The sequence below is a fragment of the Battus philenor genome, unplaced genomic scaffold, assembly GCF_028537555.1.
Source record: "Battus philenor isolate CCGP_79_NKW_IND1 unplaced genomic scaffold, ilBatPhil1.0.hap1 SCAF_2, whole genome shotgun sequence".
NCBI classification, from domain to species: Eukaryota; Metazoa; Arthropoda; class Insecta; order Lepidoptera; family Papilionidae; genus Battus; species Battus philenor.
In genome coordinates, this window is record NW_027181682.1 from 2,448,490 (window position 1) to 3,601,922 (window position 1,153,433).

The window sequence follows — 1,153,433 nt, forward strand, 5'->3', positions numbered from 1 at the left end:
TCAGTGCTTATATTACATTATTTATAACTATAGTAAAAGCGCCTTATTCGCGCTTCCTTCATTCGCGTTTTCCCTATTCGCGGTTTAAAAAAATGTGACCCATTTCATATGTTCGCGATTAAAAATTTCTTTATTCGAGGATGTAATAATTACATACATAATAGTTAAACGATTTCAATAGTTAACCAACACAACATCCTTGTACCTTCCTTTGGACTAATAAAAAAAAATTGTGTTAAAATGTTAAATTGACAGCTTATTGAAGAAGAAGCTTTAATAAGTACTGGAAACGTTACATTTAATTTCGAAAATCTTAGTGTAGGTTTAAGAATTGCAAATGAGTTTTGCGATTCCTTTATAAACACTGCTCCGTCTATGGAACGAAGTCTTATTTTTAAGATGCAAATTGCTAATGCAACTGCATCGTGTCAGTCTGAATTGAAGAAAACTGTGAAGCAAGAGAAAATAACAAAATTGTTGAAAACATTGTTGCCTTAAGATAATTAATCAAAATGTTCAAAAACTTCAATTAAATTTATAGTTTTATATAGATTATTTTGTTTTAGATAGATTAAAGACCATGTTGAGATGATGGTGGTTGTGGCGGGTCTACAGGGGCGAGTGTGGAGGAACCTTCCGGATCAGTGATCCGGCCGTGTTTGATGATAGCCTAGGACAACGGGCCTACCTGATTTACACGGGAGCCGTGCCCGGGTTTCTGGGACTCCTGGATAGGACTGAGTGTCCTAGGTAGAGGTCGATGTGCTTGAGATAGTGGGTTCACCTTCATATTAACATGGGAGCCGTGCCTGGGTTTCTGAGACTCCTGGGTGGATCTGGGTGTTTCGCTATCGGTATTACTTTGAAGTGATGTGAATTGGCTGCATCAGTGGCTGGAGCGTAGTTGGCAGCGGGCGTGCCCGTCCTGTGGGGGCCGTGCACCGTTTGGTGACTCCCGAGTGCGTTTCGGTTACATGTGTTTACATGTGTTTAGTCTCGATTCCTTGGTATACGTCAACGTGCCTTTGTCGCCAAATTGATTTTCTATTTGAACCTAAAGTTGAAATGCGAAGCAGATTGATTGTAGATTACACTATTTATGACAGTAGTCTTAGTGTAGTATGTTATACAGTGTAATTTGTATGGCGGCGATATTCTGAGCTATTGAACCTTTTAGCCACGTCCGTTAAAAGAGGGCGTGCTCCAAGGATTACACAAATGACATTCCTCATAGCAAGGGACGACACCTTCATTTACACTTCTGTTGTCGCAAATGGTGCCATCACCAAACGCCTTCAAACTGCAGCCAATGTCTTGGGACGATGATTCCGGAAATGAAGGATTGAAATGTATCCCTCCAAAAGTGTAGCAAAAGTATATGACTATTACTAAATTCTACGCAATGTTTCGTTTATTTGTAGTCGCTGCCCAAGCGCTACTTACTGGTAAATAGCTTTAGGTTTAAAACAATATGTCGGGACAGTACATCAAAAGAATCTGCAATAGATTCTTTCTTGATGAAGCTCAGCAAGTTGACCGATGGTATATCAAATCAAATCATTTTTTTGTAAAGGGTCACTTGATTGTCGTCTGGATTTGAATAAAATTGAAAAATTGTCTGAGTAAGTGTTGAAAAGAAAAATCTGTAATGTAAATCAGTTACAATCACATGTGTATAAAAATAGATTATATTACAAATGAAGCATCTGCGATCAGAATAATTCTATAGAGATTGGATCAGTGTGGGATTGCAGTCACGTGTAGCGATCACGTTCGTCGAAATCGGGAGGACGGAGTGACATTTGCAATACGCACTCTTCGCGGCCGACGGCTAATTGGATAGAGGGTCGCGTGGCTGTGGCTTCGTGCGCACGGGACCTCCAGGATTACATGCTGCCGGGCGGTGCGAGGGATAATAATAAATGATGATTTCTACATCTATTTTCACAATTCGTACCGTTCCTATTTTTATTATGTACCTAGCAAGGCTCTCCGATATAATCCAACCATATGTGTATCTAACACGTGATGTAAAAGTAATGTCATAATATTAATGTGCCTTAACCCTTAGTAGCCTGATTTACGAAAGTGATTTTTTTTTAATATTACTGTGTTTGCTTGAGGGTCTAGATGAAGGGAATTTTGATTTTTTTTTAATTTCGTTAGAAAGAATAATATACAACAGTAAAATACGTACAGCCAACCTATAAGAAAAACTAATAGTAATGTGAACATTCGGTTTAAAAGATTGGTATCAAAATTGAAACTCTAGGCTATTAAGGGTTAATTTGTCAACAAGTAACTAATTCTCTATATATCAACGTCATAAACGTCAAACCTCTGTGACATTTCGTAAAAATTAAGGCGCGTTCACATTATAACATTACTCTGTGGTACCAGTTACATAAACTAAATATAGGCAAAATAGTTTTAAGTGTTGTGCGAGCGAACAATATCTTTAATAGTCCATTTTAGGACATCGTTCATTCAGTGAGAAGGTGTCTAATCCCGATTTTCATCGTCAGATTCTATAAATCGGCTTTATTTTCTATTTTGACCTAACACAATCGTATAAGTTAATACTTGTAATGGACTTATAATTTATCTATACTATTATTTTGTACATATATAACACGATCAACTTAGTAAGATTAGGCTTTCCATTATCTGCTACCAGAGTAGTATTTTGGGCTACTTCAATCATAGCTTGGAGGTAACCAGAGAGTTTTATAACCTGACTGTTGTTGGCTCACCAAACTAAGTGTGCGTCCACACTGAAAGCTCGGTGACTGGAGCCTAGGCGGGCGCGGCGAGCGGTGGCGTGCGGTGGCCACAGTAAAGGCGCGAGCTCTTGTAGCGGTTTGACGTACATCAGGGGTTGTAAACTATTATGGACGAGGATTTGCTATTTTTACTAGACAGTCCGATTCTGAGATGGGAGGTGTTGAACACCTGAGATGGTGTGCACGAAATAAATAAAAAAAGAGCAATAACTGGTGAATTTGTTAACTTATATAAAGAATTGAGATTATACCCTACAAAATTCTTTCAGTATACTCGAATGCCCGTGTCAACTTTTGACTACATACTAAGTAAAATATGGATGTTTGCTTTGCCAAATCGGTGGTTTAGATTGAATTGCAAATATATAAAAGATTCAGTATCTATCGCCATTTTACGACAAACTAAACAAACAGACGCGCATACGCCGAGCGACAAGACTGAACTGGTTTGTTACCCCCGCCACCCGCGCTTTGGATCGCTCGCTGACTAGGCCCGTAGTGGGGCCAAAACGCGCGGACAGAAGGGTTTGAAACTTAGGCGCGCTGTCTCGCCCAGTCCCGTCGCACTAGGCTTCCGCCTTAGTCACTACAATATGGACGCAAAGGCGCGTTTCATATGTTTGATACTTCGCGCCCGTCGTCGCAACCGCGCTAGGCTCGCACTATGGACGCACACTAATGGGTGGACTCTGTGCGGGTGGTGACGGGCCACGTATGAGGCCTGTGGAGACAACTCATTGAATCCTTGATTAGTGCATTCCAGAAAGGACGCGAATAAGCATATTTTTAAAAAAAATTTGAGCCTAATTCTACAACAATCTATTAAAAAGACTCATCCGATAATATATGATTTTAGTAACAAATTGCAGTTATTTATGTAGTTTATAAACCACTACGTTTATTTGATGAAAACTTATTTTTAATTATAGTATCTTTTTGCATTGTTAAAATGAAAAATTATAAATGTAACTTATGTGCGAATTCCACCAAAAGCAGCCATGTAGAAATAGTACATATATATGTATATATACATATTTATACATATATTTATATGTATATATATATGCATGTATATGTATATATATATATATATGTGTGTGTGTGTGTATACACTCTATTGTATACACCATAGATAATAACTAACAAAAAGTAACAATTTGACAACCTTTGAATGGAGATGAGAGAAATGAATTACAGGGCAGTTTAGTGTATACATACATACAAACACATACATTACTGTACACACACACACACATTTATATATATATATATATATATATATACATACGTGGAAAAGGTATCACAAAAACATGAATAAATATCAAATGCTACACAATATTCCATTTATAGGCCAAGGAAGTGCTCTTTTAACATTCTTCTTAAAAGCGGATAGGGATTTAGCGCATTATATTGCTTCTGGTAATTTATTATATAGCCTGAATGCGATAACAGTGAAAAATTTCTCCATAAATATAGTGGAATGAACATTTTAACATTGCAAATTTTTTCTTTACCTTTAATATATTTGGTAATAAGCGGAAGTATTTACTTCTACTTATTATTGTCGTATTGTATTCTACGATGAAAAATAGCGTAGCTTCACTAACTTTTTGATAATTGGCAGAGATTTTTAATTTAGTCTTTCTCAACGGCAACTTGTAAATTTTTTTCCCTACACAAAATTACTATTTTATTATTGATAAGACTAATCGCATTGTGTTTAAACAAAAAATTAGGGGCCAAGACAGGAATAAAGTGTTTGTTTTTTAAGGAATAAAATAGGTATATTGCTAAGATGTTTAAGAAGTTCTAAACGCCAGAGAAAAAGTTTTAGTAGTGTAATAAAAGGGAGTTATATCAACATTGCTTGAATCACTAACATTATTTAGGTGATTATTTACAAACATGGATCTTTACGAGTAGAGGTTCTCTACTCTAACAGAAATGAAAGATTATTGTGAGTAGTAGACCGTATGGGTGTTCCATACGGAACGCCATCACAGAATGCTTGTATTCAAAAAGTTAGACATTATACACTTGTCGGAAAAATATCACAAAGGGTTCCCACAATTGCGCAGCGCACGCGTGACTCCTTATGGCGACATTTGTCAACACAGTGTCCCATTGCACTTTAAGCGTTACTAGAAGTCTATCGCCATGTTATAGGACTACTCTTCTATCTTCGCTTATATTCGTCGCTTGAAGTTGCGGGATAATAATTGGAAGATAATAGGTGTGTTATCTTCCAATTGTTAGTTCAAGTGTGGCAGTTAAAATTACAACACACTTCTAAAAAAACAGTTTAGGAGAAATAGCGTAATGTTTTCAAGAATAAGTTCAGTATGAGCTACTCGTATCGCTTGTTATCCGCTTAGAAATGTTACTCAAGAGCGCGTGTTTGGACTGAACTTCGATTTCATTGCAGCCAATGTAAGGCATAGGATATCCCAGAGATATTTACGGGAGAATATACCATAATCGCATAGGAAAGCTGACAACGATAACAGTGAAAGATTACTACATAAATATAGTAAAATTAACAGGCATAGTCAATTTCATGATATGATGATATAAAAGAAATCTAGATTTAAGATTAAGATTAATAAGTGTTAAACAAAATACTATAGAGAAGGTACGAATCGGCAACCGCTTGAGTTTAGAAACTTAGAAACGAACTTAGAACTTAGAACGAACTTATGAAATTTAGAAACATGGTCATATTTGCGCTGAACAAATATGGACCTAATAACTTCCGAATTTGTTCAATAAACTGTTGACAAAATAACAAAAACACATTTTTTTATTTTATAAAAATATTTTTGGACAGAGACGGATGCATTTGCTTCTAGATGAAACATAAATATGCGGATAAATGAATGTATCATTAGTAGAAATGTGTATTAACTTGGTAAGGTGGATTCATTAAATATGAATTAATATTAAAGGTTGTAATTTCAACGTGCGTCACTATCTAACTGAATCAAATCGACGTCTACAGCTCATCACGCCCTCCGCTGGTATGCGGCGGCAAAACCGCCCTCAGTTTCGGTCTAGCTCTGCCCGGGATCGCATGTATGAAGGCATTCCGTGTATGATATTGGGGTACAAACAAACTTTATAAAGAAACCATGAATTAAAATGTTGGTGCTCTGAAATATCTGTGTTCAGATTCTCCTTTCTGAATTTTCAAATTCAATTCATCTGCATATCAAAAGAATATCAGTAACAATTGTTAAAATCAATTATAAGTGTTAAAAAACAATTGAGAACTCTATGCGTAATGTTTTGATGTAAATAATTCAGGTATTTCATTATTAGTGTGCATAAGGTGTTGATACAAGTACATTGAAGTGCAACAAGTGACAGAGGGCGAAGCACACGATATGATTCTGTACGATGTAAGTAATGTATTACGCTACAACTATTATTACCGTCTACATTTGAAATCACATTGCGTTTTTAAACGTAAAATGTAGTACAAATCCCTACTTATGTACAGGGTTTCCCATATATCAATGTCAAGCCAAAATCAGGAGATTGTTTACTAAGAAAATAGTCGAATAAAGCTGTATGTAGTAATAATTTTGAGTACATTGCTATACAAAAAGTGTGGTTTTTTCAAAATCAGGCAATAGATATATGAAAATAAGAGAAAAGTAGAGATGTCATCAACTAAATTTAATGGCATAATTAAAAAAAAAACTGCTAATATTTATCAGTTTTAAAGATTCCTAAAAATGAAAGAGTGATTTAATTTATATTTCATAAAACCATTTATAAATGAAAAAAATATAAGACACGTTTTACAAATGATTTTATTTTTACACATGTTTTATATGCTATACACAATCACAACAATCTCTCTTCTACGTAAAAAGAAGAATGCCAGAAAGTTCATCTAATTCTCTATTTGATAGAAACTAAAATAAATAGAGCTCCTCTATAGACCTCTTTCACCAGAGAATAAAGTTAACAGAGTTACTAGCGTTTCAAAAGTTTAGAAGAATCTAGAACAGAGTTCCCCAAACTTTTTTGTGTCGTAGAATTGTCATGTTTTTCCATATTGGGTAGACCCCTACTTCCTGATATTGATTCCTTGTAAATTTCTCCTTCCTGTAAGTTTTTACAAGTTAAAAATGTATTGCGGCCACAAAGCGAATACAAACATCCTACAACTTACACAAATTTATAAACATATATAATATAATAATTTTTTTACTTCATAGGTACTTTTATAAATAATGTAAATGTTTTGATATTATATGATAGAATGATGTAAGTAAATAGGTATATAGACCACTTTGGGAATCACTGATCTAGAAACTCGATTGGATCTTTTAGATTACTTTCACAACATCCTTTAGATAAAGCAATTCATTCGCGGGCTTTTATCATAAAAATATCTTTTACGCTGTAGTGTTTGTTTACTAATTTATATGTAAATTTGTTCAAGAATATTTGTCGTTGCAATAGATCATTCTGGAACATTTTGATTAGAGAATATGACCTATTCGAAATACAAACGGCTGGGTTTATGATAGTCGAACTTTTAAATTTAATGAATAATTCTGTAACTGTCGATTTAATGTGTCAAGTTGACCAGCAAGAACTTACAATTATGTATTTTAATATAGTAGTCTTAAGAAAAAACATGGTAAAAACTATTTAAGTATGAAAGATGGTAGGCTAAATAGATGGCATGACATGCCTATAATATGCAAACTTATTTAAATTATGCAATATTATATAAAAGCTACAAAATACATATGTTAAGTTGTGGTGTAGGCGTGTTTTAATAAAAATTAGTATAAATAAAAGAGTAAGTATATAAACAAAATTCCTAGACACCGTATGACGTATGTAAGTGGTGAAACGAAGGGGAAACTGTCGAAATTCACAGGAAATTTTTAAGAAAAAATTTGACGTTAGTCTGCTTTTGTACCGGATGCACTGAATAGAAACTTCGTACCGAATGTACTGAATAAAAAACAGCACAATAGTCATCTCACGTACCATCACGTTCATAACGTACAATAATAAGCATCAACTTATACGCGGGCCTTGAATAATCGTTGACCTAGTTGCAATGCGTTTGTCTAATTAGATAAACTTTTTGCTATTTTACTTAATGATTCCGGTGGATATTTGTCCCGAAAGTTTTGAATATTTTGAAAGTTTAAACACTTCGAAAAATCATTAACTCTTTATTTTCTAATATATCACTGAAAAATTGTTATAAAATCTTAATTTTAATTAAATTATTACAGATTGTTGGAGTTTTTTTTATTTATTTGGGGTGCCGTATAACATTGTTTTTATGTTTTATTCATTTGTTAACATTATAATCTAGTACAAATAAAGCAAGGACTATGTAAAATATAGAGAGGAATAATAGACGATGTATGAATGAAAATGTAAATGATGAATGAAAAGACAAAAAAAAAATAAAAATGTGTAAAAATATTAAGATCAAAAAGACCCTGTGCCTCCAAAGATAGGGGGTAAATGTCAGGTCGCAAAAATGGAAGCAAAAAAAAAACACGTTGCTACAATTACGGAAAAGACATGCAACAGGCAAATATATTTAATTTAGTACTATATTATATTAAATTTATGTCTATAATGTCTATTTAATATAAATAAATAAATGTATTGGTTCTTTCTTTGTTTCTTTACTAGTCGTCCCTCGTCCTATACGCGTGTTACACACTGCCTTATGTTGGTGTGATTTAAAAAATTTAATCTTGTTTATTTTTAAGGTGCAAACAAAATTTCCTGGTCAATTTTTATAACTATAAAACCAATGACAAGACAGAAAGACAGAGAAGTAAGACCTTTTACCGGTAGGAATTTTCTAGAATACGATCTTTCGGAAATCGGAAAGAAATTCACAGAAACACATCTTTTAATAATTTAGCTGCAAATCTTATACGAATACACTTAACCAGATTTAAACTAAGTGAAAATAAAATAATCTCGTCACATCACTGCCGAATATTCTTATCATTTAAATATTCATTTATCGAATGATAAATTCCATCAATTTACTTTTAATATGCGTTTTGAATTTTGTAAATGGTAGTTAAATAATATTTTGTGGCTTTTTATAAAAAAATCTGAATCCTTTTATTTCAAATGAGTTAGAAACTTTTTGCATTAGAAACTTTAGTACAACCAGTTTTTCACGGTGACTGGTAAAGAATGCCTAAAGGCATTTAGTTCGTCTTTACAATTACAAGAAGGGTAAATAAATAAATAAATGTTTATCTTTAACTTGCCTATAGGCAATATACGAAAGTATTCTTTAAATTCCCAACGAAGGTCAATCCATGGAGCGATCTGTACCATGACGACTCGACATTGCAGCGTAATTTGTTCTGACTTTTTTGTTTTGGATAATTAAAAGATTACTGTTACTAACCGTAATTTAAAATTGAAGTTAAAAAATTAATTTCGTCTCTCTAATAGCAAGATATTTCAATATTTCGGCAGAGATTATTCGTTCGGTCGACGCCTCAGGGAAAACGTAACAGGCAAGATCACATTATACTTATATTTTTAAATTTATACCAACGTTATAAGCTTCGATGAAACGTTTTTCTTTTCTGTTTAAATATTTCTATTATAATTTAGCCAAATTTTAAGAGAATAAAATTAATTCGGAATGTAATATAATACGTTTCTTATTAGGATTTAAACCTGTGAATGGCGAACATCAGGTAATTTCTGGAAATAGCTTTCAAAGCGGTATTGGTAGGATTATTTATAATTTGTTCAAGTTGGAGATAGATAGATGATGATAGACGCCCACTGCAAGATTCGCTTCCCCAAAGATCGCTACAATGACCAATCTTGCGCTGTACGCATCGAGCGATTTCCCGCGAACTCAACTATATCGTTGATCCGCCTATTTAGTGGCCACACTGCTTCTTTCAAACGGTCGCTATTATCATATTATAACTTACATTATAACTTATTATTTGCGGTCACACACTACAGTTGAGCTGTAGCCAGCGGTAGAATATTGAGACTTGTGATCGTGGGTCACAGGTTTGATTCTCGTAATACAGTCTTATATAATTCACAATTCGCATTATAAATGATTGCAGCTACTTTCAAGCAATTTTCTAGAGGATAAGAAGTAGAGTTCTGCGTACTGTACCACACTGTATCGCTATCACACCTGCCAAGCGTGGTAATTTCAAGTAACACAATAAAAAAATTAGAAATTAATAAAAATATAGAAAATAAGTAAATGTGATGAGTAAACCGTGATAATAATACACGGATAGAAAATTTAAAAAGTGAAATGATAAGTATGCCAAAGGAGTGGATAAGTTTATGACATAATAGAAAGAAAAAGCACGAAAGATACTGTAAAAGAAGAAGGAAAAACAACTGTAAAGAAATAAATGAAGAAATATTTATAAATATATTTCTTCTTCTTTTTCAGCCAATGGACGCTGTCTACAAAGCATAGCATTCAGCCATAGATCGTCACGAAAGCGAAGCCTTAACTTTGTCATCGGTCCACTTAGTGGAGGCTTTCCCACACCGCGTCTACCTTCTGGTGTTCGCATTCAAAAAAACCTTTCGGCCCCAACGGCAGTCGGTCACACGAGTGATGTGCACTGCACTTCAGATGAGCAATCCTTCGACTTACGTCGCTGATCTTGATCTGCAGATACTCTAATCTCCCAACATAGCTCTTTTCATTGTTTTCTGGGTAACCTTGATCGATCTTATGAGGCCCGTCGTGAGTGACCACGTCTGGGATCCGTATGTCATCACCGGCAACACACATTGATAGTTTCGCTCTCAAACATAGCGGCATTTTTCGGAATGATCTTTTTCTAGAAATTAGTCTTGCCAAGCTGGACGATTTGTCCTAGATCTTCTTGTTGTCTATTATATTATCCACTCGGTGTTTGGCACTGGTCTGTATAACATTACTCCTGAGGATGCCCCGTGGAGGGGTGAGACACGTGTTGAATGAATTAACGGTTGTAGTTGTGTTTCGCATTGTTTACCGTACGCGTATTTATCAGCGGGCTGGCGGGCGGTGCACTTCATTGCATGACTACTGCTGCATAGCGGAAGTAGCTATAAATAAGTCCCTTTCTTACTCAGGATGGACTTCCGCAAAGTAACGCCTAGGTTTATTAGATATGAGGGGTGGTCGTTAGTACGGGCCCCTCGTCCCGTAATAGATAATTCGATGTAAAGAAAAACACTTGCCGGATTGTTAAACTTATATAATATCACAGAACAAGAAATCTCAATCTGAGTTACAAGTATTTCCTTTGTTGAAAAGCGACACTTCCGCTCGGTAGCGCGGCGCGTCAGAGAGAGAGCGAGTTGTACCGAGTGTAAGAAGGGGCATGCAAAACAGGTGCGTTCACAGATAATAAATTTGGGTGCGTTCTAATGGAACGCCACAGATATAATTATAATAGTTAAAATGCTACCTTGATAGGCAGTTGAATCTATTTGCAAGACTACATGAAGCAATAGAGGTATAAAAGTAGAGACGATATTACAAACTTGGTATTATTTGTTATGTTCTCGGAGCATCGAACCTCGAGCTTTACGTAACATAAGTTCCACCTACACGTCTCCGTATGAACTGCATACCAGAAAGCCTCCTACATACGGCCGTGTATTCTAACAATTTCATTACTTATCAGGATACATGTCTCTAAGAAAAATTTTTCAATATATAACATACTTCTATATTTAAGATAAGAAACATATAATCTCGTTATTGAAGTGTATTTGTAAAAATACTATTTCATATTTATACAAGAATTTTATATCTAAAATTGAATGAATGAAAGGTACACCGTTACATATAAAAATCACTGAACTGTATAAGAAAAGTGTAATGATTGTCTATTTAAATAAATAAAAATGGATCTCCATTTTTATTACTAAGTATAAAACTCGATAATGGGTCCTTCAGTTCGGTCATTTTTTAAATTTTTGAATATGAAAGATGGAAAAATGTAAATGAAGAAAGTTTAGTTTTAATTTCAAACCAAATAAAGCCAAGTCTTTCTTTATGCTATCGGTAAGTTGAGGTAGCAGTGGCTATGTTATATAGCGCGCAGTACTATGAACTGCTGGGGTCTTAAAATGCAACTTTCACTCACATGAAAGACCTTGTCATAGGGAAACCCTTCAAGGTCGCATCATACGGGTCCTATTGTAAATCTATAAACGTGACCAATGTACAGCTGTAAACGTTGTATAGTGTAATTACATTTTAGACAGGAAGATATAAATATATCCTGTATCAAAGGAAAATTAATATACTGACCATAACAATATAATTCTTCCTCGTTTATGGCCAAATCTTTTACCACGCAGGCCGTTCGATTGTGGAATGATTTACCGCTGACAGTAAGACGTGCCAAGTCACTACCTGTTTTTAAGAAAATGGTTAAAAATTATTTACTAGATCTATGATTATTTATACCTTCCTTCATTACTTTTTCTTCCTCTGTTTCCTTATATTATACGAGGCAAATGCGATCCAAATCAGTTTGATGTTTTTATTTATTATTGTATTATATTTATAATATGTATTAAACCTTTTTTATTATAAGTATATATGTTATATACGTATGTATGTATGTTTAAGTATGTATTTCTATGTATGTTTATGTATATTTATGTTCATTTGTTTGTGAATATGTATTTTTTTGTACACGTGAACTACCCTTTATAAGTACTATTATCTTTTCCTTACTATGGTTGTCTGTAAGAGATTGCCTTGAGTGATAAGACCGCCCATTGTACTTTTCTGTATATTATTGTATCTGTATATTATGTATCTTATCGTGTACAATAAAGAATAATAAATAAAATAAAATAAATAAATATAAGTTGTAATAAGTTTTATTATACGTTTACTGTCTAACTTTTGGGTAATAGTTTATGTAAGGATGAACGTTGTAATAAGTCTGAAGATTTGATATCAAGAATAAACTTGACAATGTTTTTTTTTACGTAGATTTGGTCAAAGGCGACACGATGTAGTCAACATCTGCTAACAGATTGCGAACTTTTTATTTTTATTTTATAATTCCCTACAGCGTAATTATAAATGTAAAATGAAGGGAAAGTAATTTTAACAAAATTAACTTCATAAAAATTAATAAACCACAGCTAATTTCTTGACCGCAACGACGGCTGAATTTAATTAGCTGACGTAAGTAAATGTGCTTTCTCTTTCGCACGTTCACCTCTCTTTCTCTCCTAAGACTGCGATTAATCCTTAATACATTGGTGTAATTGTTTTTATTGCGTTACTATTTAGTTGTAATTGACGGTGATGTACATTACAGTCGTAGTATTTAATATACAGGATGTTTCATAAACAAACAAGTCGGATTTTTTTTTCTGGTCTGGGTTAACAATGTTGCCTTATCATAATTAGCTGTTAGAGACTACTGGACATAGGCCTCCCAGATATTTCTCTGAGGACCTGGAAGCGGCCTTTCGACGACCTTCGTCAAGTTCAAGTTCGTCTGGTCCACCTTGTAGTTAGTTGTCCTATGGTGGTTTTGCCGTTTTTTGTTCTTTATTCAGGAATCTTAAGTCATCAGTGGCTATTTCTGCACGCTACACGGCCTTCTCACTTGAACTTACCGATTTAAGTTATGTCAGTTATTCTTGTATCGTTTATGAATCTCTTCCCTTCTTATTCGATCTTGTAGATAAATGTCGAGATAGCGTATGGCTTGTTGAGCGTATTTGAGTTTGTCAATAGCTTAATATAGAGTAAGAGATGATGTTTCAACTCAGGCTGCGTTTGCATTCACTATTTACGAAGGCTTTAATAGACTTAAGTTACTTGATTGAAGAGGGTGATAGCTAATCCAAGAAAATTTATAAAATAATCAATGTAACGATTTTTAAATTATTGCCACTAAAAATATAGACGAATTTTGTTCATCCTATTATGTTCTTTCTATTACTTCATCGTCCCTGAGGATCGTAACTCTTTTTGGACAGTCTGTCGCGAATGTTACGCCATCTGTGCCAGTTTCTATTACTATGATTACAAATCTTTAGCGTTCTAATTTTAAATTTTTACCCTCCTTTTTTAAATTTTCTGTGGTTAAAAAAATTACAAAATTAGATTTACGTTTGACGTTGATTTGTGTTTAGTATAAAAAGAAATAGACTAATTGCGATTCTCTAACTACATTTTAATTTTTTCTTAAAATTTATTTACTGAAGTGAACATAATTATGATTACATTTTGGCATGAAAAGTTACAATGAGGTCTGCATATAGGAAAGTTATCTTGTACACTTAGTCCAGCAATATATGTTCTTGGAAAGATCCGTCAACTGACAAATGTTGAAATCACGCGTTAATTTTATTTCAGCAATTTTCATATCATTATGAAATACGCTGTTGATGTAGATACAGTTATTCTCCTCCAGAAACTTGCTATCAATCGGAATTACAAGAAGTTTTTAATTAAGCCTGTATTCTTACGATTGAGTCGCTATATCTTTAATAATGTTTTTTTTGTCCATAAATAATTCAAAATTATTTTAAAAAAGAACTTTGATATACACTGTGTTAATACAAGAATTAAAAATAAACAGTATATTCCTAGTTTTCGTTTTCAAAATTGAAATAAATTGTTTATGGCACAAGATATATGATGACATAAGATCTGTCACTGGAGAGATTTAAAACCAATATGAAAAAATGCTATTGAAAAAAGTATATTATTATATCCAAGAATACTACACTGATATTTATGCGTGGAATTAAACGTTGTCGATGCTCACTCGGGAAGCTAATTATTGTCACGCACTCTTTATAAACCTATATTTGTAAAGAGCAACTGTTGAGTTTCTCGCTGGCTCTTTGCAGAACTGTCTTTCGAGCTGGAGTTTGCTTCCTGTAGGGAAAACAATGCCAACATTTTATGCTGATTGAAGATTCAAAAGTCCATGTGATAGCTGTAATATCTCAGTTTGTAGAGAAGATAGTAAACCATTATTAATTTAAATATGTAGTACTGTGAATTATGAAACCACTTTTTACTTACTATACTATTATAAAGTTATTTATTACTTCTGAAACCACTGATTTTTGGATAGGGTCCAAAAAAAATCGAAATATCTTTATTCAAGTAGGCATTTATATATACTTTGTGTTTAGCACTAATCGGTGTAACATAACTCCTGAAGATGCCCCGTGGAGGGGTAAAACACGTGTTTAGTTATTTGACGGTGGCAGTTGTGTAATTCGCATTGTTTGCCGCATGCGCCTTTATCAGCGGGCTGGCGGGCGGTGCACTTTGTTGCACGACTACCACTGCATGTGCGGAAGTGGCTAAATTTTGGTCCTTTTCTTACTTAGGATGGACTTCCGCAAGGTAACGCTTGATTCCATTAAATATTTTAATATAATTTTAAATAGACGATTATTTAAATATTACAAGTAGTAACCAATCACCATCTCGGAATGCTAATATGCTGAGAGACGGCAAGAAACTAAACTGTTACTCTTTTTAAATGAAATTTAACAATGTTATATATATATATATATATATATATATATATATATATATATATGTATATATATATATAAATATCAATCATGCAAAGGAGTCCACATACCAAGTTATACGCATTTCCCACAACGAAAAGCCTTTGAATGCTATGATATGATTTATTGAGAAGCATACTTTTAATTTTAGATTTAAAATTAAGAAAAGAAAGGTCTAATATGTCTAGTAAACTTTTATTACATGATAATTCAAAACCGTGAAGTATTTGAAAATATTTTTTAACAGCAAAATTTCAACCTTACTGGTTTATTTTTATTTCTTGTTTAAATACACTTATACATCTATCATATTATAATACATGATAAATCACATGTCTGTTACTATTTCTTGTATAAAGTTTAAACATTTGTCGTATAAATAATATGTTATTAAATAAGTATTGATAAACATTGTACAATACGTTGGCAGTAATTGAGGTATACGTTCATCCTTTTAAAGCTTTTACACCTATGTATATCTAGTATGTTATGTAACATATATAATCCTGTATATATGTTGTATATCATGTTACAACTGTACGCATACTTATTATAATCTTATAATGTAATAGAGTTGCGAAGGTCTGTCGGTCTTCGAGACCGACGCTAATTGAAGCGATAGATTGAGAATCTAAGCGAAGGAACTTTGCAAATAAACTTTCAAAGGCTTTTAATTAACCGAGTGTGTTTGGATTAAATTATAGAGTTACTTTAAAATGATTAAATTTTTTAGTTAATTATAAAAAAATTATAAATATTAATCCTAATTATTTTGTTTTACTTATCACCACCCTGATAACTTTTCTTCTGTTAAGACCTCCTATCGACTTTCACCATCATATTTTCAGCTATTGGACTGGACGTCCATTGATGGACACAGAACTTCCCCCACAGATTTAGAAAAAGAACGATTAGAAGCGTCCTGTTTGCAGCATCTACGACCTTGAAAAAACCGTTCACCTCATGGGTGGACTGCTGCCTTCGCGTTTGCCGGTTCGTGGTCACCACTCAAAGTTTCTAGCACATTTGGGTAAATTCTAAAAAAAATATTTATATATATATATATATATATATAAATATTTTTATATATACATACATATATATATATATATATATATATATATATATATATATATATATAAATTAATAAAGTGATTCCCAAAGTGGTCTTTATCGACCCCTAGGGGTATATGACAACCTGCAAGGGGTCTACGTCATCGAAAAAAAATTTGGAGGTCCATGAAATGAATATGGGGGTCCACGATAGTGGATCTCAACACATACACTGATAGTACCTATTTACTTACATCATACTATCTTATAATATCAAAACATTTACATTATTTATAAATAATAATATAAAGAAACAGACTGGACATCATTAGCCGAGGAGATTTAAGATGAATCCTTACAAAATTGACGCCAAATGTTGATATTTATTATTAAAGCATCAGGTTCATCCTTCATTCTCACTAAAAATATTGACTTATTGCTTATGTTATTTTATTTATACTTTATTTTATGTTTATTTAATGTTACGTATATTTAACATAACAGATGTAAAATTTTATTTTGAGTAGTTTTAATTTAAATTCAATTAATAAATGTATAAATTAACATGTGTTTTTACTTAAAGTTTTTAACACTAAACTTTACTACAGTTAGAAATTTACAGGAAATCAATATCAGGTAAGTAGGGGGTCTACCCAACACGGAAAAACATGGCAAGGGGTCTACGACACAAAAAAGTTTGGGGAACTCTGACATTGTAAAAGAGAGAAGATGAAAAACATACAACACATAATAAACAATAATGGAATTATGGATACAGACTAAATGTAGAGCACAAACTTGTCGTGTAGCATTACTTAATTTTAGCGTTTTATTATAATATTTCAACCCTTACCCCTTTGGGATGTAAGACGATACAAACATTGGAACATGAATTTAATAAAGGACCGAGACGAAAATTTATAATTGAAATTCGAATTAGCGCCGTCACAAAGCTTTTGAACCCGACCGAAGCCAGGGTCCTTCTCCCGGGCAATAGATCTACACTCCTGCGGCTAACACGCGGGCATATTGTAATGACTGTTTTTTTATAATATTTTTTTTCGCCTTTACTAAACGTAAACAATTGAGAGAGGGTTGCCGCTATTTGATACGGATTTTACTTCTTCCAGGTGCGAGTCACGACAGTGTTTTATCATTATTAATTTTTTTTCTTAGGGTAAATCTAATATATAAAATTCTCGTGTCACAGTGTTCGAACTTGAACTCCTCTGAAACGGCTTGACCGATTTTTACCAAATTTTATATGCGTATTTAGTAGGTCTGAGAATCGGCTACTATCTATTTTTCATACCCCTAAGTGATTGTTCACCCTTAAATTTTTTTTTTTATTTTTTTGACGAAATTTTTTGTTTTTTTTTTTATGATACAACATACAAAAATACATACAACCCTAAATTTTCACCCCTCTACGATCAACCCTTATTTTTTAATTGAAAATTAAAAATATTTTTTTTGCAAAACAACGTTTGCGGGATCAGCTAGTAATATAATTATAATAAAAAGCTAAAATTTACATACATAAACAATACAATTTGAAAATTTTACTCAATTATACATTAATTGATACATTGTTTTATTTAAAGTCGTTGTCTAAGTGCTACATACCGTTAAATGCCTCGTATATGACAAAGTGTCGGGCTCATCAAAAGATTCTGCCTTTGATTTTATTTCGCGGAGATCCGGTAAGTTGAACGGAGTTACATTAAGGTTTTCACATAAATTCAAATGGTTACCTCGTTTGGATTCTAATCGGAAGCAGTATAACTGATGAAAAGTCTGTACTGTAAAGCGATGTGGAATGTAGTTATAAACATAGTTCCGCTGAGCCAATAGCACGCTTTCACAAACCTACGCTACTTAAAATGTATCGTGCAAGTGTTAAAATATTTTTTTTTAATTATGTAGTGTTTCTTTCAAAATCATGTATATTTTTATATTATTACTTAAAAATTCTGATTTTATCAAATTGGGTTCTTCTCTAGCTGTTCTGTTAAAGTCATCAGAACACTTTGGAGATTGCTATCAGATGATCTTATTGGAAATCTATGGGGGAAGCTACATCTATTCTTGGGCCAAAAGGACGATGATGGTGATAATGGAATCAGCTGGTATTCTAATGATGTAAACATGTGATCAATGAAAATTATTCGAAGGTTAATGGTTTAACTTCAAGACTTTTCTCCTGATATACTGATGATAGTATTCATCACATCATTCGTTAGAACTACAATATTAAGTATACTTAATAATGTTTTAAATATTGAAACAGTTGTTTTTTTAAATTTAAATATGGAATTTTTTAATGTAATTTTAGAGAAACTGTATTTAATATTCTATCAAGTTTAATATTTGCATTGCGTAGATTGATCTTCATTTAAAATTCCATAGATTGTAGTGCGTAGAAATTGTATTTATTTTTAATAAAAATTCATTGTTAAATCTTAGTTCTAACCAAAACGGTGTGAAACTGAAGCGAAACGTGATGTTCTGTAAAACATCTACGAAGACACTACGCGGTTGCTACGCCCGTAGATACGGCACGCGCTACGTATAATCATGTTAACAGAATTAACCTGTGTCAATGAATTTTTAATATTATATTTTTTAATAAATTTTTGGGTATTATTAAAATACAAGTATATTAAATTTTAACACGAAATTCAAATCTTTTTTATTATCATAGCCTTGTAGGTATCCCAGGGAACTTCGCGCCGCCTTAAAAAAATAATTTCGTTTTTAAAATTAACAATAAATTATTAAATTTCTATTTATGTAATAATTGTTAAATTATTTATTTAAAGACGTCACAGCATGGTATATACTTCATTGGGCACGTATTTTGAAATACATTTTTCTTTACGAGGTCCTATTACACTGTGAACGATTTTATATGTGATATTGAAGCGTGGGATTAAAGAAAACTACTATATTATTTTATGAGCAGATGTAGTCCAGCGGTGGATGATTAATACTAACGATCGTAGGTTGTGGGTTCGATTCAGGGAATTCAATTCTATGTAATTCATTTTGTGCATTAATTATATAGGATTTTCACTGCTCACAAACAAGTTTCTAGAGGATATGTAGCAGCATTTGTGTACCATAATACCATACAACGATCGCCAACCCTTGCCGAGTATGACGATTATGGTATATTCAACCATAGATATCTTCGGAAATTTTAAAAGTAAGCACGAAAAAAACTGTTAGAATTTGTTGTGGACTTTTCTCAGACCACGGTGCGTATGGAAACCTTGTTGCTTTACGTTAAAATATGTCATTATAAAGGTATTTAATCTGGTATTAGTGTCTATTAGATTGCGCTTCCTGATATGTTTTTTATGACGTACACAAATGGTCATTATAAATAATTCTATGTTGATAATAATTTGAATAGAAGGGAAGTGATTTTTGAAAGTCGGATCCGTGTAATTCTTGTATATAATCTACAATAAATAATAAAAAAACTATGATACTAGCCATTATACTCTTCTTATATAAAAAGAAAAAGAAAAATATATAAATCTAAATTTATATAAATATTTTAATGTTCTGTTGACGCCTTGTATTAACGTCTTCGCATGTTCGAATAATATTACTTCATTTTTAATTAGCAAGGTGATTATTAGTTCAACGTACATCTTAATAAGACAAAATAGATGATAGGATTAATTCTTATAGATTTGGGGCTCTCACCTGCGGCCTTATAAACACTGATCAGAGATCAGTATACATATTTATTTAGTTTAATTTATTTATTTAAAATACTTTTTACACATTTTATGTACAACTGTGTACTTAATACCGAAGGCATTGAAAAAATGATAAAGGTAAGTGAAACAAGTTCATAAAAAATAAAAAAGAATATCAAATGAAAACGTCTACATATAAAATATATGTTGGCAGTATTAAAATATACAGTTAAAAGTGCCTATTTACTAACGGAAAGTGTCTTTTCAATTTTGCTTCATAAAATGACAAGATATCTTGTATCTTTTGCCATCAGAAAAGTGTTTTATTAGTTTTGCTATATGAAAATATTTGCATCCTTGTAGAGAAGATGTGTCTATGTCAAAAGAAATTTAATATTTGTTTAGCTTATTGCATTACTGCAACGAATATGGGTGAAGCACCTTTCACTTCAGCTTGGTTCTTTCAAATGCAATCGCTATGAACTCACAACGCTTATGTGTGCAAGAGTATTATAGTAATGATTATTGAAATATTGCAATACGGAATATTCTGGAAAATTCTAGACTTTATTCATATAAGTGAATCGCTCGAAATATAATGCATACGAATATATTACAACAATGTGGTGAAAATAGATGTTACTAAGAGAGCAATGGATAGGACTATGCTCGAATTTAAATCAAGGTCATCGACGTAGCTCGAAAAATCACTCGTCTAAAGTGGCAGTGGGGGGGGGGGGGGAGTGGTACATCGCTTGACCGATATTCGTGGAGGTGGAATGTGAACGTGAAAACTCCGAGCCGGTTTACGGTGTGAGCAGGCTCCACAAGAGGTGAACCGAAAACGTAGGGTGTTAAACAATGTTAAATGAAATTAAAACTATAAATGTAAAAAGGAGAAAAAAGGGAAGAATGTCAGAAGAATAGAGCGAATGAGAAAGAAAGACGAAATGTAACATGAAAGATAGACAAGACTGAAAGATTATGTGAAGAACGATAGAAGAGAAAGACAATAAAAATTCTGTGAAAAAATTATATTAAAAGATTAAGTCCCTGTCCCACTCAAGATAGGGGAAATAAAAAAAAAAAAAAAAAAAAACGTAGGGTCGTCCGATCATTGTGATATTTGGGAGAGACCTGTGCTTAGCAGTAAGTGTCCATTACCTGAAAAGAAGAAAACGAAGTCACAATACTCTAAGAGTTTTTTTTTTTTCATCTAGCAGCTCTGACATGTGGCCATCAAATTGAAAAATAAATAAAATAAATTTCACTTTGATCTTTCTATTCATTGATTTAACATCTAGATTAAAACAAAAATTAATTATAGAAATCAATTTTACATATCGTACACTGGAAAACTTTAGAAATAATGTAAATAACCTAAGGTAATCATAAAAGACATTCTTTTGTTTTGATTGACGCGAAATGTTTGATAGGTGTTGATCGATTAAAAAGTTGAAAGTGTAAACATATGTATATTATTCAATATTTTGTCTGCAATTTAATTAAATAATCTTCCATTAAATAATCTTCCATGTGCCTTATAGAACGTCTGAAACGTTACTTTGCGAAAGTCCATCCTAAGTAACAAAAGGACAAATATATAGCTACTTCCGCTATGTAGCAGTAGTCGTGCAATAAAGTGCACCGCCCGCCAACCCGCTGATAAATGCATTACACCGGTTTAACATTACTTCTGAAGATACTCCGTGGGGGGTGAAATACGTATTGAGCGATTTACCGGTGGTAGTTGTGTAATTTGCATTGTTTGGCGCATGCGCATTTATCAACGAACTGGCGGGCGATGGACTTCATTGCACGACTACTGCTACATAGCGGAAGTAGCTATGTATAAGTCTTTTTCTTTCTTCCATTGGCCTTAATGAATAAATAAAAATAATAAATAGGCGAAAAAGTAAAGCCGTTCTTGAGTAATAGCTCTTAGCAACACACACGAGGAATTTTTTTTTATTTATAAATATTATCATTAATTTAAATTTATTTATATTAAAATTTAAAAAAAATCTTGTACTTATGCATGCAAAAGTATTATTTTATTAAAATTGCATATTGTAGCGACGCCCTCGAACTTTAATCTCTTCGGTATAGTGTCATTTAAATATCTATACAAATAAATAACATTGGACTGTCTGTTTGTAATATTAAAATAACAGCTTTTTACATGCATGTGGATATATGTACGGTACATCTACCAAAATTATATTTTTTAATGCCTCACTCGGCACGGAACATCGCGTCATTCACAATAGAACACTACTCACCATACCACAACACCCGTTCTTAGTGGGGCGGCTGCCGCTTCCTAACCACGAATAGCGTGGGCGAACCAAGTTTGGACCCGGATCCCTCCGTGGCTCGCCTGTGGTCCACGCTGCCGTCTCAAGCCGCATATATACAACATCAACACTACACAGCTCTACTCGGGTAGAGCGGTTTACTACGTGCAAACGTCATGATACAACTGGAACGCATCTGTCCAGTTTCTGTTCTATTTTTAAATTAACGAACTCTTCCACTCTGTGAACTCAGTTCCGGCGAGGCTATAAAAGCCCCCGGGCTATCAGCATCAAATTCAACCGAAATCAAGCAATTTTTTCAAATTTTTGTGCCTGTTCGTCAGTCAGTTTGTTCCGGCTAATCTCTGAAATGGCTCAACCGATTTCAACAGGACTTATACTGGTATATAGCTAATGTGATAGGGAGTAACTTAGGCTACTTTTATTTTAGGAAAATTCTTAATCTAATGAAAAATCTAAATAAAGTACGTTATTTTTATTATTAAAATCTCCGCGGACGAAGTCGCAGGCACAGCTAGTATAAATTAAAATTTTAATTCAGAATAACGATATCTATAATACAACAAGATTTTGACATGATTAATGTATTCCTAATATTTTATTTCGACCATCTTGAACTAACTATACCAATCACGAACTTTTATTTTTTACACAAACTAAAATTTACACTTTTTAAACCAGCTGTTAATCAAACAACCATAAAAGGAACGAACTATAATTAACAAGATCTTAAAATAGCGATTGCTTGATCTTAAATATAGACTTCACCGCATCTATATATTTATTATGCTCCCTCACATTTCTATTACAGTCCCGTGACGTCAGAACCGGCTCCGTATCGGCAATATGACACCACGAGTTATTAGATTTATTTCTACCTCCACGGAGCGCTGTCGCCCTAGTACACCCGTTATTAATGCACGATATGTGCGCCTGGTACCTGACATAAATTTGTCTTTTCACTGAAAATTTCAGAGAAGAAAAGAGAGAAAAGATCAACAATAGAAACAATGATAGTAATAATCGTTACATTTATTTCAGTCGCAGGTTGTTCAGTGCTGGATAGGTCTTCCCATTGATTTCAAATAGGACCTCGGGTTGAATAAGGCCAATGAAACCTTAAGGTTGTGGAGTGAAGACCACAAATCTACAACAATATTTAGATTGGTAAAAAAATACCTTTTCCATTTTCTGAAAAATTGATTTGATCGCGCCTGTCTATATTTACCTGTGATGCATTCCATATACGAACAGCATGTATCTAAAAATATTTAGCCATATACGAGATAGATAACAAGCTTTTGTTTAATAAGCTGACGGAATCATTACTATAATTGAATTTTTATTTTTTTATATATTTATGTAAATAGTATTTATCAATCAACATTTAAATATTCAGCCATCAGTATATTTATATGTGGTATTTTTTATCTTCCTAATTTTTTCTTTTTCTTTTTTTTTCTTTTATAATGTATGTTTATTTCTTACCTTCATTGATTTATCTCTGCACCACCCAGAAAGTCATCCGGTAGAAAATACTTTCGGCGTTAAGTTCATATATATATATATATATATATATATATATATATATATATATATATATATATAAATTGTAGTATTATTTAAATAAATAAATAAATTATGATTATCTGTCATAGAAGATGGAGAGTTAAACTCATTACACAGAAATAAGGAAAACAAACAAACAGATGCTTAGAACGCTAACAGACGCTTTAGAATATTCTCAAAAACAAAAATGGAATTGGGCGGGTCATATTGCACGCATGGAGAAGAAAAATGGACACCAAGGATAGCCACCAGGCACGGACTAACAAATAAAACATTAACAGGTAGACCAAAGGGAAAATGGATTAATGAAATACATAGAAAATCTGGCGAAAACTGGATCACCAAAACAAAAGACAGACAAATGTAGAGTAAAATGGAGGAGGCCTTTACCCGTACAGGGTCCATAATGAAATATGATTTATAAAAATGAATTTTGATTTTGATTCTATTTAATTTATTTATCATTATAAATTTAGAAAGATTTAAATTATTTATTACGATTGCAATTTAAATTTGGTGATTATTAATAGTTATATTTTATTTATTATTGCATGCACATTTGTTATAATTAATCATATGATTTACTTGTTTAATATATTATTCATAATGAAACTAAAAAGGATACAATAAATAATGATAAATCTGTGGTAGAAGTATCCTTGACTTATTTTAAGTTGAAAAGACGTATATGGTTGTTCGATTTGATTGTATTTTCAAAGTAGGCTCTTCTGATTTTCTCTTTGTTGTCATATTTTATTTCATTAAATAAACAACCTCTCAGCTGCTACATAAACTAACAAGCATTATGTTTACATATTTATATATGATATAACACGACGTCTAGAGACGTGTAGCTTTCTTCTCCTTAACCCATAAACGTGTCGTTGAAAAAAATTCACGTTGAAATTCTATGTTTCAGCCTAACTTGTAACGTACAAAGTTTTTTTAAAAATTTGACTTAATTTGATTTCCTGAAAATAATATCATTTCGTATGTTAATTTTAAGAGGATTTAGAGCATCCGGAATTTCAAAAAAAGAATTCCGGAAATTAAAAAGTATAAGTCAATCTTGGTGGCCAGTAGATGTTACTAAAGACGAAAGTTTCCTTGAGGGTTGATTATGAGACGACAGAATAGATCGTCCGGCGATATAGTCAAGGTGTAGGGTCGTCCGTTCATCGTAGCTATCTTCGGGAGATTGCTATTCCTTGCAATGGGCGTCCATCGGCTGAAAAGAAGTAGAAGAAGATGCCTTGGACTAAAGACGAGATTTCCCAAAAATACTTTGATCAAGGGATTGATTTTTCACACCCTTTACCACGCACATAGTTAAGGTAGCTGAAAGTCTCTGAATTCGGGCGGCGCAAGATTGGTCGCCGTGGCTACCTTTGGGCCTTGAGGCTTTAAGGCCTCTGCCTTGTATGAAGAATGAAGTTGAAGTTAAAAAGTGACCACTATTTTTAACCATGTAGGTTTTGGTACGCTGATAGCTAAAATTCCATAATTTTATGTACCCATATAATTTCCAAAAAAATTGTATAATTCTAATCCTTTAAAAGGAGGGGTCCTAGTTCTCGGGGTAAATCCAGTCTGGTCAAGCTGATCTAAATTGGCATCATGTTCAATACATATTTAATGGAATCAGGCGTTACCTTGCGGAAGTCCACCCTAAGTAAGAAAAGACCAATATCTAGCCACTTCCGCACATGCAGTGGTAGTCGTGCAACAAAGTGCACCGCCCGCCAGCCCGCTGACAAATGCGTATGCGGCAAACAATGCGAATCACACAACCGTCACCGCCAAATTAGACTAGACGATACGATTAGAGTAGACTCTGTTTTTGGCACTAATCGGTATAACATAACCCCTGAAGATGCCCCGTGGAGGGGTGAAACACGTGTTAAGTAATTTGACTATTTAGGTTAAAATAAAACATCCGTGTTTTGTATATTCGCATATCATTCTTCCCAATAAAATCTGTACAAATAAATAAAATTAGAGTGTCTCTTTGTAACATTTAAATAACCGCTTTTTATTACACACATATGAATACGTATACGATACATATACCAAAATGACATTTTTTTTTTAATTCGTCTCTCTTTCTGTCTTTCTGTTTGTTCCAGACAATCTCTGTAATGGCTGGACAGATTTTGACAGGGCTTATACCGACAGGTAGCTGATGTAATAAGAAGTAACCAAAACTACTTTTATTTCAGAAAAATTCTTAAACGAACAAAAAAATATTAAAAACCTTCTTTTTTTTCAAATTTCATACTGACGAAGTCGCAGGCATAGAAAATGTTATTTCAAAATCGTTGGTGTTAATTTTACATACAAAAATTGTACATGCGTAATTTTGTGCACATACAGGAAAAATCATTTTATGATGGCAAGATGTTTTATATACCAAAAAAACTCACAACCTGTTCCGTTTGTAACTTATAACGTGGGGTAGCTTTTGTAGAAAGCTCTAGCAACGCATTAGGATAAAATTTAAAACTAATTAAATTAAACGGTGAAAGTAATTTAAAAAAAAATTACACCTCAAATATGCTTTTAAGCACTTTGCAGTAAATATGAAAGTGTTCGAAATGATTAGCGATAGCTTTACTTGCCGCTTCTCGTTTGTACCACACTTGAAGTTGAAGGGCAAGTAGACGTATTGCGAAATTATACCTTGACGCATAACATGAGAGTTGAAAATGCAATGTCGTTGTCAGATGACAGTGAGAGGCTGAGCAGAGGTATACTGCGCCGGCGCTAACTGCGAGCCAGCTAAGAGCTAGTGATGTACCGTATCCATAGACATGCAAGTTATCGATAACATTAAATTAATTTTTAAAATATTTTTTAGTAATTATAATTTAATTGGTTTATTAATGAAATTTCGTTTTATATTCAGTGAGCATTATGGCTATAGTAATGGAATCAGGCGTTACCTTGCTGAAGTCCATCCTAAGTAAGAAAAGGACCAATATTAAGCCACTTCCGCACATGCAGTGGTAGTCGTGCAACAAAGTGCACCGCCCGCCAGCCCGCTGATAACTGCGTATGCGGCAAACAATGCGAATCACGCAACCGCCACCGCCAAATTACTCAACACGTGTTTCACCCCTCCACGGGGTATCTTCAAGAGTTATGTTACGCCGATTAGTGCCAAACACAGAGTCTATGCCCTTCAATCACCTCAGAGAAGAAAATTGATTAAATGCTTTGACAGGAATATATATATATATATATATATATATATATATATATATCTAATATATAAAATTCTCGTGTCACGGTGTTCGAACTTGAACTCCTCTGAAACGGCTTGACTGATTTTTACCAAATTTAATATGCGTATACAGTAGGTCTGAGAATCGGTTACTATCTATTTTCTATACCCCTAAGTGATAAAGGTTGTTCGCACTTAAATTTTTTGTTTTTATTTTTTTATGATACAGCATACAAGAATACATACAACCATAAATTTTCACCCCTCTACGATCAACCCTTATTTCTTATTTGTAAATTAAAATATCAATTTTTATTGCAAAACAACGTTTGCGGGATCAGCTAGTATATATATATATATATATATATATATATATATATATATATATATATATATATATATATATATATATATATATATATATATATATATATATATAAATATATATATTCGATAATATCGTAACATGCTGGGGTAGGTAGTGTCGCATCACTACGAGTTTTCAGCGTTCAGTAAGCTTGCTACCAAGGATGGATGTAAACGTCCGGCCGCCTCTCTGCGGCTGATTGCCAGGAAATAAATAAACCATTAATATTGGCACAGTTGTCTTTAACTATGTAATAAACAGTGTCGACGTTTACAAGATGGGAGTGGACAGTGCTCCTCCGACGAGGCCTGGCGTGAGTACCTCCAACATATATAATACTACGTACAGTGTTTACTGGCCGCATTGTGTTTTAATATGCCTTACTCCGTATAGTATATTTAAGTTACCATTTTAGTTAACTTTGCACTTTAAAAAACAATATCTTTATTTTTAATTATTGTCTATTTATGCAAAATATTTTAACTGGTATAAACCGTTGAAATGTATTTCAGCAAGTGAATTTATAAATCGTAACACTTATTACAAGGTTCTTTTCTATTATTTTTGTTTAAAATTATGTAAATAATTTTATAAAAAATAATTAGCATTAAATTTATTATTTTAATCATTTTCATAATTCAAAATGTTAACTTTGAATGATTGATTGAATGTAACTATAGTTAAAAATATATTCTTATTTAAAAAATGCACGCTATATTAAAAGCAGTGAAAATATTTCTAGAAAACTATGTCAGCAGTTTTTCACGACGTGAATATATTTATAACTTCACCTGAATCAGGTGTCTGATATATTTAAATATAGAAGTAACAACATTCCTTGAATTCACTGTGGTGATGCCAGGCTCAATATCGCCGACAAAACTTCTCTCTCCGCCTAAATTTTTTTTAAATTGTCCTAGTAATATTTCTTTGAAAAACGAACCTTCAGAAGGTTATAGAGATATCTTTCTGAGAGAACCTTCAGAAGGTTATAGAGATATCTTTCTGTTATATCTCTTACTCCTACCTCCTTCCACATGCAAATTCACTATAAAACTATGCCTAGATATTTCGAATTTCTTGTTCGTCTACGTTATTCTTTAGGTATATTTGTTTCTAAAGGTAATGAAAGTTCTATTACTGCACGATTAGATGTTCTTCAAGAAGGCCTCTCTACCATATCTATATTGTTTCTCATACTTCTCCATCATAAGAGTCCATAAAAAAATAATAAAAATTTTTACGAAGATATTCTTCTACATTTACCCCAGTGTATCCTAGCAGAAGACTTAGATTTACGATCGTAAGGTTATGGGTTCGATTCCCGGAATGCAATCTTATACCTTGCGCACGTCCATCCTAAGTAAGAAAAGGATCAATATTTAGCCACTTCCGCACATGCAGTGGTAGTCGTGCAAGAAACTGCACCGCCCGCTGATAAATGCGTATGCGGCAAACAATGCGAATTATACAACTGCCACCGTTAAATCACTCAATACGTGTTTCACCCCTCCACGGGGCATCTTCAGGAGCTGTTACACCGATTAGTGCCAAACACATTGTATATAATTCACAGTATTGCCACTGCTCATAAAGAATTTCTAGAGGATTGCCAGAAGTGTCCTCTGCGTACCATAATACTACACTGCGATCGCCAGAGCTGCCAAGCATGGCATAGCATATCTCCCATAGATACCTTTGGGTAGGCCCTGGCAGTAGGCTGAATCTACTACGACGACGACTTTATATTAACTTTTGATCGACTTTTCCTCATATTTGACAGCTAAGTTAGGTTCACTTATATCCTTATGTTGGAAAAATCTTTCTACCTCGGCCAACTACAGATGATTTGATGAAGATGTTTCTTATCTAAACTCTAGTAGTCGGCCATGGGTCGTCCTTTGCACTGAAATTCAGACATGTTTGCGTCTTACTGGTTTACTGCTGTAGTAAGCTCTGTATCAGTATCTTCTAGATATCTTCTTGATCTTCCTACAAAAAGCCATCTACCTGTATAATTACTTGCAAGATTGTTAGAATTTAATCAATAAATAGACACTTAAATAACCAGTGGTGAAAGTTAAATATCATAATTTATGTTTTATATCTAAATTAAAATAATAAATAATTATTTTATTTAGTAACTCGAGAGATTTTACATCTAAAATCTCTTTTACTGTGTTTTTGCCAGAAGGAATGAATTTAAAAGCGCGAAAGTCTCTCCATGCGTGTAAAATAAGTTTTTATCATGCCATATCTTCATTCTTTTTAATATGAAACATTTTTTAGGTCCTAAATAACGTAAATAAAGTATCTGTTCCCCTGTTGTATGTTTATTTAATGTATTTGGTGATAGAGATATTTATGGATGTATATGGATGGTTTGCTTAGATTTTACGATCGTCGATATCTCTCTATCCTAACACGAACATATGTTTGATTATTTGTTTGGACAAGCGTTTTAGCTTTGCTTATCTGTGCTAAATAGATATCTTTTATAATTACCAAAATTACTATAGCAATTTACATCATTGTTTAAACGTTGTACACTCTCGCGTTTGATATAGCGTTCGGGCATGACGGAGATTTCGAAAATCCACTTTAGTATAACATGCTTTGGAATTGGAATTGTTACGAAATTTGTTTATTTTTGGTTCAAACACTTCCGTAAAATCGCTGCTATCTAGCGGAAGTGACTTCATCATTTCCCGACCGTTCATGTTTTTTTTTTTGACTACGCTATTGGGGGCCTCTCGTACCCCTATTTATGGTGGGATAGGGACTTTATTAGCATTTAATTTATTCACTTAATTATTTTATTTTCATTCTCTTCTCTTGCATTCTTCACATAATCTTTCATTCTGTTCTTTTATACCACAATTCTGTTTTCTTTCCCTTTTGCTCTGTTTTACCCGTCCGTTCATGTTGAATATATGCTGAATGATAGAAAACATGAAGAATGAAAATTGATATAAATAGAGATATAGTGAAGGATGAAAGAGAGAGGATAAAAATGGGAAGACAAATATCTCTGTCCTGAAAAAAAGATTGGGAAAAGAGTATATATTAAAAAGAATGTTGGATAAGGTCTGCGTTGAATGTTTTTCGAGGGTCTTAAATAGGTCGTCTCTCCAACTTGTGAAAGTTCTTGGTGACCACTCTAGAAACGTAAGGTCTCAGAGATTATTTTACCCAATGCTACTTCATCTTGTCGATTCGCTGGCCTATGTCACTTATTTTCTTTTGTTTCTGAATCTGCTCCGATTCGACCTCATAAAGGAATCTGTAGCATAGCAGTCTGCACGGCTCATTGAGAGAGTAACTAATAAGGATTTTAAAAAAAATATATACTACTCGTTTATAATTTTAGATCTTCTGTACGTATATAAATAAAACAATTTTTTTAATCTAGATTTCTTGAACACTGTCATACGTAGTTGTTAGACTTCACCGGAGACAGGCCACGTTTATTAAACACCCGAGAAAAGTATGAATAAACTATTTTGCAGTTCGCAGAACGGCCTTTGTTTAAATATTACTGGTGTTATGTTTTTTTTTCTTTGCAAGAGTTCAAGTTCCCTTTGTTTCCGTCTTCTATGCTATCATAAATATCATGATGAAAAATACTCGTAGCGCATTGCTACGAGTATAACTCGTCTACGAATGTCACTGCTACGTAACTATGCGGTTGTAATATTTTTATTACATAATAAGATGTAAGATTAATGCAAACTTATACTATTTATTTTATATAAATACAGGTGATTTGTTATAGCTGTAAAAGTTTTAAAGGAGTAAATGTACAGTTTATTTGCTGCCAATTGACGTATGGCTGTAAAAGTAATAAAAAACGTAATGATATTAAAAAAAGAGTTTTTAAAATTCGAATATTGTACATATATAACGTTAATTATTATTTACTATCTATCTCTTGCAGATTTTGTACTTCCAGAAGTTATTGGTCTATCGTGTTCCAAAAGAATAATAAAAATTTATGACATATTTCAGATTGATAACTTTATTCTGATTGAAATAGATATAAAAGCTTTAAACCTTTTAATTAATAAATCAGCTACACCTACACAGTCATAGTGAAAGCTTTCAGAACTATCACCAATCACCCTGTGATTATTATTACTTCTCACATATATGTACATATATACATGTATACAAATATATGTATATATAAATAAATTTCCAAACATTGCGTTCTATAATTAGGACGTGTCACATATATATCATGATAACTATTCTATTGTATACATACAAGATGACTGGTAATTGGTTTAAAAACTTCAAATTCACCTTGTGTAGTTTATTCCTTAGAAAAATTAATTCAAATTCAAGTTAATAATTTGTACATATTCAACTAGGCATAGTGCGTGTAAATAAAAAAAAAATCATGTAAGATACTTATTTCAAATCAGCCTGTATAAAGGTTTCACACTGAGACTATCGGAATGCAATTGACCAATAACTTCTGGTTGTACAAAGTCTAAGATAGTAAAAATAAACAATTAATATTATCATTATGTACATAGATATTAAATGTTTTATTTATCGTATATTTGTATAATCGGGTTTATATTATCACTAACCGTACGTTTGTTTGTAAAAGAAGTTTAATTCGTAGTAATCTGAATTTTGAAAATGCTGTAACATTTATTGTAAACCGTACTTAACGCATCTGTTGTTATTCTTATCGTATTATTTCGTATAATAAAAACAGGTCTGTCTATAATATAAACATATTTCTAAAGCCAAATAGAAAGTTTTTACGACAAGACCCCTCCTTTTGTTTCACTCCAGTCATCTAAAAATATACTCGTAGCCCTTGCTACGGGGTCTACGCACTGTCTACGGACACTGTTCTTCAAAATTCAGGCGTCGTGTGAATGATAATTAGACATGCTTTTAAATGACATTTAAAAGTAAATTTCACTTAACAAAAAGACATTTTAAAAAGCTGTGAGAAATGCAGTTTACGGATTATATAATAATAATCATCATGATAATAATTATAATAAATATTTTATGATTTTACTACATAAAATTTGGTTATTAAAATTACATGAATAATATATAATCATACTTTAAAGGGATAAACATTATGTTTGTTTGAAACAAAAAATATTAAATTCTGTGTTAATATGTTATAAACATTTGCACAGCTTAGTTTAGAATATTTTTTACTCATTATTATAAATCATTCTCAAATATTTATTACAATTAAGCTATGCAGACAAAGTGACATATTTGAGTTTGTCAACAATTATATATATATATATATATATATATATATATATATATATATATACATATATATATACATACATATTTCAACATTTATTTATTCATTATGTACGTATATAAAAGGTGTCTAACATAGATATATAGATATCTATGTATATACGTTAGATATATAGATGTACTCCTCTGCTTGTTGACAACTAATTCTCGACTTCGTGACACAATATGACATTATTTTTGCGCCTCCTATTATAATAAAGTTCCACAAGACATACTGTTTTTTTTCAGTTTTAAATTTAAAATTATAAGTATATTATTCAATAAATACAGCATTCAAGATATTTCAGTTGATCGAAATGCGTGGAATTTTTTGAGTCATTTATATGATCGATAATATAAAGTATATATTGTAAAGTAAATTTAACAATTTCATTTAAATAGAACAACTTTTGAGTTTCTGGTCGAAACTTCTCAATAAATCAGCATCTCTGGTATCTTACTATTTATAATGTCGTAATAATCTACTTCTTCTTCTTCTTTCCCTTTTCCCTTTATTTGGGGTCGGGTCTCCTTATCAATTTGCGCCAGGCCACTCTATCCTGGGTTGTCCCTGCATCAAGTTGAAGGGTTTCCAGTTCCTTTCTGATATTAGACCACCACGTAGCTTTTGGACGCCCTCTCCCTCTTGGGAATTCTGGGAGGCTTAAGGCAGTTTTTACTACGTGGTTATCTGGTTTCCGTTGAATGTGGCCATACCATCGTAATCTTTTTTCCTGTAATTTGCTGGGGATCGGAGCTACCTTAAACGAACCTCTCATATATTCGTTCCGTATTTTGTCCATTCTAGTGACGCCACCCGACCATCTAAGCATCTTCATCTCATTGACATGAAGTGTTTGCTCGTGTCTCTGACTTACAGTCCAGCATTCCGAGCCGTAGAGCATAGCTGGTCTGACAACTGCTTTGTAGACTTTACCCTTGGTCTTAATGGGCATACGGTTATCACATAGAACGCCTGACACTTCCCTCCACTTCATCCATGCAGTTTGTACCCTGTTCTTGACATCAGCGGTTGAGTCTGCATCGATACTTAAGGTCGACCCTAGGTACCTGAACTTAGTGACGGATGGTATTGGAATGCCACTGATGTTCAGATTGCTATGGCCTTGTGTTGGTGTTGGTGCAAATGCACAGTGCATGTGTTCCGTTTTGGATCTACTTATGCGGAGGCCGTTGGATTCTAGTTCTCTAATCCATAGGTTCAGGTCTCTCTGCAAATCATCCGCTGATTTGTTTGCAAGAACAATATCATCTGCATATAGAAGGCACCATGGTAAGGCATTCTGTATATCCTTTGTGAGGTAATGCATGACGCAGTTAAATAATAATGGGCTAAGTGCGGATCCCTGATGAACGCCAACTGTTACTTCGAACGGGTCACTGAGTCCTGCCGGGCTTCTCACCTGGGTCGCGCAGTTGTAGTACATGTCTTTTACTATGGAGACATACTTTTCGGGGAGGCCTTGAGACCTGAGAGCTTGCCATACAAGTTGTCTTGGCACTCTATCGAAAGCTTTTTCCAGGTCAATGAAGACAATATGTAAATCTTCTTTATTGCATCTATGTTTCTCCATAATAATTCTCATGGCTTGAATTGCGTCCGACGTTGATTTACCAGCAGTGAAGCCGAATTGGTTTTCCGTGACCGTTGTTAGCAGCCGCAGTCTATTATTAATAATTCTTTCGAAGAGTTTAAAAGTGTGTGATGTTAATTTTATCCCCCTGTAATTTCCACAAAGTGAAACGTCTCCTTTATGCTTGTAAAATGGTATTAAGTAGCTCTTCCGCCAGGAGTCTGGCATTGTACCGGACGTGAGGACAAGATTTAGGAGTTTCGTAAGCCACCTTATAGCTACCATTCCTCCACGCTTCCATATCTCCGCAGGTATCTGATCTGGCCCTGTAGCTTTCTTGTTCTTCATCTTTAGTATCGCTACTTTAACTTCGGATTCTGTTATGGCTTCGATGGGCCCTGAGGTCACACGTATGGAGGGGAGTTTTTCGCTTGGAAATTCTTCGTTGGATAATTCGACGTAGTAATCTTTCCATCTTTTGTTGATGTCATTATTTGAGGTCAAGAGTTTACCATTAACATCTTTGATATATTTATTTATGTTCATGTCCAATGTACTGCGCTGGCGCTGCTTAGCAATTTTGTATATATCATAATCGTCTGTGTTTTCCTCTAACTGTCTATAGAAATTATCTCTAGCTTTCTGTCTTTCTTGGGCAACGATATTTTTGGTGTGGGCTTTGGTTATTTTATATGCCTTTAGGTCCTCGTCATTTTCCGAATCTTGCCAAGCCTTGAAATGCTCTTTTTTGTTCCGCACTGCTGCTTTCACGGTATCGTTCCACCAACTAGGGTCTTTATTTGGAATTATGCCTTTTGACTCTCCTAGTATAGTTTTTGCTGCCGGGACCGTTAGATCTTCGAATTTGGACCACATTTCATTTACGTTTTGGTACTTGTTGTCCAAGTCAGATTTTAAATAGTTTGTAATACATTCTAACAAGCGGTTTCCTTCTGGTCCGTTCAGTTTAGCCCATTTGATTTTTGGTGTTTTATCTTTGACATTTCTCAGTGGTTTCCGCAATTTGAACTTCGTAACAAGTATTCGATGTTGACTTGTTAATGCTTCCCCTGGGATAACCTTACAGTCCTTGAATCTAGATATTAAGCTTTTTTCTCCCAATATGTAATCAACCTGCGTCTTCTTACCTCCACTTTTGTAAGTTATAAGGTGCTCTTCCTTTTTCTCAAAGCATGTGTTAATGATCATTAAATTGTGTCTACTTGAAAAATCTAATATACTATAATGTCATAATAATCTACGATACAAAAATATTTTTAAATGCCAGAATAAAGGTATTTACATTATTTTTAATATAGTAAAAAAGAAATAAATAAGTAGATATGAAGTATAAGATATAAACCCATACTATATTTTTACTACAATATGTCAAGTATTGATATATCTTTATTACTCTTCTATTTTTAATACTGCAACGCTTTATCGTAGTAATGAACTTAAAATGGAACATCAGCGCCGGCGCCATGTTTCCGCATTCTTTATAATTAAGGTGGTTTGATGACACCATTATCTTAGCGTTATCGCGGACAGTCCCATTATTGCAGGCCATTATTTTAACCTGGCACACATGTTAGATCTCACGCGAAGTAATTATTACACTATTTGTTATTTGAAACAATGTCTTTTGTATTGACTTGTTTATTGATTATCGAAAGGTCAATATAGTGAACTTTCAAAATAAAAGATATCCATTTAATCGAAAGTAAGTTATTGGAGGGACGTCAACAACTGCTTTGACGAATTTTGTAGATCGCTGTAGTGTTTGTATCTCTCAAGACATTAATGCACTATCCTATTGAATGTAAATTTAAATTAAAAAAAAAAACAAAATAGTAATATAAATGTAGCTGGCATCATATATAGTTAAAGTAAAAATATTCTTATTATATGGGACATTATTAATAATTTAAACTTTAAAATAAATTTACATTATCGCATAAAGCGCCATCTATTGAGAACAACTAAAAATAAACTCACTCGTATTAAAATTTTTGATGGTTGTAAGATTGTTTTTCTTTAAATTTTAAAATTACAACAATTAATTTCAAAACATCTTTATCGAGTATATATTATAAAATAGCGTAAAATCTTTTTGACAGTGTAGAGCAGAGTTCCCGAAACTTTTTTGTGTCGTAGACCCCCTGCCATGTTTTTCCGTGTTGGGCAGACCCCCTACTTACCTGATATTGATTTCCTGTAAATTTCTAACTGTAGTGAAGTTTAGGGTTAAAAACTTAAAGTCAAAACACATATTAATTTATACATTTGTGTGATATACTATCTGTTTATATATTTTTTAATATTTTCTTAGCACTTTTCTTTTCAAGATTCAGGAAACGAATAAACGTATTTGTCCCACATTCGTATTTATAGTGACGAATTGAACAAGTCAGTGCAAGGTAGCGAATCTCTGAGACTGCGACTCTCAGATTTATCAGTTCAAAATTTATTGCGACCACAAAGCGAATACCAACATCCTACAACTTACACAATTTTATAAACATATATAATAATTTTTTACTTCATAGGTACTTTTATAAAAAATGTAAATGTTTTGATATTATAAGATAGTATAATGTAAGTAAATAGGTACTATCAGTATATGTATTAAGATCCACTATCGTGGACACCCATTTTCATTTCATGGACCCCCAAATTTTTTTTCGCTGACGTAGACCCCTTGAAGGTTGTCATAGACCCCTAGGGGTCGGTATAGACCATTTTGGGAATCACTGGTGTAGAGACTTCATCATTTTTTTCAATAAACAAAGTGATAAGTTTACCACCTACGAGCGGGAGAAACTTTAAATTATTTTTTAAAAACACATTTTCTTAATTTTCCTCTTTTAAAAAATCTCGTCATGTATTTAAGCCTTGTTTAAAAACATACAAAATACATTTTAAATCAACTGTCCCGGCAGACTTCATACTGTCAAAAGCTATTAACCCAACGCAGTTCAAAGTAATAAATTAATTATAAATAAGGATTACTAACAAAGCTTGAAGAATTACTTGTCTGAAGTTATGGTGGGCGGGCATATCGTTCGTGATACCTTTTCTTGGGGTCAAAAGGTTGTTGAATAGCGACCATGGGCAGGTAGACGTTGTGTGAGTATATCACCGACTAGCTGAACCGATGACATAAGTCACGTAAAGTCGCTGGTACCGGGCAGTACAAATCCGTCACTGTGGCAATCTTTGGAGAAAGTCTTTTAGTTTTGACTGGTGTAAAATATTCAACAGCTAAAGACAAATAAATTGTACCGTGGTTTGTAGCATAAAACCAGTGTTAATTTCACAATTTTGCTCCCGATTTTTACATTTTACTCGCTATATGAACAACTCGGGAAGAATAATTAAATAAGCCGTTTTCAAGTTTCGGGTTTAGTAACACATTTGGAAATTAATTTATATCTACATATACACCAATACCTCAATTTGCGTCGTGGTTACGTTCCAAAAGAAAATGACGCAAATTGAAACGCCGCAAAGTGAATTAACATTTTCTATAACAAACCATGTAAAGAACGAAGACAGGTTTCAGGGTTACGAAAGTACTACTTTTTATACTTTTTAAAAAGAAAATTGAACAAAGTAAACATTTAAAAAACAAAAATAATATAACTCTGCCAATAAATAAATTGGAATAATATTTACCTTTTTTGTAACCAGAAACAACACGCAAAAATTTATTTAAATTTATTATTTTTATTTTAAAAAAAGCACAACACACTACATTACAACACATTACGTAATTGAAACTGAACTCTTAAAATTGGTAAAACAAAAAATAAAACCGTATTCAAATTGTGTTGATTTTAAGTTAGAAAGGGAATCCCCGAGTTTTGGTGGGCGCAATTAGAAACAAGTGTTGCCATCTTTAAGAAAAAAAAAATTAAAGAATCGAACTCAAAACAACGCAACCTCAAAAATCTAACGACGCACAGACACACAAAACGCAAAACGAAACGACGCAAAGCGAGGTATTGGTGTATGTGAATTTTAAATTAAGTTTATTATTTTTATAGTTTATTATTTTATATATTTTTTTTTTATTATTTATATTTTCGGGATTAATGTTACATTGTGTCTGTATATAAATTATTTCTTTTTGTTAATTATTATCTGTGTTATTTTGATGCATTTACTTTTTTAATTAGAGTTTTGCCTACAATAAAATGTAAATAAATAAATAATCTTAAGTTAAAATACATAAACAGATAAGGCGTCCTCTAAAATATCTATGATATATCTCCCATAGTTGCCACGTTTGACAGGCGAGTTGGAAATCGCGAAAACTTGTTTGTGTGCAGTGACAATCCTATAAAATTAATGCATAAAGTGTGAATTATCTAAGATACTATCCCGGATAGCAAACCAGTGACTTACGATCGTAAGTCTCAGACAGACTATTATATATATATATATACATATATATATATATATATATATATATATATACGATTTTCTGCATGTATTTGTGTCTAAAAATGTTGAAACACGCGATGTAAAGATTATGGCGAACGAAAGACAAAAACATTTTAACTACGCGATTTTCCTAAGAATTTAAAAATCGAATATTAATGAAATGGAAAATTTTTACGTAAATATTATACGTTGTATTATAATATGAATTCTATATGTAAGATTTGTTAGTGTCATTTACAATATGAAATTAAAAATAGTAGCTTAAAGACATGTAAAACCTATAGATTAATTTATGATATTGTCATAGTAATTTCAGCTAAAGACGTTCACTCCTTGACACAGCCTTAACTCGTAGATTTTCAATATGACCGGTTGGAAGCATTCAGCGTCTTCCAATTACATTAACAAATAGTTTATCCAGAAACCTCGTGGTATCCAGAACTTAAATAAATAGATACCGCAAAGTGGCTGGAGACCTCGTGGATATTGTCCATTACTAAGTAAGAATAAGACCAATATTTAGATCCGCACATGCAGTGGTAGTCGTGCAACAAAGTGCACCGCCCGCCAGCCCGCTGACAAATACGTATGCGGCTAGCAATGTGAATTACACAACCGCCACCGTCAAATCACTCAACACGTGTTTCACCCCTCCACGGGGCATTCTCAGGAGTTATGTTACACCGATTAGTGCCAAACATAGAGTTACTCGTATAGTTGGTTGCACGAGTTGGGTTGACTCTATATATACATACATACATTTATATACATAATATATATATATATATATATATATATATATATATATATATATAATAGGCAATAGTTAGTTATTACCTATATCAATTATTAATAGAATTATAATTAAAACGATATACGTTCTAAGGGTTTCTTCTGAGAGCTAACTTCGACATATCACGCTACAGTCCAATAAACATTAAAGTGAAAGCGCCTCTGTGGTATACGGCAGGAGGCGCAATATTATATTAAATATTTATACTTATTATGGTATATTAATATATATGTAATTATAGTAAGTATTAGCCATTGGTATATTTATATAAAGAGTTTTTTATCTTTAGTGATTTATTTCCTTTTTAATTTTATATGATTTTTTAATTTTATTTTTTATCTATTATGGTACCTATTTTCTCCTACCTTTATTAATTTACCTCTGCACTGCGTAAAGATTAACAAGTAGAGAATAAATATGACACTATGTTCGTCATTATACATAAATTGTATTAGTATTTTAAATAAATAACATATATATGTTATTTGTCGTTAGTTCATTAACGAAATGAACACATATAAAGCAGGTAATAACTTGTTTTATGATGACAATTAGTTGTTTTAGATGTACATTTAGAGGTGATTATTGGAGTTTTACAGATATTTAGAACGTAATATGAAACCAAAGATCCCTGTTCTACAGTGATTTTAATTACGAAAATTTTACTGCCTTTTTAAATACTTCACCACTATCATTATTTCAGTCGTATAATTACCATCGTTGGATATAGGTCTCCTCTATTTACGTAAAGACCTATTGAAAGCCTTCATCCATATTCCGATGAACTTAACAAGGTCGTATATACCTTGTCGGTGTATAATACGGATTTATTTCATAAATGAAAATCAATGACATAAGATTAAAGATTATATTATCTGTAAATATTTATTTAAAAAAATATTGTTCATTTTGTTGCTAACTTAAAAAGATTTTTTTAAATTCCTTTCTATTAATTAATTTAATAATATTGATTGCAAACGCCAAAAAAATACAAAGAGGCATAATATAAATATGAATAGAATAAGTAAGAAACAAATATCAAATCACTCAAGGCAATTTCTTACAGACAACCGTGTTATAGAAATTGAGTTAAAAGTAGCGAGTTTTTGGCATGTACATATAAACATACACACACACACACACACACACACACACACACACACATATATATATTTATACGTACTGATTATACAAATAGTTTCGTAGTTAATTTTGCAAATTCCAACTATGAAACTTCTACACTCAACAAATATCAAAGCTCTGTTCATCTGAAAGTCACCTGTATTTAATTCACTGAGAGAATAAAACAAAGTTCAACATTAGCAAATAGTCTATTTGATAATTACAGAAAATGTAACAAAACGCGTCGGACCTTCGTTTGATCGCGCTTAATTATGACGTCATTATTTCTGTTTCCATAATTACAAGGATTGAGTCTTTGGTGACTGGGAATTAGGGAATTTGATCTTTACGTTACAGAGCCTTTGTGATTGTATCTACAGTTTAATTATGTAAAAAATCTAGACAACCTTAAAGCTTGTCTAATGGATTCACGCGTTACTTTGCGGAAGTCCATCCTAAGTAAGAAAAGGGCCAATATTTAGCCACTTCCGCTATGTAGCAGTAGCCGTGCAATGCAGTGCACCGCCCGCCAGCCCGCTGATAAATGCGCATGCGACAAACAATGCGAATTACACAACTACCACCGTTAAATCACTCAACACATGTTTCACCCCCCCACGGGGCATCCTCAGGAGTAATGTTACACCGACCAGTGCCAAACGCCGAGTGGATAGTATAATAGACAATAAGAAGGCCCAGGACAAAACGTCCAGCTTGGCAAGACCAATTTCAAGAAAAAGTTCATTCCGAAAAATGCCGCTATGTTTGACGGCGAAACTATCAATGTGTGTTGCCGGTGATGCCATACGGATCCCAGACGTGGTCACTCATGTCGGGCCTCATAAGATCGGTCAAGGTTACCCAGAAAGCAATGGAGAGAGCTACCTTTGGAGATTAGAGTAACAAATCAACAATGCGAATTACACAACTACCACCGTTAAATCACTCAACACATGTTTCACCCCCCCACGGGGCATCCTCAGGAGTAATGTTACATCGATTAGTGCCAAACACCGAGTCTATCGTATTGTTGGTTGCACGAGCGATGTGCCGCGCTCACTGCCACTAACGAGCAGTTCTTTGAGCTACGTCGGCTATGGTCACTTTTTCCTTTTTTTTTTAAAAGAATTCAAATAAGCCTACAATGTTTTTTTAATTTTGAGAATATTACTTTTCACAGTATTCAAACAGCTGCATACGAACAATATAAACAAAGGGATTTTATATAAAATCAACGTAATTTTTAACTGGATATATAAAAGAAGGTTACATTTATTTTTGTACAAAATGTTTAATTCAATTAAGTTTCTATGTCCATTTTGTGTTTGGACGTCCGAAGTTGCGGTGCCTGATCTGTGGTCTCCATTTCAGAAATTTAAAAAGGCTTTTTCAAATCTTTAAGGAAATCTATAGGAGAGGCCTATAATCAGCCTAGGATGTGTTACTACAGAAATTATGATAATAATGAAGTTTCTGTAGTTGGTACATTGACCCTCATTTTTTTTCTTTTTTATGGCACCCGTTATTGTGGACCTTATTTTTGAGATAGGGACATTTTTCTTTTAATAAGTTTTTCATGTAATACTTTTATTTCCGCGCTCTTCTATCATTCATCTTATGTTCTTTCGTAATTTTCTTTTCTTTCTACATTTCTTCTACCTTTTATTAGTTATCCCGTTCCTTAATTTTACATTTCTTTATCTTTTATTACATTTACACATTTCGTTCTATTTACATTTCTTTTATATTTTCCTTTATTTGCTATTTTATTATTTACATTTACCCTAATTAGACGTTGCAACTGAAGAGGTGTTTTATAAAAATTACTAGCTGATCCCGCAAACGTTGTTTTGCAAACAAAAACTAAAGTTTTTAATTAACACATTAAAAATAAGGGTTGGTCGTAGAGGGGTAAAAATTTAAGGTTGTGTGTATTTTTGTATGTTGTATCATAAAAAAATAAAAACAAAAAATTTGGTCTAAAAATTTGAAAAAAAAAATTACGGGTTGACCACCCTTATCACTAAGGGGTATAGAAAATAGATAGTAGCCGATTCTCAGACCTACTGCATACGCATATAAAATTTGGTAAAAGTCGGTCAAGCCGTTTCGGAGGAGTTCAAGTTCGAACACCGTGACACGAGAATTTTATATATTAGATTAACTTACAAAAATAAAACATCTATATGTATATAAATAGAGATATGTATGTAACAACATGGCGTTCAGCGATTGCACACCAAGAAGCCTTAGTAATGACGGTCCTTTCAAAAATATACCTTCAATGCGAAAATATCGTGCTCCGTCGATTTCTCAACCGAGGAAGCCCCGCAACTAGCGGCGGTTTGTAACTTCTTTAATTAAATTTCAAACTATTGATCCAACTTTATGTTTAACTAAATCAATAGACTGTTGCAAATGCTCGTTATACATGTTTCATTTATTTTGAAACTAGAAATTGAAGTTTTATATTGAAGGCCGACATATTCCAGGATTTGCAAATTGAAGCAGTCGTTTACAGGCCATATAGAGCGCAGAAATAGCTACTGGGGCCTTATGATCCTGAAGTTGAAACCACGGAGCAGCAAACACAGCGTATGATGATGATGTTGAAGATTGACTTACTTATGATACTGCATTTCCAACTGGTTTTGTCTTAGGCTACACGCTTCGTCCCCTACCTTGTTTTGCTATATAATTAGGACCCTGTGCGTGTCAATCAAAAGTTCTGAAACGAATCGGCCATATACGCGCATTTAATGCTCACAGTAAAACGAAGGAAAGTCGCTTACTTGGGACACGTTCTTCGACACCAACGATACAATCTCCTTTAACTTATCATGATGGGAAAGGTCGCTGGTAAAAGGAAGGTTGGTAGGAGAAAGAAGTCGTGGCTTCGTAACATTAGAGAGTGGACCGGAATCGCCAGCGCTACTGAGCTATTACGCAGAACTAAAAATAAGGAAGAGAGCAGGAAGCTGATAGCCAACCTCCACTAGTTGGAGAGGCACTTCAAGAAGAAGAAGCGTGTCAATCATACGTGGCCAATCCTTTTCCACTTAGAGATGAAGATAAGAATTCGAATTTTAAATTTTAATTGAGTCGCAATCGATAAGGAGATTATAATACATGACTTGGCCCATATGTAGTTAGGTGTCCCTATGTATACAGTTTTTTTTACCTTGTCTACACCTGCTGTACAAATTGCATTTGCTTTATTTCCATGGGGAGGGCGCGGAAGGAGCTTAACGTAAACCTCTTTCATAGTTATCGAAGCACGAAGGCTCCTTTGAATAGGTAGTCGGCTCGTGCCGCTACTATGTATTGTATTCCCGGATTGCTAAAAAAAATCAACTATTACATACGTATAAATAGTGCGATGTATAATACAACCAGCGCCATCTAGTACGGAATAGATAAATTTCATGTTTTGTTCAGATATCTTTACCACATTTTGGCTCTTACATCTCAGGTTTTTTCTACGCAAGCATGTAACTTAGTAGATCTCTTAACACCAGACGAGACAGATGTCAAATACTTCGCTAACAAAAGATTAAAAAAATACTGCAGTAAAATGGCAAGTCAATTTTAAAATTCGAATCTAAATCCAAACTACGCATAACCGTTATGGGACCTGGAGTAACAAGAAATTTTCCAAAGTTCAATTACTATTCGATACACGATTGGCAATATGTATTCAATGTTATTACAAAAAATAATAACGATATATTTTTTCGTACAATACGAGAAATATAATTGATAGCTTTGTTATTTTTATTTTCTTATTGACGTAGACGCAAAGAACATTCACCTTTAAATGAATCATATGTTTTGCTAGTAATAACATTAAGAAAAATATTTATTAAAATACATTCTAGCAAGAATTGGTGGGAGTCATTGTGATATAGCAATGGTGACACAGAGGTAAGGAGTTGCGATCGTGATTTGTGGATTCGAATCCCTAAATACAATCTTACATAATTCACTTAAAAAAAATAATACAAATTTTTACGAAGATATTCTTTTACATTTACCCCCAGTGTATCCTAGCAGAAGACTTATATTTACGATCGTAAGGTCAAGGTTCAATTCCTAGAATGCAATTTTATGTAATTCACATACAGTATTGCCACTGCTCAGAAACAATTTTTCAAAGGATTGCCAGAAACGTGATCTCCGTATCATAATACCACACTGCAATCTCCAACCCTTCTGCTAAGCGTGGCGATTGCATGATTTACATGCATGATATTAACATAAAAAATTTGTTATATTTCGTTTATAAGAGCAACAATGAGTTTCTAGCCAGTACTTCTTAATAAAACAGCGTGTCGAACTGTGGTAGCTTACTATTTATATTGTTAAAGTAATCGACGATTCAAAAGTCTTAGCAATGTATATTTGAATAAAGATATTTAAAATTTCTTGTCCATCTTTTCGGTTGACACTCTTCATTGTGGTTGCCGATCCGCAATCTCCACAATAGAACCTTAAAGGCTTAGTAGTCTGCCCACTGCGACTATAACTTACCCTCCGGTTATGACGATTATTTTTCTACAATTTACTTGCCGGGGATCCAGTTGTAATCTTTGATCGTAAACTAGTGTTAAACACTATGCCTAAACGTGTAAGTATAATCAATCAAGTTCTCTTTTGGAATTTAAAACGTAAAACGCTTTTCCATTTAAATCTAACATAGAATAACAAATCTTACTTTCGAACAAAAGACCACGTAACATTTTTATTCTAAGCAATACACGTAGGAGTTTCTACACGTATTTACGTGTTTGTGTCACGTAGAAAATGAAGTTTGTTAAATAAACATTCAATATATTTACATCGACGACATTTAGCTATCGAGCGGGAGGTTATATTGGCAGACCTTTTCAGCCTCCATTGTATTTGAGCGGAGGTACAAAGTTCGTTGTACGTCATCGGTGACGTCATAGGACGGGGGGAAACTGGCTGCAGACGCGCTCTTACGGGTCACGTGTAGTGAAGCTACGCGAAAAGCGACCTTATTACTAACTCAATTGGTACAATAATTATTTACCGCAGTATATATTTAATTTGTTATTATAAATAGAGGTTTTACACAATGACTTTAATAATGTGCTGTTGAGAATATTCCGTGGATATTTCACAGGTCATTATTGCAAGTTCAATAATTGATTTTAAATATTAATAACTTCGAACCTCTACAATTCTATTTTTAAATCAGTAACGACACCGTCACATTAAAGAATAATATATAATAATAAAAAATAAATAATAGGGTACGTCAAGTTTTTCATAAAAAATTGACTCACGCTATTTGTAAGGTATTTTCAAAACGATGTACAAAACAAACTTTTTCAATGCAGAGATGTCTTGAAAGTTTACCATACGAGAGTTTTAAATACCGAAAATAAATTTATTGTTCGCGTCTTCATTTGATACTGTAAGAGTTTCAACAATATATAGACACATACATACGTTCTACGAGAAATAAACAGGGTCACATATATGATTTACGTAAAACTTAAAATTGATGCTTGTGAAAGTAAATGCTTAATTTAATTAGTATTTCCTTGTTCTAAGTGTTCTTAATTTAAGTTTCACCATCGTCATCAACATTTTAGATAAGGCTTCTTCCAGAAATCTTCTACAGAACCGGTTGGATACAGCCTTCATTTGTTTACCGATAACTCTACCTAGATCATCTGTCCACTTTAAGACCCCAGCAGCCATCCTTTCTTAACGCTATATGGCTTTTGCACTTCCAATTGAACCTATCAATCTTCCAGGCCTATATCTAAGACTTTTTGTCTACGTAACTTTCGTAATCCTGATCTGAACTTGCAGAGAAACTCCGTGCACAGCCTTCTTCTTGGCTTAGCGAGTATCTGTTAGCTTATCAATGAGAACTGAATAGGTTGACACAAAACTGTGATAAATATATTATACCTATAAGAGAACTCATAAACAAAAATCTGTGATAAGCTGTAACAAAAAGACAAAACTGTAGTGAGGATGGTGGATGAATCGGATAAAATATAAGAGGAAATTAGATAGAATTGTAAAGTGAAAGAACGGAAAGATAGACAATGTGATTAAATAAGAAAAGGACCAATGTAAGAAAAGGACCAATATTTAGCCACTTCCGCACATGCACATGCATTCGCGCAACAAAGTGCACCGCCTGCTAGCCCGCTGATAAATGCGTATGCGGCAAACAATGCGTATTACACAACCGCCACCGTAAATCACTCAACACGTGTTTCACCCTCCAGGAGGCATCTTCAGGAGTTATGTTACACAACAGGAACACATATTTGAAGTCCAAGTCTTCTGTGCATATTATATTTAAATTAAAAATAATAATTATTATTATCGTGGTAAAATATGAGCGTTTTATATAGTGGTGGTAGAGTAACTCGGTCGACAAGTTCTCTAAAAATATTATGTGGTGAGGAATAACATAGTATTGGTCATTAATTAAAACCCGTAATAAAAAGATTGAGGAGAATACCATATGGGATCAATTCCATAGAGACCAGATTCAGATTGAGCTCTCCTATGCTAAGCTATGAAAGTTCCTGCGCGTCTTGATCCAAAAGTCTACTGCAAGCTTCGTTGTTTATAGATGTACGCTGACTGCAAGGTATAGGCTCCCCCAAAGATATTCAGGGGGGTGTATCATAATCGCCATGTTTGGCAGTCAGGTTGGCGATTGAAGTATGTTATTATGGATCCAGAAGACGCTACTGACTATCCTCTGGAATCTTTTTTGTGAGCAGTTGCAATCCTATATAATTAATGCACAAAGTGTGAATTATATGATATTGTATCCCAGGAATCGAACTCGCAACCAGCGATCGAAAGCCTCTAACCTTAACCGCTTATACTAGAGACTCTTTAATATAGTATTTGCTAGCAACATTCAGTTTTTATTACTTCTGTATAAGCTGAAATATAATGTAAAAAGTACATTTTCTTTATTCGCATTATTCGGACTAATTAGTACAAGAAATACAACTTTCGTTTAAAAAATATTTATATAATCTGTGGTAAACATGTTTAAAACAACATATATAGTTATGTTTAAACCATACGTGTAAATAAATTAATAAATTTATATAGCTGTTACTTGTCCGAAACGATCATTCAATTAAATTCAATTTAGATCTAATTGTAAATTAGTTCCAGTGGTTTAAGGCTATGTTAAATTGTAATTCGTATCAAGCCTTAAAATTTAAAACTCGTGATGTGATATAACGTCTGATCCGTCATTCTGACGAAATGTTGTGAAATTATTTTGATAAAACAACGGACATATGTAGCTGTAGTCGAGGTTGCTTTATATATTTACATATATATATATATATATACACACATATATATATATTTATATATATATATATTTATATGTGTATATATATATGTAATTTATTTATGTTAAATTGTCCGTCTGTATTTTTTTTATTTTTTTCTGGTTTCAAAAACAAAATTTTTGTTGCATAATAAGTTGATTTTTGATTATAACTTTGAGTAGGCATTGGTTATTTTTTTTGGATCTTGCCGAAGGGTTTCAACTTTATATGGGTCATCAATTATACAGAATGACGTGACATTTCCTCTACACAGTTCGTGACGTACTGATTTAGGCCAGTTGTTTAAGGAAGGAGAAATCGGGTCCACGCCCCACTTCGCTGCTTTTGTTTGGTACCAACTTATATAGTACGACGTAATGGGAGCTGTTAAATGATTTATTATGAGTCTTGGGGATCTCTGAAAAATAATTCATATTTCAGGAACTGCCTTTGGTTAATACCGATCTTACGCAAGATAGATCGAACTCTATTAATTAGCATGTTCTTATTTGAAACTTTTAAGACACTCTGCAAGTTGTGTTACGTATATCAAATTGTTATATGTATAATTCAACATTTAAAAACTGCGATCTTTTTAAATTATTATGTGAGATTTACTTACGTAACTAAGTAGTAAGTTGTAAATTTAATTATAGGATTTTTAAGTAATTTGGATAAAGGGCAAGAAATCAATCCCTTGTTAAAAATAGGTTTGGGAAATGTCGTCTTTATTCCCATGCATCTTCTTCTAGTGTCTTTTCTGATCTAGCAGCGTAACTTCGAGCATAGCTCTCTCCATTGCTCTCTGGGTGACTCAAGCCTTCTTATAAGACCCGTCGTAAGTGACCACATCTCGGATCCATATGTCATCACTGGCAACACACATTAGTCAAAGAGCTTCGTCTTCAAATAAAAAATACCGTTATTTTGGACCAGATGAGGTTTAAGAGCTTCCTGAACGCTGCCCATCCGACTTGGATTCGGCGAGTGGTCTCTCTCGAAGGAATTACAAATCTAGACGATTTATCCCAGGTATTGTAACGTTGCAAGTTAACGTCCCATAAATCTTAGTTAAAATTTTAACAAAAAAAATATAAACACGGGAAACATCTCATAAATCGCAATAAGGCAAAAAATTGTTCAACCCTTAGCGGGGAACGGTACATCTCAAGTGGCGTGGGGTCGTGGAAAAGTGCTATTGGTTTAGCGGATCTTTGTTTTGATAACAAATTCCAATGCGCCCGCGCATCAGCCAGAGCAGTTTACACCAGTGCTCGGCAGAAGGATCCTGGCCTCGGTCGCGTTCACTAGCTAGGTGTTGTCTCACGCACCGACGCACACTCTTTGTGTCGGTTGCGTTCACCAGCTACGTGTCGTCTCACGCGCAGAGTTCAAGCCAATAAGAATTTACGTTATAAATTCACGTCTTGGTCCTTTTCTTTCTCTGGGCATTATTTAATTCACGCTACAACCTTTACATCGCCTCGGACCCCAAAGGGGTGCGAGTTTTACGCTTAAAATTACCTACTATTTGAGGTTGAATTCATATAACCTTGCACCGGAACCGACACATCCTGTGAACTACCGGCGCTCCCTGCTATCGACTTACTGCCGCCTGACCAGTCCTGGGAGATCGTGCGGCTGGCTACCACCACCATCAGGAGAGTACCGAGCTGCGATGCAAAATTAGACCAGGCCTTCTGCCCACTACCCTTAATTAATTAAATATATATATATTTTTCTTCTTGTGCCTTTTTGTTGCCAACAACCACAACCCCTTTAATTATATGGAAATTATTTTCCCCATAACGGCACAGTATATACAGGCGTCTACAACTTCAAAAAGGCATACGTTACTGAAATTATATGCTGTATATCTACTATTTGCAATCGGATATGTTACATGTCAGGTTCAGAGAAATGTATATCTAAAATAGTTTTCAAATACACAAACGCTACCATAGACAATCGCTGCGTCATTTTCACGTTGAACCTTTCGTGACGTCGATGTAAAAACTTCGCAATCAAAAGCTCGAGTGTCGAGCAATTAATGCCCAACGCCGCCCGGGCGCGACAGACAGTTCGCGCAGTGCAGGGTGATTGGCGCATTGCTTCCTCCGTTTTAACACGTTCACTGCGGGCCCAATTTTGAAGAACTTTCAGCTGGTGCGGCTGAGGTCGAATCAGCCTCAAGCTGAACTTCCTAGTAGTGCGGTTGAGGCCTTTTCTGCCTCATGTTCATCAATATTTTTTTACAATATTGAGTCAATGCTTCGCAGACATAAAGAAAGCTATATTTGTCTTTGTCATACCTACGGTTGAGTGTAAACAGCCGCCGCACTAGAGAGAAAACACGAGTTTTACGCGCCGCACCAGTGCAAAGTCTACCATGAGGCTGAATCGACCTCAAGCCGCAGTGAACGTGTTAAAGCCTGTTACTTTCAATTCTAGTAAAAATATTTATACATACATGTAATAAAAACTTAAAGGTTTGTTTGTATATATCGATATATATATATTGTTGGCAACCGTTTTCAAAAATAAACCGAGAGTTCAATGAGAAATTTAAAATTGAAATTTAATATATAAAAATAGTTTGCGCTAAATCGCTATCAGCTTTTAAAAAGATGGTAAAAGCGCACTTTTTTGGCCTTCAAAATAGTTAGAATAGAATTTAAATATTGAAATAATTCGAAAACCAATCGGAGCCAAAAATAAACGTTCAGCTAGCCGCAGTTTCGCCACCCCTGCTATAAAAGATTTACCTTAAAAATATGATTTTAATTTTAGGTTTAAAACTAAAAAAATGAAGGTCTATGATGCCTTTCTTTTAGAACTTTATTATATATGCGTACACTCAGACCCATGAAGGATTGTACTAAATCCCTAAATTAGACCATATCTGTTAGTCTAAACCAGGGGTGTCAAACTCATGGCCCGAAATGATCTTCTTTGAGGCCTAGTCAATTTTAAAAGCAGTCTCGGCTAGTAAAATATCTTCCGAAATTGCAAAATTACTATTAAAGAAAAGAGGATATTCATCAGGACATTAAAAAATGATATAACTTTACACATGTTTACTATAATGTACTAGTAAAAATAAAAATATTTGCGTCTATGAATATTAAACTCACTAAATGTTTAGGATTGTTTATTTGGTCTAAGTTAGGTTTTGAGTTTCGTACAGTTTATTTAAAGGTTTTAATTATATGGTACCTTGGCAGTTGCAGATAGAACCGGCTGCGGGTGAGGGTCCAGGGCCTCCGAACAATAACGCGGAGGGCGCGGTAGCAAGCCCACCACGAGATGACAACCACAACGCCTCCCAGCCCACACCGCGGCTGCCTATCACACCGTCAGGTAACCTTTCCGTCAATAACACAGTAACGAACTCGAGAATTTTTATTTTTAAATAAGTGTAATGCGTAATTGTTGAATTTAAATAGCTGGCTGTTCACGGTAAAGCGAGTGACCGTCGCGGGAACATGTCTGATAATCAATGTTTCCGCCACTGGGTGATGATGCTTGTCTGGTGATTTAATCATCAACTTCCTGCTGAAATATTTAAAATAAATAAAAGCTTTTTTTCACGGTTTGTACTCGTACAAGAGTTTTTTTTAATAAATCCTTTTATATGTATTTGTAATTATGGTGAGAAATTGAGATATGTTATATCTATATTATTATATAGCCTATATCCTACATACTTACCTAGTGTCATTGACTTATTTATGAAGTGGGGTGATATTAGAAATTTCAAATTATGTATTTTATTTTTCTGATTATAAGTATTTTTTACATAATATTGTTTTCCACACAAGAATTATTTTAATAATTTGTGAAGTAAAATTAACCACAATTTTTTTTATGGTGAAATTGTAATAACGAAAATATTATAGTCTGTTACAATCAAATGAGGCATTTTAGTATTGATTTTACAAACAAGATGTTTTAAATAATTAACTAAGAAAATTAAGTTCTGAAGTAATTATACCCTTTGTACAAAATTATTTTCGTATTTATTATAGCTCTTAGCATTGAAATTAATATCTTGGTAATTAGTTTGTTAATCCGCTGAAAAACGCTTTTGAAAGATGTTAATTAAAAAAAAAAGATTCGAATTTTAAAATTTACTACTGAATGTTCGTCGATTAAATTCTTAAGAAACCTCCTGAAGACTTATTTCAAATAAATTTAATCCAAAGGCCATATTAATCTATAGGGGAAAAATAAATTACAAGTTTTTTTTTATAAAATCTTTTTCTTATAGTTGATAAAGTCGAGCACCAATAGTCCAGGATTAAGATCTACGATCATAGATCGCGAGTTGTATTCCCGAAATATAATCTTATAATTAAAATATATATATATTATTTTTTTCTATACGTGCTGGTTGGTGACAGATTCGCAATTTGAATGTCAAGTACATATTTTTTTTAAAATTAATGAGGTTTATGTCAATGATTCAACCTCCATATATTTTGGCTTTGTTTTTAAATATAATGCCAGTACTGTGGCAGATGTGTGGAGCATTTTAAATAATTGAATGTTTATTCGATGCTGTGATCTGAGTCTATCGATGCGTGACGTCACTACGCATGTTAATAATAGGTTATCTGATTCAAGTAAATCCCCGAAGGGACGTGGCACGCGCTATATTGTCTTCAAAATAATTATAACACTGGCGTGTTTATTATCTATGACGTCACAGTTACGTCAGAACAAGATCTTATAAAATGTTTTTTTTTTAACAATTGATCGATCGAGGTAGAGTTCAGTTTTCATAGGATCCATTCAGCCCGATTGCTACACGCGTCGCGAGAGTCCAAATAGAGATATCTTTTCGTATACCCATTTATTCCATGGAGTATCTTCCTAGCATACATCATTATACTTTCCGATCATCCCATAGATGTCTTATAGTACCTGTTTGAAGCGGCCTGCTTTTAGCCTCTATAGGCGATATTAATAACTTCGTCGGTCCAGCTTGTGGGGAACACTGTGCTTGCTGTCTCGTAGTCCTGATGGGGTACCCAGTGAAACAATACAAATATTTAATACCAAAATAATAAGCATGGAAAAAAGACAGGTAATATGAGAATATGCATAAAAGTGAAGTAAAATAAAAAAAAAGAATTTGAAATTTTTTAATAATATAAAAAGGAGATCCTGTCCACCCATGATGGATATGGTAGAACGAGAGACCCCAACAAAGTAGTAATAAAAAAACTGGTAGAGCTGTTCATTCACCGAATGACTAAATAGTAATGAGTTTAATTTTTTCATTTAATAAATGAACGAATTAACGAATGTGACCCATATAAAAATTTCTATAAAACGTTCAACACGAAATTGGATTAAAAACCTTAACCATCGGAAGTTTCGAACTTTACGACGGAAGCAGTTCGCTTCGGAAGCAATAAGCGAACTCGCGAGTTGCCGTTAAAGTTGCCAGTTTCATGTTTAACTAGCAAAGGAGGTTTCTGTCCTGTGTGATAAATTACTTTATAATTAAATTTATACGCATCACATATAATTAATTTAGATTTATTATAATAATATGCATTAATTTACTTACCTACATTATTTTCAAATTAAGATGAATTTACAGGGTGTTTGGTTATATATGTAATAGATTTAAAGGGGTGAATATACAGCTAATATATTGTAAAGTAATGTATGGCACACTCTATTCAAAAAAATTATCTATCAGAAATATTAAATAAGGTAATGATAATACATAAAAAGAGTTTTCAAAATTGGAATTGCTATACATATGTGCATATATGGTATTATGATACGAGTAACACGCTGCTGACCATCCCCTGGAAACTTGTTTATAAGCAATTGTTGCATAAGTAATGCATGAAGTGTGAACTATTTATAATTGCATCCTGGGAATTGAACTCGTAACTTATGGTAGCAAATCTGGGCTACCACTACTCAACATATATATATGTATATATGTATACATATATGTATATATATATGTATATATATATGTATATATATATATATATATATACTATGTCCCTGCAGACTTTGTACTGCCAGTAGTTATTGGAAACTAGCACTCCGATAATATAAATAAACTAATGTATCGTATTTCTAAATGATCACATTATACAGGTTGTTTGGTAATCGATTTATAAAGCTTTAAAGTTTTTAATGACGTACAATTATCTTTTTAAACCTTTTACTCCTCTAACCAGTTATCTTTAACCCATTTACAGTGATCACTTTTGTAAGTGATGTACGCTCTTTGGTATCTTTTCTTTTCATTTTGTAATTGTAATGGCTGTCATATTGATTATTCATTCTAATTAAAATGCTTAAAATATTAACGCGCATTTTATTTTAATAAGTAAATCACAAAACAGTAAGTTATTACAAAAATAACAGAAGATTTAATAAAAAAACTAATCCAAATGAACGCTTCCATAATTAAATCTCTTAATATAAAATAACACAATGAGAATCCTGAACGCGACCTTACTTGAAAAGACTCCTCAATGAACCCAGTCTAATCGTTTTAATCACATTCATTTTACATCCTCATGACAATAGTTCGAGAAGTTTATTACTAAACTGTTGTTTAGTCGTATCTTTTATTACTTTTTGTTTGGTGTACGTTTTAAATTTATAGTATAATTTTGCGACATTATTAGCAAGTTTATTGTATAAACATACACAGCTATAGAACCCAGCCATAAATATTGCACATCGACTTTTTAAAAGAGAGAATCGGTTAATTTCAGTCCCAAACTACCTATGTGACGTTTTGTCAGTCGTGCGACAGAGATAGCGCTCTACGAAGCCGAAATTAGCCGATTGTCTCTTTCTAAAAGTCGATGTGCAATATTTATCGCCGGGTATTGTATAATGGAGTTTTAAATTGAGCCTTGATGAAGTTATAACGAGCCTTGTCCTTGTATTTCTTTATTTACTTTATTTTTATATACATCGTAACCCTGGTTAAATTTATTTGTGTATTATTTATATCGCATATGATGTCCAAATTGACACTAAACAACAAAGCGGTTGTGAGTCGCAAATACGATGTACTCTATGGTATACCGTATTTTTTATATCGGTTGACCTTAGAGTACATTGTATTTTTGCTAAACAAAATCTACTGAACAACAGTACTGCTTTATCAGTTAACCCTTGCACCACGAAACTATTTTATACATATATGTAGCTAGATTAGCAATAGCTTGTATATATTTCTAGTCCGCATTCGAAACTGAATTTTGGTACTCGGGGTCCGCGGAAGTAATTTCAATGTTAATTTGTCCCCCTTGAGAATTATTGCTTCGCAAGTTCCAATTTCCGTAGCAAACGTATTTGATAGTTATTCGGTAAAATAGCTATTTGATTAGACCTAATCCCTTGACCCTTTGAATTCTGTTTCTATTTTTAATATGACAATTCATAAAAATTAACGAATATTCAAACAAAAAATCCATATGGAAATTGTGTACACAGTGATAAGTTATGTTATTTGTCAATGAAAAGATTAAAAGGTTTTAAACAAATTTTCCTACCATAAAATCATTAAAATATTTATTATTTACAGTTATATAAATGGTGTAATTAATAAGACTTTGTTTTATATATCACATATATTAAATATTTTTTGTTGTCCAATAAATTTTGCCTTTAAAAATCCACTGTAAGGTAGGCCCCCCGCAAATATATCTATGGCCCTCCATAGATATATTAAAGATATATCCCTATATACCTTAATCGCCTCTTTGAAACTCGTTTGTGAGCTATGGCATTCCTATATAATTAATGAACGAAATGTGAATTATATATAAGACTGTATCCCGGAAATCGAATTTGTGACCTACAATCGCAAGTTAAAAGCAAATCGAATTGTAGCATCCCTGACCCATACATGCCTTATTGTCAATAGATTCTACCAGTGCAGCTTTGAAAGCCAGTTCCAGAATTGAACTGATGTTCGCTCTTGAAAGATCTAAACTCTACAGCACATAGAGATATTATACTGTTATCTACTCGTCCATTTCTCTACTGCATACAAATTCGTATTTAAATTATATCTATTTATTTTATTCACTAGGTCAGTGATTCCCAGAGTGGTCTATATCGACCCCTAGGGGTCTATGACAACCTGCAAGGGGTCTACGTCAGCGAAAAAAAAATTGGGGGTCCATGAAATGAAAATGGGGGTCCACAATAGTGGATCTCAACACATACACTGATAGTACCTAATTACTTACATCATACTATCTTATAATATCAAAACAGATTGATTTGACACCAAATGTTGATAATTTATTATTAAAGCATCAGGTTCATCCTTCTCACTAAAAATATTGACTTATTGCTCGTGTTATTTTATTTATAGTTAATTTTATGTTTATTTAATGTTACGTATATTTTACATAACAGATACACAATTTTATTTTGAGTAGTTTTAATTTAAATTCAATGAATAAATGTATAAATTAACTGTGTAACTAATGTGTTTTTACTTTAGGTTTTTAACACTAAACTTCACTACAGTTAGAAATTTACAGGAAATCAATATCAGGTAAGTAGGAGGTCTACCCAACACGGAAAAACATGGCAAGGGGTCTACGACACAAAAAAGTTTGGGGAACTCTGCACTAGGTATACTTGACCTGCTATGCGGCCTTTAGGTATGGTGGTTTCCAAGGGGAATGTTCTATAGGATAACATAAGAAAATTCCAGTATACGTCTATGGTTTACGGTTGAAATATTTACATAAAAATTCAGCCTGGAATATTAAAAATCTAAAACTGTAATAAATCTAGTTTTATCTCGTTTCGGCGTGCACTACAGTGTGAAGGCTTCGCGGCTTGTTGGTCATGAATAAAATTACACTTCATGCACAATAGTATGACTGGTTGTTTCGTGTTTTGCATACTGGACCGTGACCCGTGTAGGCTGTTCCGTGACCCGTAAGGGCTGTGAGCTACGAACGCTACGAACGAGTCGCTACGAACCCTGGACTTTTTTGAAAACAACTTACACAGCTCGACTAATTAATCGTCAGAAGTTGCAGTGAGACGGACATTTGTACAACTGACTACCGTTAAAAATGGCCTATATTTAGCCACTTCCGCACATGCAGTAGTAAGAAATTTTGTTATTATAAAGTACAATGCTCTGTATATATTCTTGATATAAGGCCTCCTAAAGATTTTTCAAACAGATCTTTTCCATTTACATCAAGTATCTAAACTTAGTGCTTATTTATCATAAAAAGCTTCGGTATAAGTATTTAATGGAATCAGGCGTTATTTTGCGGAAGTCCATCCTAATTAAGAAAAGGACTAATATTTAGCCACTTCCGCACATGCAGTGGTAGTCGTGCAACGAAGTGCAACGCCCGCCAGCCCGCTATAAATGCGTATGCGGCAAAAAATGCGAATCACACAACTGCCACCGCCAAATCACTCAACACTTGTTTCACCCCTCCACGGGGCATCTTCAGGAGTTATGTTACACTGATTAGTGCCATCTCTGTGTTTGGCTACCGTTAGATAGGTCTCCCACTTTTTTTCCTCCCGTTTTATCAACTGTAACTTTAACTTGCTAATTTGCTTGTTTTTTTTTTATTAAGACTATTATTTCACAGACATTAGCGTCTTTGCCTTTGTTGCTATATTTACGTTAAAAAAAATTTAAATCACTTGAACCATGTACTATATCATTGGTGTCTTGTTTGTTTTTAACGATGCCCTAACAATGTCCAGTTTGTAAAATTCCGTTTCGAGCGACCACTTCCTCATTCCCAGTCCCTATTGCCTTCGTAAGGCTTATCCGCTTGGCCAAGGACACAATAATATGATATGACAATGGCTTCATTGTTTTCCATTCCACACATTTCTATTCTTGTAATCCAGTTAAAACAGGGTTTAAAATAAATCGTTATTTATTGCTTTTCCCTTGGACACGCACGGCCCGTCCTTGACCCAGAGAGTGCGTTTTGCATCGCACTGCCCTCTAAGGCTTCGACCACGCTGTTCATGAATGCTTAAAAATGTGGGATAATCCGGAACATTGTTTTATTTTTATTTATATATTAACACTTTTTTGTACACCATAGACAATAAATAGAAGGAAAAAAAGAAACAATTCATATGGTACAAGAGGCGGTCTTATCGCTCGAGGAAATCTCTACCAGACAACCTTTATATATATATATATATATATATATATATATAAATGTGTGTGTGTGTGTGTATTTATATATACATATATATTTACATGAGAAAGGTACTACATAAATACGAATAAATAAGAGATGCTATAACAATAACCTACTTTAAAGGCAAAGGAAGTGCTCTTTGACCATTTTTAATGCCCACAGTAATTTATCTAATTGGTTCACCAGAACCTAGCTTATTCCAAAACTTGACAGTCAACAGACAACGTTACAACATTAAAAAATTATCTTTAAACATAGTATAATGAGCAGGCATAGTCAATTTCAAGTTCTCCGATGATCTATGCAACTTATCATGTGAGCCACGTAAGAAAATAAATCTAGAATAAGAGTAAGAGTAAGTAAGCGGGTTAAATAAGATAAAAGAGAAGGTTAAAGGATGCGGGCAATCTGGCAAAGTCGAATCGACAACCATTTGAGCTTATTATGAAATTCAGGAAAATAGTCATATTCGCACAGACCAAATATGAACTTAATACAACAATTCTGGAGGCTATAAAGCTTGTTGAGTTGTTCTTCAGTAATATTATAGCTAGCATTAGCGTAATCACTATTATCAAGTACATACAGTACATCTCTAGTACATTGTAATTTTATTTCTCGAGTCAATATTTGTCAAATCATACCATAGCGTGTCATAATTATCTGAACTTACGCATAAATGTGTACAAAATGACTAGTTATAGGTGCAAAAGCTTTAAATAAATAACTTATTTGTTGTAAACTCTAAAGCTATTTCCAATCAACCTGTATAAAGTGATCACTAAGAATTATGTAAAAATTTTTTTCTATAATTTTTTTATCATTTTTATTTACCCTTATAAAACTTAAACTAACTATTTTCAATCACTCTGTAACGTATGTAACATTATATAACATTTATTACAAAATAATAAAGTGAAATTCAAAGAAAATGTTTATGAAACCTATTCTCATGAGAACATCGAGGGATTATCAATTCGTTCGGTTATTCCCCGAGATGCGAGTAACATTTCGTCGAATTTACGCGCGAACGCTTCAGCTGTTTCGCAATGTTCGTCGTACCCGCCGTCGGAAATGAATTTTCATTAGCGCGCCCAGTGACACTTTCGCTCCAATATCGATAATTCATTACCGAGCTTCTTACTTAAAATCGATTACTTCACAGATTATATTTTAATCGATTTGTTGTATATAGTATGACATGTTATAGGTGTAGTTTTAAACGGGTAATGCATAGCTCATTTAGACAGAAAGATCATTTTGAAGCTTTTACATCTATTTCCAATAAAACTGTATAAAGTGGCTGGCGGGCGGTGCACTTTGTTGCACGACTACCGCTGCATGTGCGGAAATGGCTAAATATTGGTCATGTAATGTAATGTCATTTGTTCATTCAACTATTATTCTTCACAAATCTTTAATTTTTCTTAATCATTTCATTCATCACCTCACTTTCTTCAATAATACAGGTTTAAATTTTTTTCTGTTTTGTTTTGTTTTAATTTTTTGGTGCCTCTTTCTTACATTTACATTCATTTAAAATTTAATTTTTATTTTCACATTTTCACACTACATTTATCACAGATTAAAGTATTTATTTTGACTTGTCTTATGTCAATTCCGGTTGAATATAAGTGAATTATGAATGGACTCGTAACAGATAATGAGTTTAAATAAATACATTTAAAAAACTTTTAAGTTAAACGGTTTTTTGATACCCATATTATGGTGGTTGTGGAAAAATATGTACCTAGTCCGCCATATTAGAACGGCGTCCATCTTGAATTTTAATTTTTGACATAATCATCATGTTTTACTAGTGTAGCCCTTTCATTTGATACCTATATTGAGGAGGTTAAGGAAAAATATGTAATCCGTCATTTTGTATCGGCGGCCATCTTGGATTTATAATGTTATTGATTTTATTATATTGTATTGTCATCTAAATTAAATGCGTGTACCAAATTTCAGATCAATTTGACAACGAGAAAGTGCTTAAATTTCAATTTCTAATTTTGACCCAAATTAATAAACAAATAAATTCCGTACGGGTCGAACTAAATAAAACCGTTTAAAAATGTGTTAAAATGAGGTACGTTTACGAAGCGTTCAATTTACGGGACGCGCGTAGCGGAGAGTAAGGACTCAACGGAGGTGGACCGCGGGTCGAGGGCAGGTCACGAGGGTACGCGGGGAAGTACCACGCCGTCCGAGCCTTTGCAGAGCAAACAGACGTTTATTTACTTTCTTTCAATTCAATTTTTATTTCCGATTTATAACATGATTGATTTGAAATCAGAATTCAATAAGGACTCTTGTTATGTATATTGTTTTATCGCGGTAAAAGCACAAACATTTAATGGAATCAGGCGTTACCTTGCGGAAGTCTATCCTAAGTAAGAAAAGGGCCAATATTTAGCCACTTCCGAGTCATTCTGTGTTTGGCACTAATCGGTGTAACATAACTCCTGAAGATGCCCCGTGGAGGGTTGAAACACATGTTGAGTGATTTGACGGTGGCAGTTGTGTAGTTCGCATTGTTACCCGCATGCGCATTTGTCAGCGGGCTGGCGGGCGGCGCATTTTGTTGCACGACTACCACTACATGTGCGGAAGTGGCTAAATATTGGTTCTTTTCTTACTTAAAAGCACAAACGTATACGGTGTAAGATAGATCAAAAAAGCGCTTTGATGGCCTTCTAATCAACGTTTTTATTTCTCTTAATATGCATAACCTCAAATTTTTTTAATTTAAACTTTATTTTTGTTTATTTTGGATTTGACGTGGCGTTCTTTGTCTGCCACTAGGAAGGCGACGGTTTCAGTTTTCATCCGTTGCTTCAACTCCACCTCGCACTCATATTTTTCTTTTGTGAATACGGTACAGCTCATTATTGCGTGCACCAAGGTTTAGTCCACCGCTGGGGTATAGTTGCATATGCGTAGGTACTCGACGAATCTGTCCCGTTGTCGTTTACTTTCGAATTAGCTATCTGTTCATTCCTAATTCTATTTCTTAGAAGAATCTCGAGTAAAGGATGTATGGTTCCTTAAGCTGCTTTAGCTTGGCAAATGACAATAAAAATGGACGATAAAACTCTCCACAGATAATAATAATAATAATTACATATATTCGTTTTAGATATTATCGATGACAGTTGAAATGTGGATCGAAATTTTTTTTATAAGTTGACGTAGATTACGATAAAACTTCGGACTTTTTGCGAGGAGCAACGTTTTTCCTGATTGCTTCGAACGATAAAAAACTTGAATTTAGTTCTTTGTCCAAGATGGAACGAGATAGCGTACGCGTTATAAATTTCCCTCGATCTTTTCCTCTTAAATTGAAAGATGTATTATATAAGTAGGAAAATGTTTTACTTCGAAAATATTATTTGACGTTGTAAGTAATTTTATATATCTCCGTGAAAGAATCCAAAGCCTTTGTTAAGGTTAGGTTAATAAGAGCTGCATTATATAGGAGATAAAAATGCTTTATGTTAGTAATATGATATGATATATGATAAAATTGATGATTTACTATAGGAAAAAAATGTAAAATTCGTTTTAAAATAGTTACTTGCCATTTCTCAATATAATAAACATTTCGAACCTGACAGTAGTCTATTACAAAGATTGAATATATGTTTTATTGTATCATAAATTATTATGTTTCAAATAATTATAGACAGAACTACCAACTTTGACAAAAAAATTATCTGCTTTACCGGGAGTTTTAGTGACAAATTCACATTACTTTTTGATCAGAGAATTATATATATATTTTTAACTTGAACTTTACGTCCAGTGGTGAAAATTTCAAATTTTCATTTATATTATATATAGATATATATACACACATAATATCTTGTTTATTATATAATGTGTTCTATGATAGATAATTTACTTGTAAAAATTGTAACAATAAATCATCTTTTCTTTCTCCTTTCTCTCTCAGTTTATTTACTCGTATTATTCAATTTCTATAATAATGATTTATTTGTCGGCTTAAAGTCCATTTAAAATTTATTAAAAAAACAGACTTAAATGTTGTCTATGCTTACTCGGAAAGCTAATTATTGTCGCGCAGTCTTTATTAAACTATATTTGTAAAGAGCAACTGTTGAGTGCCTTCCGAGCCGGTGGTAGCTTCCTGTAGGGTCAACAATACTGACATTTTATGTTGATTGATGATTCGAAAGTGTTTGTAACAGCCTGTTCAAATAAAGAACATTTTGATTTTGATTTTATTAGTTATTGCTTTCAAAAGATAGACATCACTTTGAAATACGTTTTATTTTTTTATTGCGCTACGACTGGCCAATGATTGGACAATATAAAGTTTCTCATGACATCTTAATAATATTTGCAAATCAAAAGAAATGTTTACCTTAAAATCGAATGCCGTTATTATGATGTCAATTATTTGATACGTAATATGCGAATTCTAAATTTAAACATAGATTTGTAAATATGTCAGAATGGACTCAATCAATAATACAGTCGTTGTCATTGTGTTTATGTTAAAGAAGGATTAAATACGTGTACATATTTTTTTTTACTACCATCCTGCTAACTAGGAGAGCAAAAAACTTATTAATAGTTTATATACAGCAGACTAAATAGTACAGAGTCAAAATGGAATAATCAAAATATTCGAAAAAAAATTATAATTTACTATGATAGGTAGTCGGAAAATTATAATTATTATGTTTTATCAATTCATTTCAATTACCTATTAAACCTTTTGCAAATGACGCCTTTTTCTGTCTGTACTTATATGTGCACAGATAATAAATATATATTATTTAATATTCATAAGTCCGCTCTTCCCGAATTTTAACAGTTCAAAAGCAATGAGTACGTTTTGCGGCTTGCCTATGGTCAAAGGTTATGTATTGAGTCCATTAAATACTTTAAATAAATAAAAAAATTCGATCGCTGTCAAATGATATCTTTTAGTATATGTTTTCAATGTTTTAAAAGACAAAACAAATAAGACACATCTTTTATACATTGTTATTAGAATAAAATACTAATAAGTATTTAATCATCTATTTAAGCACTTTATTTGTATTCTTAGCCCCGAGAAATGATAAAAAATTTTAAAAGAACGTAACAAAATTCGTTATTTTTCGAGTACTTGAACATAAATAAAGAAAAGTATTTTTAAAGGTATTATTGGGTCCTTAAATATACTTTTGTACTTTCACATCGCCTGTCCGTTTATATTAACAATACACAATAATAAATAATTGCTATATATTTATAGCAGACACGAATGTTTTTTTTAAATCTATTATTGTACATATTGATTTATTGTTGCTTATTATTAATATAAATATATTGTAAAGATTGCAATGTTATTAAATTAAAAAGTTTTGTTAAAGTTACGGTTATTTACGGTGTTTTGCTTAAAAGTGAAATAAATTCCGACTCCATGATTTATTATAATCTAAAATAGATAGTTTTTACAGTTAGTTTTTACAGCAAACAGAACCATATACACATTAAAACTTAGTAGTTACTTTATATTCTTTTTTTTTTGTATTGTTTGCATTTTGTTTTTACTCATTTCTGGTTTTGCATAAATGTAACAGATTAGTTTGCAGAGATAAATGCGTAGACTAAACATAAGATAACGCGCAATTTGAATATAGTAAATTTCAAAAAAAAATCAATACACATTAATTGTATCAAGATGCGTCTTTCTGGGAGCCTATTTACGAGAATAACTTCAAATGAAGATTACTTTGGCTCAAATATAGATTCATGAGAAATAGCTCTACAAACAAGAGCCGCTTCAAAGTTATTTTTAAAAATAGAATCACCCAAATTCGAAATTTGATTTACCTGAAACGCACACATCGCTATTGCTGGCCAGTACGGCTGCAATACTTTTTTGTTAAATCATTTTAGAGCGTTCGAATTCGAAAGCCATCAGTGATATGGTTACTATTGTTGTGTTAGGATCTGTAAAATATAGCATCTCAAACAATCTTGGCTACCATTGTCCTATCCCTGATGCTCCGGAGGTACGGTGCACTTTATTGCACGACTACTGCTACATAGCGAAAGTAGCTATATATTAGTCCTTTTCTTACTTAGGATGGACTTTCACAAAGTAACGCCTGAATCTATTAGAAAATTAAACGTATTTGACAATATTAGTTTGAATAGCCCTGACCATAATTATACTAGGTTATATCTTATCGAATTTACAGATGTTTATTTTATATATAATAAAAGCATGTATTACGGGTTCAGTACGCGACTCGCGTTACGCGCGGAACTCTATTTTCTGCTGCACTAAGATACCGCATAGTGGCACTGAAGGCCGTTCGCGGAGTGCGGTAAAACTAATTGGCCCCGACTTCAATGAGCTTCGCTTTTCACGTCAATACCTTTGTACAGTGTTAATGAAATCATATTAAATATTTTAATATATCTGACTCTCTAGTCAGTATATCCATCGTGTTATTACTGAGGACCTATTTTTTTAAATACATGTCTTCAGAGGCTACTTATACGTATATATATGGTTGGTTATATTTATAAGAGCTATACAGGAGTGAATGTATATATATATTAGCTGTCAATAAATGTATTATTATACCCTAACCAAAAACCAATTGTTTTCAAAATTAGAATAACTGAATATTATAATTAATTATTGTTCCTGCAGATTTCGTACTACTAGAAAGAAATTAGAAATTAGCCTTTCGCATTGGTATAGAGAAATGATTTAATGTAACATATTTCAGTACGATTATTTTGTACATACTGAATGAAATTTACGTATATGTGACCTATATACATATATTTAAATATATATGTATATGTATATATATATATATATATGTATATATATATATACATATTACAGAAAAACCGATTGATTTTTATCTCTCCGATATTCTAAATTTGTATACAAGATGGCGAAAGATTGTTGATAACGAAGGTGAATATATTGTTGATTGGAAATAAAAACTTGTTAAAAATGTAGTCGTGTGAATTTTAATTATAAAAGCGACATTACTTTCCGATCCCCGAAATGATAAGAATCGATTAGTTTTATGTATAATATCTATAGAAACGAAATTCCTTTGCGGTCCTTCTAATATTTTCCAGCGTATACAATTCTTCTTCTCATTTGTGAAATCTTGTTGGAGTAGTCGTAGTCATGCTCTGGTCGGTTTTGGTGCACTTGCTGCTTCCGCTATGCGTCGCCATTAGCTCTGTGTTTGGCGGAGTGAAAACATTCATTTACGGAATTACTAGTGATAATTTCCTGACGTTTGTCCATGTGTGTACAACAGAGAGTGTTAAATCTAGTTAATTTATGGTCTTACGAAAAAACGGAGCTATTCTCAAAGAGTAATAAGAACACTAGCAGAGAACTAGACTAGACTAGAACACTACATTGAACTGTGAAAATTTTGTATATTAAAACTGTACCTCTACTGGTTCGTCTTGTTTAAATTGGCTTGAAATCACTTCCAATTTGTGAAATGGAAGCATTATCAATTCACGAACCAACGAGTCTCACCTTTTCATAAACTTGACCTTATCATACAGACAAATCGGTAGCAATTTAAGCCCCACTTACTCTAGTACATACGTTGTGTATTCAGTATATTGTTGTGTATTACTTTCAGTCGATAGACTCCCACTGCAAGGTATACTTCTTCCCCAAGATTAGCCGCGACTTGTCCTGCGCTGACGGTATTCAGCGACTTCCTTAACTAAGTCGTCGGTCCGCCAAGTGGCAGCTTACCCACGCCGCGTCAACCGGCCCCATCGGCCGCCACTTAAGACGATCAATTCTTTGAGCTACGTCGATGATCTTTTTTCTTTTGCGGATCTTTCTGATTCGATCTCGCTTCGTAACTCCAATGCTCTCCGGGTAACCTTGAACCTTCTTTATTATGTTATGTATTTAAATAATTGATATTAAATGTGAGATAGATATATAATGTTAATGCAAAACTATGTAAAACAATGTTCGATTAATAAAAACAATCAGCCAAGCCAGTCACAAGTCAAGAAGTGTTGTAGAGCGCCATCTTTCGCCCGATGTGTATAAACATTTATATTTCTGTGGAATTCCCCTTTTCGATGCGCCTCTGACGATGACGTAACGTGGAAGTGAATTACTCTAACTACCGTCATAAACATTATCGTAAAAGTCACCATAACAAAAAACTTTTAATGGAATCAGGCGTTACCTCGCGGAAGTCCATCCTAAGTAAGAAAAGGACAGAGGACTCTGTGTTTGGCACTAATCGGTGTAACATAACTCCTGAAGATGCCCCGTGGAGGGGTGAAACACGTGTTGAGTAATCTGGCGGTGGCAGTTGTGTGATTCGCATTGTTTTCCGCATACGCATTTATCAGCGGGCTGGCGGGCGGTGCACTTTATTGCATGACTACCACTGCAAGTGCGGAAGTGGCTAAATATTGGTCCTTTTCTTACATAACAAAAAACATCTGATTTTGCTGTGGGTTTTACTTAGATCAGTGTGCGTTTGGAATCCTAGTATCTTTAATTTGATGGATTCCTTATGGGGTAGTTGTATTTGATTCTAGATTCTATTTCTATGTTGTATTCTTTTATTTGATCAAATGAATAGTTTTTTTTAAGTACAGTTATGCGCTACTAATGGACGGAGATGAGTTATCACCGGAGCGCGTATCTGATCTTCTTTCGATGAAGTTTAGGGGGTGGATGTCGTCAACCACCCGGGCACGTTGGGAGGGAAAACGATAGTCTAGATGCTATATACACATATGTACAAAGAGTATTTACAATTAAAACGACTCTAATACAACAGCAGCGAACACATTACTTGGCCTCCGAATTCAAATAGGCGTTCAAATTTGAATTCGAAAGTTCTAGAATGATTTTACATAGAAGTGTTGTGGCCATAGTGGCCAGCAATATGGAGTAACTCTAAGGTTCTGTTTATATATTATACCACTAGACAGACTCGATATTATAAGCTAATACAAAATTTGATACAATTCTGTATTTTTTTGTATCAAATTGATAATATGAATATATTAAACGGGAATATACAATACGTGATATACTAAAGCAAACGAGTAAATGAATGAGGTGATGAACTGTGATGATATAAGACACAGGTCTCCCCTAAAGATTTTCAAATAGACCGATTGAAAGCGGTCTGAATTTTACAACTATATTTCTCTTTTACAGAAGTACTAAAAGCGTATAGCGAGAGATTGACAGAGTGGGAGAGGAACGAGGTGAGGAAGTATCCGGAGATCTGGTTCGTCGGCTTAGAGGCCAATAAGGTTCAAGCGCGATCAAACCTTCCGAACAATTGCGGCTTCGATGACGAAAATGGCAGTTACAATAAGGTAAGCATAATGCTACCGAAACCGATATACCGCACCTTAGGTATGCGCGCGGTGAGACGGAGGGGAGTATCGGACGCTATGTTCTATCAATCCGCCGTCAACACTCGTAGTGGCGGCGCTTTTGTTCTGTTTTCTTTGGCTACAACCTTAACACTATATCTTGCAGCACGGTACTGCGGTTTTGGTAGCATTATAGTCAATCATATTTGGCAAACTCTAAAAAAAACAAATGGTACTGCAAAAAATTATATAGATACATGAAAATCTACCTTATTATTTGCGGTTCAAGTATCAAATTTGAAAACCCAACTTGACAGATTATGAAAGTTAATAATATCCAATATCAAAAAATTTAACCATAAAACCGTATTTCTATGAATTCTTCTTTCTAACCTATGAAATCACAATTGTTTTTTGTCTTTCGCAGCAAATCCATGATCACATAGCCTATCGGTACGAAATTCTCGAAGTGATCGGCAAAGGCTCCTTTGGTCAGGTGATCAGAGCGCTCGATCACCGCACCGGCGAACAGGTCGCTATCAAGATCATCAGGAACAAGAAACGCTTCCACCATCAGGCTCTCGTCGAGGTCCGAGTGCTGGATCACCTGCGGCTGAAGGACAAGGACCAATCGCACAACGTCATACATATGCTAGACTACTTCTACTTTAGGAATCATCTCTGCATCAGCTTCGAGCTTATGAGGTAAGGAATTTCATCTAAGCGATCGTATAGTTTAATTAAAAGTCTAAGTTTAACATTATAAAGAACCATTACGCATTTTAAAAAAAGGGTTAGAAAGCTGTTGTTTAAAAAGCTGACTGTATCATCACGATAATTGGATTTTATTATTTATTATATTTATATAAATAGTTTATGTTTTTGTATATAATTACACTATGTAGTTCCCATTAGTATCGATTCGATTTCACTATTTTATTTGTTTTATGATATTAACTTATTCCACCTACCTTTATTAAGTTATTTCTGAATCGCCTAGCGGTTAACTGGTAGGAATGCCTACGGCGTTAAGTTTGCCGTTATGCATAAAATGTGTAAAAAGTAATTTAAATTAATAAATAAGTAAATAAAGTTTACATTATTTATTAAAAAATCTAAATAGCCAAAAATGTATACCCACAATTTTGACAAATGATCTCAATAAGGTCACCAGATCATTATCTAGATCTAGATGCGAGCAACCGGTCTTGTTAGAAATCTATGGGAGCATCATGTCCAGCGCTGGACTTCGTAGTGCTGAAATGATGATGGTGAATATCTTTGCATGCCACTTGTAACTTATTTCAATAGTATAAAATCAACTTGGATTGATAGGCATTCTCTAGTAATCAACCCAAGATTTTCAATTTTCCTATTACAACTATGACCGAATTTTTACAAAATATTCTTAGTATTAAGATTTATTTTCCTGGATTTTGTACATAAAGGCAACAGGAAGTCACAAATATCTTTTTGCGTTCAGAAATTCTATTGATAATCAACATTTCAAATTAAGAATGCATCAGGATTTGAGATTCGATGCTTAGTGCAGGTTATTCTGAAATCTCTATTATTATTAGACTCTCCTGGACATGATCCAGGATCAATATCTTCAACCCTATAAACTCCATATTCATCTAGTAATTTCATGGAATTCATTTCAGCATCAACTTGTACGAGCTCATCAAAAAGAACAACTACCAGGGCTTCAGCCTGAGCCTCATCAGGAGATTTGCCAGCTCACTCTTGCGGTGCCTGCGACTTCTGGAAGCCGAAAATATCATTCACTGTGACCTAAAGCCGGTACTTGTCATCATATAAACATATTTTCTCTTCTATTTCATTGTGGATCATAACCATCAAATCAAACATTCCGGCTTTTCTTTTGTAGTCTTCTACTTCTACTTCTGTGATGGTTTAGCAAAAAAACTTTGTCTGGAGAATCAAAGAAAAGCTGAATGCATGCTTCCTGCTCCTTCAAAATGCGTCTCATTTATTGAGAAGCTGTGTTAAATAACCTAACAAAAAGGTAGTGCAGATGACTTTTCGTCTTTTCTTTTTGGATAATTCTAGAATTTGAGATAGTATTACCTTTTTTTATATTCTTTGATCACACAGTTTAGTATTCCATTACAATGTATATTTTCGTGTTTTTAAATGAACTGAGTTATGCATAGAGTATCACTCTATGTATTTTATATTTATTTCTTCTTCTTTTCTGCTGATGGTCACCTATTGCAGGGCATAGGTGAAGGCCTGTGCCCAGCAGTGGGCGGTGCCACGGTGATCGGGACTGCGCTGCCCATCACCATGTCTGTTCATTACCATGATGTCTTTAACTATGTCGTCAATCCCACTACTGGGGAGCCTATCTACTCCCATATTTGTTTATTTGCAATGAATTTATTTAATTCGCTCAAGATCCTCTTTTGGCTCACATCATGTATGTAATTAAATCTTTGCGACGTTAGAACTCATATATATCTCTATCTTTCTGAAAGCCTCTAGGGAATGTTTGCGCTTATTCACTGCTAAGTCTAGAATAAGAGTACTTACAGGGTTTTATTACAATATAAATTTTAAATTATTTTACTTATATAAAAGTGTGTGTTTCAGGAAAATATACTGCTGAAGGCGCGAGGCAGTTCCTCCATTAAAGTGATCGACTTTGGCAGCTCATGTTACACTCACGCACGGGTGTACACCTACATCCAGTCACGCTTCTACCGAAGCCCTGAGGTCATCCTTGGCTTACAGTATGGGACCCCAATCGACATGTGGAGTATGGGTAAGACTTTATGCCCAACATTTCTAGGTTTATGCTTCTTGGTTATCGTCATAATTTCAGCTTTACGGTGACCACTGCTGATGATCAGCCTCTCCCATAAATTTTCAATACGATCAATTGGAAACGGTGTTAAGGCTTTAAAAGAATCAATGTATAGCTTATTTGATTTCAATTAATGCTGGTATTCCCTTCCTAAATCAATGGTTTAAGATATAAAAAGTAGCTTAATGATAATAAAGTAAGAAAAAGCGTTTTTTTTAAATTAAAATTACTGCATATTAAAGTTAATTATTATTTACTATTTGTACGTATAAACTTTGTACTACCATAAGTTACTTGATTAGCGCATTCAATAGAAAAGAATAAATTCTGTAAAATATTTTTAAGTGATCATATTATACAGGTAGATCCGAAGTTCATGTAAAAGTGTTTAAGTTTTTTGCAGACAATTTAACTTTACCAAACAACCTGTATAAGAAAAAAATAATTAAAAAATATCACCAGTGATTATAGTGAAATCTAAACATATCAAACATACAGCATAGATCAAAACCAGTTTGACGTTTTAATCAATTGATCATACAGCTATCACTGACACAAAACCACCTAAGATCGTTTATAGAAAGTTGAGAGAAAGGCGGAGGGTCGCGTTCTTATATAACAAAGAATATTAAACTTCACTCGAATTTAAGTGAAGACTTGAAGTCTAGATATTTACAGCTAAGGTACCTTTTATGCCTTTTCTACAATAAACATCAGTTTCTTTCTGTACAAAGAAGATTACTTGAGATTGACAACTTTAACAATCAAAAAGTTATCTCTTTATTAAAATTAAAATCCGTCATGTGAAGTAAATAAGTTAATTGTTCCATACGGAATACTCTTATGGACTGTTACGTGGTTATTAATATACCTGTGGGAATAAAATCATAAAAGGTTCCTACAGTCATAGTGTCTTGTTGTATTTTAGGCCTCTAAAAGCCCATCGCCTGTAAAGAAGATATTGCAAAGAAGGGTTGGCAAATGGGCGATGCAAATAAACATATAGCATATATTAAAAGTTATAATAACATGGATACTAAGAGTATAATAAAGAATAAGGGACTTATGTAAGAAATAGATACAAAATCTCAGATAGATACAAAATACAAAAGAATCATAGAATTTGTGACGGATGAAAGAAGATAGAATAAAACATCAATAAAGTATGAAAGAAGAAATAAATGTACATAGACGAATACTTATTTACCCGATATTTGTAATGCCTCGCCTTTAAACATGGTAAAGTAACGTTAGGCCTCCAAAACCGGTGGTTAAAAAAATTAGATACATATATAGATATTATTACAGAACTATGTTAAATCAAAAAGCCATCACCATCAAAAAAACTTTTTGGACCTCTAGTGTTCCCCTGCCACGTGTAAGCAGGGATAATATTCACGATAAGTTGTTCACTAATTTTTTTGTTATTTTTACACTCCTCCTTTGTCCTTCTCTTTCCCTTCCACTCCTCTCTAGAACTTGTTACCTCTATCTCACACATAGCATCTTTTTTTTTTCCTACCCTCCAGAAAACTATAACATTTCTAAATCTCTCTATTTGGCCTTTATTTTACAATTTTATATTTTTTTAAGTTTAATTTTGTATCGATTATTTTACGTCATTTAGATTTCTAGAATCACCAATTTTATCACATCTGTATTACACAGGCACTGTCAACGTGTTTTTAGAAACAAGTTTAATAGAACAATGAAATTGTAAGTGAACAATACGCATTCTACCTATTATAATACATATATATATATATATATATATATATATATATATATATATATATATATATAATGTTTTCACACTCGTTTAATACTTATACAGGATGATTGGTAGGTGTTTAATCTTAAAGGGGTAAATATATAGCTTGTTCGACAGAAACATTTAAAGCTTTTACACATATAATAAATCATCCTGTATAATCCTTTTTATATATAACCTAAGTTCATATATACCTAGGGTGTAAACTGACTTCCTGTTGATCAGGTTGTATCCTGGCTGAGCTACACACGGGATACCCGCTGTTCCCTGGAGAGAATGAAGCGGAGCAGCTGGCCTGCATCATGGAGGTCTTGGGTCCGCCGCCTCCAGACCTCCTTCTCCACGCCACCAGGAAGAGGTTATTCTTCGGTACGAGTACATGGTTTTTTTAATCATTTTAGATTTACCGTCATAATCATTATTTTAGCCACAGTGCCTCCAATACTAGATACAACCGTAGGCCTGGCACTTGGCACACAGAACAGACGTCCGTTAGGGACTTGGGGTGGAAACCACGGAACGGAACGCACAGTACAAGAGATCCAACTACAACGTCGTCTGTTCTAACGTTGGCTTCTTACCAGTTGTATTGGAAATCTATGGGAGATGCCTATGTCTAGCTTTGAACTTTCTACAATTGTATTACTAATAATTATTCGGTTTAGTTTTAAAGATATATGTATTAGTAGCTTATATGCAACAACAATATAATGTAGATTTTTACATGATATACACTTGAAAGTTCTGGTTCCAAAGAAATCATGAATAGTATTAAAAAATATTAGTTACATCGGTCTTTGAGATACAATTACTGCCATAATAATAGCCGTTAAAAATAATATCACGTAAGTTAATACAACAGGGCTTGTTAACCTGTGGCTCGCGGGCCATATACGGCTATTTGAAAGATTATTTGTTGCGATAAATGCATCAGAGCTCCCTTTGATTTTTATGTCATTATCTTTTTAAAAAAACGACGGGAAGTCACTCCACTAACATATCCTTAAAGTCAAGATCTAAGAGAAGCACACGACCAGGTGTCCCATGGAGAACAGCGGGGGCCTCAAAACAGACTGGAGCATAACCACGACCAACTCAAACAACAGTGCACAACTAAGAAGATATTTAAAAACATATATTGTAGTGTAAAGCACTGGCCAGTTAACTAAACACCTTCTGAAAGAAGTACAAAAAAGTGTTGTCATCAAAAATAGATTAGTGATGACGGTCAATATAAAATCTCGCACGAATGACATTTTAGAGGACATTACTTTCAAAAATATTTAAATTTATTTCCAATAAACTCTATTTTCAAAAAAAATATATTGAATACGTGGATACACTTAAATAGCATTGATTTGGTATATAAATAACCCTTGTTGATTGAATACAATGAAAGTTATTAAAGAACTTCGGTTTTTTGTTTCTCATATATAATTAGATTTTTGCGATTATGGGCTCATTCGAAGACGACGAATAATTACCTAAATTTTAAAGAGTTATCATGAAAACTAAATAGCCATACTTTACGTATTTAATTGCCTCACGCGAAAATTTGAAAAATTAACCCTTCTGACTAAGATCGCCACCCTATAATATAGTTTTTTATGGTTTAAATTTTGTTACTGAAAAACAAAAAAAAAAAATTATATATTCAGTTTTGTAAGCTAGTACTCAATCGTCGCAGTGCTATATGTGTTTAATGCAAATGGAATGAGGTTGTACCCCATAAGGCTTCTAATCCGCATTATTCCGCAATAGCGCAAAGCGTGCAACGATGCAGCTTTTGCTGCTCAAATGTAGTAGTTTAGTAGAAATCTATTCAACATGTTATGTTAAATACATTATACTTGATAGGAAATGTTGTAAACCATAGGGGCAGAACTTAAACCTGCTATTATACATACAATCGCCCAATTGTTAATACGCAAAGTTCAAGAAATAGATCCGTTAACGAACGAAAGTGTTCAATATGGCGTGCACATAGCTGTTGGAACCTTAAAGTTCTGGAGTAATGACCATAAACCGCCTAACTTAGCGTTGGACGTTCACCCATAACTTTTTTTTGGGATCTGTCGTTCCCTTTGCAATGTTTAGGGCTTTGACCTTATAGATACAGTTAAATAAGTGTTTTATATATATTATTTTATCTCCTCCTCCTTCCTTCTTTTACATTTTCTTTTGTACCATCCTTTTATACTTCACAAAGTCTACGCTGCCTTACTTATATATCTTCTTCCATGCTTCGCTTTTCTTTCCTCACCTACATTCCCAACCACCCATAACTTGGATGACACTGAAGTTCGTAGACGTAAGACGATGGACGCAGGTTGCCTTCAACCAGTCCCATTATAAATCTAAGGATGAGGCCTATGTCCAGTAGTTGATGACTTTCCGCTTAAAAAGGTGATGGTCATAAATTTAAGTAATGTTCAACAGGTTTAAAAGCATACGCCGTACAAAACTTTAACTTAGCGCATCTAAACCAAAAGGTATTATTAATTACTAAGAAGGGGACTAATATATAGCTACTTCCGCTATGCAGCAGCAGTAGCATTAGATAAATGCGCGTGTAAACAATGCGAAACACAACTACCGCCGTTAATCTACTCTAAACGTGTTTCAAACGTTCACGAGCATCCTCAGGAGATGTTAGCTAACATTTATTAATATGTATTATACCTTATTTGCAATAGGTATGTACACATATATTTGTATGTTATGTACACGTCAACTGCCCATTATTCATACTCCTACTGTTTCCATGCTGTGATTGTCTGTAAGAGATTGTCGTAATAAAACCGCCCATTTTTATTTATTATTATGATGCTATTTATATGTATTCTTAGCATGTACAATGAAGAATATTAAATTTTAAAAATCAAACAAAAAAGGTTTTTTCTTATAACATATTATGAAGTAAGAAAAGGATCAATATTAGTGCCAAACACAGAGTCAAAGTTGTATCTGTGTTGGCATTAATCGGTGTAATATAACTCACGAAGATGCCCTTTGGAGGGGTGAAACATGTGTTGAGTGATTTAACGGTGGCAGTTGTGTAATTCGCATTGTTTGCCGCATGCGTATTTATCAGCGGGCTGGCGGGTGGTGCACTTTGTTGCACGACTACTACTGCATGTGCGGAAGTGGCTAAATATTAGTCCTTTTCTTACTTAGGATGGACTTCCGCAAAATAACGCCTGATTCCATTAAATACTTATATCAAAGCTCTTTATGATAAATAAGCACTAAGTTTAGATACTTGATGCGAATGGAAAAGGTCTCTAGGAGGCCTTATATCAAGAATATATATAGAAGATTATATTGTTTAATGTCAGAATTTTTTTAATTGATAGATTCGAAAGGCTCCCCGCGGACTGTGACCAACTCGAAAGGTCGCAAACGCAGGCCGGGCTCGCGGGCGCTCTCCGCCGCCGTCCGTACAGACGATCCAGCTTTTCTGCATTTCATCCATCGGTGCCTCGAGTAAGTATATATAGTAATTTTATTAATTGCTGTACATTTACTTCTATAAATAACTAAAGATTTATATAAATACATCAAAAACACTAAAGTATCTCGATATAAATACGTAACAGTCGCGTTGATGAAATTGTATTAAGAACAAAACAGATAAGTGTATTAAAATTCGCACAACAGAACCCACAGATAAGATATAATTAATTCTATACCATCATTCTATAAATCACGTAATTATTAAGGAAAAAAAAATTGTAAGTTTTTAAGATTGTTGTCTCGTTTGGGTGGAATAATGGTTTTATGATCATATTATTGTTTTCTTTGATAAAACATATAAAAAAGAAAATAATATTATAAAAATTTAATTTATCACTGTGGTCAGATAAACGCAGTTTTCAGTATTAATAACACAATTTGATTACAGCGTCACCTATCGATAAACAAAAACAACTTAGTTCTAACATACGTTCATAGATGTCGCTAAACTCGCTACAGATCATACATCTTATTAAATTTGAGAATTTAAATTATGAAATTCTATCATATTTATATAACCAGCATTAATCTTTACGTATCAAAGAATACTTTCGAAAAAAAAAGTATTACCTACTTATCGCCATACTTAACCATAAAGTCCATTAGAATTATATAAGAAAGTATATTGTTAAAAATCACATTCGTTATCTAATGTGTATATGTTTTTGTGGTTTCCATATCTGTTACATAGCTGTCAATTTTAAATTCAACTTGAAAAACATCGGAATGCTAGGACTTGAAGTTGTATTATAGTAAATATTATTATAACTGAGTAGGATACTATTTCAAATTGCATATCTTGAGATCAATAACATGACGTAAATTTAAACATAAATCGACGAAAGATAATTTAATATTATAGCCAAAAGAATTATTAATGACTTTCACTCGTAAATTAGACCTCGTGTGCTTTTCAATATTAAATTCGATTAATTTAGCTTTCTTATCGTTGAGTTACATAAACGAATGAATTATTAGTTATCGCTTAATATCGTTTTTATAATTATTAATTATTAACCCTTCATAATAATTTTCGCGTAGGCTTATAAATAGTCATGTAATTTTATTAATACGAGCATTCCGTATGGAACATCAATTTACTTCACTCAATAATGTTTCGTTTAATTTAGAATAGAGATAACTCATGAATATCAGTGGTAGGTACTAGCTTCTTTTTTTCATTCCTTCACTCTTGACATAGTGACCACGACGGTCAAGCTCTGGTCGGTTCTGGTGACCACTGCTGTTCTTGCTAAGCGTTGCCATGTAGCTCTGTGTTTGGCAGTGTGATCGCATTCGTTTCCTGAATTTTACCTTCCACATTATCTGGCACCACCAAACTTTTCATAGAGTTCTCATTACGGGTTAATGTTTAAAGAAATTAAGGTTCCGTGTTTGCACAATCTACAATAACCTTTCTTTCATGTTGATTTATTTGAGGATCGAAACAGTGATTCGGTGCGCCGTCACCGGGATTCTAAACATCCGTCATCAGCACCACATCTTTAGGTCGTAAATGGGTACTAAAAACAAAGGGTTAGCCATAAGAAAATAAATTAAAATTTGCACGTACTTTTTTAACTATTTTCCTTAAATAAAAAGTTAATAGATTTTATGTATTTTGAGATGTTTTTTCTATAACTATGACTATACATATCGTTAGTTTTATTTTTTTAATTCTATACTACGGTGAGTAACCCTTCTATAAGAATCTATCACCTCCATAATGAACAGTCAAGATAGTCATTGGACCTTCCTAGATTATTGCAGGAAGTTTATTGGAGTGTATAAAGTGAAAAATATAGGCAAAATAAAATTTAAAAATAAATTTGTATAGAACTGTGATACAGTTCTAAGAATATTAATGATATAAGTGAAATTTAAAATAAAAGCTTAATGTATAAGGAAGTAAAATGACAAAAATAAAGTAATGCAGAAAATGTAATAGCTGTAAAATTCGGTGAGCGAAGGCGACGAAACGTGAAGCGAGGTGTGAATTGACTAAAGAATAAAAAGGAGTGAAAGAGTATGCGAGGAATAATTGAAGAACGAACAGTTGATATTAAGATTGAAGAAATATAAATGACGTGCGAAAATGCGCTCTGCGATCATTTTAGATTTGGACAGAAAATATTTTTTGTCATATTATTTATTCGAAATTATTGGTACAGTCAACTTTATCCGATCGTATTGTAAAAATGTACTACGCAATTTACAGTTCACAAGTGATAAAAAATAGTGCATTATATCTTTTTAACATCTATGAGAATAGTTATTACCTACTTTATCAATCGATTTCGTATTGACGTTAATTTATGGGACATATATTTATGTTACAATCACTCTGTGTAAATTGATCACACTTAAATATGCTATATTAATGATACTTTTCTATTGGAATGCAACAGGCCAATAACTTCTCGTAGTACAGAATAATACGTAATAATGTGAATTATTGAAACAAACGCTACCTTAATTATTATTTCTGAAAGCATTCATTCTTAGGTATTTTATGTATGTTATGTACTTTAAATTAATTGAGAGAAAATGAACTATATATTCAACCTTTTAAACCTTTTACATCTATTTATAATAATAATAAAATAATAATAATAAAGCTATATTTCATTCCATATAAATTACTTAAAAATAATAATTTTAAATAGTAGTTTGATGATTTCTTATTAAATTTATATGGACCCTTTAGGGTAAAAGCCTTCTCCAAAGCCTTCCATTTAACTCTATCCTTGACAAATTGGAACCACCCGTGATCAGCCGTAGCCACGATCTCGTCAGCTCTTCTGGCATTAAGGTCTGCCTCTTGCTCTGGTACCTTGTGGTCCCGTCAATTATAAAACCCTTTGTCCACCTGTTATTAGCGAACGTCGCCACGTGACCTGCCCAGCTCCGCTTTCTTTCTTTATTTATAATTACTCTATATCACTTTGTAATATGTTATATTTTGATTTTTCTATTGGAATGCGACATACTAATAACTTCTAGCAGTACAAAGTTTGCAGGGATAGATAAACGATAATTCGATGTTTATGTTATTAATTATTTCTCAAAGAATTGATTTTTATTTGGGTGTACCATACATTAATACACAGCATATGAGCTATACATTCACTCCTTTAAAGCTTTCACGTCTATAACTAATCATCCTGTATAACAATTGACATTTATACGTAGAGAAAGTGTAAAATTATAGAAAACTTTATTTTGTTACAATCGCTAATAACAGATAAATGTAGATTTAATAGGCGCGCCGTTTATACGTGTTCGGCGGCTGACCTTTAAGATAGGGTGAAATCTATGTAACGTTCCCTAGAGTTGAATGGAGAAATCGATAGGTTGAAACTTATTACCATAGTTCAAACATAAAGTAGAAATCAATCTTTTTAGTAACAAAACAGCCTTATGGTTAAAGGTTGTATATAAGTAAGTCATCATTACTATTCATCGTTGTTGTTTAAACATATAGACGCCTGCTGCAAGACATAGGTCTTACCCATAGATATACCATTATCATCACGACTGGCAAGCAGGTTAGCAATGGGTTAGGTTAGGTTAGGTTAGGAATGAAAAAAAATTGGAAATGTGATAATTTTTTTAACTTCAATATGCGAAGCATTTGACTTCTATCTCGCCTGATCTTTAGCAATAACGAGGCTTAAGATGGTACATGCTTGCCCAGAATAAACCTATTCACTCTTGTCTTGAAAACTCCAAGTTTTTTTTATGGCCCCCGCTATTGGAGGCCTCTCGTACCCCTAATTTGTTGGGATCAGGGTCTTTGTTTACAAATAAGTAGTAAATTTTTATCTTTATTCTTCACACACTTTCATTCTTCACAATTTCTTTTGTTCTTACCTTTTTTCCTTCACAATATCTTTCATTTTGTTCTTTCATTCATTCTTGCTTTCAACGTCTTCCTTCCATCATTTTATTACTCTTAGGTGGCTAGGTACATTTCTTTTATTCTTTATTTTATTACTTATCCTATTTTTATATCAAACTCCTAAGTTATAATTGTCTAGAAAAAAATTCGCCGGAAAATTGTTCCTTGGCTGTTCGTGCTATAAAAATATTATTTGCTGTACGGATGTCGCATGTGCGTCTTAGTGTCTGATCACACATCACACTCTCCAAAATGCTGATGCTCCAGGTTTTGAAGTTAAGTGTTCACGGAAGCATGGTTACCAATCATCCTCTTAGCTCATCTCTGTATAGAGTCCAAAATTTCGAGCTGATACTTCGCAGACGACCCCACAGATGGTTACAGTATTTTATACATGACTGTACTACTACGGTATGCTTAGAAGCTGCCACTCGTCGTCTGGAAACTACGATTTTGATTTCCCTTTACATTATTTTTTTATCAGAAATTATTAGATATATGAACAATGAATACAGCTTTTTTAACAATTCAAAAAAACATAGTTTGTATGCGATAAAAGTGAGTGCAGGAGATATAACAATGAAATCTCACTTTAATCTGCTGAAGGATTTAGATCTGACATGTCAAACATTAATTACTTTCTAGAATGATCTTCAAAAGCAGCATTGGTAGAATAATTAAAAAAATGATTAGGTAGGGTGAAGAATCTAGTCGATGAAGGTGAACACGTATACATCGCAAGAATGCATCCCTAAGCTAGCTATGTCACTCTCCCTAGAACCTATTAAGTTGGGTCTATGTTTATATGTACAATAAACCAGACAATACAAAAAAAACTCATATGATTTCATCAAGAAATTAAAACACGGTTACAATAAAATTTAATTAACTTACTAACACTTATATAAAAACCACTTTTTTTAAATAAAAATTAGTTATTAAAAATATATATATTAATAAAATTTTAAGATACTTTGCGACCCTCTAGTTAAGAAGCACTGCTTTAAGATATTTTATCAAGTACCTTATCAAAGTTAAATCTTTGACTGAAACAACCGAAACTCTCACATTAGGGCTCCGTGTTATGGAGCCGCTATTTGCTTTTTGACACGTTTTTTCCCACAAAACGCGCGGTAGGCGGCGGCGGTGAAAGGTTAGTCGGGTGATGCAAGCCTCTCAGCTGTCGAACAAAGAATAAGTACCGCATGTAAAAATACAGATAGCTAACTCAGTATATATTTAACATTATTTAAACACTCATTTGCTATGAACTCCGAGAGGCAGATTGTTTTTATATATTTCCAAATTTCATTTTAGACTCTGTAAAACATAAGGTCTTTGTAAAATATACAGACGTTCAATAAATTAAGTAATTTAAGTAAATATTGTCTATTATACTTCATCTTATTTTCTTTCCTAATACATAACTATCGACTTAGAGATGGAATCTGCCTCACACGAACAACGCAACAAACAAAATGTTTAGTATTATCATTTGAGTAGAGATGTGAGAATATAAACATAATCCTTTTAAAACTATACAGCCTTGGTTATATACATTAAAGAAGTATATAGTGTTATAATATATGTATATATATACACACACACGCACATATATATATATATATATATATATATATATATATATATATATATATATATATATATATATATACTACACTACAACTATATATATAATATGTATAGTCGTTCAACTACCTACTGTATATAAATTAATAAATAAATTTTAATTTTCAAATAAACAAAAATGCAGTCTCAAATATTTATTTAATAAAAACTTTATTAATCTTACATTACGTGTTGGCTTTTTCAAATTAAATCGATCAAATAGATTTTATGTAATGATTTTATTTAAATTTTTTCAAATTCTCGTTAATATTTTTGTATTTATAACAACATATAAGGTGTGTTACATATTTTTAACATTACAGTATCTCAAAAACCGAGTCCAGGATTTTACCAAAACTGAAACCGCTTGCAAAGTCATAACGAAATAAAATAATACGTAATTTGCATTTGTTTAACCATATTTTACTTCTTAGTTCTTTCCTCATGACTGTGAGTCGTGACTACATGTCACGTCAGTTTCCGCTTCCGTTTTTCTTTAGGCTTTTATGTTTTCTGAAAGTTTCATGGAACCGTGCACCGTGGTGATGTAGGCTTTTGTAACTGTGTTAGTCCAGCAAACAGGTGATCGTCATCTAGACCGTCATCTACCTTTTAGACGACTAAAAACCTTTGTTGCGAGATTCTTAACACTCAGCGCCGACATCACATGCCGAATACGTCTATTTTTTACTTTAAATATGTAGAATCGTACTAATAATGTTTTTGGAATACAAAACACAAGTATAGAAATGCAATATGTGTTATATATCGAGACATTAAGTTATAGTAACTTTTTGAAACAAAAGACCCTTCTTTTGCTCTTGTTTAGTCTTTGATGGGTTTACATAATTACCGGGGAGAGTGCGTGCCTCACCCGCCGAGAGGATTTGCTTACGGATTAGGTAATTCATTACGGAGATGCGTGAACGCGTGACGTCACGGATACGCAGACTTCGAGAAATTTTTGTTTAACCTTTAACAATCGTCGATGTCTCAGCTGGCCAGCATTCGGGAAACTATAAAACCTGTTTCCGTCCAATATACCAGTGCTTACGTTAAATTTACAATCCTTTACATTCGGCTTTAAAACGTGATATCTCACTTCGGGCCTGAGAGACAAGCTCACAGCCGTTCAACAAGCTATGGAGGCATTTATATACAAGAAGTTTCTAGACGGAATCGGTAATGTGGATATTCGTAGACAAAAGAAAGTAACCTACTCAGCTTATAATTAGAATTAAGCGAAGCTGAAGTGGACAGATCATATGGCACGCAGAATAGATACCGGTAGAGCCTTAAGGTTTTGAAGTGATTACGAACTGTTCACAAGGTGGACAAATTACGTTGTTAAGGTCGACAGAAGACACTAGATTTCTGCCTAATCAACCTTATTTTAAATTAATAGGCGAGGGTTATATCGGGGCACCGGACATTTGACTGCTAAAATGATGATGAAGATGATAAGTCCTTAATCTATACAGTATTCATCATAAATATTAAAAGTTGTAATATTTTTTTTTTAATTTTAAGACTGATGTCTGAACTAAATTTGACCTTTATCTTTTTTTTTAAAAAAAGAACACTGCGCTAGCTTATTCAACTTATATGTTGCCCAAAGACAGTAATAATATTTGTAGATAATTAATATTTTTTATTTGTTAATAAGGTTATATTTATTACTGGCTTTACCCGCGATTTCGTTCACGTGGAATTTAACCAAAAAATATATATTATATATTTTTTTTACGTTTAAGATTTTTTTCTATAATAAAAGTAACCCAAGTAACTGCTTATTTTACCCGCTAACTTCCAGTATGTCTCGAAATAATCGGTTAGCTATTTCAGAAATTAGCCGGAAAAAACACACAGACAAAACTAAAAAATGTCATTCAGGTATATGTACCGTATATAAATATTCATGTGAATGTGGTAAAAAGCGACTATTTTAATATAACAAACAGACACATCAATTATATTTATTTGTATAGATTCAAAAAAATTAGGAATATATCTTAAATAAATTAATACATTAAAATTTAATTGTTATTATAAGATATAATTTTAGATCCTAATTTATTTAATATAATTTAATCATTAAAACTGGTTTTAATTAAAAAATTAATGAATTCTGTATGACACTACGTTTCTTTTATAAGTCCGTTATATAGGGCCTCTTTTACTTCCCTATAGGAAACAAGGACATTTTTAATCATTTTCTCTCTCTTCTCTTGTCCATCTTAACGGTTTCCATTTATTCATCTATAATTCGTCACAATTTCTTGCATACCTTTCCAACCTCATTTACCTTTCATGCATCGCCTCTCTCTCTCATCGCTTTTTCTCCATAATGCATTTTACAATTTATGTCTATTTTGTTTGTATGTACTTATATTTCATTTCAACTTCCTTAACTTTAAATTTCCGATTACTACACAAAATTAGCCATATGGCATTGCTTTTTCTTTTTATTCTAACAAAACATGAATACATAATTGTAACATGACAGAAATCGACGCCCACTGCAACTGGTAATTTGATATATATATATACATATATATATATATATAAAGATATATATATGTATATATATATATATCTCAAATATATATATGCAAAGATACATAGAAGAATACATAAAAATTGCCAATAGCTCATAGTACAATTGGCATTTTTTTTGGGTCGAAATAAAGAAAATCCAGCCATTTTGCTTTACTTACAATAACCTAACTAAATGTAAATCGAAGAGAATGTTGTTTCGGACAATTCCAGGGAGGACACCGTGGGAAGGCTTCACTCTCGACGATCTTTCGAAACGCAACACACAGCTGCTGCATTTCGGTGCTTATATTATACTTAATGCATTTACCTGCATCGCTTGATGTAACTCCTCGAGTTAGTAATTGACTTATTTAAAATAATTATTTGAACAATTTCGTTGAACGTGCAGCGATTTAAAGTTATCCATGTAATTTGAAATATTCGGCGCAGAATCTGATATATTTTACTTAACTGACACAACCAGACGCATTCTACTAAAACCGGTTCAATTTGTGCTTCTATTGATTGACTCACTTATGCTTTTTTAGGTTTTTTTTTTCGTGGGGAAAATCCTGCGTGGGATACCCTTCTACTACGGAAGCAACGAAAGAGTTATACATTACATACTTTTACATTTACATGATAAACTCCACGGTATTCTTGAACGCCTTTTGTTAAAATTACGGGAACACTTTTGCATACTACCGTCCTAGTGCCTCAGCTGCTTATACTAGAGATGGAGTCTCTTATTCGTCATGAAAACACGAGATTTAAATCGCGTGCCACCCGCAGGACTCACTTATCTTAACTTAACACTCAACATAATTATGATTTAAGTAATGATGATGTTACATATGATTAATATCTCTGAATGTTTTCTCCGATTGGGTAAGATTGATTTGTCTTGAAACATTAGGGCAGAGGTAACCAAACTTTTTTATTCCCCTGAACTTCCTGCAGCATAAGTTCTACCATATCCCCAAAATTCGGCAATAAAAGTAAAGATTAAAAATAACTATGGATATTTGGATTGCGGTAGAATTCGAAAACCGAATCAATCTAATATATAAAATTCTCGTGTCACGGTGTTCGAACTTGAACTCCTCTGAAACGGCTTGACCGATTTTTACCAAATTTTATATGCGTATTTAGTAGGTCTGAGAATCGGCTACTATCTATTTTTCATACCCCTAAGTGATAAGGGTTGTTCACCCTTAAAATTTTTTTTTTACTTTTTTGACGAAATTTTTTGTTTTTATTTTTTTATGATACAACATACAAAAATACATACAACCCTAAATTTTCACCCTTCTACGATCAACCCTTATTTTTAAATTGAAAATTAAAAATATTTTTTTTGCAAAACAACGTTTGCGGGATCAGCTAGTAATTAATAAAAAAATTATTGATTGATTACGAGCACACAAATCACAAGTCCTATATCGTCCCTTTGCACGTCTGAATAAATGTATCACAAGGCAGTATGGTCGTACGTATGGTATGTGATTTTTTTGCAATAAACTGTCGCAAATCTTTCTAAAATATTATCTATCTACATCAATAAGTGAAATAACAACATTTTAGTTTTTCACTATCGAAAGCACATACGTTTTTGTGGATCCTCGATGACAAATTATCAATTCTTCTTATGCCACGTTACACCGTAAACCCATGTGAAGTTCTATGTATACCATGGAAGGTCCACTTGAGCCACTTTAGGAAATATTGTACTAGGCCATCATAAAATTGAATAGACATAATCATCGTGTTTTACTAGTGTAGCCCTTTCATTTGATACCCATATTGAGGGGGTTAAGGAAAAATACGTAATCCGCCATTTTGCATCAGCGGCCATCTTTGATTTATAATGTTATTGATTTTATTATATTGTATTGTCATCTAAATTAAATGTGTGTACCAAATTTAAGATCAATCTGATAACGGGAAGGTGGTTAAATTTCAATTTCTAATTTTGATCCAAATCAATTCCGTACGGGTCGAAGTTAATAAAAATCCGTTTAATAAAACCGTTTAATTAAATACAATACTTAACGCGTTTCCAGCGGCACTGATTTTATTATATTTTTCGTTAACTGCAGTACGGGGCGTTTTGAACTTAAACTAGCGTGACGTTACGAGGTCTAATAAACCCCATCGCCTTACTAGACTTAAATCAATTTGTTAGGACGAAGTAAAAAAAAATCAAGGACTTTCGTCTGGATTATTATTAACAATGAATTGATGCACCTAAATATACCGCCGCCGGTGGTTTGGTAACTTAGTTTAAAATCTGTGGTTAAAATGAAGTACAGGATCAGGTACTTCATTTTACCACAGACACCCCGTACACTACCGAAAAGGGGCACAAGGGCTTCCAAAAAAAAAATAGTGACGGAAAATTAATTCAACGATAAATTTCATTTTAATTTATTTAAATTCTATTATAACACTGGCCGGTTGAAGCTAGCGCAGGGTGCGGTATAAGGTATGCGGGAGTACGAGGTGCTTTCAACCTCGTTCCGCAATGCATCAACATTTTGTTTAATTAATTCGGCACAAGGTTTAAAAACCTCGTATTTAGGTAGGTATACTACAGAACCCAGTAAATAGCACATTTCGTATGTACATTTATCCCTTTCCTATTCTGATTTAAACAGGAGTTACGTCTTTCGCACGACAGAGGAGTCATTGTTTTCTCTCCTCACCACAAGCGGGACACATACGAAGTGTTAGAGACACCATTGCGCACTCAACGTGTTGAGTACTACGAAAGCCACGACATTTTGTCAAGACCATTACGTACGTTAACTGTCAGATATATATTGATTAAAAATAGTACATACTCCTGTTCTGAATAATATATATTATATAAAACAATCTACACTATACGGGATACAGTAATCAGTTGAAAAGTATACACCTCAAACGTTTCCTACATAAAAACAACTGTCTGTTTTTATTGCGGTTTAAAATTAAGCTTTAGCGATTAAAATTTAAGTGCACTTTTCCCTTGCATGAGGAAGTAGTCCTTCCCACCTAGTTACGTACTAGACCGCACTGTAACGGTATACCATGAAGTGATCAAAGGAACAAGGAAGAACGTTCGAAAGTTGTTGCTCGATGGAATGCCGGCGTGAGGTAACCATTGCTCTAAGTTGTTAGTATTTAATTAGACGTAAATAAATTTGTATGCGGCAGGGGCGATGTACGGTAAATGAGAGAGATTGGAAATGCTACGAGGAATAGAAAAAAGGGATTACGTATCAATAGTACCCTTTCGTGTTTTTTTTAATGTTGGCGGGAACATAAACATTTTATTTTGTTTCTATAGAAGTACTCTAGACAGGTGTATTAAATCGTGACAATACTGGGCAATGAATTAAATACACAAATAAGAATAGGAAAACCTATAGGATGATTGAATATGGTTGTAAAGCTCATTTGCCAACAAAAACTTGTAAAAATTTATACCTATTCTCATTAACTAAGTTTGTAATAATTCGTGTACATTTTGCTATTAATGTCATTAATAGCAAAATGTACACGAATTATTACAAACTACAAAACTATTTGTATAATAAACCTAAACAGCTCTGCAACTTTATTACGTATATATCGAAGCTTAAAGCCTTTGGAAGCACGAGTTTAGATTGGACTGAAACCTAAAGTGATAGTGTCGCCTTGATCTACATTTAGGTGTCCAGCGGTCAGCGGCCGAAGTGACTGCAGTGCATTTGAAAGTGTTTTAGAACTGCCTGCGAATGCATTTATTACACAACAGACAGACTGCTTTTTGCTATCGCCTGTGATATTCCATCTTTATATCACTTATACTTCACTGACGTAATTAAAAATTTATTTATTTCTCTAACATATTGTTATTAATAATAATTTATTATATTATTGGCAACAAAAGACGGATAGATATATAGATTTTAGCAACTAATTTGTAAATTTTAATATGAATAATTTTAATACAATGAAGAAGTATGGCTAGTACCAGGGGCTTTAAATCTGTTTCATTTGCCGCCATTTTTACCTCTTAAATTATTTTTACCGTCGACGGGTTAACAGAATAAATGTTGCCAGTATCGTAACATATATTCAATACATAGTTTTAAGAATGAACAAACAATTACGATATGTATCATTGATATATATTTTTATTACTTCTGGTAAATAATTGTATTTAAAACTAAAATATAAAATGCATACCCGCGAAGTTTATTTCCTCTATATATAATTTGCCGCTATTTTTGGCGGCCCTTATATGTTTTGTTGACTGAAAGCATAAAAATTACCATTACCTTATAATTAAGATAAACGCAATTTTTTATCCAATTTAATACGCAAATCGTTTACCAAAAAAACGGACTTATGCGTTATTGTGTTATGTATCTATATATATATATATATATATATATATATATATATATATATACTGATATACAGATATACAGACTGATTGGTTATTTAATTTTTTTAATTGTATAAGGTCATTTTCTTGTATGGTGCACTCAAAAATCAGTGATTTTAGAATTAATGAATAGCGTGAACATAAAATATATTTATAAATATATTTTTATAATTTTAATTTATACATAATAAAGTTAGCTATTGTTTACTACCTCCTACCAAGTTAATATAAAAATATATGTTATATTCTATTGTTTAACTTATCTAAGAGTCGAATTGGTCACTCCATGAGCCTGAGCTGGTGCTCTGGTGAGCAGCGATTCCCCCGGAGCCCTCTTTCCAGGACTGACGCTAAAACTATCCGATGTCCCTCACGTATTTGAGATGAGAAGGATGTTTATGGATTGTTTTGCAGACAGCTTATTTCGCAAAGTAAATTGAATTCTTGCCTAGTTTGCACATTATTGTGTGATGAGCCGTCTGCTGTTTTTATTTCTATCTGTCACTGAAGAATTTCTGATGCCACTAGCATTCCAACACCAAACAATTGTGGTATATTTCAGAGTGATAATTTTATACAGGTGATTTAAAATATGCTATACATTCACCACTTTAAAGCTTTTACAACTATATTCAATCACCATGTATATTTAATAATAGATTTTGAATTAATATATTTCGTATTCGGTAATATAAAAATAATGGAACAATATATCAATTTATATTAACTTTTCATGTAAAGAAAAATAACGTACAGAAACACGATGTCGACATACGCACTGATGTGTGTAGTAAAAATTAGTATTTCGATTACCCAGATAAAATAATTTGCATACAATCTTGTTGCAACGTATTGTTCGCGGGCTACATGAAGGAGATGCAAATAAATAATAACTTTGCAACACCGACTAACCGAATGGATTATATAACACGGAATGTAATCCGATTCTTACGTACAGAACAAATTATCTGATGAAATTCGTGCCTAGTGAACGGTGATAGACACCCGTTGTTGTAGACGCCGTGAATTACCTTTTACACTGCAATGGATTCTAATAACTACACGATACAATAACTACACTATATATGTGGGGATGTATCAGTGAAAAAATTTGATTTAAACCAAGAACTTTCACATCGTACATCGCAAATCTGAGTCTACATGACATCCCCTGTCAAAGTCATTCTTTACATCCTTCTATTCTTATTATATATATACTAGCTGATCCCGCAAACGTTGTTTTGCAAAAAAAAATTAAAGTTTTTAATTAACAAATGTAAGATAAGGGTTGATCGTAGAGGGGTGAAAATTTAGGTTTGTATGTATTTTTGTATGCTGTATCATAATAAAATAAAAACCAAAAAAATTGTCTAAAAAATTAAAAATAAAATTTAGGGGTGGACCACCCTTATCACTTAGGGGTATGGAAAATAGAAAGTAGCCGATTCTTAGACATACTGAATACGCATGTAAAATTTGGTAAAAATCGGTCAAGCCGTTTCGGAGGAGTTCAAGTTCGAACACCGTGACACGAGAATTTTATATATATATATATATATATATATATATATATATATTCATATGCACATATATACACTTTTAAATGTAAACCACATTATTAATAGAGTTTTGTAAAGATATATGGCTAAGTATGACACTGCCAACTCGAAGAATTGCACATCTGAAGGTGCAGTGAGGTGCATACATCGCTCTTGCAGCCGAAGGCAGTTGTAGCCGAAAAGTTCTCACCTAGGCAGGCCCACCACAAGCTGGACTGACCAAGTGCAAGACCGGTCACAATGACTATCTTTTGGTGGAGGGCCGTGCCTTATAGATGGCGTCAATTGACTAAAAATATGAAGAAACGAAAGAATATAAAAGGATAGTGCTATGCAATATTAGCCAACTAAATTAGATTAGAAAATTCTATTCAAATCAAGTGACATTTTGCATCTTTCGTAATAGTTGAACCGCACGATATAACTCCACATCACGACTGGTTATAATTTCCATTTGAACTGAAGCCGCACCAGTAACGTCAACGGAATCCAAGCTCTATAAACATCTTGTTCGACGGTTTATCTATTTAAGGCGACACGTGAGACTTTGCGATTAACGGTAAAAAATAATTGGGTTAAAGCAATAATATACGTTGGTGGTTTTAAACTGTTTATATTTTTCTTAACGGTAAACATTGTGAAATTAGTAAAATTATAACGAAGTATTTAAAATTGGAAAATGATTTATAAATATGTAGCTGGCTGTTTTGACAGACTCCATGCTGTCAAAAGCCATTAGCCTATTGTTGATGAATGTAAAAATTAACCTTTTTTCAAAGATCATTTCATTTTTTTATATTATTCTAATAAAAACTAATGACTGCTTACAAAAATAAGATTTCTATTTCGTACACTGCAATATTTATTAACAGGCTGTTGGAATTTCACCAAAAAAATTTTTTTTTTTTTAATTTTTTCTGAAATAAAAGTAGCGTAAATTACTCCTTATTAAAACAGCTATTTGCCAGTATTACCAATAAAATCGGTCCAGCCATTTAAAAGATTATCCGGAACAAATAGACAGACAAAAAATTAAAAAACATTAGTATATGTACCGTATATATATATACATATGTATGTAGTAAAAAGCGGTCATTTTAATATTACAAACAGATACTAATTTTATTTATTTGTAAAGATTAATCTTGTTATATTTCCTAGTCAAGACTGTATATTGTAGCGGTTTTTGTGAATGTGCATCTTCCGACTGACTTGATATTCATAATCATTTTTAAATAATTTTTAATATATTTTTTAAATTTCATTACAGCTTAACACGCCTATGCTATTTTGATTATCAAAAAAATTCTTGATAGCAATGTGTCTTTGATTTTTATGGGAAAACAATGGTACCATTTTTAAATTATATAAAGATTTTTTCCTTATAAGAACCTTTTTCGAGCTGGCTCCTGTAAATGAATTTCAGCACATACACATTGTAGCACATTGGACTTATTCAAAGCGCAATCAAACGTTACATCATCTATATTGTTATGAAATCCATTGTTAATAGCACTCAATTTTATTAGTAATATATTCAGTTTCAGTGAAATTACATTTGTGTTGCAAGAGAGCGCTGTTAGGATATAAAATACGCCCGTATGTTCTGTACTATACAAGAGTAAAACCTCTTTAACAAAAGAAATTCAAGCCATTTTTTTAAATAAAGCGAATTTCATTGGAATGTTAGTTAGAGTAGTTTAAAAAATTTATTAAATGTGTATAATTAAAAAATTCAACTGGATGTTTTAATGTGCATATTCATAATAATAAAAATCATTTAAATTGTTGATTATTTTACGTTATAAAAATATGTATCATATATTATTTATAATGTAGTTATTACTACCGAAATATACTAGTGATTTTTAGATATATATGACATGACACATAATGGTGATAAATTTATTCAATACTAAAGATAATTTAAATCATATTTATAAGTTTTATTTTCATTTGAAAAAGAATTTTCCCTTTGGATATCTTCATAGAATTAATGATTTTTGATTTTGGCAGATGGGATCCGAAACGCCGCATCACACCAACAGAGGCGACGCGACACGAGTTCGTAACCGGCTGCGCTCTGGGCAGCACAACTGCCGGAGTTCTGGCCCTCCCTCGACTGGCACCTCCGAGGCCGGCCCGCTCAGCCCTCCTGCACTCCCAGTCAGCTGGAGACGTGGCGGCCATGTTGGGCAGGGCGTGACCTAGACACAGCTGAACTCGCACCCACTCCGGTGGAGTACCCTGACACAAATCCAATTAAACATTGGCCCTTTCTGTTTCTGACTTAAAATCGTCAATATATCTTCGACATTTCATTCGTGTTACAGTGTCTTAATGTACTTGATAATAATTATAGAAATATAGAAATCAAATCGATGTAAACGCTTATATATTTATTATTCTTTATTTTGCAAAAAAACATTTGCAAACTATTCATAATTTTATGTAAATATAATAAAATTTTGAAACAAAACTTAATAAATCGAGAGAGAAATTTTAAAAACGATAATTAATAATGTTTAATCGATTTAGATCGTAAACTGTAATTGAAAACGATTTTAAAAAGAATCCGTTAATAATTCGACAATTCTAAATGACGACATTGATATAAAAATTTATTTATGTCGTGGAATATTTAGGCTTGTGTATTACAATTGTCCCAGTGACATTTGTGAAGCGATTTCAAATACACAATCGTAAAAATGACGCTTCGATTTTTTTGGAAATGTCTCTCGCAACTATTGCCAAAGCCAATCGTTTTATAAGCCGCCTTTTGAAATTTCCAATCTTCAAAAGCCAATTCCGACATCAAGTTTTATTCAGGCGGTCAGATACACCTGATAATGTCGTACTAAAAATAATAAAATGTTCAATTTGATCTATAATTGTTTCCTATCGTCAGTATTCTGATATGCGTGTGCCAAAGCGAGACTGAGTTTGAATTATCGTTGGAAAAAATTAGTTGGTTAATATATAACTGTTTAACTATAATTACCTGTGTAACTTTAACTTAATTAACATTCAAACTATTAGAAGTGTTATACTTGAATAAGGTTACGTATTTGATTGACAAAAGAGAGTACTAACTGTTTTTCGTGAATCAGACTTTGTACTTGTAGAAATTGTTGAATAAATTTATGTAACTTATTTCAAATATGAAATTAAAAAATATGTAGAAGTCTCCAACGAGTGAACAATTAAACGCGCGTAGCTCAATGACAACTGTCAAACGCGCGAAGTTCAAAGCGAAATGACAACTGTCAAACGCGCGAACTTCACAGTGAACTGTCAAATGCACAGTTATAACAGTCATTATATTTCCTGACAGTTTCTGGGCGATTTTTAATTTTTTTTATTCCATTTTTTTATTTCATTTATTCCACATGTACGTCTTACAAAATCTCAGGAAACTTAAAAAATAAGATAAATTAATGGTTTCCTCAAAACATGGCATGGCTAACAGAAATAGGAATAGTTTAAAACAACATGAATAAATATTTGCAATAATTTCCTTAATGACCAAGGAGATTTTACTGAGATACTTCGATAAATACTAGAAATTAAAAAAAATAACAGATTTCTTAACTTACATGACTGATTCATAGTACAAGATGGTATACGTATATGAATTTTCATATCATATATGTTACGGACCTACGTTAGAAAAGTATGATATTAGATAATGTAGAAACTTTCTACGATAAGATTTTCGAATAACTTTGAAATCTTGCGTTTAGTGACATAAAAACTTTTTGAATCGGACCTCTATCTTGTATGAATTTACAAAGTAAGATGAATATAGCGAGTAAAGATAACTAAAGGGACTTGGAAATATATCAATGTGTTTATTCACGAGAAAGATATTGTATCTCGTCCGGACATATAACGATGGACCACTTTATTGAAACACTTCCGAAATGTTTTTGAAATTATAGCTATCATATGAATAGTTGAAATACCTATTCTTTCGCGATAGATTGCTTCGATTTCAATATGTCTTTTAGTGTAGATCAATTTGTTTCTCTAGTTCAATATAATTAACATATACCAAAATGAATTATAGATAATTTAGATTTGTAAACAATAGTGATAAATGTTTAGAAATGTGATTGTTTAGGTTTTATAAATGGATCGTAATAGATAGGTTAATAAAAAAAAATCGCTCATTTTTGGGTCACATCAATAAGCTGTTACTGGAAACTCAAAAATGAATGTGTAAAATATTTCTAATAATATGTTCCATCAGCGAAACCTTAGTCATCAATTGTATCACAAATTATCAAGTATAATTGGTGATGTATTTCGCATTATGAATGTGGTAGAAGTAGGATTACATTGATTTCATCATCAACTCACAATAATATAATACAATACAACTCACAAAAATACAATTGTAACACAAGTCTTTTATGTTCAGATATAATATCTTTGCAAAATATTTTAAAAAGATCTGCACTGTATCTTATCTGGTCTTCTTATTCTTACATTTCTTCTGAAATATTTTCAGCGATAATAGCAACTTTTTGTAGTAAATAGAAATTTTTTTCTGTAATGGTTCAATTAAGAAAGATTTTTAAAGCAAGACATAATCTAAATAGTTCTCTTCTTCGATTTTATTTTCATTGATAGTTCCAACATTTATAATGATGAGTTCGACAAAGTATTCAGATTTCGTTTCTAAACCCAGTTTATGATTTTCAAACATTTCATCAAAATTTCCTAAATAGCCGTAACGCTGCAAGGCATAAACCTATATAGACACAAAGAGTATCATACATTAAAAGAAAACTGGAGTTGAAGATAAAAACAATTTGAATAAAAGTAAATTATCTCAGTTATCAATAATTTAGCCATAGGACGTTCATTGCTGAAAGGCCTATTCCTATAGATATCCGATAGGACCGTATCAAAGCGGCCTGTACACTTTAGTGAGATTTTTTGTACCCTTTGTCCAATGCCTCTTTTGATAGTCTTTGCGCTGGTCTACAGAATCATCAAGCCATCGTCATATTATACAGGGTGTTTCAACTTGTTAATCCAACTATATCAGTTAGTTTCATTCATAAATCATTAAAATACTTTCGTTGTAATATTTTACGTATTCAACAGTTTGCTTTATAGCATCAACAGATTCAATAGGCTTGAACTGGTAATGCATTGAAAGCGCCTAGCCTAGACCTCTTTCGACTGGACTATACTACATTGATACTTATAACCATGTATGGCGTTGCAACTATCTAATACATGTAAATATATGATATTAACTCAGCTCGTGTAGTTCAATATATTAAAGTAAAATATGTTGTAATTGTAGATTGTTGTCAAACACTTTTTTATATAATTATCAGGTTATAAATAATGCATTGTTAAAGAAATATATCCTATCATTTATCCATGTTTTTGTAATTTAGCTTCCTTAATTTCAATATTGGATCTTCTATTCTAATTTTCATTTTTGCACTTTTGTCAAAATGCTCCAGCTATGCGTCGCTCGATGTTTTGCGTAGTGAGATCATTCATTTACTGACTTATTAGTGACAGTTTTGATGATGTCTGTACATATCATTGGAGAACATGCACGAGATCGTTCTCCTTCTACATTTACTTCTACCACATGTCCAAAGAACTTGGGGAACGTATTTACACAGTCGACGATGACCTTTCTTTTATGTTGAGCTCTTTTAGAATCTAAACGTTGATTCGGTGCGCCTTCCACTGGATTCTGAGCATCCGTCTCCAGCACCAGATCTCCGTGAAGTCAATTTTCTGAAGAATATTAAATTGTGCAGATCTTTTTGAAATATGTTACAATGTTTATTTGATATTTACTTTTACAAAAATATGTTGTGTCAGATGGAAGTCATTGAAAGAATAATTATGTAGTTATTATCATTGTATTAAGCGTCTTCAATAAATATTAATGAGAATGGTCTAATCTGTATATATGTATTCGTGAAGTAGTTGAAATTTATAAGTAGGCCAAGCCATATTCAAATAAATTTAAGAAAAAAAATGTAACTTTAGATAGGAATGTAGATACGGTGGGAGATGCGAAATTTTCGAGATAGTCAACAATAATTCACATTCATTAAAAAAAAAAATTATTTATTTATATATTTTTTAGATTTTTATTTCTCGTAAATAGATGTATATGTACTTATGTTTTTCATCAATGAAACTAAATAGCTTTAATATAGCATTACCATTAAAATATAGCTTTAATCTGCTATATTTATAAATGGCAGAAGATATTTCTTCACCATCACCGATCGAAATTGATGGAGACTTTCAGTACTTTCACAGTAAAGTCACGACGTCGATATTTGCTTTATGAATTATTTAAATGTATTAAAAACTGCCTTATATATATTCAAAGTAAGGTTTATTATTGAGGAATAAGACTTTTTTTCCTATTCTCTGTTCACAACAAAAATATAAATATTTATAACTTATTACCATCCTCAGTAAGAAAAGGACTAATATATAGCTACTCTCGATATGTAGCAGTAGTCGTGCAATAATTTTTTATAATTATTGTATGTATGTATATATATATGTATATATATATATATATATATATATATATATATATATATATATATGTACATATATATTTAAGTATAAATATTATATTTATATATAATTATTACATTTTATTTTAACTTTAATTATTTTACAGAAAGATTACAGACTAATAACAAATTTTTAAAAATACGACAATTGCTTTTGACAATCGTTAATTATAAGCTTCCACTTATATGGCGTTATGTATTATAACGTTTATATTGATTGATGTTAAACATACAGAAATATAGAGAAAAAAAACAACAAAACAAATGATTTTCCCACCTATTTCTTATCACCTATGATTACCAAAATATTCCTTATTTAGGATATTTCAAATTTTACATGCGCTAGTGTTAAATAGATCAATATCATAGTGTAATGGTAAATCGTTATAAGCTTTTACTAAATATATTATGAACAATATATAACTAATTTGAAAGAAACTTGAATCAAATTGAGCTTTCTTAAAATATTAGATGTAATCAGGCGTTACTTTGCGAAAGTCCATCCTAAGTAAGAAAAGGACCAATATTTAGCAGCCAGCAGGCTGACGGGCGATGCACTTTGTTGCACGACTACCTCTGCATGTGCGGAAGTGGCTAAATATAATATAATATAATAATTTTCTTACTTTCTTAAAATGACATTCTACAAGATAAATTACATGGCTATGACCGCTCTAAACGCTCCCTCATATTAGAACTACCCACATCAAACTGAAGGTTTTTTGTGGTCACATTTTCAATACATCGGAATTAGTTCACAAGTGATATATATATATATATATAAAATTATATATATATATAATTATATATATATATAATTATATATATATATATAATTATATATATATATATATATATAGTATAAAATGATTTTTTAAAGTTTTATTTGGTGGCGGTATGACAGGCTTATGGAATTCTATATTCAAATCTTGTATCATTGACATCTACTAACTCCATCTATTTCGATCGTTATTTATCATACGTAGCGCATGATTTTTTTTTATCCACCGTATCGGGAACAATTAAAATCGATAATATTCAGTTCTGTTCGTTTTAAGTTACTAAATAGAAGTTAAGCACAAGTCCATTTAAGTTATCTTTTAGTATCACGTATAGTTGTAAAAAGGAACGTATATATATTCGCATTTCCTTCCGTTTAGTTAAATTATTCCGGTGGTTAGGTGATGTTCGGTATTTGTGACTTCCCATTAATAACAATTGTCGAAAGTATATGTATATGTCTAATTAAAGTGTTTGTTTCGATGGAATCATAACGAATATTAAAGTTCTTCCAAATTTATTTATTCTTTTTATTGTGACTCTTATTCCTTTTAGTAAACGGTTTTATTTAGTTCGACCCGTACGGAATTTATTTGTTTATTTATTTGGGTCAAAATTAGAAGTTGAAATTTAAGCACCTTCCCGTTGTCAGATTGATCTGAAATTTGGTACACAAATTTAATTTAGATGACAATACAATATCATAAAATCAATAACATTATCAATCTAAGGTGGCCGCCGATACAAAATGGCGGATTATATATTTTTCCTTAACCCCCTCAATGTGAGTATCAAATGAAAGGGCTACACTAGTAAAACATGATGATTATGTCAAAATTTAAAATGCAAGATGGACGCCGTTCCAATATGGCGGACTAGGTACATATTTTTCCACAACCACCACAATATGGGTATCAAAAAACCGTTTAACTTAAAAGTTTTTTAAATGTATTTATAATATGTTATTCTTTTCTATCTTTTTCTGTTTCATCTCTTCGCATCGATGTTCTCGTTGTCAACGGTCGTAATGCTTATAGACAGGGAATTATCTTCATCTTCACTATGCTTTTTTACCTATCTTTAGTGAAGAATCATTGTGAAGTACAGAATGACGATTAGTGTGTTGGTGTCAATACACCAATCATTTTTTTTTAATTTGTACTTGCTTGCATCCTAGATGGGTCAAGATTAATTATAAGCATTAATTGTAATGAGAGATAATTCTGATGCAGGCAGGTTCAAATCGATCCTTTTCGAAATCTATCTGGGAGACAAATAGCAGTGGACATCCTGTAGCTGAAATGATGGTAAACAATGATGATTTAAATTAAAGCTTAAATCTGAATGCTATCTTATCTGACAAACTATTTTTGGTTTTCTTCAGATAATTTTATATCTTTTCAGAATTGCTAATAACATTATTTACCTATCGATGTCTACCTCCGATGAAGGTTAAGATTTTATAATAGAGACAAAAGAACGGCAAGCGCGGTGTAGGAGATCCATTCGAAAGGTGGTCAGATAACTTTGTAAAGTTATGAGTGGGATTATGGATACTTAAAGCTTCGAATCGGTCATAATCGAAATCTATCTGGGAGACCAATGACCAGCAGTGAACGTTTTTCAGATGAAATGATTAAAAATAATGATGTATATAAATAAATTGAGCTCCCTCGCTCATATATGAATTTTAAGCGACTTAGGATCCGAAGGCGCCTTACTTAGACAAGACTTTATCCTGTATTTAGAGGATTCCGCCTTTATCTGCAGGTGGAAATAGGTAGAAAAATAAAAGAAAGTATCACCTCCCTCATGAGGGATCCCTCACCCATGGGTGACGACACATTTTGACCTCATTCCTAAAGTTCTGCAAAGAAGTGCTGCAGTAAACCATCAGTAGAAACAAAAGTTAGGACCAAAATAAAGAGTCAAATGAAACAAGGCCACAACAACACAAAACGTTATAAAATATCAAGTCAATAATCGAGGTGATTTAATAAATAAATAAAATGTCAAACTAAACATTTGTAAATTAAAAATTGTAAATAAAAAAAACAGAATAAAAAAGAATAACAAAGGACCAATATCTAGCCACCTCCGCACATGCAGTGGTTGTCGTGCATGAAAGTGCACCGCCCGCCAGCCCGCTCGTAAATGCGCATGCGACAGACAATGCCAACTACACAACCGCCACCGTAAATTCACTCAACACGTGTTTCACCCCTCCACGGGGCATCTTCAGGAGTTGTTACACAGATTAGTGCTAAACACCGAGTGAGCTCAGTCCGCTGTCGCTTTGTTATTTATATGTCACCTCCTCCCCACCACAACTTAATGTCACGTGATCGACCACGTGGGTATTTTTATTTTACCCTCTCTTACGCATTTGTTATATTTGAGGTTTTACGTAACAGACGAGTGCCCCGACCGATTCCCCAGACAAACCTGCAACAATGGAGAGGAGGAGACATTGACCTGCTCATTAAATACAGGTCCACTACCCGCGTGTCTTATTATTTCTAGCCGTTCCAACACGTCCATACGTAATCCTTTGCTACAGGTGTGCAGCACGTCATAGGAATGACCATGGGGCAAACTATGTCCAGTCTCTAATAAATGTTTAGAAAAATGAGATCTTTCAGGGCGATCATTTCTATATGCGGAAATATGCTCCTTATAACGAATGTTGAAACTTCGACCAGTTTGCCCCACGTACACCCCTTCACACCCACCACACTTCAACCTATAAATACTCGACTTTTTGTCAACCTCTGTTTTTTCCTTGCCGTTGCAAATCGCACGCCGAATAGTGTTGTTGGTTCTGAATGAAACAGAAACGCCGTTTTTTTCTTAATATTTTAGATAATTTTTCGGATATTGGTCCCAAATACACTAAACTAGACCTACAGTTTTGGACACCGCGCTCAGGTGTCACTGAGTATAAAAGGCCCCTCACTCGCTGGTTCATCTTCTTCCTAATTAAACCATCCACCATTCTCCGCTCGTAGCCATTTGCAACAGCTATTGCATAAATAGTATTAAGTTCTTTATTATATGCTGCTACATTTAACGGGTATGTCATCAATCTATTTATATATGAATTGAAGGCCGCAAGCTTATGTTGCCAAGGATGACAAGAAGAGGAAGGAATTACCAAATCCGTATCAGTTGGCTTTCTATATATTTCAAAAACGTGCTGACAATGTTCCTTTTTGATCGTGATATCAAGAAAGTTAATTGAATTGTTAATTTCAACTTCTAATTTAAACTTAATTTTTGGATGAAATTTATTTAAATTACTTACAAAATTGTCCAAGTCTTGCCTTGTACCTGTCCAGCATATAAGAATATCATCCACATACCTATAATAGTAAAGGATGTTACTATTACCCACAATATATTTATTCTCATAGTTGTCCATGAATATCTCCGCCATCAAAGGGGATAACGGAGATCCCATAGCCAATCCTTCACTCTGTCTATAATAACTACCGTTAAACCTAAAATAATTTTGTCGCATGCAAATTTTTGTTAACGTTGCTATTTCGTTCAGCTCCTCCGGATGCAGTGCCCTTCTCTCCAATAGATCTGATAATAATGATAAGCTCTCTTGGTAAGGGACATTGGTAAAAAGATTATCTACATCCAGAGATAAGAACAACGAGTTTTCTGGTAAGGTAACATCCTTCACTTTATTTATCAAATCGAGAGTATTTTGTAAACTATATTTTGGAGAAAATGCCGATTTTGATTTTATTATACTTTTTAACTTTTTAGCTAACTGATATGCTGGACAGCCAATGCATGAAACTATCGGACGTACCGGAACATTGTCCTTATGTATTTTAGGTAACCCGTACAACACAGGTGGCTGCGGATTCATCGGAACAATATGTTTTGATGAATTTTCGTGACTAAAAACGAACTTGGAACTATCTATAGCTTTTTTGATTTCTGTGTTGTAGCGGGTTGTTGGGTCCGAGCGCAGAGCAACAAAATCACCACTGTGAATTATATTATTGACTTTTCCAATGTAATCATTGTGATCTAAAATAACTATACTATTACCCTTATCAGCTTTCGTAACTATTAAATTATTGTCTCTAATTTTACGTTTTAATGATTTCGCCACTCTGATTTCGTCCACAGACGTGTTACTAGGTGAATCGTGCTTTTTTAATTCCTCAGCCACCACCGCCCTGACCGTATTACCTTTACCATTCATCACGCATGCTATCTCCGAATCTATTGCTAGTTCCTCCCTTTCTTTTTGTGTTAGTATTGGTGTTATGTTATATTTGCTACCCTTCTCCAGAAATGTTAACTCTTTGTTGGTTAATTGTATGGTAGTCATGTTTTTTACCCGTGGGTAGAAAACATGATCAGACTGCCCGTCACCATTACCGGCGCTGCCACCGTTATTACATTGCCCTACTTCTCTATGTACACCACCATTTCTGCCACCGGTTCCACCACCATGTTGAGCTGATGTTAACCTACGTAACTTATGTGACTGAATTATGTATTTATCATGCGCTGCCTGTGAAGCGAAATCTCTTGCCTTTTGGTCTAAAAGGTCAAATTCCACATTATGTAAATTGTAAACTAACTCGGTATGTAATACCTTCAAATGTAATTTCAGATTATCTCTAATCTTAAACCACCGGCGAGATTCCGCTTCTAACCAGACCTTCTGAGCCTTACGTATAGCCATATCAGCCGCATGGCTGACCGTGTTGGAACGGATATTAATATAACCCGGAATTACATTTAACCGCTTACACTGTTGGATAAACCAAACGTTTTGAGCTGCCACCCGATGTAACTTAGTTAGCCATGCGGCTGATATGGCTATACGTAAGGCTCAGAAGGTCTGGTTAGAAGCGGAATCTCGCCGGTGGTTTAAGATTAGAGATAATCTGAAATTACATTTGAAGGTATTACATACCGAGTTAGTTTACAATTTACATAATGTGGAATTTGACCTTTTAGACCAAAAGGCAAGAGATTTCGCTTCACAGGCAGCGCATGATAAATACATAATTCAGTCACATAAGTTACGTAGGTTAACATCAGCTCAACATGGTGGTGGAACCGGTGGCAGAAATGGTGGTGTACATAGAGAAGTAGGGCAATGTAATAACGGTGGCAGCGCCGGTAATGGTGACGGGCAGTCTGATCATGTTTTCTACCCACGGGTAAAAAACATGACTACCATACAATTAACCAACAAAGAGTTAACATTTCTGGAGAAGGGTAGCAAATATAACATAACACCAATACTAACACAAAAAGAAAGGGAGGAACTAGCAATAGATTCGGAGATAGCATGCGTGATGAATGGTAAAGGTAATACGGTCAGGGCGGTGGTGGCTGAGGAATTAAAAAAGCACGATTCACCTAGTAACACGTCTGTGGACGAAATCAGAGTGGCGAAATCATTAAAACGTAAAATTAGAGACAATAATTTAATAGTTACGAAAGCTGATAAGGGTAATAGTATAGTTATTTTAGATCACAATGATTACATTGGAAAAGTCAATAATATAATTCACAGTGGTGATTTTGTTGCTCTGCGCTCGGACCCAACAACCCGCTACAACACAGAAATCAAAAAAGCTATAGATAGTTCCAAGTTCGTTTTTAGTCACGAAAATTCATCAAAACATATTGTTCCGATGAATCCGCAGCCACCTGTGTTGTACGGGTTACCTAAAATACATAAGGACAATGTTCCGGTACGTCCGATAGTTTCATGCATTGGCTGTCCAGCATATCAGTTAGCTAAAAAGTTAAAAAGTATAATAAAATCAAAATCGGCATTTTCTCCAAAATATAGTTTACAAAATACTCTCGATTTGATAAATAAAGTGAAGGATGTTACCTTACCAGAAAACTCGTTGTTCTTATCTCTGGATGTAGATAATCTTTTTACCAATGTCCCTTACCAAGAGAGCTTATCATTATTATCAGATCTATTGGAGAGAAGGGCACTGCATCCGGAGGAGCTGAACGAAATAGCAACGTTAACAAAAATTTGCATGCGACAAAATTATTTTAGGTTTAACGGTAGTTATTATAGACAGAGTGAAGGATTGGCTATGGGATCTCCGTTATCCCCTTTGATGGCGGAGATATTCATGGACAACTATGAGAATAAATATATTGTGGGTAATAGTAACATCCTTTACTATTATAGGTATGTGGATGATATTCTTATATGCTGGACAGGTACAAGGCAAGACTTGGACAATTTTGTAAGTAATTTAAATAAATTTCATCCAAAAATTAAGTTTAAATTAGAAGTTGAAATTAACAATTCAATTAACTTTCTTGATATCACGATCAAAAAGGAACATTGTCAGCACGTTTTTGAAATATATAGAAAGCCAACTGATACGGATTTGGTAATTCCTTCCTCTTCTTGTCATCCTTGGCAACATAAGCTTGCGGCCTTCAATTCATATATAAATAGATTGATGACATACCCGTTAAATGTAGCAGCATATAATAAAGAACTTAATACTATTTATGCAATAGCTGTTGCAAATGGCTACGAGCGGAGAATGGTGGATGGTTTAATTAGGAAGAAGATGAACCAGCGAGTGAGGGGCCTTTTATACTCAGTGACACCTGAGCGCGGTGTCCAAAACTGTAGGTCTAGTTTAGTGTATTTGGGACCAATATCCGAAAAATTATCTAAAATATTAAGAAAAAAACGGCGTTTCTGTTTCATTCAGAACCAACAACACTATTCGGCGTGCGATTTGCAACGGCAAGGAAAAAACAGAGGTTGACAAAAAGTCGGGTATTTATAGGTTGAAGTGTGGTGGGTGTGAAGGGGTGTACGTGGGGCAAACTGTTCGAAGTTTCAACATTCGTTATAAGGAGCATATTTCCGCATATAGAAATGATCGCCCTGAAAGATCTCATTTTTCTAAACATTTATTAGAGACTGGACATAGTTTGCCCCATGGTCATTCCTATGACGTGCTGCACACCTGTAGCAAAGGATTACGTATGGACGTGTTGGAACGGCTAGAAATAATAAGACACGCGGGTAGTGGACCTGTATTTAATGAGCAGGTCAATGTCTCCTCCTCTCCATTGTTGCAGGTTTGTCTGGGGAATCGGTCGGGGCACTCGTCTGTTACGTAAAACCTCAAATATAACAAATGCGTAAGAGAGGGTAAAATAAAAATACCCACGTGGTCGATCACGTGACATTAAGTTGTGGTGGGGAGGAGGTGACATATAAATAACAAAGCGACAGCGGACTGAGCTCACTCGGTGTTTAGCACTAATCTGTGTAACAACTCCTGAAGATGCCCCGTGGAGGGGTGAAACACGTGTTGAGTGAATTTACGGTGGCGGTTGTGTAGTTGGCATTGTCTGTCGCATGCGCATTTACGAGCGGGCTGGCGGGCGGTGCACTTTCATGCACGACAACCACTGCATGTGCGGAGGTGGCTAGATATTGGTCCTTTGTTATTCAGGATGGACTTCCGCAATGTAACGCCTGAATCCATTAAATATTTAGAATTAAAAAGATTTATTTACTTTCTTGGAGATAAACAATAACAATAGGCAGTAAGAAAGTACAAACTTAGAATCTAGGAAATATAAAATTAGTTACAATTGTTACCTTATAATTATCTCACTAAGAACATTTAATGATTTAAAGTCAAACAATACCAAAAAAAAAAAAAACTAAACAGGAATCAAAGATCCAGCGCGTTCTGCAGATCACACCGCAATAATTACGAGTCACAGCAAGCCGTCACGTTCCAATGGGGTCTAAATTGTATTGTGTGTATTCAATAATTTCAAACGAAATTGTCTTTCAAAAGATACGAGAGAGCATGAGAATATATCAATATCACTAAATGCCGTAATAAGATGCAAATTTAACCATAATTGTATGAGTAAAAAAGGTGACGTGATAAAGAAAATGTGAAGGATGTAAGGAAAGTGAAAAATAAATTGTAAAAAATGATATTAAGAAAAAAATACTGAAAAATTTTTTTAACCTGATTTTGTAACGTCTCTGCCCCACACAAAGTAACGAGGCCTTTTCAGGTCCCCGAAAACGAGAGCTGAAGAAAAACCTGCCAAGATCCAACAAACTCAGACCAGTTTTTTTTCTTTTCTTCACATAATTTTACGTCTGTATAGATGCGATAAGAACATTGTTCTCCCATCGATATCAACCTTCGATAAAGCCTGTATGCATTCTCGCTTTTAATGTTATCAAAATAACATCTACCCATTTCTATTGCGAAATGTACACAAAAAGACAGTTTATTAAGGTAATGTGACTTTTTTAAAAGAAATAAGGCCATGCATGCTGGCGGCCAACAATGGAGCGATGCTATCTAAACGATATAACATAACCCGCCGTGGATTCTTTCACACGAACGCGTAGCGCTAAAATATTGCAACATTTCGTCATGTAAAAATATATTAAAGGCCCACTGGGTTATTTACTACTTTTTTCTTCCGAAAGTATACGTTATTATGCTAGTAGTGGGCGACTTTCAGGCATCTATTACTATTAAATATATTCACTGCTGAAATAGTCATACCAGGTTTACAATAGGAAAGTATGGACAAAACTGGAGAGTGTTTATACATTTGGGAGGTTCTAATGGCAGAGTAACATATGATGTTAAATTTAAACAAAAATGTTTCTTTTGCTGTTGTAAATAAAGGCTTATGTTTCGTAACATCTCACGAAGTTTTTCAATCTGAGCCTCATTTGAAAACTCATAATTGATCAACGAGCCATGAATAAAGCTATGCTTGGAATTTCATTACGAGATAGAACTTTAAATAAGGCAATCTGTAGACGAATCAAAACATCCGATATTGGTCAGCGGATTAGAAAATTGTGGTAGTAGACAGGCCTATATAGCGAGCAGAATAGTTTAGATCATGGAACGGTAAGTGTAGTGCAGGAGGTCCATCTACAGGGTGTCTTACAACCTTTTTAATGTTGCTGTATGCTGAATTTATGCCGAATGATAGAAGATATGAAGGATGAAAGAGGGAATAAAATGATAAATTGTGAAGGATAAAAGAAAGAGGGTGAAAATACGAAGGTATACATATATAACCCTGTCCCAAAAACAAGATGGAGGAAAGAGTATTTTTTTTTAAATCTTATTAATACGTGAAGTAGAGCTGAAGGAACGGGAGGAAAGTGGCACCATCGCTTCTTTAATGGCAGACAAAGAACGACGTCGCTAATTCCTAGATTACTACCGAAAAGTTGTCAAGGAGGTTATTAACTAAAAATTAAAAGTTAATTATTTTACAAAATAAGCAATTTGAAATTTGAAAAGAGGCGACGCGTGATTGTGAATGAAAGGAAGAGAAAAAAAGAAAGTATGATATATGAAAAAGGATGTAGTAATAAGAGAGTAACAATGAAAACAAAACGCCAAATAAAGTCCTCGTCCCAAACACGATAGGGGGAATGAGAGGCACCAATAACGGGTGCCTTAAAAAAACTTTTTAATGCCGTCGGAGGACGTTGGATGCAGACCATTTCTACCAGTGGATGTCCACTACAAATTATAGGACTCTCACAAAAAGATCTCCACGATGTTCGGTACTGCCCTGCCCGCATCTAACAACTTCCCACGACCTTTACTATATAGTCGAATTATCTAGCAAATTATGGTAATTTAAACGATAAAAAACATGGGATACGCGACGCACTACCAGACCAAGACTAAGCACCTGAAAGGAATCAAAGGATGTCTTCCAACCAGGGAGGCCATCCAAACTAGTCGCCAATAAATTCACTTGATAAGCTTAAGCAAGAGGGCCAACTGAATGAAGATACTAAGAAGACTTCCAGAAGAACAAACAGCAAGCGACGGCGGGAAAGAATGACATGAAACACACCGACTCGCCAGGTGTCGCTTTCAGTTTTATGTAGTTTTATTGAATATGGAATAAAAACTTGCAGATCACGAGGCAGATGAAACTATAATAGCCTTGCACAGATACCAGTAATTGCAAGGTTCTATATAGAAATAGATGCTGATAAATAATACTGAATTGTTCCAACATTACTTGTGATCATTAATAAATACGGTTACATAAATTTCCTATAACCGCTTCACCTATTTCGATCACCGATCATGACGTCTGTATATCTTACAATCGCAAACAGCGTAACAAGAGAATGGTATTTCGAAATATAAATCTGAGCACAACGATGCGTTGGCCAACTGCATCGATATTTGTTACATCGACTGCAAGATAATAGCGCCTTCCTTATTGCACGTATTAAGATATTGTATGAAATATTCAATATGCGCTAACATATTACGATCGTCTATTAACCTCTTTACTACAAAATTATTAAAACTTTCAGTCACGACGAAGTCTGTTTTATATCGTCATTTCAGACATAGAACGTCTACAGCTGGAAATAGATTTTCCAATGCTTTAAATAGGACTCCGTGGTCGTGGTTTCTGTCCATAGAAGTTTACTTTTGTTGGTCTTTTTCGTGGGTTCATATAAGTCTATGTACCTATAAAGTGCTCCTACCGGCTCCCATAGAAATGCTTAAATACTCTTTTTGTTCATAGACACTGTTCTAATAAAGATACTTTTTTACTGTTCTTCGTTCCCAGGGAGAAAGCTTGGTTATTGGAAGATTATTTACTTTACGTCATCGTCGTTGCCTCCTCCAAAGACATTTATGGGGGAATATACCATAATCGCCACACTTGGCAGTCTAACTATCGATTTCAGTGTAGTATCATGGTACATAGGACGTTGCTGTCCATACTTTGGAAATTTGTTTAGTGAGCAGTAGCAAAATGTATAATTAATACATAAAGTGTGAATTACATAACTCTGTTTTCAGGAAATCGAACACGCGACCTTCGATCACGAGTCTCACCACTCACCTGTCGGTAACTTTCTTTAACCTACGGTTTACATTAGGATTAGGTCTCACAGAAAATTTCCAAGCATATAGCCTTTTGCGAAGTCTATTCATATAATGAGCAGATCAAAATAAAACTTAGGTTAGTTTTTAAAATAACTTTTAAAGCTTTAATAGGTCAATAAATACAACTATATGACATGGTTTCAGCAAGACGAAGTTATTTTGTAAAAATATAATGCCAGCGTGAAGGTTGTAAGTTATATTTAAGAATGGTGAACGTCACCGGGAAGTCCAGATTTGTCACCTTGTAATTTTTTTTAAAAGGAATATAACAAAACTTGAGTCTTCTACAAATTCCATAAAACACTTGCTATATTTAAGTAAAATATACAAGAAGAATTTGTAGCTGTTCCTTCAGCATATCCGAGCGTAGTTTTTAAAACTGTCAGTGTCATTTAGAAGTGTTTCCGAAGTGGACATCTTGACGATATAATTTTCAAAATATAAATTAAATTAGTTTTCATTATTTTCAAAGATATACCATTTGTATGCAATAATGTCGTAACAATAAAACATGGGCACCATGAATATTAGCGTGGGTGATGTAAAATTTTTCGCAATCTTCGCTAAATAACTGTGGAAGCTACTAGCTACTATTCTATACGTTTCAGAGGTTGCATCGTTGAATACCGTTGTCACGGGACCATGTTAATTGAAAATAGATTACGCTATATACAGGATGTTCAAAATGTATTAATCTTAAAAATCGATTATTTTTTTAAATCTGATATTAAAATTGTGAAAACGTGCAGCATAAAATGATCATATACATTTTTGAAATTCATTTCACAGTACATAAACAATTTCATAAGGACTTAATTTCACGAAAATTTTTATAGTAAAATAATTCTTTATTAATTTAATGAATAAAGATATTATTTATAATCCATGGTAGTGGGGTAGAGAGTGTTCAAAGTGTATTTCCATTTGTATATCTCCAGGACTTCTCGCTTGTCTCGAAGTCGAGTTTCACTTCGGCCAGATTGTGTGGTGCCCCAAGTTTGCTCCGGTTGGTCACGTTAACTTTTGCCTAGAGCAGTGTCATCCAACGTGGAACCCACGCCCCACAGGGTAGCAATTTGATAATTAAGGAGGGCAATTCCAAAGTGGACTCGACACGAGTTTAACCCTTTCGTTTTTATATAAAAATGCATATGTTACATAGAGAGACTAAAGGAGGTATTTAATGGAATCAGGCGTTACCTTGGCGAAGTCCATCCTAAGTAAGAAACACATGCAGTGGTAGTCGTGCAACAAAGTGCACCGCCCGCCAGCCCGCTGATAAATGCGTATGCGGCAAACAATGCGAATTACACAACTGCCTCCGTCAAATCACTCAACACGTATTTCACCCCTCCACGGGGCATCTTCAGGAGTTATGTTACACCGATTAGTGCCAAACACAGAGTGAAAGGAGATAGTCGCTGGATAGCGCAATACCGGTCATCGTGACGATCTTTGTGGGAGACCTATGCCTTGCAGAGGGCGTCCATCATCTCAAAAATAAGAAGAAGAAGAAAGGGAGCGTAATATTTTCAGTAAGGCTTAGGTGGAGCAAGGCTCATAAAAGACTGAAAGATACTGACATAGAGAGTTCTAATCTATTTCTTGTTTCAATCGAATTACACAAGCGGTTCAAGTGGCACTACTGGTATTAAGATAATATTTAAAATTACAGAATGATTGGTTCTGTAACCATACTTAAAAATATTAACACTTTTAAACACTACATCTTTATCAAAAAGCTTCAAAGGTATATTGAATAACCCATAAGCAAAAAGAATTAAAGATTTTATGTCTACGTCCAACCGCTTTACACAAAGCGATCACTTTAAAATATCTAACTTTGACTATTTTTTTCTATTTCAATGGTCCAATGATGGTCCAATAACTTCAAGTACAAAGTATTCAGAAGCAGATGATTAATAATAATTAATTTTTATATATGATAATCTTAAAGTATTGTTTTTAATGTAGAGTGTACCATAAATTAATTGAATGCAAACGAGTTATATATTCACCCCTAAAAAGTTTTTCCATATTGAATAAATTGTAAACAAAAAAAAACATCCTGTACGCATAATGACGTATTTGACCTTGATTGCAAAATATTTAACGGACGTTTGAGATATTACCAAAGTCGACAATGCGTTTAGAAACGCCGTGAATGGATCGCGTAATTTAATTTGAACGTGGTCAAATATCCCAGTTTGTGGGCGGTCACTTAATGTTTAATTTAAAACGCCCACGTTGTATTCTGTAAATGTGATATAGGAAAAGACGGATAGCTTAAATTTCTAAGGAGACAAAATTATTTCTTGAAGGTTTTAAATATTTAAAAAAAATCGTAGTTTGCTTGATGTACTGGATATCCTTTATTTGACACACCTAGTATTTCAATAATGGAATCATTACAAGGACTATGTAAGTAATATATTAATTAACACTTTTTTGTACACCATAGACAATAATTAGAGGAAAAACAAACAATTCCTATCGTACAAGATGCGGTCTTATCGCTCGAGGCGATCTCTACTAGACGAACTTTAGATGGAGATGAGAGACATAAAGGAGAGGAAGGAGGGGTTTAAGTTGTACGTACATACAGATAAATACATATATACAAACATACCTATACAAATATACATACATATAAACATACATGTATGTTATATGGTGTACCTTGATATATTATATATTATTGTAAACTATTTATATAGGAGATTTGGTTTACAATCTTAAAGTAAATGTAGATTTTTCTATTAATTAATTATATATTTAATAATGCCATCATTATCATCGTTACTTTTATCATAAGACGTCCACTGCTGTATATATTTTTCCTCCATATATATCCTATAAGACCGGTGGGAAACGGCCTCATTTCAGTCTATAGCCCACCGCAAGACATAGGCCTTTGCCAAAGATAACTGGGGGGTGGGGGGGATATACCATAATCCCCACGCTTGGTTGGCAATAGCAGCGTTGTATATTGTACGTAGAAGACGATATTGCCAATCCTCTGCACATTTTAGTGCAGTGGCAATCCTTTATAATTAATACACATAATTTGAATTATATAAGATTATGTTCCGGCAATCGAACCCGCGACCTACGGTCATAAATCTCAGTCCTGTACCGCTACAAAGCAGCCTATATATATCGTTTTCTGACGACCTTAGAAAAGACATCTGTATACGGTATAGGACGAAACATATATAGAATAAAATATTTTTTAAGGAAGTAAAGAAAGTAGTAAAGATTCGTGAAAAAATCAAAGCTAAATACATTCTACGTATATATATTTTATTATTACATCAATATTGAAAAAAAAAATTAATAAATACAATGCAATCACAAGCTCGGTGAGTTTTTTCGTGCGTCATAGTGTTGTCGTAAAACGCAAGAGTTGTTGAAAATGTTATATATTGACCATCTGTCGCTGCAGACTTTGTATTGCCTGCCGCATTTCAATAAAAAAAATGCCATTGATTTTTAAACAGAGTGTACCATACATTCATTGACAGCAATTGAACTATACATTCACACACATAAACCATCCTGTATATTATACAGGATGATATATATTATATCTTTAGCAGGCGTAAAATTGAAAATTACACAGTCCGACATCGATGCGAATGTAGGCCAATGAACAGCTTCCAATCTGCTACGAGTGAACCGTGCTCGACTAAATGTCAATAATCTAGCCCATTACGCCGGAGTCGCTCGTGTGTGCATGAAAAACAGTTACCACGGACATGTCCTATTTGTAAATGACAGAAAAAATACTACACAGTGATTTATTTATTTAAACAGTATCATTATTATTTAATATTATTTTTATTTTTGTCTTTTGTCTGTCAGTCAATCATCAATCTATCCAAATCAATGGTTTCAGAAATAATAAATAATGTTAGTAAGAAAAAGCATTTTCTAAATTAGAATTACTAGTGATTTCATTGTCAGAAGTCCTGTAGCATTCGAATAAAAAACTGTAACATATTTACATTTTGGATGATTGTAAAAAGGTGCAAATGCAACTTTATCACTACTTTATAACTTTTACGCAAAAAACAATCACCCTGTATATTTATTACTCTTCCCTTCATACTAACACGTCACAAAATCATTGGAGCCAGGCTAAACTACTTTCAATTGTTAGTATTATTCAATTTAAAGTTTGAATATATGTCAATAGAGAACGGATTTCACGAACTTCCATCGGCAAAAGGCTACCCCCATATGTAGTAAATAACTTAAACTTAAATTAAATATACATAAATATTTAATTTAAGTTTCAGTTATTTATTAATATCTTATAAAAATCAAGGTAATTGTAAAATTAAAACCAATGACAACTTTACGTATCCTTTGACCTTTGTAAATGAAATGTATACAAAATCATTAACGTATATAACGATCAAGATATCTAATAAACTTGTCAAAGATAATAGATATGGTCGTAGATGCGGTCAGCGCAGAACTGGTCATGGGCTTTGAGGGAGAACTATGCCTTGCAGTGGGCGTCTGTCGGTTCAAAAAGAAAAAAAAAACATATAATGCCAGTTACTACCCAACATGAATATTATAAAGCCTATTTTAGTCGTTTGCATCAGGAGCTATTTCAATAGAGGAGCTTATGCCTTGACTTGGATTGTTAATTCCGAGCCGAGGTTCCTGAGAGAACTTATACTTACAGCTAAAAGTTTCAGGCTAAAAGACATTTTCGCTATAATACCTTAAATATGATATTATAAAAGCTAGGATATTTAACTGAAGTAACATGTCCATAATAAAAACGTAAAAAAAATTTTAAAAAACAAATCCGATGATGTACAAAATAATGGTCACCGTACAAACTGAAGCATTGCATTCAATTAATCGTTTACATGCATCGAAGATTGCATTTGACAGATGAACTATCTAGCGGAAATGTGTTGCAATTTTATTGCGATCTTATTGCACTCATTTATCGAGCTTATAGTGCCTCTAAAAGCTTTAGAGACGCGCGCGGCGACATAGAAGTATCGGGCGCTTCGTTTCGTTATGCTGCTTTAAACGCTTTCCTTGGAACCCCCTCCTCCCCTCGCTTCCCTAAGGCGCGGTGCTGTGGCTTCGGTATCATTATAACAACATATTTAAGAAAGGCATTTTTTGTATTTTACTTGCTATGTTATGACCCTTGCATTAGCATCGTGAAGTTTTACATAGATCTCCTCTCCGAGAAAGAGTGAGATGGTAGAGGTTGAAATTTATAACCTGTCAAACCTACACGTCTTAACACCTGCTATTTTATTTCTATAAGAAATCAACAGCGTTAACATTTGACACTTTATTCTATGAATACATAAGCACAGTGTATAAAAACTAATAATTGACATGAAGGAAAACTAAAAAAAAAATAATTTTGAAAAACAATCTTGCAGTTGTAAGCGTAAAAAATATTTTAGAGAGAAAGTTATAAAAGCAAACGCTGTAAAGAAATTAATTCAAAACGTAATTAACTATTTTATGTTACATGTATTATATGTTTAATGGTACAGTCCAGAGATATGACACTGACTTATCGTGAATAAATTTGATAAGATGGTTCTTAAGAGAAGATTTAGAATTAAAAATAAATATCTTAGCAAATTCTGAATTATATATTTGTGGCCTTACCGAAATTTTCTTTTCGATGTTTTCAATCAACGTTCAGGGATAGGGTACGCCTATAACATTGTGGTATTACTCGAAATTTGTCACATAAATTCCTGTGCAGCACCTATTAATTCAATATATCAAGCAGGGGTGACCAAGCTTCGGCTCACTAGCTACATGCGGCTCTTTTGAAAGACTATTTGAGGCTCGCTATAAATATAGGAATTTGTTTCGTTTTTGTCAATGTATTTAAATAAGAATATTGTAGAGAAAATCAAGCACTGGCCAGTATTAACTAACTAGCGTTTAAAAAAATATTAAAAAGTGTAGTCACCAATTATTCCTCAATTTTAAAGTATTATCATGAAAATTAAATAAATGTGTTTAATATTTAAATTCAGAACATTGATTTTTGTAGCACTTGTTGTATATGTATTCAATAAATATATTTTCCGTATTTTTTTGATTTTTTTATAACTTTGACACAGCGCGAGTAGTGCTCTTCCTAGTTAGACTGACGACTTGGGAACAGCACAGGATCAATCCTCGTGGCAATTTTTAAGGGAGACCTATGCCATGCAGTAGGCGTCTATCGACTAAAAAAACAGGAAGAAGAAGTTTGTTTATTATCAATCTGTATTTTTTAAACCTTTCCAAAAATAGTAAACTAAAATTAGTCATATTACAAAATTATGACTATGAAATTGAACAAATGCTTGACGTAATTGTATGTGGGACGCGCGGTAGCCATTTTCGTATATGTTCCTATCATTAATTTCCACTTAAGTCGCCACTTGCTTTATACGCGCGCGTTGAACTCTTTTATACCGTTACGTTAACAAAACTTTAGATAAAAAAGGCATCTCTAAGTGAGGCATAAAGCAAATTATCTCACATTAGGTCACTCGGTCTATAATCAAGTCTCGCTTCTTTCCTCCATTTAACCGACGGAGCGTTGAAATAACTTTCCTTTCCCTCATTGCTAGGCAATTAACTGGCAAGATCAAATCGGATTTTTTTCCTTTAAAATTCAATTATTTAAACTGTAATTGGAACATTAAATAACAATTTAATTTGATATATAATCAGGTTAAACTAACATTCAAAATAATACCTACGTTAAATAATGTTAACTGTAACGTATTTGAAATCATTTAAGCGTAAATGACAAGTTTTGTCATCTTATCAACAAATATTCTTGTTGCAATGATGTTATTTATTTAATATTTTTTTTAGCAATCAGGATGAAGCTCGGTAATCTCTGGTATCATTAGATCAGAAGACAAATGGATAAGATTTCAAGTGATAACCAAAACTGAGGTCCGTTCCCAAGAAACCTTACACCATGTTTCCCAATAAAGGGGATACGAGAAGTACCCAAATAGGCACCATTAAATAAGAAGGTTGAAGGCAAATGTTATCAAAGAATGTTGTCTATATAATCAATGTATACAGGTTGATCAGAAATTGGTGTAAAATCTCTACAGGGGTGAATACATTTGTCAGCAAAAAACTTTGAATTTTAACACTTATTTCCAATCATCTTTATAAAATGATCACTCTGAAATATGTTACATTATTTTTTTTCTATCGGTTTGCGATAGAGCAATAAATCTTACCAGTACAAAGTCTGCAGAGACAGCTAGTAAATGAATAAATATTTTAATTTGTAGTGATCTTTCAATGTTGTCGCTTTTATATTGTGGAATGAATTACTAGAATTTATAAACTGCATAAGATCGATGTGAGATTTTAAATGGATTGTAAAAGAGCCCTTCCTTGGCCTCTAAAATAAGATATTGTGTAGCATTTGTTATTTATTCGTATTTAGTCTTTTCAGTGTAAAATATATGTGTGTATGTATATATATATTTATAAAAGATTGTTTGTACATGTGTGTACAGTAATATACATAATTGTATGTATGTTTATATGTATATATGTGTATGTGCAAGTGTATTATACTCTCAAATGTGTTGTTATTGCATTGTTTTTATTTTTCTCGTCTCTCATCTCCATTCAAAGTTTGTCTGGTAGAGATCGCCTCGGGCGATTAGGCTGCCTCTTGTACCTGAACATTGTTTCTTTTTTAGTTCTTATCTATTTTATTTTTTTACATTTTCGTTTTCATGTATTTTAATAGTTTTAGTGTACAACTAACAAAAAAAAATAACCTGAATTTTGAAAACGATTTGTCTACCTATGTTATCATTACGTTTTTTGTTATTTCAAAACCCATTGATTTAAATAAGATATACCATATATTAAATGAACTATATATTTACCCCTTTAAAGCCTCCACACCTATAACCAAGCAACCTTTATACATATATAAGAAAATATTTATATTTATATATGCACCGGCGTAATTTTTTCTTAAACGTAGAAAGCAATATCTTTAGATAAGCAGAGATATCTGTAGGGCTGTCGGCAGCTTCTTTGTACCGTGTGTCGTCAGATATCACCAATTATCTCAACTTTCCACGCCGACCCTGAGCCGAAGTGAAAGTAAACCCGTCTCTTGTTAACATGGTGTTGCAAACGGTATATATGCATGAAATCATCTAAACACTTGCGGATGCTGAGACTTGATGAGATAATTTTCCAATTTGAGGAAATAACAGTTGATAAATATTTATTCACTTTATTCAATTGTAGCACGATTGGATAGGAACTTAGACTACTAATTATACTACTACTGAAAATATTACTGTCCTTAAGAGAGCAAGGGTTAAGATAGTATAACATTTCAAGACGGATATGATTTTATAAAAAACGGTAGAGACAACAGATAATGTTTTTTCTCATCTTATAATAAAGGTAACAAACTCAGTCTAGATATTTTTATGGTTACTAATATATTTCATTCCTTCATACAGTAATTATAGTAATTCATTCCTAAAAATATAAAGGAGAAGGATAAAATAGAATTAACATATAGAAATTATCATATACGAATTGCAAGCATGGAATAATTTCAATTGTCATACCACAATAAGAATTTTAATATATATATATATATATATATATATATATATAAAATAAGAAATACTACGCTAACTTTGAAGAGATATTCGTTGTCCACAATAAAACGCCAAGCCGTCTTTGAAAAGATATCTGTGTCAACATTTTTATTTTATTGAGAAAATGTTACATTTTACGCAATTAATTCTATTGTACACATTATTTCAAAATCGAAAATACAATAGTTATTTTTTAAGTTTGTTAACATTAAGTGACTGCCTTAGACGTATTGTTATTAAAAAAAAAACATCTGTCAAATTTAAGTCATGGCTGTCGATAATGACGCAGTAAACAGGCAAGCGCGGACGGCACTAGGCTGTCAGTTAATAATTACATATTAAAATAATGACGCATTCATTACGGTGGCGTTACGTAGGTAGACATTTTGTTTGCGTCACATTTTAAGCTGTTAAGTTTAAAATTATTTTACAATAAATATGGAACCTAATTGTCAGCTAATTATCTTCTAACTCTTAACACACTTTTAAGATAATTCAAATAATTTAGTTAACATGTTCTTACGTACTTTGGTTAATTATCTAATGGACTTAAAAGTTTATCTTCTGCTGAAAATTTAACGAAAAAAATCAATCTTGGTAGAACAATGAATTTTATAAGTATCAAAAATATATTGACTTGCTATTTCGTATTACGTATTAACAATAAATGTTATCTCTATGTGTATACTGCAATCTGTTCTATGTTTTTAAGGGACGAACTTCGACTATCTCTTGGCTAAATCGGTTAATATTATCAGAGCTTTTAAAATGTATCTGTATTATATCGGAGACAAAAAAAAATTGAAATGAAAATTAAACATAGCAAAATAGTTTAAATTTAAATTGATGAAAAACAATGTGTTCTACTAGGGTTTTTTTAGAAATAAATAAGCGAGCGTTTTTTTACTTTCAGGCAGGTCTATTATTTTGGATTAAAAAACATATCTGTACATCTACATTTGCCTAGGGTAAAAGCTTACACAGCCGAAATCCGTGCTGCAAAATCATGAAAGAAAATTATACCTATGTACTACAATCTTACCATGAAAGAAGAAACCTAAGACAGAAGAAAACTTCAACACCGAGATCTACGAAAGCAGCCAAAGCTACGGAACGAGGACTGCTCCGCCAACATCTGCTGGAGGAACCAAGAAACAGTATACCCGAGACACGAGTCGCACTATAACAGGCAGAAGTAATAGTGGGGTAAATTTAAATTCCAGGACACGAAACCCCAATGCAAGCCTCGACTGACGAAGCGGTGACAGCCCCATAAGGCTAACTGCGTCTACATGTAGCAGAAACTAGAGAGGCTGAACAGGAACTAGAGATAGAGAAAGAGTTCTATTTTTTTTTCAGTTATATACGTTTAGCTAACATAATTCTGGTCAGAACAGTTTTACGCATGCAGTTTAATTTTGTACTCTGTTATATAAAACTAATGTATATGTGTAGCTGCCGATGTCACTTTTTAAAAAATACATAAATAAAAAGAAGAAAAATGAAATAAAACAAAAACCACCCATCTTTCGCAATTAATAATTTTGTATTCATTGACAAACAAAAATTGCAAACGTAATAGTATAATAATGACTGTTGAAAATGACGAACAATAAGCTTTTTCACAATAATTTAGACACGGAGCGAAACAGATCGAACCTTGAAGAATTGACCCTTGACATAAAATGGCGGAACAATTCAAAATGGCGGCGCGACAATAAATTGCGAAGACTGCTTGACACTGATTTACGTCATATTAAAATTAATATTTCATTATATTATTTTTACGCTCCAATCTGTTAATTATTAATAAACTGAACTTAATTGACTACCATTTTCTAATCTAGTATTATTTTATTATAATTTATTTATTCGTATGCTATTCATTTTTTTTATGATATCAAAGAAGTTCAACTTCTGGCGCTCGTACATATATACAGGCAGCCATTTTTTATTGTATAGCGTACTTGCTATTTTTATTTCACAAAAACATTATTTTTGAATGTAAACAACAAAATAAACCAGAGTAGAAAGGACATTTTTTTTGACGTAAGCATGCAATGGCGAAATAACGCGGGAAAAACAAACCCTTTACAGAAGTGATGCAAGATGATGTAACATGTTTACTTGGTTGTACAAAATGATTGGTTAAGTGAAGAAGTTTTAAAATGATTATTTGCTATCTATTTATATGATATCAATAGTTTCGGAGATAATAAATACTGTAATTATATAGCAAAAAAAGCATTTTCAACGATAGAATTACTACACATTAAAAGAAATAAATGTTTGTCTGTATAAGCAGATTAAATAAATTCAAATAATTCGGGTAATTTAAATGTAATTTCACAAAACTAGGTAAGAGTACATTGACGCATAACAATAGACTGTGCGAAACAAAAGCATGTAGACACAAACTGTCAAATATATATATATATATATATATAAATATATAAAGTATAAAAAAAAACAAACAAATATATAAAAAGGTTTTAAGCGGCTCAATCAGTCGCTAACCTTTGTTCTTGCAGACTTTGTACAGCCAGAAGTTATTATACCTGTCGCATTCCGATATAAAAAATAAATTATTGTAACATACTTCATAATAATAATTTTATACATAGTGATTGAAAATAGTTGTTAAAGATTTTACATCTATAACGAATATATACACGATTATTATATGAATTGTTTTTTCAGAGATCGTAACTTTTAATCAAAAGTCATGTTAAAATAGAAACAGGATTGAAAAGGCCAGATGATTGACTTTCGATAAATGTCTATTTTCTAGAATTACTATATAAATACATCTCTCTGAAATCGTAACTAGGGAAACAATAATTCTGGAAGGGACAAAGTAATATCGACATTACTTTCTTGGATCCCGGGTACAAAAATTCAAATAATGGGTACATTCACCTTATTAAAGCCTTTACACATATATACAAATATCCTGTATGTAATACATTCCTTTAATACATATAAATATTTATTTAAGTAACCAAGGGAAGTACTATTTTAAATATATTGATAAATTGAAATAAGGTTATTATCACAAACAAAGATTACAGTCACATTTATTGAAATTACTTAAACAGAAGTACAAAATATGTGTATTGAAGTTAGATATAATGGCACACGTATATGACAGCACTCCTGATAATACTTAAGACGCCGGATTGTTAATTATGATCGGTGTTAGTATTTCGCTAATTCTATGGTAGAATAAAAATAATTATTATTCACACCAATAATCAATCGTAATCAAAAGTAATTGTTCAAAGAGCCGCATGTAGCTCGCGAGCTACAGTTTTGCCACTCCTTATATAATAACTAGATGAGGATCTTGGTTATAATTTAATTATATTATCCTAGCATTGCCCTGCGACCTTGTGGAATTTAAACAAAAAAATAGTTTATTTACTTTTAATTTTAATCAGAATAAACTGTCACAGGAAGATACGAAATTCATTGTAATGACAATGACGCCATCTGTCAGAAAATTGGTCATACCAACTTAGAAACTTTTTTGTGCACAAAGATCATAATATAATCAAATGCATAGTTTACGGTTTTGTAATAGACATACAGACAAAGATTTATTTATATATACACCATAATCGTATCACCCTGCAGATGCCCACTGCAAGGCCTTTGAATAAATAATTCTTAAAATTTATTCATGTTCAATTTTGTTACAATGATTATTGTATTTCTAATTAAATTAAAAAAAGACGATCATTCAAAATGGCGCCGGCCGCCCACGTGTAACGATGAATGTACGCGAAATCAAATGTCATTTCCTTATTTATTCTACAGATTATTACACAACACCGGACATTAATCTCTTTAACTGAATCACTATTAAACCCGTAACACATATTTCAGTAACCTATTAACTCTTACAAAACTAACCGTAACAAAACAGTTTTGTAAGAGGTAAATTAAATTGCTCATAATTTGCGGTCACTTCGGCTACGGAGTGCGGAAGGTAAACACGTCAAAGTAGTTCAAGTGTGATGGCACCTTAAATTAAGGGTGATGGCACATTACATTTATCGTTTAATCTATATATTATAGCACACTTTAGGCAATTAATACTAATTTTATCTTTTTAAAACCATTAAAGCCTTGGTTAGTTGAATATACATATATAGTTTTAAAAGGTTGCAGTCAATTCAAAAATCAATGCCTTCAAAAATAATAAATAACGCGATGATAATATAATAAGAAAAATTAATTATTGTTCACTACCTTTCCTAAAGGCTTTGTATTGGCAGAAGTTATTGGCTTATAGCATTCAAATATAAAAAAAATCAGAGTAATCTCTTTGCAGAGGGTAATTGAAAATAAGTATAATGGTTTTTAAGGTTTCTGCGAGATATTATTCATTTAAAGCTTTTATACTAATAATCAATCACTCTCTAGATCATGTCCGAATGTGATGATCACAGCTGGTGTGGTGATAAAACGGTTGGTTAAAAGTAATCATAATAGTGTATACATCTATCTTTTAAATACCACATTTTATATGGCTACTTATGGTCCCCTTTACACCAATAATCAATCACTCTCTAGATCATCTCCGAATGCGATGATCACAGCTGGTGTGATGATAAAATGATTGGTTAAAAGTAACCATAATAGTGTATACATCTATGTTTTAAATACCACATTTTTTATGGCTACCAATGGTCCCCTTTACACCAATAATCAATCACTCTCTAGATCATCTCCGAATGCGATGATCACAGCTGGTGTGATGATAAAATGATTGGTTAAAAGTAACCATAATAGTGTATACATCTATGTTTTAAATACCACATTTTATATGGCTACTTATGGTCCCTTTTACACCAATAATCAATCACTCTCTAGATCATCTCTGAATGCGATGATCACAGCTGGTGTGATGATAAAATGATTGGTTAAAAGTAACCATAATAGAGTATAGATCTATCTCTTAAATACCACATTTTATATGGCTACCTATGGTCCCTTGAGTATCCACCCTGGATTGAAAAACTACTACTTGGCACTAATCATCACCATAATTTCAGCTGTATGTCCACGGCTGGACATATGCCAGAGATATCCAATCGGACAGCTTGGAAACAGCCTGCATCCAGCTTCTTACCACGATCCTAACAAGGTCTTCTTTTTACCTAGTGGACTGACATCGTATCCTATTCCTACAAGTAATTGATCTCCATTCCAGAACCTCAATACCCCACTGGTCATCTATTCTACGTTCTATATAGGTTGCCCACTGCCAATTCTAAATGATAATTCGATAGCCACAAATAGGCACTGATGACAATAGTAATGAATATATTTATCAATCTAATCAAATATAACTACCTCCAGTAAACTATATATTTATAATTAAGGGAAATATTCACGTCTTTATATATGATATTGCCTTTTTTTAAATAATATGTTAAGTAAATTATAATTTAATGAAAATATTAAGCTGTGACCATCAGAAGACGTTATATCCAGGTGTGGATATCCTACGGCTGGCTGGCCATTTGATTTGGCATTTATTAAACAAAAGCGAGATATACGGCTAGGTTTGTTTTGTCAACCGTTACCTTTAAACATAGCCTTCATAAAGCTTACTGTGCAATAAAGACAACACTCTACAAAAACAACACACAACATTATCACTATACAGCTCCACTCGGTTTGAGCGATTTACTACGTGCGTACGTCATCGTACAACTGAAATGAAATCCAGCTTCTGTTTTATTTCTAAGTTTACGGACCCTTCCGCTGCATGAACTCGGTTCCGATGAAGCTGTAAAAGCCACCACGCTAACAGCATCAACATCAAACAAAACCAAGTAAGCACAAAGCCAAATCAAACCGATTTTAGCTAATCTTACCCTTTTAACTACCTACTTCTATCGACGTGCTAGATCAAATTCCTGGTACTATAAGTACGAAATCCTGCTATTTTACGAGAAATTTATCGATTCCTTTATATTAAAAGAAAGGAAAGTATTTTATATTGATTCATAGTAATAAGTAAATAAAAATTTAAATTAAATGTGATGCTAAATGTGTAATTAATATACTTTTATATAATCGCACTGCATCAGTGTGTCACTGGCCTTATAAATCCTTTCCTTTAATCGATTAACGAATCTAGTACAAGTTAAAAAATATAAAAAACATGTAACAGAAGGTTTCCGCAATTACAATCTCATTCGAAATTAACTTTTTCGGCGACTTTTTTTCCATTGAAATATTTATTTTGAATAACAACCACTTAGCTTTTAATTTTAGCCAAAAGCAATAACGTTAGCAAATTTTAAACCTCATAAGGCTAAAAAACACTAATATTATATGTCTATATAAAATAACTTTTTAGTCAAATATTGTGTAATATAAAATTGGTTAAAAAAAAAGAAGGTTATATACGAGTCAAATAGACTGTGATCTAGGAATGATAACGAGGGAAAGAATATATGAAAGAGATGACAAAAAATAGTTTTTTAAGAACAGAAGGAAAGTATATATACTTTATAAATAAGAAGGATGAATAAAATTAAAATATTAAAAAATATATTTACCCGATAATGTAAAGTTCCAAACATGAAAGGAACAAATTAAAAAAAAACGATACGTCAAAACAATTCAGAAATGTTACATAGGTCTTTTCCATAGATTTATAATATGACCGGTTAAAAAAGGTTATATGTATAAGTTATAACATTATTTAACACGTTCACTGCGGGCCCAATTTTGAAGAACTTTCAGCTGGTGCGGCTGAGGTCGAATCAGCCTCAAGCTGAACTTCCTAGTAGTGCGGTTGAGGCCTTTTCATGTTCATCAATATTTTTTTACAATATTGAGTCAATGCTTCGCAGACATAAAGAAATCTATATTTGTCTTTGTCATACCTCATACGGTTGAGTGTAAACAGCCGCCGCACTAGAGAGAAAACACGAGTTTTACGCGCCGCACCAGTGTAAAGTTTACCATGAGGCTGAATCGACCTCAAGCCGCAGTGAACGTGTTAAGTTTACATTGCAATATAGTTAAAAGTCCGCATGTATGTTCCAGCCTAATTGGTAGCACAGAGAATTATAGCACTATTCTCTCCGCCATGGCCGAGCTGTCATGTTCCCCGCCTATTGTATTCACGCCGCGTTACGTTTCAAAACGAAGATATCGCGCTTGATTAATGATTTTACCATAAGATTTCAGACGGGGCACGGTGTTGCTTGCAAAAGGGAGCGTTGCGATATTTATATTGCAACACTGTTAGCACTTTGATGGGCTCGTGCCCGGGAAATGCTTTTATGAAGTAACGGTAACAAATAGATTTTATATAATTTGATCACGGATTGTCCGTGCAGTGTTATTCATATTACAACATGGAAAAATTTACCTCTTAATCATACCATAACGGGTCAAATGACCCATTTTGAACTTTTGCATTGATAATGCACGTATTATCATATTACTTCTCCAAATTTAACTCACTGACTTTTTCTGACTAATTAAGTCTACTGTTCTTATACTATTTTTATAATTTTTTGTTTTGTTTATTTTGAGTAATAACTGTCGTATACCGTTGTCCACCCCATCGGGTCATTTGACCAGGAGAACATTTTTTTTTGTTTTATAAGCTTATCAATACATATTGCTTATCTTATTGTATTCAGTAAACTGCAAATGAATGCAAAAACTGTTACGTAAAGTAGTTCAATCAAAATAGCTGAGAATAATTCAAGAAAATATAAAAATTTTAGATTGAGTCTAGATTTTTGTGTAAAAAAGGTAGCAAAAAAAGAAAAGTTTAGTACATAGTTTTTATTTTATTTTGATAGCTTTATTAGTGATACAGGTAACTATTTACCCATAAAATGTCGAAACGAATGAGACAGTCCAAATTCTTAAAAGATATAAATGATATTGGAGAAGAGTTTTTGGAAATCGGTGAAGATGAATTTTCTGAAAACGAAGATATATTGGTTACAAACGAAAATGAGTCTGAATCTACAGATACTGACAATGAAGAGGAAAATATTGTGAATATCGGTTGTGGATGAAAAAGAAGAAGATTACTCTCAAGTTCCGAAGAAAGTGAAGCAGAAATAAATGAACAACATGTTGCTATTGATGGATCTGTTTGGGAAGATATACAAATAGGTGGCACACCTGGAAGACCACCACTTCATAACATTTTCAGGAAAGAAGTAGGCCCAACAAGATATGCTAAACGTCATATAATAAAAGGTAAAGTTAGTACTGCATTTTCAATGATAATTGACCACCGTATTATAAACCATATAAGAACATGCACAATAGAAGAAGCAAACAGAGTGTTAGGATCCGATTAGAGTTTATCTCAAGAAAAACTTGCTGCATTTATTGCAATTTTATATGAGAGATACATTTTAAATATACATACGCTATGATCAAACTACGGCTTTACTGCTACGTAAGAAACATGAAAAAAAATTGACATACACGTCATATTTTTCCTAATTCATATAAAAAATATATTACGGAGTCTACAGTTTGAGTTACAAAACATCATTGAAAAATTCTTTAAATTTTAATAAGCATAAGGTCTTAAAAATGTAATTGTCAAGTATTTACAATTAAAAAAAATATTACGCAGTATGTCAAAACTGTTAAGAATTGGTAAACGGCTTGTGGCTGACTTCTTAACCTATGGAGAATATGTCACAAGACGCATTTAATACCTAATAAAAATTTATCCGCTACAATAACCCGTTAAAAATTACACAAATATTCTTTAAACTTAAATTAGCAATACTTTGAACGCATTTATGCAACATTCAATTAACATCACACAATTTTATATTTTAAAACTGACACCGGTTTATTGGAATCCTTTCGAAACTTCGAGTAGGGGCGAACGGAGTAGGGGTGGTAAAACGAAGCGACGTTCACTAAACGTTCTACAAGCGTAGAGACTGTCGTCGTGTGAGGCCACTGCCCCTAAAAAACACAACTGTCATTTTTTCCCGCTCAAAATATATCTGCGGTTTTGACAGATGCTAGTTGGCCATTTTACTGCGTAATTTTTTTAATTCATTTTAAGACTTAAGTGTGGTGCTGGTGAAATATTTGGGGGACAGTGGGCGACGGACTATAGTGTGGACGGTGTGTTGTGTGTGATGGTACTCTGTCGCTCTATTTCCGAGAGTGAAGCATGAGGCGCGGAATTTTATATTTCTTGCTTTTGGCGCGTGTCGCCTACGCCATAACAGGACCGAGGGTAAGCAGTCATATAAAATATATTAATAATTTATTTTATGCAAAATGCGTTTGATTATTTTTAAGCGTCCATCTATAAAGATAAATACTGGATGATCTATATTCCCGTTAAAATTTTTTTATACATGAGTAAAACCGTTATTAACAACCTTTAAAAATATATAAACAGGAAATTTAATTTTCATGTCTTAAATTATAGTATAAAAACAGTGAACCCGTTACATTAAAATATCAAAAGCAAAAAAAGCAGAAAATAAATATATTACGTTGTTATATTCTTTCGCAAATAAAATAAGATTGTGTTAATAGATAGAAAGCAAATACTGGCCATTAAGTCATGCAAGATATCGCTCGACGCTATTTTACGCGGGAAACCATCCGTTGCGCGCGCATCTCTTCTGTCGCCGGAGAAATGAACAAGATGGTCGCTCTTATTATAACACCCGATGTAATTTAGCTTTACTTAATTACATCGTTCTATTTCCTAGAAAAATATTAACGCGGGAACAATGAAATATTTACAAGTATAAGTAATGGTTTTATTTGTACCTCGAATATCTGCCATTCTTTAAAATTCTCATTCGATTTATGTTAAGAATTCTTCATTTTATCATCATTCTTCATCAGTTTATTTTCATTGTTATTGTATATTTTTAATTTTAGTAAATCAGAGTTTCCCGAACCGTTTTTTTGAAATTTGGAGACATTGGAACAAGTGAGAAGTTCCGAAAAGTTATTTTCTTTTACTAATCACGCAAATCTTGTTGTTTTATTTATATACGTATTATATATAACTATATTGGCGATGCGATCAAGGCAATTATATTTACAATTTCATATATGAAATTCAAATTTCATAAAATCATGTTTTTTTATAGTTGAATTTTTGTGGAATATTGCGGATTTATTATGGATCATCATAAATTCCGGCAATGTACCATTACAAATATCAATATTCCGTCCAACTTTACTAATTGTCTAGTCGTTCTTCTCCTCAAGTTAACAGTAACTATGACGCAAAAAACGAATTTAATTTATTGGGTAATATTGCATAGCATTTGTTTAGTTAATTGATGTTTTACCTATTTATTGTCATTTTTACTCTGTATTGTTTCACAAGACATATAAGAAAACTAGCTGATCTCGCAAACGTTGCTTTGCAAAAAAATTAAAGTTTTTAATTAACAAATGTAAGATAAGGGTTAATCGTAGAGGGCTGAAAATTTAGGTTTGTATGTATTTTTGTATGCTGTATCATAATAAAATAAAAACCAAAAAAATTGTCTAAAAAATTAAAAATAAAATTTAGGGGTGGACCACCCTTATCACTTAGGGGTATGGAAAATAGATAGTAGACGATTCTCAGACATACTGAATACGCATGTAAAATTTGGTAAAAATCGGTCAAGCCGTTTCGGAGGAGTTCAAGTGACACGAGAATTTTATATATTAGATGATGTGTAATAAAAAAAGACGCTAATAGGTTAACTTTCAAATCAAACTGTCAAATCTCTAATTAATAACCTAATTATGATATCTTTAAGCTGAAGTCTTTTACCGAATGACTTAATAATCCTGACAATTTTCCTCTTGGAAAAAACACCATGGCTTATAAAGTTACTGTAACTTTAATTATCAACGGCTATGACAAATATCGGTAAACGTGCACCCTTATACAGGATGTGTGACTTCCACAATTCATATATATTAGTGATATTGATATTTTGTCGTGCTCTCTAGTATCTTTTAAAAGACACAATACAATTTAAACCTCATTGGAACGGGACGGCTTGCTGTGACTCGTAATTATTGCGGTGTGATATGCAGAATACGCTGGATCTTTGATCCCTGTTTAGTAATGTTTAAATTTATTTTGTCATTGTTTGACTATAAATCATTAAATGTTCTTAGTGAGATTATTATAAGGTAACAATTGTAACTAAATTTATAGTTCTAAGTTTCTAAGTTTGTACTTTCTTATTGCCTTTTGTAACTGTTTATCTCCAATAAAGTAAATAAATAAAAATAAGATGCATCTCATGTCTTAAGTTGAGGAGAAGCAGCCTGTATCACTTGCCACCAGATTAACACTGATCATATTATGACGAAATTTTTTACTACAAACAACTTACCTAACTATATTTTAGTGGAGGTTAACAGGTTAGGTAGGCAATGTTAGAGACAACACCAAGCGGGCTGAAGCACAAAAATTAAAACGCTTGGATGAAAGATAGACACAGTTTATTTAAAGGTTATATAAATTATTTGTGATGCGAATGAAATAATTTTTACATAAAACTTTCACCACTCATTTGTCAGATTAAACAGTGATTCAAAGGTGATATAAGATAAGCTTTAATTCCATATTCCATCACAGCACTAAATATTTTATACAAATTCACAAACAACAACACATATGTCACTTGAAACCGTTCGCCATTCTTATATTTGATAATATTTTTCGGCGCGAGACGCAGTTTTGACAACCGTCTATAAATCATACTCCGCGCTTCCTTAGATTTCGCGCATGCGTAGACCGATGGATTGACAGATAAGCGAAAGCATTTTGACAATTGAAATTATTTCGCTACAAAATAAACTTACAAAAGGAATGTCAGACGGAATGATTTATCTATCGCCACTATCACGTAAGAATGAAACATAAAAATATTAAAAACGTGAAAATGGGATATATATATATATATATATATATATATTGTCAAGTTACAACTTTAAATCTGTATTAAAATATCTTCAGGGACGGATACTAATTATTTCAATATATTGTTATCAAAATTTTAAAAACACTTTTCTACTATGTTATCATTACATTGATTATTATTTCTTAAACTATTGATACTTGGTTTTGATCTACCATACATTAATTGACAACGAATGAGCTACACTGTTTTAATTTTTTTTACTATCATAGCCAAACACTCTGTATAACGTCTTTCGAGTTTTAAAAGACATAAAGCTGCTTTATTTGTTACTGTCATTGCCTTTTACTTATTCCTCGTCTATAATACTTTTGACTTCTCTCTTTTTTTCTATATTTTTATTTATTGTAGTATTTAGTATATGTACGTATATATTAGTACTTTGTAATTGACTGACACTTATTTTTATAATGGTAACTAGATATTTATTGTTTATATAGCTTATACAAATTTTATTTCTATAGTATCTCTTTATTCAATTACAAATATAATTCCGATCCATCTAAAGGTAAGAAATCACATAATGAAATATGATCGCCAATTGTACACTTAATATTTATAAGATATAAAATATTTTATAATAATTGTCATTGTTGATATCAGAGTACTCTTCCGTGTGATATATTAAGTAACATTAATTAATAGTAAAATAAAATAACCGAGTATAGCTTTTTGTGGAAAAAAAACTAAAACCAAATTCGACGCAAAACCTTGTGTGAATTGTGTTAGATAACATCAACGTATTCATTATCATCGGAAAGAAATCGATTGCGTCAGAGTGACATCTCTAGAGAAAGTAAAAATTGTCGAGAAGTCATGGGAATATAGCCAATGAAACGTGTCTTCACGGATACTATTAATTTCGACATAGGCTGTACCACGTGACATGTTGTCAGCCATATTGTTATATAGTCATATTATAAATCATTAATATAGTCAATGAATACTGAACACAATTTAAAAAATCTTAAAATTGTTTATTAATTTAAAAGTAAATCGATGTTTCTAAAAGCAACGACATTAATAAATACATTCCCAGTATGATTTTAAATTTCAAAATATTATCCATTTTTTTAGTTTCAATGCAGGCCTAAAATAGTAAAACGTGGTACTAAAAAAGATTAAAATATATGACAGCACAAAACGGGAACATGAACATAGGAACCAAGATGGTGACGTGACACGGTTACGATGAAAGTGAAAATTGCTAAAAATAGTTCGAATTGAAAGACAAGTTTGTTATATTAAGTATTTTATATTTAAGATATATTGTAATCTGAACTAAAATTATATTTATATAGGTATTTATGCTTAAAATTATTGTCATTTTAATTAAATAATTTTTATTAGTAAAAAATTATCAACTTTATAACGATTCATTAATTTAATCCATTTTACGTTATTTTATTTATAGTTTCTGCAGAAGTTTTATAGCGTGTCTCTAAAAGACGCTTTTAATACTCCATAGCATAATTTATGGAGATAAAAATTTATGTATTTATGAAGTCAATTCATGATATAAAATATATATCTCGATGTATAGATGTCACATCACTACAGAGACAACATGGCGCGTTGAAAGTGAAATCATTTCGCGGGTTCACAGACGAAAGTGTAAAATTTATAAACCATCCTCTACAGTCATGCAATGTTTTTGTCTACAATGATAGTTAAGTACCGAACGCATTCTACAAGTGCGTGAGAAATATTTCGTAAAGCTTAAACTCTCACTATTTAAATTAAAATAATTATATTAACTTATGTTTTCTCACGATCATAAATTTTCTTTTTTAGGTACGATTGTCATTTTTCTTTTTTATAAATTTATTCTATTAATTGAATTAAAAGCTTTTGAATAGCTTCGAAACTATGTCACCCTTTTTTATCTGTGCAAATTCTTGTGTTTCCTAAGAAGCCAATCTATTATTAATGTACAGCTTATAACATAATGCTATAAATATAATGCCAAGTGCTATAATTAACACGTTGTCATATAAGAACTCGAGTAGCAAAAATGCATTGCAAAATTTTTTATCTTCACTAAAGATAAATAGGTTACAATACGTGTCTAGTTATTTTTTATAGCAGTAACTATATTATTTGTGTCTGAAAGTTTTATGTTGGTCGTTAGATAAATCAAAAACGTTGATATCGAAAGACACCATTAAAGATTAAAAAATATATATTTGACATTTCACTTTTTAATTCAAGATTATTAATCCGTCGGGTGAATGACCCACTCGCTTCATCATTTATTAAGAAAAATGTAAATGATTAAGAAAGCTCGCGCTTTAAACAGGTGTCCATAAATTTAAATATAAGATTTATTGAAGCAATCTTCGTCAATTACCAATTTAGCGTGCGATTTTTTTTACACTTATATAACTTGACGGCCGCGTAACTTATATTTACTTAAATCATATAACTGATGCGAGCTGAAAGAAAGTCTCCGATGTTATGCAACGCAAATATTTAAGAATGTGCTCCGTTGAGATTTGAACATTTCGTTTCATCTTAATTTCTTTCGACGAGCGTCGGTTATCGTTTTATTATTCTCAACTATAAAAATTATATAACACGACCGCATTATTACATGATAGTTACTTAGTAATAAAACACGCCTTACACCTGGCAATACTTTTGTATTTTTCAGTTTTGACAGATGTCATAAAATTCGATGAATATAAATGGCCGACTATAATTAATTAGAAAACAAGAAAGGGCTTTTCTTTGTAATTTTCTAATAACATTTAAAGTTAAATAATGCTTAACTAATATATATTATTAGACGTTTCTTTAATTAGAGATATTGTAAATTAGTAATTGATTTTGAAAAGTTTTAATTTTTTATTAGATGAAATCATCATTTTTATTGTATTATTACTTTCGAAATAAGGTCTTAAAAGAAAAAAAATAATTGGTTTTTATGAATTACAATTTATCGCATTTTTAAATTCTTTATTAAATATACTTACAGGCTAATAACACGAGATTTAGCTAGTTAGGTTATAAAAGTTTTTTTTTAATTCTCTATAAACAACAAATTCGATGCTGTCAAAAAAGTTTTTCTGGCGTTTAATTCGGAAACATTGACACTTCCGGTTTCGAAATTTAAAATAACTGTCGAAATGATTGACTGCATTTATGTTCACCTATGTTCTGATTCATCACGATATCTCTAGAAACCTACATAAATTTCATATATAGTTATCGTTTTTGTAGAGTTTTGCAGAGAGACTCAGCGTTCATGAAATTAGCAGAGAGGGCATGGAGGACCTAGCTCAATAATGTATACTCGTGGTCTAGAAATTTTGCCTAGAGCTCATGTATCGGTTTAACATATTTATAGCTTAGTTATGCAAATAGTTACGTGTAGCTAACGACGGACTTTCTTCCTAGTCTTGCGCATACGATCCGACCCTTTTGTTCTATTGCACAAAGGAATTATATGACTAACAACGTAATAATACTTTAAAAGATTACTAAACGTGATTATATAACTTATAATAACAGTTATAAGTTTATATCAATATATTTTTAGGAATAGAAAATTATTATTTATTTTTACAATACGAATTGCTAAAATTATTTTTCTCTTGTACATCGCAAGTACACTCTACGTTATCCATTACCTGTTCGAATGATAAATGCCTCAGATATGATAAGAACAGGCAAAAGAAACTAGATATTTTTTAAATAATGTACACATATATAACAAACATTGATATAGTAAAAAAGGTGTGATATCTGCAATGAAATCGTTTAGAATGTACCAATAGGACACAAATCTTCTTTGATTACTTTTTTTTTAACATCATTTGGGATCAGGGGCGGCTTAACCTATAGTGGAGGGTGTGCAATGCACTCGGGCGCCACCGACTCAGGAGGCGCCGCGGCGCTCCCAACAATGAGTGTTATTCTGCCGTCATAAGAAGAAAGGCCGTAACTAATATCATACTGTAAGCTATACTTACTTATAAAATAGCTTGTTGAAATATGAAAAGACTTTCTTGTTACGACAGCAAAGTTAATAGTTAGACAAGTGCAGAGGGGGGGGGGGGATTTGGGCAGGTTTCATTGCACACCGGAGCTACACGAGCCAGAGCCGCCCCTTTTTGAGATCTAAATGTAAAAGAGTTTACAATGCACATAGAAACATTTACTAACTCTATGAAATCGTTCCTCTTGTGGGGTCGTTTGAGCAATGTTACTCTACACTAGTATGTGACCCGAACCGAGGAAGCAATGAAAATCGCCGAGGTTTGGTACTTAATAAGAGGTCTAAGGTCAAGCTGCAAATGCCATTCGAGCGGGAATAAAAGTGTGAATCAGAAAGATTTATGAAGTCGATTGTTGGCTATATGTTGTGTATGTCATTCTATATATGTATACTGTCGTCGCAATAGGGTTTCAATATCTCCAAGAGACACTTTAAATGAATAAAATAGGCATCATATTACCTTGTTATATCGGAACAGTGACAGAGAAAATTTGGTAGATATAGATATTTAATGTAAATAATTCTTATTATAAAAATGAAAATCACAAATTATTAGAACATATGTTTATAAAATATTTATATTTTCTTTTCAATACATATATGGCAACACTGTTACATATTTAAGAAAAACTTCTCGTGGGCGTTCCATCTATAAGATGCAAAGATTACCTGATGATGGTCGCCAGAAGACGTTGAATGCTGGCAGTTTCGAAATAGTCTTTTTGGAAATTTATGGGGGAGACATATGTTCAACTGTGAGCATGATACTGAAGTAGTTGAAAGACGCTTAATGCAGGCTGCTCATTTCCTGTGGATGTGCTAAAGCTGAAATTATGATGGTACACCAATACCCCACTTTGCGTCGTGGTTACGTTCCAAAAAAACACGACGCAAATTGAAACGCTGCAAAGTGAAAGATTTTCTATAGCAAACCATGTAAAGATCGAAAATAGGTTCCAGGGTCACGAAAGTACTACATTTTTGAAAAGAAAATTGAACAAACCAAACATTTAAAAAACAAAAATAGTATAACTCTGCCTATAAATAAATTGGAATAATATTACCATATAACACGTAAAAAATTGTATAAATTTATTATTCTCTTTTAAAAAAGCACAACACACTACGTAATTGAAACTGAATTCTAAAACTAGTAAAACAAAGTGAAAATAAAACTATCTATCCCCGAGTTTTGATGGCATGGCGCAATTAGAAACAAAAGTGTTGCCATCTTTTAGAAAAAAATTAAAAATTGCATGCAAATTAAAGACTCGAACCTAAAACAACGCAATCTCGAAAATCTAACGACGCACAGTAAAAATTAATACTTATTAAGCAGCGACGCAACTTCGAATAAAACGCAAAACGAAACGACGCAAAGCAAATTGGTGTACTGACAAAAATCGACGACATCGACTCTATGGATTTTGTAAATGTCATATACCATTATGGATTAGTAGTAATTTTTTTAGGGCGCCCCTTTTTGAATGCCTATCGTTCCTCTTATCATTTTTTAGGATACGTACTTAAATTTATAATTATATTTATTAGTCATCTTGATGAATCAGTTTCAAACGAGTCAGTTTTGGTTTCGTTTTGCAATAAAATAAAAATAAAATGGTAGCTGACACATCGACTTGCGGCAGGCTACCAGATGCAGGATGTGGTCGAAGTATGTCAGGCGAGTCGTGATCACTTTCACGGATGAGGAAGAAGTGAGACGGCGGGGACGAACCGGTTCAGACCACTTTCGGTTTCGTCCGAGTTTATTTCTTTTTCCTCGTCAAAGGTCAAGAAGCGTTAAACCGTGAAATAATGGATAATTTTTTAATTTATTCATTGTATATGTTCCTATTAATTTAAATATCCTAGTAATAATTTTAAATATTTTATTTTTTTTATATAATAAATAAAACTATACGATAATAACAGAAAAACAGAAGAAACAAATAAGTACGTTTGGCATCCTTATCGTATTCTGCAATTTATTATAAATCAATTGGATGGATAATAAACAATTTGGGTTTTAGAGGACGTATATTATTAGATATAGAAAAAGAAGAATTAATATGTAATATATTGATTATTACAACAACTTTATACAGGATGATTGGACATAATGTGAAAACTTAAAACATATTTATTATCGTCGATCTATACAATCGCCTCTTCAAATTTCCCACTTAATACCAATACATATATATACAAAATAATATATAGTGAAAATAATAATATATCATAAAATTTTCTGAAAATTTTACTTCATTTTTTAAATTCTTTCCTTCACTGCTTTGATCGCCTTTCGTACGAACACCACGTGGACGATAGATATTTTCCTGACACAAACATAGCAGGTTTTATTGTAGCTATCAATAGTCCTGTATACAAACATTCGACTAATTCACCATATCTACTTTATGCCATACAATTACAGTGATTATTTATATTGGCGGGAAAATAAAAACAAAACTCAATGAACAGTCATATAAAAATGACAGATTCCAAATTCAAAAATGTTCTTTTTTTCATTCTAATTATAGCTGTGTTTATGGACAGAGTAAGTATTAGGGGGACCGGAAAGTAATGTCGTTTCAATTGACATATTTTACAGAAAAACCGATTGATTTTTATCGCTTTGGTATAGAAAATTTTTAACGAAAAAGGTTGTTGATAACGAAGGTGAGTATATTGTTGATTAGAAATAAAAACTTTTTAAAATGTAGTTGGGTGAATTTAAATTTAGAAGGCGTCGTTACTTTTCGGTTCCCTTAATATATATATGACAATGACATAGGTAATTTTAATTATATCATATATAGTGGTTTGTAAATGTTTCGTATAATAAAACAGCGTAACATGAAATTGCATTCCGGTCTCGTGTACGTGTGCGGCCATGTTGAATGTAGATGAAGCAGTCGTTTCCACAATACGATGAAAGTCCGCCTTTCCTTTTCGCTCGCTCATCTGCGCGCATTTGTATTTGTGAGGCGAATGACTGTTTGCTAATGCCGACACGGTATTGTCTCCCATCGGATGTGTATTCATTTTACAACATTTCTCGCTGTTTTCCCTTCAACTATTCGACTCCGTGTGCGTCATCAGATGGTTCACTTCCACGGCATGTGCATGTATATGCATTGTATGTATATAATATTATAGCTTTATTTTTAATAAGCAGTGAAACAATATGATGTTTTATCATGGACAGCGATTATTTCTAGAAAATAAATAATTTGAAAAGAGAATTTTTATAATTGAGTAATAAGTTTGTTCCACAAACCATTCATCTTCATTACTAGGTCTATCCACAAAATATTACAGCAGACAAATTTACGATTTTTCTTTATCGTTTATAGGCGAAGCATTTGACATCGGTCTAGCCTAATATTAAACGATGAGTCTGTTATGTTACATGCCTGTCTAGAAGAAACCTATTCACTGTTGAAGACTCCTAAGTTATAATTGTCTGGAAACAATCCGGTAGGTTGTTCCACTCCTTGGCTGTTCGTACTATAAAATTATTAGCAAAACGCTTAGTGCGGGTAGAAGGAATTTCAACCATGTACGGATATCGAGAATCTGTGCGTCTTTTTAATTCAATTAATATTTTAGTTTTTTATTTATAAATATATATATATATATATATATATATATATATATATATATATATATATATATATATATATATATATATTTTATAAATATATATATATATATATATATACCAAAATTCAGCGGTAAGGGATGTGGAGGAGTACAAAATATTAGGAACAAACTACTTTTGTGAATTATCGTGACCCCAAAAAAGAGCCTTTATATATGCATGTTAAATGCATATAGAAAGGCCTTTTAAGGGAAATTTAATGGCCTGTTATGTGTCTACCTATCACTAGATGACTGCCATGATCTACACATTTATACAAATAAAGTATACGATGTTCTTTGTTCAAACTGTTTTGATTTTCCACAACTATCAGAGGGCTTTTTAAATAATATTATAAAATACAATTATTTATTCAAATGTACGGTGAAATTGGAAAATACGGGTAAATTGCAAATGTAAATTCTTTACTTATTTTTCTAGATCAATTTCATCTCATTCAAAGGGATCTCATTGTTATAAAACGCACTTTTACGAATGCATTTTTAGTCTCGAAACAGTCGGAATAATCTTTTACCGGTATACCCTTCAAGACCTTCTTCGATTTTGTTTTTATCTCCTCAGTCGTGTCAAAACGGCGTCCTCACATTGGTATTTTGAGTTTGCTGAATAACCAGAAGCCGCACGGAAATCAGGCGAACACGATGGTTATGAGTCGAGTTTTTGACAAAAAAATCGCGAAGAACCAATGCAGTATGACATCTAGACTTCACGCGTTTGAGACATCAAATCATATTCCATCTTTTGACAAACAGACGCTTGTCAAATGTTAATGACAGTTCTACCAACTTATGAAAAAAAATTGCCTGCCTTACTAATGCCCGTGAGTTTTAAATGACAAATTCACATTACTTTTTGATCACAGTATATAATTGTGTATATCACGCAACTATCAGTGTTGTAATACATGATACTTAAATGGCATAGTGTCCATTGTCTTTCAGTAATTCGTTAATCCCACATTACCTCAAGGTTTTGTACATTCAAGGTTGGTAAGCAGTTAACAAAGAGTTATGATCGACTAATTAAATATTTTTCGAGTAAGTTACGAGAAACGAGTGAGTTACATTAGTTGTGGTCGTTAATTTTACTTCTTGCGATGTTACACTGTTTACTAAAGATCGTCACCCTTTTTGTAAAGCTTGTCGCACACTATGTTACACCATCGATATCAGTCTTCGACATCTAACTTGATAGAACCAGCATATGAATCTGCGGTCTTTTAGCTGTCAACTATCAGGAATAAAAGTTGTTCCAAGTTATCACCGTTTCCTGGCTATGTGACTGGAAAACTGAAAAATCTGCTAGGGTATATTGTGGAAAGGCGAGTGAACACATGGACACATATCCGCTCAAATATACCTTGAAGGCATATCTTACTAATTCCAATTTATTGTTTTCTAAGTAAAGCTTTAATAGTCGTCGTCGTTTCAACTATAGGCCCCCACTGACAAGCATAATACTCTCCCAAAGATATCTAGAGGGAGATATAGCATAATCGCAATGTTTAGTAGACTGGTACCTTATCGCAGTGTGGTATTATGGTACTCAGAGAACGCTGCTGTCCATTCTCTGGAAACTTCTTTGTGGACACTGGTAATCCTATATAATTAATGCACAAATTGTGAAATCCGACCTATGATTGCAAATTTTCGTCTTTACTGCTACCTCCACTTGTGATTTTTATAGTGTATGGTTATTTATTTTTATTTTTATCGACTTATGTTATTCAATTTAAAATAAAAAAAAGTTTAGATAAGTTATTATCACATAAGTAAGATGGCGTGTAAAATCTAATTTGATTTTTTTGACTTATTAAAGACATATAGTCATTTGTTACACGAGTTTTATTTATTGAATAAATTAATATATTTATGCATTATATATATCACGATATGTTTTTCAATTGGTAGTATTGCGGTTTTAATATTAAACCACATCCATATTTATTTATCAATGTACATGACGCAATTAACAGAGAGGATAAGGCGATAGTATTTTTTTAGCTATTATCAACATTTACAATAAGGTGATGACATACGGATCCAAGAGGTGGTCACTTACGATGGCCCTGATAAAAAGGCTGTGCTCGAAGTTTAGTTGCGAGATGGGATCAGAAATTATTAGATCTGCAGAAGAACTAAGAACTCTGACGTAGCTCGAAGAATTGCTCGTCTGAAATGGCAAAGAGCAGGTCAAATCGTGTCACCGATGGCCGTTCAGACCGAAAGGTTCCACGAGGTCCACGCCTCACTAGCTGGACCGACGACATAATTAAGGTCGCAGGAAGTTGCTAGATGCTGCTGACAAAGGACTAGTCAACGTGACGATCTTTAGAGGAACACCATGCCCAGCAGTGGGCGTCACTGGCTGGAAAGAAAAAAAGATTTAGCAATACAGGATATTCCAACAACATTACGAGATTAGTTCATATACCAGATACTTCACGGGTTTTAAGTAACGACCTAGAATGTGTTTGTTCTGGATTTTTTTTTTTCGTTTATAAGATATATTATAAGTCTTTATGGAGGCAATATTATATTACATATTTTTCTTCATTTACTATTAGTGTATATAAACTAACAACGTATAGATTTAATTTATTTTATTTTTATTATTATCTACTTTATTAGGATTATTTGCAGCGAGTTACAAATTAACCTTCTCTATAGTTTCTGTGACTTTTGATTGCTCATTGTGAATTATTTGCACAGGTCACTCGTGCGCATCTAATTTGAATGGAACTAGAATAATTTTAGCTATCATTTGATGACATACTTCAACATATAATATGTGTTTACGAAGTATCCGAACTCGTCCTGATTCGGGAACAGTCCGAAACAAACTCGAGAGGGTAATCTTCAGTAAATTTCGGGATAAGGGCAGAGACATGCGACCATTGGCCGCGGGTTCGATTCTAGAGATACAATGTTATATTATTCACACTTTGTGCATTTCTTGAAGATAGGTAGCAACGTCCTTTGCATACGCCGCCTTCTAAGCGAGGCTATTATGGTATATCCCCGCCAAAGATATCATTGGGGGAGGGTTGCCTTGCAGTGGGCGTCTAAAAGCTGATTTCACGATTCAATTCCAAGCACCATCACTTAAAGCTGTTTATTCTATAATATGATTATACACATTAACATTATCAAATCCATTAGATACATGACAATATTCTTTTTTCAAAATTAACCTATTTAAAGAGTCATACACGATAAAATTCTAACATTTATTTTTTTTGAGTCCACAATGCGCACGCGCTTCAAGAATGCGCTTTCATACTACTGATGCGTCTCTGTAACATATTCGTGTATTGCATATGTTCTTTAAAAATGCATACCGGATAAGAATAACATGGAGTCATAAAAGATAAAGTAACTTGCATCCAGTGGAGTATTAAAATAAATTTAATCGGTTTAATTAGTTTATGTGTAAATGGGCATAAGAACTTGTTGATGTCGTTAAAAGACATCGGTCTTATTAGAAATCTGTACAGGAGTCCTATGTCCAGCTGTGAACGTTTTACGGCTGAAATGATGATCATATGTAAATGTCAACAATATTCAATTTAAGATACATCTCTGGTTAAACTTTATAATTTTTTTTTTATTTTTTTTTAAAGATCTAATGAAATACTGCCACATGTTGTTTTCTATCTCAACACCGAATATTTTCAGCTCCAAAAGTTCCTTAAAATTATGAAACGAATTAAAATCTTAAGGTTATGTAAATACCATATGCGGGATTTTGTTTTGAAAAGCAAAGAAAGCAAAATATTAATACTACGTAAACATTTCTAGTTACAAAAATCAAAATAAAGGAACCATAAAGCATAATTTTACGAATTTGTAAACAAGTGATTGTAAATAAAATATATATTTTCCTTTTCAGATAGAAAATGAATTCGAAAGAAACAGGCAGCCGCAATCGGATCATACGGGATTCAACGAACATCAAAATAGATTCGGAATAAGTTCACCGTTACAGAATTACCAACAGCAATCATCTTTGCTCACTACTTCGCCCCCCACCGTCCAATTCCAACAATCCGTTTTTCAACAACCACAACAACAAGCACCACCAAATCAACAGTACGTTTCGCAATTCAGGAATATTGTACCTGCTTCAGGAATTCCAAGTAATCTACCAATCCAAAACATACCAGGAAATTTACCCATCGGTAATAACCATGGATTCCAATTTGGACAAACAGCTAATATCAATACCAATGTTAACAATTTCTCACAGCAAAACATAAGGTCGCAACAAAATCAGAACATTCTGCCGCAACCCGTACCCACTCTAGCTAGTTTTCAAAACGTACTACCAATAGCTCAAAATCCTCCCGTTTTTAATCCGAGTCAAAATATCCAAGGTCCATCCAATCTTAATATCGCTTCACAAAGACCGACGCTAGCCGCTTTCCTACCAACCACTTCGTCTTCTCAAAACCAACCAATTTTCGGTCAGCCTAGTCCGATCACGATCCATCCTGCACCTAATCTATCTCCACAGAACTTTAACTTCGAAAATGGACAGTTACCGTTCCAACAACAATTGAATCAAGCATCACTATTCCCCAACGGTCAGACGGCTCAAAATTATTATGAGCAGCAGTCAAAAGAAAATTTGGAGAAACTCAAGGAACTACAAGAGCGGCAAAGAATCATTCAAAAACACCAGGAGTTTGTTGAGAAACAGCAGCAAAAAGAGCAGCAGAAAGTTGAGAAGCTACACGAGGAGTTTCTTACGAAACAAGCCACAAAGACTGTACCCACACTGGCAACGACAGAAAGCTATGACAACTTCTATAATCAAAACCAAGATAGACACCGACCTCTTCTGCCGCACGAAACTGATCTATTTAGAAAAGCTCTTGAACTGTATGAAAAGGAGCATCCCACTACCACCACTTCGACCACAACTACAACAACCACGACAACAACAACCCGCCCACCAGCACACAGATACAGAACCCGACCTCCTGCAAGATCTAGAAGCCCGCCCCAGGACAGAAATAAGCAGAAGCTGTACAATGAAATAAAGAACCTACTAGAAGAAAGTGAAACAAAAGGTTTCGATGATAATCTACGAGCAAAAAGCGTAGAACTACTACAGAAACCGGACATTTTAAAACAGTTGAAAGTAGCATTAGCAGAAAACCCAGAAGATTTCAACGAGAAAAACTTCACTTCGCGTGAAATATCGCTTAACGGACAAAAATACGAGGTTATAAGAACTAGTAACCCTAACTTAATTCCAAAGGGTGCGATAACGGCCGATGGTTCGAATTTGGCTAAAATTGTAACCGCCGCACAAGAAACTACTCCACAAAAGCCAATATCATTTGATGATTTAACTAAAGGCGTATTACCACCTGGAGCAAACTATGAACTTATAAAGCAATCTGATAACGGCAAACTCGAAGATGTTACAAACATACAGAATTCTATTCAAGGTAAAAAGAAGGTTACATTTGTATTCCTCGAAGAACAAGACGATGGCTCGTTTAAAGTTAAAGGTGTTAAAGCAAATGGACAACAAACTGAAGAAGGTCCGGAAGTAGAGAGCATTATTAACAAAATTAAGAACGGAGAAATACAGTTACCAGGACCCACCAAGATTTCTAACGCGGCGTTTACTTCGACAACCGCTGCACCAATCATTTCCACTACTGATTATACACCTGAGCCAACTCAAACTCCTCAAAGCTACAGCAGCTTCGTAACAACATCGGAATACGGCAGTTCAGGTCATACAAATCCAGTTATACACACCACTCAGGAACCTATCACATACCGAAATACAGAACAACCAATAAGAACTACCTATCGTCAAACACAAACGTACACTTCTCAACCACCACGAACGACTACAGAAAGATATACAATTAAATCATCTACCCCTCGGTATATAATAAATCGAAATCACCAGGATCTATCACCAAGAGCATCGTACCCTAGCACCACAATCGTCAACACCACACCATCTTATCGAACAACGACTGACTCCTTAGTAGTAATAGGAAGCAGCTCTGCTCCTTCAACCATCGAAGAACCGAAATCATTCCCAACGTTCGCTACTAACATCAGCCCAGGACTCGTTGATATATTAAAAGAAAATGGACTTTTCGCAACAGCGAAATACTTACGGCAGTCTGGCTTGGATACGATTTTAAATGAAACCGGACCATATACTATCTTCGCGCCTACAGATAAAGCGTTCAGGACACTGTTGGTGCAGCTTGGCGGCCCTGATAGAGCTGAAGAGAAGTTTAGGGATAACCCTAGATTGCTGAGTGGGGTGAGTAATATCTTAGTATTTTTGTAACCATCCAATCTTAGTGGAAAGTCGCTGGGGCCTAAAGGTTCTAGCATGTAGACCATGGACCTTGTAAAGGTCGTTGGATGTCAAATGTGGGCCTCTTTCAATAGGTCCTTTGGACATTTATATGGGAGGCCTATGTCCAGAGCAATGAACATCCTGTGCTGAATTGATGATGATAAAGTTTAGTGACATAAACTTTAATGAACATGGCTTCTTCGATTCTTATCAAAAGTCCATGTTGTTTTGTCCACAAACCATAATTATACATAAGTAAGCACCTTAACCGCGTAATAGATATTTAATAGATGTCTTTCTTTATAAGATTTTATTATTTATTGCCTGTGTGTTATATGCCCGGGATGGCCAAACTGCAGCTCGCGAGCCACAAGCGGATTTTTGGCTCCGATTGTTTGTCGAATTATTTCAATATTTAAATTTATATTACCTATGTCAACTGCTGCAAAATTGAAACAAATTACTGGTGTGAATAAATATTTTTATTATTTCTCCATGAATTTAGCGAAATCCAAACGCCGATCATAATTAACTAACCGGCATCTTAAGTATTATTAGGAGTGTTGTCATATACGTGTGCCATTATATCTAACTCCAATGCACATATTTTGTACGTTTGTTTCAATAATTTCAATAAATATGATTTATGTAAAAAACATTCCTTTGCATGTTTTAAATGCGTATTCAATCGCGGCTCGCAAAAAATTGAAAAATGACTAGCAATGTCAAAGAACCTCTTTCATATGCATTTCCTTTTGTTGATTTTATTTTAATTTTAATTATAATAAATCTAATTTAATAATAATAATTTTCTTTTACTAAAATCATTATATCAAAACAACAACAACCAGTCACAAAACTATGATCAGATGTGTTATGTGGATTTAGATTTTAATAGGTCTGGAGAAAAAAGTCACACTGTTAGAAACAAGTTTCCAGAAGAAGGACAGCAGAGTCCTCTGTGTACCATAATACCACACTGCGATCGCCAACACGCCTGCCTAGCGTGGCGATTATTGTAAATCGCCATGAATATCTTTGAGCGAAACCTATGCCTTGCAATGGGCGTCTATGGGTTGAAACGTCGATATTGAGTAGAAAAAACCAAGTATCAAAATGAAGAAACTCCAATTTGACTATAAAGTTGTTTTCTCGGTAAATAAACGATTCAATAACATTTCTAAATATTATAAATTCATAATTTTACTCCCTCTATAGCTTCTTCTTCACCACGTCATCCCCGGTGCGTTTGATATCGCATCACTACAAGACGAGATGACAGGTGTCTCCCTCGCCGGCACTCAGCTGAGGGTCAACCAATACGACATGCACGACGTCGAGTGGAACGAAGTCCGCGTCACCACCATCAATGGGGCCAGGGTGCTGGAGGATAAAAAGGACATCCACATACCACAGGTAATCTAACAGCTTCCAAGAGTTTGATATGGTAAAGTAAGATCAGTATAATAACAAACCCTAGGAGGCAACCACGTGAAGTGGTTTCGTGTTGCTGTTGTACAGCAAGAACTTCGGGTACTTCGGGGAGCAGGGCATCTTGTGTCTACTCCCCCCCCCCCCCTCAAAACTCAAAAAAGCCATTATATTTTATGCGTTACATTTTCCAAGAGAGTAAGTAAGTAGATTTAAATAGAAAACAAGTTAATTTGGAATTATCTCAAATTAAAAGTCCTTGGTTTTTGCCTCTGGTTTTGGAAAAACCAAAAAACTAGCAAAACAAATTTGCTCTGTATATAAGTTGATCAGTGATTGAAGTACAAGCTTTAAAGGAGTGAAAGTATAGCTCATTTGCTGTCCATTAATTTATTGTAAAACCTATCCAAAAATCAATGTTTTCATAAATAATAAATATAGACATGATAATTTAAAAAAAAACCGTTTTAAAAATTCGCATTTTTGCAAAAGCTTTTTACTGGTAAATGAGTCAGTGTAACTACAGTGACTTAAATTATGAATGACTAAAAACGATGTTTGCTAATTCACAGGGAATAGCCCACGCGGTGGACAGGGTGATGTTCCCACTACCAGTGGGCGACTTAGTCCAAACTCTGCAAGCGGACCGGGACCGAAGATTCACAACCTTCCTGAAGGCGGTGCAAGTCAGCGGCTTCATGGATACTCTATCAGGTAATTACGTTACGAAAGCCTTCGTGTTCTATTATAAAGTACTGGCTGTCGTATGTATAGATAGAAAAATATGTTAAATATTTTAGAGTCATTACCTTAATTGTTTATTAAATGTATTGTAAATTAGTTTATTTTGTGATATAACTGACATCATAAATTTGCAGGGTATGAACTATTACTATCTCGAAGTTCAAAACGTACAATGAAACCCAAAAAATTTCAAGTCACTATATTTTTGTATTAAATGTTTTTATTATTTACACGCAGTTTTAAATTGTTGATTAAAAATAGATTTTATTTTAATATGAGTATGAAATGTACATGAGCAGTTAAACATTAAAAACAAATGACACACAGAAAGCAAAACGTACACCGTGTTCGCGCCAACGGACACCGCGTTCTCGCATCTCTCGCCAACCGAACTGTCACGCTACTCTGAAAAGTCGGCCGCTCGGGCACTGGTCGCACGGCACGTTCTGCCAGGCACGCTCTACAGCGCAGGCATGCGATACTACCAGCTACGAAACTCCATGGAGGACGCAAAACCTCTGACGCTTCAGAAGAATTCCGGTGAGATTAATACTATTTTACTGTAACCTAAAGATTTAAAACAATTATTTAACAATACTTATATTTTACTAAAATCACTACATGACTTATGAATAACAAAACTGACTTTAATTCATAACATATTACTAAAACCAGTTTTCTTACGACACGTTACTAAAGAAATATTTTTACTTGAATAAAAAACCCTATCATATATACAAGATTAATATTAAACTAACTAAAAAAAAATTAAACACCTATTCATAATTGGTCAGCAAATGTCACTACACAGAATATCTTATCTTTATAAATAAAATATTTAAATAGATTAATAATATAACACAATAATTTACAGGACGTATAAAAGTGAACAACGCTCAAGTCATTACCCACAACATCCCAGCGACCAACGGTGTCATCCACGCTATAGACAACATATTGTAAGCGGAGCGCGCTTGTCACAATTTCCCGCCAAATTAGCTTCAGTGAAGCTTGGACTCCGACACCTTGGAATTAATATTTTATTCTTGCGATATTGCAAGCTGCCGGTACAGGCTCTTCGGATTTTTCTACGAAAATTATTTTAAGGCTGTAAATATAAAATTAGACTAAGAAAATAATTTATACTACGTTTCTATTTGTAAATAAAATTATTGACATACTAAGTGTTGTTTACTTATTTAATATTCTTTATTATACACGTTAGGATACATTTAAATAGATTCACTATAATAAAAAAAGCACAAAGGGCGGCCTTATTATACAAGGCAATCTCTTACAGACAACCATGGTATGGAAAAGGTAGAAGTACTAATAATTGGTAGTTGACGTGTACAAAACATACGTATTTACAAACTTACATAAACATACATACATACATATGAATATGACATATATGTTTACAATAAATATATTTTACTATAGCTTATTATAATACGTATTGTAAATATAATACAATGACAAATAAAAATATCAAACTGATTTCGATCGTACTTGCCACAGATAAAATAAAGAAAAAGAAATTAATTAACAGATAGGTAATCATAGGTCTAGATAAATAGTTCTTAACCATTTTCATGAAAATAATAAGTTAGCATATCTTATATTTAGCGGTAAATCATTCCGCGATCGAACGGCATGGACATAAACCACGGTGAAGGATTTGGCCATGAACGAGGAAGAATGCGTCGGCATTTTTAATTCCAGATTCTCTGATGATCTCAAAGACCTCCCATGTATATTCTAAAGAAATTTGAACCTTGATTTGAGATAAGATACTTTTTTTGTACATCAATAACTGTGTTCGATAATAATTGTAATTAGTTTTGAAATGCCTAATTATGTATAACAATGAACTAGTGTTCAAATTGAAATCATTATTAAATGTTGCTTTGCACTACTTCGGGAATTGCTGTCCACTCCTTACTGGTCTTCATGAACAGTCTATAGAATTTTCAAGAAAAAAACAGTACTACACTGAGAACCTCCGTTTCGCCATATTGCGTAAAAATGACATACATTTTTTATATTTCTCTTTTATATTAATTTATTATAATATTTAATGGAATCAGGCGTTACCTCGCGGAAGTCCATCCTAAGTAAGAAAAGGACCAATATTTAGCCACTTAGCCAACTAAGCCTTAGCCACTTGTTTGTCACTAATCAGTGTAACATAACTCCTGAAAATGCCCCGTGGAGTGGTGAAACACGTGTTGAGTAATTTGGCGGTGGAGGTTGTGTGATTCGCATTGTTTGCCCCATACGCATATCAGTGAGCTGGCGGGCGGTGCATTTCATTGCACGACTACCACTGCATGTGCGGAAGTGGCTAAATATTGGTCCTTTTCTTACTTAATATATTATAACGAAATGTTTATGCATAAATGTAAATAAAAATAAAACAACTAAACAATTTACAATTTATTTGCATTAATAACACACCACTCACACACTAAGTACTTATTGAATTGTGACAAAAATGTTCATATCACACATTGACCAATTTAAATAAAATGCAATAATATTAACAGTTCGCATTGGCAATTCTAGATTAACTAAACTCAATTACTACTAACAAAAGACTTGCTCATTTGTTGTTAATCTCTCTGCAAGCGAGAAAAAAACGAAATTTTTATTTTTGTGATAATGAGTATTAATAATAGTTATAAATAATAAAATTTTAATTGATTTGCAATCTAATAGTTGAAGTAATACATTATTTATTAGAGAATACAGACAAAAAGAGAGAAGATGCATATAGATAGTATCAGATATGTATGTTTGTTAACACCTCTGAAAGATTTAGCAATGTAATAGATTAAGGAGTAATATTATTATATAATATTCAATATTCTATATACAAATAATATTCATTTCATATTGCCGATTTACGGTTGACACAATACCAAATATACCAAGGTGATATTAGGAGGCAATATATAAATATTTTTTTATAACAATTAACTTTTGTTTAACTGTGTGTCCAAAATTGATAACATAGTGGTCGCGGGAAATTACAAGATATGAGCAGTGCAGTACCAGTGTCATTTATCGGCTGAACTTATTCCTCAACCCATTATATTGTTAAACAGATTAAGACTATATTATTTATTATGACATAATTGAAAAATTAAGGATGAAACTTAGCTAACATCATTTTTAATTTGGCAATCTCATCATCTTTTGCAGCTAATTCTTCCTTCAGAGACCTGATGGTTTCGTCTTTGTCCTCTGAAAGATATTTCAATTCATCCAACAACTGTTTTGTGTCAAGTCTTTTTGTTGGCCTCCTTTGTACTAATTTTCCGATAATGTGAGCAATCTTAGGGTAGTTAGCAGTCAAACGGGCAGGGATCTGACCTTTCCGTAGGTCTGTTATTGTTTTAACTCGTTCCATTTCCGTGCTAAAGTGCTCCACCATCTCCAAGAGTATTATCCCGAGGCTGAACATGTCACTCTGAAAATGATTACATATCTTTAAATTTTATGCTTCTTCAATAAGAGATATAAAGTTTCTTAGACTTATTATATTTATAATACAAAATAAATTGTACTTGCCACAATGTTATGTTAAAATACCAAACACAAACTAAAGGCCTTGAGATCAAAAGGTTTTCAAACTTAAATTCCTACAGCAATATTTTTAATATAAAAAGGCATAACATGTAATAGTTTAACTAAAGAAGATTGATATGACCACAGAGTAGAAAATATTTATTCATTTAACTAATAGATGCCGATTGCAAGGCTGGCTTCCTCAAAGATCACAACAATGACTACATCTGATTTTAGTAGATAGTATAATTACTACAAATTGCATATGTGTAATTTACCAACTAATATAACAAATATATATTTAATTAATAGCACAGAATATGACATACCTTAGGGTTACATTGACCATCTAGCTGTTCCGGTGCAGCATACAGGTGTGTGCCAAGAGCAAAACCATTGTGAGATTGCTGAAGGGGACATGCAAGTCCAAAATCTCCTAACTGAACAAGCAATCCTGTCTCGTTTTGTCCAACAAACACATTACTAGGCTTTATATCATGATGTATGATCCCTTTTGAATGAATATAATGCAATCCACGGACAAGTTGAGTGAACATATCTATGACAATATCAGTATAGCTCCAAGTTGCTGGATAATTGTAATCCAAGACAAATGAAGTGTCGAAATTTGATGAATCACTAGAATCGCTATGCCGAAGGGTTAGATCATCTGAATTTTTCCTTGATAATGGCATGTACCTACTCCGATTATCCAACCACTGTTTTAATGTTTGCTGGCAGTATGTCATTTGAATGTATAGAGTCGCCCACTTTAAATTAACTCTGGAACAATTTTCATATTCTTTACTATTAAGGATGTTACATAGGGCATTTTGATCATCAGGAAATGGAGAATCTTCATCACTTTCACTATCAAAGTCATCATTTGAGCTTTCAGCGCATTCAAAACTACTTGAATTCTTGAAAGATATATCAAAGTCCGACTGGCTGTTGTGTCTGTTAAGTTCTTTTGAATCATGCGTTTTGAATGATTTCACAATATTTGGGTGAACTGATGACATTAGATCAGAGTTTATAGATGAAAAGTCTTCACCTTCATCCATATGTAGTTTACGTTTCTTCTCCATCTTTGATTCAATCATAGGCTCCAACCATGCAGCTTTATAATTTACTATATTGGGATGATTGAGATTTGCAATGGTTTTTACTTCGGCTAAATGTGTCATAATAGAGTTCACATTGGAAGATTTGATGTAGACTTTTTTCACTGCATATTCAACACCATCTAATCTATGCAGGGCTTTAAAAACGCTACCAAAACCACCCCCAGCGATGAAGCATATCTCTTCAAATTCTTTATGATATCTAGACCATTCTAGACCAGATGGTTGTACGATTGGCCATGCAATTGGTAAATTTATTGGTATTTCGGATCCACTTGCTACTGTTACTAATTGGTAAAGTGCTCTTTGGTACTGACTTCTCATCACCTCAAATTCACCCATAGCATATGAGTCATCGATCAGGTTCATGCTGTGTAGTTTTTCACATATTGTTTTGTATAGTTGGTTCGCTCTGTTGAAATCCTTCTCAAGTAGTGAACATAGTTGTTTGACTAGGGACTGGACCAAGAGACTGATGGGTGTGGTGGCTGTTGTGTTCACAATATCAACTTGCTGCATGCTTTGACTGAATATTGATTCACTATTACTATTTTGTGTTAAGCCTGAAACATGATAACAGAAACCATTAAAAATCAAAATGAATTTATATTTTCTATTACAATTTTATGTTGATACTTATAAAAATAATGTATTTAGGCAATTTATTTTTGCTTGTTGACCTACATTTAAGAACAAACTTTATTTAATATTCATGATATCTATTAATATTTTTCTTTTATTAGTTCCATAAAAAAGGTATAGCCAAAAAATAAGTAGAAAAACATCAGTTGGGTAAAAAATGTTCTAAAGTTATGCTTGCAAAGTATTTGAAAATAATGTAAGCAAACAATTACAGATGTTGTTTTCATTTGTTAGATTTTCTTTATGAGGTGTGATTGTTTACTTAAGCACTGTAGCTTGATCAAGTTAACACAAGAATTTACAATTGTCTTCCAAAAATCGAGCAATGAATTCTTTTACATATATTGCGTAATGAAGTGACAGGGTTGGTTCAGTCTTTAAATGTACACGTGTTCATACCTAAATCAAAAGATTTGACCGTCGCTAAACTTTCCCACTTGTCTTGTGTATGGGTTTCCATCACTGAATCTTTAGCTTCGACAGTTAGTGGCTAAGATGTTGAATCCACGATTTTAATTCAGTAAAGTCTCTATTTATCATGATCACGCGAAAACCAAAAGGGTTTCGGTATGTCTTCGGGAGAAATGCATTTTAAGTACACAAAGGATAACGGGAAATATAAAAACAATGTAAATAAACAATTCCACACACTCTTTTTCACGCAAATATTACACAAAATGACGTATGATGGCACTTATAGCATAACTGTGCTGCCAGTCTTAAAATAACTATTTTTCGTGGTAACAACGTCAATCATGCATTCGATTATTTCACTAAGAAAATTAATTGCAAATTGTTATTTTTTAGATATCATTTGAAATTCACAAAATTTTCTTAAATTCAAAAGGTATTACTTTCACAAATAGGTAGATTATTCTTAATAGAGAATTGCACGTTGGAAGTGACATTGACAAATGCGCCTACTTCAAAACCATGTGTTTGTAAATACCATAATAAAATATTGAATGGAAATTTATCTAACATGAATCTTCTCCCAAAAACTCATAAGGAGTTTAGTGAAAAGGATTATTGGAACAGATTTTTTAAAAAACGTGGCAACAAAGCGTTTGAATGGTAGGAAATCTAAAAATTAAAGCTATATTTTATTTTACCGTGTTCGTCTGTATTTTATAAATTATAATTTTCTCCATAGGTATGGTGAATATCTAGAACTCTGCGGACATTTGCATAAGTACTTAAAACAGAAAGATGCAATTCTCATCACAGGTTGCGGTAATTCAAGTCTCAGTGCTGATCTTTATGATGTCGGATTTACCAATATTACCAACATAGATGTATCTGAAGTTGTTATTAAACAAATGAAGGCGGCCAATGCGTCGCGTAACAACATGAAGTTTTTACACATGGATGCATTGAATATGAAGTTCTCCAATGAAGATTTTAATGTGGTACTTGATAAAGGCACATTAGATGCCTTAATGCCTGATGATACAGAGGAAACGAATGAGAGGATAAACAAATATTTTGCTGAAATAAAGAGAGTGTTAAAACTTGGTGGTAGATTTTTATGTATTTCATTACTACAGAAGCATATTTTAAATAAATTAGTTAATGAATTCTGTGATAAATCATGGATGTTACGAGTCGTGAGATGTCATGAAGCGGAATCAAAGAACAGTGAGGATGGTGATGGTAACACATTGCCTGTATTTGTTGTTGTTGCCACCAAATTTAAAGAGATGCCTAAATTGGTGAGATTTTTTTTTATTTCAATTAAAATTCAAAACTTTGTGTGATTTATAACTTTACAAGTGTTTAATGATAGTAATATGATTTATTTTAAAGACAGTGTGTATGTATGTATGAAAGAAGTGTGAGATCTAAGACTTATAGATATAGTAAGTTACTTATTGGCATTCTATTTATTATATCTGGTTTAGTTTTCAGGTCACATCCCTAATATCTCACAAAGTATTTCTTAGTTGACCTTACAATGCATTGGAGTTCACCTTCATTGACCAGATTTCTTTCCCTTAACTAACCAAGTTATATATAAGGTCTGCTAATGCTTTGGAATACTGTTCAGAATTGAGAAGATCTCCACTCTTGGCAGGCCTTAATTTTTCAACATATTATAGAGATATTTCACTGTTTTATCTCTCAGTCCTACCTCTACCGCATACAAATTCACTATGAATTTCATTTCTTGTTATAAAATAAAAATTACAAATCTAAATAAAACAATTCCTAGAGTTGTTTTTTTTATTAAATCTTAAGTATAATATTGTATTTTTTACAATTTTAATATGTTACTAATGTTTCTAAAAATTAACACTTTTAGAGTTTCTCCAAATATATTGTTTATGGTTTCATTCATAAAGCAAATTTTAGAGCAGTGCAAGATTATTTATAAATTATAAATGGTTTTAGAAATAATAAATATGTAAAAAGTATTTTCAAAGTTTAGATACAAGTACAAAAATTGTCACTATTTGTCGCTGCACAATGTACTGTTAGAAATTATGTCCTGTCAGATTGTAATAAAAAAATTAATTAATGTGACATTTCAGAGTGACCAAAGCTTTGAAACTTTTTGCTGACAATTGAGCTAGATCCTTACGCCTTTATAGCTTTTACACCTATTAATAGTCACTATATGTTTATAGCTAATGAATAGAAAGACATTTGTTTTTCATAACATTAATACATTTAAATTATTTGAGATTATAAAATAGCTGCCATTAATTTTGCTGATAAAAATTTTCTAATATAATGTGTTAATTTCAGATTTTAGAAGTCTGCATGGCGGGAGATAAAATGATAAGGCTTGATAATCCTCGGGAATTACTGGACTGTGTGAAATCAATTCAAGACACTGCTTTCGTTACGAACGGACTGGCCAGGACTAATTTGGATGAAAATGATGAGGTAGTTCAACCGTTTTAGATTTATTTCTTATTGTGTTTGATTTATTTTGGAGCCCTAATAACAGTTGCAATGTTAACAATGACAATAATATAGTGAAAGTAAAAATAAACACTATATTAATTTCAATTTGGATAACAGACAACCAATACATGGCCAAGTAAGGGAATCTTAATGGAAACAAATTATAAAATAACAAAAACCATCTGTGTGTCATTACCAATTATTATGATGATTGGTCATTATGGAGGAAAAAAAAATAGAAATAAAAAATTTCTTATACTCTTCTCATCAACATTAAACTATTAAATTTTGAAAACCATAGAAATGTTTGTATATTGTTTTTGAACTGAAAAAATTTCAATTAATTGTTGTTTATTATCTGTCCCTGCAGACTGTGCTGCCATAAGTTATTGGCCTGTTGCATTACATTACAAAAAAATTGTACATGACAACTTTATAGGGAGTGATTGGAAATAGGTCCTTAACATATATTTTTTTTATGCCTTGTTATTGGGAGCCTCTCGTACCCCCTATCTGGTGTGGGACAGGGACTTTTTATTTACATTTATTTAATTTTTTCACATACATTTCTTTTATTTTCTTTCTTTTCTTTCATACTTCATATTATCTTTCGTTCATTTCTTTCTTTCCACAATTCCACTGTCTTTCCCTTTCGCTCTGTATCGCCTTTCATTCGTTCCTCATTACTTTTACATTTTCTTATATCCTATATCACATTTTTACTTATGTTCTATTATTATTCTATATCACTTTATTACTTTTCTTTGTCAGTCTTATTTGTTGGCAATTTTAGATTTTTGTTTTTTACATTTTTATTAGCTTTTATTTTTCTCTATAACATTTCTTATTATTTTTTTACAAAGTATGAGGAACTGTTCTTTGCATTTTTCGTCGCATCCTTAACATATTTAAAGTTTCTCGGACGCCGTGACGGCCTCTCGCGCTCCGCAAAGTGGAGCTGGACACATCTTGTCCAGTCGCATTCTTAAAGAAAAAAAAATGTTTAAGAGTGATCACTTTGTTTAAGATGATTTGTATAAGCTTTTTGCAAATTAGCTATATATTCATGCCTTCAAAGATTTTACAGCTGTCACCGCATTGTACTTGCAAAATTATGAACATAATTTTTTTTTCTTTCATATTTTCATGACATCACCAGGTGTCTTTGGATCTGATGCAACCAGGCGAAGACACACCGCGTTACACCCTCTATGTCGTGGATCAGAAAAAAACTCAGTCCATCAACAAGTATGCTGTGTTCATTGTACCACAGGGCAGGTAAATATACTTTTTTGCAGTAGAAATGTTTACACATAGCGAAAAAAGCATAGGTTTTTTTTGTTATATTTTGTGTAGAACTACCTTTTCCTTCGTTGTTTCATTAGCTCAGGATTATATTACCAGCTGTGGACCTGTACTGGAACCTAGTAGCCTTGGAAACTTAATGGTGTAATATTTGAAACATCAATATACCGATGATCTCGGCTCGTGTTAAATTTAAAATATCTATGGGCAATCGTAAAGGGGTATGTGCCGATCCTCACCACGCTTGCAATGTGGTTTTGGTGAACGTAGTTTTCTTATTTAAGATGTGTCCGAGGATGCTGCTGCCCATAGTTCGTCAATATCTTCCCCTTAGCCGACTTTTGGGGAGGCGAGGGTGGGGACTATTTTATTCGTCGGTAACATGCGACAAAAAGTTCAACCGCACAGTAGACAGACAACCATGTTAAGGTTCTCTGAAAGCAGGCCGGTTCCAACCGGTACTATTAGGAATTCCTCTCGGAGGCCTTTGTCTATAGAAGTGGACATCCTGTAGCTGAAATGATGATCATGATTCGTGGGGAGACCACATAGCGTAGAACGATGACCTCTGGAGCTTTGAGGTTCTAGAGTAGAGATCACAGACAGGCAAGCGCAACAAGACGTTCACCCCAGGTGGATATACCACTGTAGGAGCAACATTACTTCATCGCCAGTGGAGCATCGAAAACGGGAATTCCACAGAAATAAAATTGTTCATTTACAACAAGACCTACCAGCCCTAGCGTGGGTTTCTTTCTAGGGCCGGTAGATCTTGAAGGTAATAACATCACGAAGTCTGAAGTAGAAGTGCGTACATATTCATACGAGCTTTTATGTCTATGTAAATGAACAATTATATTTCCGTGGCATTCCCCTTTTCGATGCGCTGTTTACGATAACGTAATGTTGGTTCTGCAACACCTTGTTAAGAGCATCAGAAGACGCTGGATTCGCAGCGCTTCCAACCGATCTTCTTGAAAATCTAGGGGGGGAGGCCTTTTATAAAAAGGTAAACGTCTTACCGTTGATATGTAGTGATATTAACAAGTGATACCTATTTAGTTATACAATCATTATAAGCGGAGTGTTCTAGGTTTTAAATGAGATATTGTGGCGTGTGAGAAAGTGAAGCAAAATAAACCAAAAAGAAAATACATGTTTTTAATTTTAACAATGTTTTTTTCAAATAAAGTCTTGAAATAACACTTTATACGCGATCTATTTACATCGCCGCATCCAGAAGGATCGGCATAATATTTACAACGTTTTGAATGGAGGCGTCTGGCAAAATGCCCGTATCTTGAAGCAACGAAAAAATATGCATTGCATTCATTAATATCGATGAACCTAGCAAACAGTTGTTTTTGGCTTTAATGAGTCCACTGTTGGGATACAAACCTCATAGAAGTCTCTACGCACCATAATCGAAGATGGCATTAGTTGAAGATACCTTTCGAATTTATCTCTATTTATTAATTTAATCATATTATTTAATATAGAATAATTTACAGCAGGGGTAAATAACCTTTTTAATACGGTACGATTTAAATTTTAAAATTATTTCGCGCCTGCACGTAATGAAATAATTATTATATAATTTATTTACTAAAACACTTATTTTCAATTAAAATTAGAATAAAAGAATATACATTTTTAATGCTAAATAAAAAAATAAAGGAAAATGGAACAAACTAGAAAGTTTTAACGACAAATTTGGAATGTTTTTTCAATACAAGCTTTCATACAGTTTTGATATGTGGTGTTATTATTAATTAATTGTTTAGATTTAGCATGTACCGCCATTGTATTATAATAATTTTATAACAGAATATTGAAGAAAGAAAGTCGATAAAATAAATTCAATTTCGGAAATGCTTGGCAGGCAACGAAACATAATTAACGGGCCAAGTGTTGGTCATCTCTGATTTACAGCGATCGCTTGTTTACATCATAAGAAATAATACCTGAGTTCAATTTGATATAAAATATAATCAGATTGAACTAACCTAAAATAGCATCCTTCAATTGAAAGATATGATAGTTTCAAAGGCCCTTTTCTAAGAAGAGTCCACAATAAAATCAGACAGTTTTTTTATAGGACACTTACAATATCTTTCACAAAAGATAAACAGACTCCACCTAGTGATCTCACTCTTAACCAATAGGACTACAGTGTACCAGCGATTTGCACGTTTTGATGATATCCCACTTGTGGGATTAACTCACTGTGCTTCATAGGATTAGGTCTTAACATAATGTAAAAAAATTCAAAAGTACTTCATTTATTAAGATGTCGTGGCTTCAGGCAGAGGAAGCTGCTACTCATCCTCTGGAAACTTCTTCCAATGTAAATCTTATATAATTAATGCACAAAGTTTGAATTATATCAGATTGTATCCCGGGAATCGAACCCGTGGATAATATCGCAAATATAATTTATCTGCCGCTTGGTAACCCCTGTTTAGCATTAAGCTATCAGGGGTTCTAAACATTTTATTTTGTGATCAAATTATAGTATATAACATCTATATCTACATTTTTCGTAACATCGATAAGTTCAAATTTAGGTAAAATTTCTATATCCATTCAAAGATTATCTTATATTCCTAAGTGTTTTTTAAGAAATATAAATTTGAGAGATTATTCTATTAACTTTTTATTATATCTTTCTAGTCGTTTATCTTTATTGCTGAAGGTTGCGCCTTTCCTGGAAAGCCTTGGTTGAGGATTCTAGGCGTTGCCTCTACTAGCCTCTATTACTTGCTTTTCTGAGGGGTTCCGTTATTCCGAGGCTCGTCATCACCGCTACAGAGTCCGCTTATCGAGTTGGTGATCGTCCTCTCGCTGTCTTTCTCTCTTTTCCCACATAATCAGCGTTTCTAGTCTCTGGTTCTTCCGAGCCATGTTGCCAAAGTAGAATCCGCTTGCAGATAGAGAAGATTCCTGTCTTACAATTTAGTTAATCGTGAATAGATTTATTGTATTAAGTATAGTAAAAGAAAAGAAATATTAGTGTACGGTACATATTAAAAGTTAATTGGTTTTATTATCGATTTATTTTAATTGAAACTATATCTAAATAAGTATATTATCTTTTTTGTGAATAACAAAATAGTAAACCGTATTGCGTATCCAACATTCGCACATCCGAACTCTTCGCGGGCATCCATCCGGGGCCCGCCCACAAAGTTCAACAACTAAAATGGCCGCCATCGTTTTCGCGCCTAAACTCGTACAGTTGACATTTGTCATTCGAGACGGACGTTTCTAAAAGGCCACCTATATTTTGGACCTCTTTAAATCTAAATTATTTTATTTATCAAAATAATTATTAAATAATAATAATTAAGTTTTATTGTTCTCGTCAAGTTTAAGTAATATACATGTAAGTAATTTATATTTTTATGCTATTTTTATTTAAAACGCCAATTTTTACTTACTTAACAGAAGCTAACTGGGTTTTTGGCTATAGATGTAAAAGCTTCATAGGAAAAAAAAGGTGAATAGTTTTAGAAATAATAAATAATATAATGGTAGTAAGAAAAAGTATCACCAAATATTAATTATTGTTTATAATCTGTCCCCGTAGACTGTACTGCCAGTTGCCTGTCGCATATCAAAAGAAAAAAATAATTAATCTATTTCAGTGATCACTTTAATCATGATGATGATTGGAAATAGGTGTAAAAGCTTAAAAGTTTTTCGTTGCTAAAGGAACACCTGTATATTTTAATATCATTAGTATTCTCTAAGGCACGCCGTACTTAAGATAAGGAAATTTTGTGTTAAAATTTATTATTAGTATTATTATTTGCGTTAATTTTATTTAACAAAAATAAAATATTAAAACGCGAAGAACTTTTTCTTTTGCATTATTTTGAATATTGAGATAGATCTAATATATAAAGTTCTCGTGTCACGGTGTGCGTGATTAAACTCCTCCGAAACGGCTGGACCGAATTTCGTTAATCTTAGCGCGCATATCGGCCAGGGTGGAGAATCGAACATCTATTTTTCAACCCCCTAAATGTTAAGGGTGGTCCACCTCTAATTTTTTTAGACAATTTTTTTTAGTTTTTTATGATACAGCATACAAAAATACATACAACCCTAAATTTTCTTGCCTCTACGATCAACCTTTATTTTTTATTTGTTTTTTAATGTTTCCTAGAAATAGCATACATGGCAAAACAACGTTTGCGGGATCAGCTAGTTTTTTTTATAAAATAAAATAATTTATTTATCCATCAAAATGTCAACATCATTTCAGCCATAGGAAGTAGACTGGTGTGCATAGGCTTCTCCTGTAGGTTTCTAAAAGGACCTGTTGGACGCGGTCTTTATCCGGATCAGACGACTTTAATAAGATCATTAGGCCACTTTTTGGGTCGACTTCAAAATCATAGGGCACATGTAGACATGTGTTTTGCATTCTATATAGCCTGCCCACTGCTCTAGACTATGCTCTGGAGAAATCCCAAGCATGGTCTTCCGTGGCTCCTTGAGCGACTGGTGAACTTGGTACAAAGAAAATGTAAGCGTGGTTGTTTTTTTTTTATTTTGTTTGGCAAACCAACAAATATACATACAGGTTAGAAATAAAACCATTTTAGGATTTTATTATGGCCTTGTTTTTAGGGCCTTTCGTTAATCTTGGATGAACAAACTTTTTTTACAAAGTATTTTTTAACTTCCATAGTCTTCTTTCGTTCTCCATTTCTTTCATTTTTCACTTTAACTTACTTCACATTATCTCTAAAGTTTCATCTTAGAATTAAGCATTGTACGTACCACATTTGTATTGTAGTATTTAACAATACACGTTTGGGGCGTCCTTAAAATAAGTAAATAATTTGTCGAATTGCGCAAATATAGTATTATCGTTTGACTATAATGGATTGTGCTTTACTCGACCACTGGTCTACCTTATCGAGAATTGTCTTCGATGCGATGTTATTCCGACAGTGTTCTATTTTTGTTCTCTGTATATATATTACTCGATGTCGAACACACCCAAACACCCACGTTAGGTAAACACTTGTAAAAACATGCATCGTGTTTGTAAACAGGCGTCGTTTTATATTTATCGTAAATTCTATATATAGATTTTTTAAGTCAAAACATCATCGATAACGCATATTAAACTGTTGAAAAATTTTTAAATTATAAAATATTATTTTTAATCGTGTATTGTGTACTATTATAATAATATATTTAATTAACCCTTTCGTAGCCAGGGCCGCAGTTAGACTGCATCCACTGGACATGCCGCGTGTACCAGTGCCGCATCTAGATGGCATTCATTTGCCGTTCCTTATATTGCATTGTTGTTGAATCGATTCCTCTAAGGGTATGATCATGTTATTGAACTAAGGTTGACCGAAAGACAATTTACTTTCAATTTATAAATCAGTAGGAATAAATCGAAGTAGAAGGTGCGTTGTTTGCAGTGCAAATAGCAAAAGACGGGAATCTAAACATGAACGTAAAAATTATAATGTGGGCTTATGTCTAGATCCATGTTTTAAGATTTATCACAGCCAAATAAATTACTAATAATTATCGTAACTTACATTTTTAATTGATATACCGGTAAAATATTTAAATATGTAACACAAATGAGAAAATTCAAACATCAGCCTACCGCCATGCGATGTGCACACTTCGCGGCATTGCCGGGTTCCGAAGCGTCACGGCGGAAAGTATTGCAGTAAGGAAAGGGTTAACTCAATTTTGAAATTTTAAATTTTATGGCAATGACTATCGTGTATGTAAATTTTACATTTTTTGTACACACCTAGATAATATTTTTACGGCACTAGGCAGAACACATTTTAGACTATTTATTCTCTTTTATTGTAACCTTATTTGATATTTTTTTCACGAAATAAATGATTTTATTTTATAATTAAGATAAGAATCAATCGCTTGTATATAACTACATTATACATCCTATGAGTTTCAAGTGGCGTCATTTAGACCATGGTTAACTGAACCCTCGACGTAGAACTACAAAACACGTTTTATTCCGTTTTATATAAAACGCGTTATACCCTTTTATGACCTCATATAACGCGTTATGTACGAAAGGTACACTTCTAACTTTTCATATTAAAGGTGGCATAATTCTAATAATAATGAAAAAATATGTTATGCACCAAATGTGAGCGTTTTAATAAAAACAAATTATTTTAATTAAAAAAAAAAACTTATATATACATAGATAAACAGTAAATTTGTAATGAACCAAATGTACCAATAGCCAGAAATGATTAGTGGCAAATTTATGCGTTATAGAGGGAAACACTTGTTATACGAGAGGCATGTAATTGCGTAATATAAAAGCAAGTAATAACACCCTAACCTTGTTCCTTAACCAAAAGTTTCACAAGTATTAAGTTTTTTAAACACCAAACGTCTTAAAAAAGATTTTAAAAAGTACCGTGTTATAAGAGAAAAATGATTAAATAGTTCAATTTCACAGTGACTACAACCACGTCGAGCTACCTTACAATCATATCCTTTAAATCAACATATAACATAGCTACGGAAGTTCCTATTACTAAGATAGTTGGTTAATAACTAAAAAGAGATTTTTATGGGCTGATCAGTAAGTTCACTCTTTCTAGGTCGGACAGGATTTAGGGCCCTCGTAGCGATGGATTATAACTTCAATATTTAGTCTTCTAAATTGCGTTTGGAGAAACATATACATTTGTTCGTCTGTATGTCCGTTATAGAATTGTAAATAATGCGTATGATCATGTGATAATCTTTAGTTTAGTGCATGAGCTCGCGAAGGTTTCTAAGTTGGTATGACCAATTTTTAGATAGATGGCGCCCACTGTCATTCCAATGAATTCAAAGTTTCGAATTGTGCGTGATATAACAATTTATGTGAATTGTGATATTCATGTCCGGCTCACATAGTTGAAATAAATACGAAAAAAAATTTTAAATTTTTTTTTTTGTTAAATTATACGCAGACGTAGTCGTGGGGCACAGCGAGTATACACACACACACACATATATATAAATATGTATAAATGAGATTTCCTCCTATGCACTGACCTCTTAGAGACTTGACATTAGGTAGGAATATTCCTATCGCCGAGTAGTGATTAGATAAGAATTTTAGGGGGGACAGCTTTTTCTTTTCAGCCAATGGACGCCCACTGCAAGGCATGGCCTCCCTCAAAATCGCCACGTTGACCGCTCTTGCGCTGCCTTCAATCAGTGATTTCTTGCGGGCCTATTCACGTCACGGGGTCAGCTGGTATACTAAGAATATAAGAATAAAGTTTAGAAATTAAAACTTTATTAAGAAAAAAAAATATTTATATATATAATACATTTGTGAAAATTATAACAAAATAAAATACCATCCGAGTTTATTATCTGTTTGGAACAGGGTGCGGTAAGCTTATGTTTGTTCATGTAGATTGTGTTGAAAGACACCATTACAGTAGAGCTCAAATTGATTCTAATTTTTATAAAAAATAAATTAATAAACTACACTTTAGAAAAGAAGGTATAGTATCCATCATCATGATTTGAATAGGTGTAGCTGTATACGTAATACAATATCAAATATTTGTGTTACCTCCGAATATGAGTAATTTTAAATTTCGAAATCACTGTTTTCGAATAGTGAAGAGTTCTATCATATTCATTGTTGTCATCATCATTTCAGCTGCAGGACGTTCACTGCTGAATAAATACCTCCCCCATAAACCTTAGAAAGAATCTGCTGGAAGCGACCTGGAACCAGCATTATCCGACTACCCTAACAGTGTCGTCTGTCAACATTATGGAAGTCTTATACTGCGTTTGAGGGTCTGTTGTCTCTCCTCCAGACCCTTAAGATTTCAGCAACAATTTGTTCTGAGCTCTATGTTTGCTGCCAACTGCCACTTTAATCATATTCACTAAAATAAATTAATATTAAGATACTAAAAACGAAATAGCATAGACCAGCGGTAATAACTAAGAATTTTGATCGTTGGTCATGGGTTCGATTTCCGAGATATGTCACACTTAGTGCCAGTGCTCACATACAATATTATAGAGGATGGGCAGCAGCAACCTTTGCGTATTAACATCACAATGCGATTAAAAACACTCCTGCCAAACGAGGCAATTAGGATATATATCCTCAGATATCTTTGGGTGAAGCTTACTCTGCCAAAACTACTTAAATACGCCAGATATAAGAAAGTTAATTAGGTTTTAATATACCGGTGGCATCTTTTGAATTTCGAATGTATATTTATAACCGCGATAAATATAACATAATGACTTTAAGTATGTTTATTGCCGGCTTGTTTTAATTATTGCAATAGTTGGCCGGCGATCCGCTCTGTAATTTCGCGTGACATACATCATACAGTCGCTTGACATTTAGCTGCGAATGTTGACGGAAGATATCACCACGCATTTATTATTATATATATTTATTGTGTAAGTTATTTATTCGGGAGAAAAGGAAAGAAACATTTAAGACGGATTTCAAAACATTTCACCATTTTGTCAGTCGAAAGACGTTCACTGCTGATCTATCAAACATAGATCAAGACGAATTAATTTAAATTAAAAAATACGTATTAATATTAATTTTAGGTTAAATTGTCTATAGTGTTTAACAAAGGAAAGCAGTATTACCATTATCATAAGTAAAGGGATAAAGATAGTTATTGAAAATTAGTTTAAATATATATGTCGACCTGACTATGTATGTGGCTGTTATGTAGCATCGATAAAATTTAATTGAATTATATTATCTTGCTATTCTAGAATATGTTTCATTCATTCGTGAATCAAACATTTTAGTAACAAAACTCTTTCCTGTTTTAAAATTTTCCGCAAAAAGAAGTATTACATCATGTCGAGTATCACTCGACAGTGGAGCTTGTGGAACAAAATCAGTGACGAGTTACACTCGACATTGGAGTGGAAAGGGTTAAACGGTAAAAAACGTTAATTGTTGAGGGTAGACGAATATTTGGAGGTTTTGTTGGTGGATTTTCAACGTATAGGCTGAATAAATTCCTCATCACCACAGACACCGAAGGCACTAGACGCGTACACTGCTCCATCGCAGTGACTCCAGCTGTATCACATCACGAGTTTGCTGCACTAACACTATCACACTTTTAACAAGTCGTTTCGTGCAAGGAGACAGCCGATGTCGCCTGCCACTTCTCTACTTAGAGGGGGGGGGGGGGGTAAAAGCTATAGCCTCCTCTGACCGTCGAATAGATTTCGCCATATACATATTAACCTTCTAACTGCCAAGCTGTTTTGGTCATGACTTCCCCAGGTGCCAAATGGAAATATCAAGTGTAGGCTTTTTAGGTAGGTTTGGTGAAAATTTGGGATCTTTACATTCTATGAATGAATATAACACATTATGTATATCATTATGTACTGAGACCGCCGGCGGCCTAATGAAGCTAATAATTACCGGAGGGTCGGAAAAAAATAATATTCCTTAGATGGTACAGATGAAAAATTGTGAGGTTGCCGGCGGCCCTCACGGCACCTATTGTTGGGTATCGTGAGGTAGCCGGCGGTCCTCATGGCACTTAAAAGGTTAACATCTCTAACTGTACACTCACAGTAAATAGTCACACTAGTAACTACTTAAGGAATATATATCCGCTTATTTTTGCGGAAGTAGTTCTGGCCAATACTGTCACAATAACTTTTTATTTCAAAATATTCTCACGAATTTAAATTTGAACGAAGATTTGAAATCGAATGCCAGCTGCGATTAGTTCGCTACGGTTAGTTTAACACGTTGAACGCCATGTGTCCGACAGCACACTGTCCCCTGGGGCCACACCATAAAATCGAAAATCGTCAAAATATCGCCAAGGTGTTTTTTTGCAAATATTGTCAGTAAAACCCTTAAAAATAATGGGCGACTTACGGAAACAGCGATTTACCCATTATTTTTCTGCGGGGCCGCGCGGGTCACATACCTTGGTGAAAACAGTCGAAACACTGTCCGTTGGCTTCCTAAAGGCTTCTGAAGTGATCGAGGGCATGCGGACACATGGTGTCCGACGCGGCCTCTTGGACCGAACATGATGGCAGTCACATGGTGTCCGTCGCGGACCACTGAACTAAACATGGTTTTTAGTCTGGCGTTCAACGTGTTAAGTTGTAATTGTAAATAGTCTCATATAAATCACTGAAGTAGTTCGAAGAACTTGTCGTCTGAAGTGGCAGTGGGCGGGGCAATTCGCACGTGGAATAATGGCCGTTGGGGCTGAAAGGTCGCAATCGCTAGCTGGTAGACGCGGGGTGGATTGACCCCCCATCTTGTTATCGCTGGATACAGGCAGCACAGGACCAGTCGTCGTGGTGATCTTTGACGTCCACCGGCTGAAAAAAGAACAGAAGAGAAATATGTAGAATACGTCTCCATAAAACCTTGGCTTAAATTTCCTCCCCATCAAGAAGATACGGTTATGTATTCTGGTGGTAACACATCTTCACCCACTAGTCGCGTATATTGGTAACCTGGTCATGGAAGGATGAACAGATACGTGGTGGGGATGGTAATTCACCTCCGCTCGCAGCGTCTAATATAGCTTGCGGATCCATGTTCAGCAAGCCCACGTTTGATGTAACTTGCATAAACCTCTGAGCTGGTAGCAAAGATAGATATTCATGTCCGGCTCACATAATTAAAATAGAAACGCAAAAAAAAAAACTGTATGAACAATTTTTTTGTTAAATTCTTGCTAGCATACATATATGTAAATGTAAATGAGTTTTCTACTTATGCGTCATATCTCTCTAAGATTTAAAATTGGATTGAAACAGAAACTATTGTACTGAGATAATTTTCACTCGGATCCTGGAAGCGTTATAAAAATAAGTAGTAATGTCGGCAACGCTGATACATATATATCGATATATGTTAGAAAAAATAAACTCGTACATTTTTATGATGGTCAATTGACTATCAGTATCCTTCGCTGCATTGAGAGTCAATTGATATTGAAATATTTGTCTTCTGTTTTGCAATAAAACTAGGATAGTAAATTTTGACTTGTATCATATCATGTTACATATATCTGCAATAAAATCGAACCGCTCGATATATCCAATACGGGTGTTTAGAAGTGCGCTTGGAATGACGTCAAGAAAGTTTAATTTCAAGTTTGAAACGTCGAATGTTAAGTGAACAAGAGATGTTCACAGACTCCTTTGCCCCAGACATTTAAAGGTAGTTTTAATATGTATAAAAATTCTAGAATGTCGTGTTGTTGTTTAAGAGAGTCGGAGTGGTTGTTCGGCACGGCGGCAGGTCGTCGGCAGCTGCAGGGTTCCGCCCGCTTTGGTCGCCTGGTGGTCGCCGTGCTGAGGAGAGGCCACCTGTACCAGAGCCTCGACGCCGTGAAGGAGGAATTGGCGCACTCCGCAAAAATGCTCGCGCCAAACGGATTCTCTGGTCAGGTGAGATCGTCTGTAATTATAGTAACATTTTTTTTTACATAAATTTATACAGGATGATTGAAAATAGGTGTAAAGGCTTTAAATAGGTTAATGTATACATTATTTATTGTCAATTATTGTACGGGAAAACCTTTTCTATCAAATATTTATCAAATGATACACGTAACGTAATTTAGTAAGAAAAAAGGTTTTTTTTTTTAATTTTGGATTACTACATATTACCATTAATTGTTGTTTATTATCTGTCCCTGCAGAGTTTGTACTGCCAGAAGTTATTGGCCAGTCGTATTTAAATACAAAAATAAATTAATGTAAGTTCAGATATTACGAGTTCGAAACTTCACAAATGTAGATAAAATCCATATATACATTGTTTACTTCAGTTTGTATATGTGACTGATATGTGTTCAGGCTCTCCTTGATAAAAAGGTTGAGCACAACTGTTTTTACTTACTTACTTACTCCGCTGGCTCAGTGACCCAAAGTGGGTCTTGTCCTCCGAAGCGAGAGACTTCCACTTTCCTCTATCTTGCGCCATCGTCTGCCATTGGTTGACATTCAATTCGCGCAAGTCTGCCTCAACGCCTGAATTGTTTTTGGTCAATAAAATTTTTGTTTTCACTTGTTGTATTTCTTCTCATCAGATCCCGTTCCTCTCGCTTGGCAGCGACGTGGGGCGGCGAGTGAAAGTTTACGAGGGCTCATCCAAGGTTTCCGGGGACTTCGTGGTGGAAGACGTGGACGTTGAGGGTGCCACGCACCGCCGGCTTGTTTTCCTTGACAATCAGTTCCTCGTGCAGTCGGAAGCCAAGCTGAAGACTGGTGAGTGAGATAGTCCTATGACTGAATGAGGAGTGTAACAACTTGGTTACCTAACTTCTTAGCACTGCGTAAATATGACGACAGCTTTTATAAAATTAGTAACGCTTGTGGGTAAATGCGTACCGTATTAAATACACTCGTATGTTGTCTCTGAATATTCATGTAAAAAATGTAAATTAAAGTAATTAACGTAATAATTATTTAGAAGTAAAAAAGCTTATTTTTACTAATACGTATAATAATAACAATTTTTTTTGCTCACTTTTTTGCATGTCCTTTGTTGTGTCGTTTGCAGAGCTTCTATTACGTTTAATAATAACAATTTTTTTGCTCACTTTTTTGCATGTCGTTTGTAGAGCATTAAAAAACAAACAAGTCGTCAATAATTACAAAAATAATTAGTTGACTTCAACTTAGTTTTAAATAGTTACAGATTTAAGTTAGGAAATAGTTTAAAAGACTTAGTAAACACTGTAACATGCAAAAGGGTGAACCGAAACAAATGGAAATATTACAAGTAAACGTAAAAACAAAGTCACATGCGCTAATGTCTGTTGAATATAGATAAATAACATAATAACAATAAAAATAAATTTCTGATATATAAAACTTATAAGTGCAAGCTTTATGGGACAATTAAGTTATTAATCGCTCAGCAAACATTTCTCTCAGCTTAAAGTCTAAAAAAATATTGCAGTGAAAAAGAAGAACAACACGAGGACAACGATCGATTTTGGGCACATCTCCCAGTACCACACGTTCATGTGCGTGGGCGCACAGCTGGGCGCAGCTATTGGCGGCACCGTGGCCGTGCTGGGCCTTGGCGGCGGCAGCCTCTGCATGTTCCTCAAGAAATGCTTCGACAGCCTCAATGTCACGGCGGTGGACCTGGACCCCGCCATGCTGGACGTGGCAACGAAACACTTCGACCTGGAGGTAGATGACCGGCTCCAAGTCCAGATTAAAGACGGTCTGGACTTCCTTAAAGACGAGGCTAAGTCAGGTAAGTTAAACATATAGTTGGTTACATAAATCGTTTATTTGTATTTATACAGGTGATTGGAAATATGTGTATATGCTTCAAATGGGTGAATGTATGTCTGCCCGTTTGCTATTAATTTATGTTTGGTACACCATATCCAGAAATTAACGATTTCAGTGATTTTAAATAATTAGTTAATTTTTATGAAAAACCCTGGTAAAGAATATTCATTTATGCATTTTTTGGCTTTTTCTAGAAAGTTGAAACATTTATGTTTAAACAAATTGAAATTAAATAAAAGGATGTTACGTGATTTAAAACGCATGGAATACCAAATAAAAAAAAACAAATAGTGTATAAATCACATTTATTTTTATTGTTTCTGAAGATGTTTTGCTGCTTTTACAGCTTCATCAGTACTGAGTTCACGGAGCGGAAGCGTCCGTCAACTAGATATAAATCACATAAAAAAGATTCCTCATTTTAATAGCTTTCGACAGAGACCTCAAAACTTAATATTACATGGTTTAAAAAAATATTTGTTTTATGGTATCTGTATTAAAATTGTTATATAAAAACTTCTGGCATTTTTTTTATTGTACATAAGAAAGTCGAATGAAATAAAAATAAAACAAACCTTTAGTGAAATAAAAATTAATTTGACTCTTGCTCAAATTGATTATGGTATTCCCCATTTATATTTTGTTGCTGTATAGATAAGTTTCTAAAAGCATTATCAGATAATTTGTTATTCGTATTAGAACAAAAAGAATGTGTTAAAAATTTATTTTATTCTGTTGAGTAAACTGTGTTATTTCAAAATTGTGTAAAAAAAAAGTTATGTGTATGTCTAAGTCTACAAACAAGATCCAAGAAGTGGTTCATTCCATCAGGGCACCAGTACCAGGCGGTGATGTTCGACATGGACAGCAAGGATCGCACGCTGGGCCTGTCGTGTCCGCCGCGCCAGTTCCTGGACGAGGAGGTCTTAGCAGACGTCAGCGCGATTCTGGCCAACGACGGTAAACATTTATTTTATATTTTTACACAAGTATATCTTAGATTATAGCCTTCGTAGTATTTTTAATGACTTTCCGCATCCTTGGCTACGTCGCTGGTCCGCTTTATTACCTTACCTTGGCTTACCTCACGCCTCTTGTGCGCCCCTCGAGAATTTTTGGGCCGACCAACTGCCATTTCAGACGATTTAAATTCTAAACCTACGGCCATATCAGGCCACTGTCAATTGTGTGTGTATCTATTACCGAATGTCTATTTATCCAGGTCACTTCATTCTTAACCTGGTATGCAGAGATGCGAAGCTCCAGGAGTCGATACTAGACACCTTGAAGCGACACTTTAAACATCTGGCGACCGTGAAACTATACGAGGAGGTGAATGAAATAGTGTTCGCGACGAACAGCAACAAGCAGTACACGATGGAAGACCTGGAGGCGGCGGCCAAGGGACTCAACACCACCGCCCGGCACAAGAACCTCGTGAACATCAAGTGCGTTGACTTGAAGGACTTCCTGCAGTCGGTGACCATTCTTTCATAGCAGTGTTTATGTATGTACCAGATATAATTTGTTTCACTGTAAGTAACAGTTGGCATTACAGCCAGTATACCATTATCATTTGCCGATGTAATAACATCAATATGCCTTAAAATGCGTAATATGGTTTGATTGATCTAATGTCATATTTGCTTCACTGATGGCAAAAGTTGCCATATAAAAATGCATTTTAAAATATAGGAACTATGTTAAGTTAGAAACTGTTTAAAATTTTAGAATGAATTATTTTTATAATTTGAGTAATTTTATATTAATATGCTGTAACCAATTTTCAAGACGATGAATTTAATTGAAAATTATATTTCAGATTCTTGTGTAGTAATCACAAAGGCTAGATGAGTTTCATCACCACATTCCATCTTCTTTGCTAGACTTTGTGATGGTCAAAGTTACGAGACTCGCAACTGTCCAATATATAATAATAAATAAAACTTATTTCAGATTAATCACTTTATTAGAATAAATGTTTTAAAAACTGTTATATAGGTAAAGAAATATTATTTCCATTTTCTTAAATATTTTCATTATATTTTTTTGAAGGTTGCATCTTTTTTGTTTTTAATGGAAGTAAAACATTTGACATTAAACAACAGGTATTTTAATTAACTATATATTTTGTAAGAGAAAAGGAAGTAAAGGGTTAGACAGTTTTGTTGGTAAATTTCTATTTTTTTTCTCTTCATTTTCAAAGTTTAACAAAAAATACAGACGAATTGTATAACTTCGATAGGCCATCTGAAAATAATATGAATTTATAGAAAATTATGTCAAATAGGGTGCAAAAGAGGCGGCTGGTGCCTTAAAATTCTAGAGTAGAGACCTCGAAGACGAAGAAGACGACGGATGTAAGTCGCTTCCAACCAGTCCTATTGAAAATGTATGGGGGAGGCCTATGTTTAGCAGTAGACGACTTGTAGTTGAAATGTTGATGATGAAGATATGAAATATGTTGTCTATTTTGTTAAAGAAATAACCGATTTAAAACATTAATACAATTATCCATTAATATACAAGTTTGAGAGGAAGTGTATTTCTAAAAACTGTATTAGTTTTGTCGTTAGTCAAAAGATGGCGCTAATATCAAATTATATGGAAGAAAAATACGTGCATGAATAAATACTCTGTTGCTATATTAATATGTGTTATTATAGAACTGTAATAATACGACTGTGAAATATAATTTGTTTAAAATTATTTTGTTTTATTTTCCCATCATTTATATTATTTGAGAATAATTTTATTAATTCTTAAAAAAATCATGTGTAATTTATGCTAGTTTCAAATTGCGTGAATAAATAGATGTTCTCTGTTATCGTAAGCTTAAAAGGACTTCGACCTGCCGTGATTCGTAGGTCGATGCCCTCCCGCCGAATCTAAACTGGGTTTTTACTCCGTGTGTATTATGGTAATAAAATGTTTACAAATGTTATTAATACGAAGCCGATTATTTTGTAACGAAATTAATGAAAGAAATCTTAAGAAGTATTTTAGGATACAGGATCGATGGTAGCTTCCTTTAATGAATTTGAAGATGCCTTGGTTACAACTGTGTCTATAGGACATAACAATTTATATTAAAAGAAACTTCTCCGTGCCATTTGTGCCCTATACTATCTGATGTAATCTAAAAAAGGACAAATAAAACTACAAGAAGTATATATTACGCATTTAATGCCACCCTGCACCACTCTCTCTGGACGCGCGGTCGTGAGGAGGGCGCAGAACAGTCATGTACCGCACGGTAACCGCACAAACAAACCGATCACATAAAACATATCGCAAAACGCTAACAATTAGGCTCCCTAATTATCACAATTGGCACCTAATAATGTCTAACAAAAAAGAGATATTTCATACAATAATTTAATATCATCAATAGATACGAGCAAAGAAATAATTTACAACAGCCGGGCGCTGCGACAGCGCCCAAGGGAATTACAAAAATATAGTCCTCAAAACACTTTCTTCAATATATTCTTCAGGCTTTTCTTCTTTTTGCCGCCGGTCTCGTTCTCCGGCTGCCCGTTCTGAGAGAGCTCGGTCGACTCCGACCACAGGCTGCCGGTGGGGGATACCGAGGCGGCCTTCTTGCCCACTTTCCCGTTGAACATCGGCTCCAAAGTCCTCAGAACAGGACTTGGGGTGCTCCGCGCGCTCTGTCTGCTCAGAGTCCTCAAGAACGCGGGCGAAGACAGACGTCTCGTCTTCATTGTCTTCGACTTCAAATTATTAAAGAACGACCCGTTTGTCTTCGGCGACTCCTTCTTAGCTGGAACTTCGTCGGGGAACTCTCTCGGTTCGGGGACCGGCGCGAAGTATTCGCCCTCGTCCAACGGTATCGGGTTCTCTTGGAGCTTTCTGATGCTGTCTTGTCGGACGCAGTTCACACTGGCGTCGTACTCGAGGCTTCGATGTATCACCGAAGTCTTTCTCCTTCTGTTCTTTCTCGCCACTTGCCACTCACCGGTATCCAGTTCCCTCTCCATTTCCTCGGTCGATTGCCTCTCTATTTGGAATGCTTCTTCGCTCGGTCTGCGCTTCTTAGCGGAAGGTGTTGCGTGACCACTGACACCTTCTACCGATTTCCTTCTGAACCTGTCCTGCTTCTTCTTAACCTTCTTCGTTACAGGAACCATAACGATTTGCTCGGTCTTTCTTCTTTTTGATACATAATAGAACGCTACTGTAAGTATTATGCTCTGGAAGAGTATGAATTTTAAGACTGTCATATTGCCAAACCAGCTGTTCCTCTCCTGCATTAAGATATTCAAGGCGGATGCCATCTGAGTGAGTTGCTCTTGAAGATTCGTCAGCTGCTCCAGGTACTTTTGTTCTCTTTCGTTGCTCTTCCGTCGCTCCTCGGACAGCTGGACCATCGTCTTCTCGAATGATTTCTGCATTTCCTCAACTTGCTTCTTGTACCTCCTGCTTAATTCTTCTAGATATTGACCAGACAAGGACATGTTTCGTTCTAAAGTCTGAAAAGGAGAAAAGATCTATTTTTAAAACAAAGCAAAGTATTACAAAAAGGCTTTTTATCGAGTTAGTTTTATAATATTAGTTGTTTTTTTTTTAATTTTTTTAATTACAATTTGGAAATTCCTTCGTGACACATTAACTTTAAAGCTTCAGTTCTTGAACAGAATCTAACATATTCAATTCAAAAATGTTATTAATACCATTGCATTTGAATATTGCTGTGTAGTAACACAGCAATATTCAAATTACAATCGAAGTGTAACATCGGAAAATAATTTTAGAAATCTTATATAGATAAATATTCATACAAACCTTTACTCTGTTAGACAGTCTCAGGAAAACAGACTCCTTCTGTAATGTTGCTTGCGCCTGATTTTGATTGTGAGAAGGTTGCGATCCTGGCGGCGCCGGATCCACGGCCATCTGATCCAGGTCCGAAATAAAGCTGTCACTCTCTATCATTATAATTTGATCGTTCATGTCATCAGTTAGCATACCTTCCTTTGGTTTATCGTTTAAAATTTCTGACTTCCCATTCTTGGCATCCGTCTTCACTTCTTTGACCTCGTTTTCGAGTTCTGAATCCACAATTTTATCAGTTTCCGGTGTTGGCTCCTCTTGCGGCTCTGGTATAGTTATTTCTTCCACCACCGACTGCTGCTCGTCTTTTTTTACATCGACTTCCTCCTTATCGTCTTTCAGTAATTCTATGGTAACACTGTTTTCATTTATTTGTTCTGTAGGTGCTGGTGGCTCTTTTAACTCTGTTTCATTTATCTTTTCGTCAACGCTGTCACCGTTTTTCATTGGAATCAGTTTAACGTCGAGGTCCGAATTGTTTTCGGTGTTTAGTTTTTGGGACGACTCGTCTAATGTAATGTTTTTGGTGACGTTTTGTTCCGCCTCGAAGCTCGTGTTGAGTACGACCTTCTTCTCCTTTATCGCGAGCATATTGCACAACGCGGCCAAGTATTTCTGTGGAAACAGAGCGTTCATGTAGGCGACGCGCTCGTCGCTAAATTCGATTGTCTTTGTACTTTTAAAATCTAAACCGAAAGGCTGGCATATTCCCGTGCACTTCAACGTTTCGCGTAGAAACACTTGACGCACTAAGTTTGTTAGTTTGTCGGAGCTACAGCTGAGCAGCTCGTACACTTCGCTATAAAGCGATTCACTACAATTATCACATACAATAATATGGCTGGGCGAGCAACACTTTTTGAACGTTTCGTCCACTGACGTGTCGTTGCTCTCGTTAGATATATTTTTAGGAACTTCTGTCTTCACTAACGCCTGAGCTGCTTTCTTCATAATAGACATGACTGCGTCTCTCGCAGATCCGAAAAGGTTTTTCGACGGCTCCGTTTCTGCCGCCGGTATGTCAGGAACATCGATGATCTCGTCATCTTCGTCTTCATCAATGTGAGCGGTGTGCTGGGAGCTCTCCTTCTCCAACACCTCGAATTCTGACGTCCCATATACTTTGAATAGCGAGATAGGACAGTAATGTTCAGAGCCGTGATGAGACAGCATCTCGACTTTGATAAATTTCCCAAACAAATGTGGATAGAGATCGAAGCTTTGTACGTCCCTCATGTCCTGGGCGGTGAACTGGCCGACGCTGGCCCACTCCCGGGTCGGGAAGCGGTCGCTAAAGTACACGGCGATGTCTTTGGGTGTGGAGGAGAACAGTTCGAAGTTGGCGATCTCTATTTTCTGCGCTTGGACCGCTTCGCACAGCTCCACCACGAACCAGATGCGACTGTTGCATCTGTTGAGCATATATTCATCCCTGTTCGGAGATAGTATGGAGCTGGCTGAGCCTGCCTCGGGGTTCACGGCCACCACCTTGGCCCCGCAAGCGAGCGAAGCGTAATTTTTTGAGCGAAGCTTTGTGCTTTTATTACTAAAATTTGTATTGCTATGACTAGGTTGACTCGAGTGGTTAAGAACGGTGTCTTTTTTTTCAGCTTCTGCCAATTGCTTTTGTGCCCACTCTGAGAACGAAGGGATGTCTTCCTGCGGCGTTTCCGGTTTCACTGGAATGTTATCTTCTCTTCTGTCCTCCGGTTGAGATTCTTTTTCGATTTCTGGTAAAGGTGTAGTGGTCCGGAACGCTTCTTCTGTTTGTCTCGTTTCGTGCATTGGTTTTGCTTTTACAATGAGTAGTGGTTCGGTTGACTCCTTGTCCGCAGCTGACTCATCTGATTTTTGTTTTTCTGCCTCTGCATTGTCGGCATCTCCAATGATGAACCTTTTCGTATCGTTATGTTCTTCGGAGTCATTGACAAACAATAGCTCGTCTGCGGTCTTTAAATCCAATTTTGCGTTATCCCCTAAAGAGATGAGTATTGGAGGCTGGCCCGTGTCAGGTAACCTGAAACAAGAAAGACAGTAATCGGTTATCTTTACTTAAAATCCTTTCAGTTCTTTTAAACTTTGTTACTGAAGGTTGGCTGGTAGTCCCGATTATAATTTTTTCTTTGACTAAGGCCAGTCCGACTAGTTGTTAATCAGACTTTCCGACCTCCACTGAATATTTTTGGATTCTATTTCACTTTTCCGGAAGAACTAAATTATCTTTTTGATTGATAGAAATGTATATAGCATGTTCCAGCGAATATGACCGAGAATTCTCAACAGTAGGAACACGTTCAATCTAAACAATGAGAACATTTTCATGAAATTCTGCTTGCACAATTGAAATGGACTTAATGCGTATGTATTAAATATTAAATTGCACGAAGCATTCAGTCGACGTGTTAGAGACACGTGACTATTACGTTTCACGACGTCAATAACATTTTATACGTACGAGTAATAATCGATCTTGATTATATTGCTTACTATAATTTTTGCAGTCTTTCTAGTAAGACGTACTTCGTCCTTTTTCAAATATTTGTAATTTTTTTTATTACTAGAAACCGAATCGAGATGACTAAAACAATGGTATTGGATGTCGTTTTGTAATATAAATTTGCCAAATACGAGGAGTTACGTTGCATTAGATTCCAAGTTTCACTTGCCTAATAATTTTGTTGTTTGTGGCGTCCTCAAACTTATATCTCATAATATCAAATATAATACCTCAAAATAATAAAAGTGTGATGGACACTTATTATAAATACGTTAAAAAAATTCCCTTTCTAAGTAGTTACACTTTCATGGAACACCTCTATACTATAAAATGGCGCAATTTAGTGTACTGTCCTATATAGAGAATTAGTTGTCACAGAGTCATTACTTTTGCACCACCTGTTATGACATCTTACTTTCATCATCAATTTAGCCACAGTCCACTGTTAGACCTAAACCTCTTTTATATACGTACAATAGGACTTTCAACGACCTTAATCAGGTCGTCTGACCACCTTATAGATAAACGTCTTACGCTTCGCTTGCGTGTCTGAATTTTCCAATACAGGTCCTTAAGGCCTAATGGCCATCCTTTCTGCGCGCTATTCGGCCTAGCTATTGCCACTGGAACTTGCAAATCCGGTAGGCGATATCAGTTGCTTTCGTTCTTCTATAGATCATCATTTCTAATTCGTCCTCTTAGACACTTAATTTTAATTCTTTATTTGATTCAAAGAAACACAAATCTGTATATTTCAATGTTTACGACGATGTGAGTAAGCGAACATCACAAACATTATAGTTAGATATACATTGACAATTGTTAAGGAACACAACGTGATTTCGACGTACATTACTGTACAATATATTTCAATGTAAAGCAGTCGTTGGCAATTGAGACAATGAGTGCGGAATTGCTGTAGTACTCGGGAAGATATGCATCGTCATTACATCGTGGGTACGTAATATGTTCAACAACTTTCTCATCGGCCCACCACCCTTTATGGGATGCCTTTCAACAACTGCTTGTAACTAATATAACATGTTTAAAATTGCAATAAATTATATAATCACTAAAATATACAGCAATAACTATAAAAAAGATTACATTTTTTTCAAGCTTTCTGTGAAAAGATTTACTAATGCTTTATATAGTGTCTTGGAAGAATATGTTGCCAATGCTACCATAAAATCAAACAAATCAAGTAACATAATTAAAGAAAAATAATTAATATCATTCAAGTGAGGTCATTTATAGAAAACAATTTTATCATGTATGTTTCTAGCATAGGTATTCTATGCTAGAAACTTAGCCTATTGGCATTTACAACTTCACCGTGTTTGACCTGTTTATAGCACAGGAGTCGCCTTGAGAAAGTTTTCACAAGCCATACACCTATACGCATTTAAAACGTCTGTAAAAAGGTATTACTTTATATTTTTTAACCTTTAACTTGGCAGATTTTTTTAAATATTGCATTAATATTTTTACCACTTGAGTTTTAAGACACAAGGATGCCAGCAGAAAAAACTGAACAAGCGTTCGAAAATTAAAAAATTACCTAAACATTCACATACAAATGATTACTTTGCGTTCAAAATTGATGCCACTATTTTTTTTAATTCTGACGTATTTCTACAGATACATTATCAAGAAAAGGGTTAAAAATAATTCCTGTCAGTTATTTCGATTAAATTTTGAAACACATACGAAATGATATTATTTTTTTAAAATAAAGAGACCCAAATAATTCATCAATAAGCATCTGGTAGTTCCTCCTTCCCCTTGTTAAAGTAGCAAGATCTGTGAGCTCCCTCGGGTGCTTCAGAATTGAAAACCGTATGTTTATTGACATTGATTACGGAATTCAAGAATTTCAAAACACAAAATAACATTTTTTTTATTTCGACCACCAGTTTTGTTCATGTTTAGTTAAAAAGACAACACACACACACATATATATATATATATATATAACAAATAAATCATTTAATATTTATTTAAAGCGGTTGTGACCGTCGATGTACACACACACAGAAAGATTATTAACATAAAAACATACCCAAATATAACTTTTCTTTACATTAAGATATACAGATAAACAAGTGGGTATATTGACTTTGTGCCGTTTTAAAAATACCCGCATCAATTAGCTTGCGACACGATCTTTACATATTTCTTCTTTTTTATTTGAATAAGTTTAAAAATAATCAGAGAATGGTATATAACTTTTACGTTATCAAAAAATCTAAATAAAATTGTACTTTTAGTACTCTATTATTAACCCTTAATAGCCTGATTTACGAAAGTGATTTTTTTTTATATTACTGTGTTTGCTTGGGGGTCTAAATGAAGGGAAAAATAGATTTTTTTTTTAATTTCGTTGGAAAGAATATTATACAACAGTAAAATTCGTACAGCCAACCCGTAAAAAAAAATAATAGTAATGTGAACATTCGGTTTAAAAGATTGGTATCAAAATTGAAACTCTGGGCTATTAAGGGTTAAGAAATTATTTTTGTTTACTATTAACGATACGTTATAATATATTCAAAATATATACTATTTTTCACTTTAAATCATTTACAGTACAATTTGATACAAACTAGAATCAGATTGAACTCCACTACAGTGGCAACTTTCAACACGAAGCTGCGAGAGATCCAAACGGATCTTGTTGTGAGATCAATCCAAAAGATACTTAGTTTTATTTTTTGCTTTTACAAATTACCTTATAGCACAGTTCCCGAGCTAAATTACCAATTTTACACCCTAACACGGTTTTTCGGTTTGATTGTACTTAAATGTTTGATAACTAGCGATGAGAGCCGAAGTGATAGGTAATGTTTTAATTGACTACGTTGTTTGTTTGTATAGGCAAAAAAACTAGGTTCAGGTTACAGGGGTAAAAGTTTTAAAGGAGTCAATGTATAGCACATTCGTCAGCAAAAAGTTTTAAAACTTCACACCTATTTTCAAGCGCATAAAAAGCAGTGTTTCCTAATATTAAACAAATTATCCGTATGTGGTACCCACGCTTCACAGGCGGGTAATTCAGAAATGAACACAATTATAATCCTTTCACTACGGAACCATTTAATTGCAATGCAAATTTCGGTGCTTGAATAAAAAAACAAAAACAGAATTCTTATTTACTGTATGTTTGGTTGGTGTTGTATGTTTGGTCTGTCGTTAACAGTTCTGATTTCTTCCTAAAACCTATCATTAGAGTTTCTGTAAACAGGTCTTTATTAACATTGAAAATTATGAATGTTATAAAAAAGGACAGTATGTATTCTATGGTGGGGCATGGCAAAAAAAAGGTTGGGAAACACTAATATAAAATGATTACTCTGAAATATGTTACATTAATTTATTTTTTCAATTGGGATGCGACTGTCCAATAAGTTCCACAGTACCAAGTTTACAGGGATAGATAGTAAAAAAATATTCGAATTTAGAAAACGCTTTATGTATATATTATCTTTACTTTACTTGGTTAAGGTGTAATTGACAGCAGATGAACTATACATTCGCCCCTTTATCACATTCCACGCCATGCGGGGCGTATACGACCCCCGCTGCACTTTCAGTTCAGGCCATTTGCAGTTCTCATTGAAAAACAAATGATTCTTAAACAAATGAATTGTAGTCTCGAATATAGATAACTTCACATCGCGTACGTGCATACGGGATACATATTAAACTTTATAATTTTTCCCCCTAATTATAGCATTACAGTATTGAACAAGTGTAAAGCATACGTCTTGAACGACTTTTTTTAATTTTTAAAGTGTGGGTCGTATACGCCCCACGCGGCCTGAATGGGAAACCTTCAAAAATTGCCGCGGCACGGAACGCTTTAAAGGTTTTACACTTATAACAAATCACCCTGTACAAAGATTAGTCTAGTAACAAAATCAACGAGTTGTAACAGCAGATCTTTTAAAATTCCCTATTCGTATGAAAACTCTTACAAAGGTATTAGATATCAGGGCGTGGCGGTATTTCTGGTACGCGGGTCTACATCGTAATGGTACGCGACGTTGTTGTTCGGAAACCGTACCGCATTCCGGACCTCCCAGAGTACTATTAGATACCAAAAGTAATAAAACATTATTAACGCGGTGAAGCCAGTCCTGCGTGTATCGGGCTGGCGCTACCACGACAGTTTCACAACTTAACAGCTCGTTAAGGACCGAGCGGTTGTTGTTCCGACAACAATAATCTCCGGTTTCAACACCGGAGCACAGGGAATGTAATACGAAACTTATTAAGCGATAAAATTATATCAAGTCTTATTGTTAATAGGAATTCGCCGCGCTCACCCACTGTGAGCATTAGTTGGTGCAGTGATTAAATATTATGGTTTATAGTCGAAGGTTTCAGCTTCGATTACAGACAGGACGTAGAATAAGTTTATTATAACCGTTGCTTTCAAAACGGGGTGGAGAAAGAAATATTGATTTAATTATCCAAACATATAACTTCGGAAATAAAACCCTATTCAAAATTTGTCCACCTTTTATCAATAGAATAAGTTTTAATCATTAAATTAAATTTACAGATTAATTTCATGTAATCATGTAGCCCAGCGATAGACTGAGTCTTGGGATAGTAGGTCGCAGGTTTGTTTCCTAGGATGTAAACTTGTATATTACACACTTTATACGTTATATATATATATATATATAGGGTTGCCACCGTTTAAAAGTTTCCAGATGATGGGCAGCAGTGTCTTCTGAATACCATAATACCACATAGATATTTTTGGGGGAAGCCTATATCTTGCAGTAAGCGTCTTTCAACTGAATAGAGAATCACGTTAAGAAAATAACAAATTTCAGGTTGTTTGGTAATACAAATAAAATCTTTAAAAGCAGTTAATGTATAGCTGCACTTGTCAGCAAAAATCTTTAAAGATTTTACACCTATTTCCAACCACTCTAAATATATAATATAGTGATCACTCTAAATAATATGTTGCATTAATTTGCTTTTTGTAATGGAATGCGGCTTATTAACAAGTCAGTACAAAGTAGTAGTACAGATAGTAAACAACAATTAAAGAAAATATATTGTAATTTATTTATTTATAATGCAATTATGTATTTATAATGTAATTATTTATTATATCTGTAATTATTAATATTTGGATAGGGTGTACTAATAAATTAACAATAAATGATTTATAAGTAAGAAAAGGACCAATATTTAACCACTTCCGCACATGCAGTGGTAGTCGTGCAACAAAGTGCACCGCCCGCCATCCCGCTGACAAATGCGCATGCGGCAAACAATGCGAATCACACAACCGCCACCGCCAAATCACTCAACACGTGTTTCACCCCTCCACGGGGCATCTTCAGGAGTTATGTTACACCGATTAGTGCCAAACACAGAGTGCTCTGTGCGGAAGTGGCTAAATATTGGTCGCTTTCTTACTTAAAATGGACTTCTGCAAGGTAACGCCTGATTGCGTTAAATAAATGATTTATAAATTCACCTCTTCAACGCTTTTACGTGTATAACCAATAAAAGTCTAAATTTAATAAAAATCAGCTTTTAACTGCTATTTGAGCGATTTCGTATTAGATTTATTGCCATAAAAAATCCACGATGGGCAACATTGGTCGACCAATTGGTATACGGAGCGAGATTACTAAAGGTTTGCGATAACTATTCCGCGAGTGGGCGGCTTGATTGCAGGCAATTGGTACGGGACATACACACTGGTACACGGGAGCAAATATTCACAAATCACCTGCCCACGGATCCACGTGGCAACTCGTACGTTTACTTATATTGCTATTTATTTATTTTTATTTTATTTAACAGTTTATTGTACACAATAAAAACACTAAAGTAACAATACAAATATAACTGACACAACAGGCACTACTTATTTCTAACCAGAAATTTCTTCCAGTAGGCCTACGGAAGGAGATTCATAAAAAGTAAGGCAGACACGTGCACAATAATTAAATTGAAATATTTACAATAGATACGACTTTTGACCATAATTACATACTTAACATGAACATAAATGTATACTTACATATTATATACTTACATAAATAAGCATAATAAATAATATATATACATAATATAAGCATAAATACATATATAACATATATAACTAAAAATATTATATTTACTAGACAACTATTGTTTAGAGTTCCACACACGGAAATGCCTTCTAGCTTTACTTGTCTACTTATCTCTGTAAGAGTTATGTGCATTCTTTGATTTGAGATACGGGTATCATAGCATATATAAAGAACATCAGAGCACCTCATTTGTAACGTCTTCTACGTCACAGGAATTAGACCACGCCCTGCTCTTACCACCATAAGGCAATGGAGGATTCAGGTTGATTCACTCCTCTTCTGACAGATAGACATAGATAAGATAATTCTGGTAATTCTCCTCGAGTTTTTTTTTTTTTGGTAACGAATAAGGAGCTCCAACTCTACAAAGTACGATAGTATATGAAGCCGTTTCCGTAGATTTGACAAAAGGCATTAAAAAGATAGTAAAGGTTTTAGCTGTCCGGCATAACCTTTTGATTATTCTCACAACAGGAGTTTGTCCTGTGCTGGATTTCCCTATCCCTGTGACTCGAAAAAAATCTAAGCGTGTTATTTTTTTAAGATTATCGATTTCAGTTTCCACAAACATTTGAAAACGTTACATTAGAGTTTAAGAATATTTTTTTTTCCATAATTAATTCAGTGATTCATAAACCTTTTTTCCTTTCCTACTTCTTCCTTCCTTATTATAGAAATATATCTATTTATAAATACACAGATATTTTTCTATTAAATCATGACAGGGGCGTAGCAATTACGTAGTCGTTACGTACAATCTACGTCGTCGCTTATCTGAACTATATAAAAATACATTATGACATTGGATCACGTTATTTCAATACAAACAGATTACTATGTTTATAATAATTTAGATAGCAGAGCGATAAGCCGTGGTACTGTTCACATCTATTGTTGGTGATTTACATAAAATATTGTTATTCCAACTCTCTAACTGTTCGCCTATAACGGTAATCGATTTTACGATCACATGCCTCACGAGCGACATTTATGTTTTCCGATCCTTTGGGCTTCACCATTAGGCATCGTAAACCGGCTTTAATGTTGGACTAATCACGGATGGACGCAAACATAACTGAGCAGAAATGGTCACAGGCATCCGCTCGAGGACGACATCTAAGTAAGACAGTAATCTTAAGGATTAAAGATGAACGGTGATTGCTGGAGTACGTCATCAGTAAGAAAAGGACCAATATTTAGCCACTTCCGCACATGCAGTGGTAGTCGTGCAATAAAGTACACCGCCCGCCAGCTCGCTGATAAATGCGTATGCGGCAAACAATGCGAATCACACAACCGCCACCGCTAAATTACTTAACACGTGTTTCACCCCTCCACGGGGCATCTTCAGGAGTTATGTTACATCGATTAGTGCCAAACACAGAGTACGTCATCATCATCAAGTCTGCTGATTGACGTCTACCGCATGACTATGTCATCCGTCCACCTTGTGGCCCGAACAGTCGTCATTGCACGAGTAATATGCCACGCCCACTGCCATTTAAAACGAACAATTCGTCGAGGTATGTCGGTGACCTTGAGTATGTAATTCTATATAATGCTTACATGTAGAATATCTTGGTGAGTCCTTGGTGGCCACCGTAGGAGAGCAGTTGGCACACCAGCAGAGCCGCCAGCAGCGCCCGCGGCGGCGACATCGTCACCACGCCGCCGCCGCATTGGCCACGTCCCAGAGCACCTATCACGACAACACCGCCAGTACCCGCTCAGTACACGTGCATTTGACACTATCCGAACGCGCGCCAAATTTCCGCTTGATATTTCAAACACTGCGAGTATCCGAACGGAAATGTCAAAGAGCGGGAAAATCACTGACAGTTCTAAACGCGCAAAATGATTGTTCTTTCTTAAAGTTGTTCTGTTGAATTACATTAAAAAATTTTAGTACCAGTTGCGAACTTTTTTCCTTGTTTGTTATTCGAATATCTAAACGATGAAATAAATTACAATAGTTATTTTTTAATAGCAAGTATATAATGATCAATGAGAAATATATCATAATCACAAGGGCGGGACCATTGAAAAAAACAACTGCGACTTACAATCGTAGGTCAACATTATATAAGTAAATCTTTGCGCTATATATTAATTTTGAAATTGAAATTTGGCGTGGGACCACATCGGTTTACAAATATCGTTACTAGGTCCTCTTTAAGCGTCGTCCCCATCATAGGAAACAAACAAAATATTCTAATTCAGCGCCAAAATACCAAAAAATATTTAAAAATTGAACGTATAAAAAGAAATTCCAATCCATTTTCAATTTATATTTTTTTTTGTGCCAGTGATTATATTTAAAGACTTCTGTGTGGTATGGTGTTTTATTTTCTATTTATTATTGGATAATGTGTTTTATAACGTCAAAGTTAAAAGAATAAATTAATAAAAAAGATAACATTCATTTATTCAAAATTAGAACTTTTTACAGAACTCTTATTGATTGTTATCTTATTTTTTTAATACATTTTATTTTTGACTACTAAACTACTAGTAAAGCTGTATATGTAACCAATGCCCTTGTATATAATCTGTATTATTTAATAGTGGGTGCAAACAATAGTACGACGGATGTTAATGGAGACGTCATTGCGCAGCATAGATTCCATTTATCAATTGCTGGACGCGTTTCGGTACGCGCAATTTGTCATTGTCGCACCAATTACAGTTCGTGACAACACGGACCCGCGGATCGGTACGACACGATGTCGCCGCGTACCTAGCTTGTTACCACTACAGCACTGGCTAATTAGTGTTGCCATCTACAACAGTTAAACAACACCCGCTGATATATTAAACTTGAAAACTGTATGTAAACCAGTTTTTATAACAACACTGACACCTCACATTTTATTTCCTTGTGTAGCTGTGCCCACGACTCCTTCCAAATGTAACTTAATAAAAAAATTGTTTATACAGTTTTTTTTTCTACAAGAATTTTTATAAAATAAAAGGCAAAGTAGCTTTTATTACAACAGCTTCATACCTATGTAACTCGTCAAAATATGTCCAGATATTTAAAAAAAGCCGGAACAAATAGACAAAAATTTAAAGATGTAATTTCGGTATATGTGTTCTATACTATATATAGTCATATGCATGTGACTGATGAAACAGAGTGACTGTTTTTATTTAATTTTATTTATTTGTGTAGATAATATATACATATATATATATATATATATATATATATATAGATGTAAGTAATGTGTGTACTTGTATGTACATACACCCTAAACTGCCCTCTCCTTATTGGTCCTCCTCTCCTATATAAAGGTTGTCTAGGAGAAATCTTCTCGAGCTATCAGAATGCTCTTATAAAAATTGTTTCTCTTTTTTTAGTTATTATCTATAGCGTACAAAATGTGTAAATAAATAAATAATTTATATATTATTTTTCCACTCCGTAGCCAAAATGTAATTTTGGTTATCTTGTCTATCTATGTAATTCATAATATAAAATTGTGTTTGTAAAATCTTGAACATATTAAGACACTACATTTATATACTGATTGAAACCGCAATACCACACATTGGGAAAGAACTTTAAGTGCACGGTACAGCGGTTTCGGTCGAACTATAATTCTGATGACGGGGTAAGGTATAAAACTGATACAAATATATATATATATATAAAAACTAATGCTATAGTAACATCTCGTAATCATTTTTTCTATCTTAATTTTTAGAAGCAAAAATAAACCTCCTAACGCTATACGTACAAAATCAATTCAATTGGTGAAAAATTATTATTTTAATTGAATAATAAACCGCATCAAATATAACATTAACGTAACGGGAAATTTCAAAAAAGGAAATAAATGTAAACAGATACACAAATTGCAAGTTTTACATAAATTTCCGGTTTGGCTACATTTTTTCGCGACCTCGCAACAATCGGTTACAAATAACGTTACCTAATTACGGATAAATGCTTAGTGACGCTGTAAAAAACAATTAATCGAGTTATTTTTAACGATTTACTGCTATTCGGGGCTGCGTGCAGCTATTGAGGCGTGAGTCGGAGGCTCGGAGTCGATCCGACATAGCGATCTTATTGCATAGCTGGAACAATTAGTGATGTAACCGTTTAAAACGGCATTCACGCGTCGAAATAATCGTTAATTATGTAACGAGAATTTTAAAAATTAGTACGCTCAAAACGCGGGAATTTATCTATAAATAGACGCGTATTTTATTGAATTTAATATATATATTTTTTAATAGGCCTCCGCTATTGAGACCTCTCCTTCCACCCCTATTTTGTTGGGAAGAGGGTTTTTATTTCGTCTCGTCTTCCATAGTTCACAATATCTTTTTTTTCTTCCTTCTATCATTCCATAATTCTATCTTCCTTTCTCAATCATTCCATTCCTTTCATCCATCCTCAAACACTTCAGTTGTATTTTCTGTTGCAGTATCACTTAATATAATATTACATTAATCTAATTAAGACAATTTTATTTATTTTTACGTAACATATACAGGGTGTATGTGTGTCAAACAGCGGCAGTCAGGCCATAGAGGAATAAAAAGATCGTAGGTCGTAAATTCGTTTTCCAGGTTCCAGTCTTATACAAGTTTCTAGAGGATGAGCAGCATCGTCTTCTATCTCGTCCACTAGAGTGGCTATTACGGTATATCATCCCATGGATATGTTGGAGGGCTATGCCCAGCGGTGGGCGTATATGTGCTAAAACGACGACACACAGGATGATTGGTTACAGATCAAAGAGAAAGTTTTCGCCCCTTTTAACCTTGTACAATCTGTAACAAAACACCCTGTACAATTAAAATGAATCGACTTTCGTATCGCAAAGCACAAAATTCGAAAAAAGCTCAAATTTTCGTTGCAGCATGAAGGTAGGTTATAAAAAAAAAATCTATAAATTGCAAGCAAATAGTACGAACAATATTTTACTTTTCCTATACAAACAACAAGATACAATTGAAGCTCTCCCTGAACCAAAAACAACAAGGAAAGCTATGTATTACTATCCACATCCTTAAAACAAGTATGAACACTACGGACGGTACGTACAAACTAAATACATATGAAGGAGATATATACAAAGTATCCGCTTAAGGTCGACGTGTGGTTAAACAGATATCATCAAAAGGTCATAATATCGTAGAAATCAGAATTAAATACGCATACATGATGATTGAATATAGATGTAGATCCTTTAAAACAGTGATTCCTAAAGTGGTTTATATCGACCCCTAGGGGTCTATGACAACCTGCAAGGGGTCTACGTCAGCAAAAAAAAATTTGGGGGTCCACGATAGTGAATCTCAACACATACACTGATAGTACCTATTTGCTTACATCATACTATCTTATAATATCAAAACATTTACATTATTTATAAAAGCACCCATAAAGTAAAAAAATATTAATATGTTACGTATATTTTACATAACAGATACAAAATTTTATTTTGAGTAGTTTTAATTTAAATTCAATTAATAAATGTATAAATTAACATGTGTTTTTACTTTAAGTTTTTAACACTAAACTTCACTACAGTTAGAAATTTACAGGAAATCAATATCATGTAAATAGGGGGTCTATCCAACACGGAAAAACATGGCAAGGGGTCTACGACATAAAAAAGTTTGGAGAACTCTGCTTTAAAAGGTTTAATAGAAGACTGGGGCTTGTGGTCATAAGTCATGAGTTCGGATACAACCTTATATAATTCTCACTATGTACAAACATAATATAGGATTACCACTGCTCACATACAAGTTCAGAGAATGGACAGTAGCGTCCTCTGTACCATAACACCACACTGGGATCACGAACCTGCTTGACAAGCGTGGTGTTTTTGGTACATCCCCCTCATAAATATCTTTGAGAGAGTCCAGGTGAGGTAATCATATTAAGATAATAATAAATATCAGGGTGTTATTTTATAGGTACAAAAGATTTAAAGGCACGAATGTAATTGCACATTAGTAAGTAAAAAGCTTTACACCTATTTACAATCAACCTGTATACACTGGGTTGGGTTGACTGGTAAACAATGCCTATAAGGCTTTAAGTGCGCCATTAAACAAATTGTAAAAATTATTAATAAATAAATAAATGTTGACCATGAAATATGTAAGATTAACTTATTTTTTTTTTTCAAATGGAATGCGATAAACCAATAACTTCTGGCAGTAAAAAGTCTGCAGAGCTAGATTGTAAACAATAATTAATTTTAATATATAGTTATGCTAATTTTAAAAATATTTTTTCTTACTACATTATCATTACGTCATCAATTATTTCCGAAACCATTGATTTTTGTACAGGGCGTACCATACATTAATTGATAGAGTATGAGCTATACGGTCACCATTTAAAGCATGGTTGCACAGACTTATTAAAACTAGGGGCCACTCAGGCAAATCATGTACAGATGGCGGGCCGGACGCCAGAAGTATAGGTAATTAAATTTTTTTGGTTTTATTCTGGAATAGAATTCAATATTTTTCTAATGTACGGGAGGATTATTTTTGCTGTCGGCGGGCCACCAGTATTCGACCGGCAGGCCCCGGTCTGTGCATCCATGATTTAAAGCTATTATACACATAATCTTCCACCCTGTATATATATATATAATAATGGTTAACGATAATAATAACATTGTCCGCAAAAACGGTATATTTATAAATAGTTTACGGTTTTCCTCTTGATGGTCATTGTTAATCAGAAACAAGCGAGGAATGCGACGTTAGCCGGCAAAAGAATCAAACATAACACGGCAGCGAAACATACACGCGAATCGATTATCTTCCATTTCCATCGTTGTAACAATTTAAAGTTTTGTTTTTCTATTTGTATCAAAAGGAGATATTTTTAGAAAGCCTTTCAAATCTAATAACGGTTTAAGAAATTTACAACCTGTATTATACGAAGCATTATTAAAATTAGGCTGATTTTATATATTCGATCAAAAATCAAATAATTTTTGCAATTCATGGCAAAAGTCTGACCCATAATTGTTATAAGATAAAATATACATTTATTTAGTAAGAAAAGGTCCAATATTTAGCCACTTTCGCACATGCAGTGGTAGTCGTGCAATAAAGTGCACCGCCCGCCAGGCCCCTGATAATTGCGCATGCGGCAAACAATGCGAATTACACAACTGCCACCGTCAAATCACTCAACACGTGTTTCACCCCTACACGGGGCATCTTCAGGAGTTATGTTACACCGATTAGTGCCAAACACAGAGTATAGGTGCACTTTGTGCTACTTTGCATTTATCAGCGGGCTGGCGGACGGTGCACTTTGTTGCACGACTACCACTGTATGTGCGGAAGTGGCTAAATATTGGTCCTTTTCTTACTTAGGATGAACTTCCGCAAGGTAACGCCTGATTCCATTAAATACATTTATTTAGTTAAAAAAACAAAAAAAAAATAATGGAATGTAAATATAATAAAAATAATACAGTTAAAAAGTCTGATGCACCTGCTCCATGAAGATGTGAACAATGTTCACAATACTATTTATTTACTTTATTGGAGATAGAAAGTAACAAAAGGCAGTAAGAAAGTACAAACTTGGAAGCTTAGAAATATAAAATTAGTTACAGTTGTTACCTTGTAACTATCTCACTGAGAACAAAAACATTATAAGTAGAGAATGAAGAATGACATATATTTGTGAGCAATGAAGAGAGCCATGTACGAAGCTTCGCTGCGACATCGATTCAAAAATGAAATCAGCAGAAAACAAAGATCACCTAGTTTTAAGAATTGCTCGTCTGAAATCGCAATTGGCAGGGGATATTGCAACCAATGACCGTTGGGGTAGAAAGGTTTTCAAGTGGCGTATATAAGCTGGTAGACCACAGGTGGATGGATGATATAAAGGTCGCGAGATGATGAATGCGGACAGCGTAATAACACCATCGCGTCGATCCTCGTGGAAGATCTATGCTTTGGAGTACGCGTCTGTCGGTTAATGAAAAATATTGTTTTATTTAATAAAAAAAAAATAATGATTATTTATGAAGTTCCCTCGTGTGTGAGTAGACATAAGAGAAAACTATATGGTTTATTAGAACGAAAGAAAAAAAAAAACCAATACTGATCGAAGTCAGATGTTTTTATTTATTATTGAATTATATTTATAATATGTATTAAACCATATTTATTATAAGTATATATGTTATATACGTATGTATGTATGTCTATCTATTTTTTGTACACGTAAACGACCCTTTATTAGTACTTTTACCTTTTCCATACTATGGTTGTCTGTAAGTATGTATGTATGTATGTTGCCTTGTGTGATAAGACAGCTTATTGTACTTTTGTGTATATTATTGTAAAACTTATTAAATGTATTTTAACGTGTACAATAGAGAATACTAAATAAATAAATAAAAAAAGGTTGAGAAGCGCTGTTCTAGAGACTCGTATTATAAACTTAGTCACATTATTAGAAGGTAAGCATCTGTGTACATGTTATACCGGTGAAGTGGGATCACATCTTTTAGGTTTCTAGTTCAAATTTCCTATTACATTTATTATTAATTATTAGAATATTTGATATAGCCGCCTTACCGTTCATCGCTTAAGACAATATGGCGCATGTCATTAATTCTCTCATAAGATATAACTAGTCCAATAATGTTTTCTCGTAACTATCTGGCTCAAACATAAACATTGGCACCAGACTGCCTTGCATAGACACACTAGTATGTAACAAAATTACATATTAAATAATAATACTGTGATCAAAAAGTAAACTCAATTTGTTTCACCAGCTAAGTAACTGTAAAGAAGTCTAGACTAAACGACTTAATATAGGAAATAGAATTTATTGCGATATATATATGTTCGTTATTGATGCCCATGTATCTCGAGGTAAGTTAGACCGGCAATTTACATTAGCATGTACTTTAAGTTATTACTCCAACCATCTAATTGTCGGATAAGATTAGGTGAAAATTCTATATTTAACTTTTTCATAACATTGAAAACAAGACAATAAGAGTAATAACAGAAGAATGTTTTTAAACGGTTTTATTTAGTTCGACCCGTACGGAATTTATTTGGATCAAAATTAGAAATTGAAATTTAAGCACCTTCCCGTTGTCAAATTAATATAAAATTTGGTACACACATTTAATTTAGATGACAATACAATATAATAAAATCAATCTAATATATAAAATTCTTGTGTCACGGTGTTCGAAATTGAACTCCTCCGAAACGGCTTGACCGATTTTTACCTAATTTTACATGCGTATTCAGTATGTCTGAGAATTGGTACTATCTATTTTCCATACCCCTAAGTGATAAGGGTGGTCCACCCCTAAATTTTATTTTTAATTTTTTAGACAATTTTTTTGGTTTTTATTTTATTATGATACAGCATATAAAAATACATACAAACCTAAATTTTCACCCCTCTACGATCAACCCTTATCTTACATTTGTTAATTAAAAACTTTATTTTTTTTTGCAAAACAACGTTTGCGGGATCAGCTAGTAACATTATAAATCTAAGATGGCCGCCGATACAAAATGGCGGATGACATATTTTTCTTTAACCCCCTCAATATGGGTATCAAATGAAAGGGCTACACTAGTAAAACACGATGATTATGTCAAAATTTAAATTCAAGATAGACGCCGTTCCAATATGGCGGACTAGGTACATATTTTTCCCCAAACCACCACAATATGGGCATCAAAAAACCGTTTAACTTAAAAGTTTTTTAAATGTATTTATTAATACTATACTGTAATCAAAATTTAAGATGAATTTGTTTCAAAATAGTACATTCTTTATTTATTCTTTCAAATCTAATTCATCCCGTTCAAAATAATCTCCGTCTGATAAAACGTACTTTTTCAAACGCTTTTTCTAGCCCTTGAAACAATCTGAATAGTCTTCAAGGCTTTTTCCGATTATTACACAAAGTGATCCCGTACTATAAAAGTCTTTAATTATACAATACGTTGAAAATTCTTGACGTATCTTTAACAAGGTTGTTTCACTAATTAAATTTAAATGATAAGCCTTGTTCAAATATTTGTTACGTGATAAGTCGTACAATTAGATAATTGAAACGTGTAATGTTTTCAACTTCACGTATTTGCTTTTAAAAAAAGTTATATATTTTGTGATTTCGGAACAGTATTTAAATTTCTCAACACTAAAACAAATTATATATTATAATAAATAATCACTTATTTAAAAACGATACGCGTAAATATAGAGAGTTATAACATATTTTTTTATTAATACACAATACATTTTATAATACATTGTGTATAATATATTTATAACATACTGTACATTATATACAGTATGTTTGGTCATAAGTATTACACTATACACGCTTTAGAGGGTGTATGTATACCATATTTGTTGATATATATGGTACAATGTATGCAAAAAATGAATTGTTTCGGAAATAATAAATTACGTAACGATAAGATGGTGAGAAAAAGATTTTTAAAATCACATTACTACATATTAAAGTGGGACCTTCCGAGAGAGGATGGACACAAGATATCCTGCCCTCTGGTGAAAGGACATCCTTGTATGGGATTCCTATCCACTAAAACCATTCAGATATTTTACAGAACTCGCAGCTGCTCCTCAGTACTGTACCAAGACACATACCGGGAGGAAGCTGTACCTCCAGAATCCTCGCTGTATCGCAGCAACACGAGACCACTTAGCGTTGCGTCCCTTCTTGAGGTCGCATTGAATGGACGATAAATGTCCAACTCTCAACGCCCGCGAACTCGATGCCATTTACGCCACGTCTACCTACCATCTCGTAGATTACACACACGTATCAATTACAGAAATTATACAGCTAGAAGTAATTGCCCTGTCGTTTCGAAATATAAAAACTTATGTGATTTATGAGGGGAGTAGCAGTGAAAATATTTGATTTAAACCAGTGATTCCCAAAGTGGTCTATATCGACCCCTAGGAGTCTATGACAACCTGCAAGGGGTCTACGTCAGCGAAAAAAAATTTGGGGGTCCATGTAATGAAAATGGGGGTCCACAGACTGGACATCATTAGCCGATTAACTCTTACAAAATTGACGCCAAATGTTGATAATTTATTATTAAAGCATGAGGTTCATCCTTCTCACTAAAGTTATTGACTTTGTTATTATATTTATAGTTTATTTAATGATACGTATATTTTACATAACAGATACAAAATTTTATTTTGAGTAGCTTTAATTTAAATTCAATTAATGAATGTATAAAAAAACATGTGTTTTTACTTTAAGTTTTTAACACAAAACTTCACTACAGTTAAAAATTTACAGGAAATCAATATCAAGTAAGTAGGTGGTCTATTCAACACGGAAAAACATGGCAAGGGGTCTACGACACAAAAAAATTTAGGGGAACTCTGATTTAAACCAAGAACTTTAATTAAACAGAAACACTCGTACATTCGTCGTACATCGCAAATCTTTCAGTCCACATGACATCTCCTGTCAGTGTCAACCATTACATCTTTCTATCCTAATGTTGCCTGATAACCATTTTTCTCCAATATTTATTTCAAAGTTTTTTTTTTACTTTATACACCTAAATGAGCTATACTTTAACCTTTTTAAGGCTTTTAAGGACACTTATAACCTATAAATTTATATATGATCAATAAAACAATGTGACTTATGATTTTTCCATAGATTACGGTCGTATTAATGTATAACAATAATATTTTAATGGCCGGTAAAAAGCAAATACGCTCAAAACTTTCACCGGACTAGAATTTCTAGTAACTAAAGTTAAGTACTGAAGGAGTACATCAGTCTAAAGATTTACAACGCCGCCCATACAACGGGGACCTTAATTGGCTTCGTGTGATTTAAATGCGCACCAAAATGGACAACTGCGGCGACCGGTAAACAGATAATGAACGTTAAAATGAAGAGATAGATCTTAATTTCATAGAGAGAGCAGATCGGAGATAGTCCGCTATGGCGGACCACGGGATGTTATTGTTTGTGATCCATTGTAATACCTTATACGTATCCGCAGATCGTGGTAGACGATTAAAATTAATTATATGTACTCTAGTGGCGCGTTTCTTGTTATTAATCTTGTAATTTTACAACTGTGAACGCTGGAGTACACTTGTGTATTAATTTGTTAATGTCACTTTCCCATGTGGTACACTATGACCACTAGTGTATATTTATACAATTTTAGACCACTATTTGGTGGGAAATCGGAATCTACCCATTGCAAATTCCACCGGGGTTCTTTAAAATCAATTTTATAAAATTTCTAGTTTAGGGCGTAGAGTGCACAAGGAACTTAGTCTTAAACTACAGTATTACCCCGCTTTACGCGAGGGATACGTTCCAAAAAAAATCGCGTTATCTGAAATTCGCGTATAACGAGGTTTATGATTTAACATAGTCAAAAATTATTACGAAAAAATACAAATCATTTTAATCAATCACTTTAATTCTAGGAACATTTTATGCAATACATACTCCTATTTTTTACGGAAAAATACATCTATTGTCTTTTGGGTAACGTTTTGTTTACGTTCTTGTAAAATACGTTCATAACACCCAACACTGTTTTTAATTGTTTGACAGATGGTCAAGACACCATAGAGAAGTTGATGACTACATTATATTTATACGCACTCTTTCGCGTAATTCGAGGCATTCGAGCGCGAAATTTGCAATTCGCGTTATAGTGAAACCGCGTATAACGGGGTCGCGTAAAGCGGGGTATTACTGTATTTTAGAATTTTTAAGCTTTATACTCGAGGGCTTACCTCGGGTAATTGATAAAAGGTGTGAAAGCTTTTTGCCGCCAAATGTGCCACACATTCACTCCTTTTAAGTTTTTATTTAAAACACACATTATTTATAGATAAATATTCATCATATTGTTAATTTAATTATTAACTATTTTTTAAATACTATAGTTGTAAATATAACTAACACGGATATGGCGTAACTGAGCGTATAATTAACCTGTCAGCTGGAGGGATTTGGTATGCAGGCAACACCCGTCAACGACGCCGAGTGATAGGTTAACACTGACACCATAAACCGGGAACTCTACAAGCTTCCTCTAAAAATAATTACAGATACCGTTATTTTAACATCACAATGAATATTAATGAGTTATAATAAAAATATTTGAACATCGTACTACGAAATTTTTGAAGTATATTACGACGGGAAGACTTATTGTCCGAGATACACGTCGTAGTACCCCAATTACTATCGAACGATTAACCCTTTCATTACCAGCGCCGAAGTTAGACGGCATCCACTGGACATGCGAGTGCCAGTGCCGCATCTAGGAGGCATCCATTTGCTGTTCCTAGTTCTTTTAAATGCAATTATTCAGAAGTATAGTATGTATGTAAACTGAAATTTAAAATATAATATAGTATCTCCGCAATAATGATTTACTAAGGTTGACCCTAACACATTTTACTTTCAATTTATAAATCAGTAGGAAAAATCTAAGTAGAAGGTGAGATGTTTGCAGTGCAAATACTAAAAGATGGGAATCTAAATATGAACGTAAAAATTGTAATGTAGACTTATGTGTAGATCCCTGTTTTAAGATTTATCACAGCCAAATAAATTACTTAGAATTATCCTAACTTACATTTTTAATTAATTTACCAGTTAAATATTTAAACATGTTACACTTAAATGAGAAAATTAGAACATCAGCCTACAGCCATGCGATGTGAAAACTTCGCGCGCTGTCCGGTTCTTTAACGTCACGGCGAAACGTACTGCGGCAAGGAAAGGGTTAACGATATGATTTCAAAGTCGTAAAAACGATAGATATGAGAATATCATTTTACTACCGATATAAACGCACAGCATTACAAACATGCTATAACGTATTGCTTTTATTGAATGAAAACGTAATTCAACAATGTTTATTAGTTAATTACGTTGTACTTGTATGAATCATAAATTGGTAGTCGGTGATTAAATCTCAGAGTATAAATGTAGAGTCGCAGCGATATCGTTAAGTTTATTGCACGCGCTTTGATTAATCAGCAGTTCCGATAGTAAAATATCAAAAAATGACTTAATTCCCCGCATGTAAAGACGAACATTGCCGTAATGGTATTTTTTTTTCTTTTTTGTGACCCCCGCTATTGGGGGCCTCTCGTACCCCTATTTATGGTGGGATAGGGACTTTATTAGCATTTAATTTATTCACTTAATTATTTTATTTTCATTCTCTTCTCTTTCATTCTTCACATAATCTTTCATTCTGTTGTTTTATACCACAATTCTGCTTTCTTTCCCTTTTGCTCTGTTTTACCATTCTTTCATCCTCTTTTCATTTTACATGCCGTAATGGTATTTGACAAAATTCAAGTAAGTATACCTACATAATTAGCACGCATTTTAACAAAAAAAAAAATAGGATTTTTCAATCTCAATTTTTTCCCTTTATTTTCTGTAAGAACCTTGAGGTTACCTATTATATATCATTATTGTCAAATTATAAACTATGCCTGTAAAAATTAAGGATTAACACGTCAACGAACAATTTCATTGCACTGTCTGGTTATTAAATATATCTTCATATTTATCGGCATAGGCATAGGATATATATCAGGGAGATATATACGATAATCGCTAAGCTTGGCAGGCGGGTTGGCGATCGCAGTGTGGTATTTGCGTAGAGAACGCTGCTGCCCATTCTCTAGAAACTTGTTTGTGAGCAATGACAATCCTTTTTAAGGTTAAGCACAAAATATGACTTATATAAGATTGTATTCCTAGAATCGAATCCGCGACCTATCACAAGTCTCTGTTCTCTACCACTGAGGTACATATAAGTACACACACACACACGCACGCACACGCACGCACGCACGCACACACACACACACACACGTGTGCGTATACGTATATATATCATGTTAGCCTAATATAAGACCCTAGAGCAGCGCTTCACAACCTTTTTTTATATTTGTAACCCTTCGCATTTAAAAAAAATCGCTTCTCCTAAACTATATCTATTGTCAACAACTTTCAGAATAAAGCTATAGTTTTCATCAATATATTATCATGCGATAGACGCCTACTGGATAGCATAGGTCTCCTCCTAAGATATATATAGCGGGATATAACATAATCGCCGCAATCTTTACGTAAGTAAAATATATAAAAATGCAATACTTTACTTATTATATTATTATTACGAAATATTGAAACACAAACCTTTTAGAAAGTTGATAGGATCACCCATGTCTAGTACAGGGGTGACCAAACTGCGGCTCGCAAGTCACATGCGGCTATTTGAACGATTATTTTTCGCTCCGATTGTTTGTCGAATTATTTCAATATTTAAATTTATATAACCTATGTCAGCTCCTGGGAAATCTAAACAAATTACTGGTTTGTATAATTATTATTATTATTCCACCATAAAAATAGCGAAATACAAACACCGATCATAATTAATTAACCGGCATCTTGAGTATTATTAGGAGTGCTGTCATATACGTGTGTATTATATCTAGCTTCAATTGTTTTGAACTTTTGTTGAAATAATTTAAAAAAAATATGATTTCGAAAAATGGCCCGTACTATCAAAGAGCTTGGCCACCCCTGGTCCAGCAGTTAAGGTTTGCTTTATTGGTCACGGTTTCGGTTCCCGCGTGGTGTACATTGTGCAAATTATATTACTAATGCGTTTAAAAACCGGTTCCACGCACACCCGTTACAAATGACAAGAGATCAAAATGTGAAATGTATTAAGTATTGCACATTAGAAGCTGGACTTGCTTTCTCAAGATCAAACTTGGCTGCGACCCACTGGAAACTTACTGTATGCAGATCGCGCTCCATTTCTTACGTCTCATTATATTCTACACCATGCTGTGTTTTGATAAAGATGAAATTTATATCTAGGGAAATAAATAACCTAGACATTAGATTCCACGGCGAAGTGAAATATTTCGTTTCATTACATGTAACAGTACGGTACGGTTATTTATTAATCTGGTATGTGGATTATCAAAACCTAAATATGGTATAAGACCCAATTCTCGACAGGTTTATGTTCCTGCGCTATTGACAATTGGTATTCGTGTCATTATAGTTGGGAGTGGAGAACCATATCTTGTAAATAATTGTTCATTATCATTTCTACTGCAAATAACCTGTTGTGGTATGTGGGTTGGCGATGGCACTGTGGTATTATGGTACGCAGAGGACGATGCTTCTCATCCTCTGGAAACTTTTTTGTAAGCATTCGCTATCGCAATCCTATATAACACTAATACTATACTAATAATTAATGTACGAAGTGTGAATTATGTAAGAATTCCCGGGAATGGAACCTGGAGATCGTAAATCGCAATCCTGAATCTACCATTGCTCTAAAAAAATCTATAGTTTAAAAAAAATAGTATCCAAATGTGTTACTAATCGCAAATCTCAAAAATGGATATACAAAATATTTTTTATATTTTCGCTAAATTACGAAACGCATTCTCATGGAAAAAAAAATATGCGATAAAAATACTCTTCACTACTTTTTAGGTTATAAACCATAGGTACTATTAAAACACTTAGATAGCTGTCAAAAACGTTTCAACTTAAAAGTAACTACACCAAACACGCCCTGAACTGATAACTCGGTCGAGTTTTATGTGATAATTATTACAATATCCTTAATATAATTAGCAATTACTTTCAAAGCTCTTCTATCACTAAAAACATGCTTCAAATTATAAAAAGGTTTTTACATGTTTTTGTTTCCATAAAAGTATACCTCCCAAAAAGTTTATTTTTGTATGAGATCGTTTTCATTATAAATAAAGTAAAACTTCCTTATACGTTTTATTCGCTTTGTCTATTCGATTGCGAGAGAGAAGTCATTACCTAGGATAGTAAGTGTAGCTGATTTACAAATAAATAAAAAAGCGTGTACAAATTAAAATATATTATTTTTATGAGCAGTACACATCAGAGCTAAAGTATTAAAAAAAAACTATGTTAATCACCAGTATAAATATTGATTGATGAACAGCGAAAGTGATTTAGTACTTGTTTTTTTTACTGTACGCCATAATTTCTTTTCAATTACCCGCGCACACGACGGACGCCAGTAAAAGTGGGAAAGCAAACGCACCAGAGTTCTACAGACGAGAAATAAAAATATTAAAACTCAAATTAATAGGTCCACTAAACTTTGTTTTGAGAAACATCAATTTTAAAGCATATTACTTGTTACATCATATTTATTACCGTAGATACAGGTTGGTCATAATTGTAAAATTATTAAATAGATGAATAAATAGCTCATCTAGTATCGACTAATGTATATGGTTTATTTATTAGTTCTAATTATTATCGCTAGTGTTTTTATTCATAATTTTTTTCCTTTTTACTAAGCGCGGACAGTTGGGAGAGGGTTGCCGCTATTTGATACGGATCTTTCTTCTCCCAGCTGCGAGGCACGACCACATTTTATCATTATTTCAAATTTTTACATATAAACAATACAATTTAGAAGTTTTACATACATTAGTTGGTACATTATTTTATTTCAAGTCGCTGCCCAAGCGCTACAGACCGTTAAATGCCTTGAGGTTTAGGACAATGTGCCGGGCCAACTCATCAAAAGATTCTGCTGTAGATTTTTGCTTGAGAAGGTCCGGTCAGCTGAACGGAGATATATTAAGGTTTTCATATAAGGTCACGTGGTTACGTCTTTTGGATGCGAATCGGGAGCAGTGTCTGAGTAAGTAATCAAAAGTCTATACTGTGGAGTCGTCACATGGGCAAGTCTCATTATCGATTATTTTAAAACAGTGCAGGTACTGCTTGCAGTACCCGTGCCCGCTTAGTAGTTGTGTGAGATGGAAAGATGTCTTGGTGAGTTTTCGCAGTTTGTTTATGTCGGTGAGTTTCGAAAGGAGTCCTATGGTGTGTCGACCCTCAGCCGAGCTCTCGCATCTAGCCTGCCATAATATATAGGGTACCCTATCTAAGAAATAAAATTTCGATTACTACATATTAAAATAAATTATTATTTACTATGCGTCCCTGTAGACTTTATACAGCCAGAAGTGATCACTCTTTTTTTTAAATTACCATGTACATAATATATATTAAAGTAGTATATATAATTACAAACGGACATACATTAAGAATCTTATATATATATATATATATATATAAACCGATGTAGAGTAGACGAGTTACATTTAATATCGGACATTTGTCACAACGATATCGGGTTCGTATCCGATTTAGTATTACCGATCGAGCTATTCTAGAAATATGCCTCACCGCAAAACCGATAGCTCCGGTATCAATTTAACTGTCAAGTTAACAATCTATAGTTATCGCGTTATCTTATTAAAATATCTAGCCGTGTTTTGAATTGTTAGAATTTAACCAAAGCCGGGCAGGTCGCGGGCATTCCAAACTTCTGTTGCGACAGCTATAGCCAATTATATTAATAGCACTATAGTGAATATTAAATGAAAACGAACAGGTATTACTTTATGATCTTATAAAAAATATACACCTAGAAAATCATAGGAAAGAATGGCGACAGAAGACCCGACAAAATATGAAATATTGTTTCAGATAGTTCTCTCCCTTTTCTTTCTAATGCTTTACGAAGTAACAATATTAGTCAAGCAAAAGCTGCCGACTAAGACACGCTTCCGCTCTCCTGGATCCTTCAGTAGGAATATTAACACATTCCATGCCATGTGGGGCGTATACGACCCTGCAGAAATTTCCGTTCAGGCCATTTGCAGTTTTCATTGAAAAAAAAAGGATTCTTAAACAAATGAATTGTAGGCTCGGATATAGATAACTTCACATCACGTATTCGCGTACGTAATGCATATTAAAATTAATAACATTTCCCCGCTAATTTAGCTTTGTAGTGTTGAAAAAGTGTAAAGCATACGTATATATACTTTTGTTTAATTTTTAGAGTGTGGGTCGTATACGCCACACGCGGCCTGAATGGAAAATCTACAAAAATTGTCGTAGCAACGTGTTAAATGCGTATGGAGTGACAATTCAAACCAGGGTCCTTTGTCGCAGACCCTAGCGTCAGGTGAGCGACCGCTGACGGTCTAAGAGAACGGCTGCCTGTCATTCTGATAATGATAACAGAATGTATGGACTTGAATCGAGGCTCCCCTGGAGCCAAAACCGAAGCTCCCGTGGAGCCAATGTCAGTGTACTCACGTCTGCGGAATTTGCAAATGCCAGTAAGTAAACAGTGTTACAACAGGGTCACGCGAAGAGGGGGTGGGGAGATAGCTATATATATATGAAGATGCCAAAAATACTCGTAACTCACTTGGGTTTCAAAATATTGAAATATAAATCATCATATAGATAAAACAATTATCAAGTATAATAATTATGTCTAGGGTTTGAAACTGTTGAATTTGTACGAAGATGTAAAAGGTAACAAGCAACGTTCGTAGGGCCTGGTAAACGGTCGGGGGGAAGTCAGCGCAACAGAAATTAGAAACGCACTCGCCGCCCACCGTTCTTGCCGCGACGCCGTGGGCGAAATTTAATGAACCCACAGCCGTAGCCGCGGACCGCAATAACCAGCTATTTACTGTCCATTGTCTGGGCTTAATCTACGTCGCAACGGTGCCCGCTGAGGTGCTCAGCGCGGTCGCTTTGATACCGAATTCAGCTAATTAATCTTGGCTTTCCACCGATTACGTATTTGCACCAGTGGTACTCAACCTTTTCATCACAGTATCACGCGTGAAACATGTAATAAAGGTTTCGCGATCACAGAATCAAATTAAACAACTATGAAGAATCCAAACGGACGTTTTTAGTGTCGTTGGAAGATGCTAGATGCAGCCTTATAAACCATTCTACTGGAATTAATGAGGGAGGCTTTCGTCCAGCTGTGAAAGCAGTTAGAAAAATCATGACTTATTACAATTTTAATGAAAAGCAAACAAAACATAACAATAAAAGAAATTAATATATCCAGTATGACTTAGTAAAGACATTGCGACAAATACATATAAACTGTACAATTACGGTGTTGTTACAGATTTACTCAGTTTACACTGATTTTTACTAGTTGTCGCGAAATTCAATATGATTATACAAAACATAGTACCACTTGATATATCAATCAAGAGTTAAATAAAGTAGTATCAAAAATAGTGTAATAAACAGTGTATTATAATATGATAATTATAAAGAAAATATGTGTTAAATGTTTGAACAATAAATGTAATGTTGCAAAATAAAATTGTAAGAAAACCTAGAATGTAGTGATTGAGGATGGATGTATGGCTAATGGAATGAAAGAGAAAGAATGGGAAAATTGTAGAACGAAAGAAACAGTACGACAGATAATATGATACATGAAAGAGACGAATGATAATAATAAAAAATATGAATAAATAAATATTAGAAATAAAATGTCCCTAGAAAGATAGGGGAACGAGAGGTCCCCAATAGCGGGGACGATAAAAAAAGAAGATATATCAATGACAAAATCCCGTCCGCACAGGTTGAGTACAACTGCCTTAAACTCAATCGAAACCTTCTTTCACATGAGTTATATCATCCGGTTGTAATTCGCTTACTTGCTTTCAAACTTTGCATATTTAGAACGAGTTCTCATCATTTTATTATGATTTCTCTATTTAAATGCTAACGATATTTAATAAAATGTGACATTCGCCACAATATACAGATACACAGATTACTCTTATCGTCATTTCAGCCGTAGGTAGCCCAATGCTGGGCATAGGCCTCGCCAATACATTTCCAACAGGACTGGTTGAAAGCGGTCTGCATTCAGCGTCTCACTTCGTGGTCTCTACTCCAGAATCTTAAGATATCAGAGACCATCATCACCTACACTTATCTTGTCAATCCTTGAACGATGGCAGTTATTTTCTTTTATTTAGAATCTTGTATATATATATATATATATATATATATATATATATATACACTAAAACAAAATAGTGTCTATGTAACAATGAGGGTCCAGCTTCAATCAACTTTGATCTGCGTAATTAGGCTAGAATTAAAAAAGAGGTCAATTTGATTCAAGTTTTTTTTTCCAAAATGGATTCTTATGGCATTTTTTTTCTTCACGATAACATATGTAATCACTATATATGATCCAACTGAAGAGTAATAGGAATGGATATATAGATATATGTTAACGACGTGACTGTTTTATCGGATTGGGATGCCGCCGAGTTCTTAAATCGCTTCGGTGAACGCTCCATGGAGTGACTTAAGCCGAGGGCCCCCAAAAGAAAACCTCTGTTTGGGTTGTCACTTGATAATAGATAGGAACCAAGCAAGGTCTACGTTACTTCAGGGTTTTCAGAAAATTTAGTTTCATCTCTATATCAGGACGCACATCGTTTAATTTTGGTTCCACTTTTAAATAGGTTAATAACTAACCCAAATCTTTTATGACCAAACGCCTACCTGATGCCGTAATGAAAATAGTATAAAATCACATATGTAATGAACGGTAAGATTAGGTTCTAAATATGAATTATTAATTTTATTTATTTTCTTTTTCATACCGGCCAGTTCTTAAAACGTGCGTAGCTATATATGAATAAAATCGATTAAGCAAGAGCAGTTAGAAGTTTAAAAATAAAACGGAACATCAAGTCCCCACCAAATATGCACAAGCCGCAGCGACCTGTTCGTCGTACATTCAACCTGATATAAATAAACTAGATACCGAAGCGAGACACGAAGCCGACTCACCGAGGCCATCGGGGTTCTAGTGTGACCTAAATAATGGTCAAAGATAATCTAGCGGACCTAATGGTCTAGAATCTTAAGCTGCTAAATAATTGTCAGCTGTTTCACGACGGGCTGCCGAGCAGTGTCTTGCACAAGCATAACCAAGTCAAACGGACAAAGTGGACAGCTTATTTTGATATATTACAGCGTTACGGAAGTTGTTCTTTCACGGGGAATGAATTATGAGAGACATATTTACATAATCCTTTGACTGCTGAAATAACTTATCATTATTTATGTTTTCGGACCTGGGAATTACAATGGTGACGTAATTTTTTTTGAAGGAACACTTACCTTTTTTCTGACATTCTGATCGCTGGTGTAAATATAGTGCAGGGAACTCTTTTTTACAACCTCATTTAAGGTAACAAGACATGGTAGCTCCCTCTTTTTCGGGAGGTACAATAGTTATTTGCGTACGTGTAGTCCAGCGGTAGAATGAGCGGGTTCTATTCCCGCGATACAATATTATTCAAACTTTGTTCATTAATTATATAGGATTTTTTGTGTACACGTGTTTCTAAAGGACGGGCAGCGTCCACTATGTACCATAATACCACACTGCGATCGCCAAGACGCCTGTAAAGTGTGGCGATTATGGTATTTCCCCCCCCCCCCCCATAGATACCTTTGGGGGAGGCCTAGGCCTAGCAGTGGGCACCTATGGGCAGAAACGACGACAATAACCTATATGTTGCACAAATAAGTAATAATGAATTAAAGTTTTTGTAATGTTAGCATTATAATTATAGTCCAGCTAGCTTATCTCGCAAACTTTGTTTTGTCATGTATGTTATTTCTAGGAAACATTAAAAAACAAATAATAAATAAGGGTAGATCGTAGAGGGATGAAAATTTAGGGTTGTATGTATTTTTGTATGCTGTATCATTAAAAACTAAAAACAAAAAAAAGTTTAAAAAAAGAATTTAGGGGTGGACCCACACTTAACATTAAGAGGGATGAAAAATAGATGTTGTGGGATTCTCCGCCCTAGCCGATATGCGCGCTAAGATTCACGAAAATCGGTCAAGCCGTTTCGGAGTTCAATCACGCACACCGTGACACGAGAATTTTATATATTAGATTTATATTATATATAGTTAGTAATGCAACATCTTATCATAAAAATTAATCACTTTTTCCACTTCTCAACACTTTTTGATCACTCAATAACATGTGAACGACTGCACCGGTTTCCTTATACTTTATAGACAGTTATTATTAAAAAAAATATTTTGTATTAAAATTGGACATATGATAGTCGACTTTGAGCTTCGCCCGTTTGGCAATTGAAGCGCTTTTAATTTATATTTTCGTTTATAAATTTACTACACAACTTGATTTCATTGTAACCATACAAGCCTATAATTGCCAGTATGAACTATTTAGAGGATTAGCTATGTATAAAAAAATCTTGACATAAATATGTCCCATACTAACTCACAGAGCGTTATTCTATCAGTCAACCTTGGATATATATATATATAAATATATATATATAAATATATATATATATAAATATATATATATATATAAATATATATATATATATATATATATATTTAAAGTTATATATGTCGTGTCGTTGTCGAGTCTTATTTATTAATGTAGATTCTACCACGGTGGTGTCCCTTTTATACGTTTACGCGAATCCAGCGCCATCTGTCGAAACTACAGAGTTCCGACATATATTACATAAATAATTTTCATAATTATTTATTGGCAGACAATCAGCTATGCCAGACTGTTTGCCAAAAAAACTATCTTTGTAAAAAAAAAAACTTGCTCGGGCTTTCTTGACGTCAAAGGGAAATGAGTTACATATATTACTCGGACTCCGATCGACACTCCAAGTTATTCAATAACCAAATAAAACATCTATAAATATAACAGAGAAAGAATTAAAAACGTTAAACTAAAAGAAACACATCCATTGAAGTGAAATCATTACATTAGCAAAAAGACATTGAGCCTTTCACGTTTCAATTCGCACGCCTAATGGACTGTCTGTGTTAACCCCAACAAGGTGGGTCAATTCGTGATTCGATATAAAACTGCATTATATAGTAGATTCTAAAAAAATAACATCGAAAAGTGAATGTCAGCGCGTATGTATATTTGGTACTGCGCCAGTGACATACACAAGTACATGTATATACACATACGCAAGCAACATAAGTTGTGCATTAATTAACATGATTGTGCAGCAAAGGTTTGCAATGCAATTTAATTAAATAAATTAAGGTCTATTACCAATTATACTTGACCCTTAAATGCAGGTTTTACTCAAGTACCAACATTCAGTGCCATTCAATTTTATTTCAAAACTTGAGTGTGTTTATTCTCCAACTGACAGATCTATTTCGTAAAGGGATGGATGGGAGGTTCCCTAGAAGAAGGAATCATCCAAAAAAAAAATACACTGGAATATGAATACTTTTATTCCTCTTAAAAAGAAGTTCGACTACGGGCTTGCGAAAGTAGCCATGAGTGACTACGTTTCGGTGATATTTATTATCTATCGTTGGTATCGGTACCTTGGTCATAGATCACCAACATTTTTATTTTTATGTTAATAATTTTTATCATAAATTTGAAGGAAAGAAATTACACATATATTCAATTGATTTTGAGTCATTCTATTGATTTTGTTCATTTCGAAAACATTTTGATATTGCAGCGTTTTTTTAAATCGATATTTATTGAAGTGTTGTGTAATAAAATATTTATTATTTTTCCATCTGGTGCGCAAGCGAATGAATCAGGATGTTTTGCGTCGCGTGAGCACCTATATGAGAGGCATGGATTCTCTAAATTTGATCCACACATTTTTAAAGGCAGTTTATTTTAATCTTTTGATTACTGTAATAATAAAATTAAAACATAATCGTAAAATGTTTAGAGTAAGAGAAAATACGTCTTGACGAAATGGCTGAACGAGACGAAAGGTCGGAAGCGTTTATAATCGCTCATAAAAACCCACGCAGTCATTTACAATTATAACTCTACTGTAAACGGCTGCAATGTGAAAGGTTCGTTCAAAACGGAATATTGACGAACGTTTTGTTACGCATTTTACGATTGCTTTGACTGAAACGTAAAGTTATCTTGAATTTACACTAATTTTAATCCAAGGCATAATTTATTGATAGAAAACTTGACCCAAGCACCCTAAAATCATAGAAGACTTGCGTCGCAGTTCAATTGGGACTTGTACCGAATGAAACTAATTTCACACTTATACTATGATATTCATATAGCCCCGGAGTCTGCAAATGTCATTTGGGCAGCAGTCAGAGACCATTCGAAAGAGAGAAAAGACGATATATATATTCAGGGGGGAACAAACAAATATATCGTCTTTTCTCTTAGAAAAATTATTTGTGGCTATCTTTAAGTTTCTTTTCTGTGTTATTATATTAGAGGTACCGGAAAGCAGTGTCGTTTCTGTCGAAATATTTTACAGAAAAACCGATTAATTTCTACCGCTCACGCATTGAAAATTTGTATACTAGATGGCAAAAGGTTGTCGATAACAAAGTTGAATATATTGTTGATTAGAAATAAAAACTTGTTAAAAATGTAGTCGTGTGAATTTAATATAAGAAAGCGATATTACTTTCCGGTTCTCCTAATGTTTAAAAAAAATGAAATTTACATACAAATCGGTATTATCTAAACAGCGTCTTATTGAATTACTGCCATCAATTTACCATATTTTTAAGAATTGTTAAAAGAGATTAATATTTAAAATATTAATTAATATTTTCAATAGATATAATTTATGTCATAAAATTAATATAAAATTAATTTATTTGGGGTTCAAATTTACTACTTTTAAAATGGCTCGGAATATATAAAAGATTGGTCACCCTGTATTAATAATTTCATTTATTTTTCCTATTAAATCGCTATTTTTTGTAATGTACTTTTGTGTTAACGTACGTTTTTTGTCTCTACCATGTTTATAATTTATTGACTCATTGTAATTCGCTAATAAACTTTATTTTATGGAATTAAAAATATTATATTTTTATTTTTATAAAACAATAATACATATACATTCCGGTCTTTATGGATGAAAATAAATTTCACTATGTAATCCGGAATCTTAAACGGTAGAGTATCTTGAATATCTAGAACATTTATTTTCGTAACTAAAAAATCACCACTCTAGAAAATATAAGCTAGCAATATTGATTGTTCTTTAGTGGCGACCTGGAGCTGGTAGATGCGGCGTGGGCAACCACCCCACTGGTGGACCAAGTCGCTGGAGGCGAGCAGCATGACCGCTTATAGTAGTGATCTTTGAGGAAAGCCTATGTCTATTGGCTTACGTGGTGATGATATTTACATTAAACAAGATGATTAACTTAGGAGAGTAATTACGTAAGATATTACATGTATTTATAAGCCGGTCTATGGCCTTTCATTCTTAAATTCTGTTTAAATTTTTATTTCAATTTTATTTATATATTACAAAACAACACACAATTACAAAAATACACAATATCCTACTATTTTTGCAACAATATATATAAAATCGCACAGCATTTAGAGCAGTGATTCCCAAAATGGTCTATATCGACCCCTAGGGGTCTATGACAACCTGCAAGGGGTCTACGACAGCGAAAAAAATTTAGGGGTCCATGAAATGAAAATGGGGGTCCACGATAGTGGATCTCAACACATACACTGATAGTACCTATTTACTTACATCATACTATCTTATAATATCAAAACGTTTACATTATTTATAAAAGTACCTATTAAGTAAAAAATTTATTATATATGTTTATAAAATTGTATAAGTTGTAGGATGTTGGTATTCGCTTTGTGGTCGCAATACATGTTTATTTAATGTTACGTATATTTTACATAACAGATACAAAATTTTATTTTGAGTAGATTTAAATTAATTCAATTAATAAATGTATAAATTAACATGTGTTTTACTTTAAGTTTTTAACACTAAGCTTCACTACAGTTAGAAATTTACAGGAAATTAATATCAGGTAAGTAGGGGGTCTACCCAACACGGAAAAAAAGGCAAGGGGTCTACGACACAAAAAAGTTTGGGGAACTCTGATTTAGAGCATAAAAATGGACATAAGTTGCAACAAGGCGAAACGTAAGAGATATATTTAAAACTAAAATTCTTTAGACTGATTAAAAAGATTTTTTGGCACTGTGTAGATATACATGATGATTGTTTATGTGAACAATTCTCCAAACTCATAAAACTTTGGGTAATTGTCTACATCTTGATGCGAATTGAGTCAAGGTTTTATTTTCAGAATGTGTACAGAGTGATTCCTTATAGATAAAAAAACTTTAAAGGCTTATATATCTCATTTGCTTCAATTAATGTATGGTACACCCTGTGAAAAAATTAACGGTTTACGGAAATAATAAACAACGTAACGATAATATAGTAACAAAAGTGGTTTTCAAAGTTCAGATTACAACATAATAATATTAATTATTGTTTACAATCTGTCCTTGTATGGTTGGCCCACTAGGTGGCCACACGACGACAGTGTTGTAGTGATCTTTGTGAGAATCCTATAGTCTGATATCACCCAGTCTCTGCCGACTTTGTACTATAAATTATTGGCCTATCGCATTCCTATAGAAAAAAAAACAAATTAACGTAACATATTTCAGAATGAACACTTTATAGGATGATTAAAAATAGGTGTAAAAAGTTTTTAATTGTTTACACCAATACCTCGCTTTGCGTCGTTTCGTTTTGCGTTTTTTTCGAAGTTGCGTCGCCGCTTAATCAGTACTAATTTTCACTGTGCGTCGTTAGATTTTCGAGGTTGCGTTGTTTTGAGTTCGAGTCTTTAATTTTTTTTTGAAATTTTCTTATTTCCAAAAGATGGCAACACTTTTATTTCTAATTGCGCCATGCCATCAAAACTCGGGGATTCCCTTTGTAACTAAAAATCAAAGTAATTTTAATACAGTTTTATTTTCACTTAGTTTTGGAATTCAGTTTCAATTACGTAGTGTGTTGTAATGTAGTGTGTTGTGCTTTTTTTTAAAAGAAAATAATAAATTTATATCACTTTTAACGTGTTGTTTCTGGTTACAAAAAAGGCATATATATTTTTACAATTTATTTATTGGTAGAGTTATAATATTTTTGTTTTTTTAATGGTTACTTTGTTCAATTTTCTTTTTAAAAAGTTGTATTTTCGTAACCCTGGAACCTATTTTCGATCTTTACATGGTTTGCTCTAGAAAATCTTAATTCACTTTGCGGCGTTTCAATTTGCGTCGTGTTTTTTTTGGCACATAACCACGACGCAAAGTGAGGTATTGGTGTATACCTATCAACCTTCTATCATCCGTTTGTGAGCTTCAAACCTTTATTTTATTAAAACTGAAAGTGAACACATACTCCGAACAGTTAGAAGTAATGGACGACTTTTAAGTTCAACTTATGACAGTTTTAGCAAATAACGCAAATTGGAAAGAGATATGAGGTAGCACCCCCTCCTAGACGTGACTCATTTACACAGACATAACAACGCATTGTTATTAGTGGGGCGTGTACCTTCAGGAAAGTCTTGTGTCGTAAATTTATGGTATAAAAAAAACTTCACACTACAGTTTATTGGTGGGTTTTCACGTCGCAACATTAAAAACAATGTAATCCTCAAACATTGTCTGTCTCTTTTATGTTTATTATTATTCATACAAATAGTCGGCCATCTTTTAAATGACCGTTTCCGAGCGTCCAGTTTCCGTTTCTACAAGCACACATGGAGTTTTAGAATTTATTATTTCTGACATTGTATCGAAATTTGGATGGAGTGAATATTAATGATTTTGAAGTAAAATGAACTGATAACGATGGGTAAGATTTAACAAAAACATATCAGAGGTAATTAATAATTAAAATTGGTTGAAGTAGCAGTTAATAGGCCAGGTGCGAAAAGCAGATAACCGCTGCTGCCTTGACGTTCTATCGCAGGACGTACACACTCAAGAGAGAGATAGACGATATTAAAGTCCTTGGAAGACGCAAATCTAATGGGAAGGCCTGTAAACAGCAGCGGTCACCCTAAAGATAAAATATCTAGAAATCTTGTATAAAATATATTTACTAAAAAATTCGAAATTGAACGATATTTCAACAACGTTTTTATAGGTTTTGTAAAAAGTATAGATTGAGTATTTTTGTGTTATAATTTAGACAGTGTAAGTGTGAAGTGTAAAAGTGAAGGTAAGGTAAAAAGGTTGAGTACCTCTGCTCTAAAACAGTAGTACTCAACTTTTTTTCGTATAGTCTAGAAACACGAAAATAATCGGGCAAAGTTACATATATTTCCTTACAAACATATTCATTGCGTATATTTTATATCATGATTTTTTAAATACGTTGCATGACTATAGGTATTTCTTTACCCGAAGCCGTTAATGTGTTCCTATAATAAAAAAGTTTGACGAGTGTGTTTATTGACCTGGTTTTTTAAAATGAGTGAGAGATATTTTTTTTAAATAAGGCAACATTACATAGATCAACACAAACGCACGAAGGTCGACAGATTGAGTACAGCTGTTCTAGAGCATTAGTTTCCAACGAGGCAATATCGCTCGTTACGCCCCCCTGGGGCCACTAGAGCTTTTATTCCCTCCAATAAAATCTACTATCGAACCTGAAGGCAAAATAGGGGGCGATATAAAAAAAATCATTTCATGTAGCAGTAAAAGCCAAGGTAAAAGAGCTGGATTTTTTTTAATAGTCCAAATAATGGGATGCTAGGAGTGATGACAGTATATCCTACAGAACACGTCACTTCATATAGCCATTTACAGTCATGTTTTTTTAATGGCTCCGGTATTGGAAGTCTTCTCGTACTCCCATCTTATTTTTGGGATAGGGACTTTTATTTTCTTTTATTAAGTATGTCATGTACTACTATTATTTCCGCACTCTTCTTTCATTTATCTTATACTCTTTTGTACTCTTTCTTTCTTTCTACATTTCTTCTACCGTTACCTTTTATTCGATCCTTTCATTCCACACCTCGTCTCTCAATTTTACGTTTCATCTTTTATCATTTTTTTTACACATTTTGTTCTATTTGCATTTATTTTTATTTGACCTTATTTGCTATTTTACTATTTACATTAATTTTTACACTTCAATTTTTGTTACTATTTATTACTTTTGCCGCGATTTCCCTGAAAAAATTGAAGGAATGTTGGTCTGTACACTCATGTTAAGGTTACGTTTAATTATTTTCGATCACGTGTAACAACGAAAACCATTAGTCACGGCCGCTTCGTACGTTTATAGAAACACCGGGCGTGTTTATAAAACATCGCTACACCATCCCGGCCGATAAGGACAGCTGATAAGGGGACGGGTTCACTGTAAGTTTTTCGTAATAATTATACAACGGTTTATGATACCACCAAGTTATTTCTTTCCATTGTTGGGACATCAGAGGTAGTACAGACATACACTTGGATCAGTGCTAATTGGTTAACTATTACATCAATGTGCCACCCTACCGCTAGTGATAAGCGGCGATGTATTATTAGAAAACTAAAATTAAATTTGCGTTCAAAAATTGCAAACTATGACCTTAAACCAAGGGTTACAGATAACCACGAACTTGCAAGCGCTGAAGCTTTTCATACAGACGGTAGCGGTTCTAAAGACAAATAGGCGCGTTATGAAAAAAAAATTGAGTTTAATATCTGTTATATATAGTATTTTTGATTTATTAATTAATCACCCCAACCAACCAATAACCGGAAGCATGATTCAACATCTTCACCATTTCAGCTGTAGAATATCTACTACTCTACATAGACCTCATCTATAGATTTACAATAAGATCTGTCAGATGCGACCTTCATCCAACGTTTTCCACTTAGTATCTTCTATAAGGAGCTGTGGAATTTTTCTACCTTTTTTAAATTAAAAGCCGTAGCGCATATAAATTTGGCCACTAGTATCCTAAACTAACAATACCTGATACCCATTAAAATAGCTTTTACTCCTTATATCTCTATTAGTTTCATGCAGTCAAGTATTAAAAATAACATATGTTAATAATTAACTATATTAACAACGGTTTTTTTTGCACCTTTTTATTTAAATAAAATGTCATTCCTCGACGAGTTATATTCGTTCGCAGCTATGTTCATATATCAGCGTTGCAATAATAATAAAGACTACGAAGACTCGTTCGAGAGGTTTCGGCTAGTTTTAAATGTCGAATGCTCCAGACGGTTGGTAAGTAAACAGATGTGGGCACAATTAAATGTCAAAAATACAGAATCAATATATATATACATACATATACATATATATATACATATATATATATATATATATACCAGCTGATCCCGCAAACGTTGTTTTGCAAAAAAAATAGGGTTTTAATTAACAAAAAAAATTAGGGTTGATCGTAGAGGGGTGAAAATTTAAGGTTGTATGTATTTTTGTATGCTGTATCATAAAAAAATAAAAACAAAAAGTTTTGTCAAAAAATTAAAAAAATATATTTAAGGGTGGACCTCCCTTATCACTTAGAGGTATGAAAAATAGATAGTAGCCGATTCTCAGACCTACTGAATACGCATATAAAATTTGGTTAAAATCGGTCGAGCCGTTTCAGAGGAGTTCAAGTTCGAACACCGTGACACGAGAATTTTATATATTAGATATATAAAGACAACTGTTTTGTAAATAAATTATCATAGTTAATCGTAATAAGGTTAAAGTATCCCGTGCCCATGGCAGAAAAACTTGTCATATGTACAAAAAGTCACTTTATGTATTGCGCAATAAGTATCATTTCACCATAATCAGTCATTTCAGCCGTAGAACGTTTACTGCCTTGTCAAAGTCCCCCATAGATCTATAGGATCCGTTGTCTAATACGACTTTTTCAGAGAAGCGTAGAACGTACCTACACTGCTTTTGCCTGTCTGTCGTCTCCTCCCTAAAATCAAAACATTCTCTATTCGAATAAGCAATTACAACCACTTTTGGACCTTCAATGAATATAAAATGTCGACAGTGTTGTCTCTACAGAAAGCTACTATCAGCTCGGAAGGCAGTTCCCCTAAGAGTCGGCAAGTCACTCAACAGTTGCTTTTTACAAATATAGTTTTATAAAGAGTCCGCGACAGTAATCAGCTTCCCGAGTGAGCATCGACAACATTCAATTCCACGCATTAACATCAGTATAGTATTCTTGGATTGAATAATAAACTTTTTCCAATAATATTTTTTAAATGTCTCCAGTGGCAGATCTAAAATAAATTCTAGAACTTTATTGTACATGCGTATACCGCTTATTTTTATTCATTGTATTAAAAGTCTCCAAAGCCACTACAGCTCAAAAGCCTTAAGGAAGTAGTTTGGCGCGGTACGTGGCCTGGCCACAACGATCTCAACTTGTCAATCAGCTGAAATATGTCGTTAAGTTTAGTTTGTCTCCCGAATCTTTATTTAATCTAAATAAGATATCTCGTATAAATAAAAATAAATAAAATGTACCTAGCCATCTTAGAGTAAGAAGATGATGGAAGAAAGGCGTGGAAAGAAAGAAGGTATATAAGAGCAAAACGAAAGATATTGTGAAGGACAAAAGTAAAGAATGAAAGATATTGTGACGCGTGAAAGAGAGTGGTAAATAAAGAAAAGACTGAAAGAAAATTATTGAACAATAAAGTCCCTAATCCCAAAAAGTTAGGGGTACGTGAGGGCCCCAATAGCGGGGGCCATTAAAAAAAAAAATATCTCTAACATATCCCTCTTCATAGCTAATTCAGCAACATCGAGCTTTCCAATGAGGCCCGAAGTAAACGTGGTAGTATATTTCGTAGTCCGATATCGTTTTACATGTTCATATAACTAGATTTTTGTATAAAAAAAATAACTCTGCCGAATTATATCATTCAGGCTTTTTTATAGGATTTTTATACTTTTTAGAAAAGAGGTCCCATGGAATAAAAAATTGAGCTGAAACTCGACCTTTTTAAACTGTTTTATTTAGTTCGCCCCGTACGGAATTTGTTTTGGAAATTGAAATTTAAGCACCTTCCCGTTGTCAGATTGATCTGAAATTTGGTACACATATTTAATTTAGGTGACAATACATCATAATAAAATCAATAACATTATAAATCTAAGATGGCCGCCAATTAAAAAGGCGGATTACATATTTTTCCTTAACCCCCTCAATATGGGTATCAAATGAAAGGGCTACACTAGTAAAACACGATGATTATGTCAAAATTTAAAATGGACTAATGAATGAAATTGAAAATGGATAATTTCAAGATGGACGCCGTTCCAATATGGCGGACTAGGTACATATTTTTCCACAACCACCACAATATGGGTATCAAAAAAAACCGTTTAACTTAAAAGTTTTTTAAATGTATTTATTTTGCAAATACAAAGCTGCATCGGCGAGTATCAATCTATCACAAAATAATTTTTTTTATTTCACATTTAATAAACAAATAAAATTATCAATCTGAAATATGTGACATTGATTTTTTTTTCTTGGAAAGCAACAGGTTTGTAACTTCTGACAGAACAAAGTCTGTCTGGACAGCTAGTAATGTATAGATTAAAATTAGAAACAGGCAACATAAGATTAGAAACATTGAGATTTGTAGCAAGCTGCAGTAACAGCGGACAACTGTAGCAAATGGTTTTCTCGTGTCTGCGCTGCGAGCGCGCCGTTAACTGGAACATGACGCGTCTTTAGTTAAAAGTCATGTTATATGACTATCTGCTATTTTTGACCTTGCCGTCTGAATTTTGATATCTTTAATATATATGTGACAAAAGTAAAAATATCGTGTATAACTGTGTAATTAGATATTTTTGCGGAAGATTTTTCAAGGTGGGATATTTTTTGTGTTATTATCGTAACGATTTTTTATAGGTCTCATAATTTAAAATTAGAATAACGACATTATGAATTACATGAACCGCTCTTAGAACTAACGCATTGATACTAACGGACCTTTTTTATGAGGCCTCCACTATTGGGACCTCTCCTTCCACTCCTATTTTGTTGGTAACAAGGTTTTTTATTTCTTAACAATTTTTCACATGATTTTTTATTTTCGTCCTCGTCTTCCATAGTTCACAATATCTTTTTCTTCCTTCTATCATTCTATAATTCCATCTTGCTTTCTTAATCATTCCATTCCTTTCATCCATCCTCAAACACTTCAGTTGTATTTTCTATTGCAGTATCACAGCTTTATTTAGTTTATTTATTTTTCTCATGTTCATCAATTTTACATTTTTTATTTTAATTTCAATAAATCTTAATAATCTTAATAAGATTAAATATATAATAAGACTTCCAATATTTTATATTTAACTATGTTTTATTCCTATTAATTACATATTGTGCAACTTTCCTGAAGAATTTGAGGACGGACTCTGTGTACAGTCGAATTTCCACATAAGCACAACGCGGATTTTATTACTATTTCAGTAACTTAGCCAAGAAAAACAGTAAGGCCTTAAGCAAAAACTTTTAATCACCGGAAAAGTGTATGTACAGTGACCACTAGGCTGTAGTTCCACGCACTGACCCGATCAGATCCAAGCCGTTCGTCGAAGACCGTAACAGACGACATATTGCATGACCAACTTTTCAAAATGGGTCACGGTACTCAGTCACAGAAGAATAATGCGAAGGAGAAGATTAAATAAAATTTCTTTTTTGGATCTAAAAATATATATATATATATATATATATATATATATACAATGTCCCGTCGCTTTATTTTTCCATTATACACATTTTTTGCGAGTAATAACATTGCGTTATTTTTAAAAGCAGACTGGAAATGTTTACCGACGTATGATTTTGGTTCAAAACAGGTGATTTAAGATAAGATATAGATTACACTGGCCGCTTCGTCATATAACATAAGGTATATAATTCGAGAGCATTTTGAAACTAACAATAAGAACGTCTGTAGACACTTTCGTATAATATTACGCACGAAAGGTTAAAATTCATCCGGCAGTTAGCTGTATCGGATGTTGCAAACGGCTGATGATATCACCAAACGGGACCACTGAGATGATATATACATTAGTACCTTCATTTGAAGATTTTCAATTATAATTAATGCAATACTTAGTATACATATATAGCATTATTTTACTCCCATTTGGGGTAGATCTGAAAACAGGTCTAGCTTTTTCTATCCCTCGAACTAAATCCCATATTTTGGTAGCCTTGGTCTAATCACCCACGGTGAAGCTAAGAGGAACTATATGACCAGGAGAAGAAAGATCCGTATCAAATAGCAATCCCTCTCCCAAATGTCTGCGCTTAATAAATGGTAAAAAAAAATTGTAAACAAAAACACCCTAGCTATAAAAATTAGAAATAATAAAAACAAATCTTGACAAATACAATTGGCAGCTCTGCTAAAGATATATTTCTTCCAAATTTTGAAGTCTAGCCTTATGGTTCCAGAGATATCGTGATGATTCAGCACATAGTTGGAAATCTCTTTCGCATATATATATATTTACATATATAGACTGACATAAATGACGAGCGAACAACTATGACAAAGTCATAATAACTATAGTTGTGATGTATATATACGTATAATTTCACGTGTAGAACCAGGAGATATCTCTCGCTGTGGCTGTATGGCTAGAAAGTTTATTGCAAATTGAAACCATGTTCGGAATACCGTCACATAGCTGAATTGAATAGCGCGAGCTTGTTCGCCGGCTCGCTTTTAATAATGCGACATAACCGCACCTCCGCGAAATGCGGTCTTACCCTTGGACATTATTTACGAAAAAAAATATTCTAGAATAAACCCGAAATTAAAATTTCAACGCAATAAATATAAACCTTATTTATTATAAGTATATATGTTATATACGTATGTATGTATGTTTAAGTATGTATGTCTACGTTCGTTCGTTTGTAAATATGTATTTTTTGTACATGTAAACTACTCATTATTAGTACTTTTACTATTTCCATACTATGGTTGTCTGTAAGAGATTGCCTCGTGTAATAAGACCGCTCATTGTACTTTTGCGTATATTATTGTAAAACTTATTAAATGTATTTTAACGTGAACAATAAAGAATATTAAATAAATAAATAAATATTACGTCTCGATATATATTACATTGAATAAAAACATTACCCAAGCAGATCGTATTCCGGTAACATTGAAGACGCATGCACTAAAATGGACTATACACTTGTATCTGTATAGTGTTATTATGGAAGTGTACATACTCATTTAGAAAATAAATTATGAGGTAAAAATCAGGACTAGCCATAATCAACATACACATAAAACCTTGTCTATGTGCATAGAAAATTAGCGATGCATACAAAGCTAATATAGGAAGCTCTTGCAAAAGAGGCATCCTAGCAATTTACTTCTTAGGCTCGCGAATCTAAAAAACGGTTCAAAGAAATCATAATTCTTACTGTAACCTCACAATATATTATGATAATTATAATGAATTATAAAAAATAAGGGATAGCCATATTTTATTTACAAGATATGAAAATCCGGCTCTACCAAAATTTCGACTACAAAAAGACTAATTTATCTGAAATAAACGAAATCAGATTTTTTAATAAAACACCGCAAAACATTATTGGACTACCATTTGCAAAATTCAAAACGCATATTAAAGGTCAATTGACGGAAAAAGCTTATTATTCAATAAACTAATATTAAAATGACAAGAATCCTTGTCAGTGATGTAACTTGATTATTTTGGTTCATTTAGGCTATATCTGCTATAAGTGTACATTTATCTGTATTGTTAAACTATTAAAGGATGTGTTGTTGTGGAGTTTCTTCCTGCTTCTTCTCCACAACTATAACACCTTGCGAAGCAGAGTAAAGTCAAAAACAAAGTAGATTTAAACAAGTTGACGATCAATAGAGTTTTGATAAAAGATCCAATGTTTAACAAATTAATTTTATCTTCATCCTACCTTACTGTATTAAGGATATTTGTGAAACAGATTACAAAAAAACACCACTGAGTAAATTTGGTACTTTCAAAACTCAAAGTCTTCTGGCAATCTTTACATGACTTACACAAGCGATCTCTATTTATAATATTTATGATATTTATGTCGCATCTGCCGTAAATTGTCACGTTTTCGTGGTTTAACTGATCTAGCAGTTAATACATAATACTGCACCATGATTTTAACACAACACCCACTACTGGACATAGACCTCCTCCCATCAATTCATTTAAAAGCAGCCTGCATCGAAAAGCCTTCTTTAATTTTTGACAATATTCCTTCATATTAAAATTTGTAATAAAATTCATTAAATAAATAAACTTTTGCATCGTTACATTTATTTTCATCGTGTTTACACATATATCTCACTAAAATATATATATTGGCGAATACCGTAGCGATAAAAAGTTATGTTTATATCTCACAGCCAACTTTAGTTTTGAACCGTTAACAATTAGATTCGCGAACGCAATTGATAAAGGCCCAAGTACATTGTGACATGACCTTGAATAGATTGCATTAGAAGACGTATTGCGATTATACAAAGTGTTACGAAAGGTGAATCTACTAGAAATATAACACAAATCGGTTCAGCCCTCTACTCAAAAAATACTTCTACCAAATTTCAAGTTTCCTAACCTAATGGTTCCAGATATATGTAGACGAATTTTGATTCGGTAGAACGTGTTGCCGTTGGACTTATAAGTATTATTGAATTAGTTTGTCTCATTGAGAGTCTCATTTTTTTACGGAATTGGGGAATGCTCTGAAGAACTTCACAACCTTATCCCACAATCCCCGTTTCTTTATAAGTCGAGTAGGAAGTCAGCCCACTACAACCTTTTTACACTGTGTCTCTTTGTATCAAGCGTTTCGACTAAACATTTCTGTTTCACACAGCCCGAGTATGGAACGATCTGCCTGCTTACTTATATCCCGAGAATTATAACACAGGTATCTTCAGGGTCAGAGTCAATAGGTACCTACTGAGTCTGCGTACTTCATCCTCACATCTTCGGATTCCATCAGGTGAGTTTGTGGTCAAATGCGAACATGAAAGCGTTAAAAAACTATAGATTTTCAAAAATGGCGCACTATACATATATACATATACTAGCTGATCCCGCAAACGTTTTGCAAAAAAAAAAATATTTTTTTATAGACAAATAAAAATTAAGGGTTGATCGTAGAGGGGTGAAAATTTAGGGTTGTATGTATTTTTGTATGCTGTATCATAATAAAATAATAAACAAAAAATTTGTCTGAAAAATAAAAATAAAAATTAGGGGTGGACCACCCTTATCACTTAGGGGTATGGAAAATAGATAGTAGCCGATTCTCAGACCTACTGAATACTTATATAAAATTTGGTAAAAATCGGTCAAGCCGTTTCGGAGGAGTACGGTAACTAACATTGTGACATGGAAATTTTATATATTAGATATTCACCGCTTTGAATTTTTACACCTATTCCCAATCATCCTCTATATTGCTGGCTGTTCTTCGGACTTAATAAAAGCCTCTTTAATCCCTTCCGGGTGGACTTTCATAATATCATCTAACTACTAAAAATGAGACATAATTTTTTGTGACCCCTGTAAATTTTTTAGAGACCTCTTGTCCACTTCTACCGTGGCAGCAACAGGGTATTTTTTTTTTCTTTAATAATTTTTTCACTTTTTTATATTTACATTCTCTCCTTTTTATCACCATTTCAATACAATCAGTTCAGCTAACAATAAGTTAAAAGTTGAAGATTAATTTAAAAAAATTTAAAACCTCGTAATACTTGGTTTACATTGATCATCGAATAGATACAAATAATCCGACATTCCTTTAACATTATCATATTATACTAATCGCTAATAATTCGCTTCATTATCAAGGCATTCACACAGTGTTTAGATAATACGATGAAAATTATTAATTACTGACTTTCCCGACACACTGTATAGCAACAAATTATTAATATTGAAGTGACCATTCAAATGTTTCGATAGAAAAAATAAACTAATGTAATATATTTTCGATCGCTTCATTTACTAATTAAATGAAAAAGCTTTGATCGTTAAATACTGTAAATTACAATGTAAATATACAACTCGAACTATGTCAAACGCGAGAAGTTAAAAGCGAAAGGTTTCATTAGTTCTTACACGTATATGATATACGTCAAATTTCTTTGTATTTATTTCCACAAGAACCTTCTACAAAGCAACTGAAAACAATCGATCTGAAGTTATGACTTCACTAAAGGAAATAAAGATTTAATTTTTGTATATATATACTTCATTTATACATTTCTCAATACTAATATTACATTTGGGCGTAGGAATTATACCTATTCTTATATTTAATAATTACGTACATCGTGACATTTGAAATTAGAACAAATTAGACTAGGAGAAAACAACCTCTTATAGACACATGATAGTTGTGAAAAATATATCACCGATATTCACAAGGCGATAAAATACCTGTATGATCAGATCAGCATATATACAGGATGATAGGTTAAAAGCTCTAATGAGGTGAACATATAACTCATTTGTTAGCTTTTGAATCTATTACCAATCAACCAGTAAAAGTGATCACTCTGAAATGTTACATTTATTTATTTTTTTATTACAATAGGTCAATAAATTCTGGCATATAAAGTCTAGAGAGATAGACAGTAAACCGAATTTTTAAAAAGGTTATTTACTATACTACTACTCCGCTAGCTCAGTGACCCAAAGTGGGTCTTGGCCTCCGAAGCGAAAGACTTCCACTTTCCTCTATCTTGCGCTATCGTCTGCCATTGGCTGAAATTCAATTCGCGCAAGTCTGCCTCAACGCGATCGATCCAGCGATACCTGGGTCTACCCACTGGTCTTCGACCCCTTGGTTTTTCCAGGTACGCTACCTTCACGCTCCGATCCGATCCCATTCGCTCCAAGTGACCAAGCCAGCGGATTCGTTGAGCTTTATATTCGCCAATGATATTTGGCTGTGCTACTACAGTCTCAATTTCGTTATTCTTTCGGAGCCTCCAAGATCCGTCTTGATTTCTAGCTGGTCCCAAGATCTTCTGCGGGATTTTGCGTTCCGTCACACACTATATTATCTAATAATTTCAGAAACTCAATTTTAATGTACCATACATTAATTGACAAATGTGTTACATATTTACCCCCTTTAAAACTTTTACAACTAAACTAAACACCTTGTGTAGGCTTTCTCTGAAACATTGTTTGTGGTTCAACAGTAGGAAAATCCCGTCCAATAAAAACATTTACCTAGCTAATATTCTTTTATAATGAAGTCAGTCTTTGAATATTTATACGGTCAATGACATAAGATTAACAAAAGATTATAAATTTTAAGTCCATTATAACTCACGAATGTTCCAACATCTCTCTCTTAATACATAACTATAAACAAAAAACCCTTCATTTACAATTTCTGCAGGTTCTAGGTTAAGGTAGTGAAACTCAAGAGTTCCCAGTGAAGCCTCTTTTATTTCACGTAATGAGTAGGCTTCGGTGGACGCTGCATGAAACTAGGCTTAAAAGCCCCTACAAAGGGACCTCGGCATGAGTTGTCACTATATATGGCATTCTATACATGTGTAAAAATATTAAGTACATCTGTACTTAACATTGTATGAATGTGATTCGTTTAAATGGTATCGAACATGCGATTATATGAAAGTAATTAATAATATAGTGATGACGTCATAAAAATTATAATTCGACTTCAACAATGCTCTTAATTCAAATTAATGTAAATGACAAATTTGTTAATGTTAAACATGAATTTTCAATTTTGAACTTAATGTAATATCGCTTTAATTATCTGACAGCTAAGGTATAATTTAGATTGCAATGTTACCGAGGAGCATATATAATCCGCAACGTAACTCAAGACGTTAGGTTATGTACTGAAAACCACATTCCATAGTGCCGGGTGTAATGTTCTATTAATTGTACTAGCAACAAACGAGGGTGTCCACTTTGATTCAAATTTGGAGCTTTATTATTTTTTAATTGGTTCAATTACGCACAAAAAAGTCTTTAATGTTTATCACGTTTGTAAATAAAACAATTGTTACAATCTTAGATAAATAATGAAAACCATGATAAATTTTTTCATTAGACATAAGTGTTATTACGTTCAATGAGATATAATGAAACAATGATCATAGGCATGTATTTTATAATTACTTTACCGCAGGATAACAATGAAAGAAGTTCGCAAAACCAGATACAACGGGATTCTCGCACTAAAACGCAATATCACGTTTCTAAACAATAACTAAACACAATTCAACCAAATAATAATTCCATTAAAACACTTTTTAATTTATATTTAGTAAACGATAAATATTTTTGCGCGGTATATCAATCGACGTAAAATTCGCGAATGTCGAGATGAAATAGCGTTATACACGCAACACACGTCCGTCCGGTGCGCGGTCACGCGCCATACTGAATTATTACTGAAGCAAGCAAAGAGCTGGCCGCTGAGAGCGAAATTGGTTTTCGAACGTCATCTCGGTTATTTCAAACTGGACTTTCTAACGTTGACGAATACAGTTGAAACTGATACGGCAAGGTCACGTGCGTTTTTTTTTTTAATATATCATGCGAACAGGTTGTATGCGAGAAATCCGAAGACTGGCGGGAAGTCGATAAGAAGTTAGATAGATATTGTGTTGAATTTCTATAACATTGGGTCGTCAACCTGCAACCGTATGACAACAATAATCTGTTAGACCTTAAATGGAGTGAAAATTTAGAAAAAAAATCATATCGGAGGCTGCTAAGGCTTTAGGGTACAGTGTACGGAGCTAAATCGGGCGTCTGATCAATGTATAGAGAATAAATTGCATTGACACACGTTCTTTACGGAAGTGATAAGTGTTTTTTTTACTTTCGTGTCCAATAGTTTACGTCCTGTGGCTTTCAGCCATGATGATCTTTATGTCATTGATACCTCCATTTACAAAATTTTTTATTGACCTCTGTTATAGGAGACCCTCTTGCACATCCCTGTCTTGTTTACACGGGGAGATTATTTTTCTTAATAACTTTTTCACTTAATAATTTTATTTTCATTCTCATACTTCGTCTTTCACAATATCTTCCAAACATGTTTCTTTTATTAGTAACTTAATACATAATTCCTTTCCATACTTCATTTTCCTTTCTTCGGCTTCACATCCAGAATACTACTTTCGATATTTACTTTTATTTGTTTCATTCTAGTTATTACTATAATTTATTCTTACTTTATTTTGTGTATATCTATATTCCATAGCCTACCAATTTGTACCTCATTCTATCCTTTCCCGTCTAGAGCCTATTTATTTAAATTACGTCACTTATAACCTTTTTGCAGCATTCTAAGATGTAGCGTATTTCTTCTTCTATCAGCATTGTAATGTTGCTTTCTTCTGCCGTATAACATTATCAACTACTAGGCGAATATCTGCGATCTGGAATGCACTGACCAGTCGGGTCACTTTACCCTAGGTTCAGTTTACAGTTGCGCGAATATATTTTATTTATATCCGTACAAATAGGTGTTATCTATTACAAATAGTCTTTATCTAAAATCACTGAGATATTTAGTTTAATTTATCTTGACGCAGTATCAAAGTTTCTTCTAGAATCAAGATATTTGAACAGTTGTGAGCTCTTTAATGTCATGACCGACGCGAATGGTAAGCTTAATGAGCCCATTGTTGCTGGATAGTATTTCAAACAAACATTTGTCGTAATGGCTGGTGGAGTATTGCCAACTTAGGAAATAGGTGCGATTTTACGTACAGTGTACATGACATATGAAGAAATTGTTAAGTCTATTGGTATAACATAGCAGTAAGATTCGCAAAACGCGTGGAAAGAGTCTTGTGCGAATATTTTGTTTACGTGATATGTTTAACGCAATCTAGACAAGACATAAATTTCAAATATATCTATATACCTATGTATTACTCTAACAGTTGTAACGAAAAAGATTTGGTGAATCAGAGTTGAAGGACTGTGGTCATAAAAAAAGTTTTAATTAAGTTACAGGAATCCCTCTCGATGAAGACGACCAAGAGGGTGTTAGTAGATAGATCCCACTTGATCCTATGCAACCTCCTGATGCAGAATATCTTAAACGACTAGATTTCCACCCCAAAACCAATAAAAATATCTGACTTACAACCGCAGGACACGGGCTCGATAATCAATAGTCGAATATATGAATTACTTAATATTCACTTATATTTTATTCATTTGTACATTGCAATTATATACGGTTTCCTTTAAAATCTACGTTTTTGGAGACCTCTTGTTCGCACCTACATGTGGAATAGGAACTTGGTTTTTAATGAGATGTAATAATTAAAATATAAAATATTAATTTTATTTTCTCCTACCATTCATACTCTTTCTACTTCTATTCTTTATCTTTCTTGCTTGACAAATTCTTATATTATTTACATTTCTTTCAGACATCTCACAACTTTTAATTTTTGAAAATCATAATATATTTTGATTTAGAGATGAGATATCAAAGCCTCAGTTACTAGTAGGGTAGGTACTATTATACTAGTTTATTTTCTTTTACTTCTTATTTGTAAACAACTTTTTCTATTTATTTATTTATTTTAACTTGTAATTTTACACAATATTAACACAGTAAGTTCCTCTTTGATTGTGGGGTCTTACTCGACCCTGAATTTTTTATTTAAATTATGTATGTTGGGGTCTTCGCCAAAGAGTTTGAAAAGAACTCATATTGATTGAAACTAGTATAAAATTAGCTTTCCCAGTAACAACATTCTTCAACGCGTCCTTATATGAAAGGAGTGTATAGCAAACTCAGATGGGTTATAGAGATCATTTCAACACCACTGTATAGTACGACCAACTGCGCCTATCATTCTTAAGTTTTAGCAGAAAGGTAGTGCAGAATGCAATAAATAAAAACAAAACTCATGAGTAGTACAGGAGTCGAGCAAGGCCTTAAGGCAGGTGAATTAAATAAAGATGGAAAGATAGATATTGTGAAGGACGAAATAATAGAAAGAAAATGAGAAACTAAAATTTTAACTAAAAATGATTTACCCGAATATGTAAAGTCAGGACATTACATAAGGCAGAGAGGAACAGATGTCCCTAAATACGGTTGCCAAATAAAATAACCACTTTATAGTTACAGCAATTAATTCCAAAGCTCTGTTATTACGTAGATATGAACCTTTTAAACAGCTTTTTCGATGAATTAGTTCAACATCTGTCGTGTCTAGACACGTCTGAACGCTCCAGCTCTTCTGAACCCGCAATATCTAAATCAATAATTAGCAATTGAAAAACTTGTCTCTATTTGTAACGAGTAACTAGTCTACCAATCGCCAATGATCTTTAAAGAATTCCGATTCTATTCTTACTAATAAAAGAACGAAACGCATTTAATTGTTCCGGGTTCGTACAACCAAATTAGATTAAGCCGTAGTTATAAATACACAATTGGAAATAGCATTTGACGAGTGTCGCGCATCCGGTATACCGCGTGTTATCCCTTTGAAAGTTTTGTTAAATATACAACCACAAGTGGTAGATATGTAATACAGGTGTTGGCAACCTTTTCTCACAGAAATTAAATTCAAAATAAATTGAAACCTATATTAATACCACGAATTTACAATAAAATACAAGGTTTTTGTATCCTAATTGTGGGCAATGGCTTATCTCTGTTATTTCCACTATTATAAACCTTTTAAGTTAAACAAACATCATCATAATCATATTTGCCAAAAGATGCCCACTTCAAGGCATAGTCCTTCCTCAAAGATAGCTACGTTGACGGACCTTGCGCTTCTCGCATTTATTGACCTCCTGTGACCTTAACTATGCAATCGGTTAACCTAATAGGAGGTCTACGCAGTATCAACTAGTTAGAATATTTCAAAAAATTCATCTTAGTGCGTATAATAAAATGTTTAATTCAAAAAAGTACCGAAGATTGGTGACCTCTGGAAACAATTAACGTCAGTGTAAAAGAGCTCGGAGTCGGTTATTAATTGACACATCCTGGCGCGTTAACCCCGGCACGTGATCAGTATAAATAAAAGTGCACTTTATTGAATGTCAATGCATATTTATTGTCGTACTGTCTTTGTAGGTTATAGTGCAGTTTAAAGTTCATGAAAAAACGCATTTTTTTTTTTTTTTTATATTAGTCATCGTTAGTAGATTTGTGTGCCGTGGAGGCAGAATCGAAAGGTATAGCAACGATATTCTTTACAGCCTGCTGTTACAACAGCTTATTTCTGGAACGCGCGTTCAAACCAGCATTGGTAGGATAATTTAAGATTTAGCTAGGTAAGGAGAGGTGTCTTGTCAGTGAAGGTGTAAGCCAATGCGCGCAGACGCGTCGTTGGAGCGATCCTGCCCGTCTTCGAGACCTGGATGCTGCGACGAGACGGAAGGCTCACCTACAGGCTTACGCAGATGATCACCGGGCACGGTTGCTTTGGTGATTACCTGTATAGGATTGGTCGCGAAGCGACGGCGAACTGCTTCCACTGCGGAGGAGCCGCCCAGGATTCCGCCTCGCACACGTTTGCGGTCTGTCCGGCGTGGCAGTCGGAGCGGCGGATTCTGGCGGACGAGATCGGACAGGACCTTTCCTTGCCAGCAATCGTGTCGGCGATGCTGAATGGGTCATCGGCGTGGAGGGCCGTGGCCTCTTTTTGTGAGACCGTCATGGTCCAGAAGGAGGCAGCCGAACGGGATCGGCAGAGGACAGATCCCGCTCGGAGACGACGCCGTCAGCGCAGAGACGTGCCTCGCGACGGCCCTCCGAGGAATGGTGCTCCCCTACCATGAACGGGGCCTTCGGAGTCGCGGAAGTTTAGGGTGGGGGCCCTAAACTCCCATTAGCTTCGGCGACTCTGAGGCGGAGGATGGTTCGACGTGGTCCCGAACCATCGTGATAGTACCACGAGGGTTTCGGGGGTAGCGTATCCACGCATACCCCGGGACGGGCTATCGAAAAATAGTAAGGCGCAAGGGAAGACCGCGTGGCGATCCCTGATCGGGAGATACCGCGGTCCCCCGTTTAGCGCAGAGGGCGACCACCGGGGGGGGTTTTAGTGGGTAGGAATCCCACATACCCCTGTCCTCCCCCCAGAGGCAGGGCATCTTGAATACCAGAAGATTTCCCCAACCGAAAAAAAAAAAAAAAAGGTGTAAGCCAATGCATTACAAAGAAGCATCCATAAACATGCTGCACGGACCGTCAGCCCCGAGAACCGTAATCGACCTCTACTTATAAGGCGATACGTGCGCAATAAATCCATGAAACGCCGAAGTATAAGGTATGATAGGTTACCGCTTCTCTTGTTTTTATATAAATAAGTATACCGAAGAGAGTTTTACCAAAAATTTCTTTTGCACTCTGTGTTTGGCACTAATCGGTGTAACATAACTCCCGAAGATGCCCCGTGGAGGGGTGAAAGACTTGTTGAGTGGTATAACGGTGGCAGTTGTGTAATTCGCATCGTTTGCCGCATACGCATTTATCAGCGGGCTGGCGGGCGGACCACTTTGTTGCACGACTACCACTGCATGTGCGGAAGTGGCTAAATATTGGTCCTTTTCTTACATAAAAAATTCTTGTTAAAGTCTAAATAAATTCCGCCTTTTGTACTTGATCGATAAAGGTATATTCGTGTTTTGACTCTAAGTTAGGTCTCACTTCTCCCATTTCTTCTTCCCATTTTTAAGATATTGATAAAACAGGATATAACATAGGATAACCACACGGAGCATAGGCCTCCACTTAGATTTCCTATAGTACCAGTAAGAAGCGAACTGCAAACAGCGTGCTCCTACTTCCTTATCACTGCTGTCTGTTCAACTTGAGAGCGGGAGTTCCAGGCTGCAAGTCCATGGTATCCATGAACATTAAGGTCTTAGCGACTTCAATACTGCGCTATTTGCACTTTTCAACTTGCCAATCCACTGGACTACGTCGACTATCATTCGTCTACAATTCTCCCCATTTCTGATAAAATATATCCTCCTTTCTTATTTAAGTTTTTTTTATCAGTAATAAAATTCGTATTGTTTTTCTAACACATTTATGCCTGCTAACGTGTTATTTCAGCACCAATCGCTGTTGACTATAAGATGTTAATCCTATGGAGTACCCATAGGACAAAATATGAACACAGTAAAAAAAGATATGACTTGTAACTTTAAATTTAAAGATTTTTCTATAATTTTATCTTTAATAATACTTCCTAAACAAGTTGGCAATAGAACTACGAGAAGTAATAAGACATACAATGTAGTGTTTAAGAGAAATCTTTGCCGTAACCCCTACACGTTGTATTGCATAGTGCTCAAACGTACTGGTTTGACTTACTGCATGTAATGATAGTTAAATACTTTGAACCGGCATCCCCGTATTATGCGATGCAGTTGTTAGCCGTCGTGATGCTTCGTGTAAGCGTTTCCAAACAATAACACTTGCTGTTGAAAACGATAATTATTGGCTTCATTATACATACGGATCGCTTGGTACCTGATTGTTGTTATGTCGAAAACGTTCTTTTCCTTCTTAGTAATGTTTAATTAAATAGTGAATTGTGATTTTAAATTTAAAAATATTTATTTCGATATCACTAAAATGCGTCATTACGTTTTCGTTTCGAAAAATATTTGTTATTGTAGAATAAATTATTCAAATTATAAGGAATATAGTTACAACAGAGCTATTCCCATACAAAGTGTAGTAAATTAAAATATCTTTTATTAGCTGTCAAATATTTGACATATTAGTGTTATGTATGCTTTTTAATCGGATTATTACTACATACTAACTTTTTATTGAAGAGTGTGGAGTTACATGAATTTATTCCCCCATATCTTTTCTTCCATTGTACAACTAACTCACGGATTCAGAACATCGATAGACGGTTGAAAAACCCTTCTAACAGTACTAAGCGATTTGCTACCACTTTAATATTGCGAACAGTTCAATAAATCGAACAACTTACCGGCGTAATTTTTTCCAGAAAATTATAACTTAAGAGGTTCTTAAGAGGTTTCTTTTAACCATCGTAGACCTCGTCATTGCTTAACATCAGGCGATACAATCAAACATATTCTATAACTATAAAAAATATATATTAGGACGTTAATTAAATAGAGTGGCCTCACAATCAATTGAAATGTTAAATATTACCACCCAAACCTAAACAAGGTTGATCAAAACCTTAAAGGCTCTCAAAGGTGCATTAAAAATTTAGGTCAAGCCATCGGCCCTCTGCTGCCTCAAACTCCGTATTTTACACTCCAAAATTGTTTGAAGATATCGTAAACTAACGTTTTTGAGAACATTTATATCAATTTTCATCTTTTTTAACAAGTTTCTTAACGCAGAATATCCTTGCATTTTTTTTTTAGAATATTATACAAAAACTTATGAAGAAATATATGTTTGTATATACACTTCAACTACCCACTATTTATCCTTATTCTATTTCTATACTTTGATTGTCTGTAAGAAATTGCTATGTGGGACAAGACCACCCATTGTACTTTTTCTTCACTATTATAATAGGTATAACAGAAGATATAATAATTATTCAAACTAGGCATTTGACAGTTCGAATTGAGCTTCATATTAATTGTTCTTATCTAAGACATCAAAACGTCTGTCAAGTTTTGGCATAAAAAGGTAAACAATCTTATTTGATAATAATCTAAGACAATGGCCGTAGAAATGTGGTCAAGTTGATTAAAAAAATATATTCTTTTCAAGTTTATGTTCCAAAGAGGCATCACATATGTCGTGGTACTACACGGTAATCATGTGTGTAAGGCTTAGTCAATACGAAATTATCAATTACCTCGAGTAGCAGCGACGAATGTTGCAACTCGAGTGCAATGGAAAAATATTACACGTACATACATAAGTACATTTGCCAACTTCGATTTACAAATGTCATCGAATCGACACGGAGTTTGGAAACGTAAAGCTAATTGACATCAAGTTTATTCCTCTTTAAGCACTCAAAACTTATTTTTTTAAAGTCACAATTACGAAACTTTCGATAGGAACAGCGTAAAATACTTGAGTTTACTTAGGTCATCGGTCATTTTAACTTAAACAAATTTGTTTATGTTCTGTGTTGGATTTTGGTAAATAGACACCGGTGTCGCTGTGGTAACATCGAGACGTCACGTTTCGTTGGCTATCGATTCAATAGTTATCAAAGGAATACATACTTTATTTCCTGTTAATAAAGTTTAAATTAGATATAACATATCAGTGTAGTTTAATTTGATACGCGTCCTGTAACATTCTAGAACAATAGTTTGCGTAAGGGGCCAGTGTATGCGGTTTGACCCTTTCAGTGGCTCAACATGTTAATTTAGAGATACGACGCGATGTTTTAGAGTTAATAGAATACGCAAATTAACTGGGCATTCACTTTACAATACACCTAACTTACCTTAACAACAGTAAGAACTAGAGTTTTAAGTTCATTTAAAATTTTATAAGCACTGTGCTTGTGTAAATATGTTATAACAACCTTTCTAATAACTCTTAGAACAAGATATTCAGCAGATGCGATGTATTGCAATTTTTAATTTTTGTACTTGTAGGAGAGGGGTCGTTGAGTAAAAGTTCGAGAAACACTGCATTCAATATTGCTTGTCGATTGTTGCTAATCGATTTTGGTCTTGATTCTCTTCTGGCTTGTTCCCACGTTTCTTGGTTCTCTGCTTCTCTTACTTTATTCGGCGTCTATTGTATTGTATCGATGAAGTTAGCTTTTACAGCTTCGTCGGATAAGAGTTCACGGAGCGGAAGGGTCCGTCAACTCTACAAGCTAGCATTGGTTTTTCAGAACTATTTCATTCAGAACATTTGACAATCTGATGGTGGTCGAGACAGCTAAGACGAGGCTCACCTGGTCGTATCAGTGTTGATGTTAGTGTAGTGTGTGGAGTGAGGATCTAAGGAATAATACTGATCCTACGTTGGATCTCCCACGCCGTTCGCGTTGTAAGACGGTGGAACAATCGGCTTCTTTATTTTGCCGCTATATCTAAACGTATTGCGTAGTACAACTAGTGGGTGAGTGAACACGCACAGGTCTGTGTGTGGTAGGTACTGTGCGAGCGAGACAGCACTAGGGAATAATGTTTGACGTACTATTCGTTGATTGGGCGATCTCTATATACTAACATACCGTTGCTTTAGGTTATTTTCCTCTAGACTTAAACTGCACCCCAATCGAGAATTGAATTCGCAGTTGTAACCAGTTTTATATAGATATATATGACGAGCGTGATAGACAAGACTATGATTAAAAATAGCCTATATAGGAAGGGGAAGTGAGTAAAAAATAAACGCCTCCGTATAGAACGCAGAGTATTCGGATACTACTGTAGGATAATTGACCAGAAGTAATTCCATGTACGGTGATACAAGCAAGTTAGACGCTTTAAGGTGAAAGCACTTAATTCCGATGTATCAAATCAGAGTTAATTACCGATGTATCAGATGTTTTCGTGTTCAAATTTACTTACACTACAGTAATATATACTTTCGTTTCAGTTTATTCTGCGGGTATCGGTGAAAAATATTCATTTCAAAACCAGTACATAATTCAATAACGTATAAAATTTTCTCTAAGAAATACCGCGCAAATGTAACTGAAAAGAAACAAATTTGACTATCTACATATCTATCGATACATATCTAGATCTAGTAAACTATAAGTTTCGTGTATTTTGATAATCCATTAATAATATAAAAGATGATTGGAGATACTTATGTTTTTTTTCTATTTATTTCTAATCAACGTGTATTTTAAAAAAGAAATATTACATTCATTTACTTTTTCTGTAGGAATGAGACAGGTAATTGCCAGTACAAAGGCCGATTTTAAAAATGCTTTTTGAATTTTGCATAGGACGAACTGTATATTATTTGTCAGCAAATGTGCTACATTTACTACTTTAATAATCTTTTACACCTATTTTCAATCACCCTGTGTGTATCATACTTTTATAACAGATACATTATGCACCAATCGAAAGAAATAAAAAAAAACAAACATGAACTATGTACGACATACCAGATGAGTGACTAACGAAAATACACTACCCGTTACACGCGCCAAATACTAAAGATCTCATCTCCGGTACTCGGCCCGCGATGAAATGTCAAAGCGATGAACGTAACACCCGGGAGGACGTTGGCTCCGCATCATGAACTAACTGGGTCGAGCCACTGACGGAGCAAGTTGAAGTAACATCCCGTGAAATGCACTTCCTTTGACAATGTAGAAAAACATTATATATTTATTTATATTATTATCAATGAAGACTCTCAAGTCACACCGAGTCAAGTAATGAAACAACCTACTGGCCTCATTGTTACCAACCAATTGTAACTTTTTTATTCTCTTTCTCCTTATCCTATGTTTTTTTTTAATCTTTTACTGTCCGCTTTGAACCACCAACTCGCCTGATGGAAAGCGACGATGTAGTCAAAGAGGTATCTATCTTTTATTTCTTCTTTTTTTATAATTTATTTTTTTTTATACTCTTTACCCTATCTTATTTTTTAGAACAGAGATATAAACATTCCTATTTTCTCATCCTTCACAATTTCTCTCTTTCTTCCATCTTTCATTCTTCATATTTTCGATAATTCTCACAGCATTCATTTACATTACATTTACGCATCACCTCTCATTCCTCGCCACATTTCATGTTACACGGTTTCGTTACGCTTAATTACATCACCCATCACACTGTTATAAAACAGCAGGAGCGTGTGGCTGTTCTCCTCCTCCTTCAAAAGGGAAGTGATGCTGCCGAAAGCAAATGCTCTTACCCATTTCCTTTTCACAAGCCACTCTAAAGCCTTCATACACGGGACAGCAAGAAATTACGTGCACAATAATCTGGTCAGCCGCAACTATAAACTAAGTAGTCTCCAAGACAAGAGTGTATAGGTTTCTTCTAAGCAAACATTTACCAGCGTAAATCTAGTTATTTCCTAACAAAAGACGAGGAAGAGGTCAAATGGTTCGCCTATATAAGATGAACAAGCCATTAGACGTGGTGTAGTTTTACTTACAATCGCAGGTCGCGGATTCGATTGTCACAGCTCATAAACAAGTTTCCAAAGGATAGGCAGCGACGTCCTCTGTATAACATAATACCAAACATTTAATGAAATCAGACGTTACCTTGCGGAAGTCAATCCTAAGTAAGAAAAGGACCAATATTTAGTCACTTAAAAGCGTATACGGCAAACAATGCGAATTACACAACTGCCACCGTCAAATCACTCAACACGTGTTTCACCCCTCCGCGGGGCATCTTCAGGAGTTATGTTACACCGATTAGTGCACTATCACCCAGTGTTTGGCACGCATTTATCAGCGGGCTGGCGGGCGGTGCACTTTGTTGCACGACTACCACTGCAAGTGCGGAAGTGGCTAAATATTGGTAACTTTTATTACATAATACCAAACTGCAATCGCCAACCCGTCTGCAAAGCGTGGCGATTACGGTATACCCCTATCTTTGGGGTCGACCTATGCCCTACAGTGGGCGTCTACGGGATGAAACGAGGAATAGGATTTTTTACAACTTCCGTTCAATAAAACATTTAAATTTATTGCATGATAATTTAGAGGTATTACATGCAAGTTTATTACACACTTGCCTACAAGAGTAACTAATTTTATGGTACCTAGAGAAAGGTATAATAAACTTGTCTGTATTTCTAGCGCTGACCTTATGTACTTCGCTATTTATTTATTTATATTTTCCTTACATGATGATCAGTGTTAACACAACGGTAAGGACTGTGATTTACAATCGTAGGTCGGGGATTCGATTCCCGGGTCATAGTTTTATGTATTATTCACACTGTGCATTAATTATGTAGCATTGCCACTGCTCACAATTAAGTTTTCAGAGGATTGGCAGCAGCATCCTCTGTGTACTACACGATTGGCGAGTGGCAATTATGGTATATCTCCCCATAGCGTCTCTTTGGGGGAAGCATATGCCTAGTATTGGATGTCTAAGGGCTGAAACAACAATATTTTTTTCAGAAATTATCGGAGTAAACGGAACTTAAAGCAATTTACGCTTTTCCGATAGTCGTTTGATTTTAAAAATGGAACATTCTAGAATCCTTTGAGAATAAGTAGTCTTAAAATCTATTAAAAAAAAGAGTTCAAAAAAGAGACGTACTATATATAACTCGTATTGTTTTAGGACAATCTTTGGAGCTTTTTCTCAACTGAATCGCTTTAGGGTAATAACTAAAATAAAAGATAAATTGGTAAAAGTTGAAATAAATGCATTACTTATTAAATTTATCTTAACGTATACAATAAAGAATATTAAATAAATAAATAAAAGCATTTTTTGAAGACTTGAAGAAATGTCTAACTGTGCAATAGTGCAAATATAACCTAAAGTAAGATTTATGTCTACTATTATGCCTAGATAAGTAGAAGTAGTCTAGGTAGATGTCTAGGATGAAGGAGCAACATTACTTCCACGCCAGCGGCACAACGAATACACGCAATACACACAGCCGATGAACAACAAATATAGCGTAACATAGTATGCGACAAATTTTCCAAAAAATATCTCGATCCACGGAATAATTGAACGCACCCTTGAGTAATGATCTTGGCTTGGTAGGTCACGTTTAGGAATCCAATTCAAGTGTCCCAGAGAGGATCTAAAGGTTGCTATACATCATCGTTATAATATCCGCCGATGGACGCCCACTGACAGGTATAGACCTGCTCTGAAGGTGGCTACGATGATTGATCTTGCGCTTTCCATATCCAGCGACTCCCCTCGGCTTTATCCTTCATCAATTGGCTCGTGAGCAATATGTTGTGGTGTGCATATCGCGCGCCACTAAAAATTAGTCGACTTGGGGATTAGAAGGATGACCTGATTAGGGACTTGAACTTCCCTAGTCAGATAGGCAGGTTTCAGTCTGTCGACTGAGACAGTAGAGGGCTTGCCCCGTAATTCTATTGTGAAGAATTTTGGGTGCCTATCTAAGACCTTGAAATGACCTAATCAGGTCATCCCTCTAATCCCCAAGTCGACTAATTTAACCAATACTTCAACTGCTACTACCTCAGATGGAGACAAGAGGACCCGGAGCGGCAGAAAGGTAAGGTCCAAAATGTCCTGCCCAATGGCACTCACACGAGCAATTCTAGTGGTTGCTATAACTTGAATATAATTTTAAAGTTTTGCTCCAAGTTTTAAAGATATACAGTTAGGCAATGTCAGCGCAGGCAGATCTAATTGGCGTTGACATGAACGCTCACCCCGCGCCTTCTTCAGTAATGTCAAAAGCGTTCGGCACGACCGCACGATACCGATCTAGAAACTTTTCGACGCAGAAAAGAATCGCTGAAGTAGGGAAAGTTTGTGAAAGTCCCGCATTGTTTTTAAAATAATTAAACTCGCTACAAGTACTGTAAGTCTAGTGGTTAAGGGCGGTGACTTACAATCACAGCTTACAGAATCTGTTCCGACCAACGCAAATACTATATGCAATTTTTTTTTAGTTTCGTAAGTGGTTCGGAAGCCCCGCCCCAGTTACCGAAGACGACCACCGAAAGAGTCATAGAGTAGGATTCCCACATAATCCTGTCCATCCTCCAGAGGGTAGGGTACCTTGAGTCTAATAGATTCAAGGTACCCCCTACCCTCTGGATAGATCTAGAAGAATCTAGATAGATTTCCCACTCGATACCAAAAAAAAGGTCCAGTAGTGAACGTCTCACGGCTGGAATGATATCAGCAATACTTTCGTAAGAAAGGAAAAACATCCAGAAGAGTTCAATTTGATAGAGACTACAATAAAAAAGACTACCATATGAGAAGCTTTTATCTCAAAAGTAGAGATATTATCGATTTAAGAAGCAATCATTTAAAACAGTAGAGTAGCGGTAGAGCACTGAAACTTGCATTCGTAAGTTGCGTGTTCGATTCCCGAGACAGTGTTATATAATTCACACTTTTTGCATCATTATATAGGATTGGCCCTGCTCGATAATAAGTTTCCAGGGGATGAGCAGCAGCGTCATCTGGGCTACCATAATACCACAACGCGATCGCCAACATATAACGAGGCGACTAAGGTATATTCCACCACAGACATCTTTGCGGGAGGCATATGCCTTGAAATGTTCGTCTATGGGCACAAACGACGATAGTCATATTTTATAAATATACAATACACACATTTATAAAACCCTTTTCCCATCGTCATCGCACTAACTCGAGGACATAACAACTTTACCTATTTCATTCATCTTTTTTATTACTTTTATACAAAGATATTTTTGCAATAGGCATATATGACCTGAAACGACTCATCATAGAGTAGTTTTAGTTCTATCTAGATTTTATTGTTACTAATTTTTACCATCAAATAATATTGTTTCAATACGTAACATCACATCTAATGTTCATATATTACAACAGAGTTGCGCAACACTGTCACGGACGCGTCGTATCGCCGTATATATATCATTAGAACAAAACATAGATGCGCGCGCGCAATAATAACTTCACGTATAAACATTCCATTCTACTTTCCTCCCGTAAACATTGTACCGTGGTGTATAAATATCATAAAACACTAGAGCGATTACGCAAATAAATTGACGCAGGAAGAGATAATATAGAGAGAGCACATTTCGCGCCAACACCGCACATCGAAAACAATGTCATTATTTGCAACAAAAAAAAAACAGCGAACACTTTCAACTGAAATAAAAAGAGCAATGAAGACACGAACAATTGCTCGTCTGAAATGGACAGGTACATCGCTCGTGCAAACAAAAGGTTCTCAAGTGGCGACCACGAGCTGGTACTCTGTGGACTGACGACATAGTCAAGGTTGCGGAAAGTCGATGAATGCGGGCAGTGCAAGACAGGTTTTAGTAGCGATCTTTGTAGCAGGCGAGAAAGAGAAGGAAAGCGAGAGAGAGAGAGAGAGAGAAAGGAGCGAGAGAGAGAGAAAGTTGCGAGAGAGAGAGAAAGGAGCGAGAGAGAGAAAGGAGCGAGAGAGAGAAAGGAGCGAGAGAGAGAGAAAGGAGCGAGAGAGCAAGAGAGAAAGGAGCGAGAGAGAGAGAAAGGAGCGAGAGAGCAAGAGAGAAAGGAGCGAGAGAGAGAGAGAGAAATGCAATCGCGGATATTTTGGTTCTAAAGAACGACTTTCTCAACTACGAAAAATTAAATTTTACATTTAGTGCATTATTTTGCCTTCAATAAATGTATTATTCTTACATGCATTGTAAATCCCTGTAACTTGTTCATATTTATTAAATTAATACGTGTATAGTACTATAAACACCGCCTAGTTAAATTTGCAAATAAATTGAATGCTTTTTGCTTTTCTCAAATGTAATAGCCGTTTTTAAGCTTGCTCTGAGCTTCCACGCCAAACGTAATAACATTTAAACATGCAGTAAGAAGCCCCGAATAATATTTTAATTTTAAACAGATTACACAGATTTATAATACAGATAATATATTATCGATCTTTGGGATGTCTATACCATGCAGTGAGCGTCTTTTGACTATTATTATTTAATATATAAACAAGGACAATATTAAAATACAAATTGCCTAAACAAATTTTCTTCCATCAAAAGCTATTATCTGGTCGCAGTCTCAAACAAAAAATAAAAAAGGTGTACATCTAATATCATTTTTTATTGATTTAATATATTAATGATATACAACTGTTACTGACAAAAATAAGTCTTCTATTTTTTTCGTATATAGCTTTACATATTTTTTCATTTTAATAATAAAGATAAAATTCATTTATTCAACATTGGAACTTTTAAGAGAATGCTTGTTGATCGACAACTTTTTTTAATCTATTTTATTTTTGACTCTACTGTGCTTTACAAGTTTACAGTTGTGGAGAAGAAGCAGGAAGAAACTCTACAACTACACATGTTTTAAAATGGATTTCTACATATAAATTGTATCAGGTATAGCCTAAATGAAATAAAAATAATCAAGCTGCATCACTACCAAGGATTCTTATCATTTAAATATTCGTTTATTGAAAAATAAGGTTTTAAATTATGTTTTTGTATCGCTTGATGGTACTCGAAATTTTTATTTGATTACATTGGATGACGTCAAAACGCTGAACAGGCAAACATAGTTGATTTATTTATTCAATGCTTTATATGAAAGAGGTATTGCTTTTATGCTCGTATCTCAACGAAAATATTAAGAAACTACTATATAGTATAGTCGGAATTAATCTCTACGATTAAATATTATTATTATGTACTTCTACACAATAGATCATTAATTATTATTCAGGCCACGTAACCAAAGAGAAAACTAGTGATTATTATAAAATTAATTAAATGAAAAATAATTTTAAAAAATACCCACGGAGACATTTCTACAGATGCATAACGGAGTCGAGCGTGAGAAATTATCTCAGTATTCAAGCGCGCAGTCTCAGTGCCATTTATTTACTAACCCTGCCTACCTTTTATAGGAATACGAGTATAATTATATGGACAGATAAGCGAGGTTGGGCGATCACAGCTGTCTCGTGTCAAGTGACCGATGGAATTCTGACTGCTAATGTCGGTAAAATCGTTCATCTGGTGGCCTGATTATTATTTAATAACTGATCTTTTTTTGGTCACCGTTTGGGAGGGGGGGGGGGTCTCTTACTTCCCCTATCTTGGGTAAACTGTAACATATTTTAATAAAACATTTTTTTCTACATTACACCGATTAGTGCCAAACATAGAGCACTAATCGGTGTAACATAACTCCTGAAGATGCCCCGTGGGGGGGTGAATCACGTGTTGAGTAATTTGGCGATGGCGGTTGTGTGATTCGCATTTTTTGCCGCATACGCATTTATCAGCGGGCTGGCGGGCGGTGCACTTTATTGCACGACTACCACTGCATGTGCGGAAGTGTCTAAATATTGGTCCCTTTCTTACTTAGGATGGACTTCCGCGAGGTAACGCCTGATTCCAATAATTTTCTACATACAATTTGCTTTTTCATCTTTTATTACAAAAAGAAATTCAAATTCAAACACATTCTTTACTAATCCTTTTATTAATCACCTCACTTTCGTCGACTTTCTACCGTATACTATAGATTTACATTTTGCTTGCTTTATTATTATATTTACATTTCTTACAATTTAACTATTATTTTCTTATTTTCACACTACACTTATTATATATTTATGTATTTATTTTGTTTAGTCTTATAAACAATTATTATTTTTGCCAACTTGTTCCTTTTAAAGGTCTCTCCCATTGGTAGACTTCGTGTTCATGCTATAACAGGTTTGAGACAACTAATTAGTGTACCGAATAGTGCTCGGTGCATTTTTTTGATAAAGTGATATCATCATTACAGCTGTAGGATATCAATTGCTGTATTTACGCCTAGTCCGCAATTTCCTTTGCGACCGGTCGAAAGCGGCTTATATCTAGTTCATTTTCTCAATTATTTATTGGAAAAACAACACGTAACGTTGATCTTAATAACTAGGGAAACAGATATAAGTGTTATTTGTTAAGTTTTAACATTTATGTCATATTAATAAGAAAATAATAATTTAGTATATAAGTCGTATTGACATTTCAACAGTTTGCTTTTTTACGTCTAGTTTTGAGTGTTTTCTACGAATCCAGTCCTCCATAAATTTTTCAATCCCTTCACATATAATGTGTTTAATTAAAATGCTATTTTGATTATAATTTGTATGAAAATTTCAAAATGCGGCCGTCATGCTTGTTTTTAAAATATCATTGAATATTGAAGACACTATTGAACTATCTTTTGTGTTTTCCAACCTTTTTTGTGCCACGCCTCACCTCTAAGCCTTTCTAAAATCCTTACGCCCCCTATGTAACATATATGTTATTTATATTAAAACTAAAGCGTGAAACTCGTGTTTTATTTGTTAGTTTTATCTGTTAATGAAAAAAACATACTAAGTGCACAACTAAAGTGATAAATTATTGAGGATATATATAATAATCATGCTATAATTCATTTCTTACATTCAAATATAAAGTTACTTCTAAAATATTCTTTATCTACAATATATGTATATTTCAAATTTAGAATATGTACGAAAATTAACGTTGACTTCGAGTCATCTAAAACGCTGTCAAAGAAGGTCGCATATGAAAAATATATATATATTGATCTAACAAATGTCCGTTTTTATTTCCGCTTTTATGTAACCTATTTAAAACTTTTGAATATAACGCAAAAAACGACTATGAACCTTTTAAAATCAATAAACTTTTGTAAACACAAAAAAAACTTATTTCACACTTTATCATGAAGAACTTAGTCATGAAGGTATTCTCTACCAGAATACGTATATAAAAATGTTTTGTTGTTTTAGTACATAAACACCAAGTGCAAGGTGTAGTGCACCTCCTTGAATATTTACGGGGGGATATATCATAATCGCCTCGCATGGTAGACGTATCACCGATCGCAGTGTGGTATTTTCGAATTGCCCCTTTAACAATCAAATTTCACCCTATTGGGCGTGGGCCCGACATTGGGCAACACTGATCTTTTATACAATGCTCCATTTTATCAACTGTCTTATATTTTTTGAGTGACCTACACTTTAGAACACAAATCGCAACAAATTCATATTTTGCGTTTACACTTTTATAACGCCGTCTTAATATGTCCTATCCCCCATATAAATCTGTTTTTGCGGCAGATTTATTAGAGATCACCCAGATTTAGTAAAGACAAAACGAAAGATTCAACTTCTATGTCTTCAAGGTAAAAGGTCAGCCCGTTGAAACACACTAGTTTGTAACAATGTTCCTGTAATTTCAATACTAGAAGTCTATGATGGTGATGCTTTAGTCGGCAGTGCAGTGCTCAGGAAATGGCAGGTAACCTGATAACGTTGTCAAGATTATGGGAAGTAGGTGGCCTTTGTGATAGGCCCACGTCTTGCATTGGACGACTATCGGCTGTCATGAGGAACCTAGTATCACCAAGGCTATTATAATTCACTACACTAATGAACAATGCACTCGATACATACATATACACAATGTAATACAACAAGCACGTGTCGATGCGCCTTGACAAGTCATCCGGCGCGACGTGCCTCCGATCTACGGTCACGCTTCGTTGATGCTGCGCGTGCGTCGATTTGAATTAGGGTTGTACAAATTATAAAACAAAACCCAAAAAATAAACGTGAATTATTTCTACATATCGTTATGTGAGAATAGATGTAATACTTATACTAATTTATCGTGTTATGGAGGGATAACTATATAAACAGAGTAAAATATATCAAAGATATTTTGGTTTAAAACTCCAAGACCACACAAGACACGACCCTTTGTTTACCACCAGTCTCCTACAGATGGGATCTCCAAACAAAATAATTCATGCATCGTTTACATTTCACTCTGACTTATATCTTCGTTATGAAAATAATTTTTGTTCGAATGTTATTTCGTACAACGACCAGTATTACGGGTTGCACTCTAACATGTTTTTATGTACATACTAGCTGATCCCGCAAACGTTGTTTTGCAAAAAAAATCAAGTTTTTAATTAACAAATGTAAGATAAGGGTTGACCGTAGAGGGGTGAAAATTTAGGTTTGTATGTATTTTTGTATGCTGTATCATAATAAAATAAAAACCAAAAAAATTGTCTAAAGAATTAAAAATAAAATTTAGGGGTGGACCACCCTTATCACTTAGGGGTAAAGAAAATAGGTAGTGGCCGATTCTCAGACGTACTGAATACGCATGTAAAATTTGGTAAAAATCGGTCAAGCCGTTTCGGAGGAGTTCAAGTTCGAACACTGTGACACGAGAATTTTATATATTAGATTAAAAAGCGATGGCCCAGCGGTAAAGATTGAGGCTTGCGATCATAGATCGCGTCTTCGACTCCCGCGATTTAGTCTAATATAATCCACAATGTGCATTAATTATATAGGATCGCTAATGCTAACGATACCAGAGGATGTGCAACAGTGTCTTCTGCATAACATAATACACCAATACCTCGCTTAACGTCGTTTCGTTTTGCGTTTTATTTCGAGGATGCGCCACTGCTTAATTAGTACTAATTTTCACTGTGCGTCGTTAGATTTTCGAGGTTGCGTTGTTTTCGCTGTTGGTTCGAGTCTAATTTTTTTTAAATTTTAATTTTCTAAAAGATGGCAACACTTTTATTTCTAATTGCGCCATGCCATCAAAACTCGGGGATTCCCTTTCTTACTAAAAACAACGCAATTTGAATACAGTTTTATTTTCACTGTGTTTTGCTAATTTTAGAGTTCAGTTTCAATTACGTAGTGTGTTGTAATGTAGTGTGTTGTGCTTTTTTTAAAAGATTATAATAAATTTATATAAATTTTTACGCGTTGTTTCTGGTTACAAAAAAGGTAAATATTTTTCCAATTTATTTATAGGCAGAGTTATATTATTTTTGGTTTTTAAATGTTTACTATGTTCAATTTCTTTTTAAAAAGTAGTATTTTCGTAACCCTGAAACCTATCTTCGATCTTTACATTGTTTGCTATAGAAAATCTTAATTCACTTTGTGTCGTTTCAATTTGCGTCGTGTTTTTGTGGAACGTAACTACGACGCAAAGTGAGGTATTGGTGTACCACACTGCGATCGCCAACCCTCTTGCTAAAGTGGCTATTATGGTTCATCCTCCCATAGATATCTTTGCGGGAGGACCATATCTTACTGTGAGTTGAAACGACACCACGAAAGAGTGATGTAAAAGGTGTCATTCAAACAAATACTTTAGCTAAAAGATTTTTAAATAATTCACGTCAATTCATATAACGATATATAAAAGCACATTTCAAACACGATTTACATTGAAAATGTGTTGCTATTGCGTTCGCTTCAACTAAACTGTGTAAACAGACGATTGAAAACTGCATAGTCATGTTTTAAACATTTCAATAACCATTCTATACACAGTATTGCTTCCGATGTCTTTACGACCTATAGCGGATTCGAAACTACGACATTATGTTCCGCGTAATGTAAGCTATTGGTGTATTATCGATTTAGATATCTTTAACGGGCCCGCGACCACAGCATTGGATCTCATAAACCAGTCTGCGCTAGTCAACACGGGGTGACAGTTTCAGAGTTGGATTTACCGTGCTCTCGATACTTTCAAAGGTATAAATGACTTTGTAAAGAGATCTACAGTAGAGAAGTACTGTATGTACACACTACAGTACATATATATAGACAGGCAACCATCGCACATATATTACTGGCTGCTACTTGCTCAGAAAAAATTCTTATAGATTCTAAATTAAAATAAGTTAATTATTATTTTTAACAACACTATTCCGCGTGTTTGTAACCTCGGATACCTTATATTACAAGACTAATAATACGTAGATTATAAATATTTAGAAATTTGTATGATCTAGCGTGGGCGATAGTTGTTGGTAATTTGGCGGCCAAAAGTTCATTACTCCACTGCCTTATCGCTTTGTACATGAGGCAAGTTATTTAGGCGCATAGTTCGTTGGCATTTAAAAAAAAACATTATCGAGTTAGTTACAGGCGTTTTAATTCTCTGCGAATTCGTAGTTAAATACAATCCATTTACCGATGCCAAATCAAAATTTCCATGAAAAATTAAAATCTAGTTAATCAAACAATAATACACCAATACCTCGCTTTGAGCCGTTTCGTTTTGCGTTTTTTTTCGATGTTACGTCGCTGCTTAATTAGTACTAATTTTCACTGTGCGTCGTTAGATTTTCGCGGTTGCGTTGTTTTGGGTTCGAATCTAATTTTTTATTATCTTTTTTTTCTCAAAGATGGCAACACTTTTGTTTCTAATTGCGCCATGCCATCAACACTCGGGGATTCGCTTTCTAACTAAAAACAACGCAATTTGAATACAGTTTTATTTTAACTTTGTTTTGCTAATTTTAGAGTTCAATTTCAATTATGTAGTGTGTTGTGCTTTTTTTAAAAGATAATAATAAATTTACCTTAATTTTTACGTGTTTTTCTGGTTACAAAAAAGGTAAATATTTTTCCAATTTATTAATTGGCGGAGTTATATTATTTTTGTATTTTAAATGTTTACATTGTTCAGTTTTCTTTTAAAAAACTAGTATTTTCGTAACCCTGGAACTTATTTTCGATCTTTGCGTCGTTTCAATTTGCGTCGTGTTTTTTTTTGGAACGTAACTACGACGCAAAGTAGACGCGATGTGAAGTATTGGTGTAAAGGCCTTTATTGCTTTACTGAATTATGGACATTTGAAAAAGTTATAAATAAAAAACCGACTAAGTTTTTGTAGGATCTTCTAGGATCAATATATAAATATAGTCAGGTTCTACTTCTTTTTTTACTTTTGCTGTTCATGTGGAATTAGGTTTGAGATGGAAGGAGGCAAAGGACGTCTTACGTCTAGACAGAGGAATGTCGACTTGTTCCACTACATGCTACTATTTCATCGGATTGTGAGACCGATGTGTTTCTAGATCGTTTCGATGGACGCTCCGTGGAATTACTAGACTCAATAGGGACAAAGGGACCTAGGCATGGGTTGTGACTCGTATACCCCTTTATCGTTCCGACATAAAAGCACCCGAAAACACTGATGTTAGCTGTTAAATGCTGCACTTCAGAAAGCATTGCCGCTGGGAAAAGAAGCGGCTTAATAAACTCCAACAATGTTTTTATTTAGTATGACCTAGGGTCTGGAGGAGAAAAGCGGGAGACTGGCGTTTGTCGAATGGCAACGATGACGGTGTGCAGTGTACGTGGCATGTCTTATTGTCATCTCGCTCTTACTCCCATCTCACTGTCATCACAAAAAATTTCATTTACATCAAGTTTTTTTTTAATATTTGCAATCTATGAGTTCCAATATACCTTGACGATTTGTTCCATATTTTTCTATCTAAAAATGGCGGAGATAGGCAAAGTGATCTCTTTTTTCCTCTAAATAAAAATGTGAAGTACAAACTTGAGTAAAAATATTATATGATATAATTAAAAACTATTCCAATTCGGCATGATAAGAATGGATACAATTATGTTCTTATAAATATTTTAACTGCTTTATGTATCTAATTATTTGAGATATAACCAATATTTAATTTATCGTCTTCCTATAGGGGGCGGCGATTTGATTATTGACAAACACAAAAAATCAGTAAAAAGACACTCATAACGTGTTTTTATAATGACGCAACGAAATTCTACATTTGAACAAGTCTCATGCGACTAGATGTCCGTTGTAACATTGTACACATTTCGCGGCAGGTGTGAGTGGCGCCAATATTTAGGTACGGTGCTAAATATAGACTAAACGAATACTACTCATTTTATTTCATATAGATTATACACAACATAAAAATAACCTTCACCAGATAGATACGACACACACAGGCTTTTTATATCCAAATGTCCTCGTTTTGTTTAATAACAATTTTTTTTCTTAACATTGATTCTGTTGTGCGATTTATGTGCACTATATATTGGTTATAGGAGTAAAAGCTTCAAAGGGGTAAATATATAGCTCATTTGTCAGCTGAACACATTTTTAATCACTCTGTATAAAATGATCACTCTGAAATATATTACATTAATTTATTTTATCTGTAGCAGATAGGTCGTCAAGTAAAAGTTCGTCGAATGTATATGAAACACTGCATTCAATATTGCTAATCGATTTGCGTCTTGATTTTCTTCTGGCTTGTTCCCACCCTTCTTCGTTCTTTGCTTCTTTTGCTTCTTTCGGCTTTATGAACGCCCACTGCAAGGCATAGGTCTCCCCTAAAGATCGACACTAAATATATATGTAAATACAGGGTATTTAGTTATCATTTATATCAAGCTAAGTAAAAGCAGTCAAACCAGATACCTTTCTGGGTAAACTCGATCAGAAGGGTCAATACGTTAGTCTGTCTATATAAATGCACAAAAAATGTATTCCATTATTCACGTCCAGTAAAACTATTAATTACAACTTGTAAATCGAAGCCGGAACCTTTTATTAACGAAACAGATTCCAATGAGTTACATTGAAAGTACAGTCGTGTACAACTTCGATAACTAAATTACTTAAATAATATTTATTCGGGAATCGAAACAAAAAAAATTTGGATACCAGAATTAAACACAATTTACTTTCAATTAAATGTTTTTTACCAGACCTTTTGACAATGCACCCGTCGTTTCATCAGGTAAGACCACTTTGAGAAGCAATGAGTCTACTTCATTCTCTTCGACATCTTGAAATCGTACTCCACACTCCATCTTTTTTTAATTAATAAATTAAAGTCGTGCAATGCAAGGTGAAGGCTGTAAGGAAGATGGTCCAATAGTTTCACACCTACCATCATCAAATAGTCGATTGTTCGTTTCACAGACAGCGGTCCTTACTTGAACGATGACTCTACCTGAACATTGTTCTCGAACTTTATTCGAAGTACCAATTACGATCGTAAATAACCATATAATCAAAAATATTTCACATGTGTTTCACGATGACGTTGAAACGTAATTTAAAAGTTTAATTTTAATTCTCATCTATTGAAGTTTTTGCTGCAAGTCTTTTGGTTTTGTGCAGATACATCGGTATTGAGCCTGCAGAAAAAGGAGGTCCGCTGGCTAAAATATTTATTCTGAGTGATCGTATTCCAGCAACATAGAATACTTACGCACGAAGAGGAACTATATCTGTGCAGGTGTATAGTGTAGTCTAAGTGTTGCGAAGCGAGGACTACTCTGCGTTTAGGACGCGAGCCGACCCTGATCGCCCTAAATTAACGCTGGTGAGCGCACGCAGGCGCTGGTGATGTGAGTATTTGTGCGAGGTGTGTCGTGAAATTGAATGACAGAACGATGAAGTACATAACAAAAATAGTTAAGTTTTCTATTGACTAATTCTAAGATTTTTTAAATTTTTAATCATAGTCGTTGGCTGGCTTTTCATTTTGTTAATGACTAATAACGAATCCGATTAGCTCAGGTTTATTTGCAGTATCTAGATCTATAGAGACCCAATTGGGACTGTTAATCATTTGCTAGCCAAACTCTCGCTCGCTTAGAAGGACGCTCCGTTGATTATCTGGGTGCAAAAGCAATGAAAGGACCACAGATTGAATTTTAACTTCACTCGTTTAGAATTTTGTTCAACGGTGCTCAGAAACGTGGTTTCGGGTTAATCGATTGCTATAATCAGTAAGGTTAGAATTAAAAAAGGTAATAAATTTTGGTCGCTGTAACGTCCGAACTCTGTCGGCGACTGTACACCGCCGGCGAGCGATGCGAAGTGTAAACAAGTTGTCGTGCGTTATTAATTCCTACATTACTACGTGCGCTTTCGTTTGCGGCAAATATCCACTACCTGGCGCGCCCGCCGCCTGCACTGCTATATCAAAGCCCGCGTGCCCCGGCATTTGGTCCAATGATTACAAATTTGTATTTCAATTTGACACAATTGTACACTTCCTGGATTTATATAACGTCTGTTCTACCACAACTGAATTTATTTGTACAGACCTGTGATGCAAATGATTTGTTTTGAAGATTTGTTACAAAGGTTTCATCATGTCAGCCGAAGTACGCCCACGTCTGGACGAAAGTATATCCCAATCTCTTTTAAGTAAGATCAGTGATCCACTTTGTGGACCGTCTGTTCTGCAAGCTTGCCCACTGGAACTGCAACTTGGTAATCCGCTGGCTTATGTCAGTTACTTTTATCTAAGGATTTTTCATTCCTGATTCGATCTCGTAGAAATCCCTTGCATAATCCTCTCCAAAGTTTATGTTCCGAAGTAATCACTAGTTTCACAAATTGGATGTAGACCTTCGTCAAACACTGAGGGTCATCTAACGTTTAGAGTGATGTAAATAGCATCACACCTGTAACAGCTAGATAATCAGTTCAAACTTCAAAACAAACAACGTCATGTGTTTTTGGCAATGCGCTGCGATCTCGTGCGCCTTGTGCCGTTCCTTAACTTCTATATATATATGAAGACCTTTGTCATAATTTATTATAAATTATTAATTTATCAAACGTATACACGATTTTGGCAATGGTAGCTTCATGCGGTTTGAAATGGCAAAGAGCTGAAGACTTACCAGTTTCACTGCCAATGACTTATGGGAGTCATACAGAAGCCTCTTTTTGTTGTTTATTTGGAGTTTAATAATTAAATACCATTTGCATATACAACGTAATTTAAATAAAAACATCGGAAATCAAAAATAAAACGCACCGGCGCGAGAGCGGCACTGCGAGAGGAATTCTCTCTATAATTGACGGGTCTCGTGTCTTTTGACACGTGGCAGAAAAGAAAAAAAAAAGATAACTAAAAATCAATGGTTCGTCAACGAAGTTTGGACGTTTAAGCGCAATATAGACACTGTATATTATGCCACTGACAATATATAAAAACCTGTCATTTAACAAATGTTCTAGAACACATAATTCATCATTGTTCACAATGATAAAATACTTTTGATATCGCATTCCGTAAACAGCATTAAATATAATCAAACACGCGAAAAAATATTTTAATTTATCAACATTTTCATATCAAATTAATAAGATTATTGAAATCTGTTCAATTAGTAACAACAACATATGTTTCTTTGATATACAGGATGGTTCACAGTTGAGCTACATTCAATAATAAACGAGATGAGTAGAGATCTTACTATCTCTCGCAACGAATGGCAGCCTTAAAGGAAGTACCTTATATATTGTATATAATACTTTTGTCTCGTCTCAATGTTGTTTTAAACTTATGTACAATGTTCATCGCTTAGTGGCCTTTTGTATTCCAATGCAAAAAAAAAATGTAACATATTTCACAATGATTATTTTACACAGTATAATTAAAAATAGGTAAACTTTTTATATGTTATCGTGGTGTCTCCTGTAATCCGGCTGCTAGGAGGTCTGGTTTGAAAGATGGTTAAAAGTCGAGAGTCCTGATGCTGTGTGAACTATGTTAACCAGACTTCCACACTAAGCTTAATATTTATATAAAACTCCCGGAGGAGTCTGTTAGCGGGCTGGCGGGCGGTGCACTTTGTTGCACGACTACGACTGCACGTGCGAAAGTGGCTAAATATTGGTCCTTTTCTTACTTAGGATGGACTTCCGCAAAATAACGCCTGATTCCATTAAATATTGTCCATGTCTATTTATCATAATTTGATATATCATTTCAGTACTAATAGGTGTCAAAATGACTAAATTTATTGAAAAAAAAAAGCATCAAAACTCAACTGATATCGTTCCGCAACCTCCGTATTTGACTTATTTGGCTTATTTGGCTCCACACAACTTCTGTCTATTCCGAAAACTCAAAAGGCTAATGCAGAAACGCCGTTTTGACACCATCTACGAGATAAAAACCGAATATAAAAAAGTATTGGAGGCTACACCGTAAAAAGACTGTTCCGACTTTTTCGAAGTCTGGAAAAATCGTTGGCAAAAGTGCGTTTTAGGATTACCTAGAAGGAGATGAAATTTGTTTGCAAGAATAAATAAACAATTTACATTTTATGAACATATTCACTATACTCTTTGATCACTACATACAGTATAATGATTTTACATTTTTTATTATTTTCATTATAGATAGTTTTTATGCCGATATCTATAACGAATTGCGCAAAGAAACGTGGTAATCCGTCGCTATCTCATCTAGATAAACGCATCGCAAAGGCGCACGTGATTTATTTACGTTACGCTGATAGTGATCGGATTTAAAGGCGCCTTTTTGTGATGCTAACCTTAGAAATAATAACATGGATATGCTTTTTACATTTTTTCTAAACTATTACTACAGAATTAGCTCTTTATAAAATTTGAGTTTCAGCAATCTTATTTTGAAATTCGTAAGGCTTATCCCTATTTACATGTACCTTTTCGTAAATCGCTCTTACTGCTTCTTCTTCTACGCTGTTATTGAGGTCTCTCCCCAATCTTATTTCTGGGACATTTATCAACATTTCAATCTGTTCAATTAGTAACAACAACATATGTTTCTTTGATATACAGGATGGTTCACAGTTGAGCTACATTCAATAATAAACGAGATGAATAGAGATTTTACTATCTCTCGCAACGAATGGCAGCTTTAAAGTTAGTACCTTATATATTGTATATAATATTTTTGTCCGAATGTTGTTTTAAACCATGGATGCACAGACCGCGTACTCTCTTACATTCGAAAAATATTGAATTCTATTCCAGAATAAAACCAAAAAAAATTAATTACCTATACTTCTGTCGGCCGGCCCGCCATTAGTTCATGATTTGCCCAAGTGGCCCCTAGTCTCAATAAGTCTTGACCTTTCTTTTTTCACCGCCTCTCTCTCATCCCTCACAAATTCTCTCTTTCATCCTTTATAATTCCTATCATTCATTTACATTACTTTTACGCATTGCCTTCCATCCCTGGCCACCATCATCCACCACTCTGCAATAAAACCGCGAGGAAGTTTGGCGGCTCTCCTACTCCTGCAAAAAGATGCTGCTGCAAGTACTCCTAACCGTTTACCACCACGGTCTGGTCTACCGCAGGGTTACAGATGCACCAGGGACTACCTTTGAGCTTAAACCTATACAAGTACTCTGAGAATCCCCCGTGTCTTGTGAATATTTGGGCCAGGCATGTGTCCAGTTCCACTGTGCACATTACAAGGTAGACAGTTTTTGCGTCCAGAAAGTGGTAATGTTCTGTTTAGTAAAAATGTTTCTAGATTATTCTAGTATTTAACTCTTGGCATCATAGGCAAGATCACAGACAATCAATAAGCCAAGGGCTATACTCGGGATTACTCTAGGAGTTCGAATTAGGAATCCGGGCATTCGTAGATGAACTAAATTAACTGACATAGTCCAGTGATTTGGCAAATTGAAGTGAAAGTATGCAGACCACCAGGCGCGCATAATTTTAAAGGCTAAGTCTATAAGGTGGTTCTGGAGTGGAGACCGCTGACCAGCAAGACCAACATACGGCGCTGGATACAGGCCGCTTCCTACCGGTCTTAATAAAGCCTTTGGGGAAGGTCTATATCTGGCAGTGAACGTCTTACAGTTGAAATGATGGTGAATTGCTTCCTAAGTTGACGTGAGTACAAGGTCCCTTGGCGGGAGAATGGATGCAGTAATTTTTTTAGCATTCTGTTTTAATTATAAAACAATTATACAATATTTCTTCTTCTTTTCAGCTGATAGGTTCTAGCTGATAGCATAGGCTTCACCCAGAGTTCAACACGATGTCCCACACCACCGGTCTTACGCATCCAGAGACTGCGAAATATTTAACTAATAATAAAGTATGGTAATTTTATAATGTCCCTAATTTTCCTTTATCGTGGTTACTCTAACGGTATTCGCGTGGCAATCGAAGTGATTATTAAAAATGGGTCCATCGCGTGTTTGATTAACATAAACATTATGAATAAATTTAATAAAGTTAAATTTTTATTTGCGTATTATAATTAGGTATTTTAGAGTTAATTACGTCAATTAAATTTATTATTATTATTAACCGAGATTTTTAACGTTCATATTTATTTCATGCATCACTGCCGTCACGATATTTTAAAGCATAACTAAAATATAAAAAATGTGAAGTATAATATATAATTTTGTGTTTTTTTGATAAACTGACGGAATCCTCATAGCAACTGGATTATATTACGTATTAAATATATATAAATTGTTGATATATATAATAAATTAATATTGGAGAAAAAAATCCTTCGTATATATGAAAATCGAGATATATTTTACACAACTATACGTTCCATTGAGTCCTCACTACGAATGTCATGTCCAAACATCTTAAGGACTCGCATTTGCACAGTCGACGGAAGACTTTCTTTTATATTGAGTTCTTTGATGATCCATTAGTTCCAAGCGCTGTTCACGGGATTCCAGCACCACATGTCCAGGATATCAATTTTCTGACGACCCAGAATCTCTAGCGTCCAGGACTAAGTTCCGTACATGAGGTTTCTCATGAGTCGAACCTTTATGTTCCCGGTTATTTTCTCATATAACATAAAGTGTAATAATTTGTACGTAATGCAGTTTAATGACAGTGACTGAATACTATTTTACCAGCGCTCTTTACTTTTCCCCCCTGATGTGGGTATACAAAGACTTTTTTGTATACAAAAACTAAGATGTAACACACATACAGGAAGATGATTAGAAAAAGGTGTGATCACTAACACATCATCTGATGATCACAAACATTTCCATGTGATCACTCTGAAATAAAATAAATACGAATAGTAACATACATTTTTTTTCTATTGGAATGCAGCAGGCAAATAATTTCTATAAGTAGTAGACTAGATATTCCACAGAGTTAGGTAGTAAACAATAATTTAGTGTGTAATAATTAGAATTTTTACAACGCCTTCACCATATTATCACGTCTTCATTGCTTATAAAACCATTGATTTATGGATAGGATATACCATACATGTACACCCGTTTAAAGATATTACACCTATAACGAATTACCAATTCTAACAAACATTAAATTACTTATCTGTTTAACTTAATTACTTATTTACTACGTACATGACGAAGCAACTGATGTTAAACATATAGAGCATTAGAATATATACAACATATACAGTATGTTAATGACAGAGAAAGCGAACGCATCTATGATCTGTTTTATAAATGAAATAACTTAATAATAGGTCAAAGCAGTTAATCTACTCCATTAAACTTATTACCATGGGAAAAGAAGACGACAGCGACCAGTCCCGCGTAACATTAGGGTCTATTCACAACCTAACGCCTGCACAGACCAAAGAGGTTGTATATGTTGATAATTAAATTTAAATTTCGAACTCGTATATGCCAGGTGTTTGTTATAAAAATATTTCTTTATTATTAATTATTTTTATAACACATCGAAAACGTAAAATAAAAGGTTGTTACATTTTTCGACATTGATAAGTAAAATAACTTTCGCTAACATAGCGAATAGCGTAAAATAACTAATTTCATACAGAATTATAAAGTAATCGATTATAATATTCGTTTAGAGTTTATTGAAAATGTTTCTTTGGTTTTTCATAAATAAACAAATAACTTAAAACACAGTAATTTTAAATAAACTTACATTTTAGAAAATTCTAATTTAACACAATTTTGAATTATAGCTATCCAAAGTGTTATTTGTTACTGTATTGTAAATTATAATTACATAACGATAATCCTATATGTTGGAAACATTTGATGGGAGTCTTAAGTTATTTTAAACTGCTGTAAACAGCCTGTCGACGACAGTGTTCACTAGTAGTTCAATTTCACACTTTTTGTCACTTATTTTTTGAAGGCATGCTAATTTTCGAAAGTTGTGAGTTCATATTTTTATATCACCTCGCTACCCTTTCACGCTACCCATTGTATTTTGATGGAAAAATCGAATTATTTTATCTTGGAAACGTGATTAAATTTGTTAATTTTAATCTATTACAATAATGCAATAATTTTTGTAGAGAGCAAAATTGATATTTTTTAATTATATTTTTCTTTTTGAGTTTTTAGGTCAATTTTGAAGTTTTCCAAAATTTACTCAGAAGGCGGTGATCACGTGCCTTCACAAAAAAGACCAGTATATATTTATACTGGTCGTTCGAAAGGTCCTCCTCGAAATCTCCTTTTCCATGGACTAGAAAGTGAGTGAGAGAATCCTCTGAAAAGAACGACCCAAAGAGAAAAGATACATTACACCCTGAGATGTAAATCGAAACATTAGACGCATTACTGTTGCGAATCGGAATTCTTCTTCTGTATCTTTTTAAATAAGCCTACAGTTGATGTGATTTCTTATTGCAATTCCATCGGCAGGTGTAGGTGCAGTGTGCAGTAGCCCTAAGCCTTCAGTCATCGCTTCCCAATAATCAATCTCAGTCGCTGGCAGCGGCCGAGGATCGAGTTCAGACTTTCACTTTCCTCCACCGCTAGATTGATGTGCTACCATCTATTAGGATTACATCACCGTCTGTAATTCGGCAGGGCTGCTACCCACACCTATCGTAATCACCTAATTTAAACGCGATATATTCTTATTAAAAGGTTGTCAAATATCTCCCTTCCGCCTTTTTGTCTTTTGAATTTCGCGGCTATGTACAAAGCGCTACAGAGCTCGTATCTTGCAATAATATACATAATTTGAAAGGTCTTGACATAACCTACAAAACGACGCTATGCATGATTAGTTTGGATATTGCGTTCAACAGTTATAGACTTATAAACATGGAGTTCGCTAACGCCAAAATTCGCGCTATTTTAAAGTTTTCCTTCGTTAAAGGCAAATCCGCTAGAGAAACGTTCCGTGAGATTAATGGTGTTTTGGGGGATGGTACTCTATCACTTCGAACCGCGGAGGAATGGTTTCGACGATTCAGAGCCGGCGAAAACGACACCATGGATAAGCCAGCCGGCGGAAGACCTGTGACGACAAATACCGATCAAATCATGGACTACATCGAGTTAGACCGGCATGTGGCATCTCGTGACATCGCCCAGGAGATGGGAGTTAGTCACCAAACCATTTTAAACCATCTGCAGAAGGCTGGATACAAAAAAAAGCTTGATGTTTGGGGATGTTTATAAAGCATTGAATAAAGAGCAAAAAAGCGGAAGGGAGATATTTGACAACCTGTTATTACAAAATTTAAGCTAGATAGTAGTACCCTATGTAGACATGTAATAAATATAAGATCCAGTCGAAGTACCTTCGTAGAGACCCTATTTTAATTTTATTTTATTGGAGCTAAACAAAAACAAAAGGCTGTAAGAAATTACAAACATAGAAATATAAAATTAATTACAATTGTTACCTTAAAACTATCATACTAAGAACATTTGATGAACAAAGTCAAACAAAAACATTATACTAAACATGGATCAATAATCCGGCGCATTCTGCAGAACAGACGGTAATAATTACGAGTCACAGCAAGCCGTCACATTGCCACAGGTTAAAATTATATTGTGTATATCCAATAATTTCGAATAAAATTATCTTTTTAAAAATACAAGAGAGCACGAGAATGTCAATATCAGTAATATATGAATTATAGAAATCACACATAAGGGTGCACGTTGACCGATATTTGTCATGGCATTTGGTAAAAAGAAGAGAACTCAAAGATTTAGAACTCATTCTAGCTGAAGGAGTTCGAAAATTTACCGGACAACAGTTCATATATTTTTTAGTGTGGTGGCGTTCATATCTAATGAATGATATGTCTTTCATTCATATACGTATACTGTATAAATTGTGTAGATATTTAAATATATATATACATATATATATATATACATACATATATATATATATATATATATATATTTATACATGTATATATGCATCATGAATTTTGCAAAGGTAGTCCAATGATGTTTTTCCAAATTGAATAAAAAAAATCTGCATTCGTTAATTACAAATGAAATCGACTCTTTGCAATCGAAACTTTAGTACAGCGAGTAACCTCAGTACCTTGTAAATACACTATGGACGTTGCCAATATTTTTTTAATTTAATCAATTATAAGTTTAGTTACCTAATCTACATATGATTTGTTTGTATTTTATAACTACAGAATATATCAAATTATAACCTCTTTCTTTTACATTTATGCAGTCATATATCAGCCAAATAGATACCCACATAGGCCTGACCCAAAGATCACCACGATCACCGGCCTTTCGCTGTCTGCATCAAGCGACTACCCCCGACTTTAACTAAGTAGTCAGTCCACCCAGTGGGGGGCGTACCGAAGTCTCTATTAGTTGTACTATAGCCTTTTATATGTTACATTTATATCAACATTTAATATTTCCGATATTTTATTCCAGACATGTCCATGTTAATGCTTACGTTTGACACGATCCCGAATAATCACTTCACCTGTTTTAAATAACCGGTCACGCAGTTACCTTGACCACAATATACGTTCAATGATCCTGAACTTGAGATGTTCGATACGCTGGCAGATGCCAACCCAATCCGTTGCCAAAGTACGGACCTATGACAAGGTTGAGACCTTGTAATACATAGAGTTATCTATTGATTTTACTGAAGAATTAGATAAGGTAATTCTTAAATTTGACCTTTATCGAAAAATACTTTCGAATGTATTATTGTACCCGGCATATGATTTGGCACATATGTAACATGTTTATTATAAAAAAAAAAAACATAAATAACATTCGATAACTATAAATCTTTTATAAACACAATCAAATGTACGTTATATTAATTAAAAGCTCTAAATCAATTATTTGCAAAACAATTAACGCCATAATAACATATTAAACAGTTTTGAGTATCATCATAAAAAATCAAAAGATTCAAATTACATGAGATTATATATTTTCAATGTTTTGTGCGGACTTTTTATGTCAATTATTATTTATGCAATTACTTTTGTACTCGTGCTAAAAAAAGGTTTCATTGTTCACTTAAACAGATAAATAAAAAATAAAAAATAAGTTAAATAAAAATTAGTCCATCCAACGCGTCGGACTCCAGAGCTCTTTACTTTCTAGCAAGGTACCGCCAACATGTAGGGCGGTGGACCAGATCGCAACACAGGGCGTGCCTCGGGCGAATACCGCGCCAGTTTGACATTTCCCACATTATAACACGAATATATCTTCAATGGGAGGGACCTCTTGAACCGTTATCGTATTATATTCCCTTAATAAGGGCGCCCCGGACCTCCGACAGTTATCTACTGCACTGAGAATTTCGATACTCAAACGTTCTCAAGATTTCTCGGAGGCTGTATGTTTTGGACCTTACAGATTTAAACAACGAAGTAATAAATGAAAACCAAATATAATATTTATAATAAAATACAACATTTATCGTGGTAGTACATAGAGATATACCTCTAATACACAAATAAAATTCTACACAGGGTAATAAAATCTTTAAAGGGTTTCTATATGTGTAGTTCATTTGTCAACAAAAATCTTATAAGCTTATACACCTATTTTTAATCACATCGTATAAAATTAACACTATAAAATATCTTACATTAACACTTTCCGTTCTCGGCAATTTTTGAAGATTCACATTCAGGCCTCGTGGGGCGTATGCGACCCACACTATAAAAATTAAAAAAGTCGCTTAAGACATGCTTTACACTTGTTCAATACTGCGAAGATATAATTAGCGGGAAAATGTTATAAATTTTAATATGTATTACGTACGCGCATACGTGATGTGAAGTTATCTATATTCGAACCTACAATTCATTTGTTTAATAATCCTTTGTTTTTCAACGAGAACTGTAAATGGCCTGAACGGAAAGTGCAGCGGGGGTCGTATACGCCCCACATGGCATTTGAATGTGTTAATTTATTATTTATATTGAAATGTAACTGTCAAATTATTTTTTAAAGTAAGTCTTCTACACGAATAGATAGCAAACAATCATTAATTTTAATATGTAGAATTATCTGAAATTTCATAACGATTTCTCTAATAATAATATTATTACTTTATTTAAAATTTCTAAAATCTTTGACTTTTTAATAGGATGTACCATATATTAGTTAACTGTAAATGGGATAAACATTCACTTTTAAACTTATCAATCACCTTGTATCTTTTAAATTAAGATTGAACTTGCAGAACTGTGAGATATAAAAAATAAAGCAATATATTGTTTGATTAACATAGTTTATGTAGATTATAAATCGTTACATGAATTAATATCGAAATCACGTATCCATTACGCATTGTAAGCATTCAGGCGTGTTCGTTTAACAAAGCTAGGCGGCGACGGAAGGCAACATGGCGGGCCGCTCGAACACGACAGCTGGAACTAATTCAGTGTGGAACCGAGCCGCCGGGTGCCGCAATCGCGCCGAGGGACAGTTAATAGCCGAGGGAATAAGCATAAACACGAATGGAAACGCACAAACACTTTCCAATACCAATAATGAACTGGGCTGAGGACTAGGTCGTAGTGCGACAACGCCGACACTAGATTAAATCGGGATTTTTGTTTTATTATACATTTTACACTATAAATGACAAAACAATATTATATATTTTTTTATTATACTTAGAACTAAACGTTAAAGGCCATCTCTTAATAATCTGTGGGATTCTTCATAGGGCCTTGAGGTAATAACAACATGAAGTCTGAAATAAAAGTGTGTATATTCCATTTTAGCCCATATTTATACCGATATAAAACTATAAAAACAATGTTCAACCAATAAAAATCGTCAGCGAATCACAAGTCGAGAAGTATCGCAGACGATGCATTGCAGGATGATGAATTACGGAAGATTATAAGAATGCAAGAAGAGCGCGTAAATAAAAGTAATGTGAACAAAACTTACTGAATGAAATAAAACGACACTCTTCTTTCCAAAGATCCCCAATAGCAGGAGCCATAAAAAAAAAGTTTTGCAGAGCGCTCTCTTTCGCCAGATGTATATAATATATTAAAATAAAATAAAATAATACAATTACATATCTGTGGCATTCCCCTGTTCGATGCGCCGCTGACGATGCCGTAATGTAGCTCCTACAAGGCCAATAACTTTCAGCGCCTTCAGAATCGGAATAAAATTACTTTTACTTTGTTTAATATTAGACAACATTAAATAAATATTTTTGTAATAATAACTAGAAATAATGTTTTATAGTATAGCTACGAACAGAATCGATTAAACCGAAAAGTTTGGTCTTACCACACGACTCCTAATCATTATAATTAAAAAAGGACTGATTATGATCCTCTTCTAGTTAGTTTAAGTAGACCACCCTTGAAAGATGTGCAACGAAATGGCAACAGTCATTCTGATCATTAAATACATACTCAAAATGTCTCAATTATGAATCTATTGTGTATCACACCTTTTCGCAAGTGTATATTTTTTTTATTATTTATAAAGGAATGACGGTAATTAATTTAACATGTGCTAGCTATAAATACCGAAAAAAAAAAACTATCCGAAGTTATTACAAAACCATGGTTAACCTATCGGCACCTCTCCAGTCCGCGCAAAATGCTCCGAAAGCTTCCCGTGAAAGTTCCAGCGCTCTCTTAAATCAGCTCAGACATCTACACATAAAATGTGCGTCCGATCTGTAAGTTACGGGCCTATTATTGAAATAGTTATCTTTATCAACAATTGCAATGGCAGCGGTGGGCCATCGCGTGGGCGCGGACGTATTATCCTATCGGCGCACACGCCAGCTCGCGCCGTCGTCCGAGCCGCCTTCATATCGCAAATTCATACTTCAATACTGCGCAAACGATATTATAATTGTTAAACGTGCAATGCTTTTACTGATTTTACGTTAAAACATAATCCTATTACATATCGATTATAATTCGTATAAATATTGTGAAATTTTAAAACTTAAAATGAATATAAGTATCTTACTAACATATCTGTATACGAATTTAAATTACTTACTAATTTATTTAGTGATGGCTCTGCAATTAGCTCCAGTGTGAGGACAAGCGTAGAATATATATAAGGTACTAAATCTTTTATACAGACAGTAGTTACATTATTTAATTACGTATAAATAAATTTTCGGCGCGGGTAGGTCCCCCTTTAGGTAGACCGACGAAATAGTTAAGATCGGGGAAGTCGCTTGATGCGGACAGCTTAAGACATATCTGGCGACCGGAAAGAAGAATTTACATCACCGAAAAAAAACTTTCTAACTTCACCAAGAGACTTTACTTTTAAAAGTAACAGGTAAAACAAAATAACAGGATTAATATAAACGTATATAGTAGTATGGACATAATTTTGAAATTAAATCTATAAAGCATATCCATATTACCTACAAATTTCCCCGGATATTCCGCTATTACGCAGTAAGAAATATCGAAGTGCATATTCGGCATAACTATTTTTAAGCTGTTTTATTATTATTGCGACTTATTCTGCGGACAAAATTGTAATTTTGTGTTAAGCATTTGCACGTATTTTAATGCGTTTAATCATATATATATATATATATATATATATATATATATATATATATGTGTGTGTGTATATATATATATATAAATGTATTTACACACACACACACACATATATATATAACGGAAAACTGTTTGTTTGTTCCTCAAATAATTAATAAAAAAGCTTTAACCGTTTCGACTGATACGCGGCGCAAAAGCTCTGTTTTATTTTGTCTCAAAAACCGCGACGCAGTTTGAGTGTGCGTTTGTTGCTCCTAAATGTGCGCCGTATTTTTTACTACATCAATAATTTAAACTATTGTCATTATTAAAATTGGTTGACATTTGTCTAAATGAGTATTTTATTTGATAACATCAAGTCAAAATATGTCTCGCAGTTTTCGTCTTGCAAGAATTGCTTGGTCAAACGATTACATACCTTTACTTATGCCTAAAATTATAACAGTTTTATAAATTATGACACACTAAATCTGTTCAATTAATCAACAAGGCCACAATCATGGCTGGAGGCGTTGGTCGTCGATATTCATCCTGAATTGATAACGTCTTATCTATTACGTTAACATATATACGTAACCGTTTTAAAAATAATTTTAAACTAGATTTACGAAATAAAGATACAGAGATTGCTCTTCGATGTACGGACTTAAAAAAAACCACACGATGTCGCTGCTTAAGTCAATACGTGTGAAACGCCTTTATGATAGAAAATGCGGACAACTTTAAAGGTAGCAATACATCTCCCAAAACAATAACCGCTCTACTAAAACTACTTAAAAGAAGAAAGTAGGTATTTAAAAAAAAATAACAAGATTCTAGACTAGATTCGAGTTTTATATAGCTGTAATAAGAACTGTACAGATGCTCTAATTTTTTAATCGTGTAAACAAAGGCATGCTATGTCATATTTATGGCACAATGTATACGTTTGTACAATATAATTCCAAAATCAATTTTAAATCTGCCACTGGAGAGATTAAAAACCAATATTTAAAAAAAATGAAAAAGTATATTATTCTATCCAAGAATACTACACTGATGTTAATGCGTGGAATTAAATGTTGTCAATGCTCACCCAGGAAGCTAATTATTGTCGCATACTCTTTATAAAACTATATTTGTAAATAGCAACTGTTGAGTTTCTCGCCGGCTCTTAGCAGAACTGCCTTCCGAGCTTGCGGTAGCTTCCTATAGGTATAACAATGCCGACACTTATGTTGATAGACGATACGAAAGTGCTCGTAAGGGCCTATAAAGAATATTTTGATAATAATACAAAAAACTCATAAAAATGAATGTGTATGTAACTAAAATCTTGCGATTGCGATATCACTTGCGGTCAAGTTATAACACATTCATACTAACTTATTTAATGTTATGTACACTTATTTAATTTTATGTATATACTAACTTATATAATGTTGTTTATGCTAACCTAACCTTTTTTTTTTCGGTTGGGGAAATCTTCTGGTACTCAAGATGCCCTGCCTCTGGGGGGAGGACAGGGGTATGTGGGATTCCTACCCACTAAAACCCCCCCCGGTGGTCGCCCTCTGCGCTAAACGGGGGACCGCGGTATCTCCCGGTCAGGGATCGCCACGCGGTCTTCCCTCGCGCCTTGCTATTTTTGATAGCCCGTCCCGGGGTATGCGTGGATACGCTACCCCCGAAACCCTCGTGGTACTATCACGATGGTTCGGGACCACGTCGAACCATCGTCCGCCTCAGAGTCGCCGAAGCTAATGGGAGTTTAGGGCCCCCTCCCTAAACTCCCGCGACTCCGAAGGCCCCGTTTATAGTAGGGGAGCACCATTCATCGGAGGGCCGTCGCGAGGCACGTCTCTGCGCTGACGGCGTCGTCTCCGAGCAGGATCTGTCCTCTGCCGATCCCGTTCGGCTGCCTCCTTCTGGACCATGACGGTCTCACAAAAAGAGGCCACGGCCCTCCACGCCGATGACCCACTCAGCATCGCCGACACGATTGCTGGCAAGGAAAGGTCCTGTCCGATCTCGTCCGCCAGAATCCGCCGCTCCGACTGCCACGCCGGACAGACCGCAAACGTGTGCGAGGCGAATCCTGGGCGGCTCCTCCGCAGTGGAAGCAGTTCGCCGTCGCTTCGGGACCAATCCTACACAGGTAATCACCAAAGCAACCGTGCCCGGTGATCATCTGCGTAAGCCTGTAGGTGAGCCTTCCGTCTCGTCGCTGCATCCAGGCCTCGAAGACGGGCAGGATCGCTCGAACGACGCGTCTGCGCGCATAGCGCTCTTCCGAGAGCTTAGCGCGCCACGTCGCAAGCGCCCTGCGCCGTTCCTGCCGTCTGACCGCCTCGAGCACACGGTTCGGCTCGCCACCGCCGTCTCGGCGGAGGGTGCGGACTTGGTCGTAGACCCTCGCATCCGACTCCGCTAGAATGTCCAGGGGCGGAAAGCGCGCCAGGACTGTCGCCGCCTCGAACGATATCGTGCGATATCCGCGTACGATCCGTATGGCCATCCTCCGCTGGACGCTGTAGATCTTAGTTCTACAGCGTCGAATCGCCAGCCTTTTTGCCCACACGGGCATGCTAACCTAACCTAACCTAACGATGCTTTCACTAATGAAGTTCTAGCTAATAATTAGATTCTCACATTATTATTTGTAAAAAAGTTATATTAATAATATCACATATACCTTCCCTATACTATATGTATGCTCTGTATAAAAAAACGAGAGGATCTTTTTTCTCTGCACTGCGTTGACCGCATCATAGTTTATGTTAAAATAAATAGTTATTCAAAGTGTCGACTATTATTACAAAATATAGTTTTACATCACATCATTTGCGTTGTCTTGCTTTTTCCCTCTCAATGTATTTTTTCATGATCCTCTCATTCATCACCTCACTTTAGTCACCTTCACACCAGAATACTACAGTTTTACATTTTTTTCTGTTTTACTTCATTTTTATTTCCATGTTTGATTTATTCTTACATTTACATTCCTTCATACCTCGGGACATTAGGAACCTCTAACTAGATCCAGAATCGAATAATTTCAATAAAATGAAAAATTCAGAAAATGTCGCCAACTGACAACAAACCTAATCTTAAAATTATACAAATCTTAAAACAACTTCTCTTCTATTTCGTAGAAAGCTCTTATGAAAAAAAAACAGCAAATTGAGTAGTAGCATTAGGAGATTCAGTAAATAATAAACAATATATATTTGCTCTATTGACAGATCAAGTGTTGGAAATTTATAATTTAATTTTACAGTTTCACAGTTAATAAATAACGTGACGACTACGGAATATATTACATTCTTTTTTTTAAATGCGACGGTATTAGTCGGTTGCATTCCAATATACTTCTACAGACGTAATTAGGCGTGTAACATGAAGTGATGTGAGGTGTGGATACATAAGAAACTTATTATGATAATAATTAGTAATAAGGCACGGGCGAGATGTGGAGGAATGCATAAATGTAACGTGGGTAAATGCTGTATGTTAAATGATGGAAAATGTGAAGGATGAAAGAGGGAATAAAGAGAGAAATTGAAAAGTATGATAAGAGGGAAGGTGACATAAGGGTGTATATCCCTGTCCCGAAAATACGATGGAGATAGTGCGTGTTGTGTGTACATTTTTATATGTATATATATATATATATATATATATATATATATATATATATATATATATATATATGTATATATATATATATAAAGAGGAAGAGAGAGAGAGATAGAAAGAGAGTTTTCGCCATTTTGCTTATTAATTTGATTAAATTGTAATATGTGTGTGTGTGTGTGTGTGCGTGCGTGCGTGCGTGCGTGCGTGTGAGTGCGTGCGTGTGGGCGTGCGTGTGAGTGCGTGCGTGTGTGTGCGTATGCGTGTGCGTGGGCATGTGCGTGTGCGTGTGCACTTCTACAGTACTTAGTCTATTGTGACTAATGTAATGACTTGATTACCGCTAACTGTCATTACTCCATCTTAATCATTGATATGATTAAAATAATTAATAGTGCAGTCAATTGGTGGGTCGAAGTGGCAGTGGGCAAGTTACATTGCGGGTCAAAGCAGATGGCCAGAGTGGCTTTATGGTACTAGAATGGAGACCACAGACCAGCAATCGCAGTATGTCCATCTGCAAGGTAGACAAACGCTCTTGTGGAGATTGTGGGAAGTTGTATGAAGGGGACTTATCACCAGCAGTGGACAGTTTGCAGTTTTACTGCACTATACAGAAGTGTGTTCGCTTACATTCATCCTTTCCTCAATTAAAAATAATACGTTACTTGAATTTAAACTATAAATAACAATCAAACGCTCTACTGAGATATAGATAAACCAAATATGGTTATGAATAAAGAATTTAATTGCGCACAACACGACGACCGCCGTGGGCGGAGGCTAGTGCACCGTTAAAGAAAGCTACCATTAACTTATACATTAAAGTACTCGTTACGCGAGGAATTAAATGAAAGTGCTGTTGGATAGAAAATAAGAATTACGTGCGGCAGATAAGATTCGTTATCTAATAATGCAGAGATACGGACAGTTAATATCGATCAAAGCTATCGTATACGACATTCCGGAATGTTAATTTATGTGAGTAGTTATGTGTTTATTTTATTTACCTTTATTGCAACGCGTATTATAATACTGTGATCAAAAAATCAGATGAATTTATTCAGAAGATTTAAATTCTTTATTTGTCGTTCCAAATCAATTTCATTTCCTTCAAAGTAACACTTTTTTCAGTCCTCGAAACAATCGTTTTTGTCTTTTTTCGGTAAAGCCTTCAAAATCTTCTTTGGTTTACTTTTTAATTTCCTCAATAGTGTCAAAACAGCGCACCCGTATTGGCCATTTAAGTTTGCCGAACAGCTAGAAGTCATACGGAGTCAGACCAGGTGAATACAGTGGTTCCGAAATGATATGAATCGAGTTTTGACGCTTTTTTTTTTTCAAAAATTGAGCCACTTTGACCGCAATCGAGACTTGACGACTTGACAAAAACACGTGTATCTCAAACGCATTTAAACCTTTTGACAAATAGACACTTACCAAATGGTGTAGACAGCCCTAACGATTTAGAAAAACATACTTGCTTTTCCAATGCCCGGGAGTATTAAAAGACAATTTCACCTGATTTTTTGATAACAGTAGTGTACGCTCGGAGATTCGCTGCGAGATCGAATTAGAAATAATGACAGCCACAGAAGAACCAAGGTCACCGACGTAATTCGGAAGAATTGGTCGTCTTCAAATGGCAATAGGCGGGGCCAATTCCTCGTGTAATCGATGGGCATTCCCACCAAAAGATTCTCAATTTGCGACCATGAGTCGGTAGACGCGACATGAGCAGGATCTCTACCAGGTAGACCGACGACATAAAGCCGCTGGATGCTGGCAGTGCAAGACCATTCATCGTGGAGAACTTTGGAGAAAGCCTACGTCTTGCAGCAGAAGTCTACCGGCTGGTATGACATTGAAACAGTTAATGACGGTACACAGAAATTCCACAAACAATGATAATACGTCAGTGCTATCCAATCTATCGAGGAAGGCAGACGTGTAACTCCTAGTTAAGCAGAGGTGCAAGCAGAATATTTTAAAACGTAACAGGATTTCAATCCTGAAACTACCAACTGTAACACTGTATCTCTTTCAAAAGGTTTCACGTATGTACTATAGATATAGTGTTTGTCTCCCAAAAAACAATGCTACCATCACATATGCTTCTAGATGTTTCGAGGGTCCCGTACGCAACTTTGTGAGGAAATTATTGAATCATCTGAAACTGACGTGCCTGTAATTTCAATAAGCTATAACAGTCATTGATACAAAATTAATCATTAAGACTTTCTTGAAAATAATAGAAACCTTTACATAATTATATAGCGTATGTATATATGTATAGCGTATACATATTTAATATAGCGCTATTATGCTATTTACACATGTATATATATATGTATGTTATATCTATATGTATATGTTAACTACCCGTTATTTATACTTCTACAGTTTCCATAATATACTTGTCTGGAAGAAAAGGCAACGTGTGATAAGACCGCCCATTGTACTTTTTTCTTTACTATTATGCAACTATGTATATATTTTCAAGCGTGTATAATGAACAACACATTAACATAGTGCTACCAAAACAGCTGTACCGCGTCATAGGCATGAACGCGGCGTGACGGGGGTGTATCGGTCGCTCCGTTCCAACAGTAGGCTGGTAACGCTCGCGACGGCAGCGCTTAAGCGCATTTTTCCGCGGCTCTCACCTCACCGCACATTACTAAGGCGCGGTACAGCGGTTTCGGTAACACCATAATGTAACAAAGTTATCGTTTTCATGGGTTTACATTATCTGTCATCTACACGGTGCTAACGCGTTCTCCTGGTCTTGTGTTGACTGTTTCTATTTCCAATAAAACTGCCTATTTTGCACTTCTACACTTCTGTTTATCTGTGACTTCGCATATTTTCGTATCACATTACGTTACATTGTGACCTGTTGTGTTTCTAGGACAACAATGTCAAGTTCATTAGGGTGACATTTCACTACAACAGAGAAGAGAACGATGCAAATAAATAATGTACAAAAATTAATACTTACACAACTTTTAAAAAAATCACTGCGTGTAGATCCGTCTTTATATTCCTTAACATTGTTCAACTCTGTCTACAATCATCATATCACTTTTTAAGTGTGGTTGAAGAGCACTATATTGACATTGTCTAGCAAATGTAGTTAAGACAATACTGCGACACTTACAAACAAGCAATGGAATGTGTACATTGGTAAAACTTCTAGGAAAATTCAATGTACAGTTAGCGGCTGACTATCATAACTCGAGATCAGTTAATGCTTTATGCGTTCGACTGTACAGACGCGATCGCAGCACGAGCGGCGATAAAACGATCAACAAATATAACGGCCGCGAATAACGATCGATGACAAATCGCCCGAAGTGTTATTTTAATGCAAACAATCAGTTTAAACGGGTGAAAGTACGGAACGGGACAAGTGCCGTGTCCGAAGCGCTAAATATTAATAAAAGCTTATAGCGTCGTTAATAAAAACTCGTCACAGCCGCCGTCGCTAACGTAACGCAGACGCTTATGTGATCGATTGTACAAACTGTACAGGTGCGAACATAACGTATTACGTGCGACTATAATGCGAAAGAATTATTATATTATACTGGATAAATAAATTAAATTTTATTTTGTTAATTTTATATGAACAATAAATTTCAATATTTTAAGTATATTTTTAATACCAAATTGTACCGAATTTTTGTGATGATATATGATTGACACGATCTATGATTAATACACATAATTAAGGCAAAAAATAAAAATGAACTAACGCCTTCATCAAACATTGCAAATTTTAATTTAAAAAGAGAATTTGATTGTTTAGCCGACTCATCTCAGCGGATCAGTTCCGAGTCGGTGGTAGCTTACCGATTATGATGTTAAAGTAAATTTTGATTCAAAAATGCATATAAATAAAGCATAATTAAATTGAGACATTTAAATTGTGACATGTTATGGACCACTAAATTTTAACCTCTGTTAGGGCTCATATACACTAAACGTTAAACCACGTCCTACATGCATGCGGGGACTCCCCGATTTACAGACCAACATAAACGAGCCTTGCTTTAGAAGCGTCCGCTTTTTTTTATAGCCCCCGCTATTGGGGGCCTCTCGTACCCCTATCTTAGGTGGGACAGGGTCTTTATTGGCAATTTAAATTTTTTTTTCACATAATTTTTTATTTTTAATCTCTACTTTCATTCTTCACATAATCTTTCATTCTATTCTTTTATGCCACAATTCTGCTTTCTTTTACTTTTGTTCTGTGTCCTTTCATTCCTCCCTCATTACTTGTTACATTTTATATTTTTTCTTTCATTTACATTTTTATCACATTTTATATCACATTTGCGTTACATTATATCACCTTTTTTCTTATTGTCTATTAAAATTATTATTTTTTTGTATAACTTTTTTAATTATTTTCTTGCAGCATGAGAGGGATTCTTCCCTAGTTTCCTTTCCGCCTATCAGGGAGGCTATTGTCTCCTCCCTGATTTTAACGCCAGACCGGCACTCGAATTCGAAGAAGCGTCCGCTACCTTCATGCACGCATTACAGACGTCTTCAACATCTGAATTATAAAGTAGGTCGATACAGTAATAAAAGCGAACGGCCTCGTAGGAAACATCGCATGCTGTAATGTATTCAGCTCCACTCCACCGTAACTCCTGATATGGCGGCCAGATAAAACACAACTCTGACCTGTTGTGTTAGATAATCTTATCATTGTACAACGGTACAGACCCAATAGATAATATTGAAATGGAGATACAATATACTATCGCAGTAAACTAAAACATTTTGACGATTTACAATCGCATCACTAAGATATTTAAGTGGACGACAAGACGCAACGGAGATGTTTAAGAACAGATGGCCTGACGTTCATAGATCATGGTTACTAATGGTATTCTTTCTAATGAAGTTGACGCTCTTAGCTCACGAAACTAAAGGGTCCGTGGAGTTATTAAGCAAATATATACCTGAGCAGTCGTTCTCCAGATGCAAGGTGACATTCGCACGTAGAAGACTGCTCTACCGGAGTAGAGGTGAGTAGTGTCATTGTGTTTGCGGCTTGGGCTCGGCAAACCAAGGAGGGATCCTGATCCTCCCCCGTTCACCCACGCTGTTCGTGGCTACCAGTATTTGCGCGCAAAATATATAAACGTAGTGTGAAACTTGAAAATTTTATTAAATATCTTCATAGTTTATATATTACAGATATATAAATTAAAGTTAGAAAACTGAGAAAGAAACTTAGAAACACGTCATCCAAAACCTGAGACGTTTGAGGTCACATCGTGTCCTCGATTAGTCTAGCTTTGGCGGCTTATTCAAGCTACCTCTTAAAGAAAGGATATACAGGTTGGGCCAAAAATTTTTGCAAATAGCATGTGTCAACGAGTTTTCCAAAGTTTACGTAGTCGATCACAGGAGTGCCAACGGCGAGACGGAGCACATCTCGACGATGTAATTTTTAAAAAATAAATTTTAATAAATGATAATTACGGTAAATAAATCATAAACAAAATAGCATTTGTACTTTTATTTCTACACATGTTTCAAAAGTGAAAAAATTTATAGCCCACCCTGTAGTTAGTAATTGCGAGGTTTCCTAACCTATTTTGATCCTGTACCTTCCATAAACAATGGTGACATTATATAATAAGCTTCTAATTAACTACCTGTGCCCCGTGACTTCGTACGCGTGGAATTTCACAAAAAAATTGTTTATCTAGTTATTTTTTTATTTTAATTATGTGAGCCGGACATGAATTTCACAATTTACATAAATTCTCATATCACCCACAACTCGAAATGTCATCATTCATTCACCGTCTTCGTTTCAATTTAAATCAGCATGAACTGTCGCGGTAATATATAAAATTCATTGGAATGAAAGTGGCGCCATCTGTCGAATATTAGTTATAATAACTTAGAAACGTGGGCTTGTGCACAACAACGCTTAAGTAAAACAAACGCACATTTTAACCAACTGCTGTTTATTATTTAAATTTGTCCAAAATTACAGCGTCTGATGTGCATAGGCACAATGACAGGTGAAGACGAAAATTGCCAGAATAATAACATTGACTAAAACGTTAACTAAAAATAACGTTGCCACTACTAAATCTAAAATAGCAAAATTTATGTGAAATAATAATTGAACAACAACTTTGCGAAAACCATCACATGAACAAATGCACAGTTTGCGATTCTAAAAAAGACATACGGACAAACATTCTTTTTTATATATAGATATAAAAATCATTTCTTTTTTACCGCTACGCCATCACTTGCGCTTTCATTATATATTCGAGTCGTCAACAACACATTGATTTGTCGAGTGGATAAAGCACATGCGAGATGCATAATATCCCTTAATCATGTGTGTGCGTATGAACAATTTTACACACACTAACCAGATCCGTGTAAACAGGTCCGGTTTTAACTACGTTTCACTGTCCAGTTAAGGCTCAATCAGTAACAAAACGGTTAGCTTCGCTAACGATCGTCCGTCATAAATTAAACGAGGTAAGATCGAAGCCGACTTCTGCCATCTGAACTTGAAACCATCATTCATTGGTCTATAAATCTAAAGCACCATTCTGAGCACAGGGTGTAGCAACTTTGGCCATGTTATGCAAAAAAAAACTGTTTTTTGGAGACTTGTTATATAAAAAAGTAGGCTTTACCACAGGTCCCTTGGCTCAAGCCAAAGTATTTACCGCATTAATCTTAACGTTGTCCGTTGCTGCCTTAAAGACAGAACAAAAGAGAACGTGAAAATTGAAGTAACAAAAATCGATGAAAAAATCAAGTCCCTGTCTATCTGATAGGGGTAACGACAGGCCTCCAAAACTGGAGCCATTAAAATAATTAAAATACAAGGACGAACTATACATGCTATAGACAGCAGTAGTAACCATAGTTCAGTGATTCCCAAAGTTGTCTATATCGACCCCCAGGGGTCTGTGATAACTTACAAGGGGTCTACGTCAGCGAAAAAAAATTTGGGGGTCCATGAAATGAAAATGGGGGTCCACGATAGTGGATCTCAACACATACACCGATAGTACCTATTTACTTACATCATACTATCTTAAAATATCAAAACATTTACATTATTTATAAAGTACCTATGAAGTAAAAAATTTATTATATATGTTTATAAAATTGTGTAAGTTGTAGGATGTTGGTATTTGCTTTGTAGTGGCCATACATTTTGAACTTGTAAAAACCTGAGCGTCGCAGTCTCAGAGCTTCGCTACCTTGCACTGACTTGTTCAATTCGTCACTCTATTAATACAGTTAGAAATTTACAGGAAATCAATATCAGGTAAGTAGGGAGTCTACCCAACACGGAAAAACATGGCAAGGGGTCTGCGATACAAAAAAGTTTGTGGATCTCTGCCATAGTTCATGCTCTCGCATAAGACTAAGAAGGCGATGTTCTGGTAAAGTTACAACAGTTCCCTACTACGAAACATTACCAGAAGCCGTAGCTAGTGATATTATTAAAAAAGAATACGCTCCGTAATCATGTAGTTACGGATTAAAAAAATTAGTACATCAAAAACTGATAATGGCAGTAGTATGTATTTTTCGTCCTATTTTAAAGTATCCCTTAAAATAACGTATACGATATTATTAACAATTTTTGTACACCATAGACAATAAATAGAAGGAGAAAAAGAAACAATTCATGTTATAAGAGGCGTTTTATCGTTCGAGGCGATCTCTACAAGACAACCTTTGGATGGAGATGAGTGACATGAAGAACTGTAATGATAATACATTTAATGAATAAATAATACAGGCATTGCTAAACCCACATACCCATATAAATACAATAATAATTATACATACATATACACACGCTTATACCTTTACATTTATGTATTTTACATGGCAAAGGTACCTTAAAATACGAATAATGAAGATATTTGTTTTTTTAATATATACATTTAATATTAAACAAAATATATACACTAATCTTGTAAAATGTTCCAGAGTTAAATGTCAATGTACAAGACCACAGCAAAAGGGAAGTGACAAGAGACATTGTTTAGAAACTAAGTGATATATAGTGTTGATCGACATTAAAAAAATTTAATTTAATTTCTGGTATGGGTTATATAATCGTTTTAGGTTTTTTAACACGCTCGCTGCAAAACCAGGTCTTTTTGACCAGGTTGGCAACTCTCCCTCAGTGCGGGAACTGTACCTTCTGTTGTTCTTGAAGTATAATAGATAGTAGTATACATAAACTTAATGACTATTTGTATATTTATTAGGAAAACAGCATCAGGTCATAACTGCCTGGTTCGCACTAGTGAAGTTTCTCTACCAGGTCGAGCCGACCTGGCTTAGCACAGTATGAAAGTGCGTAAAAGTCAGTCTAGCAGCGACCGTGTTAACATTTGGTTTCGTCTTGCAAAAATGCAAGAATAAATTGTGATAAAAACGTGAATTAATTTTAGCTCACGTGTAATCGCATCTTTACACTTAAATTACACGGCTTCGAGAGCTTACAACAAACTGGGTCCCAAAATAAAAATAACATGTTCAGTATGATATTGTATGTGGGCGCTGCCAAATTGCTAAATTCAGAGTCTAGTGAATAGTGAATGAATGGAAGGCGTGAATAATTATTAATTTAAATATAAAACATGTAACATCGACACCGTGTCATTGTTTCAAATCAAGTTATAAACCGGTTGACGGAATTTTGATAACATACGCTGATGTTGTGGAATGCCTAATGAATGCTTGCATATTTTCAGCTTTGTATATCCAAAACTTTGAAATAATATTGTATAAACATGTGAATATATATTTACGTGAATTAATATATGTAAACGTAGACATGATCGCATCATATTAACCCTTTGGTTACCAGAGCCGGAGTCAGCCGGCTTCCACTGGACGCCCCGTATATACCAGCACCGGAGTTAAACTGCATCCACTGGACACGCCGTGTGTACTAGTGTCGCATCTAGTTGGCATTCATTTGCCGTTCCTGATATTGCACTGTTATTGAATTGATTACTCTAAGGGTACAATCATGCTACTAATGCGCCTTTACTCAAAAACAATTCTTTGAAAGTATGTAAACTATCTAAACTAAAATTTAAAATATAAAAGTGTATCACCGCAATAATAATCTACTAAGGTTGATCGAAAGACAATTTACTTTAAATTTATAAATCAGTAGGAATAAATAGAAGTAGAAGGTGCGTTGTTTGCAGTGCAAAAAGCAAAAGACGGGAATCTAAATATGAACGTATAAATTGTAATGTGGACTTATGTGTAGATCCCTGTTTGAAGATTCATCACAGCCAAATAAATTGCTAAGAATTATTCTCTCATTTTTAATTAATATTCCAGTAAAATCTTTAAACGTGTAACACTTAAATGAGAAAATCCGAACATCAGCCTGTTCAGTAGCGTCACTTTGGCGGAAGGTACTACGGTAAGAAAAGGGTTAAATAGACGCCCATTTCGAGGCATAAACTTTCCTAAAAGATTAGCATCCAGCCACTTCCACGCCTCTCCACCTAGCGGGGACCCCACCCATGCCGCGTTCACCTCCGTCGGATGGATTTACAACCTACTTGAAGTTAAATATAGAAGTCTACTAACGCTTCTACCAGAAGATATCACCGCCCGCCAGCCCGCTGATAAATGCGCATGCGGCAAACAATGCGAATCACACAACCGCCACCACCAAATTACTCAACACATGTTTCACCCCTCCACGGGGCATCTTCAGGAGTTATGTTACACCGATTAGTGCCAAACACAGAGTCTCTCTCTGAGTATGGGGTGAAACACGTGTTGAGTAATTTGGTGGTGGCGGTTGTGTGATTCGCATTGTTTGCCGCATGCGCATTTATCAGTGGGCTGGCGGGCGGTGCATTTCATTGCACGACTACCACTGCATGTGCGGAAGTGGCTAAATATTGGTCCTTTTCTTACTTAGGATGAACTTCCGCGAGGTAACGCCTGATTCCATTAAATATAGAAGATATCACTTATCGTTTGAACATCTTTAAATCCTACGAAGACGTGAGTGTTTATGTACGTGTGTACATTTGCGTGTTTGTGTGACATTAATAAAACTATAGTAACGTGTTACGATCGAGTGAGACGCGATTGTGAATAACGACTGAACGCGAAACAAATGACTTTAGATAAATTGCAGCAACACATCGGTTGTGGCGGCCGAGAGGAAAATCTGATTGATTTAATTAATGAAGCCATGCTTCGGCGGACTGACCGGACTTTCATCTCCCGGCTTATGATCCATCGCACCTGGTCTATTTAATATTATTTACATCAATTTAAAAAGTTGTTATTTAAAACATCAATACCGACATTTACAACTCTAAGAAAGAGGGGTTTATTTTAACTGAATGTAGAGAAACTATAAAACATTGTCGCGCTAAATATCTATCAACTGTCAATCGACAATATACTCATATCAAAACAATCCTATAACCAATTTTGATGTATGGCGCATAACTGTGGGAAAGAAAGGGAAACTCATGTAAACATTTCAGCCTTGATTGGCAGTCTTAAAGTGCCTTGAAAGAGGAGATTCATAGACGAACAAAAGTTACACTACTGTGGAACAGATGGCCACTGGGACTTCAAGGTTCTGGAGTAAAAACTATGATGACCACCTTCAAGTTGGAGAGACGACATTGCATCCAAGGTTCTCTAGTGACTTTACACTAGAGAACCTTGGATGTAAACTGCTTCCTATTGGTAATCTACTGGGAAGGCTTTAATTCAGCAATAAACGTGATGATCATAAAACATTTTGCCTAAATCTATGATAAAAACATTTGGTAATATTTAAACACAATCTGGATCTTTCAGTCGAAATGCTTCATCTACTTCTTTTTTTCCACTGATGGACGCCCACTGCAAGGTAAAGGCTTCCCCGGTTTCCCCACACGATGACCGGTCACCGACATCAGCCGACCGACTATGTCATCGATCCAACCAGTGAGGGTCCTTCCCGTGCCGCGTCTATCGGCTTGTGGTCATCTCACTGCCACTTCACACGAGCAATTCTTCGAGCTACGTCGGTGATTTTGATTCTACTGTGGATCTCATCATTACTGATTCGATCTCGCAGCGAAACTTCGAGCAAACGCTTTTTTTGTTTTTGTAATTATACTGGCCACTACGGTCATAAATACTTATTAGAGTTAATTTATAATTCGAATACAATTTCGAACGCTGATTTGAATTCGGACACTGACAGTCACTGCCATTGTTGTCGGGTCAATTGCTGTAAATAGTCGTACTTAATATATATCAAATCGATCACAACTGGCCTCGTTTAGTAGAACCCTCGCCAAGCAAAAAACACGTGCAAGGATTCTCCATCTACCCGCAAAACGCGTACCATATTTAATTATTTAATGGAATCAGGCGTTACCTCGCGGAAGTCCATCCTAAGTAAGAAAAGGACCAATATTTAGCCACTTCCGCACATGCAGTGGTAATCGTGCAATAGGAGCGCAAGGAGTTATGTAAACACAGAGTCTCTCTTTGTTTGGCACTAATCGGTGTAACATAACTCCTGAAGATGCCCCGTGGAGGGGTGAAACACGTGTTGAGTAATTTGGTGGTGGCGGTTGTGTGATTCGCATTGTTTGCCGCATACGCATTTATCAGCGGGCTGGCAGACGGTGCACTTTATTGCACGACTACCACTGCATGTGCGGAAGTGGCTAAATATTGGTCCTTTTCTTACTTACCATATTTAACTCTTAATATGCGCTATTTTAACATTCATAAAATGTTAATGACATAGTTCACTATAGCATCAACTACAGTTAAGTCATACAATTTTTGTAGTTAAAATTGTCGGATATCGCTGGATGGCAGTTTTAATCGGTCCTAATGAAAATCCATGGGAAAGTCTTATGTCCAGTGGAAGTCTTTTATCTGTAACTATGATGATGCAATTAGCAACTATTGACCTATTTGCGTGTGAATATTATTATAACTAAAAAAGAAAAAAGTATATACATGGTGTTTAATAAAAAGCGTAACAAAAAAAAACTTTAAAATTGTGTCTTTTTCCAATCAACCTGTATAACGTGAACACTCTGAAATATGTCGTAAATATATCTATTGACATACGAAAGGAAAATAACATCTGGCAGTACAAAATCTGCACAGACTGATAGTAAATAATTAATGTTAATATGTAGTAATCTGAATTTTAAAAACGATTTTTCTTACTGTCTTATCATTAAGATATTTATTATTTCTGTAACAATTGGTTTTATGAAAGGGTGTAACTTATATTAAATAAAAACTCATATAGATTATAAGAAATCACTTATAACTAAGATTTAGGAGTTTATAACAAACGCACGAAGCTTTGATGTCAGTTAGTACACTATACGATAATTCATTAAATTCCACAAATCGAGTCGTTATAATAAATCCTCGGCAATCCGTTGCATCGGCTATAATAAATAGCATGCATGCGAATATCGCCGCTGCTACCAAGGTTTTTCGAACAGAAGTCGCGTGTGTTGCAATACGAGGCATGCGAGTGCGTGCGCTACTACGGAGATTTATTAACTCCTTATACCATTTCACTTTCCGGATCGTGTTCGATGCGAGAAACGTGTGGGAGACGGCGGTAGGGTCTCCGAGCAGATTAGCGGCCGCTTTCCCCGGTACAATCGTAAATAACGCATTCATTCCGAATAACATAACCGCGCGGATTGTTTATGGAAACTGTCCGTTTGGACTTAAGTGCCCTCGGACGGTGACGGCCGGGAGAGAGGCGAGCGCCGGCGGGCTGTCTCCCGCATTCGGATCGAGGTGAGTGCGAGGTGCGATCTAGTTTAAGTGGTACGGCCTACTTGTGGCTTACAAACAGGCCCTTTTAATTTGTAAATGGGAACAAATTCAAGTGTTACATCAAACATTTATAGAACTACAATGATACATCGAAAATTTTCGAGTACCATGAAGTATAAGCAAGTCTTCGAACAAACTTGCACAAACACTAAGCTTTTGCTTATGTGAATAGCGTTATCATTTCAAGTATCACTTAAACTTAATTGACAATGACATTTTACTCTCGCTGTTAAGTCTAGTGGTGGTGACCACGCAAAGGTAGCGAATGACATCCACCTGTAATATGAACAGAAGACATTATTAAGATCATCGGCACACACCAGATTCAGGTCGCATCTAAACAGTTCCAAAACCTAAGACAGTCCTACATCCATCAGTGTACGACCTGCATCTTATTCTGAAATTAAAATATTCAATAAATTACATAAACAGTACGTTTATCGAGAATAGCAACTGACACAAATGATATGTACATTAATTTTGACGGAGCAATTGGTACATACATTTCACAAATGGGAAACTCGATGTATGGGAAAACGGAGCACACAGAAACGATTACCATTCGATTTGTGTTATTCAAATTACAGTAAAACCTCCTTATTCGTGCTTCCTTCATTCACGTTTTCAATATTGGCTGATCTATTAAGTACATACATAAAAAGATTCCAATAGATATCCAACCCAATATCCTTTGTAAATGCCTTCAAATTTACCCATTGAAGAAGAGGCTTCAATAGACACTGAAAATTGCATTTAATTTAAAAAATCTTTGTAAATATTTAATAATGTCAAATGAGCTTTGAGATTTCTTTATGAACATCGATCGTCCATGGAACGAAGTCTTATTTTTAAGAGGCAGTAGCTTTTATAAACTGCCAAGCAAGAGAAAGTTAATACATCTTTCAAACCATTGTTTAAGCCTAGGATAACTGACCAAAATGTTCAAAAACTCCAATTAAATTAATTTTTATGTATTAGTGTTTTTCATTCAGTCATCTAGGAACGTAACCGCTATAATCCCATATAAATAACCATTCCGTATTCACAGATTCTGTACTCGCGGCATATTTAACGAATAAAGAGCTTTTACTGGACCGCGATCAAATTTAAAATGCTTTTATTGCAATAGACCTTTACGTGGATCTTTGAATTATTTTTTAACAATATAAAAAGGAGGGTGTAGTTCTGTATTTTTCAATTTTTATGTGCCATATCTTAGCTTTTCTAAAATTCTTACGCACCCCTGTGATAAATACATATACGTACCTACGCACACACACACAGGCACACACAAACACACACACGCACACACACGCGCGCACACGCACACATGTGTGTGTGTGTATATATATATATATATATATATATATATATATATATAAATATATAAATATATATATTAAAGCGAAGGGGTTGACTCAAAAGGAGGATCGAATCGCTCCCCTGTGGGAACTTGTCTGTCCTTGAGTAAGCTACCACCGGCTTAGAACGCTCGATCTGTTTAAAAATACCGGCCAGAAACTCAACAATCATTTTTTTTTAATTTAACAATATCTGATGTATACATTATAATATCAACCATGTAAATGATCGACTGACAGAATTCCACAAATTTGAGTCAAATGAAATCGAAAGGAAATTAGCATTTATACAACAAAAAAAATTAAAACGTGCAGTCTTATCAAGCGAGGAAATTTACAGACAGCCTTTGTATGGAAACAGAAAGAAATAGCTGGTATCCGAATCTGATAAATAAATAATATTGTTATAAATAAATACATACAAACATTTACATATATACACACATTCATATAATTTTCTTCCTCGACAATGTAAACAATATAGGTCAAGGCAGTCACGAATTCGAATCACGATAAATAATATTTTAAATTACGTGACTGTAATAATTATTGATTACACTAAACATTTTTCGAATTTTATGTGTATTTTGTTAAAATTTTACGAGAAAATTATATCAAGTTTACTTCTTCGGATTCCAACCTCTCCGAACATACTGTATATTCAACGCGATAGGTCAATACTTCTGGCAGTACAATGTCTGCAGAGACTGACAATGAACAATATTCAATTATAATACAATTTTTTGTGATACCATTGATTTTCATAGGATATATACTACTATACATTAATTTACAGCAAATATAATACATTCACCCGATTAAGGCTTTTATACCTCTAACCAATTGCCCGATATAATTTCTTAATTTGAGTGTCTGTTTGTAATAATAAAATTATCGCTTTTTACCACATATATAATATTTATATATATATAACAAAATTATTATTTTTTTATTCTCTCATCTCTCTCATCATCATTCACTCTGTGTGTACACTACACTCTAAATTCTTAAAGGGCTGGACCTATTCTGAAGGAACTTATACCGAAAGGTAGCTGATGTAATAAGGAGTAACTCAGGCTACTTTTAAGAATAAGCTAAATATTATTTTTGTTAAATTCCACGGATAAAGTCACGGGTAGAACTATTATAAAATAATCAAAGCAGAAAGACAAGGGTATGTCACAATCGTACGTGGCATAGAGCGCTGTACAGGAAACAGTTTACGAAATTGACAAGTGGATAGACTCGGTGGAAGGAAAAACCACTTTCACTGATAAATAACGGAGCCGGCCCCGTCGGGGAGTGCCGTCCAGTATGTTATTGGGTACCGCTGCACCGGCCGGGAGCCGGCGCGACATATGGCCGCCGCATTCAATTCTAAATCAATCAATACGCACCGACCCGATGCCGTAAACTGTTAGATCATTCGATACGGATTACTTTATGGCAACTATCAATTCCGAGAGAAACTTACTTCTGTACAACGTATAATAAATTTACGTATTGCAGGACCCGATAATATTCTTTTATGATGGAAAGTGACCGCACGAGAATTGCGCACTAATGTGTACATAGTAATACAGAAACACAGTATTTTATTTTTATTTAGTGGATCTAAATCTAGATTTTCAAGATCACCTAGGCCTCTAAAACTCCCCCGGGGAGTATATTACAAACCTTTTTGTTATTCATGCTACACCTGGTACCTTCATTATGCTACCACGTCGATCATTCGTTGCTGTATCTAATTGGACCAAAGAGCTTCCATCCTAAGCACCAGCGAGTCCTAGTTCCATGTTTCTAGTAGATGAACAACACTTTACGGAAGTCCATTACGAGACGCATTTAGGCTGACAGTGTCGTCTCTGATTATTCCAACCTATATGTACCTCAAACCGTTGTGTTCTTCTAACTTCTTTCGCCACTTCTAACACTGACGCATTTTGAAGTAGCAGGTAGCCCGATAAATGCAAGTCAAATCAAGATACGACCACAACAACATACAGGAATTAGTTCGAGAATTGAATCGGAATGCTTAAAGCGTAGAATGAAACCTCATACATAGGTTTCCTTTAATGTCACCACCTAACGTATGAATACGAGGAATAATAATAGACGAGGGAGGGTTCTTTCCTCTTTCTACTGCAAATATACCTTACAAATGATTAGCACTTACGCGCATACAATAATCACCACCTGATTTACGATAGCGACAACACGGGTAGCACGTCACAAGACGCACATGAGATATTTCGTAACAGACGGCTTTTCGTCTGTCTCCCTCTTACTGCTGCTGATATGCCTTTAAGGTGATTACCATTTGTGCGCATGCTATAATCACCACCTGAGGTATGAAAGCGGTCGGACGGGGATCACGTCACAAGACGCACACGAGATACATAAGAACGGACGGATTAACGTCTGTCTGCTTCTTCTTGCTTCGGATATACCTTATAGGTAACTAAGACTTGCGTGCATACTATAATCACCACCTAAAGTATGAGACGGTAGACGGGGATCACGTGACAAGACGCACACGAGATATATGAGAACGGACGGCTTGACGTCTGTCTGCTTCTTCTTGCTTCGGATATACCTTATAGGTAATTAACACTTGCGTGCATACTATAATCACCACCTAAAGTATGAGACGGTAGACGGGGATCACGTGACAAGACGCACACGAGATATATGAGAACGGACGGCTTGACGTCTGTCTGCTTCTTCTTGCTTCGGATATACCTTATAGGTAACTAACACTTGCGTGCATACTATAATCACCACCTAAAGTATGAGACGGTAGACGGGGATCACGTGACAAGACGCACACGAGATATATGAGAACGGACGGCTTGACGTCTGTCTGCGTCTTCTTGCTTCGGATATACCTTATAGGTAACTAACACTTGCGTGCATACTATAATCACCACCTAAAGTATGAGACGGTAGACGGGGATCACGTGACAAGACGCACACGAGATATATGAGAACGGACGGCTTGACGTCTGTCTGCGTCTTCTTGCTTCGGATATACCTTATAGGTAACTAACACTTGCGTGCATACTATAATCACCACCTAAAGTATGAGACGGTAGACGGGGATCACGTGACAAGACGCACACGAGATATATGAGAACGGACGGCTTGACGTCTGTCTGCGTCTTCTTGCTTCGGATATACCTTATAGGTAACTAACACTTGCGTGCATACTATAATCACCACCTAAAGTATGAGACGGTAGACGGGGATCACGTGACAAGACGCACACGAGATATATGAGAACGGACGGCTTGACGTCTGTCTGCTTCTTCTTGCTTCGGATATACCTTATAGGTAACTAACACTTGCGTGCATACTATAATCACCACCTAAAGTATGAGACGGTAGACGGGGATCACGTGACAAGACGCACACGAGATATATGAGAACGGACGGCTTGACGTCTGTCTGCTTCTTCTTGCTTCGGATATACCTTATAGGTAACTAACACTTGCGTGCATACTATAATCACCACCTAAAGTATGAGACGGTGAGACGGGGATCACGTGACAAGACGCACACGAGATATTTGAGAAAAGACGGCTTAATGTTTGTCTACCTTCCCCGTTTTGCCGCTCACATACCAAATAACTGACTACCACTTAAAGTTTTGAAACACAGAATACCGTGCAAGTCAGCGCTTCGATGCGTTTTTAGGTTATATAAATAAATTCTTCAAATGAAATCTTCAATGGTTACTTCACAGTCGAAATTTCTCAAGAATAATGCGAGTAATAAAATCTATGGATCAATAAATAAACCTAACGGCGACTAAAATTTCGAATGCAAGTAAATATGAAATTAAACGCGGAATATGGACGGCGAGGCGTAATCTCGGATAGATGCAGAACAGTTAAGTAAATCCTGAAGGCGACACTAATGCCAAAGTGGACTTTAAATGTTTATGTTAGAAGAGCTATTGTTTATTGCCGATCAAAATAACGACTAAATCCGAGGCCAACGCTTGTATTCGTATCGGGGCTCAATTCTCACTTTCCCTGTATCAGACGGCTCGGCGGACAATGTTGTTAATTATTCGATCGATGCGGCGTTACCTTGGGTTCTCGAAGCGAATTCACTCAACAGTATAGTTAAGCAGAGCGTGGCTTTAATCGCTCGGGTGTGACGGTTGAGCTACCAAAAGAACATAACATCCAACCATCACACATACAATAATAATCCTTATACACAAAAGGCGTATGCGCTAAATTTGGAAAGCAATAAAACGAGATGATTTTTAACTAGATATAATTACAATTGCAGACTATCGGCGACCTTGGTACATGTGCCTTTTACGAAAGTGCATTAACACGTGAAGGTCACATCACTAGTTCAACATGTGCGCTTGCGCTTGCGCTTGCGTTCACTTGAATTTAAAAAAAATAACAATTGATTACTTCTACTCGATTATTCGGTTTAGGTTATAAAAGTAATTAGAAACGATACATTTGGTATGGATATCATCAAAATAATTCCAATTATATTTTGATGACCATCAAAATAAAAATATTTTTGATTGTCATCAAAACAGTAACTGTAGTAATTGACGTGAAACTAAAATTATATATAAACAACTAAATTTCGAATATAATGATTTTGATAATAGACAAATTGATTAAATTTAGTTTGCACCTAATAAGCGCCTTAACAATTGTCTTGTATATATGATAACATATAGCCGCATCATCATCACTATGTCATCCGAGAGACCTGCTGCATGGCATAGGCTTCACCCAAAGATCATCAGTGACCTGTCTTGAGGAGCAGGCACCACAGGTGTCGCGACTTCCAGCCACTGAGACTGTCATTCGTCCACAGAGCAGGAGTCTTTCCCCATTCTAAAAAAAATTTAAAGGGAGAAAGAACAAAGGAAAAAAAAATCTTATGTCGCAACAAAAACCTTACAAGTTATATGAAGTGACAAAAAAAACTTTGTCACTCCATACAATTATAAAAACAACTTTGATATTACGAAACTAAGTACTTTACAATAGCAATATAAATTATGATAATCACAGAAAAATCTATGAACATAATATAATTACATAATTGTGACAAAAAAAATCTGATTATTCGATGAGAAAGACACGCAATCCATGCGAATGGAGCAAGACATATCTACTATAAAAATATCTTATATATAATAAAAATCGTAATTAGAAGGAATTAATAAAAACATGTATGACCAGTGGTAACCTATCGGTATCAGAAAGAGACTTACGATCGCTGGTCACGGATTCAATTCCCGACACAATCTTATATAATTACCACTATGCATAAAGATTGCCATTGCTCACAAAAAATATCGCTAACGCGCTTGCCAAGCGTGGCGATTATTATATATCCCTTATAGATATCTTTAAGGGGGGCTATATCTTGCAATGGGCGTCTACGGGTTGAAACGACAACGAAGATTAAAAATCGTCATTCACATAAAGTCAATATAGGTAAAATTTTAAAACCAATTAATGTTGCATATATGTGGGAGAAAAATGATTATCTGGCAACATTACGATAGAAGGATGTAAGGTTTGACGTTGACAGATGTCACGGGAACTGTCAGATTTGCGATATACGATATTCGTATGATTGTTCTTTTTTTTTTGTTCAAATCAAATGTTTTCACTGCTACATCCCCACATATATAAATAAAATTAACATATTATTAATTATAAACAATTGAATTATTATTTTAATCATTATAAGCATGCATGTCAGAAAAATTTGTGTACATAATTTTACAATGTTACAGAAAATAACTGTCAATATTTATTTCGGAGCGATTTTGTACTAGAGTAGCAACATTTTGACTGTGATTGATTTTATACAATTTTTTTTTTTCTAATTAAAAGGTATGTCAGTAAATCTAGTTTACAAATACAATTACGTTACTCGAACAAAACTCGAAAGTTGCGAATCAAATTCGTCAGTGACCAAAGGTAAGGGCATCTAGTCGACACCTAGGCTCGTGCAGACAGTGAATGACCTATTGCAACAGCCTCCGAGCGATACCGACAAACGGAGAGCGACAACAACGGAACCGAGGCCCGCAAACTTTCATAACTACCGCTCTAAACGCTACGCCGACACTACGGAGAAGGCACCGCCTGATATTTCACGATAATAAGGTCCGTTATTTAACGTACTAACTTTAATTAGTTGGAATAATTTATATGTCCCCCAAAGCGATCCATCACATGGACCTCTGCTCTCCCCATGCACCCACTTTCGGGCCACCTATTTTATGCTTTCCGCTGTTGGGGACTTCTCGTACTCCTATCTTGATTGGAACATTCCTCTTGTATTAATTTTTTTCACAACCTTTTTTATTTTTATGCTCTTCTGTCATTCGTCTTATGATCTGTCTTTCCTCTTCTTTCTTTCCTTCATTCGTCGCCTCGTTTCCTTCGCCTCGTTCCTCAAATATCACAGAATTATAACACTTGTATATTCGTTTATACTGTTTTACATTTTTATCCTATTTATCCAATTTCAAGGTGATGCGTCCAATGTTCCAATGGCATCGAACATCTATATATCTCATACATCACCAACATTTCAGCCGTGGGACATCCACTGCTGGATAAAGATCTTTTCCAAAGATTTCCAATAGACCAAACTCCTCATCCCCTTCCTTCCTCACCAGATACATGTGGCCTATGTATCTATTGCCATTTTTACTTTCATTATATATATATATATATATATATATATATATATATATATATATATATATATATATACTACTCTTCTTCTACTACTACTACTACTACTACTACCACTACCACCACCACCACCACTACTACTACTCCTACTACTACTACTACTACTACTACTGGACCCGTCAGATGTCCTATCTTAAACATTACTAATCAATTCAAACCTTATTAAATTAAAAATGTTATTTTTACAATCTTTTATTCATGTTTAGTTTTAATACACAATATTTGATTCTATTTTTAACGTGTAAATAAATAATATAGATACTTTACCAACACAGGAACAGGTGACATACTTTACAAAATTAAAAATAAAGCTTTCGATTTTTTTTTCAATAAGTTGGAACTTCCCATCTATAAACGAAGAATTGCATAGACATCTTATTGTTAAAGCGAATTAAAAAAAAAACTATTGAGGCACCGTTACAAAAATACTAATTGGGTTCTAAATTTGAAAGCCCGTACAAAAAAAATATTTCAAATTCTTCACAAGATTCACGGCTTTTAGCCACCTTATACGTCCGGTATTGAAATATCTAGTCGGGAAGTCAACGTTATATGATGTAATTATATCGCCGTTCAATCAAACCGTCATACGTAACAGTTCAATGACTCTCGTTACAAATTTTTTTTTTATAGATTTAGAAACGTTTTAGACTGAGAATTATTTCTTTTACGAATTGCATGAGATGGTAACACTATAGTTTGTCTATTGTAACCGATATAGCCCAGCGGATTGGCGAGTTGAAGTGAGAGGGGGCAGGCTACAGGTGCTCCTGAGGTTTTTGGTTCGGGAGTGAAGTCCTTGGACCAACAAAAGACTATATTAAGGTCTTTGAAAGAACGCTTGATACAGACCCATTCTAACCCATGCTATTAGAAATCTAAGTCAAACAGTGGATGATATACAACTAAATTGATTATCTTATCACCCAGCAATGGAGTTACGAAGTAAGATCCCTCGTGTTTCTGTGAACCGGGCGTGGTACATCTGGTACCTGGACTGTCCCGCATACGGTGGACTCCATGTCGACGCCGAATGCCGGTTAAGCACAAAGTTGAGGAGTCAATGGCCTCGCTAATAAATGACGATGGAAAGAGATCAAAATTCCTTTAATTTGGCATAAAAATCGCGGCAAAAACAATCAATAGAAACAAAAGTTAAAATGTAAGAATAAGTGTAAATATTAAAATAACAAATAAGGTAATATAAAAATGAAAATTATTTAGAAAAAAATGTGTAAACGTAATAAAAATCAAGAAATTTAAATTTGAGGAACGTGGTGAGGAATGAAAGGAATCTAATTAAAGGGAAAGGTAGAAGAAATGTAGAAAGTAAAGGAAAATACAGAAGAACATAAGATGAATGAAAGAAGAGAAAAAATATTAACCCTTTTCTTGATAATGTATCTGTAGAGATACATCAGAATTAAAAAAAAAACAGTGGCATCAATTTTGAACACAAAGTAATCATTTGTATGTGAATGTTTAGGTAATTTCTTAATTTTCGAACGCTTGTTCAGTTTCTTCTGTTGGCATCCTTGGGTCTTAAAAGTCAAATGGTATGAATACTAATGTGATATTAAAAAAAAATCTGCCAAGTTAAAAGAAAATAAAAGCCTCTGTACCACCAACAGATAGATACGTTTAAAAAAATTTGGGATTCGAAAGCCAATCTATTTATTGGTTAATTTCCCCGCGCATTTGTATCTTAATGATTTTAATGTACGCGATACGAACACTGTCACAGATAAATGAAAAACTGTTAGTGTATCGAGTTGATTAATTCCAACAAGTGCAGGTACGTGATAGCTTGCATTAGATAATGAATCTATTTAATTAGCGATCATATAATGGGCACACAGTTTACTTCAGGATATATAATATATGTTTACATGGATATTTATTTTATGTGTAAAAGTTTCATAGGGATGAAATAGCTCATTAGTCAGCAAAAAGCTTTTTGAAGGTTTTTTAATTTCACTCTATCTATTGTAGTACGTCAGGGTAATAAACTTTTGACAGCACATTTCACAGGGGTACATAGTAAAACAATGATTAATTTTAATACGTAGTAAATCGAATTTTTAAAACGATTTTGCTTCCTATATTACAATACCCGGCGATAAATATTGCACATCGGAAATTGCACAATATTGTACCTTTGGAAAGAGACAACAAGACAGTGTGTATGTGCCTTGTAATAAATTTCGTCGTCGTTTCAGGCCATAGACGTTCACTGCAAGGCATAGGTCTTCCCAAAGATATGTATGAGGGGATACATACGCCACGATTAGCAGTCGGGTTGGCGACGAAATATGTTATAATAGGCATAGGACACTGGTAATCCTATATACAGTAATCCTATATACATCGACCTTCGCATGACTGACAAAACGTCACATATGTAGTGAGAGACAAAGATAGTGCTCTACAAAGCCGAAATTAGCCGATTGTCTCTTTCCAAAGGTCGATATGCAAAATTTATCGTCGGGTACTATGCTATACATTAATGATTGCAAATTATCTATACTTTCACCCTTTTAGTGCTTTTTGCATCCATAACCAATCACCCTGTATATATCCTAGTAATTTCCATACAGTCACCTATAAATATTCGCATAGATAGTGGATTGAAGTAGTGTTATGGTACAAATGAACGCGTTCTCCGCAAATTATTAGTTTCATAAACTGGTTACAGTTATAAATGTGCCCATTGAGGGGTTTATTTAAACTTAACAGTTGATGGCTTAACTGGCGTAGTTAAATTCTATGCTTTCACTTTTAGCCGTAAACATATTGTAAACATTTCATACGTGTTTACATGGCAGTTAACACTTTTCTTTTATGATGGGGTAATGCTACATAATATCTTTGTCTGGAAGAGAAATTTAAAAATTTTGCTGAACTAACTATACGGTTATTTTAAAGTCTTTAGTAAAAGATATGGGAACGTTCAAATTTTAACTGCGCTGACATAGTGCTTAGACAATGTGAGATAGCGACTAACAAAAACATGTAATAGGTATGCAACACAAAAAAATGTAAAATAAAAAAAAGTTTAAACAATTTTTTATGATTCTCGTTTGTGTGAGCCACACTTACTTCCTTACCCCTGTCTTGGGGTTTACTTTTACAAAATATTTTTTTTTCGACATTTTTGCGTTCTCATATTTTTTTTGTCAATGTCATTTTTATTTTTTTATTCTCCACAAATTATATCATTCGTTTAATTTTTTTCCTAATCCTTTCATTCATCACCTCGCTCTCCATCCAAACAGAATACTACAGGTTTACATTTGTTCCGTTTTGCTATATGTTTTGAAGTTAAACAAACTTTAATTTAACTAACCTTAAGATAGAGATGGAAGACTTGAATGAAAGGTTGGATTAGGGCTTGCATTGTAATAACAAAAAGGTATCTATACACAAACCAAGCCGTCAAAGCATTGTGTGGTAAAGACAATTCTATAAAAACCGAACTCATCTGAACTTATCCGAAGTTACTCATCTGCCTGATATACCGAATCAAGTGTCGAGTTTTATAACAGGTGGCGCAAAAGTAATGTCATAATGAGAACGCGCCTAAATTTTTACAAAAATGGCGCTAAATGTCACTGCACTGACATTTATGATGTGGATATATACCAATACCACGCTTTCCATTTTTTACGAAGTTGCGTCGCTACTTAATTGGTACTAATTTTCACTGTGCGTCGCTAGATTTTCGAGGTTGCGTTGTTTTGGGTTCGAATCCTTAATTTTTTCTAAATTTTCCTTTTTTTCCAAAAGATGGCAACACTTGTTTCTAATTGCGCCATGCCATCAAAACTCGGGAATTCCCTTTCTAACTAAAAATCAACGCAATTTTAATAGTTTTATTTTCACTTTGTTTTGCTAATTTAGGAGTTCAGTTTCAATTACGTAGTGTGTTGTGCTTTTTTTTTAAAAGAGAATCATTAATTTATTAAAATTTTAACGTGTTGTTTCTGGTTACAAAAAAGGTATATATTTTTCCAATGTATTTATTGACAGAGTTATATTATTTTTGTATTTTAAATGTATTTTCGTAACTCTGAAACCTATCTTCGATCTTTACTTGGTTTGCTATAGAAAATCTTAATTCACTTTGCGGCGTTTCAATTTGCGCCGTGTTTTTTATTGCAATGTAACCACGACGCAAAGTGAGGTATTGGTGTATAGAGAATAAGTTGTCAACTAAGTATGGAGTAATAGTAATAGATATCTATATATAATAATAGTAATAGATATCTATTAATAACAGGTTGTCAAATATCTCCCTTCCGCTTTTTTGCTCTTTATTCAATGCTTTATAAAAAGTGTTACAGTGATCGGATTTAGTTCAAATATGCGGCGTTTTGTTCGATAATCTGTTTCCATCTAGACGGCAACTTCATAATACCTCCCTCGTAGAAGCCCCCCTCCTTATTTGCGAAGAACTCGAACAGCCACTTTTCACAAACCTCTTTTGAGTTCAACTTTACACCACCAAGGGCGTTCGCCATGGACAGGAACAGGTGGTAATCACTTGGCGCTATGTCCGGGCTATATGGTGGATGTGATAAAACCTCCCATCCGAGCTCCCGTAGCTTCTGACGAGTCATCAACGAAGTGTGTGGTCTGGCGTTGTCCTGGTGGAACACTACACCCTTCCTGTTGGCCAATTCTGGACGCTTCTGGTCGATCGCCTGCTTCAAGCGGTCCAGTTGTTCGCAGTAGATGGTAGAATTAAGCGTCTGGCCATATGGGAGCAGCTCATAGTGGATGATTCCCTTCCAATCCCACCAAACACACAGCAAAACCTTCCTGGCCGTCAATCCCGGCTTGGCCACTGTTTGGGACGATTCACCGGCCTTCGACCACGACCGTTTTCGCTTGATATTGTCGTATGTGATCCATTTTTCGTCGCCAGTCACCATATGCTTCAAGAATGGGTCGAGTTCGTTCCGTTTCAGCAGCATATCGCAGGCGTTGATTCGGTCCAGAAGGTTTTTTTGCGTCAAATCATGCGGCACCCAAACATCAAGCTTTTTTTTGTATCCAGCCTTCTGCAGATGGTTTAAAATGGTTTGGTGACTAACTCCCATCTCCTGGGCGATGTCACGAGATGCCACATGCTGGTCTAACTCGATGTAGTCCATGATTTGATCGGTATTTGTCGTCACAGGTCTTCCACCGGCTGGCTTATCCATGGTGTCGTTTTCGCCGGCTCTGAATCGTCGAAACCATTCCTCCGCGGTTCGAAGTGATAGAGTACCATCCCCCAAAACACCATTAATCTCACGGAACGTTTCTCTAGCGGATTTGCCTTTAACGAAGGAAAACTTTAAAATAGCGCGAATTTCGGCGTTAGTGAACTCCATGTTTACACGTCTATAACTATTGAACGCAATATCCAAACTAATCATGCATAGCGTCGTTTTGTAGGTTATGTCAAGACCTTTCAAATTATGTATAGTATTGCCAGATACGAGCTCTGTAGCGCTTTGTACATAGCCGCGAAATTCAAAAGACAAAAAGGCGGAAGGGAGATATTTGACAACCTATTATTACTTTTGTACCACCTGTTATAATATATATTTTTTGAATATAAGTCAAGGTTGAATTATTGGATTAATGCGTGTTATTAAATATTGTCGATGTTCACTCAGGAAGTTAATTATTATCATGCACTCTGTAAAGAGGAACTGTTGTGTTATTCGTCGGTTCTTCTCAGCAGAACTGCCTTCTGAGCCGATAGTACCTTCTTGTAGAGACAACAATACCGACATTTTATATTTATTGACGTTTCGAAAGTGCTTTTAACAGCCTATTCGAATAAAGAATATTTTGATTTGATTTTGACGACATACACCTGAAATAAAGATATATTACGTGCACTATGTAAAAGGTTCTATGACTATCATACCTACACAGCCATTTTGAAAAATACCGGTACTAATTTTACGTTGCAAGGCAGTTATTATTAGCACTTCATATATAGCATATGAAGTGCTAATAATAACTTCATTTAAATCAATCTAATGTCTTACGTTGTTTTGATATGTTTTCGCGATTAGATACGGTGCTTTAGCTATTGTCAAAATCATTTGCTAATCGAATAACTCAATTATCTGTATAATATAAAATTTCACACCTAATAAATCTGATATATATTATTTTTATAACCTTTCAATGTTCTTACTATAGGAATATATGTCAACACTTAAATAGGTACTTATCGAAATACACTCGTTTACCCAGTGACTTTTGGTCTTTGGATATAACGGTTTTTTCACAATATTTTTTACATGACCATTTTTAAGGCTTTTATTTTCGGGGACCTCTTTCCCCCTTACATGTGGTATATATACTTAATTTACAAAGTTAAATTATATTCTCAGTTTTGATTTTTTTTTATTCCCTTCTTTCGCACTTCATGTTTTCTTTTGTTCTTGCGCTATATTTTTTGCATTTCAGACTTACTCTTACATCCCTCTCCTGCTTTACCAAGATATCACAGATTTGTTTCAACTATCACATAACTATCACAGGCTTATCTTATTATCATACTTTGTTTTTATTTTTTGACATTTAGTGAACACTCTTCATTACCGTTTAGGAGCAAAGGTGATGTAATCATCATCATGATATCAACCGACAGACGACCATTGCATGGTGTGGGCTTACCCCAATGTACGCCACGATCCACACAAAATGGAGTTTGCGAAACGGAAGGGTCCGTGAACTTAGCAAAAAAATATTACTGGAAACTCGTACTCTAGTAGCATGATGATGTTCATACGCAGGTATCAACTCTACCCATGTAGAGATGTGTAGTGAAGTCTTGTGTATGTGGCTTGGGACGACATTGTCGACCATTCGGTAATCTGAGGTAGGATCTGGATCCTGCCTCGGATCGCTCACGTTGTTAGCGATTCGGGGGGGCGGGAGAAACCCCCCCCCCCTGAAAACAGCTCGCGCAAAGACGTCACAACTATGTTACAATCTTGCGCTTCGTTATAAAATAATGTATTGTCAGCGTTATCACTCACTATCAAGGTCACAAATGTTTACTCCATATATGCAAGCTTGTTATTTACACGGTGTCAGCAGCACGTGCAAATATTCTACGTCTGATATAACAAATAATGTATCCGTAAGCGAATTTAACAATTTCGCACCTTTATAAACGCCAGTGTAAATTAGTTTCGAAATATTTCGTGTTAAAAAATCATCTAATGCCATTTCAATCGTAGAGCGTACGCAGCTGGGCGCGTGTTCTTCTCTATCTACCACACATTTTACTTTTTTAAAAATAATAACTACTAATTTTCCGGGGACGTGTGAGAAATTTTTTATTACATACATACATACGTACGTCTCAACTACCTATATACATATACCTACATACGAACCGTTTACTTTGATCACGTAATTCATGTTTGATTTTTTTTAGGTATGCTGATCAGTGTTCAATTTCTCAAAAAAAAAATCCTAATTTAATTGACCTTAACTTTGTCGATGGTCCCCCTAGTGGGGGTCCTGCCCACGCCCCGTATACTCACTCGTGGACGCCACTCGACAACCTTTTAGGCTTTAACGGCCATCAGTTGCACTATACTACGCGTTGTCATTGTTTATATCTCTTTAAACAAATCCATATAATCTAATTAAACTAGACTAACTAACTATTGATGAAACTAGAGAAACAAAATCGGATGTCATAAAATGTAACTATATTTTTAAATCAATAGATGGTAACTTTGATTTTTCTCGAAACAAAAGTCTGCATGTATTTGTGTTACATATATATGTAATTTTCCCCTTTTCTCTGTTGTCATTTTTATTGTCTTTCATCATAATTCAATACGTACACTCCTGTATTTAGACCTCCTTTATACATTTCTCATCTAGCGTTTTTCGACGACCATAAAATCGCGTGTTTATTTTATAGGTAGGTCTTAAGTTGCGCTTGTCGATCTGTGGTCTTTATGCCAGGATCTTACAACACCAGCGGCCGGAAAGTGTTGAAATTTGATTAAAAAAATTATATATGTACGTACTAGACTTTTGTAAGAGGTTGTATTTACGGCCAAATACATTACAGAAGTAATAACAACGGTTTGTACTGCAGACACGGCTTACGTAGATTCTGAGTTGCGGTGACAAGATTAAAGACTTGCGGCGCTCAGTATTATGAATCACAAAGCCTTCGTAAGTTCATGTACAGAGTTACATATAAGCCGCGCTTAATGAGCGCTAATATGCCGCTTTCCCCGACTAATACATCCAGTATTCGGCTTAAGGCGCGATCACACTAGCGCTCGAAAGCGAAAACACACAAAACGCTGCAGGAAGATCGGCAGATTACCGTCCCGGGGTCGGCGGGGTCGTTTCGAATCGTGATCGCACACGTATTGTCTTTAAATGGTCTAATAAGGTATACCGGGGTATATCTGTAATGGAGCAACGGCGTACGCCTAGATAACGGCCACGTCCGCCAGAACGTTACGTGTCGTGTTACGTAAACGTAGACACGTGTAGACTGTACCTTGCAGCCCCGGCAATAGGGCGCGGTACACGTGTTGCACTGACTGTACTCGGCTTCGCACGATTCCGCGGTTCACGGAGCCGCCGTCGACCTGTGCACTTTGCATTTGTCTTTCCTATAAACGTTTGGGAGCTCTTGTTCTTTGTGTTTTGGTTTAATTTCACTTCTATAGACGGCATAGAGATGTTTTAATCAGGATATATGTTTATAGTATAACAGGGCGATTAGTTATATGTGTAAAATCTATAAAGGAATGTATATATAGCTCGTTACAGCTCACAGACGCCCACTGCAAGGCATAAGCCGCCTCCAAATTTATCTATAGGGTGATATAGCATAATCGCCACGCTTGGTAGGCAGGTCAGCGATCGTTATGTGGTATTATGGTACGCAGACGACACTGCTTCCTATCCTCTGCAACCTTATTCGTGAGCAGTGGCAATCCTATATAATTAATGCATAGTTACATCAGATTGTATCAGTAATCGAACCCGCGACCTACGATCGTAAATCTCAGTTTTCTACCACTAGGCTACACCTGTTCAAGTACTTCTCTACCTAAACGAAATAACAAACTATTGTATGAAATAAGTCAGATTATTTGCGATCACAGTATTTGGTATTATGGTACGCAGGGGACGCTGCTGTCTATCCTCTGGAAACTTGTTTGTGAGCAGTAACAATCTGATATAATTAATGAACAATTGTCAATTATATAAGATTGTATCCCGGGAATATAACCCGTAATCTACGCTACCCCACTACTCATATAACTTAATGATAATATAGTAATAAAATACATTTTCGTATTGCTATATAAATGTCCCAACGAACTTTACATGAAGTTATTGACCAACAAAAAACATTAACATATTTCAGAGTGATCGTGTATACAGGTTGATTGAATATAGATATAAAAGCTTTTATACCTATAATCAACCTGTGTATATGGTTACAACGAATATATATCACCAATGTTATAACTTATTGTTGGAGACAAAATTGAAATGAAATCGATAACGACCTTGAAGTCATAGCGTAAATACGACGATTTTTTTCCTGTTTACTTTATTGTTTAGCAAATTTTGACACGTTCCTGCCAGTTTCAGAATTAAAAAAAAAAAACATTTTACAAACCATTTTTGACACAAGTTTGCGTACTATTGTTAAACGTACTTTAAAAAGGAATTATATAGATGACATACAGCATTGAAACGTGGTCTCTCATTCTGTGACAACTGCTCGAGTTATAGAGAGAACTTTGCTCGGGATATCTTTACAAAATCGATTCAGGAATGAGGAGATCCGTAAACGAAAATAACCATCATAGCCCAGAGGGTCAGCAAGTGGAAGTATTAGTGGGCATACCACGTAACACGAAGAACTGATGCAGCAGTCTTTGAGGTTCTAAAGTGTGAGACTACAGACTAAAGCGCAGCGTATGACAGCAATGGATCTCCCGCGATGATGACGATTATTTTTGATGATTATTGGGATCTAGTCAGTGTTTACTAAGTCTCTTGATCTGTTTTAACGACGCCATAAAAATGTCCTGTATTTTAATGTATAAAATTACATTTCATGCGACCACTTCCTCATCCCTACTCCATAATGCCATCCTCAGGTTTTACGCCAGTATCTGTCTGATGAATCTTGCGATCTCATTTTGTCTTGTCCGTGTAATACACGCTTCTAATTTTATTAAAGTACATGACAACATGACTATTTTTTTCCCAAAATATAACAGTTTATTTATCGATGGTAACATTACTATAGACATAGAGAGATCGTTTGAAACAAATATACTACTAAAGTTATTATAACCCGACTGAAATAAGCTATCGTATCTAGGCTGTAATTCCGATTCAGCCTACGTACAATTTCTCATTACAAGCCGACGGCATTCGTCTCCGTGGGCGGCAGGCTCCATTCATTCCGCCAGCACGAGGCCCCGGCAGATTTATGACATCAAGAATACAACAACGGCTTTGTCGTGGACCAGGCTCGTTAGGCGTGGGCTGGGCGAGCTCTGGCCTCGTTGGTTCGATATCACTGACTAATTTTGAAATGTAAGCCATTTCCAATTGGCAACATTTCTCATACGCACGTACAATTGGAGAAATCTAGCGCTGTTAGGAATTGAAAATCAAATATAACTCTATAAAAATAGTAACGAAATCGTGGCAGCCCAACGGTAGAGATACTTGCAATCTTAGTTCGCGGGTTCGATTCTTCGATTACAATCTTAATAATATAACATAATAACTCTCCAGGAATGTAAGCCATTTCCAACTGGCAACATTTCTCATATGCACGTTCAATTGGAGAAATCTAGCGCTGTTAGGAATTGAAAATCAAATATATGTCAAATATAAAAATGCTTACGAAATCGTGGCAGCCCTACAGTAGAGATACTTGCAATCTTAGTTCGCGGGTTCGATTCTTCGATTACAATCTTAATAATATAACATAATAACTCTTCAGGAATGTAAGCCATTTCCAATTGCCAACATTTCTTATACGCACGTACAATTGGAGAAATCTAGCGCTGTTAGGAATTTAAAATCAAATATATGTCAAATATACCTCTATATAAAAATGCTTACGAGATCGTGGCAGCCCAACGGTAGAGATACTTGCAATCTTAGTTCGTGGGTTCGATTCTTCGATTACAATCTTATATATTATTCACAATTTGTGGATTATTATATAGGATTGCCACTGCTCAGAAAAAGTTTCCGCCCTCCGCGTACCATAATACAACACTGCTATCGCCAATAAGTCTACCTAGCGTGGTCATTAAAGTATATCCCAACATAGTAGCTAAAGCAATTGCTATCGTATATATCGTGTAACTCTCAAATTTAAAACTACTTTCGTTCAAATCGAATCCCCCTAGCACCCTTCGTATAAAGCCTTCTGAATGAGTCTTTATCTGAAAAGAGTTCACAACAGTTCCTCTTCTCTCTCTTTAGGTAGACTTTTTATAGATCATCTCCAAAAATGTGCCTCATCAAGCTGATGAACACGAAGAAGTTTCTGGACATGATTTTGTTCTAGAAAACACGATGTTTTTTCGACATAACAAGTTCTCTTTTAGGTGGCGATTTCAGTGTTCCTGCGAGTGCTAGTCAACTCTCCAGGAATATAAAGGGACTAAGGAAGGGTAAATACCACACAGTCACCCTTAACACTAATCATACCAACGCTTGCTAGTTACCTATTGTAGAAATAGGGTCAAATGACCCGACCATTTGACTTGTTTACTGCTTTAATGTATAAAATTTGGTTGGTTACGAAAGAAATAAAAATAAATTTATAATGATTAAACAAAATAGTACATTAACCATTTGTATTACAAACATAAAATAGGAATTTTCGATCCATTGTTCAAAAGTTCAATATTGGTTATTTGACCCCTTCTAAACACACCATGTGTTTAGTGTTAAAAATCACATATATTCTAGCGTCAGGTCTGTGATATTCACACTCTAATTTTCATATTTGACTCAAAAATATTTGAATTACGAATAACTTTTTTTTAATTAATCTAAGGAATTGTAACATTGACCGCTATCTGTTCTCAAATCTCGTGTGCGTCTACCCAAACGCATCCTTTGCCGTCTCAAAGCGTACATACATTCAGAAAATACTTCTGCGCGGACAATTATTCTCGTTACAGATACAAAAAAATAAACAAAAACAGCCGATACACTCTCAACTGGAACGGTAAGTAATAATTCCGTCTATATTTAGCTTCACTCTCGATTTCAATCCGAAACGTTAGCAGTTAAACGCGTTTTTGTTGAATCATCTGATTGTTGGGAGGTGAAGATATTTATTCTACGCGGGGCTTTTTTTTAATTAATTCTAATTTGTATCGCTAGTGTTTTTTTTACAATATTTTTTTTCGCTTTTACTAAACGCAGACAGTTGGGAGAGGGTTGCCGATATTTGATACGGATCTTTCTTCTCCCAGCTGCGAGGCACGACAGCGTTTTATAAATTTTTACAATTTTTCTTACACAATTTTCTCTTATGGGTAAATACAGCTAAAATTTATACATATTAACAATACAATTTGGAAGTTTTACTCGATTATATATTAGTTGGTACATTATTTTATTTCAAGTCGCTGCCCAAGCGCTACAGACCGTTAAATGCCTTGAGATTTAGAACAATGTGCCGGGACAACTAATCAAAAGAATCTGCCGTAGATTTTTTCCTGAGGAGTTCCGGTAAGTTGAACGGAGGTACATTAAGGTTTACACATAAGGTCACGTGGTTACGTCTTTTGGATTCGAATCGGGAGCAGTGTCTAAGTGATGAAAAGTCTGTACTATGGAGTCGTCACATGGGCAAGTCTCATTATCGATTATTTTAAACATTTAAACATTAAAAATGTTTTTGTACGCTGGGCTACAACTTGTTAATACTCGTATACAGTTCGGATAAATTTTCAAACGACTCTTCACAGAGAAAAGGTTCAGACGATTATCCACACATGTGTTCGGAATATACTTTGGACATTTACGTAATTTACAGTTTGTATTTTTTTATCCTTTATTAGCAAAGTATTTGACCTATGTCTTGTTTGATCTTAAGCGATAAGTCTACGATGGTACATGCTTGCATGCAACCATTTCACTCTAGTCTTAAAGACTATCTTATAATACCTTTGTCCACCATATCACTGTGAAACTACAATATTCAAGATCACGGAGACGTCGACAGTAAACATTTTAATCGAAACATAAAATTGTTTTTCAAACAAAATATGATCCGCATTTATTTAAACTACACCGATTAAGAAGAAAAGCTACATCGCGGTATTTAAAAATCTTAGATTTAAATGTGTGTAGAATTAAATTGAAATTAAATTTAATAATTTAAATAGACCTATATCATTCAAAAATAAATATATACTTACAAAATAAAATTTATGTAGTTTCAAAGAGAAATATTTTTAATAAGTTTACATTAAGGAATCAGTACAAGTAAAACAGAATGTATTTCATTATTATATCCTTTACAAGAGAAGTATTTGACCTCTGTCTCGCCTGATCTTAAGCGATGACGAGGTCTGCTATGTTAAATGCTTGTCTAGAAGAAACCTATCCACTCTTATCTTGAAGACTCCTAAGTTATAATTGTTTGGACAGAATGACGCCGGCAAGTTGTTCCACTCCTTAGCTGCTCGTACTATAAAAGTACAGTAATACCCCGCTTTACGCGACCCCGTTATACGCGGTTTCACTATAACGCGAATTGCAAATTTCGCGCTCAAATGCCTCGAATTACGCGAAAGAGTGCATATAAATATAATGTAGTCATCAACTTCTCTATGGTGACTTGACCATCTGTCAAACAATTAAAAACAGTGTTGGGTGTTGTGAACGTATTTTACAAGAACGTAAACAAAACGTTACCCAAAAGACAATAAATGTATTTTTCCGTAAAAAAATAAGAGTATGTGTTGCATAAAGTTTTCCTAGAATTAAAGTGATTGATTAAAATGATTTGAATTTTTTTGTAATAATTTTTGACTATGTTTAATCATAAACCTCGTTATACGCGAATTTCAGTTAACGCAATTTTTTTTGGAACGTATCCCTCGCGTAAAGCGGGGTATTACTGTATTAGCAAAACGCTTAGTGCGGGTAGAAGGAATTTTAACCGTGTACGGATGTCGTGAATTCTTACGTCTTATTCTCTAGAAGAGAGAAGATTAAATTGCAAATATACTATGAAATTATAAAGTATAAAATAATCATAATAAAAGTTTTGTTAAAAAAAGATATCATCACTGGCTATCCTTATATATAACTGACCACGTGCTGGGAGTATCATCTTTCTTCACTTTAGTATCACGCGTGGGAACAGATACATAACACAGTTTTTTCAGAATCATTCGCTTGCCAAAATATGACAGCTACGCACCGTGCGTGAATGAATATAAATAGACGTAATGGGTTACGTAAACTACGCCCAGTTTACGTTTATACGTCGCAACTTTATTAACTTCTATACTTAACAAAATTAAAATTAAATTTAACTAATAATTTTTTATTTATCTTTTTTTCATTTTATTTTCGCTTTGGATGTTATATATAACCTTTTTTCCAGAATTAATTAATATCTCTAGCTCTTATAGTCAAATAACAATACTTATATAAATATATTTAAGTATTGTTATTGATAAATTATTACTGTATTTAAACAAATTCTAAATTCATTATGAATAATTAACAATAAATCATACTTTTGAGAAATTTAAATATCTCAAAATAGTTAAAAAATTTAAATACAATACAAAAAAAAACATTATAATCTTTACACGACCTTGTTTAACTAACTTCTTGAATATAACTTCAAGCAACGATTAAGTTGTACACGCTTATTGACTTGAGTTAGAGCTATTCAAAATAGTTGGTACATGTAAAGCGACTTATACAATATATTCAAAGTTTCAAACAAGAATTTTTTTGATCCTTTTTTTAAGTAACAGAGGTCAATATTTAGACCTTACAGATCCCCAAGACATATAGGCTATCTTTAGATTTTAGTAATTCCTTATAAACGTCGTACGTAGAAGAAACTAAAATTATATACATTTTTTTATTATTATTAGGATCTTTTTTCCACATACCTTAGCGTCCGTGCCTTTATTTTTATTTTACATTTACACTAAATATTTTTTTTTTCGCTCACGTTTTTGCATGTTACAATGTTTACTAAGTCTTAATCTATATTATCGACGCCCTGACAATGTCCAGTTTTTAAAATTACGTTTCGTGCGACCACTTCCTCATCACTACTCCACATTGCCATCCTCAGGTTGTGCGCCAGTATCTGTGCGGCGGTTGCCGTATTCGCCACATCGATGAAACTTATCGCATCTTGAGTCTCGTCTGTGCAATACACACACGAGTTCGCGTGACGTGATATCGCTTCCACCGCATTATGGACACATACAACCCGAGGGTGTTTGTTATTCAACGGACAATGATGACCACCACGCTCTTTAGCCCCTGAGCCTCGTTGATGAAGAGCGTCTTTGAACCTGTCTCTGTACCGTAGCCTTGGTGTTTTAGTTGAGTATAGGGTGTTTATCTGTTTCGGGATATTCCCCCTAAAGCAAGGCCTACTCAGGGAGAGCACCACCTTCTTAGATGAATATATGCACTCTACTAGGATAGTATAGAATTTCCCTACAATGGCATCGGTATTCCGAATGCATCCTTATCTGAACAGCCTATATTTAACTCGAGCGGTTTTTTTGTTGGCACTTTATATATTAATATACTTAATACAGTACAAAAGCAAGTTATTCCGAAGCTTTATCATTTAAAAATACTTCACACTACAATAGAGATTTTTATAAACATTTCTTAAATTTATTACAAAATAAACTCAAAGGGAATTAAAGTTGTTTGAATAAGGTCGCGATCCGTGTGTGTGTATGACCAACCACGCCCCCAAAACACGTCCGTGACGTCACGACGGCGCCATTGACAACGGGACTTCTGTCACGCTTCCAACTATAGCGGGAAATGACTGGCGCCATTTTTAAATGTCATAACCTATATCTATTACAGGACAACAAACTTTAATGACTAATTAACGTATCGATGTTAAACTATATGTTAACACGTTCCGTGCCGCGGCAATTATTGAAGATACGACTCACACTTTAAAAAATATACAGTCATTGAAGACATATGCTTTACATTTCTTCATTCCTGCATAGCTACAATAAGCGGGAAAAGGTTATAAATTCTAATATACATTACGTACGCGCGTACGTAATGTGAAGTTATCTGTATTCGAGCCTACAATTCATTTGTTTAATAATCCTTTGTTTCTTAACGAGAACTGAAAACGGCCTGAACGGAAAGTGCAGCGGGGGTAGTATACGCCCCACATGGCATAAAATGTGTTAATGAAGTTAAATTGGAATGTCTGTTTATAATATTTAAAAAAAAACAATAAATACAGTATATATAACATAATAACATTATACAAACTAACAAAATTGCATCTCGGAAAGAGCTGGATCAATTTTGACGTCACTTATACTGACAGGTAACTGACGTGACAAGCGGTAACTAAAGTTACTTTTATCTTAGAAAAATAATTGAATGAAAAAAAAACTACGCAGACAAGGTCGCGGACACAACAAGTAAATAACATAAATGAAAATAAATTCACAAATAAGCTAAAACTCGAGAACGGCTCCAATTGGGGATATCATCTTCATCTTTGAACACATCGTCACTTTCCAATGTGCCAGTCGGTGATCAAAAGCAGACTAGTAAGCAATAAAAGAAAATATGATCCTGGTGCATTTAAAATTCTAAATTTTATAGCTAATGGTTATATCCTATTTTGTTTACATTCACTATCATCTCAGCCAATGGACGAGTTTTCTAATGGACCCTATATATAAAATAAATAGAAACTTGCCATCATCACCACCAATAAGTGATCACTGTTTACATACTACATTTCATCAGGTGAATGTCACACTAATACTAAGATCATAAGAAAATAAACAATACTCTTTTAAGAATTGATCCTCAATAAGAATGCATGGATGTGGTAATCTATATGTATTTAAACCAATTGTATAGAGAGTTCTTCTGAAATAGTTTTCACAAGTATTTAAATTCCATCTCTATCCAACAAGAAATGCACTGTACTATGCGACTTGTCAAAATAGGGTCATAATGATAAAATAGCTCCTGGCAATAAATGATTTTAAATATTTAATAGATTATTTCATATTGCAATCTAAAAGCACATAAGATACACAGAGAAATCAGTATTAAAATTTATTTTAAACTTTTTTCGTTAATTTCCAATAGGACCTGTTAGAATTTAATCAAATAAGGAAAATGGAGAAATCTACACAATATATATCAGAGGGACTAGAAACTAATGTTGCTTTCTTAAGTTAAATTAACATGACTACATGTTTAACAAGTTTTTATATCTAATCAACTATATATTCACCTTCATTATCAACAACCTTTTGCCATCTAGTATACAAATATTCAATGCCAAAGCGGTAAAAATCAATAAGTTCTTTTGTAAAATATATAGATAGAAATGATATTATTTTCTGGTCCCCCTAATACTTCATTGTATTTATGTTAATACAAAACAATAAGAAGTTGTATGAAAGACATTTATGTTAAGAGTAATAAATAGCTGTCTTTGGTAACAATAGAAATTTTTTATACTAAAATTGTTTATGTAATATCATTATAGAATTTTATTTCTTTTAATAAGATGGTAGATAGCAGCACATAATTGTTTTTTAAGATAGACAGAGCAATTATACAGAGTGATTGATTATAGATCAAGATAGAAAAGTTTTAATGTGGTGCATGTATAGCTCCTTTGCTGTCAATAAATATATACACCCTATTTAAAAATGGTTTCAGAAATAACAATTATTGCAAAATTAATATTAGAAGATAAAGTGTCTTCTAAAATCAGATTATTGTGCATTCAAATATTAATTATTGTATAATATTTGACACTGCAGACTTAGTTCTTTCAGAAGTTATTGGCCTGTTGCATTCCAATACAAAAAAAAACACTTTTTAAATCATTTAGCTAACAAATGAGCTAGATATTTATCATCATAATAGCTTAAATCATTTAGCTAACAAATGAGCTAGATATTTATCACCATAATAGCTATATAAGCTTTTACATCTATAACCAAACCATCCTGTATAAAGCAAATTTCATAATCAACATACATGACAGAAGTAAAATCCATTACATTTGCCCTTGCCATATATATTTTTTAACATAATAAGACATTCCTTCTTCAACTAGGTAAATAGGTATCTAAGTAACCATACTTTGGTCATAAATAAAGTCTTATCAGTTAACTATTGTTAGTTATTCTATAATTCATAATGTAATAACCATTAATATTCAGAAAATTGAAGATAATTACTGTAATCAATTGACATTGTATTTGTTTTTATCCTCTCCAGCAACTCAAGGCCACAAGGAAAGTTTTAGATGTATCAATTATATCTCAGAAAATTAATTTTAATTTTACTGAGTTAAACTGGCTAAGTAAAAACTAAGAATAATACCAGAAAATTAATAGGAAAACTGTATGTAAGCCAAAGCTGACATGGTTTTTGTTTATGATAATTATCATATTTTATTTATTTGATTTTATAATAAATTATCAAAGGTATGTAGCAACATTGTTATTATTATTTACTTAAACTCACAATATTTTAAGTGTTTAAATTTTTGTGGAGCCAATATAATAATTGTGTAAGAAAACATAATTATTATATGAGATACATAAAGTATATACCTATAGAACATGATGATGTTATGAAACAATTTAAACTCGTTTCTTGACTATTAATCAGATAAGAGGAGAAATTTAAAAGTGAAATTATAACTGTATACATACAGACCTTATTATAATGTAATCAAATATCAAAAAAAAGTTAGGTGCCTAAGAATTAAAAGTTAATTATAACACAGGTGAGTAACAAATAAATAAAGAGTAATGTAATTTGAGGGGCACACACCTCTCACTTTCACTATAATAACAGTGTTAAATTATCACTCACCCATCAGTTGTAACAGAATTTACTGAGAGTGTTTCAGCAAACATCATCTCTCGGTCCTCCACCTTCTTTTCTGCATTGACATTCGGTTCATATTCCTTATCACTAGGAGAATCTCCTAGTTGTTCATCTTTATCAATAGCAGACACCTTTTGACTGACGTTACTAAGGCCAGAGAGGTCGATCTTATCACCTTCGGCTTGCAGAGCTTCCGACACCACAAGAATAAAGAGGGCACAGCTGAAGAAAAAAAAAACATTTCTCGTAAATTCGTGTAAATATTGTGTAAACATAATAAGTTATTTGAATGCGTAAAATCGTTACCTAGAGAGAACCGAAATGGTCAGTAACGACGTGTAAATAACACACAGACCACCCTTCATCGTAAAATTAGTGAAAAATCCACAGTCCAGTTCATTTTGTGCGCAAATTTAACACATTTTAACATAGATCTACGAAATAAATTTAACACATCAATTCAAAACACTGGCATCACAAACACACGAAAATTATTGTCCTTCTAACAAACAGTTATCGTAAAAAAATTCACCATTTAAATGAATTAACTATAATAAGACGAACGCGGACTACATACGATTTCATTGAAAAGTATAAATTTGACAGTTGCCAAATTCTTGGGATTTTTTAGACGTTTATAAATTTGAGTATCGAGTTACAACGCTATTGGTGAATATTAACAAAAATAATTGATTAGGGAATCTCATCCAATAGCAACAAAACATTTAACATACATAACCTATCTTGATTGGTTATTTTCTGATAAATTTGTAAGTGTTCCATTCTACGCAGTTTTTGCTGTCTGTGTGTTTATTATTATTTTTCTTTTCACGAAATAATTAACAACATATTAATGTAACTGTTATTTTAAACATGTCTTATTAAACTGTTTATAGAAAAACATCTAAGTAATGAATTTTATGTAAAATGACAATTTTAGAATTATAATAATGAATTATAGAAAGTGTTCAGATGTCGCTTTACTGCATCCGTATCATACGTCACCACTCGACTGTCAACAGAGGCGTTTTCAGTTAGAAACTTATTCTGCCGATCGTAAATATATCAAAATGGAATCCTTCTTCGCGTTACCTTTTACAGTGCTTGAAATACCTAACATAAAAATTAAAAAGCCGTCATGGTTGCAGCCACCTTCTGCAATGACAACGTTCTCTTTTGTGCTGTTATCATACTTCTTGGTGACCGGAGGTTAAGTATCATGTTTTCTTATTTCATTCCTATTAGAATCCATAATGTTAGAATTTAACAATGTGTATTTTTTTTCTGTTGTAGGTATAATTTATGACGTGATAGTAGAACCACCTAGCGTTGGTTCTACAACAGATGAACACGGTCATAGCCGGCCTGTCGCATTCATGCCAAATCGAGTTAACGGCCAGTATATAATGGAAGGATTGGCGTCTAGCTTTCTTTTCTCACTTGGAGGTCTCGGTTTTATCATATTGGATAGAACCCACAATCCATCCACACCAAAATTAAATAGGATTCTGCTCATATCTGTGGCTTTCCTCTGTATCTTGGTCTCGTTTTTCACTACCTGGATATTCATGAGGATGAAACTGCCCGGATATTTACAGAACTAAAAAGGCTAATTTATAAGTGTATATACAATTTAAGCACGCAAGGATGTCCTTTTTTTATTAAGTTGAATAAATATTTTTATACCTTACCTGTTTTCATTTTTTATCCTTTTTTTTATAATGAACAGCGTTACTATAAATTTATAATTTGAAATGTGAAATTAAGTCAAGCTCTGACCAATGCATACCTTTATTTCAGGAATCAGCTTAAAAATTATAGATAAAAGCCTCTTTCTAAACTAGACATTTATTATAAAAACATACAGTTTCACTTTGGTATTTAAACAACATATAGATTAATTATGCTTTGAGATTTATATAAAAAAATACAACAGATAAGAAAATTCAACTATCACAAAGAGATTCACTAAATTATTAAAATGGTTTGCATATATTTCCAAATTTATATAACATAAAAATAATGTAGAAAATTTTGTAACATATTTGAGTCAATCATAAGTATGAATGAATGAATGAGTCAATGTATTTCATTCAACATATATGATACTTTAAAACAATCACAAACATATATATGATTAGATTATTTACTTTAATAGATTTTTATAACTACAATATTTGATTTATATATAAGAAACATCAAAGTAAACTTAAACCTTATTAAAGTATTACACAATCACATAGTAACACAAAATATCAAAGAGATATAAACACCCACTGCAACATACAGGTTTATATATTTCACAATATGTAATAAGTTTGACACATTTCTCAAAACAAAGCAACATTCCATCTAGATACTTGTTAATAGAACAGTTAATCTATTATTATGAATTTTAGCATTATTATATTCATGTATATTGTCATATCTTAGCAATGTCTCACAGCATGCATAGTTGTTATTACATCTATTGGATTTTCATCATCATAAGATATATTGGCTTCCTTGCTATGTTGTCCTTGACTGAATGTGAACAGTGGCAAACTTACATAATTCCTATAGCTTGCTCATTACATTGCTTTTAAAATACAAACATTAGGTTAAATTATTTATGTCGATTAAAATTTTACTATTATAGAAAACTTAAACTATATTTGTTTTCATATAAGAATGAGTATTCTTCCATTTACAGCCTTATGCGGAATGAGCTGGAAAACAACAAAATACAATTAAAATTAAAACTTTAAAGGATTTATTGTACCAGTCAATGACTATATATCTAAAGCTTAAACCTTTTTTGATTGTAGAAAATACCTAAGGTCTCACCATTAAAAAAAATAGATTTTCTAATGTAATTTAGTTCACAACAACAATATTTATTATAAGCAATATCTATATATATATTTTATAGATAAGCCTTGAGGCATAGTGTAAAAAGAGTGAATAAAATATAAATTAAAAAAGGCCCACAACAACATAACCCAGATTTTTAGAGGGAAAATTTGTATTAAAGTAAAAAAATCACATTTCATTAATATTGTAGTCTGGTAACATTTGATAAGAGAATACAAGATATGTTTCGCTGGATTACAAAGTTCATCCTGATAAATAGTCTTACTGATAGATTTGATGATGAAATAGTTTCACTCCTTTAAGGTTAGGCATAAATTTAGTTATTAACAAATCATCATTGCATCCAAGCGATGTAACAGCTTAGAAACAATTTCTCATCCAAAATACCGTAATGTATCAAGACAAAATAATAATATATGGATCCGAGAAGTGGTCGTCAACAATGGGCCTCATTAGAAGTCTCCAAGGTCAGCCAGAGTGCAATAGAGAGAGCTATGCTTGAAGTAGTGAGATCGAATCAGAAAAGAGGATATCCACAAAAAATGAAGGTCACCGATGTAGCTCAAAATTGCTTGTCTAAAGTGCCAGTGGTATGTATGTGTGTATGATAAAAATGGGTTAATGTTAAAATACTTGTTTAAATACACAGATAAGTAATACTTACTGACAAAAGTCTGAGCTCTTGTCTATAATATGCTCAAACTCTGCAAAAGATAGAGCCCCATCGTCATCAAGATCTGCTTCTTCCAGAACATTCTGTACCAGTTGTTGGATTTCGGAGTCACTTAATTTATGCTCAGGTCCACAAAGCCTTTTAATTACTTCCCGTAAATCTGACACGCCAATCATATCATCCCCATCAAAGTCTGCAATTTAAAAATATTACAAGATTATTTGAGAATTGTATTAATTTTTAAAGCCTTGGTTGAACATGTTTACACTTAAATTTACTATGGAAAAAAATTGAGAAATAAGCTACCTCATTTCTAATACAAATTTACCACATAATATATACTACAGCCTGTTGTTCAAGAAATTCGAAATAGAATTCTGAAATTATTAAGATAAGATGTGACTGCCATCTAGGTAAATGAACCACTTAGATTGAAAATTTACATGAAGAGATAACAGTGAGGAAATGATATTACACACTGTCCATTAAAATTAGACAAATTGCAATAATTTGTAGTGTTATTTCTATTAAACACTCCTATTAAATCTGTAGAAAAAAATAAAATTTTAATATCTATTTTTATTATTGAAACAATTGTGTTTTATTATATATGAATATATATATACTACAAGTATTTGAATATATATACATATATAAATGGTATTTATACCAAAATTACACTTTGTTTTAATTTTTGTCTAGGTGTCTGTTTTATTATGGCTAATCTCTGAAATGGCTGTGCCAAATTTTATGGGACTTATACAGGCGGGGAGCTGAAGTAATAAGGAATAACTCGGGCCACTTTTATTTAAGAGTAATCACTAGCACAGCTAGTGTTAAATAAGATCATTTACTTACAAATTTCTGCCCCATCTTTTAGAATGTATACAGATAAGCAAATACTTTATCAAATTTTCAGTATAAACTATCATAAAAAAGATTGTATTTGAGTATTGACTTCTAGCACTATGAAGTCTTAACAAATACTGGAAATTGCCTATTTCAATCACTGATTATTACTTGCCTATTAGAATTATAACATGGCTGTTTAAAGAAAAAAAATGTTGAGTGTCTAGTTCAGAAAATTTGTAAGTGTTTGTGATTAAATATTTAATGATATAAGAATAATCTGGACTTTTCTTTAACTTACCAAATATTCTAAAGGCATGCTCTGCTTTCACTGGCTTAGGAGCTGTCTCACTGAACACTGACATCATGTCTAAAAAATCTTCAAAAGTACAGTCGCCATCATTACTTGAGCTGAATACTTTGCATATGCGGTCCCTGAATGGGTTCACTCTTAATTCAGGGTATTGTAAAATTTTAGCCATTGGCAGTTTGGCATTTTTGTTGTGCCCAACCTTCTCTGGTGCCAAAGCTTTAAATTTCTGATGAGCGCTGAATAGAAAAGGTAAAGAATTATTAAAGTTTGCATGAAATTTTGTAAGTCAAATACAATATTTCAGGTAATAGATGCCACGATAACTGGTCTTGTCTTGTCTGGCCAAATGTCTTTACTTCGGAAATCATAGTTTGAAACAAGATTCAGATCTGAAGTAAATTAAGCACTGTTGAAATCATTAAATGAAGTACCAAAGTTAACTAATTGCTTGTGACCTTAATTTCAAACAGTTCTAATTTTTTAACAGCAAGTTAAATGAAACAGATATGTACTTACTATAAAACTTCCTTCTTTGTAAAATACGTCAGGTCCTAAAACAATAATCATATGAATTAGACACATGGAACCTATGTTAATTAATAAATATATATATATTTGCTTATTGAGCATACTTCGTAATCTTGTAGTTCTTCTTCCGAAAACTGGCTTTTTCCTTGTCCCATGTTTAATTTTTAATATTAAACTTAATGTACTTAATTTAATATATTATGCAAATTTCTCTACCAAAAATAAATAAACAACTACTTGAAGATATAATGATTGACAGTATTAAATGAGTGTTACCATATATTGAGCTGATGAACCTTGGATGAATAATAAACATTATCGTTCATGTCATGAACATTAAGATCATCTTATTTATAATTGGTAATGATATGGATATAAAATAATTAATTCAATCTTTTAAAATTGGTATAATACTTATTTTACTACAAAATTTTTGTATAAATATAATTAGTTTTACTTTTAGTTAATCTTTTAACTTTTATCTTATGCTGCGTTGAAGTTATTTTGTGTTCTTTTTCCATTGGCAGCTTATTTTTGCCCTATTAGGACTACTTTATTTTAAGCTTGTGGCGGGAACTTGAGAAATCTTTATGACATTTGTAATGTACCAATATTATTTTAAAATTAATGTAAAGAAAGTAATACAATGTTTTATTTAAATTAGAATTAAAATCTTAACAAAAGATTCACTGAAGTAAGTAGTAGTATAAATATCGAAAAATTTGGTTGGTAATTAAAGTTGAATTGATAGGTTTAAATTAAAATTAAAAATGTGGCATCAATTTATTTGTGAAATATCGTTTCGTATAAGGTTTTCCCGGAATGAGTTCGCATATGACAGCCTGTTTTTTCCCACACGGCACTGACTGCCACGTCTGATGTCTGGTGAGCACAACGCAATCCCCTTTATCACCTTTCTTTGGGTGACCAGGAGCCCAGGCACGATAGGACATGCATTCTAAGGCATCACCTTTAACAAAACCAAAAAAAATATTTTGTAGATAATAATGGTACTTGAGACAAATAAATATAGTTAAGAATTAGAGAATTTTAGGATTCTAGAGGTTCTCTATCCTAACTGAAATGAAACACCGTTATGTAAACCAGACGTTTGATACAGAATGCTTGTGCTGCCATGATTTCTGAGGATGTTAACGCTTATACTAAGACAAGTATATCTGCTTAATGTGATGGCAGTATACAGTTAAGGTTGTTTGCATTAATGACAAGATCTACTCGGCGAATGAAGAGGAAGATACAGAATTTGTACTTGTACGTAAAAAAACTTGTGAAAGGATGGTGCTTGGCATCATACTCCTGGCAAATTGCGACGTAATGTAGCTGGAGTAGACAAATTTACATGACAAGTCCACCTGCGGTAAAAATATAGAGTCCAGAGTCTATCAAATTCCACGCAGTTTGATGTGACGACGTTTGCTAAAGCGCGGTGTTCATTGCAGCGTTTGTCGAAGCACATTGTCCTATGACGGTTGTTCAAAGGTAGTCGATTTAGCACAAAGCGTACTGTCGGTCTGAGTCCGTGGGGTAATAGTTTGTGCGATAGGAGAATAGCCTCTTATGAGGTGGTTACACTTCCATTTATCTTTTTCTGTTATTGATAACTTTTAATTTAACATTTTGCAAATGAGTATTTTAATAACAACAACATAATTTTAAATAATAGAATACTAGTTAAGACTTGTAATAATAGTAGTTTGTTCTAAAAATATAATGTTAATTTTGTATAAATCTTTTTCATGATGAAATTCAGTTGAATATTATATTTAAAATTCAGAGTATTATTATATGTTAAGATCATAATCGTAGTTACGTCGAGTAAACACAGCGCCACCTATGGAAGTTGCTTTGAAATATTATGATAGTTTGAAGAAAAATGTTGATTATGGCGCCAAAGGTATGGCGCAAAAAAATTATTATTGAGGAATGAATTGTTATTGTTATCTTACATGTTTCCATACTATGGTCGTCTGGAAGAATTTGCTTCGTGTGATAAGATCGCACATTGTACTTTTTTACTATTATGCAACTGTGTATACATTTTAATTTTTTTAATTTAACATAGCTTATTCTACGCAGTCGTTTCTAGTCAAATATGTGTTACATTTTTAACTATCTATAAAAAGTGTTGCCACAACAAAAGTTAAAATAAAATCTACTATTTAAAACGGTATACATAGGATGCTGAAAATTACCATTAGTGACAGCAAAATGGCCGCCATTATTACGTTTAAGACTGACGTAAGCGCACTCTGTATCCGCTTCCGACAGCAATTGAGCCAGCGCTTCCGTTCTCTTTTCGGAAATGACGTCAGCCAATACACTGCTCTTGTTGTCACACTCCCGGACGGCGTCCGTGTAATTCATTGTCCGATTTAATAAATAAAACACGCCTGCGGTTGGTACACAGCTCCAATTTACAGCGGCTACAACAAACAATAATATTATAATAATACATAGGATGTTTTAGCCTTAAAAAGTTTCTCCTACTTACTTACTCGACGATGACCATTTAGCCCACCGACGCCCACTGACAAGGACAGGCCTCCCGCAAAGATATCTATGTATACCGTTATCATCACGCTTGGCAAGCGGGTTGGCGATCGCGGTTTGGTATACTGGTACACAGGAAAGGGTTTTGTTTATCCTCTGCAAACTTCGTTAATCAAACTTACTATCAAACGTGGCGATTATAGTATACTTTCCCATAGACATTTTAGGGGGACTTGCAGTGGACGTCTAAGGTCTAAAAGGACGAAAGCCTGTAGAATAAATGATTACGTATCAACATAAATATCAGAGGAGAAGAACTATATTGGTTTTTAAAAAAGTGATGGTATATGCATATTAAGAGCAGTACGAAGTGGGTGTCTATCCGCTTACATGAATATGATAAACATAGGTCATGGTGATTATTCTCAAATTGCAATAGCAGTATTACATAGTCTAACTTCAATCAAAGGGGGAATCCCCCTTTATCGTGTAAGTAAGAAAACATCTGAAGTACGACAAAAGAGAACGTACTCACCCAAAGTGTTGCCGAATATGCTGTAATAATCGTATCTTGTATCATTTGTTAAAGACAATCCACCTATATCTGTACAATGTAACACTTCGCATGTATATTCTGTGGTTGGTTTCAAATTTAACACTCTAGGATTGAAGTTGAAAGACATTGCTCTCTTTTCACTAGCGAACCTCTTACAACTGGCCAGTACAGAGAAATTAGCTTTTGCCGAAATTTTCAATTTAGATCGGGCGCATTTCTTAATGAGATGATATTCCGGATATCGTGGCTGTTCGTCGTTAGAACATATTTTAATAGCATCCACATATGTTAGAGTTATTAAAATAATTAATAGAAACATTATTTAATTAACTTAGTTACCAAAGTTATCTGGGTGAACGTTGGTGTGACAAAAAATGAAGCTTCACAATACGTAGAGTAGTAATAGTTGAGACTTGACTTTACCTATAGGTTCTGTTACTTGTAAAAACCTTACTCTTTGACGTACACTCACAGCATCACACTTTTAATTCGTTATTAGCTTCACACTTTATGTCGAGTATTAGAAATATTGTAAAAATGTTGCAGACAGTCATCTGGAACAGCGAAAGTAATGGAACCTCTTATTTATAATAAAAATCTATCTGTAATTTATTACAATTAAAAACTTAAATGTTCGTCTATTCGTACCAACATTCGTAACGTGTTTTATCTAACCGAGCATTCCAAATGAATGCCACTGACAACGGAAACACATTTGACGTCGTAATTCAATTTCCGTAGAAACGTTTTCATTATTCTGTTGTAATTTTATCCAGAAATTAATACATAGTAACTTTTGCCGGAGGTATTGACGGTGATATTAATCTGGATAAGCTTTAGAAATCATCATCATTTCAAACGTCCACAGCTGGGCTGGTTGGAAGCGGTGTGCCCATCTCGCGTCTTCCGATGACCTTAAGATTTGTCCACCTTGTGGGTTGACATCTTATGCTGCGCTTGCTAGTCCATTGTCTCTACTACCTTTAGCTCCACTGCTACTTCATCTTGCCAATTCGCCGGGCAATGTCAATTACATTCGTATATCCTCACGTCTCAAAAATCTCAAAGAATCCCAGGGATACTAATAGCAATTTAATATAGTATTATTTAATACATACTACAAAATATGTTCTGAATAAACTGTTAAATTTAGTGGTTTGATTACAAAAAAAAAATTAGAATTAAGAAAAGGACTAATATATAGCTACTTCCGCTTTGTAGCAGTAGTCGTGCAATAAAGTGCAAAAACCGAGTTGGCACTAATCGGTGTAACATTACTCCTGAGGATGCCCGTTGAGGGGTGAAACACGTGTTGAGTGATTTAACGGTGGTAGTTGTGTAATTAGCATTGCCAGGGGGCTGGCGTGCGGTGCACTTTACTACATGACTACTGCTGCATAGCGGAAGTAGCAATATATTAGTCCTTTTCTTACTTAGGACGGACTTCCGCAAAGTAATGCAAAAATCCATTAGAAATTTTAGAATTATTTTCATTAATGTATAACATCGTTTCATGCGTTTTTGTTTAGTTTTATTTCTCTGCATTCGCCTTTTTGTTTGTGCCGCTCTTTTAAACATACAGTAAAAGATTATTTTTTCTTAAATAACCAAAACGTTGGTTTATTAGCTTAAATCTCAACATCTTAAAAGCTTGAATAAATTGTCGTAAAATAAAAGGAAAGAGTGATAAAGGGTTTAATCAAGATCTTATAAAGCCTAATTTATGGACCACCGGGTTATCAATATGCCATACAAATCGAAGGAATATAAAAACGGCGATGTATTTTAGCCCGGATAGGTTTTTTTTTCTTTCTATAAAAGCAATAAGTCAAGTCGCATTCATTTGAACAAATATATTTTTTGCGCATATCAAACCTCTTTTGAGATATAAAAACTTTTATGTTTTACACCTCTGTTGAAAACTGGCCGCATGGGCGCCGTTTGCGCGCGCGTCAACATTTCAATGTCATTAATCTAGACGTGCTTATTTCAAACAAGTTTCGAGTATTTAGAGATGTCATTTTAATTGCAAAAAGTTAATTGTTATAAATATTTACAAATCGTCGCAAGTCAGTGGCAAACTTTTCGACATGGGCTGTTTTTATTCGAGGAAAATGCTCGAGGTGGGTGACGGACGAATCCGGTAACTTTTTTTTGACTGAATCCTTGTTATCTTGCAGTATTCCCACTGTTGGGATCAACACCTTCTCTTAAAAGGAAGGTACAGAGCGGAATCCAAACTTCTAGTGCGGCTTAGTGGATTTAACAAACCTTTCAAAATTTTTGATACTAGATGTCTTGGTTTTTACACATTAGTAGTGGTGTAAGGAACCAAAACCTCATCTTGGAATTATTAACCTCGACCGCTAATCACTAGGCAACCGCTGCACAGTTCTATAAATTTTTTGCATCAAATAAGTAGAAATAGTAATGATTAAAATTGTTTCCGAAAACATTGTGAATTATTTATTTTGATAAGAGTTTATAAATAGTGCAGTAATATATTGCAGTCGCAAAATTTAAAATTAAACTCTTCATATGAGAAATGATAAAAGGTTAACATATCTGTAGGAGGATTCCGCTTACGATATGACACCAATCCGGCATCTGCCGGTGATATTCGTGAATGGCGTCCCGGGTGCCGGGAATCAGACGGTGGCCCAGACCATCTCTAGCATCACGGGCTACGTGATGATTAGGCCTGGCGAGCTGGTCCGGACGGAGGCCGACATGGACACGGCCAGGGGACGCCTCATCGCGGACAAGCTGCAGGCTCAGGAAGATATTCCAGAAGTATGTTTATTATTATATTTTCTGCCGTAAAACTTCCACAGCTGGACATATGTCTCCCTATAAATTTCCAATAATATCGATCGGAAGCGGCTTGCATCCCTTTTCCGAAGGCCATTACGTTTCCTGGTCCGGTTTCCTTACTTAAACTTTAAAGCTCTAGCTGCCATCTGTTCTGCTTGTACAGAAAATATTAAACCTGGCATGTTTGACCCGATATTTTTATTTTAATAATGTTACCGCTGTGACAAGCTTTCTCTCTAGGAGGACAGAGGCTTAAAAGTCATGTTTTTTTGTAAGATGTAACTATTATACCACAAACCGGGTTTTCGAAATAGATCTAGATTACATAACTTACCTGCCAAAATAAGTCATGTCGACATCGGTGAATGCATTACAGAGATTAGACGGGACGAACAAACAGATTGACGGACAGCCAGACAACAGAAATTAAAAATTGAAATGGTTATTTTAATATTACAAACAGATACTCCAATTTTATTTATTTAATTGTATAGATAATCAATAAATATTTTATCGTATGTATGCAGCAATTAATAGTGGATCTCATAAAAGAAGCGATGCTGTCACAACAGGACGCCAAAGGCTATATCCTGGTGGGATTCCCCAAGAACCCGAGGATGTCCAACATCTTCAACAGCCAAGTGAAGTGGCCGGAGAAGATCGTGGCGCTGGAGGTTGATAATGAGGTCAATTCAACAGATTATATATTTATTATTGTTTGGTAGTTACATAGCTCTTATCTCAGACCTTCGTTATTTTAAAAAAGTTTAAAGTATCTCTTGTTTTCAACATAAGCAAAAGCGATAACCGGCCGTGAAATTTGCCTCAAGTGGATATTCATTCTTCTGTATATATATATTATAAAATGTATGTACGGTGTATATATATCTTAATATGATCCCACTGTGATCTAGGATTGTAGATTAGAGAAGGAATGCGAAGCACGGAAGATATGTGAGGTCAAATAGATTTTATGAAGTATGAGAGGATGGTACAAAAGAAAATGTAAAGGAAGGAAGGATAATAAGTAATTAAAAAAACAAATGAGGAAAACTTAATTAACGTTCCTGCCCCGAACATCTCGCAGGGGAACGAGGGGTCCCCAAAAAGGAGCGGGAGGAGGGGCACAAAAAGATACCACTGCATTAATACGTACCCCAGAGAGGAAGTTATACTTAATTCATGCCACGGACCCATTGCGGTATTATAAATGAGACATATCGTACATATACGCCTATCCCCCGATTTACACGGTACTTGTTTTACACGGTTTTCCAAATAAGTTTTTTTTTTGTTTTTATCGCACTCTACTAAATGCTACTGTGATTGAACACGTGTGCTGTGTACACATTTCACGGGGAATCCTGAGCTTATTTGCTGACTTGCTGCACACGCACGCTGTGTCTGTATTTCTTTGCATAAAATTCTACGGAAAATAGTATTTGAGTGAAAGTTTCACAGTTTCAGAAAGATTTTCCATATTCGTAAATTACAAGTGAGTGCATAATTTAGATTATTATAAATTAAAGGCTGTGATTAAAGTAAAATTCAGAGGAAATTAAGGAGGGAAATAATGGCTGGGAAATGATGATATTTTAACTTGACAATGCATTTTATTTTTATTTCCGTGTACACCTAAAAATATTGGAAAAATTACAACTGTTTAATAGCAAAATTATACATTATCTGCAAGCTTTTCGATTTACACGGTTTTGACTAGAAAATTTTTAATTTTCGATTTACACGTTTTTCTCAAGAACTTATCTACCGTGTAAATCGGGGGATAAGTGTATTTGATCCCAGAATATTTCAGTTTCTTTCTAATGTTTTTCTTCTATGTTTGCGCACACAGCATAAGCTAGCGATCGAACCGTTTCATTCGCCCTTATTTAATCTTTAACACCTAAAGACACTGCAAAGGAAGTTAGAATTGATGTAAGTGGACCGTATCATATATTTGCGATGGACAAATCAATTGAAGGTCATTATGAAATTGATCATGTATATACGGAAATTGCATTACGAGTGTGAAGGGACTATGGAATAATACCACTGATCAGTGAGGCTGAAAGCATACAAATAGAAAGATAAAAGATAACGAAGCTATAGATAGATTTGTTTCTCAAGATAGATTTAATGGCCCAAGAGGTCGTCCAGCTTTATCATAGATGAATCTAAGTGTTACACACCTTAATTCAAAAGGTGCATCAAAATTTTAATTTCTGGTATTGCTTGATTGTACCATTTTAATGTCTGTTTGTATGTATGTATGTAGTATGTCTATCTAAATTAATAAGTTTACATGGATTTGCCCCTGAATCTAAAATTGCATAGCACCTCGCTGTGTCGGTAAAGGAGGGATGAAGGAATTTTGGCGAAGGATCATCGATCCTCCTAAACGTAGCTGTTTTTCCAGGAGCAATTAACTAAGAAGAAGATAAGTTAGCAACAAGTGAATGTTGTGTAATTCCCGTGAGTGCAGGTGGCGGCGACGCGGCTGCAAAACAAGCTGTCGGAGCTCGGCCGGCCCGAATCTGAGATCAACGCGGCAAGAGAGATCGTGAGGGACGCCGCGCACAAGGTCAAGAATGTACACAAGCGTTTCGGGGGACACGTGATTACGGTTAGTGATGTTTCAAAAATGATGTATCCATTCGATAGTGAAAGAAATTTCCACCATCAGCATGAAGTGGAATGAAACTGAGGTTCCCTTGAGGAGGTTCTATTCCATGGAGTGTCGTACTTTGTGCCGGCTCAGAAAAGTCTACATTAAAGTAACAGCATTTTTGTAATCACTGTGTATCTGTTATTTTAATATCGTTGATTTTCGATTCAACCAAGCGTTTGTCTTACTTTGTGCTTCACGCAAATGTACGAGTATATGTATAGCACAAAGAGTTTTTCGGACTTTGTGTAGCTTCACAGTTTTGCTTTTGGTTTGATCGCTCAGTCTACAGTAACATGGTTTTGTAAAATTATGATTAAATTACCACCATCATTTTCATTTATTTTGTCTATTTATACAGTCCATATGCTTACCAACTTTATTATATAATACTATTGACTTACATACATGTATATACACAGTATCATTACTGATAACTGAAACTGAACTGAAAGAGAAATTGGTCACCCCTACAATGGCATCCTTCAACCTATGTTAGCTACGAGCGTTCCAAGCGAGGCGTAATACATATCGTATTACTAGTTTATAATTTGACCTGTCTATAACGTATTTATTGTGACATTGCACATTTATCATTATCATGTTAGCTGATAGACATCAATTGCAAGGCATACGCATCCCTTCTCTTTTACTTCTCGCGATCTTGACTTATGTTATCAGTCAACTAACTTACCCACGCAGCGTCCAACTCGTGGTCTTCAAAAACTTTTCAGTGTCGGCCCAAACGGACGGTTCTATGATCGATGTATCCGCCAGCTGCTACTTTAGATAATTTGACAATATAACGATTTGAGGTATTTCGGTGACTTTGGTTCATCAGATGACCTCTTTATATCTAAAACTCATAGGACTCGCTATTGTTTGCTATCTCTTGGAGACATTTAGTCTCATAACGATCACATCGTAGATCAATAATCATCACCACGGCAATATTTGTAAAAAGTGTAAATAAATAAGGCAGGACATTTTTTCTAGTTGGACAGTAGCGGTAATCCAAAGGCACTAGCCTCCACCCTCAAGGAGATCCTGTCAGACACGATTGAGCAGAGCTACAACAGGCCGGAGGTGGAGAGCGGGCCACCAGCGGCGCTGTCGGCGCCCGTCATGCACCTGGCGAGTCCGCAGCTGACCGACGACGACCCCGCGGAAGTGCAATGAAGCTTAGACTAACTTTCTAGAATGTTCGAGATTTTGAATGTTGTTGTATATTATACGTTTGTTATGCGTTGCTTGTTTTATTGTCTCTAATGTCTGAATTTTTCTAAACGTAATCTTAGATTTTGCTAAGCGTTATTACAAGGTATATGCGATTGTATGGCAGTAAAAATAGATGCCACAGCTAACTATACAACCTTTTGCAAAATTTTAGAATTCTAACATGGGCTCATAACACTCACTTTTAAAAAGGATTTCTGTCTAAAATAATAGGACGGAGAAAGTGGCAAAACAAAATTGCTTTTATATTTAACACTGATTATGTAGACATATATATATGATGATTGGTTATAAAAATAAAAAGCATACAGGGATGAATGTATAGCTCATCTGTTGACAATATGTAGTACACCTTACCCGAAAATCTATGGTTACAGAAATAATAAATAATGGTAATAGTAATCTATCTGTCGCATTTTAATAGCATAAATTAATGAAACATTTGAGTGTTCAATTTATACTAGATTTAAAATGAATTGAAAATTAGTGTAAAAGCTGACAAATTAGCTATACATTCATGTTTAGTTTTTACACCTATATCCAATCGTAATGTATTATGCAGGCGAATAAATAAGCGATGTAAAGAAAAATTTTCAGATTGTGATAAAAAACAACTGTCAAATTCATATTAAAATATTTTGATTTTTGTTTATAATTTTTACATTGCCCGGATAAGAGAAAGCACGTTTGAAGCCCTTGTATTTGATGAATGCTTTTATAGGAGAGATTAATCAGTGTTTAGTTTGAATCAAATTAGGTCTTTCTGGTATTCTTATAATGTACAAAGGCGGTCACTGTAAATGATCTTAGCTAGGCAATAAAACAAATAAATATTAGTTATTCTCGTGATGTACACGAGGAATCATTATAAGAGATCCAAAGTGGAATATATAACAATTTTTGTTACACGAATATGTCGTTATTTTCACATTTTTCCTTTTTACACGAACAAATCGCAATTTTTACACAAATTTTCAATTTCTAACCTAAAAATCAGCTCGTGTTGAAACATATGAGTATTGAAACCTCTGTGGTGTTTAACCTTTTTACATTAGGTGGGTTGGGCGAAAAGAGTTTATTTTTTTTTCGAAATTTCAAAAAGCGGCTTCACCGTGACAAATGACAGTGCACGTCGCTGTCATATTTCCAAAAGCGAATCGTTTTAATGAAACAAAAGCGTCCGACCATTGTCGCCTGGACGCCGAAGCACCCGCATCGGAACTCCGTAGACACTGATTGACGCCTTCAGACATTTCTTCGTCGGTCACACACCGCTATGACAATATTGTTGACTTAATTCCTCCTGTCTACGAACGCCTTGTGTCAAGACTGCGCGGGAATCCGTTATCGGCAAGACTGGACAACACCACGCTGCGCAAGTCTGTGATAAAAGTGATGAAGATCAAATTGCGTTAGTAGCACCCATTGCTTTGTTTTATAATAGTGCTATTGAACATATGATGAAACAATAAAACAAATAATTATTGTTTCTAACAGGCTTTACTAAGCGCCTTCTAAAACTCAAGTCATTCATATAATGTACATTTAAATATGTTTTTATACGTAGTATTAATACCAATGTTCTCCATCTTTTAAAAATAATATCACAATACATAGTACGCTTTATTACAAAAACTACGTTTTTTTATTCAGATTTTCATAGTATTGCCTTTTTCACATAAAACACATATTTACATATTTACACAAATATGATCAAAATTATTTTTTGTTGATATTGAAATATAATTACCTTATATAGACATTTTTTCACATCTATTTTTAAAGATGAAATTAGTTTAATTACATTTTGTATTTTAAATTCAAATTAAATAAGACCATAATGAGTTTCGAGTATGTGTATGTTTATGAACTCTTTTTGCAATTTGTGTAATGGCGGATTTAATGTCTTGTGTATTCTATATCAGAGAACTTAAACTGGTGCAGATAAATAATACGCACATTTGTAAATATTATAGAAAAGACTAATTGTATAATACTATATGTTATACATATATACATATATATTATTTAATTACTAATAAAACATAAATAGAAGGTTATAATATACATATCGGTGTCGATCAGTAAAGCCTATATAATTTACACTTTGTGTGTTCTTCCTCTTCTCCTTTTCAGCCGATGGACGCCCACTGCAAGGCATAGGCCTTTCCCAAAGTTCGCCACGTGCACTGCCCGTATCCTGCGATTACCTGCAACCTTATCTATGTCTCTTACCTTTGTATGAATTTACTACTTTGTTCCAGCGCGCGATCGCTTCCCGTCGACATCATCAACGGACGAGAACGAGAGCGGCACGGATTGGGACGCGGAAGGGGGGCTACGCCCCCCGATGCTGCCGGCGCGGCTGCCGCCTCCGCAGGGCGTGGTGGTTGGCTCCGTGCGTAAGCGGCGCGGCAACCTGCCGAAGCACTCCGTCAAGATCCTCAAACGTTGGCTGTACGACCACCGCTACAATGCTTATCCCAGCGACGCTGAAAAGTTGGCCCTCAGCCAGGAGGCCAACCTCACAGTGTTGCAAGTTAGTTCACTTTGTCCAAATTTCTCTTAAGTTGTATGATTCTAGAAGAAGAGTCCTGATGGTTGAGAGTTGTACGATCCTTCTAACATATCCCATCATCTCTTCTCCAAGGCATTTCACAGGAATCAATTGTGGTGCGTTTTCATAAGGTCTTGAATCATCCATAGCGAATCTGAGCCAGCTTAATTTTTTATTCTACTCTCGACAACCAGTCTGAAGAAAAAGTAAATCTTTCTTCGACGGTCTTTATTTTAATTATTAAGTATAAGTACGTTATGCGATTTTCTGCAGTTCGCGTTAATCAAAATTTAAAAAGGAATTGCAAAATAAATAAATGCAATTTGGCAAAAAGCAAAATAATTATAAAATAAAAGTCAAAAATGGAAATAAATATGATTATGAATCGATTATTTAAATAATTGATTTAATGTATGAATTATTGGGAGTAAGTACTATAAAGATAAAACAATTATGGCCAGGTTTGTGTTCGACTATGGGCAAAAGTATGTTACGTTACAAGGAATAACATTTATTAGGTATATATACATATATATACACATGGTAGTCCGCGGACCTTAGTTTCCACGGGCTCAATCTTGATGAAGCTGCACAAAGCTTAGATCGGCTAGCAGCATCGGATCGGCTAACTTGAAATACATCATAAGCAAAGGTAATAGTTGTTACGTATTTGGTAATATATACATATACATACATACACATATATATATATATATATATATATATATATATATATATATATATATATATATATATATATATTGAAATCTGTAAGGTGTGCAACTGGTTCATAAACGCGCGTCGCCGCATCCTCCCGGAGATGATCCGTCGCGAGGGTCACGACCCCATGCACTACACGATCTCGCGCCGCGGCCGGAAGCAGCCCGCGGCGCTCGGCATCATGGGGCTGGCTGCAGCCTCCGGCTCGGGGCTCGGCCTGGCCCCCGGCAACGTCACGGTCGCTGCTTGGGGGGGAGTTGAGGTCGAGGTGAGTCCAAAAATAACATTACACAAAACACTATCAGTCTTGCGTCTGATTACAACACAATATTACTTAGTCTTCGGTGGTGTAAATTTCTGGATTCAATTTCATATTTCGTTTGGCAATGAGTGGGGATTCCCCGTAACAGCTAATGTCCAATAAAAAACCTTTAACACTAAACATACCACAACGGGTCAAATGACCCATCTTGAACTTTTGTATTATAGAAATGGTCGAAATATTATTTAATAAACATTAATAATAAAAATAAATTTAATTTTTATTTCCGTTAATACAACTATATTTTATACATTCAACCAGGAAACAAAGTCGGGTCATTTGATTCGCTATGGTAGAAATAAGTGCTTAGTAAGTGTTGGTATGATTAGTGTTAATATAAACCTAACATAGAATCCTGTTGCCTCTTACGAACTGTATGCCTATTGTATGTATATAATTTAGATGATTAGTTAGGTTTTAAATATTAGATTGATAAATGAAATTGTATATTATTGTAAAACTTATTAAATGTATCTTATCGTGTACAATAAAGATTATTAAATAAATAAATAAATAAAAAATTACTGATTACAATGTAATAAATACAGCTTTTGAATACATAGTAACTATGATAAGAGATTTTGAAAAGCGGAGTCAAAATAAAAGAAATTAAACGGACTAGCTCTGTTGGCTTAATTGGACTTGACTTGACTTAAGGATAGGATGTTAGATTAGAAAAGCTTAATTTGATAATAGATTTTGTCAAAAAAGGCTTTTCCAGCACGTTTACAAATAATCACTTAAAATAATATTCATGTCCGTTCTTACATGTTGCAATTGTATACTAGCTTCGCTTATAAATTTCTTTCTTAAAAACTTACTGGTCCAACGCCGTTAATTTTTTTTAATAAAAATAAAGTATTTCAGAGTAATCACTTTATTCATTATTTAATCTTAATAATAAGCAACCATTATTTACAAAACTATCGTAAACTGCAGCCTTAATTCTTACGCGTTTAACGTTCCTTTATAATTTTGATAACTAGGGTACAGATGTTTTTATTAACATGATGGTTTGTATGAGAAACGGAGAGTATTTACTTTTATTATTTTATTTTATATTACCCATTTTTCTCTCCCTAAAAACCTTCGTCTGCACATAAAACAAATTGCAAAAAAAGAATAAAATAGACGAATTGGTGGAGCCGTTCTTGAGTTTTGTGTTTAGCAATATCTAAGGCGATCTATTTTTTTGTGTTTTAGAACGTAGTAGACAACAGTCGCGGCCACGACTACGGAGACGGTCTCCTGGTGTACCGGAACGACGAGCTGGGTGACGCCGAGGAGGGATACTCCAGCGCCATCAGCGAGGAGGAAGTTAAATACGACCCGTCTGTGTGGCAGTCCGTCATACGCTACGGACCTGAGGATCGGGAACTTCATCCGGCTACTCGAGGGTATGCGAATTCATGTGTTTTACACGAAAATCTTTAGGCTGAAATCATGAGCAGCGTCTACAGCGTGGATGGGCCTTCCACTAGGTTGACTGACAACATAGTCAAGGTCGCTGTAAGGTAGCGCAAAAGCGTTCATCAAGATGATCTTTAAGGGAAGAAGGGGGCCCCCGGAAGTGGGGATCTATCTGCCGACATATCAAATTGCTGTAACTGCATGATAGAAAACATTGTTTTCAACCGGAAAATCCTTGAAATAAATATCATTCAAGAGTTTGCGCCGTGTCTCTTAAAGCCCATACTTTGTCACTTGTATCCCAGCTATGGGAAGTTACTAAAGTTGTGCTCAGGAGCGGCGGGGTGATGACGGTGAGCTCGTCGCAGCTGGGCGACGGTGACGGCTGGCCACCGCAACTGCCGCGCCTCCACCAGCCGCTTCACACGCAGGTGAGGGTTTATACCACACTACAATATACATGGTGATTGGTTAAAAGATTAAACTTTTAGCTTCAAAGCTTATTAGCTTTAAAGGGCACATTTGTTGAATTAGTGCATAGTACATCCTATCCAAAAACCAATGGTTTCAGAAATAATAAACGTAGTAATGCGTAAAGTGTTTTGAAAATTTGTATTACTATAAAAGCTTTGAAGGGGGTGAGTGCATATCAGTTCATGTCAGAAAGCTTGTAACACTTGTTCAAGTCACTCTTTATAAAATGATCACTCTGAAAAAAATTTATTTTAATTATTTTTTCTATTGCAATGCGATACCCCAACAACTTCTATTAACACATAGTCATGTATGTCACGGATTGATAGTAAATAAATAATTAATTTTAACATATATAATTCCGAATTTTGAAAACTACTTTTCTTACTACATTTTCATTATGTTATTCATACAACACCCACCTCTCTGAAACTTTTGCACCAATAACCAATCACCATGTATATTTTTTAGTTTTAAATATTGAACGATGGCTTTGAAAATCTAGCTTTCACTTTGAAATTTCAAAATCAAGCAGGTGAGTCCGCCACCACCACCGGTGGGCATGGAGCTGGAGGTCGCCACCACGGACATGTGGTGCCACAACCGGAGCGACACATGAACCACCAAATCTCATTAATATACTTCATTGACACTTTGTGCGCGTAATATACGTCTTAAATTTACTGTGAGAAACCAAATGTTTAGGTATTTCATGTTTTATTCGCTTGGTATGTTTTTTTTAAGAGTATAAGCCTTTTATTCTAGGATTAAAAATGTCATAATAACATTAAGACTTGATATAGGTTGTCAGCGATGTGAATCTGTAGGCGAAGTCGGTGTTAAAACCTAACTTTGTAAAGAAAGATACGTTATAAAAATAGCTTCATTTAAGAGAATTAGTGTTGTTTTTGGTTTATAATTCAGTTTCTCAATAAATGTTTGATTAATTTCTTCGTTTTCTTTTGGTTTAATGCCGGCATCATCTGCAGATTGGTTCCGCTATCCGCCATCTCGATTAGATTTAAATATACTTTGTGTTTTAAACGTAATTAGATTTTAATTATTAAACGCGATGAATTAAAGTGGAACCATTTCTGCAGGTGTTACGTCGGAACGCAGAGCTTGAGAGGGACAAGTTTAAATGTCTGTATCTCTTAGTGGAGACGGCCGTCGCAGTGCGGCAGAGGGAGAAGGAACAGGAGGAGGTCCAGTAACGGACGTTGTCTGATTACCACTAGTATCCATAAATATAAGAAGAAATGTTACTTTGAATGTTGCCTATATAGTACTGCACTAGTATTTAAGAGGATTTTAGGTAAATTGTATGGCCTTAAGATTAAATAAATGAAGTTTAAGCTAATTTATTGCGCAAATGTTAAATTATATTTGGACGAACATATTGACAAACAAATCATATCACTGCCTTTCCTTCTATACTTATTAACAACATTGACATACTGGGACTTCGCATGAATATCCACTATAAAGTGATCTATCGTGAATTTCAAAATAAGTAATAAAAAGTTATTGAAAATTTGTTTAAAAGTATTTTAACAAAAAGATATATGCAAGTCTGCTATTGTATTAACGAATATTTTGAAACTGTGTTTAGTGGGGGCTCTTCTTAGATCAAGGTACGTTTGAAACCCTCCTAGCTTTAAGGATGCCGTTATAGGATACTTTAATTATATTATAACAAGTAATCCCTATAGGTCATAATTTTATCCATAATAATACAAATGAATAAAACCCCAAGTCTTTGAATATTATTAAATGCCACCTAACCAGCTTTTTATATCGACCATTTATTTATCTAAAAATGCTTGTATATAAATTCAATGACAATATTAAGACATCGCGTGCAGAACAGATGGCTGCTGTTGTAGCCTTGGATTTCTGGAGTATCACGAAGAGGAAGTGCATCCTACGACGTCCTTCCTCAAATTGGACAGAAAAAGGCTTCTAAATGATCCTTTTAGGAATATATGATGAAGGTTTGTCTAGTAGTGAATGTTTAACAACTGAAGTGATGATTCATTATTGTTGTTAGTCTGATGTTCCTCTGGAACGCAAGACTCGTCTTCCTTATAGACTTGTCACTTGAAACAGATCATGGAGGAAAAGGATAATAGTGAATGGTAGAAGTCGGAATTGTTGCTAGAGGAATTACGTCTACGCCTTTTAGACACAGAGAAAAAACATGCAAGCTTATACAAGGGACTGCAAAGTTACCTTTCGAAATAGCTGTCAAGTGCTGCTCTGTAGGGATCTTTCTTAATCCTGCTATGTATCTAAAGAAATTGGTTTCTTTAATAATTCCATTTGGTATTGCGCCGCCCTTATGTAATGTCGGTAAAGCAGTGGCTGTTTAACCTTGACATTTCATAGATGGCGCTGTTAATAACGGTGTTATGATGGAGTCCATTTTGGTCGCGGGTCGGTAAAGCAGTTTGTATTTTAGATGTTAGATGGCAAAAGGTTGTTGATAACGAAGGTGAATATATCGTTGATTAGAAATAAAAACTTGTTAAAAACGTAGTTTTGTGAACTTAAAGCGACATTACTTTCTGGTCCCCTGGTAGAAATATCAAAAAAGAATAGAAAAGCTCTAAGGTGAATTAAATATCGATTTTCAAAAAATGTTTTTGTACAACACGCCTTATTAATAAAAGACAACAGAGTAAAGAAATAATTTAATCAACAGTCATTAAAGTTATATGTACAAGTGATGTGTGTCTATGTGTATATGTGTGTCGATGGTCAGTTGGCGGCCGCGGCCTGCACCACGGGGTCTAGAATCTTCTGCACCTCCCCGAAGATCTCATCTACCGTCGCCTCTGCGTTTATCTGTAAACGTTGATTTATTATTATTAATCTTTTTAATTTAACTACACTTGGTGATGAAATTAATCATATCATTGTCATCGTTTCAGCTATAGGATGTCCACTGGTGGACTTGGGCCATTCTCTTCGAATTTTGACAGGACAGGTTGCTGGCCTGCGTCCTCGGACTCCTTCGTAAAGCTTTCTTGTTCTAACCCATTATAGTTATATCTACCAATGTTCCACGGGAGAGCAACAATAAAAACCAAACACGACGATCATTCTTATGTCATTTACGTATTTACAATCACTATTTCAGCTAAAGGATGTCCAGTGTTGGGCATTGGCCTTTATAGATTTTCAATAATAGCGATTTTATAATTTTTTTTAATGGCCCTCGCTATTGGAGACCTCTCGTACCCCTAATTAGTTGGGATCAGGGTCTTTGTTTACAAATAAGGTTTTCAGATTTTTCATCTTTATTCTTCACTCACTGTCATACTTCTCAATTTCTTTTATTCTTACCTTATTTCCATCACTATATCTTTCATTCCTTCTTGCTTTCATCGCCTTCCTTCCATCACCTTATTACTCTTAGGTGGCTAGGTACATTTTTTTTATTCTTTATTTTATTATTTACATATTCTATTTTTTTATCACAGTTTAATTTGGGTTGTGCTTTCTTTATACATTACTACACTTTTCTTATTCTTTTTTTCCTATTATTAATTGACTAGTTATTTTATGTGCAGTTTATTAGGTACCTACTTATCTATACTGTTTTGTTTCTATTAACAGTGTCACTCACCACCCTACGATAGGAATGATGGGCGAAGGTTGTCGTCGCCCATCATTACGGCGCTGCTCTCTAAATCTATCTTTAACTTGCGATTTTATTATTATTAATATATAACTAAATGAACTACACCTCACCTCAGCTCTATCTTTGTTATCAGCTCATAGAGTTATTGGAAATAGATATAAAAGCATTAAGTTTTGTGCTGACAAATGAACTTTACATTCAATCCTTTTAAAGTTGTTATACTAATTACCTTGTGTGCATAAATTATTATTATTAATTCCTATATCCATAATGCAACAATTTTCAGTGCGGTTTCACTTGCTATTTCGATAACTAAATTGAAAAGGTAATCGTTGAGTGTTTGCGGTATTTTTTTAATTCATTTTTGTGTCTTGATAAATTGAAAAGCGCCTCTTATCGAGTTAGAAAAGCAGTGTTATTTATTTTATACCAGGAAGCAGAATTAACTTTGAATAAACAAGTGTTTTTGAAGTAAGTTTTTATTTTTTAAAGTTCCAATTGGTTAAGTATAGCAGCATAACTAGACCGCCCACTGCCCGGAACCTCGCCGGATGAAGGCAACACAAGATTAGACAATCTGACGATCTTTGAGGCAGGTTGCCTTGCAGTGGGTTTCTATCCGCTTATATAAATCAATGAACTCATTGATAAGGACAATGTCTATCGGGTCAAATACTCTATAACAGAAACTAATGATCAAATAATAAATGAAAATGTATTTCGAATATCGACAAGTTCTTCAAGTATAGGGTGGTCTAAAAATTATTGCAAATAGCAACACGACACACAAACAATAGTCGATTACAGGAGTGCCAACGGCGAGACGGAGCACATCTCGACGATGTAATTTTTAAAAAATAAATTTTAATAAATGATAATTACGGTAAATGAATCATAAACAAAATAGCATTTGTACTTTTATTTCTACACATGTTTCAAAGGTGAAAAAATTTATGGCCCACCCTATAGTTCTATAAAAACGCAAGCAAAGAACACGGTGGTACAAGGAACCATTGCAGCGCAATGCAGTTCCAGTACACTGCAGGCATGGCGTTGATTGAAATAATCGATATTTTTGCATTTTGCATATAAATTACTTCACTACCTTGGCCTTTCATACGGCTAGCATGAATCATTTTTTTACCCTTGGCACCCACGCTGAAATACTCCTAAAGATAATGGAAATATTTTTCGCTACAAAATATGACATTTGTATTAAAAATATACATAAATTCTGTGCAATGAACTGAACCATTTCTAACTGTGTAACAATTCATGAAAGCAAACTAATATGCAACTGGTAAAGTAAATTTTATATTATAAATATCATGTCTTTATCTTATTTATCTGCACAAATAAATTAAATGGATGTGTCTGTTTGTAATAATAAAATGATCGCTTCATACTTCATCCACATATATATATGCTAAAGACAACATAATTACATTTTTGTTTCATTTTTGTCTGTCTCTTTGTTCCGGCTAATCTCTGAAACGGGTATATCGATTTTGATGGGACTTATATTGGCAGGTAGCTGATTGACTTTTATTTCACAAAAATTCTTACAAAAAATAACTAGTTTAACTAAATATATTTGTTTTAAATTCCACGTGAACGAAATCACGAGCACAGCTAGTAATATATATATATATATATATATATATATATATATATATATATATATATATATATATATATATATATATATTAATGTTTAGTTTTATAAATAAATGGTAGCCAGACTTTTTATGTTTCTTAAATATTCAAGCAGACATCCCGAACGGAAAAAAAATGTCGCAAGAAAATCATGCAGGCATTTTATCCTAACACCAAAAAAAAATCGCTATTTAATATGTATTATATGTAAAGGTTGAAGTTAACAGTGTAATGGATTATTTTAACTAAAAAAAACTTTGGAATTAATTACTCTATTGTTCAATTAATATAATAACAAATTGAAAATTTACTATATACATTATCGTATATATGGTAATAAATACGACATATACATTGTATTAAAGTTAATTAAAACCAAAACTTTTAAGTAATGGTATTATAGTGTAAAAGATTTATAAATGATATAGCTTTAAAATTTATTATTCCACATTCACTGTATTAAAAATATTGTAAAAGTGATTACAAAAAAAAATTCAAGTTTGTAGTGCGCTCTTCCCAGGCTTTTAATCGAAGATGCTATTACCTTAGATCCTATGAGTTAATCCTTAATAGCCTAGAGTTTCAATTTTGATTTTGAGTTTTTTTTATAGGTTGGCTGTACGTATTTTGCTGTTGTATAATATTCTTTCCAACGAAATTAAGAAAAAATCTATTTTTCCCTTCATCTAGACCCTCAAGCAAACACAGTAATATTAAAAAAAATCACTGTCGTAAATGAGGCTATAAAGGGTTAAACATCTTTCCAGATCGTATAACAAAGAGCTCTTCTATTTTTGTATGTGACGTTCTTAACATGTTCACTGCGGGCCCAATTTTGAAGAACTTTCAGCTGGTGCGGCTGAGGTCGAATCAGCCTCAAGCTGAACTTCCTAGTAGTGCGGTAGAGGCCTTTTCTGCCTCATGTTTCGGTTGAGTGTAAACAGCCGCCGCACTAGAGAGAAAACACCAGTTTTACGCGCCGCACCAGTGCAAAGTCTAGCATGAGGCTGAATCGGCCTCAAGCCGCAGTGAACGTATTAAGTGGTTACTGTAATATGAACTTACCCTCTTAAGTTTGTCGGGGTACTGGGCGAGCACCTGATCGTTGTTGTCGAGGAAGGTCTTGAGTCGAAGTTTGATTGTCTCCTCGTTGTCGTCGGCGCGACCCGAGCTCGCCGCGCGGCCCAGCAGACGCTTCGTCAGCGTCTCGCACGACGCCTCGAAGTACAGGATCACCTGCCGAACCAGCTCACCAAATAATTTCACAACCTTTGTGGACCATCTACAGTAGTGTTTCCCAACGTGGAACCCACGCCCCATAGATCGGAAACAGACTCTACAAGAGCTTAACCATTTCGCTTTAACATAACATTTATACACACATATTTATATATATATATATATATATATATATATATATATTTATTGGGATATGGTAGCTTGGAAAACACTGATCTACAAGGTGGGCCATTAAGTTCTGCTCGACTTTAAGAAGAAACTATAATGCTTAGAAAATAAAGTTTATATTGGTAATATAGTCAATATATTGGCAGTATAGTACATTGTTTACTCAACCTTCGGCCACTGGGCGAAAAGGTTCTTGAGCGGCGACCACGTGCCAGTAGACGCGGCGTAGATAGGCGGGCGGCCTATCTACGCCGCCGTTCATCAGTTAATATGTTGACGATATAATACTTCGCAATGCGAATTTCAATTCGCAAGCTCTTGAATTAATTCTGTACAAGTCTTCAGTATACTTTTACTAGAATAAACAGTATTTAATATCATTAAAGAAATAAATTTCGGATGTCCTTACGTTTACGGGTGCAATGGTGTTTTCGAAGGCGACGCCCTGGGACTTCTCCCGAGGGTACCCGTCGATCAGGAAGCCCTTGGAGTCGGCAGCTCGGGCCATGATCGCCTCCTTCAGCAGCTCCAACACCGTCTCGTTGGGCACTAGCTCACCTGAAATTAAATAAAATATAATATTATATTATACTAGTTGATCCCGCAAACGTTGTTTTGCAAAAAAAAAATAGTTTTTAATTAACAAATGTAAGATAAGGGTTGATCGTAGAGGGGTGAAAATTTAGGTTTGTATGTATTTTTGTATGCTGTATCATAATAAAATAAAAACCAAAAAAATTGTCTAAAAAATTTAAAATAAAATTTAGGGGTGGACCACCCTTATCACTTAGGGGTATGGAAAATAGATAGTAGCCGATTCTCAGACATACTGAATACGCATGTAAAATTTGGTAAAAATCGGTCAAGCCGTTTTAGAGGAGTTCAAGTTCGAACACCGTGACACGAGAATTTTATATATTAGATTTAGCTAAATGGAACTAACTTATTTCATATTTTATTTATTATTTAAAATACTGTGAAGGTGAGGAAAAACAATAAAAAAGGCGAGGCAAATTTAAAAACAATTCCAAAATTTATCTTTCCAAACCACAGAGTAACATAAAAAAATGAACATAAACTTCCGTCACTTCGAGTATCATAAAGAAATGTGATAAAAACAATTATATTATTAGAGACTTATAATCATTATTTCAGCAATATGCTGGACCTATGTTTCCCATGCTGGTCCTATTGGAAATCTATGGAAAGGCCTAGGCCTTCCGCCCGGATGTCAGTGGCCGGCATTGTCTTCCAACAAGCTTAAAAAGGTCATCTTTCCACCTTCTATGTAGATATCCTGCTGTCAGGCTTTCTGGTCTATGATCTGGTCTAGCTATGTGGTCGATCCTACCTCTTTCCATGATGGAGGTGAGGCATTTCGCGCGGTCGGAACCGCTCTTGACTTCCGCTCGGAGCAGGTCTCCCGTGGAGAGGTGGGTGAAGCCGTACTTGGCTATGATCTTCTCGCATTGTGTCCCCTTGCCCGAACCTGGACCTCCCAGCACCCACACGATGGGCTTCTTGCTCGTGTCGATCGGGGCCTGTGATAAAAAATATCCATTAAAGATGCGACAATAATTCAGTTCCACATTTAATCTCTTAGGTTTGTTGTCGTTTCAGCCCATATACGCCCATTGCTACGCTTCACTCAAAGATATTTATGGTGGAGATACCATAATCGCCAGGCAGGCGAATTGGCGATCGAAGTGTTGTATTATGGTAGAAGAAACTGGAGTATGAACAGTAGAAATTCTATATAATTAATGCACAAAATGTGAATCATATATAAGACTGTGTCTTGGGAATTGAACCCGCGACCTAGAATCGCAAATCGCAATTCGCAATCGCAGTCCTAACCACTGGGTTACCACTGCTCCAAATTCTATAGCACCTTCATTATATCGACAGAATTATTAAAACGACGATTATAAATATATCAAGATTGGATCAATTATTTCATCTCTGTACTGTTACTTTATAAATATAAAAGTATCTAATACCGATGCACTGGCAATAATTACCGATATACCATGTTATCTGATAGTTAAATTCACAAACAATCATGACCACTGGCGTATGTTGGTACAATACGATATATTTCAATTCAAAATTTATCCGAAACAATTGCACTAAATTTTTGTGAGCCGTTTTAAAAACTGCTTTTACGCTATATATTTCTCCATATCTGCATTTTTACGAGATTTCCTCGTATATACTGACATGACATGATAAAGGACAGGAACCGTAAGGGAATTTGGTAGGAATTTCTACACGCAATATTCTTTTAAATTAGACCACAAATGCGCTGCTCGGTTTCGGTTGAAGTTGATGCTGTTAGACCAGGAGCTTTTACAGCTTTACCGGAACTGAGGTCACCGAGCGGAAGGGTCAGTGAACTTAAAGAAATGCTCCAGTATTATATGTCTATGTAGGTATAAAACTAGATGCTACCTAACAAGGATCTATGAGAAATAATAAGCCCAAACTTGTTTCTGTGTGATAGATAAACACTCTTGAAGTTATTAATAAAACAAATGGTAGGTTTTATCGGCAACTTAGTCCTAAAGGCTCCAGCAATGGACGTCATACGGCTGAAACGTTGAAGATGATGAAGATGATGAAGATGATATTATCACCTTTCCTCGGTAAGATGGACACTTGGGTGACATACACTGAAGCGGGCAGGGTGGTTTTCTCTCCACTATCGGTTCATTGCAAGGGAAACATGTATTATCCGGTTCCATTTATGTTTTTGTAAAAGGGTTTGATTTTGTATAAAATATTAAACGTCAATTTTGATGTATCATGGCGGCGGTGACAACAATGAGTGACATTAGACTGCATTCACAATACGTAGAGTCTTTAATAGTTTTAATTTTTACGTACTGTCAAAATGGCCTGTCATCATAGTGTAATGGAAAAAATATGTATAAATAAAACTAATCGCACGCACGCTTCATGTGTAAATTTTCTGTTTCGTAGCCTAAACAAAAGTATGAATTAAAAAATGGTCGAATTTATCTGAGTTTTTAGATAAGCCACTAATATTTTGTACGTTTACAATATTTATAATAAATTAATAAAAAAACGCCCAAAGTGTATTTACAAGTAACCGTGAAAAAAAGCTGTTCCAAATTTCGACTGCAAAAAATAATTTTTAATAAAGGAAGTCAGTTTTTCAAATAAAATTCCGCAAAATATTGTTAGACTTTCATTTGAAAAAAACACATTAAAAATAAATTGAGGGAAAAGGCTTATTATTCAATAAGCGAACATTTAAATCACAGGACTCCTTGGCAATGATGTCAATTGATTATTTTTATTTCATTTAGGCTTTATCTGTTAATATTTAAAGCATATATATAAATCCGTATTGTTAAACTTTTATAAGACATGTTGTTGTGAAGTTTCTTCCTGTTTCTTCTCTACAACTATAACACCTTGCGAAGCAGAGTAGAATCAAAAATAAAATGTAAAATAAGTTGACGATCAATAAGTGTTCTCTTAAATGTTCCAATGTTGAATAAATTAATTTTATCTTTATCATGCACATGTAAAACCGCGCGCTAACATATATGCCATCTTCATCATTGGATACGTAAGAAGTGATTTTCACATAAAGCTTTTAATGAGAATATTAAGATCCCCGGAGCCAATTGTTCAGCGTGCTATATTGCTTGCCTCCAGCCACCTCAACTCAACTTTTCGATCCGCTGGACTACGTCTATTTTTTTTAGGTCTTTCGAAGTCCACACTCCGGATTCAATATCTTTCTATACCGCATAACATATATTTAAATGATTTTATATTTAAACATTTTATTAGAGAGGGTAGTCCTTAATTTTCGCAAAAACTTTAAAGTAAGAAAAAGACCAATATTTAGCCACTTCCGCACATGCAATGGTAGTCGTGCAACAAAGTGCACCGCCCGTCAGCCCGCTGATAAATGCGCGTGCGACAACAATACGAATTACACAACTACCACCGTTAAATCACTCTCAAATATTTGTAATGCACGACTGATTGCACGACTACCACTGCATGTGTGGAAGTGGCTAAATATTGGTCCTTTTCTTACTTAGGATGGACTTCCACAAAATAAAGCCTGATTCCATTAAATAAAACTAAAGAACGGCCAGAAGACTCAATCATTTATTACGCTATATCCTACGCTAGCCAAAAGCGGTGATAGTTCGACGTTTCATTGCCAAGTGCCAGTGTGAGGTCGCGCTTCTTGATAATTAAAGCCAAAGTGGTGCCAACCTTTCGTCGTACGTTCTTTCCATATTATGATCAGTAGTCAAAATATGTGGAATTATTTTCGACATTAATAATTAAGTTTGTAATATACTGGGGAACCGGAAAGTAATGTCGCTTTCTTAAGTTAAACTCACACGACTACATTTATTATATTCACCTTCGTTATCAACAACATTTTGCCATCTAGTACACAAATTTATAACAAATCAATCAGTTTTTCTGTAAAATATGTCTACATAAACGACATTACTTTGCGGTCCACCTAATATATAGGTTGATAAGTTAAAGGTTGAGAAATAAAAAATAGCGAAATGATAATATAGTAGAAAAGGCGGTTTATAAATTCTAATTATAAAATAATAAAATTAATTATTATTTACTATATGTCCCTAAAGACTGTACTGCCAAATGTTAATGACCTGAGACATTCCAATAGAAAAAAACAAATTTATGTTATTACAAAGTGATCTCTTTATACAGCGGATTGCAACTCGTAGAAACTTTAAAGCTGTTTGCTTTCTTAATTTTGTAAAAATGTTACTGTCTTTATCGGTGTTACTAGACGTAACGGTTTAATCAATTCTTATTCTATTTTTAAATTCGTTAATGCGAAAGACCTATTCTTATAAAGATAACAGAAAAATTTAAAAAAATGCAATTGGAATAACATAGAATAGCGCTTTTCTTTTCACATACAATCTAAAGAGTAAATTAAAATACAAAATACATTTGATGTAAATAAAAACCAGACTCTGTTTGGCACTAATCGGTGTAACATAACTCCTGAAGATGCCCCGTGGAGGGGTGAAACACGTGATGGGTGGTTTGACGGTGGCAGTTGTGTAATTCTCATTGTTTGCTGCATATGCATTTATCAGCGGGCTAGCGGGTGTTGCACTTTGTTGCACGACTACCACTGCATGTGCGGAAGTGGCTAAATATTGGTCCTTTTCTTACTTAGGATTGACTTCCGCAGGGTAACGCCTGATTTCATTAAATAAATAAAAACCAAAAACGTTGTTAGGATTAAAAGAAAAATAAAATCACTGTTAGATTTAAACGCATGTCATGTCATGACAGATGTTGCCAGTTCACAGCCATTACAGTTTGAATATTTTAATAGCAATGTTGGCCAATATAATAACAAAAATCGTTAAATTAAAAATATAATATGAAATAAAAACAGTATATTCAAGAAATCACTTTGTGTGTAGCATCACTGTTGTTGAGTCCGCGCCAAGACTAGACAACGTTGCCAACTCTCGTCGAGATTTGCTTTTTGTTATAAACATATCTGAATTATTTGTACAGGGTGTTTTGAATTGTGAAATATTTCTATTACGAGTTCCAGGAGAATCGATCTTTTGTAGGCAAAATTGGCACACTTTTTGAATTAAACCATCTTCAATATTTTCAAATCGTGAAGTAAAACATCTCAAATCACCGGTATTTGGTAGAACCAATATATCATAAGATACTTCTACAGTCCTGCGTGGATTACGACCCGACTTTCTATCTTTAGACTTGTGACCCAGCAGTGGGATAATTTTAATCCTAATTTAGTTATTATTTAATTATTTATTATTCTAACGACTAGTCAACAGCTAAGTAAGAAAAGAACTAATATACAGCTATTTCCAGGAGTAATGTTACATATACATACTGAGGATGCCCCGTTGAGGGGTGAAACACATGTTGAGTGATTTAACGGTGGTAGTTGTGTAATTCGCATTGTTTGCCGCATGCGCATTTATCAGCGGGCTGGGGGATGGTGCACTTTATTGCACGACTACTGCTGCATGGCGGAAGTAGCTATATATTAGTCCTTTCCTTACTTAGGATGGACTTCCGCAAAGTAACCCCTGAATCAATTAGATAGTCAACAGCTATTTACAACTATTATATAAGATAAAAGATAAAATGAATTTGTTCAACATTGAAACTTTTAACAGAACTCTTATTGATTGTCAACTTATTTATTTATTGTTTTGTCTCTACTCTGCTTTGCAAGATGTTATATTTGTGGGGAAGAAGCGGAAAGAAACTCCATAACAACACATGTTTTATTAAAAAGATCATCAATACAGATTTATATATATATATATACACTTTGACAGATATAGAATAAATGAAATCAAAATAATCAGGCGCAATCACTGCCAAGGATTCTTGTCATGTATATGAATAGCGTAATTAGCAGTTATACATTTTCATAAGCGCCATAATATATTACAGACTAGTGTTAATAGAATTAAAAATTATTAATAGAATACAATATTCATAGCATAGGAGTTTAGTAAAAATAAACCAGAAGCAATATAATTATAAATCAAAAGTTTTTCAAAAAGTCTCACTTATTCTCCTGAAAATTGCTTCAAAACAATATTTAATTATTATTAGAATCATACTACGTTAATATATAGAAACCAGATTAAAGCCGTTACAAGGAAACATATGAGTATCATCTAAGTAGTTGATATAATGTTGAGGCAGATGTATGTGATGAAATTCGACAAGGTCCGCTACGAATTGTCAGAGACAACCCACGCGTACGATGTATCCAACAAGTGCGGGAATCCTGAGGCTTTTATGTTCTCAGTGAGATAGTTATAAGGTAACAACTTTAACTAATTTTATATTTCTAAGCTTCTAAGTTTGTACTTTCTTACTGCCTTTTGTTATTGTCTATCTCCAATAAAGTCGATAAATGAAGTTGTTTGGACACAGCAGCAAATAGGGACCACCCAAGCAATACAGTTAACCTTGACATTCCCGGTAAATAGCAAAATAAAAAACGACCAAAGAAAATTTAATTATGTCTAAATTTTAATAGACATAAAGGTCAAATTCAAGGTGGCTTAAAACCAAGTAGAAGACGAACATTATGTCTAAAATACCTCAAGACGTGGTTAAAGTTAAAACAAGGGAGTTAAGTATTATAGGCGTGGAGGACCATGGAAACCGTCAAGGTCTAGGAGGAGGCGGCTGGACAGGATCGACAGAGGATAGATTCCGCTTGTAGTGAAGCCATCAACGCACCTCTTGACGGCCATTCGGAGATTGTGATAGGTCCGTTTATGGTGTTCCCATATCATAAACAGGGCCTTTATAGTTTCGACTGTTTGATGTTGGAGTTCTAAACTCCCACGACGATAGTACAACGTGGTCTCTAACTATCTTGGTAGCAGTATGAAAGTTTCTGGATAGCGTGAACAATGCATAACATGAGATGGGCTATTCAGAATAATATAATAATACAACGTGACTGGGAGTGATCCTAAACCAGCAGATACCGATGTCCCTTACAAAGCGCAGAGGGCGAAAAACGAGAGGGTTTTGGTGGGTAGATATCCCATATATGTGTAAAGGTAGGATATCTTGAAAATCCAGAAGATTTACCCCCTTCCCTCTCCCCCTCCCAGAAACCAAAGAAAAAAGAAGTTAAGGTAATAATAGCAAACCTCCTTCAAGAGGCAAGATTAAAAGTATAAATTCAATTGAATTATAAGCTGAAGAAATTTAAAAATGAAGATAAAATGAGATATTGTAATTGGTCGTAGCAAGAGTAGGTTGGAAAATTTATAATCCGGAAAAACCCTGAACGAAGGTATACTAAAGACATCGACCGGTGTACATGCCAACAAGGACGCTACAGTCGTTTCCAAAGACATCTTTTTTAAATTTACAACCAACTGATGTTATACTGTTTTTAACGCGGATAAGTTTATTTTTAGATTTAAAGCATTTCATTTTGCTGGTGCTTCGTAAGGTTTATCGCTTTTTACTCTTGAATTGAAACGAGTTTTAGATACAGATGGTATCATAAATCGTATTTTTATAATTCATACATTATTTTTATCTATGGTTACATTTTAGAAAGACTAAGTTTCCGATGCGAAAACGCCGTAATTCAATCCCAGAGTAAGTGTTCAGATATCTCAAATGGTTTTGCAATAGTATTGTCAAAAACTGTTTACCACAGATGATAGTATCGAAACCGACATAACACAGCGGATTGGCAGGTTCAAGTGGCAGGAAGAAGGTTATATATCACACAGAGTTGTTAGTCTACGGGGCGTTAAGGAGTATATCTTGAACCGGAAAGCGCAGAATATGACCTGATGTCTACCTACTAGCATTACGCGATTTATCGGCTAACATAAATATATATAAGAAATTTTAAAAAAGTACTCTATCTTGCGTTAGAAACAAGTTTTAAAAAAATAAATGAAGAAGTAAAAAGTTTTTATAGTTCAATAAGCGCCAAGGCAACTACAACAATTTTTTTATTAATAACTTACTACGTAAATAAAAAAAAATGTATTCGCATTAATTGTTCGTCTTTCACATTTAAGTCAATTTCTTAAATATTGGAAGGTATTCAAAAATCCGAAATACGCATATTATTTCAAATTGTAACAATGTAAAATGTAAAAACATTTTAAGCGTCGATATGAGACTTTTGCGTGTAGATATTGTGGTAGCATTACCTTGGATTCCGGTTGTCGGAAGTTTTTAAATTCGAACACAGCTAACACAATCACAGTAATGTAAAACAATTTATTAATCAAACTTTCCTCGGATACGCACTTTTTCATTTAAACAAGTTATTCTTAGAGTTCGTCTCGTATTTGAAAGACGAATGATAACGGTAGAGATGCTACAGACACATTGATTTGGGAATGACTGGAGCGATTTGGGAAACAACCATGTTTATATACTGGTACGGAGCGCGCCAAAACTTTGCATGCATTCGTGTATTCTTTTTTTAAACTTTATAAACTTCTATAAACGTATTTTAAGATTCACTAATGCAAAGGTTGTTTGAACGATCGTAAATTTTTTTATTGTTTCGATTTGTAAAAGATACGTCTCTTTTAATAAAGATTTTTTATTTATTTCAGTTATAGATTGTGCACAGCTGGACAGGCCTTCCACGATAACCTATAGGACTAATTGGAAGCGGCCTGTATCCAGAGTTCCACAATAACCTTAAAAAGGTGTCCTGTCCAATATATGCAGCGTCCTTCGCGGCGCTCGCCGGTCCGTGGCATCCTTCGAGGACCTAAAGGCTTCAATGGCCATCTGCACTCCGCGCTATGTAGCCTGCCCACTGGCATTTCTACTTTCCAATCTGCTGGACTATGTAGGGTTACCTTATTTCTGATACGATCTAGAAGAGAAATTCAATGCATGTCCCTCTCCATGGCCCGTTTCGTCAGTCCATAGACGCTCATTGCAAGGCTTTTGCCCCCCCCCCCCCCCCCAAAGATATTAATGGGAGAAGTACAATACTACTACTACTACAATACTACTACTAATCACAATGCTTCGCAAAAAATTGGCGATCGAAGTATGTCGTATTATGGTGCGCAGAGAACCATGTTACCCATAGTCTGAAAACTTGATTCTTGGCAATTCTATATAATTAATGCAAGAAATGCGAATTTTATATAGTTTTGTCTAACAGATGTTCATTACGCTCATTCTTTAGCGGTAAAGGATGTATGGCATTAATCTAGAAGTTTCGAAAACAAGTATAAATAAATTACTAGAAGATGAAGAAATTTCGCAAACACAAGTTGTAGCAATATGCCTAGCAGTAAACACTCGCAAATGTTACATGAAATGTTATAACAAATTATGTAAGGAAAAGGGTTGATAAAATAACTTTCGAAAGGGCTGCAAAAATAACTAAAAGAGTGACATCATTTTGTGTTCCTTGTGATGATCACTTTTGTGCTAACCTTGTTTCAATAATTGTTGTTGTAAATGTTTATTTTTAAGCCGTTTAAATAGTTTTAATTAAGTTAACTTCCTAATTTTTTTATCAGTAAAAAATAGACAAAAAATTTCTTTCATTGTACAACAAATGGTACATGCCGCCCGATGGGACAATTCTATATGTACCATAAATGGTACGTGTCATCGTATAGGACAGTTGCGTATGTACCATAAATGATACATGCCGCCAGATGAGACAATTGCGTAAGTATCATAAATGGTACATCCTGCCAGATGAGATAATTGCGTATGTACCATAAATGGTACATGCCGTTAGTTGGGACTTTTGCGTATGTACCAAAAATGGTCCATGCCGCCAGTTGGGACTTTTGCGTATGTACAATAAACGGTACCTGCTGGCCGATGGGACAATTGTATATGTACCGTAAATGTTAAAAGCCGATCTATGGTACCACCTTCAATGGATCATAAATGGTACATGCCGGCGGGAATGTGTTAAACTGTAATCAATTAAACAAACTATCCGGTTACCGAGAATACAGAACAATTAAAAAAGCATATTTGTATTGAAAATATTGCTGATAAATGTCTGCAGTGCGGAGTTGTGTGGAGTTCGCTTATTCGCTCTGGGCGCGTCGTGATGGCTCACGGACCACACATCTACGGGCAGGTTGCCAACCCCTGCTGTAGTGTATTTTTTACTATTGGATCTTTTTGCTGAGCCATGCAAATATAGAAGCTATAGTTTAATTATTTATCGATGTAAAGCATGGTTGCATTGACTTATTAAGACTAGGGGCCACTCGGGCAAATCATGAACTGATGGCGGGCCGGCCGTCAGAAGTATAGGTAATTAATTGTTTTGGTTTTATTCTAGAATAGAATTCAATATTTTTCGAATGTACGAGGGTATTATTTTTGCTGTCGGCGGGCCACCAGTATTAGACCGGCGGGCCGCGGTCTGTGCATCCATTGTGTTAAGGCTTTGAATGAGTAAATATATAGTTCATTTGTCAGCAAAGTTTTATATCTTTCACACTCATTTCCAATCAAACTGTATAAAGTGATCACTTTAAAATATGTTGCATTAATTAAAATTCTATTGGAATGCTACTAACCTAACTTCTATAATTAATTTTAAATATAAACCGAATTTGGATAACGCTTTTTCGCACTATATTATAATTAGACTAGCTGATCCCACAAACGATGTTTTGCAAAAAAAATTAAAGTTTTTAATTAACAAATGTAAGATAAGGGTTGATCGTGGAGGGGTGAAAATTTAGGTTTGTATGTATTTTTGTATGTCGTATCATAATAAAATAAAAACCAAAAAAATTGTCTAAAAAATTAAAAACAAAATTTAGGGGCGGACCACCCTTATCACTTAGGGGTATGGAAAATAGATAGTAGCCGATTCTCAGACATACTGAATACGCATGTAAAATTTGGTAAAAATCGGTCAAGCCGTTTCGGAGGAGTTCAAGTTCGAACACCATGACACGAGAATTTTATAAATTAGATTATTTTTCTGAAATTATTGATATTTGAACAGGGTGTGTTATATAATAATTGACAGCAAAGGAGTAATACTTTCATCTCTAAAGTAGTGATGGTTGATTGAAAAAACCTTTAAGCAGCCTTAAATTTAAAATTCGAAGGAGATCGTTGGTGAAAGTGGATAAAAAATAATAAAGGGATAGACATCTGTATGCATAGTCGTAGTGAAGATATGGTATTTTTCGTAATTGCAAAACTCTATTCTTGTCTTTACAATAAAAAAATTTAAACGATTTTGAAATAAATTCGATATTTAAATTTAATTTTAAAAACGAGGTTGTAGTTGAAATAAGTTTTTTTTAGAATAAAAAACAAACGAGAAAATTTCCGAATCAAGAAATAGTTTAATATTGTTACATACTGTGGGTTCTGGCTCGCCACGAAACACCACTGGTTCACAAGGAGTCCTTTGTTCCCAAATCAAATAGTCTATATAATAATAAACGAAAAAAGTATACTTTCGCTTAGTCCAAACTTCGCTTCCAAATCGCTCAAGAAATCACTGTCAAAATAACTTACCAAATAGTCACTTTGTATCACTGATCGTAGATCTTAATCTTATAACTCGAAAAACAACACTGAAATGTCGTCATGGGGAGTACACCTATTTATATTTCGGATAAGGTTCTAGTAAGTTCGAGATAGTACTCGGTTAACATTTCCGAGAACCGTACACAAAAATTTATAATTAACTTCAAGGTCTCGCATGTTCACATTACTTCTTGATCCTAGAATTCCGTGTTTATTGTTTAGAGGGTTCTGTAATTCGTGCTTTGTAACAATAAGTTCAACACAATTAGCTATTATAAAGTTTTATCACCTCTCAGCAACGCTAGTGACGTGTTATCGTTTCAAGCAGCGTGCAATTTTATCGATAACACCTGGAGGTCGATTAACTTGACACATACGATGAAATAATCGTAAAAATCAGATAAAATTGTTATAACACCACTAATCTGAGTTTGTTGTGGTTTCTTCTCAGGATAGGATGCGTTTGGAACTCTCTAGAGCTCGACTTGACGTAGAGTCAGAAGATAAAACATTTATATAGTTTTAAAACTAATTAATATAAACTTTCAGTTTTGAAAAATTGTATCGTAAATATATACAATTAATATCTCTACTACACTTAATAATTTAAATAATTTCGTTCGAAATTATTGAGTACATACAATGCAATTTAAACCATAATATAAATATACAAACAAACATAATATAAATATATAAACCTTTGATCCCTGTTTAGTAATGTTTTATTCTTATTTGTTTTATCATTGTTTGACTATAAATCATTATATTTTCTCAGTGAGATAGTTATAAGGTAACAACTGTAACTAATTTTATATTTCTAAGCTTCTAAGTTTGTACTTTCTTACTACCTTTTGTTACTGTCTATCTCTAATAAAGTAAATAAGTAATAAGTAATACTACACAGGGTGATTTTTAAAGTGTTAAATGTATAATTTATATGCTGACAAATAATGTTTGATATCTTTCCAAAATTAAATAGTTTAATAAATAATAAATAACGTCAACAAAGGCAGTAAGAGAGGACATGGCGCAGTAGATGAAGAAGGTTCTTGATTCTGTCCTGCTAGGGGGAGCAGAACCTCTTTTAATTCAACGCTGGGAAAAACGCTAGCCAATGTTCTCTCTAACAAAAGTATCTGTTAGCACTATCTCTACTATTTCGAAGTGCTCCTGTACATTTGGCAGACCACCCTGAGCTCCTATGGTTGACTATAATCTCTACGCTCAATAACGGAAACTACCTAAATCTAAGACAAAATAAGCTGGTAAAAAGCTGGGACTCTTGAATAAAGTCAGGCTATATTTCACACTGGGACAGTTGCTTATGCTATATCAAGCACAGGTTCGAACATGTATGGAATACTGCCTTTGAAGAGCTTCGAGCTAAACACCAGCTCGAAGCTCTTGACTCGGAACGGCGTGTAGTTATACTAATAAGTGGCAATGAGTTGATTTCCAACAAACTTTTCAGCCGTGAACACCTTCAGCGAGTAGCGAATCTGGAAATTTTTACAGTATTCATATTGGGGAATGCGTTGCGGAAGTTAATGATGGTATTTACACCACTACTATGTGAAAAAAAATATTTAACAAAAAGAAATGACCCTGTCCTTCTACAAGATAGGGGATTGAGAGGTCCTTAATTGCGGAGGCCATTAAAAAAAGGTATCTACAGAGTCTGCGTGATTTATCATCGATCACATCGTCCAGTCAAGTTGGTGGTGAAACGCGAACAAGAAAGCGTTAAAAGAACCTAATGCTTAAAAGCCGTTTTTAAAATTGGAATTAATTGTTTACTATCTGTCTCTTCTTTTGTACTACCAGAAATGATTGGCCTATTGTTCTCAAATTTTTTTTAAATTAATATAACATAATGTGATTATTTTATACACGTTGATTAAAAATAGTTGTAAAAAGTTTTAAAGCTTTTGCTGACAAATAAGCTATACATTTAAACCTTTAAAACTTTTACCGCAATAAGAAATGAACTTGTATATAGATTATTGTTTCTGATTCAAAGCGAAATATAAGAAATAATTGTAAACGAATTAATATTTTTTTTAATGGTTACACTCTTAGTGTACTCTGAAAAAAAGAGTTATGGTATAATTGTTATATATCGTTTTAGCCTATAGATGATCACTGCAAGCCATTGGACTCTCCCATAGAAATATGCCCTACTCTTGGCAGAGGGTTTTGCGATCGCAATCCTGCTACCGCTCCTCTGGGAACTTGTTTGTTATTAGTAGCAAGCTTATATAATTAGTACGCAAAGTGTGGATTATATAATATTTTTTCCCGGGAATCGAACTCGTTACGATCGAAAGTTTCAATCCTCTATCATTGGGTTACCACTGCTCACAAAATTTGGCACACGTAATATAAAAAGCATGTTCATAGTTTTATATAACAACTTGTGTAAGGAGAAATCCATTTTTATACCATGTAAATCCAAAACTATTTTACCGTTACACAGAGAAAGAAAGGCTAAAATAAATAAAAAGGATAAAACATTTTGACAGTCACAGAAATCAAATCCGGTTCCCAATTCGACCTCTTTCGAAACAATGATATATGATATTTAAAAAAGTATTATATGTCAAACTCAAGCGGTAGTCGTCGGTTTTTTTTTTGTAAACTTTCAAACTACCAGCATTATAAATAATGGCAAATAATATGCTAACGCCTAAACATCCAACATTCCCTAAGTTTTTTTAGCAGATTTAAAAAAAGAACTCGTGTATTATAAAATAGTAGAATGCAAATTAAAAAAAAAAGAAATGCACTATACATATATACGTGAATATGCTCAACCTTATCAGTTCAAGATAAAATATAAACGATTAGCGGGTATCTATTAAAAAATTGTCTTTGCAAGAGGAATGATATCGAAACTTATATTTGAAAACAATATTTAATAGCAGCATTCGATTATAAAATAAATAATTTTTAATTAGAATATACACGGCTCGTTGTATGAACTGTACGAAATTCCAAATCTATTATTATAGAATGACGTAACGAATCTGAAACTGAAAGATTTGAGCATGAAAACGTCTAACAGCGATCGAGATTCCTAACACGTCGGTTATAAATGAAAAAACATCGGAAAATGTTCCTAAATAAATAATAATAAATAAACAGAGACAAAATTGTCAACTCACCATTTTATTTCGATTTTATTAGTAACGACGGATATGACGCGGGTTCCGGCGACAAACACTCGACTCGGGTTCTGGGGAGCGACTGCGGTTTGGATCTGATAGTCGCTCGGTCAAGGCCGCGGAAATTGTGCCAGCCGTGACGCGGCGACCTCTGACAGCGCGGGAAAGTCACGGGTTTTAGGCGGGAAAATTGACAGGTGTTGACATTTATTGATTTGGAACAGATTATGTAATAAATTGCACATTTATGCTAGACTTAAAATATATATTTACTTTACTCCTGTTGACTTTATGTATACATTAGGCTTGTTTTAAATTCGTTTCTGTTATTTGGGAACGGTTTGGAATGTTATAGAGATATTTTGACGCAGATTGATCAATGCCACATTTTTTTTTTAATTTTTATCTCCAGATATAGTTCTTGTTAATCCAAAATATTGTTTGTATACTATTTAGAGATTTAATTGTCAACATGATAGTATATTTCTAATTTTTTTTCATAAAAACATTTTATTATCTCTTAATACATTTACTGTTTTTCATCATCATAGGTTTTAATTACTGTTTTTTACATATAGTTCGCAACTTGAAATATATTTAATTTTATTATTAAATTTTGTATATTTAATTTATATATTTATTTATATATTTATTTTATATATTTAATTTAATTTTATTTTGATTTTACAACTAAATTTATAAAAATTAAATAATACAAAGACATTGTTATTCCTAAATTATATTCAATACTAAATGAATTGCAAAGTTTGAACGTCTCATTTAAAACTCAAGACATTACTACTTAAACTATGAATCATTTAGAAATTTTGAATTCATTAATTTTAGGAGAGACCAAGAAACCGGAGAACATATTACATCAAATTTAGGTTTTAGCACTAAGTTTGTACTGGGAGCAGCCTGTATTGCAAAGATCAGAATTGTTACAATTGACCAAATTCAATTTGAAAAAACATATTCTAAGGATATCAATGTCTGAAGACGAAGGTCATTGATAAATGTGTGCTGATAGTGTTGACATACAGATCCGAGACGTGATCGCATACGAAGGTCCTCATAAAAAGTCTCAAAGTCACCCATAAAGCAACGGAGAGGGCTAGCATATGCGCAGAATACCCAAAATCACTGACGTAACTCGAAGAATCGCTCGTTCAATCAACGGCCGATGGGACCGGAAGGTTCTTTAGTGGCGACGATGAGCCGACGACAAAGTTAAGATTGTAATAAGTCGCTGAATGCGGGCAGCGCTAGACCTAGATCCTAGAACCTAGATCTAGGCGGTCTTATGGACGAGGCCTATACCTTACAGTGAGCGTCTATCGGCCGATAAGAAGTTTTTATTCATATTTAGATACACAGTTATTTTGTTATGTTGTCATATTAATAAAAAATCATTAGAACAAAAACTAACCAGAATAAAAACTGTTATCATTTGCCAAAATAAATGCAGTATTTTAGGGTCTATGTGCGTGAGAGAGCCTGTTCTGAAAATAGTGTGTTACTCTGTTATTTTCAAGAAAATTGTTAAGAACTATTTACTAGACCTATGATTATCCATCTGTTAATTCATTTCGTTTTCTTCCTCTGTTTATTTATTTCTTCTGAGGCAAGTGCGATCGAAATCTGTTTGATGTTTTTATTTATTATTGTATTATAGTTATAATATGTATTATTTATAATATTATAAACATACATGTTATATATACATACATATGTTTTGTACGTGTCAATTAACTCATTATTAGTAATTCTATCTTTTCCATACTATGGTTTTCTGAAAGAGATTGCCTTGTGTGCTATGACCGCCCTTTGTACTTTTTCCGTGTACAATGAAGAATAAACAAAAAATAAGCCAGTGAGCAACAATCCTATGACCTTAATAGCCAATAGACCGCCACTGTTTCGTATATTCTTAAATTATTTCATGAGTTCGACAACCCGTACAACACTCACTCGTGTCGAATGTTCTCGAAGCTTGAGTTCAACAAACACTGATGTCGAATGTTCCCAAAAGTTATGATCAAGTACAATGTTGATCGAAATTACATTTTACTTTCACACGCATTTTAAACCGACTGACAAACTTTACGATATACTTATTCTATATAAAATGTTTTTGAAATTAGATTTGAGTATAAAAATTGTTTTATGATACATGATGATTAATTGTCGTAAAAGCTTTCAAAAGGTGAATGTATAGAACCGAAAAGCTATAAAGCTTTCACGTCTATTTCAAATTGTCTTGTATAAAATGACAATTCTGAAGTAATTTAGAATATTTTTATTTTATAATATTTTATGATCACGGCAGGCTAATAAATTCTAGCAGTAATGTCTGTATGGACAGATAGTAAATAATAATTAATTTAATATGTAGTAATCCAAATTTTGAAAATACTTTTCCTTATTATATTATCGTTGCTATAGTAGATAGTTTATTGTAGTTGAAACTACAGTATTGTGTCCTATGGATTAAAGCTTTGAAGTAAAAGCCAAAGGAGTCATCCGAGTACACAGTAAAAATGAAGGACTTCCACCAAAATATCCACTGCAAAATTTTTAATAATTAGATTTTCGAATGAAATATCGTAAAATATCACTAAATTACAAATTAATATTTAAATGACAGAAATCCTTGGCAAGGACGTCGCATAATTATTTTGTTTTCATTTAAGCTATATCTTCATAAATCAATATTGTTAAACTTTTTTTTTGTTTCTGTGTAGTTTATTTTTGCTTCTTCATAATTGTAACACCCAGCGAAGTAGAGTCATAAAAGAACTGAAGATGGAAAAGTCTACGCTATGCTTGCCGTTCTGTGGTCTCCACCATAGAACTAGACCCAACGGTCATCTGTTCTGCGTGACATATTACCTGCCCACTATCACCCAAAATCTTAAAATTATCAAAATTAAGATAAAAAATCGAAATTTATCTTTTCATATTTGTTTAAACATAAGGGATTATATATTGAATAAGGAATCACGGGAAATATATAAATAAAATTAGTCTATAAAAAGTGCATTTATTTTTTAAATTATAAACTTATTCTACGTATAGGTGTTTATTTTTTTACGTTTAATACTATACTAATATCCTGCAGTATCGATAAGTTTTAAAAAAAGAAATGACTTACTTTTTTAAAAAGTACAAATAAATATTACCTTACACAACTTTACGTCTAACACATAAGCAACATAAAACAAGAGTACAGTTCTTTTACGTAAATAATCTAGTGAACTATCTACTTGTAAATTGTAATTATCTTTAAGAAAAAAAAAATTATAAAATCAAAGTGTTGTATGTCTGCAAAAACAATGTAAACTCCAGAAGCAAAAACAAATTTTGTTTACCTAAGTCAGAAGAAAAGTAATAAATCCTTATATGGTCAATATAATAGCTTTTACAATAGAACAGATAATGATCAATCAAACAGCTTTCGTTGTTAGATTTAGAAAAAAATATCTAAATATCGTTATAACACATTTTAGGAATATGTTACCCTTCCGGCTATTTCAATATTTATAGTCCTGTTGAATTTTTTTTGCCAGGTGTTCTCAGTTCTATTACAGGTGATATTGAATTATGATGACGTTGAATAAAGAATTTTTTAACAAATGTATATTTTGAAATATATATATATATATATATATATATATATATATATATATATAAATAAATATATATACATAAATATATATATTTATATTACTATTGCCCTTCCTAACCTCGCATCGTAATCAATAAATTATTTAAAATTAGCCGTTACGTTCAGTGGTATAAGTTGAATTGGTCACTGTGAACTTGACTTTCCAATTACGTATTTGCTATTTCAGTGGACTATGATAATTCAATGCATTCTTTATGTCAACGAACTATTTATATAATTTTAATTCGTTTCTAAAATCACTTGATAATATACTATAAATATATAGAAAAAAAATACACAATTTAAATAAAAAAACACACATTAGAATCCTGAATCTGAAATCGAATGAATTTAATTTCAATATCAAATAATAAATCTGACATATAAAGATAAACCTTCACGACTATTTCTTGTCTATATACCATTTAAATTCAATTCTATCTTTTAAAATTTTAAATATATTTAATAGAATAATAATTTAAAAAATGAATTAAAAATACTATGACTAAATTCTATTTTTTTTTAATTTCTAATCCGACTACTTTGTCACAGCTTATGCCAGAGCATCTCTTACGTCAAATACATTACAATAAAATACAGATTACAATACCCGGCAATAAATATTGCACTGTGACGTTTTGTCAGTCGTGCGACAGAGATAACACTCTACGAAACCGAAATTAGCCGATTGTCTCTTTCCAAAGGCCGATGTGCAATATTTACCGCCGGTTACTATAAATATAGTTAATATGTATGTGAATGTTGTATTTTTATTGACTATTCTAACACTAAATTGGCCCCGCATTAGTGATATATTTAAGTGATCATTTTGTCGTGTCATAATTTTTCACATTGAATTATTAATAAGATATTGTAAATAGGAAATAGTTAATATGATAATTTTATATCGTTTTACGAGAACTATACTTCGCTAGTTATTTTTAGTATAAATATTACGTATTAATTCAATAATTACTTATTAAAATCTATCGTATAAGAAAATACTTTTTGTGCTAAGGCACTTTTGATTCGTGTATGTGCGTTTATATTGTAATTACAACTCTAAGCTAAATAATACATATATAATTCTATTTTAAGCGTAACATTAAATTATATTTGACAAGTTACAAAAATTTAATACCCCCTATATAAACTTTACGTAATATTCTATTATAATATCAACGCATTCATCTTAAAGTTAGATAAATAACAAATGAAAATTAATTTTCTGGTAATCCTAATTATTATTAAGCTAAAAATTTTAATAACAATAAATGAATGCATTATACAGTATGTTTGTTATCTTTAATTTAACATAAGATTGGTTTATACGGACATAAATTCTAAAATAAAAGCTGAATGAAAAATATTTTATCATATATAAAAAGTATCTGTCATACAGCGGCAGAGGCTTTAAGATAACTCGTTTAAAAACATTTGATTGGTTCAATTTGATTGATTGATTTAAAACGATATGAATATGTATATATATTATATATATATGTGTGTTTATATATATATATATATATATATAAGTATATATATATATATTATGGTGGACAAACACTATGTAAACATTCGATAATTAATTTAATTGTAACAAGTATTTATTGCGGTTGAACCGATTTGAAATTGATATAAATAACGAATCAAACTTAATAACATTTAGGAATATTATTGTTACATTGTCAAACTTTGGAATATAATAAGCCAAGTACTGTAAGATAAATCAAAATAACAGTAGAAATAGATGATTGAACGTAAATAAATGTAAAAGTAAGAGAGGAAAGACTACAAACAATGTGTACAAAATATATATTTAAAACAAAACGAATCGACATCAAAGTAAATTGGGGTCATAATGCTGATGAAGAATGTCGTATCAAAAGTCCATCAGCTAAATTTCTCGGATAACATAACCAGTAATACTAGTTTTGCACTTAAAATTAGGTATCACTAATGTGGTATTTTGAAATACCAAAACTATTCTCCTAAATCTACATAAATTTAATAATAATCTATCACTAGATCTAATTTATACACATACCTTTCACTAGAATCTAAAAATACAGTGTACTTATACTAAATCATATTTAGGCACATTTCATTGTGTTTCGTCTCACCGTTTGACAATTTTATATCAGGTACATGAATTATCGAAATTTTAAATAAATTATTCAACTAATGTGTTTACGATCTACGAAATATCAAGGAAATAATTCATAATAATCATTCGACTTATGAGAAGTTTCGTAAAAGAACCAAGGTCACTGGGATAGTTCGAAGAATTGCTTGTTTGAAGTCGTTGTGGGCGTAGGACATGGCATTTGCGACCGTTGGAGGCTGAAAGGTACTTGAGTGGCAGTCTGCGCGGTGTGGTTGGACTGTCGACATACTAAAGGTCTCGGGAAGTCGTTGAGTTTGGACAATGCAAGACCGATCATGACAATCTACGTCTTGCAGTAAGCGTCTATCGGCTAGAAATGAAAGGGAGAGGAATCTTGCCAACGCCTTGCTAAACACTGTTCTCGGGGCTGACGACCCGTGCAAGGAGCGCCCTTGCGTCAATACCTAGTAGCTCTCTTTACAACGCAACGGTGTTGGGTCCCGCACAGTAAATTAATTGAATTTTTAGAAGTTACTCTGTATATTCTAAAGGCAATGCATAAAAATGTGTACCCAAATGTGTTGCATAGCGAAATTGACATATTGCTTTCATGCTTTTGGTAAGGTACGAATAGCGCTCTTATCTGTAGAAAACCTAAAGAAAATGATGATTAGATTGAGAAAACAACTTTTGCCTTTTCAAATACGAATCGCAGAGTAAATCATCACTACCTTTAGAATACGTACCATTCTATAAACTTCGATTAAAAATGGCAGCGAGATGATTAAATTTTATAATCGATTTTGTCAACAAATAAATGTTATAAATAAAAATGTATATAAACTCTTTGGTGTTGCGTCTTTTTTTAAAAAAAAAATTTGGAATGACATTTAAACGTCAAGTCGTTTACACGTCAATTCATTCGTTCCTTATATTAAATTGATAGCTTTAATCTCGTATACGCTTTGTTTTATAATTATTTTTAAATATATCTTGATATTATAATTATAATAAATAATTTAACATTACCTTAACAATCGTACAAAATACATAATAAATAATTTTCTTTATCAGACGACAGTTATTTGTCTCAGATGTGATGCGCGTTGAGTGATACTTCCGCAGTGCTTTGCTGATATAGACGTTTCACATCCTCGTGGGTTATCTGCGAGATGGTCGGTATCTTGGTTACGTTGTTGATCATTGGCTTTACCTGTAACGATAAGTTGATATTAATTTCTATAGATGAAATTGATTCGAGCAACGGAAGAACTATCATTGTGGCGAGCTTTTTGGAGGACCTAAATCTTGCAGAAGAAGTAAATTACCTAATAAGATCATGTACTTACTTGGTTTTAATTCTTAAAGCGAACAATTAATTGTATAGTACAAATGTATTTAAGAAAAGGACCAATATTTAGCCACTTCCGCACATGCAGTGGTAGTCGTGCAATAAAGTGCACCGCCCGCCAGCCCGCTGATAAATACGTATGCGGCAAACAATGCGAATCACAACCGCCACCGCCAAATTATTTAACACGTGTTTCATAACTCCTGAAGATGCCCCGTGGAGGGGGGCATCTTCAAGAGTTATGTTACACCGATTAGTGCAAAAACACAGAGTTTGTGTTTGGCGAAGCACTTTATTGCACGACTACCACTGCACGTGCGAAAGTGGCTAAATATTGGTCCTTTTCTTACTTAGGATGGACTTCCACGAGGTAACGCCTGATTCCATTAAAAACAAATGCAAATACATTTGTTTTTAATTTTAGTAGAAACATTATATATATTAGGTACCTATGGCAAGGTTCTGGAGTAGAGACCTCTGACTGACGTGATAAGCGTATTAAGTCCACTAATGTGAACAGATGACCCTGTAGGTTACGCTAAGACGCTTTCTATACGACTTGTTGTAAATCTATAAGTTGTCTGGTATATGTATAGCAATGGGCGACATATGTCTGAAATAATAATGATGATTATTGCGACGTCTGAATTCAAATTGATTGAAACTAGAATTAGATTGAACATAAACAAGTTAAACTGAAAATAAAGTAACTAAGGTTCTAGTCATTACCATGGAGCCCACAAACTTAAAATTTCTTTATGTTGTGTATTTTTAGCACAACCTTTATGATCTATACGACTGACGTAACTCCAAGAGATGCACGTGTGAAGTGGCATAGCACAGCGCTCGTGCAACCGATAGCTGTCGGAGCCGAAAGGTTCTCGAGTGACAACCACTTGCCGGTAGACGCGGCGTGGGTAAGCTGCCACTAGGTGAACCAACAACATAGTTAAGGGACTGTGTTTGGCACTAATCGGTGTAACATAACTCCTGAAGATGCCCCGTGGAGGGGTGAAACACGTGTTTAGTGATTTGGCGGTGGCGGTGGTGTGATTTACATTTGGTTATTGTCATTTGGTAACACTGGTATTGAAACACCACCTTAAATCATAAACCATCGTGATTTTCGAGAAATGTTATGTCAAATGGTATTCCATGTATTGTTTTATTGGTACTAATTTCACAATCAATAAAGATAACTGCTTTTACAGCAATGTGAAGTGGTGTTATATATATATATATATATATACTTAATGGAATCAGGGGTTACCTTGCGGAAGTCCATCCTAAGTAAGAAAAGGACCAATATTTAGCCACCGTTGTTGTTTTTACGATTAGTGCCAAACACAGAGTGACTCTGTGTTTGGCACTAATCGGTGTGACATTTATCAGCGGGCTGACGGGCGGTGCATTTGTTGCACGACTACCACTGCATGTGCGGCTAAATATTGGTCCTCTTCTTACTTAGCATAGACTTCCGCAAGGAAACGCCTGATTCCATTAAATAGTTAAGAGAGTCGCTGAATACCGTCAGCGCAGGACAAGTCATCGCGGCGATTTATGGGGAAGGAGTATACCTTGCAGTGGGCGTCCATCGGCTGAAAGTAATAAAATACTAAACAATCTTTAGAACATTTTGATACAACGCCGCCATTTTGAATACAACGTGTAGTTATTAGCTTCGCTTTCACTTTGATTAGATTGTGATAATTATATAATCTTTGTCCAGTATGAGTTTTTATTTTTGGGTTGTTTCCGTTTCACATATTGTGTGCCATAAATGTATCATTACTATAAAGTGTGATTGGCTATAGATGTATAAACTTTAAAAGGGTGAATGTGTAGTTCGTTTAGCGCCAATTATCCTATGGTATACCCTATCCACAACATAATAGTTTCATTAATAATGAATGAGGTACTATATAGTAAGAAAGAGCGTTTTCAAATTTTCGATTACTATATATAAAAATAAATTATTGTTTACTATTGAAGACCTTTTACTGTGAGAAGTAATTGACTTGTCGCATTTCAGTGAAAAAAAATAATAAGTCATATTTCAGAGTAATTACTTTATACAGGTGAATAGATGTAAATGGTGTAAAGATTTTTGTTGTCAAATGAGCTATATATTCAACCCTTCAAAGCTTTTATACCTATAACGTGTATGTATAATAAAAAATACTTGGCCCATGAGGGGATCGAACCCGCGACCTTCGCGTTATTAGCACGACGCTCTAACCAACTGAGTTAATGGGCCGGTTGAGTATTTATTTCAAAATGTAAGACTAAACATGGTTACAGCCTTGTCAAACAATGTGCAATTTTAAACCCAACGCTGGGCAATATCTATCCACCTCTATCCTCCATCTATCTATCGCTATCCACCGATTTGTGATACAAAGTGTAATTTAGAAAAAGAAATTAAAATATTTATGTCTGTGTAAAAAGTTTCTCGAATTATTTTTCTTAAAAAAATTGATCTGTTTTGTCTTCAACAATTTAATGCGACGTAAAGTCGTGTGACATCGCAAGATTGGCGACCATGCCGATCTCGGGGAAGTCCTATGCCTTGAAGTTGGGGACAATCGGCTGATATGATGGTGAAAGTAATAATACTTATACACAAGTGCAAAAGTTTTTTCTAATCTTTGAGGCATTTAAAAATTTTAATCTAGTTCAGATCCTTCTTTAATAGCGTTGTTTTTATGTTCTAAATCGTAGCGTTCATTTGCCTTTTCAGTGTCAGGAACAACGAAAACTTTCAGGAAGTCAGAGAAAAACCGATTGATTGTTACCACTCCCGCATTCAAAATTTGTATACTAGATGGCAAAAGGTTGTTGATAACGAAGGTGAATATATTGTTGATTATAAATTAAAACTTGTTAAAAATGTAGTCGCGTGAATTTAACTTAAGAAAGCGACATTACTTTCCGGTCCCCCTAATTTCTACTTTTATAATACTTATATACTTTTCGCTTCTTTTTAAAATGAAACTTCCCAAAATGTTTTGTGATGACAAAAAAAAAACTTTCTACGTATATACTTTTACAATAGTATCCCACATAAACTTCAGAAAGCTTTCATTGTTAAATATAAAAAAAGGTTTTTTTTTATAAAATTTGACAAATACAGGGCGATTTGCCATAGGTGTGCAATTGCACTTTTTGCTTATGTATCGGAGGGCTACGTCTAGCTGTGAACGATGGTGGATGATGAATGTTTTTAATAGATTGCAAGTCTAGCAATCTTCGTTTTCCTATAGTATTCACTTATAATAAACAATAGTGATAGCTTGTGACTGGCATAGAGTGATCTACTGTAAGATTTAAAAAAAATTACAAAAAAACATTTTATAAGGATCACTATACAAAACAACGTCATAAACGATAGCACACCTTAAGACGTGTTGGTCTCTATGTTTATTAAATTATGTCGGTCCAGCTTATAAACGCCTACTGCGAGGAATAGGCTTGCTCAAAGATATCTTTGAGGGATATTCCATAATCGCCACGTATGGCAGGCGGGCGTACGATTGCAGTTTGGTTTTGTTTTACGTAGAGGGCGTTGCTGTTCTCTGGAAAACTTAGTGAGAAGTGGCAATCTTATATAATCATTGCACAAAATTTGAATTATATAAGATCGTAACCAGGAAATCGAACTCGCGACCTAAGATAGTAAGTTTCAGTCCTAAACTGTGCTATTACTACTCGATATATAATTTTAAATTATTAAAAATAATACATAGCTCCGCTAAGTTTCTCTCGTACTTCTCAAGTTTGAAGCGTTTTATCAGAACAACAAGAACAACTTCAAAAAGAGATGATCTATTGTACTTTGTTTTTTTTTTTACTTTACAGGTTATTAATGACCCTCATAAGTAACGGTGCGCTATTGAATATTATAAGTAAAAGTGCCTGTCATTAGAACAGCTTGTAACAACACACTGACGCCATCTTTCGTAGCCCGCAAACTCTATTCGTTTTGACATATACGTATGTGGCGCTAGTGGGCAAATAATTATTTATTTCTAGATGATTTAACCATTTAAACAGTACAACCATGAAATAACACTGAATCTCTTTACTGTTACCCTAGACTATTTTATCACACTGTTTTCCCTGTTTTTTTTATTAAGATCTATATTCCACGGATATTAGCGTCCGTGGCTTTGTTTTTACAATTACGTTTAAAATTTCCCAATTTTCTTTTGCTCACGTTTTTGCGTGTTATAGTGTTAGTCTCTTAAACTATTTACTAACCTGAATTTTAAACTATTTAAAACTAAGTCGAAGTCAACTAATTATTATGATTATTTTTTTTAAATAATTACACACTAACAATGTCCAATTTTTAAAATTACATTTCGTGTGACCACTTCCTTATCCCTACTCCATATTGTCATCATCAGGTTGTGCGTCAGTATCTGTGCATTGGTTGCCGTATTCGTCACATCGATGAATCTTGTCGCATCTTGAGTCACGTCCGTGCGATACACGCACGAGTTCTTGTGACGTGATATTACTACCACAGCATGTTGAACACTGTTATACAGCCCGAGGGTGTCTGATCTTCGACAGACCATAAACAGCCTTGCTGTTTAGCTCCTAAACCTCGTGGATGTGCATCCTTGAACCTGCCTCTGAACCGTAGCCTTGACTAATATTTCTTCCCTAGATTTGTGTAAGAGAACTACAGTAGGATATCAATATTACCTTGTTATTAGCGATGTGAGCGAATCCGTTAGCCAAGGTGCCGTTTCGAAGTCGCCCTGCACCGTGGGCCTGCCCGTTAGCGCGTGCGGGTGCTACCTGTTCCGGAGCTGGTTCCATTGCATCTGAATCAAATGAAATTGTACAATTATAATGTAATAGTTTCACTTCTACTAGCTCCCTTCTGCCAGCTTCACGAACTTAACGATAGCTGTGATTTAACCTAGGACAGTCAGACAAAAACAAGGGTTACCTTTATATGCTGTCAAGATTATTTTATATACGTCTATCGTCTATCCAACCTGAAGATATTTTAATGCTGCGCTTGTTGGTTCGTGGACTTCACTGCAGAGCCCTAGGGCCTGAACATCAGTTCTCTGCGCCCAATAAGCTGCCGTTTTAACATGTAAAACTGCAGGGAAATCTTGGTTACTTTCGTTCTTTACGGAATTCCCCATTACTAATTAGATAGAGAAATCCTTAGGATAGCTCGCTTGCATTATAGAAATACAATTTTGTGTGATATCAAATAAAGTTTCTTAATGGAATACTGTGACGTTACAACGAAGAGGCCACGAGTATAGTTTAAAGAAGCAATAGCACTGTTCGACCTCTCGTACTTCCCCTGTAGTGGGTGTACAGGAACTATTTTTTGAGAAAATTAATTTTTCACATGATTTTTTTTCACTCTCATCTTTTATCCGTCTCAATCTCACACATTCTTTTTTCATCCAGTGCAATCTCTTCCATTCCCTTCATACTTTTTTTGTTTCCATACATCGCGTTACTACCGAACTACTACCAAAATACTACATGCTACAATTTTAATTTAGTTCGTTTTTTTTATTTTTAAAAATCAAATATTGAATGTGCCGGTGAGATGCGACGTGGTCACTTTCAACGGGCGACATAAGGCTGAAGGTTACCCAGAGAGCAATAGAATGGGCTATGCTCGAAGTTTCGCTGCGAGGTCGAATCATAAATGAGGAGATCTGCAGAAGAACCAATATCACTGACGTAGCTCGATGAATTTCTTGTCTGAAGTGGCAGTGGGTACTAGTGGCGACTACGAGGTAGTACCCAAGTGGTAGGAGGTCCTCCACTAGGTGGGGGGCAATAGTGAAGGTCGCGGGAAGTCCCTGGATACGGGCTTTGAGGCGATTTTTGGGGAGGGTGTATATCTTGTAGTGGGCATCCATTGTATTAAAACAAGAAAAAAATATTGAACCTGGCAGTTGAGATCTCTATCCTAATTTAAATTAAAGATTCTTTTGTAAAGTAAAACATACTAGACCATAGTTTTCTCTTAGCTAAAAGTGTCGTTCGGAATGGAATAGCACACGTAGAATCAAGTGTTCTCACTACTATGCACGAACCTGTATTGCGTGCAGGCATTGTCTCCGTTCCCCCCTCCACTGGCATGGCGGCGATTGCTTCCGCCTTCTCCATCTCTTCCAGCAGCACCCGAGCGAACTCCGCCTGAACTTCTGCTGAATCCGTGTCTCCGTCCACCTGGATCATTCAGACGTAACATCATTACTAGAAGATCAAACAGTCATTGCACCGTGCTACTTTTGGTTATTCAGCTAATTCAAAAGGTCATTGCAGGGACGCCGAATCGACATGATTGAGGAGATACAACCGAATCGAAGATCTTGAAGGCTATACCAGTAAAAGACTATTCCGACTGTTTCGAAGACTGGAAAAAGCGTTGGCAAAAGTGTATAACACACATCGGACGGGGATTACTTTGAAGAGGATGAAATTGATTTGGAAGAATAAATAAAGAATTTACATTTTACAAACAAATTTACTTTTTTTATCACAGTATTTAACTAATTTATTATCAAGCTTATACATATAATTTCAATCAATCTATTCAAATTGATAATTCCGAAAATATGTTACATTAAATTTTTTTATATCAAATAGATTCAGGCGTTATCTTGCGGAAATCCATCCTAACTAAGAAAGGGACTAAAATATAGCTGCTACTGTTATGCAGCAGTAGTCGTGCAATGAAGTGTACCGCATGCCAGCCCGCTGATAAATGCGCGTACGGCAAACAATGCGAAATACAACTAATACCACCGTTAATTCACTCTACACGTGTTTCAAAACTCCACGGGGCATCCTCAGGAGATGTTACACCGACCAGTGCCAAACACCGAGTCACTCGGTGACTGACAGACTAAGAGACATAGTAAACAATAATTTATTTTAAAATACTATAATCTCAATTTTGAAAAACCTTTTTGCATATTATGATTACGATATCGTATTTACGATATATTATTATTAAAAACCATTAATTTTTGGATAGGGTGTACTATACAATAATTGTTAGCAAATAAGCCATACATTCATTTCTTTAAACTTTTTTACACCTGTAACCAATCATCCTGTATATCTTTACCCTCAAAGTGCTATACATAGGGCTACCTATCAACTTATTTCACATTATCGGTATGATAATATCATGTAAATAGGATATATGAAAACTTAGTCTAAGTGTCCAGAAATAATAATAATATATACAAGACGGTCATACACAATAAAGGATAAAGGAATAGAATAAAGACAGTTGAAGTGACACTTACAATGACGAGGCGGTGGTTCTGGTCCAGGGTCTTAAGCATCGGCAGGCTGAGCTCACGGAACACCTCCAGGCGCCGCCGAAAAGCACCCACTGAGTCGTCACGCCTCCCGCGCCCCAGCTGCAGCTTCGAGCAGTCCAAAAGCACCATGCGAGGTGATACGCCGTGCTAAAATAAATACCTGAACTTATTCGTATATCTCTATACTAATCAAATATTTTTAATACACTATACAGGAAGAGATCGCACATTTAATTCGTAAGACAGTATTGTCTATAAAAATATGAGATGTCCATAGTGTATTTACGAAGCACCGTGAAGAACTAGCTGTACCGAAATTTCAACTTCTAAAAATGTAATAAACGGAATAAGACTTTCTAATAAAAGTCCGCAAAACATTATAAAGTAAATTAACGAAAAAGGCACATTATTCAAAAGACGAATATTTAAATGACAAGAATCCTTGGCAGTGATGTAGCCTGATTATTTTGATTTCATTTAGGCTATATATGATAAAGTGTATATGTATCTATCTGTGTTGTTAAACTACGAGTTTCTTCCTGCTTCTTCACAACTATAACACTTTACGAAACAGATGATGATCAAAAAGATAGATTTAAAAAAAAATTGACGACCAATAAGAGTTCTATTTTATGGAATCAGGCGTAATTTTGTGGAAGTCCATCTTTAGTAATAAAAGGACAAATATTTAGCCACTTTCGCACATGCAGTGGTAGTCGTGCAACAAAGTGTGATTAAATTCAAACTCTGTGTTTGGCACTAATCGGTGTAACATAACTCCTGAAGATGCCCCGTGGATGGGTGAAACACGTGTTGAGTGATTTAACGGTGGCAGTTGTGTAATTCGCATTGTTTGCCGCATGCGCATTTATCAGCGGGCTGGCGGGCGGTGCGCTTTGTTGCACGACTACCACTGCATGTGCGGAAGTGGCTAAATATTTGTCCTTTTCTTAAATAAGAGTCCTTTTAAAAGTCGGTAGAATAAATTTTCCGAGCTGCGAGAGAGTTCCGAAATTAAATGTATTTTATCTTTAATCTTTTCAGCACTATAAAAATGCAGTCTGCATCCTATAGGTTTTCTTACCGGTATTGAAGATCTACGGGAGATGCCTTCACATTGCTGAACACTTAGTCTATAGGAATGGACTAATATAGTGGTTGTGGTGCATAATATGTACTTTCAATAGATAAGAATGAACTAATCCAATGGTTAATCTTGTGATATATAATTTGCTTTTGATTATAAACTACGACTTAACTTCGTGAATAAGTCAGAGAATCTACATATATATGTCATGGAATATTTTTCATTAATATAATCTTGCAGTGACATCTAGCAAACTGTTTTAACACCAATAAACAACACGTGACATGACATGCCATCTAGGCATTCTAAAAATCAAAAGTATAAAGTTTTTCCGCCTTTTGCTTTTGGGTCTGCAGTCGGCTTATTTGAGTGAATTTAATAAAGCTATTCATAACATTTTGAGGTTTTATTAAAAATAAAACACGTCTGAAATATGTCTCAGAAAATATTGGTTACGTTTTGGACCCAACTCGTTAAGTGCCACAATATTGGTACCAGGGTTTTAATAAGATCTTCTAGAATAAGTTACATCCTCTCCAATATTTACACGGACCGCGTAATAAATTACGTTCCAATGCGTCCTTTAAGAGTTCAGTGTCAATCAGCGTGCCTGTGAAAAAATGACGTCGAAAGAGAAAGACTGGGAAAATTGTAGAATGAAAGAAATAGTACGACAGATAAGATGATACATGAAAGAGAAGAATGATAATAATAAAAAATATGAATAAATTACTAGAAATAAAAAGTCCCTGTCCCACACGAGATAGGGAAACGAGAAGTCCTCAACAGCGAGGACCATTTCGAAAAAAAAAAAAGAATAAATGACGTTTAAGGACCTTAGGAATTTAAAAGTTTGTAACTAAAAACATCCATAACTCACCTCCTTCTCGAACAAGTCCATCTGCTGCAAGTCACGTGGGTATCCGTCCAGAAGAAGCCCGTGCCCACTGCGAGCGGCGTCTACCACTGCTGCGCGAACCAGCCGATTCACCAGCTCGTTTGTGACCAGCTCTCCACCGGCAATCGCTGTGCGACACAGGGCACCATCCGACGCCGGTCCACCACCCGATTCCGCGAGTGAGCGAAGCCGCTGCCCTAAGCTGAGATGGTAATCAGTGATGATCAATACATCAGATAAGATAAAAGATAATAAAAAAGTTTCTTGGCCCATGAGGGGATCGAACCCGCGACCTTCGCGTTATTAGCACGACGCTCTAACCAACTGAGCTAATGGGCCGACTACTATAACAGCTAGAAAATCCGATCAAAACATGTACTGGCGGGCAAATTAAAAACATTACGTATATTTTTAAATCCTTTCACTTTGCGATTGAGAATATATTGACTGCCTTTACTTGATAAAAGTCGACACGATAATTGTTTAAGCAGTCTTAGATCAAGCCTCAAATAAACTATTCTTTTTCCTTGTTTCTGCAACATGACGATATGTGATACACAATACATATTTGGATTTGGGATATCAGAAGGAAACTTTGTACGTTCGTGATATTTGCTGTCGAATCTCTCAGCCAGCGTAAGCACACTATGTTATTTCAGTAATGTGTGATATTTCCTGTGCCCTCCAGCTTTGTGTCAGTTTGTTGACATGTGTTAGCATTCTCGTCTGGTAATGTTTCACGTTAGGGATCTTTATGACCTCGTATATAAATTTATTGCACACATAGCCGGTATATTCAACGTGACTCTCAATCCTTTAGTCTGATATCTCTCCAGTATCTGAATACTGCTGTTGCAAACAGTACCACATAGAACTCTAACCAACTGAGCTAATGGGTCGATTGTGTGTTTATTTCAAAATGTAAGACTAAACATGATTTCAGCCTAACCAAAGAACATTCAGCTTTATGCCCTACACTGGGCAATGTCTGCCATCCACCGATACATTATATATATCTTTGGGGGAGGCCTATCCCTCGCAGTGGGTATCAGCTAATATGTTGTTAATGAAAGTATCATTTGCTTATGCAAATGATTTTTCTAATCCAGAATACAAATTAAAAAAATAAAGTATTTCTCTGCTTCGTATTCTTATAATTTTTATTTCATCTCTAAAGATCTCCATGGATTTTCATCGTATCAAAAACTAACAACACTAGGACTGGTACACCAACCTGTAGTGTGTCCAGCCGTGGCGTTGGGACACGGCGCGTTGGCACAGCGTGGCCTTGTTACTACCTGGTCCACCCACTACCCAGAGCATGACGGGCTTCGTCGCCGATCCCCTGACCCTGATAACCTCCGCCTGAAATATTTATTAATCATTTAGTTCTCACAAGATTACTAGAATATTCATTTACTATAATTTTTTAAAGTATTTATATATTCATTTAATATGACAATATTTAGATGCCATGAAAATAGATAGATTGGACGATGGGCTTGTTCAATGACCCGCCAGATCACCTGACTTGATTCCCTTGGACTTCTAAAATATGTCACCTGCTTCCACTGGGTGTCATTTTGAACATACCATGTAACCCATACTAAAAATATTTGTATAGACTAACTCTACCCACCTGCAATATATGTATACTGTTCCTCATAACACCCTGTATACCATTTACATCAAAGAAATAAACAGTCTTTCCTAGAAAGTTTCCTTTTCCGTCTAGAATTGATTATGTAAGAGAAGCAAGAATATACAGCACTGTTAGGATTGAATGTCCGGAATTTCAAACTATAAATACGTTCAATCTATCAAAACGCTATCTAAGTATTCCAATCTTTTTCCTTAAAATTTGATCGAATTTGATTTAATATTTTAATTTATTTTTAAATATTTTTTTTTGTATTTTTGTCTTACCTACACTTGCCAAATATCAATTGGTGTGTAGACTTCACTTAAACATTAGATTAATTAAGTTACAGTAATAGGAATAACGAGGCTTTTATATTTAATGATAAATACAAGCTTAAGTTCTGAGACTTTAAATGGTCTTACATTAATTTTTTTTTTTCGGATTTTACCGGTTTTTCAAATTCAAACAGAGTCTTGTATTGACTTGATTAATACCTGAACCTAAACGTTATGTACACAGGTACATTAAACATAATAAATTATAAGAATAAAAATGCATAGGCATTTTATAAACTACAATGTAGGGAGTAATTAAAAATAAAACTAACAATTACAGTTTCTATACATCTGATATTCATGTGCGATGAGGCAGAATTTTATTAAACCTTTGCCTTTTTTTTAGGCGCCATAACAATGGGGAGAAAAAGGTGAAAATGCATTATGTTTGTAAAAGATTTTTTTGTTTAATTATGTTACGATTAGTCACCTATAATTTCAAAACGTAAATCAACCGGCCCATTAGCTCAGTTGGTTAGAGCGTCGTGCTAATAACGCGAAGGTCGCGGGTTCGATCCCCTCATGGGCCACAAACTTTTTTTTAGTTTTCATCATGAACACTTCTTTATGTTTACATTCACTTCTTAAAGAATTACCAAATGGAGAAGACCAGGATGGAATCTGAAGACCATTTAAACATGGAATTTGTAAATTATTTTGGGCAAAGGTGTTTCCTTGTCCAAAAAGAACTGATATCACAGACATATACACTCATTACATTAATATCCGGTTTTATATTTCCTATTTTGATTAATTCTCTCATAAAAATTTAACAACGTAAATAGACATATAATCCAGTTCATTAAACGTCTAGTTTATTATTCAGCAGTTGATATTTATATTAATGTATTTGTTTTATCTAGTAGTGGTATCTCTGCGGTAATGACTGATTTTCGATCATAGGTCACCGGTTCGATTCTTGGGACACAATTTTATATATAATCACACTGTGCAAACATTACTATTGCCACTGCCACATACAAGTTTCCAGATGATGAGTAGCATCATCCTAACACACTTCGATTGCCAACTCGCCTTCCAAGCGTGAGGATAATGACATAAACCCCCCCCCCCCCCCCTCCTCCCATAGACATCTTTAGGAAAGGCCTATGCCTCGCAGTAGGTAACTACAAGCTGAAACGCCAATTTGTTGTATAGTAATCTATGAGGAATATATTCGTACTTATCTGATATAGATTTCGTTGTTTTTAAATCGCGTAATTAATTAAATACAGAACAAGTTAAGACTGAATTGTACGGTCAAACTCGTTACCTTGCACGAAAGTGTCTGCGCTTGTCGTTATAAAAGTTATTCTTATCACAAGCTGCTATTTATTCTCGGTTGATAATGATGCTGTTAGCCCGGGGACTTTTATAGCTTAATCAGAGCTTTCACGGAGTGGAAGTGTCCGTAAACTTAAAAATAAACAAAGCTGAAAGGCGCGATCCAGTTGCACTAAGTTGTTCGCGCGTAGTAAAGCGCTCTACCTAAGTAGAGTTGTGTAGTATTGATGTTGTGTGGACCACAGGCGTGCTAAGGATGGATCTGGATCCAACCTTGGTTCGTCCACGCTGTTCACGGTTAGGGATCTGGCAACCGCCCCCTAAAAACGGGTGCTATGGTGTGGCGAAAGACGTTTGGTTCTGTTGTGTATTATTACGCGGTATCCTAGTTGCTGTTACTATGTGGTCTGCAGCGGGTGTGGTGTGGACAAGCTGTTACACGTATCACAGTTGATATAGAAAGTTTCAAATACATTGTTTTTACTAAAAGATGTCGTTATTTACAGCTCGTCGCTCCCAAAATCAATATTCATTCGACCACTGAAAACCGATATTAGCCATCTTGGAAATCATTTATCTAGACTGAGATGCTTGGATTAGCAAAGAAATTAGTGAATAATAAAAAAAGATTCACATAATGCGCTGAAATGATTCTTGACTGAAAAACTGACAAGCACGCGTTGCATGTACACACACACGGTGAACTGATGACCATGTTGAAGGCCACATCTAAAGGCTTTTATCGGAAATCCAAAGAAGAGGCTTCTGTCAAGTAGTGAACGTCTTACGGCCGAGATTGATTAATTGTTAACTAACAAAAGAAACATGTTTTAAATGCCTTTATAATAAGAAGTGATAAAATATTTATACTAGTATTGTTAATAATTCTTAATTTATTTTTAATTTTAATTAGTGTGTTGTACTAAGTTTTTATTTCTCAAATTACGGTTTAATTTAGCAACATTGGAATCTTCAGTTCAGTTGTACAGTCTTTGTATTGTTTTTATATTTAAACTCAATCGGCCCATTAGCTCAGTTGGTTAGAGCGTCGTGCTAATAACGCGAAGGTCGCGGGTTCGATCCCCTCATGGGCCACATGCCTTTTATTTTATCTATACAACTTTTTTATCGCTTACAATATACCAGTGTTTTCCAACGCAGGGCCCACGACCCCACAATGGAGCTTGATTAAGAAGGGTAATTAGAAAGTGGACTCGACATGAGTTTAACCCTTTTGCTTTAATATAAAAAAGCATCTAATATAGGGGGCGTAGGAATTTTAAAGAGGCTAATTCAGGGCATGGCACCAAAAGGAAAATACTTGTTTAAATGTTATATGATGAACCTACTCGACTCGCAGCAACTGTGTTTAGGGATTCTGTTTTCACGGCGTTTTGGCAAAGAATTTAGGAATCACTAAATAGATTTTTATAATAAAAGTTTCAATATCACTTTCGTAATAATAGATTTCGCTTGATATTATTTTCTCTGTTATAAACGACGTAGTATGCACATTGCGTCTTGATTCTACTTTTATAGTGCGGACAAAACCGGGGTTGTTGTTTCCAGCCAACTATAACTTGGGAGTCTTCATGATAAGAGCAAAGAAGTTTCTTCTAGGCAAGCATGCAGCATTGTAGACCTCGTCATCGCGTAAGACGAGATAGAGATCATATATTTTGCTTATGGCCTATATATCTATAAATTTTTTATAACTTGTCAGGTTTTACATGCTTGTACTTGTTAGGTGCCACTTTGTTCAGACTTTTTACCAGTAAGCATGTTGTAAAATACCTTTGCTGTAGAAATTTTGGAGCTGCTTATCAAAAAACGCGAAAAGTGATCGTCAGTCCACTATTTGATGTTATGGTGACACTGTCTAAAGCAGTGTTTCCCAACGTCGGGCCCACGTCTCACTCGAAAAGGACTTGACACGAGTTTAACCCTTTCGCTTTAATTTATATATTACATAGGGTAGCGTAAAGATTTTAGAAAAGGTTATGGTGTAGTGGTGGTAAAAGGTTGAAAAATCCTGGTGAAATGAATTCTTAAGAAACCGAGACAGGTAGGAAGGCACAAGGACAAGGCTGTATGGCAGATATATTATCACCTCCCAACCAAAATCTCTTAATTTTTCTAGTGGCTTAAGATGTTTGCAGTCTATAATAATCGTGATGAAAGACCACACCACTTATATTATTTATTTCCAGAAGTTTGTTCTTCAAACTTCTTGCAGATTTCTTAGTTGTCGGCCGTAGAGGTCCAAATCGATTGTTCTGTCCATCCTTAAACAATGCACTTCTAGACTCACCCTTATATGCAGTATCATCTTATTACGAGTTAGCCCATGCTTTGCCAGTATGTTCGTCAGAACAATAATTAACATTATTAAAATCTTGTACAGTTTGAATTGTTTTCACATGTAAACTCAACCGGCCCATTAGCTCAGTTGGTTAGAGCGTCGTGCTAATAACGCGAAGGTCGCGGGTTCGATCCCCTCATGGGCCACATGTTTTTTTATTCAAAAAACTTCATTTAAAATCTAACATCCCATGTCCTTTCTTTTCGAGTTATTGGCGTCAATAAAAAACACCACACCGTAACCTCACTTAGATTCAAACGAATGTAAAAGGAAATAGTGCAATGTTATTAAATTAATAAGTAATACAAAATCACCCATCCATCCATTCATCTTCACATGTATGCCAGACATCGTATAAGTTGTCCCGGTTTGAAAATCAATTGGCAACGACGGAGGTGGAACAGCTATCATAAGAGGAACTAAGGATAGTGACGTCAGCGCTAGTCTTCACCATTATCATCAGCCGCAAGACGTTCACTGGTGGACATTGGCATCCATAGCCAAACAATATCCTGTATTAGTTTGTTTTTACCTTGACAGTTCTGCCTTCAAACGTACTTTTTATTTACTCATTAAAAGAAAAAAACAAAACCAAACCAATATTTATTCCTTTGAATAGGCTTTACTAAACACATTCAAAAGGCAATACATTAATATAATGTATCTATGAATATGTATTTATATATAGTAATATTGGTTACAATTTTTCCCATATACTACTACCAATTTCAGAATGTTGATTATATCGAGAAGAATAGGTTCTACCTAATAGTATATATAATAATCTTAAAGCCTTCGCAATTTTTTCAGGTTATATATCTTCAATTTTTAACGTCAAAATCAGCAACATAGTAATCCAAAAAATATGTTTATTGACGGTAATGTTGCCAAAAGCATTTTTATTCTCGCATCAAATACCGCTAAACTAAAACAAGATGGCGGCTGTCGGATTTGACATCTGTTAAAGAAACATGTCTACGCAACCCGCGTCCGGCCTTCGTATAATAAATATTAAAGCCTTGTCGTTCGAAACTACGCGTATTGGGGCAATCAATACCAAACCTATTATTCTCTTAATCGATTTCCCGCCAAAACATCGTACTCACTTAAGAAATGAAACAGCTGGTTCAAATCAAACTCTTTTTAACTTATGATATATTTAAACAATCAAACCATTTAAGATACCGATATGTCGCAGAACACCAATCTGCCTATATGGTCAAACTGCCCTCACAAACTTTCCAGGAATCATTGAGTTTAGAGGAATTAAAAAAAGAATGAAACGCTTAGAAGTCCTCAAATATTTGAAACATATATTACCACCACAGTACATATCTATAATTTCTTAAAAACAAGATTATCAGTATAAACAAGTAACGGCCGGTGATAAACTATCACCCTTGCTTATATTTGTTCTTCAAAATCAACTTTTTTAAAACAAAATTTATTGTCGTCGTAGTAGCCAGCAATATAAAGAAGCAAAAGGCTATAAAAAGGTATCTATATATATCATGATAGTATGTTCATACGGGAGTTTATATTCGTTTATACAGGTTAAAGTATATAACAAAACAATAGTAAACGTAATATACGAGATTGAATGAGAAATGAAGAGATCCGTACACAAATAAAAGCAATCGACATACGCTAGCGAATAGGCAATTGGAAGTAGAAGGGGTCACGCCACATAACACTCGGAACAGATACCCGCTGTGACCTTAAAGTTTAAAGAGGTCATGGATCAGCGGAGGACGTCCAGCAATAGAGTGGACAAGTAACCTGAATAATGTGATCAGAAGACGCTGGATGTAGACCGCTTCCTACCACTATTATTGAAAAATCTATAAAGGAGACTTATGTCCAACAGTGAACGTCGTGCAGATGAAATGATGATAATGAAATGTAAAAAATCGGTATAGATACTCACATGTAAGTAAGGAACATGTACAAAAATATGAACTTAATATATTGACAAAGAAAAAAATTCAGTACATACCTTAGGTGTCTGCATTCTCTCTGCGTTTCCGTTAACCGGCATCACGATAGGTATCGAAGCGGGTAGCGGTTCCTCAACTGCAACCGCACCACCAGCGCCTGCTGGAACTCGACCGCCTGCAGCCTCATGTCCAGGTGGCCTTATACTCCCTCCCAAAGTTCTCGTTGGCGCTGGTTCTACACCTACAATCTCCCCGGGTATACCGTCAGTCACACCGCTTAGGTTCTGATCCTCAGCGTTACCCAGGATTTGGAGGACAGCAGCACGAAAATCTTTATATACCTCCTCTGGATTGCGTTCGCCGTTGACCTGATGGAGAAAACAACTCCTCATTAACTGATTTTTATTGTTAACACAAATTTACCAGCCATTCCATAGCTTTACCAGGTCAAAGTCCTGAGGACACTTAACCTAAGCCTTTGGTCAGTATCTATAATGGAAGCTACCTTAGCTGGACTGTTATATTAATTATGTTTCTGGATTATCAGATTGCATAGGCAGACGTATTAATGGTGTATGTTATATTGACAAGGAGAAAGTTATAATAATACCATTTAAAATAATATCAAATAGATAAAATTTCAGGAAAGAAACATAGAAATAGTCGATTAGAAATGTAGATAAAGGCGATGCGTGAATGTAATGTATTTTATTGCTGTGAGAATGATAAAAAATATGACGGATAAAAGAGGGAAGAAAGAGAGAAACTGTGTAGAATGAGAGAGAGAGGGAGAAAATTGGAAGGTTTATATACAGGAACAGAAAAGCCCCCGGCAACGGGAATCATTATAATAAAAAGACGTATTATTGGCAACTGTTTATTACAAACAGTACCTTATATATATATATATATATATATATAAAAAGAAATAAAAAAAAACATTTATAGTAAACGATTCATTATAATTTTTTTTTAATTGTACAAAGGCAAAGATGTTGCCGGTTTTAAACCGTTTGTAATAATTTAGAAATCGTGGAATTATAATGTTTTGTTTTGTCAATCTTCAAATATTAAAGATAATATACAGTGCCATAAAGTACAAGGATATTAAATAAACAATTCATAGATAAAATCAATAATGAACAAAAACGAGACGTTTGATATAACAATTGTTAATTAAAAGTTCTAAATGGGATAGCATACATACTAAAGGCGGACCACGTGTCGATATAGGAGCGTTCAAAAATTCATAAAACCAACGAAAGTAGTTATGAACTTGATTAATTCTTGACTGAACCCCCGCAGCTGTTTAGTTACAAATTCGGTCAGCCCAATGCTACGTATGACATACTTTTTAATACATACCTTTACGTTTGTGCCAGAAACTCAAACAAAGATATCTTAAACCTGTTTTTTATACAGGGTGATTGGATTGGATGCATTTAATCAACAATAAAAAAATGGTAAAATACCACTTCCTTGGTCTCTAGGATATTGTATGGCATCTGTTTTCTATTCGCATTTATGTAGACCTTTTCTACGTAATATATACATATACATATATATGTATATATATATATATATATATATATATATAAATATATACATATATGTGTGTGTGTTTGCATATATATGAATACTTAATTATGCTTGTATGTATGTGTGTAGAGTAATGAATGTATTTGTATGTACAAACAACCTAAACTGCCCTTTCTCTGTCTCTCATGTCTTCTCTTTCATTGTTCTCTCATGTCTAAGTCTCTCATCTCCGTCCAAAGGTTGTCTGGTAAAGCCTCGAGCGATAAGACTGCCTCTTGTGCCATATAAATTATCCTTCTATTCGTTATCTATGGTGTACAAAAAAGGTGTAAATAAATAAATAAATTAATGTTTACTACTTTTACACCTATTTCCAATCACTCTGTATAAATATATGTAATATATAATAATAAGGTGATCAAGCTGAAACTATTTTAATGCGACACGCCAATAACTGCTTGCCGTACATTCTATAGGTTTGATAGTAGATGAATTATTTTAATATTTAGTGATTCGAATTTTAAAAACAATTTTTCTTACTTTATTATCATTATGTTATTTATTATTTCAAGAACAATCGAGTTTTAGATAGGCTTTATTAAACACTTTTTGACTGCAAAAAGGCTTTACATTCACCCTTTGAAGCTTTTACACCTATAAACAATCAGTAGTACAAAGTAATACCGTGATCAAAAATAAGGTGAATAAGTTGATAAAATGTTAATAACTTATTCTTCTAAATCACATTCAAAGTAATCCCGATAAAACGCACTTTTTCAAACGCTTTTGTCATTAGTGAAAGAGTCGTTATAGCCTTTCTTTGGTATAGCCTTCAAGACCTTTGATTAGGTTTATATCTCCTTAATTGTATCAAAACGGCATTCCCGCATTGTTTTTTTGAGTTGAGGTGAATATGGTGGTTGTGGAACGATATGAGTCTATTATCTATTGTCTCATGTGAAATTTTTGTTGTTAGCCTTGCGGCTTTTACAGCTTCATCGGAAACGAGATCACGGAACGGAGGGGTCCGTTAACTATATAAAATTACAGGATTCGAGTTTCCGAACCCGCATCAGTACTTGGCGGGGAGACGAGGAAGTCACATAGGTAGTGGCCGCGAGATAGTAGCAGCGGGGCTCACCCAGCCAGCCCTCGAGGACACAAACCCAGCGCGACCCAGACGGCCGGCAGAACTCGTGGCTAGCGCGCCTAAGCTAGTACGTCTTTCTAGTCAGTGTTACTGATAGTGTACTGAATGAGGAGTTAAGTGTGGAGGGTAGCGTGGACCACTCGGCAATCTAAAGGATACTGATCCCACCTCGGATCGCCCAGGCTGTTCGCGGCGGCGGCGTTGGGAGGCCGACGCCGTTTATTTTTGAGCATCGCACGCGTTTTTTCGTGCGGTGGGCGGTCGCCAGTCAACATGAGTCGAGTTTTCGGTCAAAATTAAATCGCGAAGAAGAAATGCATTATGACATCGACCAATTCAGACTTGACGCGTTTAAGACACAAAACATACTTCAACTTGGTTTGTGTTGAGTCCAATGATATTCCAACTTTTTATAAACAGACTCTTGGACAACGTTATAGACAGCTCTACAAATTTATTAAAAAAAATACTCTGACTTCCTAATACCCGGGAGTTTTAAATAACAATTTCACTTTTCTTTTTGATCACAGAGTACATCAATCATCGTACCAGAGGCTGTGGCTGGGAAACCATCTCACTCCGGTACTTTACAAAGATTTATTAATGACTTGTTATAATCCTTATCATTTGTGACCAATAAAAATGTATAATAGACAAAAATACCGCTTCTAGTTAATCGAATCTGCGACATACAAACTTTATACATAGTCTATCACCACTAAGCATTAAAGTGAACGAACGGTATGAGTCTTCATGATAAATGCAAATAAAAAAGTCAGATATTTTATTGAATTTTATGGAAGGTGGTTCATATGTCCCGGCATTAAATTTTCATAGCCAACGTTCTACAACACCTGCTTTCTCGCACGCTCTTTGAAATATCAATGTACATATTTATATAACCCTTCAGTCCACAGTATTGTATATTTCAGGGGTGACCAAGCTTTTTGATAGTCGGAGACATTCTTCAAAATTTTAATATCCTTCGCATTCTAAATATGTATTTAAAAGATATGTAAGATATGCGATTTAAAAAAAATCATTTAATGGAATCAGGCGTTACCTCGCGGAAGTCCATCCTAAGTAAGAAAAGAACCAAATTTAGCCACTTCCGCACATGCAGTGGTAGTCGTGCAATAAAGTGCACCGCCCGCCAGCCCGCTGATAAATGCGCATGCGGCAAACAATGCGAATCACACAACCGCCACCGCCAAATTACTCAACACGTGTTTCACCCCTCCACGGGGCATCTTCAGGAGCTACGCTACACCGATTAGTGCAAAACACAGAGATTAAAAAATCACTTAATCAGGTCTGTTCTTAGTAATTTTAAAGACATTTTAAAACCATGTATGGATCGTTAATACTATTTTTAAAATATCTTCATAGCAGCCGATGACGTCCACTGCAAGATACTCGTATAGTCCTCCCATAAAGGTCACCAGGACGACCCTTCTTTCAACACCTGCAGTGTCTTCCCGCGACCTTGGCCATATCGTCCGTCCACTTACTCTGAGACCTGACCACAGGTCTACAAGCTCGTGGTCGCTACGAAAAACATAATAATTTAAAAATGATAAGATAACTCATTGAGAGCTCAAAATATAATTTCCAAGAACCGCAAGTGACACGCGAGCCGCAGGTTTGTCACCCCTGGTATATATTCTACAAAGCTGCCAACTCAACGGTCCTAAAAACAATTATCTAATGGATTCAGGCGTTATTTTGCGGAAATCAGTCCTAAGTAACAAAAAGACCAATATATAGCTACTTCCGCCATGCAGCAGTAGTCGTGCAATAAAGTGCACCGCCCGCCAGCCCGCTGATAAATGCGCATGCGGCAAACAATGCGAATTACACAACTGTCACCGTTTAGTCACTCAACACGTGTTTCACCTCTCCAAGGGGCATACTCAGGAGTAATGTTACACCGATTAGTGCCAAACACAGAGTCAACTCTCTGTTTTTCTCTGTTTCACAAGACTAGCTATATATTGATCCTTTTCTTAATAAAAACAATTGGAAAGATAGAAATATTAGGCTCTTACTTAAAAACAAAGGCGGTTATCCCGTGCTCGAATTTTAAAAAAATATTATTAAATGTTCGATAAATTATTATTATTATAAAATCAATACTTATAAGAATAACTTAGAAATATTTTCTTTAAAAATGAATCTCTTTTGTTGTTAACTACTTACGGTATTACAATGCACTCTAATATCATCACCACCATCATCATCATTTTGTTTAAAGAACGACCAGTCTTGGACATATGCCTCCATATAGATTTTCAATAAACCTGTTTGGAAGCAGTCTGTATTCAGTGTGAAACTCGAAATGCTTAAAAATTGTGCAACCAATTTAAAAACCGTATTAAATAAAAGCTGTAGTCGTACGGCTGAAACCTCATCATTAGATGAAAGCGGAGCCTATTCATGTTGATGTCCTTCTAGAGTCCACTTTACTGGACCATGAAAAGTCCCACTCTCTTCGTCTACAAATTTGTCGCTCCGTCGTCTTATACGATAGGCTATAGACCAATTTTGTGGCAAAAGATGAGACCAATTTTGAAGAATCCGGATCATGTGGTTACCCACTATTACAGCAATATTTCAAGACTTACAATATATATATATACATATGTTGCTGCCTCTCGTGAACTCACATTACTACAACTTATTACTAACAACAACATCTTGTTGAAAGACGACGATTGCAACAGCCCTATAACTTGCGCAAATGTGGGAATTCCTCAGGTAATTTTTTCCAGTTCTACTGGATCTGTATAAATACAACTCCATAGAGCATCTGTCAAAACCGTCTAAGAACTCGACAGCCTTCCAACCCACTTAAACGATAGTGTATAGCAGTCCTAGCCGTGGCTCCGGGTTCCTTTAAACTTCGCGACCTTAAAAATGTTTTTGGCGCCCTATGCGACCCGCCACTTCGAACTCGTTTAATCTAAATATACCACTTGGGCAGCAGTGTGGTAAAAAATAAGTTAATACTAACATCCCGTGATAGCGTTCCATATGGAACAGTCATGCGGCTTACTTCTTCTTTCTTATTCGTCTCTTTAAAGAAAGTCGTGTCCGTCTTTAAACACCTTGATGGAATCATTGACAAGCTCTTTTCATACTCTCCTATCATCTACTTTCAGGGCAGAAGTAACAAAGAGCTATTGACCTGACTTGATCAAGCCAGCGTGTAGGTAATTGCTCACATGTTCTATCACCGTCTCATCTCTCTACATTCAGTAGTATCGAAGTTATGTTTATCTCTACGTCTAAGATGCTCTACCACTAAACATGTCGTCTCCTTTATTAACCTCATACAGAAAATTCTACCGATTGCCCTTAACTTTGGATAAAAAAAACTACTGTTTTAGTAGTAAATACAGTTGACGGTAAATTCGCTTTAACCGTAGCTGCCTAGACGTGACATTGTACGTTGACCGTGGCAGGCGATCGATGCGACGCGTCGACGCGAAGTACTTTCAAAACAAATTTATTGATGACCATCGATCCTAGCAATAAGTACTTCCTACACATAACAGTTTACTTCACTGTAATAATTAAGTTACCATTGGTAACTTTATAAAGATATAGATAAAATTCATTTATCCAACATTGGAACTTATAACTGACTCTTATTTATCGTCAACTTATTTTTTAATCTATTTTATTTTTTACTCTACTCTGCTTCGCAAGGTGTTATAGTTGTGGAGAAGAAGCAGGTATAAACTCCCCAATTATACATCCTTTATTAGTTTAACAACACATATTTATACACATACACTTTATTAAATATAGCCTAATTAAAAATCAAAACAATCAAGCGACATCACTGCCAAGAATTCATGTCATTTAAATATTTTTTTATTGAATAATATGTCCTTATTCGTCAATTTACTTTTGTTACAAATGAATAAGAGACTTTTTAAAGTCAAAACTTTGGTACATCCAGTTTTACACGATGCCTTTTAAATATACTATGGAGGTCCCTTTTTTTAATTTAAGTTGTATACTCAAGGAAGCCTCTATGTAGAAAACCAGTAGATAACTTTCTGAATCTTATATTTTTGCTACCAGCAATGTACTAACAATACTATTTATGTTTGAAACATGTATTAAATTGATTTATATTCTTTTAAAAATAAAATTGATTTTAAAAATAAAATCGGTAAAAAAACTTTTTAGTTAAACGGTTTTTTGATACCCATATTGTGGTGGTTGTGGAAAAATATGTACCTAGTCCGCCATATTGGAACGGCGTCCATCTTGAATTTTAAATTTTGACATAATCATCGTGTTTTACTAGTGTAGCCCTTTCATTTGATACCCATATTGAGGGGGTTAAGGAAAAATATGCAATCCGCCATTTTGTATCGGCGGCCATCTTAGATTTATAATGTTATTGATTTTATTATATTGTATTGTTATCTAAATTAAATGTGTGTACCAAATTTCAGATCAATCTGACAACGGGAAGTTGCTTAAATTTCAATTTCTAATTTTGATCCAAATAAATTCCGTACGGGTCGAGCTAAATAAAACCGTTTAAAAAAGACGTCATCACAAATGAAAAAGGAATGTCTAAATAAAAGAGAGATAAACGCTTTAATAAATAATATAAAAATCGCTCATAATGTATGTAAATAAATAAAATTAGAGTGTCTGTTTGTAACAATAAAGTAAACGCTTTTTACTACATACATTAAATATGTATATACGGTAAATATATCAAAATCATATTTTTGATTTTTGTCTGTATGTCTGTATTTTCCGGCTAATCTCTGAAATGGACCGATTTTAGCAGGACTTATACTGGCAGATAGCTGATGTAATAAGGTGTAACTAAAAGGCTACCTTTATTTTAGAAAAAAAAATTAATGTTGAAAACCAAATTAAGTGAACATTTTTTTTTATTAAATTCGGACGGAGTCGCAGGCACAACTAGTATTCAATAAATTAAACAATACACCTATCCCCCGATTTACACGGTAGATACGTTCCTGAGAAAAACGTGTAAATTGAAAAACTTGCAGAAAATGCATATTTTGCTATTTAACAGTCGTGTTTTATTTCAATATTTTTTGGTGTATACAGAAATAAAAATAAAATGCATTGAAAAGCTAAAATATTTAATGTATTACGGAAACACTGTTTTTTTAATTTAAGTACAATTACAATACATTAAACAGAAGAACAAAAAATAAAACAAAAGGTGTTTTATTATCCTTTATCACTGTCTGAAATTACTCTCATTCTTTTTTTCGCAATCGAAGGTTCGAGTTCACTTTCATCACTCGAAGTTATTTGTGCCGATTCGATGTTTGAAGCAGAAATATTTACATTATGAGAGATGGTAATAAAATCAGTTATTAAAACAAAAAAAAAACTTATTTGGTAAACCGTGTAAAAGCGAAAACGTATAAAACAAGTACCGTGTAAATCGGGGGATAGGTGTATAACAAATTCGTAAACGCGTCACATATGAAACTGCTTCGGACTCTTAAAGTATATGTTTCCGGAGTGGGAATATGGACTAACAAGTCGTAAGACGTGTTACGGTTGTCGAAAGACGCTTGATACAAGCCGCTTTGAACCAGTCCTATAGATGAAGGAAGCCTATGTATAACAGTGGACATCTTACGGCTGAAATTGATGATGACGATTGTGATGAACTCGCAGCTGGTCGTAACACATCATCAGCCATATTCGATCCTATTAACATTTGTATAAAGATCATTTAAGTATGAACTTTGTGTTCTAAATAATAAAATAGTCAAATGACCTCGAGAATTATTGAGACGTTTATGTATTTACGGAGTTGGTTGTTTTATGAAGAAATTGTTGGTTTGCCTTTCATATCATTGCATATTACATGAGCTCGACGTAAGTTTTCTTTCGTAAGTTTGCTTTTGTTTACAACAGTATATTGATGTTGCCGTTATATGAAGATAAGTATGTCATACCTTTCTCTTGGCTTCGTAATTAATAAATATTTTCAAAAATTATGAAGCATGTAATAAGGACAAGTTAAAATTGTTAATAATATTAAATAAAATATAGAAATAATATAACAAAAGAGTCCCGAAATAAAAATGAAAATTGAGAGTGATAAGAAAACTGCAAAAAAATAATTAAAATAACAGAGGTCTCAATAGGAGATATCTCAAAAAGGTGGCTATATAAAAAGGAGTACACGCCCACTAGGGAGCTCTGGAACTTAACTACTTTAAAGAAGATTTTATGCTAACTGCCCTCTACGCCCTGCACCTTCGCACGCATCCGTAATCTACAAATGCCACTTGGGCAGCAGTGTAAGGTCAAAAAATAAAAAAAAAGAAATAGAAAGGTTCGAGTCTGACAGCTACAAAATTATTGTTATGTTGATGTATTATACCATAACTAAGAAAGCCACTAATATATAGCCACTTCCGCTATGCAGCAGTAGTAGTGCAATGAAGTGCACCGCACGCCAGCCCGCTGATAAATACGCATGCGGCAAACAATGCGAAACCGAGTCACTCAATGTATGGCACTGGTCGGTGTAACATCTCCTGAGGATGCCCCGTGGAGGGGTGAAACACATGTAGAGTAGATTAACGGTGGTAGTTGTGTTTCGCATTGTTTACCGCACGCGCATTTATCAGCGGGCTGGCGGGCGATGCACTTCATTGCACGACTACTGCTGCATAGCGGAAGTAGCTATATATTAGTCCCTTTCTTAGTTAGGATGGACTTCCGTGAGGTAACGCCTGAATCTGATCAGATATACCATAGTTATGATTTTCGCATTGCTAAGAGCACGAAAAGCTTTAGAAATCATATATTTAACATTCTACTTTAAACGCGAGACTTCTTTAAGAAACCGTCGCAATATTTGACATATTACTTTTACGTATTATATTTAAATATATTTCATTTAATTTACTAAAATTACATGAGTGCAAAATACCTAGGAACGTACTTAGGTAAAAGATTGACGTGGAAAAAATGCATTTGCACCAATACAGCTGTACACAAAATTCACATCCATGTACTTGCTAGTGGAACGCATGTCAAAACTATCACTCGAAAGTAAGTTGTTTGCGACAGCAATATTCAAATACTAGAGAGATATCAGACTAAAAGATTGAGAGCCATGTTGAATATACCAGCTATGTGAGCAACAAATTTATATACGAGCTCATAAAGATCCCTAACGTGAAACATTACCAGACGAGAATGCTAGCACATGTCAACGAACTGAAATCAAAGCTGGAGGGTACAGGAAATGTCACACATTCCCCACTGAAATGGCATAGTGTGCCTACGCTAGCCGTGAGATTCGACAGCAAATGTCATGAAAATACATAGTTTCCTTCTGATATCCCAAATCCAAAAAACTTGCAAAAACAAAGAAAAAAAATAGTTTATTTGAGGCTCCATCTAAGACTGCTTAAACACTCATCGTGTCGACTTTTACCAAGTAAAGGCAGTCAATATATTCTCAATTAAAAGTGAAAGGATTTAAAAATATACGTAATGTTGCCCGCTAGTACATGTTTTGATCGTACTTTGTAGCTGTTACAGCAGACGGCCCATTAGCTCAGTTGGTTAGAGCGTCGTGCTAATAACGCGAAGGTCGCGGGTTCGATCCCCTCATGGGCCACGAAACTTTTTAATTTTTATCACTGTCGGTATACTAAATCAGTGATTCCCAAAGTGATCTATATCGACCCCTAGGGGTCTATGACAACCTGCAAGGGGTCTACGGCAGCGAAAAAAAAATTTTAGGGGCAATGAAATGAAAATGGGGGTCCACGATAGTGGATCTCAACACATACACTGATAGTACCTATTTACTTACATCATACTATCTTATAATATCAAAACATTTACAATATTTACAAAAGTACCTATGAAGTAAAAATTTATTATGTAACGAAAAAAAGAAACAGACTGGACATCATTAGCCGAGGAGATTTAAGGTTAACCCTTACAAAATTGACACCAAATATTGATAATTTAGTATTAAAGCATCGGGTTCATCCTTCTCACTAAAAATATTGACTTATTGCTTATGTTATTTTATTTATAGTTTAATTTATGTTTATTTAATGCTACGTATATTTTACATAACAGATACAAAATTTTATTTTAAGTAGTTTTAATTAAAATTCAATTAATAAATGAATCATAAACACGTGTTTTAACTTTAAGTTTTTAACACTAAATATCACTACAGTTAGAAATTACAGGAAATCAATATCAGGTAAGTAGGGGGTCTAGCCAACACGGAAAAACATGGCAAGGCGGTCTACGACACAAAAAAGTTTGGGGAACTCTGTACTAAATCCTTGGTTTAAATAAGCTGCCCTCAAGATCTCGGGTGACCCATTAGCACAGTTGGTTAGAGTGTCGTATTCACATTAACCATTTCATTTACTTTAATTTTATTACTTAAAGTCCATTATTGAAAACGATATGTCACTCATAGTAAAATAGACGTAAACAGGTAGACACATAAGCACTACCAGTGCTATATGTTAGTAGATATTGATACCTTTGCGCTACCCATTGCGATTGCTGTTAGAGATATTACAAGTAAATTAAAATACATATTTTCATATGAATTCTGATTCTTTTTGTATTTTATACAGTTTGAACCAACCGGCCCATTAGCTCAGTTGGTTAGAGCGTCGTGCTAATAACGCGAAGGTCGCGGGTTCGATCCCCTCATGGGCCAAGAGATTAATTTTTATAAAGTTAACTTTTTGTTGCAGTAAAATCATTATTCAAAATCTTTGTCCGAAGTGACTGGTTAAAATGGACGCGGCTCAAGGAATAACATTGGGCAATTGGGAAATTATTATCGAAGTTAGCCCACAAGTGAAGAATTTTATTGCAAAATTTAATTACCCAGTACTTCTTTATGGCAGTTTCAGCCCATAGACGCCCACTGTAAGGTATAGGCGGTGTTAAATATTTCAACAATAAATAATGTTGCAAAATAAAATAGTAAGAAAACCTAGAATGTAGTGGTTGAGGATGGATGTATGGCTAATGGAATGAAAGAGAAAGACTGGGAAAATTGTAGAATGAAAGAAACAGTACGACAGATAAGATGATATATGAAAGAGAAGAATGATAATAATAAAAAATATGAATAAATTACTAGAATTAAAAAATCCCTGTCCCACACGAGATAGGGGAACGAGAGGTCCCCAACAGCGGGACCATTAAAAAAAAAAGGGATAGGCGTCCCACACCAGATAGGGGGTACGATAGGCTCCCAATAACGAGAGCCAATTAAAAAAAAGCTATAGGCGTTCCTTAGACATATCTATGGGTTGATATACCACAATCGTCACGCTAGGCGATCGCAGTGTGGTATTATGGTACGCAGCGGTGGCTGTTGCCCGTCCTCTCGAAATTTATTGTGAGCAGTAGCAATTCGATGTAATTAATGAACAGAGTGTGAATTAAATAAGATTGTATCCCTGGAAGCGAATCCGCGACCCAAGATTTCAAGTCCTAGAATTCTAGTGTTGGGTAACACTTCCTTATGTGTTTACTTTTAATCAGTGTCAATTTAAAAATTATGAAGCGATAAACTAATATTACTAATTGCATTCGCATCTACATTTTTTTAATATTGCTTTGTAGTTTATTGCGTTTTTCATGATACTGAACATTCTTCGAAAAAACTCGTTATCAAATTATCATGTTTAAGTTTTTCATTATTTCGAGATTAATCTACAACCGGCCCATTAGCTCAGTTGGTTAGAGCGTCGTGCTAATAACGCGAAGGTCGCGGTTTCGATCCCCTCATGGGCCACATGCCTTTTTATTTCATCACAAAAATTCTCTGGAATCTTTTGTTAAAATGGACGCATGCATGCCTCAAGGATCAAAATTACTAGTCCCCTTAGAACTTGTTTCTGACATCTTAAGTCCACACACCAATATGTTTCATTATAATGTTACATTATTATTTCTACTTGTATCGACAATGTTTCTGTATCTTTTTTAATTTTGCTATGTAGAGCGTATTGTTTGATGACAAACTTAAGGAATGTAGGGATAACACCAAATTTTCTTAAGAAAAGTTTAAATCATTTTTAGGCTTTTCACTACTTCCACATAAGTTTTCAACCGGCCCATTAGCTCAGTTGGTTAGAGCGTCGTGCTAATAACGCGAAGGTCGCGGGTTCGATCCCCTCATGGGCCACGAACTTTTTATTTTATAAATCACTATTAACACATTTCAATTTACATATCACAATAATATTGGCCTATTTCCCACATATTGATACAAGACACTTGATTTGCAATGAGCTTAGCCTGAAAATTGGCGTGTCAAAGTTTTACCTGCAAGCCGACTCTATATCATTTCTGTTCTTCAGTTTAAGTGTCTCTAAACTTATTTTATTTTTCTATATTTATAGGAGGTCGAATGTTCCAAATTCTTGGTGCAGTAAACTTGAATCATGCTCTGTACCACTTGGAGCATCTGATAGAAGATTCTTTGAAATTACATAGATACTAGTCATAGTGTTAAAGCCGTTTGCGACCTTCTTCTTAAATAGCAAAAACAATGTAACGGATACATATAGTACATAAATAAGTAAACAAACTTTCGTCTTTTTTTTTGGACCTGACTATCATTTCTACCCAATTGGCACAGATTCCGCCGGTGTTAGATTAGCGAAGCCCCAGGGTTCCGGTGGAAACATCGACTCGGGCAGCTATATACTACTATTTAGCCGGATTGGGAGGACGTTCAGCTATTAGATAGCTTTGATAGGCGCTCTCCATGGATTGACTCTACTCAACAGGCCCCCACGAGGGGAACACGACTCGGGCTATGCATTTCCGCTAAGCATTCCCGACACAGGGTCAATTGCTATTGACTAATACGAGGGCCAAACTGAAAGTTTTTAGAACTGGCAACTTAAAAGCATTATATTAAAAAAATAAGTTTAAATTTTGAAAATAGAACTCTTTACCAATAACATTGAGTATACATTTCATTCATTTGTCATTTGTTTTACGATTTGGCGGCAAATTGAAAATTGTCTGTGCACGTCAGAATGAATTTAAGCCGAGAAAATTTTCGTGCAATGATTTTTTATGACGTTCGATGTCATATAAGTCAACAAGAAAGTTATGATAGACTTTGATTGGCTTTTCACGATGAAGCCCCATCTCGTGCCACAGTTTACAACTGGTTTAATGAATTCAAACGTGGTCGAACTAATCTCACCGATGATTTGCGTGAGGGACGGCCTTCTACAGCGACGACTGAAGACAATATCAGTGTTGTGCGGCGTATGATAGAGACTGACAAAAGAGTGACCTATCAGCAGATTCGGACAAGTCTAGGCATAGGTATGAGTCAAGTGCACAAAATCCTCCATGAACATTTAGCGGTCAGGAAGCTTTGTGCCCGCTGGATACCGCATAATTTGACCGAGGCTCAAAAACTCCGCCATGTTGATTGGTGCCGAGAAATGATCCAAAAATTTAACGGAGGTGACTCAAATGCTGTGTTCGACATACTAACGGGTGACGAAAGCTGGATTTACTGTTATGATCCGGAAACCAAAAGACAATCTGCTCAGTGGGTGTTTCCTTCCGAAGAGTTGCCAACTAAAGTGAAGAGAGGTCGAAGTGTTGGAAAAAAGATGGTGGCCTCGTTCTTCGGAAAGACAGGTCATTACGCGACAGTTGTCTTAGAGGATCAGAAAACGGTTAATGCAGAGTGGTACACTAACAACTGTTTGCCACTTGTCTTGGAAAAAGTTCGAGAGAAACGACCTCGCAGCAGGATCCTCCTTCATCACGACAATGCCTCGTCGCACACCGCCAGGCAAACGATCGACTATTTGGCGACCTCAGACGTGGAATTACTGGGTCACCCGCCGTATAGCCCCGACCTCGCACCCTGCGATTTTTATTTATTCCCGAAAATAAAAGAAAAACTTCGAGGAAAACATTTTATGGACGCCGAAGAAGCAGTGGCTGCGTTTCAAAACGCCGTCGAAGAGACCCCTAAGGCCGAGTGGGCAAGGTGCATTTCTCAATGGTTCCATCGAATGCAGCGATGTATTGATGTAAATGGACGCTATTTTGAAAAGTTATAATAAAACTAATAACTTGCTAGAATGCTTAGTTTTTGATTTTCTAAGAACTCTCAGTTTGACCCTCGTACCACTATTACAATTGGACGTGTTTGCGCCAATTTTTGGATTAAATTTATAGATAAAAAGTTTACTTTTTTATTTTCCATTTTTTATTCTGATGTTTATTAGATATAAATTTTTGTAGGTTAATAATTGTTACTTTATATGCGGAACGCCAAACAACGGTGTGTGTGTGTGCATGTGCGAATTCGTGTGTATGAGTGTGTGTTTGTGTGTTTTTTTTTTTTTTTTTTATAGAGGTTTAAAAATACTTTTACGTATCATAGGGCCTGATGTTGGTGCCCCGTATGTCGGACTCGATCTAGATCAATACCGACTAAAAACAATCCTCTCTCTTCGGTATCCCTGGTCCCCACGGCATGGCCGTTAGGCATTACTTCGCGGGGGGGATTTAGCCGCAGCTTTCTCTGATAGAGTGGCTGTTCAGGCCAACTTCCTCCGCTCCTGCTCTGTTTTTCGCAACTCCTTTAGCACCGTCGTACAGTACGCGCTCGTAAGTTCCCAGGCCGAAGGCGAGGATAGCATTGTAGCTATCAGAGTTTCAGGATAGATTCTGCATCCTACACCTTCTTCCCAAGACCTCCTGGCTTCGTTAAATCGGGGGCAGACGAAAAAGACATGCTCTGCATCTTCAATCATTCCGACACAATTAGGACAGTCAGGGGAATCTTCGTATTTGAACCTATGGAGATACGCTCGGTAACATCCGTGGCCGGATATCATCTGAGTCAGATAGTAGTTCAACTCTCCATGATCTCGGTTCACCCATGGCTCTAGGTTTGGTATTAGCTTACGCGTCCATTTTCCTTTCGTCGACTTATCCCAGGACGATTGCCACTGTTGCAAGCTTTTCAGTCTTCCCCGAATTCTAAGTTCAGCTGAAGTTGGGTCTGATTTGCTTTTTTTGCTTCGGTACAGATCAGTTCTTTCGTCTGCAAGAAGCGCAACAGGAACCATACCTGCTATCACGCATGCCGCATCCTCCGATACTGTACGAAAGGCGCTAGCTACCCGTAGAGTGCTGACTCTATAAACAGAGGCGATTTTCCGTCGGGACTCCTGTTTGCTCAGTGCGTCGGACCATATGGGTACTCCGTACATAAGCACTGACGTAGTCACCGACGCTAATAACTTCCTTCTGTTTTGCTTGGGACCTCCGACATTAGGCATGAATCGGCAGAGTTTAGCTGTCACCAGAGACGCTTTCGCTGCTGCTCTCTCAGCCTGATTTTTGAAGTTTAGCCTATGGTCGATCATTACTCCAAGGTACCGTATAGCTGGTTGAGTTGCGATTTCACAGCTGCCGACATTGAGTGTGATGGTCTCCGCAACTCTCCTGCCAGTAATGAGTACTGCTTCCGTCTTCTGCTCAGCCAGTTCTAGTCCGACTGACCTCATCCACAGAGTGATTATTTGGAAGGATCTTTCAAATGCCCACTTCACTTCCTCCACGTGTTTCGCTACTATAACGACTGCTACATCATCAGCGAATGCGACGAGTTTAGTTTGTGTTTGTGTGTGTGAGTGTGTGTGTGTGTGTGTATGTAGACAGACTAAGTTTAGGTCGGAAGCCGCTGAACCAGACCGCGTTCAACCGTTTCTACTGGAAATATATGGAAGAAGTATATGTCCAGCAGAGAACGTTACAGTTGAAATGACGTGATTCTTATTTTTTGCTTTTATTGCTTTCACTATAGCGATAATATGTTACTCTTAAACTTGAGAAGAACTTAATATAAAAGCGGCCAATAACTTACAGAGATTTGGAGTCTTCAAACTTACCTAATATCTAACTGTACTCTTATTTAAATGCCACTACGAGCCATTAAGCGTCATTGTGACGTCTAACAAGGAAACAAGTTCTTTTTGTATATGTTCCTACATATTCATTATTATATCTCTCGAACAATAAGGCTTAGGGGAATAATAAAATGTTAGAGCGATTTCTATTTCCGATTAAAGGTCAGCTAAAAGATTTTTTGAAACAATAAGTATATTTATTTATATTGGAAAAAAAATATTAAAGTGAACAGCTTAAAAAAGTTTATGGCCCATGAGGGGATCGAACCCGCGACCTTCGCGTTATTAGCACGACGCTCTAACCAACTGAGCTAATGGGCCAGTTGGAAATTCATGTGAAAATAATGAAAACATAATTTAAACTTTTCTTTTCTATCTAAGTTTACCGCCCAACGACGATACGCTCTACAAAGAAAAATTAAAAAAAAATTATTGTAACACTATCGTTACAAGTAGAAATAATAATTCAACTCTGTAAAGAAAACATCTTCACTTGTGGAACCAGGACATCAGATACAAGTTCTAAGGGGACTAATTTCGATCCTTGAGGCATGCGTCCATTTTAACCAAAGATTCCAGAGAACTTTTGTGATGAAAATAAAAGGTTTGTGTGGCCCATGAGGGGATCGAACCCGCGACCTTCGCGTTATTAGCACGACGCTCTAACCAACTGAGCTAATGGGCCGGTTGCAAATGTTTTAAAATAAATTAATATTTTCAGCATAAATTTATAAAAATGTAACTTATTTCTTACACTGTTTCTATATAATACTACATATTTACAGTTTCATATCACACATATATCCCTTTATTCATAAGTTTCACGTCATAAATTTAACAGCTGGCAAAAAAGTGTTTATTACACTATTTGCGTCGCAATATATTTACGTTCAAGAATCTATCCGGTGCCTTTATTAAAAAAATTCAAGAAAGACAGAGATAATTAGTCAAATTGGTCGGGCCTTAGCAAACATTCGTCAATTTAAAAAACAATCGAAAACTCCGATAAAATTAATAAAAAGATTAACGCGCTAAAAAGATATCGTGTGATGTCACAGTTTAATATAACACGACCTCGAGATAAGATGTCAGAGAAATATCAAGTATTTTACATATGGCAGAGATTGGATATAAAATATCTGTTACTATACTTTCTAAATTTACTACGTGAAGGTAAATGCATCGACACAACTACAGACTTGAAAACAGTAAGGTATTTTTTATATATTTATTTACACTTATTTGTACACCAAAGACAATTACTAGAAAATGAAAATAAACAATTAGTATGGTACAAGAGGCGGTTACATCGTTGGAGGCGATCTATTATTAGTAAGATAATATTAACATACATTGTGATTGATTATATATATAAAATCTTTAAGTGAATGTATACTCTTTTGTTGTTAGTTTATATACAAAATACTTCTTTCAGCAGACAGACGCCCATGGCAAGGTATAGGCCTCCTATAAGGACATCACCATGAAGACCTGTGTTGCGCTGTACGCATCAAGTGACTTCCACGCCACGTCTATCAGATCGTGGTCGATATTCAAGAACCTTTCACTTCTTTTTTAACGTGTACAATAAAGAATATTAAATTAATATAAACTATTATATATTCCAATTGTGATTTACATTTTTGTTTTACTTTAATGAATGCTTTGAGGCGTTCATTAGAACGCACCCAAATTTATTATCTATGAACGCATCTGTTTTTGTATGCCCCTTCTAACACTCTGTACATCTAGCCCTCTCTTTGACGCGCCGCGCTACCGAGCGGACGTGTCGCTGTTCAACAAAGGAAATACTTGCAACTCATATTGAGATTTATTGTTCTGTGTGTATAAGTTTAACAAGTGTTTTTCTTTACATCGATTTATCTATTACGGGACGAGGGGCCCGTACTAACGACCACCCCACAACTTCATCACATTATCCCACATAAAAATGGTGTACGGTACCAAATGGTGCATATAGGTGTGGTGGGAGGGATCTTATCTTGGTATACTCACCACGACGAGCATGCCTGAGTGGTCGAAGTAGTCGGCGACGGGCAGAACGTGACGGTAGAAGTTGGCGAGTTCCATACGCGCCAGGCTGAGTACCACGTGACCCAGGCGTGCACCGTACTCGATCTGGCGCTCCAGCACCCGCTGCCGCCAGCTTACCACCACAGCACCGCTCACAGTCTGGATCTATCACGATACAATAAACAGGCATATATACACATATTACATAATATACATTTATATTGTTCAAGTAAGAATGCTCCTTGTTACTGGCCTCTAGTGATTAGTACTTTTTAGATTTAAATTACATTGGTGACCCCAACGTGGTATAAAAGAAACAACGGTCTTCAAGGAACATCAACGCTCTACACACGTGGTTGCGGAACGTATTATTTGGCCAGACATGCAGAATGATTGCCTGTGAAATGGGTCTAATTGTCATGCTTGTCCAAGATATAAATGCCATTCAGAACCTTCGCAGGCAGTTGGTTTGTAAACTAGTATAATTAAGTAATCATATAAACAAATTTGCCGGCTTATTGCCGAAGCGAGACACATTTTGAGAGCAAAAACAGAAGATGATCGAAAAGTTAGTTGTACTTTGGAATTGTTTTTAAAAGCTTTATAACTGAAAGTGAAACATATAAAATTGTTTTTCTTAAATAGTCCGGATATTTATTGAGATAGTAAGTCTAGTTGAATGCACATGCCCATCCCATCGGTGGGAATATTAACTCTGTGTTTGACACTAATCGGTTTAACATAACTCCTGAAGATGCCCCGTGGAGGGGTGAAACAAGTGTTGAGTGATTTGACGGTGGCAGGTGTGTAGTTCGCATTGTTTGCCGCATGCGCGTTTGTCAGCGGGCTTGCGGGCGGTGCACTTTGTTGCACGACTACCACTGCATGTGCGGAAGTGGCTAAATATTGGTCCTTTTCTTACTTAGGATGGACTTCCGCAAGGTAACTCCTGATTCCATTAAATATTAAGCCAATAAATTAATTTCGATTATCTCTAATTGGTTCACGTTATAAATTTACTTCTTAAAAATCGTATTATAATGTGAAGGATTTTTAAGTTGTAATAAAAGTTGGGAATGTGTTATACATTATTGAAGATATCAAATAAGTGAGCGCAAAATATTTTCCATCTGAATATGGGGCTTTTTTTCAAATCAAGCCGCATTAGGAAGCTTCGTAGATGTATTTCAAACTATTTCTAATTTTAATCACGTTGCGCTCTTCTGATCTTCGCATGACATAAATAAGTTAATGTTCCAAATTTAAATGTACTATGTGATTCTTTCTAGGGCTGCCAGGTTTTGAAGGTGATAACAATACGAAGTCTGAAGTAGAAGTGTGTATATTCATCTATTGTTTCTGAAGATATTAATGCTGTTAGCCCTAAGGCTTTTACAGCTTTATCGGTACTGAGTTCACGGAGCCCAAGGGTCCGTGAATTAGATATGTGTATATTCATCAAGCTTAGACCGTATTTATACCGTTTTAAAACTATGAAAACATCCTAATAAAAATCGTCAGCCAATAACAAGTCGTTTATTTAATGGAATCAGGCGTTACCTCGCGGAAGTCCATCCTAAGTAAGAATAGGACCAATATTTAGCCACTCCGCACAAGCAGTGGTAATCGTGCAATAAAGTGAACCGCCCGCCAGCCCGCTGATAAATGCGTATGCGGCAAACAATGCGAATCACACAACCGCCACCGCCAAATTATTCAACACGTGTTTCAACCCTCCACGGGGCATCTTCAGGAGTTATGTTACACCGATTAGTGCCAAACACAGAGTCTCTCTGTGTTTGGCACTAATCGGTGCGTGTGCGGAAGTGAGTAAATATTGGCCCTTTTCTTGATAACAAGTCGAGCAGTATTGTAGAGCGCTTTCTTTCGCCCGATGTATATAAAGAATTACATTTCTGTGGGATTCCCCTTTGCGCCGCTAACGAATGGATAACGCTAATGGAGTTATAGTATTAATAAAATAAACTGATTTATCAAAGAATGTACAGTCCCTTCATACTCTTTATAGTACACTTGGGTGCTTGAACTTTAAGTTAGACAATGTTATCATATGGGAGGTCGATATATAATCCAAGTTTCCATAAAATTGCATTCTTCTCTTTTATATTTGGTTACTGTTAATGATACTATGTGTATATAATAATATAAATGAATGAATAAATTTGATGTCTTGAATGCGTGGTTTACTAGCCACGCCCTTGACATGTTACCGATTTTTGTCAGCTCTGAAGGATCGATTAGCGACTCCTGAAAAGGTTCGGTCGGCTATTCAAAGATTTCTATTGAATTAATTTGGCTGTACACGTTTCATTATACATTTATCGACGAAATTTCCCCCTTGCAAACATTAAAACGCTTCTCAAAGTTTTTATTTTCAATTATTAGTTATTTAAGTTAGTTTAAATCAGTGATTCCCAAAGTGGTCTATATCGACCCCTAGGGGTCTGTGAAAATCTGCAAGGGGTCTACGACAGCGAAAAAAAATTTGGGGGTCCATGAAATGACAATTGGGGTCCACGATAGTGGATCTCAACACATACACTGATAGTACCTATTTACTTACATCATACTATCTTATAATATCAAAACATTTACATTATTTATAAAAGTACTCGTACCTATGAAATAAAAAAAATTGTTTATTTAATGTTACGTATATTTTACATAACAGATACAAAATTTTATTTTGAGTAGTTTTAATTTGAATTCAATTAATAAATGTATAAATTAACATGTGTTTTACTTTAAGTTTTTAACACTAAACTTCCTACTGTTTGAAATTTACAAGAAATCAATATAAGGAAAGTAGGGGGTCTACCCAACACGGAAAAATATGGCAAGTGGTCTACGACACAAAAAAGTTTAGGGAACTCTGGTTTAAATGATAAAGAATGACATGTATTCAATTTTTAATTTAAAGTTTTAATTACACAACTATCTTAGATAATATTCGTAACGCGTGAGAATTAAACCACAACGACATATGGATGCGAAAGAGTGGGGAATGAAATAGAGGACATTGAAAATTTTTGTTAAATTTATTGTAAGTAAAACAAGCCTCGTTTTGGTATAATAATTAAACGGGCATTAAATAGTACGTTTAACGTACATTTATAATTAATTGAAGGTACATTAATTAATAAATTACACATACATTTATAATTAATTAAAGGTACATTAATTAATTACACGTACGTTTATAATTAATTAAAGGTACATTAATTAATTAAAACGTACATTTAATAATTAATCAAACGTAAATTTATAAATTAATTTAACGCGCATTTATGTATACAAATCCGTGACATATAAATGCATTAATTAAATATGTTACCGAATAGAAGTTTTTGCTCAAATAATCCTAATAAACAGTATATACCGGCATTTGATTAGGCACGTCAGAAGGAAAAGTTCGGTCTAGAACAACATTCTATTAATTGTATACCCCGACAGCTTCAATCGTATACGCAGTGAAAACCAATTTTTCGTCGAAAAACAGACACCCTCGGACTGTATAACAGTGTTCATCATGCGGTGGTAGCAATATCACGTCACACACGTGCGTGTATTGCACGGACGAGACTCAAGATGCGATCGCAAGATTCGCCGATGTGGCGAATACGGCAACCGCCGCACAGATACTGGCGCACAACCTGATGATGACAATATGGAGGAGAGACGAGAAAGTGGTCGCACGAAATGTAATCTTAAAAACTGGACATTTAAAGGCGTCGTTAAAAACAAACAAGATATCAATGATTAATCAAAAATAATCACAATAAACAGTTGACTTTAACTTAATTTTAAATAGTTAACGATTTAAGTTAGTTCAATATATAATCAGAGAATAAGTAACATGTAAAAACTTAGGCAAAAAATTCTAAATTATTAAACGTAACTTAATTAAAAAAATATTTTGTATATTAAAGATCAATATTTCCAAAGTGCCAAATCAAGTGCCGGATACTATAACACAAAAATACGCTTAGGTGAGAAAAGGACTAATATATAGCTACTTCCGATATGCAGCAGTAGTCGTGCAATAAAGGAGTAATGTTACTGCTGAGGATGCCCCGAGGAGGGATGAAACACGTGTCGAGTGATTTAACGGTGGTTGTGTAATTCGCATTGTTTGCCGCATGCGCATTTATCAGCGGGCTGGCGGGCGGTGTACTTTATTGCACGACTACTGCTACATAGCGGAAGTAGCTATATATTAGTCCTTTTCTTACTTAGGATGGATAGATATTAAATATTAAAGATATGCTTACACTTTTATAACCTTACCTTTTCCGTGTACTCGGCAACATCTCTCATCGAGCGCGGGTATCCTGATACGAGGTAGGTCTTCGCGGCAGGAGCCATCTTCATCTCCAACATCAGTACCTCTGTCACCGTCTTACTGGACAGCGTGCCGAAATCTTGCATATCTGAAGACAATCACTTCTATACCTTCTCTAATTACTGTTATAACACTAAAATTAACAAGAAGTTTTTATAGCCATAATTCTCATAATGAAAAAGGCAAATTACGTTAATTTACACATATTTATATATACAGGATGTTCGGTTATATATATAAAAACTTTAAAGCGATGAATCTAGAATTAACTTATCAGCAAAATGCTTTTAATTTTTTTTGACCTATTTACAATCACATTTAAAGAATTTAAAAATATTTTTAAAACGGTTTTATTTAGTTCGACCCGTATGGAATTTATTTGTTTATTTATTTGGGTCAAAATTAGAAATTGAAATTTAAGCACCTTCCCGTTGTCAGATTGATCTGAAATTTGGTACACACATTTAATTTAGATGACAATACAATATAGTAAAATCAATAACATTATAAATCTAAGATGGCCGCCGATACAAAATGGCGGATTACATATTTTTCCTTAACCCCCTCAATATGGGTATCAAATGAAAGGGCTACACTGGTAAAACACGATGGTTATGTCAAAATTTAAAATTCAAGATAGACGCCGTACCAATATGGCGGACTAGGTACATATTTTTCCACAGCCACCAAAATATGGGTATCAAAAAACCGTTTAACTTAAAAAAAAATTAAATGTATTTATTAGTTCATCAAAATGTGTAGAACTTGATTTGTTGACTTATTTACATGGTTGAGATTATATTGTACATAAAAATATTGTTAAATTTAATTTAAAATAGCAATTGTTTAGACTGTGGTAGCTTACTATTTATATTTTTAATAATTGATCATTTAAAAGCGCATGTAAATGCTTTCTTGAATTTGAATATTTCGAATTTAAATTGACATTTTGAACTACTCCTAACTTACTTTTGACGGTAATTACTTCCTAGCTTATGTTATGACATAGAAATAAAACTATTCACAACTGATTTCGTATATTTACAAATACACTAGTGTATTTGCGTTTATAAAATAGCGGCCGATCGCTTTATCTCTTACCGTCTTGATAATTTAAAATATAAGGCTGCGTTCACATTGACCAGTTGAAGTAAGACCTGCAGGAAACACGGACGCGACTTTACGCGACATTCCGAGCCGGTGGTAGTTTCCTACTTATATTATTGACCTTGATAAAAAGACTTTAGAAATTATTTCTCTTTACGAACCTATTATTACAAATTTATAGGTTAATATACATGTGTATATAGTGTAAACTGGTAAGCGAGTAAATAGAGTCACATGTCTCCGCACTTGCGTTTTCCCATGAGCTTAATTAAAAGTTAATTGTTAAATGAAACAACTAAGGGGCCGTCGATGCCTCACACACGTCCCTAACGCCTTCTATCGAACAATCAATTGTATTAGCCTTATATTTAAAACTTCGTATTCTTTAATTAATATATTTTGCACCAGGCTTTACAAGTGCATGTATTTTTTTTTAATTAGTTGGGATCAGGGTCTTTGTTTACAATTAAGTTTTTCAGATCTTTCATCTTTATTCTTCACTCACTGTCATTCTTCTCAATTTCTTTTATTATTACCTTATTTCCATCACAATATATTTCATTCCTTCATGCTTTCATCGCCTTCCTTCCATCATCTTATTACTCTTAGGTGGCTAGGTTCATTTTTTTATTCTTTATTTTATTATTGACTTATTCTATTTTTTTATCACAGTTTTCTTTGGGTTGTGCTTTCTTAATACATTACTACACTTTTCTTATTCTTTTTTTCCTAATATTAATTGACTAGTTATTTTATGTGCAGTTTATTAGGTACCTACTTATCTATACTGTTTTGTTTCTATTAACAGTGTCACTCACCACCCTGCGAGCAAACGATAGGAATGATGGGCGAAGGTTGTCGTCGTCCATCATTAAGGCGATGCTCTCTAAATCTATCTTTAATTTTACCTCCCTTTCCAGGGCACTGCTAGGTGCATGTATTAGTACATTTCAAACAAAGTTTATTATTTTTATATAATATAACACAAAGCGGACTTCATACTTAAAAACAAATACGCGCTCGAGCAGTGGTAGCCCAGCTTTGGTGTTTGATATAATCTTATATAATTCACACTTCGTGCATTAATTACATAGAATTGCCACTGCTCACAAACAAATTTCCATTGAATAGGCAGCAGCGCTCTCTGGATTTTATAATACCGCACTGCGATCGCCAAACGTGGCGATTATGTTATATCCCCCCATAGATATCTTTGAAAGGACGACGTCGTATATGTTGATAAGTATTTTGTACATATATATCTACGTAATACTGTGATCAAAAATAATGTGAATTTGCCTATATAATGTAAATACCTTATTTATTATTCTAAATCCATTTCATCTCCTTCAAAGTAATCCCAGTCCGATAAAACGCACTTTTGCCAACGCTTTTCTAAAAAAAGAAAGACCTAGAAACAGTCGGAAAAGGTTTTTTTCCGGTACAGCCTTTAAGACCTTCGATTCGGTTTTTATCAACTCAATCGTGTCAAAACGGCGCCACCACATTGACCTTTTGAGTTTGCCGAAAAGAAGTCGTATAGAGCCAAATCAGGCGGATACGGTGGTTGCAGAATGAGTCGAGTTTTTGGCAAAAAAAAGTCGCGAAAAACCAATGCAATATGACATCGACCAATCCACCTTGATACTTTTGAGACATAAAAACACCTTTCAAAATGGTTTCAGCTCTCAAATGATATATATAAAGACATTGTTCGAATATATCATAATGATATATTCGAACAATGTCTTTAAGTGTTTCTAATTTCAAGCACCAAGTCTTTGATTTTTGGACGCGGTCCTTGTCAGTTTTAAATTTGTTGCTAAGACCAAAACTCGGAAGGCAATATGTCTGTCAAATATTTGACGCCATCAAAAAGAAAAAAAGAGATTATGTAGAGTATACATTATAATTGTAATCTTTTAATGTACAAAGTAGAAACAAAATTTTTTCAATTAATCGTTATAAAAGCATTAAATTGACAAATAAAACAATTACTGCGGAATACTTATTATTATAATAATTTTTCTACTCGATTGCTATATGTTAATAAGTTTCCACAGTATACTGGTAATATAGTGTGGAAACTATATCTACATAGTAAGAAAGAAATTTAAAGCATTAAAATTTCACGATCTCCCATTTAAATTGCAAAGGAAAGCTTTTAAGTATGTATGTAGCATATAGTCTGGTCAAGTGTAGAATAGTGTAGCCATCTCTGGGATGGATCAGCTACGTGCAAACTCGAAACTTTGGACTTCATACAGAGACATACCAAGAGCTTCAAAGCTTGGAGAGGAAAAATTGACAATTTGTCAGTATTCCACTGACTGTACTTCGAAGAGTGTGCATTAAAATACACCAAAAAATTCCCACAGATTTCTTCCATCGGAAAACTAGACGTATGGATGCACGACATCCTTATTCCTTCCACCCGCACTAAGCGTTTTGCTAATTCTTTTACATTGCGAACAGCCAAGGAGTGGAACAATCTACCGAACTCTTTCCAGACAATTATAACTTAGGAGTCTTCAAGATAAGACACGTTTAGAGATAAGTCTATACCATTGTAGACCCCGTCATCGTTTAAGATGATTAAGCAATAAGAAAAACAATAAAGTTTAATAAATAATAAATGAATATAAAAATCTATACAGTGTTCAAATAGAGTATGTAAACATTGCAAATAGAAGTAGAAATTGCTAATTCTTTGCAAATGAAGCCAACGTGTCAATACAACATATCGTCGAATAAACACAATCGCTTTCGCTTGATGAACATCAAATGAAAAAGATGACGATTTGCAAACAAACTCGCGTCGTATTGCAAACATTCATTGATTTAATGCTGCAATACAAACACGAGGGTGACGTCACGTCGTGCCCGCCGGAGGACAAACATCGATCGACAGTTGGCAATGACCACCACTAGTTCTACAACCGTACTGTCATGTCCATCTTTATGTGTATCACAGTTGAAGGCTCCCCGGGTCACGAGCGATACTATCCGCCAATTATATCATAGCACTATGTCCTGATGGCATTAAAAATAGGGTGACTATACTTATACTAACTAATATCGGATAGTAATCATATAGAATCCGGCGTTATTAACATAATTAAAATATTAAATGCTGTTTATTAATACGTGTAGGTAAATGTATTATGTCCACAAAAAAGTAATCATTTTTGAGGCTTTATGATCCGAACAGGTGAACTAATCTTGTAAAAAAGAGATGTAATCTACCATAAAAATTCGAACACACTAAAGTTATTTCAAGATTCCTTTTATCCTATTAATTTTGGATGTTATATAAATTCACAGTAACTAGAAAAAATGCAGTTATATATTTGGTATTACTTTTAATTTTGGGTTGCCAACTTTCAATCCATTTTCTAATAAAAATAGCTTGTACAACCTCTTTCAAATCTTTAGTAATCGATTGTGTTTCGCGAATTTTGGTTTAATAATAATTTGGTCTTATTGCAAGACTATAGTTTTCTTTGAGTGACTTAGTGACACAGGATATGGGGAGGTACAAACTAAGGCGCGAACCACATGCTGCAAGTTTTTGAAGGTTTATTTGTGGCTTGCAACAATATAACCTAGTTCGATTTTCATTTTAAATAAATCAAAATAACGTTTCGTATGCATTTTATATTCCTATTATAATTTACTGTACTGTTTAATTTCAATGCACATATACACATACTTGTGTAAAATATATAACTAAATCAATTGTCCATTGCGACAATTGTCATTTGATAATACTGGTATTGAAATTCCAGCTTAAATCATAAACCATTGTGATTTCCGAGAAATGTTATAACGAATGGTCTCCTATATATTGTTTTATTGGTACTAAATTCACAATCAATAAAGATACCCCCTTTTATAACTCTACCAATGTGAAGTGGTGATATATATATATATATATATATATATATATATATATATATATATATATATATATATTAGAATCAAATAAGAGGAAAGATAGATCTTAAAGGGGAATGACAGAAGGGCATTAAAAAAAGGAATAAAAATCCTGTTCCAAACAAAATATCGGTACGAGGGGTCCGAACAACGGGAGAAATTAAAAAAAAACATATCTAATTTGTATAAACCGCATATTTAAAATTGACGGCACATAGAAGAGATTTTACTATCACCATTTCAGCCGTAAGATGTCCACTATATATATATATATAGATTTTTATTCCTTTTTTTAATGCCCTTCTGTCATTCCCCTTAAGATCTATCTTTCCTCTTATTTGATTCTAATTAGTAATGTTGAAGCTATAGAAGATAGCTTACCATTGCCAATAGCGTACTGCTGCAGCAAGTCCGTCATGTTGATGTGGACAAGGCCGCGGCGCTCCTGCATCAGGTTGTCGCAGTGTGTCACCTTCCCGCTGCCAGGGCCTCCTGGACCAAACACCACTTGTAGTCACTTTGAAATCTTTAACTATAGGCTATAGACAAATGACTCAGAAGTATCTTACGTTTAAACCACAGGATAATATAATCCTTATAATTGTCACATTTACGAGACAAAACTACCCTCAATATACGGGGGTACATAATGCTATCGACTAACCCCAGTGTGAATGGGATATAAACACATTTATATTGCATGGCTTCTTATTGGAAGGTCCAGTAATGGTCTTAGTGATGAAACAATGATGATATATTCATCAAATCGAAAAGAACTAATTTCTAGAAAATATCGATTATTTGGCACATGTTTTTCTTCAACGTTCGTGAGCAGTTGTAAGTATAAATGTTATGACATATGTTTGGGGATAAGGTTATGGTATTAGAATATAAATATACAATAAACTTTAAGAACTATAGAGAGGAACAATGTGCCTTTAATGCCAAATATATGAGTAGTAGAAGGCACGCACACAATATTATAGTTTAAAGGAATCCTTTTCTTACTTAATGTTATAGTTACATTAAATAAGTTTAGGTATAAAGAATTAAATAGAAAATACCGAAAATGAAATGTAAATAATGAAAAGATAAAGTTAAGGCATATATTTAGCAATGTATAAATAGTTACTGATAATAACCAATCTTAAAAAATAAAAGCAGGAATATATACACAAGGACGCGTTGATCGCATAGATAAATATACAACTGTGATCAAAAAGTAAGATGAACTTGTTTATAAAACATAAATACTTTATTTCTTCTTCTAAATCTATTTCATCTCCCTAAAAGCAATCCCAGTTTGATAAAAAGAACATAAAAAAAGCTTATTACGTTTCTTCCAGTCATTAAAACAGTCGGAATGATCTTTTTCCTGTAGCCTTCATGTCCCTCTTTGATTCGGGTTTTGTATCCTCTAAAGTGAAGACGCCTTCTGACAAGAAGGCGTCTTCACTTTGGCCTTTTGAGTTTGCTAATTAGCCAGAAGTCACACGGAGCCAAATTCGGACGAATATGATGGTTGCGGATGGATATTAGTCTAGTTTTGACGCTTTTTTTTTCAAAAAATTGAGCGATTTTAGCACCAATCAAAACTTGACGCGTTTAACAAAATTAAAATATTACAGGAGCAACATCCGAGTAGATCGACTCGAAATCGCCACGCGAGGATCTTTTAGCTTCCAAAATTTGCCACGCCAACTACTACTTAAAAGGTGCTTACAAAAGTCTAATCTCAATAATAAGTACAAGTTTATGTTCTAGATATGTCTGCGACATGATTCTCATCATTGGAGGAATAGAAAGAAGAACAGAAGGTATGGACAGCAATTCTTACCCAGCACGAAGATGACAGGCACGTGTGGCGGCTCGAACTTGACGTGACTGGAGTTCTGCATGGGGAAAGACGCGGCTGGTGGAGTGACTCGGCCCGCCCAAGCGCTCTCCCGGCGGCTGCGGTCCCCGCCCGTAGTTTCCAACTCCTCATTATTTTGTTCTTCGGCAATTACAAGTGTATTCAATTAATTATACTGCTTTCCGCTTTGAACACCAGTGCGTCATTGTAAAAATGCCAAAAGAGTTATTGGCGCAAACTATAATAGAATCAAATTAAGCTATAATGACAATCCACAATCCGGACAAAGACTTTGCTAAGGTCGTAGAAAGGCGCCGACTGCAGGCCGCTTTCAACCGAAAGGAATTGGAATTCTATGCGGAAACCTATTTTCAGCAGTAGACGTCTTTTGGCGGAAGCGAGTATTACACGCACACCTTTTTTTTTCTCTCGAAAAGAGAAGAGAACATAATAACTAATTAAATTATACACATATATGTGTATGTGTGTGTATATATATACACACATTAGTAAGTAATTGTATTTTCATTAGATGTTTAAGATTTTACCTTTTCTACTTTGTTCGTAGTCTACTTACGTTGCCTCTAAGCTTTCCTACGTATTATTATTAATAAATAAATGTCATAGATTTTTTTTAAATATATATCGGGGTATTTTCTAATGGTTTCACCATATCCTAGAATTACTACAAAGCTACTACTATAGCTTGTAAAAGGTAACACGAGAAAACAGAATTTCAAAATGAGTAGAAAAACCCATAAATAAATTAAATAATCAGACAGAGAAATACAATACAGGACAAGAAAAGAAGCTAAGAATGAATACTAGAGAAGATTGGAGAGATATGTTATTAGAAAATAATCGTTAATATTAAAGTTTGGAATATTTTTATGATAAAACCACGATGGTAAATTATCAAGTGAATACCAACTACAAATCTATGCTTGACATATACTATTTTCATTGTAGAATTACCTGTATAAATCAAAATATTTTCTACAATACAGCAATTATAAACACAGATCATCAAATAATTATAAAATGTCAAATCACGTTGACGTACCCGCTAAATATATCATCTCTCAAATGTGTCTAATACACATTTTTTTAATAATTTCACTAAAATAGTCCAAGGCTTTTCGAACTATTGACTAATATAAATAAATTTTGGAAGTATTTTATTTAAAAAATTTATATATATATCCCAAAAAATGTGAAAGAATTGAATTTTAAATGCTCTTGGATATCTACAATTCATTTCTTTGCATATTTAAAAAAAAGTATTTTCGTAATTTTGAATCTAAAGCAATGTAGTATTTCATTATAAAATAAAACTATGAACTTAGTTATTGCCTTTATAAATATAACAAATACCTACATTTTAATTTTTATTATACTTTTCTCCAATATTTTATTTATAGTTTATTTTTCTGTTGTTTAATCAAATTACTCCAAACCTATAAACAAATTAAATATACAAGTGTTGTAATTCTTTATATTTAAATAACCGTAATCGAAGGAATTGCTCTTTGGCGCCCAATATGGGACTCCATATCAAAAATCGTATGACATTAATCGTATACCCGCGAATGTTATAATTTTCTTCATTTACTACTTACCAGTGTCTAAACAGATGCCCATATTCCATGAAGATGCAATTTGTTTACAGTCTCCTTCGATGAATAATAATATAGTCCCTGTATGCTAAGCTAGTTTTTGCGTTGGCACTTATTAATAATAAATATATAGATATCAAAAACGGTCTGTCCACACGCGGGTAGTCGCACGCTGTCACCTTTAATTGTTCATCGATCTAAGGACGCGACCTTCGACTGGGTTTCGAAGCAAACTAAACAGAAAATATTACAGATCCAATATAAATTAACTCATCTTAAACGATTTGCAACTCGTTAACAGACTTCGGATTATTCGGAAGTTGTGACGTCGCGATAGCATTTCTGCTAGCGGTTGTGATCGTGTAAGCATTGCGGGACAACCGCTCTCTGATGACTCTAGCATACGACTGAACGGTTAACCTTACTTTTTAAATTCTATAACTAATAATGGCATATGTGTCCCGTTCTGACGTATGCGATATATCGTCACGCGAGCGAGATGGAAAACCGATTGAATATTTAAACTGTGGTCCCCCTGAATGAATCTAATGCGTGGCCAATTACGTTAAAAAAAAAACAAGGTTCAAACGACATATTTCTGATTAATCATATTTGCTTGGTACACCGATAACTCGCGAGGCTATTACGACTTTTTAATATACAACTTTTCCACCAGCACGGGAACTGATGTTAATTATTCAGCCGATCTAGCGTCGCGGTAATTGATATGTTTGAAGAAGTTTCAAGTTCTCGGAAGCGAATGAATGACTCACTGCACATGATGGCTATGGTCTATAGGAATTTATATTTGTGTAGGTTTCATTATGTTAGTCATTGTAACATTTCAAATGTCGCAATGTTTCAGACATACGAAGGTCGATGTGCGTTGCCGGTGATGACTTACGGGTTTGAGATGTGATCGTTAACGATGATAACCTTTTAAACAGACTTACAGTCACAGAGACCAATAGAGAGGGCAATGCTAAAACCTTCGCTACGAGCTCAAATCAGAAATATGGAGATCAGCAGTTAACCAAAGTTACCAACGTAACAAAGGCATAGTCAAGGTTGAGCAGTCGCTTGATGCAGGCAAGGCCGGTCATCGTGACGATGTTTAGGGGAGGCCTATGCCTTCCATTGATCATCTATCGACTGACATGATGATGGTGATGATGAACATTTCAACTCACGTATTAATCCTATTTTGTAAATAACAAACCTGTCAACCTGTTAGAAACAAAAACGGCAAATGTGGCACTCTACTTCAATGGTTTGGTACATAACATCTCAACAAGATTTAAATGTCAAACTTAACATTTTTGAGGTTATAAAAAATAAAAAAATATTCTTGATTACATTATGGTAGTAAATTAGTGAGAGGTAGAGTATTTCTTTATTTTTCCACGTTTCTCCATTAAATTTAAATATGAACGTTTATCAATGTATGCTTTTAAAGGTTATTTTAATTAAAAGGGTTGTTTAAAAAAACCATTATGAAGATTCGTGAAAACTATAATATACGCGCAACAGACAATAATTCGTAATCTGCAATGGGGTCTGATAAGTCGGCGAAATATAAAAACAGTTGACTTGTATAATTCTCCGCTACAATACAGTGCATCTTAATTTTGTCACGCAATGTCATACTTGGCAATTTAGTTAGTTTTTATACGTGACATTTAAATCTTGTTCACATTTAGATTGTGATGCATATGATTTTAATAATTTTAATGCAGATTAAAAATATCGTTTAATAAAATGTCAATTTATTAACAAAATTTTGCCTAACATTTAGTGCTTGAGAGAAGTACAACTGGTTATTTCAAACTATACCACAATGTATAGATTAGTATTTCTAACAACAATTCTGATGTAATATTAAGACGTAACATTGTATATTTCCACATTAAGTACATTTCAAACTTAAATAATTATGTTTCCAAGTCTTATACCCAATGTATTTATGAACATAACATTTAAAGGTTTTATATACATAGTAAGTAGCCTCAGATGTAATTCCTTTAGTATTTAGCCTTGATTCAATACATAAATGGGCACACATATTAAACAACATATAGTATTAACTAAAAACTCGTAAAGTAAACATATTAAAATTACATAACATATTTCAGTCAATCATAAATCATAATTAAAACTTACTTTACTTTTAGTAGTAATTTTACAATTATTTCTGGCAACACAGTAACATTAAAAAAATTAGAACATGAATTGATAAAAAAGATTAAATGTTGGTAAATAATATTATTGTTTTTATGATTTTTTTTTAAAGCAATACAAAAAAATATTTGTCACGGCAATATCAGATAGGAGCCTATTTTGAAATAGATTACAACCTGTGATAGTATTGCTAAAAAAATTACAACTGTATAGCAATTCACTTACAGTATATAAGTATATGTCATGAAAAATAACGTCATAGCATATATTTTTTTTAGCCTCAATCATAAAAAAGCATTGGTTCTCTGCATAATAAAAAAAATTACAGCACATATTTCTTTTGGCCACAATCTAGTACTCTCTATCAAAAAAATATGTCGTATTTAATCTGCATTAATTTCTATGAATTGTTTATTCAAAAATTTGAAAATAGAATATATTATGCCTTATTGCTTCTAACCTAAAAATAGCCGGAAAACATTTATTACGAAATATGTATAAATAAAATTGACCATTATTAAATTTTATTCAAATTTTTTCACATATTATTGTTTATGATCATGCTTTAATATAAGTTGACTGAATAAAATTGTCATACTTAGCAACTTCACCAAGATAAAAAAAATATTTTTATGTCATATATTGATAACATCAACAAAATGTTTATTTTATATTACTATAATAAATTCTTGGACAAATCTAGATTTCCTATTGTCTAGGGAATTGATTTTTTAGAATACAGTAAATTCATTTGTAATGAACAAAGCCCTTCTAACTAGGAGATGGTAAATCTCTTATGCTACTTTGATTAAAAATATATGTAAATCTATACTAGGCCTCTTGGAAAAGAAATACCACAACACAATTTAGTTAATTAAGATCAAATGTTTACGGCAAAGTTGACATTATTTTTATATTACCGATATTAATGTTTTTAAAATAATTTACAGATAAAACTTAAATAATTGTTTTCTTCATAAATGCTGACTTTAAAAAAGAAACAATAATTGACAAAAGAGGTTTTTAGCATATACCAGCTACAATTATGTCAGGAAAGAAAAGTTAACGAAAAAAATTGTCAATTAAAAATGTATTGTATTGTACTAGGAACACATTTACATAATTAAAACATATTAAAGCATACACAACACAGGAAATATAAAATTCGATCGTAATACTCAAGTATTAAAGCTTATTTTCATTAAAATAACTGTAACAATATTACTAAAAAAATTCACGATGTGAAAACAGATATATTGTAGCATTTATTTCGTTGTTTAAAAATATATCACATATTAACAAAAAGAGCTGTATATTATTCATGTACAGTCAATCTAGGATGATTAGCTATATATATATATATATATACATAACTAAAAGCTAAGAAACTGAGTTTGTAATAGCTGATCATCTGTCAATTAATCATACAATATCATTACATTTTTTACAGTGCAAGCTGAAGTAACATATTAAAGATAACAGATCTATACTATGACTATGTATTCAAATGTCAATTCTAAGTTCAAGTTTTATTTTCATATGTTGGCAAAATAGCCTGTGTTTATCACTTACGAATTTTAAATTTAAGGCTGCAATTGATTGGATTGGCTGTGCATACAGGATGATTGGTTACAAGCGTAAAAGCTCTAAAGGTGAAATTTTAGCACATTTGCTGTCAATATGGAACATCCTAACCAAAAATCAATGTAACATAATTTAGCAGTAAAAAAAACGTTTAAAAATTTCAGATTACTACTTATTAAAATTAATTATTTTATACTATTTCACTGTAGACTGTATTCGATATTCAAAAATCTGATAATTGAAATAATTTTTTTTATTTAACACTATATATACATACTGTCCCATAAATTAACGTCAAACAGAAAATCAGGTGATAGGGGAAGGAGTGGGTAACCAGAGGATATATTTTAAAAACAAGTATTTTCAAAATGGTAATACTATTAAAAATAAAATGTGGCTTTAAACATTACGTTTAAATTTTTTTTCTTTAATATCATTGTAAAGAACGTATAAAATCTTATCTATAATTAATTTAATATAAATTGTTCGAGCCTTTTTTATTATTATTAAAAGAGCTGTTTAATATTACTTTTGTGTTTTATTTATTTATTCATGTTTATATATCATATGTAATGTTAAAAGCTGCCAATATTAAAAAATATATAAAATTACTTCAATTTAGTTTAAAATAATTTAAGATTTAAGTTAGGAAATAGTTTAATACACCAACTTTGTTTTTACAACACTGGCATGCAGGCATGTGAGCAAAAAAAATATAATAGATAGATTTAAATGGCCATGTATGCCTATAATCGGCAATAATATTGTCTTATATATGAAACTAATTAGAACATATATTGTTACTCCATTAGTATGGCAAGCTAAAATAAATTAATATATAAATGAAAATACAAAACAACTCCTTACTTTACTTATTTGAACTTTCATTTGTAAGGCATTTAAAATTCATACTACAATAGTACTCAAATTGTTAGGATAAATAATTTAATAATAGTATATCATAATAATGAGTATTAAAATATGATATATAGATATTTTTAAAAAATTTGTCTGGAGTTAGCCATCACCTGTCCTATTACCAGATTTCAGCTTGAGGTTTATGGGACATGCTGTATTTAACATATTTATAATTTGCTAACACTTGGAATGAACAATATTATTTTACTACATTAGTATGTAAAATATATTTATTTTGGTCGAATCTTCTCGTAAAAGAATGTCTGCGGTACACTCATGGCTTCTTTCATTAACACTTTCCTTTTAACATATTTAAAATGTTCTAAAGCAAACTCATAGAGCTCATTCTCCATTTTCCAAACTGTCGATTGTTGAATTTTTTCTATTGTCCTTTGCGCTGGATCAATTTTAGAACTGGTCTGTCTTAAATGTGATTTGTTGCTGTTCAGATAATGTTCGGTGGCACCTTTGAACATGCGAGGCAAGGTTGCTTCCAGAACAGATATAAAATCAAGCATCTCTTCTGTAATACCTACCAAGAGGTAGTGGTTGACTAGATTATGCTTCGCTTGGTCCAAAGCCCACTGGTTGCCAGGTTTCCTGGAATATAAGAGACATATATATTTATACATACATGAGATATACAGAGTGATTGCTTATAAGTGTAAGATTTAAAGTGGTATATGTATGTCAATAAATGAATTGTAAAATTCCAATTACTACATGTTAAGATTAAATACTGTTTACTTTCTGTCCCTGCAGACTTTGTACTGCCTGAAGTTATTGGCCTGCGTAATTCCAAAAGAAAAAATAAATTGTTATAACATATTTCAGAGTGATAACATTCAACAGGTGATTGGATAGGTGTAAAAATTTTGATGACAATTGAGCTATACATTCACTCCTATAAAGATGTAAAATATATTCCTAATCATCATGTATATTATATATTTAATGGAATCAGGCGTTACCTCGCGGAAGTCCATCCTAAGTAAGAAAAGGACCAATATCTAGCCACTTCCGCACATGCAGTGGTAGTCATGCAATAAAATGCACCGCCCGCCAGCCCGCTGATAAATGTGTATGCGGCAAACAATACGAATCACACAATAGCCACCGCCAAATTGCTCAACACGTGTTTCACCCCTCCACGGGGCATCTTCAGGAGTTATGTTACACCGATTAATACCAATTAGTGCCAAACACAAAGTTTGTGTTTAGCACTAATCGGTGTAACATAACCACTGCGTGTGCGGAAGTGGCTAGATATTGGTCCTTTTCTTACATGTATATTATACTTTCATTTTGACTACAATTTAATATGTTATATCTAAAGTACTGACCAACACTGGGCAGAGTGACCGCAGAAAAATGGAACCTGCAGCCACATGGAGTTTGGATCACAATCTGGTTGATTCTTGTCCACACATTCATCGAATGTCTGCAGAATGAAATGAAAAGATTAAGATAATGGCTTGTAAAAATTTGGCCAAAATTTACATATTATAGTTGTATACATCAGTGTAGAACTATGTAAATGTATGAAACAATATAAAATGATTAAATTTTTAAGAAAAAATATTAAACAGCAAAATAACTTGAATACCAGTTAAAACAAAGTAATAAGTTAACATCATATTGAGGGCAATGGGAGTAAACTTTTATAGTGTTGATATTTCTATATGAGAAAACTATCATATGATCTATTCATATTTATGCTTGGATATTACTAACTGATCTATAGTCCTATATCCAGTAGTGGACAGCTCTTAACTAAATGTAAATGTGAATATGATGATGATGATGATGAACTTTAAAATATTGATAAATAAATAAACTTGAAGCTGTATAGTAATTGTGGCATCCGTGTTACTCTACATCAGTGATTCCCAAAGTGGTCTATATCAACCCCTAGGGGTCTATGACAACCTGCAAGGGGTCTACGACAGCGAAAAAAAATTGGGGGTCCATAAAATGAAAACTGGGATCCACAATAGTGGATCTCAACACATACACTGATAGTTCCTATTTACTTACATCATACTATCTTATAATATCAAAACATTTACATTATTTATAAAAGTACCAATGAAATAATTTTTTTTTTATATATGTTTATAAAATTGTGAAAGTTGTAGGATGTTGGTATAATAGATTGGTTTAGTTGGTATTGTAGATACGAAATTTTATTTGAGTAGTTTTAATTTAAATTCAATTAATAAATGCATAAATTAACATGTGTTTTTACTTTAAGTTTTTAACACTAAACTTCACTACAGTTAGAAATTTACAGGAAATCAATATCAGGTAAGTGGGGGGTCTACCCAACACGGAAAAACATGGCAAGGGGTCTCGAACAAAAAAGTTTGGAGAACTCTGGTCTACATCATCTAGCGGAGTTGCCGTGAACGAGGTTGGGTGCAAAGCTCAGAGCCCTGTGCGCAGGCGGGGAGCATTGACGACTTCGGTGCCCGCAAGCAGCGATGATGTAGATGCTTGCAAATATCAATCGTCTTAGTGACAGCTCGAGCACGGCGACGAACACGAGTTTCTTTCTTTATTTTCATACCGCATGAACTATTAAAAATTGTCTGGCATACCCAATAAACTCATTCACAAAAGTGTTGTTTTCAGTTCATCTGACAAGTTATGTCCTGTAGCTATCCTACAGTAATCATGTTATACTAATCAGTAAATGATCTGATTGAATTTTTATTCCTTATTAATAAAGATGAAGTTTCTTTATGAAATTTGATGATAACCCACTGAATTGGCAAGTTAAAGTGGCGGTGGGCAAGCCATATAGTAGAACAAAATTACTGGAGCCTTAAGGTTCTAGAGTGGTGATCATGCAGGCTGCTTTCAACGAGTCCCTTTGAAAATTTATCAGTAAGACCTACATCCAGTAGTGGATGTCCTAAGACTGTAATAATGATGATGATAAAAGTTATTTCACATATATTCAACTCACCATTTTGTCACCATGTTTTTTTCTCACTAAATGTGGCCGAAAATTATCACCATTTCTTAAGAAATAATAATATGAGACCAGACGATCTAAAGGCTTCCTTATTAAATTAATAAACACTGGTTTCGAGGATGTGCCCAGTCTGAAATAATTTAATTGGTTAATTATTATTTGGTTATAGGTATGATTTATCATGTATTAACTGTGAATTCAACTTAACCTTTAAAATGCATATTAATACAAATTTTTTTTTTTTTTATATTAATACTTTGTCTCTGGTTAACAAAGTACTTCAATAAATATATAAATATTTAAAAAAAACTTATATTTAAAGTTTGCAGTATATCCGTTACCATAAGACAAATAATAATTTAACTTAGTAAGCACCCATATGTCACGGAAATATTTAAAACAACAAACATATCTGCTTCTTGCTGTATTTAGGGTAAGCATAAAAAATGTATAGCTCATTTACTAGTGAAAAGCTTTAAGGCTTTTCACATATTTCTAAACACTATAAGATCAATTTATTTTTTCAATTGGAATGCAATAGGCCAATAACTGCTGTCAGTTGTATATAGGGACTTATTTTATATATTTTAAATAGAAACACAACTCTTGAAACTGCTATTTCTTAATATATCATCACTACAATATTTATTATTACCTTAGTTGAGAGCAAATTTACTATAAATTTAGCCCTTTAAAGCTTTTACACATATCAACCTATATTAAAAAGATAACTTGATATTTTTAAAATATATAAAAGCATCTCAAGGGAGTAAAAAAAGTCTAAAATTTTTCTACTTTTTACTGGCTCCAAATAAAATATGGCAATATGTTGAAACCACTGACATAACCTATATATCTTGGTAGACAATTATATCTATCTCTGTTATTTAATAATAGATAATGAACAACCATGATGTCTATATTATAACATATGTTAGTAAATTTTGTACCTAAGCTACAAGTGTTTTAACTTAAGAAAAAAAAAATTACCTTTCAAAGTTCAAGAATGCCATATGACCATGATAGAGTGCCGGCTTCACTTCCTGCCACTTTGTTACATTCTGTGCAAACCTATACTGGTTGCTCAGTGACATTACATGCATATTCGCCGTAATGTTGATATGTAGCACTTTAAAATGATTCTTCTTGCATAAATCATATGCAACACCCACGAAACTAGTGGATCCAGTTTTAGGCACTCGATTGTATATAACCACTAAATCATCGTCATCTTTCTCTACAGTTTTCGGAAAAAACTGTCGCGATTTTGACGGAGTTTGCGCTAATTTGTATTCTGAAACAGAAAATCAACATCGTATATGTTCGATTATATTTTATTTAAATAATTAATAGTTGTACATACCTAGCTTGCGATAAGTTTCCTCCAGGCGAGCAATTTCTGCTTGAAAATATAAAATAATCATAACAATAACACCGAGACATGATAATAACCAAAGTTTATGCAAATTCAACATAGCGTTAGCGACTATAACAATAAGACGGCGTTTTCTAAGCTAAAATCAGCACTGATATAATTTTCTTAAGTTCATTATAAATATAAACACGCATTCCACACCCACACTAGAAAACAATACCGCAGTCTACGAACGAAAACATTCCCGAGTGGACATCAATGTCAATCTAAAACAGACGCTGCAGGAACATAACAATTTTAGAGATGTAACCTAAGCGTCTTGTCGATATTTTAAATATAGCAATACAGTTTTAACTTTAAAAATAAGGAATATCTAAGTTGTAAATAAAAAAGATACTTTAATTAAACGTTTATATTTATATTTTACATATCACAACGTGCAATTCATAAAATAGTCTTAAAAAAATTAAAAAGCAATTGTTGTAATAAAAAGTTGTGGCCCAGCGGTAGAAGACTGAAACTTGTGATCGTAGGTCACATGTTTGATTCCCGGAATACAATCTAGTAAGATGGGCAGCAGCATCCTCTGCGTACCATGATACTACATAGCGATCGTCAACCCGCCTACCAATCGTGGTGATTATGGTATATCCCTCTATAGATATCTTTGAAAGAACCTTAAACCTTGTAGTGGGCATCTATGGGCTTAAATTTCGACTATTGATAAATATATTTACCTAAACATACTTTTTTGTAATTATTAAAAATTATATTTTGTATAGGTGACAATACGTGTACTCTATCGGGCACACTTTTTTCGGGCATAAATTATGTGATTGTATTTAAATTTCGAAATGTAAAAAATATAAATTTGTTGGAAATAAAGTACCCACACTTTTGTTACACGAAAAAATATTAATCTTTTAAATACCGCATTAGAGAACACTAATCGACATCACTATTAATAACACATTGACAAGTGCGTTGTTTTATGCATTTCAGTGTTTCAAAAATCGACGGAACTATTTTTTTGCATCAATGACTATATTTATATAATATTTAGTTTTTTTTATTTTATATTAATGAAGGAGCCATATTTAAATTTTTCTTTATAGTAGTACTATTACGTAAATTTCTTTTACATAGGGTTATAACTAAAGAAATGATTGCGACTCAGTTATTTTCATTAATTATAAAGTGCTTTGTTCTTGTTTTCATTTAACAATGTAAAATATATAAATCAATATTTGAATGGTGCTTTTGTCAATCCTATTATTAAAATTAGTAATGTATTACGTCTACACTTACCGTTTCTTACTTTTATATATTTACTGATTTTGACAAAGGATATTTTAAAACTAAATATAAATAAGACAGCAGCGCTTAAAGCCAAATTAATAATATTTAATAACAACCGACAACTACAAACACGCATTAAAAAAAAAAAAAATTGGTATTCCGAAAATAAAAAAGCCAGTCCATCCAATAATATTAAATTAGGTAATATGTTAACTGTTTGAGATTTTATATATATCCAAAAATTTTTTCATTAACATTAAGGTTTTAATTTTTTAAATTCATGTTCGCTGGAGAAAATAAATTGTTATGATGAAGATCTGGTCAGAAGGAAGGTCCACTTCTTGTACCACATGAATTGTTTCTTTTTTGTCCCACTGTTTATTGCCTATGGTGTACAAAAAAGTGTAAAAAAAAAAAATTTTTTTATTAGATGGGTAAACCGAGTTCGGCGCGTTAGACGATTTTCGATAGAATTTATATGAATGTAATTATCTTTTTAATTGCGCTAATTACAGTACAACATTTTTGATGTATAAATTAGAAATAAAGTAAGAGAAATACGATGATGTAAATGTGTAACTCTAAATCAAATAATCTGCTATTGCCATTTCAAGGTAAAACCCTTTCTGTTCGCTCAGTATCCAACACAGCTTCAGTGATTACACATCCAAGTGCGCGCGAAAAATAGAACTGACATTAATTTTTCGTCGAGCACCGCGTTTGTTATTTCGCGCCAAAATTAATTCGTACAGAAACGAGTTATGTAAATAAGATGATGTCTCTAATTTGGTAAATATAGTGCATAATTTATCTACTTCCATTCATCGTATTAGGATATACATCATATTTTATTACAAATACTTCACAAAATTTTTAAGTTACTTTTACGTAAATATGGAAAAAGGAAGAAAGTAAGAGATACCTAAAACCATGTCATGTCATCAATTTATATTTTTTTTTAATTAATTTATTTAGCTAATTTGATATTGACTTTCTATATTAAATTAGTTTAATATTTTTGAAGCGTAAAGCGGGGTTTGCTTGAAATAAAATAATATTAAAAATGTTTATATGGTAAAATTGTGGTTTGCACCGTTAATACATCTACCTTTTTACGTGATATTATATGTTGAGTGAATTCGCTATGTCTATGTACATTTTGTATTTAATTAGTTTCATAATACTGCAAATTAAAATTCCTTTAGCAAGTATCAGAGGATCAACTACCTCCATCTCACGTGTGTTCATTGTAATAACAATGAACACACGTTTTTTAAAATACTGTAAATAATGATTTACAGTATTTTAAAAAATAAAATATTTATTTGAAGTAAGGGTAAATATAATGAATAATTAAAAATTCGTAATTTATATCGAAGGTATGTTAAAAAATTAAATATGGCTCCGTGAATATTGAAAACATCGGCTTACCACAAAATTAAAGGAAATTAGTAACGAATGAAGCTGCAACAAATATAGATCGGTGATAATTAAATGACATACAGATTATCCTACGTTTTAGGAAATTGCAGGTGACATTGATTTATTTTGACCGACACTAAAAATATCATGCACTCGACAATTTTAGGCCTTTTTTACACTGTTTTCTATTGAATGTACATCAAATAACCGCTTGTATAAAATTACTTTCTTTAAAATTTTTTACATTATTATTTCATTTACCGTCAATTGTATGGTACATTTACATCCTTAGATTTCATAAATAATAAATAACATTATGGCAATATAATAACAAAATGCGTTTTTAAAATTCAGATTTATCGGTACATATTGAAATCCATTTTTGTATTTTATCTGTCCTTGCAGATTTTATACTGCCAGATGTTATTGACCTATTGCATTCCAATAGAAAAAAAACGTCACACATTTCAGAGTGATAGCTTTATAGGTTATTAGAAATAAGTATAAAATGACAAATGACTTTTACATTTACACCTTTAAAGATTTTACTTGTATAACCAATTATTCTATATAAGAAAGAAATTTATACTTTTCGCCTTTCACAAATTGATTGATCCGTATAATTCAATAAAAAAACGTGATGATAAGAGAAAATCAATTATCTACATTACGCCTCAATATCATTAGTAATAATTTATAGGGATGCACGGCACAGGGAACACGTGACCTGCGAGTGTTAAACAGTCAACCTCAGAACTTCGTCGAGATAGGACGTTTATTTTTAAACACCTAAGGCAAAACAACGCCGTGATGCCTAGTAACGGTTATTTTAAAAAAATTTACATAAATTATTATAATTCCTTTTCGTCAATTTGAGTTAAAATCATCCGGATTTTTTTTATTTTTATTTATAAATGATATAATGATAATATGGAAGTAGATAGAATTATGTATATTTTCGGAAGTTTCTCACGTAAAAAGCAAGACAGAAGAAAATCGTTGGAGCCGTCTTCTATCAGTGCCGGTAACAGTCCACTGCATCAGAAGGGTTCAAGACCTGCAAGTCAGAGTCTCTGCGTTGGATTGCGACCATCTTCTTATACCGAGGGTAAAAAGAGCAGGGTTAAGGATTGGGAGTGCGCGCTGTGTAAACGGGAGCTGGTGGAACCGAGGTTGCTGGGATGTCTTCACAGTTTCTGCACAAGATGTCTACAAGGCTTGCATCGTGAAGAGGAGGTCGAAGCGTGGAATGAAGTTGATGATGGTCAGTATTATCGCCTTGTTTAGTAATGATTTGATCTGTGCTCTAATAATTTTAAAATTTGTATTTTCATATAACTGTAATTATAAACAACTAGCTAGCTGTGGTCTGCAATGCCTTTTGTGGGTGGAAAATCATATATATATAACATTTTAACTAGCTGTGCCCATGACTGCGTCTGCGTTTAAAAGGTCGGATTTGAAAAAAAATTATTTCAGGTTTTTTTCGTTTAAGAATTTTTCTGAAATAAAATTAGCTTAAGTTACTCTTTATTGCATCGGCTACCTGCCGGTAAAGGTACTGTCAAAATCAGTCCAGCCATTTTAGAGATTCGACGGAACAAACAGACAGGCAAGCAGACAAATGATATTTTTATAACCTTCCGTTTGATTTTTAATACTAATAGTTCTCTTCGATTTATAGCATTTTAAATATAATCTGTTATAATAGATTGAAATTCGAATCGATAAAAATTCTTACACAATTGAGACATTACATTAAAACATCTGGCCAGTTAAATATGGCCTCACAGTAAAAAATACATCATTGTAAACATTATTGAAACTATACCAATGACAGACCACATGAAATTGGTGGCTATCGATGTCAATAAAAAAATAAATAGACGCCATTCATTCTCGGCACATCTGTTAGTGATATAAAAACGTTGTTAAGACTTTTTAATGCGCTAATACGTCGTAAAGAGCTTTGTAAAATAATAAGACCGGACTGATGTTTATACAAGGAAAGGAAGATGGAGGAAGGAAGTTAGGTTTAATATGTAGGGGCAATAGACGATTGCATTAATTATTAATATCAATTAATTTATTTTATTAATATTAATCGTGAACAACCCTCACAAAGGGACGGGTTTTTTGCCCTGTTTTTGGGAATCCTCATTCCACCCCTATTTATGTGAGAACAGGAATTTTATTTGCTAGGTTAAATTTTTCATTTTCTTTTATTATTTTTATTCTCTCCTTCTATTCTTCATAATCAGGGGCGTAGCGCCCGTGTGGAATGAAACCCTGGCGTTCCCTAGGCCTGACCCCCCCCCCCCGCGACTAAAACTATTAACTTTTCCGTCGTAACAAGAAAGTTTTTTTCATATTCCAACAAGCTATTTTATAAGTAGGTATAGCTTATAGTATGGTATTAGTTACAGCCTTTCTTCTTATGACGGCAGAATAACACTCATTGTGTATTCGTATCGTTATTCGGGTATAAGGTTTATTTTGAGTTGAAACAAAATGTTCGAAAGGGAAGCCGCCCATAAGGCGCTCGCGTTTGATAACTGCCGCCACCGCGCTAGCTGGCCGCTTCTGTCATATCATTGTTGTACTATGATGGACCAAGACAATGCTCTTAGCTGTCTCAGGGAGCGCCGCGGCGCTCGTGTGCATTGCACACCCCGCACTATAGGTTAAGCTGCCCCTGCTCATAATATCTTTCTGTCTCTTTCATTCCATAATTAATTCCATATGTCCATCCTCATTCACTGCAGTTGGGACACGGACCCCTCCGTTCCGTGAACTCATACCGATGAAGCTGTAAAAGCCGCAAGGTTAACAGCAAACACTTCAACAGAAACAGTACAGTACAGTACTGCAGTTGGGTCTAATTACTATTTATAATATCACAGGTTTTATTTTCACTTACCTCTTATACATATATCACAGTTCTTACTGTATATATAGTTCTTTAATTTATTACTTTTTTGTGTTGCTATTTCTTAGATTTTCACTTTTTTTAATATAATTAATTCTAGTTCAAATTTTTTCCTGCCTATTTTTCTTATTTACAAAGGAAAGGGTTATCCAAAGTTTTTCCTCCAGGAAAAACTGCAATGAAATTACGCGAGTGCCTCATACCACAACTAAAGTCACCATAAAAATCGGTTTGAGTTTGGTTATGGGCTCTTCTCACATAAGAGTGCGTTTGAACCTTCGTGGCTTTAAGTTTAATGATGCCATTATAGGGGAGTTCAATCTGATTCTAATTCGTACCGAAAAGATTTCTTCTGGTATTTGACCATGATGATCATTAAGTGGTCACTGTAAATCCCGTGTAGATCGTAAAATAAATAAATGAATAAATAACGCGCGTCCCTCATACTAAAACTACTGTAAGGGATCCGTTAGTTTGTTTGTGAGCATTTCTTTGATCAGGATGTGTTTTGGAACCTTCATGGCTTGATGATGCCATTATAGGGGAATTCAATCTGATTCTAATTTGTTTCGAAAAGATCTCTTCCGGCATTTTGACTATGAGGATCACTAAGTGGTCACTGTAAATCCTGTGTAGATAGATAATATGAATAGATAAATAAATACCGCGCAGAGAGCGACTACCAAAGGGTTTTCATGGAGACATTTCCTTATACCTCTGTACTTCCCCCAGAAGGCAGTGTATCATGAAAATCTAGAGCATTTACTTCCGACCAAAAAAAAAGTTTATCAAAATATAAATTATTACAGTTATTATTTTTTTTTCACGTCTAAATGAAATTTAATAGTTCGCTTATATTTTTTATTTTGCATGGGCATATCGAGTCACTCTGTAGGTGACTTGTTTGGGTGCTCTCTATAGTTTTTTCTGGAAGACGTCTTTGATTCCGAAAGGAATTCGAATTCGGAGTCTTGGTTCGGTAATGCATGGCGTGGCCTACGCTTCTTTTCTGTCAGATTTTTGGTGATATGTAATTGACCGCTTGGGCCACCAGATGGCACAAGTGGTGTACGGCATCTTGGAAGTATGTCCTTGACACCTCTCCGAAGTACTACATAATGGTCGACGTTTCTCTGGTAATGCTGATCTTATTGGAAATCTATGGTGGAGGGCTATTTCCAGCAGCCGATGTTCTATTTTTGAAATGATGAGTCAATTCTTTCCTTCTTTATTTTTTAAAGCCTATCGTATATGTTTTGACAACAAACATTAAAAAAAAAACTACATTTCGTTCTTTAAATGAGTTTCAAGTACATTTACACAGCAGTTAAATTAACTTTAACCGTTTTCTCTTTTTTATCTGTGTAACTTACGATCGTTTTTTTTTTATCTGTGCCACATTCGATGTCGCACATGATGTAGGTGCCCGAAGTATCTATACATGTGACTCCAGTTCTGAAACAATAACTCACTATTGTAAGCATTAGTGGGTTGTTTATTTGTATCGAAATGTTCGCGGCTTCCCCGGTGGCAGGTCTATATTTAGAGAGCACATTAGCCATGTTCCGGTGTTCGACAATATCATGCTAAATTAACTAGTGAGTCGCAATGATTTATTATCGGTTTACGCGTTCCGGTTTTCTTTTTTTTTTGTGTAACTGGCTGTATAAATTATTTCTAGCAATATCTCTGTTAAATAGGTTACCGGTTTAATGTTCCAAATTTAAAATTAATGTGTAAATATACATGAATTAGACGCTATATAAAAAGAAAAAAAAATTTATTACCAATGATAGAAAAGATAAAAAAGCTAACAAAAATAGAATTGAATTACACAAATTAATATACAGAGTGTTTGGTTATCGGTGTAAAAGATTTAACCCTTAAATGTATGACTCTATACTTTAGAAAAATGTATGTCTTACAGATAAGTTCACTACAATGCAGGGAAAATTAGAAAAAAATATGTATACTATTTTGACACTGTGCCTTTACTGTAAACTATTGTATTCAAGTGGTATGTCGCAGTTTTTCATCATTATGCATTTAAGGGTTAAAGGGGTGATTTTGTGGACCAATTGCTGTCAATTATATTATGGTATGTCCAAAAATCAATAGTTTGAGAAATAATAAATAGTGTAATGATAATATAACATTTAAGAGCGTTTAAAAATTCAGATTACTCCATGTTAAAATTAATTGTTGTATATTATCTGTCTGTGTGACCAAACATTGTAAGGTAAACCAAATGAAAAATTGATTAATGAAATAAAAAGAAAAGCTGGTTAAAAGTGGATAACGCAAGTAAAAGACAGACGTAGAGCAAAATGGAGCAGGCCTTCACCCGTGGAGGGGACCATAATGATTTATGATTTATAAAAATGAATTTTGATTCTTTTTAATATATTCATCATTTCAAAATTTATATACATTGAAATTATTTATTATGATTGCTATTTAAATTTAATGATTGTTAATATTAATATCTTATTTTTAATGAATGCACATATATCATAATTAATCATATGATATACTTGTTTAATATATTATTCATTATAGAAATAAAGAGGCTATATTAATAATAACAATGATAATCTGTCTGTATAGAAATTACTTCTAGAAACTATTAGCAAGTCGCATTCCAATAGAAAAAATAAATTAATTTAACATGTTTAAAACGTTCACTTTATACAGGATTCACACGTTTAAGTTGTTTTAAAGAAGTTTTTACACCTATCAATCACCGTGTATAAGAGATTTTCAGGTATGCGGTGACTCATCTCGATATCTCTGGAACTATAAGGTCTAAATATTTGAAATTTAGTAGGAAAATTTATATTGCCAATTAAAGGTGAACTAAGAAAGGATTGACTCTGTGTTTGGCACTAATCGGTGTAACATAACTCCTGAAGATGCCCCGAGGAGGGGTGAAACACGTGTTGAGTAATTTGGTGGTGGCGGTTGTGTGATTCGCATTGTTTGCCGCATACGCATTTATCAGCGGGCTGGCGGGCGGTGCATTTCATTGCACGACTACCACTGCATGTGCGGAAGTGGCTAAATATTTGTCCTTTTCTTGCTTAGGATGGACTACTGGATGGTAACGCCTGATTCCATTAAATAAGAAAGGGTTTGATAAAATTTTTACCATGATGGTTTGAGGGGCGTTCGTTAAATTAGTGAAACGGACATGGGTCACATAGACTTTATATTATTCAGATTATGTTGTAATTAATTAGTGAGAATATTAATTATAATTATGTTATACTATATAATCCGGACGGAGAATGTCAGGGAAGGACGGGGCTAGGTCGTTTAGACTGCGACATGCGGGGCTTCGCACGCATCGCGAGTCCTCGGCGCCTCTGCTTGTATGTTCAGTTTAGACTGATAGATTACACCGCTTGCGGAAACATAATTGGATCTAGTGATTTACTCAAGCCACAATTGTAGCATTTAAATCTGTTAAATACAGCAATATTTACATTATATTAGAAAGTTTATAAGCTACAGTTGTGGCGTATATCTTGATATATTTGGTACATCGCTATACAGGTTCGAAACGGAAATCTTGCACAAATTTGCTTTATATCTAATAATATAAAATTCTCGTGTCACGGTTTTCGAACTTGAACTCCTCTGAAACGGCTTGACCGATTTTTACCAAATTTTATATGCGTATTTAGTAGGTCTGAGAATCGGCTACTATCTATTTTTCATACCCCTAAGTGATAAGGTTTGTTCACCCTTAAAATTTTTTTTTTATTTTTTTGACGAAATTTTTTGTTTTTATTTTTTTATGATACAACATACAAAAATACATACAACCCTAAATTTTCACCCCTCTACAATCAACCCTTATTTTAAAATTGAAAATTAAAAATATTTTTTTTGCAAAACAACGTTTGTGGGATCGGCTAGTATTTTTATATATACCTCACTGGCCATTAATGAGTTAAAGAGAAAATGTTGGGAATTCTCCTAAGAGGTTAACCCTTAATAGCCTGATTTACGAAAGTGATTCTTTTTAATATTACTGTGTTTGCTTGAGGGTCTAGATGAAGAGAAAAATAGATTTTTTTTTTTAATTTCGTTGGAAATAATATTATACAAGAGTAAAATAAGTACAGCCAACCTATAAAAAAACTAATAGTAATGTGAACATTCGATTGAAAAGATCAGGTGTGAAAACATCTGTAGACGAAAGAAAGTAACCAATATGACCCAGTTGACAAGTTGAAATGCAGGCCTTAAGGTTGTGAAGTGAAGATCACGGATCGTCAAGCGCTGTGAAGAACGACTACCCTCATTGTGCACGAATATAATGAAGTTGAAATCGTTGGAAAAAGTCATGCGGAAAAGGCCGATTAGAAACGACTGACATTAAAAAAAAAATCAGATTACCTTTAATTAAATAGTCATTCGATTTTCGAATTTAAGACAGTCCTAAAAACTATCAGCGTCACCGAAATATTAACGAATAATCAATATAAAAATCGATGTTATCGTGACTGAATTAAAAAATCGATTTATTAACGAAAATGTAGATTAACACGTGTTTTAAATTAAAAACAATAGACAGACCTATCTAACATGATACTAAAAGAAAATGCAGTCTCTATATTACCGAAGTTTCCGTAGTTTTTAAAGATTTTTAGCTTATTTAACGTTCATTTATAAATAAACTTTTCTTTAAACATGTATGATATAAATGTGCTGCCAAAATAAAGATATTTTTAGTAACGAAATAATAATCTCTTTGAACAAACTTCGATATTATCCTGTTTAAATTTGTTTCTTTTGGAGTTTGCCGACCGCAGGCCTGTGTAAATATATACATATAAATAAATTCCGTAACGCGCCATGAGCTCAACTCAAACAATAACATGAAAGATACAAAACAGAAGCCCGACATATTGTAAATAAACATTTGTAACGCATTTTGAAATGCGTGAAAATGAAGGTACTGATATTTATTTATTTATAGATATTATTATCTAGTTTTGATCATTTAGTCTAATAATGTCAAAAAACTCCGGTTGATTTCCCTGGTTTTCTGACGTCGATTAAATTTAATGTAATTTAAAAATTAAATTTTAAATGAATCTGTGTATTAATTAAAATATCGGGTGCTGAAATTTAATAATGCAAAATTTTTTTACTATGTTTTACGAATTGTATATTTTTTATGTAATTTTGTCTTTTATTTAATCTGTGTATATTCCGTGATGTGAACAGAAAAATCTTACGCTACGAGATGATGCTACGATAGTTAGTAACGCGCCCTTTTGTGAAAAGATACAACAACAAACTCAAACTCTTTTTTCTTACCTCTTTCACAATACCTTAATATATAGTATTAGATTATTTCCCACGATTTATTATCTGTATTATTGCTTAGAGTCGCTCAACGTTCCATAGGTTTAAGACCAAGGAGAGTACCTTTTGAATCTGTAAACTGAGTGGACCAGATCGTGGTGCACATAATGACCAGCTGTCCCGTATTCGGCGCAGAACGAACGCACTGCCAGTTTAGTTTGGTGGAAAAGATACATGAAAGTTACATCGCCTCGCTAGTTAGCTTAGAAGGAGATCAATAGATCTTTCTGGAGCACTATAGAAGAATAATCAGAACAGTAATGAAAAGGTATAAGATATATGTCAATAGAAGACAGATAAATGTTGTGAACAAATTGAAAAACCTAGATAAAAATTTTAATATTAAAATGTATAATGAATGCAAAATAAAATATAAATAAAAATGAAAATTATAAAATAAAGATCAAAATAAAAATTAGAATTGTTACAGAATTCTAGAGAGAAGTCGAAGGTAGAGAGGCGATGTATAACAGGTAGCAACAAATGGAAGAAAATGAGAAGGACTACAAAAGTATCAATGAAAGAGGAACATTAGCAAGATATGGAAGAGAATGAACATACAGAAAACAGAACAGAACACAGAAAAACAAAAGAGGAGCGTAGAAATAACAAAATATTTCAAATAATGTTCATGCTTGCACATGGCAGAGGAGCATTAGAGGTTATATAACATGTAGAGGGTTGTCATCGCAATTTTTCTACAACATCGAATAGGTTAGTAGACTAACCAGTGGCGTAGCTATGGTATTTGGGCACTGGGGCAGATTGGGGCTTGGTGCCCCCCCTAAGGAGTCTAAATAATTTCAAAATTCAGAACAGAATGTAGTTAATATATTTTTTTTTTGGTTTAAAATAATAATAAATATATATAATATAATATTAGATCTAAATAAAATTTATTGCGAAAATTTAAAAACGAACATTCCTCGCTTTTTAGCCTTCAAAGTCATTAATCACATTTTCAATAGTGTCGACTAGTTTGAAACAGATATGTGTTTTTGTGATTTTAAAAAACACTATGTGTTTTGCGAATGAAAGGCTTAAACACTGTATATTATAATTTGTAACCGTTTACTTTTTTTTAATGTTCATATTATTTAACAACTTTTTTAGCACAAAAATAGAAAATTCGATATTCTTTTTAAGTTATTTACTTTAAATTATGGTTTTCATTTTTCTTTTAACATTTCATTTTTCATAATTCAAAAAAAAAATCAAAAAAATTATTTTCAACTTTGGTGCCCTCCCGGCTTGTGGTGCCTGGTGCGGCCGCCCCGCTCGCCATCCCCTAGCTACGCCACTGAAACTAACAAAACCGATATGACCAAGATGATTAGAAAGTTGAAGTGGTGAAGGCAAGCCATATAGCTCACAGAGCAGATGGCTACTGAGGCGTTAAAGTTCTGGAGGCAAGAAACGCACGGTTTACATCGCTTAAACTGGTCTTATTTAAAATATGGGGCGGCGTATGCAGCTGTAAAATTCTAACACTGAAATTGTAATCCGGATTTGTTACTTCACGGCATAAACCGGTCTTTCGAATTTCTTATTGTCTTTTGAATTAGCTTTAAGACTTTTATATGAAAAAACTAACATCTTTGTTTAATATTTTAAAAATAACGAACGTCATTTGGATCTCTATGGTCCTCCTTTACATATTTAATTTTCCGTATTTAATTATAATTGATTGTATCTGTGCAAATAATTTTAAATATCACAATTTTCATATTATTATTAAAAGAAGTAGTATATTAGCTGACAAGATAGCTGTTCTTTATATAAAATATGACAAATCAATTCTTATTTTCAACCGAATGATGCCCACTGCAAAGTATAGGCCTCCGTCAAATATATACATGGGGGGAGGGGGTGACTTTCCGCGACCTTAGCTATGTCGTCGGTCCATCTAGTAGGGATCTATCCACGACTCGTCTAAAGGCTCACGAGAACCTTTCGGTGGTGATAAATCAATTACTCTTATAATAATAATAATAAAGCTCTATATTCCGAAATTAGTATTTACAAAATAATCTATTGCTACACATTTTAAAACTAAATTTATTTTTAAAGTACATCTCTAATTTCAGTGTGCCTGTTGGCATAGACCTCCTCCAAAAACTTCCATTGACTTCTGTCGTTTGCAACCCTTCTCCATTTTACACCCGCAGTCAGTTTGAAATCATCTTCCCATCTTATTTTTTGTCTTCCTCGATTTCTTTTTCCGTCTCTCGGGTACCATTCTGTTATGGCCTTGCTCCATTTCCCATTCTTGTCTCGAATCATGTGTTACTCTTAATAAATAAAAAAAGGTTACTAAAAAAAGTATTTATTGCTATGATTTTTGACAAACTTACACGGGAACAGCCCACATAAAAGAGTGACGCCACGAACACTCGACGATTGCTCCAGTATTTAATTAATTGACATTGCAAATGTAAGCCGCATTGAAAAATATATTTGTTTCCTTCGACAAAGAGGAAACTCGTAAGAAATTAAGTCGGTAAACTCAAGCTATATCACTACCGTAGGAGAAATATGACCCATAGACGCGGACTGCAAGGCATAGACATGCCTCAAAGATATCTATGGGGGGATATACCATAATCTACACGCTTGCAAGACGGACTGGCGATCGCAGAATGGTACGCAGAGGACGCTGCTACCCATCCGCTAGAAAGTTATTTGTGAGCTGTGGTAATCAATTTATAGAAGATTATATCCCCCCCCCCTTCTTGTAATTGAACCCACGACCTACGAGCGCAAGTCTCTATTTTCTACCGCTGGGCTACCATTACTCTACCATTACTCTACTGCACTGCTACAGAGTGATTGATTACGATGTAACACCATACATTAATTGATAGAAAATGAGGTATAAATTTACCCCTTTCAAAACTACGCCTACAACAAATCAAATGGTATATCTAAAAACGATTTTATTTTTTATTACGTCTATTCAGATACTTTAGTTGTTAGTTTAAATGTATCGAAGTGGAGATTACATCATTTTATTTTGATGTGCAGTCGCTCTCTACTAGCTTGGCAGACGTTCAGAAAAATACCATTGACCTTTGAGAATGATAGCGTAATAAATTACTAACGATGACGTCATAGTCCAGAGGATAACTGTAGTTTTAGCAAGGTCCCTGGTTCGATTTCAGGGACTCATACAGCAACCATCACTGTTATTTGCAATTGTTGATATAGCGTACATGAAATTGGTAGTCATCGTGCAAGTATATGAGTAAGGAGACGTCGGGCTCGTGAAAGACAAGACGCACAAGAGATGTTTAAGAACAGATGGCTTGACATTTACCATCTCTGTTCTGTCGCACAACATTAACTTAAATAAATTAAATAACCTGAAGTTTTGGGTTACTAACCTGATGTGTCAATCTGGCTTAACAATCATTATCATCATCATTTAAGCTGATGAACGTCCACTTCTGGAGATAGACCTGCAACATAGATTTCCTATAAGCCCAGCCTTCCCAAACCAGCTTCCAACGTCTTCTGACAGCCTTAACATGGTGACGAATATACTATATTTAAATTATGTGCAATATAGTAAGAAAATAAATAAGAAATAAAAATAAATAAATTGTAAAGCGAATGAGGAAAATAATAAATGTAAAGCTGGAGAGCTCTTGATGGAAGGTGAAGGAAGTGAGGCGATGTATGGAAGGAAATTAGAAAAAAGAATGAAAGACATTGAAAAGGACGAAAGATGAGTATGAGAATAAAAACCAAAAAAATATTATGTAAATAAAGACCCTGTCCATCCATGATAGGGGATTGAAGCAGAGGACTCAAAAATGATGCCTCAAAATATATATGTATATATATACATATATACGATAGATACCATTGTATTGTATATTATCTCTAGGAAAACTTCGCAATAAAGCTATTTTGATAACCATTTGATGAATATTTCAATTGTTTTTCTTTTAGACTCTCGGAACACAGTTAAAGAACGTTCTAGAATAGAATTAGGCGTGAAAAAATTATCGGCAAATCGTAAGACCAAAATGTATGACGAAATACGGTTTACATCGATCTGTTAGTGGTATTATCCTCTTGTCTGTACCTGCAATAATAATCAATGCACTTGTAAAGAAATTGGCAAATCTATTCGGTTATTTAAGGCGACGGAAGCTACCAGCGCTTACTCACAACAGCAAAAGCGGAACGCCGGCCTCGGCCTAATGATTCACTAGCGGCCCTGACAGACTATTAACCGTGTTTCTAGGGCTTTGGTTGCGGATACTGGGGATTATGTATTTAGTTTTTTTTTAATGTCACAAAATCCGCTAATTGGTTCTGACACCATATATTCGCTTCTGGGATGTTTAGATCCGAGACTTAGAAAGTCAAAGAGAGTCGAAGCCCTTACTCGACTTTCTGGATTACCTGACGACCGAAACCAAAATCAAATAACGACTCACTAGACGTTTTCCTTGCCAGTGTGGACATGTGTTCCGTCAAGAAACAGACAAGTGTTCTCCAAGATAGAATAACATCGACCAAGAAGTTCAGAAAACTTTTCTCGTTCAAAATACCGCAATGTCTGAAGACGAACGTCTTTGACCATGTGTAACCACCTCGCTTATGACATGCAATATAAGAATGCTCAAGGTTACCCAGAGAACAATGGAGATGGAATCGTAAATGAGGATACCTGTAGAAGAACTAACGCCACCGAAGTAATTCAAAGAATAGACGACGTGGCAGTGGGCGTGGCACATGACTGCTGCAACCAATTGCCCTTAGGACCGAAAAGTTCTCGAGTGGCGTTCAAAGAGCTGGTAGGTGCGTCGATAGCCAGGTCGCTGGATGCCGGTCATCATGTCAATGTTTGGACGCCTATGACTGCCATGATAATGATAAAGAGAATAGAGAGTGTCACTTGATTGTCCGTCTCTATTTCATCCACTTCCACGTCATCCTCTAACTTTTGCTTTTCTCTATATACTTAGAAATGACATAACCTGAACGTAATCCTTTCCTCTTGTCCAGGGTTAATCCATTTGGAGCGAGCAGAGTCCGCTTCTGGTGCCGGTTCAGCTGGATCTGGATATGAAAGCGATGCTAGAAACTCCGGCTCTGATGGCAGTTTGAATCTCAAGCCGCATAAATACGGCATCTTCACAAAACAGGTGTGTACTTAAATTTGACCAGTGGTAGTCAAGCGGTAGAGGTAATGCTCAGTCAGACTCGCGATCATTGGTCGCGGGTTCGATTCCTAGGATACTGTCTTATATATTTCACATTTTGTACACTAATTATGTAGAGTTCCCATTGTTCGCGAATGTTCCAGAGGATGGGCAGCAGCGTCCTCTGCGTACCATAATACATGCACTGCGAGCGCCAATCCACCTGCCGAGAGTGGTGGTCATGGTACGTTCCCCCATAGATATCTTTCGGAGAGGACTATGTCATGCAGTGTACCACAATATAACTTATCCTTTCCTAGTGTAATAACTGAGCTCTTAGACCTTGGAAATATATGGTTCTACTGGTATAAAGACTTATTGGAAAACCTTCACAATAAATATTGAGTTTGTATGTTCTTCAGTTCCTACTTTCTCGATTAGAACCTTTGAGGTTGAGTTTTACTACAATTTAATAAAAGATTCAAATCCAGAGTCTGTCATATTTATTGGAATCAGGCGTTATTTTGCGAAAGTCCATCCTAAGTAAGAAAAGGATCAATATTTAGCCACTTCCCCGTACAGTGGTAGTCGTGCAACAAAGTGCACCACCATTAGACTCCGTGTTTGGCACTAATCGGTGTAGCATAACTCCAAAAGATGCCCCGAGGAGGGGTGAAACACGTGTTGAGTGGCGCGTGTTGGTATCAGCGGGCTGGCGGGCGGTGCACTTTATTGCACGACTACCACCGCATGTGCGGAAGTGGCTAAATATTGGTCCTTTTCTTACTTATCCAGAGTCCGTCGTTTAGAAATCCGGTGGAACTAAGTAAGCAAGTTCCCATGAGTTCAGACCTTACCGAACTCCCTATTTATTAACACTTTTTTGTATACCATAAATAATAACTAAAAAAAAGAAAAAAAACCCTTGCGGTGCTTCTCCCTTCGTAGCTCGGCTTTCCAACCGATATATTTCTTTTACGGGTATATGGTTCCTTTTAACTTCATCGTGGATGACCAGATCACAACTACCGACGAGGGATCTAGTTCAGAGGGGAACACGTATTCATTTTCTTATTACCTCTTCGGCCTAATGGCACTATCCTTTTATCTAAGGTACAATTTTTCGAATTTTTGTTAACTTATTATTAATTAATTATTATAAAAATTATTTCACTTACATTACATAACCATTAATTACAATTTTTATACATTTTTACTATTTGTTTTATAAATTATGAGTTACTCATTTTTTCTCCCTTTACCTGGGGATCACGTCAATGCCTTGTTAAACTAGTCTAGAATTAAAAAAAAAATTGGTAATCTAAAATCAGATCGATATTTGACATCTACTGCCTTAGATCTGTGTTGTATACTTTCTCTTGAAATACTAATTGTCCTTAATGACACTTGTGTCCCACGTGTGGGCTTAACACAATATAACATTACTAAAGATATTTATATTCTGTATTTCATTATTTAATGTACTTAGGTGTCTGGTACAAGCATCCAGTACTTACTGTGTCCGACATGCGGGCACGAGACCCTGCTACCTCCCGGAGGGATCACGGAGTTGCCTCTCAACTACGTCCTGCTGAGGAAAATGACCCTCGCTGACAATGAAGAGGATATAAGAATCCTCTGCGACCTATGCGACACTGACAATAAGGTATATATAATAATTTAAATATAGTCGCGTAAGAATTTTAGAAAGGCAATGCCAATGGCAATGGCAAGTGTGCAATGCACATGAAAGGTTTAAATATAATGCTATAAATGGTGGTGGTAGTGATATATATAAATATAAATAATGAAGACTTTGTGGCTCTAAAGAGAAAAATATTTTTAAAAATTTAAATGTAAAAAAAGTTTTTGGCCCATGAGGGGATCGAACCCGCGACCTTCGCGTTATTAGCACGACGCTCTAACCAACTGAGCTAATGGGCCGATTGAAAACATTTGTGGAAATAGTGAAAAGCCTAAAAATTATTTAAACTTTTTTTAATAAAATTCAGTTTTAACTCTACATTACGCAAATTTGCCATACAACAATACGCTCTATAAAGCAAAATAAAAAAGATATTGATACAAGTAGAAATAATATTTCATTATAATGAGACATATTGGGATGCGGACCCGAAACATTAGAAAAAGAAGTTCTAAGGGGACTCATTTTGATCCATTAGTCATGTCCATTATAACTAATGATTTCAGATAACTTTTGTGATGAAAATAATAAATACATTTAATAAACTTTTAAGTTAAACGGTTTTTTGATACCCATATTGTGGTGGTTGTGGAAAAATATGTACCTAGTCCGCCATATTGGAACGGCGTCCATCTTGAATTTTAATTTTTGACATAATCATCGTGTTTTACTAGTGTAGCCCTTTCATTTGATACCCATATTGAGGAGGTTAAGGAAAAATTTGTAATCCGCCATTTTGTATCGGCGGCCATCTTAGATTTATAATGTTATTGATTTTATTATATTGTATTGTCATCTAAATTAAATGCGTGTACCAAATTTTAGATCAATGTGACAACGGGAAGGTGTTTTAATTTCAATTTCTAATTTTGACCCAAAGAAATAAACAAATAAATTCCGTACGGGTCGAACTAAATAAAACCGTTTAAAAAGCATGTGGCACATTGTAAATAACTAAACATACTTTCAGCCATCTTAAAGAATGTTTAGTGTCAACTCTACGCTAGGCAAATGCCATCCAACGGTAGAGCACAGAGCAAAATTAAAAAATTGCCATCAAAAATAATGCTGCATTACGCAAAATTAAAAAAAAAAAAACATTAAAATATAGTCGATACTAATAATAATTTAACTTAGTAATGAAACATCTTCTGTGAACCAAAGACTTCAGAGAAATACCATAATTTTGATTAATGCCAATTTTAATCAATGATTCCAGAGAACGTTTGTGATGAAAATAAAAGGCATGTGGCCCATGAGGGGATCGAACCCGCGACCTTCGCGTTATTAGCACGACGCTCTAACCAACTGAGCTAATGGGCCAGTTGTAATGTAAAGCCAACGAAGCGCATTTAAGAAAACATTAGTAACACTATTAAGTTTACATAGCTTTTCAACCACTATAGCAATTAAGAACAGAAAATAGCAACGCATGTCGTCTGACCTCACGAAAAACAGGTGACCATTTAAATCATTGCAAGACGCTTCATACAGACTCCTTCCAACCGATTCTTTTTTAAAGGCTTCGGCTTTTGGGGACCTCTTGTTCCTCTATCATATATTTTAGATAGAGACATAACTTTCTATATATATTTTTTTAATTTAATATATATTACATCCTCTGTCTCTCATCCTTCACAATTTCTTTTATTACCTTTCTCTTTCATTCTTCACCTTATCTCTCACTCTCGCGGCATATTTTCACATTATTCACTTTTAGTTTTAAATAATTTTCTCTATTCAATTTCTACAACTTTTATAAACTTTTTTTTATACAATACAAACTTATGTATAGTTTAAATCTTTCTTTATACCTATCACAGTTGTTCTTGTCGTATGTTCTTTTATTTCCACCTATGTTATGTTACATCTTCTACTACTTTCTTGTTAAACCGCAGAAAAATGTGACTTTTCCCATCGTCTCCCATTAGAGATGCTATACTGCTGCTTAACCAGATTGAAAGAAGGAAAAAAAGAAGAAGTCTATAGGTGAAGCCTATACTTAGTTTTGGACATCTTACAGCTGTCCGATATACTACTTCTTTCGGTCTTAACCTCAGCCACTATCACGCTTCACGACCTGCCTTCTATCAGTGGTCAATCCGCTGGGTTATGCCAGCTAATTTGGTTCGTCTGCTCTCATTCTTGAGTTAAATAAAGGAATCTCCAACATAGCCCCTTTCATAGCTCGTTAAGCGAAGATAAACATGCCAATGAGGTCTAGAATGGGATACCAAATCTTTGCACAGTAAGTTACTGGTAATCATACATTAGTTGACTTTTTGTTTACTATATAGTGTAGTCCTAAACGCGGGTTTATTTAATGTCACACTTGTCAAACACGATGTATCTAACATTCATCATGCTTATACTCATGACACGGCGGCCGCCCGCCTAGGTCGCGTTCAAGCGAAGGCGGTTAAGAGAAGCTCGTGTCTCAACGTATTACTTACACTACACCTCATTCACTATACAACTACACTGGTATATTCCCTCTTGTCTTTCATCTTCGATGTAAGTGATACGATGGTCCAGTGTAAATTTTTAGTTCGCGGACCTCCTGTTTCTATAGACCAGAGCCTCTTAAACTATGGGTCGCGACCCCAAATGCGGTCGCGTAACAAAATTCTGGGGTCGAAAGATTTTAATGTCAAATATTTATATATACCATTTTATAACATCACTAGAGTTGGCGCAGTACAGTGGACTTGCAGTGTCTCACACGCGCATTTCTTGAAGGTTTTAAACTAATATAAATACAATTTCACATTTTTTTGTCCAATTTTTAATTTTAGATTTTTGTACGTTTCAAAACGAATTCTTAAACTATATATTTTCATATTTATATGTATATTGTTACCTAATAAATAAATCATTTAAAAATATTGATTTATTTTTCTTTTATTTTTGTATGGGGTCGCCAAGAAACTCGCAATCATAAATGGGGTCGTGAATGACAAAAGTTTAAGAAGCCCTGCTATAGACAATTTCGATAAAGCTGCACAAAGCATAAATCGGCTAGCAGCAAACATCAGATTACTACTGCGTATTATAATTATATTCCTTTTGTAAACGACACACGTTTTTAAATATATGTGACAATTATAGATGAATGTCTCCACACGTGGCGGTCGCGTTCCACATCCCCCCTAAACCACGTTCCGTTACCGAATATTTCCATTACTTACTTCACGCCACATTTATACTTTAGATCCGGCCCTTTTGTGAACGTTCTTGTATAGAATTCTAACATCACGTTACGTTTTTAATTTTCCCTTAATGGTTTTAGTTGCGAGTTATTTTTGTAACGAGATATTAAATCAATAAATGAAATTACTTTAAAAATAGCTCTATTTTTTTCTATCGTACTGTGACATGATTGTAATATTGTACGAAACGTATTGGATCAAAGGTTTACTCTTTTTAATACAACAGTAAAATGATTTGAAACTACAGGAGAATTCGTTTGACATTAAAAATACGCGCCGTTTAGAGATAATAATGATTTCTCTTAATTTCTTTTCTTACGTGACTCGCATAATAAGTTGCTTAGATCATTGGAGAATTTGAAAATTCACTATGCCTGCTCATTACTATGTTTATGGAGAAATCTTTAACCGTTGTCGCTGTCAGGTTATGGATTGAATTACCAGAAGCAAAAAGATACGATAAATCGCTGTCACTATTTAAAAAGATGGCTAAAGAGCTCTGCCTCCGCTCTGGCTCCTTCGCCTCTTAAATAGGATATTTTGTAGCATTTGTTATTCATATTTGTGTAATATATAAATATAATATATATATATATATATATATATATAATATATACGGAATGTGACATGGAAAGAAATAAATTGGTCACTTACCAATTGATTTTCATATGTATAAGATTAATCGCCTGATAAAAATTTTATCGATTTATGTAAGTCAATTATGTTACATTGCAGTCCACTTATATTTAAAATTTGTCAAAAATTAATATTATTTTATGTGTACTATAGCATAAAAGTGGTATGAACATTTTATTGGAGTCTTCCGGCGAAGCCTGATCTGGTTTCTTTTTGCTTAAAGTTTGTTATCGTTCGGTACTCGGGGATTAGCAATTTGGCGATACAACATGGTTCAATAGAGGCGACTACAAAGTCATTAATTATTGTAATCAGCAAAAAACCGACATGATGAACGGTCATGCATTGCCCGCATCTAGCAATCTTCCACAAACTTAACTATGTTCAAATCCAAACAAATCTGTGATATCAAAAAATAAAGATAAAGACTGGAAAATAAAAGTGTACCTAGCCACCTAAGAGTAAAAAGATGAAAGGAAGGCGATGAAAACAAGAAGGAATGAAAGAACAAAAATTACAAGATATTGTGAAGGATAAAAGGAAAGAATAAAAGATATTGAGAAGTATGAAAGTGAGTATCGAATAAAGATAAAACTTTGAAAAAATTATGTGTAAATAAAGTCCCTGTCCCAAACTAGATAGGGGGTACGAGAGGCTCCCAATAGCGAGGGCCATGTAAAATAAATAAAAAAACTTAACTATGTCCTTTGTCCACCAAGTAGGATACCCACACCGTGTCTATCAACTCGTGCTCACTACTCAGGAACAGCCGCTGGTTGAACCAGCGATAAGGCCTTCAGCCGTCACAAATTCTTCATACGATTTTTATTTAAAAAAAGCTCGTTCATAATTATAGGCAGAGAGTCGCTGCAAACAGTGCCTTGTGAGCGTGTGCACGGTCTGTGGGAAGGCACACAGCAAGCAGAAGGCTACATCTAGGCACACACTCGAGCCACTTGAACCACCAGCCAAGTACTGCACCCAGCATCCTAGCTCCGAGCTCAACATCTACTGCGCCCCGTGTCAGCAGGTACCATATTGTCAGACACTAACAATTATATATACTTTATATTATATACACCAGTAAAAGGAGATAAGAAGTCTAACCTTAAAAATGTGTAAATGTTTAATGGAATCAGGCGTTACCTCGTGGAAGTCCATCCTAAGTAAGAAAAGGACCAATATTTAGATAGAGTCTCTCTGTATGTTCTCTGTGTTTGGCATTAATCGGTGTAACATAACTCCTGAAGATGCCCCGTGGAGGGGTGAAACACGTGTTGAGTGATTTGGCGGTGGGGGTTGTGTGATTCGCATTGTTTGCCGCATACGCATTTATAAGCGGACTGGCGGGCGGTGCACTTTATTGCACGACTACCACTGCATGTGCGGAAGTGGCTAAATATTGGTCCTTTTCTTACTTAAAAATGACTCGGAATGAAACACCACTAGTTCACAAGGAGTCCTTTATTCGCAACTTAGATAGTCACTCTACTTTAACACAAAGTATACTTCCGCTTAGTCCAAACTTCGCTTCCAAACTTACCAAATAGTCACTGTGTATCACTGATCGTAGAACCTCATCTTATAACTCAAAAAACAACACTGGACTGACGACATGGGGAGTACCTATTTATACTACGGATAAGGTTCTAGTAAGTTCGAGATAGTACTCGGTTAGAATTTCTGAGTACCGTACACAAAAATTTATAAATTACTTTAAGGTCACGCGTGGTTATGGCACTTGATCCTAGAGTTCCTTATTTATTGTCTAGAGGGTTCTGTAACTCGTCCTTCGTAACAACGTAATTCAAACAAATGTGAAAGAGTGTAAAAACTGATCTGAAAATGTAGATGAGGGAAGGAAGGCGAAACATGTATGTAATCTTTTCCTTTGTGAAGTATAAAAGGCCGGCACAAAAGAAAATGCGAAGGAAGGAGATTGTAGGATAAAAATAATAAATGTGAAAAACTTATTTACTCCAATCTCTAACATCGCTGCCCCAAACATGGCAGGAGGAACGAGATGTTCACAAAAAGGGGGTCCATAAAAATAGTCTACCACCAAGGTGGACCCTGGATTCAAGCCGGTTCCAACCGGTCACATTAAAAATCTATGAAAGACGTTTATGTCCAGCTGTGAACATTCCATGACTTATATGATACTGAAACTAAAAAGACCAGTTATAAATCATATACTTAAATACGTATTATTGAGAGAAATTTTCAAAAAAGTTGTCTTAATTTTAACACAATTAATTAAATAATATATTCTAGTCAATAATTAAAATAAATGTCGCAAATTAAACACACACAATACGTTACCTTGTAAGATTTTATGTTTTTCTAAATGAGAGTGTTTCTTTTGACAAAATCATTAGGCAAATAAATACATTTAAAAATACTTTTAAGTTAAACGGTTTTTTGATACCCATATTGTGGTGGTTGTGGAAAAATAAGTACCTAGTCCGTCATATTGGAACGGCGTCCATCTTGAATTTTTAATTTTGACATAATCATCGTGTTTTACTAGTGTAGCCCTTTCATTTGATACCCATATTGAGGGGGTTAAGGAAAAATATGTAATCCGCCATTTTGTATCGGCGGCCATCTTAGATTTATAATGTTATTGATTTTATTATCTAAATTAAATGTGTGTACTAAATTTCAGATCAATCTGACACCGGGAAGGTGCTTAAATTTCAATTTCTAATTTTGACCCAAATAAACAAATTCCGTACGGGTCGAACTAAATAAAACCGTTTAAAAAACGGTTTCATTTCTGGGCAAAAGTTATCTCTTATGTTGTTCTTATATTTATAAACATGCAATTAATATATTGTGATTGTTGGTGCAGGTGATCTGCCGAGACTGCAGCGTGGTGTCGCACTCGGGGCACGCGCTGGCGAGCGCTACACGTGCAGCGGCTGAGCGTGCACGGATCCTGCGCGACGCGTGCCAGCGTGCACGTCACGTGCCCGAGCATGTTGAGCGTGCTGCCAGGACCCTCAGCGCGCATGCACTTGAAGCCGATGTGAGTCTTTCTTTAATTCTATAGGCAGTAATTTACACTTACTTTTGAATCGACAATTCCTTTAACATTGTAATAAGCTACTATCGGATCTGATCTTCTGAAAAAAACCGGCAAAAATCTCAACAGATGCTCATTTTAAATTAAATTTAACATTTTTTGATGTATATTATGATATCAATCTTGAATCCACAAACCAAATTGCACATATTTCGATAAAATAAAAACTATTAAATGCTGTAATAAGTTTGAGTTAATAATTTATTCTCAGGCAAGTGCGATCAAAATCAGTTTTATGTTCTTATTTATTACACGTATATATGTTATATACATATGTATGTTTGTGTACATCTAATGCTTTATTGTATAAACACACAGCAATTGTTTCTGAAATTAAAAAAAACACACACACTCCACAAACATAATAAAATAAAGCATTATAAAACGACATTCAAAGCATTTAACTCTTATTAACTAGTTTTAATATTAATTCTCGTAATTAAAGAATAAAGTTTAGGAAAAAATATAAAATTTTTTCACACAAGTCATTGACCTTTTGACATTGACAGTTAGAAGTTACGATATTATAGATAATTCAAATTAATTAATTATTATGGAATGTATATATATTTTTCTTATATATGTATATAGATATGTTTTGTACACTTTAACTACCTATTATTTATATTTCTACTTACAGATCGCTTCGTGTGATAAGACCGCCCATTGTACTCTTTTGTTTTATTATAATGAAACTATTTAAACGTATCCTAGCATGTACAATAAAGAATATTACTAAAAAGTAATCCTAATTTTAGATTTAAAATTTAGAAAAGAAAGGTCTGGGATACCATGTGAAACTATTATATATAATATATTGTACATATTATGTACACTCAGACACATGAAGGATTTTGTAAACTGACAAAAACATTTAATTATAATATGCCTACAGTTATAACTGTGTCATGTGTGTAGCAATATGAAATAGATGTATAGAATCATAAGATTAGGTGACAAGAATCACCCAGTGGACGAAATACTTAATTTTAATCATGATCCTACAGACTGTCACTGACTGATCGCTTACTGTATCGCTTTTTTGTAATACTCCTTGTTTGATTATGTCAGCTGATAGGAGTTCACTATGAAGCCTAGGCCTATATTCCTTATATTTCTATATTTTAGTGTTCGTTTTATTTTTACCTATTGCATTTATTACCACTGTACCAAAAATAGTGTAATAAATAGTATAATATAAGATGATAATTACAAAGAAAATACGTGTTAAATATTTGAACAATAAATAATGTTGCGAAATAAAATAGTAAGGAAACCTAGAATGTAGTGGTCGAGGATGGATGTATGGCTAATGGAATGAAAGAGAAAGACTGGGAAAATTGTAGAATGAAAGAAACAGTACGACAGATAAGATGATATATGAAAGAGAAGAATGATAATAATAAAAAATATGAATAAATTATTAGAATTAAAAAGTCCCTGTCTGTGGGACAGGGGTAGGGGAACGAGAGGTCCCCAACAGCGGGGACCATTAAAAAAAAAAGCCTAGGCCTGACTGCATCCAGTGACTTCCTGTGCCCTTGACTATTTCGTCGGTCCACCTAGGGAGGCCTACCCACGCCGCGTCTACCAACTCGATAGCCACACACCTTTCGATCTCAACGGTCATCTGTTGCACGAGCGATGTGCCCCATCCATGATTCGTCTCTAGTATGATGTAATGGTTATACAGAAGCACGCAAGCCGCGTGGAGGCGGAGGTGCGAGCATGGGCTGAGCAGTACCGGCGGGCGGTGGACGCGCATGGACGTGCGTTAGCAGCGGCTGCAGCACGAGCCCGGGCGTTGCAGCGACAGCGCACTGAGCGTGCACACCATCTCTTGCAGGAACGCACGCAGCACGCACTGCACGCTGTGCGCTTCACCGAAGAGGTGAACTTCACTCCACTACTAACCCCATCTCATCTAAACTGACACTATTAGACTTGACGCAGTAGTTCAATTATTCCTTTGGATTAAGCCAAGATACTCTGGCTTGTGGGTTCTTCTTTTTCTCAATGCAAGACATAGGTCCATGAGATTCTAGTTACTTCCTGTGACCATAGCTATATCATGAGTCCACAGGCAAGCCAAGGATAATGAACACAGTCATCGTCGTCATTCGATAACCAACCGGTGTCGTCGGTATAGTATATGACATGGGATACCAACCTTAGATCATTCTAGATAGAAGCGTTTCGGAGTTTCAAGTATAACAGATCAATCCGACATCCTCACATAGTGACTCTTGATCCTAGTAACTCCATGGAGCGTCTGTCCAAACGATCTAAAAGCTTGACGGATCCCAATCAAAGAGGTACCTGCTCCCTGCGCCCTGACTTGGGCTGCAACGAATGTCAGGTCACAAAATAAAAGAAATGCAAGCTATTTTCAATAAAATCTCCAATATCTAATGTCCCGTCAACTGTGAACCCATGAACTGTTATTTTGCACCAGTGAAAGAAAGATTATCTGAGTGATTCTTATTTAAAATCAGAGTTGCAAAACTTTTATATACAGGAATATACAGGATGACTGGTTTCATGTCTTAACACTTTAAAGAGTTAAATGTATGTACTCTAACCAAACATAAATGAATTCGATAATATAGAAAAAGCATTTTCAAAATTCGGTGTAGTACATATTAAAATTAATTATTGTTTACTATATGTCCCTGTAGACTTTGTACTGCCAGAAGTAATTGGTCTGTCGCATTCACAATACCACCATATATTTTTCCACAACCACCACAATATTCCCATATTGTGGTGGTTGTGGAAAAATATGTACCTAGTCCGCCATATTGGAACGGCGTCCATCTTGAATTTTAAATTTTGACATAATCATCGTATTTTACTAGTGTAGCCCTTTCATTTGATACCCATATTGAGGAGGTTAGGGAAAAATATGTAATCCGCCATTTTGTATCGGCGGCCGTCTTAGATTTATAATGTTACTGATTTTATTATATTGTATTGTCATCTAAATTAAATGTGTGTACCAAATTTCAGATCAATCTGACAACGGAAAGGTGTTTTAATTTCAATTTCTAATTTTGACCCAAATAAATAAACAAATAAATTCCGTACGGGTCGAACTAAATAAAACCGTTTAAAAAATTAATTAATGAAAGATGTTTTAAAGTGATCACTTTATATAGGATAGTTGGAAATTGGTGTAAAATGGACTATACATTCATCCCCTTAAATCTTTTTATCTATAACGAATCAACTTGTCTTGTCGTCAGCTGCTATCTGAAGGTAGAGAGGAGGAGGTTCTGACCCTAAGTGGACCGGTGCTGCGTCGCTTGGAAAGGCTGACGGAGCTACAACCACTTGGTGAAACTCCTCGCCTGGCGCTTCGGTTCGCGCCCGACGCCCGCGCAGGCCCGGGCTCCGCCCTCTGCGGCCGGCTTGTCACTCAAGCCCCTGATCCGGACACATCTGTGCTGTACACTGAAGGTATTATCAGAATTCTTAGTTTTTGGTTCATAATCATCACACTCATATAACATCTACTTTTGGACATAGATATACAATAGGACTGGTTGAAAGCGGATCTGATCCGGCCTCAAAAGAGGAACCAGTTCATGTCCACCTTATGGCTGTTTAGTGCTTGAAAATTATTCAAATAAACACGTTTTAGAAAATGTACGTAACCTAAAACATGTGAAATGGCTTTAAAACTAAGGAGGAGGGCACCAATAGTGTTATAGACAAAACGCCGCGAGACGAATACTGGACATATATTTAATGGAATCAGGCGTTACCTCGCGGAAGTCCATCCAAAGTAAGAAAAGGACCAATATTTAGCCACTTCCGCTCTTCAGGAGTTATGTTACACAGATTAGTGCCAAACACAGAGTGACTCTGTGTTCTCCTGAAGATGCCCCGTGGAGAGGTGAAACACGTGTTGAGTAATTTGGCGATGGCAGTTGTGTGATTTGCATTGTTTGCCGCATACGCATTTATCAGCCGGCTGGCGGGCGGTGCACTTTATTGCACGACTACCACTGCATTTGCGGAAGTGGCTAAATATTGGTCCTTTTCTTACTTAGGATGGACTTCCGCGAGGTAACGCCTGATCCCATTAAAAACATATTTTAAAAAATGTACGTAACCTAAAACATATGAAATGGCTTTAAAAACTAAGGAGGAGGTGACCAATAGTGTCATAGACAAAATTTGAGCCGCAAGACGAATACTGGACATATGCCTACTAGTAGATTTCTATAGGCTGTATCTATAGTCTTCCGACGAACTTAACAATGGCGTCTGTTATACGCTGCGCTCGATCCATGGTCTCCAGTCCAGAATCTTGAGGCTCCAGTGGCTATCTGTTCTACGCACTATGCCATTTCAACTTGGCAATCCTCTGAACTATATGTCCAGAGGAATGCCAGGTGTAAGCATATGCGTACACTCAGGTCCATGAAGGATTTGTTTTTTAGAACTTTTTGAAGATGAAATTTAGGCGTTACGAGTTTAAGATTTAAAAAAAAATTAATTTGGAACTTTAAATATGTATTTAAATATTAGGGGGGCCGGAAAGTAATGTCGCTTTTTAAGTTAAATTCACACGTATACATTTTTAACTAGTTTTTATTTCTGATTAACAATATGTTCACCTTCGTTATCAAAAACCTTTTGCCATCTAGTATACAAATTTTCAATGCCGGAGCGGTAAAATCAATCGGTTTTTCTGTAAAATATGTCGACAAAAACGACGTTACTCTCTGGTCCTCCTAATGTATATTTAATAGCAACCCTTAGAATACCGATTTTTAAAACATATTTCAGAAAGTCTCTAGCTTTTAAGTTATAGGAGACATTTATGTCATCGCATGTATTTGCGATTTTTGAATTGTCACAGGTCTTCAAGATCTTCATGTAGAATGCGAACACGAAGCTATCTTAGAGTTGCGAGATAATAAAGGAGAAAGGATTTGGTGTGGTGGTGAACAGGTTTGTGTTATTTTACACTTATTGCGGGAGTAGGATTGTATTTTTATACCTGGCTTATAGCAGGGCAGCAGACCCAAGTGGGCTTAGCAGATTCCATCAGAACCCATGCAAGGGGACAGAGGTCTGTTTCCAGGTTAAAATTTTCTTCTCGGCTCAGGTCAATACAAACTAAAATTTCACCGGATTGGTGGGAGATATTTACATTCCCATCACTAATTAATTTATGATGGATAAATTTGATCAATATATTTTTTATTCTTGGCTATGGGTATTTCTTCAGCTAATGTGGTATTTTATTTTCTTACATCATAAAACTGAAGTGGCCGGATGATGCTATTTTAAATAACATTGGATTTTACGCTAGATGTCGCATTGCGTGTTTACCTATATAATTATACTATTTTTGAACGGTTTTATTTAGTTCGACCCGTACGGAATTTGTTTATTTGGATCAAAATTAGAAATTGAAATTTAAGCACCTTCCCGTTGTCAGATTGATCTGAAATTTGGTACACACATTTAATTTAGATGACAATACAATATAATAAAATCAATAACATTATAAATCTAAGATGGCCGCCGATACAAAATGGCGGATTACATATTTTTCCTTAACCCCCTCAATATGGGTATCAAATGAAAGGGCTACACTAGTAAAACACGATGATTATGTCAAAATTTAAAATTCAAGATGGACGCCGTTCCAATATGGCGGACTAGGTACATATTTTTCCACAACCACCACAATATGGGTATCAAAAAACCGTTGAACTTAAAAGTTTTTTAATGTATTTATTTTAATTTAATTACTAATGCAGTAGGTAGTATGTACATGAGTAATGTTCAGTGGTAGCTCAGCGGTAGAGAACTTAGATGCGATTGTTGGTCGAAGGTTAGGTTCCCGGGATACAATGTTATATAATGCGATCGCCAAACCGCGTATCAAGCGTGGTGATTATGGTATATTCCCCATAGATATCTTTGATGACACCTAAGCCTTGCTGTGGACGTTTTTGGGCTAAAACGACGACGACATGAGTTTTAGAGGACATGCATTTTTTTTTCCGTGGAGACTACTTACAGGATATGGGTCTTAATTCATCATCATTATTTTAGCCGATAGACGCCCTCTGCGAGGCATGGTCGCCATGATCCAGTTCCAGTGGTTTTCCCACGATCTTAACTATGTCATTGGTCCATCAAGACGAACCTACTCCTGCAGTGTCTACCGGCTTCTTGTTGCCGCCCGAGAACATTTCTACCACAACTGTCATCGGTTTCACGTGCAATATGCCCTATCTACCGCCACTTTAAACAAGCAATTGTTTTTTTAAGGCCACCGCTTTTTGGGGACCTTTCGTTCCCCTATCATATTTTAGTGCAGAGCCTTTGATTTCACCAAATTTTATTTATTCTTCTTTCGTACGTCACAACATCTGGCATTCTATCTTCTTCTTTCCTTTCACATTCTCTTTCATTCTTATTGCTTATATTTACCTTCTATTTATTGCCTTCTACCTATTTTATATCCTTCTTTACATTTTCTTTTACAATTCTGGACCAATTCTTCGAGCTACGTTAGTGACTTGGTTCTTCTTCAGATCTCCTCATTTATGATTCGATGTACGATGATTAGATGACAAGGCCGATAATGATATTGACCACTATAACTCTGTGTTATTGGGTATATTCAGGTGGCAGGGTACTTCAGACGTCGGGACTCCAGCGAGCGGCCGCAAAGCGCGCGGGTGGTCGACCGTAACGACGGTACGTACGGACTGCGTCTCACGCCGCCAGCACCCGGGGCTTACCTGTTCGCGGTCACCATCAACAACACACCCATAAAGGTAATCTTATTTTTATTAATTACAATATTATAAATACAATATTACAAATTCCACACTCATAGTTTGACCGGGACAATTTCCATTCTGTATTTCGTCATTCTAAGAAAACTTCCTTTATTATTAATGGTAAATATTGTTTTGTGTACATAATAATGTTGACGGGTTAACTTTTTATATATATTATACTAGCTAATCCCGCAAACGTTGTTTTGCAAAAGAAATTAAGGTTTTTAATTAACAAATGAGGGTTGATCGTAGAGGGGTGAAAATTTAGGTTTGTATGTATTTTTGTATGTTGTATCATAATAAAATAAAAACCAAAAAAAATGGTCTAAAAAAATTAAAAATAAAAATTAAGGGGTGGACCACCCTTATCACTTAGGGGTATGGAAAATAGATAGTAGCCGATTCTCAGACCTATTGAATACGCATGTAGAATTTGGTAAAAATCGGTCAAGCCGTTTCAGAGGAGTTCAAGTTCGAACACCGTGACACGAGAATTTTATATATTAGATTATCCCGGAAATTAAACCCTAGACTATACGATCGCAAGTCTCGGTCCACTACCACTGGGCTTCACAGGGCAGGATAAATCATGTATTTATTACAGCAAATGAGTTATACGTGCATGTCTGTAAAACTTCAACACCCATATTCAATCACCCTGTATATGATACTTTTTGTGAAGATTCTTCCAGGATGGAGGAAAGCAATGTTCAACGGTCGTTAAGCTGTAGTTGTGATGATGTACAGGGTAGTCCGTTCGTGTGCGGTGCCCGCGTACTCAAGTCCCACCCGGGGCAGTTCCACTGCTGCACCTTCTGCTCCAGCGGCGGCCGCCGGGACGTGGCCTGCGGCTGCGGGGCCACCATGCCCGGTGGATACAAAGGTCAGACTACCTTCCTTACTAAAGATATGATACGTACTTTTATTTATAACAAGCCATACGATTTACCCATAAAAGAGTTTGTGTAGAATTTTTAAAATCCGAATTAGCTTCGGTAAACTTTTTTTCATAAACTAATTAGTTGCTTTGGATATCACGTGGCCAACACAACTTCAACGGTTCTTTATGCTAAACGACAAATAAAATAGAATATTTGTCGACAAATCAACTCATATGTTGCGCAGAAAATATGGCTCCGTTTTGAACAGTGTGTGCAACACAACGGAAGATTTTTGCATCGTATACTCTTTAAAAATTAAATTCAGCATTTTTATTCTATCGTTTAATGTTTTTATTAAAACTATGTGTCAAATATTACATTTTTTATCTAAGTTTGAATTCATAAATCTGCCACTACACACCAGATAATTAAAATGTAGATGTGGTTTAGTAAGTGAATATTTTCTGTCTCCAGGGTGTGGCCATGGTCATGCAGGTTGGCCGGGCGGCCGACATTGGTCTTGCTGTGGGAGTACAAGGCCGCATGGGCACTGCGTCAACCAACCGCCACCTGCCCACCGTCTCTATCAATTCTCCCTTTAAACTCACTGTCTTACCGTTTACACTAACATCAAAATCTCAACATTCCTGATACATATATCGTTCTACTTGTATGGTGTATTTTTTCTGAAATATTAATCATCATAGTATCAGACATAGATTGTGCATTGCCTCCACAATAGATTTAGAATAAAACCTGCTAGAAGCGGCTTGCGTTCTTATTTGGCTTACAAAGTCAAATTACTATAAAAATCTTGTATTCAATTTTTTTTTTCGTATTGATACAAAATACTTATCAATTTAAAAACTTTGCGGTTGATTATGTAAGTAGTCTTGATACCATTTTCTCAAGTCAACATATTTTACCATCGGTGTCTTATACATAATGATTTCGTTCACCGAACATAACTTATATCTTGAAAGTTTGAAATAACAACTTTTGGGCATGGGGGTCGATTATTAGGCATCGTCTGCCGCTAAAATCAGTAGCCGCTTCTATTGATCCCTTGTAAACCGATTCCATTCCATGTTGTTAGCCACCACTTTGGGAAATCCCCGCTCTGATTTACTGTAGCTGTTTAACGAGGGGAAATCCCTTTGCATACCCGTCCTAGTTGGGCCCAGATTGGATTGTCAAAATCACACCCACTATAAGGCAGATAATGCATCGACATGGTCTTAAACTAAAGTAATAGCACCACAAGTTTCTTGAGCAGCCTGAACCACGCATACCCTAGAGTATCCTAAATAGCACAGAGCGTCTGTTGGAATAATTAAAAATGTGTTAAAAAGTGATACCGGAGTCGCCTACAATGCGCAGAAGACGAGCACTGAGGTTTTAGTGGGTAGAAATCCCACAACTCTGTTCTTCCCCAAAATTCAACATCTTGAACACCCGGAAGATTTACCCGCTCGAAACATAAAAAAAGAACTTGCATTCATCTAAACACGATGTCCTTCCTTTATCGCTATATGGCAGGACCCGGGGACGCTTTTACATATCAGACCATCTTGGAAGAGAAAAATATTTCCTTCTCCTCCTTTCTTTCTTTTCAGCTGACAGATGTCCACTGTAAAGCATAGACCATCCCCAAAGATCGCAACGATAATCTTGGTGTTGCTCTGCCCGTATTCAGCGATTTCCTGTGATAGTAACTATCTCATATGTCCACCCAGTTTGAGGTCAACTCTCGCCGTGTCTACCGCTTCTGGTCGCCGCTTGAGGATCTTTTGGCTCTAACGGCCATCTATTACACGTTGGATTTATCGAGCTGAACGGCTTTTCCCAAGTATAAATAATCACCTACGATTTTGAGCGTCGCACTTCTGTTCATTGCCTTGATTATCAGAGAAGAAAAGCGATACTTCGAAGATTTGCAAATGAGAAAAGACAGAACACGTAAAGTCCAAAAGGAAGACATAAAAGATATTTTAAAAGAGCTTTTTTAAAAAAAATACTCAATTTCCCGAAATGTAAAGCTCATGCCCAAACACATGGCAGTGGATATGAGAGGTTCCGAAAAAAGGAGGCCATAAAGTTTACCTGCCACTACAAACATAACATGTTCATTGCAAGAAACATCAGTAAACTACCATAAAGTAAAAATACCATTGAATATTTAATGGAATCAGACGTTACCTCGCGGAAGTCCATCCTAAGTAAGAAATATATAAATATAAATATTGGTACTTTTCTTACATACCATTGAATAGTGAATAAATGTTTAGAATAGATGTTAGAATAGTGAATGTAGTATAATTTAAAAAAAATATATTTGCACTGAAATTGTACATCAATGTTATTTATATTAAAATATACATGTACCTATATGAACATTATATTGCATAATTTATATTGCCCACCGAATATTTTATTAATAAACACGTGAAAAAATTTATACTTTTTTATTTGTCAAAATATCTAATAAAGTGACAAGTTCAGTGCCAGCATGTTACTTCCGGACCCTCGCCGTACAGCCTACGGATGGCAGGAGGTTTACGAATAGCAGTCTAGGTGGTTAAATAACCTTGGTACTTACAAGCTGGATGCCACTTCCAATTGGTTCCATTAAATGTATGAAGACTTATGTTCAGCAGTGAACGTCTTATAGCTGAAATGATGATGAAGGGAAATTTTTGTTGAAAAACGCAGTCAAATTATTAAAATGAACGGACTGCAGTATAATGTTCACTTGAAAATAACTGTCACCCGCCCACAAAAATGTCAGCATTCTTACAAGAAAGCTGTATTAAAATATGCACAATATTGTCATGTAGCCAAAACCTACATTTATAACATAATAAACAAGTTTATCTTACGTCATTATCTTGCCTGGCATTTGATTTAGCACATCGAATATTAGAATTGTACTTGGATTTACAATAGGACCTATAAGAAGCGGCCAGCGGCCAGCACCCAGCATCTTCCAACGATCTTAACAAGGTCGTCGGACGTTCCACGCTTTATTTGTTGATCCCCAGTCTCTGGAGCCTCAATGACCCAGCTCAATTTTGTAAACAAAAACTTTAAAATTTCCGATGTGCCAAACTGCTACTGGTACTACAAATAGTTATAAACAGGGAATGACATGAAAACAATGATGTTATAATTAAACTTTATTTAAATTACAAATAATTATTGCTTATTTCTCATTTCACTAATACAACATCGACGTCTGCAAAATCCATAAAAAGGGACCCCACAAACAGTTCCTGAATATGTTCCTTATAAATTGATCCCGATATTGTACAAAATAAGACATCATGTGTAAAATCAAAACAAATACACAGAAATAAAACAAAATTACTTCTTATACCTAAAAAATGGATTACACATACACATATCATAGTCCAAGAACCTGTGAAAGCCAAAGTTTTATCTTCTGAAAGTAACGAACGCTCACAGACCCTTGGATTATAATGTTAAAAACCGTATAAAAATATACATTCCCAGGCGGTTTCTTTGTTTCAATCGACAATGAGTAAAAATGGATATAATAAAATGGCGGGTATATTTTCTAATCTTTATATGGAAGCCAGTAAGAAAATCACTTGAGTTGAGTTGAGTAATATATGTTAAAAGAATCCTCTTTTCCCTTGGTCACATCAAAACTAGAGAATGACCATTTATATCATTCATATTTTTTTTTCCTAAAGTTTTGTAGAAAGTTCTTATGGATAAAAATAAAAAAATGTACAAATAATAAAAATTTTCTGAAAAAAAAATGTCTACTGCAACTGCGTATTTGACAATTCTCTGTGATCTTCGCGCGTTTAGCAGTTCGCACATAAAGTGATCACTCTAAAATGCGTTACAATAATTATTGTTTTCTTTGAACGCGACAATAACTTCTGTTAGTAAGTATGTCGGGACAGTTAGTTTCACAAACCTTATTCCAACAACGATTGCGTGGCATTGTACATTTTATTATCAGTATTATGTAATTATTGAAACAAATATTCAAAAAAAATAGTAATAATCAGTGATCAAAATAAATGGATGTTTACGAAAATTGTGTTACATGTTTTATCTAAAATAATGCGTAATATTATTACGCAAGAGAACATCACACATTCCGATCTCTGATAATAATAATAAACAAAAAGTCAACAACATAACCCGATGAAATGATAAAACAGGTGAAGAAGTCGAAGATATCTCTTCAAGCTATCACAGACAAATATCACAACTGAAAGTTTAAAATTTCTCAAACTGTTCACTAAAGAGGATCCCTCTTATAGAATTACATTGTTTTATTTATACATACGTCGTTATAATTTATTTATATAAGAAAAATATTTATTTTACACAACGCCATTTTGAGACATCGTAAGAGTGACATTTTGGCGCGAACATTGATAAGTTGACGTAAGCCCCTCTTGACATTATTGGCTGCGTTCAATTCAAGTTGAAAATTTCATAAACAATTTAATCATTTTAAAACTATAAAAATAATAGTGCTAGTGATTTCGTTACATTTTTAAAATGTCATTTCACTTCCCTCCTATATTAACTAAGATTTGTAAGGATTTGTATACACCGAAAATAAAGTTCTTAGTTTTATAATAATAAAAATATCGTACATCATATTTTCCCATATTTAATTTTAACTTCTTATCGAGAAAAGTTAAACAGGAGCCATTTATACGTAACGATTCATCTAAGAATACGTGTTATAGGAGGGATTATTATATATAAAATTTTGAAATACTTTATACTTTTTTGTCATTGACAATTTTAACATCGTCAAAAAAAAAAGTTGATCGATGATTTTTCAGAGTACAATCTACTTGATACGTAGACCATAGACAATCTTTATTTATCTCATAAAGACTGGAAATTTGATTTATATTTAAAATATTATCCTACGAAAAATTATTGATTGTATGTTGATACTTAAATCTTTACTCATACATAACACGACTTATATAAAAAAATCCATATTTGAAATAATAATATTCACATAAACCAATTACAATTTTGTGTAATCTTTTTTTTGTACATTTAGATTATAACTAAGATAATATGCATCGAAATTTTATGTAATTTTGACTCAAACAGTAGTTTCTAGAATACATTTTTCATAGACTACTTTCAAAATTTAGCTGGTTTTGATGAACCACCTGCAGCAACTGAATGTGGAATATTCAATTATCAGTCTACATAGGTGAAGTCAAGCCAACGTTTTAGTGTTTCACTATCGAAAGCAGGAATTTTCGTAGACATGTGGCTTGCGCATTGTGAACCCCTATTTTTTGTCTCCGTCGTTAAGTCTTTCATGGAACCCCTTGGGCATATTGCGGACAGTCCCACTACGTCGGACTGTCCTGTCCGCGGCGGCAACATGCTCGCTCTAGCGCATTAACGATGTTCGCTAGGCGCGCGCGTCTCGCTCACTCTCGGCCCAGCCGCACAACAACCGCACACGCAAGCACGCCGTAATAAAATCGCTTCGCCGCGCCTACCTTTGTAGTCGTTGTGTGTACAATAAATGAGGATTTTTTTCAATTGCATCCGTTTATTTCATTTCCCCACCACATTGGTAACCCCGCGAGGACCTTCAGAGAAGACACAAGAAAATTTAATATGATGCCACGAGTCAAAGCGACGTTGGGTGACCATACTGAAGATGGCGGAAGGACATTCCTGCCGTCAGACCTTTGTCGTGTCGGCGTTCGACTTCGCCCGTTTTGGCCTGTACCGGCAGTGTGGTTCGCGCAAATAGAAGGTTGCTTCACCCTCTCCAAGATTAAGGATGACGCGATGAAGTATTTTTACGTCACTGCTCAACTGGAGCATCGCTACGCGGCCGAAGTTAAAGACATCTTAGTGAATCCACCGGCCACCGAAAAGTACGAGACTCTTAGAACAGAACTTATAAAGCGGTTGACTGCGTCACGGGAGAAGGAGGTTACTCAGCTGCTGATGCATGAGGAATTAGGAGACAGACGACCTTTTCAATTTTTGTGACTTTCGCGCCTCTTGGCTGGCAAAAACACCAGTCTTTTACTAACAAGTTTGCAGATCTTGCAGATAAAGTACACGACCTGGTGCCGTCAACGCCCCAGGTTGCATCTGCTGATGTTTTTCCCGGATCACTCATGGAAAAACTGGCCAAAGAAGTCGCTGAACTCAGTCGCCAAGTAAAAGCCCTCTCCATGAATAACACGGAAAGATGAGCATGCCCGCATGAGAGGCAGGAGTAACCAACGGAACAACAGTCACACACGCTCAAATTCAAGCTATCGGAAGTTTCCCAATTGTTTTTATCACAGCAAATTTGGCGACAATGCGCGGAAATGTGTGAAATCCTGTGACTACTAGCAGGGGAAAGCCAGCAACAGTCGATAACGGCGACAACCGATTGCCCTATTTCTTCTAGTCGCCTGTACGTATTAGACAGCAAAATGAAGGTGCAGTTTTTGGTCGACACCGGTAGCGACCTCTGTGTTTTCCCTCGCACTGCAACGAAAATCAGACGACCCAAACACATACATATCTGGATCTGGAATACAAACTACAGGGGCAATGTAACTAGCATCTTCAAGGGTTCTTCACAACTATCCCTGCCGCAAATAATGTACATATCCCAGGACCAAAGGTGATGTTGGTTCTGGTGGAGGATAACATGTTCGCCTACTACAGGACGTTCGTAATAACAGGAATAGCAGACGCCCTCAAAGTGTACTCAGGTTCCCGAAGTACACCGACTCCTCCCACCAGCTTGAACAGCTTTTTCACAGATGTCACCAACCACCTGTACTATACAGTGTTCACAACTGAGAGATACCAACAAACTGCTCAACGTATGTTCCTTGCTGTTAACTATATGGAGAAGCACCAACATGGCCTTTGCATCCGCTGTGACCCTGGCTTCCGAGCTAAGTAGTGTACTACCCGAGGGGTTACAGGTTACAGGAGGGCGTACATGTACTCGGACCATGCACATGGGGCGTGGACATACGGTTCCCGAGATTTGAGAGACCGCACGCCAAGGATGACCACCAACGATGTGAACACTGGTGGTGAGGCGAGGAGAGCACGTACGTAAGCCATGATGGTGCCGGCCTACAGTTTGCCATGTGTTTACAGTACGCCGTGTCAAACACGAAAGTTGCTGCGTTGGACGCCATCAGGGGGAGGTACCTGGGCCCAACGGTGAGGTGGAAAAGCTCTAACCCCACCGTCTCCCAACCCCAGTATAGATGTCATGTGTCACACTCGGGTGTTGCGCGTCATGGGGTACGTGGTCAAAAACGATTACCCGTACAAAAAACTGGCTATTGGCGGCGTTCAGAACACCCTTTTTAACAACAGCCTGCTATTAACTGTCTCACTAACCTTGGCGATGGTCAAGAATGACATCTCACTGCGGGTGTGGTCCGGCCTAGGTGCTAACGAACAGGTTTCAGCACACATGAGCGCACAGAACCTAGTGTCTGTTTGGACCAACAAGATGATAACACTACGCCATCCGAAACATACTTTTGCACACACTGTGCCATGGGACGGTGAGACTGTTAACACGGCTTTGGACTTATACTACAGACGAGACTCGGAAGACGCGGCTTGGGCAAGCAGTCCAAAACATTATTTAAGTAGACGATTTATAATATTAATTTTCAATCATTTGTAATGTAGAATGCGTGTAGTTGTGATTTTGAGGAAACATGTCATAAAATTATTTTTATAATATAATCAACATATCCCTTACACAAATGGAACTTAAAAGACAAAAATTATAAGAATATGAGACTTAATGAAATAAATAACTAAAGATATTCACTAGCTTTCACTTATGAGACTGACCATTTGGATTTCGTACGTTAATGCCACAACATTAAGTTCAAATTAGCTTACCATATGATTCTTGTATATCTGTTTGTTTGATTGACGACCTTATTGCTTTGTGACACAGGTTAAAATTGTGTGCATTTAGAGACCTAGTGCTGGCACGGGCGTGTATGTGGTGGGTGTAGGGGCGCACGCTTGTCGGACGCTCATCTCCCACGCGTCCAGTAGTTGACCCACAGAACAGCTTTTTGGTAATCTGCAAAAGTGACCATCCTTTAGTAATTCTTAAATTAGTCTTATAATGTCCACTATTGGGACACTAGTCATATAAGATGTACTAAGTCATATACACAGACCCTAGTGCGGATTGGTTTTGCTAAGAATGTTTTGCCTCATATTTGTAAGAAATGCCATAAAAAATAACCTACTTTCATACGTTTTTAGTTTAAAGTTAATTTTTGACTACAACTTAATCAAAGAACAAGCTTTCATTGTCCATGGACACCGATGTGACCAAGTCTCCAAAAACCATCCAAGGTTTTATTACAGCCGAAGGGTTTTAGTTTTAACAAAGTTTAGTGTGAAAAAATACCACAGAATTCTATCTTTCCACTATATGACACTGTTTTTTAAGACGGTATCTGTATTATTTAGTTAAAAGGAGATATTTCCTCTACACAAAAAATTACATTTATGATTTTAAGCATTCCGAATATTATTTTCTTCCAAAATAAAATGAAAGATTTTGCAGGTATTGATGGTATAAGAATTATACTACTCTTAAAAGCCTATTTCAATTTTTAGACGACGGAAAAGCAAGGTCAAGTTGGTATGATCGCATCACCCATGTTTTCCTCATGGAGTGGGTAGTGGTAGTTGGAGTACCTGGCGCAGCGCGCATCCATAGCTCGGTCGACGCGCGCAAGGAAGGCGCGGTGCGCGTCGGGACGCGGCGTGCGTGTGCGCAGGCGTGCAGGTGCGTGCGCAGGGTAGTCGCGCGGCACGGCCACGTGCACGGCGGGCACGCACGGTAGCCGTACGTCGTCCAGCTGCGCAACCAGCGAGATGGCACCGCTGCCGCCCGACAGCTGCATCGTCTCCAGTGACACCTGCGGCACGCAATTCATAAATAATATGTTACCAGAAATTTTACTTTTCTTAACCCCCTTGAAATGATTATGATACAAAATCTAGAGCCCTTCTCACCAAAAACATTTTTTTAAGTAATATTAATGTAATGAAGTAAAAAGAATCAAGATATTATGGGAATAAATGATTTTAATTAACAGAGAACATGTTTTGTTAGACGCCTTTATTTACGACGACTATTTTTAACTTTATTTAGACGACTATATGACATACCTTGAACCTCGAGTCCAATCTTGCTATTTCTCCTTGTAAGACATCAGGTATTTCCATTGTCTGTTCATCTAGTTTAGGCATTTTCTGTGGTGGAGGTAGATTTCTGTCAAATAATAAATATAATGATTACAAATTCTTCTCGTTCTTTGCGTTAAATAAACGTCTGTTACAATACAAATAGGTCTAGATCCGTGATAAGAATATTGCATAGTGGTTATAGGTTTAAAATGAGTAATTTTATAGCTTATTTGTTGTCTATTAATGTATGGTAGATACTAAATATAAAAAATCAGAGGTTTAGAAATAATAGGTAATGTAGCAAGTAATAACAATAAAATATTTTTAAAAAATTGGATTACTACATATTAAAATTACTTATAGTTGACCGTTTGTCCCTGCAGACTTTATTCTAAAGTTAATTCATACATTAATTCATCTAAACACAAGGGTAGTTTTACAATGCATTTTCTTGAATTCCCCAGTACAATGCGGGGATTTCCCGACTTATATTTCCGTACTGTAATATTTATAGCGATATCTATGCGCTCCAGATAAGAGCAGAGATTATTCACATTATATTTACTGAAGTCTTCCTCTCCATATTTATAATATTCCCACTTTCGAGATATAAGCATTCTCTTAAGACAATAATCAACTACACGGTCTTAGTGCGTACTGCCGGATGTAATTTATATATATATATATATATATATATATATATATATATATATATATATATATATAAAACTGCTTGTTGACTACTAATTCTATATATCTACATCACAAATCAAAACACAGTCAAAGCACTGTGACATTTGGCGTTATTTGTAATAATTGAAGCAGTGTGAATACATTGTGTCATTAACAGTTTTATACATACATACATACATACATACATATATATATATTGTAGATATATATATATATATATATATATATAAATATGTATGTGTGTGGATGTCATTTAAATTATATTTTAAATAACCATTTTGTTATGGTAACTTTTAGTTGAAAATTACAACATAGTGTACTAGAGTCCAAGAACAGAATAATGTGTGTCAGTCTCTTAGAAAGATAATAAAATAAACATCAAAGTGAGATTAGCTTCAATTTATTTTCAAATCACTTCCCATATATATATATATACACACATTCATCTGTGTCCTCTTTTAATACCAAAATAAATCAGACATTTAAATGCACACATAAACATGTGTGTATGTGTGAAATTTGTGTTTATATGTAAAGATTTGCATAAAATTCCTTCATTAGGTTACATTACCTACATGTTACAAACAAATGTTAGCTTACTTAATCTCGGGGCCATTGAGTGCATCCAAGGTAGACCCGAATGTGCGCTTGAGCGTGTGGTTAGCAAGCGGTGACTGCAGACAGTTGTTGACGACTTCCAGTAGCGGGTTGAATATTTGTTCCTGCTATACAAATTTTATTAAAAATAAAAATCCAGTACAAGCTTTTCAATGCAACGGTTTCACAGTCAAGATAACTTTATTATATAACACCATTACAATCATCTATAATAGTTAACTTAAAATTAAGTCTACATTAGTTCAAAGACTAACAACAAACTCCGTGAGGGTTTGTAATTTTTTTCATAAAAAGTATATATACATCTGAAATACAGTAATAAGCCTTTTGACAGAACCCATGTATAAAAAAATCGATAATTCACTTGATGATAAATAAAGTAATAAGTTTAGTTATAAAATTGTATACATTGACCTATGAGACACTACTGAGCCTAATAGCGGGTATAGCAATTTTGTTTTTATTCCTTAGATTACATCAACAGAGATTACTGACTTAAATTTACTAGGATTTTAGGTATATATATTAGGTTATCGTAAATATATTGTGAGTGCAATGTAGTATGTCAGTATGCTATCAATATTATATTTTATATGTTGACATTGAAAGGAAATATAAATAAATGGATGCTGTCTCCACAATAGCGGGAACGAAATCATAAAAAAATTATTGAAGTGTATATATATTCTCAGTATCTAGACCAGAGTTCCCCAAACTTTTTTGTGTCATAGACCCCTTGCCATATTTTTTCGTGTTGGGTAGACCCCCAATTTACCACATATTGATTTCAAAATGTATTGCGACCACAAAGCGAATACCAACATCCTACAACTTACACAATTTTGCTTCATAGGTAGTTTTATAAATAATGTAAATGTTTTCATATTATAAGATAGTATGATGTAAGTAAATAGGTACTATCAGTGTATGTGTCGAAATCTACTATCATAGACATTTTCATTTCATGGACCCCCAAATTTTTTTTCACTGACGTAGACCCCTTGCAGGTTGTCATAGACCCCTAGGGGTCGTTATAGACCACTTTGGGAATCACTGATCTAGACAGTTCTGACATTTCCAATGCCTAGCCAAATATCATCAGTCGTCCTTTGCCAAGAAAAAGCTCACCTTGCCAGTGGCAGCAGCTGGTAGACCCAAGCCAACACTCTCGCTTCGCTTGAAGTCCAATTTCTCCAGTACCACCTCACACTTTATTAGTGTTTCCAGTGGCATGCGTTTGTTCGGATTTGATAGAATATCCAGTAGATTCTTCATTTTTGTCAGTTTTTCAACGTCTACAAGCAAAAATTTTATTTTTATATTAATTATATGATTAAACCCTCATCATTAGTTATTTCAATAAGGTATGTCTGTGATAAAGTTAAAATCAGAAGATTTTTTTTTGTAATAAGAAATTAATTTCCTAATTTAAGAACAAGTAAGAAAAAATTTTGTCAAATTTAAAAGGTAGTACATTAATTTTTTGTTACATTAATTTGTAATAGACATACACACATTAATTTCAAATATGTGTTATTTATAATTAGCTGCACAGAACTTATAACCGCTGAAGCCTTAAGGTTCAAGACTGTAAATCATGGACTGACAAGCACAGGGTATGATGTCCACCCACAAGGTGGACAGATGACAGTTAAGGATATTGGATGAAGCTGGATACAGGCCTTTGTCCAGCAGTAGCTGTTATGATGATTATATTTAATTTAAATTTCATTGCAATATAATTTCCAATTAATATTAATTATAAGATTAATTTACAATATGAATTTGGTGTGGGTTTTTTATTTATTTATCTATAATAAAGAAAGCTATTCAAGCTTCGTTATTCGGAGGCTTCTTTTTAAAAGCTATATAATACACTGTTTTATTGTATTTTACAAGATATGTGTTAAGGTTAGAGCCGACTTTGAGACTATTTCTATTGCAGAGTGATAACCCCCTCAAGTGTATTTTAAAACTCTGTGTGTCTTAGAGCTCTAGTGAACACTGATTCCACCAGAACCTAAGTTAGAACTAACTCTACCATTATCTGATGTCTCTCGAGTTGTTAAGTTGTTTTTCTAGAACATCTTCAATATAGTTTACCCGCCAAAGAAATACATGTTATTTCTTGCTTAGCTTGAATATTAATCTGCAACATTCCATCCACTGTATCTGTAACTAGCTTACAGACTAATATGTTAAGTAAGCTTCCTCAGTTATAGCATCCTATGTTTATCTGTTATTAGTATCGCAATTAAAATGCAATGACTATAATCATGTGAACTTATTTATACCCACCTTTTTGTGAATAAGTGAAATTCTTAATAAGGATTAATGTTATTTTTAAAAAACAACTCACTCTCTCCTTCATTGACCATGCGCTGAACCATACGCCGCAGAGGCTCGATGTACTTGGAGAGCTGACGCACCTTCTCCCGGTACGCGGTCTCCTCTCCTCCTGGGGAGGCAACCCCTCCACCCACCGGCGTGTTCAGCGATGACGATGGCGACGCGGCCATACCCATGCCCACCACACTGGAACAGGTAATGATGATGAATCAATTAGTCACTTGGTACAGTTCCACTCCATCCTATACTTTATAACATATTTATTTTTGAAACATTTAATATATACCATTGGATTATATAAATAAAATATCATTTCAAGACATAAAATATGATCAGTCTGGAGCATTTTAAATGTACATTAGACTTTTTGATTATATTATAAGTTATATAGTTATATTGGTAATAGGTATAAGAGTATAGTATGTTTATATATATAGCTCATTTGCACTCAAAATACGGTATATCTTATTCAAAAATCAATGGTTGCAGAAATAATAAATGATGCAATGATAATATAGTGCAAAAAAAAATATTTTAAAAAATTCGGATTACTACTTATTAAAATTAATAAATGTGTAACAACTGTCTCTTTGCCGGATGTTATAGGCCCGTCGCAGATCAGTATTAAAAAAATAATGTCACAGTTCATAATAACTTATTAATGATGACTGTTTAAATAGTTATAAAAGCTTTTTTACAGACAAATGAGCAATACATTCATCCCTTTGAAAACTTTTACACCTATAATATATCAATCTGTATAATGCGATAACTTACCGCTGTTGCTGTTGTTGGGCGTGGTGCGCCAGATGAGAGGGAGCGGAGGGCGAAGGGCTACCTACGCCACCGCACGCTCCCATTGCCCCTAAAGACGACATCGGAGACGACAAGGCGCCGCCGAGAACACTGCCACCTAATAATATAGAATTTCAATTTGTTGCAATTTTTTTTTTAATTTGATAAATCATTTCTTATAGTCAGCCAGTACACATTTTTATTACTTCTAGAAGTGTTCCTTTCATTCATTCCTTGTCAGGCGCCTCAATATTAAAATCATCAAATAAAATAAAAAAGTTTCAAGACATATTTTGGTACTAAAGAGTTCATCCATCTGTGGCAAGTGTGGAAGCAACATACATAGGAATGTCTGAAGTGAAAATACTCTAAAGCGATCAAAGAGAAGACTTTAATGTCATTATATGTATTCCATGAAATTTTTTTTTCTATGTTTCTTTTCAAACAGAACTATTTTAACTGACTAGGCACACCTATTGTCAAGCCTAGATATTTGGCGACAAATAAAAGTTAAAACTCACCCATTGATACTGGACTGGGGCCACCCATGTTTGGAGAAGAAGCCGATGGCGAAGGGCTCTGCCGCAGGAACTGGTTCGGCGGTGGAGCACCAGAGGGGGGATATCCTGCACTCAGCATGCCACCCACCACTTCTTGCTTGTTACCAACACGACCTTGCATGTGCAGCATGTTCATGTTCACCATCTGGTTATTGCCCATACCTCCGACTGCAAATGTAAAGTGGCTTTGATGAACTTAGACTGATTAATAACATATTAACAAAGAGATTAAAAAATCATTAATTAAATTTGCACATAACAATAAAGCACATGAGTAAACAATAAACTTGTGGAATGTTTTTTTTCGATGTTATTGATATTAGCATAGAATATATAAATTAAATACAATCATGAAATCATTGCATAATTCTGACTTTGTTTCCTTGTTGACTTTGTTTTAACAGATATCATAAATAATTCAGTTTCGGAATTATTTTATATCATTCATAATATACAGGTAATACTAAATAATACTCACCCATTTGTCTTGGCATCTGGCCTTGCATAGAATTAGGCGCCATCTGTCCTCCCATACCTCCAACAACTTGATTACACTGCATTTGTCCCACCATAGTACTGGACCCTGTAAGAGGCACTTGCATGGTGTTCGACATGGACATGTTTGGCATCATCTGCCCTTGCATCCCGGGACCTGCTAGTTGATTCTGCAATTGGCTACCCATAGGATTCCCCATACCACCCATAGAAACCATATTGTTACCCATTTGGTTTTGATTTGCAACCATGCTCATGCCCAATTTATTTTGAAGCTGCATATTCAATTGAGGTCTCTGATTTAATGTTTGGAGGAGATTTGTTGCCGTTTGGGATTGGGGACCACCTTGGGATACAATCGGTCCTTGTTGTCCAATCTGAGCTTGAAGACTAGCCATTCCAGGATTTGGACCTAGTACTCCTTGTTGCTGCATTTGTCCTTGACCCATGTTCATCATTTGGTTCCTTGTTCCCTGCGAGGCTAGATTTTGCAGAGCATTTATAGGATCGGGTGCAAGACCAGGTTGATTATTTGGCCCTTGTGGTGCTTGCCCCTGTTGGGTTTGAACTTGTGGGTTCTGTCCGGCTTGATTCTGGTTAGGTCCTTGCATGGTTGCACCTCCTTGATTCTGTTTTGGTTGTGCTGAAATTTTTAATATAATATCTAGTAAAATTAACTTTTTAATTGATCTAATTGGAACAAACAAACACCTCCAACAAATATTATATTTGTTGATAGCTTGATTGTCATATGTTTACAGGGAGAGCTTCTTAAGTAAAAATTTCAAAGATGATCCCAATGTTCAACACCTGTATATATAAATAATTCATAATTATATTTTCTTAAATGTTTCAACTCTAGAAGATAAACCTTCCATAAAACCTGTGATTCTTTAAATTGTGTTTGTCATTCTTTTTATGTATAACATACATACTGTATGTTATACATACTATATGACATACATAATTTCAACTTTTTGTCATATCATTGAATTAAAAAAAAAGTAAAATGGTATCAATGCTTACACATTTCCCTGACATGTAAGATCAGTTTGGCAACCATATTCATATATTCTTCGCGTGTCTTTGCCTTCATGTATACATGGTTCTCCATTTCACTGCTGTTACGTGCCACTTGCATTCCTGACCGTTGGATCACCTCCTCTCTATGGAAATGCAGAAAACATATATCTTTTTCTTACATTTAAAATAAATAGTATGTCAACAAAAAAAAACTAAAAAACAAAGTAACAAATTATAATGATAAAAGTTTATCTAATTAGCTATTTATTGTACCAAGATCAGGATTTTACCAAATAAGAGATAAACATTTATAATTAGAATTATAACAATGTAAGAAATTAATCAATTTCATTACACAAAAACAAGTATGTTTCTATTAAGACTGCCAGTTACAGTAAGTTTCTCCTAACTATATTATTAATGGACAAAGATAAAGTTAATTATTTTTGTACAACTATTGGTGACTTTTAATTACTTAAATAGCGGTAAACCTACACCCTCGTGGTATTTAACTAAATGAAGCAAGTTCCAATAAATTGCTAAAAAAAATAAGCTACGGTAATAGGACATCTTTTACCCACTTTACAATGTTATTAAATATAAGTATTTTAATGATTTCTGACATTTAATTTATATAAAATTTAATTTTAACATAAATATAAGTAGCTTGATATTGACATTAATAAAAAAAAATATTTTATAACTTTTTTGCAATTCAAAACTAATACTTTATTTTGACATTAACTAAAAATATGATACGTTATCATTAAAGATACAACCAATGTATAAACATTATTAAATATAATTATTATACTCACATTTTTGATACAACGCTTTGCCGAAAGTTCGAAGTCCTCCAATTATCGTCAGATCCCATTGTGTTAAATTGTTTTAGATTATCCATTATGAAATTATTATTTAAAGTAAGAAATTTAATTATTTAATATACCACACTAGATAACAAAACAAATACGCATATAAAAGTGGAGGAAGCGTTTACAAGCGTCGTGCGTCACCCGTCACTCATTTTTAACCTTCTCTCGCGGTGTCTTCTTTTCTTTCTCTTTGACTATTGAACGAATGAAACTTTAATGTTGCTATAAATAATTACTATATGAAAACAGCTTAACATGCAGCAGCAACATGCATGAAGATTAATGTTTGTTTTTAAATTTAAATTAAATTTCACATAACGCGTAGTGTAATTTCAAATCTAAAAAATTCTTAACGGAAAAAAACTTTTTTTTTGTCGCCGACAAATACTAGACGGCCATTTGTATTCAAAAACTTAATTGGGTCTGAGGTAGTAAGGCGTAATAGATACTTAATCTTGCGCCCAGTTCTTTACATTAACAAAACTCATCTACTCATCCGGCTCTGTTTTATTTAACTATTTTCGGAAACCGTCAACTCTTAGGTCGTAAGGTATTTCACTTTGAGAAGGTAATTTCTTTTCTCTGTCAAGAGTGAAGTAATGTGGCTGTAATACTGTTTAATTTGGTTTGAGTTATTGTTTCATCGCCCAAGAAACAGAGTACGTTTCTTAATGTTCGTAGAACATAATACTTAAATATACTTGAAGTTATTTCTCTTTCACTAAACAGCTAGTTAAAAATATCTCTGGATATTTTTAATTCAAAGTATTGCCTTTTTAACCAATATTTGTGATTTACATAACATAACAAGGTATATCATTATTTTAAAAACAAAAGCTGAAATTCATTCAGCGCTGAAGTAGGTGCTTTTAAATTCACACAGATTAATTCAGCTCATAAGAGTTATCATAGGTGATGAGTTTTTGCAGGTAATATTCGAGAGGCTTTGATATTTATCCTTAGGCATTATTAAAAGTAAAATCGGGAAGTGTATGTCTCTTTCGCATAGAATATCCCATGCAAGATCCTCCTTTAAAAAAAATGGTTAAAGAAAGGAAAGCATATCATCTCATTATTTTATTTGTACTTTTTGCAGTATTCTTATTTAAATGATATGCAGGTATATAATAATTCCTTTATTATATTATTTATATTTTTCCTCAATTATTTTAGTTTTCCTAGAACATTTTTATTAAGTTACGACTTCTCTCGTGTACATTCTGTATCTTTAATTTATGATTATCTTTGTTATGTATTGTCATTGTCAATGTCAAACCTGTGGCGTGTTTATAAACGTGATTGTTTTGGAATTTAAGCGGCATTTATACAGAAATATATGATTAAAGGAGAAAATATATTATTATTTACGTTTTAAATAATGTCATCTTCTACAGTATTGAGGGTTAAAAGGAGGCTTGAGGAAAACCCACAGGATGCATTAGTACTTCTATGTAAACGTGTTAAAACCGACAGTGAAGAGATTTCGCCTTCCCTATTCGTTTTCAGAGGGACTGTAGATAACCAGGTACATATTTAAAATGCGCAATTGTAATAAATAGATCGAAATTTGTTACAGTATTTTATTTTAGGCGCTTAAACTTGTTTATAAGCATTATTTTCTTCGGATTTGTATGATGTCGTAATTAATGCAGTTGTACTCAACAATTAGATTACCTCCATGAACGCAGTATTGCCCGTGAATTAGTATTTCCAAAGACTTTGTAATATGACATTGTTATTGGGTAGAAAACAACATCAAGATATTAGTCTGTGTTTTTGAGAATATAGTTAAGGTGAAGTTACCTGCCTGTCATAGAAGTAAATAAGTGCGTCGGATTAAAGGGAGTTAAGGGTTGTGGTGCTTCGACATCCACTAAGACAAATCTAGGAAGGGCAGTAGGCACAAAGTAGATTTGTGTTGCCCCAAGCACAGTGAAGGAGTAAGAGTTGTTTTGGAATCATATGTTAATATATAATCCTCCAAATATATGTCACCTTAGTAATATAAAAATGGGCTGTAAACATATTTTAATTATATACTAGTTTATTGGTTATGGCTTTGAAAATCGAAAAACTGTACAAAATTAGACTTAATTTTCAAAGAGGTCTTAGGATAGGAATTCTCTGCAGTTTTTAACCTACAGATTTTACATATGCTATGCCATTATTGGGAGTCTTGACAAAAAATGCCCAACCACCTTTTATGTTGGGCATTTTTTGTCAAGTTATTGTTTAAATTGGGAGATTAGTTTTTACATCTCATAATGAGAGGTATATATCTTACTCTATCTTCCAAAGTACTAATGATAACCGTAGCCATTATTACTGTTTGGCTCCTTCAGGCCTAGCTTATCCCGGATACAGAATTTCCTCTAAATTTCTGTAGGTTAAAAAAACTAAGATAGAAATGTTTTTTATAAATTTTGTTGATGTTATTAAACATTTATACCTGCTTCAGGAACCTTTACTTGTAAAAACTGTTGTACCGAAAGATGATCCAAAACTTAAGTCAATATCCAATGTGACAGACATTATACAAAAAATAAGAAAGGAACGGAAAGATGTATCAACAGAGAACCGTTATGAAGTTGTTAACTATAGTAGAGGTTTGAAAGACAACATAGATAATGATGATGATATGTTTAATTTGGTAGACTTGGCAAAGGCCAATGATAAAGAGAAGGATGTTGGATACACCTATGACTTATACACATCTGCAAAACCTGATTTTGATGTTTCCATGTTGGATAATCTAGTGAGGTAAATATAACATTTTTTATATTTAATTGATGGATTTACGAAGCGGCAAATATAGATGCTAACAGCCATTTGTCCTGTAACTACAAGCCCGACTCGTGGTGAAAAGGTACAGCAGTACAGGCAAAAGGTTTATTTATAAATTAATTATTAATTTATAAATTGCTATTAATTCATTATCTACTTTTTAATGATAAATTATTTTTGTTAATTGTACAATTGAATAAAATTGCACTCTAATCTTCTTTAACCACTTCGGTATGAGTGTTGACTATAGTTGACGGCGACAGGTGGATGCATACAGCTAGCTCTTCCTGCTGTGACACTGAGCACTTCTTGCTCTTTAACACATTTATAACGTGAGTGTTTTACACTACAAGTGGATACAGACATGCATTATGTTTACCTAATGTTATTATAATAAACTGTATTTGTAGAGATGGGTTAAAATGTTTTGATTGATGACTATAGTCGACATTTAATGGAATCAGGCGTTACCTCGCGGAAGTCCATCTTAAGTAAGAAAAGGATCAATATTTAGTAACTTCTGCACATGCAGTGGTAGTTGTGCAACAAAGTGCACCACCCGCCAGAGTCACTCATTCTCTGTGTTTGGCACTAATTGGTGTAACATAACTCTTAAAGATGCCTCGTGGAGGGGTGAAACACATGTTGAGTGATTTGACGGTGGCAGTTATGTAATTCGCATTGTTTGCCCGATACGCATTTATCAGCGGGCTGGCGGACGGTGCACTTTGTTGCACGACTACAACTGCATGTGCGGAAGTAGCTAAAGATTGGTATAGTCGACACTCGGCTATGTGTACGTTTTGTGACAGACAACCGCCATACTGAGGAGGTTAAATTACTGTGTGTACTTAAACATTGTTTATTAACAATTCCATTAATTGCATTGAAATATATGTCATGCACATATTTTGCGCCAGTTTAGGTACATGATTGAATGACACGGCGCGGGACCAATTTTCTTGTTAATTATGGTACTTGAAATTGGCAAAAATCATGTAGGCTAAGGAGTTAAAGTGACCAGATGTGTTCATCATGGCAAGATTGCCAGTTAAACTTAATTCAATTGAAACTAGAGTCACATTGAGCTTCCATGGCATCCCTCAACTTAAAGCTATAGGGATACCAAACATACCCTAATAGGAGAAGACCCCACAATTAGCTCAGAGAGAGAGGATGTTTTTTTAGGCTTACACATATAAAATTCTTAATACAGTGGTAGCAGCAATTCAGTTGCCAATTTTATTTTAAAGCTTTTTAACAAGTTACAATAATAATACTTTTTTCAGTATCGAAAATTATGAGACGGAACTTATATTTGGCTCATATAGAGATAATGGACAATTGCAATCAGATAATGAAGCAGATGATGACGATGACTCGAATGATGAAAACAATTGGAGAAATGACTATCCAGACTCTGAACCCAGTAGTATTGATGAAGAAGATATGATCAAAGCAATGGAGAAATGTGACATCGGTAATTTTATTTATTTGATATTAAATAAATGTTTCAAATTTATTTTGTATCAGGCAATTAATGCAAAACAAATGTAATATCTATATATCATTCATTTAACATGTTATCTGCTTTATATCCATACATCAGAGTATATGTGTGTGTGTATATATATATATATATACACATATACATAGCTACCGGTGACTTCACAAAGTGGCCTAAGCGACATTGGCTTGATGACTTCCCAATTTGGTACAATACAGGATGATCATTTATAGGTATAAAAGCCTAAAAGAGTTAAATGGGTCATTTGCTGACAATTAAACGTATGTAAATATTAAATAAGGTAATGATATTATAGTAAGAAAAGGGGTTTCTAATTTGTATTATTATTCTATCTATAAGAATAAATTATAGTGTACTATTTATCCGTCCATCTGCAGACTATGTATTGTCTTAAGCTGAAATAAAATTAAAATTCGGAGTGAAAATTTTATGCAGTAATTGAATATAAAGCCTTAAAAACTATATATACATATTTTCTACTATAAAGCTTCACATCTATATGTATACATCCTGTGCAGGGTCTAATTATTATTTATTTTTTTAATATTTATGAAATGAATTTTGTGTCATTTGTCTAAAATTTTATTTTTTGACTCTCACAGATGATGATCTATCTAGCGACACAGGTGAAGATAAAATATATGATGACCCACCAGATATTTTCAATGAAGACGTCAAACGCTATGGAGCAGCATATGCTAAATACAAAGCAAGAGTAATGGCAGAGGACCCAAGTTTAAATGATGGTAAAAATCTCATCCACTGCACAAGGGTGAAGGACCTGGATGAAGAGTCAATAGAAGGTTATAAAGAGGACAGCGATGATGGTTTCTATTATGGGCAGGAAGAAGACTCGGAGCAGTTCCGGGAACAATATCGACATGATTCATCAGACGAGTATAGTCCGGATTGAGTTTGAGATATTATTTGATATTTTTATCCAGATTATTAAATGTATCATGTACATGACAGCCAGTTATTTGATATAATCTATTTCTTTTGTCCCCTTTGCATCTAAGTAAGAAAAGGACCAATATTTAGCCACTTCCGCACATGTAGTGGTAGTCGTGCACCGCCCGCCAGCCCGCTGACAAATGCGCATGCGGCAAACAATGCGAACTACACAACTGCCACCGTCAAATCACTCAACACGTGTTTCACCCCTCCACGGGGCATCTTCAGGAGTTATGTTACACCGGTTAGTGCCAAACACAGAGTCACGCACGACTACCACTGCATGTGCCGAAGCGGCTAAATATTGGTCCTTTTCTTACTTAGGATGGACCGCAAGGTAACGCCTGATTCCATTGAATACCCATTGCATCTTTTACAGCAGAATTTCAACAACTCTTTTCAAACTTTTTCCAAGCTCATCATAATATGTTATACGGGATATGCAATATTTAAGTTTTTACATGTAACAAATGCTATCTATGTTAAAGCATCCGCTTTTGTATTGTAATGTATCTACATTTTTGTGCACTCCACCTTACTAAATATGAATTAATTTTTTTTTGTCATCTCTATGCATATCCCCGTCTAGTCACGTGTGGACCTCTGGAGGTTCATCTGAACTATTTAGGGATCTCAAAATCTTATACAAATTTAAAAAAAAAACTCAAACAATGATCTTTAAACATAACCTCAAAATTAAGTTTACGTCAGGTAAAGCGCCATCTATTGAGGAAAATAACATGAAACTCCGTTAACACGTTGAACGCCAGACTAAAAACGATGTTTAGTTCAGTGGGCCCCGACGGACACCATGTGACTGCCATCATGTTCGATCCAAGAGGCCGCGTCGGACACCATGTGTCCGCATGTCCTCGATCACTTCAGAAGCCTCTAGGGAGCCAACGGACAGTGTTTCGACTGTTTTTACCAAGGCATGTGACCCGCGCGGCACCGCACAAAAATAATGGGTAAATCGCTGTTTCCGTAAGTCGCCCATTATTTTTAAGGGTTTTACTGACAATATTTGCAAAAAAACACCTTGGCGATTTTTTGACGATTTTCGATTTAATGGTGTGGCCCCAGGGGACAGTGTGCTGTCGGACACATGGTGTCCGCCATGGCGTTCAACGTGTTAAGTTTGTAATTTCTTTTTTTTGGTGATTTTATTAATATTTTTTTTTACTAATGGAATAAATGATTTATAAACATCTTGTGTAATACTCTGAAATACATTAATATGCGTTTTGGTAGAGGCTATGCTTAATGATTTTTTTATTTACTAAGAGATTGATTTAGATAACTAAGGTTGATTCATTGATTGTATCAGAAGTAAAGAGATCATCAGATGAACCAAGATTACAGATGTAGTTTGAAGAATTGCAGTAGTGCGAAATGGCAGTCGGTGGAGCCGAATGGTTCTCGAGTGGTCCCCCATTAGGTGGACGGTGGATGCGGGCAGCGCAGGACCGGGAATCGTGGCGATATTTGGAAGGCCTTTGCCTTGCAGTGAACGTTCATCGGCAGAAAAAGAAGAAAAGAGTAAAGATTTATAGCGATCACTTGTATACATTGTCAAATGCCTGAAGTGTCACATTGAAGGCTCCCCTACGCAGGTATTCTTCAACTGAAAGTTTTAACTTATTACGTACGAAATAAACTCACACGTTAAAGGTGTGTTATATACTTTTGTTGAGTATAACAATGGATTTTGAATATGGAACAATGTGTGGCGAATAGCAACATACTCAAGTAAATATAATTACATATTTATTGCGGCTACATTTAGTTAGGAACGGGTTCTGACAACCGAAAAGAAGAAAAAAACGACGAAGAAAGAGACGAATTTCGAGCAACTGGACAGGAAAACCTTCATAATATAATTCTCACAGTTGTATAAATAGCTATGTAACTGATAACGGCGTTTCATATGGAACAGACATGCGGTTGACTTCATACTGTCTCATTTCAATTGCGCCTTAAAACTTGATGAAATTTTATTTATAATTAAGATGGCACAGATAGACGTTCGGGAACCAAAGAATTCATTTCTATTTTCTATTGATCCTCTGAATAATATCAAGGACCCTGGGGACTATAGGGATCACTGATAGCAGATGAAATGTTATTATAATTTGTCAATATGCAAACTAGATGGCGTTGAAAGTCAATGATGAGTTTATTTCAATTTCTTAAATGCTTTATTCCTGATATGATTCCTATGTTACAGAAACCATATTTTACAGGCGATGTATTCTTCAATTTCACTTTCCATAACAAAATAATAAATACGTTTTATTTTAAATTTTCGAATATCCCGAACGTAGTGTTACCATAAAATCAAATAATTCAATTCAATTTTATTATTTCGTCGGACCACATTGATTTTCAAAGGTAAACATTAAACGTTCACAAATAAAAAAACGAAATGGCAGCAAATTTTAACTGGGACTCTTTTGGATAATTTTATTAAGTGGTGTTTACGTACAAGAATGGAGTTTTTTTATCAACTAAACTCTTAAAGTTATGTATAGTAGAAATTGATGTTTCTGTGGCCGGCGTATTGCAAAGTGACGCACGCGCTCAACGCTGATCAAAAATGGCGACAAAACTTCTGCTACCCGCTTCGATGTATATTCAACAAATAAATGTTTCCAGCCATACTTAGATAAAACAAGGTATTTTATACGAATTAGTTGAAATAAATGACACAACGGTTTTAATACGTGATAAATAATTTATTGTCTGGCGTATTTTACAATATCAATGTAGGACTACATCAGTTTACGTGTGTTATCACTTTACCCAACATCCTATGATTACGGTTTTATGCTTTTGCCTTCGTCACAGCAATATCCATTGCGACATAAAAAAAATAAGGGCGGTTACATACAACACTACTTATTAATCTGTGATCGGATTAGTTGGCGCCGTTTTTGGTTCTTGTACCGTAAGTCGTAATATGGATATACCTTTTTTTCGATATCAATAAATGACAATTCATTACAATTACGATTTTTTTAACTTTTAAAATGAAACAATTACCGTCAAAAATTTCGCAAGGTGTTTAAAATTTAACAGTCAGTAATGACGAAGCGACCCGGACGAAAGGAAGAAGTGAAACAGTGTAAATAGACATTGTGTTAGTTGTTAATTATAGAAAAATTACGAAATACCGGAGGCATGTCAATATTACATAATTCTTGGCATTATTAAAAAAAACTGTTTCCATCTATTCCGATCATTGTTAACCATGTTTACAATCTACATTTATGACAATGGCCGACATTTGTTTCAGTGTTATAAAATAAATAAAAATTTAATGTATATAACCTTTATAATTAACATCGGTGATTTAATTATTCTTAAATAGGTTTTTCAATTAAAAATTATAATAAATATTTTATTGATTGTGAATTGAATATTTTTTGTGTTTATATTATTATAACTTCCCTTATTTTTTCTATGGTGTGTGACATTACAAAAGGCATTACATAATTTACAAACAACGATGGATGACGTATGTGTTGCCAATGTTTTATTCGAGTGTTGACATCTTAAACTATTTTAAATTTATTACTGCGATATGGCACATCAAATCAGATGCTACGTTTCGCGGATGAAGATATAACTAATGTCATGATGATTAACGTCTAAGAACACATGTACAGTCGCTGACAGAAGTGTTCAAGAAATAATATAAATTAATGCTTCGAATGAAACATAAAATGAGATTTCTGATCGGTTTAACGCAGTAACGCTTTCATCGACGACTGTATAGCAATGTTTACGTCGCTACAATCGGATGATGAAAAGGATGACTTCATTTTGTACCCTTACCGCGACATGAAAATTCGAGACTTATTCCAATCTTTAAAGTTTAGACAAACACAAATGAATACACAAATTTTTATGTATATACCTACGGAATAAGTCTTGTATTCACTTAATTCTAGAATTATAATTAGTGAGATACCTATAAATGCAAATTACAATTACTCTATCAATGCTTTGGCATAGACAAAACATGGTACGTTTTACAATAATCTTCTAGAAACGCGGAGAAACATTACATTGCTATGCGATAAGTTCAATTGGGTAATGTATTATTCAACAAGACAATTTTTTATTTGAACGAATATAGTTTACAAGCGACTTTGATAATTTTATATAGAGAATCTTTTTTTAAATTTTTATTTAAACACACTGGCAGCAGAAGTTTTTCTTCGATCAACATGCAATCAGTGATTGTAAAATAATAAAATGTAATATCGGAAGTTAGCAAGGTTTATCAAAATCCTTTGTGTAACTAAGTTTATACATTAATGATTTTGGGGACTTTCAACGTACGTAAATGAAAATCGGAATGAGCATTCAACCGCTTATAGTAGATAAAATTCACCTTAACACTTATTTTTATTAATGTCAAACAAAATTAACAACAAAGAATGAACAATTACTTAGAACAAATGGTAATAAAATTTTAATTACGATGCGATAATATCTTTACAAGTATTTACAGTTTGGTATTTTAACGTATACTAACACAATGAAATAAGAGGTTTTAGTCATTTACATAACAAGTTTTGTAACAAAATCTAATTGTGGCCTTCTATGTACAGTCGCCGAGATTTTTATCTTCCATTCACTCACACATTCATCCGTCATTCAATTTATACATCGACCCCGTATGTCAAAACTTTAATTTTGGCTTTGATATGCAGAAGGTGACCTAATTAAAACATCAATCAATCCGTTCTTATTGCACACGATTCATATATTAATCCGTGAGAGAGGATACAATCTTACTGACCTATTTTATTATCAAATAAAACAATTGTAAAGCTAATTCAGCAGTTTAAATTTTTAATGCTGGCAACAATTTTATAATAGATTTTATATCGTGGTTACATTGAACCGTTTTAAATATTTGTTTTGTGGTAGACGCAGCTTAATTTTAAGTGATTAATTTATATGATAAAAAATGTGTATATTAAAGAAAAGAATTCCGAACGAGAATAATCAACTTTAAGCTATTTTCGTTTTTAATATAATATGTTATTATTTTTTAACATGTGTCTATAGTACGGGAGTGTCATTGACTCGTGCGGGTGGTGTTGGTACGTTATTATTGGCGCTAGCGTCTTGGTTGGCGGCGGTGCAGTAGAACTGCTTATGTGCTTTGTAAGTGTTAACGTATTTGAACGAGATATCGCACGATTTGCAGTAATTGGGTGTTTCCTCCATTTCGGTCTCAGGTTCTTTTTTGATATCGGCGGCTGGAATTGGAGAGGTCTGTTCTTCGGGTTCCGGTTCCTCGGTGGAGTGAACAAGACGCGCATGTCGCACGACGTTGCCGCGGTACGTGGACGTGTAGGCGCAGCTGCCGCAGCGGTGAACTCTTTCCCCGCCCACCGCTGGACTCGGTGAAGTGGTCTCGCGGTTTTCCTCTTCGAGCACGCACGATATGAAGCTTTCCTCCTGAAATTAAAAAAATGGATATAATTAGAAAAGATTTGAATAGGGTTTTTGATAATTATTAGCATAGATTTATTTAAAACGCGGATAGATTTTATTCATAATATAAGAATAATCCGTTATCAATTATTCACATAATTCTGAAGTTCTGTTTGATTTCATTCCTACATTTTCAAGAGCTTAAAATAAATTTAATGTATATTTTTCCTTTGATTCAACATTAACTTTTTTTAATAATTTAACGATCCATTTATTTATTCTACGGATTTACCACAGACTTTTAGTCCATAAATATAAAAGCAAGTACAAGAAAACTTGTCGATTTTCGGCTGAATAATTTTGAATTTCCTGAAATGCATTTAAATTTAAAAAGTCTGAAAATTTTTTGTAAATCCCTGTCTTTAATCCGTTTACCCATCATCACAGATAATAATAAAGTAGTGATTATTCTGTCTGATAATTAAAGCGTAGATAACTATCTGTTTTATTACCATATTTGAAATTTTAAAATTACGTACAGTTTATTAAAATAAATTACCTGCAAATCAGAGGGCTTCTCGCGGAAGTGCATTCGTATATGTGTTCGCATCCCTCGCAGGGTGTTGCCTCGGTATCGGCAGATGGTGCACCGGAACGCCTTAACGCCGGCGTGCACTTCCATGTGGCGCTGTGCCGCCACCGCTGTCGGCGACACCACCTCGCAGCAGGGACATTTCCACCCACCTTCCGGCCCCGAGGCAGGTCGGGTAACCTCCGGCGCACGAGGAGATCGAGTCTCCCGCTTCGTGCAATAGTACGATTGGTGCGTAGTCAAGTTATCCAATGAACTGAAATGTATACCGCAGGCCAGACAAATCAGTTGACGGTACTGAGGAGGAGGCCCTGGCTCTGGAGGTGCTGGACTTGCCCTCTCTTCTCCCCCACCAGCGGAACAGTAGTGCCGCTTATGGATTCTGTAGTTCTCATATTTGCAAAAAACTATATTGCACTCTTTGCATTTGGAAACACCCTGTTTGACTAAAACTTGTGGAGGTGGCGGGGTAACCGGGAGTTCCGAGGCGAGACGTAACGCCAAAGTGGGAGGGAGAATCGCGGGAGGGACCACTGGACTGAATTTGTCTTCGGGTGGCGATGATACACTTGGTGGTTTCGGTGTAGGTCCTCTAGAATTTCGACGTCTGCGTTTTGGCGAGCTTTCGCCGCTTGGAGAAGAGGAGCGTCTGGAAGGCGAAGGAGTTCCAGGAGATCCGGGTAGAGACGGCGCGCAGACAATTTGCTCGGGAGTAGCAGATCGTATTCTGTTTTCTTTCTCCTGTTCATCGGTTGTTCCGGACTCCGGAGATCTTCTTACGCTGAGGTCTAGAGGTGTAGCGCCATCTCTTGATGGTTCGCGTGGACGATTAGCAGATTTCAGAACTTCCGTATCTTTTCCTTCAGCGTTCATATTTGGTAAGGCTCGACTTAGAGGTTGAAATGTCCCGTTTGGTAACAAAAAACATGGTGTATCGGGGTCAGGTAAAGTCGCGCCCGGAAGTGTGCTCGCGCTTCTAAGGAGCGAGTACGGGACTATGAGGATAGGGTTCGTTGGCAATGCGAGGGCGTATTGATTCTGTGCGGGAGGCGTTGCGCCGGGGGAGGGCGGCGCAGATCCGGATGTTGCAGAGCCTCCCCTTGCAGCGGCCAACACCTGCTTAACCACTTGTCTGGTGCTGCAGTAATGAGCTTTGTGGGCGCGGTAAGTTTTTATGGAGCTGAAGCGAATGTCACAGTCGGCGCAGTAGCGGTCGGGTTGCGGAGGACCTTCAGCTGCTTCTCCGTTAGTGACAGCAGGCGGTGCCGGCGTGGCGCTGTTGACGGGCGAAGAGGAGTGCATTCTCATATGACGATTCAAGCTCACTTTCTTGTCAGCGCTATAAGAGCAGTAGGTACAGGCGTATTGCTTGCCGGGCGGCCGCGGCGTCTTGGCGTCGCTGCTGGATTCGTCAGCGGCTGCATCGGAAGGTGTCTCCGTACCATCAGCGGTCTTGCCTCGTCTATTCGAGCAGTAGTGCTCCTGGTGTGCTTGGAGAGTGCTTAATGAAGAGTATCGGATCCCGCACGGCTTGCACATGTATATGGGAGGCGTAGACGCTGGCATGAGAGCGGGGAACGCGGCCGCTGTCAGCGCGAGGTATTCTCGGGCTTGTAGATTAGGGGGCGGCGGGGGGGACGGGGATGGTGGCTCCCGCTTGAGTGCAGTAGCTTGCGGCGCCAACGCCGGATCGGTCGCCAGGCTGGCATTGAGGCGCAGACGTGGTGGGGAGGCCCCTGACGCAGGCGATGCGCCCCCACTGGATGCCCCCTGCTCGCCCCCCGAGCTCGGCGTACGTGGTTCCCCAGGCATCGCCTCGCTCACGTTTCCCCATTCCTCGTCCTCACCTGTAAATAAACGAAGATATAAATGTCGAATAATTTAAATATATCTTAACGCAAATGGAGTCCGGAGTGCTGAAACAAAAAGTATTTGCAATATCGGTTTCTATTAGCGTTGTTAATAGCCTAGTGATGCCTCGCTGGCTGGTGCCCGGCGATAGTCGTCACCCGTCACGTTTCCGTCGCTATCTATCGACGTCAGTCAGATCTCGGTGCTCGCAAAGTCGAGGCATACATTAGCGCTCCTAATTGAGACGTGCTCGCGGTATGTAAATGTTGCGGCGTGGGTGGGGCCGCGGTGGGACGCAACGAATGTACGGAGCTAGAATTTTAGCGAATGATTCGGACGTCTAGTCGCACAATGTACGTCAGTCAATATCGCGGCGACGAGCGTGCCCGACTCCGCGGCCAAACAGAGCAAAAACTTAACGGGCCTTCCTGTAATTGGATCTGATTTCCAGAAAACGCTCGCTCACTTTCCTTTTTGAGCGACAACGATCTGGACCGGGCGAGGAATTAACCTATCTTCCGCGCAGCGATCTCGGCTCAAAACGCCAATTAATGAGAGGCTCAACTTCATTCTCTTGCCCCTGTGAAGATCATTATATGGGCACGACAGCGAGATGGACGGGACGATTGGCGCGCGCGCCCGCCATCTCGCGGTAACGAATGCGAGTTGAATCGGATTGCGTTCGGGTCACGCTATCCTAGTCGGCTGCGATTGGCGGACACGATTGGCGGCCGGCTCGCGATTGGTCGCTCCTACGCGTTCTATCTCGCGGTTAACGTCGGCGTCATAGCGAACGCGCGTTTATCGGTTCGTTAGCTCCTGTTTTTCGCTAAATAAGTCATAACTTGTGATCGTTGGGTAAGGTTGAATGTTCAATTCGATAGATGGCGTGACTCGGTGTCGTTTAGGCGACGCTTGCGAAACCGAACGTCGATTCGTTAAATGATATTCATCTGGTCGCTTTTGTCTTTATAAACATGTCAAATAATGGCGCGCTCAATGACCGAGCATGAGGGCGGGCACGCAACTCGCGAAATTTGTTTCGTTCAAAGCTCCGAACGCCCGCATAGTCGCTGCGGACTAGACAGCGCTAAGCTGATTATTATATTTTCTGCGCAATCAAAGTAACTCACTTGTTGTAGTAAACACGAGAGCCATTTTGCCTGGATCCGGAGACTTGATTTCGTTTGTGAATAAACTATTTCACATTTAAACACCTGTTATATAATTTTAATTAATACAATCAAAATTTTAGAAATAACTTAAAAAAATTAAAAAAAATCTTAATGTCGTTGGTACACGCTGGATGCATGCAACTTCAAAACGGTCTTATTGCAAGACTCTGGGGAAGACATAAGTCCAGCTGTGGGCGTTTTACCACTTAAATGATGACGATGAATTATTTTATTTTATATCTAAAGCAAATTTTGTTATACAAGTTATATGTTTTCTGTGTTAAATTGACATTGTACCATGGAAAAACAGAGTCAAAAGATAACGAATGGACATTATTTTGAGCTTTTTTAGTTTGAGCGTGTCACTCTAAAGCAGAGTTCCCCAAACTTTTTTGTGTCGTAGACCCCTTGCCATGTTTTTCCGTGTTGGGTAGTAGACCCCCTACTTACCTGATATTGATTTCCTGTAAATTTCTAACTGTAGTGAAGTTTAGTGTTAATAACTTAAAGTAAAAACACATGTTAATTTATACATTTATTAATTGAATTTAAATTAAAACTAAGTACTCAAAATAAAATTTTGTATCTGTTATGTAAAATATACGTAACATTAAATAAACATAAAATAAACTATAAATAAAATAACATAAGCAATAAGTCAATATTTTAAGTAAGAAGGATGAACCTGACGCTTTAATAATAAATTATAAACATTTGGCGTCAATTTTGTAAATGATTAAAGTAATTTTATAAATATATATAATAATTTTTTTACTTCATAGGTACTTTTATAGATAATGTAAATGTTTTGATATTATAAGATAGTATGATGTAAGTAAATAGGTACTATCAGTGTATGTGTTGAGATCCGCTATCGTGGATCCCCATTTTCATTTCATGGACCCCCAAATTTTTTTTCGCTCACGTAGACCCCTTGCAGGTTGTCATAGACCCCTAGGGGTCGATATAGACCACTTTGGGAATCACTGCTCTAAAGAAAAGAAAAAATATATATAACGCGGTAGAATTGAATAGTTATTTGGAATAGATAAGTCTATGTAATAAGGAAGTGAAACAACTCAATTAGAGACGCAGTGCATGAACGAACGCGCTCGAAGAAATCGACCTGTAACTATACTGCGGTAGAAGCTGTTGGTTTAATTGGTAATAAAGGTTGAATGAAATCGTTGACTGTTTTAAATAAATGTTTATATGAATTATATACAAGTTATTATCATATTGCGTGGTATTATAAATATTTTTTATTTTTTCATTATCTTTTTTTCAAGTGTTACTTATTTTAATTTTCAAAATAAAAATTAATCTTTTTAACCAGAGATTTATTAACTAAATTAAAATTATCTGTATAATTACATTCTTCATATACTCCATTTTAGTTACATAATACAGTTATTAAAAATACTTTGCTTGCCATGCTCTGCCGATATCGTCAACATAAGTTTGGTTATATTTAATAATTTTACAAAACAACACAGTTTCGCGGAAATGTTGTATATTCGACTAACAGCGTAACCGTGGTCCGACGGCTTTATTATTTCACCGGTGAGACATTATTTATAAAAATCACCGAGACATAAATATTCTATTTTAAAAAATTAATTACTAACAATAAAGTATTAACAAAATATATGTTTGTTTAAAGTTTCGGAAGTTAAAATTTTGGCATATTATTATAAATCCTCTTTATTCAATTAAGCAGTTGTTATCTGTGCGCGTATATTTTTCTTTATGGCAACACACCGCCTACAAACTGTCAAAATAGTTTTTGACATACACAGACGTGTGACGTACTCCCACTCAACTCGCTTGGCAGAGTAATATTTTAAGGAACTTAGATTAAAATTACATTTTTTTTATAATTGTATTGTGAATAGTTTTAAATAAAGATTGTAATCAACATAAAATGTACGTCATATGTTTTAGAAATATTATTGTACAATTTAATTTTTCCCGCCATATTTGACATTAATGACAATTATTCGAAAACACTGTATTTATTGGTTTTTACTTAGCCTTTTAAAAAAAAATCGATAAGATCACATACGATAATACAAAACAATCCGCGAGACAAACCAACACGTGCCTACATGAAGATACAAAAAAAAAATACGAAGCGGCCATGTTGTTTTCGCGGTTATCAGATGGTAGATCCGGACCCAATTAAAATAGTCGTGCGTCGCTCCCGTCACTATCGCGGTGATATGCATCTGCAGGTGACCGATCACCTCGGGGCTCCACCACTCCTCGCCCGCTCAAATACCTAGACCGATAACTGATAAGGCATTGATAAAGATCATATTATGAATAAGGTACGACATTAACAAATTATACCTCTTCATGTTATGCGACAGTTAATTCTGTCTTGCGTGCGCCGATTTAAGATTATTTTTTTTTTAATTTAAAGTATATCACAGTAGACGAGATACATAATATTGAAAACTGGTGAACTGTAGCAAAAAAATCAAAGTTACCAGCAGGAAAGAGAAAGATTACCACCTCCGTCATTTCTCTCAAAGCGAGCACCAGTGTCTTCCTCAGAACTTAAACTAGTACGTCTGTCAATCCTGTTGGTGGACGTCTTACGCATTCTTGCCTCAAAGGCCTCCGCTCTTGTACCTATGGAAGTATAGGCATACCTACACCAAGCTTCATACGTAAGTTTCGTAACGTCTATTACTCAAAAGCGCTTCATAAAGCTCCGATAAATATATTGTTAATAATATTCTTTATTGAAATAATCGGTTTTAGGATGATTATTAACGATTTATTCTAAAGCAAATCGATGTTAATACTTATTTAAATGTGTATAGTTTCAACTTAACTTAAAATTTAGAAAAAAAAATGTTTTATGAAAAGGTCCTTTATAACCAAGATAAACACAGTAATTATAAGACATAGGCAGTTGATTGTTTCAACCGATGACACGTTGGTAGTATACTCGTGTATCGCTTGTAAAAATAAACTGGTAAAAAAAAAAAACATTTGAAACTGTCAGTCTGTTGATGGAAGCTATCTAAGCTGATCCTATCTGGGTGTAACTGTAAAATAATGTGAAATATAAAATAAACAGATTTGTGGTATTTATATATAAATAAAATCTAATAAACTTCGCACTAAACTGTTAATAGAACGAAACGAAAAAATAAATTCTAAATCTGTTTTTTTTTTTAAATTTGTATGAGACCAATCAGATATCTAATATTAGTTGGTAAAAGTTATTACTTTCCAATTTCAACATTGTCACGGTCGAGAAAATTTTTGGTTCAAGAAGAAATGTTTTTAAACAAGCAAGCGACCAAATAGCTGAGATTAATAAATTGCCTATTCAATGCAATGTGTAAATTCGTGCAATAAATATTTAAAAATGTAACGTATCTGTTGTGATGTTATTTATAACGAAATATTAGAAAATAGCAGAATAACAAGTTTAAATTGTAGTGGGCGGGCTATATCCACAACACCCGTTCTTAGGGAGCCGCCGCCAGCTCCCTAACGGCGAACAGCGTGGGCGAACCGAGGTTGGATGATCCATCCTTGGTGGTCCACGCTGCCGTCCCAAGCCGCATTTACAACATCAACACTACACAGCTCTACTCGGAAGAGCGGTTTATTTCGCGCGAACATCATCGTACAACTAGGATACGTCTTCCAGCTTCTATTTCATTTCTAAGTTCACGGATCCTTCCGTTACGTGAACTCAGTTTCGATGAAGCTGTAAAAGCCCCCGGGCTAACAGCATCAACTTCAACTGAAATCAAAAAAGCAGGCTATATAGCGCACAGAGCAGATGACCGATTGAACCTTGACGTTCTGGAGTTGAGACCACGGAATTACAAGGCGGACAACGACCTTATTAAAGAAAGACAGTGTATGCAAGTCATTTTTAAGAAGTCTTTAAAGGATATCTACGGGAGAGGCCTATATTTAGCAGTGGACATCTTACGACGAAAATGAAGAAGATGATCTTTCTCTTTCTCGATGGTAACTACGATTTTTTTCTACAGTTCACCGGATTGTTATATGGCGTTATGTATCTGGCCAACTGTAAATGTCTTCGAATTTAGAGTTTTTTCTTATTATTAAACTCTAGTATGGAACACATGACATAGAATTTACTCTGACGGCTGAAATAATGACGATGACGATGATTTTATTGTTGCAATTCTTTTCGTAGTTATCTTAGTCTATGGTTTTGTGAAAAATCTCACTCGCCGAGTATAAATATATGTTTCAAAATTGATTCACACGAATGCTATGTGGAAGTCCACGCGGCGGAGCGTTATCGGCGACCACAATCGAGCATGCGTTGTAACAAGGTGCATAAAAATAAAAATGTTTTAAGGGCCCACTCAAACATTAGAGGGCGTATCGGCAAAGACAAAAGAATATCTATGCGCTGTCGACTTAACGTCAATACGAATGTTACGCGCGCCATTAGTGCAGTGTTGCCAGAGGAATAGATTGAAAAAAAAACAGTCACAAAGGGTTGAGTGACAAAGACGACATAGATTATCGTGGCGGCCATCTTGATTTATTTGTATGCCTTGTGTAAGGAAGTTGGATACATCTATCATATGCCCGTCGAGAGGCGTTATCCGCGATAATATCTCTAGGTGTTTAATAGGAGCATACGAATGTTTATTCCGACAATCGTTATGGTGTCAGAGTCCTTACTATTGTATGAATCACTTTAATTCTTCATTGTTTTATCCGGTAAGCATTATGTTATGTATACAGTATTATTATTTAACACCAAATGCTTTTAACAAGTAAACGTATAGCTTATTTCCTGTCAATAACTTTATGTTACATTCTATCAAATAATAAGCGGTTACAGAAATAATAAACAGTAATGATAATGTAGTAAGAAAAGGTGTTTTTAAATTTCGAATTATTACATAATAAATTAAAATTTTACTAAGTTATTGGCTTGTCGCATTCCAAAGGTAAAAATATTGTAACGTATTTCAGATAGATACAGAGTGATTGAAAATATGAGTAAAAAAACTTTAAAGCTTTTTCACCTAATACTAATATTATATATTACTCTGAAAATGTATTTATATATTGTAATTAAGCAATATTTCCTAAATTAAAACTTACAAATTTATATGTAGCACATAATGGTGACAATATAACATTATATATATTTTCAAGTGACACAGGGACAATGTGACAAAAATCACGTAAATTTAACACAACTTGATAATAATTATTTGTAAAAGAACATATTGTTTTATAATTCGAATACCTATAGGTCATTAAAAAAATTATATAACGAAGTAAAGAAGATGGGAAAGTTTAAAGGCTTTATTTTATCGTTAAAATTTGTAATAATTTTTAAAATAAGAACTAATATTAACGGTTTAGATAATGTTTGAATTTATAGGATTAGTTATGTTAGTATATCTGTAGACGTTGATCTGGCAACACCGACTCGTATTGCCTGATGGAATTGCCTTTATTTTATCGATCAAGATTTGTTAATATTTTTAAAATTAGAACTAACATTAACGGTATTGATAATGTTTGAATTTATAGAATTAGGTATGTTAGTATATCTGTAGACGTCGATCTGGCAACACCGACTCGTATTGCCTGATGGAAATCGGAAAAAACCGCGAGGCGGGTATCGGTCGACGATCGGCGGCGTGTCGGTGTCGGACGCACGTCGTGCGTCACGATCGGACGTACATTAACATATCACGGGTTCGATTCCGCAGACGGCCGGCGGAGTAGCAAGCTGCGAGCATCGTCGATTTGTTAACAAAGATATGCAGTTTTATTCATTTTAAACCTCTCCCTTAACTTTTAGACAGTCAATTTTAATAATAAATTTCTATCTCGTCTGTTTCTGTTTGATAAGGCAAAAAGAGCTTTAACGGAGGTATTTTTAGATTTGGTTATCGATGAAAAACAGAGCGAGTCGTGACGTAAATAATCACACAAATACAGAATAGTTACACAGATAAAATACAGTATATGTATCGAATTAAGTGAGAATAAATCTCTTCTATAATAGTGCTGTACTTAAGGAGGTACATTTATTTTTCTTTATTGTTTGTCGTTCTAGCCTATTGCCTTCAGGCTATTGCCTCCCCCAAAGATATCTATTGAGGATCTACCATAATCGCCATATTTGGTAGGCGAGTTGGTAATCGCATTGTGGGTATTATGGTACGCCAAGGACGCTGCTTCCCATCCTATGGAAACTTGTTTGTGAGCAGTGGCAAATCTATATAAATAATGAACAAAGTGTGACTTACATGAAATTGTATCCCAGGAATCAAACCTGCGACTTACTAATTTCTCTATATTAGATTTTTTAAAATAGAAGTACTAGAAGTACTATAAGTAACTAAGTTATTGAACATTTCCATATCAATATAATGTAATTAATGAATTTATAAAAAAAAAACGTTAGAGATTAAACTTCGATGAAATTCTAACTTAGTAATCCAAAGCCGGTGGATTAAATTCATTAACTGTTCCGAGTGCAAAAAGCCGGGTCGACTCGCAACGGACAACGGCATGGACGTGAAACTAACAAAAACATCCACTGACGAGGAGACTAGATAAACATTTCCTCGTACCGGCCACGTCCTGTCCCTACGAATAAATCTTGATGTCTTTGCGACGGCGATAACGACGGACCAACCTGGCAACACAGGCAGCAGCTGGCTTATCCGCCATCTTTATTAAAAATATACTTTATTGTCTACGGTCTCCGCTTGTACAAATAAGCAGAAACCATAATCTATTACAAACAGATTCTTTATCACTTTGAGCTCTCTTAAAAGAAAATTGTTACAATACTTTCTAACAGTTGAATTAGAAATTTCGTTTATAACTTATAACATTACCATAACCATTTAAAAATATGGAATTAAATAAGTGATATTAAATTAAAAGTCAAGTTTACATCAAGTGTTTACAAACAAAAAATCTGTTTTGGTTCGGGACCGGAATATTCTGGTTTTTAAAAATAATCTCAACTAGTCTCCTGGTACTCTTGGCAAAATATTTTACTTTTTTCCTCCCTAGAGTATAAGATGATTTTAGTTAGATCAATTCATCCACAAGCCCGTGTCACTTAAAATCTATGCATTGTAGTATTTTTTACTACCTTTTGTTGGATTAATAATAATATTTTGAAAATTATTTAAAGATAATTCAGTGCCAAAACTATTATCAAACAAAATTAAATAATTTTTTTTATAGAATATCCAGTGGCAGAGTTCCAAATTCAAATTAAAAAAATCCTATAATTAGACATTTATCAATAAAAATAAAAAAGAAGAATTTAGTGGATACAGCTTGAGTAAGAACGCATATTGGTTTTTTGTCTTCTGCGACATCATGACTGAAGAACATTATTCGCTCCTCCGATTGGCGGTTACGGAAAAGTTTAAATTTGAAATTCGAATTCTGCTACCAGATAACTGTATTAGCCGATAAATAACCACTGCAAAGCGTACAAAATTATGCGTAGAAACATTAGAAGTATGTAAAACTTGGGTAATGGAATTGCACTATATCCGTTTTACCGTAGTTTTTCAAGTCGCCAAGTAAAAAACAGTAAACGTAACTATTTTAACAAAGGATTGGATTTAATCAGAGTCCGCGATCTCCCCGTACAGTTATGATTGATGTGGAACTCAGGTTAATATTCATGAAGTGTTGCCACGTGTAATTTGTGTCAAGATGCGGGGAGAAACGGCTAGAGTGTAGATTACACAAAACTGCGTGGGGTAATTAATTCTTTTATTATCTATATTTTTATATCTAGTATAATATATTTTACTAACGTTTTATATATAGGCAATTTCACTTTTTGTATGTTTTTATAACAAACTCTTAGTAAATAAACTTCAATGGAAATACTGAGCATTAAATTTGAAAAGATCATCACAAAAAACACAGTGAATAAACCCTTCCAAGGTGACAAGAATTTTAAGTAAAATTTATTTCATTCAATAATATTGATAGGCACAATAAAACCTCCTATGTTTGTGACCAAAAAGATTAGGCCGTTCATATAGTGGTCGTATCAAAAAGGCGATTAAATTTGCTTTGTATAGATAAAAATCCAAAGAAATCCTGTCCGAAAGCAAAAAATTTTATCACGGCAGATGAAGATAGCACATAGAACTATGTTGCGTTTTAAAATATGACTTAAACCTTGCAGCCTGGTTATTATTAACTTATGATTTAAAAAAAGAATAGGGTGGTAAAATCAAAACAACTACTTACTAAATTACTTACGGTATGCAAAGGGAAGTCATATATTACCGATGAGAATTCTTTTAAAATTGAGCAATATTTTAACAAACAAAATGAGAGTATTTATACTGAAAGCTCTAATGAAGCTTTCCTATTAGTGAACACAGTACAACGTGGGCATTATACGACTTCAGCGAATGTCTTGGGTGTTAGCTATTGAGGAGTGAGTGAAAATTTTTGTGAAAACATCGGCACAAGTGTATTCAGATACCATTCTTGATAAGCTAGTTGAGTCCCTTTGACAAAAACATTTAATAACCAAGAATGGTCCTTGCAGCAAAACTAGATGCCGGGTAATAAAGTTCGATCCACCCAGTCTTGGTTCGAAACGAACGTTCCGGACTACACCAGAGCTGAAGACTCTCGTCATATAGTCCTGATCTTAATCCACTGGATTATGATTCATGGTCAGTTTTAGAGGGTAAGCCTTGCTCTAAACGCCGTGATTATTTCTTTTTGTTCTTCTTTACTGCCAGTCTTATGGAATCAATAAAACAATCCATAAGTTTGGCAGTGAAGAATTTTCCCATGGAGTGCGTGCTGCTATTGATAACTGGTCTCAACGTAAGGATTGTATGGCAGCCAATGTAGACCACTTAGAATAAGCTTTATATTAATGTGTTAAACCATGGTTGCACAGACTTATTAAGACTAGGGGCCACCCGGGCAAATCATGAACTGATGGCGGGCCGGCCGCCAGAAGTATAGGTAATTAAATTTTTTTGATTTTATTCTGGAATAGAATTCAATATTTTTTGAATGTACGAGAGTAATATTTTTGATGTCGGCGGGCCACCAGTATTCGACCGGCGGGCCGCAGTCTGTGCATCCATGTTTAAACTAACACTGTAATAGTAATAAATGTTACGTACAATAAAAATGTTTTTCTTTGTAATAATATATATATGTAGTAAGACTATTGTATGAGGTGTAGTGTCAGATCTAGTTCTACGATTTGTTAGGCTATGATAGGTGAACTTTTATCTCGGAGATCTAAAGAATAAGGTCAGCTATGTTAAATTTATTACAAGTATATACAATTAACACATAAATAGTAATGACGTAATGTGAAACCAAACCATCGAAGGGCGGACTAAGGACTTTTATTTGGTTTTTTCACTATTTTAATGCCAATAGATAGACCTATTATAGCTGTTCTATACAATTTCTTTGTAAACCTGATAGTTTATGAAAAAAAAAGTTTCTGTTTTTTTACTGCAAGTTATAATTTACTCTATATATCTATTCGATCCGCTTTTGAAATCGCTTTAATTGTTTTCCCAATAAGCAACTATAGGCAAACATTTACAGTGTATTCGTGTATAGTACCCAGGGTGTAATGTACATTAGTATAAAAAGGTATATTGATTATAACTTAGCAGTAATTTACTTCTTTTGGTTCGGTTCCTTACAAAAGAAAGTGAAAAAATAAAAAAAAGTCATAAGTCCGTCCTAAAATAGTTTCGATCCACTGTGCGACGTATTAAAAATAAGTCAATTCCGATCCCGTACCATCTACATGACTTTACATCTTTATAAATAAATACCATACCGAGTAATTACATTTAATTAATTGTAAATTACAAGGTTAGTTTGATAAGTGGTTATTAAAAAAACTGGGTCGGCTCGAGTCGTGTAAAATGAAGTGTTTTTTTTTTTATTTCACGCGAGTCACAGCACAGCGTATGCAAATCACTGGCACGCCTTCCGACTTCGTGTGTGACCGTACAAACTTGCCCAATGACGTAATAATGATTTTTACCAACCCATGCATTGTAGTTGTTGTAAATCTATATTATAATAAATCATTTAAACCATAACTAATTTTTATATTTTATCATCAATTCGCCCGTAAGACGTCCACCTTTGATCATAGGTCAATATTTAGCCACTTCCGCACATGCAGTGGTAGTCGTGCAATAAAGTGCACCGACCGCCAGCCCGCTAATAAATGCGTATGCGGCAAGCAATGCGATTCACACAACCGCCACTGCCAAATTACTCAACACGTGTTTCAACCCTCCACGGGGCATCTTCAGGTGTTATGTTACACCGATTAGTGTCAAACACAGAGACTCTGAGATCAGCGGGCTGTGCACTTTATTGCACGACTACCACTGCATGTGCGGAAGTGTCTAAATATTGGTCCTTTTCTTCCTTAGGATGGACTTCCTCGAGGTAAAGCCTGATTCCATTAAATACATAGGTCACCTCGGTAGACTTCCAATTAGATCTGTTGGAAACGTATGCATCCAGAATTTTCCACTGATCTTAACAAGGTCCTTTTGAGAGGATGTTTTATGCTGCGTTTGCTGGTTTTGAATTTGCTGAATAGCCAGAAGTAGCACGGAGCCAAATCAAACGAAGACGGTGGTTGCAGAACGACAGGAGTCAAGCTTTTGGCATAAAGTCGCGAAGAACAGAAGAAAGAATTAAGCGATTTTGGCACCATTCGAAATTTGACGCGTTTGAAATAAATCCCTGATTTTTTGAACGAAGCCTTCGTCGATTTTAATTGAAAATTTCAGCTTATTTCTCTCGATCGCAGTATATATACTTTTTTACATAGTATATATTGGCTGTACGATGACTAAGTAGAAATATATGGTTGATAGACGTTAGTTTCGAGAGGCGGGCGTAATAAAACTATGTAATAAGTCGGCCATTTTTCTCCTTATCAGCGATCGCTTACCGTTGGCCGCTATCGGCTGTATCGGGTTCGGGGAATGCCCGCGAATTCCGCAAATCAAATTATGCATTCGAAATTCGAACGAATCAAAGAGACGCGCTATCGGCCAGTTCGCGATCGACATAATAAAACTCGATCTAGTATAGGGTTGCCGTCCACCATTACTATAAATCGGTATGTGCAGTAAAATTAATATTTTCTTTATGTAACTATTAATTTTTATTCTAAATTTAAATACTTATTCAGCCTATTAATAATAATATAAAAGTCGCTGTGATATAAAAGTATAAGAAAGGGAATCCCCTATCTTCGGTAGTCCTTATTAAAAATATATAATAGTAATAATTGTACTACCAATAAAAATATAACCCATCTAATACAGGGTGTCTGGTGGCAGAATACGGATTTCAACGATAACCATGATCGTTGTTTCTTTTAAGAGAACATCCTTTTGTTCGTATACATGGTTTTAACAAGAAGATGCCGCACCGAAAATATAGTTTGCAAGATTAATATTACCAAATGATCTTCTGTAGCGAGTAGTATAATATTTCGAGGCCAGTTTTCAGAAGTCGATTGTCCAACGTAATTGCTAGTAATCAAATGACATAATTTAAGAAAATAAAATTCGCACAATTCTTCTTTTTATTTTTTATGGAAATAAATGTTTACCTGAAATAGATTTTTATTTACTTCAGTTTAAAATGTGAATTCTGCTACCGGACACTTAGATATGCATTTTGAAAATTGTTGTGATGTTTCCAGTGCTGTCTGATGACTCTTACTTTTTGAGTTTGCATCGGAGTAACTATGGATGCAACAATCCATAAATCTCCAGATTTCGGCCCCTGCGACTGATTTCTTTTTTCAAACCTAAAGAAATGTTTGATTATAATCGAAACAAAAGCCTGTTCATTACTATGGAGAAAAAAAAATTAAATTAGAAAAACGCTGTAGTATTGACACAAAAAGAGATGTATCTCGTTTTTTTTTTCATTTACATATGCACTGAATTATCAAATATCACTCGATTTTTAAAAAAGTGTATGTTCAGTGAATGTACACTTCTTAACGCAATTAAAACGAGGAAAACATAATTAATATTTATTAAAACATTTTCTAGGTTAGATCCTATTATTTTTTTTCTTAATCTATCGCATGACACGCAAAAGACATTTTTAATTGTATTTACATGTAGTATTGTAGATTGAGGATCGAAGGATTTTCCGTCTGAAGTGGACAAGGCACATCGCTCAGGCACGCAACGGCGGTCAGGGCTGATGGGTCCTCGACGGGCGAAGACGGTCTGGTAGACGCGGTGAAGGTGGACCCTTTACTAGGTACACCGATGACAAGACCTGTCATTGTTGAGATCTTTGGAGAAGGGGGAAGGGGGTGGATCCCCATAATAAAATAAAAAAATGAGGTGTATTGGTTAGAAGTTTGCGATACCTGCTAATGTTTCATTTTTATCGCAATAAGTTAGTTGAAATTAACCAGAACTCATGTTTATTACAAGGGTTCTTTTCACGACGTCGCAAGGGTTGACCGCGACTCGTGTTGCTTATCGCTAACTTTTGCATAGATTTAAAAAGTCGATAGCTATGCAAAACGAGCGGGCGGCGTATTTACTCCTTTCCGAGTTACAACGCACCTCACCTCCTTGTAGGCTCCGCGCGTTTTGAAATACACTTTTTTCATCAACCTACCACGAATTTTCGCGGGTGTAAATATTTTCTGGAATGTTGTTAATTTTTTTTTTTCAATACATTTATTCACGGAACTGAATATTTTGTGATTGCGACATATTTTTTTAACATTTTAGCGCATAGATGTATATAACATGTTAGTTAGGTGAACAAACAACATTGTTCAGGAAGACAGTAAGACTTTCATTGCAGGACATAAGCCTTGCCTAGGAGACCTGGACCAGGTTGTCTGACCGCTGGCAGGTGGAGCATAAAACATGCTGCGTTCAGAACTGCAGTCTTTACTTCAGAACATCTGTTTTGCTTGCTATTTGATCTGCCTAGCGACTGTTCAATTTGTCAATTCTCCAGCGAACTATAGTATATATTATATAGCAGGGGTGGCCAAACTGCGGCACGTGAGCTAGATGCGGCTCTTTTAACGATTATTTTTGGCTTCGATTGATTGTTGAACTATTTCAATATTTAAATTTATGTCACCTTGGTCAACTCCCGGAAAATCGAAACCAATTTCTGATGTGAATAATTATTGTTATTATTCCAGCATTAAATTAGCGAAATCTAAACACCGATCATAATTAACTAACCGGCATCATATGTATTATTAGGAGTGCTATCATATACGTGTGCCGTAAATATAATATCTAACTATAATACACATATTTTGTACTTTTGTCATATAATTCCAATAAATATAATTTTTGAAAAAAAAAATCGTTAACGGTTTTAAATGCGTATTAAATTGCGGCTCGCGAATAATTTCAAATTTCGAATAATGGCCTTAACTATCAAAGAGCTTGACCGGGGTGGTCATATAGTATAGTGAGTGTTATATAGTATAATGTATGTAGTAAATATAAAGTATGTTGAATATTTTAGCTTCTTCACCATAAGTTAACTATATTTTTTCAACTGAAAATGGCAACACATAATTGACATAAACCGATTTCGCCACGTCTAGAAACAGAAAAAAAAAATAACAACGACATAATTTAATACAAAAGTATAAAAAATTAGAAATGGAACTAAGTTTGCTATACTCTTCTCTATGAATAACTATTTTGTTCGAACAACTTTAATTTTAATCATTTCAACCTTATTCGAAATATGAACTTATAAAATACCATTTCGTTATCCTATAAACATTTTGAAATTATGCTGGGTTTCTTAAAAAAAATAGATTTAAAAATGTATTGAAAAAAATATATTATCTGTTAAAATAGTGTATAAAACTAGAATACAAGTATATGCTACAAAATTTATTCCGTGATAAATATAAAATAAGGTAATTTCAATGCAAGTCGATTAGCACGCAAAAAAATTCATGTAGCGATAAACAGAACGCACATTGTGTGAGAAACGATGAATTAAAGAAACCGATAACGTCAAATCGTAGTTACAAGATGGCGTCAACGCAATAAATGTTGCCATATTAGTTAAAGAAATAGGAATGATTAAATATCGATACGAGAGGTACACGCGTGTGAGCTACGCGTCAGAATGATGCATCCCGTTTTTGTTGCAGCGATCACGATAAAGGACGGCATCTATCGCGCCCACAACACGAAAATAATTAACCGAAGTCACCCGCTAACACTGTGTCGAACATCGGCTACTCCATACCGATTGCTACATGCCAGGGTTGCCAGACGACGAAACTATATTTTTACATTTTGGTAATTTCATTTCTAACACAGATTATTAATTTTAGATGTAAAAACCACACATCATTCCATTCTATATATCTAGTTTATGAGCATGACACTAATTAAAATGATTGAAATACCTATTTGCCACTGGACCATATTAATTAATAAAAAGATATGAAAACATTTTCAGGAAATACAATATAATCAGTTTGAGGCATCGCATACATACATAGGACTTAATGTTTTTATTATAAACTATATACAGGTTGATTAGTTGTAGATGTAAAACCCTTATAGATGTTATGGGTTAGCGCACTATTGTGTCAAATTTATGGTACACCCTATATAAAATTCAATAAATAACTCAATTATAGCTTGCTTGTTGTCACTCCATAATTTCTAATGTCTGAAGTTACTGTCTGGTAGCATTTAAAAAAAAATTATTGTAACATATCTTAGAATGATTTTATACAGGGTAATTGAAAGGTGTAAAATCTTTTTGCTGTCAAATAAGCTGTACTCTTTTAGTATAATTAAGACTGTAAAGGTATTATATATTTGTAGATAAATGCGTACGGTTCATGATTCAGCTATATTTAAAAAAATAAAACATTTTTTTAAATATTGGTAGGGTTTTTTGAAGATCGTATATTCTTTATTTTGTTTATTCCATAATAGCAAATAAAAACATTAGGAACTAAATTTAAATGTATGTTCATTACTTACTTTGTAACTATGTATATTACGGTAATAATTATATATATTACAGTTGGGAATTATTAAAAAAATCGTTCAGTTCGGAAGTGAAAGACAATTGATTGAAATTGCAAAGATATTAAACAATGATTACGCTTGTAATTTGAACATAAGAACGCGTGAAAATTCTTTAAAAGTGAAGCCGGACAGCCCTGAAGTTCCGTGTCGTCTCAACTCAGTTAAGGGACACAAAAACGTCGTAACACCAACTGGTTTGGCCGCTGGAAGTAAAAAGCCGGGCGTCGTGTTAACGAGCCTTTGATGGATCGAGCTACAACTTTATACTATGCACCTTACAAGTTACAACGCTGTTCCGACAAATAGTTATTGCTGTCAACTGTCAATTAAGGCCGGTGTTGCCACATTATGTTTTGATGTATTCAATGGACTTTTAAATTTGGAATTAAAAGTACGTAAACCGTTTTTGGAGCGAAACTTATATGGATATTGAATAATTTCCTGCTAAGTTGCAACATAGATATATTGCTTGTATAACTTTATATATATACAGGATGATCCGTTATATGTATACAACTCATTGCTCAGCAAAAAAGAAATCTTTACTCCTATTTGCAATTATCTTGTATAAAGTTATCACTCTGAAATATATAATTTATTTTTTCTATTGGAATGCAACAGGCTGGTAATTTCTGGCAGTATACTCTGCAGGGATGGATAGGAAAAAATAATTATTTTTACTACATAGTACCCCGAAGGTTGTAAACGTTTCTGACACCTTGCGTTATTTATTATTTCTGAAAACTTTGATCTTTGAAAAAAATTATATATATATATGTCTACACGTTAATTTACTAAAGCCTGTACATGTATAATCCATCACCCTGTACATGTTATTAGAGGTCTTTGACAATTACGTCATCACTATGAATCATACATCACTACGAAAAGGAAATAATTTTGAGAAAGCTTTGAGTTTGAGAAAAAAAAATTGTACTAATTATTTTTAATAAAGAAAAAATATCATAGAAAAATAGTCTAAGTCATAAATAAATATCGTAATTTTAAATCTATGGTAAAATTCAACTGCCTTTAAAGAGTTAAAAAAATGTGAAATAAAAGTATCGAAATCATGTTTAATTTGACAGCTAAATTACGTACCGAAAGTTGTAACACATAATACCGTAATAACTCCTCCGAGGTTTCTTATTAAAAACGGAAAGCCTTTTAAAGTCCATCGATGTAAAAAAAAATCCAAAAATAATACGTCCGCGACAGGACGACAATAACCGATCGGCTCGATACGGCGAAAGAGCAGAATTGAATTCATGAATAAATCGCGTAAACTTGTCCCTTTGCAGTGTTATCACAGCGACATGAGTGCTTTTTTTTTAAACACAGGCCAAAACCGATCAGGCGACACCGGGCCTTGTTTATTTTTATTAATAAATTCGCATTTAATCGACGATCGGTTATCTGGATCGCGAAAATTGCTAGCGCGCTCCGAGAGATGGCGCTGATACGGCGCTCTTTCACAATGTAATTTGTATAATTAAAGAAAATTGAACGGATTGCCATCGCGGCGGGCGACTGCGATTTTATCGCGCGCGCGATTATTTATCGCTTGCGAGCGAAAAGTACACGTGTACATTGAAATTCAATATACGCCATGTACTTGGGTACCGGCACATATAATAGTCTCCTCTCTCTCTCTCTCCTATGGTTTTTGAAAGAGTCGGCTGAACTATCTTTCCTGGATATATTCAAAATAAGGAGTATACGTTCGCCCACTAGCATGCCAAGCGTAGCGGAAATTGGCACACATCTTCGCTCACGCCGTGACCAAAACACCAGGCCCCCATTCTCACGGACGCTCCACTTTTCCTGCTGGAGGTATCAACCATGGTAACGAGCAAAGGGGGTTAATAGTCTGCTTTCAATCGGTTTTATTGGATCTGTATATGCGTCTACGACCACGGATCACAAATGCTATGGTGACCACGATCCGGCTAGCGTAGCGCAGGATGTCCAACAGCATTGCAAATAAATGTTATTGAGGTCGTTGAAAGATTTTGTTATTATTTGAAATCTATAGGGTATGTGTCCAGTCGTGGACATTTCAAGATTGAAATCATGTTGACGACGATGATGTAAATATATTTCTCTTTCGCTCTGGTTGTTTCTCTTACTGAGAATCAGGGCTCCTATAACTCTGTTAACCATCTGTCTCCATCGGTCGCGGATATCTCTTTCATTGGGTCAATCGTGACCTTGAATATTTGCGGCGTACGTGTTCCACCATCTGTTCTAGTTTTTGCTTCGCTTCGACTACTATTTCTAATTGGCAGTTCCATGCCTTGCCATATTAGGTTTGATCAAGGCTTGATTGGTACCATCAAGGCTACTGAATCACTCCCACGAGTATTTACATAAATATAAATTAAAAGACAACATACAAATATGTTATTGTGTTGAAATCTTAAAGCAATCCTACAAAAACTGTTACTGTAAAACAATGTACAATCGGGAGATAAGGTTCCGTACGGTTTCTTTCATATCTTATAATTGCAACATTGAGTTAGAATGCAAAGCAATAAAGTCAGACATTGACATACATATATATACGTGGGCATGATTGCGTTATCCACAGAAGAACCAAGTTCAGGCAAGCTTGAAGATTTGCTCGTCTGAAATATTGGTGGGCGGAACCTATCGTTCGAATAACCGACAGCCGTTGTGGGCAGAATGGTTCGATATGATGACCACGAGTTGTTAGACGCTGCGTGGGTACGCTTACCACCAGGTAGACCGATGACATAGTCATGAACGAGGGATTATTGGATGCTGATAACGCAAAACCAGCTATCGCGGTGAGTTTGGGCGAGGTATATACCTTGCAGGCTATTTTTTTTTATGACCCCCGCTATTGGGGGCCTCTCGTACCCCTATCTTGTGGTGGGACAGGGTCTTTTTTGGGCAATTTATTTTTTTCACTTAGTTTTTTTTTATTTCCGTTCTCTGCTTCCATTCTTCACATGATCTTTCATTCCATTCTTTTATATCACATTTCTTCTCTCTTACCCTTTTACTCTGTTCGTCTATCATTCTTCCCTTTTTCTTATTATTTCTATCACAGTTTTGTTTCCTTACAGGCTATTGGCATGATAACGATAATGAGACACTTACTTTGTGGTAAAATGTTGTTGTTGAGGGTGAACAAATATTTATAAGTGTTGTTGGCGAGTATAAATAACGATGCCGTGACGGCACAGAAAGAAATATTTGTCGCTTGCATCGCTTTGAGCTTTCTGATCCATAAAGAGTTTGTAATGTCGTTAATCGAATTTAAAATTATCCCAAAACAGTGTTGTATTGGAAATTAAACTTCTTTTAAAATTGGAACATTTTTTTTTAAACTCCTGCTTAGATACCAAAACGCGAGCGCTGTACAAGAGCGGTGAACAGATAAACATCGGATATTTTTTTTTTCGCAAAAAGTCGAGTCCCTCCCGCGTCGGGGAAGGCTGCGAGAGATTTGAAAATTAGCATTTTTGTCGAATAACTCTGCTACGGTGTCGCGCTGAGCGCCGATACCGTGTAGCTGGCCCCGGCTGTGCCTTTTTTTAAGTCATTTTGTTTCCGGATTGGACTTTAAAATATCTCTGCATCCTTTTTCTTTGTCTATGGAAATTAACATGAATACAATGATCGCTTTTTGGCGGGAATCTGATCGGCTAGTTAGTGAAAATGTAGATGTCGTGGTCAGATAGAAATTTGGAAGCTTGTCATCGCCATGTCGCTCACTGCAAGACTAGGGGACTATCCCCTCTTCAAAATCTCGCCGCAATGATTAGTCTTGCGCTTCCCACGTATAGTTACTTGCCGTGATCTTTACTATATCGTTGGTCCACCTAATGGTGGATGTTTTCTTTATACCAACTCGTGGTTGCCATTTTGCCCAAGGCATACATCTCTCTCAAATGTCGCCATAATTCGGTGACCTTCCTACTCTGAATATATAATTGACCAACATAGTAGAGAGCTCACCCACGTCGCGGTTATCGGCACGTCGTCGCCATTCTAGAACCTTTCTACCCTAAAAGCCTTCCGTTCAAGTGATGTGTTCTGCTCCCTGCCATTTCACACGAGTAAATATTACTATAAAAGGAAATTAATTTTAATTCCTACTTATATTGTAACTCTGAATAAAGGTATATAGGCTATATTATTATTATACTGTAATCGCTGGAAGGGTCAATACCAGAAAATGCATATTTTTTTTTAGACCGCGGAGAACGCCCACTGGTGCCCTTACCCTCCAAGCGGAAAAGGCATTGTGCCGAATTGATGGTAAATGGCGACTGCCAAGGAGACGGGATTGGGCAGCAATCACCGAGGGCTCGACAGCAGCCCAATATAGAAGACGCTCTAGAGCGTCCCCTATTTCATTCTTAAGTAATAAAGAGATACGGATTCGTTTACACAGAGAAGAAAAATATGGTCTACTTCTGTAGTTTGCACGATGGGTAGTTCTCTCGCTGGTATGTTGATTGTTTCTGTATACTTTACTATTTGGCGTTTTTTTGGAAATTTGTAAAAATATCTTTAGATTTCTTTGCGATGTTTGGCGCATAGTACAATCGTCTCTCCCTTTCTCTCTTTTTATAAACGAAGATGAAACATATTCTAGTGATACACTAATTGATGAAAGCGTATATTATATATGTCCTTTGAGTCAGTTCAGGATACATGCACTAATCACTTTGTTTAGAAAGTGGAGATTAAATATTAAATTGGTGCGAGAGCGAGATAGCTAATGTGTACATTCTACACGAATTGAAAATAATCTTTTGTAGGTGAACTATAAACGTTTTTGTTATAAGAAAGCGGACATTACAAAACATATTTCGCAGCATAAAATAAATTAGTAAGATGCAAGATAGCTAACCTTTTTAGATCGGAATGCATTTGTAAATTCATCTTACATCTTTTTTATCACATTAGCAAGTCTGTCTGGTCATATATATTTGTTAAGCCTACAAATTAACATATTATTGTTAGCATTAATGTTAATTTTTATTTAATGTACACTGTTAGTGATATTATGAAGTATTTTTGTATGAGGTATTTATGGGAGAGCATATGGCTGTGGAAAGAAAATACCCTGTCTTCTTCGAGTACAGGATTGTATGACATGTTGAGGCTCCAGAATCTATGGGACGCTCCGATACTTCATTTAATTATCTGTTCATACATATTTTTATCTATTTCGGATCATTCACAGTGATTACTTTGTTACGTTATAAGAATATAAAACATAAAATTAATTTATATACCATTGGAACTTTTTGCTAATTTTATAATCTGCGTTATTTTGGAATATACTCGGCTTCGCGTGTTATAGTTGTGGAGAAGAAGCAGGAAGAAACTTCACAACAGCACATCTTTTAATAGTTTAAAAACACAGATTTATAAAAATACACTTTATTGGATATAGCCTAAATTAAATCAAAATAATCAGGCGACATCATTGCCAAGGATTTATGTCATGTAAATATTCTTTTATTGAATAATAAGCTTTTTATGTCGATTTACTTTTATGCGTTTTGCATTCAGCGAATGCTAGTCCAACAATCTTTTGCGGAATTTTACTAGAAAATCTGATTTTGTTTATTACAAATGAATTCAACTTTTTGCAATCGAAACTTTGGTACAACCAGTGTTTCACAGTGTCTTGTCAATACACTATTGACGTCCCCTATTATTTTTTAATTTATTATTTTAAGTTGTAAAACGAATGTCAAAGTAGTCCAATTTTCGTGTAGAATTAAAAGTCAACCTCTTAACTTAAAGCTTTGAGGTTTCCAAATGCTATCTTATCTGAGATAAGCCTACAAAAATCTCAGACATATTTTTGTTTTTCAAAAATATCCTCAAATGTCTTCAATAGTGTAGTTAGAATAATTGATTTTCGACTTGATTATCACTTGAAATATCATTTTATTAACGTCTTTAGAAAACCCTGGAGGCAGGCTGCTTCAATCTGGTCTTTTTGGAAATACATGAAAGAAGTATTCCCAGCTGTGGGCGACTTTGTCCCACAGTTAAATTGATGTTGATGGTGATTGAGATTTGGTAGCGTAAATTTAGTAACAAATTACTGTCCAGAGTAGACATTTGTTCGGTTATCTATACCTTAAAAAAGAAACGTAAATCACAATTGATCTACAGACAGTTGTAAAAAAAATGATTTTTTAAAATAAAATACGGCGCAGTTAATACGATTCGGGTTTAGATTAATAGCGCGAGGGCGAGCCAATCAAAAAACTAGCAAAAGCGAGGCGTTCGATTCTAAAAACCGTTGACCCTTTATCTTCACTCCACCAGTTCCCGCTCATTGGGCCAGAGCCGAATTTATGTCGCCGAGTAATCCGGACCCATTTGTATAGATAATTTTTATTATTGCCATCTCCCCGAAGCCGGCCCCGTCCGTACTCGATAAACGAAAGAGTTCTAATGACGATTTAAATAAGGAAGATGTATACCTCTCGGTATCCGATAGCTCTCGATTCGTATTTAAAAGGAATTTGTGAGTGGAATTCGTGTTTTTAAATAACGCCGCTAGGGACGTGCTAGTGGCTTTTAATCGGCTATCGTCTACTTCGGTTTTTTTTGTCGATTCCTTTAAAATTGGAACGTGAAAGTTAATTAGTTGGGAGTGTGCATTAACATTATCTCTTAATAAGTACAAATCAATTACAAACTGAACGGAGCTGTGCATTCCTTGCTTACGAAGTCAATTTGTAATGTTAATTTTTGATATTATTCTACCTTGAGATGTGCTGTAGTGTTTTAACAATTTATCCAATTTTATGTGAACTATTTAACCTATAGGTGACCATGTCGCCGACAACCATTTCGATGCATTATAACCGTGACTATACGACCTTGTATGTTTTTAATGACATAATTAGGCTGTTTAATTTAGAAATTTTATTTGTTACACCGAATATCTCTTCTATTAGGAGCTTTATAAGGTTTAGTTTCTTGTTATTTACACTTTATTTTATCTTTTTATTATTCATTATTAACTATATGTATATTAAACTATATGGTAATGTCTCGTTTGAATTAAATAGATAAAACTATAAGACGATATTTTACGCAATTATGTGTACATAGGGTAATTGATAATAGGTATCAAGGCTTTAAGGGGGTGAATATTCATATTTTTCGTCAGTAAAAAGCTTTCAAGCAACACGTATATATGAAGTGATCACTTTCAAATATGTTACTTAAATTTGTTCTATAGAAATGCGATAGGTCAATAACTGACAGTATAAACTGTACAGGTAACGACAGTAAACAATAATAAATTTTAATTTACAATAATCTCAATTTTAAAAACGATTTTTACTTATATCATCACGTTATTAATTATCTGTGATACCTTTTTTGGATGTATCATATATTAATTAACAGCAAATAAGCTATACATTCACCCCTTTAAAGCTATTACATCTATCACTATATGTAGTCATGTATTTAACACCGAATGAAAATTGAATGAAATGAACTGAATGAAAATTAGAAAACATTAATATAAAAATGATAGATTCCAATTTCAAATGTAATGTATTCTTTATTTAATGGCAACAGTAATAATGGCCAGTGTAAACATTTAAAATTCGAATAGAAATGTTGAAGATTGTAGAGACGGCGGTATCCGATGATTATTTCTCATAACCTCGCAGAGAACAAACTATGCGTGTACACTATTTTTAACATGGCCACACTGGGTTTATCTGCCCCCGCACTTATGTCGGTCTTATCTCGCGCAGTGCATTAGTCTTCGATAACTCGGAGATAACGCAGATCGGTTGGCGCCACGCTCGATCCAGATTATACTCGCTCGATATAAAAGAAAAAGAATCGATTCACCTCCGATAATGATGTCATGGCACGCCGTCTTTACTGTCTTAATTGTACATCCCTATGTAATGGTGCCATGGACGATAAAATACCTCAGTCATCGCTAATGTGTAGTTTGATATGCTTTAGCTTTGTTTATTTACGACATTAACTCTTTTTCGTGTAATAAAATGTTTAATATGTTACTTTCCAATAGAAGGCTACGTATCTCAGTCATACAACGTGTTATACGGCTTTGCTCGAGATTTCTCGAAATCAAGAAAGGGATTAATGAAATTATACACAGCCTTACGAACTGATACTTTGAAGCAGGAGTATAAAGGTATATATAGCAGGATAGATCATCTTTGTAGTTTTAAGATTCTAATGTAGACAGTTCAATTGCAGCTAGGGGTCGACTAAAAGACTACAAGGAGCGGACTAATCGAGATAATATTTGAATCTGTGATAAATGTTAAGAAAATAGGAAAGTACAAAAATAAATTTATAAAGAAATGTAATAAAGTGAAACGAATGAAAATAAAGCAAAACAAAAAAAAGTAAGGTGACGAAAGAATTTGTGCAGAATAAAAAATGAATGAATTAATAAAATTGAGAAAGAAAAAAAATTAAGTAAATAATAAAATATTTTTTTGTGAAAATAGTACCTATGTAAGAAAAAGACAAATATATAGATAGCTACTTGCGGCAAACAATGCGAATTCCACAACTACCACCGTTAAATCACTCAATACTTGTTTCACCCCACCACGGAGCATCCCCAGGAGTAATGTTACACCAATTAGTGCCAAACAGAGTGATTGTTAGCATTTATCAGTAGGCTGGCGGGCGGTGCACTTTATTGCACGACTACTGCTGCATGTCTAAAATAGTATAAATATATTGGTCCTTTTCTTACATAGTACCTATGTATCCAAGACAGAAGAAATACGAGAGACTACCAAAAAAATGGCCAAAAAAAGCGTAGAGACGGCAAGCGCAGCGTGGAATGTCCACACACAAGGTGACTAGACCTTGTAAGATCGTCGGAAGATGCTGCAAGCATACCTCTTTCAACTGGTTCTGTTGGAAATCTATCAGGGAGTCCAATGTGCAGCAGTGAACGTACAAAGGCTATAATAATGATGTCGTTTCGGCGAAAAGTTAAAAACTTAATCGTCAGACGAATAACAATGTCTATGACCGTTATTTGAAACGTCAAATATCATATAATATATCATAGGTTACCAACCTTTTACCAAAAACCGCCTACAAAATAATTAATTACAATTTTTTTTTAAATCTATTTATTATCTACTGATCATAAATCAATAATTGATGCCATCTCTTTCTAATCTTGCTTGTCGTAGTCATAGAAGTGTCGTTATTATTAATTCGTCTATATATTTTTTAAAAATAAAATAGAGATAGATCTAGAGTATCAGACGGGGCGTTAGCAAAACCATTAGAAATCAGTTTTTTATTAATTTTCAATAATTCTTCTTTTTTGTGTACGTGTCCAAGAAGTTAGACAGCAGAATAATGGATACTTTGAATTCCGTATCATGTATCAGGTTATAAGAAAACATTGCTGGAGTTTCAGACACTTGTCCAAAAGCAATCGATTGTGTCAAGAATGATGTCACCATTTTTGTGTCCCTTGCACCAAGACACTCTGTGCACCATCCGTCCAAATTAACTTTGTTGTACCGTGTTTCCTCAAGAGCCTTTAGCTTGGTCTGTGAGCTTAATTACTGCAAGTAGGTCTTAGCTGATCGCCTCCAATTGCATCTCAAATCAGTGTGAATGCCAAGGGACATTACCTATATATAAAAACACATGATTAGCGTAATTATAGGTATAAAAAATGCATCTTTGTTGCAAAATGTTATAGTATAAAAAAAACATTTAGTTATCGTCTTAAGTAACCGCTTCAAACATATACATAACGTGAGGGAGCGTTGAAAGACTGAAAATTTTGTCTATCCGACAAAATAGTGCGATAATCCCTAATGACACGATCGCGTCCGCCATTTTATCAACCGCCATTTTGTTTAGCGATTGGCGTGTAATAACACGGAAAAGGTTTCCGGCAACGCGAACGATGGAAGTGTTTACGCAGCTTCAGTTTTTGTTTGGCGTAAAGCAAAAACGACCCGCTAATGACGCCGATAGACTTGTGTACGCACTACCATCATTATCATTAAAGTCGTTACCGGCCACATATAAAGGTTATAACAGCGCAGCGTTTTCTTTGAACGAAATTAATAGACGACACAGATGGTATAACAGAATGTTCAAAATTAATTTTATTACAATCCTTAATTGTTAAATTAATTGGAAGTCGTACAAATAAAATAATAATAGAATTAATGAGTTGTATTGTATAAAGATAAATTAAGAAGTATAAGAAAAGGCAGACCATAAAAGTCGTAAGTTTGGAAAGCAGAGAAAGAGAACGATGTAAAAATAAAGATTGACATAAATTCTTCTTTACATCCGATGGAGGCCCACTGCAAGGTATAGGCCTTCCCCAAAGACGGCAATGAAGATCCAGCGAGTTCCAGCGGTCTTATGTCGTCGGTCCACCTAGTGGGCAACTTGCCCACTCCGCGTCTACCAGCTCGTGGTCGCAACTTTAGAACCTTTCCGCCCCAACTGCCATCTGTTGCACGAGCGACGTGCTCCGCTGACTGTCTTATACTAAATATTGAGTGATTTAACGGCGGTATTTGTGTAATTCGCATTGTTTGCCGCATGTGCATTTATCAGCGGGCTGGCGGGCGGTGCACTTTGTCGCACGACTACCACTGCATGTGCGGAAGTGGCTAAGTATTTGTCCTTTTCTTAATTATTTTTATAAATAATAATATTAGAGAAGAGCCAAGAACCGGTCAGATTAGGATAAACAAGAAAGAGAATACATAATAATGTAAACAAAAATCAAAGTTAAAAAAATATTTAAAAAAAATTATTACAAGTATAAAAGTTTTATAGAGATGAATACAGAATATATTTATTGCCAACGGTATAGTACGGTACACACTATCTAAAAATCAATAGATCTAAAAATAACTAATAAAATGAAAATTGAAGTAAGAAAAAGCGTTTTACAAATTGGAATTGGAACTATATTTAAAAATGATTATTTATTACTATACGCAACAATATAATATACAAATTTTAATTAATTAGTAAAGCAATGAGGAATAAATAGAAAAACACATATATATAACATGTTAAAAAATAGTAACTAATACTTGTATTTTGCGTTATATGTGGCTGTAAAATATGTTATTACACAGAATTAAAATCTAATTAAATAAGAAACTGTCAACGTGGAATGGAGGGAATTGTTTTAAAAATAAGAAAAAGTAATGAAATTAAAAGTGAAATATTTAGAAACAAAATAAAGTTTACTGATGCTTTAAAACATGCAGTACGATAGAATTGGCAATAGGACATATTGCTTGTCTCCTTGATAGTAAATGGAATTTAAATTGTACACTATGGCTTTCCTCAAATGGTAAAGGGAAATTTAGATACAATGAGCTGATTATATGTCAAAATTAGCAAGCACAACTTAATATAATTTTTAAGGTGTTGTATACATAAATATATACATTCACATTTCCTATCACTCTGTATATTTAAGTTTTAACGGCAGTGTTAGAATCTTTGTTAACTATGTATATTTTATGAATAAAAAAGGTAAAACTTACTGAGGTTTTATATAAAAGTAAACTTGTAAAGTATTTGAGGAACAATATAAATAAGAGCATAAAGGCGCGGACACACGTAGCGTCCCGAGCGCCGGGGATCCCCCGCGCGGGCCGAGAGCGATCCGGATCGGGCTATCAGCATCTCAGTTTGTTCTCACATCATTACCCGCGCCGACGGCTACAAATTTACATCCAACACAATGGCTATCCGCCATCGAGGCATCATTAAGGTGATTCCGATAGCGCCGGCGCTTCGGTCAACTGTAACGACGTAAATCACTTTTTACTACCGTTCCAAAATAAACTTAATACCTTTGTCACAGGGGTCAGAATTCATTAACTCTGATACTCTTTTACGTACAACTCTGTCAACTATTGTATTGATATAACGTCATAAATGAAATATAACAGCCAAGTTATTCTAGACCGTGTAGGTTACAGTTTTAGGTTGGAATTGCGTTGCACTTCACAGGGGGGCACTGAGATGGTATTGGAATGGATCAGTCTAAGCCAGAGCTTCAGGCTATCGCGCTACAATGGAACTTATAATAGAGGCGATTGCGGAAAATTGGTAAGAAAGAGGTACTTTGGTCTAATACTTTAGTTTTTACGTGAAACGATGAATTCGGTTGAAATTCTCATTGTCTACGCTAAATTAAATTTAAACACACTTTCTTGTATGTCTTTTTTTACCACCGACTTCGAATGCTATATTTTTACGTTCAAAAATATAGTATTTATTATGATTGATATTGACGATGTTTTATATTATTTCAGTCGCACGATGTCCACTACTGGGCATTGGATTACTGGGATAAGCTGGAAGTGGTTTACACTAAGCATCATCCGACGACCGTAAAAATCTTGTCTCTCTGTCTTGTAGGGACTTACAGAACTAAGGCATTAAAATATTTAAGTATATAAATAAAAAACTATAGTAATCGTTGTAAATAATCTAAAGTGGATGATAATAAAAATAAATAAAACTAAATATTCTTCGGTAAAATTCGTCAGTTTGAATATGATTTCATTAAAAAAATAAACAAACACCATTCGACTTGGCACAGTCTTCCGGTTCCGGTGTTGTTTGACCCTATGTCTAGAACTTACTTAAGCTAACTTAAGGTCTATTTAATAATGTTTTAACTAATGTTTTGAATCTGTTTTTTTCATGCTTTAATTGACAGCAAATGATTTATATATTTATCTCTTTAAACTTTTTACATCTTTGATCAATCATCCTGTTTAGTGTACTTCTAGAAGAGATTTATAATTAATAAATATATTACGAAGATAATTATTGTAACCAAGACAATCAAAATATGGATGTAGCGATATAAATGGGAGCTCATCAAAAAGGTCGCATAATTTATTTCAGTCTTATACGAGAGCCGCCGCCGCTAGTTTTGCATACAATGCGCGGTTCGTTACGGGCGCGGTTTGACGCGCGTACGGGACGCGGTGACGCGCGTTTATCGGCCGCATCGTGCGATCGCACCCTAATTTGCTCGGTGCTTTATTCATCACCTGTTTGTTTTACTTCACGTTTAACATAACGTGCGTTCTTTTTTTAAATTCGTTTCAATATATTTTTTTTTAAATTAAACATGTAGTCGTGGCTTAGTGGTGAAGGATTGTGTTTTAAGATTACGGAACGTAAGTCAAAGGATTGATTTCCGGTAGATGTGTAAACTACAGGGTGGTTGATTATAAATTAAAACTATGATAATTCAAAATTATAATTGTTAACAAATTTAGGAATTTTTTCTGTCTTGCATGCAATCATTAACATTTCACTTGAATGGCGTCCACAACTGGACAAAGGCCTCCCCCATTTCCAATAGAACCAGTTTGAAGTGGCTTGCAATCAGCATATGACAAATAAAGGTATGAAACATTAGTGAATAATTTACTATGAATTGTGCATAAAAAGACAATTCATTTATGACTGTTTGAATAGACTGGTGACCTGGTAAAAGTCGTCAAAAGGCGTTGGATTCAAGCCGCTTTCAACCGGTCTTATTGGAAATCCAAAAGAGAGTTCTGTTCAGCAGTGGACATCATAAGACTGAAATGAACATGACGATGATGAACTTCAACGTACTTATTAATAATCATTATTAAAGTTATTTTGTGTGATGACAATAAACTGTATCATAAATCAATAAAAAGGAACCCATATATATGTATATATATACATATATATACACGCACACACACACATCTATATATAAATATATATATATATATACACATATATATATATATATAATATATATATAGAAGTTTCTTGTAAGGTACTTCTTTCCCTTAAATCTGACACAAACAAGACTGACTACAAATCAAGGACTCGTTCCTTCATCGTAGCGAGATGATAGCCAAGAGTGATGAAGATGGTGTATATTTACATTTATACACAGACTATTTGCAGTTAACAATTACGACTCGAACGCAATGACATTGACCACTTCATTGACGGCGTCTGAATTCAAATAAATCGGCGATCGAATTGTAATTTAAATACGCAACAATAATTTATTATTAAAAATGTTTCGATAGTATATAAGGTCAAAGTGGTCAGCAATATGCTGCCTAGCCTCCATCATAGATATCTACGAGGATATATCATCATCACCACGCTCGGTGAACATGGTGTGGTGTTATGTTACGCAGAGGATGCTGCTGCCCATCACTTGACATTTCGTAAGCAGTAGCGATCATAAATATTTAATACACAAAGTGTACATTACATTAGATTGTATCCTGGTAATCGAATCCACGAATTACGATCGCAGTTCATATTTCTCTACCTTTTCTTTACCACTGCTACATGTATAAATATGTATTTAAATTTACGTTATATTAATATTTAGGCTTTTACAAAGTGCTTAGCAAAGCATATTAGAAATGATATATATTGGTTTTATTATTTTATGTGACATCATACAACTGAAATTATGGCAGTTTTTTTATTATTATTTTTTAATGGTCCCCGCTGTTGGGGACCTCTCATTCCCCTATCTCGTGTGGGACAGGGACTTTTTAATTCTAGTAATTTTTTCATACTTTTTTTTTATTATTATCATTCTTCTCTTTCATATATCATCTTATCTGTCGTACTGTTTCTTTCATTCTACAATTTTCCCAGTCTTTCTCTTTCATTCCATTAGCCATACATTCATCCTCAACCACTACATTCTAGGTTTCCTTACTATTTTATTTTGCAACATTATTTATTGTTCAAATATTTAACACGTATTATTCCTTTTATTTCTATATTTTAGTGTTCGTTTTATTTTTACTTATTGCATTTATTACCACCTTCCTGCAGTAGCTGAGGAAGCATTCTCTCTCCAATTATGGCAGTTAGAATACTATTTCCATAAAGATATAAAGTACATATCTGTGGTAATTAAATCACGAAATAGTAACAAAATTTTGGCACTATCGAAAGTATACATTTGCATAACAATAGCGCGATGTTATTAAAACAATCAAAACGAGATTATCTCGCGATCGCAACGCGCCCGTATCGATATCCAGTCCGGCTGTAACAACACTGGCATGTCGAGAATTGCGAACGAATGGAAACAATCGATCCGACCTATACCAACTCGCGGAGATAAGAGTGGAACATGGCGGTGGGCAAAAATACAGCAGATAGAGGCCCCGATCGCATCGGTAAACAATGCCACTTGTATACACGCTCTCATTAGCCAGCGTCGGGGAGATACGCGCCGGGATATTGCGCAATTGCACGGGAATCGATCCTAGATCCGCTATCGATGCGGTCGCTTCACTATCCGCCGTAATTGACCGAATGACTTCAATACTCTTTTAGTGTTATCAATAAGAATCACATCATAACTTCATTATTTATAGACTTTACATTTATTTAAAAGGAGTGAATGTATTGTTCGTTCAATTAATTGAACGCAAATGAGCAATACATTAATGTAAGATACATCCAAAAGTGGAAGGTTTCACCAATAATAATATAGTAAGAAAAAGCCTTTTCAAAATGCAGAATATTACGTATTAAAATTAATTTTTGTTTACTATCTCTCTCTGCAAACTTACTTACCTACCTTAAGACTACCTTCTATACTGTCAGAAGTCATTGGCCCATCACATTAAAATGAACCAAAAAATTATTTGTCTACACACACACAAGCACACGCACACGCGCACACACACGCACACCCACACACACACACACACACGCACGCACACACGCACACACACGCGCGCACGCACACACACACACACACGTATTTAAATATATGGTACGGTATTGATATAGTTATTATTTAATAAAAGCCAGATAAGAAATGATCTTTGCTTTATTCATACCGTCACAGTGGTAAGCCATAAAGAAAAGCTGATTGTGATTTACACTTAAATTATTTTAATTTATCTTGACTATTGTAAAAAATGAGCAGCGGTAGCTTAGCGGCCGAAGAAAGAGACCTACGATCGCGGGTTCGATTTACGAGATACAGTTTAATGTATAATTTACACTTTGTATATTAATTATTACGAGCAAGTTGCTAGCGATGGTCAGCAGAGTCCTTTGCGTATAATAATACCACACTGTGATCGCTGGCCCGCCTACCAAGTGTGGTGATTATGGTATATTCCCCCATAGATATCTTTCTGAAAGACCTATGCCTTGCAGTGGGCTTCTATGCGCTGAAACGGTGATATCAGAAAATAATTATAAGCAAAATGTTTTTATAATCGTTATCATTACCATTCCAACCCTAGGAGGTCCATTATTGAACTCGGACCTCTTCTATAGATTTCTATTGAGACAGTTTCAAGAGGCTTTTATCTAGTATTTATTTTTATCAATCGTATAAAAATAATAGAGTAAATATATATATTTTTTAACATCAGTATTGTAAATCGAAATAAAAAAAATGATGTTGGTCAATTTCAACAGTGGCAACATTATATAAACATTTATAAATAAATAAATCACGTATCGTACTTGATGCCTAAGTTAGGATTTAGTTTGGAATGTACAATTGCGTGTGTATAGAGCTTATTTTGAACTACAACCGCTATAAGGCAGTGGATATCGGCAATTGTTCTCCGTGGGCAGCCCGCCACCAATAAAGCCAGACACAGGTTAACAAATCGCCCACAAATCTCCGCCGCCAACTGCGCATACCTTGCATAAATATCTTAGCACGCGTCCAAGACAGACTGCCTTGTAAATATGTACCAGCATACTAAGACAACTCATCTCCAATTTTACACTCTATGCCATATGCGTTAGAGTTTACAATCAATTACACATGAATTGTACTTCTCAGGACAATTAGGAATCGTCGATTATGGATTAATGGAGTAAAGATATCTTTAGGCAAACGGTCCGCCATCGTCGAATTTCCATCTGATATTAGAATTCAAACCTAATGAAAATATGTATAAGTTTTATAATTGTTTGTATATATGTTTATTCATGTTGTTGTCAACTAAGGATTATTAATAGGGTTCATTGATGTATAATAGAGAATGCAATATTCCAATTTAAAAAAAAATCTGCAATAAAATTGTGCTTCTCGATATTTGCATGATTTAAGATAGATACAAGGATTCAAAATTTGTGCTGATGTGAGATGAGCCACAATTAGTTGGAATTTTTTTTTGTGATCACAAGAGCCCTCAACACAGCCGACATAAGTCAATTGTTTTCTTGTGATCAATAGAAGAACCCACAGCACAAATCTATAGGTTTTTATGATCAATAGAAGTCGTTAAAAATATGTTTGAAAAACGGTGCGATAGAAGAATAGTTTAGTAAATTTCGTAGTACGGATGGCTGTCGCTCCAGCCGGGGTCGTGTCGCGTCGCGTCGTTTCGCGAACGTCGCGATCTTACCTCTTGATAGTCGAACGACAACCGGACAGGCCCGATGTCGCGATACCCGACGTGTGGCAACCCTCGCTTTTTACTCGATTCCCGATTGTATTGTGTTATGAATCGATATTTATTTCGGTCGCCTCCCATCTTCCGATGTTCTTATTCGATTTTCATTTAACGTTACGTTCAAAAACGCGCCAGTCGGCGGCGTCACTTTGTATGGGATTAATGGGGCATTCTTCGGTGGCTATTTGTGGAGGGAATTTAAAACGCGTTCAGTGGTCGTTAAGGATGCAAGATGGAAGCTCTCTGAGGTCCGCACAATGAGCATGCACGAAATATTACCTTATAATAGTGTCTAGCCGGTCGGGCACGGCGCACTTACCTGCAAAGAAGATTAAATGACATTTAGCATTGACTATTGAAACATTTGATTTCTTTTATATACATATTATTAAATAAGCATTCAACCCTTTGCGCTATAATACATTGTTACAAAGTTTCTACATTCATTCAAATTATTATCTATATAGGATTTCTTTTTTCATTGAGCAGTGGTAGCCCAGGGGTAGAGGACTGTGACTTGGGATTGCAGATATCGCATTCGATTCCCATGATGCATTCTTACATAATTCACACCTTGTGATTAATTATACAGGATTGTCACTACTTACAAAGAAGTTCCTAAAGGATGGGCAGTAGCGTCCTTTGTCCTATGTCCCCTTTAGATATCTTTGTGGGAAAACGAAGATAGGATCATTTACTATGATCACTTATATACATCATGAGAAGAATTCTAGAAGAATCTAATTTAATAAAAATAAGAATCAGGTTGTGTCAACGCATTTATGTCTATGAAGAGCCAAATATAAAGTTAGAGATTTTTTGTTGACACTTCCGCATTAAGACAGTTGTAAAGCAAAGAAATTACAATCTTTATTATCACTAAAAACAACTCTTCTTGTAATTTTTTTCTACAAAGTTTTGTCGAACAACCTTGCAAAGAAATGGTTTATCTGAATACATGCATTATAGCAATTTGGTTAGCAAAGAAATTTTCCAACATGTGTCTTAATTCAGAATTATGGTTAAATAGATAATCTTGTACATACGTGGTGATTGATAACAGGTGTAAATGCTTTAATAGGGGTAAAACTCAACTGCTGTCAAAAAAGTTATATTGCACCTAAATCTAAAAAACATTTTTAAAATTCGAATGACTACTTATTAAAATAAATTATTGTTTATTATCTGTTCCTGCATACCATGTACTGCCAGAAGTCATCGGCCTATTGCATTTCAATAGTACGAATAAATTATTGTCATATATTTAAGAGTGATCATTTTGTACAGGGTGATTAGAAAACGGTATAAACAAATTAAATATGGAATACACGGATAATTAAATAAAGACTGAAATTGTCTTTATAAAAGTTTTACACAAATGATGAGTATGTATATAGTGATATTTTAGAAATATGTTCCATTAATTTATTTTTTATATTGTAATGCTACATGTTAATATTATCTAGGTGTACAAAATCATAATTGATTTTTGCAAAAGACTTTTCAGTATCCCTGAAACCATTGGTTTATACAAATGGTGTACCTTTTATTAATTACCAGTAAATAACCTATATATTAAACTCTTTTTAAACGGTTTTATTTAGTTCGACCCGTACGGAATTTGTTTATTTGGGTCAAAATTAGAAATTGAAATTTATGCGCCTTGGCGTTGTCAGATTGATCTGAATTTTGGTACACACATATAATTTAGATGACAATATAATATACTAAAATCAATAACATTATAAATCTAAGATGGCCGCCGATACAAAATGGCGGATTACATATTTTTCCTTAACCCCCCAATATGGGTATCAAATGAAACGGCTACACTAGTAAAACACGATGATTATGTCAAAATTTAAAATTCAAGATGGACGCCGTTCCAATATGGCGGACTAGGTACATACTTTTCCACAACTACCACAATATGGGTATCAAAAACCGTTTAACCTAAAAGTTTTTTAAATGTATTTATTAAACTTTTATGTTTGTAATCAATCAATTTGTATTTCTCAGATGGCGTAGAGGACGACTGCTACGACGTAGATCCTATGCCAAATCAAATGGTGTTACTTTGATTATTATTTTCATTAAAAAAAAAAATTCGTTTTTATTTACTTTAAAAATATTGTTAAAATATGTAATATGTGAAAAGATATAAATATGTAAGTTATTTCGTGACTATATATTTACGCATTTATAACTTTCGACAAAAATTACAAGTCACCTCGAGAACGGGTGTGCTGGAATATGGAAGCATTCCTCGGCTTCTAAAAAGTGTCACCGGTGGCGTGACACGGCCTGTCACGTTATCAGTCTTATCTTGGTATCGTCACGTCACTCCTGGCCCTCGCGTAGCGTGCGTGTAGCGTGCGTAGCGTGCGCGAAGTTGTCGCGGAGCTTTTTAATAAATGACCCCCCAGACAACGCGATGCGTGGAAAGTTCGTGTGTTATGATATAAAGTAATTATGTCAAATGATCGACGGAGAATGCGGTAACGTAATGATTAGGTTTATTATAATTTTGTTGGTATAATAATAGTTTATATCGTTTTATATCTATATAAATAACGTATACATAATATGTATCTATATACATAAGAGATTTCCTACAATGCCCTTATCGCGATATCTCTTGCAATATTAGGCTTGGTGTCTTGAAATTCGGTAGAAATATTTCTTTCGCCGGGTCAACTATAAACGTATTTTATATAATTTCATCCACAACAGAGATTCAGGGAGCGTTCATTAATAAAATGCATACATATGCATAAGAGCTGAAATTTTTGGCATGTTAATAATTACCATGAATGAATTTTATTAGAATGGACCCTCAAAAGGCAGTGCGCACTACGCGAAGCAAGCAAGGTATACATATAGTTAGTTGTATATGTCAGAGTGACTGTAAGAAAAGGACTAATATATAGCTACTTCCGTTATGCAGCAGTAGTCGTGCAATAAAGTGCACCGCCCGTCAGCCCGCTGATAAATGCGGATGCGGCAAACAATGCGAATGACGCAACCAAGACCACCGACGTAACTCGAAGAATGATTAAGATCCCAGGAAGTCGCTGCCTGTGAGCAATTCAAGACCAGCCAACCTGGGGTTCTTTTGGGGGAGGCATATTCCTTGCAGTGGGCGTCCATCGGCTAAAAATAAGAACACGTATGGATTTCTAGCAGGACCTGTTGGAAGTGTATTATCATTGTAGTGTATATTTAGTGTATTCCAACTAACTATACAAGGTCGTCTACTTTGCAGACTTCATACACTGCGCTTGCCCATCTGTGGTAAGTTTAAGTCCTATTTGAAAGCGCAACAATTTTTAGTCATGCTATTCAAATGATATAATCATGGCGCAGTCTTTTTTCATTTGTACAAACTTTTTTAACATCAAATTAACTTAATGATGCTGTCACTGATGAACGGTGTAATTAATAATTAGATGTTAAGACACACACACACATACACAAACGCACGCTCACGCGCAAACACTCGCGCACACACGCACACATACATACACAAGCACGCACACATACATACACACACACGCACACACACACAAAACAAAACAATTAAATAAGGAATTAGTGGTAAGGAAAAATCTTTGCCATTTTGATGTATATAATATAGTTACAGTTGGTTTAAACAAATAAAAAAAAATATTGTTACCGGTAGTTAACTATATAAGCCTGGCTCGACTGATTTGCCACGAGACACTAGGCCGCCTATATCCCCTATCGTATCTAATATCTATTTGAAAACTACACTTTGGGAATATTACAAGGTCTTCTATAGTAACAATGTCGTACTCGGACGATGTTTTCATAAGCCGGCACCTTCGCTAGTAAATTAAGACTGTGTTCAGATAGCGCCCCATAAATCTGCTCTATCGGTCAACGGGCGATCGAGATCTCGCACCCCCCGGCTCCCGCGACCGCCTGCCTCACCCCCGGTGCATCCGCAAGGTCCGTTCGCCAGCTGCGACACCCGATGTCGTTAGCCGATAGCCGTGTTTGGCCGAAACGAATTATGTCTCGATATTAATATCATCTTAATATTTTCGGTATTTGCAAAATTTAAAAAAAAAACACTTATCAATCTATTCTGTATAAAGAATATAATAGAATAGGTACAAATCCTTTAATAGACTCCTTTTCAGAAAATTAACGTAAAAAATGAATGGATACAGATGTATTAAATAATGTAAGGATAATATAATAAGAGTAAGCGTTTTGAAAATTCGTACCTGTATATATTAAAATGAATAATTACTTTAAAAAAAAATTGCCTCAAAATTAGGCTAATATTGAATGACATTACACATTGTATGAATTATAGCACAAATTTAGGTAACATGCTTGCAATATCAGGCGATAAATATTGCACATCGTCCTTTCGAAAGAGAAAAGAAGAGAAGACTATTCAGACTATTTCGAAGACTGGAAAAAGAGTTAAAAAAAAGTACGTTTTATTGGACGGTGATTACTTAGAAGGGGATGAAATTAGTTTGGAAGAATAAATGAAATCACAACATTTTATAAAAAATCACCTTACTTTTTGATAACTGTATTATATTTACTACATATTAAATGTTGATATTTTAATATATTCGGGGTATCGAGCAATGAAATTTGTTTTTCTTTTTTACAATATGCTATCTATAAGTCACGATTCACTGCCTTCTTTAAAATAAATGTCAATATATATCTCAAAAACCTTTCGTTATTTTCACTGAAAAGAAAATTCATTCAAAAAATATCTCGTCTGAAGTTGTAAGTAAATAACATAAGTACTGCTATGCCTAAGGTCATGAACTTGATGAAATGTTGTGCTTTAAGACTTGCGCGTGGGCTTATCATCCCACAAATGGCCACATGCTGGGCTTGCATGCAGTCCGTACACACATTATCTGTATAATGTTATAGATGACAGCTTTTTATCTTACGAAGAAAAGTTAAATGTATACTATTCGAATAATACAAATTTAAAAATGATAATTTTTAACTTCGATATAAAATTAGCAATAAAATGAACTTGACTGTATTTGCATGAACAGAATGTATTACTGCAACTTTTGTAAATCACAGTGACAGACTATTGAAATGGAAATCGATTATAGGAATGTAAAGATGCTTTTACACTTGGCCACTTTTAAAAAAACCTTATCTAATAATCTATCAGTTGTTAAATTTACACGTACATTATTAAGTAAAGACTTAAATATTAGTGTTTCATTTTTAAATGATAAATGAATATATATTTTGCTACCGATGTAAACGCATTCTTACGTCGCTATGACGTAATATAGCTTAGACCAGAGTTCCTCAAACTTTTTTGTGTCGTAGACCCCTTGCCATGTTTTTCCGTGTTAGGTAGACCCCCTACTTACCTGATATTGATTTCCTGTAAATTTCTAACTGTAGTGAAGTTTAGTGTTAAAAACTTAAAGTAAAACACATGTTAATTTATACGTTTATTAATTGATTTAAATTAAAACTACTCAAAATAAAATTTTGTATCTGTTAAGTAAAATATACGTAACATAAAATAAACTATAAATAAAATAACATAAGCAATTAGTCAATATTTTTAGTGAGAAGGATGAACCTGATGCTTTAATAATAAATAATCAACATTTGGCGTCAATTTTGTTAGGGGTTAATCTTAAATCTCCACGGCTAATGATGTCCAGTCTGTGGACCCCCATTTGCATTTCATGGACCCCTAAATTTTTTTTCGCTGACGTAGACCCCTTGCTGGTCATCATAGACCTCTAGGAGTCGATATTGACCACTTTGGGAATCACTGGCTTAGACCAATTAACGTATACGACACTACATGTATTCTTAACTGACTATATTCGATTGGTGTTGGTCGCGTTTAGCTTTCTTCCGACTCAGGGTTCCCATATCTGCGAGCTAATAAATTAAACAAAATACGTTAGATGCGAAGTCTGATGTATTGATCAATTGATATTTACTCGGTGGCCGGACATTCTTAATAAAATTACAAACACCTGGAAGCATTAAATAAATAAAATTAAAAGAATCATATTACAAAGAAGCGTTCTTCTCATGTGATACACAAGTAATTAACATTCCTTAACATATGTATATTGCTAATATTAATTTTATAAACGAAATTTCTCTTTTAGCTTCACAAAAAATAGTTAATACAATGTAACATTTTTTTATAAAAATTTCATATGACGAAATGTAATAGATGAACAAGAACAAAAAACAATCGCCTGTCATTTTTACAATTACCTTAATTCTATTTTCAAATTTATGACTTTTGGAGGTATGTCCATATTAATATTTCACGTTATTTTGTTTATTTAAATTACTTCTTACACGATTTATGTTCGAACTTGTTTAACATTCTCTACCAGTTAAACGTTAGGCGGTGCAGAGATAAATTAATGAAAGTAGGTGAAACAAGTTAATATAGTAAAAGACCAAAATAAAACAAATAATTAGTTTCAATTATTGTGATGATTCCGTTAGCATATCAAGCAACAGCTTTAACCTTTCTCAAAGATTCCTGATCATCCTAATATAGAGAGGGAGAGCGTTTCAAAGAAGAATAGATTGTTTTGCGAAGGAGTGAGTAAAGTCGGTGCTGTAGGGGGGAGGAGGAGGAGGGGGGGGGTTTACAAACTGTATTTGAGATGTTATTTTACGTAATGATTTCATTTATTCCGATCATGAGTGTCGTCGTATAAGATGGACATTCCGTTTGTTTTGTTAATCTAGTAAATAAAAAAAGTAAAGTCAACAGTCTCGAGACGTGGCATCACTCAAACTGATAAGAGGCACAGACGCGCGGCGCTATCGCTAATGTGCGCCGGCTAATCGATTCGCAGACCGCGTCTTATCGGCAGCGTAAATATAAAACTGAAAGCGTTCTTATCTCCTGCTTCAAGGGTACGGGCACGGACCGAGCTGCACCTCCGGGATGAGCGCATAAAAATCTTTATCAACACTTGATCAATATAGATTCATCCATTGCTATCGAGGACAAGGAAAACATTATCTATCTTCCTTGGTAAGTCTAGAAGCAACTTATTAACTCTTTATATGTACACCAATACCTAACTTTGACGCAAATTGAAACGCCACAAAGTGAATTAAGATTTTCTATAGCAAACCATGTAAAGATCGAAGATAGTTTCCAGGGTTACGAAAATACTACTTTTTAAAAAGAAAATTGAACAAAGTAAATATTTAAAAAACAAAAATAATATGACTCTGCCTATAAAAAAAATAGGAATAATATTTACCTTTTTTGTAACCAGAAAAAACACGTTAAAATTTATATACATATACTATTCTCTTTTCAAAAAAGTACAACACACTGCGTAATTGAAACTGAACTCTTAAAATTAGCTAAACAAAGTGAAAATAAAACTGTATTCAAATTGCGTTGATTTTTAGTTATAAAGGGAATCCCCGAGTTTTGATGGCATGGCGCTATTAGAAACTAAAGTGCTGCCATCTTTTAGAAAAAAAAGAGTATTCCAAAAAAATTAAGGACTCGAACCCAAAATAACGCAACCTCGAAAATCTAATGACGCACAGTGAAAATTAGTACTAATTAAGCAGCGACGCATCTTCGAAAAAAAAACGAAACGACGCTAAGCGAGGTATTGGTGTAATTATATACAAATTGATTAGAAATGTATAGATCGTTTATTTTTAATTATTATACGATTTCAGAAATATTGATAACGCAAACACAAGATAGCAAGAGAAAGTGTTTATAAACTTTTTATTATTACGTTTATACAGCAGACAGATGCCCAGTGCAAAGCCTTCACTCAAAAAGCCCCACTTACACAGCTTACACTACCTTGATTATATAGTTGGTCTACCTAGAGGGAAGCTTACCCGCGTCGTATCTATCGGCTCCTAGTTGCTACTCTTTTCTGTCTCAATCACTATATATTAACATTATTTTTGTCAATTTATTCCTGAAAACTTTGTAATGCCAAAGTTATCATCCCATATATTTAAGTGATTAATTTACAAAAGATGATTGGAAATAGGTGTACAGTATCCGGCGATAAATATTGGACATCGAACTTTGGAAAGAGACAATCGGCTAATTTCGGGTTCGTAGAGCACTATCTCTGTCCTACACTACCTATGTGACTTTTTGTCAGTCGTTGTATTTCGTGCGACAGAAATAACGCTCTACGGAGCCGAAATTAGCCGACTGTCTCTTTCCAAAAGTCGATGTGCAATATTTATAGCCCGGGTACTGTAGAAGTTTATATATTTAATGATAAGGGAAAACCTTTACAATCATCGACGGTTAAAGTCTTAAAACAGCGTATCAACTTTTCTATAAGCATCCAGAAAGTATTTATTTATTTATATGAAACATTAAATTTTATGAGTAATTATTTATAAAACTTGTGTTGTTTAAATAAGAGACAATTACATGTTTTCATTTAAAAATAAGACTCATCGAAATACCATACTAAATTTTTAACTCGAAAAAGAAAACATAAATTTTTAACACCAAATTGTTGATTATTATTTGTGTTGTTTTTATCTTTACGAACACCCCGTATATTCAGTTGCTTCGTATTAAAAAAGAGAAGTTATAAAACACGCAAGCATCTGATCACGGGCGATACATATCCGGCGCGAGCGAAACTTTTTCGCCTACAGTACGGCGTCAAACAATAACTGCTAAACGGAATTGACTTAACCTAGACGCGTTTAAAGCGGAGTTTGTACAGTGCGAAATAAAAGTCGACGACAGGGCGTGCGGTGCCCCGATAAAGCGACCGCGCTCCCCGTGATGGATGCAGCGGCGAGATAACGGGCCTTTTGACTTAAACGCGCCCCGGGAGGTAAATATGGCCGCCTCGTATCACGCAAACTGTGTTAATGGAGAAAAAGGAAGGCGTCGCCGTAGTTGTCGAATCAACTGTAGCATGCGCTTATTGGATATTACGTCATTTTATATATTTTAACATCGGAATTGTTAATGTATTCAAAATATTCGGCACCTAACGCGATTTTATCAACAATTAATTTCGTTTATTCAACATTGGAACTTTTAACAGAACTCTTATTGAACATCACCTCATTATTATTCAATTTTTTCTCAACTTACAAGGTGTTATAGTTGTGTATAAGAAGCGGGAAGAAACTTCACAACACATCTTTTAATAAGGTTTAACTTACATTTATAAATACACACTTAATCAGATATAGCCTAAAAGAAAACAAAATATCAATGTCGAGGATTCTCATCATTTAAATATTAGTTTATTGAATAATAAGTGTTTACTGTCAATTTACTTTAAATATGCGTTTATTAGTGTATTCAATTTTAATTCGAAATTCGAAACATCTCGTCCAAAATACCGCAAAGCCAAGACGATGGTTTTTGAGCAATGTGTGTTGTGGCAGTTGGCGGGGAACATTGCTCGTGCAACAGATGGTGTTGGGACAGAAAGGTCGTTGAGTGGTGATCACGAGGTGGTAGACGCGTCGTGGGTAAGCCCTTCGCTAGGTAGACCGACGACATAGTTAAGGCTGTGAAAAGTCGCTGGATGAAGGCAGCACAGGACCTGTCATCGTGACGTCATATTTGAGGGTAGGCCTGCGTCTAAGTCAAAGTGCACCGCCCGCTAGCCTTTGTTGCACGACTACCACTGCATGTTCAGAAGTGGCTAAATATTGGTACTTTTCTTAATTAATGATGATAATGATGATGAATAAATCTGGATTGGATGAAAACATTTTAAAACTAATTATTTTATACTTTTTACTTTGACCTTCACTCCAAACTATCAATCTATAGGACATAGTGTTGTGCAAATAACTATAATACACTATATACTATAGTAATGATAATAAAGTAAAAAAAAACCGTTTTATATGTTACTTTATACTGCGAGAAAACAGAGCCTTGTCGCATTCCAATTTTGAAAAAAATATGTAATAATTTTTACAATTATCACTTTATACAGATGATTAGAAAGAGGTGTAATAGCTTTAAAAAAATTTTCTGTCAGTCACACGAAATTGATGCAATTTTAACCAAACACCCTGTATAGTTAACTACATTAAACAATTTGAAAAACACAATAATATCTATAATACTGTGTTAAAAAATAATCTTTATATAGATTTACGTATACATAATCAATGGTTTATTATTTACAGGCGTCCCTCGTATAACACGGTTAATTCGTACCGTGCTATATCGAAACCGTGTTATTCGAAACAAGGTATACCGTGTAGTATCGAGACCTTGTCTTGTGTTATATCGAAACCGTGTTATACGAAACCCTGAAATAATATAAATAAAGGCAATGTGTACCGTGTTATATCGAAACCAAATCTTAAGGTGTAAAATTTTATGATAGCTGAAATTTCGTTCCAAATACTACATAAATGAAAAAGGAAGTTACCTTCAAGTTTTTATTAAGAAAAATAAATGATATTCAATTTTATGATGAAATACAAAAAAACAATGAAATTGTGACTTATATTGCTTTGAAAATGTAGTAATAAAACCTGCAAAGATAGGTAATTGTGTGATAGTAAACAGTTTAATATCGTATGCACTATTTGTAAACTGCATCGGCCAAGGCTTGCGCGGCAAAATAAACGCCGTGCGGAGAGTGTTGTGCCGAGATTAGAACCCGGCCTCCCCCACTCATGCATACCGTAGATAAAATTCCTTTGACTAACGCTTCCCGCCTAGATGACCTCTGAAGCCTTGCGGATTGATTTCTACTCATTTTTTTATCGAGCCTCCACCGCAGTGTGAACACGTTCTTATCGACTGTTTAGCATATATCACCGAAGAAAATACTTTATCCATTATTTTTACTATTAACTCTATTTAAGATCGAAGTTTCATGATTATATTTACAAATAGATTTACAAATAAATAAAAATAATATTGTTTAACTACCATTTTATTATATTATACAGTACGATTGAAAAAGAATGTAAAAGCTATAAAGGTTTATTCGCTTACATATTTACATATCAGAAAGTACATGTTACCACTACAGAAGTTCAAAGTTTCATGACAATTAGTATTAAAAATAGAGCAACTATTGCGAATTTATAAATAAATAAAATAACATGAGTCGTTTCAGCACATAGACATCCACTACAAGGCACAGGTCAAAATATTTAAACTAAAAATAAACATAATAATTAAATTGTACTTAAATATTGTAAGAACAGAAATTCAAATTTAGATCAAATTTAAAATCAGAATTATAATTATATAGTGGTATATTTGGAAACAAAACATTTGAAATCAGAAAGAATATGACGGTAGATATATATTCAAAATTAGAATAATCATTAAATTAACATTATTATTATACCGGGACTGTTTTTAAAATTAAATTTAAAATTGGAACAGACGTGAAGTTAAATCAGAACTGAAAACAAGTGTGTAAAATGTACAAACACTGGCCGTTTACAAATGAAAAGAGTTTATTTTTAAATTATATTTTACTTTTAATTTGCGTGGCAAGTGAGCAGTTGGCGCCTCGTGGCAACGTTGACGCGTCCCGATAGCTCGCACACACGAGCTGCTTAAATCATACACCAATTTTCTTTAGCGACTTGCCAATATCTCTGAAAGCACTCCGCCTTATCGGCGGCGCCGTAATCTCTCCCGGTTTAAAGGCGCTCGCACACGAGCCGACACGTCTGCACTATATCTAGTTGGGCCGATAAGTGGGGCGTTATTCGCGAACCTTTTTAATATGAGAGCTGCTAATTTAGTTCGTGCTGAAAGATTGGATCGTGTAATTCGAGTCTTTTTAGATTTTATTAATGGTACACTGCTTTTGAGTCCTGGCCAAAAGACTTCCCTCATTATGTATAATTATAATTAATATAGTTTCATCACATATCTTTTATACTCACATGTATATATATTGACATTTTTGAATTAAAGACAAATGCTTGAATTTGTCGCTGTAATAGATATAATTAAAATTAAATGAACGAATTGAATCTAGATTTGATATCATCATTAAAGAAGAACGTGGTCAATGATTTCGCAAAGAATTATTAAAGTCAAATGATAAGTAATTAGTTTGCCAATTATCACCATATGATTACGGTGTTATGAAGCTTTTTGATGTTTATCACATTTGAATGGTATTCCATTTTACCAAATTAAATTAAATACACGATATTCACAGAATAAAAGACGATGTCATAAAAGATACTGTTATATGTTGACACTTCTAACGCAAGAGTTATAAGAAAATTATAAGTTTACAGGTGGAGCTTTATTTACAAAACTGTCGTTGCAAAATTGTACGCTAATCATAAATTTTTAAATACGATTCGATTGAGAACGCACATTCTTGTTTCATCGAATGTGATATCATGACTGGAAAACCCACACAATTAAAAAAAAACTAGTGGTACCCGTTCCCCGCTTCTTTGCTTAACGGTAACACTTTGCTATCGGTCACCCTTTACTTATTTACTAATTATCGTTTCAGCCAATAGAGATATCATAATCGCCACGCATGGCAGACCGACTGGCAATAGCAGCGTGATATTATGGTAGACGTAGGACTCTGCTGCCCATCCTCCTGTTTGAGCAGTTTCTATCTCATATAATTAATGCAGAAAGTGTGAGTTATATAAAATTGTATCGCCGAAATCGAATCTGCGACCTACTATAGCTAAGTAAAAAAAGGACCAATATTTAGTCACTTCCGCACATACAGTGATAGTAGTGCAACAAAGTGCACCGTCCGCCAGCCCGCTGATAAATGCGTATGCGGCAAACAATGCGAATCACACAACTGGCACCGTTAAACCACACAACACGTGTTTCACTCCTCCACGGGGCATCTTCAGGAGTTATGTTACACCGATTAGTGCCAAACACAGAGTGACTCTTTGTGGAAGTGCATGTGCGGAGGTGGCTAAATATTGGTCCTTTTTTTACTTAGGATGGACTTCCGCAAGGTAAAGCCTGATTCCATTAAATACTATAGCTAGTCTCAGACATTAATGCTCCCAGCATATGACTTCTCAAGCTATTTACTATTTACTAATGATACTTAATAGTGATTAAGTTAATCTTTTTCTCATGTTGATACTTTTTTTTTTTAAACATAAATATTTTAACTGTGAATGTCTGTAAAATGTTAATAATGACTGTATTCGATGAAAAACTTTAGCGTGGATTCAGGCGTTTGCCCGGTGCATCACACCCGTGTAGCAGGTTTAGAGAGGCCACTTTACTATGGTGTTCACCTCACCGAATAAACTCCCTCTTCCACCGGACCTATCCAAATTTAAAGTGATGCTGTCAAAGCTCGTTCAAAAAACAAGCTTTTGTTATATTTCTTGATCCAAACTCCATCATACTAATAATAACTGTTTTTATTCCTTCACATTTCGTTGACCAATTTGTACTTATTGTTCAAGTTAAGCTATGTTAGTATTACAGGATAAAATTTTTCTTAAAAATAGGAAGTCCGGTTTAGATATAATTGCCACATACTATAATTATATACTGTTGAATATATTTATCCATTATAACTGTTCAATCAGGAGTTGCTTACAGGATAGATAACTTTATGTTATGGTGTTATTTTATTTTTGAACCACATTTCGTAAAATAGTATAACACGAAAAATAATTCTAATTGTTATGCTTACTAATGTTTCTAGTGATTGTTTTTTGATGACGGGAACATTTCGGATATCATTTTATAGCTAAACAGTCTACACGATTTGCAATTAAACCTTTTTGATAAAATTAAATAGAAAAATATATGATAAAACAAAGTCAAATGTTATAGAAAATATGTAGAAAGAAAAATCTATCGATACACTTCCGGCTGCCGCTCGAAACAGCTACATACATATATACACTTGGAAGAGTGTAGTGAACACCTTTGCAAGAAATTATATGACTTGATGCAATTTGTCGTTCACTATATCCTTACTAAAGAAGCATACAAATAACACTTCACTGTTAAAGCGTGATTTGCTTGCGTTTTGACATTTTCAGAAGAAAAAATGCGGGAAAAGCCGTAGTCAATAATTTCCGAATACAGATAATGTTAATATCACAACTTGCGCGTGCTAAAACTCAAGTGCGACTAAACAAAAACCAAAAAAGTTAAATATAAAAAATAACACTGCAGTACTAAGTCATAAAACACCAATTTGGCCAAAATCTAAGAAATTGGAAAAACATTTTTAATGAAAGCCGACGATTCCTTTGTTAATATGTAAACAATAGTAAATAGCTGTAAAGATAACATTCATTTCAAAATATACCGCCTATAACAGGTGTTGTTTCGTTTTGGACAGTAACAGATGTGCTTTCAAACTTTTGGACGGTATATACACTTTTCTATTTCAATTAAAATTTCTGATTTTCAATAAATGAAGTTGGAAAATGCTTGCATTGCGATATCCGACTCGAAGTCCTTGTGCGTTTGTCAGCCCATCTTTTCTGATCTTTCGCTAAATGTAGGTATAATAAGACCGAACTTTAAGAAGTCAAGTCAAGATCAACAAAGCAATGTGAAGACGTTAGTTAGTGTTATTCAATAAATCTGCGTAGATGAGTTTAGTGTGCACCCACCCTTATCCCATAATGGCAAAGTGATTCATTTGTCTCACGACTATTCGAATGTTTTAAGCTTATCCTCTGATAGCGACGGTTGGAGACGAAATGAATGTCCACAGGCCGGGCACCTATCGGCGCGGATAGCAGATAGTCCATTAGGTGCGAGATCGGCGTGGGAGTTGTCCCCGTAATTAATACTGAAATACCGCTCGATACAATTATCAAAATTTTCAAACCAACGCGCCTTATAGCGATGTTTTATGATCATTGTACTTAATCGGTCTAAATTGGCTAACGCGCCCGTCTATCCTATAAAGTATCTCAAATAATGTATTACAGGTACAATTATTAACAATGAAATCTGATTTTATTAATTTCAACATGCAACTTTTTTTTTCGGAGCGCAAAAGAAAAATATTAATAATTTTGTTATGCTTGCATTGATCGTTACTATATGTATAATATCGAAGCAAGGAGAATAAAGAAAAAAGTTTATTTAATTTGTGCAAATTAGTTGTTTTTTTTTACCTTTCACCCCTTGACCAGGCTATATTAAAGGAACCGGTGAAATATAAAGCACGCTAAATAGTGGAAAGGCAGCGCGCTAACATATTCGTTTAGCTGACAAATGAGCATTATTATTATCACAATTTCAAAACTTAACTGAATTGATGCATTTTTGTTGACGTTGATTTATGGTACACGTTGTAATAATAAAAATTATTCTTAGAAATATATAAAGTGATAGTTTAGAAGAGTCGTGTAGTTTGAATTAAAGATCGTGTTATAAGAGCATGTTAAGCGATATAAGAGTGGCTCGAGAGCCGCGGCGGGTGGCGATGGCCGTGTGTTATCGCACGCGCGGAGCGTAATGCGGCGTTAGTGAGACATTCGGGCAACATTCGCGCGACATTAGACGCGAACTAACATAAATGTTTAATTACAACTGCATCTAAAGTGTACTAGTTGAAATGGCTCTTTTAACGCTGTCTCAAGTTACAAGCGAAAGCGATTTGGAATAAATTTAGTTTTATTTAAACCTACTGTACACGTAACAAAAAACTAAAACGTTAAGATAATAAAGTAGAAAGTAAAAAAAGTACAATGGAGGATATTGTTGGATACAGGCAGCAAAAGACAGTTCTACGTAGCGATCATTGGGGAAGGCTTTACAATAGGCATCTACGGAATGAAACGACTACTACAAAATTTGGTTTATATTGTCGAACGAACACTGGACGCGCTGGAGATAAATTTCAAAAGCCTGTGTCGTTATGAAAGGGCATTATAGTACTCATTTTTGTCCTGCTCGAGTCTTACGCTCAAAACACCGCTGTAAGCTTATGAATTAAAACAATCACGTACGGAATAAGTTTCGGCGGTGGTTTGTATTGGATCTTGAGAAGTTCGGCGTATCGCTCCCTATCGCGGCGACGTCTTTGTGAAAGCGCATTTACATAGCACTGCTCGCCGCCGTTCTGTACCCAAGTTAAATTAGTTATGGTCAATGACTGCGTTATTGGTATAATTTTAACTGTACTTATCTTCAGTTACATTTATATAAAGTGCTTACTAGTACTTATCTCGTCAGATATGTAAGCTGCAAGACGGGGAGGTAACTCCATGCTTGTACATGAATATCTCATGTGCGTCTTGCAAATCGAACCCTTCCCGTATAATTATATCTATATATAGATAGATGATTTCCCCTATGTACTGACTCTTCATGATATCTCTTAAACCACAAGGCTTGGAGACTTGGATTTTGGAAAGAATATTTATATTATAGAGCTTGGCTATTAATTTTACGAAATCCCAACTGCAAAGAGGGTTAAAAGGGCGTTAATTTCGTCCCAACAGACGTCGACTTTTTAGTTAAGAAGAATCAATCAGAAATTCTAATCAAACTGCTAAAATAAACTGTCAATGATTGATTTGCTACAAGATATGAGGAAGTTTATAGAAAAATAAATGAATGAAGTAGTCTTAAAGTTTAATCGGCATAATTTTTTATACATATAGATGAATTAAAAACACTGTTTGCATGTATATGTATACTCAGATAGGCTGTTACAAGCAATTGGAAATCATAAATCAACATAAAATGTCAGTATCTTTAAGTTTTACAGGAAGCTGGTAGTTGACGGAAGTTCTGTTGAGAAGAATCTGTGAGAAACTCGACAGATGCTCTTTTCATATATAGTTTTACAATGAGTCCTCCTCAACAATAATTAGCTTACTGAGTGGGCATCAACATTTATTTCCACGCATTAACATCAGTATAGTATTCTTTGTTGTATTGATACATGTTTTTCATGAATAGTATTTTTAATATCGATTTTCAATTTCATTTCCAGAGTCAGATATTAGATTGTTTGTTGAATTTTATTGTACATACATGTACCTTATGTCAATAATAATTATACGAAATGTTGATGTATTTATGACATGCTTCCAGGGTTATGAAATTTTAAAAATAGAATTTCAAAAATACTTTGTTAAAGTTATATGGCTGTCATATTCAAGTTTTTTTTCTTACGTAGCCTTTTCTTGTTAAAGACCTATTTCTTGGTGGATGAATCGTCATTTCGAGCAGCCGCGCTTGTCCTTCGTAGCTGTTTTTCTAACCTTTCCCTCGTTCCGCTTATACCGCTGACCCACAGCCAGAGGGCACGTCGACGTTTCTAGACGTTTGGGGCTTTAAAGCGCTATTTACGCTTTACGAACTAGGTCGCGGTAGTCTTGAAATTCGGACATATTCAAGAATCGAATCAAGTGACTTATATTGGGAGAGATTACTCACACTTTTACACACGCAATGATTACCGATTGAAAGGATCAATTTTAATCAATGTTTATATTACTTTATCATATATGATATATATGATATATATATATATATATATATATATATATATATATATGATGAACCCGAGTTTGAAATTATATATGATATATATGTATATATCATGTATAATTTCAAACTCGGGTCGTACACAGCTGGCCATAGTCCTCTCCCATAAATTTTCGGGGGAGAGGGAAGTGTAGGCAGGTTTCCCGGCGAATTTTACGTCATGTGTCCTAGAGGTTAAGGTTCTAGAATGGTGAGGAGACCACGGATCCATATTCATAAGACTGAAAAATTTTTAAGGTCATCAATGATTTCAGGCCGCTTTTAAGTGATCCCATTGGAAGTCTCTGGAGTGGGTCTACGTCCAGTAGTGGGCGGAAGAATTTCATCTGGAATGATGGTAACCATGGTTAGGTTAGGTTAGGTTATATAATATAATTTGAATGTGATTCTACGCCAAAGTCGTACATATTAAAACAGTGTAAAAAAAACCTATTGTGTACTCTTTTAGTTATTTTGTTAAAGTTTAAATTTTCAAAGGTCGCGATAGAGCTTCGCGTATCGTTGCAACGTAGAGGCGAAGTTTCGCTCCGTGCCGGCCAACGGGCGATACGGGGTGATATATTCGGCGCAGATACCGCCAGCCGAAGTTTAGCTAGCAGATCGGTGCTTGCAACATACTGTATATATCTTACATTACGCCACCTTTCTTCACCGCTGGATCATTGAAGTCTAGAGTTATTAACCGCGTTGTTTGTTTTAACTAAAAATCCGAATATAATAAGCTAGTTGTCATGATAAAATTCGCGCTGTGCAACGTTTTTTAAACGGTTTTATTTAGTTCGCCCGTACAGAATTTATTTGTTTATTTATTTGGGTCAAAATTAGAAATTGAAATTGAAGCACCTTCCCGTTGTCAGATTGATCTGAAATTTGGTACACACATTTAATTTAGATGACAATACAATATATTAAAATCAATAACATTATAAATCTAAGATAGCCGCCGATACAAAATGGCGGATTACATATTTTTCCTTAACCCCCTCAATATGGGTATCAAATGAAAGGGCTACACTAGTAAAACACGATAATTATGTCAAAATTTAAAATTCAAGAAGGACGCCGTTCTAATATGGCGGACTAGGTACATATTTTTCCACATCCACCACGATATGGGTATCAAAAAACCGTTTAACTTAAAAGTTTTTTAAATGTATTTATTTACGTCGCAATTAAATATAAATAAAACTTATATCTTGTTGATTAATTAATTTTGTTCTTTTTTTTATTTTGACATATATAATTAAACAGTTTCTTAGCGAAAATAGCGCCCATATAAACTAGAATGCTAAACTTAATTTAACTTTTTATTGCACTGCAGATTAAAAACTTGAATAGGCAGTAGGCTGATACATTATTTTTCATAAGGATCAGTTTTTGTTGCCTTTCATTTATACCCCTATGGATAATAATGATGTCAATTTACATTTTAATTTTTTACGATATTTTAATTAAATTCCCTATTCATTTTTCGTCCTTCTCTACGTCTTTCTTTCCTCCCATTTCTTTCACAATATATAGACATTGCTTTCCATACTTTCCCTCCATACCATAAACTTCCTTCATTTTCTGTTTTCTGACCAGAGTTATACAAATTTACGTTTATTTTTATAAAAATAAAATAAAAAGAACAAATGATTAAAAAGTTGTAATATTACAAATTTAAATAAAGTCCGGTATAAACAGTAAAAAATAAAAATTAAATAAATAATTTTTTTTTGTTGCTCCAAAAAGTTTCCAAAAAGTTCACTCCTCTTTGCACGTCAGTGAGATGATATTTTCCTTCTCTATCCTCTCTATTAACTGTGACTGGTATAATGGTATAGGCAAACCACTAAGCTCAAAGAAATGGTGACTGCAATGAATGCATGCCGCTTTTATTTTGTTCTACTCGGGCAGGCTTATGTCCTGAAGTAGACATGCATCTCCTATATATTGATGATATTGATACACATGGAAGAGGATTTGTTATTTTAAAATGTTATAATTAATGTTACTTTGTGTGATGTCAATAAAAAGTAATGAACCAGAAATATATGTTACTTTTTTGGCTAAAAGTAACAATAAAAATGATTAATTCATGTGAAAGTCATTCAAATCTTCGCCAGTGAAATGCGCCAACAGTTTCCTTATTAAAATGCATTCGAAATGAGATATATAACCCTGTTTATTAGCTGCAAACGCAGATTCCTGTCATTTGCTTGTGAATTATGATTAAATTATTTATTTCGTTTATGGCAATTGACTACAAAATTATTGTGTCTAAAATTTGAAATGTTTATTTAAGACATTTGTGTTAACTACAACATGTATGCTCCAAAAAATTGTTACTATATTATTTTAATAAATAATTTATGTCAAAATGGATATTCATTTGTTCATGTTATAATCTACTTGGAAACATTTACAGAGGCCACTTGCGAACCTCATGAGAAAGATGTTAGACGGTAACGATTTGACAGAAATTATAATTAAGAAAAAGACCAATATTTAGCCACTTCCGCGCATGCAGTGGTAGTCGTGCAACAAAGTGCACCGCCCGTCAGCCAGCTGATAAATGCGTATGCGGCAAACAATGCAAATTACACAACTGCCACCGTCAAATCACTCAACACGAGTTTCACCCCTCCACGGGGCATCTTTAGGAGTTATGTTACACCGATTAGTGCCAAACACAGTTCTGTGTTTTGAGTGTTGTGAGTTCTGAAGTTCTGAGAAGTAAAGGAAGTGGCTAAATATTGGTCTTTTTCTTACTCAGGCTGGACTTCCGCAAGGTAACGCCTGATTCCATTAAAGAAATTATAATTAGTTTGAAATCTCTAGTAACGGCATAAAATAATGTGTATTTTATTAAATTATCTTCTGTATTAATTTATGTTCGTTTTTATAATAAGGCGGCAAACAGACAAACAAAATTGCATGCTCTTTTTAAAATTCTTGTGTAATTTTTAATTTAGCGAATCGTGTTGTCAATAAAACACCGGAAAACACTCAACCGTTAACATTTAAAATCTGCTGCGTTGACCGGTTTTTGGCCGAAAAACATGAAACTCGACCCTTTCGCACCCCGATAAGGATCTCAGGAAACATATCGGCGTAAGTCGAGAATAAATAAGTGCGGAAGTGTTAGGGCGGGTGGCGCGTTAGCCGCAGTGGCCTTCCGCCCGCCCTGCATCGCTGATAACGGGCGTTAGCCCCTGTTAGCTACCGTTAGCGGCTGTAACGACGCCGTTAGAGGAGGCCAGCTTCCCGTCTGCCCTTGTATACGATAGAGTTAGCCGATCAAATAAATACTATAATAGGCACTTGAGTGTAACGATAAATATTGTACCGTAACGATTCTATCAGTGAAACTAATTCAAACACCAGTGTAAAATATTTTCAATGATCTAATTCAAAATTATATTTCTTATAATACAACATATAAAAAACTATTTAACACGTCTATTTAATTGAGTAGCCCAGCTGTTCCTGGGATACTATCTTATATAATTCAAACTTTGTGCAATAATTATATAGGATTGCCACTGCTCAAGTTTCCTCTACAAGTTTTTATATAGAGAATGGTTAGTAGGGTCCTGTATACCATAAATCCACATTGATATCACCGCCAACTGCAAAAGAAGCCGGGGCCCTGCAATGGTTCTTTAATCAAACTTTATATCACCATTATTATTTAGCCCACAAAACGTTCACAGCTGGACATAAACTTTGATCGTAGATTTAGAAGAGGACGAGTTAGAAGCTGCCTTTATTCAGCGTCTTCCGACAACATTATCCATTTTAAGAATCTTAAGGACCCAGAAGTCATCTGTTACTGTATCGCCTGCCCATTGGTACTTCAACTGGGTAATCTGCAAGGCTATGTTGCTTACTTTCCTTGGTCTACGTATATCATTTCTGAATATATCTATCTTCAGAATTCATTGCGTAGTGTGTGCATGATAAAGATTATAATTAGACGGAGTGTCTCTGAGACTGATGCCAGTGTTAACAAGTGATGCATACACTACTACTTTTCCAGGATTAACATTCATTTCAAATGATCAATTACAATTATTACTAATTCATACTCTGTATTCCATTTAGAACATTTTGTTCGAGATCTCAAAATATCAATTATAATACAATTTTCTAAGCAAAATGTTTTTAAATGATAAAGGCAAACTACATTGCGAATGTAGATAAAATTGTGGCAGTATCTACGACCATTAGCGCGCACCTGACTCGATGTATATTCAATTAGAGGCTCCGCAGGGCGGGCGGCGATGTTATCGCCGGGCGGGCGGAAGTGGCTCGCGTCTTTTCAGTGCGCCGACTTGAGCGCTCTGTGTGTGACCTCTTTCACTTAGTTAAGTGAAATATCATGTATTAAGTTACAATTTTATAAAAGATTTAAATTTTAACTAATTTTTATTCAGTAGATGCGCAATACAAGGCATAGGTCTATCTCTGGTTATCTTGGATCTTCTGCGGATCGCTTCTTTGCTATCTTGCATTGTTCTCTAGGTGGTTTTAAACAATCTAGCGAAATATTATACATACACTAGCTGATCCCGCAAACGTTGTTTTGCAAAAAAAAAATAAAGTTTTTAATTAACAAATGTAAGATAAGGGTTGATCGTAGAGGAGTGAAAATTTAAGGTTGTATGTATTTTTGTATGCTGTATCATAATAAAATAAAAACCAAAAAAATTGTCTAAAAAATAAAAAAAATAATTTAGGGGTGGACCACCCTTATCACTTAGGGGTATGAAAAATAGATAGTAGCCGATTCTCAGATCTACTGAATACGCATATAAAATTTGGTAAAAGTCGGTCAAGCCGTTTAGGAGGAGTTTAAGTTCCAACACCGTGACACGAGAATTTTATATATTAGATATGTATGTGTTATACTAGAGGTGCAAGAAACAAAGATAGCTTCTCTATTCCGGGATCAGCGAATCGAAGATATAAATCGTATCTAGACTGGATGTGGTACCAGGAGCGCAACAGTGTGTGGCGGTCCCCGGCAAACGTCGTTACGGTCCGCTAAATAAATCGTTAGCGCCGCGTGAGCCGCCGTTCAGATACGGCACGTAACTTCACAGAGCTACGTACACTGGATGCGGCATACTGTTTTACTATCCTATATTACTTGTACATATCAGCTTATTTATATAATGATATATTATTGATTCAATATTTAATGTACGTTAAAAAATTAATGCAGTAGCCCAAATAAAATTAAATGAAATCGGTGTAACATAACTCCTGAAGATGCCCCGTGGAGAGGTGAAACACGTGTTGAGTAATTTGGCAGTGGCGGTTGTGTGATTCGCATTGTTCGCCGCATACGCATTTATCAGCGGGCTGGCGGGCGGTGCATTTCATTGCACGACTACCACTGCATGTGCGGAAGTGGCTAAATATTGGACTTTTTCTTACTTAAATGAAATCTTTCTGCCAACCATTGAATATAATAACGTAATATATTTTAAAGTTATCACTTTATTTATGGTGGTTGAAAATGCTGACAAACGAACTGTACTTTTACCTTTTTAATGTTTTAACTATCGCCAATCGTCTCTTCAGCCAATAGACTCCCGCGGCATAGAACTCTACCAAAGATATCTATGGGGATATAATATAAACGCTACGTTTGGCAGGAGGAGGGGGGTTGGTGATCGCAGTGTGGTACTTTCAGAACGCTGCTGCCCATCGTTTTGAAAGTTATTTCTGGGCAATCCTACATAATTAATGCACAAAGTGTGAGTTATATAAAATTGTATCCCGAGAATCGAACCCGTGACCTACGATCACAAGCGACAGTCCTAACCGCTGAGCTACCACTGCTCAAAACTTAATTTATTACACTTAGTAATAAAATCTTTTTAATTTCAGCATAGGAGATAAATAAATCCTATTAAGATCTTCGGAAGATGCTGGACGCTTTCCGCTTTCTACTAAATCTCTGGGAAAAGCCTATGCCTAGCAGTGGAATAGTTAATGATAATAAAATTACTTATTGTAATAATTTTAATATATACTATTTTACTACTATTTTACAAGCCATCTCCAATAGTTTTAATTCCGTGTAACCGCGATAACGAACCCGCCAAAACAAACTCGTACATAGAGTTATTAGTGTTTTTCGTACAATTCGAAATCGAAGCGCACACAAGCGGTTGCACCAGCCGACTACGGCGCTATGCGTCTTGATATATGGCCACCGGGGTACAAGTTTGTTGTGGAAAGACAAATTGTTTATACGTTTATATACAGCATGATTGCAAATATGTTCAATATATTTAATCATAATAAATAATAGATAACCCAATGATAATTTAGTAAGAAAAAATGTTTTCCAAATTCGCATTACCACATATGAAAATTAATAATTGTTTAATATCTATCCAACCTTTGTACTGCTAGAAGTTCGGGCCTGTTGTATTTTAATATTTAAAATACTTCAAATGCTTCATTATATTTGTAAAATCGAACGCCAATTATTGTTTTCTTTTCGTTAATAACGACTAATTTAATAAAAGTAAACAAAATAAAAGTAATTACCTAAAATGAAAGAAACGACATTCAAATCACTTAACTTCTATTAATTAGTTTTATCATTAATTTTAGTGATTATAAATTAAACGTTAAGCAAAAATACAAAATTTATTTCACACAAGAAATCGACACATATACTCTTTGATATTGACAATTAAGAAGTTATAAAAATATACATAATTTGAATAAATAAATCATTATGGAAAGTACGTTTTCTATATATATGTCATTATTTATATGCTAATGTAACATATTTCAGAGTGATCAATTTTAAAGTTTTTTTTTTTGCTGATAAATAATCTATAAATTCACTGCTTTATAGCTTTTATATTTATAACCAATCACCCTGTATATTGGCATATATAGGAGTTAAAATTGTGTATGATAATCCAAAATTATTTATTTGTTTACATTACGGAAACTAGGGTTCCAAAAGGATCCCGATCTGAGGTCCTAAAAATCAAAATTAAATTTAGACGGATTTTTTGAGCTCACTTTTACAATACACTTGTAATTGTCTTTAATGTAATTAAATTGGTTAGTAGACACGGCTAAACCGAGTCACAAAAGAGATGAATCTGTACTCTGTGAAAAGTCTATTTCAACTGGTCAATGTGAACACAGCTTTCTATGATCTCATTGTTCAAGGGGCGTGGCAGTGACAATGATAAGTCATTCTTTCTGTAACGCGAATAGACTATAGGTTACCTTCGTCTCTTTCTCTCAATATAAAATTTAACAAAGCACCTATACATTTTCGAAGAATCTTTCCTAGTAAATATTGTACGTAATTTTCAAAATATACTTTATGTTTTGATAAGACAGTTCTCAAAGCAGCTGACTATCGCTTGCAGTCGTTATCAGTCATAATTTTGACCTCCCCCAAGCTCGCTCCCCTCTATTCCAAGCCTCCCACCACCCTTGTATCAATGCACCCCAGAAGGCGCGACAATCTTGCAGCGAAAATGCTTTTGTAAAGAACCCGAAACTAAGTTAGCATAGCTATCATAAAACTTTAAAAACATGTTTTTTTTTTAATAAACATGGAACATTTATAGCTACAGCTAATTATACAGGGTGATTAGTTGATAGGTCAAGAGTAAGCTTCAATGCTTTTACACCTATTTCCAATCAACCTGTATAGCAAATTTTTTTTAAATAAGTTACGTATTTTTTTTTCTATTGGAATTCAAAAGAACAATAACTGACAGTATCAACTCTCCGGGGACAAATATTAAACAATAATTAATTTTAATACGTAGCAATTTCAATTTTGAAAACAGTTTCATTTACTATGTTATAATTACGCTTTTTATTATTTCTGAAACCTTTGATTTATGTGGCCAATCATTCTGTATAACTTCCTATGCGTACTGCAACTTAAACAAATAAAAAATGTTTTTATTAAATTTCAATAAACAAACAATATTTAAAAAAAAAACCGTTATAGAATCCATTGTTAAACAAGTTCACTAAACAATGCAATAAGGTACTCCGTTGTAAGATTTGCACGTACTTAGTTTAACTTGGATGTTATCACGTATCCAGACCTCACGGGGATTTGCGAAGGCGTTCCACCCTTTGCCTAATAAACAACCCACTACTATCGCGGTTATTCGATAATGTAACTTACACTGTCAGCAATACAGTCTTGATTTAATTGTGCTAGATTAGAGAGATGAGATCATTTTACTTGGTGGTAAACGGATACTAGTTTTTCGTCTCATACGAATTTATACCCTACATGAAGACGTTAAGGCTTATTTTGCAAGTATGTAATGATTGTAGTGTACGAATCGGCGTTATTGTTTTAGGATTAAGATGTAAGCTGAGATCCTGGCCGGTACAATAAGCATTCGTTTAGACTTCACTAACATTTAACAGTCGTTTGTCCGATATGAAACGGCACATATATAAATGTTAAAAAAATATTTTGAACTTTACGTCTTAGAACATAAATTTCATTTTGGCTTTTGAGGTCGATCATCGTGTGGGGTACAACGAAATATCCTGGTATTATATTCCGATTATTTTATTTTGATTATTTATTTCGATGTATTTTATCACGAAAGCTTTTATCGGATGTAGTTTAGTGGCCAGTGTTGTGATTGTAATTATATAATAATAAATATGTTTTCCTGTGTTTTTTTTTTTTTTACTTTGGAACGCTGTTTAACAGTTGGCCATAGGCTGAGAGTAAAGGGATTCCTAAGAAATTGATAGATGAGTTATTTTTGATCATTAATTTTTTTTCATGACCCAGTTTTTGAGGTCTCTCGTTTAACACATGTTATGGGTGGACAGGGCCATTATTTACAAGGTAATCTTTCCAAATAATTTTTCCATATTAATCTTTCTTCCTTATCAAAGTCTTTCATTCTTTCCATAGTTTTCTACCGTTCTTCGCCTCACTTCCTTCGCCTTCCATCCAGAGTTCTTATTATATATACAGGACTTATTTTACATTTCTAATATCACAACATTTTATCCCAATTGTTTATTTTCATTGTTCTAGTTCTCCTTTTTATTCATTTATTGTTTTTCTATTACTTTTTTGCGGAACTCCAAAAATGTCTGGCGACACCCATCTTTACCTACCCGGTAACCTCCAATATATTTATTATATATGATATTTTATTTTAGTAATAAGTAAAAATATTGTTTAATGTACATTAACCTAATCTCTATATAAACTTAGATACTTATCTGTAGGTACACTTGTTTTTGTAGTAAAATAAATAAAATTAAAGAGATATCTGTTTTTGTTATTTTTTCTTTCGTTTTGATGAATTTTAATACTAGCTGGGAGATACGTGTCTTCACAGTGAGTGAGCAAAGGCTGTGATCAATTATGGTAGGTCTAATGGTGTTTATCACAATTTTTGCGTTAGGATTTTTACAAAAAGTGTTTGCCCAAGAATCAACACCGACAAAAGTCGGTATACTTAGTTGCCACTATTAGGTATAAGTGATAGAAAAATAAAATTATTAATAAATTTCGTGTTGGAAGCGAGGCGATTTTAAAAGGAGCGCTGCCTCCCGCATTTATGACGTGGATCCTGTTTAAATCACACGTATCGGTGTAAAACTGAGAGGCCCGGGCGTGCGATACTGCTCGTCCGTGATAACTGCCGCTGCGGTGACCGCAAGTTTGAGAGGAAATTTGGGATATTGAAAAATATCGACGCAATTCTAAGAATGATTTGAAATTGTTAGTCTAGTTAATCTTTACATTTTTTTAATTTAAAATGTGGGACAACTATTTTTTATACTTTATAGGCGAAGTATTTGACATCTGTCTCACCTGCTTTTAAGCGAAGTCAATGATGGCTCTTATCTTGAAGACTCCTTAATTATAATAGTCTGGAGACAATGACGCTAATAGGTGGTTCCAATCCTTGGCTGTGAAGTGTTTGAGGATGTACGAAATGAATGAAATGATTGAGAAAGGAAGATGGAACTGTAGAATGATAGAAGGAAAAAAGATATTGTGTACTATGGAAGACGAGAACGAAAATAAAAATTCTAGTGAAAATAAATTATTAAGAAATACAAAATCCTGTTCCAAATTAAATAGAGGGTGGAAGGAGAGGTCCCCAATAGCGAGAGACAAAAAAATCCTTGGCTGTTCGTACTATAAAAGTACTAGCAAAACGCTTAGTGTGGGTGGAAGGAATTTCAACCGTGTACGGTTGTCATGAATCCGTACGTCTTTTGTCCGATGGAAAAGGAGATGGGGAATTATTTGATGTAAGCACTCTGCACGCTCTACGAAATAGCAATCAGTAGAATCCGACTTCGAAAAGTTGCAAGTTTCTCCCTGCTTCTTCTTTACAAATATAACACTTTGCTTGCTTGAGTAAAAAATAGATAAAAAATAAGTTTACAATCGAAAAATATCTGTTAAAAGTTCCAACACTGAATAAATAATTTTATCTTTATCACTAAAAAGACGCTTATTATCAATCTATGTATTATGATTAAAATCGTATTAAAAGCATTTATCTTATTGTTATTATTTTCTATTATTATTATCTACTTGAAATTCTTTGTAATGATCACTTATGATTGTCAAATGTAAAATACAATAGTCTAATTTACCTTATAATAATTTTCTTCAACTTAAAACATAGATAAGAAGTTCTCAAATGCGTCTTTATTTAAGAAGAACCCACGGCAAAATCAGAATGTTCAATGATAAACGTCTTCAATATAAAGAGCAATTCATTAGTGGTAATACCACTGAACAAAACATTTGCATTCCAAAATGTAAATCTTCATTATAATTCAGAGGCACTGAACTTATTGTATATCGAAGATAGTTTTTTTTAAACAGTTATCAACTTTAGTGTGTATTTAGGGAATTGTCCGTGAAATAACAAAGATCATTGCCACCTTACACGCCCGCGATGCTGCACCGGGCCGCAGTTCGCTTATCGCGCGCGGACACCCGCCCTATCGCGCGGCGAGCTCGGCGCCATCTCCTGGGCCCCGCAGCCTCCTCCTAGATAACCGACCCGCGAAGATTACACTTCCAAACGACATGCAGCTGAGCTGTACCCAGGGGGAGGATGGGGTAAGCTGATCAATGGATAAATTTCATTTAAATTTATTGAAGTACCTATCAGTCTACTAGTGTTAATAAAATAATAAATTACAAAGATGAGTCGTAACTTTCTAAACAGCTATGTTCAACGGGTAAAGGTGAACTCGAGTTTCTAATTAGATATGATCTAATTAATCAATGACCTTAGCTAAGCGAAGCAATAAAAGATATGTGACTGTACTCTTTAAATGACTTACAGTAACATGCCAATGTGAACACGACTTTCTAATGTACTGTGATCTAATCGATCAATGAACGTAGATACACAGTAACGCGTCAGAATTTTTTGAAGAGCTAGTTTTAATTAGTCAATGTGAACACTGTTTTCTAATTTAAATTAACAAGGAACGTGGCTTTTTTATTTATTAGTTAGTAAAGTGTATTAAAGTTGAAAAAACTAGAGGAGTGTTTCTCAACCTTTTTAATGCCAGGCCCCACTTAAGCCTTTCTAAAACACTTACGCCCTCTATGTAACATGTATAATTTTACATTAAAGCGAAAGAGTTAAAAGCGTTTTGAGTCCATTTTCGAATTGCCGTCCTTCAACAATCAAGTTGCCCCCCCGTGGGATGTGGGTCCCACGTTGGGAAACACTGGATTAGAGTATGATGCACATACAAAGCATTGTACCAATGCGAATTAAAAGCCTGATGAAGTGTTTTAGAAGAAAAAAAATTCTCTCTTATAATAAGAGAATTATTATATAATTACTGCAGAAGTAGAGAAAAATTAGTAGCTTCATTATTTCAATGATTGATTTATTACTGGATCACGGTGCATGTGTTCTTTATTGGAATATCACGGAACACTTTCATAATGTACCGCACGGCTACTATGAGGATTTTAGAAGGAATATATACCACATAGACTTCAATTTTTTTAAGGATTAAATTACAGATAATATGCCTACTCACAGAAAATTAAAAAAAAGATTCTTACGATTGAAAATTCTTTTTTGTTTTAGTGTTTGAAACATTTTTTTATTATCAAACTTACAAAAGAACTGTAATTTATCTCGTAAAGTAAAAAGCAAAGATTTTTAAATATATACATAATAATATCTAGAAGTTATTGTTTACTATTAAAAGTTAAATAATGTTCAATGCGACGATCATTTCCCAGATTCAGCTGCCCAGCGGTGAGTTGAATCGTATCGCGACGCCCACACGTGCTCGCGTGAGCTATCAGTGACTTTTTGTTTCGGTGTTGCCATAATAAAACTTTGTGATATTTTTATTCTGTGCTACCATAGAAAATATTTATTCCTATTTTGATATTTAACTTTATAACAAATATGGCGTCTTTGTAATTTGTTTATGTAATACGCATTTAGTAGATACGTAGATTATATTGCGTCATAATTCAATTTTTTTAAGGCTTTCTTGCCTGCCTGACCACCAACTCGCCTGATGGTGCGACGATATGGTCGAAGATGAAGCACGCAGACTTAGAAGGTACCTACTCACCCTGATCCTGAAGACACCTGGGTTATGATTCTCGGAAAGTATAGAATCCGGTAGAAAGTCTAAACGCTTATATTGGACCAACTTCTTATAAAACATACTACATTTTATACACGACAAATAATATTTATGATTAAGTAAGTGTATAGAGACAAATAAATGATAAATTTAAATATACACATACACTCGAAATAAAGACAAATGTGTTATGTTCACTTCCATGCTATGTTACTACACACATATACATAATGTTTCTATGGACATCAGCATGTTCATATTTAGAACGTCTTTGAAAATTTTCACAAACAAATAAAACCTAGACCAACTTTGTTTTGTATTCTCTTGAGATATTGAAGCTTTTGAATCCCTTGTAGGTTTATTTTAAATTAAGAGATGATATAATAGGGATGTTCAATTTGATAAATAGATAATAGTTGGATTTAATAAAATATAGAGTATGAAGTTTATTATTAACTTGTGTCTTATGGATTACTTGTTTGATTTTTAAGATACGTATACAGTGGTCACACGAAAATATAGTAGTAAAAAGAAAATTTCAAAAATCCATTTCAATGAAATTATTAAAAAATACAGAAACAGTAACGGTAGGTGTTCGCCACAAATAACAGAGCGTGTATGGGCTCGCGGGGTTTTCATTCCACGAGGCTTTATCGGGGCTGCAGCCAGTGCAGGGCGGGCGGTTATCGCCCGCCGCCAGACGCCCTATCGCGCCTGTGAGCCGCGATACGCTCCAACTATAAGTGCCCACTGCTCTTTGTTATACCGCCGGCAATCGGCAAATCTTAATACAATTTTTTTATACTGTGACCCATTTCATGTATATATACCCCTTTTTTCCAATAGTATATTTTTATTAACCTAATATTATTATATTTATTTACTTAAACTTTCCGTCAATAGCGGACTTAACACACTACAGACATTCTCACTTACCAGACAAAACAGAACAAATCAGAGGTAGAGATAACAACTAATATGTAAAAATTCTCTGCCTATTACATAATTATTATTTAATTTCTCAAAGTTCAGAAAAATCCCAATACTTTGAAATTTTTTTACTGACTTTTTTGTCTTGCTATTATTGATTTCATGTGAATTTAGATTTAAATACATATATACTATAGTAATATGAGAAATGGTATTCATAGCGACCTAGTCCTCTAGACTAACTTGAATCGTATGTCGCGGGTTCGATTACCAGGATACAAACTTTTATAATTCACAGACAAGTTTCCAGAGGATGTGCAGCAGTATCCTCTGCGTACTATAATACTGCGATCGCCAACCTGCCTGCCAAGTGTGGCGATTAGGTTATATCTCTAGATCTCTCTCTATAGATATATTTAAGGAAGGCGGTCCTTGCAGCGGTCTATGGGCTGATACGACGGCACACAGACAATGACACAATAATTAATGTATTTAACCTTAAAGTACATCTTTTTTAAACGGTTTTATTTAATTCGACCTCTGCGGAATTTATTTGTTTATTTATTTGGGTCAAAATTAGAAATTGAAATTTAAACACGTTCCCGTTGTCAGATTGATCTGAAATTTGGTACACACATTTAATTTAGATGACAAAACAATATAATAAAATCAATAACATTATAAATCTAAGATGGCCGCCGATACTAAATGGCGAATTACATATTTTTCCTTAACCCCCTCAATATGGGTATCAAATGAAAGGGCTACACTAGTAAAACACAATGATTATGTCAAAATTTAAAATTCAAGATGGACGCCGTTCCAATATGGCGGATTAGGTACATATTTTTCCACGACCACCACAACATGGGTATCAAAAAACCGTTTAACTTTAAAGTTTTTTAAATGTATTTATTTAAACAGTTATGACCCATGTGTCTTCTCTACGAAGATCTTTGAAACATGTCTATATATTTTTAAGGTTTTATTAATTAATCTTCATATTTTAAAACTTCAGGAAATCTTATCACTTGAACCAAACGTCGATGTTGGTGTGAAACGGACTCAACGCGGGGTCTCTGTGGGGGGTCCGTATCAGCATAGCATATATCGCATCACTTCGGGCAACCTATATCGTATTCTCGGAGCTGCCGTGTGTATATCATACGTAAACTTGGAATGTTGTACATGGCATTCTAAATTCAAAGTCTTAGTTATATTCTGTTCTGTTTTTAAACGGTTTTAGTTAGTTCGACCCGTACGGAATTTATTTGTTTATTTATTTGGGTCAAAATTAGAAATTGAAATTTAGGCACCTTCCCGTTGTCAGATTGATCTGAAATTTGGTATACACGTTTAATTTGGATGACAATACAATGTAATAAAATCAATAACATTATAAATCTAAGATGGCCACCGGTACTAAATGGCGGATTACATATTTTTCCTTAACCCCCTCAATATGGGTATCAAATGAAAGGGCTACACTAGTAAAACACGATGATTATGTCAAAATTTAAAATTCAAGATGGAAGCCGTTCCAATATGGCCGACCAGGTACATATTTTTCCACAACCACCAGAATATGGGTATCAAAAAACCGTTTAACTTAAAAGTTTTTTAAATGTATTTATATATTTTTACCTTACTTTGTTAAGACACTATGAAATTTATTACAGTAGCTTTTAAAATTTATTAGAACTACATAAATAATTAAATAAGAATCGGTAGATAACGTGAATAAATAAGAAATAAAATTGTTATAAATATCCATGACATTTCAATAAAACTAAAATAAATAATTCTCACGAAAGTTATTCAAATTTAACTTCATTCGAAAGGGTATATCTTGTCTATTTCAAAGAAATATATATCAGGATATGCATTAAACTTGTTATCACATATTGGGAAAATTTCGTATCTTTTTCGTCAAACACGTCACAAATTTTAGTTTTATTGCTACAATCGATTTAACTGGTTTTGGATAAATTCTATATTTAACATATGTGCACAAAAATTATAAAGTTGTATTGAAACACGATAGCACACGATAACAGATGAATTTCGAGAAATTTCGTGATCGGGAAATTTGGTTTGAAATACAATGTTTCGTTGAGCGATATGTAAAATCGTTGTATTGAAACCACATGCTATTGTTACTATAATCTGTTGAAATACATGATTTTTGTTAAAAAAAAAACATTAAACTGTATCAAATATATAACAATCAGGTTTTTAAAATATAGCCCTAAATGTTTATTAGTTAAATCTAGTGCTGTTATGGTAAAGCATGGTTGTATAGACTTATTAAGACTAGGAGCCACTCGAGCAAATCATGAACTGATGGCGGGCAGGTCGACAGAAGTATAGGTAATTAAAGAGAACAAAGAATTGATAATAATTAGAATTCAATATTTTTCGAATGTACGTGAGTATTATTTTTGCTGTCGGCGGGCCACCATTAATTGACCGGCGGGCCGCGGTCTGTGCATCCATTTGGTAAAGGCTTCTTTTTTCTTCTTCAATAATTCTCTGTCCATGCCTAGCCATCCAGACTTCTTCTATTTTTAATATAATAGCAGACATTACTATAACCGTTTAACCTTGTTTCGTTTGTAATCTTAACGATTGCGTTAGAGAATGTGTAATTTATGTTTTGATATGTATTAGGGGAACCGGAAAGTAAAGTCGCTTTTTTAAGTTAAATTCACACGACTACTTTCTTAACAAGTTTTTATTTCTAATCAACAATATAATCACTTTTGTTATCAACAACCTTTTGCCATCTGGTATAAAATTTTCAATGCCGGAGCGGTAAAATCAATAAGTTTTTCTGTAAATTATATCGACAGAAAATTTACATGACATTATTTTCCGGTCCTATTAATATATGATAATATAACAATATATAGGTTAATAAAGAAATCACAATAACACTAAAATAAGCTCAGAAGTCATAAGAAAAACCCCACAGCATCTAGAAATATCCATCCGTAGATTTGCTATCGATGTAATTTCGTATGCACAATGGTGGGACGGCGCGGCAGACGGAAGGTTTCGCGGCGGAGCTACGATAATGCGAAAGAAACAGACCCTAAGGTCGCACAATGTGCAGCTGCCCACGGGCCGCACTCGTGTCGTTTGGCGCTCGCTTGGGTCCAATCACACCGTACCATCGCGACGCGAGCCCACCCCGCGCGAATCCGCGATAGCCGGCCGCCTGTCACACGGTTGCGTAATCTAACGTCCTCATATCACAGTAAACAACGAACAAGACCTTAATTATAACTAGACGAAGTTATGCAGATAAATTCCAACCTAATTTTTTTTACGTTGTCAATGTGAGTTATGCATACGGAAAGAAACCAAAAGAGACTCTACAGGATGATTGGTTATAGGTATAAAATCTTTAAAGGGGTGAATGTATAATTTATTTGCTGTGAATAAACGTATAGTACACATACAAAATATCCATCTTATTAGATATGTTAAATAAAGCAATGTGTATAAGCGTTACCAAAATTCGGATAAGCGCAAAATTAAAATTAATTATTATCTGTCGCTCCGGACTTCGTACTGCCAAAAGCTATTGGCCGATCGCATTCCAATTGAAATTACAAAACAAATATTAATTATTATAGTAATATAGAGTGAGTTGATTATAGTGCGAAAGTTTAAAATCTTTTGGACGACAAATGACTAATATATTTATGTCTTCAAAGTATTTACTCCTATATAAGTTGTAAACCACCACCCTGTATAAGAAATTTTCATCCATGTACTAGTTTATCACGATATCTCTCGATATGGAAGGCTTAGAGACTCGAAATTAGGTAAAAAATATTGCTTTTATTGAATAGAGGTCAAGTTAGAACGAAGCATACAAAATTCCATCAGAGCGGCGTGTATTAAGTTCGCGAAGCAGGCATTCGTTTAAAGTACTAAATTGCAGATTGTTGATTATTGTGACAGGAACTACTGTTTGCTATATATCGAGCAATTAACATAGCGATAGGATCATCTATATCAGAGGAACATTGTTAAGACGTACAACAAGACAGATGTTAGATGAAATAATACATATTTAATCAAATAAACAAAATAGTGGTTTAAAACCCAATTTTGTATGTTTTCTCATACATATAAAAATTATAATTTCATTAGTAGTAACAAATACATTCATTTTTGGTGTCTTTCTATGGATTTTTTATTAACCAAAAGGGATATTAGTTATATGTCATATACATAACATGCATGAATAGTTAGTTATACGAAAAAAACAATAAAAAGTGAAGATATATTATAAATATAAATGAATAAAATTAGTAAATTTATATTTTAATTTCTGCTATTACGTTACGGTGTAATAGGCGGCCGTTGCGAACAAACTGACCATTTAATGCATTCCATTTAATCCGTATATCAACGGCATAAGGTTTCAATTATCTTAAAGCTTATACTAAAGCAGCGTGTTTGGGAGCATGTTGCATTTGTCCGTCTTCCTAGAACAGAGGTCTCCTTGCGGGACCCCTGACGGTCGATGTACTAAAGTCTTACAACGCAACCACTTTGTCCGTGTCAATTAGTACGAGGACGTGTGATGTGTGCGTTAGCTTGCTGGTTGGACATGTTTAACTGTCGTTTTTGTTGTCTTCAAACGAGTAATGTATATTGTATTTATATATAATCGAGAATGATAAGGAAGTTTGTTAGCTGGAGATGAACAGCTAAGATTCGTGATAGATGAACAAGGAAGTTAAGATCCATATAGAGTACACAGCCTCAAGTAAAAGAAGAAATAACAAAAGATATTATACAGGTTGATTGTAAATTGGTGTAAAAGTTTTTTTTGTTTCCATTTATTAACCGATTACTTTGAAATATGTTACATCAATTTATTTATTATATTGTAATGCAACACGTCAATAACTTCTGGTAGCTCTCCGGAGATATATAGTAAACAATAATTAATTTTAATATGTAATAAGCCGAATATTAAAAACGCTCTTTTTAAACGGTTTTATTTAGTTCGACCCATACGGAATTTATTTGTTTGGCTCAAAATTAGAAATTGAAATTTAAGCACCTTCCCGTTGTCAGATTGATCTGAAATTTGGTACACACATTTAATTTAGATGACAATACAATATAATAAAATCAATAAAATTATAAATCTAAGATGGCCGCCGATACAAAATGGCGGATTACGTATTTTTCCTTAACCCCCTCAATATGGGTATCAAATGAAAGGGCTACACTAGTAAAACACGATGATTATGTCAAAATTTAAAATTCAAGATGGACGCCGTTCCAATATGGTGGACTAGGTACATATTTTTCCACAACCACCAAAATTTGGGTATCAAAAAACCGTTTAACTTAAAAGTTTTTTAAATGTATTTATTTCTATACTATCATAACTTTATTTATTATTCCTCAAACTACTGATTTTTGGATGAGATGTACCATATATTGACAGCAAATATACATACCCTCTTAAAAGTACCTCACCCGAGTACTATAATAGTGCCAAAGAGCTTTTGTTTTTCTTATGTAGATACTCTACAGAAAAATTGCAAAGTGTTTTGGGATAATATTCGACATTATATTTCTAAAAAAATAAAATAAAAAATAAAAACAAGGAGGTACAAATATAAATAAAATCGATAAGAAATAACAAAACTTCAATTTCCCATTATCTTAGTCCATAAATATATTTTCAAACCGTAATCACTGTATAGTAAGATTGTCTTGAATGATGCCATTTTTAAAAGCATTTTTATCACAAATGATAGCGTATACAAAAAGAATTTGTTACAAAACAAGATTCACAAATGCATTTAATAATTTTCATGTCTAATTTTGGATTTGTATATCTGAACTGTGGTATCGAACTAACCTTTTGAAAGTTAGATGTAAAAATAGTTGTTAATAAATTTTCTGTATACAGGGTGATTGGTTACGGGTGTAAAAGAGTCAATGTATAATTCGTTTGCTGTCAATTAACGTATGGTATACCCTGTGCAAAAGTAAATGGTTTTAGAAATAATAAATAATGTAGTGATAGAGTATGAAAACGCATTTTAAAACTAACTTTATACTGCTAGAAGTTATTGACATGTCGAATTCCAATACAAAGATATAAGGGCTATATAGGGGGTGAATTAAATATTCACTTCACTTTTTTCTTTTAAATAATGTATGGTAATCGTATCTTAAAATTATTGGTTTCAGAAAAAATAAATAAAATAATGATATTATTATACGAAAATGAATCTCCGATACAACTAAAACTTATATATTGTTTATTATCTGTACGTGCCAGAAGTTACTAGACTGGCATTCCAGTACGAAAATTATATCAATGTAACATATAAAGTGATCACTTTTTTAAGCGTAATTGGAAGTAGGTGTACAATACTCGACTATAAATATTGCACATCTACATTTGGAAAGAGACAATCGGCTAATTTCGGCTTCGTAGATCTCTATCTCTGTCGCACGAAATACAAACAGTGTGTGGGACAGAGATAATGCTCTACGAAGCCGACATTAGCCGATTGTATCTTTCCAAAGGTCGATGTACAATATTTAAAGCTTTAAAGATTTTTTTCAGGCAAATGAACCATACATTTCCTCCCCTTAAATGATTTTAATTAAACTTTTAGAAGCTTCTATTACTGTTAAGGGCAATTTAATTAAAATATGACAGTGATGTCATATGTGTCAGTGGTAGGCCAACGGTAGAAGACTGACTTGTGATCGTATGTCGCGTGTTCTATTCTCAGGAGACAGTCTTATATGTAATTCATACTTTGTGCATTAATTGCACTGCGATCGCCAACACGTCTGCTAAGTGTTCCTATTATTGCATGGCCTCCCATAGTTATCTTTGGGGGAGGTCTTTGCCGTGCACTGGGCGTCTATGGTGTGAAACGACGACGACGATGATAACGTCGTATATGTGACGAATGCGAGATGACTTCGTTTTTTGTACCAACTTTGTCTACATAAAACAGTAAAAGAAATTTCTATACTTGTAGACTAAAAGAAATTCGTCATGACAAACCATATAAGACTTGCTTAGGCAGTATTTGGCCTGGTACTACTGAAAAAAGAAGGTTCATTTCACCTTTTTCTTCAATTAGCTTTACGTGTTTTGGTAGTGCCAACATAAACACAAAGAAAAATTTCAAAACAATTAGTCATTCTTTTCGATTTTGGTGAGAAAATATTCAAGTGCTGCTAGCCTGTTCTCTGAGGAGAAGATTGGTTTATGGAAGTTCCGTGGCCATTAAAAAGTTCTAGGAGAGTTCCTGCATTGAGGATATAGCACAGTATTTCATTAAAATAAGGAACGAACACCTCAGAGAGTGAATTAATTCCAATAACCAGTCAGAAAGTATTTAAAAACAGGCTTAAGTTTGTGATCAGTAAATATATGCGCAAATATAAATAACGCACTATTTGATGTAACACAAAACATATGTGCGAATAGTTTGTCCCGGAAAGAAACCAAGAAATTACAGTCCGAAGATTCAAAATTTAAACGTGTTGTTCTATGTTCTGCAGATATTGCGTTGGGAGGCCACAAAAAGCGCGGACAATTTATCGCATGCGAGACATAATGAGTTAGGACTATTCGGCGGGGTATCGCCGAAATCTCACCTTGTGTGGGTATTGGCGGCGACACGGCGATGGCGCGATATCGCATGACGAACGGCCGCGATAGAGACGCGCGGCTACGAGCTAGTGTCACCATAAAGTTACGTATTTAAATGGGACAGTTAAATAAAATTTTAAAGTTACATCAAAATTGTTCAAACAAAAAAGATCAACAGGAATTAGTAGTATCTAATTTAAGAACAGTGTTAATAACCATGTTAAAGGTTAAAGTTGTAAAAAGCTTTAAATGGGGAAAAGTACAGCTTTTCTTCTTTTCAGCTCATAGACGGCCATTACAAGGCATAGGACTTAAAAGATCGCCACGAAGACCGGTCCTGCGCTGCCTGCGTCCATAACTTAGCTATATTGTCGTTCCACTTGGTGGGAGGCGTACCCACGCAGTGTCTACTAGCTTGTGGTCGCCACAAGAAAACCTCTCGGCACCAACGGCCAATGCGAATGTGTTTATATATACATATCAGAAATAATGAATAACGTAATGATAATATGGCAAGAAAAGGAGTTTTCAAAATTCAGATTTCGACTTATTAATATTGAGTAACAAAAGGACCAATATTTAGCCACTTCCGCACATGCAGTGGTAGTCGTGCCGCCAGCCCGCTGATAAATGCGTATGCGGCAAACAATGCGAATCTCACAACCGCCACCGCCAAATTACTCAACAACATGTTTCACCCCTCCACGGGGCATCTTCAGGAGTTATATTACACCGATTAGTGCCAATAGACTCTGTGTTGTGACTCGGAAGTGGCTAATTATTGGTCCTTTTCTTACTTAGGATGGACTTCCGCGAGGTAACGCCTGAACCCAATTAATTATAATATTAATTATTGTTTAATATCTGTCCCTGCAGACTTTAAGATTACGGGCTTAGCGCATTTTTAAAGAGCTTTAGAGTGATTTTATACAGGGTAATTTGAAATAGGTTTAAAAACAAGATTTTTGCTGACAAATGTGCTATACATTCACCCTTTTACACCAACCAACCTGTATAACTCGTGAAGTGGAGAACTGTACACTAGACAATTGCGGATAGATGAAATGTCTGGCCACCCTCGTACGCATGGGCGACGCGATAAACGCTCGGCAATATTTTAAAAATCGATGTTTTTATGAATCGATAATTTGTTCGGTCGGTTTCGGTGCGACGTTTCGCGAGCCGATCGATCGTTATCTCGCTGTCACAGCGCTTTGTTTCGTTTGGGCCACAACATCGGCCATGTTTCTCTTGAAATGTGTTTCTTGCTAACGTACGGGCTGATAGTATCTTTGAGAACGCATGCCATATGCGAAATTATGTGCCACGCGATTTTATACCTTAACTACACTGTGTTAGGTTCGTGTGGTGGTGGTTCTCGTTTGCGGGTAAGTTTGTGAAGAGCCGTCTCCTTGTCATGCATGCCGGGCCGGCCTCCCTCAGGTGTGTTCGGTGGTTAATATTTGATACTTTCTTGTCGTCCGCAGAGGAATCCACGTTTCCGCCGCTGTCGTTATGCGACGTGGCGCAGGCCGCTCTGAATATACGCCTTTTTGTCGCTTCGACCTGTGGGAAATGTATTTTTATTGAACGAACCGACGTTATCGGCGACAGCGGGTTGTGAACTAACATGTATGAAATCATCAGCTCGATTCTATTACTTTCACGTTTGGTATAAATCGTCATTGCCTTTATTTAATCATTTCTAAAAGTTAATCAAATGAACTGTTTTTATTGTATTAGTCGCTCCTTTACTTCAGTGCGCCGCCTACGCCCGGGGGTCGACGCTTGTTCCCTGGCCCCCTTCTCGTTGCATTTTCCTAAGGCGTGGTATAGCGGTTTCGGTAGAACTATAGTAGAAAATTCGACTTTAATCATGATTTAAGTGATTTAAATAGAAATGACACGCTCTAACTACTGTTTTAACATTTATGAAAGTGATATCAAAAAGAAATCCTAGTTGAATTTTTCCGGAATAGGATGTGGTTGGTTATTTTAAGTTGTAGGACTTCATTCAAGAGATCTTCAAGTTAAATATAGTTGTTATTCAATTAAGTACCGTAAAGTAGTTAGTAGATTAAAATACATCTAGTTGGGTAAGAAAAACTCATTTGCTTTAAATTTTTAGGGTGGACTGTTACTGTGGTTTCCTGTGGTGGAAATTTGCCTCAGATATTCTTCTCACATAAGTGATAATCTAGTTTAAGCTAAGACTAATTAAAATCTTCTATCTTTCTTTCTTTTCTTCGTTTAATTCCATTTCAGTACGGCCGAGAGAGTAAGAGTGGCTTGAATTGATCGGTTGTTGTTATCATGCTCAAAGTAAGAAGGAAGAATGCTATAAGCAGGAATGACAAGTTAAGCATTCTGGCCTCTGGGCGAGCGAGAAGACATAGTAAAGCGACACTGATTCGTCAACCGATTTGTACTTCATAGATAGGCGAATGCTATAAACAATAAGGTGACGTCACACGAGAGCGACATCGAGGCACCTCAAGCAGAGCCTGTGGGCGTACTTGCCCGACTCATAAATAAAGAGGAATGGTCGCATCTCGCGATACCGATAGAGCCATAGATTCGCGTTATTTATACGCTACTAGATAGGCGATGTAATAAATAAAAACTGCGTTTTGATGCTTATCGCTGCGATGCCGAAATTGGACGGCGTTATCTCCTCCCGTCTAGTGTGTTGGCAGCTTTATGTGGGCGCGTAAGGCGGATGGATGTCCGTATGCTTTATCCGTTGAACCTTATCGGTTGAACCAGACCCGATAGTCGGAGCACTGACTGAGGTATCTAGATTCAGCATTCATAGGAAATACCGAAAAATTTACATAAATTACTGTCAAAAGACGTAAATATTTTCTTCAAAAAAGCAAAAATTTAATTAAATAACAATTTGTAATAAAAAATCTATAGTGTAATATAATTTTTAGGTAATAGAGCATGAGAATTGATGATTTTAATTACTACATTAAGTGTGTTTGTGAAAGTAATGACATAATATACAGACTGAGTTTGATAGGTTTTCTTAGACCAGGAGTCGTAAGGGACCCTCGTGGCTCCTCGTGCTCAGGATCCCGAGGACGTCGCACCGAACCAGCGTTTCGATCCTCAAAAAGCTCAACATAAAAGAGAGAATATTATCAACTGTGCAAATTCGATTCCTCAAATTCTTTGGACGTCATGTGTTGGATGTCACCCATGACGAGGACTCAATGGAACGTTTGTTGATGTAAGGCAAAGTGAAAGGCAAGCGATCTCGTGGAGGCTTTCTAGTGAGATGGACAGACATCATCAAAACTGTCACAAATATGTCAGTCAATAATTCTCTCACTATGCCAAGCACAGAGCTACATGGCGAGAGCAGCAGAGGCACCAGAACGAACCAGAGCATGACCACGGCAAAAATAACATTAGTTACACATCTCAGAAGAAAAGTATCAATTATAATTAAATATTGCAAGTGTGTACACTAAAAAAAAAACTTGTATTATGTTTGGCGGCTTGCGTACCTATTTAGAATAAATAAATAAATAAAAAAGCATGTGTTCAAATTCAATTTAACATTATATTCCTGGTTACACCTCCATGATCTAATGTTTCGCACGATTGGGTAAACAAATACCAATTTACGAAAGCGTAATAAAACTAACAATGTAATATTAGATGATGCGATATGCAGCCGGCGTGTTTGGACCGGATATTGTATATTTATCATCTTTGCATCAACTTCGCGCTCGAATGGTCACCACCCCCGGCGGGTGAACATTCCGAGGACGATGATGTATTTCTACAGTTAGAACGGTGCATATTTGTAATTGGTGGCAATACCCTTCCATGTAAAATTTACCTGCAAACTTTGATTAGAGAAATTAAAGTAAAGAAAACCTCGGCTATGTTAATTTAAAATCAAGAGCTTCTGATATCAAAAAAAAATTACCCAGTTATAGATTAGTTTTAGTTTCATTTTGTACACTTTTGCAAGTAACTATTGCCTAGAGTTTATCTTTTATTTAGGATTTAGCATCTAAAGCGTTAAACCTTAAATAAGGATTAAAGTTTGTAGAAGAAATATGTTTATTATAATATAAAATAGTGTCAGACACATGATAAATACAGAAATAAAAATAAACTCTTAATGCCAATGTTAAAATAATTGACAATTCAAAATCCCATGTAAAGATATTTTGAATTTAAATTTAAGAAAGATTTTAAAATTATACATATTTAATTCTATCACTGTCTTGCAGCAGAACAAATCCTTATTATATATATATATGCTATTTTGTTCTGAATCACACGACTTTGATGCAAATAGTGTCTGCTTGATCGGATTCTAATTGTATTTGTCAAATAAATAAATTTAAACACAGATAAATAATTTTGCAAATTATAAAAACAGAATACATAATATTTACAGATTAAGCTCATAAATAAATTTAAGATTAAGTATTAAAATATTTGTTATATCCACGCGGGAAGCGTTACAGATAAAAAATGCCATTTCACAATGCTCGCATAACATAATGTGACAGATTAAAAAGTTTTTTATCGAACGCCGCGGAGGCGGGCGGCACCGACATCGGCTAACTAACGTTTAACAACGCAACGAAGATTAATGCCGGCCGATATATCATTCTCGACGGGACGAGGTGTGCGAACTTCGGGCGATAAACTTTTTAAAGACTCAACTTAGCACAGTTAGGTATGTCGGCCTGAAAAATTGTATACCAAGGGTCGCAGCGCCCCGGGGCGGCCTGATAAACCCGGAGCGGCGAAAAAAGATCGCACGCCGTATTTGTTAGAGCAGACGAGATATTAGTCACGGCAGCGATACCACAACTTTTGTAATTGCTCCCGGGGACAATGAGCTTTAGGAAGTTGATGACTTTTTATGAATTTTAAATAAGATGATTATATTAGATGCTCGATAAATAGAAGCTTACATGGGTTGGCAGGCTATATTAACAGTAAGTAGACCACATAGCGCAGAACCGATAACCCAGGTCTCAAAAACAGGTCAGGGAGACAGCATGTGGTTGGTTTAGTGTAGAGTATTTCAATAAGTTTTATAATATGATAATCATGTTAGCGTTATATATTTAATGTAATCAGGCGTTACCTTGCGGAAGTCCATCCTAAGTAAGAAAAGGACCAATATTTAGCCACTTCCGCGCATGCAGCGGTAGTCGTGCAACAAAGTGCACCGCCCGCCAGCCCGCTGATAAATGCGTATGCGGCAAACCATGCGAATTACACAACTGCCACCGTTAAATCACTCAACACATGTTTCACCCCTCCACGGGGCATCTTCTGGAGTTATGTTACACCGATTAGTGTCAAACACAGAGTGTATATTTCGTGTGAGTGTGCATATTGGTCTTTTTCTTACTTAGCGTTATATGTCTGAATTAATATTTTAATTTGTGTATATATTTATATATGTATATTATAACTGTGACATCACTTCACAAGTGCGTGTTCTATTGTTAAAATAATCTTCGGTCATTGAGGTTTAATCTGTTCGTACCTCGCACCAGCAAAAACACACCCTGTTTACTACCTACGCTCTCTGTTCTGATCTGCCGCCTGACCTGTCCTGGGAAATTACCTACTTACCACCACCATGAGCGGAGTATCGACCTGCGGTGTAAAATCAGACCAGATCTTATGCCCACTACCGTTTTTATTGAAATATATTTTTCTTCTGTTGCTGAGTTCTCTGTTTCTTTTCACTTACCATGCCTTGGGCAGGCAATGAATAAGGCGACTGCTACAATAATAATGATTGATTGTATGAAAATATCTAAATCTTAATACAATTATACGTAGACCGACGAAAGTAACCGTATCTATTTTTTTTATTTTATTTCCGTTTTTGTGGCCTCTCGTACCTCCGTCTTATTAAATGACAGAGACTGTTTTTAAAATTATTGTGTTTAAATTTTGTTTAATTACCTTTCTTACCATCAATTCTAAAGTATCGATCTAGATGGATCTAGATCCATTACAATTTCTTCTATTCTCTCTTCTCGCATTCTTCAAATCATCTATTACTCTCACGGCACACTAAAGTTATGACGGTCATTAAATGTTCGATAAAGATGAGTTACAGGTGAGTCGATGTCCGGAGCTGAAATATTGATGATGTAATTGGAATTTGTAAATGAAATTTTCAAAGTTATCGATAGTTCTTTTAACTGTCATATTGTTTAATTACAAAGCCACAGATTAGACATTTAAGTTGGCTGAAGCAACGAAACTATACATTCAACCTTTTAAATGTTTATATCTATTTTTAATCTTCATTTTTAACTCACGTAAATCGTGTACCTGTTTTGAATCGAACCTGCGATCTGCGATAGTTTTAGTACCCTTAAAGAAACTGTCACTGTCACTTGAAAAAAACTGTCGTAAATTCTACGAATTCTTTATTCACAAATAGTTAATTTAAAAAAATTTTCAAAATTATGTACGTAATTATAAACGTATATCTAGTTCTTTAATACAGCAAGACAGTGATGCTATGCGAAACGCTATGCAGAGCTATTTTAAATATTAGCAATTTTAAACTCGTTTAGCTTGTAAACGGTATTTAAGCGAATTAAACTAATAAGGTTGAACGCAGCTGTAACTAGTTTCGAGATTGAAGCAAGTAGATTATGTGCATTGTTTAAGAAGGTCGACGTAATAATCCCGTGTGTCTGGCGGCGAGGAGAACTTTATTAAACTTTTTTTTTTTCGGCGTTTTTTCCCCGAGCCACCAGCGAGTGGATGAATTGCCTCACGATAAGTCACCTGACTCTAAACGAGGTTTATACATTAAACGGAGTTTAAGCGCGGTTTAAGTTAAAAACTTGACGGTGCCGCCGGGCTATAGTTGATGGACAAATTGTCAAGACTTTTCCACGTTCTTTTTTTATAATCACTACGCTTGGCAGTTGGGTTTGTGAATGCAGTGTGGTAATATGGTATGCAGAGGACGCTGCTGTCTTAGTTTCATTGTACATATTACAGGGTATACCTGTACAGTCTGTGTTACAGTCTATAGACGCCCAATATATAGCAAGGCCTACCCAAAAAAAAGAAAACTGTGATATAAAAAATAGGATAAGTAATAAAATAAAGAATAAAAGAAATGTACCTAGCCACTTAAAAGTAATAAGATGATGGAAGAAGGCGATGAAAGCAAGAAGGAATGAAAGATATTGTGAAGGAAAAAAGGTAAGAACAAAAGAAATTGAGAATAATGAAAGGAGTGAAGAATAAAGATAAAAATTTGAAAAATTTATTTGTATACAAAGACCCTGATCCCAACAAATTAGGTGTACGAGAGGCCCCCAATAGCGAGGGCAAAAAAAATACATAGCAAGGCCTACCCCGAAGATATCTATAGGAAGATATATCATAATCGCCACGCTTGGCAGGCGTGTTGGCGATGACAGTATTGTATTGTCACCCAGAGGACGCTGCTGACCATCATCTGGAAGCTTAATTGTAAGTTGTAATGCTATTTATATAATTCATGAAATGTGAACTAAAAGGTTGTATCCCAGGAATTTAACCCGCGACCTAAGATCGCAAGTCTGTCCTCCACCGTTGGGCTACCGCCGCTCTTAACATTTTCCATAATTTATACTATTTGATATACGTTGTTGGTATAAATCAAATTATGTCATATTTAATTATCCTTACACATAATAGATATTGTCTTGGAATTTTTTAATGATTCGAAACCTCGAGGATACACATATTTTAATTTAAATTTTAATAAATTAGAACGGTGAACAAAATCTTGTATTTTATCATCATCTCGACTGAACTAATCCTCCCCCTCCCCCCAAATATTTCCAATAAGACAAGTTGAAAGCAGACGGTGGATATACCAGCATATACGGATGCTCCGACGGCCTTAATGATACTGCCCGTCTACCTTGTGACGTCATACTAAATTACTTGAAAATAGTGAATGTAACATGCATGAAGAATTAAGTTTCGAAGAGGATGGGGGACAGCTATTAATTCATTCATGTAAGCTGATAGACGCCCACTTCAAGGCACAGACCTATCCCTAAGATCGTCACGATGACAGGTTTTATCATTCAGTGACTTCCGTGAACTTATTTATGTCGTCGTATTTACCTTGTAGGCTACCCGCAGCTAATAAAACAAATTTGTATTTATTTAAATATTAATATCAATTTACATATATTTATTTACATAGCTATCGTAAATAATAATAAAAATTATAAATGCCAAATAATTATTTCATTAATAACACGTATTCTTAAAAAAAAATCATTAATAATTCATAAGAAAGTCGCATTTTAATCAAGTTTAATATCTAAGACGGGATTATTAAATTAATTTTGAATATTAACAAGAAATATTATTATATTTCTTCACTAAATCAAACCGGTATATACAGGTTTGTAAAGCCGGCCACGGACGGTCGGATAATAAATCGCGGGACTTCCCGTCGGTATCTCGTCGTCATTAGCGCTGAAAGTAATTGTGCTGATTTGTCTCCGGTGCAAGAGTGGTAAGCTTTAGCTGCGTCGTTTCAATATGTGGGCACAATCCGAAGATATGAATATTTTTGTTAGAAAAGTTTCGAATGAAGATATTTTTTACGAACTTCGTCACGATAATTGCTCATCTTGACAATCCTCTATTAACACGTTCAATGCCCGGCAATTTTTGAAGATTTTTCATACAGGCCGCGTAGCGCATATACGACCCACACTTTAAAAATCAAAAAATTCGATTAAGACGTGTGCTTTACACTTTCAACGCTGAAAAGCTATAATTAGCGAGAAAAATTTATAAATTTTAATATGCATTACGTACGCGCATACGAGATGAGAAGTTATATATATTCGAGCCTACAATTCATTTGTTTAAGAACTCTTTGTTTTGCAAATGGTCTGAACAGAAAGTGTAAAATTGTGTGTAAAAATGTGTATATTGCTTATTATTACATACTTTTTATTTATATATACTAGCTATTTATTATTACGTAATACTACTAAAATTTCTTTAGTTTATTTTTTTTGTTCGGAATTTTTCTAAAATAAATGTAACCTAAGTAGCTTCTTATTAAATCGGCTTCCTGCAAATATAAGTAACGTAAAAATCGGCCACCGTTTCCGAGATTAGCCGGAACAAATAGACAAACAGCCAAAAATTTATAAAAAGTATATTTCTTAACGTACCGTTTATTCATATGCATGTATAAAAATATGACACACACACACACACACATATATATATATATATATATATATATATATATATATATATGTAACAATTATTTTTATATAATATTTTGATTATCAGAAAGTGTTTGGATGCCGGCAGCGCAAAATCATCAAGGCGATCTTTGGGCAGGCCTTACAGTGGGTGCCTATTGCCTCATATGATGATGTGATGATTATTTTAATTCGTGATATAATAGTAAAGTTCCGATAGTAAAATTTTAAAAAGTATTTCAATCAGATAGGAGTAAGAAATAACATCGAATGGTATCCTGTTTTATGTCTATAGACAAAATGTTCGTCATAAATGATTTATATCTGTATTCGTGATATGACTGACGGGCTTTAACATATAAGCTGGTGTCAGTCACTTACGACTGACAACTTTCAGGAAGACCAATGTCAGTCACCCGTGGTCACATACACACCAGTAACTAGATCTTTATTAGTATAACATTGCACTGAAAGTGCAAGCAGAAACTGTTTTATTTCAACAGCAATATTATTTATTATTAGTCGATACGTTTAGTTCTAAATTATCAACATCTTTTCAATTATTAATAAAATTAGTAAAATATTTAAGAAAAAATTAAAGAAGAACCCACACAGTGTGGCACAACATTTATATTACATGTATAGGTAAAACGATAGGTAATTTATTCAGGGCCGAAGCGAAACGTCGCGAAATATGAAATACGACGTTTTAAACGCATCGAGGTAATATTTCCTCTAATTCATCTTATTTAAGGCGTCGATACACTCGTAACGAGCTCGCATTACTCACGCGGTGTATCGGCACGTGTGTAGACAGCTTTACCGCACTTACCTGAAAAAGAAATATCACTGTTAATGTGGAACATAAATTTATTACAAATGTGTGATAGCCGTTTGCTCTTACCAAGTGTTGATAGAGATATTTAAAATCATTGCCTGCCATTTGGTACAGTTATATATAAATATTGTATCCAAGATAATTAAGTTTTTAGACTAATTTTCGATATCAAGTACTTGGGTTTCAAGAGGATTGTGCCGCATGTCAAATAGCCAACTTAAAAATTAATGCGTTTCAAAGAAAATCATTTTAGCTGAAGCATATCCACTAGTGGACGTAGGTCTTACCTATAGATGAAATAGGACCGCTTGGACATGACCTGCATTAAGCGTCTTTCGACGTACTTGGCAACAACACCTGTCCACCCTGTATGTAGACTGTCTGTCGCCATGCTTGCTGGTCTGTGGTCTTCACTCCAGAACAATCGGATCAAGTGGCTGTCTGTTATTCTCTCTAAGTTGCCCACCCGCTACTTCTTTGAAGATAAGATACAATTGACAATTGTATCCTCAGGTGGTCTCCAATCATATAGTTAAAGTTACGATGTATTAGATAAGAGCTAGTTGTAACGGACACGTGCGATGTTTAGTGTTATACAGGAAATATGTAACTGGAGCTGATACTTCAATATGTCGACGAAAATCGATCTCGCACGCGTCGGCACTCTGCGTTTCCTACTCAACGTAACAACTCTCAAAATTCCTACCGACCAATAATCTTGATCGACGAGAGTATAACATACTGAAATACCAACTGACAAGTGTCTAGGGTGGCCCCGGATCGAAAAAATACCGATTTATAAATTCCATACAAAATTTCGATCGAAATTATTCGATATAAACAAATTTAAACATTAAAAATAATAAAAATTTACTATCGATTTGTAATATATCAAGTCGGTAGCTTTTGTTAGATCCAACGGGAGTAGATTCGATTGATAGTGTTGTGAAATATGAATCGAGTTTCACATTAGAAAATCGATTTTTTCGATCGATTACGATTGAAATATTCGAGTGGGCGATAGCGGGCGCTGGAACAAAATGGCCGTCACAAATTGGTCGTTAGAAAGCCACTTAGCGGGCGTTCCTATCGCATTCCCTTGATTAGAAAAAGGATTAGGATGCTGTATTTAGACAATATATTACAAATGATTTTTTTTCCTCTTGATCGATTTAATACAATTTGTTTTACCTAATTTTTGATAGACGAGAGTAATATACGAATTGAAAAAGAGACATCGGTTCTTGTGAAGGTAAATTTATATAAGAAAATTAATTCACAAAATTCTCTTTTTAATGCCTACCAACTGTCTGAACAGATTACGTAAGATTAAAAATAATTGGTCAACCTAGTAAAGAAACAAATAAAACGTAGTTCGGAATAATCTTCTATGATTTATTGTCTTAATAATAAACAATAATTGCTTGTAAAATGAAGTTTTATTTTATTCATTGAGATACATAAGTAATAATGTGATTATATTTTTATTATAATGCTTTATATCATATCGTAGGCGTTCCCCAAATATATCTATTGAAAAAGCAAAAGCCAAACGCAGTTTGGCGATTGCAGTGTGATATTATCGACCATAGAGGAGACTAATGTCTATCTTCTAGAAAATTATCTGTGAAACTTGTTATACCATATATTAGGGGAACCGGGAAGTAATGTCGTTTCTGTCGATATATTTTACAGAAAAACCGATTGATTTTTACCGCTCCGGCATTGAAAATTGGTATACCAGATGGCAACAGGTTGTTGATAATGAAGATGAATATATTGTTGATCAGAAATAAAATCTTGTTAAATATGTAGTCGTAAGAATTTAACTAAAGAAAGCGACATTACTTTCCGGACCCCCTAATACATAATATTTATGTTTGATTACATTGTAATGGGATATAATTTTTCATAGTTTTGATTAGCTACAAATATTTAACAGGTCCGAGTAGGCATTTTAAATAAACTCTGTGCTATGTTTGGAAAGAGAAAGTAATTTTTTGTACTATTTATTGGTGTTTTTTAATGATTTTTCGAATTAGAAATAAACAACAAAAAATGGCGTCATTAGTTGACACCGTCTCAAGGATAGCGCTTAACAACGCATTAGGCGATTGAATATAATTTAAATAGATAAAGAAATAAACATATATACGTACATTAGAAATGAGCTCTTCTTTTTAAATGTAATTTTTTTTTCCAATATTTTTTTTTTAATTCTACTATCATAAGTTATACAACGTGATTAAATAACGACGTAGTAGTTTATAAGTTGTAAAAAATCATGTTTTGCGAAACGTCCAAAATGCCGAAAAATAATAAAAAAAATATTAAATTTGATATGCGAGGTAGTTCTGTAAAGAATTTTACGATACTATCGATTTGTCTTTTGCCGTGTAGGCAGTCAGTCATTTTAAAAAAGTAATAAAAAGTCGTCAATTAATATAACTATAAAGTTACTGTTAAAAAAAGCTAATAAATTAACAGGTTATGCAATAATTTTGGTCAAAGGTAACTAAATCCATGACAGTCAATTGAAAACCGATAAAAACAAATGCAAAGAGATCTTATCACAAACAAACAGGATTTTATAATCTGTGTTGATTGTATAACAGATCATTTGTATGTAAATCGATGTCGAGGTGTCGACGCCACTCTTCGGTAGGAGAGCGACTTTATTGACACTTGTGTGTTTATGGCTCTGTAATTTTGTACCTTTAAATATGTCAACAACACTAATCAAAATGGCGCGTAATTAAAAATTATATATGGCAACATCTTCGTTCTTTATCATGTGTAATACCATGAAAAATCTAGATTTTCCTAAAGCAAATGTTTCGAAAATAAATTAGTTTTTTAAAAGAAATTTATTTACATATTTACATACTGTTTTTAAACAAAATGGCGGACTTTATATTTTATCGCTATTGATCAATGTTAGCCTAGCGGTAGAAGACTGGGACTTGCGATCAAAAGTCGCGAGTTCGATTCCCGGGATACAATCTTACATAATTTACACAAACAAGTTTCCAGAGATTAGGCAGAAGCGTCCTCTGTGTAACATATTACCAAACTGTATTCGGCAACCGGCCTGAGAAGCGTGATGATAATGGTATATCTCACCATATTTATCTCTGGAGGCTATAGGCTAAAATGACGACGACGATCTTTTAGGCATTTCTACCAGATAACTGAGGGTGGTGCAGAGATAATAAGTAGGCAAGTAGGGTATTTAAGTGGTATTATATGCTATGTATATATCATTCACGATACACACACACACACACACACACACACACTCATATATATATATGAATTACCCAGAAATATATACATATACTATATTATACGAAATAAAAGAGAAGATGCGTCGATTCTTCAGCCAAAAGGTCTTAACGTAAGGAAATATTGCTAATAAAATAGTTATGTAATAATTTGAATTGTTGTTTTTGACAGTCGTGCTAAATATAATATTATTAATCAAGATAAAATGTCAAAATTATTGAAGTACTGATTCATACAAACAAGGCAAAAACCCGTTGATATAGCATATCGTTATCAATCGATTACAATGTAATTACATTTTTATTACATGTAATAACTATCTACAGATTACCGGATATGTATTTGTAATTAATAAAGATAAAATACTTTATCTTTCATATCACAATAACTACGGTGTAATCTTTTCGTAACATGCTTGCGATGTGGTGACGCCATTTGTAAAATTTACCCGCCAATTTTTGACATTTAGTTATAGGTTATAAATATTTTGACGTATTGTTAACTAACACTTTTGTTTTGTAGCTAAAACTGTTATGATTTTCATAATAATGATATATATAATCTGCAGAATTTACGTCTTAAACTAAAAAGGATGAAGACAATGTAATACATCTAAGAATATCTTTTAAAGTACCTTATTCAATAAGCTACCTATACCACTGCATACTAAATGATTTACTGGCGGCTAATCTTTCAATGTACATATAGCATAAATTTGTTTAATATAAATTAAATACAATTTAAATGTGAATTTTATAATAATAAACATATTTAAAAAGAGAAAAAAAATATTTATCTGCTATCAAATTACATTTCTACATATTTATTCTATTACTTATTTCGATTGCTCATTTGGTTTTATTTAACTTAAGTACTTGTTTATTATAAAAATACCACATTTTTTTTCAATCCCTCTAACAATTAAAGTATGTTACAACCTATCCAAAAAACAATGGTTTCAGAAACATTAAATAACGTAATGATATTATAGTAAGAGAAAACGTTTTTAAATCTGATTAAATTTTCAAATTAATTATTGTTTATTATCTGTTACTTTCTTCTGTTACTTCTCTTTACTTTGTTTCAATACAAAAATAATTATTGTAATATATTTTAAAGTGATAATATTATACAAGATGATTGGAAATATTTGTAAAGTCTTAAAAACTCTTTGCTGACATATAAACAATACATTTTTAAAGCTTTTACATATATAACCAGATGTAATGCATAGTATATTTTACTGCATCAGGCGACCACCCGTCTCGTGTGTCGTGTATGCTCTTCCCGGCATAGCTATTTAAATTCTGAGCGGCACGAATGCATTGTAATTCATTGAAAACAAGCAGCGACTGGTGTCGCGCGTCGATAACAGCGATAACGTGGCCATCGGCTTTATCGCTTCGTGCGACAATCGGAAAGAATTTGCGCTGCGGGCCTAAACCAATCACCAAACGTTGGAAGCGGAATGACAATGTCAACAAACATTGCACGTATAACAAATTATATATTATTCCAATTGCATCGCGTCGTCATCACCTTGTGTAGACACCCTTTGTGAGGCTCCACTTATTGTGATCTTGAGTATATCGACGGTTCGTCTAGCGGGGCGGCCCATATGGTGTAATATTTTAATAATTTTTCATGCAATGACTGCAATAAAACATACAACACTTAAAACCATCTAACAGTGTTATTTTTAATGGAATCAGGCGTTACCTCGCGGAAGTCCATCTTAAGTAAGAAAAGGACCAATATTTAGCCACTTCCGCACATGCAGTGGTAGTCGTGCAATGAAATGCACCGCCCGCCAGCGCGCTGATAAATGCGTATGCGGCAAACAATGCGATGCACACAACCGCCACTACCAAATTACTCAACACGTGTTTCACCCCTCCACGGGGCATCTTCAGGAGTTATGTTACACCGATTAGTGCCAAACACAGAGTCTTAACAGTGTACTTAACAGTGTTATTACATTGCAGCGATCTCCTTTAAATGTACGTTCTTCAGTGTTGCAAGATGAAATTATATATTTGCAAATATGAACAACACTCAAAGAAACTTTTTCATTACATATTACGTAATAAAATTAAGTTTACATTGTATTAACCCTGTCATCAATTGTATATAAATCAATTTATATGTTTATTTTTGTTGCGAAAATATAGAAACACATATATCATTAATATCACTTAGATTTGTAACACTAACACTAAGTGTTATTATGCTACATTTAAAGTGAGCATCGAATAACCTACTTGCGTCTATCTATAACTTGGGAGTCTTCTTGTTAAGTAGGTTTCTTCCAGGTAAGCATGTAGCATATAGTAGCTCGTCATCACTTAAATTCTGGCGAGAGAGACGTCAAATGCTTTGTTTACAGAATATAAAAGAAACATACATCTCATATATAAAATACATTTTCATCTTTAGTAACTTATACACACTTTTTCTACTTAAATTTTTAAGTAAGAAAAGGACCAATATTTAGCCACTTCCGCACATGCAGTGGTAGTCGTGTAACAAAGTGCACCGCCTGCCAGCCCGCTGATAAATGCGTATGCGGCAAACAATGCGAATTACACAACTGCCAGCACTCACCCCTTCACGGGGCATCTTCAAGAGTTATGTTACACCGATTAGTGCCAAACACAGAGTGCGCTCAGTCCGTCGCCGCTTGTTACTTATATGCCCCCTCACCCCTTACTTAAATTTTTGTTATATATTTTGAATAGTTATAGGATTGAGACTTGCGATCTTTGATTTTGTGCACGTGTTCACTTTGTGCATATAGGATTGCCACTGCTCACAAACGAGTTTCCAGAGGATGGGCAGCAACGTCCTCTGCGTATTATAATAACATACTGTGATCGCCAGCCCGCCTGCCAAGCGTGACTATTATAGTATATTCCCCATAGATGTCTTTTGGGAAGTCTATACCTTGCAATGGCGTCTATAGCAGTAACAAGAATTTTTTTTTATAAAATATACATACGTTTTTTTTAAATATGTTTCTATAAAAAAACCTATAAGATATGCCATCTATTTGTAATTTAAAAATGTTACAATAATCTTGTGTAAACTCTCTTAATATAATGAAAATGAACGTGAATGATTTTTTTCTAAATAAAGAATCATATTTTTATTGTTATATGATGAAATAAGAATTGTTTACATCGAATTAAATCTAGTAAAAAGATTTATTGCTTTGTAAAGAATTTTTAGAAAAATAATTAAAAATACTACTGTGTGTGTGTGTGTGGGTTTTTCTCAGATGAGTTTGCGTTTGTGACCATCTGTGCTGTATTTTATAGTAAATAAAACATACATAGTGGTAAACTTTGTGGAAGGCCTATGGAGGCAGTAGGCGTCCATCGACTGAAAAGAAGAATATCATGGAAGGAAGGGACCGGAGAGGATTTCATATTATTTATCAATGACAATCTTCCTTTGATGTATGAATAATTCTAAGTTTAAAAATAATATGAATAAATAGATAATGTTTGCAGGGCGTTTTTGACAAACTATAAGCACGTCAAACGTTTGATCAAATGTTTTGAAGTGGCTCGCTGATAACGCGCCGGAGTTATCGCCGGCTTCTGAAACCGTTTTAGATGATAAACGCTGGAAGCTATTCGGTAGCTTGTTGACGTGTATGAGTAGTTTTATTTAATCTTTAAAACAATGCTATATCGTCCTTGTTAAGGTTGACGGAAGATACTTGATGCATTCCTCTTTCAACCCGTTCTTCTGGAAGTTTCTAGGAATGGCCTATATCCAAATGGCTTGACCAGACTAATAATAGCATTTTTGAATTATCTAACTATAGTTTTAATTTCGGATGCAACTATTTAGACTTGCCTTCATGTTTCATGATCGCATCACGTCATTTAGAAAAAAAACTGTCAAATTTAGGTTCTATTTTTAATTCACACAAACAGTATGATTGTTTATAGGTGTAAAAACTTTAAAGGAATGAATGTATCGATCATTTAAGACTAAGAAGCTTTAAACGTTTTACGTCTATTTCAAACCAACCTTTCTAAAGTTATGACTCTAAAACATATATATTTTTTTATTGACGTTAAAATCCGAATTCTGCCACCGAACCGAACCTTGCACATCGCGTTGACGTTTATAAACAAATGTTTTTAAAGTACTAGTTCATGTAAAATTTTTTATAATAATAATTGATAATCAAATAGTTTGGTTAAATTATTAATTAATATTAGGAGGACCGGAAAGTAATGTATTTTTTGTCAAATACACGGATTGATTTTTACCGCTCCGTCATCGAAAATATGTATACTAGATGGCAAAAGGTTGTTGATAACGAAAGTGAATAAATAGTTAATTAAACATAAAAACCTGTTAAAAATGTAGTCGTGTGAGTTTTACTTAAGAAAGCGACGTTACTCCCCGGTCTCTTTTATAATATAATATAAATAAAAAAAAAGAAAGAAAAATCGATTGTTTATTATTTATCGTGGAATCGATTTGATGGATTTTATTACTTTTAATAATGGATTCGATGACTTTGTAATGCTTATTACGATAGGGTGTAAATGAAAAAAAAAAGATTTTAAAACGTAGAATGAATTTAAGACATCACAGAACTGTGAAATAGAACTATATAACTATTTACAAATAAATAAAAAGATGAGATAATGTAGGTAGAGGTCCAATGCGAGATATAAGTCTCTCTCAGAGACCAAAAAGAGAAAAATGAAATGCTATTGGTATAAAAATATAAAGAATCCATACCTGTCAACGACAAATAGACAAAAATCAAAATTTTACCTTGTGTAATTTTTTAAATTAAAAGATAAAATAAACTCCATCGTAGTGACGTACCTCAAGAGAAGTTCCACATACTTTACACCACGTAAACACAATAACAAAACCAATATAAACCGTAAAAACCGGCACGCTTCTAACTGCCGCGCAAGCACTAGCGGTAATCCGTACCCGCCACGCCGCGCGCTACCTTATCGGTGAAAAAACCGATAACTTTTAATCAGGCGCGATTTTTACGATTGACCGTTATCTGTGGACACGGCGGATTACACGCGATAGAAATCGGTACATTGTATACAAGCATACCGTATTACATTATTCATATCTTACCTAATTGCTACTGACTACAATAGTTGAATAAAGATTGTTCATGTTTTTAATTTACTTCAATACGATCATGAAATTTTGGTATAATTATTTTTTTTTCGGTCAGGACATGAAGGGAGACTTTTGATACTTTCTTTCGTGCAGATTTCTACTAAAAAATATATCTTTAATACGGACAATTTTTAAATATTTTTCGTCACAAATTGTAAACTATATGTTTTTCCAGAATGACTGTTTTAATTTTTTTAATATATTTAAAAAGGTACATCATTTGCTTGAAAAAGAATTTTAAATTTAGATTGAATAACTTCAGTGTATAAACCCACTTACTTTCGAGTACCAGTTAATAAAAGTAGATTTTTAGTAATATATTTTATTAGTTTAAGAATAAAATAACTAAAAATGTGAAAGTAAAAAGGTCTAAATTACTCAAAAGATTGTACAACAAAAGGATATATTAAATATATATCGATTTAACAATTTATGCGCAGAAACCATAAAATATCAAATATCAAAGAATATATCTAAAAATATACCGCTTAGTGTTTATACAGACGAGATGTTTATAAATTAATACAACTTTTTTTGTTGAGTAATTAAAAAGATATTGGTTATATTCGTGCTGATTATGAATCAATACAATGGGGCACCTACTAACGGTTCTCGATCGAAAGTCCCCTCGTGTCAATCGACGGCAATCCCAATAATTGTTCAGTAAGCTCCCCCGGCGGCGGCGATCGGGCCGCGGAGGCAGATTAGCCGCGCTCAGGCCCTCCTGGTCCTCCTCGACGGCACTCCGCAAGATGCTATCGCCGCCTTGCGCTTTCTCCGCCACGGCCGAGCTCGCCGAGTGGTTATTGATACGGCCACAAGTGGAAGAAATCTTCGCTCTCGTCGAAGGGAGAATTTTTTGCTGCAGTGACGCTTCTAGGTCCTAGTGGCTCGAGTTTTGCGACTACGAAATGTAAGGACAATTCTTTTTAATTCAATTTTAATTTTACGTACAAATTGCTGTGAATAATCTATCAAGTACAGTAATACCCCGCTTTACGCGACCCCGTTATACGCGGTTTCACTATAACGCGAATTGCAAATTTCGCGCTCAAATGCCTCGAATTACGCGAAAGAGTGCGTATAAATATAATGAGTCATCAACTTCTCTATGGTGTCTTGACCATCTGTCAAACAATTAAAAACAGTGTTGGGTGTTATGAACGTATTTTACAAGAACGTAAACAAAACGTTACCCAAAAGACAATAAATGTATTTTTCCGTAAAAAACAAAGAGTATGTATTGCATAAAGTGTTCCTAGAATTAAAGGGATTGATTAAAATGATTTGTATTTTTTTGTAATTTTTGACTATGTATAATCATAAACCTCGTTATACGCGAATTTCAGTTAACGCGATTTTTTTTGGAACGTATCCCTCGCGTAAAGCGGGGTATTACTGTACATCGCTTATTTATTTTAAAAAAAGCCATCTGACTAGATTCATATCAGCATTGAGAACCGGTGGTAACTTTATATTTATAATGTTAAAATAATCAAAAATTTAAAAGTGCGTGGAAGTTGCCCACTTGAATAAAGTAGTAACGAATATGAATTTGAAATAGGAATTCATTCTTTTTACACATTGTGTGACGGCGGACGCAATAATACAAATAGCCGGAAGTACGTATAAATGTTCGAGAAAAATTATTATTTTATGAGTAATTATAAATTTCTTTTTTAAATCTGATACTTGATTAAGAATATAAAATAATATAATCATGCGTTGTTTGATCTATTTCACATAACTATTTAATAAGAATGGGCTCAGCTAGCATGTTTAGTTCTTACGCGTAAAAACAAGATTTTAAGTTATTTGTAATACTTTTGTCTTATTAAAGACTTAATCTTATCTATTAATAATACAGGTTCTCTTAATTTATAGATAAAAATATCATTGCATGTCTGTACAAAGTATCATACAAGTCTGGTTAAAGATGTTAAAGGTCTAAAAACTGTTAATGTATACCTTATTTGTCTGCAGTAAACTTTTAAACCTATTTACAATCACCATGTATAAAGTGATCACTCTGAAACTCTCTCGGAATGCGATTAGCCAATACACTTGACCCTCGAATTTTGCCAGGAAAGAGAATAGAAAGTAGTTAATTTTGATATGTAGTTATTTTAAATAAGCCTTTTCTTACTATAATATCATTACGTGATTTATTAGCTTAAAGTTATTAGCTCTTGAAACCTTTCTCATTTAAAATCAATCAACCTGTATATAAACAGCCAAAAAATTTGTTCTGAAATTCCATTAAGAGAAAAAAATACATCAACGGAAATTTAAATCATTTATCGAAATCAAAATATTCTTTATTCCAATAGGCTGTTACAAGCACTTTCTAATCAGTTAATATAAAATGTCGCCATTGTTGTACCTACATGAAACTTTTTTTTAGTATATATTATTTTGTAATATATTATTATCGGTCACATATTGATCTTAAGTTAATTAGTAAAATAGTACAACTGATAAAGGTTAAGAAATGTGTCGGATGTACGTAAATATTCCCTAGGGAGGGACGCCTGAAGCCCTCGCGATCGTCTCCCCGGAGCCGCAATCTGCATTATCTATGCTACTGCAAGGCTACAAGCAGTTGACAAAGTGCACTACGTGATATTGCAGCCATTACTCCCAGTGATTCATATCGGGACCCCCCCAAACACCCTCCAACCCCTTTCCAGCTTTCTCCCAGATAACGGTCCGCACGCTGTCCAGATATACCTATTAAGGATGCAACAGCGGTAGCAGAGAGCATAAATAACGTTCAACTTGTAACACCACCGGATACAATGTTCACCCAATCTACCGGGCACAGACAACCGCAAAAAAAAAAAAAAACAAAACGTCAAAGTGACAGGTAAAAGCGCGCGAAACTACGCAAAAAAAATCGTTCGAGGAGAAGCATGAAAACAATCAACAAATTCGCATCGCACAAACGGATCGGACGTTTATTGTCCGCTATCGTAACATTCCACCTCCGTTGTTTTTAACAGAGACGCCCAATTTGCTCGGGAGACATTTTATCTTTGTGCCCTTTTTTTTTTTCACCCACACGCCGCGCAAAGAGTTCGATATGACAGCTCTGTGCGCGGGTATCAACCAAAAAAAAAAAAAAAACGCGGACAACGAATAATCGAGCAATCGTGTATAAACAAGGAAGCTGGCGGCGCGCTGGGCCGTGACTATTGCATCTGCTCTCTGGTTGCAGACGTTGGGTCAGACTATTGCTCCCTCCGTTTCGATTAGGTTTCTCTTTTTAATCTATTTTACTTGCACTCCAACTTGTACGGCGTTTTCAATTAATGTCAGACGTATTGTTAAAATGAAAACGTTCAAGACAATTTTCATACTACCATCATCAACCTAATATCAATTTTGTAGTACAGATATAATTACGGAGGAACAGAGCAGCCAATACACCCTTTTCGCTGAGCCGAGCGTTATAGCAGTTTCAGAAGAAAAATAAATAAGTGAAACAAAAAGATCATGTAGATGTTTTTTTTAGTAACGACAGTTTATTCACAACCTATCTTACTTTAATTAAATTCATTTAGAAATGTATTAAAATTTATTAATAGCAATAAGCTTAAAGCCAATTGAACAATAATAGATAGCCGGCATATAGGAATAAAGGGTATGTTTAAATGTAAGCTGATGTGTAAGGAATACATAAGAAATATAAGCACTAGTGTTGAACAATCAGTAATAAGAATGATTGTAAATTTTGTTACTTAGCTATGGACATTTTTATTTTTATAACACAAATTAAGTTAACCAAAGTGTTTAGGATTACAAAACAAAATGATAACACATGTAAGACATCTTCACACTTCTCAAACATGATATCAGGTTACTCTTCCCGGAAGGTCATCACACAATAGTGTTGTGCTTTCACTATTCTTATTTTAATCGAGTGGGTGTATCGAGAAGGCGAGTATCGGGGGCGCTCGTGAGGAAAAAAGATAGTGATGGACGCCGGAGACGGCAGACATACGCTATGAATCAAAAAAATTCATTTTTTTTATTTTTACTCCTATTTAAATCTTACCTTTAAAAAAACTTTTCAGTTGGTTTTATTTATCGTTCTAAAAGAAACGGTTGTATATTATGATGTAAAATGTGATGATATACAGGTTGATTGCTTATAGGTACAGGAGCTTTAAAGAGGTGAACGTACACCTAATTTTTTATCAATTAATATATAGTACATCCTGTATATAAACTACATACAGAAATAACAAAATGATTATATAGTAAGAAAAAACGTTTTTATAATTCTAATTATTACATATTGAATTTGGCTTGGTAGAGCCAGAAGTAATTGGTCTGCCGCATTATAATATAAAATATTAATTAATGTTACGTATTTCAGAGTGAAGGTTGTATACATATTTACCTCTTTAAAGATTTTAAACTATGAAAATATGTATAGCATGAAAAATGTGTTGATATATTAAAAGAACATTCCAATTTTAAAATATCGCGTGACGATCGTAGTAATGTACTCTAACAAAGATGGCGAAGAAGACCGTTTGAAAATTCAAAAAAAAAATGACTAAAATGTTACAATAATTTTCTAGCCTATTAAAACTATATCTATCCGTATTAAGATTTATGATGTAATAAAAAAGTACATGTTAATTTCTATTTTACAGTTTAATAATTTTCTAATACGTATTTTTGCGACAACTGTTTATCAATACGTCATTAATAACGAACGTAGCATATGTTCACAAAAAAATTGCTATGTGTACACGGCTTTCGAAAATTTCAATAAATTAAATTCGAAGTAAACGAAAGGAAACTGTCAAAAGTTCAGTCGAAATCAATCAAACTTCAATTTCAGTGAGGCAGCCAATTTACGTTAAAAAAAAGAACTTAGAAACGTAGCACGTCGTTCAACTGTCACTTTTATAAAAAAAAAAGAAATTGACGTTGAGGAAGCAATCGAGATGCTGATTTGACGTTTGCAACAAAAGCGCGGGAAACGGCCGCGGGATGGATTCGAAAATTAAAATCTCCCGCCAGCCACATTGGCAGCGACGGCTGTCGGCAATGTTGCCAGCTCGATTTCAGGCTTGTTCTAAATATGTCACCGCATCTTTGTTATCGAGCGACATGCGCGCGGAAATGAAAGTCCATTGAGCATTCGCTCCACTATCGACGCATCGCTTATTATATACGTATTGCTTATTCGGATTCATCAAATTAGCTGTCAATGCCCATCTGGCTTAGTTCAGCCAGACAATTTTAATAACTTATGCATATCCGCTAATTTATTATATATAATGACTTTTTTTAAATAATGATTAAAAATAAATTAAAACTTACAGACAGGTTTATGCGAAAATATTATATGGCAACACTGAAATGTCAAACGTCAAAGACCCGTGTTCGTGGAAACGTGTCAGTGGAGAATGAAGCGAGAAAAATCCATTTTCAACTTCGCTCGCATTGCGATAATTCGTTTGGATGCGAAGAAAACTTACATGAGTGACGTATCAAGTGGCGGCAGGCGGCAAGTGGCGGGTGGCGGGTGACGAGATATCCTCGTATGTACCTGAAGAGGCGTCTTGTCATCCGAGCTAAGCTCCGACCCCTGCTCTATGCTTTGCTCAGTTAAAAGTTTTTGACTACACGACACCGACGTCACTAGAATATGAAGCTTTTTTTTCTGGAGTTATTAGAATCTAAATTTACTTGTTTATTTTAATATTAAATAGCAACTATACCGAAAATTTAGTTATTATTTTGTTGCAATATGTTATATAATAAAACAGTGATAGCCCAGCGGTAGAGGATTAAAACTTGCGATCGTGGGTCACGGGTTATATTCTCGGAATACAGTTTTTTATATAATTCACGTTGTACATAAATTATATAAAATTGTTACATCTTACAAAAAAGTTTCCAGAGGATTGGCATCAGCGTATTTTGCGTACAATAATATGATCGCCAATCCGCCTGCCAAGTGTGGTGTTTATGGTATACACACACACACACACACACACATAAATATAAATATATATTTATATATATATAAGTATAGACATAAGATATATATGTATATCTTTGGGTAGGCCTATGTCTTGTAGTAGGCATCTACGGGCTTAAAAAAACGACTTAATATCACAAATAAATATTTGTAATTACTAAAATAAAGCTGCTAACAAAAACAGTCTTTATGAAATTTTTAAGCAGAATTGTATTTCATGTTAGTACATATAATTCGAATACATTTTTTACTACATATCTTAATATTGACTTTAATTATAATTAATTACAGTAGCCATTAAGATAATTGGGTGTTAATTACATAGTCGCATTGCAGTTAAGAGGCTATTTTCTTAAACGAAATGAGTAGTGTTTCACTAGATTTTTTACGTATTTAATAAAAAAAGAAAAAAAAAACGTTTCAGAAAATACGTAAACGTTTTAGTACTAGTATATTAGGTTACACATATTCCTATGGTTAAATTATATATGCTTGACAAATTTAAAGTTAAACATTTTTTCTCTGAATGTACGGTGATCGAAAAAGGATATGTTACATACAGACACTACTCAGGTTCGCTCGCACAATATAATTATTTTGCCTATAGTTAAATTGTTGTATTTTGCACATCTTAGCGGATTGTATGGAAAGGCATTGTAAGGTATTTCAAAGTTTATTTTAAATAGAAAATTAGGAATTTCGATCTTTAAGTAACTTTAAAAAGTCAAAACATTGATATATCGTAAATGTAAATTTATATTTGTAAAAAGATTACTATCATTTAATATTGTCTCTTACGTAAAGTATGAGAATAAAAAACAACATAGAAGAAGTAAGAAAAGGACTCATATATAAATACTTCCGCTATGTAGCAGTAGTCGTGCAATAAAGTGCAGTACCAAACACCGAGTCTCCATTTACACCATCATTTCTGCCATCGATTCCACCTAATCTGTGTAATCTGGCAGTAATCAGTGTAACATTACTCCTGAGGATGCCTCGTGGAGGGGTGAAACATGTGTCAAGTGATTTAACGGTGGTAGTTGTGTAATTCGCATTGTTTGCCGCACGCGCATTTATCAGCGGCCTGGCGGGCGGTGCACTTTATTGCACGACTACTGCTACATAGCCGAAGTAGCTTTATATTAGTCCTTTTATTATTTAGAATGGACTTCCGCAAAGTAACGCCTGAATATATTAGATACCATAGAAGAAGGCTCAGTGTCATTCAGAGTGTAATGTAGAGAGCTGTGCTGTTTTGTGGTAAAATTGAATCAGAAATGATGAGATCTGCAGAAGAATCCATGTCACAGTAGGTGCGACACATTGTTCGTGTATACGATGATCGTTGGGACCGAAAGGTTCTCCCAACTTGACGTACCGACGACATAGTTAAGGTTGCAAGATGTCTGGAGAAGCCCTATGCCTTGCAGTGAGCGTCTTTCTGCTGAAACGAAGCAGAAGTTACTCTGTTATGCATTGTCTATTTCTCACGGAAAAATAACATTGATTTGTCGATACAAAAGTCAAAATAAATTCTTCGTATATCGCATTCTTATAGCTAGTAATGTTCTAGACGTTTTAGGATTAAATATTAATTAGTATCGAAGCAGATAAAGTTATAGCTTATCTATGTATATATATTACGTTATCTTCGAGTGTGGATCTGCCTAGCGTTCACGTACATAAGCGTGAGTGTAAGTCGTTAGGCGATCGATAACGAACTTAATCTCGGAATACAATCATTACCGGCGCTTGCGCTGTGCATTTTGTTTGGATTAGCAAATGCTGTGATATTCTCACGAGACTTCATACGGGCGTGATCTTATTAAATTACGTTTATTAGACATTAGATAGAAACAGATATGTAGACAACACACAAACAGCGAAACCCGTGACAAGAAAAATCACACATCGACACATAACATATTATTTTAAGTAAGAAACGGATATAGTTCAGAGCATTGGAAGGTTGAAGAGACTGTCTCTTGGGAAGACCACACAGTGCTGATCATGCAGAATTGATGACCACTGTTAGGTTAAGATTCTGGGGTGTAGACGAGGAAAAGACAATAGGCAGAAGAGGAAAGAAGAAAGACAATTTTTATTATCAGTTTCGTTCTCAAAACCGTTTAGAGACGTAAACGCCTATTTTAATTCAAATCAGATTAACCATTGATACATCGGTAAATTAAAAAAAATACATGAACGGAAATTTATTTAAATTTCGAAATCGTTCGTGATATAGTATTCTTACACAAGTTACTTTGAGCAAAATACATTGAATTGTTTCGATAAAAATATAAAATGGGTATTTTAAACTAAAAATAAAATAAACTTTTGACTATATTTAAAACTAAGTAAGAAAAGGACCAATATTTAGCCAGTTCGCTGACTCTGTGTTTGGCACTAATCTGTGTAACATAACTCCTGAAGATGCCCCGTGGAGGGGTGAAACACGTGTTGACTGGTTTTATGGTGGCAGTTGTGTAATTAACATTGTTTGCCGCATACGCATTTTTTAGCGGGCTGGCGGGCGGTGCACTTTGTTGCACGACTACCACTGCATGTGCGAAAGTGGCTAAATATTGGTCCTTTTCTTACTTAGTATGGACTTCCGCAAGGTAACGCTTGATTCCATTAAATATATATTTAAAACAAAACGGGTATATTGACTTTTTGAAATTATGGCAAAAGACACGGATCTCCGTTAAACTATGTGAAAGACATACCTGATCTTTGTAAAAGTACGGCTTGATACGGCCTAATAGCATCACTTACCTGCAAAAAGAAAACAAAATTTAATACAAACTTAGAAAACAAAACTGGACTTTTCAGCTTGATACATAGGCGAATTTGCTTAAAAAATGTTGATTTTTTATTTATTCTTCCGAATAATTTTCATCCTCTTCAAAGTAATCCTCTTTTTTGCCAATGCTTTTTCCAGTTCTAGAAATTGTCAGAATAGTGTTTTTCCGATACAGCCTTCAAAACCTTCGATTTGGTTTTTACCTTCTCAATTGTCACAACGGAGTCCCCGCATTAGTCTATTGAGTTTTCTGAACAACCTGAAGTCGCATGGAGTCGAATCAGGCGAATACGGTGCAATATGACATCGACCAATCGAGACTTGACGCGTTTAAGACTCAAAACATCCTTCAAAGTAGTTTGGGTTGATCCAAAGTATATTTCAACTTTTGACAAACAGAAGCATGGCAAATGTTATAGATAGTCCTGTTAACCTTGGAAAAAAAATTACGTACTTTCCCAATGCTCAGAAGTTTTAAACGACAATTTCACCTTATTTCTTTATTACAGTATCACACACAGAACATAGATCACTGTAGATAGGACGATTGGTTATAAGTGAGTATGCATCACAGGAGTCAATGTATAGCTTATCTGTCAGCAAGAAGTTTTAAAGCTCATCACCTATTTCCAATCACCCGATATAAAGTGATGAATCTGAAATAGGTTATGTTTATTAGTTGTTTCTATTGAAATGCAAGATGACAACTTCTGATAGTACAAAGTCTACAGGCACAGATATTAAACAATTGGTTTTGATATATAGGTAATCCGAATTTCGAAAACGCTTTCTCTTACTATACTATGATTATTTATTTATTTATTTCTTAAACTAAATATATAAAATAAAATTGATAGCAAGTAACCTGTAAATTCATCCCTTTAAAACTTTTACACCTGTAACCAATCATCCTGTATACCATTCTGTAGCTATAAAAACCGTTATCGTCTCAAAAACAAGCTTTACATATAATTCCTGTTAACAAATACTAAGCTCCGAGATCTCTGTACTAAGGAAATCCGCATATAAACTACTTTGACATTTCATATAGATTATTCATGTAACACTCAAAACGTTAAATACGCAAGCAAGCGTTCGATCGTAACAATAAATATTATAACTACGAAGTTTACGAACAGAAACTGCAATGAATCATAAACAAAACAATGTGATTATCCTCTCGCATTCTGCTAATAACGTATGGTACCGGTCACAGCCTGGTAGCGACTATCATCCAATAACACGAGTATACTAAGTTATGATTTTTTATTAATCTAAACTTTTTAAATAATATATTCAAAAGAAGTATAGGAATACCGCCATTCCTCTATAAATATATATACTTTTTAATATTGTTTTATATATAGCGGAGTGGTAATTTTTTTTATAAATGTCACATAGATACCACAGAAAAACGCTACATATAAAATTTTCGATAAGAAACAATATATTCCTAGTAACATTGGAGATTTTGTTTTAAAATATACTCAGTCTAGTCATAAATATTGTGACAAGGAAAAATCCTTTTTTCTATTGTTACATGAAACAGGAGATCAGTATATGAACGAAACCGTTCTGACTAACGTTCTGATGTGCTATGTTGGTTAAACTCAAAACCCAGCTCGAAAATCGGCAAGTCGAAGTTGCAATGAGCGGGTCACATAGTGCACAGAACAGGCAACAGCTGGAGCCTTAAGATTCTGATGTGGAAACCACGGACTAGCAAGCGAGCATAGATCGTTAGCCCAGAAGGCGAGAACAGGACCTTGTTTGAAACTCGTTGGAAGACGCTAGATGATTCTTATGTAATTGGGATTGGCCTATGTCCAGCAGTGGACCCTCCTATAGCTGCAACGATGATGAAGATGTCATCAGACATTAATATAATAACATTAAAAATATATGAAGCTCATTCTAAATCATTACTCTATTGGATTTAATACAGTTCTTTAAGCGTTGATGTCAGTTGTCAATAGAGAAGTCATGGTAAAATTTTTCGTTACCAATGTTATAGATGGTATTAGATATTTAAAAATGTCATAGCGTTTATAGAATTTCAAACATTTTAAATATGATCATAAATAATAATTTAGTGAATAACGGAACTAGGTGACGACCTGTCTTTATCTCTGATGAATTCCGAAACATTCGTTTTGACCCACGCATGGGTGGATATTGCTTTATGACCTGATGCCGAGTCCTGATTGAAGGACCATTGTTGGTTATGGAACATGGTATTAAGAGACTTAAAGACATTTTCAAAAATAGTAAGTTGGTATTCTTGTGATGATATTTTTACACAATTTTCACAAAAATACGGCTGGCACTCCTTGATAGCTGACACCCTACTAAACCTTTGTACTTAGCTAACTAATTAAGCCACTACTCATTCTGCATATTAAAACATTGTTAAATAGAAAAAAATTTGATCAAAATGTTTATCCGGAACCTTCTTTTGCGTCCCTTTTAAAAAGGAGTTTTTCCAATTGCACCCATGTTTCTATATTTTTATATCTCGGCCTCCAAATAACCAGGTCTGGTAATAAACACATGAAATGTAAAATATTTTTTTTTGAAAATGGAATAAAATTCTTAACATTGCAGTTGCAACATTATTCGAAATTATGGCGAAATTTTATTATTATAATCATTTCAGGCCCAGAGGCTTCCAATAGTGGTCCAATTGGAAGTATCCTGCATTATTTAATTCGCATGCGATACTTTGTAAAATCTTAATGCTTGTAAATCGCTACCGCTTATTACTTGCATCGCGTCTGAGAGTTCGACAAGAGGCAAGCGCAGGAAATGAAGTGGGCCCCGGCGGGGGCGATACCGGCCGCAGACAAAGAAGTCGCCGTTTCTTGCCACTTTATTAACTCGACGACTGCGACAAATTAGCACGAGATCTTTCGTTTAGCGAAACTAATTAAAACAATTAAACGAATATATTGTTAAATTTAATGATTTTTGTTCTACAAACTTTACACTAACAGTTATGGTAGCCGAAAGCGGGCAACGCAAGACTGATCACCGTGACATTATTTATGTAAGGCCTTTTAGCTTGCATTGGGCGTCTATTACATGATATGATAAAATTTAAGTCACTTTGTGTAGTAATATGGAGCGTATAATCAATACAAAACAAATTTCATATAGTTTCAAATACAGCGTGATTGGTTACATATGTAAAATCTTTAAAGGTGTTAATGTCTGTACATTTAAATACACCCTATACAAAAATCAATTCAGATTTGCAATTATAGAATAATAAATAATGTAATGATAATATAGTAACAAAATATTTTCATAATTCAAATTACGATATATTAATGTAATATATTTCAGAGTGATCATTTTATACAGGTTGATAAGAATAGGTGGAAAAGCCTTTAAATCATTTATGGCAATAACCAATCATCATGTATGTGTTCAGTTCAGAGCGTTGTATTAATTTTATAAAATATAAAAGTTGACATTCTATATGTTATATATTATCTGTGATAATCTATTTAACATGAAGAATTACATCGACGTTTTAGATAAGACCGCAATTTGTACTTGTTTGCTGTGTCTTGATGTGGAATTATCAAAATTATCGTTTTAGTGGTACACTGTGATTGGCACTAATCGGTGTAACATAACTCCTGAAGATGCCCCGTGGAGGGGTGAAACACATGTTAAGTGATTTGTTGGTGGCAGTTGTGTAATTCGCACTGTTTGCCTCATACGCATTTATCAGCGGGCTGGCGGGCGGTGCACTTTGGTGCACGACTACCACTGCATGTGCGGAAGTGGCTAAATTTTCGGTCCTTTTCTTACTTAGGATGGACTTCCGCGAGGTAACGCCTGATTCCATTAAATATTTAGTGGTATACCTTCACAGATTTCGAATATGACCGCTAGCGAAATCCGACTGCTATGTTATTTTTCTTTTATATATATATTTTATATATATATATATATATATATATATATATATATATATATATATATGCTTTGACATGCTTGCATGCTTCACTGCGCTTGATACGTGGTCTAATACTGTTGATAGAGAACCAATTAATAGCAGTTTTTATTATATTGGGCACTTGGTTATTTTGAAAACTGGTCATTGTTTTTAGCGACATTAATGTCAAAAACGAACAAAACACTAATGATAATCATAATACTTAGTTAACTTCAACTTAGATCTATATAGTTTACGATTTAAGTAAGTAAATAGTGTTATACTAAAACACTGTATAAAGCAAAAACGTGTGCAAAAAAAATCAAAATATTACATTGTAAATACGAAGGCACGAGCGGTAATGTCTGTGGGATATAGATCCTGATCCTCATTCTAATAAAAAAAAATATTGAGCTCTTCTAGCATTCTTCCCATGACGTAAATAAATATTGAATATAAATACAGCTTGACAAGTTGATATTAATATGTTAATATAAATGAATGAATAAATAATTCAATAAATATATTTTTTCTTTTAACCGTCTTTCTTCTCTTATGTACACAACAAAAAAGGCCCTATTGGAAATCTAGGCGAAGGCCATATCCAGCTGAAATAATCAACATTATTACGATTACATCCACCTGCGTTCGGTGCTGTAAAAACCTTAAAAGCTATAAATGTTGATGACCCCAATAATTACATAAGTGAAACAAAAAGAAGCCACTTTACGAATTGTTTTGATCGATATTGGTTATATACTTTAATAAACACCCTTTATAAACCTCCCTAATCTTAATTAAAGCATCTATAACCCATTGAAGCGATCTATTCGTCAGCGCCGTGCGCGGGGAGCCTTACAAATGTTTGCATTAAAAAGATAAATAAGCAGCCGTTGAACCTAATCAAATGTAATCAAGCGTGCGCTCCGACGGGGAATTGAATAAAACAATAAGTAGTAATGTTCGCGCAACGACTTATCCGCGCCCGGCTTAGACGAGGCCCTTTACACCGCACGATTTTACTGTGAAATCTTTACTCCATATTACTTTGTTTCATAAGATATAATAATATAAAAAATATATTTTTATATCTTATGTAACAAAGTACAGTATTAGGCTTTTAATTTTTTTAATCGAAATTTGTTGTGTGATAGATTTCTTTAACCAAATATTGTTAGATTTTTTAAATATAAAGTGATTTCAATAAAATGTCGTGAGATGTAAAAGGTAGCGCAAAACACTGAACGCTAAACGTCGCGTATCCTCATCGCTTTCAGGAAATTAGCACAGCTTCCTCCGCGGGATTATTGCAAAATAAGATATTGTTTACTCGATCTATCCTTTCATTTGTTTTCTCGCATTGAATGATGTCGCTTCGCTTCCTTTTAGATCGCGGAGCAACTGTTTTAGACCTTTCGATAGTTCGTGCATTTGTTATTTCATATTTATTTAATTTATAATCTGATGTATTCTGTTCATTTTTTTATTTAATCTGTTCATAGTTTGACATCTGTAAATTTTACCTCCATTACTAAACAAGGAATAAATATTTAAATAAAATACTTTATGCTGAATAACTAAATATAAATATAAAGTCTTTTATATATGTATCTTTGAACATTAATGGAATACATTAGGCTTACAATAACAATGATATTTTATTTTTAAAGTATTTGAGTACCATGTCTAAAAAGGAAAGAAATTCTTTATCTAATGTTTACATTAGATAGATTAAAGTTGAAGAGTGGCTAAACCGAGATAAATGTCAATGCAAATGTTGCCACTTAATAAAAATAGACGAAGAGCTCCGACATGTCAGACGGATCGAGGAAATGGCGGCTGGGCGGCCAGCATTTCTCTGACGTGCGCAAGATGATATTAAATTTACCACTGACATTCCCATTTATGTCAGTTTGACATGACGTCAGAAGTGATTTCAATATTGAGAATTTTTTTCTCTGACAAAAGTATTTTTGTTTTTAACTTAATTTTATATTATATATAAATTTTATATATAATTTTATATATTTCTAATGTCATTGGAAAAAATACTTTTAAAAAACTTAAAAGTATTTTTACTTAAAGTTAAACGGTTTTTTGATACCCATATTGTGGTGGTTGTGGAAAAATATGTACCTAGTCCGCCACATTGGAACCATCTTGAATTTTAAATTTTGACATATTCATCGTGTTTTACTAGTGTAGCCCTTTCATTTGATACCCATATTGAGGGGGTTAAGGAAAAATACGTAATCCGCCATTTTGTATCGGCGGCCATCTTAGATTTATAATGTTATTGATTTATTATATTGTATTGTCATCTAAATTAAATGTGTGTACCAAATTTCAGATCAATCTGACAACGGGAAGGTGCTTAAATTTCAATTTCTAATTTTGATCCAAATAAATTTCGTACGGGTCGAACTAAATAAAACCGTTTAATAAAAATCAATGCTATTGTCGAGCTGATTGCAATGCTATATTTACTAACTGACTCATTAGACGTTGTATTGTCTTAGCTGATACATAGTGATTTTTGCTTGTTATTGTTTTTGGTGGGTAAATAAAATATTATTTATGCTTTTCCAACACGGTAACATTTGACATACGTAATTTGTCGTCGTCACTGCAAGGCATACGCCTCTATACACACATAATTGTATTTTTAGTATTATTTGGTACACAGAGGACGCTGCTGAACATCTTCTAGAAACGTGTTCATGAGCAGTAACGATCCTATATAATTAATGCATAAAGTGTGAATTATAAAAGGTTGTACTTCAATAATTGAACTTGCAACCTACGATAGAAAGTTTCAATCCTGTGCCGCTTGGCTGGTCAGGTAAAAAAATGTGAATTTTTAAACCTTTTTTTTTAATTCAACCTTAACTATTGCCTTTGCGACTTTTTTATTGACATCGCAAATGCAAGTTTTAAAAAAAAAGATATACATCGGTGAATTATTTCCTCAGTTATGACATGACCAAGAAAAATATAAAATAAATTTCATGTGCATAGATTATTTTTTTTAATTTATATTTTAGAATTCTATATTTAAATACTGAAATAAAATTCCGTTAATTTGCAGAAAAGGATGTGTGAAATTAAAAAAAAATGACTACTATTTTTTGGTTTATTAATATTAACTTTAGGTTTAGTTTGTACTTAACTTGTTAATGCATATTTGCAATTTATTTGATACGTAAAGTTTCTAAGTTGAAATATTTTTAGTTTCGATAATGTATTTTAATTTATATTCCAACATTAGATCGGAAAGCGATATATAAATTCTTGTCTTTTATTGAATGCACAATTATCTTTTTTAATCTATGACAGTTTATCAACGTGTAATACTTGTTTTTTATTTATCTTTCGAATAGATCGCCGTGATAGATGTGAATCATGCGGTGACTCGATTTATCCGGCTCGAAGGTACGATACATTACCACAAGAAAATTTTTTTTTTAAATTTTATAACGGAATTTTTACGATTATTAATCCGTAAGGAAAAACAATTCAAATTAAGAATAAATATTTATTATAATATTTTAGTCATTTACTCTATATTTTTCGTGCAACCTGTGGTCGTTAGAGCCAAAAGCTTCTAGAGTCCATCAAACACAACGTGTGTGGGACCACTATATGAACACAACGGTCACCATGGCATTTTTGGGGGAGCCCTATACCTTTTAGTGAACGTCTTTTGGCTGACATGAAGATGGTGATGAAGTATCATTACGTATGTACCGATTTCTCATCACCCTTACGAATGCTGTTTCTTTACTTCAGTAATTTTTATTCTGGATGTTCTGTAGTTCATTCGCAAATATTTTTCCGTTAGCCGCTGGCTCTTATAGAAACTACGGGAGGAAAAGGTGGTGATTATTCAACACGCCATATTTACTTTGGCTGATAGCACCGGTCATGTTGAAAGATTTTAAGAGGGGTTATATGTCCAGCTGTGGGCATACCACAGTTTAAACGATAAATAGTAGTGATATTATTTAACTCTTATAAATATCTAATTGGTAAGTTTTCTAAAATACGTTTTTTGACGAACGTACCGCCACACATTGCTGATCGAATTTCGTGAAATCCGTTCTTAGTTGGCTTTTACATGGCATAAGAAATATATTTGCCAATTTTCAAATATCTAAGCTTTATAGTTCCTGAAATATCGTGATGAGTCACTACATAGGTAAAAAACTCGTATATAAGCTGTTCCCCGCTCTTATTATTTGGAGTAAAATAAAGAAAGAAATATTAAATTTGTTAATTAGCTGTCTAATCAGTTGCCCTTCCATCTCTCTTTTGCATTCTTAAAATACCTACACTGAAACTAGTTAAAGAATATGTGTACCAAAATTCGTTTTGTTGTGTGTCTGATTCTGTAATATTAAGTAGTAAGTAAGTGAGGTAGTATAAGTAAATAGTAAGTCAGATAATTGTGATTCTGAGCGTGAGTAAGTAAGTAGGTGAAGATCTCTTATAAATATCGATTATATAGCTTAGATATATTTGTTATTTACTAATACATCACGAACAAATGGATTCTGCGCTCGTATCGGGTTGGTTCACACTAGAGAAGCTATAAAACCTACCCTACATAACTCAGAGCGAATGATTTTAATATATTGATAAGAGACGGACACGCGGAAAGGCGGACCGATCGGAGATGTATGCGTCGTCACGACTCCCGCCAATATCCGACCGAGAATTGAAATATCTGACCTCAAACCCCCTATACCCCTCGATCCCCCGCAACACCCCCGCCTCGGATATGATAGGAATGTATGCCGTGGTAAATGGGATAAGATTTCCGTCATATCCTCTCACTATGATACGGTGATTTATTCTTAATTCCATAGAATGTTACACATTGGTTATAGGCGTAAAATCTAAAGGGGGTAAACGACTAATTGTAACAGAGTCGACGGTGGGGGGTTTTAGTCAGTAAAAGTCTGACACTGCCTGGGCCCTCCATTCCCAGGCGTCCAATGAGGACCCCCCCCCCCCCCGTCTAGAAATTGTTATTTAGTAAATAAAGACTCTGACTATGTTAGAGGAAAAATTTGTAATATAAAATTAAAAAAAGGGGGTAAACGAATCGAGTATTAAAGAATTAATAATGTACCTAGCCACCTAAGAATAATAAGACGATGGAAGGAAGGCGATGAAAGCAAGAAGGCATGAAAGATATTGTGAAGGAAAAAAGGTTAGAATAAAAGAAATTAAGAACTATGAAAGAGAGTGAAGAATGAAGGTAAAATTGTGAAAAACTTATTTGTAAACAAAGACCATGATCCCAACAAATTAGGGGTACGAAAGGTCTCCAATAGCGGGGGCCGTAAAAAAGGGGTAAATGAATTTGTCAGCAAAAAATGCTTTTACACTCACATCCAACCATCCCATGAAGTCATCACTATTAAAAAGATACAATATTTTTTTTTAAATGCGACTAGCCAATTACTTCTATCAATACAAAGTGAAGGACAGCTGGTTCTACGAATATATGAATTTTTTGTAAGAACTATGATGTTGGCACATCGATTTTCGTATTAGTGTTATTCATGAAGTGCGTTAGGCCGAAGTTTGTCGCAAATATAATTTCAGGGCAATTCCGTTCATCTTAAAACTAGGCGATCTCCTGATCTTATATCATTGCTTTACGTTCTGTTTAATATAAGACAAAATCGAACAATATGTCCGCTTTACTGGTTCAATACACAGTTTTTTAGTAATCAGGTAAAACCAGTAAGGCACTGCGTTCTGAATTCCTTTGCCTCCGTCTGGCTAACGTCTAGTCTTTAGAAGCGACTGCGCGTACGCAGCCCACTTTCGCACATGTATAACAGAATCTAAATGTTAAAAGAATACCTACTCTAATCCCTAGCAATAAAGCTCAATATCGTACAAAAATTGTTAAAGGATCCTTCGCTAATCGAAATGCATTTCTATCAAACTTCCGTAAAGATAATTTTTCAATGCACCACTTTACTTATTAATTAAAACAATCAATCAAAAATAGCATTAACTTCACGGTGTTAAAGTAGAAATTTGGTTGGTTAGGTGAATGCACACATTGGTGCCATCAGCCCTGGGCTAAGGCAGTGCTGACGTGTGCGGAATCGGTAATTAGATCGATCGTCAATCGCAGATCGCTAACGGTGCGGCCAGGCCCCTTGACTCACGTTACTTGGAACTGGACTTTGTTTTCCCGACCACCGCGCATACATGATGCGTTTTCGTTTCTGCGAATATTTCGTAATAAAGTTATTGCAAGTGTTTTATTAAACTTATGATCACATATACCTTCTCTTATACCTCTATTTACGTATATAGTATATAGTATAGTAAATCTTAGTTTCATATCTAGTTTCAATCCTAGTTTTAAGAATCCTGCGTGGCAATTTCAAGACGATATATTCACTGATGGTTGATTGAAATAGCCTTTCGTCACGACCGACTCACTATATACCGTTGCACTCCTTAATACAGTATAAAAGAGAAGTGTACTATAGCATAATTTTTTTAAAGGCCCCCGCTACTGGGACCTCTTTTACAACCCCTGTCTTAGGTTCAAAGTGACTGTTTTGCTTAATTATTCATTCACATTTTTTTTTATATTTTCTCTCTCTTCTTAAGTCCTCCTTAAAAAGTCTCTTTCTTTTTTACTATAGCATTATTACAGAATTAGATGAACAGCTGCTTGTCAGTCTGATTGATTTATTAAAAAAAGTAGTTCATTCACTTACTATCAAAGTTATATTCTATATAAAAAATATATGGATTTAAATTATAAATACGTTGTTATAGAAGACAGAGGTAGACAAATGTCCATCTGTTCTTAGATATCTCATGTGCGTCTTGTTAATGATCCGTATCACCGCTCGCATACCTCGGGACTAGAACTTTTTTTTTGTATAAAACAATTTAGATATGCTAAAATCGATCAAACTTTTCGTGAGATATATGATGTCTATACGCTATATCCACTGCTTTTTTAATTGTTAGTTATTTTAGTAGCCGTTTCTGAGTGTTGTGTGTAAATCGATTCGTCTTTTAAATCTAGAATATAAAAACAGTCTGCTTAATGCACAATTGAAATCCTAAATGATGTGTTTGAATGTTATTAGAGAGAACACAAACAAAACAATGCTCGCTACCAATGAACCGTTATCGCAGTGCTATCGCAGCGTTATCGCTGCGTTATCGCGCCGTTATCGCAGCGTTATCGCAACACAGTCGTTAGTCGTCGGGCAGCGAGCGTGAAATGGTGGTCGATTAACGTATATGACGCGACGCGTGGAATTTTTTATATCTCCGTATTTAAATTGAAAATCATATTTTAAAAGAACATTAATACGTGTATGTAACTAATTGTTCTCTGGGAAACAAACATACCGAAGGACCTCAGAACGTGGTAGGAGCTTGAGGTATACCGGTAAATTTCTCTTGTCTACTAAAAGATTAGGCATGTCACGAACGAACATCAGGTCATTTTTGTACGGATTTCTAAAGCAAAAATTGTAGGACACGCATAACGAAAACGAACGGGGTATGTCCCATATATCACCTTCGATCGCCGAGTACTCCTTGCTTTAATTTACTCTTTGTTAAAATACACAGACACGCCTGTTATCTACCATCGTGCGGATGTCTTCGTTCAATTGGCGAAATGTTGCTTTTTTCATTATGTAAACTTTGTAAACTCAGTTCCAATGAAGAAGAAAAATCAAGCAAAACCTTCTGGACTAGCAGAATTAGCATCAACAGATAAATTCAGTTAACCAGTGAGTCGACGGAGTTGGTGAACGTTAACACCAATGGCCTCCGTGAACCTGCCTCGCAGTTCGCTGGCTTTGTCACACCCAGCCCCTCTCCCTACAACGCGGTGGCACCCGCACAACGGATTCATAGAATACTACGAAATTACATCTCTATTTGATGCTAACTTAATAAATTTCTTTAGAAAAAGACTCGAGCTTCCAACTAAGCCTTCGCTTCTAGGTAGATTTATGTCATGACTTGCATGATATAATATACTAGTTGTGCTCCGCAACTTTATCCACGTGGAAATTAACAAAAAAATTATGTTTTTTATTTTTATTTAAATTATGTGTGTCGGACATGAATTTCATAATTCACATAAATTATAATGACACTTACAGCTAAATAATCATGAACTATCACGGCAATATATAAAACTCACTGGAATGACAGTGAATTTTAAATATTGCCTATATATGAAAATTGGGTATATTAACTTAGAAACCTTCATGGGTTTATGCACAACAATTTTACAAAAGATTATTAGATGATCAAAGGCGTAGTTTACGATTCTATAAAGGGCATACAGACAAACATTTTTCTTCTTTTTCGGCCGGTGGACGCCCTCTGCAAGACATAGGCTACTCTCAAAGATCACCACGATCTTAACTATGTTTTCGGATCACCAGCTCGTGGTCGCCACTCTGCGCGATGCACAACAATTCTACAATAATTAACAAATGCAAATGAAAAATAATTCACATAAAATATTATGTTACATTGTGAAAACTCTATGATTTCAAAGCCGTGTGTGATAAATAATTTAATAAGTTTATAGCTCGAATAGAAGACCAACTTATTCCCACAATCAATAAGGAAGGGGGAATATTTTAATTGGCACACAATAAAATATGTGAGTTTGTCCGGTCGAGTCGGTCCGTATCGATTACACGACTAGGGATGCGCCTCTATCGATATTTCTCTTCTCGAAGCTTCCTAATATTTAATTAAATAAATAATAATATTTATTTCATTTCACAATAATTAAACATAATATATTAGTACACCGTCCTCTACATTATATATTCTGAATTTATAAACAGTACACGCAGATTACGAGACATGTTTTGCGTAAAAACAAGGATAAAAAAGTAACCACGTTCTATATTCAAACTGTCTGATCATTCGTTATTTGAACTTATTGACCAATGCTGAAGGAATGCCACAGAGCGAGAGAGACGAAAGTATCGTCATCATTTTCGTAATAGGATGTCCAAGGCGTAAGATGGTCATCCCAAAAGCGTCTTCCGATGTCCGTAACAAGGCCGTGGTCTGCAAAAGCGGGCAGGTTATTTGCATGCTATAATTTGCCAACTGTCTTTTCAACTTGCCAATCCCCTAGACTATATTGGTTACATTCGTTCGTTTAGAAATCTTCTCATTTTTTATTCGATCTTGTAGTGAAATTCCTAGCAAATTCTTCTCCGTGGTTGCTGAACGACTGCGAGCTTCACTTCTTACATCAGAATAGTTTATGGAACTAGATTTTAAAAATATTAAACATACTTTTTCTTTGTTACTGATAAGACGCTGTATATGTTAAGTCGCACTAAATGTTCCCAAAGTACCAGACTTAGCGAGAGGTCCAAAAAAAAATCGATTATGCGAATCGATAATGGAGTACCGAGTGAGAGCAGCCCTGCGAGGTTAGCGTGCGCGTGCACCGATCGGATTGTCGATTGCCAACGCTCAGTTGCGACGCACGGGCACCACCTTCGTGACAATATAATTGTGCCGCATGCCTCATTCCCTCCCCTTAATTTATACCTAATAGTGAGATTATCTCACACTTTTTCGCACGTCTCATTTACATTTTAAACCTTTATCGGTTCGCGAAGGGCGAAAGGATACAATAATGATATTGCGCGCCGCGATCGCAGGCGCCGATACTTTGTTACTCGTAGGGTTGTTCTACGCATTCCACGCGATATCGATTTACTAATATCGATTCTAATTAACTATTCCAGAAATCCTTTGCCTCTGAAATGTTACCAAATATATTTATAAAGTTTATGAAACAAAACCAGTGAAAGCACCTTTTCAATGTATAAGGCAAAGCTCTAATTCAATAAGAAATTTTATGAACATTATAAGAAAGACTCGACTAAGTTATTTGTGAGATTTTAAAAGACGCGTGGAAATAATTTCGTATTTTCTATATAGAAGGATACAATTGCATTGAAGCCGAATTTGTTTTTAGCTTCTATCAAATTGGACTATTCTAGCATCCTTTCTGGGGGACAAAGGCCTCCCCTATAGACTTTCAAAAAGACGGGAAAGCAGCCTGCATACTGCTTATTCCGACGACGATCATTTGTTTCTATCACTCCGACAAGTAATAAAAACAGGTGATTATAAATGATTTAAAGTTATATAAATAAATGAATAAACACAAAGTATAGTAATTTAAATAAAATTTATAGAAAAATTACATATACCACTTTTCTCTACAGTCAATAAAATAAATAGATAGAAAAACTTACAATAATTTGTTAAAAAAATTGGATGAAGCTGAATTTGAGCAAATAAAGAAAGTGTAATATTTAAATTTGGAATGTAACATCACTATTTCTGAGATAGGATCATCGACAATTTATCGATAGAGCCGCGACCTCACTAGACGTAGGGTCGTGCGGTATCGGATCGGGCGTACGTAGATAGATCCACTCCTGCGCAGCCTTAACGTTTATATTTCACTGCGGATTGGGAGGCGTGAGTCTGGACCTTATAAAGTTGGCTGTTTTAATTGGAGACCACGATCGTGCTGCGAGACCGGCCGACATGCGGGTTATTGTTCAGTCTGGAATAACAAAGATGTTTCCACTTTCGTCAACGATAAGGCGTTGTGTACACGAGCCTAGAAAACTCAACACCAGCTCTATAGACCTAAACGTCATACAGAGTGCATGTTTATACATGTGAAAGCTTTAAATGTGGAACATATTAGGAGGATAAGAAAATAAGTCGCTATCTCAAGTTAAATTCACGCGACTACATTTTTAACAAGTTTTTATTTCTAATCAACAATACATTCACCTTCGCTATCAACAACCTTTTGCCATCTAGTATACAATTTTTTAATGCAAGAGCGGTAAAAAACAATCGGTTATTCTGTAAAAATTAATAAATAATTAATATTAATATAGTAAGAAAAAGCGATTTCCAAATTCAAATTACCACATATTAAAATTTATTTGTACTATCTGTCCTTACAGCTTGTACTACCTAAAGTTTCCTTGTCGCATTCTAACAAAAAAATTAATTAATGTTAAATATTTCAGAATGATCACTATATAAAGTAATTGAAGATAGAAGTAAAAACTTTAAAGCTTTTATACCTTTAACACAAACAAGGCTTATTGTAACAAAGTTGTCGAATCAGCAGATAGAAAGGAAAGTCTTGGTATAGAGTTCACGTGTGAGAAGTGGTAATAAACGCTCTCCTTTCACACGAAGAAGAGAGTTCGTGAAAATATACTAGCTAAAGGCATCCTAAAGAAAAAAATATGACAATACATAGATATATGATCTTGACTATGTTCAATATAGTGCATAGATTCAATGTGCATATGAATATTAATAAATTTATGAAAAATAACTGTAAATAAGGTACATAACATCGTCTGGAAATAATAAAAGGCTAAGAAAAAATAACTTAAACTCCTCTCACTACTCTATTAGTAAAGATTGATGCAAGTTAACAAAGTATAAGTAGGCTAAAAATACTTTTATTTTTTAAAAACTTAGATTAAAACGGGTTATAGTTCGCAAGCAACAAAATAAATAAAATTGTAGTAAATAAAAAAAATCTGAAAATATATGTGTCCACATGTAAAATCTTACTGCGTTTATGTTCTCATATCAGGACACGTTTGGATCTCTCTTAATTTAATTTGATTCTCTTACATATCACAAAAGATTATGTGATATTACTCTGAAAACTTACACGAACATATTATTGTGAATTATTTTTATAATCGCTTCGATTCTTCATAAATATACATTATTAAACATGTTTATCTATGTTTATAACATAAAATAACAATTACGTTATGATGCTGTAAGAAATTCTAAAGTAAATGTTATTAGAAATGTAAATTGACGAAGAGCAATATAATAGCAAGTTAATAAAATAAACAAAAAGTGTCACCAAAAGCATTTATTTATTAACAGATATCTTGGTCACACAGATTATAAATAAAATAAATTAGGAATTATAAATGTAATGTAATAGTAAATAGTGAGGTTTACATGAAATGTATAATAAAAAAACGTATGATTAAACCGAAATTAAAATGATAATAAATAAAAGATCAGTATAAATAATAGTAATAAATATAATGATAAGTATAATAAGGATATTGTAAAGTATGCCTTGCAGTAGACGTTCAACTGTTGAAAAAAATTTGTAAAACAATAAAGTCGGAATTTTTTAATATAAGATGCTGAAAAACTTATTTTCTCTTATATAAAAATTCTCTGCCATTTTTTGGATCACTCCTTTATTAGGGCCCCTCGTACATTCCCCTTCATACATCCCATTCAATTTTCAATTTTATTTCTCAACTCTTCTTTCGTCTTTCTCAATTTCGTTCACTCGTTCTTCTTTTTTCCGTTACAAATTCTTTCATTGCGTTGCCATTCATACATCACTCTTTTTTCCTTCACCATTTCCTACTGGACCGGTTTTTTACAATTTTTGTTTATCTATATTCTTTTAACATTTCTGCTTCATCACAATTCAATCATCACAATTTTTATTGCTTATATCTTTATCATAGATTTTTCTTTACCTTTTCCGAGGTCTCTGCCATTAGGCAGCAGAGGATTGAAGACGATTTGTTGACGAAGAGTTAAAAAACTATATTTCAAGCTAAGTCTAAATTTTAAGCTAGACTTAACAGTGATTGGAAATGTAAGCGGAATGCATGAACTTTGTTGCCAATACTGAGTAAATGTATTAGCGTAACCGGCGTGGATCGGTCGGGCGACAAGTAATGAAAATCGTGACTTCCAAACTATCGGCCAGATTGCTTCTAGATTGTTCTGTTTTAACTTCAACAGATAGATGGTTTTACATCGCATAAAAGGTACATGTATATGTTAATCTTTGTTATATATGTGCATACTAGCTGTCAGTTATCTATTTCAGCTTTGTGTAGAATTTGTAAACAAAATTCCTTATAAAATTTTAATTCGGGAGGAGCGGTTTCAGAAAATTTGAGACAATAATCACGAAAACCCGACTGTGTTTTTTGTGGGCACCTATTATGTTAGAACACGTTTGAACTCTCGTAGCTTTATTATATTTCTCCTTGTACGCTTATGGCCATTTTAAATTATATAATTTGAATTAATAAATAAAAAGGCTTTCTATTCTTTCTCTTTTCACCCAATAGATGCCTACTGCAATACATAGGCTTCTCGCAAAAATCACAACAATGACTGATCCTGCGCTGCCCAAATCCAACGACTTCTGGCAACCTTAAATATGTCGTCAATCCATATAATGAAAGGTTTACCTAGGCCGCGTCAACTATTACTCCTCTATTACCCCGTCACATAAGCACAAGTACAAACCGCGTTAATTGTAACCGATTCAAAATCTTATAATTGCAAACAAATCAAATACTGATTGATATTCATACAGAGATAATAAATAGACGGTACAAGATAAACAAGTATACATTGCGACGTATAAACAGCTTAGATCACATCTATTTATAACAGAACACGTAATGTAAATAGTGTAGGTAGATTATAACATATTTTATTAAAATTCATTGCATATACGGCTTGAAACAAAGGGATGTTGGACGATAATATTAGAGTAAATATACCGTCTATTTTACACGATTGAGTAGATAAAAACACAATCGAAGGTCTTGAAGGCTATACCAGAAAAAGACTATTCCCGAAGTTTCAAAGGTTGGAAAAACCGTTAAAAAAGTGGGTTTTACTCAAGAGTTTACATTTTATAAACAAATTCACCTTACCCTTTTGATCACATTATTAAATTATGTTTCGTGTATTTAATATTATCCACGTGAGTGAAAAATAATTGAAAATATTACATTTTTCGTAATAGTTAACTGAAGAAAATTTTGTTCGTCTCCCGTTTCATACTTGGAATTTAAGAAACGATAATTTTCAGTATGATCAAAATTTTAGGACTATTTATCGTTGCTTTAATTTGCACGAGTTTCAGTGTGAAGGTATAAAGATGTGAAATCATCCGCAACGAATGGGTTTACCCGGCATTGAATCTTAGACATCACTATTCCCCATCTGCGACAAGCCCACCTATGCGTCCGGTGACTATCCGCTGAACAAACGCCCCTCGCGTGCCCAATAAATCGCGACCACGACACGCGTACAAATTGGCGCCCGATCGCATCGCGACAACACTTGTCGCGGCCGGCTTGTTAACGCCGCGAGATGCTGCGATTTTATTGTCGCGTTGTCGCGTCGCTGCGTTGTCGCGTTGCCGCGTGGTCGCGTCGTGACCGCCCACGGCAGGAGTAAATCATTACGGGATCGTCGCGCGTGCAGTCCGGCCCTGGCCATCTGTCAATGTGCAGCGAATGTTTGTTTGTGTGCGTGTCGAAAGGTGTTGAATTAATTGCGCTATCGCTAACCGGTCACGTGTGTGGGGAGTATTTCAAAATTTCGCGCTTCGGACGGCGAATCCTATTTCTAATTAGTCGTGCTTGTATTTAATTACTTTCCATCTTACTTGCCTTTTAATTAAATTCTTAATTTCTTTTACTTAGCTATAGCATGTTAGAATGTTGATATTGAGTCTACCACCCGTTAAATTGCCGCATAAATATTTACGTACTGCCTGAGGATCGAAATATGGAGTAGGGATTAGGAAGTGACCGCACGAAATGTAATATTAAAAACTGGACATTGTTAGAACATCGTTAAACTGTTTTACTTAAAAACTTTAATATGCAAAACGTGAGAAAAAAACATCTGAAATTATTAACGTAAATATAAAACAAAGGCGAGGATAAAATTAAAAAAAATGTCCACCACCGGTCCTGATGATAAAAGCCTCATATCTAATAAGGTTAAATAACAGGTTAAATAAAGTCAGCGAGACCAAAATTTTTTTAAATATAAAATTTATATTTAACTAATTTTAAAATAGCCTGACGGCGAACACATGATTTCCAAGGTGTGCCATTGTGCCCTGTAAAATCATTTATAAAACAGAAACACGTACAACCGTTCTTTTTTTTAATCTAGTACAAGTAGCTATATCCTTATGTGGAGACGTAAACATTGCCTATAGAAAGATTAACTCGATGAAGTAGATATTATCGACGAGTGTCAACCCAAGGGGTACCTCGGCCTCTCGTAGTCACTCCTTGGAGAGTTCACTGAAATCATCTAAGAGGTAGTCAGCCTCCCGATTAATCAATTTAGTAAAATAGTAACATACAGTAAGCGAGCCGAAGCTCTCCTGGAAGTTCTCAACTTTGCTACTTCAAAAGTGGTAAATGCCATTTTGGACAGCAGTGATAGTCTGGTCCACAAAAGGAAATGAAGTAGTCTTAGGTAAACAAAATAACTTCCTGGGTAAATTGGTAAGGTTCTTAATGACATACACGCAACATACTTTCATACGCGAATTAAGAAAGGCCAAAATGTTAAATATAATTATGATTTGAAAATAAATTTTACATTTTGGTTTTAATGAGTCAGTACGGCTACTGGTGGAAAACTTTTTTACATACACTCAAAAAGCCGTAATCAAAATTATCTTTGCACACTTTTGATTCAGAATGCAAGGCTCTTTTTTTTCTTTTTTACTGCCCTTCCCCCCACCTTCCTGTTGCGGGCTACACGTCCCCCTATCTATAAAATCTATGACACGAAATCTGTTTCAAATATTTTTTTTCGGTATTTTTTTATTAGCGTTTTCTTCTGACACCTGTACCAAGTTCTTTTACTATATCTCCTTTCATTCTTTACATTTTCTTGTATACTCTTTTCTTTCATTCACAATCCTTACACATCGCCTCTTTTTATTTCTATTATTATTTATTCTTATTTTAAAATTCATTTGTTACTCAACCTCATGTTTAATTTTTAATATAGTTTTATTTTATAACGATATATTTTTCATTGCTTGACTATAAATCATTATATGTTCTCAGTGAGATAGTTATAAGGTAACAACTGTAACTAATTTTATATTTCTAAGCTTCTAAGTTTGTACTTTCTTACTGCCTTTTGTTACTGTCTATATCCAATAAAGTAAATAAATAAATAAATTAATATTTTAAAAATTTTGTGACGACTTTGCGACGACTTTCTTTAATTTTCGTAAGACACTTTGCGGACTAGCTTCGTCGCATATGCACAGCATTGAGGTATAATTTAAAATCGCACACACACAGCCGCACGCACACAAGCGGGAAGTGGCGATAGCGCTTGCGAGCGATGGCCACTTCCGCGGCCGATGAGATATGATACAGCGCGGTACATATTTTATGTTGCAACGTTTTTAATGATAACCACCAAGCGTTTTACATCAACTAACCTAATGCCCACGAAAATATCGCAGTAGGGGTGCCAATCAACTGTAATTGACGGAAGATGCTACGAAAATAAAAGATTATATTAACAATAATAGAAGTAAACATACCAAGGACCCTTAACCTCTTCCGAAGAATAAATTAAAGTAGCGTAATCTTAAAAGCGAAATAATATTAATTGATTCATTCAAAAAAACCACATAAACTACAAATAAATTTAAACTAATTTAATTTAAAGTTAAAAATTGTGTTATCACATACGAAATTCAGTATTATGTGTCGTTTGAATGAGTGTGTGTGTTGTTTTTTTCAAAGAAACATTATAATATAGCATCAGTGTACATCACGTATTGAATTAAAAATTAGGTTTTGAAGGCTAAAATCGCGGTGTATCTTTGTATTCCTAACATTTCGAATGTTCTTCTGCCACGGTTATTGGTAAAGTCGTGTTGAACTTCTATCTTCATCATGTCAACCAATAGACATCAACTGCAAGACATATGCCTCCTAAAAGATCGACACGAAGACCGGTTGCATCCAATGCCTTCGCAATTCATAATTGATTTGTTTGTAATAATTCATATAAGCATAAAGTGGTTGATATTGAGAAGGAGAAACAAAAGAAATGTAAATAAAAACAAATGAAGAAAAATTATTTGTAAAATATTATACTTTCTTGCCCTAATAAGAAAGGGGGAACAAAAGTCTTCCAAAAAGGTGGGACATATAAAAAAATTGGTTTAGCTCTCCAACTTAAAACTACGGGAGTTCCAAACGCAATTTGGTCTGGGAAGAATCCAGAACTAAACTATTTTGTGGTCACATTAACGATGTCCTTGTAGTAATTCCCATGTTTTGTTATCATTTAAAAAATCCTTCACAATATAATCCACGCACTCTGCAGCGACCTCCCGTGACCTTGGCTATATGTTTGGTGTACCTAGGGGGAGGGAGGCATACCCATGCCGCTGGCTGTAACCTGTTATTTTAAATAAACAGATCACAATGACATGTATATGAATGATGATAATGATGATGAAGTGTATAAAAGTTATTTATTGAGTGATTTTAATGTATTGTTAAATATTTAATTAAGTTTTACTAATATAAAAGGATGCGTTAGCTACCCTGTGAAATAAATCAAACGGCCTGGTCGCACCATAGGCTGTATCAGGACAAAGGAATGCACTTAATCTCGTGGGCCGTACACACACGTTGTTGGCTGTTAATAACGGTTATTGCTAGGCGAATGTAAACACTAAAGTGGGCGTTTTATACGAACTGCAAAGGTCATTATCTCTTGCGCGCTGGGCAGGTGCCGGACGTGATAGGCCTTCGCCCGCTACGTCACCCGATAGCTAGATAAGCGCTACAAGGTGCTCCGGGGTGGGGTGTTTCCGCAGGTTCACTCCTAGCAAATTTCCAACGTTAATAAAGAAAACATTTTTTTTACTAAGAAAATACATTCGCATAGACACGTATTAACAGCTTGATTGGTTACAGGAGTAGAGATTAATGATGTGAATATGTAGCAATTAATATAGACCCTATACAAAAATCAAAAGCTATATATCAAGGCTATAATAAAGCATTGATGAAGTACGAATAATTAGGATGATTACTGTCTGTGTCCGTATTTACAATAGGATCCTAGATGATACTTAGAAACCTATTGCCATAATTAAAAAAAATGTCAAAGAACGTTTGTATAATTCTTCTCCTTTTCAGCCGATGGACGCCCACTGTAAGGCTCTTCCTAAGACCTCCCCCTAAGACCTCCCCCTAAGACCTCCTCCTAAGAACTCCCCTAAGACCTCCTCCTATGAACTCCCCCTAAGACCTCCTCCTAAGAACTTCCCCTAACACCTCCTCCTATGAACTCCCCCTAAGACCTCTTTCTAAGACCTCCCCTAAGACCTCCTCCTAAGAACTCCCCCTAAGACCTCCTCCTATGAACTCCCCCTAAGACCTCCCCCTAAGACCTCCTCCTAAAAACTCCTCCTAAAACACTTTCTCCTAAGATCGTCACAGTTACCAGTCTTGCGCTAGCCGCAACCAACGACTACCCATGACTTTAACTATGTCGTTGTTCCACCTAGTGGGTACCCTACCCCCACTCTAGAACCTTTCGGACCCTGCTGCCACTTTAGACGAGCAATTCTACGAACTCGGTGATCTTGGTTCTTCTGCGAATGTCCTCATTTCTAATTTGATTTTTAAGTGCGAAAGATATACACCTATCCCTCGATTTACACGGTACTTGTTTTACACGTTTTCGCTTTTACCCGGTTTTCCAAAAAAGTTTTTTTTTGTTTTTAATAACCGATTTTTATTACCATCTCTCATATTGTAAATATTTCTGCTTAAATCATCGAATCGGCACAAATAACTTCGAGTGATGAAAGTGAATTCGAACCTTCGAATCCGAAAAAAAGAATGAGAGTAATTTCTTTTTTGTTCTTCTTTTTAATGTATATTGTAATTAAATAAAAAAATAGTTTTTTCGTAATATATTAAATATTTTAACTTGTCAATTCATTTTATTTTTATTTCTGTGTACACCTAAAATTATGGCAAAAAAATCACAACTGTTAAATAGCAAAATCATGCATTTTTTGCAAGTTTTTCGATTTACACGGCTTTGACTTGAAAATTTTTAATTTTCGATTTACACGTTTTTCTCAGGAACGTATCTGCCGTGTAAATCGAGGGATAGGTGTATTGTCTTCATAGATGTACACGTTGAACATGGTGTGTTCCGCTATCTATTAGGCTATTTTAACGATAATTAAATAGCTATTTTTTTCGTGTTCTTTATTTAGGCATTTATCATTCGAACAAATTTTAGACTCAATTTGACATAGAAGAGGGACTATTCATGTTAAATCCTATATATAGTCCATCCTATTTTGAATAAGGAATTTTTAAATTCGATTTTTAATTAATAACAGATTATGATAACGTTTCCGTGAAAACTTAACTTAGTTTTTAACTATCTATATTAGAATATAGGGGCGGAGACTTAATATCATGACATCGCACCAGCGATACCGCCCGCATGTGCCCCACAGATAACATACGTTTAAATATGTAGGTTAGTTGAAATTTTATGTATTAAGTTCGATAGACGATTGACAAAATTCGTTAAAAAAAATACTTAATTATTTCTTTATCTGTGCCGATATACAAAGAAACCGGTGCTCGCGATCGAAGACCTTCGTCATTTTATTCACGTTCTTAAAAAAATGTGGCATTAATATGAAGTTACGGATTTTTATTACAAAAGAGAGCTGTTCGTGCAATCTACAATAATAAATAAAATTAAAGTGTCTGTTGGTATTATTAAAATAACCGCGCTTAAATACATACATATGAATTTATATGTGTGTACCGAAATTACATTTTTTTTTAAATTTTAGTCCGTCTGTTTGTTTCTAAGATATAAAATAAAAAATAAATATTTTTTTTATTTTATATCTTAGAATTACAATTTTAAATGCAGAAATAAGAATTCGTTTATTTACAGAATGTGATTTGTAAAATAAAAATAAAACTGGCTGCTAATTAAGATTGTATTTAGGGAATGAACCCGCGACTTACGATCTCGAGTTACGCTACTGTACCACTAAGCTATCACTGTATGTACACGTAGGGCAATTATTTCTAAGTTTCATCACTTGAAAAGGCTTTTACACCTCATAATGACATCCTTAAATTTAAAGCAACAAAGGTTCTAAATGCGCTCTGACCTATAAAGAAATAATTCGGCAATTTTGCAATTAAACCTTCTGATGTGTCTTTTAAAAAAGCGTTATAACAAAAACATTTATTAACAATCTTTGTCAATGTGGATTTGTGATAATATACAAATAAAAATGTTGTTTTGTTATAATATAACAGCCGTAACGATGCGGGAATATAAGTTTATATTGTATGAGCACTATCGAAAAACCTTTTGGGATAACGCATTTATAAATGAATGGGAAAGTAAAAAAAAGTGTAGATTCATCGTACGATTGCAAACAAAAGAGTTGGGAGAAGATAAAGGGCAAATTCTGGAGGCGCGCGATATCGCGGAGCACGATCTGCTATCGGCCGGGCGTATCTCCGTATTCCACGATAACACTCCCAGCTACCCCTCTACAACCTACCCGACCTCCACTTCTCTCCCTTCCAACACACTCCCCCTCACGAATTCGTCTAAGATTTCATAGTGTGCGAATCGCTGCATTCTCACAACGATAAATGTGTTTTTAGTGTCATTATATATTCACTTCTCATTAAAAGTACAACAGCGAAGTTATTTCCATAACTATTTTGACGGCGAAAGATTATTAAAGTAACATATAAAAATTCACATTGAGATATATACGTATATATATACAGAATGATTGATTATAAACAGAACAGTGTTACTCTAGCAGTAGATGTCTGAAAGTTGCGATTGGATGTCTCGGGTTTGATTCTCGGAATTCAATTTTATATAATTCACTCTCTGTGCTTCAATTATTTAGGATTACTTCTGTTCAGAAACAATTTTCAAACAGCGTCTTCTGCGTATCATTATACCACACTGCCATGCGTGGCAATTATATCTCTATGGGCTGAAACGACGATTAGTTATAGGTATAATAGCATCAAAGCCTGAATGTATAGCTCATTTTACAGCCAAAAACTTTAAGGCTTTTATTAAAACATTTACTTCCTATTTTCAATTGCCTATATAATGATCACTCTAAAATACGTTCTATTAGTGTGTTTTTTTTCTTAGAATGCGATAGGCATAATAATTAAGTTTAATATGTAGTTATCTAAATTTTGAAAAGAATTTTTCTTACTTCATTTTTATTTTTTTATTTATTATTTCTGAAACTAGTAATTTTAGGATAGACATAGGCATTCCCTTTAAAGCTTTCATATCTATTACTAACCATCTTACATAAATAAGTTATTTAATAACTTCAATTTTAGTTGTATTGTGTTTTTATATATCGTATCAGATTCGATTCCTTCCATATTTTGCATTTCTTTAAAACATCGACACTATTTACAAAGGGTATAAAAGGCGATAAAATAAACTTTCTAAGTTTTTTTACAAAGAAAAAAAAAACCTCAAAAATACGTAAATATTATTTAAGAATATGTATTTTTAATTGTTATTAAGTGTTAGTGGTATCATATTTCTGTAAAATATATTTTGATAGTGGTACGTCACCGGCGCGTATCACACCGAAGCGCGCAAGCTCCCCCTGCGGTCCGACGGTGGCGCCGCGGCGCGCCTTATCGGTCGCCCGCTCTCCGACGCCGATAACGATCTCTGAAATAAATGGAAGGTGGGCGCGGGCGCGTCGGTGTGACAGGCGGTCGGGACACTCCTCGAAACGTTCCAAATTTAATATACACTTTAGTTGATTTTTATAGCAGCATATAAAAATTTAGATGTTTTAATCACATGTTCAGATAAATGCTTTAGTTGTTTTGTTACTGTAAGTTACATTGGTTATTGGTGTAAAATATCCATCTCTTTCGATGTCAATTAATATTAATAAATCAATGTCTTCAGAAATAATTAATAAATTCTGATTACTACATATTAAATTAAATTATTTTTTATTATCTGTAAAAAATAAACTTATTTCACAGTGATCACTATGTATAGTGTTTAAAAATAAAAACTTTAAAGCTGTTACCTTCACTTAATCACCATGTATTATGTTTACCATACGCAGCATTTTGTACATATTATATAAGACATTATTTAACCTGTAAACGCCATACAAGAAATAATGTTTTATATTTAGCTTTAGTATTATGTATAAATTCGTAATGTATATGAATAAATACGTAGAATAATTGAAACGTGCAAATAAGGAAATTTATGAAATATAAAGTAAACAGATAATCTTGTTAAAGTTGTCAGAAGACACTGAATGCAGACCGATTTCAATCGGACCTTTTGATTATGAAGAATGGCTAATATTGTATTTAAAAAGTAAGGTGAATTTGTTTATAAAATGTTTTTTTTTTATTTATTGTTACAAATCAATTTGATCGCCTTCAAAGTAATTTCCGTCCGATGAAACACACTTTTTCCAACGCTTTTTCCAATCCTTGAAACAATCGGAAAAATCTTTTTCCGTTATAGCCATCGATACCTTCTACAATTCGGTTTTTGTCTCCTCAAAACAGTATTCCCACATCGATCTTTTGCTAGATAAACGTGCGACATTTAGCTAAATAGCTAAAAGTCGCACGGAGCCAAATCGGCCAAATACGGTAGTTGCGGAACGATATGAGACGAACTTTTGACGGATATTTTTCCAAAAAAAAAAAAAATCAGCGATTTTGGCAGCACATGTAACTCGGAGATAATTAAACTTTTTGATAGACGCATGGTTAATGTTAGAGACAGCTACCAACCATCAACCAGCCTACCAACCTAGAAAAAAAATTGTCTTCCTAATTCCCGGGAGTTTGATATGATAATTTCACTTTACTTTTGGATCACAGTAGTATGTCCACTTGGCGAGTGATCTCTTTCTCAAATTTGGACTTATTAACGACTGAACGGTTTTTTTCGATAGCAAAGCCTTTTTGAAAGATTCAATATTTGTTACATCAGTTGTTACGATTATCTTGAGTAGTGATTATTTGACAGTTTGTTGCGAAAAATATTAATAAAAAAGTCTATTAACGGGTGCTGACACGATGTTTCTGTAAGTGTGTCAACGAAGCTGTTGTCGGATCGGCGCGGCGGGATCGAACCCGCGACCTTTCAGTCGGCCACGCCCCCTGATCCGGAATCAATTAGCTTGCGCGTGAGACGACCGGCCCCCCGTACATGCGAGGTCGAAAAATATACGTTCTACCAATTTAAGTGCACCATAGAATTGTTAAAATAATTACTCCATCTATTTCCTTTGGCAAAAAGTCTAAAACTACATACAGGCAACGTTTTATAATCCATAAGCTAATTGTTTCGGATCCAAGACGTTAAAAGCTATTTGTTAATGTATAAATTTGCCTTTAGTTTTAAATTTAATTTTGTTAATATTATATCTTTTTATAAATTTTCACATTGCTATACTCTTTTATCTCAGCACACCAATATAATAACTAGATATATACATGGAAACTTTATTTTAAAAGTCATTGGTTTCCATAAAATCAATTATTTGTTTTTCAAATATTTCAGCATTCATATGTAGATCATTAGATATGTTTTAATATAAAATAATGTTATATAAGGTGAACTAAAACATTTAATCAAAAGGTTGCACTTGCGGCGAGCGCGTCACTTATACCTGGTCTAAGCATTATCTCCACAAGACGAATAAATCTTACTAAAATGGATGCGGTATAGCAATATCACGGCACCGCGGTGAGGCGGGCCTCGCAGGTCGTTGTTGGGGCCTGAGATTAAAATACACCGGGTGAAAACGTTTTAACCGTTATATCTTTATTCAACGCTTAATATAGAATATGTATGATTGAAATTGTATCTTTGTAATCAACGTACATTTGATAGACAGTTACGTAAAATTTTTTTATAAAAAAATCCTTTTTCTAATATAACCTTGGTCGTCGGAATGACAGAGACTACCAAATGCCTCTCTATGTTAAGTCCGGACACGTGTCAACAGAAGAGAGTTACGATAAATGTTAGCAGCGCTTTCTCAGAAAAAGATACATGAAGGTTCCCATAGCTGGACTAAATCTGCTCGATTTTAACTCAAAACTTCATGAGGAATTCCCCGATGCCAAAGGTAGGAACAGTTTGTAGCATAATAAAGATATAGATTACTCCATCTCTTATGGAGGTCGAGCCTTAAGAAAGAACACAAAGTTAAGAGGAAGACGAGGAAATGTATATCAAATTATGTCAACATACCACAGATAAAAAATGATAACTTTAACGATAATCAACATTATATGATGAATAGTTTTACTAATTATATTTAAAAATGATAAGCAATCGAATTGCTTTTTAAATAAATAGCAGTTATGTAAACAGTTTTAATTTTCCTGTATACTATCTATATAATGATAATGATAAGTGATTAAAAATTTTGTTTATATTAACATCTCATAACTAAAACAATATTTAAAAAAAAATATCATCAATATACTATCAGAAAAAAATTCAACTGTCTTATTTCTCAGTTTAAAAAAAGTATTAATTAATATTACATATATGTGATAAACTGTGATCAAAAAGTAAGGTGAAATTATTGAAATGTAACTCTTGCGCATTGGAAAGGCGGGTAATTTTTTTTTATGTTGGTAGAATTGTCTTTAACATTTGAAAAGTGATTGTTTGACAGGTTTAATTATCTCCAAGTTACACGTGTTTTTATAAAATGTTTTAATTTTGTCAAATGCGTAATTAAGAAAAAAACCTTAAAAACTGGACTGACATTGTACCGCAACGACCACCGTATTTGTCCTGATTTGGCTTCGTGTTTCATGCTATTCAGCAAACTCAAAAAGCCAATGCAGGGTCGACGTTTCGACACGATCGAGAAAAAAACCGAATCAAAATAAGTTTTGAAGGCTATACTAGAAAAAAACTGGAGAAAAAGTGTGTTTTATCTGATGAATAATAAATAATTAAATAAAATTATAAACAAATTTATCTTACTTTTTATCATAGTATTGTAGTTATATACTATTACTATTATTATAAATATATGGAAGTTGCTCAAGCCGTTTCGACACGATTGAGGAGAGAAAAACCGATTCGTAAAAGATCTTGAAGGCTATACCGGAAAAAGACTATTTCAAGCACTGGAAAAAGTGTTAGCAAAATTGCATTTTATTGGACAGCGATTATTTTGAAGGCGACTATTTTATATCACAAAATCACGGTCAAAAGATGAGGATATTAATTTGTTTTAAAAAAAAACACATGGTCCTCCATAGCAGGAAACGAGTAGTTTATAATAATACTGTGTTATTTATTTTCGACCATCATCTTTTACGTGTTGCGCACAAAAACCCGGCGCGATTGTTTGATAAGGCAACGTCGGTGTGCTGTTGATATAAACTAGTGATAGCGTGTTCGATTCCCGGCCAGCGATCTTACCTTCAGATAAAATTTGTGTTTTGGGAGAAAAACGCACGAACTTCGGACGGAAACAATAGAATTTGTTTTACACCGTCTCGCAACATTTTTATTTTCGTAATTAATTATTTTTGTGCTCATATGTGTACTTTACAAAAATAGCCTTGGTACCAACGTATGTATATTTTTAAAATAAGTCTCTATAAATCTTCATTAAAATATAAATAAACGAAGTAAATATACAGGGCCATTAATTAGCTTTAAGTGGTCGAATGTATATAGCACATTTTTCAGCCAATAGCTATATACCTATTTTCAATCACCACGTATAAATTGATCACTCTAAAATACGTGACATTAATTAATTTTTTCTACAGAGGCAGATAGTAAACTATAATTAATTTAAATACGTAGTAATCAGTTTTGTAAACACTTTTTCTTACTATAATATCATTATTTATTATCTCTGATACTATCGAATTTTGGATATGGGTTACTATATGGGTACATACACTGATTGCAAGTAAAAAGCTATATATATACTCACCACATTAATGCTTGAACACCAATAACCAATCAATCAGTATGAGAAAGGAACTAATTCAAACAACCGCTCTCAACAGGCGCTAAAGCAATCGAGAATGTTTGTAGTGTGAAAAAATAAATACTTTCAATGACGTATATGTTAGTAGTAGAAAGAATTGCTAGCTTCTTATAACATTCTCAAGGCTTGAAAACATTAGTAACTATCTCTCCAGCACCGGTATACGGTACTACAATACATTCCCGTGTAATGTTATTGGATTATCAGTATAAATTTAGAAAGAATTAAACAAAAACTTGTAAAAAAATCTTATAATAAAATGTAGAATTTTTATTTATGTAGAATTTGTATAGCTAGTGTTTTTTTTCAATATTTTTTTTTCACTTTTACTGAACGCAAACAGTTGAAAGAAGATTGCCGCTATTCGATACGGATATTTCTTCTCCCAGCTACGAGGCACGACAGCGTTTTATAATTTTTACAATTTTTCTTATATGATTTTCTCTTATGGGTAAATAAAGCTAAAATTTATACATATTAACAATACAATTCGTAAGTTTTACTCGATATATCATATATATTAGTTGGTACATTATTATATTTCAAGTCGCTGTCCAAGCGCTACAGACCGTTAAATGCCTTGTGGTTTAGGACAATGTGCCGGGCCGACTCATCAAAAGATTCTGTTGTAGATTTTTATTTGAGAAGGTCCGGTAAGTTGAACGGAGGTATATTAAGGTTTTCACATAAGGTCAGAATTTTTAATTGACAATAAAGCTTACTAGTCAATTGCTCCACTATTGTATTAAGGATATTGTTAGAGTAACAACTAGAACATCATGGTCACTCAGAGAACAATGGAGAGGACTATTCTCGAAGTTTCCTTGCAAGATCGAATTAGAAATGAGGAGATCCGCAGAAGAGCTAAAATCACTTAAGTAGCTCGAAGAATTGCCCGTCAATAGTGTCAGTGGGCGGGAGCACATCGCTCATGCAATTGATGGGCGTTAGGGCCGAAAGGCTTTCAAATGGCGATCACAAACTGGTAGTCGCGGCATGGGTATGCTCCCCACTAGATGGGCTGATGACATAGCTAAGGAAGTCGCAAGATGCGGGCAGCGCAAGATGTGTCATAGTGGCGTCCATGGGCTGAAAGAAGAAGAGGAAAAACCACAAAAAAGAACACCAAAGTTCCTTGTGGCCTCATCCCAGATTTTTTTCAAATTTGTAGGATAATATAAAAGAACTCAACCTTATTTAAGTATCTTTAAAATTATCTCTTTTGGCATTCATCTAATCTAATTGTCATTGTGAATGATGCTATATCGATAAGAATATAAATAAATAAATAGATATATTGCACAATCGTGAGAGAAATACAAGGTTTATTTAAACGATATATTGTTTATGAGATATAGTGTAAACATGCAAAAAAATGCTTATACAAATGACTTCAACGCAAACTTGTGTTTTATCTTAGATATGGCAGAAGTTTTTGTTGTGATGTTACATGTAATGTTAGGAAAATATTGTGTCCGAAAGAAGGTTAATGTTATAATCAATTACGGAGGCTTGGTGCAAATTCATGGAAGTCAAATATTTAATTTTTCGAGTCAATACGATGCGATTTGTTTTACATTATTTTCTGTTTATAGTTAATTATTCGCTTACCTAAAATCGAACCCGTAATAGACATAATAGTTTCAGCAGTAAGGCGTCCACTGCTGAACATTGGCGTTCCCATACATTTCCAAAATGACCCGTTGAGAAGAAATAAATGTATTAATATGAAAAACTTATTTCCCTAAAATAACGTCTTGTATTTAAACATGGCGGGGAAAAGTTAGCCCATCAAAAATTAAGGTCAAAAGACCTGCATGCAGTGTCTTTTGACAACCTTAAAAAGATGGCATGTCCAATTTTTTAATGCTGTAAAATACCGTGGTCTTATAAAATTAAGATCAGACCAAAGCGAATAATTTAAAATTTTAAAGTTCCAACACTTCAATACTCGTGATAATAGATACTGCAAAACATTTTATTTTTTTTATAAAGATCGGGAATATAATAGTAAATCCCTTCGAAATTTGTTATGAATGAGATATCTTTCATATATCATATTTTCGTTATTATATGTAAGTACACTTAAATTAGATACTTCAAGAATATGGTCGATGGCGTACGGTAAACAAGAATGTCGCACAGTGCCTTATCAGTGGCGTCTCGGGGCCTGCTGATCAGCGACACGACCGCTGCTTGATAATGAACGTGAAATCTCTGCGGAGATAAGACCTCCCCCCACTACCCACTCCGCCTCCCCCCCTCTCTTATCGGCAGGATCGGGACCGCGCGCCCGCGTGTCCCCATTCACTACCTCACGTCATTTTTATCATAGCTAGTACAGCTAGCAGGTTGCTTTAAACAAAACCAAAGTGATGTCAAAAAATTTACGAATTAAACTCTTCGTTGAAATTTTAATCAATAATTCGTACTATTAATGTCATGTTTACATTGATCTCATTATAATTTTAAAAATATTTGTCGTTTCGAAAGTGCGTGTAAATGTTTACTTGAAAAAAGGTATTTTGAATTTGGAAAATGTACTAGCTGTCAATAATTCATACAATAACTGTAAACACGATAGTTACACATTTTAATCATAATATATATATTTTGTTATAACTGAGAGTTAAATTGGTTATAAAATTATTTCGAAAATTTTCAAAATTCACATTGAAGCTCATAAAAAAGATATTGATGTGTTTAGTACATTGTGAAAAGTGAATTTCAACTGCCAACACATATAAAGCATACAGTTAAATTGATCTCATTCTAGCAAAATTCTGTAAAAAAAAATACAAATTACAGTTACATCAAAAATTAAATACGATTCATATTTGAAATTTAGAGATTAATTCGTTGTTGTTCTAGCCCATAGATACCCACTAGCATAGGATTCCCCTAAGATATCTAGGGGGGATATCTAGGGGGGGCATCTCATGGTACGCAGAAGACGCTGCTGCCTATCCTCTGGAAACTTGTTTGTAAGCAGCAATCCTATATGTAATACACAAAGTGTATATATAAGTTATTTAAGACTGTCGAGAGAATCTAATTCGCGACCTGGGATCAAATTCTCAGTTCTCTACCACTGGGCCACTGATCAATCAATGTTCAGTAAATTTAAATAGAGCTTACATAAATTTTAACTAAAGCTATTTTAAACAGAGGTTTTAGTGTTTAAAAAAGGGAATGTAAATCTAAAAAGCTATATTTGGCTAAACAAATAATGCTTTTTAGGTGGAAATAAAAAATGAATGTGCATGTAAACACATTTTTGTTTTTACTTGTATATTATATAAAGTTAATTTATTATGTGTATCCTGATACTTGACCTCTGTTCTCTGAGAGTACCTATTCTATTTTAGGAGAAATTTTATTGGCCAAGAATACTTTCAAAATTGACTCGACGGATTTGTTGTTTAGGCCGAAAAGATGTTCAGGCCGCGACATTGACACCCCCGTCTAACAGCTTGTAAAAAAATTACAAATAAATATCATAATTAATATTACATTAATCATACAATAAATGTTTACAATGCCCTAATAAATAATAGACTTTAATATCGGAACTGAATAATTTAGGACGACAAAAATTAATTAATATTAAAAAAATTGTGTATTACTAATTTAAATTTAGAACGTTAACGGTTTTTCCGGTGTTATAAAACAACTGCATTTCAAGTTAGCCGCATTATGATTGACAGCGAAAGAGATTCCCTCCCGCGATATAAGGCTGTAGGTGTACGAGTTTGACAGTGACAGTTGCTGTCAAAATAGGCGACACGCCACACGCACGCCGAGAATCTCAAGCAGAGATCGTAATTTGCCGTTGTCAAAGCACAACAGCTGCCCATCTTACGTTTATCTATATATAGTATGAATAAACAGCACCTAAACAAAATATATTCCATACAATATGTATTATTTATAACGCCCGTATAAAAATGTATTTTATAATGAATACAGGCTGTGCCATAAAACCAGGAGACTCTTAAAGCTTCCGATATCAATATCGCCGCAAACAAATTTGAATTATAAAGCTATATTATCAAGGTCTAAGATGGATTAACAGTTTCTCTTATCAAAAAGCATCCACGAAATAAATCAAATAATAATATGGATTCATTGTTTTCACGGTAATTATTTTAATTGTCATATTATAGTTGTTAAAAAAAATCAGTAATTACTTATTATATTAAGAAACCCTTTATGTTGATTTTTGTATCTTTTTATATATTTTTCTATGAGTATGTTTAAACTATTCGAGATGTATGTTTACTTTTGATTCACAGTTACGAATTATCAAATAGATAAATAAGATAAAAAAAATATTCATGTAACGACTCCCTTATCAAATCTCCATCGAAATCATGGCAGCGCAGTGTGTAAATAATGCGATTATATCATTTTTTTTTATTGCATTAATAATTCTCGAGTGCAACGGTGTAAATTTGCACCGGTAACGAAATAATCACGAATTGTATTTACAATTTTTGAGGTTATATTTGTGTGTAAATAGATTGGTAGAGATTTTGAATTAAGAATGTGTTATTGTTTTTAATTTTAGTTGTGTTATTTGGGAAAAATAAATAGGTATTATTGGTAAACAAGATAGTTTGGCTTACACATTGTTTTGACGTCCGCCGCGCCACCTGGCGGCATGTCGGAGACGGCAGCGCAAGCCAGCTCAAGCTGTCTGAGATACCGCAGCCACAATAACATCACAACGCCTTATGTGAAACACAACACTAGTTCCCGGCCAGAGAGTCGAACGGAGCTCGCGTTTTTGCCGGCGACGTCATTCTTTTGCCGCGTAAATTGAGTGACTGGCTGGCAGCGCTGAGGCGCCCCTCTGCGCACACGGGCGCGCCGTGTACGTACACCGACGCACACACAGCCGCGCGATCCCTTATCAGGTTGCTTTAACTAGCAATGGCTGGCCCGAGATGCTATCGCGGCCCGGCTCGCGGTAACGTTGCATTGAAAGATAAAGTTACCGATCCTATCGCTCTGTTTGAATAAACTTGTATAAAATGTCAAATAAAAAAGCTCTGGCCGCCATAAAAGTCGTATACACCGCGGACGGTGGCGCGGTGTTTGGCCACGCGAAATTGTAATAACATCATTTCAAATATCTTCAATTATCATACTCACGTTGTTACTCGAGCCGGCAGTAATCACAAGGATACACATTGAATTAAAGAAATACCGTACGAACTCGTAAAACATATTTACTGACTAATTCTATACTACATGGTGACGGATGGAAGTTTGAATTACGAATCACTCTCACACTGTTTTGCCTAAGAGTATTAAAGTTGATTGGTTATAGGTTAACCCTTTAAAATCTTTAAAAAAAAGAAATGGTAAAGTCACTTAATTTACGGAATGACGTAGAGAAATATCGACAAATTTTTATATATATAGTAAATGGTTGCAAGTGCCAAAGTTTAAGATTGAATGTTATTTATCAGCAAAAATTATTAAAGCTTTTACATCTATTTACAATTACCTTTATATATATTGATCACTATGATATATGTCACTTTTTTCTATTGTATAATTAATTTTAATATCCGAAATTTTTTAAATGCCTTACTATACTATCCTCACATTATTTATTGTTTCTTAAACCATTGATTTTTGGATAGAGGACAACATACTTCAATTGACAACAAATTTCTATAAATACTATATGTTCATTATTTTAATTTTTTTACATTCATAATCAATCAAATTATATATACAATAACATCATTGGCAGTTAACAGATTTAAAGTTTGAACGTATACAAGAGAGGTGTAGATTTTTATAGTGGGCCAAGAGTCAAATACTAACAATACAATAATTTGTTGATGTGACGAAATAATTAAGTCAAACATTGGAAGTGTTTTTAAGGAATGCATTTGACCGATTCAAGCGGTGTTTCAAGTAAGAACTTCTAATCTGTAAAGTAATTTATGGTATGTTATAGTAGGGAAAAATAAAAAAATACTAGAGATCAGTATTTTTCAACTTTTTATGTGCCATGCACCACCTTTGCGTTTCTAAAATTTTTACGCCCCCCTATGTAACATATATATATTTTTTATATTAAAGGCTAGTATCGAGTCCACTTTCGAATTGCCCTCCTTTAGGGCGTGGGTCTCACGTTGGGAAAGCTCTAGATAGACGATATGGTACCAACTGGGAAAACATATTAAAACAAAATCAAATGCATTTAGTCGCATGTCTTTAAGGAAAATGATCCTATGTATTTAAACAAGAAATTGAAAACGTTAATGTTGCCTTATAAACTGGAAGTCACCTGGTCTTAACCCTTAATAGCCTAGAGTTTCAATTTTGATACCAATCTTTTAAAGCGTATGTTCACATTATTATTAGTTTTTTTATTGGTTGGCTGTACGAATTTTACTGTTGTATAATATTCTTTCCAACGAAATTAAAAAAAAAATCTATTTTTCCCTTTTATCTAGACCCTCAAGCAAACACAGTAATACGAGTATTAAAAAAAAATCACTTTCGTAAATCAGGCTATTAAGGGTTAAACTCTACAAAGATCTAAAATATCTAAAACCAAAGCATTACATCATAATAGGCAATATAATGTATTTATCCAAAAATGAGCATATAGCACATTACCCATATTCGGCCCGTTTGGTGTGTCCTTGTTTTTTGTGGGTGTAATTTTAATACATTCAAGATAATTTTAATATAAAGCAATTACTGCACACGTTAACATGTGCTATAAATAGCTGTAAAAATAGCATTTATTTTTATGTAAGCCACCTACTCGAAAATGTTTTTAAATTCATTCTTACCTGACATTTACAAATGAAATATTTCTACGAAATCTCTTGTCTTTTAAATGTAAGGTTCCAGAGATATAATGATGAAATAACAGGCGAAAATTACATATTTAAAGAGAGAGGAAGAGATATAGATTCAAAGGCTTTAAAGGGTGTGAATGTATAGTTCATTTGCTGTCAATTAATGTATTGTTTCAAAAATTATAAGTAACGTAATATAATATATAAAATTTCCATGTCACAATGTTAGTTACCGTACTCTTCCGAAACGGCTTGACCGATTTTTACCAAATTTTATATGCGTATTCAGTAGGTCTGAGAATCGGCTACTATCTATTTTCTATACCCCTAAGTGATAAGGGTTAGGGTTGTTCACCCTTAATTTTTTTTTTAATTTTTGACTAAATTTTTGGTTTTTATTTTTCTATAATGTGGCATTAAAAATACATACAACCCTAAATTTTCACTTCTCTGCGATCAACCCTTTAATTTTTTTTGCAAAATAACGTTTACGGGATCAACTAGTAGTAATATAATAAGAGAAATCATTTTCAAAATTAGAATATAAAAATGAATCATTGTTTAATATCTGTCTTTGTACAATTTGTACTGCTAAAAGTTATAAGCATTTCGCATAGCAATAAAAATGTAACATATTTCACAGTGATCACTATATATAAAGCCTTTGGCTGTCAAATGAGCTATAAATAAAAAAATCACTTACTATATAAAATATAGCTAAAATAACTTTGTATATAAAAATAAATCGATATTTCTATTCGTCACTCCGTAAACTAAGTGACCTTACAAATTTTATTTTCCTTCTTTTATAGATTTTAAAGGTTTTACACCTATAACCAAACAACCTGTATATTTACAAGTAATTAAATCTAGATTTTACTCGTTTGTAAATTAAAATAAAAATTCTTCTCTTCTATGTCTAAGTCAAAAACAAACATATTTACAAATCTTAAAATATTTACGTACAATCTTTGTCATATTAAAATAATACATTAGCATTATCGTGATAAAATCATTATAGCTTGAACCGTAATTATATTATGTTAGATCGTAACGATTTGTTTACATGTAGCATATTAATTATGTCAATAGATAACGAAACTAAGATTGTTACTTTTACCATAAAAACGTGCAATAAAAAAAACAATACAGATTTGGCGCCAAAAACATTAAAATATCTCACACGTCCGATTCCCGGGAATGTATTCGACTTTATGATTTTGATTCGGCTTCAGGTATATATTATGTAAATTTCGCATTATCGATATCTAAATATGTTTTCTTTGTAAATCCGAGTCGAAAGGGATTCGCTGCGTATCGCGCGGCATCGGAATTGCAAGCCGCCATTACGATGCGGTACACAGATAACTTTAATTAATAATATATTACGATCTCCATCTTATCTTTTTAATAAGTTGTATTTGTTGCATATAACAATTTTATTAAACTTAATTAACATGATTTCTCAGTAACGATTAGCCCTTTTTAAATGCTCATTTTTGTGTTATTCATGGAAATTTAAAAAAGGTAACAGCAATTATTTGCACTTAATAGAGGCGGCAGTTTTTCCCTCCAAAAGAAAAAAAAACTTCAAAATGTCATGTTTTTGATACCACAGATAATGTAAAAAAATCGAAATATTTTTTTTTTACAATTTTCTCATATTTTAAGTATGTAATGTATACTTGTTAAAAACAATTTTAAAATCGAGGGTTTAAATGATTGACGTAAAGTGACTTCTTTATATTTTTTTGGCTAAGGCACAAAAAAAACTTTTGTTTGGTATAAGTAGAGTTATATGTTACTGTACATTTAGATATTTATTATAGTAATAAGGTTTTTAAAACATTTGTGAAACAATAAACAAAACATAACATTGATGTTGTTTTAAATAACAGTTCGAGCTGGAATACATGTAACCTTCAAAGAGAGAACGTAAAATAAATAAATAAAAAACCTCTTTTGAAGTAATTTTGTATTTTTTGTGAACAATTTCAAAATGTGTAAGTGAAATAAATTAGCACGATAAGTCATATATTGTTTCAATTTGATATATCGATTCCAGTAATCGACTTGACAGCTAAAATCGATAATCACAAATTTTCGGCGCGAAAATAAATCTGTTTAGATTATAATCGTGTTTACTTATTATTCTTTTACATCCGGACAATTTGTTTAACTTAATGTACTTCATACATTAGTGAATTACTTAAGATTACTCGGTATCTGTGGCGATATGTGGAAATGAACAGTTTTTTCTTCCGCCTCTCATGGAGAAGCTGACAAAAACAAGATGGCGCTTTTGAATATTTTTTTTAAATCTTTATTATTATTGCATATGTACTTAGAAAAGTTGACTATTGTGTCTTGTCTTAAATACATTATATAAAATTTAGGTTTCCTTTATTAATTTAATTATTACAAATATTTTATTTGGCAATTTTTTTTTGTATTGTTTGACGTAAGAATAATGTTATGTGAAAACTGTAAGGTAACCAAATTTGCAACGAATTAGCGGGTTATATCTGCGGTGGGCAGGTCACATAGCAAATACAGGAGATGGCCGCTCAGACCTTCGGGTTCTGGTGACCACGGAACGGCAAGCGCAACGATGATCGTCCATCCACATGGTGGATAAATGACTTTGTTAAGGTCGTCGTGAGCTGCAGGATGCAGGCTGTTTTCGAACGCTCTGAGAGGAAATCTCTGGAGGAGACCTAAGTGATGGATCTCCTACGAGTGAGATAATGATAATATCAGAAAATAATATTAAAAATATCATTGGCCTACATTTTATATACATAATATATATTTAAATACAGATGTATGCTCAATCTGTCACGTGGCTAGTTAATAAAGAGAAAGAATTGTGGTGTTCTCGATTTCTTTCCCTCACTCATCCGACTGCGCAGCCGGTGGACAGATTCAGAACAATAATAAAGACAAGATGGCATCCAGATCCTCGTCTCTGATACGCGGAACGTTATGATCCTCAGATAGCAGGACAGGTGCTCCGCGGACAAGGACGGAGCTGCGATGTCGGCGCAAGATTTCCACAATCGCTCGCATCGCGAACGCGCATGCCCGCTTCATTTGGATCGCGTTCCTTATCGGAGGGCGAACGTTGTTTCAGAAATAGCAAGATAGTGTAGCTATCGCTTCTCTTGAATTATTCAACTATCCTAATATGACGCGACTTGGCAGGCCTGTGTGAAGGGCGTTTATGTAGGTAGGTCTCTACGAATCAGGTTAAACTGATTTACAGTTAGACAATTCAAAACAGTGAACACACAAATAAACGACTGTTTGTTTGAAGTGTTTTAAAATATAAAACCTAATCATTAAAACTGATTTAACCTTAAATAAAAAACAAAAGCTAAAAAAAAATTCAACTGTATGAAATATTGTCATTTGAATTACGCTCATCCGAATATTATGTTAACAAACTTTAACCTTATTTTGTATTATATTTTACCCCATAATTGGTTATAGGTGTGTTAACTTTCTTCCATGGTACACCCTATCCAAAAATAAATAATTTTAGAAATAATACCGTAATGATAAAAAAATACGATTTTTTTAAAAAATACTTTTTTTTCTGCAAACTAAGGTCAGAGAAATTATTTGTATGTCGCATTAAAAAAAATTCAGATTAATCGTTATATACAGGGAGAATAGAAATAGGTTATATATAGCTATATGTAGCCTATTTCATCGATTTTGTCTAACAAATAAGTATTCACTTCTTTAAAATCTTAAACATATAACAAAACACATTGTGTATTTAAGAGTCATGTATTGGTAAATTTTCGTAGACGTGTCAACAAAATGTTGTCATTCAAATATGAATGCGCGTAAATGGCTATTCGAATAAAGATATTTTGAATTTGAATCAGAAAATTTAATGAATCCTCTAATTCAGAGAAATTTTTAGCACCAGTAGTTCAGTAATGAGGCACTTTTGCATATTTATTAAGTATATTCTCGAAAAATTATTCGTAGTGAAAATCAACCTTTAAGGCCGCCACTCTATGCGCTGTTCTAATCAAGTCCGAACTTCGTTCAATACCATAGAGGCTGAAACAAAACACTGGCGAATCGACAAAAACGGCGAAGCATAGGCTGACAAATTTATCAAAAATGAATTTACAATCTTCTGTAGAGAGGAATAAGATATAAGGAATACATATGTATTAGGTTTTTAGAGTGTAAACTTTTTATACATCATATTGGTTGATGTTGACTGCAAGAATGCCTGTATCAAAGAAGGCCATAATGATCAACGACTTCAACTATATCGTCGATCCAATTAATGGGCGCATCGACTAGATATTAGGGGCACCGGAAAGTAATATCGCTTTCTTAAGTTAAATTCACATGTATACATTTTTAACGAGTTTTTATTTCTGAATAATATATATCCACCTTCGTTATCAACAATCTTTTGTCATCTAGTATACGAATCAATACCGTCGTTGACAAATAAATCGGTTTTTCTATAGAATATCTCGACTGAAACGACATTAAATTTTGGTCACCCTAATATAAATAAAATTAAACACGTAATGCAAAAATTTCTGCCAATATATTAGAAGCCTTCGTTTTAATATAACAGATGACTGGCGAACATGTTTATAGTAATTTCGTGATTCGTCAGCGTTCTGTGTACAATCGTGTCGTAAGACAAACAGAGATCGGTTCTCTCGTGATCTCGCAGCGAGGCGATGTGGCAACGATGCTTATCCTGTCCGCTTGTTTCTTACGACCGAAGCGATCCTAATCGCTATGTTGGACCGCGAGTTAAGCTGTTAGGCATTCACAGATTGGTGCAGTTTACAACTCTATTTGTGGAGCGACCTATTTGTATATTAAACTTTGTGTTCCGATGAAAATTAAGCCAAGTATTATCTTAATCCACGAAGTGAACAGATGAAGACGTAATACAGGCTACATCAGACAGATCCCAATGAAATGAAAATCAAATGTCCTATATCTGAAATAATGATTATAATGAATGTTGTTCCATCTGGAAGCTTTTCAGATGGACTATCGTAATTCACGGTAATCTAGTGCAGTTTACTGGCATATATAGTATATACTCCAGTTTCCTTGTGATGTTTTGTCTCAACAGATGTAATAATTAATTTATTATTACTTTCAATGCTTTAAAACTCAACATTAACATAATTTGAAGCGACAACAATAAATACAATAACTGTTCTTTGTACCGTTGTTTTTTTTTTAATAATCACGAGGTTTTAATATGACAAGTTTACAATAATCTATTTTCCATAATTATCCCATTCTACAATACTATACGCCGATATATAATATTTTGTTAAAAAAATAAGGTGTAGTTGTTTACCAAATACAAATTATTTATTTATTCTTTTAAATCAATTTCATCCCTCCAAAGTAATCCTCGATAGGAAGAACTTTTGACAACGCTTTTCCAGTATAGCCTTCAAGAACTTCGATTCGGTTTTTATCTCCTCAATAGTATCAAAATGGCATCAACGCACTGGCAAGAAGTTGCACGGGGCTAAATCAAGCGAATACGGTGGTAGCGGAACGATATGAGTCAAGTTTTTGGCTATAAAAGTCGGTAAGAATCCATGCAGTATGACATCAATCAATGGAAACCTGAAGCATTTGAGACACAAAACATGCTTAGAAATAAGTAAGAAAAGGACCAATATTTAGCCACTTCCGCACAAGCAGTGGTAGTCGTGCAACAAAGTGCACCGCCCGCCAGCCCGCTGATAAATGCGTATGCCGCAAACAATGCGAACTACACAACTGCCACCGCAAAATCACTCAACACGTGTTTCACCCCTCCACGAGGCATCTTCGGGAGTTATGTTACACCGATTAGTACCAAACACAGAGTGCTTGCACTAAATTGGAGGCGAGGACTTTAACTATTAATTGCCGATTTTAAAGCACTAAATCTTAGACTTTTCTGGACATGGCCCTTGTCGGTTTTAAATAAAAATTTCACCTTACTTTTTGATCACAGTAGCAGGATTAATGATAACATTGATATTTTAGTTATAAGGCGTCCAATTCTGGACTTGTCGATGCCCGCGGTGAAAGACCCTGATCCCAATTAGGGGTACAAGAGGCCCCCAATAGCGAGGGCCATAAAAAAAGAGATGCCCACGGTTTCCACTCTAGAACTTTACAATCAAAGCGGCCTTTGTTTTGGGCGCAATGTATTTATTCGTATTTATAGTACCTTTTTACACATGTACATATGTGTCTATATATATGTATATATAACTATTCTTGTATGTATGTGTGTATTTGTATGTACGTACACACTTAACTGCCCTCTCCTCTATGTCTGTCATCTCCACCCAAAGGTTTTCTAGTAGAGATCGCCTCGAGCGATAAGACCGTCTCTTGTACCATATGAATTGTTTCTTTTATTCCCCTATTTATTGTCTATGGTGTACAAAAAGCGTTGTAAATAATAAATAAATAGAAAATATATGTTGTGACTACCGCTCATTGTAACTTACCAATACGCTGAACTATGTTGGTTATATACAACGAAGATATTATTTATTCTTTCTAGTAGGCTTTGTATTGAACTTTAAGAACATTAGTACAACATATATTTAAACATCTATTTTTAGATTGACTACTGCTAGATATATAAGTAATTATATTACGATATAAATACATTATGCAGTTAAATGAAATCTATATAATTATTACAGATAACCCTGAAAAATAACCTTGAAAAATAAATTAAAGTAATGAATTTATTTTTCTTAAAACTTTGAAATCAAGTGCGAATTAAAACTTTGCTTAGTTATAATGAAAACAAGAAACAAATGATGTTCTAAATAAACAAAGTAACGCATACAAGTAAAGAATCACACATTGTTTCTAACGAAGTCGTCGCTGCTAGCTCTCGACGAGTCACCCACATATGTCAAATTTAAAGGCTGTATGTAATAAACGCCTACGAATTAGTCGTAGTTAGTCGTATAACGAACATCGCTATGCAGGCTTCTTAAATAATTTGAATTGATATCATAAGAGTCTGGGTGGGTACGATGTTATGGATTCTATATATTCATATATTTTTACGAGATTATTTTTGACTTTCGAAACTTGTATTTAAAATGCTTTATAATGTTTTTAATGTGTATATTGTAATTTAAATTGAAATGTAGAACAAAAATAACGGCTTAAAGTTATCAGGTTTGGACTGGTTTTGACTCAACATTTTGATCTAAAGATATTTTAGTATGTCTACACTTGAAAGCCATGAGAAAATTTGCGTGGAATTAATCGGGATTTCTCACTATCTCTTATATTTGATGTTTTTTATTGATATACTAACCTAATAAGACTGTTACTTATACGGCAAAGTATACTGTATTTTCTATTGATGTCTTGTACTAGTGTACGTAAATAAAAATATCAATATTTTTACTAGCTATAGAACAAAAATATATGTTCTGATATACTATTAGGAACACCAAACACAAATGATCGATTTTTACCACTATGCCATTGAAATTTTGTATACTAGATGGCAAAAGGTTGTTGAAAACTAATGTAAATATATTGTTGATTAGAAATAAAAATTTGTTCAAAATGGAGTCGTGTGAATTTAACTCAAGAAAGCAATATTACTTTTCAGACCCCCTAATACATAGTTTGTTTCCTTTAAGATGAATAGATTCTTCCAGATGCAGTACTGCAAAAAAGTTTTCATAAATATCTTATACATATGGCTTCCTGTAGTAACATATAGCTTAAAAAAATTAGAAGGCTTCGTTAGTAGGATGTAATAATAAGTTAATTTTACTCTTAAAAATATTCCATCGAGTTTAAATAGTGAAAAGGAACATTAAATATGATCGACTTAAACAAATAGAGAAATTCCCGCTTAAGCTATACGTTATATCTGGAAGATAGTTTCTATCCATTAAGTATAACAGAATTTAAGGTGCGCAACCCAAATAAACCGTGGCATGGGGGCGCCTATGAGTTTCGGCATCGATTCGTGAAAGAAAGCCCGTGAGTAGATAACGGGCTGCGCCGGCGCCACCTCGCATCTACCCCTGATAACGCGATGTATAAATCACGAGTAGTACTTAACAGTTGATAATACATGCAGAGCTGATAAGACGGAATTAATCAGCGGGCCCTCGGCTGGACCTAATGGATACTTAATGCAGCACCGGCGGACATCTGTTTGGTGGGAGAAAAAAAAAAACGAAAGAGCTAATCCGATTTTATCTGACGGGTTTCATGTACATTGAAGCTGTACCAGCGCCAGTAGGGTCGGGCGATTGCAGCGACATCTCTTTTATGCAGCTTGTTACTAATTGATCATAAGTATTTAATGGAATCAGACGTTACTTCGCGGAAGTCCATCCTAAGTAAGAAAAGGACCAATTCCTAGCCACTTCCGCACATGCAGTGGTAGTCGTGCAATGAAATGCACCGTCCGCCAGCCCGCTGATAAATGCGCACGCGGCAAACAATGCGAATCACACAACCGCCACCACCAAATCACCCAACACGTGTTTCACCCCTCCACGGGGCATCTTCAGGAGCTATGTTACGCCGATTAGTGCCAAACACAGAGTAATTAATCATACTGAACCAGCAATGGAAGTGTTTACGTGGTGTTGTTCTGATCTTATACCATAATACCAGGTTGTCTCCTTTGATCATATTTCTAAAATAGGAACCGATCAAACACTTTTTACTTATATTTCAGGATTCAATGTACACAGGGTGAAATATTATAAGTGTAAAACTTTCAAAGAGTTGAATGTACTCGTATAGTCAATTTGTTTTCAATTTGATGGTACACCCTATTCAAAAACAAATGTCTTTAGAAATAAAAGACAATGTAATGGTGATATTAAAATTAATTTTTGTTTACATGTCCCTGCAGAATATATACTGCCAGAAGTTAGTAACGTATTGCATCGCAACAGAAAAAATATAAAGTGATTCTAAATAGATGTAAACGGCTTAAACCATTTTGTTGACAAATAAGCTATGCATTTACCTGTCAAATCCTTTATATTTATAACTGTTCCCCCTATATAAAGTGAAAATTTAACCAGTGCCGGCGGTAAATGAGTTCAAGGCGATACAGCAATAAAAAGAAGTAGAAAAGTGATGTAGTGAAAAATGTAAAAAGTGGAAATGTTCTTTATCCAGTCCGGCAAGTGTTTGTTTGTAGGAAGTACACGTTCGATTTTCAAAATGTAGATCTGTTATATCTTTCTAAGTTTCTTCGCCATTAGTAAACACTATCAAAGGTGACACGCCTTACCTGAAACAATAAAACATAAAATTTATTTCTTGAAAAGGTTAAATAGATATATATATAGATGTATATATATATAGAATATTTATGCTTTAATATGATAAAACAATATACACCAATACCTCACTTTGCGTCGTGGTTAAGTTCCAAAAAAACACGACGCAAATTGACTCGCCGCAAAGTGAATTAAGATTTTCTATAGCAAACCATGTAAATATTGAAGACAGGTTCTAGGGTCACGAAAATACTACTTTTTAAAAAGAAAATTTAAAAAAACTAATAAATAAATTGGAATAATATTTTTTGTAAAAAGCAACAACACGTAAAAATTTAAATAAATTTATTATTCTTTTTTTTTTATAAAAAAGCACAACACACTACGTAATTAAAACTGAACTATAAAATAAGTAAGTTATAAAGCTGTATTCAAATTGCGTTGATTTTTAGTCAGAAAGGGAATCCCCGAGTTTTGATGGCATGGCGCAATTAGAAACAAAAGTGTTGCCATCTTTTAGAAAAAAAAAGAAAATTTAAAAAAAAAGTTAAAGACCCGAACCCAAAACAACGCAACCTCGAAAATCTAACGACGCACAGTGAAAATTAGTACTAATGAAGCAGCGACGCAACTTCGAAAAAAACGCAAAACGAAACGACGCAAAGCGAGGTATTGGTGTATGTTAAATATTACATCGATAATACTTGGAAATTTGTTATCGGCAAACTTGCTTTCTACTTTTTAGTCGATAGAGTCCCACTGCAAGGCATAGATTTCCCTCAAAGATCGCTACGAAGACCACCTTGCTGCCCGCATCCAACGTCTTACCGCGACCTAAGTCTTCTGTCCACCGATGAGACATGCCTACTGCCATTTCAGACAAGAAACTCTTTGAGCTACAATTTCTGACCTTAATCCTTCTTCAGGTGCCCATCGTCAGCGACCACGTCTCGTATCCATATGGTGACAAACATTGATCAAAGATCTATCTCGCGGCGTACTTAACAGAGTCTCTGTGTTTGGCACTAATCGGTGTAACATAACTCCTGAAGATGCCCCGTGGAGGGGTGAAACACGTGTTGAGTGATATGACGGTGGCGGTTGTGTGATTCGCATTGTTTGCCGCATACGCATTTATCAGCGGGCTGGCGGGCGGTGCACTTTGTTGCACGACTACCACTGCATGTGCGGAAGTGGCTAAATATTGATCCTTTTCTTAACTTTAAAAATTCATTATTTATTATTAATGAATAAACTTGCCTACAATTGTAGATTCAGTTTTAAAATAATAAATAAAATAATCCATGATTTATTTCGGAAGCAGATTACTATCATCTATCGCTTAAGGAAAATGCACCGTGAAGTGGTGACAAAGTCCAAAAAGGAGATCTCGGCTTGAGTATAAGTATAAGTTATATATTTGGAATGAATACGTCATTAATAATAAATAGCATAAGCTGAAAAAAACTGTCTGGCAATTCGATGTGAACCGAGCGACGAGATACAATCGGTTTCATTGATCGAACGATAATGAGTCGATAGATACGTTATCTGCACCCCCCCGTACCTCACCGATGTACGCCGATCACACCTCCGTGATACTTGCGTCACGTCAAATTCAAATTCAAAATATCTTTATTGAAGTAGACATTTACACGCAGTTTTGAATCGTCAATTATTCTAAATATATATAGTCTATCATCTGCTTGGAATGCTGATCTGCTGAGAAGAGCTGTTGAAGAAACTCAACAGTTGTTCTTCATAAATTAACATTGAAAATTTGGAACTTTTTACACTGTATGTTTACTTGTATAGGGTGTCCTTAAATTAATGAAAGATTTCAGTTTGCCACCATATAACCTAGGAGCCTTCTAGCATCGCTATAAAATAGGTTCTGCACCCTGCCACTAGGTATCTGCAAATGCCATTTGGACAGCAGTCAAAGTCCGGTGTAAAAAAAACTAATATTAATAATTTTTGTACTTAATGTGCGGAAGAAATACATGTTTATGTATTGTAAATTTTTTCGTTATTTTTGGACACCCTATTGAAAGGTGTTACATGCGCAATGTTTTCGAAATGATCGCTGTATGCTGTGTCAAATAATATTGATCCGACAAAATCTCATTTTCAATGATGAATTTCTTAAGAATTACATTTAGTATGGTATCGCCATTTTGTAAATTTTATTGAGTAAGCAGATGTTTGAAGTCAATGTATTCCACTGACTTCTTAAAATAAAGACTGACTTTCTAAAATAAGAGCAATATATTCAATGCATAGTTTTTATATGAAATATTAAAGTTTTTTTTATTAAAAATAAACACATTTTTAATTTATTTTCATAGATGAATGTCGTCTCTTGTCTATTGAATTATTATTACATTTATTATTTACTTTCATATAAATGTCTAATTATATTAATTGAGATTTACGAAATACTTTGTGATATCGATTCGGTTTAATTTCTTCCAATTAACTTAGTTTTTTATTTAATTTGTCACATGATTAACATTACATTAATTTTTCCGAATGGTTAAAATCATTTTTCTTTAGTTTTCAATGCCTTTCTCGAAAATGTCCAATATCTGCGGTTATAGAAATTACAACGAAACTGTTTGGAAAAATCTACAAATAATTACGTTACATATTATTTATTTGTCATTTCATTCTTTCCTTATATTATACATGACCCGTTTTAACGAATTTGTTTTATAATATTTGTTGTAATTTATATTATCTGTACAATTAATATATCAGTAATCTTGAATTATATATATATATATATATATATATATATATATACATATATATATATATGTGTATATACATATATATATACATATGAATTTTTATAGGGGCCTTTTTACGTAACTATAAATTTAAAAAAAATTTCATACATTTCATTTCATTTTCATTTTACCTAAATATTAAATACAGGTTTTCTATATTAAGTATCATATTATAACAAAAAATGGATATGACATTTAAACCGCCAGCAAAAAAAAAAACACAAAAGACGTTGTCAAATAAAGAAAATAAACAGTTATGGAGAGGAAATTGAAGCGTAATCAAGTTACGATCATTGACATTTTATAAAACAAAATAATTGATATAGTAATATAGTTCATTATATAATAATAAAATTAAAAAACAATTCGATCTTTTTGTAGAACAAATATCAGATTCCAAATTAATTTTAAACGTCGAATAAATTGCGCAAATGACGCATTTGTAGCTCATTGAAATCGAATAATATACCCATTATCACACGGATCCAATGTTACAGAATAATCGATTCGAATATTAACGTAATCGATTCTGAGCGATATCGAGAGGTCCGAACGGAGAACTCGGGCGAGCCGAGATCTCGGGCGATAGACACCGATCGAATTACATCTCCCGTGGTTGGTATCGCTGCGTGGACGTTGTTTGGACCTTAAGGTGGTCGGGCTGATATCTTACGTGAGAATCGAGCTCGAGCCGGCGATGTTAGGCTGTACACACTTTTTGTTTTTTTTTTACGAGACTGATTCATGACATACCACAATCGACACTTCTTATCGATGCTAATGTTCCATTTTTTAATTATATACTTTAATTATTAACAAAATTTTATTACAAAGTGGCTGCTCTGTTACTCTAAGCATTATACTGTGGTAAAGAAACTACTGCAGTAAACTACTGTGATAAAAAAACATATGCGTAAGTCCACAGGTCTCATAGGTCTATGTAGATATCCAAAAACACATATTAGAAGCGTCTTGCTTCTATCGTACTTAATCGTTGCCTTTCCAATTTGTGGACGTCCTGTGCTCTTGCAGGATTGAGCACTGCTGGGCATAGGTCTCCGCCTAGATTTCTGCAAGGACTGAGTCTTCCGACAACCTTACCAGGATAGTCTGTCCACCTCATAAGCAGTCTCCACACTTGGAAGCCAATTGCCAATCTGCAATGATATCTTATCGCAAGCGACAATCCGTTCCAATGAAAGCTAGTTGAGTTACATGTCAGAAACAATGTCACATCAAGTTTGAAGCGATCGCCAGTTCGTCACGTGAGGAAGTTAGATTGGTGACGTCACACGTAGAGAGCATTATCCGCACGCATAGCGGAGCTCCGTTGCCCGTCATAACTGTGTCTGAGACGGCCCATATTGCTTTGTGAAGCTAATTGGATTGAGATGGTTATCGCATCCACCCGATAAAATGGTATAGATAACATTCTGTAGTGACTTATTAAGGTCGTTCCCAGAATAATATTAGATGGAGCGATACTCGGGCCGCGTGTGTCGGGTGGCGTTGGCAGAAACGTTGTTCAGACATTTTGTTTTCCGTATTATAATCCTTTATATCTTATAAGACCTCACATTAGTAAATACAGGTGAGCATATATAACGGAAAATTTATCACAATACAACAGTTGTGTGTATTTTTTTAAAAAATACCTCTGTCTCTACTTAATTATATGTAGATGTACTTTGGCATCTCACTCGCACAAGCAGGTATAGTTATCGTTCTCTCGCATATTCAAATCCTAAGATTTTTTCGTAACAAAAGTGGTTTCCATATAAGCCAACGCTTTGTCTATAGTAGTGTTTTTCCCAACGTGGAGTCCACGCTTCGTAGGGATAATTTGATTGTTAATGGAGGCAATTGGAAAATAGACTAGACAATTTAACTCTTTCGCTTTAAGAGTTTTAGAAAGGCTTAGGTGAGGCGTGATATATAAAACGTGGTATATGGTTAAATATGTTTATTAATATACACATCTGTTGTGCTAAAGTCCCTCTTAGACGGATACAACATTTTATGGATTGTTGTGGTATGATAAAAAAATATTTATTTCGAGTACTGAGAAAGTCCTATTTGGGTAATAGATAATTTTTTAATTTCTATTTATTTTGAACCATTAACAGACAATACAATATAATCCATAAAAGTTAGTATACAGTACCCGGCGATAAATATTGAACATCGACCTTTGGAAAGAGACAATCGGCTAAATTCGGCTTCGTAGAGCGTTATCTCTGTCGCACGAAATACAACGACTGATCAAACATCACGTAGGTAGCGTGGGAGATAGAACTTTACGAAACCGAAATTAGCCAATTGTCTCTTTCCTAAGGTCGATGTGCAATATTTATCGCCGGGTATTTTAAGTTAAAGATATACAAGATGGCCGAGTGATATCTTAAATTAAGTTTACATTAAAATAATATAATAGTAACTTAATATAATAATGCTCTTTTAATTAAACTATTCTTTCAAGATATTTAGAGAATTTTGTAGAACCAAATATATTATATACATTATAAAGACCTAGTTAAGAGTGAAAGTAGCGGGTAAAGGTTGAAACAGATTTTTATCACCAATGATTATTTGGCGTAAATGTGAATGTGCATGTACTGAAGTAGGCATTTTAGGAGATTTTTAAATCGTCAATCATTGTGACACTATATAGTAACAAACTAATACTAGCTCGGAATGATATACTAACAGCCTATACAAGTTAAATTTAACAGCAATCTTATAAACACTTACGAGGAACCTATTTCTACCACAGCGAGTCAAATGTTCAAATTCTCGACTTTACATTTCCTGATTAAATGAAATATAGTTGTTACAATCGAGATAAAAATTAAATTTATTGTAGTTAAACAAAATAGTATATTGAACATTTCTATAACAAACGCAAATAAAAATTCTTGATGCTGAGTTAAAAATGGGTCAATTCGTTATGGTATGTTTATTGTTAACAATGTTTGATATATACATTAAAATATAAATTTGCCTGCTGTCGGTACTTCATATCTATCAGCGATCGGTACGACGGATCGCGTTGTGTAGTTTTTGCGAAATTGGCGGATCCCGATCGAGTTTTATTCAGTTCCACTTGATTCCCTGAAACCTTGCGATGGAGTCAGAGCTTCGGAACGTCTCGCCAGCTATCTCGCGTCTACATCTGCGAGGAGAATAAGAATAACATGTGAATTGATCACATGCTAACCGTATCACATTCTTTTTTCAAATAACAACTCCATTTCGCGCCATTTTTTTTATATTAAAAAAATAATTCGATTTATGAATTAAATCTGTCTGTTATTACAAATAAAATAATTACAATTTTTAATGCATATGGGTATATTATCAGCATAGATCTAGGGAGTTCTACCAAAGTAACTTTCAAGCTATAGGGCAGACAATACGCGACGTTTTTGAAGTTCGTAACTTAAGACAAAAATTGGACCAACTTCCCGCCATTTTTACTGTCAAAATACGTTATATATTATAAGCAAAAGATAAAAAGATAAAACTATCTATTTTCCTTTTACATAGTATTTATTCATCACAGTATAATTCTCTGTGGGAATATTTAATGGAATCAGGCGTTACCTTGCGAAAGTCCATCCTAAGTAAGAAATGCGGTCAAACACAGAGTTGACACTAATCGGTGTAACATAACTCCTGAAGATGCCCCATGGAGGGGTGAAACACGTGTTGAGTGATTTGACGGTGGCGGTTGTGTGATTCGCATTGTTTGCCGCATACGCATTTATCAGCGGGCTGGCGGGCGGTGCACTTTGTTGCAAGACTACCACTGCATGTGCAGAAGTGGCTAAATATTGGACCTTTTATTATTTCTTTGTGGGAAAGTAAAGAGTAATACGTCTTCATCTTCATCTTTATATTTTTCTACGTCTTTTCAACTGATAGACACCCATTGCATGGTACAGGCCTACCCTAAGATATCTATGGAGAGATATACCATAATCGCCACCCATGGCAAGCGGCTTAACGATCGCAGTTTAGTATTACGATACACAGGTGGCGCTGCGACCCTTTCCCTGGAAACTTGTATGTGAGCAGTGGCAATCATATATAATAAATGTACAAAGTGTGAATTATAATAAGACTGTATCACGAGAATCGAACTCGCGACCCGTGATTTCAAGCCTCTGTCCTCTACTTCTAAGTTACCTCTGCTGATCATGCGAGGGAAAAAATTACACGAAAAATTGAAATCTTCAGTAGTTCTTTATTCAAATTTTAAACAAAGTATTGGGTTATAAATGTTAGGTTATGTTTCTTAAGCGTTATTTTCTAAGTTACTTTTGTTTCGTGTGAAAGGATTATTTTCAATTATTGTCTTTAAAAATTTATATTTATATGATTCACTGTTGCTTATATCTAAATATCTTATTTTCTTCTACGTAATGCTGTGTCTCCTTAGACGAGTATTTATTTTTATTTATTTTTTAAGCATAGCCGTGATCATAGATGCTGTAAAGCAAAAAAATCACTGGAAACGACGTAAAAAGAATTAAAATAACCTGCAATATAGTTCATTAACAAAACCGTGTTAGAGGACACTGTAATTTTGGAAAGGAATTGTATAATATAACCAAAAATGTAAACATTGACATAAGGAAAATTGTAATAGTCGATTAGAAATGTAAATAAATAAAATTTCAAGAAATGTGGCGAAAGATGGAAGGCGACGCGTGAATGTAATTTAAATGAATGCTGTGAGAATTATAGTTGTGAAGTATCAAAAAGAGAAGGTGAAAGTAAAAAGGTTTATATCCCTGTTCCAAATATGAGATGGGACAACAAGAGGTCCCCAATAACGGGGTCATTAAATAAAGAAACATATAATTCGTTAAAAATGAGCTTTAGACACGCATTTAAATATTTATATCATAGAAGATTAAGGTTTGCCGCACATTGTCAAGTCGATGTGTTTAGTTGTAAAAAAAATGATGACATTTGACCGCGGCGTGAAATCACCGTGTGAATCATTAAGCACCCGTCGCAGGGTGTAGGTGACGTGTCGCCCGCCGCGACGACAGCGGCTCGGGGACCAAGCGACACGCTGAAGCGATTTCTATGTATTATATAACATTACTCAAACAAGCGGGGCTGACTTTCAACCTTTATTTAATGGAGAGATACAACGAGAATATTTTTGAACATAAGTAAATTTGTGTGAAATTTGAGCGTGGAAAAACTCAGTGAAACTTTTATGATAGATGCTGCTTTGAAAGATTTAAGAAAGATAAAATTGGTGATTATTTTAATACTGTTTTGTCACACCCTGTTCTTAAATATAGGCTTCGGAATGGTTAAAAGTCTTCAATACCTGCTTCAGGATAAACAAAAGTCTTAAATTTACATCTTTCAGTATTAAATGACAACTTCAGCGCTAACAGAGTTTTTCAATAATATATTTAGGACAGACACAGTGCATAAATGCCTTAGGATAGATCAATATCTTGAAAAATGACTTAAACACTGACATAGGTTTTTAGTGAAGGATTAACTCTTTTACATCTTCTTTAGGTGTTTTTTTTTTTAATTTAAATACTTGACTGAATTTCCGAAACTTCACCCTGTCCTGTATGAAGCAAAACAATTAATAGAAGGAAAGACTCCACGATGATAAAGAATAAAGATAAAATGTATTTATATCCATTTTTTTAATCTATTTTTTTCGGACTCTATTCTGCTTCACAAGGTATAATAGTTGTAGAGAAGAAGCAGGAAGAACTCAATGCCGAAGATGCAAAATAAATTAATAAAGGTAGGTGAAATTAGGTATTATAAAAGAGAGAGAGAAAGAGAGAGAAGAAAAATCAAAATGAGAAGGAAAATAACAAAAAACACATAAATATACTAATGATTAATAATAACTATAATGAAATTTAATTTACGTTTAAAATTAATCTAAAATTTCAAACCTGATAAAACTTGTTTACCATTCAATTTGTACAAATTATGTGTGAATTTCGATTTCTATTTGCAAGAAAAATCTACCTCATTCTATTCTGAAAGATCCTTGGTTACTTTTGCTGGAAATGTATGAAAAACAATATCAAATCTCTGAAGAAAAAGTGGTGACGTAGCCTAAAGCTAGAAAAATAAGTTAAGCAAGTGCCTACCTTGTTCACGAAATAATAGAATTAATTGACATCATAAGTTTGTGCGCATTGAAGGTACATATTCCCGAAATCTCTATAATATGATGAAGGATTATTAGGACTTATTAAAGATAAACATGAGCTTTTTTTCTGGAACAAGATTCCTGAGCAACATTAGTAGTATAATTTTAAATTTGATTAGATTGGGAAAGGAGTCTGATCGATAAAGGTGAACTTCAATGCATTGCGAGATATTCTTAAACCTACTACGCGGGTCGTCAGCCCCGATCACCACGATTAATTTATGAAATGTTGAGAAAAATAATTGGGAATGTTACCGTGGTCTCATTACTTAGACCAAACAATTCGGATCACATGTACAGCCGATTACGTCCTTTGTTGTGTAGAAGATAAATGGCCGCACAGTATCGACGGGTGATCCTGTTGCTCAAAACAGATCCTGGCTACCGATACACGAGTAACACTATACTCTTACTTATGAAATATAAAATCCGCAGGTGACATATATGTATACTAATATCAATCTTCGTCATTCATTCAGTCATTCCTAAGAAAGCCTATCTAAGCAGTTCAAGTTTTATGTCTTCATCGTTTCAATGCGGGATGTCTACTGCCGGGCATAAGCCTTCCCCTAGATTTCCAATAATCCGATTGTAAGTGTCCTGCATCTTGCGTTTCCTGTCATCCTTAACAAAGTCATCTGTCCAACGTGTGTATGGAGCATGAAAAGATAGAAGAAAAGAACATCGTCTCATTGGTGAATCAAAGGAAAAGCCGCAGATCTTTCGGGATTACTAAAGAAAGGTTATATAGAATATAATCTAGAATAATAAAACACCATAATAGTAGGAAAAGGTAAAGAGGATAAATTGTAAATTACATATTAGATGGATAAATAATAAACGAAAAATAAGAAATTGAAACGTTGTTAAATAAATGTAGAAAACCCAAACACAGAGTGAGCTGAGTGAATCATTGAGCTCAGTCTGTGTTTGGCACTAATCGGTGTAACATAACTCCAGAAAATGCTCCGTGAAGGGTGAAACACGTGTTGAGCGATTTAACGGTGGCAGTTGTGTAATTCGCATTAGGCTATATTCTAATGTTAATGCGCGCTGTTAGCCGTTTTGGCTTTTGCAGCTTCATCGGACTCAGGGCTCGCGGATCCGAAATTGATCCGCATGATCCGCATTGTTTGCCGCATGCGCATTTATCGGCGGGCTGGCGGGCGGTGCACTTTTTTGCACGATTACGACTGCATGTGCGGAAGTGGCTAAATATTGGTCCTTTATCTTACTTAGGATGGACTTCCGCAAAATAACGCCTGATTCCATTAAATAAAAAATAAAAATATTGTAAAGTAGCAGTCCTGTAGGCACGATGAAAAAAGACGATATAATAAAGGTAAAAGAATGAATAAGGATAGAATATAATGCGAGAGAAAAAAGGAAGAATGAGTGAAAGATATTAAGATTGTTATAAGAAGAGTGAATAAAAAAGAACGTAGAAAGGTTTAAGTCAAAATTGTCCCTGTGCACCCAAGACGAGACGCCCCCAAAAATAGTGGCCTTTTAAAAAAAACCTACGCTGCACTTGGCGTTCCGTGGTCTCCACTCCATCTAGGAGTTTAGCGACCTTCGAATCTTGTAAAATATTTAAAGTAACAGCTGTTGCCGACGAGTCCTGGCAATCCCTCTTGCCTAGTTATTTTTTTTAATTTTATTATGAATATTCCAATAAAATATTCGTCTCAACAATCTTTTGAATTCTATTTAGAAGCATTATTTTAGTTTATTCAAGTAAATTATTATACATTTAGAAATCATAGTATTTTTATTACGTATTCCTTGTTATTAATTTAGTTATCAAAGTTGTAATATATTTATGAGTATTTAAAACTTATTATTACACTGTCTATTATAAGTAGAGTAATTATTTTAAAATACATTTAAATATGTAATTACGACATTTTTTATAATTATTGTTTGTAAAATATTTGTATATGAGTCCTGTCATTATGTAATGTCACTCATTTTAATAAGCTACAGAACTGTTTACTGCAGATTGGTGATATATATTTATCTATGCATTGTAGAATGATAATTATTAATAGTAATATATATCCTTACAGAGGTGTGACATCATATAAATCCATGTATCTATTGCGATCGTAACGTACAGATAGGTAGTATCATAATACGGGGAGCTGTATGGGTGGGCGCGCGCTCGGCTCATTTGTCAAACGCGGCCCGCTACCACGATACGCGCCCGCCCTTTGTGTGGCGAGCGAGATAAAATCGGTTTAACAATGAAGACCTAGTGTTTTATACGTTTAAACATTTTCAAACATTTGTTATTCACGACAAAGGTCGCCCTGGGCCTTAATTCAGTGAGGATCGTGTTGCCCGCTGCCTTACAGGATGCGTAAGGACGACTTGATTTGAGCGATTGGACTCTGCGGAGATGAATTTCTCTCTTTTATCTTTCTGTCGTATCAGTACTCTTTTAGACACTTGTAATTATTTGAGAAGTTCTAAGGAATAAATGATCAACTAAATCTCTTTTATCCAAAAGACAATATCATATATATGTGACACTACTTATTGAGTTATACATTTAGTTCATAGGCGTTAAAGAAATAGTAACTCCTTGTCACCCAGTTTACACCAGTGTTTCCCAACGTGGGGTCCACGCCTCACAGGGAGGTATTTTGATTGTTAAGGGGGTCAATTCTGAAGTAAACTCGACAAGACTTTAATCCTTTCGCTTCAAAATAATAATTATGAGCGGTACATAGGAGGACGTATGAATTTTAGAAAGCCTAAGGTTTTGATCAAATAAAATTTAGTAATTTTTTAATGGATCCAGTAATTGGGTACCTCTTGTTCCTCTATCTTATTTTTGGGACAGGTATATTTTTTTCAACATTTTTTTAATTTACTCTTAACAAAGATACAGCGACGTACTTTTTTAAGTCCTTTTTTAAATTAGTGTTACATACACTAATTTAAAAACAGGCCATCACACAAACTATAAAAGTATATTTTTCTAACATACACATGAAGTGAAATTGTTAAATTTCATTTAAAACAACAACCGTTGTGTTTCTTGCCGGTTCTTTTCAACAGATCAGCGTTAAAATATGCAATAGATATTTTGAATTTAGAATTCTTTGACGTACTTCCGTTTCTAACAATTCATGCTTTTTCTAAACATACACAATATTTTTTTATTTTTAAATATTACCAGTCTTAGAATGTCCACTATGGAACATAGGCCTCCTTTATAGCTCTTCAACAGGACCAGTTTGAGGTGGCCTGCAAGCAACCTATTCCGACAACATACACGTGGTGGTCTGTGAGGGAATTCTTGCAAGTCGTTGTTTAACTTTAAGGCTCTTGCGGCCATCCGTTATACGCGTTATGTGGCGTGCCTGCTGCCATTTCAAGTTACCAATCCGCTAATAGGTAAGTAACCGTTCTTTCGTTCGTTTACGGATCTCTTTTATGCAGAGGCTTTAGTTAGTTACTGACGGGCTAAGCTGATGATCATAATAATAAATTATAATAGCGATTAAAGATCGAATATCTAGTTTCTAATTTTTTTTTAATATTTAAAAAAAAGTTCGAATTTTTAAATTTACATTTATTCACTTAACTGTACCTAAGTTTGAAATCGCTTCCCGCAAGTTCGTATTCGTCAAAATAAATTAAACATGAGATGCATATACGTTTCATTATTTAACACAAACAATGCCCTATTAGCACCAATACAACATCTAAGAAACAACAGCACAAAACAAACTACTACCACATCGCTTACAACGCCGTCGATGTCCGCTAAAGTACGGGACGGTTCGTGCAGGTGATATGTAAACGTCGATGTATCGGTACGTAATCGATGCGATCGCGCGTAGGTGGCCGATGTCGGGTCGGTAGTCACCCGCGAGCATTTGTTACTCCATTGTGGGGCAGTCGCCGTTTTTGTTCGAAGCTTTTTTTTTATTTTTCTCCGCCGCCCGATAATATTGTTCTCTCGGATCAAGAAGATTGAAATCAGATTTCTTTTGTTGCATTAACAATTGTCGGGCGTTCAGTTTTAAAAATGACCCGTCCAATTTTCGCGGTGGCACGCGGCCTTTACGCCCTGATAATTTACAATCGGTTTTTTTATGCAATCTAATAAGACAGTAACATCACTTAAACAAGCGATACAACCTTTTTGCCATGTGGCATCCAGAATTATTAACATTTCAATTCATTTAATCCTAGTATGAAGAATTCGCTCACGTTAGTACTGGTCCAAGTATTAATCGCTGCATATCATCATCATCATTATTTCACCCGTAAGATGTCCGCTGGTGAACATGCTTTCCCCGTAGATTTTCAAAACGACCGGCTGCATGTATCCAGGTTCTGAACCTTAACAAGGTTGTCTGTCCACCTCGTGGGTGGATACAGAAGTTGCTGCCACTTCAATCTGCCATTGTTTAACAATTTCCTTATTCCCCTGCCTGACTATGCGTATACCTACCGCGCGGTACAGCAGTTTCGGTAGCAATGAACTACAGTTTGTTCGTAAAACACAGTGATTCATTAATTGTCCGTCGACCTAATCACGTCTCGTATCAAATTAAATCGGCCTTAATTAGCAGTTTCGATCGAAAGTACGTCTTCAACTATTTAGTCGACTAATGTTTGGCTCTAGTTCAGCGGACAATGATGATTCAAAACATTCTTAACGCGATTGGACTGTAAAATTAATACAGTAGTGAACTAAAACCACAAACAAATCGCATCGATATAAATCGTCGTTTTATTCGAATGTAATTTCGAAAAAAAAATCACAGGCTTCGGTATCGACGATCGCAGTGCCAAAACGCACAGCGAGTGTTGTAAACAACGTCGGACAGTGCGTTTTTGTGCCAAAAGCTATAAGAAATGGTGCTAGTGAATTATCCGGTATCGATGCCTATTTCTGTTTTACCTTCTATTAATGATAAACACTATTTCTAATAAACAAACATTTAAACAATTAGTACAGATAAGAGATCTGAATTTTGCATTTACTTTTAATCATTGAGGATAACAAACTATGGCAACGGCTTCAATAAATTACTACTAAGATAATTATCAATAGGAATTGTTAAAAAATAATCAAAATATTGTATTTCAGCCTTTCTGTTGTACTAAACTAAATACAAGATGGATGGTTACAGTTTTAAAAGCTATAAAGATGGTAAATAGACAGCTTTAATAACTCCTAAAAAGGTTGTATTAATTTATTTATTCTGTTTGAAAGCGATAGGTTAATAACTTCTGGCAGTTAAAATTGTCTGCAGAGACAGGTAGTAAATAATTAATTTTAATATGTTGTAATTCGAAATTTGAAAACACTTACTCGATTCATTATATTATTCTTGGATAGGGTGTACATTCACTATTTAATCATCTTGTATACGTGTTCGCACGTGTAGTTATATATTTGTATGTTAATAACAATACATGGTATTTTTAAAAGGTTTACTATTTTAATTATCGATAAGTTTATACTAATAGATAATAGATAACTAGAAATATATGTGCTAACTTCGGGTGGGACCATTAAGTTCGTCGTAGGGTAATGTCGTTACCAATTGCAAGTCTAATACCCGCCGATGCGAGCCGACGGCGGGGACTTATTTAGAATCGAACGTCAGACCTATCGCTGGCGATTCTCGCACGCTCGACCAATGCCTTCATTTACATGTCCCATTTCCTTAACGGCCATTTTCAAGAATACTCTGCCCGCCGGACAGTTGTACGCTGGTCTGATTTATAAGCGAAAGCGTTTTACAAAATTTTCCTTGAACATCCCTTACATATTTATTCTATTGTCTCTGACTTAAATACTAGTATAATATGACAAAATGATTGATAGAATGATTAATTACGTGACAAATTACGGTTACCTGTACGTACAATTTTATTTAATAATATATTGATTTACTGTCGAGTTATTTTTCAATTTTTCTCTATTAATGGAGAAGCCAATTAAGCATGAACATTCAAATATTCAATTTTTTAAATCTTAATTATTCCCCTATCTTTGCGCTGATAGATATTTTTCATGCATTTGATTAAGTATTGAAAACTTTTGAATAAGCTGTCATGTTTATAAGTGACGGATAATTTTAAAACTCCTTAATTTATCAAAGAATCTATCTATGCATATATCTGTTTTTGAAAATGTTTATGTGTGACTTTGGTCAGGCATTTTTCCACGAACGGTTTACTAGATTGACTGATGACATAGTTAAAGTCTCGAACAAGTAAAACTAGTTTAAGCAATTTTTCAAAAAAATCGCTTCCGTCTATGACTTAGGACAAGCTAACAATAGCGCATTTTTCCTTTTTGAAAGTGGCAAATTGCATATAAGAAATGTGCAATTGCATTAGAGAATTAACATATTTATGGGCTATATGTTTCGTTAAACGCTCCTTTTGGCAATTGATGGCGTACGGAACGTACTTAATACGTTACATTGCTCTTTATACGTACATAGACCCGGATGAAGGAACCATTAACCATTTATATACAGATATATAACACGCATTTACTGTCTCTATTTGGCATTAAGATATACTGGAACAAATATCCGTGTCAAATGAATTGCATTGTCATATAAGAATGTGTTTTATCATAGTCCAATTTATTATATTACAAACAATTCCACACTAAAAATACTTCTTTTAACATATATATGTTGAATTATAAATATTCATTTTTATCTGTATAAAGAAATAAAAATGTCGGAGTAAAATCCACAGCAGCTTTTTAAAAAGAATGCAATTTTAATTTTGATTTAAATAACATAGCTCCGATGATTACATACAATACAGTTCTGGAATGTTCTAATATTCGACTAAAAAGTAGCGCCATCGATACGCTATTTATATCTAACAATAAGCAACTTGTATACTTCATCATTTCAGAAATACGCTGTCCACAGCTGGGCAACGAACCCCGTATATCTGTAGTAATAGTAATAACATAATACAATAGTAACATAATACTGTAAACGGTAAGATAAGTCTGTTAATACAATGTAATTTTTTTATTTATCCTTCGTCCGATAAGAGGCTTTTTATAGTATTTGAAATAGTCTGAATAGCTTTTAAGACCTTTGGTTTGGTTTTTATCTCTTCAATCGTGTCAAAACGATGTCTAATGTTTCTTATGAGGTATAACCAAGTTCAAGATCATCCAGAGCGGAATATGCGATACTCCAATAGCTGCGAAATCGAATAAGGAAAGAGGAGGTCAGCGGAAGAACAAAGGTGAAGGGACGTATATCGAAGAATTGCTCGTCTAAAATGACAATGGGCGGCACATATCGCTCGTGCGACCATTGGTCATTGGGGCAGAAAGTTTCTTGAGTGGCCACCACGAGGATGCGGGCAGTGCAAGACTAGTGATCGTGGTGGTTGGAGGATATCTCTTTTACAGTGAGCGTCTATAAGCTATATATCAGGGATGAGCAACCTTTTTTGGTCGGAGGGCCGCAGTTTCAAAAACAGTGGGTCATGAAAAAAAATTCAAGGTTCAAACCATGTTCTAAACGTAATTTATGTTCGTAATCAACCGAATTGCAACTAACTAGACACTTTTATTATCTTTAAAGCCTTGATTCTAGCATTTAAAAAAAAAATACAAAAAAAATTAAAATTTACTTGCCTCGAGGGCCGCGGCTTGCTCATCCCTGCTATATACAATTACTCAATGTCAGACAATTAAAACAATATTTGCCATTACAATCTTCAATTACGCATTACCGTCATGTTTTAAGGAAAATCATACAAATACATTTAAATTGTTATCTCACATGAACACGTAAATAAAATTCCAGCTAACTAATGTACTTGTAAACACACATGTAGTATATTAGATAAGAACACAAGATTAATATTAACTGTTTTAATTATTTATATTACATGGATTACTTAATATACTATACTATCATTATCGTCAGTACTGGGTATAGGCCTCCTAAACAGGCCTGTTCCAATAGGATCTGTTGGCAGTGGCCTGCATTTAGCGTCTTATGACAACCTTAACAGGTTCTTATATACCTTGTTGGTGGATGATTTCCACTTCACTAGCAGATCCGGAGTCTCTGCTATAGAACCTCATAACTCAACGGCTATCTTCTCCGTACGCTATGAACCATAAATAAGAACTCAATAAACAATACCTTTATTTACATTTCTTTTTACTTTGTACACATCATATTAGAAGAATTAGATTAAAATTAAGCCCCCCCCCCCCCCCCTTATATTCTCCTTCAATTTAAAACAAGCTTCAACAGTTCTTGTCGAGTACTGATGTAAAACGTAGAACAAACTCGTTTGGTCTTTGATAGTTTCAGCCCATAGGCGACCACGGGAAGCCACATGCCTTTCACAACACATCTATGAGGAGATTTACCATAATCACCACGCTAGACAATTGGGTTGATCGCAGTATGTTATTATGGTATGAGATCTCGTTTGTGAGTAGTGGAAATTCTATTTAATTAACAAAGTGTTAATTATACATATATTATATATTATATGCGTATATTATAAAATTGTATCTTAGGAATCAAACCCCCAACCTACGATCACAAATCTGTCACTGCTCTGCTCTTTTTAATACAGAAGTTAAAGAAATTCATTCGCACCTACAATATTTCTTAAAACAAAATCAATATTCTTTATTCGAATAAGCGGCTATTACAAGCACTTTCGAATCGTCGATCAACATAAAATGTTGACATTGTTGTCCCTACAGGAAGCTACCATCAGTTCAGCAGGCAGTTCTGTTAAGAAGACCCGGCGAGAAACTCAATACTTACTCTTTACAGATATAGTTTTATAAAGAGTGCGCGACAATAATTAGCTTCCTGAGTGAGCATTGACCACATTTAATTCCACGCAATATCAGTTTAGAACTTTTTTATAATGTACTTAATGCTATAAATGATTTATTTAAAGTAGAAAAGTTACTTTTAAAAGTTTTGTTAATAATTTAGATGCATTAAAAGGGAGTTTATAACATGTTCACAATTGTTTGTAAAGGAACCTAATTTTAAATAGCCTAGTGAAAGGTATAATTACCTTAATTTTATTTCACATGCTAAACCTGTATATCGTTATTTTAAACCTAAAGATGTTACAACCAAAATTACCATTTAGTACTCATATACGACATTTATGGGATAAATCGTGTTCTGTATTTATATTTAAATAAGTACTTCAATAAAATGTGCAACATTTTCCGTAATCGCTGCACTTTATTACTTGAATCACGAGTATTGTAACAACAAAGATTCAGTTCGCCATCCGTTGCGGCCGTGTGTCACAGAACACGGTCGAACTTAAAACAATGGTTCGATAAGCTCGGCTTATAAATAATTGGTCTACGATAAGTCTAATTAGCCGAGCTCGATGTAATCGCCGAGCCGTATCTCACAGTAACGGACAGGAAGCGGCCCCGATAGTGCGCGGGCAAATAATTAATTCTTATTAATATGGCTTGTTGATCACAGTGCACGTGTGTCCGCGCCAACTGAAAAACTAACATAGACGAGGAAGTATTGAATTCTATTTACGTATAGTATTTTGTGCAGTTGTACATTATGTATTTTTTTTGTTTTTTTTTATGGCCCCCTCTATTGGGGGCCTCTCGTACCCCTAACTTTTTGGGATTAGGGACTTTATATATATCAGGGACTTTTCTTTATTTATCACTCTCTTTCACGCGTCACAATATCTTTCATTCTTTACATTTGTCCTTCACAATATCTTTCGTTTTGCTCTTGTACATTATGTATTACAATTGATCTATAAAGTGATCACTTTGATATTCTATTGGAATGCGTTAAGCTAATAGAATTAGAAATGGCGACCACGAGTCGTTAGACGCGGCGTGGGTAGTCCTTTCTCTAGGCGGACCGAGGACACAGAAGTTAAAGTTCCAGGATATCGCTGGATGGATCTTAGAGCCTATGCCTTGCAGTAGACGTATATCAGCTAAAATTCTGATAAGATAAATTCTGCAGGAATAAATATTAAATAAATAATTATTCTAATATATACTCATCCGAAAACGCTTTTTCTTACTATATATATCATTACGCTATTCATTAGTTCTGAAAGTAAGGGAGCTATATATGCACCATTTACAGCTCTTACTCTACGCGCTAGCCGCGAGTTCTGCCGGCCGACTGGGTCGCGCTGGGTTTGTGTCCTCGAGGGCTGGAGGAAGGGATCACACCTTGCTCCGAAAACCGACTAGGTAACATTTAGCTAATACAATACGTTAGGTGAAGCATCTGACGTAGATTTTTTTTTTAGTTTATTAGCTTGCGGATTTCGGATCCGCAAGCCCTGAGTCCGATGAAGCTGTAAAAGCCAAAACGGCTAACAGCGCCCATCAACTTTCGAATATAGCCAGCAGGGCTGGCTGGGTGGGCCCTGCTGCTACTATGTCGCGGCCACTACCAATGTGACTTCTTCGTCTTCCCGCCGAGTACTGATACGGGTTCGGAAACTCGAATCCTGTAATTTTATATAGTTAGTACCCCTCTGTTCCGTGAACTCGTTTCAGATGAAGCTGTAAAAGCCGCAAGGCTAACAGCAAAAATTTCACATTAGACAATAGACAAATCTTACTCTAAAAACCAATCATCCTGTATATTCTCTAATATCATATACGTTTGTACCATCTATGTATATGACTAAATATGTTACAATGCAGGTGTACAGTCTAAGAATAAATTGTTCCAAGATATGATAATATCGCAGTATTAAAACACCTGCATTAACCCCCATTACTAACACTCTTTTCTGAGACACAGTAGGGGATGTTTAAAACGATGTAGTTTCCCACCATAAATACACCATTCCAATTTTAAATTCGTTCACTAAAAGCAATTTTATGTAATTTATTTATATTTTTTGTTAGAACTAATGGTTCGATCAGGAACCATGCTCGATACGATAATAGTCGAAAATATACTAAATATAACCGCGAAAGATAAGCACAAATGTAATAACATAGTGTGCTTGTGCGGAAGTGGCTAAATATTGGTCCTTTTCTTACTTTCCAAAAAGGATTACAATTCGATAATGTGAGATATTAAGCAAGAAAGAATATCAATACAGAAGAAAAAAGAAACAAATTAAATACGGAAAAAATTAAGTATAAACTGAAGGCTTATCGCAAATGGCTTTTTCTTTATATAACTATTGGACAGCCTTGGTTCTTCTTTTTAACCGATGGACGCTTTCTGCAAGGCATAGTATTCCCAAAAAACCGCCGCGATGGCCGGTCATGCGCCTCTCGCGAACTTAACCATGTCGTTGGTACATCTAGTAAGGGGCCTGCCTACGCCGCGTTTGTCGTCGCCACTCAAGAACATTTCGACCCTAACTGCCATCGGTTGCACAAGCGATGTACATCACCCGCTGCCACTTCAGACGAACACCGTCGGTGATCTTGGTTCTTCTGCGGATCTCCTCATTTCAATCAGTCTTATTTGAAATCTCTCAGGGGTGCCTATGCCCAGCAGTTGGAACTAAATGATGGTGATGTTGATGATGAAGTGTAAAATGCCGCAATGTCAAAATAACAAAATAAAATGTTTATTATAACTACACAAAGTTTTTTATTTAATGAAATCAGGCGTTACCTTGCGAAAGTCCATCCTAAGTAAGAAAAGGACCAATATTTAGCCACTTCCGCACATTCAGCGGTAGTCGTGCAAAGTGCACCGCCCGCCAGCCTCCTGATAAATGCGTATGCGAAAAACAATACGAATTACACAACTGCCACCGTCAAATCACTCAACACGTGTTTCACCCCTCCACGAGGCATCTTCAGGAGCCATGTTACACCGATTAGTGCTAGAGACTCTGTGTTTGGAAGAATTAGAAGTAAACTAATGAAGTCTAGTATAAAAAATATGGTCAACTCTGTAGCCGTAGCTTGTTGAAACTTCGCGTTTAGCGTGTACTTGCTTGATTAAAAAAATTAAAGCAAAATGTGATGGAGGTTATTTATATTAATATACTTCTTCCTTAGGAGCTTCTGAGCTTCCTTGCAAGCCTTGTACGCTAACATTGAAGAAGATGTCGCTAATGTGAAGCCAGATGTTTGCAAGCAACGACTTAAAATGCTGTAAAACGAGCGCAATTATAAATCAACTCGTGGGGTGGTCATTTGTTCGAAGTAATTTTTCCAATTAATATATACATTAAATTTACACTTTCAAATAAACTTTTTTCAACAATAGAGCTCTTTTTTAATCTATACTAAAATGGCTGCCGGTTTAAATTATGACATTACTGTTTTTGTGTTGTTGTTATTGCCACCTGTTACACAGGAACCTCGAAACGAACACGATGAAGGCGACTATCTCACTGAAAGCTTCTGAATTCAAATCTGCGTTCCAATTTTAATTCGGCAATTATAGTTAATAAAATATCGTGGTCTTAGTGGCCAGTGATATATCTCACGTGAACGCAACGAAACAAATGGTGTCATATTTAAAACATGCAGTGAACTAGTTCGAAATTATAATGCACAATAACAAAGCGCGTCCCACCGAAGAATCCCGAAGCTCTTTCAACGAGATAAGAAGTATTTGTTGAGCTCTATCGAGAAGCAGGGCGATAGCGAGATCGAGTTTTATAGCCCCGCCGGAGCGGACAAACACGTCGATACCGTAGAGCTGCGAACTGTTTTAGAAGCGCAACCTAACGGATTCATTCTCCATTCTCTATTCGTTTCAATCAACACTATAACCCTATTTCCATGTACCAACAAAAATATAATAAACTGCGAAAGCTCTTAAATAAGCTGCAGAAAATAACGAAGAATCAATCAGTATTTTTAAATAAACTACTTTAAATAAATTCATATCTTAATCTAAATAGCTCACTGCTAAATTAAAGTTAATATTATAGCTTAACTTACGCATAGCTATTTCTAACGTTATAACGGTTAATTAGCTATGGATAAAAAAGCTACATAGTGGTAAATACAGCTCTTTCTTATGATAATGTAATAAAAAAGCGTTTCCAAAATTCGGATTACTATATATATTATAATTAATAATTTTTTACTATATGTTCTTGCAAACATACTGCTAGAAGTTTTTGGCCTAACAAAATTTATTTCAGAGTGATTACTTTATGTGAATATAGCATAGCTCATTTGTCAGCAAGAAGCTTTTAAACCTATTTTATATATATTAAGAGAATTGTACAAACTGAGACATAATTTATCGTAAACAAATAAATATAAAAGCAATTATATATTATGGGTGCGCCAACAAAAATGTAACAAACTGCGAACGTTCTAGCGTCGCGGATAAGAATCTGTCGAGAATTTATACGGGACTGATAAGTCAGGGCGGGCGGCGATAAGCCCGGCGCTGATAAGCCCGCCCGCCCTGCAGATGTTATCTGTGATTAAATAGCTCGCGTATCAGTTGCGAGACTCGAATATTACGACCACAGGTTAGGTTTTAATAGAGTCAGTGAATTATATTCCATATCGAATACTTAACATTGTTTTCAAAGAATTATTAAAATTTCTCATGTAGTAATTATAAGCAACCAGAGTTCATCGTTCATCTTTCTAGCTAACACTTTCCGAAATGGCAGCAGTGTTATTAGCCAGCCAACTATCAGGCGTCTTTATGTCAGATTGCTAAGCGGCTGTTATCGAAAAAACACAGACCAAGCCTAGGTCCTCCCGTAGGAGCCTGGTCACTCCATGGAACGTTCCTCAAAGTGATCTAAGAGCATGATGGCCTCCAAATCCATTGAAGTAAAACTATGTAGCAGCAAGAAACAGAAGGCAAAAGTGAAAGGTTCAAAAAATAAAAGTCACTCCTTTGAATAAGTTGACGACCCTATATTATTTATGATCTGTGCACAAAACATGAACACGCGACGCTGTCGGTAGGAATCCGTCAAACGGGAGACGTGAACTTTTGCTGCGCTCGTATGCCCCCTCCACTGCTTTATCCTCCCCCCAACTTTTCCCTCCCTCTTACTTTTACCTTCCCCTCATCTTATCAGTTATAATTTTGTGAATAAAATGAATGGACGCGTGGGCGTTTATAATGCGCGATGTTTTAACGACTCATTGAATACGGTTTCACGGTTATGATATCCTAGTACTCAATTCTTTAAATCAAGTTTAATTTGATAGACTGGTGATAATATTTTTAGTTGCGGGTTCAATCTTCGAAAATGAAATCATTATTACTGCGTAAAAACATGTACTACTGAACATAGGTCTCCACCAATCTTTTGCTTTCATGTACCCCTATACAAAACACATAAATTTAGTTGATACATATAAATATATATATATGTAAATATAAAATTACACATATTATATGTATACATTATAAACGTTCGAAAAAAATTCGTTGCCTCCGACTTATGTAGCATTATTGATAACGTCATAGCTTTATTATTGAATCGATATATACGTTTAAAGAATAACATCATAAAAGCACAGTTTAATACAAACTGATTTCAAATAGTTTCTCTCTCTATAATGTCCCTCGACTCATTAGAAATCTGGATTCAAAACTCGTGGTCTGCGAAGAACCCACAACAAAGTAAGTCAACTTTTTGTTTATGACCCCTTTCAAAAGGATTCTTAGCACACGCATTATAGTAATTAATTTTCAAGCTATATTGTTACTTAAAATTCTTAAGTGAATAGTAACTTGGCAAGATTTTTTACTAGTTTTTGTCGGTTGTACTTATTTCGATTTATATTATTTCTAATGACTTGCAATCAAAGCGTATTATAAAAGCGTACGTCTACAAAGGAGTGACAGTACTCGGCGAAAAATATTGCACATCGACCTTTAAAAAGAGACAATCGGCTAATTTCGGTTTTGTAGAGCGTTATCTCTGTCGCACGAAATACAACGACTGACAAAACGTCACATTGGTAGTACTATACTAATTATAATGTACTAAACTTGACATTGTTAGGGCGTTGTGAAAATAAACAAACTTACAAGACACCACATAATGTTAAAAAAAATAAAAGCATAAAAAAACAAGTTAAAGATTTAAGTTAGGCAATAGTTTAAGTAGATGCTTGAATAACTTGGCTTAGTAAACACTAACGTGCAGAAAAGTTAGAAAAAAAATTACTAAAATTTTAAATGTAATTGTTAAAATGAAATACAGTAGACATTAGTGTCCGTGTAATGTGTATAGTATATAGATTCAACAAATAAACAAAAATATATATACTTTGTTAAATTATTACAAAAAATCTAAATTATTTATCCGCAAGGGTTTGACTTACGAGTTCGAGACACTAAAGCCTCCTTTTTAATAAACAGAAATGTTTTAAATAAATAGTTTATATTATTATATGCATATATATTTTTGGACATTTTCAGCAAATTAAAGTTAAAAAGCAATACAAATCTATTTCAAACTTCACTTATTAGTTTTTGCATTCGCTCAACGGCCCGTTCCAGTCAATCCTATCCACGTGTTTATTGATTTTACTAAACATATATTCTATGAACTGATGACTCATAGAAATATACCAGCCGATAAACCGAAAGTTTCTCAAGACCAACCAAGAAGCGGGCATACGAAATATCAATCGAATGGAATACATTCCACATTTATAATATTATTGTTAAAGTTATATTATTTTACTTTGAATGCCTAGTTCATATTCCGAAATCGAAATGATTATTATAAATAAATTTGTATTTTCGTTTTAAAAATAATTTTATAAATAAAGCAATTTGTCAAAAAGTGGTAAATTTAAAATATATATCTTTAAAATGTTCGCCACCTCTTTGCTTCAAAGCCCTTTTATTAAAAAACAAATATAAATGATTAAAATATAACAATTACTAATTCAAAAATAGAACTGTTTTAACATAAAACGCTCATATGGTCCATGGACGCCTAATGCAAGGAATAGGCATATACAGTCGGATACTTACCAATTTTTTTAATAAATAGTAACACCTGATATTTTATCACAAATTAATAATCATATTTTCTCATTAATACTTTTTTTCTTAAAATAATAATCTTTTATCAATAATACTAATTACGTAGTAAAGGCAGTACTCATAACTTAAAAATAAAGTTACAATATAAGTAATATGTTACTTATGTATTCCTTTATAGAATAAATATATATGCATACGTAATTTATTTATATATTGTATCCTTCGATTAGGCGTGAGTTTCGCCGTCATTTTAGCCTATAGACACCTATTGTATGGCATAGGTCTTTCCTAAATATATCTACGAGGCGACAAACCATTATCGCCACGCTTGGCAAGTGAGTTCACGATCGCAGTGTGGTATTATGGTACGCAGAGGTCGTTGCTGCCCATCATTTGGAAACTTGTTTATGAGCTGTGGCAATCCTATATAATTAATGCACAATGTGTGTTATATATAAGATTATAACTTGAAAATCGAACCCGTTACCTGTACCTGTGGGCTACAACTGCTCATAGAACATTAAGCAATAAAAATTATTAAAACATTTATAACTCATTAACACGTTCTAGAATCATCTAAAATTCTGATCATCTTTTGTGTTTGTGTGATGAGTTAATTAAATAAAAAACATTACGCGTATAACTACAAATTACTTCATCACCACTGGTTTTCAGCTTACAAAGGAGCAATGTACACAAAGCAAGCGATAAATCCTTTCAAAGAACTAAACACTTACAGCTAGAGGCAATTGGTGTGAATGCTCGTAGGACGATCGCCCTGATAACCTACTTACCTGTAAAGAAAAAAAAAGTGAAATTAAATAACATTATAATATCATTAAGGCGGCAAACAGTCGTGGCCTCGAATTACTGCAATTCACCCATTAATTAAGGTTCCAATTTAAAAGCGGTAGCGAGAACGTGATGCAATTTTTTTTTAGTTCAGATAAAAATCGTATAAATCGAAGTTATTTAAAAATTATAAAATCTTGTAAAATATTTAAAATCTTTGTCGATATTAATTTTTTTATCCTTAAAAACATGCGATTTTATTTAAAAATTTAAATCTTTTGTTAATAAACATTTTTATTTCTTTTGACTATTATGTCTCCTCTAATCTAATTTACTTTCGATTTTATGGCGACGATCGTAATGTACACCAGAAGAAAGCCGGAGTAACTCAATTTGATAGAACCTAGAATCAGTTTTAGCTTCCCTGTTTCCACTTAAAATAATCGGACAGGATTTCCAACCGTACAAAAAAGAACTAACAAAAAACTGAGTCGGGTTTTTATTGTTTGTCAAAAGTCGTAATTGTTTTGTCGTAAATACAATTGTTTAAAAAATTTATTCACGATCTGTAAATATTAAACATTATTAACAATGTCGAAGATTATTTTTTTTAGTTTTTGTCTGTTAAACTTTTTTTAATTTCATGATTATCATCAACACTTTAGCCACAGCTGACATTCACTTGCCACACTTAGCATAGGCCTTCTCCATAAATTCCCAACAAAAGTTTACCCCAGCTACCTTTTTGACCATCATTAAAATTTAAAGTAGCTGTTCAAATGTATTCCAGAATGACTCTTAGGAATTATTTCTCGAGTGTCTACTGTGCATTTTGTATTAAGAAACGACCGTCTGTACCTTGAGCTGTACGAAGGACCATTGGTCTAGAAATAAGTTTGCATTTGTTAGTTACAAAAAAAAATCTGCAGCAAAATGTAAACGAGGCCGCACGCGCGCCTGTCATGTAACCACGATGATGTATTCGAGCTAAAATATTTCGCAAACTTCGTCTTCACGATTAAAGTGCACTTAATTTTTTTTACATATATACATACGTTCTAAATACACGTACCATTTCAAATTCAAAACGCATATTAAGAGTAAACTGACGGAGAAAGCTTCTTTAATAAGCGAATATTTTAATGACAAGAATCCCTGGCAATGATGTCAGTGTGTATATATATATATATATATATTTGATTATAATATAAATAAGAATCATTGTTTGACAAGTCGTTGCCTTTTATTATGTTATAACATGAATCCAATGCAGTAAAACTATGTGACATCTGATCTAACATCCAAGAATAGTAGTTTTCAACTTTACATACACTTACCACTACATAAAGAATTCTTTAGAGAACGAGAAAAAACAAAACAATTAATAATATAGTTTTTAATTGAAATTTTTATGCATTAACTATATCTTGTATTTATTTCAGAAATTTCAGCCGAAAGACATCCGCAGTTAGATTTATGTCTCCCATAGTTTTCCAACAGGACCTGTTAGAAGCTGCTTGCATCAAATATGAAATAAATAAAAAATTATGATTTTTTTTTTCAATAACATTAGTGATTTTGTGTTTAAGCGGTAATTTCGTTAAAAATGTTTAATTTCAAAACAGCTACAAGTTTAGCATTGACAATATATTTAATAAAAATAAATTTTATCGATATTCGATAAATGAACGTGGGTACAATATAAACTGCAGCGCGGCACTATTGGTATCGCGTCGACCACGCCGCCAAATTTGACCTTATCGCGGTCACTTTTCACGTTTTTCAGCGATCATACCCCTCCACCCGCCGGCCTCCACCTCACCCTTCTGCCCGCCGAACAGAAAAGGACGACGTCCAATAAAACTCTTGTATATGACATCGAAGTGTTATGAAAATGGGTAACAGATACTACTTGGTAAAGAACTTTACACTGTTAGTAATAGATGTATAAACTTTAAAGAGGTCAATACATATAACATGTTATATATTATTAATTAAAAAATAACAATCAAGAATCATTCACATTTTTATTTAAAAGTCGCATCTTAATTTAAATAGCTCACTGCTATATTAAAGTTAGCGTTATATATATAGCTTGTGTACAGCTATTTCTATCGTTATATCAGTTGATTGGTTATAAATGTAAAAGCTATATAGCAGTGAATATATAGCTTATTTTGGTGTCAATTACTGTCTGGTACATCCCATACAAAGGCAATTTCGTTTCAGAAATAATAACGTAATGATAATATAATAAAAAAAAAACCGTTTTTAAAATTCGAATTACTAGATATTAAAATTATTTACTGTTTACTATCTGTCCCTGTAGAGTGTATACGGCCAGAAGTTACTGGCCTGTGACATTTCAAGTGTAATAATACATTTTTGTAACGTACTTGAAAGGGATCACTTAATAAAGGTTGAGTGGAAATAAGTGTACAAATGAGCAATATATATTCGTCACTTTAAATGTTTTACAACTAAAACCAAACACCTTGTATACGAAATGAAAGTACACGATGTTTTCAATAACAACTTTCCAACAAATATCAATATCGTTAATATACGACGTCATCTGAACGATGTAAAATGTCACAAATGCATTGAAACGATAAAGTATTGAACACTATAAACTATTTTTACTAATCGTGTAATTTCACGTATAAGTTCGTGTGATTTAGATCCGGATCTATATTATTACCTTTATGACATTTACATATATGTGAGTTTGTCAAACAATAAGCGACGGTCCTGAACACAAGTCTTTATTTTATTCTTAACAGCGTAACAATCTTTTCATTCAATATTTCTCGTGACATTACATCAATTTGACAGTAAAACGTCAAGAAAACAAGAGTGACAAAAGAGGTACGTTTATGAAGTAATAAGTAAACAAAAATTAAAAAAAATAATTTTATCTTTAATTCACATATATATATAACCAGAGCGCGGAAGGCGCTTGTCTTGTATGTACTCTGTAGTTACATATATATGAGCATTAGTAGAGGAATGAGATTTGAAATCGTAGATCGCGGGTTAGGTTCTCGGGATACAATCCTATATAATTCACACTTTATTTTTTAATTATATAAGATTGCCACTTCACACATATAAGTTTCGATATGTGCAGTAGCGTCGTCGACGTACCTGAATTCCACACAGCGGTGAAACCAGTCTGCCTAGCGTGAAATTATGCTATATCTCCTCTTATATATTTTTTGGGGAGTCTTATGTTTCGCGCCTTTACACAGGTCGTCGCGTTCTACATAAGAAAACAAAACATCACACACCACGCCAAAACACCCGTTTTTAGTTAACGGCAAATATTTTATAAATACTCCTTAAAATAGACTATGGCTTGTAGAACATAACGTAAGTCCAGTGTATTAAATAATAATATTTTCGTTGGACAGTGTGCGCCTATAGGGATTAGAAACCATGACAGCCTTGAATGTCCCATTACATAACTCGTAAACTGCAAATTTATAGGCTAATAAATACAATGTGGTAATAAGTACACTTGGTTAATTAATTAATAATTACTTTTTATTATTATGTGAGCCGATTGACACCCACTACAAGGCAGGGCCTTCCCAAATATCTTCATGAAGACCGGTTTTGTGCTGCTAGTATTCAATGACTTCGAACAACCTATGTCGTATGTCCATCTATAGTTATTTACACTTAAAAACAATATACTTTTAAAAATGAAGTTATCATATAGTGGTAGATAAACATATAGTCACGCTTTCCCATCGGCTTGGCGCTACCAAGGATTTTGACAACAATTTTATAGATAAAACAACTATAGGAAACAGCCTATTCAAATACCCGCATCACACAACACCTTCGATAGTTGTATAGTTGTTTTCTAACAATAAATTAAAAACGATACATCTTTTTACTATAATATTATTGTTACAGATATATTTATATTGTGTATTAACTAAATAATATAGAAATATAGTGCGTATATCTGTAATATTCATACGCGACCGAATGATTTAGTTTCAATTCATTCACTCATTCATTCGTAATGGTCACTTGCGTGCGTCAAGATAAGAATTCCACGTGCCAACATAGCAATAAGGACTCCAAACGCGCCAAAATATGAAAACCCCAAACATGCTCTGTTTTTTTTACTTTCACTAACATCTATGTTCCAGTAGTTAGGTTATTCGTTCCCTAGCTTTACTATTACTTACATTTACATTATATATAATACTGTGATATCTCCTGAATCGGGTCAAAACAGCTTTCCCGCATTGCCCTTCTGATATGAACAGCCAGAAGCCGCACGGAACCAAATCAAAGGTGATATTAATAATAAGAAAGAAAACATAAAAAAACACTAGCATGTTAATGTCAAACATGTCAATACATACATATACATATGTGTGTGTAAATATAAAATAAAAAATATCAATATAAAATATCACTTACCTACATATATATATATATGTAGGTAAGTGATAAGTTATAGGTGTAAAAGTTTTAAACATGTACGCAATTATAGTATGACATACCCATATTAAAAATCAATAAATAAGGTAATTATTACATAGTAAGAAAAATGGTTTCCATAATTCTAATTACTATATATTAAAATTAGTGATTCTTTACTGTTTTATCCTTACAGATTTTGTACAGGCTGGAGTTATAGGATTATCACATTCTAATAGGAAAAAAAAATTATTCTAGCTGAAATTCGGCTATACTTTTACCATTTAAAGTTTTTACACTAATAATTAATCATTATATTTATGATATAATAATATAGTGATTTATACGCTGCAAACCGTAATAAAGCAATGTTATGTGTATATATATATATATCTAATATATAATGTATATATTTATCTAATATATAAAATTCTCGTGTCACGGTGTTCGAACTTGAACTCCTCTGAAACGGCTCGACCGATTTTTACCAAATTTCATATGCGTATTCAGTAGGTCTGAGAATCGGCTACTATCTATTTTCCATATCCCTAAGTGATAAGGGTGATCCACCCCTAAATTTTATTTTTAATTTTTTAGACAATTTTTTTGGTTTTTATTTTATTATGATACAGCATACAAAAATTCATACAAACCTAAATTTTCACCCCTCTACGATCAACCCTTATCTTACATTTGTTAATTAAAAACTTTCATTATTTTTGCAAAACAACGTTTGCGGGATCAGCTAGTGTTTATATAAATACGTATGTGCATATAAAATAATGAGAAACTTTCCCAATTTTTCCGACAACATTTGAGTTCACTATGTAGGCGTCGTATCTCACATACAGTCATTAGTAAGCTGATATCAGCGTAGACAGCATTGTTAACAAAATGAATAACTATCGCGTAATGAACACGGAGGCCCCGGGTTCGAAGCCAATGCCGATGTGATAGCGCACTATCGAACACCTGCTCGTATCTACTTTGCTAGAGTCAGCCTCGACACGCCCTTCGATTTAAAATTTCTTATATTACGAAAAAACTTTATATATACATGGATGCATAAAACGAAATTATACAAGTTTTATAATTTACAAGTTACGTCTCAAAATTAGTTTACGTTTATGCGAATAAACTTAAAAGTACACAGACTATAATTTTTACCATAATGGTATAACTATAAAATTTATAATCCATGCAAAATTTCAAAATTTATTAACGTTAAACCTAATAATGCAGGCTAACCTTGTACAAACAAAAATCTCACTATGCCATTTAAATGACAGACATGGAACGTAATGATTATCTGAACCGGAAATTCAACTTATCCCGTCGTTTTTCTCTCCACTGAAAATTAGGTTTTTCTCTAACTCCATCAACCTGACAAGCAGTCACCTATTTTCAGTTTCATAAGAAACCTAAATGAAAATGCGACTCCTAAAGGTATAGGAAACCAGAAACCAAAATACTACAACATATCACATAAACTTATTTGAAATATAAACAATTTTGATATACTTTTCAACGTGTTCCAATATCTCTCTTGTTAAATAATTATCATGTTCAAAATTAAAAATTTTATGACATTAAAATTATCAAAGAAATTAATATTTTTAAGAGATAGCAGTGGTAACCCAGTGGTAGAAGTCTGAGACTAGCGGTCGCGGGTCGTGGGTTCAATTACCGTGATACAATCTTATATTTTATTATTTACAATTTGTGCAATATTTATGCGGAATTGTTTCTAAAAGTTGAACAGCAGCGACCTATGCGCACTATAATACCGCACTGCGATAGCCAATATGTCTACGATTATGGTAATTCCCCCATCGTTGGGAGGCCTATACCTTGAAAAAGGCATCTATCAGTTGAAACGAAGACTAAGGTATCACACTTAGAATTAACACTAAGAATTATCACTTCTTCAAATATTTGTATTAAACCAGATTTGTTTTTGTATTTTTTTTAATAATTTTTATCCGTTTTATTATTCCTTTTCATTTTTTACTACTTTTTTCTTTTTTTAGAATTATCTAGTGGTTGATAGAGCATTTTATGTAATTAATAAGTTTCTAGTACCATTAACACAATTATTTATCGTTCAAAATAAACGAATACAACTTTTACGGTTTGTAATAACAGCCTTAAGATTAAATTAAATAAATAAAAGGCGTAATGCGTTATCAATGTGTCTTTACTTAAATTTACAATCGGCAAACTTCAAGTGACCGTCAAAAATCAGTCTCGTATCCGGGTGGCGGTGAAAGTGGGCCGCCCCCAGGGAGAAGGGAGGGGCGCCCTTATCTCGAAGTCGCAGATTGAATATATTTCATGTGCGACTTCATGCGAGATCCTTTGGAGCGCACTTACGAGTTTTTGTATGGCGTTCGCTTGACGCGAATGTGTGCGTTACACACACAGACGAAGATTTTCTCGCTTGTCTTGCTACGTGTACACGCATTGACATTTACAATTTTATGCTTTGTTTTAATATCGATATCTCATATTGACTTTATATTATATTTACTTACTTATTATTACAACGCGACTATTTTAAAAACTACCCAGCTTTTAAAATTTTGTTGTTATTTTTTTCATAATTCCTTAATATTGCCCGAAGAAAGCTCGAGGGAGATTAAATTAAGTAAGCGGGTATGGGTCGTAATCCGCAAGCCATGTTACGATAAGTAAAAGTATCAAAACTTCCAGATTCTTGATACTTGATATGAATTCTTTCCTATAAATTTATATATACAATGGCGTTATAATAACTCGCTTCAACTGGCGAGAATACATCTTATATCACCTTTATAAATCATTTACCTATCTATAATAAATGTTAATAAAACCTCTTATTTTAGAGCTTAAAGATTTAAGACCTTATTAGATATAAAAGGGCTATTTTACAATGCCGATTAATTAGGTGTAATTAAAACAATCATATACCCAAGTCATCTTTTCAGTCCTTCAATGCAAGGTATAGGTATCCACCAAAGATATTTATTGGAGGATATACTATAGTCGCCACGATTGGCAGGCTTGGCAGGATTAGCAGATTGTTGATCGCAATGTTGTGTTATAGTACGCAGAGGATGCTACTACTCATCTTTTAAAAGCTTGTTTGTGAGCAGTGGCAATCCTGTGATTAATGCATAAGGTGCGAATAATATAAGATTGTAACCCGGGAACGAATACCACTGGGCTATCGCCGCAGTTACGAAGAAAATTCTAATTTAAGTACAATACTAATTTTAGAATGATAATAATAATAATAAATATTAAATAGAAGAAATGTTGCGTACATCATAAGGTTATATGTATTATACCATAGACTATGTAAAATTAGAAACACTTTGAAGTTACACCAATATCAAGGATATTAAAGTTATCACAAAGAAAACATAACTGTTTGATATGTTTGACACGTTTAGATCACATACAGTTACGTATTTTAAATTTAATGATCCGAGTATTGGGAATCTCAATTTGATTCTGCGTTCCAAGACAGAGGTAGGATCGAATTGATAAATATAAAGGATCCAAAGCGAACAAAAGTAATATAATTTTTGGTTTATCATTTTTAATAGAAATATACAATATTATAACTTAATACTACATGGTAGAATGAAAATATACAAACAAAAACATTACGTTAAGTTTGTCTATTAAACCCGTGAGCTTTCTACGTACTTAATTTTAAAAAACTAGAATAATATTTAAATCTGTCCATATCATAAAGAAAATATTTACAGTTACAACGCCTGTCAAACTGGTTACAATATACAACATGTTATATTATAATTACATAGGGTTTTCTTGAGTATCTAAATCAGGTCTAGATTGGAAATGTAAAACATTAAAATTTCAATAGAAAATATGAAGAATGAAAGAAGAAAGAAAGAGAGAAATTGTGAAGGATTAGAGAGAGAGGGTGAAAAAGGAAAGTTTGTGAAAAAACGATTGTATAATATATCCTTGTCCCAAAAATAAAGTAGGGGAACGAGGTGTTCCCAATAACACATTTTATTTACTTGAATTATTTACATCATATATATGCATACATTACAACAAGCAATTTAGTTAACAGTTGAGAGTAAGTCCGCAGGATAATTATAAGATTTACTTTTGCAATCGCTTTTACTTAGTAAGGATATAAAATTAAATTTTGATTGAATTTATTGTCTGAAAACGGACCAAAAAAAGATTGGAATTTGCGCATAAAGTTAGTCCTGTAGGAACTAATTGGACACACTGTATAGTGCCTTCGCTCCCTCAAACGCTTGGGATTATAAAAAAGGCTTTTATTTTGTTTAAAAACGATATCCGTTGAAAAATGATCTTAGTAAATCACACAAGGAATATAATTGTTTAGTGGGCATAAATGAATAAAAGTCATATTATATGTATAATAACACATTGTCATCGTTGTATCAGCTCTAGGATGTCCACTGTTGGACAAAATTTACAATATTACAGTAAGGAAAGGCTCAGAATTACTGTTTTCTGTCCTTAACAAGGTCGTCTGTCCAAGGTCACTGATTTCCCCTCCAGAACCTCACTTCAACTTAGTCTATGAATCTGCTCATATGATTATATAAAGAAAATTTCTATGTACGTATAGGGCGCATAGGGTAGAGCTTTAGTTAATGTATTGCATTGAAGTAACCAAAAGTTTATATCAACTGTATTAAGTCCATTGAAAGTTTCAAATAACTACGGATAAGTTGTTTATAAGCGCGGGGTGGAAGCTGTGTAGTATAATAAAATTATTATTATTCGCTATCGGCGCAGCCAGCCGGAGATGCTATCGGCGCTATCTCACAACGCCAAGCGAGCTTCACCCCCTTCGCTCGGCCCGAGGGTTGGCCGTGCTAAGACATCGATAGTTTTTCTTTTTAATGTATCTTTATTACTTACCATTACAATGAAACAAAATTTCTATGCGGACATGTAATTCAAGCCAACGGTCGATCTCGAAGAATAATATCGTAAAAAATTTCGCACCTTATATGACATAAGACAAAACATTACATGACCGCCTTTTATTCGACTACTAACGACATCTAGTGTACCGGGACTTGAACTAAAATATATTAACGCTTTAGTCAAATCACGGTTACACATATATAAAATAGGATTAGACACAAATATTTACTTCGAATCACTTTATAACCTCTTAAATAAAATAGCATTATTGAAGCGGAGCTAATTAAGAAAAAGAAAAGTTTTTACTTTACCTAAAACATTAGTTGATGTCTGTATAAATGGCGAAAGCTTTTTAACAAACATAGGAAATATTTAAAAAATATTCATTTTTTCCAATATGCTTTGCTTTGTAGTTTTAAGTTAAAACATTGATTTTATGTACATTTATATATGTATTTAAATAGTGTTATTGATTTCAATAACTGCCAGGTTCAATATATTGATTATATCGAGAATAAATATTATAAATCTTTTATTTTTCACGTAAAAATCATCATGACAATAATCTTAAGCTCGTCATTAATTATAATCAATATTAAAATAGCGAAGTGTATATATCCTATTATTTCATGAAAGTGTTTATTATTAATCAATATTTTTAAACTACTCGTTAAATTTTATATTTGGTAGCCATGATGAAGATTCTTATAGTAATATTTGTAATCAAACATAAATGTCACGTACTCAAAATTTTGGTTGTCTCATGGACACCCTACATATTTCCCTGTCAAGACACTTCGCTACCCTTGTCTCCTTATCCCTAGCAAAGCTGGGGGACGTCTAGATCGCTTTACCCTGGACTACAAGTGTCTCCATAGCCACTTTCGTTCACACAACTTGTCTAAACTTTTTTGTCTATCTTTTATTGGAGCAGTTCTAAATTAACAATATCTGTGATATTATTCTACAGTCAGTATCGAAGGTATCAATACGATTTGTATCTTCATAATTTAAGAGGACCCTTTCGGACAACATACATTTCTTGTTACCCTATCGTCTCTCCATCATTAAATTCCGACAAACAAGACTAAATCAAGTACAGGCACGAGCAAACTTAGGTTTATCGATACGTTCGTCACGTCACTAGGGGTGTAACCTGCCTTACACCGGATAAGAATAAATACAGTGGCGCTCGCCGGGCGGAATGTGCTAATACATCCTTATCGCCCGCGACGCCCGCCAGCCGCACACAGACGCAACCAGCACGCACACCGACACGCGTGCATGGACACGTGCGCGCATGTGTGCACACACACATGCAAATCTCCAGAGGTCGGAGAGAAACGTTCAATAAACATTTTAGTTACATATAAATAATTTTTTAAATATTTAATAACGTATCAATTTTACCATATTTAATCCCATATGTAGAGACTACATAATAATTTTTTTTTCAAAATTTTTCAACAAAAGTTATTAAAACATGTTGCCAGTTACAGAACGAGCAATGCATGAAAAATCTACTAATTTGTTTTTGCAGGAAGCCCAAATACATTGTCGAGTTAGCCAAGCCTTGCATCGAAGCCTTGAATCGACATATTTTTACCAGCCTATTCGAAAAAGTATGTACATGGAAAATACTTCAAAAATTATTATTTCTTTTTATTTTCGTATAGAAAAACTACAAATAAGTAGTTGTTCCAGCACATAGGCTTCTCCCAAAGATAACTATGGAGGGATATCCCATAATCGCTACGCTTGGCAGGCAGGTTTGCGATCACTATGTGGTACTATGGTACGCAGAGGACGCTATTGGCCATCCTTTTGAATTTTTTGGTACTGATTTATAATTAATGCAAAGTGTGAATTTTAAAAGATGTTACGGGTATCAAATCCACGACCCACGATCGCAAATTTCAGTCCTCTACCGCTGGGGTAATTAAGTGTAACTTAAATAACTTATTTTAGAAAAATTACAATAACTTTCGAACCGTCAATCAACATAAAATGTCGGCATAAATCCCTATAGGAAGCCACCACCGGCTCGTAAGGTAGTTCCTCTGAGAAGAGCCGACTGGAAACTCAACGGTTGCTCTTTGCAAATATAGTTTTATAAGTGGTGGACAATAATTAGTTTCCAGAGTATATATTAATAACATTTAACTTCACTCGTTAACATCAGTATAGTATTATTGTACAGAATAATATACTTTTTTCTATAATATATTTTTAATATTGATTTAAATCTCTCTAGTGGCAGATCTGAAATCGATTGTGGAATATTATTGTGCATACGTGTACCTTATAATTAAATGATTATAATAATAAATTTTATTTCAGAATCTAGTGAGTCGATAGAATATAAGTAAGTTAGTAACAAAATTTACTTATAGGCTATATGTTATGGAATAATAAGTCATACAATTTAACTATAAAACATACTACCTACAACACATAATATTACAATACAAAATGACGTAAGACATTGATACAAATAGTGACTTATTTTAAATATCAGTTGTGTTAAATGATCGACCTTGTGTTAATAGCAGTATGCTATCGAAGTTTCTAGATAACCAAAACCTTCGAAAATAGTTCTAAATTTAAAATAATGTTCAATAAAGGCTCCATTTCAAAAATGAAGTTCCGTAAACAATTTTCATTTAAAAACAAATAACTCTCTTAATACAGGATGTTAAAACTTTAAACGAGTGAAAATGAAAATAGGTAAAGCTTTCATACCTTTTTCCAAATACCTTGAATAAAGTGATCACTCTGTCATAAATTAATGTTACATTCATTTAATTTTTTCTTTTGAATCGGAACATGTATATAACAGGATAACTGATGATAAAAATAAAAGTTTTTAATGTATTTTTAATCAACCTGTATAAACTGATCACTGTGAAATATCTTACATTATTTTGTTTAATACAAAAGTCATTAACTTCTGGTAAAACAAAGTCTGCAGAATCAGATAGATTGTGAAACCTTTTTCTAATAGGGTTCAGTATACAGTTATTAACAAAAAATGAGCTATGCCTTCAATCCTTTAAACATTTTTTACATCTATAACCAGTTACCTTGTATACTTATCAATTTAAACACTTTTTATAACTTATAAATTTTATATTGTCTCTTGAAAACAAATTAAACGAGTGAATTATTAAAATAAATTTGTTTTATTCATAATTTATTAATTACATTTTGTAAAACTGTTTAAACCATGTGTCCCATAAATAAAAGTCAAATCGGAAAACTTCAAAATAAACATAATGACATATTTCAAAGCTATTAAACTTCAACATAAATTAACTGTTCTTATCTATGATGTAATTTCTGGGTTCGTGTTATCGATGCGAGAAAGAGATGGTGCGATACGCTCGCTAACGACTGGTCACACGTAACTAGCTCGTTTACGACAATTATAAACTGGCAACACTGTTTTTGTCAGGTAATTTATTTTGAATATAAATCGATTCATAATCGTTGAAATATAACTGATAATTATCTAGCGGTCTTTGGTCAACTCTATTGCTTAAATTTTTAAGTTGTATTGGAATAGGCGTTTGTCTTCCATCGCACCTGATGAAAAGTGTAGATGAAGACGAAGTTGGGCGTGTACCATTTAAAAGAAACATGTTCACTCTACTCTTAAAGGCTCTAGAGTTCAACTTATCAGGAAAAATAGATCCACGCAGGTAGTTTCAAATCTTGGTGACTTTTACCAAAAACGAATTGTTAAACCGTTTAGTTCGACTTTTGGGTATGTCAACAACCTATGGATGAAACTTTTACCTAGGCCTAGTAGTCCGATGAAGTAATGGAGATGGCTCAATCAGTTCTAAAAGAGCCTTTGAGCACTCTCCAAAGTGTATCCAATAAAAAACCGATAAGCTGATAATTCAGTAACTTCTTTCGGCTTAGTGTGTAGTGTGTGACAATAATAATATATAATCATTATCATCACATCAGCCGATAGAAATCTACTGCAAGACCTGGGCCTCATCTAATGGTCGCCACGATGCCAGCATCCAGTGACTTTTCGCGAGCTTAACTATGACGTCATAGCTACAGTACGACTTGGGAATGAATTGATTGAACTACTATGCACAAGTGAGGGCAAATTGAACCGCCTGCAAGTGATTCAGAACTGCTTCGATCAAAAAGCAACCGGTATGGAGCATCACCTGAGAATTGTCGACATCCAGAGCGACCTAAACCTATTGACCATAACCGAGGAACACGGAGAAGCGTCAAGGACATACTCCTTCTTGTTCAAAGACACCATACACCATATGGTGGCCCAAGCGGTCATACATATTATAAAAATCCGACAGTAAAAAAGCGTAAGCCACGCCGACGCCTCCCAAAAAACTAGGAACCACGCCCAAGAAAGTAGCCACTAAGAATAAGAAAATCACCGGGAGAAGCAACGGAGAACGGCAGCAGGGACAACGGCAACGCACCGAGCACTACGCAGCACACAGACGTGCAAGGAGGCGCAAATAGTTTTCAAGTATTAATTTAAGTGTAGGGAATAAGTTTGTTAGCTCAAGTTAGATGAAAGCCTTGCATGGCTAACAATAGGTTTCAACGTTCTATATAAATACTGATTTAACTAATTCACAAAACTGACCGACATAGCTCAGTTCAGTTGTACAACCTGAGGATAGCAATATGGAGTATGGATGAGGAAGTGGTCGCACGAACTGTAATTTTAAATACTGGACATTGTTAGGGCGCCGTTAACAACAAACAAGTTAACAAAAAGTAACATTACAAATAAAATGTAAAAATTTGTTAATAAAGAACATAAAATAAAAAAGATGCTGTTATAAGAGCCAAATTTAAAAAGGAATGTTGATGAGGAAAATAAAGTAATGTGCGAAAGAAAATCAAAATGTGATGAATGAAAGCAATTGAAGAATGGAAGGAGAAAGAAAAATATATGAACACTCAAAAAAAAATTTAATTCTATATTGTAACGTTCTTCAAATTCTTTATGTCATCACTGCCGTTTTAATGATACTTGGATCCGAGAAATGATCGCTTATGATGAGCCTTATAAAGACTCAAGGTCAACCAGATAGCAATGGAGACTATGCTCTGAACTTCCTTGCGAGATCGAACCAGAAATGTGGAGATCAGCAGAAGAACCAAAGCCATCGGTGCCAGTTGTAGGCGGAACATATCGCTCGTGCATCTGGACTTGGATTTAAAGGTTCACGAGTGGCGTTTACCAACTGGTAGACGTGACGTATATTGGCCCCCCACTAAGTAGACCGACGACGTAATCAAGATCGCAGGATGTTGGATGTTCATGAACGTGTAAAGACAAATATCCACTGACGTAATTGAATGAAATACAATATGCACACACAATGTAATCAATGTAACCTGTGAATTTTACTGTCAGTTGCTTGAAGTTTGGAATTAGTCTTTACACGCATAGCTCATAAAATGTAAATATAAGGTTACTCGTAAAAAAATCTTTTTTGTTAATTTAATAAATGTTTTAATTCATTCCATTTTATATCTTCTAGTGATTAAAAGATCATTATAAAAAATAAAATAAAGTTTTCCTGGAATGTCGCTCTTGTCACCGCTTCCGCTCGCACTGTGCCCGCAGCCCTGGAACGTCGCGAACACCGTGCTAATGCATGTAGGCTTATTAATTACCATGACATGGGTGCGTTATGACGAGGGTGTACAAAAGATACACATTTTTACTGCCGCGCCGGCATTGTTTGTGGTGGAAATTAATTAGGCAGATAGTATCGCGGAGGTGTGCCTGGGCACCGGCGATAAGCGTGCGACACACGCGGACCCACCTTCTGATAAGGCGTAGCTCTAGAGGCCTCGATAAAACGCCTGTTTCAGGTTCTCCTGACGTGATAGTGAACAATAAAAACCGACGATCGCAGCGAAAATGTCACATTACGTCGACTTACATTCGTAATGCTACATATATCAAACGAAATAGAACGACGTATAAATACAAACATAATGGTAGAGAAATATTATTAATAGATGTTATACAGAAATATAAATGAATGATATAATAATATCTTTACTTGTTTAACAAAATAGTTATCATAATGTATTCTTATGTCCCCAAGATGGGGCAGAGGGCGAACTTAGTTCGTCGCCTTCCCGAGCGGTCTTGAGCTTCGCGCTTTACTTCGCTCCACGTCATTCCAACTGCCTTCACTTCAGCAGTGATCGTCCGCCGCCAAGTTTTCTTTGCGCGGCCACGTCTTCGCTTTCCTTGCGGATATTTATGAACCTTCTTAATTAAAAAAAACAACATTTGTAAAAATAAATAAAACTAGATCTCGAACTATAAGGTTCAATTCGGTGTATCAGTTTTTGAAATAACAGTAAAAGACATTTTCTAGCGACGGTTTATATAAGTATTTATTAGTTATTTCCCGTCTGCTTCGCGTGACCCGTACAGCCTTTTATGTGTAATTTCATAAAATCCATTCTTTATTATTTTTAACATGGAAAAAAATAGTAAAGTTTTATGCCTAGAAAATCAATTGTTCGAAAATTTAAATATTTTTTAATAAAACGCCCCCTTAACTCTCTTTGCACATCCATATTGTTGACAGACGACCTTATTAAGGAATATTATATGCCAAGGAAATCTATGGATAAAACCTTTGTTCAGCAATGGGCATCCAACGGGTAAAATGATGGTGATGACAATGATCCAAGATTCAGCTTCACGTACAGCTTCATTTTTCTTCAGTTTAAATATTGTAATTTAACAGTGATGTAATATACTGAAAGATATGAAAAAGATACCTTCGTCGAGAAATTTATGAAAACATGAGTGTAATGGACTTAGAAAAAAAGGGAAAAAAGCATGAAAAAGTACTTAATTACACGAAGATCTGGAGGTAATTTGGCGAATTACAAGGTGATGCTCCAACGAGGCACACGGCTCCTGATAGAACAGGCAATATCCGGCGAGCAACAGGCTGGCGGACTTCATGCAAATGATTTTCAATCTTATTCACTTGTAAATTGAGTCTTAAATGCATCAGTTGCTTTATAAAACGGGCGTTGTGAAGTAATTTGTGGATAAATATCTGTTTATTTGGCGTTTACTGTGCTATTCGAATTTCGAACAGTTGTAACGCCGTGGGAAGAAATGGATGCAGATTAAAATACTTGCCAGTGATTAAAGGCAAGGATATTTATACCAAAAATCGAGTACGGCGATCATATATCTTGATGAATTAAATCGATTGAAAAACTTTTTTTCGAAAAGGAATTTTTCTCGAAATAAAAGACGATAAACATAATAACACGGTGATACGAAATTAGTAATCAATATAAATAAATAAAATAGAAGTGTCTGTTTGTGATATAAAAAAACCGCCTTCCACTACATGCATATAAATATATATATATATATATATATATATATATACAACATTTTTTGTTTGTCTGTCCGTCTGTTTGTTCTGGCTAATCTCTGAAATGGCTAAAACTATTTTGACGGGACTTATACTGGACAGGTAGCTGATGTACTAAAGAGTAACTTAGGCTAGTGTTATTTTAGAAAAAAAAAATAAATAAAAGAAATTATATCTTAGTATAGAAAGCAAATTTATTTTTTGTTTTCTAAGTGGAAGAGATAGCCGGCACAGCTAGATTTATATATGATATAACAATTAGACGAAAAGCTTTTCTTCGAAAAAAGGGTTGGCTTACAATTAGGTTTTATGTGGAAGTGCAACCTGTATTGAAAACTGTAAACTATATTTCATTCGTGGAACGTACAGCCTACAACCTGGTGGACATAGGCCTCACTCCTAGATTTCCAATAGGATCAGCAAGAAGCGTACGTCTAGAAGCGACATCCAACGATTTTAGCAGGGCCATCTGTCCACACTGTATGTGGACGTTTTACGTTGCTCTTTCGTGCGTGATTCTTAAAAAACCTTAAGCGACCATATTCTGCGCGCTATGTAGCCTACCAGCTGCCATTTCAACCAAGCCAATCTGCTGCATTATGCCGGATATTTTCGTTCGTCTATAGATTTATTATTGACTTATTGGCATTTAAATTGATAGTCATATATTTGAACTTCTAATACATACTGTATATTACAGTAATACAATGTAATTATGATATTGCTGCCATGACCACATGTGCGTGTGTGTGCGTGTGTGTGTGCGTGCGTGTGAGCGTGCGAGCGTTTGTGTGTGTCTGTGCGTATGTGTGCGTGTGTGCACGTGTGTTTTTACGTTTTTGCATCGCAATAAGGCATTACTTAAACTCTGCGTTAATTGGATATAGGTTTAATTATTATGTCACTTAACAAAATAAAATAGTAAAAGAAAAAAACGAAGGGTTCTGTACAAAAATTTCTGTCACAGAACTAAATCCAGGGACTTCCGCACTCGTTGTTCTAACAAGAGACTCCATACCATTCTATCGTCTCGTTAAAAACTCTAGAGTTACCTGATGTCTCATATAACCGGGTAATCGACCGTGAGATGATATAGAAGCTCATATTATAAATAAATAGTCATTGGAGACTCAATCGCTTTTTTGTTTATAGCATCTCTTTAGGCACTAAACATCTGTTCTATGCTATTGTGATACTAATATAATATATATTGTAATTAATATAGATATAAATATTTACGACACTCGAGCATTTGTTCATGGCATATAAAAACCATAGAGGAAATGTCATAAATAAGAAATTCGTAGTCCAAATTTTTTATGTGTATCTTATTCACCGCATAAATAATAATTATTAAATGTTCTGTGATATTTATTTATTGTTGTTCGCAATTTCATAAGTTTTTTTGTAATCTCAAAATGAGATTTGATAAGAAGAAATAATAAAAATACGGTATAAAACAATATGAATCTTGAATGTAAGGAGACAGCATACTATATGCAAAAATAGATAGTCGACAAATGAATGATCAATTTAATATGCCATAATTTCTTCTTTTTCTTTTTAGCTGATGGAAGCCTGCGAGATATAGGCCTCCCTCACAGACCGCCATGATGACCAAGAAGAACAGGCGCTGCCTGTATCCAGCGACTCCCGGAAACTTAACTACGTCGTCAGTCCGTCCAGCTCGTGGTTGCTACTCGAGAACCTTTCAACTGCCATCTCTTGAAAGAGCGATGTACCCCGCCCGCTGCCACTTTAAACAAGTAAGTCTTCAAGCTACCTCGCTGATGTTAGTGCTGATCTCATTTCTGATTCGATCACGCAGTGAAACTCCAAGCATAGCCTTCTCCATTGCTCTCTGAGTGAAGTTGAGTCGTATGAGGCCCGTCGTAAATGACATAGTTTCAAATACCTAAAATTTTAAATTATAGGATATATACTCAAGCAGGTATATATACATATACTAGCTGATCCCGCAAACGTTGTTTTGCAAAAAAAAAAATAAAGTTTTTAATTAACAAATGTAAGATAAGGGTTGATCGTAGAGGGGTGAAAATTTAGGTTTGTATGTATTTTTGTTTGCTGTCTCATAATAAAATAAAAATCAAAAAAATGATCTAAAAAATTAAAAAATAAAATTTAGAGGTGGACCACCCTTATCACTTAGGGGTATGGAAAATAGATATTAGCTGATTCTTAGACATACTGAATATGCATGTAAAATTTGGTAAAAATCGGTCAAGCCGTTTCGGAGGAGTTCAAGTTCGAACACCGTGACACGAGAATTTTATATATTAGATATACTCAACCAGGTATATATACGTATATAAGACTCTTATCTTAGTAGGTACCGAATAACATACCGTGTGTATACAAACCCTGGCAGTGTATCCCGTTCAAAAATCCAGTCCAGTGATTTTAAAAACATCCCTATTGAATGAAGGTGGCATATCGCGTTATCGTCACGCGCAATTTGGCCCGCCTCGAGCCGCGAGCTAACGACCATCGCTGCGATAACGCCAACTTTGTAGTGCGTGCGACGACTGACATTCCGTCTAGTGTAGAACGACCCTTATTTTTCCAATAGTTTGAAAGGTTTATAAATTGGTTATATTCTGTTGGTCTTTTTAAAGACTAAACAGATCAGTATGTTAATATGAAGATATTTAATGGAATCAGGCGCTATCTTGCGGAAGTCCATCCTACGTAAGAAAAGGACCAATATTTAGCAACTTCCACACATGCAGTGGTAGTCGTGCAACAAAGTGCACCGCCCGCCAGCCCGCCGATATTGCTGGTGCCGGAAGTGGCTAAATATTAGTCCTTTTCTTAAATATGAAAATAATTACTTAGAGGGTGAGTACTATTATTAAAAATTGCAGATCAATTCAATCCTCAATGAATGCACAAACTTTGTTTTAATCATATATTATAACTACTGCTCTGTACTAAGGATAACATCTTTAAGAATTTATCCTTCATTCTACTATTATCTAATCTGACCTAGGATGTTTACATCTTTCAATCTTCAGTGTGAAGTTTATTTCCAAGATTCTGCACATTCAGTTTACATCGTTTAATCTGCATTTTGTTTGAAATGCTCCAATATTTATTCTGAAGTTGATGTAGACGAATCTGCCTTTCTGAAGTTGGATATAAACTTCAGAAATTTCAATCAGCGTTGTATAGTTTAACATCAATTATTCTTAACTGAATATTTTATATCCTCCAATTAGCACTATAAAGTTTAACATTCACTAATCAACGAAAAAAGAGTTTACGTTATTTAATCTGCACTGAAAAGGTTGTATACTCGAATCTGCACCGTGAAGTTAAGATTCTCCAATCTGCACTATAAAGTTTAACATTCACTAATCGGCACTAACAAGGTTTTCATCTAAACTGAACTTGAAAATTTATAACCTTCAACTCGCACAATTTTAATTCCATTTTAATATATATAACATGGAAATTGCGACGTACGCAGTTTACACATAGAAATACAGACCATCTTGTTATTTGAGAAATCTATAAGTGTTACAGTGTAAAAGGTTTTTTTGTGTGAAATAAAAATTAATTACTATAAACCGCATTTACAATTTTTGTGAAAGCGATCACTAAAAAACCGACTGAATTTATTTTACGCTCTTAACAGGCTCAAGGCGCGTTACAAAACCTCGTTTTAAAGGCTCTTTAATGCAATCTTGGATAACGTATTTAAGTGTCCACTTTATATAATTCAAATTGAATAATAATATAATTAAAGTGTAAAAAATCTTAAGTATTTATGTTCTGTTAAGATGTTCTTCCCAACCGCCGTATCAGTATAGGTCGACAAATATAAAATCACAGTGAAGGTACCTGCAGTATGGAGATACGGTACCTCCCGTGTGATCAATCAGCCCTTTCTCATTCTAATCTCATATGAAATATTTCTGCTAACGTCTCACACATAGATAGCGTACGCTGAGCTGTGAATAACTTCAACGATACTGCATATATTCGCACATGTGTACGCGCCTTTACTTTGTTAAAACAAGTTAAATATACAGTATGATCGGTAATAGGTGTACAAGCTTTACAGGGGTATATGTATAGCGTATTTTTCAGAAAAATATCTTCTTAAATATAGTGAATTAATTAATTTTTTTATTAGAATACAATTTGCCTTTAAACAATAATTAATTATAAATTTTTATAACACTTTCTCTAACGATATTATCATTACATTTGATTATTTCTGAAGCCATAGTTTTTTGAATAGTATACATACATTAATTGACAGCCAATTAATTATACTTTCACCCTTTTTAAAGTGTTTACTCTTATAACCAAACATCCTGTATATTGAATACATTACCACAATGTTAATCTTAGAATTACCTGATAATAGATTAGTTTATATAGTTAATACACAAGTTTTGGTTAGGCTATGTCTACAGTTGAAACGGAAAATCTCTTTCAAGACATTGATACCTCTGGTTCTTCTTTTTAGACGAAGGACGCCCTCTGTTGGGTATAGGTCTCCCCCAAAGATCGTCACGACGACAGGTTCTACGCTGCCCGTAACCAGCTACTTCCCAAGATCTTATCATCAATCCACCTAGTGGAAAGCATACCCTCGCCATGTCTACTGGCTCGTGGTCGCCACTCGATAACCTTCCAGCGCATTTCGCTCTGCCCATTCCTGCTGCCACTTCAGACGACCAAGTCTTCGAGCTACGTCGGTGACCTTCATTTCTGATGCGATCTCGCAGTTAAACTCCGAGCATATTGACACCTCTAGTTACGTTACTAAAATATAATAATTAAACTTATTCAATGTTTTAAACACGTCTTTATCACCACAACTGGGCAATAGCCTGCCTCTACATTTTCAAAAAGATATATCGGAAGCAGTCTATATCCATCGTCTTCTGATGATAGTAACAAACCTAGTGAATGGGATGCGTTTGGAACACGCGCTGCAATGTATTTCGAATTGAATTCTGATTTCAATGTTTTTCAAATTTAACTCGTCAGACATATTTCTCATTGCGTTCATAACTGATCCCTAAATAAGATTCTAAATGGCTTAAATAAATAAATTATATAACCAATACTAAGTGTTAAATACAATATTTATTTATGTATCTTTAGGACCGTTCATATCGAGAAAAATGCTAAATAATCTAGGGTAATCCCCTTCCTGCGGTTTATCCGATAAGAACAAAGGTACGCGAGCCGAAATATCGGCAAGCAGCCTTTCGTCCAGTTTCGCGTCGGAAACGTCTCCATTGTCTAACGTGACCGTCAAATGACGTACACGTGCGAGGTGAATATTTCTTTTGTATATGCTTATTCTAACACTTACTGTTACATAGTATAAATAAATAAAATATTTAAAATGTATTTCGTAGATAATTACCTAATATTAGATTTGTTATATTCTTATTGTTCTTACAGTATGTGCGACAGTGGTAGTCATCGCCTGTAATATGCGAACAGAAGATCGAGGAATTTAAACAAACGTCAAGCCGTCTGTTCTTTAGTATCTCGTGTGCGTCTTGTCCTCAAGCGGTGAACAAAACTACTGAACACACATATTTCTATCTGCGCAAAAATACAAAGCAAGGTTTGTGCATACATAAAAATTTTATGCCTTCATATAATCTAAATGCGTTCACTTAATGACAAAAGAAAAGAAGGTAAAAACCCTTGAAGTATCAAATACGATTTAATCTCAAGTAGACGGCATCGAAGATCATCATAATGCGTAAGTCATCACCTGCAATACATTTACGGATCCGAGACATGGTCGCCTACGGTGGGCTTTATAAAAAGGCTATTGGTAACCCGAAGTGTAGTAGAGAGATCTATTCTCGCAGTTTCTCGAAAAATTGCTTATTTGAAGTAATATTGGGCGGTGCACATCGCTGGTATAACCAATGGCTGTTGGGGCCGAAGAATAATGACCACGACCCGGTAGACGCGGTGAAGGTAGCTCCCCCCCCCCTTAACTTAATTAAGGTTGCGGGAGGTCTCTGGATGCTGGCGAGAGACTGGTAATCGAGGAGAATTTCGTGAAGGCCTATGCCTTAAAAGAAGAAGAAACATTGTTATCTTTTTCAAAACGTCAGCGCAAGGTAACGGCCTCCCTGAAGATATAATATCCACGTCTGCCAGGTGTGTTGATGATCGCAGTGCGGCATTATGGTTTGCAGAGATCGCTAATGCACATCTTCTGAAAACTTATTTGTGTGCATTAATCTGCATAATTATTGAATAAAATGTGAATCATATAACATTGTACAACAACAGTCTGTCCTCTACCGCAGGTACCCTTCTGGTCCGAAAAATATATTCAATTAAAAATTAAGAAATATAACTTTATATGCAAATGGAAACGTATTTCTTCGCGCGGCAGATCGTATACAGCGAGCTAAACGAATCAATTATTAGATACGTACTCATAATAGATTCGACGGCGGACCTTCCGCGCGTTTGATGGATCGCGGATCGCCGGCATAATAATAATTGATGTACTGCCGACCTCCGACCGTCGGGTTATCGATCTACTTAACTAAAATATAATGAAAATCATTTTCATTTTCTTGTTTCGATAATATTTTCAAAAACAATATAACGTCGTATTGGTGAAATAAAAGAAGGCGTAAGCTGAAAGCTTCTTTTTAAAAGACATTATATTTTGTCAGTGATATCCCTATATATTTATTTAATATCAGTGAGAATGCATTAAAGTAAAACTAGTAGTACCAATAAAAAGCATTTTCAAAATTCTGATTATTATTGAAATTAATTAGTTTTTACTATCTGTACCTGCAAACTTTAGAAGTCATTAGCCTATATTATTCTGATACAAAATATAAATTAATGTGACTTATTTCACAGTGATCACTTTATACAGGGTATTTAAAAAGGGTGTAAAAGGTTGGAAACATTTAATTGACAAATGAGATGTATATTTGTTTAATCCATTTACACCTAAAATCAATCAGCTTGTATACGGCTATGATTTTCATTAGTTTACCAGCCTGTTATACCAAATTAAACTATAGATACAAACTTGCACACATATTTACAATATAACTATAAATTTTAAAAAATGTTATGTTAAATAAATATTATGATAGAAAAATCATACGAAGAAAATAAAAATATAAATTTTAACATTTTGTACGCAATGATCGAAAATAAACTAAAGCATCAAAACTAAATCTAGCCGTTATCTTTTCCCGCGCAATTACCCCGATAGGGCATCTGCAACTTTGTGACGCGGCTGGCGCCCCGGCAGCGTGGGCGGGCGGCGCGGCGGGGCGGGGGATGGAGGTCCCGCTATCTGCCATTCTCGCACCATTAACCCACCCGATAGCCGCCACTCCACGGAGAGTGCCTACGCACAGCCTCTCAACTCACGATAGTGCACGTGTTGAACGCAACACAACACCTCATCGACGCCTAGATGAGATATTAAACACAATAGGCGCAATCACTTGGGTACGTAAAGATAATGAACATTAAACAGTGGTCTACTAGACACCAGTAGGTAGACTGATGACATACTTAAAGAAAGAAAAGGACCAATATTTAGCCACTTCCGTACATGCAGTGGCAGTCGTGCAATGAAATGCACCGCCCGCCAGCCCGCTGATAAATGCGTATGCGGCAAACAATGCGAATCACACAACCGCCACCACCGAATTACTCTACACGTGTTTCACCCCGTATTAGTGCCAAACACAGAGTGACTCAAAGTAACATAACTCCTGAAGATGCCCCGTGGAGGGGTTACATATTCTACTTTTCATACGAGCTTATCATATTACTACATTGTCATGGACTCATATAATTAGCTTCAATGAAAAGCTCCATGAGTGTATGATACATATATATTTATATATATGTATATATGTCTTATTGATTCGGTTTAGAAAGTGTCAATGATATATAAATGTAAGTAATTTATTTATATACTGTTATATTTTAAATGTAATTAAACAAAATATTTTCAATACATGCCTCGAAAATGATGGTTAGTTCGTTTCGAAAAGTTAAAATTATGGTATATGGATCTCAAAAGGTTCCATATCACATGTCTATAATCATTTACCTCAATATACTACAAGGGATCTAAATACACTCTGATCTGAGATGAACCCATAGCAAACATAATTAGGTTTTATATGATTTCTTATACATAAATATTTAATACAAATGTGAGAAGAATTGATACCCAAGTTATTATTATAACTTATGTTTTGTTTATAATTTAGGATTTATTAATAAATATACAAGTTATTTTATAAAATTTGTAAAACTTAATGAGGTAACGTAAAGAAGATTATTTTAAAATACATATTTCAAAATTCCATTTATGTATAGACTCATCATGATATCTCTAGAACTATAAGGTTTAGGGACTTGTAATTTGGTAGAAATATTTGTTTTACCAAATATAGATCAGCTAATTTTATTACATTCCACCGTTAAAAGGGGGTTGAGTAGATCTTCATTAAAATGCATATTTTCGAAGTTATAGCTCTTATAAAATACAATATGTCCATAATTAAACTTTTCTTGGTTTAACAGTAGAAGAGGTCTCAAACTTGTAATCGTAGGTGGTGGGTTTGATTCTCGGAATACAGCTTATATATAATTTTTGCAATAATTATATAGGACTGCCAGTATTCTTAAATAAATTTAGGAATGGCAGCAGCATCCTCTCCGTATTATAATATTACACTACAATCGCCAACCCGCCTACCAAGGGTCGCTATTAGGATAAAAAAGGTACCTTTTTGGGGGGAGCCTATGCCCTGCAGTGGGCGAATATGGACTGAATTGTTGTACTTTATTAGCATGTTAAACATTACCAACAAAGGATTTCACAAAATACTTTATATAAAAGGCAGTATACGAATATATATTCAAATGTGTACTTAAATAAAAAAGAATTATAAACCAAATGGATGTTGTATTCTCATAATGACAAGGAGGTATGTACATCTAGATGTGACACGGCCGCGAGGCGAGCCGAGCGCAGTTTGGGCAACGCCCACGTGCTCTATCGCTCCGGCATCGCATTTCACGCCGAGATTACGGCTTTGCCAATGCACGCTCGTATCTTAACCGCTCTTGTAATGGCCGTCACTTGTAATACAGTGTTATGTAATTACAAACGCAGTTATACTTGCCGCACCGAGTCGAGTTTTAAAATATTTCCTAATACATTGCTCCGTGAAATCGATGTCAAATATATGTTGTAATGTGTATCATGACATATGTATTGTAATCGGCGTTTGATCGTCAAAAGTAAATCTATAATAATAATAACATAATACATTTTTAAAACTAACTTAAAAAAAACTTCAGTATCTAATATATATCAGCTTCTTATTAAATTGTGATATAGAGAGAGAACGCGCAAGCTATTTACCTTATAAATATTACTTAAATGTATGTCATTGTTACAGCATTCAAGAATAAGACATACAATCGTATGGCTAAACTTGGTTAAAAACTGCTTTATTGATATGTTTTATTTAACAACGTTTTTCGAAGGCCTTACAAAGTATTATTGTTTCTGTAGAAAGATACTGTTAGCCCGGAGGCTTTTACAGCTGCATCGGAACGAAAGGGTCCCGAACTTTGAAAATAAAATTACTAGCCGCTCATATTCTAGTAGCAAAATGACCCTTAAACGTGGGTAACAGCTCTACCCGTGTAGAGGTGTACAGTGTGATTATACGGTTTGAGGCGTGGGACGGCAGCGTGGACCACTCGGCGATCCCAGGATGGGTCCGGATCCTCCCGGAGACCCCCTACGGGCTGTCCCCAAATACGGTATTACGAAAAATGTATCACGATATCGACAGTAGCACATTCTCTGGATACAGGTCTCAGCTATAGATTTCCAATAGAACCAGTTTAAAAATTAATTATAGAGAAAATACGTGTTAAATATTTGAACAATAAATATAATGTTGCAAAATAAAATAGTAAGGAAACCTAGAATGTAGTGGTTGAGGATGAAAGAGAAAGACTGGGAAAATTGTAGAATGAAAGAAACAATACGACAGATAAGATGATACATGAAAGAGAAGATTGATAATAATAAAAAATATGAATAAATTACTAGAAATAAAAAGTCCCTGTCCCACACGAGATAGGGGAACGAATTATAAAAAAAAAGAAAAAAAAAAATAGAACCAGTTTCGTCCTTACCAAGGACATTCACCTTATTGGCAGATGCCTTACGATGTATTTGCCGATTCGAGGTCTTTACTATAGCATCTGAAAGTCCCAGGGGTAACTCGTTCTTCAGTCAATGTGAATGAAATAGTTTAAGAGCTTCATAAAAGGTTATCTCACATTCGCATCGTTGTTTGATAATGTTTCACCAAATTGCGTTATTAATAAATGTACACGGATTATCGCACCGATGCAGCCGCGGTGCCCGACGCGGCCGGGGAGTCGAACGGGCAACAAAAGCATCCGCCGCTGACACCTCCGCCCTTATATTTATTGCAAATTATGACCGCTATCCGCACCATCTCCAGCTCTCGATAATGGACTCTTTACTGACGTAAGAATAGAGCGGACACGCTGACATAATAAAAATATTATTTTATGACAGAATTTCTTGCTAAGTAGACCAGCGAAGTAGACAAGGTCACAGAAACTTGCGTTGGATACGAACAGCGCAGAACCGTTTATTTCAGCAATCTATCCAATCTGGGAGGCTTTGTAGTGGGCATTTATCCTTTGATGTCATGACAAGCTTTTACTAGCAGCCACTTTTTAATTTTTTTAAATTTCTATTATTTTCTTTTGTTTGTGCGAGTTAAATGGATTTATGTAAGGATAAACAGGTAAAAATCAAATAAATTGAATAACACCAAAAGATGAAATAGAATATTTAGAATAACACAGAAGCTCTCCTTATAAACAACTATTGGACGTGTACATAAAAAATAGAATTATGAAACAGTTTAGCAGTGGCAGTTGTGTAATTCGCATTGTTTGCCGCATACGCATTTATCAAGGGGCTGGCGGGCGGTGCACTTTGTTGCACGACTACCACTGCATGTGCGGAAGAGGCTGAGTATTGGTCATTTTCTTACTTAACATTAAATAATAATAATAATGTAAGATAATTTATTTTTACAAATAATAAATATAAATTATGACAGATAATAAAAAAAGAATTCAGTTCTAAAATCCAATAAGTCAGTTTAAAAGCCAGGACTTTTAAATCAAAAGACCAACTCATTACACAGACGTGGGACACGTTTACAACATGCTAAGACACTGTGTCGTATGTATGCGAATTTCTAGCACGAAACTTCTAGATGTTCGCGATCTAAAATTTGTACTATACAAGAGGTATATATTGAAAAATTACTTAATAAAAATTGTCACGACATTTTTTAAGGTGAAAAGGCACCGACAATTAGATCTCGTAGGGAAACATTTATAAAGCGACACTGATAATCACCTGAATGCTTTTGCTACCACAGTACGAACTATCAGCTATATTAACGACTAAAACACGATGATATACAAGAAATTGGTGATAGGTGATGAAGAATAATGTATCATCTGCTGTGTTGACCCTTAAACATGATAAAGGACGAAGATCAAAACTGCTTATAATTTAAAACCGAATGCAGACAAGTGCGGAGAAATAAAATTAAAAGTGCGTCAAAAACAATTGCTCTAGTTATTTAAATAAATCTTTATTTAAATGACGTTATAAAGCGAAATTTGATATAATTTATTAATAAATAAACGTTAACTGTCAAAATTGTTAATAATACTATTCATACAGATTTAAATATATGTCATTGTTTGGCGCTTATTATAAAAATGCTATTTGCTAATAACATTATATTTTTGCTAAATTTAGCTTTAAGCTTTCTTTCTATAATGTATCTGTCGTCGTCTTCGTTTCAGGCATCGACGCCCACCGCAACACATAGTCTTGTAAGGCTATCTATGTGGATATTTACCAAGAAATGAAAAAAAGCAAGTAATAAAACGGTTATCTAATTAAAAAATAGAATAAGAAATTTCCTTCAATAAAAATAATTGAGAATGAGAAAATTCTCAGGAATGTTATATCGTCGTTGTCGTTTCATCCCATAGATGCCCCCTACAAGGCATAGACCTCCACCAAAATTATCTACAGGGGAATACACCATAAGCACCACGCTTAATAGTCATGTTGGCGATCGCAGTGTATTATAGTACGCAAAGGACACTCCTGCCCATCATATGGAAACTTATTTGTGAGCAGGGACAAGTTATATAAGATTGTATCCCAGCAATCGAACCAGCGACAAATTACACGGAGCTTAGCCCCTTACACTGAACTACCGCTGCCCATAATATATTGGTTAAATACAAAGAATTTTTTACTATATTTTCTCTAAAAACCTACTAGATGGCGTTAGTCAATAAGCTTCATAGAAGTAGTACTGTTTTACAGACGTTTTGTTCTCTTTAAAACCACTCTGTATGCTTGTAATATGTACTCTAAAAAATAAATAATTATATACCATAAAATTCTGTTTCTGTGTTCATATAGCTTGAAGATCACTCTTCCATCGTCTGCAATATTACAAAGCGTAAATGCACTGACAAGGTCAACATCGGACTTTCAGCTACAAAATGAAGGTCGTTGGAAAACATTATATGTAGCTAGCTACCAACTAGTGTTACTGGAATTCTATACAGGAGTCCATGTCCTGTTATGGGAACAAAATGTGTAATTGTAAATAGTTTACTTTAACCTGGGTTACTATCAAAATGACAGGAAAGAAGTGTCGTTTCTGTCGACATATTTTACAGAAAAATCGATTGATTTTTACCGCTCCGGTATTGAAAATTTGTATACTAGAAAGCAAAAATTTATAGATAACGAAGGTGAATATAATGTTGATTAGAAATAAAAACTTATTGAAAATGTAGTCGTGTGAATATGAGATATTACATTTGCTCCTGCAGAATAATGTAGAAAAAATAGAAATTAATTCGAAAAATAACTATCGTAGTCGTTTCAGCCCATAGACGCCCACTGTAAGGCATAGGTCTCCTCCAAGGATATTTATGGGCTGTTATATAATCAATGCATAAAGTGTAAATACTATGAGATTGTATCCCGAAAATCAATCTCACTGCTGGGCTACGTCCGCTAAAATAAAAGTCATGTTAAGAAACCGAAATTACTTTCCTGTTCCCCTAATACAAAAAAAAAAGTATTTAACTATGCTCGGGTATGTCCATATAAGTCTGTCTGGGCGGAGCACCTCATGGCTATTGACAGAGGCGGTATAACATTGATACGGACTGATTTATAAGCCATTACACTTATTTCCAGCCTTAACTGATCGCGTCGGTCGATATTAAAATTTTAAATCTCCCAAAGACCTTCCTAAGCGTCCGGGAGATCGTTCCGCGATTCATCGGCAGTCGATAAAACATTTGCAGATTTATTTTTCGATAATTGAAGTTTGCCTCTGGGGGAACACCTTGCATCTTTTTTGAAAAAACATTTTTTACTTACACCATACAAATTAGGTTACTTGTAAAAAAAGGACTAATATATAGCTACTTTCGCTATTAGTAGTAGTCGCGCAATGAAGTGTACCGCCCGCCGCGTGTACGCGTTGTAACTATAATACTACTTATAAGGAAGAAAAATTAAATTTCAGCTTCCTTTACATTGGTGTTTTCTAGAATTTTTTTCATGCCTTATACAAATAATCACTGTTATTAATATAAAGAAAAATTTTATGCAAAAACGGAGTCGGCACGATCCCAAGCGATGACCTTAAATTAGATGTATTACATTGCTCTGTCGGAAGTAGTCGGGCTGAAGCTCGCGTTATCGTGCACCGATGTACACTTAATCGGCCGACCCGTCTGATAATTTGTCACTCTCCGTAAAACCATTTCCCAAAGATAGCATTAATATATTTCAAATGAAATTCAACCACGATTTTCATTGTCTATCACGACGTCCGATATCGTACCTATTACGCGGCGTGGGTGACCACACGCGATGCCAATTTTTCAATTGTCACGCATCGAAGTGCATTTTCAATTAGTTTCGTTGGATTGCACAAGCAGGCGTTCGATAAAGACGCGTGCTTTGTGAATTTCCCACTGCTGGAACAATCGCAGCTTTACGGCGTGGAAACGTGGACTTGGGAACTCGACGCCGCTATATTGGTAGTTAGAAATCTAGCAAAATTTCTAACAATTCCAAATATTTTTGCCACTGCATGGGTGGTAATAACTCCTGATTTATTGGTCGTTTTATTTTTCAATTAAAAAAACGAATAAATCGCAACAACAACAGTACCTAACAAAACACCCGTACCTTACAAACAGAAAAAAGAAACTTTATTGCAATGAAGATGGTTATGCTCAATATTTTTCTATGTGATCGGCTATGAGGAGATCCGAATACGAACTAAAATACATAAACCAGTGAATTGGCAAGTTGACATTACAGTATACAGGCAATAGAGCGTAGAACTAATGGCTGATGGATCTTTAAGAGTCTGGAGTAGAGATCAAACCTATTTCCAGCATTGAAAATCCTATAGCTGAAATGATGACAATGATACGTGACAGCAAAATCTCAGACTAAATCACTATAAATTTTATTTTATTAACATGTTAAATCAAGTGTAATAAATAAAATGATTAATCTTAATTCAATTTGTTTTATCTTTATTATTCGACTGCAACTGACCAGTAACATCCAATAGAACGAAGTCAAATAAGTAAAAAAAGGACCAATATTTAACCACTCCCGCACATGCAGTGGTAGTCGTGCAATAAAGTGTACCGCCCGCCAGCCCGCTGACAAATGTGCATGCGGTAAATAATACGAACTACACAACTGCCACCGTTAATTCACTCAAAACGTGTTTCACCGCTCCATGGGGCATCTTCAGGAGTTATGTTACACCGATTAGTGCCAAACGCAGAGTCTATTATAGCAGCTGGTATAAAATATCATGATCATCAAGTCAAGCGTTAGACACCCACTACTGGGCATAAGCGTCTCCCAAAGAGCGACTTACCTTGACCTTGACGATGTCGGTATCTGCAGTGGGGGACCTACTGACGCCGTGTCTACGTGGAGAGATAAATTATATTCAATATAATTCTACATCTCGAGGTGTATATTTCAAAAACCTGTACAATTCTTAATAAAATAATAGTTTATCTATTTGTTTTACTACATAAAAGTTATTATTAAATTTTATTATCGGTATAGACACAAGAAAGTACGACCGCAGCGCTATCGAAACATTCCGATAAACAACACAATCAGTTTATTTTTAAACTAGCAATTAAACAGTGAGTTATCTTGTGAAGATGGACTTTAGTTTATGCTTTTGTCACAGAAATTATGAGTAAATAGCAGCTGTTTTTTTACGAGTGATCGATCGCATCTGTTACAAAATAACATTTTTTTTGTAATTATATTGTGGCAGAATTAAATATATAACAATAGGTTTATGATGTTCACAAAAAATTTAGTTTTATGCTGTGATCATCACGATATCAGCCATGAGACGTCCATTGCAAGGCAAAAAAAAACAAATATTGCCATAATGACCAGCCGTGCGCTGCTTGCATCTAGCGAATTCTCGCAATCTTAACTATATATAGATATAAATATATATACATATATATATATATATATATATATATATATATATATATATATATATATATTGTGTGTGTATATATATATATATATATATATATATATATATATATATTAAGACGAATACATTATTACAATCGGGTTTATACTTTACGATAGCCTCTAGTTCTAAAAATATTAAAGGGTTAAAATTAAACTCTCCGCGAATAATGAGGTAATATAGTACAGGGATTTATCTGTTATGCGTTTAGAGGTTGTGCGCATCTTGTCAAATTTATTTATAATTTTCCTGTGAATGTTTACAAGGACATAAATAATTTTGTGTGGAATCCATTTCATAACGTCACATTAGCTTCTCTATTTAAAAAACAGTTTTAATTCTTTTTCCATAGAAAGTTTGCAATAAATCCTAAATTGCTTTGTTGCGATATTAGAAGGCTTCGAAAAGGATAATGCTGCTATTAGCTGTTGTTACAAATATTATACATCACATTTTAAATTTGGTCCGTACTTCGTAGTTACACAAATACAAAAAACATATATTCAACTAAAATATAAGCGTTTGACTGAAGTAATCAATTTAGACAAAAAACGCAATAAAAATTATTAAAAGAAAATTTTACGGTAATATTATTGAAAATTGAAATGTATTGGAAATTTAAGAAATGTATGAGGAACTTGTATATGTAAACATTTAAACTATAAATTCATACGTCCTTTTCAAATAGAACACTTGACACTTCATTTTTTACCAGTATAGTCATAAAATATTTTGACGAAATAAACGGATTTTATTAATTTTACAAATAATTTTATGGTATTAAAATACTTCTAATAACAACAAAATGACTTTTAAATTAATATGTACTGCAAGCAACTCCTGATTATAAAAATAATGAACACATATGTGAAACGGAACAAAATCCCCAAGGACATAAAGGCGACGTCTTCTAGACTGGATGGAAGAATTGAAACGTAACAGATCGCACTGTTCCCTGAAAAATATTGAAAGAAGTTACATCTAAGTTGAATAAGTGTCTAGTCATAGAAATAACTAGGAATATCATAGTAAATTTACATACAGTGAAGGATTTAGGTTTGTCAAGAGCGAACATGTCACGAGAGTCGTCATCGCTTGACCTATAACGCGAAAAACCTAGCATCCGTTTCGTGAATTTTAATAATGCAAAGAAGTTACAGCTATAGGTTTGTCAAGTAAATACTTATTGATCACCTGATGGCATGATGTCTAAAGAGTTTTTGCTCTCGTGCGAATGAAAATTAAAAAAAAAAACTTTTGAAACGATGACTCCGATAAAGGTCTCGAACGAGTCACCCCTGGTATCTCACTAATTAACGTCGTGGAGTATTTACAAATACCCGTCGCCGATAGCGACTTTCTCTTTATCAACAAATAACAAGTTATATCGGGGACAATGCACTATCGGGTGCGAGCGCTATCGCGGGCGAATCCGTTAGGGCTGGTTAGGCCTCCACTCGCGCTAGGTCTTTAATATTTTTAAAAAGAAATTTCTCGAGTATACTTCCTTGGAGCATTAGTTTCGTCATAGGCCTATTGTAAAGTAATTGACGAGTGTTTGCATTTGTTTCTGTATAGAATCTTCTCGAATCTTCTGGATACTGATAGTCAGGGCAGGTTGAGGACATGGCTTCCTCGGAAACTTTGACCTGGGGAGTCACATCAAATTTGACATGGATCACTCGATACGCGTTTAACATTCCGACTCAAGAACACCCCATAATACAAACCTCAGACAGTTGCTATTGCCATGAAAAAACCACCCCGATCATCATCCTCTACGTCTGGGGGAGAACTTTGTAACTCCGTTTAGTTCGTCTTAGTCTCTTGCGTTTTGTTAATTTGAATAGCCCGGCTTCCCCGCGTATATGCGTTTTTGACGTTGCCCATGAAACTTTCTTGACAGAGATGTTTCCAGACTACTTCATTCCATAGTCCGCATCAGAATCTCCGAATCTCTGCTCTGAAAGACCAGCCCAGCTGTTGTATGTCAATTACAAGGAGCAAACTAGTTTTGCGTATTTTTCTCTTTATGGGCTTGCGCAAAATCTTTCTAGAATTTCCTTAACCATTTAAAGACCATGTTATTGTTATGAGAAATTTTACCACAAGGTTTCTTTATTTTGATATACAGCTCTCGCGAAAATATACCTCAGTTATGACCGATTATGATACTCCAAACAAAAATATGAGTTACGATGGAAAATGTCTTCGTTGGACACTTGGAATGCGGCTGCTCGCTTCTTCACTGTTTTGAATGCACCGCTTATCATTTTTCTTACAGCAGTTCTGCTCTATGGTAAAAAAGTTTTTGTCTAAATAACTTAAAGATTTTCATGGTTTTTCCCCGCTTATTGCTTTAACAAATCACCGGATTTCTTAATTTTTAGGACTCGACTTCTTTCAACACTCTTTTTCTGTGGAACTTCTTAACCTTGCATGCATGGAATTTGTTTTCGGGTCATATTAACATGAAGGCGACCGTTTCTTTTTTTGTCTTCTACATTTAAATTTTCATTGTATCATTTGATGTAACAACAAACTATTTATTTCGTTTTCTAAAATTCTTCTAAGTGTCTAAAATACGATTAAGTACATAACCGAAACTTGGTCTTTTCCAAACAGCTATTCCATATTCAAAATTTAATTACATTCGAAATGGTTAACTTTTTATTTTCACACGAACATTCGAAATTCGAAATCAATTGATATTTTTCGAGCAGTATTAAAAATTTCATAGTGTGACAAAATTTACGACTTTATAAGAGGTTTAAATAATCAGGGCTGTCACATGAACATTTTATAGTAAAGGTTTCAACATCAACGCGGTTTAATTCTATTTAGTTCAGTAGTATTATTGGCGCGAAACCGAAATTTTTTAGTATTTATTAGGTTCCGGTTTGTGAGACAAGTAAATAACTTTAGTTTGTTTCAAGAACGAAATATTAATCTAGATAATGTATTTTAAAAAATCTTATTATATATGAGTATTGTACATACTCAATGAAAGTAGAGTTTCTGGCTGTCTGTTCTCAGCAGATCAACATTCCGAGCCAGTCGTAGCCTATTCATAGACTGAACACACTGGCCTTTATAATTATTAAAAATAATTAACGATTCAAGTGCGTGTAAATACCTACTTGCGTAAAGATATCTTTAATTTGAATTTGAATTTGAAATAAAGAATGTAACGGTCTAAAACGAAGTTCCTTATAGAGTCTAGGCTAAGTGTCTTCTGCGCTTTACCAGTATAAACCAAGTAACGCTGACAGATGTTTTTTTCACTAAAAAGAACATAGTATTACAATGAGGTAGTTGTAAAACACCCTATATGGGTGTTAATGTATATTAGCCAATACAGGGTGATTCCTCGCTCGATTTTCTAAGTAGATTTAGCTCTTACCTAAATAGTCGTGCAACATAGGCCGGGTAAGAATAAGGCCAAGTTACAGTGTGTCTGTTAATTAGAATAAATTAAATATAAAAATAATGTAACAAAGGTGTAAGAGTTCTGAAATTAAATAAAATATTAAGAAAAAAATTTTAATGGCGAGGTGTTAATGGAAGATAAATCAACGGTAAGAAAATTAAAGAAATTGTAGAGCATGGAAGAAGTAGAGATTGTGAAGAATGGAAAAGGAGAGCGATTAGTAAGTAAACAAACTGTAAAAAAAGTCCTTGTCCTTAGTATGATACGGAGTACAAGAGGCCTCAAAAACGGGGCCTTTTTAAAAAAAACTTAGTAGTCGGGGCATAATTACAACGCCATCGAAACTTCGGTAACAAAACTGACCCCATAGCATTGACAGTCGGTATCTATAAAGCCTTGAGGCTTTAACACGTAGGGATTCCGATATAACACTTTCGTTGTTCCCAAAGGGGAATCCCGAAGATTTAGCTACAATAATATAACAGTGTACAAAACCGTGTTTAGATTAACATAAATAAAAACAAAACACACCCACATACCAAGTGAACAATTAAGAAATATTTATATGTGTCTAATTATTATTAGTACAGTTTTTGTGTGTGTACTTTCATTACTGTAATTATTGAATGCAATACAATTACAAAACAAAATAAAGTTAAGTTGAAATGCAGTTAAAAACATAAATCGGCCAGCCCTACATATCAAGCGAAAGTGCACGTCTAGATATCGAACAATGTGACACGACGATAGAGCGGCGTGATCGCAGCGTTATCGCAACGTTATCGCCACGACACCGCGCCCGATAGGCTCTTCGTTTTGCTTCTTTAGTAACATACACCTGACTGAGCTGCGGGCGTGTAAGCAGTTACGTAACAGATACGATAGTCTTATTGTAACACACGACCCAAGCTTCTTACATTGTGGTAAATTGATACATTGTCATTATCAACCTAAACTATTGGCTAATTTGTAACTGCTATCTGCTATATGCTATCAGCTATCTGCTATCTGCTATATGCTATATGCTATATGCTACCAGCTATCTGCTAATTTTAAGTTATCTGCTATATGCAAAAGTCTAATTTAGAAATTTCGAATTCGTTTTGAATATCTTTGTAACTTAAAAAATTTAACGCACATGGCTTATATTTTTAGCAATGGTGGATCATCGTATATTGCGTAGAGTCACATAGCAGACTTTTTCTATAATTTAGTTGGCATAATATTCATAACAGTATAAACAATGATACGCGAATATACCCAAAATATTTCATTCGAAAACAGTTAAATATTTATTATACAAAAAATGATTATATTATTATAAATACAATTTTAAGATATTTAGCGTTTACGTTTCTATATTTAGCATTTAAGTAAATATAAAAAAAAAATACGACGTAAGAAACATGTTTATTTCTATACTATTAAAACCAAAGAAAGATATAACTGTTACTAACTTTTATATTAAATATTTAAAAAAATATATATAAAATTGCGATGCTATTCACTTTTTTTGAATAAACAATACGTTGTATCATTGAGTTTTAACTTGTTCATTTTTAAATAGAAGTATTGGTTAAAAACCTCTCGAGTTACCATAAAAAAAGCTTTCAATAAAAAAAATTAAAAATCTACCTACTTATTAAAAGAAACTAAACAAAATTACATTAGTCAACAACTATCTTGTTAGCAAAGAAATTAACTCAGCGACTAATCGGGACATGCGAATGTAGTGTGATGAATTTCGAAAAAACTAAATGGCCGATCAAACCTATAATTTCTTTACTATACTAAAAATCGCACAATTAAAGACCACACAAAAATAGGTTATAATGCATTAGTACTTTATAATACATTAGCGTAATAATAATCCTGTATCAACTTTTTGTTCAAGATACACAAAACATAAGGGTGTGTGTACACCGGAGCGGAGCGCGCTCGGCATGCGGGTCGCGTGCGTCGATTCATTTCCGGCGCGCGACGGACGCACGCACGCTCGCGCGATAGATGGCGCTGATGACAGCTGACACTTGTTCTGTTGTTTTTAATTTCAGAAATAATCTGAATTAGTTCGCAAATTCAACACTGAGACTAACCACAGTTTTATTATATGCAGGCATTTAAGATAAAACAAATGTAATTACGTTGTTTTTACTAAATAAAATGGTGTCAGTTCTTTGACAGTTAAAAAAATGGATAACTTTTCCGTTTCTTTAGTTATTAATGAAGATGGAATAGTATACGACTGCGTATAACATACAATCTTTTTAATTCAATAAGGAGTATATAAATATTTCTCTTTATTAACAATATTCTATAAAAATAACAATAATAAAATATGACGATGGTTAATAATTATTTAAAATTTTATTTTTAGTTTTTCATAAATATAAGACCTATCAAATTTAACAAAAAAAAGAAGAATTTATTAAAGAATAATAATGGTCACTGATTGGCCATTGGAGTCATAAGATTCTAGAGCGCAGACCACAAATCAGCAAGCGAAATGCAGGTCACCTCACAAGATGGACGGACGACTTTGTTACGTTTGACTAAGGTTGCTGGATGCTGGCCGCTTCCAAGCTGTTGTTTTAAAAACCTTTTTTTTTGAAATGATGCTGATGATAATCAATAAACAATTACTTCTATATTAGAGAGAATATCTTTAAACTGAACTTTCAGAGGCAAGAAGTATTTCAGTAAATAAAAAAATGACTCCAATGAGGTTTACAATTATCAGTAACACACACGCCGTGCCTTTCGCCACGTAGGTAGTCCGTTATTAAAAAAACAAGTGCACAAAGGCCATTTCCCTGAAAGTTTGCTCGAGCCGAGCTCCGAGTCTGAGATAGCCCACTCCGGTTGTTTGAGCGGCTAAACCGCGCCGAGCCATTGTGCCGCGTCCTCTCTCGCATAATGCACCATTCCAATTGTCTGAGCAGATTAAAAAGTTACCGCATCCGAGCGCCGCTCTTTACTTGCTCATTGATTCGTGTGCACGCCTTGTGACGGCGAATGTTTCGCCGCGACCGGCTTAGTCGGTTGCGGGCTTAACTTTTTGCAGATAATTAGGCTGTATACAGACTGAACTAATTACAATTCAAACACTTAAGTATCTTTTAGTTAAAGGAAAGAATGTAACCGACATTGTCCATAATTAGAAGTTTCAGTGGGCATACCACGTTCCACGAGAAACATATGGCCGATGGAACTGCTGGAACATATGACCACGGACCAATAACCTTTTTAATGTCGTTGGAAGACACTGGATGCAGGCCGCTTCCAACCGGTCCTATTGGAAATATCTAGAGGGAAAGGGGGGGAAGGAGATACGCCTTGCAGTGATCCATCGGCTGACACAAATGAATGAATGAAAGAATATTATAAAAAACTACATCATCCTGATTGACTGATTGATATATACTCCCTGGTTACTTATACAAACCTTCAACAGAGCAATATTAATTACCATTAAGGATTTTTTCATATAAAGATTTGTCGACATACCTGAAACAAAACAAAAAAATATATTTAATTAAAATTTCTGTGCATTTGTTAATACGAGTACCTGCATAAATACATGTATTGTATTTTATACAACGTAATTTCAAAATGGCCGCCTATATACTACATTCTCTACGCCTAATGCGTCAATTAAAGAAAATCACAATTTAATTTGGAAAGAATTTATATTTTTTTTTCTCACCCTTAATTAGCGACATTAACAGAAATGCGAGGACATTAAACCATGAGTTATATTTGCCTTTTAGACTTTTTTCCAATTACCTTAATTATATTTTTTCCCGCGCTTTATTTTCGCGAGTGTAATTGAAAAAAATTAAGCCGAATGTTAATTATTTTTTATATTTCCTGTGCGCTTACGATTTAAGTTAATATTTAATTAAATATTTATTTAATTATATTCTATGATTATTCGAAATAAAATCGAAATGACTTTATTCAAGAAAGTATTATATGTGCTTTTGAATTGTCGAATATTTTAACATTATAAGTAGTAAACTACCACCAGCTAACGCAGTTCTGTTGAAAAGAACAGATCGAAAATTCAACAGTTGCTCCCTTTAAATAAAATTTAACAATTTTTGATGTATACATTATAATATCAACCTTGTCAATGAGTCCGAAATTTCCATATTATAAGCGGAATATAAAAAAATTAATTACTTTTTATTTTATATCTTACTAAGCTGTCTTAAAACCTAAGTTAAATAATACCTAAGTTATGACGAATTATTTTAATTTATTTATTGTAATTAATAACTAACCCGACTGATATCTTTTATACTTTTGCTAAAAGCTAAATCAATTCAAACTTTTATTTGAATGCTCTTTATTGTACACGCTGGGATATATGCACATAATAGTAAAGAAAAAGTACAAAGTGCTGAAGTCACACGAGGCAATATCTTCTAGACAACCATAGTATTTAAATAAAAGAGGGATATGTAAAGGGTATTTAACATGGACAAAACATACACATATATACGTTCATTTATTAATATATACTTATAATTAATAAAAAATGGACTAATAAAAATAAACGTTCCAAGTTTAAATAAACTAATTTTATCTTTATCTTACTTTATTTGGCGGGAAATGAGCAATACTTTGAACCCTTTAAAGATTTTACACCAATGATATCAAGATTCTTTTTTCAAACGTTGGACGCTCACTGCAAAGCTGTCGTCAGTCAGTCTACCTAATGACAGTCCTACCAACGTCTCGTCTACCGGCTAGTGGTAGCCACTGCAGAACCCTTCAACTTCAACGGCCACCGGTAGCAATTCTTCGAGATACTCCAGTGATTTTGATTCTTCAGAGGATCTCTTTATTTTTGATCATTTATTCGATCTCCCAGTCTCCACTGTTCTCTGGGAGACCTTGAGTCTTCATATAAAGCCCATCGTGGCCACGTCTGGGACCTACAGGTAAACTGGTAACAAATATTTTGTCAAATACTTTCAAAAATTTTGAACGAAAAGCTGTTTCGGAGCTTCCGGCACACTATCCGACCTAGTTGATTTCGTCGAGTGATCTCTTTCTCGAAGTTAGACTTATCAAGCTGAACGGTTTGTATATATAAAATATATATAATCGTCTACAACTTTTAACGTAGAACCTCCGTCATTATTCACCCTCGAGATGAAATTGACAAAATATAACTTTAAATCATTATTAAATAAGCGGATAGAAGTGAGGTGAAGATTTACAACAATAAATAATCTATAACTTTAAACGAGTCAAGTAAATTCGTGTTTAATACACATCAAAAGTAATTTATCTTCGATAATGTTTCTCTATCGAATTTATACCAAAACAGAACCCGTTGTCCATTACGACGTAATCCCGAACGCGCCGTCCCCGTGTTCCCTCCAAAAGACGGGTCGAATTTCCGCCGCGGCCTCACCGGAACCGACGCCATGTTTACAAATCGCGCGGGAACCTTCATCGCGAATTTTAAGCAGCTATATGACGGCGTCAGAAAAAGCTTGTTTATGGTATCCGATGAAGGGGCGATACTGTGATAAATGATACCGTAAACTACTAACGCAATAAAAATATCATAGGTTCATATATGTAAGTAATCAAAAAGTAAAGTGAAATTTTCATTTAAAACTCATTGGCTTTAAGAAGGCAGATAATTTTTAGTAGGTTGGTAATACTGTCTAATAAAATTTGCCGAGCGTCTGTTTTTCAAGTTAGGAATATCATTTAGTTCAACTCAAATCATTTTGAAGTATGTTTTGTGTCTTACTCACGTCCAGTTTCGATTTATCGATGTCATACTAATACAGGCACCGTATTCGCCTGATTTGGTTCCGTGTGACTCTTGTCTATTCAGACAACTCAAAAGGACAACGCGAAGGCGTCATTTAGACACGATTGAGGAGATAAAAACTGAACCAAAGAAAATCTTGAAGGCTGTACTGGGAAACGACTATATCGACTGTTTCGAGGACTGGAAAAGGCTTTGGCAAAAGTGCGTTTAATCGAAAAGGAATTTTCATTTTACAAACAAATTCACCTTACTTTTTGATACACAGTATTTTATATGTAATATTACCTAATTTTTATAAGCGCTTAAGCCTACTAAAAGCAATGTCACATAAAAACAAATAAATTTAATATTTGTTTGATTAAAAAAAATTTAACCTGTACACTATTAGAACAGAATTTCCCGCCATTATTTTTACAGAGAACATCGGGGGTGGACAAACTCATTTCCTAATTATCTCCCGTTGGAAGGCGTCAATCGCTTGTACTAAACAACTTAGAAAAATGACAGATCACGAGTAAATCTCTAATTTATATGCGAAGCCGCGATGCTCGCCGGCTCGTGGGGACAGGGCTGCCACTTCGAGTTTCTTTTTAAAATAATTAATTTAATGACGTCATCAATTACCTTTCAAAACACTCTTTATATGATTTAATTGTAATATCACTACTAAAAAGAGAAAGGAACGTATGTAGCATTAACAGGTATGTAGTTTCCAGTAATATTAATATTTATCGCACATAATAAACCTATGCATGCTCATTTATCAGCGGGTTGGTAGGCGGTGCACTTTTTTGCACGACTACTGCTACATAGCGTAAGTAGCTATATATTAGTCATTTTCTTACATATGCATCTTCGTTATCAACAATCTTTTGCCATTTAGTCTACGAATTTTCAATGCTGGAGTGGTAAAAATTAATCGATTTTTCTGTAAATTATATCGATAGAAACGACATTACTTTCCCCTCCTACTGATAAATAAAGCAAAAATAAACGAAACAGAAACTTATGTAAATAAGCAAAATTTGTTTAGTTGTGAAAATAATTAAGTTTTTTAATTAAGGATGGTTATATATTATAAATAAGATTGTTATGCCCTGTCCCATAGATATATATATACCCATAGATAATAGCGGAACAATTAAAAAAGTACTTGTCAACTTCCACAGGTAACAATATTACATTGTAATTATATATTTTAACTAATGCCCACCGAAATGTGTGCGGGTTGACGAAGTAAACCAATTAAATGTTTAATCATTTGTTCGGCAGATAGCGCGGATAAAAAATGCACGTACGAACAACACCAACTGGCTTATTATTCGTACACGAGTAAGATACGAAGAACTCGTTCCGACGCGATATCGCCGCGATAAAGAATGGGAGCAATTACCATAGAATATTTTTAGATTTTATCCTTATTCCATTCCATTTACGAATTACCGAAATTTATCGATTTTATAACTAATTAGTTTCAAATTCATTAAATAATACTACGATCTAAAAAGGTTTCGTAAGTTTGTCGGTACATTTGCTACAAAAGATAAACTATCCCTACGAAAATAACACGTAGAATTCTGGTAATATATATATATAAATAAATAAATAAAAAGTAGATTAAATTACATTTAGATATGTCAGTATATTTATAGTATTATTAATTATTTTTTTATCCTAACGAATGTATGGTTATTTGCATATATTAATAATTTTGTTAGCAGATCTGTGCCCAATTTTATTAAAAAAAATAATTATGACATCACGTATTAACTATCTATTTTTCGATTGCTCTCTATTTATACTTTATTTAAATACGCTGTGAAGTTTATGGAAATGAAAACAATTACATAAAATGTAAACGTGACAGAAAATTTAAACATTTATGCAAGAAAAAGAAGAGAAGGTTTTTGCTTGAACTGCCAGAGCGTTGGAACGACGTTGACGTCTTAAGACTTGTTACGCTAAGTCCAGCTGTGGGCATCTTACAGCTGAAATGATGACGGTTAAGACAACAGTCATCTATTATATATAAAGTTTTCAAAACAAAATCTTTAAAATGGATTCGTCCAAAAATATACGCAAAAGTTCAAATTTTTGTAGCAACAAATTTTAATTCAACATTATCTATACAGACCTATTGTCAAATGTATTTCACAAAGCGATACAATATCTAAAAGCGAAACTATAAACTAGATTGGACGGTCGTTTAAAACTAGATATGTAAAGTGACATGAAAAAAATCGTATGTATTTTAATTTCGCCAATGACTATATATATATATAAATATAAATATAAAGCTCAACGAATCCGCTGGCTTGGTCACTTGGAGCGAATGGGATCGGATCGGAGCGTGAAGGTAGCGTACCTGGAAAAACCGAGGGGTCGAAGACCAGTGGGTAGACCCAGGTATCGCTGGATCGATCGCGTTGAGGCAGACTTGCGCGATTTGAATGTCAACCAATGGCAGACGATGGCGCAAGATAGAGGAAAGTGGAAGTCTTTCGCTTCGGAGGCCAAGACCCACTTTGGGTCACTGAGCAAGCGGAGTAGTAGTAGTAGTAGTATTTTAATTTCAATTATTCTGCTATCGATTAACAAACACAAAAATATATGATATTTACTGCTTTGTCTTCGTCTCCTTCGTCTTTTCAGCCCATAGACGCAAGATATAGATCTCCCCCCAAAGACGGGATATCTATGGGAGAAATACACCATATTTGCCAGCTTGGCAGGCAAGTTAGCGATCACAGAGTGGTATTATGGTACGCAAAGGACACTGCTGCCCATCATCTTGAAATTTCTTTGTGAGCAGTGACAATCTCTGTTGTCTGGGAATGAAAATCGCGATCTACAATCGCAAGACTCATTCCCGTACCGTTAAGGCATATGATGCAAACTACGCACCAATTTCTCTAAATTTGTTAACAGAACCAACCAACGATTATCTAGAACAAATAGCCGTTTAAGATACGTCTTAAACTTCGTCGTAAACTTTTTATGTATTTTCCACCTATGTGTACTCCTGATGCATCAATCAATACGCAATATGGCATAATGGCAACTAATATAGTTTGGCGTTCGCGAACATGACGATTTCGTGCAACAACGTGTCAATTTCACCTACATTCTTCACAAGCTAAGTTATTTATAAAAAAGTCATCCAAATGTTTTAAAATTTACAAAAAAAACTTTGAAACCTAAATCATTAAAAAATTACATAAATATAAATTTTACATCGTTGGCAACCCTAGCTCTCCCTCAATTTATTTCTTAATAATATCACAGCCTTAGTCACTGCGGACAATAATTTGTTGGTACAACAAATCGAAAGCCCGCCGTGATAGATCGAGAGGAAGGGTGGAACCAGCGTTTATTATAACCACGTCAGAAAAATAGCGTGTAAAATTAATAATAAAAAAATATTTTTAACAGTCGAGGCCTAATAATAAAGAGCTATAGCTAGCAAGAACCTCAGTATCTTATGTAAATATAGACCTTGAAGAAGGCCAATGATAATCGTATATATACAAAATGTGGTATTAGAGGAAGATGTTATAGAATCCGTGAACTGGATTCTACGCCACTGTAGAATCAATAAGCGATTTCGGAATCAAAACAAAGTTTTATATCTATCCGTGCCGGATACTGGAGGGGATTTTTGATAATATAGCCAAAAGAACTAACCTAACAAGCATTAGTGACTGGAAAAATCAAGGAAAAAAGTCTAAGAGGTTGTAGTCACATTGGTTGGTCGAGCCAGATCCACTGGACACTTTATACTAAACTTTATGTCTAAACGTTGCCAAAGGTAACATGGTATAAAGACAAAACTTAGTCCGTTTCCAGGAGATCATGACCCTCAATAATAAGAAAAACGATACGACGCGGAGGAAAGAAAAACCATGTAAACCTTAAAAAGGTTTTTGATATTTGTATAGGTGATTGGTTATAGGTTTAAAAGCAGCATAACTCATTTGCAGTCAGTCGTTGTATGGTACACTAACCATAAATCAGTGATTTCAAAAATAATAAATAGTTTACTTTATCAGACTTATATATTAAAAAAATCATATTCAAAATTCGAATTACGTCATATTAAAATTAATTATTATTTACTATCTCACCAATTGTTGTAGATCTGTCGCATTACAATAGAAAAATAAATTAATAAAAATATAATTCAGAGTGATCACTTTATTCAGCGTGATTACAAATATATGTATAAGCTTTAAATTTTTTACTGACAAATGAGCCATAGATTAACCCCTTCAAATATTTTACACCAAAGACAAATAACCCTGGAGATCAGATTATAAAAAAAGTAACCAGACCGAACTCGGCCTCAAAATTATATTCCACAAGTGGCAATAACCTTGGAACGAAGTATAAAATAACAATCAAATAATGCCTTTATCTATTCGTTTATTGAATAATAAGCTATTTTTAGTTAATTTTGTTAATTGCAATCGAATGTTACGGCACTAAAATTAGTTCTTGATACCGATTTATATTCTATTTAATTTTTATCTAAAGTCCTCATATTTCGATTATTTTAAGTACGCCTGTATTAATTTATTATCCACATATGATTATTTTATTTACTTGTAGGTGTTATGAAAAGTCTGATACATAGGACCAATTTGCAAAGGCACCGTTCATCTAAAAGCTACGAGTTTTCTAAATGCACCCTTATCATTTTTTAATGTTGAATACAAAATATTTTTTCTACAGTAATAGAGTATATATCAAAGCTCATAAAAATCCTTCACTTTATAAAAAGAAATGTAAAGATTTTTGTTAAAAAAATTCTTTAATTTATTGCGTTATTCAGAGATATTATATGATGTATTTATATAGTATAAAGTATACGTGTAATGTTAACAATGAGTCAGTCTAGGCGCGGCCTTCGGCGTACACTCCGAAGCTGAACGCGAGAAGCTGACAAACCTGTCGTCCGCGTCACTGAACAAGCATGGCTGGGACGAGAGGAGGGGCCTCGCTCCGCCCCCCACCTACGTGCTAATACATCTTTTCACTTAACTGCCTTCTCTGCTAAAGCATGCTGCCTTCATAACGTTATAAGACAACGTTGCAGTTATAAAAGAAAAAGAGAAATATTTTTAAACGTTGTACCTTATATATACCATCTTCATTTTTTTTAATTAACAAATACTGTTTTGTTTTTTATAGACTACATTTGGAAGAGTACGTTCTACGTTCTTCCATCGTACAACAAGACGCACGGATTCGCAACATTAATACGAAGTGGAAATCCTTTCAACCCGCACTAAGCCTTTTGGAAAGTATGAAACAATCCAAAGGTGTCGTTGTCTCCAGTTAACTTTAACTTAAGTCTTCAAGTCAAAAGTGAATAGGTTTCTTCTGTGCAAGTTTGTAGCATCGTTGACCTATCATTATATAGAGAAAAGTAAATTTAACCGAAGCTAGGAATGTATTTATAAATCAAAATACACAAAACAATGTCAGATATGTAAAACATTAGAATATAAATTATAAAAACAGTGCTAAATGTACGATGAAAGATATGTAAAGGACAGAACGCTAAAATGTTTCCAAAATTAATAACTAAGAAATAAATGAAATCAAAATACACTTGGATGTTCATGTCGGTGAAAATAGATTTGACAAAAAAGAACAGTCCTATAGGAAATATATCTCAGACACCTGCGTCTATCATTTGACATCCTACGGCTAAAATGATGACGAAGAGGTTTTCTGTTTCTTCTGATCTTCCTCCAAGTGGAATTGATTTCCCACTCGAGCACGTTGGAGAAAAAGATGATAGCCACGAGTAATTGAAGAAGGTGTATTCACAAATGTAAAAAGAGTATTTACAGTTTACAAGGCCCTAACGCGACAGCAGCGACATCACTAATAACGTCCTATTTCAAATCAGCGTTCGAATTTCAATTCGAATACGGAAGAATAATTTGAAATAAAAATATTGTGGTCTTAGTGGCCAGTAATACGGAACGTGAAGGCTATAATTATATAAAACCATTTATTTTAAATTTTTCTTTGTGTAAAAAATAATTTATTTAATTTGGCAAAAGATAATCGACGTTGAACCTCATATGATTAAAATGACGATGATAAAGAGATTTAATTCAATATTCATTCCAGCCTATAGACGCCCAGACATGGAAGAAATCATAATCGCCACCCATGGTAGGCGGGTTGGCGATCGCAATGTGTTATGGTATGCAGAGAACGCTGCTGCCTGTTCTCTGATAACTTTTTTCGAGTAGTGGAAATCTCATATAATCAATGCACAAAATGTGAATTACCCATATCATTGTATTCCATGAATCAAACCATGAAAAGTTTTAGAGGGCGGCTGCGAAAAGCGAGGGTAATCCGAGGTAGATCGGTATCCTACCTTCAATTGCTGAGTGATCTTTTCTACCTTCCACAGCCACACACTCAATCAGACATATAACCTAACTCATGTAACTGCAACCTTAATACTGTTGTCATTGTGCAAACTGAACTACGTCCATCAATTTCGGACGAAGCTGTAAAAGCTCCCGCTGCTTTAGCTTCTTCTGAAACAATAGAATCGAACCTGGGACTCACTATCGGAGGTCTCATTCCTCTATCACTGAGCCATCACTGCTCTTAATCTCTCTGCTCACCTCAATATCGTATTATATTTATAATTACTACTTTTCAATTACATCGATTTAACTTAATATATTCTTCTTCATCATAACTGATGGTCTCTCTTATGGATTTCTTAGAGATCAGACAGACAGAAGCAGACATCAAGCGTCTTTCGTTCAATTCTTAAAATTAACCTAACAAATTCAAATTGATGCCTCTTAAGTAATAACTTAGAATACGTTTAAGTATTGACATATTATTAAGAACACAATAATAAATAACGTCACTGTCAAATTGTTAACAGCTATTCAAAAAAAAATACTTTTATTAAAAATATGTATTGAATTATTATGCTATTTTCATAGCTATGACTTATCACAGTTCTTTAGGCCACGTTTTGGACAATAGAGAAAATGTGAAAATAATTTTTAATTTGACATTTAAGCCACTTACAAATTTTAAGCCACGATGAAATTATACAAAAGTAATGTGCGATTTGATAGCTTTTTTAAATGCTAAACGTTATAACAGTGTTATAATAATTTATCTGTTTTAAAAATATACTTATAAACTCCACGAAATAAATAAATTCAACGAAACAAGTTCAGACGAATAAACCACAGGAAAACATTAAAACATTAAAGCTTCAATCAAATTCTGTACAACAAATAAATAATAACCTACATGGTTAAATTAAAAGTAGATAATATAAGGAAAACATACTCCACCATCGATACTACAAACAGAGGTTAATTAAAATGCGCATAAAGGCCCCGTGACGAAATATAGCGGAAAATTGTAAATTATTACAAAATGCAAACATCTGGAAACCTACGTAATTTACTCAACCATGGTTCTGCTATGGCGACGTTTACTTCCAAATTGACTTCAAACAAAGTAATTGGTTCTTCTTAACCCGTCTTATTAAAAAATTACTGCTAAAATAATTTCAAATGGTGATTTTTTTTGTTATATCGTCATCTGCAACCAGTGATAGAACTATTATATATGGACGTTTAAATAGGCCAGGAGACAAATGTCTCACTAAGTAAGAAAAGGACCAATATTTAGCCACTTCCGCACATGCATTGGTAGTCGTGCAACAAAGTGCACCGCCCGCCAGCCCGCTGATAAATGCGTATGCGGCAAACAATGAGAATTACACAACTGCCACCGTCAAATCACTCAACACGTGTTTCACCCTTCCACGGGGCATCTTCAGGAGTTATGTTACACCGATTAGTGCCAAACACAGAGTGAGTGAGTGAGAAATGAATCGGGATGATAAGTGCCACGTTTGATATGCTGTTATTAAGTACTGATGTACTTGTTAATTCATCTATCGTCATCTGCAACTAATGATAAAACTACTATCTGAGAACGTGGATTTTAATAGGCCAGGAGACAAATTTATAACTGTCTTTTAACACGTGGTTTCTCTTAGATCTGTTAACAACATTGGCGAAGTCCAGAAACGAATTGGGACGATAGTGAGACGGTCGTTACCCTGTTATTAAGTACTAATGTACTTGTTTGTTCATCAAAAACAATGCAGCGTTTGCTATACTCGACAATATGATATTTTGTGATCTTTACAAGCAATGTTTTTAATGGCATTCATTGGGGAACAGTCGTACACACTATCTTATTTTTGAGAATAGGATTTAGTCTTTAATAATTTTTTTACATTTCTTTTTATTATCATTTAGCTTTCGATCTTTATTTTCATTCGTTTGATTTCTATCATACATCAAAAATCTTACATCCTCATTTATTCTATATTTTCTTCTTTGCGTCGCTATTTATTCTCTCCTCAATTATCACAGTACAGGGTTTTTATCGCAGTCCATCACAATTTTTATTATTCTAATGATTAATTTTTTATTTTTATCACAGATGTTATATTTATCACTATACATTGTTTTATATTGCTTTTAATTTTATTATCCTATTTTAATACGTAGAGCTATACTTTATTTTTATTCTTTGAGTAAATCTAAATTTTTAAAATCTATAATGTATAAGCATTGCGTATTACTATTATTGTTCGAATCCCCAAATCTATGTGCACGTATATTCATACAGAAGAAAAAGCCTAACTCTGACATGGCTAGCAATAATTCTACGAACACCTATTTTTGAATCAAACATAAGTTTAAATTAATCTTATATTACTTACAACGTAATAACGTCTTCAACGAGACATCACTGCGGTTGTGCTGTCGGTATATCGTTATTTATACCCACTATCAAACAACTTACTTATATTCAAAACAAACATGGTTTTACAACAGAATTACGCTGGTATACTTATAAGTGGGTAAATAAATAAACAGTTATATAAAAATAAGTGTAATATAGAAAGAAAATATATTCAAAAATTAAAATAATAAAATGCTTTTAAAGAAATATTAAATGAGAATTGTAGATGAAAGAAAAAAAGGATATAAAATTGTATAAAAAGATAAAGTATATATATAACGTATTTTGTAAAAGTGTAGCGAAGAATGGAAGGCTATACATAGAAGGTATGTAAATAAAAGCAATAAGAATGAAAGAAAGGAAGAAGATAGAATGCCAAATATTGTGACGGATTAAAGAAGAAAAATAAATAAAACTATACTCAAAAACTTACTTACTCAAAGTGCCTATCCTAAAAAATGTTATATGAATGAAATAGTAATAAAATGGATATATTATCACACTTATTTTTGTGATGCTAAATTACTTTTTGCTTTCATTGTCATTATCTCAGAACGTCTACTGGTGAACATTGGTCGCGCCCCATGGATTTTCACACAAAACACCAAGTACCAACAACCTTCACATGGTCGTTTGTTCACCTTATAGGCATTAATGAGCTATTCAGTGATGTCGACTTCAGAACTCTAAGACTTCAGCGGTTCATTTATTATATATGCTGTTGTGTATTATATTATATATAATTATATACCCACTGCCACTTCTATTTACCAATCAAATTATAAAGTGTAATTATAAATATTCTTCAGAGTAATATTGTAGAAACCTTCCTCGATTTAATAACATAACATACAGTATGACCAACTTTTAATATGGTTAAAAGTTTTATTAAGTTGACGATTTTACAATCAAACAAAAACGATCTTTACTATCCAGCAAATATCATATCCTGGCATATAGGATCGGTTGAAAGCGTTCTCTGCATCTTACGAGTGAACGTCATACGCTAGGCTTCCCGGTTTCTGAGGCCTGGTCGCAGTCATCGTTTAATTCATACTGATGATTCTATGTCCTAGAAAAGTCCTGAGCGTAGCCTAAGTTGGCAATAGCCTATCGAAACACAACAGAATGTGTATAAATACATCATGATACAAAACTCAATCTCACCGTGGTCGGACGTAAAATAACCGCCTCGAAGTCTTTCCCACTGATGCATCGCGTTCGTTATTTAGTTAGGAGATCACCCCATTGTTACTTAGACCACGAAAAAAGCATGGGCGGGGCCGCTATCGGCTCTTGCATCTCACCCGATGAAACAAGCTGCCTATCTAGATACATGCCTTCGACTCTTAATAACCCCAACACACGATAATGGACCTTCAACAAGTTAAAACAAAGAGCAATTTTCAGTACGTCAACCTTAAGGAGCTTATTAAAGAAAATTAAATTTGCGGCCAAGCGAAATCGACACGAATCCTCGAAAGCAGACGAGCTGAGATACACTGAAGAAATATAATCCGTATTGCTTAACTGAATGTTGTAAATGGGAATTAAAATCGCTTGCATTTTCCGGTTCGTCCTGAGCATCATTCGGAGAATTCCGAAGGCGCTTACTTCGTTCTACGGCCCGAATTGATTGTTTATATAGTGTGTGATATATATAGAGCGGATCGTAGATAAGAGGAGAACGTATTTTCATTTTATTACCAAATTACCGATTGCGAGATTGCGGGCCGCGAACCGATCGCGCCCGCCCGAATCGGAACATTTGCCAACAGGTAATTGTCTTATTTTGTTCCGTTCGACATTCCAACACTTGCGGTTGCGTGAGACGATTTATCGCTAAATGAAAATCACGCGACTAGCTCGATCTTTGCTCCGGTAATCGGGGATTTACCGACAATTTTTTTTTTAGAATACGCAAAGGAATCAAAACTTGTCTCAAAAGTGGCATTTATTATATAAGAAAGTTATATCTTACGTAATTATTCTTATATCATCATATTTTATTTCTAGTTCTACTTACTTAATTTATATTGATAATAAACCTTAATTAATTAGCATATACAGAGAGATTATACCGTCGTACACCATAACGTAATGATAATAAAAATGCGAAAAGAGTTTCGAAAATTTATATTACTGCGTAATAAAACTAATTGTTATTTACTATCTGTCTCTGCAACCCTTATACCAGAAGTTATTTCCTTGTCGCATTCCAACAGAAAAAATAAATTGCAACATATTTTACAGTGATCACTTTATATCCTGACTGTAAATATGTGTAAAACTTTAAAGATTTTTCATGACTTTAAAGCACCGATAATCTATCATCTAAGCCTTTTGTCGTACCCAGATGTAGTGTTGGACAGAAAATTATTGACCAGTACTTCAGACAGTCTTATACTAACTTTCTTCTTTCGGGGAATTCCCTCTCTATCGCCAACTAGTATCTATATATGAAAATAAATTGCCTAATGTATTGTTAAACGCAAAACGAGTAAATGTCTCTACCAATAGAACCATTTTTTTTTTTCATATCTTCGTTAAGATATAAATCAATAATAAAAAGTTTTTACTTTTCGCATATAAACCACGCAGTAAATTAAAACATATGTTAATAAGTAAGAAAAGGACCAATATTTAGCCACTTCCGCACATGCAGTGGTAGTCGTGCAACAAAGTACCCCGCCCGCCAGCCCGCTGATAAATGCATATGCGGCAAACAATGCGAACTACACAACTGCCACCGCTAAATCACTCAACACGTGTTTCACCCCTCCACGGGGTATCTTCAGGAGTTATGTTACACCGATTAGTGCCAAACACAAAGTCTCTAAATAGCAGTCAAACATTTGACGACCATAGATTGTTAGTGTCTTATTTTTGATGTATGTAAAGCGTCGAACTTAATGAAGAGAACACGTAGAGAAACAGGAGCTTTCTGACAAACAGACGTGGTCTTAACCCTGGCATCTCATAGTGGAATCTATATACAAGCTAAGATCCTTAAAACTGGAATATCTTACGACTACCAAGTTACTACAAAGGCCTGAACAATTAAAATGTTTAATAATTTTTTTTTTAATTTATTGGCCCTGAGTCCGATGAAGCTGTTAAAGCTAAAAACAGTCTTCAGCACCAATCGTATACAGCTATAGGTATTAAATTTGCTAAGCAACCTTCGGTTGTCACAAGAAATGAAATAAAAAAGCATGTAAACGATTTTAAGAAAATAAATAGAAATGTATGACAAATCATGTATAGAATTGTTATGTATTAATAATGATAAAAATAAAATGTAAGATCAAAATAAATAAATAAAAAAATAAAATAATGTAACCTAGCCACCTTAGAGTAAGGAGATGATGGAAGAAAGGCGAGGAAAGAAAGAGCAAAACGAAAGATATTGTGAAGGGCGAAAGTAAAAAATGGAAGATATTGTGACGTGTGAAAGAGTGATTAATAAAGAAAATACTGAAAAAATTATTGAATAATAAAGTCCCTGATCCCAATAAGTTAGGGGTACGAGAGGCCCCCAATAGCGTGGGCCATAAAAAAAACCTTCCGTTGTCCAAAGTAAGTAGTTGTTTAATATTTTTCTATGTATTATTTAGTTATTAATGTTTAAATATAAATTAGCATTATAATAGCTTTCTACGCCTGCTATAGGCAAATATTGTAATTTTACACTTTTTAAAATTAAACCAATGTAAACATACGTTTCACATTATTGTTAGCGTTCCGTTTTGAAATAATAAATAAAATTTCCCGTTTATAATATTTAAAATTTTCCCGATCATCAACCTCCGACGGTCAAGGAATGTTTGTATATGAACAGTATGGCTATAATTGCGGTACAACACCGCGCCTGTATCATCCAATCGACACGACCTTTCGTCGAACCTTAAATCATGACCGGCCCCTACAAGTACACGTCGAGAGCAATCAGTGCCGAGTTATTGCAGGAAAATGATTCCGACGCAACAGAAACACGAATCGAATTTAAAAAAAAACACTCATCTTTGACATATAAAATTAACCTGTAAAATGTAACATGTGTATATTTTAGATGAATGAAAATGTGAGCTATAGTAGTCCAGTGGAAGAAGACTGACTTGCGATAGTAGGCCGCCTGTTCGGTTCTCGGAATGTAATCTTAAATAATTAACACTGTGCATTAATTATATAATACTGTCACGTTTTATGAGAATGGGCAGGTGATTTCTCTGCGTACCAAAATACCATATTGCGGTCGCCAAACCGCCTGCTAAGTGTGGCGATTATGGTATGGGATATACCTCATAGATATCATTTACCTTACATTGCCTCGCCTGCATTACAGTAAGCGTATATAGGCTGAACCAGCAAGTATTATTACAAAACTCAAATGACATAAAAGATTAATGGAGAAGAAATTGGTTCATGACACTTTATGAAACCTAATAATTCGGATTACTATGTATCGCCGCCCACAGTGAATACAATGTCAATCGCCTTAATCGTTTTAAATGTTTTTTTTTTAAATATATGCAATCTATGACTTTCAATATACCTTGTTAATTTTTTTCATAATTTTCTGTCTATAAATGGCGGATATAGGCAAAATTACCTTTTTTTTCTAAGCAAACAAGGTAAAGTATAAACAACAATAAAAACATTATTCCAAAACGTTTTTTCAAACATAAACATTCAAAGATTGTTCAGTTAGCTTTCAAACTATATGAAGATTATAATTATTAGTGTCTCAATTTTTGAGATATATCCAATGTTTAGTTTTTCATCTCTCCTGAAAATTGCATTTTCGGACATATCATTTTATTCGGTGGGTGCAGCAATATTAAATTTTATTATTGTTTACTATCTCTCTCTGCATATTTCGCAATACCAGAAGTCCTTGGTTAGTCAAATTCCAATAGAGTTTCAAGGTATAAAATATGTAATCACTCTGAAACTATATTGGAATGCTATAAATCAAAGCCAGTAACTCAAGTTGACTGATAATAGAAGTTAAAAACTTTAAAGCCTTTGCTGAAAATTGCGCAATACATTCATTCTTTTAAGCCTTTTGACTTAAACTTATTGAAAACATCATTAAATTTTGAAAGATATGCTTTACCTATAAAACCAATCATTCTGTATAAAAGAAAAAACCCAATTACGAAACATTTTAGACTACTTCATAGCACTCACAAAAATGACCGCAAACAACTTAGTGTAACAAAAAACACAATGTTATTTGAATAACATAAATCTCTCTATCAAGCATACCATCGGATAGGTGTTTAGTGGTGAGATATAAATCTATAAAACTGCGTCAAGCACGTATCGAATATTTTTTGACATGGTTCCGTACATATAAATGTTTAATTACGAAATCTTTATTACATTTAATCCTATAATAACAGTAATTCCACGTTCAAATTTAAGAAAACGACCATCTACATACATATATAGCACCGGTGAACAGGCTCCTAGATATTTTAAGACATTTTTAAACATTTTATTTTTTTGCGAGCCGTAACTAAATGCGTATTTAAAATTGATGCTAAGAGATATTAAAACGCATAAATTATATTACCAACATATAAATAAAAGTACAAAATAAGCATATTGAATATTAAGAATTAAACACATTTATTGTATATCTCTAAATAATTGTTTAAAATTTGGTCAAAATTAGATAACAAATTTTTTCAGTCACTCTTTCAGACGCTGATTAGTTAACATTGATCGGTGTTTGATTTTCAGGTTATTTTTTTATACAATAACGCCAGAATTAAAAGGATACTCGGGTAAAAGTATCTTTTTTTTCTTTATTCCATAGACATTAGCGTTCAAGCCTTTGTTTTTATAATTACAGTCAGTGTTTACTATGTCACTTAAACTATTTCCTAACTTAAATCTTAGGTACTTAAATCATTGGTGCCTTACTTGTTTTTCATGACGTAACAATATTCAGTTTTTCAAATTTTAAGCATATGGAGAGTCAGAAATATACTTCAAAGAGTCGCATGTGGCTCGCCGGCCGCAGGTTCGCCAGCCCTGATATATAAAGTATTATTTAACTGAACTAATTATGCTAAGCATAAAAAAAGAGACCCATAACTCATTTTTAATATTTATTAACAATTGATCAATTGATTGATAATTTTATTTTGAAAGTTTGTCTGTCTTCGCTATTATTATAAATATTTAATTAACCTTAGTGAAATCAATTATCTCTATAATTTATTTTTAAAGATATTTATACAGTTTCAATGGATTATAGATGTAAAAGCTATAAAGGGATCTATGTATAGACTTTTTGATTCCAAGTAATCTACAGTACACCGTATTCAAAACACATTAGTTTCAGAAATAACACATAACGTAATGAAATTTGTATGAAATCTTTTTAAAAATATTAAAATGATAAATCTTTAAAAAAATAATAATTTAACATATTTATCAAGTGATTACTTTATACAGTATATTTTAAAATAAGTGCAAAATCTTTAAAGATTTTTCCAAACGAATTCTATATGTATTCACCTCTTTTAATACCTATAAACAATCACCCTTTATGTCTAAAAGCACCAAAGATATATTTATATATTTTTAATTGCAAAAAAAGATTTCTTCACATTTTATCGATCTCTAAAACTGTGTCTATGACAGGTTACTGTTATTATAATAAACACAAATGCGCAACGTAAGCTATAGTTAAAGAAGCTGATAAACAAACTCTATTTGGTAAGGCTATAAAGTCTAATTTCGTATGAGCGTAAAATTGATGTGATCGTGTTGTACTTTAGTTTGACATCCGGCGTACGCGCAGCCGTGACGTCGATTATTCGATAATTTCCGATGATTAAAATCGGTTTTTGACAACCCTGGCCATTACTAAACACGTCGCTTTGAAACGGTTCATTTTGAAATCATTCGGTGTGACATTTAAGGCCATTTACCCACGGACCACATAATCAAAAGTTTTTTTTTTTTAATTTAAAACAGGACTCACGGACACAAAGATAATAGATTAGATTTCTTAACAAAAAGTCATTATAACTTACTCTTGACTTACTGGTTTTAATTAATCTTAATGAATTACATCAATAAACATAAATTTATGTCCATTTTTAATTAATTAATTATTTAAAGGTTAAATTAATATAATATATCAATCTTTTTATACAAAAAATATACAGGGCGTTGACCAGATGATGTATAAAGTATTGGCATAACAGTGCTGATATCTAATTTTTTTTCTATGCTCTATTCTCTGGACAGTATTAGAGCTATTAGCAAACGGAAGGAAAAGGCGATCGTACTGGACGTCAACATATAAAAAAAAAACAACCGGCCAAAAACTCAAGACCTGATTTTTTAAATAAAATTCAATATAATTTTTCTTATGTACCTTATAAAATAATTTCTACTAATAAAAACTCGTAAATTTTAAACTTTTAATATTAGATTTAAGACTAGAAAAAGGAAAGTTTAATATATCTTGTGAAACTTTATGATATAAGATAGAATATGTTAACTTTTATAATACGAAATTTAGTCCATGCAAGTTTATTTTTATTTCTTGTATTAATCATATGTGTCTCTATTTTTCATATATGATTTTTAATTATGACACACAAAAAAATATTGTGAAGCAACCCTTAGAATAACAATTTAACCTCAATTCTCGATAGTGTAACTGGTGCCTTATTTTTGACTTCAAGGTGTTCATAAACGCGTCTAAAGTTTGACTCCAAATTTCAACACAAAAATGTGCGTTGTTACTTAAATATATACTGAAATTGATTGTAATTTATAACCGGTTAATACTGGTTTAATCTGGTTTTAATAAGCGTTTTACAGGGTCATAATAGACCGCTATAGATACAGCTCTTAAATCAGGACCGGCAACATTTCCCTATCCTTATAGAGTCGGCGAAGCTTACCGCTTATGTTTAGCGCCAAGTCGATGCTATCGGGGCATACAAAATGAGCATACCGAGTTTTAAACAATAGTGCGTAGGCGCAGATTGCCGTAAACTATCGTGTCTTGATCGGCTCCGGGCACGTCAGCCCTTGCTTGGTGTCCGGAGAGTAGACGAACAGCTCCCAGAAGGGATAAATAGACCTAGGTTTTTCACTTTTCTAGTCTAACTAAAGCATAACCACTGAGACATACCACGCCACACAGGTTAATTAGCGAATATCATAGATTATTGAAGAAGTAACAGAAAAGATTAACTCGTTTTGAATAAAGGAATCAATTTTAATTTATGAGAAACTAGTAAAAATTGACTCTATCAAAAGTTATAACATTGGAAGATTTGTATTTAAAAAAATGTTACGATAATGTTGGAAGTCTCTGGGAAGGTCTATGTCCAGCATTGGGCGTCTTACAACTGATATTATGAAGATGATTACGATTTCATAGTGATGATGTAATGATTTATTGATTAATTGTGAAATAAATTAAATGTTTTCTTGTTTAATCTGTATTTATACTTACCGATGCAATAATTAAACAACAATAAAATTTTAAACACGCCAACTAAAACTAATAGTTAAAATAAATAAATATAAAACAGTTTCAAAAGACTATATAATATTAGAAAATTTTGAAGTCATTCCTAAATTTTAGATTTATTTTCTAAAACATTATCAAATACGATAAAGTTGTTCTCAAGCTATGGCGTGAGTATGGGATTATTTACGCTTATATAGATTATCTGTATAATTATTTAAACGTATAAAATATATTCTATGTAATAATATATATTATTTTACATAATTTAATTACCTATTTGTAGTTTATCCGCAACATATAAACATATAAATGTTAATTAGAATACATATATTTACCGTAACAGATTCATACGATACTGCACAGATTATAGAGGCAATTCGTAGATCTGTGGTTAGGATTGTGACGTCATGCGATTTGAAAGGTGCTCAGTTACATTTGAAGCGGTTACTTTTATTGCGTGTAGGGCCGCCATCCTTCACATTAACGCGTGGACATTCCCATTTTAGGAAACCACTTTTAATATAGAATTATTAGCCTACTTCCTTCTTTAGTTTATTATGATTACTGTAGCATACCACATATTGTTTATTCTCATATAATATAATAATAAATTCGTATTAAAAATCTATTATTATAATTCAAAGCAAATGCTACTAGTTTTTTTTTGTTATTATTAGTTCACTACAAGGAATGTACATAGCTCTTACTGAAACGACCAAATAAAATAAAAACTGTTTTATTTATTTATTTGAGTTACCCAAATAAATAAATAAAAAAGTTCTGAAGCACTGGTATTTAGTTTTAATACGAATTGCAATTAATTTTGAGATACAAAATCTTTAGTGTTAGAAGTACAAAATCAGAGAGGTTGCTTATCTTGAAACAGGAGACGCTTCATTGTTTTATTCGAACTATCATCATCATATCAAAATCACGAAAGCAGTTAATCATCAGCCATCATTATTTCAGCCATGGGACTCAACTACAAGGCATAGGCATTTCCAAAAGATCGTCACGATGACCGCTCCTGCGCAGCCGATGTCTAACGACTTCCCGTGACCAATGACGTCCACTACCGTCACATAAAACTATCCATAATTACAAAAAATATAAAATGTGTTTATAAATCATTTATATAAATTTGAACATCGTTATACAAATGTTACAAAACATTAAGATTCTCATATAATTTATTTCTAGAATTTTTCAGTTAAATATCTCACATATTTTATCTTTAATAAATGCACAATTCCTTAATTGTATATATATACTCTTTGCTTTCAAACTCTTTCGTGTTTTTCTTTTTTTTAAATTAGCCTATAGATTCAAATAAGGAACACTGTTAGTACAAACCAAAATTAAATAAATATTTTTAAGATTTATTGTAATCGTATTTATTTATATTAATATTGATGATCTTTGATCGTTTAGTAAGTTTCTCTACATCGTAAGCAATTTGAATAAAACGACATATTCTAGAACACGAACACCCGTCAGTCCGTAGATCAAACAGACGAATATTTAGTAAAGAAAGCGTGTATTACTTACACATATATAATTATAGAGTGACAGCATGTAGCTCGACTATCTTATCTACGGATCGCACCATTAACGGACCACAAAACACACACAAACACACTCGCGGAGCAAACGAAACGACGTAATGCACAGCGAGAGATACACACGGCCGCGGCGGATGGTGTGCAAGTTCAACGAGCTTACTGAACGTTTCGGTTTATTTCCAAATTTGACTCGTATTCTAGCAAACAATGTGTATATATATCTATAATTATGTATAAATTTTAAAATATGTTATTTCAAATGTCTAAAAAGTGAACATATGTAGCGTATCTATTGTTGTATATATGTAACATGCGGTGTTTATAAAGTATTTTATTTCGTATATAAATCCTTCCTTCACCTTCACCAAAGCCAAAAAATTTTTTTTGATTTGTCGAGCAGTTAGAAAGTCGTATCTATTATATAAAGAGGTTTAATGTATGTAATATAACGCATATCCAATTATTTTTACATAAATATATTTGACTTATTAATAAACAACGAAATAGCTACAGTATTTTTGTTAATAACAGCATTTTTAGTCGTAAAAATCATTACGTGACTTAGTTAAAATCTGATAAAGCATTGAAGAGCTAAGCTGGGAAAGGTAAAAAATAACAAACCATAATCCTTTTAAAAATACGGTATGCTATATTGCAAACCAAAAAATATAGAGATGAGGTATTGATTGAAATATATAATGTATAATGAATTTCATCAATAGAACAAAACTACGACGTAATTGTCTTACCAATTTATATTTTGCTGGTGCACGGATACAAATGAATAAATCTTTCCTTTAGTTATGCCATAACAAGCGATTTCATTCACCTTTATTTTATAATTTTGATACTACTCTATAGAAGGTTCTAGAAAAATGAGAAATATACGAAATCCTAAAACAAAATTAAGAGTTTGCTAATTATTCTTAGCATAGACAGAACAATGTATGTCAAGTAACTAATTAACATATCATTTCGTCGACAGTTGGACATTGGGTTCCCAAATAGATTTCTAATACGTCCAGTTGAAAACGATATCAAGGCTCTGTTCACTTTGTGAGAGAATGTCTTACATTTGCGGGGCCGGGATCTTCAAATCCAGAGCCTTATGGGCTTTGTAAACATCGGTTCTACACACTATGTTGCCTGCCAACTGGCGCTTCTATTTGCCTATCCACTGTGAGTATGTACAATTAATATAAAAAATACCACATAGAATGTAAGAAAAGGACCAATATTTAGCCACTTCCGCACATGCTGTGGTAGTCGTGCAACAAAGTGCACCGCCCGCCAGCCCGCTGATAAATGGAATTACACAACTGCCACCGTTAAATCACTCAACACGCGTTTCACCTCTCCACGGGGCATCTTCAGGAGTTATGTTACACGCACTAATCGCCAAACACATAGTATCTAACTAAATATTGGTCCTTTTCTTACTTAGGTTGGACTTCCGCAAGGTAACGCCTGATTCCATTAAATCCCATAGAGAAAATTTGTAATGCTGTTTATCTGTTATTAGCTTATATAACAAATCTGAAAATAAAGTCGTGATAAGGAAATAGCTCGATTAAGACGAGCGCCGGTGTCACAATGTCGACGTTCGTATGTCGCGCGTTATCTCCCGATCTGGACCGCTCGCGCGCTATCGGGCCATCTGAGTCACCGTCCCGGCGCATGGACGCGGCCTGTCAAAACAAACGACCGTCCAAAACAATGAGCAAAATGAAAAAAAAAACAACACCCACTCAACGCGCACCTTTCACACACGTCATAAAGTCTAATATCGTTTCGATTCGCCACAAATCGATACGACGCGGCCGAATCGCGACCGCGAATCTCGTCCTACCCGCGTGACGTTTTAGGAACACAACTGTATGCGCTGTCACTTGTAATTTGATGTGGAAACGAAACGCGGACGGCCGCGGGCGAAGCGTATCGAACGAAACAATCTAGACTCTAGCGCGAGAAAATAAACGATACAATCGATTGTATCTATTCACGAGAATCGAGAGGCCGTTAACAATTGACGCCTGCTCCGTAGTTTATGCTCTGAGGAGATGAAATGGATCTCGGGGCCGTAGGTCGGCCGGCGAACACCTCAAACCATAACCATCCTACTAATTAAGTATATAAAGTTGAATTTTGTTTGATTGTTGACGGGTGGAACTCCGGTGTGAGATGGGACAGGTGATTACGTACCACGGAACATTGTAAGTATATTTGGTATATTCGATTCACCATTGAAACCCTTGCTTCAATGGTGAATCAAAACAAAGTGATTCAAAAATGCTGGTAAACACTTTTTTCAACGTATATTAAAGGCATATAAAGAACTGACAGTAACTGAAAGATGCTTGTGAACTATTTGGCGGTGGAAACACTCATTGTTTTTTCATAACACTAAACTTTTTATAACACTGTAATTCGTGGAATAAAATGTAATCCATATATATTCATTGCCATCAACACAGAAACAAGACGAGGAAATTTCATCAGTGCAATTCAGCTTACCCCTTAATCAATAAGAAAATTGTAAATTAGAAAGCCGTGTTCACATTTATCAGTTGACAATAATGTAACTAATGGAATGAAAATACTAACCTTTAAAATAATGTCGGCTTTGATTTAGACAACAGTTTCTAACATATGAGTTGATAAACTTTCAAGTAACGCTTTATAAAAAAATACATTTTTTTTCATCCTCTGATAACATGATAAAAATTTTAGCAAAAGCGTTCAGTAACATGATCTTGTTAAAGTCTTTAAATGACGCCCGTTGCAGTTCTCTTTCAACCGATATTATTAGAAATTGGCAACTTATAATAAATATATCAAATCAGGAAGAAAGAGATGGAGATACAATAATAACCGACATAGTCCAGCGAATGGGCAACTAGTAGTGGGCAGGCCACAAAACGCGCAGAACAGATGGCAGCTGGGAGTGAAGACCACGGATGGACAAGCGCATCGTATGACATACATCCATACCCCACCCACTTACCCTCTGAAAAGCCCCATCATCCACTATGAGGCAGTACCACCACCGGGAACCTTTTAATTGGATTTTTATCACCACCACAACAAAGTTACCAGTTTTATAAGTAATATAAATATGCGAATAAAAAGATATATCATAGAGCGATACATAACATGAATCACGTATTTATCAGTGAGTCAACGATAGTAGTTCGAGTGAAGTCGAACTTGGGACCACCCGCGTGCACCGAGAACAATGCATCGCAACACGTGGGCTATTTCGTAACTGAATTTGTAGCACAACAACAGCTCCTTATGATAACCATATACACTATATACAGGATGATTGGTAATTGGAACCTTTGAAGCCTTTACATCTATAACTTACAAAGAAGCCTTTAAAAATTTTACATCGATTTCACAATCACTATGTATAAAATTATCACGCTAAAATATGACACATTAATTTAATTTTTCTATATACATAGTAAAGAATTTTTAATTTTTTTTTTTAAATCTTTTCCTTACTGTATTACTGTTGCGTTGTTTATTATTTCTAAAACCATTGATTTTTTTGATAGCGTGTACGTACTTTATAGTATTTGACAGAGAATGAGCTATACATTTAAAGGTTTTATACATATAACTAATCATCCTGTATATAGATATAAACAAACTAATTGAATCATTAGGAAAAGGAAGCAAAAACTTGACACGGTCTTAATCATTGGTGTCTTTAACGTCACGCCTATAGTTGTGTGCACGTATTCACACACACACGCAGATAATTCTCTGCGACGGTAGAAAAAAACATTTAGAGTAATGAGGCAAACAAATCAAAACGTCGCACCTAATCGAATCATTTCAAAATTTAGCCTTTCCCCATTGTCGAGAACGGTATAGCGATGAAACACAAGATAATGCGGCAAAAACAAATAGTTACTAATTACGTTAGGAGCCGAGTTAACAATCGAGCCATCTCTAATCTGGCAGACAAATTGCCAGAGCGGTGATCAGTCAGGGAGGTAGATAGATTGCCGGAATTATTTTTTTGATTACAGCCCCATTGTTTAATCACGGCCGGTTAATAGGCGACGCGATACCATCTAAAAGTTTTAGCGTACGTTCTCCACTTCCACTCACGTCACGTCAGACATCCTCTGTCGTCGTGTACTGTTTGCTTCGTATTACATTGTTATAAAGGACGAGTTACAGAACCCTCTAAACAATAAACACGAAACCCTAGGATCAAGAAGTGTCGTAAACACGCGTAACCTTAATGTTATTTATAAATTTTTGTGTACCGTTCTCGGAAGTTCTCACCGAGTACTATCTCGAACTTACTAGAACCTTATCCGTAGTATCAATAAGTGTACTACCCATGACGAAAGTTCAGTGTCGTTTTCCGAGTTTTAAGATGAAGATCTACTATCAGTCATACAAGGTGACGATTTGGTAAGTTATTCGGACAGTGATTTCTTAATCGATTTAGAAGCAAAGTTTGCACTAAGCGAAAGGATACTTTGTGTTAAAGTAGGGTGACCATCTGATTTGTGAATAAAGGACTTGTGAACCAGTGGTGTTTCATTTCGAGTCAGAACCCACAGTACGTAACAATATATATTTTCATAGTAAATCAGATTTTACAATAACTTACCCTCCTAATATGCCATACTTAATGCTATTAATACTTCATTGTTACTACTCACAAAGATAATCAGAAGATTCTAGAAGACCCGAGTAGTTAGCCTGTACTCTCAGGGTTTATATGCAAGTTGAAATGTCATAAAGCAGGGGTGGTCAAGCTCCTTGATATTTTGAGCCATTGCTTTTAGAAATTTTTCGGGTGCCGCAATTTAAAACGCATTTAAAACACCAAAAGTATGTTCTTTTATAAAAATTATTTTTATTGAAATTATATGACAAGAGTACAAAATATGTATATTGAAGTTAGATATAATGGCACACGTATATGACAGCACTCCTAATAAAACTTGAAAAAAAAAACGTGTTTGAATTTCACTAATTGTATAGTGAAATAATGTTAATTATTATTCACACAAGTAATTTCTTTCAATTTCCCAGGAGCTGACATGGGTCATATAAATTTAAATATTTAAATAATTCGACAATCAATCGGAGCCCAAAATACTCGTTCAAGGAGCCGCATGTGGCGCATGGCGAGCCGTAGTTTGGCCACCCCTGTTTTAAAGTTTAATAAACTATATATAATAATTGATATTACCAACACACATTTACACAATTACACATTTCATTACATAAACAAACGCACAGTTTAATTATGTAAAATCATAAAAGTGTTGGAAATAGGTAATCGTCTGTGACAATGGAAACGCAGCAGCCGTCGCTCCCGTCCCGGCTCCGATCAGTAAATGAGGGTCAGCTATTGAAGCCGTGTTAAGTGTTTCCAACATGTTATTATACAACAACCTTATAGTATACTTCTTTTTACTGATGGTCCAGATGCTGGTGTACACGGCGGGCGTTTCCCTGGTTCAAATCCGACTTACATCTTGTCTTATTATTGAAAGTCATAATTTTTTTAAATAAAATACTAAATAAACAAACAAAAAATAAAACGTTATATAAATAATTAGTTATTTTATTTTATTTGATAATCATATCTCGATGTTACCTCACAAAAGAAGTTGTAGACATTTCTCTGCTGGATTGTTCTAGAGCATAAAATACACTATATTTCCTTTTTTCATGCTAGAAAATTATAAGATGAATTTTTTGTTCATTATATGTTCCATCCAAATTTGTGCCGTGATATTTCAGATTTTATATCTCAAAATACAGTGTCACATCTGGTCTATCTGTAAAGACTTTAATTAAAGTAAAAACTTTAATTATCTATGACTGTATTTTTCAACCTTTTATGTATCGCGCTCATCCTTAGCCTTTCTAAAATTCTTATGTCCTCTATTTAACATACAAGTTTTTTATATTGATACTAAAGGTTTAAACTCGTGTCGAGTCCACTTTCCTCCCCTTTACAATCAATTCTCTCCCCTGTGGTGTAGGCCCAACGTTGGGAAACACTAATTTATGACGTAACATAATATCTTAAACAGTTTTATTCAGTTTAACTTGTATTTAGTGTAATGTGTACATAATATAGTATAAGAACTTCAATATATTCAATATAATACAATCAATAATTAAAACTATAAATACGTCAAAAAATATTACAAAAAAATACTTATTAACTGTCGTATTTAAAAAATATTACTGCGCATGATTAATAAGTTTTTTAATAGTACACCAAAGTAGTCGTGATGATTAGTCTATTACAACTAAACGAGTAATTGACTAAAATGACAGATGTCAATAGTTTTGACGTCTGTCAAAATACTTCCTTTTTTCGTTAATACGTTTAATATAATTATGTACTTCAAAATATTATTAAATGTAAAACTAAATTATGATACTGTATATAATAATTCAGTTTTCGATTTTGTAATCTTTCTGGACGCAAATAATTTAGATTGTCAAAAAATGTATGATAAATATTGAATCTTGCTCCAAACACGTAATCCCGTATTGCAGAGATCAGGTTGGTTATAATGACATCTGTTAATATTTATAAATATATGATTACCCATGTTATACATGAAACAAATAATTACAATGTATGTGTATATTCGTCTTTGTGTGAGTGTGGCGGGAAAGAGGGGAGAAACTTCAAAGTCACCCATAGAGCAATGGTGCAGCAAGAAGGCTATGCTTAAAATGAAAAGATCCGCAAAAGAGCTAAGTTCGTCGAGGTAATTCGAAGAATTTATGTTTGAAGTGGCAGTACAAGGGCAGTGCGAAAGGTTGTCGTTTGGCGACCTCGAGCCAGTAGATGTAGCGACACGGGCAGCCCAATGCTTATGAACCTATGACATCAATATTTACGTTATTTAACATTGGTTATGTAAAAAAGGTTTATATATTACATGTTACATACAATGTTATCCGCGTCTGACAAGAGATATAGAAATATATCTCTATTTCGATCTAGATATATTCGTGTCAACAAAAGACAAACACCAGAGAGTCTAGAAATACCTACCGCCATTAGCGTGTGTATAGTTTTAAAACGAAGATTCATTAGCGTCCATGTTATCAGTGGAAAGAACGCGGTCCATTAACAGCTATCAGTGGTTTATCGGCTCCTTATCGTCGAGATGAGGCGAGCGGCCAAATCGTCGTCTCCTCTCATGCTTATGACGGTGACGTTTTTTTTTTTTATTTATTGGAATCGAATGCGATAGCGGAAAACCGGTATTCTCGTGAAGCCACAAACGTCAAATGAATTTTTTATCGCGAATATTTCTTATAACTGAAAGTAATAATCCATTATAATATTTTTATGTGTATATCTTGATACACACACACTGCAAAGAGCCTATATATCTTTCTAGAATCTTCTGTCATATATTATCAATATGATAGATTTTTCTTGCACTAAACAATAAGATATGCCCTGTTGAAAGCTGCCTGCAGTTGTGTAGACGTCATATGCTGCTCCGTGGTCTCCTGCTTAGAGGAGTTCAAAAATCTTTGTTCATTTTCTTCAGTTCATCGTCTTCATTGGCTATGTATTAATGTCATTTCTATATTTTACCACTCTTACCATAGTGCTAAATCTTACTGTCAAGTAAGAGTTAGCACTATGGTAAAACTGTGATCTAAAAATAAGATGAATTTGTTAATAAAATATAAATTCTTTATTTATTCTTGCAAATCAAATTGCTAATCAAACTAATCCCTATCAGATAAAACGCACTTTTGCCAACGCTTTTTTCAGTCAACACTCTTTTTCTAGTATAGCCTTCAAGACCTTCTTTAATGCAGTTTTTATCTCCTGAATCGTGTCAAAACCGCTTCCCCACATTGACCTTTTGAGAGGATTGACTCTGTGTTTGGCACTAATCGGTGTAACATTACTCCTGAAGATGCCCCGTGGAGGGGTGAAACACGTGTTGAGTGATTTAGCGGTGGTAGTTGTGTAATTCGCATTGTTTGCCGCATGCGCATTTATCAGCGGGCTGGCGGGCGGTGCACTTTATTGCACGACTACGACTGGATGTGTGGAAGTGGCTATATATTGGTCCTTTTCTTACTTGACTTTTTGAGTTTGATCATGAAGTCGCACGGTGTCAAATCAGACGAATACAGTGGTTGCGGAACTAGACACTTCCATAAGAGCGATTTGCCTTGCATTTGAGACATAAACATTCTCCAAAATGGTTTGTACTGACCACTTTTCAAATGTTATAAACAGTCCTATACACTTAGGTAAAAATTACCTGCCTTTCTTATGCACAGGAGTTTTAAATGACAATTTCTGTATGTAAACAATCAACACAATTTTTTTTAAATATTTTAGTCACTTTGCTTAAATTCATTAAGTCATTTTTGCACTGACCGTGAATCAAAGCGGAAAATACAACAGCTCAGCCAACAATTACTTGGATAATATAGACCCTTCACAAGATGTTCCAAAGACGATCTGGTGAGGAATAAAATAAAAATATAGTTATTTGTATGAGAGATGTTTGTACAAAACATGAGAGCACTGTTATTAATATATATTTAGGTTTTATTAGTAACCTGTATAACAATGTGATTTTTTTTTGTCCTGGCTTACATTGCTGCACTAGATTCAGCGAGTACAAGAGGGCAGAGCATATAGAGTGCTTAGCACAAAACTTCTTTTAAGGTAATGCTCGACGGCTTCTTGGTGAACCACAGCTCATGATAAGATAGTATGACTTGTCCATCTTGATCTACGAATTCTGGAAGCCGATTGCACCGGGTCAAGGATCAAGAGAAACGTTTTCCTCATTCGCATTGGTACTAACCAAAATTAGATCGCTCTATATCTGAATACTAAGAATTCCTATCAGTTTTTAAAAACTTTATTCATTGTAATCCTAACAACATGAATAAATTTAACTGCATCAAATAAATAAGCATCAAAAAAAACGATAATACTATAATAGAGACCATCCTAACGTGAATTATGTTTTATATATATATGAGAGATTTCCATCTATGTACCGATTCATCACGATATATCTGGTACCATAAGCGCTAGAAATTTGAAATTTGGTAGAATTATTTGTTTTGCTATATAAAGTTCAGCTAAAAACTGATGTTTATAAATTCCGCCCGCAAAGCGAGTTGAAGGTATGTTTTTTAACTTTAAAATGCGAACGGGAACAGCTAGTTCTTTTATATATGAGTAATCAACAAAATAAAACAAATCGTTTGATTGTATCCTCAACAAAAATAAAAAAGTTATACCAAGTTTTTTGATAAATAAGGTTACGTTTGTAATTTTTAAAAATTAATTTGTCTTTGAAAAAAATATTTTTGTAAATCAACTTTAAGAACCAAAAAAAAATGTAAAAAACCGATAGTTTAGTATAAAATATTGATCTAGTTCACGGTCCCTTCCGCTCCATGAACTCAGTAGTGATATAGCTGTAAAAGGCTCAAGGGCTAACATCATTAACATCATCAGAGAAAAGACAAAAAGCAAGATAAAAAAAATATTATAAGATGTATTTAAATAAAAAAATGAAGTTATAAATACATAATTAATAACATATTGGAAACGAAATTGAACATCTAAACGCATCAGGGACGGCAAGTATATTTTTTATTGGACGATAACATTTGAACCAAGATAACCATTTGTTCAGATAATCTGATAGCCGACCGTGTGATACCAAAGAGCACTGCTAGACGTCGATTGCGCGGCCATCTCGATAGATAGTTTCGTAACATACGCTAGGCTCACTCCGATAACGTCGCATAAGAGTATCAATTATAATTTAACGATAGAAACACAGCGGCAAATACTAAACAAGTTGATTTAATGATCCAGCGGTTGGTGTACTTCCTCAACCTGCCCGAGTATAAAACGAGCTTACAAGAGTTGATGTGGGCGTTGGGAGACCACCTGTGAACGTATTTTGTTCCTTCTTGACGAGGTAAATTAAATCCAAGTGGTAGGGCACGGGGGATTGTCGGAGTACCTCCACAGGTTCAAAGTCAAGGAGAGTTCCTCGTGCACCTGTGACCCTGCGGTGGACCAGACTGTGGTGCACCTTCTCACCAGCTGTCCCGTGTATGGAAGGCAGAGGTATGAGTGCGAGATGGAACTGTGTGCGGGCATAAAGAGGGAAAGCATCTCCTCTTTAATAAGCCACGACCAGTCACAGAAAATTCTCTTAAAATTTTGCAAATAAAATATGTCAGAAACAAAACAGTTAGTAGTAATAATACCCAGCCTACCACTAATACAACATAATGTAATCAATATTACTATATAGCAGTATAGTACTAGTTTAAGAAAATAGAATAAGAGTATATTTGTAAAAATAAAGAAAAGAAGTAATGAACCAAATGTAACTTAGCATAGTTATATAGCCATTAAAAAAATCTAAGTGGTATCAATGTGGTGTATATTACATACATATAGATATTATTTACAACCGTGTACTATTTACAATTTTGACTCAAATACAAAGGCAGCTACTATTCCATTGATTACATACGCGACGTGGGTAAGTTCCCTAAAAGCTGGACACACGGTATTGTCAAGTCCGCAGGAAATCGATGTAAGCCGATTCTTGCCTTCTTGTCTTGTCTCAATGGCCTGGTTTCCCTAACTAAGCGGCGATTGCGCTCGTTTTGCTTCGTAGTTGGTCTTAATCAAACCAATCCAACTCCTCGAGGAATTCCAGTAGATCCTTGATGTCTCCGGCGATTTCGGAAAAGCACATCGACGATCCGAGATGGGTAAAGTGCTACTCCCGTACAACGAAGTACGCAGCAGTCTTATGGAGCATAGCAGCATATCCAGGCAAGCTCTGTACAAAGTACTGTCCGTAACGACAAATGTAAATATGTGTTTGTTAAATAACTATGACCATGTATCCTTTGAAGTGAACGTCTATCGGCTGACGCCATGATCGCACTGATGGCGTCCGAATTTAAATCAGCGTTCGAATTCGAACGGTTACAATAATTAAACTGTAAAAAAGTATTATGCCAATAGTGGCCAGTATTATGAAGCATTTTCATGTGAACGATACACAGCTGTTTTCATATCAGTGCGAGTTTGAAGTCCTCGGAGCTTAGGTTTTTTTTATGGCCTCTGCTATTGGAGACCTCTCGTAGATATCTTGTTTTTTTTACATTCTTATTTTTGTTTTTATGCTCTTCTGTCATCTTTCTTTCCTATTCTTTTTCACGCTAATTTCCGTTTATTCATCGCCACGTTCCACAAATATCACTTAATTACACTTATCACTTAATCACATTTGTCTATTTGTTTATGCTATTTTACATTTTTATCCTCCTCATAATATGTCATTTATCACAGATCACCATTTTTTGTTAGCTTAGTGGAGGGTAAGATTTAAAGATGATGAAGGTTGATGAGCTAAATTTGATAGTAGCTTTCTATCAAGTTAGATTCTTTTGCCAATTTTCTTGTGACATCCACGAGGGGTGTATGTAAATGGAAATTTCAAAATAATTCTGTCATTTTTTAATAGCGGATTCTTTTTTTTTTTTAATATATCTCAAAATGACCAGCTTTTAAATTAAATACAATATTAACTTTTTAATTAAAATTTCTATTTATGTTAGATATGCATAACATTCAGCTATGCCTATTTATCACCACCATTTTAGACACAGGACGTCTTTTGCTGAATATAAGCCACTTCTATAGACTATACTTCTGCCAATGCAGTAGTAATCGTGCACCGATTAGTACCAAACATAAAAGTACTAATCGGTATAATATCACCCCTGATCTTACAACAATCTTACACCTTTGGTGGCATGAAATATTTAACGCTATATCACTCTAGTCTAATGATAAGCAAACAAAAAACAAGGAACATACGCGTGCGCATATAGGTGGATGAATGGTTTAACATAACTCTGTGTTTGGCACTAATCGGTGTAACACAACTCCTGAAGATGCCCCGTGGAGGGGTGAAACACGTGTTGAGTGATTTAACGGTGGTAGTTGTGTAATCCGCATTGTTTGACGCATGCGCATTTATCAGCGGGCTGGCGGGCGGTGCACTTTATTGCACGACTACTGCTGCATTGGTGAAAGTAGCTATATATTAGTCCTTTTCTAACTTAGGATGGACTTCCGCAAAATAACGCCTGAATCCATTAGAAATTTACTTCACATGTTTATTTGCTTATCATCTTTCTTTCATCACAATATCTGTCAGTTAATTTCACGCATCTTATTTTACACTGTTTTATTAGATTTTTTATACAATATTACCGAACACACTATTCAAAAGTTTACCTCTGTCCGTTTTTTAGCAATTGGAAACATCTTTGTTTCTATTTTCTTTTGACAGTTTTGCATTTAGGGTTTAACATGACCTTCTTGACTTGGTTTTATAACTATTTATCAAAGCCTACACTGTTTTCCTGCAAAACCTCTAGAATATCGGGAGGTGTTGTTGGTCTGCGAATATTACAGATTGGATTTTTTTATGTAAATGCCTTTTTACACAGAATTAAAGAGAATAATATTTTGTAATGTGTGACGTCATACCACGTTCCGTTTCGCAATGTTCGCTCTTATAACAACTAAGATTTATAACGTGGACATTGTGAGGCTATCGTCGGCCGCACATCGATATGTACGTGACTTATCACTTCTATTGCGAGACAAAGCAACTCCCTGATGTAAACTTAGGTTGCATTGACTACGTCTTATCTTAAGGCTTATCAGTAAAAATGTATTGGTTACATAGTAGCTTATATCTAACTTGGACTTCTACTCGCATACGTTTCGATACGCATTTCATTTTAAAACGAATAATATACCTTGTACTTTACGCACAATTCGTTCTAATTTTTCCATCACTGTTTTAGCCATCGGACTTCTACTACTGGACAAGAGCGTCCAGCTTAGATATCAAATAGAACCAATTGGAAGCAGCCTTCGTCTCGCGTCTTTTCACCGTCTTCCCTCCAGAACCTTAAAGCCCCAACGACCATCTGTTCTGCACTTTTTAAGACCAATCTACCAATAAAACTTGCCAAACTGCAAGGCTGTGTTGATCTCCTAATTCCTTACTATAACTCGTGGAAAAATCTCGATCATGCCGTGGATCATTAAGCGATTGTGGGCTTACCAACGAGTTCCTAATCAAGAGACCACATTTCTATGACGTAATTCATTCTTCTTTTTCTTTTCAGCTGATAGACGCCTACTACAAGACAGGTCTCCCCAAAAGATCGGCACGTTGACCGGTCTTGCGATGCCGGCATCCAGCGACTTTTCGCAACCTTAACTGTCAACAGTCTACCTAATGGTGGGCCTGCCCACGCCGCGTCTACCAGCTAATGGTCACCACTCGAGAAACTTTCGGCCCCTACGGATATCGGTTGCACGGGCGATTTTCCCCCACTGCCACATCAGACAACAGCAATTCATCCTCCTTACATAAATATATTTTTAAACGCTTTCTTGTTCGCGTTTGATCATTAACTGTCCTGATTGAAAGCGACGACGTGATGAAAGATGTAGCACTCGGTAGGTACCTCTCCACTCTGACCCTAAAGAAGAGAGTATAATTTTTAGGAATTTAAAGCTGGTAGATCGTTTCATAATTGAACTGTTTTATTAATTAGCATTGATTTCTCACTCTTTATATATTCTTTTGTCTGCACAGACCATACTAACTAGACACACACGAAAACCCTTTATCAGTCTAATATGGTTTAAACATTTGTGAAATAAGCTATGGTTTCGTTATTAAATAAAAACTCCTTGGGTCAGTAGTCCTACTGTACAACTGTTTATATCTGTTCCGTTATGATGAATTAACAAATTGTTTTACTCACAAACGGGGAACGAACCTGCGATTCACGTTTATAAGTAACGGTCGTTACGTACGTTAACCACTAAGCTATCTACACCTTTCTATTATTAAATTATGACATCTACGGATTCTTGAAAAACTTGGAATGTCTTAAAAAACATTTTATTGGTATAGTTGCTGTTTGTCTATCCTAATTTTTCAAAAAACGTCAAGTATAACAAAAATAACATTCAATGATTTTTATAATAATAATAATTTATAATTGAAGTAAATAATATAGTAATTTTATCCGCAATAAATATTTTAATCAATATTGTAATATTCAAGATATTATCGCGAAACAAAAATATATCTAAATATTTGCATTTAAAAACAATTATCTTAAATAATCATAAATAACATCGACTCGGATAAAGTTTATACATTCGATATTCAAATTAAAATCGATTCTAGATTTTGATATCGACTCTATTTACATTTAATTTACTGCCCATAATATATGTATATCAAAACAACAAATATGTCATTGAATATACTAAAATATTCTAAGAAATACAATATAAAAATTGATCAAAGTGTTAGATAATGATTATTACATTGACAGATAATAAAAAGGTTTTATAGGGCAATACCTGACAATCAAAATAATCGAAACTGGCTGGAATGAAATTAATAAAAACGGTATGAATATATGTACAGCGTTCGAATTACAAATCGGCGACCGTTGACATGGCAGATGTACTGTTATCTCTCGCGATACGCTGGCGGATGCTGCGATAGCGTTCGCGATATATCGCTCATTATTTTAGTTTTTAAATTCGTAACTAGCCAGATAAGCGGGAAAGAGAGCCAGCTTCAATACGAGAGTGAGACGACAATAGCGTGATGGACGCATGGTGTGGGATGTTATCTGGCAACTCGATTATCGTAATTCTGAGCGCTGTTAACTGTGAAAATAATTGTTGCCTAGATACGCGGTCATGATTTAAATAATGGATACCGACTTGCGTATCGCAAACGATTTTACATTCTAAATCTTCAAGAGAATCACACAGTCAAAGTATTAATAATAACCAATAATAACTTACACGGAATAATTTATAATTTAGCTAAACATAGCTAACTTACTGACCATTACATATTAAAATTAATTATCTGTCCTCGCACAAATGCTGCGAGAAAAATTTTTACTTGTCGCATTATTATGTAAAAAAATTATTTAATGTAACATATTTCAATGTGATAGTAAATAGATGCTCAAGCCTTAAAAGCTGTTTGTTCACAAATAAATCTTTCACTCCTTTTTTTATAACCACTGACCATGTATAATGTAAAATTTTATTTAAAGAGTCGCTGGGAAGAATAAACAATATTTCGTAAGTACATATGCAAAATTATATGTACAATTTTTTATTTCTATCTGTCTGTTTAAACATTTTTATCGCTGAAACAGTTTTACTGATGTTAACATTAAAGCAGTTAAGAAAAAAGTAACTTCCACCTAGTCTGATATTGTTAATATATCCATAACCAACTCGGTAAAATTGTTATTTGTATTGACCCGAGCGGAGGCTCTCCCGGGAGCCCCCCAAGCTACCTTAAAGGAGCTTTTAAGCTAGGCACCTTCTGCGCTCTGCCATTTCAAACCAGCGATAGTTTCAAATGCCATTTGGGCAGTAGTGACAGTCCGGTCCAAAAAAACTTTCTATTTCTTTGAAACTCTACTCACTTTTGTCTTCTCTTACTTATTCGATCTATTTAAGCGTGATTTCCACTGTTAAGAAGCTGACATAATTGTAAAAAAATTATCGTACTTTTAACAGGATAGAACAGTGAAGGAACTTCAAATGAAGCACGACCTTCAATAATAAAACGCAAGAAGAATCTATCGATAAGAATAAATATCGATAATTATCGTATTGTAAATCGATATAACTACAAACAGTAGCAAGTAATAGATAAGGATCGCAATCAGTTGACAACGGCGCAAACGGCATTACAAATGTAACATGTGCTGATATCAGCCTTATCATTATATTAACACGGTATAGAATAAGGCAGGACATGTTTGAAGTATTGAACATACGAAGGTTGGGAAATAACGTGAAATGTTACAATATCGACATCGATAATAATCTTATCGATAGATAAAGATCTTTACATCACGTGTTAGTGTAGTGCTATCATATATTTTTAAAAACAAATTACTGACGGTTGTCGTCAGCTTAACCTTCCTTTGGCATAAAATACCTGCCACTCTAAAACGTTGAAATCATTACAAACTGCAAACCATAGGCCTCAGCCATAGGCATCTTTCGGAAATATACCACAACTATAAGGCTTGGCAGGCGGATTGGCAATCAGTGTTGTATTATGATACGCAGAACTTTCCATCCTTTAGTAACTTGTTTGTGAGAAGTGACAACTCTGTATAATATATATATATATATATTATATCCCGGGAATCGAACCCAGGACTTACGACCGCAAGTTTCGATTCTCTATCGCTGCTCAGGTCAACTCTCTTAATAAATTTCGCTTAAAAGTAAACATATACATTTAAATGTACATATATTGATATGAAGTAAATATTGCCCGGAGATACACCAAAGTATAAATTTTAATATGCATATTATTAACAAAGAAGCACTAAACATATTATATCCACTTTAAAACATTTCTAGTCACTTGTATACGAAGAAGAATAGCAATTTGATTGAAACTAGAATAAAAATAAGCTCTCCTATATTAACATCATTCAACTTGAAAGTATAAATTATAAAATATAAAGTCCCATATGCTTTCTGATCTTAGAAAAGACGACAATAAATCAGTCCTTTTAAAAAAAAAGGTGGTATACATTGTAATATCAAGATAGACATTGTAATGTAATAATATAAAAAAATGATAACATCACCTAGAATATTCCATTAAAAAACTAATCAATTGTATATTACGTAACACGGTAGAGCGAAAATACAAAATCATATCAATTATTGCGCAGTGATAAACGTTTCCCAGTCGTGTCGGAGTCGTGCCGTGAATTCATAAACAGCCTGCGATACCGTTTTATGACGTCATGCGCTCAGCGTGTCGCAACGAGATATGTGTTACGAATCAAATACATTTTATATGCACTTTAGCAATACCGATTATGCTTTTAAACAAGTATCAATAAAATAAATATTTATACTGCATATGAAATAAATTAATGTATTATTTATTGAAATTATTAGAAGTGAACATTTTTTATTGATACAACTGATATGGTTATCTTAGAATATATTTTAGCAATCTAGTAACCCTTTGTGCCTTAATACAAAAGTCTAAAACCAACAAGAAATCATTTTATATTTTGTATAATGTTGGCCTTTTATATTCTAAAAGGCCTTTTGATGGTTTTGATTGACATCAAATATTAGACATCAAGATATAGATATTTAATTTATACTGTGATTTATACCTTTCATCATGTTTTTTCTATTTTTGGCCAAAAAAAATGCGGATATACATATGCCTAAGAGTCAACACTTAACCAAACATCCTGTATACATACGTAAATATAAGATATGCAGAACGCACGATATTATCCAGCGTATTAGATGTTCGATTTATAAAGGTAAAGGAAGACTTGAGATAGCAAATGGAGTTAGCGAACTAACAGATAGAGATCATTTTAAAGAAACCAATCACTTATTGGTTCTAATCATGCGATCCCAATTTGAATATTGTTCCTGCCGCATCCGATGCTGAGAATAGATAGTCTTAAAATTTATTCGTTTGCAGATTGATAAACAGTGAGATGCAATCAGCGGGTAAGATTTATTCAGTCGCGTAAGTGTCCCGCGTGGGATGGAGATGTCCAGCTTTTGTTACAATTAAAATGTTACACTGTAACATATCGCTTGTTGGAGAACGATACAACTCTCTGATATACTTCGCACGTTCAACGAGAATTGTTACTAATTTTTTTTTTTCGACGCAAATTTATTAAACCTGTACAGTATGAAATTATTTAAAGTATATGCATTTATATAGACGTGAGTCGATTTATTTTCAGATAGCTTACAGTGCAAGTGCCTTCCGCTGGTAACTCAGTTAAGTCAGTGCATGCTAATTGCATATGAGTGTACTTAGCATCATACTGTGCTTAACAGATTACTTATTACTACACCCGTTTTAACTTCCATAGTGAGATCTATTTCCTACTGTGCACGTCTTACGGGTGAAATTATTATGATATCCATTCATTCCTTGGTTCTTGTCACCACACAATTAGTTTCGTAGGTCGAATCAATCTTATAATGCCTTATATATTTTAAAAATCCATTTTTGAAAATCGAATGAGAAAATACAGACTAGTAATATCTTCAAGTAGAATCATAATCTGAAATATTATAGTAAAACCTTAGTATTAACAATAATTTAAACCATAAAGTTGTTCTAAATTTAAACAGATGTAACAGACAGATGGACTTTGTACTGCTAGATGTTATTTGTCTATCGCGTGTCAAAAGGAAAAAAAATAATCAATGAAACTCATTTCACAGAGATTACGTTTGTTAATAATGAAATTTGATATAAATAAATTAATCTTGGAATCGATAAACACTGACGGCTGTAAAAATATTTATATTTTCAGCAAATAAACTATCAAACGTGTCAAGTTCAAAGCGAACTGTCAAACGCGCGACGTACAAAGCAAACTGTCAAATGCACAAAGTTCCAAAAGTCATTATAATATCTCTAAGAACCTTCTAGAAAATAATACCTAAAAATAATTGCAGTCGATAAAGTGTTCCTCAAATTAATGAGTGATCAAGGGAAATACGACGATAAGGATTCATTTATATATCTATCACTGACTATACTTATTTGTTACTATTTTTAGTCAATCATAGTTTTAGTTGTAACATTAAAAATCGTTAAGAATTGAAAAAAAAAAGAATTCCATGGAACATTATTCCATAAGAAAAGTATTCCCAAGGCGCAGCGCAGGGTAAAATATAATCTCGTGGACAGATAAAGTCCATTATCAGCGTACGCAATCGCAGAACATCGATCAAGCGTGCTATCGTCAAATCCTCGAGTTGAGATTCGCAATCAGATTAAGTGCAAACACAATGTTTTCTTCGGATTATATTAAAACGTTTGACCCACAGACAAAATCGAATATTTTTTAATAAACTTTATAAAATATGTAAAAAATTAAACAACAAAGATACTTTTTTCGTCAGTTTAAAATGCTCAAGTCTTAGCAACGTCATTTCAAGTAAGAAAAAGACCAATATTTAGCCACTTCCGCACATGCAGTGGTAGTCGTACAATAAAATGCACCGCCCGCCAGCCCGCTGATAAATGCGTATGCGGCAAACAATGCGAATCACATAACCACCACCGCCAAATTACTCTACACGTGTTTCACCCCTCCACGGGGCATCTTCAGGAGTTATGTCTGAACACAGCTGTGTTTGGCACTAATCGGTGTAGGCGGGTGGTGCACTTTATTGCACGACTACCACTGCATGTGCGGAGGTGGCTAAATATTTGTCCTTTTCTTACTTAGGATGTCCATCCTAAGTAAGAAAAGGACAAATATAAAAAGGACAAATATAATCCGCGAGGTAACGCGTGATTCCAATAAATATTTAACGTCATTTCAGTTGCACGTCGTCCATCAACCTGAACAAGGCCTGCATTCAGCTTCGAAGCCTATGTACGGCGTTTAAATAATAATAACCAAGGACCTTCTTACTTTGATCAGTAGGAAATATTCAAAATATATTTATTTTGAATATGTCCTACTGATCAAATTTTGAATCGTCAGTTTTTTTAACATTATAAGCAGTAAACTCCCTCCTAACACTATTCTATTGGGAAGATTCCACCAGAAACTCAACAGTTGTTGTTTTAAATGAAATTTAACAATATTTGATGTATACGATATAATATCAATCATTTAAATGAGTCAACAAACCAAATTCCACAAATTTCGATCAACTTAAAACTATGCAATGCCATAACAAAGTTAATTTAATAATATACATTTAATTTTAGAATTAAAACTAAGAAAAGGAATGTATAAGATATCTTGCGGAATTGTTTTATATAAATATAAGTTCAATCAAACCCGTGAAGGATTTGTAAACTTTTTCGAGACGAAATTTACTAACTGTTTTTATATAAGTCTTTATATTTTAACGAATAAATAATATGATTACAGACGCTGCCAAACAATAAAATACCGAAGACGAAATGCGATGAAAAACAATTTTTTTCGTTATTTTTTGAGAATCTAAAGACAATGTTTATACGGAAATATGTTTTAATAAACTTGTTAGTGGTTCCGCGAAGGAAAAAAAAATTCCATATCAAAAATCAATGGTATTAACGGCAGCCTATAATCCCGTCTTGTACCTACACACTAAATCATGTTAGGCGATTATCGATAACCAATTATCTCTAGATCCTTATCGATTCCCGGGCGATTTTAATCCATGATCGATAGCTAGTTCGATTAGGCTTCCATATCGACAAAAAAAGACGAAGGAATTTTCTATAACGCACAAATAAATTAAACGTATCTCTTACCTAAAGAATTCTAATTTTAAATGTTTACTATGTCAATAGATATTGTTGAATGTAAAAAAAATGTTCACATTTCCAGAATCTTTTGATGAGTTGACCCGGAACATTGTCCTAAACCTCAAGACATTTAACGGTCTGTAGCGCTTGAACAGCGACTTGAAATAAAATAATACTAATGTATAATTTAGTAAAACTTCCAAATTGTATTGTTTATATGTATAAATTATAATTGTATGTGTATGTAGAAAAATTGTAAATAATGAGAGAGCGCTCTCTGACTCGCAGCTGGGAGAAGAAAAATCCGTATCAAATAGCGGCAACCCTGTCCCAACTGTCTACGTCTCTTAAAGGAGAATAAATACTGTAAAAAACACTAGCGATGCAAACTAGAATTAATAAAAAAATATATATTTTCATTTGTTATTCATTTGACCACCAACTCGCGACGATATGGACGAAGATGAAACACGCAGACTCAGTATTCACGCTGACTCTGAAAATACCTGGGTTATAATTCTCGGGATATAAGGAAGCCGACAGATCGTTCCATACTTTGGCTGTACCTGCCTTCAAGGAAACTCCATAGTCTAAGGATGACTGAGAGCTGATATTCTCTCATCTATAGAAAAAGAGGGGATGGTGGGATAAGGTCTTGAAGTTCCGCAGTGCATTTGAAGTGGATCCTGTAAAAAATTGACGGTCTCGCTACATGCCAGCGGTGTTCAAAGCTGAGATATTTATAAGAATTTAACATTATCACCTATAAATCTAGCAGTCGTATTTCAGGACATGTTCAGAAATGAATGTTATATCGATAAGCGCCTGAAAACACTGAAATATTTACGTAATTTAATACATAATAATATTGAGAAAGGTTTAGTAAAAAAAGGTGATTTATTTTTCGAAATATACCAACAAAGATCATTGTGAATTAACAGAGAGGTCGTTCAAAGACACAAACAAATATTTGAAACTGTTTACATCTCACTACTTAGATAAGATTAGACTGATTAAACTGTAATAGCGACTACTGTTAAATTCAATCAATACATTATTATCATTTAGTATTTCTCTATATTATTATTTTTTTAATAATATACACTTAAATGAGACTTGCGTTTATTTAAAGTAATTATTCGTATATTTTTAATTTGAGGTAATTCAACATTTAAAATACTTTTTTAATCATATTATTTTAAAATTGATCATAAAAGGTTCGAAATTCAGGCAAGTTAAAAGTCACTCTATTATTTAGGCAGCTTTTAGAACAAGGCATAGTAAAGTTATATATAATTCACACTTTTTGTATTATTTATATAGTACTGTCATTGCTTACAAACAAGTTTCTAGAGGTTGGGAAGCAATGTCCTCTGCCAAGCGTGGCGATTATGATATATCCCCCCATATATATCTTTGTGGGAGGCATATACTTCGAAGTGGGCATCTATGGACTTGTAAAGTTATAATTATTAACATATATGTTGTATAGAATAACTACAGAAATAATGGTGGTAAATTTTCGCTACCATATATGTTTCTATTTTTTAAATATAATATTTTTAATTGTGTCAAGTTTGTACAACCAAAGAGATTGTATGGCACCTTTAGAACTTATTTTATACAGTAATTCTAAGCTATTAACATTCAAGTTTTTTAGTTTCATATTTTGCAGTTTCATTTGTTCCGTTAGATGACGTTGCGCATAACCAGTTTACAGTGGCTGAAATCTGGTATACTGTGAATCTTAAGTTGAAGCAAGAGGATTTTTAAAATGTCACATTTGTTGATGTGATTTAACTTAAAAATAGGTTATAATTACTGACCAAATAGAAGGAAAAAAATAAATATTTTTAATTTATAAATTGTTGAAATAGGCAGGATATTATACTCGTACCTAGTTATTCAGCTGACATTTCTTTATAACCTATAAGAATGAAGCTATTACAGTTTTTGAATTATAAATTCATTTTAAATTATTAATCGATTTTTTTTTAAATTTCTATTATCTTTTGCAGGATTTATAAGTTCACAAATCTTGGAAATAATTTGCTCTACAATGTTATTAAGGACGTAGTGGGAGTGACTAAGAATTTTTTTGGTATAGGTTCTCCTGAAATCAGGATGCGTAGCATATGTACTTATAAGCATGCTATTATGAGAAAGCTTATTTTAATTCCAATTTCTATTAAAATGAGCTCTTTGACAGTCTTCTCCTAACGCACACAAGCGGTCATTGTAAATAATCCTATATGTATACTAATATAAATAAATAAATAGTAAAGGCCTGTATAAGCCATATAAATACCGGATCCCACAGATCTAAAGCGGCTGTTATTATTAATAAAATAAAACTTGTCCTTTATTATATGTTTCTAATGCACGATAGACGTTAACCTGTCAATTTTAAAACGATAACCGGCCAGTCATAAATCGGTTACATAATTTAAAAGCAAATAAAAAAGAAATATTATCGATATAAAAATAAATGCGTATCGGATGAATTTTAACACCTATACAATATAACGAACAGATCGTTATCGCGCTGTATGAAAATTTATTAAACTAATGTAAATAGAATCAAGAGAGCGCGTGAGCGGTCGGCCAAGAGCTAACAAAAAATTTAAAAAATCGATAACATCTAAGATTGGTTTTCTGACCGGACCATAAATAAATATGGCGACCTACGTATCGGGTCGAAGCCTCGTCTAATCGACTTGCATCGCATAGAAAGTGCCACGCATATTTACCTTTAAATTGTAAATAAAAGTATAAAAATAGGCATTTAAATGTATAAGTAAATAAAATAATACATATAAAAATGTATACCTAGAACAGATCAAATGTGGGACAGAATAAAAATAAAGAAAGTGTAATAGTTAAGGTATGAGAAGAAAGAATGGTATCGAATGAAAGAAAAATGGATATGAAAGGGAAAGAAATAAATTAAAGGAATGAAAGATCATAGCAGGAACGATAGAAGAGCGCGAAAATAAAAATATTACATGAAAAAAATATTGAATAAAAACGAAAGTCCCTATTCCACGATAGATAAGGGTACATAATATATATACATATATATATACCTATATTACAGTTTACAGTACAAATTTACAACATTCTACAAAGGCCAATATCATTTAATAAAATTAAAAAGTTTATCAAACAAAACCTTAAAAAAATTCTTTAACCATGTAAGCAAGTAAACAATAATAAAGGTTAGGAATTAATTGTTCCACTACGTAAATAAAAAAAATTAAAAAGTAGTTTTTCACTTTCGTTAACCACTATATAGTATGGGTAAAAAAATAATGACTCATAGTCATACAGCATTACCACGCCCACTAATTCATTATCATAATTTCAGCTGTAGGATATCCTTTTGAGGAGAAAAGCCTCTAGTGAAGATCTACAATATGAAAACGTCATCTATCGGATTCCTTCGAACTAAATAAGGTCACTTGTCCACCTTGTACTTTAACGCCCTTTCAACAGCCGGTTACTTTCGTGTACGGATCTCATTACTGTACTGAACTGTACTCTTTCGAAGAACTTAATGCTGCTAGCCGTAAGTCTTTTAAAGCTTCACCTAACATGAGTTCGCAGAGCGGATGCGTCCGTGAAATTGGTGCATTTCATTGCACGACTACCACTGCATGTGCGGAAGTGGCTTAATATTGGTCCTTTTCTTACTTAGGATGGACTTCCGCGAGGTAACGCCTGATTCCATTAAATGAGTATTACAGTTTGTAACGTTTGTTGTGTGTGTCACGGTAAATGCATAGTGTATAATTGTAACATATATGTATAAAAAATATTATATATATGCATTTTTTCGATTTTTCCCTGCCTTTTATTTTAGTCTACTTATCTGCAAAATATAAATATTTTTTGAAATATAAATAAGTCATGCATTTAAGTGTTAAAATAAAATCGACTTCCATAGTCAATAAAACGGAGGAGGGAAGATTTTTGTATTATACAAAGACGATATGTATATATACATAGATGATTTTGAAGACATTTTATATGACACCGTAATGTATAATATCGTATTGTAATCCCTTTGGTCGACAATCTTCTCCAAGTATCACAGGTTTAGCTTACTCGTAAGTTAAATTAATTTCACACATAAGATACACAAGACAATCAACCAATGACCTTTACAAATGCCCAAGTATCAAAAACCACAATGATTTCAACTTTACAAAATATTCAATTCGCGCGACAAACAAAAGGATGACTAAGCGAAACTTCATATTAGTGACTAACTCTCTATCATTGAATCAAACGCAAATAAGGATATACTGTACATATTAATAATTATTGAGAATTTTAATTTAATTGTCACTTGGGAATTCCCGAGAGGATTGATAACTAGGCATCGTTTGGAATTGTATTTAAAACGCTGAAAGCTATAAAAAATTAGCTTATTTGAAAATTTACAGGTGTATATATATGTGCTGACTAATATACTACAAATCTATACTGAGATGTCGAATCACCCTGTGCCTTTAAACTATGGCAGTGCCTTGTCTTCCCGTAGTTTTGCCCCAAAACCAAGGAGTTTTTATTTATTTCCAAGTGACTCGCTACAGTATGCTTTTTAATAAATAAAATATAATAATTTGAATTAAAAATACATACACTACTTTAGCATTTATTTTAATAATTTAATTTTTTCTTTATGTAACATATAAATATAAAAATATATAATCGCCATCATGTCAGCCTATATATCCCCACTGGGAAGCTTTCGTCTCTTTCAAAGATTGTCACATTGACAGGTATATCTATTTATTTAAAATTATTCATGAGGCATTTTATTAATGCCTCAACTAAAGAATATCTCTATTCAATAGACTATAGGATAAGTACTCAATTTATTTTTCCATTTTTCTCCTTCCCATTTTATAAGAGCGCTGCAGAAAAATGACCTAAAATCCTCAATACCAAAATGATTTATTTATTTAACAATTGGTATCACTATGTTTGTGGAATCTGGGTACTAATTCCGTTACATGTATGTTTATAACAAAGTTGTGTGTTTCTTATTAAGTCCGTTTTCCTGTACGTATCGTCGTATGGATTTTGTGCGGTTTTAGTCTAAATGGCATAATTGAGATCGCCTAGTGTTATCACAGGCATCTAAGAGCTTTACCCAGTTGGTATTGCAATTCACCTAACCTATGGTCAACAGACGACTTTGTAAAAGTTTTTGTACAGGCCGCTTCCAACCGGTACAATTTCAAATATATGGTTGAGACGTATTCCAGCATTTCATGTCCTGTGGTTTAATATCACTAAAAGCACAAAAAACACCATAATAACATCGTTTATGTCACAAAACATAAAACATATGCTAACGAACCAAAAGCCCATCACTTACGACACATCACTTGGGGTATATATAGAAATATATATATATATATATATTATATATATTTATATATATATATAAACATATATATAAATATATATACATAGTAATTATTACATATATACAGGTTCTGCATGTATATATTGGTGTTCAGGTGTATGAGTTTTTTAGTTAAGTTACTTTAATTACCGTGTGCAATAAATATATATCATTATTGTTATAAAAACACGGTGATGATGACATATCCCGATTAATCTCTTGTGACTTAGTTTATTAAATATTTTCCACTTTGAGTCATTTATAGTGACTTTGTATATCAAGAATTCCACAACAATACAGTTTTAAAGTAACTAATATGGCGCAAAAGTAATGTCATAATGTGAACGTGCCTCAATTTTTACAAATAATGCCAAATGTCACTGCGCTTTGACATTTATAATGTAGATATGTAGAGAATTACTTTTCATAAGGCAATGGGGCGCTACTCCAACAAATGATGCACCTTATAAGGCTTGAAAGCAAATTTAAAACAATATATTGCCAATTTGGAGCCTTTATGCGATCAAACAATTCAAAATGTAAAATAAGAGCTATTATGCATCAACTTAAGAGGTGAGCACTTGAGCGATATATTTTTTTTCTAATTAATGTCATTAATCTTAGACTTACAAATAAACTTTTTTCAAAAACAGAGATTTTTTTTTAATTTATCACAAAATGGCTGCCGGTTTAAATCATGACATTACTTTTGCACCGCCTGTTAGTAACAAAATTTGCTTTACTGTCGTTACATTATTCAACTTAATACAAAGCTACAAGATTTCCTAACACATCTTGATGAGAAAAGCTTTCAATAAACACAGTCGATTTTTTTGTTTTGTTTTGTAGAAGTAATTACCAAGTTTTTTCTTATAGTTTTAATTGATAAACCGATGATAAATAAAAATAAATTATTTATTCATTAAATGTTTTCAATGTAAAAAATTTTTTTCGCTTTTATGTATATCAGCTATTTGTCTTTCAATATAAAGTCAAGATTCCGTCCAGTCTTCAGTTTCGAAAATGTCGATGTAAAAATAATTGAGATCTTAAACATAAATATAATATAATAACTTCTCACGCAATGACATAGAAACGTATTCATAGAGATATGATATTATTTTAATGTATCAGTTCGTAATACGTATTCGATGATGCAAAAAACATCTCCCTTACATAACTTAATACTCTTTGATCGCGTGGGCCGTGGGCCGTGGGAACCAGGGGTTGGGAGAGCATAACACCAAGGGGTTAACACCCCAAATCATCAACAATATAGTCGTAACAATCGCCAGGAGTCAAGAGTTAAACAAAACAAAAATTTAATATTTATTTTTTGCGTCAAAACATGTTCGTGAACATTTTTAACATAAAAGCTTGTTCTGATAAATAATAACTTACATAAATACGCGATAAATACAGGTTTATTGGTTATAAAGATTTATCCCTGACAAATGAGCCATACCTTCACCACTTTATATCTCTTTCTCTTTCTTTAGAAGTCGATGTTGAAAGCCTTGCCAGCTGGTACAGCTTCGTCGAAATGAGTTCGTAGAAGAAAGACAATAAATGTATATGTATATATATATCTAATAAAATGGCAGAAGCTAGTGACATGTGGCTTTGTAAGTCTACAGGGAAATGTAGTAAACAATTATTAATTTTAAAATAAATTAATCCGAATTTTAAACCCTTTCTATTACTTGTTATTACGTAATAATTTCTGGAACCATTGATTTTTAGAGGAGTAAGTATACCTTAATTGACTGCAAAGAAGCTTTACATTCACCCCTTTATAGCATTAACAATCACCCTGTATAAACAGTAATAAATGTGGCCCGGCTATGAATCGAATTTTCCAAAAAAACTGTTCAAGAAAAGTACTCAACCACTAAACTCTTACGTGTCTAATATACCATTTATAATTAAAAATAAAAATATCGCCCAATTAACTATTTTAATTGAGACATAAATTTTAATTAACGCATCGTAAATAGCTAATAGATTGTAAAATATTTCAAAATATAAAATATCAGGTATTTTGTATAAATCAATTTTAAGTTTTTTTTTTTGCTTTTATTTTATCATTTTTATTTATTTATTATAATAATACAGGAAACAAGCAGTTGTAGCCCGGCGATAGACAACTGAAATTTCGATTTCCGAGATATAAACTTATATTTAACGATTTGTGCACATTGCTCACAAAAAAGTTTCTATATGATGAGCAGCCGCGTCCTATGCGTACCATAATACCACACTGCGATCGTCAACCCGTCTACCGAACGAGGCGATTATATTATGTTCCCCCATAGATATCTTTGGGAAAGACGTATGCCTTGCAGGAGGCGTCTATGGATTGAAACGTCGACGACATTCATCGTATGTAAATATTCAATTTGTTAATTAACATAAAAGATCTGACACTTCAGTAGAGGTTAGAAAATAGTAATCAAAACCAATTTTAAAAGAACGACGGCGACACAAAACAATATGTACACAATTATGAGTTACAAATTTTGGTCGGTCAGTTGTAGTAAAAGTAATGGTCATATATTCTACCTAATCGTCTTTCAACTCAAGTCAACCATATTTAATTAAATTATAAATATAAACCTAATTTACTCGTGAAAAACAATAATTTTTTAAAAGGTTTACCGAAGCATTTGCAGAAAATCACGAGTAAAACCGATGTCTCAGCCAAATTAGGATTTTCTGGTAAGAAACTACCTTCTGACCTCCTGGGAAAACACCCAACGTTTAATTCAAGCTGCATCAGGCTTCCACCGACGGACTTAAACTCGTCTTTCTTCTCGCCGGTTCGTGATCACCACCAGAATGTTAAATCTCCAGGGGCCATTCTGCGCGCTATGTGGTCTGCCCACTACCTCTTTCATTTAGCTAAACCATTTCGGTTATTTCTCTCGACTAAAAATCTCCACAGCATATATAGCACAATTAATTCTTAAAATGATTGCAAATATGTGAGTAAAATTTAAAAAGCGTTCCTAAACATTTTTATTATATTTCCGATGTGCTAATTGAATATTTTTGTATAGTAAACCAAAATAATATTTAAAAATTTATTTCAAAGTCTACAGTCACAAAGTAGATATAAGTTACTTCATAAAAAAATAATTGCAAATATCCATTAAAATAAAAATAATAAGGAAACAAACCGCGGAATCCATGGCACGGGGGCAGGTATGGATTCCAGCCACAATAGGACGGGCGTCGTCTTCTACGTCATTCGGCTGTGCATACGCATCGCACAATAACCCTTTGATATCGCCGCTTGGCATAATTCTCTTTGATCAGGTGCCCTGCCTAATATGTAGTCGCTACATCTCCGAAGCTAAGAAATTACAGATAAAATACACGAGTATTTAACCATTTACATACGTCCAAGTGCTCCCTTCTTTGTAGAGTCAACAAAAGTAGTTTTTTTAAGAAAATTTAATGAGAAATTTTACGAAATTTATATCGATATGTTTATTCGAATATATCAACATAAATTTAATTGCTAATTTGGTAGTATGACTGTCTAAAACTTACTACAATGTTTGAATCCCTTTTAAGTCACGGATGTAAAGGTACGATTATAAAAGAAGTAAATGTATATCTTTAATATAATTAAATAATACAAATTATTTTAATGGAATTGTTTTCGGACATCTATATACGTATACAATGTAATTATAAACAATTAAATATTTCAAATTTCGAATTCCATACTATGCGGGCAAAGGTAATTCAATGATAGAGCCAAGTTAAATCCAGCCAGTGTTATATTGAAGCTTTTATTATTATAAAAAGAATGTACTCCACTTTTAAAAGAAATACTAATAAGCTTCTTTCGTGCCACAGAATCTAATGCGTAATCTGCAACTAAATATCAATGGTTGGTTGTGACTGTCTAATGCATGGATGCACAGTCCGCGGCCCGCCGGTCGAATACTGGTGGCCCGCCGACAGCAAAAATAATACTCTCGTACATTCGAAAAACATTGAATTCTGTTCCAGAATAAAACCAAAAAAAAATTTATTACCTATACTTCTGGCGGCCGGCCCGCCATCAGTTCATGATTTGACCGAGTGGCCCTTAGTCTTAATAAGTCTGTGCAACGATGGTCTAGTGGATAAGAACTCTTCCCGAGGATCATAGGTTCTAATCTCGACAGGTGTGCTTCAACTATAACAATACATAAGCCTAATATACATAAACTTTAGTTTTTATTTAAAATAATTTTTAGTGTTTTACATGTGAATAATAAAAAAATTTAATATTCAAAAAATGTCTATATAGGTCGCTGGTTCATATCCGACACGAGAGATCACAAATTGGCTGTGAAAAAAAACACCGATTAATGTTTCTAATTTATTGAATACGCAAAAAGTATGTTTCACGAGAAAAAAAGAAATATAATAAAGCATTACAACAAACGTAATTAAAACATAATGTTCCGTAATGAACAATTATTATATAAAAAACGATTTAAAAGCTTAAAAATCGCCCGTTCTCAAACTTAACAAACTAAAATACCTAATTCAATTTACATCAATTATCTAAAAAGGCATTAATACTCGCGTTCCGTGTTTTAAAACAACGAAATCGAGTAATAAAACGGTCGTCTACGAATGCCGATGCCTCGGTATAAATTATAATAATAAAAAAAACCAACGTCCGTGTAAACTCGATGGGAACCCTAAATAACTACAAGAGCTCTTATCTGCTTCCATTACACTCAAGTGGCACGTCATCCACTCAACACTATCTGAGTATTGAATAAAATCTGTAATACACCGAGCAATTACATCTTGTTATCGGACCGTCGCTTCTTAGCTCTGCTCCTAGACGTGGAGCCTCAAAGGAGCGATTGTTTTTTTTTTGTCTATTTATAGATTAATAATGGAGCCGTTTTGTATTCGGATTAAATTTTGAAACTTAATACGCGAATTTAATCTATCTATTCACGTAGTCACTTTTTAATACAACATAGTTTTAGTTTGTATAGAATATTTGATTAAATTGGTAACGGTAGCTCAGCGGTAGACAACTGAGACTTGCGATCGAAGGTCGTGAATTCGATTGCCGAGATCGTTAATCTTATATAATTCACATTACATAGGGTTGCAGGTGCTGACAAACAAGTGTCTAAAGAATGGACAGCATCGTCCTCTGCATACCATAACACCACACTGCAATCGCCAGCCCGCTTCCCAAGGGTGGCTATTATGGTGTATCCCCCATAACTTTTGCAAAGGCCGTGCCTTAAAGTGGGCGTGTACGGGCTAAAAAAGACGACGATATTGTAATAAGACAAGAAAACATGATTATATATATGTACACACTAGTTGACAATCAACTGAAAGTCAGGTATGAATAATCAATTTATTTCTTTCTTGCTTAAATATCTGTTATAACAATCAGAAAAATTCTAACCTAAAAATTTAAATATCAAGTTATAAAAATCATAGTTTTAATTTTAAAGCATCAGGTACGTAAATAAATCATTTTTTAACAAGAAATTAAAAAGAGACATATGTATAACTAGCCGTGTAAAAATATGGATTTATAAAACTGACAAACACTTAAATAGTGAACAATTATAATTGCGATTTATTCATTGCTATAGCCATAAACATAAAGATAAATTAATCATTTCGCCCCGGGAATTAGGGACTAATTTATAATAGTGACGAGTATAAAATAAATAAAATTGGACTTTATTATTTATTGTTTTTATATAAATAGTTTATGTAAATATTTAAATATTATTGTACTTTATAATATATAAGTTATAGGAAGTGTAATAGGTATTCCATAAAATTTTTTTTGACGGTGAATCAGCACCTTTATCTAGAATTTATATATAAGTGAGTGTGTGTATATGTATACATAAGTTTTGCGGTGGCATTAATTAAATTTGTCTTTCAGGGGTGACTAAAAAAGGTTTTAATAGTTTTTAATACAAATATAAAATAAGAACTGGGGAGGCATGTTAAATATTTTACAAACTCAATAAAGGGGCGACATAGCCCTCTACAATAGATTTCCAAGAGGACACGTTTTTTTTTAAATTGGACCCCGTTTTTGAGCACTTCTCGTTGTCCCCTACTATGGTAAAGGAACAGAGATTTTTACCACAATTAATAAGTTTTCATTAAATATTGTTATTGTTATGCTCCTCTCTCATACCTCTCAATATCTTCTATTCATTTTTCTTTTCTCTCTTCACAATATATAACATTCCTTTTCTTACCGGTTGTAAGCGGCACGCTTCCAGTGTCTTCCGACAATTTTAAGAAGGACGTCTATTCGCCTATGAACGTTCTATGTTTTTCTTGTCGGTTCGATCTCTACTTCAGTTCTTCCTTCCGGCTCCTCCATGGTGAAAAGCCCAGAGCCATACATCTGCTACTGCCTTTACATCTTGTGAAATAACTAAGCTATCTCAGTTACTTTCATCTAAGAATCTCCTCAATCCTTGTTCGATCATGTCGTTCGATCACAGCTTCCATAGCATATTGAGCGACTGTTATCTTTCCAACAAACGGAACGTGTTATTTTATTCCGTTATATGTAGAATTTATTTTTATTATTCGTCATTGATGTTAGTTGCATTAGCATTATATCAACGTCGATCAGTCACCAAAACCGGTCAGCGGACGATTTGAAACAAATTAATACACTCTTTATAGAATAGAGATCGAATAGATACGATATCGATATACGATGGTGAGATTTGAATAATTTTATAATGTTTATATTATAATTATAAAGTTTCCGACGGTAATATTCTGGTAATGGATATAAATTAAAAAATCAAAGAGCCTATCGCGATTTAATTCGAAGAAAATTTTTAACTTTTAAAAATGGAACGCACCATTGTTCTATTTTTAAAATCATTAATACATCTCACATCAACATGTAATTAACACTTCGTAGTTATATTCAACATTGTCTTCGCTATATTTAGGTTGATATAATTTAGATAATTATATATTAATAATAATTATTCGAATTTAATTTATGTGAATGTGAACGTGGGTCTGTATCGGTGTTGGTGGTGATGCCTCAAGGAAGGCTCAAGGTCACCCAAAGATCAATGGAGAGAGGTATGCTTGGAGTTTTGCTGCGAGATCGAAGCAGAAATGAGGGTATCCCAGGAAAAACTAATGTCGACGACGTATCACTAAGAATTACTCATCCGAAGTGGTTGTAGACACGTATGGTTCCACATCGCGCGTACCATTAACGTCGAAAGGCTCCCTTCCACCTAGGATCGATGACATAGTTAACATCACAGGTAGTCGCTTAATGCTGGCAGCGCAAGATTAGTCATAGTGGCGTAATTCGAATTCAAATTCAATTTTTCTAACATACCATTGACTTCATCTCATATTTACGTCAAGTCGAGTCTATCATTTCAGATGATGCCTCAGACCAGATAAGAACAGGGAAAACGAAAAACTAGACTATGTTTTATTTTAATAATATAAATTAATATATTTAATTAACAGTATAATATCCTGGGGGCGAATATATCATTCCTTAACCATGATTTCTTCTATGTAGTCGTTTATAGTATAGTACCTCCTGGCACATGATAAAAGAGAAGAATAAGAAATTGACAGAAATATAAACAGGATGGTATTCACGTGACAGCAAAAGAAGTAAAGATAGACAGAGTAAAAAATGAGAGGATGATACCATGAATAGATGAATAGCGGGTCCAGCAGGGATGCGCATAGCAGATAACAGAATGAGATAGAAGATGTATATATTGTAAATAGGAAGCCTTTGTCGGAAAAGACGTTGAAACGATTTAACGACGTTTAAGTTATATTTGTGTTATCTTATTATTAAGCTCATTAGCAATAAACGCTTTATTATTTATTTTATTAACCAATAGTACAAAATTCCTTTGATTCTTTGACTAGTAATAGAACCTTATTGAATAATATCTGTGACCCTATTGTAAAAGGATGTACACTATCAATAGAAGCATTTGCCAACACAATGCTAAGTCGATGTTAGGTATACAAAATTTATTATATTCATAATTATATAGGTAACGATACCTAAAATTATATGTTAATTAATAGTGTATTATTTATTAATAAATAAAAAAGTTATAGATAAAAAATAAGCGTTATATAGACTATTTCAAACCAAATATATAATATAAAATGTCAAGATATGTAATTAAAACTTTCTTCTGTTATCTTTGAAAATTTTGTTATAGTATTTTTATAAAAACAAATTTTTGGCGTAAAAATCCTTTTAAAACTTATTTGTGAGCAATGGCTATACTAAATAATTAATGCATATAATTAATGCATAATAATTATGCTATATAAGTTTGTACATGCAGTAGAACCAGCGACCCAAGATCACAAGTCTCATTCCTCTACCGCTAAGGTGCCGCTGCTAGAGTTACATGGTAATTAAAATGTAATTGTTAAAATACTTAACTTTGAACAAAGAGTATATACAACGAAATTCATAATTAATTATTCATAAAAGTACAAGTTAAATATATATAGAGTGGTTTTTTTTTAATGGCTCCCGTTATTGGGAGCCTCTCGTACCCCCTAACTGGTTTGGGACAGGGACTTTTTGTTTAAATTTATTTTATTTTTTCACATACATTTTATTTTCTTTCTCTTCTTTCATACTTCATATTATCTGTCGTTCATTTCTTTCTTTCCACAATTATACTATCTTTCTCTTTCGCTCTGTTTCGCCTTTCATTCATTCCTCATTACTTTTACATTTTCCTATATTCTAACAATATTTTAACATTTTCTTATATAGAGTGTTTACCGTGTACATTAAAATTCAATTTATATAAAATAAATATCAAATATTTTGTTTATAAATATTTTTGTTACAATCATTTTCGCTGATTATTCTTGCGTAATACCTTTGAAGTGTCCTTTTGGACTGTTACGTTTAATTACTTTTTCGTAACTACATTGTTTACCTCTTAGAGAGATTTACAGTTTCCATAATATGAAGGTGTCATGGCGTCAGACGCTTTCGATTCATCATCGATATATAAATCGACGGACAAACAGCACAGCTGGACACAGGTCTCTTATTGAGGACCTGTTGTTCCACCTATCATATTTGGAACAGGGACTCTATCTAGCAAAAATTTTTTTTATTGTTACTATTTTATTTTCGTTCTCCTCTTTCATCCTTTATAATTCTATTACTACATCCACTTTTATTGATCACAATTTCTTTTGTTCTCGTCCTTTCACTTACAATCCTTACACGCAAAGCCTCTTTTCGCCAAATTCTTTAATGTCCTTTAGTTTACAATTAATAATTGCTTATACCTGTTTTTTTTTATTTTTATCTTAAGATACCTTTATAATTTTCTTTATTTATGATTTATAAGTCAAATTAAAAGCAGGCTGCAACCAGTGTATTCACAACCTTATGATTTGTGGTCTCCACACCTGAACAGCCTCAGCAGCAAGTTAAGCGCACTATATAGCCTGCCCGTAGCCACCTCCCCCGCTGAGTTTTTTGGGTTACTTTTTTCGACCAAAGCTTTACTTATTCATAGATAAAACCCGAGCATAGCTATAGCTCGTTGAGTGCCCAAGCGTGAAGGCAGATTCGGACTTAGACCTGGATTGTCGTGTGATTGAAATGGTCAAGCTTCAACTTGATCAGTTCCTGTTGTGAAGCTATCATTACTACTCGAATTATCAATGAAATGAACTCGAGACCATTTTAAATTCTGTCGATATCTTTTTTGCACAATAAACATTCTTTTTCCAGCGAATGTAATCTTTATTCGCTTGTGAAACCTTTAAATGACCGATTAAATGGATTTTAATGTATTTTTTATATCGACATTAATGAAAAAGATTTAAACTCATGTTGCCGGTGTATTATAAGTGTTTCGCTTTGTAGTTTTTTTAATTTTCCGTGAAGAACTTTTCTTATGTTTATTATATAATGAGATCATTATTTATACACTAGTCTAGCTATCTACGATCACTGAAGGTGTTGAACAGAGTATCTAATTTTCACGTCATTAACTAGTTTAGTAGAAATCACTTGTGTATATATGGAAAAAAACAGAAGACCACATGTTGATAGAAACTAAAATCTAATTAAACTCCATAATGATATTTGTTTGCGACTGACTGTACCATTTAAAACCTGTTTATATTTTTATTTATTTTTCATATAGACAGTTTGTGTCGTTAAGCGTTCTACATGTCCATTTGTTGTCATTCTATTGTTACATTTCGCTTCGGTCATTCAAGCCGGATCTATCAAAAATATAGGAAAGCGTGTACACTGTAAAACTAAACAAATAAATTCAAACGATGGTGGTAATTTAATTATAATTTAACATAACTAGACAACAGTAAAACGAAGCGATCAAATAAAAATATAAAGAGGTTTAAGTGGCCTAGTCAGACGGTAACTGTATTCTTTAAGTTAAAGTTACAAAGGATCTAAACGCGTTCTAATCTGTGAAAATTCCTCAACACACTCTGCTTTTTTATCACTTCCACAAATATCATTAATAATGTAGCAGTAATAGAAGTAGCAAGATGTATTACCAATTTAAATCTTTTCTTCTTCTTCTTTCAGCGACTACCCGTGTACTTAACTATGTCGTGATCACATCATTAACTCTCTCTCTCTCTCTTTCAGCTGCACGCCCACTGCAAGACATATGCCTTTACCAAAGATCGCCACCATGACTAATCCTATCTATCCACATTAAGTGACTTCCCGTAACCTAAAACATGTCATCGGTTCACCAAGTGGAAGGCTTTCATCACAACTCAAGAACCTTTCGGCCCCAACAGCCATCAGTTGCACAAGCGTTATGACTCGCCGACTGCCACTTGGCACAATAGGCTTCATATACTGTAGTAAATTGTTTTTACTAGTTTTATTTTAATTTAAATTTATTACATGATTATTCTATGGCATTACAAGGGAGCTTCTTTCTGCTTTATGATACAGTTTCGTTCGAAGATATTTTTAATTTTATTGACCATAAACTATCGCGTCTTTATTTCTAATGCTGACCATATGACTACCACTGTGTATATTTATTTATTTTATACATTCTCTGCTAGTAACTACGCACGTTCCTTCAGTTTTGAAACGACTTCTTATACAAAAAATACGATACAACGTTGGACGTTGTAGCTTACTTATATACAGTCCTATGATACATATCTCTTGATGTTTTCTTATACCATTCGTAAGTAGAATTGTTATGTAATTTATATTCTATGGCTCCGTCAAGAATTGAACCCGTGACCTACGGTTCTTTTACACCCAAAAATTATTCTTTACCGTTATCCGAACTTCTTTTTAATCCCTATCTTAAATATTAGTATTATATCTCACATCTTCTTCTTTTCAGCTGATAGAAGATCATTGCATAGTCCTCGTCACGATGACCGGTCCTTCACTATGTCGGTTCTACATGACATGGACACATATCTAAGATCACGGAATTTAAAAAAGGAACATAGTTTAATTTTTTTTTAATAATCATGTATATTTTTAGATAAAAAAAAAACAACATTTTCGAAATTATGACATATCAATAGCCTAAATATGAGATGTAACGTTGTTTAATTTACGCTTTCTATTGCACTAAAAACGTTCATTTATATCGATTACATATAGAGTCACATGAGTTCCATTTTTAATTGTAAAATGTTTTTTTTTAAAATCGCAAATAGACGTGTGAACCATATAGTGTCATGACATATGATATCGGCTGGTAAAAGACAAATATATTCTAGCTTCGCATTAATGAGATTCATTGATCATAAAAATAGATTAAAATACATTTGATTGTTTACCAAACGTTCCACGATAGACGTTAGTTTCCCGGACCTTGTCGATACAAAAGGCCACGATACTGTTTCTAGATTAATCATAATAAAAATGCATAAAACATTTTTTATCTACAGTCCGCTTCTGTATTGGTATCAACTTCTATATATATAAATATTAGTATAATAAATTTATAGTTTTTATACAGATGCACACTTATCGGGCGCTTGCATTGTGATAATATTCATTTGCTCATGTCGTATCTATACTTTTTGTACTAATGCGCCCTTTGACAAGTACGTTTTAACTTCTCGTTAAATAGATTAAACACTCCAATATTAAATCGCTTATTAATTAAAAACAAAAATAAAAACCTGTATGTGTTTTTCGTTATAAATGCGAAACATTATTTGATTACTTTTTTTTAATTAATTAGTGCTGCGATCACGTAATTTAATAGAAAAAATATAGCTGTCACAGCCACAGCTTTCTAACCCCGGCATTGCAAGCTCATGTTGAAATTATAAAAGCTAATAGCATCAATAAAACATGCTATGTAAATTCACTGCATATTATAACACGCGATAGCTCTGCTATTCACATCTTTTATAATGCTATATTTAACAAACAAAAAATTGAATCATATATAAAAAATAGTGTCGTGTTTATATAAATAATATGCTGAACCTTGCCTAGACAACCGTGTAGACTATCATCTCGTCTCTGGATGTTTCCACGGCCACAATTAACGATGCTATAACACTATGCTATCGCTGCGACATTGATAAATAAACAATCAAAGAATACATTAATACAAAGATAACGGTTTAATGAACTCGGACCGCACTTTGATTCGTTCTTATAAACAAAAATTTTAATATCACGAATATAGTCTCTGAATTGATTCCTCCGCGAAGGTATATAGCTTGCACTAGTGATGGGAAAGTCAGTCATTGCTATTGCTATTTTTTTTTTAAATTTCCACATTTAATTATATGAAGAAGGGGAGAGAGAATGCTTCCTCAGCTACTGCAGCAAGGTGGTGATAAATGCAATAGGTAAAAATAAAACAAACACTAAAATATAGAAATAAAAGAAATATAGTAGTACCAAAATTAGTGCAATAAACAGTATAATATAAGATGATAATTATAAAGAAAATACGTGTAAAATATTTGAACAATAAATGTAATGTTGCAAAATAAAATAGTAAGGAAACCTAGAATGTAGTGGTTGAGGATGGATGTATGGCTAATAGAATGAAAGAGAAAGACTGGGAAAATTGTAGAATGAAAGAAACAGTACGACAGATAAGATGATACATGAAAGAGAAGAATGATAATAAAAAAAAACATGAATAAATTACTAGAAATAAAAAGTCCCTGTCCCACACGAGATAGGGGAACGAGAGGTCCCCAACAGCGGGGACCATATAAAAAAAATTGTATATATCACGGAATTCTCATCGCATCACAACAACATTGGTTCTAGTAAAGAGCCTTGGAGTACAACAGGTATTTATATACTATGAAAAAGATATTTACTTTCATATTCCATCTATCCTTTCATCCGAAATTCTTATTAATAACTGATATAAAAGTTGTACAAAAAACACGCTATTACCAAACGAAATAATATGATAAGACAGATAAAAAAGTTTACAATTATGAAAAGTTTTAATGGCCTGTATTTAAGTATTTTATTATTATTTGAATGATAAAGCCGTACATTTTCTAAAAATAAATATGAAATTATTAAGAATAATCATGTATCGGATGTGAGAGTGAGCCTTTTGTTTTTGCGTTTCTTTTTATGAGATTGTGTCTTATCAACATTCGACATAGTATTTCAGGGTCTATGAAAGTCCTGCGCCATTTTCTACCACACAGTTTTTGACAACGCACACTAGATACCTATTTTATATTATATATACTCGTTTTTATATATCACTAAGTAAAAATATTCAGACATTCGTATCTAAAAATACGTGGTATATCTAATGTGTTTCGACTATAAAATTAACTTTAATAAAAGCAATAATAGTTTGCCAAAAATAACACAAACGGCTTAAAATTATCTCCAGTTTTTCCGTGTCAGAATGACTTTTAAAATTAAAGAGTTTAATTTTAAACGTTTCTTTCTTTTTATCACTTTACTAATTTTCTAGTTAATAATTTTAATAATGGTAAATCTTTATACACTTAAAACACAAAATGTCAAACTTCACCCACACAAACATTAATGCGAAATACTTATAAGTTGCTTGTCGTTACAAAATAGAGCAATAATATTGTTTACATATATATATTTAATAATTGCGGTATTTAAGGAGAAGGAACTGCTAACGGAATACTACAATTAAATATCATGTAGTTTAAAAAATATTTATTTTATATATTTTAGGAACATATTATAAGCAAAATTACTTAATGTAAACTCTATCGCTTTTACACATTAAATCTATATTTAGTTCTATTTAAAGTCACATTAGATCTTCTTATTAAAACTCTAAAATTTGTTACCTAAAAAAATAAATGAATTTTTTTTTCATTTGATCCAATTTCAACCTGACATGATCAGCCTGATCTATGATTTGAGGTACTTGTCTTTACTTTACTGAAAATGTTTTCTAGGTTTAACATATGTAAACATAACAAAATGAAACAGAATGAAAAATATGAAAAAATTACTCTACCTAATAATAAACCAAACTTATTGGAGGTTCAATATCGACATTGGATTATTAATAACATGAGATAACTGGCATATTAATATTGTATATAAAAACTAAATATCTATTGTATATCTTATAGAGTAATTTGTATTTTCATAACTGGTTTGAGATACTTTTATAAGGAATATATATTATATATATTGAAGACGTAAATGTAAATCGTTTCTACATACTCTTTTAAATAATAACTTTAAAAAATAATGTTAAATTCAAATGCGACTAGGAAACAAAAGTTTTATTAGCACGTTGGTAACAACCAACTGTTGACTGTGTCCGCTCACGTTCCTTACGTCTAAAGTCTAACTAGAAGTATATTTTGAAACTTACGTTTTAGGGGCTTCGGATTGCTCTGTTTCCTTCGCGACATGACCTAGCGGGGTGCGCCTGCGTCTCCCAACATGTCACACACAATCACCACCACGAGACACGATTGTAACTTGTCACAGCGCCAGACACGTCCGACCAGGTCGGCGGACAGAGCGATACTAGAGGCGTTTTCCGAACGCCGACAGCACCGAGATACCAATTCGCGAGCTGCAACTAGAGGGCTGGCTTCGGCGCCGCCTACTTTTGCCTCCCCCCTCCCCACTGCCCCTCTCTGAGCCGTCGTAGCTCGTAGACTCGTAGCGGCGTAGAGTTTTGATGGAGTTGTCAAAATTTTTATGCATACATACTTTTTTACATGACACTTAAAAATCAATTAATTATTTGCTATCTTGTCAACTAAAGCCGCAGGACGTCGACAAATGGAAATAGGCCTCTCCAATAGCAACCTTATAGCTACATAAAACTAAAGCCTGCTACGTAAATAATAACTAAAATATAGTAATGAAAATAGTACCGAGACAAATAAGCTACATAACAAACAATCCGACCAACCGACATCTGATCACTATCCACATGGTAATAGAAAAAAAAATCAACCCTGAATAGAGCTCGATGGGGAAATTTCATGTCCCGAGAGATATTTACAGAGAAGTTTCTCATCATGGTTGTATATTACATTCTTTAATGCCGTGAATAATTTCTTAATTACGAAAATTATCTTTTATTATAATACTACTTACGTAATTAAATAACATCATTACTATTACACATATAATTGAGTGACATTTATATCTAATTCTTTTTATTTTTCCTGATTAACGTATTGTTTTTTTGACATATAGTGTCATCTTAAATGTTAACAGACAACATTGATCAACATATAATTTTACATATATTTGCATTTGTTCTTATAAATAATACATATAAAAATTAGTTCCTTTATTTATATTGCCAACTAATTTGTAATTACAATTGTAGTAACTTGGATAGAAAAATGTCATAGGAATGTAAATTGATATAAACTTAAATTAGGTAAAGTTCTACGAAAATAGTATCCTTCAATTTAAAACCACGACGGCTCCAAAAGCGGTATGATCTGAGAAACGCCCACAACTAATTGAGACAGTTATTTTTTATTGTCACTCACGATATTTCAATATATATATAATAATATAGCAATTTCCAAGCTTTTATAATACTATTTCTTTATACACATAGACAAGAATATTATATATTAATATAAAATATCCTTATGAAAAAAAAGAGAAATTGTCATTTCAAACTCCAGAGTAGGAAGGCAGGTAATTTTTTTTTATGTTGGTAGGACTGTCTTTAATATTTGCCAAGCATCTGTTTGTCATAAGTTGACAATCATTTGGCTTAGTCAAAACTATTTTGAAAAATGTTTTGTGTTCCAAAATCGCTAAAATCTTTGGAAAAAAGCGACAAAAACTCGACTTATATCGTTCCGTATTTATCTGATTTCACTCCGTGCTACTTCTGGCTATTCAGCAAAATCAAAAGGCCAATGCGGGTACTCCGTTTTAAAACGATAGATGTGATCAAAACCGAATCCAAGGTCTTGAAGGCTGTACCGGAAAAAGACTGTCGCAACTTTTTCCAGGACTGGAAGAAGCGTTGGCAAAAGTGCTTTTTAACGGACGGGGATTTCTTTAAAAAGTTTGAATGAATAAATATATAATTTACATTTCATACATGTTTCTACATATTCACAAATCTTTTCTGAGTCCTAAGCTTTCACATTATAAGTTACATCTTACGTTAAGTTACATCTTAAAAATATTATATACATAACAAAACAATAATCTTCATTGTTCCGTTATAATAATTCATTAAGCTAGAATTAATCATGTTAGTTTGAAATACTTCTTTTTGTACTTGTATTGCATTTTCGAAAATAGCGATTTTTCAAACTCGCATTCGTAATTCAAACAAATTCGAGTTTATTTCAAACGTATATAAACAAAATATCGATTATTTATCTTTAATGTTTTGCAAGATGGAGGAGTGTAAACATTTTTGACGTTGACGAAACTAAAACTCGAACGTAAAGAAATATCAATTGAAAATGGATCTTCGATATTGGTTTTATTCTTCAAGAAACTTATCTCTAAAAGAGTCTGAATGGCATAGTAATTCACTCTTTATTTTGTCTAATCTTTAACATTCAGTTCATTTAGATTCAAGCATTATTTATTTTTATGTACTTAAATTTATATTTACTATTCGATTCGATATATTTGTATATATCCACTGTCCCAATTTTCTGCAGTTGTCATTTCTTCCTACAGTTGCATAGAACAGACAGCTCTTAGCGATATGACAGCTTATTATTACTTTAGCAATTAATGCATGTTAATAATAATTTCTTTTGTCGTCGTTTCGGCCCATACACGCTCAGAACAAGGCATAGACCTTTTAAAGATATCTATTAGGGGATATAACACAATCACCACCCTATACAGGTAGTTTAGTATTAAGATACCCAGAGGATACTGCTGCATATCTTCTGGAAACTTATATGTGAGCAGTGACAATCCTATATAATTAATGCACGGTGTGAATTACATATGAGACTATCAAAATTAAACCAGCGCCCCACGATTGCAAATCTCATTTCTCTACCGAAAGGGAACTACCGTTCAACTTTTTTTTTAAATAAGTTGTGTAAAAATAGAGTCTAAAAATCTCTCAATGGCTTGATAGAGTTTATATAACCTTTTTTCATCTTAGCGATATTCTTTCGAGCTCCGATTTGGGAACCTTCTTGTGAGGTATTTTAAGGGCAATAAGTCCGATCTACGGGTAAGTCCCGCGGAAAGACGCTTGATGCGGGCAGCTCAAGGCTGGTGATCGTAATGATCTTTGCAGGAGATCTAAACCTTGCAGTCGGTGCCTATCGACTGATATGATGATAATAATGAAGTCTGGTTGCTTGGGATGCCGGTAGAAGATGTGATAAAGGAGGATCATCTGAAACACTCACCACCGCTGGCGCTGGACATACAGAATAATTGGTTGTTGATGTAAAAGCTCTAAAGAAGTGATCATATCTGCAACCCATTTGATGTCAATTAATGTATTGTAAACTATATTTAAAAATCAATGGTTTCAGAAATAATAACATAATGGTAGTGTATTAAAATTCAATTATTGTTTACCATCTGTGCCTCCCTTTGTACCGACAGATATGCTTGTCGCATACTTATAGAAATTTTTTATTGAGTTATCGCTATATAGAAGGTGTTTGAAAATAGATGTTGAAGCTTAGAAGCTTTTATACCTATATACAATAGTTTATTATATACGTAACTAAGTTCTTTTTGTTTATCAATAAATGGCTCTAATATTAGCTGTCGGTCAATTTTAGTACATCCAAAACGTCATGCCCTAGACTTAAACATATAGTAAACTAGTCGCTTTTATACTATAAAGAATTTGTGGTGATCAAATTTTTTAGTAATGTTGAAATGTACTTGTGTCAAAAAATCTTCACAGAGGATGAAGCGCATCGCGAGCTCAGCTCTCAAGGTCAAACTAACCAAACCAAAAGTTTAGTTCCATGTTAGCTTTGACTGGCTTAAGAACATGGCGATGTCAGCGGAATATCTTTTGCGAATCTGTGTGTATAGTGACTATTTAATATTGATATCCTACCATAATAACAACGACCTGGTTCATACAGGAAAAAAACCTTTTCTAGAGAGCGGCCTTTCGCTCCTTAATCGCGAACAGCGTTGGCGAACCGTGGTTGGATCCGGATCCCTCCTTGACTCGACTGTGGTCCTCGCTGCCGTCCCAAGCCGCATACACACAACACAAACACCACTCAGCTCTACTCGGGTAGAGCGCTTTACTACATGCGAACAACTTCGTGCAATTGGAACGCGCTTGTCCAGCTTTGTTTATTTTTAAGTTCACGGAACGGAAGGGTCTACTAAGTACTACTAAGCTCTGACGAAGCCTTTAAAGTCTTCGGGCTAACAGCAACAACTTCAACCTAGTATAAGTAGTAAAACCCTCGCAGCATATACTTGGTAGAGACGAAGAGTGATGAATCCATTTTTCATCACACGTCACGATACGATAAGGAAAATTTTCTTCTTTTGCCGTTGGAGCAATTGTACACAACAAAAAATGCAGTCCTATGTCCCTTGCGTTTGAAACATAAGTAAAGTATACAATCTCTTGAAAATGTAACTAGTTAGTTCAATACTGTCTTTTTGCAGCTGGAGCAATTGTTCATAGGCGAAAAAATAACATTGAACGTCTCTTGGCTTCAAATCATTAGTAACTCATGTTGCCTGCTTTTTAATCATTCCCTGCGTTTACAATCGCTTAGAAATCGTTTTGCAAGTAACAAATAATACCGAAGCAAGCTATTTTTGCGCTTGGCATACATCCTCATGGAAATATTACTTCAAATAAGCGTCTTCAACTGTTTTCGCCTTTCCTTTATGCAGACAGTCGTCAACATCGAAATCACCATCTTTGAAGCAACGAAACCAATCGCGACAACCAACTTATTAGAGAAGAAAAAAGAAAAAATAATGTCAATAAATTAATAGATTAAAATTAACTATCATTGTTAAACAACAGAGCTGTGTGACATATATATGAACATTGTTTTAGCAAATAGTTTTATATGTCACAACAATAAATTTGTTTTGTTTCGAGAGGAAATCCCATTAAACAGGGTGATGGTTCTGTTGGCAGTTCTATGTTTAAAACTTAAATCAAAAATATAATATTTGACACGTATAATAATAAAAATAAACTTTATTTAATTCTAATAATAATTAATTAAACTACTAATAATAATAATAATTCATATACAGTATAACAATAAATAAAACGATATTAATTACACACAATAATTATTTAATGACTTTCTTTTGTTAATTTTAGTTACTATTCAACGATATTTTAATAATTATTTAATTTAATTTTTAATTATGTATATAGTGTATATATGAGCAGTGGTAGCAGAGCGGAAGAGAAAGGAGACATACGATCGTAGGTTGGGGGCAAGAGTTTCTCGATACAATCTCATATAATTCACGCTAGGGTTGCCACTATTCACTAGCTTCAAGAGGATGCCATACTGCGATCGCCTTGCCGCCTACCAAGCGCAAAGATAATGGTACAGCCCCTCATAGATATGACAGGCTATACCATAATCGCATAGACGCCCACTCCAAGAAATAGGCCTCCCCAAGGCTTAATATGCTTTGCAGTGGGCGCCTATGGGTTGAAATATCGAAGCATGGATCCTTTTTTTAAAGCCTCCCCCAAGACACTCTGTGTAGCCAAGTTTTCGGGTTCGAATTCGGCATAATTTCAGCTGCGAATACATCAGCCAACTTAATTTTACCAACGACAACATCATAACAAAATCGTCGGAGGATTCAATTAAGGAAAACTTGTCTAAAACCACTGAAGTCACTGAATTGTATAAAATATTCAATCAACTCGGAAACCGTGCAATCTCATGTAATCAATATTGAACAATATAATCTCCCTCCATTTTTATTTTAAGCAACCATTTTCTCGAATCTGTCAAATTCAAGTTAACATTTTTTAAAATTAGTAATCACAAACAGTCACAGAAATAACTTGATCCGACATCTCGACCGTAAAATGCAATTAGGCGCGTTAAAAATTATCGAAGTCGTTTTCATACTATATAGTAACGGAAAAAACCGACTGGAAATGTTTTTAATAGTATCCATAACCCATATCGCTTTAACCGGAAAAAAACGGCAAATGAAAATATCAAAACTCTACTATAACCTTTAGAACATAAAAAGTAATATTAGAATCGTTATACCATTTTTAGGGTTTATTGGTTAAACTCGGACCGAAGATAAGGATATTTTTTAATACTAAAAATCTGGCAACATTTTTAATAACTACCTTATTTCTCATAACGCATTCACAATTACATAAAAAATGGCAGTTTGTTTTTGTAAGTACCCTAATAAAATATTGAAATAATTATCGTCATCACATGTTGAATATAGATAGTACTGCCATCTATCGTAATCAAAATTAAATATCGAGTAGATGACAATTTTCTCATATTTGAGAAAAAGTACCATAGAAGAAAAGAAGAATTTGTAAAATGTTTAAAATATTGTCATGTACAATAGAAGATAATATAAACAACACAAATCCTTGCTTTACGATATTGTAAAATTTAGTTTAGAGCTAGTTTAGTGTTAAATATTTTGTCATTGTCTATGGGGAAACATACCACATTCGCCACAGTTGATCAACGAGTTGGCGATAGCGGTGTGGTATTGCGGTACGCAGAGAACGCTGCTGCCATCATCTGCAATCTTGTTTGTGAGCAATGGAAATCCTATATAATTAATGCACGAAGGGTGAAGTATATAAGATTGTATTTCAGTCCTCCAGCGCTGGGCTACCAACTCTACTTATCTGACATAAATATAAAATTTCTTGTCAACTTTGCCGAATCTGATTCACACAGAATAGAAAATTATAAACCACAAAATAGGTAACCATTATTTGAATGCTATTCACTTTTTGCCAAGTACTAAATTTACTCCTAACCAAGCTATCTGTATACTTAGAAAAGTTTCCTTTACTTAAACATTGATCAAAATACTCGTGTGTACTCATAGATTGATATTAACGCCACCTATTAGAAACATACAATTTTAATATACAAATTTATAAACATTTTGATTTATCAGTAAGAACTCAAAGATGACGCTATCAAAGTTTTTGGTGAAAAAGTTTATTGGGAAAGCATTTTAATTTTTCCCAGCGGGAAAGTACCAAATTGTATTATTTGAAGGCTACTTCACTTAAACCGAATCAAAGTTAATAATTAAAAAGCTGTGGCATGGCTAATATTTGAAAAAAAAAACTTTGACTTTCTGGCACTCTATTAGTCCTGGCTAAAATTTAAAATTTTAATATTATATATATATATATATATATATATATATATATATATATATGTATATGTATATATACATAATAGTATATATACATGTATAAATATATATGTATGTATATATATAACGCGACTTCATGGAATAAAAACGATAAACAAGCTTATACCTGGATAAAACACCAAGCCTATCTTTTTGGTGGATTTTTATTACTTATATAATAATACCGTGTTTTCATTTTACAATCTTCTGTATGAAGTGGAAAAATTGAATAATTCATTTGATACGTAAATATCCAAGATTTATAAGGTATACTCTCAACACAACATGACCTTTAAAATACTACCAACCATATTCTTCAAACCTCGATTCTTCGGATTACTTGATTCGTTTATTGCATTTTTTGAAAGAGGGGGTATTAATTCTGATTCGGGTTAATTACGCCAGTGTGGACTACACTATGCTTCTAGTACGGGAAAAAATTCTCCGTGTATATATTCCATTTAGTTTGTATCTTTTACGATAGATGTCACTCCGCGCAGAACTTCTGCATTTAACAGAACAGATATATAGCCTTTTTGCACATTGGTAATAAAAAGTTATTAAGAAAGAAATATGATAGACATGTTTTTCTTAATCCGTTGCGCCCATAATCGACTGATTTCACGAATTGAAATAGTCTAAATTCTTAATATCGCAGATAACAAATTATTTTTTCAAAATATCATCTATTGTTTCAAATAAAGTTAGCGCTGGAAGCTCTGGGGGCTTTTACGGCTTCATCGGGACAAAGTTCATGGAACATAAGGGTTCGTGAAGTATACAAATCTCAATACTAAAAAAATTCAAATTATTATCGGCATTAAAATATAGAACACTCCATAACATTTCTTTCCATTGCCGACTGTGAAACAATTATTAATAAATCATCGACAATTATAGTTTTTCAAATACCCATTCTGTGTTTATTTTACGCCATCTATTACTTCACTGTGAAACAGTTTACAGTTATAAAATACAGATGACGAAAACGCGTATCGGTAGTAATCCTCTAGATGTCGCTAGTAAAAAACTTTACATTTCCTAAATCACGGTGTAGAGATTCGTTGAGTTTTAGTTGGGTCATATGCAGAGCCTGCTCACGTTACTCTGGTTTCCCTTCAAAACGTATAAATCTTTCGCCTTTTACTAAAGATTTCCGTGGAGGGGAACACTCAAATGAGTCTTTCATATTTTTGTATAGTCCTGTTCGCAGGACACATATTCATATTGTCAAATATAGTGAAGGATATCTAAAATTATATAAAATTCACGTGGAGCTCTTAAAATACAGTTCAAAATACTTTGCATTTTAATCGGAATAAAATGATTAATCTTGATTAAACTGACTACTGGTTCACATAACACCGATGTATCTTTTTTACATTGGATTTTTAACCAAAAATTAGTAAAACCCTAGAGTATCTTTATAGTAGTGGTTGCCATGTCGTAGGCCATCGATGACATGAGCCATTTTTCAAAATTTGTGATCGTTGGCAAGCCGAAATTAAATGTTTCAAATACATTTTGTATTAAATTTATTTAAAATATATACCAAGTGGCATAAAACGATATTGAAATTAAATGTAAAACACATTTATTTAATTTTTTTGATAATTCTTTATAATTTGGTTAATTATTGGTGACAGCCTTTGCAGTAATTTCTTCGAACGCTGGTTAGTTAATACATTCCAGTATTAGTTTCACAACATAATGTTTAAAAAAAAATAATGACACAAAAATGAATAGGGAGCTCGGGTACATTTATTGAGAGTAACAAATAATCCTTCAAAAGGCCACTTGTGATTCGTGAGCCGCTGGTCTGCAACCCCTGCTACATAAGAACCGCTAAGCGAAGCTGCTAACCGAATAGATGTCAATTAGTCAATATAATACGCCAGGCGTCGCATCATACGTAGAATACGGTTTTAACTTACTGCTTCGTGGATTTCGAGATTCAAGCTCTCGAGTCTGAAAAAGCTGTAAAAGCCAGTATCACTAACAACGCCTAGCCATCGAAAATAGCCATAGTAGAAGTTACTTTACATAAACTACAAGCCGTGGAAGTATTAATTTTAGGATCCGTGAGCCTTGAATCTGAAGAAGCTGAAAAAGCCAGAAATGTTAACAGCGTCCAACTCTAATCGAACATAGCATGAGTTAGTATAGCATTTACCCGATAGATGTCGCTCCTCAATAAACCTGTATTACTTGAATCACGGTATAGATATTTTTTTAAGCTATAATTGGGTCGAATTCAAAGCCTGTTCATATTACTCTGGTTTCCCTTCAAAACGTATAAATCTTTCGCCTTTTACTAAAGATTTCCGTGGAGGGGAACACTCAAATGAGTCTTTCATATTTTTGTATAGTCCTGTTCGCAGGGCACATATTCATATTGTCATATATTGAAAAGGATATCTCGAATTATGTTTACTTCACGTGAAGATCGAAACAGGCGAACGTGTCTTGCACAAAGCGGCAATTATCCTTCGTTGGCCACAGCCTGGATCTGCTCAGGCTACCCTTCTGCCTCAGAACACATATAACTGGAAACGACACAAGCTATATTTTATCGAATAGCTCTTAAAATACAGTTCAAAACACTTTGCATTTTAACCTGGATATACTGCAGATTATAGACAACAACATTGAAAAAATACAGTGTATCCAAACTCCAACGCGTCAATCGCTCGTCGTAAAGTGGTGACACTGTAGGGTGTGCGCCTGGCAAACCTTTGGTATACGAGAAGTCATTATTATCTAAATGGTTAAATTATATACCAAGTGGCATAAAACCAAATCGAAATTAAATATAAAACACATTTATTTAATTTTCATGACAATTCTGTACAATTTGGTTATTTATTGGTGACAGCCTTTGCAGTAATTTTGCTGGTTAGTTAATACTGGCCAGTATTAGTTTCACAACATTATTTTATTAAAAAACTAATGACACAAAAATGAATGGGGATCTTGGGTACATTTATTGAGAGTAACAAATAATCCTTCAAAAAGTCGCATGTGATTCGCGAGCCGCTGGTTTAGCAACCCCTGCTACATAAGAACCGCTAAGCGAAACCGCTAACCGAATAAATGTCAATTAGTCAATGTAATACGTCAAACGTCGCATCAGACGTAGAATTTGATTTTAATTAATTGCCTCGCGGATTTCGAAATTCAAGTCCTGAGTCTGAAAAAGCTGTAAAAGCCAGTATCACTAACAACGCCTAGCAGTCGTAAATAGCCATAGTAGAAGTTGCTTTCAATTAAAACCAAAAACCGTGAAAGTATTAATGTTAGGATCCGTGAGCCTTGAATCTGAAGAAGCTGTAAAAGCCAGAAATACTAACAGCGTCCAGCACCAATCGAACATAGCATGAGTTAGTATAATATTTACCCGATAGATGTCGCCCCTCAATAAACCTGTATTACTTGAATCACGGTAGAGAGATTTTTTTAAGCTTTAGTTGGGTCGAATTTAGAGACTGTTTATGTTACTCTGGTTTCCCTTCAAAACGTATAAATCTTTCGCCTTTTACTAAAGATTTCCGTGGAGGGGAACACTCAAATGAGTCTTTCATATTTTTGTAAAGCCCCGTTCCCGGGGCACAGAATACTTTCGAGTTACTATTACGTTAAAGCATATTCATATCATGGATAGAAGACATTTACTAAGTATTCATGGACCCTCGATACTTAATGACAGTCAATATAGAAAGATCAAAGGGTTCTTATAACCCCGTCAAGTTTGAAATCCCGCGTCATTGCAGCCCACTATTCTGATTGATAATAAGTTTTGAAGATATATACGAAAGACTTGGTCGCCCGCATCAAGAGATTTTTAGACAGAGGAACCCAGTACAGCATATAGTTTATGCCCCAAACACTACATCCATCAAGTGCACGGCATGGCTAAATATATTCCTCCTTATCAAGCGCATTGAACAATTCGACACGGTAGCCATCTTTCTCGACATGGCCAAAGCGTTCGACAATTTGACACAAAGGACTAGTATACGAGCTGCAAGAGGCAGATATACAAGACTGTCCTATATAAACAATTAACGATCGAACGTTTCAGTACCAGGTCGAAGATCTTTGCTCCCGACCAAGCCATGAGCTGGCCATCGTGCTCCTAGGATCGGTTCTCTATATCCTCTCCACCGAACGACATACTACGCTTGAAAAGCGTAAAGCTAGCCTTATTTCTGGACGACAGCTACATCGATATCAACGCCTCCACATCACTGCCTAAATAGAAACGAACATAAATAAAAGTGCTGCAAAGCTTTTCAATATGGTACGCGGTACGTCATGAAGACCTACGTGTATGTAGTCTTGAGCTGCCAACAGCAATGTATCTAAGTACTAATGCTATTATAATATTTACCCGACAGATGTCGCTCCTCAATAAACCTGTGTTACTTGAATCATGGTATAGAGATTTTTTTAAGCTTTAGTAGGGTCAAAATCAGAGCTCGTTCATAGTACTCTGGTTTCCCTTCAAAACGTATAAATCTTTCGCCTTTTACTAAAGATTTCCGTGGAGGGGAACACTCAAATGAGTCTTTTATATTTTTGCATAGTCCTGCTCGCAGGGCATATTTACTTTGTCATATATTGTAAAGGGTCTAGAATTATTTACTTCACATGAAGAACGAAACAGACGAACATATGTTTTACACAAAGCGGTAATTACCCCTTCGTTTGTCTCAGCCTTGATCTGCTCAGGCTACCCTTCTGCCTTAGAACAAATATGTCTGGAAACGACACAAGCTATATTTTATCGAATAGGTCTTAAAATACAGTTCAAAATACTTTGCATTTTAACCTGGACATACTGCAGATTATAGACACCAAACAACTTTGCGTTGAAAATTCCAAGGATTTGTTCCTGAACGAAAAATACAGTGTATCCAAACTCCAACACGTCACTCGCTTGTCGTAAAATGGTGGCACTGTAGGGTGTGCGCCTGGCAAACCTTTGGTATACGAGAAGTCTTTATTATCTAAATGGTTAAGAATGTCTGCAGTCTCGTACAGTTATGTTAAAAACACTGCATTTTTGTTAATTCCGGTTGTAATTATCAATTTTTGCTTGAGCACCATCGGCTTTTGGGAGTAGAATTAGATCGACTGTTGACCAACGGGCCGAACTGACGAACAATGATCTTCCAAACACATCGTAAGTAGAGATACGAGAGAAATAATCCGAGTTTTTAATCCGTGGTCCGCCAGTCTTTGACGTTGATCTTTTTTGGAACATTCTCAAATTATGTAAAAAAACTATCAATTTTCAACAACTGATCAATGAACTGATGAATGAAGCTGTGGTACCCCAATACCTGCCTTTTTTGTACATCTGGAATCTTCTTAATTGCGTGAACCTGTATTGGAACTACTAATACGCCAATCTGTTTCCTTTCTCAAACACAGCAATCACTTTATGCGTTACAAGTCCGCTAGACCGAAATTCATCTGTAACATCAAAATTCTTAGACTGAAAAAAACTTAAGCCTTAACACTCAACACATTGATATTCAGCGCCAGTTATACTCATGATGACGCACAGAAAAGTAGGGAGAAACATTTTTTTTATTTCTAAATTTCTTTTCGTAATACATCATGTATAAATTGTCATTAAAACTAGCCAAATACTTTAAAAAATATTAATAGTACGACAACATAAAAAACAAAACTGAAAATTTTGTCAGGCAAACCTAAACACGCAGGGTGTTTTCCTTTATTTTTATTCATCATGTTAATCGAAGATTTTATAGAAGCATTAGGCATATATTGATTGAACTGACAACTGGTTCACTTAACACCGATGTGTCTTGTTTTACATTCGATTTTTAACCAAAAATTAGTAAAACACTAGAGAATCTTTATGGTAGTGGTTGCCAAAGTCATCGATAACATGAGCCATTTTTCAAAATTTGTGATCGTTAGCAAGCCTACATTAAATGTTTTAAATATATTTTGTACTAAATTTACTTAAAATATATACCAAGTGGCATAAAACCATATAAAAATTAAATATAAAACACATTTATTTAATTTTCATGACAATTCTTTACAATTTGGTTATTTATTGGTGACAGCCTTTGCAGTAGTTTTGCTGGTTAGTTAATACTGGCCAGTATTAGTTTCACAACATTATTTTTTTAAAATAATGACACAAAAATGAATAGGGAGCTTGGGTACATTTATTAACAGTAGCAAATAATCCTCCAAAAAGCCGCACGTGATTCGCGAGCCGCTGATTTGCAACCCCTGCTACATAAGAACCGCTAAGCGAAGTCGCTAACCGAATAGATGTCAATTAGTCAACATAATACGTCAAGCGTCGCATCAGACATAGAATTTGTTTTTAATTTATTGACTCGCGGATTTCGAAATTCAAACCCTGAGTCTGAAAAAGCTGTAAAAGCCAGTATCACTAACAACGCCTAGCGATCGTAAATAACCATAGTAGAATTTGCTTTCAATTAAGACTAAAAACCGTGGAAGTATTAATGTTAGGATCCGTGAGCCTTGAATCTGAAGAAGCTGAAAAAGCCAGAAATGTTAACAGCGTCCAGCAACAATCGAACATAGCATGAGTTAGTATAACATTTACCCGATAGATGTCGCTCCTCAGTAAACCTGTATTACTTAAATCACGGTATAGAGATTTTTTAAAGCTTTAGTAGGGTCGAATTCAGAGCCTGTTTATATTACTCTGGTTTCCCTTCAAAACGTATAAATCTTTCGCCTTTTACTAAAGATTTCCGTGGAGGGGAACACTCAAATGAGTCTTTCATATTTTTGTATAGTCCTGCTCGCAGGACACATTAATATTGTCATATATTGTAAAGGATATCTAGAATTATGTACACTTCACATGAAGATCAAAACAGGCGAACGTGTCTTGCACAAAGCGGCAATTATCCTTCGTTGGCCTCAGCCTTGATCTGCCCAGGCTACCCTCCTGCCTTAAAACAAATATGTCCGGAAACGACACAAGCAATATAATCTAATAGCTCTTAAAATACTATTCAAAATAATTTGCATTTTAATCTGGATAAAATGTTTAATCTTGATTGAACTGACAACTGGTTCACTTAACACCGATGTGTCTGGTTTTACATTCGATTTTTAACCAAAAATTAGTAAAACACTACAGAATCTTTATGGTAGTGGTTACCAAGATCATCGATAGCATGAGAGATTTTTCAAAATTTGTGATCGTTAGCAAGCAGGCATTAAATGTTTTAAATACATTTTGTAATAAATTTATTTAAAATATATACCAAGTGGCACAAAACCATATTGAAATTAAATATAACACATTTCTGTCTTAAAAAGCTGTAAAAGCCAGTATCACTAACAACGCGTAGCGATCGTAAATAGCCATAGCAGAAGTTGCTTTCAGTTAAGACTAAAAACCGTGGAAGTATTAAAGTTAGGATCCTTGAATGTGAAGAAGCTGTAAACGCTAGAAATGCTAACAGTGTCCAGCGCCAATCGAACATACCATGAGTTAGTATAACATTTACCCGATAGATGTCGCTTCTCAATAAACCTGTATTACTTGAATCACGGTGTAGAGATTCGTTGAGCTTTAGTTGGGTCCAATTCAGAGCCAGTGTCACGTTACTCTGGTTTCCCTTCAAAACGTATAAATCTTTCGCCTTTTACTAAAGATTTCCGTGGAGGGGAACACTCAAATGAGTCTTTCATATTTTTGTAAAGCCCTGCTCGCGGGGCACATATATATTTAGCATATTTTATATCGGGTCTACAACTCTAGTAGTAAGCCCTATTGTAGAAAATGTCTATGACAAGCCGTGAGCTTCCAACTCCTAAAATTAATGCTGATGATTCAAAGCAATACGGCCCTTGAAATTACAGCAGAAGTTTATGTATAACCTCCAATAATGCCTACCAATTTAAAATTCAGTATTAAAGAAACCAAATAAAATATGAGAAAAAAAAATATTTGGGAAAAAATATTCATTTAGGTACTTTTTGCCATACAGATTTCCTGTCCACGGTCTATATACCAAGATACATATGCGGATGATTTTTACAACCACCAAAGACATACAGAAATATTGTAATCTAATATATAAAATTTCCATGTCACAATGTTAGTTACCGTACTTCTCCGAAACGGCTTGACTGATTTTTACCAAATTTTATATGCGTATTCAGTAGGTCTGGAAGCGGCTACTATCTATTTTCCATACCCCTAAGTGATAAGGGTGGTCCACCCCTAAATTTATTTTATTTTTTATGCAAATTTTTTTTTGCAAAGCAACATTTGCAGGATCAGCTAGTCTTAAGATAAAAGCAAGGACCAAGAGCACTGTCCTTCGTTTCAGCCCATGGAAACCCACTGCCTAGGCTTACCCCAAAGATATCAATGGGGAGGGGGGGGGGGGGGTATACTATCATCACCTCGCTTGGTTATCGATCGTGGTATCATGGTAAGCAGCAGACGCTGCTGCCCAATCTCTGGAAAATTGTGAGTAGAGGCAATCCTATGTAATAATCAATGCACAAATTGTCTCTCTAAAAATTGTATCCCGGGAATCGATGCCGCGACATACGATCGCAATTCTGTCATGTCTCTTAATTAATCATATTAAATAATGCAAATACTTTTATAATAATAACAGAAATAATATTGGAAACTAATTAAAGATACATAAATTAAATTGCTTCAACTTAAAAAATATATAAAATCATTCCAAAAAACCGTACATAATAAAAAACTGTACCATATCGATATTATAAATGTTATTTAAAATCTATCTCATGAAGTGAAAATCTTTACCTAAACAACCTTAAAAGTTGCAACATTAATTGGTAATCAAATTAGTTTTAACTTTAAAATTTAAGTATTCATGTCAGCCGATGGACCCCCACTGTAAGGCATAGGCTCTCCCCAAAGATCTCCAGTTACTGGTCTGGTGATGCCTGCATCCAGTGACTTGCCGCGACCTAGAGTATTTCGTACCTCGAGTGGAAGGCCTAATCATAAGAAAATGTATATAGTGATAAGCATAAGATTATTGTATCGTATCGCGCGTGACTCGTATCAGGGAGGAGATTCGTATCAAATAACGGAAATCCCCATCCCGTCTAAGCTCAATAAGCTTAAGGAAAAATACATTGTTAATGAAAACCAACCATAGCAAAAAAAAAAAAGAAAAACACAAAAACGGGCCACCGAATGAAAAGGTAATAAAGTTAATAAAAATCGTTTTGTTTTTTGAATTAGGAACAAATTATCCGACTGTTAACTGCATTATTGTTATTTAATACAATAATGTAAACGAAACTAATTTTTGACCTTGCTTACACTGCTGTGTAAGTGACATTTGCAGATTCTGCGAGAGCGAGAGAGAAAGACGCAGGGGGCGCTAGGCCTATAACTTCTTTAGCTCTTTAGATAGCGAAGCTCGTGGGTTCCCTGAAGAACCTCTGCTTGGAGCGTCACATTCTACAGGTTCTTAGATCGCTTAGACGGACGCCCTATGGAGTGCTTAGGCTCAAGGGCCCCCAGTCGTCGATTATATCCGTTTAGCATTCCGATTCAAAGGCACCAGACTTGGTAATATGGTATAATGGCCCTACTAATATTACTACCATATCGATTAGCATCGAGAAAACTGTCGGAAGTAACTCCAGCAATGTTTCTTTCTAGAATGATCGAAGTTCAGCGAACCCTGATACACAATCTGACCTTGATTCCGTCGAGGCCGATAGGTTTTCGAACGACTGCGAAAACAAAGTAGGTGTGTGCATAGAACAATCGTGAAAACTAAAACACGCGTCGATCGCGTGTTGTGACGGCCGAGCCCCGACCGGTGCGGCGGCACACGTGCACAAACATAATACACACACGCACGTACACTCGCAAACAGAGGCGCATGCGCAACCACATACACTACAACTTGTAGAATACTGGATACTCAACCTTTTAAAAGTTTAATAACTTCTGGTGTACAACAATGTAGATAGAATAAGAAATTTAGACATATGTCGTGAACAAAGGTCGAAGAATTGCTCATCTGAACTGGTAGTGGGTGGACCACATTGCTCGTCCAACTGACAGCCGTTGGGTTCGTGGCAACCACTAGGTATACCGACATAGTTAAGGAAGTGGCAGGATATGGGCGGCGCAAGACCGGTCACCGTGGCGATCTTTGGGGATGGCCTATGGCTTGCAATGGGAGTCTATCAGCTCATCAGCCGACCATCACATCTGATGATGATGACTAGTACAGAGCTTCCCCTGCGTTCAAGCGAGGGTGGCCAGGAGGGGCTTCTCACCCCCGAACACCGAGTAATCCTCGCATAACTTACATTACTAGAGTAATATAAGTAGTGCAAGGAGGAGGGTAGGTGTATGGCACCTCTTTGTGCAAACGTCTCCGTTGTAACTGTAGTAAGATCGGCCAGTGCAGTAATTTTAGCTCGCGGATCTCCAGTATCCGCCAGCTCGATATCGATGAAGCTTTCAGATAATATACAGTAAAAAATAAAGCTATTATATAAGCTATAAATATTTAAAAAATACTTACTTTTATTAATAATTTAAATAATTACTTGTAAAATAATTTATGCCCTTTATCATACAACCTTTACAGCAATGTAGAAAAATACACCTAAGTAGCTATGAAGCGCATTCATTTATTTTACATTAACAGTCGAAAAATAGCTGTTTTGATATTTTTTTAATCTGTTGATGGCATTATTAAGTACAGCAATATCCTTGACCCATCTGTTCCACATGGATCACTTAAATATCCGATTCAAAAAATTCATGTACCGTCTGTCCGTATAAACACATATCTAGATTCTCGTATAGTTACATTGCGCAGGACAATGATCTCAGCGTTGTCGACAAGTTCCGAAAAACACATTGACAAAGGAATTCAAACAGAAGAAAATGTGATGAATGAAAGAGGATGTAGCAGTCAAAATTGTGAAGGATAAGAGAAGAGAACCAAAATAAAAAAGTAGCTAAAAATGATTTCTAGATCAAGTCCCTGTCCCAAATATGATAAGTGGAATGAGTGGTCACCAATAATGGCGGCTATCAAAAAAAATCGAAGAAACCCAAGCAAGAAAAATAAAACCGCAATATAGGCATATTCGCTTAAGAGCCTTATAAGAAAATCAGGGCCAAAAATTATTACACAAATTAGAGATCAGCACCATCTATTGTAATATCTGTGTAACCTTTATTAATAATATTGTACAACCCATTATTAATTTTTTTTACAAACAGGTTTTCCGGCATCAGCGCCACAGGTTGAGTACCACTGCTATAGACTCTGCACGCAGGTCACTATAAAAAAGTATGAAGCACATGCGCGTAACAAAAATAACTCCAGTGCGTGTTAAAACTTCACGCGTGGCTGCATGTATAGGGTTACCTTTGCCCGTCGCTTCACACAGGTTTTAAATATACACTTGATATAATTATAAAAAAATCTGTAACCAATTTTATTTATTTGGAAAAATTAAATTGTTGATTTATTTAAAAAAATTAAGGTTTCCGTTATTATTTTATTTTTTAACTAAGTTATATAAATGTAAGAATAATGTTTAGTAAATTATAATACATTGTATGATATTGGCAATAATTATAGAATATGCGGGATATTATTCAACTAAAACAAGAGATGAAGTTTCTACGATAATCTGCAACGCATTTGTGCACTTATTGCCTTAAGATATGAGTCTATATCGCTTAACAGTATTAAGAATGGATTAGTCCTTGAAATAAAAGAATAGAGTTGGCCAACTGCGTAGAGATTGCATTTATAATAATACAGGAAAAAACACTCCCTATCCTTTGAACTAGTAATAGTTGATGTGTAGGCAATGGTTGAAATCTATAAACAACTGTGATATCGATTCTACTTGAATTTGTATAGGAATCGATATTCAATAGGAATTTTTTACTTTATCATCCGATAGACGCCCACTACAAGGCATAGGCCTCCCCCAAAAATCGCTACTATTAGCCCGGGAGATCCTACACCTTCATAGGAACTGAGTTCACGGAGCGGAAGGGTCCATGAACTTAAAACAGAAGCTGGACAGACTGCAAATGTCATGTGGACAGCAGTTTGTGACGTAAAAAAACAACATTAAACTTAACATAATAGAAACGCAGTAATTTCTTAAATATGGAACATGTTACCACAGATTATATACAACGCTTATACCGATTGCAATAAAAGGTATGAATTTAAATTATCCTTTGCAATTCAAATACATTATCGCTCCCCCGACCGGTATTTTAATAGTAAGTGAATTTTATTAGAAACTCGTTTTCAAACCGTATAAATGTAGCCTTATTTCACTATTAGTCATATAGTACATTGCCATCGTGAAACTATTAGTATAAAATCAAATAAACCCTTGACACATAATGACTAATTCTCTGTAAATTTTGTAAAAAAAAATTCACGTAATATTTTTTTATCCATTAGAATTCACCATATAAACCAACACACAGCTATTTTATTCTAATATTTGTATTTTCAAAATATTTATTCTCACTTCACTATTACCTATAACTCATGCTACAGTTATATTAACACGTTCGACGATCAATAAACAAACTGGTTTTAGATGACCCTGATTCTTCTTTTACTTCAATCCGCAAACCAACCTATTCTTCTTTGCGTCCATCACCTATAATAGCGATTATTCGCAAACTTCTTCCTTAATTCGAATCACCTCTTGCGCCGAAATATTTTCTCCTCATAACCACGTAAATACATTCCATCATATTTAATTATATTTATTTAAATATGTTTTAGAGAAATGTTTTGGAAATATAATGATTATTTTAACCCACTATCACGATGAAAAATGCCTATTAAAAATTAATTACATTCTTAAAACGTAAATAGCAATTTAAATTTGTCAAAAGTGGTATTCTTAAATTTAAATTAAAGTTTAAGAAACTAGATGTCATTTTAATTATTTTTTTTCCAAATAATAAAAGTAAAATAAAGTTGTTAATGCGTAGTCATAACAGTCTAAATGTCATATAAATAAGCAAACAGTTACCTAACCTCAAATAGAATAAAATATCGTAATGACGTATATAAAATAGGTATTGATTTAACAATGACGATGTAAATAATTTCAACCGCGAGCCATGAGATCAATGTAGCCTTAACAGCTTGTTGTGTTGTCTGTCTCATCAACCTCGTCTTGAATATAAATCAAAATATAAGTTACCTTAAAAGTATAAAACAAAAACATTCCCGCCATAATTGAAATTTCCGCAAAAACAGATGGCGGAAAAACTAGGATAGAACAGTTAACAAATGAATGACTAAACCATCGTTTCATTAACGCGAAGTAAACTCGGAAATAAATCGTTCGCGCCGGTGCGAAAACACAGAAACTAGTAAGAAGCGGCTAGACCGGCCGCCATTACGAACTAATGAGTCAGATGCACGTAGCGACGCGGCCGCCGGCGCGTCACCGCGCTGTTCCCCACGCACACTGACACGCCCGCTGCACTTATGCACACATACAACGTTCGCATGGTACAAATTATAAGCCTTATGCAATTTAACATTTTTACTGAAGGAGGCCACTATTGCCTCCATTTTGATAGAGAAAGAAGGCAGAAAAACCTTCCTCAACTTCTGCAGAACAGTAAACAAAACAGTAATAAATAGGAAAAAATGATAAGATAAACTGTGCAATACAAAAATGTATATTAAAACTAATTATGACATAAATAAATTAAGAGAACTATAATATATAGGTATAAGATGTAAAATTAACTAAAAAAGATGTGATATACATAAATTGTATAAATAAACTAAACTGCAGTAACTGAGAATGTATGAAAGGATATTAGAGCGGAAGAGAATAATAGACTGAATTATGGAATGAAGAATAGAATGATAGAGATTGTGAAGAATAAAAGAAGAGTATGAAATTAACAAAAAAGAAGTGAAAAATTAAATAAAGAAAGTAAATCCCTATCCTATCCCTATAGTGAGGGTCAAATAAAAAAAATTACTGCTCTACAATTTTTTTTATACTTTATGACATTGATATTATATCTAATCTTATACAGCAATTATTATCTGTGGTTACATGATACAAAAGATAAAGGCATTGAAATGTTTGAGACAAAACATAGACATATGGTTAAGCTCTTTAAGGAAAGGAATATTAAAAAAAATCACAGATTCTCAAATGTACGACCATTCAATGAAAATTACTGAACATACATGGGAATGTGTTCATGAAATGTCATTGTATTTCTCTTGAATTTACTTTCCCCACTCCTGGACCTGGTTCGATCCACTCGGCGTGTAACATTCTGTATAGGTTATTCATTAATGTTACACTTCATAGATATGTATGCCAAACAGCTCGATTTATTTCTAGGATTCCAATTAGTCCAATAGTGTTGACGTTGCCATTATTCGTTGGTTACTTTAGTTCAACTACGGATTTCTACATCCCAAAAACTATCTCTAGTACACTGTTGTACGAAAGTAATACGCATACTATAGATTGTTGTCGGCATGCCTATATAATATTAATTGCTCAACACAAGGTGGTACGTGGTTTCTATCATCTCTATCAAGTATCTTAGATAATATGTGAGTAGATCACCTTTTTAAGCAGTTTCATTAGAAAACTATTGGAGAGATCTATATACACTAATGAAAGTGTATGGCTGAAATGAAGATAAAAATGGGCGTGCCTGTGTTGTCCGCTCGTCGCTCGTGACTTGTGTCCGACAATCACTCACGAGACGCGTGATTTGACCGTCACTTTCACAGCGCGCTGCGTCGCATGTCGACACGTATTGAATAGTTTCGATGTTGTTTTAACACTTTTTGACGACCCCAGCGTTTTCAGTTTGCTTATGCAATTCTATTATGACGTAAAAACACGTGTTGAGAAAATATAATATATTTTTTACTACTACTATAGTTGTACTATGAGGAATTTGTAGTATTGTGCAATATAGGAATCAATTTGACTTTTTGCGATTGACAACTAGTCGGACAATATTTTAACGAAAATGATTGTTTATGTTATATTAAATATGTATGTTTTGGTACAAAAATTTGACATGTTTTTCGTCATCAAATTGGCACTTGTGTCTTTTCTGTCAGCAGTACATATGGGTACAAGCGGTGTATGAATAAAAGCATCTAGTTCACGAACTCTTCCGCTCCGTGAACTCAGTACCGATGAAGCTGTAAAAGTCTTAGGGCTAACATCATTAACATCTTCAGAAACAAAACAATACACAAATAAAAGATCTCTTATATACAAATTATGTCAGCATTTTTGTTAGAATATCGAAACGTAGTTTTTTTTTAATTCCTATCTTAATTCATCCATTAATTAAAGCGAAATAAATTGAAATTGTAGTAAAAAACCGAAGGAATTTTGATAGGAACTACGATTTATTGACTTTCGGCTTAACTTTTTTTTACGATTCTAAATTTGATTTTTTTTTTGTTTTTCATTTTATGGATTGTGTCATAGTTTTGTTGTGGGTGATCTTTATAAATGTGGAGTATATACTAGGTGTAGAGAATTTGAAAGAGATGGCGGATTTCACTCGACCGGTTGATGTTGAGAGACAAGTGCGTTGCTATCTAACCCGACCCTGCCGATAACACCCGATAACAGACCGTGGGAATACAAGCACGCGTGCTCCTCGTATATTTACATTCCTTAATTAAACTTTTATTTACATCATTTAGCGTGTTTTACGATATTTGTTAACTGATAAGGCATACATAACGGGTAACGATCAAACAAAAGCTCGAAAACATTGAACTAATAAAAATGACTTGTCGTGCGTTCGCGAGGTAACCGCGTGATAAACGATGAACATCTAGAACATCACGATGGTGTACCTCGAGAGGTCCGAGCTTGGTTTGAGTGTAGAATGTTCGATGATTTGGGCGGGCAAGGGTCGTTGACACGTGTCGAAAGTGCAGGAGGCGCGGGCGGCAAGGCGACCTTGCGGCGACGTCACGCGGGGGCGCGCCGGTGACGTCACGCGGCGACCTCGCGCGCCACTCCGCTTGCACGTGAGCGGCACGCGCCGGCACGCGTCCGCTGCGTGATCGCGCCGCCGCCATTGGCCGCCATTTTGCCGCGCCCTCCCCCCTGCCCGCCCGCACGCCGCACCCACCCGCGCCTCGTACCGCGAGCGCAGCCCGAACGGTTTATTCGTCCGCCACTCGCCGACGAAGCTACACGGTTCCGAGCGAACTGTCCGCACCCGCCGAAGTTTTCTCTCGGAAAGAAAGTTTTTTTTCCCGTCGTATGATAAAGTCGCAATAATGTCCACCATGCTAGAAGTTTGCGGTCCCCTTTCGCCGCCGTCGACGCCTCCGTTGATGGACTGCAAAGTGAGTGTTTATTTTTGGGAAGTTAGTTTTTTAATTTAAATAAAACGGAAATTTATTTAAGTTTCAGTCGCACGAAAGCTGCGACCGCGAGCACGCGGGCGACGCATGCGTTCTGTCCGCCGTTCACTTACGTTCGTTTCTTTGTTGCGCAGATCGAGTTGCCGTTGAAGAAGGCTGCAGTGAAGAGGGCGCGGGAGTCCCCCCCGGCCGGGGTGGTGACGCCGCAGCCCTCTGACTCCGAGGGTGAAGAGGAATGCAAGCGCAGCCGGTGCGAGCTAGCACGGCTGCTGACCACGCCGCCGCCAGAGCCTTGCGGGCGGCCGTCCGTCATCATGCGGGCACACAAAGATGGTACCTGCAGTCCTGAGCCGCTGCCGCCGCCGCCGAACATGAACATCCTCAAGACGCTAAAGTTTAAAATGAACCGTGGGCACAGTTACTCGCAGACTAAGTACATGGCGAGTAAGGAACAGGCTGTCGTCGCGCCTGTTGCATGTGCCCCGGCTCCGGCTCAGGCCCCGGTGCCTGAGGCTGTGTCTGTGCCTGTGCCTGTACCTGTCGAGCGGCGTGTGCCAGAGCCCCACCCGGAGATGCCGCCCAAGGCGGAAGTCCGCGCGGCGCGTTCGGTGCCGGGGTGGGTGCCGCTGGCGCCGCGGCCCGCGCCTGCGGTACTGGTGCCCGCGGCGGCGCTGTGGCTCGTGTCGCCGGCTCCATCTGCACGCCGCCGCCTCTACGAGTGCACGCACCCAGGCTGCGGCAAGAACTACTTCAAGTCGTCACACCTGAAGGCGCACGCACGTACGCACACGGGCGAGCGACCGTTCCGCTGCCTGTGGCCCGGCTGCGAGAGACGCTTCTCGCGCTCCGACGAGCTGTCCCGGCACAAGCGCACGCACACCGGGGAGAAGAAGTTCGGGTGCCGCGTGTGCAGCCGCCGCTTCATGCGCTCTGACCACCTCGCCAAGCACGTCAAGAGGCACGCCAAGGAACGAGCACCGCCAGCCCCCGCGCCGCGCCTCCTGCCTTCCCCACACCTCGCGCCCCTCACTCCGCTCACGCCCCTTACGCCCCTTGCCGCGCACTGAACACGCCACAACAGATCTCGTCCCCTGCCGTGTGATGGTGGGGGATTTTCAGGTGTGACACAGATCTCGCGCTCGTCGCCTAGCTATACTCATTTAAGACTGTCCTTACTTAAGTAGTTTAACTATGTTAAGGTTTAAACAATATAAAAGGCTAATGAATTACACACGATGTGGTTTCTTTTACTACACTTTCCACCGTCACTACACTGCGCGTACAATGCTCCGCAAGCGGAGGCCGGTGGCCGACTGGCAGCGTGCGCCGCTACACTGATAAGCCCGTACAACGGTTATCTCTCTGCCTGATATCACAGAACAATTAAAAAAATTCAATCATATGTACGAAAAATTGTAAAAAAATTAAGTGACAACCCTAGCAGAGGACTCTTTCAGCTAGACCCTAGCAGTTTATTGGTCTCTCAATCCTCTATTGAGAGATCCAAGCTAAACGAATTTTGATAACATATTCAAGAATATAAAAATACTTAAAATATGAATGTATCGTTTTGCCAGAATTACTCCTAAACTGTAGTTACATGGAATAGAAATAAAAACTTTGTGTTTAAAAATGATCAGTCGCTTAGCGAGCCACGCAGAGAATGTGTACGGAATTTTTTAATCGAATCAGTAATAAGATCCGTTGACAGCAAAATTAATAGATATAATCCAGCCGATTGGTAACAAAGATGGCAGATGGGCGCTCAAGTTTTTGGAGTCCGTGACGATAGAGCATCAAGCGCAGGGTATGTCAACTCATTTGTTAAGGTCGTAGAAAGAAACTGGAAGAAGTTCGATGAGAGAAGCACATGTCCAGCTGTTAACGCCCTATGAATTGGTCAAAATTAATATACGATATCTATATTTTATACTATATACACGATGACGTCACGTATCATATAGTATGATACACTCTGACCAATTGTTTCATATTTATTCGCAATCGATAATAATATTTCACAACTATTTATCATGTATTAAAGTAAATCTAACTTGATTTAATCCTTCTCTGTCTACCCATATTTTAAAACACGCAGAAGAACGTTCTGAATTTATTCAAAAGCGTTTATCAAACTGTTCTTCATCTTAAAGACTAACAAATTTAAAATTTCTTTATTCTACGTACGTCAAGTCTATCATCTGATCTGACAAAATGCTTCTAACTTAATAATAACAGGCGAAAAACTCTCGAAAGGAGTACATATATTTTGATATAAAATTAAGTTACTTATTTATGAAACATTGAAATGACCTGGAGGCGAATATATCATTCCCAAGGTGTGCTATCTTCCGAAGTCTTTGATATCGTTGTAAACCTTTGCACTTATACGTTCTTGGATGGAAAAATGATAAAAAAAAAAAATCCTCGTTCCGAAAAAATGATAGAAGGAACGAGAGGCCCCAAGAACGGGGCAGCATAAAAAAGTTATTAAGAAATTTATTTAATAGTTCTTTAGGCATCATGAATATTTTCTGGATTATTATTAAAAAAAGCGTGTATATTGCATATACAAAGATTTCAAAAAATGTCTGCGTTCAGTGATAATCACATTTTCACAGTATCGACGTGTTTATTTTGGAACCGGCATCTTAAACTGGATGGAGTTTGCATGGCACAGCGGCCGGTTATTCTAAGACTCTTTCAGAAGCTCAGGGGCACAGGGATTCTCGGAGTACCAGTTTAAGCTGCACCTGGTGCACCTGGTGGTCGACTGTTCCGCATTCGGAGGACTCCGATGCAATTCCGAGCTCATGCTAAGAAAAAAAATTAGTGAGGACAGTATCACCTCACTGATGATTGACGATGAACATAGGTCTGCGTTTCTCAAACACTGCAGGGTTAAAGTTAAGGACTTGATCAAAAGAAACAATAACGGAAAATGAAACAGGACAGGTAATCATGTAAAAATAGAAGGAAACGAAAATGAAAGTAAAACAAGATTATAAAATAAAAACTATAAATAATATAGTAAATTCAAAACCTTATGAAGCCCTGTCCAAAACTAGGTAGGGATGTGTGAGACTTTTCCCAAAAAAACAACCTTTTTCAAGATTTCAAGAAGCTCGGAGACTTCCGGAAGAGCCTCAGCTTGGGCCATTATATACTACAATTAAATACATTAGAATCAAAGGCCCGCACAAGTGGACCTGGGGTTTGGTTTTCACTCGTCAAAATAACACTGATATCGCTTCAGAAAGCCTTATCGCTGAGAAAAAAAAGAGGAGGAAGAAACTCCAGCAACACTTCTATCTAGTTTCCTTTCTTTCTATTTTATCGTTCGTGCTTCTACGCAGTAATGTAATCCATATCTCAGAGGCTTCCGGACAAACCTCAGCTCGGGCCACTATATACTGCAATTAAATGCATTAGAATCATGGGCCCTCACAAGTGTTTGGCTTACACTCATCAAAATAGCATTACTATCGCTTCAGAAAACCTTAACGCCGGGAAAAGAAGTGAAGGAAGAAACTCCAGAAACGCTTCTATCTAGTTTCTATGCTCTGTATGCATGCATGCATGGATGCATTCGATTGTTAATATTATACCACGGAACGGGTTAAGTGAAATGGATCCGGGAAATACCAGAAATAACTAAAGACTTCTCACAAGCGATACGCGGTTAGACGGGTTGATTAGTTATTCATTTGTAAGCGAATATCTTTAAAACTTTTACACTTATTTACAATCATCCTTTATAAAGTTATATTCTGAAATATTTAACATAACTTTTCGTATTTCTAAATGTGACAGTCAAATAACTTTGTAGACATGAAACACTAACAAACAGACATATAGTAAATGAAATTAATTTATTAGCTATTAATTATTTATTAAAACCATTTAATTTTGGATAGGATGTACCATATCTTATTTTACAATAAATCATCTATACATTCATTCGTTTATAGCTTTTACACTCTGAATTAGGTTTTAGTTTTTAGATAAAACTTAACATAACATATTTCAGAGTAGATACTGTAAAAAATTTTGTTGATAAATTAACTAAGTTCTGAAGGTTTTTTATGACATTTACCTTTTTAATTCTTATACCCTTTTACAGATCTTCTTTCGACCGATCTTCGTTCTTAATCCGTTTATCGGAATCATATATCCTAACATACATCATGAATAGCTAATGACTGGATCTTTACAGAGTATCCGTGAAAATCTACGTGCACCTGTTACGTTTTAAATTAACGCTTGCGTTTATTTACGGATTGTGTATTAATATGCGACTATACGCTTAGGAATAAACTGTTTAACCCTTAGTAGCCTGATTTACGAAAGTGATTTTTTTTTAAATTACTGTGTCTGCTTGAGGGTCTAGATGAAGCGAAAAATAGATTTTTTTTTAATTTCGTTGGAAAGAATATTATACAACAGTAAAATAAGTACAGCCAACCTATAAAAAGAAACGTTTAAAAGATTGGTATCATAATTGAAACTCTAGGTTATTAAGAGTTAATTCTATTATTCGACCAAAAAACTATTAAAATTAAAATAATATAAAGACTAGACAAATAGATCGAATCAGAAATAAGGATATGAGCTACTAGGTGAATAGACGACATGGTCAAGCTTGAGGAAAGTAGCGTTCTTTGGAGACCATAATGATATAGAATTTACAGACATTTTATTTTGACATTTTTGATGTTATTCTTTAATATACTTAACCATATTTTCGAATATATAATCATATGCTGTTTGCAACTTCTTTCTGGATATATAATGATTGAATAAATAAAATAATTATTCAGATTAAATTTTTAGAAATAATTGGCTTAAGGCCTTATGGTTCTGGAGTGGGAATCACGGACTGTCATGCCCAAAGTAAGAGCTCCACTCAAAAGGTAGATAGAGGACTTTGTCAATGTCTTTGAAAATCTAGAAAGGAGACCTATGTCCAGTAGCGGTCGTCTTTCGTCTAAAATGATGATCAATCATTTCGATGAAGTTTTATTAATTTGATTATTTAATTTTATGAGTCAATATGTTCATGTTTCGAATCGTGACAGCCCTAGTAGTTTTTGCCATTTGGGAACCCTTCCACATTTTCAATCCGTGGAGCGACAATCTGCATTTTGCAATCCTGTGAAATAATTAAAGTAACACATGAGTTCCTGAGGTAATCATTTAACTTAGTGTGAAGTAAGTTAAATAATTTCCACGGGAATTCCGGTAGCTTCAAAGCTGTAAATGCCAGCGGTAATAAATAACTAATCTATAGGTCTAAGCTAGACCGTAGCTTGTGGACATTTAGTCAATTCCTGGCACGAAAGAAATGAAATAAAAATAATTGCATTACAAGATTCCAAATTTAAATAGTTCAATCACACATTGTGCGTGAGTTAGCCGTCAGTCACGGGCGGCGCACGTCGCGAGCACGGCGCGGCGACGTGCGCGTGACGTCACGCACCCGAATTATGCTTTCACTGATAAGACTATCGCGAAGCACCGCTGAAGTAATAGATAAAGGCTAATGATGTTAGATTATGCTGTATAACAACAAGCCGTACGTTGACGCGGGGTTCATTTTAATAGCTCGCTGTCTACCCATGTTGCTGGGGCGTCCGCTATAGTTACGATATATTGCGCTTCATATGTACAATTCCATATCGACATACTGTCTATTTGGGTAACACAGTTACAAATAGATTTATTAAATGATGCAATATCCCTATATTCTTCTTTATTTATTTAATAAATAAAAATACTTTCACCAGACAAAAAAAAATTGAATGTTACTTTATCATTCCTTTGTCTTCATTTTTTACTTAAAGTGAACAAATGACTTTAGTATGGACTTTGAAAGTCCACGTGGGAGAATATATATACAGTGTCCTGTGATCTAGGAATACTTGAGGTAAATAGTTTAGAATTTTGTATGTCATATACAAATGCGATTCGGGTTGGTAGGAGCTGGTGTTCAGTCTAAAATTCTTAAATATGACTAAGCTCGAGGGGTCGGGAAAATTGACATTGGCATTAATAAATATTGATCAGATTATTGTCGGTGATGACTTATTGATTTAAAGCGTAGTCGCTTACGATGCGACGTATTGGAAGGCTCTTTATCACATAATAGCAAAGTAGAAGGCTGTGTTCAAAGCTATGCTGCAAGATCAAATTAAAAATGAAGAGATGCGCAAAACAACCAAGGTCACTGAAGTAGTTCGTAAAATGCTGAGATGAAGTCGTCGGGACAAAAGGAGGCCGGTTTTTTTAAAATAATAATATTACAAAGTTTTCTCTAACATAGTCAGGGCCTTAATATCTATTTACAATTTCAAGACGGAGGGGGGAAATCCTCAACAGGACGCCTGGGAATGGAGGGCCCAAGCAGTGTCAAATGAGGCCTGTTGGCGCTGAAAGGTCTTATATTGGTGACCACGAGACGCGACGTAGGCATACCTTCCACTAAGTGGACCGACATAGGCTTTTGGGGGAGGCAGATATCTAGCAGTGGACGTCAATCGACCGACACGAACCTAATTTTCTTACCTGATCGAAACCGCAGTTATGAGGCAACCATTAAATTTCTTAAGCAATTCAATGTATTGTACTTTATAATTTCAATACAATCTACGCGCCAGTTTACGTATCCACATGTTTAATTAGCATATTAAAGTTAAAAGACTATTGTTTTAACCTTTGTGTTTTACATTATTGAACATTTAACTGTAGAGGTTATTCGAATTTTAAAATATTCATACTACTACAAAAAAACTAAATTGGATATACGAATTCGTGTAAACACTACAAGCAATAAAAATTAAAAGAGTAAATTTGGTACACTGTGAATATTAAAATCAAATGTTATGAATAGAAGTAATTATTCGTATATTCCTAATATGAAGTAATTGAACATTAAATTATATATTTATTTAGTCATATTATTGTAAAGTTCACACATAAACATCACATTGGGATTGGTTCGAAGTGCAGGCAAGTTGAAAGTCACTCTGTTTTTTCTAGACAACTCTTAGAACGAGGTACAGCTAAGTTAGCCCAGCTGTGGTAATCCAGTGATAGAGGAATAACACTTGCGATTGTAGGAAGTGGGTTTGATTCCCGGGATACAATCTTATATTTTTCACACTTTGTGTATTAATTATATAGAAATTCCACTGCTCACGAACAAGTTTTCAGGATTGGATAACAGCGTCTTCGTCGTACCATAATACTACACTATGATAGTCAACCCGCCTGCCATATGTGGCGATTATGGTATATCCCCCATAGATATCTTTCAGGGAGGCTTTTGCCTTGAAGTGGGGTACGAGCTAAAACTACGACGGCATTAAAGTTGAGTTTTATCAAAATATCTAACTTTTTCATGTTACTTTCAAGAGAATTCAAAAAAAAAGTGAATTGAAAAATATATTTATGACATAAAAATATATTTTTTATTGAATATATGATTTTTTTAGATATTGATGTAGGATTAAAGAGGGTCGTTACAAAATCGAAGATGCGAATCGATTTTAATACTCGATCTGCGACGTCTGCTCAAGCCGGAGGTACTAATCGTGCGCAATTTGACCGTTTGCCAGACGTCGCTATGGTAATTGGCAACACGGCTATCACTCGTGTGACTCTTGCCCAGCTTCGACGAATAACAATTTTATTAAATAATCTACAATTGTATGAAAATTGCATCTTTATACAGAATAAAAACCCATTTGTGATGTGAAATGCGTCTTATTTCTTTACATACATTCTGAAGAAAAACTTTTGATCCAAAGTGGATGGATGGCGACCATGAGACCGCAGTTCAATGCGCTGGTGCGATCAGGTTTGAATTGCGCTCGAAACCAAATACTGGCGCAGATAACGTAATATAAGTTAAAATCATGGGACATGGGAAAGATTTTTTGATATAAAGTTAAATAAAATTAATCAATATTGGAACTTTTAACAGAACTATTATTGACCGATGAGTTGTTATTTTTTAATCTATTTTACTTTCGACTCTGCTTCGCAAAGTGTCGTGAAGAAGCAGGAAGAAATTCTACGACAACACATCTTTTAATAAGGTTTAACATAGATTTGTACACATACACTTCATCAGGTATAGCCTAAATGAAATCAAAGTTATCAAGCGATGTTACTGCCAAGGATTCTTGTTATTTCAATGTTAATTTATTGAATAATGACTCTCTTCCGTCAATTTACTTTTAAAAAACCTTTTAATTTTGTAAATGGCAGTCTATGGTTGACATTTTATAGTTTATCACCGAACTGAAACTTTTTGCAGTCGAAACTTTGGTACAGTAATTTTTTTAAGATGCCTTGTAAATTATGCTATGGACTTCCTCTATTTTTTTTAATTTATTATAATTATTGTAAATGTACAAAATAATATTTTGAGGCTACTGTATCATATTTGATTTAATCTCCGCAAGAAAATTCACAAAACGCTGTAAGATTTTAAATGATCAAATGTCATTTCCATAATAAATAATGGCAGCCATATTGTTATTTTATGTTGTTTACAACATCGTTTTTAACATCAATTCTCTTTATTGCTGTTTGTCCGAGTTATATTACGATCTATTTATTAGAGTCGTATAAATATATATTAATTTATTAACTAACGACAAAGTATTTCTAATAGGTCTGTAAGTGTTTCTCTCTCCGGGTCCTGGCTTGATCCTCGGTATTAAGGTATTTGGCGTTCACAAAGCCATCAGATCACTAAAGGTCACATTTCATCAGACCTCAAGACCGAGAAAATGGATGTAACTTTCAGCTGTTTTTGATTTATTCATATTATTACGAACTTAGTATAATGAAACAAAAGTTAAACAATTTTTTTTCTTTATTCCACATACATTAGCGTCCTTGACTTTGTTTTTACAATTACATTTAATATTTCAGAACTTTTTTTTGCTCACGTTTCTATATATGAGTGTTTACTGAATCTATTTTAATGACATCCTAACAATGTCTAGTTTTTGGGTCGTTTCGTGGGACCACTTCCTCATCTCTACTCCATACTGCAATCCTCAGGTTGTGCGCCAGTATCTGTGCGGCGGTTGCCGTATTCGCCACATCGATGAACATTGCGATCGCATCTTGAGTCTCGTCCGTGTAATGCACGCACGAGTTCGTGTGACGTGATATCGCTACCAGCGCATGATGGACACTGTTATACAGCTCAAGGGTGACTGTTATTCGACCAACAAACGTTGTGAGTTATATAATATTTTATCTCGAGAATCGAAAGCGCTATCTACGTTACCAAGTATCAGTCCTCTACCGCTGAGTTGCTACTGTTCAAATGACTAAAATTAATGATAACGTATTTAATGGAATCAGGCGTTACCTCGCGGAAGTCCATCCTAAGTAAGAAAAGGACCAATCTTTAGCCACTTCCGCACATGCAGTGGTAGTCATGCAATAAAATGCACCGCCCGTCAGCCCGCTGATAAATGCATATGCGGCAAACAATGTGAACTACACAACTGCCACCGTCAAATCACTCAACACGTGTTTCACCCCTCCACGGGGCATCCTCAGGAATTATGTTACACCGATTAGTGCTAAACACAGAGTCAAAGATCTTCCTTCAAAGATCTCCACGATGACCTGCCCTGCTTCACTCGTATCTAACGACTTCCCGCGGGCGGAGGTTTTCTTCCCGGAGGATGACCCCGGGAAGGACAATGCGGACCACAGAACTGTAAGAGCTAAGGCCGATGAAGTCAATTCGGGGGACCATGACGGAACATGCGATCCCCTGTTTACGATGGAGGAGCTCCGATGGTCCGTATCGACCTTCAATGCCAAGAAGGCACCTGGCTCTGACGGACTCACCGCGGACATCTGCCGAGCAGCCGTCGCCGTGGACCCCGCTCTGTACCTCGCGCTCTCCAACCGGTGTCTCGCGCTTTCCCACTTCCCCACGAGATGGAAGGAGGCAGTGGTCGTAGCGTTGCGGAAGCCGGACAAGGAGGACTACACGCACCCGAAATCCTACAGGCCCATCGGACTCCTGCCGATTCTCGGCAAGGTCCTAGAGAAAATGATGGTCCGTAGGATCCGGTGGTACACTGCGCCGTATGTCAGCAGCCACCAATACGGCTTTATGCCGCAGAGGTGTACCGAGGACTCCCTGTATGTCCTGATCCAGCATCTGCGAACTCGGTTGAAGGAGAAGGAGATCGCAGTGCTGTTATCATTGGACATAGAGGGAGCCTTCGATAACGCCTGGTGGCCTGCTATACGGTGCAGACTGGCAGAAACTCGCTGCCCCGTGAATCTGCGGCGCCTTGCCGACAGCTATTTTAGCGATCGCAAGGTGTCCGTACGGTATGCGGGGGCAGAGTGGGCCAGAGAGACCACCAAGGGGTGCGTGCAGGGATCCGTAGGCGGCCCAACCTTCTGGACCCTCCTCATCAACCCTCTCTTGGAGGAGGTGGTAAAGACCGGGACACACTGCCAGGCGTTCGCAGATGACGTCGTGCTGGTCTTCTCGGGGCAGAAGGCCCAGGACATCTCGAGTCGGGCCAATGCCGTTCTCGCCCATGTTCATGAATGGGGAGTTAGGAACAAGCTGAGGTTCGCACCACACAAAACCAAGGTGATGGTGCTAACCAACAAGCAGAAGTTCGACTACCCATTACTGAGCATGGGGGGCGAGCCGCTTGGCCGGACTGGGGAGGTCCGGATACTAGGCCTCACAATTGACGATAGGCTCACGTTCAACAGCCACGTGAAGAACGTGAGCAAGAAGGCACAGGGCCTCTATCGTCAGCTGTGCAGGGCTGCGAAGGTATCTTGGGGTCTGAACTCGGAGGTGATCAGAGCGATGTATCTGGCGGTGCTGGAGCCGACGATTTTGTATGCAGCGAGTGCATGGGCGCCGGCGGCTAGGAAGCTGCTGGTCCGCAGGCAGTTGGACGCGGTCCAGCGGGGCTTCGCGCAGAAGATCGCGAGGACCCACAGGACCGCGTCCCTGCACTCGGCCCTTATACTTGCCGGGTTGCTTCCCCTGGACCTTCGGGTCCAAGAAGCAGCCCGCTTATTTGAAATAAGAAAGGGTCATTCCCGGCAGGTGGTAAAGGACCGAGACCTGGAGGTACCGGTCAGCTACCTGAGACTACCGCACCCGTCTGGTCAAGTTGGTGTGGAGTTCTCCTGTCTGGGGGAAAGTGCGGAGGAAGTCCGACTTGCCACCGCGGCTGCCGACTTGGTAATTTATACCGACGGCAGCCGCATAGAAGATAAGGTGGGTGCGGCGTTCTGCGTCAAGCGGGGCGCCGCAGAGCTGTACACAAAAAAGCTCAAGTTGGGCAACTTCTGCACCGTATACCAGGCAGAGCTGCTGGCTCTAGCTGAGGCAACAGGGTACGCGGCCGGCGAGTCAGCGCAAGCCTGCGCCATACTGAGCGACTCGCGGTCCGCCCTCGAAACTGTCGCAAGATCGGACACCCTCCATCCCTTAGCGTTAAGAGTGAAGGAGAATGTGATGAAAGCGAGAGAAAAAGGGAAGGATGTAAGGTTGTTTTGGGTGAAAGCGCACGCGGGGATGGAGGGGAACGAGAGGGCGGACCAGCTGGCCAAGGAAGCGGCCCTGAAGAGTAAAAGACGACCAGAGTACGAGAGATGCCCTGTTTCATTCGTCAAGCGGCAACTGAGACTGGAGTCGCTCGACGAATGGAACAGGAGGTATGTGGAAGGAACGACGGCTTCGGTAACGAGGATGTTTTTCCCGGACGCCGTCTCAGCCTACCGCGTGCTCCGCAGCATCGAGGTGGACGCGGTCTCGGCCCAGCTCTTCACGGGGCACGGGGGGTTCTCTGAGTACCTTCATAGGTTTAAGCTCAAGGAGGACCCCTCGTGCTTCTGTGAACCGGGCGTGGACCAGACCGTGATCCACCTTGTGGCCCGGTGTCCCGCATTCGGGGGACTCCGGTTCGGCTTTGAGTGCCGGTCTGGTGTGCAAATCAAGGAGGAATCAATAGCCTCCCTGATAGGTGAAATTGAAACTAGAAATGACTTCCTCGAGTACTGTAAAATAATCATAATACAAGCAATTAATAAAAATAAAACTAGGTAAAAACAAAACAAAATAAAAACAAGACTGATGTAAAATAAATAATTAATTGTATAAGAAAACAACTGTGATAAATGTACCTAGTAAATAAGAACTGTAAAAAAAATAAGAGGACGAAAGAAAGAGGAATAGAGTATAAGGGCATAAAAGAACAGAAATGTAACATGATAGACAGAAAAGAACGGATGATAAGATGAACAAGAGAAGATCATGAAAATAAAAAAAAATTTATGTGAAAAAATAATTGTAAAAAAGGTCCCTGTCCCAAAAATCAGATAGGGGTACGAGAGGCCCCCAATAGCGGGGGTCATAAAAAAAAAAAAAAAAAAAAAAAAAAAAAACGACTTCCCGCGACCTTATATCGTTGGTTCACCGTAGACACAGTGAGTGGGAAATGATCACAGGCAATATATTATATAAGTAAGACTGCCATCACTGGGAACCCTTACTCACAAATACGTACTATAGAGCAGCTTGACCCGTACTACAGCTCTTAATTAACGGACCTAGTGTTTTGAATTTGGCACTTTTGGATGGGGTCGGTGCGGTCTTTCAATTTAAAAATATTTAAAGAGAAATACAATAGAGAGTACTTAAATTTCGGCAAATTATCGCGAATGAAACAATTGAAAAAGTTTAAGTATTCGAAAGAAAAACTTGATTTGATGACTTGAACCTAAAAATATAAATATTATTTCTCCTAAAGTAATTAAAATGTAGGTCACTCTTTACAAGACAGGCTGAGATTGATATAGTGTTGTAAAACATCAGATTTTATTGTAACTTCCAATGTTAAGACATGAAAGAAAGCTATTATAATATTCGTGGTGAAAAAACTTTTAAAAATTCGACTCACAAACTCGCGGAAGTGCGTCACAAGGCCGTATATGTTTCGATTCATGCACGCAACAAATAGAATACGGTAGTTTTCCTAACAAACATCGCCCGCCCTTGACTATAACGGTGTTCATATTACCTCACGTTGGGCGATTGGCCAGAGCCTGATATCGTTTTTTCATGATTCGATTCAGCTTATTAAAATTTTCTTACTTGACCTACGATAAATAGTAACACATGATCGCGGATTCAATTCTCAAACTTTGTACAACGTAAACTTCGCAACGAAGAGAGATATCTAGCTTCTATCCATAGATATTCATATTTTTTTTTAATTTACAGATCTAATGATAACAAAAATGCCCGCAAGATGATTGTAAGTTACACAAAAATATTTCTCTACCACATAAAAGATAACCTGCTATCTGAAACACAACTTACCACTCCAAACACAGTTAACCATTAAAAATAACTTGTCGAGGTGTCGGTCAAATATAAGAGTCTGCGAACTGAGCAGTATTAGAATTGTGTTAAAATCAAAGTTTTGATATTTGATATTATAAGATAGTATGATGTAAGTAAATAGGTACTATCTGTGTATGTGTTGAGATCCACTATCGTGGACCCACATTTTCATTTCATGGACCCCCTAATTTTTTTCGCTGACGCAGACCCCTTGCAGGTTGTCATAGACCCCCAGGGGTCAATATAGACCACTTTGGGAATTACTGTTCTAGTATATGTACATCGGTAATTAATGCCAGTTTTGAAAACGTCGTAATAAATGCTATCATCTTAATTGCGTTTCACAATATTATTAACTTTGTTCTTTGTGTACGTTTGTTTATTTGTTTCAATAAGTGATGAGTAGGGTGTGTCGTTCTTAATGGTAATGTTTATTTTTCCACAAGTCTTACAAACAAAAATGTACAATGTATTTTTTTAATAGAAAACTTAATATAACAATAGAAGAAAACACTTTTTCTAAAAACAACATAACTATAGATGTCATATATTCCCCGTCACATACTATTACAGTTATAACTGGCTTTTTAACTTTTGTATGAGGGAAGGAAGTTCATGCAGATGTCGAATTAATTTATATTAGTTAAATGTTAAACTTAGGTATACATATAAAAAAGCTAGAATTCAAAATATGAAAAGATGCGAGTAATCTGTTTTCGCTTATTACCATATATTTATAGTATGACGGACAAACATGCGTAAATTGACCCAAACATGTTAAAACAGGTGTCACACACAAATGCGTCATTTCTCAGCCAGATAAGATCACACTGACCTTGCAGTAAGAATGGAGGAGCATGTACTGCCATGGACCAGGCAAGTTTTCATGCAATGTATTAACTTAATTGTTAACTTAATTGTTACTTTATTACACATCCATTCTTACTGTTTCTGCTTCTGTATATATATACTAAATAGTTTAACAAGGAACATGAGTAACTTTAGCATTAATAATTACGTATAAATATTGTGACGTTCCTGTTTTGATGAAGACAAAACATATGTGAAAAAGAGCAGAAAAAAGAGAAATAATAATTGTAACTGTAACAACAAAAAGCACAAACTGTATTGTCTTTGTATAAAGACTTAACAAGACGAAAAAAATATAAATAATGATAGTAATTATAACAAAAAAATGCCAAACTAATATCTGTGGATAGACTAAAAAGAATTTTTAATACGGACTCCAAATTTTATCTGCTACATACATCGCTTGTACATACTGAAATAGTAGGAATATTAACCCGACAAGAACAAACAATAGAACCAATACTCTGGTACAGTTCCTCTCTGTCACTGCCAGGAAGAGAGGTCCACGGACTTCTCGAGTATCGAGTTACACCATGGAACATCCTTCCAAATTACCGAAGTGATATTTGACTATTGAAATTTAACCTCACATATATAAATATATATAAAACTCGGAGTTTTCAGGATTTAAATTTAAACACCATGTAAGATTTCCATATGACTAAGAAGTGACAAGGAAGAAAACATGTTTTACAACAAGATTACGAATCTACAAGTGTATTGTGTTGTGATTCATGTAATAATAATATTCTAGAGTCAGAGTTTTAAAATAATACGTCATTATATGTTTTAGTGACACAAACACATGAGAATGATGAAATGACGTGCAGATATCGATTTTTATTTCCAGTGAAAGCAGAAAAGAAATAAATTCCCGAAATTTGCCGCGAAAATACCCTTTGGTTTTCCCAGCTGACGGCGCCGGAATTCACAGATAATTACGTTGATGGTCGCCATTCCTACAGATTAAAAATAACCATGAGACGCGGGTGCGGCTTCTTGGACTTTGAATGTGAATGGGCCAGTTTATTTTAGTCCAGATTCCATTAATTTAATGACCTTTTGCTCGAGGTTAATGTTTTACTGATTATTATTATTTTGACACTCTTTCTCGTATTTCTTGAGTAATTGCAATGTTTTTAAAACTTATTACGAATAATTTTTTTTTCTACAATGTTTTCTCTGTATTCAATTTTAATAAATAAAAGATCAATCTATATGGCACTAGTCTGACAGACAACGTAAAAAAAGAATTGAATTCAGATAATACTAATATCAACAGATTCACATTCTTATATACAAAACATACAAGCTTTTACATAAATATGCATCTTTTTAGAAGATTTTTTCTCAACAGTCTTTTCATCATCAACATCAGCCAATAGAGGCCATCTACAAAGCATAGACTTCCCTACAGACTGCAAAGATGTACGCTCTGGTGCCGCCCTAATCCAGCGACTTGGACCTCAATGTCTGTGCCTCGTGCCAATTCAGACGAGCAATTGTTCAAGCTGCAGCTGAAAAGAAATGCAATAGTTTTGATACATGTTTATAGTGTGGTATTGTATTCATATTGCAGATAGGATATTTGTAATCGAAAACATTGTTAACACCTTCCTTACCGCAGTCCATTCCGCCGAAGTGACGCTACTGAACCGGGCATGTGCGCCGCGGCATTGCCTGGTGGTATGCTGGTGTTCGATTTTTCTCATTTCTGTTACACATTTAAAGATTTTACTGGTATATTAATCAAAAATACAAGTTAAGATAATTCTTAGTGATTTATTTGGCTGTGATAAATCTTAAAATAAGGATCTACACATAAGCCCATATTACAGGTCGTCCAGTGGACTCCTCTGGTAACGAAAGGGTTAATATTCACAATGCGTTCAACCAACGACAACGCACCGTCTCGAGGCCGCGCGAACACACCATTACACAGATAACACAAACAATTCGAATGCGCATTTACGCGCCTTTTGTTGCAACGGTTTTATGCTTACATTGTACTTATTCAAGGTTACAGCGGATAAAAAATCTATTTAAATCACAAGTTGTTTTGCGAATCTGTAAAAGGGTCTGTATCTTTATGCATTGCTTTATTTGTCAAATTGGTATAGTACTAAAATCTTGGCATGAGATCTACAAAAGATTTATGTTATCTATGATCTTATTTACATTGACAATTATTTCAGATGTTTGAACTTTTTTCGAAAGAGGTTTTTGTGTATTTTTTACTCCCGTACATTTTTTACCTAATGTTTACTTGTAAAGCATATAACATGCGTATAAATTTATATTGATGCTCGATAAGGCATTGCAAGAGTTATTCTGCCAGTTCTCTTAGCGGTCACCAGGCTAGATTCTAGCTTTAAAAGCCAGAAAGGCTAACAACACACAAAAATAATCGAATATAACGAATATAGGGCTGGTGCTCAGATTTTTAAAAGCCACTAGCAAACAGGCATATACAAAAAATAACTGTAAATTTACAAAAATGGGATGAAATTAAGAATGAACGAATAAAAAACTGTGTAAAGATATTTATTTTAAAAATAATGCAATAGTTATTTCATTATTAGTAATGCAACATAAAAATATTTTCGCCTCCGACCGACACTCAGTTTACTAGCCCTTTCAGCGCTAATTCTCTGCATCCAAACGCCTATCAGAATTTATAATAAAAACATAACGAGCCATGATTCGACTCCTTTGGCCAACTGTCAAAAACAACTGTCAACTAGCTGTCCATACTTCACCATAGCACCTTGCCTTTAACAATATTACGTTATATACTGCTATCATGATTAATATTATTTACTTCACCACAGCACCTTGCCTTTAACAATATTACGTTATATACTGCTATCATGATTAACATTATTGCATAAACATTTTAAAGTGAACTTAATGTAATGATAAAAAAAAAACCTTGTGGTTTGTTTTGTTTACATCTTTTCTATTAATTTATTCAAGGTTCTGTAGTTTATTTTTACATTCATGTTTTTTTTTCAATCGTATAATCAATATCTGTTTAACTACGAAAAAAAAAACTTAATGTATTCGGTCATTTCAGGCGTAGTACGTACCAGATAAACAACTTGAGTATGGTCAGCACTCACGATATCAATTTTATTGATACCTTAATTAAATAACTACGTATTTTACATAGTATATTAGATAGATTAATTAATTTAGATAAATTTAATAGAGAAGGTAACGAAGGTAACGAACAGTGTTGTTAAACCAATCTTGTTAATGGTAAACAAAACAATTTTCTTAAATGAAATTATAATTCCAAGTCCAATGTATTCAAGTATTATACGATAAATTGCGGACCTAATGAATGTAATACGTGCATTAAAATTTATTGAAATATTACAATTATCGTTATTCGAAAAAATAGATGACCATTATAACGCATAGGAGATCCCAGAATCTTCTTATACAATTACTGATGGCCGACTTTGACCATATTGTCGGTTCAGCTCACGCACCGTCTACGGTCTCGTGGTCGCCACGCTGAATTTCCGCCCCAATGACCACCGATCGCAAGAGCAAAGTGCCACTACAGACAAGCAATTCCTCCAACTACATAAGAGAGCTCCTCACTGGCAATACTGGAAACAGCTTCTTCACCTTACGGTATTTTGAATGAGGTGATGTTTCGGAACTTCCCAAACGCTGTTCCGAGTTAAATTCGACGAGTTATCACTTTCGCATAGTTAGACTTCCTCGCTGGGCGGTTAGTGCAAGCGCATAAGAATGTTTTCTTTTTTTAAAATTTAATAATTATCTGTTTTGAATATAACAGATATTTGATATCACCGAAATATTTAGTGCATAAACATAAAAAAACGTGAGCGTTCGAAATTCAAAATTTGAATTACGAACTCTCCCGTTTCCGGCTCGCTGTCATCACGCGTAGGTCGCATGCCGCGTGACGTAACATCCCGCGCGTCTTTGAATGGCGGCGAGCGTTTTCCCGCCTGATTCCCACGATGCCGTCAATGCATCACACGATCGCCGTATGATACTCCATCGCTTCCAAGTTTTAGTTAATGACGTTCGAAAATCATGTTGTTTTCGAGTGACACTCGAATTATTGAGTAGTTTTCGTTACGTAAAGGTTTTATATTTTTACGTATTCGAAAAATGGCCAGTGTCTTAAATGGTAATGGTAATTCTATCCTAGTAAGAGAGATCAAACTCGAGTCTGTGATAAATTTCGACGATTTTAATTTTTTTTCAGTATTAAAAGAGAATCGCTAAGTCTGGTAAATAATAAAATAAAACATTGTTACTTCCCTATAATTGTAAAACCAAACAGACATTATCGATAGCTGCCGTATACAGGTTGTTTGGAAATATATGTAAAAGGGGTAAATGTATAGCTCATTTGTCAGTAAAAAGTTTAAAAGTTTTTACACCTATTTTCAATTATTCTATAAAGGGATCACTCCGTAATAGGTCTAGTTACCTTATTTTTTATATTAGTCAGGCCAATACCTTCTGGCAGTACAAATTCTGCAGGGACGGATAGTAAACAATTATTAACTTTAGTATGTAATATTACGAATTTTGTAACAGCATTTTTTTACTAAATTATCATTACATTATTTATTATTTCAGAAACCATTGATTTTTGGTAACATATATGATCGCCACGGATGGCAGGCGGGTTGGTAATCGCAGTGTGATATTATTATAAACAGTGGTTCCTCTGGAAAGTTGTTTTTGAGGAGTGACAATCCTACATAACTAATGCACAAAGTGTGAATTGAACTCGCAAATCTCAATTCTCTACCGCCGGGCTAATCCAAATATGGTATGGTTTCAGAGAGAGTAATATAGTAAAAAAATCGTTTTCAAAACACTAATTAAAACGTATTATAATCTATTATTGCTTACTATTTATCCGTACTAACTGCACTGCCAGTTGGATAGATGCATTATAATAGAAAAAATAAAAGAATGTAACATATTTCAGAGTTATACAATATATACAGGATGATTGATAAACAGTTCATTATAAATATATTATCGGAAATTTTCCACACGGCTGGTGTCTAAAAATACATCATGTAAATTCATTCGTGGAAAATAATTAGTAATGTAATGTATGATTGCAATTAATGGACTTTTTGTGCGTTAATTATACAGAGAATTAATTATCTATGGTCACAGATATTACAAATATAGATTAAAAAAATTATGTGTATCATTTACTTCATCGATATGTTATAATAGTACGTATTATATTTATTTTAAATATATCTAAGGTGTAAGATCATAACTTGTGCTCGTCCTTCTGAAAGATGCCTAATCTTTGGTGCCTCCAAAAATCCTATGCTGAAATAACCACAGAAAACGCGTTTTCTGGAAGATTCGCGAATATTCCAGGATTTATATAGTGTAGTTACTACCACCTACTACTTGATGAAGCTGTGAATACTGAGAAGCAAACAGCGGTAGCCATAATAAAAGAAAATCTATTTATTAATTCTGAAAATAATAATGTATGGGCTGTTGAAATGTACACAACATTCACCACAGATAACATAATGAATAAATAGCTAAAATATAATATTACAAAAGTATAAAATAATATGACATTGACACTTAGGAATTGTTACGAATTTTTTCCTTAAATATATGTATACAACTCGGGAATTTTACTGGTCTAATTTATCTTATTATGTTTCTTGACACTTTGTAGGTGGTTCTTATGAGGAAAAGAAATTTGTGAAATTATACGCAAACTTGAAAAATTCCAGAACATACCATGTCATGCAGTCCGCTGTCAACTTCGCAGCGCGTTCACAGTTCGCTTTCCGTATTGTTTATTAATAGCTAAGAACAACGTACATCGTCTAGATATAAAAATATTCACAACGGTGAAAATGGTTAAAAACTCCTAAAGAGATTATTTTATAGAAATTTTCCATCCACTAAAATCCACAATTTTTTTTAGGACTTGCCTGTCACTTCTGACCAAAAGGCATTTGCATTTCGCGTGGTTTTTTTTTAATTTACAACAATTTAAAACAAATCATATAATGTATATGTAATTTGGCGGGAATACATCATCCTCTCGTATTTCGCGAGTAAAAAACACAAAACGAGGCTGGTGTTATTAAAAGCACGGTGCTTTATCACCTTTTAGAATACAATCGTTGCCAAGACCTTATTCCTGCCGAATTCGCTTTGGTGAAGGCACAAAACTTTTTAGTCATCTTTTGTAACAGACAAAAAATACCCTAGCCCTATTCTTAAAAGCTTCGCTAAAAATAACATGCTAAAAATAGCAATTATTTTTTTTATTCAGACTATGTTAACAGTTAAATTATAGATAGCCATTGCTTTTACAGATAATTTAAAAACATCTAATATTTTTAATTATTTTTACCAATAAACAGTACATATATTATCGTGATAATTTAAAAATGAAAAATGGTAGTTTCTTTAAATCAAATGATTTACTTTAACAGATTCTGTAATAAATTTGTTATCAATGTAGCTTCTGAAAATATTGCACTTAAATAATTCGAGTGAAACTGCCAAAACAATGTTTCAGACATGATACGACCTTGACACGCTTGTTTATATTTTTTGTTTACATAACAAACTTTAAAAACAGCATATAGCAATAGCACGTTAATAGCATTATATTACTAAATAATACGTATAGTATCTAAAAGATTTAAAAATGGAACTACATAAGCTATTATGATACTTGGAGCTGTAAGAGATATTATAGTTAAAGTTTTGGATAAAAGAAATACATTCCGGTTGTAATTTTTTAATCTTGAACACTGTTGCAATGGCAGTCAGCAACAGGCGTTGTCTGCCGAGCGGGCGCGGTGGGCGTGACGACCACGCGCTCGCTGCGTGCGCGTCACGTGACGTCACCGCCGCGCCCGCGTTGCTCGCTTGAATGAACAGCTTTCTTAACACGTAGGAACTGAGGTGATCGCATTATGCGATCGATGCATATGCTAACAAAATTGTATTTCGTTTACATTGGCGTTGTCAAATCATTGTCTGTGCAAAAGTTACGAGGTCTATCACGTGTGATGTGATCGTCTCCCGACTTAGATTTGAATAATCGATTTTAACCTCAAAACGAACTGTCAAATTCGATGTTGCAATAGTTTTTTCTAGTCTCTGCACATTTGTATAATTTATTTTCTTCTTAAAATCAATTTCTCGAGTTATACGCGACGAAAGCCAAAAAACTTACATAAAAAAAAATCAAATACCTCGAATATATTCTTAGGGATTACAAAACAAACGCTATAATCACTTACGAGACCTTTTATATGAAAAATTAATTAATTAACTAGTAATAATGGTTAAAAGGTTAATGTAATACTTTTTCAATAACATATCAATTGACAACGATTAAAAAAACCATGAATAAAAATGTAACTTATCTTTCGAAATATATTAATGTAACCTTAACTATGTCGTCAGTCCACCTAGTGGTGGGCCTGCCCACGCCGCGTCTACCGGTCGTGGTCGCCACTCGAGAGCCATTCAACCCCAACGATCATCAGTTCCTCAGGCAATGCAGCCCACTGCCACTTCAAATGAGCAATTCTTCAAACAATGCCGCTAATCGTAGTTCTTTTGCGATATTAATTATTGTTTACTATCAGTCCTTGCAAACAATACTGACAGAAGTCTCATTGTTGTAAAAAATAATGTAACATATTTCAGAGTGATTACTTTATACAAAGTTATTAGAAATATGTGTAAATATAAAACTGTAGGAAATGGATGACAAATGAGCTATACATTTACCCTTATAAAGCCTTTACACCTATTCCAATCGTTCTGTATAAGTTGAGAACTTTGACAGGTATATTTATATATTTTATAACCTTATAAAGAAGTCGACTGAATGTAGAAACATAACCTTTGAGATTGTAAAGGCTGCCTCTTGTATACAATGTATTGTAGAAATGTTGGTAATATAATACTTTATATTGTAACCGATAAAAAGAGCAAGAATAACTATTGGGAAGAGAAAGTTTTTAATGGAATCAGGCGTTATTTTGCGGAAGTCCATCCTAAGTAAGAAAAGGACCAATATTTAGCCACTTCCGCACATGCAGTCGTAGTCGTGCAACAAAGTGCACTGCCCGCCAGCCCTCTGATTAATGCGTATGCGACAAACAATGCGAATTACACAACTACCACCGCTAAATCACTCAACACATGTTTCACCCCTCTACGGGGCATCTTCAGGAGTTATGTTACACCGATTAGTGTCACTCTGTCACTGTGTTTAGCATTGTTTGCCTTTGATAGACTTTATAGGATTTGGGATAACAAGGTCTCTTAGTAGTACATCCAGTAAATCAACAATTTCTCTTCAAACTCACTGATAAATCATCATCAGCCTTTCATCTATAGGATCCACTGTCGGCTGGAAGCAAATCATTCAATGTCTTCCATGGTATTTATATGGTCGTCAGTCCAAGGCATCTCCCAAAGGTATCTTAAATTTAATTTAAAAAAACCAAATGATGAGTTCCAGGCCGGCTCTTCTCAGCGTACTGCATGACTACATTAACATTTTTATAATGTTAAAATAATTAGATTCAAAAGTGCGTGTAAATGATTGTAATAGATATTTAAATCTGAATTTGGACAATATAGTTGAATATTGATTTAAATATCAATTTGTTACTTGAAAGGAGGTGTTAAAGTTAGTACTTGTTTCAAAATATTTACTCGGTTACATTACGTGCTTTCAGCCCATAGACGTCTACTGCAAGACAAAAGCCTTCCCCAAAGATATCTATGGAGGGATATGCCATAATCACCACGCTCGGCAGGTGGGATTGGGATCGCAGTGTGGTATTATGGTACGCAGAAGACGCGGCTGCCCATCCTCTGAAAACTTGTTTGTGAGCAGTTGCAATCCTATATAATCAATGCACAAAATGTGATCTACGATAGCAAATCTCAGTTGTCTACTGCTTGGCTACCAACGCTCCTAAGTGATAATAATGTATATAAAACAAATTACATTATTAATAATTTAAAAGACAGTTAAATAATAATAATATTATAAAAGTAAATCATATAAGACAATGCGTTTTTTTTATGTTACTAATAAATAAGATAATTTACATTTTACTGCATTGCCGGAAACTTGTCTTCGGCAAACACTGTTACTGTTAAGGTACATAGCGGGTCCGGAGAGAATTTAGAAAACCATCCGCTGATAGAAATTTGTTCTACACACACATCTACTAGTTACGCGACGAACAAAAGGTCTAATTTGACTTATTACATTCTTATTTATTTAATGGAATCAGGCGTTACATTGCAGAAGTCCATCCTAAGTAAGAAAAGGACCAATATTTAGCCACTTCCGCACATGCAGTGGTTTTCGTGCATCAAAGTGCACCGCCCGCCAGCCCGCTCATAAATGCGCATGCGGCAAACAATGCAAACTACACAACCGCCACCGTTAATTTACTCAACACGTGTTTCACCCCTCCACGGGCATCATCAGGAATTATGTTACACCGTTTAGTGACTCGGTGTTTGGATTGGAGGCCTTTAGATGGAGATGAGAGACATGAAGGAGAAGGCAGTTTAGGGTGTACATAATATACTACACATTACAGAATATAGTACACTTCAATATATATACATATGTTTATTAAGAAACAGTTCAAAAAAACCTATTCGATATTTAAAAGCGCTAGTAGAACCTAATTGGATTGTCTGTAATGAATAGCCTTAAGTGAAACATACTTCATAAAGACCGTCTGAAGCTAGGACTTAGACTTTTAAGTTGAACTTTTGCAAAAATAAATGAGATTATAACGCTAGAGCTTTTACTGTTATGGTATTTGATCCTATATGACATTATAATTAATTATTTAAATTAAGAACTCAAGAAGACAAGACAACAAGAACAAGAACAAGAAGACAACAAGATTCTTTGCTTGAAGTATAAGTAACTGTAATTATAGAAACATATTTACTTTAAAATGTAGACTGCAGTGGTAGCCCAAGCAGTAAAGGATTGAGATTTATCATAGTAGGTCGCAGGTTATATTCCCGAGATACAATCCTATATTTCACACTGTGCATTAAGTAGATAAAATTGGGGGAGGCTTCTGCCTTGCAGTGGGTGTCTATAGGCTGAAATAAAGTACTGACGTAATGTTCCCAAGTAAATATTTTCAAAAAAGCACATAACTTTAACACCTTTCAAGTAACAAATTAATATTTTAATCTATATTCAACTAAACTGTCCAAGTTTAAAATATACCTTAATTATAGTATTTACACTCACTCTTGAATCCTGAATAATTTTAACATTATAAAAAGTTTAGTAGGTAGTCATGTCATAAACTGAGAAAAGCCGTCTGAAACTCAACTGTTTTTTTAATGAAATTTAATAACTTTGATATATACATTATAATATCAACTCTGTATTTAAGTCTACAAAGCAAGTTTCACAAATTTTGATATACTAAAAACTCTTGTTTTGTTATAATAAGATTAATATAGTTATACGCGTTTAATTTTAGATTTATTTTAATAATACACAAGTAGATTAACAGTTCTGATTAATATAGTTATATTACTTAAGTAAAACACTGGAATTTTATAAGTTGCAGTCGATATAGCTTTAGAGGAAAACGTAACAACAACACCGCTTTCGATTCTGCGAATAATACTGCATTGCAATCATCGCATATTTAAAATACCTTGTACCAACATCTTCATTTTTCCTGTTACCAACTTTAAGTTAAACATCACGTTCATAGATATTACAAATGAAGACGAGATATTCGGATGCTTATTTACATAAAGAAATCAGAAGCGGAAATGGGTTACAATTGCATAAGTGTTTATAATTTGTCAATTTACTCGCATGAGTATATGCAGGCGACTTCCAAACAGTCCTATTGGAAATCTATGGGGAAACAGTTGTGGATGTTCGATACCTGAAATTGAAATGTGAAATGTTGATCATGATGACCATATTTAGTTATACAGAACAGCTGGGGCCTTAACGTTCTGGAATGGTGATCATAAACATCCATCCCCAAGGTCACTTTTAACGGTCTTTTCGCAAATCAATGAGGAATGTCCAGGGCCAATTGTACATGTCCTATAAGTGAAATAATGATGATATCTCCCTGTAGTCTTTGACAGATAGAAGCTATTGGTCTTTCGTATATATCTAGAAAATAAGTTAAGGTAACATAAATAAAAAAAATATTGCGAAAGATTTGAACATTTTTGCTGACAAATGAGTTGACCTTTTCTAGGTTGTTATATGTATATCTATAATAATCACTCCGTATATTTCACTTGAATTAATATACACAAAACAATGCATTATCGAATTTTGTTCAAGGACTCGAACGTTTATCAATTGTTTGGCCGATTTCGATAAAGATTGGCAATATTGGTTGTAAGTGTATAATACAAAATAAACAGGAAAGTTTGTCAATGTAAATTTTCAAGTCTACTTTATATCAATGAGGCAATTTGATATATTTCACTTAATAATGATTTTTTAAATGAATATTTTCTTATAATTAGTTTCTTGACGTTGACAATGTAAGAGAAATAATAGGGTACTTTTTAATAAGTTTTCAAAGTAATCGAAGGTGTTGCCATTATCAAATGCTACGATCATTAACTTCGTTACTTCACCTTGACCTTAATTATTAGTTTTTCTATTCTCAACTATATACGACTTTAATCGATTCAGGAAAATCCTCCAGTTTTATCGCATGGGTTCAGTTTGTTTGTTTCTATTTTGATAAAATTTGCCCAGTTAATTGAATTATGTCAAATTTATCATTAGTTGCCCAATTGTTTGTTTATATCAATATCATAATTACTAATCGATTCTATTTCGTTTACACCATCCGGGACATCCCTTAAAATAGGTGATTCATCTAAAGATTGATAACTCAGTATTAATGTATCGCGTTCGATGACTTGATCTGTGAAAGCATGTTGCATTTTCTAATGACAACATGATTCATGAAATCTGACGTCATTCAAAAATCACTAAAACAGTGTATGTATACATAGGTGGTTTTGGATTTGTGTTTTGTTGTTAGGAAGGTGTTCCTAGTGTACCCGTGCGATCCACACTGGGCGAAGAGCCGACGTTGCGACCGCTTATATAGCCTCGGTCGCTCTGATAGCGACGTGTTTATTGTGCGATAATGTCTCGACATTTGCACTCGTCTCATTGTTCCGGTTCTTGATCGTGTCAACAATTTTGTCGTCTGTTCTAAATTTGAATTAAATCTATTTTTTTTAACGTTTTATTATGGATGACGTAAATTAGTTGCAAACCAAATCCGTGTTGCTCATGGTGACTTCGGTGCATTTACGCAAAGAGAATGGAAAACTACAGCTGTGAATTGCACAATTGTAGCGTTACGTGGGTCTTATTGTGTGAGTTGGTGGGTTTATAGTCGCTTGTGGGTATGCCTTCCAAGTAGTCCGACTGGTGACGTGTGGTGACGTCAGGCGCCACGCTCTCGCTGCGTGATCAGCCGACGCGCCCACCGCTCTGTCGGTTATTCATATCCGTTCGTATAACTGGTTCGCCTTCTACGTGCGAGTTTTTTTTTTACATTTACATCCATTGTTAGAGGTTTTCATTGTACGCAGTTTTAGTGGCCACTGGGACATTGAAATTTTCCTCTGACACAGTTTTGTCGCGTTCAGTTTATTTGCATGATTCGTTGCGTAAATAATTCATTGAGAAGTTAAACGTATTTTTGTTTTATAACTGTTATGTTATGATACAAGGCATCTCACAGGTGCGACGACGATATGGGATCTAATCGATATCGCAGGCCCAACACTAATTAGTAAATCACATCTTTCAATAATAAAGTTTTTCTTCGTGATTTATAAGCAATAGCCAGTTTATACACTTATTGTGTTCTAAGCAATAAAACGACTATCACCTATATCCAAAAGTCACAATCCTTATAACTCGCAGGCATCTGTTCTCAGTAAAGATTTGGTAGTCAACATAGTATATATTTACGATGCTTAAACATATCCATCTAAGTTTCAGGTTGATACTTCAGTTGCTAGTTTCCTCCCACCACACCCGGTGCAGACACAACAACAAAGCGCTAACCACGCAGCAACAGCGACACTCCGCACAGGACATCGTGTCATTCACAATAGAACAAAACACTACTCACCACACCACAACACCCGCTTTTAGGGGGTGGCCGCCCATTCCCTAACTGCGAACAGCGTGGGAGAACCGAGGTTGGATCTAGATCCATCCTTGGCTTGCCTGTGGTCCACGCTGCCGTCCCAAGACGCATACACACAATATCATCACTGCACAGCTCTACTCGGGTAGAGAGATTTGCATTATGTCATTGTACAACTGTAATACGTCTATCCAGCTTCTATTTTATTCTAAGTCCACGGACCCTTCCGCTCCTTGAACTCAGTTCCGATGAACCATCACCAAGTTTCATTTGCTATAGATAAATGATATTTCGTTAATATTTCTAATACGATCGTAAAGTTTGACATTACGACTAGGTAGCATATATATCACATTATAACACAAATCATAAATCAACATGTACAAATTGTTCACTTTGTTTAAGGAATAACGAAAGTTTTTTTTCTTGTGTAATTTAGTAAGATTTGTTTATATGCAGAGATGTGTACCAAACGATTTTATAATAGATATGAGAGTTATTACATTTTAAATATCTATTTACTTATTCACAATGACAATTTATGCATCAAAAGATACACATACGATATCATAATGTCTCCAAAGAATGGTAAATATGTTCTAAATTTACTAATTTGTCTACTTGTTACCGTATATTTATGTATAATCTTTATTATTTTGCGGAAACCGCTGATGCCAGTAAGATGTAATTATTTGGCTTTGTTCCCAAACAGTGGTTATTTCTGTGGTATATAATAATTACTGGTGCTATTTTCAACAGCTCAAAATTCAGAAACCCTTTATCTAAAATGTTTCGATTAAACAAATAATTAATTAATTAATATTGTGCTCTTCGAGATGAAAAGTTAGCATTTGGTTATTGAAAATATAGAAGCAAATATCTTTAACTACTGGAAAATTTGCTTCAGTGCAAGTATGTAAATGGTCATGAACAAATTGACCTATCGCAATTTATTGCTAAGAAACAATAAGAACATAAAACAACGATAATAAGTCAGAAAATTACTACTAAACAAAGAACTGGAATAATTAGAATCTCCAAAAGAAATATGGAAAAACGTCCACTTACAAGGTGCACAGATGACAAGTTAAAGTTGGCAGCAGGCTAGCCATAGCCAGCAGAACAGACAAGCGCTGGTGATTTTAACACTGAACATACCATATCGAATCAATTGACCCATTTTGATCTTATTCATTGAAAATTGCACATGTGACTTCATGACTTGTGCTTACTTAATCTACAGTTATTAAACTATGTTTTTTAACTCTATTTTTTAACTTATTTAATATTAAATTTAACATTTATTTCCTTTCTAACAACAATATTTCATATATTCAATCAGGAAGCATAAAGTCGACCCATTTGACCAGCTTTGGTCGAAATATATAGGAAGACCGAGGGTCAGCAAACGCAGCTTAGAACATCCACTTACAAGGTGTACAGATGTCCTTTTCAACATCGTCGGAAGACGCAAGATACAGACCGCTTAAAATAGGTCTTATTTGAAATCTATAGGGAACTATATGCAGCAGCGGACATTATATGTTATACGTGTATTATATGTTCTCATACTGCCTCGTCTTATATACCATATTCGAAATTTTATAAAATTCATCTAATTTGTCCAAATTGCACAAAAGTATTAACACTTGTTTGCCCTCGAAGGAATTTAAATCAATTTATTCGACAACACAAACTGGACTATTCATTTCAACTGTAATTCATTATAAACGAGTTGCTATAAAAGTTATTGATTTTTAATGAGTTATTAATAGTATTTGTTATTAAATAGTAATAATAATAGTTATTTGTTAAACGTTTAATAAGCTACTGTGAAGTTTTTATCTAACATTCCACGAATAACACGTTTTTGCGGCAAAATGACTGAGATTGTCCGAAATGGTCGATCCATATGAGCCGACAGAGGAATATCTTTGATGACTGCTAATTGAAAATAGAGATGGAAAAGGTAGTTACAAGCATTGATTTTGCCAGTAAAGCGCAAGAGTTGTCAAGTAAAGAGAGAAAGCTTTACATCCGACTAAAGATTCGAACAGTGGATCCCAGGAAGATGATGATACTACAGGATCATTCCTTCTATGTATAAGTTTCCTTTCTCAATCTGTTTACCTCTTTACTTTACAAAAATATGCTATTATCTCACTCCATTCCCAATTGAATGACGTCATATATCTTGTGATGTTTAATACTAGGAATTTCCAGTTAGATTATTAATTTACTTCGATGTTCGTGAACAGCATTGATGACTAACATAATAAGTCCGAAGATCAATCTTATAATCTTAGAACCTAAATCTCCGTTAATGCCTAAAGCTTGCCTTTATTGACATTTAGAAATTCCGCGGGTTTTGTCAGAATGCAGAAGGTGCATACCTTAAAGTCAGCTTGCCTAACGCAGTATTATTACCGAATCATGGCCGCTTAAATCTTAAGTTTCTGAAGTGGTGACCACGAACCAACTCGAAGGTGGACTGATGACCTTGTCATCATACCAGATCATTGAAAAACACTGGATGCAAACCGCTTCCAACTCTCTCTTTTATTGGAAGTCTCTGTGGATGGCCTATGTTCAGCATTGGACATCCTATGGCTACAATGCTGACAATGATTACTGGATCCCAAAGGCGCTAAGCCCTTAGGTCGCTAGGGTAGACCCTCCATGTAATGACCCGATTAAGGATCTCCGGGACAGAATTCTACTGTAGCTGACCCTGGTACTTACATGTTAGTTTCATAAATTGGTCTATAGCAAGTACCTCCAGGTCTACTTAAAAATCTTCATTACGTATGTATCACATTGCTTCTGTGTGTCTATATGAACCTGAACTATATAAACTGAAGTCTATGAGTGATTCACAGATGTGCATGCCAAAAGACCGTGACTGATGGACTTTTCAGAAGAAAAATCAAAGTCGACATTTTATTTTAAACGCAGTTAAATTAAAATATTTATACTTCGACCAAACGCAATGTGCTATCGATCGTGTAATGAGTATTACGCGTTTTATATTCTGACTCATGTTGTATTCTAGAACATTTTTCGAACAGTACACGCAAAAGGTGTGGCAAAAATTTTAAAAATTTCATTTGTGCCGCGATGTGATTTTCTCTACGTCCGACTGGCCGGCTGCCTGCTATTTCAAATTTGGAACGCAAGACGCAACCGACGGGGCGTGGTCCTTCACACGGATGGACGCGACGCACTAACACCAACGTCCAGTTCACCTTGACCTCCGTTACTCGCGGTGCCCCCCCGGTGTCGTTACAAGACATGAGAAACGCAGGGGGCAGGACGGGTGCGGTTTAACTGGTCGCAGGTTTTAGCACAGTGCGTTCTATTTATAAAACAGAACCACGCGCGCTCCGCGTGGCTTTGTTTTGCTCAGAAACAGGCGGCCATGTTGATTATGAGTGTGTAAATATTCACACATTTACGTGGACCATTTTTATTGTTTCGCGCTATTATCAAGAAGCATTACTCCTATCCGGATTTCTTTTTATCGTTCCCTATTACATATGCCATTAAATAATTCTGTTATTTTTTGTTCATAATTACTTATTTATTCATAATTTAAATCATATTATCGATCATTCTTATTTAATTATCAAAATCACGAATTGTTCCTTAAAACAACATGCCTTTTTAATTACTTCGTTGCTACAACATTATATTAATACATTAATTTTTGGTTATATATATGTTTTAAATCCCTCAATATATACTATATTTCCGCAATTTTGACTATTTTGACGATTGTGCTAGGTGGCTCTAAAGACAATATAATTAATTGTGGTCTTTATAAGATTCTACGTACATCAGTAATTATTATGTATCATAGAAAGATATTTTCGTTTATTTGTCAATGGTGTTATATAACATTGATAAGAAAATTAATATATAAAATATTATACACTTAAAAATAAAAGCAACTAATTACGTATAAGTTATTAAAAAAACATTGGCATCAAACATTTGTTATCTGTGCCTAGGTGCACGACGTAGTATTATTATGATGCGCGCCATTTTATCGCAAGAAATTGTAAATAAAGTCACGTTAATTAGAGTAAATAAGTTAATCAAACTGTCTCTTTATTTATATAGTGACGTTAAAAGTAGATTGTTTTAGCATTATCTACGATTGGAGTTATTTTTTTTTAATATGCCATTATTTTTGTACCGGTAGTTGTCTGTTGTTTTTTAAAAGTGTTCGATGTTTTTGTTATACATAATTCTGCTCTCATGCCCATAGTGCTTTCGAAATTCAAAATATTGCATTAATATTGCCTCGTGTTTACTCTCATCACCTTGGATCATTAACCTAGTAACATCTCTAGCAGCGGCTTGCTTCAAACTCAAACTGGAACATTAAAACGTTAGTATACTGTTTTGTTTCAAAAATACACGCATGCCCATATCAATTTAATTCCGTGTGATGGGGATTTGTGTTTCAATTTTGATTATTACTTACAAAATATTAAATTATACCTTATTAATTACATTGTAGATTTATCGCTTGTGATCAAATTATGTTATCATATTATTTAAGTTATGATTCATTTAAATTTGAATGAATAAATAGTTTTGAATTACAGATGCCAGATGTAACAGTGCGCTGTCAACAAATAGTTTTAACGATGAGTATTGTTACGTTTATAATTACTTACAAAGAAAACCGGTTATATGCTTTATATTAGAGTAATTTAAGAAAAAAAATATTTATGACAATTTTAAAAGTAATCTTTAGAGTTTATGACTTTGATTTTTGTTTCTAATTTATTCATTATTGTATTACAATTTAATTTTTATTATAGATAAAATTTTTATAATTGTTATAATTTGAGATTATCAATAGAGTCATACGAATGTTGTGCATGCACAAATATCTTTATTCAAACAAGCATTTACATGCACTTTTAATTCGTTAATTATTTAAAACATTTAAAATATCAGTAGGGTCAATCAGTGAGAAAGCTTCATAAATGATAACTAATTAGGACTCAATATAGTCTCTAGTAATTAATTCAAAGAAAAAATCATATAAATCCTTCTAAGAGGTGTTGAGCCGACGACATTTCGTCGCCGACTGACGGCTTGCACTATGCTAAGCCCTGAAGTTGACTATCCCACTGATAAAGCAACCATTATAAAATGAGCTACCGTCACTTGCAGTCGCAGACAACGGGTGAATAAAATCGGGGTTCTGTTTAAACTGGTCCGCTGATTACATGATTGCTGCTTACGCAAATGCCTCCGATGGTGTTGTCAACAAGAGATAAAGCGTCTACCGCTCGGGGTCACGCCTGTTTGTTTTTAAATTAATTGCGATTGCTATAATGTGAATTTTTGGTTATACCGTCGGAAAGTTCCACGTATATGTAATAAAATGTAATTATTACAATCGATAATAAATATTTCGTTGATCTATTACAAAATGTCTGTCAAAAACTCCTAATTTTTTTTTTTGGATTTGAAAAAAAATACTATATCAATGTAGTATTATGCCATCAATGGTTTCAGAAATCATAAATGACGTAATGATAATTTAGAATGAAAAAGCTTTTTCACAACTGGAATAACATATTCAACATATTAAAGCTAATTATGATTAGATTATAATTGACTTCTCAACCTTGAACATCGCCACCGGGTAGCCAGTCTGTCAATTTTTTACAGGATTTATCTCTGTTCCCCAATAGGACGAGTGGCAAGTCGGCCCACCTTCACTTAAACTGTGGAATTTCTTTAATGGCGTAAGAAGTGTTTCCAAAACCCTAGTATGAAAAGACTTGCCGGCTTTCTCTATTTTCCGAAGATTTTTACCCAGATCTCTTCAGGCTCAGAGTAAATAACCTACTGAGTCTGCATACTTCTTTGACCACATCGTCGCTTTCCATTAGACGAGATGGTGAACAAACGCAGACAAGAAATCGTTGAAAAAAAAATTAGAAAAATTAAGTTAATGTAACATTACATAGTGATCAGACCATGGGTGGAAAACACGCGGCCCGTCAATCTCTTGCTTCCTTTTAAAAATGTTTGTGTGGGCCACCAAGCATTTCAAAAGTTGAATTTATTTTATCTTTCTCCCTTCAACATATTGCTATAAAATATAATTATATTACAATGGCGGTACATGCTAAACTGAAACAATTAATTAAAAATAACCATCGATCAAAACAGTGATGCTCAAATAAAAAACGTACATTTGTTTTTCCATTCTTACCTTTTTATTTTTATTTGGATAATACACTTTTGTAAATTATTAATAAGTGCAACGTTATGTGTGATTCGACAAAAAAATTTAAAATTTAAATTGGCACGTTCATTAAAAAGGTTGCATACCCCTGCTATAGACCACGCGTCTAACGATGATATCCGCATGGTAACCTTTACTTTCACTTATCTAATATTTATTAAAAATCGAAAAACATGAGACACACGACAAATGTACAGATAAGTTGTGTTTTACGATAATTCATAAGTTGACGAGTACTTGCGAACTTGGTTACATAGTTGCAGTGTTTACAGAAGCGATAAGCTAATACCTTTGACTGGAGTATTATAATTCAGGCGTTATCAATACAACTGTTGGATTGCGAATATTCTTCTGTATACATATAATATAGAGATGAAGCCATACAGTACTCGCGTATTTGAAATAATCTTAAGATATGAAAAAGATTCGCACTATTATTGATGTTTATTCGAATAATTTCCTATAATTACTCTGGCCATAAACACTGTTACATTAAAAAAAATGTATAACTTTTGAATTTCGAATATGTCATTTTTATGTAATTGTCTTTTCTTATTTTAGCACCAATATATTGTAAAATATTTTGTGAAACAAAAATGAAATGGGGTGATTGTATTACATAAAGAATGTATGGTACGAAGTTCAATTTTTAAAATCCTCTACACGCTTGGTTTTAGTCAAATGTTTGTGTACTGGTTTATTGATAAATACAATGAAACCACAGAATCTCCCCAACGAAATTCAGTCGTCTACGTTATTTGTCGTACGAAAAAGGCAAGAACGAATTCTAAAAATTCCTATCCGAAAGCAAAAGGTATATCTCGAGAGATAAAGTTTGAAGACTTCCAGCCTATAGGAGATGCACTAGTAATTTCTTAGCTGATAATTTAAAAAAGAATAGGTTGGTAAAATCTTAAATCTCTAAAGAAGCTTTCCAATTAGTCAACAGACTACAACGTGGGCATTGATATGACTTCAGTGATGATTTGATGCGGGGTTAGCTTCGAAAGAGTAACTGAGACATACTTTTGTAAAAAAAGGTATCAAAACATCGGCGCAAATGTATCAAAATACCATTCTTGAGAAGGTAGTTAAGCTCCTCAACAACTCCATTTCTTGTCTCTTCTTCTTTTCAGCCGATGGACGCCCACAGTAAGGCTTAAGTCTCTCCAAAAGTTTGCTATGATGATCAGTCTGCGATGTCCGCATCTAGCGATCTTAGCGCTGTTGTCGGTCCTCCTAATGTGGCGCCTATCCACTCTATCTCTACTCTATTGAAATGCGACTGGCCAATAACATCTGCCTGTACAATCTGCAGGGACAGATAATAAACAATAATTTATTTTTATTTGTAGTAATTCGAATTTTAAAAACGCTTTTTCATTTTATACTATTACGCTATTTTTTATGTTTGAAACCTTTGATTTTTTTAAAGTGTGTACTATACATTGATTGTCAGCAAATGCACCATTAATTAACCGCTTCAGAAGTTACACTTGTAATCGATCATTATACTCGTATATTTAAATTATAATATTACCTATGTATTAACAATCATATGAAAAATAGGTTTAATATAAGGTAAGCACTAAAAATAAAAATGTACTTTTTATACATATAACTAAGTTTCATAAAATTGGGCAACATTGTACTGTTTTACAAAACGCACCCGTGTGATGTGTTCTATTTTTGAAAAAAATATATTAAGTTTTTTTTTTTTATAATAGAAGTGTTACGTCAAAAACAAAATGTAAACTCATGTAGCGTAATTAGCAAATTATTGCATCGCCTTAGATTACAATAACAAACCTTTGGAACAAAATAAAGAAAGATAAGCGTATATACACAGGAACAAAATGTGACCTTTAAAAACACGCGAGCGTGTATAATAGGGTCTAAATTAAATGTGAGCGAAATCTTTAAGAGATAACCCCAAGCCGTCAGGGGTCTCGTTTGATAATAAACAAACCGAACGTGTGCCCAGCTGCTTGTTATACACTGGCATCTATATCGGAGTGTCGCGGGTTCAATTCTCAGTAAATATTTACACTGTATCACGTGATGTTATTAGTTGTTGGTAATTTTAAAAACGTAAGGTGATTAGATGAGTGTACTTCACGCGATTTTAAGTGTTGTGCAGTGACATTTTGAAATTATTTTGGCATTCAAGAGTCGCGTTTACTCCAATAAACCGACAACGGTTGCCTAGCACAAAAATATATTCGCGTAGAAAATGTTCGCTACCCCGGTATAGTGTATATATGAAAATGGACCACACCTAGATGTTATTTAAAAAAAAAAACAAAACAAAATCTGCTCATCACAATACATTATAAGACAGGAAAGCAGGTTAAAGTAAAGAAATTATTAATTTTTATTTTTATTTATTACTACAAATACAGAAAATATAACAAACAGATTTATTACTTCAAATATAACAAACAGATAAAAAAGAATTAACGATGTATGTAAACAGTTACCATAGATTACAAATTGACGTAAATAACGATGGAGCTACTTAAAAATTATCATTTAAATTTTTAAAAATACTATTACATAAAATATTCCTAAAAACAATATCAACATATATAAAAAAAATTCAAAATGAGTCACAACGGCCCATTAGCTCAGTTGGTTAGAGCGTCGTGCTAATAACGCGAAGGTCGCGGGTTCGATCCCCTCATGGGCCACATACTTTTTTAACATTTTTATCATAATTTTAAAACTCTCTCACATGTGTCTCTCACATGCATTCCTTAGAAAATTTAAAATAACGTTTTCATGTTATTTTCTACATTAAAATCGTTAGATAAACTCATGAAAGAGGTCATCTTAAAATTATTCTTTGAGAATAATATCAAAAAATTATATAAGTTATTCTACATCAAAACGTGACGCGGCTTATATGGCGATAATAATATATCATAAATATATCATCGTCATATATTCCGGCTGGGACATCTTTTTCTATACATTTACAATAAGGCCGCTTGGAAGCGGCCTGTGTTATCCGACGTCCTTAAAAAGATCGTCTTTTGGGTGGACGTCCTAGCTTCGATTGCCAGTCCATGGTCTTCATTCCAGAACATTATGGTGCCAGAGGCCACCTGTTTCTCGCGCTTGGTTACTAATATCAATGCAAAATGTTTGTCTTCTATTCTATTTATATATAAAGATACTAACTGCGCAGTTATGTCAATTGTAACAATAACCTATTAAGCTTTATTTTGATAAATCCGCGCAATGTGGAAGCAAGACGTCGATAGTTTGTGTGTACGTTTCAAATCGATCCGGCGCGATCCGGCCCGCTATCGCAGGTCACGACGCGTTCTCTGCCCCCCACAGATTACGCCACAAGTGGTCACTATTGGATACTACGATAGCCCCAGGACCGGAATGAGGGAGTACAAAAATGTAATATATTTTTATAAGACTTAAAAAATAGTAACAATCGATTTAGCAGCTGTTAACTAAAAATGTAGTATGTTTTATGCATAGTTTTTGATATGTGTGTAAAGATTAATATATGTGATACACCTTATCTACAAATCAATTGTTACAGAAACAATAATTAACGTAATGATAATATAGTTAGAATTTTTTTTTTAAATTCCACTACATATTAAAATTAACTATTGTTTACTATTTATCCCTGCAAGTGGTGGCCACGACCAGGTAGACGCAGCGTGAGTACGGCCCCCCATTAGGTAGATTGACTACACAGTCAAGGTTGCGGGAAGTCGCTGGATGTGATCATCGTAATAGTCTTAATGGAAGACATGTCTTGGAGTGGACTTCTATCAGGTTACATGGTGATGATGATAATCTGTATTGTATTGTTTCTGTAGATGTTAATGCTGTTAGCCCTAAGGCTTTTACAGCTTCATCGGTACTGAGTTCACGGAGCGGAAGGGTCCGTGAACTAGATTTAAACTAGAAACTAAAACCTGGGGAGGCGCCTACCAGTTGCACGGGGACGCTTGCACGTTGTTAAGGCTCTTCGGGGTAGAGCTTTGACGGGGTGTGTTGCTGGTGTGTGCTTGCGGGTTAGGACGGCAGCGTGTACCACAAGCGTGCCGAAGAGGGATCCGGATCCAACCACGGTTCGCCCACGCTGTTCGCGGTTAGGGTTCGCAGAAATTGATGACCTGTCACATAACAATATAAAAAATAAATCATTTATTTCAGGGTGATGACTTTGTATAGGATAATTAGCAACAGGTGTAAAAACTTTACAGGCTTTACTAGCAAATGAGGAATACATTGACGTCTTTAAAGCTTGTTTCTCTATAACTACCTATAATCAACCTGTATACGCTACAAAATATCTAGTATCACTGAATAAAAGAAAATTTGCCATTAATCAATTTGACCTAATGAAACGAAACTTTTTCATAAAGAATACACATAAATTTACTAATTTCTACAGACAAAATTAGTATCTTCACTCACTACGTATCTAGTTCATGGACCCTACAGCTTCGTGAACTCGGTACCCATGAAGCTGTAAAAGCCTGAAGATGTTAATGCTGTTAACCTTAGGGCTTTCTTATCTCTAAAAATCTTATCTTTAGAAACAACATAATAATACTCACTACGCAATATCCAAGCCATCATCTCCGAGGTACCCACCTGGAAAGCCTCATGTAAAAGAATCTCAACAATAATTATGGAATTTCTTACATTAATGTCAGTTTTTCAGTTAGATCTATTGTAGCCCAATGGTCGAGAACTGGGCCTTGCGATTGTAGGTTGCAAGTTTGATTCCCGGGATACAATCTTATATAATTCACACTTTGTGTATTAAATATACAGGATTACCACTACTCAGTAACATTTTCCAGTGTGTCAGTCTTCTGCGCACTATAAGACTACAATGCAATCGCCAACCCGCCTAATAATCATGGCGATTGTGATATTTTCTTCCATAAATATCTTTGTAGGCTTATGCCTTGCATTGGACGTATATGTCCTAAAAGAACGGTGCAGAATTTATTCAATTTTAGCATTTTTTTCTGAAAATGGCTTTTTGGTGTTCTTAAAAATGGTGAATATATGTGATATAATATATTTTCAGTCATATGATATCAACTGGATATAAGCCTCAATCAATAAGACCGGTTGGAACCTTCCAGCATTCTTTCCCTTCCAAAGACCGTAACAAAGCCTGTATAACAGCATAATGTGATTAGATTAAAAAAATAAATAAAAAATTATTTTCGATTCCTAATACGGCCCTGGTGTTAAATTAGTAATAAATATAGTGAAACATTGATTGCTTATTAGCAACTTTCTAGTTGACAACCGATTTAATCAATAACTATAATCTCAGCGGTTGGATACAGAATAATGTACGTAATTTTCGTATTATTATTAGATGTTTTATTCACATAAACTGTATATTATGTAATGGAAATAATAACATAAAATTAAATCAGAATCTTTCCCTCGTTATAAGAGAACAGTTTTGTCATACAGTTTTATCTCTGTAAGAAAAGGACCAATATTTAGCCACTTCCGCACATGCAGTGATAGTCGTGCAACAACGTGCAACAGAGTGCAAAAAACACAGAGTCAAATGTCAAGACTCTGTGTTTGGCACTAATCGGTGTAACATAATTCCTGAGATGGCCCGTGGAGGGGTGAAACACGTGTTGAGTGATTTGACGATGGCAGTTGTGTAATTCGCATTGTTTGCCGCATACGCATTCATCAGCGGGCTGGCGGGCGGTGCACTTTGTTGCACGACTTACTTAGGATGGACTTCCGCAAAGTAACGCCTGATTCCATTAAATAAAAAAAAGTTTTATCTCTATTTAGACTCCAATGTCAAAATTAAAGCTATAATTCTCAATATCTTTTTTTAATTAGGTATCGTTAACATTATATATATATAAAGATCAGTGTTACCAGATCATCGAAGAGCTAAAAATACCACTCAAGTTATTATGATTAGCACGCTCACCGTCGACGACTTCCGTCGCTTCACCCGCCACCTGCGTGAGGAAGGCATCTCCTTCCACACGTACACCCTCCCCGAGGATAAGCGCTTTCTCTCTCCGCTCTCTCTCTAATTCTCCCGCTTGAAATAGACGTCGACGACCTTAAGAAAGCGGGCATCCCCGTCATCGACGCGAAGTGCATGACATTTCTCCGCATCAAGCTCCCAATGCCACTCATTATGGCAACCATAGAGCTTTCTTAGGAAAAGAAAATCTTTGCCCTCAGAGAGGTCTGCTCTATTTCAGGGGTCTCTTTCGAGGCCCCTCACCGCAGAGGCATCGTCGGCCAGTGCCACAAATGCCAGCTGTACGGTCACGCAGCCCGCAACTGCTTCTCCCGCCCCCGGTGCGCCAAGTGCCTAGGGGATCACGAGACTGCAGACTGTCCACGCGTGTGTTCTCTGCAAGACCGAAGGCCACCTCGCCGACTACAGGGGCAGTCTTAAGGCGCCTAAAAAACGCCGCGCACAAGTTTTTTTATCCATAACCAATCTGTTTTATACTTAGTGTGGTCATAGATAAAATTAAGAAATAACATTTCATTTTAGAATTTCTTTTATTGTATGAATATACGAGTATAAGAACTCATTTTATTATTTGAATATTGTTACTATATCTTTTTGCTGTATAGTCAACCATTTTTCATACAATATGACTATACCAACGCATTTGATTCTTCTTCAATTTATGCGTTATACAGGATGATTGTTTACAGGTGTAGCTTCAAAGAGGTGGATGTATATATAATTTAATTTTTCAGAAAAAGCTTTCAAGTTTTCACAGTTATTTCTAATCACTCTACAGAGTGATCACTCAAACATATGTCACATTATTTTATTATTTATTTTAGAATACGATAGGCTAATGACATGTGGCAATACAAAGCCTTGAATAAGTAGAGATCGGAGTTTCGAAAACGCTTTAAATAATTTATTATGAAGTTGTTTCTTGTGTCCGAAATCTAAGATTACTTGAAAGTTTATACAATAAATAAATTAACAGCAAATGAGCTAAACATTCACACCACATAAACAATCACCCTCTCTATAAGCAGTTTTGATCAAATAAAACATTTGCTATAACCTTGATATTGTCAATTAAATAATGTATTCTATTCTACTTCCGAATTCTCTGAATTTAAATTAAGAACACGTTCATAGAGGTCACGACCTTTAAATGTACAGGGACAGTAGCGTTGATCTTTTATCGGTCAATAGTCAATATTAGGAAAAGATAGCCAAAAAAAGTTTTTGGGGGCTTTCCCTTCCACCCCTATTTAATTGGAGACAGGGATTTTTTAAATGATAAAGATTGTTAATAAAAAGAAGAAATGAAAAGATGTAATAATTTTTTCATTTCTTCTTTTTATTAACAATCTTTTTTATCATCTTTTGTTCTTTAGCATTTGTACTATTACATTGTATTCGTTTTTCTTTATTCCTTTTTCCCGTCACCTTTCATCCCATCCTCAGTCACTAGAATCTGTATCTATTTTATTATTTACTATACATCACAATTTTCACAGCTTGTTATTACATTAAGTATATTTTCCACAGTATTTATCTTCAGTTCTCTTATTTAAATATTTTTTACATTTTATTTTGTTTCTTATTTTGTTAATTTATTCGTATTTACGAGGGTGAATCAAAAAATTCTTGGAATCAATATTAAAAAATGCAAAGATTTAAATAATAATATTTTATTTTTCTACATAATCTCCCTCCAATGCAATGCATTTAGAATAACGCGTTTCTAACTTCCTTATTCCTTGTGAAAAAAAATTATTATCTTGACTCTCGAAAAAGTCCTCTACGGCAGTTATAACCGCGTCATTATCGTGAAATTTTGTTCCACGAATTTCCTCTTTTAATTTTGGAAATAAGTGAAAATCACTTGGGGCTAAGTCCGGAGAATATGGCCGGTGTTCAAGGAGATTGAAGCCAGCACAGCGGATTGCGTTGAGCGCAACTTCCGATCGACGAGCAGGAGCGTTATCTTGAAGGAACAACACGCCCAACGACAGTTTTCTACGACGTTTTTCTTTAATCGCTTCACGCACTTTCGGGATTAAATTTACATAATAGGGTCCAGTAATGGTCTGGCCTTTTGGCATGTAATCAATAAAAAGGATTCCTTCACTATCCCAGAACACAGAGGCCATAACTTTGCCAGCGGTAGGAGCAATTCGAAATTTCTTAATGGATGGAGAGGATGGTCGTTTTCAAGACATGCTTTGTCTTTTAGTTTCAGGATCAAAATGGTGGACCCACGTTTCATCCATGGTGACAAGACGACGGCAAAAATTATCGGAATCACGCTGGAACATTTCGAGATTACGCTTGGAAATTTCCAAACGTCGCTTTTTGTTTTCGTCGGTTAACATTCGTGGCACCCATCTTGCAGACACTTTTTTGAACCCCAGTGAATCAATTAAAATGGATTGAACGCTACCAAAAGATATCTTTAGGATCTCAGCTATATGTTTTATAGTCATTCTTCTGTCTTCCAAAACCAGATTCTCAACCTTTTTGACATTTTCTTCTGTAACGGAGGTTGAAGGCCGCCCAGAACGCGGGTCATCTTTACAGCTTGATCTACCTCTTTTAAATTCAGCCACCCAGTACGCAACCGTAGAATAGGGTACAGCATCACCCCCTAATGTCTGCTGAATGTCCAAAAAAATTTCCTTCGTAGACATTTTTTTCAAACTGAGATATTTTATCACCGCACGTAACTCACTTTTATCCATAATTTTGACTTTTTAGCTTAGCAACTCGTTGCACAAAAAAATTTATTACATGCGAACGAACTGACAAAAACAAGTGACAGTCTGCATAAATATAGTGTGATAGACACTCTTTAATTTCAATATCGAACTTGATCCAAAAAGGTTTCATATATATGCACTTCTAAGAACTTTTTGATTCACCCTGGTACATTATTAGCCGAAAATTTTAAGCCTGAGTTTTATTTCTAGCTGTAACTTCTTTAATAACCTTCTAGCAGAAGTTGAGGAAGGGTGTACAATCTTCTATATCTATCATAAAGGAGGCGATGCTTGGCTCCTCAATCTTTTTACCTAACCGGCATTTGGTTTCGATTTGAACCCCTCCGAATACGGGATAGTCGGCAACCAGGTGGGTAACAGCCCGATCCACACCCAGCTCACAGAAACACGAGGGATCCTTCCTGAGCTTAAACCGCTGAAGGTTTGGACCTGAAAGGTTCTATGTCGGTTCCTAGGTCGCTGGACGATGCTGTATGCGGACAGTGTAAGACAAGGTCGTCGTGTCGATCTTAGAAGGCCTTTGCCTTAAGGTAGACTTCTATCAGTTGAAATGAAGAAGAAAAGATATGGTTAATATTTTAGACTCTAGATGCAGGCCGCTTCCAACCAGAGCTATTGGAAGTTATTGGAAGATACTTACGTCCAACACTGGACAGCTGCCCAATGACTGGAATGACAATGATATATTTTTTTAAATAATTTTATACGATGTATGTGTTGGTATGTCAAGTGAAATGTGTCAGCAAGCGGAAAAAGTCATTTAAATTTATTTATAGGAATAATCAACTTTACGAATTTAATAAAGGTGGGCGTATGTCAACAATAACATTTTGTACTTAAGTTTGAAGCTAATTGTCGAAATAATTAAAATATTGGGACTTAAATTATTTAGGTATTTACATTTTACGTGTAAATCTATTTTTACAACGAACTTTGAGTTCACGGACGAGACACTTGCCAGCTATTGTAATAAATTTGTTTTGTTAAAAACAACATTTTTGGTAAAATTTTATAAAATTGTTTGTTGTAACGTTCTGTTTTAAGTCGAAGTGTTTAAGTGAAGTGAAATGTTCTTTTGGCATTCGTAATAACACAAGATGACGAATGAATGATCCTAAATTGATTATTTATCCTGTTATGATCGTGTTTTTATTTAAATAGATTACACGAAATAAATAAAAATATTTGTAATCTATATAAATTTAAATAATTTGCTAAACATTTTGGAAACCGTACAATTGCAAAACTGCTCGATCTATTCGGCAAAATTTTTTTACACAAACGAGGTTTTAATGAAAAGAGAAAAAAATGGAAAACTTTTTTTTCTATCAAATACAGAGTAAATTATGTTAATATTGTTAATTAAAATAAAAAAGAGCGTAAATGTAAATTAAAGTCAACATAATAATCATCATATGATTTGACAGACGCCTACTGCGAAAGAGGCCTCCTCAAATGGTTTTATTGACGCCCCTTTTTGATGGTTTCTCGTTCCCCTATCTCAATCTAAGACGGGAAAATGGCTTACGAAATAATTTTGCCAGTATTTTGTACTTCTTTTTGCTTCTTCCTCCTCCTTCCTCCTTAACGTAATCTATTTAATGGAATCAGGCGTTATTTTGTGGAAGTCCATCCTAAGTAAAAAAAGGACCAATATTTAGCCACTTCCGCACATGCAGTGGTAGTCGTGCAACAAAGTGCACCGCCCGCCAGCCCGCTGATAAATGCGCATGCGGCAAACAATGCGAATTACACAACTGCCACCGTTAAATCACTCAACACGTGTTTCACCCCTCCACGGGGCATCTTCAGGAGTTATGTTACACCGATTAGTTTTGACTGAGACTCTGTGTTTGGCACTATCAGCGGGCTGGCGGGCGGTGCGCTTTGTGGTACGACTACCACTGCATGTGCGGAAGTGGCTAAGTATTGGTCCTTTTCTTTTTCACGTAATCTCGCATACTCTCTTTTTCTTACGTAATATCTTTCACTTAATAACTTTTATTTACATTCGTTCACACATCACATTTTAGCCGTCGCTACATTTCGCGCAATGTTATATTTTTATTTTCTTTATTTTGATTATTATTGGACCTAAAGTTTTGTTCCTATTTATGACTTTCCTTCCCCCAAAAATTGTCACAATGAGCAACCTTTGGGGGAAAAAAAAAAGTGCTACCCACATCTAGTGACTTTCCGCGACTTTGGCTAAGTTTTCAGTCCATCACTAGAGAACCTTAAAATTAAAATAAACATTTTTGCAAATATTATATCTTCATTTATTATTATAACATTAAATCAATAAATAAAGTAATCAGTTTGAAATAGGTTTTTTTTCTCAATTATAATAGGCCAATAACTTTAAACAGTGGAAAGGTAGATTGAACTAAGTGTGAAGGCGCTTAGTTCAAACTAAACCTTTTGTTCAAACACATTGTATGTCAATCAATCGTCTCTGAGAAAAGGTACAGACTTCTACCAGGGGCAGAGGGCAAGTGTAGGTGTCGTATATTTTAAATTTTTTTATTTATTTTCAAACATGTCAGTTACGTATTGATGTTTTCTGTCACCGTTCTGACGCCATGACTTTGTTACACAGGATGATCTGTTTTAGCTATAGAATCATTAAAGGGATAAATATAAAGCTTATTCGTCAGCAAAAAGCTTCAAACCTTTTACATCAATTTCCAATTACCACGTATAAAGTGATCACTTAAAAAATATTACAATCATTTTTTTTTTATTTAAATTTGATAGACCAATAACTTTCGACAGTAAAAGTCAATATGGAGAATTTTTTCAACCTTTGGATATATTTGGGTACCATTCATTATTAACAAAAAATATTTATAGATTTACCTTTTCAAGTTTTTACACCTATAACCAATCATCCTGTATATAGTATGTATACGTCCGGCGGATTAAACCCAAGTTAGGCTTTACATGTCATTATATTGGCTGCCGCTGTTACTTATCAGGCTCATTTCCTTCAGGAGTAGGACGAATCTTACTGGACATAGCCTCCCCCATAGATTATCAATAGGGTCGGTTAAAAGCAACCTTATTCAGTGTCTTCCGATGACTAAGAAAATCGTCTGTCCGTTTACCTTCTAGGTAAAGGTTCTACACTTCGGATGCCAGTCCGTGATATTGACCCTAGAACCTTAGGCCCCAGCGACTACCTGTTGTGGGCGCTATTAAGTCCGCCCACTGCCACTACAACTAGCGATTCCGCTTGGCTATGTCGATAGAATTAGTTATTTACCACTGTTAGTCTATTATAATTTGGTCTATGTTCTTTAGTAAACTAGTATCATAGTATCATAGTAGCATCTATGATTCTATTTTTCTTTGATAAATAATTGATATTTTTTTTTTGCTTTATGGACCGCATCTGAGCTCAAGCGGTAAAAATTTTGTAACATTGATTTTCTCGTTGCCTTCATTTTTCGAACTATAAATAATGTTTATTTACTTAGGTACACCAGCAGTAACCATAAATTAAAACTACATTAAAAGTTACCTTATAAATAATGGTTTTGTTGTGAGTTCCTGTATAGGTGACACAAAATTATAAATTTACTATTTCCAACATCACAAAAAAGATCAGACCACATAAAATAAAAATATTATAGATATTGAATAAAATGTGATCGCATGCAAGAGAAAACACCTGGCTTACGACTTGAAACACCAAAAGGGCTCTTAATTTGAAAGTGTTTCCTCCCACACAATCATCAAGGCTGTGTACTTAAACATATTCAAATAAAATAAAAAATATGTTATAGATGCAGTGATATATTATGATAGTTTCTGAAGACTCTATAAGAGCAAAGACATCCATTGCACGAATACTAAAGCTGGAGCTGCCCTATTCTTCCTTCTCCAGCTAACTATAACGAGAAAAACTAAAATTTAAAATTCGAATTCTGCCAACGAATATCCTCCACCTTTAGGTAGTATATGTTAGTTGGATGTTGCACTGAATTTTGTATATCAAAACCCTTGGTAATCAGACTATAGTGAACAGTTATCTCTTAATATTGTTTTTTCTTTTTTATCTGGCGCGAGGAGCGCCAAAACTCGTAATTGTAAAATTACTGGGTTAATGAGACTTAATATCTTGTCTCTGTAAGTCACATGTGTACGTGATGCTGAACAGGGCGTATTACTAAACTATTTCTAATATAAACTATTATCAATGAGCGCTATGCTCATCTCTACTCTATAGCCGGATTTTCTCAAACTTATTTTTACTATAACGACCTTTGGTTTTTGTCATTATCTTACTACAATCATACACCTTTAGTGGCATGAAATATTTAACGCTATATCGCTCTAGTCTAATAATAAGTAAACAAAAAAACAAGGAACGTATAAGTAAGAAAAGGACAAATATTTAGCCACTTCCGCACGTGCAGTGGTAGTCGTGCGACAAAGTGCACCGCCCGCCAGCCCGCTGATAAATGGATGAATGGTTTAACATAACTCTGTGTTTGGCACTAATCGGTGTAACATAACTCCTGAAGATGCCCCGTGGAGGGGTGAAACACGTGTTGAGTGATTTGACGGCGGCAGTTGTGTAATTCGCATTGTTTGCCGCATACGCATTTATCAGCGGGCTGGCGGGTGGTGCACTTTGTTGCACGACTACCACTGCATGTGCGGAAGTGGCTAAATATTGGTCCTTTTCTTACTTAGGATGGACTTCCGCAAGGTAACGTCTGATTTCATTAAATAAGGAACATATATCATGACTATAAATACTTTCTGCCAGAGGACTCTTTGAAATAGAGAGTCTATAGTTCATATATATATATGAAGAAAGTAAACTGAATGCATGTATTGATGAAGACACATGGGTATACTCCTATCGTAATAATAACATGAAGGCTTCCCTCTGTTGCTATTTAAGCGTTACTCGGAGTCCATCGTCTGTCTACGAAACTTTTTGAACAAAGTGTGTCGTCGGTCGGGACTTGCTAACCCATTGAGCGATAACATGTTATGTAGCTTCAAGTGTGGCAAGTACAGCCTGTTTAAAGCCTTAAAGGCGTTTAGCTTTCATCTCTTTGCAGCTACTAAATTAGAGAATCACTCGGAAACCTTTGCTCAAGTTAAAAATCTTTGCAAATCGATTGCATTCTATCGTAACTTACAAAACGTGGTGGTTTGATTACTTTTAAAATAGCCAATGAAATTGAAATTAACCTGTTTATCAACAGTTAGTTTATATACAAGGTTAAAGCTTATCTAGATAAGATGTTAGGAAATCTTCCTTGTGAATGATTAACTCGGTTGATTCGAAACGTTATCGGAACGGTAACTGGGGCCAACATACCTCGTGTTATCAAAGTAGAACCGCACCCACCTATACCAACATCCTTATCAATGATACTTAATATTAGATACAATCTAGTTACACATGCTTTAATATATTGATACAGTTTAATGTAAGTTAAAAGCGGATTGACAAGTTGAAGCGGTAATAAGCGGGTTGCAAAGTGGACAGACGATCTTGTTAAAGGATTCGTGGTACACTGGACATAGGCCACCTATTGGAGAATCCTGTATAAGTTAAACATTTACTATATGGGATGGGCCAAAAATTTTTGCAACAGCATGTGTCAACGAGTTTTCCAAAGTTTACGTAGTCGATTACAGGAGTGCCAACGGCGAGACGGAGCACATCTCGACGATGTAATTTTTAAAAAAATAAAATTTAATAAATGATAATTACGGTAAATAAATCATAAACAAAATAGCATTTGTACTTTTATTTCTACACATGTTTCAAAAGTGCAAAAATTTATGGCCCACTCTATAGAATTACACATAGAAAACAAGTTTGAAAATATAAAACTAAAAACAAAAACCTGCACATGTTATTCATAAAAATATAGAGTAGTAGTAAATAGTAAGTAATACAGGCAGTCGGTATACCGTTATTATTTCAGCCGTAACATGTCACAATGTAAACTACTGTTTCCCTTCCAACTCAAGAATCTTCTCATCTATCCTCTTGCGGATGTTGTGTGGTCAGTAGTCGACGAGATGATTAGCTGGGCGTCTGTTGAAGATTCTTAGCAACCCCTACTCTGCTATTATCACAGCTGCTATCAATAGCGGAATATCCGGGACTGGTAACTTGGTCTTTTTGTTAATCACTAAGAGAGGTATGTGTCGATACTTGACATGTTTAACATACGGGTTGACAAGCACAGTTGGTTATTTGAAATAAGTTCACTGTTGCCCCGTGGTTTTTTTTTTACCCCACTCTGACGGTAACAGGAGGAGATAACATATTTGATACATAGATTTATTTATTATATATACAAACAATTTTGTTATGGTTTATGTTACAAATTGTACAAAAAAAAGTTTATGTTTGTGATGTCTCAACTCTTAAAGTGTACTTTAAATAAAGAAATTTAGTCGCCTTTCTGTTCCGATTCCATGTCTTGAGTTTAGTGGTAGTGAAGAGACGACATGGTGAAGAACAGATAGCCACAGGAGCTCTGAGGCTCCGAAGTGGAGACCACGGAACACTTGGAACCGCCGGATGCATGCCACTTCATACCGGGGCTCACTGAAAATCTATTTGGGAGGTCTAAGTCCAACAGTGAACGTCCTATGTTTGAAATAATAATGAAATATGTAGCTATAAGCCGTACCTTTTAATCAATATTAAATGTCAATTGAATCAAAGTATATACATCGCTCGAGCTATTATAGACTTTTGACCGGAAAGTTTTGGCTAATATCTACGTGAATATTCACAGGCGATATACGGATTATAAAGAACACTTGTATGAATAATGCGAACAATCTCAATAAACAAAACACAGGCGTTCGTTTATCGAAATATTCCATCACGCGTCGACCACGTGCAGATCCCGGCATGTCGCGCGCTCGCATGATTGCGGTGATAAGTCGAGCTGTTATTGCAGCAGATAGCGGCTCCTGCCTTATCGTAACAATAGAGAATCGATTACAACCTACACCTAAAGTCACACGCTTTCGTTTTATTATTATACACCTGTATTGAAAAGGTCAACAAATAAAAACTAGGAAATTAAATCCTAAATATGTACAAACCGTGAATAAATAACCGAGAACCTAGTCCATATTTATCATCATGATATATCTGGAACCATAGGGATTAGTGATTTGAAATTTAGTCGAATTATTCATTTTGATTAGTAGAGATTAGCTAAGAAATGACTATGAAATTACTTCCGCAAAGTGTGTTAAGAGGCGTTCATTTAAAAGTGCATATTTTTATGCTAAATAGGTTTTATAGGTATATTTTTTTTGTTAAAGTTTGAAATCGCTAGCACTATCCCTGAGTTGTGCGCCACACATATATATATTTTGGTGTCTGGATTATTTCATATATCAGTTTATTGTTGTTTGACAATTTGTAATTAGCCAAATCGCATGCTCAGTTCATCGCTCTTTGCTTTGATGTGGTTTGACATATATCATTTTTTTATTCACCGACCTACCGAACGGAATCCATCTGTGGTGGAATGTCGTCACCCATTTTTACCGGAGTACAGCTTTCTCTCCTCAAATCATCGATACCGGAATTTAAGGTGATGATACCGGAGCGACTACTTTTAAATAATTAAAATTGTCTTGAAGACGCCACTATAATTCGCGACATCAGACTGTCGCGTTTGTACCAACTATCAGGATTTATATGTGAAATTTAGTTATGTCATTATATTCCTTTTACTATTTCTATATTACTTCTTTGAATGCTATTACTTATGCGAAACCTCTGTGTGATCTCCACGGAACCCATGGGTTTAAGAAACGCATACAATTGTAACTAACCTAAAATGATTCTAAATAAAATGGTACAGTTGTCAGAGGCCATATTCTCTACATGATAAGAATTGGACGATATCGTCATGAATTCTTTCGTTACGTGTGCACCGGCACATCTCGCACGGTCATTAAGTTAGTGGGTAAGTTGGCGTTAAGCTACAAGCCAGTCGTGCCGCTAATGACAGCGTCTGCCGGGACTACGTGACAATTGGCTCGCGTACTCGATATCTCGTGCCGCGCTCGTGAACCTTCCACTGTGACAGAACACAAAGAAGATAAAAATAGAACTCTGATATCATCACTTCTTTCTGTTTTATCTTTAATGCTTCATTTTGTTTTTGAATTAACATATCAATCTTAAATATATTTAGTAATAAAACTTTCATATTTGTTTTCATTTCAATCTACGCTCGTAATTTCTCTAAGAGTTCGACTCGGAAACGAAGAGATCTATAGCTCTGTGGATTGGCATGTTAAAGTGCAGAACAGATGGCCGCTAAGACTTTGAGATTCTGGAGACCTTGGACTGGCAAGCGCAGCATAGGACATCCACCTACAAGGACAGAAAACCTTGTTCTCTTTTAATAGCCTTCGTTTTTTTGTGCCTCTTGTAACCTCTATCATGTTCTTAAGAGAGGGACTTAGATAACAATTTTTTTAATCTTTTTCTTTTAATACTATCTCTCTCTCTCTCTCAATCTCTCTCTTCCATCATTGTTTCTTACTTTCTTCTTTCTTTCATTCGTTACATTATCTATCATTCTCACAGCATTTATTTACATTTCACTAATGCATCGCCTTCCATCCTTCGCGATACTTCTTGCATATACATTTTCGATTTACTTTCTTTATTATTTTTATTTACATTCCATTCATTATTAAATCTAGTGATAATTTTTATAATACAATTCCCTATTATATTACACACTTCGAGTCTTCATCTTACTCTACTTCGGTTTCTTTGCGTTTTGTTAAGTTTCTCTATTGGTTCCATTTCGCATCATACTCTCAATTCTCCATACACGGAGCAGCATGTGACCACGTGTATCGCTGTTTAGACGACTCTGTTATGGTCATCGGAAGATGCTAGATGCATGACATATTCCACTGGTCCCTTTGGAGATCTATTGACGAGACTTATGTCACGCTTTGGACGTCTTACAGCTGAAATGATGATAACATTTGTCATTCGACTTTAAGTCACATTCACAAACTATTTCTATGTTAGCAACAAACTAAAAAGGGCCTGTATAAAGCTTATCGACTATCGACGACGCAGCTGTGAATCCTTGTGATTGTTTAATATTGCGCAAAAAATTATTACAAAGAATTTCAAGAAATAAAAATTTCAAAGCAGCAGGGACAGTTCTGCGGGTTAGTAAATTAAACTGGCAGTGGTCAGATCACATAGCGCGCAGAACAGATGGCCGTTGGGGTCTAAAAGATCTAGAATGGAGACCGCGGAACGGTAACGGCAGCGTAGGACCTCCAAGTACAAGATAGACAGACGTCCTTTTTAAGGCAGTCCAAAGACCCTGTTCCTTTGACTAATAATTGTGACTACATTAAAAATGTAAATGTAGACTTGTTTATGTATATTCAGGGTAAATAAAAAAAATCATATCGCGTAAATAGTTTTAGTATACTATGTTATTCTATTATCGTAGTTTACATATTTATACTTTATTTATCTGTATCGTCACAAAATTAAATTATTAGAACTCATTCTAGAATGACTAACAATCGTGTGTTATGATTAACACGTAATATGATAACAGTGTAATAGATAAAAGATATACTTTGTTTTCGCAAAAAAAAACTGTTCTATAGACGATTCTTGATTATCTATGGATCGTAAATTCCATATTCAAACTTCAATATTATTGTTTGCGACTGACACGGTTTCTTTTATTTTATTTTATATTTATTTTCGAAAACTTACTGTTAGCTGATATTCAAACATTAACAATTAAAATTATTATCAGTCAGTAATGGCTCCCGCTGCGCTAACAAAATAAAAAATAATGAAACTGCGTGTATGGCTTTGGTCTCTATAACGACAATGTTCTTTTTAGTTTACCAATTGTTCTATAGAGGCAGCACTATCGCAGATATGTTTTCCTAGTTATTGTTTTTACATAATACAATTATGCGATTAATGAGACAAAATTTTATTTTTTCGCTTAAGCTTCGCCATTACTTTTCAAATTATAAGTCTGCAAAAAGATAATCCATTAATCTTACAAATAAGCTCAGGTTAATATTAAAATTAAAGAAAGATATTTCACTATTTCTCCAAAGTTAGAATTTATACGACTCAAAAATCTAAATAATTCTCAACTTCAAAAACAAAACAGCGACTAGACACGTTCTAATCAACATGACATGAGACGACACGCGACGTCACGGTCTGACGTGACGCCAAGACGTCGCATCGACGTCGGTGTGACGACGGCCGACGCGCTTGGCAGAATGACGAATATATCTTTGCCTTTGTCTATGCTCTGCGTAACGAATAAAAACGAAATTTGACGCATGTACCGCTTAGTCATAGTTTAGTAAATTTTCAGGGCTGTAGGCATAATGAAGTCAGGACTTGGATCAATTTTCTCCTGTAAAACGAAGACTACTCTCGGCAGTGTCTTTAAAATGTCCATGTCCATATGATGAACATAAACTTGACTATGTGGTGATCATCATCAATTCAGCCAAAGAGCGTCCACAGCTGGACATTCACCTCCCTAATAGATTTCCAATGGTACCGGCTGGCCTGCGACAAGTGTGGTCTGGCGATCAATATATACGCTAACATCTTGGCTTGATTTTGCCGCCTAGTAAACAATATTCTAGCATATAAAGTGCTATAGTGCTGAACATACAAATTACACTTACGTAACTTGACGTAAACATAGTAACGAGTTACCGTCATATTACGTTTTATTATATTATTGAACTATCTCTACCCTGCGTGCGTTTGCTGCGCCACCAACTAAAATTAAAGACAACACAAATTTTCATTAAAATTATTCATTTTATTATAACTTAGAAACCGACGTGACCTCATACACAACAACTTTGCTAAATATCATCAAATGATCAAATGTACAGTTTACGATTTTATAAAGGACATACAGACATACATTCATTTTATATATATATATATAAGGGAGCAATTGTTATAAATTATTGTGCAAATTTATATTACCTTTAACACGGCTGATACTCGTTCCAGCTTAAAGTACGCGATGTTAAAGTTCGCGAACTTACGTAGCTTTTATCGAGGATACATGGCACAGTGTGTGGGTGAAGGTATTGACAATGTTATTCATTCATCACCATTATATCAGTCGATAGACGCATGCAGGGCATATGCCTCTTTCAAAGATCACCTCGATGATCAGTCTGCTGTTAAGTTTGAAACCTATTGTATTATCATCATATTTTAAGCCCTAGGTCGTTTACTTCGGGACATATGCCTCCCTAAAAGATTTCTATTAAAACCGGTTAAAAGTGGCTTGTATCCAGCACCTTCTGAAGACCTTCGCAGGATCCTCTGCTTATCTTGGACTTCTTATGCTTCGATTGCCAATCCATGGGCGACACCAAATGTTTGTTTTTCCATTTCATTTATACATTGTAATACTAACTGCGCAGTAATGTCTACTGTAATAATGACCTAATGAAAGTTATTTTTATAAATTCCTGCAAACATTGCAGTTATAATTACATATTTTATTAGTAATTTGGTTTTTTAATGCTCCCAATAATAGACTAACATAATTTTAAGCCTAAACAAAGTGAGATTAATAAATAGTTAAATCTTCTCTTTGTATTTATTCTCCTATATTAAAGTTCTTGTATATTATCTGTGCCGTCTCAGGAATACCGTGTCAAAGAGCTCAATAAATTTCATTTCATTTGGCTACTGGAACAATAATATGGTCTAGAATAATCTAGAATAGTAAAGTAGTAATGTATCATATTGCAAATTTTTATACATGCAATTAAATTTAAATGAAAATTCTTTATGACAATGGAACAGATGGAATACGGAAGACGTTACGTAATAATGACATTAAAAAATAAAAAAGTGATATTCACAAAACCCTTCCCAGCTCCGAGTGATGCAATGCGGCCATCGTTAAATGCAAGCTTAATACCTTCAGGCCACTCAGAAAGTTTGAATATAACTCGCAGACGAATAGAATTTAATAAAAAATTAATTGTTCCTAATTTAAATTCTTTTCTAAATATTTTATCATTATGAAAGTAATGTGTATCATAGAAAAATGGATTCGTGTCGAGAGCCCGCAGAGCTTATTTACTGTCTACTTATTAAAAGATTAATAATAAATTGTGTTTGTTGTGGGCGCTTCTAAGGTCAGAGCGTGTTTGGATCATCGTACGTAATTTAAGGGTCCCATTAAGTTCACTCTGAGCTCTTCTACCTTCTTTTCATAAGTGGTCATGTATATAGGACGTACGACCTGGGTAGAATTAATCCGAGTATGAATGTGATATGAGAAAAATAAGCTGGATTCGAGCAGCGCTAGACTGGTCACCGTGTCGGCCTGCAAGCAGGAGACATCTATCCGCTGACATTATTAATAATATAAATAAATAATAAAAATTTACAAATCTATGTCATACTATCTTATTTTTCTCTGCTATATTTTTACAGCGTGCACATATAAATAAAATAGATGTGTCTTTGTGTAATATTAAAATAACCGCTTTTTGCTACATGCATTTGTACGGTACATGTACCAAAAGAACACTTTTATCTTTTGTCTGTTCGTGTGTTTTGGCAAATTTCTGAAATTACTGGATCAATTTTGAAGAAGCTTATAGCTGAGGAGCAGGTAGCTGATGCAATTTAAAGTAACTTAGGTTACTTTTAGGTTAAAAAAATTCTTAAACGAAAATTAAAAGTAACTACTCCAAGTGAATTTTTGTTAAATTTCACGCGGATGATGTCGCTGATACGGTTCGTATTAAATAATTGTACAAAAACAATTTTCGCGCCAAGTTTGAAATAAAATATAGTTTGAACATCAACTGTAGCTACTAGCGAACGCGGGCGCCTGCAGTTCAAGTGCAAGAGCGTACAGGATCGATGCAAGTTCAAGGCCTACCACCCGCCAGCTGCCACCTGCCACCCGCCACCCGCCACCTGCCGCCCGCCGCTCGGGCTGCGCTGTTTCGTCCGCGCTTGACGTCATCGCCCCATTCATACCGCGCCCGATCGATAACACCCCGCGTTTCCAAGCAAAAATATCTTAATTCAACTGCATTTAAAATAAAACTTCTTAGGTTTTTACACAAAAAATCCGCCTATCCTGAGATACTCTGGTTCTGAGATACCCTAGCTCGGTATTTGCACAACTGTGAATTATTCATATAAATGTCTGTAAGAGATTGTCTAGAATCATAAGGCCGCCCATTATATTAATTTCTTAGTTATTACACAAAAACTCGTTTATTTTTTTCTTAAAGAAAAAACTTTAATTTAAAGAAAAATATTTCACTTCATTCAGAAGAAATTCATGAAGTGTGACAGGGAGACTACGCAGTAAACAGATCGTGGCAGAAGCCTGCTCTATGCCTCTACCATCTCATGTCGTCTTCAAGATGTCATATATGAGTCACAGTAAAGATTCACAAGCGCACGGTATATATATACATATGTAATGAAGGCTGTTTACAAAACTCAATTATAACATTCAGGTTCCTTGAATCATTGAATCAGAATGCTAAACGCGTTATGTAATGTTGCGTGGAGCTCTATCTTAAAGGCCAATGCGCCTCGTCACTACATTGTCATCCTCGTTATATTCCTTCTAAGAGCTCGAAGAGTTTATGCAGTGTTTCCCCAAAGAACTCACGGCCCTAGGTTCCTGTACTTGCATTTCACGATATCGGGGCTGACGGATTTTTGGAAGTCTTCTTGATGGGTATAAATAACGACTCACCGGCTCCACAGACAGAGAGAGTTGTCTCTCAAGACATTACAGAAAAGATTTCTCCAGAACTATGCTATATTATAAATATGGTTACACCAAAATAATAATGGTAAATGAAACAGACATCACTCTTGTTAAAAAACAACATTAAAGCTATTTCTCTAATATATATAATAAAAACAATAAATTCAGTTCATTTGTATTGGTATCACATGAAATCAACCGTCAATATATGTGAATCCGGAGAAAAATTTTCACAAAAAAATTTTATTTTTAAAATGAAGCTAAATTTTGTCAAGTGCGCAACAGGCGATCGGGTTTCTGAATTAGTTGTTGTAATATCTTTTTTTTATTTTAATTTTCGAATTACTATTATCACCACCATGTGGGTTGATAGTCACCAACTTTTCTAGTGGCAAAGACCTCTCACAAAGATTAAAATACTATATCATTTCATAATTACACGAAGATGGTAGAATTTTTGCGGATGCTACAATTCTGTACTGTGCACTTAGAGAGTAAAAGGGCTACCAAAACCGCTGTACCGCGCCTAAGGCATGCTCGCGGCGTAACGGGGGGATCCGCTTCATTCTGACAACCCGTTGTCAATATTAGCGGTATCGACGTTTATGCTCGTTATTCTTTATCCTTCACCTTACCAGATTATTCAAAAGTCCGGTACTGCGAATTCAATAGCACTATAGATATACAGGCAAAATTTTCATGTTCAGAAAATTTTCAAAAAAAATATAGATGAAATTGCCTTTTTAAGTAATATACCAGGAGCGGCCAAACTGATTGATTGTCGAATTATTTTAATATTTAAATTTATATAACCTATGTCAGCTCCTGGTAAATCGAAACGAATTACTGGCGTGAATAATTACAATTCCATCATAAAATTAGCGAAATTCAAATATTAAGAGTGCTGTCATATACGTGTACCATTATATCTAACCTCAATACACATATTTTGTACTTTTGACATTTAATTTCAATAAATATAATTAAAAAAAATTGCGTGTTTTTAATGCGTATTAAAATGGCGGCCAGCGAAAAATTTCAAATTTCGAACAATTGCTCGAACTGTCAAGTATCTTGGCCACCACTGTAATATACGTACGAATATATGTTTATACTTTTACTATAAGTTCGACCTTTGGCTTACACAAGTGACGTATTGCGTCAAGATTCTATTGCGCTCTAGAAAATTCAAGAGCAATGAACTTTATATTTACAACTAGACATTAATAATTTTTTTAACTTTAGAAATTGTCCCATATCATTAGTGATTAGCTTTTTTTTTCTTTTATTAGGACATGAGCTTGTTCTCGGAAAGAGTGCAATTCATAGTCCATTTATTTTATAAAAAAATACAACATAAGAAAAGGACCAATATTTAGTCACTTCCGCACATGCAGTGGTAATCGTGCAACAAAGTGCACCGCCCGCCAGCCCGCTGATAAATGGGCATGCGGCAAACAATGCGAATTACACAACTGCCACCGTTAAATCACTCAACACGTGTTTCACCCCTCCACGGGGCATCTTCAGGAGTTATGTTACACCGATTAGTGCCAAACACAGAGTCTGTGAAAACAAAGACTGCATGTGCGGAAGTGGCTAAATATAGGTCCTTTTCTTACTTAGAATGGACTTTCGCAAAATAACGCCTGATTTCATTAAATGAAAAAAAAAATACTGCGTTGTACCTAATATAGTTTAAATTGTTACAATATAAAAATGAGTTGTATTAAAAAGAATTTTGGGATATTTTTATTATACGGACAAACGCAAAGTAGGACGCCCGCTCACAAGGTGACAGACGACCTTCTTAATAACGTATGAAGATGCTGGAAGCGGACTGCTTTCAATGTATCTTACAGGAAATCTATTGTAGAAACCTATATACATCCTACGGTTCACCGTAGTCGGTACCCTATTAGATATGTAATTTAATATAATAAAAAGAAAATTTATAGTTCTGTTCAGTGTCTTTCACCTTTTCATCACATGTGTGAGACATTTCGATGTAGGCTTAACTTGAAGTAAAACAGAGAAGATTTTTGATTTTGAATTTGGAATTCAAAAAAAACAATAACAACACGGCTATAGTGTCGAATATATCAGATGTAATCTCAGGAAGGTCGGTAATGAAAGCGAGCGGGTGGCTTCAACCCCACAAACGTGGTGTTGGACACCCCGTCGCGTGGGCGAATGACGTCAGCAGTTCCCCTCCCCGCAGCGCTGTCTCACCCCCGGCGGCGCCTTCAACTTGACATTCGCGCGGCTGTATCGATCCGCCACCGCGACGAGGACGTCGGTGTTTACGTTGAATCGTGAATGAACCTCGCCCGTTGCGTTGATTCAACTCGAAAATCCCCTGTACCAATGGTAGGCGAACTCAATTGCTAATGAGCCTATAAAGAAATTTCAAATTAGCTTACGTAAAAAGGACTGTACATAAACTTATTATAAAGTATGCTACTAGATAATATTACAGATTGTATTTAAATTCGCGGAACCTTCCGCTTCGTGAACTCAGCTGCGATGAAGCTGTAAAAGCCTTCAGGCTAACAGCATTAATACCAACTGAGAAAAAGAGAAATTACTGCACGGATGGACTTTATAAGCGATTTTAACTAAAAATAATTGACTTCCTTCTAACCATAAGCTTCCAACAAACTACAGGATGTCCACAGCTGAACTAAAGCCTCCTGTGCAGATTACGTTTTTTTCTCCCCGTTTTTGAAGACCTTTCGTTCACCCCTACCATGGTAAAGCAGAGACTGAGATGACTTACTGTCTCGCTCCTCACTCTTCCTTTTTAACATCTTCCTTTTGTTTCTTTTTTTTTCCATTCACAATATCTTACATTCCTTTTATTACCTTTTCTTTCGTACATCGCCTCACTTCTATCGCCTTCTCTGCAGGGTCGTATATTTACATTATCTTTCATTTTTGATTTTCACATTTATTCGCCTCAGTTTAATATTATTATGTTATTTTATTATCTATATCAAAATTAATTTTACTTTTGTTTATCTTCTTGTTTAATTTAAATTATTTTAATTATACCCTTTATTTGTTGGCTCTTATCACAATTCCTATGACCTTTCTACAGAAGTCTAGAAGGTTCTGGTGACTTTCCTTATTGCTCTTAAGGCGATGGTTTCCTCAATCTTAAATCCTTTATTGCTACCGGAATTGGAAATTTGCTCTTTTTCACTAAGCCTTCGTTTTAAAATTGTCTCTACGTATTTTAATCTACATTGTATGTAGAAAGAGAAATGTAATGTATATCTTTACCAATCGAGTGTGGTGATCATGTTTATAATTTCAGCAACAGGACGTCCACAGCTGGATTTAAGTCTCTCCTAGAGATTTATAATAAGATCGCTTGTCGTGTATCTAGCATGTTTAATAAGGTCTTGTTGTGAGTGAATGTCTTTCGCTGATTGTACCAGGTTGTAGTCTCGATCACTTTTAGTTTGTCTATGGATCTCCTCCTGCCTGATACGATATCTTTAGTTAAATCCCGTTTAATTGTGCGACATGAGCCAGTGTGAGTACAATGCTTCTCTGTTTTAAGTTATTACTGATAAAACATTGATCGTTGACCTTCGTCTTTAGGCACCTAGGGACGGAGAACTTCAATATTTGTAATATACATTTCAAACACCTTATCCCGCGTTCCGTTGTGACGTCAATGCGGCAAATGTTAGCCCTTGTATAAGTGGGTGTGGTTTCATAAGCACTATAGACTTTTACAGACATATATATATAAAATAAAAAATAAATAGTTTACACCTAGTTAAATCTAGATAGGCCTGCAATTGGGGCAACAGCTATCTATTATTTACTTTATGTCACTTCATCTAACTTGTATTTGTTTACGTTCAGACTGTGAAGCCAAGCCGTTTTTTTTTATTTATTTGTTTTTTGTCACGTTCCACAGAATAATAAAGATTTGAATCCGTTTAATGTCATTTAAATAAAATTTATTTTTAGCTTCATTGCTCGAATTAACATACTTGTAATTGTAATTTGAATCTTGTACGTAATTAAATACGTATATGCTTCAGTTTGAAATTAGTTTTGTTTCTGTCTGTGTATATTTTTGTTATTTACGTATCGTGTAGCACTGAGCCATTCAATATTTATTTTATTTTTCAATGATCACCGACGAATTTTTAAAAAATAGATAAAAGTATAAGACAGGAAAAACACTGAATTAATTAAAATTTGAATAGACAGCAAACGCAATGTATTTTAATTAAAAAAAAAACATTGATTAAAATTAAATCAATCTGTTCAACTGTATACCTTTATCTAAATACAAAAATTGAATTATAACAAATGATAATTCAATAAGTTAGTCAACATTATTAATTATTATGATCACAATGTTATCGCTGTCGTTTTAGCTCATAGACTCCTGCTCCAAAGTATAGGCTTCCCCCAAGGTCCTTGTAGACTCTGTACAGCTGGAAGTTATTCGCTTATCGCATTCCAATAGACAAAATAAATTATCGTAACATGTTTTAAAACGATCACTTTATACAGAATGATCGGATATGCCTATAAATAAATACATTTAAATTTTTTTAAAGTTAAACGGTTTTTTGATACCCATATCGTGGTGGTTGTGGAAAAATATGTACCTAGTCCGCCATATTGGAACGGCGTCATCTTGAATTTTAAATTTTGACATAATCATCGTGTTTTACTAGTGTAGCACTTTCATTTGATACCCATATTGAGTTACTGATTTTATTGTATTGTATTGTCATCTAAATTAAATGCGTGACAACGGGAAGGTGCATAAATTTCAATTTCTAATTTTGACCCAAATAAATTCCGTATGGATCGAACTATAATAAATAAAACCGTTTAATAAGCCATATATTCACATCTATAAAGCTTTTGCACTTGTTACCAATCACACTGTACATAATTAATTCGGTAGTGTATAACATCTACTCAAAAGAAGAATTTGCTAAAAGCGCTTGCTAGTGGAGACTGGGTCACGCGTCGTGGGTGTGGGACTGCGCCCAGCCGGTGACGTAGGCGGAATTCCACTGGAGCTTTATTAATCGCCTGCTCGTACGCGCTCTTTTCATAAAACAAAAATAAACATCACATAAATACCGGCCTGGAATAAAAATAAATATTTATATGAACGCTATATTAAAACTAAAAATCTGTTATGTGATTAACGAATTAAATCTGCAATTTGGAAGCTTGCTATTAATGAACATATTTCTTTTTCTTTTGTTTTATCTAAACTGGTCGAATTGTAATTACAAAGATGAAAGATTAAAATAAGAAATAAAAATACAACATTGGAACATTAATATTACTGTACAATAACAACCTTTGTTTTTAAATCTACTTTACTGCTTCACACAGTTTTATACAAAATAACACATAGTAATAATAACAAAAAAAAACATGTTGTGTAAACAATAAAAACATGTGTTATTTACAAAATAACACATGTTAATTAATTACAAATAAAGCTGCTTTTTGACTCGTACTGTTTGATTGGCTTTTTTACTGTCAATTAATGTATGGTTCACTATATCCAATAATAAACGTTTTCAGAAATATTAAATAATGTAGTAAGAAAAAGCTAATTCAAAATTCGAATTACTACATGTTAAAATTAATTTTAAATTACTATCTGTTCCTACAGACTTTATTGTCACTGGCCAGTCGCAAAAAAAAAAAGGTAACATATTTCGTAGTGTAAAAACTTTAAAGATTTTTGTTGACAAACGAATGCATTCATCACTTTAAAGTTTTCGCACGTATAAAGAAACGTCATGTACTGTGGAATTTCCTTATGGACGCTTGTTGGCTTCGAACAAGAATATTTTTTCTCTCTTACAATCAAAACATTTTTAACTCGGCTAATTAAATTTATATAGAACATTAATAGATTATGCAACCAAAATAGACATTCAATATTATAAAACGTAATGCAGACACTTTGACATTCACGTTTGACCTTCAGCGCGCCCCGACTTTACCTCCAGCGCCTGTGACGTCATAACCTTCGTCCGCCCTCCTTGCACACGCGCCTTGAAATTCTGCCCCTGAGTAAGGTTACTTCCCGGCATACGCAGACAATGCGCTCATAAATAATTATTTTTAACTATAAAACAATAAATAGTTATTACTATTATATTGCATTATATGTTTTTTTTTAAATAATTGCCATTAATATCTTAATTTTCTTTATCTGTTCCCTTGTTCTGTGTGATAAATATTTTTAGCTTTTTTAACTGATAAAACAGGGAATAAATACCTTAGAAAACTATTAACTATTCGTTTTATGTTGGTTGGGTTTAGGCAGAAACACACAAAACTTTTAATGAAAAATAGTAATAGGCACAATATAATAATAAATAACAGAAATAAACATAACCTCATAACGCCTAAATTTCGTCTTCAAAAAGTTACATAATCCGTCATGGGTCTGGGTGGACGCATATATAATAAAGTTCCACGAGATGTCCCTAGATCTTCGTTTTCTTAGTGTTAAATCTAAAATTGAAAGTAAATTATTAAATAAATCTTATACCATTCAAAAGTTTTTCTTATTCGATTGATATCAGATCAATGTTCCGAGCCGGTAGCGGCTAGCTTTCTTCTTATAAAAATAATATATTTGACGATACAAAAGCGCACGTAAATACCGACTAGGATGAAGATATTTTGAAATTTAAATTTCGAATTCTGTGACAATATATATACTCGTTAAAAGCATTTACACCTAAAGCCTATACGTTCATATTATATTTATTAATATGAATGTACAATAAATGTCCGCATACATTATATGAATATTTTTATTTTTAATTAAGTATGCATAATAACGCTAAATATTATCCTGGTCAATTCGTAACATTTAACAAATACTAGAATAAAAATTTAGAGAATTTTATGAAGTATAAGAATGTTTTATCACTAAAATAAAAATAAAAAGACAGTGAATAATGATAACAAAGAAAAACAGATTTTTTTTACTCTTACGTATCTACGAATTTGTAATTTTAATATTTTAGCACAAGTTAAATCGGGGTTAGATACTAACGCCATCTCTTAGCTCGATCAAATAACGTCGAGAAACTACAAACAAATAAAACGTTTGATATTTTTGCTGTATTATATAGAATAATAATTGTTTTTTATTAATGTTGCAGAGTAAAAAGTTTTTTAATGCTTTTTTTTTAATTTGTGTATCAAAAGATTATTTCAATTTTTTATTTTTAATAATTATATACTTTAATATTTCATCGCAACTAATATTTTAAAGTCATTTATTTGGCAACTATCTCATTTTTTTACGTAACACATGCCGTGTGTTACGGTATTTCAGTGTCAAATTGTAATAATTATTTGTGATATCTTTTTTCGAGAGGTTGAAAATATTTAAAAGGATAAATAAAACGTATAATATTTTTAATATATTTTTACATCAAAATACATTAAATTATGTAATAAGTAACTAAGATGTTTAATTTTTTGTCGAGTAGTAGGATGGAGTTGTCATATAAAGATTTTTCGTTGTGATTTCTCAAAAAAAAAAAAATTATTTGGGTCAATATATTATAAAGCGTGTGTATATACGTTCGCGATTGCACACTACGTAATCAAATGCATTCATGTCAACGACAGCAAAGGGCGTGTCTCGCGCTCACGAGAATTCGCGCCAAAAAATAACCGGTTATAACTGGTTACAATTATGCGAGCAAAACGTTGCCAAGTTCGATCGGGAGGTTTCGTCATGTTTTAGGTTGATTATCGTGATAATCAACACTAAGTAAACTGTACGAAAACCAAATATTTTGTTAGAGGTTTGAAAAAATAATACATTTGTGGCAGCATTTGACGCCATTTAATAGAAAAATAAAGTGGTTTGACATTGGCAGACTGTAAGATGGAATTAAAAACATGAATCTTTACATAATTCTATTACAAGGAATACATAATTTTCAACAAGATTATTAAAGACGAAATTTTTAAGCCCAATATTGATGAAAATACAGATTTTATTTGTTTAGTAAAACTTTGAGTTGTTATTATGAAGGCATAAAACATTCTTAATTTATTAATTAAATAAGGTAATGTAAACATTAAGATGGGTAACCAAATTGTACATAAATGTTCCTAAGCGCAAGACTGAAACATCTCAAAAGATTCCGATGTTTTTTTTAATACCGTAAAGTTATAATTAAAATGATAAAGAAAAAACATTTTAAATTGCTGTCAAATATTTGACGCCGTTTCGATCAAAAACATTGTTTAATATAATAGTAATAAACGTCAAATAAAAAAACGTACGAAATAGAAAATTTATTTATTTTTATTATATAATAACATTATTATTAAAATATTAATTGTATTATTAAAAGATAAATATAATACACAACACAGAAAGCCAACAGGTCAAGCTTTTGAATCTGCGTCACACACAGGTCACGCGAAGCTCGGAGAGTTCCACTGCGCCCGACACGGAACACGTGAACCAAGTCGAGTATGTTTGAATAGGTTGTGCGTAGTTGTGAAGATTTTAAATATATAAATACACGTCGTTTATTTACTTAAAACCTTTAAAAGAACGTAGACACAGTACTTAGATTGCCTTCGTGTAGAGTTTAGTATACACCAATACCTCACTTTGCGTCGTGGTTACGTTCCATAAAAACATGACGCAAATTGAAACGCCGCAAAGTGAATTAAGATTTTCTATAGCAAACCATCGATCAAAGATAGGTTTCAGGATCACGAAAATACTACTAATATAAAAAGAAAATTGAACAAAGTAAACATTTGAAAAACAAAAAAAATATAACTCTGCCAATAAATAAATTGGAATAATATTTACTTTTTTTGTAACCAGAAACAACACGTAAAATTTTATATAAATTTATAATTCTCTTTTAAAAAAAGCACAACACACTACGCAATTGAAACTGAACTCTTCTACGGAATTGAAAATAAAACTGTATTAAAATTGCGTTGATTTTTAATTAGAAAGAGAATTTCCGAGTTTTTATGGCATGGCGCAATTAGAAACAAAAGTGTTGCCATCTTTGAGAAAAAAAAAGAAAATTAAAAAAAATTAAAGATTTGAACCCAAAACAACGCAACCTCGAAAATCTAACGACGCACAGCGAAAATTAGTACTAATTAAGCAGCGACGCAACTTCGAAAAAAACACAAAACGAAGTGACGCAAAGCGAGGTATTGGTGTATAGTCCTGTGGATAAGCAAGTAGTGCAGTCAATGGTCATTAGATATGTTTTGTAGTGAAGAACATGGACTGGTAATCTCAGTGCAAGACGTTCACCCAGATGGTGTTGACCTTGTTAAGATTATCGGAAGACGCTAGATGTAAGACGCAACCGTTTATATTGTAAATCTATTGGGGAGACATATCATATCGTACATTGGGTAGAAAATATACCATAGGGTCAATGACCCATTCGATCCTTGACGTAATAACACTGTAACAGACAGCTGGGTCATCAAGTATCCTATTATAAAGTTTCAAGTGACCCGCTTTAGTTCCGAAAATAAATACGAAAATTTCTATGAACCAAATCTCTTTAATACTAACAATATATTTTACCCATGGTTTAAAAATGTCACAGATCCCTAAGATTTTTTTAACTCCAGTGTAAAAGTTTTGCTAAACTCCATTTATGATTTTTTTAATATCGTTAAAAATTCTTTATATAACACCGTTAGATACACTCAAGCGGTATGATTCATTAGTAACCTTTAAATATATTTTTAATTGAAATAAAACATTAAACCTTAAATTCTCAATTCAAATATTTTATATTTGAATATAGAATTAGACCATTATCAATAATAAACAGCTAATATATACTTCTTAATGTATTTCACTATGGTGTACAATAATGTATAAATAAAAAAAATATTATTTTATGAGTAAAAAAATAACATTCTAGTTTAAATGAATAACATTAATAAGCACAGAAGTATGGATAGTACGTGCAGACCACGTGAATGAAACATATCAATACGTGGATCATGTTTCAATACGTTACATTATTTACAATATTTATAATGACATTTTATAATACTCATGTGATATTAAATGTAGATAGCTCACTAGTAAACAGCGGATATCTTCTTATTCTTTTCAGCAGATAGACTGGGGGATTTTAAATAATTATAATATATTTGAAAATAATATATTACAATCTCGTTTCAGTACCAACCGTTATATTGTATGTACAACTTTCGCAGTTGAGATTCTTTTTATTCTTCTTTACTGCTGATATACGCCACCTGCATGGCATTGGCCTTCCCTAATAATCGCATTCAGGACCTGAACTATGTGGTCGTTCCACCTAGTGGGGCCCACTCACGCCGCGTTTACCAGCTCGTGATCATCACTCGAAGACCTTTCGATCCAAACGACAATCAGTTAGACGGATGATAAGCCCCTTCGCTGCCACTACCACAGTAAAAAATAAAATATAATTATAAAGAAGACTACTCTTTCAGTAAAAGATTAATAAAAATTGTAACAAACAATATAAGACGAGAATATTTGGCTTCATACATGTCTGTGGTTGTCAGATGTTATTCTCTATGACGTAATGTATGAAACAAAAATAATCATCGCTTCTATATATATTATCAATATGTAAAAGCCAACTGATAGAAAATTTCTTCACGCGTTTCAACTGGCCCATTAGCTCAGTTGGTTAGAGCGTCGTGCTAATAACGCGAAGGTCGCGGGTTCGATCCCCTCATGGGCCACGAAACTTTTTTTAACCTTTTCTTCATGCATTATTCATTTCTTCACTAAATTGTAACATTTAATTAAAAACATTTACTATTTTTTTTAGTTAACTCGTTGATGTTAATATTTATTAATTTTAATTTTGATAAACATTGAAATAAAAAAATTAAATCACAAAATTTTTATCATATTTATTTAGCAATTTGATAAAAAATATTTTTAATGCTACAAGGACAATGTGCAATATTTATCGCCGGGTATTGTACCTCGTGAAATAAAATCATATATCCGCGTACTAGTCGTGATTAAGTAATATCACAGATAAAATTAACACATGCTTTATGCGGCGAATTTCTAGTTCGCCGCTGACATGTGTGACAGTTTAATTTGTCAATATTTACCCGCCAATTGAACAGGTGCTGTCAAACTACAGTCCTTGATCACGAGATCACGATCGTCGACCGGTTATATCCGGATTACGGATACTAAACGACGATCCAGTTTGAATAATTGCACGCAACGTTTACGTGACTTAGATATCGTCCTTTAATTATATATTCAAGGTCAAGATCGACATAACCTCTTATGATAATGAGAAAATACTAAATGAAAGAAACTAAAAATAAAATTGTAGAAATGTATATATAAATAATCTAAGTAAAAATGTAAGACATTATCATAGAGATAAATGAAAAATGTAACAGAGATTTGCTCTGTTACATTTTTCATTTATCTCTAGTTGAAGAACGAAAAAAGACAAAAGAAACTGTAAAATGAAAACAGAACTGAAAAAAATTATTGCCTCAAATAAAACCTTGTTCCCAACAAAATAGAGGATGGAATGTAAGGTCCCCAATAACGGGAGCCATTTCAAAAATCTCTTATGATTCATTTAAGCAATTACAGATTATACAGGTTGATTGATAAATGGTGTAAAATGCCGTCAATTAATGTATTGTATTGTATTTTTTACTATATAACATATCATGTATAACTTTATGATAATATATTAAGTATTCCAAATTCGAATTATAAAATTTTATAATTAAATATTCTTTACTATCTATGCATACTTTTTAGTGCCAGTTTTTTGGCTTGTCGCATTCCTATAGAAAATAGATTAATTTACAATACCCGACGTTAAATATTACACATCGACCTTTGGAAAGAGACAATTGGCTAATTTTGGCTTCGTAGAGCGTTATCTCTGTCGCACGAAATACAACGACTGACAAAACGTCACATAGGTAGTGTGGGACAGAGATAATGCTCTAAGAAGGCGAAGTTAGCCGATTGTTTCTTTCCAAAAGTCGATCTGAATATTTATCGCTGGGTAATGTAACATATTTCAGAGTGATCACTACACAGGGTGGTAGGAAGTACGTGTAAAGGCTTTAATGCTTTTTACTGTCGTGTGAGCTGGACAGATGACAGACAAAAAAAAACATTTTTAAAAATAACATTCATTTTATTATACATTAACTGGTATAACATATCTACAATAAATACATACGCAAATAAATGTATTAAAACATTTACACATTCTATTTTCGAATATCGATTAAAAGCCGAGCACAGGTTCAAAAGTTACAATAATTTCAATTTTTTTTTCAAATTCTGCGCAATAAATTAAAAATACTTAACCAAGAAAAAAATTAATTTGTTTATACATATTCTTACATTAAGAGGGTTTTCTATATTTATTTGCATCTGAATATTATTTATATGATTATCCATCTTTATGTAGATGTGTCATTTAGATAAAAAAATATCTTATTAATTTCTTTCTTTACATTTTTTTGGATCGGACATACTTTTGATTGTAACAATCATAGGAATAAAGAGAGTGAATTTTGGAATATTTATTATGGATGGCAACACTTTCAATCATTTTAACATTACATATTGATTTTAAACAGATAAATAGAAACAAGAATAGCGGTTACTTTAACTTATTTATCCGGAATTAAATTCTGATATTCCGGAATTCGGAAAGGCATGTCCATATTATAAATACGTTTGACATTTTTTACCCCCAATTCACTCCATTTATTCCAATGATCAATGAAATTATTATATACACTAATTAAGCAAAAAAATTGATTATTTTTACAAATATATCACATATTTAATTACATATATTTGAGATTTTCTCTTTATATATTTTAGTATGCATTATAATATATATTTTGGAATTATTATATGATTAATTTATGATATTATTAACAATGTAAATAAAAAAAAACATATATTCACTAGTCATATTGTAAATGATTCAAAAACATTACCATACCAAAAATATTATATAGATAACCGTTATATTAAGCAATTGATATCTTTTGTATGTGTTCGTTTAAGTTTCTTTGGATAAAAAGCAAAAATGTACACCTTCCATCAGGTAGACATAGTTCAGGTTTCTCTGCCTTTAAAAAAAAAAACTATTGTCTTTGGTCATGCTGACCTGTTGTATGAATGATATTGTTTAATATGATGGTTTTACAATAAAACGGCATCACATTAAGAAGCCATTTTTATAAGTGTCCATTGTTTATATGTATTCATATGGGAGGACATATATGTCATAAATGGACATATATGTCATGCCGTCTGGGAGGACATATAGCTTAAATTAAAATGTACAATAAGAAGCCATGATATTCTGAAGTATCCTTCGCAGGTTACCCAGGTCTAACTGTCAATGACGAGCCAACGATGGGTCGTACGTTCCACTTGCTGCTGCTGCAAAGGAGTTCGGACTCTAAGTTTTACTTCCAAAGAACCTCCTGCTGGTCGTCGACCGTCCATCAACTACAAAAATACAAATACCCACATTTGTAAGAATATTTTAGTACATATATAAATCATACTTGTACTACGATTTTTCTGTCATATTAAACTAACAATAAGGCTTTTAATGTAACAACATATTTATAAAAATTAAGTTCAAACTTAGAAAAAATTCAGACAAGTATTCGGTTGGCGAAAATAATTATCACATTAAGTTTCTTTTGGTGCTAAATAATTATACTGTTAACTATTAATTCCAGTTTAACCGTAGTAATTACAGTTGTGTAATGTAAACCGGAGCATCTTTCATAAATACAATATAACATTAGTAATTTTATACAATCTCCAAAAGCACATCACTGCTAAAGAAAAACACCTCTTTGTAATGCCTATTGCATTTGTCTCAATATATATTTTTTAATAATAATGACATTGTTTTTTCTTACTTGACTTACTCGTATTTAGAGACAGCAGGGCGCATGGCTCCAATCTCTGGTAAAGTGGTGAAGCTCTAGGGCTCCTTACAAGTTTCACCGGAATGTATTTCATTATATACTCACGGGGAAGGCCTCGTGCAGAGTGATCTGCGTCTCGAGCGGCGCCAGCTTAACCGCGACGGTGGCCAGCAGCGAGTCCCGGCTGAACCAGCCGCTGCAACACACCGGTCCGTCACAGCATCCCCGCCCTCTACTACAACGCTACGTGCTAGACCCATACTCATGCGCACGACCCGCGATCGTGAACAGGAACCATAGTGGTGGGGGTAAGGGAGAAGATGACGCTAAAGAGGGGATCGCACAGTTTGCATATTAGAGAGACGGTGTCGACAGAGACGAGAAGCAAGCAGGCGGAGAACAGAAGTGGCTTAGATGTAACAATGAGGAATGCTGGCGAAAAAGACTAAAGGAATGAGTCGGTTAAGGGAAGGTAGATCCTAAAGAAGACAATTTATGATGGGAAAGAAGATGTGGAAATAGGAAAGTTGACGAAGGAGATGGAACTATTAAGAAGTAAGCCAAGATGGATATAGAAGGTCAATTGGTTTCGATTTCAAATCATGATGGACTAAATGTATAAACAAACTAACAATGTGATGGGAAGAAGTCGGCAGTAGGCAAGAGAAGATAGAATAGTGGAAGAGGGAAAGGAGCTAAAGATAGAGAAGTGATAAGGTAAATGATTGGAGAAATGTGCAAATTTGGCGGAAAAGAAGGAAAAAGAATGGACCTAAAGAGGGTTTAGCATGAAAAGGAAATCTTGTATCATATTACAAATATACAATAACTCCATGTACAGGTATGATGAAATAGTTACATGCAACATGCTACGTCCTTTGATAGCAGACACAAAAATGTTGGTGAGCAATGACTGTGATACTGTTACTATTGTGAATTATGTAAGTGATAGTGTGGTACCCAAATTTGCAGTAGCATTGAAAGTCAAAAATCTAAGAGAAAGCTTCATATAGCATATATCATTTATATATAAATTTCTTAATGCATACAAAAACTATTAAACGTAACGACTATAGCAAATAAAACCAATAAAAAAGGTTATTACACAGACACAGTACACGGAAAACCCAAAATATTACATAAGCAACTCAATAAAAACGACAATAAATATTAGCTAGCACAATTTAAATATTACGTAATTTATATAATGTGTAGGAAACTTTCTCTTTTTAACACGAGGAACCTTCTTCCTGCTTTCTTAATGTTATAACGTCTTCTTCGCTTCCTGCTTTTTATATAATACATCTTTGCCCACTTGTTGCCTTTCTGTGTTATTCCCTTTCCCGCAATATATGCCTTATTTAATGACACCCTGTTCTTCCGAAAAGGCAGAGACTTTTAATGTAATACTTCATTCCACACTTTCTACCTTCTTTATATGATTCTTTCTTCCCCACGCCCTGTCTTTTTTATGTAATAACCTTTTCCTCACTTTCTGCCTTGTTATCTGATACCCTCTGCCTGTCAGCCTTCTTACTGTATATCTCATTCCCTTCTACGTGCTTTTTATGTTATACCCACTTCACCAGTTCCTGCCTTCTTTATATGATACCACCTTCCCTAGTATTTGCCTTCTGTTATATATCCTCTTCCCCACTCTTTATCTTTTTATATAATGCTCATTTCCTGTTTGCAGCCTTTATCCGACACCCCCTTCAACTTCAACATCTTATTAAATTAATATGGATTTTCCTACTTATTTTCCCCTTTTTATCTCATGTGCCGAAATACTTACCCCTTGGAGTAGACTTCAAGTTTGATCGCGTGGCGTTTGAACACCCGGAGGCAGTGCCTGGCGCCGCGTTGTATGGGCAGGAGGAATACCGCGTCGTACTGCGGGCTGTTCGTGTCGTGCACTGTCGCTGTTCGGTCTGATACAGGCGCCTCCTGGAAGTGACATTGCTGATGATGAGTTTGTTCACCATACCATCATCACCGTGTTTAATAAGTCCATTCAAATAAACATTATCTTGTATTTTAACTAGAGAATTTTTTTTTATAATGAGAATAATTTTTTTTGCTGTTTTATCGCGAATTAATCAAATGAAAGCTTGTTATATTTTGCAATTTAAAGTCTAAATTGTTTTGTAATAAAATTAAGATGATCATTAAACAAAAATTTGTAAAAAAATCCTATTATAGTGTACAGTTTAGTTAACAGATTTAATTGTGTTAAGGATGACCAAAGAAACCGTCTAGTTTGGAACCCTCGTACTTTTATGTTAAAGGTTGCTGTTGTATGTAATATTGTGGAGTTCAATCTGATTCTGGTTTCTAGCTTTCTTTTCTTAAATCGTCAGTTTAAATAATACCATGTGAATAAAGATCGTCTCAACCTTATCTTAGTAGACTGGATTGGCTAAAAGTATTAAATCAGCCTTTACAAAATTTATAAAAAGGGTAAATGAATAATATGATTGAATAAATTAATTGATTCTGCCACTGTTCAATAACTGGATGTATCCTTCTATGTGTTATCTCTATGTACAACGCTTTAATGGCGTCTAAAAAAGAAAAACACGTTCTAAAACGACACGACCAAAATTGCCACTGTTATTTTAGCTATTTTTTTTATTTTTTTATAAAAACTGTTAAAATACCTTCATTTTCCACAGAGTAAATTAAAACAAGTCTCTATCAAACATTCGATTATAATCAAAACCTAAAAAAGGCGTCAAAGCTACTAATATTCTAGAATAAACAGGAAATTTATTTTTAATAATATCAATTTGGACGTAAATTAATATTCAAAGTGTCCACATTGAAGTATTTTTTGTTATTATTTATAGTTATCGATAGATTTATAACTTTAGGGAGGTAGTATTTTTGAATAAATGTTGTCTTGTCTCACCTGTGGGTAAGGGAACTCAAATTTCACATATGTATCGACTTCCCTCGGGTTCGGCACGTTGTAGGCGATGCCGCGAACGATTGTCAACTCTAAGTCGTTCTCGTTAAGGTCCGTATTGCATTGAACCATGGAGAACTCTCTACTTTCGTAGTGGAACTTCGGCGGATTTTGGCCTAAGCTGAAAGTATATTTTAGGTGTGTAAATTTTACAGTATATCAACAGATTTAATATTTGTGTTTACTACTCTCACCGGAGTGATTCGACTCGTCATAACGCGAGTCAATTGGACCCTGAATAGCATCTGTTAACATCAGACGGCGTCAAAGGCACTTTGTAATGTGATCTCTATATATGTTACAGCGAAAATTACTTAGGGAATATTTACCATATATCATGTGCATGTAGTAAAAAGAGGTTATTTTAACATTACAAACAGACACTGCAATTTTATTTTTTGCATAGATATGTCGTTATTGAATGAACCTCTAATAATCATAACTACATCGTTTAACCCTTTCACGACCACGGGGACGCCGGTGTCCCAAGCAAAAATCATGGATTATTTAAATATTTACGTAACCATTGTAAATTATTTTTTTGTTTTAATATTTCGGAAAGTACCTTTTTATTATTATTTACTGGCAATATAGGATAACTAACACCGTTTATTGTTTATCGTCATCAGAACGTTAGAGTTCTTTTAGCGCGAATGATCTGCTGTTTGGAATAAATAATTGATATTATAAAAGCGCTTCTCAAGTTTTTACAGTGTCAAATTATCATTACCTGGTAAGTAAATTGTTATTCTAAATATTCAGTAGTAATGTATTTATGTTGTATTCTGTTATAAATCGTTATAAAGATTATGGGACACGGATGTCCCTGTCGGCGTAAAGGGATACTTTTTACGGGATTTCTTAACTTTTGGCCTGGTGATATACCAAAATGCTATCATTTTCTTATTCATATTTTTCTCAGAATATGTTTCGTAAGGGACGTGGAGTTTTTGAACTTCGAAAAAATAAAATTCTTCAAATTTTTGTAGGTGACAATAGCGATGAGGAAGATGACTTAGTGCTTGATGACGAAGACCAAAGACTTCTAGTACAGGATGATGACCAAGGGGTATTTGATGTCGAGGTTGAAGAAACAACGACTCTTTAACGGCAAGAATCACCTGACCCTTCAACGTCTCAAAAAATCAATCCATCTAATCATCAACCAATCATCTAACAACAGGAATTGTTTCGCCGAGTACCACAAATAACTTGCCCTATTATATTTATATTATTCATAAACAAGTAAAAAAAGTACACTAAGTAACAAATGTACATTATTTACAACAAAACAGACTTACCAACAAGTAAACCAAAATTTAGATGTTTAAGTAACAAGTAACCCTTAGCGACCATAGGGACATATTTGTCCCATAAATTTCCAAAAAATGTAAAACTTTTTTGAATTTTTAGTATAAATTATGTTTTTAGGATGCCTATTAATTCATTACATTTAGCTAAATTGATTAAATAAGGTACCGTAACCTTATGGTCCTGAAAGGGTTAACAGTATGCTTCATCTGGTCACTGTGAAATAGTCTTTCCAATTAAAATTAAGATGCTCTAATCTACCCAGTACACGAGTAATAAGAATATTTACCTCTTTGCGACAACGACCACATCCAGGTCTTGTTTAACAGCGGTCGCTAAGTTCTCGAAGCGGTTCATGTCAGCCACGTGGCCCATGGCCCGGCAGCGCTCGCGGTTGGTGAGGCAAAATTTCAGCTGCACTGTCAGCTGATTCTGCAGACGATCCATCACGTCGCCCTCCAGCGAGGTATCGGCGTCCGGAAGCTCGTCTGCCGGTTCACAGTCCTCCTTCGAGACTATATCGAAACTGAAAATTTGAAGGTAGTTTTCAATATTAATACCATCTGTAACACTAAATGCGCACTCACGAGTGATTGCCTAAAACAAGAAACCTATTATAACTACGAATGAATAAAAATAATAGAAAATTATAATGACGAAAATTGTTGCTAAGCAGCAAATCGGAATTAATTTTATTTTCATTTTCATTAGGACACAAGGAATGTTTAAAAAAATCATGAAAAAGTATCGTGTAAATGCTGTTTTTTGGTTAATTACAATGAAAATATAATCACATTATCACTAAAACCTTAGAGCATATGTTTATTTTTAAAACATTAAATCAATAAAAAAAGTGTTCACTTCGTTTAATCAATTTATTTTTTCTACTCGACCGCGATATCTAGTCAGTAAACATATGAACTTACGTTTGCTCAATCCTCTTCTTGTCTCCGGGAGGGAGAGGGAGTGACTTGAGATCGACAGCGAGCCCACCACGTGCGGCCTCTATCACCGAATCAAAACCTTTGGCTGCCCGAAGGTACTCTTTGGCCTGCTCAATGTTACCTGTGGGATTTTATATACTTCTGATATATTTGAAAATAATATATTACTCTCTCTTTTCACCTCCAACCACCATGTGATATATGCAGCGTAAGCAGTCAAGTTTTTTTTCTTCTTCATCATCACCACCGAGGTGACATGTCTTACGCTGCCAGCTTTCAGCGACTTCCCGCGACTTTATCTATATCGCCGGTCCACTTAGTGGAGGCCTACCTACATCCATGCCTGGTGGTAGCCACGGCTCATGGTCACCTCTCAACAATCTTTCGGCCCCAACGCCCGTCGGTTACATGAGCAATAGACCACGCCCACTTTAGACGTGCAATTCTTGAAGCTACATTAGCAACCTTGGTTTTTCTGCGGCTCTCTTCATTTCTTATTTAATCTCACAGGGTAACTCCTATGATGTTCTATATAGAATGCTGAGAAGCTTCATCTCTATAGGGATAGATTCTGGAGTGAAGACCACGTACTGGCAAATCGCAGCGTAGGACGTCAACCCAAAGTGGATCCTTAACCTCGTCAGAAGCTACCGAATAAAGGCCTCATCAAGCATGCTATAAAAAATCCACAGTGAAGGCAGCATCCAGCAGAAGATGTCATGTAGCTAAAATAAGAGATAGGGGAAGATAGCTTTACCATTTCTCTTGGCGTTAAGAGCTGCATCCTTAAACTCCTTTTGTCTATGAAGCAGTAGCGCCAATTGGCGCTGGTGGCGAGAAGGCGCAACGGCAGCTGGTGAAGGTGCCGCAGGGGCTGCACGGGGAGGTGGCTGAGCTCCAGTTGCAGGGGACGAAGGCGACGGCGCTGGTCTAGCCGGTGTGCCTTGAGGAGAGCTGCCCTGGAATGTTGAAAGCAAATTTATTACTTTCTCTCTTATAAACTTAATTTTCGAATTTTGTCATGTTGCAAGCGGCAGTGGGTAAATATCGTGCTGAATAGGTCGCCGTTGGGGTCTTAAACTTCAGGAATGGAGACCACGGACCAGTAAGCGTAATATAGGAGGTCCACCAAGGTAGACAGGCTACCATGACGCTGGAAGCAGGCCTATGTTTATCAGTAGACATTGAAGTAGCTACATAACGTCATCGTCAGCCACGCATCGAACACAGGAATATCCCACTAGAGCTATCTAATATTTACGTCGTGCGAAAGAGAGCGCTCTACATTACTCCTCGCTTTGTGATTGGCTGATGGTTTTTATTGGTTGAATATTGTTTTAATCTGTATTTTTTTTACCTTTGAGACCTACCGGCTTTAGGAAGAATCCCAAAACGTCTTATGGCAGAAATGTTGATGATATATCTTTTCCAATTGTAACACCGTGGCATATCATTTCCTTTACTTATGAATTTACAACTTTCATTTATATAAATTGACATTTAAAATTCATTATGGATTTGATATTTTTATGAATTAATTACATATTTTATCTTTAAGTATAAAAAATTTAATGTATTACTATTTTTTTTACAAAAATGTTATGAAAATAGTTACGTGTTCAGTGGGCAGAGGCGCATATCCGCTGGGCGTGGGCAGCTCGTCAACTGGGATAGGTCGGCCGGCCGCGTGCAATTTTATGGCGTCCTGATACTGTTTCACTATACGCCCCATGCGTCGAGCCTTCGACGAGTTTCCTTGCTCTTTCGCTTTCGCCTCTTGTTCCTATATAAACATAAATTAGAAAATATCACCAATTATTTGCATAAATTAACTTGTATACAGGGTGATTGGTTACTGGTGTAAAAAGTTTTGACTTGATTTTTCTTGGATCTTGATTGGACTTGATTTGACTCTCATTGACCGTGAACTTTTCAAATATATTTTAATTTGGACTGTTCTATGTTTTGTAAGGTGTTATAGTTGTGTTGAAGAAGCAGGAATAACTTACACTTAAACACACTTTCTGTCAGGTAGAGCCTAAAGGAAACAAAATAATCAAGCGAAATCATTTCCTTTTTCATCATCTTGTCATTTTAATATTTGTTTATGATTAATATGCAATTTTTTAATTTATTTTTAAAATGTGCTTTGAATTAAATATGATATTCCCATAATGTTTTTTCGGTATTTTATTAAATATATGATTCCGTTTATCAGAAATTAATAAGATATTTTTTGCAATTGTTATTTTGGTTCACGGTGCTTCGAAAATACACTATGGACGTTCCTCCCTTATTTTAATTTACTATAATTATTGTAAACATACAAAATATTATCATAAATATAATGTGAAGCCACAGTGAATATTGACTTTTTCAAACCATATCCTCAAAAAGATGCCGCAACCCAAGCCGTAAATTACTAGGAAGGATTTCAGAAATTTTCAAAATTAGAATTTCTAAATATTAATGTCAATTGTCGTTTCTATCTGGACCAGATCTCTCGTACCAGTGCATACCAGGAGTCACAACAGTAAATAATGGACGTGCCATGAGGAGTGACGACAAGCAAAAGAGACATGGTCTACCATAAGCTGCCGGCTTTTTAACACCCTACTTAAACTTTCCCAACCACGACTGAGCGTGGTGGCCGAGGTCCTAACTGGTGAAGGTCTTCTTTATCATCTGTTTACTTTAAGTGTTACAGACAGTCCTTTGTGCAGAGTCTGCCTGGAAGGTGACGACACTGTTGCCTACGTACTATTTCGGTTTCCGACAGGTCTCCTCGAGATCCCTGGCGACATCAAGGATCTGCTGGGATTTCTCGAGGGGTTGGGTAGTTTTGGATAAGGTTAATCCCGACGCAAAATACCAGCACCGTATAGATACGGAAACTAGCCTGCAGAGACAAAACAAAACGTTTCTATATGTCCCTACAGACTTTGTACCAGGTGCATTGGAAGAGCAAAATGACATTTTTATGGGTGATCGCTTTCCACAAAACCTTCATTACTATATTCACTGCTGTGAATGATATATTTATAAGCAGGGAGTCACATCTTTGACAAAAACAATTACTTAAAGACTTTCTTCTATTTTTAAATAACTGCAAATACTGTGAATAAATATGTGTTGTTACCTGAAAAGCGGCGAGTCGCTGTTTTAATGCTTCAGCGACAGTGGACGCTGTTATCAACCCGGCAGGCTCGGGAATCGGGTCAGCAGGGGGGGCTTCTGTAATGTGGTACGTGGTTTGAAATACATTAAATGATTTTGAGTACTTATACATTGAGATTAAAATGTGGACACGGAACATACCAATAATTTCTACCATCTTTCCTACCAAGTTTAACAGAAGTTTCCAAAATTTTACTTATTATACTCTGATATTTTGAAATCTAGAGGATATTTATATTAACATATATGTATAACACACACATAAACATACACGGAAATCATTCCAATCGAAACAACTAAGAAATATTTATGTGTATTTATTACTGTTTTAAATTTTTGTCTGTCTGTCTATTTGTTCCGGCTAAGCTCTGAAATGGCTGGGCCTATTTAGATAACACTTATAATGGCAGGTAGCTGATGTAATAAGGAGTAACTTAGGTTACTTTTATGACTGAAAAATTCTTTAAAAATATTTTTTTTGTTAAATTCCACGCGGACAAAATCGTGGGCACAGCATTTTTATCTCAAAAAAGTATTCTGGCCATAGTGGCCAATAGCATGGAGCATTTTCTTGAACATTAATAATAAATATAACCTAATAAGTTGTAATGTTTTTTTTTAAATTTAGATGACATTAGGTCAGATGCTACCCTGAGCCGTATGCTCCCTAACATTGTTCTTAGTTTGTCCTTCCATCGTCTGTGTTTTCGACCACAACTGGGGGCATAGATCCTACCTAGGCTATTAGAAGGTCACCATTATGCTTCATTTTTCATCTACGCTTTGGAGCATATGATCAGTCCATCTTCATTTTTGTCGATTAATTGGTGTCAGGATATAGATCAGCTTTATGTCATGAACATTACATAATATTATAGTTTCATTATTATTAACATACCTGCAGAGTTTTGTACCTCGTCTTCCCCCTTTTGTTGGGATTTAAAAGCGGCGGCGATGCCCTCCGGGGTGGGCAGCTCGCTAAGGTCCATCTCCTGACCGGCTTTGTATGCGTCCACTACCAGGTCAAACTGCTTCACCACCTTCAGGTACTCTAGGGCTAAAGGCTTGTCACCAGACTGCTTGCATGACAGAGCCGCTGCTTTGAGCTCTTCCTTTCGTCCTAGTAACATAAATAGTTGCAGCAGGTACAGTATGATTTACCACATTAACAAATTTATAGCAAATTAGCCCGATCTCTTAACAGATGGACGCTGTGCTATTAAGGTTCTGGAGTGGAGACCATGGCCTGGCAAACGCATTCACCGACATGTTGGATGGACGATTTAAGGTCTTAAGAAGACACTGAATGCATGCCACTTTTTACCGGATCAGTCCTGTCATGTCTTTGTTGGCTGGTATCCAAAACCAAGCGGCACTGCGCTCATTTAGCTTCGGGATATACTCAAGCGAAGCCAACTCTTCAAGAAATCCTACCAGACCCGACCAGTGGAAAGGGGCTTATTGGAATTCTCTGCGGGAGACATATGTCCAGCAAAGGATGTTATGATGAAATGGTAATTATGATAGCAATCTAGGCTTGATACACTGTGAAGGAATTCTAAACAAAGAAAGAAGATAATGTTTAGAACTAGATTTTAATTTTAAATATTAATATAATAATCATAATAAAATGCAAACAATATTTAGACAGATACAAAGTCTACAATTTCCAAAAGCTAAAGTTTAGACAAAATTCCTCCCAATGCAAAATGACTACGAATAAATTCATAGTAAATTTAAAAAGGGAGGAGCTTGAGATATAAGCGCATAGCTAAAACTCTTTATAATATACATAAGGATTTAGATCTGTAAATAGTGAACATTAGTTTAATTTCAAAATGGGCTTCCAAGCAGAATATAAGGAATCATTTATAATTAGGCTAAACAGGGTGTGTGTGGTGGATGAACGCCAATGTATAGCTAGCTACCATACCCAGCCAAGACAAGATGATGACACCCTTCTACAAATCCAACAGATTTATTGCTTATAGGACAAGAACTTTTTCTATTAAACTTTTGAGAAATGGCAATGTCTATAATTTTATAATTATACTATATATACTAACAGTTTATAATTATATATTAGTCATCTTTCCAGCGGTAGGATGTTCACAGCTGGACATTAGCTTGGCCCATAGATTTCCCTTACGATAGATTTAAAGCAATGTGCATCCTAAGACTAAGGTCTGCCTTATCAAAGGCATCTGTCCACTTTGTGAGATAATATAGTATCCACTCCAGAAGGTTAAGGCCTCAATCAGATATTTAAAACTTACTCAAAATAGCTTGCAGTCCTTGTTGTCTCTCTGCACTGAGACCTTGGGATTCCACTCTAGGGGGTGGCGGTGGAGGCTCATCCGGTTCCGGCGCTATAGGAGGATCCGCTACCACGGTCTCTGGTTCAGGCACTGGTGGTGAAATTGGCGGAGCGCTTGGAACTGGCTCCGGTGCTGCTGGCTGCTGCACAGCTGGTTTGCCTACGCTCACTGGTGGCGGTATGTCCTCGTCTTTAATCGGCTTTCCCGCTTTAGCTTGCTTAAGTAAGTCGTTTAACGTTTTCAAACCACGGCCGAATCTGCAAATGTTAGAAATAGTACAAGGGTTTGATGAAGGGTTTGAACTAATTAGTAACTTAAGGAAATTCACCTGAAGGTAAGTCATAAAGTTTGTTTATAACAGGAGGGTGTTATATAGAAACGTTTAAGTCACCAACTTATACAACACATTATATGTTTTGACTTTAAAATATGATAATACAAGTTAATAACCCAATTATACTTACTATGTTGCACTTAAAGGCAATTATAGTACCTGGTATTTTATTTGGTTCGTCGGAAATATTATCTATTAATATACTCAATTGTTTTTAATTACTTTATACATGCGCATGCATGCATGCATTTATGAGACCAAATCCAGAAGTTTACTACTCTGACTAATGTGCCAAATTAAATGCCGGTGGTAAGGTCTTAAGAGAAACCCATATCCATTACGATGTTAGCAACAAGATACATTACCTCCTTGCTCTGCTACTCTCTCCGCTTTCCTTCGCGTTTTTCTCCGCAACGCTGTAGTTTGAAATTCTATCCTGTAAAAGACTGATGATGCTGCTATCCGTACTGCCGGGTGGAGGTGGCGCGGGCCGAGTGGTTCGTGGGGGAGGTGGAGGTGCTTCATCATCCTCTATAGCCAGTTCTTTGAGTTCACTGAGAAGATCGGGATCATCATCATCATCACCTGTTGAATAACAATTTAAACATGGTACAAATCTCTATATCTGATTTTTAACAAATATAACTTTCTAATATTTTATTACCCCTTATACTATATAAAATAAAATAATGTTTTTGTATTATTACAATCTACAGGTTGTTTTTTTAGGAGTGTGTAGTTTTACATTTGCTCTCAATTAATCTAAGGTGCATCCTATCCAAAAATAAATGGTTTCAGAAATAAAAATGTACTGATAGTATAATAAAAAAATAGTTTTATATTTCAGATAACAATATGTTGAGATAAATTATTGTTTACTATCCATTCTGCCATAAGTCATTGGCAAAAATCCAAAAAAAAATCAACAAACTTCAGAGTGATCAATTTAAAGAGGTCATGTGAAATAAATGTAAAAGTTTTAAAAGGGGCTAAAAAAGCTAAAGCTTTTATAACAATTTCCAACCACTCTTCACATAACTCTTACTTAGTTTACCTGTATAGTTGTAAATTCAAATTTGATTTGTTCAACTTTAATTAAATTTAAATTAATTGATTTATTATTATAATATAATCAGTATCTTACCCCCCTCCAATTAAATAACTCCACAGACCTACTAACTAATTAATAATTAGTTTTTTTTTACTTATAAAATAAATAGCTACTAATTCATAAATACTATTTATGACGGACAGTTTTTTTTCCCGTTAACTATGGAACATACCTGTATTGTAAATCTAGAATAGTTTTCAACATTTATACATGACTTAGTTATACATGTGAAAGCTTAAATAGGTTGAATTTAATGTGTTATTTCCTGTTAAGTAATGAACGGTACATGATATCAAAAAACCGATAGTTTCAGAAATAATAAATAGTTTAATGGTAATATAGTGAGAAAAAGTATTTTCAAAAATTAGGTTATTATTGGATCTAATTATTGCAAATGTTTTAGACTATAAAAGTGAGACTATATAAGTGATTAGTAATTGCTGATAAATTAGCTATATATTCACCCTTTAAACACTTTTTTCAAAGGAATCTAAGAAAGCTTTTACGCCTTTAACCAATATCACCCTGTGTAATATATAATATAGAACTAGTAATAATTATATTTATAAATTGATTATATAAATTACCAAAAGGACTCAGTTACTGCATTTAAAACCTCTTAAAAAACTTGGTGACAAATAGTGAAGGATGACATATTGGATAGTGAGGAGGGTCTTAAGCAAGACAAAGGAAATGGAACAAATCTGCTATTAGTTTGATACTGATTGCAAATAAACATGGAAAAAATATTATATTATTTTAATATACAAGAAATAGATTGAAAATAATTTAGTCTATTTTTAAGAAGAACAAAATTTGTTAACCCAATAAAAGGTACATATCACAAATTTGAATGTCTTGTTAGCTGTTCTTACTTTGAAATAATGCAATTGGTAACAATTTCTCATAATATGGAAGGGTTTGTACAATTTTATATTATACAACATTTCAAGCAACAAAGTGAAGTTTTTCCCTTTTCCTCTGTGTATAGTATAATTATGTAATAGAATAAATAAAATAATAAAAGTGCTCTATACCTGATCCCTCATCATCAGATGGAATATCTTTCAAGCTTTCAGCAATCATAGCATCAAGGTTAGCTGCAGGCAGTGGTGCAGGTTTCCTGGGTCTTTGCCTTCCACCTCCACCACTTATAGCTGCTAGTTCTGCCTCCAAATCTATGTCATCATCAGACAAATCAAGAGGTTCTTCTCCATCATCAAAATCTGGGATATCAAACAATCCAAACTAAAACAAAAAGAAATTATCATTGCATACACGGTTTATTTCAACTTTATGCTTATAGTTATAAATATAACTCCGTATTAAATACTTATAAGAAATTTTTTAAAACAATATCATATATGAAATCATGAGAATCTTCTATCTAAAATAATATATATATTTTACATGAGAAACATAAAATGTAATGAAATTAAAATGCAACAGTAGAAATTTTGAAACAAATAGTCTCCTAATAAGATTCCAACTACTTATAAAGTATTTAAAGCAATTATAATAAAATTCCACAAAATATCTTAGCGCTCATTTTTCTTAGTTTTTAATTTAAAATGGAAACTACGTTATAAGACATTTTTATTTTAGCATTCAATAGTTTTCAATTGATTGAAAAAATGTGTTGAACTTGGGTTACTGACATATTTAGAATTCTAACAGAATTTCATTTGCAAAACATTTTAAAAGTTTATCTACGGCTATGTGAAATATGTTTAATAACAACTTTATAAATATCTTTCATACTCTCGGCCAATTACCACAATGTATTCCCTGCCATCTTTGTTTATCTACTTATTATCAGCTGATGGTACCATTGTACGCAAAAATAGGTTTCTGTAACTAAATTAGTATAAATAATTGCTTATCCAATCGTATACAATAAATTTTATTTCTATAAATTAGCATTTTAAAATAATAACAAACAATGACTCACTTGAGACAAGTTTTTTTTCGCATTATTTGGTCTTCGTGCCATTCTTATAAATAGGGGAAGGGAATATTAATTTGTAACTAATAATTTTATTTATATAATGAGTTTGACTTGAATAGTCTTTTTACAAGATTTTTTTACTTAATCTTTTGTCTTGGATATTACAATTATGACAGTTAGATGCATATGACGGATCACAAACATACTTAAAATAATAAAGTTGCTATTGTATAAAATAAGTTATTTTTTGATATTCACAATATTTAAAGAAGTGCTTCTTTATATTTAATTAAGTTAATTTATTGTAAATGAATAATTATTTTACATTTAAAACACTTTTATGTTTAACGGAATTATTTTATTTCAAATTCACTCAGATTCCTAAATAAACTGTTAGTAAAGATAACGCAATTCTAAAACAAGAATCGCGTCGATACGAATTCTACTATTCAGGTATACTTCAAAATTATTTAAATAAAATTAATCAATTGCTGTTCACATTTCCAACTTCTGGTTAATGCAATCTATGTACTAAAAATGTTTGTTTTAAGTTAGGATAGTAAAATTACAAATATATCACGATGAAAAAAAATTAAGTAAGATATATTCGTTAATATTTATTTTTTTCACAACACTGCAAGCTAACTTTTAATTGTTATATTCGTTAATTAAATACAAAATTAGTCAATTTTTAACGCTAAGTTGAAAAAGAATTACTAATAAAACTATTCACATTCAATGTGAATAGTTTTATTAGTAAATCAAAGTATTTAAAAAATAAATGTACAGAGTTACACCGTCAAAGATTGAGATAGTTTTAATATTGCCAATATTTCTTATTAGACGGCATTTGCAAAATTGCATTGGAAAAATTGTGATGATAAATTAAATAAATCATTTAAATTTATTTCTGTAAAAATCGTTATTCTCTACAAATATACAGACACTAGTAATACTAACGATCAGGGATTATTTTTAGTCTGTTCTGTCTGTGGCAAGAGTGACGTATGAACAGCCGAAACGAAAACGAAAGAAAAGCCCTCAGTGCCGTTGTTATCTTCTAAAATTCCTGAAGAATGGATACAAACGGCCACGCAAATGGGCTCAGATCCAGGAAGAAAGAGAACGGTGACGGGAAAGATAATTTATGGTAATAGTTAATTGTTATTTCACGAGTAACATACAGCATCCATATAGGGTATCCAATGTGTCACACCTACGTGATGTCAAGATTCGTACCTGAGAAATACACGAACTAGCTGCAACGAACACCTTTGTCTACTAAATATATCATTTTCACAGTATCAGCGTTTATTTTCATACATAATTACACGAACATGTTGTCGTGTTTGTTGTCTCATTTTGTCGCTGATATGCAATTAAGGTGAATGCTTCTTTCAGGTCTGCGATCTTAGAAGAAGTCCAAAATCAGGGCAATACAAAACTACCTTCAAATAAGAATGTCTTAGTGTTGGGTGACAATGAAACTGGTAAAACAACACTCATAGCAAAGTTACAGGGTGTTGAAGATCCCAAGAAGGGGTCAGCGTTGGAATATGCCTATATAGATGTTAGAGATGAATATCGCGATGGTATGTTATTATTTGAATCCATACTAATTTGCTTTCATATAAGTAAATCTAATAATATTTGTTTTGAATTGGTCAACCATATTTCTTGCACAGGTTGAATTCATTTTATAAAGTAAAATTGTCAAAAAACCTTTTATGTATTCTAAGGTTTGCTACAATAACATAAATAAATAAATAAATAATTGTTTAATTCTGATATGAACATTGTTTTCATAAAATAGTTCACTAGTACTAATTTAAAATAAGTAAATAATAAGCAAAAAGAAAAAGAAGTTATTTTAAAGCTTGCCGGATATAAAAGTTAGTAACATAACTAAAAACAGTAGTAAGCCAAGTGCAGAATCATGATTCAAAAGATACCAAAAGGCTCATAGGTTTTATACGCCCTGGAATGGATTGGTTAGCATACACTTGCTGCTTAGACACTGTAGTATTTAGATGGTGTACCAAAACATCCCATGACTATGCATGGTATGCCTTGCGGGGTCGCATGAAATAATAGTAAATTAGTGTGCATGTACCCATGCTTGTACTGAGTGGCATAACCCATGGCTTACGTTTCCCATGTCAGCAGGTATCCTTAGGTATACTTTGCATAATACAGTGCCCAGCACACTCTTGAGATACTGCTGTCTCAAGAAATCACTTTTGATGCCACAGAATCAAAATAAAACATGTTAGAGGCGCAGGTCCAGTTATTGAGGACTACTTATTCACACCTATCTTAGAAGGAAAATGTTTTTTTTCCAATTCAATTTTTTTTTCACCATGAGTTCTATTTTTTTAACTCTCTTTTTTTCTTTGCAATATCGCACATTACTCTGGCTTACTAGTCTTATATACATCACCTTTCTTGTTTCTCCTTCACTCCTTAAATATCACAGTACAATTTAATTCTTGTCTTTGATCATATACCTCATATTTGTCTATGTAATTACATTCTCTTGCAATTTCTTTTATTTTCTTGTTATAATAGCAATTGAGATTTTATAAATTTCTGATCCTACCTGACCCTCACTGCTCTGTTTTATTTCTATCCATTAAAACCGATACAATCTCTTTGCTGAATTTTAGGAATGAAGGAGGCATTGTTTCTTATGTCAATCCTTATCTCACTTTTTCTCCTATTTCAACCTCAATATATTCTTATTAGATAAGTTTGAATATATTTCAGTTAATTTTTAAATCTACCAGTGTGAATAGACTTTTAGTTGTCATAGTCTTCATGCACTCATTATAGTTATATAAAGTCAAAATTAACATATGTATTAATATATATATGTTTATTGTATTGCATCACCAGCTGTAAGTTAAGATTATGAACTAGGGTGGGTGTTCATACGATTCTTCAGTATTGTAGTGATGGGACCTTATGCACAAGTGTATAGTAATTAAAAAAAGATAATTCTCACAAATGTTTAGTCTAACTCCTTCATATTGGGTATTACTTCTATACTTTTTATATATTCTGTAAACGGAACAGGCGTAATAATGCTACTTTTATATACTTTATGTGGTTCCATGTTATTCAAATTGTGTAGTTGATAAATCTGTAGTTGCTCTTTTACTTGGAATTATTTTAATGTAATATTCATTATTGTACATGCTCGAAAATGTATACCTACTTTCATAATAGTAGAGAGGCAATTTCTTCATGACTACAATAGTATGGAAACAGTAGAAGTATAAATAACTGGTAGTTAATTTGTACAAAACATCCATATTATATATGAAAATACATAAATATGTAGTACATATACTAATATAATAATAAATAAAAACATCAAACTGACTTGGATCACACTTCCTTCAAAAAGAATAAAGAAAAGGAAATGAATTAAAGTATAAATAATAATTGGTATAGTAATTATTTCTTATCAGTTTTCTTAAAAAATAGGTATTGATTTAGCATGTCTAGTATTCAGCGGTAAATCATTCCACAATTGAATGGCCTGTGTGGTAAAACAATTAGCTAAACAAAGAATAAATAATAAAGAGAAAAGCATTAACCAATAAAATTGCAAGACTTCTCTAGAAGACTATAGGCCCACCCACCAGTTGGGTGCAATGAGCTTTTTTGGTTTTACTATAAGGGTGTTGATGATATATGTACATATATTATATATATATATATATATATATATTTATGTTATATATATATATAACATAAATTGCATTGTAAAAAATTGATTATTGCTTGTTTTAGACCACACAAGACTCAGTGTTTGGGTGTTGGATGGGGACCCAGGTCACACAAATCTGCTCAAGTTTGCACTCAACGAAGACACATTCCCACATACCCTTATTATACTCACAGTGGCCATGACCACACCATGGGGTATACTAGATCAACTCCAGAGCTGGGCGTCAGTGCTTGGCGATCATATAGATAAATTGGATCTCACTCCAGGTAAGTTCTGATTTGATATTAATTAGTGTTTATTTGCATGCTTACCATTACTACTTTAATTCTGCTGTTTAATAATCATATACAGGTTTTAGATATGGTCAAATGTAGTATACATTAGTAATTAAGCAAATTATTTAATGATTATATGGGTTATGAAGAAACAAGGAACATATACCAAAACAGTATGTTAGGAATTCTTTTTAGTACTAAGAAGTAAGACTGAATTGTAAATTATTTATAAAACCTCAAAATTATTTGAGACATGGTGTAATTATCATCATAGTTTCAGCCGTAGGAGTTCCACTACTGGCCTCCACACCTATTTCTAATAATTTTCTTATGACCTTGGCATTGTTGTCTGTCGACCTATTGGTACATCCAACTGTGGACGTCATATACTGTTCATCTGTTCTCTGCGCTTTAAGACCTGATCATTACTTCTTTTACTTGCTAATTTATTAGGATTGTCTATGGATCACCTCATTCCTCATTTTGATTATATTTTGTATATAATATTTTGTTAAACTGCAACATGTTACTGTTTGCATAATAATGATGTGAAAATACTCTGTTAGGGTGCCATGGAGAACTGGCTAATAATAAAATTATACTATAAATAAAATATAAAAAGTAGTTATTGACATCATCATTAGGAATTGGTATAGACAAAGTGGTTTATAGATGATGATGAACATAGTATGTGTTTATGTATTCTAAACAAGACTTAGTGCTATTTTCAAGAATATCGAAACATGTAGTATTAATATAGATAACTTAATTCCTGTCAAATATACTCAAAGGCCACACAACTATATTGAACAACGTTTATAATCTAGTCAGTTAAATAATTAGGAGTAAATTCAAAGTTAATTTTTATACAGATAAGGTAGTAAGTAAGCATAAGGTTTCCTTCTTTAAGTCTGCCAAGTTAGCTTGTGACAGGCTTAAATTCTTCTATAGCGCATTTATGGAACCAACTTCTAAAATAGGATCATTTAAAATTTAGTTAAGACAAGGAGTGTGGTCAATGAAAATGAATGCCAATACGAGGTGGCCTTTCTGAATTTGTTCACCGATTGCCAGACCTGAGTAGCATATCTGACCCCCCTGGACTCACAATGAAGTACAGTACACTCAAAATGAATTATGTCTCTTAATTAATAAATTTCACTCGTTAATACAATTATTATTATAATTGATTAACAAAAACTATTTATGCAGTAACGCAGACCTAAATATTCTTTGTAAAAATAGTCTTGTTTTAAATAGAATATTCATAATTTTACCTTAAAACAATATTATTATCTTTGTTAATATTAAAAACAAATAAATTATAATGTAATCAAACAAACACTACACAACATTAGTACAAAAAAATTATTAATATTTTGTTACGGATGTTCACCGCTGGACCAAAGGCCTTTCTCACACATATCCAACTGTTAAAATATTCTTTGAAATTATCATAGCCTTATTCTATTACTTAGTCATACTTGTTAGTGGTACTTTGGCCGGCGTTCAATGAGACAATTGAAGTAATTTAAGTTATATTCAAGTTAGAATATGTCTCGAGTGGGGTATCACATTGTAGCATCTATTAGTGCATTCAACTATTATAAGCAATTGTGTGTTATGAGAAATGCAGGAACTGATTGTTGGTTTCGTCATTGTATATTTTAGGCTCTATAAATAATACATATCGATAATATATTCAACTCCGATGAACAGTGTTCGTGAAGCTCTGAAACATCTCGTCCAAAATACTGCAATGTTTGAAGACTAAGGTATTTGATCAATGTATGGTGCCAGCGATGACTTGTGGATCCCATACATGGTTCCTTAGGATGGGCTATATAAGGCTTCAGGTCATCCAGAGAACAATGACCAGGAAAGCTATGCTCTGTATGCTCGAATCAAAAATGAGGATCAAGGTTATAGACGTAGGTAGAATAATTGTTCGTGTGAAGTGGTAGTGGGGGGAGCATATCGTGCAGGCGATGGCCGTTGGATCCCAACAAGCTTCGAGTGGTGACCACGAGAAGATAGACATGGCGTGGGTAAGCCCCCACTAAGTGGACGTGGGCCAACTAATGCCGGCAGCGCAAGACTGGTCATTGTGGCGATCTTTGGAGGAGGTTTATTAAAAGGCTTTACAGGCTTGCAGTGGGATTTTTTCGGTTGAAATTATGAAAATAATAAAATTAAACAAATAATTAAATGTATAATTCCAGTTATTCGATATTATCAGAAATGTGATTTTAGAATGAATGCGACGTGCAAAGCGTAGGGTTAGCACTGTAAATATTTTTTAATAGGAAACAGGTAAAACCAGAACTGGTAAAATAAAATTAGCTGTAGCTAAAATGTCTGTTACTAAATAAAACTGAGAATTCCATGTTAACGGTACGCCTAGTTCAATCGCAATATTTAATATAGTACTACCGAAACCGCTGTACCGCTCCTTAGTTTCACTCGACAAGACGGGGGGAGCATCGGCTGCTTCGTTCCGTCTCGTCTAGTTCGCCGTTAACGCTTGCGGCGGCGTACATCTCTTTTTCTTTCCCCAACTTCACCCCGCTTCCTAAGGCGGCAAAATGCTACTCTAGTTTCTTCGTTAATGTCTTTTTCGGTATGCTTGATATGATTGAAAGAACTTGTCAAGTCACAGTTGTAATAGAAATCGGCCTACCCACGCGGGTATAAATAGTAGAGTATGTAGCAAATACGAATAATCAACATAGATAGAAATAATAAGAGCGTCCGCACCATACAAATGACCGATGTAGACTGAAATCTTGCGCCTGTGTAAACGCATCCTTATCAATAAGACAAGTTTCGCATTATATAGTATATTATTATAGTTAGTTATATATATAACTTGTCAGCCAAATAAAGTATAAAGGCGACTATTACTGTAAGGTATATTCTGATAAATATTGAACTAAATGGCGTACCTATTCAGGATTAGCTTTAACAATTTTTTTTAATTGATGTAAAAAAACTGATTTATGTGTTTAAATTTTTTTCCATTATAAATCCGGTTCGATGATGAGGTATGAATTGATAATGTTATCAATATTAATGTGTCTGTCTGTTGTTGTTTTCTGTTTCTAGTAACAAACGTAAACGTTTATATATACGTGTGTGTGTGCGTGTGTGTGTGCGTGTGTGTGTGCGTGTGTGTGTGTGTATTTATCGAAGTAACATATAAAATGTAAAATTCAGCTTATGTACATTGTAACAAAGGGTGTGGCACGGGCATATAGATTGTATGTCAGGGGTGGTCAACCTACGGCTCGCGAGCGGCTCTTGGAAGTAAAATTGATGTGTCCTAATGGCCATAAAAAACGGCACCTGAAAGGTTAATAAACGAAAGAACATTAATATAATTAATACATAATATAATTTAATACAAAATAAATATATTGAATTAAAAATATTGAATTTAGTTCAATATATTTATTTTGTACTACTTGTTATATTTTCAATAAATACAATTACAGTAGTTTAACTACTTTTTTGCTTAGTTACGTATTTAAAACGTATTTCATTTTGTTTCGCGAAAAATTTAAAATTTTGAATAACGGCCCGTGCTATCATTGAGCTTGGCCACCCCTGTTACATGTATTATAAAAGGCTTGTCTAAAGACGCAGTTACTTTGGAAATAAGTGAAAAATTTAAAGTATTTCAAAACAAACCTTTATTACTAAAAGTATAGAGCATAAAATTCTTTAATTATTAATGAATGAATATTTACCGTTGTGACCATGCTTTACGTCTTTGCCCGTAAGTTCCGGCTTAAATGGCATGCGATTAACATACTTAGTGCTCAAGGTATTAGGTTCTAAGTTACTTGAATGCCGCATTGATAATCCATGAACTTTGTTAGAATATTAAAATCCCCATAGTGTTTATTTCTCGATTGTGACTCAATCTGTTACGTCATCGTCTTACTTAATCTTATGTTAAAATGAACGGGTTTGCTTTCTGACTGATCATAAATAATGTGTTTTATTTACACATCTGTTCTCAACGCGGAAAACATATGTTAATTGTGTAGTTCTTTATTATGTATATATACGCTTCTTATGCGTAAGAATATTAATAAATTGAAAAAAATGTCATGTATATAAGGTTAGCACGTGTTATACTTTCCTTAAGGCTTTATAAAATAAAGTAAAAGTTAATGTCTTCAAATTGCCTCGTAATTTTAAGAAATTGATTGAATATGAACTTGAAATATAAATTCTTTTATATAGTGTGACCAAACCAAGGTTCCCTCGTGGGATCCCTTGAGTTTCGTCACTTAGCGGCCTCCCAATCCGACAAAATGGGAATATGTGCGGCCCGAGCCGAAGCTGCCCCGGAAGTCCTCGGGCTTCGCTTCTTTAAAAGAGGTTTTAAGCTAGGCGCAATCTGCGTCGTGCCACTTCATACCCGCGGAATCTGCAAATGTCATTTGGGCAGCAGTGAGAGTACATTAAAAAAATAAAGCCATCTTTTATATTGGTTACATTTATTATCATTTTTACTTTTAACATTTTATCTTAAAGCTAATTACTCAATTTTCTTGTATGTACCATACCTAATTAATACTTCCTTTTTACTTATTCTCGGTTGATGTTGATGCTGTTAGTCCGGGGGCTTATACAGTTTCATCGGAACCGAATTCACAGAAAAGGAAAGCTTAGTTCAAGGAATGGAAGGATCTGTGAACTTAAAATTAAGTAATATATGGTCGGGCGAGTAACAGTTGCAAGAAATCGTTCGCACGTAGTAAAGCGCTCTACCCGAGTAGAGCTGAGTGGTGTTTGTGTTGTGTGTATCCGGCTTTGGACGGCAGCGTGGACCACAGACGAGCCAAGGATGGATCGGGCGGCTGCCCCCTGCTAAGAAGAGTCGGCTAGAAAGTAGCTTCTCGCTCTTAATCGGCTAGGAATATTCTTGTAGCTAGAATATTTTACTACGTCACCAATATCTATATATGTAGTAATAAATAGTTATTGAGTTGACATTGAGACACACTATTTATCACTAATTAATATTTCTTATCTTTTTCTACGTATCCAATACCTTTTCTAAATTAACTCTATATTTTTATAGTTCTTATGCGTGCTATCTGTCATAAAAATAGAAGGCATTTGACATATTGTTAAACCTTCTAACTCTATTACCTAATATCAATTTAAAGAGATGATATATTTAAATTTACTTAATTATGTCCTTAATTTACGTTATTTAATCTCCCTAACTACGAGGTGTTAATCCAATCGCTGCATTGTGGTTATACAGGGGTGTACTTTACTGCCGTTCTTACACAAAGCCTCTTCAACTATTTTATAAATTAGAGCGAGGAAGGGTCACCTGCGCAAACCATCGCATTTTTTATTACAAAAGTGACCCCAAAAAAAAATTCGTCTGAATGCGATAAATTCTTCTCACGTCGGGGCGTATTTGGAATTCTAGAATTCTAGCCTTAACCCCCTTGCTCCTTTAGCTCGTTGAAACTCGGGCCTAAATGTAAAGCGCCAACGGAAGAACATCACTGTCACTAGATTTACATTCTTACACTTAAACCTCTTTTGTTTGCCACTTCGTAGGGTTTATTATTAAATTTCAATATAATAATGTAAAATATTTTGTAACAGTAACTATGAGACCTGTAATTAACTTTGGTGGCGTTGATAGAAATTAACATTTAATCACGACCCAGGCTTGTGATGTTTACGTTAGGCCCGGCGATCTGTTCATGATCCTGTCCAATCATTTTCATGTTTGGGTCAAAATTTTCATCACGGGTCAGACTCGTTAACCCTTAACATGGCAGATTTTTTTAATATTACATTAATATTCATACCACTTGACTTTTAAGACCCAAGGATGCCAACAGAAAAAACTGTACGAACGTTCGAAAATAAAGAAATTACCTAAACATTCACATACATTTGCGTTCAAAATTGATGCCACTATATTTTTTTAATTCTGATGTATCTCTACAGATACATTATCAAGAAAAGGGTTAAAGCACAGCAAGGTGTTAATGCATGAAAATATAGAGGATTTTGATTACGGTATAAATTAAGATGTAAAAAATATGCCACGAGTAGTTGAAAACATAGTGTTATTCAACCAAAAGTTAACGACGTCAATATACATCGTACGCAATTCGGCTGTGAATGGTGGTCAAGTCGTTCTCGGGGATAATTAACTTGTGAAAGTACTCGAGAGTTGGAAAAGTGCGCTTCTGTCAAATTTACAATGTGAGATCTTTTACTCGCATCGTCTGTTAAATAACTATATTTTTTTAACAAAATATCTGAAAATTCACTTCAGAACGTCCAAACTATTTTTAAAATATAACGAATTTAAACAGTTTGGTTTTCTAGTCGTTGAATTAGCCGTTACAATATTTTTAGTATCATATTTTATGCAATTAACTCGAATATTAATACATTATAATGCTAATTGTAACTTTTAACGTGTGAAATGTTAACACGTTCCGTGCCACGGTAATTTTTAAATATTTTTCATCCAGGCCGTTCGGGGCATATACGACCTGCATTTAAAAATTGAAGTCGTTTAAGACGTATGCTTTACACTTTTTCTATACTGTAAAGCTATAATTAACGGGAAAAAGTTATAAATTTTAATATGCATTACGTATTACGTATACGTGATGTGAAGTTATATATATTCGACTCTACAATTCATTTATTAATAGCCATTTGTTTTTAAATGAGAACTGCAAATGGCTTGAACGGAATATGCAGCGGGGGTTGTATACGCCCCACATGGCATGGAATGTGTTAATAAGTGTTTAATGTAACAAGTGCAGGTAAGTTAGAATTAAGATCAGTGTAACTTCGAACGTCTACCATTATGTAAACTTTCCAGAGCAAAGGCTCGACAGTAAGAAGGCACAGACGCAGAAGTGGCAACGGTATACCGAGCCCGGGGACGAGCTGGAACCGGCCGCGTCGCCCATGAAGCGATCGTCACGAAACCTCGCGGACGAGCTGGCTCACGATGATGACGATGACGCCCCGCTGCCCGAGGCCGTGCTCACCACGAATCTCGGCCTGGACATTGTAGTCGTGGTCACTAAGGTGAGCAATGACATGTTATACCCTACTGTTTACCATTGTTGACACATATATGAATATTACACCCTTCGTCGTGTAACTACTGGTATCAAACATGAAAATTCCATCTGTCACCGTATACAACCGGTATCTTATATAAAAATTATTTTATCGCGGGTCATGTGCAACTATGGACGCACGTGTATATATTCTTTTTATAATATGACAGCCGTTTTTGGGGCCTCCTCCTTGTGTGAGGTAGAGACGTTACAAATTCGGGTGAAATGAGGTTTTTAATTCTTATTCTGCATTCTATTTCGTCCTTCAAATTGTCTTTTTTATTTCTTTTACTCTTCACATGATCTGTCATTCTTTTCTTGCAGATCTTCCTTACATCTTCTTCTATTGTTTATTTACATTCCTAGATCACAGACTATTTATCCTTATTTCATTTATTTACGTTTCTTTTGTTATTTTACTATTAGAGACTATGTTACTACATATTTCTAAAAACCTTACTCTGAATACTTTTTCGCTATACCTAAATCGCATATGTATTATATGAGCCGCTCAGATGCTACCATTAGCCATAAAAATTAAAAATGGACCTAACCCCATGGATAAGTCCATTTTTTTGATATTTTCTGATTTTTGGAAATTGTGTTGAAATAAATAATTATCTTAGTTATTAAAGAATTTACTCGTTGGTTACTTCTTTCTAGGTTAGACAGCTCTTAAATTATTCTTCTTTCTATATTTGTTGGTAATACTGAAAAACAAGAAATTCATAGCAATTGTAACGGTTAGTTCTAATTAAGTGCTAAAATTTTTAAGATGCTGTCATTATTTCAATAAAAACTAACGTTTTTATTTACACATCCTGTACATATTTTGTTTTATTGCACAATTTACACCTCCAAAAAAGACTTAATACACTTTTCTAATTGAATAATAAATCAAGAATTTTAAAAACTAATGTATCAAAAAACTTTAATTTTCTAAATTTTTGTGTTTTAACTTAACCGCATTGGCTTCTCAGCGGCTCATATATTCCAGCACCATGGCTTTGTACCACAGGTGGATCGCACGTGCAATCCATTTAATACGAATTGTAGTGAACAGATACATGATAAACACTGAAAATAAAAACAAACTCGTAACGCCTTAACCCTTAATAGCCTAGAGTTTCAATTTTGATACCAATCTTTTAAACCGAATGTTGACATTACTATTAGTTTTTTTATAGGTTGGCTGTACGTATTTTACTGTTGTATAATATTCTTTCCAACAAAATTAAAAAGAAATCTATTTTTCCTTTCATCTAGACCCTCAAGCAAACACAGTAATTTTTAAAAAAAAATCACTTTCGTAAATCAGGCTACAAAGGGTTAATTTTGTCTTCAATAAGTTAACAAATTCTTCATGTGTCTTTATATCAGCCATTCCTTTTCTCAGTTTTAAATCTAATTTTAAAGTATGTTTATTAAATAAATCTCATTTATAGTAATTAAAAGTTTTTAGTTGGTTTGTTGATTCATTTACATGATTGATATAATGTTCACGTGAAAATGAACTATATTTCATTTTAAAAAAAGCAACTGTTGAGTTTCTGACCGGCTTCTAATATATCAGCATTAGCTAGCTTATAGTTTGTAGTGTTAAAATAATCTACTATTGAAATGTTTCATATAAATGCCTATACGAATAATAATGTTTTTAATTTTAAATCCACCGGCGGTTACAACTATTGGTTTGCAGACTAATTGTATTACTTAACCTTTTGAGGCACGGAATTTTAGAAAATAAAAATACCCATCTTGCACAGAACTTTTATTTCTTTCAAAATTTAACAATATTAGTGTGTTATTATTAATAAGGATATACAATGATATAAAAAGTAAAAAAAAAACATAATTCTGTTATTAAAATTTTCGGTTTCAACACTTGATGAACCTGTCATATGATGATAAACCTTACCGGCGCAATCGAGTATTAATTTTTAACAATTGCTAATGGTGTTGCCAATTACTTTAAATAATAAAATTCATAAAAAAATGTATGAGCGCGCAACTATTCCAATATTTCCAAGTGGGTCGAGAAATGTCCCACCGTGCGTTGTTACGCATCAAAAAGGTGGGACATTTTTAATACCAGCGTGGCCCAAAGGGTTAAACGGTCTCGCTAAGTTTTGATATAAGACAAAGATCTTAATTTCTTTAAAAAAAATACATGTATGCATTACCAGACGGACTACATGAGTACATTAGAGAAGGAACACGACTACCGCGACGAGCACTTCGACTTCATGCAGCAGTGGGTGCGGCGCTTCTGCCTGCAGTACGGCGCTGCTCTCTTCTACACCAGCGCCAAAGAGGACAAGAACTGCGACCTTCTCTACAAGTACCTCACGCACCGGATATACGGTCTGCCGTTCCGGACGCCTGCTCTCATCGTCGAGAAAGACGCCGTGCTCATGTGAGTTACGTCTTTATGTATAGCACTGTGTGAATTGCCTAGGTTTCTACGTTTGATGGTAGTTGTGCACAATAAACATAAACTTCCATATCTGTTGTTTATGTGTGTGCGTAAATAATTGAGTTTTTAAGAAGTAGACAAATGTTAAGCCGTCTGCTTTCAAATATCTCATGTGCGTCTTGAACTGTATGTCTGAAATATCTTAGACAAGATCGCACATATTATAGTCGAATAACAGGAAAGATGTAGCCATTAAAATGTGTGTTGGGTTGTAATTACATAAAATGTTTCATAGAATCTAAGCAACTGACTTATACAGGATGATTGTTTATAGGTATAAAAGCTCTTAAACAGTGTATATATAGCAAATTTGCTATCAGTGTTAATTGTACGCCCTATCCAAGTATCAATAGTTTTAGACAGAACGTAATGATAGTATAGTAAGAAAATTTTAATAATTCAGATAACTACATATTTGTTAATTATTGTTTACTATCTATTCCTGTAGATTTTATACTGCCAAAAGACAAGGGATACCAACTTTTTTTTCCTAAAAAAATGAGCCATGTATTGACACCTTTAAACCTTGTACACATGTAAACAATTACTTATATTAGGGAGATCGGAAAGTAATGTCGTTTTTGCGTATGTCGATGATTGTCATTTGATCACGTTGTATACTAAGGTTGTTGATGACGAAGGCGAATATGTTGTTGATTAGAAATAAAAAATGCAGTCATGTGAATTTAACTTAAGAAAGCGACATTACTTTCCGGTTCCCCTAATATGTTGATACAGAACTTTGTGAATAAATCACAGGAGTTATTTTAATTTTATGGGCGATGTTCGAAACTTGCTTTATTCACTTTTTAGTTCATTTCTGCAAATGTCCATACTCTCGTGTAGTTTTGTATCAGTCGTAGATAATAGAAATCGTGTCGCGATGACGCCGTGCGGACAGATGAAATGACTCAGTCGCTGCGACAGTGCATGAGTCACACTTTATATTGAAGATCGATAGTCCAGTCGCACTGCAGCACAAGTACGGGGACATTGTCCAATTCTCTGTGATTTGTGATATGGTCAATCTATTATGTATCAAAAGAAAAGTATTCATTTTCATGTCAATAGATCGACGCACACTATAAGATATAGATAAGCCTCCCCCAAGGAACGCCACGATGACCGATCTTGCTGCGCTGCCTACTTCCAGCGACTTCTTGAAACTTCCCGGGACCTAGACTATGCCATCGGTCCAACTGGTGTATCAAAAGACAAATGTTTGACATTTATAATTTAATGGTTTAAAATCTTCGTATGTACACCTTTGGTATTGGATTAAATGTTCTTGACACTTGCTTATTTTTTATATATAAAAAAGTTTATAAACACAATAGATTTTTAATTACACTATATATTAGGGGATTGGAAAGTAACATCGCTTTCTTAAGTTAAATTCACAAGACTGCATTTTTAGCAAGTTTTTATTTCTAATGAACAATATATTTACCTTCGTTATCTCCAACCGTTTGCGGTCTTGTATAGAAATTTCCAATGCAGGAGCGGTAAAAATCAATCGGTTTTTCTATAAAATATGTAGACAGAAATGACATTACTTTTCCCCTAAAACATACTAAGCTTTCGGAGTACGATGCGTATTTACTTTCATCATAGTATCTATTACTCTTTTTACTTCTTGCATTTCTTTTACACATCATCTTTTATCTCCCACATCTCTTCCCGAGTTATCACAGAGTTTGGTTTTGAGTATCACAGAATTAGTTACTAATAATGGCTTACGTCTATAGTTGTATTTTCTTTTATCGTAAAAACAACAACAATTTTTACAGGCTTAAGTTAAATATCAAGAAAGTGTCGTCTTACTTGACTCTGAGAATTTATAATAAAATATTTATTCTAATTATCAATTCGTCCACCCAGGGGCGGATCTAGCTCGTATAGCGCCAGTGTGCAATGAAACCCTGGCGCCTCCTAAGCCTGACCCCACTACCCCGCGACTATAACTATTAACTTTGTCGTCGTAACAAGAAAGTTTTTTCATATTCCAACAAGCTGTTTTATAAGTAGGTGTAGCTTACAGTATGGTATTAGTTACGGCCTTTCTTCTTATGACGGCAGAATAACAAGTAAGAAAAGGACCAATATTTAGCCACTTCCGCACATGTAGTGGTAGTCGTGCAACAAAGTGCACCGCCCGCCAGCCCGCTGATAAATGCGTATGCGGTAAACAATGCGAATTAAATAACTGCCACCGTTAATTCACTCAACACGTGTTTCACCCCTTCACGGGGCATCTTCAGGAGTTATGTTACACCGATTAGTGCCAAACACAGAGTCAATGTTTTTCAGAGATTCCATTAAATAGGCAAAATAACACTCGTTAACGTTGCCGCGGCGCCCGTGTGCATTGCACACCCTGCACTATAGGTTAAGCCGCCTCTGCGACCAATGATAATTAATTTCCCGCGTTTTTATTGCAGCCCTGCGGGGTGGGACAGTATGAAGAAGATCAGCATACTGTACGAGAACATGCAGTCGTGCAAGCCGGACGATTACTACAGAGATATCATCGTACAGCCCGCCACGAGGAAAGTCAGTGTCAATTTTTAAAAATATCCTTTGTTTTTACTAGATTGTAGCACTTATATCTTTAGGACAGACACATACGCATTCTATTGTTTAGGATGAAGTCAATTCTGTTAGCTTACAGGGCTATATCTTCATCAAAACAGAGGTCACAAAACGGAAGGGTCCGTGGACTATTCAAAATTTAAATATCGTGGATGTAGAAATTAGCAATCTTACACCAGTTTGTGTAATGTAACGGACGTGAGTGTGCGGCTCTGGATGGCAGCGAAGACCACTCAGTAGGATTCTGTTCCTACCTTTAACTACCCTCACCCCGTTATATACAATTGGTCATGTCTACTATAATCAAGTGTTTCTTCCACTTATTATATATAGTAAAAACTAATTATTACTAGTTCTCAGTGTAAATTGTTGCGTGTGTCCACAGAGCGGCGGGCTGCGAGAGGCGGAGGTATGTGCAGAGGACGAGCAGGCCTTCCTCCAGCGGCAGCTGGCCGCGCTCCAGGCCGGGTCACCAGCGCCACGCGCCGACTCGCCGCTACGAACAGCACAGCGCACCGCCGCGCAGGTACACATCTGAAATCAACCTTATTCCACTACATACAAATTCCATTTTATATTAAACGTATTTTTAATTTATTAGGATTATTAATGAAGCAAAAAATAAAGTTATAGGTGGATATAAAACCAGCAGACGGCTTATTACAAAATTAAATGGGAGGTAAACTAGAAATGATGTCCCTTTTCTAGACTTCTCTTAGCAGGTTAAACTATCGGCAAACAATGTAAACATCCGACGTCTCTTCCAAAAAAATACAACTTAAGAACGTGAGGGATATCCAATGATTATAGTGTTAGTTCTGGGTTAGGCTCTGGGGGAATTGCAGATCACCAGAGTACTAGCTCAGACTCACGGAGTCGCCAAATCGACTTTAATTAATAAGTCTCAGATTTATGAAAATTGGCTATGTAAAAAACGAACAAATATTTTATATAGTACAGATATCCAAGGGTGCCTTAAATGTTTTGAGATATCTTTAATCGACAATGAAACATTTTAATGACCGTATCACCTTATGTCAAACAAAAATTACGTATGTCGCAATTTATTTATTGAACGGCCCTGCACAAACTTACCCAAGAGAAATAAGCTTATCATGTTTGAACAGTTGGACGGCACGAAGATCACGATGGGCGGCGGCACGCCGGGCAACGAGGGCGTGCTGGCGAGCTTCTTCAACTCGCTGCTGTACAAGAAGACGGGCTCGCCGGGCGCGCGGCCCGCTGACGCCTCGCCAGCCGCCGCCGCAGCCGCGCGCTCTGACGCCGCCGCCGAGCTGGACCGCCTCACCCGCGCCAAGCGCGCGCCCCTCGACCTAAACGCCTCCGACTGCTAGCCGACCGGTGTGTGCTGCGTCTCACTACTACACTACGCTGTACCATATGGCCATACACTACACTACTTTATAGCAATGTACTATACTGCACTGCACTGTTCAACACGGTACTATAATGCATTAAACTGTGCTGTACTACGCTGTACGATACTACACTATACTACATTACATTACACTGTACTTTACAGCACTGCTATGCTGCACTACACTGTACTGTAATACGTTGTACGACACTGTACTCCATTACACTACACTGTACTGTACTACGCTGTAAGACATTACATTACACTACACTGTACTTTAGAGCACTGTAGTGTACTGCACTATGTTTAACCACAATGCACTATACTACGTTACACTACACTATACTACACTACACTGTACTGTAACTTCAGTGCGCTCACTATAGTAGTGCTACTACACTACACTACCATACTACACTTTACTCTGCTAAATCCTTACTAATTACGATATGTTAAACATATGCTATGCTTCATACACTACAATATCATATACTACACTACATTGTATTACTTAACATTGTACTACACTTTACTCTGCTACATCACATGTTTGAATCACCTCATGAAAATTCACTATGAATTAATTTCTAGTTATGGCTTCGATTAGGTTGCAATACTTGTTCATATTATTTGTTCATTACTCCAAGGGAAAAATACGATATGCAAGTTATATTTATAATGCATGTTTTAATACCCTTTATTAAAATATTTAGAACATCCAGAAGACATGACCGCTATATTCTCGGAGTATTTATTTTGTTTCCGATACATGCAGTGGTAGATTAATTATTGAAGTTCTTAGTTGTATGCTCTTAGCACAGCAGTTGTAGTCGAGATGATTGATACTTCTCACAATTCCCTATCATTTCTCCCGCTGAGGTGCAGAGGTGACCTTATTTTGTTATTTATTTCGTAAATACTTCCTACGTATTTACGTACGTTACTTTTTCACAGCTCTTAAATAAATTTGAAGTAAATAAAATTTATTTTCCAGATTAATTAATGCGGCGAGCGACCACAAACTCAGTCTAGCTCCGGTCTCTTCCGAGAGCGACGCTTGCGCACCGCGCCAACAAAAGTTTCAAACTTAGTCTATACATTGCTGGCTTGTACTTCGTTGTCAACGCGTCGGTGTACTCACGCGTCGTTGTAAATCGTACACATCTATACCGTCATCGTAATCACGTCGCGGTGTCGCTTGCAATTGGCAATTTGTAATCATGCGCGACCGAAACGCGCTGTGATTGGCCGGTTGAATTCAACGGACGATTGCTATTGGCGGGAACTGGTTGATGTAAAGTCACCGCGGTAGCTTCGCGGCTCGCGTCAGTACCGGCGAAGAGTGATTTAAATGTATTGTTTATATAAAGGATTAGAATATATTGTAAACTTAATTTGGTCGAATGTGGGGCATTTTTCGTATGAACTAAATAATTAACTGTATTAAACTCGGCATATAAACTATGAAATAGAGCAATAAACAACTGAGACGTAATTTATCAAGAATATAACCCAATTTACCAATTTATATCGAATAAGTACTTCTGATTTATAAGATAACTCTTGTGATAAGAAAAATGCACCCATTCTTTCAAGTAGGAGCAACTTTGTAATACATTTCCATTACAATACAGTGAATTTGAAACGAGATAATACTTTCCTATTTCGTAATTGTTTTATTTTTAATGTGTTTTATTGATATTAAGTATTTATTTAGTTAGCCTCAAGTGTAACTGGAACGTGACTTTATGGTTATGTGACGGCAACAAAATGTGTCTGGGATTTTTCCTGAAAATCCACATGGACTGTTCTAGAATCGCTTTCATAATTTCTTTACAGTTGACCTGTCGTGAGTGTGGCCATCTCTATGTTAAAATTCCCAGTAAAATAATATTTTAATAAAAAAAATCTGTTTAGATGTTTTAAAATATTTAAAATTGAACGTAGATTTTACGCGGTATTAGTAGTATTAAATAAATCATAAGTACGCCATAACCACGGCGGGACATCTGTACTTAATTATACTAGAAATGGTCAGGACTGAGATTAGCCGGGTACTAAAACATGTGATCTTCTGTGAAGACTGGCCGTGCGACGTTCATGCACAATGTAGTCACATTTTTGTACAAAACTTTCGATTTTGTAACAAACAATGGCAACATTTGTTTACCGTTCGCCCAGTTAAGTTTCTCTAAATTTGTACATTTATATAGCAACACTGAAATAATTTCTACCATTTCAGTAGCACATCAAAAATTTTTACTATCGTCTCTGAAGTATTCATTTCCAATGTTGCTATATTAAAGCTACTAAAAATAATAATAGGAGCTTTAAAAACTGTGGCGGTATGCGTACAAAATTGTGATATATGTGATTGTTGCCGTTTCTTTAATGCCGCTGATAAATGTACGTCTGATTGTAACTTTTTGGGCAGCTATTGTATATGTTGACGATTACTGTAACATATTCGAATAATAGAGACATCGCACATTGAAGGACGGACAAACATTTATCGTTGGCATATATTTTTGTGTTAGTTATTTTGTCAGTTCACATGTTAATTCAACAGTTCGTTCATCCTATGTGTAAAGAATTCTAGATTGAAATTAATGGTGACCTTTATTGTTGCTTGTAGTAATTGAATTTATTTATTTTGAAATATACTGAACGATTGCTCGCAGACCTCTCGGATAAATATGAATAAAATGTACTGTAATACGAGTGTATATTTTATGATTCGGATTCTGTTCGTTTATGGTGCAATACAGAACATTCCAAACATGGTTTGGTGCTTATTATTATAGTAAAATTATCGAATACATCCTGTAGTTTCATTTAAAATAACTCTTGCCCGTACGCTCTCTTTCACAAAGTTGTGGTTAGTGATTTTATTTAAGCATTAAAGGTCACTATTATTATGCAGTTTTAACAATTAAGAGAATATAGATACATGTAGATGACCACAGACCATATCGTAGGTACTTAAAATATCTATTAGATTCAATGAAAATCATAATAAACCGCGGATACAGTGGGCTTTGCTTCTTCAGAACAGATTACTAAACTTAAGTATTTATAAATATTAATTATTGATACAATTTTTGGGATTTGTTTAACTTATTAACTTGCGTAATGTAGGTAGTATATAGTTATGTATTTGATAATATGACAAACTTATTTACAGACTAATTTCAAACACACTAGCAATTTGTTTATCAAATGGCAACTAATTTTTTTTTTTTGCTAAACATCTCGGACCTAAGAATAATTAAAAGTTGTAATTTCGGATACAAATTATTTTTAGAGTTTCCTCTTCAGTATTTAAAGACAATACTAGTAGAATACTTAAAAAAATGTACAATTAAAAATTCTATAAATAAGTTTGTCAAAGTATAGGCGATATATCAATGTAAAATAATAATCTTTGGGTGTAATTATTGGAATTTCGAAAAGTTTTTAATGGTTATAATATGACAAAGAAAAAGGCTGGCTAATTGTCTATTTTTGTAATGGAGTAAAATGTGAGGTGGCTAATCAATGAACGTATAACGACCGTAGACAACGGGGTTCTCGTTCCCGCCAATTGGAGTAAAAAAAAAATGAATTGTTTGTTTATGGTAATGTAATGGAATAAATGTTAGAGCTATGTGGGCATAATGTAATTGTACGTAAGATATCCGTTATAATTATTACTCAATAATGTTTTTGGTACAAATTAATTTCTTTTTATATCTGAATGGCTACTAAATTATTCACTATATTTTATTAAAAACTCATTTTTAGCCATCATTATTTACAGTTTGAATTTGTGTTTTGTAAAAGTACCGGTAAAATATTTACTATTTATTTTCCATTTTATTGCTCATTTTTTTCTTCTATTATTTATGTGCTAGTCAAATTATGATTTCAACTTATGCATAGTTTTCACTTTTTATTGCGTCTTCTCTGTGATATGAATAATTAGAACAACGTAGTGTTTTCTGCCTGCACATATATAATTAGCCACTTATCATCCTCAAACTTAGACGAAAAAGAAAATAAATAACCATTTAAATTATATCACTAAAAATTACATGGATTATCATTTCATTATTTATGGAAAACAAATCGCTTAAAATAAATATCACTTTTATATTTATTGATTACAAAATGAAAAAAATATTAGAAATGTCCGCACAGTGCAGAATTTTATTTTGGTTGTTTTTATTTTTATGTTTTAAAAAGGTGATTTAGTAATAAATTCTCTGTGAATGAATTTCACGCTTAAGAATAGTACATAATATATATTTATAATAAACCTAATAAATGTTCTGTATTATTATAATTAATGCCTAATTTCTCACATATGCTATATAGATACCGACATAATACTATGTATGTAAATATGTATTTATTTTAAGATAAAATCGAATAATTTTAAAATATTTTCATTGTAAGCATCACAAAATTCCTGAAAAATAAGATTTACAATTTGGTTAAAATAATTAAAAAAAAACAAGCGTAATGTTACCAGTAGTGTATTCATACACATGCAAAAAATAATGATTGTTACGAGGTACAAATTGAATAATTATTAATGTTTACCAATACTTATTTCTTTATTTGGGACATTGTTGTTTGACTTAATTTTTCAGTTTTTATCATTTGAATCCTAAATAGGTTTTGTGTGATGTTTATGATTAAAATTAGCCAATGTGTCCTAAAATAGTCCGCTCAATTCATCGGTATAATGTTGGTAGCGTATGTTTTCCATTTAATAAATATGGGGTGTTTGTATTACATTTCGCGTTAGACTTAATTCTAATCTAAATTGTAAACCGAAAATATTGCTTGATCACCAAAATTAATGGAAGTGTTTGCACGGCAAAGACGCAATTTATGTCTGTAAATGTAGACTGAAGTCAGTTTCTTTTTATATATATGAGACAGCACACTCGACTCCGTAATAAAGCACTGTTACAGAGTAAGCGAAGTGTATTTCTTACTCCAGTATTGTAGCCTGCAAATCTTGATTCTTAAGCTTATTGGCGATTATTGTACAGATTTTGAAATAAAATAGCACAGAAATTGTTCTACGGATTTGTATTTTATTTAAACAAAAAAAAACTAATCAATTATCCTATAGATGAAAAGAGGCAGAAAGTGGAGTTATACCTATTTCTCATAAGTCATTTCTTAATATTAAAAAATATGAAAAATAATCCAATTTTTGACTTGAAATTTAACTTTTACGGCCTGATTACAAAATTCTGTGAATAATTTGTTATCTGATTGAGGCATGAGTTTGAATAAAAACGTCGCTGTTGTATTAAATTTACTGCAAGAAAAACCGAAATTCTTTCCATCATCTCTTGAAACTCTATATAATATAAGATTAATTTGTTTTTTATACAAACAAGGTCACTACCGATATATAGAAAATAGATCTTTTTAAATTTATATACATGTCTTTATAAAGACATTAAACCTCAAATACTTTAATTATTATACACTTCTTTAAATTGAAAACTGCATAAATTGCAAAATTATATTTTAAATTTATTTGCGTTGGGCAACTTTAAATCGTTGTCAAGTTAATGATATTAAATGTCATTGGTCATCGTCAGTCAATCGAGTGATTTGACGGGTGATGGTAGAAATGTTACGATTATATTTAAAATATGATGAAATATTCGTACGCGAAATTAGTGATAACATTAATTAATTAATAGTGATAAGCTTCATACAAGTTTTTTGATTTTAAAGTTAGTTTAGTGTTCCTTAATTCTGGTTTCAGGCATATTGAGTGTTTGATATTGTTTTTTTTTTTAACAAATTTCTTATAAGTTTGTGTTATGATAGTTTAAAGTGGCCAGCATCAATATGGGGCAAAGTCCGAGTTCAGTGAGGAGTAAATCAAGTAGAAGATCATTTCGCGGCTTTGTGAGGCGCGCGAAATCGAACAAATCCAGCTTGAGTCACACTTTCAACTTGCCTCCTTCCGAGGAGTATCCTGAGTTGATGAATGTGAACACGGCAACGGAAGAGCAGCTGATGACGTTGCCGGGTGTAAACAGACAGCTGGCGCGGGAAATCGTCCGCCATCGACAGATGATTGGCAGATTTAAGCGTGTTGACGACCTTGCACTAGTCTCAGGTGATTTTCTTTTTTTACATATCTTAATATAACATAATTTCACTTAACATAACCTTAAATATACCAATGTCATCTACAAATAATACATTAAATTAACGTTTTTAGGCATTGGAGCTGAGAAGCTTGAGTTACTGAGGCCAGAGATATGTACAAATATAAAAAGACAGTTGTCCCGAGCCAGTTCATGTACACACTCCTTAGATAGTGTAAGATTACCAAGTGAAAATAAATTATGCTCCATCAACTCCTCGAGTGTTTTTCAACTACAGTGTGTTCCGGGACTTAACCAGGAGATAGCTGCAAACATTGTTGACTACCGCAACAAAAAGGGACCTTTCAAATCTCTTGATGATTTGATCAAAGTGCGAGGAATGGACATAGTTAGGCTAAGTACAGTGAAACACCACTTAAGCCTAGAGCCAAGGAAGTGTGAGAGTGTTCAGCTTTTATCAAATGGTCACACATATCCTTGGAGAGATGACTTACCGAATGAACCAACTCTGAATGGAGTAAAAGAAGTATTGAGAACACCACACAGAAAAAGTTTGTCTATGCCAACTAAACTGCCAATTACTTTGCCAAATGGTTTTGCAACTGCTCCTGTCAATGATATCTTAGATTTATTGGCAGCATACTCTCACAGACCTGTTGTAGAAGAATTATTTACATATGAAAGGAATGGCATAAGGTGTTGCCGTCTTGCTTCTTGGAACCTTCATCAGCTTAGTATAGACAAGATTACAAATCCAGGAGTTAGGGAGGTAGTTTGTAGGACTATTTTAGAAAACAAGTAAGTCCCCTTTTATGTGTACTTCTTTTTGTTCACAATTGTTATAGAAAATATCAACACCGTTTATGAATAAGGCTATCCTACAGTCATCATCATATTACCAATAAGACATCCACTGCTGGGCCTAGACTTCTGTCATAGAATAACAATAAGAGCAGCATGAAGCATCTAGTATTTTGCAATAACCTGAACACGGTTGTCTTCTATACACCTTTTGTGTGTGCTCGCCAGTGCTTGCTGCTAGACCTTAAGGCTCCACCATATGTTCTGTGACCTGTAGGGTCTGTTCCATGTCACTTTAACTAGGATATGTTATTTACTTTAATAATTCTATGGATATCCTATATATCTATCTATGGGTCATTGCATGCCTATTAACATACTGTGTTGCTATATATAGTGATATATATTAATTTTATTATATATATTTTAAGTTTATAAAGCAATGATTTTTAAACATTATACCTTTCAAGTATTAGTTTATTAAAAATAAAACTTCATATTCCTATTTGCATTTACACTGTTTTTAATTAATTTAATTTGTTGTCTAATAAAGCCATTAGCTAAATAATACTTGTTAAAAAATCTCATTTGAATACAACATATCAACTGTTTCTTATCATTACATTTAGGTTGAATTTTTTGGATAAGATATGTGTAGATATACTATGTTAGGTCAAATGATATAGTAACAAGCAATAATTTTGCTAAGCTATGAACTATTATCTTTTACAAGTTGTAATTGATTTCTCATTATTCTTATGATAATAATATCGTAGACAATTAGTGTTACACTTATCAGAATATACTTCTTTGTTGCATATTTGTTATTAATTAATATGTAATAAATTAAGTATTATAATTTTTCCCTGAAGTAAAGCTCAGGCTAAAAATTATGACTAAAATTTATAATATATGACTTGAGTGTACAGTTTTGGAGTATATAAAACAATCTTGAAATAGCAACTTATTATGCTGTAATTTAGCAATTGTGAACGACAAAATAACCATGCTAATTTCATAGAGTTACAAATTTTTAAGATAGCACACCATGGTGTGACTTGTACGAATTAAAATAAAACTTTATTTGTTAGCAAGTAATATATCTATTAGTGTATTGCATATTATTGTATATATTTAACATACAATCCCTTTTATCATTTGACATCTGTCCGCTCTATATTTACTTAGACTTATTTTGAGGGGAAATAATAAAATAAATATATGAGTGATTAAAGTCCCCTCAATAATTTTATTTGAAAATAAAGTTGTTTAAAATGTCCTATATTTTCATAAATGTAGGGATATGTCAGTGAAAACATCTAATTTAAACCAAGAACTTAAATTAAACAAAACAAATGTACATGCGTCATACGTCATAAATCTGACAGCTCCTCTGACATCCCCTGTTAGTGTCAACCATTATATCTGTCTATCCTAATGCTGTTTGATAACCATTTATCTTCCTCATAAATATTTTATTTCACTAATTTTTTTAAAAATAATTCATATAATTACTCATGACATTTTTGTCAGGTTATCAATAATAGCCATACAGGATATCTTGGATCCCGCTGCCATGAAGATAATATGTGACGAGTTGAACTGCCCAGCGCTCAGGCGGGTGCGTGAATGGCGGTGTAACAGTCACAAGTGGGACTATTGCTGCTACGAGAGCACAGATGGGTGAGTGAATGTGCAGCTTTAATTTTTTTTTATTTATTTTATTTAGATACATTTTTATATAATATAGCATATATTTAATTATGTTTATCTATTGTAAGCCCATACAACTATGGTGATATTTTAAAAGAGTTTAATTAATTAATAATTAGTACTAAATTCATTTTTAACAAGACAATTGGAGATTAATTTTAAATATAAAGGTTGATTGCTCAAAGTGTAAAAGTTTTAATAGGTTGTATGGACACCAGTATAATGCGATACCTCTGAAATTTTATTGGAATGCAAACCGCCAATAGTTTCTTGCAGTAAAGTCTGCAGGAACAGATAATAAACAATAATTAACTTTATTATTCAGTAATTTATTATTTCTGAAATATACATAGGACTCTTTAAAGCTTTTATATGTATAACCAATAATACTGTATGCAAGTCGTCCCATAAATCAGCGTCGGTATTAAATCTGGTGATTAGGTAAGTGTTGGCTGATGTTTAAAAAAATATTCACACACCTTTGCTATAAATCTATATAATCTGTGAGGTGATGTATACAGCCGTCTCTGTCTACACCGTTTCGAGTAAATAATGCGGCATACAAATTGCTGTTATTAAGTGAATAATATGATGTTTTTTTTTGTAATTGATTAGTGCGCAGTGTAGTTTACATCGACTTTTTGTTCATTTTGTATCATATTTCAGTATTTTTTTTAAAGGCGACGACAAATCGATAAATGCGTTTAATGTTAACCTCTCGCATATATGGTTAAATCCTCGCAATAATGGTTTGCTCGGAATCCCAGGCTTGTGTCCAAGTTTCCAATTGGCAATTCCAATGCTAAAAGTGAATCAGTTGTGGCGGAGGAACGCTCTTAGGTTTTTAAATGTCGTAGTACCCATTTTTTTGGTAATGTTAAGTTATAACAACATGTGAGTTTTATGTGGGAGGTCCAAGAGAACTCCATAACTGTAGAACAAGAGCCGTAGCTCACTTAGGTACACAAATCAAAACGCTAAACGTTGAGTGACAGCCCAAACCGAAGGTCCCTCTCGAGGTTCCTCATGACTTGTCACTGAGTCGTTTCAGCCCGTTATCTCCCACTGCAAGGTATTGACCTCCCATAAGACATCTATGGTAAATTTACCATAATCGTCACGCTTAGCAGGCGGGAGGGCAATCGCAGTGTTATAGTAAGCAGAAGACGCTGCTGCTCATCTTCTGGAAACTCGTTTGTGAGCATTGGCAATCCTATGTAATTAATGTATAAAATGTGAATTACATAAGAGTATATCTCTTCACTTGGGTGTCGAACCAGCGACCTATGATCACAAGTCTATCGTCTACCGCAGGGTTACCACTGCCACTTCTTTATTTTATTATTCTTATATACATAGACAAGGATATCATATATTTATGGCCGTCGAAAGACGCTGGATGCAGACCACTTTCATCTGGTCTTAATGGAAATATGCGGTAGAGGCCTATGGTCGCCTATTGCGATTACTGGTTCTCTTGGATATGGTTCTCTCTTTTGTTTTCTCTTCTCTTTTCTTAAGAGCTTGATACAGGTTGCTTCTAGCCGTTCATTAGGGAAGCCTAAGTCTGGCTGTGGATGTCATGGCTAGAATGGTGATGATGAGGTTATCCTCTCTCTTATTTTTACATCAAGAAACTTTTCTCTTAGTGTCTTTGACTCTTTTACGAGATTGATTGTTCTTCCAAGTTGGTAGGTGGTAGTCTATAAGATGGACGCTCTATAATAGTATTTTCCAACCTTTTTTGTGCTACCATAACTTTGCTTACCTAAAATTCTTACGCCCGCCCCTATGTAATTTACATAATTTTTATATTAAAGCGAAAGAGATACACTCGTGGCGAGTACACTTTTGAATTGCCCCCTTTAACAATCAATTTGCTCCCCTATGGGGCGTGGGGACGTTGGAGACTGCTTTATAAAGTGACTGGACATGTGAACATCGACTTGTCACTTATTACGCATTTAACTTTTAGGTTATTCGAGTGGACTGAACCTTGGTTCTAACGCTTACTACAAACAGGTTATATGATCTTAATAAGAATTATCGGTGTTAAGTTTGTGTGTAACGGTTTTTATTTGTATCTTAGTGCATAACACTGGTCATTTATACTGAGAAATATAAATTGATATTAACCCTTTCCTTACCGCAGTCCGTTCCGCCGAAGTGTCGCTATTGAATCGGGCATGTATGCGTTTTTTATTATATATTTTTTACTTTTTTTATTTTATTTTCCAAATATGCACTTCTCTTCCAGAGAATTGTTTTTTAACTGAAGGTAAAGTCAGTAACAAAATTAATTGCAACTATAGAAGAATCAATTCAATAACAATGTGATGTAAGGAACGGCAATTGAATGCCGTATAACTCCAGCGCTGGTACACACGGGTCGTCCAGTGGACGCCGCTAACTCCGGCGCTGGTAACGAAAGGGTTAAGCATATGTAGGCCATAACGACATTGGCACATTTCCCTTTGTTACATCTGACATAAATAACATATCGTGCGAGACTATATTTTCACACTATACCGCTCCTTTGTCTGTATGTTCATACCGTAGATTTTACGTACATCTTTACAGCTTTACAGATATAGCCGGTGAAAAATTTGAAATCTTTACAAAACTTTTCATTAAAATTATTTTGTACGCTGACGTGATGTTCCTGTGGCTGTGATACTGTTGCGTATGATGCATCTTGCATTGCCATCTAGACTCTGTAACAAGCCTACGAATAATCAATCACAATTACTTAGACCATGATTGCACAGACTTACTAAGACTAAGGGCCACTCGGGCAAATCATGAACTGATGGCGGGCCGGCCGCCAGAAGTATAGGTAAATATTTTTTTTTGATTTTATTCTGGAATAGAATTCAATATTTTTCGAATGTACATGAGTATTATTTTTGCTGTTGGCGGGCCATCAGTATTCGACCGGCGGGCCGCGGTCTGTGCATCCATGACTTAGACACACTCTTGGAGGCCCATAGAAAAGCATAGTCCCCTCATATATGCGCCAGGTTTAGCAAGCAGTACGCATAGGACGCTACTGTTCATTCTAAGGAAACTTGTTTTTTTTTTAAACTTTAATATCTTCCGCTATTAGAGACTTCTCGTCACCCCTGTGTTGGGAGAGACAGGGTCTTTGTTACAGTTTAAAATTTTGTTTTTAGAAATTTGTTACTTTATTTACTTCTTCAATATCACATATGTTTCGCTCTTTTCGTCTATGTAACATCACTGTTTCTTTATATATTTATATACTTTCATCATTATCTTCTCCTTCCATACATCACCTCTCACTCTCTTCAACACAATTTACTCATCACTGTTACAGCTTTCCCTTATTCTAATCTCTTTCGTATCTACAAACATGTTTGTGAATGGTGGCAATCCTATATAATTAATGCAAATAGTATGTTATAAGATCGTTAGTTTCAGTCCTATATTTATATAAACTTACATATATATATGTGTGTATATATATAGAAGGCCATACGTATTAAACAAAGTATTTAAGGCATTGTCACATACGTCATCACGAACTACGCTTCTCGTGTTTAGATAACGCATAGCTGATAGATAACGACACATTGCATTTTCTTCACAAATGACGTGATTTTAATAATCCCGTTATACAATTTTTAGTTGAAAAGTTTAAGTTAGTCCGTTTAAAATAAAAAAATGTCATTATTCTAGACGTTACGCTAGCTTTATAAATATCGCGTTAAATATCTGTCAACACGTATTTTCCATTTGGCTTAAAGAGAAGGCTCGATGAACCTTGATATTTACAATCGGGTTTATGTTTAAGGATTTGACCAAAATGTAAAAAAAATTCGTCTCATTATTAACGAAGTAAAAATATTCTTTTTGTTTATATTTCTTAAGAATTCATGTCATTAAGAGTAATAGATCGTTGTTATTAGAGTATAGAAGAAATAGTTGGAGGACACTAAGACTCTCAATGGATATGTATCTATACCTCGCCTTATCCTTATTGCATAGATTCGTGTTTCCATAGAGACGCAGTAATGTTTTCAATGCTCACTTGTTTCTGTCGTTGGCATGGTGCAGCATGAAGCCTAATGACAAGGGTCGAGCGGATTAGGTGGACCATCTGATGGGACTTCGACCTCTCGGACCTTTGTCTTCAACTTTGTCATCATCAGTTGTTCGTAGTCATGACCGTCCTCCCCGGATATGTGATTAAAAAACTATGGTGTATGCTATTTCAAGTACTCTTTCAGATCACGAAGAATAGATTATTTGGTGCGGACCACAGAACATACATTATCTTCCTTCAGTACATTTCTAAAGTATTTGATACTGTGATCCAAAAGTAAAGTGAATTAGTTTATAAAATGTAAATTCTTTATTTATTCTTTCAATTCAATTTTTTCCTCTTGAAAGGAATCGTCGTCCGATAAAAAGCATTTTTGCCAACGCTTATTCAATTCCTTGATAGATTCGGAGCAGCATTTTTTCCTGTATAGCGTTCAAGAACGTCGACTCTGTTTTTATCTTCTAGTGTCAAAATGGCGTCCCCGCATTGGCCTTTTGAGTTTGTTAAATAGCCAGAGTTCGGAACAGTTGCGGAACTATATGAGTAGACTTTTTGACGTTTTTTTTTCATTTTAAAAAATGAGCGGTTTTGGAACCAATTGAGAATTAAAATGCTGGACAAAAACACACGCAACTCGGAGATAATTAAATCTTTTTACAGACATACACTTGGCATATGTTATTGACAGTCCTACCAACATAGGAAAAAATATTTCGCTGCTTTCTTAATGCCCGGGAGTTTTAAATGAAAATTTTGATCACAGTAGTATACTATTTATTTAAGAGATATAGTTGTAAATGCAATTATCATAACGCAATAAAAACATAATGAACAAATTGAATAAAAGATCGGAGTCTTAAGTAACTTTGATGTCTATGTTGAATTTAGTCAAACAAAAAATTAAAAAGTTCGTCTTGCGTTTCATACGTACCGTTATTACAATACGTCAGAACATATAAAGACGTCGCGTCTCGTTCAATCAGCACGACTCGAGTCCAATTGACCTTCAGCTCGGCGACGATTGAGACCTCAGCCGGAGGGGAAAGGTTAAAATCAAAAGAACCAATTCAATGCAGTCCCCGTTGCAATATTAAATTGACTGCATTTGTGTAGTGAATTAAAAGTAGCTGGTCCAGAATGGAAGAGAATTTTAGAGGACTTCTTTCAGCGCTAACACTTCCGAAGTGGCAGTAATGACCCTCTCAGGCACATTTGAGTTGGAATGCTAAACGGGTTCTATCGAAGAACAGCCCAACTCTTCATATGTCCGGTAAAGCGATTTAAAATCTCGTCCCAATCAGGTGATATTTTATTATGTAACGACCTAAGCGGAGTTCGCCAGGAAGTCCTCTGGCTTCGCTTTCTTAAGAAAAGGAATTAGGCTAAGCACCCAAAGCACCCTGCCCCTTACATTTATAAATGCCACCTCGGCAGCAGTGTAAGTCAAGTAAAGATATTAGAGAATGCCTTTGAAGCTCAAGCTGTTGGAGAAAACTGTTCGTTTAATGATAAATAAGTGTCTAACGTATTGTGGGTATTAAATGTAGAATATAAAATGTAAATTTTTGTCGATAAATTCAATGCAAAAATTGAATCGCAGACACGTTGCGTTTGTATTGCATGTTTGAACAAGTCGCTGTGAGAGTAACTCGTCACAAACAGATCGTTTTAGTTTAGTATAAACTACCACTTTATTATAATAAATTTTATAATACAATAACCGGGCGATAAAAATTGCACATCGACCTTTGGAAAGAGACAGTCAGCTCGGATTTAGTCTGTCAAATAGGTAGTGTGGGACAGAGATAGTGCTCTACGAAGCCGAAATTAGCCGATTGTTTCTTTCCAAAGGTCGATGTGCAATATTTATCGCCGGGTATTGTAATATATTTATGGGAGAAAGTCGATTAAATAAATTAAATTTTTGAAATGCTAGGCGGGTCGCAAAAACATGTTTAAAAGGCCACAAGCGATCTGCGAGCCGTAGTTTGCTTATTCTTGCTGTATATGATATATACAAGTTAAATAGATGCTATTAAAAATAGTCATAACATAGATATGTATGTCACTCTAGTTGGTTCAGTATTTGGAACATATCCATATTATATAAGTTATTTCGTGACTAAGGTAATATAGCATATCGCGCAATACCATCTGTCACGTAAAACACAAGAAAATAATTTTTATTATGATTCGAAATTTTGTTGTCTACGTGTGTACTAGCTTTAAAGGGGTGAATGTGTATATATTGTAAGCAAAAACCTATAAAGCTCTAACACTTTATTTTTAATCACCTGTATATAGTGATCACTCTAAAATATTATTTTTATATTTATTTTTCTCTTTAAATACGACAGGCCAATAACTTATGGCAGTATAAAGTCAGGAGGGATATATAGTGAACAATAATTAATTTTGTAATATGTAGTTATCCAAATTTAAGGTTATTTATTTTTGACTTACTAAAATTAGAGAAAATAGATTTACTGTTGATTTTTGGATTGGAAGTACCATGGATTAATTGACAGAAAATGAATTATACAGTTACTCATCATCCTGTATGTAATCATCCCTGTGTGTATGTAAAAAAATCAAATTTTGCTTACAAAATAGGGTGTATAAATAAGATTACAATGTAGTGGAATATATTTCCAACGATTTATAATATTGTATTTTTATAAATGTTACCGGGTGTAAATAGTGATAAATTCGAAAAAGAAAATTTGTTTAATGGAATCAAGCGTTACGTTGTTAACTGTAACACATGCATCCGGAATTCCGGAACATTAAATTTTAATTCCGGTAGATAGAAGTTATTATTGGTAATTACTATTTTTTTTATCGGTTGGCTTAAAAATTAACACATAAAATCAATTCTCAGGACTTCATGTTAATACGTTCAAAAAAAATAGCGTCAATTTGTACTTTTATAAAGAAAACATATTCAATGGATTTTATGCATGTCCGTAAATATTACCTCGATATAGAGGTTTTAAAATATCAGAAGAACAAAAAGAAATATGGAACATTAAGTAAAGGTGAAGATGCAAATTAGTTTTAAGAAAACGTATTTAATCTAAACTTTTACATAATTATTTACCTATATAATAGAAATTTTTTTTTCTCTAAAATCTATTTTTGTCAATTTTAATTGTAGTTATTAATGTTCGAAATGATTATTCATAGCCAAATCATTCAAAGTCCATACGATGCAAGTACTAATTGACTTCTCATCTGTCGATATGATGGTCGATGGCAATTATTTATTGATTTTAACAACATTGGGTGCTATGTATGTTTATTTATGAAATAGCTTTTATATCTTTTTACACAAGTGCAGTGGTAGCTCAACGGTAAAGGACCTAGATCTGCTAGGTCGCGGATTCGATTGCCGATCCTTATGTAATTTATACTTTGTACATTAATTAGTTATATAGGAGTGCCACTGCTCACAAACAAGTTTCGAGAGGATAGATAGCAGCGCCCTCTGCGTAATAATACCACATTGCGATCGCTTACCTGCCAAAACGTGGTAATAATAGTGTATCCTTCCATAGATATCTTTGAGGGCCAAGGTCCTGCAGTGGGCGTATCGACGCCCACTGCAAGACTCCTAGGCAGCCTATAGAGGCTATAACGTATGCCTAGGAGTCTATAGGCTCTTAGGCAGCCTATAGAGGCTATAACGACAACTCCGGAAGTCAATTTAATGTAATAAATGTAAAGATGTTCATTAAACGAATTTTTAAGTGATAATAAAGTTTAGGAATGACTTGCTATATTACTGTTGTATAAAGGATATTGTAAATGTGACCACAAAAAAAAAACTGGTCAGAGTTTGTGGGCTGTTTTTCGGCCTTGCAGTGGGTGCATATGGGCGGAAACGACGACGATTTTTAGACAATCATCACATGATCAGATGAGTTCAGACAAAGGTCGTTTGAAGGTTACGCAAGACTGCTTTGAAACTGCAGAAAATTTCTTTCCAGATAATTTATTTATACTTATGATAACGTCATTAGAATATGAAAGTGTACCAACAATAACGCGTCGGGTTGACTGATAGCTGTTATCTAGAAGGTGATGCGGTTGATAACTGCATTGCGTATATATATTAGCTTAGGTTTTTTTAGTTAAATAATTTACATAAAGCTATTACTAATTACAAAAGATCGACTTTCAAATCCGCTAACTTTAAATCACATTTTTTCGCTTTTTGCTAGCCGAGGTTCCCTTTCATGAATCTTTTCCAGATTATTCCATGGTGTGTTTGTTCTGGCGATTTAAGAGATTGGTAACATCTCAACTCTAGTAATAATAGGCCGAGCATATGCTCCTGAGGTGGCCTTCAAACTTTGCTACCAGAAACGAGGTTTGGACTACGCGCCATCTGTTCCCAGCTCTTTCAAACCCGCGGGATCAGTTCAAAAAAAATTTAAATATATTTATTCAAGTAGGCATTATATGCTCTTTTGAATCGTATATAACTTTAACTTTATAAGTAGTAAGTCAACACCGGCTCCGTACCATGATCTGCTGAGAAAAACCAGACAAAACTCAAGAACTGTTCTTTTAAACGAAATTAAACAATATTTGAAGTGTATATTACAATGTCAATCATGTAAATGAGTCAACAAACCAAGTTTCAGATATTCCGAACAACTAAAAACTCTTGAATGGTATAAAAAGATTCATCTAATATTCTGTTTCTGATTTTAGACTTATATCTAAGAAACGGAAAGTCTATGATATCATAAGGTTAGCACTAAAAATAAAAATAAACTTGTTATGCCTTTCGCAAGGCTTAAAATTAAAAATAATTGTGAATATTTTGAAGGCAATGGTGGATTACAATATACATTATATTGTACATATTATTGACTCTGTGTTTGGTTAACATAGCTCCTGAAGATGCCCCGTGGAGGGGTGAAACACGTGTTGAGTAATTTGGCGGTGGCGGTTGTGTGATTCGCATTGTTTGCCGCATACGCATTTATCAGCGGGCTGGCGGGCGGTGCATTTTATTGCATGACTACCACTGCATGTGCGGAAGTGGCTAAATATTGGTCCTTTTCTTACTTAGGATGGACTTCCGCGAGGTAACGCCTGATTCCATTAAATATTACAAAATAAAGGCAATGTCTCTAAATTATCTATATCTATCTTCTATATACATAAAAATGAACGTTTATCTTTATGTCCTTTATAGGAACGTAAACTATGCATTAGATCATGTGATGATCTTTAGAAAAGTTTTTGTGCATCAGTCCAAAAGGTTTATGATTTGTTATGACCAATTTTCGGCAGATGGCGCCATTGTTATTTTGTTGATTTGACACCTACACATGACACGGCGGCCGCTTCCGCCTAACCCATGTTCAAGCGAGGGCGGTCCGGAGAGGACCATGTCTCTCCCGACCGCCGAGGAGTCCTCGCTTCGTGCTACACACTCTAAACCCTACTCACTACACTATACACCTACACGGTTATAGTTCTCCGCGTGTAGACGTCTTCGTCGTAACTGAGGTACGATCCCCAGCGTAAAATTTTTAGTCCGTGGATCTCTGTTTCCATAGGCTCAATTTCGATGAAGCTGTACAAAGCCTGGACCGGCTAGCAGCACAACTTCAAAAACATCAAATATGTTGATTTGAATTCAAACGAAAACAGCGAACGAATAATGACGTTTTCATTTGTGCGTGATATAAGAATTTATGTAAATTGTAAAATTATCTCCTACTTATGAAAAACGAAATGAACTATTTTTTTATATATTCCACGCGGACCAAGTCACGGGGCACAGCTAGTTATATAATAAATTTAAGAATCTTATTTGAATTAAATCTTGTACAAAATCAATATATAATAGTGTGCAGGAGTGTTTAATAAAGCTTGGTAATTAATTGCTGACCCTAATTAAGTGACCACAGAAAACCGTCAGAATGTGTGGTGTGTTTGGAGCGTTCTTCGTTTTAAGTTGAAAGATTCTATTATGAGGTGCTCAAATTGATTCTGGTTTGTATCAAATTCAGCTCCCCTCTCATTCTCCTCACGACCTACTGTCAATTGTATTGTCAATGCAAATGATTCTTAATGAATGAATTTCACCATATAATTTTAATAAGTAGTAATCCTAATTCTGATAGCGCTATTTCTTACTATGTCATTGTACACTGTCATTGTACTGATTTATCATAAAATTTCCCTCTTAGAGTGTTAAACTATAAAATAATAAAAAGAAACTTTGCAATGATCTTTAAATGTCATTCTGTAAGACAATAATCATTATTTTAACACGCCCAAGACTACATTGGCCTATTGACATTTCATTTAAACAAATTTATACAATCGTCTCCTGAAAAAATAAAATTAAAAATCTGTTCCAAAAAGTTCCATTTTATTATTTTATAAATTTTTAAGAACCATCTAAGAGGAAAATTTTATTATAAATCAATACATTGACTGAAACGCGTCAGTCCTTTCAAAAACAACAATAAAGAAATGTAGTTTCTTTATATCTGTAAGCAATCGCTCTGTATGTATGTTTTCAAGAACTGTTATCACGTTACCTTTAAAGATTTCTCTAGTGACGTAATTAACCGAGCCGATTCGAACTCAACCGCGTGAATTAATTCCGCGAAGACCTGTTTCGTAATGAAGGTGGATTATTCTCGGAGCTTTTAAATTTACAGATTTACTTTAGAGAATCGTTATCGGGAATTGGGTCGGATGTTTATGCGCTATGCGGCCCGTGAAAAAATTCCAGAACGTTCGTAGTCCGTAGCGCGATCGTCTAGCGCAGGGGTGATCAACCTTTTCATATTAGGGGTCGCTGACATGATAACCGTAGTTTTGCAGGCTGAAAAAGATTATTAAAAATCTGTAACCATTGATGCAAGTATAGCACATCGGCCTTTGGAAAGAGGCAATCGGTTAATTTCGGCTTCGTAGAGCACTATCTCTGTCCCACACTACCTATGTGACGTTTTGTCAGTCGTATTTCGTGCGACAGTTCTTCGTACTGTAGTTGTACTTATTGTCATCTCATTTTTTAAACATATTTTGTTTTTCTTTTGGGCCTATTTCCTCAGAACAATCTTTATTTTTCTATTCTTTATACGTGAAGTTCTAATTGGATTAAAATTAAATATCATCGGGTAGACCTAACAGAAAAGTCAGATTCTCCGCATGCGACCCGCGAACCGAAGGTTGATTACTTCTGATCTAACGCACCTTGATAATGTCGCTTTGTTATATTTAATTGCATATGCTGTAATTTTTTTTAAAAATTTTAATGGTTAGGAGTAGTTGTATTGCCAGGTGTTATTAGCTAAATACCTATATGAACGGTGGTCAAAAATAGAGCTATTTTTAAAATTGGAACATGAACGTCTTTTAAATATAATTGTATTAATTCGTTTCGGGCAAAAATAAAATGATGACGGACGATAATTTACAGTGACCACTTGTTTACGTCATGAGAGAGATGAGAAGTAAGAAGTTCAGAAACGCTCAATATGGCAGACACTAAGTAAGAAAAGGACCAATATTTAGCCAAACACAGAACACTACGGCACTTATAGGTGTAACATAACTCCTGAAGATGCCCCGTGGAGGGGTGAAACACGTGTTGAGTGATTTGACGGTGGCAGTTGTGTAATTCGCATTGTTTGCCAAAAACGCATTTATCAGCGGGCTGGCAGGCGGTGCACTTTATTGCACGACTACCACTGCATGTGTGGAAGTGGCTAAATATTGGTCCTTTTCTTACTTAGGATGGACTTCCGCGAGGTAACGCCTGATTCCATTAAATGACAGACACTATAATCGGGTCGATCTCTCCTATATTGGCATCCGTGAACTTAACTTCCTACTTACCCAACTTACTATGATTGTCCCAAATGTGCTTCGATCTGAGAAGAGTCGTTTATTTTAAAAGTTTTTGTTTAATAAACTTTAAATTTATTACTTAATATTTCGATTTTTAGTCGTAATAATATATCAAAAACAAACAAGAATTTATTTAATCTACACTGATTTCTCAGACGTGACAGATAGATCTAAATCAGTTTGTGTATGCATTGTTATATATTTAAAATCATAATAATGATTTTAATACATTAAAATCCCGTGGTCTTGGACCAAATAGATATTACATTAGATAAGACGATAACACATTACGATAATCCATTGTAGTTCTTAATTGTTTATGTGGCAACAATACTGTTGAAGATATATCGCGGCAGTCTAAGGGATTTCATTTCCCCTCATTTAATAACAACACCGAGGTTTCTCTCTGAGAATTTGAGGTTTTTATTAATTTGTGTAGTTCGTAGAGTTAAGAGGAGAAGGCGCCGCCCTTCAATAAATATTAGTGCATCCTTAAACTATTGTTAATTTAGACAAGAAATTCAAAACGTCGTATATGATTATAAAACAATTGCAAATGCTATGGCAACTTAAATATCCCCTTAAAATAATTTTATATAAAATATGTGTTATTGTTCTTGCCACCATCTTTAACATACTTACAGAAATTCTTCTATTTTTATTTATATTAATAAAAACCTTGTTCTGTAATTAAATTTATAAATTATAAAATTAATAAATAAACATTATTTTTATATATTTGTTAGGTCAAAAAATAGTTGGCGCTGTTCATGAATTTTTAATTTAGTATTACACTCTTTATATTAAAAACGTTGACACCCTCTGGTTTCGAATACTCCTGCGCATTGTGCCAATCGTGTTCTTATAAAATTAAATTGGACTGTTTATTTTATAAACTTATGTTGTATGTTGCTTACTTTGATTTTAATAAAACGCACATAATTCGATCTTTATCTAATTTTTTTCCGTGATATTAGGTTTAACGAGAAAAAAATAATTGTTAATTATTTGTAAATAAAGCGTAATATAAGAATGTGTATACAATGAGTTTTCAAAAGCTCTCTGACCAATGTGTGTTTCCAATGATGAGATATGGATCCGAGAAGTGGTCGCTTACGATATGTCTCTTAATATGGCTCAAGCTCACTTAGTTCATCTAGAGCAGTGTTCCCCAAACTTTTTTGTGTCGTAGATCCCTTGCCATATTTTTCCGTGTTGGGTAGACCCCCTACTTACCTGATATTGATTTCTTGTAAATTTCTAACTGTAGTGGAGTTTAGTGTTAAAAACTTAAAACACATGTTAATTTATACATTTATTAATTGAATTTAAATTAAAATTACTCAAAATAAAATTTCTTATCTGTTATGTAAAATATACGTAACATTAAATAAACAAATTTTTTACTTCATAGGTATTTTTATATGTAATGTAAATGTTTTGATATTATAAGATAGTATGATGTAAGTAAAAAGGTACTATCAGTGTATGTGTTGAGATCCACTATCGTGGACCCCCATTTTCATTTCATGGACCACAAAATTTTTTTTCGCTCACGTAGACCCCTTGCAGGTTGTCATAGACCCCTAGGGGTCGATATAGACCGCTATGGGAATCACTGATCTAGGGAGCAATGATTAAGGCTATGTTCGGATTGCTGCGTGATCGTATCAGAAATGAGATCTACAGACGAACCAAGCTAACTCTCGTAGCTCGAAGAATTGCTCATTAGAAGTAACAATGGGCGTGACATATCGCTCGTACCACCGATGGCTAATGGGGCCGGTAGATGCGTCGTGGGTATACCCCCCAGGTGGAATGACGACATAGTTATGGCCGCGGGAAGTCACTAGATGCGAGCAACGCAGAACCGGTCAACGTGGTGATCTTTTGAGAGGTATAAGCCTTGCAGTGAGGGTTCATGGTCAAGGAGATGAACTATAAAAAAGAACAACAGTTTGTTGGGTTCTCAAGAATTTATCGGCTGAAGTGACAGTGGGTGGGGCACAGCGCGTAGAACACAATAAACATGGTCGTCGGAAGACACTGAATGTAGACACCTTTCAACCGGGTCTTATTGGAAATCTATGGGGAAGGCCTATAACCAGAAATGGATGTATTACGGCTGAAATAAGGATGAAAACCTTATTACTCTAGTATCGTAATATTATTTTATATGTAGAAAAAACAGTACTATTCACTGTAATTGCCTGTAACGTGTCGTGTTTTGTATGCGATGTTGCCTACATAACGATTTTAAACTAGTACACGTATTGTTTATACATATATATATATATCTACGGTTCTTTGTTTTATACCATCGCTCTTGTAATCACCGGACTTACGTCATTGTGGAACTGAGACTAAGACGTATTAGAGTTGAAATGATGTTGATAAATAAACATATGTATTTTTGCAGCCCCACATTGGGATTCATCTACGAATCGTCGCACAAGGGTGTGACGGTGGAAGACGTTGGCGTGGACCAGCTGCACTTGCTGTCGGAGGCACCAGACGCGCGGCGATTGGGCGAAGAGCTGACAGCTTTACGCAGCGACAAATGTCTCGTCTCTCCTCAAGGTAGGCTCTAATATTTGTATTAAATCAGTTCCATATCGCATAGTTTCGTCAGTGCTACTATCTTAAAACTATAGTTAAAAAGTCGACTAGAAATAAACTGATATATTTATAGATAATAAGGAAACGAAACAATACTAATTAAACTAATTGGACAGAAAATGACAGGAATACACATTGTTTCCTTGTGATATCTCATATCCAAAACTGACACTATCTCAGCAGAATGGCTTCTTTTGTAACACAGATAGCCATATTGCGGAAACAAGAAAAAATATATAAAACTATAGCAAATATATGTAAAAGGCAAAAATAAACAAACAAAAATATAAGAAAATGTAAATGTAGGATCCTGCACAGAAGGCGACGTACGAAAGGAAAGTTAAGAAAAAAAAAGAGAAATGAATCGAAGATATTAAGAAAGATGAGAGAGAAGCATGACTAATAATATTCAGTGAAAAATTATGAATTGTTTAAATAGTCCCTGCTTTACCATGGTAGGTGGTCCTCAAAAATGGGGCCATAAAATAAAAAAGCCCGTAGATGAATGTAAAGGAACGATAGATAATGTATAGTGAATAAAAGAGAACGAATGAATTTATTTCGTGATAAAAAATAATTAGTCTAAAACATATCCCTGCTCACACATGGCAGGGGGAGTTCCAGAGGCTCTAAAAACAGGGCCATTCAAAATAGGTCTGTAGGTATCGTCCAGAATTTGTATGCAAAACGACAACTACATGAAAAAGACTACTTTCCTACTCCTGTACTACTACTCCTACTAACATGTACCAACCTTATAAAACTACGCGGGCTAATTCTATTGCATCACGTGTAGGGTAAGACCAAATTCTGGCGGCACACGTCAGGTCTCATGGCAATCTTTAATTTTGTGGGCGACCTAATAATCGTCAACGATGTGTAGAACTATATATATATATATATATATATATATATAAATATATAATATGCTTAGTTACTCTAGTCTCTTAACTAAATTGAAGGAAACTTATTATTTTCTTTTAATCATTGGTGTCTTGTTTGTTTACCAAAACAGACAATGACCAGTTTTTAAAATTACGTTTCGTGCGACCACTTTCTCTTCCCTACTGCCTTCTTTAGGTTGTACGCCAGTATCGATATCGATCGCATCTTAACCCTCAACCATTGTAATTATCTACATATATATATATATAAAAATCGAAATGTTTGTGTATATCTTTCTGTATTTGATATATTCAGAAACCATGCATCTAATCGCTGTGAAAATTTGTGACAATTATTAGGTTAATGTACGAGGTTTTTTTAAAAAAAATTTGAAGACGATTATTTAAAACAGTCAGTTTGACAAGCCACATCAGGACTATGCATTTTTTTAAATATGGTCGCTCCAAGTCGTCATAGATAACGAAGACTAAATTTGAAATTAAATTTCAGTTTATAATGAATGAAAGATGTAATATGAAAGGAGTGATCGCAATTTGAATTCGCCCGTTGTTTGATCAATACGAACCGAATCCATTGCGGAATAGTGACGTAGAAGTGCTGATACTTCTGCATCAACTTGATTGAAGTACAATTTAAGGACAAAGAAAATAAAGAATGATTCCATAAATCCTTGAGGAATACATATGACATCTTCTGGGGAGAACTGTAAAAGATATAAATATATCTTGTGTATATAATCATAAAATTTTGGACGAAATGTGTCCATCGAATGCATATTTAAGTTAAGTGGGGCAAAATTAATGTCATAATTTAAACCGGCAGCCATTTTGTTATGAATCTTAAAAAAAGAGTTGTGTTGTTAAGATAAAGTTTATTCGAAAGTGTAAGATTTATGACATTAATTGGAAGAAATAATATCGCTCCAGTGGCCACCTCCCGAGTTGATGTATAATTGCGCTCGTTTTACGACATTTTGAACTGTCGCTCACAAAACATCTGGCTCTAAATTGGCGATATCTTTTTTAATGTTAGCTTTAAAGGTTTGTAAGGTGCAGGCCCATTTGCAAAGGCGCTCGGCCAAATGCTTGGTTTCCAGCATATGGAGTAAGACGACAAGGAAAACTATAAAAATCATGCTGCGTTAAAACAACAGACTGAAAAGTGGTCAAATAAGCATTAACAATAATGTTATGTACTTTGGGTTCTGACTCGAAATGAAACACCACTGGTTCACAAGGAGTCCTTTATTCCCAAATCAGATGGTCACCCCACTTTAACATCAAAGTATACTTTCGCTTAGTCCAAGCTTTGTTTCCAAATCGCACAGGAAATCACTGTCCAAATATAACTTACCAAATGGTCACTTTATATCACTGATCGCAGATCTTAATCTTATAACTCGACAAACAACACTGAACTGTCGACATGGGGAGTACACCTATTTATACTACGGATAAGGTTCTAGTAAGTCGTGTTTTAGTTTTGTTTTAGGTCTGTTTGTGTTCTAGTGAGTCGAGATAGTACTCGGTTAGAATTTTCGAGACCCTTACACAAAAATTTATTAATAACTTTTAGGTCACGCGTGTTCACGGAACTTCTTGATCCTAGGGGTGTTTATTGTTTAGAGGGTTCTGTAACATGTGTTTAGTAACAATAGTTTCAGGTTCTTGAGGTGTGTATAGTTCATTCGCTTGTGGACAACTAATTCTTTTTATATCTATATCATAAATGTCAAAGGACAGTGGCGTCTGGCGCCATTTATAAAAATTAAGATACGTTCACATTATGACATTACTTTGCTGCTTCTGAATTAGAGGACGTGAACTTGACTGTCTACACACTTCTTCAAATTTGTTGTTGAAATTTTGCGCAATTAATATCTTAAATTTAATTCAATATAAATTAAGACATTATATGAGACATATTGGTTAAAACTTAAATTAACACATACATTGGTCATGTCGTGACGACATGTAATAAAATGCAGTAAAAATATAACAACTATAATCATGTGTCGTCTAAATAAATAAATAATGTAAAGTTCATAGTCATTCGTTTCAGCCGACCCCCGTTATTGGGGACCTTGTTGTAGGGCAAGGTTTGATATTCTTTAATGATTTTTTCACTTTCTTTTCCTTTTATTTTTGTACTCTTCTATCATTCTTCGTGTGATCTATCTTTCCTCTTCTGTCAATCTACAATTTTCTATCGTTCTTTTTCATACTTATTTCCGTTCATTTATTGCCTCACTTCCTTCACCTTGTTCCTCAAATATTACAGATCCGGGCTATATCACGTTTCTTTACCATTTTATATTCATTTAATTCTTATTAAATATGATATTACGAATTGGACGTCCACTGTTGAACATTTGCCTGACACAAAGCAGATGGCTACGTACATCCAGCGTCTTCCAACGACATTAACAGGCGACCTTACCCTGCGCCTGCGCGTCCGTGGTCACCACTCCGAAACTTTAAGTCCTTAGCGGCCATTAGTTCTATGGGCTACGTGGTTTGCCCACTGTTACTTCAACTCACCGCTGGGCTGTCAGTTAATTTAATCGGTCTATACGTCTCGTTGAGCGACTAAACGTTTCAGTATATATCTGTTACAATTCAAACTGTTGTGTCCTAAAAAAAAGTCATTGAGATTCTCACAATCGCAAACATCGAGACTTGGTTATGTTTTAGCGCGAATTAGTCTTTTTAGTAGTCTGGCATCTATAAATACACATCGCACCGCTTGCTCCGTAAGTGGGGTCGGTGCAGTGTTAAACTAATTATCCGATGTACTGAATCAAGGGCGTGCGTTTTGTATTGCTCTACTAAGACATTCGTCTGCATTTAAATCGCTGCCTCCAACGAATAAAATGATAATCATGGTCATTATCATATTCATCGTGTTTTTAAATATTTGCAAACTACGAATTCTAATACACGTTGTCAATTTTTTACATAATTTTCTGGCTCAAAATGGCGGAGACAGGCAAATCTATCTTTCTTTCTTTAAATAAACAAGGCAAATTACATACAATAATAAAAATGTAATTATAAACTTCACTCCTTGTCGGCATGCTAAGAATAGATACAATTATGTTCTTATAAATATTTTGACTGCTTTATGTTGCCAACTTTTGAAACATAACCAGTGTTAAGTTTTTGTCTCCTGAAAAGTAGCCTTTATATGTGCATGTTTGGTCAGCAGTGTCATAGCCTTCTGTGAAATTTGAAGAGCATACGTTGCCAATAAATTTTAATCTATGTTTTATTGTACTAAAATAAAATGGCACCTATTTTTAACATTGAAATACGGGTCGCTTGTACTAATTTAACATGCTTACTAAAAAGTATTTTTTTTTTAAATTAGAAGATAAATCCTCAGAAAAAAAAACTAGTTTTTTTTGGGGTTTTTAGACCATTATCTTATACATCATTTTTCAAAATTAGAATGTATGGATGTATAATGGTTTATTAAACATAAAATTCTTATTTGTAAAAAAAAAATATTTTATTTAAAAAGTTATCATGCATGATGCGAAACGAAACCTTAGTGCTCGAGAATATTAGCTTGGCCATTGTTTATTATCGCTCTGCGCGCATTCCATTACCCGTTTGGTTATGTAACAGTGGCGCGATGTTTATACGTGCGCCGTAAAGAATTTCGCCCGTTTGAGAAAATCGTACGAGCTGGGGTTCGCGGGGTGAACAGGAAACACGATCGAAACTTCAATAGGGTTGCTTCCCTGTATTAGAAATCTATTTGCATAATCACGGGGTTACATGAATTTGTTTTTCATTTCGTTTAAACTGTAAACATCTGAAACATCAGGACATATAAAATCTTGGTAAGAGATGGAAAAGGATGATATATCTCCTGCCGAGGAGCGAAAAAAAATCTTTAAACAAAAATCTTACTTCTTAGAGACTGATTACAGAAAAAAATCGTTTAGAATATTGTTTTACTTTTATGTATACATGCACACGGCATTTGATTTGGCACGTCAGTGATATTAACGGTTTGATCTCTGTATACGTACTTATATACGTGTATGTATTAATCATTTCAGTCGCATGACATCCAAAGCTGAACATACAAGTTCTTCGCCATAAATTTTCAATGTAACCTGTCTGAAGGGTGGACGTTCCTCGTTGCAATTGCCAGTCCGTCGTCTCACCTCCAGAATACCAGCGGCCATCTCTTCTGCGAGCTTTATACTGCCCACTGGCTACGTATATAGCATGTAAAAGGTTAATTATTTGAGACTATATATATTTTAAACGTGCGACATATGCTAGGTATGATATATGTACATTATGGGAGCTCTCAATTTTGTACAAATTACTATTGGTTTAGGCTCTGTATTTATGCTATGTAAAGTGGATAACAATATAAATATATAAACAAATATAAAAAATGTTTTTTACGATTATACTTTTTATCATAAGATGGTACGTAAGGCTTCTTGAAAAATGGTCGGCATGGTGGTATTAAAAACGTCCCACCATTTTTGTGGGTCATTTTTTGACCCAATATATTGAAATATCTGCGCATACTTTTTTATCCTTTTTATTTACAGTAGTTGGCAACACCATAACCAGTATTTTAATTGTTACAAATATATTCGATTGCGTTGGCAAGGTTTATCATTATTTTATAGGTTTATCAAGTGTTGAAATGAAAAAAAATTAAGGGTGTCACTTTTTTCCTGATTAGATGATAAGAATATGAAGCAAAAGTTTTTTTTATTATAAATTACTTCTATGTAAGTAACAAGAGTTTTTTTTTACAAGAAAATTAATTTAAGATAATTTTTATTTGGTAATGAAAGTGTGTGGGACTTTATCCCACCATGCAACTTAGAGAGCGATAAATAAAAACGCGTGTTTAATTATTATTTTCGTTTTATTATGAAAACTATTATTTTAATATTATATATAATTTTTTTACCTTTCTGATACAAGATGAACGATAATAACTTTGATTTTGAAGAAATTGTACAATTTGCAATTAAGTAAGGTTTATGTGCAAAGAGCTATATATGCAAAACCGTATGATGTTCATCGTTCTGAACATGGACCTCCTCTATATATTTTCGATAGAAACCTTTGGAAGCAGCCTGCATCCAGCGTCTTAACCTTAATAAGGTCATTGACCTACCTTGTGATTGACAAGACTTAAGTCTGAAGAGTAAAGATGGTAATTTGCTATAGTTAAGTGTACTAGATATAAACGGTGTTGGAATCGCTTTTATAACGTTGCCAGCCCTGTAGTCAACTTCGTGTACTACATTGCGTGCGCGGTCGACGTACGGCTTACAGATCGATTCACTGATACACGTTTTGTAGTTTTTTATACGAATTTAGTTTTGTTCTTTCATTTCTTTTGTTTCATATTGCACAGATACAATGAAAGAAATGATGAAAGACGTAAACAAAATTCGGATTTCTACATATTAAAATTAATTATTGTTTACTATCTGTATATGGAAAAAGTGAAATAATGTAATATATTTCAGAATGATCATTTAGTATAAATAAGTGTATAAGCATTAAGTGTAAATATATAAATCATTTGGTAACCCATACCAGAATATCAATGGTTTCAGGTAAAATAAGGTAATGATGATATAGCAAGGAAAATTATTTTCATAATTTGGAGTCTTGCTTCTTTTCAGTCGATGAACACCCAATGGGACGCATAGACCTCCTCCATAGGAACAGGCCTATAGGCATAGGTTCTGCGCTGCTTGCATCCAGGGACTATTTGTGCCCTTCACTATGTGCACGTTGTATTGAAAATAATTAGTACAGCAACAAGTTACTGGCCTGTAGCATTCCAATAGAAAAAAAAAATTAATGTAACATTGAAATAAGTGAAAAAACAAAACAAAATAAGTAAATAACTTTAAAGATTGTATATCTCATTTGCTCACAAATTTGTTATGCATTCACCCCCTTTAAAGCATTTTACACCTATTACCAATCGCCCTGTATATATTATCTGTTATTATATTATTTTTTTCGCGATTTCACAAAAAACTTATTATTAAAACTCATTTACACAATCATGATAAATATGCAAATTATGTCTTAAGAGATATCGCTTTGTTAGCCTTAACTAAAAGAAAGAAACCGGAACCAAGAACCACAACCGGAAGGTTGTACCGTGTCATTTGAATACAATACATATCGGAATATAATTATCAGAATATTCGACTTACAGTGTAATAATATAAGAATCGAATCGAATGCTTAAGTGGTTGAACCGACGATAACTAGGTTCTTCCAGGTCTTTACCTTACTGGTAATAACAGATTACGTGGGATTTAGTGGAAAGAGCGATGAAAGCCTTCAGCATAAGCCTCGTTCTTGAAGCTGTTTCGTTCTTACCGCAAAGGCTGCCTTAAGAATCTCGTCTCGATCAGTTACAACATACAAGAGACATGACTAATTACAAAATCAAAATAGACTTAAAATTTCTAGTCTTGCAAATCGGACATAAAATTTTTTTAGATCTTACAGAGCTGATATTACGACTCTCCGACTATAAACTAAAAATAAATAAATCGCGTGATCGCAGTTCTCTGTTACTCTCAATCTGGCAACACTGTTAAAAAATTGTATAGAAAAAAATATGTATTAATTTTCATTCGATCAATGCCGGTTGGCGACGCTTTAGGCAAACAATGGTACGATAGCGCCCATCGTCCAACTGCATAATGTATTCACCCGCGCCATCGTCTGTTCGCGTTACAACCGAAATGGACACCCTATTACACGTTAACGCATTCAAAACTACAATCGATCCGACAATGTAGTCAGTCGGGAATGTCCTAAACATACTGGTCGGTGTAGTCTTTACGAATTCGGGTCGAAATGGTTTTACACTATATTAAAATATGTTAGGTGAACCGGAGATAAAGTCGCTTTTTTAAGTTAAATTCACACGATTACATTTTCACTATATATTCACATTCGTTATCAACAACCTTTTGCCATCCAGTATACAAATTATCAACGCCGGAGCGGTAAAAACCAATCGGTTTTTCTGAAAGTATGTCGACAGAAACGATATCACTTTCCGGTCCCCTAATTTATTAAAACCAATGGGAGTTGTTATCGATCACTAAAGTGGTTTCTGCGTTTAAGACGCATTACATAATCGAAGATTACACCGAATTATGACCGATGTGCCATATCAAATACCAGGTGATATATATTACGTCTTAATAAGAAATACTTGTTATGTTTCACGGTGACACTTTGACATTAATAGCTGCGATCAATGGTACTGAGTTTAATTCCGTCATGAAAGACTCAAAGATATCAAAGTCATATCTGGAACTGAATGCCATAAACATTTTATGCTTTGTAAATAAAAAAACCCAAATTAATGATTTGTTAACAAGATTAATATAGGACTATGAACACTGTTAGCCCACATAGCGCGCAGAATAGATGGCCGGTGGAGCTTAAAGGTTCTATATTAGTATTTTTCAATCTTTTACATGCCATGCCCCACATTAGCCTTTTTAAAATACGCACACCCCAATGCAACGTATATATTTTTTATATTAAACCGAAATGGTTAAACTCATGTCGAGTCCACATTCCAATCGACCGGCAAGCACAGCGTAAGACGTCCATTTATAACCGAGTTCCCCAAACTTTTTTGTGTCGTAGTAGACCCATTGCCATATTTTTACGTGTTGGGTAGACCCCCTACTTACCTGAGATTGATTTTCTGTAAATTTCTAACTGTAGTGAAGTTTAGTGTTAAAAACTTAAAGTAAAAACACATGTTAATTTATACATTTATTAGGTTTTTACAAGTTCAAAATGTATTGCGACCACAAAGCGAATACCAACATCCTACAACTTACACAATTTTATAAACATATATAATAAATTTTTTACTTCATAGGTACTTTTATAAATAATGTAAATGTTTTGATACTATAAGATAGTATGATGTAAGTAAATAGGTACTATCAGTGTATGTATTGAGATCTACTATCGTGTAAAAAATGGGGGTCCATTTTCATTTCATGGACCCCCAAATTTTTTTTTCGCTGACGTAGACCCCTTGCAGGTTGTCATAGACCCCTAGGGGTCGATATAGACCACTGCTGACCTTCATAAAGTCATCGGAAGACCATGTACCACTTTCAAACCGAGGCTTATATCCACCAGTGAACGTCTTATGTGATCTTTCTGTAACCTTCACCTTTCAAAAGTACACTGGTCAGCAATGTACCGTTATAACTAATTGCAAATGTTAATCGAATTGTAAATAAAAGTCGTCGTACTGAGTTCACTGGGCGACCGGTTACAACGTCCAAATTAGAGGACACTGCACCACGCGCCTTTACACCCCCCGACTAAGGTCGTTTAAATATAATTACTGACGTCATATTTTAAAATGGTTCTACATCTATTCGATAATGGCATGATCTTCAGGTGTAAATGGAATGTTTGGAACGAGCTCATAATGACAGCGATTTTGTTTAATTTTTTTCAATGCTGTTTACTTAAAATATACAGAGTGATTGGTTACATTTATTTAAGATATAAATTAGTGAATATATAGCTCATTTGCTGATAACATAGGAAGAAAGAGCGTTTTTAAATTTGGGTATGTATATATTAAAAATAAATATTGTTTATTATCTGTCCCTGTAGAGTTTGACTGCCAGACGTTTTTGGTCAGTCAAATTCCAACAGAAAAAATAAATTAATGTCAATATGTGCACGGTGCTGTAGTGTTAAGAAAGCTGTGTGCACAGTGAGTGTTGACTTTGATCTAATAACTAAAAATATCAATAGGTGGTTTCTTATACAAATAAATAAAGTAAGCGAAGGTTTTCACCGCGCTCTCCACAAGTACGACGACACTAAAGTAATTCACACAGTTTAAAAAAAATATGCCGTGATCAAAAAATCAGGTCAAATTGTCATTTATAACTCCCGGCCATTAGGAAGGCAGGTATTTTTTTCCTATGTATGACTATCTATAGCACTTGCCACAAGCGTCTGTTTATCAAAAGTCGGAATATCATTTGGCTCATCCTTAACCATTTTGAAGGATGTTTTATTTTACAAACGCGTCAAGTCTCGATTGATGCCAAAAACTGGACTCATATAGTTTCGCAACCGTCGTGTTCGCCTGATTTGGCTCCGTGCTGTTTATTCAGCAAACTGAAAAGGCCAATGCTAGGACGACGATTTGTCACGATTCAGAAGATAAAAACCGTATCGGAGAAGGTCTTGAAGGCTATACCGGGAAAAGAATATTCCGACTGTTTCGAGGACTGGAAAACGCATTGGTAAAAGTGCGTTTTATTAGACGGAGATTACTTTGAAGGGTATGAAGTTTATTTGGAAGAATAAATAACCTTCACGCTTGATAGTTTGGTTTGATGGACTTCTAAGGGTGTCTTGGTAACACCATTTCCCACGCATCACTTTAATCGTTTACATTTGTATTAACAAAAGTGTATATTAGGTTCTGTAATATGACATCGGATAACGCGATGTTTACTGATAGTTAAGATGGGGACAATGCGATTGCTTTGATAACAAAAGTCGTATGAAAGACGCGGCTCAACGGATTAACGTAGCCTCTATAAAACTTTAGGACTTGTGTTTGAAATCGCCAAACAGTTTTGAGAAAGATATTTATGGACAATTATGTAATGGAGTCGACACAGTAATAAAAATATTATTGTAAACAGCATGACGGTTACAGGTAAATAAAACCTTTCAGTGGTGAATGCATTGCTCATTTATTAGAAAAACAACTGTAAAGTTTTTACACCTATTTCGAATCAACCTGTATAAAGTAATTTCTCTTAAATACGCTACAGTTTTAAACGCGATAAGATAATAACTTCTAGTTGTACAATGTCTGTAGAGACATAATAAACAATGATTAATTTTAATATGTAGGAATTCGAATTTTGAAATTCCTTTCTTGTACCCGTATACTCGTATGTCTTATGTACATAAGAGATTTACACTTATGTACCGACTCATCACGATATCTCAGGAACCAGACGACTTAGAGGCTTCAAAGTAGAAAGAAATATTCTTTTGGTCGAGTAATGATTAGCTAAGAAAGAATTTTACGAAATTCTTCCCTAAGGGTATTAGAGCGAGCGTTAATTAAAAAATTTTTTTTTTCTTTAGCTCTTAGGTATAGGTAAATGGAGTATTAAAATTAGCCAAAACATTTTTGGCATGTTAAAAAGGATCTAGAATCGGTTTTGTGAAATTACACCCTTTACAGTCGACAGTATAATATATCTGTACCGTTGAAGAAGATATTTAAATCATTCAAACTATCGATATAAAAAAATCGGATCCTGTAAATGATTCATACTATCGATATTAAGAATCGGTTCCTGTAAATGTTGAATACTATCGATATTAAAAAATCGGATCCTGTAAATGATTCGAGTAGAAACTAGTATGGTAATGCAGTTGCAGTGCCGTTGGGTCACTGTGACCCTGATCTGAATGCATTTGTTAGCCTTATTCCCTTTACAATAACGCACAGTTTCGATCGACCAGGTGTGATTTTAATTTGCTAAAAATTAGTATTCATTACTAGAAAAGAATTTTGAAATCCAAATTGTAACACAATTATGATTGTTGTTCCACTTTTAAGAAACAATATGAATTTTAGCTTTAGTAGTTATATTGTGTATGTATACATATATGTGTGTTAATACACGTGTGTATATGTAATAAATATTGTAAATGATACGTATATGTTTCTTGTCTTTTAATTAGGTTTTTTTAAAGACCATAAAAGAGAGGTATGGGGAAAGGCCGATCACAGTGTTTATAACATATAATATATAACACGTTAACATTTACTGGTTTTCCAGAAATTTCGTTCACTACAGATCAAGATCGTCATGTGTTTAGTGTTTATCTATCTGCATCATATAAGCCGTAGGACGTTTATTGTTGGACATATGTCTGCTCCAGTAATTTGAATAAGACCGGTTGTATCCGGCCTGACTAAGTTATCAAAGTCGTCTAGCCTATAATCTTATATATCTATATCTATATATATATATATATATATATCAGGCAATCGTAGGTCGCGGATAAGATTCCCAGGATACAATCTCAAATAATTCACGCTAGGATTGCCACTACTCACAAGTTTATAGTGGATAGGCAGCAACGTCTTCTGCGTACCATAATTCCACATTACGATCTCCAACACGCCTGCCAAGCCTCACATAGATATCTTGGGGGGAGCCCTATATCTTGCAGTGGGCGTCTATAGGCCGACATGACGATATAAATATATATATATATATATATAAATTTTCTTCGTTTTGTGGTACCAACTGCCTACTTTCTAATAATGTGTAATTAACATTAGCATTTGGATCAGTCCCTAACCGCCAGCGGACATTCCTTGGCGGCTCCGGCTAATCGATTCCGGCAATGCTAAGCAACTTCCGCTCGGATTCATATGATAATCCGCCGACGCGACGTCGCGATGCGGATACGTACCCGATTTTGATTTCAATTCCGTTTCCGAGTGGTGTGACCTATATCTCTGTTCCTAAGTAATATTGTCATGTACGTAACTGATACATTGCTTCTAAACATATAGATATAACATATAGATGTTGCTAGCCCGAGGGAACTTCGTCGGAATTCAGTTTGCGGAATTGAAGGCTCCGCGAACTTGTCAACATTTACTGGTTCGTTATTCCAGTAGTATATACACAAGTAAGTGTAGAGAATGAGTGTCTTGCTTCAGATGGCAGCGGACTTCTCAGCGATCGAATTTGGGATCCTTCCTTGGATCGCCCACGATATTGGCGCCGGGCAGGCTTTCTGCCGTCCCCGGAGTGTGACTGAGGAAACGCTGTGTGTCAATGATAAACCAGCAATGGATCAAAACAGTGGCTTTATTGCCGCTGACACACTAACTATAAAGAGTGTACTGTAATTCAGGGTGAGAGGTTATAGGTGTAAACATTTTTAGAGTTGAATTTACATTCATTTGTTAGCAAAAAACTTTAATCACAACCTACAGTATTAATTGATCTCTTTGAAATATTTTACATTAATTTTTTTTATTAAAATGCGATAGGCCAATGATTTCTGCCAGTACACAGCTTGGACAGCTAGTAAACAATGAAGAGATGATATATGTAGTAAGGCGAAGAAAACTCTTTTTGTCTTAACATGTTATGATTACATTATTTAATATTAATTGTCAGTAAATGAGCTATACATTCACCATCTTTAAAGTGTTTACACTTATAATCAATTACCCTGTATTATATACAAAAATGCTGCAACAAAATTAGAGAACGTCTTTACCGATATGATTCATCTTTTTTTAGTAAAATTCATAATAATTTGTAAAAGGTTCTCATAGACAAAAAATAATTTTCAATGTCTTTAAATACATCGTAATAGCAGTCCTTTGGAGTTTGTAGCATCAATTTTGAAGATCCATCTTTACCACATGGCCGTATGTCACCTTTTCCAGTGATGAAAAAAACCAAAAGAAAACTTTCTGATTTAAAAATAGAACTATGTTGAATATCAATAAGCATTATAATAAACACTTATGTAAATAACTACATGAATAATAAACAATGACTAGACACGTCGATATGTCCAGCTAGTTTATAAAAATAATGTAGTGACAACGTCGCCTTCGCGAAAGAAAACATTAAATAAGCCGTTGTCACAGACGGGTAGAGTCTGAAAGTGACAACCAATGTATAAATAGAACAAATCGGATTATTGCATATCGAGCGCGCATTGGATTCACTCGCCGCCGCCACGTGAACTGTTATGACGTTTATGTTTGTAGACATTAAATATTTAGACATGTCATTGCGTAATAAATATTATTAATACATTTTTATTTCCATACTGTCCTATATCTTCATTTCATCAAGACAGTATTTATAAAAACCTGTTACTGACTTGATTTGTTCAGATCACTTGACTGGTGATATTTCCTTCTACTTTTCCTTTTGTTGAAGATTTTTTTTTTACTTTTAAAAATACTCTTTTCCCATCTTGTTTTCAGGACAGCGATATATACCTTCCTATTTTCACCCTCTTTGTTTCGTCCTTCACAAATTCTCTCTTTATTACCTCTTTCATCGTTCATTTTCTCTACCATTCGGCATATCGCATCGCCTCCCATCTCTCGCCACCCTCACTGTTACACGGTATTGTTATGTCTAATTACGTCACCCAGCACCTTACAACAAAACCGCAAGAAAGTGTCTTTTGTTGAAGTTGTATTGTTGTATCCAGGCGACGTGGACAAAATAATTTGTATGGTGGAATATTGTGAAGATCCTGGTCTTAATTTGTTGGCAAAATACCTTTGTAGGGAAAGAGGATCATCTTGCAACGAATCCTGTGGTGGTCACAAAACACGAGAGAACCACTGCATCAGAATATCTTTCAAATGTGCCTCCAATCGCTGCTTGAACAACATCCCACCGCCATGTTGAAGTAAAAACAACAAACTGAGCTTTAAATACCGTTGTAAACTTTATTAATTACAACTTATAATAATATTATTTATATTTTTAACTTACCATCCAATGAGAAAAACTGTTTTTTTTTAATTTTCCAATTTTTTTATATATATTTATTTTGTTCTCTCCATAAAAATAAATAATCAGATAACTGGAGTCTTTTAGAGAAAATCAGCGCTTAATTACAGCAGTATGTACTTGAGTAAAGGTTGCCACTGTTGGTATTTTTACTTTTTTTTATAATATACACCTTGTTATAATTTAAATAATTGTAAGCGAACAATAAACTTTCTTCTCTTATTCTATTTTAATCATTTATTTTAATTTTGTACACGAAGTTCATGAGTTTATAGTTAAGTAGAAAAAGTTATAAATGAATTAAAAAAAAATTAAATGCCACGTCGAATTGTATCGACAGGCATGTCTAAATGTTTACGTATCTTTATTACAATTGGACATCGCATGACGGATGTACTGCGTTGGCAAGTTTATACTGCCACGTGAGGTTATTAAAAACTATTTAAAAATGTAACATGAACAACGACTTTTTTTGTAATATCCGATGTAAATTATTCCTGTATCCCATTTATAAGTGTAATTACTGGTGTAGTAAACCCATCTGAGTTCGTTGATAGCTCTTCTTAGATCACGGTGCGTTTGGAACCCTAGTAGTTTTAAACTAAAAGGTATCTTCATAGAGGGGATCAATCTGATTCCATCTGTCGATCAAATTAGATGCTTCTTATGCTCACTATAGATAAATAAATATTAGTCGTTTTAACCTGTAGATGTGCATTGCAAGGCATAGGTTTTCCCCCAAAGATATCTATGGGGGGTAGGGGATATACCATATCGACATGCTCGGCGTTAGCAGTGTGGTATTATAGTACGCAGAGGACGTTGCTGTTCATCCTCTAGAAACTTGTTTATGCGCAGTGACAATTCTATATAATTAATGCACAAAGTGTGAATTATATAAAATTGTATCCCGAGAATTGAACCTGCGACCTTAGATCGTAAGCCTCTGTCCTCTACTACCTATATGACTTACGGATCTGAGACGTGGTCACTTACGACGGGCCTCGTAAGAATGCTGAAGGGATATGCTCGGAAATTCGCTGCGAGATCGAATCGGAAATGAGGTGTGCAGATGAACCAGGATCTTCGTCGTAGCTCGAAGAATTGCTCGTCTGAAGTGGCAGTGGATGAGGCACATCGCTCGTGCGAGGGATGGCCGTTGGGGCTGACAGGTTCCTGAGCGGTGACCATGGGCCGGTAATCGCGGCGACGGTAAGTTCCCACACTAGGTGGACCGACATAATTAACGTCGCGGGAATCGTCGCTAAATGCGGGCAGAGCAGGGCCAGTCATCGTGGTCATCTTTGGGGGAAACTGATGTCTTGCAGTGGGCGTCCATCGGCTGAAAAAAAAGAAGATATGTATAGAATATATACTTTTAATGGGGTTATACACATTTAAGGGCAAAAAGACATTTCTATAGTAATCGTAATAAGTAAGAAAAGGACCAAAATTTAGCCACTTCCGCACATGCAGTGGTAGTCGTGCAACAAAGTGCACCGCCCGCCAGCCCGCTAATAAATGCGTATGCGGCAAACAATGCGAATTACACAACTGCCACCGTCAAATCACACAACACGTGTTTCACCCCTCCACGGGGCATCTTCAGGAGTTATGTTACACCGATTAGTGCCAAACACAGAGTCTATGACTTTCTTACTTAGGATGGACTTCCGCAAGGTAACGCCTGATTCCATTAAATAATCGTAATAGCCCAGGGAATTGACAACTTGAAGTGACAGTGGGTAGGCCATATAGTGTGCATAACTGCCAGTCGCTGCGGCTTTAAGTTTGCGGAACGGAGACCACGTCTATCCACAAAGTGGATGCGATCCTATTAGAAATATTTGGTGGAGGCCTATATCTAGCAGTGCAAGACTGTGACAAGGCCGGTTTTTGCCACTTCGAATCAAATACTTTGATATATAACCATCGACTTGCGTAAACCGTCGCAATTCCTCAAATCTGAGTGAAGCGTGGAATTTTTTATTGCAAACGGAAGTGGTTCGTGCCGCTGATAACAGCTAACGCCGATATCGGCTGTATTGCAGAAATACATTGAAAACATCTCGTGTAAAAGATTATCAGTCTTATTTTGATAGACATAAAGCTCGTTTTAAATTATAACATTCTTTGTATTGTCTTATGTTTAGGAGTGAGGCTAGGAGTTCTTTTAAAATGTGTTTAACACTTTAAAATTGTCTGTTTATATATTATACAATTTTTCGATTAAAATACCACATTAACTAAAAATTAAGGTTTTTGACCAGTGTGTGTTGAGAGTGATGACATTTTGATCTGAGAAGTGGTTGTCAACGATGGGCCATAAAAGATGGCTGAAGGTTAACCAGAGATTAATGAAGATGGCTGTGCTTAGAGCGTGGTCAAATTAGAAATGAGGAATATTTAATCGAATCAGGCGTTACCTTGCGGAAGTCCATCCTAAGTAAGAAAAGGATCAATATTTAGCCACTTCCGCACATGCAGTGGTAGTCGTGCAACAAAGTGCGCCGCCCGCCAGCCCGCTGACAAATGCGCATGCGGTAAACCCTCCACGGGGCATCTTCAGGAGTTATGTTACACTGATTAGTGCCAAACACAGAGTCTCTGATAGGCGGAGAATACCAGCAAGATTTCATAACCCTCTGCAAAGAAATAGTTAAAAGAACAATAGAAATAAATAAAAGACAAACATAAGTAAGTAACAAAGCGACAATAAAATGGGAAAAAATTAAGAAATAAGACTGTGATAAATAAAAAATAATTATAAAATAAGAAATCCAAATGTAAATAAAAAGATAAAAATGTAATTATTAATAAGAAAAGAGGGAAGAATGAAAGCTGAATAGGGCGAATGAGAAAGAAAGATGAATTGTGGAATGAAAGATAGAAAATAGAATGAAAGAAATGACATTATAAGGAAAGAAAGAAGAGAAAGAAAATAATAAGAAATGTGAAAAATTATATTGATACAAAAGACCCTGTCCCAAACTAGATAGGGGTACGAATAAAAAAAAAAAAAAAAAAAAAAAAAAAAAAAAAAAAAAAAAAAAAAACACAGAGTCTCTGTGTTTAGGTAGCCCTACTATGTGGACGAATGACATTGTCAATGTGGCGATTTTTGGGGAAGGCTTCTATGCCCTACAGTGATGAATTATTTGTCTATTTTCCCCATATGACTATTTAACTCGACTATTCAAGATTCTCATTATCTTAAAGCATTTGCAACTGGTGTATTCTTTACTAAGTACATTACTTGACGTATTTATTACTTAATTTTATACGAAGTTTAGTGAGGAGGAATAAGTGAATATAAAACAAAACGTTTTAAGAATAGTTTTCTTAACGCTATGTTATTCACGACTGCAAGCACTAATGAGTTGAGGAGACTTATAATTGTTTGGTCGACCCAGTTTAACGTCGCATTCTTTAGACGTTTCAATGAATGTTAATTAATTTTGGATTAGTCTATTTAATATAATAGATGTTTGTCATAGTATAAAAGTATTTTTTAATATTGTAAGTTCACGTTACTGTTTGAGCCTAATGTTCAGGGAAAGCTATTTTATTAATATATTGCCAATAAAGATCAGTTTTACAATCAAATATTTATATAAACAGTGACTTTAAATATGAATTATAATGCTAAAAAATGTTCTACGTGTGATGGAAATTCTTCTATGGTAATTCTATAGATTTATATATAACAATGACTATTGTTTTATTTTTGCCTTAATTTTTTGCTTTATGATTATAAACTGTCCTTGATAATATTTTTCTCTTTATAAAAGCTCTTCAGTCTGTAAGGTTTCTTAAAATATTGCTAAGGTATTTACAATCCAAAAGGCTACTAAACCGGTGCGTTGGGTACACGGGCTTTTAGGGTGGACGCCTTCATCGCCCACACAAAACGAACCCAAGGAACACGAAGTGGTCTTGTTTTACTATAGCATAGAGAGTTTGCCGGGGGAGTTCTGGCTTACTCGAGGATGTCTTGGCTTGTATTGAGGAATACTGGTGGTACATAGAAAACCCCGGTATTCAAAGCTACTGGTTATATACACATGATCATAATTGGTAGAATTCCCTCGTAAGTTTTTCCCAGTGGACAGGGTAATATTTGCCTCGAAAAAAGGGTGTTTTTAAAAATCATTCTCTGCCGACAGTGTTCCTGATTTGCGGCCGCCTGGTGACGGTAGTGAACGTGCAGTGCCGGGAGTGGTTACATGAAGACCTGGCGGTCAGGCTGAACGGGGTGGCGGAGCTCGCACTGGCCTGCAAACTACCCTTGATCCTCGTCGGGGAGTTCCAACGTTTGGACAACGTTCAATGTAAGTTTCAGGGATTTATTTCTATATTTATTTAATAAATAAATGGACGCGCCAACAGCAATAAAATAAGTTTACATTAGTTTCATATAACAAAGTACGAAATAAAATATGTTTGTCTAGTGTAGCCGTACACAGCCCTGGCCGCGTGTGTTAATTCTAAACGTTAAAAGTAAAACAGAAAACAATGTTAAACTGCTCTCTAAAGTACAATGAAACTTACACTACTACATTTACTTATTAGTCACGTTCACTTATGGATTATTTTACTCCGTTTCGTGCCAGACCAGTCTCTGAATTACAACTAACATTCTATGATGTTGGCTGCTGTCTAATGACGTCAGCAAATGGCTTGTGCTGATCCCATAATTGTAGAGACAAATGTCGTCGGTTAATAGAGGTAGCTCTACACCTTGGGGATGCGGCATGTCATTGCTGTAGAGCGTGTGGAACAATAGTTTTCCAATCTTTTTTGTGCCTTAGTTTACCTTAACCGTTCTAGAATTCTTACGCCCCTCTATGTAACATGCATATTTTTTATCTTAAAACGAAAGCGTTAAACTCGCATCGAGTCCACTTTCACTTGTTTATTTGCGGCTCGCGAAAAATTAAAAAAAATGATCAAAAATGTCTCCGACTATCAAGCCACCCCTTTTTTACTCGTAGGGAAATCCTGCATGGGATACTCCTCCGCTGCAGGAGTCACGAAATGGTTATGCCGGACTCCTACACTTCATGGTCTTCTTGAACGGTACTACCGTACTCATACTACCGTAGTTTCAACGGCGGTGGCCTAATGCCTCAACTCCTTACTTGCGGCGGATCACCCCGAATCCGTCTCCAAGGATATGTTAGGGAGGTTGGAAAAAGGCGCGGTATAACACCCTGCGACGTCTTGGCCTTCGGCAGCGGATGGGGAGCTCAGATGTTCTTCCTCTCTTTCTCTTCGCAGCCTCCTTCTCCGACATCACTTTTTCGCAGGTTATACCAGCACATCTTGGCCACCCCTGAGCTATACATTCACAGCTTTTACAAATGTTACCAATCATCCCTAAATATAAATAAGTGTTCTACCACTGTACATAGTTAATTTTACAAACCGTTATCAAATTATTATCTAAATGTTCAGTTACGTAATTGTTAATTGTACTTTATGCGAGTAGATATGTTAATTTTTAGATCTTAAGGCTCTTTATCAATACGAAATCAAGCTATCTGCGTTTTCAATCAGTTCCTGCTTTAATAATCGGTTTATAAAAATATGTAATCATAGCGTTCCTGTCGATTCCACTTTTAAAATGTAACTTTTTCTTTCTTTTCAAAGAAGTTCCATTGATATTAAGAGGCGTAATGACATTAAAAAGTATGACAAAGTTTTAAAATATACACATTATATACAAAACTCAGAAATGTTGCTCTTCACCACTTCCACTTCTTGAAACAAGAGGTTTCAAGTTAAAAAAAAAAATAGAGAAGTGGACAAGATTGATAATTCATCCTTTGCACTTAAATATATTTTTGTGCAAACTTTCTTTGCGCTTTTTTGATATGTTAATATTTCATTGAGTGTTGGTTTTGTGGTAATAAAATATATAGTTAATATGTGGCTTACTATGGAAAACGCTTTTGTAATAAAACATCCCGAAATTCTAAAGCGAGTAAGACGAAAATCTACAAGTTTGTTCAAGTAACGACTTTTTAATTTGTTTAGTGGTGACTAATTGAAGTAACCTCTACAATTTCGTAGTCAACAATGAATTTCGTTTAAATAACTTATATCCGTTTCGTGTAGATAAGACACAATAACAATTTGGTAAATTAGACACGGTTGAAGTGGCAGAACCGTGTATTGCGCAGAACAGATGGCCGCTGGGGCCTTAAAGTTCTGAAATAAAGACCACGGATCGACAAGATGGATAAACTACCTAAGGCCGTCAGAAGAAGCTGGATGCTGGGCGCTGTTAACCAATTCTTAAAAAAATCTTTAGTGGGGGGGGCTATGCCCAGCAGTGGGCATCATATTGCTGAGATAATGATGAAATATTAACCTAGGTTTTGATTCCTACCATCGTAATATGATTTTATACATAGAAATAAAACAGTTGTAGCTATTTACGTCCACGCATCAGTATTTGTTGTGTAATGTATGTATGTATGTACATGTATTTCTGCAGTTCTTTGTTTTAAAGCATCGCTCTTGTAATCATCGGACTTAGTCATTGTACGTGGTCCAAGTTACAAGCGGAATCAGGGTTGCGAGATAATTATGAGTAATGTGAACGATGATTTGATCGTGACGTTCGTGTGAGTCTAATGTTACATATTCTTAATTTAATTTTTAAGCATAGTTATAAAAATTGTTAAGCCTGTTGAAAAGCTTTTGCGCCTATTTCCAATCCCCTTGTGTACATATTTTCTATTGGAATGCCTCTGGACCAAATTTCAGGTAGTATAATGTCTGCAGGGACAGATAGGAAACAATAATTAATTTAATATGTATCAATCCAAATTTTAAAAACTCTTTTCCATCCTTTATTATTATTTCCGATTATATACCGTCCCATTGATAGCAATAAGTATTAAACCTGTATAATCAAATATATTTTAAAGCATGTCCTTTTCACTACAAAACATTTGATATCGCTCCGCCTAATCGGAGACGGTTTAAGTGGAAAAAAAAACTCTGTTTTCTTGTAACTTGTACCACACTAACTGATAAAGTAATTAACAAGTCGCCTTGTATTCAAACGATCCGTAGGTTAGTGATGATAAAAGCAAAGAGTGCACGCTCACGCCATCTGCACGAGATTACACTAGAATTAATTGGAAGCGTTAATTACAACGACCATAGTTGTTTGATTTATTGGATATTTGACTTTAATATGCATATAGCAATTAGTGATGTTATTAATGGATGATCTAAATTAATATATATAATACTGTGGTCAAGAAGTGAGATGAATTTGTTAATAAAATGTAAATTCTTGGTTTATGCTTCCAAACCAATTTTATTTTCTTTCAAAGTAACTCCCATGCGATAAAACGCATTTTTGTCGACGCTTTTTGCAGAACGTACATAAAAAGGAAAAAAATTTTTGCTTATCTTTCTGTACATTAGTATTTACAAAAAATGCAATGTCTATATTAAGGCTTTGTTTTTCCTGTTTCGTGACTGAAGGTCGCTGTTTGCCTTATTGGCGTTTAGTTGTTTATTGTAAATATGTTATTTAATTGAATGTTACTGAATAATGAAATTTGTAAAATAATTAAGCAAAAATATGTAAAAAGCCTGTTATTGTGTGAAGGATTTATTAGAAATATTTATTGGGAAAATATTTTGGTGAAGCGAGACTGTTTCACCCTCGTAGCTATACCCTATGCTGTACACTGCAAGGCATATGCCTAGCCAAAGATCGCCACGATCATTGTTCCTGTGCTGCCCGCATACAACGACTTCCTGCGACCATAACTATGTCGTCGATCCACTTTGTGGGCCCACGCTGGGACTATTGGATCGTAGTCGCCACTCAAAAACCTTTCGGTCCTAACAGCCATCACTTGCACGAGCGATGTACCCCGCCGAGTCCATTTTAAATGAGCAATTCTTAGAGCAATGTGGGATATATAAAAAATATTTAAGAAAATAGATAATATTATGAATGAATAACTTTACTAAAAGACTTATTTGTCTTTGTGTTGCTAAGCTCATAGCGTATTATAGATATTTCACAGGATTGGGAGGCCTATCGCTAGTTACCAAAAGGGGGGAACCTATGTGTAATGGACAGTTCTCTGGAGAATGTATCATTGTACATTAGTTGTTCATGCACAACTTTGGGTTGACTAGTAGAAAATGCCTAAAGACATTAAGTCCGCTTTTACAAAATTTGTAAAAAGGTAAAATAAATATATATCGGGGAGCTTGCTTCAATAATGTCTTCACACCACGACGTTTCACAACAAAACATGTCCTCTCCTTATTTTCTGTTGATGTAGGTGCTGTTAGCCCGAAGGCTTTTACAGCTTCATCTGAGCTGAGTTCACGGAGCAGAAGGGTCCGTCAACTTAAAAATGTCCTCCCTATTTTCGACTTGTTTTATTTATAGTCTGATATGAGATGGCAATAATTATAATTGTATCTGCACCGCACTACGCTTGAACTAATTATGCTTTTTGCATTCTAACTCGAAGGTGCTCGAAGGGGCCATTTGTTGTATCTACATGACTATTTCCGGAAAAAAACAGTTCCTAAAGAATAAAAGACAGGTGGCACTTTATTCTCTTCGACAGTTACTGTAAACATTATTATATTCTGTGTACATTATAACAATCCGAAACCAAGGTGCTAAGTTACGTATATATAAAGAGACAAATGATTAAACAACGTGCGGTGGGAAGTCAAAGTATCATTGCCAAGAATCGGAATAATTAATTGATGTGTCATTTGGCAGTGAAAACATTTCGTCTCCTTTCTGACTTTTGTTATCTCGTCAAAGCGTAGCATGTTATAGCATGGATACAAACATCGATACTTCATATGAAATGAGGTAATTTTTATCGTAATTTTATATGTTCTCTCTAAGTTTAAAGCGATTAACATGTATAATAATTTTAACGTATACGATGTGAACATGTTGAAAAATCACTTGATTTTTTTTAATTAATTGAGGTACGATGTATTTAGTATAAATAGAGACTAACCAAAGGCCTCAATACATCAGTCACTGCATATGCCACACACTGCGTTCTATAAAATAGAAGATGCTACACACCATACGATCCGTTTTAGGAAGCGGTCTCTCGCCACATAACCGCGAACAGCGTGGGCGAACAGGAAGGATCCGGATCTCTCCTTGGTTTGATAATATTTACCTTTATGTATAAACACCTCAATTACATTACCTAAGAAATGCCTCTTAATATTGGGTTTAGTCTAGGTTCATTATATAAAAACAAATGATTTTTTTAGTGGACGTATTTAACAGCGGAAAGAGTGTCATTGTTTCGGCAGACAATATAAAAGACTGGTAAACTTGTACTTTTAGGAAAAGTTGTGCAAAAACGAGTATGATTTCTGTCAATAGGATGTGGCAGTGAACGAATCATAGCTGAAATGGGGAACAATAATAACATAAAACAACATTTTCCTTATAATATTAATGATATGAGTATTTAATTGTATTTGTTTCAGTATTGAAGAGCTGCGAATCGTTATTGGACGAATCGATTGTGACGACGGTGGACGCGAGCGTGGCGGGACAGAGCGCCATTTTGTGCGCAGGAAGCGTCTCCAACAGCAGCCTCAACGGACATTGCGGGGCAATAAAGTCTGGCCTAAGCCACCTCGCAATCCCTCGCGGCTGGTCTTGGGGCGGCCCCGCGTCTCCGTACTGTCCTATTTGGGTGGAGATGAACGTACCCGATTGACGAAAACCAACATACGGTTGCGGTAAAAGGAACTTTTCAAACGTCGTCACACTTTCGTTGCTTCTGGTTGCTTTAGTTCACATCGATTCGCAATATTCGAATTACAATTGAGGTTATGGCTAATGTCAAATTTTCGCGCCATTTTTAAGTATAACCTATACTTTTTTTTCTGTTTTAATTCATAAAATTTTATTATCGACCATAAACTATTAATTAAACATATTTATTTTAAATGTTACCTATTTATTTTAAAATATTATAAAGATTTGTTTTATTGTGTAAATAAATATATAAGTATAAAAATCTTGTATATATTTACTATTCATATTATGTAAATTGTAATTATTTTGTCATGAAATAAGTATTGTGCACCCCTTTTTAAATTGCAATAAATAAAATGCATTTACAAGGGCTCAAACTGGATGAGAAATATTTTCGTCCGATGAAATATAATATATCTAATGCAATGTGTATATTTATTTTTAATAGCTTTGTAATAAAATTCCAATTTTAGCAATTAATTCTTGTCTTCTATCTGTACACGTCAAATTAGTATGAACTTGAAATCGGTCCAATGTCTCGGAACATACCTCTTACATATCTATTATAATATTTGTAAATACAATTCACGTTTTTGTATTATATGAAGTGTTTTAAGAATAATTAGAAGTTTAAAATTTTGAGCATTTTCCTTAGCAAGGTATACAAGACAGAAAATTTATAAATTTATCTTTTCATTCTTTTTTGTGTTGATTTCATTTATAGTTTAAGATCAACGTGGCCAAATATCTATGCTGTGTCAATATCTACAATAGAAACTAGAATTTTCAAGTATTTACTTATATTTTGTCAATGGCAACACTGAATTTTTACTTATCAAGAGCTATTGTATATAGAAAATTCATAAAGGCTTTCTAGAATATATTTTTGTTTAACAAATTTGTGCATAATTTTATTGAAAAATGTTTGGTTTTGTAAATATATATAATAAAGACATATGTTTTAAAACAGATATATATTGCATTCTCTCCAAAACGTTTCCTTTGATTTCAACATCTTCCAATTCACGATCCTCCAAATATATTATTCGGCCGAAATAAATTTCGGTGTCAATTTGTATTTGGAAATCTTATTTTAATGTTGCCATTATTTACCATAGTTGTTTTAAGAAAAAAAAATATCTTCCCAAGTTATTTGTCATGTCCTTATTTATTAATGATTTATGAATTATCATCCTTTTAAAATGATTACCTTATATGTAAAATATTTCGATGTATTGGATAATTATTTATTTTTTAAAATTTTGAAATATTCCGATCTCTAGTGATGTGTCATTTAGATAGTCTATTAGTGTTACCAGATTATAAAAAAATATGTGAATAAACCGAGTACCTGATACAGAATACATGGTAATATGATCATATGAAACAAAAATTTAATATGTCATGTATAAATTGATTTAAAATAACTCAAGTTCATAAAATGTCTACTTAAATATTTTTGTAACAATATAAAAAAATTAATACGATCTCTTATTTACAAAGAATAGCAACGTCACTAGTAATGTTGTCTTTGGGTAAAAATTTACGTGTTTTTTTTACCATAGATCTTTAAAACATGGAAATGTCTATTATTCTTTTAACCTTTTATCGATAATTAATATAAAGGTTGTTTCCGTATGAATTATAAAATATATTTAAATTAAAAACTCTTATGATATTTAATCTATATTTATTGTAATATATATTTATTTAAAATTGTACAATTTAAAAATGCATTATTTCTGATTTTTATTTACTTTTTAGATAGTATCAATGATTTAGGGAAATGTCAACGCAAGTTCTATCTAAACATGTGATAGTAAAACTGTATTTATTTTTAGATAAACTTTTCCTTTATTGTATGTACTGTATCAATTATTGTTGTGTTAATTAATAAAATCTAAATAAATTATTCAAACTGGGTGTTTCATTATTTATTTGTACCCTATTTTGCCACGAAACCAGCTAAATTGTAAAAATGGATTTTTATGTTTACAAAAACATCAAACGATCTTATTGATCGTAGATATATGTGGTCTGTGTTGTTATGGAGTGTCTTTCTACTTCTCCACAACTATAACATCTTGCGAAGCATAGTAGTGTCAAAAATTAAATAGATTAAAAGTTGAAGGTCAATAAAAGTTGCAAGGTTGAATTAATGAACAGGTGGCCGCTGGAGCCTTAAGATTCTGAAGTGGAGACAACATACCGACAGACGCAGAGTAGAAGATCTATCCACAAGGCGGACAGAAGAACTTGTTAAGGTTTTTGGGGAATGTTTATATTAAGCAGTGGACGCCTTGCGGCTAAAATTATGATTAGTTAAAAATGTTTATAGAAGCATCTCAATCTTTTGGTCATAGCTGGTTGGATTCTAGAATAACTTTGGAGAGAGAAGTTGCTTTTCAAGTTACAATACGAGTTTTATATGAGATATGATACAAATATACACTATTAAGGTAGATGAAACAAAGTTAAGACCAGTTTCAGTTTTGACCAGTATTTTTTTTCACCGAGAAGCAATTATCTTATGGCGAAGTAATACGGCGTGTTTTGTTCTACAAAAAAATTTAATAGTATTATTTCTGTAACACTAGAAGATTGAATCCTGAACGACAATATGCTTTGAGCGAAGTCAGCTACCTTTGAAAAATCGTCCTTTGACATGCGACTCGCCTTCAAGTAGGCTTCCAATGGACGACATAATTCCTCTATCATTGCTACATAAGGAGTAATTTAAATATATTCGGAGCCTTCGCAGCGACTGCCGCCCACCTAAGTTTCGAAAGAATAAAAACCTAGATATTCTCGCTAAAGATGGACTCTAGTGTAAGGCTTGACCTTCGTAGCGAATTTTCGGAAACTGCAAATAATCAAAATACTTTTTTAACTTTCGCATTTCTAGCTTAAAGCTGTAAAGTTTAAATAGTATTGAATATGAATAAGACTATTTATCCAGTATTTATATACGTAGCCTATCGAGTGGTTTCGGGAATAAATATGACAACAGCATTTCTTGTTTTTGCTACGAATTTTACTAAACACTATATCTCCAACTATAGTATAAAGTCAAGCAAATTTTACATAACTAAACATAGACAAAAAATAGCAAACGTATTGCGTATAAAATGAAAACTAACTTTCCTGCGCACCGATAATAAAATTCAAATTCTGACAGTCGAACACATTCGAAGTGGCATTGACGTAAATATCTAATCCTTTGTTTATGCTTTACTACAATGCAGAACAAAATAGATCGCGCCGAATCCATGATATTTGATTACGGAACGACAAACAGAAATGATATTCGTGATATAACAGTAAAGGCAGTAGATCACAGAGCTAAAAGCACAGACAAAGAGTCGAGTGTAAATCGACGAGAACTCCACGAAGATCGACAGAAAGAATCTCTGGTGAGTTGTCAAATATAATCTTCTGACACGGTAGATCAGTTACGCGCAATTGAAAAGCGCGTTGTACGAGTATAACACGTTACACACAAATGATTCACTTTGAATTTTTCTCGTTCTTAAATCGAATTTATTTAATTTTATCAGAACACAATTAGCATTTGACAGTCGTTGTTTTAGCCGAGCGCGGTTTCGATCCACGGACCTTAGAGTTCTGCTTTGCGGGGTAAAAAAATGTGACTTGTTTTTTCATCAATTACAATTTCATTGTGTTATCTATGCTACATTACTATTTAACAAGAACACCCCGCCTACTTATGTTGCTATTATAATTTCAAGACGCTGTATGGCCGCCGGGATGCCTGGACCAAGCAATGGGCGTCCAATGTTTGAAAATGTAGGACAATATGCAGACGCGAAATTAAAACCACTTTTTCTATTGCATTTCCTGGCCATCTTTTTCGTTGGTCATAGATCAATGCTTGTCCAACTTTGCTTTAAAAGGATAAAGGTTACACTAGATTTTCACAGTACCTATTCTTTTTTAACGCTTTCTTGTTCGTGTTTGACCACCAACTCGCCTGATGAAAAGTGAAGATGTTGTCAAAAACCTTGGAGAGGCCTGTGGGTAATATTCTAGGGAAATAAGGAAACCAACAGATCTTTCCATACTCTGGCAGTGCGGATCAGATAAGTTGAATTGAAACACTTGGTACGCCTTCATAAAAACTCCGCAGTGTAAATGTGGTATTGGGTCGACTTCTAACTCGTTCTACAGAGAATCTGAAATAGTGGAATAAGGTCGTGAAGTTCCGCAACGAATTCTTCAAAATGAATTCTTTAAAAAAGTTAAGCAATGAATCTTAGGATTCTCAGTTAGGATTAGAGGTACATGGTGGTGTACTACTTCTTATATCCGAAAGTTATGTTCAATTATATGCTATATTCGGAGATATTTTTAGAGAAAAAAAGTAAAATTGTCTATTTCTGTAATAAATTCTTTCTGTTGATATTGAAGTGATTATAGTGATTAATTTAAATGTTTTAACCTTTATTACTTAGAATCAGGATGAAAATACACAAAGAGAGTTTGAGCATATTGCTCCGGTGCGATCACGCATTGTGATGGCTCCAGCGGTCGACATCGACCAAATCAAGGACCAAAGCGTCCGCCAGATCCTGTTACAGGACATGTACACGAGCAGCACCAAGCGCGCGTACGTATACGAAGCGACCTTGTGCGATGTGAAGTCTCCATTGACGTCGCGGTACGCGAGTGCCGATCCTGTAAGTACAGGCGTCGAAGTGAACTAAGAAAGATATCTATCGAATGATATTATCGATATATTCAATAGAACACCGATGGTTGTAAAAAATTGTAGGTTTTTATGTAAAAAAGCAGATACTTGAGGTATATTAGAAAATATAATGCGCATTGAAACTTGGAGCAAACAGTTAACTGTCAAATACTCGGTTTGAAATTTGTATCTGTTATTCATAGCTAAGACGGAACAACACGGACATGGCTTGTCTAATTACTCGTATGAAGCGACATTGGACGTGGCTCATCGCTCGTGCGGTCGGAAGGTTCTCGAATGACCACGAGCCGGTAGAAGCGGCGTGTTTAGGCCTCCCTTAGGTGGTCGGACGACATTGTTAAGATTGCAGGAAGTCAGGATGCAGGCAGTGAAAGACTGGCCATCGAAGCGATCTTTGACGAGGTCTGCAACATGCAGAGATATCGGTTGAAAAAAAAAGAAGACAGGACAGTAACTGCCGAGTGGTTGTCTATAATTTTGAACCAAACATAAGATATCCATTCCTTTTATGCAATTATTTTACTCCGGAATTATATTTTTTATTGTATCGATTGGCATAATAATACACAAGATATTTCTTTCCAACTTAGTCAATTGGATTTAATTTTAATTTATTTAAGATAAAGCATAGCTAATAAAACTATAGAAAACGATAATAAATAATTAAAAACGATCGAATCTTATTGTGTAATCATATGTTTACAGCTAGCTCTTCCAAAATACGTCCCGCCATTTGTGAGTGCAGAGTGGCGATTGGAGTCAGCGAAATGGGACAAGAGGCAAATGAGGGGTCACTGTATCGCCAACAAAGCGTTTTGGGCTAATCCTTAAGCTATAAGTGTAGAAAGTTTTCTATGTAATTCTAAAATATTCAATAATGGCAAAGTGATTACGGCTTTGCAAGAATCTCCTATGTTAAAAAATTAATGATTTTTTTGGTTACTGTAGAGAATATGATGTAACACTATTATGTACATACGTAACTTATTATAATACATTTAATGTGCTTTAGAAATGATTGAAATATGTTAAAATTATGTCTATTTAAAGAAAAATGTTTAATTAGTGTATTTTTATTAAGACGTTATGTCAATTTTAAATAAATATAAATAATTATTAATATAAATCATATAATAATTAAAAGAAATGTTGTAATTATTGTTATATATTATTATATGTAAGTTAAAACATGTGTTGTTTTTTTGAAGATTTATGTAATTAAGAATCTAGCAGTTTGAACATCGAATGTTTTTTAGTTCATAATACGGCAAACAGTATTATATATTGCATGAGAATAAATTGTTTAAGGTTCATTCTTTAGTGCTAGATTTATTTCTATTGGTGAAAAATATGAATGACTAATTGACAGACATTATCCACTCTGAGATATAGATAACCAAATTTAAAATCAAAATATCTTTATTCAAGTAGATATTTCATACGCTTCTCAAGCGTCGGTTATTTTAACACTAAGTAGTAAAGTACCTCCGGCTTGATCTGTTGAGAAAAGCTTGCCATTAACTAAAATTTAATTATTTTTGATGTATACTTACCTATAACTATTTCGAATTAAGTTCCACACATTTCGACAGTATAATAACAATTGAAAACTATAATAAGATTTATTTAATAACATACTTCTAATTTTAGATTTAAAACCAAGAAACGGAAGGTCTATGAAATATTGAGGAACTTTATTATATATGTATATATATATATATATTTATCTAATATATAAAATTCTCGTGTCACGGTGTTCGAACTTGAACTCCTCCGAACCGGCTTGACCGATTTTTACCTAATTTTATATGCGTATTCAGTAGGTCTGAGAATCGGCCACTATCTATTTTCCATACCCCTAAGTGATAAGGGTGGTCCACCCCTAAATTTTATTTATTTATTTTTTAAACAATTTTTTTTGTTTTTTATTTTATTATGATACAGCATACAAAAATACATACAACCCTATATTTTCACCCCTCTACGATCAACCCTTATTTTTTATTTGTTAATTAAATTTTTTTTCGCAAAATAACGTTCGCGGGATCAGCTAGTATATATATATATATATATATATATATATATATATATATATATAATTATAAGCCGTCACTCGCGGCTTCGCTAGCTTATTGGATGCACCCTTAACCTCACCTGCCGATGGAATTTCTCTGTTCGGAGAAAGTATTATTCATACCGAATTTTAAGTTATTAAGCCAAAGGTTTCCGGAGATATAACAAGTCAACAATTTAACTTAAATCTCTTATATATTTAGAATTAATAACATTTTATAAATAATATCTATGCTAGAGGCATTCTACTACAATGTAAGAGAAAAATCTTTGCCTATCAAAATGTATATTTCGATGAATGTTAATGCCAAATTGATTAAAAAGTAAACAAATGTCACACTAACAACTTCACCTTACATATATTATTTCGTATGTCGTTTTGATTTCTCAATCTAACACATTTATTATTTACAATACTAAAACATACCTGTTAAATAAACAATAGCTGAACGCAAAGAAAGGGTCAATTCTATGATTTTCGTATACGAAACTACAGCACAGGCCGAGTACAAGATACACGATCTTAAAGCGCATCCAAAGGCAATGTACAAAGATAAAAAAGGTTCGAAAGAGAGAGCCGAGCCCTGTGTTAAATATATCGAGTCGTTGTCGCCATGGGAGGGTCCTCCTCCGACTTTCGATTTGTTGTTACAGCGGAAACCGATACTTCGAACGAACCCTCATGTCATGCAGCGTTCCTACGTATGTACGCATTTATTGAAAGATAGTTTTCATCGTCATGACGTGAACTGGTTGATGCTCACTGCAAGGCTTAGGTCATTCCCATCATCACTACGGTGGCTGGTTTTCCCGCGACCTTTACTATGTTGTTGTCTACTTGGATGGGCATTACATACGCCATATTTACTGCAATGCACGCAGAACAAGTAAAACGACTAAAATTATTGAAAAAAATTGATTGCTTCTTTTCCATCTTGCAAAATCTTAAACATTCATCCTTTTACAAAAAACGAGAACTAAAGAATAAGAGCATTAATTTTAATGATTCAGGGAATCCAGGAGCAGGCCGGGCATTTGATCATTGTTTTGCGATTTGACGTTTGCACTCGATAAGCGAACGAACGAATGTTTGTGATTATTTTTAATTAAAAAGGTTTTCGAGAACTTATAGAAAGTTTTTGACAATATTTTAATTTGATTGAGGTGATTGGGGTGACGTTTATAAATTCTTTTATCATCCGTGTCCCTCATTGTAAGCATGCTTTTAAATTTATAATAAAATGCCAGACGATACAGATTGTGATATTACTTTTGCGCCACATGTTATGACGTATATATACGGTCATGATAGCGAAGGAATATTTTAATGTTAGATTCTTTACTGTCTTTTAGGAGAAGATTCAAGACCTAGAGTTGGACGAGGTGCGGAGGACCAGACCGCGGTTTGTAATAAGCCCGGCGGTTGCTATAGATGACGTTGATGATCCAAAGTAAGTGACAACAATTGTTACAATGTAATTATATGTTAATATAATATAACAAGCCTTCTTTTACCACAAATGTTTGTCAACTTCGTACAGATAATTTAATTTAGCCTGTGGTTTTTAAGGTAAAAGAAAGGGTTGATTAAATAGAATATTTCTAAATATGTCTCGCTAATTAAGAGAGCCGTTCTTGAGTTATTTATATAGTCACCAATGTTGTAAGTTAATATCACGAAAAAGCTGAAGAAAATTCCAAAGGATATGACTTTCGACAATTATTGCACTAAGGTACCACGGAAGCTGCCACGGTCTGAAAGAGCGGAGTATCTCTCCGACCCAAAATTGATGTTTCAGTAACGGAAGTATTGTACAACTATTAACATAATAATATACGTACAGGAGGCGAAAGATTTTAATAGAAAGTTCATACACATCGGATATGAAGAGCGCATACGTTGCGAGCAACGTGACTAGTGTCAAAGCACCGCTGAACGGAAAATATGCTCCGACACGACCGGTAATTATAGCGATTCTAATATATAGGATTATAAGTCTAAATAAAATGTTTCCAGCAAAAACCTGTGTTGTCGGAATACCTAAGAAAGACCAGTGTAAAGTCTAGCAGTGTACGAACTTTCATCGAACTTATTTTAAAATACACTTTTATATATCCTAAGGTTTTTTTTATAAATTTTATGACCCACGCCCGCCTCGCCTTTGGCCGCGTGACCCACGTTGCCTTTTATTAGTGTAATTTTATAAAATCTATTCTTAATAACTTTTAACGTACCAAAAAAATGTTTTAACTTTATGCTTATAAAAGCAATAGTTTGAATATATGCATTTTTTGATGACCTCCTCCTCGACCTACCATACGGTTGACATTTAAAACAAAGTACTCAACTCTACTACACTTTATTACTAGAAAGGAATATTTCGACCAAATTTGAAGACTCTTATTGTTCCAGAGATATCGTGCATAGTTTGGATATAAGTGGAAATCTATTATATAAGATTGCGATCTATGAATTCTAAGCCTATATATGTTACTGTAATTCAAAAAATATGATTTTTTATACTTTTTGAAATGATATATTTAATGAATTCGTATCTCGATTATTTTTCCATTTTAAAGAATGATTGTATTATATAATAGTTTTAATGAATGTATTTATTTTTTCAGATAACATTACCTAAGTTGACACAACCTTACGTGTCGCCGGAATGGCGTCGGGACACACTGACATGGGACGCGAAACAGTTGAGATCACATTGTGATTCCACAAAGGAATTTTGGTTACGTTATCGTTCCTGAATATTCTATTACACGGAAGGTGTAATAGGTATGTAAGTTTATAACAGGTTTATACAGTGTGATGGGAAATAGGTGTAAAAGCTGCCAAGGAGTGAATGTATAACTCATTTTTTTAGCAAAATCCTTTACATATTTCTATCACCTTGTAACATGATGATCACTCTAAAATTAGTAACATTGGTTAATTTTTTTTCATATTGGAATATGACAGGCCATCATTTAGCAGTACAAACTGCAAGGACATGTAGTAAAAAATAATTATTTTATTATTTTGTTATCAGATTTTTGAAAACGCTTTTTTCCTAACATATCATATTTAGGTTCAATTTATATTTCTGAAACCGTTGATTATTGGAGAGATTTCAATCGACAGCAAATGAGCACACATTTAAGATTTTACAGCCATAATGAAACACTCTGTATATAATCATTCATTTATACCAAAATTGTCTTGAAGCGAAAAGCTACATTACATTATGTATAGTAAAAGGTCATCAATTGATGACCAGACATGTGGGCCTTAGTAGTTACAGGCACAAAGCATTCGTTGCGTTAGTGATTGTTAGAATCAAACTTGTACATTATCATTTTTCAAAATTTTCCCCTTTGTGAAAAGGGTATAAAATGAATGGCTAAGGACAGCTGAAAAACTCTTAACGATGATTTTCATTTTTTCTTACTTTATACATTTTCATATGCTATATTTTACGGAACAGTAACCCAGGCGGTAGAGAACTGAGACTTGCAGTCTTAGGTCGCGGGTTCAATTCTTAAGATACAATCTTATATAATTCACACTTTGTGCATTATTTATATAAGATTGTAGTATTTCCACTCATAGTATATATCTTTGAAGATGGCCGGGGCAGTGGGCGCCAATGGGCCGAAATGACTACATTTTCGAATTTGTGGACTGTACTTGAATGAAAACTTATACATTATATATTTTAGTTCAAAGAGCAGAAATCGACTAATGATACTTTTTAATATTATTTCCAGAAAAGAAACAAAAAGACGTATAAAAGGCATAATTAAAAGCATGTGTCAGACTCGACTTTGATTATAAGATATAATAGTTTTAATTTGAAAAAAAAATTATTGATACAGATATATTTTACTATAGATAATTAATTTTAGATATTAGACATTTTAGATATATAATCTATAGACATGTTTATTACTACTTATAAAATAATTTTTAAGCATTTTTGTCGTTGTGGAGAGTTTGTTCGTATTTATTTGATAATACTATTATTAGAAATAAATATTTGAAATAATTGTTAATTTGTTTTATTTCCTTGGGTGTTTAGTGAGGTTTATTTACCACTAATGCTATTTTTACGTAATAATAAACCTTAAATTTTCTTAAATTTTGTCTAGTGCAATCTTTAAGTCATTTTTTTACAGTATAAAAGCATTTTTGATTGATTTCAACGTGGTTTGTACTGAACACAAAATGAACGTAAAACTATAGTGTATAAAAAGATTTTTTAATCTTATGGTTATGTTTATACGGGTATATAAAATTATTACAAAGCAAGTTTAAACTTTTTAAATTATTTTTAAATGACCTATTTTTTAAATTAATTTTTGGAATCTAAGACAAGTTTAAAATAAACTAAATCTTTTCTGTGGGTTTTTTATGTAAAGAAATACATAAAATACTTGTATACTTGTAAAAATAAACTAAAAAGCAAGATCTAAATAAAAATTAAAATCGAAAAATTTAACGGAACAGATGTGATAAAAAATAAGCACTTATAATATGTGGACATTTTAATAATAACTGCGTTTAATAGAATATTGAAAGTCCACAAAACATTAAAAATTTAAAAAAAAATGACATTTTACCAAAATGAAGTTTATTTTGTAGTCATTTTTAACGTTTACCACTAAAGCTTTTTATAAACATTTATTTTTGATTTTTCTTTAATTTTTTTAACAAAATATTTATTATGAGTATTCAGCAGGACGATATTGATGAGATAATATGCGATTATAAAAAAAATAACCACATATGTGAAAGACATCGAAAGGTTGATCCAGTGATAGATACGGCACTAAAGAATACTGACTTTAATGGTACAAATAAATACTCAATAAAATATGTATACACAATGGGTGATTGGAAAACCAGGCCAGTGCCCTTCAATCTGATGATTGAACCAAAAGAAATCATACGAACAAACCCACATGACGATATTCCATCCGGCATAGTAAGTATATAAATTGATTCAACCTCATTTTGGATAAAGAATGTTAGAAAATTAAATAAGCGTTCAGTTTGATAAGTTTAAATTCGTAAAAGTGATCATTAAACGAATTCAACTCGGAGGATCAACGTTCTAGAAGCTTCTCTGAACTAAATAGCTTCTAAACATCTCTTGTTCAAAATACCGCAATGTCTGACGACGAAGGTCTTTGACCAATGTGTGTTGCCAGTGTTGACAATCAGATTTGAAACCGAGGCCTCATATTAAAGCTCTAAGTTACTCAGGGAGCAATGGAGAGAGCTATGTGCAAAGGGTGGGGTACATTGTTCGTACAATCGCTGGCCGTTGGAACCGAAAGGTTTTTGAGTGGCAACCACAAGTTTATAGACGCGGCGTAAGATATTTAACTTTTTGATATGCCCGCGGACTGACCGACTGTTGGAACCGGTGTTTAAACAGTGATTAAATTTTCGTAAATATAAAAATTCTTCAACTGTAGATCGCTGCGCTATCTAGGGACTAAAACAGTCGAAACTAAAGTCATCGAGCTTGGTTACCAATAACAAAGGTTCAAGCAAATGCTGTTTAGATCTTTTTAATCTAATGGCATTCCATATGGATCACCCATTAGGTTTAATTCGCAATTCAATCAAGATACTTACAGTACAATTCAATTATATATTCCGCCTAATTGAGAGGACAGCAAACTCTTGAGAAATTCAAATGAACCCTCCGCTAATTGGGTGCGAAGGTTTAGATGAGACTTCGGCTTGGGCGATTATTTAGAATTCTTAACTACACCATCGATTGTTTCTAATTGTTGGACTATTTTCAATGGTATAGAAAACACATTTACTTCAAAGTATAAAAATAACGCATTCGTTCAATGTTCTTATAGGAGAATGCTACTGATTTAGAGTTAGATGAAGTGAGAAGAACCAGGCCGCGCCTTGTCATGACTCCCGCCGTCAGCATGGATGATGTCGATGACGAGTAAATATTAAATTCACACTTTTTCATTGTAATTTCTCTAATGTCAGAATACGCGTGTATTCTGACATTCCGTACATTGGCAAACATACAAGCCGTAATCGACTTTGCGTGCCCAATAGCGATTGGGGAATTTGAGATATTTCTCGATTTAATATTATTCGTCACATTGTTTTATATATATATATATATATATATATATATATATATATATATATATATATATATATATATATACATATCCTACCATCCTTAATCGCATTCTTATATGTGTTGTATTGTCATTTGCCTATACTTATGGAAAAAAAGAGTTTTTAACAACGCGTGTTGCAGACTATTTATTTTAGTGCCATTAAAAAGTGTTGTATTTAATTATATCGTATTATAAGGTCTGTTTAGTATTAAGGTATAATAACAGGTGTAGATATTAAATATTTCATACTTAAATTAGTAAATGAAGATAGCATTAGCCATATTTGTGATTTATATATTTATAATGATAATAAAAATTTGTTCAGTTGTTGTACACTTTAAAAGTAAAGAGACGTAATTGAGTATTCAATAGATTTGCTGTGGGGGTTTCAAGTCCATCGTATTGTAGGAAGAGCGGTGTTACACCGTGCGCCGGTCATCAGCCCCGAGAGGAGCCAGATACTGTGCTTGGGGCTGACGACCCGCGCAGGTTTAGTGAGACTTCCTTGCAATATATTAGCGTTACCGTTCATCAACTAGTCTATACACTTTTAATAATATATTCTAAACATTTTTATTTATACGATTATTTCAATGATTTCAGTAAAAGGCAGATACTTTTAAAGAACAGTTATACCACACAAATGATGCGAGAATTCGGAGACAGAGGACGCCGGTCAAACGTCACAGCGCCTTTACGAGGGAAATACGCGCCTGCCATGCCGGTATATACGCTTTCACTAATATAGAATTTAATAAATGTCGGCTTAAACAAAGAAAAATTTTATTTCAAATTATATATCAACTTAAAAATTAATTTTCATAAGATAATTTCTAGATTAAGTTTTTAAGAATCAGAAACGTGGAGATCCACAAAAGAACCTAGATCAACGGCCTAGCTTGAACAACTGCTCCTCTGAAGTGGCGGTGGGTAGGGACGCCTTTTGGGGTCGAAAGGTTCTGTTAATGGCGACCACGAGTCGGTGGGTTAGACGTGGGCAAGCCCCCCATTAAGTGGATAAAAGACAAAGTCAAAATCGCGGAAAATCTCGGGTACGAGCAGCGCAAGAACATGACGATAATTATTTTTTATTTACAGATAACACTGCCGAAGTACAAGCCACATTATGTCTCGAGGGAATGGCGTAAACAATCCGTATCGTGGGACCGGCGACAGTTACGGGGATACTTCGAGCCAACTAGAAAATTTTGGCTTGACAGAAAACATAAAACACATCTCTAAATAAATCCTGTATAAAACCTTTGTCGTTTTAATTGCCTGCATTCGCATCTGTGTTCTAAAATAGACACACGAGTCATTTTTTCTACTGTACAAATTAAAAAAAAAATTTTGACATCTTTACAATTGATATACTAACACAATTGTTTAAAATCAATAGACGTTTTATGAGTTTAATTCTAAATAAGTGGACCGATTTATTTATAACATTAATAAACTATGGTTATTGTACTGTGACGTCATAACGTAAAAATCCTTTATTTATTTTTGACTTCTGAAATTTATAAGCGACGATCAACTGATGCATGTCAATTCAATTCAAAAGAAACAAATCGATGTTTTTTTTTTGAATTGAACCCATTTGGAACAATTTTAAAATCGATTTGAATCTCCTACGTGTGGCCATGACCATTCATTAATAAAAAAAAATTGACACCTATTTTACGTCAGCTTTTCTCAATTCTCGTCAGAGTGGTCGTGGTTACCGCGTGGTTGGTCGGTTCTGGAGTCCCCGCTGCTTTCGCTATACGTCGCCATGTAACTCGAGTGTTTGGCGGAGGAGGGAGAGGGATTTAAAAGTTCCTAAACGCCCCAGGCATGTACATATTATCATATATTTGTCATAATTACGCAAATCACACCAGTTTTCCGGGGCTATGAATAAAAATCAAAAAATTAGATTGATAAATTTCAATGTATTGAATCTTTATTGTATTAATCTTGGATATTTATCCGAAAAATAGAAGGTATGATCATATTAACAAATGACTAAACTTGCGAACCCCGGAGTAAAAGATTAGTTTCTATTACTTTATTTAAAGCTAGTTTATTCAAATTGGCATCTATTGAATTTTAAGTTCTTCTAAACTTGTTACAATTACTTATAATATCTGTCGCCGCAGAAAAATTTACTCAAAATTAATAAAAAAAAACATTTTTGACAATACATTATTAAAATGGTGAACATTTTAGACTTTCAATAGTCGTTTATAATTGCGTTTTTTGAGTTGATTATTTTTAATTTTGTTATTACTTTATAATAAATAAATATAAAATGTCTGACAGGGATCTGAATGTCGAATCAATGGTTTTTGATAATTATACAACCTATAAAACTGAATTTCGGGGAGGCGATATTAAGCCACCGGTTAAAACTTTATACAAAGGTAAAAAGCGTTCGACTAAGAATGCGGAATTTCACGGGAGGTACATACACACAATGATGTACTGGACGAAGGATCCAGCACCTTTTCATATCATGATCGATCGAAAGCAAATCGTCCGAACGAATCCACATGAGATACAGGCCGTCTACGTAAGTGCTTATTTGTTTTTTGATTTTTACTTATGACCACGCAAAGCATTTGACCACCTTTGTTTCGCCTGACGTTAAGTGATCTCGAGGTCTACGATGATACATGCTTGCCTAGAAGATGCCTATTCACTCTTGACTTGAAGACTTAAGTTATAGTTGGGGAAAAGGTTGTTCTAAACCTTAACCTAAAACGCTTAGTGCAGGTGGAAGGGACTTAAACGGTGCATGGGTGTCGTGCATCAGTGCGTTTTTTGTCCGATGGAAGAACGGAGAAGAATTCATTGATGTAACTCCGACGCAAATTCTCCAAAATGACATTTTAAAAATTTATATATTTATTGGTCTAGTCATAAGCAGCGCTGTTCGTCGTATTGAAAGATGGGTTAGTACCGACTTGTGAATGGTTAACATTTATTGCATTACCTATTTCACTCAATGGTACTAATAACGATATAAAAGTACGTGTATTGTGATGTCATTCGATAGACACTCACTGCAAGGTATAGGCCTTTTCAAATCCAGCGGCTTCGAGCTTTAGGCCTACCCACGTCACGTCTACCAGCTGGTGGGCAAGTGTAAACTATGTAATATTTCACAGGAGAAGCCCCCGGATTTAGAGCTAGACGAAGTTCGCAGGACCAGGCCGCGTCTCATTATGACTCCAGCCGTGAGCATGGACGACGTCGAAGACTCGTAAAACTAATTATTTATACTTAGTTTAGTATACGTAGTTCTTAATACGACTTCGTTTCAATTTAATTCATATGTCAAACTTGATATATTATAAACAACCTGAATTGCCATGTACCACAAATCATTAATAAAATCATTAATGAATATCATGTGACAAAATAAAGTAGCCCGATAATATTTATGGCGGTGAATCTGAGTTTTTGTTTTTAACTGTTTTTATATTTTGCAGAAATACCAGACACTATGACAGATTACGGATTGTTGTCTGTTGTCATTTTTCTTGTTAGTTTCTTAACAGTTTATTTATTGTTTTTTTATTGTTGTTATTAAGCCAGAATAATTTTTATTCTGAATGAGTAATCCTGAGTCCGGTATGAGTTGGGACAGGTAGTTCCTTTTTTTAATTATCAAAGTAAATAATTAAGTTTTGTATATAATGCTCTAGTCTGGGAGGACCGACAACATAATTAAGGTCGCAAGAAATCGCTTGAAGCAGGCAACGCGAAACTCGTCATCGAGGTTATATCTGGAGCAAGTCTATATCTTACAGTGGACATTTAATGGAATCAGGCCTTACCTTGCGGAAGTCCATCCTAAGTAAGAAAAAGACCAATATTTAGCCACTTCCACACATGCAGTGGTAGTCGTGCAACAAAGTACACCGCCCGCCAGCCCGCTGATAAATGCACATGCGGCAAACAACGCGAATCACACAACCACCGCCACCGTCAAATTACTCAACACGTGTTTCACCCCTCCATGGGGCATTTTCAGGAGTTATGATACACCGATTAGTGCCTCTGTGATCTGTGTTTGTGACTGCGTTTGGCTCTAATCGGTGTAACACGGCGGAAGTGTCTTGATATTGGTCTTTGTCTTACTTACAGTGGGCATCTGTCGGCTGCCATGATGATGATAATATAATACTTCATCTTTCTTCCTGCCTAATTCTAAATTTAGAGATGGAATCTGCCTCCCAAAACCAATGCTGCTACATTATTATTACAAAATAAAATGTTTAGCACACTTTATTATATCAAGTTTGACGTTTGAAACTTATTTATATTTGGATAAGTAAATAAACCTATGAAATAAAGCACAAGTAGAATATCTTAAGGATAAATGCTGACACTTTATTGTACAGGAGCATTAAGAAGGAAGCTTACTTTTTGATTCTGGTCTTAAAACTTTAATATTAATAAATATAAAAAATATCGATATAGTGATAACGTTTTTATTATATTTTAATATATAAAAAAAAATAAAAAAATTAACAAGTGTAACAAATGATTTTTAAAAATTACAGCCAGCGATTTATTCTACTAAAGAACAACTACACATCACAGATGAAGTACGAATTTAAAGACAGTGGGGATTTGTCGAAACTGAAAGCGCCATTGCGCGGGAAATATGCGCCGGCATCGCCGGTAATGCCCTTTTTTAAAATATTTTGCTATAAAAATTAAAAACATTATTTAATGGTCAGTAAGATTTTATCTATAATTAAAGGATTACCCAAAAAAAACTGACATCCACATCCTAATTATAACTTCATGTTGAATCGACGGCATTGACAAACTTCGATGCTCTTTGAACTATATACATAATAAAGATTTTGATAAAATGAATTCCTATTAGGAGGTTAATAGTAGATTTACTAGTTTAAATTCTATTTGAATCGACAGATCGTTTTTGAAAAATACAAGCAGCCATCAGTGTCTCCTGAGTGGCGGATGGAGTCGGTATCTTGGGACCGCCGCCAGCTCCGTTCTTGCTGCGACGCAACCAAGGTCTTTTGGCTTCACTATAGAAGCAAGTGAAGTCCTTCTAGATTTGTTAATAAACATTAAGTTTACAGCTGTGAGATTTCTTTATATATTTTTATTATAACACTAATTCCCTGATAATATATATTTAAAAAAGATTCAATTTTCATTTGTCACATTATCGTCGCTAATTATAAAAATAGATCCTTATTTTCTTTACTCACGCCATTACTTTACAAGATTTTTATGTTTTATGATATTTGTGAAAGGTTATTAAGAAAAAAAAAAGTAAATTTAATTTGATGTTGTAAAAAATGTAATGGCCATTGAAACTACGCATTTGACAGTTCGTTTTGAACTACCGAGTGTTTGACGCTTCAAAATTATACTCTCGTTTAGCAACTACACTATTCAAGTATTTATCCAAATAAATAAATAAATTTTGTGAAAAATTACTTCTCATTTAATCAATAAATAGTGTGATCACTTTATTTTGTATAGGAATATAGCAGTCTTATAACTTACGGCACAGAAGTCTGTCAGGACGGATTATTACAGAGTACACGAAAAAAATCCTGAAAAATCAGTCTACTTGATCATATATAACGCCGACCTTAATGTATCTTGTCACTAATTACATATATATCAAAATATATGATGTCCACTGACCACACAACATAACACATAGTTCACAATATTATTACACGAGAACTAAATAATAGCTAACCTATAAAGCCATTAACACGTGAACAATCATAAAAATAAAACCAAAAAAATTTAATCATCTTTTTAATGTCACAAAGTAATTTTACAGTACGTATTAAATATTCCACATTAATCCAAATGAATTCAAAATTACATAACTGTATTATAAACAACTACATCAAAATAATATAACCTCATTAGTTAGTACTCATCTGTCAAATCCAAATATGACAAGCTTGATTATAGATAAAAAAAACATTAAAAAATAACACGGGCGCTATTTATAGCGTCGCTAGTTTAAACTTATAATCAAATATCACAAAAATCCAATGAACTAAATTTAAAAACAAACAACATAGACATTTTTTTTTCGTTTTTAACACATCTGGAATTCGATTCATTATATTTAAGCCATTTTTAATAACATCTCATGACATTACAAGTCACTATAACGGTTAATATATTTATTCTTAAAAACTAGCATATAGCATAGCTTAAAATAGCTTTTGATTCAATTCATATATTTTTTTTAATTTTCAGTCTCACTTCACACCAAGTTGCTATCTCATTGTAAGCAGTCAATTCATTTCTTTTACAATTTATCTTTTAAATATATTCGTAAATATATCTATCATTAGGGTCAATATTTAAAAATGAGATGGCTATGTTATAAATGTGCATTGCATTTTGTACTTTAGTACTTTTGTGTTAGGTACAAATTAGAACATTTTAAAGAATAATTTTTGGCACGATTTCAAAAAATATGCAACTTGATATTTGTTGCACTTTATTTAGTACAAGACTATGGTTATAGTAATTTTTTTATTTCATTCCTTCTCTAACAAATTCTTTGTTATATATCGCAGTGTAAATTGACCCTAAAGATAAGTACGTTTGACGATCACTTTCTTTTTAAACAAGTGGTTTAACCTATTAAGTATTAAATTGGAAATGTTCAAGTCTAGCCAACTAACAAACGCTTTAGATCCTAGGCACCGTTTATAAAATACATCACCATAAGTTTCACGTATCTAAACCCTTACTTCTCTCGTTGTCACACCAAGTTACATTTTCCTCTTCGTTTGTTCTTACACCCCCCCCCCCCCCAAAGAAATTTAAATTTATAATTATTTGAAGTGCATTATATGTTCAGATTTTTAAGTGTTTTTTTTTTCATAAATATTCAGCGATATCTATAATCGGCATTAAAAGAAATCGTTGTTTTTACACTTCTATCTCCCGTGTTACCTCACATCTGACGTATTTTATAAACGCTCTCGGTACATTAAGTATTAATTCATAAGATCGTATGAAAAATTGAATAATATTAATTTTAGTTCCAATACAGAACGTCGTCTTCATAAGCCGCAAAATTTTAAAACCTACAACTACCAAAGTGCACCAATTATTTTAAGAATAAATTTGAAAATATAGGTTATTTTCGAAAAAAGCAAACCAATTAAATGATATTTAGCGTTTCTGCGAACGGCAAAGGTTTTTCATGTCTCGTTCGGTCATTCTCATCAAGTACCTGCCGTTTCTTAGCTCGACCACACGCAGTACCATCGAGTTGGTGACCGTCTGTCCTGGTCATCCATCTTGGGCACTTACCAGGCATATGTTAGCAAGGGCCATGGCTGAGTTTTGTCTTACAAGAGGATTAGGGTCCTTTATGAGCTGGAGCAGGCGAGTTCGAGCACATTTGGTAATGTCTGGATCCATATCCGTGTCCTCTGGTGACTTCTCTTTTATGCGATAGAGTTCTGCATAGAGAAGACCTGCAATGTTCACTTTAGTTAATGAATTAGAATGGAATTTCTAGAAACGTCAAGTAGATTATTGTAGAATAATCTGGTTACATTTCTGATCTAAAGGTCTAAAAGGTAGACGATAGCTGCTTTGAAAATCGAAAGGTGAAGTATATATGGGTTGAATATACCGCAGAAACCACCAAGGGATGCATCCAAGGATCGGTAAGGGGTTCCAACAGATATTTTCTCTTGACGTTCAAAGTGTTTGGGAGTGGGTGGTTGTAAACAAATTGATGTTTGCACCACACAGAGCTATGGCAATGATAATTATAAATAAAATTAAGTAATAGAAACCAATTCTGCACATAGGTGGAAGGGACATTGGTATGTCTATGTCCGAAAGGCACTGAATATTTATCGGCAGCTTGAAGGAGCAGCTAAAATAACTTAATAACTTACCCCGGAGACAATCAGAATATACACGGCAGTAGTGATATGTGTGGCAAAAGCTTGGTCACTAGTAACCAATAAAAAGAATATAAAAACACCTCAAAGTGAACGACGGCCGTTAATTCGAGCCATATAGTGTCTGGGTTGCTTCCACTTGATATGAGAATAAGAGTAGCAGCCTCACTTTATGAAATCAAAAGAAGCTACTCCCAGAGTAAGTGACCACTGTTTATTACTTATACGAAGGCACCACCTCCGGCATCTCACTTGCTCCTCAATTTCGGCACGATAAAGACCATCCGCTACCAGAAGCAAAAATTGACGCAATTACAACATTTTGGAATGTGGGCTGTTTAAAGGTTAAGCTGAAAGAGCATTGCATCGTTTGCGAAGCCTGTTTGGCGTTGTCCAGAGCGATAGAAATTATAGCAAAACGTAATTCTAGCATTTATCCATCCTCTTGGTTAAAACGAGACAAAAGATCTAAGAAGCAACCAATAAAAGATCCAAATCAATTTATTCTAGATAAAAGCTCACGCGAGAATACCGCTAAAAGAGTGGAAAATAATGAAGGAACATTATTAAACCATTGCCAATTTTAAAATAAAAAAAATGTAGTTTACATTTCGTAAAACTTGTACCGTATTGAAGAAGCTCATTATTTGTACTTAAATATTTTGAAGTTCTGTTAAGTTAAATCAATTAAAAAAACGCAAGTTCACATGAAGTAGATGACAATATTTGACATCGACTCACCGAGCAGTAGGGGAGGGTGTGGTCGCATCTCGTCGACGGCGCAATGCAGGTAGTTGACGGCGGACTGCAGGCACTTGACGACGGCGCCGGGCATATCCTCGGCCAGCTGCCGCAGCAGCGCTGACAGGAACTCGTCCAAGTACAACCGGCCCTCATCCAGCAGGTGCGTTTGCACGAAATCGTTAGACTTTTTAACGTTGAACGCTTTGAACACCTCGCGGAGAGTGAATTTGCTTGCCTGGTATAAAATTTAATTAGCTCAATAATGTTTCTGCAAATGTACTTCTAGAAAGAAAGGACAGGTGTTACAGAAAGGATGTGAAAGAGAGAAGGTAACAGTGAGATAAAAATTTAAAGAGAGGGCAAGAGCAAAATAAAAGGTGAGAGGGTAGAATTAGATGATAGAGAAGATAAGAAGGGGAAAAACGGTAAGAGAGAGGGAAAGGATGAGGTAAAAGAAAGGAAAGAGAGCACAGGCCATAATTCCTGATTCTGAAGCGCTAAGGAAGTGTCTTGTATTTTGATCGTTTTATACGGGGAATTTTTATATTTTTTCCTTTTTACTTTTACACATTTGGTATATTTGTAATAGGTTGTTTTATATGACAAAATGGGTCATGATAACTTATGATATGGTCCACAATAAATGCGAGGGTGTTATAAGATCACTATGATCAGTCAAGTTCAATCGGTAAATATACAGGGTGATTGGACGGCGTGTACTCTACATAACAGTGAATGAGCTATACATTTACCCCTTTAAAGATTTTCCACCTATAGGCATCAATTTAGTTAAATCCATGCGGTGGAAAAACCTTGTCCACCCTGCTTTATACGTTTCATTTTAAGACGCTGTAGAATGAAAGAGTGGGCATCATGAGCAGAAAAAAGAACATATGGAAATAAAAGAAGGAATAAAATTTACCCGAACAACTGCTGGGTTGGCATCACACAAGTGCAAGAGGAAGCAAGGCAGCGAACTCACAGCCTGTTCTACCAGGGCTTCAGAGCCCACCCTGCCCGCAATGATCCCGAACAGTCTGATGGAACCTTCTCGAAGCTTCGCGCAGTCCGTATTCATGAATGGCCGGATCTTCTGCGATATGGAGATTAGTTCCCGATCGAACTCTCCATCCAGGCTATCCATATCTATGAGGAGACGACTTAGACCTTGGATGGCGGCGAGAGGAACGTTCTCAATGGGTGACCTGAAATATACTTTTTAGATGAATATTAGCTTTTATGAAACAAAACTAATTTCAATGCAAATAGTGCAGTTAATTAGAAATAAAAGAATTATTGTTGTAATTTACGTATATATCTAAAATTTTGGTTGTTTCAATAATTTATTTCAAAGTAGTATGTATTGTACGAAAGTAGTATTTGTCCCTGCAAATTGTACTGCTGGAAATTAATGATATAACACTATTTAAAATCTATGGGAGAGGCGTATGTCCAATGGTAAAAGTCATACGGATGAAGAAAAATCATCACTGTGGTGATGATTTTACTACTCTGTGAGCCTCATTAAGACTTAAATCTGAGAATTATGTTAAATTATACATGCATCACGGTCACATTCGATGCATGGTAATTTTGAAATCGTCATTTATCTAAGCCGAAAGGTTCTTGAGTTACCACGAGGCGGTAGATGAGACGTGTGTAGACAGCTCTCCACTAGATTGACCGACTACATAGTTAACAAGTCTGACTTGTGGTTAAAAATATGTGCCTTAAACAAAAGCCACGACTCTGTTTCATGGCTACAGGCCAAAGGTTTAATTTCAACTATGTATTCATTTATAAATTGCTATTAATTTATTATCTATTTTATTAATAATAAATTATTTTTGTTCAGTTAACAAATGAATAAAATTGGATTCTAGACGTCTTAAAATTACTTTTTGTAACTGAACACTGTTTATTATTTAAAACTTTGTTTCGTTGCAATGAAATATATGTCATGAAAAATAAACACTTTGCGCCAATTTTGGCACACGTTTAAACGATTGAATGGCACTCTAAATTGGCAATGATCGTGTTGGCCAAGGGTTAAGGTGGCGGGAAGTCGCTGAATATATGCAGCGTACGAGCGGTTATCGTGACAATTTTTGATTGGGGTCTATGCTTCAGTTACAGTGATAATAATGTAGATAATATGAACAAATGAAAATGTAATGTGATATTTATAATATTTGACGGCGATAGTAAATAACTGACTTGGCTTTTTGTGCGTCAACGCCTTGGCTGAGCGCGTCAAATGTCGCCGGAAGCGCGTGCGCACGTTGCGACAACGGCAGCCGAGCCACGCCCGCCGCGCCACGCAGGCACGCGGCACGAACACGCGCGTTCTCATCCTTCCATCCAGTGCTCAATGTGTTCACAATTGTTGCAGCGACCACTGAATTCTCGTTGCACCTGGAATTACCCTTACTTCTAATCTACATAAAAACTTCAGAGCACCTAATGCGTTGTGTCGATTTGTAGGAACATACTTATTGTATTATATCATCGCTATTGGTGAAAGAAGTTACATGAACTTATGATATTTTTATTATTTTTTTAAAACTAATAGTAGTGTTGTAAAAACATGTATTTGTATTTGTAACATTTTACAGACTTCAGTTATTGATCGGATTTGTAATTGAAATTGAAATTTTAAAATTAGAGGTTTGGTTAAAATTTCTTAATTGCGTAAGTTACATACCTGTGATTGAGGAGATGTGCGAGTAGCATGACGGAGGCGCAGCGCTGAGGCGGTAGTGGAGCTCGCGCACACGTGGCCAGACGCCTCACGCAGGCTTCTAGTCGCGGTCCTGGGCCTCCGCCCAACGCGCTGCCAAGCAACGCCGCCAACTCAGCCAGAGTGGCGCCACTTTCGCCGTGCTCCACAGATAAGCACAAAGAGCACGCTTCTCTCACCTGCGTTGATAGATGGTTTATAAAAAAAAACATTGTATGGGGTAATATGAATAAGTTAGTTTTGTTTTTAAGTTAAGATTTGTAAACTGTTGGGTGCCATAAAAACTACTTACTATGTATATTTAAATTTACGTATTGCTAGTATAAACACGTAATTAATAACAAAAAAATATAAAATATATGGAAGAACTTTGGAATGTTTGTATTGGCAATCCTGGCAGTTTTCTGCCCGCTCCGCGTGGCCCACGCTGCCTATCTCCGCCCCATTACAGTCTAGTTTGTATCTTTTATGAAACCACTATCATTTACACATTTGTTTTACTTTGTCACAAAGCATAAACTCATGAATGACTAACCTTGTAGCAATCCGCTTGGTCGAGGAACGCGTTAAATGTGTTCACTGTGATTTTGGCTGGTGAGAGTTTAATCGCGTCTCGGTTGGGCACGAAACCGAACCTCTCCTGGCCTTTGCTCTGCGGCACCGTGTACGCGGGCGCTTCGGCCTCCATATAGCACGCCAGCGTTGTATACAACACCGAGAAGAGATCCGGGAACTTGGCAATGCAGATGGGTCTCATGGCATCCACTTTTAACATCTCTCCGAGTGCACTTATAAGCTGAAATAAATATATTTTTTTTTAAAACCTCCAAAGAGGTATAATGTAGTCACAGACATAGTATATATTTATATATCATTTGTGTGCAAAGAATTATAGAATTTATATTCCTAGTTGCAATGCAACATATCAATAACTTAGGCTTATGTAATAATGTCTCTGGGCCAAATCTTTTACCACACATGCCGTTCGATTGTGGAATGATTTACCACTGAATATAAGACTTGGTAACTCACTACCTATTTTTAAGAAAATAGTTAAGAAATATACTAGGCCTATGATTATTTATCTGTTAATTCGTTTCTTTTTCTTTCTCTGTTCCTTTATTCTTTCTGAGGCAAGTGCCATCCAAATCAGTTTGATGTTTTTATTTATTATTGTATTATATTTATAATATGTATTATTTATTATAAGTATATATGCTATATACATATGTATGTTTTGTACACGTTCACTACCCATTATTTATACTTCTACTGTTTCTATACTATCTGTATATTGTATGTAAGAGGTTGCCTTGCATGATAAGACCGCTCATTGTACTTTTTTGTTTATAATTATTAAATTATTAAAAAGTATCCTAGCGAGCACAATTAAAAAAAATGTTTTAAAACCTATAACCAACTACCCTGTATATAATTTGATGATTTTTAAACACCTGCTTTTTCAGACAAAACCATAGAGGAAAGCTAGTGTATATAAAGTCTTAAATTAACAGAAAACATGTTAACTAACTGTCAATGGCTGAAGGGCAGCGATGTGATTATCGGTGATGTGATACGGATCCTCATATAGTTCTATCGACGTCATCAACCTCAGGAAGTTCTCTATGATGGCCTCGGACAGACACTCGTCTTGCGCCAGACAACGCCAGCAAGAGATAACGGACCTACAAGTTAAAATGGATTACGTATAAAGTATATTAATATAGTACGTGAAAGTCAAATTATAAAAAATAGGTAAATCATTATTGAATGAAATATTACACATATGAGTTGTGTGTTTGGAACAATTAGACTGTGTTAAAAACACTACAGTGTGACCATTCGTTTATTATCATCAAAAATCTGACAATTTGAGACTAATCTCCATTTTGGCCGAGAGACATCCACCACTGGACATATATCCCAAAGATTTTCAATAGGTTCGGCGAAGAAATGAAACAACCTGCATTCGGCGTCTTTCAAAGACCTTACCAAAGTCGTCTGTCAACCTTGTCGATGTACTACGGTGTCCAATGCATATCGGTGAAAGTCACACAAATCGGATTTTTGGTCCAAAGACAAACCGGTTTTCTTACCAAGTCTTTTTTGTCGTTTGCGGGCATGTTATTTATATTAAAAGAAAAACTACAATCAAATACTAGAGAAGGCTAGGCGTTTATTGCTTTAATACCGGGATCGCCAACCTTTTTACTTGGCACAAAATAAATCGAAATTTGAAAAAAAGACTAGTTTGTGTAGGGTATTTCAGAAATCAAAGCGGGACAGTTGAAACCAGATGTGAAAACCAGAGAGACCTGTGTGCCATAGATTGCTATTCTACGGGTCCAATACGAATTCGTTTTAAGTAATTATTTGTAATAAGTACTTACGGTTTCAAAGGCAATTTCTGCGTTAAAAGAACTGCCGTGACAGCGTTGGAGTGGTGCCTCGTCAGCGACATGAGCGGCAGCAAAAGCTTGGATCTGGCCTCTTCATCCACTTCATCCATGGTCGTCAACATCACCTCTACTATCCTCTCTATGCTCTGATACAAATCCTGACCTTTCTTTATGAACAGCGCGTTTAAAACCGCACTGATGCCCACGGTCTTGTACTCCTGGCAATCGTAACCTTCCAGCAAGCTCTCAATGAACTGCATTGTATGATGGTGCGGTATTTTTGGAGATATCGTGTCCGACAATATCATGCAATAATCACTGATCATGTTCAGATCATTGGTAAGTATATTGTTTTGGAGGTGAGAAAGGCTGGACATGCATTCGTCATTTGCCTCGATGATATGACCTTCGTACAAGTCTTGTATCTGAATGATCAGTTTGATGCAGTCCACTGTCGTCAGTCTCACTGGAAAGTTTGTGTCGATCACACCTGGTGTTAAAAGCCCCAGAAGGTAACCCATCTGTCCAAATTTACTAGGTGTTTCGTAATTCAACTTAACATTTTTGATGTACGAATCGAATACAACTTGTAGTATGAGCATGGCCGCGGTACGGATCTCGTCGTTTTCATTACGTATCCACTCTATCAGAAGTCCGACTAAATCGTCTATGGTGCTCAAACACGTGGACTGTATTATCAGTTCTCTTATCAAATCATGTAGCAGTGTTAATGAATCGTTTAGTGTCTTGGCTAACAGATCATTCTTCTCTCCGTTTCCTTCGACTTCATATTTACGCTTGAAAGACGATAGTTCTCCGAAGATGCTTCCAAATAGAACTCTAAGTATGGTGTTCCTTTCTTCTGCCAATATTCCCTTTTGTAACTTCGTCAGTGCTTTGGAAGCCTTGACAATAATCGGGTATAGTTCCACGTTACGGTCGTCCATATTGGTATTATATATTTGGGACAGAACTGCGTTTAAAAGCTGCCATCGGTTCCTTAACGTGACGTTGTGGTGCGATGCCGGCTGCAGAGCTTTACTTATCTCGTATAGTGTAGTAATGCTCGCTTTGCACAAGTCAAACGAAGGATTGGACTTTAGCGTCTCGTGTATAATACCGGTAACATTCTCGCCAAGTCTCGCTAGTACGTGTACGTCTAAACATTCGTTAGCAACTTTACCGTAGCAAGAAATCGCCGCGTATTTAACTACGCCAATCTCTATTTCACTCTTTGAATTTCTCGGTGATAGGAAATTAAAAATTTTGCTGCCTCTTTTTGCTTCGTTCTCTTTGTAAATCGCGTCCAATTCGTTCATGACAGCTTCACCGTGCTGCCTGGAAGCAATTCCTATAGCTTTGCTGACGTATTCGCAGCTCTCCATTGGAATTGACTTTAACGCTAGCAGTATTATTTTTAGCACTTTCTCCACGAGCGCCGCGTTCGTCATGTGACAGGATAGTACCGCCAAGTACTGCAACGACACTCCTTTTATCATTGGTGACTGCTTTTTTGTGAGCACCTGCTGAGACAGCAAGGTTGCTACCGTCTCCACCCATTTATTGCTGTTCACCTGCTCAATGGCAGTTACCAACAGATCCAGCAGCATACTGTGCCATTGATTCTTGGACTCATTCTTTTCAACAAACTTCAGTAACCTCTGAATTTCGACCGACCAAGAATTCTTTAAATTCTTATGGATATCGCCGGAGAACTCCTCCAGAAATATAAGCAGATGTTTATTTTTGTCTATGTCGTTCGGATCTACGATATGCGTTATGCATCTAACGAAAACTAAATCAGAACAACAAGTACTTTCGATCACTTTTTCTGTATTTTCGTCGAGAATGACATCAGAATTGTTCTGCAGCAGTGACGTTAAGCAATGACTCACTGTGGACATGGAGTTGGTGAAGTCGTCGATAGTTAAAGCTGTGAGTAAGAGATTTTGTAACTGTGTTCTAACACTTGTCACAGTATTGCACATAAGCACCAGTGAACTTTTGCAAGTGTCATGCAGATCTATAACGTCATGCTTCGGAACATTAGCCGAACCTTCGTAGCCGCAGTGTCTGATGATAAACTCAATCATGGCGAAATCTTCGGGAGTTGTTATACAGTTTCTATACACTAATCCAACGATAGCTTTTACTAGTAATTTTTTCATCTTCACGCTTTGTTCCATAGCGGTCATTACTTTCAAAATAGAAATGAATTTTGAAGCGAAATTATCAATGAACACTTGCGACGACGTGGTCAAATGTGTCAATATGATTACGGCTTTCATTCTGTCTTTCTCTTGGTTATTTTTACATTGATGTAACAGACCTTCGATAGTCTGATCTGGAAATTGTCCGGCCATGTGATCGAAACACCTGAGTACCTCAAAATGATTCTTAACTGTTTGCGGCTGATCATAATCCGGCTCGAGAAGAACCAAGTTGAACATTGTATGATTAATTGAACTTATAACGTTGTCGTTCAAAGTCAATTTTGGGTTTAGAGACGACGGCGAAAGAAGGTATGAGATACATTGAGTTATATAATAGAAATTTAAAGTTGTCTTACGGTACAAAGACAGTAGTGAAAGTACAAATTTATTTACGGTTTCGTTAAATTGTCTTTCTGATATCAGTCTGGTTATCGGGCCGAGTGCTTCTAATATGGATTCTGATACTTTCGGTTCGTGAGATGAGAGCCATTGATTGTACAGTACATCGAATATTATGGAGAATTCCGTAACAAAATTTTCTTTAATTGATGTTATGTTGTCATTTTCTACGTTGTCGCCTATCTGTTCGGCGACTGCGACGGCGAAGTGTCCGAAAGCTGTCAACAATCGTTACACATTAAGGCATTAATTACATTTACAAGTCGGTAGGCACCCCCCTCCCCCCCAATAGGTAGACCGACTACAGAGTTAAGGTAGCGAGTAGTCGCTTGATGTAGACAGTCCAAGACCAAACATTAATTTATTTTTTGTGACAGGCCTAAAACTTCTCGCAATAACTCTGCCGGTATGGATAGTAAACAATAATCATTTTTATGACATATTAAGCCAAATTTTGAAAATACTTTTATTTACTATATTATCTTATTATTTCTGAAACTATTGATGGTTGGATATGGTACCAAATGGGTCTTATATGCAACCTTTTAAACCTTACACGCCATTACCTGTATAGAGTGATCACTCCGAAATATGTTACATTAATTTATTTTGTCGGAAAGAAGAACGTGTCCAAAAATAAGACGGAGGAAAAAGAGGCCCAGAATAACGCGGGGTCCATTTAATAAAAAAAAGAGTTGATATGGAGAGGGCATTTGATTCCGACAAGGCATTTCTAGACAGACACGACTTTAATTTAAAAAAAAAAACTATTGAAAAGAACTAAAATAATGTACGCATTACACTAGAAATGATAGTGAGACATACCATAAGCGAAAGCTTGCTTAACGCCCTCTTGCTTAACTAGGGTTAGCAGCGGTAGCATTTTGCCCAGAATCTCCTTAATATGGGGCACCACGTCATGAGTATTCACAGCCGCGAGGGTGCCCAAGGTGTGCACGATGGTATAATGCGGCACCGATGCTGGAGATATCTGGTTGATAAGCAGCCGGAGGACCTGGAGAAATTAAATAATGTTCACATACATCACATTATATATTATGTATGTATATACAAATTTATAATGAAAATATATAAACTTATTTTTAAGTAAAACGAGCGTGTATTTGGCAGCAAAGTGATGTTTTTTGTTTAAATTTACATTTGATATACATGGGTACAATGACAGGTGAAAGTTGCCAGATTAATTAACCTAAAAACAAGTTAAAATAACATTGACATGACTAAATCTAATATGGTAGCATTATGACATTGTCAAGGTTGCGCGAAGTTGTTGGATGCGAGCAGCGCAAGACTGGTTATCATGAGGTAGTCCTATGCATTACAGTGAGAGTCTATGAGGTGACATGGTGATGGTGATGATGATATAAACAAGAAGACCTAAAGACTAAAAAACTTTTTACAAATATTTACAATAACAGCCATAATGCCTTATAGGCATTCTCTTCCTGTAAACCCAGAGGGTTAAGGATTACATCTATAGGCAAGTGTTAATCGAGATAGAAAATAAAATATCATCATCATGTCAAACAAAGGTCGTCCATAGCTGGACATATGCCACGCCCATAGATTTCCATTCGGACGACTTTAATAAAGTCGTCTGTCTTCCTTGTGTGCGGACTTTCGACGCTGTGTTTGTATTTTTGGGAATATTGTAGTATGGGGATCACCTAATGTGCCTAAGTGCCCTAGTGCTGTCACGCTCGTACAGTACCTACCACACGCAGACCTCTGCAGGTTCACTCACCAACGAGTCGTACTACGCAAAATGTATAGATATAGCAGCAAATTAACGAACCTAGAGAAACAAAGCACATAGAAGCATAGGAACAAGCCAGAAGAGAATCAATAACCAAATCGACTAGTAATATTGAATAGTGTTTCTTATACATTCGAAAACCTTTTACTCAGCGACTTATCTCCTGCAGTAGAAAGGTTTAGGAGGTTTAGCTGAACCAGTAAAATTTTATAAGTAAAAATCATCAAAAGGTTGACAACCTCTGATTCAAAACAGCATACTCATCAAAATAGGTAAATGACGATGCGTTTGCCATTTTTAAATTAAAAAAAATTAAATGTAATTTGTATTTACATTAACTAAACACATCAAATAAAAACAGATGTAGAGTAGAATCGACTAACACATAACCGCGATTAACAATAAAGATAACGCAAATTATGTTAACACATGGCACAGCACAAAGGCAATATATTTATGTTAAATCGTGAATCATGCAGTCTGTATAAGAAACGGGAATGAAAACCAACTTATCTTAACCTTTATTTGCGTAGCATGAGTGCGATCCCAAAAATAGATTGCAACAAATTGATGTTTTCAAATCTATATATTTAAACAGGATTCATCATTTTTTAATTAAATAATGTATTTTAAACTGTATAATGTAATTGGCTGACGCAATACTTACATAACGAGTTAAAATATATACATAACACAAATTGAATAACTAAAAAATAAATGGCTGATCTAACCTACTTATTTTTATTTATTGATAACTTCAACAATAATGTTACAATCTTTCAATTACCTTACAAAAACAGTATTGTGTTAATAGTGTCACGTTCTTTTGACGGGTAATTTTTTTTAATTAGCTATTTAAAAAAAAAGTAAAAACTTAAAAAATAACTTGTGATTTTTAACAAAATAATAAAAAACAATATATGTTAAACATTATAATTCAAGATAAACACGCAGCAATAAATACAAGTCTAATCCAGTTTTTACCAATTAAGAGAAAGTTTACACAAGACAAGTTTTTTCGATTACATAGTTATGTAGATTTTAAATTTGTTTTAATAAATTCTTTATAATGAGACAGCTTAATAATTACTATTAAATTCAGATGCAAATTTTATGAAGACAGTAAATAGTTAAATTCTATTTATTGATTTATGTTTACAGTAAATTAGCATAAAAAATTAACAAACAACACATGAAATACTTCTACACAATGGTTAGATTGACTTAGAGCACAGAGCAGATACCAAGTGTTAGGTGTTGAACATCAAAGTACATCATCATATATATGTACATACACACATACACATATATATGTATATTTACATACATATATCATAAAAATATGTACATACTAGTAATATCCAGTGATAAGTGTATGCATAAAAATTTACTCATCATAGTATAAAAAATACTACAGTAAAAAGTTGCGAAACTTTAACAGCCTTTTGAAGATATAGCCTTTCTTACCGAAAGATAGCTAGCTATAAGAGAGAAACCTGAACAGATAATAATTTATCAAGGGAACTAGTTATGTGTGGTGGAATTTTTAATTTGATTTGCTGATGATTGTAAACGTTTAACATGAGTGGTACTCAAGGAGAGGAAATATTTAAGATAAGAAGGCGAAGTGGGAAGGAAAGGCACTCTATACAATAGAGTTTTATCTCTATTACATAGAGTGCTTTTCTTATGGAGTATCCAATTCTATTAATTGAAAACAATAACAACTGCAGACAATTCATGAAATTTTTGATATAATAATACCAAGAACTGCTGTTTTAAAAGATATCAGCAGCATCATGACAGCTGGTACACACCTGCAACGCATGGGACTCCACTAAAGATAGTCACAATGACTGTGTCTGGCACTACATGGGAAAGCAGTTCCCAGGGAAATAATTTTTAAAAAGATACATGCTTATAGCTAAAATATAACTACTACAAAAATGTACATCGTAAATATTGGTTTAAATAATGATTGGGGTAAAAAAATATATTTACCAAGTCCAGATACTCATGGCTCACCGCCACCAGTACTGAGGAAGCACCCATCTGTACAACAGGATCGTACGCAGTGTTCTCTGTCATGGCCCGTAGCATCGAATTTACCAAATCTGATGCTGTCTGAGAACTTATTTTTTTCACTTGATTCACACATGTTTGCTCTAAAACTCTGTAAAATTAAAATTAAACATGAATTAACTAAATAGCACAAAATGGTACAATTAAAGTGAAATTAATCCTACCACAAGAAACTTAAACATAACACAACATAGCTCAAAAGAATATATATTTAAATAATTTCTATTTCTAATTTTATGATTGCCTCTGTAATAACCATTTTTTTTTCATTGACTATATAAACTATTGTTGGGCACAAAAAACAAAGACCAAAATTTAATACTATTTTAATTATTACTCCTATGATCCATAGCCTCTAATAGCCCTCAATACATTATAATTTGCTTTTTATATATATTATGATTCAACTTTAACCCAAAACAATTTCTTATACGGCACATAAAACTGATGGAATATTTGGCAGCATAAGGCTAAGTAAAAGGTAAGTGATATCATGGATGTTCTCCAAAGATCAGACAGATCCCAACAAAAATGTCTATGAACTCAAAAGACTGCTCTTACTTCGGCAAACACCAATCTACACGGCTATTTAAACCATGAGCAGTGTGAACACTAGAACCAACCGAGGCATGACCACAACAACTTTAACAAGAGTGAATGACTGAGAATTAGAAAAAGAAGAATATATATTAGAGAGATTGGGAAGTAAAATTGTTTCTGTCGAGATATTTTATAGAAAAACTGATTAATTTTTACTGCTCTGGCACTGAAATTATGTATACTAGATGGCAAAAGGTTGTTGATAACAAAGGTTAATAGATTGTTGATTAGAAATCGAAACTTGTTAAAAATGTAGTTGTGTGAATTTAACTTAACAAAGCGGCGACAATACTTACCAGTCACCCTAATATAAATGTCAAATTGCTTTTATTTTAGCTCACATTACTAAGGTAGTTTCATATCTTTAAAATTTATTTATGTACAAATGAATTGGTTATAGAAGGATTAAATGTATGTCTCAATTAATGTATAATACACCATATTTAAAAATCATGGGTTTTGCAAATAATTAATACCATAATAATTATATAGTAAGAACAAGCATGTTCAAAATTTAGATTACTATATATTAATTATTAAATATTGTCTGTTCTTGCAGACTATGTCAGACAGTTTTTTATTTTATATAGGATGATTGGAAATAGGGACAAGTTTTAATTATTTTTGATGACAAATGAACTAAACATTCAGGACTTTTAAAGCCATTTATATCTTTAAGCAATGAGTATGTATATTTAGTATTACAGGATTTTGTAAAGCCTTTACAGTAGCTTGTCATTCTGATAAATGTTTTTGTAAAAGCTAAACTAAAATGGGAAATATTAAAGGGGAAATATCTATTTGTATGTAAATATCTTTCTATCTTTCAATTAATTTCAGGCATTTATTCAAATCAAAATATTTTATTTATTTTACAATAATTGACAATATTGTAAAAATTTTATTAATGTCAAAACCAGAGATGGGTGATGTGTATATAGATATCTATTATTCTATACAGATAAATAAAATTGGAGTGTCTGTTTGTACTGCTTTTTACTACATGCATGTGTATATATATATGGTACATATACCAAAATTACATATTTTTAAATATTTGTAAGTCTGTTTGTTCAAGCGAATTTCTAAAATGGCTGGTCCAATTTTGACAAGATTCATATTGACAGGTAACTGATGTGACAAGGAGTAACTTAGGCTGCTTTAAAAAAAATTTAAAGAGAAACTAAATTAGAATAATTTTGTTTTTAAATTCCATTTGGGCAAAGTCAAGGGCATAGCCAGAAATCAATAACGGCTATTTCACAAGGATTTTTTTAAAAACAATCTTATACAGCATTGCAATTGTAAACATTCATTTTTTAAATTAAGCACATTCCAGATGTTCTCTAGTAAAATTTAAATTAAATTCATTATGTATATTTATTAAATTAAACTTGTCTTTATAAACATTTTTAAGGAACTAGTTGGGGTGGTAAGAACTCTTGACTTGAGAACTAGAGAAGAATCAATTGCTTGTCTTTTTTCAATATTTGGTTCTTTTTTAATGACACATTGAAAAACTTTTACTGTACATATATATTTACCTTTACTATATTTCCATATAACAGAAAATATTTTTTTTATATTCTCTAATGTAAGTTAAAATAGTCACAATATATTGATGATAATATATGTGCATAAATTCAATTTAAAACAAATAGTGAGGTGCATCAATATAATCTTAGGAATTAAAATAAACTGTCTGTACCCACAATTATAATCCATAAAGTGTCTCACTCATTTGTAAGTCAATATATATGATTCTATAACAATTACCAATCAACATGGTAAATTTATGTTTTAGTAAATTCAAGAAATTTATTAAGCACAGGCTCTGCCAGAGGGTATGTTATTCTATTTCAGACTATGTTCAGGATAAAGATGTTTGGAAATTATTTGACCTATTTATAATGAAAAAAATTGTTTCTTAATCACAAAACCAACATGATTAATCCAATCAAAAATAAATTACAAGTCCCACTGAGTTTCTACTCGTTTCTCTACTGATAGTTCTTCTGAATAGGTAACACTTTACAAACTAACATAAACTGTAGTTTAAGCTGATGATTACAGATAATTATAATGTTATTGTATATTAAAGCTATTGTGACTTTCACTTTCGAAATGCATCAACACCCATTTCTTGGGAAATTTTATGTGAGAACTTCAAAAACTTAAAAAGCCATTTGTGCCAAGGTTTATTGTCTAAAGCAGTGCATAATAATTAGCAATGAAAGAATAAGATAGAGAGGGCTTAACTCCAGCAATTGTTTAAATTAATGGGAATAATTAATATATTTATTCTAAGGACGAATTCTACACAATAAACCCTAAATCTAACTACTGTAGTAATAATGTATACTGGAAAACTTACATGAATCTTTGTTCATCAGCAAGACTATAATACAGTAACATAAAGATATTATAAATAATAATGTTTAATGCAAAACTACTAACATATATGTAGCTAAGCTATGTTCATATATTTTAAAATGACATAATAATTCTACTCAAATTGATCCAATAAATAACGATTGCTCTCAAAATGGTATTAATTAAATAATAGAAAGACACTATTTTAATACACATTTAATTAATGTAAATTTTGAAAACAATATAGTGATTGATAATATAAATTTTATAGTATTACATAGCTACCAGAATAAATTTAACATTAATAACCAGAAGTAGGGTGACAACTTACTTGACTATATTACTCAGCTGCGTATTGTTGACTTTGACGGTATTTTTGTAAAATTCACAAAATATATCAATTACTTCATTTGGATACTTGTTGGCGATCTTGGCTAGAGATTTAATAACAACATTGTTGACGGAATTGTCGTTATCTCCTATAGCATTTATTAAAACTGTCACCGTATCTACAAATAAAGGACTATTGAATTAACTTTCAAGTAAAATTAGGGGAATGTAGTTCGCATTTAAATTTACCTTTTAAGCAGTCTGATTTTGAAGTTGTCATTGTTAGCACTTATTTTATCCAAAATTTCGTTTAAATTTAAAACTCATAATAAACAGACGTTTAATTATCTTTCGTAATGAAGACGAACATACGAAATTATAACTTACTGTGCAAATCACAGTGACATATGACATTGACATTTAAGTGTATTAGCTGTACACAGATAGCGCTCTCACAGCCACAGTTTAAAAATAGACGATTGTAATGAGTGTCATAACTTTAAAAGAAATTTAATGATGCTATGGCTAGAGCAATTTAATGATTTTTATATCATGGTCTTCTCTATTGATAATAAATGTATTTCCGATCGAATTTTGCCAAGTTTTCTGATATGTTTTCCATCGAAACAAACTAAGTTAAAATTTTCAGATGGGAGTCAGTGAAACTAAAATATTAAATAAAAATTAGCTAAACACGTGATAGGGTAACCAAGAATAATTAACAAAACAGAAAAAGGATACAAACAACCTAAATCAATGACAGAAGATTGATATTTTGCCTTCGTGTAAAAGATTATTTATTTCGTTATTACAAACTCGAGAAATAGTTGTATTTTTCTTGATATTTGCTCTGTTCAGCGAATACAAGCATATTTTTATTTCATATTGGTCAACTAAAATACACAAAAAGTTTAATAAATAAATGCTAATAGATGATTCTGTTAAGTAACAAATTTTACCTATCAATATATGCGTGGAAATATAAAGTTTAATAAAAATTTCGTAGTAATTGATGCAAAAACGCATTTTAAGCATTTAAAGGCAACTGAAAGTAATTATGTAAATCATAGTATATGTTGATTTTTTTTCAAAATAATGCTTTTACGTATGTTTGAAATCCATTAACAGAAAGGTAGCGGATGTTTTTAATGCTGTAGCGAAATTATAACACCTAATAAATAGTCGTAACGGACATGGTTACTTTAAATTTTAAGTTATTTTCAGAATCTGTAATTGATAAAGAAGAATGTTTGTTCATAACCATTGAGAACATACAATTTATAACCAGCAGGCATAGTTTTGTACACTAAATTGATTAAATTTAATTAAATTATGAAAAGTAATTGTATTTTGCGAGTTTGTAATTAACATGTTTTTAAGATAATTTAATAATTATTTTTTTAGCTCTGATGTCTTATTTTAATACAATTTATTACATAATTATTTAAAGTATTAAATACGATATTAGCTTATGAGATTATAAATTATATGTTTTTATCTTGATATGTGTGGTATATAATATATTAACATGTTATAAAAGATTAGTCTATGGTCATCACTAGTACCACACGAAGGCAAACTCCGTACGACATACATAACTATAATAAAGTATTTCACGTTCATGCGAATCGCGTAAAGCAGACGTGCCGCTCCCTTCACCTAGTAGAATTTTGCCACTGAAACGAATATCGTAGACTGTACCGATATACTCACCACACAATAAAAAATATTTCCCAATAAAATCCATAAACGACTTTCACCGGAAACATCAATAATTCGATTAGACGAAACAAGGGTTGTGGAATCATCCCGCATATCAGTGCTTGATCTCACGATGTCTCCGTGTGCAGGGTCAGCAACTGATACAAGTGTGTGATGCACAGTGTGGCCGAGTTAAGTGACAAATCAGCGTTGGCTCCCACTCGAAACTATTATCCCATTCGAGATTACGTCGGCTCGGGAACTAGCCACTTGGTTTAGTTGCCGCAGGGACACCAAAGCGGTAAATACGGAGTCGCAAATCCCGCTTCGCATCATTTATCGTCAGGATTTCGGTGAGTTTAGTCCTACGATTTTATTACCGATTTCACGCACTCTGAAATCGGGCGTAGCTCGCCCGTTTCTGACATTGAGGGGTGTCCGATCAGCTGCCATGAATTCTTAAAATAGACGTGTATTGTCGAGCCCCTTCTGGCAGCGGCGGCAATCAGCTGATCGGGGCAATATTTTAATTACATGCAATTAACCATTCACCTAGGTCTTGGTGATAATCGACGCTAATAAAACTGATAAACATTATCTTCAGATAATTCACATCCATATAAATCGGAATCTTGACATATTCAGGTAGCATGTTCTTTTTATTATTTCAGATTTAAAAATGGTGCAGCAAGATTTGACTTAGGTGCATTGAAGAGGGACATGTAAATGGGTGTTAGTCCAGGGATGGCTCAGTGAGGCTCATTGGTTTGAGTTCCAAGGGAGCTAGGAACGTAGTGCGGCCAGTGCAGTGTTGTGTAGTGTCTAGTCATAGTGTGTGTGTGTGAGTGTTGTCCGAACCGGAATGCCCTCCGCTATGTTGTCCGCGGTGCTTGAAGAGGAGCCAGACCTTTATGAGGCATTCCCTCCACATGTTGACCCAACCGGAATAACAATCCTAACCGATAGCCCACCAGGTAAGACAATTCAATTAACAAATTTGTTTCATAAAATATTAAATAAACTTCATAATATTTTATAACAGTTCAAATATAAAGATTAAATAATTTGTGTAACCAGATACGATGCTGTTACAAATCTTATCTACTAAATCAAAGATAATTCAAAATGTGGACTTGTTTGTTATCTCCATGTTAATTATCATTACAAATAATTGTGCTAATCTTGTTATAACAATTTTTAAATGGCTTCATTTGTCCTTCTTTACACTGTGCATACAATAAACACATTGTTTATTTATCTTTGTTTCTTGAGCTTACTTAATCAAAGTTTAATAAAACGCTATGGGATTTAGTTCTGAACAGATTCTGAACAACTCTAAATATTTCTTTTGTTTAGCCGTATTATAAAAAAAAAAGAAATATTATTATGTAAATATGAAAAAAATGGTGAAATGAATCAAATAATTGTGTGTGTATTATTGCAAACAGATTCATCTTAATCACACAAGGCTGCCATCTTAAAAATTATAGAATTATCATTTAGTAATTTATACTGTAGTATAAACTACTTGTAAAGATTTTTTTTTAAAAGTATAAAAATGGTGTATGTGTGTTTTAGTATAATGTAAAATTGAATGCTAGTTTTAACAAACATAATCTTAAATAATTTTATATAAAAATGATTTGTCTTTGCCTAGTATGTCTTATAGGCTTAAAATTAAGAATAAAATACGCAATGCATATTGCACCGTGTAATACGGGCTCGTGCCGCATGGCTCCGTGGCCGCGTGCCGCATATATACACGCGTGCTGCATAACTCCGTGCATACATACCGCATGCACGCATAAATCGGGAAAGTCTCGATGTATTTTAGGGCGATATAGTTTGTAATTTTTTTTAACTGAATTTACAACTATGAATAAAGGATTATTAATATTAAAATGACAACGAAAATTGTGACTAGAGAGTGGTTGAAGTTACGTAGTTTTTAAAATAAATGATTTGAACTAGAATATTATTTTCATAAGATCATAATCATTATTTCAGCAGGACGTCCACTGTTGGACTAGTAGCTTGCCCATAACAAGGGGCTTTCTAGTTCTATAGTCTTCCCTCCTGAATCTGAAAGCCCCAGGAATCATTAGTTTTTATGTGCCCCGTGCATTGCCACTTCAATGCCTATGCGCTGGTCTATGACAAACACTTCCATTCCTCTCCTGATCTTATTCAGTATTCGATGCCCGAAGTGAGAGATCATATTTGACTCCCGTATGTTCTAACAAGCACTGGTCGCAAACGTTCGCCTTAAGGCACTTTATTTTAAAGACGGTGCGAGTTTCAATTAAAAACTTAGTTATTGTCAATCATTAGTATATATAGTATTTTGTTGATATACATAAGTTAGGTCAGCACGGAAAAATAGAATAAAAATAAAATTATTACATTCATTCCAGAACAAAAAAATCGTGTTTTTAATATTAAATAATAAATAAAATTTTATATCGTTATCATTGAAGGTTAATAAGCATGCTTAACCTAGTTAGGTAAATAGAACGAAAACTCAATCAAGTGAAATTAAAATACAAGAATATCTGTGGTTAATACGCTTTACGTAGTCACTTGTGATCAAATATGGCGGCGGCCTTTCTCTGTTTTTTTTTTCTACTTTTCGCTCCTTTATCTCTACTTTTTTGAGTTTTGTATATACATAGTTTGCTTGAATATACATATACTTTTTCTTGTAAGGATTCATGTAGAGCGCGTATCTAGGCTTAGCATTGAAAAATCTCAATTGCGCGGCACTTGACTTGATTGTCATGTAGAAACATGCATGTGTTGTTGTTAGGAAAAGGCGTGAACAACTATACTATTGACTAGTCTTGGCTTCCAAGAGAGTGTTCGTTTATCTATGACACAGGTTTAAGTCAAGCGCACTCAGCACTTCCACCTTAAAATTAGTGACACCATCATACCAAACTGCAAACAGCATATGAAAATTTTTAACGTAATTGATTAAAAAAAAACTTGTCAATAGAATGACTCTTTCATTATGTTTAATTAATATATTATCGATTTATTTATGTGATTTCAAAATTTACTTCTAGAAATTATATAGTATATTATCTGTGAGCTTCATGTCTAAATCTATCAACTTTATTGTAAACTGTACCATAGGTTGACTTGTACGTGTGCAGGGAGCAAAACAGTCAAACTAATAAAGTCCAACTTGGCATGGTAGCGTTCGAAAAATAGTGAAACATTTCGACCAATAACCTTCAGTGCTTAAAAGCGAAGTCGTAGAAGCAATGTGTTATTGGTGACGAACTACGGTGCAGAAACATGAACTCGCTCGGGACTCAATGGAAAGCTCATAGTCGTTCAACTCAATATTTCGACTGGATAAAATCGAAAGAATAAAATATGGTCCACTTTAACTTGCCAATAAGTTAGTGACAGTGGGCAGACCTCATAGCGCGCAAAACAGATAACCGCTAGTGCCTTAAGGTTCTACAAATGAGGCCATGAAGTGGCAAACGCAGCGTAGGACGCTCACCCAATTAGGTAGACAGAATGCCGTGTTAATTTCTTCGAAAAACTCAGGTAACAGATTCCTTTCAATATTGGAGGCTTATGTCTAGGCCTTCGTCCGTAACCATCTAGATACAGCCGAACAAGTTTAACATAGGACTAACAGATACACAGATGGACAGGCATGATCAAAACCGTCACAAATGTCATTAAATGAATGCTCTCTCTCTGCCAAACACCGGGATTCATGGTGACGCATAGGAATAGCAGCACGGGCACCAGAAATGATTGGAGTATGACCACGACCACTCTGACAGGAGTGGACGAATGAGAAGAATAATTATATATACAATATATCAAGGATTTTTTAATCCTACATCTCACGTCCGGTGCCTTCGTTTTTATAATCACAACCAGTTTTTCCATGTTTTTGATTCTTGTTCTCACGTGTTAGTGTTGGCTTGTGTTAATCCTAATTCAAGACCCGTCCTGAATCATTACTTAAATTAAATTTTTGACTACTTTTAACTAAACTAAAAAAAAATGTAATTTTTTTACAATATTTAGTAATCTTATTTTTTAACGCATAATCTCCGAGTACCGTACTTAGAGCTGAATTGCAAGGTTAAAGAACGGACAGTAACGGATACTGTGATTGAATAGTAATATATTGTGATAAAATTGTAACATTGGATCACAAGAAGTAAAAAATAAAATTGACATACTCAAAAATAATTCGCCACATCGATAAATATTGCGATCGCATCTTGAGTCACGTCCGTGTAATACACGCAAGAGTCTATGTGACGTGATATTGCTACAATCGCATGATGGACACTGTTATACAGCCCTAGGATATCTGTTGTTCGTCGAACAACCATGACCGCCTTGACATTTAGCCCCCGAGCCTCATGGATGGTGAGCGTCCACACCTTTTTTTAAGCGGAAATCCTGCATGGGCTATTGGAGCAACGAAAGCGTTTTGCCGGACTCCTACCTGCTATAACCCCCGCGGTCTTCAACGTCTTTTGTTAAAACTACGGGAACGCTTTCGCATGCTACCGTAGTTTCAACGGCGATGGCATAGTGCCTTAACTCCTTACTTGCGGCGGATCACCCCGAATCCGTCGCCAAAGCTATGCTAAGGGGGTTGGAGAAAGGCGCGGTATAACACCCTTCGACGTCCAGGTCTACAGTTGCGGATGAGGAGCTCAGATATTCTTTGAGAGTCCATACCTGCCTCTACACCGCAACCTTGGTTAATGAGATGTATTTTATTGACGTGAGCATGAGTCAGGTACAGGGTGTTTCTCTGTTTCGGAATATTCTCCCCACAGTAAGAATGCCTCATTGGACTTACATATTCCCTTACTTTCCACATTTCGATGACTAATATCAAGGCTTTCATTCAAGTAATCGTTTTATTACTTGATCCAATATTCACTTTTAGTTAAATTGCTTGTAGGTCTTCAAATGATTCACTGGGTAATTAAAGTACAAGGTAATTCGGTACTTGTAATTTAATCCAAGCGTTTTGGCAAATTTCGTTGATAGCGGCTGTTTTATAAAGAATCATCGCCTTGAAGCCTTGGTACGTTCCGTTAAAGACACTGGAGATTTTGTTTTTGTTTCAATTAGTAGTTATTATTTAAAGAATTCTATTTTGAGTCCGCCGAGCTCATAGATATCAAAGGCTGGTGGTATATGGTGGTAACAAGGCGCAAGGACTCCCTAGAGTGGATATCAGTTTGGTTTGTCACTCTATATGCGTTTAGAATTTCGAAGGCTTCCCAGAAGGACCCAACTTAGACTTCACGATTTGAGCCGCAGGATTAACTGAGTTGAACATAAGCCTACCCCCAATAAATTAGGTTGACCAACTAGCATTACTACTACGGAATGCGATAGCACTGGTAGAACAGATAGAAATTCCAGTATCGCTGCTCTTATAGAGTGTTACCGAGGGAGCTATTTATACAATTAAGTCTGGATCTCCCTCCATTCCCTGACGTGACTCGTCCAGACCTTTCTGCTGTGACTTGGTTTTATGTCCTCACCAATTTTTTCCATTATCTATATACAAAGATTTTCATCTATGAACTGACTCATCACGGTGTCTGTAAAACCATAAGAGAGACTTCTACTACATAGATAGAAATTCCACTCGCAAAGGCATTGGGGGTGTATTCATTTAATTCTCCACGCGATTGAGGTACATTTATAAATACAGAAAGTGGGCCATATGAACTCAAAATGCTTCTGCGGTGGTTGATGTTCTACAAAAACTTGCGTTTGTAAGACCACTTGATCAGGAAAATGTCGGATCTTTATTCTTTAGCCTTAGTCCATGAAAAGGTAATAACTTCTTTCCAAGGTTCCTGTTCCTAGAGGTGCTTGTAAAACGCGTTGTCGTCTTTGTAACATCATTATCTCTTATGACAAGTGCTCACCAGGATCTCTATGACCTTAGTAAATTATTTAAAACGTACATCATAAATCTGATGTTATTATATAGCGTTATTTTTGCAAATTTTTCGCAAAACATATTTTTACATAAAATAATTACATGTTACAATTAGTAACATCATTGATATTTAGAGATCAGTCCGGTCTTATACTAAGTATCGATCAGTTTTCGTTTTTATATGAAAATCATGGTAATGTCGCTTTCTTAAGTTAAATTCTTTTTAAAAAGTTTCTATTTCTAATCAACAATATATTCACATTCGTTATCAAAAACCTTTTGCCATCTATTATACAATTCAATACAAATTCATCGGTTTTTCCGTAAAATATGCCGACAGAAACGACACTACATTCCGGTCCCCCTAATGTTTTTTATGGAAATTTTTAACATAGTACAAATGTTCCAAAAAAAAGTTCAGAAAATAATGTGTTTGTGTACGTATAAACATCTTATTATATTGGCATAGAAAACTTTTTGAAAGGACCTTCTTCTTGCACTATAGTATTCATTGCCGAGGGTCCTGATCCCCTGGACACGGAGTAATCTTCTTCTTTTTGCTGCGCCAACTGCTCCAAAGATGGAACCGTTGAGCACAGGATTAAGTTTCATGTCGAGCGGATTTGGACCGACGATTGAATGTGCAATAGACTTATTATTTTCTGAAACTAATAGCGACTTTTAACAATTATTTCATGTTGAGAAAATTAAAAATAACAGGAAATAATTTACTACATATAGTTTTACAAACGTTCCTTATTCACATATTAAGGATAAGATTGCTTTTCGTAACCCTGAAGAGGAATAGAGAGAGCAATGTTTTGAGTTTCGCTGCGAGATCTAATCGGAAATGTGAGAATCCACAGAATAACCGACATACCTCGAAGAATTGCTTGTCTGAAGTAGCTATGGACGTGGCACATCGCTCGTGCAATCGATGGCCGTTGGGGCTGAAAGGTTCTCGTATGGAAGACCAGGCGTGGGTGGGTCCCCCACTGTAATTAAGATCGTGGGATGTCGCTGGATGCGGGCGGTGCAAGTCTGGTCATCGTGGCCATCCTTGAAGGATTTATTTTGATAGACAAAAGTTTCCTATTTGATGTAGAAATATTTTTCGCATGGCATTGTTAATTTGCTTCTCACGTACGTCCCGAGTTTACTTGTTTATGGCTTAGGTTATTTTATTTACGTTTAGTACCTACTTGCAATATAAGTTGTTATTTCGCTATTATACTCATAGTGATATTGTGACAGTAAATTGCAGTATTCCGCTTTTATTTTTAGCTATAAGATTCATGAACTAAACGAAAGTAGAATTGAAGAATACACTGCGTAGTTGTAAACAAAAATAACATTTATTTTAAAAAGAACAATTCAAGCGAAATGTTAAGCAAGTTTAACTTATATCTAATGGATTATATATTTTATGAAAGTAACCGAAAAAATTTGGTTCATATCTGACCTATTGACCATGTCCAACAGTGAACGTCATGTGCCTGAAATGATGATGTGTTTGGATTCTTTGTATAAAATCGACAGGAGAAAGGAGAAAGAAGTTATCTCTATAAACTGTTGAAGAAATTACGCGTAAAGTTTGTAGAAAGGATTTTAGAGGCAGTATTCATAGGGTTATTTAAAATTTGATTCGAAGAAAATAATCTAGTTGGTGAACGCCAATGCGTGGTGGACAATAGAGATCGCGGTATGGTATAGCAGTGTAGGAATTACGTTCACGTGGTAGACAGATGACTTCGAAGTCGTTGGGAAAACGCTGGGCTATGTCTAAGCAAAGAAACTTCAGATTGAACGGTACTGTGGTACAGAGTGACTCTGTGTTTGGCACCAATTGGTGTAACATAACTCCCGAAGATGCCCCGTGGAGAGGTGAAACACGTGTTGAATGATTCGACGGTGGCATTTGTGTAGTTCGCATTGTTTGCCGCATGCGCATTTGTCAGCGGGCTGGCGGGCGGTGCACTTTGTTGCACGATTACCACTGCATGTGCGGAAATGGCTAAATATTGGTCCTTTTCTTACTTGAACGGTACTGATTCTGATGATATTTTTATATAAACGGCACAATATACTTATGAGGACTCCATGCCAGCTCAATTTGAGAGAACATTAAAATTTTCGGCCGAGTGTAGCTATAAACATGGTTTACATTTACGCTTCAGCGGGGGCAATAAAATGAAATAAATATAAAACATTTATTGTGAGTAATAGTCGGGTAGCGGTCGCGATATCGCTGTGTTCATTATAGTTCCGTTTTCACATCGTCGATTTACATGATTTCCCAGCCGAGACCTGCCTCCGTGTGCATCATTAAGATTTCTGCAAATTAATCACAATGCGAATGTTCGTTTCGAATCTAAACAATTGTACGAATGTATCCGTTTATGCTGATATCTAAGCGGATGTGGTACCGGTTAATTCGTTTCCGGTGTGAACAGATAGGCTCGACTTGTACACCTCGAATTAAAACGTCTCTATTAAATTCCAATAACTTCCTCTTTCCTATGTTACAACAAAAATTTATAAGTAATTTATATCTATCACATTCATATAACAACTCTTATAGTTTTACACTCGGTCTGGTCGTACGTGTTGCTTGCAATTGCTGTTAATGTGTAAATAAATATATAAATTTGTTCGAGAGTATCGAAATTATTACAAAAATTTGGATATACTTTTAAAGAATTGTCTTTGTCGTTCTTGTAACACAAACCTAGAATCTCTAATGTGAAAGAAATACTTAATATTTTTCCTAAGTACATTAGGGAATGTAGCACAGCGATAGAGGACTGTAATTTGCGATTGTAGTCGCGAGTTTGATTCCCGAGACACAATCTTACATAATTTAAATTTGTGCACGAATTGTACGGAATTGCCACATAAACAAGTTGCCAGAGGATGGCCATGAGTGTCATCTGCGTACGATACCACACTGCGATCGCCAACTCACCTGTCAAACGTGGCGATTGTGGTATATCCCTTCATATATATCTTTGGGGGAAGCCTATGGGCTGAAAGGACGACGATCCTCGCTGTGTCAAATCAACACGAGACTATTATGTTGTCATGTTCTCCGGGATCTCTTTGGACGCCGGCGCCAAGCTTAACACCGGTGAATCTAATTTTTTATCGTCTTTAAGATGAATCGAAAAACTTAGTAATACTTTATAACTAGGGACTAAACGATTAAAGTATTTAGTGTTTTTGGTTTGTTTAGGTGGTGATTTATAATTGTGCAAAATACCCAGGACAGGCTAGATACTTATCCATTAAACGCAGTGGTCGTCTTTTGACCTACTGACAAGCATCAGTAATTCGCCGAAGATCGTTATTCTTTTTGGTCGTGTGCTCATAGCTGAACAACTGAGATCACGAGGATCGTTGCAGATCCTTTTCACACCCTCCTGTCATTTTTAATATTTAGAGGCTTCTAGAACTCAAACTCCTTTTCGCGTTGTGTTATGTAAATATAGGAACTAACCTATACCAACGCGATTGTAAATGAATAGTCTCGCGGGGCAGTCAATAGCTTTCCCGGAACGCTGCGGTGGACAAGCTCGTAATGCGATCGGTTTTCACACGGAACGTTACGCCTTCGCGGGAACTCATTCATTAATGTCAAACACACGCATGCGCACACACAGATTAAATATAATTTATTCTCAATAAAGTTGAAAAGGCATGTCAAAAACAAAGGGACCTATTATGTACATTGTAAACAAACCTAGGGTTAGCTATTGCTTCCCGTCACACGGTGGCTGTAGACGAAGCTGTAACAAACCCAGAAGGCTAACACCGTCGACGACGTCACATAAAAAACTACAAAATCCATCAACTGTCAAAATCATTTCAAAAAGAAAAATATCTTCTGCAGAATCTCTTGATGAATAGGTCCGGAATTTAGCAATTTAATACCCCTGGGCAGCCAATTAAAATCATATAATAAATTAATATAATTTCAGTAAGTCATAATTTTTTTTATATATAAATTTTAACAGTATTTACCCTTAAGAAAAAGTGTATATAATTAAACGCTGTCGTGAATCACAGCTAGAAGAAGAAAGATCCGTATCTAATAGCGGGAATTACTCTCCCTACTCTCTGCGCTCAGTAAACGCGGAAAAAACAATATAAACAAAACACCCTAGCGATACAAATTAGAATTAATAAGATAGTAAAAAAGACAATCGGAATAGCTCTTCCGTATGTATGAAAATATTATATGCAGCATTATCTGCAACAACAAATTTGAGTTGAATTGTCAACATAAGCAATTTAATGGTTTAATAATAATAAAAAAACGATAATTTCGGAAATGATAAATTTTCTGTTTAATTCACTGCAAAATTTTAGTTTTAAATAGAACTATAAGAAACTACTCTGTGCTTTAAAGAAAATAACAAAAAAAAAAATTCAAATTAGTCGAGCGGTTCTTGTCTTGCGATAACAAACGCATTTGAATATTACTTATTACTTAGAAATTTTTAAAAAATATGCTGGTTAGCAAACGTCAAACTGCTAAATGAAATCCGAAACATCCACATTCGATATAGTCACAAAATAGATCTTAATTTTGAATTAAGTTGGAAAATTTAAGTTAAAGGCGATGGTGGTATGGTCATTATACCCGCCGCCATAATGACAATATGCTTAAAGTAGTCTTCGAGATACTTTCGACGATTCTACAGCCCCAGGTAACCTTTACCTTCACTTGGTTACCAGGTTCCAGAAGATCCAGCTCTAAAGTTCAGGCGATAGCGCAGAATAGTGGCAAGGATATGCTAGAAGCAGCCCGCTTACTTCCGATCTTGTTTGAAATCTACGGGGAGGCCTATGTGCAGCAGTAACTGGCTACGGCTAAAATAAATACTCGTATTCCTCGCAATTAGCAAATCTTTGGCAATTCATACGCTTGTACTATAGCAGGGGTGGCCAAGCTCTTTGATAGTGCGACCCATTTTTCGATATTTGAAATTTTTCGAGCCACAATTGAATACGCATTTAAAAAACGCAAAAGAATGTTTTTTTTTTTTTTTAAATCGTTTTTATTTAAATTATTTAATCAGGTGTAAAGGCACTCGTATATGACAGCACTCCTGATAATACTTAAGATGCCGGTAATTATGATCGATATTTGTATAGTGGAATAATAATAATAATTATTCACATAGTAATTTGTTTCGATTTCCCAGGAGCTGACATAGGTAATATTAATGTGAATATTTAAATAATTCGACAATCAATCGGAGCCAAAAATAAATGTTCAAAGAGCCGCATATGGCTCACGAGCTGTTTGGCCACCGCTGTACTATAGGATCCCAGAAAAAAGCTTCTAGTAGATATTAAAAAAATTGTCAAAGAACTTTTTAACTGTCTCCCCGTGCGCTTCGCGTGGCTCGCACTGATTTTTGCGTGTGTCTTAATATTATAAAAAAAATTTGGAAAATAAAAGTAGCCCTAGTTACTCAATATTACATCAGCTACTTTCCATTATTTATTACGTCAAAATCGGTACAGCCATATCAGAGATCAGCCGGAACAAATAGATAAAAATTAAAAAACAATGTAATTTTGGTATATGTACCGTATATATATATATATATATATATATATATATATATATATATATATATATATATTCATACGCATGTTTTGTAAGCGGTTATTTTAATATTACAAATAAGACACTACAATTTTATTAGAGTTTTTGTTAGGAACTACTGTAAATAAGGAACCTTTGCATGACTCCAATGTCTCTGATTATCCTAATATAAAATAAATGCGAAATATATTTTATAAAGTATAGTACAGTTCATTTACATTGTACCGATAGCACTGTACACGCAGTTTTCTTTCCTACAATTGAATAGTTTCCAGAATCGTCGCATTGTTTTTGAAATACGTCGCCGTGTTGTACATTGACGATCAAACATTCAAACAATAGCATCACTTAACATCGCTTGAGATACCTCGGCTGAGAAGGTAAACCTTTTCATACATGTATTTATAATTCTTAATTTTAATCATATACCGTTTTTCTACTACAAATTATTAGGTATTTAACTCTAGCATTAATTACAAGTTAAGCTGATGAAATTGATCATTAACAATACAAATAATTTTACGGATGGTATTCTTGTTTAAACGGGTTTCCCGTACAATCAAAAACTTTGTGTGTTTCCAATTCCTCGTAAATGACAGTAAACATATTTATGGAAATTGTAAAAAAAATTGTCATCTACCTATCTGCAATAGGCTTTCTTGGAGGAAATCCGTGGCATCTTTATTGTCGTAATGGCTTGACTTGATTTTTCTCTTTACTCTTTTCTCTCTCTTCAACTGCCTACTTAACATCTCAATTCCAGTTCGAAGCCAGTACACACAAAAAAATGCTTGCTCCTCTAGCAATCGTCTATTTAGATGTCTTTCCCATAGTACCGACTATACTTACTTCTTCTTAGCAATACAGGCTGTTCTTCTCTGGAACGCGCTCCCCCTCGATATTAGGATGATCAGAGATCGGTGCGCATTTAAAGCGAAAGAAAAAATTCTAAAGTTGCCGAGGTTACAGAATAATCACGATAATTGAATTTTATTATATTAGTATAAATAGTATAGTAGTAGTAAGTAGTAGCCATGAATGGTGTTCTCCTACCAGAAACACGGCTTTCAGAGTCGCGGGTGTTTAGAGGGTTGGGGCCCTAAACTCTCACTAGCTTTAGCGACTCCGAGGCGGACGATGAATCGATCTGGTCTCGACCCAACGTGATATCACCACGAGGGTTTCGGCGGTGGCGTGCACTACGCCCCGGGACGGGCTTTTTTAAATAGCAAAGCAAAGGAAGATCGCGTGGTGATCCCTGACCGGGAAATACTGCGGTACATCGTTCAAAGGACGATTAGGGGAGGGGCTTTAGTGGATAGGAATTCCTCATAATCCTGTCCCCCTCCCAGAGGCAGGGTATCTTGAACATCCAACAATAAAGGTTAGATATTCCTAAAAATCCTTCCCCTTGTTATAGGATTTTAAATTTATTTCATGATGTTTCAAAAAGCGTTACACGTAAGTTTATTGTAAAAGTATACACATTTGTCAGTTGTTGTTACCAATATTATGTAGCCTAGATAAAAGTATAATAGCTTGTGTTTCAGTTGATTAGATTTATTACTATTATCACGCACAGACAGGTTTTATACAGGATGAAGGTACAGGATGATGTCATTAATTCATAGGGTTGAATGTATACCTCATTTGCTGTCAATTAACGTATGATATATTCTCTATAAAAATCAATGGTTTCAGAATTAATAAATTAGTTTATATCATAACGATATGCAGTCAGAAAGATTTTTTTTTTAATTCGGGTCATTATTACTATACATTTCAAAATAAATTTTTGTTTACTGTATGTTCAAGCAGACCCCTGTACTTGGATCTGTCGCATTTTAATAGAAAAATTAAACGGATGTAACGTATTTCAGAGTTATCACATTATAAAGGAGTGAATGTAAGCACATTTGTCAACATATTCATTTAAATCTTTTATAAATATTTCTAATCATCTTATATACATATTCTTTGTGTGAGATAAAAAAATTATTATAGTTACATTTGTTTAAATACAAAAATAAAAACGTAAAAGTAAATTACTTGTTTTTATATGAAGTAAATAAATATATTTTATAAAATCCACTATTGTTTCTTAAATAGTGTTTCACAATACTATTAAATATAGTATCATGATAGAGAAACTAATATGTGTCATTGTTATTGGATCTGCGAAGGGAATCCCAGGGAAGTGAATCATTTCTATTTAGTTTGAACAGTATAACAGTTTACAATCTTTGTAATAGCTGAATAAACAGAGCCATGTCCGTTAGATCCTGTTTTAAACGTGGAATTAAAAAAAACCACCTGATTGCAACTATGTTGCCAATGAGGAAAATATAGTCGACCTGCTCAGCGATGGCTTTAACCCGGCATTCAGACCGTACCGGTGTCACCTTGACTTTTGGTATCGGAAACAACCTGTTGTTATTCTTTTAAGTGTTTCCTTTGTTCGAGCGCTCTGCACACCGCAAGCGAAATGTTTCCTGGGAAATATCTCGTGTTATTTCATGTTTAAATATATGTTCACTTTTAAAATACTTGGAAATGTAAAAACTTTTCAGGTGCTTACTGTGAAAATGTTGATTGACTCGTTTAAGATTAAATTACAGGTTTAACACTTAATTACCTGTGAGTTTTTGGTATTACCGATGTAATGAAACATTTTTAATGTAAATCGAAACATTATGTTTATTATTTACATATGAATTTGGGTTATTAGACGAACATAGATAAAGTGTTGTATGTAAAATAACTGATAATAATTAAATAGTAAGGTGAATTTATTTATAAAATGTAAATTATTTATTCTTCCATATCAGCAAGACAAGGTCCAATATTTAGCCACTTCCGCACATGCAGTGGTAGTCATGCAATAAAATGCACAGACTCTGTGTTTGGCACTAATCGGTGTAACATAACTCCTGAAGATACCCCGTGGAGGGGTGAAACACGTGTTGAGTGATTTTGCGGTGGCGGTTGTGTGATTCGCATTGTTTGCCGCATACGCATTTATCAGCGGGCTGGCAGGCCGTGCATTTTATTGCATGACTACCACTGCATGTGCGGAAGTGGCTAAATATTGGTCCTTTTCTTACTTAGGATGGACTTCCGCGAGGTAACGCCTGGTTCCATTAAATCTTCCATATCAATTTATCACCTTCAAAGTAATCCCCGTCCGATAAAACATACTTTTGTCAACGCTTTTTACAGTCCTTGAAGCAGTCGGAATAGTCTGTTTCCGGTACAGCCTTCAAGACCTTCTTCGATTGAGTTTTTATCACCCGAATCGAGTCAAAACGACGTCTCTGCATTGATCTTTTGAATTTGATGAATAGCCAGAAGTCGCATGGTGCCAAATCGGGCTAACATAGGCATCAGGTTATGGAACGATATGAGTTTTTGGCATAAAAAGTCGGATCTGTCAGTCTTGAGTTGGAGACATAAACCTCCTCCACTTTTTTGTTTAGTTTCGTTCTAGTGGACGATAAAGGAAAGGGAAGAGTGCCTCCTCCCTCCATTTACTCTATAACCCTGGATTAAACTGTTGACGCTACTATACATCCATTGGTATCGCCTTGTCTCCGTTATTAAGCAGTATCGTCCTTTACTCTTTTTCTGGTCGCCTGCACCATCACACTAGTACTTTCACAGAGGAATTCTATTACTACCGTACTGTACAGTATTTTGGATTTTCTGTACTCTACCATAAAGTCCAGTTTTGTAAAAACTATTTAATCACTGGTAGGTTGACGTCTTATTTACATTAAGGTAAAGGATTAAGGTTCTGGAGTAGTCATGGGATTTGCAAGAGTAGGACGTGCGCCCATAAAACGATCTCATAACGGTTTTGTTGGATATATATAGGGGAATGCGTATGTCCAACAGTGGAAGTCCTACTGCTGAAATAATGGTAATGAAATGTAAATGATTAAAACTCGTTTGCCTAAGTCCTCGATTCATCAACGTAATTGATACAATGGACAGCGGTTATGTATCTATCCAATTTATTATAATCATTGACCGAATAGTAACTTGTGATTCATTTTGTAGTAGTCTTGATGCTATATAGGTAATGTAAACATAGTCCGCGTGGCCCGGGCTTTGAAGCCAGTTAATTTCGTTGATGGCCTCGCCGTATCGCTGACCGTTACTAGTTTAATACGGCTACTTTGCACGGCGGTCGTGCCCGTGCTTTATTACTCGGTATTAAACTCCCGGGCGGCGTATATAAAAGTTTTATAAGCCAGAAAACACGACAATCATTTGGCTGTAAGAAAATTTATTGATTGATGTTTATGTTATGTAACAAATATAAATTGTAACGTCGAAAAGGGATTTTGTCTATGAGTTGCAGTAATGTAAGCAATATAAAGTAATTTTAATGTCATTTAGACTGTACAATCAGCGGTCGTTGATGCCGAAAGGTTCCTGAGTGGTTGACTGACAACTTAGGCAAGATGGATCAAAGGCGCTGTGTCAATGTAATGTAAATGAAAGAAAATATGAAGGATGAAAGTGGGAAAAAAGAGATAAATCGTAAAGGATGAGAGAGAAAAGGAGATGAGCTAGAAAATAGGAAGGTTTATATCCCTGTCCAAAAAATAGGATGGAAGAAGGAGAAAAAAAAAACACAGGCAAGATCGCAGGAAGTCGATAGATTGTGGACAGTGTATTTATTTATTTACTTTATTGAAGATAAACAGTAACAAAAGGCAGTGAGAAAGTACCAACTTAGAAACTTAGAAATATAAAATTAGTTACAATTAATACCTTATAAATATCTCATTAAGAACATTAAATGATTTAAAGTCGAACAATGACAAAACAAAGAAAAACATTACTAAACAGGGATTAAAGATCCAGCGCATTCTGTATATCACACCGCAAATTACGAGTCACAGCAAGCCGTCACGTTCCAATGAGGCTTAAATTGTATTGTGTGTATTTAATAATTTCGATAATAATTAATATAATGATAATAATAATAATTTCAGTGTTGGTGATTGTGGCGATTTTAGGATGGCACCTATATCTTGAAGATATATATAGAGATGAGAATTGCCACATTATGCATACTGCAACGCCGTTTTTGTCTCCGTTGTGACCCTAGTGATATGTCCCAATTAATCCAGTAATTTAAATATAGACAGAAAGGTATCTGTGCTTGTTTACCCTTATCTCTTTTATTGTGACTCGGTTCGATCGTTACGATACATTTATTTCGTATCTACAACTTTGAACATATCCAATTGTCCGTGCTGATAAATATGATACAGCTAAGAACTGCTACTGAAAGTAACTATCTATCGTGTCTGTTTCATATTTCACTGTATTTTAAGGCCGCCAAGAGCTCTTCGGTCGCTTAGGCGTATACTGTTTGAACTGTTATATAAAAGGAAACTCATTGTGATATTTTAGGAGCGAAGGAGAAGCAAGAATGAGGATGCATAGAAGAAGATTAGAAAGTTAGAGGAATGTGAGATATTGTAAAGAAAAATAGAGGGATGTATGACAGAGATTGTGAAGAAAAAAAAACAAAATAGCGTTAAAAAATATAGTTCAATTTAAAAAAAAAACACTGTCCGCACCGAGATAGGGGTAAACAATAGGATAGCATCCGCAATATCAGAGGCCATAATAAAAGTGAAATATGATCTATCTACGAGAGATAATATCAGCTCGCGTCTAATACGTCGTCACATAAAAATGTTCACACGCCTCTTATCAGCGTAAAATAATACGATACACTTGCACAGTTTGTTTTGTCTGTCCAGCCATTGAAGAATCCGGCGTAGGTTTGTTTGATATTTTTCAAACAAGTTCCGATCTTGACCACCAATCGACGTTTATTAAGCAAGCATACACTAAACTCCTAGTGTGTTGGAAATAAGTTTGTTTATTGGCTCATGATTACAAATAAAATTGGCTCTTAGATCAGGACGAGTTTGGAGCTCTAGTAGTTTTATTTCAGGTTGAAAGATGTTATTACGTAAGGGGCTCAATTTGATTAAAGTTTCTAACAAATTGGGCTTTCTTGTTATTTTACTTTTTACCAGTTCACACTTGATAATTATAAATTAACGTAAGTGGAAAGAGTTCGATCTTTTTGTAATTTCGTGGGTGAGGAAGGGGAATTTTTAATAGATTTCCAAGACGACTGGTTGGAAGCGGGCCTGTATTTAACGTCTTTCGACAATGTTAACAAGATCCTCTGTGTAAGTATGTCTGTCTTGGAAGCGCATTTCCTACACTGCTCTTACAGGTTTGTGGTCTCCTCTTCAAACTTTAAAGTCTCAGCGGCTTTCTGGGGAGTTTTAGTCGCTGCAAATCCGAAGTAACCTATTATTCTCCATTTAAAAAAATGGAGATGGAGCTCAGAAGTTTTGTAAATATGCTCGAAAACTTTAAAAGAAATATTAAGTAAATCTTTGAAATTAAAATCAGTCAATTGTTGTAACTAATATCGTATTTTGACGTAAACACGAAGATCTAAACAGATTAACTGCGATTTATGTACATTAATAACATTCTTATAGAGTCAATGCTCGCAACGGGGCGTGGTTCACCACAATAGTTGTTTAGCGGTTGAGTATAGACCGCAAGTTTTAAGCAGGCATCCGTTTTAAGTTCCATAGTGTGGCTTAGAAAATTTATTGTTGTTGGATTTATTTTCTCATAGTTAGGCCTAAAAGCTTTAATTAAAATGAGGGTAGTATGAATATAATGCATAACGTTATTGTAATAAAGATTAGTCCATGTCACAAATGTATATGATTTTTGGTTTTAGTAGTAACTAGATCTTTCGATACGATTTCATGTCATAATAATATTATTATTTGAATAAAATTGAAACCCTTACCTATACCTAGTCCGAGTCGGTAACTACTACAATATTAAAACATGGAATTAAAATAAAAAAGTAGAAATTTTAACGGGTTTGATTTTATTGGTTAATCTTTTTTGGTTAAGCTGTAGTAATCATTAAAACTATGAAAAATTGTAATATATAACGTATCGCCCAGTCAGTCCATAGACTCTCTTTTCAAGATATAGGGCTCCCTTCAAAGATGGACGGCTTTTGGTAGGCGAGTTTAAGATCGCAGCGTGATATAACGGTACGCAGAGGACATTGCTGAACTGTAATCTATAAATTTGTTTATGATCATACATAATTAATGCACAAAGTATAAATTATATTATATTGTATCTAAATTATATAATATAGTCTCCTCTACCGCTGGGCTAGCACAACTATATCGTGTTTACAAAAAATAACAAAAACAAAGAAATTTAATTTGTAAAAATAGCTTAAGCATTAAATAAATTGTGATAAAAATGATAAGAAACCCAATACCTGTGGTATTTGAGATGTGAGGTGAAGGATGAAAGGTGATGAAAAGGGGGAGACTAAAAATTTATGAGCATGTAAGATCATGTGAAGCATGTTAGAAAACGGAACCAAGATAATAATGAAGTTTTCACGTGTACTCTATGAGTTATAATTTAATTTATGATACTTATTTGATGACATATGATTTTACGCGAGGCAATATTAAAATATCAATTCGAATCCGTCGAGATGGTACATAGCTAGTCAGCACGTAATAATACCTCCACGAGTAGAGAAAGGTGCGAGCGGCCTCTACCATTTCTCATTGAGAAAACCTTAAGAAATTCTAGACAATTAAATAAAACTTACGTTCCGAAGTAGAGCACGGGATATCTAAATTTTTGTAACCTTCCACAATCATTAGTGAAATGTGTCCTCTGTTGGTTCGTGATGTCTTATTGTGTGTATATGAGGCGTATGATTTCAAGGTAAACCACCACTAATATACTGTTGAATGGAAATGTTAAAATAATTAGCATTATTATATTAAAGTATTACTAGTGGCAGAGGGAGCGCCATATATCTCATAGAACAAATGGCAGGGAACAAGGGGTCCTGAGTTGAAACGACGGATCAGCAAGCGCAATGTAAGACGTACCTGACGAGGTAGATGGATTTGTTAAGGGTTTTTTATGTCTGTGTAACATAAATATATGTTACACAGACATTAGTGTTTGTGCCTTTGTTTTACATTTACGTTTATTGTTGCCGATTTTTTTGGATATCTTTTGCAGTGGTTGTCTATCGGCTGAAATAAGGTGAAGAGAGAGATTCTGCGTCTAATTTCGGTGTCAGCGGTAGGATATTCAATAAACAATTTCGAAAAAGTAATGAAGAAAGCCGTGTTTGTTTTGTCTTATGTAAATAGTGGAAAAAAATTATACTACGGATTAATAAATTTAAATTACTTTTTCACGGTTTACTAGCGCGGTAAGTCAACATTAAATTGTGTATACAATTCGAACAAAATGAAAATAAACAAATAAAACAGAATGGACAACGATAATATTGTAAATGTGTTTGACCCGAGATATCGGTTTATATAAATAGCATCAGCGAGTTCAATGTCGACGGCGAAACAAAAAGTAAATATGTCCACGCCAATAATTATATGTCGTGAATACGTTAGTATCTTTGTTGATGGAATACACTCAGACACCATTTGCTAGCTATGCATGTATATATGAAAGTATCCATTGCTAGATAAAAAAAATAAAACGCTCGTGTGCTAATGGCTACTATACTGTAAATCAGGAGTAAGCAACTTTTTTCATCAACAGACCATATTAAAATTTTAAAATTTTTTGACGGATCATATATATTGTATCGCCCTGTAATAATTTTCACATTAATTTTTAATGAACATTAAAATAAGAAATTATACAAATTTTAAAACAAAATAAAAATAGGTAAAATAGGAACGGGAAAACTAATGTAAATTATATGCATATTTTAATGAGAAATTTGGCACAGTTTATTCCATACAAGCGTATATATAATATGTACGGAGATTTTTAATTGTGCTTTACTCATTTTAGTCGGTGGTTATTATTGATTAATTGTTTCGGTTTATGTATGCATGTACCATCATTTTATTATAATTAATTTCATATCATATTGATGAGAGAAAGACGAGAAAATAAATTGAATTTTAGATTTTATTTATGAAGAAGATTACTAAAGGTAACACGTACCATATTCAAATGATCTAATTTCTATCTAATAATTACAGTTTTATAGTAAAATAAATGTTATTCAAGAATTTATGGTTAGAGTGAATTATTGTAGCAACATTGTAGTTAATATTATAATACGGTATTCGCTTGGATACTACTTTTAAATACGCAATCGGCGTAAAGTATTAACTTAACTTATGTAAAGACGTAAGATATATTTGTATGTCGTAACATCGGTATACTTTCTATTTTAGCCTGTATGAAGAACTCGGAAATAACTTATCAAGGTTGTCCCATAAATTAAAGTCAAACCAAAATTAAATTCATCATCTCCATAATATAAGCCGATTATTACTGCAAGTCATAAACTACCCCCAAAGATGGCCACGTTGACCGATCTCGCGCTGTCCACGCCCAGCGGCTTATTGCAATCTTAACCATAATGTTAGTCCACCTAGTGGACCTGCTCCCGCCGCTAGTCGAGAACCTTTCTACTCCAACAGCTGTCGGTAGCTTGAGTGATGTGCTACGTAGTGCCACTTCTAACCAGCAATTCTTGGAGCTATTTCAGAAACTTTGGTTCTTCTGCGTATCTACATAGGTGGAAGTTTTATCTAGAAAATTAACTTAAACACGTATGTCTTTATAGTTATATATGTCGTGTCTCCGTTTGTTCTTTTTCGACACAACCGAGCGATGTCATCTTATATACTCGAATCAAAACTATATCGCGAGGCAATCGACTATTAGCGCCATCTATCGGCAACATCCGAAGTAGTAGGGATCTGACATGTATATGTATATGTTATACCTTATAACTATAATCAATGCATGAATTAATGGTGGTACAATTGTGCAATACCGTTAATAATACATTTTGATTAATAATTGTAATTTAACTATTAATAATTCTTTCACATATGATCGCTACATTTGCATCGTTCACAGAGCAATCCTCTATTAGCACATCGCATTGCTTTAAATACAGTCTGTCATTGGTCGCCATCTTGATGAATCCCTAGAAGTATTGCCATATTTTTCCCCGAAATACCTACAATTTATTATTTCTAATTGTTTATTTTAAAGGTTCAGAATTGTAATGTGAATTTGAATGCTCCAAAAACCTCTAGTGTACATCTGTACACCTCTACTGTTACATTAATTAGTATGCAAGTATCTATATTGCTCTGAGAGACATGTTTTCCGCTAGAAGAACAAAGGCTCGCTTTAAAATTATACAGTAAGTGGCGTAGAACGCAAGCGTGTACAAGAAATAATAAATTATCATTTACCTGTTATTTCAATACAGCGATTCACGGAGTCAAATAGGCCTTGTAATGTATCGGATAGAGCGAACAAACAGATTCATAAATTGCCAACACCGAGACACGGAGCCGCTATCCTCCGGCTATGTAGGTCGTAGGACGATCGTTATCATCTTAGACAAACACCGCGTCTCTCCTAATGGTCCGCTATCGCCTTGGAAATCTCAGCCGCAAACTATTTTGTATCTCAAACATCTACCATAATTCCAGCCGAAGTTTTTAAATAAAAAGTAATCGTTTTTGCAATGAAATTGTTTCTTTGTCTTATAAATTTGTAATGAAATATATTATATTCCATGTACAATGAATTGTCAAGTTTTTTTTTATTATTATCACGCCTTCATATTTCTACCGTCAAGTGGCAGAGATTTTCTTCTTAATATTTTTTACATTTTTATTTATTCTGTTTCTTATTTTCTTAAGCTCTACTTATTAAGCTCGGTCGCCACCGCGTGGTTATTTATCTCGTTCCGGTTTTTTGGAGTTACAAAATCGGTTTTATGTTCAATTCAATATTTTCTTTTTTAACCGTGTTCCCCCTGTGATTTCGCTTTTAGACACTAATTTGAAATATCTGCGACCAAAATAACTTCCGGCTGCGAATTTTTAAAGCGCCAATCTTTGTTTATATTGCTTCGAACCGGTCGTTCTCATAGGGAGTTTGGTGCGTGATACGGATTGGCAGATTGAAGCTGAATTAGAAGTGAATGGTGTCAAAGCGTGGAAAGTAGATGACCGCTGGGACCTTAAGGTTCTGGAATGGAGACCACGGACCCGCGAGCGATACAGTAGGACATTCACAGTGGACAGACAACTATAAGATCGTTAGGAGACGCTAAAAGCCAGCCCCCTATCAAGCATTCCTATTGAAAGACATGGGTGAAGCCTATGTTCCACAGAGAACTTGCTAAGGCTAAAATGATGATAATTTTTTGTAACATGATAGGAAGCTTAAGAAAAATATTTGCTAAGAAAGAGGTTTATCTCTTACTCTGTTAAAAATTTAGTGTTATACGCCTCCAGATCTCTTGTAACTATAACCCGAAGCTGTAAATACTAACAGACGTGAAGCGTTTTTTAGAAAACCTTCTATCTAGATCAGCACTAATAGATTTGATAACAAATAAATCTATCTGTTGGTTAACCATATGTAAAAATAGACCTATAGGCTTTTTCAATTTCTATATCGATAGATATTTCTATACCTAAATATTCTTTTTCAATGCTACAAAGTATTCGGTACATTATAAGAAATAGGAATAGTTTTTTATAAGAAGGCTAGGTCATCCAGAGAGCAATGAAGAGGGGTATGCTTAGAGTTTCAATGTGAGATTGAATTAGAAATGAGATTTGCAGAAGTTGATCAACGGCGTAGCTCGAAGAGTTGCATGTCTGAACTGGCAGGACATATGGCTTGTGCAATCAATGGTTGTTGGAGCCGAAAGATTATTGAATGGCGACCACGATTCGATAGACGCAGCGGTAGTTAGCCCACTAGGTCTACCGACGATATAGTTAAGGTTGCGGGACATTACTGAATAGAGGTAGCGACAAACCGGACATCGTGATGATCTTTGGAGGAAGCTTATGCCTTGCAGTGGGCGTCTATCAGTTGAAAAGAAGACTAAGAATAACATCAAAATGATCTGAATATATATGACGTCATGTATGTGTCATGAGGAAATGGAACACAGAGCTGTCCGTTTTGCGTTTGCCAAGTCCAACATAATTAAGAGGAAAATTCGCTTTACTCAAATGTAATCTGTAAACAAACTGACAAAGTAATTTTGAATTAATCTAATCGCAAGAGCCTACTTGAGATTCTTATATCAATCTCTTAAGTTTCACTTTACAAATGTTATTATCTTTTACTGTTTGATACAATTTTACGGAAGTATGATTATATGTATAAGTGATAGTGCAGCGGTAGATGACTAAGATTTGTTATCTTAGGTCGTGCGTTCAATTTCCGGAACGCTGTCTTACATATTCTCACTTTTTTTTTTGCTTTAGTTATATATATTTATATATATATAAATAGGGGTCGAAGACCAGTGGGTAGACCCAGGTAACGCTAGATCGATCGCGTTGAGGCAGACTTGCGCGAATTGAATGTCAGCCAATGGCAGACGATGGCGGAAGATAGAGGAAAGTGGAAGTCTCTCGCTTCGGAGGCCAAGACCCACTTTGGGTCACTGAGCTAGCGGAGTAGTAGTATATATATATATAGGATTGTCACTGCTCACAGAGATGTTTTCAGAGTATGGGCAGCAGCGTCCTCTATTATATAGGCTTATGCCTTAGATTGGGCGTCTATAGGCTGAAGCAACAAGGGCTATATATATATATATATAGAAGGCGAGATTGATGTTGAAGGCGACAAATCATTCGTATACTAATTAAAGTCATACAAAATAAAATCCGTCATCATCATTTAATGATTACAGTCCGCATTAATTGGTGATCGAAGCGATGATAATATACAGCTCGGCTCAGCTACGGTGACACGAACATGTAGTAACATGAACGAACAATATCGAACACGAATTGACAATCAACGACAGTGGCGACGTCTGTACGTGTAACATTGGCGCCGATTATTCGCTTACCTGTTTGTAACGATTCCTATATGTATGTCACAATGTGATCTGAATTAATATTCTGTTATCTCTGATGTTTTTAAATTAATTATGCATATTCTTATTATTGAATGTTTACTTTCTCACATTTTTTTGTATTTTGAACATGAATATTGGTAAAACCGATGTTGTAGCTTTCTTTTAGGAACATTCTGAAAATAAAAAAACCAAAAAGAGATGCTTGCCGGAGATCATTAGTAGAGATATAAGAATAAGGGAATTTCAAATCAAAAATTTAGGACAAGTAATAACCCTACGACAATTGTAAGAGCTTAGAGTGGCTTGCGACGTGGAAATGGGTCGGAGCATTGGTTGAAACATCGCTTCCCTTTTGGAAGAGTAGGAGAACCGCCACACTTTTTGTCGGTTTTGTTGCAAGGTGGTGGGTGATGTAATTAGGCATAACAAAACCATGTAACAGAAAGCGAGGGATGGGAAGTGATCCGTAAATGTGTGGGTGAATGCTGTATCTCGCATGTATCATGTATGCTGAATGATAAAAACAATAAAGAGAGAAATTATGTAGAGAGGGAAGGTAAAGATAGGAGGAAAGAGTAATTTAAAAAAAAATCCACGGTTAAAAAAGAAAAATCTTATCTATATCAATTGTAAAACCGTGGTCAAAAGTTAGTCACCTGCAAAAAATACACATTTAAATTTCTCGTTTCATATGATATCTATGTAATTGATATCATCATAATTTAAGCCGTAAGACATCCACTGCTGGACGTAAACTACTCCATGGATTTTCAAAATGACTAGTTGAACAGGGCCTGCGCCCAACGTATTCCGACGACATTAATAAGACTGACGTATGTAAGTTGGTACAAAAATATTGTTGAATAGTGACCAAGGGCAGGTAGACGCGACGAGGATAGATTTCCCACTAGATTGACCGACGACATAGTTATGGTCGCGGGAGACATCCTGCACCACAGATGTCTTGCACATCCAAAAGTTTCTGGACGCGCAAAACGTCTGTGTGTGATGTCAATGTGCGGTCATCGTGGCGATCTTTGAGGGAGGTCTAAGCCTTGCAGTACGTGTATGTTGTCTGTGATGATGCTGATGATGTACATGTAATATTAATTAAAAAGGGGGAGTCTTTAGTCTTTATTTTTAGTAGTACGTTTCATTTTACTACGTTTTAAAATATGTTCATATCAAAGATCTTTGATGGGCAAAACTAATGTACAATTGTTAGCGATTAGAGAGGCGCATTTTATCGTCGTAATACACTTACAGTAGATTATACACTTTAATGCGATGACTTAAGGTATGTATTGGAAAATAAGGTATTCGGTGCTGCGCAATATGCCCCCATACGCAGTAGAATTTAGTCAAAGCAACGTGGGGACCGACCACCTGGCGAAAGGTGCACACTCGAACCCCTTTGTCGATCGACGCTTGTTTTTGTGTGAAGCACATATTGTGTTTAAACACGTACTGCGTATTAGGTTTTCATTTATTTAAATAAATAACGCTTGAGTTGACATTGAGATTTGCGAATTAAAACAATTCGGACATGTGTTTTGTTTATTGTTTTATTGATTGCCTAGAAATTTTCATAATGTAGCATTTGTCATGGATACTATTTCCGAAACATAGTTATCACTAGCTTCAACTATTTAAATGTTGTTTTTTTCAGATAGTCGACACGCGATTATCTTACTGAATATCAAATCTATTATTAGGACCTTGATTAAGTTTTCGCTGTTTTTTTTTTCCAAAAAACAATTATTTAAAATACAATGCTTACAAATGACATTACTCAAAGTATTGTCCATCATTAGAGACCACTTTCTCCCATCTCTCTGGTAGCAATTGAATCCCCCGTCGGAAAAATGACTCATCTTTCGAGGCAATCCATGAATCAAGCAATTTTTCGGCTTCTTCAAAAAAATGGAAGCGCTGCTCGCTTAAACCGTGCGCCATCGATCGAAACAAGTGGTAATCGGAGAGGTGCAATAAAATTCCCCGCAAAAACACTTTATTTGGCACAAAAGTACTAATTTTCACAAAAGGCTAATAAATATGTAGTTGACACTGTGGTAAACTCTATTCTACTATAATTTGAGGTTACATGTAGCACTACTTTGGTGATTTTTTAACCTACGAAATTCCAGGCACAGAGTGCCGCAACGCCATCTTTCAAAAAACAGCGAGAACTTATTCAAGGTCCTAATAAGTTTTTGTTTTAGTATATGCCAAAATTGGTGATGTTTTTCTTCACCCTTATGGAGAGTTGTGGCGATGTTAATATTGTTTTCAGTTTAATTCTTGTTTACAGTATTACCGGTCATAATATGATAAATAACAAACGGTATTCTGTTTGTTATTTATCCTAATATGACCGGTTCTTGACCCTACTCTGATTTATTTACATTATTATCTTAGCCTATTCTAGACTACTCTTATAACTAATTGGTAAGTGTTTATGTCAACCTATCTTTATTTTTACATCGTTTATCTCTCCCTGCTTTGTTATTGTGGAACGCCTTACACCTTTTATGTCTACTTTACCTTATACTACTTAATCTATATATTTTTACAACACTGATCATTTATTCCATTATTATTTTATATCTAGGTACCCTAGGTATAAAGAGTCAGATTGCAAAGGGTGTTTGTACTAATTTTTATTTTAGCAAGACTAGGGTCTCCTCGGGAGGTTTAACTCGGGTGGTTAAATATGTTCGTTAACGGCTTGGGACATATTTAATGTTTCAATCTGCAAGACATCTATACAGTTGTGACGTCACAGCTGTTTACAGTAACCGCGGGTACGTTGCAGTTATAAAATGCGGAGATTAATGAACAAAGCGTTGTTAACTCGAATGCCGGGCAATAAATACTTTATTGACAATGAAAATATTGGCGCTTCTTACATATAATGGCTTCAGTATACTATACCATGATCAATAGTGTCTGTGAAATAGCTTGTTATTGAATATTTTTATGTCTTGGATAGGCGTGTTGCGTTTTTATGAGACGAGTTTTAATCTCGCTACTATGAACGGAAGCATGTTCGTATAATTTTTAATTTTAGAAATCTATAAAAGATATAATGTGGTAGATTAATTATATATTTATTACACGCACGATCGATTTCGCGTAAAGCGGTAAGCCGACTATTTTGTTGATGCCCTGTTTTTATATCGGGACCGGAAAGTAATGTCTCTTTCTTAGTTAATTTCACACGACTACATATTTAACAAGTTTTTATTTCTAATCAACAATATATTCACCTTCGTTATCAATAACCTTTTACCGTCTCGCATACAAATATTCAATGACGAAGCGGTAAAAAACAATCAATTTTTCTGTAAAATATGTCGACACAAATGACATTACTTCTCTCAATATATTGTCAATGCATCGAAAAAGATCTGTCTATTTACAAAAACACATGACGCACGAATTCACGTCATCCAAACACGTTTGAAATGTCTTCGACCAGCACTAAGCGTTTTGATACAACCTTTATAGTGCGAATAGCCAAGGTGTGGAAGTACCTACTAGCTAGCTATAACTTGAGAGTCTTTAGGTCAAGAATAGGTTTCTTCTAGGCAAGCATGTACTATCGTAGACCTCAACATCGCTTATCATCAGGCGAGATAGAGGTCAAATGCTTTGCCTATAATCGTTAAAAAATTGAAATTTCAAAATATGATTCCAGAAATTCTTAAGCTCGAGTTTTTGTAAAAAAAATTTAAGGTCAACTTATTACAGGGTTTTTTCGATAGAATATTGCTTTCCATGCTAATCCAACACGTTCTCTGCTAATAATACAGCGAAGGGCCAATAAAATAATTGCACTAAATCGGATAACCAGATACAATTATATCGATATTTACTCTCGTATCGCATGTGTTAAATCATTGAGATTGTTACAATTATATTAAACACAATATAGCCAGCATATTGTGTACATATAACATACTGTTCGTATAAACACCGAGACAGTCTTTGTTCTCTGAGTGCAATGCCAAAGGAAGAACCATCTTTATACTATGTTACAGGCACATTACTTTTAAAGAATAGGTCCGTGTTAAAATGTCCTCTACTTTAATAATCCTTGCGTTTAAAATCGAAATAGTCTAGCATATGTTAGTATAGGTACTTTGATTTTAATTTCGGAGTCGTTTAGAGTGGGGCCCTAAAGCTTCATTAGCTTCCGCGACTTTGAGGCGTACGGTAGAGCGACGTGGTCTCAAACCATCGTGATAGCACCTCATGGATTTCGGAGGGAGTTTGAACAACGCAAATCACAATACGGACTAACTACTGTGCATGGGCGACCACCGAGGATGTTTTAGCTGGTAGGAATGACATAACCCTGTCCTCCTCCCAGAGGCAGGGCATCTTGAACCTCCGGATAAACCCTCTCCCCCTGAAACCAAATAAAAAAGGTACTTGTATTTTTATAACTAATAATAAACAATGTTAAGACTTCCCAAAGTAGAATGAATAGGAAGCCATCTGCTACATAAATTTTGTTACAAAACGTAATGTTCACCAGAATTTAACAATGTAAATAAAGGTTGAAACATTTATTTCATTTTAGAGAATATTTATTAAAAAGAGTGATATTTTTTTATCTAAACTATACTCTTGTTTTAATAATTAAAATATTTTCATTCAAGTTTTATTAAGTCAATACATTTTCGCATAATATCTAACAATTACTTCTTAATATTATGATAAAATAATATTATTTGCCAAGGAATGCACACCATCTTACTAGTTTAGCTTCTAATTTGACAATACGCCATTTTGTTCGTTTGACATTTAACGACAAACAAGTAGAGTCGGCAAAAAATAGCTTTGTTTCATATTCTGTAAAACCATCTTCTGTACTCTTCAGACCTGGCGTTGACGATTACCTCTTCATCAATATAGCAGGCAGAGAGTAGCGCTTGAATTATGCGCAAAATGTACTACGATGGTGAAACGTTTTGAATAAGAAAAGTATTTATTTCTATCCGTAATTTCGCGTTTTTTACTGAAAAAAAAACCGATCAAAATTTACGTACATCTGGATATATCGTGTGGAAGCAAAAGCAAGTATGATAGATTTGAATGAACATTAAATTATAAATATTATTGTACTACGAATCTGCGTAGACTGTAGCTACGAGGTGTCTACGAAACTATACCTGTTTTGTTTGCGTAGCAGTATTTTTTGGGGTCGAGTTATATTCAAGGCTATCCATTGATCGCTTGTCGCATTAGACATGTGTATGTATGATATTTCTGTATTCTTGCACCGGATAGTACATGCGATAGTGTACATGTTTACAAAACGAATTCCTTGTTAGGTTAAGGAGTTGATGTATGTAATTTGATAATAGCGTATAATGGATTAAAATTCGGTCATTTTGTTAACATTGAATCGGAATGTTGGACAGGGTTCAAAAGAAAATTCAGGTCGAGAGTTTCTCTTAAAAGGCCCTTACGCTTTGTAACTATGGTATCAGCATTGTGAAAAGAAAATCGACGTGATGTCAAACCGTCGTTATAGTATAACTAAGGATTCAGGTTTAGTATAAACAACGTAACTTAGAGAGGAATTGTAATAGCACAGCACGAAGAGACTGCTGATAAAAAGAGTTGTCTCCGAAATTTCACACAGCGTAGAAACGACCATCTAAGAATTTAACTGGATAAAAACTACACTTAGCCCTATACTGTCTCCGGTGTCAAGATATATATAAAAGAGTAAGCTAATTCGCATTATATATATATATATATATATATATATATATAATTCGCATTATATATATATATATATATATATATATACCCGTGTAAATATATATATATATATATATATATATATATATATATATACGGGTCCCATAAAGAACTTCCTCAGCTAAAGATTGATTGCAGAAGGCATCGTGATGATCACGAAGGGGTATAGAGCTAAGGGGTATAGAGCTGAACTAAGGCAATTAACATCATCATCATCGCCACGATGATCGGTCTTGCGCCACCCACATCTAGGAACTTCTCGCGACGTTGACCATGTCGTCGGTACACCTGAGTCTACCGGCTGGTGATAGCCACTGTATAACAGCATAATAAACATTTCAATTATTATGTACACTTTGAATGTTTTGTATTACACGAACAAAGATAAGATGTGCACAAGTGTGAATGATCGTGCCTTTATTTTTAATCCAAAAATAATAAATACACGTTATTTTCGTTGTGCGTTTGTTTAGTGTTCCTCTTTCGCATTTTTCGAGAATGATATATCGCCCGCGACACGCGCGGCATGCGGATTGACTCGAATCTTGGACGCGTTTCAGGCCCGAGGTTTTTCCTCGATCGTTCCACTCGCACTCGCTTCTTTGAAGTGCCGTTTATAGTTTTTAACAATGACTCATTTATATTCCATCAACAATTTAATTGTAATAATTCCAATAAGGATGATTAGGTGTGATTATAGGTGTAAAAGCTCTAAAAGGATGTATGTTATACAGTACACCCAATCCAAAAATTTCGTGTTTCAAATATAATAAATAATGTAATGATAATATAGTAAATGATCTCCATCCAAAGGTTGTCTGGTAGAGATCGCCACCAGCAGTAGACTGCCTCTTGTACCTCTATATGAATTGTTTCTTCTTTTTGTGGTGAACAAAAAAGTATGAATAAATAAATAAAAGAAAGCGTTTTCAAAATTGAAATTACCTCATATTAAAATTAATCATTGTTTACCATCCATCCCTGTAGGCTGTAGTCACAATCCAAAAAAAAAAAAATTAATGGAACTTATTTATGAGTAATTGGACAAAGGTTTTCCTTAAAGTTTTCTGCTGACAAATGAGCTATACATTGACTCTTAAAGAAATTACGCCTATAACAATCACTCTGTATAATAATCGAGCTAGTACTGGGAAAAGCGTGTATACATATGCATATTATTAAGATTTCTTGAGAATTTAATGTAATTTTTAAAAGCCAATGTCAAACTGTACAATACGATGGAAAAATTTCACATTGTGTTTAACGCTAATTTTATTTTGCCGAAATGTTTTCATTATACTTCAGGAGAAATAAAACTATTTAGATATTTGTACAAGCTACTTGTAAAAATAAAAAAATAACTTTCGATACCACATGTACATGCCATTATATTTTGGAATCCGTAATCTGCGAGCACAGTTCGATGTAGCTGTAAAAATAACTGCTAATATTAGGTAATGTATTTATTACACAGTCGGTGTATTGATAATAAATTTAATATTAATAGCTTAAATAGAATCAAAAATAGCATGGCTAATAGCTTTTAGCAGTAAAATAGTTTGATTAATATCGTTTGTTAGCGCGCGCGAATTATGCTGTTATGTGGTGCGATTGGCGGCGGTGCCATCTCTCAATGGCGATAGGAAATCGATGCTCGCGAGTCGAGTGCGACTTCTCGACGGATTTAATTACGCTGCGTTACAACACACCTCGGTAGATGTCGGGCGCGTGACGGTAGCCGTTTCCCGCGCTTTTCACGCGACGCGTTCGGATACATTGTTCGAATGTTCATTGTCAACACCAATATTTTTATTTATTTATAACAATACTTTGAGTACGTCTAGCCAACATTTTACTTTATTACATGTTTTGTCATCTTTTTAAATATTTTTTATAATGTATTTTTAATTTACGTTATTGTATTCTTGTGTGTATTTGCTTTTATGTCTACTACAAAGAATGTTGCATTGTGTATTATTGTATAATTTAATATTTTCGCGGTATACCGAAACACCTATACTTTGTCTAAGATATAGCGCAGCGGAACAGGGGAGAAACAGTCCGTCCTGTTGTTAAAGGAGCCAGAATAAGAAGATCCAACGATCGAGGCAGCGATGGTTATGCTCTTTTTGCTCTAAGATATGTTAGCAGTATGACGGATGGGGGGGGGGGGATAAACGTCACATTGTCTATTCTCAATTATCTCATGTGCGTCTTGGCAGTCGCGTCCTCCGCCGTCTCATTGCGGTGGAGATTAGGGCGTGCACACTATTAAAAACACTTCAAAACAGTGTTCGTGTAAAATTATTTCTTAGGTTATTACCGGCATTTGTAGATTGTGTTGTAAAATAAAGTTGTTACAACTCTAACATTGTCCAATATGTAATATAGAGTAGAAGACAACGGATAATTGCAGTGTTTGTTTATACCATTAAATGTTAGTTTTATATGCTTTAGTAATTTTATAGCTTTAACTATAAACACTGGTAATGTGAATAACAGTTTTATTGCTCTGCACAGGACGTGTTCGCTATTTTGACTAAATTGCATTTTAATCTTATATTAAATAAACTAGTTTAAAATTTTGGATTAGCATAAATTTTAATAATTGAGGATGGATTAGGCTATGTGTGGAACTTCGCTGCGAGATCGGGTCATGAATGCGAAGATCCGCAGAAGAATCACTCACTGATGTAGCTCGAAGAATTCCTCGTCTTAAGTGGCAGTTGGCGGGCCATATGGCTTGTACAACTGACGACTATTGTCGTCGAAAGATTCTCGAATGCCTACCCTACCACAAGTCGGTAGACGCGGCTTGAATAAGCCTTCAACTAGATGGACCGCCGAAAGTCATCGCGCCTATATTTGAGGGAGGTGTGGCGTGCTTATCGCGCGCCACTCAAACACCAAGCTCTTACCCACGTGACCGTCAATCGCATGGCGGCGGCGGCAGTGAAACAGATACATGACAGATGGCGCCACAGTAGACGCAACGAAAATCTGCATCGCGCTGTTGAGAGTCTCCGCGCTCATTATAAGGGCTAGCGGAGGTGCGGTCAACACTGGAAGAAGCAACTGAAGATCAAGAAGCAACCGACGAACAAGAAGCAATCGACGAACAAGATACAACCGACGAACTACCGAAGCACAAGAAGCTACCGAAGCACAAGAAGCTACCGAAGAACAAGAAGCTACCGTACCACGACCACTCCTACAGAGGCTTTTGCCTGTCAGTAGGCATCTATCGGCTGTCATCATGCTGATGACGAATCTGTTTTATAGTCAATATGTAAGTTGCACGAGTTTCTAGGTTCCAACATTCGCATTACTCGTAAAGAACCAAAACAGGACATGACCCCGGTATAGAGAATGAAATCTTTGTTTGCTAATAGGCAATATAGCAGACAATTCTATATATTACATTAAATACTTTAATAAACAAAACGCAAGATATTAATATTATTTCATAAATATCGTCAATTTAATAATATTTTTTGCTTTATTTATATAATACCATACGAGCCTGTTATATGTAAAATGTATCATACAATTTAATATGTACTTATTTTTTGCTTACACGTTTTTTGTACCTATCTACTCCTACTCTCTATGTAATAGAATAAATAATATCTATTCATTTCGGAACAATATTTATTGGATTTCATATATTATTTGTTAACAAGTCAATATAACAACTGAGATAAATAAAAACATTACAAGTATTTTTTTATTAATAATAGCGGTATTCAGATTTTAGTTAGGTATTGTAAGCCCTGCCTCCTTTAGATACCTTTCGGAGACCCTGCTTGCCCTCAAAAGTAATTTTTGTTTAAATTACCGTCATCTGTCCATCTCTCAGTATCATCACTAACATCATTTTCACATTCTTCAATTTCACTTTCATCCTCATTAAAATCTTCCTAATCACGATGCTCAACAATATTATCAAGTATATCATCTAACTGTTCTATATTCATGTCTTCTTCATATTCCGGATCACTGTCTCTATACATAATAACATTTCATCACTTTCTCTATCGCTGCCCATTTTCTCTAATCCTGATGGTCCTGGCTTTGGGTCACTCATTTTAGGTGCTAAATTGAAATCAACATCAAATTTTATTTTTATCAACTGCTAAGATTATTTTTATATTAAATTAGTCTTGTTCTCACGGCTGTTTTTTCCAGACTGACTGATAACAGCAATTCAATATCATTGCACACACGGTGTGCAGGCGGTCTCGAATGGGTTAAGGTTATTGAAAGACGCTGCATCCACGCCACTTCCAACTAGTTCTATATATGATGCAGGCCTATCTCCACAAGTTAGAAGTCTTACGGCGAATGATTAGGTTGATGATCAACGGAAGCTTGAGTCCCAACGGTGGACCGGTGAGAGATACGGCTTTTCACAGTACAATAGTTTGTTTTTGAATCACTTTACATACGTTTATTGTTTTGCAATTGATAACGCTTCACGGGATACAGTGATACATTGCTTAACTCGAGAACTACTTGGTTCTAAACAACTTGTGGAAATCTTGTTCTATCCAGGAGTTTCGAAATACATACACTGCGCAGTACAGTGTTACATAGTTTATCTCGATAGCACCTCGTTGTAAACACCTTGTGAAAATGTTGTTCTACCCACGAGTTTTGAAATACATACACTGCGCAGTACACGGTGATACATAGTTTATCTCGATAGCACCTGGTTGTAAAAACCTGGTGAAAATTTTGTTCTACTCAGGAGTTTCGAAATATATACTACGCAGTATATAGTGATACATAGTTATGTCGATAGCACCTGGTTGTAAACACCTTGTAAAAATGTTGTTCTACCCACGAGTTTCGTAACATATATATTGCATAGTACACGGTGATAAATAATTCACCTCGAGAGTTACCTGGTTTCAAATACTTTGTATGTGCATCCAGCATCTTTCAAAGATCTTGGCCTTGGTTGGTTTGAAAGGTCGTCTGTCTTGTTTTATTATAAGCTATTTTAATTACTTTCTGCACTTAATACATTCAAATTGTTGTCTAGTAGATTTTATTTAAAATATGACATCAACAATATAGTTTAAGGTAATCAATTTTTGAATTCCACTTTCGTTAAGATATTTGCGATTTTTTTTTAAATTATTGACGTATTTTAAAACTACCTAACCTTGTCAAGTGACGTCACGTATGATACGATGTTATCCATCTAATTAATGTCGTATAGATAATGTACGTAAAAATAAACTTGTGGTTTTGGCACTGGCATATACGACTAATGAACGTAAGACGTGTCCGTAGAATAATTTTCAAAAAAAAATTTTGGTAAAACTTCTGATAAATGAATTGTAATCAAAACCTTTAAAATATGTCTTATAACTTATATTTTGCATATAAGTATATAAAATATTAATGATCATCAGGCTCATATGAATATACTTGTCCATTTTTTAACTAGAATGTGAGATTAAATCCCCTCGGTGGGAGCCTTCTGTATGTATAGGATATAGAATTCCTTAAGGCTTGCTTAGAGACTTACTTTCAGTCGGCTTCTTCTCACCCAAACCCTCTCATAGCGAGTGCTTGTAGGTACTTCCCCCGTAGTTACAAAGGAAAAGAGACGTCCCAAAGACGTATTCCTTATGCCCATCACAGGGTTACCACAGAACATGCACCACACCACACCCTCTGCAAACACATATAACATTGCAAGCGCTAACCACACAGCATCTGTTACACTCCGCACAAGACATGACGTCATTCACAATAGAACAAAACACTACTCACCACACCACAACACCCGTTCTTAAGGGTCGCGCACTATCTAACCGCGAACAGCGTCTGTGGTACACGCTGCCGTCCCAAGCCGCATACAAACAACATAAACACTATACAGCTGTACTCGGGTAGAGCGGTTTACTAGGTGCGAACGTCATCGTACAACTGGAATGCGTCTGTCCAGCTTCTGTTTTATTTTTAAGTTCACGGACCCTTCCCCTCCGTGAACTCAGTTCAGAACAGCATCAACTTCAACCCAAAACCAAGCATAGGATATATTGCTCTTTGGTAGTAGAACAAGGTTATATGGTATTCCTACTCTTATATCCACAGTGTTTTGGATTTAGTAGCCGACGATTTCTAATAATCGATCCATATTAATTAACACGAGTTGTTATTTGAAACATTCAATGCGTGACAGTAGGTGGTGATACATGTATGTAATGACTTGCCATAAGAATGACTAATATTTTAGCAGAAAATATCAATGTTGTGCTCTAAAAAAGATGATGCTAAATTTACCGTATTAGCCAAAAAAAGTAATTTATTTATTTATTTATCTTTAAAAAGAAGGTTCTAGACCTGTTGGTGGAAGAGTCGTTACAACTATCTTAACTAACGTATATATATAACTCCTACTTAGGTATGTTTGTAAGTTCGGTCACCTTCCACTAATTGTCTGCACCACCATGGGTTGACGGGTAGAGAGTGAGTGCCTAAAGGCATTAAGTCCACCTTTACAAAATTTGTAGAAGACAAATAAATAAATAAATTGATAAATATTTATGTTGATAATAATATGTTTCAATTGCACAAAAAGAGTTGGGATATTTAAAGTAATTTAGCTATAACTTATAAAGTAACAGTTCATTTTGAAAAAGAGGTCACAAGTCTTGGTTCAATTTGCAAACTCAACGAAATGATCTCTTCTTTTGTTCGGTGGCGTCAATGAAAAAAAAAAAACAAATTGGTCTAAGATTCTATACAAATGAGTCTGCCTGAGAATCCGTTAATTATTATTTATACCAAGTTATTCGTATTTATTTTCTAACTGCCAAAGAAAATTGTAGTCTCTGGAAGTCTACAGCCTATTGAAAGTTTTTGGGGGTCTTTGTCCGGCAGTAGAAGTCTATGTGGATATTCACATCAAGTAGATTGATTTTCTTTTGGACCGGACCGTAACTACTGCCCAAATGACATTTGCAGATTCTGCAGGTTTAAAAGGCAGGACGTAGAAAGCGCTTACCCTAATACCTGTTTAAACATAGCTACGCCGGAGGGCTTCCAAGTGAGGCATGGTTCGGTTCGCTTCATACAACTACCTTACCGGATCGGTCCCCGGGCTCTTAGATCGCTTCGATACACGCTTTATGAAGTGACGACACTCAAAGGCCCTCACAAGGGGATTAAAAAATGGTTATCTAGATATATTTATAAATATTATTTTGCATTTATACGACCTGTATTATAGTAATTCAAAAAATGCTAGAATAGTACCGGCCGTGAATATCTCTGGCAGTGTCGATCGACATCAAGGCGATATCTTTGTATTGTGCTTTTGTTTCATAATCACCGCCATTAAGGCCAACGTCCCCCGTGCAATTACAATGGCGATGTCGTAACGATATCTGGTGCGGAGTTGTTAATAACTCGAAGGCTTTACCGCTTAGATTGAAAGGTACGCTGTGATATATTTTTTTTTAATTTTATAATTTTTCTTGTTCTTTGCTGCCATTTTTTCGATGACATTTTGCCATTTTGTGTTTAGAAGCATTATACCGTTGATGTAAAATTTTAGAAGTTTATAATTAGAAAAATATTGCATAAAATCAACTTCAAATGTTCACTTTTAAAGTTGTCTTTTTTGGATTCGATGGTGTATTCAGGGTCATTCCGTCGTCGATTGTTCTAATTAGGAGGCCTAACAACTCGATCCAAACATCTGTTGGTTGTACTAGAGATTAAATAAATATTTATGAGCAAAAACTACACGAGAAAATCCGGGCGCACGACATAGGTTGTACGCATTTGCGATTTGCTAGCTAAACATGACATCAACATGTAATACGCTAACGAGACATCAACGAACTAATACAATTATTCCGTGTAAATTGCTATTATACATTATACGACATTTTTGTAGTTTTCGGAAAAATATTTGCTATTCTAATCAATACGGGTGTGTCGGTTGTGACTAAATTATTAGGGTTAGAATCAGCCCGAGACGATAATTGACGAGCCCACTCTTAGATAACCTCTTCTTATCAATTGTTATTTCTCTTAACCCTTTCGCTGCTGACAGTGATTATCAGGCCCTGTTTTATTTACGATTATTTACTACTAGCTACAAATATGCTTTGTTCGTACCAATTACTAAAAGAATATATAACATAATTTCGTAATAGATTTAAGATATTATGTAAGAAGATTTCAGAGAGTACTCTGGAAAACTTTATGAAAAGAAAAGTAATCTGCGATACTTTTCATGTGCAGAAGTAAGTAAGTAAGTGTGATATACTAATGCAATCCCAACAAGTGACGTAATTCCATGATTAAGCGGGATCGGAAATACTGACGTGTTAAAATAGTTAATTCATATACTATTATTATAATTAATTATTATGTGATATGTACTTTAAATTGTACCTTATATTTAATAACTAACTAAGCTGTACAATGTAAAGTTGTCTGTGTATTGGTGAAATATGAATACATATATTAGTAGGAGTAGAAGAAATAAATGGAATACATTTGGAAAAACTTCTCTTATGTAAAAAAATATCTTATGTTAAAATACAATAATAATCATTTTAAAGTTTTTTTTGTAGAAATGTAATTGGCATTCGGAAGATTTAAAAAAATATTTTTTCTTTTTTTAACTTTTCATCCAAGATGCACAGGGGATTGGTTATCAGTGTGATAGTTTTAAACGGTTGAATTTATAACTCTCAAAATTTTCTCAAAAAGGTTGCTGTGACGTCTATTTTTAATCACCTGTATAAAGTAATAATTGTATGAGATGTCATTTTAATTTTTTTTTTCTATTGGAAGATACTACAGGCCTTCTGGCAATACAAAGTCTGTAGAGATAGTAAACAGTAATTTATTTTAGTGCGTAATCTGAATTTTAAAAATGTTTTTTGTACTATATTATCATAACGTTATTTATTATTCATGAAACCGTTAATTTTTGAGTAGGGTGTATCTTACAATTATTGATAGCAAAATTTTTTTTTACGTCTAACCAATCATCCTGTATATTGAATAATTCCGACTTTTATATTTCGTAAGTCTTCGATTGCCGAATCGCATCTTCGCTCCAGCGCCGCTGGCTGCCTTCCAGGGCTCCGCGTGCCCGGTAACGTTCGAAAACTATTTTTGTGTTTCACCATTTTGATATGGCGTCGTGTTTACGTTACACTGTCAATACATTCAGTCGTTTTTCTTAATGCAAACAAGCAATTAGGTAATGGAGACGCAATTAGAACAATACCAGTGACCTCAGCGCGGACGCGCGCCCGCAAACGCACCTGCCAAGAGTTTGTGCAGTGAGAATACATCTGACACATATTTGTTTATTCCATATACACTATATATGCACGAAGCTTCGCCGCGAGATCGAAAATGACAAGATTCGCAATAAAATCAAGGTCATTATGTAGTTAGAAAAATTTCTTGTCTGAAGTGATAGTGAAAGGCCTATATGGAGCCGAAATGTATTCGACCGTTGACTACAAACCTGTAGTCCTCCCATTAGGTGGACCAAGGACATAATTAGGGTCGCGAGAAATTGCAGGATGCTAACAGCGCCCGGTCATCGTGGCGATCCTTGGGGAGGCTTATAGCTTGCAGAGAGTGTCTGTTGGTTGATGTGATGGTGAATCCGCCCAGTTTTGGATTGACTTTAATTTATGGGACAGCTTTTATACGTTGTTTATTTTCGTTGTTCACATCTATATACAAACTAAAATAGAAAGTACATAGTTATTTCGACATATAGATATTTTACGTCCGTATTATACTAAGCGCTAATTGGGTAATTTGTTTTTAGCTGGTAATATTCATTCTAGGTAATTTTATCATACTAAAAAAAAATTGTAGTCAAATTTGATACCTATGAAAGCTAGTTTGAAAAAAGACATTTTTTAATACAAGACCCACCAACGCTTTTGCAAGTTACAATGTTGTAAACACCGTTCTTAGCTGACTTCTACTTGGCGAAAGAAATATTTGTACTTAATTTCAAGTCACTAAGCCTTAGGGTTCTAGAAATATCGTGATGAGTCAGTTCTTATGTGGATAACTCCTCAGATGAGAATTTTGACAACAAATATGGAAAAAATTGAAGTGAATTCCAGAGGACGGATGGAGATGGTTTTGGATGATACCGTGCTGAAATTGATGGACCCAGATCCCGCAAGTTACAAGGCTACGTTATTATGAAAATTAACTAGATACATGGCGGCGAAGGAGTAGACGGAACTAGTGTGGTGGCTATGTGAAAGGTTAAGGGCAGGAATGTTAATAATGATCTATTTGGTGGGTGTTAGGACCCCTCCTCTGACCACCCTCGCTAAAAGCGTATGGCGGAACAGCGACGGCAACCTCCGGTATCGAATGTATGATGATATATCTCACATACTCATTTTAATATTTATTGCTAACCAAATTTTTTATTCCGATAATTTAATTAAATTCAACTACTAATTAGCATCACCCTGTTCACGCAATTTAACATTTGATTGTGTTTAGTGGAGCTATGGTTTAAATATAATTTATATACTACTATAAAAATTTTAAAAATAAACCTCTGACATCGTTGCAAAAATATTAATTAAAATGTTTATACCTATATGAGTTGACGTTGGCTCTTCATTATTTTTGACCTAAAATTGACAAACTATTCTTTCTATAAAGTTAATATGGTTAATAGTTTTCATATGATTTTTTTTATTAATTCTAATTAGTGTTGCTAGTGTTTTTTTTTACAATATTTATTTTTTGCTTAAACTAAACGCAGACAGTTGGGAGAGGGTTGCCGCTATTTGATACGGATCTTTCTTCTTCCAGCTGCGAGGCACGATAGCGTTTTATAATTTTTTACAATTTTTCTTACACAATTTTCTCTTATGGTATAACAATACAAGTAATTTATAACAAACATACATATAACAATACAATTAATCTTAACAATACAATTTGGAATACTCAATTACATATTGCAATTATAATGCAATACATCGGGATTGGAGAACTTTTTTTCGCAACTACGATTTTTCGTACGCGGAGACGCTCGAAAGCGTGACGTTCGGTCCGGATGCTGTCGCGCGCCCCATATGAATAATTTAATTTATTTTGGTTATAAAAACAAAGCTTTTATTGAAAAACGTTGAAGCGCAAGGCGAGCGCGCGACGTTCAGGCAGGCGTTCGTTCGTTCAGATAAACAACGTGAGCGTGACAGGTGCGGGGCGACAGCGCGCCGGCGCCGGCAGGCAGTGGCGCAGGCGCGCGCGCACAGGAAGCATGTGCGATGCGATCGTGCCGCCATGTACATAGAACCGGCCGCGTTCCGCGCGCAGAGCGACGATTCGCTCGCTCACGAAACACCCGTCTGGACGCAGTGCTTACCGTCACCCCTATTCGCAGGCAAGAAGGCGCCCCTCAAGACCTTCGACGAGCTCCAACCGCTCCTCCAGCAGTCCCGCAAGCGCGAACTCAAGCTCGTCATCCGCGAGAACTCCTGGCCAATCAACAGCCCCGTCCGCGCTTCCCTCTGGCCGGCACTCTGCCGCCAACACCAACATGGAAAGTCCATGCTCGACGGCTTCTACTGGGACATGGTTACGCAGGTCAGTGATCTTACGAAATTATTATTTTTTGTGTTATTAAGCGGGCTTATCTTGCGAAAACGTGTACCGAACGTCGTCAAGGACGCCTTTATTTACTTTGTTCATCGCCGCCCAAAGCCCGGACGCGACCGAGATATCTCGCCTCACGATAACGCGTCCCATTCAAGGTCGTGTAATTGAGAATGAAATTTTTAATCAGGTAACCTAATAATCACTACCAGAACGCCTCTATAAAACTGAATGAGTTTAATCAAGCGATTATAATCTTTATCGCAAGTAATCCGGGTACAAGTTATCGTTGTAATTCACTTGGCGGATTGCTTAAGTGTAGACTCCATTGTCAGTTCAGTGAGCGTACGTGACCGTCGTTTCAAGAAGAAATTACGGCGCGCAAGCCGACCGCGTCACGTGACCGCCGAAAATGTTCTCTAGCGCTTTTGTTGACTGCCGATATTGATTCGGTTGGTGGTAATGCCGAGTTGTAAACAAGATAAGATACCGTGTTTTTGACGTGTTGAATTGTGATTCATATGTCGTTTTAACTATAAGTTAATTACATACCCCTTTAGCGAGCACGGTGAAGGATTATGTGGATTAGATCTTATAGCATGGAGTCAAGAGAAGTCGCTGAATGCGGCCATTGTAAAAGCCTTAAAATCGGTATGATTACCTGACCTTTGGGAGAGGCTTATGCCGTGCAGTGGGCGTCTATCCGCTGAAATGATAATGTGTTATTTCTTCGTTATTTTCATAGTAATTTATTATCTGTGAGCTTATATTATACATTTAATACTCTTATCAGTCTCTCAAACGGTTATTAAAAGAAAGCTATTTAATTTTATATTGTTACACGTAATTTTTAAAATATATACTTAGGTGTTTTACGGTATCAAACAGAATAGAAAAGTTATCGCTTTTACCTTTTCTACGGTGGAAACTTCAAGATATCTATTAAAAGTTTATGCAACACTATTAAAAAGTATTTTTAGAGATTAATAAAGACAACATAAAAGCTTATTAAAACCCTACTAATGTTTTTGATGATAACATCGGCTTTAATGTTCCAAAATGATTGACATCCAAAATGATACAACGAACATAAAAAGATCACACAAAAAAATGTTAATGCTTTTAGTCCTTAAAGTTGGCGCTGCCCACCCTATTGTTTACAGAAAACTTTATACATAGTAAACAAGCAACAGAAAGCACGTGAACGGAATGAGTCGAATACGCTCAGTTTCTAATTGCATAACACGCCGCGGGCGGATCCTTGCGTCTGACATCAACGCGCAACGATAAGGCCTCCTGCACACTGTATACGTGCTTTTAATACGATGTTAGGACGTGATCTTTGGAGCAAAAAGCATTCTAAATACACAATTTAGAAAAACATGGAGATTAAATTGAGCTTCCTTATAACGCCATTCTTTAGCGTAAAATACATGGATACGAACTTGCCAAATGCATCCTAATCTAAAAATGATAAACATAGTTCGGTTATTTTTAATCTCTTACAAATATTTAACTGTAATATAATAATTTCAGAGTTGTTGTTTAATACTTACAGTTTGGCCTCCAAAGGAATTATTAATTTTATAGAGCCTAGAGCAGTATTTCCTGACGTGGGGCCCACATGGAGGGCAATTTTACGATTTTAACCATTTCGTTTTAATCAAAAATTATGTATGTTACATTGGGGCGTAAGATTTATCAAAAGGCTACATGTAATTGTTTCTACATCAAGTGAAAAACTTATACACATATATATTTTAATTAAAACTCAGAAATTACTTACAACGAACTGCAACTTTGTGTAGAATTTTAATTATTGAAGTAACAATTTAACCAGTAGGTCATATTGCTGTAAAAATAACTAAAACAGTAAATGCTAAAATTATTTGCAAACATTTGTTAATGATAATTAGTAATTGTTTGTGTCGCTGAAAATTGTTTTATGAATCGTATTCTGAAGTCACAGCCCGGACTTTCCGTTGTCTTTGTGTCATTGCCAATTCTGTGTTCCGAATTCAAGTTTTTTTTATTAACTTTAGCTTCTGTTATATTTGGTTAGGTATATGTTAATATTTATTTTATTCCTACTAATTTGAAGTAATGTCAATGTTTTAATTTTACGTTTTTATTTTTAAACATGTTAACAATAAACATAATAAAAACTATTTCTTTTCATACACTTGTATATTCGTGCGTGTATAGGGAGATTGTTTATAGTAAAGTCTAAAGGCCCTATAGGCTTTTTTAATTTTAATACCTAGATGTCAACAAGACTGATATAACAGTAGAGAGCGATTCAAAATCTTTTTTGTACCGACGATGCGTAGTTAATTATATTATCCAAAAACACTATACGTTCATAGTCTAAAATTATTTTTTTTACAATTAAGTGTTAAATATGTGTCTACCCTACAATTATTAATTTTCAACAATAACTCGATTTTACAACGCGGTCACGATGACATATATGTTAATAGTTCTGCGTCGAGAAAATTGAAAAGGTTTTGTGTGAGACGAGGACAGACATTTATTATGAAAATGTTTCTCACACATGAAATCAATTTATTCATGACGACCATGAAGAGAAAATCACGTGAACGGTAATGAAGGTTGAGACCGTAGTTAGTTCACATTAAAGGTTCCCAAAATTATCCATGGGAACCCCCGGGGTTCAGAGACACTACGGGGGTGAACGTGACATGAAATGTGGTCGTCAAGAACTCAAATACAGGCTAGACCTATCAGTGTAGGCCGATAATGTTTTAAGAAGTTCATGATCTATCACTAGTAAAAAGTTTTATATTCCATATTCAAAAAATTAAAGACGTTTAAAAAGAATCTAGCAGCCTTTGGTTTAAAGAGTTAAAAACAATTGCATCAGAAATTTTAATGATTGCATTTTGCCTAATTCATTGCATAGTTGGTTCGACGGGTTCATTGTCTCGCGCTAATAAGATCAGTGGAATAATTGTCTATTTAAACTGTTCGATCGTGACCCTTTTTGCAAAGTTAGTCGCGTGTTACGCCATCTGTTCCGCTGCTGTGTATAGCATCGGTTACCGAGGTATCGCGCCTATCAATTTTTCTGGTGATCAAAAGTTTTTTTCAACTCATCACTATCTTTTCTGGCTACGTGACCGAAGAACTGAATAATTCGTCTTGTGCATATACTAAAATGCGGGTGGACCCTTCGAGTTCCATTAATATTGATGTGTTGGTTTTAATGAGCAGTTAAAATATGTATAATAATATTTCCCCATTCTTTGAGATGTGTATGTTGGGTCAAGGTAAAACATCAAAGCTTATCAATACGCGAGCTTTTAGCGTTATAAAGATATATGAATCACCAAATGTGTTGCTCTATTTAATCAAACAAAAAATTTCGTTTAAAGCATTACAATAAATTTATTACAAAAATTTTGCTATGTACGAAGTAGTAAACTTGTTTTAGTATTAAATGAGGGTTATTTATATTTTGATGAGCTCGGAGAGCCAATAACTTAAAAGTGCGGCATCTATCCGTAGAGATACTTAAATATCGAGTTAAATAATAAAATAATAAAAAATACGAGTTCCAATACATCTTGTCAATTTTTGTCACAATTTTCTGGCTAAAAATGGCAAAGGTAGGCAACCTTTTTTCTCTAAATAAACAAGGTAAAGTACAAACAAGATTGAAAGACCCAAAGACCAATATACCCAAAGGGTTTTTTAAATATAAATATTCAAAAGATTGTTCGATATAAAATTAGCTTTAAAAATATACAAAGTGTATCAATATTTGGATTTATGTCACTCCTGAAAACTTGCATTTTCGGTTTTATTATTTTATCCGGTGGGGCCGATGTATTGTTTGTAGCATTGAAATAAATAAATATTTATTAATTTTATTCGTTGAAGTCGTCAAATAGACGCTAGATTTATCCGACACCCGTAACAAAGTGTTAAACGTTTATATAAATATTTGCGTATCCAAATAGCATTACGAGTTATATACTAATACGTAATAGGTACTTTTTACTGAAAATTAGTTCATGTGTTGTTATAGTCATGTGTTAAAATTTTTGGATTCTTATTATTGCTGGTGACCATCACAGCTTAATTTTAAATATATATATATATAGTCATTCAGTATGTTCAAATTCTAGTTTCTATAAAAATTGGACTCTTATTGTCCTTTACAAATGATTATAATATATTTTTTTATAATATTCAATTTTTAGAGTAAATTAGTAAAATGAAAGTTGTTAGTATAATGAAAATAGAAAAATAATAAATATTTTTACATTATATTAACTCTATAACCTTTTTAATATCTAAATTCCATTTATAAATAAAAAGTGACGTTCAGACGGCGGTAGACGTCAATGGAAAAAATTAAAAATGCAATGCTTGAAGTAATGGCGTCATTATTACAACAGAAAAAAAAACTTTTGAAAATTCATGTTTTGACTCCTTGAGGTAAAAATATCTCAACCTATTTCGTGTACATAATATATTCTAATATATTTTTAATATTTTATGCATAAATAGTAAAAAATTGTCGGTAAATATATTTTTTTTTAACGTCCATCTTTTATTTTGTAATTGAAGATGAAACTTCAGCAAGTTTGAGAAGCAGAGAGTTGAAGGCGTTTAGCCTAGACTTATTTTTTTCATAACTAAGCCGATGGCCGTTTGGGGCAGAAAGGTTCTTGACTGTCGAACACGAGCAGGTAGATTTGGCGTGGGTAGTTCCCTTTATAAGTGGACGGATGATATAGTTGACGTCGCGGGAATTCGCTAGATACGGGCTGCGCAAGATGGATCAACCTGGCCATCTTTGGAGAAGACTTATGTCTTGCAGTGGGCGTATATCGGCTGAAAAGTATAAGCTTTTGGGTCGCTTAGGCGAATGCGCAATAGTGTGACCGGGCGTAAGAGTTACGAAGGGCAACTTCAAACAGGAATGTCTCGAAGTATGGTCATCGAAAAACCTGGATTTGATCGGTGACTCTTTTCATTAGCTCTTCTATAGAAAATTCTATAGAAAAACATATCTATAATATCTCAATCAGTAAAAAATATAAGATTGTAATGACTTTATCAAAAAGTTGATATGAAATTGGCTTTTCATTCAATTATTTTCATCAGTTTTCTCTACGCTGTTAAAGTGCTCACGTATTATTTCTCGGAATATTTACACGTAAATTACGAATAGGGACATGTTATTTTAACAGACATTTTTGTCAAGGTACGTTTATTTCTTTAATACTAAGATTGAAGCATTATAATTAACTTAGTGTAATACATTTCTCATGCAGTCACGTAATGAGAAAATAAGTCTTAGATATTAACAACAACAAAAATCTATTAAATTGTATTTTTATAAAGGTCGATTGTTGTAAAAGCTAATGTATAGCTAGCTCATATGTTTTTATTTAAAGCATTTAAACCACACCGTACACCCTATTTAAAAATCAATGGTTTTAGAAATATAAATAACGTAATGGTAATATAGTAAAAACGCTTTATGAAAATTCTAATTAATTAAAATATAATAATTATCTATTGTATACTGTATTAATCTCTGTAGATTCAGTACTGCGAGAAGTCAGGCCTGTCGCATTTTAATAAAAAAAAAAAATTGAAATTTTTCAAAGTGAATTTCAACTAGCTTAGCTTCACTTTAAAAATCTGACAAATAATACGCGTATATATATTGCTTCCATACCTTTTAAATTTTATACATCTATAACCAATCAACCTGTATTAATTGTTTTAATGGAATTATAAAGCAATCAAAATGACTTCCATGGGAAATCTAGTGTTAAGCTACGTCACTGTATGGAGGAAAAAATGTAATTCAAATCTATTTACGATGTTTATTGCGCCATCTCATTCCGCTTATAATTCCGCTGACACTTGTCTGTATTGTTATGTGAACTCGAATTACGTTACGCATAGTTAGCGTAATAAAAGGACGCGTTGGCCTTGGCAAATATTTCTTTTGATATTACTATCCCATTGTTTTTATTCTGCACTTGTAGAGTTTCGTGTGTTAATGCACTCGTGTTACAAAGATAAGCGCGCATTTCATGGGAACGATTCGTATGATATATTTAATGGTTATTATTGAGATATTTTTATTTATCTTTGAACTGGCTAGACTAAAATTTTGACTGTTAAAAATCTTTAATTATTTTGTGATAAACGGAATTATTTTTTTTAAAATTGCGCAAAACGTTATTGGACTACCATTCATAAAATTCAATACGCATGCTTAAAGTAAATTGACGGAAGACTTATTACGAACATTTAAATGACAAGAATCTTTGGCAATGATATATCCGACATTAAGTGTATGTGTATTAATCAACTGCTATATTAAAGTATATTGTTAAACTTTTTAGATGTATTGTTGTGGAGTTTCTTTCTGCTTCTTCTGTACAACTCTAATATCTTGCGAAGCAGAGAAGAATCTACAATATGTTAAAAAAATTTTGTTAAAATTTATTCATTTGTTTACGTACTTCATTCTATTTCAAATTCTATTTCCATTATATTTCAAATGAAGGTAATTTGACATGACGTGAGCAAAGGATTAATTAACATGCCCATTGGGGACAAACCCTACTCCAGGGGTGTCAAACTCAAAAAGTAATTTGGGCAATTAAACACTATGTGGGCCGCAAAAAACAATGTTACACAAATAATAGAAGCAAATATTTTTAATTTTCTTAATTAACATATGTAAATTTAAATTATTATTTACGTCTTGATACTTGATATCTCTACTCTGATACCATTATTCCTAGAAAGATTTTATTGGCCGACACTTAAAATTTGCTCAAAGGTATTTTTTGACGTAGTCGCAAAAACGTTAATCCCGGGCCCCGAGTTTGACTCCTCTGCCATACTCGTAAGTATTGTATGAGCTTCTGAAATAAAAATCCAGTAAATAATATAGTTAAAAATAAAATAAATTATATCGCAGCGATCGCAGGCCGCAGGTTCGATTCCCGGGTCATAATATCATATAATTCACACTTTGTGCATTAATTATATATGATTGCCACTGCTCACAAACAAGTTGCCACTGCGATCGTCAACCCGACTGCTATGCGTGGCAATTATGGTATATCTCCTCATATATATCTTTGGGGGTGGTTTATGCCTTGCAGTGGGCGTCTATGGGCTACAGCGAGAACGAGTAAATTTAACTACAATATTTTTGGCCATACATCTTAGAGATTGAAATGGACACCAAATTTATAGTTAACTTGATGGAAGTGTTTACTTGTAAGCGACTAAAAGCTTGCGGGGTGTAAATGTTCATCAAGTCATCATGTACTTGATAGGTAGTAATTTATTTTTGAAGTAATATTTATAAATAAATTCACGCATGTTAGATCGGTAAAATGTGGTCTATTTTAAACAATAAGTGGTAGGGGTAGAAGATGATGACACCTTTTATTTGAAAGTCATCATTATCGTCATGACACATTTTGATTCACATTGCGCCATATTTCGTAATACCCGCGGTTTCTTCCGCGCGTACTGTATGAGCAAAGGTTAAAATGAATTATATCTTAAAACATGTGAATATATACTTTGATCTTAGTTTTTATTTATGGCATATTTTTGCTGAATCCTTTATGTTGGTTTTCTTTGAAAAATTGCGTTTAATTATAAAAAAAAATTAGGATAAATATGTTTTCTTTTACTTTTGGATATCGTGAATAACCAAATAAACACAGACTGAAGAGCTTGAAAAAATAGCACAACGATATTCAGTAATGCTATATAACGTAGCGTCTGTTTTATTCCATGTTATTTTTTTAATAAGCGAGTATATTACTAGCATATTCTATGCTCGAATTTTCACTCGTTTTTATTCGGGTAATATAAAAATGGATACTGCAAATGTATAAAATTCAAAATGCAGGAGAATAGTTTCTGTTCGTGTCTTTGCGAGCATGAATGAATATAATAGGAAAAACTGGAAGTCCGCCTTACCCTTTTTAGAAACTTCTGTTCGAATTTAATTTCATATTAAAAATCTGCCGTCATATTTTTGGTTAGACGACGCTATATAAATGATTATTTAAAAAAGTAGAATTAATATGTTGGCATTAAATGTTCTAGACTGTTAATAATAAAAAGTTGTATTAAATTAACGTAAAGTTGTAAGGTGATTTTGGATAAAGGTTAACTGCGGTATGACTACTGCTTACATATGGTCAAGCAAAATACACCCAAGAAAATGTTTACTCTAGTAAAGAAATATTCAAAGTGTATTATTTAATAATTCGCAATCGGTCCATGTGGTATTACGGCTTGGACATTCTAGAGAAGATTTGTACCCAAACAATGACACCAAGTCGAGATCCGGCCTTTCGAGAGGGGCATAGTCACTTCATGTAGCGTTCGGTGAAACTGTAGTATGTAGCGGTCCAAGCCTAGGCTCTTGAAGTTCTCTACTTTTGCTACGTTAAAATAAGTTTTAGGCTAAGCGCTCTATGGCCACTGCTTTCTCGAACTCGCGGAATCTGCAACTGCTACTTGGTCAGTAGTCAAGTAAAAAAAAAAACAATGTAGGACTTTAGGCCTGTGCCAAAAGTCCTGAGGGAGCCTGGTCCTAATTAAGGTATAATGTTATCATAAATTAATTTGAGCATTTAGATAGCTTCGGCTGACGCACAATAGAGTGACTATCCTTAAGGAAACCTTGGATTTTTTTATGGCCCCCGCTATTGGGGACCTCTCCTTCTACCCCTCATTTAATTGGGAACAGGGTTTTGTATTTCTTAATATTTTTTTTCACTAGAATTTTCGTTCTCGCCTTCCATAGTTCATTCCATACACAATATCTTTTTTCCTCCTTCTATCATTCTACAATTCCATCTTCAATCATTCCATTCCTTTCATACATCCTCAAACACTTCAGTTATCACAGTTTTAATTGGTTTAATTATTTTCTCGTGTACATCAATTTTACCACGGATTTATTTTACAATTGTTTTTTTTTTATATCAATGAATCTATTTTAATAACTTTACAATGTTTTATTCACCTATGTTTTGTTCTTGTCTATTGCGTATTGTGCAACTTTCCTAAAGAATTTGAGGACGCACTCTCATTCATCCTTTTCCATTATAATGGAGGCAAATGTTGCCTCCTCTATCTTTTTGCCTAGTCGGCATTCGGTCTCATATTGGAGCCCTCCAAATGCGGGACATTCTGCTAGGGACTTGGATTGACTTGGGTGACACTTCGGTAATACCGACACAAGGGCGCTCGAAAAGATCGAGCATCGACTTGGTTGTTAATACCTGGCTTATAACACTATCACCCTTTCGGAAAGCGTTAGCGCTGGGAAAAGCTGGCGAAAGAGACTCCAGTAACGCTTTATCTAGAATTACTAGTAGGGTTGGCGTCCATTGATATACGATCTGGCCTTGTTTCCGACTAGACTGCTTGGTTGGCTAACACCTTCAGAGATCTGTCCTTTCAGGCGGTTCTACCGACAACTCTCTGCCACCGGGGCGTTGCTATTTATCCTTCTAACAAAACTCACTAAACTCCTTTGTACCCTTAATTTTATTTTATACATTGATGTGGTTTTACAATTTAGTCTGCCATACCCATATGTATTATAACCGTATTAGATTTTATTGATTAAATAATTAAGTAACAAAGTAATAAACCTTCGACGTGTACACATTTTCTCGTGTTAAGGCACATTGCGTGCTCCAGATACATTACCGACGGTTAATGTAATTACGTATTAATCCATTGCGGCTGGACTTTGAGGTCACGCAATGTAATGAGGACCCTGAGAGCCCTTCTGTACACCATTATTTAATTGTTGCGTATCTCTTGTTGTTGCAAAAATTATATGAAATACATTTTCACTATTTTTCTTATCGTGAAAATGAAACTCCTAGTAATTATAAAATTTTTCCTGAATTTTTCTTTTTGGTCTCGGGCAAAGATTTTAAAAATTGCAGGCCTTTTGAAGGTAAAATAGAGCCTTATTATAGAATTAAGGATTACATATAGATCTGTGCCTATGCGATGATTAGGTACGTTCTGTAAGACTGAGCTTCACTAGATTATATCATTGAACTTTTAAACGAAAATATTACATTACGGTTTTATTTTATAACAGGCCAGAGATATTTTATCACTATTCTTTATAATCCGTAAGGCGAGGACCGAATAAAAACGAAAAAGACATGTAATGAATCATCTGGAACAGAAACAATGTATCTGTTTTATCATTCGAACGCTAATATTAAAATAATATATCAAACTTTATCAAAAAATCTACGACTTCACATAAAGCAAGTTGACTTCAAATTGACGATCCAATTTCTAAGTTCGACGTCCACTGGACTATGATCGTTTAACATCCGAGTACGTAGCGGCGGATTTTCAAAACAATGTTCCAATTCCATTTGGCAAGTGTCCGGATCGCGTTGATTTATCTGCTTATAGACAATGTGTGATCTTCATACCGCCTTGAATTGGATGTAGTTATGCAAACAATATCCAAACTACACTCACTAAGGTTAGAGTAAAAACAGTTTTTGTTAAAAGCTTATTATTTTTAAAAGGTTTAAGTTGGCAACATTGTAGTGATTTTTATTTGAGGTTCAAAAACTCACTGCAGTATATGCAGTGCAGACGTAAATTAAGTTTGAATACGTCAAAGTGAGCATCCGGCTCGATGTGAATACGACTTGTATTAAAGTAATAAAATATGTGGATCTGTCACCCTCTTACAATAAATAATATTTAAAAATGTACGTATGTGACAATAATGTTACATTTATTATAACATAAAATGACTAGTAAAATAGAATTGTGGCTTGATTCGAAAAAGTTTAAATTTTTTTAACGCATTTACCGACTGGCATAGGGAATTCGCTCGTGCAAGTGATGATCGTTGGGGCCGAAAGGTTCTCGTGTGGCAACCATGAACCGGAAGACGCGGTGAAGTGAAGATCGCGGCTAGTCACTGGATGCGAGCAAAACAGGATCGGATATTGTGGTGATGTTTGGGGGAGGCCTATTCCTTGCAGTGGGCGATCATCGGCTGTAAAGAAGAAGAAATGGGAATTCTTCATAGCGCTCAGATGACCGCCGGGGGCTTAAGTTTCTAGAGTGAAGACCACGGACCGGCAAACGCAGCGGAACGATCATCCAAGTCGTTGGACGCATGCTGCTTAACCGATTCTTTTGGAAATCTATAACGTAGGGCAGCCAGCATTGGACGTGCTATACCTGTCATAATTATAATGACATTATCGAATTGGCATCGTTGGATGTCGTATCAGTTATGCTCCAATGATTTTTATTTGCAGAGCAATTGCTATAGGTTTTTTTTTTCTGCGTGGTGACTCGTTTTAACTATTTTGTAGATTAATCACTTTTGCATAACTACGTCCAATTATTTGTAGTGGCCAACGCCGATGGCCTAGGATGCGGTGAAATCTAGTTGCCAATGGTTGTGTGCTAGGTGTATGCCGTATGATTGCATTATGAGTTTTATTAGTTCGGCGTATGCGGTTGGCACGGCCTCAACTTCGGCCCGTTCACCTTCGCTTGTGCGCTGCTTCACGCACACAATAACATTATTATATATCGTGAACAAACTATTTTATTTTCTTTTCTCTTCTCTTTCATTTCGCGATCCAAGTTAATTTGATATTTTTTATTTATATTGTAATTACAATTATATACTCTAAATATATATATATATATATATATATATATATATATATATATATATATATGTATACACCTGTATGTATGTTTGTATGTACACGTTAACTACCTGCTACTTTTCCCTCTTATATTTCCATACTGTAGTTGCTTGAAAGAAATTTAATTTTTTGATAGGATCGCCCGTTGTACTTTTCATTCACTATTATGCAGCTTTGTATATTTTCTATATATATATATATATATATATATATATATATATATATATATTCTGTCGTGTAAGAGTAAAAAAAAATATTTCATGTGTTCTAAAAATATAAACAAGATACACGAATTTCACGAACGAGCCTGTCGGGGCTGATGGCAAGATCGATGTCTTACCGTCAGCCCCGACCGGCTGATGGTCAATGAAAAATGCAGGTAATTAAGTTAATAAAAATAAGCGGGCTTTATTGTGCTATAAAATGAAATAAAGAACTGGCTAGATACAGATTCGTCCTTCAGGTGGCATTATAGTTTATTTACATCACTTTTTAAAAGAGCGTCGAACCGTCTAGAACTTGCCTACAGTGCTTAAGAATTGGTTTTGAGGAAGACCAACAGTTTTCGACAAAGTTAACGACAAAGATGTTGTAGTCGGCACATTACCGTGGGCTCAATTAGAGTTCATAGTGTAAATACTAAGGGTTTTCGCAGTGTTACAGTCTAGTGTTGCGTTGTTAAATTGTTTGCAAATAGTATACATCCGTGGCTATTGTTATCTCAGTGCCGTGAATAAATACATCATTTGTGTTCAAGTTGTATTTTAATTCACGCCCACACGTAAGGCACGCATAATTACATTAGTTTTAACTATGTTGCTTTTATAGTTATCACTTATATACACACAATTTTATAGACTCTAGAATCACATAGAGTTCCCCTATTATGGGGTCTTTTGACTGAAAGCTTCGGGTGTTATAAAAACGTTCTGTAGTAACCTCCAATAAACTTATGCGGGTTTCTTATGTATGACACTTTTATTCTGCTGTTTTGAAGTAAATATGTTTTATCGTAATAACAGAAAATTTTTACAAAATTTGAAATTCTAACTTGTTGATTATAATTACGCTAATTAATGTTTTGCACCAGTCTGCTAAGAGCGGTGTTGCTTAGTCTCTGTACATCGCGTTGACCTATGTTATTTAAACATTAATGTTTCTACTAAGAGGTCATAGACCTCGAGCGTGGGAGTATAGTGTGTTTGTTCTTTACCGTCTATTCATTCTACTAATAAATGCAAATTACGGGCGATCGTATAGATATAACATGATAACGGCGTATGATCAAATAAATAAACCTCATAGATATGAGAATGTTCTACAAAAATTAGGAAAGAAATATCATTTGTCAGGACGATACGGTAATATTCCACTATAACACGGTAAATTAACCCCATATAACGCGCTCATTTGACCTCGTAAAGCGATACGTACAAATGATTCACGGATGGCCTTTGTCTTAAAAGGGGTTTAAATACTAAAGTAACTCGACTATAACAAAACAAAGGGTAAATGGTAATAAAAATAAAAAGAGTTAAGTCAATTATCTGTGTTATTTCATAAATAAAAAAAATGTTAAAGCAAAAATGGTAAATAATAAGAGCAAATAAATATATGCTGCGAATTAAGAACCAAATGTAATGAGGAATGCAGACGAGGAAAAAAAAGGCGACGTGTGGAAGATCAGAATCTGAAGAATGTAAGATTTTTTGAAGGGTGTGGGGAAAAGTGAGAAAGGATTTGTAAGGAAAAAAGGATAAAGAGCAATAAAATTTAAAAATAGTAGTAAAATTAAATAAAAAGTAAACAAATATTTATACCCGCATTCTAACGTTCCTGCTCTAAAGGGAGAGGAGAAAAAAAATATTAAGGTAAAAAAATGGTAGTAATGAAATGTGTGTGTTTTATTAAAATTGTTATCATATCAGTAATATTTAATGGAATCATGCGAGTCCATCCTAAGTAAGAAAAGGACCAATATTTAGCCACTTCCGCACATGCAGTGGTAGTCGTGCAACAAAGTGCACCGCACTCCTGAAGATGCCCCGTGGAGGGGTGAAACACGTGTTGAGTGATTTAACGGTGGCAGTTGTGTAATTCGCATTGTTTGCCGCATACGCAATTATCAACCGGCTGGCGGGCGGTGCACTTTGTTGCACGACTACCACTGAATGTGCGGAAGTGGCTAAATATTGGTTCTTTTCTTAATCATATCAGTTGACAGACGCCCACTGCAAGGCACAGGTCTTTCCTTAAAGTCGCCACGATGACCGGACTTGTCTGCATCCTACGACTTAGTATACTTTTTACTATATCATTGGTTTACTTAGTGGAGGGCATAACATCGCGCATATACAATTTTAAATAGGAAAGAATAGATCATAATAAATTTCACAGGACATAAATTTGTTGTGGGTAATCTTCTTTTAATCTAATATCGGAGAAAATCTTATTTCGAATATTGTATTGATGTACGTGATGTATGATGAAGTATTTATTTGGATGATATGAACGAGTTCTTATAATTAAGCGCAGTATGCAGTTGTACTAAAATTACTTGAATCACTTGCATTCAACAGTTACGACATATCGGCTATTTACAGTATAAACAGCATTCTAAATTTATATGCAAATATTTCAATATCTCATTTCGGTTGCTAACCGTTTGCATTTCACAGTAAAGCTAAATGCTAATCAGCGGCGCTATAAATCGCTCAGCAATGAGCTAATATTGTTATTCTCGTTATTTAATAATCTATTTGTGGAAACAATTAAATATTACTTGTTACTGTTAGAACAAACACTTTACTAAAATACATACATAATTAATTTTATTCATTAATTTACTGTAAATATTATGAAGATAAAATAGAAATAATATCGAAGTAATGTTTGCGGTTTTATCGCATTCCGCTATTTTTCATAGATAATCTATAGATGTGTATATATATATGTAGATATATACATATATATATATATATATATGTATATATATATATGGGTTGAAAAAGAGTTTTATTTTAAAAGCGAGGTGTCGACTAATACAATCCATGGAGTATTTTAAACGATTCTTCATCATCATAATTTTAGTCTTAGAACGCTAGCTGCGAATAGGCTTTCTCTGTAGATTTCTAACAGCACTAGTTGGAAGCAGGCTGAATCTAGCGACAATGTCATCTGTCCAATTTGTGAGTTGATGTCGAATGCTGCGCTTGCTATAGTGCCTTCACTACAGTATCATAAGGCTCTAGGCGGAAATCTGTTCTGCACGCTATGTAAACTGCCACTTTTACAAACAATTTAAATTTTGAAATTGTTTGACGTGCCGCACGGAAAGTAATACTCGTTAATTATCTACAAAATTATATTTATAATAAACATAAGAATATAAAAATGTGAAATTGGCGTTATTGGCCTATGGAGTTTGCTGAAAAGTCAGAGGTCGCATGTGAGGCAAATAAGCTGAATATTTTTGCGGCGCAATATGAGTCGAGTTTTTGACGCTTTTTTGTTTCAAAAAGTTGAGCGATTTCGACATCGATCGAGACTTGACGCGTTCAAGACACAAAATATTCTTCAAAATACTTTGGCTTGAGCCAAATGTTATTCTAATTTTTGACAAACACTTGGCAAAGGCAGTCCTAGCAAACAAAGGAAAAAATAACTTGCCTTTGCAACGCCCTGGATTTTTAAATGACAATATATATGTAATTACTATAAATGTGAGAAACTTTTAATTGTAATAGTAAAGTTAAAACCCAACAATAAATGTTTAATATATTGAATTTGACGATGAGGGGTGATATAAAAAGAATAAGTTATTGATATCTGTGAAACGTAGCATCGGACATTCACTCATAAGGTGGAGGATACACGATTTTGTTATGGCCTTCGGAAGATTCTGGATGCATGCCCAAATGTCAATAAAGTTGTTCAATTAAATTTAAAAAAAAAATATGTTAACTCCTTTGGAACGTGCAAAACGATGGTATAATTAAATCATACAATGTCCATGTAAGTACGGGCACTTCATGTTGCTTACATTACACGTTTTAAATTAGTTGAAACTAGTGATTTTGATTAGGTAGAACGATTTGCGGAAAATGAAGACTAAGTTAAATCGACATGGAGTCTGGAATTTAAATGTAAAGTTCAAGAAAATCGGTTTAAATAGTCGAATAAGGGGGCACTTGTTATAAATTGTTTATATTAGGGGTACTGGAAAGTAATGTTGTTTCTGTCGTTCCAACATATTATACAGAAAAACTGATTGATTTTTACCGCTCCGGCATTGAAAATTTGTATACTAGATGGCAAAAGGTTGTTGATAATGAAAGTGAATATATTGTTGATTAGAAATAAAAACTTGTGAAAATTGTAGTCTTGTGAATTTAACTTAATATAGCGACATTACTTTCCGGTTCCCCTAATATCAAAATGGCGAATTCTAGTAACTGTTAAATTGCCTATTCATGTTATGACTTAAAATTACACTTAAAATTATCCGAACCAATGCATATGAAGCGCAAAAATCAATACTTATTTGTATTTATAGTCATAATACATGCTCGATTTCTGTCCCAATTATGAAACAATAAATTCGTATATCTTTAACACTGTCGTTAAATAACATAATACAAAGCGTAAAAGAGAATAAGCTAAAATATAAATTGCGAAGTATCTTAATTAAACAGAGGTCAAACTGAATTTATAAAGAGGTGATTTAGCGACGCGGCGGGTCCAATTAAACGAGGACCAGCTACGACGGCAGACGTAATCGCATTACGCTAATGGGATTACGGGATTCAGACGTAATCCCGCTAACGACTTCGCTTGTGCAATAACTACGGCTTAATGCTTTTGATTGGTGCTGATTTATTGAAATGCAATTAAATGATCCAATGATTATTGTTATAATATATTTATTCGGTGAAATGATGGAGAAATGTCAGCTTCTTACCTGGTCCGTATAAAGTGATAGAGTTCGGAAAGATAAGAAGAATCTTCACGTCCAACAACGGTGTCTTAACCATTTGAGTCCCATACGGTATTTTGATAAAACACTATTGAAGAATCCCAATCAGCGCGATCGCGCTTGTTGTATATGTATCACACTTAATTTGTGTGCGATATAGAAAAATAATTCATCTAGTATGTTTTGATAAACACGAATGCTACAAATTGTAATTGTTACTCTCTATTTAAATTATTTGTTAATAATTATTACAAGTCTGTACGATAATTTTTTTAAAAGGATAACAACATAAATAAAAAAGTAATGCATTATATTTTTATAGTACGATTTTACCTATTGTAAAATATACTGTTTACTCAAAAAGGAGCTGTATGACTTGCGTAAGTAAACCCTGAGCGCTTCAAAATAGCAATTCGTAACGCACCGTCAGTTGTCCACAGTACCCGAAATGTGCTGGGCTTTCTCGACATAAAATCTGAACATCGCGATCGCGCTGCTTGGAACGGAAGAAAAAACGGTTAAGAAAGTAAGTCTTCGAATGTGTTACCAGTGATGACTTACGGCATTGAAACGCGGTCTCTCACTCTGGATCTAATTTGCAAGCTTAAAACGAGTCATGGAACTCGAGATATTTCCTTGAGATGGGAACATGAATACATAGATCTGTAGACGTACGAAAGAATCTGACAGCCCGGCTATTTAGCCCATAGATTGGTAGGTTAAAGTGGCAGAGAAGAATATCCAGCCACAAGGTCGACAGATGATTAAGTATGAAGACCGCTTCTAAACGGTCCTAATGGAAATCTTTAGAGGTGACCTATGTTTTTATATAATGGTTTCCGTTTTTGGGAACCTCTCGTTTCCTCTGCCATGTGTGGGTCAGGAAGGTTATATTTAGGCTAAATAAGTTTTCTAGATTAGTTTTACAATATTTCTTGCTTTCCTTTGTTCCTTCACATGTTCTATCTTTCTTCATTTGCAAATGTAGGTAGTATATGCTAGGGACTTTTTATGCAAAAATGAAATGCCGGTTACCTATCGATGTTTATTTCACAGTTTTTAAATCGCCACCGGTTAATTCAGCCATACAAGTGGCTCTCAGGAATTGAACCTGCAACTAACGATCATAAATCCCAGCCAGTGGACTACTGCTACCCCATTAATATGTATGCAATTATAAAAACCTAGTTATGCAACCTCTACAATGCAATGTGACAACGTCATTCCTCGCCTATCTCATCAACATCAATTCAGAGCGACCTATTATTACACCTTCCCCCTCTCTTCCCCTTAACACACCCACCTACACGCACACACAAATGTGTTGACGTGACAGTGTGTTGTTTCTTCTGAAACTTGACCTAGAACAATTGATTTACTTTTCCATCTCGTACTATCTTGTACGCGTGGGAGCGAAGTATCAATCGTGTTTTTTTTGTAATTTGTTGCCTCGATTGCCTTATTTACTATTCATCGGTTTGTAATTTGTATCTTACTTCGTACTCTGTGTTCAATGGATTTTTACATTTAGAAAAGTGTAACTACCTATCGACATTTGATCGTAGTACTACGATTGAAATTAATCGATTTTGTTATTCGAATTTCAATTGTATTGCTGACTTAATGTTTTGGAGTGAAAATCATAGACCAAGTGCAGCGTAAGACGTCCACCCGAGGTAGACCAATGACCTTGGCAAGGTCGTCGAGTCGTCGGCAAAATCCTGGATGCAGGCCGTTTCCAACAATAGGTCCTCTATTGGTAATCTGTATGGGAGGCATATGTGTTGAGCTGTGGACGGGACTACGGCTTTATTGTTGATGATAAAACTATTGAAATTTATATAGTTATTCGAGTTTTGATTGTATTGCAGACAATTATTTTTAATAAAAATACATAAACAAATTCAGTCAGTGTTACGGTTTATTTACGATAGTGAGCTTTGATTCTAAATTCAGCTCGGTAACCCAGTTGCAGGTTTAACTTTAGTTTGTTCAGTTTAATTTCCTCTACGAAGATCAATATTTTGGCCAGGTTCTATATTTATCATCTCCAAACAAACACAAAGCTGCCAACCGGGCGTTATTAAGGTGCCAATGTGTTGATCCGCTTCCTAAATATAACCCGACGAATTGAACGGAGATCTCATTGAGGACGCCGCGTTATATAGCACCTTCGCGATTGCATTGTTCGGCGCATCGCTGTGCTATTCCCGGTCTTGGCATCAAATTTGACGCAAACAACGCCGGCCATTTTCAAAAAGCCCAGAAGGCAATTATTGTCTTACATAGGTAAGAGCGGCGTGTGCGGTGGCCGCGAGCCAAGTCCGAAAATAGCCGCACACTTCGCTTTCTCACCTCCGCTACATGACGATCACGTGCACCGCGCTCGGTGTTACCATTGATGAATTTTACATTATTCGCATTTATTCCTGTGATGGCGACTGTTTGTTTTAAATCGCTGGCAACACCAACGTTCCAAGAAATCATCGTTGCATTTTGGTTTCTGTTTTGAATCAAAAGTAGGTTTATACCCTTGTTCATTCACTTCGATTGTTAGTGGAATAAATGAATGTGATATTTATTTAAGAGTCAAATATGTGTGACTAGTTTATGGCGTTATAAAATACGTTAATTTTGATGAAAAAAACTTATATCTAGAAGTCTAAATTGTTATCTAATTATCACGAATTAAAAAGCATTTAATTATAAACTAATTGATGTATATACATCGATAAGAGGACTGCATGTTGAACAAGACATGACCATGAGAAGCATGTACATAAGCAAGCACCATCATCATAGATGTGCTAACTCGCATGGACTTATGTAATCCTTTTTTATTTATTTAATGCCCCCCCTCCCCCTTGGGGACCCAAATCTGTTTTGGGTACATAGGGACTATATTTACAAAATATATATTTTTTCATCTCATTATTTGCGTTCTCGCTAGAATACTATACAGGTTTACATTTTGTTCTGTTTTGCTTTATTTATATTTCTCTGTTTGCTTTTTTCTTACATTTACTTTTTTATTTTTAATTTCCTATTCTACTTATTTATTATAAATTGCAGGAAATAAATATTAATTAGTTGATAATTTATTATAAATGCGCTGCACATTCACCCGTCTATAGCTTTTACACCTTTAATAATTCACATTGTTTGGAAATAAAGCTCGATTTAACCTATCGTGAAATTTATTTATGTACACTTCATGAACACCATATATAATAAGAAAAAAAATATAATTTATGTAGAGGTACAAGGGCGCGGTCTAATTGCTCGAGGCGTTCTCTACCAGAAAACCTTTAGATGGAGATGAAGAACATGAAGGAGAGGGCCAGTTTTGAGTGTACATACATTACTACACATAATTGCATACATACATATTTACATAAATACATACACATAAGCAGAAACATTGAAAACATAGATAGAAAATATTAGTAGACTTATTAAAAAGATGATTAGATTTACTTTAAGGATGACTCAGAGTTTTAAGAGGCAATGTAATTTAAGCTGACAAAATCGTGATCTGTGTGAATGAAATTCGAAAAAGATTTCACGCATCAGCGAGCGCGTCCTTGTCCGTCAGCTGACCGGGCCGCGAGGCGGGCGCGCGGGCAGGAAGCGAATAAGGGTACCGGCAGACGGCGCGTTTCCTGCATTTCTAAGGCGTCGCGTGAGTCCCACGTTGCCCTTGGACACGTAATACGAGCGGTTTGTTTTCGGCGGAAGGTCACTATTGCCTTAAGGCATTTACAGATGACGCGGGTCAGGTAGTATAAAACTCGTTTTAAGTAACTAAGCTTTAGGTCGCTTATCGGATGCTCCATGTAGTGACCAGCCCTAAATTCCACGAGATATCTTTGTTATTGTATATTTTTTACTTTGTTTACTACTTAAAGTAAACACGGGTCTCAATTTCATGTACAAGAAAAATATTATTTCACTCAGAAAACAACGACATTGTATGTTTTTTACAGATGTAATGTAATTTATTTTAAAACACGTTATTATGTCATTGGCTATGTAAATGCGTTTCTGGGTGAATACAAAAAAAAAAATTAAAAATATACTCGTTATTATAGGTGTATAGAATATCTTTTATTACATTTAATTAGTGAATTTTATTGTAAACTTTATATAGAACAGAGGACTGTCTTAATATTACTAAGCGATGTTTAATAATCAACATCATGAAAAAGTATCAACAAATATTATAGAGAAAAAAATAACTTTAACTTATTTGATCAAAGCGTGATTATAATTTCAAGTAAGCCGCGTCCAATTAACTGTGTCATCAAAATAATTATTTAATTGTTATAAATCTTGAACATTTAGTACTTTTTTATTGGAAACAAAGCATACGTATTAAATTAAGCAACCATCGATAATTACGTTTAAACATTACACAAGTATTAGAAAAAAATTGAATCTGTTTGGTCTAGTACGTTTTACTTTATCGTTTCAAACACATAGACGCCCATAGGGGTATATATCATAATCGCCACGCTTGGCAAGCGGATTGGCGATCGCAGTGTGGTATTATTGAATTAAAACTTGTTTGTGAACAGTAGCAATCCTATATAACTAATGCACGAAATGGAAAATATATAAGATTGTATCCCGGGATTCAAACCCACGACCTTTCGATCGTAAGTCAATCCTCTACCGCTGGGCTACCACTGCTAGAAAGTCTTCTAAGTTACATAATGTTTACGTTGATAATAAAAATGTGCGGTTTTATTATTATTAAAAAAATGCGTTCATGGTAACATACACTAACCAACACACACACATAATAAAACTTTCGATTGTACATATTAATCGTAAAATCTGTTTCTGCATGTACACATATAGTATTAACACGTACATATTTAAAACATTAATATAGTTTTATCTGACTGTAATAACATTGAACGTATAGTGCGTGAGATATTGCGGTAGGAGCGGGTAAACGTGTTTGCGATTTGAAATTCAATCAGCTGTTCGTACGACGTGCATCAGTTGTGATAGAGCGTCGTATCTCGTCAGTCGAACTATGACTACGTACACAGTTACCTCTGCTTTCGTTTCTGTTCGACTAAAGCTGCATGACGTTGTTAAAAGTTTTTCAGCAAGAATTTCAACAGACAATGGTTGTTGTTTCAATAAAACAATGCCACGTGTCACAAAGACAACGAAGTAATGAATTTACTGCAAAACGAATTTTTCGATCATATCATTTTACAAAAATGAGTTTGAAATTGTTGCGATGTAGCAACAATAGATTATTTCGTTAGTATTTTTTCAATTACAATATTAAGAAATTAAAAATGTTTAAATATAATAAGAGAAGCGCATTTCCCTATTTATATATTTATATTATTATAACGGTTGTCCCTCAATACTTATTTAATAACATATTATTTATGGGTCAAAATTTAAATACTATTTATGTATATATAATGAAGTTCACAAGATATTTTAGGCCTTCCTTTTTAGATTTAAATGTAATATTATATTAGAAGTACATTATTAAATTAATACTACAAGTTTATGGCCAGCTCTTAGCTGGTAAGCATTGCGCGTAGGTGTTCTATTGTAATATATATATATATATATATATATATATATATATATATATATATATATATATATATATACATATACACACACACATATGCACATACATATTTTCTATTTTTCATACCTTTTTTGAAAGTTTATCTTGGATCATTAATTTTTAATATCTGTAATGTAATGTAACTATACTGTGTCTTTTGCGTAATTTCTGAGATATTTCCAAGCCGCTAACGGCGGACGTATAAATCAATTTGTACACGATATCGTTCATATCGATCCATCTATGTCCTGGCGGTTATATAAAGTAATATCAAAGAATTTTTCTTTCGACTTCCTGCCGCTGATTATACGAATTGGTTACATGGGTTCTTAATATCTCTCCGTAAGGTATTTAAACGACATTTTAAGTCTTACATATATGTGAATCAAACGCAAAATTCACATACTTATCTACTAAATGTGCACTAATTTGTAACAACTTTTTTACATATCATAAGCTATATCCTTTCAGATATTTGAAGTATCTAATGTGCCCATCTGTCAAGATAAATCTTACCATGGGTACAACGGGTCAATTGTTATTGTATCTGTATACAGTGGATAAATATGGTCTGTATAATACAATTATTTATTTGTATCTTTTGTTATTAGTAATTAATCGATTTTACTTTAAAATTATAACATTCTGTTATTGATCGAAGTTCTGGATCAACACGTATATTTAAAAAAGTCTAAATAGTTAAATACAACTACGAGAAAGAGATCACTCAGGCCGGAAGGTTCTCGGCTGGTAACATTTACGTGGACCGTGGAAATAGTCAGTCGCCGAAAGTAACTGGATGCGAGCAGTGCATTACCGGTAATCGAGTCGAGGGAGGCCTGTGCGTTACAGCACCTATTGGCTCATATAATGATGAATAATTTTTGTACTTGAATGTGTTTGAGAAGTTATGTAGCCAATTACTGGTTATAAATACAAAGCTTTGTTGTATTCAGATTTGATGGCTTTGCAGTTGGTGGAAGTTTGGGACATATAAACCATGAGCAAAGACTAAGTACGTGACGTAAGAAAAGGACCAATATTTAGCACATGCACTCTGTGTTTGGCACTAATCGGTGTAACATAACTCCTGAAGATGCCCCGTGGAGGGGTGAAAGACGTGTTAAGTGATTTGACGGTGGCAGTTCTGTGATTCGCATTGTTTGTCGCATACGCATTTATCAGCGGGCTGGTGGGTGGTGCACTTGGTTGCACGACTACCACTGCATGTGCGGAGGTGGCTAAATATTGGTCCTTTTCTTACTTAGGATGGACTTCCGCAAACTAACGCCTGATTCCATTAAATATTTAAGTACGTTACGTTACATTTGGCACGTTAGTTTTTTTTTTATCTAGCATACACCGCTGCCAAAGTGGCATTTTACAGATAACGCGAGTGGGAGGGGGCAATGCATATAGGGCGCATAGCCTAAAAGCTCTTTTAAGGTAGTGAAGCTGGAGGGCACTCAGCAGAGCATTGACTTGTGCATACCACAATTTCACTGTATTAACCCTTAATTAGCCTGATATACGAAAGTGATTTTTTTAATATTACTGTGTTTGCTTGAGGGTCTAGATGAAGGGAAAAATAGATTTTTTTTGAATTTCGTTGGAAAGAATATTATACAACAGTAAAATTCGTACAGCGAACCTATAAAAAAAAACTAATAGTAATGTGAACATTCGGTTTAAAAGATTGGTATCAAAATTGAAACTCTAGGCTATTAAGGGTTAAGAGGGCCTCGATGTGTGACCACGAACTGGTAGACGCAGCGTGGGTAGGCGTTCCACTAGGTTGACCGACGACACAGTTAAGTTCGCGGGAAGTCGCTGGAAGCAGGCGCAATACTGGTCATCGTGGCGATGTTTGGAGGAAGCCTTTGCCCTTCAGTGAGCGTCCATCGGCTGAAAAGAAGAAGAGGCCACCGAGCTCTCGGATCGCTTAGACCATGATTGCACAGACTTATTAAGACCCACTCGGACCCAAGAGGCCACTCAGGCAAATCATGAACTGATGGCGGGCCGGCCGCAAGGAGTATGGGTAATGAAAGACAATAAAGAATTGTATAATAATTTATTAAAATTGAAAAAGAATAGAATTCAATATTTTTCGAATGTACGAGAGTATTATTTAAGCTGTCGGCGGGCCAACAGTATTCGACCGACGGGCCGCGGTCTGTGCATCCATGGCTTAGACGGACACTAAAAGGGGTACCTAGGATCAACGAACCCCACGAGGAGACATTAGTAGTTTTTTATCGTATGTAGAGGCTAAGCTCCCAACTTGAAGTGACTGAAGCGCAAAGATGTCAGATAGAGATCTTCAACCTCAACTTGAGATATTACTTGACACTTGTTACACCGATTCAAGCGTTCCCGAGTTCAACTTAACCTGCTATTATCGGATTATTAATAAGAAGTGCTATCTCACGTCAGCTGATAAGCGTCAGATAAGGTGTTGTGTAGGATGTTGTGTTACGAAACTGTAATCGGTATTGTGTGTTATCGGCATGCGAAATCGCTCTCATTTAACTTACTCGTATAAACTTTTCTAATACGTGCGCTGAGCATACGTGCGATGTCGACACCAAAACAACAACGTGAACGCTATAAATAAGCCGTTGAAAAAGGTTGTAATGACCTCTTGAGTTGACACACGGAACTTTATTACACCATTAATTGGCTCAAATGCTCGCTGTATTTTATTTCATACTCGCGTCGTGTCCAACACTTCAAAGCAGGGGTGGCGAACAATTCGATCGTGGGGCCATTTTTAATCGAATGTCTTTTATTTCGAAAAATTTATTTTTCATGTATCGCATGCTACAAAAAAATGGAATTCAAAATTAATTTTTTTTCAAGATTTTCCTCAAATAGTTTTTTTACGTTATAACTCCGGTAAACTATATTTCAATTTTAGTCTTTTGTTTCACTTTCTCATTTCATCTTTTACAATCTCTATCTTTCTTCACACTCAAATCGTTTCCTGTGCATCACCTTCCTTTCTCTATCTTCGTTCCTAAACCACAGTTTGCTACATTATCACTGTTTGGACAAATTTTTTCGATATTTATATATTTTACTGTTTAGACAAATTTTTATTATTATTGCTATCTTTTTTATTTACTAAACCTATATGGCATTATTCACGATTAGATTGGAATTTTACTTGACCCTTCCAACTTACTTCCGAGTTTCATTATTTTCTATTGCATATTGTCCTCATTTTTTTGGAAAATTCTAGAAATGAAAGGCGTCATTTGTCGTCATCCATGAGAGAGGCAATGCAGCATTCTCTCAAACAGTATTAGCATAGTTTGCATTTCACATCCCTTCTTTTCTCTTAGACTACGCCTTGAACGAAAGAGATCGATCGGTACTCTTTTAAGATAAAATTAGATCCTATACAGAAAGTTGGTGATCCCTGTTATATTCGGTATGTTCGATACGTTAGATACATGTTCGACACAATAAATATCACAACGTTGTATCTTAAAGCAGTTGCTTTAACTTATTTATTTTTTAATATTTATTGATAAAGAAATATTCAGTCGTAAAAATACGTTACCACTGTGGGTCTATGAAAAATGCTTTGTACCATCGTATTAGATATCGCTTTTTGAATAAAACTTGTCAGCAATTTGCGGAGAGGCCAAAATATTATTTTAACTACTGCATCACATTCAAATTATAGATTTTTAATTTAGAAGGTGAGAAGCATTGTGTCTACTCGTCTTTAAGAGTCTTTTTCACATGATTTTTCTTTGGTGTCTTGAAATTGTTTTCGCGAAGCTTTTCTTTTATTTTAAGGAATAGATAGAAATGGCATTGTGATCGGGTCTAAGAAGGTTGTCTATGCAAAGTTAAATGCTGTTTGCTCTTTGGCATTTACAACTCTTATTTATTTTACGTGATTAGAAAAATATGAACCAGTGTGTAAGCAAACTCGGTGTGTTCTACTAAAATAAATGTGTTAAATCAATTATGACAGAATCTGTTATTAAAGCCATTGCATAGTTTTATATTATTCGCACAGAGTGCCTTTGAGTTTTTTGTCGACTCTTCTCAAATCAATGCAAATTTTAACCCTCGAAGCCTTAAGTTAAAGGATGTCTTTACAGGAGAGCTCAATCCGATTTTAGGTTCTATCAAATTAAGCTCTATTAGCATTATTTATGTTTACTAGTGATCACTGTAGATGATTCTTCGTTAATAATCGACGGAAGACGTCCATTACCGGACATATGACTTTTTCGTGGATTTTTCATCGAACGCATCCAAAACGGCGTGTATTCATCGTCTTCTTTACACCTTCTGGAACGTTCTACGTTGTGCTTGACGGACCGTAGTCTCCACTCCACCGTAAGCCCCCAGCTGCCATCTTTTCCGCTTGATTTGTGGCCACTGTCGTTTCAACTTGCCCAACGGCAAGGCTATGTTGGTTATTTTCGTTCGTCAATGGATCTCCACATTCTTGATTCGTTCGCGTTGACAAATAAAGAGCATTGCCTTCTCCGTGGTTAGTAAGTGAAATACTCAGGCTGTGCTGTTCAAGTTGACTTTAAAGTCGGAAAGGATATTAAAAAAATGTTAAGGTTGCAAAAAAGAGAAATATAAATGGGGAAGAAAAAAAGGTGAAAGATAAAAAATGTTTGTTTTCGTCCCTGTCCCATACAAAGCAGAAGAATGGCAGGCCCTCAAAAACGGGGACCAAAAAAAAAACTGCTTAGACTTTACTATGCAATAGTAGACATTTTTACTGACACTTGAATTATTTTGTCAACTACTCTCAAAACAGGCATTGATTTTCCTCAAGCGTTACGTAAATTATAAAACAGAAAAATTGACATGCGGAGCATAGTTTAATTACTCGTTTAATGCAGTACAAATCAACGAGCGGTTGTGTAACACGCTACGGTTGCTGCCAATTTTTTCGTCCGCGTTCAATGTTTTAGCTTTGATATTGATTTATCTGTCTGTATGTACCTTGAAATTCTATGCAGCGACCTAGCATAGTTTCATAAATCATGACACACAATGAAAAATTAAAATATTGACAAAGAAGATATTATAACAATATCATAACTGATCTAAAATATACACAATATACAGCTTTTTGACTGAGTAAGACTGTACAGAAGGACCAGTAATTTGCAGTAATTTACTTCTTTTGGTTCGGATCCAGACAAAAAAAAAACAAACATTTTTTTGTCTAAACTACCAGGTTTACGAAAAAATGATATAGAACAACTTCTATAAAGCTTTAATAGGTCTATCGATTGGCATTGAAAATAGTGAAAAAAAAAAATCCTAAGTAAGCCATGGTTTCGATCGACCGAGTCGTTATGCGACACTAGCGCCATCTATTGTAAGCATTGGAGATGTCACTACTTCTTCCAGGGTTACCCTATATTTCTAATAACCACTTTCAAGAGTACCCTCACTTAACCATGTAGTTTTAATAATTGCTAACAATATTTTTGTACTTGGTAAATGAAGAAAACAAACAACAATTTACATAAAGTGACATTACGGAATTAATTCGGATAACATCTTATCAGAGATTTATTGCATTTTTTGTTTATGTGAATGTCTTTGTTTTTGTGCAATAATAATTAAAAACGTTTTATGACATTTTTATGGCTCTATTTACATTTAATACTGACATCACGGAGTCTCCATTTATACCTTATATAAATGCACCGATTTCAATGTTTCTATCTAAATTAGACCGATCAATAAGCTAGTAAGTTCTGTACCAATGGCTTATAAAGCCAATTGGAATCAAGTACCATCAGCAAGTCCACATTCGCTTAACGAGCGATAGAGGAATACATATAGGACATTCCTCCTAGTCAGGATTTCTTTACGAGATCCATTCCAGTATAATAAGATTCTTAGAGGAACATCAGAAACCTACATCCATCGGACTGGCAAGGTGAAGAACGAATGGCCACAAGGACATTTAGGTTCTAGTGAAGACCACAGATAAGAAAACTTATTGTAAGACGTCCATCCATAAAATAGACAGAGGACTTTGTTAAGATCGCCAGTAACTGCTTTTTTTATTACCAGGATCTATATTCCATAGAAATTAGCGTCTGTCATTTGAATTATATATATAGCCTCAAGTTGTATGCCAGTGTCTGTACGGCGGTTGCCGTATTCGCCACATCGATGAATCTTGCGATCGCATCTTAAGTCTCTCCCGTATAACACACGCACGAGTTCGTGTGACGTGATTTGCTACCCTGGACACTGTTGTACAGTCCGAAGGTGTCTGTTGAACAGACAACGATGACAGCATTGCTCTTTAGCCCCTGAGCCTCGTGGATGATGACTGTGCCTTGGCTAATGATAACTTGTTTATCAGCTCGGGTGTGAGTTAGATACAGGGTGTTTCTGTTTCTGGACATTCTCCACAGTGCAAGGATGATTATTCAGGGAGTGTGCACCACCATGTCTTATTGGAAATCTATGGGAAGGCTTATGCTTAGCAGTAATCAAACTACGGTTGAAATGACGATGATGTACAAATAGATCCAATTTTGAATGGAATAATGGAAAAAACTAATTTTTCTTTAGATTTATTTTGATCAGAAGGGCTGATGTAATGTAGTCAATGTGGTTGGCATTCTTAATATAAAAAAAGGAAAAAAAATGCACTCGTAGCGCATTTAGTGGCACCAGCCGCGCCTGTGCGTGTTACAGTTTCAACAGCCGCAAGTGCTTGAGACATTCCTCGGAGCGCATTGTGCAATGGTCTCTGGAGAGAACCGCATCCGCGAATGTCTTGCACAACCGCCACGCTTATTGGGTCGATCTATTCTCGACTACACGATTGCAAAGATGTGCTCGAAATGTACACGTGTTGTTCCTTAGCCGAAAAAATACATCATTGATTGTAAGTTTCCATAGTAGCAGGAAATTTTAAAATAATTATCATAAAGTATGCTCAAGTTACATTATGTTGAATATGCAAGCTGTATAGGATTAATGGTGCCATGAGAGAGATAACCTTAATGAAGATTGTTCTAGCCGTAAGCAGCAGGAGTTCGTAAGAAATTTAGAAAGGCTATGGTACATAAAAGGTTAAAAAATACTGTTTCAGTAATTTCAAGAGATCTACAGCACACCCGGTCACGTGTAGGTAATATCGTCGTCATCTTTTCAGCTGTAGAACATTTGCTACTGGACATAGGTCCGTCCATAGACTTCCAAGACAAACACAGAGTTGGCACTAATCGGTGTAACATAACTCAAGGGGTGAAATACGTGTTGAGTGATTTGACGGTTGCAGTTGTGTAGTTCGCATTGTTTGCCGCATGCGCATTTGTCAGCGGGCTGGCGGGCGGTGCACTTTGTTGCACGACTACTACTGCATGTGCGGAAGTGGCTAAATATTGGTCCTTTTCTTACTAAGGATGGACTTCCGCAAGGTAACGCCTGATTCCATTAAATACATAGACTTCCAATAAGACTGGTTGAAAGCGGCCTTCTGAGTGCAGTGTTCCTGTTGGTTTCTGAGAACCTTATCAAGGTTACCTGTCCACCTTGTAGACGGACATGCCACACTCATACTGCCGGTCTCCAGAAGAACCATTTTCGTGTTAACTCTACATTAGAATCTTACGAATTATTAATAAAATGAATTAATCAAAAGGAATCAGCCGATAGCCGTCCACTGCACGGCATACGCTTTCTGCAAAGATCGTAATGATGACCGGTCTTGCACTGCCCAGATACACCGACTTCCCTTGACCTTGTGGGTCCACTTAGTATAAGGCCTATCCATATATTATTTATGGAGCGATATAGTGTGGGGCTCATGCCTTGCAGTGGGCGTCTATCGGTCGACGTGATAATAAAATATATTTAAATCATTGTTAATATAAGCATAATAAAAACTGCAACAACATATGACCTACAAAATAACCGATAACGTGTTGTACTGCGCTTATAATGCAGCGAGTCAAATCTAACTTCACTCGGGCGAGATAGCCTACGGGTCAACACGTATCGCGCCGATATCGCACTTGTCAATCAAACTAGGCGCGGTAAACAAGCGTGACACGCGGGGTTATCGCATAAATTTGTTTACATTGCTGTTTCTGTTTATACGGAAAAAGGTCCCCGTCAGTCTAGAATAGTCAGCCCTTTGTGATCCTATACAGAATAACGCTTTACGATTATCATACCGGATATAATCAAAATAAATTTTATAATGTAGATGTAATAATTGTATATATAATGGTACATACGTATCCCAGACGTACTCAACGACGGATCACTCATAAGGAGGCTCAAAGTCACCCAGAGAGCACTGGATAGAAAAAATACTCTAAATACTCGGAGTTTCGGTGCGAGATCGGATCAGAAATTTAGAGATCCACAGAATCACTGACGAAAAAGAATTCCTCGTCTGTAGTTGCTATGGATGGACACATCGCATCTGCATCCGATAGCCGTTGGATCCTAAAGGTTCGCTAATAAGGTTAAAATTCAGGCAGAAATGAGCGAATGAAGCGAATTCTTGTGTTGCTTGAGTACTATATATCTATTTTAAAATATTCGGACATCGTTATAGCTCTTATATTGCCACTGCAAGGCATGGGTCTCCCTAAAAAATGTCTAGATATACCATACTCATCTCGCTTGGCTGGCGAGTTGGCGATCGTGGTGTGGTATTACGGTACGCAGAGAACGCTGCTGCCCATCCTTTTGAGACAAGTTATTTATGAGCATAAATAATACACAGTTTGAACTATATATAAGACTATGTCGGGAATTGAACCCGCGACGTACGGTCGCAAGTGTCAGTCCTGTCCCACTAGGCTAGCGCTGCTCATATAGATAAACATTATTATTACGCACCCATATTTACAGATTACATTTTTGTTTTAAAAAAATCGATTGGGAAGTTCTTTCCGTAATAAACTAATACTTCAGCTTTAAATGAATATATTTATAAGCCACGAGTATTAAATTTAGTCAGGTTATTAGTGTGTTAGTTTCTAAATCATCGCAAAAAGACGCAGAATGCCAAGACAACGTGACGTGACATAACGAAACAATATTTGGTGGTACTCGTTAGAGGCAATGCTTAAATGTTTAAAGACAATGGTCTCACCGCGTCGGCGCGGAGCATGCTCACAAAGAATAGCCATTTAAAATGGACACGTGTAATAGATTTAAAAACAATGAGTGGTAAAAATTATATTTAATTCACATTGTACAATTTAACACGCTCCACGCCGATGGCCTGCCCAGTATCGCTGATACGACTGCTTTCAAGGAAAGGTCCTGTCGGACCTCGTCCATCAGGATCACAAACCAACGGTATCCTACCGTTAGCTCATGTCCTTGATTAGGTGTGCTGCAAAGCACTCATATTGTCGAAAATATTGTACTAAATTTCTCAGCAATATAATTAGTTAAAAATTACCTATATCTCATGAGTAATGTTCGCATAGGAACCTCGGCGCTCGGTATTGTAAATATTCATGTTTACATCTGTTTCGCGTATCACTCTCGCAGTCTACTTTGTAAACGTGTGTATACATTCGGCAACATATTTTCGTTCCGCCGCCACACCGCGCCGAGTACACACATGTATGTTTACAATGCTTATTTACTTAGCATTTTTCCTATCAGCATTGATAGCGTTATCTTTAGTAACATTTGTCGAACTACGGAGCGAGATTAAGTCGGTCTGTCCGTTCTCTACTTATCCTTATATTAATTTATAGTGTTGCAAATGTATCAGCGACCACGCCTACATCAGTTCCTTTTGCATATTCAGCTGTCAATCGACGGCTGTTTACGAATAAGTTAACACGATGCTCTTGTTATTTTTTTTCTTCAGATACAAATGGTGATTATTTATGGATTAAAAAGCTTAAGTTTTTGCACTTATTTCCAATCACCTTTATAAGTGATCACTTGAATAAGTTACATGCCAAAAGCTTCTGGCAATACAAAGTCTGCAAGGAAAGAAAGTAGACAATAATTAATTTTGAAGAGGTTTTTGTTTTATTTTTATTATTTCTAAAACTATTGAATTTTGTATAGGGCGAATCACACATAAATGAATTTTAACACTAGACCAACAATAAATCTGTTTTTTATTTTATTTTTTATTACTTTCTTTTTCCAAATACAAGAATTATATTGTGTAAATGTGTGTAGAAATTCTGTGTTTCTTTTCTTATACATATATGAATATTATAAACGTCGATGCATGACGCTCTTAACTTTTACGGCTTTGATAGATTGTTCTAAGTGATGGCTCGCCGATCCGGAATAGTCGAGATAAATTTCTAACGCTTACCTTTTGTTTTGTTATCGTAATTTATTGCGGCGTTATCGCTTCATTGTTTACAGCTCAGGTTGCATTGACGCAATGGCTACATTGTGGACTCTATGATACCCCGAGTGTTACTCACAATCGACTCTATGGCGCGAAAGATTTACTGCCGGCCACTGCGCGCTGGTAGAACCAGGGAGTTATTTCGGACGGAATCCGCCTTGTGGATTCGCTGCGACCGAAATAGTATCATCGATCTTATTTGCGAGTGGAGTAACGTCAGCGGGCCGAATTTATTTCGATCCTTATCCAATTATATTTCAGCCAAATTTTGCAATCTTTCGTTGCACATTATTATTTATCGTATAGCGCCAGTTTAATAGTTCACTGCTGGAAATAGGCCTATCTATACTAATGGGATCGATTGAAAGCGACCTGTATCTAGGGCAGAGTTCCCCAAACTTTTTTGTGTCGTAGACCTATTGCCATGTTTTTCCGTGTTGGGTAGACCCCCTACTTACCTGATATTGACTTCCTGTCAATTTCTAACTGTAGTGAAGTTTAGTGTTAAAAACTTAAAGTAAAAACACATGTTAATTTATACATTTATTAATTGAATTTTAATTAAAACTACTCAAAATAAAATTTTGTAAAATATATTTACATAACAGATACAAAATTTAAACATAAAATAAACTATAAATAAAATAACATAAGCAATAAGTCAACATTTTAAGTGAGAAGGATAAACCTGATGCTATAATAATAAATTATCAACATTTGGCGTAATTTTGTAAATAATTAAAGTAATTTTATAAACATATATAATAAATTTGTACTTAATAGGTACTTTTATAAATAATGTAAATATTTTGATATTATTAGATAGTATGACGTAAGTAAATAGGTACTATCAGTGTATGTGTTAAGATCCACAATCGTGGACCCCCATTTTCATTTCATGGACCCCCAAATTTTTTTCGCATAGACCCCTAAGGGTCCATTTAGACCACTTTGGGAATCACTGATCTAGGGTCTTCGGATGACTTAATATGTATTAATTTATTAATTCATAATATTACATATGTAAGCCAAAAATGAAATGTCGGAAAAGCTCAATTTGATAGTAAGAAAAACCAATAGAAACTACTTTATAATGTCATATTTCATAATACGTGCTTACGAAGATTTCAAAGCGGCGTCAGAAAAGCCCTGAAAAATACAGTCGTGTTATTTTTTGTGGTCGCTTTATTAATGCGGAAAGAGGCAAAATTTAAAACTAGAATTATTTTAAGTTTCCAGCGTTTTTTTTTCTTGAAGTTAATGCTGTTTAGCTCCTGGACGGCTTTCACAGCTTCATCGGAACCATATGGCGTTCTTTAACCTATACGAACGATCTTAATGCGCTTTGATCTGATAAGAAACCACAATAAACTCAAGGTCATAGTACAGCAGTTCATTTATTTTCTTCTTCTTTTCAGCAGATACACTCCCACCGCAATACAGGCCTCCCTCAAAGATCGTCACGATAGATAGCCTTGCGCTAGCCCCAACCAGCGACTTTTTACTACCTATGCCGTCAGTCCACCTTGTGGAAGGCCTATTATATTTATATTATCAATTTAAAATCTTTTATGCTATGATAAGGTTTTTTTACGAATTTTTGTTGAATAAACTTTTTTAATTCATTCCTTGATCGTTCAATAACAACACACTAGACTTCATTGCAAAATATTACCCAATTGTCCTATGGAGTTTTTAATATTTTGAAGCATTTACATCTGTGTTATTTTAGTGTACTTGTACATTTCGTTTTATTGATTAATCCTCAAATCTTTTATCCTTAAAGATTTCAGTCGAATATTTTCCAAAATATTTTCATTTTTATACTTAATATAGGAATTGTGTAATGGTGTACTTAATATTGCGCAAAGATAACTAGAATGCATTTGTGTAGATATTTAGATGGAAAATAGTTAATAATGTACTTCACCTAATATCTGATTACATTTTAATACAAGCTCAGATCGGTGGATATGATATATATATTTATATGTATATATATATATATATATATATATATATATATATATATATATATATATTAGGGGGAGCGGAAAGTAATATCGTTTTCTTAAGTAAAATTTACGCGACTACATTTTTAACAAGTTTTTATTTGCTATCAACAATATTTTCCGAAGCGGTAAAAATCATTAGATTTTTCTGTAAAATATGTCGACAGAAACGACATTACTTTCCGGTCCCCCTTATAATTGTTTTTGAATATATAACGATTTGCTGATTGTTACTCTGAGGAGATACGTTTAGTAAAATCAAATACGAAGTTCTATGTGCGTAGCAAACACAAAGCGTATACGAAATTTGCAATTTAGTAATTGTCGGTCCATTTTATTCAATTACCCGTTGATTGTCAGTGGCAAGAGGTCGCGTCGAGGTTGGGTCTGCACTAATTAGGGCCTTAGCGCTTCGCCCACGTGCCTATTGTGCCCGCCGGACCATAATCCGACTCGCATACGTCCGCTTCGTTATTGCTTACGCTACCAATTGTTTTTGTTTTTCGTCATGAATAAATGCTGCTTCAACGATAGCATTAAAAAAGAAACCAAGGACATAGTCAAGGTCACAGGAACTCAATGGTAGCCGGCAGCATGAGACCGATCAACTAGGCGACCTTTTGCTGAAGGCCTAAGTCTTTCAGTCGGTGTCTCTCGGCAGACTGATGATATCTATGAACAGCTCTACGGGATTTGAACTGAATTAGCACTAATGGTGTCTATTTTAATCTTCTTTATTTTAACTAAACTTTTTTAATAACGCCTTCGGCTGGGGTATTAGTTTAGAATTCAAGGATTTAGATTTTATAGAGCTCTACTTTTAGCTGCGTCCAATTGCCGATGCTATGACTGTATTTTTCTACGTTAATTCTAATTTACATCATTAGAGTGCTGTGTTTGCAATGAGCTTTTACTCATGAGAGGGATTTTCTTATTTGATACGCATCTCTTTTCACCCAGCCCAGCGTCACGACGGCGTTTTATTATATACAATTTTTCATAAACAATATAATTTAAGACTTTTACTTAATTATACATTAATTTATAAATTATTATATTTCAAGACGCTGGCTGCCATGATGTTTAAAGTATTTTTTTAAAAATGATTAAGAAAGAAAGCTACAATATTTTGATAGTTGATAATACAAGAAACACAACCTGTGGTTTATATTTATAATACCAGAGTTGACATTGACTAAAAAATATATTTCAAAATAAATTTATAGAGTAGATACTAAAGAATTTTGATAATTTTAGTTGATCGAAGAATTTTTTTACTCACATGATTGATATTGCAATGTAAACATGACGGTTAAATTAGTTTAAAAAAGCAGAAACTGTTGAGTCGGTGGTAGCTGCTTATGTTGAAATAATCGACGATTCAAAAGCGCATGTAAATGCGTACTTGAATAATTTTTCTTTAATTGAATTAAAATCTCAATAAGAATATAAATCTCCGTTTATAGTGGCACTAGGAGTCAAAAGTGCTTAATTAGGTGGGTAGTTTGATTAGGTGCATCAATAAACATAAAACGATATCACATCAGGCGAAATAATTAGATACTGTGGGAGGTATTATGGCAAAATGCGATTACTTCAGTGCAGACATCAAATGGACTTGATTATTATGGAATAATAAACTTATTTTGTTTTGGCTGTAAGACGTGTTGTGTAGGGTAAATAGGGTAATTCTGTAATAGTACAAGGTACAAATCATTTCATTAAGTTTATTGTATATCATTGAAATAATACTGGGTAAGTGTTATTCTTACTGGAAATTTTCGCTCCCCGACGCGAAGTTTATCTCAATAATTTATCGTTGTTATTAGCGTTGTGTGTCGAAAGCTTTCAATAACACCGCATAACATATTCGAAACCGAACCAAGGCCATGCGAGTGCATTTGTACTGTTTTCGGATGTACGCCTATAATGTGTATATCAAACGTTCCTTTACACGCGTAACACTCAAATGTTTAATCCTGACAATAAACGTATGTGTGTGTTACTACATGTCTGTCGATGCTCCGAAACTGTTCATCAATCTCATATAATTGCCGGTGTTTTAGCGAGCTTTATCGTTCTACACAAATTTCATTGCTCGAATGGTTCTCGTCGTTTTGAAATATCATTATGCTCACTAATATACTAAACTAATTAATCTAACCCCAGGTTCAAATCAAAAAATCTCTTTTCAACATACGTTGAATTATATCTGTCGTTAGAATGTAAAATTTAAAATAATTGCGTAATGTATGAGCCAGTAAAACGACAAAAATAACGTAATACAGAAAATGTAATACCTGAAAAATTCAGTAAAGGAAGGCTACGAAAGTCAAGTGAGGAACAAAGAAAAAGGAATGAAAGAACGTGTGAGGAATAAAATAATAAAGAATAATTGACATAAAGATGGAAGAAAGATGAGGATGTACATAAAATAATAGAATTCTGTGAAGAAATGATAATTGTTATAATTTCATTGTTTACTCAAGACAGGGGAAGTACGAAAGGCACTCAAAAAGGGAGCCATTAAAAAAGAAGTTAAGTTGGCTCTACCACCCGTTCGGAAAAAAAACCTTCCAAATCGAGCGAAGCCTATGTTAAGGTCCTGTCGAAGGAACCCTTGAGTGTAATCACTCAAAATCTTGGAGGCCTCTAAACCCTGAAAGAGGTCTTAGGTTTGGTGCCCTGTCAATCGAAAATTCTTCAGTTCCTTATGTCACATTTATGGTGAAAAGTGTAAAGTGATTAGCGTGACATTTTAAACACCCTGTGATGTTCTCTCTATTACTATGACATCTCAACTCTATTTTTTTTACTTACGTATCACCGTGACTGCCCCCCTTCTATAAACGAAAAAAAAAATTATTTTTATAGTCCAAAAGTCTTATTTTGAAATGAAAAGCACTTTTTGTTAAATTTAGTACTCAAAATAATCACTAAACCAAAACTTAAAAACAGGTAACAACTTCTCCGGATTTCGCGTTGACGTTGATTTATGGGAAGCCCGTTGAAGCACGATTTGAATCACACGGCACTACAAAGTTTTTATATGTAAACGCAATGAAAAGAAGTTTTATTTTCCACTCCACTAACTCGGTGTAATTATAAAGCGTGTTTACATTTCGCACTTTAATGTTGCTCTTTCCTTAAACATGTAATTCAAATATTTACGCGGGCGGCCATGTTTGAGTTTTTATCACTGGCCGCTCGCGAACGTAGCGGTGTAGAACTGGTTTGAGATGGTTTTTGTTTTTAAACGATGGACGCTTTGCTTTGTCGACGGCCTTGACTCTGCGAAGGACGACAGGCTGTGGGTGTGGCTCGGGAGTGAGCGCTTTTCGTTACCGGATTCTTTTTAGTCATTTAACTTTTTAATTTGTTGCTTTTTTTCGTGCATCATTTGAATTATTTAAAATAGATCATCATGTCCAATGAAAACAACACTTATCTTGTAGGTTTTTAGGCAGAGCTATAAGAGTATAAATATACATGAAAAAAAATTACATATGGTCAAACATTACAAAAACATCAGGATGTCATCAAAGCTCTTCAAAATATTTTGGTTTTCGAATATAAAATTATTTAAAAACAGAACAGAACTTCCATCCTCTGGAAATTTGTTAGTGAACAGCTTCAATCCTATGAATTCACATAGTGTGAATTATGTACGATTGTATCCGAAAATCGAACTCGCGATTTAGTATCGCAAGTCTGGGTCTCTACAGCCGGGCTACCACTTCTCAATTGTGGACAATCTAGTAATTATTCTGAGCTCATGCCGTTGAATAAGTACGTTTTAATATATATTTTTTGCATCGCAAATGTAAAATCATTTAGCAATGATAAAATGTGCAAATCACAACGGATCTATGTTTTAAAATAACACATGTAGAGATAAACAAGGCGTCTTAGTTCCAACGGTACATATGTATAACATGTACGATGTAGTTTAGGAAATAAACAGATAAAGTCCTAAACACACTCGCGATGTGATAACAGCAATCTAAATTCGGTCGGCATTCATGTACACAATGCATTGTTTACAATTGTTTGAAATTTGCGTCATTACCATCGGCACGCATACTTTGGCAGTCTTCGCGGCTATCGCTTTGATATAGACCAGGGGTGTCAAACTCGAAATCTAACTTTGGCTAAATAAACAATGTATAACTTTATGTCGGTTGCAAAAAAAATCACTATAATAAATGTTTTTATTTTCACTAATATGTAGATACTAAATAAATCCTCTAAGACGCTTTTTTCACAAATAACCACTACATAAGCAAATGGTCTCGGAAGCGCGCTATTAGAGCATTTTCGTACGCATTCAGACTGCCTTGAAACTGGTGTTTTCATTGGTCGCATCTTGTTTAATTTCTAAAAAACATGTATAAAGTTAAATTATTGTTTACACCTGTATAGTTGAGCAGTGGTAGCCCAGCGGTAGACGACTGAGACTTGCGATCGTAGGTCGGCTGTTCGATTCTCGGGATACAATTTTATATAATTCACACTGTGCATTAATTATACAGGATTGTCACTGTTTAGAAAGTCAGCAGCGTCCTCTGCGTACCATAATACGGCACTGCGATCGCCAAACCACTTGTAAAGCGTTAGCGATTATGGTATCCACCCTCCAAAGAAATCTTTGGGGAGGTCTATGCCTTGTAGTGGGCGTCAATAGGCCGAAAAAATGACGAAGCGTACAATGATTCATATGGTTTATGTAATAAAGTATATTATAATTTTATATATTGGTTTCATTTCTAATTCACATATATATTTATTTTCACTTTGCTAAGAATATTGACTAGGACACAAAAAAGTTCATACCTCGCTAACGGCCCGCGGGCTGCAAGTTTGACACCTCTGGTATAGACATAAGACTACATCAAACAAAATATACTAACCGAAGTTTGTAATAATAAAGAGCCAGTTGAAGACGGTAAAACGTTGTTTACGCACTGGCGCGAAACATTTTTTAAAATTTTTATCTTTTTTTTTATTTCCCTCCAGCCAGTTACATGTCAAACAAATAGACGTATTGCTGCCAGTTTTGACCGAATGTATTGCACTACAGCAATACCAATGATTTACGATTCAATAAATCATTCATTTTTTAACAAGAAACCGTTAAAAGTGCTATGTACAAACGTGATTCTAATTCGGTCATGTAATATTTGAAATGTTTATCGTTAAAGATAATATACGTATGTATATTTGCCCAAAACACGATTTATTAAAAATTATTCTTTTTTTGTTTATTAAAACTCTTTACTAATGAAGCAGTTGTACCTTAATTTAAATTAGGAAATATTAAAAGTATATTTTTATTTGAAAATCTTTCTGGAAATTATTTAACTCGGTGTGTGATATTAAAAATAGTCGTATAATGTAAGCGATATGCTTACAATTGTGTAGCTTAAAAGCATCTATTTTGAATCACGGTGTACAAACACACCACTCTGAAATATGATAAACCAATTTAGTCGACGAATGTTGTGTTTTGTTACATGTTGTTGATGATCTCTGCTTACTATCACGTTAAATACTAATTTGTTTTCTAATCGACCGTTTTACAGAATAGGATGTCAATTGAATAATATAATACAAATAAATACCGGTGTCCGGTTTCCCTAGAGCCGGAAGTTACGTTCAACACTGTACCCAAATAACCGAAGCATCTAAATTGCTATCGTTAATTTAATATGACGGGATGCAGTGCCTCCGTGCCCGACCGCTCAATTTACGATTGACAGACAGTACACGTGATAATCTATGTCCAAATAATAATATATCACTGATGTATAATACTATGTTTTTGTGTTGCCCCGAATTCTTTACTCTTCTTTGATTGTTTAATAAAAAGAAATCCCTTTTTTTATGCCCCCCCCCCCCCATTGGGAGCCTCTCGTACCCCTGTTTTGTTTGGGACAGGGACTTTATTTACAAAAAAATTTTTCATGATTTAGTCTTTATTCTGCACTCACTTTCATTCTTCTCAATTTCTTTTATTCTTTCCTTTTATCCTTCACAGTATCTTGCAATTTTTTTTGTTCTTTCATTCCTTCTTGCTTTCATCGCCTTCCTTTCCTCATCTTTTTTACTCTTCGGCAGCTAGGTACAATTTTATTTCTAATCTTTATTTTATTCTTACATTTCTATCATTAACTTTTGATATTACAGATTTGTTTAGATTAGATTTTTTTCTTTTACATGTGTTTTCCTTCCTATTAAGAAATCCCTTAATTTTTACCATAAAATGTTTTAAATAACTGGAGACTTCAGCAGTGGTAGCTTAATGGTTGAGGAATAATACTTGCGACTGTATACCGCGCGTTCGATTCCAGGAATACAATCTTATATAATTCACAATTTATGCAATTAATTATACAGCATTGCCGTTACTAATAACAAGTTTCAAGAGAATAGGCAGCAGCACCCTTGGCGTGCCAAATGTGGCAATTATGGTATATTTCTCGTTGATATTTTTAGGGGAGGCCGGTACATAACTGTGGGCGTCTCTGAACTTGAACGACGACGTAACTTTTGTAGACAAAAAGTAATTTCGTGATTTGGTTTCAAAGTGTATACTTAAAACACAACAGCCTATTATTCGGCTGTTCTTACATTACTTTAAATATCTCTTATCTTTACCAATGCTATAAGATACAATAGATATAGCTTTCGCCTGTCAATTAAATCGTTGGAACAACCTTGATGCCTAATAAAGGCATATGTAATTATATATAATTATAACATTATTATGTTTCATTACGCAGCTTGTAGATGGGTTAATAAGGTTATGAATTATCGCGATTGTTTGTCTGGTTTTTTTTTAGTAAACAGAAGCTCATTGCAAGGTATAGACCAATAATAATATCGTCACTATGACCGGTATCTCGCTGCCCAGCTACTTCCGGCAACTATTCTATATCGTCTGTCTACCGGAAGATACGGCGTGGGTAGCCAACGCCACGTGTACCAGCTTGTGTTCGCTATTCTAGAACCTTTTTTTATTTTATTTTCCAAATTTTCCTCTAACATAGTCAGAGCCTTTATTTACTAAATTACAATTTCTAGACGGGGGGGGGGGATCCTCATTGGAATTCTAGAACCTTTGGAGCCCAATGACCACTAGTTGTACGTACGATATGCCCCGCCTACCGCTACTTCAGTCGTTTAATACTTCAAACAACGTTGCAGATATTGGTTCTTCTGAATATCTCGTCATTACTGCAGCGAAACTCCGATCACAGCTGTCTCGATTGCAGAGGCTGATCGTAAGCGACGACCACCCTGTTAAAGAACGTCGTCTTCGTACATTGCGGTATTTCGGACGAGCTGTTTCTGAGTTTACCGAACGCTACCCATCCGAGTTGGATTGGAGAGTGATCTTTATATCCTGATAATAAACTAAGGATGTGTTTACATCCACTTCTAGTTTTCACGTAAAAGCTTTCTTTTGCACAATGTTACAAATTTCAGTTGATCCTACGGCGTGTTTTCGGACTAATTTATTTTTAATCTGTTATTAAAATGTGTTGCGTAGGTCGTGAAACAAGCCAAGAACCATAACATGTTAACGACGACGATGAATACTATTTTAACGTAATAAACCTATAAAATTACAATGAATTGGATAATGTAAATTTAGATGGTAGAGATTTTTTAAATAGACTTTAAGAGAAATTAAATTGTTACTTGGGCACTTTTTAAATAAATTATCACATGTATAAACATATATCTGTCGCTTTCATTTATAAAAGTGCGAGTGAAAGAATACTATAGTAACTGTAGGATGAGTATAGAAATTATAATATACGTCATGAAAATATTTTTTATAATTCGTCTGTGATATCTCATGATGCAGCATCAGAGGATGGAATCACAAAACACTATATTTACCAGTTGAAGTGAACTAAATTCGAATTGACAACGCTGTTCGCACCGCCCGTTGTATCGCAAACGACGTTCCATTATTGAAAACGACCAAAATAATCGAGAGCGCGATTACGGCGCTGCCTTATACTCAAACGTAACGTTCGGAAATTCACGAGCTTTATATCTATATATAGGCGACCTGGCACCGGCGACCGGTTTGAACTGGCCGCATCTCGGCAAATGGCTATCGGATGCGTTATTTGTCACAAACATCGATGTAGTCTGATAATAGAAATCGATTAAGTCGCGTTTCAACTCTTTCAGGAGTAACAAAGAGCTTTGCGACGTCATAATTCGGCTAACGGACATAGGTAAAGCCCTTGGTCCATACCTCATGTCAACTTCTCCTACCAATTTAGTGAAATAACTGGCTCAACGAGGCGCTACTTCAAACCCAATATCAACTTCTCCTCCCAGTTTAGTGAAATAACTAATGTAACGGTTGGTGACTGTTAAACAAGATGGTTGACTAACTTATCAGCATAAACTTTTAAAGTTTAGTTTCCATTAAATAAAGTGATCACTCTGAAATATGGTACATTACTTTATTTTTATAACTTTGGGCAGTAGAAAGTTTGCAGAGATAGAGAATATGCCGTAATAAATAATGTGATGTAATCCAGCATTTATTTGTTTTTATGTAATACCTTTTCCACATAAATATATATATGTATGTGTATATATGTATATTTTATGTAAGTATGTTTGTATTGTAATGTATGTACATCCTAAACTGCCCCCTCCCTCGTGTCTCTCATCTTCATCCAAAGGTAGCCTGGTAGAGATAGCCTTGAGCGATAAGACTGCCTCTTGTATCTCTATTTAAATTGTCTCTTTTTTATTTTAGTTATTAACTATGGTTTACAAAAAAGTGTAATTATAAAAATAAGAAATAATAATCTAAATTTCGTAACCGCTTTTTATTATTTTTGCAACTAATTCACAACCAAAATTAAACGTGGGATTTGAATATAAAGAATATAAAAATCGAGACAAGAAAATTTAAATAAATAAATAAGAATTTAAGTACATGGATTCAATTTTGTCTAGTTCAAGGAGGTTGAGCAAATGACAACATTGAATTATTCGATACAAGACTAGATGGTGAGTTAAGAGTATATATATCATCGTTTATGAAGTTGTAATATAAGTGTTTATCGATATCTAAACTACAGTCGTAATAAATTAATTCAAATTTTGGAAGCACTTACTTTACTATTTTTACGGTGTTTGTAATTTTAAAACCAAAAATGATCGAATAGAGTTCACCAAAATTGTAATTGAAACCAAATAAGGTATATTTTCGTCCATTTAAAGCGTTTAAAACCATAACTAATTGTTGATTCTTTTAGGAACGTATGTATAGTCTTTAAATTTGAATAAAAACACAAATGAAAGTTGAAAGTTGATTTTGTATTTTTCTTTAAAAGATTTTACAACAGGTCTTTACTCGGTGAGTGTCGGACGATAAGTGGAGTTTTACCCTCACGTTTTCAATAATATAAGAAGCCGCAACATTAATTAACTCTCGGAGCTCGGCTGTTGTCTTAAACAAATGTATCCCTGTGTTTAGCCCCCTATGTAGAGCATATATGCACCTAGAAATAAAGAAATCTATGTACTGATATGAAGTTTAGCCCACAAATGCCAATAATCGGAATGTAGTGGTTGAGGATGGATGTATGGCTAATGGAATGAAAGAGAAAGACTGGGAAAATTGTAGAATGAAAGAAACAGTACGACAGATAAGATGATACATGAAAGAGAAGAATGATAATAATAAAAAATATGAATAAATTACTAGAAATAAAAAGTCCCTGTCCCACACGAGATAGGGGAACGAGAGGTCCCCAACAGCGGGGACCATATAAAAAAATGCCAATAATCAAACGATTCTATGCGGTATTTAAAAATATATGACACTCTTAACGTAGTGTATTTACATTTCCGCCTAAAGGTGCAATACCAATGTCCTTATCTAAGGTACAACGGTCATTGAACTCGTGACGTATGCGCATTAGCTTTCGGACTCGAAACGACAATGCGACATTGAGATAACGTTAACCGTAGCCAAGAAATGCATAAGGTCTTGGCACTAACGGCGGCGGTGAAAATTTTATGCATCGCGTTTAAATTATTGAAATACAAGAGATTTTTAGTTGGATCGTTATATCTATGTTATTGTTTGTAAACCTTGCAATGATTCCAATGGATTAACATATGTTTTATATGTAAACTATAATATATTTATTCATGATTGAAGGACTTATTAATTTCTTAAATTTTTAATTCTTTGATATTATTGTTACGTACTCTGAGTTCTGACTCGAAATGAAACATCACTGGTTCACAAGGAGTCTTCTATTCACAAATCAGATGGTCTTTACGTCAACCTTAATTGTCGGTGGATTGATTACCTTACTACATAAAATATATTAAAACTATGTTCATAACTTACCAACATATCTGTACGGAAGAAGTCAACCGAGCAAAAATCCAATTATCGCACCTGGAAAAATTAATTCATTATTATAAATGTATATATTGTTACGTACTATGGATTCTGACTCGAAATGAAACACCACTGTTTCACATTGCGTTCATTCCGTTTCACACTTTTATTCACCAATGATATGGTCACCCTACTTTAATACAAAAATAACTTTTGCTTTGTCCAAGTTACGCTTCTAATTCGCTTAAGAAATCACTGTCCAAATAACTTGTCAAATAGTCACTATTTATCACTTCTTGTAGATTTTAATCTTATAACTCGAAAAACAATACCGAACTATCGTTATAGGGAGTACACTTATTTATACTACGGATAAGGTTCTAGAAAGTTCGAGATAGTACTCGGTTAGAATTTCCGTCCAACTTAAAGGTTACACGTGTTCTTAATCCTAGGGTTCAGTGTTTATTGTTTAGAGGGTTCTGAGATTCATAACAGATGTAACTCGTGCTTTGTAACTTTATTACTATTTATGTTGTTGAGGAAGCCAGCGTCTAGAATTTTGTATTTATCAACTTGAGAGAAACTCCGTGTTTGTTTTTTTTTTTAAATAGAATTCTTTTTGCAAAAAGAAATATTTTGAAAAAAGAAATATATTAGAATATATTGAGCAAGTTTGCTCTAAATAATGTATAGTTAATATATAAGAGTAAAATCATTTTATGTATTTTTCCGTTAGCCTGGCGTTAACATGATGCATTGATGTAAAAGGACACTGTCACTTGAATTGAAGTGGTAATGATAAGTAGCACTTGCTTACTGTTGACCTACTTATTACATATACATTACTTATTACATATAATTATACATATTATACTTATTACATATATATATGCATAAGGATGGTAAATATTTAAAATATCGATACACACAAGGTACAAAATAAAGACGAATTATTAACTCTTTTGTAGGAAATTTTGTTTAACCCTTAATGATTTACGAAAGTAATTTTTTTCAATATTACTGTGTTTGCTTGGGGGTCTAGATGAAGGGAAAAATAGATTTTTTTTTTAATTTCGTTGGAAAGAATATTATATAACAGTGAAACACGTACAGCCAACCTATAAAAAAACTAATAGTAATGTGAACATTCGGTAAAAAGATTTGTATCAAAATTGAAACTCTAGGCTATCAAGGGTTAATAAACTACCTAATAATGCTACAGAATTATCATATAATACAAAATGTCATCAAACAAAAATTAAAGTACGTGTTTCAGTAAACAATTTATTGTAGTTATTTATCATGTTTATAATTAATTTAATAATTAGTAGTAGACCAGTGGTTGACTGAGACTTGCGAATGTAGGTCGCAGGTTCGGTTCCAGACACAATTTTATATAATTCAGATTTTATGCTTTAATTATATATGATTGCTATTGTTTACAATCAAATTTACAAAGGACGGGCAGGAGCGTTCTTTTCCATAATACCACACTGTGATAGCCAATGATGAATGCAAGTTTTAATACAATATATGTTTCGTCATATGTACTTCTTGGTGCTAGAAGTTTCGACGAAAATATTGATTCAACTCGTCTGCTATTTGTTAAAGATGATTGCTCGATGCAAATATTATTAATGGAAGTTCACACAACATTGTGTAGTTTCTTAATTATTCAAGTCGGTTATGTTTGCGAATGCTATAGCGATGCAGTTGTGATGCGGATTAGACTAAATCCAGTGGCAGATTGCGGAGAGCTAGTTTACTCCTTGTAATAAAATTTGAATTAAAATTTTTTCTTTGTTGAATCATTACTAATACATTACTTTATTCATGTAGGATGAATTCATGACACATTTACTCATAATTAATGCGCAATTTTATATTAGACATTTCATAAAAAAATCAAGTTTCTGAGTAATTTTTCTTTGATAAATATTTTTACATACATACAGTATAAAGCTTAAAACAGATGAGATGAAATCAGTAAATTTCTGCTCAATTGATAGTTCGACTTGAAGATCGCGTATCTGACAGTTCGCTTAGCTGCTCGAATTGATTATTCATGGCTTAAGGCAGGACAATGTCTGTCGTGTCAGCTAGTATGACGGTATCTTTGACAGTAAACACAAATAAAATCGCGATATGTAACTTAGTAATTTACGTTGCGAAAAACGAATGATATACTCGTATTTAATCAGGAAGAGCGAAACGAAGTACGATCCTGTTCGCAGTGCGACCTCGTGCAAAGTGGATAATCACGAGTGTGAATGCGAATTTGCCGACAGGTGGCCAGTCAACGTGCCCGCAATGTTTGATCAAACGATTCGCGAACTCGCGCCCGGCCAATATAAGATTTCAAATTCAAATATCTTTATTCAAGTCACCATTTATATAACATTGAAACGCCCAATAATTTAAGAACTAAGCTATCACCGGGTGAATGCTATTCTGCTTAAAAAAGTTGGTTAAAATCCCAACAGTTCCTCTTTTTATATACGTTACGTTATCAACCAGAGAAATGAGTCAAGAAACCATGTTTCAATTGTAAGATTTATCTGATAATATACTTTTAAATTTTATATTTAAAACTAAGAAACGGAAAGTTTAAGGTAAATTGTAGAACTATATATGCGTACATTCGAATCCATAAAAGTGCTCATTATGGTTTGATGAAAATGCACTATATATTCTTGTTTTTAACAAAACTGTTTGTGTGCATTGCATTGAAATGTTCAATAGACCATAACTACAATACATAATTTATAGTTGTTTCACTACTGTAATGATTTTGTTTGTTGCATACACTAATACGCGGTAGATAGTTAGGCTAAAAGGTCAGGTGTTACCAACTATTTTTCGCCCGGGTCGTATAATAATTTTCATCCGATAGACACACACCACAAGGCACAGGCCTCTTCCAAATATCACCACTATTACTGGTTTTGCGGTGTCCGCTTCCCGAAACAAGCTTAAAAAATTCTACTATACATAACATACCAATTGGTTTAAGCACAAACATTTATTATACAACATTTAATTAAATCCTTTCGACAAATTAATTAATAATGGCACCTGATTAGGATGTTTGAATTATATATAGTTCCTCAATTAGTAGAAACTAGTAAATGGAATTATGTTCGAACTATATACATTTGTTATGTAAACAATATTAGTCGAGCAGGCCGCACGTTGATTACACCTGTCGTAGACATTTGCCTCTAAGCAATTAGTTATTGTATTATGAAGTGCGATGTAATGCTTCGGTGTATGGCGCCGAGTTAAGGTGTAATTAGTTTGCAATGTTTATTTAGTACAATTAGATATTGTTCGATAGTAATTATGTCTGAAAGGCAGCTGTGGGTGGGGCATATCGCTCGTGCAAGCGTGTGGCCGTTGGGACCGAAAGGTTGACGAGTGACGACCACGAGCCGGTAGACGCGGCGTAGGTGGGGGCCCTTATTAGGTGATATTTGGGGGAGGGCTATACGTCCTTCGGCAAGAAGGAGAAGAATTATGTCCGATATTTAGGAAACGGAGCGATATATTTTACTACAACATGTTTAAATTAGTATACATGTAGAATCTTCGGCCCTATTTACTGTCCTTGGCTGTGTTCATTCACATGGGCACAAATATTGCGTGGTATAACGGGCGAAGAAAAATTTTGAACCACGTTAATAATGTTACCGTTTGAAGACTTGCAATGAGCATTATACATGTATCTAAGCTTCATAAAATCGGTGACCTTATTTGGGCAACCGAGTACGGTATTACAAAATACTCATAATGAAACACTTAAAAATAGTGTGATGTAACTCTTAAGTGATAATAGAGCTTGGGAATGAATTGCTCATCAAAATACCACCACAAAAAGGCGGTCTAAGTTTGTTGTGAGCTCTTAGATCAGTCCACGTTTGCAACCTTATTAGTTTTTTCTTCGGCTCTTCTGGCGTTTTTCTCAAGACCTGTACAAGTGACCACTGTAAATGTAGAATATTTTTCAAGTTGTGTGTTACCTATTCAAAGTTACATGTTGGTTGTTGCAGGTGTTCGGTACGGTGGAATTGCCGGACAAGCCGATCATGCTGCCTCCATTCGTGGAGGCGACCCATTGCCTCGGCTACCACCTGACTCGCAAGGGTCGTGCGGTGGCCGACCGCGTGGTGTCAGTGCTGGGCTACGCCTGCCCCGACATCACTTACAGCCCCAGCCTCTACCCCATCACAGCGGCCCTGCTGCATTTTATGCCTGGTAAGTTTCCCTTGCTATTCCTTGTCTTCTAGAAATAACCTTATTTTATTTAGTCGTTGTACGAGCTACAAATCCACTAGTTCGAAAACCTATAGTTCGTTTGCGTTAAGAATTTAACAAATCATCATTGTCCATAATTCGATACTAATTATAAAGTCAAGTGACGCAATGAAGGTATATTTTCGAACGCCACGATTGTATCAATCGTCTTGTTTAATCACTGCTTTCTTAACGCGAATGAACTATATTGATATTCAATTGCTAAATAATTTAGTTATTGTACAATGCATTGTTAACGCAAAAGAACTACATTGATAGAATTTCCTAGGTAATTTAGTAACACTACAACGGAAAGATTGTATCTAATGATTTGGCTACAATTTTAACGCGAACGTCCTACGTTGAGCGATGAACAAACACTCCTCGACGAAATGCATCTATGTCTACATATTTTGCTAAGCCACTTCTCGGGGCTTCCCCCGAATTCAACTTCAGTGCCCTCACTACTCGAGGTAACTTTGTATTCATGTCCTCTCCAGTTGCGTTCGTTGTCGATAAAGGTATATAAATTCAGTGTAGTTAAATTAACTTTCGTAGTTATAAAAGAGAAAACACCAAAACATTATATCATAGTGATTCATTAAAGTTGAAAGTAACATTTAACTGGAGCATTATCAATTCAAAACGTTTTAACCCCAACAGCCCATTAGCAATAACGCGCAATTAATTTTCAAAGCTCGTTACGTCTCCGCGGTCGTCCGTTCCGCGCGGCACAAGCGCTGTTAATTTTATTGGACCGCTTTGAACGCTACATTAATTGCAAATACAGCGCTTTATTACACCATTGTAATCAATTCTGCCGATTTTTTTTTTTAAATTTGAAACGAAAGGATTTGTAAATTATATATTACTACAATTTCAAATCTCAGTCCTCTACCGCTGACTTAGATTTACAAAAAATATTTAGATCAGTTGTTATAAGATTATTAATAATGAAGAATTAAAAAAGGTACGTTTCACAAACATTGCCTCTCCTTTTACTTTAATGGTTTCACGTGTACCTGAAGTTTTATATAGTCGTGTCGTTGTGTGCATTACCGCGTGGTAGCGTTCGTCGTACAAGCAAACTTCGAGTTAATACGGATGTCTGGTTTCTCGCTTGAGTTAAATATAGGTTAAGCAGTGTATCGCCGGTGTGTCAAATCAACACGTTTAGTCATATATATTCAGAAGAGATTCTTAATAGTGTGTAGTGGAAATAAATCTCTAAATAACCTTATAAGCTGATAACAAAGATTGTGTTTGAATTGCTACCGATTAGACGGATTTTAAGGCAAATAATAAGCCCCTTCACCCTTTTCAGTTAATCAAATGCGTTTTGTGTTTAAAACTCTTTGGATACGATGGCAACTATATTCATAATTAAGCCACCGGTATGCGTCCCTTTAAAACATTACGACAGTCTATTTATTTGGGGTAACCAGTTACGTAACTTCCTCTAGATTCAGTAGAATTGCAGAGGCGTCACAAAATTCGCCGTCGCTCTCGCCTTAATACAGTAATGAGCGCGGGGGGCGATAATTGGACTCGGCAATAGGCAAATTGTCGCTACATCTCGAGCCATCTATTAACTCTCCTTCAAACGATTTTAAACTCTACCGCTACAAACTTTAAAGGCGTATATCATTTGTATATTACCCGTTCCCATGGCCTATTTAAAATATATCCGTATTGGGCTTTGTTACAAGGGGATAAGGTTCAAAATAAGATACGGTAAACCGTGACCGACATGATCGATAAATGTTCTATCAAGCCGGTGGCATCCACTGATTCGAATGTCGTTCTCGGCTTCATCAATCCCCGCACGCTTTGCTACATCGCGTGCTCACGTGTAATTGTCTGGAATGTCATCGATATTTTGGTGCTATTTCGTTTTAAAAGTATGTCTCGTAACGTAACGGGGTTGGTAGACGTATTTGAATTGGATCTGCGGTTTATAGCGGTATTAGGTGGTATCAATTTACCGACCGGACGGCATGGACTGTTCATTTCCTCTTTAGCGGCTCGTTCGCACCTTTTGATTGCTCACTTGATATATAACTGTTTATATCTGTGCATACAGGGATTATATGTGACATATAAAAAGTATCATTAAATTTATGTTCACGATAAGGTATATACATATAATATCACTCAAAGAGGAAGTCTAGAGAAGTATAGAGGTTATCCTCGGGATTTCTCTTAGCGGTCGAATCAAGAATGAGGAGATTCGAAAACGAAAGTTGAAGAGATAATATATCTAGATTTAGCTTTATTCAGTCTTGTTTCTCATGAGTATTGAGGAAGGCCAATTTAGATTAACTGACTTACCCGAAGATACTGAGACCCCAAAAGATAATAATTGAGCCACATAGCACACAGAACATAACCGCCAGAGCCTTAAAGTTAGGCAGCGTCGTACGTCCACATACAATATGAACCGGCTTCTCTGTTTAGGATGTTAGATATCTATGGAAAGGCCTATGTGCAGTTGAGGACTTTCTATAGCTCTAGTGATACTGAATAGCTCTTGAGATATGCAAGATGATTGCTTGTATAATATTTCGACTTTGTTCCTAGTCATAGAGTTGATATTATTTTTTCGTTTATTACATTTCGTCGTCAATATTTGCCTTATAGATCTAAAAGTGCTTTTACAGCTGTCAACACTGTCAAAGACTTGAGATGTGTATACACGTAACTAATATTGAAATTCATCATGATCTAATGCTATATCAATTAATGTGGTTCGATTGTTGATTAAATGCAAAACAATCCAAAAATAAGACTCAATAGTAAAATACAGACGCAAGAGAACGCTTCTATGCAAATTATACAGGATAATTAATCAGAAGACCTGCGTTTGTTCTGGGCGTCTTTTAGCTGAAAAAAATCTGAAATTATTACATTATTTTTTTTTATATGTGGAACTATTAACTTCTAGCATTATAAAGTCTGAAAGAACTTACAGTAAACAATAATTAATTTAAACATTTAGTAGTTCGAATTTTAAAACGGATTTAATTGCAATATTACCATTATATTATTTATTATTTCTGAAACCATTGATTTTGGGATAGCGTGTATCATACATTAATTGTCGGCTAATGGGTTATAAATTCACATTTTTAAAGTTTTTATACCTATAATCTATCATCCTATAAATGTATACGCATTCTTAGCTCGTTGTTACTTTAGAGCAAACCGAGTTAAGAATTTGTGCAGACAAATACCTTGGTTATTAATAAAATTGTCGAAAATCTTTCTAACAGAGCTATCAATAATTCCGAACAGTTCATTGCCCCTCCTCGCACTATTTACGTGAATCTAGATTCAACAAACTAGAGCACTTACGTAAAAACTGGCAATGGTTAACAAGGACGCGGTTATCTTTGGATTATTTAAAGGAATCTATTAAAGCCGTGAGCAATATATTCCTGTCTCGGCTACATCATGGAACCAATGGGAACGGAATGCGCGAGACACGGAGCCATTTATATTCATGACGCCACTTCCGGGAGAGCAGGCCTTCGATTGCGAGTTGCACGTAAATGTTGTCCGACGTTTCAATGGCCGATGCTCGGTGGCCCTCGACAAGCAGCAACTGAGTGTAGATAAACATTTCAGGCTGCAGATATAAATAATTGTACGATATCGCTTCGCAGACCTTCTCTCTCGAGACCTCTTGGATTACCGCCAGAAGATAGTAAACCTATTAAAGGCAATAATATTTTTATAATACTCTAATATAGACAGAATTAAATCAATAAAAATTAAGAAATTAGAATGTAACAAAATGCCAAATAAGTATATAATTGAAAATTGTAAAACAGCAATTCAGGAGAAACGTTAAAGGAATGAAAGGTAAAGGAATGGATAAAAATGAAAGAAATTGTGACGGATAAAAGAAGAATGAGTAAAAGATACTAAGAACGATATGAAGAAAGTGAGAAAATATCCAAGATAGCTGTTGTACGTGTGGTTCCCAATAGCGAGTGCCGTAAAAAATATCTACGATCGGGCAAGGTGGCAAACGCATACATATTTCTACTGTTTTTATATGATCCAACTTTATAGGAACCTTTCGTTACTCCCTCCCATATATGTGGCATTACAACTCGAGAAAAACTTTTTTAAATACTTTTATCTCTCTTTCTCCTTTTATCCTTCAAAATATCTTATATTATAGTTTACATCTGTCCTTCACAATCTCTATCTTTCTTCAAGTTCAAACCGTCTCCCATACCTCACCTTGCTATCCTCATCTTTATTCCTACTATTTCTACAGTTGTTTCCTCTCATTCATTTATTACGGATTGTGTACGATTTTCCGAGTCACATTTTAACCAATAGACGCCCACTGCAAAGCATATGCCTGCCCTAAAGATATCCATGGGGGTTATACCACAATCGTCTAAACCTCTGGAAACTTGTTTGTGAGTAGTGGTGGCCTATATAATCAATGCACAGTGTGAATTATATAAAACTTTATATTGTGTTATGTATTCCCGGAATCGAACCCGTATCCTACGATCGTAAATATCGGTCCTCTATCGCTGGGCTATCGCTGCCCATTCACTCATATGCTTTCCGGGTTTAATATAAATCTCTTAATAACGACTTTCGAGGGACCCAATGAGAACAGAACTCGGACATTGTCAGCGACGCTAATATTTCTTTATATAGATTTAAAGATATATATTAGCCGGACCGGTAAGTAAAAATCGTTTTTGTCGACATATTTTACTTCGCTCCGGCATTGAAAATGTGTATACTGGATGGCAAAAAGTGGTTGATAACGAAGGGTTGTTGATTAGAAATAAAAACTTGTCAAAAATGTAGTCGTGTGTACTTGAAGCGAAATTACTATTCGGTATATTGTTCTATGAACAGTGACCGGACCCTGCGATACTAGCGAGACAAAAATTTTCCATGAAATTTTGTAAAAATTTCAAATTCGCTTAACGCATTATTGAAAAGCCACTGCATCTAATAATCACTTTGAATTGTCGTAGTTAATTTTAATATTTAGTTCGTTAGTCCCAACTTGAATGAATTAAAAAAGCTTTATAATATATAGAATTATTAAATATGTACCGGTGCGCCGAGATGCTAGTGATTCAGCCGCAAAATCACGTACGTGCTATAAGTGGGGAGGTAGACAGATAGGGCACCGCCGTGACAAACAAGTTGCATCCTGTCAGAGCGCGGCTATGGGAACGACAGTCCTTTACGTTTCCAGATTCCATCTTGATGAACCATCGCTTCCTGACCTCTTTCCTGATTCTATATTGATAATTTCAAAATTGGACCCCCTAATAAAATTAAAAAGTAATAATAAAAAATATTTGTTAACTATATACATGATGTATATTAAAGTTAAAAGCGTTAAAAGGAACGAATTACTGTCAATTAATGTATGGTGTATGACGGTAAGGATAAAATAGTACGAGAAATCGTTTTCAGAGTTCAAATTATTACACCAATACCTTACTTTGCGTCGTGGTTACGTTCCAAAAAAACACGACGCAAATTGAAACGCTGTAAAGTGAATTAAGATTTTCTATAGCAAAACATGTAAAGATCTAAGATAGGTTCCAGGGTAACGAAAATACTACTTTTATAAGAGAAAATTAAACAAAGTAAGCATTTAAAAAACAAAAACAATATAACTCTGCCAATAAATAAATTGGAAAAATATTTACCTTTTTTGTAACCAGAAACAGCATGTAAAAATTTATATAAATTTATTATTATATAACACACTACATTACAACATACTACGTAATTGAAACTGAACTCTAAAATTTGCAAAACAAAGTGAAAATAAAACTGTATTCAAATTGCGTTGTTCTTAATTAAAGAGGGAATCCCCAACTTTTGATAGCATGGCGCAAATAGAAACAAAAGTGTTGCCATCTCTTGGAAAAAAAGAAAATTTAAAAAAAAATTAAAGACTCGAACCCAAAACAACGCAACCTCGAAAATCTGTCGACGCACAGTGAAAATTAGTATTAATTAAGCAGCGACGCAACTTCGAAAAAAACGCAAAACGAAACGACGCTAAGTGAGGTACTGGTGTACATATAAAAAATATTTATTGTTTTTTTTATATGTCCTTGTATATTTTGTACTACAAGAAGTTATTAGCGTGTCGTGTTTCGATAAAATTTCAAAGTAATATTAAAATAAAGTAAAGAAAGTCCTCTGCAGTAAATATCCTTAATTGGTCAATATAGCATGTATATTATAGATCAGGCACGATTTAATTAACTTTCTCTCATCAATGTTTCGTTAAGAAATTAATTATATTAGAATGGTGGTACGTACTTAAGCGGAACAATTAATTAATAATAACGATCGGTTATTTCACCAGGTTTAAAGGACGATACGCTGTTAATTATATCAGGCAGACGCTAAATGACTGGCCCGAGATGTTCCAAATTCAAATTCATACGATAGCCTAAAACTCTTGTATAAAATTCTTCTGTAAATTGAATCTTATATAAAGTTAAATATTTGATAAATGTAATGGTGTCTGAAATCGAACACATCATTCCCAATGTGTGATATGATCTACGAAATTATTTACAATGAACCCATACCATACGAACGTTCTATGACTGAATTTATTTTTAAATCTAGCAATGGGTGCTTTTTGAATATTAACTGAGATCCTATTATAAAAAGATAGATTGCCATAATAAGTATTGTTAACTCTATAAAACCGTGTTTTAGATCTGATATTTAAATTGAAATAGGTATTCAGTTGGAAACAGTCCGTCTGTATTCATTGCCTTCCGATTGGCTTAACAAATTCGTCTTTACACCTGGGTGGACGTCCTGTGCTGAGCTTCTCGCAAGCTTCCGTAGTTTTCTCTCCAGAACTATAAGGCCCCAGCGGCAGTCTGTTCTGCGCGCTATGTGGCTTGCCTCCTGTCACTCTAACCTGTCAATTCGTTGGGCTATATCAAATAATTACTATTTTTACGAATGACCTTGGCTCGTTGCGTGAATATAACTACAAAAATAAAAAAGTTCGATTGTGAAGTAAATAAAATAAAATATGGTTTCCTCGGGATGTTTGTGAATTATTACATAAATCACACAACGTAATTGTATAAGAAAATTTAGCATGTTTTATGATTGTAACTCACGTCATGATTTTAAATTTAAAAAATTGGTATTTTATAAAAACAAAGCATAAACGTAAACTCCTTTCTCTTCAAGTGGCGATCTAAACGTTGACAGCCCTGCGGTTGGGCATCGTCGCCGGCGACACGTGCGTTGCGTCCGAACTTGTTTTTATCGTCGCACGCGTGTCAATGCCGCGCGGGTTATTATTTCCGAACGCGCCACCGAGCACGCCCCTGACATTGGCTATCGCCCCCCGCAACGGGACCGTGCGGCCTGTTTCTGGACGGAAGGTTGACAGATTTCGAACGCGCCTACGTCAACTTACACTAACCTACGGTTATTAGTGCTGACGGAAAGATACAACAAAATTCGGACACATTTTTATTGTATCCATCTGTTTTCTATTCGTAAATTCCTATGTGTATAATTTTTAAAACGGTGAATATATAGCTCATTTTCTGTTTTAACCCTTTCGTCCCGGATGGTACATATATGTACCACAAATGTGTGAAATCCTAACCTAAAATGATCGCTCGTTTTCAGTGGAAATTGTACCAGGCCGTTGTTTATGCGTTTGGCTTTGAGGTTATGTACAAAAATCACACGCTGTCTGCATGACTCTAGTTTAGCGCTAATTTCCATTGTCTGCACGTGGTTTTGGTGTATAATTTTTTTGATAAATTTTATATTTTAGTATTCCCGGACGAAAGGGTTAATATACATTTCTAAAATTCGAATTACTGCGAGTACATATTAAAATTTATTACTGTTTACTATCTGTATCAGCAGACCCTATTCTACAAGTTAAGCCTATTAAATTTCAATGCAATAAATAAATTTATGAACCATATTGCATAGTGATCGCTTTATACAGGTTTATTGAAAATTGTAGAGATAAAGCTTTTAAACCTATAAGCAACAGAAAAACATATATTAAATAAACAATTCACGTAGACTTATGAATATGTACATATACTATTTACCTAGTTATGACTGCGTGATTTAGATTAAATATGGTGTTTACATAGGCAAGCAGCTCAGGAAGTCCAGGTCCGAAGACGCTGGGCGCAAGCCGCTTTCCATCTGTCTCGTTACAATTCTTTGTGCGATGCCTGCATCTAGCAATGGATTTCCCACAACTGAAATATGGATGGTGGCGATAACATCAATAAATACAGCCGTTTAATAATTGTTCTCGTCTTGTTATCGTCGAATGCGCGTACCTTCAATAGTTAACATTTTGGGGTTACTTCTGGTTTCTTCTACACCAGTATAACACGTTGTGAAGCAGAGTAAAGTCAAAAATAAATTAGATTAAAATAAATCATAAGTAGACCATCAATAAGAGTGGTGTTAAAAATTCCAACGGTGTATAAATCAAATTTATCTATAGCTTTTATCTTTTAAAATTTAAGAGTTTTCAGTCGATGTAACTATATCATTAACAGAGTTTCATCGCTTTGACATTTACTGATATAAATATATATACACATAGCGTCTTGTCATAAAACACATTATGTATGTACATGTATATATAAGTATTTTTGTACACAAGTATGTGTGTATAGTAATGTACACCCTAAACTGTCCTTTCCTTCGTGTCTCTCATCTCCACCCAAAGGTTGGCTGGTAGAGATCGCCTCTAGCGATAAGACCGCCTCTTGTACCTCTAAATAAATTGTTTCTTTTTTTAGTCATTATCTATGGTGTACAATAAAATGTAAATAAATAACTAAATAATTGTCACGCGATTGTTATGTGCTAGCTAGCTTAGTATTCCCGAAGTTATTACCACTAAAAGCGTCAACATTAGATCCCTTCTTGCATGAAATCTTGATAAAACGCGTGTGTACATCACGGACAATTTATTACGCAACATTCCTAATGAACATCATTCGAGTATTCACGTAATCTGTGTGGTTTACTGTATCGCACAAATATAATTGGAATGACGGTTATCTTTAAATAGCTTATAACGATACACGAAGGTATCGAGTAAACAGCATTAATGTAATAGCGTTATAAAATCCATTTACAATTTATTGCCCGCTTTCATATAACAAATAGACAAATATGATTACTGTTTATGGGTGCTAGTGGGCGGGTTCCAATGTGATCTCGTGTAAAAGCAGAGAGCAATGAAGTGAAATTTTCTATTCTGAATAGCAGCTTTCAAAACGTACTTTCATAAATTTATTTACGTGGTTAAGTACAAAACTATGTTTGTGTTTATTTACTGTAAAAATATTCCTTCTTCGATTATAAGTTTCGTTTTGGTGGGTCATATTTGTCATCATGTTTCCAATAAGTATGGGAAAGAGACCTATCCACAACTTGCATTAGGTGGTCGGCAAAGTGCTTGGTTTCGGTTGATGTTGATGCTATTAGCCCGGAAGCTTTTACAGCTTCATCGGAACTTAGTTCACAAAACTGAAGAGTCCGGCAAAGGTTCTTTGGGTCTTCAAGTGCGACTCTATCATAAATATCTACGAAAGACGCATTAATATTTACAGTTACAAAAAAAACTTGGTAAGTAATAAATTTACGATCAGCTGAATAAGCTCACGCTCACGAGCAATCTTTTTCAAGCATGAACATATCAAGAGTAAATCGACAATTTGTCTTATTGACGAGGCCAAACCGTGGACCTCTCGACCTTGTGATGGAATGCTGAGCGGGTATGATCGACGAGCGACAGTCCAAGCTGAGGTCCTCCACTTACCGAACTGATCTAAGAGCTTGGCGGCCTTCCGATAAAATAGTAGTTTGTAGCGAAAGCTGCGGAAGTCCTCGAGCTTAGCTTCTTTAAAAGAAGTCTAGACTAGGCGCACTATACGCCCTGCAATCTCATACACGAGGAATCTGCAAATGCTATTTGGACAGCAGTAAGAGTCCAAAAGAATGTCTAGTGTGAGGTTTGTATAAGTCTCTGCACTATTCCTAGACATTTTAATAATAATAATAATATTGTATTGGTGTTGTTCGGACACCTTTAACTGTGCCATTTTAATGTGCTTTTTAAACATATTTAGTTTAAGGATTTTTTTTTAACTCTATACGTGTATAGGGGAGGCTTTCGTATCATGATGGCTCACTTGTTGAAATAAGTAAGCTGCACAGTACAATGTGAAGGGCCTGAACGAAGTAATGTTCATCGGTCAGTACACGTCTGAGCCTGCAGTGCGGAACGCTCGGACGAGACCGCAGTTTCCTCTTCCGTTCTCGTGCCGTCACGCCCAACGCTTATATTGCGTGCAATAGAATTCAACACATTCCCTTTTTATTTTTCCAAGAAACATCTCTTGCACAAAACATACCACAAAACTACACCGCGTTTGATCACCTCGTGGATTGAAATATTATGTCATATGACATCAGAAATTACATTAAGTGGAAAAAAAAACATTGTTATGGTCGTGAAAAGATACTGTATGTAAGACGGTTCCAAGTGGATTTATCGGGAAACTAAGGAGAGGCTTACGTCATAATTTAAATAATAATGAATTATATTTGCCTCGATCTCCCTCAATGCCCCTAACACAGTGTTGTAATTGACCTGTTGCATTAGAATAAAAAAAGTGAATTATATTATTTCAGTGTTCATTTTATTTATCAATTAAATGTGAAGTAAAAAGTTTTGTGATCGAATAGAACTGACTGATAAACAGATGTTACACGACAATATAAATTGGTAGCGCTCGAAGTTTAAAACGAATTGTCAAATGCGAAAACCTTCAAAAGTGTTTCTGTTATTTCTGCTATTTTTTTCCATAACCTGCAAACAGGAAAAAGAAAAAAAAGGATGAATGAAATATGTTAAATCATTTTCAAGTTATTGCATGACCAAGAGAAAAAGGGATATATTTATATAATTATTTCTATATACGTATCTAATTTAACTGAATGTTCCGAAATCCTGCTAACATATTCTATTAATATAAATTTTATTTGTAGTTTGTTTCACAATTTGAATTTGCAGTAATTTAGATGCTTATCACCGGATACAAGTAAAAATTATAATAAAAAAGTGTTCAAATTAAATTCAATTACACATTTTCGTATGGGAATATGACATGAAAAAACAAGAAAACTTGTTGTTTATGTTACACTAATTTATTCAGTTTTCCACGAAATTTTCGTGCGAATCAACTCCGCCGAACAATCTCAGAAGAGAGTGACACAAAGGCAGTGAATAATGAGTGGGGGGGGAAGTGAATTAGGGTGGAATATAGGAGTAGTGTTATCAGAGGCATAATGGCATTTCATCTCCGCCCCGCCCGCATCCTTCTCGACGTAATAACCCTTATATCATCCCGGAGACGGCGCGACTGAGTGTCGGACGACGTAATTTAGATCTAGGCTGGGACACGCCCGCCGAGCGAAGCAATTTGCCGTTCTATTTCGAAGGAAGTGTACATAGCTTCTTTATATACGCCTATGTTACGTTGCAGAGATAAACTCTAATCGCGTGTGTTGTTCTTTCCTGCTAACATTAAAAAGACATCACCATAACATCATCTATGAATTTAAAAATGAAACCCATTTTTAAATTCATTGATTGTGTTGTTTTTTTCCCGATTTTCTTGATCACGACTTTACCAACTTCATTCATCTTTATAGATATCCTAATATAATACTTTGTAAAAGATTCTTGTGGGAAAGAGAAAAAAAAATTGCATAGAAATTTAAGGTAGTGTAATGATCAGTGAACTATGAAAACAAAATTAATTCAGATTAAAATTTCCCTAAAATTAAATTGCATCTCACTGTGTGTGATTGTGTCCTGCTCAAAATTAGACAGTATAAAGTATATTTTGTAGACGTTATTGTCAAATCTATTATTAATTTATTTTACATTTGTATACTTCTATCCAATCATGTTTCCCCTTTACTATTTCAAAACTTGTAATTCACTTTCATTTTATTTAATGGAATCAGGCGTTACCTCGCGGAAGTCCATCCTAAGTAAGAAAAGGACCAATATTTAGCCACTTTCGCACATGCAGTGGTAGTCATGCAATCGGAAGGTAGATTTTAAATTTCATAAACATCTGTTTGACCACTGTCTCATCTGATATTGTGTGATGACGTGGTCTACGATACTACATGCTGGCATGGAAGACCAAGAAACCTGTTCACTATATATATTAAGTAAAAAAAGGACCTATATTTTGCCACTTCCGCACATGCAGTGGTAGTTATGCAACAAAGTGCATCGCCCGCCAACCCACTGATAAATGCGTATGCGGCAAACAATGCGAATCACACAACCGCCACCGCCAAATTACTCAACACGTGTTTCACCCCTGCACGGGGCATCTTCAGAAGTTATGTTACACCGATCAGTGCCAAACACAGAGTTTTATTTTATTTTATTCATTTTATTAGTGATAATACTTATATATATATGATATGATATATCGCAGTCTTTTTGTAAGAAAGTTTTATTATAATGAAAAAAAAAATATCCATAATGAGCACGTAATATTTGTTTGACTACAGCTTACTCGTTTTTTTTTTTAAATGTATTCTGTGTAATGATTACTATTGCCTGACTTAACCAGAATAAAAAAAAAACGTGGAAAGCACGCGCTCGGCATTTGGATTAGTTTTTGTATCGCTCCGGCGCATTGTAACGTGACAGCGTTCGTTTTTCAAGGACACGCCTCTTCCCGCCTAGTTTTTTTTACATTTTTTTTTTACTAATCCAACTTTGTATGAAGCACGCGCACTTTAAAGCCAGTTTACACAGATTGTAATCGATTCCATTTTGTTTTTTTTTATTGAAAATATGAAATAACTTTACTGTTTAAATGTAACTGTTAACAATAAATATGTAACTTTTCTTACTAATCGTGATAGTAATAATTTTTAACAGATTTTACATATTTTCTGTGTCTCTGCTATGTACAGCAGTGGACGTGTAAGACTGAAATAAATGATGATAACGTATAATTATAAATGAATGAATGTGTTGAAGATCTAAGTCCCTATTCTCCAATCTTTGTCGGTGCGATTGAACATAATTTTCGTAACTGCGTCCAAATGTATAGATAGGAATAAAAACACAAAGAAAGAAATCTATAGAAAGATTAATGGTATTAAGCGACTCTTGTATTCCGCATTGAACTCACGTTCGCCGCGGAATTAACAATGCCCAACGAGTTTCCTATTAAGAAAAATTCCGGGTGTTCAAATTTCCGACGCACGTGCGGCGATTACGAATCACTCCGTCGTTGTTATTGACCATTGACGTCAGCTCTTTGTTGTCAAGTCCTTTCATGTAATTTAAAAAAAAAAAAAACCACTTAGGGTTTGAAGACCGGTTTTATGAGAATTTGAATGCGAGTGCCTCAGGAATCCAGGTCGGCGATTGTTTATTTGCATGTTTTCTCACGTGTTTACGTTTATTCAACGCTGACATGGGTAAAAACATCGTTTCTGTGTAATAAATCTAAATATATGTGATACTATAAAAAAAATGATATTATTTACGTAATCGTAACGTATGGATTACATAAATTAACCCGTTTCTTTTAGTCACGCGATAACTCATGAACAACCTTATCGATTTGATACGTATCATAATACTTTGTAATTTTTTCATAGGAACCTTCTTATGGAAAATAGAGTATTGAGTCTTATCGCATAAGACAGTTTGCAATGAATAAACATTTAACATTTCAGCGCTGTATATACTGTCCGCGTATAAATGATTTATCTAAAATATTTTACGGCAGAACAATCTGTCAGGATAGCTAGTGAATAACCCGTGTATATTACATATTTATGTAATATACATGCGTGATCATGCTTATAGAAACGCAAAACTATATTTACTATTTACAGTATTTACATGTTATTCATATTGTTCATACCATTATGAAACTTAAAAAATAACAACTTTTTTAATCCGATAATTTCGCCGGAAATTTTGACAGTTGTTTTTTTTTTAATTGTTTTATTTAGATTAACTTTTTTTTTCATTTGTAAACAGAAGTCAAAGAAATACTTTTTTATTGTATTACCGTGTACTACAATGTTTAGGGCAAAGACTATATCGGGTAAATAATTTTACTTAATATTTTTATTTTGTTAATTTTTCGCCTTTCATCCTTTTTAATTTCTTATATACTTTCCTTCTGTTCTTCACAATCTGTGTTTTTTCCTTCTCTTATATCTTTTCTCATTCTTAGATCACAGATTATTAAAGTATCACAGTTTATTTGACTCGTATATAACTTTTATTTTCATTTTTTATATATAATAATAATTTTCTTTCCAGTAATAATATTTTTATATCTGCTCTTATATATGTACTTGTTTGTGCTTGCGGGCATAACTTACCGTGGATCTTATTCAACCCTGCTGTAATCCTGAGTCTTTCATTGTTTATGTTGTAAAGAAATACACTATTAAACTTTGATTTATACCGAAAGTTAATCGCCAAACCGCGGTGGTCAAGTCAAAATTACTGGGTTAATAATGCGTATCATATTATATGTCGAAATAATGAGCGTAGATATAATACGCAGGAAATTGTCCCATTGTTATGAGCGTATACCAGAGGCGAGGGAGGTGGGAAGAAACATGAGCCTCTTTGTAAGATTATTTTTAGCCTAGATTATTTGTCGAATTACTTCAATATTCAATAAAGTTCTTATGTGAGTAATTTTATTCCGTGTTAAATTCACACACCTATCTATATTACACATCAGCTCTGAAATAATTACTGAGAAAGGCTGACAATTTTCCACGGTTTTAAAGAAAATTAATACAATTGTGTTTAATTTTTAATATTTAGGTTATACGTGTTTTGTAGTTTTATTTACATGCTGAAAATAATTTCTGTAAATAGAAATTTATTACTTTTTTAGTATACCAATAGGAAGCACTTCCTACCGGACGGATGTCCAACAGTGGACGTTCTATGGCTGAAATAATAATGACACCACTTAAATACGAATATAATTGCAGCTCGTGAAAAATTTAAATTTTCAAATATGACTCGAGATATAGGTTGGTCACCCCTGGCATACACCATTAAGTTAACGCCCTAAACGTATGTATAAAAATGTGTTTGTAATTGACACACTGTTTGTCCACAAATATAATACGAGACTTATTCAGCGATCGAAACTATATCTGTGATTAAAAAGTAAGGTGAGAAATTGTCATTGAAAATTCCTAATGGAAGGTAGGGATTTTTTTCTATGTTAGGTATTTTGTCTCGCTCAATTTTTTCTCCGGTTCTTCGTGCCTTTTTTATTGCCTTAAACTCAACTCGTACTAGTCGGTACCAACCCTATTCGCTTGATTTCAAAAGGCCAATGCGGGGAGGCCGTTTTGACTCGATTGAGGAGATAAAATCTGAATCGGAGAAGGTCTTGAAGGCTGTACCTGATATGTACTATTTCGACTGTTTAGAGGGCTGGCAAAAGCGTTAGCAATCGTGCATCGTATATATATATATATATATATATATATATATATATATATATATATATCATCCCTCCCCTTTCAGAGAAAGATCCACTCGAGCTCATTATGGATAAAATACTAAGTGACTAAAGTGTTTGTGGGTTCCTATTCTGCTGTTATACTATTAATCATTTCAGACATATATTGTTAGCTAGAGAAAGGTCACCGCGGTATCTGAGGTGGCAACGGGTTTTAGAACGTCCGCTTCATTCGAGCTCCTTACCGCAACCAGCACTATGCTCTGCTTTTTTCAACTGATCGGGGAATGACAGAGTTGCCAATATTAGTAGTTCTGGAGGTGGTATTGTTTCTAAAGATGGTAATGCAGTTAGCCCTTAAGGCTTTTACAGTTTCATCGGTACTGAGTTCACGGAGCGGAAGGGTCCGTGAACTATATCACTTTAGAGGTGGCTGTTGTGAAACTACCCCTTGCTGGTACCTCCTCACAGCGCATTTTCCACTAGTGTTGTTTGTCTATGACCTACGAAGCTAGTCAAACATGTGAGCGGGTTTGCTGGATTCGTCCCGTGCTTGTGGAGCGTTACTCCTAGACTAGTTGGAAATGCAATATGCCTGTAACCAGCGTCTTTTGACTACCTTAACAAAGGCGTTTGTCTACCATGTGGATTCACGTACTATACTGCGCTTGACGATCTTTGGTTTCGTCTCCAGAAGCTAAATAATATACACTATCAATATTTTATAACGCATAGTAACAGCTTAGTTAACTTATAGTGATATTGATACGAAATAAACAAAAACTATTTTAATTGTTTCAACTTATTGTGATCACTAACGCTCATATAAGGTGCATAGGTGTGCCCCTAAAGGAGGATCAAGTTAAAAAAAATTCTTCGAGAGTTTTAAACAAGTCTGTATCATAGTTATTAAAGCAGTATTTTTTTTTTGGTGATCGCTTAAATGTTAACGACATTTCATACAACGGTTAGTGCTACTCTTTCCTAAGCTGTATTGTCATTAGGTGTTAGGTTTATGTTTTCGATAAACGCAAATGTTTCTTAATAACTAAAATGTTTTATAGTTTGAATGAGAAAACATAAAGGAGGTTATTGCGGTATATTTACCATGAATGTCGGTAATGTATGCTTACGATTCCGAGAACGTTCTTAATTCGTTCAACATTTTCTGCATCCCACGCCGTTTCAACTAGACAATATGTAGGTCGTGACCTCATCCGCGCCCTCCCCTTCTCTCGCTGCTAACGCCCTCGAGCCTCCCCTCGGACGGCTTACGCGATTGAAATCTCCGCTTTGTCGACGATTCTCGAGGAGAAAGCCCTTAAAGCTTATTATGATTTAATTTCATAACGGACGCTGATTAATATCGCGGCTAATTCCCCAGACGAACGATAATTTTTTTAAGGACATTTTTGTTTCGTCATGATCGGCAAAAAGTATACAAAATCTCGTTAAGTTTTTAAAATTACACTAATCATCAAAATAGTTCCATTTTATTTAAAATTTTTATATTCATTAATTATTCATTGATTGACACTGATTTAACAATCATATCTGCAAGCACGACTTGAAAATGTTTGTAAAAATATAAAAAAATATTCTATTCTTTCCTAAAAATTAATATTTTCATACAACTACGTAGTAAATTAATAGTAAAATGATCGAACCCGAAATAAATAAAAATATAAATGAGAAATTGTACTTCACGCGTTGCGTAAAACCAAACTGTAATAGCAAATGCGGTGCGTATGCGCACGCAATCGCGGCAACATCAAAAGCACGGGTTTTACGACCGCCGCGAATACGCCTGTTCATCTGATTACGACAACCGATAACTGAGCGGTGGAACGGTGGGACTACGGTGTTCTACGTTATCTATATTAATATATATTAATCATCAAATGTAATGCAAACTGCAAAAGCTCAAAGTTGTCTCGAACAATTCAGTCAGTTTTTTCATAATATTTCTGTTTTAGCACGAAACTTTTTATATACATACACGCAGTAAGCTAATGCAGGGAAAAAGTGGTAAAAAAAAAAAAAAAAAAGGAACTCTGAAACGGCTATGCTCGAGACGAGAAGACAAGGCTGCTCAACGTGCTGTTGACTGTACTATGTCGGGAATTTTTCTACGACTTCGTAATTAGAAATGAGGAAATACACAGACAAAAGAAAGTAATCGACAAACTCCATCGGATCGGTAATTTAAGGGTCAGTGGGCAGCCACATAGCGTGCAGATATAGGGTTTAAGGTCCTGGAGTGGAGACCAGAGACGTCCGCCCACAAGGTGGAGAAATAACATTAAGATCGAAATAAGACGCAGGATAAAGGCCGCGTACAACAGGCTTAGTTGGAAATCTTTGCGGAAGCCTGATATCCTGCAGTGGATTTCCTATGGTTACAATAATACGCATTTTTTACATGTTATGACTAGGATTTAAATTCATAGCTGACCTAATGGAATAGATTTAATTGCATACAATTACACAGCGTCCGTAAATAGTGTGATATAAGTGATTCATTGATACGCACGTGACATACAGTGCCGCGCAGGTGGTTGACCTTAGGCCCGATCTGCGAATGTGCAAGGACCAACACAGTTCTTTCGAAGTAAATATTAATAAGAGTAATTATATACACACGCAAACAGGCTTGTATCTGTGTGTGTTTATACGTATACTTTATTACGTACTTTCCTTTGGGATTGTATTGAAAGAAATAACTTTTTTATTTGTTAAAAAGTTTGTTATCTTCTTATCGTAAGGATAAAGGGTCTTGGTCCACCGCAACGATAAGGGATTAAAAACTTAAACCAATATTTGCTTAATAATTGAGATATAATTATCATCATTTCAGACAGTACATCCACTATAAGACATAGGCTTTCCCATAGATTACGAATAGGACCTGTGTTAAGTGACCTGCATCTGTCTTCCGACCTTAACAAGGTTTTTATTGTGATTCCCCTTTTTGAGGACTTTTCGTTCCCCCATGCCATATATGGGACAGGGACGTAATAACTCTGGTATTATTTTTATTTTATCCTTTTTTTTCACTTTCTTTTTCTATTCTTCACAATCTCTATCTTTCCTCACATTCAAATTGTCTCCCGTGCACCATCTTCGTTCCTAGACACAGTTTGCAACATTATCACAGTTTTGATTTAATTTTTCGATTGTATTTACATTTTAGTGCTTGTTGTAATTTATTTCTACTTTTATTTTTGTACAAGTGTAGCTGTTTTATTCTCTTTTCTTATACGTTACACCAACATTGCTTTATTCTTGACTAGCTTGGGATCTTGCTCCACATTTTTTGATTTAGTTCCGAGTCTTAACTTAAGATGTCCGTCTATAAAGACGATATCGGTTTTGGTAGCAAATTTGGCTTCACTAATAATATTAGGAGGACAAGAAAGTAATGTCATTTCTGCACATGTCAATATTTGATTGTAAATGACGTTGCATGCACTAGATGGCAAAAGGTTGTTGACAACGAAGGTGAATAAATTGTTGGTTAAAAATAAAAAAATATTAAGAATGTAGTCGTGTGAATTTAACTTAAGAAAGCGACATTACTTTCCGGTCTCCCTAATATTAGTGTTTATATACTATACCCATAAAAAGCGTAGTGTCCGGGATTGAACTCGGCACTTACAATCGTAAGCGATAATTCTAAACTAGTAGGTTACCCTCACGTATCAAGGATGTATGATGATATCATCACTTCAGTGGTAATAAACGTCAACTGATCACAATGCTCAATTAACAAACGCAAGCAAATTCAATCTTTTACGTTTCGTTTACTTAACAAAACAATTGAGTGATCACTGTCAACCGCTACAGATGTTTTATACAATTTTATCTTGTTTGACGACACACTTTATCAAGTTTTCACACGTCATCGTATGGCTATCAACGGATAGTATCTGAAAACATTAATATTTAAAATATTTTCTTGCTATAAGAATATTAAGCTAAAAAAAATGCTTGTTACGTATGGTAAATTTTAAAAGAATTTAGGGGTCATAATGAAATTCATATCCCATAGGTATTTATAAAACTAAAACATTTGTTTTTTATTACAAAAAAAAATGAAATTAACGTACAGTAAAAATTTAGTCTATAGGCCCAAAACATTTTTTAATTAAGTAATAAACATTCATTTTGCAGTTTTTCTCTGCTACTTAACTAGTGTATGTACTCGTGTACCCGTTTAAGTATAGTATTTTGTTACTATATGGATAAATTTTTGCAAACACCTCCAACGTGAATTTAGTAAGAAAAATTTTAGTACGAAAGAAAAAAATAATGTAAAGATAATGCTTTCCACGGTAACACGGTTCGCCAATAATAAGAAAATCATTTCTTCTTATTGCTAAACCGTGTTATTTCAAAGTGGTGTAAATGGTATCTGTGTAAAAATATAGTTGGTTGTTTATAGTATCGTTCTACGAGTATTAGTCGTAGAGTTGGAATACAAGCTAAAACATCGGAAAAAGACCAAAAATGCCAGATGTGCAGTTCAAACGTTATTGGTAGTATAATATCCTATGGTATATATATGTCATTTAAAACCGTCGAGAACCACGTCCAAAAATCAAATATTTGGTGTTTGAAAACCGTCATCTAACACTTAGAGACCTAATAGCGTTGGAATATCATTTGGCTCAGTTCTAACCATTTTGAACGATATTTTGTGTCTTAAATACGTTAAGTCTCGATTGGTCTATGTTATGACATTGCACTGCACTGGTTCTTCGAATTTTTTGCTAGAAACACGACTCATATCGTTCCACAACTACCGAATTTACCTGATTTAGCTTCGTGCAACTTCTGGCTGTTCAACAAACACAAAAAGCTAAAGAGGAGACGCCGTTTTGACACTATTGAAGATTATTAAAATTGATTTTAAAGGTGTTGAAGGCTATGTCGGAAAGGATGATTCTAACTGTTGAAACTGAGTGTAAAATGCGATGGCAAAAGGGCGGTTTATCGGTCGGGGATTACTTTGAATGGGTTGAAATTGATTTGTAAGAATAAATATAGATTTTATAATATATCAGAGACACACCTATAAATTTTAAAAAGATTACAATATCAGTTGCACCGAAATCACGTATATAATTAGAACGATAAATTTTCAATATAACACAATGTCGAAGAATCTTATACTGGACTGAGTTACGTGTTCAGAAATCAAAGGGACAACTCGTGTTGTTGCATTATTTATGAATATATTTAATTCATATAAGTAATAAACCCATAACACAATTAGCTTACATGAACATTTCTAATCACCAAGTCGAGGTTCGCAACAAAACAAAATTTTCAAAAATATAAGATGAAAATTCTAAAGAGAAATTAATAAATCAATCCTTAATCTCGAAAAATATCTTATTGTAGATAGATAGAAATACCTTAATCATTCCCAAGAAACGTTTTGCCTCAATAATGAATTTATATTTAAATTTTTCCATTAACCTCGAAGATTGTTTTCGTAATGTGAAAGTGTTTACCTATCTTTGTAAACCAGATTCTACAAGCCGTTATTGCGCTATCTCGAAAAAGCGCCATTTTTAAGCACCGTATTCTATTTTCGAATAGTTAATCGTCGCTGTCTACAAACCATATCGTCGGTGCGATAAAATTGACTTATCCATTAGCACACAGAGCCAGCTCGCAGTGTTTCCACAACGTATACGTAACGTATCGCGATCATACAGAACGTATCGCTGTATATTTTTACGCGCCATCATAAATGTTGGAGGTCGTTGGCTTCGCAAGCCGCGGTGGCAATAAAATGGAAACCATGGGCTTTCTGCTACAGATACGCGTGCTATTTATAACGTTTGTGCCGAATCGACACGAATACATTATTTTACAACAGTGTACGGTGGCGAAATCCCAAGACGTTACATTCGTAAGAAATAAGTGGTTGACATAAAACTTTTTTTATTTTTTTTTTTTGTCAAAAACAATGCTGTTTGTTAGCATTTACATTTACATCGTCGAGTTTAGCTGAAAGCACTTAGTCTTGATCTATTGATAACGCTGAAGGAATCCCTCGGGAACCTCGCCTCGGGACCGTTATATCCTTTATTTTTCCGTATTGATAGACTCTTTCGATTCCAATCTAGTTACTTAAGAATATTTTCAGTTTTATAAGAGCCTTCTTCGAGTAAATAAAGCCTTCTTTCTTAGAGCGGGGTAAATAAAAATCAAACAAACATCGTATATTTCTACTGAGTGTAGTTGTTTTATGCGAAAAACTGTCTATATGTATATGTATACGAAACCAAAAATAAGTTTACAAGGGTTATAAAAAAGTATAAAAATATCGCCCAACCAGCTCTTCCTCCCTAACCCCCCCCCCCCCCTCTTAGAAGAATCAAATTGTGTTAGGGATACCGATAATGAACGAATGAATGAACGGATACCGAAGGTACTTCAAATAATACTTTCATCACAATTTATAATTCGTCATCATCATCATCATCGTGTCAACCGAAAGACATCCTCTGCAAGGTTAAGGTCTCCCCCAAAGACAGCCTTGATGACCTTGCGCTGCCCGAATCCAGCGACGGTCAATATCTAATTTATTGGTAACAAAAATTTTTAAGAGAAAAGAAATTAGTGGAGCATATAAGGGTAACATACTAACATTAATAGGGAGTACATTTACAGTTTCATGTACGCTAGAAGAAGAAAGCCTGAAGATTCCAATTTGATACAAATTAGAATCAGATTGAGCTCACCTGTAGTGGTTTCCTTCAACTAAAGGCTACGGGTGTATCGAACGCCCCCTTATTTGAAAAAAAACCAAACATTCTTTACCTATAGTTATTTTACGCCCCCTGCTTGCGACTTGTCCGTCACTGCCGAAGATCTTCGTTGGTAAAGTTTATAGCAAACTATGTTACTAAATCTGTGCCGAAATTCCGAGATATTTACGATTCTCGTCTAATTATTTATATACTACATAAATACATCGAGAAACCTGTGTAATTGTTAAAAGATCATTTTAAAAGCTATCCTATCAAACTGCAATCGTTTTCACAAACAATAAAGTTCAGTTTTCGACGTAACAAACAATGTTTTAACGATGCAAATTGGGCTAGTTTATAATGGGAAGTCGTTAGGACTTTATGACTCGCGTTTGAAAGGGGGTGGCAGTAAAACTTGCCATTCTCTCCTCTATATGAAGCCACATCAAAGTATCCCGTTTTTACCAGTAGCACGAATATAAAACGAGTGCATTGTGGGGTCAGGTATTCCAACAATTTGTCAGAAAAAAGTACGATGTATATTTAAAGATAATACATGTTAATTTTTATGATTACGTATTACTGATATCATTATGTAATCAATGTCACTTTAATAATATTCTAGTTCTGAATTCTGAGCTTTTTACACATGGCCCCTGTTATTGGGGGCCTCCCCCCCTAGTATTTGAGACAGGGACTTTAAATTAGCAATTTTTTTCTTATTGTAACTAATTTATTTTCTTGCTCATACTTCAGAATTTTATTGCTACATCTTTTCATTCTTCTCATCTTCTTTTCCTTTCATTCACAATCCTTACACGCTTTCACTTTCTCCTCCATCATGAGCTGGTTATGTCTTCTTTTTTATGATTTTCTTGCCTCTACCAGTGCTTTCGTCGTCATCGTTACAGCTCATAGATGCCTAATGCAAACCATATTCCTTTCCTAAAGGTATCTATGGGCGGTATACCATAATAGCCACACTTAGCAGGCAGGTTGGCGGTCGCAGTGTGATGTTATGGAACGCAGAGGACGCTGTACCACATCCTCTGGAAACTTGTTTGTGGGCAGTAGCAATCCTATATAATCAGTGTACCATGTGTGAATTTTATAACTTTGTATCCTGAGAATCGAACCGGCGACTAAAATGCGAATGGTAACACTAAATGAGTATTGAATGACAGCCATAGTCGAGGTTCTCGCTTCGATACCTTTCCTCTCAATAATTAATTTGCAAACAATTCAATGGAATATCTAATACGATCAAAAGTAAAAACATCTTTGTTAACAATATTAAATATTCGCTGATAATGATGATTGATTATACACGTCGTAAATCAGAGAATTGTATGAGAAATATGTTTTTTTTACAATTTGACTAACGTTCGTTGCTAAGTGTACAGTCGGTGTTGTTGACTGGCGTCACGCTCGGTCTATGCCGCGTGTCCTCGCTGGCTCGCAGGTGCTCGTGGGCGTGCCCTTTGCCGGATCGCGACTTGTTTTATTGCCTCAAGCCTTTTGTAGTTACGGGGCCATTTGTCACGCATTATGTTGTATTACACGAGTAATATAACTTTAATCTATGAGTCTGGTTTAGTTTAGTTTCACATCGTCTGTTTTTTTATTTATAGTCGCGATACATCTGTTCTATAAACGGCAGAGACCTTGTACTACCTTAAAAGTTTTTTTTTTCAAGTCTAAACTTTCTACATACAGGATAGCCATACGAGGCACATAAGATATTTCATCTGATCCGTTCCGCTTTGTCGATTCAGCCAGAAGCCAACTGCAAATAATAAACCTCTCCGAAAAATATCTAAGGCAATATACCGTAATGGCAACGTTTGGTAGACGGGTTGGCGATTGCAGTGTGGTGATGGTACGCAGAGAACGCTGCTTTCCGTCCTCTGAAAACATTTTTATAGTATTTTATTGATAAATTTATCTCGGCTAAGACGTATCCAAAAACCGGAAAATCATAAAAATTGGTTAAGCTGTTCTTGAGTTAGATTTGAATCACACACGAATTCGGACGCAACTAACTCACTTCAAGTGCATTCGTTAAATCTTATCGTATACGTATGTATGTCACTTATCAACGGACGTCAGAGATATATGTGGATTACGTAAAACCACTAGGAGATATCATAATATCAAGTGCATGCACTCGTGCACTTTTACAGTTGTAATTTGAATTGGGTCATGCATCGGAAACCAAGAAGTCGCTGCAGTTACCTTTGACGATATCTTCTGAGCTTAACAAAATTCAAGTAAAAATTATTTTTAATTGTTAAATATCACTTGGAACTTTAAATATGAAATATATTTCTACTTGGATATTTCTCTCTTGTTGAAAAGAGAATTTTGCTTGAATTTATACGAAATCTCTTAGTAGTCTTAAAATTTCATTGCAAGTAATTTTAACCTTAGTCCTACTATCATTTTAAAAATACTAGCTGTGTCCGCGACCAAATAAATTGTTTACCTTATCTATGTAAGAAAACTATATATAATAACTAAGAAAACTAAGTAGTAGTAGTAGTACTTTACTTGTACTTCTTTCGGCCCCAGCAGCCATTGGTTGCACGAGCGGTGTACCCCGCCAAGTGCCACTTTGGACTAGCAATTCTTCAAGTTAGGTGGGTAACCCAGCTTCTTCTGTAGATCTCATTTCTTTCTCGATTTCACTTCGAAACTCCCGCGCAATCCTTTACATTTCTCTTTGGACGACCAAAAATGACGTATAAGGAAGTAATAAAAAAATTTCCATGCACCGTAATTATTACTATAAAAAATTAGAATAATATAATGTCAATAATTGTTGTTTATTATTAAAACATTAAATAAATTAACGAATTTATATTGGACCGGGATAGACCATTTTAATAGTAATGAAGACTGTCAAGGTAGCTAGTAAAAAAATAATATGAACGCTGATACGTTGTATCGATGAAGATTGTATTGTTTGTTCTTAATTCTTCACCATAGCTATAACACCTTTAGAAGTGGATTCAAAAATAAAATAGATTGATAAAAGAGTTGACGATCAATATTAGTTCGGTTAAAAGTTCAAATGTTGAATAAATACATTTTATCTTTATCTTTTTATTACCACTTACAGATAAAAATTAGTCAGCAAAAAAAAAAATTTCATAGAAAAATAATTTTATTTCTACATATTGAAAATCCCATTTCGTCATTCACGATGACGTAAGAGAACGCACAGCGTAAATTACGACATTAGATTACGTTTCAATACAGTTACATTAAAATATTTATTCAAACATAAATATCCGAACGGTTTCCGATTTGTGGAAAAAAATACATTATACGACTATTAATTAATTACGATATTTTTATCATCTAAGTCGTAAGCGTCGTAAAAAATTATGAATCATCACACGTGACTGCGAGATAAGGAGGCGGCGGCGGGGATCGTGTGAAGCGTCACGTATGATAGCGCTACGTCACTGTCAATAGACAATGGCATTGTTACGTATGTTGCGGACGATGTGTGAATTTAGCCTTTAATACAAATGACCATTCAGACAATATAAAAAATTATCGATTGAAATATATCGACTTTATTAAGATAAATTTAGGTTGTCATAGGGAAGATATTGGCTATTATAATACAGTAAATACTAGGACCTTACAAACTTTTTAATATATTTTTAAAAGTAAAAATAATTATTATTATTTTAAAGCATTCGGGTTAATGAAGTAAAAACCACTTTTACTAGTTCCTGGCTTACATTACGCAAGTGGAATTTGTAGATTAAGCGACCATAAGGGCGTGAATGGCGCAAAAGGCACTTTTGCTATTACCTTTTTATATATCGAAGCTTGTAAGCGCCACGGGGAGCCTCAGTTCAAGCTGCTACATACGAGTACGTACTACGATTTCTTTGGATGTACTTTGATAATGATGTAATGTTCTTCGTTATTTTGCTTTCCCGCCTATTTTATATATAGTTATTGTCAAATTAATTACATGTATATAGAAAATAAACCACGAAAAAGTACGTAGTGACGTCGAGTCGGAAGACGCGGCGTGGGTAGGCAGCCCACGAAGAAAACATAGAGAAGGTCGCCGGAAGTCGATGGATGCGTATGCCTTGTAGTGCGCGTCTATTGGCTGATATGGTGATGAAATACTGAAACATTGAGATTTAAAATATAAAATTCCAAAAAAAACTTATCTCGTCAGTAACTACGCTTAGATTACACGACTCTACAAAAAAATTTTCGTTCTTTGTCCTAAAGTTTATACTATTATTTTCCAGTTAGTTATGCACAAAAACGAAAAGAAAATACCTTTTTTCGGTATAAAGTTTGCTTTTGTGATAGTTATAATAATAATACTCATTTTTCAATTTTTTCATAAATTTTAATTGATTTTAATATTTTTAAAAAGACCGCGCGGTGAGAGTGGGGTATTAACGTTTACACTGTGCCGCTAGATGGCACCCGAGTGATAAACAACCATCAGGTGTTATTTACAAGCCCAGAATAACTTAAAATGTCGTCACGAAAGTGCAAATACGATGCTGATGCATTTTGTTTTATATGTGGTCAATTTATTAAAGTTCGAGACGTGAAATATGAACTAAAGACATCTCACGTTCTCTGTGAAGCCTATGAAGCATATTTTGACTGTCCTGTACGGAATCAAGATAAGCCATGGGCTCCACATGTTGCTTGTAGTTATTGTAAAGGGTGTTTGGAAGGTAAGCAATTTTTATTTAATTAAGCGATGAATCCAAAATAATAGACATATTAATTTTAATTTTTATATTTTTATTTTGGTATCGAGGTGAGAAAAGGTCTATGAAATTTGCAATACCAAGGATTTGGCGAGAACCAAAAGACCATATTACTGACTGCTACTTTTGTATGGTGAATCCGAGTAAAAGACGTAGAGGTAAAAATGCAAAACCTATTGAATATCCTGACCTCGAATCTTCTTCTGCTCCAATTGCTCACGACCTGAAACGACCAGTACCTGAGCCACCAAAAAAATTATCGCAGAAAAGTAGCTCATCTTTTAGTTCTTATAAAAGTAATTCCGATAAGGAGTTTTTGCCTACACCTGTACAACCAAAACACTATCTCATTACTTCAGAAGATTTTAACGATCTAATTAGAGATTTAAATTTGCCAAAAAATAAAGCAGAGCTTCTAGGCTCTCGGTTAAAACAGTGGAATTTGCTTGATGATGTTAAGATCAAGACCAATACAATGAAAACATGATGGGCGACTATATTTGGGGTTTATTGAGAAAAAGTAGCTATGAACATAAAAGAAAAAGTAAAAGTGTGCACTTTTAAGTTATTTTCCACTTTTCTGTAAGCTAATTTGATAGTAAAACTTAATAAAAATAATAAACATTTTTATTTCAATAGTTTTATTTTCAATCAAAAATTAAAATCCGAGATTTTTAAAAATTTCGTTCAATCAGTCTTCTAAGCACAAAAGCAAAGTTTTTCATGCCATATATTTTTTTTCTCTCTTATTACGACCTAAACTACCGAAATTTAATGTTTTGCAATCAAAGTCAAATTTCATGTTGACCCGTGTTATATAATTTGATCCAACATCGATTTTATTAAAAGGTGCTCTCTTAAAAAAATCGATAGACAAAAAATCGATTTTATAATTTTTATCAATATTTTTATCCTTTTATTTAAATGAATAATAAGTATATTTTACTTATTTCAAAAAGTAATTAGTATATTTATAGGACTGCGACTAACCAAAGTTAAAGTCAAGTTTGTTTCACGTGAGGCCGACATTTTAAATTGTATAACATTGTAACTACTGATGAACAAATAAATCCATGAAATATTTATATCACCGTGAGAAAGATTTATCTCATTTTTAAATTATTTTGTGGGTAATGCAATTTCTACGAAACAATTACATTACATTGTACTGTCTTTATGAATCTTTAATATTCAGATAAATGTAAATAAAATTATACCGGATAATTGGTTTTAGGTGTAAAAGCATAAAAAAGTTGATTGTATTTGTCGGCGAAAATCCATAGTTTTGTCACCTATTTTTCCATCATACAACATGTTTTCTCTCTGGTTTATTTTACATTAATTTGTTTTTTTTTCTATTGGAATGCGAGAAACCTGTAACTTTTGACAGTACCAAGTCTGCAGCGATAGATACAAAATAATAATTAACTTTAATACATAGTGATAACAATTTTGAAAACACCTGCTTTACTATTTTATCATTATGTTATTTATTGTTTTTGAAACCATTGATCTTTGCATAATCTGTACCATATATAATATGACACCAAAAGATCTATACATTAACCCCTTTAAATCGTTTTTCGTATTGTTGGCAATTCATAACCCAAATATCTTCTGTTGATTAATTCTTAATGTGTTTTTTTAAATTCTTTTTTAATGTATAAATTCATTTCACGACTTATTTGCGTCCATTTTTGGTACGAATCTTCATTTCACAATGAAATTATTAACTTAATTTTGTACTGTTAAGCATTGCAATGCTCGTTATTTCGTGTAATTGCTTTTTTATATGTTTCAATTATACTAAAGGTTACTTTAATGAATTTTTCTTTGAATTGATCTGTTTACTTATATTACACGTATTAATGTAAAAATAATTAATGTTGGTAATATGTGATAACTAAGAATAAAGGAGTGATTGATGAAGACCGCATTTAACCGGTCCTATTGGATATCTATGGGTGATGTCTGCTGAAATGATGATAATGAAAACCATAAATTCGATGTCTTTTTTCAGCACTGAGTCTAATTTTTCTTTTTTAATACGTGCATTAGTACCCTGGCTTTTTGGGTTATCAACATTTAACGTAACGTCATTACGTTCGTAGTGCAAACTATAATTCATGTACATCTTATTCTGTAAAATGTCTCCTAGTACAAGAAAAAATATTTAAATTAAAAATGCTTTTGGGTCTGGCCATATTTGTTTACATCATTATTTCGCCCATTGCAAAGCAATAGGCTTCTTTCAAAAATATCTGGGGGAATATACCATAATCGTCAAGTTGGTCAGGCGTTGGCAGTGTGGTATTATGTCATGCAGAGGACACTGCTACCCATCCTCTGGAAATTTTTTTGTGAGCAGCAAGTCAACTGCGCACCGTTTTCTGCCTGCCTTTTTGAGATTATTTGTAACTACACTATTGGGATTGTATTTCTGTCAATCCACTAAGAAGCTTGTATGATTCATATTAAGATGTATTGTCATAGGTATGACATTGCTTTTAAAGTTGCAGTACAATATTTCACGTTTTCTTTCGCCTTTTTTGAACATCGGCGATCAAACCCGCGACTTTCCCTAGGCTACCTCTTCACTAATCCATATCGGCTTGTTCATGATGTGTTCGTCTTCCTTTAATCTTACTGTAAAAACAAAACAGTGCACGACTTACATTGATAATAATCTCTTACTTCGTTCTTAGCAGCGAATTGTCCAGCCTTTCTAAAACATCACGCTGACGTGACAGATTGGGGTAACAGCTGACTCCTCGATAGCGACCAGCAGTATTTATAGTAAATAAGTAAATATTCACTGCGGGGACTTCCCCAAATCCAACATCCGAGACATGCTTTCAAGCGTTCGAACGACGCAATGACAGCAAAACAAGTAAAATATAGATTATTTCGGAGCCAGCCAAGAACAAGCCATCTTCGCCGGTGAGGTCGTACTAGACCAGTCCACAACACCAATTATTAGAAGCGTAGCAAGAGTTTTTTTAACCACTTCTTCTTTAGGTTCTACCTTCTAAAACCCTCATAATTTGTAAATGCCAATAAGGGCAACAGTGATCATCCGATAAAAACCTTTCACTACTTCATCGTCATTTTAACGTCCACTACTGGTTATATTATTATTAACAAAATAATGTATATTTCGTAATTGGTGAGAGAATATTCATTAATATTTAAATTATGTTACGTATGAATTATCAGCTGTGATGAAAAACCGCGCCCACAAACATTTTATTCGCTGCGTTCAGTTACGTACAGTAATTTTATACTTACATAATACTTTAAATTGGGCAGCCATTCAACAAGTCACTGTAAATAATCCTAAATTAATTATATAACTATGGTAATGTTTCGAATTGATATAGACGTGTACTTTGTTATTTATTCACTCGTCAGCTGTGAAGGACTTTTGAATAAATAAATACATAAATAAATGAATAAGATGAAAGGAGAGAGCTATTGCTTCAAGAGCGCCTAGGGCTACAAGATAAAAGTCCAAGTTTATTTTTGTGCTGATTGCACACTAAATGCTATTTGCACTTTGCCAATTTCAGGTTTACCGGTTAGAGGTATAAAAACACTAAGGCGGTTATGCTTGGACCTTGTTATAGCAACTTAGGTTTGGAACCTACTCAGTGGAGACCACGGGTAGGCTAACGCAGCAAGGTGAATAGACGGCCTTGTTAAGATAGTCGGAAGACAATGAAATCTCTGGGAGATGTATGTCCAGCACTGGACATAGTACAGCTGAAATTATACTGATGATACAAGTATATATGATAATTCTCATTATAATGTAATTGCGTAAACTAAATTGTGAAATTCATAATTTTTCAGCTTTATAGTTGTATAACTTTCAAGCAAAGGAAACGTAAAATGTATTAGCGTTACTTTCAGTAAATGTACCACTGTAAGTATTATTTGGCGTGTGCTTTTAACCTATTTCGTAGGCGGCCGAAGCTATAAACGAACTCTGTATTTTATTGACCGTAACTTCTACATAACATTTTAGAAACGTCGATAAAATGATGATATGGTTTATTAAATTAAAAAAAAAAGAAATCTCGTGCTTGTTTTCTTCTACCACTATGCCTTTTATTCGGAAGGTAGATTTTAAATTTCATAAACATCTGTTTGACCACTGTCTCATCTGATATTGTGTGATGACGTGGTCTACGATACTACATGCTGGCATGGAAGACCAAGAAACCTGTTCACTATATATATTAAGTAAAAAAAGGACCTATATTTTGCCACTTCCGCACATGCAGTGGTAGTTATGCAACAAAGTGCATCGCCCACCAACCCGCTGATAAATGCGTATGCGGCAAACAATGCGAATCACACAACCGCCACCGTAAATCACTCAACACGTGTTTCACCCCTCCACGGAGCATCTTCAGGAGTTATGTTACACCGTACCACTGCATGTGCGGAAGTGGCTAAATATTGGTCCTTTTCTTACTTAGGATGGACTTCCGCAAGGTAACGCCTGATTCCTTCCTTGTTTGTCTAACAAGTCTTCACCTCTTAATATTGTTTTCATAATTCTCATGTTACCATTATTACGCGAAACGCGAAAGCTTGTAATTATGATTATGTAAACATATTAACCATCGGTTGCCTAGCGGTAGAGAACTCAGATTTGCGATCGTAGGTCGCGAATTCTATTTCCGGGATACAATTTTATATAATTCACACTTAGTGCAGTAATTATATATAATTGCGTCTGCTTATAAACATATTTCAATAAGATGGGCAGAATCGTCCTCTGCGTACCATAATACTAGACTGCGATCGCTAATCTACCTGCCAAGTCTGGCGATTGTGAGGGATATACCACATCGAAGCCAACGCATCATAGATTTCTTCGGTGGAGGCGTAGGCCTCCTTGCAGTGGGCAAGAACGACGACGATGATAAAATCATATTTATTTAGTTATTAGTCTTAATCTTTCCGTATAAAAAGTAACAAAAATGTCTATACATATCTCGATAAATCGTAATAGTAATTTATATGCATCATATAAATTAACAACGAAATTAATTTTCAATTGCATAACTTTTGTAATTTTTTTGAATGAGAATACGTTATTTTGCAGACCGTCGAGCGTATTAAATTGATCAAAATTAGCAGAGCTATGTGGCTGTTTTTTTATGTTGCGATGTGAAACTATATATTTTCAAAATACATGTAACTTTTTTTTTATAACACATATATGGTATAAGGTAATACAGGGATCCTATGGAATATTTTTAATCTATATTTTAATATATGCTCTGTATTTTAACTGACAAAATGTTACACTTCGTAAACATTTAATTCCAACGCAATTAGGTCGTATCTCTTAAAATTCCGCTTAATGGACGACACGGGTCGCCTTTTTGCCACTCTCGCTCTCCCAGCGGGCGAGGAGCACTTAGCGAGCGAGCTTTTAGCCAGCCCGGTGTTAACGTCGTTACACCGCTCAGGGATCACTTTACACGACCTTTTTTAATCATTTCAAATGCCTTAGACAGACTTATTTTACGACGATACCTTATATAAAATCGAGAGTATTTTATTATTTCACGCATTCTCCGGTGATGGAAAAATCATACAAAAAGGCGATGTTTTTCTTTTAGTTATGGACGTATGCAGTCAGATTTCTAATGGGAATCTATGGAGAGTAGTGTCTAATGTCTAATACACTGTTAACAGAACCAGAAATTTGGTTTTAACACAATGTTCTTTATTTCAACAGGTATTTTTGTAAATCCGTTTTAATTATATCTTATTTTTAAGTATTATTAGATTGTAGTCATTAAAATATCTAGTAGTTCTTAAAGTTATAGGAATAAAGGCGTGTTTTTTGATTAACTAGCTATGTCCTGCGACTTTGACCGCGTGGAATTTAACAAAAAAAAATATTGGTGCATTGGCGTCTTTTTTATTTTTATTTAAATGCGACGGACATCATTTTAAAATTTACATAGTCTTTTGTCATCTACAACACGTAACGTCATAACTCTTTCGCTGTTTTTGTTTCAATTCAAATCACTATGAACTGTCACGGCAATATACGAAATTCATATAAATGACACCATCTGTCGAAACTTGGTCATACCAACTTAGAAACCTTCGTGGGTTCATGAACAACAGTTTTGGATAGAGATCATCACATTATCAAATGCATAGTTTACTATTCCACAAAGGACATACAGAAAAACATTAATTTTTACATATATAGATAACTATATTCTACACGAAAATGATTATTTAGTTCCTAAGATATCTCTCACTGATGAGTGAGGCAGAACATGTGAAGCGTAGAACAAATGACCGCTGGGGTCTTTAGTTTCCGGTGTGAAGACCACAGTGAGTTAAAGATAGGATATCCGCTCATAAAATGGATAGACTTTTTTCTTAATCTTTCTAGATCTTTTTTTATAATTGTCTAGTCTGAATGCAAACTGCATCTAGAGGTCTATGTCCAGCTCTGGACGTTTTACGACTGAAATAATGATGATAAACTTGTACTATTCGGAGGTCAGAAAGAGGACGTGAAAATGAAAACACACGCACAATGTCACAATGAATATAATATATTGCGAAGAAATAACACCTAGGCGTAAATCTTAAATTACTATATATTTAAAGTCCAAATGCCACAATGGAAAAGCAAACAAATGTCCAATAATTCATATGAATGGATTAATTAATTTTACCGCAACAAGATGCAAGTTCTGATTAAGTGAAATATAATTGACACATTTTATCTGGGTTAACGACTTGCACTCGTAAAGACACTTTCGTAATGGGACTGCCTCGACGCTGCATTGCGACTCGACCTTTCGCATCCGAGAGCAACACGTTAATGATGCGATAACTTTTTTAACCACATATATTTGTAAGAAAATTCCTTTAGACTATGTAGGTATATGCTTCAAACCAATGCGTTGTTCTAAAAACAGGGATTTATTTTAAAAACTTTGCACATGGTAGGTAGGTAATAACAATAATAAAAATAAATTGTCGTTTAATTTTTAAAGTTTATTATTCAATATTTTAAATTATTACTTTAACATCTCAAATACTAACTGCTTTACCGACCAGCGACCGCAATGAACTCTATTAACCATTATTAACAGCGCCATCTATGAAGTGTCAAGTTTAAACAACAACTGCTTTATCGACTTTAAGCGCGGCACGATACAAAATAGAATTATTAAAAAAAACTAGTTTCTTTACATATTATTGCAGTATGACAAAACTTTAACAGACTATGAGGGGAATTCATTGGATGCGGGTTTTGAGGGAGGCATATATCTTGTAGTGGTTGTTTATTGGTTGACAGGAACATTCCTGTCAACCAATAAACAACCACTACAAGATATATGATGTCACACATGTGAACGTGGTTTTTCGGGCTTCATTGGTAGACTGGTAGACTCAGTCAGGTTATGCTTGGATCGAATCAGGATTGAGTAGATCCGTGAAGAACTAAAGTGTGTACCTCAGCGGATTCGCGGCAAATTGAAGTAGCAATGGGCAAGCCAAATAGCGCACAGAACGGATGGTCCATGGCTTTTGTAGTAGACACCACGAACCATCATTACTATATTAACACCTATTTCCATCAATATAAAATGCTAAAACCTACCTAAAAGACGTCTTGTAAAAGTCTAGAAATCTCTAGAAAGAAATATATTTATTTTTTTGGTGCCTCACATCGTCCTATCTCGAAAGTATGTCAGTGTATATTCCAGGGGTGGCCAAATTGCGGCTCGCGAGCCTCATGCGGCTCTTTGAAAGATTATTTTTGGCTCCGACTGATCGTTGAATTTTTTCAATATTTAAATTTATATTATCTATGTCGACTCCCGGAAAATCGATACAAATACTGGTGTGATGTATATTATTAATATTCCACATTAAATTAGCGAAATCCAAACACCGATCACAGTTAACTAACCGGCATATTAAGTATTATTAGGAGTGCTGTCATATACGTGTGCCATTATATCTAACAATACACAATTTTTTTTACTGTTGTCTAAATAATTTCAATAAATATGATATTTGTATGAAAACATTCTTCTGTGTTTTTTAAATGCGTATTCAATTGCGGCTTTAAAAAAAAATCAAATTCCGAAAAATGTTTCGCGTCATCAGAGCTTGGACAGCCCTGGTATATTCCATTGTAGTCAGAAGGTCGTTCCCGTCGGCTCAACACGATAATTGAATTCGTTCACACAAGATTGCCGTTTGCGCCTCTCGGTGTCGACGCCTGAGGGATCCCGCCTGATTGCTTTGGGAATTAGATTGGATTCTATAAATTCATTTTAACACCACCAATCTAACTTGTTTGATCATATATTTTATGTAAAAAAGTGTATGGATACATAGAATTGTTCAAATGTACGAATGTAATGTACGTTCAAAATGTAAAAATGTACGTTCTAGATGCGAAATATAATGATAGACATTTTTAAAGTACATCCAATAGTTTTAACATGGCAGATACGTTCCTTAGAAAAAAAGCTTGAAAAAAAAAATTAAAAATAAATGTGTATGTTGTAAATTTGCGTAGATGTTCCATAAGCTCTCAAATTTTCAATGGTGCAAAAGAAGTAATAATGAAATTCACATTACATAAGTATTTACAAAAAGAAAATTAGTTTTTGAAAATTCAGTCCATAAATACATTAAAAAATTGCTACTAATCATCGCTAATTGATAACTAGCCTATACGTTTATACGGACTGGGCCAAAAATTCACAACTGTCGGGTTAGATTTAAATAAAGAATTTCGTTCGTTATTAACGACTTGTTTTTGTTATTAATCAGACTCACTTATATATGAGGATATATACCCATAGATATATATAATATATAACACCCTCTCCTTCCCTCTTCTACATATCTCTCAATGCCATCCAAAGGTTGTTTGTTGTTTGGTAGAGATCGACTCGAGCGATGAGACCGTCTCTTGTGCCATATGAATTGTTTCTTTTTTTCCCTCTATTTATTGTCTATGTTGTACAAAAAAGTATTAATAGTGATAATAACATCTACATGTAGAAACTGACCGACTATGTGACTAAGTGTAACGGGGGGCGGGGGATTTCCAGTATTCTCCCAATTTTATATAAAAAAAATCATTTAAAAAAGTATATTTATTCTTACTGGTGAACTTCAATATTTCTAAATCTTGTAATTCAAAGGTACTCTGTATTTATCTATTACAGGACATGATGGCACGATGCATTAGCCAAGTACATGTACTGACTCTGGTGGCTTTCAAACTGTTATCTGCAGTATTATATATTGCTTGCTGCTTTTACACTGCCCAAGTGTCATCTGCAAATTCCGATGCGAGAAGTTAGAGCTTAGCCTAAAACGTTCTTTAAGATCGCGAAGTTCGAAGGCACCTTTGGGACCTTCGGCACGAACTTTGCTATAATTTCGCAAATAAAATAAAAATAAAAAGATTTCCCCTCTATAACGCGGAGATGTCTTATATATTGACTTTACTGCAAGATATATAGCTACTTACAATTCGTAATTTATTTTCAACATTGCAGCCTTAGGACGTCTGTTACTAAACGTTGGCTTTTCCCATAGATTTCCAGGTTAGAAACGGCATGCTTACAGCTTCTTACACAAACTCATAAAATGCAATTAAACTATTTTATTAAATTTGTGTTGCAAAGATTCATAATATATTAAAACGCTGTGTACCGAGATTGGTTAAACGTGAATCATTTGTGCCTAACGCGTTATACGAGATTCATCAGAGCGCGTAATACGATAATGCTTGTAAAGTGCGCTTTATGAAAACTTTTAGGAATACATTATATACAGAATCCAAATTACATCATAAGATAAATTTCAAATAATATTTTTTTAAGAAGCGTATTTTTATGTTATTATAAGTTTTGCTTTGTTCACAGAGGAGGAGTGCTACCACTGCATGGCGAGTCTGGTCGCGTCCAAGGAGAAGATGTTCATCACGCAGACGAAACTGCACAACGAGGTCACCTGGAAGACGGTGATGCAGATCGCCAAAAAACATGCCGTAAGACTTGCTTTCATTTATATTTCACTTTTACTCTAACGAAAATTTTCTACAAAAATTTGAATAGCTCTTCTTTTTTAGTCGGATTTCGTAAACTATTGAGAATGGTGGCCGGCGCCCGAGATTTCTGTATAGACTCATAAAAAAGTATCGTAAAAATATAATGACATTACATACAATATAAATATGATAACCTTGACTATGCGAATAAAAACAGCGATAAATATAAATAATAACGATATATAATGTTTACTCCGAAAATAAAAATAAAAAAGTTGTTGTAAGTTCTTCAGGCTTCCATAAAATTAGTAATACTTTTGTGTATGGTTTTACCAAATTATCTTGTACGCTATGTATAGTTAAGTGAAATCTCTAGTGGTAAGTTATCGACTGGCAACAACCAGCCGGTAGACGCGGCGTGGATACGCCGCCACTATAAGTGGACCGATGACATTCTTAACGTTGCGGGAAGTCACTGAATGCTGGCAACGCCTGGTAGGGGGAGCGTCTTGGGGGGGGGGGTCTATACCTTATAGTGGGCGTGTATCGACTGAAAGAGACTCATCTAGACTTTGCGTTTCACTTCGCGTTTGATTTTAAAGTACAACTTTATTTTATTACGTCGTATTTAGAAACTTTCATGTGTCAAATAAAAACAGATATCAAAGGTAAATGGAATTGTTTTAGTAGAGCGATTTAGGTAAATATAAATAATTCAAAGCCAATGTTTCTTATCGCCACCATGTAAAAGTTATTTCCTCAGAATGTCGTTTATTACTGTACGAATGACATTAGGGTCGTTACATACTTGTTCAGTAGTGAAAGGTTTTTTTTTCTTTACTGAATTTTAGAAGCTACACGCCTTTTAAGTTGTTTTATTATTGTACCATAAGGTGATGAGTTGGGATTTTCGTGATGATACATACTCCACGCTCTTTATAGATGTTATTCATGTCGTTACTAGAGTTTCTTCCTATAGTTAACGCTTTACGTAGTGCTAATAATGTTAGCCAGGCAAGTGAGAGATTTGTCACTCTAGGGCGAGTATTAAGTGACAGTTCATGCCGAAGTGTCTCCTCAGGGGTATTTAATTAGGCGGTCACGCCATGGGGCGCAAGCCTAAGCGATCTAAAATCTCAATGGCTGGTCAAGCAGCTATGCCTTGTAATACTTCCTTCATTGTATTTATAGAGTTTTTTTAACACGGTTATGTGTTTGTAAATAAAATTAAAGAAATGTTGCAAGACCTCCATGTGCGAAATTTTATTAAAAAAAAAACTATAATTTAAAAAAATAAATAAATATGCAGTCTATAGTTTAACAGTACCCTTAAGTGGAACATTGCATGACAAGGCGGCACAATGGGAGCCGTTATCGGATCGGGCCAGACCGAATCACACGCAACGCCTTCACCTCGACTCTATTTTTTATATCGAACCTTATTACTATTGTATAATAATAACTGTACCAAACGGAAGTTTATATTACTTTTTTTAGCTAGCTATAACAATCAATTAGGGTTCCGGTTTCTAAAAAGGACAAGACCTTTGTCTAGCGTAATTTTTTTAAAAACTGATCGGTCTTTTCGCAATTTTGATTTGACTTCTAAGAATTTTTTTTTGGTGTCTCTAAAATCAAAAACAACGACAACAAACAAACTCGGTTCGAAAATTTAAAAGTCAAAATTTATCACGAAATGATAGCCATCATAAAGTATTATGTATTAGTTCGTAAAATGAACGCTAGCTATTTCAAGGAAAAGGTAGTTAACAGTGCACTTTTGTAAGTAAATTTTTAAATTATATTTCTATTTCGTTTTCCACACTTTGTGTGAGGATAGCTTCTTGACACGCCACAGTTTTCCGACCCCTGAACTGGACGAAAACTTATTAAAGTCGCAGTCGAATAGAAAAAATAGTTAGTGTATTATCGACGAGTGACCTCCCTTATGGGGGTCCTTGAGCCTAGCCCAGTCACTTCTTGGAGCGTTTAGCGAAGTGATCTAATAACTCGGAGACCTCCTAATTCGGTAAAAGAGTAGTAGGTGTCGGCCCGACCCAAGGCTCTTCCGGCATCCCTCATTTGCTACTGAAATCTAGGAATCTGATAATGTGATTTAGGCAGCAATGAGAGTCCGGTCCAAAAAAAAACTTTTTTAGAGTAATCACTCATATAATGTCTTAGCAACGATTACTCTTATAAATATTTTTATATTTCGAACATTGTCTTTAGTAAAAATGTAATTATTTTTATAATTATAACAAAAATCATTAATAGTAGCAATGCTTTTTATAGCACACGATTTTCATTTGCTTACGTCTGGTTTTGTTTAACGTCAAATGTTAGACGGAGAAAAAGCTGCTGATTTTAGTGTTTTGATCGGAATTTAGTTTTTTTTTTTTAATAATTTTTATCTTGCCTTACCGAAATTATTAATAAAAAATTTAAAATATAACTGCAATATAATCAAAGGCTAACGTGTTTTATTACAATAATACGTCCACAGATGAACATAGGGCTCTCCATAGATCTACCAAAAACCTTTGCGCCGAACAACAAAGAAAATTATTTGATATAACTGAACAAAGCGAACCATCACAAACAACGTAGCCAAAGGGCCTGCACTATCGCGACCATAAATATTTGATACCGGTATCGACGGGGCAGAGGCGACGGCGCTGACCGCCGGTATCGATCCCGCTCGGGGTCAACGGCACTTCGGCCACCAATCCCACGTGCCACCTTTGAACTTGCGCGAACTGTGTCACAGTTGGCACAAAGACGCTGTCTCACATCGACGCAGATATATATATATATATATATATATATATATACATTGCTTAGCTTAAACTACAAAAGTTTGAATAAAGAAGTTTTACAATACACGTTTCAGCCTCGTGGTTACGAATTATTTCTGTTAAAGTTTATGCCGTTAACCCTAAGGCTTTTACAGCTATATCTAACATGAGTTGACAACAGAGAGTGGCTAACCACTGAGGCTAATAATCTTAAGTCAAGATAAGTATTCCTGTCTAGAAACACTTTTTAACCAATACTCACAAACTAAAAAACATCGTGAGCTAACTATCTCGTTATATGATATAGATATAGAAAAATATGTGACTTGTAATAATTCACACTATGACTGCATAATAGCATTTTTTATCGCCGGACCGATTCGGAGGGTTTGAGGTGGCAGGGCGAAAAGTACGCATAGCCTTACGACCTCGTCAAAGTACGAAAAGAAAAGTTCGAAGGCTTCCGAGGGAACATCGTCTCGGGCCACTACAATGGCGGATTATGGACTGTACTAAAGCATGTATTATGCTTTTGGGAGAACTACAAATGTATACAACACAGTATAGTATAGTCTAGTCAGTATAGTCACCAAATCACTAATATCAACCATGCAGCCTCGGGCATTCTCCAACGAGAACGCTCAACAGGAATGACAGACCATGCTATGTACTCCGTCGCTCAATGGAACATTCATCTGAGCGATGTAAGAATATAATGGTGCCTTCAACTCTGTGAAGTAAATAACGTTGTGGTCTAGTCTGAGCCGAGGTTCCTGAGGAATTTCACAACTTTAGTTACTTTAAAAAAGTTTACCTATAAACCTCGTGAGTGGTGGTAACCCAGCGGTAAAGGACTTACAACCGAAGCTCGCGGGTTCGATTACCGAATTGCAATCTTGTATAACTCAAACTTCGTGTATTTAATATAGTATTGCTGCTACCCACAGGTTTCAAATTAGGCAACAGCGTCCATACGACGATAACACAGTAGGACCTTCAATCCGCTTGCCAAACGTAGCATTTATGTAGATATCTTCGAGGGAGGTCTTATGCCTTGCAGTGGGCGTCTATGGACTGAAAAGAGAAGAGAAACATCATTCTCTACGTTAATCACTGACAATGCTGTTTATCTGCGAAAGGCAGATGTATTTAATATAAGAAAAAATCTGTCAAGTCTTTGTTAACAGAAAAGCCTTTCGATCACTCGACGTATTTATTGTGATACTATGTAAAGTGAGTTAGACCTATAATTAGAACTGCAAGCGCCTACAAGGTCCATCTTTAAGGTGGTCAGAAGATCTGGTTAAAGTCATAGGAAGACACTGGATGCAGGCCGCTTCCAACCGGTCCTATAGGAATTCTGTGGGAGTGGCCTAGGTCCAACGATGGACAACCTACGGTTGAAATAGTAATATAATATGCTGCAATAGTACATTACATGACTCTGTATTCTTTGAAGATAACGTTTCTGATAAATAGATATGGATTTATTTTTATATTTATCAGCCGATGTAAGCCGATGTGATTTTTCTCTATTTTTAGATTCGAACAACTTGTTTTTGTATCATTGATTTATTTCGAGACTTACGTTCAGTCAACTTACTATGGTTGAAATTAAGAGATTATAATTATAGACAATATAATACATAATTTACATCTGGTAGTTGTATAAAGGGTGATTTAAGTTTCATGTGTAAAACCTTGTAAAGGGTGTATGTAGTTCGTATCCAAATCAATAGTTTCAGAAATTTTAAACAGCGAAATTAAAATTATATAATATATATATATATAGAATAAAATACGAAGGAAAAGCGTTCTAAAATACGAATAGTGTTAAAAAAATAGTCATTGTTTACGAGCTGTTCCTGTAAACTTAGTACTGTCAGAAGTAATTGGCCTGTCGGTTTCCAATTAAAAAAATAAATTAATGTAACACTTTTCATAGAGTCACTTTATACAGGCTGATTGGAAATAGTTGTAAAAATTTTAAAACTATTTACCTGTACGTTCACCCCTTTAAAGGTTTTCACCCATTATAACCGGCCATTCTGTATACGCTTGAGTTATCTTCGGAAGAGAATGGAATTAAATTGTTAAAATATTTTAAAAGAAGCCGGGTAAGGTGGCGAGAAATCGCTGGATGTGTGTTCCGCAGACGATATCGTGTTGATCTTTGGGGGAGCCCTTTGAATTGCAGCGGGCGTCTCTTTGCTCATATGATGATGAAATGTAAAAATCCTTGTAATAATATGTGTTTAGCAACTGTCCCAAAATTTCCGTAACGCTTGCATTGTTTGCAGAAGTCGGCCGCCCAGCACCTCTCGCGACTGTCGGGGGCGATCGGGCCAGAGCGCATCTACGCGGACTGGCAGTGGTGGATGCTGGCTGCGCTGCCCTTCCCCCACCTCGTGCGTGTGCTCGACTGCTTCTTCAACGAGGGGATTAAGGTCAGTGCTCTCATTTAGTTCCACTTTGAATATAATTGTTATATTACAAACTGACCCTACAATTTCAAACCTCAAAGCGAACTGTCAACACAAAGTTTAAATAGTTTCTATATACTTTACAAAGTAAAAATTGTAATAAAAGATGTAAGAATAGATAAAGATGTAAAGTAAAGTCGTTCTCTAGTTACGACATGACCACGGGGAAAAAGGTATCAATTCTGTATAATCAAGGGATCAATTTTATAAATAAATACTAGCTGTCTCTCGCCAACTTCACATTGCCCGTAAAGCCTTTTCTTTAATTACTATGAATGAATTTTATGAAATAACCTAGGTGTAGAATTATAAAAGTTTCTCGTTCCTAGTGTAAATCTTAATATGGCAAAAAAGTGTTCCGTTCAAGCTTCATATCTATAAAAAGCTATGCTTTGAAAAATGCTTTTTTTCTTAACACCTCTACAATATATTTAATGGAATCAGGCGTTACTTTGCGGAAGTCCTCTACAATAAATTTACCAAGTACTAAGTACTATTACAATAAATGGAAATTCGTAAAACAGAATTCTACTGAGCGACAGGAATATTCCTACCAAATTTAAAGTCTCTAATCCATATGGTTCTAAAAAAATCGTAAGAACGTTCTTTAACTTTAACTTTATTTAATTGCAGTTAATTATTATTATTTTTATCTCTTTTATTCTTTCTCATTGGCTTAACCAACTGACAAAGTGCTATTACGTAGTTATTAAATGAGTCTTGTTACAGGTGTTCTATAGGGTAGCACTGGCTATCCTCATTCTGTTCCACAAGCACTCCACGAATACAAACTCGGAATGGTACGCCGAGGCGACGAAGAATGGCGTCGATCACGCCATTGACAAGTTCTGCAGGAACATGCCGTCCTCGCCAACCAAGCTGCTCAGGACAGCTTTCAGCATTAGAGCATTGAGGTTAGTGTTTCGAGTTTATCATCATTAGTTCAATATACAAACATATTGTAGGGTTGAAGGCGTCCGGCATAGAACCATCGACGATCTTATCAAAGTCATAACATATTACATTCACAAAGTATAAGTTATATACATGTATATATGTATATATATGCAGATATTAAATTTCGGATAGTCTTTAAATCTAGATTAGCACAAGGATGTTTAGCTTCTCTTTAATATAATATTCACAACACAGTGAGACATTATTGCTACGAGGCCAGCGTTGACAAATGAGATAGTAAATTAGAAATATTTGTTCACATTGACCAGTTGAATTGAATTCTTCATGACATACAGATGCTATTTTCAATTTTAATAATGAATACGGGGATATCGCCAAACTCTTACTTACAAAAACACTTACAAAAAATGTAGGAAGCGCAATTACCGAACCAGTTAACCATTTTTGTAATTTTGCGCTAAAAACACCTTTACCGATCCTTTTAATTGCTAAAGATATGTGAATGTGGTATCTAGATTATGGGCTTTAATATTGTAAAACTTTTTAACAGTTCACAGTACATATCAAGGGTGTTCATAAAGACGGAGATGACACTGAAGTCGAAGCAGGTGATAACTGGATCACGCCTCGTGCGCTCGCGCTCGTCCGACAACCTGCCCACTAGCCAGTCGCAGGTCAACATACAGATGATGTCCCACACACTCACCATACGCGAGGTCAGTTATACCATCATACCATATAGAATGTATGCCAATGTACAGTCGACTTCACGTCAAATCGAACTAAAAAATTATTACTTTCCGTTTGACGAGCCGTTGACTGTACCTTTGATTTTTATAAGTTTTCTTTTTTTCAGAAAAAACACTTTACGTTATACAGAAATTTACTACATGTTAATAAGGTGTTTAATGACATTTACATTTGAGTTTAGAATAATGCCCCAAATTGAAAATTACAAAAATCTCTGCCCGTAATTTGAATTCAAACAACACGAAATTACACACGATCACACGCAACTTACAGATGGTACATGATATTTATATATGTGTGTATTAGAAATGATTTTACTTGATTTGCAGAGAATGTCTGAGGAAACGTGCAAACAGATGGTATCGTACACGACTGCATTAGGCGTGGCTTTGGCTTCTCTTTCTCATAAAATCATTCGCGTTGCGTTTCTAACACGACTAACTTCAGTTCCAACGGATTTTGGCACGGATCCGATCGGCGTGCGCCCGAATGTGTCTCGCTATGTTGCAGGACATCTCTTACCACCCCTTGTCGATACACAGCGTTATGTTATGTTCCCGTCTGTGTCGCAAAGATCTGTTGATGACAATGTTGTGCTCGATGTGATCATTTCATCCAAAACAGTTGCGACTGTATTTATTTTTTTGCCATAAAGGAAAAATCAACTTTCATTTCACCGGCTTTTAATGTCAGATTTTAAAACTATTTTCATGTTTTATTGTTTTTATGTGTCGTTTTATTTGGTTTTTATTTTTGCGAGGCGACTTCACCGAATTTTCGAGTAAAAGATTTTGATAATTTTCCAAATTGCGTTTGTAAAACTTGGCATGCGTGTGAGATAAGATTATTATTTTTTTGAAAATTTTTACCAAATGTAAATGTTTTATTGTGACAGCCAATGAATATAGCTTTTGAGATTAACATTGTTGAACGAGGCAGCGACGACACGATGGCATGTACCCGATTGTTTTGTGTGAGTGCTAACAGATTGTCGATTTTCCCGTTAGGGTTCACATTCGCCGGGCCCTCGCGCCCTATCGATGGGCGTTTACCCAATCCAAGCGGTCAAGTCTCAGATTCTAGACCAGAGCGAAGTAAGACTATGTAGTATTATGTCACAAAACCTAAGTGTCGCTCCGTTGATAGCTTGCGACATCGATGTTTAGATGCACCGCTTAACACTTAGGTGTTTTTTTTTTAATTTACATCATTTATAGCTTACAAGGAACCTTCGAGATTGACGTCGTCGCTTCGATTTTTATTTGTCATTTTTATTTGCTATATTTCACCGTTAGCAATTCAATGGTTGGTTCAGATGTAAATTGCTATTTCTTTTTTATATTCATCATAATTTGTGTTTTTATAAACATAGCATTCTCTGTATCAACCATGCCATTTTAATTGCATGTGACATATCTTTAGTACCTTAAAGTGTAATCAACCTACCGTCAGTTTCCAATAAACAATAAATTACATTTAAACTTCTTTGTTTGACGTTAAAATGTATAAACATCAACCCTAAGACGAGGTATGAAGTATAAATAATTTAGTACACGACGTTTGATATGGCACGTCGGAATCAAGAGCGACATAGCCTACCTAGATTCGATTTTGTAAAAGATTACCTTTGTCTATCAACCAAACTGTCAGATAAAGACAACGAAAACAATAAAGACAACGCTCTATAAAATCGAACTCCGCTGATAATTGCCGTAAGTCTTACTCTTTTGCCCGATGTGTCAAATCAATTGTCCGGTACTGTAAATAAATGTCCTGTTCATTACCCGTGATCTCTAGAAAAAACATTAACGAAATTATCCTACAATATTCATATCCAATTAAAAACAAACTTTTTAAATCATAGATAATATTAATGTTTAGTGTAGCCAGTACAAAATAAAATTATATAAAACGTCAAATTGTATCATGAAAAGGTTTTGTGGAAATAAAAACGCATTTTGGGTTTGACACATTTTTGTACACTATTAAGCTATACATAATTCATAATTTGGTTGTCTCGTTTTAACATGGCAACACCGTTTATGTTGAATTTATAAAATGGATTGTATATATAATAAAGTGTTAATCAAACGTTCTTTTAGAAAATATGTTTAACAAATTTGTTCAGTCGATTTACATTATCAGTATAATCAGTTATACCGAACCGAACCTAATCATATGTACTAAAATCTATTTTTTTGCAGTGGACAGGGACTGCTTATAAAATATATCAAATCCTTACGCAAAATCTGGAAATTTTTTAAAAGTGTAACAGGATAATGATCCTTTAGTCTGATAATTAGAGAAATTTCTTGTGGTAAATTGGTGTAAAAGCAATTTCGATACTTTAAGATACTACCATGCATTTGTTCCTTGACTTTTTTTAATTATCATGTACTTTTCGGTTCAAATTTCACACTGAGATTCCTGCCTACGTCGATAGTCAGACATATTATGTACAATTTTTTTTAGCCTCGCCAATTATGTTTCAATTTGATTGAATTATTCATATACCGCACAAAAAATTGCACAAATAAAAAATCGAACAAATCAGTTGTCCTCACAAAAACTGGTTGGAATATATATATATAGATGTGAATTCAACGTGTTCTCAGATCGTCTATATTAGAATCGATGTCATCCATGACTTCATGTATTCGCTTTTTACCTATGTTAAATAGTAAGCGACCACCATTGACATGATGTAAGGCGGTGTTCACAGAGCCCACGCTCCTCCCACCTGGCCCTGTGGTTCCCATTCCCTAATGCGGTGTTCAAGGATCAGCGCCAGCACTTCTCCGACCTCAGGCAGAAGGTTTGCCGCACTAGGGTTGATGTTAATATCACTAACTTGGGACCTAGATGATGTCGCGGCGGCATTCCTAAATAGCATTATCATTGTTATTAGTTCGTTCACGTTAATTGTAAGGTCAAGTTCATAGTGACCAATTGAAGATATATTATGTAATGTATTTAACGAGAGCGAACTATAACCTGTTTGCAAAAAAGTAATACACCATTCTGTAGTTATTTCCATCCATTATGTAAGTGTAGTAATTTTAAATTTTGATATTTTTCCATTAATATTTTTATCATTCATATGGTTTTATTTATAAAGTTTTCAATGTCACCGCGACAAGAGTTTTTGGTAAAACTAGTTCACTAATAGGAACTCACCAATCTGTATTTTCACAATACTATTGCTCCCTTTACTAACGTAGAAACTTTCGTGGCAAATTTAGAATATTTAGAAGCAACATCATCGTATTGAAAATGTACACCGTACGAGCCATTTGTACAACAATCAAGTAATTAATATTTGCTTTGTAAAGTTTTTTTTTTCTTTTGCTATTTATTTTTAATCTGTTATCCACATTACGTGACCTGTTACTTGAAAGGTTGCTTTGGTTTGTTAGTAGAGAAGAGCTGTGAGTTGCATAATTCCGTGTCTATATATATATAATTGTTAATGTTAATATTGCATGCATTGTTCGTCCGTATGTGTGGCTCATGCAATCCGACAGATGTCGGGAATGCATCCTGATAAGGGTACAAGCACTCCGCACCCGTAGATGTCCACTAATATGACACAACTAATTTTGTGTCGTCTTTTTGTGTTTGTCGAATTTATACTATAGTAACTATTTCGTAGAATCAATTTAACTATAATAATTACAATTTGAATATATTTTAGTCTGTACAAATATATTCCATTTTTAAATAATTTGCTACATAGATTATTATAATTCCTGTGTGCATTCTACCTCGTACACCTTCATATTAAATCGATATTAGACTCTAAAAAAATAATCGATTTTATTATATAAATCTCGTATAAATTTAGCGTAGAAAGCTTAGATCTTTATTTTAAATCAATTATTAAATATTTTGTTTAACTGATTATAAGTCTAGTGTAAATTTAGCGCATAGTGCGTAGACCTTCATTATAAATCGATTTTAGTCTGTATAAAAATAATCGAGTATTAAATAAATTATTATATCGATTATAAGTGTAAATTTAGCTTAGAAAACTTAGAGACATTTATTTTAAAATAAAAGTAAAGTAGAAAGAGTTGTAGATGAGATCGATGATGATCTGTCCGTCATCTCACACGTCTCCACGAATTCCAGCTGTTCACGCTTTGGTCCTGGCTGCCGGTTCGCATCACGATGTACCAGCCGGTGCTTCTGTACACCACCGAGGAGCACGGTTGCTCCCTCACTACTTTCTACGTACGAGTTGAACACCACGAACCAACCCTTCTCATGATAAAGACGTGTAATAATGAGGTACGTATAAATTTCTTCTACTAAATTTTTTTGTTTTTACTTAATGTAACATCCAACTTCTGTTACGTGAAACATAATTATTTTGACTAACACAGTGATTAAACGTCCATTGCTAGACATAAGCCATCCCCTTAGATTACCAATAAGACCCGTATAAAGCGATCTGTATTAAAAGCTTTCCGACGATCTATACAAGGTCATTTGTCAACCTTGTGGGGGATGTCCTGCACTGGGCTTGAAGGTCCCGGTTTCCACTCCGGACGTTAAATAATATTCACTGTATTTAGTAGTATTTTATAAGGAACAGTAACAGCTAAACTAACTTGTTTACAATAATATATAAAATGAGATTAACCAAAAACGTTCACAGTTCTCCGCCACAGGTCTTCCGCCACTGTGATATTGATTTATAATATTGTAGGTTGTGTATATTTATGTTGAACAAAATATTTAATCTTATTATTATTAGCAATGGAAAGAGTTATGCTTGGAGAAGAGCGGGGTACATACACATGCCGTTGGGGTCGAAAAATTCTCTAGGGACATCTAGGGATGCACAGACCGCGGCCAGCCGGTCGAATACTGGTGGCCCGCTGACAGCAAAATTAATACTCTCGTACATTCGAAAAATATTGAATTCTATTCCAGAATAAAACCCAAAAAATTTAATTTCCTATACTCCTGGCGGCCGGCCCGCCATTAGTTCATGATTTGCCCGAGTGTCCCCTAGTCTTAATAAGTCTGTGCAACCATGCGCTAAAGGCAGCGTGGGTAAGGAACCACACTTAAACCCTGACGGCATAAGGGCAGCACCAGACCGGTCATTGTGGCGATATTTGAGGGAGATAGGCCTCACAGTGAGAGTCTATTGGCTAATATAAATTAGTGAATTATGAGTAGAAAAGGAAGAAGGTTTTATAGTAGAAAATGACGTCATATTTGAACTGTAAAGGTATTCGGCGCGTACTGCTCAACGAGGTGGTTCGAACGCAACCAGAAGGACGAGCGCGGCAACCGGCAGGCGTACTTCGGCACCGGAGAGACATTCCTCTTCAGGTACACCTACACGTTCAAATAAAATATATACATAATCTAACCTATAAATTATTTCTTAATAACAATATTAAACGTAATATTAAGTAGCTGCAAAAGGTCCTTAATTTTTTCAGCTTGTATTTCGACAAAAGCCTCCTTTAAAGCTTTTCATTTAGTTCTATATTTCTTTTAATTTTCTTCAAATTTATTATTTCTTAATTTGCATTATTTATAATTAAATAATTCTGTTGTGTTTTAATCAATTTGTTGTTTATATATAAGTATATTATTAATCTTTTACTTGCTTTGCAGTTTAGATTTAAGATAACAAGTGCTCTTATGTTATATATGCGATATGTATGGTATCTTTTCAAACTTCCGCAAAGTAACCCACCTCTTTTTTTTAAATCTGAACTTTATTTTTTAATACACAAGTTAAAACTTTAATGAATTAATCTATGAACTTAACAGAATCTTTTTATACGCACTTTTTTTTAAATTATACTCACAAATTTCTTAATGACGTCATAAAATAACCGGTTATCGGCAAATTGATTCTGCTCTGTTCTGCTTTTTATGTTCTTTATCTTCTAGCGCTTCGGGTAAGGCTTGCTTATTCTTCTTCCTAAGTCTCAGAACATTAGACTCTATTTCTTCTTTTTACTACAATTTCTTTTATCGCTTTGCACGGCTCAATAAGTAGATGATTCTTTTTAATAATAATTTTATTTAGTTTTAATCTTGTAGCTTTTATAGGGTAAACTATATCTATTAATAGATTAATTTTTAATAATAGCATGAGAGAATTAACGAGTACTTTTTTGTCGGTTTAACCCTTCTTTGCATGGTGATGGAAATTTCCATCATAACATTTAGTCAACAAAAAAAGATACTCAAAACCCTTGTAACGTAAATTTGTTGTTGCTCGCAACTTTTTAAGCGACTATTGCGTACAACAAAACGCGGTTGTCGAAAAATAGCAAAGGTCACTGTGAATTACCAGACCTAGAACTTGTTATTCTGCTGTTTGTTGAGACTGGAAGAAAGGAGCGAGATTTTAAATTGTTTTATGGAAATAAACGGAGATATAAAATACCATAAAAAATGAAAATGAGTGGAAAAAAGGTTTGTTTTCATGTTTTTGTTTTATTATGTACAATTTATATCAAAACACTATAAATGAATTTCTCAAAACGTTGTGATAGAAATTTACATCACTATGCAGTAACTTCACTTGTAATGTATGGGAATTTTTTTTGTAAATGTTTGTTGTTTTTTTGGGGAAACTTGAATGAAAGAGATATTGCAGATTATCTTTGTAAGTTATAAGGCGGTTGGCTCTCAGAAGATGGCCTTAATGACCAAGATTCCGATGATGAAAACCACGATGCTGATGAAATTATAAGTGTTGCAGGAGGAGAATGATGATGACGATGTGGATGAAACTGCTGACGTTGAACCTCCTCTTGTAAAACCAGACGATCAAGAACCTGGTGAAAAAAAGGAATCTGGTGTGTGACACAGATAAAATTACTTTCTTGGGGAGTTCTGCTGCTTCAGGTGGTCTATCACACCTAGAAACTCCATATCAATGTTTTAACCATTTTATCACTGAAGATTTTATCAAAACATTACTAAAGAAGACAAATTTATATAAAAAAACAGAGTAATCCCAGTTCATCTATATCATTTACAGAATATGATTTGTATAAGTTCTTTGGTATATTGTTATACATTCTAGTAATCAAATTTCCTAGCACAAGATCATACTGGTATACATACTGATATTACTTGTCCGTTTATTGTCCAAGAATACAATAAACATATGGGAAGAGTAGATCTCATGGATAGCTTTTTGGGCAGAAATCATATAAAAATGGGGTCTAAAAAGTGGTATTTGCGTATTTTTTTCATCTATTTGATCTTGCTATTATAAACTCTTGGATTGTTTATAAAAAAATGCTCAAGAAAGTGATGAACCTAAAAAGAGTCTGCTTACAATGGGCCAATTCAGAAATGAATTGTCCTTTGCTATGCAACAAAGAAACCACCAAAGCAGCTAAAAGAGGGCGTCCTGGTACCAGTGTACTAGAAGAAGAATTACAATCAAAAAAAGAAAAGGTTCTCCAGCTCCACCACCTCCAAAAGACATAAGAAAAGATGGTGCTAAACATTGACCAAAAGTAGGTGGGTCACCCCGGTGCAAATTTCCCAAATGTAAAGGCTATTCTACAATTTCGTGTAATAAATGTGGCGTCAATTGGTGCTTAAATAAAATAATTATTGTTTTTCGAATTATCACTAAGAATAAAGAAGACTAGGTAAACAACTTTTTTTTTTAATTTAGTACCGGGCTAAATATGTGAAACTGCATGATGATGTAAATTTCCATCATATTGTTTTTTACATAATACATATTTTTATTCACACTAGGATTTTTTTTAATATTTTTCCTTTAATCTAGAGCATTAATTACATCACTCTGATTTATTTTAAAAAAATAGTAAAAATCATGCAAAGAAGGGTTAAGATTATCTATGTTCGTAATTGATTTCAATATCTTCGATTTTTCTTTTCTTTTCTGCGATTTTTATTAGTATAACAAATTTCTAATTATTTTGTACTTTGTTTGCCTTCATAAACATAATAGATGATTGTGTAAAAGACTAATGAATAACTTTATTAAAATATTTGGCATATATTAATGATAACTAAATGATATTTTAAACTGTAAAGTCTTATATGTAAAAGTAATTAATTAGTTCAATACAAAGTGAAGGTACTTCGGTAAAATAAAGGATGAGTCATAATAGTCATAAAAAGTATAATTTGAGAAATATTAATTTTATATATGTAAAGATAATATTTGTTATCTTTATTATTAATTATCTTTAATGTTATCTGTGGTGGTCGAACGTGAAATATGTAATAGAGTGTCATATGAGAGAGCTGTCAGTCAATAATAACAATAATAATTTTCTTATATATAAATATACACATTAAAAATGATATCGGCAGTGTCTTATAGCATTTTGGGAACATTGTTCCCAATGCCACTGATTTTTTGATAAAAACACGTCTGGAAATTTTGACTATTCGAATTGCCGCCATTTCTATATGAATATTGTCAAAAAATGTTTTGCTATAATTCAGCAAATATTTTCAGAGTTACAAAGTACTCCGCTCTTAGATGTCCCTGTAAAAATATTATAAGTTGACAAATCGGGACTTGGTCGGCTCTCAATGTCTCCTTTCTTCGATATAACTTATCTTGGGAACATTTCTCTTACGACCTCCATATATTAGATGTGTGATATCCCCGTCCTGCTGGAACCAAGTCATGAACTTACACTCGTTGTTTACAATAATTGAAGGATTTTATTATGGCCCAACCTTTATAATACTGTTACCTAAACAGACACTTTTTCGCGAGATTAGAAAGAGTTAATACGTGTGAAAATAGCGACGTAAAATACACGTCCGCCGACACCGTAAATTGCAGTGAATCTTTTAATAGTGTTTGTGAGGTTAGATAGAGACTTGGCAGACGAGGACAGGTTAAGGTGTGAGACAATCGACGTATATATACGTCCGTACGTACCCCGTATTGCAGCCTATACCCGGAGCGCGCGAAGTACCCGTGGGTGGGTTGCTCGGCGGGCGGCGACGGCAAGGGTGAGGAGCAGCGCGTCGCACACGGCTCCGAGCTCTTCATGGCCGCCGACTCCAAGATGATCACCATCGGAGGCGGGTCAGTGACACTCTAACCTTGCAGCTTGCACCCTGTGCGCGCCAAGTACCCCTGGGTCGGCTGTCTCCAGGACAGCGAGGGCGACTGCGAGCCGAAGACTGCGCACGCAAACTCTCTCTTCATGGCCGCCGACAACACCATGATCACCATCGGGGGAGGGTAATCCCCGTCTCTTATAACTATAGTCGCAGTATTGACAATAACAAATGAATAGTGATATATTCTTACATGTGTGCTGTCACGTGGATCAGTAGTAAGAACAAATCAATGTTGCTATTGATGTATTAAGGGATCAGATTAAGTAGAGTAGTGTATCAAAAATTATGTTCACATGTATAGGATGATTGGTTCTAGGTGTAAAAGTATTAGAGGGGAACAAAAAACTTATTTGCTGTCCACTAAAGTTCCAGAAATAAGTAACGTAACATAGTAAAAAAAATTTGGATTACTTATTAAATTTAATTATTGTTTACTATCTGTTCCTGCAGCTATTGATCTGTCGCATTCCAATAGAAAATAAATTATTGTAATCTATTTTAGAGTGATAACTTTATACGCCTGTAAAAAATCAACTTGCGTGTTAATATGGACTTTCGCTCAGGATTCTGAAATATCTAAATACTATTAAGAAAATTTTACTTTACGTTTTACGACAGTTTAATGCGATTCCTATTCTTGTTAATGAATATAAAAATTGTTGTTATTTCAGGTGCAATCAATAATAATCTCTCCATCTATCTTAAAACCAGCTTGTTAAGTGAATTTAAAAATATTTGGAAACTGACCACGTTATCCCCAATTACAACCATGTAACAAATGTGCTGTGTTTTATAATGGAAAAGTTTAGATAACCTAAGTACTAATAAATTATGTCTTAATCGACCGAGGTTAGGCAAAGAAAACTAGATTTAGACATTTTAAGTTTGTACATTGGTGGCTAAATGTTTTATTAAAATTAATTCGTAACTCGTAATGTTTGTACTCGTAATATTTGAAGAGGTAAGGAACAAGAAGTGACATTTATGCTTTCAGCTCAAAAGTTTTTTTTATCAGGCTTAAAACCTTTTTTTTATCAATTTCCGAACACCTTTGGTTCAAATGTTGACTTCTTGTAAGGGAAAATAGCATAATGAAAGCAGTATTCAGTTCAAAAGGTAACATTCACATTAGTTTAAAATAGTAGTTCAGAGTTTTGAACCAAAACGTGTCATTTGTCATTCAAATACAGTATATCATACCTTAATCTTTAGCATCAAAAGGCAACATTTAAAAATTATTTTCTTTGATATTTGGTATATATACGTTAGCATAAATTAATACATCATTTAGTTCAATTAAACTGTTACTGGCCCTATAGAAATAAATTAATCAATATTTCATGTGCACAGCCATTTTACATTTTTCACGTTTCCTTAAAAAAAGTGTAAATGTCACCTTTTGTTCCTAACCTCCTCATTTAGTTTTAAAATTACTTAGCACGATGTCAAGAGACTAAAGACTACATTAAGATTGTAACGTGTTTTTGTTTTTCCAGCGACGGCCAAGCGATATGGATGGACGAGAACATAAGGTTCGGCAAGACTGACCGCTGCTCGACCTTCAACAACCCGCCGCTGTGTCCCAGCGGCGACTTCGAGATTCGCGTGCTCGAGGTGTACGGTTTCTCGGGGGCTTAAGCCCGCCCATTGGTACGGAGAGTAATCTCGATATACTGTAATGTTGATGTTATTCCCGTGTGATAGTAGCACAGCCGGAACAAACCTCCCAACTGTTCGTCTCGCTATTGAAATTATTCATAAGTCCGAATATATTTCTTCGAACTCTTATCACGCTAACCTTCATATCGGTGTATTAATATACTTTAGAATTACAGCGTAGTGAGAAAATGATCTTTGCGAAATGTTGAAACGTGTCGGCGGCCATTTTGTAGTTGACGTTATGTCAATGCCGATGTATTGCGGACGGAAAATTTTAATCGATCGCCATTTCAACCATCGTAGAGTTTTATTGTGAAATAAATTCGTCTTTCTCTCGTTACGATTGTATGTTAGTATATATGTGATTATTTCGATAATCTGTTGCGAAATACGTGAAAGTTTTACATACGCGTATTGGGCAGCACTTCGCTGCGTTAACAGACTGTGTAGATGTATTCCTAAACTTATTGTGCGACTCAATAATTCGTGTGACCCCCGTAGCGTTTACCTGGCAACACAGCTGTCCGTACAAGACAACGAAAACGGGGACTTAGGTTGTTTATATATATATATATATATTTATATATTCAATGGTGTTTTAGATGTTTGTGTAAGTACAAAATGCATGTCGTACCTACTCGGATTCAATACGCTTAAACTGAAGCAATATGTATTTATGTGGCCTAGCCGTGCCGTTGAGATATTGGGTTCGTTGGTGTCGGTGTGAACATTCCAGTGATCGCCTTAAGGTCCTCGCAAACGACCGTAATGAAACACTAATAAAAGCAAAATGTATCTTATGCGGTAGACGTAAAGTTCAATGTAAGTTATTGGCAACGACAGTATTCGGTATTATGTAAAATTGAGTAGCCGCGTTATCGCTTGTAAGGCTTGTTTATATACTCGAACAGTAGTACATTCAATTGTCTTTGCTCACAAATATGTACCAAAGATGTTAATCGTAAGGAGGCAATTACGCGTTGTCCTGTTTCGAACGTATCATTAAATTACCCTCAAACTTAACGTATCTATCAATCACGCACATTAGTTCTGTAACAGACTGATGTAAAAGTTCATACGAGCTTTGTTTTATCGATCGATTTGAACAAGAATTTACAACATTAAATTATTTTGGGAAACATTTTTATCGCGACATGTAAGTCGTAATGTGTCATGAACACAACATTCGAAACAGGAGTCACTTGTAGGGTTACCAGTTAATAAGATAAATGTTGCCACGATAAAAAAATATCGGTAGATTAATACTACCAAAAAAAATAAGCACCTGTCATCTGGTAACCCTAGGAAACCAGCGTTTACCGTTGACATACCACGCGTCGCATAGTATTATTTACACATATTTGGTCGTTGATGTGCCAAAAATGGACCATTTAAAAAAATATGTATATTTACGAATTGGATGGGTTTTGGCTGTAGTATTGTTGGAATTTCGCTTTTCTCTATCTTCGTATAGTTAGTATTTACACATTATCTGTGTAGCTTCACTATATGACGAAACATAAAGTGGATTTAGATAAACTGTTTATTGAAATTCGAAGTATATTATTAAATTTTCTCTGTAATCACTTTAAGATACGATGGTAAATATAAATTACAATGCAATGTGTTACAGTTCAGCGTCACAAGTTACACAATAAACATATCCCTGTCAGTACAAATGGGGTTTTTACTTGCATTCATATCACTAGTGGGCTTGGTTTGGCTACATATTTGTAAATATATTTTTTTCCGTTCCCTTGTCTCTGCCCATCGAGTTGTCCGTGGATTCTTCAAAGTATTACATTTGTATGTTTTATATTTATTAAATTTACTATTTGTGAGTGAATTCCTCGTCCCAGTAAACTTTCGTTCGGACATTCGCGATGGGCAGAGCACGTTGGGAACGTAGCGCAAACGGAACCCCCGCGACGGTACTCGAAAGATAAGTTTATCAGAAGCCTAAGATTTGTTTTAAATTCAGATTATTTATGTAATTTATTGTGTAGGTATCGAGTATGTTTTGTAGTGTATATATAGCGTTCAAATAAAAGGTTACTTCTTTAATGGAACATCTATATACTATACATATTTGTTTAAAAGTATAATAGATCAGAAGTAATATTACAAAACGTTATCATGTAAATGTCTTCTAGTTTTCCGGCAGTAGTGTATAATATACACAAATTTTCGACCACAGACAATTGGTCGATTAATTTTACTAATGTCGATTTGTAGACAAAGATGGCAGTAAATTAGCAAAGTAACCTGTTATTTGGACACGTGTTTAATGTTTCTGCAGGCGGCGAGCGGCTCGGTCACGTGTTACAAGGATGCTATATTATTTGTTCGCTCAATGATTTGAGTGGCGCTGGCAGCACAGGCGCTCGAGTCGCCGGGACTTTCCCCGTTATTTTCTTTAAGTTGATGCCCCCGCCGCCCGCAGAGCGGCGCCACTCGTGATGTTGCTGTTAGCCGTTTTGTCGTTGATCAGTGTAAAGTCTAGTCTTTATCCTGTTTTTTATTCTTTAACGATATGATATCTAAATATTTACGAAAAGATATTTAAATCGAGCGCGCCCGCCTCGGCCGGGGCGGGCAGGCTCGTGGTTAGTTAGTGTATAAGTACATTTAATGTTAAATATACAGTTATTAATCTCTGTTCTCCCTTTCAGTATTTGTGTAGTTTTTGTTTTTGTATGCGTGGGGCGAATGCGCGTGAAGCTGCGAGGCCGCGGCGTACTGTTACATTCGAATAGTTGGTTTGACGCGCCCGTGCCGTGCGCGCGCGTCTGACTCGTTTATGATAATGTAAATGTTGCTTTATAATGTCTACAAAATATATAATCCCATACAAACAATGTACTTTTATTTACCACTCATAAACCCAATAACTTCTTAATACAGAATAAAGAAAACAAGAAAAAAGAAAAAAAAATTCAAACCCTATAGAGTTTATCAGATTTTCTCAGAAGGCAGCGCGTTACAAACTAAACTTAATTTTAAACTGACGATTTTAGATAAGTATAATGATAAAATGACTTGTCAAGGAATTCACATTTAGGCCACAAAATCATAACATTTTTAACGCCTTAATATTATTGAAAATATTCATTCGAATTCTGGGAATGTTGTAATGAAAAAATGGAAATAACCTGTATTTAAAAGTAATAAATGTTAAATAAAAGGAATACTAGAAATTAAATGCATCAAGAAATTCTAATTGTTGAACATGTCTCAGTAAAATTTTGTCATTACACAGCGTGATTGTATGTAAAAAGGGAAAAAGTTACTTTTTAAAGTAGAGCCCAGGGAAAGCTAATCATCATTTCAGCCATAGGATGTCCATTGCTAGACACCGACCTTCTCCATAGGTATCCATCAAGACCAGTTGGAAGCTGCACCCCGTGTCTACCTTTATAAGGTTCTATGCTGCGCGCACGGGTGACTGAAGCTACTCAATATTACTTTAACTCCAATCTGTACATTTGTCTCATACAATGTACAAACTACAGCTATAACAATGTGTAATTATTTTTAAGCTTAAATACCTCAAAAATGGTTTAATTTATTAAAAAATATGTGTAAACTACCTTATGTTAAAACTTATATAAAGAAATGGACGTCGAAATAAAACTACTGGAGCTGAATATTCACATATAATGCTCTTCATTTGAGTCATATGATGTCACCAGTTAGATTATAATATATACATATATGTAATAGGTTTCTACCATAGATATCCAGAGGGATGAGACCTGCATCTAGCATCATCCATCCACGTTGTGGATGATTTGTCAACCCATGACCTTAAGGTCCCAGCGGCCAATTGGCCAATGTCCTGGTAGTAAACAATGTGGCCCTGTAAATGGACAATTTCAATTTATCCATTAACTGGTCTATGTTGGATACTGCAGTTTGTCTATGAATCTCTATTCCTGATTTGATCTTTTAAAAAGAACTCAATTGTATTGTATTGTTTATGAAGATGTTAATGCTGTTAGCCCTAAGGCTTTTACAACTTCATCATTACTGAGTTCACAGAGTTGAAGGGTCCGTGAACTAGATAAAGAACCCAAGCATAACTATAGTTTCTTAAGCGACTATGAGCTTACTTATGGCCCATTTCTAGGTCCAGAGTAAGAGACTTTGTTATCTAAATCTTCACCAGTGACAAACTTTTGTTGCTAAGAACTGATGGATATTAAGGAGAGAATGATGTGTAAAACCAATCTGGCGTGTACTCAACACAGAAATAATGTACCATTTTCGACACAGTTCAAAATTATTATTTGAAAATAATACAAACATCTCAGATTAATAGTACCATCTTGTTAATGTTAATTTATGTGACACACACACACAAGACAATACTGAAGTGTCTATTAAAACGAATACATATTTTTAAAATCTCAATCTCTGTTTGTAACGTTGTGTGGATGTAAATTTGGTTAATATTACAATTAGTTTTTATATTTGTACACCCTGGTGGTAAAACATCCTGTTTCAAAAAATATATGATTATATATCTTAGAAAAAATCCTGTCACCTCAAAATCCTCACGTCCCTGGTATCCTCAAAATCCTGTCAATTAATGCTAGTACATTCTGATCACAAATAAGTTTAAGTTAGAAACGCTGAAGCATTGGGTGTCTTGCATAAAAAAAGGTTTATTTTCTATGAAGGTGATTTTGTAATACCAGAATATTTTGATATTTTTAGTAATAGCATCTTAAATATGTTGACGAAATAAATGGATAAAAACAAACATGGAACCTTAAAAAATTTCATTCAATACCAAAATTGAACACTTCAATATTTTATACAATCATCTGAGTCGACCACTGCTTTACAACTATTATCTAGTTTAAATCAGTCATGAAATTTCACTTGACAAATAATGATTATTTATAAATATAACCAATCCATTTTAATACAAATAGCTGTACATTTAAATTATTAAAAAATGTGTATTAAACAATTTTTATGAAAATAAGTTATGAGTCAACATTCTCATTTATTCTTGCCCTGTAATCTGCAGTCCTGTTAGATACAGCAGTCTTTATATCAACATCTGTTTGTGACATCAATATATCATCATATTCCTTGCCAATTTTATCCAAAACCTTCAAAAGGTTTTCCTGTGAACATTTCTGCATGTACATGCACATTGCAACACTTAACGGTGGCTTCATGTTTTTAACAAAATCTTGAAATTCTTCTTTATCTGCCTCCTCAAAATTACTGTCACCATTTTGATTTACTTTAGTTATAGATTGTAGAGCATTCCACATGTTATAACAATCATAAAACCATTCTTCTGGTCCACAGTCTTCACTCATAGGGATCAATGCTGTTATTGTGTTTATGCAGTCAATTAGATCTATCAAATCTGAATCAATTTCTTTATCTGCCACCAGTTTTGTTTCATAATATTTCAATACATTTTTCACTATTGTTGCAACATTTTCTTTACAATCATCCAATAGTTCCAGAGGTTTATCAAAGCTAACTAAATCTAAGGTCATCTGAAGACTTATAACAATAATCCTTTCCAATTCATCTTTTGAAAATGTGTCTTTTTGTGTAGAAGTTAGTTCAATAAACGCTGTGGTCAGAGAAGCAAGGGCATCTTTAGTTACAAAATGTTCGAAATATTTAACCCTAAATCTCTGTGTGTTACAGTATGAACATATGGTGTTATAATTTTCCAATGCTGTAACAAGCAGCTGTTTGTTTGAAGAGTTTTTAAGTATGAAATACAATGTGTTGGAATAAGAAACCTTTTCAAACATATTTATCCACAGTAGCATGTCATCACTATCTGTCGAAGGCAAACTGGAACTTACGAAGCGTAATAGTTGAATAAGTATTAAACTATCGTCAGTCTTACTATATTCAAGAAGTAAACATAAAAATGAGTCCATATTCAAAAGTGCTTTCACTGCCTCTTTCTGACAGCACATATTTCCTATTATACCGACGAATATTTCAATATAACGTGGGGATTCAATAATAGGCAATGCAAAATTGAAAAGGCTCAATACTTTGTGTTTTAAAAGGAACAGTACCACATCCCTTTCTACTGTCATGTCCCATAAGGTACAAATATCATCTTCGAAGGATTTTTCATTGATTTCATCCTTTAGCGAATCCAAGTTAGCTAATTTCAGTAATATTTTCAAAACGAAGCGTTCGCTGTACGCAGTATCTCCGATAACATCACCGGTTACCGCCGGGTTATCCGGTTCGTTCGATGATTCAGGATCAGATTTCATGATTTTCTTATACTTCACATAACCGAAAATAATATTTTCGACTAAAGCCAAAGACTAGTATACAAACGTTATTCTTAAATATAATGAAAATAAATATACATTTATCATAAATACCGCTTTACATCAGTTGACATTAATTGACAACTGGTTGTCAAAGTGTAACGGACAGATAATAATATTGATAAGTATTTACTGACAAAAAAATATTAATACATTTTGTATTTCAAGCCTCCTAGATACTAAATAATTAGGACTAATAGCAATATTAACTCTGGCTTTGTTACCGTAAATGTAGCCACCGTTGCTATTTTTCAATTTACCTCAAGAGAATATTTTCCTCTTAAACCATAGACAAGACAAGTTCATAGATGACCAAATTACATTGGAAATATTTGAGTTACATTTATCTAACGTTTAGATTTTAAACATTACCCAGTTTGTGCATGTTTAAAAATATCATCAGTTAGATGTTTTATTGATCTAGCAATTAAACTAGTGATGAAATATGGGACTATAATAGACAATACTCTAGACCACGAGCTTAGAATTCCAAATAAGCTATTTAGTTACTCTCTGCACTTCCAATAAACTGTAAATGCCATGAAGCATATGTTGAACTTTCTTAGAAAAAAATTATGGCAAGGATTGACTGACTTAACCTTTCTTCCTCAGCGCTTTTTCTAATAAAATCAACAATCACAATAACATAACTAATAATAATTGTCTACAATTAAGATAGTTGTATGTAAGTTTCAGAAATAGGATGTACCAATTAGGGAACTAATAAATAAAAAATAGAATAAAAAAGTACTTTCACTTAACATTTTATTTTAGCAGATTACATATTTAAACTCGGTTCCTTCAGCTGATTCACAACAGTAGTGGTAGGCTATTTAAATAACAATTACAAAGAAGCACTTAGATGTCATTACCATATGGAATAACTTTATATTATATGTTACCCGTGTACTTCTTTTGTTTAACAAAATATCCTTTTTAAAATTTAAAATATTTTGCGCAGATTATAATTGCACTAATGTATATCTATGTAATCATCACAGGTATATATTTTATAGGAAGTTTGTATAATTGTAACGTTATTTTAGTGAATTATTCTTTAATTAATGTTTGGAAAACTTATGAATAACTCTTAACTAGCTATCAGCCTTGACCTTAGCTGGTGGCGCTTCATCATGACGTTCTTGTTTTCGCTTCCTGTTCTGTTTTCCTTTACCATGTTTCCCCTTGTTTTGCTTAAAGTTTTTCTGACTCTTTCGGCGTTTGGACATTTCCTCAATAGTCTTATCTAAATATGCTTTTTCATCATCACCTTCTAATACTTTGAAAGCAACTTCAACTCCCTCTATTGTCAACTTGCCTTCTGGTATCTTCTCTGCTATTTCTTTGGCTGCATTTTCTTTAGAGAGACGCACCCAACCTTCTGAGTCACCCACTTTGAAGCTTATGAATGCAATTTCCGCACCTGATACAATATTTATATTTATACATTTTTGTAAAGGCAGTGTTACAATGATCATTTGTGTACTTTATGAGAACAATCTCTGAAGAAAATAATTAGACAGAATCAGATTAAGCTTTCCCTATAACAAACAGACAGGTTTTCTTTTTTTGTGGTGACTTTTACAAAACCCTTAATATAGTAATAGTGCACTTAAATATTAAGGTAATAATTGTAGTGTTTCAATATTGTATATAGTTGCCTACAAAAGAGTTACTGATATTATGAAGCTGCGAGATAGGTATAACAAACTTATCTTTATTTTCTATATTAAATATATTATTGTAATGGTATTTTATCTGATATTTGGCACAAATTATTAGAAATTAAAGATTAAAATAAATAAAAAGATGTCATTACCTAATGCTGTTAAAGCGTCTTTAATGTTTTCTCTGGTCATTTTTTCATTTCCTTGTCCAAAATGCAGTACTGTTCCTGTTGGTAATTTGAACTCTTCCTTCTCCTCTTTTCCCTGTTAAATAAATTCAAAACATGAGAATGTATAATGTTCTAATATTATTATATTATAGGTTATTCGATATACTAATGGCTAGTAAAATCTTTTATGAAAATATTTAAAAATACCCAGAGCAAACAATTCTAAACTGTTTTTAAGGTGATTCAATATAATGTAGCCTACTTTATTTTGGGCGGATCTGACCTGAATGCACCCAGGGAGTTCGGACATATATGTCCATAGGCATTTGACAGGTTAATGCATCTGAACAGCACACTTGTGTTGTTTGGGTATCAAACCATCAAGTAATGTCTTGGTCTTTAGTTAAGATTAGAATTCTACTATAAATATATACTTACTTCTTTTTGTTTATTTCTTTTATCTTTATGTTCTTTCTTAGCGGCATGTTCCTCTTGTTTCATCTGGAAATAATTTTCTTGCCAAAGTATAAGCAATTCCGTGTCTTTATATTTAAGACCTTTATTGGCAAGAAACTTTTCAGCCTGCAATAAAAATAGTACATACAAAAATTTGATTTTTACAACCAAAAGGGGAAATGAGTTCATAATTGGATAAAATTGAGTTACAAAATGAACACAAAGATGAATGACATTATTTAAATTTGTTACAACTCATGTTCTAGTAGGTATTTTGGTATTAGACTGTTTAAGTCATGAAAAGAGGTAATTTACATTACACACTTTACATGCAGGTTCCTCCTTGAATATATAATCAAAGTCATAAATTTACACTATTAACAGGTGGTGATAAGTTACCACCCAAGCATGTTCCATAGGCATAGGCAAGGATTTCGATAGGGTGTAATTGAGGTATTTACATGTATACAAATACTTTTAAGTTTTTTTAAGTATTGCCTTCAACAACATTTTTTATCATAGCTAAAATACATAAATAATATTTCAATATAAAAAGTTATTATTTTGCAAAAGTAAAATTAATAAAATTTTACTTAAAATATAATTTAATATAGTGTTTGTTTGGCATAACAATATTTTGAAAAGAAAAACAGATACTTTTACTACTCTTGTTATATGATATTTACCTGCTCTTTAGTCTTGAAAGTGGCAAAAACTGAACCCTTGAAATGTCTCGACTTTGTTTGACGATCTTGATACTTCCTCATTATAACATTCTCAACTTCATCAAACTGTTTAAAGAACTTCAGCAGGTCATCCAAGGTGGAATCTTTAGGGAAGCCTTTGGCATAAATGGTCCTGGCAACCATTTCCTTACGACGTTCCTCATTCATCTCTGGTATTGGTAGCTCGGGACTTCGTCTTACTTTCTTGTTGTCATCTGAAATCTAGAAAGAATAATGCTGTTGAAGACCCTTTATATTATACTTATATTTAATTTGCCAATGGCTATTCTGTACTATAGACATCAATATGAACATCAGAAAAAAAATCTATTTCATTTGGGAAACCTTGTCCTAAACCTAGTTAAGGTCAATGCTAGATGCATGCTTGAACTAATTGGGCATATTGGAAATTTATGAGGTATGTTCCAGCAGCAATGGACATCCAATGGCAATATCATACAGTATTTTTAAAATGTGTAAGCCTACACATGTTTGTCTATTAGAATCAACAGCTTTGCCACGTTTTAGGCGGCAGACTGTTGCCATTTAGCCAAGAGCTCTATCACCATTATCATATCTGCGAATAAATGCCTTCTTCTAGGCACAGGCTTCCCCTAAAGATTGTCATGATGAACAATCTTGGTCTGCCCACATCAAGATTTCAACCGACCTCTGTATAATAATTAAAATTACGAGCTTTATTGAAAGGCACAGCATGGTTAAAGTTGATACTTCATGGAGTGCCTGGGTTGCAAGGGCTCCAAAGAAGGTACCCTAGCTTGAACTGTCACTCATTAAAAGTCTGATTTTAGGGCGCTTGCATAAAACCATTGCTTTTCACTTGTAATAATTACATTATTAATGTAACATTATACATGATCTTGGAGTTAAACTACTGCAAAGCAGTTTTTTGCACAAGGGTATCTCATTACCATTTGCATAAAAGCAAAAAATCATAAGTTATAAATAAAGAAGGTGATTTTCTATTACCTTATAGATATTATATTTAAGATTTTCCAAAAAAAAAAGAAGAAATTCTCCTAGAAAAATTATTTTATAACAACTAACCTCTAGAAGTCCCGATGTTGATTTGAGTAGAGCATTTACAATAATTTCAGTGTCTGTAGATAATTTGGCAAGTCTGTTGAACTTAATGAGGATGTCCAGAGGTACCCAGCCATCATCAAGTGTAACCTGTTCTCTTAAAAACTTGTCCCTTGGAAGATTGGCATCACCTGTGTAAGCAAAACAATCAGCACTACAATACTACTGCAATTGTACCATTTCTTTTTTACACTAAGCCATCAAGCAAGAACATAGTGAAATTATGCACAAAAGAATGATTAACAACTGACAATACCACACTGTGATTGCCAATCCAGTTGCCAAGTGCTTGGGGGATTTATCTATGCCTTATGCTTTGCAGTGTGCATGAATAGGCCAATACAACAATACCAGTGGTGTGACCATAGTATTGCTAAGTAGCTAATGACAACACTTTAGTAAGATTTATTTATTTATTTAAGTTTAGTAAGAAAAGGACCAATATATAGCTATTTCTGCCAATGCATTAGTAGTCGTGCAATAAAGTGCACTACTGTGTTTAACACTTTAGTATCTAGTATTATGTTGTTGTTTCCTTTAACTATTGTTAATAAATGTAAATAAACAAAAAAAAATTAAGTTATATTTATTTGCACATGTGCATCTTTAAAATTTCATCAAGCTAGAGGCACAGGGTTGTGAACAAATTATCGCTGCAGAGGCCACACCAATAAATTCTAATAAGACATTCAGATAGCAAAGTAAAGGGTACAAAACATATACAACAATGGTGTCATGCAGATTGAGACATAATTACAATTTTCAATTTCATTCATAGGATATGTTATTGTTCTTGTAATGGTTTATTTCACTATTTATGAGCTCAAAACTTTTAACGATTTACCAGCTAACTATAGCGGTTACTTTCAATCATATAAATTAGAGGGACTGGAAAGTAATGTCGTTTCTGTAGACACACCTTACAGAAAAACCAATTGATTTTTACTGCTCCGGCATTGATAATTTGTACACTATATGGCAAAAGATTGTTTAAACGAAGGTGAATATACTGTTGATAAGAAATAAAACCTTATTAAAAATGACATCTTGTGAATTTAACTAAAGAAGTGGCATTACTTTCCAGTCCCCCTAATACTTTAGTTATAACCTTCCTTGATTTATTTAATGTTATCAACACTGCACACAAAGAATTTTTGCATATACCAGTAACTCAAGTTAATTTCGGTCATATTTCAGGAAAATTTTTACAAGGACTTTTAAATGATTGTTAAGAAAAAAATTACAATTTTGGTCTATCAATAATCAGGTAAAATTAGCAACAGCATTGTGTCCATATTGCTCATGCAATATATGCAAAATTTTTGCATTGGTCGATGTCATGATAGCTTTGCTGATATGTAATAAGTGTTGTGTACATAAGTGTAAAGATATAATACAACTTTGTTTATTGTAATTGAAATATGAAAGTACTCTTGTATTGTTATATTATGAATTAGATTAGATTTTATGATAATAGTGAATATATATATATATATATATATATATATATATATATATATATATATATATATATATATATATATATATATATATATATATATATATATATATATATATAAATATATTCCTAACAATATGACATTTCTCTTAATTACTTGCCTAGTGATACACTAGTTAGGTATAAAGGTAATCTTGGGCATGGTGACTTTTAATTTCTTCCGCAGTACAATATTTATCATTAAAAAAGGCAAAACACCAAAAATTGTAGTTACTCGAGAATTACTACGAACAGACATTAAACTTACTAAAGTAATATTCGACTTGGCGGATGATGGAAGTTTCCAATTCTGTTTCTTCTTCGGTGTTATTCTCTTTACCACCCTCCTGACCGTTGCTTTCAGTCGCGATTTCCTTCTCCTCGGTCATTGCAACGCCTGCATAAATAAAAGCGTTGCATTATGTACAATCCATGCGTGGGGTGATAACCCAAAAATGTTGTGTAAATGATACAATTAATACTTAATACTTACAGTTAGTTTCGAGAATATTAAAGAAATAAACGAGTAAATCACAACTCAGTCGAAGCAGAGTTTATATTAAAACACGTGTTGTAATTTTCTCTGAACACGAACACGCCGGTGTGAAATCTTGATTCGTATGTGGACGACAGATAGATGACAGAATGACTGTGTTGCATGCAAAAAACCCCTTGTGTTTCTTTTATATTGCCATTATAAAAAATCTTGAAGTTTAAAAAAAATTATTATATTATAATTTCTATATGGTTTGACATTTTTACGACTTATCTAAGTGCGTAATTGATGTCCTTACTGCAAAAACAAACTGTGCTATTTTTTAAACCTTTTTTTATTTTAATACAATATCAGACTTTAATTGTAGTTAACTCAAAACTAATATTATATTTCACATAACCTAAGAAGTTATATAAAAGTTAATCATTTATAACTTTTCTAGCTAGTATCCACTGAAAAGAAATCTTTACATTACTTATAAACAAAATCTAAAGCGTCCTGCTTTAGATTTTGTTTTGTTGCTTTAGATTTTGTTTGAACTTTATATGTATATCTATTTTTGCATGTTAAGCTTTTTGTTTACAATTGACTAGTGACATCTGGTGGTAGAAATAATAAGTTTTTTAGAATGACACACCATGTGTTTATTTTTAACTAATTGATAAATTGTGTATATTAAGTGATAAATACCTCAAAAACTTTACGAAAGCAATTTCTATGTACACTAAATTGTGGTCCTTACCCAATGGTACTATGAAACTGCGATCAAATTTAAAAAATACAGGTTATATTTTCTTAGCGTACGTAATGAAAATATTTTTATGTAATTAAGTCAGTAAAATAGTTAAAATTTACCTTTTTTATTTTCGTTACAGATAAAGTATTTAAGATTAATGATAAGTGCATCAAATAAATGATACCTTAATATGGGTGTTAGAGGCTTAACCACGTATATAAACTGCAACCAAGATGCTTTCCTACGTAAACATTATCTTCACGATTCTAATCTTGTTATAGATGGGCACAGTCTGTGTGCACAGCTGTACCGCACGATTAATTTGTTTTCAGCCTTCGGTGGCGATTACGATAGATTTGCATCTTATGTTAAGACATTCTTTAAAAACTTGCGAAAATGCAAAATTACTCCATATGTTCTTTTCGATGGAAGTTACGAAACAAGAAAGCTCAAAACAACACATAACAGATTAAGATCGAAAATATACGGGGCATCACGATTAGATCCCATCACGCAAACTAGCTTGCAAATATTTCCTTACCTTCTGCGAGATGTTTTCAAAGAAGTTCTGTGTGAAATGATGATACCTTATACAGTTTGCGAATTTGAAGCCGATGAAGAAATTGCTACTATGGCCCGTCATCTCAATTGCCCTGTACTTAGTTATGATTCCGATTTCTTCATTTTTAATGTACTTTATATACCTTTTAATACATTTGAAATGAAACCAAAACAAATAATAATCAATGACAGTAAAGTTCATGTGATCGAATGTAAGATTTATAAAGTAGAGTATTTAGTTAAATACTTTGGAGGTTTAAAAGAAGAACTATTACCATTGCTAGCAACACTACTTGGCAATGATTTTGTTGAAACACGAGTATTCAAAAAGTTCTTTTCGCAATTAAAACTACAAAAGAGTAAAAAGAAAAAAAATGAACAACAGAAAAGTATTCATGCACTGTTTAAATGGCTGCAGAGTGAAACACTTGATTCAGCCATTGCAAAAATATTAGGGAGACTTAAAAAAGGTCAGAAAAATAAAGCATTTTCCATTATTACAAAGAGCATAAATGCCTACCATCAAACACATTGTCGATCTTTAAAATATTTCAATATTTCTGATGATGTGCCTGCAGTTAAAGTATCTATTGAAATGCCAGAAAATATTGACAGTGATTGGGAAGAAAGCTGTGATGGAAGTGAAAATGAAGAATGCAGTGATAATGATGATAAATCTAGTGCTTCATTGGATGAAGAGACCACAGATTTTGATAAAGAAAATGATGATATTTTTGATTCTATACCAAAATGGTTTGTGGAAGCTGTCCGTTGCAACTATATCCCTCACTCTTATATTAATCTTTATACACATCATTTACATTTTTGTTCACCACAAGCTGAAGATTACTCTGATAAGGACTCATTCCTGTGTGCTTTGCCTATAATGAGATATGCATTTGATATCCTTACAGATTTCAGTCATGAAAATTTTGTTTATGTTAGCAGGGAAAATGAATGCAATTATCAAAGACTGTTGGTTGGAAAGGAATATTCTATATCAAGACCATCGGAAACAACATACAGTGAATTATCAGATGAGGAATTAAAGAAATACTTTTACCATTTGATTGATCAAAAACTGCCAATGTTGGATTATAATGTAATAGAATTATTGCCATCAAATTTTCAATTGTTTATGATATCCATGCTGTGGTGGATAGCAAACTGCAGTGTTCCTCTATCTCATGTTTATAGTTTAATATTATGTTATGTATTTCTCGATTGTGTCGATGAAAAAACTGGGACATTCCGTGGTCATAACTTTTTTAATAACAAATATTCCAAGAAACTGGAGGAGATTAAGAAGAGACCTATTGTAGACACTTCACCTGATGAACCATTTTTAAATAAACATAAGATGCAATATGACGATTGTCTGATTGCAGCTAGTGTACTGTTAAAACATTTTGAAATAGATGACAGTATAAGAAAGAAACCAAAAAGCTATGATGTAAAAAAGGTTCATTCATTTGCACAATTTCAGTGTGTCTTGAACCAGATTAACAGCCTGAATGTATTGTGCCATAGTCCCTTCAAATGTACAACATATTTTAAATCCTACAATGGTACATTTGTTTATAACATAGCTTTGAAACTCGAGAATCAACCAGAACCAATGAAATATCTGGAACAATATTTAAAAGGTGCGACAACTGTTTTAATGTTTTATAAGAGTGTATGTGAAATATTCAACAAATGTATGAATACAATGAATTTGGCAACTGTGAAATGGAGTAAACGTAAGAAGCAATCTAAACGAAAAAAACAAACAGACAAAGATAATGACATCACATTTATTGTAGAGGGATTTGAGTCCAATGTTGTTATATAAATAAATCACTCTATATTTGCATGTTTTGATATGATTGTACATTTATTTCCTGTACTCTAAATTTGAATTTTTACATTTTCTATAAAGGAACTTTACATATTTTTGTTGTTTTATTTAACTTCATGTTATGAGCTAACAAAAATTAAAAGTAGGTCTTTCTGGTCACCTTTTTTAGTGCCTTACTCATGACTTCTTGAAAATAATGTTATTGTATCGGCCCTGCTCATCATGTGATAACATTCTTGTCACATACACAATGATTTTGTTCAACCTGAAGCAGGCAGTAAAATTTCTTATTGTGTTAGGGGCACTAGAGGTACTCATAACTCTTTTATGTAGAAGAATGTTATGCAGAAAGTTATAGTGAAACATTATTAGTATTTACATTAGTCTTGAAACTTTTGTCTTAACGAAATTATTTTATAAGAAAAATCAAGAAAACCCCAAATTTACTATAGAATTATTGGTTATGGATGCAAAAGCTTTTGAGCTCATTTATTAACAAAAAGTTTGTCATCTAATAATAAATCATCCTGTTAAAGTGATTACTGTGAAAAAGGTAACTATCAGGTTTATTGAATAAGTTTAATTCAGATAAGATAAATGCAGCATATAACAAATGAAATTATTAGTTTTAGTGTTTTGTATATTAAAATTATTACGTATTAAATTTTATTATCCATTACTGCAGACTCTCCTGGCACAACTAGATCTGTCACATTTCTATAGAAAAAAACAAATAAATGTTTTATTGTTTAATTTGAAATGAAATTTTTGGAGTGATTATTTATACAGGTTGGTTGAAAAAATTGTAAAACTTTAATGCGTTTTGCTCACATATAAGCTATACATTCACCTTAAAGATGTTTTCCCTCTCATATATAAACAGCTTTTTTTTACATTTTTGCTATTATCATTGTATTTTTAATTTCTGAAAACATTGATTTTTGTGTAAACGGTGCACCTATCCCCTTAAAGCAGTATTTTCCACCAATTTTGCGTTATGCATCAAATTAGCCTTTCTAAAATTCTTATGCCTCTCTATGTAACATACATAATTTTTATATTAAAGCGAAAGGGTTAAACTCGTGTCGAGTTCACTTTCGAATTGCCCCCTATGGGGCGAGCACCCCACGTTGGAAAACACTGCTATAAAACTTTTACACCTATATTTGATGGCTCTGTATTTTAATTGTTAATAAATGTTACTATTAGTGGCCCAATTTCAATAAAAAAACGAGTGAAAATAAATATTTTCAAGTTATGCGGCCAATTACTATAAATGGATGATTGAAGAGCTTTGCAAAGTAGTCAACCTGTACCACAACACTAAACGTCACATACCAACATTAGTGAAAATGATGTATCTTATAATAACAGAGCTTTTACACAGAATAATGTGGCCAAGATTGATATGATACCTGATCAGGTTTACTTATTTACTATATTAGTTTATTAAACATAAATAATGTTTATTCATCAGTCATAAGTAGTTTAAATAAAGAGCATATAATTTTTTCAAAGTAATCACTGAAATACAATGTGAAGTAGTAGTACTATAGTGGTACTATAGGGATAAACTTGTTTCAACTTGTCCGTATTCGTTTAAAATTTTCCTTATTATAATAACTGTCATATATGAAATGTCATATATGATAAAAATATATATTAGTACGTTGCAATGTTATCATAATAGGAACACTCGAAATCTTATCGCAATGTGAATCCATCTGCACTTATCAATTTTACCGCTTGCTGTTGTGAAATTGAGGATTGGTGCAAAAATATTCTTATCTGAATATAACCAAATATATTACGAGTTAATACATCGGTTGTGTGTGATACATTCGTGAAATATAAATAAACTTTTAGTTATAATAATTACGTCATTGTTGTTGGTTGTGCAAAATTTTATCATGGATGAAAGTTTTGCCGATGTGACTCCATGTTTTCCCGCGTCAAATTCTAGGTAATCCAAGTTCATAATGTCGCTTTAGATCTTAATATTGTTTATTTTATAATATGATATATCTATAAATATTTTAAATAAATTGTAAGTTGTGAGATTCGTTCCTTTATTATAATTAAACATTTAGTTGTTATAATTACGTCATTGTCGAGGCCTAAAATAAAATTCAGAAAGTTTTGCGGACATAATTCTTGGCTTTTTCGCATTAAGTCCAAGGTTACTTTTTTAACGGTTGATAATGTCGCTCTATAAGCAATACTCATTATTATTTATTTTGTGATGTTTACGTTTAAGACTGTACGCATAATTCATAATACAACAGAAAACAAAATGTAACAGTTACATTATTTTCAATGAAATATTTATGTAAAAAACCTATCTAGTTATTATATTAGTATAGTTGATAATATTTACTGAGGATTCATAGATAATTAAATTTAAAATTTATACAGTTAATAATTTTTTTATCGATGATACCATTTAATAAATAAGAGCTATGATTGGTAACTTTTGGCTAACGAATTTTAATTTTTTTATATTTTCATTGCAGTGAAAATAATAATGATGCTGAAAATAAAACTGGAAAAGTAACTAAACTACAACCGAAATTCAATCCTGACGACATATTTTACGACATGACGGGTGATAAATATCTCGTAATCTTCAATCATACGACTTTTAAGAGCACCCGTTATTTTTAGTAAGTTAATTAAAAATATTGTTATATGAGAATGAATGGTAACATTGTATGGTCCAAGTTTTAAAGTCCAAAACTAGCACCGTTTCCGGTTTAAAGTAATTGAAAAAAGGCATTAAGCATTGTCAAGTCACTACTTTTCAGCCGATAGATGCCCACTATAAGGCGTAAGCCTTCCGAAAAAAATAACTATGACTGATTTCGATAATTGTCTCTATTATATATTGATAATCATCAATTATTATCGCAAAAAAAATATTTTGGAGCGGTAATATTTTTGATTTAATAAAGTACATAATCAAAAAACCCTGAACACACGCCTGAATATAATTTAAACATAAAAAGTTGCTATTTTAGTATTCAGGCGCTTATAGATGTTTTTAGTGTAATGTAAATTTTTATACTTTCGATTTTGTTGGGTGATTTAAATATAAAAATAAACGTACCTGTATTATGTACGTGTAGTAAATAAGTAAATCAAAAATATCATCATTAAAATTTCAGTCGGATAACGTTCACTGCTGAATATAGGCCTACTCCAAACATATAACATAATAATATAGAACAAATAGAAACAGTTGTACATCCAGCGTATTACGACCTTGGTAAAGTCGTATGTCCATCATGTGTTTGGACGCTATTCGTTTGCTGGTCTTTGGTCTTAAATCAAGATCCTTAAGACTCCTGTGGCCATCAGTTTTATGTACTATACGTCATGTCCATTATGGATTAAAAAAATAACACAATTTCAAATATGACTTTTATATGTTAGGTTAGGCTCGCAAATGCTTAATCCTTTCAAGCTTGGCTTTGATTCACATTATTCCAAGATCAGCGTGTAGTTTTCGTATTTTACGACGGTAAGTTGAGCACTAAATAGTTCTATATTCATGTGTGTAGCTTTCAAAAGCCGACGTCGCGAGTAGGCACCGACAAAGACGTGGCGTCACTTAAGAAGACATTCTCCACCTTAGGATACAAGGTGCTCACGTACCAGGACTTGGAACACGGGGAGATACTTAACAAGATGCTGGAAAGTAAGCTCAATCATGATATAACAATAACTTAATTATTACATTTCAATGTATGTACTTGTATAGGTCATTCTGTTTTACTTACTTTCTTTCAACTATTAGGATTTCTGATTTTTGAACTCAGTTTCTAAAATCAAAATTTAAAAAATATTCATACGAAAATCGGGCGTAAGGTATTATACATATATAAGAACAAATTTTACTAAAAAGAGTAGACTCATCTTTTATCTGTTAAACGTTCACTGCTGGGCATAGATCCGCCACAGAGCCTTCCGATGTATTAAATCGACTTTAAGTTACATCTTTTTTAAACGAATTATGTTAGCATCATGCAATCTTGAACTTTTCTGAAAGAAAAGACGTTATTTTAACAACGGTCTCAGAAACTTCTTTTACATTCGAGTCTACCTGAACTGTGTTATCACCTATAAACATAATTACAAGCCCAATAACACTACTGAATGTTTGATATATTGTTGATTCAGTTATCATTCCTTTTCCATTCATTCCTTTTAAATGAAAGGGTATTAATAAATAATATTAATTATTTTCAGTCAGTCGTTTGGACCACACTACCACTTCTAGCTTATGCATTGCAATTTTAACCCACGGGGACAAAGGAGGCCATTTGTTCGCAGCCGACCGACCTTATGATTTTAGCGACCTCACTAAAATGCTGGAAAATGGAGACCAAGGCCTGGTGAATAAACCGAAACTCTTCTTCATTCAGGTGAAATGATAAAATATTTTTATGGATAACTTAAAAGTATACCAGATGATAAATGTATTAATCCAAGGTAAAGTATCTCTGCAAGTTATATTTGAAATTTAATAAAGTTAAGTTATATTTAAAAAAAAAAATGAAAAAAATACGTCTCAAGTTTTCATATAAAATATAAATGAACTTTTTCCTCGATCTATTTTTTATCTATTTATTTCCATTATTGAACAATAAGTTTGTACTGACGAATATTGCAGGTTTATTGCAGCCTAATGTACAAAATATTTAAATTAGAAATTTTTCATGTCGTCGCTGTGACCCTTAAATTTCGTTTCGTTTTCAAATTACATATTATATATTCAAATTATACATACTACATATTAAAATTAACTATGGGAATTATATTTCCCTGGAGACTTCGTAATGGCAGAATTAATTGGCGAGTCGCATTTCAAAAGAAAAAAAAACATAAATGTAAGATATATTAGCGTTGATCATTTTAATTAAGACGATTGGACATTCAACCTTTTAAATCATTTACATACACAATTAACGACCCTGAATGAATGTAAAAGGCACAGAATCTATATATGTAAATTAACTGATATTCAATATTCAGGCATGCCGGGGAATTGACGTTGATTCGGGAAGAACTGTTCAAATCGACGGTGACGATAGTGTGATTTTCCACGTACCGTCGCATGCTGACTTTTTTGTCTACCATTCGACTGTTGAGGGTATGATTTAATTAATTCTATTATTTTACCGGAGGTAACACTTTCAAATTAAGAACAGTTTTAATGTCTAAAGGCGTAAGCCAGATGTATAATCTTAAGTGCGACCGCTTTCTCTTTCTTGCAATGTTGTACAAAGTAATTTTTTTATGTCGTGTCACCTATAAGGAATATATAACAGAACCTTTATTTCTACGGTAACTTTTAATGTACTTTTAACTAATGTGGCTTGCTGGTGTACCTTAATAAATAAATTATACATCGGGTCACACTTAGTTTTCACTTCTGTACGTCAAGAGGAGAATGCCAGAAGAGACGAATTTGTTAAAAATAGAATCATATTGAAGTCATCTAATGACTTCTTTCAATTTCAAGCAACTAGAGTCCAAGAACAGTTGTGTTATGTGAAGAATCCACATCATGAATTTGGCGACTTACAAATACGGCGAAACAGTTAAAACTTTAGACGAAGCTTTTAAGAAGGTCCAAGACCTTAGTGAGTAAGTCTAGGTTAAGCGCCTTTTATGCTTTGTCATCTCAAATTCAAAAAAAAAACGCAATCATATACTAGAGATACGACAAATAATTAAGAGGTATAGCGAAGGCAGAGGTCAGCAGAAGAAAACTGAGACTTCCGATCGTAGGACCCGGGTTTGATTCCCGGAATGCAACCTTATATGATTCACACGTGTGCATTAATTATATAGAATTTTCACTGCTTAGAAACAAGTTTCCAGAGGATGGGCAGCAGCGTTCTCTGCGTATAATAATCGCGCCGAACAAGCGTAGTGGTTATGATATGTTCCTCGTAAATTTATTTGGAGGAGATCAATGCCCTGCAGTGGGCGTCTATGGGCTGAAACAACGAGAGGTATAACAGTGAAATATCTTTATGACCCGCTGAAGGTCAAAGGGCAAATAAGGTGTTTCATGGAACGGGTTTCTGAGAGTAGCATTGTTGGGATCCTTTAATATTTGGTTAGGTAGGGAGAGGAACGTGGTCGATGAAGGTGAACGGCAACACATTGCAAGGCACTTAAACCTATGAGTCGTCAGTCCTGAACACCGTATCCAGCTCCTCTTCCTACAACGCGATGATCCAGGCACCTGCACGGTGAATCTTAAATAGTGAACGTTTCTGATTTCGTATTTTTGATTTTTGTCATGTATTCTATTAGTTTATCTTTATGTAGTAGTTTTCGTTGTGCAATTTCTTTTTGTTTTTGTCCAATTCTAGATTACAATCTTAAATATTGTTAAAATATAGTTATATCAAAAATGGTAAATGACACTCGCCAATTGGTACATTATTTTTCTATAAATAATAATTTTTAGTCAATGTTAATTGAATAAGGAAAAATGAAATATAACACATTTTCAGGTTATGCCGCCTATCGCAATGTAAAAGGATCTTTCTTCATTCAGGAGCTTTGCGAAGTAATCGATCAGTATCACAACGCTTTAGATGTTCTTCACATAGCAACGTTAGTGAACAGAAAGGTTGCGTATGATTACAGCACTTACACACCGAGAAACGCCGCCACGAATGATAAGAAACAGATGCCTGAAGCGCGTTACACATTGACCAAATTATTTAAGTTTTAATTCAAATAATATTTATTTTGATTAGTGCTATTTTAACTTTTAGCTTGCATTTATTTATGACAATACACTAACACTATAATCATAATGCTGTGTTTTAATTTAACTTAGTTGTTATAAAAATTTTGCAACACCATTTACATAACCGTTTTATTTTTTAGTGTGGCAACACAGTTACTCTGCCTTAATGTTGCCAAATCTTTAATATACCAATTGCGCTTTTATGTTAAAATTAATTATAAGAGAGCTTAATTTGACTTTTAAAAATGCTGTCATTTAATTTGAAAAAAATAATAATAAGAGATATAGTACAAACACTAATGCGTAAAAACTGGCTCCAGCGACAAGTTATTGTCATTGAAAAGTGAAGTGTCATAATGTTATACAACAATATAAAAATATTAGTGTTGGATTTTAGTGTTAATTTTCAAATAATTTATTGTTTGTCAAAAAGTAATAAAAAGAAGATTAAGGTACGGGTTATCGAAACACATATTTAAACACTAATACATTTATGCTACAGATAATGTTGATTGTTGTTATAATTATAATATGTTTTAAATATTATTCGCTTTATTCGGACTTTGAATTTAGTTTTAATATTAATAAAAACAATTTATAATGATTTTAGTTTCTTGAATTATGTCACTGGCAGAAAGTTCAAAAGTTAGATGACATGTCAACGTTTAAAAAATATAATATGTTTTGCTCAAATCGATGTAATCGATCTCTCTTTGTATTTGTTTAACTAAGTACTTATATGATATGCACCAATAAAGTTTCTGCACATAATATGTTTTATTTTATTTGACTATTTCTGATTTATATTCAACAGTGAGTTAACTCCTTTAGTTGTAATGAATTATTATAACAAAAGCCGAGAAGGTAAAAAAAGTTCAATAATTCTAAATTCAAAATATCTTTATTCAAATAGGCCACTAGTACTTTTGAATCGTCGTTTATTTTAACATTACGAGTAGTAAGTGCCACCAGCTCTAAATGTTCATCTGCTGAGAAGACTGCTACTTGGTTTTGGTTAAAGTTGATGCTGTTAGCTCGGTGGATTTTATAGCTTCATCGGAACTGAGTTCACGGAGCAGAAGGGACCGCGAACTTAAAAATAAAACAGTAGCTGGACAGACGCAATCCAGTTGTACGATGACGTTCGTACGTAGTAAACCGATCTACCCGAGTAGAGCTGTGTAGTGTTGATGTGTGTATGCGGCTTGGGACGGCAGCGTGAACCACAAGCGAGCCAAGGATGGATCGGGCGGCTGCCCCCAGCTGAGAAGAGCCGGCTAGAAAGTAGATCCTCGCTGTTAAACGGCTAGAAATATTCTTGTAGCTAGAATATTTTCCTACGTCACAACTAACTATATACTATGTAATAAATAGTTATGTGTGTCGACAGCGGCAAAGTTTTAACATATAATTAAGTTTATGTAAATACAAAATTACTTCATTCATGTCTATATACGATGTCGTCCCTGAGCCAAGCCTGAAGACCAAACTAGCCCTATTGGATTGTCTTAAATAACGATTGTCATTGGTCACCATCTTAAATAATTTCTTGGAGTAGTCATATAAACAGGGAGTCCGGTGGCAGAATTCATATTTCAAATTAAATTTTTTTTTAACTTTTACACGAGGGAGAAGAAAACGAAAGTATTAGATTTCTTACTCATGCGGGTTTTTAATCACGGTATTGTATTGAACGAAAGAATAACGCATGTTCACTATCGAAGCATATTGAAAGGCCAATAATTAGCGTGCAATTGCGTGTCCATAGTTTTATTCTTGTACAATATTCGACGGTTACGTGATGCTTGATTTGGTCATTGATACGAATGTTCCAAACAACAGGCTCAATAACAAACAGCCTGTAGGCGGGGCCTAGACAAACGTCAAGGACACGTTTTATATTTTCAACAAAGAACTCGTCGCGAACAGCTTGTACGATAAAATGACCAGTATAATTGGCTAGAGGTGTAGTAATATTTTTTTTTTGCATGAAGAAGGTTAAAAAACTATGATTTACAGCTATACGTCTAATCTTATCTTCAAAATTACAAAGGTGTTTCAACACAAAGCACAGATAACAATATAATTTCGATATGAATATACGGTTTCAACATTAGCTCATAATAAGCTAACTTCTCATCCATGGACCCAGCTTCATTATTCATATAACTTGTGATTCTCTTACTTCCTAGACATAGACCAGTTACATCATATAATTTTATCACCAGTCTTTATAGACAAATTATAGACAACTATAGAATTAATTCTGAGAATTTAGACCAAATTGAATATAAGAGAGTTTGCTTTGGTGGCGAACGTATCTTGCGTAACCATTGTCCAAAGACAATAGAACAACGTGACTTGATTTAATAGACGTTTTCCTGTAACAAGAAGTTTGATATAAAAATAAAACAATATTAAATTATTAACGATTTTTTAATTTTCCATTCGAATGTTTCACAGTACTGGAACTTGTTATATAATTAAGCTTTTCACCTAATATATACACCCCTATAACTGATACGACGCTGAATGAAATAAATATTAGTCTTAACGGCCAGTTCATCGGTTCAAAAACCGGATATACCCAAGATCCGGTTTTGAAATAAATAGCTAAAAACCATGTTATATAAAGTGATATGATTGTAAGAATTAGCGATAGTCCTGTAGCTCTTGATGGGTAATTCCTTCGAGTTGCAATCAGTTCAATTAACATGAACACTGTCACTGTTGTGTGCATCACATGGTTTACCCATACCGGGTAAAGTTTCTCGATGTGATCAGGGAATATGAGATTCTTGTCCACTGCGTATATACCCCAGAATGCTGCAGATACGTATATGGCGATAGGAAAAGCTGTGCTGAATAGTGTATCTTTTATTAAACGTATTAAAGGTTTCTTTTTAGGAGACACTGCGTTCGATCCGAAGAAGTCATTTAGAAGAGCGACAGTGTGGTAAATGATTTGTATTATCTGAAAAAAAAAAGAAAATACACTTTTAATTATTAGTACTTAGTATTTTTAATTATTTAATACAGATTAGGTTATAGGCGCTTCCCGTATCCAGCGACTCCTGCAACTTTGATTCCGTCTATTCACCTAAAGGAGGGCTTATCTATGCATGCGCTGCATATGCAGCGTCTATCAGCTCGTGTAGTGACCACGAGCTATATGCCCAACTGACTTCCACTTCAGACAAGAAATTATTCAAGATACGTCAGTGATTTTGGTTCTACTGTGGATTTTATATTTTCTAATTTCTGATATTAATATTACTTTGTTTTATTTTATTTAACGATCTTCAGCTTGACGTAAGTGAAATTTAGTAGCAAATATATTTATGAATACAATTCTTCATATAAATGCTGCCTCACCAAACGACCATGGCATGAACAATAATAAGAATATATTACACAAAGTTAATCCTAGACCAGCTCATGTTTAACACAAGGCTCTATACCATGGTTGCACAGACTTATTAAGACTTGAGGCCACTCGGGCAAATCATGAACTGATGGCGAGCCGGCCGCCATAAGTATAGGTAATTTAATTTTTTTGGTTTTATTCTGGAATAGAATTCAATATTTTTCGAATGTACGAGAGTATTATTTTTGCTGTCGGCGGGCCACCAGTATTCGACCGGCGGGCCGCGGTCTGTGCATCCATGCTCTATACAATACACTGCCAATGAGTTCTTAATTATTTTGGCCACATCTCCTGCAGGTAATCATATAACTTCCACAAACTTCTGGTTATAGGGAAAGTATGGTAAAAGATCACGTAGACCATCACCCACTTGTCTAATGAAGTCAAATTAATAACAGGATTCACTACTCTCAGAAAAGTAAACGATAGGATAATGAGGAAAGAGCTTGTCATAAACTCTATCAAACCGTTTTAAGACGTACACGACCTCCAGAAAAAACTTTTTTTTTTAATTTTTTTTTAATAAAGCCAATTTATTTTTTATATATATTATTATAGAGCTATAAATATGTCTTTGTAGTAAATGACTATAAATAATAGTGTAATTTGTTACTATTACCTTATAATTAATTACGTAAGGTTCTTAAAAATTTATTTCTATTAATATTCCGACATTTTTATATAAAAAATTAAAACTTTTTTGACACCGAATTGTAAATTAATATTTCGTATTAAGGTAAGATGCAGAGATATTTTTATTCTTGAATAAAAGAAATTTGTCGGAGTTGTAAGTTTTTTTTTTTAAATATTTAAATATCAACATAATTATCAATTCAGCCGTAGGACGCGTACAGCTGGACTTAAGCCTCCATTTTCCAATAGGACATGTCGGCAGCAGCGCCCATCTCTTCTACGAGGTATGAAGCCTGCTTTGTTAGTTGATAATCCACTGGCCTATGTCGGTAACTTGTTTTTCTACAGATTTCTTAATTCAAGATTTGATTTCGTATAGCGCTCCTCAAGGCCCGTTGAGGGAGAAGCTAGCTAATGAAGCTGACATTATGTATGTACTTATGTATTGTTTATTAAACCATGCAAGTAAATAAGTTATTGACTAAGTGATTACCACACGCCAATCATATGATTATCACACGACGTGTCCGAAGTCAAGGACAAAGAAATACATCTATTACTGTCGCAATTTATCGTCAAATTATTTCAACTAAATTTTATTGATGTCATAGTGGATTGTGTTGTGTAAAGAATATTTATCCACTTATCCTAAATAAGCGTATGCAGAGATATAAAATTATCTTCTAAAGATAAGTTATGATGGCACTTAGTAAATTCTGTGTAATACTTTACGCCAGGGGTGTTAAAATGGCGGCCCGTGATGAAAATTTTTGCGGGCTTGTCAACATATCCGTCGGATCAATTTTGAAAGGTAGTCTCGTCCAATAAAATTTCTTCCGAAATAAATTAATATAGTATCAGAGAAGAGATGTCAAGTATCAAAACGTAAATAACAATCTAACTTTATTTATATTTATTACAATGTATTAGTCAAAACAAAAATATTTGTTTCCATTAACATTAATTTTTTTGCGCTCGACCTAAAGTTAAATATTGTTCATTCGGCTAAAGTTTTTTTAATGTTGACAACCCTGCTTTACATACATAAAACGCACAAATATTCTTCACATACGCACACAGACACAATTTAATGTATAAATAAAATAAAATAAATAAAAATAGTAGCTAAACTATTTATATATTCAAGTTTTTGTTTTTTTTACTTAGCTACTTTGTAGCTTAACGAAAAGATCGTTAACGGCTGCAATACAGCTTATAGCTAGTAGATGTCAATATTTTCTAGTCCAAAATACCGCAAAGCCTGATGACGAAGGTTTTGATCAATTTATGTAGCCAGCGTAGACTTGCGTATCCAAAACTCAAGATCATCATAAAATCTATTGAGACAAGAGTACACAGGACTAAGACAAGAGGACAGCAATGGAGAAAGGAGAAGATTCATAGAAGTACCAAGCAAGTTTTCTTATTGTAACAATAAATTCCTATAACACCTAATAAGCTAGACTTTCTGGTGCAAGGGAACTGACATACATTCATAATGACCGTCGCGACATAGGCATCCTTTAGTCGCGACATCTTGGCGGCACAAATCGCGGTAAACTGTGGTGAGGAGCTTAAGACTTTCTGACATTCCGATATCAACCGTTCATAATTTATTTTTACGACGGAATACAATATTCGTCTTTTATTTAATATATATATATTACAATTTAAGTATAACTAAATAAAGAGGCAGACTAGGGTGCAGAACAGATGGCCGTGGAGCATATAGAGCAGTGACCAGGAACTGACAAGCGCAGCATAAGATGTCAACTCACAAGATTTAAAGCACGCTGCTTCTAATGTATTGAAAATATATGGGCATGCCTATATACAGTAGTGGACGTTTTACTGCCAAAATGAGGATCTTTATGATTATACATATATGTGGATTAAAGATACATTTAGATTTAAGTTTTTATTTACATATTATAAATTCAGAAACGTATGCTGATTAGTCAGTTTTGTTTTCTTGACGTTTAAACGTCAAGTCGATGCAATGTCACCAGGAATATAGATTAAAAAGATTGTTATGCAGCTAAGAATAAAATAAAGACTTGTGTTCGAGACTGCAGCCTTTATTGTTTGACAATCACACATATATTTCTATTATAGATATATATGCTTAGAGAAATAATGTATTTAAAAAATATATTATGTTAGATGTAATTTATCGTACCTTTGTTTATAATTCCGGTTACCGTGTTTTATGTTAAAACTATTAAATTGAATAAAAAAATTAAATATTTAATTGCTTCGATTTGCAAATGAAAGCAATTTGTGTATTACCTTCACTAACTGGTTCATACAAGGTTGTATTTTTTATATGTCGTGTAATATCGATTCTTAAATATAATACAATTAAAGTATAAGGTTCTTCTTGTTAAAGCAGTACTTCGTATCATACAGTGTATTGTATATTTTATCATGTATTATATAATATAGATAAAAAACTTAAATAAATAAATAAATAATAATCTTAACTGTAGCCTGCTAGGTACGAAGATTAACAGAAATAATACATTATTATCCATCCCTAATATTTACATATTAACAACTAAATTATGATTATGTAAATATATTCATAACGATATTTTTATGAAGATTAATAAAAACATGAATTAGTGAAACCATTTGCATTTTAAAAAAAAAATATTGTTGTCCAAGGTGAACGTGTTTGAAGTATGTTCTTTATTTGATTATTGAATTTATTCTTCAAGAACTAAGTACAAAGTCTAGGCTAAATACACAAAGATCATTTATTTACATAGCGATTGTTATCTTATAGCATCTGTGAGTACCGATAATTATTACTGATTACATTGTTTTTTTCCATTCAAATTACAACTAATAAATTAATTAACCTAGTATTGCTCATGTCATGCTGTTTAAGCAACATACGAATACGTAATGTTACTTTGTCTATTTAAAAGTTTAACATGTAATACATTTACATTTTCATTTAGTTTCTTAATCATTAGCGTGAAACTAAAAACAGTAATTCCGTATAGTGTACGAGGACTTATTGATATCTCCGTAACACTTTGAATTTCCCACGCAGTAAGTAAATGTGTGGCGAATACCAGCCGACAGACGTGGTGCGGGTAGGCCTTCTCTGTCCATCCAGGGGTCCATACCCATAACATAATCAAAGGGACCGGTCTTTGGAGGAGGCCTATATCTTGTAGTAGGCAACTATCGGATGAGATGAGTAAGTGAATGAACTTTAAATGATCACCATCTGTTAACAGGCTTGTATCAAAATTTGAGTTACACAGATTAAACGCATCAACAAGCGCAGCGTATAACATCAACTCAGAAAGTCGACAGACGACTTTATTAAGATCGTCGAAAGACGTTGAACGCTGGTCGCTTCCTATTATTAATTTATGATGAGAGATGACCAGCTATGGAAATTTTCGGTTGAAAAAATAATGTCTCGAAATTATCGATTATTCTAGAAAATTCAAAATTCATCAACGTGATATTCTTTATTATCTTTTTAAAAGTAGTTGAAACTTAAAATAGATACTTAAATTGACATTTTACGCTGGTGGTGTTAAAAAACTTAGGTCTATACATTTAATGTCCTTAATGTAATGATAGAATTATTAATCTGTGCATAACATGTACATAATCAATGTCATGTTAATGTACGTATCAATGTCATGTTAATGTATTTTAATTGATTTGATTTACAAAAAGTTTCTATATTTCAAATATTTTTTTTAATTCATTTTATACATCATAATATTGTTATTATTATGGATTTATAAGCGTTATGATGGTGGCGGTGAGAGACCGCATATGCCCTTATTTAGAAGCCAGGTGTGATCAATGTGGTATGTTAAATGTATACAAAGAGTATTTATACATCAATAAAGTTCGAATTCAAATCGGCATTCGAAATTTAAATTGAATGCACAGGAATAATTAAACAATAAAAAGTATAGTAATCGTAGTAGCCAGTAATACGAAGCGTTTTACGAGGACGCTTTACTTTATAATTTTTTTTTTATATTCGGATATCTGTTATTATTATTTTTATATTAAATTGTTTGATACTCACAGTCCCTGGTTTTATGTCAAATTATGTTTGATTATGATATTTTTGTAACTGTTTTTAATAAAAAAAATATTTATTAAAAACGTTAAATATTCTTTATTCAATAATATAAAATAAATATAAAGGAGACTGGAAAGAATGCGGTACATTGTCAAAAGCGGAGATCGTTGTTTGAATGATTACTCGTAAAATGTTTGAATGAATAACTAAATCTTTCTCCGTCTCAATCAAGGGAAATTGAAGTATGTAGCAGCCTTTACTGAGGCTCCCTAGGGGCCCGGCTTCATAACCTTAAAAGAGGTTTTAGGCTAAGCGCCTTTGCGATCTGCCCCCTCAAAAAAAAATCTTTGAACGAAAATTGATCGGATTATGTACTGATATTCGTACCGTTTTTATATCATAAGCCAACCTTAACTGATGTCTAAGTGATGAGCAAAAACTTCGACGAAAACACTGACATATTTAAAAACAAGCCAATAAACCATTTTGTCAATAAATTTAAGGTGATTATAATTTACGACTAAATAAATTAAAAGTATGGGACACATGTTTTTTCATTTTAAATTGTTAATGAACGTCTTAGTTTTAAAGGTAAATTAATTAATAAGTTTATTGACCTCAACGTTAAGGTCACAGTAGACCTCGTCCAAATATCCCCACGATGTCCAGTCACATCCAGCGACTACCCGCGCCACCTTGACTATGTCGTTGGTCCACATAGTGGGGACCCACTTATGTCGCGTATTTAGGCCCTCGAGGTCATTGTATCCCGAGCGTTACGCCCCGCCCACTGCCATTTCAGGTGAGCAATTGTTCAAGCTACATCGAAGACCTTGATTCTTTCGCGGATATCCTCATTTCTGAAACGATCACACAGCGAAGCTCTTAGTGTTGCTCTTTGCATTGCTCCCTGGATGACCTTGGACCTGATTACAAGGCCAATCATAAGCAACCACATCTCAGAACTGTAAATCATCACCGTCGACACAAACTGATCAAAAACCTTCGTCATGAGGTATAGTAGTATTAGCTTATTTGCTGTCTATTAATCAATGGTTCCAGAAATAATAAATAATATAATGATAACAGTATGAAAATTATATTCGTATTTAAAATTTGTATCACTATATTTATAAATCAGTAATTTATACTATCTGTGGACAGTTTTCACACTTTGTACTACAAGAAATTATTGGCCTGTTACATTTCGATACAAAAATATTAAAGTAACATTTTTTTAGTGATCACTTTATACAGGTGATTGCAAATTGGTGTAAAAACTTTGTGCCTTTTTGTAGACAAACTAGCTATACATTTACGTCTTTAAAGATTTTACTAGAATAGAATAATAAATAAATAGAATTACGTTTGTTTTTACATATTAAACGTACTTAAGATTTGTATAATTTATACAACATATGCCTATGACTCGTGAATAGAGAATGTACCTGTTTTTAGAAGTTTGTTTTGAATATCTCATGCTACATTTAGTTGCGAACTGTTACGCATATATGTAAATCAGAAACCTATTGACTTGAGGTAGAAGTCTTTCATTGTTTGTTCCAACCGGTACTATTGGAAACTTCTGGAGGAGGCTTTTGCTCCAGCAGACGTTATACGGTTAAAATGATAAAGATGATGAATGAATAATTTCATCATCGAGATTAACTGAGGTAATCGTTTTCCTAATAAAAATATTTATTGACTCAATAAATTGTTTTTATAACGAAAAAATCTCTATTTAACTGTTATTATTATATAAAGTATGTTTTTCATCAATTTCGTATATATTAAAAATGGATTTGTAATTTTAATCCCAAATTAAAATTTAAAATTAGGTTTATGATTTATTTTTATGTACTACATTCTACCGTAATTATATTTCTTATATATATGCATAATTTTAGGTATAAATAATTATTGTTAATCGATATTATTTATCTGTATAATATGTGTTTTATAGATAACCAATAAAATGTTTAATAGTAATGTTGGAGTTTAATTTATATCTGAAACAATTAATGTTAATTATAACCTAAAAAAGATTCAAAACTATGTTAAATGAATGTTTTTTTGGACTTTAAATTACCTTGCAAGTACAATACTATATTGCGTAATTAACTCAATCTAATTGATTGTTTAACTATACTCTTTTTAATTGACATTAATTATCTGTATAATGTGTATTACATTTAAAAAGTAAGCAAGATAACTACGTAATCATTGAAGCATTGCATGCGTGTTTATTATCAAATTACATTAATATAATAAAATATATAAATTTATTACTTACAAGACACCAAATTGTGAGGAACATACTTCGCGATTTCAACGGTAGTTCCTTTATCAATGGATTCTCAAAAGGGAACTCCACATATGTCTGGTCATACCAAAACACGTATGTATTGATCGCCGCGGCGAACAAATGAAACATAGGTAAAAACATATTAGCACTGTATAAAAAGTATAAAATAATATAAAAATAGGGCCCGTGGATAACGTCAGCCGTGTACCGCGTCCGCGCAATTACTGCGTGTTGTTAAAGCGAGTAATTGCTGTCAGTGGTTAGGTCATGTAAGAGTTATCTTTAAGTGATTTTTTTATTTAAGGCTCGGTGCACACTATACGCGATTATCAGATGGCCTGCAAATATTTATTTTATATTGTCGCTGTATAAAACATCATGAGAAATATACTTATAAAGAATAAATAAGTTATAAAGAAGCGAAATTAGATTATGTTCTTTTTTGAATTATATAAACATTTACGTGTACACAATGTATATATAATATTTATATATCTTAAAGCCTGTAATAGGTTTGTATAATTTAATGTTGACTAAATAAATGGATACCATAACGAATTTATTTTGTTTTTTTTTCCTTGTGTCCATGTGTGTAAACGTGTTATATTAATTGTAATATAGTTATGTATATAGAGCATTTGTACAAACGCAAGATACGAGTATTTTGGGCGTGTAAAACCAAATGCCGGGTGCTATAATGGTATCTGTAGCTAACCTTGAATTGAGTAAGCAATCAAAGATGAAACATGCATACTGTGTTTTTGTTAAAACGCACAGTTAATATTTGCAAGATTTTTCGTATACATAACAAGGTATATATGTGAATATAAAGACAGAACACGGCCATAGCAAGAATACGCCAACGTTTTTAATAGAAAATAAACAGCCAATGGAGAATTTGTTTCTTATATTAGTATTGGTTCGTAAATATTTAAATTGAGAGAAACATTTTTTATACAACGGTTAAAGACGTATGCATATTTAAAAAAAAAATACAAATTTTATTTAAAAAAAAAACAAGAAATCTTCTGGACTCTCATAAACACCGATTAATTCGGAAACGTAGACGTAACTTAAGTAACACTTAAGTAAGCTAATACTCTTCTTCTTTTCAGTCGATAGATGTCCACTGCAAGGGACAAGTGTAGCTTAAAGGTGTCCACGATGGCCTTGCGCCACACCCAGCGGTTTCCGGCGACCTATGTCGTCGTACCATCTAATGTGGTGCCCACCCACGCCGCGTCTGCTGGCTTGTGGTCGCCTCTCAAGAACTTTTCGGCCGTAACGTCCATCGGTCAAAAAAGATGTGCTCTGCCCACTAAGATTTTACACTTAAATTTAAAAATAAATAAATTTTAATTAATGATAGGCTTATTAAACTTCTCAAGATAAAGATTTTTGGACTGGACAATACTGCAAAGTAAATTTTCAATTTCTGCGAGTTCGAGACGTCAGAGTGCAGGCTCGAGGACTCCCTTGGGAGTCTAGGATCAGGCTGCTACGTTCTAATGGTTACCGGATTTGGAGATAGCGAGTACTAATGCAAAGCTAAGCATCATTTTGAATATAAAAAACTGAATCACTAATCTAAATGTGGACTTTCACTAATAACAAGTGAATAACTTTATTCCTTTCACAATTAATCGTTGCTCCAAAATTTTTGTTATATTTGTATTTAATTTATTTTATTTATTAATCTTGGGAAGATTTATAGCTTGAACAAATATCATCAGTCAATACAAATTTCCACAAATCTACATAAAATAAATATATAAAAAATATGTAGTAGGTAACATAAATATTCAATTCTGTTTGAATATTCAAAGCAGTTTACAATTTAAAAAAAATCCAAGCTGATAAAAAACTGGAAATAAAATCAAACTATTCTACCTAACTTTTTCTATTATAATAGATATTCGATTCGTCAGAAAGCCCACAACCAGCAGCAGCTCGGAAGGCAGTTCTGCTGAGAAGAACCGGCATGAAACTCAACAGTTTTATAAACAGCGCTTGACAATAATTAGCTTCAACATATAATTCCACGCATTAATATCAATGTAGTATTCTTGGATAGAATAATATACTTTTCTTAGTATTTTTTTTAACATTGATTTTAAAACACTCTAGTGGCAGACCTGGAATTGATTGTGGATCCAATAATAAAATATAAAAGTCTAAATAAAATAAACGTGGCACAAACAATTAAAGTAATAACTAGTTATAAGTAGTTTAGACTTATAGCACCGTTTTATTTATCTATGAAATATCTTATCTTATATAAGTTTATCTTATAATTTTCAAATCGGCACCCGGAAAAAAAACTTATATGTTTATAATCTATTTTTTACGTGAAAAACAGTGGCATCAAACAAGTGTAAGTTGATTTCGTTTGCGAGGTTATTTGAAAAGCCTGTTCGCTCGTATAAGGAAACTATTTTGCCGATAAATAGTGCTTACACTAGGAACATTAAACAATGTAAGATTGCCCAAATTGACTGAACAAGGAGTAAGTTTTATGACACTCAAGTGTTCGTGGCAATTCACAGAGCCCGTAATAATTTTATCAGATAAGTTAGAACATCACTGACGCAGCTCGAAGAATGGCCTGTCTGAAGTGGGAGTGGGCAAGGCAAGGCACATTGCTCATGTAATCGATGGCCGTTGGAGCCGAAATGTTTTCGAGTGGCGACCATAAGCCAGTAGACGCGGCGTGGCTAGGTCCCCTATTAGGTTGATCAACGATATAGTTCAGATTGCGAGAAGTCGCTGGATCGGCGCAGAACCCGTCAGGTGTTCTTTGGAGGAGATATGCCTTACAGTGAGCGTCCACCGCCTGAAAAAAGAATATTATAGTTGTAAGAGATGAAACCTTCTAGAACTAACTATGTAGTTTGATGACGAACTGCTTGTTGTAAATTGTAAAAATCGTGGTATGCGAACACAACTACACTTTGTTTTAAAACAAATACGCTGCTGACATTTTATCAGGACATTTTTTAAATTGAAAGTTGTTTTTGTAAAGATAAAGGTACTCGAAGTTACCGTTAATTTTTGTAGCCTTACGACTGAAGACCGACCGACCTTCATCGACTGTATATATATTATTTTATTTTATTAACGAAATCGGCACATTTTTTCTTTTATTTTAGGGCCGTCATTATCGCTGCGTACGGTGTATTACCTTTTTGAGATTGTACTTAATTAAATATATACTATAAACTTTATATTTATACTACGTAAGGTAGAAATTGTATCTTACTTCATAATTAATTAGAAGAAAAATATTAGTGGGTAATAGTAGTTTTACTATGACGAGAATTGTCGATGTAATGTATTACAATAAAAAAGTACTTTATAAGCAATCATTGCAAATAAACAAAAGGCGTAAAGGGTGTATCATCGTCGTTATTTTCAACCGCAGTACGTCCTCGGCTGGATATAGGCATCCCCCGTACAATTCTAATAATATTGGTTGGAAGCGGCCTGCATCTAATGTCTTCCAACGATCTTAATGTTTAGTAAGAAAATGACCAATATTTAGCCACTTCTACACAAGCGGTGGTAGTCGTGTAACAAAGTGCACCGCCCGCAAGCCCGCTGATAAATGCGTATGCGGCAAACAATGCGAATTACACAACTGCCACCGTTAATTCACTCAACACGTGTTTCACCCCTCCACGGGACATCTTCAGGAGTTTGTTACACCGATTAGTGCCAAACACAGAGTATATGCGTAGTGGTATCCCAGCGGTAGAAAAGTGAGACTTGCGATTGTAGGTCGCGGGTTCTACTCCCATGATACAATCTTATATAACTCACATTTTGTGCATTAATTATGCACATAAATAAGTTTCCAGAGGATGTATTGGCAACAGTTTCCTCTGCGTACAATAATACAACAGTGCGATCGCCAGGCATAGCTGTTATGGTATATCCTCCCATAGATATCTTTAAGGGATATACCTATGCCTTATAATAAGCGTATATGGAATGTAACGAAGAAGCGCCTTCATTTCTACTGTACTTCAAAACGGATGAAGCAGCATTTTCCGTGACTAAAATAGTTGAGACCTTTTGTGGGTGGACGTCCCATGTTGCTATTACCAGTCCGCGGTTTGCGCTTCAAAATCTAACGGCCCCAGCGGCCTCAAGACCTTACGTAATGTGTTTGTTACGTTTTATTTATTATTCATATTAGATAAGGTGTGCCTGATACGACGTCGATTAGGACCGGGTTCAAAAGTCGTTCGTTTGTAAAATTTTCTGTTTTCAATTTCATAATCGATACGGTTTGGATATTTAATAAATACTTTTATGTTGTTATTAATAATCAGAGGTCGCGTGTTCGGACGTATTTTTATCGTTGAAGAAATTATAGACGCGGCAATATTTTTTTTAATTTATTTTATTTCACAAGCGCATCTAACTGTATTCAATTGTTTTATAAACTTATTTTGAATATGACGTTTAACTTGAATGTAATACTAATATATTTAATATAACCTTGAGACATATAATATTAATTATAGAATATGTGTAAAAATATCAATATGTTATCAATTATTCAAATAGGTGTTTCAGAGACATGGCTGCATCTTTACAAAACCTGTGCCATATGGACTTTGTTTTAGTCTAAAAAATTTCTACCGTGTATGTATGTTGCTATTTTTGATAACTTCGAATTAAAAAAAATATTTTTAAAAAGAATTATGCACGAATTAAAGCCTTTGAAGCTTTACCGAAATATGAGCTGTGAAATCCGGAAAATAAAAAATATTTTTAAATTTTGACAATGTATAATGAATATGAGTACACAAATTGTAACAATCAAGTTATCCGAATATACGTATAACATATGTTTAAAAATATTTATCACCATTACAGTAATTATGTAATTTTTATTGCTTTATATATCGGTGAATAATGATTGTAATGATTTTATATTTTGCGTGTGATATTTAACATTAATGGTAACTTAAAAGTAATCGCATGTTAATGGTATGTGATTAATGGTTATTCCTAGGAATTAAAAACCCCGTGCTTTTGTCGATACAAGGACAAAGCAATATTTTTGTTGTGTAAACTTCGAATGTTTGATAATGCGTGGATTACGCAACGGATAACGCGCAGGTCGTCGTTTCAGATCATAGACATCCATTGCGATTACAAAATTAGTTTTTACTTACAGAAATATACTTCTATATTACGTCAGAGTGAAATACTTCTAGAGTTGAATTACCCGGATTTTTAAAGTCCTCCATTTTGAAAATTAAATTTTTCAAATATCGATATTTGAAAAATTAAATTAATAAGAAATAAAAGAAATAAGATTATTAAGATCTCGAATTTATAATGTAAACACGATCGAAATTATTATAAAAGTAATAGTAGTTAGCAATAAAGTACATTGGACAGTGCGGATTTATTCAAAGCGAAAGATCATGGGTTAATGACTCAAGGAGATCCGGTTGGCAGCAATCATTTTATACTTTTACGATATAAATTATGTACACAGATAAGAAATAAGCGGATCTTCAATTACATTTGTGGTGTTACGTTGGTAAAACTTTTGGTTAGCATTTATTAAAAAAAAAGAATGCTTATTTTGAATTTAGAATGTTGACATGTATTTTTATTCCATAAAAAACAAATCAATAAATATGAAAAAAGTCGTGATGGTTACACCGTTTATAACTATAGAACAGCTAGACGAATCTTTATGATATTTGTTTTTTGTGGACTTCTTTAATATAGAAAAAAGATGTTTTAATATCATTAAAAAAGTCTCTGACAACATTGAACTTATTTATTAATAAATACATACAATACATATGTGTAAGTAGTGATCATACCGCATAATACTGGCCACTACGGTCACAATACTTTTATGTCAAATAATTCTTGCGCGTTCGAATTAAAATTCGAACCCCGATTTGAATTCGGACGCCATTAGTGATGTGATTCCTGCCCTTATGATAGTGTCGTGTAAATTTTTATTATTTTTGGGTTTCTGAATTTGTTTTTCTCCAAAATAATATAATGTGTGTTAATATGTGATATTTATCCATTAAAAATTATCTTCAAAAATATTTGACAAAACATTAGTCTAAAACATTAATAAAATCATAAGTCTAGTTGTGTAAAAAACTAATCTTAATAATTTTGTGTAATTATGAAAATCCGAAATCAACACATTCATTTACTGTAAGGCAGAACGTAGTTCGTCGGATGAGCTGGTAAATAATAAGGTAAAATATAATACGTACATACATTTTCTTTTATTACATTAAATTGTTAATTATATATGTGTATATGTGTACGTCGAAGACGTCCACCGCTCCATGTCCTTCACCGTGTAATTTTTTGTCATTGCAAACTCTCGACGCATATATTTGTACACAATTAAGTACTATGATTATAATACTGTGGAAATTGTGGAAGAAACTATTATAGTATTTACAGTTAAATTATTATTAATGTTTATATGTAAGTATTTCGATCGATACGAAAGAACTGTGTCGAATTTATTTTTTACCAGACATCAGTGGTTTGTATGAGGGAGTCTTTTGTTTATTTATGTCTTGGTCCAGGCTTGAAGTAGCAAATTGCTGAAGATGATTTCTAAATTTATTATTTCATGATCTTGCGTTATATCGGAGTTCCTTATCTGCAGTCGGTGACTAGAACCTTGTAGAAGGTAAAAGCCTCCACCTGTGTACATATGTCCTAGCTTCACGGTGGCGTTTATGATAACGAGGGGGGGGGGGGGGGCTACAACTTAGCCGGGTCGTTTAGGATTTCCACATGAGACAAAAATGGTTGTGCCACAGTATGGATATTTGATATTCCACCGGATTAGTAGCCTAGATCTTGGAATGACTATCCAAACGCAGGTTGCAAGAAATCTAAACATCGACATAACTGGTTTCTATTGTATGTTAACTATTATAGTATAGACGTCCAATGTTGCTTAGTACATTGGTTGTTGCGGAAGGCTAAGCTTCCGTTTATTGGATATGTCATCTCAAGTCGTCGCGTATAGATAATAATGAAACGCAATCTAGATCATTACGCCGAGAGATATATTTAGAATAATACGATTATTGTTGATGTTAATGCCTGGTACTTTATCTGCTCTAATTTGTTATTTTTATCTTGTTAGCATGATGGTTAAGGTCATCACGGAAGAATGAAAGCTTATTAGGTTCAATAGTACTTAATAAAAATTGTGTACTTTTTATTATTACAAAAGAGTTGTAAAATATAAAAAGTTTATTCATATATAGCTGATTTGTTACCAAAAAACTTTAAATTTATTTATTTTGGACAGCGGAATGCAACAAGTTAATAACAGGTTGTCAAATATCTCCCTTCCGCTTTTTTGCTCTTTATTCAATGCTTTATAAAAAGTGTTACAGTGATCGGATTTAGTTCAAATATGCGCCGTTTTGTTCGATAATTTGTTTCCATCTAGACGGCAACTTCATAATACCTCCCTCGTAGAAGCCCCCCTCCTTATTTGCGAAGAACTCGGACAGCCACTTTTCACAAACCTCTTTTGAGTTCAACTTTACACCACCAAGGGCGTTCGCCATGGACAGGAACAGGTGGTAATCACTTGGCGATAAAACCTCCCATCCGAGCTCCCGTAGCTTCTGACGAGTCATCAACGAAGTGTGTGGTCTGGCGTTGTCCTGGTGGAACACTACACCCTTCCTGTTGGCCAATTCTGGACGCTTCTGGTCGATCGCCTGCTTCAAGCGGTCCAGTTGTTCGCAGTAGATGGTAGAATTAAGCGTCTGGCCATATGGGAGCAGCTCATAGTGGATGATTCCCTTCCAATCCCACCAAACACACAGCAAAACCTTCCTGGCCGTCAATCCCGGCTTGGCCACTGTTTGGGACGATTCACCGGCCTTCGACCACGACCGTTTTCACTTGATATTGTCGTATGTGATCCATTTTTCGTCGCCAGTCACCATCCGCTTCAAGAATGGGTCGAGTTCGTTCCGTTTCAGCAGCATATCGCAGGCGTTGATTCGGTCCAGAAGGTTTTTTTGCGTCAAATCATGCGGCACCCAAACATCAAGATTTTTTTTGTATCCAGCCTTCTGCAGATAGTTTAAAATGGTTTGGTGACTAACACCCATCGCCTGGGCGATGTCACGAGATGCCACATGCCGGTCTAACTCGATGTAGTCCATGATTTGATCGGTATTTGTCGTCACAGGTCTTCCGCCGGCTGGCTTATCCATGGTGTCGTTTTCGCCGGCTCTGAATCGTCGAAACCATTCCTCCGCGGTTCGAAGTGATAGAGTACCATCCCCCAAAACACCATTAATCTCACGGAACGTTTCTCTAGCGGATTTGCCTTTAACGAAGGAAAACTTTAAAATAGCGCGAATTTCGGCGTTAGTGAACTCCATGTTTACACGTCTATAACTGTTGAACGCAATATCCAAACTAATCATGCATAGCGTCGTTTTGTAGGTTATGTCATGACCTTTCAAATTATGTATAGTATTGCCAGATACGAGCTCTGTAGCGCTTTGTACATAGCCGCGAAATTCAAAAGACAAAAAGGCGGAAGGGAGATATTTGACAACCTTTTAATTTGTGGCGGTACAAAGTCTGCAGCGATACAATACACAATTATTTTAATATGTGGTCGTAATTTCTGCCCGTAGACGCCCACGACTGGACGTAGGCCTCTACAAAAGATATTTATGAGGGTATATACTATAATCGCCACACTTGACAGGCATATTGCCGATCACAATGTGGTCACAGGCTATATAGTACGCATAGGGAGATAGAAATATATAGTAAGAATTTCAAAATTATAACTTCTGACACCATTGAATAGGAATATTAGAAAAAGGTGTGCAATACATTCATTGATAGTAAAGGAGTTAAACATTCACCTATTTATAGATCTTTAACTAATTACCCTGCATAGTAGTATCGAGGATAATATTGAGGCTTCCCTGGACCGGATAGGAAGGCCGTGGAGTTCTAATGAATGCTCTATGAAGTAACCACGTGTATGGACTATAGATAGTTTTTTTTTTCTTAGATAGGATTGTCGGGATTCCATTATTAGAATTTTGAAAAGCATTAGCTGGGAAAAATAGTGATAAAAACTCCAGTGATGCTCTAGCAACGGTTGTAAAAAACCTGCCAAGAATATGGCAGGTATCTGAATTAGTTGATGTTTATGGCTTGGTTTGATTAAATCTAGCTGAATATAAAACCGTGTTTAGAGCGTCGTTTTAAGTATATAACATAATTGTATGAGGACGTAAAGTGTGTTCTTATTAAAAAAAAGTAAAAAAGGTCTAACGCGTGTGTGAGTCTTGTAGTAAATCAAATTATATCACTCAAAAGATGTTCTTTCACATCACCTTACTTGATTTTTAACCAGAAAATCAATTATAATTTACACCTTTTTCGTAACGTGGAAAGAAATTTTAGAAATTGGTTTGAGGTATTATACTGTTATGTACTGTGGGTTCTGACTCGAAATGAAACACCACTGGTTCACAAGGAGTCCTTTATACACAAATCAGATGTTAACCCTTCTTTAACACAAAGTATACTTTCGTTTAATCTAAATTACGCTTCCAAATCGCTTAAGAAATCACTGTCCAAATAACTTACCAAATAGTCACTTAGTATTACTGATCGTAGATCTTAATCTTATAACTCGAAAACAAACACTAAGCTGTCGTCGTGGGGAGTGCATCTATTAATACAACGGGTAAGGTTCTAATAAGGTCGAGATAGTACTCGGTTAGAATTTGCGAGAACCGTATACAAAAATTTATAAGTAATTTCAAGGTCACGCGTGTTCACGCCAAAAGGTGCCTGTAACTCGTGTTTTGTAACAATACTATATTCAGTTATAGGTAACAATGATTTCACTGTGTATGATTTAGTATTACAAAAACGTCTATACTATCGCACTGTCACACAGCGAGAGGAATGGTGACGCCAGAACTGAACAGGGCATGACCACGACCATTCTGAGAAGAGTGCACGAATGTGGAGAAGAATCTACGTGGTACGACCGTTACATGGTATATCAATAACTATCAGATCAATAACTTATAAAAACATTACGCAATATAATCCTATGCCATAGATGAGTTGTACTTAGCAGTTAAAACAAATACCGAGAGGAAACCCGAGAAATTAAATATATTGCGAGATTACTTGAGCTAACTTAAACCGGAATGCCTTTGCTTACGTGAATATAAGTCAACGAGGCATAGTTTAATATGGTTGGAAATGAGAATAGAATTATAAATGTACGAGTTGTAATTGAACCTGCAGTGAGTATAATCTAAAGCGATTACTTAATAAAGACATTATGGTGACTATTTTAAGTTATCATCATTTTAGCCGTAAAACGTCCACTTCTGGAAGTAGTAAATATACTTATCCTACGGGACCCGTTGCAAAGGGCTATTATCCAGCGTCTGTCTACGACTTCAACAAGATTGTCTGTTCCATCTTTGTGAGTCGTTCTACGCTCCGCTTGTCGGACTGTGGTTTCCACTTCAGAATCCCAAGGCCCCAGCGGCCATCTTTTCTGTCCGTTACTATTTTAATTCGCACATTGGGAATAAATAATATACACCTATAAATGAACTTGAAACTTGAATCGAGGGTCAACGGCACAATAGTGGTTAACAGCGACGTACTATCGCATATTTTAAATTCAATTCGTGGAAGGCGGCAAATGTGAGAAAGAAGTGCTTTTAATATAGTCCTGTTGAAACAGCTGTACCGTGTCGTAGGAAAAAGCGGTGAGCGGGGGCCGAGGAAAAAGAGCAAGAGTCGCCAAGCGTTGACAGCGGATCGACGGAACGGAGGGGCGATACCCCCCCGTCTCGCTGTGCGCATACTTAAGGCGCGGTACTGAGGTTTCGGGAGCACTAAAGAAAACAAATGACAAAATGCGTAATGAATCTACTGAATTTCTTTTTCTGGGCTTATTAACTATGAATAATTTTGGAATAATATTAATTTTAATACAATGTCATCTGAATTCTGAAAACGCTTTTTACCAACGCTAATTATGTATTAGTAACGATTTTTATTTAAATTTTACCATTGAGTTTTGAATAAGCTACGCCATGCATTAACAGACAGCAAATGCGCTCCTTTAAAGAAATAATTTTTTATTTATTTTAATGATATCAATGCAGATTAAAAATAATAACAATATTTTTTAAATAATTAAACTTAAAAATAAATTAAATAAAAATATAGAAACGTTATTATGAATATCGCAGTTATACATAATTATAACACATCGGAATGGGATTCGTTTAATGTGGGATTTATGTAAAAACACGGCCCGCAGATTTCCCTGGGGCATGCTCGTGCTCGGACAGTATTTTGGTATATCAGAAGATAACATTTATTGGATTCAAGCAGACGTTATTCAGAAGAATCGCGCGTGTAAATATTTTATTATTGCAGATGGAAATGCGGACCTTTTAATTCAGAGGAATGTATTTTTTTATCGGAAGGTTTCTTTAGCAAGAAATAATTTCTGCCGACAATGACTTTTGTTCATAACCTAACTGCCCTGATATATTTCATCCTGTCTAAAGATATCTTAACAAGGTTTAAAAATATAATCATGTTTGTAAAAATGTTATATTTTGACACGCTTTTTTGTTATAACGTCAAACATTTGATAGATAGCTAAACTAACTTAAATTTCAAATTTAAATTAAAAATCGAATGAGCAAATTCTACTAACGAAGTAGTAGTAGTGGGCAAGCTACAGATCGAAGAGGAGATATAGCCGCTGCGGTCTTAAAGTTCTTGGGGGGAGACAACCGATCTTCGAGCGAAGAAGGTGGGCACCTTATTGGTGAACGACGACCTTATTAAAGTCAATGCGATGTATCATTTGATGATTAACATTATGTTTTTAAAATAATTTTAGTCTGTTCATTGTTATTCTCGCAGAGGCAAAATTACAATAAAAATAAAAATTTCTAACAATGTATTATATTGTGAGTATTGTTATTGTGTTTTTTACATTTATGCTATAAAACTTTGCTTAGCAAAAGTAGGACATGATCATTAACTTCAAACAATGGTTAAAGGTTTAGATATGTTTTTGTCACTTACAATAGTTGTTTGTTCGTTTACTTTATCAGGTTTAAGCTAAGCTAGTACAGAAGGTGCTTAATATATTCCTCAGCTCGAAGTCCCGGCTTGGGATGTTACACTATTTTGAAAGTGTCTTACTTCAGTAGTAAAAGGGAACGCTCCATGTACTATCTTTACTGAATTGCTCTCGTTAGTGGATCTCGACTCGACTCTGGTAATTATTGGACTAACTCATATTAACTTATATCGGCCTTAAGGTTTTGGAGAGGAGACCGCGGACCGCAAAACGCAGCTTCAGATGTCCACCCTGAAGATGGACAGACGATTTTGTTAAGGTCGTCGGAAGATACTGAATGCAGGCCGCTTTCAAGTGGTCTTTTTGGAAATCTATAAGATAGACTTATGTCTTGCAGTGGAGGTGCTTCGGTTTTCGTTTTCATTTTTATACTGCACTACGAAATTGATTTCGAGGTATAAAACATTTCATTAGATGGTTATCGTTTGAACAAGATCCAAAACATTGCCTAGCGGAACTTTGCCAACACAGTATGTAGCGAACTTATCACTCAAAACCTGTTATTTTAACCGAGACTATTAATTATATGTACGCGGCATTAAATATTTTAATTACTTTGTAAAAACTGTAATTATAATGTCAGTGAAACAATGGCGTTGGTGTTCTTTGCGAAGTTTTTATTTCACAGTTAAAATAAGATAAGTTCTGATTATTCATATTTAGTAACATAGTATGTTCATATTAAATATTCATTTCTCACGTACCATAGTCTCGCTAATTGCGCCTCTGTTTTTATACTAGTAAAATTTTTAAGTACTATGTTGTACAGTTTTAAAAATGAATGTTAATTTGTAATATTCATATATTTTTAAAAGTGTTTCCAATATAATAACATGGATTATCTAAATGAGCACCTAAACTAATTTAATATTTAATTTCAAGCTACATATATTATCGCCTAATTACTAACTTAAAGCGAAGAAAGAAACATCGCACTCTGAATATACAACAAAGAATATAGGACAATATTTTTAACGAGTATAGTAATATAAAAAGGATTGAGGGGTGGTCATCAGTACAGGCCCTTCGTCCCGTAATAGATAATTCGATGTAAAGAAAAATATTTGCCGGATGGTTAAACTTATAATATAAAATCACAGAAAAAGAAATCTCAATCTGAGTTACAATTATTTCCCTTGTTATACAGCGGTTGAAGCGACATGTCTGCTTGGTAGCGCGGTGCGTCAGAGAGCCTTGAACAGACCACGTATTTACTGTTCCACAAATATCTTATTAGGAAGCTTTAAGTGATACAGGGTATATAGCTTTTCATATGTGGCAATGGCTGATAAATAAAAAAAAAATAATGTTTGTTATTTAAAGTCGATCGACAATGATTCTCTTTTAATATGCAATCTCTGTTTTATTTGTACTATGTATGGTTGCGATTTCTTCCAAAGTAATATTCGTCACATTATCTACCGTCGAATCTTTTTCTGTATAACGAAGATTTGTATATACGATAACCATCATTAACTTTCGTCGTTTTTGTGGGCTCTTTCGGAGTCGATTTCCTTCGCGGAAATAACTTTTTAAGACGACAATGGCTGATTGATGACCATTTCATTGCGTTCTTTTTAGTAAAGATTTGCGTTCGAAATTTAATTTCCGATTGACCCGCTAAGTACACGATTCTTGATCGGGAAATATAAAAACTTTTTTAAAGACCTTTATATTTTTTATCATGGTTGATCTTTACTTTGTTACGACAGTCAAAATTGTTCGCGTAATTATCAAGTTTAAAATGTGGGCCATGCATAATTATTATATTAGAATATACAACTTAAAAATTAAAGATCGTAAAGTATGTTGAAACCCCGACATACCAACACTTGTAAATTATAGCAAAGCTTTTCATTATCGACATAAAGAAAATATCCTAGGAAACAGAAACTTTTGAAATGAAAAAAAGTTCCAGTTTCTTTTTTTGAAGATCAATTTATCTAAATCATTACTTTATTACCATTTTGAAATTAATAGTGAAAGTGCAATTGAAATTGTCTGTTTTACTTTCGCCTGTTTTTAATATGATAAAATATTTTTAAAGTTGGTGCCACACTTGAAGCTACATACAATAGCCTTAATTGCTAATCCGCTAGTCCCGACCGACGTCACACATTAAGTTAAGAAAAAAAATTGTCTGGTTGATAAACGATGTAATTCAAGTAATGCCTAAAGTGGAAACATACATCGTGCGACTGTAGTAATGATATTATTACCACAGGTGTAAAAATAGCTATATCCTTATAAATATCATTCTGTAGCTCTGATGACATAACCAATAAAGTGTTCAAACTCCTTCCGAACAACATAATCCAGGTACTAGTTCTTGTCTTAAACGTGGTCATTATCATCTGATTCTTCCGCAAACTACAATTATACTTACATACTACATTCTTGCCCAAATAGAAGAGTGCTGAAGTCACGGGGTTCTTGAAGCCTTGAAAAACTGCAATCTTACCTCCTATCGGGTCATTAGTCTACTAAATACTTTCGGGGAAATCTTCCAAAATGAATTCTCCCTCAAATTACGAAAGTCGTGGAACGAAAGAACTTTCATTCCCCTAACTGTTTGGATGCACCGTATCACAGAAAAATACTCGCCAACAGAATGAAGGGATCCAATACATTAACAATCTTTTTCGATTAGGCTAAAGCGTTCGACGAAGTCTGTCATAATGGACGCAAATTCGCTAAACTGTTTCATATGCATAATGCGAGTGTTTCTGAATGATCAGACACATTCAGAACTTATCAGTATCGCTTCCAGGAAGCCTGCTCCCTACTACGACCGGTTAATGCTAAATCTCTCTTCTACTCTCTCTCTCTCTCTACTCCCAAATTGTTAAAGATTTTAACAGCATAAAAAGAAATGTAAAGAAAAGGAAATAATTAGTTTCAGATGTGATAACGGCTAAGAAGAGATAAGCTAATTAAAAAATAAATCAGATAAATGACTCAAACAAGTAAATTACCTTTTGATTAAACTTTTGTTTAACTTTCCAAATATTATTTAGTAGCGATTATTCACTAGATGTCGCTAATATATAATTATTGTACTGTTGTATATAATGACTAAGAGGTGGCGCTAAAACAGTAATTGTTTTTTTGTTGTTCTGTTTGTGTAATTGTTGTTTATGGTTAAAATTACATTTAGAAGGTTACAGATGTTATTTTTTTAATTTTATGTAATTTATGGTTCATTGAAATTTTAAATAATTCTTACGGGAAAAAAATTTCGTCTAGGATTAATTTCACCTAAGAACGCAAGGACTCGCTAAACGGAAAAATCCGTTCGCCTAATGACGTTGCTTTACATTAAAATTCTTAAGGATTCTTTTTTGAAATCTTAAATAACTGGCAGCGCTTTTGAATTCTGTACTTATTTGGACGGCTTTTAACACGACCTGAGAAGTTAAAGAATAAAATACCACATAAACACCAGTCGGGTGATCAAGATTTCTATAATAAATTGCTCGTTTAAATGTTTTTTAGCACACGCTGTCAATATATTTTTAAAATGTTTATGAGATTCATTGTTATAAAACTCATAATTATTGTGTTGATCAAATACAGGTGTTATATTATTATTATTAAAAATAGAATTCATTGAAAATATTGTTTAGTATATTGGTTATTAAACTAAATTTCTTTTTGTTAAATATTGGGTTAAAATATTAATCGAAGACCGACAGAGAGGTGGAATACTTAACACCGAAATAAAGCGTGAATACTAA

The 1,153,433-nt window shown here is 34.4% G+C and overlaps 29 protein-coding genes and 21 non-coding genes across 64 annotated transcripts; 30 read left to right on the top strand and 20 right to left on the bottom strand.

The window, feature by feature from the left end:
* Positions 1-49,141: 49,141 nt before the first annotated feature.
* On the top strand, positions 49,142-92,164 carry Dyrk2 (Dual-specificity tyrosine phosphorylation-regulated kinase 2). The gene is made up of 9 exons (XM_068765579.1): positions 49,142-49,237; positions 51,430-51,565; positions 67,634-67,797; positions 68,225-68,502; positions 69,462-69,600; positions 70,414-70,585; positions 72,624-72,767; positions 75,755-75,884; positions 91,975-92,164. Exons 1-9 carry the CDS (start codon positions 49,142-49,144, stop codon positions 92,162-92,164), a joined length of 1,449 nt encoding a protein of 482 aa, XP_068621680.1.
* Positions 92,165-101,694: 9,530 nt separating this feature from the next.
* On the top strand, positions 101,695-146,077 carry LOC137922529 (uncharacterized). Its single transcript, XM_068765588.1, has 7 exons — positions 101,695-101,782; positions 102,309-103,054; positions 140,489-142,900; positions 144,158-144,355; positions 144,943-145,084; positions 145,442-145,654; positions 145,989-146,077. The coding sequence occupies exons 1-7, from the start codon at positions 101,695-101,697 to the stop codon at positions 146,075-146,077; spliced, it is 3,888 nt and encodes a 1,295-aa protein (XP_068621689.1).
* Positions 146,078-147,775: 1,698 nt separating this feature from the next.
* On the bottom strand, positions 147,776-151,119 carry LOC137922175 (eukaryotic translation initiation factor 2-alpha kinase 1-like). Its single transcript, XM_068765083.1, has 3 exons — positions 150,853-151,119; positions 149,017-150,374; positions 147,776-148,589 (listed from the first exon to the last, which is right to left on the bottom strand). Exons 1-3 carry the CDS (start codon positions 150,911-150,913, stop codon positions 148,263-148,265), a joined length of 1,746 nt encoding a protein of 581 aa, XP_068621184.1. The 5' UTR covers positions 150,914-151,119; the 3' UTR covers positions 147,776-148,262.
* A 259-nt stretch (positions 151,120-151,378) lies between these two features.
* Positions 151,379-169,689, top strand: LOC137922180 (eEF1A lysine and N-terminal methyltransferase homolog). The gene is made up of 9 exons (XM_068765092.1): positions 151,379-151,527; positions 151,607-152,165; positions 153,202-153,342; positions 154,523-154,641; positions 165,957-166,137; positions 166,782-166,959; positions 167,657-167,962; positions 168,835-168,963; positions 169,226-169,689. Exons 1-9 carry the CDS (start codon positions 151,436-151,438, stop codon positions 169,498-169,500), a joined length of 1,980 nt encoding a protein of 659 aa, XP_068621193.1. The 5' UTR covers positions 151,379-151,435; the 3' UTR covers positions 169,501-169,689.
* Positions 169,690-171,367: 1,678 nt separating this feature from the next.
* LOC137921926 (SUN domain-containing ossification factor) lies at positions 171,368-304,865 on the bottom strand. Of its 3 annotated transcripts, none has more exons than XM_068764722.1 (4): positions 304,601-304,865; positions 304,280-304,516; positions 172,810-174,874; positions 171,368-172,496 (listed from the first exon to the last, which is right to left on the bottom strand). In XM_068764722.1, the coding sequence occupies exons 1-4, from the start codon at positions 304,657-304,659 to the stop codon at positions 171,471-171,473; spliced, it is 3,387 nt and encodes a 1,128-aa protein (XP_068620823.1). In that variant the 5' UTR covers positions 304,660-304,865; the 3' UTR covers positions 171,368-171,470. The 3 variants fall into 3 exon arrangements, with proteins under 3 accessions (XP_068620823.1, XP_068620825.1, XP_068620826.1); XM_068764724.1 differs by lacking the exons at positions 304,280-304,516; positions 304,601-304,865 and adding exons at positions 183,031-183,343; positions 222,553-222,777; XM_068764725.1 differs by lacking the exons at positions 304,280-304,516; positions 304,601-304,865 and adding exons at positions 183,031-183,343; positions 222,548-222,777.
* Positions 304,866-305,304: 439 nt separating this feature from the next.
* LOC137922373 (oligosaccharyltransferase complex subunit ostc-A) lies at positions 305,305-305,978 on the top strand. Its single transcript, XM_068765357.1, has 2 exons — positions 305,305-305,503; positions 305,588-305,978. Exons 1-2 carry the CDS (start codon positions 305,365-305,367, stop codon positions 305,896-305,898), a joined length of 450 nt encoding a protein of 149 aa, XP_068621458.1. The 5' UTR covers positions 305,305-305,364; the 3' UTR covers positions 305,899-305,978.
* A 211-nt stretch (positions 305,979-306,189) lies between these two features.
* On the bottom strand, positions 306,190-309,747 carry LOC137922287 (calcium and integrin-binding protein 1-like). Its single transcript, XM_068765259.1, has 5 exons — positions 309,615-309,747; positions 309,499-309,533; positions 308,971-309,218; positions 307,812-308,013; positions 306,190-307,002 (listed from the first exon to the last, which is right to left on the bottom strand). Exons 1-5 carry the CDS (start codon positions 309,663-309,665, stop codon positions 306,981-306,983), a joined length of 558 nt encoding a protein of 185 aa, XP_068621360.1. The 5' UTR covers positions 309,666-309,747; the 3' UTR covers positions 306,190-306,980.
* A 527-nt stretch (positions 309,748-310,274) lies between these two features.
* Positions 310,275-314,536, bottom strand: LOC137922530 (uncharacterized). The gene is made up of 4 exons (XM_068765589.1): positions 314,453-314,536; positions 312,557-312,824; positions 311,724-311,954; positions 310,275-310,480 (listed from the first exon to the last, which is right to left on the bottom strand). The coding sequence occupies exons 1-4, from the start codon at positions 314,534-314,536 to the stop codon at positions 310,275-310,277; spliced, it is 789 nt and encodes a 262-aa protein (XP_068621690.1).
* An 85-nt stretch (positions 314,537-314,621) lies between these two features.
* LOC137922531 (adenylate kinase isoenzyme 1-like) lies at positions 314,622-319,235 on the top strand. The gene is made up of 5 exons (XM_068765590.1): positions 314,622-314,700; positions 315,149-315,370; positions 315,919-316,077; positions 317,874-318,014; positions 319,053-319,235. The coding sequence occupies exons 1-5, from the start codon at positions 314,668-314,670 to the stop codon at positions 319,233-319,235; spliced, it is 738 nt and encodes a 245-aa protein (XP_068621691.1). The 5' UTR covers positions 314,622-314,667.
* Positions 319,236-320,687: 1,452 nt separating this feature from the next.
* LOC137922415 (homeobox protein PKNOX2-like) lies at positions 320,688-325,394 on the top strand. The gene is made up of 6 exons (XM_068765396.1): positions 320,688-320,703; positions 321,557-321,831; positions 322,625-322,837; positions 324,095-324,288; positions 324,636-324,732; positions 325,311-325,394. The coding sequence occupies exons 1-6, from the start codon at positions 320,688-320,690 to the stop codon at positions 325,392-325,394; spliced, it is 879 nt and encodes a 292-aa protein (XP_068621497.1).
* Positions 325,395-327,453: 2,059 nt separating this feature from the next.
* On the bottom strand, positions 327,454-346,842 carry Ak1 (Adenylate kinase 1). The gene is made up of 5 exons (XM_068765245.1): positions 346,745-346,842; positions 332,836-333,025; positions 331,894-332,042; positions 331,143-331,313; positions 327,454-327,622 (listed from the first exon to the last, which is right to left on the bottom strand). The coding sequence occupies exons 1-5, from the start codon at positions 346,745-346,747 to the stop codon at positions 327,536-327,538; spliced, it is 600 nt and encodes a 199-aa protein (XP_068621346.1). The 5' UTR covers positions 346,748-346,842; the 3' UTR covers positions 327,454-327,535.
* A 6,766-nt stretch (positions 346,843-353,608) lies between these two features.
* Positions 353,609-402,364, bottom strand: LOC137922433 (adenylate kinase isoenzyme 5). Its single transcript, XM_068765419.1, has 12 exons — positions 402,343-402,364; positions 400,706-400,864; positions 399,250-399,360; positions 393,771-393,913; positions 389,445-389,627; positions 370,802-371,110; positions 364,417-364,547; positions 363,165-363,384; positions 361,180-361,344; positions 359,956-360,091; positions 358,583-358,704; positions 353,609-353,731 (listed from the first exon to the last, which is right to left on the bottom strand). The coding sequence occupies exons 1-12, from the start codon at positions 402,362-402,364 to the stop codon at positions 353,609-353,611; spliced, it is 1,824 nt and encodes a 607-aa protein (XP_068621520.1).
* On the bottom strand, positions 356,053-356,126 carry TRNAI-AAU (transfer RNA isoleucine (anticodon AAU)). The gene has a single exon. It is a non-coding gene; the product is annotated as a tRNA-Ile (tRNA).
* TRNAI-AAU (transfer RNA isoleucine (anticodon AAU)) lies at positions 363,448-363,521 on the bottom strand. Its single transcript has one exon. It is a non-coding gene; the product is annotated as a tRNA-Ile (tRNA).
* TRNAI-AAU (transfer RNA isoleucine (anticodon AAU)) lies at positions 365,616-365,689 on the top strand. Its single transcript has one exon. It is a non-coding gene; the product is annotated as a tRNA-Ile (tRNA).
* TRNAI-AAU (transfer RNA isoleucine (anticodon AAU)) lies at positions 367,465-367,538 on the top strand. Its single transcript has one exon. It is a non-coding gene; the product is annotated as a tRNA-Ile (tRNA).
* Positions 368,878-368,951, top strand: TRNAI-AAU (transfer RNA isoleucine (anticodon AAU)). The gene has a single exon. It is a non-coding gene; the product is annotated as a tRNA-Ile (tRNA).
* TRNAI-AAU (transfer RNA isoleucine (anticodon AAU)) lies at positions 381,018-381,091 on the top strand. Its single transcript has one exon. It is a non-coding gene; the product is annotated as a tRNA-Ile (tRNA).
* On the top strand, positions 382,095-382,168 carry TRNAI-AAU (transfer RNA isoleucine (anticodon AAU)). Its single transcript has one exon. It is a non-coding gene; the product is annotated as a tRNA-Ile (tRNA).
* TRNAI-AAU (transfer RNA isoleucine (anticodon AAU)) lies at positions 383,187-383,260 on the top strand. The gene has a single exon. It is a non-coding gene; the product is annotated as a tRNA-Ile (tRNA).
* On the top strand, positions 383,580-383,653 carry TRNAI-AAU (transfer RNA isoleucine (anticodon AAU)). Its single transcript has one exon. It is a non-coding gene; the product is annotated as a tRNA-Ile (tRNA).
* On the bottom strand, positions 387,676-387,749 carry TRNAI-AAU (transfer RNA isoleucine (anticodon AAU)). The gene has a single exon. It is a non-coding gene; the product is annotated as a tRNA-Ile (tRNA).
* TRNAI-AAU (transfer RNA isoleucine (anticodon AAU)) lies at positions 388,040-388,113 on the bottom strand. Its single transcript has one exon. It is a non-coding gene; the product is annotated as a tRNA-Ile (tRNA).
* Positions 402,365-407,138: 4,774 nt separating the features above from the next.
* Hs2st (Heparan sulfate 2-O-sulfotransferase) lies at positions 407,139-411,635 on the bottom strand. Its single transcript, XM_068765324.1, has 5 exons — positions 411,363-411,635; positions 410,990-411,293; positions 409,991-410,129; positions 408,363-408,460; positions 407,139-407,619 (listed from the first exon to the last, which is right to left on the bottom strand). The coding sequence occupies exons 1-5, from the start codon at positions 411,472-411,474 to the stop codon at positions 407,250-407,252; spliced, it is 1,023 nt and encodes a 340-aa protein (XP_068621425.1). The 5' UTR covers positions 411,475-411,635; the 3' UTR covers positions 407,139-407,249.
* Positions 411,636-415,025: 3,390 nt separating this feature from the next.
* LOC137922435 (E3 ubiquitin-protein ligase TRIM45) lies at positions 415,026-444,613 on the top strand. The gene is made up of 11 exons (XM_068765422.1): positions 415,026-415,359; positions 427,423-427,562; positions 429,049-429,225; positions 433,966-434,139; positions 435,964-436,140; positions 437,891-438,088; positions 439,443-439,656; positions 441,068-441,159; positions 442,854-443,006; positions 443,760-443,895; positions 444,368-444,613. Exons 1-11 carry the CDS (start codon positions 415,026-415,028, stop codon positions 444,493-444,495), a joined length of 1,923 nt encoding a protein of 640 aa, XP_068621523.1. The 3' UTR covers positions 444,496-444,613.
* On the bottom strand, positions 429,430-429,503 carry TRNAI-AAU (transfer RNA isoleucine (anticodon AAU)). Its single transcript has one exon. It is a non-coding gene; the product is annotated as a tRNA-Ile (tRNA).
* Positions 430,514-430,587, bottom strand: TRNAI-AAU (transfer RNA isoleucine (anticodon AAU)). Its single transcript has one exon. It is a non-coding gene; the product is annotated as a tRNA-Ile (tRNA).
* A 5,530-nt stretch (positions 444,614-450,143) lies between the features above and the next one.
* MED15 (mediator complex subunit 15) lies at positions 450,144-460,708 on the bottom strand. Its single transcript, XM_068764898.1, has 11 exons — positions 460,479-460,708; positions 459,664-459,803; positions 458,621-459,280; positions 458,104-458,310; positions 457,565-457,700; positions 456,798-456,973; positions 455,567-455,733; positions 454,421-454,542; positions 453,110-453,212; positions 452,633-452,856; positions 450,144-452,003 (listed from the first exon to the last, which is right to left on the bottom strand). Exons 1-11 carry the CDS (start codon positions 460,562-460,564, stop codon positions 451,889-451,891), a joined length of 2,136 nt encoding a protein of 711 aa, XP_068620999.1. The 5' UTR covers positions 460,565-460,708; the 3' UTR covers positions 450,144-451,888.
* A 1,102-nt stretch (positions 460,709-461,810) lies between these two features.
* fs(2)ltoPP43 (female sterile (2) ltoPP43) lies at positions 461,811-465,818 on the top strand. Its single transcript, XM_068765352.1, has 4 exons — positions 461,811-462,060; positions 462,994-463,295; positions 464,609-464,799; positions 465,450-465,818. Exons 1-4 carry the CDS (start codon positions 461,914-461,916, stop codon positions 465,758-465,760), a joined length of 951 nt encoding a protein of 316 aa, XP_068621453.1. The 5' UTR covers positions 461,811-461,913; the 3' UTR covers positions 465,761-465,818.
* Positions 465,819-469,014: 3,196 nt separating this feature from the next.
* On the bottom strand, positions 469,015-747,113 carry ush (Zinc finger protein ush). Of its 5 annotated transcripts, none has more exons than XM_068765206.1 (3): positions 746,986-747,113; positions 471,815-473,694; positions 469,015-471,279 (listed from the first exon to the last, which is right to left on the bottom strand). In XM_068765206.1, exons 1-3 carry the CDS (start codon positions 747,023-747,025, stop codon positions 470,878-470,880), a joined length of 2,322 nt encoding a protein of 773 aa, XP_068621307.1. In that variant the 5' UTR covers positions 747,026-747,113; the 3' UTR covers positions 469,015-470,877. The 5 variants fall into 5 exon arrangements, with proteins under 5 accessions (XP_068621307.1, XP_068621310.1, XP_068621305.1 ...); XM_068765209.1 differs by lacking the exon at positions 746,986-747,113 and adding an exon at positions 702,062-702,081; XM_068765204.1 differs by lacking the exon at positions 746,986-747,113 and adding an exon at positions 608,251-608,433.
* Positions 747,114-755,076: 7,963 nt separating this feature from the next.
* LOC137922546 (U5 spliceosomal RNA) lies at positions 755,077-755,191 on the top strand. Its single transcript, XR_011107535.1, has one exon. It is a non-coding gene; the product is annotated as a U5 spliceosomal RNA (small nuclear RNA).
* Positions 755,192-756,244: 1,053 nt separating this feature from the next.
* On the top strand, positions 756,245-756,359 carry LOC137922538 (U5 spliceosomal RNA). The gene has a single exon (XR_011107528.1). It is a non-coding gene; the product is annotated as a U5 spliceosomal RNA (small nuclear RNA).
* A 1,109-nt stretch (positions 756,360-757,468) lies between these two features.
* Positions 757,469-757,583, top strand: LOC137922536 (U5 spliceosomal RNA). Its single transcript, XR_011107526.1, has one exon. It is a non-coding gene; the product is annotated as a U5 spliceosomal RNA (small nuclear RNA).
* An 878-nt stretch (positions 757,584-758,461) lies between these two features.
* Positions 758,462-758,577, top strand: LOC137922540 (U5 spliceosomal RNA). The gene has a single exon (XR_011107530.1). It is a non-coding gene; the product is annotated as a U5 spliceosomal RNA (small nuclear RNA).
* Positions 758,578-760,693: 2,116 nt separating this feature from the next.
* Positions 760,694-760,808, top strand: LOC137922537 (U5 spliceosomal RNA). Its single transcript, XR_011107527.1, has one exon. It is a non-coding gene; the product is annotated as a U5 spliceosomal RNA (small nuclear RNA).
* Positions 760,809-761,612: 804 nt separating this feature from the next.
* On the top strand, positions 761,613-761,727 carry LOC137922539 (U5 spliceosomal RNA). Its single transcript, XR_011107529.1, has one exon. It is a non-coding gene; the product is annotated as a U5 spliceosomal RNA (small nuclear RNA).
* An 8,507-nt stretch (positions 761,728-770,234) lies between these two features.
* Positions 770,235-771,653, top strand: cbt (cabut). Its single transcript, XM_068765127.1, has 2 exons — positions 770,235-770,404; positions 770,557-771,653. The coding sequence occupies exons 1-2, from the start codon at positions 770,336-770,338 to the stop codon at positions 771,487-771,489; spliced, it is 1,002 nt and encodes a 333-aa protein (XP_068621228.1). The 5' UTR covers positions 770,235-770,335; the 3' UTR covers positions 771,490-771,653.
* A 35,202-nt stretch (positions 771,654-806,855) lies between these two features.
* Positions 806,856-806,929, top strand: TRNAI-AAU (transfer RNA isoleucine (anticodon AAU)). The gene has a single exon. It is a non-coding gene; the product is annotated as a tRNA-Ile (tRNA).
* Positions 806,930-837,563: 30,634 nt separating this feature from the next.
* TRNAI-AAU (transfer RNA isoleucine (anticodon AAU)) lies at positions 837,564-837,637 on the top strand. The gene has a single exon. It is a non-coding gene; the product is annotated as a tRNA-Ile (tRNA).
* Positions 837,638-840,051: 2,414 nt separating this feature from the next.
* On the bottom strand, positions 840,052-855,139 carry l(2)gd1 (lethal (2) giant discs 1). 2 transcript variants are annotated; one of them, XM_068765203.1, is made up of 14 exons: positions 854,977-855,139; positions 854,063-854,273; positions 852,280-852,499; positions 851,539-851,837; positions 850,161-850,382; positions 849,225-849,319; positions 847,701-847,868; positions 846,843-847,044; positions 846,068-846,206; positions 845,431-845,667; positions 843,774-843,951; positions 842,658-842,809; positions 840,968-841,058; positions 840,052-840,428 (listed from the first exon to the last, which is right to left on the bottom strand). In XM_068765203.1, the coding sequence occupies exons 1-14, from the start codon at positions 855,016-855,018 to the stop codon at positions 840,309-840,311; spliced, it is 2,376 nt and encodes a 791-aa protein (XP_068621304.1). In that variant the 5' UTR covers positions 855,019-855,139; the 3' UTR covers positions 840,052-840,308. The 2 variants fall into 2 exon arrangements, with proteins under 2 accessions (XP_068621304.1, XP_068621303.1); XM_068765202.1 differs by having other exon boundaries at positions 840,968-841,097.
* Positions 855,140-855,969: 830 nt separating this feature from the next.
* On the top strand, positions 855,970-877,640 carry Dlic (dynein light intermediate chain). Its single transcript, XM_068765170.1, has 9 exons — positions 855,970-856,123; positions 856,375-856,565; positions 858,772-858,975; positions 865,871-866,082; positions 868,304-868,533; positions 871,035-871,146; positions 871,571-871,711; positions 872,313-872,547; positions 873,558-877,640. The coding sequence occupies exons 1-8, from the start codon at positions 856,050-856,052 to the stop codon at positions 872,538-872,540; spliced, it is 1,392 nt and encodes a 463-aa protein (XP_068621271.1). The 5' UTR covers positions 855,970-856,049; the 3' UTR covers positions 872,541-872,547; positions 873,558-877,640.
* A 544-nt stretch (positions 877,641-878,184) lies between these two features.
* On the top strand, positions 878,185-921,399 carry LOC137922031 (endonuclease/exonuclease/phosphatase family domain-containing protein 1-like). 2 transcript variants are annotated; one of them, XM_068764869.1, is made up of 7 exons: positions 878,185-878,195; positions 878,340-878,699; positions 878,805-879,489; positions 881,026-881,175; positions 895,581-895,741; positions 914,477-914,641; positions 919,830-921,399. In XM_068764869.1, exons 2-7 carry the CDS (start codon positions 878,426-878,428, stop codon positions 920,063-920,065), a joined length of 1,671 nt encoding a protein of 556 aa, XP_068620970.1. In that variant the 5' UTR covers positions 878,185-878,195; positions 878,340-878,425; the 3' UTR covers positions 920,066-921,399. The 2 variants fall into 2 exon arrangements, with proteins under 2 accessions (XP_068620970.1, XP_068620969.1); XM_068764868.1 differs by having other exon boundaries at positions 878,193-878,699.
* Positions 921,400-935,364: 13,965 nt separating this feature from the next.
* Positions 935,365-938,171, top strand: LOC137922532 (uncharacterized). Its single transcript, XM_068765592.1, has 4 exons — positions 935,365-935,618; positions 936,217-936,311; positions 937,618-937,738; positions 937,997-938,171. The coding sequence occupies exons 1-4, from the start codon at positions 935,388-935,390 to the stop codon at positions 938,129-938,131; spliced, it is 582 nt and encodes a 193-aa protein (XP_068621693.1). The 5' UTR covers positions 935,365-935,387; the 3' UTR covers positions 938,132-938,171.
* A 1,707-nt stretch (positions 938,172-939,878) lies between these two features.
* Positions 939,879-957,032, bottom strand: c11.1 (maestro heat like repeat family protein c11.1). The gene is made up of 12 exons (XM_068764827.1): positions 956,905-957,032; positions 956,657-956,834; positions 953,272-953,443; positions 950,319-950,508; positions 946,873-949,711; positions 946,014-946,167; positions 945,018-945,278; positions 944,447-944,661; positions 943,960-944,157; positions 942,665-942,947; positions 941,740-941,977; positions 939,879-940,560 (listed from the first exon to the last, which is right to left on the bottom strand). The coding sequence occupies exons 1-12, from the start codon at positions 956,933-956,935 to the stop codon at positions 940,373-940,375; spliced, it is 4,947 nt and encodes a 1,648-aa protein (XP_068620928.1). The 5' UTR covers positions 956,936-957,032; the 3' UTR covers positions 939,879-940,372.
* Positions 957,033-958,224: 1,192 nt separating this feature from the next.
* sky (GTPase-activating protein skywalker) lies at positions 958,225-1,107,546 on the top strand. Of its 6 annotated transcripts, none has more exons than XM_068764756.1 (13): positions 958,225-958,709; positions 959,028-959,330; positions 1,000,148-1,000,350; positions 1,049,525-1,049,729; positions 1,086,848-1,086,972; positions 1,092,071-1,092,217; positions 1,092,983-1,093,167; positions 1,093,722-1,093,887; positions 1,094,251-1,094,280; positions 1,098,053-1,098,211; positions 1,099,164-1,099,267; positions 1,102,860-1,102,997; positions 1,104,532-1,107,546. In XM_068764756.1, the coding sequence occupies exons 2-13, from the start codon at positions 959,219-959,221 to the stop codon at positions 1,104,671-1,104,673; spliced, it is 1,716 nt and encodes a 571-aa protein (XP_068620857.1). In that variant the 5' UTR covers positions 958,225-958,709; positions 959,028-959,218; the 3' UTR covers positions 1,104,674-1,107,546. The 6 variants fall into 6 exon arrangements, with proteins under 6 accessions (XP_068620857.1, XP_068620860.1, XP_068620863.1 ...); XM_068764759.1 differs by lacking the exon at positions 1,102,860-1,102,997 and adding an exon at positions 1,103,022-1,103,156; XM_068764762.1 differs by lacking the exon at positions 1,094,251-1,094,280 and adding an exon at positions 1,094,929-1,095,015.
* An 813-nt stretch (positions 1,107,547-1,108,359) lies between these two features.
* On the bottom strand, positions 1,108,360-1,111,080 carry LOC137922264 (uncharacterized). Its single transcript, XM_068765226.1, has one exon. It carries the CDS (start codon positions 1,110,967-1,110,969, stop codon positions 1,109,689-1,109,691), a length of 1,281 nt encoding a protein of 426 aa, XP_068621327.1. The 5' UTR covers positions 1,110,970-1,111,080; the 3' UTR covers positions 1,108,360-1,109,688.
* A 700-nt stretch (positions 1,111,081-1,111,780) lies between these two features.
* LOC137922119 (la protein homolog) lies at positions 1,111,781-1,117,287 on the bottom strand. The gene is made up of 7 exons (XM_068764997.1): positions 1,117,143-1,117,287; positions 1,116,918-1,117,046; positions 1,115,116-1,115,282; positions 1,114,009-1,114,269; positions 1,113,305-1,113,448; positions 1,112,849-1,112,960; positions 1,111,781-1,112,452 (listed from the first exon to the last, which is right to left on the bottom strand). The coding sequence occupies exons 2-7, from the start codon at positions 1,117,036-1,117,038 to the stop codon at positions 1,112,124-1,112,126; spliced, it is 1,134 nt and encodes a 377-aa protein (XP_068621098.1). The 5' UTR covers positions 1,117,039-1,117,046; positions 1,117,143-1,117,287; the 3' UTR covers positions 1,111,781-1,112,123.
* Positions 1,117,288-1,117,783: 496 nt separating this feature from the next.
* Positions 1,117,784-1,120,370, top strand: LOC137922177 (protein asteroid-like). Of its 2 annotated transcripts, none has more exons than XM_068765086.1 (2): positions 1,117,784-1,117,945; positions 1,118,021-1,120,370. In XM_068765086.1, exon 2 carries the CDS (start codon positions 1,118,072-1,118,074, stop codon positions 1,120,274-1,120,276), a length of 2,205 nt encoding a protein of 734 aa, XP_068621187.1. In that variant the 5' UTR covers positions 1,117,784-1,117,945; positions 1,118,021-1,118,071; the 3' UTR covers positions 1,120,277-1,120,370. The 2 variants fall into 2 exon arrangements, with proteins under 2 accessions (XP_068621187.1, XP_068621186.1); XM_068765085.1 differs by having other exon boundaries at positions 1,117,784-1,117,929.
* A 1,727-nt stretch (positions 1,120,371-1,122,097) lies between these two features.
* Positions 1,122,098-1,127,720, top strand: LOC137922209 (caspase-3-like). Its single transcript, XM_068765135.1, has 6 exons — positions 1,122,098-1,122,245; positions 1,122,796-1,122,945; positions 1,123,843-1,123,979; positions 1,124,531-1,124,706; positions 1,125,317-1,125,434; positions 1,126,813-1,127,720. The coding sequence occupies exons 1-6, from the start codon at positions 1,122,193-1,122,195 to the stop codon at positions 1,127,034-1,127,036; spliced, it is 858 nt and encodes a 285-aa protein (XP_068621236.1). The 5' UTR covers positions 1,122,098-1,122,192; the 3' UTR covers positions 1,127,037-1,127,720.
* Positions 1,127,721-1,129,479: 1,759 nt separating this feature from the next.
* LOC137922533 (androgen-dependent TFPI-regulating protein-like) lies at positions 1,129,480-1,137,693 on the bottom strand. Its single transcript, XM_068765593.1, has 2 exons — positions 1,137,474-1,137,693; positions 1,129,480-1,130,028 (listed from the first exon to the last, which is right to left on the bottom strand). Exons 1-2 carry the CDS (start codon positions 1,137,624-1,137,626, stop codon positions 1,129,480-1,129,482), a joined length of 702 nt encoding a protein of 233 aa, XP_068621694.1. The 5' UTR covers positions 1,137,627-1,137,693.
* Positions 1,137,694-1,153,433: the final 15,740 nt, after the last annotated feature.

Coding starts and splice junctions, on each gene's coding strand:
- Dyrk2 (XM_068765579.1), top strand. CDS start 49,142: ATGAGGTTTAAGAGCTTCCTGAACGCTGCCCATCCGACTTGGATTCGG. Junction 51,566..67,633: donor GCTGCCTATCACACCGTCAG/GTAACCTTTCCG, acceptor TCTCTTTTACAG/AAGTACTAAAAGCGTATAGC. Junction 69,601..70,413: donor TTCACTGTGACCTAAAGCCG/GTACTTGTCATC, acceptor TGTGTGTTTCAG/GAAAATATACTGCTGAAGGC.
- LOC137922529 (XM_068765588.1), top strand. CDS start 101,695: ATGATCAGACTGCCCGTCACCATTACCGGCGCTGCCACCGTTATTACA. Junction 103,055..140,488: donor TACATAAGGACAATGTTCCG/GTACGTCCGATA, acceptor TTTCCTTTTCAG/ATAGAAAATGAATTCGAAAG. Junction 145,655..145,988: donor GACGCTTCAGAAGAATTCCG/GTGAGATTAATA, acceptor AATAATTTACAG/GACGTATAAAAGTGAACAAC.
- LOC137922175 (XM_068765083.1), bottom strand. CDS start 150,913: ATGGAAACCCATACACAAGACAAGTGGGAAAGTTTAGCGACGGTCAAA. Junction 150,375..150,852: donor GGTCAAATCTTTTGATTTAG/GTATGAACACGT, acceptor ATCATGTTTCAG/GCTTAACACAAAATAGTAAT. Junction 148,590..149,016: donor ATGGTCAATGTAACCCTAAG/GTATGTCATATT, acceptor AATCATTTTCAG/AGTGACATGTTCAGCCTCGG.
- LOC137922180 (XM_068765092.1), top strand. CDS start 151,436: ATGAATCTTCTCCCAAAAACTCATAAGGAGTTTAGTGAAAAGGATTAT. Junction 151,528..151,606: donor GGCAACAAAGCGTTTGAATG/GTAGGAAATCTA, acceptor TTTTCTCCATAG/GTATGGTGAATATCTAGAAC. Junction 166,138..166,781: donor CAAACGGATTCTCTGGTCAG/GTGAGATCGTCT, acceptor TCTTCTCATCAG/ATCCCGTTCCTCTCGCTTGG.
- LOC137921926 (XM_068764722.1), bottom strand. CDS start 304,659: ATGAAGGGTGGTCTGTGTGTTATTTACACGTCGTTACTGACCATTTCG. Junction 174,875..304,279: donor AATTCTGTTACAACTGATGG/GTGAGTGATAAT, acceptor TTCTTGTTTCAG/GTTACCTGACACGGGCCAGC. Junction 172,497..172,809: donor GACTGTCTAACAGAGTAAAG/GTTTGTATGAAT, acceptor TCTCCTTTTCAG/ACTTTAGAACGAAACATGTC.
- LOC137922373 (XM_068765357.1), top strand. CDS start 305,365: ATGGAATCCTTCTTCGCGTTACCTTTTACAGTGCTTGAAATACCTAAC. Junction 305,504..305,587: donor ATACTTCTTGGTGACCGGAG/GTTAAGTATCAT, acceptor TTTCTGTTGTAG/GTATAATTTATGACGTGATA.
- LOC137922287 (XM_068765259.1), bottom strand. CDS start 309,665: ATGGGACAAGGAAAAAGCCAGTTTTCGGAAGAAGAACTACAAGATTAC. Junction 308,014..308,970: donor GCATGCCTTTAGAATATTTG/GTAAGTTAAAGA, acceptor TTTAAATTGCAG/ACTTTGATGGGGATGATATG. Junction 307,003..307,811: donor AAGAGCTCAGACTTTTGTCA/GTAAGTATTACT, acceptor GTTGTTTTCCAG/CTCATTCCGCATAAGGCTGT.
- LOC137922530 (XM_068765589.1), bottom strand. CDS start 314,536: ATGTTGACGCGCGCGCAAACGGCGCCCATGCGGCCAGTTTTCAACAGA. Junction 311,955..312,556: donor CATATTCGGCAACACTTTGG/GTGAGTACGTTC, acceptor TGTTTGTTGTAG/CCGCTGTAAATTGGAGCTGT. Junction 310,481..311,723: donor CCATTTTGCTGTCACTAATG/GTAATTTTCAGC, acceptor GTTTTGTTAAAG/GTGATGCCTTAGAATGCATG.
- LOC137922531 (XM_068765590.1), top strand. CDS start 314,668: ATGGGCTGTTTTTATTCGAGGAAAATGCTCGAG. Junction 314,701..315,148: donor ATTCGAGGAAAATGCTCGAG/GTGGGTGACGGA, acceptor ACATATCTGTAG/GAGGATTCCGCTTACGATAT. Junction 318,015..319,052: donor TCGGGGGACACGTGATTACG/GTTAGTGATGTT, acceptor CATTTTTTCTAG/TTGGACAGTAGCGGTAATCC.
- LOC137922415 (XM_068765396.1), top strand. Junction 322,838..324,094: donor GGGGGGGAGTTGAGGTCGAG/GTGAGTCCAAAA, acceptor TTTGTGTTTTAG/AACGTAGTAGACAACAGTCG. Junction 324,733..325,310: donor ACCAGCCGCTTCACACGCAG/GTGAGGGTTTAT, acceptor AAAATCAAGCAG/GTGAGTCCGCCACCACCACC.
- Ak1 (XM_068765245.1), bottom strand. Junction 331,314..331,893: donor ACACCATTGCACCCGTAAAC/GTAAGGACATCC, acceptor CTGGTTCGGCAG/GTGATCCTGTACTTCGAGGC. Junction 327,623..331,142: donor ACCCCGACAAACTTAAGAGG/GTAAGTTCATAT, acceptor CAACGTTTACAG/ATAAACGCAGAGGCGACGGT.
- LOC137922433 (XM_068765419.1), bottom strand. CDS start 402,364: ATGGGCATCTGTTTAGACACTG. Junction 361,345..363,164: donor TGGACTTGTTCGAGAAGGAG/GTGAGTTATGGA, acceptor TATTTATTTTAG/CACGGCGTATCACCTCGCAT. Junction 360,092..361,179: donor AGAACCACCGCCTCGTCATT/GTAAGTGTCACT, acceptor TGAATGATCCAG/GTGGACGGAGACACGGATTC.
- Hs2st (XM_068765324.1), bottom strand. CDS start 411,474: ATGTTGAATTTGCATAAACTTTGGTTATTATCATGTCTCGGTGTTATT. Junction 411,294..411,362: donor GGAAACTTATCGCAAGCTAG/GTATGTACAACT, acceptor TTTCTGTTTCAG/AATACAAATTAGCGCAAACT. Junction 408,461..409,990: donor AAAAACATGGTGACAAAATG/GTGAGTTGAATA, acceptor TTCATTCTGCAG/ACATTCGATGAATGTGTGGA.
- LOC137922435 (XM_068765422.1), top strand. CDS start 415,026: ATGGAAGTAGATAGAATTATGTATATTTTCGGAAGTTTCTCACGTAAA. Junction 415,360..427,422: donor GTGGAATGAAGTTGATGATG/GTCAGTATTATC, acceptor CCTCTTGTCCAG/GGTTAATCCATTTGGAGCGA. Junction 429,226..433,965: donor TATGCGACACTGACAATAAG/GTATATATAATA, acceptor TCATAATTATAG/GCAGAGAGTCGCTGCAAACA.
- MED15 (XM_068764898.1), bottom strand. CDS start 460,564: ATGGATAATCTAAAACAATTTAACACAATGGGATCTGACGATAATTGG. Junction 456,974..457,564: donor GCCCAACAACAGCAACAGCG/GTAAGTTATCGC, acceptor TACCTGTTCCAG/TGTGGTGGGCATGGGTATGG. Junction 454,543..455,566: donor CAGCTGCTGCCACTGGCAAG/GTGAGCTTTTTC, acceptor TTTGTATAGCAG/GAACAAATATTCAACCCGCT.
- ush (XM_068765204.1), bottom strand. CDS start 608,347: ATGTTATTGTGGCTGCGGTATCTCAGACAGCTTGAGCTGGCTTGCGCT. Junction 473,695..608,250: donor GGCGGACGTCAAAACAATGT/GTAAGCCAAACT, acceptor GTTTATTTACAG/GTGAGGACGAGGAATGGGGA. Junction 471,280..471,814: donor AGAAGCCCTCTGATTTGCAG/GTAATTTATTTT, acceptor TTTTAATTTCAG/GAGGAAAGCTTCATATCGTG.
- cbt (XM_068765127.1), top strand. CDS start 770,336: ATGTCCACCATGCTAGAAGTTTGCGGTCCCCTTTCGCCGCCGTCGACG. Junction 770,405..770,556: donor CTCCGTTGATGGACTGCAAA/GTGAGTGTTTAT, acceptor TTTGTTGCGCAG/ATCGAGTTGCCGTTGAAGAA.
- Dlic (XM_068765170.1), top strand. CDS start 856,050: ATGGATACAAACGGCCACGCAAATGGGCTCAGATCCAGGAAGAAAGAG. Junction 868,534..871,034: donor GAGAAAGACGCCGTGCTCAT/GTGAGTTACGTC, acceptor TTTTTATTGCAG/CCCTGCGGGGTGGGACAGTA. Junction 871,712..872,312: donor CACAGCGCACCGCCGCGCAG/GTACACATCTGA, acceptor ATGTTTGAACAG/TTGGACGGCACGAAGATCAC.
- LOC137922031 (XM_068764869.1), top strand. CDS start 878,426: ATGGGGCAAAGTCCGAGTTCAGTGAGGAGTAAATCAAGTAGAAGATCA. Junction 878,700..878,804: donor CGACCTTGCACTAGTCTCAG/GTGATTTTCTTT, acceptor TAACGTTTTTAG/GCATTGGAGCTGAGAAGCTT. Junction 879,490..881,025: donor AGGACTATTTTAGAAAACAA/GTAAGTCCCCTT, acceptor CATTTTTGTCAG/GTTATCAATAATAGCCATAC.
- LOC137922532 (XM_068765592.1), top strand. CDS start 935,388: ATGGTTTTTGATAATTATACAACCTATAAAACTGAATTTCGGGGAGGC. Junction 935,619..936,216: donor ATGAGATACAGGCCGTCTAC/GTAAGTGCTTAT, acceptor AATATTTCACAG/GAGAAGCCCCCGGATTTAGA. Junction 936,312..937,617: donor ATGGACGACGTCGAAGACTC/GTAAAACTAATT, acceptor TAAAAATTACAG/CCAGCGATTTATTCTACTAA.
- c11.1 (XM_068764827.1), bottom strand. CDS start 956,935: ATGACAACTTCAAAATCAGACTGCTTAAAAG. Junction 949,712..950,318: donor TAAGCAAGCTTTCGCTTATG/GTATGTCTCACT, acceptor GATTGTTGACAG/CTTTCGGACACTTCGCCGTC. Junction 942,948..943,959: donor GTTGACGCACAAAAAGCCAA/GTCAGTTATTTA, acceptor AGTATATTTCAG/GTCACCCATTGAGAACGTTC.
- sky (XM_068764762.1), top strand. CDS start 959,219: ATGCCCTCCGCTATGTTGTCCGCGGTGCTTGAAGAGGAGCCAGACCTT. Junction 1,092,218..1,092,982: donor TCTTCAACGAGGGGATTAAG/GTCAGTGCTCTC, acceptor GTCTTGTTACAG/GTGTTCTATAGGGTAGCACT. Junction 1,093,168..1,093,721: donor TTCAGCATTAGAGCATTGAG/GTTAGTGTTTCG, acceptor ACTTTTTAACAG/TTCACAGTACATATCAAGGG.
- LOC137922264 (XM_068765226.1), bottom strand. CDS start 1,110,969: ATGAAATCTGATCCTGAATCATCGAACGAACCGGATAACCCGGCGGTA.
- LOC137922119 (XM_068764997.1), bottom strand. CDS start 1,117,038: ATGACCGAGGAGAAGGAAATCGCGACTGAAAGCAACGGTCAGGAGGGT. Junction 1,114,270..1,115,115: donor CAACATCGGGACTTCTAGAG/GTTAGTTGTTAT, acceptor TATTCTTTCTAG/ATTTCAGATGACAACAAGAA. Junction 1,112,453..1,112,848: donor AGACGCTTTAACAGCATTAG/GTAATGACATCT, acceptor ATATTGTATCAG/GTGCGGAAATTGCATTCATA.
- LOC137922177 (XM_068765086.1), top strand. CDS start 1,118,072: ATGGGTGTTAGAGGCTTAACCACGTATATAAACTGCAACCAAGATGCT.
- LOC137922209 (XM_068765135.1), top strand. CDS start 1,122,193: ATGGATGAAAGTTTTGCCGATGTGACTCCATGTTTTCCCGCGTCAAAT. Junction 1,122,246..1,122,795: donor TTTCCCGCGTCAAATTCTAG/GTAATCCAAGTT, acceptor TTTTCATTGCAG/TGAAAATAATAATGATGCTG. Junction 1,122,946..1,123,842: donor AAGAGCACCCGTTATTTTTA/GTAAGTTAATTA, acceptor TCATGTGTGTAG/CTTTCAAAAGCCGACGTCGC.
- LOC137922533 (XM_068765593.1), bottom strand. CDS start 1,137,626: ATGTTTTTACCTATGTTTCATTTGTTCGCCGCGGCGATCAATACATAC. Junction 1,130,029..1,137,473: donor TCCTCACAATTTGGTGTCTT/GTAAGTAATAAA, acceptor TTTTTTTTTCAG/ATAATACAAATCATTTACCA.